General features: G+C 40.1%; 3 protein-coding genes and 3 long non-coding RNA genes across 8 annotated transcripts; 4 read left to right on the forward strand and 2 right to left on the reverse strand.

Moving 5' to 3' along the window:
• Positions 1-15106: 15106 nt before the first annotated feature.
• Positions 15107-55923, forward strand: Dnajc3 (DnaJ heat shock protein family (Hsp40) member C3). Its single transcript, XM_076545565.1, has 12 exons — positions 15107-15361; positions 30007-30117; positions 32928-33052; positions 35400-35474; positions 39107-39259; positions 41618-41799; positions 42200-42319; positions 44559-44664; positions 45039-45159; positions 52829-52961; positions 54257-54405; positions 55747-55923. The coding sequence occupies exons 1-12, from the start codon at positions 15280-15282 to the stop codon at positions 55902-55904; spliced, it is 1515 nt and encodes a 504-aa protein (XP_076401680.1). The 5' UTR covers positions 15107-15279; the 3' UTR covers positions 55905-55923.
• A 3932-nt stretch (positions 55924-59855) lies between these two features.
• On the reverse strand, positions 59856-186815 carry Uggt2 (UDP-glucose glycoprotein glucosyltransferase 2). 3 transcript variants are annotated; one of them, XR_013042611.1, is made up of 40 exons: positions 186604-186812; positions 184214-184296; positions 179458-179588; positions 178906-179018; positions 177773-177947; positions 174622-174718; positions 172883-172955; positions 166500-166600; positions 165169-165268; positions 161877-161937; positions 159369-159460; positions 155041-155191; positions 151091-151210; positions 149688-149773; positions 149135-149270; positions 146383-146514; positions 143560-143724; positions 142969-143092; positions 142788-142886; positions 136324-136415; positions 133223-133429; positions 132060-132191; positions 128263-128387; positions 127683-127778; positions 125326-125428; positions 122348-122427; positions 118599-118788; positions 110986-111144; positions 110096-110181; positions 104679-104763; positions 101593-101675; positions 98298-98393; positions 95963-96047; positions 88667-88849; positions 86248-86408; positions 84940-85054; positions 75896-76012; positions 72951-73074; positions 64633-64727; positions 59856-59925 (listed from the first exon to the last, which is right to left on the reverse strand). XR_013042611.1 is itself a non-coding variant. In XM_076545563.1 (39 exons), exons 1-39 carry the CDS (start codon positions 186762-186764, stop codon positions 64705-64707), a joined length of 4542 nt encoding a protein of 1513 aa, XP_076401678.1. In that variant the 5' UTR covers positions 186765-186815; the 3' UTR covers positions 64528-64704. The 3 variants fall into 3 exon arrangements, 2 of the variants coding, with proteins under 2 accessions (XP_076401678.1, XP_076401679.1); XM_076545563.1 differs by lacking the exon at positions 59856-59925 and having other exon boundaries at positions 64528-64727; positions 186604-186815; XM_076545564.1 differs by lacking the exons at positions 59856-59925; positions 179458-179588; positions 184214-184296; positions 186604-186812 and having other exon boundaries at positions 64528-64727; positions 177773-177867; positions 178906-178923.
• Positions 186816-189372: 2557 nt separating this feature from the next.
• LOC121832425 (uncharacterized) lies at positions 189373-194480 on the forward strand. Its single transcript, XR_013042612.1, has 3 exons — positions 189373-191543; positions 192161-192294; positions 192441-194480. It is a non-coding gene; the product is annotated as an uncharacterized LOC121832425 (long non-coding RNA).
• Positions 194481-223442: 28962 nt separating this feature from the next.
• Positions 223443-937895, forward strand: Hs6st3 (heparan sulfate 6-O-sulfotransferase 3). Its single transcript, XM_006978756.4, has 2 exons — positions 223443-224252; positions 931197-937895. The coding sequence occupies exons 1-2, from the start codon at positions 223549-223551 to the stop codon at positions 931903-931905; spliced, it is 1413 nt and encodes a 470-aa protein (XP_006978818.1). The 5' UTR covers positions 223443-223548; the 3' UTR covers positions 931906-937895.
• LOC143267467 (uncharacterized) lies at positions 457273-473208 on the reverse strand. The gene is made up of 2 exons (XR_013042613.1): positions 471015-473208; positions 457273-457487 (listed from the first exon to the last, which is right to left on the reverse strand). It is a non-coding gene; the product is annotated as an uncharacterized LOC143267467 (long non-coding RNA).
• An 84651-nt stretch (positions 937896-1022546) lies between the features above and the next one.
• LOC143267208 (uncharacterized) lies at positions 1022547-1023159 on the forward strand. Its single transcript, XR_013042127.1, has 2 exons — positions 1022547-1022632; positions 1022862-1023159. It is a non-coding gene; the product is annotated as an uncharacterized LOC143267208 (long non-coding RNA).
• The last annotated feature ends 40409 nt before the right edge of the window (positions 1023160-1063568 follow it).

Raw genomic sequence — 1063568 nt, forward strand, 5'->3', positions numbered from 1 at the left:
GCAGAAACCAGCCGAGCTTCCCGGAAGAGGTTGAGAACAGTCGCTTGGGAAGGACGGTCTCTAACCTCATGAGCTGCCTGCAGGCTGTGCAGTGTGCTCCAGGGTCCCAGTTTTGCAAGCTGTCACCCATGCTGGGGTGGGCCTTGGTGGTGCAGCTGTCTCAGCCATTTCTGCTCCTGGAAGTGACCTCAGTAAAACTCATTGGTTCACCAAGTTGGATTTTTGTGGTTATCTATACATTTGTCTGTTGTGGGATTCTGATCTGGGGCGAGTAGACATGTGTTGCATCTCCTCAGGGAAAGTTTTGTCACACAATGCCAGGACTTCTGTCAAAATTATTTTAAAATTAACTGTCCAAATAAACAAATTAAAGGAGAATTTCAAAGTGGATAGCTGTTATATAAAAGAAATATCCATTATATGTTATCTATAATAACTCTACTTTAGCTAGGCATGGTGGTGCATACTTTTAATCCCAGCACCCAGGATGTAGAGGCAGGAAGGAGGATCTCTGTGAGTTCAAGGTCAGCCTAGTCTACATCCATTTTACAGTATTGGTTTTGCTTATCTTTCTTAGGAATTGAGTGTTCTGAAATAACAGAGCAAGCATAGACTATTCAAGTATAATAGGTTTTTTTTCTCAGCATTAGCTGGTGAGTAAGAAGTATTTAAAATGACTGGAGTTTTGAACTCAGCACTTGAGTAAACTTTAGAGCAGAGGTTCCCAACCTTCCTTCGCTGTGACCCTTTAATATAGTTCCTCATGTTGTAGTGACCCCCAAACCATAAAGTTATTTTCATTGTTACTTCATAACTGCAATTTTACTGCTGTTGTGAATTGTAAATCTCGGTGTTTTCTGTGAAAGGGTCACTTGACACCCTCAAAGGGGTCGCGATTCACCTGTTGAGAAGCATTGTCATAGTGAGTTCCAGGATAGTCAGGGCTGCATAGTGCGACTCTTTCTCAAAAAAAGGAACGTCCACTTTAAGTATAAATATATGTAGATTAAATGGGTCAGTGTTATCAGTCATCCTAGGTTAAGGTATAGGGCTGCTTTGTTTTGAGACAGGGTCTCACGGATGCCAGGCTGACCTCAAACTCACTGGCGTGTGCCACCATCCAGTCTGTGTGGTGCCGGGTACTGATACCAAGACATTCCACCAGCTGAGCTATTTCCTTTGTCCAAGAGTTAGGGTTCTTGCGGGAAATCACGAAGATGCAGGTAATACCAAACCAGTTTTTACTGGAGTTTATGCTCTAACACAGTGCGTGGGGAAGGCTTCATAGGTAGGCTGGCAGAGAATACGGCAGACTGTGGCCACATGTGGATGTTGCTTGCCACTCAGGTGTCTGTTTTCTGGTTGCAGCTTCTGTTTGTGGCTGACAAGGACTCTGGGTTCTGGCTCTCTGCACTAGCTTTTCAAAGGATGGCGAGCGTCACTGTACCCCGGAAAGGTTAAACCGCCTTCAAATGTGGCCACTGTGCCCATATGGGTCTGCAGGAAAGTCTCCCACAAATCAGAAGGAAGTTAGTGGTTATCTAGTGAGTGTGACCTCCTAAAGCAGTGACATCAAGACAGACAACTCCATGGCCCATCTGGACCTCTCTACTCCCTCTCATGGGGGTGGGGCTTAAGTCACGGGGGACATTGTTTCAAATGTTCTGAATAATTTGCTTAAAAATCATTTAGAGAGAGAGAGCGCTCATATGTGTGATGTGTGAATGAGCGTGGGCACTTGTGCTTGTATATGTGATATGTGTATGAATATAGGCAATTGTGTGCCACAGCTGGTGTGTGGAAGTCAGAGGACAGTTTTTGGAATTTTTCTCCTTCTGCTATGGGCATGAGTCCCCAGGGTTGAACTTGCCAGGCTTTGCCCAGGAAGCATCTTTTCATATAGAACCATACTGCTAGCATCACGGGGGTCATTTAAAAATCATTTAAAATTTTTATTTATATGTCTGTGTTTGTATGCATGCCACATATGTTCAGGTGCCTGCAGAGGCTAGAAAGGGGGGCATTGGATCTGCTGGAGTTGGAGTTACCAGTGGTCGTGAGTCATACAATGTGGGTGCTGAGAACTGAACTCAGGTCCTCTGGAAGCAAATGTGGTTAACCAGTGAGCCATCTTTCTAGCTCCAGGATATTTCGTAAGAATATAAATTAGCAAGTTCCTACATCTTCTTTGAGTTACTAACTCTTCGATACCCTACCTAACCAAGTTGTTGCCATAGCAACACTGGGGCTTGTTTCTTGAGAGGGGGAATTATTGGTTCTCCCTTGCAAAATTGGCGAACTTTCTTTTGCTACAGAAGGCAGAGTGAGGATAAAATCTGTACTAGTGTGAGCACTTCAGACTCCTTCCCTGAGCTGCTATCATGCTTTCTCTGGTCTGCTGGTAGACTTTATAAATAGAGATGTGCCCTTACCTGGAATCTCGGATATAGAAGAGCTGAAGTTGAGGGAAAAAGAAAAAAGCAGTGCAGTCAGTGTCCAGGTGAGGTTGATGTCCAGATGATGCTGACGCCAGGGTCCTGGGGGCCACATTTTAAGAAGCACTGACCTAAGAGGTCTCGTCAAGCCTCTTAGGCATCGCCATTTCTTCTGCTCAGTTCTCCAAACTCTGTAGGAAAGATGGGAAGATTGTGAGCCGAAGTCACAAGTCAGTTTCTGCATTAACTATTCTATGTCCTTAGTCTTAGAGCTTAAGATGGAAATTGGTTTATCCATCAAAGTTACAGAAAGAAGCAGATGCTACTGAGGTGAATTTTTGACATTTGATCACTGGTATCATACAAAATTTCTAAGCATTTTTGGATCCATTTACATGTCAATAGGAATAACCGCTTCGTTCCCAGAGGCCCAGCTTTAGGTGTTGAACCCATCCTATCTTAATATTAATAGAAGTCTCATATTCTTTTGTCTCCATATGGGTTTATTGAGGGGTAGGAGGAAGCATTAACCAAAATGAAGTGATCAGGAAGGCATTGCATTAAACTTAAGATCTTACAACTCAAAAAAATAAGAACACAAACATCAAGCAAGGGAATCTAGCTAGCATCTCAGGCCTGTTAACCACATCTATGAACTTAGGATCAGGGCTAGGGGTCGGGATGTGAAGGACTGCCACTTCTCATTCTGTGTGTTCTTGTTGGCTACAGTGCCATGGACAGGTCCTTCCAGCACAAGACTTTTGTTACCAACCACCACCACCATGAGGTCCATCAGGAGCATTACACAAGGCAGATCTGTCCATTGTTTTTCACAGGAATCTGAACCTTAGGCAGAAGTTCAAAGGATGAAAGGTATATTTGTCAGGGCTGGAGAGATGGTTCAGCAGTTAAGAGCACTGACTATTCTTCCAGAGGACCTGGGTTCAATTACCAGCACCCACATGGCAGCTCACAACTGTCTGTGATTCCAGTTCCAGGGGACCTGACACCCTCACACAGACGTACATGCAGGCAGAACATCAATGTACATAAAATAAAAATGAAATATATATGTAGTCCTTAACTATTTCCTCACACCACTATTTCCCTAAGGATGTTTATTCTCAGGCGTCAATTTTATTAGCTAAGCTTGATGCCTGGGTTCTTTGAGTTTACATATTATTACTATTAATTTGTAATATGAATCTTTTGTGCTCCCAAGAACTTGACAAAAATCATTCCACTGGGAAAAGTAGGGTAACGGTTTGAGAAATCGGATTTTTCAATGGTTCTTGCTTCCTTTCTTCCATAATGGAACATACACTTTAAATTTTTTTTTGATTTGTGTCTATTTTCAATCTTGTATTTAAAACATTAAGGCACAGAATTACAGATTCCAGATAAAATTTGCATGCTAAAGTGATAATGAGAGAGCGCAACATGTAACAAGTATGTTGATATCCAAGTTATGTTCCAGCTGTTTGAAAATATAACAAGACAGATTTTCTACATATACACTTTCCACTTATATATCATATTGTGAGATCATTACTTGGCAAACAAGGCAATAAAATATATAATACATGATTCAGTAGTTTTATGACAATTATCATGCTGTGGAACAATCTTTGCACACTGCAGATATGTAGTACTCTCATTGGTTAATAAAGAGCTGACTGGCTTATTGCTGGCAAGTAAAGCCCTCCTTTATAAAGGAGTGAAGAAAAATAAATAAAAAAATAATAACCCACGTTAAGATGGGAAATATACAGAGAGTCTGGATCCTGTATGTTATTGTGTTGTCTTTAGATTTTCTGATTGCTAATGAAGAAAGAATGTCTTGACTTCAACATGGAAGTCAAAAGATATTTTGCTTTGGGGAAGAGGTTATGCTTTTATTTCTGCAGGCAATGAGAGGCTGTGGATTCATTTCAGGTTGATATGGATCAGGTTTGAAGACACAGTCTAAACTTGTGTCAATACAGATATGTATATTACCTTTAAAAGTTTATGTATTTTCAGAACAAGGGGACCAGAGACTCATAAAAACAGATGGCCCAGATGATCCAACATCTTAGAGCATCTCTGTTGCAGTTTCCTCATAGTTCCCCATCCAGAACAGCTGCTGACTGCTGGCTGAGATGGTCCAGCCTCACAGACTACTCCAGCCAGGACTTAACAATTATTCTGATTTTCTAAAGGTTCCCCCAAAGATGCCAGCACCCACAGACAACAGGAAATAGTCTGGAGAATGATGCCCACATTCCCAAGAGATGGGGTGTGGGTGGTTTTTAGCTATTCAATAGAATATGGATGTTTGTATGGTGGTATTTTATTTATACTGAAATGTGATGCTAATTGTATGTTAATAAATAAAGTTGCCCGAGGGTCAGAGCTATTAGAGCCATAGCAAGAGCGTGGCAGTGGTGGTGCACGCCTTTAATCCCAGCGCTTGGTAGACAGAGCTAGGTAGATCTCTGTGTGTTCAGGGATACAGCCAGCATTGGAGACATACGCCTTTAAGACCTGGAGGGCTGTACTTGCAGGTAGTGATGAGGCAGTCATGTGTTTGGGTTTGCAACAAATGAGAAGGCAGAACAGAAAGACTATATTAAAGACAAACACACAGGAAGTAGGTCTCTTTCGGAGAGGTAGGAGCACCGCAGGAGGAAGGGTAAGATTTTATCTCTGAGTTCTGACCTCTTGGCTTTCTCTTTTACATTGGTTCTGTGTTTCTTATTTAATAAGACGGTTGGTTACATCTACATGTTTGTCATTGTTTAGGGAGGTTGGTTACAAGTTGTTATTGATCATAGTAAAAAAAAAAAGCTAAACAAAAGAGTTAAATTCAAAATCTCTTTCTAAAGGAGAAAAGGGGGATATAGAAATGATGAGATAAAAGGGTAGAGTATTGAACATACTTTAATCCAAAAAGCAACTATTAATCTCAAAATATTTTACATTGGTATGGATTTTAGTTTGTTGATACCTATTTAAAGTTACTTTTGTTATACTGTGTGTATGTTTCTACTCTTGCTTGGGGTATTGTGCTCATGCAGCTAATTTAAAAATGTATAATTAAGAAACACAGGTTATTAGTTAGTCATCTATAACAATCAAACTTGTAGTCATCTTAGGCATGTTTTCAAGATTAAACAGAGATATTTAGATAGATAATCTTCAAACACTTCAAAGACCTACAGAATATGGCATTTAATATGTTTAATAACCCAAGGCTTTTCATGACACTGAGACATGTCTACTCCCAACAGCACCAATCTACTTCAAAAGAGAATGATGGGCATCAGAGAAACTTTTTATGGAGTTTGCTTTCTTCATGGCAAAAGCTAGCCATTTGGACAAAGAAACTGGCCTTGCCTCAACTGCTGACAGTATATTGTCCAAACTGGACCAGCAGGATGAAAAAAAAGTGACTGCCAAATGTTGCCAAGACAAGGTAAGACAGTCCTTCAAAATTCCCTGCTTCTCAAAAATGTCTGTCAGATATACTAGGCCTGTAAGTCAAAGCTGGCTTCCCCAATGCTATAGAAGAACTTTGGGTGACTGTCCAGGCAACTAGATGTCCCTGTTGTTAGGTGACTTTATACCTTTCTGGGGACTTTGATGGAGTTGAAGACTAAATAACTAGACATCAAGTTTTCCTTAATTATGATAAAAGGTAAATTAGGCATAAGACTTTAGACTCACAAATATAAATAATAGAGTATTTTCTCTAATTTTGCTGAATACAAATGGACTGCATATTGTAACTGTAATTCTTACATAAGTGTTTTTGTTGTATACAATTTTACTATGTTAAAGATAAAACCTTCCTTTTTAATTAGACAAAAAGGGGAAATTCTGTGGATCAATCTTTGTACACTGTAAATATGTATTACTCTCATTGGTTAATAAAGAACTAACTGGCCTATATTCAGGCAGGAAGAGATTGGGTGGGAAAGCCAGACAAGGAGGATGCTGGGAAGAAGGACAGAGTCTGAGGAATCATCAGCAGACACAGAGGAAGCAGGAGATGAATATGCTGTGCTGAAAAAGGGCCTGCCATGTGGTAGAGCATAGATAACAAATATGGGTTAATTGTAAGAACGAGTTAGTAACAAGCCCAAGCTATCAGCTGAGCATTTATAATTAATATTAAGTCTCTGTGTGGTTATTTGGGAGCATCTGCTGGGACACAGAAAATCTCTGCCTATCATATTCCTATTTTAATTTGAATTTCTTGAGGGGTAAGAGGTAGGGTTAACCAAATGAAGTGTCAATGAAAATGCTACATTGAACTTACTTTACAACTCAAATAAAAATTATAGTAAGAGGAGATAGAACACATGTGATATGAAAGAATGTGAGGAAGGAAATACTAGGAGCTAAAGGTTTAAATGGGGATGATCGGGATGCTGGGAATCGAGGAACAGGCATGAGTTTCCTAAAACTGAGGCTATGTGAAGAAGCCTTATGAAAACCCATGTGTTTTAAACTAACAAAAATATAGTAATATAAAGAGGAGTTAGAGCAGAGACACACACCGCATGGGTGGACAGCGCTGCTCTCAGAAGACAGGGATTATTAAATGAAAGTCTCAGTATAAAGCTTGGGCTACCTCCCTACAAGTTACTGGTCAAGAAAGTCCCGGAGTCCTTCAAAAACAGCACAGCGATTGCCATTGCTCTTGGCTGCCTTAGCTGGGTGTGAGACACTGTTGCTCAGGACCCCACACACTTTCCTTGCGGTGAGAGGTCAATCTTGAATTGACTAGGAAACAGTCTCCCCATGGCTGCCTTTCCTATCTCTGGAAGGTGCTGTTCAGGCTGCTGAGGGAGAAGACATCCATGGTTTACCCAGCTCTGGACCCTGCATGCTCCATTGCTGATCTATCAGGAAAGATGTGCCCACTGACACAACACTGGCAAGAATGTTTACTGGAGTGTCATAGTTAGCTTCCGCTGTCAACTTCATAACAAACTAGATTCAGCTGGGAAGAGGGGACCTCAGCCGTGGGATTCCTCAGCTCAAACTGGCCTTCGGCGTGTCTGTGAGCTATTTTCTTTTTCCTTTCTTCTCAAGAGCAGATCCCACTATGTAGCTCTGGCTCTCCTGGACTCCATTTGTAGACCAGGCTAGCCTCTAACTCACAGAGGTCTCCCTGACTCTGCTTCCAGGGTGCTGGGATTAAAGGCAGGCATGCGCCAGCGCTCCCGTGTGGGATGTTTTCTTAATTGACAATTGATGTGGTAGGGGCCTAACAGTGTGCGCTTTGAGTTTCTGCCTTTGCTTTCCTTGATGGTAGATTAAAACCTGCATGCCAGAATAAGCTCTTTCCTGCCCAAATTGCTTTGGGTCAGAATGCTTTATCACGGTAATAGAAATTATGGTAGAGTATGGAGTAACTACTGTCTTGATTGGACTTAAGTCCAGCTTCCCAGGGGGGAACTCCATGCCTGGTCCTGCAAACATAGTCAAAAATGTCGCCTAGGGAAGTCTAGGCCTCAGGAGAGAACCTGCTGGTATTGTTTTACTAACTAGTCATGCTATTACACTGACATGTTTATGTGTCTGTCCATAGATTGGTGCTGCTCCTGACCTTGGTCAGAGCAGCTTCTTACTGCAGTGGGCAGTGTTTGATGCAAAAACTCATAAAGCGCTGAGAATGTGGGCCTGTGAGCGCTCTGCCATGGACATCACACACACACACACACACACACACACACACACACACACACACACACACAGCAGGGAACGTCATGGAACAAGGGCCAGATAGCAGAATGTAAGGGCCCAGGTTGAGGAGGCGTGCTGTGAAAAGTTGTGCTTTGGATGTGGCACTGCTGTCCCTCACACACGAACTCACAGCAGCTGCGGCTCCATGCACAACTTGCCCAAACTGAGCCACTAAAAGTTCCATTATGGAGTGGGGAGAGTCCCCATCCTCCAGCTGAGGGGCTGTTGGCAGTTGATGACTCTTGGAGAAGTGACAGTTACTTTTCTTTGGGGTTGTGGCCCAGGGGATAACCTAACACCCATGTCCGTACGGGCATCATTAACTGGACTCCGTGGTTATGGAAAAAAGAAGACATGAGGTGTGAGGGCATGTGTTGTGGGAGCAGGAGCAGGGGATGTTGGAGGGAGTCAGTGGATATGGTCAAGATGCTTTGTATTCGGGTATGGAATTTTTTTTTCTTTCTTTTTTTCTTGAGACAGGACTCTCTGTGTAGCCCTGGTTATCCTGGAACTTTCTCTGTAGAGCAGACTGGCCTAAATGCACAGAGACCCACTTGCCTCTGCCTCTGCCTCTCCAGTGCTGGGATTAAAGGCATGTGCCACCACTACTTGGTGGAGAAATTTTCAAGAATTAAAAAAAAAAAATTGGTTTTGCCTTATCAAAAGGCAGAATTGGCCTTCAGTGACCTCTGGTGGTTACAGCATGTAATTTTTGCTTCTCTTCCCCCCAGTCCTCTTTTTTTTCCTTTTCTTTTCTCTCTCTCTTTCTTTTTGTTGTTTTGGTTTCTCAAGACAGGGTTTCTCTCTATAGCAGCCCTGGCTGTCTTGGAAGTCTGGACCAGGCTGGCCTCAGACTCACAGAGATCCACCTGCCTTTGCCTCCCGAGTGCTGGGATGAAGGTGTGCACCCCTCCCCCTTCTCCCACTCCCCTATTCCCCCACCCCGTCACGTGATAAATGTGGACGTGGACAGAACAAAGTGGCAACTATAGAGGTCAAGAGTCATTGCTCTGGCTAGGATTACATGGCTAACCATGGAAGGTGAGACCTAGAGTTAGGTTCTGGATTATATACATTACCCTCTCCGGTTCCTCTCCACTCCTGGCGGCCCTTTTCTTCTTCACATCCTTCCCTGCTGCTTTCGTGTCTCTCTGTGTGTAAACATCCATGGGTGTGTATTACTTGAGCGATGGTAACTTACCTGTGGCTACCCCACTGAGGAATAGGACGCTCCCTTCCCCAGCAATCATTAACTTCCCTCATCAGGAGCCCTCCAAGGATCAACTCTTTAAAAAAGTTATATTTGTCCTCTATCGCTGAGAATCCTTATTAGAGAGATCATAGCCACTGTAAAATATACAATCTACCGCAAAAAAGATTTTTTTCCCTCGACTCTCACCCTCTCTCAAGATAGCCTCATTGCTTATTCACTTTTAAAGCAGTGCTCTTTAAACAACGATTTTATTATGGAAAGATTCAGATTTACAACAGTCAACGTTTTGCCAGTGTTAAGGGTGACACTGCAGAGGCCTGTCTGCTGTCTATCTGTCCCTTGCCTTGTGTCCCCCACCCTTATTTGGTTTTTGTTCCCCTGACTCCTGTCTCGGTCTCCAGTCCTCAGTCCCCCTTTCCCTCCCTCATCATAGCCTCTCAACTCAATTCCTCCTCTTTGCAGACCCACCTTTTAACTTTCCAGGTTTGGGGGCCATGCTCTCCTTGTTTTCCTTCTCCATCTGGGTCAGTCTTGCAGTTTTCCCGCCTTCGGCTCTCCCAGTGTTGAGGTGCCCCCCCCATTTTTGTTTGGTTCCCTTTATACCCTGTGATCTCATTCACTCACATGGCTCCTGATTTTAGAATCCCTCTTCTCCATTTTCTTCTCTCAGCTCCAAATGCAGACCTCCAACCACCTGTTTTATGTCTCTACTTGGATGTTTAAGAAGCATTTCAAACATAACATGGCTAAAAAAGGGTAACTCTTACTTTTCATTTTGTCTTCCCTTACCCAAACCAGATGTTAGCATGTGATACCATCTGGTTACCTGGACCATTGTAGGCACTGTTCCTGATCCTTTCAATGGTCCTGATCCCCATCTAATCTGTGTTACCATCCTGTTCTGTGTAAGATCTACAATCAGCTGGCTTCCGTCTCCATCTCCGCCATTATCTCCATCTTTCATCTGCTCTGCTTAGCGTAATCTCCTGATCACATCTAACCTAAGATGTTTGTCAACGAAGAGTCCAATAAGTTCTCTGCTTAAAACCCACCTGTTTCCTGTTTTCAATAGAGTAAGATTAAAACCTACTTCTAAGAGCCTGAAGTGAGCAGTCACTGACAAGACAGCCCCTGACTTAAAACGGCCCAGCTGAACATGGTGTTTGTTCATGATGGTGAAAAATGGAAAGCACGCTCTGAGTTCTTTGTCTCAGCACCAGCTCTGGGCACGCTGTTCTTGTGTCACTGAGCAGGGGCAGCACAGTGAGCTGCAGTTCCCATTCGGCCTCATCTGCTCACCCTTCCTCCTCAGCACACTGGGTTGCTAAATTGTGGTGTTCAGTAAGTTTCATGTATCTTCCACTGCCAGGCCTTTGAACTAAGGGCCTATCAGGATGTGACCTCACCTTAGGTAGTGCAGCGTTCTACCTCCCATCATCATGTGGTTCAAGTTCGTTATATTGTAACCCGCTAACTTAAAAACACACCAAGACTGTCTCCATTCCAAAGCTTTCGTTCTTTCCATGTCCTCTGTCCAGCTCCTGAGGGATGATACTTCTAAAGCCATGCTACTTTGTGGTTTCAACGTGAAGTGTCACCACAGTGCTTTGGGCACTTCATCTCTTGCTAGTGGTGCCGCTGGGAGGTTGGGGAGCCTCTGGTACACGGGGCCTAGCTGGCTAATGCAGGCTATTAGGGCTGGGCCTCTGCGCCCGCCTCTGCCCCCATTCAACATGTTTCCCGAGTATTCCGTAGGCTCCCATTACTGCCGCTGCCACGATTTCCCTGCCATGATGCGCCGACATCCTCAACTGTGAGCCCAAACCAATCCTTCCTTCCTTGTCAGTCACAGCCACAGAGAATCTGTAGATATTCTTTGTAAAATCACCTTTTTCAAGGGATACTCTGTGCACTGTAGTTCTCACACTACAGGACTGTTAGATGTTAACTCAATAAATGTTTCCAGTCACTCAGCACAGAAGACCCTTGTTATTCTCAGTCTGTAATACAAATACATTGCTTTAATATTCTCTCTCATTAGGACTTTTTTCAGTTCTTCTTTTTCCTTAAGGCCAGAATCACAAGCAACATCCAGGGACAATACACAGGTTTTTTCTTCAAAATATGTCAACATTTCGTGGGGTCCCTTGGCCAAAAGTGCCTCATTTGTGTGGTATCTTTGAGGACAATGAAATCATCTCTCATGTTTTTACTTTACCTTGTGAGATATGTGTGTAACTGTGTGTAGCTCAAACAAACAAACCTTAACAGAGCCTTAAAGTGTCTTCACTATTTTGCTCCTGTTAGAACAGATCGGCATCTGCACAACATTACAGTTCACCGGAACTTTTTTTTTGTGATATATATTTTTATTTTACAATACCATTCAGTTCTACATATCAGCCATGGGTTCCCCTATTCTCCCCCCTCCCACGCCCTCCCCTTACCCCCAGCCCACCCTCCATTCCCATCTCCTCCAGGACAAGTCCTCCCCCGAGGACTGTGATCAACTTGGTAGACTCAGTCCAGGGAGGTCCAGTCCCTTCCTCCCAGACTAAGCCAAGTGTCCCTGCATAAGTTTCTGGTTTCAAACAGCCAACTCATGGAATGAGCACAGGACTTGGTCCCACTGCCTAGATGCCTCCCAAACTGATCAAGCCAATCAACTGTCTCACCTATTCAGAGGGCCTGATCCAGCTGGGAGCCCCTCAGCCTTTGGTTCATAGTTCATGTGTTTCCATTCATTTGGCTATTTTTTTTCAATAATTGAGTAAAACTGAAATTTATTATATGCCACAGTCGTCCTAGGGACCTCCATGCTATATATATAGCCTCTATGGTTCTATGGGTTGTGGTCTGATTGTTCATTTTATATCTAGAATCCACCAATGAGTGAGTACATACCATAACTGTCTTTCTGGGTTTGGGTTACCTCACTCAGGATGATTTTTTCTAGTTCCATCCATTTGCCTGCAAATTTCATGCTTTCATTGTTTTTCTCTGCTGAGTAGTACTCCATTGTGTATATGTACCACATTTTTTTCATCCATTCTTCCGTTGATGGGCATCTAGGTTGTTTCCAGGTTCTGGCTATTACAAATAGTGCTACTATGAACATAGCTGAGCATGTATCTTTATGGTATGTATCAGCATTCTTTGGGTATATGCCCAAGAGTGGGATGGCTGGGTCTTGAGGTAGTTCGATTCCTAATTTTCTGAGAAACCGCCATACTGATTCCCACAGTGGCTGTACAAGTTTACATTCCCACCAACAGTGGAGGAGTGTTCCCTTTGCTCCACATCCTCTCCAACATTGGTTGTCATTGGTGTTTTTGATCTTAGCCATTCTAACAGGTGTAAGGTGGTATCTCAGAGTCGTTTTGATTTGCATTTCTCTGATGATTAAGGATGTTGAGCATTTCTTTAAATGTCTTTCAGCCATTTGTAGTTCTTGTTTTGTGAATTCTCTGTTTAGCTCTTTAGCCCATTTTTTAATTGGACTGTTCAGTGCTTTGATGTCTAGTTTCTTGAGTTCTTTATATATTGTGGAGATCAATCCTCTGTCAGATGTGGGGTTGGTGAAGATCTTTTCCCAATCTGTTGGCTGTCTTTTTGTCTTATTGACTGTGTCTTTTGCCCTGCAAAAGCTTCTCAGTTTTGAGAGGTCCCATTTATTAATGGTTGTGCTCAGGGTCTGTACTGTCGGTGTTTTATTTAGGAAATTCACCGGAACTTTTACCTGCTTCATAAAACCTCAAACTATTGAGGTTTCAGGATCCTACTCAATTTACAGAATAGGATAACATATAATAGCTCTGTTTCCCTGAATCTAAACTTTGTGCTTTTCACTGCCCTGTTCCCCACAGCTCCTAAGGGACTCATTTCTTCCAACCACGAACTATTTCCTTTACATTCTATTTCTTTGAAATAGGAAGAGACCTTTTTTCCCATCCTTTACAGTGTATCTTCTGGAAATCACAAATTTGTTAGGTCCCAAACTCTGGGACAAAGGACTGAAGTGCCTATTTAACATACCAAAGAAGACCTAGGGCCAGGTTCTCCCAGCATCCTTCAGTCCCTACCGGTTACGGGATATGGCTTGAATACCCAGCCTTCTACCCTGAATCTGCAGCCTAGGGGTTGGGCTGCCCTTCCCTCAGAGGCTCTTCCCTATACAATCCAGCCATTCTCCTTACCTGCCCCCCATCCCCTCCCTTTTTTTTTAACCCTTTGCCCTCCTGGCTGCTGTACCTGGTCCCCTCTCTTCCCTCTCCTCATGTGGCTCAGTCTGGTCATGTCCACTCTGGACTCGCCCAGATATCTCTGCCTCTGGCTATGCTCTCTCTTTTATCTACAATAAATTTTCTCCTCTACCATACCTAGGAGCAGTTATGTCCTTATGTCCTTCCTTTTTATTTCTTTCAAAATTTACCATAATTCATGAGTTTTTCTAAAGCACGAAGTAATACTAAGGTATCAAAAGCATTGAATGATAAACCCACATTGTTTAATTATGTGTAAAACATTGCTGGTGTACAGAGCGCGTTCAAAACACAAGAAACAGCCAGACCAAAGCCTCACTGAGTAATTTGAACCCGATCTTGTTCACGTTCTTCTCTCTTTGAACGAAACGGGCACAGTAAGGAAACCCAAACAGCAGCTCCAGTGGGTGAAAAGGAGAAAAGTTGACTCCAAACTGCCAACTTGTCTCTTGGGAAAGCAGAAAGTCAACACTGAAGACTGAGCAAGAAATGGGCTATGGTTTTGTATCGAAGCATTTGAAGGACACACCAGTACCTAACTGGCTTAGGGCAGGTTAGAGCCTGGAAACCTGGAAGCCTTCCACAGCTAGCCAACCCACCCCGATAGAAGATGGGAGTGAGAGACTAGGAAAGGGCTAGGGGCTTTAAAGGGGTGCCGCCCGGACCCGCTGTGAGACTTGTCGGGCGGCTCCTGCTTGCACCTCTGACTCTCTGGAGTAACTCACAAGTGCCAGGTCCCCCAGGAAATTCCTCTTCCCAAGATGGGGCACCGAGACAGAAGCAGCACGCCCGACGGGGCTTGAAGGCGTTTCCTACTTGCTAAGAGGGACATAGGACTCTTCCATATCTCGGTCCCTACTCCCAGGCCCCCGCTCCCATGACCCAGGAGACACATGCCCACCCCACCCCACCCCGCCGCGTTCGCGCTCCTCGGCTGCGCCCAGGGGCAGCCTGGGCTGTCTGGAATAAACTTTTCCCCCGCCCACGGAGAGCGGCTATGCCGGTTCCCTTTAGCTGGCCCGTGTCAGCGAAGAAGTCGACGCCAGGCGGCCCCGACGTCCCGGGGACTTCCTGGCACCGTGCTTGCCTTTCCAGCGCGGCCGGCGGCCGCACCTCCTTTCCCCACCCCGCCCGGGCGGGCCCGGGATCGCTCTCGCCAGCCGGGCCGGCCCCAGGGCGTTCGCGCGGCCTGCGCATGCGGGCTGGGCGGCGGCAGCCCGGCCTCCGCAGCCGCTTCCTCCCCGGCCCTGGGCGACGGTTTGGAGCCCGCTGACAGCTCCACGACCTGCGGACGCAGCCTCGTCTTGTGCTTCCACGTTACCCTATCAGAGCCGGGGCGGGGCGCCAGCCTCCTCAGCCAATCGGCGCCAACCACGACCCAGGCGAGCCGGGCCGCGCCGCGGCCAGGGGGAAGGCGATTGGGCGGCGGCGGCGCTCGGGGCGTGGCGCCCCCGGGCCCCGCCCACCGCTGGTTTCCGCCGCCGGGCGCCAGCCGCCGCCGCCGCCGCCGCCGAGGCCCGGAGAGTGACTGGAGTCAGCGAGCGGACGGCGGGCGCTGGGCTGCGGGCTGTGCGCGCCGCGCGGGCTGCTGGGCCGCGCACCTTCCTGCTCTTCGGCCTCGGCGCCCTCGGACATGGTGGCCCCCGGCTCGGTGGGCAGCCGGCTGGGCGCGGTGTTCCCGTTCCTGCTGGTCCTGGTGGACCTGCAGTACGAAGGTGAGTCCCGCCCTGCCCCGGGGCGGGCTGGGGATAGGGGCGGGGGTCCTTGTGCCGGCCGGGAGCGGCGCTCCGGGGCGCGAGGCCGGGCGCCGGGGTTGGCCAAACGGGCGGAGGCCCGGCCCGAGCCGAGCAGAGGGGGCCGGGCGGGCCGCGAGGCCGGGACGGCGGCCTGGGGCGCAGCCGGGTGGCGCAGCCCGGCGCCCCGGCGGGGAGCAAGGATAACGGCGGCCCGCACGGGACAGGGTCCGGCTGGCAGGAGTCCGGGGCACGGACGGAGCGGGGGAGCCAGGGGCCGGCGAGGGCCGGTGCAGAGTGAGTCCCGTCCCATCCCCCCCAGCACCCCGCGTCGGGTGCGCAACTTAGGCTGGAGCCGGGAGAAGTCCGCGCCGGGGCTCGCGGCTCCCAGCTCCTAAGTTGCCGGGCTCCGAGTGTGGGGTTTACAGTTCCCAGCATGGCGTCATTCAACTTTGTGTTTTTCCTTCATGCTGGTGCTACGTTTTTTTAGTCCTCGGGGTGTGTGTGTGTGTGTGTGTGTGTGTGTGTGTGTGTGTGTGTGTGTGTTTTGGTGGTGGGGGGGTCTTCTTAAAAAGATAGGGAGCGCTTACATTTCACCCTGGTGTGTGTGTGTGTGTGTGTGTGTGTGTGTGTGTGTGTGTTGGTGGTGGTGGGGTCTTCTTAAAAAGATAGGGAGCGCTTACGTTTCACCCTGGCCTCCAGGCTGGAATGCTGGCTACTCCCAACAGAACAGCAAAACAAGAGGCCTGTCCCATCTGGGCTGTGAGCGGGCAGGACTTAGGCATCGAAGCCCCAAATGCCCATTGAATACTGCTCCCCAGCTTGGTTGCTGTAGTGCTGTAGTGACATCTGTCCTGGGCCCTGATCCTGTACTCAGTCCCAAAACGCGGGTCGTGGGGCAGGGGGGGATAGTAGTTAAGGAAAGTAAACAGTTGACTATTCCATGCGGGTGGGGTGGGGATCGAGGAACTGAAATTGGGGATAGCTCATGGTGAAACCCTCCCAAAGGTGCATGTGGATTTCTTTCTTTGTTTAAAAAGTCTTGCTATGTAGTTTTTACGTCTCCATTAAAGGTAGGATTGCTGTTTGTTTTGGCTTCTTGATGACCATATGTTCTTTGAACCTCAAGTTAGATTTTGTACTGTGACAGTACTGAGACCAATAATTTGACATTGAAACCAGCCGCAAAGTGGAGGGGATTGGAATTTGAAGGCCTGGACCACTTTAATATATAGGTCATTTTATTCTAAGTCTCTCGAATTTTCTAATTCGTTCTATCCTCTCACTAATCATGCTCAGTTATTAATGGCTTGGATATTTAAGAGAAGGGTGTCTGTTATGTTTAGTATCTATTTTTTTTTCAGTTACAGACATACTTTTGTTTGTTTTACCTGTTCCAGTAGTTTGTAGATCAGTCACCTCTTTCGAATTACTATTCTCTGTATGATTCCTAAGACTTTTAGCACTTCATTTATCTACTGTGGTATTTCTGTAAAAAAAAAAAAAAAAAAAAAAAAACCTTCGAATTTTTCTGTCTGGGAAGCACTGATGGCTCCTCTCTGGGGAAAGCCGGAGTGTTACTTTTTCAGGAGTATTACCTGTGTAAAACAGCGGGTGATGGGGAGGGAAAGAGCCTTTTTGTAAGCCATCTCTTATTCCGTGGAGATCTGTGATCGTCTGTTTTCCACACGTGGGAACTGGTGTTCTAAGAGCTTAATGAAAATTGATCTTGGGGCTGGAGCGACGGTTGGAGTACTTGCTGGTCCTGCTGAAGACAGCTGGGTTCCCAGCACCACATCAGGCTGCTCACATTGTAATTCCAGCTCCTGGAGTCCCCTTCTGGTTCCACAGGCACTGGACACACACACACACACACACACACACACACACACACACGAGTAAATAAAATCTTTAAAAATAAACTTGACCTTCTGTATGAACTGGACACAGGAAAATTATTGATAGCATTGCTTTCAAGCATTTCCAAGTTGTGGCAGCTGAGAAAAATAAGCATTTTAAGTTACCAATAGAAAGTGACAGGAAGGTGATTTCCTAGCAGTTTCAGTACAATGGTTCTTCCCAGGTGTGCTGGCTCATATTTGTGAGCTCAGCACTCAAGAGGCTGAGGCAGGAGGATTGTCATGAATTTAAGACCAGCCTGAGTTAATATATCATGAGTTCTAGGCCAGTCTGAGCTACAGTGTGATATTTTGTCTAAAAAAAAAAAAAAGGAAGAAAGAGAAAACATGCTGTCTCCCCCAAAACAGTGGTCCTCCAACTGTATATCAGAATCTCACGTGGAGGATTTTTAAGAGTTCTTGGACCATTTACAGAACTTGTGATTTTGTATGTCTTGGTGGAACCTGAAAATTGGCATTTTTAAAAGGATCGCAGATGACCACATTTGAGAGCCACCGGTGTACTAAATTATATGTAGGAATTAAATCGGGGTCTGCTATTTATTAGACCCTAGAGTTGGTGATAGAGTTATCAAGGCAAAGTAGCCAACGCTTGGCTTACAGTTTCTTGAATAAGTTCTATCTGGGTTCATTAACCTCAGCTTTGAGGTGGTGCCATACTGCACCTGAGACTTGGAGAGAGAAGACATAAAGAAAGTTTCATGTGAACAGGGAATGTGAAGCACAGTTTCATACTATAGATAATATTAATGATTAGCCTAACTGGTTTGTTTTTGGTTTTTTCCTGACTTAAAAATACCCCTTTAAACTAGGTTTTCTGTTGTAATCCATAGAAGGAGAGCACATATCATGAACTGAAAGACTGACTCTTAGCATTCTCTTCCTAAGAGCCTTTGAAAAGAAATCTAGAGCATTACAAATGGAATTTTTAGTAGAAAGAAAATTTTAGGGACTAGAGAGGTGGCTCATTGGTTAAGAGTGCTGGCTGCCCTTGCAGAGGGCGGGACTTCAGCTCCCAGCATCACAACCAGCTGTAACTCCAACTCCAGGGAGGTGAGGAGCTGGATCGGAAACTGTCTCTCTCTTACACAGAGATAGATACAAGAGAGAGAGAGAGAGAGAGAGGGAGAAAACGTTAGTATCTACTTTAGCATTCTCACAGTACAAATAAGATATTTCAGTTTGTTGCTAATGACTTATTTAGTGGCTTGAGTATGAATACAGACTGAAAAAACAAACATTTTATGTTGCCATAGCTTTATCTTTATTTTCTTGAATTGTATCAGGAACTCATTTTTTAATTGCACTGAATTAATCTGATTAATCCATATATTTTGGCCATCATGGGAAAAGACTCGAAAATCTATTCAAACAAAAGGTTGAGATACGTTTTACTTAAACTGATAAATTAAGAGTATATTTTACCTTTTGTAGAATCTCTGATACAAGTTAAATATGAAGAGAATTTTTTAAATGAATTATTTTAAACAGTTTATATAATCAGATGGTTTGAATTATTCAGCAAGCTAGATTATAGAGTTAGTAGTGTTTGAGTTCATCTCTCCATGGAGTTGGCTGAGATGAGAGCGGCCTAGGACTGCTCTCCATCATCTCGACAACACAGTGAATGCCTGGAGTTGCAGTTGCTTCCATTCTGTTGGACAAGGTGGTTCTGAGACGAGATCCCTGGAGCAAGTAGGCTTTATTTTCCCATGTGAAGTTAATTGTGGTTAGGTTTAGTTTCTCTTTTAATTAGTTGATTGGTTGATTGATTTTTGTCTCTGTGTGTGTTTTATTTTGATTTGTTCTTGTGTTTTGTTTTGTTTGACAGTCTCACTCTGGAGCCCAGGCTGGTCTGGATGGACTCTGGAATTTGATATGTAGATCATGATGGGCCCAAACTTGTGGTGATCCTCTCACCTCTGCCTTCTGAGTGTTGGGATCATGAGCATGCCCCATCATACCTGCCTTCTTTGAGTTATTAATCAGCAGCTTACCTCTGTTTACATAGAAATATCCCAGGGAAACCCAGTCACCTGCCCTTCAGAACTCATATGTTTATTTTCAACCATAAGTTTATTTTTCTGTTCATGTCTTTAGAAACTGGCTCTTTTAAAAATAGATAAATACGATGGGTTTGTTGCTTGGAGTTTTGGAATCGGCAAAGGTTATGCTATATGGCTCTGTGATGAGGTATATATGGTATAACATTGTCTACCTTAGAGTTCACAGAATAGGGCACTTAGACATGCATTTGGGAAGTATCAATATCTTATCTAGTTTAACTGCCCATTGCTGCAGCCACCGTATTACAGATACTCCTATGTCTCTCTGCTCTCGTGTTCTTTGGCTCTCCTTACCTGGCACATCTCCAGAACCATGGAGTTCAAACTTGGCATCTTGTTTGTTGTACGTAAGAGCTAAACACAGACGGAGAAGAACAACTGTTAGTTGACTGTTAGTCTCATTCTAGACACACAGTCTTGATCTCAACTGCACACACAGTGTTGCTAGTATTCTTACAGTTCTTCAGTATGTCTGTTCTTGAAAAATGTTATTTTAAATTCTTTCCCTTAAATAGCCAAGTCCAGTTTAAATTCCCCTTCTCTTACTCCCTGACCTTATTCTTAACAACAGAACTGGGGGAGAGGAGAGTTGGGCTGTGTGCTAGCACACATGTGGAGGCCAGAGGAAAACTTCTAGGAGGTGGTTCTCGTCTTCTTCCACATGGTGTGGGCTCCAGAATCGAGTCCAAGTCCACCAGGCTTGGTGGCGAAGCTTTGCCCCTGAGCCAGCCTGAAGGCCTCCACTTGCCCCATCCTCTTAGACAGTGTTGTGTTGAAGGTGAGAGCAGAATAGGACCGCTTTGTTTCCACAACACAGTTCCCTCGTTTATCCACATCTCTGTCCCTAGTGCTACCCAGTCTAAGTATTTTCAGCTTGATTGTAGTTTCGATTAGGAGAAGTCCTACATCACTTGATAACCTGTGTTGGTCTTTAAAAATAAAAGTTGTTCAGGCTGGTTATGAACTTGCTGTGTTTTCCAGGCAGGCTTCAAACAGTGTCCTGTCTTGGCTTCTCTTCGGTTGGGATTCTAGGCATGTGAAAAGGCCTTCTTGAATCCTCACACTGACGAAAGGCTGACTGCTGTGGCTCACGTGGCAAAGGTCTAAGGGCCAAAGGACCAGCTTCTTCCCAGCAGCCTTTGAGGAGGCGCTAGTACATGTCTGACAGCACAGACTAAGGACTGACTTCCCAAATGTGCAATCCCACCACAGTGGATTAAGTTTCCACCAGTGAATTTCAGGGATAGTCAGAGCAAGTGTTCCTCTCCTTGGTCATCACTTCCTTCTCTCCACTAGATGGCGGCTCCCCTCAGCACTCCAACAGACCTTCGTACCTTTACTGTTCTTTAATATTAATCATTTGTCCCTGAAGCTACTGGATTGTATTTTGGTTCTCTTGGTAACAGAATTTCATTTATTCATTTGAGAGACTTTATGTATTTTTATTGTATGTGTATGGATTTTTTTTGCCTACATATACGTACGTCTGTGTACCGTGTACATATCTTGTACCCACAGAGGTCAGAAGAAGAGTTACATCCCTTGGAACTGGAGGTGATTGTGAACCACCATGTAGGTGCTGGTCCTCTGCAAGAGCAAAAAGTGGTCAGGAGCAACTGCTCTTAACTCCTGAGCCGTTCCTCAACCTTGGCAACACAGTTTTAAAGAATGCTTGGTAGTTTTTGTTCTGTTATTTTTCTTATACATTATTTTAGCAACAATCATAAACATTTACATATCTGTCTCTTATCTGCTTCCACCACTTTGTTTCACCCCAGTCTTCCGTCATGAGGCTTATATCAGCTTTCTTAACTTCTAAATGGCTGACCGACCCATTTCTGATGAAGGGTTGTTGATGTAACCAACCATCTTATTAAATAAGAAACACAGAAACAATGTAAAAGAGAAAGCCGAGAGGTCAGAGCTCAGAGCTAAAATCTCACCCTTCCTCCTGCTGTCCCAGCTTCCCAAAAGAGAGCTATATCCTCTCTGTACATCTTTTTTATAGTATTATTGTTCTGCCTTCTCATTGGTTGTAAACCCAAACACGTGACTGCTTCGTCACTGTCTGAATGTACAGCCCCCTAGGTCTTAAAGGCATATGTCTCCAATGCTGGCTGTATCCCTGAACACACAGAGATCTATGGGATTAAAGGCGTGCGCCACCACCGCCACACTCTGTCTATGGCTCTAATAGCTCTGACCCCCGGGCAACTTTATTTATTAACATACAATCAAAATCACATTTCAGTACAATTAGAATACCACCACAAAGGGTCTTGGTTTTTTTTTTTTTTCTTTTTTTTCCCACAGTCTTGAGTGAATGACATGATTGGTTATTCCATTTCCTCCACTCTTCCTGTTTTCACTGTTGAACCATGATTGATAGTTATCTAGGAGAAACCTGTTGAGTGCTGATTTGGAAATTGTATGATATTTAGTAGCTTTGTCTCAGCCAGCAATCTACAAGTGAAGCAGTTACTTATTTTGTCCTGTTATTATCGGGGTGAAAACTTGATTGATCAGAGAAGAGGTAGAGAAGTGACCAGTGACCTCTCTCTTTCCTTCCTCAATTCAAAAAGGGCCTGCAGATCTTTCTAAGTCCCTTCCTACTACTTCCTGTGTCTCTCTATATGTCCTGTCTCCTCCAAAAATCCTCTATGGCTAATTCTGGTCAGCTAGTAGCTAGCTCCATCCTCTGATTCAAGGTAAACTTTATTGGCAGTCTCAGGAGTGTCAGAGTGTGATCAAAATATCCCCTAACATTAGTGTCTTTATGAATCATTTATGTTAAATTCTGAGCAGTTTGATTTGATAATTGTATGTGTTATAGACTCTGTTATTCTGAAGACTTGTAATATATTCACGTAGGAAGGCCAATAATTCCTTTAATAAATACTAAGTGTTCACCGTCTGTAATTTACTGAACTCTGTGATGTAAGGGGAAAAGTGACAGAGTCGGCTCTCAGACTTGATTTTCATTAGTGCTGGGATAAGGGTGGGAATCAAAGTTGTGAGAGACAGGTTGAACTGACAAGCAGTGTGTTGATGGTGGAACGACAAAGCGGATTTGTGAGTGCATTTGTGAGTGTGGGGATGCAGAGTATGGTAGGAGGTAGAAGGAAGGTAGGCAGCAAAGGTTTGCAGAGGAGCCAGCATTTGTGGGCAGGATCTGGTTTGTCTGTTGGCTTGTTCCTGTGGTGTTGAGGATAGAACCCAGCACCTTCGCCGTTAAGCTACATCTCTAGTCCAGGGACAGCATCTTGATGAGTGACTAAGAATTTTCTAGGTGGGCAGTTGGGGAAGGCTGTTCCATGGAACAGCAAATATAAAAGCATGAGGCATGAGGACATAACATATTTAGGGAAAGTATAACCAATTCATTTTGCTGTAAGAGTAGAAAGTAGGTAGTAGAGGAGAGGTGGATGGTTAAGAGCCTGGAGCAGTATCAGGGAACACAGGCCTGAAGTGTGCTGTCTGCCTTTAAACTTGAGAGGATCTAGAGTGACTACCCAGTAGTATGAAAATATTGCAGATAAAATATTGTTTTAGAAGAAAGGTTGTAGCATGGACTCAGGATTTGGAGGAAAGTTAAGATAGGAGTTGGGACCTTCGGGGAGTAAAAGGGATCATCACTCCCCAACTCTTAGACTATGGCATGTTCTGTTGTAGAACTGTGACTGAAGTACACCCAAGGAATAATAATTTTCTCTGCATTGTTAGAGGGTGGATCATGGGAATTTTCATAGAGATAGTGGTGTTATAACCAAATAGAAATATGATTGAATAAAATTATAAATACAGATCAAAATTTGATTCTGAAGGAACAGAGAAATGCAAAATGTCTTTCAAATGTGCTTAGACTTGTTCAGGTGGTATGGCCATAACTAAATGCTTCTTTCAATCCTAGAAAGCAAATGGAATTTAATTGGAAGAGTATCTCAATATTTGGGGGAGAGTGTGCTATCATGTGACATAGCAGTTCAAAGACATTACAAATGCATTTTTCGCTCCCACTGGACTTAAGAATCAACCTACAGTGTTGAAATAGTGCTAAATGAGAAGGATCATACATTGTGGAAAATAAAGATGCGCTTTGGAAATAGAGTGTGTGGCAGTCATTCTGAATCTTTGGGTAGAACTGACAATTTATATGAGCCTCAGTTTTTTTTTTTTTTTTTTTAAGTTATAAAGGTATCAAAGAAAATTTTAGACTTTTTAATGAACTAAACACACAGTACACCATCAGTGTTTAGTTCTTCACATGTTATTTTTCCCTCTTGATCATTGGTATGGATGGATCTGGAAATATTTTCCTTTTTTTGGAGACAGACTCTTGATGTATAGCCCAAGAGGGCTTTGAACTCTTGGCAGTCCCCCTGACTCAGCCATCCAAGTGCTGGGATTACAAGTGTGCACCATTATGCCTGCTGGCTTCATTTTCCTGGTGGTTTATCTCAGACTTTAACTCTTCTTCATTTGAGAAATTGAGAACATTGATTTGGTTGTGTCTCTGCGAAAATGTAAAAAGGAAATGTTTGAAATCTTCATGTTGTTTCAAAGACTCTTCTCCCTGATGACACCAGGATACTGATCAACATGTCCTTAACGTTGTCCTCACTGTTCATGTCAGTGTTCTAATTTGGAGATGGAAGGCAGGGTTGTAGCTCAGTCACAGTGCTTTGACCCTTATCTGACCACTGGTTCATTTCCTAGTATAATTCTACCACAGTTTTTGTACATGTCATTCTCTTGAATTAATGATGTGTAATCTTTTTTATTTTATATAGGAAGTATAAATGCTATGGGTACAATTTATATTAGAAATTACCTTTTAAAGCTACAAATTTACTCTCTGTGCCTATTTTCCTCTCTCTAACCCTATCCCTTTAAAGATTTAAAATAAACTATTAGAAATTTTAGACAATTTTAAGTTGGGCATGGTTTACTACACACCTATGTATCCATCCTGCAGCTTCAACAATTACTAACTCATTCATTGCTGATCTTATTTTGTCTGTAATTATAGAATATTTTGAAACACATCAGAAATATTATTGTGTCATCTATACATATTTAACTACATATAAGAGATAAAGACGAGGCTGCGGGGAGTTGAGTGGTGCAGTTGCCTAGTGTGTAAGGACTGAGTTTGATCCCTAGGACTACACAACAGAGACGACTTAACATTTTAAAAACTGTGTTAGCCACATGCTTTGTGTTACCTGATCATTATTCTGTACCTCAAAACTAGAGTTCAGCAATGTTTCATGACTTTTAAACAAATCAAAATACTTATTCTTACTGGTGTATTTTTAGGAATGGTTGTGCATGTTCCCTGGTACCCCTCTGGTGGTCAGAGAACACCTTGTAGGAGCCAGTTTTCTCTTTCCAGGGATCAAACTTAGGTAACCACAGTTTGTGGCAAGTGCCTTTTACTCAAATGAGCCACCTCATCAAAGATTTACAACTGTAATAATTTTAAACAAAACATATTTCTGAGTTTACTTTGCTAATTAAAAAAATATAAATAGTGTGTTAATATATTTTTGTTGGAAAAAATGATCAGCACAGCAAGATAGATTATCTTTTGAAAGCATATATGAAATCAGTCTACGTAATATATCCAACATCCTGAGTTCACATCACCACAGTTCTTTCTAATTCATATCTGGCTCCAATCTGCCTTCCACACTGCAGCCAAAGTAATGTTTTAAAATATAAATTAGACCTTCAGTTCTTGCTAAAGCCCATCCTAGAGGCTTCTTTTATTACTCACATGAACATCTAAAGTTCGTCATTCCGGGGCTTGCAGTTTGATCTGTCTTGTGCGTGTCCTCTGTCTGTCCTCACTTTTCTTACTGTCTGTAACCTCATCTGGTTTCCATGGAGCTGAGCGTGGTCAGAGCAGACTTGCTGCAGGTTCTGCGGCCTGGATGTGATTGTGGCATGTGTCACTGAGCACCACTCTCCAGCCCTTGTTACTCTGGTTCTACCAGACGTGACTGACGCAGAGGAGGCCTTGCTGACATCTGTACTCATCGCCCCTTTCTCCGGGTGCATCAGATGGCACTTAGGAAATTATCTTGTTTACTTCTTGTTCTCCATTGTGTCCTTGGTGCCACAGCTGGGGTGGAATAGATGTTGCAACCTTTGGAATCTGTAAGATTATTAGGTATATCATTTTAAACAATTTTAAAAATGTGAGCTACTAATTTTGTTTTATTTTCTTTCTTAGTGTTAGGCTGTTTAAGAATTGGCCCTTAGAGTTGGGGGGTGGTGGCACTCAAGAGGCAGAGGCAGGCAGAGGCAGGAGGATCTCTGTGAGTTTGAGGTCAGCCTGGTCTACAGAATGAGTTCCAGGACTGCCAAGGCTACACAGAGAAATTGTGTCTCAAACACACACACACACACACACACACACACACACACACACACACACACACACACACACAAATAATAATAATAATAATAATAATAATTGATTTCATGAGCTTCTTTGTGTTTCAGAAGTACTCATTTCCAGTCTGAGTAATGGCTTTGGAAGGGTGATTGCCTGGCTGTGGTCCTTTCTGTTTGTTTAATCAGAGTTTGGAACACTCAGAGTGCTTGGAGTCCATCCATGGCACAATTCAGAGAGTGCGTTTGAATGTTGTTTCTCAAAGTCCACTAAGCTAAGGTTCCTTGGGTTGCCAGGATATTGCCAGGATATGAAATTCCTTACTTGTATGTGTATACACACACACACACACACACACACACACACATATATGAAGCAACTATGTTAGGCAACTGCGCATATAAGGTACTAACCCAGTTACCATATGCCTTCTGTGTACCCCACACCCCAGATTTGTATTCAATACATAAAGTCTATCTTAGTTTTTTTTCTTTGTCATCTCATATCTAGTCAGGTTGTTAGTGACTATTTCAACACTTACTAGTGATACATTCCTATGAGAAATGTTGTTCTTATATAAGTAGCTATGTTGCTATAAAATCAGAAGGCTCACTGTACTTTTGGCCGTTTTGAAGGTCAAATAGGGAGAACAAAGATAAATGTTCTAATTCTGTTTACACAAACACGCTGTATCAGATTGCTTACATGCTCTAGATAACTAGAAGAGAAGAAAAAATGCCTTATAGTTTTTAAACACTGCAAACAGAGTTTCCTTAGCTAAGGAAGGGGAAGCTGCTTCAAGTAAGGTGGATAAGAGTCAATTTCAACTGCATCCAAACATCTGTTCCCACTACAGTTACTTATTTATCTGTGCCCCAGTGTTTACAGGAGAAACATGGTGAGACTTGATGGGACATTGGATTCAACTATAATTTTAATTTTGCAGTCCTCACAATGTTACAGCTGATTTTAGCTAGACCAGCTTTGTGACTACTGAGGCACAGGAGTGGGGTGATTATTTTGGAGTTGTTATGGAAACTCCCAGGTTGACTTCAGCTGAGAATTGGTTCTGAGCTTGACATTCTTCTCAAATACTTCAGTGCATTGAAAAGAATCCCATCCCTTATGCCAGTCCTTGTTTTCATCATTTCTTTTTCTTTCTTTCTTTCTTTCTTTTTTTTTTTTTTTTTTTTTGGTTTTTTGAGACAGGGTTTCTCTGTGTAGCTTTGCGCCTTTTTCCTGAAACTCACTTGGTAGTCCAGGCTGGCCTCGAACTCACAGAGGCCTGGCTCTGCCTCCCGAGTGCTGGGATTAAAGGCGTGCACCACCACCGCCCGGCTGTTTTCATCATTTCTGCATTATGGTCAAGTGTAGGGAAGGTACTTGGCCTTCTAAGCTGTATCTGAGTACGTTGTTACGTTAGCCCATAGTGGTAGCAGAACCAGTTCTAGTGCTTGAATTGATTACTAGCATTTCACTTCCCCCTGGCAAGTAGCTCTGCACTCACTCAGGGTCAAGGTATGAGCAAAAACCTCAAAGCACCTTTTTGTGGGTCTTTCTCCTTGAACATTTCCAGGGACAGTTTGGGCCCATTCAGGAAACAGCACATAGTAGTTTTAAAAGGAGGGATTGCTGAGGAGATGGCTCAGTTGGTATAGTGCTTGATGTACAAGTGTGAGGACAGGGTGTGAAGAAAAAGTCGAGCAGGATGGTGTATACTTGTGATCTCTACACTAGGAATGCAGAGACAGGTGAATCTCTGGGGTTTGCACACTAGCCAGCCTAGCCAGGTTACCAAGCTTCAGGTTCAACGAGAGATCCTGTCTTAAAAAACAAGGTGGAGAGTAATTGAAGAGAATACTTGATGTCGACCCTCACACATGGTACAGATGTATACATACATATACACACCACATCAAAAATTTTTAGAGGGTGAGTTTAATAGAATCTTTTCTATAGTACGTCAGTAACTACAGATGTAAAAAGAACAGTGAGACATAGTCTAGGATTGAGATTCAGCCTCAAGAGGCTGCCTTGGAAAAGAAGCTCTCTTCGCAGGACTAGGCTCAGACTTGATTGGTTGAGCTGTAGTTGTAGCTCAGGTTTGCTAATGGTGAGACACCGAGACCAGCCAGAGTGGTCTACAGTTGACGGCAGAACAGGAACCAGTCGCACCAGGGTGGATCAGCCAGTGTCGATCCGTTTTTCTACATGGACATATGGACGATACCATGAGTTGTGAGGTTAGAACGGGACTGCGCAGTGTCCTTGCTGGGCATTGGTTCCTGGGCCCAGGCTGCCGGATGCTGCGGGCTGGGCATACGGCTGGGGCAGAGCACCACACCCACTTGCTTTGCAGCCAGAGCCAGAAAACAAAACACACCAGCAAGCAGAGCCAGGAGGCATCCTTCTGCACTTCTCTCCAGCTCCCTTCCTCACGAACAACATTGTCCTCATTGTGAAGGAGAAATGCCTGAACACTTTAGTGCATTATTATGTCAGGGCGACTGCTGAAGGAGGAACTCAGTAGAGAGTTTATAGATAATTGGCCTACTTATTCAGATTATTCTACTTAAAGTGTCTCACTAGCTCTATTTTTCACAGGGTAAAATTCAAAACAGGACATAACAAGGCTCTCTAGCCTTTGGTTTCATCCTGCTTTATTCTGTGGCTCTGCTACAGTCATCCAGGTGGTCTCGTCATCCTGGCGCATATCGGGACACCGTGACTTAAAGCCTTTGCCCGAGCTGCTGCTCTTGCAGGCCCTTTTCCATGCCTGTGTGATGGGCTGCTTACTTCCTCTAAGTTTTGCTCAGATGTCAGCTGTTCAAGGAAGGATGCTTTGGACCATTGGTTTGCTTCTGTAAGAGGCCTCTCACTGCTGACCCTCTCACATCACTTGACTTACAGTAATTTTTACCTGATTATGATGTCTATCTTCTCCCACTATAATGTCTGGTACTGGGAGGATTCAAAGAGCAGGGCTCACTTATTCCAGATAACTAGAGCAGTGCCTGGTATGTTGTAGGTGCTCAGTAAATACTTGGATGTCATAGCAGACTGTCTGATAGTCATTCATTAAGGTGAAGTTCTAGCTTAGTGAAGCAGTTCTTTTTAAAAAAAAATGTGTGGTGTGTGCCTGTGTTCATAAGTGTGCATGAACACGTGTGCAGGTGCACATGCATGTGTGGTGGGTGTCTGTATATATGTGTACTCATGTGTGGGCATGTGTGTTCATGTGCATGTGGGAGCCAGGTTAGTATCAGGTGTCTTCCTTAACCGTGCTTCTTCAGTTTTCATTTACTGAGGCTGAGTCTCCCTGAATCTAGAGCCTTCAGTTTGGTTTGCTAGCTGGCCATTGTGGTGATATTGTGTTCCCCAAAATATTGTGTACTCTAATAAACTTATCTCCGGTCAGAGAACAGAACAGCCACAATATTAAACATAGAGGTTAGGGAGTGGCAGCACACGCCTTTAATCCTAGCATTCCAGAGGCAGAAATCCTGTGGATCTCTGTGAGTTCAAGGCCATACTAGAATCAGCCAAGCATGGTGACTCATGCCTTTAATCCCAGGAAGTGATGGCAGGAAGCAGAAAGTTATGTAGGGTGTGAGGATGAGGAACTATAGCCTGGTCAAGCTTTTAGACTTTTGAGCAGCACAGTTCAGCGGAGAGGCATCCAGTCTGAGGAAACAGGATCAGCTGAGGAATTGGCAAGGGGAGGTGGCTGTGGCTTGTTCTGCTTCTCTGATCTTCCAGCGTTCACCCCAAGGTTTGTTTTTATTAATAAGACCTTTTAAGATCCGTGCTTCAGGCCATCTTGCCCTGAGGTGCTGTTTTTGCACGGGACGGCCATGCCCTCCTGGCATGTCTGGGTGCTGGGGATCCATATCTGGTCTTCATGCTTACATAACAAGCATCTTATCAACTGAGCCGTCTTCCCAGCTTTAACAAAGGAGTACTAATTGATTGTTCTGGATAACTTCACCCATCTTGTAATCTACTTCTCTTTTATTTAGGCTGCTTTTATTCTTTGGGTTGGTTAAATTGAATATAGGTATATTTTGGGAGCTTTTTATACTCTATAAAATGAGACTGTATTTTACTGTCATTTTCAGTTTCTGTGACTTTTCTCATTTTAGTAGATGACTGAGACAGATAAATGGTATCTTTAACTTTTTATTTATTAGGGTTAAATTTTGCTTCATGTAAAGTTAACTCATTATTCTCTGTTACTTTTAGGTGCTGAATGTGGAGTAAATGCAGATGTGGAGAAACATCTTGAATTGGGGAAGAAGTTACTTGCAGCTGGACAGCTGGCTGATGCTTTATCCCAGTTTCATGCTGCAGTAGGTTGGTATCCTAACCCTGACCACTCGCTCTCTCCCATTTTGGATAACACTTCAAGCATTATTACATGTTAAATAAACCATTGAACATATTTTCAGGATTCTGGGTGAGTTAGATTAATAAACACACAGCACATGAACGCATATGTATCTGACAGGAGAAGTAGCTGAGGAGGCTGGAGGGAAAGCTCAGTGGTTAAGAGCATGTACTCCTCGTCCACAGGACCTAAGGTCAATTCCCAGCACCCAGTCTGTTGGCTTAAACCACCCGACGCTCCAGCTCCAGGAGATCTGATACATCTGGCCTCAAGCACCTGTACTCACATGCGTGTACCTCCACAGACACACATGCACATGCGCGCGCACACACACACACACTCTTTAGAAGCAGATCTATAAAAAACATAGGTCACTAAGGCTTAGTCATATGTGTATTAAGAATAACTCAAGATTTTGTCATTCTGAGAAACTCCATTCTGCAGTGAGCAGTAGTAACCCCAGAGACTCATAGAGAGTAAGGAACTGTTGAATGCTCAGCTGTAAGTGGAACTCCCTTATCCAGCCCCTCAGGAGCTCAGCTCCCTCAAAGCTCAGGAATGTAAGGAAGATGCTGGAAAGAGTGTGAGAGGCAGGCGTGGAGGATTATTGGCATAAGACCTGTGCAAGGTCAGGCCTGTCAGCATCCTGTCATGGAGTGGGAGGTGAAGGAACTGTTCTCTCCACCTACAGGCAGATTACAGGGGGGAGCATCACGAGGTGCCCCGTCTTTCTGAGTATTGAGGGCCATTTAATGGTTGCTAGGGGAGGAGAGACATTTTCTTCAGTGCTGTTTCCCCTGGCTAAGGAGTCTGTTCTTCTCCTGTAAATAATCCCTTAGTCTATTCTCCTGTAAATAATCCCTTAGTCTATTCTCCTGTAAATAATCCTTTAGTCTATTTATTCTCCTGTAAATAATCCCTTACCTAAACCAGGACCCTATAAACAACCTTGTGAGACTCATTGGTCACCAAAACAAACAAACAAACAAACAAACAAACAAACAAACAAACAAACAAGAAAGACATGAATCTAGAAGAGGGACCATGAGGAGATGAGAGCTCAGTGGGGACAGGAAGTAAGAGGAACGAGTGAATGTTGTTGAATATAGTAAAAATTCAACATATCCGTGTGGGCAAATGTCATAATGAAAGCCACCATTGTGTTTAGTCAACATCCAGTGAAAACCAGAAGATTCTGGTAGAGACGTTGTCTGTCCTAGCAAACCTCACACAGTATGCAATGCTTTTCTTTGGCCAGGTTGTCGATGTAGTCATGACTCTGATGATTTCTCAGAGTGGAGATTTTCTGGTTCACTGATTCTTCATTATTGGTCAGATTCCAGCTCCCCTGTAGTGTTTCTTTCAGGTGACTTGTATCTTTCTGTACCATCAGCTGTCATTGTGATGTCTAAAGAAAAGAGGTGACAGAATGCATAGCTTCTGAGGACCTAATGCATGTCCTCATTCTCTCTTTGAGACAGAATCTCAGTATGCAGTCTTTGCTAGCCTAGAACTCACTAAGTGGACCAAACTGGCCTTGAACTCACAGAGCTCCTCCTGTCTCTGCCTTCTGAATGCTGGGATTAAACATGGTCTACAACCATGCCCAGCTCTACAGCATCTTCCTGTAAGTTACTGCCTACATTTTAACCTAGGTCTTTTGACACTGACTTTTTTGAGGTCCTCTTTTATTTATTTCTCATCTTGATTTGCAGTGCAGTGTGGTTTAGTTGACACCTGACAAGTAAAGAGGCTGTTTATTTTTCAATAAAATATAGTGTGTGATGTTGTGACAAGCTTTAAATGGGCTTTGGGTGTATGAAGTCAGGTCCTCATATTTGTGTGGCAGTGGTTTACCCACTGAACCACCTACCCCGCCGTAATTGCTAAGATGAAATGAAGGGAAGTAAGGTACCATGCAAGTGACCCCAGCGCTCTAAGCAAGGTGGCTCTTTTCATTTCCATGTTGAACCCTTGTCATCTGATGCTCTGAGGGCATAGGTAGAAGCAGACTCTGTTTCAACTTCTGTACTTACCCAACATACCATACTTTTTTGACTTCCGTCTACCCATAGGTATAGCGACTTCTTCCTATTGAGTAGTCCTAAAGGTTCTCTTTGGGTTTGAGTTCGGTTCAGTTGAATTCTGACACTGTATGCTTAGATGTAGCAACCTAAAAACTCATAGGTTTGGAGCAAAACTAGTGCCCACTTTAGATGCCAGTCTGAAGTCCCAGATCTACCAGGTATAAATCAGGGGTCCCATGAACCTCTTCTTAAGTTCAGTTAGTTTGCTAGAACGGCCCTAAGAATTTCAGGAAGCATCTTTCCTGGGTTAGGATAGAGAACAACATTGCAGAGCATACAGATGAACATCCAGAGTGTGTGTGTGGGGGGGGGGGGGGGAGGTGCACAGGGCCAGGCGAGGACGGGGAGCTTTTGTGTTCTTTCTGGGTGTACCACCCTTCAGGAACTGCCCTGTGTCCCACTGACCTGAGCACAGGGTCACTCGACTGTGTACCAAGCTCTTAATGCCATTGACTGATTGATCAATTGATTGATTGATTGATTGTTTTCTCAGAGAGGCTGTGTAACCCTGGCTTGACTTGAATTCGCTATATAGACTAGGCTGTCCTAAAACTCAGCCTGCCTCTGCCTCCCAAGTGCTGGGATTAAAGTTGCACACTACCATGCCTATTTTGTAAACTATACTTTTCTCAGTTGACTTCATCAAAAATAAATTACAGAGAGCTAATCTTCATTACTTTAATTTTCAGATGGTGACCCTGATAACTATATTGCATACTACAGGAGAGCTACTGTCTTCTTAGCGATGGGAAAATCCAAAGCAGCACTGCCTGATTTAACTAAAGTGATTGAATTGAAGATGGATTTCACTGCAGTAAGTGTACCTAACTTGCTCAATGGAGAGCTTAAGGGAAATGGGAAGAGACAATCTTTCCTGTAGTGAGTATTAGCACCGTAGGCGTTACTAGAGGACATGGACACTGCCCCATGTGGAGTGGCAAACGAGAAATTCAGACTTCGCACACTTGCTCTTCCTAGTGGCTCATAACTCTAGTTCCAGCCAGTGGGGAGGTGGGAGAGTCCCTTGAGCTCAAGGTCCTGAGGTCTGCCATAGCCAGATTTTGTCTCAGTAACAACGGCAATAACAGCAGAGTTCTTGGAATTAGCAGTCTGTATGGAGGCTGGGCATGGCTGTGTATGCCATGTAATCCCAGTACATGGTAGGTAGAGGTCTGTGGGAGGCAGAGGCATGCGTATGTCTGAGTTCAAGGATAGCCTAGTCTACATAATGAGTTCCAGGATAGTCAGGGCTCTGTAGAGGGCCCGCCTCAGCAAAACCCAAAGAAGGTTTGTGTGGAAGAGTAACAGATGGGAGATTAGGTGGTGGTTTTTAGAAGCCCGACAGTATTAGCTCTGTGGTTTAGAAAGATGAATCTGTGAAGGATGGAGTGTAGGACACGATGTGAGAGGCCTGAGGCTGAAAGGACAGGATCTCTGCAGACTGACAGCCTTTCCACTTCAGTTTGGGCAGGAGGAGTGAAGAGGGTGGCCCATTTGGAGGGTGGGGGGTGTGGAGGGCACTCAGTGTTGATGTGCTGCTCCCTGGAGTCAGTCCAAGCTTCGGAGGTACAGAAGCTTACAGTCTCCTAGCCTCAAGACCGCCACTAGTCACTTTAGGGCGGCCACAGGTTGGACGGGGATTCCTTTGGGGGTGCATTAGTTTTATCAATGTGACATCATAGCTAACATAAACGACTTCAGAGATTCATTTTAACTCACGGTTTCAGAGCTTTCAGGATTCAGTGCCCGGTCCTGGGCTCCGTGATTGTGGGCCTGTGATGAATTAGGCTCCCCGAGCAGTGGGAGCCTGTGGCCAAGGAGTACTTGGTTCATGGCAAACAGGAAGCAGAGAAGACTGTAGATTAGCCAGGATAAGATATGGTCCCCAACCCGAGGATACACCCCTTGTACCCTGCTTCCTTTAGGTAGGCCCCACCTCCTCCCAGAATGGCAGCACCAACTGAGGATCACATATTCAACACATGAACCTGTGTGGAATATTTCACATTTAAGACTGTCATCAGCAGAATGCATATCTGGGCCATTCAGATTAACTAACTAGCTAACTAACTAATTAATTAATTAATTAATTTTGTAATCGTTATTTATAACTTGCTATATTCCCCTGAGGATTTGAGCCTATTGACTAGCTATGTAGTGTACATTTGATTTGAAATATTGCTGTATTATTATTTTAAGATGGAATTTCCAACTGTTACATTTTTGTTGACTTTATTACTTGACACAGCTGAGTACAACCTTTCACAAAGGGTGAGTAACTCATTTTCTTAGCTTTAGCTAGCTGAAATGGTCTTAATCATCCTTTTTGTGTGTATTGATGTATTTAATAGAGGATTAGGGAAATTTTATGTTCTGTAAAAGTAACACATAAATCAAGTGGAATGTCAGTGTGGTTTCTGTGTTTTAGAAGACATTAGTCATCAGAGAGAGAGGAATGCATTGAAGAGCTAGGACCATACGTATTAGAGGAAGGACATCAGATGTGAAGGAGGAAGAGACACTGTTGTTGTGGTTATAGTAAATATTTACACTAAAGAGTTAATGAAACAAACCGACTTCTGGAGCCTTGATATTCTCACTGCAACTGCTAGTGGGAAGAAGGATGGTGTCAGAAAGGATTTTCTAAAATTAATATACAGCCTGGAAAGTTACTCGAGGTAGAGCCCCTGTATCACTAGCCTTGTGGGTCTCTGTGTTTGATACCCAGCACATTTAAAACAAAGGTACATAATTATGTACCATACAGTTCACATTTTGAAGTATTCAGTGAGTCTCAGTATATTTTCAGCTTGTACAGTCATTAACCATTGTCTAGTTCCAGAACATTCTTACCACTTTCAAAAGGAACCTTATATCTTAAACAAACAAAAACCTCCCTCCCCCCCCCCCCCCCAAAAAAAAAACACCTAAAAACAAGCCTTGCTTATGACTTTGGGTTGAGCAAAATATGTTTTTAGAGAAAATATACTTTAATAAAAATTGTATACATTCTGAAGCTATAGGAATTGTCTCAGTGCTAAGTCAAACAAACAATGGAAAAATGAATTAGTAACTTGATTACCTTTTTAGTTGTATTCTTGGTATTTAAAGAAAATTTAGCAATCCCCAGTCCTCAGGATAGCCCCTCTTTTTCCTCCTAGGCGAGATTACAGAGAGGCCACTTACTGCTCAAACAAGGAAAACTGGATGAAGCAGAAGATGATTTTAAGAAAGTGGTAAGTACCTAGCTCCAAGAGGATATTACTGAGAGACACACAGTTTATTTCTCTTTGTAATAAGGTGTTTAATAGTAATTTTATAGCTAAAAAAGAAAAAAAATGTATATATAGGAATCATAGTTCTGGCATCCAAGAATCATATTAACAGTTAGAAGATAAAAGGTAGAAGATAAAATACACATAATTAATATATGTCTTTATTCATTTATAGGCTCACTTAGTTTAACTTAGCCTACATGAGAATCTTGAAATGTCAGCTGAAACATGCTTCACAGTCTCTAAGTTGAAGCTTCTTGAATACTTTGCACTTGTGACTCTGACTCAATAGCTTTTTACATAATCCTGGGTATATGTGTACATAAAATAGGCATACAAACAAATATCTACTGATAGTGAGTCATGGAATTTATTTTAAAACAGTTCTGTGGTGTCTATATCATTTTACCATTTATTCAAGAGGAAGGCAGATTTGTACACTTTGTGGTGGACGTGCTTGCTTCCTTTTACATAAAGAATGAACTCGTGGGCCTGAGAAGATGGTTCATATGGGTAAAGTGCTTGTTGTTTAAGTACAAGGACCTAGCACCCCTGTAAAAGCTGGGCATGACATCGTACATGATCTCAGAGCTGGGAGAGCGGAGAAAGGCTAATCTTAGGACCTGCTGGCCAGCCAGTCTACATAGCATGTAGTCAATGTTTCCATCCAGTTTTCCTGCAAATAACATGGTTTCATTCTTTATGACCGAGTAATACTCCATTGTGTAAATATACCATTTATTTTTAATCTGTTTATCTATTGATGAGTATCTGTGCTGACTCTATTGGCCTTTGTGAATAGTGTCATAGCAGACATGGGTATGTAGGTATCTCTGTATGTTGACTTCTTGTCCTTCAAATATATACTCAGGTAGTATAGCTGGATCATATGTAGGTCTATATTTTTAGCCTTTGGAAGACCTCTATACTATTTTCCACAGTGGCTGTACTAATTTTCATTCTTATCAACAGTATATAAGGAAAACCTGCATTTTGATTGTGGTAAAAATTAGATATTTGGTAAATAACTGTCAATTGCAATTTAATTTTAAAATCAAGTATAAATCTTTGGTGGATTATTTATTTACTTATTTTATTTACTCTCCATTAGTACTGACCAAGAGCATATGTATCAATTGAAAGGAACTCAAACTTATGAAAATGACAATGAACATCATAGTGGGGACATCCCAGGGTTACACTAATAACAAGTTGTTTCTGTGTCTGGGTTGTGAATAGAGCTGCAGTGAACATTATAGTGTAGGTAACTTTACAAAGGGATGATTTCACTTCCGTACTATCCAGGGAGATGACTGGTCATATAGTAGTTGTATTTCTAACTGTGTTCAAAACCTACATACTGTTTCCTAAAATTACATTTCTGCCAGTAGGGTTCCTTTTCTGTGTACCACAGACACCCCACTTTCTGCTTGCTGGGTTTTCTCTCTCTGACTGTAACAAAATACAAGGGGTAACTTAAAAGAAGAGTGGCTTGTTTTGTCTCATACTTCCAGAAGTTTCAGGCCATGGCATTTGTCCCCTGCCCTTGCCTCTGCTGTGATGTAGTCCATCGTGGTGGGAGAGGCCTGTGTAGGAAACAGGTGTCTTACAGTCCTGCCTTGCAGTGTGCGTCCAGTGACCTAAAATATGCCCTTACCTCTTAAGATTTCCAGGACTTGAGTATCAAGCTAAGGATTAATCAAAAGTCCCTTTAACATATGGGCCTTTGTGTGGAGGGCATGAGTGGTACGCACAGATAAGTATTGGAGAAATCAAATGTTAATCACTCAGGGTTGTCTCCTTAATGGAAGAAATGAATACCTGTTTTCTACCCAGAAATTTGGCAATGGATGTTGTTAAGTACCTGGTGACCTTTGCTATCTGTAGAACCAGACCTCACCCAAATCACCCAGAATGTTGTCCCAAGACCTTCATCTTTAGCTTTGCTTCTCAGTCAACAGAACAAACGCATCCTTAGGGGAGATGTCACATGTACTTTATACCTGCTTTTTAGTGTCTCAGTCAGAGACCACACCAGATCCTAGGCTCTTAAGCCCTAGGACCCATCTTTATGGTAGAAGTCACATGTACTTTGCAAAAAGCTTTATTCTGTATATGGAATTGGGATAATTGTTACCAAGAAACATTTCCTCAGAATTGTACCTTATTTAACTATGTCTAAAATAAACTGACCTGGTGTCAGACTCCAGAAGTTTGAACCAGCTCTGTGTTGGGCTGAACAGTTTTCCTTCCTCCTCTCTGCAGATTGTTTCACTGTAGGCCGTGACGCTTGCAGGCCCTCCCCCCCTCAACCTTTGGGGTAACATTCTAGATCCCAACCCCTCCCTGCAGTGTGTTCCTAGTCTGTGTAAGGTGGTAGGCACCTCTCCCTGGTGATAGTGGGGTGGGATGTGTTTCTGTGCCTGCTTGCGCTTTCTTCGTTTCCAGGTGCTCTGCCTGTGTGTTTGTAGGGTTCTTGTTTTGAGTTCTCTAAGTTACTGATTTAACGTGGGTAAACTTATCTGAGAATATGGCTTATACCTGCTCCCCAGTATGTCTCTTGTCTTTTTCTTTGTGTGCGCATAACCTAAAAATTCAGATTATGCAGATAAGCCTGTGGGACTCCAGTCAGTCGTAACTTCATTCTGGGTCAGATTTAGGTACTTTAATTGCTGTAACTAACTTTAATAGAGAATGTCCACATTTTAAAGTTGGCTGATGTGTAAATCAAGGGGAAAGGAATTTCTTCTGAAAGTAGGTATTACATCTTTTGTAACCTGTCCTCATTGTGTATTTAGTTGTTTCCAGTGCTGGGGAGTTGGAGAAAAGAATTTTATCACTGAGCTCCTGCTCCCCTCAGGTGAATTTGTATTTGTAGCAGAGCAGTCACAAAAGGGTGAGGAATGTGATTCGGTGGTAGAGCACATGCCCAGCATGAGGGAGGCCCTGGGTTTAATGCCCAGCACTGAAAGCAACTTGCACCTTAATAATGCCTGCCGATAGTTAACTCGGGATGCTTGCCATACCCAGACATGTGTTACTCTCTTCGTTGTCAAAGAAAAGGCACACAGCATGTAGAAAAGCAGATAATTCAGGATTTGGGGAGTCACTTGTGCATTTAGACTTTATTTTAAAGTCATCATAAAAGCGCTGATGAGATGGCTCAGTGGGTGGAGCCACATGGTGTCAAGCCTGACCAAGTTCAGTCCCGGGAACCCAGATGCTGGAACGAGAGCATGGACTTGGGTCTGCATTTGTACTGTGACGTGCAGGCCACCACAAACATAATACATAAATAGTGTTAAAATCAAGTAGTCATAGAAAATGGATGAGATAGTCATAACTTTGTCACTGAGAAATAGCAAACCTCGTATCCATGTTATTCCTTTGTTTGTTACCTGCTGCTGTATAATGAACAACCCAAAGTACGCAACCCTTTGTATTATCTCAGTTTATGGGGTTAGACATTTGGACATGGTGTGACTGATTCTTCTGGGCAGTAGCTGTGCTATGGTATTTAGAATGATCAGATTTTTGTGTATATTAGAGGTACTGGATTTAAGACATTAAAAGTTTATTTTGTTGTTTTGTAGCTCAAATCTAATCCAAGTGAAAATGAAGAGAAGGAAGCCCAGTCTCAGCTTGTAAAATCTGATGAGATGCAGCGTTTACGCTCACAAGCGCTTGATGCTTTCCAAAGTGCCCACTACACTGCTGCTATAACCTTCCTTGATAAGATTTTAGAGGTAAGTCTCTTAAACCTTGTAGCTGAGGCATCTGGCACTGCTTTTGGAATAAGACTTGTTTATATACTGCCTGGTCCTTGGGCTTTTAGCTCTTCAGGACTGGCCATGTACATTTGCAGATGAACTTTTTAGTAAAAAGGTAGGTATGCTGTCAAGTGAGAGTTCCATTTTGTGTTGTGTTTTTTTGACACAGAATCTGTCTGTGCAGCTCTGGCTGACCTGGAGCTCTCTATGCAGACCAGGCTGGCCTCAAATTCACAGAGATCTGCATTACTCTGCTTGCCAAGGGTTGAGATTAAAGGTGTGCACCACTACGCCTCACCGAGAATTACATATTTTTACCACTGCTTGCTTTACCCTTTCATTGATTTTTAATTTTGGAGAATACTATGCTAGATAATGGGTAAAAGATGAATTACTCAGCAGGGCGGTGGTGGCGCACACCTTTAATCCCAGCACGCTGGAGGCAGAGCCAGGTGGATCTCTGTGAGTTCGAGGCCAGCCTGGGCTACAGAGTGAGTTCCAGGAAAGGTGCAAAATTACAACAGAGAAACCATGTCTCCAAAAACAAAACAAAAAGATGGATTACTCAAAGAGAAAGGAAAGATGGTGTTTGGAAATGCTTAAAATGAGAAGCTTCTAGAAGAGACAGCAGAGAAAGAGTGCTAGGATACAGAGGATTCCAATAAGTGTTAAGTTTAAGGGTCTCCTTGCCTCAGGAGGATTTAATAGCAGATGATTTCAGAAGAAAGCCTAAGTAGAAATATATTTACCTATAATTTTATAATTTATAATATAATTATCAATATAATTACCATTTTCATAGCTCTTTGACTTAATATTGGCAATAAATATATGATATATAGAAAATAGGCATTAATTTGGTAATTAAAAAATTATTAATAGTGTGTGTGTGTGTGTGTGTGTGTGTGTATGATGATGATGTGTGTATGTGTGGTTGTGTGTACTATGATACACTTACAGAGGCCAGAGATTAATTCTGTGGAGTCAGCTCTCTTCCACATTTATGTGGGTTCTGTGAATTAAACTCAAGTCACTAGGTTTGTATGCAAACATCTTTACCCACTAAAACATCTTGCCAGCCCTTATTTGATAATTTTATAGAGGAAATCTTATAATATGGCACAGAGGAGTTCTTGCTTTACTAAATTATTTTATTGATACTTTGTTAAGGAAACAGAACTATAATTTTCACTTTCTTGCTGCTAGACTGTCCATTTGGGCCTATCTTACTATCAGTATTTAATTTATATTTAATATTGATTTCAATTTCCTCATATATATATATATATACATACATATATATGAAAAGTTGAGAAAAACATAACGTACAGGCTCTCTTGGTGAGCTTTTGTATCTGTTTGGAAGAATCTACTGTGTTTAGTGAGTGTAATGGACTTCTCATCAAACATGAATGATGAAGTCTTCCATGTTATTTATTTATTTTTTTTCTTTTGAAGTCTTCCATGTTATTTATTTTTTCTTTTTTAAAATGAGGATTTAATATCAAGGAAGCAAGGATGTAACAGTTTACAAAAAATAATTAAGTTAGTAATCAATGTAGTGTGGGTATTTTGCTAATTGAGAACCAATGTTTTAGGCGCAGTTGGTAGAGCTTTTGCCCAGCATTCATTCATACAGCCTTGGGTTTGACACCTGGTACAGTATTAACTGGGCATGGTGATAAACACCTGAAATCTCTACACTCAGGAAGTAGGGCTGCAGGAGGATCAAGAGTTCAAAGTCATCCTGAGCTAATGGTATTGGAGGCCAGCTTGGTATATACATGATATCCTGTCTTGAAAACAAACAAACAAACAAAAAAACAAAGTAAGAATTACAAAAAAGAACCTAGATTTTCATTCTTATAGAAATTATAACTGTTTGAGTAAAAAGAATCTGATTGTTGAATATTCTCTCCAAATGTTTGAGTGGGAATAGCCCTCTACTAGTAAATGCCATAGGTTTGATTTTTTTTTCTTTTTTTTTTTTTTTTTGATAAAGGGCTTCATTGTGTATCTTAAGCTGGGCTGGAACTCAATGTGCAAATATTTTTGTATATTCAGAGTTTTAAAGTTCTATAATTTCTATAATCTGGTGAAGAAAAAGCCCCCTTTTGTTGTGTATGTATCTCCTCCCTCAGAATTTTAAGGCACACTCAAGAAATTATCACATTCTATTTGTCACATCAGGATTTTAAACACTATTTATAAAAAACTGACTTTAATCACATTAATTGAGGGTGTTTGATGTTTGTAAATATGGATGAAATGTGTGGGATGCAAGAATCAATGTATATACTTTGTTTCTTAAAGTCTAGTTCTTTTGTTTCTCAAGGTTTGTGTTTGGGATGCAGAATTACGTGAACTTCGAGCTGAGTGTTTTATAAAGGAAGGAGAACCTAGGAAAGCCATCAGTGACTTAAAGGCTGCTTCAAAGTTGAGGAATGATAACACGGAGGCATTTTACAAAATCAGCACACTCTACTATCAACTAGGAGACCATGAGTTATCCCTCAGGTCAGTTCCTGTGACATTCATATCTAATCTTTCTACAATGTTCATATTATGTTAATAGGAATAAGATTTTTAAAAAATATCCATTCAAGTAAATTATCTTATTCCTAATGTATTATATAAATTCTGCAGCTTATTTTCAAGAACTAGTCTTACTAAAATAAATGAGAATGCTGTTTTACTTACCAAAACAAAGTAGAGTGTTTAATGTATAACTTCATGCCATTTGAATTGTTGTGTTTATGATGTAATGTCATACATAAATGTGTATAGCAAATGATGAAGTCAGCATGTTTTTATCGTTACAAAAATACATTAGTGGTGATTTCTCTACTTAATGCAGAGAAGTAGTCAATGATTATTTTGACTTGGAGTATTTCTCTTTTTAAATTTACATGAGCAGTGAAGTCCGTGAATGTCTGAAGCTTGACCAGGATCACAAAAGATGTTTTGCCCACTATAAACAAGTGAAGAAGCTTAATAAGCTGATTGAGTCAGCTGAAGAGCTGATCAGAGATGGCAGGTAAGAGCCCTTCCTTATGTAGCAGGTGAAGGTCTAGAGCGCACTGAGCCTTGGCATCACTACCAGGATTATATGTTGTTGAAGCAGGCAAAATTGCTGTATGCTCCCATGGCCCCAACTAAGAGTTATCCGTCTGGTGGGTTGACTTGTCCAACACTAGCTGTCTGTCATCTGCTGTAGACTCCCATGGCCCTCAGCACAAAATATAAGCAGTAGTGACTGCACAGTGTCCTTACTAGCCGCTGTATGCTATTTCAGGATTTTCTTATTTTGTGTATCAGGCACTGGACTAGATACTGAGAGTACAAAAGGTGACCACTGGTTTTAGCCTTCAAAGGTTTATAGCTCAATGTGGGAGGTCACTGTAAGTGCTAGTGTATCGAGTTGTTAGCAGAGATCTCGAGTGGAGAGAGTGGAGCATCACGGGAGAAGCAAAGAAGAGCCCTTCGTCCAGCAGCCTACAGCAGCGAAGGCCATGAATTCTCATCTGGAAACAGGAGTCGCTTGGCTTGGGCTGTGTGTGCATACTGGGGTGTGGGGTGACAGGCTGGGGAGGGAGAGAAGACTTGGCAGAGAGTACCGTGGAGTGTGAGGTCCACGCTGGGCTCCTACTCACCCCTCTGACACACACTGCTTTACCCAGTTTCCTGCAGTGACTTGCAGACTAACATCTTAGAGTGCCGTAATCAAGATGGGGATGAATTCCATCCCCACACAAGTACCTCTTGTGTTGCCCCGTCACAGCTACAGCTACTTCCCTGCCCCTCACCTTCCTTAGATCCTGACGACCATGAGTCTTTGTTTCTGTGGTTTTGTCCTTCCAAGAGTATTGAAGAGATGGAAACAAAACTATGCTTTTGAGATTAGCCTTATCCTCCTTTAGCAAAGTTCTCTGGATTTTATCTAGCTTGTTGTGTCAATATTTCGTATTTATTGGTTAATGTTTTCCATGGGATTAATAGCACTATGATTTATGTAGCTGTTCGGTCACTGAAGCTCACGCACTGAATAATGTTGCTTCCATGTGTGATCTTTAGAGCTGGGGCTACAGCTCAGTCATAGAGGAACTGACGTCTGCAAGGCCCTGGGTTTGATCTCAGTGCTGTCCCCGTGCCCCCAGTACACACACACACACACACACACACACACACACACACACACACACACACACAAGCCTTTTGTGAACTTTTTCTCGGGAGACATGAAAAGGTGTTTGCCAGGGACAGAACACTCCAGTCAGTATGGTAAACTAGTAAGTTTATTGGGTCTCCAGGCACAAGAATGACCCTAAAGCAGCTCCGTCTGTGGTTTTGCCTCAGTGTGGATGATGAGTTCCTCAAAGCTGCATAGAGTCTCTTCATTTACCTCTTAACTTTCAACCCCCTACAGGCCCTAGCCACATGCTTTAAATTGTTAGTTCTGGTGATATTTCATTTGTGCTGAAATGTGATTTTATTTATATGTTAATAAATAAAGTTGCCTAGGGGTCAGAGCTAATAGCAAGCCATAGCAGAAGTCTGGCAGTGGTAGCACACGCCCTTAATCCTGATCACATGACAGGCAGATCTCTGTGTGTTCAAGGATACTACCAGCATGGAGACACACGCCTTTAATCTCAATACCAACCATAGAAGACCTGGAGGTCAGTATAGATGGGCAGTGATGAGGAGGTCATGTGGTTGGGTTTACAACCAATGAGAAGGCAGAACAGAAAGTCAATAAAAAGCACAAACACACAGGAAGGAGGTCTCTTGGGGAGAGGTAGGACAGCAGCGGCAGTGAAGGGTAAGGTTTTTAATCTCAGCTCTTAGCTATTGCTCTGACCTCTTGGCTTTTAACTCTGTATTTGGCTCTGTGTCTCTTATTTAACAAGACGGTTACATCTACAGTTACTCTGTTCATTTGTGTGTACAGACAAGTGCATGTCCTGGAGGGTATGCATGGCTCTCTCCACCATGTGAGTCTTAGGGATTAAACTCAGGTCATCAGTCTTGCTGACAAACACCTTTACCTGCTGAGTCACCTGGCCACCTCCACCCACCCCAGCCCCCTGCCACATGCTTTAAAGACTGTCTCTGGATTGAACAGGTCATTTGGATTAAAGTTAGAGGAACTGAATTTGAAGGCAGATGTTGTGCTCATTCTGCTGTTTATTAAGCAATACATAGTGAAAGGAGAGGGTCGTTTCTACAGCTTTGGAAATAGTTTCACTGTTACTCTCGGATTGCTTATTTCATAGATACACAGATGCAACCAGCAAATATGAATCTGTCATGAAGACAGAGCCCAGTGTTGCTGAGTACACAATCCGCTCCAAAGAAAGGATCTGTCATTGCTTCTCTAAGGTAACAGTGGGCTTGTTCCTAGATATGTGAGTACTTCGCGGGGGGGGGGGGGGGGGGGGGGGGGGACGGGGGAACGGGGAACGGCGGGGGGGGGGGGGGACGGGGACGACACACAGCCAGCTTTAACTTACTTAGGATTCTTTTCCATTCCATTCACTGTGTGCTCACACTCACTGAGCCCGTTCACTGTGTTGTGTGCACACACTCACTGAGCCCGCTCACTGTGTGCTCACACTCACTGAGCCATCTCTCTGGCCCCTGATGTTTATTTATTTTTATTCTTTGGTACTTAGGACTGAACTCAGGAACTTGTGCATGACAGGCAAGCACTTGACCACCCCACCCATATTTTCTGTTCTTCCATTGACTTGCAGGATGAGAAGCCTGTTGAAGCCATTAGAATATGTTCTGAGGTTTTACAGATGGAACCCGACAATGTGAATGCTCTGAAAGATCGAGCAGAGGCCTATTTAATAGAAGAAATGTATGATGAAGGTAAATCTTAGAGGAATTTGGCGCTATCTAAAGGTTAAATTGTATGAAATCAACACATGTTCAGTTGCATTTTATTTTGAACACAATTATCTGCAAATGACTAAGAATTTGAAAAATTGGTAGTTATTCTTCCTTAGTGGACCATAACAGGTATAGCATCTGAGGAAAGAGTTCTGTGAAACTGAGTGGAATATAACCCAGTTCTAGTAGTCAGTTCAGTTAGGAGAGACAAAGTTAGAAAATTAGAGATTTCCAGTCATTGTTCATTTATTTTTCCAGACATGTCTATTACGTATATGACTCTCTTAGGCATATAAGTATACAGTATGTGTATACACCAAATGTAGGTGTAACTGTCTTATTAAATAAGAAACAGAGCCAATTCAGAGATGAAAGCCAAGAGTTCAGAGCAATAGCTAAGAGCTGAGATTAAAAACCTTACCCTTCACTGCCACTGCTGTCCTACCTCTCCACAAGAGACCTACTTCCTGTGTGTTTGTGCTTTTTATTGACTTTCCATTCTGCCTTCTCATTGGTTTTAAACCCAACCACATGACCTCCTCGTCACTGGCCGTCTATACAGACCTCCAGGTCTTCTATGGTTGGTATTGAGATTAAAGGCGTGTTTCTCCATGCTGGTTGTATCCTTGAACACACAGATCTGCCTAGCTCTGCCTCCCAAGAGTTGGGATTAAAGGCATGCACCACCACCAACGCCAGGCTCTGCTATGGCTTGTTATTAGCTCTGACCCCTAGGTAACTTTATTTATTAACATACAAATAAAATCACATTTCAGTAAAAATAAAATATCACCATATTTCCCCTTTTCTATTTTAATAAAAAGAAAAAAGAAAAAAGGTTATAACTAACATAAAAACTATATACAAAAGTACAATAACTATATACAATGTATACAAGTAATAAATACCTAAACAATGTCTAGTCCATTTGTATTTGACAAATTCAGAGAAAATAATTCCATTATCTATCCTATTTTGGTAAATCCAAAATATGCAAAAAGATGTTACGAGGACCTTCAAAAGGCAGTGCTGGAACACACACAGTAGTATATTTAATGAAAGGTGCAATTCATTACATGTATTTTTTAAACACATTTTTGATAGTACTTTATGAACATTTAAATAGGGATTTTTGCTGATTTTTTAATTTATTTGATGACTTCACGTGGGTTTTAATCAGAATCATCCGCCATTCTCCTCTCTGGAGTCTGTCTAGAATCTTCCTTTCCAACACATCCCCCACCCCCTCATTTCATATCATTTTAATTTTTATTTTTAATAGCACATTGACTTTAAGGTTGCTTGTATCAGCATGCGGATATGCCTGGGTGTGTGGCTACAGACCTGAAAACAAATGACTCTCCTCCAGATGCCACCAGTGGTCAATGGCTCCTCATCAAGGGGGAGGGGGAGGGGCTTGTGAGCCTTTCTCTAGTCCATGCTGGAGTGCTCACTGCCTTGATTTTGTGTTGGTCACTGTGCTGCTCTTGAGTTGGTGAGTGCAACAGCTATGTCCTGTTCAGGAGACATCATTTTCTGGTATTCCTCCCCAGCCTCTGGAGGAGGGGGGACAACAGATGTCCAGTTTTAAGGCTGAGCACTTAACCGTCACTTATTTTCAATTTCAATTAGTTATGAATCTTCATTAACCCTGACCTATAAAAAGCAGCATCCCTGACCAAGGTTAGGAGCATCATTCATCTATAGGTGTAAACAAATATTCAGAAGGCAGTTCAACATGTCCATTCAGCAAAACAATCCTTTGTGTGCTATTGTTTTTCATATTACATGTAATTTCTTTTCCAATTATGTTTTTATTTGAGTTGCTAGATCATAGGTTCCCATGTAGCTTCTTCATATGTTCCTTTTTGGGTCACCTTAAGTTTCTTTGCTAGAGCCTGTGACTTCCCTAGCAATGGGCTTTTGACCAGGTTTACAATCCCAGGCATGAATTCCCTCCTGTGAACCAGTCAGAGTGATTGTTTTCCTCCATAGTATTCACACCACTATTGTACCATTGAGTGCATGCGTGGCTCATCAGTACTGCAACGTGTGGAGTCCAGTTGGGTGAGACAACTGACAACTGTTTTCTCCTGGTGGCTAGTAAAGCACCTTCAGGCACTATGAAAGCCAACAGGGAGAAGTTTCCAGGTTGGTTCCAGTTTTGATTTCCAGTATTTGGGATCTTTAGGAGTGGGGTCCTAATCTTCAGGTTCTAGTGGGTAACCAAGGGATGGCAGTAGCTTATATTGTTTTGGGGGTCTCCCTGACCAACAACCTAGAAGAGGTTGCATTTGTATGCATGTGTAAAGGCTATTGGGGGCTGGGAAGCCTTTTTTTAAAGAAGTTTTTTTAAAATTCACTTTACATACCAACCACAGATCCCCTCTCATCCCTCCTCCTGCCCCTCCAGCCTCACCCACCCATTCCATCCTCTGAAAGGGTAAGGCCTCCTATGGGGAGTCAGCAAAGCCTGGTACATTCAGTTGGGGCAGGACCAAGCCCCCCCTCCCCACAACAAGGCTGAGCAAGGTGTCCCATCATAGGTAATGGGCTCCAAAAAGCCAGCTCATGCCTGATCCCACTGCCAGGGGCCTCTCAAACAGACCAGCTACACACTCTCTCCCATATGCAGAGGGCCGAGTCCAGTCCCAGGCAGGTTCCATAGTTCATGAGTTCCTACGAGCTTGGTTCAGTTGTCTCTGTAGGTTTCTCCATCATGATCTTGGACCCCCCGCCCCCTTGCTGATAGAATCCCTTTTCTTCTCTTCAACTGGACTCCCAGAGCTCAGCCTGGTACTTCGTTGTGGATCTCTGTGTCTGCTTCTATCAGTTACTGGATGAAGGCTCTATGATGACAGTTAGGGTATTCACCAATCTGATCACTCGGGTAGGCCAGCTCAGGCACCCTCTCCACTATTGCTAGTAGTCTAAATTGGGGTCATCCTGTGGATTCCTGGAATTTCCCTAGCAACAGGTTTTTCCTTAACTACATAATATCTCTGGTAAGCCTTAACAGTGGCAATGGTCTGTGCTTCACTATTTGCACAGACATCCTGCATATGGTTAAATGACTTTTCTGTATATTCCTGCTTTCTGCCTTTCTGAACTGCTCTATACCCAGGAAGTCACATGCTGCCAGCCCTGCTCACTCCTTTGCCTCTTCCCTGTGCTACCCAAAGGGGCAAATGGCAAATCTTGTACACTTTAGGTTCAGCATTTAAGGGAGCATGTCATGGATGTCATGAGAGACATGTACATATTGGTGAAATTATTAAGGCCACTCCACGTAGTTAAAAGGAGATTTATTTAATGGTGTAACTTACAAATTAAGGGATAGGTAGGTCACAGGGTCTAGGGAAGGTGTATCACAGTTCAGTGGTGTTCTCTGGAGCTCTGCTCGGTCCACCTCCACCATTCAGCATCCTGGAACAGAGAGAGCGCTCGCCCATCCAGATCTCGGGTCTCCAGGCACTTCCCTTGGCTCCGCCTTGTAGGCGTGACAGTTGCCGAAGTCTCAATGGGGGTTGGAACTTCCAGATCAAAGCTGGAATGGCTACCCACTACATCTCCCCCTTTTTGTCTAAATAAGAAGGTTCTAAACTAATACAAGACTATATACAAAGGAATGGCTATCAAATATTATCCAGGAATAATGAGGGATGATGACCTAGATAAGATGGAACTACAACCAATGCAAACAATATCAAACAAGAAACACATACTAAAATCCAGAGAAGTATAGAGCATAGGTAAATGGCATGTTACAAAGATCATTCCAAAAGGTGTCCTATCCTAAAGTAATATGTTCTATCTAAGATATTGTGTTTGTGTGTGTGTGTGTGTGTGTGTGTGTGTGTGTGTGTGTGTGTGTGTGTGCTGTAACTATAACTGCTAGTCTTCAATCCCATCAAAGACCTGAGAAGGAATGTAATGGTACCTGAGAACTGGTAGATGGATGCAAGCAACTTTTGGGAATCTTGCAAGAGTAGACCGAGACAGCTGGCAGCGTGGACAGTCACCTAATGTTTCTCAGCATTGTTGGTGCATTCAAATTGGCTACAGGCCTAGAGTATCTGACAGACCATTTCAGAAGCAGGAATTCTGAAAGACCATCTTACCCTATGTTGGCAGAGTACAGTGGTCGCTTTCCTTGTGTCCCGCTTGTCCAGAAAGGACAGCATTGCATTCGTACTGTCAGCCGTCGAGGCAAGGGCAGTTCTTTGCCCAGTAGGCCATTTTGTGCCAAATGGAAATGTCTTAGAAGCCCAACATTCTCTTGGGATCAAATTGGTGCAGCCAGGAGCAATTGTGTCTCACGTCAACAGAATTCTAAGTTATTTCAATGCCATATTCTCTAGGTCTATGAAGTGTTTGAAGATTACCTGTCCATCTGACCTATGTATCTGTAAATCTGGATAACCTAACTAACGTAACTATAGAGATGACAAGCATAGGTGACTATAAATCTATAAGTCTTATCTACTGAAATAACTTAAGGACTAAGGCTTCACGTAAACAAGGTAAACAGTCTATAAGCAAATGTATGGTAAAGACTGATGACTTCAAAATTGTGACAATGCACAAGATACTTATAACAGAGGTAGGAATATATAGTGAACAGAGAGAGAGCGCTTGCCCATCCAGATCTCGGGTCTCCAGGCGCTTTCCCTTGGTGTCCTACCTTGTAGGCGTGACAGTTGCCGAAGTCTCAGTGGGGGTTGGAACTTCCAGATCCAAGCTGGAATGGCTGCCCACTACATGTACATGAATATTTTGCTGGTCTTTCCCCCTTCTGTTCTTTACCTCTGCTCCCCGTCCCCACAGATAAATTGTTTTCTACTATCTATGTCTGCTTTAGATTTTCTGGGGTTTTTTACAACATGTAAAGGATGTTGCTTTAGGGTTAGCCCATATTCATGGAAGTGTGGTGCTGGCATTTTCTGTGATCCTTTGCTCTGGTGCTATTTGCTTTCTCTTATCTTGGATTTGTGTATGGTGTCAGTAACTTTTTAGCAGCCCTTGTAATTGTTTTGCTGAAAATTCATCGTGTGGGATCCCACTACCTATTTTCTTGTATGCTGTCTAGGAAGAGACCACGTATTCCTTTATGGGTCACCTATATGCTGGCCTGTTGGTAACCTTGTTCAAAGATTTCTAAGGTTCCATGTTTTGAGCACAGGCTCATAGAGGTATAGGGTGAAAGCTGGTAACACCCACCAGAACAGTGGTTCTCAACCTGTGGATTATGACCTCTTTGTAAGTCCAATGACCCTTTCACTGGGGTCACATCAGATACCTTGCATACCAAATATTTATATTATGATCCATAACAGTAGCAAAATTAGTTATGAAATAGCAACAAAAAATTTTATGGTTAGGGGTCACCACAACATAAGGAACTGTATTAAAGGGTCATACCTAGGAAGGTTGAGAACCACTGCTCTCGAAGGTCTTTATAACAATCAGGTATTCATGGTGGATTACCTCAGTGGTAGCTGGGAAGTGCTTCAACTCTGTCTGTGCTTTGGTACTTGTTAATAGGTTGGTGTTGAGGGTCACTTGCCAGCTGTGTGTCTTTCAATCCTTTTCTCCTGGTGATCCCAGGGCAGGCCTTAAGTTTGTAGGACCTGTTCTCTGGAGGAAATACCCTACGTTCCTGCCAGAGTCAGCAGCACTTGACTCTTGAAGATAGGACGAGCTTCAGAGTGTGATGGGCTGTCCTTTCCTTTTGTGTTTTCAGGTCTGTTGTAGCCATCACAAGTGCCTTTGTGCTCTGCTCTGGCTTTCTTGGTTCCGGCAGCCACACTGGGGCCTTCCACATGCATGTTTCATTCATAGAGGTTAATGGGCCCCTGTGAGGTGAATGCTGTAACCAGTTGCTCCACGTAAAGGCTGAGTGCTTTCCCAGCTTTTGTCTTCTTACTGACTATTCTGATAGTTGCCTTAAACTTTATTTTCTAGCTTGCCAAACAAAAAGTCCAAGGCTACACTAATGGCTTCTAAGCCTGTTGGGACCTTCCAGTGTAGGTGATTGTGCATCTCTCCACTTCGGCTTATTTTTTGTTAAGAATCTGCTTGTTGTTTCTTTTCTAGAAATTTGCCAACATTTCTATCTTTGCAGCTCTGTGATGGTCATTTTTTATTTTTGTCACTGTGCTGGGAAGAGGGCAAACAAACTGGACTAATAATGTCTGTCATTTTGATCAGTTTGTTAGCACTGTTCCTTAAGAATGTGAGAGGGTGGAGTAAGGATCAGTGGTAGAGCAGTTGTCTAGCATGCTCAGACCCTGGGTTTAATATCACCTACCATATCCATACACACAAGAAAAAAATGTCTGGGTGAAATTTTGTTTATGTTGAGGTTAGAAAATTAATTGCTCATAGTAAATCTAGAATCATAATATTTCTGTCTTTTTTTTTTTTCATGGCTATTCATTTATGACTGAGGTAGACTTGTATTATTTAATTCCCAGGGTGTGGAATCTAAGGAAATGGACCAAAAATTACTTAGCTACTATATGTTTTCAGAAGTATTTTACGTTCTAATTAGTTTCTACTTGCAATCATATGAATATAGGAAACAGTAATTCTATACTTTTTATAATAAGAAAAACATGCATACTATAACTTAGTAAATATGATATAAAAGACTTGGCAGTTGGGGCTGGTGAGATGGCTCAGTGGTTAAAGGTGCCTGTTGCCAAGCCTGACAGCTTAATTAACTCCAGACTTGGTAGAACATATTGGACTCTGTGTGTATTTTAGCTCAGGAGCTAAGATGTACTCCAGTGAGGAGAAAATGCCACGCACCAAATTCTGGAGGAAACTTTTTAGATTCTGAATCTTTTTTTCCTATAACCTGACACAAGTCAAACTTATTCTGTAACTGGGCCTCTAGAGACCCAGCACCCAGGGCGATTGTTGAAGTCTAGTCACTGTTCAGTCATACCCAGATTTCTGACTTCCAGGCCTTGTGAGCCTGTTACCAAGGAATGTTCCTGAAATCCAGCATTCCAAACCCAGCCATGAATAATCTTCATCAGCAGGACTTTCAAAGGATGGATCTCAGGCTTGCTACACTAATTCATTTTGCATATTAGATACCTAAATACTCTAAAATAAAACATGTGTTGTAGATTTCCTCCAGACTTTTCATACTAGGTCTTTATGTATTTTGGATTTGGTTAACGCTGCAGTCACATTGGCAGTACTGAGCTGATGGTTCCGCCAGCTCCCTCTGTACCCTTTGCTTCTTCCAAACTATCAAACATAGATGCTAATGCTGATTTTCTTTTCCAGTATTTTACTTCCTTTGCTATGCAGTGGTCATTTATGTCTTAGTGGTGTTAAGATTGTTTTGTATAATATTAAAATACCTTGAAGGAGGTGTGGGAGATAATGTGAGAGGATGGATAAGTAAACCAACCACGGTGAGTTCTGTTGAACAGGAGTGAGAGCTTCAGCCTTTATTATGAATTATGTTTGAACAAAATTATGGAAGTGGTACCATTTAGGCTCTTAGAAGCAACAGTGAGTGAAGGGGCTGTTACCCTTCATGAGGACTTGGGACCAAGTTGTTAGAATACATAAAGGCACTGAATCGTAATTCCCCCCTAACAGCATTTTCCTAAACATATTTTGACAGCCATTCAGGATTATGAAGCTGCTCAGGAACACAATGAAAATGATCAGCAGATTCGGGAAGGTTTAGAGAAAGCCCAGCGGTTACTGAAACAGTCACAGAAACGAGATTATTATAAAATCTTGGGAGTAAAAAGGTGAATTATTGAAGTTTGCCTGTGCTATTTAATCAACTGCTTTAAAGCTAATTGTATCTCCTTTTGTCTTAACCTGGTTCACTCCATTTACTCATGTTATTTCAGTCATATATTATTCTAACAGCCTTTAACATCATAAACTGTGTTCGGTATTTTGCAGGCCAATTTGTTTTATAAAGACCATTAACAGAGATGTTGATGATGAAGGCATAAATAGGTCCTAGGCCTAGACTTTTTGGGAAGGATTAAGAAAGTAGAGTTTCACTTTATTTCCACTGGGGTAGGAGGAAAGAAAAGAAAGCCTTTCCCTGAGCCTGAGGTTAAAGTTGTACAGGCTGGAAAGATGGCTCTGTGGTTAAGAGCACTAGATCTCAGCACCCACATGATGGCTCACAACCATCTCTAACTCCAGTTCTGACCTCCTTTGCTTTCTGTCATTACACACACACATGATGGTCATACATTCAAGCAAACACTCATACACAAAAATAAATCCTAAAAATGTCTAAAAAAAGACTCATTTTCTCTGACCATGTAGACTGTCAGCTTCTGTTCCAAAGATTAAAGCTTTGGTCTTACTAGTATTAAGTAAACTCAGCCTAAAGGGGTTTACAGAGATTTTTGTATGTGTATGTTTTATTTTTATTGATTGACAGACTCTCACTGTGTAGCCCTGGCTAGCCTGAAGACAATATATACACCTAGCTGGCCTTAAACTCACAGAGATCTGTCTGCCTCTGCCTCTAGAGTACTGCTGGGATTAAAGGTGAGCGCTACCATCCTGATGGGAGAATATCTTTTTAATGGCCAGAAAGAATTAAATCATGGTAGTGTGGAAATTCAGCAAGGGACAGTTGTGAAGACCTGTACTGTATTCTGAGGTACTTACTGAGCAAGCTTCTGGAGAGGCCTGGAATCAGCTCAGTGTTAGTGGGTTTGCCGTGCCTTCAGTAGGTTCAGTTCCCAGGGTTTGCTCCCCCACCCCCATGGCTCAAAAGGAAAGAAAAACAAAGTAGACTGCCATACAAAGAACAGATGTTAAATCTTGACTCTCTGGAGTCTCGAGGAACACAGCTGTATGTCATCAAGTGACACTCTCCTGTATCCTTACACACCCAGAGCTTACAGTATTTGTCTGGAGTGCTGTGATAAGCCTCTACCACTGAGTGTTCGAAGAGGACTACCAACACAGCTCTTCTGATTTCTTTCTTTCTTTCCTTTTTTTTTTTTTTTTTTAAATGAAACCAAGTTAGGGCCTTTATGACAGTTGCTAAGTAATTTTCTTTATCCTTCAGAAATGCCAAAAAACAAGAAATCATTAAAGCATACCGCAAGTTAGCACTTCAGTGGCATCCAGATAATTTCCAGAATGAAGAAGAAAAGAAAAAAGCAGAGAAGAAGTTTATTGACATAGCAGCTGCCAAAGAAGTCCTCTCCGACCCAGGTACCTCCTGCCCCGTGTCCTGCTGCTGCTGCTGCTCTGGGGAGAGGGAAGTCGGTGACTTAGTAGCTGCCGTTCCTTTCCCACCCCAGCAGGGGCAGAGTGGGTAGAGCAGGGCGGGTGAGGGAGGACTGTGGTGGGTTGTCAGTCCTGCACTGTCACCAGTTTCTTCCCACCTGAGTCTGGGGACCCGACCCGCAGGTAAATGGTCAGTGCTATACCAGTGTGTAGTGAAAGAATACTGACTGGGGAATCCTTTCTCCCCACTTGAACAAGTTCCTGTCATTTCTTAGCACAACACTGAGCATATCACACCTATCTCTTAGACCCCTGCTAGCCTCCTCGCTCAGTGATGGATGATTCTTGGTACCAAATTCCCAGATGTCTCAGCTGGGTGCGGAAACCAGTGTGTCGAGCTGGCTATGAAAAGACGAGAGGAGAGGAGATCTCTAGCTCTGCTTGTTGTGCCCATGGGCGTTAGCAGCTCTCTCGCCCTAAGTCACAGAAACAGATGTGCTGGTTGAGATGTGTGTGTGTGTGTGTGTGTGTGTGTGTGTGTGTGTGTGTGTGTGTGTGTGAGAGAGAGAGAGAGAGAGAGAGAGAGAGAGAGAGAGAGAGAGAGAGAGAGAGAGAGAGAGAGAGAGAGAGAATCTAGTCTGGAAAGTAAGAGGACAGGCTCAGAATGTGTACACACTGCTTTTTGTGCCTTTCTGTATGTGTAGGGATGAGTGTTCTAATTTGAGCAGGAAGGTTCAACAAAGAGGAAACCTTTTTGCCCCTTGAGCAAATCTTTTTTGTGCATCCATTTGTACTACATAATTGAAATAGTCCTTTGTCTTAAATCATTTGTAGTCTAGTAAGGAAGACAGGTGCACTTCGTTACTGAACACAGTAGGTACAGTTGACCTGTTCTGTTATTGAATGCAGAGTGCTTCACTCTCCCTCAAATGTGGTATAATGGGTGGGCCAGAGTCCGGGCTCTTGAGGGATTTGGTGGTGTTAGGGAGCCCCCTCATCCTTGCCTGTTTCTCATTGGGTTCTCCATGTATCTGCATTACATTCTGGGAGGAAAATGAGCCTTATGGAGTGTTGTGTGTCACCTGTTGGGCAAAGTAGCTCCTTCGATGCTTTATGGAGGAGACTCAATGAGGTTCTTGCCTGATGGACTTCATTTGAGGGAGGAGAGTAGTGACAAGCTGTTTTATAAAGAGCATGACTCTGGGAGTTCTCTTTGCAGTCATTTTCTTCAGGATGGTGATGGCAAAGTATGGATTCGGGTATCAAAGCCTCGTATCTATACCTTAGGTTAATATGTGGGTCTTAATTTGCTGGTTTCTTTTCTAGAAATGAGAAAGAAGTTTGATGATGGAGAAGATCCTCTTGATGCAGAGAGTCAGCAAGGAGGTGGTGGCAGCCCCTTCCACAGAAGTTGGAACTCATGGCAAGGGTTCAATCCCTTCAGCTCAGGCGGACCGTTTAGATTTAAATTCCACTTCAATTAAACCAGCTCTTTTACTGCTCCTCTTCTTTATTACTATTATTTTTTTAATATTAAAAACAAAGAAACTTTGTTTGGAATTCGAATGGAAACAAAACAAAACTTTTAGTTTGTCGGTGACCAAAGAGTTGTTTTAAGGAAAAAAGCTGTTCTTACTGTAGACTTGATGCCTGCCAAGGTGGGGGGCAAGGAATCATACTTCTGACAAAGCAGCCTGTACTCATTCATCTTGTGACTGCCTGGGGAAGTGCTTTGAGGCTTTTACCCTGTGGAGGTTTTAAATAGCATTAAATATAGATATTCAACCCAGAGCAGACAGACTCTCTACAGCCTTGCATAGAAACCGTGAGGAGGAGCTGTAATCTTCAGGAGAATGGATTGTGTCTCAGTATTCTTGAGAGAATATGAACAACTGAGCTGTATTTTCTTAGGGACAGTTACGCTTAGATTTTGGTCAGTCCAGTCACTTGCAAGTATTTACTCCTGTACCAGTGTCATCATGGCTGTCACTGCAGGAAGGGTGGAGACCATCCTTTAGGAACATACTCTCACGTAGTGGTGGTATGTCCAGGTGTTGAATGGGATGAAGTTGAGCATATATTTTTGTTGTTGTTTTGTATCTATAGGAGAATACCAATTTCACTTGAATTTAATTATAAAAACTTACAGATCCTCCTTTAAATGTTAAACAGAACAAGTTAAAATGTGTAAAAAAGAGGCTCAGTGGTATTTTAGACAATACTGTTGGAGGTCAGTTTGAAATACTTTTTAAACAAGTGAAGTTCCAAGTTTGCTAGAAATGAAGAGTTGCTTTGCCAGCATAAGCAGAGCATTAGGATTCCCACTTGAAGCAGCATCTCAGTGTCTCTTCTCTTTTCTTACATTTAGCCCAACTGTCTTGGTTGTATTGGTTGTTGGTTTTTGGTCAGTAGATCTGCCTCACTAGGACTGGATGTTCCCAGGTTTGTTTTTCTGCTTAGAAGAAAGTATAGGCTTGCAAATCTATTCAACTCTATGTACTTGCTAACATTTCACTTAAAAAAATGACATTTTCTGTTTCCTCCTGAGATCTCCCTCTTGATTTTTAAGCAGATACCTCTTTAAGAAATATACTATTCATGATTTGTATACTGGATAATTTTTTTCCCTAAAAATCTATTGCTAAATCAAGAACATTGAGTATTTATGAACTACTGATGTTACATTGAAAATCTAAAAGAATTACTTTGGTAAGAATTATTACCTTTATTCTAGAAAGTTTTTTTTCTTTCTTAAAACATTGTGAAATATTTTAAGTATAAAGGTTTAATATATTGATTTTATGAAGTTAAGCATTTTAGTTAATTGTGGGAGGCATGAATGTAGCATCCAAGCACAAATAATTTTCTTAACCTATAGTCATATCCTTGAGCATCTATAAAAAAGACTTTTTTAATGGAAGAACATAAATCACCTAGTTGGGTTGGGCAAACCATGTGCTTTTTGCCTGAACTTAGGAGCCTCTTTCTCACCAGTAAACTTCACAGTGCATTTCAGATGCCTTCCAGCTTTCACTTTGCTTCAGTGTCCCCAAATTCCAATCAGACTGGCACTAGAGACAAGGAGAAGTAGGCCAGCCTGGTTTACACAGTGAGTGCCTTACCAGGCCCCCACCAAAATCGTAAATAAAATCAATTCAAGCCAATGTGAAACAGTCAATGAAAAATGTTTTTCAAATCTTGTGTTTCACAATTGTTTGTCAATCTGACTCCATTTGTGGGTAACGTCACTGACACTTTTGAACTACATTGATGGCATCTGTGTACATTCCAAAGTGCAATTTTTCACCTACAGAACCAAGGAAGCATCAAGTTGCTTACTCTCCCATTTAGAGCGGATGGAAAGATGCCAGTAGCATGGAGTCAGAGGGATAGTGGCATGGTTGAAGATTGGGCTGCATGGACCTGTGAGTGACTCCTAATTTGCTTCCCAGAGAGTTTCAAGGTGTTTTTATTTGATTTTGTCTCCTACTTGTAACTACTCAAAGTAACAGGATTAGTCTTGCTCACTGCAAACTTTGGTGCCAAAGGCAGATGCCATGGAGGGAGATGAAAGATGAAGGTAGATCTCAGTGCTGATTAGTAAGATAGGGATGACCTGTAAATTCCTGCCTGGATGCTGTTGGCAGCCTCCTGGTGTCCAACCTATCCCAGATGAGGAACAGATTAGTGTTCCTTCTACCTGTCTGACACCGTATACCATGCAGTGGAAAACCACATTACTGAAGAAACATTCTCCACTTTCCCTTTTTCCTTTTTGCAGGGCTACTTCCACATTCCGGTTTGTTTTTAGGAACTACAGACCCTTCGTGGTAATTCTGGGGAAAATGGGATCAACGCTCACCTTAGCTGAACTCTATTCTGTTTCTAGCCTTTCCGTCCCTATAATGAGCTTCCTAAGGGCAGCATCACTGGGCTGCATCCAGTGCTCATCATTGCAGGAAGAAGGAAAACATCTGCTACCTGAGGGCAACTTCCTTCACTCAGAAACTCTTCTTTCACTCAGAAAACTCAGTTTACTCTTTCTGACCATGAATAGAAGAAAACCTGGAAAAAAAAAATCCAACTCAGTAGTTTAATTAATGTGCATTGGATATAACATCTTAATTTAAAAATACCCCTAGTAGTGTTTTAAATAGCAGTGTGGAGGGAGATTAGTCATTGGAGTTCTGATAATGAATGGAATTAAAAATGTTTTTCAAGTGTAAGCAGGCATGCTGGCTTATGACTAATCTCAGAATGTGGGGGCTGCAATAAGAAGTCACTGTGACTTTGAGGCCCTCCCCCCCTTTAAAAGTACCAAACTTATGCACACAACAAAAGTGTGAGAAAGAATTATTGATAACCAAGTAGAAAAAACATCAGTTGTCACTATTATTTATTCCTGGAAGATAACATTCATATGTAAAGGCTTTAACTTGGTCATGTCGCTTACCATGAAGAGAGAAGTAAGATGTATTGGTTAGAAATCACTTCTCAGGCCACTGTGGGTGCCAACCTGCCTCATAGATACAGGCACTTAAGAAGATGGCTTTTACAGTGTTTTTAGTAAGTTGACATCACTGAGGTAGGACGAAGTCAGGGCAATTTTCCTGAGTGTATTTGATGTTTCTGTAGTGATCAAGGGAGGAGAAGGCAAGTGACGATTTTTAAGAATGAATCTCTTTTTCCAGATCATAGCGTTCCTTTTCTGTTAGCAGCAGTTTACTCTAATTTCAAATGATGCTAGGAGGGGGAGATAATTTTTTTTAACAGATGATCTCATTTGCTGAATGATTTAAGAGTAAAATTAGCCACTGCGTGGCTTTGTGTACAGTAGCAACAGGCTTATTGCACTTGTCTGTGGATGAAATATTTACCTGTGCAGAAGAGTACAGGGCATAGGGGAAGTAAAAAATTAGAGATGTTTGATAAGTTAAATATTACTCCTAAGCTTATATTTGTTTTAAATGGGAAAGACCTAATAATCCATCTCAATTTAGTGTTTTAATAAAAAAAAGGAACTAAAATTATTTCAACTGGGCTCATACATGTCTATGAATATGGGCAATATTTTTATGCCCGTGTATTTTCACATTTAATAAAAATATTTATGGTCATATCCACTACTTTCTTGCTTCTGATTCATGTTTAACCTTTGAGTTAAAATTCTAAGAAAGTCCATCTTAAGTCTATTTCCAACTTTACTTCACACAAAATCAGTGACTGAGTTGACATAAAGGCTTTCCTACATTATGTGAGTTTACAGGGAAGGTCAGAGCACAGAATGTAGATAAGTTTACACATCTTTTAACTCACCAATCCTAGGAAATTGGGACTTAAAATAGTGGGCTACTATTCTATTTTTATATTAAAGTCTAAGAGGTACCTTCATCTGAACTCTGACTATTCATTTCTGTTGTCTTCTGGTTACAGGAGGGTTCCATAGCACAGCTCAGGTAAGTTTCTAGCAACAGCAAAGCCTGCTTTTGATTTCAGTTATATATTCTGTATTGAAGGAAAAATGTATTTATATAAAACTTGTGCAGAAAGATTAGAAACTTTCCAAATCCCTAGTAGTAATCTTGATACCATGGCAGTATAGAAGCAGTCAGCCTTATTCTGAAGAAGTCGGTGGTGAAAGAGGCCAGGGCTGCCTGGCGGCCGGAAGCAGAGGGACATTGTCATTTTTTTCCTCAGGGCAGAGCTCTGGCTTTCCTTTAGCAGACACAAGCTCCTGTTACTACTGTTTGGGGCTTCATAGTCTGGTGAAAGTATACAATTACCTTCCAGCCTACAGTTTATATCCCAGTGACTCCAGAACCCATACCTTTTCCTTTTCCCCCTATTTTTGAGCAAATCTTTCAATGGGAGATGGGTACACGACATCCAGAATCAACACGCACTTACTGCTTTTGTCCAGTTCCTGCCATGGCCCTAAAGAAACAAAAACCAAGGTCACAGGGAGTTTGGTGACTTTGCTCTACTGGAAAGCCCTCTCCCTACTGGAGTTTAGTTTCTCACTTCTCTTCAGTTTCTCAGTTTTCTGTAATCATTCTTTTAAGAAAAAATCCTGCTTCTTCTCCCTTGAGAGTCTGCATCATTCATCTCAAGCCACTATCCCAGATTGATCTTTGATGACTGAGACTTAATATAAATGCTCTGTCAGTAGCTTAGACTTATTACTATCTCTTACACCTTAAGTTAACCTATATTTCTTGTCTACACTCTACCACATGGTGGTACCTTTTTTCAGCATGGCATGTTCATTTCCTGCTCCCTCTGCGTCAGGCTGGTGACTCCCAGTGACTCTGCCTCCTCCTTCCCCCAGGCTCTCTTTTTTACTGTCTGAAAGTCCTGCTTAACTTCCTCCTGCCTAGCTATTGGCCATTAGCTCTTTATTAATCCAATGAGAATACATAGTCGCAGTGTAAAAAAAGATTGTTTCACAGCAATCTTACAAATTCAAACACTTAAAAAATTCAGTCTTTAAAAACAAAAAACCCCAAGTCTTTTAAAGTCAAAAGTCTCTGAAGTGTGGGACACTCCTATAAAGTAAAAAGTAAGTTAAATACTTTGTTTCAAGAGGGAAGAACCAGGGCTCAATCAGATCAAAGTAAACCAAATCCCAACAGTATAACTCACTCAATGTCCAATATTTGGGATTTACCCTCCCTCAATCTCAGGGTCACTTCTCTGGATCTGCAGCACACAGCTTGTCCTCTAGGCTCAGGCTGGTCCCACTGCACAGCTGCTGCTGCTGCTGCTGCTGGTTGTCCCATGGGACTGGCATCTCCAAAATCCTGCACTTTCACCAGGAGTGTCTCCTGGGCCCACTTCATGGGCCTCAACTTCTCAGCATGACCTCTTCAATCCAGAGACTTCAACTGCTATTGAGGCTGCACCTTTATGAGTGGCTTCGCCTGGCTCTCAGTGCCAAGCCTTAGCTGTTCTTCATGACCCCTTTATGCCTTCAAAGCCAGTACCAACTGGGAGTCTTACACATTATCAAGTTTGACTGCCAGCACTTGGTACAGCCTAGGCCACCTCTAGGATACAGCTTGTGTACTGACTCTCAGGAAACACTTCACCTCATTGATTCTGGTCTCTTCTTGACCACAGCTGGCTCTTCATCCCCAGCTGACCAGCATCCATTGTTCCAGTAAAACAAAGGTCCTACTTTAGTGGTCCTGGTCTCTTGTTCATCATAGCTAATTCTTCAGCTCCACCTGACCAAACACCACAGATTCTTCACACAAATTCCCCAGTAGAGACTTTGCTTCACCTGAAACATCATAAACCAGGCTTCTGACCCTTTGTACTGCTCTCAAGATTCTTATCATCCATGGTCCTATAGAATAGCCCACTGAGCTCTCAACACCTATTGGCTTTTCTAGATCAGAGTTCCAAAGCCCTTCCCTAATCCTCCCTAAGACAATATGATCAGGTCTATTACAGCATTAACTTACTCCTGGTACCAATTTCTGTCCTTGTTAGGGTTATCATTGCTGTGCTGAAACACCAGGGCCAAAGCAGCTCGGGGAGGAAAGGGTTTATTTGGCTTACACTTTCACATTACTGTTCATTGATGGAAGTCGGGATAGGAACTCAATCAGGGTAGGAATCTGGAGGCAGGAGCTGATGCAGAGCAATGGAAGGGTGCTGATTTGTTCCAGGATATTTGATCACACTGTGAACCCTGAGATTGCATTATTTAATGGAAAAAAATCTGTTTCTATTTGTAGCATGGTTCAGTCCTATCCCTTTTAAAAGATTAAGTAAAACCAACAATAGATCGAGAGGTGGGGCAAGCAATCAGTTGACAAAAAAAAAAAAAAAAAAAAATCCTAAAACCATAGTAGGAGGAAGTCAGGAAGACAGAACCACATAGGAAGTACTAGGGAGGGACTTAGAGTTTGGCATTCCTTTTGGTTTGGGAAAGCAAAAGACGTTCTCTGTGGGAAGGCAAAAAAAAAAAAAAAAAAAAAAAAGGAAGCAGCTGTGAGCTTTCCTTGACTCTGAGCTAGTAGGTTTTCACCCCAGCATCCCAAGCTTTATTGGTAAAATTGGATGATAGAGACTTAGTTAGGAACTACACTTGGCGGCAGAAGCGGTGGCCCTGGGATGCAGAAGTCCTGCTGGGCGTTGACCTGAGCAGTGAGGCAGTTATGCAGAGCCACGGTCATTAGCTGAGACAACAGTAGATTCAGGTGCAGCCACTATGCTGCGGTAAAACAACCCTGCTGGCTGGCTTGCTCCTCACTGCTAGTTCAGCCTAGCGATGGCCCCACCCACAATGGGCTGGGTCCTCCCTCATCAATTACTAATTAAGAAAATTACCTACAGGCTTGCCTGCAGCCCCCTCTTATGGTAGCATTTTCTTAATTGAGGTTCCCTCCTCTCAGATGACTTTAGATTTTTGTCAAGTTGACATAAAACTATGCAGCATAGGGCATTTTATTAAAGAATGTCCTTGCAAAGAAATACTTAATTCAAAAATTTGGATTTTCTAGTATATATACTCATCTAGAAATGAGACATGTAAATTTAGTCTTTCAAATGACAAGGTGATAGATGAGAACTATCAAATCTGATATTTTAAGGTAGAAATTAATTACAACTTAAATGTCTTCATAAAAACAGTGAGCAAAGAGGGAGAGGAAGGTATTCCCTTAATTGGCATGAGTGGCCTGCCAGGGGAAGGGTACTGTTGAGTACTGGATCTTAAATATACCCTAAAGGTCCACATTCTGGAATGTTTGGTTACTAGCCTTCGTAAGAGACCAAACCCAGTGGGGAAGTGAGGTCACTGCAGTACGCCTTTGTGGGTGCGGAGACCCCAAACCCCATTCTCTCTTCTCCTGCTTCCCAGCAGCCATGGGGTGCTCCTATGATGTACCGTGCTCTTGTGAGCCCACAGCAATGTGGGCAAGTGACCATGGACCTGAGTGAAAGCAAACCTTTCTTCCCTAAGTTGTTTATCTTGGGTATTTTGTCACAGCAACAGGAAGCTGGTGAACATGAGTATTTTCCACATCTTGTAGGATATACTGTCAGATACAGTGGATTATCTAACTTTGAAGAGCTAAAGGGAATTAAGGCACAGCTGGCTTCTGTCTCAGTATGGAACTTGTATATAAACCTGTCTCACACGAACATCCCATCTCTAGAGGTAGAGGGTTCTTCATTACACAGGAGGTTTTCAAGATGACCTGTGATTCCATCTGATAGACTCCTGAAGGGGTGCCTGGAACACTAGGTAACCACTAGCTCTACTAAATGTTTCTCATGAAGAATCAGGAGTGCTTTTTAAGCAGTCATGAATTGCCATGGTTACAGCAGACCTATCAGAGGTGTCCAACCTTTTCATACTGCAACATGAGGCTGCATCTACAGAGGTGCTCAGCCTCGCTGATAACTATGCCTGGGATGGATGCAGCCCACAGCGCACATGCAGCCAAGGGGCCACAGGCTGGACATCCTGATGACACTTTGGTGGATGAGATGAAATGACACTGAAGTACGTGTGTTCTAGTCCCAAGATGCGGTAGGAATGGAATATTTGAATAGTTAAAAAATATTTACTATTCCTACTTATCTACTTAAACACAGAAGGAAAATCTTTTACTTAGTTTCTATAGGACTATGTGATTTATATCCTTTATTTAGTTTCTATAAAAGTATCCAGTCTTTTTAAAAATGCATAACATGTATGGATATGCATATCATTTTATAAAATAGAAACATTCAGAACAATGTAAACACAGCACAAGATTAAAAACCTATGATTTAAGATAAATAAATGATTACAGTGCACTGTGACTTCCATTTTCAAATGACAGTTAAAGTATAAAATTGGCTTGTTTTTAAAAACTGAGAGAAAGCCATGAGTCCTTTTCCTTAAAAAGCATGAATTTCTGTAATTTGACATGCATTCTGTGAGTAAGGAACTACGGGTATACTTAAAGCTGGAATACTAAAAGATGTGGATGGTTTGATAAACACCAGCAAGGACCTTCAAGGACTTTCACAGACCTTCCAGGACATTTGACAACATCAAACTAACTGGAAAAAATAACAACAATATCTTAAGCAACCAGAAAAAGGGAATAATCTCTCAACCACATAAATTAAGTTTATTTTAGAACTTTACAAGTATTTTAAATAAAGTTTATAAAAAGTGAATATGTCAATAATTTGAATGAAATGGCCTACTAGTTTCAGCAGTTCCACAAATTCTCAGCAGGTGGCAGGTTTTCATCGTGGTTTATCTTCTGGAAACCAGTGCTAGAGTTCATCATGTACAGAAACTGCAGGGAAAGGAAAGTTTGTTTAGTTTTTGAAATCTCAAAATATACAATTAGCCTAAAATGTCATTAAGGAATGAGATATATAAAAAGTCCAAGTTTTGACAGAGACTTGCTTATTAATTTACTGTGTGTGTGTGTGTGTGTGTTGTCATTCAGTGTGGGCCTAGCTCTTTGTACATTTTGGTATCCATTCTAATGCAAAATAAATGAGTGTCTTTTTAACCACCTATAGAATGGGAATGTACACAAGTCTATGAGAATAAGAAACACATACATAAACACAAAATTGGCATTTTGTGAAATAAACATTAATATAATATATAAACAGATATGGCATAGGATTAAAACCTCATGTGGTTTAAGATAAATGATACCAGACATCAGTCTTTAAGAGTACAGACATGCAGCCTGGTCTGTCTGAAGACACTCACATATCTGCCCTGCACCATAAAAGACACACAGAGAGAACTTCCAAGTTAACAAAATCAGAAACGAAAAGGAGAACATAACAACAGACATGGAGGAAATCAGGCAATCATCAGGTCATACTTTAAAAACCTGCACTCCACCAAATTGGAAAATCTAAAAGAAATGGATAATTTTCTTGATAGATACCACTTACCAAAGTTAAATCAAGATTAGATAAATAGACCTATAAACCCCAAGGAAATAGAAGTAGGCATTAAAAGTCTCCCAACCAAAAAAAAGCCCAAGTCCAGATGATTTTAGCACAGAATTCTACCAGACTTTCAAAGAATAAATAATGCCAACACTTCTCAAATTATTCCACAAAATAGAAACAGAAGGAACATTGCCCAATTCATTTTATGAGGCCACAGTTTCTCTGATACCCAAACCACACAAAGATTCAACAAAGAGAATTACAGACCAATTTCCTTTATGAACATAGGTGTAAAAACAAAATACCTGCAAACTGAATCTAAGAACTCATCAAAAAGATCATTCACCATGATCAAGTAGGCTTTATCCCCTAGATGCATGGGTGGTTCAACATATAAAAAAACTGTCAATGTAATCCACCATATAAACAAAGAAAAAAAACCCACATAATCATCTTGTTAGATGCTGGAAAAGCCTTTAACAAATTTCAACACCCAATCATAAAAGTATTAGAGAAGAAGCTTCTGTATGGCAAATGACATGGTCAATAAGACAAAATGGCAGCCTACAGAATGGGAAAAGGTCTTCACCAACCCCACATCTGACAGAGGGCTGATCTCCAAAAATATATAAAGAACCCAAGAAACTAGACATCAAAATAACAAATGATCCAATTTAAAAATTCGGTACCTATCTAAACAGAATTCTCAGCAGAAGAACTAGGGGGAGAGACAGAGAGGAAGAGCAATGAAAGACATTATTTAGTTAGGGGGAGCCATTGTGGAGTTAGGGAGAAACTTGGTGCTAGGGAAATTCCCAGGAATCCACAAGGATGACCCCAGCTAAGACTCCTAACAATAGTGGACAGGTACCTGAACTGACCTTCCCCTGCAATCAGATTGGTGACTACCCTAACTGTCTATGATCATAGTCTTCATCCAGTAACTGATGGAAGCAGATGCAGAGATCCACAGCTAGGCACTGACCTGAGCACCTGGAGTCCAGTTGAAGAGAGGGAGGAGGGATTGTATGAGTGGGACAGGGGTCAAGATCATGATGGGGAAATGTACAGAGACAGCTGATGTCAGCAAGTGGGAGCTCATGGACTCTGAACCGACAGCTGTAGAGCCTGCATGGGACCAAACAGGTCCCCTGAATGAGGGTGTCAGTTATGTGGCTTGGTCTGTTTGAGGGGACCTTGGCAGTGGGACCAGGATTTATCCCTGGTGCATGAGCTGGCTTTTTGGAGCCCATTACCTATGGTGGGACACCTTCCTCAGCCTCAATACTGGGGGGAGGGGCTGGCTCCCGCTTCAACTGGATGTGCTAGACTTTGTTGACTTCCCGCAGGAGGCCTTACCCTCTCTGAGGAGTGGTTGGAGGGGTGGGGGTGGGAGAGTGGGAGGGGTGGGGGTGGGGGAGTAGGAGGAGGGGAGGCAGGGGGAACTGTGATTGGTATGTAAATGAATAAAAAATTTAAAAGAAAAAAAGTATTAGATTAGCCATACAAGGCACATAAACATAATAAAGGCAATTTACAGCAAATCTATAGCTAACATCAAATTAAATGGATAAAAACTCAAGTCAATTACACTAAAATCAGGAACAAAACAAGGCTGCCCACTCTCTCCATATCTATTCAATATACTTACTACTTGACGTTCTAGCCAGAGCAATAAGACAAGTGAAGGAGATCATGGGGATAAAATTGGAAAGGAAGAAACCAATGTATTGCTATTTGCAGATGATATGATAGTGCCTCCAAAAATAATACCAGGGAACTCAACTTATAAACAACTTCAGCAAAATGGCTGGATACAAGAGCAACTAAAAAAAAAAAAAAAAAAAATCGGGCTGGAGAGATGGCTCAGAGGTTAAGAGCACTGCTTGTTCTTCCAAAGGTCCTGAGTTCAATTCCCAGCAACCACATGGTGGCTCACAACCATCTGTAGTGAGATCTGGTGCCCTCTTCTGGCCTGCAGGGGTGTGTGCAGACAGAACACTGTATACATAATAAATAAATAAATCTTTTAAAAAAAAAAAAAATCTTGGGGTAATTCTAACCAAGCAGGTGAAAGCTTGCATAAGAACCTCAAGTCTATGAAGAAAGAAATTGAAGAAGATACCAGAAAATGGAAAGATCTCCCAGGCTCATGGATCAGTAGGATTAACATAGTAAAAAGGCCAACCTACCAAAAGCAATCTACAGATTCAAAATCATCCCAATCAAAATTCCAACACAATCTTCACAGACCTTGAAAGGACAATACTCAATATGAAAAAACAAAAATCCCAGGATAGCTAAAACAATCTTATACAATAGAAGAACTTTTGGAGGTATCACCATCCCTGATTTCAAGCTGTATTACAGAGCTACAGTAATAAAAACCACATGGTATTGGCATAAAAACAGACACATTGGTCAACAGAATCAAATAAAAATCTGGATATAAATCCACACACCTATAGACATCTGATTTTTGATAAAGAAGCCAGAAATACACAATAGAAAAAAGAAAGCATCTTCAACAAATGATACTGGTCTAGCTGGATGTCAGCATGTAAAAGAATGCAAATAGATCTATATCTATCACCCTGCACAAAACTCAAGTCCAAGTGAATCAAAGACCTCAACATTAACCCAGATACACTGAACCTGATAGAAGAGAAAGTGGGAAATAATCTTCATCACATTGGCACAGGAGACAACTTCCTGAATAGAACACCAACAGAGCAGGCCCTAAGAATGACAATTATGGGACCTCATCAAACTGAAAAGCTTCTGTAAGGCAAAGGACACCATCAACAGGACAAAATGGCAGTCTATGGAATGGAAAGTATTTTCACCAACTCCACATCCAATAGAGTACTAGCATCCAAAATATACAATGAACTCAAGAAACCAGATAACAAACCAAAATTAAAAACCGGGGTACAGATTTAAAAAGAGAATTTTCAACAGAGGAAACTTAAATGACCAAGAAACACTTAAAGAAATAAAGGTTCAATATCTTTAGCCATCAGAGAAATGAAAATCAAAACGACTCTTAAATTTTCTTTCACCTGTCAGAATGGCTAAGATCAATAACACAAGTGATAGCTCATGCTGGCAAGGAGGTGGAATAAGAACACTCCTCCATTGCTGGTGGGAATGCAAACTTGTATAGCCACTATGGAAATCAAGACGGCGGTTCCTTAGAAAACTGGGAATCCATCTACCTCAAAACCTGGCTAGGCCGGGCGGTGGTGGCGCACGCCTTTAATCCCAGCACTCGGGAGGCAGAGGGAGGCGGATCTCTGGGAGTTCGAGGCCAGCCGGGGCTACCAAGTGAGCTCCAGGAAAGGCATAAAGCTATGCAGAGAAACCCTGTCTTGAAAAACCAAAAAAAAAAAAAAAAAAAAAAAAACCCGCCCCCCCCCCAAAAAAAACCTGGCTAGACTCCTGGGTGTATACCCAAAGGATAGTCCATCATACTACAAGGACACTTGCTCAACTATATTCATAGCAGGTTTATTCATAATAGCCAGAAACTGGAAATAACCTAGAATATTCAAAAGAATGAATAAAGAAAATGTGGTACATTTTCACAACACAGTATTACTCAGCTATTAAAAAAAAAAATGACATCGCTCATAGCCCAGGCTGGCTGACGACAGCCTCAGTCCTGCCTGAATCCTCACAGCCCAGGTGGATGGAAGACACCCATAGGCCAACTGTAGATGCCATTATGATGAGCAAATACATGGTGGAGAAATGGGGGAGGAAGTGAAGCGGACCTTTTCATGTGCTGTGGAAAGAGGCGGAACTGAAGCGAAGGCAGTGAGTGGAAACAGGCTGATACAGGTGGCCTGTACTGCTACCCAGGACCATAGTGACATCCAGGCCCCAAGCTGCAGCTAAGGGTCATCCATGTATGGGTCCATGGCCCTACTGCAACCAGGGTCTGTGCTGATGTTCATTGCTCTGGCTACCACCAATGGCCATGGTGGATGCCTGAGGTCTGGACCTGGGTTGCCACCCATGGCCATATTGGTGTCCAAGGGCCATGTTGCCACTGAGGCCACGCTGATCTGAGTGGCCTGTGCTGCCACCTTGGGGCCATGGTGATATCTGCTGCCCAAGAGCTACAGCTGAGGGCCATGTCTTGGTCTGTGGTCCCACTGCAGCCAGGGTCTGTGTTAATCTCTGTAGCTGTTACCATCGAAGGGCATGTGGATGCCCGTGGTCTTGGCAGCCACACAGGGCTATGTTGGTGTCCGAGGGCCATGCTGCCACTGGGGCTATGGTGACATCTGGGCCTAGGTTTCTGCCAAGGACCATGTCAAGGTCCATAGTCCTCCTGTAGCCAGGGTCTGTCTGTGTTGAAGTCTGTGGCCTGTGTTGCCACCAAAAGGCCACATGGCTGCCACCTATGGCCATGTTGGTGTCTGGGGACTGTGCTGTTGCTGGGACATGCTGATCTGAGTAGCCTGAGCTGCCACCTAGGGCCAAGGTATCATCCAGGCCTGAGCTGCTGCATAGAGCCATATTGGGGTCTGTGGTCCTGCTGCAGTTAGGGTCTGTGTTGGTCTCCATGGTTCAAGTTACCACAGGGGGCCATGGGAACCAGGTGTGCTGGAATCTGAGGGCTGTGCTGAGCCAGCACTGCCCTTGGCTGGTCCTGGGAGAGCTGGCCACCGCAGCAGGAGAGCTGGCCTTGCTCCTTGCTGGCCACCGCAGCAGGAGAGCTGGCCTTGCTCCTTGCTGGCCACCGCAGCAGGAGAACTAGCCCTGAACTTTGGAGAGATGGCCCTATCACTCACCACAGGCATGGGAAAGCTCACCCAATTGCATGGGTGTAGAGCTGGCTCCCCCCTCACCTGGGACAAGCAGTCTCAGTTGCCCAGACTGACAAATCAGTTACCACCCAGACCTATATCCAGAGCTTTGAGTTGGCCCACCCCAACATCTAACGCCATCTAAGATTTCTGGAGTGTGTGAAGGGACTGGTCCTATGGAACCTAAGCACAGGGTCTCCATGACTCGGGCAACAGCAGGACATCTGAGAGGAGTTGTGGTGAGAGTCCATACTGATGGTGTGCCAGGGCCAGAGGCCTTGAACCAGAGTAACAACTCATAGCGATGAACATTTGCAAGTAAGGCTGAGTGGACAAAAGGGTGTACTGTGTGACACACTGCAGCTCCCAATGCCATGAAGACAAATGACGAGGTGATGGAGAGGCAGACAAGATGGAAGAGCGAAGTGGGTTCTTTTTTTGTTGTTTTTAATTAATATTTTAAAAATTTTCTTTTGGGGAGAAGCTATGGGAGTGAGGCACAGATATGGAGGGACTGGGAAATGAACAGGATTGGGGTGCAAGTGAAATTCCTAAAGAATCAATAAAAAATGTTAAAAAATGACATCATGAAATCTGCAGGCAAATGGGTGGAACTAAACAATCATCCTGAGTGAGGTAACCCAGATCCAGAAAGACAAACATGGTGTGTACTCACTTGTAAGTGGATATTAGCTGTTAAGTAAAGGACACCCGTGCTACAATCCACAGATCAGAGAGGCTAAGTGATAAGGAGGGTTCAAGGGGGTGTGCATCAATCTCCTTGGGAAGGGGAAATAGATTAGATTTTGTGGGTAACTAGGGGTGGGCAGGGAAAGGAACAGGAGGGATCAGGGGGGGAGGGAGGGATGGAAGGAGAGAGTACTGGAATACAGGGGACAATGTGGAAACCCAGTGCAGTGGGAACTTCCTGAAATCAGGATGACCCTAGTGAGGACCCCTAGTAGTGGAGGACATGGAGCCTGAACAGGCCATTTTCTGTCATCAGGTTAGGTTTCCAGTGGTGGGACTGGGACATCAACCAAACTACAAAACATTTGATGACCTGTCCTGTCTTCAAGATGTGCTGGGCAATGATAGCACAGAACTTATGGGAGTGGCCAACCAACGACTGGTCTAACTTGAGGCCCATGCAACAAGATAGAGCCCATGTCTGATACTGCCTAAATGGCCAGGAACCAGAAGCTGGACAGCCCACAGACCTAGGGTAGAACTAAACATGACTGGCAAAAATAAAACAAAAAGTCAATGAAATGATTCCTAATGATATTCTGCTATACTCATAAATTGTTGCCTAGCCCAATAATGACCAGAGAGGCTTCCTCTGGCAGCTGATGGGAATAGATGCAGAGACCTACTGCCAATCATTAGGCAGAGTTCAGAGAAGGCCATGGAAGGAGAAGAAGGATTGTAGGAGCCAGAGGAGTCAAGGACACTGGAAGAACACAGTCCACAGGATCAACTAAGCAGGGCTCCTGGGGGCTCACAGAGACTGAAGCAGCAATTACAGAGCTTGCATGGGTCAGAGCTAGGCCCTCTGCACAGATGTTATGTTTGTTTACGTTGGAGTTTTTGTGGGACTCCTAACAGTGGGAGTGGGGTCTGCCTCTATTTTGCCTAGAGGGACCCATTTCCTCCTACTGCGTTCCTTGTCCAGCCTTGATATGAGGGTTTGTGCCTAGTCTTTTTGTAACTTGTTAGGCCATGTTTGGTTGATATCCTTGGGAGGCCTGCTCAGTTTTGAAGGGAAATGGAGGAGGAGTGGATCTGGAGAAAGGGGAGGTAGGGGGCAAGAACTGAGAAGAGTGGTAAAGAGGGAAGGTTGTATTTGGGATGTATTGTATAAGAGAAGACTAAATAAAAATAATAAAAAAGTATTATAAACAACTATACAGCAAACATTGGGTATCTTGGATAAATTCCTAGGAAGACAAACATATTTGCTGAATGATTATGTTCAGTGAAGAAATGTCAAGATAATGGCAACTTTTAAAATATGAGAAATGAAAAAAATCAAATCAGAAACATTCAACTCATCACTAAAGATACTAGGACCAGGAACAAGGGAAGCCTGTTATGAACGGCAAGTCTCGAGGTAGGAGATGATGTTCTTTGGGAGCTTTTAGGGGCTTGCTTGGGATTTCTCATTTGGGAAATTCAGTACAATCTTAGAGATCAAAATTCCTCCATTTTTAACCTCTGTGTTTTAGTAAACACATGTTTCCTAAAATCATCTTATACTACTCATTTATATAAAGATTGGAATTAAAGCTATATTCTCTGTCTTAAATGTGCTTAAATGTTTAAGAGAAAGCTCCCAATAGATACAGTTAATACACATTTTAATAAAAAATTTGTGAACTTAGCTTAAATAAGATGAAATTCTCTAAATTTTTTTCAAAATGTAAAATTTTTATTAGATTTATTATTTCATTTTTATGTATATTTTTCCTGCATATATAGGTATGTACACCATGCTTGGTGTTTATGAAGTTCAGTGAAGGCATCAGATCCCCTGAACTGGAGTTACAGATGGTTGTGAACCACCATGTGGGTGCTGTGAATTGGACTGAGTTCTCTGCAAGAGCAGCCAGAACACTTACTTGCTGGGCCATCTCACTAGCCCCCAAAATGAAATTCTTAATCATATCATATATACTTTCCTAATGAAATAGTAACAGTTGTTTCATGACTTCACTAAGAGTCTTTAACTTATCCTGATCTTATTAACACAACACACAGCTCACATGTAGGGCGATCACTTACTTGCATTTTTCTTATTTTCAAGATGATCTAATAATTTTCGTATTTCTGTATCATATTCGACCCATTCTGGGACAATCCTTGCTGCAGCTTCTAGTTTGGGTTCTTTTGTTTTGGGATTATTGCACTGAAAGTTCAAACAAAATTTGTTAGTAAAACAGAACAAAATGACCACATTTCAGGAGAAATAAAAGAAATACTTGAGACCCTTAGTATGTTTCCAGGGCTGACGTAATATGATGCAAATTATGAAAAGCACAGCCCCACTGTTCACTGAGTGACTAGACATTAGCAAGACTGGAGGACACTGGAGCTGACCTGCCCACTCCTTTACAGTCAACAGCCTGTGAAACCCAGGACTTGAATACAAATTTAATTACTGGTCAGAAGTTTGAGAAGTGAGCACACCAGGAAGCTTTCTGGTGAAAGAACAAAGACTCGCCCTTCTCTGGCATGCATCACATCACTGCATCCTCTTCTGCTAACAGACCTGCACAGAACAAAAGGTCTAAAATTGTCTACAGAGTATAAAAATGTGCAGAACATGCTCAGTATGTGGACTGGGGCAGTAGCTTCTCTGGCAGTAATCTACTCTTGCCTCAGGAAGACTGGGCCGCTCTGCTTTACTCTGCAATCACCTACATCACCTATACTGCACTGTGAGTCTTGTCTGAATCCTTTCAGTAGGGACTGCAATGCCTGGGAGACAAGGTAACTCTGGACTCAGATGTCAGGGACACAATCATGTGCTTCAAGTATTACAACTTGAATACAGAGGAGAACAGGAACTAGAAACTGGCGAGACAGGCGGGAAGCCCAAAGCAGCAGTTCGGAGAATGCCCTTGCTGGAGGCCAGGGATGCCAGACAGAGTTCTGGCTCCGTGTTATCTCTCACCCTTGCCTGGGAGCCCTAAGTGAGGATGTGACAGAAACTGAGAGGAGGCAGGGGACACCTTGTGGTTGGGCCAGCCTGCATACCAGGACCCGGCCCCTCTCCATGACCCATTCAAGTTTTCCAAGGTCCCTCCTCTACAGAGGAGCTTTACTCTCTGTTCAGCTCCTGTGGTAGTCTGAATGAAAACGGCCCCGTAGGTTCATATATTCCAATGCTTGGTTCCTAGTCTGGAACCATTTGGGAAAGCTTAGGTATGGCCTTGTTGGAGGAGGTGTGTCACTGGGGGTGTGCATTCAAGTTTCAGAAGCCCACGTCATTTCCAGTTAGCTCCCTCTGCCTCGTGCCTGTGCACTGAAATGAGCTCTCAGCTACTGCTTCAATGCCATGCTTGGCTGACTGCATCCACACTCCCTTCCATGAAGATCACGGACTCTAACCTTCCAGAATCGTAAGCCATCAGTAAGTATTTTCCCCAGTAAATTACTGTGGTAGTTTGAATGTAACTGGCCCCCATAATCCTGAAAGAGTGGCAGTATTAGGAGGTGTGGCCTTGTTGGAAGATGTGTCACAGTGGGGGTGGGCTTCAAGATCTCTTTTACTCAAGCTTCACTCAATGTGGCACAGTCCACTTCCTGTTGCCTGCAAGAAGTAGGGCTCTCAGCTACTTCTCCAGCACCATTTCTGCCTGCACACTGCCTTGTCCCACTTGATGATAGTGAACTGAACCTCTGAACTGTAAGTGAGCTACCCCAATTAAATATTTTCCTTTATACGAGTTGCTATGGTTATGGTCTCCCTTCACAGCAATAGAAACCCTAAGACAGTTACCTTGGTCATGATATCTTATCACAGCAACTGAAAATAAATAAGACAGAAGTTGGTATGTGGGAGTAGGTTATTCCTCTGACAGGCCTAACCTATACACTTTTTGGAGGAAGTGTTAACACACTTTGGGACTTTGGACTAGAAAAGTGGTTGAACACCGTGAGTGTGACTTACTGGGCTATCTTGGGGGGATCTTGGAAGACAGTAGTGCTGATGGTACCTGGGCTGTGTGGGACCAGCTTAAGAGCTTTCAGAAAGAAACAGTATTAGCAACTGGGCTAGAGACCACTGTGATATTTTGACAAAAAATGTAGATTATTTCTGCCCTGTCTTAACCACTTAACCACCTCTCTCGCCCCATGTTGATTAATTTTTAAGTGTTTGAGGGAAAGCTCAAATTCATGCCACCCTCCTTTCTCTGTGTGCAGCTTCTGCCAGGAGAAAGGCCATGCATCTAAAACTGAAGACCTCGTACACATGGACATAGACACATCACCAACTTCTACCATGAAGGAGGACTTCAGAATTTAGGCTTGTTCCCACACTCCTGTTTACCTTCCTCTGTACTAGACTATTTAGTAGAGGGGTAGCAGAAACATTTTTCTTCTTCCTTCAGTTTTGATGGATTTGGTCTTCTGGCTTGGCAGCTGTGGTCTTTCAGAGTTTGAAATACATTGTTCTAAGCCTTCATGGTTTTTAAAGTATTTGCTGAGAAATTTTCTTTTATTCTGATGGGTCTGCCTTTATATTTTGCAGCTTTCCATGTACTTCATTCTGAATATTTAGGGTTTTTAACTATAATATACTATGGAGAAGTTCTCCTTTGGTCTTGTCTATTTGGTGTTCTAAATGCCTCCTGAACTGGACAGACATCTCTATCTCTAGTTTACTAATTGATTGAAAACGTTTTCTTTGTCATTAGCACATAGTTCTCGCCTTCTGTGCTCTTTGCATAGTGTCCCTAGGTCTCATATGTTCCATTTGCACTCTCTGTTGAACTTCACCATGGGTTATCTTTATTTCTTTCTTTCCTTACAAATCAGCAAAGCTGAGGGGAGTCTTGGGGACCTCTGCACACAGCTTTTTACTTAATTCCTAAGAGACCAAACAAAAGAACAAGTGCAGGAATAATATGTGTGTGCCATTTCATTTGTAAAACAACATATTTAAATTTGAACATTTTTCTATATGCTTATATACATGAATAAATGAAAATACAGACACTCACCAGATCAATTGTTTTGGCTCTTTGTTTAGATTCATCATCACACCAGGTTTCACACCACAGCCAGTCTTGAGGAAGAGACTTAATGGCAACTTGATAAATCATATTGTTGGGAAGATCCTATCGAAAAAAATTAATATGCAAGAGACTGAGTCAAGTTGTCATTTAGACTTGAAATATATCATAAAAATTCAACAAATTTGAAATATCTCCGTATGTTAAGCTTGGCTTGCTTAATTGCAGCAGAATAATCCTTTTGTACATTGTGAAGATTTGTTGCTGTGATTGGTTTAATAAGGAAGATAACTGGCCAATAGCTGAACAGGATAGAGTTAATCAGGAGAGCCAAACTGAGAATGATAGGAAGAAGAAGGGTGGAGCCATTTGGTCAGAGAAACTGCTCTTGCCTCAACTGCTGACAGTATACTGTCCAAACTGAACCAGCAGGATTAAAAAAAAAAAAAAGCAACTGCCAAACTTTGACAAAACAAGGTAGGTCAGTCCTTCAAAATTCTCTGCTTCTCAGAAATGTCTGTCAGATATACTCGGCCTGCAGGTTGCCCCAACATTATAGAAGAACTTTGGGTGACTGACCAGGCAGCCAAATGTCCCTGTCATTAGGTAACATTTCACCCTTCTGGGTCTTTGATGGAGTCAAAGACTAAATAATTAAACTTAGAGTTTTCCTTAGTTATGATAAGAAGTAAATTAGGTACCAAACTTCAAACTCACAAAGTTAAGATAGATAATAGAGTATTTTCTCTATTTTTTTTCAAAATACAAGTGGACTAGATGTTGTTTTCTCCCCCTCCTCTTTTTAATTAAGACAGTTTTTATTCATTGCACACACCAACCACAGAAGATCCCCTCCTTTATCCCTCTCCTCCTACCCCACTAGCCTTCCTCCCAGCCCACCTCCCATGCCCTCCTCCACAAGGCAAGGCCTCCCATGGGGAGTCAGCAAAGCCCAGCACATTCAGCTGAGGCAGGTCCAAGCTCTTTCCCCTGCATTAAGGTTGTGCAAGGTGTCCCACCATAGGCAATGGGCTCCAAAAAGCCAGCTCATGCACCAGGGATGGATCCTATTCTCACTGCCAGGGGCCTCTCAAACAGATCAAGCTACACAACTGTCTCACCCAATGCAGAGGACCCAGTCCAGTCCCATGTAGGCTCCACACTGTCAGTACAAAGTTCATGAGTTCCGACTAGTTTGGTTTGGTTGTATCTGTAAGTTTCCCCATCATGGTCTTGATGCCCCTTGCTCATAGACTCCCTCTTCTCTCTCTCTGACTGGACTTCCAGAGCTTGGCCTGGTGCTTGGCTGTGGATCTCTGCATCTGTTTCTATCAGTTACTGGATGAAGGCTCTATGATGACAGGGCATTCACCAATCTGATCACTGGGGTAAGCCAGCTCAGGTACCCCTCTACCACTGTTAGTAGTCTAAGCTGGGGTCATCCCTATGGGTTCCTGGGAACTTCTCTTGCACTAGGTTTCTCCCTATCCCCATGATGTCTCCCTTTATCAAGATATCTCCATCATTGCTCTCCCACTCTGCCCCTGTTCTAGCCCCATCATCCTACTCCTTCATTCTCCCATCCCCCCACCCCTACCCTCTTTTCCCGCCCCTTCACCCCTAGTTTACTCAGGAGATCTCATCTATTTCCCCTCCCCTGGGCTATCCATGCGTCCCTCCTAAGGTCCTCCTTGTTACCTAGCTTCTCTAGAGATGTGGGTTGTAGTATGGTTATCCTTTGCTTTACTTCTAGAATCTAGAATGTACTGATGAGTACATACCATGTTTGTCTTTCTGAGTCTGGGTTACCTCACTCAGGAAGATACTTTCTAGTTCCATCCATTTGCCTGTAAATTTCATGATGTCATTTTTTTTTTTTTTAAACTGCTGAGGAATGTGCCACATTTTCTTTATCCATTCTTTGGTTGAGGGGCATCTAGGTTGTTTCCAGGTCCTGGCTATTACTAACAATGCTGCTATGAACATAGTTGAGCAAGTTTCCTTGTGGTATGATTGAGCATACTTTGGGTATATGCCTAAGAGTGGTTTCATTGGGTCTTGAGGTAGGTTGATCCCCAATTTTCTGAGAAACCACCATACTAATTTCCAAAGTGGCTGTACAAGTTTGCACTTCCACTAGCAGTGGAGGATTGTCCCCCTTGCTCCACATCCTCTCCAATATAAGCTGTCATCAGTGTTTTTGATCTTAGCGATTCTGACAGGTGTAAGATGGCATCTCAGAATCATTTTGATTTGCATTTCTCTGGTGACTAAGGATGTTGAACAATTCCTTAAATGTCTTTCAGCCATTTGAGATTCTTCTGTTGAGAATTCTGTTTAGCTCTGTAGCCCACTTTTTAATTGGATTGTTTGGTATTTTGATGTCTAGTTGAGCTGTTTATGTATTTTGGAAATCAGCCCTCTGTCAGATGTGGGGTTGGTGAAGATCTTTTCCCATTCTGTAGGCTGTCATTTTGTCTTACTGACCATGTCGTTTGCCTTACAGAAGCTTCTCAGTTTCAAGAGGTTCCATTTATTGATTTTTGCTCTCAGTGTCTGTGCTACTGGTGTTATATTTAAGAAGTGGTCTCCTGTGCCAATGTATTCAAGGATACTTCCTAATTTTTCTATCAGGTTCAGTGTAACTGGATTTATGTTGAGGTCTTTGATCCACTTGGACTTAAGTTTTGTGCATGGTAACAGATACGGATCTATTTATTATCTTCTACATGTTGACATCCAGTTATGTCAGCACCATTTGTTGAAGATGCTTTCTTTTTTTCATTGTATGGTCTTGGGTTTTTTTTTTTTTTTTTTTTTTTTTGTCAAAAATCAGGTATTCACAGGTGTGCTGATTAATGTCAGGGTCTTCAATTTGATTCCATTGGTCCACATGTCAGTTTTTATGCCAGTACCAAGCTGTTTTTATTACTATAGCTCTATAGTAGAGCTTGAGGTCCGGGATGGTGATGTCTCCAGAGGTTGCTTTATTGTACAGGATTGTTTTGGCTATCCTGGGTTTTTTGTTTTTCCATAAGAAGTTGAATATTATTCTTTCGAGGTCTGTGAAGAATTCTGTTGGGATTTTGATGGGGAGTACATTGAATCTGTACACTGCTTTTAGTAAGACTGCCATTTTTATTATGTTGATTCTACCTATCCATGAGCATGGGAGATCTTTCCATTTTTTAATATCTTCAATTTCTTTCTTCAAAGACCAGCTTGCTTCTTAAGTCCATTTGACTGGAAAGTCTTTTCCCAGCCTTATACTCTGAGGTAGTATCTGTTTTGAGGTGTGTTTCTTGTATGCAGCAGAAGGATGGATCCTGTTTTCATACCCATTCTGTTAGCCTGTTGTTTGAATCTTAGATGGTTTTATAATAAAAAAAAAATCCCAGTACAGATATTAGGATAAAAGCTGAAAGATCAGAGAAGCCACAGCCACCATCTATTACCTCACCAACTCCACGAATCCTCTGACTGAAATCCTGAGTCTTCCCCTGAAAGGTTCTCAGCTGAACTGCCTTAGTTCCTGTTTCCTCATGCTTTTGTATCTTTCTCTGCCCTGCCATCACTTCCTGGGATTAAAGGCATGTGTTCTTCCCAGTACTGGGATTAAAGGTGAGCGCCACCACTGCTTGGCTCTGTTTCCAGTGTGGCCTTGAACTCACAGAGATCCAGACAGATCTCTGCCTCCCAAGTGATAAGATTAAGGGTGTGTGCAACCACTGTCTAGCCTCTATGTCTAATTTTAGTGGCTGGCTCTGTTCTCTGATCCTCATGCAAGTTTATTAGTGTATATAATATATCACCACATTATCCTGTATCTTTTTATAGGCGAATTGAGTCTCTTGATATTAAGGGATATCAATGACCAAGGATTGTTGATTCCTGTTATCTTTTGGTGGTAGTGTATGTGTATTTCCCTTCTTTGGGATTTGCTGCTGTGGAGTTATCTAACTTCCTTAGTTTGGAGTTTTCCTTCTAATGCTTTCTGTAGGGCTGGATTTGTAGATAGGTATTGTTTACATCTGGTTTTGTCTTGGAATATCTTATGCACTTGTCTATAGTGATCGAAAGTTTTGCTGGGTATAGTAGTCTGAGCTGGCATCCATGGTCTCTTAGTGTCTGCATTATGTCTGTCTAGGGCCTTCTGGCTCCATTGAGAAGTTGAGTGTTATTCTGATGTGTCTGCCTTCATAAGTGACTTGGCCTTTTTCCTTTGCTGCTCTTAATATTCTTTTTTTTTTTGGTTTTTTGAGACAGGGTTTCTCTGTGTAGCTTTGTGCCTTTCCTGGAACTCGCTTTGACCAGGCTGGCCTCGAACTCACAGACATCTGCCTGGCTCTGCCTCCTGAGTGCTGGGATTAAAGGCGTGCGTCACTACCGCCCAGCAATATTCTATCTTTATTCTGTATGTTTAGTTGTTTATTATGTGGCGAGGGGACTTTTTGGGGGTCTAGTCTATTTGGTGTTCTATAAGCTGCTTGTATCTTCATAGATATTTCCTTAAGTTAGGAAAATTTTCTATTTGTTGAATATATTTTCTGTGCTTTTGAGTTGGTATTCTTCTCTTTCTTCTATCCCTATTATTCTTAGGTTTGGGCTTTTCATGGTGTCCCAGATTTCTTGGACTTTTTATGTTATGACTTTTTTGATTTTAGTGTTATCTTTGACTGACAAATCTATTTCCTCTATTGTATCCTTCATGCCAGAGATCCTCTCTTCCATCTCTTGTATTCCATTGGTTATGCTTGCATCTGTAGTTCCCATTCGTTTACTCAGATTTTCTATTTCCAGCATTCCCTCTGCTTTTGTCTTCTTCTTTGTTTCTATTTCAATTTTCAGGTTTTGATCTGTTTCCTTCACCTGTTTAATTGCCTTTTCTTGGTTTTCTTGGCTTTAAGAGATTTATTGATTTCTTCCAATTTTTTGTTTGTCTTTTCTTCAATTTCTTTAAGGGAATTTTTCATTTCATCTTTAAAGGCCTCTATCATCTTCATAAAGTTATTTTTAAAGTCATTTTCTTCTGTTCTACAATGTGATGTTCAGGTTTTGCTGTTGTAGAACCACTAGGTTCTAGTGGTGCCATCTTGCTCTTTATGTTCTTCTTTGTATTTCTGCACTGATGTCTACCCATCTCTTCCTCCAGTAGATGCAAGAGGTGTCTATGTCTGAGGGAGTTGCTCTTGGTCCACTTGGTGCTGGCTGTGTCTGTGTCTCGGGGGGCTATTCTTGTTTCAATAGGAACTCTTGGTCCAATTAGAGCTGGTGGATTCTGTGTCTCAGGGAGATGGTGAGGTCAAAGGGGGCTGGGTGGGTTTGGGGCAAAAAGTAGGTCTTGTATATTGCAGGGTCTGGTCAGATGGGGGGTACTGGTAGGGATGACTGCCCACAGGACAGGATGGCTGCTGGCCTGTACCTGGGACAGTGATAGGTGCGGATAGGGGGCATGGGTTTTGCCCCTAGGGCCTGGGTTCTAGAGACAGGATTCTTGGGCTGGGAGAGGAGACACTCACCTCTTGGTACAATCAGAGCTGGCAGATTCTGTGTCTGGACTGGATATTGTAACTGTAATTCTTACACAATAACTGTTTTTGTTATATATAGTTTTACTATGTTAAAGTTATAATCTTTTTTAAGTAGACAAAAAGGGGGAAATGTTATGGAATAATCCTTTTGTACACCATGAAAATGTGTCTTTACCAAGGTACCTTCTGATTGGTTTAATTCAAGAGCTGACTGGCCAGTAGCTAGGCAGGAGGTATAGGCAGGACAGCAAGACATAGAGGATGCTGGGAAGAAGAGTGTAGTCGGGAGAGTTGAGAGCAGATGCAGAGAGAAGCAAGATTAATGTGCCACGTTAAAGGAAGGTACCACCTCATGGCAGAGGGTAATACGAAATATGGGTTAATTTAAAATGTAAGAGTCAGCTGGTGACAAGCCTAAGCTGTCAACTGAGCATTTATAATTAATAAAAAGACTCAGTCTGATTATTTGGGAGTGGCTGCTGGGACACAGAGAAACTCTGCCTAAAGTTAGTAAGTAGAAAAGCTATAGTATTTATATACAATGGAGTCATAAAGAAAAAATGAAATCTTGTCATTTGCAGCAAAAGTGAAGTGGAGAATATCATATTAAATGAAATAAGCCAGATAGAGAAAGACTAATTCTCAGGCTTTTTCTCATATGCATGAACTAAAGAACATACTAATCTGAAAGTTAATGAGTGGTTACTGGAGACTGGGAAGGGTGCCAAGGGATGGGAAAATGTGACGTGAAAAGGACAGTTGGATTGAATCAGTGCATGATGCATGACTTTTTGGTAATATCACAATGATCACATTAATATGTAAAATTAATATGTTAATAAAAAGTGCTAGTTTAAACAAAACAAAAATTATAATAATAGATTGTGACACCAATTTTGTTAGTATTCTCCCTTTCTCTGACTTTTCTCATGCCCGACTGACTACGTCATCTGGCAAAAACTAATGCTTGTTTACAGTCCACAGCCAGCAGGGGAGTGAATCTTCAGTGCACTGGCTTTTTTCTATTTATTAAGAAAACTTTTTTATTCATTTTACATACCAATTAGAGATCTCCCTCTTTCCTCCTCCCACCCCTTCAGCCTCCCCCTCCCAACCTACCCCCCATCCCCTCCCACAAAAAGGTAAGGCCTCCCATGGGGAGGTACATTTAGTAGAGGCAAGTCCAAGTCCCTCCCCCTGCCTCAAGGCTGAATGAGGTGTCCCATCACAGGTGGTAGGCTCCCAAAAGCCCGCTCATGCACCAGGGATGGATTCTGATCCTATGCCAGGGGCCCCCAAGCCGATCAGGCTACACAACTGTCTTGCTATGCAGAGGGCCAGTCCAGTCCCATGCAGGCTCCACAGCTGTGGATCTCAAGTTCCTTCGATCCTGTGCAGTGGCTCTTGAAGAAGTCCACACTGTAGGGTAGAAAAGGGGCTAGCTAAAGAAACCCATCCTGACCTAGAGCCCAGAACCAGTGAAAGAAACTGGACCCAAGACTAGAGAGAGAAACACCTTATCCCTAAACCCAGAACCAAAGAAACATGCCCTGACTCTGAAACCAGTGCCAAAGAAATACACTTTGTCCCTAGAATCAGAGCCAGTGAAAGAAATATGCCCTGGCTTTAGAATTAGAGCCAAAAAGCTGAGAAAGGTCAGTGAAAGAAATACAGTTTGGCCCTGAAATCGGGGCCATCTCTGCCCCTGACCAACAAAACTAACCAATCCCTGAGCAGGAAAAACTAAACAATCCCAGGACAGAAAATCTTCTCCCTGGAGGAACTCCGCCCCTAAGAAACCCTATATAACCCTCCTGCCTGCTCAGTTGTCGGCTGTTCTTTCCCACCCTGGTAGGGGCAGCCAGTCTCCAGGACTCCTCCTTCCCAAATAAATCTCTTCCTCCAAAGAGTCTTGGGTGTGAAGATCTTCATTCAATGGCTCAGAGAAGAAACCTGCTAAGACATCCCTTAGGGGACTGAGTAGAAAAAAACCTTGCAGAGAGATGTTGGGGGGGGGGCAGAGCAAGGTGGAGCTGAACAGAAGAACCTTGCGGGTCCCTTAGGGGACAGAGCAAGGTGGAGCAGAAAGAGTAACAACTTTTCTCCAGAGCTGGAGGAGATTGCTACATTTCTGCAGGGTGAAGCAAAAGAAGCAACATCTTGGGCTGGAGAAGCAGCGGAGCTCTGCTGGGAAGCCCCCTTCAGTGGGGGCTGGGCAAAGCTCAGTTGCAGCGGCTCCAGGAGAGGAGCAGGCCAGCAATATCCTGCAGGGAGACCATCCCCACCGCACCCCAACTCCAGGTGTGGCCTGACTCCCCCAGCAGTCAGGGTACCTTTCCCCCAGAGTTGCAACACTCGCTTACACGCACAGCCCAGGGAATGAGGTTATCTTACCAAATGAGGTGGTACCATGAGGTGCAGCAGAGCATCAGCTCTGTCTGCTTCAGATGACCAATTCACAAAAACTGCCTTTTTTTTTTTAACCTACTAGGTTTTACAGTAAGGTGTTATAACTAATATAAAATTGTTTCTAGGTTTTGTCTATTGAAAATAAAGCTATGAACATTAATGTACAAGATTATGGGTAACATATACATGCAAGTAGGTATGAATTCAACCTTATAAATAACCAAATTTCTTACATTCCTCAAACACAAAATGCCCACTTTCACCATTGGGAACACCAGTATAAGCAGGTATTTTTTGTTTTTTTGGTTTTTTTTGGCCTCCATATGAAACCCATTCAAATTCTGCCTTCTTAGAGAGAAATGTGTACCTACTTTACACTAAAATCCCCCAATCTTGATTGACCATTCTGAACCCTATCTATAATGTTTTCCTATTTTATCTCTTCTCCAAAAATTAATCACACACATATACACATATATTGTAACTAGAATAAAAGCATTGTGACCTCAAGAGTAGTTTTGCTTTGTTTTCTGTGGCTTCAGGTCTTAGGAGAGTATGTGGCACATATGAGGTATACAAAACATACCAGTCAAATGTTTATGAGTGATTTCAGTAAACAGAAACAGTAAGGATCATGAGCTGAACTGTCTTTCACATCTGCTTAAATTATCTGAAATATTTTGGGGGCAATAATGAATCATTTAATGGGATATGAGGAAAGAGGTACCTGTCAGGTGTCTACAGGGAGCAGGGGATAAAGAGGGTTTTTCTTGAAGATCAGCACACAAAAGACCTAACAGCAGGGGGAGGTGGGCCTGTGAAAGAACTGTATGTCAAACAGAAAAAGGAAGTAAAACAGGATGGCTAAATGAAATAGGTTGTAGAGAAGGAGGAGTAAGCTAGGGAATGGGAAAGAGAGAATACTGTCAGAATAAAAAATAGAGCTTGAAATATATATATATATAGGAATTTGCACAAAGGGCACAAGTTTGAAAAAGAAGCCGTAAAGAAACAATTTTATGTGCATGAAGGAAACTGAAACAGTTTATACAAAATGTGTATTTCTTCATTTGAATTTGTCATAGTACTTACCTGATCTAGGTTTGAAAGACTATTTGGATCTTGGCTAAGAGCTTGGTACTGGCCCCGAAGCCTATCACCTGCTGAGATTCTCCTGAACTTCTTGAGGTCCACCACATATAAGGCACTGAAAAAGGAACACTCCTTAGTGGTCTGTGGTGCTTGTGAGGCTTCCCTCAGTGACTGCAGAGCAATGGTACCTGTAGAGCTGGGCTGGTCCCCAGTGACTGGATAGCAATGGTACCTGTAGAGGCTGGGCTGGTCCCCAGTGACTGCATAGCAATGGTACCTGTAGAGCTGGGCTGGTCCCCAGTGACTGCATAGCAATGGTACCTGTAGAGCTGGGCTGGTCCCCAGTGACTGCATAGCAATGGTACCTGTAGAGGCTGGGCTGGTCCCCAGTGACTGTATAGCAATGGTACCTGTAGAGGCTGGGCTGGTCCCCAGTGACTGCAGAGCAATGGTACCTGTAGAGGCTGGGCTGGTTAGCTTTGCTCTAACTTGACACAAGCTAGAGTCACTTGGGAAGAGGGAACATTAGAGAAAATACCTCCACCAGATTAGCCTGTAGGCACACCTGTGGGGCCCCTTCTTGATTTATGATGTAGGAGGGCCCAGATCCCTGTGGTTTTGGGGTATATAAGCAAGAAACCGAGCAGCTATGTAGAGCAAGCTAGGAATCAGTGTTTATCCACTGGTCCCTGCTTCAGTTATGTCTCTAGGTTCCTGCCTTGCATTCCTGCACCAAATGAAACAAATCTTTTCCTCCTCAAGTAACTTTTGGTCATGGTGTTTACTGTAACAACAGAAAGCAAAGCAGGACAGACACCTTAGAACCTTACAAATATTTCTTTCTTAATTTGAGATCAATGGTCTGGTAATTCCGAAGAGTTTGAGGTTGCTATAACAGTGGCAGAACATATATATATATATATTTCAGGTCATCTCAAACCTTTCCAAGTTTTCATGAAACTCATAGCCCTACAGACTGTTAGGAGTCTGTGTCTGCACTTTGTTATTGACAAATAAAACTGACATCTTGCAGCAGACAGGTGCATGCTCCTGAACTGTAACATTTGGTTTTAACTCTTGGTTCAACCAAGTCCTAGGAAAGGAAGGTCCAAACAAGTCACCTAAATGCTGATTGCCTCAGTTTCCATAGCTATAAACCAGGGGATATTGAGACTGAGAGAAAACTCTATGAGCTCATGTATTCAAGTCCACACACAACAGGGACTTTCACAGATGGTGCATAATCGGTTATAATTGCAAATGAATACAATAGTCAGTCATGAAACAGAAGAACATGCGCTGTTTTACCTGATGTGGTATTTCCTTTTCATAAGATGTGATGCCCAATATCCAGTTTTCCAGAAACGATATCCATCCATTTCAGTGCGGCTATCACAGAATGGAGTATATCCATAAGGAGCTCCACCCAGATCAAAATCTCGAAGCTCTTTTAGGTCATGTCTCACAATCTAAGTAATGAAAACAGTGTCTCTGTATTAGATTATAAAATATTATAAGCTCTTTCAATGTAAATTTCAAATTACTACCTTATTGTATATATACAGAAAGGTGCATTTCCTCATATCATTGTCATGACATGAATTTACTAAATGTTCATTTTTTTCTTGTTCTCACAGATTAAAAGAAACATAAACTTTATATTCTTTATCTATATAATTGTGGTCTTATCAGTGAGACACCTAGAAATATCACTTATAAGCAAACTAGTTTATATAACACACATTTTGGGGAGGGATTAACTATCACAAAAGCACATAGCTTTTAGTTCCTCAATGTATGAATTAATACTGGAAAATGTTAATTAGAATCATAAAGAAAAATCATTTTTTTTAAAAAATGTATTTATTTTATGCATATGAGTGCTCTATCTGTATGTACGCCTGAACGCCAGAAGAGGGCACCAGATCTCATTACAGATGGTTGTGAGCCACCATGTGGTTGCTGGGAATTGAACTCAGGACCTCTGGAGGAGCAGCCAGTGCTCTTAACTACCGTGTCATTTCTCCAGACTCAAGAAAAAGTCTTAATTTGAAAAGTAGCTTAAGGGCCAGGCATGGTGGCACACACCTTTAATCCCAGCACTCAGGAGGCAGAGGCAGGCAGATCTTTATGAATTTGAGGCCAGCCTGGCCTACAGAGTGAGTTCCAGTACAGCCAGGGCTGTTATGCAGAGAAACCCTGTCTCAAAAAACCAAAAAAAAGTAGCTTAAATGACAATGTTAATATGCTTTCACTTTTCTTTTTCTTCCTTCCTTCCTTTTTCTTTTTTTAAAAGGTAGAAGTGTGACTAATGTTGTATCTGTGTAGTGCCTGTAGAGGCCAGCGTAGGGACTGGGTCCTCAGGAACTGGAGTTGTAGATTGTAGAGTCAACCTGTAAATACTAGAAATAAACTAGAGTCCTCTGCAAGAGCAGCAAAGTCCCTCCAACCACTGAGCCCTCCTCTCTCCAGCCCTGTGTTTTACTTTTCATTGTTTCCCTTAAGCTTGCTGAAAGAATACGAGTGTAAATGTTGAGGGGAGGGAAAGAATCTTATGCTTTAAAAACTCTTTGAAATGCATGTGTATGCATGTGTGTGCGCGCACACACGCACAGTTGGGCATATATGTCTTAGCCTGAGCATGGAGGTCATAGGACAACTATGGGCTTTGTTCCCTCCTTCCACTTTTCCATGGGTTCCAGAGATTGAACAGGTCATGCTAGGCTTGTGCATGGCAAGAGCCCTGACCTGCTGAGACATTTCTCTGGCCCGAGAAAGAATTGTATTAAGTTAATATATTTGGCAGTGCTTACTTATCACCACACTTGCTTTTCCTGCCTTAAAGTTTTTATTATAATAGCTGAAGTTAACCTGGAACAAAATAACAGCATAGGAGAGTAAGTCAGTCCTTCTCTCCTGCTCATATGCGCTGCAGGCTGGCTGTGAATTCATCACCTCCTGCCTCTGTCTTCCAAGTGCATACTTACAAACAAACATCACCACACTCAGTGAGAGTGAGCAAATTCTAGCATAAAACGTGAAAATATACCCTTTGTCCTCAATATGTACATTCTATCTTATGCATTTAGTTTATATACATTTAAACTCAGTATCAGTGCTACTAGAAATTCTGTACATTTTTCAAATACTTTTTCATGATTAATGATTATAAAGGTACTGAAACGAGGTAAAGGAAAAAGCCGTAACTTTTATATATAAAATTCTGAAGTTGAGGTGGCCTTTTAATTTTTTTCAGCTAAATCTCGAGCCTTTAAGAGCAGACATATGGAGACTTAACCCTTTCAGTGGAAAGCAAAGCTGCTGGGCGTGCAGCAACGAGAGAGGATTGTGTGCAACCACCAAGGTTCCAGCAAGAAGAGCGAGCCAGGTAAAAAGAAATGCAGCTCATCTCCACACAAATTCACACAACTATTTTACAATGACTAACAGGGGCATGCCTTACTTTTACCTGCCAAATTTGAAAAAACGGCTGTTTTAGATAGAAGTTGTCATGTTCTAAGCAAACAGTGTTTCTTGCCACACTTTCAAGTCTGCCCATGTTCTGACAGGTGGCTTTTAACTTAAGGTACTTCATGAATGTATTACAGTCATGTCTTTATGTTTATGAAACAATGGTGACAAAAAGTGAGCAACATGAATCCTTATGTCCACATTCAGTTGCAGTCAAAAACCACACTTTATTACTAAAAATAATTATTCTTATTACCTGGTCAGCGTCAACAAATATAATTTTGTCCACTGCTAGTGGAAAAAGGACGTCAAGGAAAAGAATTTTGTAACCCCAAATGATTCTTTGCTTTTCAGTCTGTTGATGAAGCCAACGGGGCCACTTATATTGGACAAGTTCATATTGGAATCCATATTCCTTAGCCATGTGAGGAATCACCTCCTAAATACATAACAAAATCAAACAATACATTTCAGAAGAAGTTTACCATAAAGTTATTATAAACTGATGGGAAAATGCCTAAACACACTTTAACAACTCATTCTTACGTTACTGTTCAAGCGTCTCTTACAGTCTTAGCCTGCAGCACAACCTGGAGGCGGCAGAACTCTCAGGAGACGGGACCTACAGAGAGGAAGTTAGGTGACGGGGTGGGGTGCCCTTGAAGGGGATGCTGGGACCCTGGCTTCTCTTCTAAACAACATGAGGTGAACTGGCTTCCTTTACCATGTGCTCACACTAGGATGTGTAATTGTCACTACTAGTGCCAAAGCAACAGGACCAAGTGAACACAGACAGAACACCTCCAAAACTTGGGCCCAAACAATGCTTTCCTCCCCTTAAGTTGATTATCTCATCAGAAATGGATTTACGCTATCTATTAATGAAGAATATAAAACTGCTGACAAATATGAAGGTATAATTACATGTAACTACATAATTACTGTTGTTAAAATACATGTGTGTTTTAATTTAAATGCTTATTGACTAAGCATCTATAAAGAAAAGCCCATAACCACACTTATGGATATGTCGACATACACTGGCTAGTGAGGGAGATACAAAAGTACGGTGAGCAGAAGCACAAAGTGCCTTAGGAATTGATAAATGATACTCATATTTGACACTGATGGTCATTCAACTATTAAAAAACAGATCTGAGTATTAGATAATCTGAGAGTTGATTTAGCACCTTCAGGCAGAATTATCAATAGAGCCATGGATCCCTTAACAACATGGTTATTTTCTAAGGAATGTATGATTAAATGGTTATGTCAATGTGCAGACATCATAGAATGACACAAAACTTAGGTAGCAACATCTACTGCTCATAGGCTAGAGGCTTATACAGCATGTTACCATGATGACTACTGTATGCAATTTAAACACAACAGTAAGCATTTGTACATCCAAGTGGAGACAAGGTACAAAATATGGCACGCACATACACAAACACACAAGACACAGCTGTGAAGGCCCTTCTGCACAACTGAAGTGGCTCTGGGAACCAGCGAGTAACAAGGGATTCTGAAGCTCTAGGATGTGACTGTGGAGTTTTGTAAATACTAGATTTAAGCTACATTCAGTTTCTAAAAATATTTTTACTATTTATTTTATTGGCTTCATGTAACTTTTTTCATTTTTAAACTTTAAAATTATTAAAACTTCTGATCTCTCCTGGTAACAGCTTAAACAAACACATTGTGCTGCTGTATACATGTTTCCTGAGGGGTAATGATAGTGAATTCAGGATTAGTCTAGGCTTCGCTGGCTGTCTCAAAAATATTTTCTTTCTTTGGATTTTTATTTTATAAGGATTTTTTAAAGAAGTTTATTTTTTTTCCCTTTTTAAGCTTTTTCTTAAAAATGAGAAGCCCAATATTAGCACAGCTCTATAAAAGTTCAAGAAATAGAAGTACATCTAAAAATAATGATAGGAGAGATGGCTCAGCAGTTAAGAGCACTTGTTGCTCTTGCAGAGAACCCAGGTTCAATTCTCATCACCCGTGTGGCAGCTCACAACCGTGCACAGCTTCAGATCTGGGGGATCTGATACCTTCTTCTGACTTTCACGGGCACTGCATGCATGTGGTAGACATACATACGTGCATAGAAACACTCAAGTACATAAAAACATATCTTTTAAATACAATAAAATGTGTTAAACTGATAAACTGGTAACTGTTGCTTATTGTCATTATATTGTGTTATCACTTTACCGTTTACAGTATGTGCTACACTTCAGTATGACACAAAGTAAGTATGTTTATACCAGGATCACCACAAACACTGGAGTGATATGTGATGCTATGACATTCCCAAGGTCACTAGGCTTTTTGGAATCTTTCAGCTCCCTGATAATTGATGGGTTATGGGGCTGTATACAGTCTTAGGTATGGTCTATTGTGACGGTAACATTGTCTGTTGTGACTGTGACTGAGTCTCTGTTGAATCTAGTAGTAGAAACACACTTGTTTCAGTTTCATCTAAGATAAAAAACTGAATGGAAAGTGTAAAAAGCAGGGAGAGGGGATCCAGAGAAGTTAAAATTTCCTTTCCTCATTCAACTCTTGTCTGTAACCAGGTGCTGAGCAAATGTTTAATCATTTATTTGTTTCTAAAAAATACTAGAAATTAAAGGATAATTTTTCCCCTCATTTTATGAGGATCCATTTTATCTTCATTAAAATGCTGAAATTATGGCTTTAACAGCTTCTTGGAGTCATTATTTTCATATAAAGCATGAAGAGAAATTAAAAAATTCAATTTTCAATAATATATATTAAAAATATCCACACAACACTGCTATATCCTATGAATGTTTTAGTGAACAGTGAGACCCCTCCATACCATCCGAATCATGCTCCCTTGAAGCTTACAGTGTAGAGAGGATGGGTAGAACAGTAAGTGAAATTGTTAACTCTACAAGTTAGAGCTATGGAGAAAGACAAAAGCTAAGGAAAATGAAGCGGCAGATGGTGAACTAGCTTCCTATTCAATATGGGAAGCGGTGTAACTAAGACAGGAGAGCTTCAGCATGCCAGTTCGGGAAGTGCGGTAGCTGTGGTGGTTTCAATGAGATGACCCTACAGCCTCAGGCAATTGAATGCTTGGTGCTGCTTGGGAGGTTTAGGAGAAGTGTTTTTGTTGGAGGAAGTATGTCACTGGAGGTGGGCTTTGGGAGTTTAAAGAAGGGTCATTTCAGATGTGTTCTCTCCGTTTATGCTGTGGTTCGAGATGTGAGACCTCAGCTTCCTGCTATGGTTGCTGTGTCTACTGCTTGCCACCACGCTTTCCCAAAACCACAGACTCTCAATCCTCTAGAACTGCAAGCTCAGACACATGCCATATGTAAGACGACTTGGTCTGGGGTTGTATCACAGCCACACTGGAGGAGCTGGAGCAGTGGCTCTCCAGGTTGGAGGGTGGGATCTGGCGACTGAAGACCCAGGTGCTTTGATGTGAAATGCACCAAAGCTACCTGCTTATGGCTGTGCACTTTTCTGTGTATTTGTTATTTGCACTAAAGTATCTTACAAAGAAGAAACTAAGAGAAAAAGCAAATCAGAAAGGAAAACACTACTTTTGCAGGGTATTACTTTTGGACATTATACTTTTGGCCATTAAGTGCTGCAGGTTTTTTTTTTTTTTTTTTTTTTTTTTATCCATACAGAGAACTATTTGTCTAGTTAGTAAATATAATCTGTTAAGACAATGTTTACATCATACCATCTTGGTTTATATACTTCCCACGCCCATGCAGTATTTGCCTAGTAGGATAATATGTTTAAGAAGTAATAACAAAATAGTTTAAGATTTTGTCTATCATTGCCTGTTTATTTCAGTTTGTGTTTTCTATTGCCAAAGGAGCACAAGAACGCTAATGGAGGGAGACAGGCCATTCCACAAGGGTGGTGGGACGGCCTGAGGCTGGAGTGCTTGGGTTTCAACCTCAGCTGTTCATAATCAGCTGTTCTATCCAATGCCTGTGCTAGAAAGTTTGGGTTATGTCTAACGAAAAGTGTAATGCCTGCCATGGCCCTTATGCGGTAACCTCCGCTCCTGGAAGGTTCTTCCTGATAAGAAGGCACTTGTTTCTCAGGAGACTCTGAGTCACACTAGCTAGTCTATGCTGATAGTGTGGTTTAGGTGAGCATTTTGAGCTACAGTAATGAGTCTAACTCTGGTGGAGGTAGAAATTTAGCTCCGATAGGCAGGCAGGGGCAGCTGGGGCTACACAGCTGACGCTAATAAAAATGCCGGGTACCAAACCAAAGGTGAATCTTCTTAAATGTGGTGCTCTAGTAAGAGCTCCCCTGCCGTTAGGAGGGGCAAGTGTTGTCTAGGAAAAGACAACTGGAAACTCCACATCTGTCTTCTCCTGCATCGACTCTCCTGCTCCTTGTCTTTTGCTGACTGAATTTGTATCTTTTTGTGGTAATAAGCTGTGAGCAAAATAGCTTTTAGGAGTTGTGTAGTTTTGTCTATGACTAAACTTATGTAAAGGTGTGGTCTTTAATATCTGTGTTACAGGTGTATCTTAGTTACTTTTTATTTTCAGCAACAGAATACCATATTGAGAGCCGCTGGTAGCAAAAGCCCATGGGAGTATCCAGTATACAGTTGTCTAGTGACAACTGGAGTTCAGAAGGTCAACCTATCAGAACTAAGGTTCTGTTAGAGGAAACCATCACGCAAGGCGTTATGGAATTACTGCCTTTGGAATGAACTGGCTGTCTCTTGTAAACTTCTTGTGCAATAACAGCTATGATTCTCCCCGTTTACCGTGCATCTCCATGTTATGTGTACATGTGATCTCACGACTGCATCTCAATCTTGGGCACAACTTTCCCTATACATTTGGGGTGATTGGACAACTGTTCCCAGCTGTGTTTATTTTTCATTAACATATATCTGGCCAGGGTCATTCTCCGGGCAAAAGTATTTTTAGCAAAGATACCTTTTTCAAGGACAAAACTGCACATAGATAAACATTAGCTCCTCTCACTCACAGATAGAGAAAAGAACCACTAACAATTAAATCCTCAACCCCTTACCTTCACCCCGGGTTATTTACACAAGACCCTAATTTAAGAGATTTACTGCTCACATTCCTGGGAAGAGGTTTTAGCCATTTGCTAGTTACTGAGTTAAGGCAGTTGCTTCCCACTGACCCAAGGAGATTGCCTCCAGGCCAGCAGAGGTGCCAAGCTTCTTTCTTGTGCAAATCAAGTTTTTATTCCTCCTCAGCCAGGTGCTATTCCTAGATTTTCTCCTCAGCAATTACTCTGAGCGAAAGTATTTTTACTAACCAAATGCTACATGCTCTGACATAGGTTGCTTAGCCACCAAGCATATGTCCCCCTCCCTATCAGAAAGCAGCTGCAGCCGGGATGAGCGGGAAAAGCGGCACCAAAGACAGTTTACTTTCTTGTGACTTTCTGACCCCTAACATTCTACCTAGCCATTTCAAGATTATATTTTGAGCACATACATTCCCTAATTGATCTTAGCTTTTAGTTGATCAGTTTTGCCAGAGAACTCCCCTTTAGTCACTCCCCTTTTGGGTTATAATTGGAAGCTGACAATTAATTGCTTTATGTGTGGATCCTTATCACCTCTTTCTGTGACCCTGAAAACTTCAAGCCTCGCATTGCTTTGCCAAAGAATTACTGTGTGGGTATATATACTGGTTCTCTGAGAGCACTGGGAGGATGGATGGAGAAGAACAGAGATGAGGACGGAGATGGAAAGAACTAGGTAGAGATGAGAGAACAGCAGAAGGGACTGAGAGCAGGAGGGACTGAGAGGAGCTGAGTAAGAGATCAGAAAAGAAACTGTGTGGATGGAATCGCCATAGAAGAATAAAGTGAATGGACTAGCGAACTCAGTGTGTTTAGATTCATTGAATGTCCCTCAGATTAGAATCCTCAGCTGGTTGGTAGACTCTTCCACAGACCCTGGGAGCAAACAATATAGGCTGGACCTATTATTGTTTAAGTTAATACCATCACCAAGGGGATTTGAAAACATTTGATTGGGTTTGTGCTTTCATAGGGTTAGAGCCCATGATAGCAGAAGGCAGGCACAGTAGTGGAGCAGCTGAAAGATCACATCCAACCACAAACAGGAAGGAAAAAAGCACACTGGGGACTATGGGAGGCTGCTGAAGCCTCAAAGCTTGGGCCCATGACACACCTTCTAATCCTTCCCAAACAGTTCCACCAGCTGGGGACCAAGTATTCAAACACATGAGGCTATGGGGGCCATTCTCATTTGAACCACCACAAAGTGTAGGAGACCAGCCCCCACACTTATTTACCCCAGGAACTCTTGAGGACTGAGGGATAAGAGACTTAGTTAGAGAGTTAAGTAGAGAGAAACAGAAAGAAAACACAGGATAGACTCGGGAGGGCCTGAATCCTTACCCACTGGCCCAGAGCTTTATTACAAAAGGCAATTTATAACAATGGCAAGGGTGGAGCAAAAGACCTCCCTTTTGCTAATTACTGTCACTTGGTACCCAGGCCCGTGGTCCAATCAACCTCTTATGCAGTCCTGCTGGGTACAGCCACTAGGAAACCTAGTGGGCTCCAACAACAAAGTATCTTTGTTTTCTTTCCAACAAGATTATGAAGAATTACCAAATAATACTGGAAAGCAATGCTTGGAAATACTAAGGAACAAAAGCATCGTTAGCCATTCTTTGTTTCTCTTTTTATTATTACTTTTGCTTCAGGAAAAGATGCCTCCACTGAGCTGCTGCTGTGTAAGTGCTCTGAAGTCTGTTTTCCTACTGAGAATACAGAGAACCTGGATACACTGTGCAGCAGGAAGGCGAGGCAGAGCAACAGTAACTGATGCTGGTCACCACATGCTGCTGAGGACAACTGTCCTGAGCAGCACAATTGTCCTGAGTGCACACACCCCCACAGCAATCAGCGCATCACGGAGACAGAAAGAGCTCACTACTTTGAGTCTCTGTGGCAAAGTGTTCCCACAGAGAAAGGCATAGATTGAAAGTGTTCTTGCTTTCTGCTTCTGAAACCAGAGCCCCCTGGAGAGGAAAGGGCTCATTTCATCTCACACGTCCCAGTCATTGCTCATCAGTGAGGGAAGCAGGGCACGAGTTCAGGACCGGAACCTGGAGGCAGGAACTTTGAACTCTAAGGTCATTTCCTATTTTCTTGATATGACTAAGGTTTCAATCTTTATGAATAATGTGACAGAATCAATCTCTTAATTGAAAAAATTTACATATTTTCATCAAATTTTAATTATAAAAAACTATTAATTATTCTGGTTTTGAGTTTACTTAAGGGCTCACCCTCCTGATATTCTTTTCTTTAAATTCCTCTTTAAATAAAAATTACAAAGAATTTTTATAAACTAGTTAAGAATAGTGAATATAATTTTAAATTCAAAGTTGTAATTTGGGTAAATATACATTTTAAAAGGCTGACTTTGAAAAGAGGAATGTTTTAAGAGCTTACAATGACAGCAAAGAATTTCGTATCAAACTTTAACCACACTGTAAAATAGCAATATGCTTACTTTAAATGTTGGCGAGAGGTAATTCTTCAGAAACCAGAACTTCACTGGTGTTTTGGTGTTCCGAAGAACAGAAAGCATCATAATCCTATGTAAAAGAACAGGAAACCAAGTACAAGATGACATCCTACTTTGTCAAAGGCTTTTCAATATCAAAAAGTATGAATTAAGTTTTCCATTATGAATTTATGTAGAATCAAACTGAAATATTTTCAAACATTAAGGCTGTTAAAATATGAAATGTGTAAGGATGTAAAAACAGTATTAAGTAGTGTTAAGTGGTCCTGTTGCTGAACTAGTATCTAATTCTGGCTCTGTTACTGTGCGATAAATATAAGGCCTTCAGAACCCACAAAGATGAATGACCTGTGTACCCCCAAAAATCCTCCACAGGATTGCCTTAGTCTAGGCCTCTCAGTAAAGGAGATGCAAGTACCCTGAAAGTATGCTTTAAAAGCACCAGTACCCCCTTGCTCATATAATCAATCCCTCCTCCCTCTCTTCAACTGGACTCCCGGAGCTTGGCCTGGTGCATGGCTGTGGATCTCTGTGTCTGCTTCCATCAGTTACTGGATGAAGGCTCTATGATGACAGGGTATTTGTGGAGCATTTACCCACCAACCCCACAGCTCCCCAGATTTTTCTTGAGTGCGAGCATAGGAAATATTAGATAGAAGGATTTAGATTGTGGAGATAAACAGATAGAAAATAAAGGATAGCCTCGAGAGGGCCTGGAACCTTTTCCAAGGGGCCCTAACTGTCTCTGCCCCAGGGTATTTATAGAGACGCCAAGGGGTGGAGCAAAAGACCTCCTCCCCCAGCACAGCCAAGTGCAGACCATCTCAGACCCCTGCACTCAGGCCCGTTGTCCTAATCATCCTCTATTTGGAGCTGCTGGGTAAAGCCATGAGGAACCTGAAAACAGGCTCCCACAGGTATTCACCAATCTGATTACCAGGTAGGCCAGTTCAAGCACCCTCTCCACTATTGCTAGTAGTCTAATCTAGAGTCGTCCTTGTGGCTTCCTGGGAATTTCCCTAGCACCAGGTTTCTTCATAACCCCATAACAGCTCCCTCTATCATGGTATCTCTTTCCTTGCTCTCCCACTCTGTCCCTCTTCCAGCTTGACCATCCCTTTCCCTCATGTTCTCATCCCCTATCCCCTCCCCTCTACCACCCTTCAGCACCCCAATTTACCCCAGGAGATCTCATCTATTTCCCCTTCCCAGGGTGATCCATGCATCCCTCTTAGGGTCCTTCTTGTTACCTAGCTTCTCTGGAGTTGGGGGTTGTAGTCTGGTTATCCTTTCCTTTACATTTAGTATCCACTTATGAGTTAGTACATACCGTGTTTGTCTTTCTGAACCTGGGTTACCTCACTCAAGATGATAGGGAAATCTACAGAGACAACTGAACCAAGCTCGTGGGAACTCATGAATTCTAGACTGACAGCTGTGGAGCCTACATGGGACTGAACTATGCCCTCTGCATGTGGGAGACAGTTGTGTAGCTTGGTCTGTTTGAGGGGCCCCTGGCAGTAGGATCAGAATCCATCCCTGGTGCATGAGCTGGCTTTTTGGTGCCCATGACCTATGGTGGGAAACCTGGCTCAGTCTTGATGCTGGGGGGAGGGGCTTGCTCCTGCCTCAATTGAATGTACCAGGAGGCCTTACCAACTTTTGGAGGAGTGGAAAAGGGGTGGGGTGGTGGTGGAAGCAGAGGGAGTGGGAGAGGGTTGGGAGGGGGAACTGTGGTTGGTATGTAAAGTTAAAAACAAAACAACAACAACAACAAAGCACCAGTCCCATCACTGAAATAGTTCTGAGGCATTCTTTGTGATCCTTCCACTTAAACTCTTAAAAATATCCCTTGAATTCTGAATACTATCTCCCTCCCTACTGATTTCCTTCTCTTTGAGTATGATATTCCTTCATGGGGGAAAGGAACATTTACTGAACACATTTTCCACCTTATTTATTATCTTGTTACATACAGTGTATTTTCTAATCTTAAAGAAAACCATTCTAAATCAAACCAAACTAATGAAATTTAAATGTAGTTTTAAAAAATTACACATAAAAGAGCAAGATGCACAGCTGTGTATGCCTTGTTAATTTTTAGGTAAAAAGAACGTACAATAACAATGTATTTGTCCCTTTCAGGCCTTTGGCAAGACATACAAATACTACTATTGGCTCTGGTCTGAAAGGAAGCTAAGTGTCAAGGGAGTAATAGAAAAAAGTTCTTTCCCTTTTTGTAGTTCACACCTTCATTTTGTTGAATTCTGAACTGTGTAAATGTATAACTTTCTGAAAATATTAGAAAACAGTCACTTACCGCAGAAAACGTTCATATAAATGGCCAGAAGCAACTGAAAAAATGTTTAGGATGTCATTTTCCTTCTTGTCACCTTCATGTAGACTTTGTGTGAAGCTTGTAACAAAAACACAGGACAGTGGATTCTTAGTCTGAATGTGTATGCACAAACAGCAGCGATCAAGCTTGTATCAGGACAATTATGAGCTATGTAATATTAAATGTGATGCATTGTTTGAGGTTAATAAGCTTTTCTCTAGACATGGAATGTGATTAAACTTCCTCCACATTAATGTGTCTTAGTTAGCAACAAAACACCATGACTAAAAAGCAAGTTGGGAGGAAAGGGTTTAGCTGATGCAGAAGCTGTGGAGGGAAGTTGCTTACTGGCTTTCTCCTCATGGCTTGCTCAGCCTCTTTTCTTATAGAGCCCAGGCCCACCAGCCCAGGATGGCACCACCCACCATGGGTTGGGCCCTCCCCTATTGAACACTAACTGAGAAAATGCCTTACAGCTGGGATGCTCCTTCCTCTCTGAGCACACACAACATCAGCCAGTATATTATGGGTTAGCTTTTGTTTTACCTTATTTTATTTTGTTAATATCCCTGAGAAGCCTGTTTGTTTTCTAATGAGAGACAGAAAGGGAGTGGATCCAGATTAGAGAGGAGGTGTGGAGAAACTGGAGAGAGTACAGGGAAGGGAAACTGTAATAAGAATGTGAGAAAAAAACAAAACAAAACAAAACTATTTCAATAAAAGGGAAAAAAAAACCGAAAAAGAAAACAATTTAAAAAACCCAGATAAACAAAATATATTGCAAAAAATTCACAAAGACCAAATTAATTTGGGATATTCTTTTTTTTTTTTTTTTTTTTTTTTTTTGGTTTTTTCGAGACAGGGTTTCTCTGTGTAGCTTTGCGCCTTTCCTGGAGCTCACTTGGTAGCCCAGGCTGGCCTCGAACTCACAAAGATCCGCCTGGCTCTGCCTCCCGAGTGCTGGGATTAAAGGCGTGCGCCACCACGCCCGGCTAATTTGGGATATTCTTAATGTACATAATTGGTGCTGATTAATTTTATTTAATTAAAAACCTAAATTATATATAAGCATACTACTTAAAGTGACTAAGATTTGAAAACTACTTGTAAATTTTATGAGAACATTTTGTGGGGCTAGAAAGCTGTCTCGGCAGTTAAGAGCACTGCCTGCTCTAACAGCAGAGCCAGTTCCAAGAATCCTTACGGCAAAGCACAGCTGCTTGTAACTACATTTCTGGGGCGTCCAATACTCTCTTCTGGCCTCTGCAGGCACACAGTGTACAGGTATATACCAAGGCAAAACACCCATACACACAAATAATAAAGTTAAATTTAAAAGTATTTTGGCAAGTACAAATTATTATGATGCCAGTAGTTTTCAATTTTTTTTTTTTTTTTTTTTTTGGTTTTTTAAGACAGGGTTTCTCCATGTAGTTTTGGTGCCTGTCCTGGATCTTGCTCTGTAGACCAGGCTGGCCTCGAACTCACAGAGATCCGCCTGACTCTGCCTCCCAAGTGCTGGGATTAAAGGCGTGCACCACCCAACTCAATTTTTTTTTTTTTAATTCTCTGAGAAGAAAAGAGTTGCTACATGGGATAGTACTTCAGTTTCCATTAACAAAGAGTAGGCTCTAGGAAAAGAGGCATAAACTGGGCCAAGTCCAAAAGGATTGCAGTGCTTTTGAGTGTAAAACAACAAAATCTATTTAGGCTGTTGAATCTATTTGGCTTCAAGTTTCTTTTCTTATTTCTGATCAAGATGACCACTTATTTACTCTCACAGACTCAAATAAAGTTCCCTTCTAGTTAGCATTAATTGGTAACTTGTCAGAGACTCCAGTCATCCGAGAATAGTCTCAATCAGAATTCCCCACATCAGGCCTTTGGGCATGTGTACAGGGGCTCTCTTGACTGTGGTTGACGTAAAGGCCCAGCCCACTGTGGGCAGTGTTATTCCCTGCACAGGTGGTCCTGAAAGCTAGCTAAGCATGAACCTGGGCAAACCAGCGAGCTGCATTCCTCCATGGTTTCAGCTTCACACTCCTGCTTGAGTTCCTGCCATGACTTTCTGCACAGGGGACTACGACCTGGCAGTGCTAGCCGAATTAACCCTTTCCTCCCTCAAGTCTGCTGGTTATGACTGAACAAAACTAGAATACATCCACACTTCTAAAATAGACTTTCAAAGTTCTCTACAAAATGGATCAATAGCAAACAACTTTATTTGCTATTTTATTTTGCAACTTTATCTGCCTTTCTTTCCTCTTCTGGGTATAAGTTGGTTATTTAGAGGAACCAGTCTTCCTCCATTTCCATTCTGAGGTCCATGTGGAATAGGCCTTCCCTAGGTATCACAGGAGAAAGCATATTACCCAACTGTGGACAGTTACAGGGCTCAGTTCAGTTTGGGAAACCTGTGATGGTATGACCTGGATCAGCTGTGGAACTTTTGTTGGCATTAAATGGAAAGAGGTCATTTCTATAAGCTGGAGAATAAACCTTGATTTTAAAAATCTCTCTGGAAACAGGAGGCAAAGGAAGAGTAGAATTAGGAGACGGAGACAGTTTGCAGACCATGCCACTCAAATGCCCACAGTTACGTCTAGTCGTGTGTTATTGGATTATGCATATACAAACAAAACCTTCTCTTCCCTTTCATCCTCTTCCCCCTTTTTGTGTGCTGGAGATGGAACCTTGGGCTTCACACATGTTAGGGAAACACTCTACTACTGAACAACCCTAATACTTTTTAAAATTAACAATATGATTCTGATATTCAGTGTGACAACCACGCTGGCCTGCCTTCTACTCTGAGGACCACACCTTGTGTTTCTTCATTTAAGCAGGCACCTTCACTCTATCACAACTTTGAACACTGTCTTTCCTTAGAAAGACTCTTGGTCATACTCTAAGTCTTCCCCAAGGTCTCGAGGTCCCCGGCTGTATATATACCCCACCCTTTGCTTTGAGCAGCATTTTATTTTCAGCATTTTGTAACTCCAGGTTTTTAGAATTATATTAATTCTTGGTGACTCCATGCATGTAACGTTGGTTCTGACTGTTTTGCCCACCTCTCTTCTCTTCCTCTCACCCTACCAGCCTCTTGAATGCCAGCTCCGGGCTTTTATGTTAACTTTTATGTTTCTTTCTATGGCTCTTGGGAGAGAGGGTCTGTGCCTTATTTACTCAGATCTTTGTCACCTGCATGGATTCCTCATTGATCAATACAGTTATGTCATTAAAATATTTTGTCACTAAAATAATTATTGATAATTACCTTTTAAATGAATCCCACATGCCTCTGTTTTCATGTTTATCAGCAAGGATATCTTCCTTAATTTTACTTAATTTTTTCTTTACCTGGATAATATGGCAAAGAGAAAATTAGAATTTAACTGATTAGTAATAAAGTATGCCATGTAAGACAATAAATCTTTAGAAATGTAAGACAGTAGTAATGGTTAACAAATTCATGTTATATATTAGTACAAATGTTAATAAAATTATTTACTACCTTGTACTACTATCAGTTCTGCAAAAACAAAACTTCAGAAAATATTCTGGTAGTTACTATGCTGACAAATAATGTACTTCCACTGGGGTTTGAGGTTTTACCAACTTAAGGCATTACTTTAGCATTATTTCTCATTCACATAATTTAGACCCCTTTCATTCTTCCTAAGGACAGCCCCCTTCCTCTTCCTGTGGAGGTTCTGGTGGTAATACTTGGTCTTTAGTTCTTCTGTTGAGTCTATTTAAACTCTCTGTTCCAACGACTGCATCAGTCTCCCCCACTGTTGATGAGAGGACCAATATAATACCTTTTCCTCCTCCTTTGCTCCAACTCACATTCTGGTATTTGCAGATACAAGTAATATTTCCCTAGTTAGGTAAAACACAATTATCTGACTTGAATTTTGCTAATTTTTTCCACAAGCATATAAAAGCTAGCCACTAAATTATTTTGTTGTTATTTTTTAAATGTTACTTATTTGTGTGTGTGTTTGCATGTATGCCACACGCTGGGAGGTGCCCAAAAGGCCAGTTCCAGGTGGTGGTTATAAGACCAACTAATGTGGTGCTGGAAACAGACCCAGCTTTTCCCCAGGAGCAGCCAGTGCTCTTCCCTGCTGAGCATCTCTCTCCAGCCTCAGCCACTCAGTTCTCAGGTTTGGTATTGTATTGCTCAGTTCCAAAGGCTCTTCTTAAACAATACAAACCTAGTGTCTGGTGCCACATACATACCCACATTTGCTATGGATTTCTTTCTTTCTTTCTTTTTTTTTTCAAGACAGCATTTCTTTTTTTTTTTTTTTTTTTTTTTTTTTTTTTTTTTTTTTGGTTTTTCGAGACAGGGTTTCTCTGTGTAGCTTTGCGCCTTTCCTGGAGCTCACTTGGTAGCCCAGGCTGGCCTCGAACTCACAGCGATCCACCTGGCTCTGCCTCCCGAGTGCTGGGATTAAAGGCATGCGCCACCACCGCCCGGCTTATTTTTTTTTTTTTTTTTAATTTTTTTTTTTTTTTTAAGACAGCATTTCTTTGTGTAGCCCTGGCTGTCCTATGGCCTCAAACTCAGAGATCCACTTGCCTCTGTCTCCTGAGGATTAAAGGTGTGTGCATCATCACCATCCAGCTACTACGTACTTTTTTAAAAAACAGGATTCTATTTTCAAGAGTGATTATTTATTTAAACACAATTATTTTAGACTCTTTATCAAGAATTCTCACATCTAGAATCTGATCTGACTGTGCCTGTTTTTTTGTTTCTTTGTTTCTGCTGGTTTTGTGTATTTATCTTCTATCATGTTCTGGCTTCTCCACTTGAAAAATGTGATCTGCAGTTTATTGTAATCTTATTCCAGAGATGCGTGGATATTTCTGCCAGATATCTGTTTATCATATCCATCAGGAAGTAGGTTAGTATCAATTCAGAGTCCCCTGGAATACTTGATGACACAAATTTGGGCTGATGAGAGATAACTTATTTCATTTCAACCTCATGCTGTGATGAAATTTTACTTTATGTAGGTTTTGCGTTTTAATTTGTATTCAATTACACACAAATTAAATCAAAACGACAGTCCAAGTGTTCCAGGATGTGAGGTGACTTTGGGAGATTGCTTGTCATTCCCACTCTCCTCCTCGTTTGCTCTCCATTCTGTTACTGTCAGCTCTTCAGCTCTCTTAGCAGTTTCCCTAGTTTCAAGCAGGAGTTCCTCAAACTACACCTGCCACAGTTTAAAAATTCTTTTTCTTCCTTCCTTCCTTCCTCCCTCCCTTCCTTCCTTCCTTCCTTCCTCCCCTCCACTCCTTTCCCCTCCCTCCTCTATTGAGGCACACGGATAATGTCATGGGAGTTTAAAATAAACCCTCAGGGAAGCTTCTCAGAAGAGGAGAATGGACAAGAGAAGGAGAGGGTTCAGCTCTATTACCCAGGGTGTGTGCCTCGGGCCTCTGCACTCTCAAGCACATGCCCCCATCTCAAAACAGACACAATTAAAAATAATCAATCTTCAAGAAATTTAAAGTTAAAATCGCTTTCTAATAAAAAACAAGACATAAAAATGCTGTGAGGTGGTGAGGGAGGGAGAAGAGGGAAAAGAGACAGAGAAAGGACTCAGGGGACAGAGACAGGAGAATCTCTTGAGTTTGGGGGCAACTGAGTCTATACAGCGAGTTCTGGAGCAGCCAGGGCTACACAGTGAGACCAGCAAGAACAACAAACAGCTCCTCTCTGTCTCTCTCTTCCCAGGACTATTCAGCCTGTGTCCTGACTCATCTCCAGAGCCTGGTGTGTCGCAGGCCAGCCCCGACCTGTTGAAGGGTTCTCGAGGGAGGAGTGAGGAATGAGGAAGTATTAGATAGAAATACAGATGGAGCCGAGAAAGACAGAAGCACAGGATAGTTTCAGGAGGGCCCTGGGTCCATACCCAGTCGCCCCAACTTTATTCATGATGGGCTTTTTACATCAGGAAGGGGAGGGGCAAAAGGCCTCTCCTTTCAAGGTCGAGGTATAAAGTACCAACAAGTGTAGACCCTTCAAAACACCTGGTAACCATGCCCTTGGCCAAATCATTTTATTACTTACCTTGAGTAAGGCCTTACTAGGGAGCCTCTGTGGGCCCCCACATTGGTGTACAGCATTATCAGGTTATAGATATAGTAAGTATTCTAATGTAACAAAATCTAAACAAAAATACCATTCCTTTTGTCTTCAAGCTCCACTTTCATAACTTTAAATTTTCCTTCTTTTCACTGAGTTACAAAGCAAAATTTTAAAGAACAAATTTTTAGTTGCTATTAAACAGAATGAAGAGGAAAATGTACTTATTTAGGCCTATGAAAACCTGCGGCCTCACATACCTCCACTTTTAGTATCTTGCTCTTGAAGGTGTTTAACACAACAATGACATCTCCAGCATCCGTCTCCGAGTCTGTTCCTTCATGCCTAAAAGAGAACACAAATGCCCAGAATTTACTCAACAGACCATAATTTTGATGATATAAATAATTCCTTTATAATCAAATTGTTTGTATTATATGGTCAATTTATATATACCAAAATATTATAATTAAATATTTAATTAAGCTTATTTTTATAAATTAAAATGATCTAGAGGCACTTATTAAATTTAACATTCTAATTACTCATAAAGTTTACATTCTTGCTTATGTCTGCTGTAGTATGACATGGCTCTCACAACGCTCAGATCTTTTAGCTGACATGCTGTACTGATAATTAAAATGAGAGATGATTTCTAGACTTGAAAGCTTTCAATTCCAGAGGAATTCTACTGTGAAAACTCTCCAATCTCCACCAGCATTCACAAATACCCGACACTGAAAGGCTTTATGTATGTATGTATGTATGTATGTATGTATGTATGTATGTATGTAAGTTTTTTGAGACAGGGCTTCCCTGTGTAGTTTTGGTTCCTGTCCTGGATCTCATTCTGTAGACTAGGCTGGCCTCGAATTCACAGAGATCCGCCTGGCTCTGTTTCCTGAGTGCTGGGATTAAAGGTGTATGCCACCACTGCCAGTGTCTGAAAGGCATTATTAACTCAGTAACTCCAAGTTATGTCTATTTGTATCACTTTGATTCTATTTTACACCACACATAATGTAGTTCACTCATTAAATTTCAAAACTGTTAAACAATCACGGCAATTGAACAAATATATGATGACTATGTATAATAACATTAAAGTTTGTCAAAGTGGAGGAAATTTGAGGTCACCTTTTATGACATTTTGGTATGTATCTTAATGTTTCTAACATGACCACATGGAGATCCTAGCACTAGATAACTAACACATGCCTTTGATTCCCTCTGACTTCAAGTTCCCCACTGGAGCGTATTGAACCAAAGTAGAAAGCAGGATCCTGCCCAACAGCTGTTCACTAGGGAATTGGAAGGGGCCCAATGTATACAACACAAATGTCACATGTTAAAGTCACCTTTAAACCCTTCTAGTCAAACCCTGCTCAAAGGCATTGGCAACTTTACTCTCTTAACACCCAGCTCATGGACACCAACCTGGGGTACTGGCTCAACTCTACAGCAGCTAGGTTCCAGAGGAAACTGCTGCCCCAGGCCGCAGAGATGAGGAACTCTCCTGTTCTGGGCACTACTTGAAGGACTTTCTAGGTGCCAGAAAACCAGTATCTATGGATGGTACAATTATTATCCTAGATGCAAACTGAGCCTTGCTGGTTTGAGTCTGCACCATGGTGGCTCCAGCAGACCTTATCAACAACACTAAGTGGTTAATACCCACCAGACAGAGGTAGAGTCAGTAACTCAAGGGAAGAGATAAGCTAAGTAGAGAAAACAAACTTCACTGACAAGGAATTAAGGCAAGAGGAAAAGACATCATTCAATTAATTTATATTCTCAGTAAGGTTTGAGAAACTATTGTATCTCAGTTAACTCTTTCACTACAAAATGAAAGAAATCAACATGTATCAGAAAAGAACTATTTTGTGGTTTTCCTAGAATTCTAAATATAAAATTTTAAATTTTTAGAGAGAGAGAGTGAAAAAAAAAACAATCTGGCTTCTCATTTCTCATTGAAAACATTGACTAAAAGCAGAAAATAAAGAAGCCTTGCATCAACTATTTTTTAATGTCCTAAACGGTTTATTCAGTATGACTTTTACAAACATTATGTGTATTAGTGGTAACAGTGGAGCTGAAGAATATTTGCCTTCTGCAGGTTGCATAGTGAGAGCCAAGTGGTGGAACTTGTGGCCCTCTCCAAGACCACGGTTCTTGTGGTCAGCAGATGTCAACCTATGAATCTCTCTGTGCTTGTGGACTGGTGTGGTGATCCTCTGGCTGTCAGGATTCCTTCTGATGACTTTATGGAATGGATCAATGAGGATAATCTCTAAGGGTCTGTCTTCACCAACCCAGTAAGAATTCAGGACTCTCAAAGCCCTAAAGTGGTGTCCAGCTTTCTCCTCAGCAACAGATTGAAGGTTTCGGACAAACCTGAGCTGGTTGACACCATGATGGGAAGGCTTGCTGTAAGTTGTACCCTTAGGAACTGGGTGTTAGCGGCCACCATGGCAGCCACAAATCCTGCATATGACATAACCTTGGTTGGTCTTGTATCCCAGCCTTCATGGTTTATCAGGCCTTGTGGGGCAGGGAGCCTGTGCAGTGCAGAGAGCCAGAGGTTCTGCCAGCAGAGGACCAACTGCTGCATCCTCCATAGCTCCTGAGGTATTTACATGCACCTCTCTTGGCTCACCTGAGAGCTGTTGTCAGAGGAAAGGAAGAAGCCTTTCTCTCAGGTGTTAACTATTCTTAAGAAAACTAACATTGCAACATTAAATGCAACTCCTGGCTGTAATTTATATAACAAGATACTAGAAACTTTCAGGTAATGGAGAAAGGGTAGCACACTACTGGTGTTTATGAAAACATGTGGAAATGTATTTATCACGAGAATCTAGCAGATACTGCAAGAATCAGAAAGCTAAAACTATCTTTTCCAAAGAATCAAGTCATTTCTTTGACAGTTTCATATATATGTACAATATATTGTTTACAGCCCCCATCTTCCTCCCACGTCTAACAATATCTCCTCTCCTGCATCTGTCCCTTTCCCAGATTCATGAAGTTTGGTTTTATTGCATGAGCCATTTAATTTAAGCAGGGCCATCTGTAGACTCCTGGACTAGGACTATCCACTGGCAGTGATCAACATGAAGGCAGTAACTCCCCACTTCCTTACAACCAGTAGAAAATAACTCAGCACTGTGAGGTAAGGTTCCATCCACGTCTAACTGAGACAGACTCATTCTTAAGTAGCTCCACGGTTGTTGAGAGGTCATGATTGCAACAGCTACATGTGGTGGTTTGATGCTGAGTGTTCCCACAGGCTTGTGTATTTGACTACCTGGTCCACAGGTGGTGTTGTTGTTTGGGAGTGGGAGGTGTTAAGAGAAAGTATGTCACTGGGATCAGTCTTTGAGAGTTTGAAGCCTTATGCCACTTCCAGTTGGCTCTCTCTGCCTTGTGTTTGAGGAGGAGGAGATGAGCTCTCAGCTTTCTGCTCCAGCAGCTAAGCCTACCACTGGCATCTTCCATGCCTTCCCACCATGATGGATGCTCTGGGATGTTCTGTATGTTCTTGCTCTGATTGGTCAATAAATAAAACACTGATTGGTCAGTGGCCAGGCAGGAAGTATAGGCGGGACTAACAGAGAAGAGAATGGAGAGAACAGGAAGGCGGAAAGAGACACTGCCAGCCTCCGCCATGACAAGCAGAATGTGAAGATGCCGGTAAGCCATGAGCCATGTGGCAAGGTATAGATTTATAGAAATGGATTAATTTAAGATATAAGAACAGTTAGCAAGAAGCCTGCCATGGCCATACAGTTTGTAAGCAATATAAGTCTCTGTGTTTACTTGGTTGGGTCTATGTGGCTGTGGGACTGGCAGGTGACAAAGATTTGTCCTGACCGTGGGCCAGGCTGGAAAACTGTAGCTACAAATCTATCCCTCTGGAACTCTAAGCCAAAATAAACTTATTCCATGAGTTGCTTTTGGTCATGGTGTTTTATCACAGCAACAGAGAACAACTAAAACACTATATTGCTAATGAGATGACATCTCATAGACCTCTTCCCTATCTTTTGGTTCTAATATTCTTTCTGCCTCCTCTTCTGCTATGTTACCTGAGCCTCGGAGGAGAAGGCATAAATGCCCCACTAAACATTTTTTTTGGGGGGGTGGTGGCTGTTCCCTAGACTCTCTTGCAGCTACAGTTCTGGCTGATAACTAGATTCTGCTGAACAGACAAATACATTTTCATGGCGTAAAACTTGAAGGGGCAGTGTACTAATGTTTTGCTAGTTCTGTTGAGAAGCATACCCAGTGAGACATGAGGTTTTACAGAAAAATCTAATGGTTCACTTGCTTATCATTCTGGGCTCAGAAAGCCAGCTGGTGTGCATCACAGTGGTAGCAGCTTCTTGCTTTCTTACTTTCGAATCATGCAAAGCATCAGCTCTTTTCCTGTTAGGTTTTCAGGTGTGTTCCATATGCCATTCCTGGGAGCCAGCTCTTCAACACCTTCTAAGTGTAGTCTGAATTTGGAAGGACTGGTCCACTGCTAGTTGTCACTTGAGTGGGCCTCACAGTGGGCAGACATAAATACTGAGTATACCAGATAGATCTAGATGTTGGGGTTGTGATACCCCACCTGAAAATAAGGCCTAGAGGCTTAGTTTTGGGGTACAGCCTAAAGTCTAGTGCTATGAGGGCCTTTCAGGTGCTAGGTTTGCTGTGGTGGGCTTGATTTTGGGGTTCAGGGCAAAGTTGTGCTTACTACTTAGTACACCATGTAGAGGATTTCTCAAGGCCATGCTGGCTGCTAGTGTTTATAGGAAATTGTCCTTCCTATCTTCTTCAATGGATTTATTTTTATTTATTTCCTGATACAGTCATGTGTTAGAATATCATTGTTGTGCATGAATAGTCATTAAAATCCTATGTGGTGGCTAAGTCCTGAAAAGTCATTTCCTGTCATCTTGCACACAACTAGATTTAATCTAATATTTTTTTTAGGATTTTAATTACCATTTTGATAATTTGATGTAACACTAAACAATTATTCACATATAAATCTCTAAAAGTGGTTTGGAAAAGTCAATGAAATGACTCCTAATGGTATTCTGCTATACTCATATCATAAATCATCACCTAGCCCAACAACTGATGGAAACATATGCAGAGACCCACAGCCAAATATTAGGTGGACCTCAGGGAAACCTGTGGAAGAGGGGGAGAATCGTGGGAGCCAAAGGGGCCAAGGATACCATGGAAAACACAGAGTTAACTAACTTGGGCTCATAGGGTCTCACAGAGACTGAACCACCAACCAGAGACCTTGCCTGGGACTGACCTAGGCCCTCTGCATGTGTTACAGTTGTGTAGCTTGGTCTTCTTGTGGGACTCCTAACAGTGGGAGCAGAGCTGCCTCTGTCTCTGTCTGTTACCTGCATTTGGGACCCTTCCCTCCCACTGGGCTGCCTCCTCCAGCCTTAATAGGAGAGGAAATGGCTAGTCTTACTGCAACGTGATATTCTATGGCTGGCTGGTACACACGGGAGGCCTGCCATTTTCTGAAGAGAAAAGAGGAGGAGTGGATGGGAGGGTGAGGTTATGGGGAAGGACTGGGAGGAGAGAAGGGAGGGAGGGGAAAATGTGATCAGGCTGGGATTAATTAATTAATTAATTTTAAAAAATGGTTTGGATAACTCACCCAACTATTTCATAAATATCTTCAGATTTTCCTTCACGTAATTTCAGTATCCATGCACCTGGGTTTGCTTTTAATTGAAAATATCCCTTTGAAGAAGAAAGGGGGAAACTATTTAATTATGTGAATAAGAATATCCAATTATTCATTAAAAGATTATATATAAACTAGCCAAGAAAGCATTTAGTGAGAATGAGTGAGAAAATTCTACAAATGGACTCCAAGGAAGGAGATTTTACAATAAGCTATAAATGCATATTCTAAAAGTATGATTTTTTCCTTGTTTGAGACAGGTTTTCACTATGCCTGACTCAATTCTTTCTATTTTTAAACATAATTAATTCAACTTTAGGGTACTGGAGAGATGGCTCAGTGGTAAAGGACACTTGCTGAAGATTGGAGTTGGATTCCTAGCACACACTGAGCACCACACAACCACCTAGAACTCCAGCTCCAGAAGGATGTGACACCATCTTCTGCTCTCTGTGCACCTCTGTGTACATGGCAGACACTCATATAGACACATACACATCAATAAAAATGAAATAAATCTTTTTTTTTTTTAAAGATTTATTTATTTATTATGTGTACAGTGATCTGCTTGCATGCATCCCTGCAGGCCAGAAGAGGGCGACAGATCTCATCACAGATGGTTGTGAGCCACCATGTGGGTGCTGGGAATTGAACTCAGGACCTCTGGAAGAGCTATTAGTGCTCTTAACCGCTGAGCCATCTCTCCAGCCCCCAAAAATGAAATAAATCTTAAGATTCAATTCTGTTTCCTATTACTTGTTTAACATTTAAGACTAGCGATTATTGTATCTTCACTATCAGGAAAACTTAAGTTTCACCAAAATGTTAAATAGCATTAATTAAATATTTAGACTACTTACAAGATTGGCCATCACTATTGTGTCAACTAAAGCAGAATTGTTTTTTGTGCCCAGCGTAAACTGCAGACCCTGAGGGGGCTGTTCTGTTGTCATGTCAAAGCAATGTCCTTCAAGTAGCAAATACTCTAGCTCATACTCTGCTGTAACCACTCTTTCCGTCTGCAGAGGAACACATTATTGGTTGGGTATTAAGGCTCATAAGAATAAAAATTTTGTAATGAATAAAAGTGATGATCCTAAAATAAAACAGTACACTTTGGTTTATGACTTCAAGTCTTTCTTTAACACATGATCAAACTGATAATTAACCAATATCTTCAAGACAAAAGATTGTGATTAATGTTTTCTTTCCCATACAAGTTATTCCCTAATTCCATGATTTATGCACCAGCAGCACCAGGTGGGAAGGAAGTGCATCTGGACAGGCGGTCGATAACTAGCAATATTCAAACATCTCTTCCACACTTAGATTGGTTAGTTATAAAAATCAAAACAAAACAATACAGTTTCTTCTATAGCATTCATTTCAAACCAGGCAAAAAAGTCACATTACCACCTACTGGCTTTCTTGAAATTAAAAAAATTAATGTTCATTATTTAATTACACGTAAATGCCATTTATTTAAAAAATTAAAATTAACCTTCCCATAGCAGAACAAAGCAGAAAGAAGAGAAAGCACATACAAATGAAACATTCTTATAAACATGAACACATTTGAATTTGCTATGGGTTTAGTCAAGAAAATATGTATAGCTCATATTCTTTATCATACACCGTATTCTCAGAATCAGTCTCTATGAAGTTCTTGAGGCAGACTCGCAATGAATAGTCTGTGTCACTCTGCGGCTTTAACTCATTATCTTCTGTTCGGACTCCCACGTAGCTGGACAATTAGGTACACCCCAGATGTCTGCCATTCATAGATGGTTTTTTAGAAGGCTTGGGCATTGCAACTGTGTAAATTTCTTTCTATTGGAAACATTGTATTTTAGGGGTAGACCCTTTTCTCTCCCTCACATGCACAGCATGATCAAAATATGAATGCAAATCAAATGGGATGCAATTTTTTTACAGCTTAGAATTTTTGCTAAGCAAAATATAGTAGCTGGTGTTCGTCTTTGAAATATTTCACATAGGAGAGTTTCAATGCTATTATAATATGCTTAGAAATATTTTCAGTAATATTTGAAACATTTCACATTGTATAGTTATTTTTTGCCGGTGTAACTATCTCACAAGTGACTTCTTTAGATCCTGAGATATAAATGCAGTGCTTGTTTGAAGGTAAACTCTTTGTGGATAGTATTTGCTCAATCCACTTTAAGATTCTGAATTATTTGTGAATTGTTGCTATTCTAGTGATGAACTTCATATTCTAGTGTATACAAAACCCTTACAGCAACTTGTTTAAATGGAAGAGTTTCAGAAGGAGGGACTCAGTTGAAAGAATGTTGTTTTTGTTCTTATAGGCACTACAATTATATGGTAACAGTTCTCAAGAAATAAATGTTTATACACAAGTACTCTAGTCACTTCTGAATGTCCTGCTATATAGCCCAGGTTGGCTGGGAGCTTAAATCAGTCCTCCTTCCACAGTCTTCAAAATGCTGAGATTACAAGTGTGCACCCTGTGGGAGCCCATTCTCGGGTTCCTCGTGGCTTTACCCAGCAGGTCCGAATAGAGGATGATCAGGACCACGGGTCTGAGTGCATGTGTCTGAGATGGTCTGCACTTGGCTGTGCTGAGGGAGGAGGTCTTTTGCTCCACCTTTGGCGTCTCTATAAAAACCCTGGGCCAGAGACAGTCGGGGCCCATTGGAAAAGGTTCCAGGCCCTCTCGAGGCTATCCTTTATTTTCTATCTGTTTATCTCCGCAAGATTCTCCGCAATAAATCCTTCTATCTAATATTTCCTGCTGCTCGCACTCAAGAAAACTCTGGGGAGCTGTGGGGTTGATGGGTAAACGCCCTACAGCACCCATGTTTGGCTCATTTTTGTATTTCTGCTCTTTAACTAAATCTCCTTTCCACTCCATTAAATGGCTCTACATATTACTTGAAAAATGCTGGGATAGTTACAGATACTTTAAACACTACAGTACACAATGGGAAACAGTCAGGAAGGCAGCCAACTGCTTTAGAGGCTGACTTTCTAAAGAGCCGTCTTATTCAACAAGTCGAGGAAGACACAAGAACCTTGTTTTCTAACTGTAGAGTTACAGGTGCTGCTCTTCTCCAGTTTCAAAAGTCTGTGAGAATTGCTGCTCACTTCCAGAGTGCTTAGTCGACCTGCACTCGGGGTCTAAGAATGACGACTGTCACCAGCAGGCAGGACTTTTATTTCTTACTATTAATTGTCCCACTGCAAATTTTGTGCATTTCTGGCTGGGATCTTTAAAGTTATCTTATTAATACACACTGTTTATTCTGCTTATGAGACTCCAATAGATCCTGGTAAGTGATCTCACTAATCATGAAGACAACAGGGATTTTACTTTTCCAAATTTCTTTTCTAAACTTTTCTCTTCATACATTTTATTATTTTGTATTTTCTTATTCTTTACTTATACTTGAAGGTTGATTTCAGATGATGAAAAAAGCACAGTTTTAGGTTTCTTCGTTTTGGTGAGAGGTATAGGCTGAGGGCACCAGGGAGTCAGTTAGAAGGAAACCCCTCAAATCTACATGATTGGATCAACAGAAATTTCAGTAGTAGGAACAGTCTGTAGGCAAAGGCACCCATGAGGACAATATGAACCAAACTCCCACAGGCCAACATGTGTGCCTTCTTACTGGAGGTGCTAGGTCATGCACCTTCGTGATGAAGATGACAAACACCGACGCTAGGAAACGTTGTGAAGGAAGGCAATGAGGACTATTTGCTCTGCAATTTCTGAGAATCAATTGTAGGCAATCTCTTTTAAAGTGCTGTGAATTCATTAGCTTCTTCCTGAAAACTCTTTCTCATTTCAAGATTTTGAAAAATTCAATGTATTTTTACACATTATCCTATCATTTGGAACCACAGATTAATCCAAAGATAGTCTCAGAAAGTTTGTATCATATTTAAATGTCAGATAACTTAAAGAGCAATAAGAGATGGGGAAAGAAAAGGCGTGAGGGGAGGGGGGAAGGGAGGGAGGGAGGGTTCAAGAGACAAAAGCTGCATAGCAGCTCTATCAGAAGAGGGAAGGGCAGAGACCGCCGAAGTGGGAAGATGGACTGGACTCAAACACAATGTCAGCACTGGAGCCTTCACTGAGCACAGCTGCAGTCCCACCAGCAGGACTCTCGGGGGCTGCAGACCACAGGTCTGAGTGGGTCTGTGAAACTCGTTCCTTGGCACTCAATCAGAATAGTGTTAAGAGGCCATTGAACAACAGGTCCCTTCACCAACCAACACTTTGTTTCCTGCAATGAATGTACCTTTACTGGTAACGATAAACACACCTTCACAGTGAAAGGATGGAAAAGACTTTTCAAGTAAACAATGTTCAGAACACACACACACACACACACACACACACACACACACACACACGGAAAAATGAACGTCAAGTGAAAATTATTTCATCGAGTTTAAAGAAGGTCACTTCATGCTGATGAAGCGAACAACGAATCACAAGAACCCTGTAACACTTAACATACATGAACTGAGCATTGGAATACACAATTTAAGGAAACAAATAGTAAGTCCCGACACAGACTGACCTGCACACAGGTCATACAGACAAAAGATGAACACGTATCAGCACTAAACAATAGGATAGTAAATAGAGTTTATAGACATCTACAGAAAATTCCACTCATAATCATTCTTTCAGAAGCCAATAAAATATTCTCTGAAACAGATCATATTTAGAACATGAAGCAAGTCTGAACAGTTTACTTATACAAGTAAACTGAAGTAATTTCCTGTGTTCAGTCTAATACTAATGTACCAAAATAAAAATCAATAGGACGAGGAACTACAAAAAAATGCACAAACCCATGGAGACTGAGCAGCACACTACTGAATGATGGGTAGTCATCAAAGAAATCAGGAGAGGAATTAAAAATTCTTAGAACTCAATCAAAATGAACCTAGAAGGTACAGTGAATTTAACAAGAGAAGAAAGCTTATAACAATACGTGCCTATATTTAAAAAAAGAAATCTCAAGTAAATTAATGAGGAATGTTAAGTTTAAAAAAACGAAAATAAGACAACTCCTAATCAGTAGATAGGAAGAAACAATGTAAGATCAAGTTAGAAATTAATGAATTTGAAATGAAAAATATAAAGAATAAATGAAACAGAGCTGGTTCTTGAAAAAGAAATGAACAAAATTGACAAACTGTTAGTGAAACTAACCCAAAAAGAGAGAAGACAAATTAGAAATGGAAACAAAAAGGAGACTTAGAACAGACACCAATGAAATCCAAAGTATTACTTGAGCATACTTGGAAGACTTAAATTCCAATAAACTGGAAAATCCAGAAGTGGATAAATTTATAGATACATATGATCTGCTAAAATTATATGAGTGTGAATAACTTACATAGCTGTATAATAAGCAGTGAGATTTAAAGTCTCCCAACTACAAAGTCCAAACCCAGATGGTTGTGAGTTTCACCAGTCTTTTGAAGAAGAACATTAATGTTCCTCAAACTATTCTACAAAACAGGAATGGGAAGGGTGGTCATCAGTCCTATTTTATGAAGCTGTATTACACTGGTACCCCAACTGGAGAAAGACACAACCAGGAGAATCACAGGTCAATCCCTGATGAACATAATGCAAGAATTCTTAACAAAATACTTGCAAGCTGAATTCAGCAACACATGGAAAAGATCACTCCCAATCACATTATTTGATCTCAATAGATGCAGAAAAGAGCTTTGGTAAAGCCCATCATTACTTCATAATAAAAGACCTGAAAAAACTTGAAATAGGAGAAATATAGCTCAACATAATAAATTCTATAGAAAACAAATCCATGTTCAACATTATACTAACTAGGGGAACGCAAACATAACCACTAAAATCAGGAACAAAATAAGAGTCTCCACTCCATTTCTAATTCAGTATTTCTTACTAAAGTCTTAGGTAGAGCAATAAGACAAGAGAAAGAAATAAAAGGTATATAGACAGGAAAGAAGTCCTTATTTGTGAACAACATGGTCCTATATGTAAAAGACTTTACAGACTGCTAGAAAGCCCTTAGACCTCACAAATACTTTCAGGAAAACAGTTCAATATAAAAATCTACACAGAACAGAGGATTTCCTATGTACCAGTAATTATCTCTTTAGGAAAGGATTCAGGGAAAGAGTCTCAATAAAAATGCCCTGCAATAAACATAACCAAGTAAACTCGTTTTAGAAATACATATTTAAAACCTAGCAGATACTTATTTATATTTCTGTTTATGTCCATGCGTAGGTGGATACCCATGGAGGAGGCATATGGTGGAAGGAGAGAACTGACCACAAGTTGTCCTCTGACCTCCATCCCTGCACTGTGGTACATGGGCTCACATACACCAATACACAAGTAAAACTAAAAGAATAAAACAAACAAGAACATCCACTGTACTAGTATACAAATTTGCCTTCATCTTTAGTAAATGGTAAAATTATGTATACATCAAAGAATTGTTTTAAAATAAACTTATTTAATAAACTACATAATTAATAAATGCTGGATTTGTATACCTATTTTATAGCACATGGCCCCATGTTCATGTTAAAATTCCTCAGGTGTAAGTGGGTCATAAGTAGAAAAGTTTAAGAAGCTATGGGAAAGAAGACCCAAGATTAAACCAACAGAGCTTCAGGCACCTGCTTGTGGACAAAGATAGCAAAATATCTGCAGACAAGACAGCAGCCCCTTCAACAAATGGTAATGAGAAAATAGTTCCCTCATGGAGAAACACAAGGTAGAGTTCTATTCCTCACAAGGATCCAAGTCCTTACTGTGAGAGTCGACACTCTACTGATCTAAAAGCATGGAGAGAGAGTATCAGCAAAGCAGTCAGTTCGGTTAAAGACTCCACAGCCCAGGAATTGGTCTCCAGCTCTGACAAATGGGACTGAATGGACTTTGAAATACTGCACAGCAAAGGAAGCAATCAGTGAAAAGACAGAAACCTTACTACTTATGTAGCTTATGGAGGACTAAGGTCTAGAATAAAGAACTTGGGGGAAACTAAGTATAAGAAACCAAACAATTGCACAAATGGGCTGATGAAATAAGCATGCAGTACTCAAGAGGTAAGTATACATAACCAATAAACATAAAAAATGTTCAACATCCTAGCCATTGGGAGATGCAAATAAAAACTATGACTGAGGTTCTACCATACCCCAGTCAAATGCTTTTCATCTAGAAAAATGAACAAACAAACAAACAAACAAACAAACAAACAAAACTAACAAATTCTGGTGAGAGAGCCAGAGCAGGTGTACTTAGGCACTGCTGTGGAATGTCAGTGGGGGAGCCACTCTGGAAATCAGTAGGCAGATTCCTCAAAACACTAAAAACAGAAAGCTCACATGCCCCAGCTCCTGACTATGTTCCCGAAAGACTGAAAACAACATCACAGACATAACTGCTTATCTGTACTTGCTAGGGCACTACTCAGAATGTAACTTGACATTGTGCCAAGTTAGAGACAACCTATGTATTCATCAATAGATGAGTGAACAAAAACTAATGACATACACACAAGGGAGTTTTATGCAGCTATGAACAAGAATGAAATGATGTCATTTGAAGACAAACAGATGGCACTGGGGATGATCATGTTAAGCAAAATAAATTAGACTCACAAAGACAAGCACGTTTTCTCTTATTTATAGTTTCTAGATTTTCTATAGGCATATAAATTATTATACATGCTATACATGCACACATATGACTTGACCCTAGAAGTAACACTGGAAGACTGGGGGGGGGGGACTAGAGGATAAGGGGAGGAAGTGGAGTTTCTGAGAGGTATTTGTGGCTATAGCACAGGACAGTCTTGAATGAAAATGTCCTTATGACACTTCATCATGTAGAATGAATCTATGTCAATAAAAAAATTAAAAAATTCTCTGCTCCCTTTCTTTCCTCTCATGGACAGTGACCAAGGCAAGAAAAAAAGGTCTTACTATATACTAGCCAGAAGCTACATTAGAAATGATAGGAAGCAGGTATGTTTAGCCACAGCCCACCAAATTCTGTTCTCTGTTTTCTAAATTTTGTTAAGGCTATTTCACTAGCTATGAGCTGGGTACCTCAAAATGTGTTCTGAATAAACCCTCTAGAAGTTAACCTTGCTAAGCAAAGTAGGTAGCCAATACTGTCAATCTCAACTATCACATTGCATCTCCATCTTTCCACATTGTTTATCTGTCTTTCTGAGATAGTGGTATATAGCAATGAAAATGGTGAGGACATTTATGAACCTGGAAATGAGGAGAAGTTGATTTTGGAAGCAAGGTAAACGTGAAAATCGGGTAAAAGACCACACTAAGACCCAGGGTTACATGAAAATTTTGGTATCCATATGTGATTGCTGACACAGCTTTACTAGACATGGATTTACCCTATTCCTTTCTCTTTCCATGACTTCCCATAATAACTTACATCTTTTAAGTTAATATTATCAAGGTCACAGTTGCTGTGTACTATTTCAACCAGCCATCCTTCTGGTGTAATCATGTTGAGAGTTAAAAGGTGTGATTCTGGGATGTCCAGGAATTTTGCCACTGGTCCATGAGAAGGACTATTGTTAGTTCCTGACATCAGCTCTGGTTCCAGAACAAAACGGTAAAAGCTGTTAATAAAACATAAAAATATTGTGACTAAAATTAAAATGATTATTCCTCAAATATCTTTAAACTGCAAATGACTTAATAAATATGACTATACAATTTTAAATCAAAAGTTAAATACACACCGTATGCCACAGGAGTCAAGAGACCATTTTATATGATTATGTATTGTATTATATGTTTTTACTCTTTAATGAAAATAGTCAGAATTTCCTAAAAATATATCTGAGTTAGAGTATATAATCTATCTGTACTTATTTCTATACTCCTTCACATTTGCTCACAGTCTACATTCTACTATTTTATTAGCTTCCGACACTACAAAGAGGAGAAATGAAAGCCAGGAAATAACTAAAATTCAAGTAGAAATTCTGATATCAATTTTAAAAGTTCAACTAAAGCCAAACAAATGGGATGGAGTTAAATGCACCTGCTTAATAGATCATTAGTCACAACTGAAGTTTTACTGTGTTTTAGCCTCATTCATCAGTATAATCATACAAAAAAAAATTAGTCATTTGTTAATAGTGCAAGGCAATATTCAAGAACATAAAAAAGGATTGTTTCAGTTCTCTAACACATTTTACAATTGTGTTAAGCTCGAACTCATATTGTGAGTTCTATAGTTTCATTATTCAACTGCTATTTTGATTTCTCTTAAGAAAGATGTACTTTAAAGTAAAAATAAAGGTAGTGTGAGCTCTGCTGCAGCTCTCAAGGCTCAGTGAATGAGGGAGAGGAGTGTGGAGATGGCAAACGAAGCTCATCCAGTTGTCTGGTGCTGTAGGAAGAAGGGCTGCAGCCCTCTCTAGTCGCGGGCTGAAAAGGACCCCATTAACTGCCATCCAGGCGTTTCTAAGCACACTTCATCTGCGACACTGACAAGAGCCAGAGAGAGAAAGCCAGCAAGGCATAAACAAACCAGCTTGTTTAATCTGAACTGCAGAAGTTATTCAATTAGTTAACCATATTTTGCTCCCGAGAACAAAGTCATTAGGTCCAAGCCTTATTCCAGCATAAATGCTAAGGAGGATTTTTTCCAGGAATGTTGCAAATAGAACTTTCTCTAGAATTTACTGAAATAATTTCAATGGCAAAGAAAGTTAAAGGCAGCTGCAGTGTAACTGAAGTGAAGGAGAGATACAAGAGCATGTCGTCATCGGATGGAGTTTAGAGGAAACGTAAGGAAGGGGGAAAAATCAATATTCTAGAACATGTGAACCCTTTGGGGGGTCAAAGACCATTTCACAGGATTGACCAAAGATCATCAGAAAACACAGATATTTACAGTAGCAAAACTATAGTTAGGAAGTAAGAACATAATTTTATAGTTGGGAGTCACTACTACATGAGGAACTATATAAATGGTTTGCAGCATTAAGAAGGTTGAGAGCCACTGTTCTAGAACATAGAAAGTCAAGGGAACAATTAAAAAAAAAGATTTATATTTTATGTGTATGATGTATTGGTATGCTTGTGCACCATATGCACGCAGTGCCTGTGGAGGCCATACGAGGATGCCAACTCCCTGGATCCTCAGGTATGGAGAACTGTAAGCTGCCATGTGGGTTCTGGGAACCAACTTCCGGTCCTCTGCAAGAGCAGCAAATGCTTTAAATGCTGAGCCATCTCTCCAGTCTTTAAACCGAATAACCTCAAAAGTTTCAAATATCCATTTCTATTTGGCGCATGTGCATGTGTGCACATGTGGAAATCACATGTGTGCACTTTGTGGAGTCACTCTTCTCCTTCTGTCATGTGGGTCCCAGAGACCAAAGCCAGGTCACCAGGCTTGGTGGCAAGCACCTTTACCTGCTGAGGTATCTCTCCAGTTTCCCTCTCCCCACCATTTAGTAGCTTGAGAGACTGAAGATGAAAGATAAAAAAAATAAAATAAAGGTTTAAGATAAGAAATAGAATACTTGATAAAGAAGAAAGCATGGGATCAAAATAGGGAGGAACCACTTGTGTGAAAAATCAGAGAAATAAGGCATTTTTCCCATACCACATGAGAAGGCTTATAAAGACAGGATGTAGTACGTGACTAAAGAAATTCTTGTTCAGTATTTTGTTCATCTCTGAGAAAAATGGGACAATATTTACTAAAAGGGAAGGACTAAGAATAAACCTGTAAACTATCTGATTGACATATGCTACAGAGTAAGATTATGATGAACTAGTGGATTAAAAGTCATACGAACTGTAGATGCTTTACAACAGCTAGTACTTTGCTTATTATTCCTACTACAGAAGCCGTGTTCCTTCTCTCTAATAGTCAACGTTATTATCTTTAATTTTATATATTCTTATTTTAATTGTGTGCCTATGCACACACACACACTCATGTGCACATGGGTTTAGTGCCCACAGAGGCCAGAAGAGAACATCAGAACATTAAGAGTCCCTGGAGCTAGATTAATAGGCAGTTGTAAGCTGCAAGTTGCTGGCATGGATGCTGGGAACTGAACTCAGATTCTCTGTGAGAGCAGCAAACTCTCTGAATCACTGAGATGTATCTCCAGCCCTCAATTTTTTTCTTTTTCTTTAAATGTATTCCAAGCTTTATAGAGATATTCTGAAGGGATTGTCCATTCTTGTGAATAAAAATTCTGTGCCCATGGGACAGACCTTTTTATTAATAGCTAACATATTTAATGATTTTGATCAGATTTAGAAAGGTGTGTGTTGAATTTGAAATACAAAAAAAAAAAAGAACCAAAAAAGTAAATCAGCTATAAAAACATGTCAGTCAAAGGGCCAATGGATGAATCCTAAATTCTCATTTTAACTTTCTACATTTTCCATTCCAAGCATTAAAAATTCCTTGTTTACAGTGACAATTGAAGGTAATAGTGTGTACTGTATCAAACATAACACACTTGGAAACAATAAAGAGATGAACTGAATTATCCCTTTCTTGTCAGATGTATGTGCATGCTTAGTGTTCTGGAACTAACTGAGAAAAGCATACTCATAAGCCTCAGCAAGCTACTTTAGCCCAATAGGTGCGACCTTCTTTCTGCCTCAGGATACCAGAGGATATTGACTATCCCTAGAAATAGAAGTGGTTACACTGACAGTCACTCTGTCCACAAAAAGAGAAAGGGCATGCTTCTGTTAGTTAGGTGTTAGTTTAGGTCACACTATGAATAAGAACTATTTTGCACAATGATACACACAAACATCTCTGTACCACCAACAGATACTCTAAACTACTTTCACCTTCAGACCCCCAAATAGTGAATGCAATGATGTAAGGAAGAGCATCTTGAAGTGTAGAGCTGAAAAAGTGCTGACAAGAGTTAACCCCAAAACTTTGGAAATGACTTATTCCTCCTCGATAACTTCTCAATAAATACTAAGTCAAATTCCTAAAACAAAAATTCATACAACTTCTGCAGTAAGGTGAGATGTCTTCACTGAGTCGGGTTGTTTTTAGCTTCACATCAATTAAGAGGGAGACACTGATTATCTAGTGAGGCACACAGGGCTAGTCAACCACAGATTCTTCCCTTCCTGCATCTGCAAGTCCCTCAGCACTGAGCCATGCAGTCCACTCACCTTCTCAAAGGGGCTTCCGAAAGCTTGCTCCTGCAGTTCATGAACAGCTTTATCCTTGCATTCACAATCTTGCCAAGGACCTATTAAAAATTCCCATATTTGATTTTCAAATAGAGCATCGATTATTCCCCACTACTGTCACATCTGACACAGGTGACACATGACACATCTCCACATACCCTGATATGTGATGTACAGAGAGAGACTCACCTGCCTCAGGCCATAGGAAGCTACAGAAGACATTGACATTCACACAACTGACTTCACTGCACCACTGACAGCGGCTAGTCTTTTGTTTAAAATAACTTTCTTTCAGGGTTTTTCAATTTCCTTAGCATTCAAGGAAAAGCAATTTATTTATTCCTTGAATAAAATTATAAAATTGCTAGAACCTTGGTTTGCCTCACAATACTACTTAGGATACCCTGATCTTTTTAGAATTCACTCTGTATCTTAAGAGATATAGAAAGTTCTAGGCTATACACAGATGATCTATCCTTCTTTTCTCTTGTCACTAAATCAACAAGAAGCAGAGAAAACTCATTTTGTTCTCCCCATCTCTACATAGACAACAGCTCACAGATGATTCAAAACTATTAATCAGTAAAGGATACAGATAAAGGTAGAAAACAGCGTACACATAACACGAAGACTAGAGACTCACTGAGGAGTGAGAACCAAGTGTGCACTGAAGAGCTCTGTGGCTTACTCTCCACTCTGTCACTCACTTTGCTACCAGGAGGGTCACCGGATGACCCCCTCACATGGTAGATCAACACTGCACAGTTGAGTTGGTTATCTGACTAGAGTGAGTGACAGAGGAGCTAGAGACTACAGCCAATGCATGCAACATTATTTTATAAATGTATTACTCCATAACAAAAGAACTGCTGAGAAATAAGGCATGTTATTATTACCAAGAAGTAAAGTGCAATTCCTCTCTCTCTTATCTAATTTTACATATATTATTTATAGGTTCTATTGTGATGTAGGTTTTAAAGATAAAATAATGTTTTTTTCTGAATAATGATTCTTTATGGGAACAGGGAAGTTGTACACTAAAATCAAGGATAATTTGAGTACTACAAGAAGTTCCCATGTGAAGGGTTTACAAATGCTAAGAGAGAATGTTGAAATGCTCATGGCAGTAGTTTTGTGCTGTTCACACAATCTGAACAGAAACATCAAAGTTTAAGATTATCATCTACATTAATAAGTACACTTATAAAAAGTATTAGTAATAAATTCCCTTAATACGGTCTACTGTCTGAGAAAGCTACAACATGGAATTCTGATGGAATATACAGCAATATCACCCCACTTGATCACTGGCAGTATCCATTAGGCTTACTATCTACACTTTGGCTGGTTTCCAAGGGAAACCAACTGTGAGAGGAACTTCCAAATCTGAGAATATCTCCTTATCTTTTGTTTAAACAATTTTCGAGATGATAACAATGTCATTTCCCCTTCCCTTCTCCCCCAAGCCCTCCAATGCGTGCCTCTCTACACCGTGCTCTCTTTCACATTCATAGCCTCATTTCCTCTAATTTTTGTTAGACACACAAAAATATACACAGACATAAATATGACCTGCTCAGTCCATATGTTACTTGTATGTATGTTTTTCGGGCTGGTCATTTTGTATTAGGTAACAAATTGGTGTGCTTTTCCCTGTTTCTCCTGTTCTCAGTATTCCTTAGTTACCTGTAGTTGAGAACATTTTCCAAACTTTCACCTTCTTTCTTCCTTTCTGCCTCCCTCCCTCCCTTGCTTCATTCACTTTCTCCCTCCCTTCTTCTCTCATCTCCCTCCATCCTATTTTAGACAGAACATGGCTGCACAGCCCAGCATGACCATACACGTATAGTCTTTGTGCTTCTGGTTTTTGATTGGGACTAAACATATGTTAAAACACTAGACTTCCCCTCCATTTTCATATTTATGAGAGGTGTTGGGCATAGTTTCCAGTCTCTATTATTACTTCCAGTCACTTGTGGAACTTTGGAGGTGTGGCATTGTTCTCCCCTTTATGTTAACAGTAATACAGAAATGTCCTATGGGAGAGATACAGAATTTATATCTTCCACATATGATATGACTAGGGTCCTTCCCTTGTGAAGTCATTTAGCTTAATCTCCTGAATTCTGACAAGTGATCTTAGATTACGAGATAGTCTTTAGCAGCTTTTATGCCTGACTGCTAGATGACACCGCAGCTTCATCTTGTTGATGGAACATCATCTGCTCTAGGAACAGACAGACGTACTGGATACAACCTCCATGTTCCTCCTTCCCGAGCTTTCTCTGTTCAGGCAGCACTATATGTTGCCCTTTGAGCTTCACCCAGATAAAGGTGAGCATCGGTGTCTCCAGAAGGAGAACATGGGAAGACACCTGCTTCATTTGCTCAGGCCGCCATGGCAAAATGCCACAGATCAAGTGGCGTAAACTACAGAAATTTATTTTCTCACATTTTCCAGGCCGAGAAGCCCAAGATTAAGGTCTATTTGGCTTTTGTGAGAAGTCTCTTCTTGGTTTCTTGGTTTGAAGGCAGCTGTCATGCTCTTGTGCTTACCTGACCTCTTTATATGCTCAAGGAGATGGAGAGATACTGAATTTGTATCTTCCACATATGATATGACTAGGGTCCCCTCCTTAGGAAGGTCCCATACCCACAGTCACACTAACAGGCAGGGCTTGAAATTCACTGAAGCACATTTCATGTGCCACAGTATGGACTTTGTAGGGAACAGCAACTTAGCTTACAGCAACACCCACCTAAAAACTGCTGTAACACTTGTGCACAGTTCTATTATTTCACACTGAACTACATATACTCATATGTGTGTGCATGTGTTTAAAATGTCAGATGACACAAAGATCTGAGAAGAGCACAAACATTTCGTTCACGTACAAACAGTCCCGCATGTTTAAGTCTCAAAGTGAAGAGGGTCCGTCTACTTTACGTTATCTTACAGCCAGTAACTGTGCCATCTGCTGAGCGGCTCTGGTCAGAGGATCCACAATAGCAACGACATCAAAGAACGTATCATTCTCCGGGGGATTTATCTTTATAACACTAGAACAACACAAAGGAAGATAAACATGGTAGGTTAAGTTTATGAAATACATTCATAATTGTCATCTTAGCTATGTATGTTCTTATGAGTTGCTTGCTTTCCCTGGTAGTTGAAAAATTCTGGTTATATAATAAATGCAAATTTTAAATTCATGTGCAACACATTGTAAAGTTATAAAGAATTTGAGAATATGAAATATTTTATAAATATGCAATTAAAAATACACATTAAAGAATGAGACTACTACAGTAAAAATTCTGATAGTTTTTGTGTTATGTGAATATATTTCCTAAGATCAGAGAATTAACTACTTTGTACTTTTATTCACTTGGTATTGTACAAAACCAAAACACAGTACAGGGAAATCAGGAACAAACACATTCAAAACCATGGTAATTTATTTGGACCTAGCCTCCTCTCTTTACCTCCTTCCTGCTAAGCCTTTCCCATCTGTTCCCATTGATCTAAATCATAAATTAAGAGATGAACTTAATTTAAAGAGAAATGGAAACAGTCAATGGGAGATAATCAATAATATGCATGTTATTAAAGTATAGTCTATGCTAACTTAATTACTGCTTTAATTATAGTCATATAAAGACATTCTTTTTTAGATGAAGGATGAACCGTTTACTTTGACAGTAGAAAAAGGCTTACCAAATCAAGTGCTATACCAGTGCAGTTACAGGAATAGTAGTCATCTTTGCTACAGAAAGACTCTTGGCAGTGAGAAAACTGATGCTCATCAATTAAATATTTACTTGAAACATGAGAATGGAGTGAAACTTCATTTTGCTTAAAGCCATAATTTAATTGTACTATAATAAGAGTGACAGAGTCAACGGATCTTGTAGAATTTTGCTAGAAATAAGGGTTATAAGTTAGATGATCTAATAATATGACTCTAAAATTGTTGCTGCTATTAGTTATCTGTTGTTTGAATCTTAGATGGTCTTTTAATAAAAAAATCCAGAGCCAGATAACAGGGTGAAAGCTGAAAGATCAGAGAAGCAGAACAGGCAGCCATTAGTTCTTACTTCTACAAAATCCTCGGTCTAAAGAGAGTGAGTTCCTGTTTCCTCACACCTTATATAATCTTTCTCTGCCCAGACATCACTTCCTGAGATCAAAGGTTTGTGTGCTTCCCAAGCAAAGGCATGAGATCTCAAATGCTGGGATTAAAGGTGTGTACCACCACTGCCTGACCTCTATGTCTAATCTAGTGACTGGCACTGTCTTCTGATCCTCAGGCAAGTTTATTAGGGTACACAATATATCATCAGTTATCTTGCAAAAATTCTACAATCACTGTCATATTGTAGCACCTGTAGAAACTGGTTGTCATAGGCTTCAGTAGGAGGTGATTTGTTATGGCTGGACTATACATCTGTTTTCTGCAGCTTTAACTTCCCCCAGATAACTGTTAGTTCTTTAAGGTTGTACTGTGTTTTAGTTCCAAAGACATCATTTAACTACATGCATCACGCCATAGATTAAGGACAGCCTTCTGAACTGAGTGTGGTACTGCACAGCTATCACCCCAGTACTAGGGAAAATGAGGAAGGAGGCTCCTGATCTCAAGGCTAGCTTGAACTACATAGCAAGTTTGAGGCCATCCCACAGAGTGAGATCCTGCATCAAATACACTTCTCCCATCACAAATTAAAAAGCTAATGTAAAATACTGTCTACTTGAAGGTAATTGCAAATAACCTTGAGTATAGGTATCTTACAGATCTTACATTAATAAGAATTCCTTAGGAAATAAGTCTTTCACATACTGAAAATACATCGTAGTATTTACAATGATCAAACATATTTAAGTTACTGATATTGAAAAATAAAAATCATGCTAGGTATAACTTAAAACTTTATATCCTAAATGTGTTTTTATTCTCTAAGCTATACAATTGGACCTGTGTTGTGTGTTTATAGGCTGTATGTGTGTGTGTCGTATGTGTGTATGTGTGTGCTGTGTTGTGTTTGTGTGGGGGGTGTGTGTGTGGTGTGTGTGTTAGTAATGTGGTACTAGGGATCAAACTTGGCTTTGTGCATGAAAGGCAAACACATCCACTACTACTGAGCTATGTCCTAGATCTTTTATTTTTCTTTATGTTGCTAATATATATTTTTACCGAACAGAAAACCTTTAGTTTTTACTATGCTATAACAACAAATGGAAATCATGCATGACAAGGGGAAACTGCATGAAATAATTCAGTAATAGGGAAATGCGATAGTGTTGGAGTATTACCTGTGGTTCTCTTTGAGTAATGTGACATTATATCGAGAGGCACGCACAGGCAATGGAGACACAAGCGCATCAATTTTCATCACAAGGTTGCTCATGCTGTACAAGGAGAGGAATGATGTTGTGAGACTTCTAGGAAGAGAAAACTTCATATTTCATATTCCAGGTGACAACTCTAGAGAGGCAGTCTATCTGTACGGCTGTAGCTCCTCTCTTACACAAGTAAACAGAGTGCAATCACATTTCACCGGGAGAAGCAAGGTACTCAACACAACAGACATGGACAGTGGGGATTTACAGTTAAAGCCAAAGTATAAATACAAATATGAGACCCATGCACACGGTCTTTCCTGTGAAAATGGCTCCTCTTGTGAAAGGAGTGGAGATAGCTGGGTGAATATAAGAGAGAGAGAAAATGCCTTAAAGAACAAACACTGTCCCTTAGAGTTAAGTGAAGGTGAGGAATTCATGGGATTGATTACTATCTTCTTCATGTCTTTATTATCTATCTTGTCCAAATATTGAAACGTTTTCTAACTTTAAAAGAAAATATATGTAAAACACTAAACTCCTAAATACTTACTGTTTTGAGTTGATTTCCATATTTTCAACAATGTCTTTGATTTTCTCTATTGAATTACTAAATGTGATCTTTTCAATCAAGTGAAAATCTTCTAGGTAGAATTCTTCAAGTAAAGGTCCTAAGAACTTAAAACAAAGATAGTTTTATTGTTGGACATTTCCTGGGAGACATTCAGGAAATTTTTCTTTTCTCACGCTTACTCCACCACCACCATCAGCTGTCCCACCACGAGCATTTTCTGAGGGAGCTATTTCATGCAGCCATTATTATGGGGTGTGTACAAGAGAACACGGGGCTGACCTGGTCTCATTTAGGAAAGCGTTCTATTTAACAACAAACAGAGATATGTCAAATAGAACGTTGTCATCTTTAGTAGAAAGATTAAAGAGACTGGCTGCAGACCCGGCTCTATATTCCCCTTCAGCTGCTCTGGAAGATCCCTGTTTAAAGGTCACGGCAGCACAACACTGGAGCCTTTCAGAGGTGACACTGGAGGTCAACACTGTTTCACTGTAATCGTAAAGCACGGTGTCTTAACACAGAAATGGGCACTGCAGGACCAAAAGCATTCATGTAAACTTTTTTTAAAACTTTGAGATTTGATATAAATTTAACTTTAAAAGCAGTTTCAACATTTTCGTTGTTCTTGTTGCTTTTTTTGTTTGTTTGTTTGTTTGCTTGTTTTATCACTGGGTAGATAGGATTGGAAAAGAGTGGAATTTTAGATATAGCACTTCTAGCAGCTTGGAAAGTATCATTACTAACTAGAACAGGGCCCTCCAATCCTATTTTTTTTAAGGGATTTGGAAGGGTGTCTACCTTTACTGAGTAAACTGGCTCCTTTCACCCACGTGAGCAAGCACAGCTTCAAGCAGGGGCATGAGTCTGATTCTTCAGTCTCCAGTCTACTTAAAGGTGAGTACATGTGCCAAATAATGTGATTTAAATGGTGTAAGATCAGGTAATATACAGGTGGGAAAAAGAACTTAAAGTTATAAAATTAAGCAATAATAGGGTAAAATAAACCTGGTATTTAATCTTGATGGCAACGTTTTTAGAAATGTGATTTTTTTTTAAAGTTAAGGTAGATTTATATAATACAAAAATTACCTCCTTCAACAATACATTAAATTTTTACAAAACGCTACTGGAATGTTCGCTAACACTGAGCAGAAATCTCTTTCTATGGACTTATTCCCATATTCTCATCTATCAGTGCATAAAAATCAAGTGTATACACGTGTCTCCTATTTCCAAGCAGTTCTCAAATATTTCAAGTGGAAACAGGAGGTAATGTTCACTGCAAAGTTACCTTGTCGGGGCTGTTTCATGTATTTACACATAAAGGCACATTCAGTACCTCCAACACCAGCTCACTGCTCCTGTTGTCTGAATAATGAAGCCAAGGCTCACCAAATGTACACAACTCAGGGAACAACTAAGTCTGAACCTTGATCAGCATGCCTCACAAGGGTGGGGATTATTTTGTCTACACCTGCTACACTGTAATTTCCCACACTTTTTGAATAAGTAGTGTGATCAACAGAAGCAGAAATACACTAACAATGTATATAAATATTTAATTCCTTAGTATTTCTGCAAGAAATTATAGAACATTAGTTGGATATGGGGGCACACCCTTTCAACCCAGCATTTGGGAGGCCAGGTACCTGTCAAACATGTTAGTTTATTTAATAGCAGACATTTGTGAGTTCAGAGTCAGCTTAGTCTACATAGTTCTAGGTCACCAAGAGGTACACAGTGAAACCCTGTCTCAAAAATAAAAATTCAAAAGTGGAAAATTATGTGATCATTATTGCATCCATATTATTAATCATTTATAATCAATTATAACTCTAAATACACTCCAACTTTACTACTGGGACAGGTTCTATGCTAAAATGTAGTAACTGTTTCAAAGATTAAACTGTCAGAATGCTAACCATCTTCTCTAGAGATTGCTATTATTATGCTATATGATCATTCTCTAAGACGGGAAAATAAGGATTACACTAATGTCAGCCACGGTACTTGTTTTCAAGCACATTTCTACTAACGATAATCACATCACCCTTCCCATTAGCCAGCACTAGTCAAGACTCTGACTGGATGTCTGTCGTCACGAGTCCTCTTGAATTCAGTGCCTGTCCTCAGCTGCCCGCTCAGCACATGCATCTGAGTCATGGCTGAAATCACTGTCATCCTTCCACTCTTCCTGAACAAGCTCATGGCCCATAACAGCCTTCTCTACCCAGTGGACAGATTCGTTCACAGGAGGTGTGGGATTCATATCTGAATATTTTTCCCAACTATAAGAGAAGGGAGGAAAAAGTCGACTTAGGGAAATAAGTTTACTAGAACCACAGTATTCGTTATTATTACTGTAGCACTATGTTAATGGTATGAGATAATACAAAGTATAGGGTAGTCGAAGATAGCCATTCACTCAAATCTATCTTTGAAAGCCCGTGTTTCTTTCCATGGCAATGAAAGGAAGTAACGCTACGCCTGGAATTCTGCATTGCTCACTATCAAAACTGACTGATACTTATTTTAATAAGCAATAATGTTTGCTATCAGTTTGTAAAACAGCACTTTTTAGATATGGTTATGATTCTTTTAAAAAAAAGGTTTTGTTTTTTTTGTTTTTTTATATGTATGTGTGTTGGGGGTACCTGCAGAGGCCAGAAGGGGGAACTGGGAGTTACCCAGTGTGGGTGCTAGGAACCAGGATATACCTTTGTAAGAACAGAAAGCTCTAATTGCTGGGCCATCTCTCCAGCTCATGACTGTGATTCTAACAGAGGGGAACAGAGTTCATAAAAATGTACGGAACTTTAAGGGTATATTAGAACTTTTAAGATAAACTGATGTCTTGCCATATGTTACTTTAAGCCAGGTATCTGTAAAACATATTAGTTTATTTAATAAACTTTTTGAATAGATTCCAATTTTTTTACTTAAGTAACCGGTCAGAAATAAAATCAGACTATTATTCTCAAAAACACTGATAAGTATGTATCATCTCCTTATTCTGTATTTGTTTATAAAGACTGATCAGAAAAAGATCTGCAGCATATCAGGAGAAAAGAAGCATGATATACACTTCCTCAATGACTCAGCTGGTCAGGGCACTTGCTGGAAAACCACAACCTGAGCTTAATACTGAAGACACACATGGAGGAAGGGGAGAAACAGACGACACTCACACACAAACAACTATCAAGATAATAATGTCAATTATAGATGGGCTTATAATCATGTGTTTAAAAGAAACAAATATCTCTTGTAGAAAAAAAAGAATTGGAAGATAAAATGAGCTATGAATGGTATGTTTTCATAGCACATGAGAATGAGTGTTTCCTTTATAGTTTGGGAAGACTGTCAATATGTGACAGTCTATATATGCATACTTCAGAGTTTACAAACTAATTGTCATGTGACGTAAAAATGGCAGGGAAAGGCACAGAGAAAAAGATGTAGTAACGCCCTTTGTACAGCCACCAAAACACAGATGTCTCAAAGATGTTCCGATGTATTGCTACACTAAACATGTCCGTAGAACAAGACAAAGCGGGACGTCTGGGGAGCACTCTGCTTTCCATAACTCATGGCAGAATGACGTCACCACAGCTGGGGAGCGACAGCGGGCTCTTGCCCATTTTATTTATCCTGAGCTCTGACCAGTACGTAACACGAGTGCCCTCCATGAACTGTGTATGTCACATGACTACGTTGGGTCTTTGTCCACAGCACCAGTGTCCACTAAACCCTAAGACATTTCTTCTCCTACTTACTCTCCCATTGCTGACAATTCCAGTTTTGCCAGGTTGCAGTTGAAGTACATCTTGACAGAATAACTGGTGGGTCCGGAATGTGTTCACTCCAACGGTGTTGTATTTTTTCTCGAAAGCATTCTTATCCATCCCCTAAAGTACAAGTTAAAAATGATGAAACTATTAAAAATGAATAAAAGGATGAAGTAACTATATAATTCATCTATATAAATCCCACATTATTAATATTAATAAAATCATGCAAATTATGATTTGAAAATATTATTTTCTTATGAAGCAACATTTAAAAAAATAATTTTCTTTTGCTAAATCATTCACAAAACCATTGAATCTTGTTATAAGTACATATAGTTATAAATTATTCATCATTTGACAATTTAAAGGAGATTTGTACATCATTATAATGTTTGAGAACATCAGTTTAACTAAAATTTGACATTAAAGAAATGAAATGTTTATTAAATTCTGAACTCAGTATCTCTTATTTGGTGCTCTTAGATAATAGTGTTTAAGATAGAAATACCCCATCTTACCCCAGTGTACAAACCATAGAGGGCCAATTTAATTAACTGTATTTAAACAATGAAATATTGAGCACAATTCTTGGCAAAAATTATAAAGATATTCATAAAAAGATCAATCTGAAAAGTTTTTACACAGCTTCATACTGAGGTACACTTCTCCCTATCAGTACCAATTCACCTTGGTATGCTCTATTTGAGTACAACTAGGAGGTCTTAGGGTCTGAGGGTTAGCAAGTTGCCATGCATTCCTATGATGATAGAAATTTTCCATTACACCATTCAATACGGTAACCAAGGCCACAGATAATTATTTAGCACTTGAAATATGGTTAGCATGATTGAAAAACAAAATTCAAAATTTAAGTATACAACAGCCATACCAAGCTAGTGGCTGCAGTCTTATGGACAGGATCCGTAGGCACTCTCAGCTCACAAACACCCATTTGCCCCATTTCTTCTCTGCCTGCATACTCCCACCATGTCCTAATGGACAGCCATGTATTATTCCAACTTCTTATACTTATTAATATTTTCCAGTAACAAGGCACTCTAAGTATATAAATTATGTTTGAAATATGCAACACACACATTCTCGCATGCATGCACGCACATGTGCACACACACAATCATTTCACTGACCATAATAAGGAATGTTTTAATTTTATCTCCAGAATAAATTGCTTCAGCAGTTTCTTCTTTTGCCAGTTTTCTGAGAAATCTTCTCAAAAGGCTGTTTTTATGTGTAAGAAAAGCTGCCAGAATTCCTCTAGAAATGACTGTGTTCTCTTCATTTATCTTTGATGTAGGATTATAAATGATCCCCAACCGACTATGAACACTTGTTTCCTGCAAAACACATTGATAGTTTTATTAAACGTATTGAAGACCAGCACTTGAGACACCCTGTTACAGCTGAACAGGCTTCTTTACCATCAAGTTTGTTGACCTTACCTTATACCTCTTCTTACTTTTGGACTTTCTATGATGATTATACCATATGAGTAATTATCACCCCAATAGCCAGAGAGACAATCATTTAGTAACTCCATCCACTTTTGTATAAAGATTCTTTGGTAATAAGATATTTGGTCACTTTGTGAGTACATAAAAGAACACATAAAATATACAAACTACAAATGTAGAATCCAGTGACTCCTACATAAACAGCTATGTAGGTTAAGAAATCGAGCACTGCCAGTAACCCAGACAGACCTCCTCCCAGTTTTTCTAAAGCCACCACTCCCGCCTTGTATAACAGTAAGTCTCTTCATTTCTAACACTAAACATTTCACCTACTTCAGACTTCATGTAAGTAGGTTAATATAGCATGTGACATTCTGCGCTTTTTTACCAGTCAATACAATGAGAGATTCATCAACACGTGTGGTTACTGTGTGGTTATTTTGGGAGTATACAGAATTTCATGAGATGAATATACTCTTTATCCAGCCTGTGGTTGGATAGTTGAGCTTCTTCCAGTTTGGAGCTCTATACCAGAATATACAGATCTTTATTTATTTTTAATTTTTTTAGAACTTTAATATTTGAAGCAGCCAAATGATTTACAACATATCTGTATGAGTTGCCACTCGCACTAGCAACATATTAGTGTTTATTATATTAAAGATCATGAACCCTTTGCATTGTCATGTAAATTTAAATCATCTGTGCAGTATGGAAGGATATGGCACCAGGGTTTTACTTTCTTCCCCCCTCATCAATGATATTAAGCATTCATCTCAATGTCAATGGCATTCCCCCTCCCCAAATTCTTTGCTTTAATTTTAGCCTTTTTAAAAAATTAGATTTTCTTTTCTTTTCTTTTTATTGGTTGTACACGTTTGATGTCTACAGTTGAAGTTCTTTTTGGCTGCAACTGAGACAACATAGTGCAGCTGTGTTTGTTCTTTCTGTGGCTTGGACTCTATGCTGTGAGTTGACAAAAAGTAATTGACATTTAATTTTAATTTACACTAGTTCAATTTATTAATATTTTAATTGATTGATACTAGGCTTTATTACCTATTTTAGAAATTGTTGTTCTGAAGTCACAAAGACAACCTTCACAGGAATTTCTTGTTTTGCTTTTATGTTTAAGTCTATTACCTATCATCTGGATTTGATTTGATATAATATGTCAAACATGGAGAGGTAAGGACTATTCTTACCGTCTCACAGGCTAACTTTATCCCAGTGCTAATAAGATACACAATGCCCTGTTTCTGGGATACTTATTTCCTTCTGATTTTCTCTTTCCTATTCTTGAGTTAAGAAAAAATTATTTTCAATTATGTAGGCATTATAAAAGGTCTTGACAATAAGGAACTAATTATTATTCATTTCTCTGTTTTATGAGTATTTTACTTATTCTTGGTCCTTTGAATTTTTGATTATGTTAGCAAATTAGTGTGACATTTTCAAAAAATATGGATGTTCCTATTGGAATTGTAATAAGGCTATATACCAATTATGGGAGAGATGGCATCTTTACAATATTGACCCTCTTTATTAATGACCATAATATATCCTTCCATTTACTTAGGACATCTGTTTCTTCTCTCAAAAGGTTTATATTAAACTTTGTTACATTGGTTTCTAGTATTTGATATTTTTGATACTTGTATAAATGGTATAATTATTAAAATTTAATTTCATATTTGTTATAATTCTTACAATTATAAAAAGACCTAATGGCAACCTATTAAAACATGAAAATTAATTCTAATAATTTATATGTCCAGAATATACAAAATATGACAATTTAAATATTTGAGTGTTTATAGTTTGAGCATTTTTGCATTTATGATCATAAATAAGGATCAGTTATAATCTTCTATAACATCCTTTAAGGTCATTAGGTTTAAGGCAATGATAGCTTTGTAAAATAAGTTTGGATTTATTGCATCCTTTAGTTTTCTGGGAAAAAAATGTGTTCTAGATCCATGCTTGTCCACGGTATGATGATACTGGACAAGAAGGTTTCTGTTTTGTCATACCTAAATCACACATTTAACTTTTTGTTAACTGAAATAAATTATCTTTTCCACACCAGCCAGGGAAGCAGAAGGGCGGACTGCAGATCTTTCCCCTCTGCTCTTGCAGCAGAGCACCTGCTGCACACCCCCCTTGTCCCTGCTCACCTCCAGGGGCTACAGGGGTCCTCACCTCCTAGCCCCCCTCCCACTGCTCAGTGCTTTATCTCTAGGGAAGAGTGGGCACTCACCACGTGCTCTATGGAAGAGTGTATATATGTGGTTATATTGTGTTCCCCAAAATATTGTGCACCCTAATAAACTTATCTGGGGTCAGAGAACAGAACAGCCACTAGACATAGAGGCCAGAAAATGGTGGCACTCACACCTTTAATCCTAGCATTCCAGAGGCAGAGATCCGCCTGGATCTCTGTGAGTTCAAAGCCACACTGGAAACAGCCAGGCATGGTGACACATGCCTTTAATCCCAGGAAGTGATGGCAGGAAGCAGAAAGGTATATAAGGCCTGAGGACCAGGAACTAGAGCTGGTTAAGCTTTTAGGCTTTTGAGCAGCAGTTCAGCTGAGATTCATTCGGATGAGGACTCAGAGGCTTCCAGTCTGAGGAAACAGGATCAGCTGAGGAATTGGGGGAGGTGAGGTAGCTGTGGCTTGTTCTGCTTCTCTGATCTTCCAGCGTTGACCCCAGTATCTGGCTCCGGGTTTGTTTTTGTTAATAGGACTCTTTAAGATTCATGCTACAACTCACCATGTGCTCTAATGCATTCAAAAGCAGTTTTCTCCCAGATGGCACATCAAAATCAGCAATAATCCACAGAGTGACTGCAGATATCACAGGATCTGAAATTTTCAAATTGTCAAGTGAAACTTATTTTTTCTAAAATCAAATGAAAAGGAAAAGAAATTTTTTACTTAGAAAACCCCACAAAGTAACATCTTAAAGTCATTCAAAAATAGTGTTTTGGCTGGGCGGTGGTGGTGCACTCCTTTAATCCCAGCACTCAGGATGCAGAAGCAGGTGGATCTCTGTGAGTTCGAGCCCAGCCTCGGCTACAGAGTGAGTTCCAGGAAAGGCTCCAAAGCTACACAGAGAAACCCTGTCCCACACCAGAGGGCTTCCTGGTCCTGGTGGCGGCTGCAGGCAGTCTCCCTCCCTCAGCCTTCCACTTTCCAGAATTCTCCTCTCTCCTTGTCCCGCCTATACTTCCTGTCTGGCTACTGGCCAAATCAGTGTTTTATTTATATAGAGCAATATCCACAGTACTCTTTCCCTTGTTCCCTTCCTCTTGTCCCTCATCTTCTGTCTCCTGTCTTTGTCCTTTATTCCTGCCCCTTGTCCTTCTGGGGCAAATACATCTCCTTTGTGCTGAGACCTTGGCCTTGGGGGCCCTGAGCTAATACTTTTCCTTTCAGAGATAATAACAGACAGCAAGGAAATCTAGAGAACTATAAGGACATATTTTAAAATCCTGTACTCCACCAAATTGAAAAATCTAACATAAATAGATAATTTTTAAACACATACCAGTTAGCAAAGTTAAATCAAGATCAGACAACCAATTAAAACAGACCTATAATACCCAGTGAAATAGAAGCAGTCATTAAAAGTCTACCAACTAGCCAGGTGGTGGTGGTGCACACCTTTAATCCTAGCATGTGGGAGGCAGAGGCAGGCAGATCTTTGTGAATTTGAGGCCAGGCTGGTCTACAAAAGTGATTCCAGGACAACCAAAGCTGTTACACAGAGAAATCCTGAATCCCAAAACCAAAACCAAACCAAACCAAACCAGACAAACAAACAAAAAAACCCAAAAAAAAGGCTCCCAACTAAAGAAAGCCTAGAATCAGATGGTTTTAACACAGAATTCTTTCAAAGAAGAGTTAATGCCAATAGTTCTCAAATTATTCAACAAAATGAAACAGAAGAAACACTGCCCAATTCACTTTATAAAGCTACAGTTACCATGATACCCAAATCACATTAAGTCCCAACAAGGAAAATTACAGACCAATTGCATCTATAAACACAGATAAAAAGCTTTTCAATAAAATACTTGCAAACCAAATCCAAGAACACATCTAAAGGCTTCATCCCAGAGATGCAGGGATGGTTCAACATACCCAAACTGATAAATATAATCCATAATATAAACAAATTGAAAGACAAAAACCACACAATCATTTCATTAGATGCAGAAAAGGGCTTTGACACACAACCCAACACCTCTTCATGATTAAAGTCCTGGAGAGATCTGGAATATAAGAGACATACCTCAATATAATAAAGGTAGTTTAGAGTAAGCCCATAGCCAACATCAACCTAAATGGAGAGAAACTGAAGACATTTCCACCTAAATCAGGAGTAAGTCAACGTTGTCCACTCTCTCCATACCTATTCAATATAGTAGTTGAAATCTTCGCTAGAGCAACAAGGAAACTGAAGGAGACCAAGGGGATACAAATAGTAAGGGGAGAAGTCAAAGTATATTTATTTGCAGATGATATGATAGTACACACAAGTGATCCTAAAAGTTCCACCAGGAAACTTCTACAACTGATAAACACTTTCAGAAATGTAGCTCGATACAAAGTTAATACACAAAACCAGTAGCCCTGCTATGTATAAATGACAAATGGACTGAGAAAGAAATCAGGGAACCAATACCATTCACAATAGACTCAAATAATATAAAATATCTTGGGGGTAACTAACCAAGCAAGTGAAAGACTTGTTGATGAAAACTTTAAGACATTGAAGAAAGAAATTGAAAAAGATATCAAAGATGGAAGGATCTCCTATGTTCATTGATTTGTAGGATTAATATAGTGAATATAGCCATTCTACCAGAAGCAATCTACAGATTCAATGCAACTCCTATCAAAATTCTAACACAATTCTTGACAGATTTTGAAAGGACAATTTTCAGATTCAAACAGAAAGAAATAAAAGAACCCAAGGTAGCTAAAGCAATCTTGAATAACCAAAGAACTGTGGGAGGTATCACCATCCCAAACCTCAAACTGTACAAATAGCTGTAATAGCAAAGAGTGGGGTATTGGCTCAAAAACAGAAAATGATTAATAGAGAAGAATTGAACACCCAGATCCAGGAGGCGGTGGCACACGCCTTTAATCCCAGCATTTGTGAGGCAGAGGCAGGTGGATCTCTGTGAATTCCAGGACACCCTGGTCTACAAAGTGAGTTCTAGGACAATCAGAGTTTTTACACAGAGAAATCCTGACATGAAAAACCAAAACCAACCAAACAAACAAACAAAAAGAATTGAACATCATATATAAATCCACATACCTATGGACAATAGAGTTTTGACAAAGAAGCCAGAAACACACACTTGTTAAAAGACAGCATCTTTAACAAACGGTGCTAGTGAAACTGATGGCTGTATGTAGAAGAATCCAAGTAGATCCATACTTATCAACCTGCACAAAATTCAACTTACTCCAAATGGATCAAAGACCTCTCAACATAAAACAAGATACACTGAACCCAACAGAAGAGAAAGTTGGGAATGACCTTGAATTCATTAACACTGGAGACAACTTTCTCAACAGAACACCATTAGCATAGGCAGTAAGATCAAAAATTAATAAATGGGACCTCGTGAAGCTGAAAAGCTTCTGTAAGGCAAAGGACACCACTGTATGGACAAAGTGGCAGCCTACAGAATGGCAATAGATTTTTACCACCTACACATCTAAGAGAAGGCTCATATTCCAAATATATAAAGAACTCAAAAAATTAGATTACCAAGAAAACAAATAACCCAGTTTAAAAATGCAGTACAGATAGATCTAAACTCTAAATGAAAATTCTCAAAAGAGAAAACTCAAATTGCAAGGAAACACGTGAAGAAATGTTCAACATCTTTAGTAACCCGGGAAATACAAATCGAAACTACTTTGAGATTTCATCTTTCACCTGCCAGCTTGGCCAAGCTCAATCAAACATGTCAACAGTCATGCTGGCAAGGATGTGGAATACGGAGACCACTCCTCCATTCCTAGTGCGAGTGCAAACTTGTAGCTACTGTGGAAGCCAGTGCAGTGGTTCCTAAGGAAGATGGGAAACCGTCTACCTCAACAGTCATCAATACAACTTTTGGACATAACCCAAAAGATGCTTCATGCTATCACATGGGCACTTGCCCAGATATTCCTGCTCTATTCATGTCTAGAAAGTGAAAACTACCTAGATGTCTCTCAATAGAAGAATGGATAAAGGAAATGTGGTATATTTACACAATGAAATATAACCCCAGCCATTAAAAACATAAAATCATGAAATCTGCAGGTAAATGGATGGAACTAGAAAAAAAATCACCTGGAGTGAGTCAGCTTGGAACCGGAAAGAGAAATATGGCATATATTTGTTTCTCTGTAGCTATTAGCTGTTAAATCAATGATAACCAAGATGCAATCTGTAGAACTACAGAGGTTAGGTAAGAGACTGGAAGGAGAATTGGATCATTCTAAGAAGGGTGAATAGAACAGACAGTTATGGATGGAAGGAGCAGGGACTAGTATGGGAGGATCAAACAGGGAAGGGGAGGGAAGAGGGAGATAAAGGAGGGAAGATGGGGAAAGACAGCTAAGTTTTTATTAAGAAATTTTTTATTCATTTTATGTATCAACCACAGATCCCCATCTCTTCCCTCCTCCTGCCCCTAGCCTTTCCCCTCCAGTCCATCTCCTATTCCCTCCTCTAACAAGGTAAGGCCTCTCATGGGGAGTCAGGAGAGCCTGGTCCATTCTGTTGTGGGAGGTCTAAGCCCCTTCCCCTGCATCAAGGCTGTGCAAGGTGTCCCACCATAAGTAGTGGGCTCGAAAAAGCCAACTCACGCACCAGGAATAGATCCTGATCCCACTGCCAGGGGCCCCTTAAGCAGATCAAGCTACACAACTGTCTCACTTACGCAGAGGGCCTAGTCCGGTCCCATGGAGGCTCAACAGCTGTTGGAGACAGCTAAAATTAAGAGCCATTTGAGGGGTACTATGGTACCTAATATAGTAGAAGCTTTCACACACACACACACGCACGCACGCACACACGCACACACGCACGTACACACACACATACACACGAAGTATATACATACATACACACACGTATATGAAGGTGACATAAATGAAATCACTGAATAATGGGAAAGAAAGAACCCCAGCTAGACATCTCTCATCACCAAATGAAGACTCCCGCTGTGGGACTGGATTATATCTAATGGAGTTGCTGGCCAAAGGGGTTCCATGGGAATCCCCAAACCATCCTGGGTATTGGTTGCTCTTCACAAACTCTATTGCTAAAGACAGCTCAGTGAACATGAAGAGGTCAAGCTGGTGCCTACCTAGAGTCTTTGCCTATACTGATGAGTACACAGGGTACTAGAAGGTATCCTGCACACGACCAAAGGAGAGATGTCCACACCAACTCAGTTACAAACCCAGTGATCTACAATGATGAGTTGTATACAAGATGCACTAGTAAAATCATGGCACAAAACTTGTGGGGATAACCACCCAATACATAATTGGATTTAAGTCCCACTCCATGAGCTGAGACCCTTCCTCAACACTGTTCAGGTGGCCAAGAATCTGAGAATAGATGGGTCAGTGATTTAGGGGAAAAAACCAAATATTAATGTTCTGCTCAAGAAATGTAGCAACAAAATGACTCCAAATGACATTCTTCTATACTCATAGATCAGTGTTTTGTTCAGTCATCATCGGAGAAACTTCCTCCTGCAATATGATGGGAAGAAATACAGAGACCCAGAGCCAGACATTAGGCAGAGTGAGAGACCTTGGAATACTCCATATTAATGGGATGTCTCCATCAAATCCCTCCCCTCTGGGCTCAGGGGACCCTACAGAAGAGGAGCTGGAAAGACTACAAAAGCCAGAAGGGATGAGGAACTCCAGGGAAATGAGGCCTTTTAAAGACAGCAGATCCGATGCACATATGAACTCACAGAGACTGAGTCAGCACTGGGCCTGCATAGGGGTCCTCGTAGTGTCTTAGAGCTGAGAGTGGAAGCAGACATACAAGCCTGAATCCCAAACTCATGAGCTATTTCTAACTGATAACCACTCACATAGAAAAGTTAGCTTCTTCTAATGGAGTCTCATGGAGTATATATACCACTTTCAAGGCCAGGCCCCATGTCCAGCAATAGATGGCCAACACAAAATGAATTCAATGGTAGTTTTGGAGGTATTTTTTTTTTTTTTTTTTTTTGCCTCATAATGCTTTGGGCATTTTTCTTCCTTTCTCCCCTTATCCTATAGGTCTTTTGCCTATATATTACAGTTTCAGATTTTGTGTTTTTAGGGGATTCCTGTGCATGCCAATATGTAATGTGTGTCTCTGAATCTCTATGTGTTTCTTGTGCTTTTTGTGCTGTTCAGGTTTGTCTGTTTTTATTTTATATTCTTTTCCTTTTTTTCATCTTTCGAAAACTGCCTGTTTGTTTTGTAATGAGGAAGATGAAGAAGGAATGAGGCTGTGGGTGGGTGGGGAAGACCTGGGAGGGTTGGAAGAGGGGATCATGCTCAGAATACATTGTATGAAAAAATCCATTTCAATTAAAATAAAAAGAGGAAACATCACAAAACAGAGAAACCTCAAAGCAGAGCAGACAATGCACACCTAAGCTGAGCACATTCTATTCACCTATTTGAACTTTCAGCTGAGGCTGGCTGCAGACCTCTCTCTCTAACCTTGAGCCTTACGTCTAAATGTGCTACTGTCTTGGGTCTCTCCTTTTCCAATTGTGATCCCCAACTTTATCAAGACATCCAGATTTTGTTGAATTATAAAGTAGAAACACTAAATTATAAAGTAGAAACACTATTATCTATTCTAATATAGAAATTGCATTTTTATTCATGGGTTCATTAAAATAGCTTTGAATAGGTTGTATTACTTTCTTTAAATGGTAAAGATAGGGTAACATACTTGTTTTAAAAAAAGCAAAAGGCCACAAATGAACCCCTGCTACATATATGACTAATGAGGGTAAGAGGGACATTTCCCCAATTCTAATAACCATTCAATTGTAACAAATTATAAACTGACAAATTGAAATCCAAGCCCCTAGTCAAAAAAAGAAATATAATAACATTTGTCATGCAAGTGCCTTTCTAAAGTTATGTTTTCATTACGTTAGGAATAAACTGCAGAACAATGCTCATTACCTTCTTGGGTTAAATACTGCATGCTTTCTGCTATCACAGCACTCTTATCTTGTGAGTCCAAGAAAGAGAAAGTAGAGAAATCTTCAATGTCAGCAGTTACTGAAACAACAAGGGTTTTATAACAAATTACTGAAACATTCACAACATGCATTTGTAGGACAGTATAAGAATGGTTATTTACCTGATGAAGATAATAAATTAAGGTACTGTGGTTCAGTGTGCAAAATCAAAGAATTTAAACGGGGTACAACATTATTCTTATCCATCAGGAAATCAATTGCATTGATTTCATCATTTAATGTGCCCTAAAATAGAAAAGTATCACTTTATTAATATGGACAATTTATATGTACAATGTTGTTATGTAATTCATGTAAATATACCTAATTTAAAATAAATTTTATGAGCATATAATTTAGGGTTAATATAATAAGCTTTCTTATAAAATTATAATATCTGATAAATTTAATTTTTAATTATTAAATGATCAGGATGAAAACTTTTATACAACTTATTAAAATTTTCAGTATGAGGGCTGGAGAGATGACTCAGTAGTTAAGAGAACTGGCTGCTCTTCCAGAGGACCTGGGTTCCATTCCCAGCACCCACATGGCAGCTCACAACTGTCTGTAACTCCAGTTCCAGAGGATCTAGCACCCTCATACAGATACATATTCAGAAAAAAACACCAATACATATAAAATAAATCTTTAAAAATGTTCAGTATAATTGTAAATATCATTTGTGTCATGTTTTGTGACTGGGTACCTACCATGAAAACATCTCTCTGCAGATACACAAACGCATCCATCATTTTTCCCAGAACAGCCCCTTTCAGCTCTTCAGTGCTCACCTCTTTGAGGTCAAAGGGTTCACCATTATAAAGAGCTTGAGGCAAAGGACCTAGGCCAGTCATCTTATAAAAGCTTGTTCCTGCCTATTTATTAAAAATACCAAGTGAAAAATAAAATATGGTTATTTGAAAAATAAATGAGAGAAACAGAAACAGTGCTATATTTTTATGTCATAGGAAAAACTGTCCATTTTGTTATTTATACCTGTGCATGCAAAAGGAAACTCTCTACCCACATAGAGCAAGAATAATAAAGTGTTTTCTGTCAAGGGTCAGCTTGTGAATAATTTGGGCTTTGTCAACATTTTATCTCTGCTACAATGAACTCTGTTGTAAGCAGGAGACTCACAGACAATTCATGAGAACATTTTTTTGGCTGTCCCAAAAGTTATTTACAAAATATAAAGCAGTGATGGTCTTGCTGATCCTTGTTGTTACATATGACATTTACTTAAAACCAAAACATTTATCTATAGTACAAACTATTTTATTATTCATTTATTTGATAAACACATCTTGATTCAGTCCATGAGAATTACATTACCGATACTGAAACTATAACTGAATGTTGTTCCTCAAGAAGTTTACCGAATACTTACAAATTAAAGCAAGGTTCCAAGGGGGTCCACAAAAGATCATTTAACAAGTTTGAGCATGAAGAGGAAAGGATAAGTAAAGGCTCCTGTCAGAAAATGACACTGAAAGCCTTAAAAGATGAATAAAAATGTTCCAGGAAGACAAAATGGAGAAAGACAGTCCAAGTGAAGGGACAGCAGAGCAAGAACTAGAAGGGAAGTGAGAACATGGCATTTAGGTAATGGCAATAACTATAATATGATATATATGGTACTGTCTGCTCTGTGATCAGAGAGTCACAGAGATCCTTGGTGAATAAGTCATTCATACAACATTCGACACCAAGTGTCAGGATTATTGTTGGAACCAACATTCTCACACGAAGTCTAAGAAACAAGCATAAAGTGTTCCTTTTCTGATACAGAATCACAAGTGTTTACTCTTGAATATTTTCAGACTCTATCAGTACTTTTTATTCAAGATCCAAATGCTGAATCATGATCAAATGTTTTTGGATTCCAAAGTATTTGGAAATTCAGAGTAGGGATATCCAACACCTAGCATTATTCTATCACTTTGCATGTGATGGGACAGATGCAGAGTAAGTTATTTTCAATGTCAAATGGCTATCATATTTTAGAACTTCAACTGTACCCAGATGTGTCTGACCAGGAGTCTGAGCTCTTCATAATACATTACTGTACTATGTCTGCGTTTACTGGGTATCTGCTATATTAAATGCTGATGAATGCATAAGAATATCATCCCTTAAATGAACTTACAGTGTGACTAAAGTTCCCACAGGTACCAATGACATGAGCAACATTATCTGAATGAAGGTTCGATGACAAATGTATGGCCATATTACTTATTTTAAAGAGAGCTCAACAGCAACACTGGAAACAATGAGCTGGAATCCACTGCAGTTGTATGGGAAACCACATGAAAACCACAACGGTGTGGCAGTGGGCAAGGACAGTTGTCAGGGATATTTAACAGGCAGACCTGCACAACTTGATGACTGCTTGGGAGGACGCAAAGGAAAACAAAAGCTCAGGATGTCTACCACACCTGCAGCAGAGGTGTCTACAACAGCAGTGAAACTATCTACTCTGCAGGGCATGAAGGAGGAAAACAGGCGGGGTGACAAGGATGCTTCTGACGTCATGTTTATGGGAAATCCTCTGGGCAGATAAATGCCTGCTTCACTGCCCCTTCCTCTTATTAGTGTCTGTGTTTGTGTGTATGTGTGTGCCCACATGTGAGTGCTTGTGTTATGGGTGCATGTATGAGCACAGGTGCATGGGTATGGAGATCAAAAGTTAATGCTGGGTATCTTCTCTCAATTGCTTTCTACCTGTTTTAAAACAAAATAGAGAGAAGGTCTCTCACTGAACCTGGTGCTTACCAGTCTGGCTGGACTGGTTAGCCAATGCGCCCCAGGGACCTGCCTGTCATGCTGCTCCCCAGGCATGTGCCGCCATTGTCAGCTTTTTATTCCTCAATGTGGGATCAGGGATCTGAACTCAGGTCCTCGCACTTGCAGACCAGACACTTTACCACCCCAGCCATCTCCCCGCCCTCATGCATGTGCATTCACTTTAAGAGGACATCCCCGCTGGAAGTACAGGCCTGCCTTTCCCCTCCAATCTACAACTTCTAACTAAGCAACTTATGTATTCCAAAATGTTAATGACCAAATATAAACAAGTGACCAAATATGTCTCTTTTGACCTATAGCCATATATTTTCAATGTATCATTTCATATACTGGGAGGTTCACAGGCATCTCAAATGCTGGATATGAAAAGCTGAAATTGGGGATGGTGCGATGGCTCAGCTAATTTAGAGTACAAGCTGCTCTTCCAGAAGTCCTGAGTTAATTCCCAGGAACCACATGACAGCTCACAGCCATCTATAACGGGATCTGATGCTCTCTTGCGGCATGCACTGTTTTAACAGATCTCCCAATCTTACTCTTCTGGTCTAACTGAAGTGTAGTATTCTTCACTGATGTCCTCCCATGTCTTCCTGCCTCCCAGGACTCGCTGGTGACCACCTCTGTACTCTGCAGCTATGAGCCCTGTAGCTCAGATCCACACGGCAGAAGATTCTGTGGTGTCACTCTGTGCCTGGCACCTCCCTTTATACAATGTCCAATCTTACCGTTCTTCTTCTGTCATATTTGGAATGGGGTCCCAAAATATCCAAAATGTCAGCATAAGGGGATTTATTTTGAAGAATGTTCTTCACGTTATCCACAGTGAGTACACGATGACCCTTCACTTCTTCGTACATCTGTGGAAACAGAGATATATTTCTTTTTGCAACAATTAGTTTTTTCTCTAAGAATATAATTGTATTTGCAAAATAAAAACATGTTTTTCATGTTTTGTAAACACAGATACCCCCAGGTTGGCCTCAAGTTCACCATATAGCCAAGGACAACCTGGAACTAATGTCATCTGCCTTTCCTAGTGCTGGGACACAGGCATGTAAAACATCTGAATTTTGCAGTGCTGGGGTTAAACTCAGGGCTTCATGTACAGCAGGCAAGTACTCTATCTACCAAGCTACAATCGCCTGTCCTGTGGCTTAATTCTAAAGGTACTAAATATGTACATTATATCCAGGTAAACAGATCACTTACATCATATATTATCTTTTAGTAAATATTTAAAATATTATATAACTTTCAAAATGATAACTTATATTGTATTTCAATCAAATTACACTAATTGTAATAACTTTATTAAAATGCATTTGCAAAATATTTTAAGTGATATTTCAGAACTGCTTCATTTTCACTTCTGATTGGTCTTCAGTAAATACCTAACAACTAGATAATCTCTCTTCAGTAAATACCTTATGAATAGATGGTCTCTCTTCAGTAAATACCTTATGACTAGATGGTCTCTCTTCAGTAAATACCTTATGACTAGATATTCTCTCTTCAGTAAATACCTTATGACTAGATGGTCTCTCTTCAGTAAATACCTCACTACTAGATGGTCTCTCTTCAGTAAATACCTTACTTTCCTCTTCTCAAATGTTCTAAGAACACCTGCATACCTCTCATTTCTTCTCATCTCTCCTTTTTAAAAGTGGTGTGTGGTATATACATGTATGTGCATGCATTTGTGTGGGTCAGCGTGTTGGTGTGTATAGATGTGGAGGCCAGAGACAAACTTAGAGTATCTTCCTTTGTTCTCCACACTGAACCTGGAGCTCACTCTTGGCTAGGCTGGCAGGTCAGCGAGACTCTGAGATCTTCTTGTCGCAGTACAAGCAATGGGGTTCAGTTGGGCACTGACAAGCATAGTTTCTTTGTGGGTGTCAGGTCCTCATCTGCATGCAGTGACCACTTCCCCCCTTAGCCATCTCCCCAGCTCTCACATCTTCCTTTAGTAAGGTATTATTGTTGAGTTTTGGAGAAAGAACTTAAAAGTTGGGTGGGTAGAGATGGGGAAAGGATCGGGAAGATCTTGAGGGAGGTGAAGAATATGATCAAAATATAGTTAAATTAAAAATCAGTTTAAATAATAAAAATATAGTATAATTTAAAAAGATGTTACTGATCCTGTTTTATGATTCAAATGCAGTTCTAAGCATGAAGCCCTTGGTTTTAAGTGTAATGTGGTTTTCTAAGAAATTATAGCATTATTCTGAATATATGCATTATTATAGACAATTCAAATGCAAGTGATGGGCACAAACTATGACAGACACATTAATTTCTAATGTGACATTATCATATAATAGGCTGAGTATTGGTAAGGTCATTACTTTCTCAGTGATGTTTTAATGACATGGATTTTTAAAATAAGGTTCTTAGGAATTTGTGGATTTTCTTTACAATATATTTCCATACTCAGAATAAATCTTGTTTCAGTTTTTAATATAATATGAATCATTTTAGAACAATATAGATGGATATTAATCAAATGTCTAAGTAAATTTGACCAAGTCTCTTATAAACCCTTATAGCAACCAGTAAGTTAGTAAAATTAAGATAGATGTATTACTGACACACATACATAGCATTATCTTTCAGAGAAAGCTGCCCCCCAATGGGATATTTAACCATCACATGCATTTTAATTATCTTCCATGATTATCAGCATGCTACTCCAAACTCTTAGACAAAAACTATTTTAGTACAAAGCAGCATAAAAGCAAGGCTAAATATGTGAGCCACTCTACAGACTGTACTAAGTGATTTAAAACCCTATTCACAAGATACTCTCATTTGTTATTTCCCCTTAGTTGGGGTCTTAGCAATTTCTAACTCTTCTTTATAGTATCTTTGCAGACTTGGTATTATCTTCCTTCAGCTTGCTGTCACTCAGTGATCTCGTCCTTTGAAACTGTTTAGGAAGCATTTATTACATATGTGATCATTTAGAGCATTGGTTTGCAGTCTGTGTCACATATCCTGCATATCAGGCATTCACATTATGATTTATAACAGTAGCAAAGTTCCAGTTATGGAGTAGCAACAAAATAATTGTATTGCTGGGACAACATGAGGAACTGTATTAAAGAGCTGCAGCATTAGGAAGGTTGAGAACCACTGCCTGAGAGTATCTTTAATCACTGCACTAATGACTTTATTCAAAGCATGGCTCAGAAGTCCTCAAAAAATCATTATCTGTTAATGTTTTCTCTAGTTCAGACATATACAATTTAAATTTCTTACAAGGTTAGATTAACCTAAGTAAATTGATATACTCTGATAGAGACGCAGTTGCCTGCTTATAAAATTGTGACAATGGCATATATTTCACTGTTGGGGAATCAAATTTATCTGTACTAACTTCCAGAAACATTTTCAAATATTTAAAATGATATAATAATAAATATAATGATACAAGAAAATTATTTATTCAGAAAAACTATATGTAGTACATAAACTCACATGCGTCATGGAGATAAATGCTTCTGATACATCATATTTTTCTTCAATATAATTGAAAGCTCGCCAAAGAGCAACTCCAGCGTCTGTTGTTCCATCAACTTCATTATCAACATTAAGAATGAACACAAAACCAATTCTAGGGAAAGAGAATGAATAAGAAATGCTACAACTATCTCTTGAATAACAATAAATTACTACTTTAAATATTATACTATGACATCTACATGGAGGAACTATATGAGATATAGAAAAGGGACTATTACTTGAAAAGTTTGATTATAATGCCTATTCACCCAAATCCTCACAGCTAGTACAGTCCCGCAGAATGTCAAACACTCTAGTGGCTCTAATCAATTTCCAGGGACCACATTATTCCCTCAGAAAGCCAACAGATATATAAGATGAATACTGTGCAGCTCTGATGAAGGCGTAGGATACTTCACACCCCAAGCTACGTTCCCAGTGTGAGACTGATTTCAGTGCCACATCCAACGTCTCTGTACACATTGTAAGCAACACTAGGTTTACTTTAATAATATCAATTTACAATCACCTAAGAGGAATTTCATTATAATAAAAAAATTCTGCCAATCTTATGAAGTCCAGGGTGTATTCTTGAGCAGGGTCAATAAACAGAACCTAGAAGAACAAACATAATCATTATTCTAGGACTTTAGAATTTTCATGAAATTTAAATGTAGTCTAATTTCTGCAATTTAAAGCATAAAATTCAAGATATATGATTTCAAAAATTTCTACCTCAAATAGACAAAAATTTCATAATTTATGAAGATTTATTATGATTACATATTAAATATAATTATACATGAAATCTTAGAAAGATTCAACATATTCTTTATGGATCCACAATTGTAGCTGGAGAGCTTTTCTCTAGCTCCCACCAAGCCCGGCAGTCCCGCAGCCCACTTATAAAATAAACACAGAGACTCTTATATTATTTAAACTGTTTGGCCTAGTGGCTTAGGCTTCTAGCTATCTAGTTCTTCTATTATCTTAAATTAACCCATTTCTATAAATCTATACCTTGCCACATGGCTCATGGCTTACCAGTATCTTACATGTTGGTACGCATGGCAGCGTCTGGCAGCATCTCCTGACTCAGCCTTCCTGTTCTCAGAATTCTCTTCTCTGCTTGTCCCACCTATACTTCCTGCCTGGCTACTGGCCAATCAGCATTTTATTTATACAGAGCGATATCCACTATATTTTGTAGTCTATATTTTCTACAAAGTGAAAGATCTCATATGTGTTCACTGGCTCTTCTGTGAAAATTTAAAGACAGCATAAAAATGACTGCTCCCTGAAGACTCTGACAGCAAATGAGACACAGGCTTCCTATGTGAGAAACAAACGCACAAACACTGCACAGTCTCACATGTTTCTCTACATACTTCAAAATGCCAAGAGGCTGTCTGAATACTTAGAATTACAGCAATGAGCCAATGAACATTTATGAAAAAATCTGCATTTATCTGTTTTTCCTGACTACTAAACTTTAAAATATAACACAAAAGTTATAAATTCCTTTGAGATGACACACAAATATCATTATAATAAAACTACATGAGAGATGAGTAATAATCAGCAAACTAAGTGGAAACCCTGGCTTCAGACGGCCACCCCTCAGACGGTCACCCTCCCCAGACGGCCACCCCCCCAGACGGCCACCCCCTCAGATGGTCATCCCCTCAGACGGCCACCCCCCCAGACGGCCACCCCCCCAGACAGCCACCCCTCAGACGGCCACCCCCTCAGACGGCCACCCCTCAGATGGCCACCCCCTCAGATGGCCACCCCCTCAGATGGCCACCCCCTCAGACGGCCACCTCCAGGCAAGCTCTTCCTTACACTTGCCTACTAGTCAACTGCAAGAAAATCAAAACAGAAGGTTATCTTTATAAAACATGGACATAACAAGGAAAATACCAAACTCACCAGATTATGAAAATTACGCCTTATAGATGGAACTGTTCCATGTAACACTGGTTTCAGAAATTCCCAGCAACTTGTAGGCCAAGAAATATACAAACCATCATTTTCTAAGTCATTAATCCACTAGAAAAGAATCCAGAAACCTGTTAAAGCTACATTAAGATAATAGTTATATAACTTTTAAATTTAGATTTTTTTACTGTATTAAATTGCCAGTGAAAACATACACAGATTTTTCTGTATTTCTGACAATAAAAAGCCAATTAAATAAAGAATATATCACACATAACAATTGTATGCTTTCAAACACAAAAAATATTTTATTTTTAGTTATGTGTATTGGTTGGCGTGTGGCTGTGGAGGAGGTATGTGCATGTGGGTGCAGATGCCTGCTGAGGCTGGAGGAGCAGTGTTGTGGTAATCTAATTGTACTGAAATGTGATTTTGATTGTATGTTAATAAATAAAGTTGCCCGGGGGGTCAGAGCTATTAGAGCCATAGCAAGAGTGTGGCGGTGGTGGCACACGCCTTTAATCCCATAGATCTCTGTGTGTTCAGGGATACAACCAGCATTGGAGACATATGCCTTTAAGACCTAGGGGGCTGTACATTCAGACAGTGACGAGGCAGTCACGTGTTTGGGTTTACAACCAATGAGAAGGCAGAACAAAATACTATAAATAGACGAACAGACAGGAAATAGGTCTCTTTCGGGAAGCTGGGACACCGCAGGCGGAAGGGTGAGATTTTAGCTCTGAGCTCTGACCTCTCGGCTTTCTCTTTTACATTGTTTCTGTGTTTCTTATTTAATAAGACGGTTGGATACATCAACAGAGCCGATCCTCCTGGGACTGGAGAAACGAGCTACAAGTGGTTGTAAGCCACCTGATGTGGATACTGGGAACTGAACTTGGGCCCCTTATAAAAGCACTCTTAACCACTGAGCCATCTCTCCATCTCCCCATTCCACAGTCTTGTAGTTACAACAACCAGCTGCTTCCCATCATGTGTTTTCATGGAGTATTTATATTAACCATCCCTCCTCAAGGCACTAGAAAAGCTAAAGAAACCACACAGAACACTGTGTATGGACATGGAGTTGGGGTACCACGCAATATTAAAAAATGGAATCATTATAATCCTCGAGAAGAGCAGACATGAAAGGAAAATTCTCCTTTTACTTCACTTTGTGCCAGAGGAGATTTGCAAACGTAGAGGAGGAGAACTCAAACACGAAGCCACACTGGTCAGAAAAGTTATAGTTAAGGTTCTCAGACTGCTATGGCTTTGTTTTCTTTTTGGAGGAAGCAGGAGTGGGTCTAGAAGAGAAAGAAACTGCAGGGAAGAAATGAACACATGGTCACAGAGACTCCTGAATTCATTTGCTGGCTCCTAGCCCACATGTGAACAGCTAATACACTGTTGCAGGATATTTGGTCACACTGTGTGAAGATCTATCTCTGTTTTACCTCACCTTCCTAAAGCATCTTCTGATTGGTTTAATAAAGAGATAAATGGCCAATAGCTAGGCAGGAGAGGAAAGATGGGACTTCTGGGCAGAGACAGAACTCTGAAAGAATCTGAGAGGCAGGGGATTAACCAGCCAGATGTAGAAGAAATCGGACATACTATACTGAAGAGAGGTAATGAGCCAGGTGGTACAAAGTAGATTAATATAAATGGGTTAATTTAAGTTATAAGAGCTAGTTGGGAACACGCCTAAGCTAAGGCCAAGATTTCATAATTAATAAGAAGTCTCCATGTCATTATTTGGGAGCTGGCAGTCAAAAGAAAATCTGACTATAATATACCTCCAAAAAACTCAAGAGAAAAAAGATACCATAGTGCCAAGAACTAGAGACAAGTGAGGGCCAGATACTAAAAGTAAGACAAAAGAATGCTCACAAAGGCCAGGACAAGGCTCCACAGACACAGGGAGCCCCTGACATCTGAGTTATCAGCCAAACTTTAACTTTGCTTTTTTAAATGAAATTCTAGCTCATATAAAAAAAAAAAACATATGAACAACCCCCCACCCTGCCCAAATGCAACCATTTAGGGAGGATATTGTGGTACATACCTGTAATCTCGGCATTAAAGAGGCCAGCTTGACTTACATAATGAATATCCCAATACCCAATATCCCAAACCCAGCCTGCCACGGGAAAAGATGACTCAGACACTGAGAAGTCCTGAGACTTTCCCTGGGATCCTGAAAACCATGAGCATTGTGATTTTCACACACCCGAGAAAGACAGGCAAAGGCTTTGTCACTTCTAATTCACTTGGAAACTGTAAGAAGTAAGTAGAGGCTAAAACCAAAATGGAAAAATTCTGGCTGTGTTTCCTCCAACTTGCCATGTGTTCACAGAGTTTGTGAAGACAGTGAGACTTCCTCCTTGTAAGAGATTATTCTTTCTTCACTTTTTAGCTGACAGACAATATAGATAAAGAGATAACTGTCTCACTTTTAATAGTAGTCAGAACAATAGAGAGAATAGCAAAGAAGTAAGGTTTGAAGAACACTATAAACAAACTAAGAGTCTTCTATCCAATGTTACCAGAATATACATTTTTTTCAAGTACACATGAGGCATTTTACAGGATAGATATATGGTATCACATGCAAAAACCAAGTCTCAATAAATTTAAATTGAAATGGTATAAACCATGCAATTTCACAATGAATTGAATTTAAAATTAGCAAGAAAATTTCAGAAACATCACAAATATGTAGAAACTAACCAACAACAAATGAGTCAAAAAAATCACAGGGATATTTAGAAGACTCTTGGAAACAGAATACAGGAAATGCAGGGAGCAGCAAAGCCTGAGGGTTATCTGTGGCTCTATGGACCTACACTACAAAGTGATGAAGTCAAGTCAGTTATCCAACTTCACCCTGAGAACCCAGGGAAAACAACGCAGCATAATTCAAAGCAAGAGGGAGGCACCAATGTGGACTCCTTTCTACAAAGGTCAAGAGATAAAGGACAGTACAGCAGAGACATAGAGAAGGGACTAAAAGTTGGTCAACAACAAACTTGATAAGGTTTCCTGGGACTGATAAGACAACAACAAACAAGAGAAGACTCAAGTCTGTAATTAAATCTCACCGCTAGATACCACAAGACAGGAGCCAGTGTCATACCACTACAGGGGAAATTATAATAACCTTAATAGATAAGAGAACATTAACAAGATTACTTCTTCATTATGAAAACATTGAACCAGCTAGGAATGTAAGGAGAGTCCATATCCTGATGCAGGGCATGTATAAAAACCAACAGCACAGCATACTTAGTGCTGTGAGACTGACTGCCCCAACTTCTGGGTCTTCTGACTCCTACCAAACAACTTATGCTGAGGCAGGTTTACTTAAAAACCATGAACTCTAGATTGTTCAGGAAACCTCTCAGCAAGGGTTGTTTTGGCTAAACTTGTCAAAGAGAGTAGGAGTTAACTGAAGAACAGCAAAAGCGTGGGATAGGAGATCATCGAAAAGACCTCTTCTGGGAACTGAAGGGTACTGACCGTCTGCTGGAGAGAGACCACAGAGTCTTTAAAGAATGAACTACCTGTGGCTTCAACAAAGAAGGTACAACCAGATTTCATAAGCACCAGGCTGCAGCCCCACAGATGTCAAGTTAGGAGGCCACTGCAAGGTGCAATTCTTACCATGTCTAGGTAACATTCTTTCATCGCCCAGATCTTAATTATTTGGTGCTTTATTACTGCTACTGGAAGGGATTCTTAATGAGAGTAATGATTCTAAGTGAAGCTACTTAGTACAGAGTAACGGGCCCATGTGTTTGCTTTCTCTTCCGAGCACTGACTCATACTTACACATACTCTAAAGACTACAAATACATGGTTTCATGCTAAAAATGTCAATGCTTAAACTGCTTGAAAATTTCAAAGGTTTTGGGACAAGGAACAACATAAGCACTTACCACTATTGAAGAATGCCGAATATCTAAAACATAGTCATAGTTCCAAACAGGAGAATTCAATTTTAAAAATTTGCTCATATCTTCTTCACTGAGCCCAAGATTTTTAAGGCCACTCATAAGTTTTCCTTCTGATTTCAGCATATCTAAAATACTTCATGTACAAAAAAGAAATAATTTTATTCTGTATAGATGTAACCAACCATTTTATTAAATAAGAAACACAGAAACAATGCAAAAGAGAAAGCTGAGAGGTCAGAGCTCAGAGCTGAAATCTCACCCTTCCGCCTGCGGTGTCCCAGCTTCCCGAATCAGGACTCTATTTCCTGTCTGTTAGTCTATTTAAAGAGACAGAACAAGCCACAGCTATCTCACCTCACCAGTTCCTCAGCTGGTCCTGTTTCCTCAGACTGGAAGCTTCTGTGTCCTCATCCCAATAGCTCTCAGCTGAACTGTGTTGCTCCAAAGCCTGAAAGCTTAACCAGCCAAATGCTTCTAGTTTCTGGCCCTCACGCCTTATATATCTTTTTGCTTTCTACCACCACTCCCTGGGATTAAAGGCTGGCTTTCTGGGATTAAAGGCGTGTGCCACCACCGCCACACTCTTGCTATGGCTCTAATAGCTCTGACCCCCGGGCAACTTTATTTATTAACATACAATCAAAATCACATTTCAGTATAATTAGATTACCACCACAATTCTGCTTTGTCAAAACTTTTAGGAAATCAAGTTTGACAATTTTTTTTACCTGTGTATGTACATGTTCATGTGTATAGATGCACATGTGTATACATGAGTATGGAAGACAGGTCAACATTAATAGTTAAATTTTATTCAATAATTTGAATATTTTAAATTCAATTTCAACACTTTATAACTCATTCAATGTTAAAATTAAGTTCCACAAATATTTGAGTTCCAAGCTCTAAGTGCTATCACACACTGAAGGTTCAGTGGTTGATAAACATGCTAATAAAACAAGTTGCATCTGTAAAGTCTAGTGAGTAACTAGTGCTAAGAAACTAATTACAGCATGTTATTACTTTAAGACCACAAAGTGCAGCGCTTTGATGGTTTGTGACTCCAGAGATTTAATGCTTATAGGTAGATCGTATTTGTAGAGCTGAACAAAATCAAATCAAATAACCATTAAGATATGTAAACCTCCTCAAAAGCTATAGACTAACAAAAACTCCAGTACCTAGCATGAGAGAAACCTTTCAGATGGTTGGTCAGGATACCTGAGTGACTGTCAAAACAATATAGCTTACTGAGGTAGCCTTGGTTGCCCCTCAGAGGCTGAGGGTGGATCCTACTGCTGAAGACACCACACCCACTTGGGACACACAACCCAGAAGACTCAAGCTGAGTCCGACCTGAGAGCCTCTTCGCTGTGGTCTTAGCCACCATGGTGCCACAGAATACTGTGCAAGCTGCCACTGGAGGGAAGAAATTACAGTCCTACCCATCTGCAACACCCATGAGTCACTCATCAAAGAACGAATGGAGAACATCACAGAAAACCACACTGGACACAATGCAGAGATCAATGGACTGTAGATCCCAAAGGACACATCTACATCACAACTCCTGCCTCTGTGGATCATGAGACATCTTGAAAGTGAGGCAGAACGACTTGAAGAGCCAGAATATAGGAAAGTCTACTGTGAAACAGTCTCTCCCAGAAATGTCTGTACAAACAAGACCAGAACAGTGGGATACCAATGGATATTTTAAGGTGTAAGGGGTAAAATTTTACAGGGTTCCACCTATGGGAAACTAATTACAGCTCAGAGAAGGTTAAATAGCTTCTCTCCAATATCAGTTATCCAGTGCAGGTTGATCAGTCCTGAAATCATATACACACAAACAACCAAAGCAAACTGAGCAGGTTGTATTTATATATTTGTGCACACATAAACATGTATAAATATTCAAAACAATAATGGTAAAAGAAAAGGAGTCTATGACTCGAGGAGGGGTTACGAGAGTCGTTGGAGGGGAGATACTTGGGAGACACTGGAGGGAGGGAAGAGAGAAGGGGAAATGATACAATTCTTTCTCACTTAAAATACATTTAAAAAAGAACAAGTTCTACAAAAATGAACAAAGAAAGACAAGCAAAAACTATTGGGCCATATTAGTTCCTCATTCTCCACTCCACTAGGCAATTATGAAGCTGACAGAAAAATCCTCCCTTCCTATGTCTCTGTAATAGGGCATTTTCCTTCTCTATATCCTCTCTGTCTCCCTTTTCCTGTTTGTCTTCACACTGATTTTATTGTGCATCCTGTGTTTTCTTACAACCTCTTTGTGTTGACCTTAAAAGTTTCTAATTCTCCACACATTTTCTGCATTGCCTTTAAGTGAATCATGGCAGCTACAACCTGTAATCACATCACTGAGAAACAGAACTATGATGTGCTTCCTGTGGTGGTATTGTGTTCCCCAAAATATTGTGCACCCTAATAAACTTACCTGGGGTCAGGGAACAGAACAGCCACTAGATACAGAGGCTAGAAAGTGGTAGCACACACACCTTTAGTTCTAGCATTTCAAAGGCAGAGATCCATCTGGATCTCTGTGAGTTCAAGGCCACACTGGAAACAGCCAGGCTGATGACTCACGCCTTTAATCCCAGGAAGTGATGGCAGAAAGGTATATAAGGCATGAGGACCAGGAAATGGAGCTGGTTAAGCTTTTAGCTTTTTAGCAGCAGTTCAGCTGAGATTCATTCTGGATGAGGACACAGAGGCTTCCAGTCTAAGGAAACAGGATCAGCTGAGGAATTGGCAAGGTGAGGTGGCTGTGGCTTGTTCTGCTTCTCTGATCTTCCAGTGTTCACCCCAATACCTGGCTCCAGGTTTGTTTTTATTAATAAGTAAGACCATTTAAGATTCGTGCTACAACTTCCTGTAGATCACTAATTATAGGGAAAGAGTCAGGGTGTGGGATTCCTTGAAGAACATACAACGTTTCTCAATCACACATGGAAATGTTCCTACTATGTAGCTTTCCCAGACACTGTCCTAGAAAACACTCTAAAATCTATGTATCACTGTTCCTGGGCATAAATACAATTTTTGTACCTCTTAAGTTTACTGATCAAGGTCTGAGACTTTCCATATTCTACATATAGCGTTTATCCTATATATCTTATGCTATTAGTTCTAAGAATTTATCTATTATAGGGAAAAGTCATATTTAAAATAAAACTTCAAGATGGATAGTCTAAATGGACTATCAAATACACACACACACACACACACACACACACACACACACACACACACACACACACAAGGGGTGGGTAGGTGGGTGGAGGAGAAAGGGAGCTGCATTTTTCTATGCTTCCAAACTGTTAATAAAATGCACCTGAAACACTTTTACAAATTTATAAATTTCAGCTCAATAGCAGCACATTCTTTGAATTAAAATTGAATGAGAGAATTAAAGTACTAAATGAACTTAATGAAGTTAGCGTATGTTTCAAGCATCAACTTATAACTGTAATTTTATGCTTCTCTGTAAGAATAACAAACATTCTGTTCTACTTCTCTTCCGTTTGACCAGAACTTGACTTCCAGGTGAGTGGGCACTGAAACCAAGAACTTCCTAATTCCACCTCAGATTACTTCTGGTTACTAATTCTGTTTGCCCTAAGAAACTTGATGGCACCCAACATTCTAACTGACAGGCACAAACAATGTGAGTTATCTATGTTAATTTCTTTCTCCTGGGGAAACACCTTATGCTGTTCTCAGTTCCTATCTGAAGGACAGAAGTCCCAGAGCTGCTCAGTTCAGTCCCAAAGAACATTCCTGTTAAACATTAACCTAATTTTAAAATGAAAGCAGTCTAGAATAATGAAATAATATGTTTTACCAGCCACCAGGTCTCCAAGATCTCTCCCAGTTCTGAGACTTGAGGACACTCTGCACTGGTACATTTGGAAGAGCATAATAAGAAACACCGCATATAAGAGAAGGGACAGAGAGGACGGAGAGCAGGCACCAAGACAGGGTCAGGACGAATGTGCTACAGCAGACTTAGGGGACGACAAGTGACATCAATTTACTATATATTTCAAAACAGAGACCAGCGGATTTGAATGTTCTGAATGTGAAGAAATTATGTTTGAGGTGACCAAGTGCTAATCATTATATAAAGGAACCAAAATATCACATTATAGCTATAAATGTGTAAAACTGTGCATCAAAATATTTGCTTAATCTTTAAATCATTGGTTTTGCATTTTGACAAATAGTAAATTCAAAAAAATATGTATCTTTATACAAGTCATAATTTAGATTAATAATTTAACACTTACCTAAAAGGATCATAAACATCCATGTCAACAAGAAGGCCATTTATAAATAGACGAGCATCACCTGGCTTAATTTCAAATCTGTCTCGCAGGTCCTTGAAAGAAAGCAAAATAACAGTTACCCAACAGTAGTGGCTACTGTTTTAGACCTGCTACAACACATCGGATCCACACAAGGTTGGTGCTTAAACTGGAACAACAGCCAGTTACGTGGCTGCAATATCTTCAGTTAGTTACTGCCTCAAGAAATTTCCTAAGAACACCTCGGATAGTGCTTCTGGAGGGAATTCTCCCTTTTCGTGTGTGTGTGTGTGTGTGTGTGTGTGTGTGTGTGTGTGTGTGTGTGTGTGTGTGTGTGTGTATGCACATTTGCGGGTTGCTGCAGGGATCAAAGGCAAGGCCTTGCACAGCCATTTGCAAGGCAAGTGTCCTAACCCTGAGCTGCCTCCTTAGCAACTCTCAATTCTGCATGGCCAGTGTTCCTTGTAGCCTGCATGCACATATCTACCTAAAAGAGCTTTCTTTAGGTTCTAAAAGAGGACTCCACATGTCGACCTGTTCTTTCATGTTGAATGATCTTTTTGAGAAGTCTGTAGCCATTTACAGTTCTGTCCTTCCATTACACCACAATCGATAAACTGCAACACCCCAGGCCTTGTTTGCTCAACCTGGGTCAGTGTTCCAGCTACACAGGGCACCTTTTCATACACAGATCTACTGTAGCCCCCACCCCACCCCACACTGCCACTGATCTCTGGGGACTTCAGATCATGCACCCTGATCACACTCACCTCCCAGGCCCTCCATGTTCACCCTCCCACCATTGTGATGCCCCCCCCAAAAAAAAACCAAAATGAAAAAAAGAACAGAAAAAAAAGTCCAATTTGTGTTATTTATGTCCTCTCTGAAGCAGAGTCAAACTCTTGCCCCTCAAATAAGGCTGAGTCCCTGCCAGTGGAGAGTCACACCTCAGCATCCCCGTAACAGTTCCTAAGAGCTCTCCTTGATGGCCTCCTGTCCAGGCTGTCACTTTGGGGGTGAGGTGGGGGTGAAGGGTTGTCAAGGAAGCCTTCCCTGTCTCTCCCTTTCAGCTGTGCCTTCCTTTCAGCCTCCTTCCTCTTCAGTCAGGGGAGCATGGACCAGAGCCCTCCATATGGTTTCTGGCGACAGCTCAGACCTCAAATACAGCTCCTGGCTGCAGTGGGACCACACACCCGGACAAGGCCCTCAGAGGCAGTCTGGACGCAGACATCAACACGGCTTCAGACAGCAGCCAGCCAGCCAGCCAGATCAGTAAGGCCCTGTGGTAGCACGGCTTAATCGTAGTTTTAAGTGTTTCTTTTGCTCATTTTCTCCTTTTCCATCTCAGGAACTCTTATGTAAGGCTTATCAGACTTTATCTGCTTTTTACTCATGTTTTCCTCTTGGATTCTGTGCAATTCATTTCTATTTTATTTTCTCCCCATTTCTTATTCCTTGCCATTGTGTTTTATGTGGCATTTTCTACAAGGTCAGTTCTCTCCAATGTCACTTGCAATTGTGGTTTTTTACTTGTGAAACAGTTTCTCTCTATATCTTACACCTTCCCAGAATTCTTCCTGTTGTGATTTCACATCACCTTCTTGGACATGGATATCAATTTCTGTGTAGTATGAATCTTAAAGGGTCTTATTAAATAAAACAAACCCAGGGCTAGGTATTGGGGTGAATGCTGGAAGATCAGAAAGACAGAACCAGCCACAGCTACCTCGCCTCACTAATTCCTCAGCTGATCCTGTTTACTCAGACTGGAAGCCTCTGAGTCCTTATCCAAATGGATCTCAGCTGAATTGCTGCTAAAAGATGGCCATAAGACAGGGTCCTGGTCCATAAGATACATGTCAAAGTCTGCTGAAGTACTCAGGGTAGCTTTAATGAGGATTAATGTGATTATGAACGCTCTTCTGGCATCTGTCTCTGAATACACAGCCTCAAGCTGTGGCTACCATCTTACTACCCAGAAAGCCAGCTGGTGTTTTACAAACACTTCCTGACACTGTGGAGCACCAGAGCCATACCATCAGTGATAGAGACCTTAAGACATCTTTTCATGTGAGGAAGTAAATTAACACTGTTTAGCACTCATAATATGAGCTGTTATTATATTACTTAAGAGAAACCATTATATGGCATGGAGCTAGGCTACGACCAGCATCAGAACTACTAACATACAACTGCAAGTACTAACACAATTAATATAATTTGATGTTTAAATGTTAACAGACCTTTTGGAATAATCTTATCAAATTATTGATCAACTATGTCTTACTTGTTATTGGATACTAAGGATGTTATAGTAGTTTAACACGAGTTTATTCCTTCTAAGCCTCAGAACCTGATCTTCTCTCTTTGAACTATTTCAACAATAAAAAAAAAGCAGTAACACTTGCTTTGCATTAAAATAAAAGATCTAACTTGTGAAAAAGTGAATACATATGGTAAATAAAAACGTTTTAAGAAATTCAAGCAAACCTTTTGATTTTCCTTTATTTCTTTTCTCATTAGTTCATTTACAGCAATCCTTGTCAGCGATCTGAGAAAATAAATACATTATATAATAAAATAAATAAAACTAAGCCGGGCGGTGGTGGCGCACGCCTTTAATCCCAGCACTCGGGAGGCAGAGCCAGGTGGATCTCTGTGAGTTCGAGGCCAGCCTGGACTACCAAGTGAGTCCCAGGAAAGGCGCAAAGCTACACAGAGAAACCCTGTCTCGAAAAACCAAAAAAAAAAAAAAAAAAAAAAAAAAAAAAAAAAACTAGTTCTTCCTTAAGTGTTTAGGAATAATCATTAATTCAATGTAACATAATACTTTAGAAAATATTTATTTTCCAAATGATTCAAGAGGCTATTTCCATAGCCTAGTTTGAGAATGGTACTGTGTTTTGTTTGACATTGCACTTTCTTCACAGGGAATGAAGACTCAGAACTTCACATACTTCCACTGTATGAATCAAGTATTACACAGCTTATTTACCACTACTTTTGTTTACAAACACTAATATGTAAGAATTTTGATTAATCTGGGATTAACCAACACAGGAAACACAGTCATCCATTGGTATAAATGGAGGATTGATTCCTGGATTCCCCATAAAAACAAAAAAAATCTATGTGTGGGTGATCACACTCCTCATTAAAAATAGTTCATAACTGCATGTAACCTACATATATAATTTTGTGTATTATAATATTACATATTATAAATAGTCTAATTTAGAATACCCAATATTCTCTTATGTAAATAGCTCATGCACTGTATTATTTTAAATAAGTATAAAGATGTTGTCTGATTAAGTTCAATGAAGAGACCATTATTCTTGAGTGTTTTCAAATGCAGTTCATCAAGTTTTCAGATACAGACTCAGAGACAGGGAGAGATGGTCACATTGACTTCCTCTTAGCCGCTCTAGATGACTTTATCATTTTCTTACAACTTAAAGATAGAATTAAAAACATTTTTCTATAGATGTTTTCAACCTGTAAAATCCCTACAAATGTTATTATCATATCTGTCAGTGTGTGCATAGAGGAAAGTTATCTAGAGTGAGTGAAGACTGTTAGAGGGTATGGTAGCTCATAACTACATTCTAGCAGTCAATAGTTAACTGTTTTATTAAAACAAATTATTTTTCTTTATATTTGAGCTAATTTCAGAAGTTACTATTAATTAAAAGTCATGTGGCTAAATATATATTTTCATATACACATATTTCATGCTTTGTATTTGAAGAGTGTTAACTTCTCAAATTCTTCTCCATTGAAAACGGGCTGAGTCTGAAGTGTAAATATTATTAAAGCACATTATGCTACTATGTCACAATGGAACTCCACATTTCTACAATTAGTAAACTAATGAAAGTGTCTGCAGCAGGCATAGTGTGAAGTCCTGTAATTCTAGCTACTTAAGAGGATGAGGCAATAGGTTGGAGATCAGCTTAGGCCACACAGCAAGAACCTACCCCACAAAACTTCAAAAAAAAAAAAAAAAAAAAAAAAAACAACCCACAAACTTTTCTATTTTCAGAGGGCCATAAAACATATTTTGGATCTCTTGTGTGCTGTGGGATGTTCTGTATGTCCTGTGGGAGCCCGTTCTTGGGTTTCTCATGGCTTTACCCAGCAGATCCGCATAGAGGATAATTAGGACCGCAAGCCTGAGTGCAGGTGTCTGAGATGGTCTGCACTTGGCTGTGCTGGGGGATGGTCTGTATGTCAAGTTGCTCTGATTGGTCAATGAATAAAACTTGATTGGCCGTGGCTGGAAGTATAGGTGGGACTAACAGAGAGGAGAAATAAAAGAACAGGAAGGAGTCACTGCCAGCCGCCACCATGACAAGCAGCTTGTGAAGATGCCTGTAAGCCACGAACCACATGGCAGGGTATAGATTTATGGAAATGGATTAATTTAAGCTATAAGAACAGTTAGCAAGAAGCCTGCCACGGCCATACAGTTTGAAGCAATATAAGTCTCTGTGTTTACTTGGTTGGGTCTGAGCAGCTGTGGGACTGGCGGGTGAGAGAGATTTGTCCTGACTGTGGGCAAGGCAGGAAAACTCTAGCTACACTTGTGTCCAAAAGATACTATTTATCTACCTTTCAAATGTAAAGCTATCTTCATTTAAGAATCTTTAATTTGGGGTTGGGGATTTAGCTCACTGGTAGAGCACAGAGCACTTGCCTAGCAATTGTAAGGCCCTGGGTTCAGTTCTCAGCTTCGGGGGGGGGGGCTTTAATTTGAACTATAAATAAATGGACAAAATAGTATTTGAGAAAAAAGATTTACTATTCAATCCTTAAAACGATGAGTCAAGAGAACAGGCTGCTCCTAGGACGTGTGGAAGTTCTGTGTCACATATTCTTGTGACTTGTTGGGTGCTTCTATCTTAATATAGATTTATATTCATTTAATATGAAGGGTTTACTTAATTTCATTTGTTCCTTATAACATTACACTTGGTCATTCCTAAGCAAAATACAGATGCATAAAAATCGTGTTATTTTGTAAGTCCCCACAAAATCTGAAATTGTATCCTGATCACTCTGAATATGTAAATGAACTATATATTGAAATGAAAAGTATGTTTAAGGAGACAGTATTTCCTGGAAACAGTTCAATGACATATCTTATTAGAAAAAAGTATTACATACCATTTTATATATATTTAAAAGGTTACTAATTTTGAAATCCAAAACACATGAAAATGATTTGGCAGTACAGATCATTTATTTAGAATAATACTTTTTATTATCTTCCATGAGAGAATGAAAAAAATATTTTCTATTTGTTGATCAAAAATATTTTATTACTCATGATTCTTACTAAAAGAATTAAAATATTTTTCTTTTTAATAATATTTAATAATTTGCCGGACGTGGTGGCGCACGCCTTTAATCCCAGCACTCGGGAGGCAGAGCCAGGCGGATCTCTGTGAGTTCGAGGCCAGCCTGGGCTACCAAGTGAGCTCCAGGAAAGGCGCAAAGCTACACAGAGAAACCCTGTCTCGAAAAAAAAAACCAAATAAATAAATAAATAAATAAATAATTCTACAAGGAGAATTATTAAATTAGCCTCTAATTTAATAATTCTCTTTGTAGTAAAATATACCTGCAGATATGACCCAATGTTTTACTCTAATAAAAACTAAGCACAAACAGTGAAAAGCCAGAATTGACATCTTCGTGTTATGAATCAGTTATTCTCACACAGTTCACTTAATGGAAAGACATCTGCTTCTAATCATACCAACAAAGTTCAACATACCTGGCTTTTATGGGGAAGTTCTGTGAAATATCTTTCATTAGTTTTATGGCATCATAAACAGGAGTGGACACTATTTGAGAGGCTGCTTGAAAACTAAGATCTAGAAGAAGAAAACCAAAATCACTAGTGCATCTACTGTAATGTTACTGCTTCAGACATTTCCATTCAATATAACTCTTTACTCAACATTTCTTCCCACATATTCACATGTTAATTGTATTGTATTTAGCATTTTTAAAAGTTTTAAATCAAAAACTTCCTCCTTAAGTTAAAGTAGGGTATGACCTAAGACTTTTATGAATGTTTTCCACAAATTAAAATATACTATCAAAAATGACATGTGCAAACATAAATAATATGGCTTCTGCTATAAAAACATAGGCTATTTTTTTCTATACTTAGCTGAGTGAGACACGTGGCAAAGGCTTGATGAACAGAGCACCAAGACAAGTTAGTGGTTACGAGGGAGGGTACCAGTCTTCAGCCCTGGTAAGCCGGCCGTGTTCCAGGAAGTAGTATCTATCACCCAAGCTCACGGAAACAACCTAACAAACGTAGTGGGATGGACACACACACAGTAGGAGGGAGACCTCTTGGGAAAGAAGGGCTTCAGTGGAAAGGTGGGCAGTGAAATACCACCACACTCTTCTGGCATGGAGATGTACATGGAGGTAAGTACTCAAAATACACAAAATACATAGATAAATAGATCTTCACTTGTTTTACCCATCACTCTCTCTAACCCCCCCCTTTCCACTGGAATACCTTCTCTCAAGCGGTCTTCATTCTGATCTCAGGTCTCTGTTGTGGGTCACTCACTGAGTTTAATCAGTGTTATTGAATGCGTAGGGGTGGGAGGTTAGCAACTGTATCCCTGGAGAAAATGATCCCTGGAGTAGATAGATTCTTTGAAACAAAGTCTGACATGGTAGCTCAGGCTGGTTGAGAACATGGTGGGACCTGTCTGGCCTTAAACTTGTATCAATCCTCTCGCCTCAGCCTCTGAAGTGCCAAAATTACAGGCATGAGCCATTATACCAGCCTTTTAAATCAGTATCACAGACTCTGAAGTGGGGCTTAGTATTCGAGAATGTAAATACATTCATACTTTCAGAATGATAGTATCAAATAGCCATGTTTCATATAATTTTTAAAGTATGACTTGATAATGCTTTCATTAAAACATATACTCACAAAGTAATAGAATTTATATTCTTCTCATAATTAATGATGGCTGTTTATAAAGTAATAAATCATGTCTTATTGGAGTTTATTTAGAAAAACAGGTCTGTTAAGAAAGTGTAATGTTGGAAGCAATCAAAATGTTGTACCTTGTAATTCCCAGACTTTCAAAGGCATCATTTGTTTACTGCTCTCAATCAAGTACTTTTGGAATGCTGTAAGATTATCTTTAAGATCTGAATGTATCTCTCTGCATCAGAACATTAAGTAATGTTAATTGTCACCATTTACCACAAATTATGATATAAGCAATATACTTTTGAAATTCTTTCCTGTAATTAGAAAGAAGTTAATCATTCAGAATTAGGGTAATAACAAATTGTGATAGAGGTATAGCCACGAACTTATTGAGGAAGATCAATATGTCTCCTTTAAAATTCATAAAACAAAAAATTTGAAGTGATGGGATCTCAGTTATAACACATGTGTAAGAGATGCCAGGAAGATGGTAGAATTACCAACTTTACCATTTTTTATTTCAATCTCTTAAAAATTATACGCATTGTTTCTATATTTGAAAACAAACAATTTTACAACTAAAGACAAACAATGCTTCCCATTTCAAACTTCACCAAAGGTGAGAATCCTAGATGAGACTTAGGCAGCCTTAGTGTCTACTCTAGTTCTTTCAAGTTTCACCTTGACCTACATAAGAAGCTCCAGGAAGTAACTTTTTCCATTGTAAACATCTATAAGCATTTTTTAAGGATCAAAGAATAATGTAGTCAAATGACATTTTACTGTACACATCATATAAATATTGTCTTAACCTGCATTGCTCATGAAATCAAGACATAGTACCCTTTGTTTAAGTAGAATTTGTTTTAGGCTCACAGTTATTTATTATAAACAAGCCAGTGTATAACAGTGAAACACCAGGAATCACTGAATATATAAAAACTCAGAGAAAAGGCACGTTTTGGTCTGACGATAGGAAAAACTTCTATTTCAAATGTTTATTTTAAGGAAAGACAAAGCCACCCAACTACAGAGTCCTCTTCAGACTCTAGAAACACGCAAGCATGCACCATGGGCTGCACTGCTGCCGACTCTGCCTGTCGCCCAAGCAGCAGGAGCTGGAGACGCAACTGCACCTTACCGGGTGCGGCTGGGCGTTACAGCCTGTGACTGCTTGGGGACATGCCCAGGAAAGTGAAATGGACTGATGTGACTGAAGGGCTCTTCTGAATTGGGCCTCGCCCTGACCGCACTGAAAAGCACTGTGCTACTGAGGCCTAACCCAAGGTTTGACCTCTCCTGTTCCCCGCGAGGGTTACAGTGAAGAGGGCGGTTTCACCTTCTTCCTTGTCTCTCATAGGATGGAAACAGATGGGGGGGGGGTCTTTACAACAAGGACCCCGTAATAATGAGGGCTATAATTTGTATTTGATGCTTAGGAGGGGTGGGGCAAAGAAAGAGGGCTTAAATTTGCATAAGTATTATTCATATGATCCAAATTGTCAGAGCACATGAAATTAGGAGGAGGAAGTGTTTGCTCAAAATCAGGTAAATCAACCTGGCTGTTGTCATCACTGCCTCCTGAATTCTAGGAGACTTTTTCTCCATTTTTTGGGTCTTTTTTATCTCCTTAGTTGATATTGTGCTTAGATATTAAATAGCCCAAAACTGAAACTTTTATGTCCGAGAAAAAGCTTAGTAATATGAACTCAACATATCTAATACTAAAATGGAGAAAAGATTTGGTAAAAAAATAACTTTATATTAATTGAGTAATATCTTCTTTGTGAGAAATACTATATCAAATGCATATCCATTATGCTATTTAAGAGAGAGAGAGAGAGAGAGAGAGAGAGAGAGAGAGAGAGAGAGAGAGAGAGAGAAAATTCAGTCTGTGTCAAACCAATATGATGGCAGTGAGGTGCCCAAGAGCAGCTGCCTTATAAACCTTGGATCTCAATCAATAGGTTGGCCGGCCAGTGAGCTCCAGGGACTCTCTTGTGACTGCCTCCCCAGGGTCTGGATTACAAGTGCATGACATCACACCAGAGAGTGTTACCTGGATTCTGGGAACTGAATTCAGGTCCTTATTCTTGCACATCAAGCATTTCACAGACTGAATTGTCTACTCAGCTCTTAGTCAGAATCATAATTTATACTTTTTTTGGTTTTGTTTTTACTAATTCAAGCAATGTATATATTGTATCATATAACACTTCAGGATTTTTGTTTTGAAATGAGTAACTGAGTTACTGTGGAAGAACTCTGAATATTTTCCCTTTATAAAACAATTTAGAATTCCAAAAAATATTTTAAGGCATGCAACTTATTCCCACATAAAGTTATATTAAAAATTAAAAGAACTATAGATTTTAACATATTACAATACAGTTGAGAAATGGAATAAAACCATATTGTTGTCTATTGAATAAATACTTTACTTATTTGTAAAATGCACCAGTACCTTGTGTGGCCAAAACACTAAAAATAGAATCAATCCATGTATGTAGCCTTAGTATACAAAAATATTACCCTTGTGCTACACCATTATCTTAGTCACCAGGATTAACAACTTCAGTGCCTTAAGTAAATTTGCAATTAAGACCTAAAGTGTTAATAGAAACATTTTTTTTTTTTTTTTTTTTTTTTTGGTTTCTCGAGACAGGGTTTCTCTGTGTAGCTTTGCGCCTTTCCTGGGACTCACTTGGTAGCCCAGGCTGGCCTCGAACTCACAGAGATCCGCCTGCCTCTGCCTCCCGAGTGCTGGGATTAAAGGCGTGCGCCACCACCGCCCGGCCTAACATTTTTTTTTTTAAATCTTGCCTTCATTCAGGTTTCACTAATTTTCCTTTCTAGTAATGTAGACTATGCATACATAATATTATGGCTAGCCTCATCTGAGTGAGAGGCCTGAGCACTCTGTTCTTCATCTTCAAACCGGATGGCAGGAAAGGGGGGTGTATTTTAATTATTGAAAGCCTACTTATATGAGTATATAAAATTATATAAATATATAAAATCATATGAATATATAAAATTAAGCAATCTAAGACTAAGAAATTTGTGGAAATTACTCTTATAGAGCATAAATTTCTTCAAGATTATTCAAGATTTTTATAAACCATTAAATCTGGGTCAAGTATGATAAATTATTTCAAAACATGAAGTTGTTGATCACATTATTAATTTTAAAAGTGTGGGGTAGAGTATACATGTGTGGTATATACACACATGTGTGATGTGTACATGCATGTGTGGAGGTCAGGGGGACAACAGATGTTTGCCCTCTCCTTTTCTGCCTTATTCCTTGACACAGGGTCTCTTAGTGAACTTGACCCTAGACAGGCAGCAGCACTCAGACCCAGAGTCCTCCTGTCCCTACCGGACAGCACTGGGGTGATAGATGCCTGTGTGGTCATGCGTGGCTCTCTACCTGGGTCTGGGGATTAACTCAGGTCCTCTGCTTTTACAGCAAGTCTTTCCACACACCAAGCAACGCCACGGCCCCCAAAGGCCTTGTTTTACTTACGTTTTCCCTCAATAGAAACTCAATTTGATCAATAGTTTCTTCTTGGCATAAGAATGCCAAGTTTACAAATAATAACTTGATCATTATTTTTATTATTTCATTTCTCTGTGCATCTCTGTGTGGGTGTGTGCACATGTGTATGCAGGTATGTGTGACTATGAAGAGGCCAGAGGAGGATGTCCGTAGTCTGCCTCTACACTCTCTGCCTAGTCTCTTGAGTCAGAGTCATCTCACTGAAAGGAATTTGCCGATTTTGGCTAGGCTGGTAGCCACCAAACCCCAGCAAGCCTCCTCTCCCTGGCCCCATCCCTCAGCACTGGAGTTATATACACACGCCTAGGCCTGGCTTTTTGTCTGTTTGCTTAGTTACTTAGTTTTTTGTTTTTACATCCTGAACACAGTTTCCCTTCCCTCCCCCTAGCCTGCCCCAGCCCCCTACCCTGTCCACTCCTCCTCCACTGTTCCTCTTCAGGAAAGGGCAGGCCTCCCGTGGATATCAGCCAGCCATGGCATACCAAGTTCCAGTGGGACCAGGCACCTCCTCTAATATTAAGGTTGAAAGGGTCCAAAAAGCAGACAACAGAGGCAGAGGCAGCTCTGTTCCCACTGTTAGGAGTCCCACAAGAAGGCCAAGCTACACAACTGTAACACGTGCAGAGGGCCTAGGCCAGTCCCATGCAGACCCCTGGCTGTTGGTTCGGTCTCTGTGAGCCCCTATGAGCCTGGGTTTAAGCCTGGCTTTTCATAGAGTAAAAATGGGATATGAATTCTGGAAGAGTAAGCACTCCTTACACACTGAGCCAATGCCCAAGCCTCTCTTGTCCTCATTTGTACTAAACATGTATATGATGCTAATTGTCACAAATGATTATAAAATTTTAGTATTACAATATTTATAATCTTCACATTTCAGATACTGTGTAAGTGTGTACACTGTACAGCTTACTAGTAACCTACGTGGGAACTAAGTCACGCAGTCATAAACAAGTCACCACATTCAAGTCTGAAAACCTAGTTCCTGAGGGCAGCACCACAGGGCGCACAGGAAGAGCGGGGTGCTGGTGAAAGAGGGTGGCCCCCAGGCTCACAGATTTGAATCCTTATCATCAGCGAGTGGCACTACTTGAGAAGGACTAGGAGGTGTGGCCTTGTTGGAGAAAGTGTGTCACTGGGGTGGGCTTTGAGGTTTAGGAGCCCATGTCAAGCCCAGTGTTGAACTCTGAACACCCCTCACCTATGGATCAGGATGTAGCTCTCAGCCACTTTTTCAGCATTCATGCCTGCCTGCTGCCATGCTTCCTGAGATGATGGTAATGGACTAAAACTCTGAAACTGTAAGCAAGTTCCAATTAAGTACTTTCTAAGAGTTCCCTTGGCCATGGTGTCTCTTCACAGCAACAGAGCAGTAACGAGGACGGTAGGACTGACTGAAAACACCACAGGATAATGCACACTTGATAACTGATCATTGGTTTGTTATATTCATTAATCCATAGTTTCAAGGTTTAGCTAGTTCTATAAAATTAGAGGCTTTGTTTATTGAACCATTTTTTTCCTGATTAAAAGAGGAGAAATATACATTTCACTGTGACCTAAATAAAAGTTGTCAAAAGTTCCAACTTTCTATTTTGCTAATTACTTTGGGGACGCAATGCCATATTAGAAATGGAATTCAAAATACTAATTTAGACACAATAGTAAAATGAATATATTTCAATTTTAAGGATTAATAAAGAAATAAAGTTTGATAGTAAATAATTCAAATACATGGAAAAATGTTTCAAAAACCTGGCAAAAATACAGCAAGAAAAAAAAAAAAACCAGAGGTCAGGAATAAGCAATTTACTGGAGAAGAAACTCATCGTCCAATAAATATATGAAAAAAAGCTAATCCTTGGAACAAACTGACAATAGATGACTATTCCTGAATTCAAACTACAAAATGTTTCAGGTTAGTGAAATAATTGTAAAGAATCATTTCATTCACTGACAAAAAATTTTAAAAATAGTATGTTGTTAGCACAGTTCTAGGAAACATATATTTACATGCTAGTGCAGATATGTTAGTAAATTTTAGGAGGAAAATTAACAAATATGTATCAAAATTCAAGAAGTACAAATATCTTGACTTTTTCTCTGAAAGTTGTACCAAGGAAAATTAGAATTATAAGGAAATAATTTAAAGTCCCATTCAGTGAGGCAGTTTTCTCGTAGTATGTTGGAAAAGCAAGTGCATAATACAGTTCCACTGTGCAAACAATACTCTGTAGGCATTGATTTCATTTATAAAATGTGTGTAGAAAGGTTGGAAAGATCCAAAACATTACTGCAGTGACAGTTGTCTCCTAGCTGCAGAATTAAGGATTAACATTTTTGTGTTTTTCATGTTTGCTTTCTCTAGCTTTCTGACATTAGCTGTCTGCAAATTCTTTAATAAATAAAGTCAATAGTGTGCATATAAAATGGTACGTTCACTTGTTAAGTTTTATGTCAACTTGACACAAACTAGAGTCATCTGGAAGGAGGGAACTTTGACTGAGGAAACGCCTCCATAAGATCTAGATGCAGGGTATCTAATTAATCCCATTAATTAGTGATTGATGGGGGAGGGCTCAGCCCATGGTGGGTGGTGCCATCCCTAGGTTAGTAGTCCTGGCTTCTATAAGAAAACGGGCTGAACAAGCCATGAGGAGCAAGTCATTAGTAAACAGCACCCTCCACAGCCTCTGCATCAGCTCCTGCCCCGGTTCCTGCTCCACTTGTCCTGTGCTGACTTCTCCCTTCACGAGGACTCACAAAGAGCAAGTCAAACCAGCCCTTTCCTCCTCACCCGTTTGGGTCACTGCATTCCACTCCAGCAGCAGGAACTCAAACTAGGGCAGTGTGCAGATATAAAAAGAGCATGTGCCAACAGGGCATGTCAAATCAACTACTTTCAAAGCTGAAGTGCATAATAAAATCAATTTCATTTCTATTCAGACTCACTTTAGTTTCCCAAAGAGAAATCCTTGAACTTCATCTGCTTCAGTCTCCTTTTCTACAGCAGTATCAGTCATAGCTACATTAAAGGAAAAATAAATATTTGTAGGCTGGGAAAAGAACATGGAACTCTCAATATTAAATGAATTCTATTTGTTTTACATTGCTTTTTTTCATGCACAAGGTTAATATATGTGCATGTGTATACTATAATTCTTAATGTGCACTATTTTTAAAATGGGCTTAGATGGTTAAATATTACATAAGCACAATAAATGCCATATAAATTACTTTATAGCAACAACTTTCTATTTTATAAGCCAAAATGATAAGACAAAGGACCCACAAGAAATCCTGGTTTTTGCTTTCAGGTCTGATGGTAGATCCATACTCTAATAAACATGAGTGTTGCACAATTCAAGCAATCTTAAGATAGTCAAGGGATTTTTAGAAAGACACACAATCATGGCTTCAAAGAACAACCTTGTTACGTTATACTCATTCCTTCTTCTACCAAATAGTGTGGAAGTCAAATATGGGAAGTGTGCAATGGCTCACTCTTCACCACAGTTTATTGTGACTCAGCAGGTATGGTCCCCCCTTGCTCTGCTGAAGCTCTGTGCTTCAGACTGTGAGCCCATCTGCAGGGTGCTCTGATTTAGTCATGGACTGGCTAACTATCTGCTGAATTTAATCACTAGATAAAAATCTGCTGTCTGTGATGATTTCTGACAGGACAGCTATCTGGAAAAAGACATTCATGATAAATATCACACTTGGCAGGAAAAGAGAAAGACAAACAGACAACTTTAATAGAGTGAGACAAACTTTTCTAAGTGATGGCACAGAAATAAATGGGCTAGAAAAGAGGAAAACAGAGCTCTGATGGACTGGGAACTGTTTATCTCCCAGCTGAGGAGAGCTGCCGGGAAAGGGAGAGTCAGTTTTATCTAAGAGTGCGCCACTGATAAGTGGGTGACACTCCAGTAGAAGGTCACACACCCAAGGATGCATGGGGCACAAACTGCACTTGCTCTTTTTAAGAAGGCACAAATTTGAATGGGTGGAGAAGGGTATGTGCGTCTGGGAAGAGTTGGAGGAGGAGATGAATATAATCAAAACACACTCCATGGAGTTTTCAAAAACCTACTGCAGTTTTTATTGTTATTGTTACTATTTTAAGGATGCTCTGAGTGCTCTGCTACAGATGAACTGTGTACCAAACCCACATCACCTCAAGGCACAGCAAGCACTGCCGCTGGGGGAAGGGGGGAGGAAAGAGCAGAGAGCTGCAGATGAGCAAGAAGGAGTGCTATGAATCCTGACCTCTGCTCAGGACAAGGCTGCCACACACACGACTCACCGAAGCCTGGCGACGCCTGCACAATCCGAATCTACTGAAACATTCCGTCACGTCTCAGCTCTAGCTGAGAGCTGTTGGTAGTGGAGAGCTTGCTAAGGGAGGCCACTTTTCTTTGAGGAGTAATGGCCATTGGTAAGCTGCCTATCAGACCCCAGTGGATGACATTACACCCATGTGCATGTGGGAAGCAGTAACTGGACGGACTCAGTGGGTTATAAAAACCACAAAGAGGAGGATGTGGAATTGAGAGGAAGATGTGCTGGAAATAGCGATAGGCAGAACTGGAAGGGGGAGGGAGTGGGTGTGACTAAATACATTGTTTACATGAATAAAATGTTCCAAGAACAGAAAAGCAGCTTTATTTAAACATTAAAAATCTTACTTTTAATTTGTGTGTCATCCAACGCTTTGTATTCGGTGTCTTTAATCGCTAGCTCCACTCCATAGCCAGACAAGAACATCTTCCTGGAGCTTGGCTTCTGGTCAAGTAATTTATTTTAGAAAAACAAGAGACAGTTAAGGAATCGTGCATTAAACTTAGTACCATGACACATTAGGGTGGTACAGTGAAATACTGATACTGGGGACACGTGTGTGCATGTGGCTAGGTGCTGAGGCTTGAGCCCAGGGCCGTGCAAGTGCAAGGCAAGTACTCTAACACCAGGCTACACCCTGCAGCCCCCACCTAACACAAAAAGCTCTAGCCACCATGAAATATTTTTATTGGGCGAACACTTATGCTCTCTACATAGTCTACCAAAAAACCAGAATTTTGTTGAAGACCTCTTCCTTACTAAAAACTTAGTCATGACTCTTCACTATTTTTTAATGGAAAAGATTTCTGCTCAAATCTACAATGAGTTAACAGAGGTTCCAATACAGTAAAACTGCAACAAAAGTGTATTTCTTTCATTCACCTCCACAAGACTTGCTAGTTCCAGGACAACTGGAGGGTAAGCGGAAGTAAATAATGAAAGTAGAGACTAGAGACAGACAGACTCGATGCTTTGTGCCTTGGAAACTCTGCTTAGATCTTTTTCTTCTTTGGGTAATTTTAATGACTAAAATATTCCAAATGCCACAAAGTAATTAGTTGCTATAGTTGACCACACCTGAGCTATCTGCAATGTTTACATTTTTAGAATTTTAGTAATTTTCCTCCTTCTAGGAAAGGACGAAATATAAAATCTATCTCTGGAGAGTCCTTGGGTAAACAAGGTAAGTTACATTTCATGTTGCAGGAGGCAACGCAGATGAATATATGTAATTTTTAGAAAGATGTCTAAGTTTTCTTCCTGCTTCATCCTGAAATTCCTATCTGCCATGCTGCAACTATTATCATTTGGCATTTTATTCCAGGGGTTAGAAAACTAGTTTTAGAATTCTGAATGCACTGAATTCTTAGGAGAAGCCATGTGTCTTTGCACAGGGACAGTCTGGTATTCCTACATGTGACAGAGGATATGTATGGACAGAATGGAGGGAAGGAAAAACAGTAGTGGATCACCCCTTTATTTTTCCTTCCCTACCATTTTTCTTAGCCTTCGAATTAAGTTTATCAGCAGAGTGTCTATCTCTTGGCCTGTTTTATTTCCAAATACAAACATATAGGAATGACCTTTGGATACACAGTACTTCAAACTGCTGCTCACACTAACATTTAATTGTAGTGTCTTAGGAACACTACAATTAAAGATAGCATGCAGAAACTGAGTTATTTGCAATTACACTAATATGAAAAAGCTGAAAATATTCTAAAGAGTTTTCAAGTTCATATAGCTACCCCAAAACAAAATTGTAGCTGGTGGCTTAGAAAAGTGAAGTCTTAAGGCCACACATCTTGTCAGAGTTCACAAAGGAGATGCAATTCCACATAACCAATTTCTAGTATTGGTAATAAAAAATTATTGGCTCCTGGATAATAAAAGAAAAATGCTCATTAAATTTGTATGTACTTTCTCCTTTTGAAATTTACTAAAATATAAACTAAATTGTAGTTTAATAAGCTTGGATTTGTAAACTGAAGTGCTCGTAGGCCAAGAGGGCTAAGACAAATCTTCATATTTTTATCTCTCCTTTCCACACACAAAAAGGCATTTGCTCAAAAGGAAGCACAAGAAAGTCTATTTTCATTAAAATCACATTTTGATTCAATTTATATCATAGCTACTGTGAGTGTTTAAGATGCCAATCATTAAGTAGAAGGCCATAATTTAATGGTACAAAGCATCTTCATGGTTAATATGATCCTACAGAAGTGTATCTTTGGTTATATTATCCAAAGAATATTTAAGACAGATCCTCAAAAGACAGGCACATATTCTAGGGGCCATATTAGCATGGTGAACATAAGTAAGACAAATATGTACTTTTATCTCCAATATCCATTTTATTTTAATGTGTCTCTCATCTCTGGTCTGCTCCACCCAGTAGAGAATTACACCCATAATGTGCTACTGCAATTGATGAATATATATCTATTCTGGCAAAGAAAGGGAAATGATTGAGAATTACTAGTTTAAAGAGAACCAGCTATACAGAATGCTATATAGTATGCACATGCTAGTCCCATCATTTGATCTTCTTTTATCTTCATGCCTTTATTGAAACACTTCATTATCATCTAACATAACATACTTATGGGTTATTTACTGCCTGCCACTAAAATGTAGGTTTCTGAAAAAGGGACTATTTCTATCTTACTATGCCTTGTAAATAATACTTGGCATAGAGGGACATGAAGAATTAATGACTTAAATATGTTAATATTTACAAAATATATACATTCAATAGACCTATGCTTTTGAGATATATATATTTTTTGCTATATGTTTTTAATCTTCATGTGAACTATTAAAATATCTATACACTAGTTTACCAAAAAATTTAAGATTATTTAACAAGATTTCCTCATTAATAGTAAATAGCTTTGATTTAATCAAACTCATACAATAAAATTTTTAAAATTTTTAAAATGAGAATAGTGAGGAGCACTGGAAAAAGACTTTAGTGCTCTATGATTAATGGGACAGACAAGCCTACAGATGGCCTCTGTAGCACAGCTGTTCCTTTTCTTGTTGTTAATGTAATTCTTAGAGAAACTGCAATATTCTCTCAGGATTTAGCTTCCTGAGACATGGAGGAAACCGTTGGAGCAGCCCAGGCTCTGTTCATCTCTCCCTAGAATATGATGTTCCAAAGTGTTTGCGGTCAACTAAAACAGTTCTTAGAAACATGTAACAGTAGATGTTTACAGCAGTAACAAAGGAAAAGGATCGAAATGCAGAAACCTAAGGGTCATTTAAAGAAACCAGCGTGCACAAGGAAACTAGACTCTAGGAAGATAAAGGAAAGAAGCTACAATATTAGACAGAATGCATACTGCTGATGTAGAAAGATCAGAGAAACCAAAGTGGCTTCCATACAAAAGATGAATAAAACTGAAAAACCTTTAGTTGGGTCAGAAAAGAATAACACAAATTACTAATGCTGGTAAAACAAACAAACAAACAATAACAACACAAAGCATGTACCTTAATATAGTGGCGGAGAACATACAGAATTTTACCACTTTTAGATTTCTTAGACAACACTCTGTGAAATTCAGCAAATTCTTTTGTACCAATTTCTGCATAGAGAATAACCACTGGTAAGTTCTCATTGCCTGTGGGAAACTTATGATCTCTTTCAAACAGGTAAGGCCTGGGTCTAAAATGAAAACAATACCGACTTTCAAAAGCAGTGAGAGTCAACTGTACATCAGACAAATACCATGATATTTTATACTTTCTGCTACCAAAGAATTCATAATGTACATAACTACAGAAACAGGAAATCAGAAATAGGAAAAGAAGAAATGTGTTTTGTCCAAAACTGACTATTAAAAATGCTTTAATTTCCAGTAAGGTGCATTGTCAATAAAATAATGAAAATTTAATAATATAATTTTAATCAATTAAAAATGTATATTTAATTAGAATAAGTTTTCACTATAGTTCATATTTCCTGGAAACAGTTTCCAAATATTTAAAAGATCATGAATGGCACACCTTCATCAAAAACCAAGAAGCATGAATGAAATCCTTGAGGAAGGTTCAGGAGGTAGAGGAGTCCTGCAGATCTGCACAAATTCTGACAACTCATTTCCCATACACTATCCTAGGTTATTTACAGTTTCTAGTAAATTCTACCATTACATGTAAAATTAGTTACTATCATTTACTTAACCTTTTCAGTTTCTAAGGTACAGACCAATTAAATATCTAGTATACAATAAAAAAGAAACCAAATAGAATAAGACTATGTGAAAGAAATGCTCAGATTCCATAGAAAGTAATCACTGCTTTAGGCCACTATTTTGGAAAAGTTTTCCTTGCACAGAAATTCAGACATACAGCATCTGATAAATGTGCAAGGTGTGAGCAAGGAAGTAAGGGATGGCAGACCCTTCCTCACACATTTCTAATTAAAAACAGTCCTAGTTTCCTCAAAATTAGTGGCAACATGGGGATTTTTTTCTTATCCTTAAAAATGGGCTAAAAGACATAAAAAGCTTCATGCAAACATTAATGGAAATAGGCACAGATATCTCTGAATATCTCAGAGTATTAAAATTTCAACTCCAATTCTCTTTTCCATAAAACACTTCTCTACTCTATGCCTTTACCTTGCAGCAGCCTTATTCAGCAGCTTTTTAATCTCACTAATTTTACAGGTGTACTTCCTATGGATAACCACAAATGCATTGCATCCATCTGGGGGTGGCTCAGCAGCAGCAACCTGCAATCCCAAACACAATGCTGTCACAGGGACTCATCATTAGAACATAATCTTAAATCTTAACTGTTACTTTGGTTAAAATAACTCACCTTTTACTATTAAGTTACGGTTCTAATTAATGTAAAATATTTTAAGAAATATTTAATAAAATCAACTTTATCCTAGTTGAAATATACATGCAAATTTTTGAAAAAAAATTCTACAAAATTTTTATTAAAAGTAATTTCGCTGGCAATGTGTCTTCATGCTTTCCTAACTCCAAATAGACAATATTTCTTCTTTTCAATAATAGTCAATGACAGCAATAGTAATAAAATCATTACCAGGTTATGGAATGAAATATATTTCTGGAATACTTTGAGTCAATGGCATTCACTTTAAATAGCTCAGCATATACTATAGTATACATCCTCATTAAGGACTGCTTGGATATTTTTACCTGTTGAAACATCTGAATAGTTGGAGAGTATGCCCTTATAGAGAAAGCAAACTTTAAGAGATTGATGTGTATATTGTCTAAAAACTGTCCAGTTTTCTTCAGGATTAGGTTGTAGTAAGAATAATCTGATTCTACAAAGAGAAAAAAATGTTAGCATTTTACATTCAATATGCTGGCATATCCCACCTACAGTGCTAATTGAATCAATGTCAAATCATCACATTTTAAATTTGAGTAAGTACAGTGATATTTTGTCTGTGTTCCCCAATAAAGTTTATCTGAGTATCAGAGTTTGAAAAAGCCAGCCACATATTAAACATAGGAGTCAGGCAATGGTAGCACATACATAGGAGTCAGGCAATGGTAGCACATGCCTTTAATCCTATCACTCAGGAGGCAGGGATCTGTCAGGATCTGTGAGTTCAAGGCCACACTGGGAACAGAGCCAGGCATGGTGGCACACACCTTGAATTTCAACACTAGTTAACCATGGAGGTCTGGAGGTCTATACAGACAGACAGGAAGTGACAGAGCTGGGTAGAAAGAGGAGGTGATGTGGCTGGGTGGAGAGAGGAAGTGAAATACAAAACAGAAAGGCATATAGGAGTGGGTATACAGGAAGCAGGTCTCTTTGGCACAGGATCTCCAAGTGGTAAGAACGTGGCTGGCTTCTTTCTGCTTTTCTGATCTCTCAGCTTTTCACCCCAATATCTGGTTCTGGCTTTTTTTTTTAACTTAGTAAGACCATTTAGCACTTCATCCTACAGGTAAGCTGCTAAAGAAGAAATTATTTTGTCTGTTTCAATGTTTTCTGAGCAATCAACAAAAGATAAGGTTAAAATAATCTTGCCCTTAAACTCTATTGGGAACCTATATGCACTTCAATGTATTCCAAGGTTGTGGGCTACTCTACTGGATGAGTGTTAGATCCCGTACGCGGTTCCCGGGGAGTGGAGAAGAGTAAAGCAAGCACGGTATGACTGAGAAGCACTCCAAGCTTGGTGCAGTGAGCCAAGTGCACTCAGCATGTCCACAGTGTTCCAGAAAACACAACCCAACCCTGCCTTTCATCTGAAGTGTCACTCAGTCTAGAGATGGAGCACACTGAGAAACTGCTCTCTTACTCTAAGCTGATCTCCAGATACGAAAGAGAAGATTGGCTCTTTGATTTGATTTTAAAACTCTTTGGGTTACAAAGGTCACTTAATTTTTGGGGTAGGGGAGGAGAGAATGGTAGTATAAAGCTGAAGACAGCCGAGGGGTGCTAATGGAGCTAAGCAGGGACAGCATCTTCTATCTGTGTGCTCTTTTCTCTACATCCGTGCTGCAGTAATAACCTCTGATCCATGGTCACGGAAGCAGCACTATTTAAACCTAGTGGCTCACACACAGAAAGGAAGGTACAGAAGGAGGAGAGGACTTTTCAGAGGTAAAAGTGGGGTAAGAAATGAGTGAGGACAGAGGGAGTGGAAGTAACTCGAGTCCATTACATACATGCATGCAATCACCAAAAAATAAAATTTTAAGCAATAGACTGTAAATGTCTATACTAACTATAACTAACAAAATTGTCTCTATTATGAAAGAGGGTTAGGCTATTTTATGCTATTAAAACGAATTCATGCTCACCAAATCAGTGGCGGGTCATTATTTTAACCTTTTCAATTTTCTCTTCATCTTCCCCTTATATTTTACTCTAGTTTTGTCTATTGGAACCTAATCTATGTAAACCACACGTGGATTTTTGGCCAGCGTAGTCAGCTATTGACTCACTTTCTTCATAGTTTTGCAATCTAAACCTTGCTCTGAGCATTCGGTTATGCCAGGCATCTCTAGATTGTATGTTAGACAAACAAGGACATCCATTTCCTTAGCTTCAACTCAAATTTGCTTTCATCTTTAATAAATGGCAAAATTATTTGTATGTCTAATTTGTTTTGAAATCAATTCCTCATGATTCATTTGGTTTATGGCCTTTTGGTTCTATAGCTATTTTATATGCCTGTATGTTTAGGGTCATGTAAAAATTTCCCCAGTGAAAAGGGTCACAAGGAGAACATGTTTAGGAAGCTCCGCTCTACACTGACCTGGTACCTCCTGTGTCCTCACACCATGGAGAACCCTGGTAAATGCACAGCAGTTTTGCTGCCTCCACCTATTATAAAGTACTCAGGACACACATCATATTCACTCACCCTTAGAGTACCATCATTTAAACAGTGTCCAGCATCGCTTAATAATGGTTACTAAATACTCATGTAGTTCAGAAAAGTAGTTTTTAAAAGAAGAAATTACTAGGTTTCAGAAAAATTTTACTTAAAATACCATCAAAGGTATATCTGACCTCTTATTTTTAGAATCTATTTAATTAAATCAAAAATTGCTAAATTCCAAAGTTGCTTGAGTCAAACAGACTGCAGCAAATGAACAGGTAAACTAATTATCTTCCATTTTCATTAAAGTAAAAAGAAAAGTCTTTACCTAGAGTAAAAAGTTTTCTGTGTCGAGATGGCTAAAGATTTTATGTTTATGGAATCTACATTCTTGTCATCTATTTTATTTCATGATTTAAAAAAAAAATCTTTCCTTGGGGTTGTAGAGATGGCTCAGAGGTTAAGAGCACTGGCTGCTCTTCCAGAGGTCCTGAGTTCAATTCCCAGCAACCACATGGTGGCTCACAATCATCTGTAATGAGATTTGTGCCCTCTTCTGGCACGCAGGTGTACATGCAGGCAAAACATTGTCTACATAATAAAAATAAATCTTAAAAAAAAAAATCTTTCCTTTAGAATAATTAACCCCATAGTGTCTGTTGCAAAACCTACCTTTAATATCTTCAATATTTTGATATTCTCTAATAAATACACACTTTTTGGCATTTATAAAATAAGAATTAATTTTATAGATAGTGAGATGAAAACACATTATCTGACTTTTTTAGGGTAATTACTCTTTAAGAGTTTAAAGGCAAAAGTACGCAGGCAATAAAAATGAAGCAAGGTCAATAAACATTTGTCCAAACTCACAGAATGTACAAGAGTAAGAGTGTAAAGTATAAATTTTAAATAATAATGATGTCATTACAGGCTAATTGACTCAGGTGAAGGGCTCTGAATGAGGGGGGCTCTTCATGTGAGTAAGCAGAGCAGACATGAGGAATCTCTGCACTTCTTGTTCCCTTCTGCTGTAGTCTTAAAATAAACTCTACTAAAACAAGAAAAAAAATCCTAGATGCAAAACTAATACCATGTCTAAGAAATTTAGGTTAAATAACTCAACAATTCTAATTTTTTCTTTAATATATAATCATTACTATTTGAGTTTTCCTACAGAAAACTTTGTATCTTAGAAACGAATGCTTAGAACAGTTTCTTAGGGTTTCTATTGCTGTGATAAAGCACAATGGCCCAAAGCAATTTGGGGAGGAAAAGGGTCTATTGCAGATTACAGGTCCTGGTCACACAGTCCTTCATGAGGGAAGTCAGGGCAGGAATTTGGGCAGGAACCTGGAGGCAGGAACCTGGAGGCAGGAACCTGGAGGCAGGAACCTGGAGGCAGGAACCTGGAGGCAGGAACCTGGAGGCAGGAACCTGGAGGCAGGAACCTGGAGGCAGGAACCTGGAGGCAGGAACCTGGAGGCAGGAACCTGGAGGCAGGAACCTGGAGGCAGGAACCTGAGCAGAGAGACCACGAACAGACCCTGGAAGAGAGCTGCTCCCTCAGGCTGTGTCTCTGTCTCTCTCTCTGTCTCTCTCTCTCTCTCTGTCTCTCTCTGTCTCTCTCTCTCTCTCTCTCTCTCTCTGTCTCTCTCTCTCTGTCTCTCTCTCTCTCTCTGTCTCTCTCTCTGTCTCTCTCTCTGTCTCTCTCTCTGTCTCTCTCTCTGTCTCTCTCTCTCTCTCTCTCTGTCTCTCTCTCTGTCTCTCTCTCTCTCTCTGTCTCTCTCTCTGTCTCTCTCTCTCTGTCTCTCTCTCTCTCTCTCTCTCTCTGTCTCTCTCTCTCTGTCTCTCTCTGTCTCTCTCTCTCTCTCTCTCTCTCTCTCTCTCTCTTCCTTCTCCTCCTCCCCCTCCTCCTTCCTTCTTTCCCTTCTTGAGACAGGGTCTCTCTTATCTAGCGGGCCTGAATTTTCTGTCAGCTAGTCTGGCCTCAACCACGCCCAGCCCCAGCCTGCTTTCGTTTATAGCCCTGGACCAGTTTCCCAAGGCTGGCACAACCCAGAATGGGCTGGGCTCTCCCATATAAGTCACTTACCAAGAAAATGTACCACAGGCTTGCCCACAGGTTAATCTGAGTTGGGACTTTTTTTCAGATAAGGTTCCCTCTGTACAAATGACTCTAGCTATGCCAAGCTGACATTAAAAACAGGCAGCACAGTTTCCATTAAATCATCTTTTCAAGTTTAGAGAGGGTTTTTTCTTTCTTTGTTTTGAGACAAGGTCTCATGTAGCCCCAGTTGACATCTGATTCAGTATGTAGCCAAGGGTGACCTTGAACTTCTCATCCTTCTGCATCATAAATGATAGGATAATGAAAGGATGCCATTATGCCTGTTTCCTTGGTAATATTGGCGATGATCCAAACCAGGGCTTCTTGCATGCTAGGCGAGAACTCTGCCAACAGAGCTACAGCCTAACCTTCAAATTTAATGTTTGAGATTACTAATGCAGCAATTGGCATTCATATTTAATTACCATTTAAAACATACCTAAGGCATGCATGTAAGTATAAATTTCATATGCTAAATTTGTACATCACTTACCTGTTTGCTTATAAACTGCTAATTCTCTTACTGTTTCCACAAACTGCCAAAACTTTTCATTACTTTCTTCTGCCATAAATTCACTGTTAAAAAATAAAAGAAAAATTAGTTTAGCTAGTATAAACTACACTGTAGAACAAAATAATATTTTATTACAAAACCTCCAAAGCTTTTCCTTATCATTATTGACAACTTAGAAATGTGTAATTTGTTTTTCTGTCTACATGAAATACCACTAAGGTAACAAAAATAAGAACATTAAAGGTAAACAGTAAATGAAGAAATCATCTACTGTTCACCAGCAAAACTGGTACTATAAATACTATACAAAAGTCATATATAGGACCCTATTGCTGAAGATACCAAATACTTTGATCACAAGACATGGAGAGATCAGACTGCAGGCTATTTGGGGAGAAGACTCGTCAAGTCTTAACCATAGGTGATCTCTGCACATAGACTGTGTCGTTAACACCTCTCTTCAAGTCCAGGGGACGCTGTAACACAGGGCAGAGGAGCACTGCTGTGAAACTGACTTCTGGACACAAGACCCCTGACCTCATGAGCTCACAGCAGCTGTGGCTGTCTGCGTAAAACCTGTTCAACATCAAGGGCAGGGCTCCTGGTATGCTGCCACGTGGCAACATATAGATGAAGAGAAATGGGTTAATTTGAGACAAAAGAGCTAGCTAGCAAGAAGCTGAAGCCATAGGCCATACAGTTTGTAATTAATATATGCCTCTGAGTGATTATTTTAAAGCGGCTGTGGGATCTGGATGGGAGAAATTCATTTCCACCTTGGGGCCAGGCAGGACCAGAGAATCTTCTGGCTACACTGATGCCCAATGTGGACCACAAGATTGTTCAAATTTTAAAAAAGTCTTATAATAAAAAACCCTGAGCCAGATACTGGGGTGAAAGTTCAAAGATCAGACAGGCAGAACAAGCCACAGCCACCACCTCTTACCACACCAGCTCATCAGCCTGAATAAGCTTCCTCAGCTTAAAAGCCTCTAGCCGAAAGGGACACTTCTGCTGAAAAGCCTTAGTTCCTGTCCTCACGCCTTATACAACTTTCTCTGCCCAGCCTTCACCTCCTGGGATTAAAGGCGTGTGTGCTTGCTAGTACTGGGATTAAAGGCGTGTCCCACCACTACCTGGCTCTGTTTCTTTCATAGACTGAGTCAATCTCATGTAGTGCAGGGTGGCTTTGAACTCACAGAGATCCAGATGGATCTCTGCCTCCCGAGTGCTAGGATTAAAGGTGTGTGCCACCACTGCCTGGCATCTGTATTTAATCTAGTGGCTTGTTCTGTCCTCTGATCTTCAGGCAAAGTTTATTAGGGTACACAATGTATCACCACAGGTAGGAGACACTGTGGATAAGAAGAAGCTATAATAATTTAGTCAATAAAAATTGTTGCATAGCATCAAATAACTAGAATGTAACATAAGGTGATGAGGTTTCGTTTTAGAATCGCTGCATGTTGTTTTGTAAATACATAAAATAGTTACAAAACGTTGTGCCCAATAGAAAAAAAAATGAGACAAAGTCTCCCTTTTGTAGCCTCAGGCTGGCCCCAAACTCATGAATTTATGATCCTCCTGCTCCTCAGGGATGGCAAAGGCTTGCTACCATGAGCCACAAGAGGCAGCATTTCCACTTCTGTTTGCCGGAATATGAATGGACAAAATCTACTATCTACGTGTGCTTTCTGCACGGGAACTACACAGAATGAGTAACAAATCCCCTTAGACGAGATGGGGGGGGGGGCGGGCAGTGGGAGTATCGCCGAAAAGCTGCCTCCCCACCATAAAAACTTGGGGACGAGACACGACAAAAAGGTAACTAGAAAACTGGGTGCTTCAAACACGATCTGCTGACCAGAACTGACATCGAGCGTTTGCATTTAACGCCACATTCCGCCTTCCAGATCCGCAAGACCCGCAGGGACACGAACTGGGACGGGGAAGTTTTAAAGATCCTAATCGCGCGCGCGGGGGTGGAGGGTGGGGCGAGCGAGTGGCAGAGATGCGTCAAGTGACTGTCCGGAGCAGCGAAGCAGTGATGCTCCGGGTGAAGGGGACACCGAGGGAGCCAGAAGCCACCGGATCAGAGACGCCCAGGGATGCCCGACCTGCGGGGACCCCGTGGGAGGCGCCGGGCGGGGGCTGTGCAGACGCGGGAGTCCCGGAGTCCGGCAGATCCAAGGGGGCGCTGGGGTAGGAGGGGACGGCGCATCCGAGCGGCGTGGGGCCTGGGCGGACCGCGGTGCGAGCGGACGCGGGGCTGTGCAGCTCGGGCCGGAGGGGCAGCCGCCAGGGTTCCTCCACCCGCCGCCACGCCCCGGCCTCGGCGCTCCGCTGGGCCCAGGCCCCGGGGCACCCACCTGGCCTCCAGCAGCAGCGGGGTCTCGGGCCACTTGGCAGCCAAGTGTGCCGTCACCGCCTTGGACGCGGCCGCCGACGGGGCGCCGAGGAGGGCGAGCCACAGCGCGACCGAGCGCAGGAGCAGCGGCCGCGGCGCCTTCGCGGCCCCGGCCCGCGCCATGGCCCGCCGAGGGGAGCGCGAGCCGCCACGCCACAGTGCGCGGCTCCCGGTGCGCCGCCGCCCACTTCCGGTGGGGGGAGCTGCAGGCCGTTACTCGGCCGGCCGGGGTCGTGCGCATGCGTGGCCGCAGAGGTCCAGGGGGGCTCGGGGCGGGGAGCCCGCGCGGGCCGACGCCGCGGCTCCGGAGCGTCCGCCGCGGGGCCTCCGGGGTCCTGGGATCGAAGGCCTGGGACCCCGGGTGCGCAGCCCGCGCTCCCATTACCAGTCTGAGACCAGCCGGAGCTGCCCCAAACCAGCTAGTCCAGGACCCCTGCGCTGAGGCTCCACCTTGCAAGGACGGAGGAGCCGAGGGCGAAGTTCCCCGTTAGAATCACCGGGCGGTGTGGGGAGCTGGGGCCAGGCCTCAAAAGCGACTTCTAAAGCCGCAGGCTCCGGTGCAGTGTTGGGGGAGCTGTGGTCACCGGCGGCTGTCAGGCTTGCGCTGCTCCCCGGCTGGACCTCGCCGCACGCTTAGGATCCAGTGCTCCCCTGTCAAGTTCCCATCCGCAGGAGCCACGCTCGCTGGCTTTTGGAGTTGGGTGCAGAAGTGGGTTCCTTGCTCTCAGCCGCTTGGAAGGCCCAGGTGATTCCTGTGCACTTACAAGATGGAGCGGTGCTGCCTCAAAAGATGACAGCTGATCGGAAGAACACCGGGAAACGATAGGGGTGACATGTAAGAGAGAGGAGGGAAAAACCGTTCAGGGGAGCACAGAGCCCGTGCCCTCCGTCCGTGTACACCTGTGTGGGTATACTCCCCCTGTTCCAGATGCCAACACCACACACACACACACACACACACACACACACACACACACACACACACGGGTGTGTGTGTCTGTGGCAGAGACAGACAGGCAGGCAGACAGAGAGCACTCCATTTCCCCTCGTGTGTCTAGTTTTCCTTAGAAGGCCGTGTTCTGAAAGATGCCCAGATAAGTCTCACTTCCAAAATGATGTCTTCACTTACGGATTTTTCTTCCTGTGACCTCTTCACTCTTCAGACTCCCCAGATCTCTCCAGCTGTTGCATTTTCATCGTTGGATTTTCACTTTAGGGTCTGAACACAGTGTTTGTTTGTTTCCCTACTGCAGATAGTATTTTTCTGCGAGAATTCACACCTCACTCATTGCTGGCACAATATTATGTTGAGGATCAGTCAGCACTGAAAAGGCCTCTGTAGGTCCTTCTGTAGGTCCTTGGTAGTCCTGGGTAGGTAGACAGAGAGTCAAGGCCAGTGAACTACATTTCCACCCATCGAACCTGAGAAAAGGTATATTATGAAACTTTTGCGTGTATTTGCTTTAAGTCTTCATTGTTGGCTGAAACTGTGGGATAGAAGGAAATGAAATGTTGACATGAAGAGTCTTAAATGCCAGCACATCTCATACAGTGTCAACCTTGACTCAAAAAACCGACCTGCTATGTAAGTCACATGCACTATATCACTAAAGGGCACTAATGAAACTCCTTAGCACACATTCCTGTTGAATTCAAAGTAGTGGACAGGCTACACCATTCTTTTGGAGAAAATGGAATTCACTTACTATTGACCATTTATATAATTACACATCTTATCTCTTAGGGTATTTTCCCAGCAGTTTAAGTGACTTTAGGACATTTCCTCACAGCGGTCATCTCCAGGCTTATTTCTGCAGATAAGAGGGTGATACTGGGTGACCTTCAAGTTTCCTTCTCTATGTAATTACCCTGTGCAGGTAGAAAAAAAAAAAAAACAACGAAGCATTTTAAGTCGGTAAAATAGCCAAGGATTCTAAAATCAGTAAATTATAAAGTTTGATCAATAAGTTTTAAGAATCAATAACCCCTTGGTACAGGTTGGCCATGAACTATACACACTTCAGAGACATAATTACACTTTAGCATTTTCTTTTTTTAGGAAAATGCAATTCAGTTAGTCACTTCAGGGTACTGTGAATGAAAAATTCATGATAGCAGTTTTCATTATATGTGGAAGAAGTGATTAATGAGTTCTTTATAATAAGAAACGTGTTTCATGGAATAAATCATCTTGAATTCCTCTTAAGGTGCAGAGTGGGCTACATGCATTTAGTGATTATAATGTGCTGTGTGAGAATAAAGTTAGATAATAAGAATCTTAATCTTCTGAGCCTAAATGAAGTCTCAAAGTTTAAATGAAGTTTTAAAATGCCCTGTTTTGTTTTTTAGATATCCTTTGTTGTAAAGTAGACCCTATTCTCATGTTTTAATTGGAATATTTTAAATATACAAAAGCATTCTTACATTTTATTCCAGTTGGGAAGGATTCATAAACTTAAAGAATTTGTCATATCTCCTCTCTAGGCAAGATTATGTCAAAATCATAAGCACATGAATAATGGTTTAGAGTTTTTAATTTAAGGATCAGCAAGTCCAATTTTATAACTTTTCACATTTTATTTAAAATAAGTTACAAATGTCTAACCCCAGATTTTATTTGTTTGTTTTTGAATCCCAGGTAATGAAGCCAGAGCTTTGTGCATACTAAGCGGGTGTTATACTATTGAGCTACCCACGCTCTAACTGGTCCTTTCTGATGGCATGTGTGCAGGCTCACACATGTGGTTCATTATAGTGGCTTTAAGACAGCAAGTAGTGGCTATGAACTATAGTCATTTTTAGATTAGTCATTTTGTTGATATGAGAACCTGAAACTTGGTATTAAACAACTACTTTCTATGCTTATACACATGGCTAGTGAGGTCAAAGTATTCATTATTGGTGGCAAAATACATGTAAGATAATTGATCTTTTTAACCATTTTTGATTTTTATAGTAGATAGTGTTAAGTACATTCACACTGTTTTGCAACTGATCTCAAGAATTTCTCATCTTGCAACTTTCAGAATTCTTCTCCCAACCTCTCATTCTACTTTTTGCTTCTATTAATTTGACACGTCTAGATAATCACAAGAATAAAATCATGCAATATTTTATGACTGGTTTATTTTAGCATAATTCCCTAAAGCTTTCTCCATGCTCTAACATGTTTCAGAATTCCCTTCATTTTTAGAGCTGGCCAATATTCTGCTATCATATCATGACATTTTGTTGATTCATCCTTCCATGGAAGCTTGAGTTTCTTCCACATTTCAGTACTTGTCAATACCCTGGTATGAATTTGAGTATAGAAATGTCTCTTCAGGGTTCTGCTTTCAATTGTATTGGATCTCCACTTGGAATTGGAATTGCTGGATCATAGGAAATTCTACTTTTAGATTTTTGAGGAATTGCCATACTGTTTTCTTTATTGTACCGTTTCACATTCTCACCAAAAGGGAGTGAGTGTACAAGGGTTCCAATTTTTCTGTATTCTCACCAAAAGTGAGGTGATATCTCATTGTGGCTTTAATTTTAATCTCCCAAATGATCAAGTTGTTTTGAAACATAACTTTTGAATTAACTTCAGAGTTAATTTCTGAATCGAAGACAATACTTTCCACAATGATGTAAGTACAAGACAGCGACCTTTGTCTCTCTTCACTTGTCATCTCTGAAGACACTACTTAGAAGACTGACTTTGGTTGACACTCATGGCCCTTCCTAAAGAGTGGAGTCAATGGAGGGTTGGTGATATAGCTCACTGTTGGAGAGCTCTCGTCCAGCCAACACGAGGCCCTGAACTAAATCCTAGTGATGAAAAGTAAAATTAACTTCACAGTTGGCCAGATAGGTTTTCCTGATAATATGTAGAGACTAGCTTTAGCTAGTAAGATATTCTTTCTCTCGTCCTCATCAAACTAGAAACAAGTTTTTATGGCAGTTCAGAGTGATACAGTTTTTTATTTATTTTATTTTATTTTACAATACCATTCAGTTCTACATATCAGCCACGAGTTCCCCTATTCTCCCCCCTCCCACTCCCTCCCCTTCCCCCCAGCCCACCCCCCATTCCCACCTCCTCCAGGGCAAATCCTCCCCCGAGGACTGTGATCAACCTGGCAGACTCAGTCCAGGCAGGTCCAGTCCCTTCCTCCCAGACTGAGCCAAGTGTCCCTGCATAAGCCCCAGGTTTCAAACAGCCAACTCATGCAATGAGCACAGGACCCGGTCCCACTGCCTAGTTGCCTCCCAAACTGATCAAGCCAATCAACTGTCTCACCTATTCAGAGGGCCTGATCCAGCTGGGGGCCCCTCAGCCTTTGGTTCATAGTTCATGTGTTTCCATTCATTTGGCTATTTTTTTCAATAATTGAGTAAAACCGAAATTTATTATAAGCCACAGTGATACAGGTTTTTTGTTGTCCATGTTTAAGGCATGGTTTTGACCTCATTATCATAGCTGGTGGTCATATCTCCAGGCATCATTAATATGTTCTTGGATGAAGAAGGATCAAAACCAAAGATAAAATCTGGATGACTAACTGAGCTGACTCTATTTAATACAATTTACCACAGAAGGCCTGCTAACAACATCTGTTTATTTACTAGTTCCATGCTCTGTGACAACTTCTCTCCTGATAAATCTCAGGAAACAGAATTTTATAGCTAGGACATTTTCTCTCTTCCTTGGCAAGTTTGGATTGTGTGAGGTATAGGCTCATGGCAAAACTCATGTATACCTTCTTTAAGTATCTCTTTTTGAAGAAATAGTCTGGAAAGAAGGCATGGATTGAGATGCTAGAAGACGCCGGGCGGTGGTGGCGCACGCCTTTAATCCCAGCACTCGGGAGGCAGAGCCAGGCAGATCTCTATGAGTTCGAGGCCAGCCTGGTCTACAGAGTGAGTTCCAGGAAAGGCGCAAAACTACACTGAGAAACCCTGTCTCAAAAAACCAACCCCCCCAAAAAAAATCCGAGAGAGAGAGAGAGAGAGAGAGAGAGAGAGAGAGAGAGAGAGAGAGAGAGAGAGAGATTGATTGATTCTAGAAGACAAAAGACAATTTGGAAGGCAATATCAATAAAGGCATTGTCTGCTACAAGTAAATACCTTCTAGCTTAAAATAAGTACTGTATTATGAGTTTAATTGGTTGGAGAAAGTCAATGCTAATTGCTTGAAGGTCAACTTGCAGTTAAGAGGGGCCTTTTATTTCAAGTAGTACTATAATCCCAAAGAAGAAAATATCAACATTTATTATTGAATTATTATCTTGGCTCTGTTGCATTTGCAGCTGGATGTGCTAAAAATCATGTCTAAAATTAAGTTATACCAAGTATTCTGAGACAAGAAATTCACACCAGTTATGTCACTTTTTAAGTCTCCTGACCCAGCAGTTGATGTGAATAAGATTAAATAACGTGTTCCATTTCAAAGGCTAAAATTCCATTCTTCTTGGCAAGTTAAAGGAATATCAGCCAAGTTCGTTCTTCTTGTTTGTCTTCTAATCTTCTCATTTCAGCTGTAGAACGAAGGGACAGGACATGACTAAATAGCGGAGCGTGGAGGCAATTTGAGCGCTGCATCCAAAGGGGAGCTTGTGCCTTGCATGCTGTCCATTGGTGATATTAGAAGCAGTGCAGGAATGGGGAGAAGGTGAGAAGCTTTACAATGTCCGCTGACTCCATTAACCTGTTCACTTATTTTCGTTGTCTCCATTTCCCTGGGAGACCCAGTGCCCAGTGTTTGTTGTTATTCTCACTTGCTTTTTTTCTTTCACTTGTTTTCTCTTTTTCTGTCAGTCTGGTGCCATCCATTTTTAATTCAGTGTGAAGGAGTTTTAGACACGAAGCTAGAGCTGCAGAGCACTATTTGAAAGACTGTGTGGTCTGCTCAAAGGCCAAGCCTTCCTCCCAGTTGCAGCTGTACTGAGAAGGCTGGGACTTGAGCACCTCCTAAGAGAGTGCAGGTTGTTGTTCTACGATCTGGTTTTCTACACGCTTCTCCCTATGGCCCAGGCTTGTCTTCACACTATACCTCTAACTGCAGCGGTCTGCTCCCTCCTCCAAGGCTGCCTCACCTCAGCCTAACATGGCCTCTTCATCTCATACCTCAGAGAATTTTCATCTCGAATCATATGGCGTCTAGAATATCTCATATGGCGTCTAGAATATCTCAGATGGAACCCTCTAAAGAGAGTAGACCGGCACGTCCCAGGAGCCTCTATCTCAGAGAGACCAGGCAGTGGGTGCACGCTGTAGTTTCACCATGTTGTTGTGAGAAAACTCTGACCGAAAGCAGCTTACCGAAGGAAAGGTTTACTTCCGCTCTCACTTCCGGGTGAGGAAACTCAGGGTATGATCTCAGACAGGAGCTTGGAGCAGAAACTGAAGGGACGCTGACAGTTTTAACCAACAGCATCTGTAAACGTGATAGGGTAGAAAGGGTGGCGCTGTCGCAAAAATAATTGTCTAGAGAATGAATGTCCTGAAATTTTGCTAACAAATTCAGGCATTGGGAACTTAAGAATTTTAGTGCATTTCAAGATCGTATTAACATACATGACAGTAATGAAGATAAAACTGCCAATGTGATCATTTTATGGAGACTTAAAAATCCATCTGTAAAAATAAAAACTGATGTAATTGTACAGATTTAGATGAACTTCTTACTGGTTTAAAATTCATAGTACTACACCACAATATTACATTCAATAAAATAATAATTATTAAATGCCTTGTGCATATGTAGGTTATGGCAGCAATGATATTTGAAAATATACAATTATAATTTATTGTCATGTTTTGTTATCTATCATAATTTCTAGTGGTTATATTGTATATTACAGACATTCATGAGTTTCATAGTTAACTAATAGGTAGGTGCTGTCTAAATTTGTCTCTAAGTTTCCTATCAAACCTTAATGTTCATGTAGCAGAGTTTTCTGGTCATAAATTCCCCAAACTGGTAGGAACATTGGTGTGGACTTGGTAATAAATCCTGCTGAGAATTATAAGCCATATCCTTACCTGAAATTTATGTTTGAAGTCACTGTAATTTGAAATGTCAGAATCATGTCTGCCATTGATTTCGGAGCTATCTCTTGCCTCCCCATTTCTCTGCTGTGCTGTCTGGATTTATATTGAAGCATTTGGCTTCTGCTTTATCTCCAATTCAGCCAGGCTCCGGGAGTTGAACAGTAAAACCAGCTGGCACGGGGTCCAGCCCGCTTCAGCACATTGATGCTGTGACACCACAATGTTTCTCCGTCTTACTGAACTGCCTCACACAGGCACTAAACACGAGTGGTGACAAAAGAGAGCGGGCAGTTATCATCCCAGAGTGGATGCACAGTCGCCCGTTTGAAGAGAAAATGTCCAGCAACGAGGTGGTACATTATCATAGTGACAAAAACCAAATCAGTAGATCCCAACTGTCAATAAGAAGTAAGAATGACTGCGGCTTTCTGCTGGTGGTTTATGATGAAGGGGTTAGACAGAACACTCTGGGCTCTAAACATAATTAAAACAGAACTCACTATTATGGAGATGCTTAGGAAAGACCCCAAACAGCTGCCCACTCCTGATATGAAGAATAGCTAGATAATCATTTAAGATTTAATTGACTTCTTATTGAAGAAGATATATAGAGAAAAACTCCTACCTTCTGTTTATATGTTCCAATGAGTTTTTCATACCCCTGATATCATGTGACCTTTTCCAAGATCAAAAAATGGCATGTCACTACTACCCTTGTCTATGAACACACCTCACTCTGCATATCTAACCACTAACCTGAGTTCTCACATAATAAATTTTCTTTTTCTTTTTTTTTTGAGCCACAATTCTGTGCTATTTTTAAAGTGGTTTAAAGTGGGGGGTATGTTATATTACCAAGCACACCTGATAGATCATTCTATGAAGAATAAACTGATATCCATAATTCAGGTAAGAAAAGGTGGAAATGGTTCAGGTGAGAGGGTAAGAAGTCAGCAAAGCAGAGTTAAGGCTGAAAATGAAGGAACAAATGTGCAGGTCTGTGAATAAAGCACCAGGGGTTCAAGTTGACATGACTGGGCATGTGGCCCCTCACCAAGAGTCCGGAACAGGATTTAGGGGGTGGGGTGAGTTCAGTGTTGGATGTATTGAGTTTCAGAGGTGATGCTGCAATGAGGTAGACGAAGTTCAAGGTATTAGGAAGTCAGAGTGGCAAATCTTTGTTGTTGGCATCTGGGGGAAGGATACAGAAGAGATTAAGGTAAGAATGATAGTATGCAGGCCCATGGCCAGAACATGGTGTGATGAGAGTTATAGTCACTGAGCTGGGGGACTGATTAATTTCAGATACACTGAGTTTGAGGTGTTCTTCAGGACTCCAAGATGGTATGGATAGCTGGATATGTGGCCCTGGAACAAAATCGTGGGTTGCTCTTTGAAGGTGAATGACATAGATATGAAGAACACCTTGGAAAGTCTGAAGTGCTCCACAGAATCCTAGCTGTTTCTTTGTTGACTAGGGTTAAATAGATCCTGAGAGTGATATCCAACCAGCCCTTGATTAATTGCTGGAAGGGAAACATCATTTGTGGTTTTGTGGAGGTTAAAGAAGACATCAGCGTTTTGTCACTGTGACAGTGGCATCATGCCAGACTTGGAAGCCACTTCAGCCAGTATTAGATCAGTAAGTATTCATCTGAACCTTAAATGTGGGCTGATTCCTTCCTTTGAGAAATTTATTCTTTAAAAGTGGTGACTTTTGACCATGGTACTAGAGAAATATCTTTCACCTCTGACAAAGAGGCCACTGACTGATCAAAGAAAATATTCTGTTCAACTTCAGCTTGGTAATTGATTAGAACTGAGGTGTAGACCCAAGGCAATGTAGGAGGGGAAGAGCTTGAAGGCGAATGATAGACTGGACAGAAGAAATTACTGATTGGTTTGACTGTCCATGACACAGATTCACCAGACACTGACCGGGCTGAATGTTGGGAACACCTGATACATCATTCGAGATCTAGATGGATTAATAGAGAGACAACCCTATACATAAATATGTAAGACATTAAATATGATAATGGAGACATAAGAAACGTCTAATAGGAGAAGATACTTTATATTTCCAGTGAGAAATGCTTTATAGATAAAAATGATATTAAGAGGAGTTAAGGGGTGAGTTGTGGGAAAAACAAATTTGAAATTCAGTCATGAGTTAGTGATAAAGTCGCTTTGTAAAACCTTGTGGGGAGATGTCATTTTTAAATGGAACTAAAGGATCACCTCCACATGGTGCTTATTAATTATAAGGGGATGACTGTATTTTTATGGTAGGATGATCTATTAGAATCTGCCTTGACTGAGGGATCAAATACAGCATCACACAGAACAAGACAATGTGATGTTGTTATGTGCAATTGGTTGTAAACAACTTCTGAAATGTCCTCACCCAAATGCTAACTTGAATCTCCTGTGACTCACCATCTAATTCACACGAATTATAGAAAAAGAACAAATTAAGAAACATTATGAGAAGCACATTTTCCTTTCTCATTTAAATACAGTGGTAGCATTTTACAACAAAACAGGCCTGAATTTGTGTAGATTAACAACTTAGGGAGAAAAAGAGTGGAGCTTCCCAAGATTAAAAGATTTCCAAGGGGCTAAAGCGATGGCCAGTGGATAAAAGAACACAGCGCTCCTGCAGAGGACCTGGGTCTCCTTCCTGGCATCCATGCCAGGCAGCTGACAACTGCCTGTAACTCCAGCTCTAGGGGACCGGAGCCTCTTCTGCCCGCACTTGACATTGGTACACACATGCACACACAAAAGTACTAAGTAAAACTATTCTTAAAAGATATCCAAGAATTAAAGCAACAAAATAAAGTGTGTGAACTTTGGATGGATTTTCATTGTTTTCTAAAAATGTTATAAAGGACATTTGGAGGTAAACTAGGTGAAAATTTGAATATGAACTGGATATTTGATTGTAGAATTGATTGCAGTAAGATGTTATAAACAACATTTTTAGGAGATTTTATAAAGTTACACTTTTAAATGATCCAATAAAAAGCATGCATTTATCAGCATGTTAAAATTGTTGAATTTCTGAAGTCTGCTCACTAGGTGGGGATCCACACTGGGTACTGCAAGCCTAGCTGACTGCTTGTGGCTGGAGAGAGAACAGACTGCAGATGACAACCTACTACAGTCATTTTCCTAAACCCTTGAAATTCCTAACTGTATTCTAGTTACTTATAACTACAGAGGTGTGGCCATCACCCATCACCAAAGAAAATTCTTTCTGTGGCAGATGAAGGCTACTTTAGAGATTGACAACTGGTGAAAATGCAGAAAATCTATGAGTGTGGGGTCCTCAGCCCCAATTGGCAAATCTTCACTGCAGTCCCTAGAGTGAAGCTCCCGGGCATCACAGAATAGGATGCAGAAAGAATGTTGAGAAGCAGAGGACCAGGATACCTGCTGCTAGTTAATGTCTTCAAGGATGCTGTGCCCTTGAAATGTCAACATGGTTGGCTAAACAAAACCTACACAAAGACAACACCCATTGACATGCCAGTGTGAGTGGAGGAAATTTCAAACTACCACTCCTAAAGAGCTACATACAATGTCTGATAGAGGGAGAATCAGTTCTCTGTGATCAGCTCCCTGATCATCCAATCCCAAGTGGCCAACCATAAACACACATAAAAGAAACACTAAATATACTCAGTAGGTTTATTAATATATATACATTTTGGAGTCATGAGGGACATGGGGGGAGTTGGAAAGGAAGGAGGGATGCGAACAATATATTTTCATGTATGAATTTCTCAAAAATTAAAAGTTGAAATTAAATGCCTCATAGGAATTTACTATTTTTCATGATTAAAATATTTCAAAATAAAAACTTAAAATTATAAGCTTGGTGGGAGCTTAGGTAATATATAATCTTTTTTTTTTTTTTTTTTTTTTTTTTTTTTTTTTTTTTTTGGTTTTTCGAGACAGGGTTTCTCTTGTGTAGCTTTGCGCCTTTCCTGGAACTCACTTGGTAGCCCAGGCTGGCCTCGAACTCACAGAGATCCGCCTGCCTCTGCCTCCCGAGTGCTGGGATTAAAGGCGTGCGCCACCACCGCCCGGCAGGTAATATATAATCTTAAAACAACCTGGGTATCATTTCTTTTTCAAAATGTTTACACATGAAGCATAGCCCCTCTTCATACTAGCTTATTTCCCAGATTATATTTGCACAATTTAATTGTCCTGCATAGGCACACTCAATTCTTCCCTGGAGGAAGTTCCCTTGTCTCTGCTCCTAAGTCCCCCAAGTAGGGATCTTCCTCTTCTCAGGACTGAATCCCCAGGTGCTAAAACACTATGTGGTCTGTAAATAGTGCTCAGAGATGTTGTGAATGAATTGGTTCATATGAAAGGAACAACAAGAACCCTTATCTTGGCAAGGATTTGCTTTCAATTTATATCAATCAAATAACATCACTCTCAGCATATCTGACCCAGTGGCGGCATCAACTTTCTATATAGGTGGGCCGGAGGGACAAGGATGTTTGGGAGAACTGGAAAACTATAGTCTCTCCTCTCCTCTCCTCTCCTCTCCTCTCCTCTCCTCTCCTCTCCTCTCCTCTCCTCTCCTCTCCTCTCCTCTCCTCTCCTCTCCTCCCCTCCCCTCCCCTCCCCTCCCCTCCCCTCCCCTCCCCTCCCCTCTCCTCTCCTCTCTTATTTTTTTTTTTTACTGTCTTTGTTAGAGATGAGTTCTTGCTGTGTCTCCTTGGCTGACCTGCAACTTGTTATATATTCCAGGCTGGACTCACAGAGATCCACCTGCCTCTGCCTGCTGATATTAAAGGTGTTTCGCCACATGAAGCTTAAGATATATTTTCACAAGAAATGTTTTACTTAGATTTTAGTTTATAGTAATATTGTCCACACCTAGGCAAAGTGTCCCAGTTCTGGATCACTTTAGAGTCAGGCACATAGGAAGACACCTCCACTGTGTGTAGAGAGGATTCACTCACTGAACTTGTATAGAACCTTTACCAGATTCTAAGCCCGTCCATTGTATTTCAGTGACAAACCAGCCAGCCAAAAAACTGTCTAACCTAAACCAAATAAAAAACAATCACAAAAGTTTGCTTTTAAGGACCACAGTCAAGTTAGAGGGAAAGATGAATAGTAACTAAAATATCATGGTCATTGTTTAACAAAGAATCCCACACAGCACCTTCCCTAAGAACCCACCAAAAGAGGTGTCAGAGCCAACAAAGAGCTGCTGGCACCAGAGGAAAGATGTCGCAATCAGTGTTCTCCTGAGAAACTGATATGGCATAAGAGAAGAGATTTATTGTGATGATTGACATATAGTTATGGAGGCTGAGAAGGACTGTGATCTGCTCATGTGTTAACCAGAGAACCAAGAGACGTGTTTTTGATTCAAATTTCAGGCAAAAGCTTGAAGATAACTGTGATATAAATCTCAAGTCTAAAGGGCTGAGATTCAGGAGAGAACCAGTATTTAAACGCAGTCAAATTTGGGTCCCCCAGTTTAAGAAAAAAAAAATCAAATTATCCCTTGCAGGTGGGATAATTAACATTTTCTCATAGTACGTGGCAGTGTGTTTTCCTTTCTTTTTAAGGACTGGTTTTAAAATTTTGTGAGTGCCTGTATGCATGTTATGTATACCACATGCATGACTGGTACCCATGCAAGCTGGAAGAGGGCATCTTACAAACTGTTATGAGCTGCCATACCGGTGCTGGGAACCGAACTGGGGTGCCCTTGCAGAGAGCTGTTAACCAAATGCTGTTAACACCTGAACCATTTCTCCAGCTCTGGATCCTGTGCTTTCTTCCCTTGGGCTGAGTTAAATGACAGTCTTCTCAAGGACACCAGAAATACTTCACCAGCCACCCGAGCACCCTTAACTCAGAAAAGTTGATACATAAAATTAACCATCACCCTGATCATGGAGAGAACTAATTCAAACAAATGTGGACCACACTGTCTCGATGCTTGCTATATGTAGCCAAGGCCAATGTCAATGTTGCTGTTTATTACTGTGAAAAAGTGATTATAAGACCATCTAAGAGCTAACTTTCCCTATTTCTATTTATTCCAAGCTCATGCTACTGTTCAAACTATCACCATCAAGTGTTCTTTCTCCATAAACACTCACTTGTAGCCTTTGTGTTCTTACTGTAGGAGAGTTCTTTCCTTAACTTTCTGTAGGTGGCTCTCTCATGCCACACATAACCGGAGCCTACACCAGACTCAAGCAAAAGCAGGCAGCAATATCCCTTTGTTTGCTACAATTCAATCCATCACTGCAATTCGAGGGTGCAGAATTTCCAGAGAGCTTAGGAAGGACATATTGACTAAGTTTTAATATTATACTCAGCTTTAACTAAATTAGAATTGAACCTTAAACTTCTATTAGAAGCAAATTTTAATGCATTTCAAATGCACTAAAACAAAAAACCCCAGTTCACTTGTAGCTAAAACTGAACATTACAAGGCAATCAGTATTTGATTTATGCTTTGAGAAATACAATGAATCACTCTCTGATTATAGCATCCCAAATTGCTAGGCTAAAGAGTCCTTCATGAGTTAAATACTTCCTCCTCAAAAATATTGGTTCTGTATAACAACATATCATTTTCATGATTTTAAATAGAGTATTTAAGATCCAGGCATTTTAAGTCACAGGCATTTAATCACTGAGTCCACGAGACCATTCACAATGAACACAACTGTGACAAATATCTGAAAATTACTTTCAGTAGTGCAAATGAACATCTTATATCCTTTGCATTAATATGAGTATGTAAAATTCTCAAGTGAAGTGATTTATATGTAGATATAATTATAAAACATCAAAGAAACAGCTTTGAAATCGACACAAAATATAAAAGGCACACACGAGTGGATATGTATATAAAAACTGTAGTCACAAGTTAGCACACATAATTAAAATGGATTTATTGCTTTGGGCTTTGATTTTTTTTCTTCCTTTTATTAAATCATTATGGGGAATCCCTTGTGTTCAATTATAATTAGACACATACACATTAAAATGTTTCTCATATATACATATATATACTCTACATATAGAGTCTTTAAAGCTGAACTAATAGAATAATATACATGCAAATTTAAATGTGTATAATTCAGGTAATTAAAAATCATGATTCCCTAAGCAACATTAACATACAGATAGTTATAAACCACTGAATTGTATATTTATCTCACAGTGTTTACCTCTGGCAAACTGGATTTATAGTATATATTTGAATTGTTTAACTTTCACAATTTACATGTTCAAGTTTTGGGGAAAATTTACAAGTTTTGTAATTTTATTGTATATTTCAAAGTTTCCTTGGTACGTTAAGCTGGCTGATCTTTCCATGCACAGGATCCCATGTTAATCAAAGAAACTAGATGATGGTATGCATGAGGCTGTATCTTGAATCCTCTTCCTTGTCTATGGCAGAAGCAAGGGAAGGGTGGTCGCCTACTCAGGTTTCTCTCATTTGTAAACTTTGAAGAGCTGTAGAAATGCTAGCATTGAGTACTCTGCACATTGAAAGAGTTTGTAACTCATTATAACAATCATAGTCTATTAGAGTTGTAAATGCAAGAATCAGAGAAAGCTGAGCAGTCAGTACCTGGAACAGAATTACTTTAAAAGATGAAAAGAAGTCTAAGATGTTACGAGGGGGACATCATATTAGTACTGTCATAGTTTCATTTCTACTGCTTTGATAAAATGCCCGACAATGAGCAACTTAGGGAAAACAGGTTTGCTGCAGCTCACATTTGCTGGTTACAGTCCATCACTGTGAAGAAGTCAAGGCAGGAACTTGAAGCAGATAGTCCCGTCACATCCACAGTCGAGAGAAAAGAGAAACAAATGCATGGTTACTGCTCAGCTCATTATTCTTTTCATTCATAGTTGAGGGCCCAGGCCAGGAATCAATGCTGTCCACATTCAGGGGCAGTCTTTCCACTTTAGTAGTTTAATTAAAACCCCTCACAGACATGCCTGCAGTCCAGCCTTGTCCAGACGATCCCTTACTGAGACTCTTTCCCTACAGGATTTTAGGTGTGTCTGCTGGAAGTACTCCGTAGGCTCTTCTCTACATGAGCCTTCGTCAGTGCTGTGGCAAGGCACCCTTCCACGTCACTATGGTGAGAAAAACTGTGCTCCCATGGAAAGACATTTTTAACTGTATTTGGAAGTTGAGCCTTTCCAGGTGTTACCAAGTATAGATGAGGTTGCCAGTTTGGACCTTTATCTAAAATATAACACAAATGGTGTCTTTATGAGCAGGAAAAGGAACATCATCTGAAGACAGAGACCACCAGGGAAGAGCAAGCGATCACAGAGGCATAGATGGAAATGTTACAGCAGGATCTCTAAGGAGGCCACCAAGGAAGAGCAAGCGATCACAGAGGCATAGATGGAAATGTTTCAACAGGATCTCTAAGGATAGAAGCAAGGAAGGATTTTTCACTACAGATTTCACAGGGAACATGGCCCTGCTGACATCTTCATTTCTGATGTCTGTCCATCAGAGCCATGGATAGTTTCTGTAGATGTAACAGAAAACAGACAAAAATGGGACTTTGTTAGAGCCTCCCTTGAAAAGTCTATGTATCTGCTGTACCATGTTCCCTGTTCTTTTTGAGGACCAATCATGTGACTTGTAGATTCCCACTTGGCTAAATTTCACATTCTCCTTATTTCCCTGGAACATGAAGTAAACCAACTCTGTGTTCCTTGCTGTCCAAGCATAAGAATAAACCGGAACCAGGAGTGGGGCCGTTACAATAAACATTGGTGAGAAATGATGGCCATGTGAAGCTGTTTGCTGTGATGGGGTCATGTCCGAAGCAGGGAAGTTCTTACTGTATTTACACACATCTGCTGCATTTGTACAACAGCCATAATCTGCTGCCTTAAGATAATTACACAATGTCCCAAAGCAAGGGTTTGAGAGCTTTTTTAACCTCCAAAGATGAAGTCTAAAAAAAAAATCTATAGGATTGAAAGTTCCATTGAATTCCTGATTAATCCATACCTCCATGTGAAAAGTTAGACCATAATCATCAGTTTCAAATTCTATTAATGAGCTACTAAAAACAGAAAAGGTCAAGTGACTTACTCAAGGCCAGACCAGTTTTACGCTATGTACATTCTACCACAATTAAAAGTAATTAAAAATTAATAAAAACATTCACTTTGTTATGAGTTATGTAAATTAATTATTTGAAATGCAAATAGGATAAACAGGATTATGTGTGAATATTTAAGGCTGAAGATCAAACAAGTTCTCTGCTAATGGCCTTGTAGTCTACCCTGAATGGTACATGTTGGGGCAAAGAAGGAGTTATTTCCAAACAAGTTTATGTTAATATGAATATTTTGCTGAAGTGGCCTACTAGCAAATGAGACAAAAGTTTAAGATAATCTAATTTTTATGACCCTTACAGAATAGTTCAAACATAGAGACTATGTCTTATTGTATTTAATAACCTTGGAAGTATTCATTGTATCTATGAAGAAAATAAAATTAAAAGACATCTAAGAGGACAATGCTGAAGTGTTTGATTTTTTAAAAAAGAAGATACTGCTCAAAGGAATGCACGGATTGTGCTTCACAGTATTTATCTCAAATTTTTCAGTCAGACTCAAAAGAATCTTTATCTAGCCTCTATGCCTTTGACATCGGCCCTGCTACATCAATCAAGGGTCCAATGGAAAAAGGTATTAGGGTTGGAGAGATGGCTCAGTGGCAAAGATCACTGGTTGCTCTTCCAGAGGACCATCTGCAATTCTAGGCCCAGGAAGTTCAACACCCTCTTTTGCTCTCCCTGGGTACCAGGCCCACATCTGGTGCACAGACACTCATGTAGACAAAACACTCATGCACATAAACTAAATCAAAAAGAAGAAATTTCAAGCATTTGTCACAGTTCTCTGATGATGCTGATTTGTAGATGTAACCAATCATCTTATTAAATAAGAAACACAGAACCAATGCAAAGAAGAAAGCCAAGAGGTCAGAGCTAAGAGCCTTACCCCACTGCTGCAGCTAGCCAAGAGACCTCTCCGAAACAGAGACCTACTTCCTGTGTGTTTGTCTTTATATAGTCTTTCTGTTCTGCCTTCTCATTGGTTGTAAACCCAAACACATGACTGCCTCGTCACTGCCTGTCTGTAGAGACTTCCAGGTCTTCTATGGTTGGTATTGAGATTAAAGGCGGGGCTGGAGAGATGGCTCAGAGGTTAAGAGCATTGATTACTCTTCCAAAGGTCCTGAGTTCAATTCCCAGCAACCACACAGTGGCTCACAACCATCTGTAATGATATCTGGTGCCCTCTTCTGTATACATAATAAATAAATAAATAAATAAATATTTAAAAAAAAAAAAAAAAAAAAAAAAGAGATTAAAGGCGTGTGTCTCCAATGCTGGCTGTATCCTTGAACACACAGAGATCTACCTAGCTCTGTCTACCAAGTACTGGGATTAAAGGCGTGTGCCACCATCACCACACTCTTGCTATGGCTCTAATAGCTCTGACCCCCAGGCAACTTTATTTATTAACATACAATTAAAATCACATTTCAGTACAAATAAAATGCCACCATACTGATTAAAGAGAATTGAATATTAAAACTAAACTTGCTTCCTGGATGAGGAGAAGGAACAGTAAAAGGTCTCATGATGTGCTCTCAGTAGAATAAAAATGATAACTACATTCACCACTCGCTTGGTTCCCACACCAAATAAACCACAAGGAAGCAAAAGAGCACAGATACACAGGATGCTCAAACGTCTTTAAACAGCTTCCAACGTTATGCAAGTTAGCCCCAGGCTTTTCACTTTTCACCAAGAAATTGTGAAGATTTGGAACACACCAACAGAGGTGAGGCAGAAGGCCAAGGGGCACAGGTGATTTCAGACGGTAAGTCTTCTAACCCCCACACTTTCATTTGACACGGTAGGACCCTCCTCCTCTTACAGAAACAAAGGTGTTTAATCCCTTCATCTAAGCTCACTGGTCATCTCATGGCAGAGCCTACTTCCCAGAACTAGTGCCTAGAGTGATTGTCTTGAGCCTTCCTGGAAATGTGAGGCAAACACTGGATATTAGTTATGTTCATTCTTTTGCACAAAGTCTTAAAAAGGAAATCAACACACCATTATCCCTTTGCATTTTTCTGTAATTTTATATCCCTATAGCTATCATAAGTATGTCCAAATAGCACATGACCCAGCTCCTCTCTTAGAGAAATTTTATGTATGGATTAAGTGATAAGTTGTTCCACAGTTTTCATCAAGATCCCATTAATTTTTTTTCAGATCTTGTGCCAATCAACTAAAACCACTTTTCTTAGGTCAGGGAATGTGAACACACACTGTCTCTCCCTCCTTCTCATTCCCTAAAATGAATCAGTTAATTGGTGATCCCTAAATTCCAAGGTATCTTTGGTATTCTTAGTAAGTTCATTTATGCCAGTGAATGGCTTTTTAGGAATGGTAGCTGCTGAGAAATGTATAAACAGTGTTGAGATGCACACAGTGTTGTAGTAACTTCACAGCCTTCACCCCCCCAAGTGTCCTCAATAAAATATTCTTCCTAACAAAACAAAACAAAACCAGAAGCAACATGAAGAAGCAACAGCGATAAGGCTTCTATGGAAGCTGTCTAAAATTTGTCATTATAGAAAACTCTTGAATTTAGAAATTACTTATTTCCAAATAGCTGTGTTGATTCTTTAGTAAGTGATTTTAGGGACAGATAAGAATTGGCTGTGATCTAATTCACACATATAATGCAAGCTTTGCTCTTTTAATTTTATTATTTCTGGATTCTCTTTTGCTTATTAGTAAAAAAACAACTCTGTCTCTTGGCTGTGGAGGAGATGATGCTAACAAAGTGTGCTGTGATTGTTTAGAAGTGATTTTCTCCAGAGATCCAGGAGGCTTAAGTAGTTGAGTTTCCTATTACTTTCTGCCCCCTGGGTTTTACATTAGTTCTGCACCGACTTTTCTTGTCTCGTGTATTTGTAAGGGTAAATGATTAGGGTGGAGAGGCTCCAGGGGCCGGATCCTGGCAGCAGCAGGTTGTGCTCAACCATCTTCTACTTGCATGCACCTGATGCCTTTGGTTATTAGCAGACTTTGTAGCAATCAGTGACTACAATATCTCTTTGCTCAATAGGTATGTGCAAAGGGGGGAAGGAGACATAATAACATGTATCTGCAGGTGCATCCTGTGGTCTCCATCCGAGAGACAGAATTTGTGGAGTTGTTGACAGCTGTTTTACTTGTTCTGTGTTTTAATTGCGCAGGTCGAGCCATGAATATTCAAAACATAGTCTGCCTGACTATTTTACCCAAGGGAAAAATCAACAAGAAGTGATACATGTGGCAGAAATTAATGGACAGCAGAGGCTATTGGAAATGGTGTGGTAGGATTATAGCATAACAAAGTGGAATGGGGGCTGGAGACATAGCTTAGCGATTAAGACTATTTGCTGCTCTTGCACAGAACCCGTGTTCAATCCCCAGCACTTACACTAGGGACTCACTACTTCAGTTCCAGGATATCTGGCGCCCTCTTCTGGTCTCCATGGGCATCTGTACTCACAAGATGCACATATAACACACAGGCACATAAAATAAGATACACCCAATCTTAAAAACAAACAAACAAACCTAGAAAGATAGTAGAGGTGACCAGTGGGGGCTTTAAAAGCTGAAACCAGATAACAGCAGAAAATAGCAACATAAGTGAGTGTGATTCATTACTTTGAGGACTCTGGTGACTTGAATTCCTTTACATCGTCTCAGTGTTCCAATTAGTATGGCAGGAACTGAAATACAGTTTAAAGACAGGTTTAGATAAAAATGTAAGTGTAATGCTTTGTAGTACATTTTTGCCCCTAACATCATTTCCAGGGAAGGACCTTCTTTTCTTCTCTTCGTTTTCCTTCTCTTCTTTTCTTCTTTCTGCTATACTTTCTCCTCCTTGTATTCCTCCCCATCCTCTTCCATATTTATTTATTTTGGATGATTATCATAGAGTTCCTTTGCAGCTCAGTAGGGAGAAAAACTGAAAAATTGAGAGCCAGGTGGATCTTGATATTCCAGAGAGGAAATATTTGGAAGGAAGCATGTGGTAGAAAGGTAAGAAGGTAGAGAGGTAATGGTCAGCAGTGCATAGGGGAGGGTAATGGACAGTAGGTCCAGGGTGCAGGGGTATTTAAAATGTCTGGAGCTAACTGATATTTGAGACTTCTGAAGAAATGGGACAACAATATCATAAGCATTTCCAAGAAATATTGGTAGAGAACGCAGGATGTTATTGTCTTGTCTGTAATTCCAACCAAAACTACTGAATGACAGGACAGTGTGTGTGTGTGTGTGTGTGTGTGTGTGTGTGTGTGTGTGTGTGCATGTGCATGCATATGCGTGTATGTGTGTATGTGTCTGTAATTTATTTATATCAACACATGTGCTGGGTCCTATCTGGAAGAAAAGCCGACCCACTAAAATACAAGATGAGCAATATGAGAATTATTTTATAATGTCATCCCTTTACTGTCCCCTAATTTATGTATTCTAGCCAATGAGATGATGCACTAGTTCCAGATCCTTTTAACTCCCCTTTTTACTCTGTACCTGTGTGCCCTCTGCTTCAACAGCTTCGCCCACTTCCATTCTACTTGACGGATACAACCCTCTTAATCTACCAAAGCCCAAATGCTTCCTTCATCTTCAAGACTTCTCAAACTTTCTGGGGTGAAGTTATTCTCTTTCTAGTTTCTACTTCTGCACCTGGTCATTCTTCCAAGTCCCTCGTCATCCACTCCCCTGCCTTACAGCCCATGAGTGGGTAGATGCTGTGAACTTTTCCTGAGAAGACATCAATAAGCCACCCACTTACCCAAATAGGGCACTGACAGAAATAAAGGAACCAAGTGAAGCTTGCAGTTACTTCCAGGAGCTTGGGCAGCTTGTGGGCAGCTACACCACTGAGGAAAATTCTCTCCCTCTCAGCAAATGTTAATTGCTCATATATTCTCGGGGATAGGCAGGCCTCATAGGCTCTATCCCATTCCTTAATGGAGTGTGAATGGGCCCAGTCTTGTACAGGTCTCATGTGGGTAATCACAGAGAATTTAAGAGGGATAATGATAGGCCTTGCCTGGAAGCCAGCTTTCTACACAGGAAGCGTGCGGGCTCGTCTTGTGCAGGACTCCTGGCCTACTCACTGTGCACCCCACCTGCAGCCTAGTCCAGGTCTGCCTTACATTCAGAGGATGCTCACACAGTATCCACGGAAAAATGCACGTTTCATTCATCCAATGCAGCATCTTTTTGTTGTTTGCTTGTTGTTGTTTTTTTTTCTTGTGTCCTCTCTTATAATCCATGGTTTTATTTAAAGGCTCCTTTGTAGGTAAAAGTTTCTTCCCACAGTACAACATTCGAAACTAAAGTTGGTAATAGCACATTTCAACAGCCAATACGGTAAAATCTGAACACCTCCAAGGGAATACAATTCTTTATTTCAGTAAATAACTTATTGCAGGTGCTCAGTCATTTGGGATGCATTCACAAAATAAAACTGTGTGGAAAATGAAAAACAGAAAAAGTGACTTAAAGTTCTAAAGTCTTTAAAAATATGCACAGGACAGGGTTAATGTTGCTATATTTTTCTCAAAGAATTGTCCAATGCTAATTATTTAAGAATTTTAGAAGTAGTTAGCAGCTCTCTATTTCAGAAAGAAGGGCGGCTTGTGTTTGTGCTTTTGTTTCTTAGCTTTCTTAGCGTCTCTGTGTCCTCTGGGAAGAAATCAATAAATAAGTTCAGATTTGAGACACTGTTTGAAAGATATAATAAGACTCCAAAGGAAACAAACGGACAATATCTACAAATGCCCACATGGTTAGTTTAAGAAAACACAAGCTTTGGTGAAGGGCAGAGTTCAGGGGAGCATTTAGAAGTACTTCAGCTGAGTCTACTCATACAAATCTGAGAAGAAGATTAAACAAAGTGATGTCTTGTTAAAAGACTCATGTACAGATTTAAAAACTACAGAGAAATCAGAGAAAACTAAAAACTGGGCTAGGGGCAGCTCGGTGGTGTAGCGCTTGTTTACGCTGTGTGGAGGCTGTGATCAGGCCCGCACTGCAGCAGAAAGGAGAGGGAGAAGGGAAGAAAGAAAACAGATCCGACTGTGTAGCGCAGGTCAAGATCTGAGTTCAGTCCCCAGCACTGAGAAGCAAGCAAGCGATCAAAAAGACAGAAAATGTAAACACAAACTTGAGTTCTGAAGGACTCTCTGAGCTGGAAGGGAAGTTCAGAAGGAACTGGCAGGGGGCTCCAAAGATACAGGTGATATTCTGTTTCTTAAGCTGGGTGCTAGATTTTAGAAACTGTACTTGTGCGTTATAAACATTTCTTTGCGTATATGAAATGATTAGTATTAAAAGTGAATATGTAGTGTGACTGTGTAGCCTCCTTGTGAAATGGGATTATAGAAATCAGAGTGGAAGAACATCCAGCATCATGCAAAACCAGGAGATAAACACAGTCCTGGAGTATCATTTTTAATACAAACAGCATAGCCAAAAAAAAAAAAATCTTAAAGCATGTGGAAATATTGTGCAAATATTTTGTGGAATAAGATAAAGCATTAGCATGAAGTTTTGAAGATAAAAGTGTTGGCAAGTAAGCTGCTTTTTGCAGGGACCTACATTCAGCTTGACCCCAGACCACATGACCCCAGACCACATGGGGGTGCTCACTCATTGTGCTTTATAAGGGCTATGTAGTTTAAGGAAAGAAGCTGGCATGATCCGGGGTCGGAGAAGAGGCCCAGATGGAGTCACTGTGGACAGCAGGTGCAGACCTTGTCTCAGAACACAGCACGAGGGTATTAATGACATAACACTGTGGTGTGACGTCACACAATCAGGCTTCCTATGTGCTGTTTGAGAAAGTAGGGGGCAGGCTGTTTTAGAGACTTTTGCTGAAATGTTTCTCATTCTTAGTGCTGGGGATAGGGTAGCCTGGGCACTGACGGATATGCAGGGCAGGCATCGGGGAAGGACGAAGGAATGAGGATGGATCTTTGAGAACCTCTGGGAAGAGCAAAGGGAGTGATTGCAGAGCTCATATTATTATGGAACTGTACAAGGGAGGCAGCTTTCTGCATGGGGCTGGGTGAAGGAGGGTGTGGGAAAACGAGAATGACCCATTTAAAAATCAGGTGGTATTTTGTTGTCTAAGAGGCCTCTGTTGAGTATCAGCCATAAACTAGGTACTAATGCAGACCCCAAAAGGAAAGCATGGACTCTGACTGTGGGTACCCACAATGAAGTGGATATATCACATGTAGCTACTAAATTCGATTTAAAAATCAGGGAGGGGGCGTGGAGAAATAGAGATACATATCCAGTCCTGAAAGACACAAATATTTCTTCACCTTGAGAACTTAACTTTCCAAGACATAGTGCTATTATCCATCATGAACAAAGTCATCACATTGACCCTTTAAGGAATCACCAATCAGATGGGCTACAAACATCTGCCTGCAGACCTTCTATACAAAAGAAGAGATAGCCAGACATGGGATGAAGAAGGAGAAGGCTGGGATTGTGTAGGCAGTGATCAACTCTGCCCTGACAGTGAAATCTCATGGAATGCTGAAAACACAGTTTCCTGTGCTGCGGATTCTCATTTAACAAGGCTGGAATGTGTGTGCAGGCCAGCAGTTGTTTTAACTCCGAAGGGCATTGTTTACCAAAAGGTGAGAATTTCAGGTTTAGAGCAAGCAACACCCAAAGGCTCTTTGTCCACAATCCCCACCAGTTTCTTCCTTGTATGTTTTCTGGAACAAACCTTGAAGTGTCAATCAAATCCAAGTCTACCTCAACCACATATCTTACTAACCACACTTATTTGTTTGATTCTGTTACGCCTTTATTCTTAGCATAATCCATGGGTACATTTTAAGTTTGCTTTTTAAATAAAAGCCAATAGCTATTACCCTCTAGCTCTTGGCCTCAATCTAAATTCACATACTTTATGTGAGTCTGACATTTGTGTACTCAAGGAACTTCTGCCTCTGCCCTTCTCAAAATGTATGAACATGAGCAAGGCAGAGCCCAAACAAGGTTTGTGCCTTTGGACCTTAGGGAGTAGAAATGGGAGGAGGGGTCGGGTGGAGAGAGGAGTAAGAAAACCAGAAATTATACAGTGATTTAAGATCGGATCACTAGTACTCTGATGTGATATCAAGTCATCCCTATGAGCAGACACGGAAAACCAGCTCTGGACAAGTCGCAAGTGCTCTCACTGGAGACGAGGGTACCTGACTATCGGATGCAAACTCCTCAAGTAAGGAATTTTGACTGACACGTGCCAAGAATGAGTTGTTCATTCATGGCATTGTGTACAAGAGGAACATAGATAACCACACCTCTGTAGAAGCCCACTAAGGTGGGAGCCACCAGGAACACACTAAAACAAAGAGCAATTTATTTCTCACTGTCTTAGGAAGGACTGCCCTGAGAAGAGGAAGCTAGAAATGTCATATGATAAGGTTTGAAGGTGACAAGTTATTTGGGGAAGAACTCAAATAAACAGGGGTTTGGATTGGCATCCTCTGAGCAATTGAGTGTCTTCATGAATATAGAATTGAATCTAAGGTTCAAGAAGAATGGGGAACGAGCCGGGCGGTGGCGGCGCACGCCTTTAATCCCAGAACTCGGGAGGCAGAGGCAGGCGGATCTCTATGAGTTCGAGGCCAGCCTGGGCTATTGGGCTACAGAGTGAGTTCCCAGAAAAGGCGCAAAGCTACACAGGGAAACCCTGTCTCTAAAAACCAAGCAACCAACCAAACAAACAAACAAACAAAAGAATGGGGAACGGATGTGTAAGTGGAATCATTCATGACAGAAGAATCGTTCACTTACTTTATAGTTTCATGGTGCCTTTGTTTTGATCTCTATTTATGTTTCTGTTATGTTTATGAAGTGGTCCTGTCTCTGTCTTGTTCATAATCGTGGCGAGTTCCTATATGATGATAATACAGTGTAAAGTTGTTTATATTCTATGGGAAAACACTGTGGCCTAGCTGGCCGCAAGGAAGCCAGCTACCAGCTTGCAGTTGTTAGGGGCTGTTTTTCTTTCCCCTGACAAGCTGGAGTCAAGGTAGGGACGACAAAAGGGTCATCGAAAGATTAGGGATGAGGGATGGGATGGAAGTTAGGAAACATGATCAGAAAGAAACTAATTTAAGCCAGCATAATATGTCTGCCTCACTCCTTCAGCTCAGAAAGGCCCATCAATCAGGGGACGCCAGCTCTCCTGGACAGCGTGTTTCTTCCATTTCTTCCTCTCTGCTCTTCCCCCTCTGCCCTTAATGTTCATCCCCTCCTTTCCTCCCTGTTTCTTTCCTCCCTCCCTCCCTTCTTTTCTTTCATAATCTCATTTGCTCATTCAAATGAACCATCAATTAACCACCTCATGTTTTATTGCACAGGAAGCACTAAGCCAGTGCGTAGTTTTCTACTGTAACAGAACAAATGGCCATCAGAGTCATGGATCTTTAAAAACCACTTACTGCTTCACAGCCCTGTAAATCTGAGGGTCTCTCAATGCTAAAATCAAGGTCTCCGTTTATCAGTTTCCCATGTGAAGATGCTGAGAAAGTTGCTTCCAAAATACTTCAGGTTTAGGCAGAATTCATTTTCTTGAAGTGGATAATTGGGCCCCTGTTCTCTTCCAGGTTTCCGGTGAGCAATGACTCCCAGTCTCTAAACGCTGCCCTCAGCTCCTTGCCTCATGGCTCCCACTGTAGACAGTTTCCAGCTTCTTCTTCAAGGTCAGCAGAAGTGTATCTCTCTGACTTTTTCCTCTGAAGCCAGCTGGGGGACATGTTCTGCTTTTAAAGGACTCATTTGCTTAGGTCAGATCATATTGTAACACACCATTTTGGTGATATATTGTGTACCCTAATAAAATTCAGAAAGACAAAGGAACAAGCCACTGCCACATCTTACCTCTCAGATTCCTCAGCCTGAAAAGGGCTCTAGTTCCTGACTCCTGACGCCTTATATACCTTCCTCCTCCCAGCCATCACTTCCTTCTTAGTGCTAGGATTAAAGGCGTGTGCTTACCAAGCAAAGGCATGAGATCTCAAGTGCTGGGATTAAAGGTTCATGATTTCCAAATATCGGGATTAAAGGTATGTGACACCACTGTCTGGCCTCTATGTTTAATCTAGTGTCTTGTTCTGTCCTCTGATATTCAGGTAAATTTTATTAGGGTACACAATATACCACTACAACCATCCTGTACTATATCACACCAACATACCTCGTGAGCACATTCCATAGGATGAGGTAAGAGAAGGGCCAGGGTCAATTGGACATCACCCTGGAATTATGCCCTTTTCAGTTGGATCAATACACATATAAATGATCAAGAAAACTTGATACTTAGAATCTACCTGGTCAAAAGAGAGAGCCAAATGGCCCCTGACTTCCACATGGGTACAGTGGCACACTCATACCCATACACAGACACACACAAGCAAACAAATGCAATGTTACTTCATAAAGAGGTCACAATTTCCTGTAAAAGTCAGTCACATGAAGATAGTTTAAACACATGCTATGGTAAGGGAGTCATACAGCTCTAGTAACCTGTAACATTGGAGGAGATAATAAACTTTGTGTGGAGACATAGATCTCTGTAAAGAAGAGACGTTTTAGTTGAGTATGGAAGAGAAGGCTGAGTTATCACATACGGAATACAGTTTTCCTGATAGAAGGCTTCTAAACATGGAAACTCTGTGTGTGTGTGTGTGTGTGTGTGTGTGTGTGTGTGTGTGTGTGTGTGTGTGTTTGTGTGTGTGTGCGTATGTGTGTGTATGTTTGTATATGTGTGTATGTGTATATGTTTGTATGTGTGTATGCATGTGTGTGTACACACACAAACATACACACCTACATTGACAGGTGGGGTCTCTGGACTGTTGTTATATGGAGAGGAAGAGATCTGATGATGGAGACTAGGCAGATAGGCTCAACTGCAGGCCCTAGGGCAAAAAGAGGTAGAAGAGGATCTGGGGAAGACTAGGGAAGAGCACTCGTTGGAATTCTAGCATTGGTTATCATTATTTTCTCCTCTGGGGGTGGTTTTCTTGATCTGGGTAGGTGACCATCCTGTGAACAGGTAAACATGTCTCCCTCTCTACCATGCTGTGTACTTAGCAAACAGAGTTCCTCACATCAGATCTCCAAAAACAGATGTTTCAATTGTCTTTTGTCAGAGGCGTGAGATGGTTTTCATCTGCTAGACCAGGACAGCACCTTAGACTTAGTCACTTAAATGATGAATCTTTGCCTTACAAAGTCACAAGCACATTTAACTAACCACAATTGAGAAGAACTAACTTTAAACACTTAAAGACAATTCACAGAACAGAATGTTCAGTAGACTTCTACAGTCCATGGAGGGAGGAACACAAAAGAGTAATTGCTCTGAAATGACTTTTTGTGCAGAAAAAGTACAATGAAGGGTGTCTGGAGTACAATTAAGAATTAATTGCATAAAAACCATGACTCTCACAGCATGACTTCAGAAACAAATACTTATATTAATTAATTGAAAAACAATGGGTACAAACTGCTGAGGCTGTATTTAGGATTTGGTTTGGATTTTAGTGGGCAGGTTTAGTTATACTAAACTGTTGATTAAAAAAATTTAGAATATAATAAAAACAAAAAATTAATAATATTTTGCATTAGGAACTATTAGAAGATAGCAAAACTAATTTTGTCATGTAACTAACACACTATGGCAAAGTGACTGGTCGTTTTGATAAATGGGTGCAGATGTTCATATATATGTAATAGAATTATTGCTTTTGTGTGGTATAATTCATCAGACATTTCCCTGGGAACATCGGATTAAATAGTAGGGAACGTCACACTAAAAAGCCTGTTATCAATAGTGAGAACACACTGAATGATTTACCAAGGGAGTCCAAACTCACTTCACCTTAGATCAAATGTGAGTGAGAACTGTTGGGATTTGGAAGCTAGGTACCCCTTGGCGGGGAGCTTGCGGAAGTTCACTTAAAAGGGTACTTATTTGTTTCTTTTATACTCTTTTTTCCTTTTTCTGTTTTTTTTTTTTTTTTATTTTTATGTTGTTGGGTCTCTCTTCCCTCTCCCTCTCCCTCTCCCTCTACCTCTCCCTCTCCCTCTCCCTCTCCCTCTCCCTCTCCCTCTCCCTCTCTCTCTCTCTTTCTCCCTCTCCCCCCCCCTGTGTGTGTGTGTGTGTATGTGTGCATCTGCATGTGTTAGCCAGAGCTTGTTATTGGATGCCTTCTTTTGTTGTGCTTTACTTTTATTTTTTTCCTTTGAGACTCTCACTGATTTCTCTCGATGGGCTGACCAGTGAGCTCTGTGGGTCTCCTGTTTCCCCACCTCTTCTCTCCTCCTAGAACAAGGACGGCATGTCCTTGTCAAAGCACAGCAGCTTTACCTGGGTACCAGGGATCAAACTTAGTTCCTCAGGCTTGCGTGACAAGTGCTTTATTCCCGAGTTGCTCCTTGGCATGTTCGGAGAATTGTTTACTCGGATGCCTACTAGGTGAGAAGCACTACGCTGAGTGCTGTAGCCGTGACAAGGTGAGAGTCCTCCTTAATGTCTGTCCTCAGGGAGTTTTCAGACCATCTGCTTCCTGTGCTGTTGGAAAAGCCTGTGCTAATGGAGCGAAGAACAAATGCCCCAAATATCCCTTAGAAGCCACTTTAGATATCTGATTTCTCGTGATCGAAAATATACATCCATGTATATGGATTATGTATGTGTACTAGAGAGAGGCAGAGACAGAGCAAAATTTGTGGCCAGTGCAGAAGCAAGGAGCACTGTGTCCTGATTTATCGAATGAAACATTAGGGAAGAGAAAACAGTCTTTACAAAATGTGCTTCTCCCTAGACTCTTCCTTCCCAAGCTTGTAATTAAACTAAGTTTATCTGTCTTGCTGCAGAAAAATTGAAGAGTACTTTCAAAGCTTTCTTTGTTAAAATGAAATGTAAACGTTTTGAAGCCCAAGCCCATTTGGAGAATGCAAACATTTTAATTTGCTAAGGGAACTAATAATTATCCACACTGATTTTTTTTTCACCTAATCCCATACGTGCTTTGCCATCCATATTAATGATATCAGTGTCTGTGAAACATTCCAAGTCAGGACATGTTGAGATGTCTTCGGTATCCCTCCACCTCCACTTACTTCTTCATACTTGGGCACTAAGTCTTACTGGCTCTAACTCTCAGATATTTTTCTCCCTTTTCTGTTCTGCTTCTATTATTCTTTGTATTTGATGTCTCGTTTCTCCTTTAGACCCTACCAATTGCTTACTTGGTGTGTCACAGACTCTGTCAACAAATGCCTATAGAGCAGCCTGTGTATTCGCTCCTGACATTAGAACTACCACACTTGTATCTTTAATACAGAATTCATACCTGGTCTCCAGGTATTTGCTGTTTCCATTTGCTGTCCCATTATGCTTTCATACTTTTCAAATTAACTGTTGCAGTTGGCACAGGGGGTGGTAGGAGTCACCATGGACTCTTCATCCTCATGGATCATTATTCTTAGTCCTCATCTGTGTCCCCACCGCCTCCCCCCAAGCTGGTTTCCTTTCTTCCCTGAGTTAGTGCCTTCTTCTGTTTTCTTATTACCCAAAGAGGCCATTTCAAAATATTGTTCATGTGCTAGAATCTTCAGTATACTAAAACTGGAGAAGATCATCATGGCTCCTGGATGAAGATGGTAAAATTTTGAAGCATTCCATTTTTTTTTTGTCCAGCAAATTTCAGGTTGTAGTGGAAAGCAAGCATCCATGCATTGTTGATGAAGGCCAGACTAGTGTGATTTGAGAGAAGTTTAAATGGTCTTTACCCACATTTAATCATGTACGCTCTTTAACTCAAAATCTATTGTGGCAATATATTCTAAGGAAAACATGGTAAATGTTATGGCTGAACTAAATACATTTTAGTTTCCTGTTTATAAGGAGTACAACAAATGTTTTTATGTGTTCTGAAGTAAAAAAAAAAAAATTGTTTGGTAAAGGTGAGGGCTGCCTCTGGTGGTAGGAAAAGTCACTGAGTTCGTTACTAGTGAGGTCCTGAGAAAAGGACAGCCAAGAGCAGAAAAAACTGGCAGACAACCTCCCTGTCCACTGAGGAAGGCTGACAGCTGAGGTTAGCAGGCTTACACCTGTGGTGGTTTGAAAGAAAGTGGCTCCCAAGGGAGTGGCACCCCGAGGAGGTCTGGCCTTGTTGGGGGAAGGGTGTCACTGTGGGGGTCGGCTTTGAGGTCTCCTATATGCTCAAGGTATGCCCCATGTTTCAGACTGCTTCCTGTTGCTGGCCAGTGAAGACTAGGACACCTGGCTCCTTCTCCAGCACGATGTCTACCTGCAGGCCACCATGTCGCACCATGATGATAATGGACTCAACCCCTGAAAAATGTAAGCCACCCCAATTAAATTTTTTTCCTGTATAAGAGTTTCTGTGGTCATAGTATCTCTTCACAGCAATAGAAACCCTAACTAAAACAGCACCTGACTCCAGGTGGGACTCAGAGAATGGCTACAAGAAACAGAAGCTCCCCATAAACCATGGTTCCCTCAGTCAGTGGAAAGATGTTACATGATCCCCTAGCTTAGATCTGGGCAAAAGCCAAAGGGAGTAATTGACTATTTACCCCAAACACAAAGAAATTATTGCTCAATTTTTCATTTCCCTCCACACCAGGAAATTTCTCTTCTGTTGTTGGGAAATGAGGGAATTCACACCTTCCCATTTCTAGTCTGTGGACTTGTAACTTGGTAAATTATTTTCTTCACTTTTGCCTCTGTAGTCCAAGTCCCAATCATGGGTTTCTTGGACAACTACATTGGCTTTTGACTGAGTCTGCTGCTTGCTCGTCAGTTTTTCCATGAGCTTGCGTACAGTTCCTCACTAGCTGCTTATGCCCAGTCTTGTATTTCTAATAATATGTTCCCAACCTCCCCGATGTCCTTCTCTACCTAACACCTCCCAAGTTCTTTCCAGCTGCAGAGCATCATACTTACTGTCTCTGTGGCAAGCTGTCTCTGGGTTAATCCCACTCCTTCTGGAATTAGCTGCAGGAAAGAATACTCTTTTCTCTGTCCTGTGCAACTGACTGCTGCTTACTCTCCATTTCATCACCTTCATTGTTTCTCCTCTAACATTTGTGACCATCTTGGTTGGCATCCTGTTGGTAACTGTTCCATCTTACAGTTGCTTGTGTCCCAAGTCTTGATATCATCCTGGACTCTTCTTTTTCTTTTTTACCTAAACTAAACTTCATCATGGAACGTGCACCATTCTATCTTAAAAATCCAGTCTGTCCGCTTCCCACTACCTCTTCTACTGTTTCCTTGCCTTAACCAGAGTCCTTGTCATATGTCTTATGGTTACTGGAATGGTCACCTAGCTGGTTTTCCTTTTTCTACATTTGACCACTTATAGTCTATCCTAACAGAATAAAATAGTCCAGTTGACTATCTATAGATGGTTCACATACTTCCATGAATCTCTCCTCTCAGAATTAAATTTTATAATATTTCACTATCCTTAATATGATCAGTCTCCCAGCCTCTTTCTAATTTCTTCTGTACTGTTTCTATTTTTCTGGCATTTAAATTCTTGAGGGCAAACCTTATTATTTTCATTGCTTCCCAATGTAAGCCAACTAGTGAAGTGTACCTGGTTCTTTATGCATTATATATGCATCTCATTACATATTTTGGATTAAATGAATTAATTATATCTATCTCTTCATCACTTTCCCTCTCTGTAGGATTCATGAAAGCAGGTCTTGATTCATCTTGTTTCATGGTGTAGCTCAAGTCTCCAGAGCAATATGGTAAATGCTCAACAAATTCTTGTTGAAGAAATAACTGCACATCCACTATGAAAACACTAGTGCGTTACTTACATTATACTGAGTTAATGAACATACATTATGCATACAGATAGCAGTTTCCATGCTTCCCTGACAGGCTGCTATCTATGGTGGGTAAGGAAGGTTATACAACAAAGCCAAAAAAATCAGCCATTCATATAAACAGGAATTCTGAAAAGCAATATGTAGGGACACAGTTGCCTCAAAATCACAGTGATGTAGGGAACTGGAATATGTTTATTATAGATCACAATTCTGTCTGTGATTTGGACTAACTCTACTAATGCTTCTAATAACTTCCTAAGGAAGAGGTTAGTGTTACTTGTAAACTGTGTAACCAAGGGACTAGGTGCAGGGCTTGTCTACAAAATCAAGAAGGAATTCATTTCAGTGGACAAGAACAAGATTTATCCTTTATTTTATTTTAAAAATTGTATGTGTATGAGTATATGTCTGTGTACTGTTGTGTCTTCAGTGCCCAAAGAGGACGGAAGAGAGTGTTAGCTTTCCTGGGACTGTTGTAAACATCATATGGTGCTGGAAATCAAGCCCAGTTCTTCTGGAAGAACAATCACTTCTCTTTACTGAACCATCTCTCCACCCCAGACTCACTCTCGAAAGAGTCAGAGGTGTGATCTATTTTGTTTTTCATCTGCTTCGAAGGGCACGCTCATCGCTGCGGTCTGTGTGCAAACAGAGGATCTGACACTGTTCTCTGGAATGGTTTGGATCTCTGATTTCTCCAGGGTGTCCTCACCACTCTCAAAGGCAGTTTCTTGTACCAATGGGAAAAGGAAGAAGCTGAGATGCAATTTTGTCTCCCAACTGAACTTGATTAAATGACGACTGTTCTAATCAAAAGTTTGAATCCTGGGGGGGGGGGGTGCATGCAATGCTGGTAACAGGTTTGAGAGTATTTGGGAAGAACAGAGGAAGAAAAAATAAAGCGAAGGTAGAGAAAGAATCAGGCAAGATGATAATTGTAGTAAAGCTTATTAAAGCATAAAACTAGGTGAACAAATCGCCTCACGGATAGCTAAGTGTTAAGCTTATTGCTAGACTGGCAGAGGAAGTGGAAGAAAGCTTTTTGAAAACATTACTTTTATTATTTTAATAATTTATGTAGGAATCATAGTAGCTGCAATCTGTTAGCCAGAAACAATTGCCAGCTGGTGTCATCCTGGAGTAACTATAGTAGGCCGAATGGAAATATGTTTTTCCTTTCACCTGGAGAGTGTTCCGTTTTAGAAAGTTTCTGTTCATTTTCTCCAGAATGTGATGTCTGCCCTCATAGATAAGGAGCCTGTTTATTGTGTGATTTAAGAGCTTTGATTGGGTTTACAACAAGTTCTACTGTGGTACTAGAGAGACCACACCTGGGACAGACAAGGTGTTTACCCAACCAAAGTTACCTATCATTAGAAATGAATTCCTGGGCACATGCCTGAATTATCTCTGCAATTGCCTTGAATCTATGCATTGTTTTTCTTGCAATTACCTCAAGGAAATGGTGGCACCCCATCAGCTGTTTTACTGAAAGCAACAACAACAACAACAACATAAAAGATTTTAGAGGATTATAGGATAATGGTTTTGAATATGTTATGAGGGCATACGTACTTATGGACACATAAGTTGTCAACAACATAGCCGTTGTATTTTTACAGTATTTTCTTCTGGAATTCTCATAAATGTCCCATTTTAATAACAATGCCATCGGTTTATGTTTGGCACTGTCTTTCCCCTTGTTTATCTGGAAACTATGACTAGATGCCATAACATTGCAGGATGTGAAATTGCTCTGTTTTGCCTAGCAAGCCATGGGGAGAGGGAAAATAACTTAATTGTTCTGTAGCAATTCTGTTGTCTCTTCCTGCCTCCTGCCTCAGAGGGTCCCAAGAGGGGGAGAGGAAATCATGAGCTGTGTTGTTGATGTTCCATGGATTTCTTCAGTGGTGATTTCAGGGTATTAGAAGCTTCTAAGTTTGGCTTTGCTTTCACCTGACCTTTCTTGGTTCAGTGTCCTCATCTCTGATGAGATATTACCCATCTTTCTTATCTCCTTAGAGTACTGTTCTGAGGAGCCAAGGAGAAGATGGCTAGAAAAGCGCCTTTCCACTATGCAAATTATCACCAACACTCCTATTATCCATTTGCCGATAAAGGCTCTACTGAACCATGAGATACAAAGCAGTGTTCTAGAAATACAATATTTCTCCAACAAAATAGTGTACAAAGGCATAATGACTTCTTACCTGCACATGAAGGCCAGAGGACAGCTTGGGATATTGTCTTCAAATGCCATCCACTTTTTATTTGAGGCAGAGTCTATCACTGGCCTGGAACTTACCAATAGGCTAAGCTGGCGAACCAGCAGGGTGATGCAGTGATCTGTTTGTCTCTTGTCTCTGCCTCCCTAACAACGGTGCTGAGATGACAAGCCCTGATCATCACACTCAGCTTTTTAAAAAGTTCCAGGAAAAGGCGCAAAGCTACACAGAGAAACCCTGTCTCGAAAAACCAAATTAATTAATTAAAATAAAAAATAAAAATAAAAAAATAAGAAAAAATTCTGAAAATTGAAACCCAGGACCTTGTGCATGCATTTTATCAATTATCTCCCCAGCCTTAAAAACAAAACAAAACAAAAACAAACAAACAAAGCCTTTGTCAACTTGATGCATTTATGAAATAATTCCTGGGCTTTATTGGGTTCCTCTTTCATAAACAACAACTCCTGTTTGGAGTGTAGTATGATCTCATTAACAGGATTTTAGTCTCGAGTGAGAGAAAACAGAGTCCAGAACGCTTTAGAGAAGCCGGTTCATTCTGCCCAACACCCTTCTCAGGGATGTAGACTTCTACAGTATCAAGAACGGTACGATATGGGTTGCAATTGTTAAAAGTTGAAAACGGGTAGAAGCGGAGGAGGGACGCTTTGTTGGGAAGCACCCCACCTGTCTAGAACAATAAAAATACCTGCTGATGAGCAAGCGTTAGCACTCCCAAAAGAGATCTGGATTTTAACCAATGGTTGCACATGGGACATGACAGAAGAGGCCCTGACAGTTCTGAGGATGAATTAAGTCCAGCACAGCTTCCCTACCGAGTAGAAAGGTGGGCTGATGGGAAAGTGTGGGATACCGCAGCTGGTGGATATGTCTGGTTGCTAACCAGGACATCTTTGGCCTGGACCAGGAATTCACACCAATTGCCCCAAATTTCAACACCCTGTCCCTTGTCTCTTGGAAAACCACACTAGCAGACCCAAACTGGAGTGGGCCAGGCACTCCAGTTTGATGTGAACTAGTTGGTATATCCATTCATTACCCAAAAATCACAAACTGTATTTAAGCAAAGATTGGATTCAGAGACAATTTCAAAATTTACACCCTCGAGAAATTAAGTTTCCAAAAACATCTGTGGACGGATAAGGACTTCGCCATGAAATACAGGTGAGGAGAGTTGGTGATATGTTTCACTTGGGAAAGGTTAGTCCTGAACATTGAAGAGCTCACTTTGTGTTAGTAGAACGAATTTTAGGAGGTGACCCTTAAACTCCATTTATACCCTGCATGGCTGCGTGCTGAACTGGCCTCGTGGTGAAAGACATGGAGGATGCACCGAACACAATGCCCTTCACATAGCAGGCGTTTAAGGGTTGCTGGTTGAATAAAGTTTTAGCGTTAATAGTTAATAGTTAAGGAAGGCTTGCAACAAACTTGAGCATCAGTTTGAATGCGTCGGGGAGACAGTAAGCGAAGTCTGGAGTCATTACCATGCTGAGGAGGGACAAGAAACCCCTGTCTGTGTGGGACTTCCTGTCATAGGGGTGTCATTCCCGCAAACAAGACCAAGCGGGTTCCTGGCCACGCTCCTTCTGAGAAAGCTGCCAATGTTGCCATTCAGAGGAATCAGCTCCTCGCCAGCAACGCCCTCCGTGGGGCCCGTTCTCGCTCCACGGGTAGCCTTTCTGTCCGATCTCCCCGGCTCCAGGCTGAAAGGATTCCCACCCCCAGCTGCCTACCGCGAGCCCCGCAGAGCCGCGGACTCCTCCCCTGGAAACTCCTCCGGGGCTGAGGAAGGCTTTGGCGCATGCTCTGTACCTAGGGCAGGTTTTTTTTTTTTGCTGCGGGTAGCAGGGCTCCTGTCACACCGGCTGGCGGGTTGTGGCGGTGCCAGCCCGCGTGAGCGAGTGTGTGCGCGTTGCCTGCGCCTGGGCGGGCGGACCCGGAGCAGTAGTGCGATTCGCCCGGGAGGCGGCTCCGCAGAGGCGTCTTGCTCGCCGACGCCGAGGGGCCGCTTTGCAAACTTGCGGCGGGCTCCGCGCACCCGAGGACCCGCGGGCGAAGGTGCGGGGCGCGGTGCACACGGAGGGCTGGGGCTGCGGGGCCGGGCCGCGCCTTTGCCCTTGGCCCGCGCCTTGGCGAGCTTCATGCAGCCCCTGTGCTCGCCGCCGCCGCCGCCGCAGCTGCCCCGGGCAGGTCCGGGACCCGAACCCCGCGCCCCAGCGCCAGAGCGTCTGCCGACCGGCGGCGGGATGCTCCGTGTAGCCTGAGAGCGCCGCGTCCCGGCGCTAGAGGAGCCGGCTCCAGCCAGGCGCCCCGGGGATCGCGAGGAGCCGTACACGCCGCCGCCGGCGCCCGTCTTCCCGGCTCCGTAGGCCCCGGCTCCGCAAGCCCCGGAGTGCGGCGGGGCAGCCAGCCAGCCAGCCGCGCTCCTCGGCGGCAGGGGCATGGAGGAGCGGCGGGCTCCGAGCCGCGCCCCGGAGTCCCTGAAACTTCCGAGCAGGCGCCCGATCGCGCCCCTGCCGCTGCCGCCACCGCCACCTCACCTGCCGGCCTGAGAGCGGGACCATGGATGAAAGGTTCAACAAGTGGCTGCTGACGCCGGTGCTCACTCTCCTCTTCGTGGTCATCATGTACCAGTACGTGTCCCCTTCCTGCACCAGCTCCTGCACCAACTTCGGGGAGCAGCCCCGCGTCGGGGAGGCCCGCCCGCCCGCCGCCCCGAGTCCCGCCCGACGGGCACAGGCGCCCCCAGAGGAGTGGGAGCGGCGACCCCAGCTGCCTCCACCACCCCGGGGACCACCCGAGGGGCCTCAAGGGGTCGCGGCTCCGGAGGATGAGGATGAGGATCCGGGGGACCCGGGGGAGGAAGAAGAGGAAGAGGAGGAGGAGCCGGATCCCGAGGCGCCCGAAAACGGCTCCCTGCCCCGGTTCGTGCCCCGCTTCAACTTCACCCTGAAGGACCTGACCCGCTTCGTGGACTTCAACATCAAAGGGCGCGACGTGATAGTGTTCCTGCACATCCAGAAGACTGGGGGCACCACGTTCGGCCGGCACCTGGTGAAGAACATTCGCCTGGAGCAGCCCTGTAGCTGCAAAGCCGGCCAGAAAAAGTGCACCTGCCACCGGCCGGGCAAGAAGGAGACCTGGCTCTTCTCTCGCTTCTCCACCGGCTGGAGCTGCGGGCTGCATGCCGACTGGACCGAGCTCACCAACTGCGTGCCGGCCATCATGGAGAAGAAGGATTGTCCCCGCAACCACAGCCACACCAGGTACCGTCCCTGTCCCATGAGGCTTTTGTCTGTTTCCTACCCCCCCCCCCAAGTCCCGACCCCGCCGGTCCCTTTGCTGTTTGCGCTCTGTACTGTTTGGCAGCGGGATCCAGCGAGTGGGACGGAGAGTCTGGGTGAGGGGTAAGGACCTCTGGATACCGCAGGGGTCTTGAGCTGGTCCCTCTCCCATGCTCCATTGCTTCTTTCTCCCCTCTGTCACCTTCAGATGTGTCCACAGCCATCCTGGTGTGCATTCTGCCCAGTGCCTAGCACTCGGTGATACGGTATTTGGAGCGGGCACTCCACAACAGCTATGGACTAGCCAGGGTATCCAGGGTCTGGGTTGGACCAGAGAGGTCGAATCTTGAACTTCAATTATATGGTGGAAACGCAAAGCGTAGGGGAGCTGGGAGTGCAGACACAAAGCGTGAGTTTTTCAGGAATGGGGAGGCTGAAGTATAATCCTCTCCTAAGTGGCTCTTGGTGACTGCTTGCCAGATCAGAAAACAATCCCTTTGATGCCGCTTTGAAGATACACGTGCAAATTTGCGTTCCCCTGTGGTAGCCCTAATTCTGGAGATGGTCTTTGTTGCTGGGCAATGCCAGGATTTGGACTCATGCTGTTCTCAGCAAGATTTCCACTCTTCCCCTTAAGCCACCCCCATAGCTTATTTCACCATTATCTGTTAAATGCCTACTGTGTGCCTGGGAGTGTGCCCAGTGGATGCAGAGATGGAATCCTTTACTGTCAAGAGGGGATGCTAGCCCGCTAAAACAGTAATGCAGCTGGAGACTGAGAAAGTTTGGAATCTTAGCTGCCAATGCAGCTGCTTCCAGCCTTGGAGGGATGCTCCGGCTTGAGAATATGGTCAGATGATCTTCTGCCCATTGCCATCGGGAGATTAATCTGACATGCTCAAGGGAATAAAATATTGAGAGATCAGAACACTAGTTTATTGAAGTTTTTATCTCAAAGGTTTCAAACAATTTGGTGTAAGGAAATAGGAATTGAAACACTCAGCTCAATATGTTGATATCAGATTTTGCTTTTGACATTATGGAAAAGCTTCATTTACTGGAAGCTACCCAGATTTTGAAATTTGCCACTACCGAAGCATCTAATTCTACTTCATTTCTCCGAGAATGAGTGGACTTTCATCATGGGATTTATTTTTATTTTTTATTTTTTTTACTCTAGCAGTTTATTAAGTACTTTCTCTCCCCGATGCCTCTTTCTGTTTCATAGAAATTGGCCAGAATAAGACATTGGTAGCCCTTCCGCCATAGTTTTTTGAAGGACTTTGCACCTGTAAATATTTTAATAGTACATTATTTTAGAACCTGCCATTGTATTTTAGCTTTAGTACTTTTAAATTGTTACATTCCCTCTTCCTGCCACACAGCACCATTGCTTCAATGTGATTGTCTCTGCTACACACCATCCCATGGTACGCCCTTTTAATTTAGCTAGTACACATCCTGGCTGAGACCAAAGAGTCTGTGAGCCCATTTCATTGCTTCCATTCTAGTAAAACCGAGTCTTTTCATTATTACGTCAACCCCGCTGAGGGTAAAAACCAAAACGATGTCTTAGTGGATAGATACATGAAGATTTACAGGAAATAGAGGAAGATGAGACAAATGACGACGTAGCTGGGTTTTGGCTAAGTAATGAGATGGTCCTGCTGTTAAAGGCCCCGTGTAGGCCACAGGTTGTGAGGTCTCCCTTCTATAGGAGATGCACATTATCTCTGCATTCCTGGCAGGGAAATTCCACCTTGACTGTTCAAACATGGTTTCTATCAAAAGCAAATGATGTTCTCAGTTTAACAATGGATCATAAACATTCATTTCTTTTTGAGCCATAAGTTATCAGATAATCAGTCATCTTGTATCAATTTGTTTTTCTTTATTTTTTTTATGGTGTTTTGTGTTGCATTGTGGGACTGTCTTATTTCTTTCCGCTCTTTCTCCTTTCCCCCAGTGAGTCTCAATCACTTTTCCTCATAGACACTGTAGGAAGGAATAGCTGTGATGTATGTGAAGTGCTCTGCATCAAAAGCTATAGGGAAGGAATTGAAGAGACGTTAATAGTAGCATCGTGCTAGCAGAGAAGATTGAATTAGTTGTCTGTCATTGTAATGTCTGTGTACAGCATTCTACAGTCAACAAGATTAGCCTGGATAATGGAGGGTACATTTCCACAATGCAAAATGGCAGATAATCTATTGCTACATAATGGGAACAAGGTTCTACTTCAAATAGGGCTGCCTCTAAGCAAAATTGAGAAGGAGCTCCTGTTGGCTTCATTTCCCTGGGCTCTCTGTTTCTGGACCCCTCTTGGCAGCTCCTCCCCATTTCTCCTAAGGATCAATGCCCTCGTGGATCACTTATTGGTAAATGCAAGACTCTGGAGCCGGGAGAACGTGGATCTTGCATGTTGTGTGTTACACTCTTTCAGAGCCTCAGTCTCAATTCTCTCCCCTTTGTAGTGCAAATAGTAATTAGGATGTCCCATGTAGGTGTGTTTTGAGAACTAAATGGAACTAATCGATGGAACATACTTAGCATAGTATGTCTACACAGTACACTATGCTGGTATATAATTCTTAATATTTAATACCTGTACGTATGGTGATTGGGTAGTGGGAGCGGAGGGAGGGACATCCAGGGTAGAGACAGAAGAGAGGAAGCCAACTCTGAGAGAACATGGGGGATTGAAGGAAGTATCATATGGATTTTATAGGCTCAGGAAGGGGCAAGACCACAGGATATCACAAAGGTGAGTTCTGACTACAGATAGTGATTGGGATGGGATTGGAAGCCAACAGGAAGATGGTTTGCCTGCATCACTTAAAACAGTCATTTTCCAAGGATTTCTTCCTTTGTGTGATGTTTTTCCTCTCATCACTTCCTCAGTAGGTGGTCCAGTCTCACGGTCTGGTGTGTATTCTTCTTTAAAAATCTTGTGTGTGTGTATGTGTGAGAGAGAGTGGGGTGGGGCTGGTTTTGGGGGCTGGGCATATTGGGCATACGCATGCTGTGGAGTACTTGTGGAGGTCAGAGGTCAGACTTCACCTTGCTTGAGGCTTGTCTCTTGATAGCAGATGCTCACACCAGGCTGAAGGGTCTGTGAGCTTTTGAAGATTCTCCTGTCTCTGGCTTCCATCTCATCACAGGAATGCTGGGATCACAGCCATGGTGTCTGGCTTTGTACAGGTTCCGGGGTTCTGAACTCAGGTCCTCATGCTTATGTGGCAAAAGCTTTACTCACTGAGCCATCTCCCCAGCCCGGGCTCCTTTTTACTTTATGTTTCCTTCCCTTTATCTATATAGCCTAAGCTTTAGGAGAATGCTCTTTACCAATACGGAGTATGGATGGAATCATAGCATTTAATAGCAAAATAAAAAAGATAAAAACCACTGAAGAGAAAACGAATCCCAATTTTGATGAGCATTCTAACACTAAAAAGGTGAGGTGAAGTTATTGAATTTTCCTGAGGGAATTTTGTTGCTCTGTTCAGTGCTCTGACTACTGTGACGTCTCTGTCTGTAGATCATGGAGAGGACTGTCTTAATTAACTCTTCTAATATGTCAGGTGCTCTGACAGTAATGGGAATGTGGTTTTGAGTAGTGCTGATCTTGTGTGAGCCTGCCTGTCAGGAAAGGTAGCTTTAACCTTGGGAAGTGGGTACCATCTTCTCTTGCACACTGCAAGAAGATGCTCTTCCATATCTATCCTCCAGTAGGATGTCGAGAGTATGTTTTCTGTTGTGACTCATGTTCCATTGATCCTATTAGGATGGCTGATTTCCTATGGATTTGGTACCTAGATAGAACTCTGTGCTGCAAGCGATATAAACCCACTTCAAGTGTGTGTGTGGGGATTGCTGACTTATGTAAGTATACGACAGAACGGGAAAATGTGGCGGTGGTTTTAGCAATGACTGGAATCATGGGATCCTTCTCCCCACATTCCTGTGCATGTTCTGGCGGAGGACCTCAACACATGAGGCAGGTAAATGACTTCTATGCCTAAATACTCCGCAGGGAGACAGGGAAGCAGGCCTTCACCGAGCTTCAATTTTCAATCTTGGAGAAATTAACTCAGGTTAATTTCAGCTTGGACCTTGTGACATTTTCAGCCAATCACTGTGGTCAGGATGATGAAGTTCTTTGACTCACTTTTTATCACCAAACCATTTCCATAACACACACGTGCACATGCATGCGTGGTGTGTGTGTGTGTGTGTGTGTGTGTGTGTGTGTGTGTGTGTGTGTGTACGTGATCAGAAAAAAAGATGCTAGTATAGATGCAGTGTCTGGGTGGACCACAGGATGTTCACTAGTGTCAAGTACAGTTGCTAATCAATGAGAGAAATGAACCTTCAGTCATCTTTGCATTCTACTGAAAGAATGCTTTTAAGCAAATGATAATTCGTCTTGATTGACATCTGATTGATAAGCATTCATTGATATCTGAAAGCCATATTCACAGTCATTGAAGGCATAGGTAATGTTTACTGTGAACATGGAAAAAGTAAGGAGAAACATCAATTTTGCCTTCAGTACTCAAAAGAAGGAGGCGTGGAAGGTAAAGGAGACTTGTTTCATATCAACCCCGAATGTAGAATCAGGATGAGACTTGGTGGGGTTTCAACTTGAGAAAGAGCTTCATAAACTTTGTAGCTGTCTTCAGTCAGCATGAACTCTTCTGTGAAGTGAGGTGGTCCCCAGCAGTGGGAACTTTGGCAGTGTCTGGTTAACCACTGATGAAATTCCTTCCTGGGAAAAGACAGCCTGGGTGGCCCTTTCCTTAAGAGTCCTTAGTTCAAAGCTCAGCTGAACTGAGGGGTTCTTCTTCCTTCCTACCACGTGACTGGAAAAGAAGAGCCAAGATCATAAATGAATCAGCTCTCTAGCATTCAGGAATATTTCTACCAGGAAACTTCAGTACAGCACAACCCCAGAGAAGAGATTGCCTGCACATGCAGAGCCCAAAGCAGTGGGACCTTTAATGACATTGTTTTCTTAACAGATAAGAAGACACAACACAACTCACCCTACAGCAATCAAACAAACAAACAAACAGAACTGCTTTGAAACCTCATCGGCTTTGCCTATAGACAGCATGCTGGAATATACGTCTTCTGCAGAGCTCCGACTCAGAGATTCTGGGCTACAGTAGCCTGCACTGCTGTAGAAAGCATGCTCTGTTTGCCATCTCTTGTAATTAAAAGTGCTGAGCTGCCAAGAAGGTTAATTTTTTTCCCACAAGGTTTGTGTGCCGTGTAAAAACTAAAGAGATAAGGTTTTGTTCTGTCGACACACTGTGCCACTTGCTTGTTCATGGCAAGGAGGCCCCTTAAAGGATCTCCTCTGTCTCAAATCACCAATATTTCTGTGAGTCAGGAAGAAGTTAAACACCTTTGGTTTTCTGAGTGGTGAGGATATAACTGCCAATAGTTAATCATAACAGATGATGTATTCCACTGCCTTCTCTCGCTGGTTACTGTGGGGGTTTTTGGTAGGCTCAACTTTTGAGAAACAGAAATGTTTGAGTGATAATTAGAAGCAAGGTAAATTTAGCCAATGATGTGGTTTTGCTTAGTCTCAGACTCTTCTATGATTCCTTAAAGCTAATTATTATCATCTCCCGTTGACTAAAGATAATCAGAATCTTAGGGCATCTGAAAATTATTTATGCTTGATAATGGATTAACAGTTTGATACTGTCAAACCCTAATGTGACTTTAAGAGTTACAAAATACATCATTGGGTAGGGCTATTATGAAATTAATTGAATAGGGAACTCTTATTTATGTATTTTGTAATAATCAGTTACCATGTGTTTAAAATTTCTAGATGTTGAATATCATGGATAAATTCTCTGTTGATTTTAATTGGCTAATGGTACTTTATATCAGTTATAGCTGAGCATTTAACGATATGTTGGAAAGTGTACTCAAATGATGTTAGCTTAGAGAGTGTTATTTGTTTTTAATCTTCCTGTGGCATATACTGTTGCTCTGTAAAACACACATGAAGTGCTCAGCACAGAGATTATCCCATGGAAGATGCTCAGTAAATGCCTGCTTTTAGATTGCCTTTAAAAATTATGGTGTAATTGACAAGATTGTGGTCCTTTAGAAAATGATCGGACACTTTGCTTCATGGCTGTTATTTTGGGTGTAAATTCAACTTGTTAGCAGTTGAGATCCACAACTAGCAAGATGCTCCATTTGATTGTCCAAGAGAAAAGGAAAAGTAAGAAAGATAAGGTTTATTGTGCTATGTGTGTAGATTCTCTTCTTATAATAAGAAGGATATCAGTTTATTTGGGAACACACAGATAGACTGAATTTTGGAAAGGTTATTTCATTATACATTTTTAATTTAGCAAAAATATCATGTTGAGCTGGAAGGATGGATGGAGGACAGAGGTTTACATCATCTTAGGTATATTTTGACTTGTGATCACTATTGGTCAAACCAGATAGCAGAGTTGGGTTGGTCTGGTTGGAGAATGTGTTGTTGGGGGACCAATGGAAGAGAGAATGAATTAGGAAAGCATTCTCAAGAGAAATTGTAGGAATCTAATGACAAACTTATTAGCAACTGAAAACAATGCTGCTCTCTGATTTGTGAACACAATTAAAGGTTTAGAGTTGAATTCCAAAGTCAAACCCTGGGGATTTTAATGTGGTTCAGCCTCTTGTTATGTGACCTTGGCCTATCAGTCACCTGCTCTACATGTCCATTGCTTTTTTGGAAAATGGGGAGTGGTAAGAGTGTTATAACTTACACTATAATCTAAGCATCAATAACCTATGCTGTGCCCTTAGAAAAGATTTAGGAAGTCGTATATATGGTTAGCCATTATATTTTCTTGGGACTTGTCATATACATACATCTTGTAATGTGTAAAGATAAAATGAAAGCTGTGTTATCCTCTGGGAATCTGGAATCTTTATCTGAATAGAGTAGAAGTCAATGATGAGTTGTAACACAAAAGAAATGGCTGTGAAGGAGAAAAAGTCAATGTTGATTCACAGAGTACGAGGGACACTGAGTGGGTACTTAGTTAAATGGAAAAGTGAAGTATTTTCCCCCAAGCATACTGTTTTTTTTCTAATGGGAAATTAATGAAACAGCAATAAAATGTTTAAACATACACAATTAAATTCATACATGAAAAAGTCCTGCAGTGAAATTGAATTAGTTGCCTGTGGGCACATAAATATTTTTAGTTCATTGCTATTATTAATATCTAACCATGCTTTTATTGGTAAGTACTGTCATTTGTTTTAAGAACCCTTCATCTAACACCGTGGATTTATGTTGGACTGTGCATTCTAATTTCTCTATAAACACAAGATGTCATGAATGTCAATCACCTTGACTTCCTTGGTATTTATTCATTAGATTTACAGAATATTCTTCCAAAGAATTCAAGATTCTGGGTATGTAATTACAAACCTGTTTGATGGACCACAATTAGAAACCTGTAGATTTCTATGGTTTATGTCTAAAGCTAAAGCAGACACAGAAAGATGAGCAAAGACAGGTTTAAAGAGTTAGAACTTAGTGCGCGATGGCAGTCTGAGAAGACACCTGTATTTCAGTAAAGAACAAGGCCATATGCGAAGGAGGAGCGAACAGGGTGATGGCATGGACTGTGCATTTCGACAGAGGAGGAGAAAGACCAAAGTGATCAAGATGAGTGAACTCAAAGAGAGCTAAACCAGAAGGAGGTGACATTGAATGGAGCAAACAAAACTTTGCCCTGTATACAGTGGCTCTGTCTTCTTTATGTACTTATAAGATGCTATCAGCTATCCAACAGGCTATCTGTTTTGGATATGACTATATTTAAATGTTGCTGCTATGTATTTACTAATAAATACCTTCTCTTTTTTTTTTTAAAAATAATTTTTTATTTTATGTACACTGGTGTGAAGGTGTCAGATCTCATGGAACTGGAGTTAGAGACAGTTGTGATCTGCCATGTGGGTGCTGGGAATTGAACCCAGGTCCTCTTGAAGAACAGCCAGTGTTCCTAACTCCTGAGCTATCTCTCCAGCCCCTAAATACCTTCTCTTTTGTAGCATGTTACAGTCTTACAGCATCCCTGGCTTAATTAGTATGGGTCCTGGCACCAATTGAGATTTTAAAGTCATATATGTCATAGAGGTCCAGACTGGGATAAAAGAATGGACATTGGACCTCCAGGTACCTTTTAATTAATAACAAAGGGAGATTGTTAGTCCATCTGGATAGCAGCTGGATATGAAGTAGCAATGGGGAAGACTGGTGTTATTATATTTATTGTATGCTGGTGGCTAACAGGAGATACTGTCTCAGTAGGAGAAACCCAAGAAGAGGTATATGGGATAAGAGCTGTTTATAGAAATCTCCTTCTGCTGCAACTATGGACCTGACTGAGGCATAGAGAAGGAAAAGGTTTGGAGGATATATCCTGACCATTTTCTCCTCTTACCTGTACATCTTTCCTCATTGTCTTCTACTGAGTGACTCTACCTGGAAGCTAAAAGGTATGGAAACTAGTTAGTTGATATATTTCATGGACTCCAGTGAGGCAGAGAAGGATGGAAGCAAACCCAGAGTTGTAGGTATGGAACTGCTGAATCTGGAGAGTGATTTACACAGTGTCTTCAAATAATTTGAGTTGCTTCACCATTTTATGGATGTCCCGGTTCTTGTCAACAAATGAGGTGAAGAACAGATAACTGTGTTGCATGCATCTCTTCTGCACAGAATGCAGTATCAACTTAAAGAATGATGAAAGAAGAGATGGATCCTTTACAAAAGGAAAGTAACTACAGGGACATTTGCCGAATTAAAAAAAGTCATGCTATTTTGGATATTTGTCACCAGAATGCACCTGAACCAGTTGGTTAATAGTGACAGATTTGGGCTGTTAGATCCGTGTTAGGATGCACAGTAGACAACACATATTTTATATTATATCTATGTGCAGCATTTTATATATTTGGAGTTATAGAGCAATATTAGTTAAAGCGTGACAAGCAGTGTGCCGAAGTGGCTGCAGTCTGCAAAATCGTATTTATGAGACTGAATGCTCGCTGTTGCTTAGACTGTTTCACAAGCATTAACAGTCTCCAGAATAACATTTATGAGCAATAGTTTTATGAAACATGGGGAGAGAGAGGGTGAGAAGGGGAAGGGGGAGAAGAATAAGAAGAGGAAGAGAAGGAGAAGAGAGAGAGATAGAAATAGTGTCGTTTGAAAGTATCTAAATATATTTACTTTTAATTTTGAAAGACTTTTAAAATATGGCTGTATGTATATGGAGAAGGCATGGTGTTCTTTAAAGTACGCATACCAGAATCTTTCTATGCAGAATAGTGTGAACATTTTTTATTTATGTGAGAGTAGCTGTGAGTAAAGGCGAAACACTTTGCAGCGGCCCATGAGATGACACAAAAGATGCCTGAAGGAAGAGGGTGGAGGAGGGTCATCATGTGATAGGAAAGTAAAAAGGGGAATACCAGGGTGGGAGGGGCTGTAGACAGGGGCTGGGCATATGATGGTGCGTGCGTGAGTGTGTGCGCGGTCAACTAAAGCTATCTAAGTAAGAAAATGCTATAAGGAAACCTGTTGTTACTTTGTATGCTAATTGAAAAATATCCTAACATTAAATGCTGGAAGATTTTTAAATAGAATTAATAGGCACAAGAACCAAAGAAGCCTATACTTATTACTTTACTTTTGAGAGTCAAATGCTGTAAGTAAACTGTTACTATTTATAGGTATCAAAACTAATATCCAATTAGATATCTATGCATATACTCTCCCTGGGATCCATGGGAGTGTGTTATTCTCTTATCCATAGGAAGGGACTTTGGGTCATCCATGGAGAGCAGATCCATTGCTTCTCTATATCCACCATCCCCTTGTGTTCTCTCTAGTTCACTGCTTTATGATACAGCTATAGTCTGAGCAACCTGGCATAATACTGTTGCTGGAGAGCTTCTCTCCAGGTTTCCTAAGCCCCACAGTCCCACAATCCACTTATAAAATAATCACTCAGACGCATATATCACTTATAAACTGTATGGCCATGGCAGGCTTCTTGTTAACTGTTCTTTTATCTTAAATTAACCCATTTCTATAAATCTATACCTTGCCACGTGGCTCATGGCTTACCAGAGTCTTCACATGCTGCTTGTCCTGGCGGCGGCTGCAGTGTCTCTCCTCCTTCTTCCTGTTTCCCCAATTCTCCTCTCTCTTTGTCCCGCCTATACTTCCTGCCTGGTCACTGGCCATCAGTGTTTTATTTATATAGAGTGGTATCCACAGCATAATACCATGCTCAGGCCTTTGTTATTGTATGAAGTTTCTTATCACGATAAAATTGCCTTGGGAAATGACTTGTGCTGCCTAGACAAACTATCAGTTCTAAGTATCTTGTTGAACTGGATTTAAGTCCAGCTACTTAAAAAAAAAAATCTGAGCAGGTTGGGGGAGGGAAAGGGGAAAGTACTGAAAGAGACTACTGGAAAGGGGGGCACATTTTGGGGTCAGGTAAAAACCTAGCACAAGGGACTGTCCCAGGAGTCTATAAGGATGACCCCAGCTAAGAATCCTAGTAATCGGAGATACATAGCCTGAACTGGCCATCTCTTGTGACCAGATTGGTGCCTAGTCTAATTGTCCTCAGAGGGTGTCATCCAGCCGCTGATGGAAACAGATGCAGACCCACAGCCAAACATTAGGCAGAGCCTGGGGAATCCTGCAGAAGACAAGGAGAAAGGACTGTAGGGGCCAAAGGGATCAAGGACATCACAAGAAAACTCACAGAACCAACAAACCTGGGCTCATGGGAGCTCACAGAGACTGAACCGACCACCAGGGAGCCTGCACGGGACTGACCTAGGTACTCTGCATATGTATCACAGTTGTGTAGCTTGGTCTTCTTGTGACACTCCTAACCGTGGGATCAGAGCTGTCTCTGACTCTTTTATGGCCTTTGGGACCTCATACTGGGTCGCCTTGTCCAGTCTTAATACATGGGGAGGTGCTTAGTCTTACAGCAACTTGATAGGCCATGTTTTGTTGATATCCAGGGGAGGCCTGCCCTTTCCTGAATAGAATCAGAGGGGGAGTGGATGGGGGGTGGGAACAAAGGGGGTTGGGGGGAGGAACTGGGAGGAGAGGAGGGAGGGAAACTGCAGCTGGGATGTAAAATAGATAATAAATGAATAATAAACAAATTAAAAAATCTGAACAAGGTGTCGAGAACTATTTCTTCCTCACATAGTTTCTAATTAAACTGTCCACACACAATAAAAGAGATGGATTCATGGTTATCCCATTTCTAAATTTTTCATATGTTTACTTGAGACAAAGTCTCCCTATATGGCCTCGGTGGCCTTGATCTCACCATGTAGCCCAGGCTGGCCTTCGGCTCCCTGTTCTCCTGCCTCTGGCTCCAGTGCTGAGGTGACGGGAATGTCCATGTCTGCCTCTATTTCTAATATTTTTTTGGGGGGAATTTCCTTTTGAGACAGGGTTTCTCTGTGTAGCTTTGGAGCCTGTCCTGGAAATCGGTCTGTAGACCAGGCTAGCCTCAAGCTCACTGCCTGCCTCTGCCTCCAGAGTGCTGGGATTAAAGGTGTGTGCCACCACCGCCCAGTTTATTTCTAACTTTTTTTTATTAAGATTTCTTTGGCTATTTCCAATGGTGTCTATAAAAAACATTTGTATAGGAAAACTTTTAACAACATGGAGAAATTTAGGTGCATTGGGAGTATTGAGTTCATTTATTAACCTAAAATATTTGTGACTATCAAGGTACATTGTTTGCCTTTTACATTTAGGCTGAAGCCTAAAACATCACTGCAGATAAATCTCTTTGCTCTGAAGGTTTTATTCTCCAAGTTCCTTATGTGTGCTATAAAGAATAATTAATATAATGAAAAAATCAATATTGTGTATAAATTATTTAAGCTTTACCATCACTGTAATTTTCTCTTCAACACCTATTGATCTGTAGCAATTCATTTGTTAATTTCTTTCTACTGAGATATTCACTGTGTTAGGTCTGTGGTAGTGCTGTCCCTGCACTTTCCAAGCAAGTCATGAATTACTAATGTCACATGGAGCTATTGAGCTTACCAGTGAGTGGCCTGAGATGGAAACAGGCTGAGCAGAATGCGTGAGGCGCCTCCCAGTAGGAAATGTGTATGGGCAGACGACTGTTAATATTAAAGGTGTATACTTGTGCAAGTTATTAATTAGTACTTAACAATTCTCTAGGTATGTTGTGCTCGGTGTCTGAATGTCTTTCTTTTTTGGAGGGTGGGGTGGGCATAGAATCCATGGCCTTTCACACGCTGGGCACAGTGCTCCACTACCGAGCTGTGCCACCAGCCCTTGCCCTCCTCATCTCCCTCTTCCCTTTCCCCTCCCTTTCCTGGTCCCCCTTCCTTCCTCCCATCTTTTGTTCATTCTTTTTCTCCCTTCAGTTTAGTAGTTTTACATATTAATGGAGTTTAGCATGGTATTTCAGTTGTGCATACAGTATGCACTGACCAACTTCTCCCAATTCCCAACTTCTGCTGTTCACTATTCTACACTGGGATTGGCCGCCCCTCTCCTGTGTGTGTGTGTGTGTGTGTGTGTGTGTGTGTGTGTGTGTGTGTGTGTGTGTGTGTGTGTGTGTTGAATGGGACTCCTCTCTGATTATCTAAAGTATTGTTCTGGACATAGTTATTGAGTCACATTTTGAGTTACCAGCGGGATCACTTCAGAGAGTTGGAACAGTCTGAGACCCTTTGGAACTCAAAGACAGTTATTTTGCAGAAACCAGACTCCTCAGTGGCACTTTTACACTATGCACTAGATCAGTGAGAAAGGACGGCATCTTGCAAAGAGCTCCAAATCTGAAGTGCGGCGGCCAGGGTTTCAGTTTGGGCTTCCCCGTGTTCTTTTTTTTTTTTTTTTTTTTTGGTTTTTCGAGACAGGGTTTCTCTGTGTAGCTTTGCGCCTTTCCTGGAACTCACTTGGTAGCCCAGGCTGGCCTCGAACTCACAGAGATCCGCCTGCCTCTGCCTCCCGAGTGCTGGGATTAAAGGCGTGCGCCACCACCGCCCGGCCCCCGTGTTCTCTTTTACTTCTGTGTATTAACCCCTTTTTGTCAGAGTCTCCCAAGGATAATGATTTTGTTTTGTGTCCTCGTGGGCCTAGAACAGTGCCTGGCACATTTAGCCGTCAAATAAATGGTGCCTGAATTAATGGAAGAAAAAAAATAAGCAATAGTAATTTTGTTTAGCAAATTATTAGGCCATTTGGATAAGACTGTGTGCTTCCTTCCCAGTTTCAGAGTTGTTGTGGGTTAAGAAAATGGATGTAGAAGCACTTTGTAAGGTATAACGTAGCATACAAATTAAATCCACCTGTATAGTGGGAAGTCTTTTAATATAAAGTAGAAAGGGAAGAGAAGTTGGATTTTGGAAATGCAATGAATATATTATTCAGCTTTTATAGAGTTTCAAAAACCAGGAATGACAAAGATAAAGTTGAGAGTGTGAAAATACACATTCAGCTCTCTAACTTGTTAACGGAATGGCCAGCTTCCTCTAAAGCAGGAATAACATGACATAAAAGACTGATCTAAATGCATGCTTTATTTTGACCTTTAGGAACCTCTCCCACCCCCGAGATTTGGTACAGATTAGGTTAAAAAATGTTTTTTTCTTTCTCCATTGTCTCACATTTTTGAGGAAATGATCCTAAAATTGGTCTTTTAAGATTTATTTGTAGCCGGGGCGGTGGTGGCACACGCCTTTAATCCCAGCACTCGGGAGGCAGAGGCAGGCGGATCTCTGTGAGTTCGAGGTCAGCCTGGTCTCCAAAGCGAATTCCAGGAAAGGCGCAAAGCTACACAGAGAAACCCTGTCTTGAAAAACAAAAACAAACAAACAAACAAAAAAAGATTTATTTCTGTGTGTGTGTGTGTGTGTGTGTGTGTGTGTGTGTGTGTGTGTGTGCATTCATGCACAAGTGTGGTGAATGTAGTGCCTTCAGGAGCCAGAATACATTGTCAAATCCCTGGAGTTATATTTACAGGTGGTTGTGAGCGGCTTAGCATGGGTGCTGGGAACTAAACTCATGTTATCTGTAAGAGTAACAAACACCCTTACCTGCTGAGCCATCTCTCCAGTCCCCATAAAATTGATACTTTTAATTTTGTGTTTGTGCCTTTATATGACAGGGATAAACTACAGCTATAGGTTAATATGTCTTGAAGGGGAACTCAGACCATACTTCTTCATTTGAGTTGATTGAGGAGGTGATGATCTGCTGCGCTGTTCTGCACAAAGCTAATGACAAACAAAGCAAGAAGTAATTTTAGAACAGAAAAAAATATTCTAGGATCTATTCCCCATTATAGTAAAGATCTATTAATAGAAGAGTCTTGGCTTGGCTAGGGGTTGCTTGTCTTAGGTGAGGTATAGAATTTTCTGCTCATGCCAAGATGAAAGATTTGCATGGATAAGACCTACAAGTATATAAAACTTCTGGTATGGGTTGAGTGTTGGAAGAAGACTGATGGAAAACTCATTCTCAGTGTGATATTTTATGCTTTGACATCTAGGATCTTGCTGTCCCCTGGAGGTGCTGGCCTTTTCAAACTTAGCTACTTTGTAGATAAAGTAAATGATTTACCTTTTTATTTTTTTAATATTTTTCAGAAGAAAACTACTCAATTCATAACTCATAACCTTAATGAATTTTTAAGATATATTTTTTTATTTTTTTGAGATTATAAAATAATTACACCATTTCCATTTTCCCTTTCCTCCCTTCAAACTTGACATGTATCCCCACCTCTTTCAAAGTCATGGCTTTTTTTTTTTTTGGTTTTTTCGAGACAGGGTTTCTCTGTGTAGCTTTGCGCCTTTCCTGGGACTCACTTGGTAGCCCTGGCTGGCCTCGAACTCACAGAGATCCGCCTGCCTCTGCCTCCCGAGTGCTGGGATTAAAGGCGTGCGCCACCACCGCCCGGCAAAGTCATGGCTTTTTTTCATTGTTGTTACACAGACATGCATGCACACACAAACACATACACATACTCCTAAGTATATAATGTTTATATTCATATATATATATATATGTATATATATATATGTATATATATATATATATATATACATATATATATATATATATAACTATAATACTACCTTCTCAGACTGTATGGTACTCATATGTATATGTTTTCAGGGACCAATAGTATTGAGTAAGTTGGTGTGCTCTTCCCACACACTGTTTTTCCCACTCCCACCATTCCTTAGTTGCCTGTAGTTCTTTGTGGATTGTTGAGGCTTCCTAGATTTCCTCTATTCACATTAGCATGGCTGTTGTTAATCTTGTTCAGCTCACCTTTTGACAGTCATGTTGGTGAGATTTTATGGGTCCTGAGATTAATAAGAGACACAATCTCACAGCAAACTGCCCGATCCTCAGGCTCTTAAAGTCTCTCCACTCCCTCTTCCACAATGACCCCTGAGTGTTAGGTGCAGGAGTTGTTTTGTAGATGTATCCGTTGGGACTGGGCCACAACTCTGCATTTTGATCAGATGTGGTTTTCTTTAATGGTCTCCATCTATTGCAAAGAGAATTTTTCTTGATGAATAATAAGAGCCACATTTATCTGTGGATATAAGAAAAATATTTAGAATGTAGTGAAGGATTATGTTGGTTTAGTAAAGGAGTGGTTGTGCATTTTCCTCCAAGATCCATGACATCACTAGACCTGAGCAGTTGACTAGGTTCCTGGTACCAGGCATGATTTTCCTCTTGTTGTGTGTGTTGTATGTCCAACTGGAGAGCTGTTGATTACCACCAAGGTATTTTTGCCATTACTGTATCCTAGCTTCCACAGTTGGGAAACACCCGACAGTCCTACCCAGCTGCCATGCCTGTGAACCACAACAATGACAAGCACGGCAGGGTAATTCCAAGTACTACCTTTAACGAACTCTTCAATGCCACTATTTGTTTACTTAATCACCTAAAAACAGATGCTGACAACTGGAGACAGCGTCTATGCTCCTGGGCAGGCTGAAAGAGCAAGGGAAAAGAGTCACCCTGCTTCACCATTTCTTTTCATGAAAACCTTAATAAAGGATCTTGCCCATGTTTTTAGCCCCCTTTCTGCCTGTCTTTCTGATGTACTCTGATGCTCCCTGTGTGACGATATGTGGCAATCTATGCCTTGTGTCCCCAAGGATCTGTGACTATAAATCTCTCTTCCTTCATAATGGTCATTATCAAACTGATTCAACAAATTCAGTTAATTTCACGAATGTAAGCTACAGAATGTGGGTTTCAAAAGAGAGTGGAAGTCAGTGATTGGACCCTAAGTACAAGGCCAGGTAGAGTAAGTAATAGTTTACAACTGTGGGCTGATTTTACCTTAAATTTGTTTTCTTTCTCTACCTGACCCCAGAGGAAATGTCTGGATTGACTGATTCATTCATTTGTGATTGTATAGAGCCCAGCATCAGGCACTGTGGAGATGACTTGGTCCTGGTTCTCAGGGAATAAAATCACAGTTATGTAAGTTACAGACAAAAATCATTTGAAAATGATTATGTATGAAAATATTTAAGTCAATTTCTGGCATTGTAATTAGAACTTTTTGTAAAAATTCCAAGGAAAGCATGCTGAAAAAAATGAGTGCAAATGTTTGCAGCAATGAACAAGAAAGAAAATAGAGGATTTGAATTAGCTAAAGAAGGAGGGGTAATATTGAGTTGAAAGTGGGGTGGTGTATGTTGAGGGCTTTGGGAATTATGCTGGACTGAAGTAATTAATTTTTTTTTTTGTTTTTTCGAGACAGGGTTTCTCTGTGTAGCTTTGCACCTTTCCTGGGACTCACTTGGTAGCCCAGGCTGGCCTTGAACTCACAGAGATCCGCCTGGCTCTGCGTCCCGAGTGCTGGGATTAAAGGTGTGTGCCACCACCGCCCGGCTGAAGTAATTAATTTTGATTCGATATGAATTTTTGAATTCAAAATTTTAAGCAGTAAAGTCATTGCTAAATCCTGTCTATAAATATGATATATAAATATAAAAACTTCCCTTCAAGAGGAGAATCTTAAACTCATCCCTTTACCCCAAATATTGACTTTCATGCAATGATTTCAATAAGAATGCCCCTGAAGGGACAAGATACTGTATCTGATGTTGTGCTATGAAGTGACCATGCCATTCATCTTTGTGTCTTCCTCTCGGCCTTTATCTCCTGGTCTCTGGCTCTGTCTGTCTCTTTCTCTCTGTGGTAGCATGCCACTGGTCCCATGGGGAAAGGACAAAAGCTGCCATGTGCTTCAGAAGACTGTGGATGTATTATTCCTCATTTAAAATCATAATTCTGAGCTGTTTAGTTTGCAGGACAGTGGGAAGGAAAAAGATGAAGAGAAGAGATGGGATAAAAATAAAAAATGGACACAAAAACACGTGTAGGAAGTTAAAGAAAATGAATAGCTCTCTGTAGAAAAGGGTAAAAAGTATTTTAGTATTTTAGCATTTCATTGGAGGCATAGGAATTCCAGAATATTGAAGAGGTCAAAGGGCAGCATTATATCAAACAAAACATTCATGAACTTGACCCATACCTTCTATTGTGCTAAATGAGAAATAACATTTTGTTCAACATTTGGACAAAATAATATTTGTCAATGACATTTACTTGTTTTCTATCTTTAAACCTTCTTTAAGTTTTAGGCATTGATTCCATAGATATGAAGCCTTTATTATCTGGATGTCTCCCACTTGAGGGGAAATTTTATCTCTAGTGTTGCTAAATGTGTAAGATTTTCCAGCAGGCAGATGATGTCACAGGTAATATTGAATGTGAGTTGGAATACACTATCGTGAGTCAGGATGTAAGTAGATAGGTTTCTGAGAAGTTGGGTTTTCCTAAGGAGATAAGTCACTTTCATAAAACAATGTTAGACTATTTCAGATTACCTTTGGCTTTAATGAGATGGCTCAGGATAAGGATGTGCTAAAAGGTAAGTTTACAGCTTCCAAAAAGTGGCAAATTGTTTGTGTAGAATGGACAGGTAGGCTTTCCCATGTTTGGTCTATAGCTTTATTTTCTACATTTGGAGAGATACTTATATTTGTCCAGGATCTGCTGTCCTTCTGCCCTGGAGAAGGATTGGAGGCAGATCCATAAGTGACACTGGTGTTAGTGACCTTGGATATCATTGAGGTCATGGGAGACCAAGGAAGGCTGAGGAATGAAGAATGAAAGTAGCCCAGGAGAGCCAGGACAGGAGGCTGCTGATGGTGGAGTGTGTAGTACAACTAGAGGTCAGTGGGTCCTGTGCTGATGCTGCATGGTGTGACACCCCCGAGCACACAGAGATGATAGGGCTCTGCTGGTGGCAGCTTCCCTTCTTCACATGGGAGAATGATGAGCAACTGACTGATACACCGCATGAGCAGTGTGGAGGTGCCTGGTGCTGCACTGGCCCTGGACGTCGAAAGCCTTGTCAGAGAGTGTGCCTTTCTCAAGGCAGTTACACTGTGATGTGGAGTGTGTGCCACGGAGCAGAGGCCCAGAGGGCAAACAGGAGGACAGAGCAGAGTCTGCCTAGTTGTATTAGTCACAGTTTTCATCGCTGTGACATACAAGAAACAACCCGAGAGCTGGTAAGATGGGACAGGCAGCAAAGAGCTTAGTGTGAGCATGGAGACCCGAGTGCAGGTCCCCACGGCTGCTGGGAAAAGTAGAGCACAGTAGTCCTGTAATCCCAGCACTCGGGAGGCAGAGCCAGGAGGGTTTCTGGGGCTTGCTAGCTGGTTAGATCTAGGTTCAGTGAGAGACCATGTCTCAAAAACAAGATGAAGAAGCTGGGGAGGAAGACACGTGGTGTCACCCCTTTGCCTCCACATGCATGTGTGTGCACATGCACACACGTGCGCAGGCACACACACACACACACACACACACACACACACACACACACACCGATACACACATGCACACATACACACTGATACCCACAGGTACACTCATGCACACACACTGATACACACATGCACACTCACATACACACTGATACATGCACATGCACACAGATACATTTATGCACACACACACTGATACACACAGGTACACTCATGCACACACACACTGATACACACATGCACACATACACACAAAGGAACAACTTAAAGGAAAAGAGGATTATTTGGGCTTACATGTGACGGTATGTAGTATGTCATGGCAGAGAAGGCATGGAAGAGGCAGCAGCTTGTGGCTGAGGGGATAGGAGCAGACAGGAGCAGAGCTGGGCTGTATACCTCGGTGTCACCCCCCATTTACCTCTCCCTTTAGTGAGTACCTCCTAAAACTTTGAGTCTCCAAAAACAGTCACCAAGCTGGGGCAAAGCATTCAAATACAGGACCCTCTGAGGGACTTTTCGCAAATAAAGCATACAGGTGTCAGATGACTCACGGGGTTTTCTTGATGTGTGTGTGCTCTTTTATTGATTGACAGTTTGGTATATGTATGTAACGCCCTCTGGTTCCTCTCACGACAGCCCCTCTTATCTCCCTCACCCCTCTGTCATGGCCTCTTCTCCCTGCAAGTCATTTTCCACATTCAGATTTTCTAGTAGACAGAAGGGCTGACAGGGAATCAAGCCCGAGTGTAGATGTGAACTGGTATCACTGTGAATCAGCAGACTGAATCACAGGTAGTAGTGGGTCATCTGAACTCACAATAGAGGCAGTGGTTAACATTCCCTGGAAGGTGTGGTAAAGACTTCAGAAGACATAATTAAAAGGCCACACAACTCACTTAACTGTGGCAAGGAACTATTCAAAATGGCCTCCTCACCATCATTGCTCATTTGTAGCCTGGGATGCCTTGAGGGGGTGTTGTTTGTAGCACGTGGGCCAGGGTAAAACTATACCATTGAGCGGTTTATTTTCAGAGTAAGGAAGTACCAAAGTCTATGAGGATGATGGTCACTTCCTTGTACGAAAGAGCAGTCAAGGTCACCCTGGGATGGCATTTTGAGTGGGATGAGAGGGGGCAGATTGATGGCATCCTAGAGGAAAAGGTTGATTATTCCACTTTTAGTATATATAATTAAGAACAGATGAACAATAGTATCCAATTATCATATAGCTTAATTACTTGTGAATGTGCACATTAAGGTGCACAACCTTCTCAGGCTAAACGGCATTACAGGGACAATTTGAAGTGGGCTGCAGAATTAAAATAGAACAATTAAAGATGTGAGTAAAATCAAAGCCAGTGAAAAGAACTGGAAATAGCATCTAGGTTTATTTCATTTCTATAGTTAAATATGAACTTAATCTTTTTTTGTATCTTGGTTTCTAAGGAATGTCATGTCCTAGAGAGCCTTTGTCATTGGGTTAAGTTTGAGGAAATACAATAGCCATATTATTTTCTAGCTCCTGGAAGGAATTTATAGCTTAAGAAGACATGGGATGACATCATGAACTATGTTTTCACAATAGTTTTGCTAAAGATACAGGAACATTCTTCAGATGGCTGTTATTCATGTCAACTCTATCAAATAGAGACTTGGTGTATCAACAATAAGGAGCTAGAGAGAATAATGAAAAAAATCATTCCCTGTGGTTACTAAGATATAAAGTACGTAGGAATAAGCTTCATTATGGATGACTATGACCTACATAAAGCAAGCGACAACATTTCATTGGAGATATAACTGAAGCAAGAATGGTATATAAATGCTTCCTGAATGGAAGAATGCATATTGTAAAGGTTTAACTTTTTTATCAAGTTAGTTTATAAATTTAAGAATGAAAATATTCCCTTTCATGACAAAAAACTGTATTAAGGCATACTGAAAAAAAAAATCACAGGATACAAGAAGTAATATTAAAGAAGGAAAACGATTAGGAAGAAATTGTCCCAGACATAAAGTATTTTAGAAGTAATAATTAAAACTACATTTCTAGCCATTACTAGAACTATACATAAATAGGATAGAATCCTAGAACCAGATGCAACTATAAGTTGAATGTGTGATGTAGCACTTACCACAGAATGATAGAGAGGTGAATGTCCATTCAATAACCAGTTTCCTAGCAACATGTAGAAACATAGCAAACGCATTTGGGTCCATATTACTATAAAATGAACCATGTCTCAGATGAGTCCAATAGTTAAGCACAAGCATAGAAGTAATATAAGATTTAGAGTAATATCAAACTAGGTTATTTATGTACCTTGGGAAAGATGATGCTCCTCATTGTGTGGGGAAAAGAAAGTGCATGTGGAGCATGGAATTACCTGTATTAAGGCTGTGAGGTGCATAGTGAGGACATTGTTCCTGGCAGTGGGAGTGAGGAGGGCAGAGTTTCCATAGGTTTGTGGTAGCTGAAACACCCCAGGCTCATTATGCTGTAAGATGCGATTAGTTCCTGATTCGTGTGGCTAGGGTAGAGGGTTTTATTGTAACGAGTAGGTCACAAGATCAGGAACAGATGCAGTGGGTTCCACTAGCTCCTGTCCCCTCTGGGAGCTTCTAATAAGATGGGACATTTGGGATGCTGCTGCTAGCACTGAGCTCATGTAGAGCTAGAGATCAGGATCTGAATATGGATAGGGATGGGAATCAAGAGAGGGAGAGAGGGAAGGAGGGAGAGGGAGGGAGGGAGAGAGGGAGATAGAGAAGAGAGAGACCAGTTTCCAGATACTCAAGTCTTATGCTTCTCTGTTCCTCAACATCTTTATATTCAGAGTTTAAATCACCATCAGGGATGAAACACAAGAAATTGATTCATTTAAACATAAGGAGGAGTTTGTTTCTTGAAGCAAACATGGTCTTTTCAAGGTCACACTTTCATCTCTCAGGCCCACGATGACTCAGAGCTCAGGTGTCCACTAGCAGTGTCAGAAATTTGATTTCAGGCCATCAGAACGATCACCCCAGTGTAAACAGATGAAGAAAGGACACACAGAGTATGGCAAGAAAGGATTAATGACTTTCTTAAAGGCATTCAGACTGGTAGAAAAACGATTACATTCTCAATAGATAATTGGGAAAAACTTATGTACAGAGAATTTTCTCATTAAGAACTCCAGTAAGTAAACAACTAAGAAATATTAACCTCATCAGTAAGCAATGGAAGTGAAATATAAATTAAAAAAACACAACTTAAACCTACTGAGTAAACATTAAAAATACAGATGTAGCAGGATTCTAATGAGATCTTGGGGAATAGATCACCTACAGATTTGCAACCTTTTGTTTTGGTATTTGGAAAATAGTCTGAATATATGCCAGGAATAAAAACAAAACCATTCATGGACCTTTGTCTCAAAAATCTTACTTCTAGAATTTATCCTAAGGAAATAATTTGAAAGAAGGAAAAAGTTACGCACTAAGATACTTATTTTGTCATTATACATAATGGAAAAGAGATGGAAAAACCAGGATGCAGCTAGGATTTGGACAGGAAAGGGGTGTCTAAACTATGGCACAGGAAACTGACAGAATATTAGGATGGCCATAAGGAACACCTGCAGATTAGAAAATATTATATATACTGGTAAAAAGATGTATAATTTTTTCTATTTGGTCATCAGCTATATGCCTTCATATTCTGCCAAGGAACATAATAAAATGAAAAAGTGAATTATGAAATTGTTGTTAAATCCAATATCATTGCCGTCTTTTTATTGTAATTGAAAGCAGCATGGGATAGAAGATGAGAGTAAGTCTCCCTTTTACCGGATGTACATGCTAGCTCTGTTACTTGCCCAGCTGTGAAACTGGGGAAAATGATAATTTTAGTGTCCCAGGTAACTCATCTGTGATATGGGCATAAAAATAGAGCCTAGAACATGGACAACAGGATTGCAAGAGTTAGTATTTGAAAAGTGCCTAGAATACTGAAATCATTCTGACAGTATTATCCGTTAGTGTAGCACTGCTCTAATAAAATGTCAGTGCAAAGACCCCAAAATAAACAAATCACACTTCTCATGACATACTATAACCTAAGGTCTGGTGAATGAACATGTTGGTCTGCACTGTAATGGACTCTGTTTTGCCCATTTTATAACACATTGGTACATAGTAGGCAATCGGAATGTGTTTTTGATTATTTTTCAGATATTTGCTGTTTGTGATTTGGATTAGTAAATTGTCCTAGTTTTAGTTATTCTTTCTTGACTTCGCACCTACCTTCGTCTTCATTTTCTCCCCTCCTGTCTGTATGTTTCCTAAGCTCTTTGGCTTTCATGCTGTGGCTCAGTTGTTCCACTGAGGTTGAGTCAATATCTCTTTCTTGGCTCAGTCAGGAAGCCCTCCTGATGTCTGTTGTATTTGAGGTAGGCTGGTTTCGTTCCTGACAGAAACCTAAGTAACTCATACTAAAAATGGAGTGTAATTTTAGGAATGCTACAGACCATGGCAAGGTCTTGGAAGATAGACAATAGACAGCAGGTATCAGGAAGGATCTTCAAAACTGGTCAAGTTTAAGAGTTGGGCACCAAGAATATCAACACACTACTTCTCCATCAATGACATGAGTATATGGTCTCCTAATTTATTGGTTTGTTTCTTATACAGCTGATTGTATATTTTTGTTTGAGAAATCTCATTGGCTGCTTCCATCCATGGAAGGATACATGGTTTGATAGCCTATAGTTAAGGGTCTACTCTGACCCTCTTCAGTTTGTGTGTGTGCCAGGAGGGAGAAGGATGGTCATGAGATAGTCACTCACAGCTGCATCCTAAGCAGCAGAGGTGGTTATCTGAGGCTGATAAGAATGGGAGAACAACCTCATATGTGTAACATAAGCACTCAAGCCTAAGGTGGACGGATCACTGAGTCCAGTCCAGCCTGGCCGACATACTGATATACAGTCTAACTTGGGCTATAGAAAGACCCTACCCAAACAGCAATGACATCAACGACAACAGCAACAAAAAGGCAAAGGAAAAGAGCATGACAAACGCCCCTCGACATGGTTGATGTGAAATGTCTCCATCTTACTCATCTATGCATTTTATGCAGATGGAGTCCTGTCTATCATGCAGAAAGTGCTCAATGTGCATGTACTGAACCAAGCTTTCAGATTCCTGGTAGTTCTCTCATTATAGAAAGTGCTAAATTGTAGTTAATTTCCTGATGAATGCCTGAACACCACTCTTCTAAACTTGATGAGAGAGGGAAGGCGGGTTCACGAGGCACAGTCTCTCGTGGCTGTGATTATATTGGCACCTGACTCGTGTTCACACGGTTCCACGAGTCCAGAATGGCTCAGGGAAACCCAAAGTGGGTAAAAATACATTTCAGGAGTGGAGTTTATATGAAGTAATGGAGAAAGCTTAGGAATACACAGATTATTTTTTACTTTGAGCTTTAACCTTTATTACATGTATGAACTTGACCAAGTCACTGAGTTCTCCAAGTCTCAATATGGTCATCTATAAAATGAGATAAATAATTTAACTGAGTATTAGGATTAAGAATTTAATGAGGTAACAAAATAAATTTGTGATGTGAGTGAGGAAGTAGAATTTAATTCCTTTCCTTTGCTGTCCTTTTGCATGCTTTGAGAGATATTTTGAATAGACTCCTAATAGTCCTGATTTCTGTGTATGAAAGACTATTTTGTTATGAATATTTCACGAGAGGAACCTTTGAGAAATGCTAATAAGATTAACATTGTATGAAGCCCCCTATGGTCTAAACATATAAAAATAACTGAAAAAAATATAAAAAAAGTCATAGTAAACATCACAGAGGGCGAATAGCCTTTGAAGAGAACAAATGGAAATTGAAATAAAACTAGGTCTAATTGTAAAATTATCTTAATGTCAAAGAGGAAGAGCACATTTGCTGGACCACGCATTGACAACCGTTAGAGGCGGAAAACAAATACAACAACCAGGAAGAGATAAGATTGAGTGATGATACCCACTGGAGAAGACAGACTAGAGAGTGCATCTATGAAAATATACAGTGATGACGGATGACTGCCGCAGCACAGGAAAGCAGCAGAAATACCGAGACGGAGGCAGGCAGGCTGTGAAGGGCAGTCCTGGAGCACAGAAGCCAAGATGTGCACCAGTTGTTGATACAGTAGGGATGCATTAAAGTATGTAATAGAGTGCATGAGTATAGAAAGTAGATTGAAATAAATCTGTTCGTAATAGAAATACCTGTAGGATTAACTGGAATATTGAAGTATCCCCCCCCCCCCAAAAAAAAAAAACCCCTAACTTACATCAATGTTCTCAACCCTGGTATCTCAAAATGTTACTGTATTTGGAGTTAGGGTATTAAAGACATGATTATGGCTACATGATATCCTGGAGTATTCCTAGTTCAATATATTCAGTGTTCATAAGAGGTTAGGAGCACAAGCATCCACAGAGGGAAAGCCATGTAAAGGAAAGGAGAAGATGGCTATCCAGCTATCAACCAAGGAAGACCTCCAAAACCTACTTATTCAACACCCGAGTTTTGGATTTGTAGCTTCCAGAACTGTAAGAAAAGAGATTATCTTTGTTTACACTGCCAAGTTTGTGGAACCTTGTTACGGCAGCCCATATCTAAAATATGAGTACAGATATCACAGGACAAAGTGAATGGACAGTCACCATAAAACCATAGGAAGGAGAGCAGACTTCCTTTTGGAAAAGATAAATTGAGAAAAAATGTATTGTCTTCTATGAATACTTCTAGTTAGTAGTTTGGAGGTATTTAAACCTAGGATTGAGAATGAATAAGTATAAAAGATGAGATGGACAACTTAAGCTACTAAATACCTACATGATCATGTAGCTCTAGAAATCAACTGCAAACAGTTGCAATAATGAGTTTAATAAAATTATAGCACAGAAACAAGTGTTTCATGTATATATAAAATATAATAATATTAATATCTTTATAAATAGTATAAGTAACATCAGTTGGTTGTAGTTAAATCAGTGTAGAATATGAAAGCTACTTACAGGGATTTTAAATAATAAGTGAATTTTAGAAAACTGTGAATATGATAGTAATAGTTTATTCCAGAATGTTCTTAGCATGCAAGCAATGGTAACATCTTTGTATTAAATTGAATTAAACATAATAATGAATACTAATATTTTTATAAATTATAACTTGAGATTTGGATGTTGGACATTATTACTGCTCACAGTAGCAAACTTGTGACAGGGTTGATTTTGGAGAAGATGCGATGCAGGAGCTGTTCTGCTGACGCATCCACTGAGGCTGGGCTCCCCACAGTCTGTTATCTCCGCACTGTGCCCAGTGTGGTTTTCTGTAACTGTCTCCATTTGCTGTAGAGAAAAGCTTCTCAGATGAGGGGTGATGGCTACACTTATCTGTGGGCATAAGGATAAGATTTAGAATGTAGTTAAGGAATTAAAAATGGAAAAACTCAAGGCAATACATTTTTGTTCCTTTCAGTCAGTTAGCTTGTAGTTCTGGGCAACTCTAGGAGCCGGATGCAGGAGCTAGGAAGAGTCTGATGTCACTCAAACCACATTTATTTTTAAGTGGACTTGAATACAGGATTACTCACATACTGGCAAGCTCTGTATGTTCCCAAGTCTAAGGTGTGTTTTGAATATTGTAAGCCATGGAAAGGTGCTTGGGCTGGACCAGTAACTGAGACAGTCTGTGTGCTCTGGCTCCTGTTACATATAAAAAACACACAAACATGTGCATGTGCAGTTCCATACACTGTAGCACTGAAACCACTTCCCTCTGGCTACTGACAGTGAGGTATTTTTCTTTAACAGTAGTTTCTGGAATTACTATTCAAAAAAATCTATGAACATTATTATTATTATTATTTTGAGGATAAAAAGATTTTCCTTTGTATTATCTTAATAAAACCCACCATCATTACCGTCATTTTTCACTTTCGGTGCCTGGAATTTGGTAGGTTAAGAAGCCCAACATAACATGAAATATGAGAGGCTGGTATCTCCAAGGGACATGAGAATGATGGCACTAGAAATGTCATGTGATGTTAGCAGACCAGTCTCACCTGGAATCTGGTTAAGGTTTGACCATGGGAGGTACTGAAGAGAGTGGAGATCACATGACCCACAGAAGAAAACCAGTTTTTAACACTGAAGCACCAAGAGTTTGATTTTCAAGCAGAACTGTTAGAGCTAGTCACAGAGAACCTGCTTGTCCACACACTCATCTGAGGAATCTTGTGAGTTTCTTATAAGGGTGTCCCTGATCATCTTAAAATATTAAATATCTTTGATTTTTAAGAACTTCATATCTATACAATGAAATATGATCATATCTACCCATCATTTCTCTCTCCAACTCTCTCCATATCTTTCTCAGTGTGCTCTTCTCTTATCTTGATGCCTGAAGAAAAGAGTAACCCTCTAATCCTAGTTAGTGCTGTGTGTGTACCTGGGGTGGGGGTGGAGGTGGGATTGGGGAGTGGGGGTGGGGGTGGGGGTGGGGGGAGACGTGGGCATGGGGGCATCCCCTGGAGCAGGAGAAACCTACCCATGCACACATCCTCAAAAGTGAATGATTCTCTTTTCCCCTAATGGAGACTAAACAACACACCATGAAATGATAATTATGTCACTGAAGAAATAAAAAAGGGAATTAAAAAATTCCTACCATTGTGTGAAAATGAAAACACGACATACTACAATCTATGGTATACAATGAAGTCAGTTCTACAAGGGAAGTTTACAGTCTTAACATTTTCATTGAAAAAAAATGCTTTCATTTCCCTTTTGGGATTTTAAAAGTACACAATCACAGTTTCTTCTTTTTAATAATACTTTGAATTTGGACATATTAACTTTATTTGAATTGAACCATCTCAAAGCAGGTAGTTTTTATAGTTTTTATTATTTTTTTTCACAGCTAATTACAGGCTTATTAAGCCACCAAAGGACTAGAGAGTGAGGCTAGGCTCATTTGAGGCGAGCATCATCCTTAGAGATGTGAAGCAAAGGTGGCGTATGCTTATTGCTATTATTTGCTTATAATGTATGCTGACACTTCATGGACACTCTCCTTCCCTCAGGGCAGTGAGGGTCTCTTTGAAGCAAATGAGGCAACAGATGGCCACATTTGCTAACAGCCCAGGCCAGTTCCTAGCAGTCACTAGAGCAAGCAAGCTCACCTCTGCCTCCACCCAAGGTCTCCTCCCAACAGCCGTGTTTATAAGTGTGGCATTGCAGAGTTGAAAACACTTCCTTTAGTTTTATTAGCTGTAGTCACTCCATTGTGAGAAGTAGCTGGCCTGGGGTGTCCACAGCTTTTCAGTTGCCCATTTCTTGAATACCTTTTCATTTAATACCTGGTGAACCCTCTCCAGGTAAGTATACCCTTTGCCTGTACTCAAGCCTGCCTCACTCCAAATCCATTGTATTCTCAAAGAACTAAAAATAGTCCATGTTACGCAATGATGTTACTCATTACTATTACTATGCTCCAATTTTAAAGATTTATTAGTTTTATTTTTATGTGTATGTGTCTTTTGCCTGCATATGTCTGTGTACCATGTGTGTGCTGTTGCCTGTAGACATCAGAAGGCATCAGATCCCCTAGAGCTGGAATTACAGATGACTGTGAGCCAACATGTGGGTGCTTGGAATTGAACCCTTACCGTCTGCAAGAGCAACATGTGCTCTTAACGACTGAGCTTTCTCTCTAGTCCCTGTTCTGATTTTACCTACATTGTTTTTAGGACGTGCAGAGACTTCCATTCCCAGGCAATGAAGACCAAAGCTTGTGCAACTCGTTGCCAGCCAAGACTTTGTTCCATTGTGTCACAGTCTATCATTCCCTTTCTTCTTCAATAGCTAAAACATTTAAAGCATGCCCTATGAGCTGGCTAGTCTAAAAGGTTCACATGGTAGTAATTCCTTTAGTCACCAAAACAACTTTCAGATGGTGATTATTGATATTCCTATATTATAGACGAGGAAATAGAGACCCAGAGTAGAAGTTTCCCCAAGGCCACAAAGGTAGAAAGTGATAGAGAAAGAATTGATCCTGGAGTTCTGACTTAAAATCGGACACACACACACACACACACACACACACACACACACACACACACACACACATTTGTTTCTGTCTCATCATGTCCATGTTGTGTCATCTTCAGTTATTACAAGACAAAGACATGCTCCTCTAAATCCATTATTGTAAAGTATATGGCATTTCTAACACAGTCTCAGGATTATACTTCTGCAAATCCCTAAATAAATCCATCCGTGCTTTACAGCTTAACCTAGCATATCTCACCACTCTCATTGTTGTATAGGAAATTATAACAGTGCAACTCCACTACCAGAGACCATTGTACTGAGAGGCCCACAGGCCAGATGGGAACTCGCTAGACATTCTGCTTAGGAATCTAATGAAAGCATTTAGTGACAAGAGGCAAAAGATGAGGTGTGGCAATGCACTAAGAATGTCTTGGAAGTGGGATGGTCAGAACCCTACAACCTACATGCTGGGTTAGCAGTAAATGTGTGTCTTGACTTCAGCTTTCTAAGCTGGTGGTGTGGTGACAAGCATGAGGACTGTTTACAGTGATCAGATAGAAGATGTATGGCGCCCACTTGCTCTATCAGGAAGCTACAAGGACAAGTCATGCCTTTCAGTAGCTTTAGCTTAGGGTTAGCTTGCCAAAATAGTGCAGGTTTTATTTGAATTTTTGGCACAATACATGTGTGGTCATAATTGTTAGATAGCTAATTTGAGGATAATGTTGTTTTCAGTTCAGACTAGCATAATTATACTGTAAGATTTGGTCATTCTGCCTCTTACAACTAAAGAGTAATACTCATGTTTGTTCTTTGACACATTGTCAATGCTGTACTGTTTAGGTGTTTTATGGTTGAGTAGATCACTATCTATATTACCATATAGTCTGCTTGTGTCCCAATGTGTGATAATACCTTACCTCTGTATAATAATACCCTGTGGATTTTGCCTTTTAAGCTATTAGCTTGCTTGTTATTTATGCCTTAAAAATTTCAAGTTCCACTCATTCTACAGTATTGATTTTGCTTATCTTTTTTTAGCAATTGAGTATTCTTAAATAACAGAATAAGTACACATTATTCAAGTACAATAGATTTTATTTCTTAGCATTAGCTGAGTAAGAAGCATTTAAAATAACTGGAGTTTTGAATTCAGCACTCAATTAAACTTTAGATCAGTGGTTCTCAACCTTCCTAATGTTGCAAACCTTTAATACAGTTTCTCATGTTATGGTGACCTGAACCATTAAATTATTTTTGTTGCTACTTCATAACTATAATTTTGCTACTGTTATGAATCATAATGTAAATTTCTGATTGCCTTAGACAACCACTGTGACAGGGTCATTCAATCCCCAGAGGGATTGAGTACCACAGGTTGAGAACCTCTGCTTTAGATGGACAGGCTTTTGGATGGAGAGAATGTTTTTGGAAGGTTTTGGAACAGAATTAGGCCAATGTTCAATCCCTTAGTATTGTTGAGTTTGTCTTGAATAGCCTCATGTCACCTCACAAGAGCTTCCTGCCACTCCTTAAGAAAGCTGTATGATTGTTACAGAAATTTCCCAGCTGATTTGTATGACTAGGGAAACTATACCAAGAAATCTGACAGGGAATTTGAGGATGGTATATAGACACTCTTTTTTTTTAAATCTTGAATAAGTTTGTTACAAACTAGGGTTTATTCCCAAAGAAGTTATGACTTATCACTGGTAAAAAGGAGAAACATGTTCTGACCATAATTGCCTTTATAACCTGATGATCCCTTCATTTTCATGAGTGAAGAATGGAGGTAAAGGATTTATATAAAATGGAAGAATCCTTTGAAGTTTCTTCAGCAGAAGCCGGTTTATTGAGAATTCCAAATGATACAGTATCATGAAGATGTTCTATGTGTGTTCTTGCAAACATAGAAAAAGACTATCTGGAGGAAAGTTAAAAAAGCAGAGCTTATAGGAACATTAGCTACTGCATGCGTGGGTTGAGTAAGTGATTGACATCAGAAGGTTAAGCCTGGTGAAGACCTTGGATTTAAGCTCTCAACATTTTCATATGAGGACTGAATCATCTCAGATATTAAAAAGGAAAGAAAGCAAAACGTTCAGGATCTTTCCTTAATAGTTTTTTAGAGCTTGGGTGTATTGCTCTCTGGATGGCAATTTCTAGCTCATAGTTCCACTGAACTGCCAGGGACAGTGATTTTAGGTGTGATGTTATTAACCATCTAAAGAGACTTATCCTTTAGGACAAGGGTACCGCTGGGGACTTGAATGGGAGAACTGATTCCAGGCATTAATGGTCCCCATGGACTAAGTCATCTAGCCAAGCTTCTTTGGCAGACAGGCACCATGAGGCTACTTTTCCATATCACTTCTCACTCCTTGTTTTATGGAATTGATGCATAATAAGATAGAGGGAACAGTGAAGTAGCATTGTTTGAGTTTTTCTTGCAGGAATGGAATGTATAAGGAACTTTAACCTAAGCCCTCTCTGAATACCTAAGTATTTAGAGTAGTGATAAGGGGCAATTCTCTGGTATGGTGTTCTGGTTAACCTTGGATTTCTGCTCTTGAACTAGAAAGTAGGTGTGCATTAAATGCTCAGGCATGCTGGGCAGTGGTGGTGCACATCTTTAATCCCAGCATGTGAGTGGCAGAGTCAGGCGGATCTCTGTGGTTCGAGGCCACTCTGGTCTACAGAGAGAGATTCAGGACAGGCACCAAAACTACACAGAGAAACCCTGTCTTGAAAAAATAAAACAAAGCCAGGCGGTGGTGGTGCACGCCTTTAATCCCAGCACTAGGGAGGCAGAGGCAGGTGGATCTCTGTGAGTTCGAGGCCAGCCTGGACTACCAAGTGAGTTTCAGGAAAGGCGCAAAGCTACACAGAGAAACCCTGTCTCAAAAAACCAAAAAAAAAAAAAGAAAAAACAAAACAAAAAAATGTCCAGACATAACCAGCTAAAGACATATTTTGTTTATATCTACATTAAGACACAGCCTAATTAAGCTGTGTTATTACCTAACCACATGTGGCTAACTATGCCATATTAAAGATTTATGCTTTTGATAGAAGGATAAAATAGATAACAGGAAGTGGGGTAGAGTGCTGATAAGCAATAAAATTTATTATAAGTTTAATCTGCAGTATGTTACTAATGCTATTCCACTCGTGAATAGGAGCTAATAAATGTAATGGTAAGTCAGACCCATGCAGGGCTTTCACTTGGTGACATTCTGCCATATATAGAAAAGTAAGAAAACAGACTTTTAGAATGAAAAGTTGAGAAATGGCTTTTGGTGTTGAAGTTGTGTAGGTGTTAGTAATTTTTTTAAAAAAGATTTTTGTTATTTTTATTTATGTACACATATGTGTACTTGCGTGCATTTATGTGCCTGTAGGTTTTTGTAGAGGCCAGAGCGCATTAGAGCCCCTAGAACTGGAGTTATAGGCAGTTGTGAGTTCTTTGACATGGATGCTGGCAACTGAACCTGGATCCTTTGCAAGAGCTGTAAGTGCCATTAATGTCTGAACTATCTCTCCTGTTCCCAAGGTCATAATAAGTTTAAGTAAATCATGGTCTATTTGGATAACAATTAGGAACAGAGTTTCTAAATATTTATTTTTAATTTATGTAGCAATTATTCCAAGAGGGTTCAAGTTGGCATGTGATTAAAACTATCAGGATGGCATTAAATAAAGGAGAAATAGCACGGTATAAATAATTAAGCAAGCTGTTGGTTTAAAGAGAAAAACCTGGATTAAAACAGGCATTTCATTTGGGGAAAAGACTTTCTTCTAGACTTTCTGAGGTTTAGATTTGGTGAAAATGAGGTGTGTTAAGTAGCTGTCTTTGTTTAATAATAAGAAATATTCTGGTATTGTAGGAGACAACTGCCATCTGGGACCAAATTCTGAACGGAATTTATTGCATTGATCTTGACTTACAGGGCGTTAAGCTTCATAAAATCTCATATCCAGCTCTGTTGTACTTATTTAGCTTTATTAACCTCATCTATCTTACTTATTTAAAAAGTTACTATCATGTTATATTTTCATAGCCTTGTAAGCCAACCAAGTCCCATATAGCATTAGGCAGAGTAAAAAAAAAAAAAAAAGAAGTTGAAGTTAGAGATGTTTGTACGAAAATGTTGTGCTCTGAATGTATTAGAAAATATTTAACTAGAATGACATAAAAATAAGTAATTCTAAAAGTGAAAGAGGAATTGCTCAACATCCTTAGCCATCAGGGAAATGCAAATCAAAACAACTCTGAGATACCATCTTACACCTCTCAGAATGGCTATGATCAAAAACACTGAAGAAGGCTTATACTGGAGAGGATGCAGAGCAAGGGGAACAAACTCTTCCTCCACTATTGGTGAGAGTGCAAACTTGTACAGCCACTTTGGAAATCAGTATGGCGGTTTCTCAGAAAATTGGTAATCAATCTACCTTGAGACCCAGCTATACCACGCTTGGGCATATACCCAAAGAATGCTCAATCATACCACAAGGACACATGCTCAACTATGTTCATAGCAGCATTATTAGTAATAGCCAGAACCTGGAAACAATCTATATGCTCCTCAACTGAAGAATGGATAAAGAAAATATGGTACATATACACAATGGAGTACTACTCAGCAGAGACAAACAATGACATCATGAAATTTGCAGCCAAATGGATGGAACTAGAAAATATCATTCTGAGTGGGGTAACCCAGACTCAGAAGGACAAACATGGTATGTACTCACTCATGATACCAGTGGATACCAGATGTAAAGCAAAGGATAACCAGGCTGCAACCCACAGCTCCAGGGAGGCTAACTAGCAGGGAGGACCCTAGGCAGGACACATGGATCACCCAGCAAAGGAGAAATAGATGAGATCTACATGAGCAAACTGGAGGGCAAGGGATGAGAGATGAGAACATAGGGGGACCGAAGATTTGAGCTGGAACAGGGACAGAGTGGGAGAGCAAGGAAAGAGATACCATGATAAATGAAGGCACCTTGGGAATAGGGAGAAACAGAGTGCTAGGAAAGTTCCCTGGAATCCACAAGGATGACCCCATCTTAGACTACCGGCAATAGTCGAGAGGATGCCTGAGCTAGCCTACCCTGGTGATCAGATGGGTAAATACCTTAACTGTCATCATAGAGCCTTCATCCAGTGATGGAAGCAGATGCAGAGATCTGCGGCCTGGTGCCAGGCCGAGCTCTAGGATTCCAATCGATGAGAGAGAGGAGGGATTCTATGAGCAAGGGACATCGAGACCATGATGGGAAAAAGTACAGAGACGACAAGCCAAACTAGTGGAAACGCTTGAACTGTGGACCAGTAGCTGAGGAGCCCCCATGGTACTAGACTAGGCCCTCTGGATAGGTGAAGCAGTTGTTTAGCTTGAACTGTTTGGGGCCCCCCTAGGCAGTGGGATCAGGATCCAGCCCTGGTGCATGAGCTGGCTTTTTGGAGCCTAGTGACTATGGTGGGACACTTTGCACAGCCTTAGTGTAGGGAGGAGGGGCTTGGACCTACCTCAACTGAATGTACCAGGTTCTGCTGACTCCCCAAGGGAGACCTTGCCTTGGAGGAGGTGGGAATGGGGGTAGGTTGGGGGGGGAAAGGCTGGGGGGCAGGAGGAGGGATGAGAGGGGAATCTGTGGTTGGTTTGTAAAGTGAATAGAAAATCTCTCAATAGTAAAAAATGAAAAAAAAAAGAAAAAGAAAGAGAGGAGAGAGAGAGAGAGAGAGAGAGAGAGAGAGACAGAGACAGAGACAGAGACAGACAGACAGACTAAGTTATCAACACTCTGGGATATTTAACTGCAGTTTTTAAATCTTTGTGCAGCAGGTGTAGATGATGTGTAGACTGTGGGGTGCATGCCATGGCATAAACACAGAAGCCAGAGGACAACGTCTGTGTCAGCCTTGTTTGAAATGGTGTCTCTTTATTCCACTGCTTGTTCCGGGCTAGCTGGTCCCTCTTATCCTCACCCTCACTCCTGGTAGATGCTTTTTTTTTTTTTTTTACATCAAGAAAACTACAAGATGATCCCCATTTCTCCTTAGAAAGTTAGCTGCCGTTTCATCCATCATTATCCCATTTTCTCATACTTTTGTGGACTGAATGTTTTTCTCTGAATTCATATATTGAAAGTGTATCTCACTGAGTGATGGTGGTAAAAGAAGGAGCTGCCAGGAGTAGTCCTACTAAGAGTAGTCTTACCAGGAGTAGGAAAGCAACCAGGAAGAGGTGAGGCTGTGAGAGGGGAGCCTTCATGGATGGGATTGGCACTTATGGAAGGGACCTTAAAGAGCTCTCTTGTCCTATTTCTCGAACGAAGAAGGCACAGTAAGTCCATGGTCATCTATGAAACAGGACATGGATCAGGACTGAGTTCTGGCAGTACCTTGATTTTAGACTTCTCAGCTCTCAGAACTGTGAGGTGTACATTTCTGCTGTGTATAAGCCCTCCAGTCTACAGTTCTTTGTTATCGTAGCCCCCCCAAATGACTAGAAGTAACACCAGACTCCACAATGCTCATGATGGAATCTACTCCCCTCTTTACTCATTTGCTCTATCAACTGCTGGTCTTCTGACTCCTCTGACCTTTCTGTGAAGGGATCTCAAGTGTCTCTATTCATGAAATATGCACAGTAACAGCTACCCTTCACTGAAAATAAGACTCCATTTTATGAACTTCTGCCTTATCGAACCCTCTACACTTGTCAGAATCTTTTCTGTGTTTTCCTTCGTGAGCTTTGGGAGTTCAGCCTTCACCAATCTTGTAATTACTTATGTAAGGCCACTAGTGACATCTGCTATACTAATTCCAGAATCAGAACTTGATATTCTTCCATGTGATTAATTTTGTCTATTATCATTGCTTTGCCATTGTCTTTCTTTCTTTTTTCTTTTTTTTTAAAGATTTATTTATTTATCATGTATACAGAAGAGGGCACCAGATCTCATTACAGATGGTTGTAAGCCACCATGTGGTTGCTGGGAATTGAACTCAGGACCTCTGGAAGAACAGTCGGTGCTCTTAACCTCTGAGCCATCTCTCCAGCCCGCCATTGTCTTTCTATGTCTCTGACTATTGTATTTTTTCTTCAAACACCCTTCACATGTTTCTGTTACCTAAACATACAGTGCTGAATTCCTCTCTCATTCTGGATATTCCTTGTGGTAGATATCACATATGTTCATGATTTCATCCGTACTTTTGGTACTTGTTGATTGGTTAGGAGGTGAATGGAGACTGACTAAACGTGGAGCGTTAGAGTTACTTGAACTATTTTCAGTTTTTAATTTTAAAAATCCAACTTTTAGGATGTTGAACATCTCCTTAAGTGTTTCTTGGTTTTGAGACTCTTCTGTTGAGAATTTCTTTGTTTAGATCTGTACCCCATATTTTAATTGAATTATTTAGTTTGTTGATATCTAGTTTCTTGAGTTCTTTATATATTTTGGAAATCAGCCCTCTGTCAGATGTGGGATTGGTGAAGATCTTTTCCCATTCTGTAGGCTGCTGTTTTGCCCTATTGACAGTGTCCTTTGCCTTACAGAAACTTTTCAATTTTATATTAATTGTCAATATTAATTGCCCGTGCTATTGGTGCTTTGGTCAGGAAGTTGTCTCCTGTGCCAATGTATTCAAGATTATTTTCCACTTTCTCTTCTACCAGGTTCAGTGTAACTGGATTTATGTTATGGTCTTTGATCCACTTGTACTTTAAGTTTATACAGGGTGATAGATATGGATCTATTTGCATTCTTCTACATACCAACATTTAGTTGGACCAGCACCATTTGTTGAAGATGCTTTCTTATTTCCACTGTATAATTTTGGCTTCTTTGTTGAAAATCAGATGCCCATAGGTGTGTTCATCTTACATATGTCAGAATGGTTAAGATAAAAAACACAAGTGACAGCTCATGCTAGAGAGGATGTGGAGCAAGTAGAACACTCCTTCATTGCTGGTTGGAGTGCAAACTTGTACAGTCACTTTAGAAGTCAGTGTGGCAGTTTCTCAGAAAAGTGGGAATCAGTCTACCATAAGACCCAACTATACCACTCTTTAGCATAAACCCAAAGGATGCTCAATCATGTCACAAGGACACTTGATCACTTATGTTCATAGCAGCTTCATTTGTAATAGCCAGAACCTGGAAACAACATAGATGTTCCTCAATAGAGGAATGGATAAAGAAAATGTGGCACATCTATACAATGGAGGATTGCTCAGCTGTTAAAAATAAGGGTACCAGGAAATTTGAAGGCAAATGGATGGAACTAGGAAAAATCCTGTGATGTAACCCAGACCCAGAAAGACAAACATGGTATGTACTCACTCATAAGTTGATATTAGCTATAAAATAAAGGATACCCATGCTAAAATCCACAGGCCCAGAGAGACTAGGTAGCAAGGAAGGTTCATGGGGGGGACACCTAGATCTCTCTGGGAAGGAACAATAGAAGAGATTTAGTGAGTGAACTGAGGCAGGTGGGGATGGGAACATGAGTGATCAAGTTGTGGGGCCAGAAAGAGACCACTGGAAAGGGGGCATTTTGGGGTCAGATAAAAACCTGGCATGAGGCTGGGTGGTGGTGGCACATGCCTTTAATCCCAGCACTTGGGAGGCAGAGCCAGGCAGATCTCTCTGAGTTCGAGGCCAGCTTGGACTACCAAGTGAGTTCCAGGAAAGGTGCAAAGCTACACAGAGAAACCCTGTCTCTAAAAACAAAACAAAACAAAACAAAACAAAACAAAACAAAACAAAACAAAACAAAACAAAAAAACCTGGCATGAGGGAATCTCCCAGGAATCCATAAGGATGACCCCAGCTAAGAATCTTAGCAATAACAGATGCATAGCTTGAACTGGTCATCTCCTGTGACCAGTTCACAGGAGATGCCTAGATTGATGACTAGTTCATTTGTCATCAGAGAGGCTCCATCTAGCAACTGAGGGAAACAGATGCAGACCCACAGCCAGACATTAGGTGGAGTTTGGGAAATCCTGCAGAAGAAGAGGAGAAAGGACTGTAGGAGCCAGAGGGGTCAAAAAACTCACAGACTCAACTAACCCGGGCTCAAAGGGCTCACAGAGCCTGAACCGACAACCAGGGAGCCAGCATGGGACTGACCTAGGCCCCCTGCATATTGTCGTGTAGATTGGTCCTCTTGTGGGACTCCTAACAGTGAGAACAGGGGCTGTCTCTGACTCTTCTATTGGCTTTTGGGACCCTCCTCATACTGGGTCACCTGCCAGCCTTAAACATGGCGAGGTGCTTAGTCTTACTGCAACTTGAAATGCCATGTTTTGTTGATACTCATGGGAGAGCTGCCCTTTTCTGAACAGAAATGGAGAGGAAGTATTTGGGGGGTCGGAAGCAGGGCAGGGATGGTGGGAGGGGAGGAGGGCGGGGAACCTCAGCCAGGATGTAAGCAAACAAACAAACAAATAATTTTTCAAAAAAAAAATTCAACTTTTATTTTTTGCTTGCATATATGTCTGGGTACTGCTTTTGTGCCTGGTGCCCTTGGAGGCCAGAAGAGAGCTTTGGATCCCCTGGAACTGGAGCTACAGTCAGTTGTGAGCTGCTGTGTGGGTGCTGGGTATCAAACTTGGGTCCTCTGGAAGAGCAGCCAGTGCTCTGAACTGCTGAGCCAACTCTTCAACTTCTGAACTGCTCTTCTTTTTAAATTAGAAATTAAAGAAGTAAGAAAAAGTGACTGTTAGAATTTTTCAGGAAGCATAAAAATCCTATTGCAACACAATGACTTTAAAATGTCTAGTGGCTTCTGATCCTAATCCAGAAATTCTGGGTCATGTGGTTGATATGGGGTCTGGAATTCTGTGCTGTCCAAACCTTACTAACTTCCAGGTCTTATTACTGAGCACTTCACGTATGTTAGTCACTGTGCTAAATGAAAAGAACCAATATTTCACCCTGGGAGTTTAAACTTCTTGCCTACATTTTCCAGGTGATGAGTAAGCTTTCAGGGTGCACGAAACCAGCAGGCAAAATCAGAGCTTTCTTTGAAAATCAGCTTTGAATGTGCTTATGACTAATAGATTCAACCAGGCGTTAAGTTCTATCTCTCGGGGCCCCAGCAGCGTGGGGCCCCAGAAGATTCCAGAGATCAGTAGATCGTGTCCCACAGCTGCTCTCTCACAGAGAACCACTGACTTTGAGCAATGGCCAGGGCTGGTTATTTCCAGTGTGTTAACTAAATGAAACGTCATTGCTCTTAGCCAAGACATCCGGTGAGACCCTCATCTGATTGGCCCCTCAGGCGGGTGGTAAATGGTTTTGCCTGGTGTGGGTATGAAGCTCAATTTCCTTCAGCTGCCCAGAGAACCTGGTTCCATTTGCAAGTTCTGGGGAGACTTGTGGTTCGTGTGGAAATTATACCTGGTATCTGCAGTACCCCTGCCCCTCCAATCCCCCCTTTCTTGTCTTCTGTGCCTTCTTAATTTTCCCTTTCATTCATTTTCTCTTTTCTGGTCAGGAGCTACATCCTTCTGCTTGTTTGAGGGAGAGAGATTCCTTACTGTCAGTTCATTTTTATTTATTTTTTAATATCTTGAATGTGAATACTGTATTTAATGTCATTTCTACACCCTCTCCTTCATCCAGTTCCTCCCATATGCTCCAATTAATTCCCTTTCAAATGCATGGCTTCTTATTTATTGTTTTACACACATAGGTACACACACACACACATACACACACACACACACACACATGGGATGGGAATATATATAAATACAACCTGCTGGGTGTGTTTGGTTCTCTCTCTCTCTCTCTCTCTCTCTCTCTCTCTCTCTCTCTTTCTCTCTCTCTCTCTCTGTTTAGCGCTGACCACTTGGGATAAGATAGCTTTATCAGGAGGCTTATCCCTTGAGAAGACTGATTCTCCATTTCTTAGTAGCCTTTAATTGCCTGTAGCTTTTCATCTAGAGTTGGGGCCTTGTGAGATTTCCTTCATCCATATTGGCATGTCACCTGGTGTCACTGTGAAAGTCTTGACTAGACAACTACAGGCTTGTGATTTTGTGGTGCAGCTCCTTGTTGTAGATGGGGACATGATCTTGTCGCAGACACCCCACTCCTCTGGCCATTACAATCTTGTCCCTCTTCTGCAATGTTTTCGGGGCCTTAGCTGTAAGAGTTGTGTTGTAGATATATACTTATGATGGTCTCTGTCTATTGCAAAAGGAAGCTGTTTTGATGAAGACTGAGAGCTGCACTTCTCTGTGGATAGAAAGATCAGTATTTAGAACACAGGAATTATTTTTTTTTAAGAAGCTGGCAGTACTAGGTTCTGTAGGGTCTGTGGTTGTACCAGTCAGGATAGTTAGCTAGGTTTAGAGCATCAGGAACAAATTCTCTCCTATTGAGAGGTCCTTGAATCCAGTTAGATGGCTTTTGATTACCCCTATGATATAAGTGCCACTATTGCTTTGCCTGGTGTACACAGTGAGTTCAAGGCCAGTCAGGCCTACATGGTGAGACCCTCTCTTAGAAACAAACCAACATCCCCCAAACCTATCATTTACAATATGAATATGTTTGGAATCTTTCCTTTCATTCCAAGAGAATCACAAACTTTTCTGTGTTCATTCTAAGAAGAATTCCAGCAATAAAATTTCTGTGTCTCAACAATTCTCGCTCATATAAACCCTCCTCCTTCTCGCTAATTAGACTCCCAGAGCTCTACCCGGAGCCTAGCCGTGGATCTTTGCATCCAGATTGGATAAAGCACTGGGACAAATAGCCAAATGAATGGAAACACATGAACTATGAACCAAAGGCTGAGGGGCCCCCAACTGGATCAGGCCCTCTGAATAGATGAGACAGTTGATTAGCTTGAACTGTTTGGGAGGCATCTAGGCAGTGGTACCAGGTCCTGGGCTCGCTGCATGAGATAGCTGTTTGAAACCTGGGATTTATGCAGGGACACTTGGCTCAGTCTGGGAAGAGAGGACTGGACCTGCCTGGACTGAGTCTACCAGGTCGATCTCAGTCCTTGGGGGGAGGCTTTGCCCTGGAGGAGGTAGGAATGGGGGTGAGCTGAGGGGAATGGGAGGGGGCAGGAAGGGGGAGGACAAGGGAATCCGTGGCTGTTATGTATAACTGAATGGTATTGTAAAATAAAATAAAAGGAAAAAAGTTTCTGTCTCATCTTCAAAGATGCTTCCTTCAGAGCCATTCTTAAGTCAACACAACTGTGTTAGTGATGAGCAGTCATTCTGGCTCCGGTCCACTGAGATGGTCAGTTTTGAATTTCTCAAGAGAGATGCTATGGCAGGGAAGGATGTGGTCAGATCACCCGGTGACTGGACACAGTTTGTGGAGAAGTTACAGAAGGTGAAACTTGCAATATACTTTTGTTTAATTTAGGATTGGAGTTTGGCCCTTTCAAGTCATTTCAGGTTCCAGTGTGTGGAACCAAGGGTGACTAGATCAGTCAGTCATTCTGGAGCTCTTAGTCTTATCTTTAGAAAATCCATCTGAAATATAAGTAGTAATAATGATCATGTGTACAGTAGTGCATGAGATGGGTGGCATTGTGTTCCTCTCCAATTCATGTGGGTGTAGTCCAGAACCCAGCATCAGCATCAGCAGATTTTATTTGAAGATATTTTTCTTTTCTTCTGGTTTTTTTTTTTTTTTTTTTAGTAGTTCTCAGAATCAAACCCAGGGCTATACATGTTAGGCAAGTACTCTCCCAGCTGTATCCCAGCCCTGAAAACAGGGGATTTGGTATGCAGTGCCCTTATCCAGTTTAATCTGACCTGAGGCCAACTCTTCTAGCCCACCTAATTTTGTTGACCTTTTAAAGTTTACTTTATTTTGATTGTCTTGTTCTTGAGTAAGCACAGGGACAGATGTGTCAAGAATGTCTCATAGCCTCATAAAGAGCCCTCTGGCATCTTTATATGAAGACCTTCAAGAAGACAAGGATATCTCCCTAAAAGTGGGAGGGGTAGTGTGTTCAGGACTTTGTTGGGGAAGCTTAGAAGCAGTACTCCTGGGAGAAGACATAAATGATTCATAGGAAATTTTCCATCAGTCCAATATCCCCAAACTGTACAAATATTGAATGTCCCCCAAGTATGCAATAGGCAGAGATCAAAATCAAAAGTGGCACATCAGCCATCATGCGGCTCAGCTTTGCTGGATCTTTGTCAAGCAGCTGGCTTTATGAATTTTGCTTTCCCAATCAGATATGGCTGTGACAATGCAGGGAACACACCATATGAACATGAAGATGCATATCCACCAGTGCGAGAGAGAGGTCTAGAAGGGATCCTGTCCTCACAGCACCCAGGAGGAGCCAGCTCTGCTCCCATTGGATTTCAGAACTCCTACCCCTTGGAACTGTGAGACACCTGGGTCTTGGACTCCCTCTCTGGAACTGTGAGACAATATGCACCTGTTGTTTAAGTCACAAGTTTATGGTGCTTTGTTCAGGAGGTCCTAGCAACTAATTAGCAAAGCAAGGCAATGTGTCTAATTCCTTACCAGCACACTAGTGAATAATTTGGGTTTGTAGTTTAAGAACAGAAAATGATAGCAAAGAATTTGGAAGATATCCTTGCTAAAAATCAGAATATATGACATTAGGGGAAAGTTGTGATAGCTTTTTGGTAAACACAGTAACATACTCTAGGGTTTCAACACTTCATTTGAAAGGAAATTGCTCTTTAAAAGAGTGTGAGGGGCTAGGGAGACAGCTCAGCTATCTGATAAGGTGCTTGCCTTGCAAGTCTGAGAATGAGAGCTCAAGTCCCAGAATGCTTGTGGAATAAACACTGGGTCTGGAGGCACCTGCTTGTAAAGCCAGCATTGTGAAGGTGGAGACAGAAAGATCCCTAGGGTTTGCTGGCCAGCCTGCTCCCAGGCAAGTGAGAGACCCTGTTTCAAAAAGTGAGTGGACACTACCCGAAGAGCCACACTCATGCTTATTTTCTGGTCTCCACCCACATGTACACATCTGCATACATACAGACATTCAGACACACAGTGGGGAGTGGCTGGGGATATAGCAGGGTGCTATGATGCTTGCCTAGCCCATGTAAGGGTGCATATGATCCTTAGCAAAACAAGATGCATCCTCTCTCTCTCTCTCTCTCTCTCTCTCTCTCTCTCTCTCTCTCTCTCTCTCTCTCTCTGTGTGTTAAGAGAGAACAGTCTGCTTTTGCCTCTCCACTTTGCCCTTCCCTTGGTAGCCCATAGCTTTAACCATGTAAGAGACAGTGGGAATATTATTGGCAAGTACTCTGAACTGTGCCTGAGGGGTTAATTAGAGTCTTTTGTAGGTCATGATTTGTGCCCATTACAATGAGTTATTTTTGTCCTATGGGCAAAATAGCATTTCTGGGAAAGCAATTATTTATGTATGCAATAATTTAGGATGGTAGATGAGATCCTAGATGGAGAAGCCTTGGGGGTGTCTACAAAACATGAAGTGAACACCACAGGGGAAGAATGACTTACTACAGATCCTTCTTAGCTTCTCTTCCCTTGATTCCTTTTACTTGAAGTAATGCCAGGAGCAACTATAGCCCCAAATCTGCATTCATTATTGACCCTATTGGTTAAGCCTTAGGCTTTTCAGTGAGCTTTGTGTATTGCATTAAAAACTGCTTATGAAAGGATTTACATCTAATGAGGTTCGGTGCAGCCCTTTCTGAGCTCTTTATTCTGTCCTATCTAGTTGGGAACTCTTCCTTCAATTATGACTGCATTCACTTTTCCAACCTCTTCCTCTAATGGCTCTTGTTCTTGTAGTTATTAGAAATGTTCATTTTATAAAGATCCTAAAATATACTCTAATGGCCCTGTAGCATAGCACAGCTATCTGCATTTATAACGCCATCCCTTCCCACCTCCAAGTGAAGGGTTTGAGGGCCAGTTGAAGTCAAGGCTTGGGTGAGCATCATAGGAAGTATGTTGTTTGTGACCTCTAAGCTTTCATCAGCTCACAGCTCAAGGCTTTCCATCACAACTTCCTTGAAGTGCTTTGCTGGGAACAGTGAGTGCTGGAAGGTCAAGTCTCCACACTTGCATTGCACTGAACTCAAAACACATCCCCATCGCCAATGCCCAGGTCCTTGGTTTGTATCAGTCATTAAGGGTCCCTTCTAGTCCTCCAAATTGTTTCTATGTGTGCTCCTTAGATGGCCTCACTCTGTTAGCCCACTTAATGCTTGAATTAAAAAAAAGACTGTTAAATATCCCTGCTTTAATTTAAAATATCTTGCCATTTATTTTTATTTATTTTTTTTCTTTTCGAGACAGGGTTTCTCTGCGTAGTTTTGCGCCTTTTCTGGAGCTCACTTGGTAGCCCAGGCTGGCCTCGAACTCACAGCGATCCGCCTGGCTCTGCCTCCCGAGTGCTGGTATTAAAGGCGTGCGCCACCACCGCCCGGCTGCCATTTATTTTTATAGACAATGAATTTTTGGCTTGACAAAATTTATATATATATATATACATATATATACATACATATATATTACACAATATATTTTGAAATATGTGTACATTGTGGAAAGCTATATCAAACTAATTAGCATATATATTATCTAATATGCTGCCCAACGTGTCTATCACTTAGAGAATTTCTAAAACCCATTCTCAGCAGTTTGTAAATGTATAATGCATTGGTATCAACCATGGTCACTCTGTTAAGTTTCTTGAATTTATTCCTCATGTCTTATTGAAAGTTTTTATTTTTTCCCTATCTCCTTTCCTTCTCATCAACTCCAGGGAACCCCCATTTCACTCTTTATTTCTAAGTTCACTTTTCTAAAAGGTATATAATATATATGTATGTATAAAATCACAATATCATATATATATGTTTTATGTATCTGCTGTGGGATGGTCTGTATGTCAAATTACTCTGATTGGTCAATAAATAAAACACTGATTGGCCAGTGGCTAGGCAGGAAGTATAGGCGGGACTAACAAAGAGGAGAAAAGAAAGAACAGGAAGGCAGAAGGAGTCACTTCTAACTGCCACCATGACAAGTAGCATGTGAAGATGCTGGTAAGCCACTAGCCACGTGGCAAGGTATAGATTTATGGAAATGGATTAATTTAAGCTATAAAAACAGTTAGCAAGAAGCCTGCCAGAGCCATAGAGTTTGTAAGCAATATAAGTCTCTGTGTTTACTTGGTTGGGTCTGAGTGGCTGTGGGACTGGTGGGTGACAGAGATTTGTCCTGAGTGTGGTCAAGGCAGGAAAACTCTAGTTATATATGTCAGTTATTTTTTTGTGTCTGGCTGATTTTACTTAACAGAATATCCTTCAATTTTATCCATGTTTTCACAAAAGTAAACTTTCCTTCCTTTTCGAGGCTGAATGGTATTAAACTGTGTGCATACATGCTTATATTGTTTACATATTCAATCTCATTGTTCTTTTTACTACTGAACGCGTAAGTTGATTTCATATGTTGGCTACTTGGACCAATGCTTCACTCTGTTCAGGGGTGTGGCTATTTCTTTGATATTGGTTTCATTTTATTTGGAAATATTCCCAGTGATGGAATTTTTAGATAATTCCTGATCCTATTTTTAGTATTTTGAGACATCTCCATCCCATTTTCTATGGGGCTGTTTTGGTCAGGCATTTTGTTGCTATAACACATGCCAAGAAAATGCCTGAAAGGAGAGAGTCACCTCAGTTTCCCTGGTATCAGTCCCTGGTCCCTGGGTTCTGCTGTTGTTGAGTAATGGCCATTCAGAACATCACTTCAGGGAGTGTGTGGAAGATAGAATCTCATCTCACAGTGTCCAGAAACAGAGGAAGGAATTAGAAAGGGTCTGGAACAAAGAGTCTTTCAATGGAATATCCCTGGCCCCCACATCCTCTACCTTAACAACCCCACTTTCCACATTTTCAGTACTTTCAGGTAGTTTGTTCAAGTTTTGAATCCATCAATTTATCCATTGATGAAGACAGAGTGTTCAAGAGCTAACCCTTCCTCAGCACCTCCTTTCAGAACATGGCTTGTATTAGAGACCCATACCACCATACATGAGCCTTTTGGAGGAATCAGGCAGTGATAATAGCCACGCTAATTTATGCTTGTCTTCACTTTGTTGCATTTGCATTAAGCTCAAAACAAGTCCTCGACAGCATCTAAGATAAATGTGTTTTACTTTACTGTAAGACCCTTGTGTTTGTTTAAACTGTTTCTGCATTCTCTGCTCTGGGTTGTCTTAGCTCTCTAGGTCACCCAACTTGTTATTGTTCACTTGGTATAACAGACGTGAGGTGATATTTCATTCCAGTTTTCATTTGATGGTTAGTGATTCTGAGAATTTTTCATCTGCATGTTGACTATTTCTAGGTTGTCATAGTTTGAGTATGAACTGTTTCCCACAGGTTCATGTTAGAGCACCTGGTCCACAGCTGAAGGCATTCTGGGAGGTTGCAGGAACCCAGTGGACAAGGGACCTAGCTTGCAGATATGATGCTATAGAGACAGGGCTTATAAGTTATAACTGGTCCTGGTTTTGGCCAACGTGACTCATCAGCTGAGATGTAAGCAAGCAGTGTCACTGCCATGGGCCATTCTTCATGCATGCCTTCCCACCATGGTGGGCTTAACCCGTTCAGACTAGGAAGCACACTACATCTTTCTTTTAGATAATTTCTTTCAGTAACTAATTTTCTTTTGAAAAGTGTCAATTAAGATACTTTGCTCACTTTTCACTGGGTTATCTATTTTTGCTTAATGTAAACACCGTGTTTTAAACAGCCTGTTCACATTATTGGGTATGTTAATTTATTTCACTATAGTAACCATTTTCTTCTATTTATATACATATGTATATGTCTCTCACATATACATGTTACTACATTATTTGAGTTCCTTATCTACTTTGGAAAATAGCTTCTTATTAGAAGTGTGTTTGCAGTTTCCCCCTCATTCTATACTTGTCTCCTCATTCTGTTGATTTATTCCTTTGCTGTATGGAGGCTCTTGGGTTCGATATAATCCCATTTGTCTAGTTTGGCTGTATTGCCTGTGATTTTGACATTACCCAGAGCAGTATAGTAGAGCTTTTTGCTTGTTTTCCTCTGATTAATTTTAAAACTCTTTAACTTATCTTTCTGATCATTCTTATATATGGCATGAGATAAAAGTCTACTTTAATTCTTCTTGACTTAATAATAAGTCCATCCTATGTTCTTCATCAAAGAGGCTGTCCTTTATATATTCTTGGCTTCACTGTTGAAAATTAAGTGATTTTAGATAAATCTATGTGTGGCCTCTCTATTTTGTTACATCAGTTTGTCTGACTTCAATCAAGAACCTTGCTGTTTTGATTGACATTTAGTTTGTTAATATTTTAGTTATTTATTATATTCATTTTAAAGATGAAATCTTGTTTACATTTGTCTCAGTACAGTCTAGCCTTTAAATGTCTCCTGATTTGTATAATGCTCTAGTGGTGGTGGGACCTGGGAGAATGGAGCTGATAAATGAGGCAGACTAAAGTCTCGTGCAATAGCCAATGTTAGTTCAGAGCACCAGACAATTTATACTCTGAGGGTTAAGAAGAATCATGTGAGTGAAGTGCCCAGTTACAAGAGCCAGTCTCACGAGGCTGGCAAACAGCACTCTGCAAAACACGTTTTTCCGTGAGACAAATAACAGTAGCTTATTCTAATGAGCGATCTTAAGTAAACTCAAATAACAGTAGCCAATTCTAATGAATAACCTGAAGTAAACTCCCCCCTATCCGCTCCACCTTGGAGGGGCACACAAACACATTCCAAGAATTCTGTTTTTGAAGAAACTGAGATCATAAGACTCTTGCTTCATTTTCTTGGTGTTTTCTCAGAAGCACTCAGAATTCTCCTCACAGGGCTCCATTCTTGGACCATGTTGCGACAATGGTTTCTGTATTTTTAAATTCCTTGGTGTTTTAATCATGGTTTCCCTTTCTCTTCTATTTTTCTCACCTCTCTTTTGATGTCAGAGTTTCACCATTTTAAATCTTTCTTTACTTTTCAATATTTGCTATATTTTTGCAATTTTTTTCTCATTATTATTTCAGACTCATTTTAATTTTCTTCCACCCAACTCTTTCATGGTATTTGTGTTTCTTGTTATACTCTATTTCTTAATTTATTTTAGCTTTAAGAAGTTCTAGACATGCAAGTATTTTGTTTGTTTGTTTGTTTGTTTTTCTGAGAATGAAAATGACATGGACATTTATTCTCAGCAACCCTAGAACAGATGTTTTTCTCTAACGGTTGTTCATTGAAGTTTCCAGAATCTCTCTTTTTCACTGCAGTTTTGATCTTTAAGAAAACAACCCCCAGTGTTGTTTCTGACAAGGTTTTCATTCAATCATGATGATGACTTCTCTGGAATGGGTACATTTGATATTAGAATTAGACACCTTTTCTCATTTTTCTGTATCCTATACAGTACCATTATTTGTGAAAGCCAGGCATTCCCACACCCATTCTATCTAAGACTAATGCTGGGACCAGCAAGTTGCTCAACATACATTCTAGAGAAGCATCCGAAGCCCTACATTGTTTAAAGAATTCCTATGAGATATGAGAACATTGTGGACTGAGGCTGTGTAGTAAGACTGTTGTCCTTTTATAATCCATTCCACATTGGCTTGCTTTGCAGGTAGAGTTTGACCCCCACCCCACCCCCACTCCATGCCCAGCAGGTCTGTGGGAGCCTCCATATCATGTGACCCCTCCTTCGTTCTCACTCTACATGGAATGCCTTTGCTCTGATCATCACAATAGGCATTCTTCACGTTTCTTCCTTTAAAAGAGCATCAAATTCAAGTATAGACAAAAGAAAGTTGAACCCACTGCTCTCTGTTTTCATTAGGCCACATAGGGAAACGTAAGTCTGGGACATATTCTTTAAAAATAGAATGATGAGGTGACTTAAAAATGATGCTATATGAGGAAGAGCTGAGGGAATAGGTTAGCCTAATTATAAAAGGAATTTAAAGGAAATTTGCTTCCTCTTGGCAGCTATTCCTGGGGCTGCCATGGAAGAGGAGTTTGCTAACTGGGGCAGAACTAGACTCAATGGGTAGAATTTACAGGGAGCCAGCTTTGACTCAGGGAGAAAAACAATCCAAATATGAAAACATAAAACACACAGCCTGCTGCTTAAAAGTGGACCAAGACAGCTTAACAGATCCATGGCAGGGGGAGGGAAGGTACTGGGATTTTCACCTTGTGTCCATTTTTGCCTCCAGCCTTAAATTGCATCTTCAAAAAAGTAATTTTTATTGTGTACTTGTTGGGCATGCAACATAATATTTTGATATATATATATATATATATGTATATATATGTATAAATATAGTAAGATGGATATTTTTGTGAAACAAATGAACATACCTGAGTGATCTGAATAGCCTGTTTAAAACTATGTTTGTATTAAGTGATTGTCACCATCTGCTTTTATCTGGTTTGCCAGTGAAGGCATCGCCTTTGCTGACACGCCATTGAGAACACTGGTCACTGTTCTCATATTCACTCTGCTTATATCGGTAGAGGTTAGGGTCATGCTGGGCAAAGGCATGAACCTTGGATTGAAATCATTTAGAACTAAGCCATTAAATTTCCAGAGACATATTTAATCCTAGTCTTTTAAAATGAAGTATAAATAATGCATAAGATGTGCAACCTTAAATATTTAGTAGGAGTTTTGGTAATTGTTACCTCCATGCAGTTAGTTCCTCGGTATTCCTTCATGCCCCTGTTTGACTTCTTCCTCAGCAGCCCACTCCCATAGATAAGCCATTCTGTGAACTCTGTAAAAATTGGTTAGAATCATTGGATTTTGGGCCACATATAATTGGAATCATATGACTTTCTTCACTCTACACAATATTTTGGAAGCTCATTATGTATTCATTACAGGTATCAGTAGCTCCTTAGCATTGAATTTTATACGAATACATAATTAATTCATTACACCCTCCGAAGATTTTATTTCTTGAAGCTTAGAGGAACAATGCTAAATTTTCACAGAGGACTTTGAATTGTGTAGGTAAAGTATTACAAAGTACTGTTATAGTTGTACGGCTACCCATTTTTTTTTAAGGGAAATGAGATAAATGATATGCAATGTAAAACGTTAATGAAAATCGAATTCATGAAAAGCCTTTGATGATTGTGAGAGCTTCATTGAACATAACTTATGGTTTATCTAATTTACCTCAAGTATAGTTTTGTCTTAACCATAAACAGATACAGTAGAATGCTCTGGAAATCCACAAAGGATTAATAAGTAGTTCATTAAAATGATTGTCAGGGTGACTTGAAGTAATTTACAAATCTTTTGTGATTTATACGTGAGTTAAAATGTCTCTTTATCAATGAATTGGTTTTAAATGTACAATAGCATATTCACCTTAATGTAAGAGTTGAATATTTGTTACCATTTTATAATAGTCAAATATTAGAACCACCTTCCTAGGCAAAAATAAGATAATTTTTAAAAGTCTTTTTTATCAGCTTTATTGAGACATGGTTGACTAAATAATTGGGAGTATTTACAGTTTATAAAATTTGACACATTTTCATGTGTTTTAAAAAAAATGCATCAACTATTTCCACTTTGTAAACTAAATTTAACATCTAGCCAGGTTTTCCTCTCCTGTCCTGTCTTCTCCCCAACCCCAATCATACCTTTTTTTAAAACTATAAACTAGTTTTCACTTTGTAGATGTTTATAGAACTTTAGTAAAGAGATACTACAGTAAGTTGTGGTACATGTCTATGATGCTAACTTTAAAATAATGCTTTTTTTGTTATCACATGAGGAGTACTTATAAAGTCAGATAAATGACATGACACTATACAGAATGACCTTAATTTCATACACATAAAATAACTTTAATATGTATAGAAAAAAATAAAGAGACATTGGAATGATTAGTTGTTAGTGAGGATATGGGATTACTGGTAATTTATACTGGGCTGTATTTTCTTGATCTAGTATAATAAGTGTAAATTATTTTCAATAAAATGTAAAGAAAAAAAGTAAAGAAATTTGTGATTTTGGTGATCCATGCACACATGAATTCTTTGTAATGTGCATTTCCACTTGGCCAAGGGATTTTTCACTTGAAAATTTTCACTGTGAATAGTTAATAATGTGTCCTCTGAGCCAAAGGAAAAATTGAGATAAAGAAGCATGTTGTTCTGGAAGTGTTGGAGTGTCTTGGATATTAATATAATTTCTCTTAGTAATCATGTTAATAACTATGGTATGTAAAATAATTCCTGCACTATCTGACTTATCCTTCTGGAACTGAACTGAAGGCCTTATGTGAGCTCTCCTGGTAATGAAGGTCACAAATCAAAAGAAAGAATACAGGCGGAAAGGATTAGGACAGAAAGAGCTGGAGCCATAACTCTACCTCCCTCTTATAATGAATCCTGTAATTTGACAAATGTAAGCGGTTAAAAAATGGTACTTAATGAATTAAGGATGAGCTGATTTTCCCTGGAGTTGGTTGGGAACAAAAAAGTCTTTTTTCCCCCTAAAATTCTGGCAAAAGTAGTACCCACATATAAATAACAATAATTTGTTACATGTAACAGTATTATAATCTTTCATAAATAATGTCCACAGTAAAGGGTGATTTCTTTCTTGAGTTCTGCACAAGATCTGTAGTGTCTACAATGCAAAAGCTTATGAAGTATACATGCTTATTTTATCTCACTTAACACAATAGTAGTTTCCTAGGAGACCTTCCGAAAGATGCAGAGAGGGGCAAAGAACATCCTCTGCTCTTAAGACATCAGTGCACTGTCTGGTTTTAAACCGTGTCTATTTTGAGTCTTAATAGCATAGTCTTTTCACCTATAGTTACATGAGGATAGGAAATGAGAATGACTCCACATGTCAACATAGTTGCAAGTTTCAGAACTAGTGTCTGTCATTTAATAAAAGCATATATTTTATTATATTTTATTAAAATGTGTGGACATCGTTACCCCTTCTCACTGATTTTCAGTCATACTGTGCTTTTGCAATGGGTCCACTATTCTAGATATCGTTCCCCCCCACACACACAAAGCAGGAATCATTTATTCTCTTGTGTTCATGTTTTAGAATTAGTGAAAATGAAGACTGATTGAGAAGAATCTGACAATAATTCCGAGACTCCTAAGGTGGGCTTCCCATCCTTAGCTGACATCTTCGTGGATGATAGTGGAGCCCATATAATATTCATCCACAAGGGCATAGGCTATGCTTTGCATGACTGGAAGGGTATAAATTGAATCCCCATTGCCTTGTGGCAGAAAAGTGTGTTACTTGTTGCTATGGCAATTCCGACGCACATGAACGCCTTGTTGTAGCACTATTTTGTTGTAAATCTATGTTAGAAATAATGCATGTAATGGAATTCCATCATGAGCCTAAATACTGTATCCTATCTTAATACTTAGAGACTATTGTTCTTTACAAACCACCCACTTATTAAAGTGGATGCAATAAAAAGGAAGAAATGTTAGCACAGTGGTGCAGTAATGTATTGATGCTTCTGAGAGCTTAATTATATTTAAATACACACGAAATCCCAAGGACTTGTATTTTCCCCTCCCCCAAACCTTTCTCTAATGTAAATTTCATTTCATATAAAACTCCTTAAGTGGAACTTGACATCTTTTAAAATTACCCACTATCATAACATAATGTGGGCTGAAATGTTTTTTACTCTTTGAAATGTCTCTGTGGATGAACACAGGTCTTACTGGTAGTAGTGACTGTGTACCTCACAGTTGTTGCACAGTGAAGCTAACATAAGTACAAAATAAGATGATGAGCTCTCGGAAATTTTATTGAGCGCCCCAAACTCCTTTTTTATATCTCAAAATAAAAACTTGGAGTAAAATTAGTGATGCATAAATGTCTCTTAATCACTTTGTATTTAAATAAATGATCTGACAATAATTCTTGAAACTACCATATATTCTAGAAAAATATATAACCATGTATTTTATTATTGGAGCTATCTTATTTCCTACCTAATAAGCTTTAAGTGATTTTAAGAATACTATATAATGAGTATATAAATTATGTAAAATACATGAGTCTATATTTATGTGTAAAATAGACAAGGCAAAAGATCCAAGAATAATCATTTGTGTCTGTGCCTATATGTGTGCACATTTGTGTATGAGTGTGTACATGTACATGCACATGTGCATGCATGTGGAGGCTGGAGGAGGGTGGTGTTAGGTGTCTCCCTCCATCACTTTCCACCTTGTTTCTGAGATAAGATCTCTCACTGAACCTGAAGCTCTGGGATGGCTTTGCTTGGCTGGATCAGGGAGCCCTGGGTAGCCTCCCTGTAGCCCTCCGAGATGGGTGGAGGGTTGTGACACTGTGCTGGCTTTCACATGGGTGCAGGGGTCTGAATGCAGACCAGAGCCACTGTCTCCCCACCTCTCACAATGGTCTCAACACATAGAAATCACTTATCAAAGTGATTGAAATCTAATTCTAAATTATTTAATTGAGCAGGTGTGTACCTGTGATGACCTGTATGATGAATAACTGGAGATCATTTTTACAGATGTGGACTTTGAAACGAGCCCAGGGCTTGCATACAGGAGAGGAAAACAGCAGCAGCCCTGAGCTACCTCCTCAGCCTTTGGTTGTTTGTGTTATTTGTTTGTTGTTGTGTTATCTGGCTGGAGACAGAGTCTCACTGTGTAGCTCAGGCTGGCCTCCACCTCTTGAACTTCTTGTTTTAGCCTTCCAAGTTCTGGAATGCGGGCATGTACCACTATACCCAGCTCATATTTTATTTAAGAAATAATTACTGTTTATGGGAAGAATGCTCTTTGTAATTAAAAACAATTTGCTTTCATTTTTCAGAAACACTAAAAGCAAAATTTAGTTCCATTTCCTCTCGATTGTTTGGGGCCTGGTAATTCGCTTTGCAGATTCTTCAGGCCCCTGCTCCAGCTGCAGGCACCTTCTGTCATAGCAGTGTTCACCTGAGCGTCCCAGTGCAGTGGGAGGGAGGGACGTGTGAGAAGGAACAGAACTTAGGTGAGTCAGTGTTTTCATGTTAGGGATGGGTTTTCTCCGAAGCGGTTAGTTAAAATAAGGTTTTCAGTGTACTCTTGATTTTAATTGATGGTATGTGTGTGTGCTTCATTAATTTAGGGAAGAGTAAACTCAATTAGAAATCAAGACAGAATGAGAATGAAGAACTGAAAACAGACACAGTGGGGCTCGACCCCCGGCCCTCTGTGGCAAGCGGCTTTAGTGTGTGAAGCCTCTACTTCACTGGCTCCAGGAGAATAAGGTGTCTATGGCAGAGTTCTGGAGAATTAATAATAACTTGTGTAAAGAAATGTGGTTTATTACATATTCACAAGTTTACCCAGATGGGTCTTACAGTTTATTAGAAAATATTTCATACCAAAGGTTGCTTTCTTGAAAACACAAAGATCACTAGATATACTGTGAAAAACATCTCTCAGGGTTGTCAGCGACCAAATGTATCCTGCATCTATACCATAAACCAGTTTGCATATAGTTCTGTGAAGCTGGGAACACACCACAGAGTCCTCACCAACTTTCTTTAGCGCACCCTGTCATAATTAGGAGGCGAACCCACAAGAGAGGGTTAAAATCAATACTGGTGTTCCCCGTTTCCTTCAGTTTGTTGTCACTATCAAATAGTCATGAAGAAATAGTTCAGCACTGGGCAGGTGGTTCAGTCAGGAAATTGCTTCCCACACACGTGTAAAACTCAAGTTCAGATCACTAGCACCTGCATAAAAAGCCAGACAGAGTACTGCATGCATGTGATCTTAGTGTGGAATAGGCTGGGACAGGTGGACTCCTGGTCAACCAGTGCAGCTGACTTCCTGAGTTTCAGGTTTAGTGAGAAACCTTGTCTGAACAGTTAAAGTGGAGAACGGTCAACGAAAGACAATTGACATGGACTTTGGGCCTCCACACATCTATGTGACACATGTACACACACAAGCACACATGAACCTGCACACATACATAGACATACTACAAACATACTATACACACACTCATACCTGTACGCACATGCAAGTACACATGAACCTGGACACACACATACATGTACATACATACACAAATGCACATACCTGTACACATAACACACACTTACTAATATACACACATACACACACACAAGTACACACGAACCACCCCCACCCCTGTACACACACACCTGCACACACACATATCCATGCACACCTGTAAACATACATACACATATGCATGCACATGCACACACAAATACACACAAGCACACACATGCACTTGTACACACACATCTGCACACACACTATTTATGGATTCTATAGACTAGCTGTGATTGTGATGTACTTACTTTGTAAATTTTAAAAATTGGAGTATTTAAATTAAATATCAGTCAGTACTGGAAAACCTTGATGTTAAAAGCAGCTGGAATGTAGCCATTCCAGCTTGGATCTGGAAGTTCCAACCTCCATTGAGACTCTGGTAACTGTCATGCCTACGAGGCGGGGCCAGGGGAGGCGCCTGGAGACCGGAGAGCTGGATGGGCCAGAGCTCGCTCTGTGCGCTCTCTCTGTGCCCCCCTCGTAGAAGTGCTGTGAATATCACTCTATATAAATAAAACACTGATGACCAGTGACCAGACAGGAAGTGTAGGCGAGACAAAGAGAGAGGAGAATTGGGGAACAGGAAGAAGGAGGAGAGACACTGCAGCCACCGCCAGGATAAGCAGCATGTAAAGATGCCAGTAAGCCACCAGCCATGTGGCAAGGTATAGATTTATAGAAATGGGTTAATTTAAGATATAAGAACAGTTAACAAGAAGCCTGCCACGGCCATACAGTTTATAAGTAATATAAGCGTCTGAGTGATTATTTTATACATGGATTGTGGGACTGCGGGGCTTGGTGGAACCAGGAGAAAAGCCCTCCAGCAACAGCTGGAGAGAAGCCTTTGGTGAATGCTCCTAACATGTTTTTGAGTTTCTTTTTTAAAAATCTTAATTTATTCTCTGGTAATTTCAGATATGAATACACTATATTAGATCACAGGCATCCATTGTTCCCCACCTCCAACTATTCCTGTAACCTTCTAACATAACCATCTCAGCTCGTCCTTTGTAAAAGAACCTGATAAGTCCATTTAGTGCTGCCCATGTGTACTTGGTGTAGGGCACATTCGCCAGAGCATGCTGGAGTTGCCTGCACAAGACCTGTTCAAGCCAAGCGGTACTCCAGCATGGGAAGGGGACGGTGCTCATGAGGCTGCATTCCTACTTGAAAAGCTATTGGCAGGTGGTATTAGGTTCCTCTAAGATGCAGTTATGGGTTACACCATGAGGATGAGGCCTTCTTCTTCCCGTTTCCTGATCCTTTTCCCAGAGTGACAACAGCGATTTCACAGATGAATTCATTCTCCTCTGTAGTCGTGCTGAGTATAAGTCAAGCAGGAAACACAGCTTTCAAGTATGCAGAGTTCATGTAAAGTTCTTCTAAATGTCCAGAGAACTCAAGGCTTAACTAGTTTGCAAGGCAAACAGTTGACTTGTAAGATGGAGTTGAGCCACAGATACGAGGGAGGGGAGTGTTGATGCAAAAGATGGTCATACCATGGCACACAGAGTGCATTGTTTTTTTCCCCATGTGAGCAGAGCTGCAGAAGATGGAGATAACATGATGAAAGCGAAATGCTGGAGGAAAGTTTGAAAAGTTAAACTTCTGCCTTTTCAACTTCTGTATTTCTATTTATTTCATTGAAGTAAAAGAGAAAATATTTTTTCAGTCTTGATCCTGATCAATGAATCACATAGTGAAGGATTGCTTTAGTTTGTGCCGAGAGCAACCATAACAAATCTGCTCCCATTAATAGATTGAGACTATGGTTTCTCATTTTATTCTCCATTTTTCAGGTTACACCAACCATTCAAAGTACAGACCCACTTATTAACTCGCTGGTACAAATATTGCCAGATTTCAACTCTCATGACAAAGAGTCATAGTCAGACTGAAAACTTAGTTACCATTATCCTAAGTGTATATTGGATAAAATCGCATTTAATGCAAGAGTTATACAAACAATAATGGCATAAAAGTGGGAGATTCTATGCAGAAAATGATCAGTAGAAATACCTGCCGGGTGGCCTGGGGAGAGAGACAAGGGCAGAGAGGATGAAGAAAGGGGAGACAGTGCTGCGTTCAGTTCCTTCTTACCTTTGACCTGTATAGCGAAGCTGTTTCTTTAATCACCACGAAAGTTAATTAAGAAAATGCATGCAAAGGTTGAAATTTACATGAAGAATACCAAATAAGTAAAAACAGAAATCTAGAGAAAATGAATTTCAGGCAAGTCAACCTTGCAGAGCTTAAAGAGACCATAAGAAAGTGACCTGTAAGTGGAAGGATCCATGACAATTAGATGATCTCTTCCAAAACAGTTTTTCTAAGAAGGGCAAGAGGGTAAGGAGGGCTAGGTGGGACCCCCGCTACACACTGCTCCATGCTTGAAATGGCCAAGAGTAAGGCTGCTATCTGAACCCTGACCGGAGTAAGGCGTGTCCACGGCGGCTTAGGGAGGATGCTGGGAAACACCGGCAGGAGGTGAAGTAGAGGGAGAAATGGCCGATGGTACACAGCAGACACAACAAAGACGGGCAGAGCAGCTCCTCTCTGTTAGATGGAAAAACCAAACGAGACAAACAACCACAAAGAACCTGCAACAGAACCAGAGTTTCCATCAAGGTAAAATAGTCTCTCATGTGGAACAGGGAATGAGAAACAATGTGGTGGTTGAAAGACAGAGAAACTAACGAGACTTGGCAGGGAATTGATCAAAGATCATTTAAATAAACAGGTCCCGATGACTTTCAAATTAGAATGCCAATTATTGATGATTCTGTTCTGAGGTGCTAAAAATAACGTATTTTTGTTACTGTAGGAAACTACACTTAGTGATTTTTAGATTGCTGTGAGCTGTTAGTGCCTGTTTCATTATGCCTTACACTAAAGGACACAGAATAACGTTTAGTTTTTACTGTGAGAGTAGTTCATGGTCATTATTTTAAAACTGCTTTCATTTTTATAGCTGTTTATTTCTTTCTTTACAACTACCATAGTGTGACTTCCCATTTTCCTTTACTGGAAGAAAAAAACCAAACCAAACCAACCAACCAACAACAAAATACTTACCTTATATTAACATGACTTGCATTCAAGATTAGAATTATAAATCTGTCTGAAGAGCCACTCTGTGTCCTAAAGCCACCAATGACTCTGAACAGAAAGGAGCACACCAAAAGATGAACTCATGTTCGCATTGTTGTGTTTCAAATCTGAACATTTTCTTTGGATCAACTTAAGAATATATGTGGTGATATTGTGTTCCCCAATGTATTGTACACCCTAATAAACTTATCTGGGGTCAGAGAACAGAACAGCCACTAGATATAGAAGCCAGAAAATGGTGGCACACACACCTTTAATTGTAGCATTCTGAAGTCAGAGATCTATCTGGATCTCTGTGAGTTCAAAGCCACACTGGAAACAGCCAGGCATGGTGACTCACGCCTTTAATCCCAGGAAGTGATGACAGGAAGCAGAAAGGTATTAAGGTGTAAGGACCAGGAGCTAAAGCCTGGTTAATATTTTAGGATTTTAGCAGCAGTTTAGCTGAGATTCATTTGGATGAGGACTCAGAGGCTTCCAGTCTGAGGAAACAGGATCAGCTGAGGAATTGGCGAGGTGAGGAAGCTGTGGCTTGTTCTGCTTCTCTGATCTTCCAGCATTCACCCCACTATCTGGCACCAGGTTTGATTTTATTAATAAGGCCTTTTAAGATTCATGCTACAAATATATAATATATAATAATAATATAAATATATATTAAAATTACTGACTCCTACCCTAATAGGACACTTTTAGGATGATGTCCATGACAGAATTGGAGATACATTTTACAACTACATGTATTTGTTGCCAAACTTAAATGAAAAACTAAAACATTTATTCATCATTAAGAAAGGCCTATATTTGTGAATTAATATATATTGTTTCTTAAGGTAGCATGACACAATTAGTGTACATCGTTTCTTAAGAATAACATGATTCATTTCCACGGGAACAACAGATTGCATGAAGACAGTTCGCTTCAAACAGTCTGCTAAATAACTTCTGTCTGGCTATGATAGTCTGAACAATGTAAATTTTATCTAGAAGTTTTACAAATTAATGTTAGCATGAAAAGTAATGGGTTCCATTATAGTGTCTTCATAGTTGTGTGGACTTATACTTTGGTCTCATTCATTACCTGTCTCCTACTGTCTTCCTCTCTCCCTCCAAGTGCTTTCTTTCTTGTTTCTTATCCATGTATTCCATTGCCCTCTCAATTCATTACCTCCCTCAATATCTTTTTCTTCACCCCATGATTTCTGTTTAATTTTGTGCCTACACCATATGTATCAATTTACACACATGTATAATTCTCAATATAGGATCCACTCATGAAGACAATGTACAGTATTTGTCTTTTGAGTCTGGCTCATTTCACATCCCATAGTGATGTAGAGTTTCTGTTGTGAAGCATGGACTACATTTCCTTCATTTAGTTGTCTCTTGATGGACATCCAAGCTGGTTCTATTTGAATAGTTGGGCAATAGCCACTGGTGGGTATTTCTGTGGTATGTTGACTTAGAGTTCTGTGTATACCCAAGAACTGAGTCCTGTGTTAGCTCTGTTTTCTGATGTGTGAAGAGTTTCCAAAGTTCCCATACAAGCTTAGTTTCCCTTTAGCACTAAGTAAGTGTTCTCTCTTCTCAACAGCATATGTTGCCATTTGTTTTCTGATCATTAACAATGCTCTGCAAGGAGATAGAATCTCCTGGCAGTTTTAATTTTAATTTTCCTGTTGGTTAAGGGTTGTAAACATACTTTGAATTATTTATTTGGCCTTTTGTATTCCTTCTTTTGAGAACTATCTGTTTATCTCATTATTGGATTATTTATTATTGAATGATCTGGATTTTTTGGTGTTTGTACATTTCTTTATGTAACCTAGATAAAAGTCCCTTGTTAGCGATGTAGTTGGTAAAGATTTCTTTCCTGTTCTATAGGCGGTCTCTTCTCCTATGATCATTTCCTAATCCTGCGTGTCAATTCTTATTTTTTCCTTTACTATTGATCTTTTATCTTCAGAAAACCCTTGCCTCTGCCTCTATCTGGAAGTTTTTCTCCTGTTTTACTGTAACAATTTCAAAGTTCCAGGTCTTATGTCTAGGTCTTTGATCCATTTTTAAATGACTTTTTTTTTCTGAAGCAGGAGAGATATGGATCTAGATGCATTTTTCTACATATGGTAATCACAATCCAGTTTCCCCAGCACTGTTTGTAAAAGAGTCTGTAATTTCTTGTATGTATGTTTTTGACAGCTTTGCCAAAAATCAGTCAGCTGAAACTGCACAGGTTTATTTTTAATTTTTTATTGTATTCCATGTGTCTATCTCTGTTTTTGTGCTAGCGCCATGCTGTTGTTGTTACTATGCCTTTGTAATATCATTTGGAAGCAGTTATTGTTATACCTTCGGCGTGTTTATTTCTGCTAAGGGTTGCTTTGGTGATTTGGGTGTTTTATGCTTTCATACAAATTTAGGATTGTTTTGTCTGGTTCAGTAAAGAGTATCATTGGGATTTTGATGGGGATTTCATTGAATCTGTAGATCACTTTCAGAAATATAGGCATTTAAACAATTTTAATTCTGCCCAGTTGTGAACATGGAGGTGCTTCCGTTCTCCTGTCTTCATTGGTTACTGTAAACACTTCAATTTCTGCCTCCTCATTGCACATCCTTCTTCCCTGTGTGTCTGGTTGTCACATGACATCCTACCTTGTAAGCTTCTTTTCTACTTATGAAATTACTTACACTGTTTGAAGCCCCGAGACAGCACAATACCCTTTTGGCACATCTAAAAAGTGACTCTATTTCTAAATATCACATTTGGGGTGTTGGCGGTAAAGACTCCAACATATCTTTGTTTGGGGAGATGACACAGTTCAACTCATAACTATCTTCATATTAAAATATATCTATTTGTCTTTTTCTAAACAGTCTGTTTTTGAGTACTTTGTTTTATAAACATGTTACGAAGTTATAGAAGCTTCTAGAACATTCTTTCTTTCCCCTTCTATACAGCAAGCTCCACATCATTGAGGTTTTATGGGATAAAATGTTTTTCAGCTCTCTCTTTTGCTATTATTTCCACCCTTAGCTTGGACTCTTGCTGTTTCTAGTTGAGATCCTAGAAAGTATTTCTAACTTCCACCTCCTCCCATCCTCCCTTCTGCTCATTCTGTTCCTCTTCCCTTCCCTCTACTCCTCCTGTTCCCCTTGCCCTGACACCAGTTTATTCTGTATGTTTTTCTAGGCAATTCATTCTTTTCTAAGATACATTTCTGGTCATGTTTCTCTCTTGCTCCAGAATATCCAGTGCCTTCTCAGAATAAAATCTCTGAAGCTGACCTCTTGGGAAGTAAAGATTATCCATGTTTTTATATTTCCCCTTTATCCTTAATTCTTACAACTCCATGCCATAATCTATCCAAATTCCTGTGAGTTGTCAAGACATAGAAGACTTCTATCTCAGCTTAAATAATACTCACTGCTTTCACTGAAATCCTCCGTTTCTCTCCTTGTGGTTTTTAAGTGGACTACCCTCTAAAGGTACACTTATAAAAGCGTGATTCCTGGATAGTGACATTGGACAGTTCTGTGGACCTTCAGGAGGTGGGATATGGTGGGAGATTCTTGGGCCATCCCACAGTAGTATTGTGGGAACCCAGTTTGTATGTCTGTCTCTGGCTGTCTATCTGCCTGTCTGTGTGTTTCTGCTCGGGTTAGCTATATGACTGCTGAATCAGACATGTGGTACTGATATGAGGTACAGCCATCCATAGCCCTCATCTGATGTCAAATCAAAGATCATGAACATTGGACTCTCCCCCACTAAGAGAAAAAATATTAAAAGCCAAATAAATATTTCATCTCTGAAAGTTACCTAGATCAGGCATTTTATTGCAGCAATGCCAAGCTGACTAATACATTTCAATAGCTTTTAAATGGCCAATGACTTTTCATTGTCACCGGAAATGCCATCTTCTCTCAGGGCTTTCCCAAGAGTGACTTCATTCAGACACTCTATTAGTTTGAATCTCAAGTACCGTAGGGGACCTGACTTAAGCAATTTATCTTATGCTGCCTTTTGTATGATGTTTTGCACATGAGTATTTTACCAGTCACAAATTGCAGAGTCCTATGAAGCAGAGATACAGATCTGGTCTGTCTTTGCATCTTCCACAAAGGCCTACCATACTCTGGCTTCTCAGTGAAGCAGCTGCGTTGCTTCTGGTTAAAACGTGTAAGAAGAGTTCACAAGCACAGATTTAGTTAAGAAAAACTAGGGTAGATATCCAAATGCAGAGAGTGCCACTGATTGAACTTATTAGATTTTGGGGACATTTTCCTGGGGGAGATGCTGTCAAGGTGTTGGAGGGGACAGTGTCTTTGTTTTTACTCAGAGTGACATCCCACCATAGGGCTGGCATTTTTACTCTTCATTTCCCCTGGCATATGGGAGATGGGTTGTATTTTCTCTGAAAATAGATGTGGCAATTGGATCAATTTCTAGGACATATAACTTATCTGGATCAACCTAATGTTCTGTATATAAAAATGTCCCAAAAGAAGCATCATTTTTAATTTGAGAATTTTATTTTTACATAAATGCCACTTCTGCTATTATAGCAACCAGTTTGAAAAAGCATGTCTTTACTTTAGTGAGTTATATTGACTAAACTTGAAACATATACTTGTTGAGCTCAGACTTTATTATTGGTATCAGTATTCATATATACCTCTATACTAGATACACTTGCTAAAATGTGTTTCTAAAATTCCCTTAATCATTGATAGTTAGTGTATAATCCTGCCATTGTGAACCCACATTTTCTCAATTGTAAAGTGGAGATGTTAACATCTGGCTCAAAGGTTGTTGTGAGAATAAAATGAGGTAATTTATGTAAAACAGCGTGTTAGCGGGCACTTAGTGAATTTCTACTGAATAGATATGATTTAATAATGATGGTAATATTAAGCAATACCAAGTAAGTTTCATGGAAAGCAAAGTCTTTACGGTCTCCAAATTGTCCCTCAAGTAATATCAAAACTCAAAAGTGAAGTGTTCTGCAATATTTTAATTTTCACTTATTAACAACCATGACTTCACTATTTAGCTTATTGTAATATCAGCAAAATGTCAGGGATTTTTATAGTATTTTTGCTTTTAGTATTTGTCAATGTTATGAATAAGATAAATGACCTAACACAAAACATTGAAGAGAACAAGGATCCAAATGGATGGACAGATAAAGAAAATGAACAGATGACTCACAAAAGAAAAAGAAAAGTGTGCAATGACCATAGGAGAAAAAAACGTCCTCTCTGTTAAGGAAAGTGAGGATAGTACAATGAAGTTATTCGTTATTTCTAGAATATTAGTGGTATTAGAGGATTTTATTTCTAGAGTATTCTATCATCACAGCTTTTTGATGATAGAAAGGATCTAGTGGAATTGGTTGCTCACTTAGAATATTGTTACCAGTAAATTTTATGTAGTTTTGTTCAAGTGCATTTAGTGAATGTATCTCAAGAACTATATTAATATTATGCTAATATTATACTAATATTCATACCTACCAACACTGAAATCTACCCTTGGAAATTAAACCTAAAAACGCAGGGATAGAAAGATATATGCAGCAAAATGTTCATCACAAGGTTATTTAAAATGACTGTTCACCACCATTGGGCTGGGGAAACCAGCCACTCCGCTGCACTTCACTACCAAACCACAGGTATTGCAAGATACATGAACTATGCACCGGCTTGACCAATGCTCATCAGAAGATAAAGTTTTGTGTACATCTTAATTAAAGTTTTATAAAATTATGCATGGAAAAAAGTAGAGGAAACCTTCCAATATTAGTAGTGATTATCTAAGAGAGATGGTATCCTGAATTTCCCCCATTCTATATTTTGCCAATTTTCTTTGCATTCTTTTATTTTATATACAAATTCTTTCTTTTTCAGTTTTGTTACATTGTATTTATTTTCCGTATATGTGAGTGAGTGAGTGCCACAATATTCCTGTGAAGGTCAGAGGGCAACCAGCATGAATCAGTTCTCTGGTTTCATTATGTGGAGCCTGGGGTTGAACTTCAGGCTTGATAGCAGGTTAGCAGGCACCTCTATCCACTAATCCTTTTTTATGTTTACGTTGATTTATTTATTTTATGTACATGCATGTATGTTTGTGATGTTTGTGTACCATGTACTTGCCTGGTTCCTTCAGAAATCAGGAGAGGGTTCAAGGTCCTCTAGAACTAGAGTTACAGATGGTTGTGTGCCACTGTGTGGTGCTGGGAATTGAACCCAGGTCCTCTCTAAGAGCAACAAGTGTGCTCTTACCACTGAGCCTTCTTTCCAGTCCTCCCTATACAAAAATTCTTAAATAAATGATTAAGGCAACTCTCTTTTCATCGAGATTGACTATTGGGTAAATATATTCTTATGTGGTGGACAAGTTTACTTTGGCCTCCAGGGCACAAGCTGAATGCTTAAACAGGTATTAATTAGCCCTGGATTCGCACTAGGGGTGGATGAAGGTGTCAAAGGTTAATGCAAAATTTGATTGGAATAATTTATACAATGAAAATTCATGTTCCTGCTAGTCTGGTGGGTTTTCCTTAAGAAAGGTTAAGGACTTTTTTTTAAGGGTAAGAATGGTGGTGCTTAATGATAAAAACCTGATGAGAAAATGAAAAAAAAAAAAAAGGATTTTGTTATACACCAAGTTGTTCTAGTGTACAGAGCCAACAGAATAAGTACACTTAGTTTATGTTGGTTTGCAGTTTATCACATTGTCTTCCTGTCTAAATATATGTAAGTTAGGATTGGCATTAATCTTTTATATATTCATGTTCTAAAATAAATGGGATGGGGTCAAACACACTATATTGTTTAGTAAATCATAGAATGAGGGGTGTATTTCTAATGATTTTTTTTTTTTTTGTTTTTTGAGACAGGGTTTCTCTGTGTAGCTTTGCGCTTTTCCTGGAACTCACTTGGTAGCCCAGGCTGGCCTTGAACTCACAGAGATCCGCCTGCCTCTGCCTCCCGAGTGCTGGGATTAAAGGCGTGCGCCACCACCGCCCGGCTTCTGATGATTTTTTTAAAGGTTCATTTTTATGTGTATGAGTGTTTTGCTTGCATTTATGCATGTGTGTGTACTATGTGCATGCACTGCTTCAGGAGGCCAAAAAGGGCATTAGATTGGAAGTGCAATTATGATAATTGTGAGCCATCATGTGAGTGCTAGGAACAGAACCTGCGTCCTCTGCAAGAGCAGCCAGTGCTTTTACCGGCTGAACCATTTCTTCAGCTGCAAAACAGGAACTTCTTAAAATGCTCACCAAAGTCTTCCTTTGAGCCAAACCCAAAGGTCATTTACCTGGTGATCTTTGGAAGGATCTCCCACCTTTAACCACAACCTCTCTTAGATTTCCAGGAAGTTACAATCTTGCTATTTCCCTTCTGTTCTCTCTGATTCTATATTGCCACTGAACAAGTTTATGTATGTTTTAGCTAATATTTATTAATTTTGCTATGCAGTGTACACCACTCTAAGTGATTTTCAGGTATTACCTTACTACATAGTAACAGATCCTCTTGGAGGGATATAGGGACACCATCTCCATGTCACATATAAGTATACTGAGGCCTAGAGAGGCTAAAAGATGCTTCCAGGTCACTGAGCAAATAGGCATGTCTGTCGTGGAAACCCTCTCTGGTTTCAGAGCATAGATGATTCATTACTGCATCCTGCTCTTTCTTATGATCCACGTAAGTGCAGAAAAGGAATGCTAAGAACTCCTTAAATCCAAACATAGCATGTCAAGGACAGTCATTTCTAGGGGTAGTCCCGAGTGAGAGACACCAGGCTCTCGATGTAGGTGGCTCAGAAAAGGGTAATTTTAGAGAACCCAGGGGACCAACTCGGTTGGGTATGACTTTGCACCACGGGCTTCAGGAGAGCAGATTGAGCTCCTGGTGATTATCTTGGGCAACATCCTCAGGACTGGAGGAGACATCAGTCATGCTGACAGCAAAGGAGGCAGCAGCATTGCAAACGGACTGAGTGGGGAACATGGATGCTTTGTCAGATCCCCCGAAGCTTTGGAGCTTCAGGTCCTGAACTACATTTCCTTATCTATAGGGTAATAACTGCTCCATTCAATAATTGATTAGAAACGAACTTGAGAAATCTCACTGCCTGTCCCTTACTCATTCAGTAATTAAATGAAAAATGTTGAGGGCTCATAGCACAATGCACAGCATGGATGCCAGCCAAGCACAAGGCTGACATTCTTTCATAGGAATAATGGGACCTGAGCAGTGCACACTCAAGCAAGTCCACTTTTCCTTAGAAAACTCTAGGAGGTCACTCCAACATATGGCACAGGCCCAACCACTTATTATCTGGATAACCCAGGGGCAATTGCTAAACCTCTCTGAATCTCCATTATTAATCTATTAAATAAGGATAATGACATTGACTTTGCAAGGCTTTGGTGGGGATTAATGTCAGATAATAAGGTCTTTAATCACTCCCCTACATTCTTATTATTTTAGTATTTGAAGCTATTTAGTAAATGGCACCTTTGGAAATGCCTCCGGCACTGGTTTCTCTAGGTGCAGTATTTATTACTGTGTTCTTTCCCTGCTTGGATTCTTGTCCCGGCTCCTCAGTGGGATGCAATTATAGAGATTTTAATTCCTCAAGGTTTAGAAACGACAAGAAGCTCATCAAAGAAATTATATCCTGGGAAAAAATAAAGAACAAAAAAGCTTTTTATAAAACAGAATATGAGCCGGCAGGAAGACATATTTCTATTGGTTTAAAATGAGGCAAAATCAAGTAGCAGTTGGCATCAGCACTGACATTTCAGAGAGCGATGAAGTATTTGCCCAGGCACCTGTGAGATAATTTGTCACTTTGGACTTTTAAAGCAGACGTCAAGAATCCACAGTAAGCAGTTGGGAAACAGACTGGTGTTCTTCAGAGAATTTGTTTGATTTGTTCAGTGCAGGGAACCTTTCTTGGATAAGAACCTTAAAGGGTCATATTTTGTGAAAACATTTAACTCAGGAAGGAAAAGAGTATCGTGTTAATCACCTCTTGAAATTTTTGGCATCTTACATAATGAATTGTTAGTGTTAGAAGAGACTAAAGATGTCTTAATATAAACTCTTACCACTAATTATGACATATAAACAATACCAGACAGATGTCTTGACTCTGTGATAAACCGATGTCTTTGGCCAGGTGCTTCCTAGGGCCAGAGGAAAGATGGACGGGGAAGTAACACGGTGCCTTTTCCACGGGACACCTAGGACAAGAGCAGACATGAAGGCCGGAAGGACTGTAACAACTGGTGGTTGGGGGTCTAGGCTGTGTTTTCAGGATTTATCATCTCATTCAAGAATGAAAAGAAAGCCACACTTTATCCTCTTATTCAAGAATGAAAAGAAAGCCACGCTGACTGAAAAGCACTGAAGAAACTTTATTTAAAGCAAACTGATAGTGCAGATCAGAAACACACTGTCAGGAATTGACACTGGAACGAGAGTGAAGACCCTCAAGGGTTCCAGTTTGGGGGCTGCCTTTCCGGGGTTCAGAAGAATGGAGCTTGATTGACAGATTAAATCATGTAATTACTTCTCTACTGTATGTGTCCCTTCCTGTAATGCATTTGATTTTATTCATAGACATGCCCAATTGTGCACAGGAATTTGGTGGCAAATAGGGGATTCTCCTTTAAAGTTTACTTAGTGGACACAGCTTTATCTTTCAGCATAGGCAACCCAAACCAGTTCAGGCCAGATTGGCCTTTCCATTTGGAGTATGATTGGATAGAATGTGTCTAAGGGGAGAAGAAACTTACTCCATTGTTCATAGTGGGTGTCTATACAGCAAAGCAGATGGGGGTCCTATGTCGCTAATGGGTTGCTAGGTGCACTTTTAGAAAGGAGTTTGTGTGCAAGTATGTACAGAGAACTGTCTCAGGCTGTCAATTGCATTGTTATTAGAAGAAGAGTGTATGCATAGCCCAAACCAAGTGGAGTCCCAGGCCACTAAACTATTCCCTGTGCTTGCTTGCATCATTGCTGGGGTAGACAAAGTGCTTTGGCAACACTGAAGTGGGAAATAGTCACAAAATGTGGCACTTGAGTAGAAACCTAAAGGCTAAATGTCCTGCTGAGTAAGAGAAATGATTTTGGAAAGGCATCCAAGCTGTGGGTCATCTAGAATGAGAATCTTGGCATCATTTGATGGTTGATTGTTTATTTAGGAGTGGTGAGGGATGGGAAACAAAACTATAGAGACATCCTTCGACATAGGAACACCATCAAGTAGAAATGTAGGTTTCGTTGATAACCAACAGAATACAGGAAGAAGAAAGGGACAACATTAACTCAAAGCTAGCAAGAAAGATCTAGTAAGCTATGTGTATCCATGAGGAGGTCTCTGATGGTATTCCTGCAAATGATTTCAGAAAGGGAGTCCAAAGCCAGGTTCCTTTGAGAAGATGTGTCAACAGTAGGTGGGAAAACACAGAAAGTATTATTGTTCATTCTTCCACACAAAAGAGAGGAGAACACAGGGAAATTGGGCTTCAGGGAGGGGTGTGTGTGTGTGTGTGTGTGTGTGTGTGTGTGTGTGTGTGTGTGTGTGTGTGTGTGTGTGTGTGTTCAACATAAGAGACAACTAAGCTTGTTTGTGCTCTGAGAGTCAATCCAGGTAGAAAAGAGAACTTGAGGGTACAGAGAGGGAAAAATTCATAAAGGCAGGTTCCAGAGAAGGTGGCAGAAACTTGAATAGAAGGCACAGATGGGCAGACTAGTTCTTGAAGAAGGAGGATATGTTTCCCTCCATGCCAGGAAATCCAAGAAATAAAGCCACAGGATCAGCAAAGAAGAGAAAGTGAAGCATGAACTATACCTGGCCTTCACGCTTTCTTATCAGCGAGCAGTGATGTCATCTACTTCAGTTCCTTCTCTCTTCTAGTTTAGTCTTTTTCTTAGAAGTGCTGTGGAGCCAGAGCATTGCAGGTCTGCACAATGAAGTTGCCATCTGCAGTGATCGTGTGTTATTCTAAGGGAAAGAATTTTTTTTCAGATCTTTCTAGGGCGATTGTCTTATTATCTATATCCAGACTATCTGGGATCAGAATTAGTGAACTACTTATAGGATTAACTAGTGTTGACATCTTACTGGGTTTGCTGTAATCTGTAACAATAGTTTTAGCAGTCTTAGCTATATGTATTGTACAAAATGGAAATAATACACTGGCAAGAAACCGAAAGTTTCATATATTAATATCTAAAGTTTAGTCTATTAGGTTGAATGCTTTGCCATTTTAGGTCTTGAAAAATAGTATTTCATTAGTTCAGTTGAATGATAATGTCAAACACATAATAGTACCTGGTTAAATATATCCTTTGATTGGACACTGATGAAAGACACTGTTTACAGAAGGGAAAAGTCAGGACTGAAACAAAATAAGGGTCCCAGAATAAACCCCAATTCTATTGTGTATTCACTATATAACCTTGGACATGTTATATTATTTCTGAGTCATGGTCTTCTCATTTAAAAATACAGCAATGATGTTATCTATCTCATCATAGTACTCTCTGAGGAATAAATGAGATAATTTTCATCGGTCTTAACAATTTTCCTAGCACATAATATAAGCATTAAGTAAATATGTAATAACAAGAATAACAATAGTAATAACTTAGGCTATGCATAGGTATGTGAGATATTTTTGTAGCTCCATATTGATTGTGCTACAAGGTGCATCTAATGAAAAATACTGAAGATGACAGAAATTAGTACACACCAAATCTGATGACATAGTTTTAGAAGTCCTCTGAGGTGCTTAACTTCATTTGGCTCCTCTGTCATCTTGGGTTTCTATTGCTGTTATGAAACACCATGACCAAAAGCAACTTGGGGGGCAAAGATTTTATTTATGGAGGCACATTCCCAATTGGGGCTCCCTCCTCTCATGTGACACTAGCTTGTGTCAAGTTGACATAAAACTAGCCAGCACACTTGTGCATGTAGAAATTGTGACACAATAATGTGGCAATCCATGTGTGGATGACTACTCTATTTATAATATTAGTAATGTTCTGAATCTGTTTTTAATTCAGTGAAGGGATGAACTAGGACTCTGAATTCTAAAGACCAGTTTTATGCATTATGCTTTTTTGATTGCTCTATGTGAGGGTTTTACACTGTCTCCTTTCTCTCTCCCTAACATCAGACACTTCATATTTTGTGGGAGTGTCTACAGAGGGGATTAATTTTAAGGAGACTTTATTTCTACTATAAAATTCCTTTCTCTGAATTCCTAGATCCTGAGTCATTCAGCTTCCATTTATTCTGGTTTACCAATTGGAAAATGAGAACAGGAGCCTTTTTTATAGCTCAGGGCTATTCTGAGAGCAAATGGGAGAAACTGTGGCATTTAAGCATTAGTTGCATCAACACACTTTGTATGTATTCTCTGCTCCTAGAAGATAGATACATAATCTAGTAGGGCAGATGGATAGATACATGGTTACACTGTATCTGGAGGGGAGCACAGTGGTGAGGCTTACAGATAACCAATAGAGCCCAAAGTTCTGCTTATCCACTGGGGACTGAGGTGGAAGGGGCACAACTTGAGACTGGTATAGCCTCAGATTTTCAAGAGAAAGTTTTGCCCCCTATATTCCAAGGATATAACAATTAAATTGTATCCATTTCCCAAAGTTTAATTATTCAATTCCTTGAATTTATTTACCAAATAGAGTTATTGATACTGAAGCAAGCAGAATTTAAAAATGGTATAGATTACCTATTATATGCTGGGCCTTATGACTGGTGGTCCTTAAAATGTGTAAACAACAAACAAACAAACAAACACAAAATCCTCTTATAATCTTTGTCCTTAATATGTAATGACCTAGTTGGGGATACTAATGGATTGGATAGAGTGAGTTACATGTCACCAAGAGGGATATGGGTGAATATCCTTATCTGAAATGTTTGGAAAAATAAGTGTTTCAGACTCTCATGTGGAATTTGAATACTTGCACATACAGAATAAGAAATCTTGCATATGGGACCCTGATCTAAACACATAATTCATTTATAATTAATATAAACATTATCCATATACACTAAAGTCAACTGTATACAATATTTTGATCCATCTGTATTTTGGCTGTGTCCTGTTACCTTAAGTCCAGTGTGGAATTTTCCATATGGACATCATGGTTATCTTCATAAAGGTTTAGATTTTGGAGTGGTTTGGATTTGGGGTTCTAAAATCATGAATGCTTACCCTACCACAAGGATACTTGCTCAACTATGTTCATAGCAGTATTATTCATAATAACCAGAGCCTGGAAACAACTTAGATGCCTCTCAACTGAAGAATGGATTAAAGAAAATGTGGTACATCTACACAATGGAGTATTACTGAGCTGTAAAAAAAATAACATTATGAAATTTGCAGGAAAATAAATGGAACTAGAAAAAATCACCCTGAGTGAAGTAACCCAGACCCAGAAAGACAAAACACGGTATGTACTCACCTATAAGTGGATATTAGGTATAAAGTTAAGGATAACCAGTCTATCATTCACAGCTCCAGAGCAGCTAGGCAATAAGGAGGGATCAAAGAGGGACACATGGATTTCCCTGGTAAGGAGAAATAGAAGCAATCTCCTGGGTAAACTGGGGGAAGGGTGAGGAGTAGGAGGAAGGGAATATGAGGGATCAGGTTGGGCAGGTTGGGAACAGGACAGAGGGTGAGAATAATGAAAGAGATGTCTTGATGGGAAGGCATTTCAGGGTTAGGAAGAAATCTGGTGCCAGGGAAACATTAAGGAATTCACAAGAATGAACCCAGCTAAGACTCCTAGCAATAATGGAAAGGGTGTCTGAACTGGTCATCTCTGGTAATCAGATTGGTGACTACCCTAGTTATCATCAGAGAGCCTTCATCCAGTAACTGATGGAAGCAGATGCATAGATCCAAGCACTAGGCTGAACTCTGGGAGTCCTGTTGAAGAGAAGGAGGAATGATTGTATGAGGCAGGGGTCAAGGTCATGATGGGGGCCCACAGAGACAACTGACCTGAGCTCCTGAGATCTTACAGACTCTGTACCGACAGCTAGGGAGCCAGCATGGGACAAACCTAGGCCCTTTGCATGTGTGTGATAGTTGTGTAGCTAGATCTGTTTGCGGGGCTCTCCTAGCAGTGGGCTCGGAACCTGTCCCTGGCACTTGAGCTGCCTTTTGGGAACCTATTCCCAATACTGGGTTGCTGCCCAGCCTTGATGCAGGGGGAGCAGCTTGGTCTTGCCTCAGCTTGATGTACCATGCTTTATTGACACTCACTGGAGGCCTGCCCCTTTCCGAGACAGAAGAGGAGCAGATGGGGTGGGGGTAGAGGGGAGGTGGGGGAGGGAACAGAATGAGAGAAGGGAGGGGGAAACTGCAGTCAGGATGTAAAATAAATGAAAAAATTAATTAGTAAAATGAAAGAGATACCATGATGGAGACATCATGGGGATAAGGAGAAACTAGGTGCTAGGGAAGTTCCCAGGAATCCACAAGGATGACCCCACCTTAGATTACTAGCAATAGTGGAGAGGGTGTCTGAACTGGCTTACCCCAGTAGTCAGATCCGTGGATACTCTGTCATCATAGAACCTTTCTCCAGTAACTGATGGAAGCAGATGCAGAAATCCACAGCCAAGTACCAGGCTGAGCTCCAGGAGTCCAGTCAAAGAGAGAAAAGAGGGATTCTATGAGCGAGGGACATCAAGATCATGATGGGGAAACCTAAAGAGACAACCAAACCAAACTAGTGGGAACTCATGAACTTTAGACTAACAGCTATGAAGCCTCCATAGGACTGAACTAAGACCTCTGCATAAGCAAGACAGTTGTGTAGCTTGATCTGTTTAAGGGGTCCCTGGCAGTAAGAACAGGATCCATCCCTGGTGCATGAGCTGGCTTTTTGGAGCCCACTATCTATGGTGAAACACCTTGCACAGCCTTGATGGGTGGGGGGGCGCTTGGACCTGCCTCTACTGAATGTACCAGGCTCTGCTGATTCCCCATGGGAGGCCTTACCTTGTTGGAGGAGAGAATGGGTGGTCTGTTAGGGGGGATTGCTAGGGGGAGGGAGGAGGGAAGAGAGGGGATCTGTGGTTGGTATGTAAAATGAATAAAAATTTTTTAATAAAAAATCATGGATGCTCAACCTATACCCTATGCAGCACTTTCAAAAGAGATTTTTAAAACATATGGAAGACTTCATAGACTATAGTAGGACCTTAGCTAAATCCTGACAAGTCAATTGGGCATAAAAGTGAATTGAATAGCTCCTCCAAAACCATGCAGTGTGTAATTGTACAGATTTTCTGAGCAACCGGAATGCCTAGAAGGTAAGGCTAATAAAAAGACACAGTAGGAAATACATTGGAAAAGGAGATCCCTTGTAATCTTGTGATGGGTAATATTGATTATCTATTTAGTAGGATCTAGAATTATCTAGGATACAAGCTTCTGACATGCCTGTGAGGGATTATTTGGTTGAGGTAAGTTGAGTCGAGAAGACCTACCTTAACTGTGGGCAGCACCTTTCTATGGCTTGGGGTCCTGGACTGAATGAAAAGGAGAAAGTGAGCGGATAGTAGCATCCATCTCGTTCTGCCTCCTGACTGCAGTCACAATGTGACCAGCTTTCTCAAGCTCTGTACCATGATGGATTGTGTCCTCAAACCTTGAGCCCAAACCAAACCTTTCTTTAAGTTACTTTTGTTAGAGATTTTTTTCTTGCAGTAACAATTGACTAAGACAAGTCTTTATTCAGATATTTAACACAGAGTTCTAGGTTCTTCAGGAAGTAGAGACTCTAAGAGTGTTATAGTGTTCTTTAGGTAAAAGAATATGTTTATACTCAGTGAGGAACTGAATATCATCGAAGAGGCAATGAGAAGTCTTTAATTTAAGATTCATAGGCTAGTTAAATCATAATTTTAAAAAAAGGAGTTTTAACTGAGTTATTATACATGGGTAAGCAATGCTGTTCCCAGATGACACATTATTAAGTAAAAAATCTCAGTGCCACTCACAGGTTACTTCTCCATGAGTTGTTGGTCATAGAGGTCAATGCAACTAATAACAGCACAGGCTATTGCTATTTCTCTCTTTTGCCTATCATAACTAGATGGTATGACCCTATTGCTGAAGATACTACCTACTTCAGTGACAAGGCATACAGAAATCAATCATGAAGTGACCAGAAAACTGTCTTCAGGCTGCATAGCTTTCATCGACCTAGAAAGTGCTATGCAAGCTGCTAGAGGGGTAAAGATATCAATGGTCTTATCCATCTCTAGACCCTGCATGCTGCAACAGTGGCCTGACAAGCAGTAAATGCCTACTGGTGCAATAGTAGCAAAACCATTTATAGGGTAATAGTGGCAAGACTGTTTATGGGGTAATCAACTGCTCTCTTAAATGTATAGACCTGCTCTACAGATGGAAATTCATGGCTTGTACTGGAAACATAGTCAAAACCAATGGCCAAGGATGCTGTGGCCCTACGGAAAACCCTTTAATGTTGTTTTGCTAAATAGCCAGGTCATCATATTCCCTTATAACTAGTTATGTTCATATATATATATATATATATATATATATATATATAATTTGTACTGTTCTCAAGCTGTCTCAGAGAAGCTTCTTATAGTAGATGGTAGTAGTTAATGCAGAGACTCATAAGTGCTCAAAGTGCTGAGAGTTAAGTGACTGTCAGTCACCAGCTGTAGTTGTACTCTATATCAACTCTTTCCTGTCAAGGCTCAGGGACCATCACAGAAGATGGAGGAGAGGAAAGGATGTAACAGCTATAGGATGTGGAAGAATACTGTGAAGGCTGGCTTCTGGATGTGACATGGCTGCTACATACATGACCATGGCTGCTACATACATGATCAAACAGTATCTGTGGATGTCTTTGTAAGACCTCTGTAAGATCAAGAGGATTAAAGATTTCAGCGTGGATTGGAGAGTGGCTCTCAAAGTCCCATCCCTAGCTAAGGACTTAATGGTAGTTGATGACTGCTGAAAGAGGAAGAACTGCTTTTATTTGGGGAGAGGATGGCCACTGGTAATTTGCAAAAAATTCAGTGGATGACCCCATGCATTAGCATATGGGCAGCAATTATTGGACTTAGTAGGTTGTAAAAAAAAGACATGGAATTTTGATGAAGGTGGGGGATATGTTAGGTGGGTGATTCAAGGACAAGCTGGTGGGTGGGAGTGGGAGATGACATGACCCAGATACACTGAATACATGTATGAAAAAAATTTAAAAAGACAGCATATTCTGAAATTTCCCTTCTACCACAAATTTCAGAGAAATATGCAAAAATATAAAACCAACAAATACATAGCTCTGCTGAAAGAAGAATTCAAATGGAATTAAGCAGAACACTTAATAGGATGAAGAACTATTTATGACACTAAGTAGAAGTAATTACAAAGACCCAAGGAAGACTAGTGTCTGAAAATGATACATCCTTGCCCCACATACACAGAATTTATTCAGAGGAAATAGGATGATAAAATTGTCTGAAAAAGACTCCAGGATGAAAATACAGGATACATTCAGGCTGATCCATGCCTTCACATTTATGAAAGAAATAAATGTCTATAAAATTAAGAGTGGGAAGTCGTGCAGACTCCATTTGGAGATCTTTGAAAGACAGATTTAAAATATTATAAGAGAAGAAAAATATAATGATAAGTGTGTCACAGCCAGGAAACAGTGTGATACTAAACCAGCAATTTGAAATACCAATCCAAGGTTTTCTTTTCCCTCAGAATGCAGTGTCAAGAGAAGGATGTGGACAAAATTTTAAAAAAATACTCCTAACATGGAAAATTTATTTATAAGCTTCTGTAATTTGTCTAAGGAGATGAAAGGGGAAAGGATAACATAAAGAGGAAAGAAGAATGCAGAATACAGGTTGAGTATTCTTATCTGAAATGCTTAGCTTCAAAAGTATTCCTGATTTTTTATTTATAGATATTTGCATACATTTAGGGTTATATCTTGGGAATGTTCTCAAAGTCTGAAAGAATTCCTTAGTTTTTCATATTTATCCTGTACGCGTAGTCTGAGATAGAATGCTTTAGTATGGAACACAGGTGTCAGCAACCTGATGTGTAGATTAGATACAGAGTCTTCCACTTGTGCCAGCCTCAAGCTCAACAACTTTTGGCTTCTGGAGGCTTTTGGTTCCAGATGCTCAGATTAGGAATTGTCAACCCATGTAAAAGAAAGAATTGGATATGTGAGAGCCTTTAAACACTTGGTAAGTGTGAATATACAGAGCATAAACATGAATGCATTGAGGAGAATCCCAAGAGAGGAAATAGGAGGGTGGCGGTGATGTTGTTGAGTACAGGAAGAAACAGAGAGCTATGGACGAAGCGTTGACTCGGTTTAGAGTTGCTGCTGAAATATTTGTGTGGACATTCTTATTCATGATCAGAAACTGTAAGTTTGGAAGTTCAGAAGAGAGGTGGCAGTGAGACAGCAGAGGCCGTATGGTATGGAACTCAAATATATGATGTAATGGAAACTCTATACGATGGGGTGTGATGAATTCTAATGGATAACAATTGTCTGCTTGTGGTTTAACTTTACTAAATTGAAGTTGACTGTGGTACCAAGAGGTCTGCCCCATTAAAATTTCATCACAATTTAAGATGAAAGGCAATGCATCTCATATCATCCAGCAATTCTTTTTCGTGTTTGTGTTTGGATTATGTTGTTTAGTTTATGTTTGATATAATTAACCTTTGTGTTTGGGTATTATGCTTTCCCCATAAACAGTCATTTAAAAAATATTTCTCCTTGATTTTTTCCCTGACCCGATTGTGATGCAATGGCATGTTGTTTAGTTTCCTTGAGTCTGTGCACTTTCTGTAGTTTCTATTGTTGAGATTCAGCTTTATTCATTTATTGTCAGAGAGAATGCAGGATGTGACTTTAGTTTTCCTATATATGTTGAGACTTGCTTTTTGTCCTAATATGTGATCACTTTTGGAGAACGTTCTATGGGCTGCAAAGAATGTGCATTCTTTAGTGATTGCATAGAATGCTTTCTTGAATTCTGTTATGTTCATTTGATTTAAAAATGACTAGACTGCCCTAAAGAATTTCATGAGAGAGTTATCATGACTGCTAAATTATATTTAAAAAATTGCTATCCTGAGTAATCCCATAATAAAAAGTATAAAACATTTTTTATTTTTTGACCTAACTCCAAACTTCTGCCAAATCTGGACCAATACTAGTCATCAGTTTTTAATAAAAAGGAGAATATACCAGTTTTGTGGAGATCTTTGGGGTGTGTAGTAACATAATACTTCCATCAGACAATGGACATCTAAGTACCATATATTTTAGTATTATTGTCATACATTCTAGTATACACACTTAAGGGAAAATTTAAAAAGTAGGATTGCTAACAGTGTTTCCCTCAGAAATGCCCTTGAGGTATATTGAACAGTAGTCTATGTGTTCCGAAAATATTGAAAAATAATAATATAGGATTAATTTATAATGATAGCCACAATGATGTTTAATGTAGCCATGGCTTAATAAAGATATCTTCCCCTGTGGAACTTGGGAATATAGGTTATCACAGTAAGATTGCAAAAAAACGATGCACTTAGATTATTCTGTTGTGGAAAACTCTTCCCAGCAGAAGTTCTGAATCTACCAGCTTAGAATGTTGACAGGTCCTTACTCAAAACCGTGGTCACAGGCAGAAATATTAGCCGGGAGTTTAAATATATAAGACAGAAGTCCTTAAGTGTGCATAAAACTGGAGAAACATTTTATGATCTTGTTGGCATTTCAAGGTACAAGATTGGAATTCTGGGGAGCTCGGCTCCCAGTGTTCAGAGATGAGCCTAGGCATGAACCCAGGTGTTCCACATGAATATGGTGGGTGCCATTTCAATGAGGCCTTGTCCCCTGGTTTTGAGGAGATCATTTCAAATGGGGTTTTCTGTTCGAGCTTGTTTGGCAATCCCAGAAAGCACCCATGAGAATTAGCTTGCCTATTTGCTGCTTTGCCACATACATGCCAAGTGTGGCTACATGCACATCCAAGCATGCTCAGGCACGGGTAAGCTTTAAGGTTGTATTAGCATTAACATCCACAATTCTTGACTTGCATGTCTGTTGTCTTCCAAGTACCTGCTTTAAATATCCATTTTCTCACTTCCCCTCAAATGACCTAGTTCTCGGCCATCTTAAGGGTTGATATGGCACCTTTAACAAAATTACACCCCTCCCACACACTGAAGTAAGGGGTACTGAGAAACATGAGCTCAGGAGGGATCCTTTGATGAGTGGCCAAGCAGCCTTAAACCCAAGAGTTTCCTGTCTTTCCGATTTTATCTATATTTCTGGCCTCACGAAGCAGATTTGTGATATGAATTCTTTTTAAAACGACAGTCATATTTATCAGGACTAACAAAACTTTAAGGCATGTTAGCTAGAATCATGAATGCATGTCTCGTGTTTCCTTTGAGATTCTGTGTTGTTCTTTAATGAGATAGTTCAAGTCCATTTTACCATTGCAAGTCATGAGTCACTGATTTCAGTTCAGAGTGATCCCTACCTTATTTTGTCTTATATTTAATACCTTGTACTTTTGATTAAGAAGAACCTACCTTTTAAACTTATAATGAAAATTTGAGATGATAATTTAAAAATATATAATGGAGTACAAGATTTCCCCAAAATTCTTTTAAGGGAAATGTAAGCAGAATGTTATGAATAACACTGAATAAAGATGTCCTTGAACATCTCCTGGGATTGACCAGAGGTCTCATTATTTTTCTATAAAGTTTATGTCTCTTAGGGTAATATACATACTGCAGTATAAACTCCACATTCACCCAATATTCCTCAGGTAGGTCTTGATCTGGGAAGTGTCTAATTTCTTTTGTTTGTGAAAATCAATGTTAGAGGTTAAGCTTCCAGGAAATAACTGGATCTTCCTAGAAATTTCCCCTTTGCAATGTTAGTCCTTCCTTTAGCACTAGTATAACAAAAAAAAAAAAATGAGATAACCAGTTGAAAAGGTCCAGAAGGTCTCATTGTTCACAGATGTGGCCGGTTCAGTCCACGGTCGGATGGTCCCATTGCTGTTTGTGCTTGTGGTGAGGTTGCGGTGCACATCACGGCAGGAAGAGTGTGGTGGGGATGCTCACTTCACCGCAGTCAGAGAGCAAAGAACGAGGAAGGGGCTAGGGTTTCCTTCAAGGGCACAGTCTCAAGGGCTTAACTTCTTTCCCTTAGATCTTACCTCTTAAAGGCTCCACGATTTCCCAACAGCACTGTGATGGTGATGCTGCTTTGAATACATGGGACTTTGTGGGACTTTTAAGAGTCAGACTATAGTACTGGGTCAAAGCCAGAAGGGCAAGCTTGCTATTTGTGCTGCAGTAGCAAATGATACTCACATTGTAATGGCTCACGACTACAGCAGTGCATTTCTTGCCCACTCTCTATAGGTACAAATGGGTCCGCCATAGCTGCACCTCTGTTGTCTTCAATTATGAACCCAGATGGGTGGATGAGATCCTATCAGAGAAGGCACCCTAGAGAGAAGGAACAGTGCCGGGGAGTTATAGGCAGAGTCCAAGATTTTTGCCTCTGAGTGGCAAGTCCTACTGTTCACTTTTCATTGAGCATGGCAAGGATATGGGCCCTACCTTGTGTCATTGGGGGTGATGATTACATTTTCCCTTAGTAAGGGGCAATGAATAATGTCAAAGAAAAAATAGCTTCAGAACTAAATAGGCAAGGTCACTGTAGTAGGAAGAGAGAGAAACCAAAGCATGTTCTGAACTCTGCTGACACAAGGGTACTGGAATCTTTAAAAGCTGGAGTGGCGATCCAGACCATCTGTGTTTGCTAATTGTCAGTACATAAAAAAACACTAAAGTTTATCACGTCTTTATGATAAGTGATAGTTTGAAAGTTTATATGTAGATGCTCACCAGTGTTAGGCTCTAGCCTGCCTCAAGAGTCAGAAAGACTGGCATCTTGTCTGTCTTGACTTTGTGTTTCAAAAACATGTCCCCAGGCCCTTGAGAAAGAAAGTCCCAGGTTGTAAAATAGCATGAGGCTGGCTGAGATTTATGTCTCAGAGGAGCAGGGACAGTGTGAGCATGCCATGTTCTAAAGCAGGTGCTTGCAAAAGACCCAGCAAATGGAGAAGACTGCCCGAAGTTAGCCAGGCTTTGAACAACCATAGTGTTATCTTGGTCAGTATATCTGCACAGTGATGTGGTCTATCACAGGGGAGCTTTGTGTGTGTGCCTGTGTGGTAATGTCAGTCATTTGCTTGATTGCATGCAAAGGAAATGAATGTTGGCTGCCTTCAGCAGAGAAATACTGCTTTGAAGACCCTTTGGGGCTCATAGAATTGGTGGGAGGCTGAAAAACTTGGCTGGAAAAACATACAGAAAGAAGGATCCTAAAAGATGCTTCTCCATCATTGCTAGAAACAGTGTGGTCAGGATTTTGTCACTGCTGGACAAAAGATGCAGCTATAGGCACTCTTCCTCCATCTTTTGGGGGAAAGTGCTGTCTACCTGTTTTTGGTTTGCTCCTGACCGAGTTCAAGCTGGAGCTAGGATTCTTGATAGGCAGTGTACTGGTCCCTTCATCACAGGGATAGGGCAGACTTCCTTGAATGTTTTCCCTTATCCCTTGGTACTGTGGAGGGATAGTTCTAATTTAGGCTTCTGTGATGGGAAGTGACAGAGTAAGTTCCACCAAGACTGAATATAACTAGAAATAATCCCCACTCACTCAACCAAAGGGACAAACACAAAACATGGGAGAATATAAAACTGCTCCTGTCCACTGTGTGATGCCAGGTGTGTGCAACGATTGTGGTGAAGGTTATAGCAATTGTGCATCCTTTTCACCACTATCTCTTCTTTGGTACACCTTGATGACTGACAAACAATCAGGCTTTATGACTTTTGTTTCCGGCTGGGACTCCTTGGTTCGCTGGTCCAGTGTAGCAGATGTTCTGAATTTCAGCCGTATTTGGCCTTTGTTAATCTCTTGGGTTCATCAGTTGGAAATATAAAAACTACTCAGGATGTAATAGATTTCCCAACTCATCTTAAAAGGAACAGCGGTGCTCAGTCTTTGAAGCTGCTGCAGGCCCAGACCCCTGCTACTCGCATCTCTGAGTTCCAGGCTTCCCATCAGGAATTTCTTTTGCATGTCTTGCAGGTGTTTTCAGCAAAAGTATCAGGCAATACTTGCAGAATACACTGCCCTGGCTCATGGTTAACCACCAGCAGCTATTATAAAAGGCAACTTCTTTAATTCTGCTTCTTCTCCGCTCTCCAGTTGTTGCTCCGGAGCAGTTGCAATCCCTGTGTTGGTTCAGGAGGAAGGAAGGACACACAGAGTCTATTTTTGAATTGGCTTCTGGGGGCTGCAAAGTGCCACATGCTCTGGCTGCAGCTTTCCTTATAGCCTGAGGATCTCCCATGTGACTCATCTGGCCTAAATCAAGCAGGGCCGGAAGAGGCTGAATCTTGTGCAGAACAGATTGGAGCATTCTCTGCCAGGCCGCTGGGTCATTGCTTGAGCTGTGGTGCTCTGCAAATATGCAGCATCTTGTGAAGAGCTTTATGAGACAGTCTTTACTGTGTCCTCACACTAATGCTGCATTAATCACACCGAAGCGTGCAAGTACCCGAGTGTTTTGTGAATAGGTAATTAATTAAAACGTTATACGCAAGTGTCATGCAATATGTGAGGATTTTTTATGGAAATCGTTAACATTTCCATGAAAATTTCTTTGGGTCTATTTATAAATACGTGCCCAAAGATGTGATATCTCTAGTTTATAAATAAACTCTGTGTGTGTGTGTGCATAAAGTTTTTGATGGTGATTTTACTGGTGTGGGCTTAGATTATGAAGCTGGAAGTTAATACTAAACATTTTTCCAAGTGTCATTAAAACTTAACACCATTTATTTTCAGTTTTTAAGAATAACTGTCTTACAAAATTGAACAAATCAGAAAGTTTATTGGCAGTAATATTGTGTTTCTTAAACTCTTGTTGCCTTGGTTACTCTTGGAATATTAAAATAATCTGGGCTGTTAGACTGAAGGCTAGCTTTTATTTATTTTGGGTCTGTGATGGCTCCAATGAAGACTTTGTAGGGCAGGAAGAGAGGAAATGTGAGTGCTGTCTAGAAGGAAAGATGGCTGTAGCAGGCAGCATTTTGGGTAATTACTGTGCCTTGTGCCTTCAAAGAAAACAGCATCATTGATACAGAGAATCATTACCATTAGGACACAGGTGTTCTTCCCCAAGTGTTTTCTGGCATGCAAAGTCCATTCTTCAACAGTTCTTTCTCTGTCATATACATGAATCTGTCTGTCTGTCTGCCTATCTGTTTTCTCTCTTTATCTATCTATCTATCTATCTATCTATCTATCTATCTATCTATCTATCTATCTATCATCTATCTGTCATATTGTATGTGGGGCTGTGCACATGTGAAGGCCACACCATTTTAGCAAGACAAAGTCTACTGGACAAAAGTTCAGCAATTTTGCAATACCTATCTGGGCAATGAGTTCCAGTGATCCTCCAGCTTCTCCCGTGCTGGGATTATAGTTACTTGCCATTATATATATGGTTTGTGGGCATTTGAGGGATCTGAACACAGGTTCTTGTGTTTGCTAGCAAGAAGCTTACCCACCAAACCTTCTCCTCAGCCCCAACACTTGTTTCAAATCACTGTTTCACCAGAAACATGTGCATGTTTCTCTAACATTGCTCTTCAGCTGTAACACTTTCTCAGAAGTAGCCATTGTTGGACGTCACATAGCCTTGGTGTTTGTTACCTGCTGTTATATGTAGCACCAAGCAGGAGGGTTGCAACCTTACCCTGGAATAAAAATTTCAAAGTGGAAATGAGCCTGAGGAATCAGCTGAGCTCAGCCTACGCTCTTCAGACCAGATTTCACCTGGGAATCTATGATGCCCATTTTAGTGTTTTTTTTTCATCCTAGTTTAGACTGAGAGAAATCTCACTTTTTTTGTGCAAACCATAGTCCTTGATTTAAATAAGGGAACAGTAGAAAAGTTGTTTAGTAGTTGTCTTGGTAGAATGACAAGACATAATAGAATTGTTCAATGATTTGGAATTACAGATGGCAAAGCATGTAATTCAGCTACAGCCTTAAGCCCTCAGCAGGGTGTTTTTTTTTTTTTTTTAATGCCCTACCTGTCTGCGGCTGATCTTCCTAGGATGGGCTCAGAACAGCTGAGGACATATGCATCCAGTCATGGCTCAGAGGTCAGGTCTATATAAACCCACCTGTTTGTTTATTTAGCGTATTCATTTATTTGAAATCATCGCCTGCAGTGTTGTTGAAGACTGGGAAGAAGTAGAATTAGAATTTTCTCACAATAAAACTAAAATCACTTGATTTGCATTTTAAAGTGTTTCCACTTGTTTTATTCCAAGATCATCCACTTGATACATCCTAATAAATTAGGTGTTTAATTGGTTAGCAGTTAATGAAGGCAACCTGCTTGCTCCATCCAACCTGCCAATCACTTATATTCAACTGCATCTCCAAATGAAGAAGGAATTGTCACCATCATAGATCAAGAGACTGAGAATCTGGGAAAATTCTGTGTCCACTTCAGGAGGCACAGTTACTGAGTAGTGATGCTAAGGTTTGAACCGGGGCTGCTGCTTCTTGATGGGGGAGGGAAGCAGCAGACATTTGAGGCAGAGAAGAGCATCTTGCTATATGTGCAGTTCAGCCTACTTACATTTTCTTTCTCTTGCCTAAAAATAAAGCCACTTCATGTGATCCTGCTAGCAAGTGCTTCCTGTAGGGGCAGCGAGGCAGCCAAGGAATTTTCTTAAGTTTGCAGATCTCCCGAAGTTTAAAAATGGTGGGAGAGTTAATTGTTTTAAAATGCTACCGCTGGGGAAAAGCTGATGAGGTAAGGAGAACCCGAGACTCAGATTGATAAAGGCCCCAGTGGAACTGTCAGGGGGACTCTGAGCTACATAGGAAGAGAATGAAGATTGGGAACTAGGGAGCCCATTTAACTGAATGCAAGGAAGAAGTGGAAATGTAATGACCGATCACACAACTGACAGCAAAGGACGCCTTGATGTAGCACAGGAAGGCAGTGGGGGACTGTATCAATCTCAGAAGTAGAAAGGATTCAATTAAGGGGTTTGTACTGTAGAAAGCACACACACAGGCCAATGGGTTTGTATTGAAATTATTTTTTAAAAATGAAAGATTTAATCTTAGACAAGGCTGGTAGGGAGGACTTGAAGTACACTCACATATTGATTAATGGACTACCTTTTTATGAAGAAACACCATAATTAGGTGGTTTTAGTGGAGACATCAAAATAACAGTTTCAGAACCAGCTATTACAAAAGATGCTCAGATGTCAACTTAATGAGTAGATGTTATTTTATTAATATGAAGCTTTAGAAAGAGGGGTAGCAGGCCACCACTGTCATGGAAATGTCACCTACATCACACTAATAAAGAATAGTTATGTCCTAAAGATTGTAACTCTTTGAAAAGTCAATACATATAGTCTCAAAGGAAAGAGACCGTTTAATTCATAAGTGACAGTGACTTCTTCCTCATGGGATATGTGACTTGATAGAGTACTGTACAACTTCACTAGCCTTGAAATCAAGTTGGGAGCCACTTTGTACATTTTCTATTCCATTTTCATATTCACATGATGATCCTTGTCTTTCTTACATATGGCCAAAACTCAACATTTCAAAGTAATAGCAATTTCATAACATATGTGACAAAAAAAATCTCATGTTGAAACTGTGAACCGCATGGTGCTAGTGACCCTGTACAGGCCAAAAGGTGGTTCTCCGCTCTATTCAGGAACTGAAAGACCCTGCAAGTTCTGAGAGCTCACTTTTGCAGCCTGGAGTACTTGCTTGAGAACCACCGAGGACTTTAGTGTCATGAATTGATCTGGTTAGCACAGGTCCACTTTGTTAGTTTCATTTTACTTGATTTCTCAGTAGTATTTAAAAATATACTACACTTTGATTTTATAACAATTTTAGTTACTGCTTTTAGCAAGACACATAATAATTCTTTTGTCTCTATTTTTATATTATTATTTATAGCCACTTTATAAACATTTTAAAACTTTCTTAAGACAATTGTTATGGAGTTCAGCTCTTAAGTGATTCATTCAGGCACATCTTATTTCTAATGTGAGAGATTTGACACAGTAAGGCATGAAGAAGAGAGGGAAGACTAACATGACAAACTCTGCCTTCCTCTCCCTTTGTTTAATATTAGGCAAACATCAGGCAGGGTCGACACGGGGAAACGACACTTATTGTTCAGTTGGTGTGTTTTGCCAGGATGGGAAGCAGTCATTGAAGAGACAGTTTTCTTTGAGCAGATGCTCTGTGCTCAGCATTATTTGCAAGGCTGCAGACAAAGTTTTTTTTGTTAGCAAGTAAATACGTGGAGCACGGTGCACAGGAAGCCATGTGGCATAGATGTATTGGTGGAAGTATTAAGGCAACTCCAAGTAGTTAAAAGGGAGGTTTATTTTGTGGAGTAACTTACAAGTAAAGGGATAGGTGTAGCCAGGAGCCAAGGTATAGAGATTCTTTATAGGGAAAAATCCACAAGCTGGGAATTACATGCTTGGGATTGGGTAGAATGGATATAGGGCAAGGTGATTTTTTGAAACTATTGGTCTAGACTTTCAGTGCGAAGCCACATTTGAAACCATTGAGTTAGACTTTTGTCAGGGAACCAAAACCCTCTGACAGGATGATCTGGATTGCTCAGCAGGATTATCTAGATATCTTCAAGGGCAATAAACTACAGACAGAATGTCTACAGGACCATGCTGCCCTGTATCTGTTCTAGTTATCATGGCACATTCCTGAGGTCCTTTCTGGAACTGAGTACAGCAGGTGGTATAAGATGCTGGCCCTACCCCTAGATGGGGTCTGTATTGCCTTCACACCAGGTGCTAGGGAAGTTCCCAGGAATCCACAAGGATGACCCCAGCTTAGACTACTAGCAATAGAGGAGAGGGTGCCTGAACTGGCATACCCCAGCAATCAGATTGGTAAATACCCTAACTGTCATCATAGAGCCTTTCTCCAGTAACTGATGGAAGCAGATGCAGAGATCCACAGCCAAGCACCAGGCTGAGCTCCAGGAGTCCAGTCAAAGAGAGAGAACAGGGATTCTAAGAGCAAGGGGCATCAAGGAATGGGGAGGGGCTTGAACCTGCCACAGCTCTGTTGCCAGGGTCTACTGATTCCCCATGGGAGGCCTTACCTTCTTGTAGGAGGGAATGGGGGTAGGTGGGTGTAGTGAGTAGCCATTCCAGTTTTGATCTGGAAGTTCCAACCCCCATTGAGACTTTGGCAACTGTCACGCCTACGAGGCGGGGCCGGGGGAGGTGCCTGGAGACCCGAGAGCTGGATGGGCCAGCGCTCTCTCTGTTCTGGGACCCTGATCGGTAGAGGTGGACTGAGCAGAGCTCCAGAGAACATCGCTGGACTGCGATACACCTTCCCCAGACCCCGCGACCTACCTATCCCTTAATTTGTAAGTTACACCATTAAATAAATATCCTTTTAACTACGTGGAGTGGCCTTAATAATTTCACCAATAGGTGGGTTGGTGGAGTAAGGCTGGAGGGGAGGGAGGAGGGAAGAGGGGGATCTGTGATTGGTATGTAAAATAAATTTTAAAAAATTCTTAATTAAAAAAGGAAAAAAGAATATGAGGATCACAGAAAGGTCAGGCATGTTCTAATTAAGAAGATAAAGTCAAGTTCTCTGGCAAACATTGCCTCATGGGTGGACAAAATGCCTCCTTACAGCAGGCAAGATGACAGTAGACATCATTGAAGAGGCAATGTCTCTTGTAAAATAGAGGGTTATAATATCTATCTAGTTCATGAAAGATAGATCATTTTCATTTTCATGGATGAAGAGTAAAGAAGAAAAAATGAATTGGGATCCACATTGCCAATTAAGCAATTTAATTTCCTTTTCTGTGAAAGAAAAGTAAAGTATTTCTTATATGTGAATCTCAAGTACAGAGAGGGTATCAAGAAATGGAGACCACATATAATGAATAGTAATGTGTTTGGATCATCATCATTATTACTATCATTAATGAAAGGAAAAGAGAGCTAGAGTAATGGGCAGAGGAGGCTGAACAAGGTCTCAAGGGAATGTACAAGCTATAGTTAAGTCATCCTTGTCACACTGTGTTTAGGATCCAAGTAAACTACCCCTTATTAGCACAACTCTGGGAAGGTTCTCAGCAGATCAAAATAGCTCAGTCCCAATATCTCCCCCCTCCCCCCTCCCGAGAGAGGTTGCAAATGAGCGTCTGCAGATATCCACTCACTTTTGTTTGCCATTCACTTTATCTTACTTTTAATTAAAATACTATTATGAAAATTTCCGAGAATGAATGTCTTGGTTGCTTTTCTATTTTTTGTGAAGAGGCACCATAACTTAGTAAACTTCTGGAAGAAAGAGTTTATTGGGGGTTTACACTTTTTAGAGAGTAAGTCCATGTCCTTGACCATCATTGCTGGGAGAATGGCAGCAGGCAGGCGGCCATCTTGAGCCAACAGCTTCACAGGGGGCTGGCTTGGGGGTCAACATCGGGAAAGGTGCTGGCTTTTGTTACCTCAAAGCCTTCCTACAGGGATTCACCTCCTCCACAAGGCTATGCCTCCTTGAGCCATTCTGGGACCTTTCTTATTCAAACCACCAAAATGCAGAATGGTATTACATGAAAAGCATCTTGCTTCAGGACTCAAGCCCAGGTATAATCACTTCCCTAATTTTAGTGTTTATATTTCTGTAATATTATATACATATGTAAATGCTTATATTCATCACCCTGATTTATCAGTCTTAGATAATCTCCACTGAATCTTAATCAAGAAAGATGAATTTATCACTTGTATCCTTCCTTCTATTCTTCAGAATCCTATATAGATTATTATTTTTGGATCTTCAGTTGGGGTTTCTATCTTTGCTATAAAGTGATTTTTGTTTCTGCCCACTTTTAGCTCATTTACTTATATATTACCAGAATTTAAATTATCTTCTAAACTAAATTTAAATAGTCAAAAGCTGAAAACTAATAAACATGTACAATATTATGATCAAGGAAGTATTATTCATTGTGGAATCAACTATAGCACTTGACTTTTGAGAAGGGTCTAGTTTTCAGAATTGAGCAGCTTTTCAAAGAGGAGTCAAGTATTCTGTAATTTCCCTCCCTGCCCCTCTCCCCACTTCCTCCTCCTCTGTTTTCTCCCTCCCCCATCCTCTTTTCTTCTCCTCTCTTCTGTCTTTCTCCTGACTCCTCCTAAAAATTCTGTGTTAGCTCACTTGGAATTTAAATCTTGGTTTTTAGATATTAGATATACTTTCTACATTTCCTAGAGTTTCTAATAGTTTGCTTAATGCTTGTTGGTGCAAAAAGATACATCCCTTCTTTACCATGTCTTCCTGTTAAAAATATAGCTTTATGCAATGGAATCTATTCTCATCTTGAGAACATTATTTTTGGGTCTGCACACCTGCTATCCTGGAATGGTTTTTTTTTTTTATGATTGCTGAGTTAGTTTCAGTTTCTTGGATCCTTATACTCTCTTTTGGGGGCAATATTTTGTGTATTTGTCTCAAAAGACACTGGCCTGTTTCTCTATATTTCCGAATCTTTATTTTGCCATTCTATTTAATATGTGATTGAAAATTAAGGTTTGGGTGGGTGGAAATATAAAGCCTTCAGCTAATTTTTTGGAGGACCCACAAACCCCTGCCCATACCATCTCATGTTGTTTTTGAGCCAGATGATGCTGTCTGATTCTTCTCATTTTGTAACAGGTTTTCCTTTCTCTTTTGAATATATTAAACTATCTTTATCTCATATTTGACATTTTTATAAGGCTATGTAACTTAGTTCTGTTTGACACTTATGAGTCTCTTGAGTCCACTGTAATTCCCTCTAGGTAAATTTGTATATTAAAACAGTTTCTTTCTTTGTTCATCTTGTGCTCATTTCTTTGAATTCTTACTTGATAGTTACAGAATCTGAAGTGTCCCCATCTCTATTAACTTTTGTAACATTTTAAACCTTCTTATCTATTTTTTGTACAATTTGTGAAATTATTCTAACTTAACCTTTCAGCCTTTCCAATTAATTAGGCTAAAAGTTTAAAATTTTAATCTTGTTTCTCACATTTCTCATCTTTTAAAATGTGTGAAGTATCCCCTTGATTCTGAGGATACTAACTGGGTATTTCCCCTTCCTTTGGAGTTAGTTTTTAATTTTCTCTCATCTTTCTATGTTTTAAACAATAATTTGATGACAATAAAACAACTAAAGTCGATCAAAGGGATACAAATTGCAAAGGAAGAAATCAAGGCATCACTACTGGCAGACAATGTGACAGTAAACATTCTACCAGGGAACTCCTACAGCTGATAAACACCTTCAGTAATGTGGTGGGATACAAGATTATCTCAAAAAAATCAGTATCCTATATACAAATGATCAACAGGCTGAGAAAGAAATCAGAAAAACAACACTCTTCACAGTAGCCACAAATACAAAACATCTTTGTGAAATTTTAACCAAGCAAGTGAAAGACCTGTATGACAAGAACTTCAAGTCTTTGAAGACAGAAATTGGAGAAGATATCAGAAGATGGAAAGATCTCCCATGCTCATGAATTAGTAGTATTAATATAGTAAAAATGGCCATCTTACCAAAGCAATTTATAAATTCAGTGTGATCCCCACTAAAATCCCAACAAAATTCTTTGAAAGAACAACACTCAACCTCATATGGGAAAACAAAAACCCAGGATAGCTAAAACAATCCTGTACAATAAAAGAACCACCAGAGGTATTACCATCCCAGATTTCAAGCTCTATTACAGGGCTGTAGTGATAAAAACTGTATGGTATTAGCATAAAAAGAGACACATGGATCAGTGGAATCAAACTGAAGATCCAGATGTAAATTCACACACCTAAGGACACCTGATTTTTTTTGTCAAAGATTATACAATGGAAATTATGCAATGGAAAAAAGAAAGCATCTTCAACATCCAGTGCTGGTATAACTGGATGTTGACATGTAGAACAATACAATAGATAGATTCATATCTATTACCTTTCACAAAACTCAAGTCCAAGTGGATCAAAGACTGCAACACAAATCCAGATATACTGACCCTGATAGAAGAGAATGTAGGAAATAGCCTTGAATGCATTGACACAGAAGACAACTTTCTGAACAGAGCACCATTAGTGCATGCACTAAGACTGACAATAAGTGGGACCTCATGAAACTGAAAATCTTCTCTAAGGTAAAGGACACTGTCAAAAGGACAAAACAGCAGACTACAGAATGGGAAAAGATCTTCACCAACCCCACATCTGAGAGAGGGCTGATTTCCAAAATATATAAAGAACTCAAGAAACTAGATATAAAAAAAACAAAAACAAAAAACCCACAGCCAATAGTTCAGTTAAAAATGGGGTACAGATCTACACAGAAATTTCTCAACAGAAGAATCTCAAATGGCTAAGAAAAACTTAAAGAATTGTTCAACATCTTTAACCATCAGGGAAATGCAAATCAAAATGACTCGAGATGCCATCTTACACCTGTCAGAATCGCTAAGATCAAAAACATTGATGACAGCTTATGTTGGAGAGGATGTGGAGTAAGAGGAACACTCCTACACTGTTGGTGGGAGTGTAAACTTGTACAGCCACTTGGAAATCAGTATGGTGGTTTCTCAGAAAGTTGTGAATCAATATACCTCAAGACCCAGCTAGACCACTCTTGGACATATACCCAAAGGATACTCAATCATACCTCAAGGACACTTGCTCAACTGTGTTCATAGCAGCCTTATTTGTAATAGCTAGAACCTGGAAACAGAGTAATGGATAAAGAAAATGTGGTACATCTATACAATGTAGTATTACTCACTTGTTAAAAACAATGACATCATGAACTTTGCAGGCAAATGGATGGAACTAGGAAAAAAATCACCCTGAGTTAGGTAACCCAGACCCAGAAAGACACACATGGTATGTACTCACTCATAAGTGGATATTAGCTTTAAAGTAAAGGATAACCATGCTCTAATCTACAGACCCAGAGAGGCTAGGTACATGTAGGGCAAAAGAGGGGATGTTCAGATCTCCTAGCAAAGGGGAAATAGAAGAGTTTTTTTTGGGTAGACTGCGGTGGGGTGGGTAGGGATGAGAACATGAGGGATCAGGTAGGAGAGTAATGGAGGGGCAGAGTGCTGAAAGGAATGACTGGAAAGGGGTACATTTCGGGGTGAAGTAGAAACCTGGTGCAAAGGAAACTCCCAGGAACTACAAGGATGACCCCAGCTAAGACTCCCAGCCATAGGAGATAGGTAGACTGAACAGGCCATCTCCTGTGATCAGATTGGTGACTACCCTAGTGGTCATCAGAGAGCCTTCAGCCAGTAACTGGTGGGAATGTGCAGAGATCTGTAGCTGAACATTAGGCAGAGCTCAGGGAATCCTGCTAAAGAGAGGGAGAAAGGATTGTAGAGCGAGAGGGGTCAAAGACATCACAAGAAAACCCACAGTATCAAGTCACCTGGGCTCATAGGGGCTCACAGAGACTGAACCAACAACCAGGGAGTCTGCATGTCTTGGTTGTACTTCACCAGGAGGGTGGGAGTGCTGTGAGAAGAGACCTCTGTAAATTTGCCTGGTTATCATTCTATAGGACAATATATGAAAACTCTGTATTTGGAGTGTGTTTTTCTGTTTCTAAGCATCATTACTCCCAGACATCTATGAAATGGCTTTGACCTTGGTCTTTTGGAGCCCTTCATAGGTACAGAGCAGACAGTAAGGACATTTGGAATCATCCCATGGTAGTGAGACACATCTATTCCATTGAGAATATTCCTGATAAAGTTACAATGAAGGCTAAGTCTTTTATTTAAATTACTATAAGTTATTGATGAGATTTTATATATAAAACGATACTTTGCAAAGCTGAATTATATTGATATTTGTCCAAATACTAAGAGATGGAGATGTTTTCACTAAGGTCTTTCACTGGAAGCAGTTAGAAGATTAATAAAAATAAACTGGACAGAGACTCTAATAATTTTACATAGGTAATCAATAAATAGCTTCAAGTAGAGGATTTTCTTTTATTTAAAGCTTTTTTCCTTTTCTTTTTTTTTGTGTGTGTGCATGTGTGCGCGCGTGTGTGTGTGTGTGTGTGTGTGTGTGTGTGTGTGTGTGTGTGTGTGTGTTGGGAGGGCACTTCTGGAGACCAGAAGAGGGCATCAGATTCCCTGATCTGAGATAACAGGCAGTTGTTGGATGTGGCTGCCCCAAACAGACTTGTGTAGACTGGGAAGTAAGAAACTAGACGAAACAGAAAGGGTAAAATTATGAGATTAAAGACAGGTGGGTAGAAAAGAGTTGAGTGAATGTGTGCTGGGCAAAGGGCAGTCACGAGGGAAGCTGAGAGTATACTTTTAATAGAACTCATCCTATTAGTCTTGGTGGTGTAGTGAGACACTTCCGTAGGTCGTTGTGATCTCTGTGCTCTGTGAAAACATCAAACTCACTGATCGGTAATCGAATTCTCCATCCTCCCTGTTGTCCAAATTAGTGCCTTGGTTGTCATGTTTCTACTTCTCCTTGAAGGTCCCAGTGATACCATTTCGCCTTAAACCCATTTTCTGTTTGCACAGTACACACGTGGAAGCTCTACATATTGTTGTTGTTGTTATTGTTATTTGTTACAGGGTCTCTCATTGAACCTGGAGCTTACCATTTTGAATAAATCAGCTAGTCAGTAAGGCCCCAGGAACCACCTGTCTTTATGCTCCTCCAGTGCTGGGTTATAGGTGTGTAGATGTGGGTGCTCAGGATCCAAATTCAGCTTCCCATGTTTATGCAGCGAGCATTTTACCCACTGAGCAATCTCCTCAGTCTATCTGTTCCTGCTTTCCCCATATTACTCAGCTTTTTCTTTGAGGACAGTGAAAACTGTGGAAGTCCCTTCACCGATCTTAGAATTATTACAAGAATTCTTTTTTTTTTTTTTTTTTTTTTTGGTTTTTTGAGACAGGGTTTCTCTGTGTAGTTTTGGTGCCTATCCTGGATCTCGCTCTGTAGACCCAGGCTGGCCTTGAACTCACAAAGATCATCCTGGTTCTGCCTCTGGAGTGCTGGGATTAAAGGCACGTGCCACCACCGCCTGGCAAGAATTCTTCTTCTTCTTTTTTTTTTTTAAAGTATTCTGTCTTGATCACCAAAGTTTTGCTGTTTTTGCATTTGAAAAATTAATAGATTTGTTTATTAAACTTTATGGATTCCTGGTAGAAAGATAGCATGAGAAACAAGAAGGGGTGAATGAATAGTGAATATTTATTAAATTTTTTAAAACTGTTCTTAACAATATCAATAGGATCCTGAAAACAAGATAGTTCTATAGTAAGCATTTGACATGAAAATAATATGAATGATTAAGCATATATATATATATATACACATATATATTATACACACACACACACACACACACACACACACACACACACACACATATATATGGCATAAAGCCAAGTCTTGCATATGGAGTATCTTAATTGTCACAGCAATTGTGTGAGGCAAGTACCTTCAACATTTATTTTTCATCAGCTTAAAGCTGAAGCTTTATTATTTTTATCTGTAGAACTGTGAATCCAAGATTTGAGCCAAGGACAATTATATAAAGTAATATACTCCTCTCCTACCCCCACGGGTATTTTACAAACAGGTATAGGGATGAACAACTACATTGGTCAGGTGCTATGGAGCGTTATTTTACCAAATGGTTTTATAAAATACCATCCGCCTTAAAGTAATACCATTAATGTTCTGTTTTTGTGCGCATTTGTTATTTATTCAGTGCTGGCTGGCTGAATTTGGGCTGTTAACTGTTGCTCTGCATGTAGTAGAGAAATGCTTCGTTATCTTATTCCATAAATTACTCAACATAATTGAATGTGACAATTTTACTTTCTATAATATTTGGTCCTGGAGTAGAAAGATGATTCCTACTCAAAATTCATGGTGTATTCTGGAACTTTTAAAAACTCACAGCTGTGGGAAACTTTGGAGGTATTTCCACACAAAAGGAGCAGTTGGACTTTGAATGTATGCTCATTTAAATGTTTCCTCCTGCAGGTTGTTTCCACAGACCCGCTTTAGCTATTGAGTCATGCTCCTAAAATGTCAAGCACAATTATCGGCGTTAGCAATGACTGCAAAAACTTTCTGTATATTTTCCCTAGGAAAGACAGGGTTTTTCTGCCTCATTTGAGCTCAATAGCCAACAGCTCTTGGGGTTCTCTAGCTGTCCTCTGCCTCTTCCCAGCCAGACGCTGGTGGAGTTGCCAGCTCTAAAGGTTAATCCAAGGAAGGGAAGTTCACACCCATTTTAGAACTCCTTGGTCACTCGGTACTTTTCTAAAACAGTTCAGCCTTGAATCTCCTTGAAGGATCCTCCATCTTAGATTGGCTGGAGGCTGTCTAGAGCCTAAATCCCATTAAAACTGTTTGTCTAGACTAAAAAGAACCCAGATTTATACCCATGTCTCTGTCCTGGTTTGTTTCAGCTTATTTATTTTTGAACTGCAGGCTATTATAGGATTTTCACTTGATGATTTGATGATTTTATCCAGTGGTTATCTTTACTGAGCAATAATTTGTAGGCTTGGTGATTTCTAGTTGTTAAAGTACATCCACCTCTTCTATTTTGCCTTATGTGCTCTGTGAGCCAAAAAAAAAATGTTATTAGATGAAAAATTACTGCCTGAAGAAGTATGGGACTGTCTGATAACTCAAGTGGCTGCAGAGCTATCAGAGCACCAGCCGAGAGCATCTGACTGAGTACCCACATCTTGATACAAGCCCGTGTTGTTCATCTAAGCCATCTCAAATGAGCACTTTCTGTGGATTTATCCCTTACTTTTTAATTTGAGTTTCTGAGACTGTGTATTGTCAATCCTTGACTTTTGCTGGAATGATGTTTGAACCCTGTGATTCATTTTGACTTATGGGGCACACTGATTCCAGCAGTTACTAGAAGTATTCTGGGCCATAAAGGCAATGTCTTAATGATTTAAGACAAGAATCCTTTATTCCTAAAATAACTCTCTCACTAATGTGATCAGCAGGCTCAATTTCAGTTTGACAGAGTTTCAAAATAGAACTTCATGAGGGAAAACTGTAATTAGACATTCATGGGTAATATTCTATGTTTTGAAGCAGAATGTTAATGAAGAGGAGTATTGATTTTATTTTAGTTTCATTACCACTACATTTGATGTTATACCTGCTTCAGGTGGCAAAGCAGATTGTAAATCCTCCCTTGTTATTTTCCCTTTTTTTCTTCCTCTGTTGTGAGTAAAGACATAGAACTGGGCTAGGGAGATGATCCTTTTGGTAAAGCGCTCGCCACAGAAGCATGAGGACCTGAGTTCAGTCCCTAGGATCCATGTAAAAATCTAGGCATATCAGCATGCACCTTTCATCTTACTGCTAGTCAAGTAGAGGCGGAGGCTCATTGGAGCTCACTGGCTAGCCAGTCTAGCCAGATCTGTGAGTTCTGGATTCAGTGAGACATCCTGTCTTAAAAAAGACAGTGGAGCATGAAAGAGAAAGACACCCATTATTGACATCTGGCTCCCGTATGTATGTACACATGTGCATACATACGTACTACACAACAGGTGTAACGTGAGATGCAGATGTTCCTGTGATCTGCAGCAGACATGGTATCAGATGTAGCATACGAGTGTTGAGTACCCAAATACAGTCCTTAACAAAATTCTCCGAGTGCTTAGTTGTCAAACGATGTCATCATCTCACCTTCTTGATTCCAAAGCTTTCTCTCTCTGGTAAACTAAAGATGTCTGTGTAGTTAAGAATCAAGTCACACATATCAGAAACATCATCAGTCCAGTCATTCACTCCCAAGTTATTATATTCCTTTTGAAAGGCTTCTGCAAATTCTTCCTTAAGTCAAACGTTGGGTCTGAAGGATTGCTGTTTTGTGGGAGACGGCTGTTGTCAGTAGACCCCTCCTGGCTGAATTAAAGAAGTGAAGGAAATGGCTTGAGTACTGATTCTTGATGGCCATAGAAAGAGCGTGGAACACAGCCCTGTTCTTTTTCTGTTACCAAATGTTGTGGATAATAACAATCATTTTGATAACCTTCATTTTCTTGGAAAATGATTGAATAGAAAACATAAGCTTGGAAATTACAGACTGCTGTGTTTGAGCCTGGGGGAACCTTGTGTACAAGTTGATGCTTCCCCCACCTTGCTGTTGACTGATCTAGCTTCACTTTTGGTGAGAGACTCTGACCTGAGATGTGTTGATTTTTATGAGGCTCCCACCCCCGTGTCAGTGACCCTGAGAGACTTGGATGCCTGAGTTATTCTGTGGGTGGATTTCACTTAGCTCCTGTGTCTCAGAAGAAATTGCTGTGAGTGCTTAGGCATGCTTTCCAGCTCCCTTCCCAGTCCTAATATTATCTCCCTGTGTTATCTCCCATCCCTTCAAGTGAAAATGCATTGCAGGGCACATCTGTTTTCTGAGCCCAGACAGACTTTGCTTTGGTTTCCATTACTCTTTCCATGGACACATCATAAAAATCTTTCCTCCTGAAGGTGATACTGACCCATGCTACAGCACAGATAAATTTCAGGTATATTATGCTGAGCAAAATAAGCCAGGCATATAGAAGACAAAGTTATGTGATTTCACTTGCTGATATACTTTGAGTGGTCAGTTTAATGGAGACAGGGGACTGACAATATACTCCAGTGGTAGGGCTCTTGCATTGGATGCATGAAACCCAAGGTTCAATCACCATTGCCATTCCCTAAAATAAAAGGAAATCGCTCATTTAAATTTTGGGCTGAAGTTCTGGCTCAGTGCATAAAAGGACTGAACAGCTTTAGAACCTGAGTTTGGGTCCCCAGGGCCCAGATAAAGCAGCAGTCTCAAATGGGAGGCTGACACAGGAGGTTCTCCAGCTACGCTGGCCAAGCAGTGGCAAAGATACAAGGTAGAAAAACGTATACTGAAACCTGTAGATTATACTCTAGCCTCTACATTTCTGCCCAGGCATGTGTGTGTCTGTACCCATAAACACAGACACTCACATGTACACTGACATATCACACACCACACACACACACACACACACACACACACACACACACACACACACACACACACCACACTTCAAGGAGATTGATGGTTGCCAGGAGCTGGATGGGAGGAAGGAAATGGGGAGCTGTTCTTTAATGGACTCTAAGTTCTGGAAATGGGCAGTGGTGATGCTTATAGATGCTCACCACTGACTCCAGCCTGGGAAGGCAGAGACAAGTCAAGGGGGCCAGAGAGACTAGTTATGTAGATGAGCTTTGGGTTTGGATGAGAGACCCAGCATCACTGAATAAAGTGGTTGAGTGACTGAGGATGGTTCTGCCACCAATTTCTATAGCCTCGTGTGCACACATGTGTGAACATGTACCACACCCAATGTGTGTCCTCCAAATGCAAACACACATGTACACTATGCACACATGGAAATGAGTAAAAGGTAAAATTATGTTACGTGTGTTTTACTGCATTTAGAAATGCTTTCACAAAGTCTCCCATGATGCTTACATTTTTCTTTTGCTAACTAGATAGTGTCATCGTTTCTAGATATTAACTATGAAACCCTCACTTGGCCCCTCCAATGCACAATTTGTGCTTTCATTCATCTCACCTACCTTAGCCTGCGAGTTTCAGTGATTTTCCCCCAGTGTATTTCTGCTGTGCTCCCAATCTTGGCCATTGTGTCCCAGGATCAGGATGTCATTCTCTTTACCTTGAACTCTGTGAATCACTGAGAAGCATGTTACTACTCTCCAGCCAACCCTCCTGAGCTCTTCTCTTCATTTTCTGATGCTGTAACTGTTCTTGTTTCCTACTGGACTGCCCTTCTCATCTTTGGGGTCTCCTTGAAAAGATTATGTCTTGAAGAGGGCCTGTTTAACCATCTGTTTACATTTTTAGCTTTTTGAAATTTTAAGTAGCATGAAGTATCTATACATATTTATGGGGTGCATTATGATGGCTTTATATATATATAAATATAGTGTACTCATCAAGTCAGTGTACTTAGCATCAACACCACCTCAAAATTGATCATTTCTACAAGTTCAGACTCTTTGCTATGAAATACATTAAAACTGTTGTCAACTGTAGTTATCTTACTGTGATGATCCTTAACCACAGTACCCACAGACCAATGAGTGAATACAAATGTGGTATATGTACATGATGAAATATTGTTCAACCATAACAATGAAATCCTTCTGTTTGTGGCAATGTGGATGGAGCGGACTGGAGGCTTTCATGTTAAGTGAAATAAGCCAGGCACCAAAAGAAAAGACAAATACCTTATTTTCCCTCCATTGTGTAAGCTAAAAAGGCTGAGCTCTGATGAGAGATTAAATAACACAGAAATCTAGTTTAATATCTCCTTAGTCCTCCACTTTCATTTATCCTGATCTTTCCCCTCTATTTATATTCTATAATTTTTTCATGACATATTACCCATTTTATTGGGTTACACTCATTACACATGGTTCTGGGTTTTATAAGGACTTTATCATATAATATGTAATGCACTTTGAACACTCCACATACACCCTAAACTTTCCCACCCCTCATTCCTGTTCATCTCCTTTGTTCTTCTAGACAGCTTTGCTTCAGTGTTCATGTCACATATGAACGTAACCATTGTATGTTCTGTGCTCATTTACACAACCATTTTTGTCCATTTCTGTTTTTTTAATCAATTATTGACTCTTCTACAGGGGAACACCAGCTCCATAAGATATAGATGCAGATCCAGCATTGTGGCACACAGTGGAGAACATGGTAGACAGCCAGTAAATGAATGAACTAAACCATATATTTGTTCCTCTTCCCCCATTTTCACAGTTCACAAAAATTTCTTTCAATCTACCACAAGTTCATAGTGATATTGTGAAACCACTTGTCTGAAGATACCATGAATTGTGGCTTGAATGGATGGTATTTCACTATGGGATACTAATAACTGATAATAAAGATAAGGCACTGTGCTTTAAAAGAAATGGCTAGGCTGGGCAGTGCACGCCTTTAATCCCAGCACTCTGGAGGCAGAGCCAGGTGGATGTCTGTGAGTTCGAGGCCAGCCTGGTCTACAAAGCGAGATCCGGGACAGGCACCAAAACTACATAGAGAAACCCTGTCTTGAAAAACAAACAAACAAACAAAAAAAGAAAGAAATAGGTAGTTTCAGCCAGTCTCCACCACTGAAGGCTTTGTCTGTTGCCTGAAAGTCTTTACTGTGAAGTAGGGATAACTGTACCTGTCCCACTCACCTCTGTGATGGCTGTAAAGGCCCTGCTTTCTCCTTATGATGGCTAGAGTTCTTTAGCATGTGCAACATGCTTTCCTACTCATGCCTCTCATCAACTGGAGTGATTGTCTAAGTTTTACAGAGGAGGACGCTTATCTCCAGCTTCCCACAGTGAAGGGCTATGGTTCGGCTCAGAAGGACCAGTTGCCGAGTGTTGGCTGTTTGGGCTTTGGTCCTTTTCACAGATCGTGGCAGAAAATATTTCCAACATTCCAAAATGTTAGAAAATCAGACTCCTGCATCATTATGAATTTTAACCATGGTAAGTTTCAATGAATCAATATGCTACATTTTTTTATATTAATGGATCAAGCATCTGGGTGGGATAAAAAACACAAACACGTACACTGCACATCATTTTTTTGGCTAGTAGCTGCTCAACATAAGATGTATGTCTTGCCATAATTAGGAGATGGAGGAAATGAAGGCGCTTGAAACCATCTAGCTTTCTGAATTTAAACCCATCTTTTTTCTGCTTACCTCCGGCGAACATGCTTTTTTGGTCATGGGAGAGTATTTATCATGTATTTATTCTCATGTACAGAGTCCATCTGCTCTCTTCAAATTGAGTGGATATGCCAAAAAAGTACAGGGTAGTTTTAAGTAAAGTTATATGTTGTCTTTATGTGCTTGTGTATAAACAGTTATGAATATATATACATGTAAATGTATATTTAACAAATACACATTTATTTGTGCATATAATGCATGTGTATAGATGTATGTATGTAGTGTATAAATGTGCCCATAAATATGTGCCATTTATGTGTGGTATATGCATTTATACACACACACACACACACACACACACACACACACACACACACACCAAGCCCTTTTCCTTGAGTCATCGTTGTCTTTCATGAACAAGTGAAAACAAACTATAGAAATGGAAGGAGGAAGGGAAGAGTCTCAGATAATACAAGTTTCTTCAGCCACAGTTCATGCTCTCGGGAAGGTAGAGCTCTTGGGATTTCATCAGAACTCTCTTCTCCTCTACTGTGAGAATTCTGGAGGAAGATGCATTTGCGATTGAACATGTCCTGAGCCTGCCTCTGCTGAACTCTGTCCTCCTGAGCCACACAGCACACAGATACATGCTTACACTTGGGCTGTGCATTATTAGGCACTGTTTGTTCTGTAGCTGGAGCTCAGAAGTTTAATAGGATTCAAAGTCTAGATGTCTTTCCACGAAGGAGACCTTAGTTGTGTGGGCATAAAACACCAAGGACTTAAAAACGAATCTAAAAATATCTCTTTCTGCAAAGACATTTGCAAATGTATGTAAATTACATGCATCAGGTGACTCTGGGCAAGTGTGTAAAACACTTCTCCCCCTTGCTCCTGAGTGTTCCTCCAAGTATCTTTGTCTAATTAGACTCTCTGGTCATTAAGTCCCTTTCCTCTCTTCTAGGTCTGTGTGTGAATGCTCACAACTCTCAGGGTGTCCTCTTCACCCTTAGTCATAATGGGCCAAAGGTATCATTTTTTATGTTGTTGTCTTTTGTGTTCAAGTTGATGGCTCCATGATGCTGTTAGGCATATTGGGTCAGGGTGGTGATGGAAGACGTCACAGTATGATCAATAGTTTCTGTGGCATAATTTTCTGCAAGAACTGTTTCTGGTACCGGCCTCCCTAACTATGGATCAAACCTGATTTACTGAGGTTGCCGCTCCGAGTCCCTCATCTATCCAGTCCCAACGGTGCCCTGGAGGCATCCTAGCCTCAAGCTTCAGGTTGGAAGCTGTCACTGATCAGCAGTTTGCAGGAAAGCTTTCCTTTTGAGGTCTTTTGCCAGTAGAAAACTTCTCCACTGCCTTCTGCACCTGCCTGAATTCTGTTCATCTTGCAGCAACTTTCATGCCACGCATTTCATCGTGTATCTGCCCAGGAGTCAATGTCCTGTTGAGAATACTACTTCCCAGGACATCAGGTGACTAACACCGCACATAATTGTCATCTAAAATTCCTAAGTACCAGGCATCTTTCTTAAATTTTCTAATTTATACTTTGCTAGAAAAAGCAAAGTTTTCAAACAATCTGCCCAGGACTTCCCAGGCACTATGTGAATCCAGGTCACACTGACTCCAAAGTCCAAGTTTTCCATGGTATGATTACAGTGCCCTGTGGCTTTGTATTGGATCAAATAGAGGTTCTGGCATATGTTTATCAGGCTTATGAATCTTGATGAAGCATGAATCAGTGGTTTTGTGCCTAGTTCCAAGAGTGTAAAGGTATCACTGTGGCAGACTCCACCCCTTTTGTCTGTGGTTTTGAGACCAGCAGTCACCCTCTGGTTGATAGGTTGGTACTTCAGACCTCTGCACTAGCCTCCATTCTGCAAAGGGCCTTTCTTAAGTGGCTGGTCAGTTCTTAGTCCACTGGCAATCAGAGAACTTATAACCCAAATACGTGAATTCAGTGCTGTTTTCTTTCTCTTCATTTATAATGAATACCTGTAAATGAGTCTGTATTTTCCAAACATTCTTGTTTTTTCCTTCTGTCAGCTTCCAGATCTTAACTATTGACGTTCTAAACACTGCATCTGTAAAGTGGTGCTGGTTATACACATTAATGCTTATGGTATATTGTTAAGAATGTAAGTTTGTGACTATTTCCTCTTCTGTGAACCACTGGCTTATAGTGGCAGTGGAGGGAGGAAGCTTGCATTTTGAGTGTCCATCCATAAAGACCATCGTTTGTCTGCCATATAATATTCTATCCTACTTAATGAGCCTTGGAGAACGTGGCATAGTATAAAACCCAGAGGTATTGGACAATAATATAGTAAGTATGAGTTTACAGTAGTCAAGGTAACATTGAATATTGGTCTTTACTGTAATTTATATTTAACATTTTTTTTTGTTTCAAAATCAGAGTAGAGTTTCTAGGAAACTAAGTAAAGAATTGGTCAAGTTTCTTAATCTTTTAAAGTCTTTTGATTTATCAGTAAATTAGAGATAATGTATATGTTTCCCCATTTAGATATTGTAAATGTTCTGGATTGTATTTTATATACATATACATTATCTTGCTTGGTACCTATCTTGTTATCTATCTTTTTATTTCTCTTCTATTATAAGCCTTGAGTCATAGCAAAGTAATTTTAAACCATTTTTTCCCATTTTTATCCATTATAGAAATCAATATATGCTTGTCATTGCTATGAGATGACAACATTTAGGATATCTATTGTGCATAATTGGAAGAGTTGCTTAACAACATGAGTATTCATGGAGAGGTTACTTGTATGCTAATTAAAACCTTTCTCTCAATATACTGTCTCATATCTCATTTAATTCTTTATACCTACTTTAAGATTGAATTTTCATGGCAAACATCCATACCTCTAGCCAGCAACAATAAGCTTTTAAATTCAGATATTTATACTGTCTTGAGGCAATAAACTTAATTAAACAAGAATGGAGAATATACTTCACTTTTCTTCATCTTCTGTTTTCTATAAATAAAAGTTTCACGGCTTTATTAATTCTATAGAACTGTAAAAATAAATGAAAATTGATTATTTTTATCATCATTACTATAATTTTAATGCTCCTTTATATTTAAATGAGAGTATTTACAACAGAAGGAGCAAGTGGAGGTCAAACATAAAATGGCTCTGTTTAGGCCATGGGAGCCCTAGCAGAGTGGAGAACAGTGGATTCAAATGGATTGCTATTTAATAATGAAAATACATTTGTGAATCTCTCACTCGTTACTTTTCTATTGGGCACATTCCACCAGGGAAGTAAAGGATGCAGGACTATCTATCTCTTCACAGGGGTACCGAAACAATCTCTGTCTATGAGAGGTTTGTTTTGAGGTCTGAACATATTTGCTCCTGTCTCAGAGGTATTCAGTGTCTTCTGCGAGTCTGAGAACCAATCAACCATTAGTGCAGTAATAACCCTAACATCCCAGCAACTTATCCCAGTAAGTATTCGCAATCTCCTTGTGTTGCTTATGTCTCTGACTGTGACTTTTGTTCTGGCTGCTGGATGTCTGTGAGTCTCATCCTTATGTGGACATTTTAGAATCCAGACCAGAAGATGCAGTTCTTATTGGGGACATCTCATAGTACTGGGTGTGAACCACAAACACTGTATCAATTTTGCAGTCAGATTTAAAGCCAAGGCATCATGTCTGTTCATAGGCTGATTACTGGAAAGAAATCACATAGCCAATCTCACAGCTGGAATGGGGTAAGAACAGTAAGAAATAGTGGCTCTTTGTGAACAGTGGTATACATTGATTCAGGATCCTGCCACACAGAAGGGAAGAAATAAGATGATAAAATTTCACAATATAAGATGAACTCCCTTAGTTTGCATTTATTGAACCAGGTAGTACACTCCAAGTGCTTAAAAGATCCATGGGCCTAAGCTGATATCCAAATGAAATGTACATACTGTTTTACATGATTGGATATGTTTACAAAAAACTGTACTATATTCATCTACTCCTTTGCTAATTTATGCAACAAAGTCCTGCTAAGTATCTTCTGTGTTCCACATTGTTCTAGGTTCTAGATGTTGACAACTATGGTGATATTCTAATTGTACTGAAATGTGATTTTATTTGTATGTTAATAAAGTTGCCTGGGGGTCAGAGCTAATAGCAAGCCATAGCAGAAACTGGGTGGTGGTGCACGCCTTTAATTCCAGCTCTTGGGAGGCAGAACTAGGCAGATCTCTGTGTGTTCAAGGATACAGCCAGCATGGAGACACACGCCTTTAATCTCAATACCAACCATAGAAGACCTGGAGGTCTGTATAGATGGACAGTGACAAGGAGGTCACATGGTTGGGTTTACAACCAATGAGAAGATAGAACAGAAAGTCTATACAAAGACAAACACACAGGAAGTAGGTCTCTTGCTGAAGAGGACAACAGCAGCAGTGAAGGGTAGGGTTTTTAGCTTTGACCTCTTGGGCTTTCATCTCTGCATTGGCTCTGTGTTTCTTATTTAACAAGACCGTTCATCTACAGATAACCTTTCATGTACCCTGACAGGGCATTTCCTTTTAGTCCATGGCTTCAGCTGCCATCAGTGTGGTACTGATGAAATCCGTTCCTAGTCACAGACTCTGTCCTGAGATAAATATTACCTAACTTCTGTGTGGATACCTGCAACTTTTTGTGTGATACTGAATATAAGGATTGAATTTCCCGTGCCTCCAAAACCTATGCAACATCAAATAAACTTATCCTTTTAACAGAAGATCATTGCAGAAAATAACAGTGATTGTGGGGTACCCAGCCCAACTGACACATCTACAACACAACTCTTGCATCTAAGGATCAAGGAAAATCGAGGGAGAGTGGATGGAAAAATTGTAAGCTGCAACAGGAAGCCTCCACCCACGAGACCTCAACATATAGCTGCCTAAATAAGACCTGAACAAGAGGGACAGCAGTGGGTGTGCAGACATAGGAGCGGGGAAGCTCCCGGGTTCAGCCTGTAGTCAGAGAACGATGGGCAACGGAGGAATGCGGACACACACGGAGAAATGGTCCTTCCCAGGGTGAGCCCCCAATTTGTTATCCAATGCCAAGTGGTCAGCCCTGCGATCATATACACACAACACACACACACACACACACACACACACACACACACACACACACACACACACACACAGTGAGAGGGCAAGAGGGGCCCTGGTTGGGGTTGGAAAGAGGAGAGGAAAGGGGGGAATGAGGGAACGTTTTAATGAAGACATTTATTTTACATGAAGGTAAAACAATTCCCACTCTTTCTGTGAGTTATTTACTTATTGACATGCCCCAATATTTATTGATTTATTTATGATACAATAAATATTGATGTAGCATTTATATGCTAGATGTAGCTCAAGGTGTTAGTGATGCTGCAATGAATAAAACAAGCTGCTTCACCAAACTTGTACTACAGGAGTGAGTGACAGCAGGAAGATGGTATTAAGTAGAAAAGAAGCACATACAGATAGAAGTCCACAAAATAAAAATAATACAACCAATAGGGTGTCCAGGTGTCTCTTGAGGAGGCAGTATTTGGGGAGGGATCTGAATGACAAGAAGGAACTGGTGATGTGAAGATCTGGGAACTCCACTTCTACAACAGGAAGCAGCTACTGAAATATATGACATATGAAGTGGGAGATAGGGTTAAGGTGTTTGGGAATATTGAGGAGGCCCGTCTGGTGAGTCATACGAAGCTAGCTTCGGCAAGAGGAAATGTGGCCTCAGGGGGTGACAATACATGAATGTGACTCCAGCTCTATGGCAGAAGTCAGGACATCATCCTTGGTGCCTCTTCTTAATTCTTCTATACTGTCAGCCTCTGTGACTTTCTCCTGTTCTTCCAAATGATTCTCCTGTCCCCATGTGCTGCTTCCCTAGTCTATCCACTTTGCCCTTCTCAGAAACTTCTCCCCACCTCCATGCACTTCCTGGATGCGTCCTCCCCAGGCTACCTGCCTTGTTGTAGTCTTTGTACAACATCCCCAAACCCCTCCTACATGTCTGCACACCATCTCCATTCAGGACCACCTTCTGGCTGGTCTTTGGTCTCTGGATTTCTCTATCAGCCTGGCTTCCACCTCCTCGATAAAACAGTCTTTGTAAAAGGCCTCCCTCCTCTACCTGTTTCCATCATCCCTCCTCTCCACTGTGTACAGGACTCTGTACTGTGCTCCACTGTGCTTCCTATCTGTGGTTCTGTTGCAGATCTCTCCGGATCCCTCTCACTTCAGACTAGCTTGCCCAGGCTTGGTGCATTGTGTCCTCCTCACACCTTCACCTGGGTAGCTTCATTAATTCTCCAATTCCTAGCAAAAGTACTGTTTTTCTTCCCTAACAACTCAGTGTGGGTTAATCTATCTTACAAGGACTTACTGACTCTTGCATTGTTCCTTCTCAGTTTAGCATCCATTACACATTTCACCCATCTGTCATCCCTGTCGAGTGTGAGCTCGAACCTATTCACCCTCTACTTTAAGGTTCCAAGCAATAACAGATATTTTAAAATTCATGTTAATTGAATGAGTGTTGTGGTTGTGTGTGTGGAGGGAAACTGACCAAAGATATAAGAAAAGATTGTCTATAGGTCAACAAATGTTTTGTAGATAAAAAGTGCTAAGTAAAGCAGATGCCTATGTTACTGCAACACCATTCACAACAGCTAGAAACAGAAACAGCTAAGCTGCCCGTAAACATGAACTGATAAGGAAAACGTGGGACTTTCCTCAGTCAGGAAGAAAAGGCAATAATGACACTGGCGGGAAAACGGATGCAGCTGAAGATCATTGTGTTGAGTGAAACAATTCAAACTCAGAAAGACAAATGCTACATGTTTTCTCTCAATGTTGACTCTGTGTGTGTGTGTGTGTGTGTGTGTGTGTGTGTGTGCGCGCGTGCGTGCGCACGCGTACGTGCGTGCGTGCGTGTGTGTTAGAAATGGCACTGTGAAAGGGCGGAAGTCATCTTAAGGTTTTGGAGATGGAGAAAACAGTAAGAGCAGAGTGATGGAACAGATGTGATGTGAAAGGAGTGCACTGTTGCGAGAGGAAGCAATCGAACGTGAGAGGGTTGTGATGGTGGGCGTTGGAGGGTAGTGGGGACGGGAATTAATAAGCACATATATATATGTGTGTGTGTGTGTGTGTGTGTGTGTGTGTGTGTGTGTGTGTGTGTGTGAAAATACCATCACTTTTCATGCTAATTTAATAAAAAATTGCAAAATCCTTTGGTTGAAAAAGTATGTACTAACTTACGTGTTCGAGTGGCAAAAGCTGTGAAGAAAGACTTTCCCCTATGAGTCCAGTAAGTATCATAGAGATGAAGGTGCTGTGCACCAGATAGCAGAGTTGATTAAAGTATGGGGGCTTAATATAAGCTAGTCTTGAGTCAGAAGTAGGGATAGGCATTTACAAAGAAAAGGGGTACACTTCCCTAAGATAGGGAACAAAGGCTGTTCATATACAAGCAATGAGTAGGAGCCTCAGAACATCTGAGTCTGGCTTGATACCCCTTGTGTGGCTTGGGCCAAGTACCTTCCACTGCAAGTACATCAGAGCTGGAGACTTGGGTTCAATTCTATTTCTGGAAGTTCTGAGAAAACAACCTATAAAAGTCAGCACTATTATTACTACTGAAATGCAGACTTTGATAAATTTTTTTTTATCAAGGATTATGAAGTCAATCAGACACATTAATTAAAATATATTAATAGTGACTTAGAATAGAGATATATTCAATCAGAATGAAAATAAGATTTAGAGGTGTAAAAATGGCTAAATTCCAAGCCCTTTGCTCTCTCAACTTTGGCCCTGCCTACAGTACTCCCTTAGGCTCTCCTAATGGCAGGCATTGGCTCTACATTTTTGTTTAAATCCAAATGTGCAAATGAAGGTTTCTGTGGCCCAGACACTTCTTCAGATGTTTTAGATTGGATCTGATGAAGCTAGTGAGTTTCCTGTCCCACAACAAATGAATGAATATATATATATATAATATTTAATATAGACAATATATAGTATGTGTAATATTTACTTTATGTGTATGGGTATTTTGCATGCATGTATACCTACTGTAGCACTTGTGTGCCTGGTGCCTGTGGAAGCCAGAAGAGAGGGTGTTGATTCTCTGGAACTAGATTTACAAACATTTGTAAGCTGCCTTGTGGGCACTGGGAATTGAACCCAGGTCCTCTGGAAGAGCAGTCGGTGCTCTTAACTGCTGAGCCATCTCTCCAGCCACCCTGCCTGTGTTTTTATTGCTGGAGTAAAATCAACTGTTAAAAACTTAAGGAATCAGAAGGAACACTGCTTGACAGCTCAGTTCCTTTCAGCCAGCACTTTCTGCTCCCATAGGACCCTTGATTCTGTTACTTGGAAATGTCATGAAGACAGTGCAGATGACCAAAACACAGGGAATGGATGGTAAAAGCAGGGAACAAGAAGGGAAGGGAGCATTTTTGGAAGGTTTCTAACAGAGCTGTGATGCAAATGATGGGAACTAGGGAGACAAAAAGCTGGGCTCCTAGAATGACATTCAGTTTCAGAGGGTCAGGGACTATGTGGTGGATGTGGCTTAAACACTCAGGATTGGGGGGCAGGAAGTGGGATAACAAGGGAATCTGTGGCTGTTATGTAGAACTGAATAGTATTGTAAAATAAAAGAAAAAAAAAACACTCAGGATCATGCTGATCATGGGCACACTCTCAAAAACTGGAAAAGACTTAAACATTCAGGATCATGCTGATCATGGGCACACTCCTAAAAACTGGAAAAGACATTCCAAATTAAAACAAAAACAAAAGCCAACACCCTCCTCCCTCCGAATCCCTTCATCTGGGAGCTGGCATTTGCTGTGGTAAAATGTGAGTGAACACGAGGTATGTGTGAATAGGGCATTGGGAAAGGGGCGGGGAAGCTTCTTATGGGATTTCATTATGACCCTTTCTAGTCATCTTATTATTTTGGAAATTGAATACATTCTTTCAGGCCACTGGAGCTAATTAATACATTTGGTAATCTGCTACTTCATTAAGTGAATTCCTTTAGGAGCTCACGAAGCTTTAAAATGTGCATTCTAGGAACAACTCTCCGGCTTTTCAGGAATAATAACAATAGGCATGAGTTGTTGGACATTTACAACTGGCCAGGCACTGTGCTCACGGTGTCATGCAATTCTCTAATCTACACACATATTCTTAGTAGGAGCTTTCCTAGGCTATCCCCACACCTTGGTTTCTATCCTTTGATGCAATTTCATGGACTGAAACAGTTTTTCTCACATCTTCATCTCATTTTGTATATAATACATAAAACCAAGACACAAAAATGAGTTGCTTTGGAACCTATTTGCTTGTAGCCAGATCAATATGTCATATACAAAATAGAACAGAGTTAAAGAGATTTGTTTAGTGTCTCTAAATTTTAACATAGTCTCTTTGGATAATTTTTGTCCATTTTAAATCCAAGGAAGTATGCAAATATCTGTTTTGAGGTTTATCTTTGCGTTGAGGTTAAATTTATTTTACTTCAGTTTTGTTGAGGTATAATTGACAAACTTACATGTAGGGTCTGGTCACATGACACAGTGGGAAAGGTGCTTGCTGCTAAGCCTAATGCACGAGTTTGCTTCATGGAACCCAATTGCTGGATTCAAGACTGACTCCCACAAGCTGTCCTCTGGATTCTATATGCATACAGTACAAGTGCACACAGACAAAATAAATAATTTTTTAGAAGTTAAAGTTATATGTAATTAATACATAAAATGCAATGCCTTGACGAACATACGCACCCTGAGGTGATTGCCAGCAGGTGCTAATTCACACATCCATCTCCTAGTCTAGTTACCATTTGTGTGCATGAAAGGTGAACCCTGTCAGCCAGTTTCAAGTGTACATTACAAAAGTATTGTTAACTTTGGTTATCACACTGATCATTTGCAATCCAGAAATTGTTTGCTTTAGAACTGAAAGTTTGTTTTCCACATGAATGTGGGAGGCGTCCAACACCTCCTCCAGAGGTAAAGAGCTGTGGCCGTTGATGGCTACTGTGGAGGGAGTCGGTTTTATTCAGGGCTCTGGCTCCTGGTACGTTGTACATTTGCCGTGGATGGCTCTGCACTCACACACATGTGGAGGCACTAAGTGGACTCGGGGTAAAAAACAGGAGCAATGACGTTGGGAAGGAGAAGTAGTGGGGGTAGGGGAGGAGTTAGAGGGGAGAGAGTGGGGTGGATTTGATCAAAGCGTACTGGATCCATGTACGGAACTGTTAAATAGTAAGAGGAAAGAAAGAATGAGAAAAAAGAAAAAGGAAGGAAGAAAGAAAAAAGTTAGAAAGAAAGGAAGACCTCTCTATTTTCTCCCAGTTCCCAGATCCTGGCCACTGTATTTTACTCTGTTCCTATGAACTTAATTTTAGATTTATCATCTTATTTTTTAATTCCCTTTAGCATTTCTTACAACAGTTATTTATCATTCCTATTAGGTAAATTGATCCCATTTCCAGACTTTAATTAACGTTTTGCTATTGACTAGACTTAGAGGTCATGTGCTGCCCATGGAATTAATGTGAATATTATGTTGAATGGTTATTTTGAAATGCAATTTTATTGATTTCAGATACTAAATCCTTCCTTCTTTCAAGAGAGCAATATGTTGGAGGAAAAATGCTTTTAATATTAGTAGCTTAAAAATTTGTCTGCTAGTTTCAAGGATTTTCTTTTTTGAAATGTCAAAACTAAAAAGGGAAACAAAAATAACATTAACAGACCCACGTAAGAAATTATATTATTTGAGGATGTCAAGCTAGAAGATGGAACATTTATTTTTTCAGATTTCCCTGCTTCCTGCAAATAGCAGTGAGTAACAGAAAAAAAATCTTTAATGCCATCTTTGAGCTTTCTGCTTGCTGAAATGAACTACTGTGCAGCTCGAAGGTTAAAAAAAAAAGCTCTTTGCAGAAATATTTTATCTTTTCCAGAACATTGTCTTGTCTCCGTGCATAAGTACACGCCCAGTGGCATGCTTCTTCCATCTTCACAGCCCTACATGTCTTCAAGCATATGCATAAAGCATGTCAGGATGGAACTACGATCTTGTCTTGAATGACGGCAAGCAGCATCATACATTGGGCTCCATAGCTTGCTGTGGCCCTGGGTGATCGTCTGCACTTTGTCTTTTAGACAGTAAGATTTCATATGAGTTCTACACGATGGTGGTCAACACCATCCTGTCCGGGCTATGTGTTTGCTGTCAAAGTGGTCTCTGAGAAGCATCACTCAGCTATTTCTGTACATTGTCACCGATATTCCCCCCCCCCCACATGAGTCATCACAAATGGCTTAAAGTGCTTTGCTCTTTCTCAGTTTCACCATTTGCCAAGCTGGGATATTAGTATATTGCTCATGTAAAGTTGCTGTAAGTATAAATAAAGAAAGCACTCAGAATATCTCAAACAGTGCCTGTCATGTAGCAAAAGATAGTACTGGGTAATTGTTAATTTACGGCATATTTTCTTCTGTTCTTATGTGTAGTCTTGAGATTATAAATCCTAGGAACTAGATGACTTTTTTTTTCTTCTTGATCCATTTTTACTTGTGCCCTTTTTATGAATGATGTGGCATAATTTTGTGCTGTTTTAGTCTGTTCCTGGGAGTATAAGTATGAGTAAAAATGGAAGAGTGATTTAGTTTGAAGTGTCATGCTGGGTTTGCACATTGATGGCTTCCTCTGCAGTAACTGTAAAAGATGTAGGCACCTTGTGCTGGTGACCACAGCATTCCTAGGAAGCTGCCTCCCATACTGCTGTTCAAATCTGTCTTCTCTGGTCTTGACCATGACCATCACTTCATTATCTTTTAGTTGGTTTGCTCCTTGACCAGGCTTGATTGGCTGGTGCACAGTCCACCAAGGTTTTGACTAGCATTTCAGTAAACACCTATCCCCAGAATGTCTTCTCTGCTCTCTGCTGTCTGAAACATAAATTAGACAGGAAAGGAGAGGGTACCATGTTGACTAAAATCCACATACTGTCCCTGCACTGTAGCCTTTTACTATTTTCTTGGACACCTTTCCAGGGCCATAGAACTGATCATGATTTGCTGGTTGGCAACTTTGGTAAACATCTGTGTATCTCAAAGCAGAGGCTTAGTAAGATGTGAATGATCCCTGAAGTGTGCCCAGGGTATTTCCTCAGCAGCACTGGGTGTCACTGAGAGATCCTTCACAAGAGGGCCATGATTGGATGGAAGCCTAGGAAGCCCTCTCTAGCCAGGGGAATAAGCAAAAGATGTCAGATTCTAATTTCATATGATTTCTGGAAAAGCCTGCTATCTGGCTAAATAGGAATACAGTTAAAATTAAACTTCCGCAGAGTTGCCAACAGTCATAGTAGGAGACATCTCTGCTCTTTGTAGGAGTGGAGACTTGCTTCTGATACCCCAATGGATGACATCCATGTGTTTCAAGTTCCCAAATAAAACGTTGTCAACAACTACAGACCCTACTGAGTTCCATGCTCTCTCTTAAAATATACTTTCTTTAAGATAAAGCATTCAAGCTGAAGTTTCCAACGGTAGTCCAGCACCAGTGTTTCCATGTCTCTTGGGCTTGTGGCTGGATCCCCAAAATGGGCTCAGCTATTGAAAGTGAAGAATTGAGTATAATGACTGCCATAGTTCTCACAGTATTTTCTTTACCCCACATGATAGGAATGTTCTTGCTTTTTGGACCTTGTCTCCTGTCAGTCTCTTGCCTCACTTTCTTGACTTGAATAACAGAGGCATCTTTGTTCTTTCAGCAGTCTGCCATGCACTTGCTTTAGAACGTTTCCTAGTACTCTCCTCTACCCATCAGGTTCCTCTGAACCTTCATGAGACTAATTCCTTAAAACCTGTGTTCAAATACCACTTTGTAAGTCTAGCCTTCTGCTTAAGATTTGAGTAGAGAATGCCCCCTAACCAGGCTCATGTGTTGCATCGTTGGATCTGAGCTGGCAATACTAACAGAGCAGGTGGAAAGAAACTTCGGAAGGTGGGACTTCCAGAAAAGAAGTGGCTCACTGGGGCATGTAAGTTACTAGTCCCAAGTCCCTTCCTCTCTCTGTGCTCCCTGTCTGATATAAGTGAGGAATCTTCTCTGTGACATGTTCTCACCACTGTGATGGAATGGGAAAATATTTCTGACATGGACAGTGAATGATTTTCAAGGGTTTCAAGTCTTCAGATAGAAAAGTTTCTGAAGCACAGACTACACTCTCACCTAAAATGCACTTTCCTTAAGATAAAGCATGAATTGAAGTTTCCAAGCTCTGCTCTGTCCTCTAGTGTCCAGGGTGTGGGGTCTATTGGACAAGGACCAAAACATCTGAAACTGTGAACCAAAACAAATACTCCCTGCTTCAGGTTGTTCTCTCGGCTATCTTGGTACAAGTGCACACAAGTAAGTAACACAGAGAATTGGTTCTCCAGTGGGGTCATAGCTATGACTAAACTTGAATAATCATTAAGTCTTTGGAATTGATTTTTGAGAAGAAACCAAATAGAAGGGTTTGTAGAAACAAGTTACAGAAAGGCTAAAATGCTATAAACAGGATTTAATAAGTGAGTTTTAATGGGATTCAGAAGGCTAGAATTGTGCTTATGGACTCTATTTCAGAATTGGGGTAGGGGCTGGAGAGATGACCCAGCAGTTAAGAGCACTGTCTGCTCTTCCAGAGGTCCTGAGTTCAATTCCCAGCAACCACATGGTGGCTCACAATCATTTACAGGGATCTGATGCCCTGTTCTGGCATAAAGTCATACATACAGATAGAGCACTTATGTATATAAAATAAATAAATAAATCTTAGAAAAATAATTGAGGTGGTGGCCATTTATGTTACATTTTGGTAAAGAACTTGTGTATGTTTTTCCATATCCTGAATTTGCAGGAAGCCAGATTTGAAAGTGGTGGGCAATTAATCTGTCAGAGGAAATTTAAAAATGATATAAAATTCAGTCTGTGGCATGCATTTTGTTAGCTAACCAGGTTTACAATCAAAATCAGTGGCAAAGTACAGAGAAGAAAGGCATGAGGAACTTGCAACTGAGTAAGAAAGAACAGTGTGAAACTGGGGCCAATGATGGTTTCTCAAGTTATTTGTGTCATTGTGAAGAATCTAAGTGCTTTTTATTAGGACAACAGGGATGTTGCTTTAGGGTATATCAAGAATGGGCCAGTTCGCCTACCACAGGCACAAAAATATAAGAGAGAAACCATATTTGACACACTTGCCATTAAGAAGACAGTACCTTCAGAATTCCCAAAGGATTTGTTCTACCAACTTTCCTAGGTAACTCAAAGCCACAATGTGGTCCAAGCAGCTCTGGCCACAACTCCAGGTGGCAGTGGACTTCGGCGTCATCCATGTGATATTTGTTGTACATGTAGAGTGCAATAGTTATGGACTATTGAGGTTTCCACCCAGATTTTAGAGGAGACTGTGAGGCCAGAAAATGTGTGAGTTGGAGTTTCTGTAGATGGCCTTGACTGAGCAGTACATGAAGCTTTAAGGGTAAAACATAAGCTGCAAGAGAGTCCTGAAGTGGTTGGAGATGCTAGTTTGGACAATGGAATGACTGTCAAGGAAATCCATTAAAAATGAGTGGAGACAGACAAAGCACCAAGCTCGAAGGGTGAGGCTGTCCAAGCCCTTTAGAGCTAACCTCACAACACTGTGGTCCCTGGATGGTGGGCGTGGATTTAATATTTACTCTGCTCACCTTTGGGTTTGCTCTGGGTTCTTTCCCTCTGTCTACACCTCACTATTCCATCTTGGAAGAGAAATACTCACTCTGTTCCATTATATGTTGGGTATATAAATTGATATTAATATTTTAGGGGCTCATAGCTAAGAATTGCTATGAATATTAGAGATTCTGTACCCAGGATTTTGAACTCCATTGGAACTGTTAATATTGTAGGAACTCATTTTGCATTATGAGCTTGCCACAAACCCCTGAGGCAAGGCAGAATGTTATGGTTTGAGCAGGAAATGTCTCCCACAGCCTCATATGTAAAATATTTGGTCCCTATTTGGTGGCATTATTTGGGGAGGTGGGGCTTAGCTAGAGATAGTACATCTGAGGATTATGATTTAGGGGGTTATCCCCCAGCCCCAGTTGTTCGTTCTCTGCTTCTTGGCTGATCTGATGTGTGTGGTCTGTAATTTGACGCTCCTCTGCCACACACTCACACCACTGTCAGGTTTAGCCCAAGTAATAGGCTGAGAAACTATGGCCTGAAATGCTGAGACAAAATAAATCTTCCTCTTTCAGGTTGTTCTCTCAGGTATTTTGGTCACAGCTATGCAAATAAACTAGGTCACCATCTTATCTGAATCTTCAACATTATGTCATTCTCCTTTTCCATCCCCATTTTACTTTACTATTTCATTGTACCACATTACTTATCATTTAATAAATACTGTCCTGGCTTATTTAATATGTCCCTTTCTAATGTATATTGTTCCTTAAACTACATGATAGCAATAATTATTGCTTTGCTATTAATCTATCTCAAGAACTTAGAGCAATGCCTGTCTATCTATTGAATGGATGATTACAGAAAGTATCTTAGATCTACCTGAGACATCTCTAACTTTCATTTTGAATTCTTCAGAAGTTAGCTTTTGCTCAGCATGTGTTCTGACCTTGCCTTGGACTGTAACTCTCCCTGATGTGTAGCATGGATCCTACCATCACATTTATTTTTGTGTGTTCTAGTTCTACTAATGGGCCTGTTAGAACAAAGTCCAAGCTGAGAAACTTATGGCTGTGAGTTCATGGCAGGTGGCCATGGTAGTCTGCCTGGGTATCTCTGAGATTAGAGACACAGTTGATAAATGACAGCCTGCCAAACATCTATTACACACCCCAGCTGTGCACGGGCCTGGGTGTGCATCCCTCATTCAGCTGTGTGCAGATGCACCTGTTTCACTCTGAGCTCTGGCATGTCTCAGAATTCCTGATGATGGGGACTAAATAGATGGAACAATTTGGGACCTGATGTAAGGGGTGAATGTCCTCGCCTAAAAGAAAGCTTGGCCTGCAAAATGGTATCATCAGAATTTCATATGAGAGCTGATCTGCCTTGCAATTAGCTTCCATTTCAAATTTCTAAATTCCTTGCATGGAGGAAGCCATCCTAGATTAGCCCGTTTGGAATAATGATCCCTTCTCCCCTGGGCTCCAGTGACTAATACTAGTCTTTACTTGAGAAATCCTGAAGAAATTTAACAAAATAGGAAAATTTAAAAATTTATGTGGAAAGTAAAAGTCCATCATTTTTCATGGAGAGTTATGTTTTGGTGCTATTGCATGACTGATGCAGGATTAAAATTTAATTCCTATTGTGCTGGATGCCTTCCAGTGCTCAAGACACACGGCCCCATGAACCTGTAATACACTGGTGTTAGTGTTCTGAAATCGTGAGTTCTAGATCTTAACCAGGAGATTCTAAGCGACAAACCCAGCACTTGCTGGGGCTTTATAATATTTTGCAAGTACTGTGTGGGGACCATATGCATGTTTTTCATAAAATTGATGAGCATAAGTATTGATATTTATTAGGTAATAATAACAGTTTCATTACACATCTTAAAATAAAATGGCATATATATATATGTTGAACTTGTTCTATGTTATAAATATACAAGATAGTTGTTTGTATGTTTATGTATTCATGGTTCATGACAGAGACTCTTTAAAACAAGTACCAAATGCTTGCATCAAAGATGTTGTTATTTTAAAATCAAGACCTTGTATATTCTGGGATAAAATGAAACATTATGTTTAAAATTAGAATTGCGATTGTTTGAGCATTTAAATCATGAAGAGCTTGAATATACAAACCATCTCAGGGTGTATGTTTTAGTACAAGTATTCAAAGATTAACACCTGAATGTTGCTCACTACTGTGATACACTGCAGTGGCTATAAATGATCATTTCATCCTTAAATCCTTTCTTAAATGTCTTTTAAAGAATGAATTGATCTGACACCAATGAAACTTTTTATAATGAATCATAGCCGAGAACATCATTTAGTGCCTTGATGTCCCATGAAATGACTCTAAGGTTGAAGGGGAAATGTATTTTCTTTATTCAGGTACCCCTCACATCCCTTTGAAATTCCCCATCAAAGCCTTGATGCCTTTTAGCTCCTGTCCCCTTAGCAATCTGCTTCCTTTTTGAGTCACTGTGCTGATACCATCAAGTTCCTCAGTCCTTCTTTCCTGCTCTGATTATCTACAGCCATCAACAGCGCTGCTCTGTCTCCATGAGTGCATGTCATATCCTCCATCCCACCAAGTTACAGCATTCAGCTCGCTGCCCAATAATTTTCACCTCAGCGTCTCTCATATAACTCTGAGAGATTGGATTGCGACAGCTGCTCCCATCCATCTGCAGCTGCACCTATCCAGGATTCCTCTCAGGTGGCAAATGATGTTGCTCTCTGTCAAGGCTGCCTCCCATCCCTCTAGCACCCAGCTAATTTCCACCTCCAGGTTTGGCTGTTTAGTGCTGGGGACCAAGCCCAGGGCCTCTGTGCGCGCAGTCGACCCCTGAGCTACTTCTCTAGACCAGACTTCACAATCTTAGGAAGTCCAATTCCGTTTTGATTTTCTGACTGACACAGTTTAGTAATTTTGGAGATTGATTAGATTGCTAGAACCAACTGGAACCTCTTTCTGTAAATTCCCTGTATTAGGCTTTGGGTTAGGAGCTAATCGGGCCACGCCCACCTGCAGCTGACTTTCTTCCTCCGCCCTCACAGCTACAGTAAACATAAGGGCAAGTCCACTACAGAGAGCCTGTCTGGGAGTTCCTAACCCTCCAACAGGTTCACAGGTATTAGCGGGAAGTACATGCTAGATTTCAGGCCATGCCCCACAGGCCTTTCTACCTTCCTTCTCATAGCTCATCCTGGGGTTCCTACTGCTAAAGGGAGACACATAGTCTTCCCCCCAAATGGACTGCGGATGAATGCGTTTGTGTATATCCATACTCGGAACAGTTACTTGACTAATAAAAGAGAATTGCATTAAGTCTTGAAGATGAGTGTCATTAAAATGTCACCAAATTTAATTTTGCTTAAACTATGCACATATTAAATATTGGAAAACTAAGTGACACAGTCAACCACGGCTATAGTTTTCTTGTTGCTTTCTTTTTGACTATTTCAGATATATGCTATTCTCATAATAATAAGATTTTGTTATTACACTTCCCCCACCTGTCCAATGATTCCTTCTCAGTTCACCTGAACACTCAGGTTTGCAAAATATATTGGTTTTCAACTTAGACTTTTTTGCTTAATGCAGCATAGATATTTTTACATGGAGAGCAAACTTCCAATGGCTAAAGGTAATATGTATATCATATATATGTACATATACCACACAGTATTGAGTCATGTTGCTATTGGTGGACTTTTAGCTGTACTGAGTATGTTATCTCTAAGTATGTGTATTTGTAAGTGATTATATTTATAGGGTACATTTTTTAGAGTAGGATGTCCACACATGTACATTTAATATTTTAATAACCTGTCCAGTGTCCTAGGGTTCAACAGACTTCAGAGATATCTTCAGGCAAAAGATTTCTTCCTTCTGATGACAGAGGCTTACTATTGCATGGTGATATATTGTGTACCCTAATACACTTTGCCTGAAAATCAGAGGACAGAACAAGCCACTAGATTAAACATAGATGCCAGGCAGTGGTGGCACACACCTTTAATCCTATTACTTGGGAGGCAGAGATCCGTCTGGATCTCTGTGAGTTCAAAGCCACCCTGGACTACATGAGATTGACTCAGTCTAGGAGAGAAACAGAGCCAGACAGTGCTTTAATCCCAGTATTTGGGAAGCACACACCTTTAATGGCTGGGCAGAGAAAGGTATATAAAGGAGGAGACAGAAACTAGAAGCCTTTTCTGCCGAGGAAGCTCATTTGGCTAGAGGCCTATCTGCTGAGGCTTTTTCAGGCTGAGGAGTCTTAGAAGTTAGACATGGCAGTTGCGTGTTCTGTTTTCTCTCTGATCTTTCAGCATTTACCCCAATATCTGGTCCTGGATTTTTTATTAAGAGACCATTTAATATCCATATTACACTATTAGGCTTTGATGATTCAGAAGCACATTTCAATTTGTTATGTTGTTATATAGAACACTGAGGAAGAGTGATCTATAATTCTCTTTTCTTTACAAATTCATTTGATATTTTACTCAAAACACAATAGTGTTAAATCATAGAGGTCCTTTATGTTTAGAACTTATATAAATAGTGCTCTTTGATTACTTTGGCTGAAAGGCTATTGGGTGAAGCGGGAATTTTTAGTTTTCTCTGTTTACTCCCATTACTTTCTTAGTAGTTGATGCCCGAAATAATATGGTAGACTTCTTGCATATATAGACATCTTGGAAGTGTATAACATTTGGAGCACTGCTAGAAACCCCTTTTGGGGGAAATTTAAAATACTCTTTTCATTATTTTATTATTGGGCTTTTGGCCTGTGTGTGTGTGTGTGTGTGTGTGTGTGTGTGTGTGTGTGTGTATTTGGATGTGTATGTAGTCTTGAGGTTGATGTTAGGCATCTTCATTGAGTCAAAGTCTCTCAGTTGATTGAGAGTACTGTTTTTCAATCATACTTTTGCTGAGTTTATTACTACCCCCGTGATTTTTAACATTATGCAATAGGTAATTTATGATTTATCAATATGGCTTGAGACACCATGCTACCATAGCATTTTCAAGTGTAATTAGGTATGTTTGGTGTATGGTTTTGACAGTAGCAATAGAGATGGAGTACAGAAATCAATGCAATAATGTAATTGGAAATATGGATTCAATATAACATTCCTTGATCTTACAGCTGTTAGAAATGAGAAAATGAGAATTGATAACAACAATCAGGTTCACATTCATGGGATTCTTACTAGAATGAGGTCCCTCCAACCTAGTGATCTACTTCCCATGGAGATGGGGATGGAGCTATGGAATAACTATTCTCTTGGGTAACCAATTTGTGATATATGCTTGATATTTTTTGGCTAATTTATGGTTTCCCACAAGAAAACAATTACTGAATTATTGTTATCCCTAGACCATTTTCTAAGCTCATCATCTGTTGTGGACAAGAAACCATGAGCATAGATGCATTTAGTTATAATAAAAATGACTGATGTTTATTTTTGGAGCATTGGTAGTCAAATAAGAAACTTTTGGCTATGAAAGTGTTTGCAGAACTGTGGGTTCTGATGCCTCCATGATTTCTCCTCCAACTTTTATGGCCTTGAGCACTTCAGTCTTTATCTGTCCTGGCTGGGTTCTGTCTTCAGGCACAGCGTCCCCGCTCTCTCTGTACTGTTTAGGTATCTATACCAGTTGTTTCTTCTGAGAGGCCCTTTGTGAGCATTCCATAGGTTCAGTAATGGTGGCTTTCCCTTTAAGACTCCATCACATTGTCCTCTTTAATTTCCTTCACTAAATTTATCACTGTGGAACATGACATTCTCACATGTTTGTTCTTTGCTGCCAGCCCCCCATTTATTGTTGATTGTCTGTCTTCTGTGTCCTGTTCATTATGCTCAATGCGTTTCTGTTGAGTGGATGAACACACATGGTCTTCTGGGTCTTCTCAGTCAGGGTATTTCTTCTTCCCTATGCCACTCTCTTGCTATCCAGGTTAAAGGAAGCCTCTCAAATCCCTTGTTCACACACACACACACACACACACACACACACACACACACACACACGCATTAAACAAATAAAGGATTTTATTGTAGAGTGAAATGTGGGTAACCATGTCCTAGGAACACAGATTCAGTATACCTCAATTTCTGAGTCCCAATATGATAATGATTTCATGAAGTTTTTATAGTAAGGATGATGAAAGTCATTAATCAAGACACTTTCAAAATACGTTGCTAACAACAGCAAGTAGGTGTGTTATAGCAAAATAGGAAGATCGGTTATGGGTCTCAGGCTACCTGGTGATATTTTATATCGGGGGAAGCTTGCAGCCTGCTACAAATGCCTCTTAAAAGTCTTTGGATAGGCACAAGAATGTTAAGTCAGACAGTGGAGAGAAAAATCATACACATACAAGTGATTTTATAAGGAAAATATATGAATAGATTGTATTTATATACTTAGAAATGTGTGTGTGTGTGTGTGTGTGTGTGTGTGTGTGTATGTATGTGTGTGTGTGTAACAACAATGAAAGAAATAGGGGCAATGACTTAGAGAGCATGATGGGAGTGCATGGCAGGGGAAGAAAGGAAAGGGGGAAGCTATATGATTATATTTTAATTTTTAAATGGATTTCAAAATTTTTGAAAAGAAAGAAAATGTTGTAGACCCAAGCTAAATTAAGTTGGTTTGCTGACTAGCTTTCTATCAACTTGACACAAGCAGTCATTTGAGAAGAGAGGAAACCTTAACAGAAAAAATGCTGCCACAAGACTGGCCTGTGGACAAGCCTGTGGGCATTTTCTTGATTGACAGTTGTTGTGGTGGGGCCCAGATGATTGTGTGTGGTGCCACCTCTGTGCTCGCTGGTGGTTCTTGGTGCTAGGAAATCAAACTAAGCAAACTGTGAGGAGCAAGCCAGTAAGCAGCACTCTCCCATGGCCTCTGAATAAGTTCCTGTATCCAGGCTTATGCCTTGAGCTCCTCCCTGACTTCCTTGGAATACGGACTACAAGCTGTAAGGTGAAATAAACCCTTTTATTCCCAAGTTGTTTTAGTCATGGTGTTTTATCGCAGCAATAGAAACCCTAACTGAGACACTTGAGATATATTAAAAACAAAACAAACAAACAAAAAACCAAAAAACTTCCAAAAGGACAAAACATTTTACATAAGAAATTAAGGAAATGAGACATACAAGGCTCATTGTTTGGTTTACAAAAAACCCTCCATGTTCTGAAATTTTCAACACTGGACACACTTTCCCTAATTTTTGAGAAATAGAGAGAGAAGATTTTTTTGTATTATTTTTCCCAGAAAGCACACTTCCCTGACTTGTGGGGCATCACAATCCATTTTGCTAGTTTGAGCTTGTCTTGAGGTGTGGTCTTGGCAGATTGCCTGGATAATTCAGCAGGCTCCCCCGACTCCTCACTGCTCTCACACTCATGGCCTTCATCGTCTTGGATAATAAATGTAATTTTTTTCCATATTCTTCCCACACATTACCGACTTAATTGAGTGTGTCTGTAACTGTCACTGTTATTCTTACCATCAGCTCTGGTTTAAACAGTAGGGGTTATCATTTGGCTGGTGAGAAACTTCTGGTCCGGTGATGTCCAGGCACCTCTGTAGCTGGAGTTTTCCTGCCTTGCCCACAGTCAGGACAAATCTTTGTCACCTGCCAGTCCCACAGCCGCTCAGACCCAACCAAGTAAACACAGAGACTTATATTGCTTACAAACTGTATGGCCGTGGCAGGCTTCTTGCTAACTGTTCTTATATCTTAAATTAATCCATTTCCATAAATCTATACCTTGCCACGTGGCTGGTGGCTTACCGGTGTCTTCACATGCTGCTGGTCATGGCGGCGGCTGGCAGTGTCTCTCCGCCTCAGCCTTCTGCTTCCCCCAATTCTCCTCTCTCCTTGTCCCACCTACTTCCTGCCTGGCCACTGGCCAATCAGTGTTTTATTTATTGACCAATCAGAGCAATTTGACATACAGACCATCCCATAGCACACCTCAGCACTGTCAGTCCTCAGCCAGTCTTGCTCGCCCACATTTCACTTACCCTGGGTGCAGCAGTCTCTCTGGGCTCGTGTCACCAGGATCTGCTCCACTGACAGCATCCTAAGTCCACACTTAGGCTGCTCCTTCATGTTTACATAAATAGCCTTGTTGCCTTGTTGAATCTCAGTTCAGCACTTTTCTGGACAGAATTAGCTATTCCAATTTTCAGTGAACAGAAATATGGATCCTCTAAGCATCTTTTAGATTGTAAAAATGTCCAACCCCCTGACCCATATACAACTTTCTTATTTCAAGACCCTTTATTTTCTTCTCCAATGGGGGGAAAGGAAAGATAATAAAATGGACGCTGCTTAGTTTTGGATGTACGACACCACAGGTACTTTTCTTTTATATTGCATTTCTGGGAAACTTAAAATTTTACATTCAGGTTGCACAGAACTCACCTAAATGTCTGCTCATTGCAATGATATAGTGCTCCTTCTCCCTCACTTACCCTCTCTTTGTCAAGAAAACATGAAACCTTTTATAGATATTAACTCTCAACAACCACAAAGGATGAGATAAATGGTACTCGCAAAGCTGCAGGAAGAACGGGCCATTTTCTTGGCACCGTAAAGTATGCCAGCAGTTGGCAAGTTCTGTTAATTTCACAATCTCTCACTGCAGAACATTTCCTGGCTAGGATGCTTCATGCCATTCAGATGCACCATTCTAATCCAATTCGTTAAAAGAGTGTGGTTGGATACAACCAGTTGAATTGACTGTTTCTGTCAGTTACATTAATGGGAAACTAAGGTAAAGACACCTAAAAACTTTTTGTAGGATTGTTAACATAGTATAAAAGGGTTTGAAAAAAATACTGTACTGGCATGCGTTTTAGTGGCTAGTGCTATAGCAGTGAACATGAGAAAATGGAGTGTCATGCATACCAGACACTCATTGTACAGTTTATTGTGGCTTTAGTTTTGAGACAGGATCATTTTCTGTAGCCCAGGCTGACCTCACACTTGCTATGTAGCCAAGGCTGGCCCTGAATTTTCTGTGATCCACTTGTGTCAGCCTCCTCAATGCTGTGATTAGAACATGAGCCAGGGTCCTGGTTTGATTTCTGTTGCTGTGATAAAACACTCCGAGAAGCAACTTAGGGCAGGAAAGCATTTGTTTGCTGCATGTTGCTAGTTCACATTATTGTTAAGGGAAGCCAGGGAGGGAAATTAAAGCTGGAACCGGAAGGCAGGAACTGTGGAGGAATTCTGCCTCCTGCTGCACTCGCTGTTCATACTCAGCTGGCTTTCCTGTAGACCCCAGGCCCACCTGCCTAGGGATGGTGCTGTCCACAGTGGACTGAGTCTTCCCACATCAGTCATCAGTCATGAGCATCCCTCACAACCATGGCCCCAGGCCATCGTTCTGACCAGTCCTGAGGTTCCCTCTGAGGGCTCTAGGTGGTGTCATGTTGTCGGCTGGAGCTGACTAGGACAGCTGTCATGCTGTTTTATTGTTTGGAAAATTTCTACCAAAAAAAGAATCTGTTTCTGCTGTGGATTATTTTGGTGGTGTAAAAGTTGAAGTCATATTTCACTTACTTTATCCAAGAGATAAGTCCTAGTAGGGTCTGTCAACAGTGTTTTCATATGGAATCATAGAAAGTTAAGAAAATTTTTTGAGTTCTGTCTATGGATATAGTATATATGTGCTCAAGTTTCACAAATGTAGTCATCTTACTTTTTTTAAAAATGTAAAATAAAATCCATTCAAGTTTGAAAGTGGGTTGTATATGTTAAATTACTTTGTAGAATTTGGAGTATTTAGTGCCTGGATTGACTGGGAACTTTTGGGGTGTGAAGAGGGAAGGGTTCAGAAGCAGGGCCACTAGAAAGTGAGCGCACCAAATCATAGATGCAGCATAAGCCTGTGATTTCAGAGATAAAAAATTCTATTACTGTTTATAACAAACTCCCATGTCCAAATAACAGTGTCTCATTTTCATTCCTCTCTCTAGTGTCTACATTAACTATTGAAATTGCATTTTCTCTCTCTAGAATCCAAAGAGAAGAAAATCTTACCACCTAAATTTATTAACTTGCACTGCTAAAGCAGATGGCATGATAGGGAAATATTGATTTTTTTGTCCTGACAGAACAGCTGATAACTTATTTTTGGTTTGACTTCATGTGTAAACTGTGAGTTAGGTCAAGGGATTTTTTATGCTATTTTGTACTGGCTTATCTGGAACTTTACAAATCCAAATATCAAGTTTAACAAAAAATAAAATAAAGAAAGAAAAAAAAAAGGAAAAACTCCACAATGAATTTAACCCCTTGAGGCTTCACAAGACAGTCACAGATATTATTTAAAATTTTATTTCCCTTGTGTATGTAACCGACATCAGCTTCCCATCATAAAGCTTAAAGGAAGTAATGATTGTGCTACTGCTGTATCACGTCACACATGACTGTTTTGTGGGAGCCCCCTCCCTTTATTTTCCTGTGATTTTTCCCCCCAGAGGATATATTGTGGTGGTATTGTGTTCCCCAAAATATTGTGTTCTCTAATAAATTTATCTGGGGTCAGAGAACAGACAGCCAATAGATACAAAGGCTAGAAAATGGTGGCACTCACACCTTTAATCCTAGCATTCCAGAGACAGAAATCCCTCTGGATCTCTGTGAGTTCAAGGCCACATTGGAAATAGCCAAGCATGGTGACACACACCTTTAATCCCAGAAAGCCAGCCTTTAATCCCAGGGAGTGGTGGTAGAAAGCAGAAAGATATATAAGGCGTGAGGACCAGAAACTAGAAGATTTTGGCTGGTTAGGCATTTGGCTGGTTAAGCTTTCAGGCTTTGGAGCAACACAGTTCAGCTGAGATTCATTCTGGATGAGGACTCAGAGGCTTCCAGTCTGAGGAGACAAGACCAGCTGAGGAACTGGCAAGGTGAGATAGCTGTGGCTTGTTCTGTCTCTCTGATCTACCAGCATTGACCCCAATAACTGGCCTCGGGTTTGATTTTATTAATAAGCACTTTTAAGATTCCTGCTACAATATATTCTTAACTGTTCTGTCTAGTCTTAAAGATTCTGTATTGTGCTTCTGCAAAGACTTTCTATTTTCCCGTGTGTGCTATGGCAGCAGAGGTGACGACCAGGTCAGTTAGTTCAGGTCTCCTCTGTAACCTCTGCCTGACTTCTGACTGTAAATGAGGCTAGCTCTGAACTCACTGTGTAACCCAGGCTTACTTTTACTCTTGCTTTTCCTACATCAGCCTCCCAAGTACTGCAGGATTACAGTTGTGTGGTAATCCCCCCCACACCCCCCCACCCCCGCCCCCGCGCACACGCTCTTATGTGCATGGATGACAGAGCTGTGTGGTGATTTAAAGAGGATTGCCCCCAAAGGGAGTGGCACTGATGGGAGGTGTGGCCTTGTTGGAGGAAGTGGGGTTTGAGGTCATATATGCTCAAGCCACACCCAGTGATTCAGTTCATTTCCTGTTGCCTGCAAGATGTAGAACTTTCAGCTTCTCCAGCATCATGTCTACCTGTACACTGCCATACTCCCAGCACCCATGCTCTTGCCATGACGACAATGGACTAAACCTATGAACTGTAAGCCACCCCAATTAAATGTTTTCCTTTATAAGAGTTGCCATAATCATGGTGTCTCTGCACAGCAATAAAAAGCGTAACTAAGACAAGAGGTCAATGTCAAATGTCTTACTTTGTTACTCTCCATTTTATTTTTGAGACAGGGTCTCTCACTGAATTTGGAGCTCATGAGTTGGTGGGCTCTGTCCCCATCCCTTAAAATTGAAGTTATAGATGCTCACTGTCACACTTGTCTTTTATAGGAGTTGTGTGTTAATTTTGTTGTCTCTCCTCAGATTGCAAATTAAAGCTTTGGTCTTTATGTTTGGATGGCAAGAAAATTACCATGTATTCTGTCACACCCAAAGGCTGTATGTTTGCATGCACATTGTTGCAGTTTTAATGAGAATGTCTCCCATAGGGTCAGGTTTTTGAATATGGTCCCCAGTTGGTGGTATTATTCAGGTAGGTTTAGGAGGTGTTGCTTTATGGGGAGGAGGTATGTCACTGGAGTGGGCTTTGAGGTTTAAAGCACTCATGGCATTTCCAGTTCACCCTCTGTGTTTGGCACTTGTGGTTCAAGATGTGAGCTCTTAGCTCTCAGCTTCCAGCTCCAGCCACTGTGTCTTCTACGGGAGCCACACAGCTGCCTCTGTTGAGGATCCCAACCCTCTCGAGCCATAAGGCCAAATAAGGCCTCCCTCAGTTGCCTTATTTATGGTGTTGCATCATAGCCATAGACGAGTCACACACACACACACACACACACACACACACACACACACACACACGCACCATCAGTTCATTTTTGCATTTTAAAAAACTTTATAGAAAGGAATCATCACACCCACTGGACACCTCTGCCTGCTTCTCAGCTTATTGTTTTGGAGATCAATCACTTTAGAACGTGCTCCATTGTTGTATTCTGATTTTGTATTGTGTTAAATTAGTAGACTAATCTCTTTTCTTGGTGACAGGGATATGTAATTTTCAAATATGAACAGGTATTGTTCACATTCTCATGTGAGAGTTTTCTCTAAGACATTAAGCTTGGAGTATTACTGCTTGACCTTGGATCTCTCTATCTTAATTTTACTAGATAGTAACAGATTGTTTTTTCAGTTATACCATTGATCATATACGAGGATACACCTGCTCTGTGTTCTTATCAAAATTGGTATTTATGGAGTTTTAATTTTACTGTCAGTCTCTTGTATATAAAGTATCTAATTGTATTTTTTAATTCTTAGATCCTTGATAACTTGTAAGATTAAACAAATTTTCATGATTGTTAGTTATTTAAGCTTTTACTTCAATAAACTATTATTTTTACAGGCTTTGCCTGTTTTGATGATGATCTTTTTCATTCTTATTTCTAAGAATTCTTCACCAGAACTATTCATTTTATCCATCTTTCTCACTCACTTTCTTTATAAAGATACAATTTGCCATCTGAGGTCGTTAAGACAACCCCTGAAAAAAAAAAAGACAACCCCTGAGAATTTTACTTTCTACTCTTTTATTTCTAGTATATAAGAATTAGGATGCTGGTGATTCAGCTATGCCAAAAAGAAGCTCAAAACTCCTTCCTTTGAATAGATGGATGCACTTGACTTGATAAGGAAAGAAAAAAATGTGTGTTTAGGTTGCTAGGATCTGTGATAAGTAGGAGTCTTCTGGCTGAGAAATTGTCAAGCAAAGAAATCAGTGTTAATTTTTTAGTCTCGCCTCAAATTGCAAGTTACAGCTCTGGTATGTGATCAGTGTTTAGATGAGATAGAAAATACGTGAAATATGTGGGCTGGGGAAATGACCAGACAATATATTCCAGTTAACAGTGGTGTGTCATGTCTGCCATCATTAAGTTTGTATGAAGAATTCAGCAAGTGGTTGGCCAAAAGAGGTGGCTACAAGCCATTTTTATTTCATAAAAGAGGGAGTTACAAAGATTCAGGAACAGATTTGGGCTAGAAAATAAGAGTTACTGGAGAGGCTGTGAGACAGGAAGGCAGAAAAGGATGTGCGGCCATGCCTAGTGAAGAAGTAAGGAGCAAACTGATGAGTGTTAACGAGGAAGGGCTGGAAGAACTCACTGAGTTACCCACAGAGGAAGAGAGTGGAGACACCAAGCCTTGTGAAGACTACTGAAATTTGCTACTGTGTTTCAAACTGCACAGATATGAAAGGACAAAGTTAGGAATGTAATCCCCAGAGGGATTGGCATGTTAAAACCAATCTGTGTGTTCACTGAAGCCTCCGTGGCAACATTTAGGTGAGTCGAAAAGGAAAAGAAAAGCACCCCAATTACAGTGTTCTTTCTAAAATGTTTCCGCCCAAAAACCTTGAACTGTTGAGGATATCCAAGAATCTACATTGTCAGCCTTTGAAATTCAACCATCCACATCATCATGGCTTGATGATGTAAAGTCTACAACAATTAGTTGTCCTCCTAAACCATCTTCTGAAGGTCAGTAGTAGCCTAACATCTCAGGATAGAGGCATTGTATCATCCCACATCATCTCACAAGAATAATGAGAACAGCACAGTAAGGTGTCTGAGGGAGAGAAAGAGAGGTGGGGGGATGGAGAGAGCAAGCAAATATACTCATAGAGTCGTTATTAAAGTATATTATATTTATTTTATTATTTTATCTGTTAATTTCTTACTGTGCCCAATTTACATAGTTAACTTGGCTGTAGGTGTAGATATGTATGTATAGGAAAAACAATGTATATGGGGATGGGTACTATTTTCTAAAATGGAGCTAAAAACAGTTCCTAATTATCTCTCACAAATGAGCGGCAGCTGCCGGTTTGAGTTACTGGCGGGTTCCTGGCGTGTGCGCTTAACCTGCAGTAAGGCGGAAATGAGGCCTCTGCAAGTGGCACATTAAGCTGCATGGTGGATTTAGCCTTTGCTAGTTACAAAACAAAAAAGGTTTCTGGGCTACACGCTGCTTGGATAAAAGCATAGACTCATGATAGCTCCCAGAGCTGGCGGTAAACGTACCACCGCCATGTTGGGAAGCTGAGGTGGGCGGAGCCAGCAGCCATAGCGCTGTTTCAGTCTTACAAATGCTGCAGTTTAAAGCAATAGATTCACAATAAGACAGATTCAGATGGAACAAGACTTCAAATGCTTTACAATGTGTGTAAAAATGTACATAGGCTTGGAAGAGAGAGGAAAAGGAACATAGACAGTTATATAAAGAAATAGAAAGTTTTAAAATAGTAAAGTCTTTAAAGAGAAAGTAAAAGTAATATAAAAAATAAGCCATGTAAAGATGGATATCACACAGAGAGTCTGGATTATATTGTCTTTGGGATTTTTAACTGCAGAAAGACATTTGATTGTAAAGACTGCTCAGTTGAATCAATGTGTATATTTTAAAGGTATTTCAATTTTGAAATTTATGTCTAAGGATGTTTTGCTTTGGAAAGGAGACTCTGCTTTTGTTTCTACAGAAAGCCAGAGGCTATGGATTTGTTCCAGATTAAGATACATCAGGTTTGACCAGCCAAGACCACCTGAAAGGTCTCTGATGACACCATGGCCCAGATGATTCAACATCCAGAATTGTTTCAAGGCAACTGGCTCAGACGATACAGCCTCACGGACTACTCCATGATCCTTAAATATTTTTTGTGTCCCCATAAGATACAGCGCCCCCCTCCAGCAGGAAGTAGTAAGAGAAGCTACGCCCAAATTCCCAAATATACCAAGCTGGCTTTGGAGATGTGTAAAAGTTAAAACCTTCCTTTTTAAAAAAAAGAAAAGGGGAAGTGCTGTGGGATGTTAATGTATGTCCTGTGGGAGCCCTTCTTGGGTTCCTTGTGGCGTTGCCCAGCAGGTTTGCATTGAGGATGATTAGGACCATGGGCCTGAGTGCAGGTGTCTGAGATGGTCTGCACTTGGCTGTACTGGGGGATGGTCTGTATGTCAAGTTGCTCTGATTGGTCAATAAATAAAACCTGATTGGTCGTGGCTAGGCAGGAAGTATAGGCGGGACTAACAGAGGAGAAATAAAAGAACAGGAAGGCAGAAGGAGACACTGCCAGCCACTGCCAGGACAAGCAGCATGTGAAGATGCTGGTAAGCCACGAGCCGCGTGGCAAGGTATAGATTTGTAGAAATGCGTTACTTTAAGATATAGGAACAGTTAACAGGAGGCCTGCCATGGCCATACAGTTTGTAAGCAATATAAGTCTCTGTGTTTGCTTGGTTGGGTCTGAGCGGCTGTGGGACTGGCGGGTGACAGAGATTTGTCCTGACTGTGGGCAAGGCAGGAAAACTCTAGCTACATGCAGTACTTGGCTTTATGGGACCTTTTGCACTGTTTCCTTGTATCTTCATAATGACAAAATCTCAAAATGTGGGCCTGTTTTGCCCAATTTGCAGCAATGCATGTCAATAGTGTTCTCTGAGGCAGTAGGGCCTCTGGTCTATGTCATGTCTCGACTGATGGCTTTTAGCCCAACTGGTGATTAGTAATTCCTGCTTATTAATGGGTAATGAGATACAACTTAGATAGCTTGGAGATAAAAAAAAATCGTTGTTCATTACATTAAATTGAATTCTAGTGCTGATGGCTGTGGGTAAGTTTACCCACACAATCACACAAAGAAATGTTGCCTTTCCCAAGTGCTAGTAGTCAAAATTATTTCTTGGTAATATAAAATTGTATATCTTCCTTTGTATAGTACTGTGAAAAATAAATGTTCAAAAAGATTCAAAGGGAAACCATAAGATAGGCGTTTAAATTTTGTGTATGCCTTTTAAAATCTGAGTGTTATGTTGCTCTGTAATACAGACTACTTTGTTGTTAAAGAAATCTTAGGATTTCTTTTTTTTATTTTTAAAAATTTATTTATCAAATACTCATCAAGGAAGGTTTAGGAAATAGTGCAAAGAAGAATTAGCATATAGTTTCATGATGAAGGCAAACAAACTATGGTGAGATTCACATTTTGTTAATTTTGTGTGTAATTGTGTGGGTGCATAAGTGACATGGTGTGTGTGTGGAGGTCAGAGGACAACTTGTGGAATCAGCTCTCTTTCTACAAGTTGGGATCCGACCATGGGTCTCAGTTCCTAGGCTTGGCAGCAGGTACCTCCACCCACTGAGCCGTCTCACTGGACCTGAAACTTGGATCCTTTCCTTCTGGCCTCCTGTCCTTCCACAAATTTCCAGCTCTCTGTGAAGCTGAGTGTTCCATCTTTTTGGGGGTTAACAGTATCTCCACTCAGTGTTGTTTTGAGGATCAACTGAGATGACCACGTACCATTAGTAGCTATTGATACTGTCAGTCTGTTCACGTACAGTGGCTAAGATCAGGTGTCCACATTGCCCACTGCAGAATGTCCACACTGCCCCAGTCCCTTTTCCAACACTTGTGAATCACATAACCTCAGACAGGTCCTTTAATTTCTCTGTACTCAATTTTCTTTCTCATAAAATGAAGAAAATCAGAGTGCTTAATCGCACAGCTGTTCTGAGGACTGTACAACAATTCATATGCAAGTGACAAAGTATAGCCCTCTGAAAAGTATATGTTCACTGTCATTGTATTACATCCTGGCCATAAGCATTCATATTCTGTCACATTGTCTTTGTTTGCATTGTATATGCATTTAAAAATTAATTTGTACGTTACTATAAAAAGTAATGAGCTTCCTTAGGGTATTTTCATACACCTTTCACTTTGTCTCTTTCCCCAGCTGGACTCCTACATTACTGGCGATTCTCCTCCTCACATGCTTTCATGTTCCGTGAATTCCATCATTATTCCATTCCCCTTGTCCATAGTTTCTTCTCTTAAGATCTCTTTCTTCCTCATGGCCCATGATCCTTTTTCTGCTTTCATTGTCATCATCCCTAGCTATCATCATCATCATCATCATCATCATCATCATCATCATCATCAACACACACACACACACACACACACACACATACACACACACACACACACATACACACACACACACACACACACACACACACACACACACACACCACAGATATTTTTGGCTTGATTGTTATGTAATCTAGGCCTATCACCAGTCTACCAACAATCCTTTCAATGCTTGCTTAATACCCACTGGATGAGCATGCTAGACTCCAGTATTGGAGAAGCTACTAAAGGTTTCTTCCTACCTTGTAATAAGTAATATTTAGAGAAATATATTGTGCCTATATCTCTGCTCAAAATTCAGATTCTTTTTAAGAGTGGAGTTTTGTTTTATTTTCTAATATACCATATCCATGAGAAGTTCTACCTAGAAGACACTCAACAATAAGCTTAACCCATAGATGTGTTGTTGTGTTTACTATAGATTTTTCATTTCTGAGGAATGTGTCACTGAAGGAGAGAGGGGATGAGAGAAATGCTGGGACTAAGATACAGTCGGCTAGAGAGAAACTCAGTAAGGACTGAGGCTGCTTCCATTTCAGGCTTGGACTGTTGGTGGACAGCTGCTGCATTTTGATTCTGGATGGGCCATGGAAGATCAGCAATCTTTCATACCTTTCTTAGTCTGCTAAGACAGGTTGCAGTATTCAAGGAGAACTTTACAAAAAGTGAAGGAAAAACACAGGGGAGAGAGAAAGTAGGCACAAGAGCGTCTGCTTTCCTGTTGGTATCTGCCTTGTTTTCTCCTCTCCATGCGTGCCATGGGATGTAGGGAGGATGCCAGAAGGTAGCACTCTTCTAAGGGTCCACACTGGTCTAAGAAGCAAGGGTTCTAAATTCCCAAGTACAGGGCTAGAGGACAATAGAACTTCTTGAGTTGTGTAATTCTACTTTCCCATATACATTTTCATTTAACTCTCCCCCAAACTGCAAAGTAGAGGCTTGTTTTTGTCATGAATGAGACAAATAGACTTTCAGAGCCTTAAATTATGGTGATCAAGATCAAATGAGCATGTGATGCTGTAACTTAGATCACATTGACTCTACCTGTTATAGTTAGGCAGGTCACCCAGATTCATTTCCTCAGAGATGATTGGGACCCCAACACTATAAGATTTGCTTGTATCATCTTACTCAACCTGTTCAATAACCTAGTGAAGTAGATCCTATTATCTGTCCAGTCATCCTTTTTTTATATCATAAATACATAAGCTAAAAGTGTGTAGATATTAAATTTTAGCAAGATTGTCAGTTAATAAAGAGTGAGGCAGGATTTGAAATCAGGTAGTTGAATCCTAGGTTCTATAGTATTCATAATTATATTACAGAGAAACAGTATGTCTCTATGTTTGTATTACCTATATTTGTATATGTATATATAAACAAACTAATTATATATGTATTTATATATTTGGGTGTAATTGTTTACTTGCATATTTTATTTACCATTGTATTTATAGCACATAAAATAATGCCCAGCAAACAGTAGGTGTCCAAAATCATTTTCTGGAAGAAAGGATGTATATACTCTATATCCCTGTAAGATATAGATGACAGGAAATGATCTATCAAACTACAATTACTCGAAGTGTATTATTTTATGAAATGGCTCCTTCTGACGATGCAGGCTGGATGATCCGTGAATAAGTCAGAGGCTTGGGCTGACAGCAGCAATGCTCTACCGATCCTGACTCCACGGAGTTAGAGGGGCAGGTTACTGACTATAGGAGAGGACCCATGACTGTCAGGACACAAATTCTGGAAGGAGCTTTATATTCCCTCCCCTAAGTCTCCCACCGAGACTCCAAAGCATCATCCTCAACTGTATGCAGGCGTCAGGGAGCACCATGTGAAGGGAGCATCATGTGAAGGGAGCACCATGTGAAGGGAGCACCATGTGAAGGATCGTGTTGGTCAACCTGTATGCAGGGGTCGGGGAGCACCATGTGAAGGGAGCACCATGTGAAGGATCGTGTTGGTCAGCCTGTATGCAGGGGTCGGGGAGCACCATGTGAAGGATCGTGTTGGTCAGCCTGTATGCAGGCGTCGGGGAGCACCGTATGGTCAGCTCCTGTTGGTCAGCTTCCAGGACAGAAAGCATGATGGAGAAAATAGGAAGATGTGATCTGTCACCGAAGGACTGGAGCTTGTCAGCTCTTTTCTAATGTGCCCGCTGCTGTGAAATCATAGTTCTTTCAGAGACATGCTTGCTCCTGAACATACGACCCCAGGTCACCCACACCATGTTTGCAAGAGCCAAGAGGGAAGTTAAAAGTCCAAGCAACTGGCTGGTAACGGAAACTAGGAGGGAGGCATGGAGTTAGTCTGACAATTCTATAAGGCATCTGTAAGTGGGCTGAAAGGAATCCTGGGTGTTTTGTCCTGAACTGTCCGATATTGCTTGCTTTGACCGATTACTTATCAGATGGCTTTCCTGAAGCAAAATCCAAGCTGAATTTTTAGCATCTCCTTTTTCTCAAGGACTTGACACTCGTCACTTAGTCCTACACACTTGGCCTCTCAGTGGGCAGGATTGCTCGGGACGCTGGAGCCACAACCCATGGTTAAGTCTGGGGAGCCCCTAAACTGTCTGCTCCCTGGGTTGCATCTTTTCACAGGAAGATATGCTGCTTAAGACTAGCTTTGGCTTCTGGAAGGTTCTTCTTATATTTTGTCTAAATCAGGACGTTGCATGCAAGTATGTTTACATGGAAGCTATGTACTAGCTTCAATACCTGTCTGCCTCACAGATCATCTCATTCTCTTTCAACTTTTTTTTGGAAAATGTTAAATAGTTCTTCTTAAATGAACAAATGAAGGGGCTGGAGAGACGGCTCAGTGGTTACAAGGTGCTTGTGGAGGACCTGGTGTGGTTTTCTGTACTCACGCGATAGCACAAGCTGTCTGTAACTGCAGTCTAAGAAGACCTGGCACCTCCTCTAGCCTCCACAGGCGCCATGCACGCGTACGGCAGCACACACGCCGGCCAAACACTTGTATAGGTAAGAGAAAAATAAATAAATGGTGAAAAATAAACAAATTATTTATTGTTCTGGTGCATCGTATTATATTTTAAATATGTGCACCGTGATGAGTAACGGATCAAGCAGAGGAACATGAAGATTTCCTCACCTGCCTCTCATTTCTCTGTGGGAAGAACCTTTAAAATCTGCTTTTTTTTTTTTTTTTTTTTTTTTTTTTTTTTGTTTTGAATTCCTTCTGCTTCAAGCCCCCACCTTTGCTAAGGCTCCTGTTCAACTCTTGGAGTTTTCTTTCTTTTCCGTTTTCCCATTTTCCTTCCAATATACAACTTTATCACCCTATTTTGGCAGCTCAAAGGTGGGCACCTTCTAAATAATCCAGACACACTGCAGTAAGAGAGACTGCATTTTTGGAAAGCATTTTTTTTTTGGTAATCGTTCGCTGTGACTCTATTTTGAACCTCATTCTTTCAGCAGCGTGTGGTGACGAAGGGTGGAAGATGGCGGCAGGTAGACTCAAGCTCACATGACCACAGAGAGGGTCATTAGACCACATTAGCATCGCCCACTCATCACCCACTCACTCATCCTTCCCAGTTTTCATTCCTTCCAAGAACATTTATTGAGTGAATCCCAATTGCTAGGTGCTGATAAATTAGAGATAAACAGGACTGCCTATATCTCTGCCCTCTTGGGTCACAGTCCTGTGGAAGATGTGTAAACAGTGTCTGCTTTGGATGATGGCTGTGGATAAGATGATGTGTGTTTAGTGTTCAGTGTTCGGGACTGAAGCGGCCAAGCGATGTCTAATATGTTGGGGGTGACCCTGGATCTGATGAACTTCAAGTATCAGCAGAAACAGCAAAGCAAGCACTCAGAGAAACAAATAAAATCTTCAAAATCTGACACCTGGCAGTAGCTTAGGTCTTATTTGGTATCCTTTCCTTGAAGATAATAAACATGATAGCAGATTTATTTTTAAAAAAAGTTTGACAGAGATCTTCTGAAAGAAAAAAGTTTTCTAAATTCTTTAAAATAGATACATATTTTAATATATATTATATTTAATAAATCAATATATAATTTATTCTGTCATGTATTATATATCCACATATAACATATACATTTTAAATATATTAATTAATTTATATATTAAATTTATACATACTAAATATATAAAATATAAACAATTTATATATTTATAATATATTTACATACAATAGATGTAATATATTTGGATATGTATATGTGTGTATTCTTTGAAAGCTTTGTATGTGATTGGATCACATTTATCACTCTGGCTCTTCATAGATGTATTCCCCATTCTCTCCTGCCTTAGTGGCTCTCTATTCCCGGGAAGAGACACCATGTCCAAGGCAACTCTTATAAAAGAAAGGATTTCATCTGTGGCTCACTGAATTCCAGAGGGTAGTCCATGACCATCATGGCAAGCATCAGATGAGCCTGATGCTAGAGTGGTAGCTGAGAGCTTTACATCCCGATCCACAGGCAGCAGGGGGTGGGGCAGGGAGGTGGCATGGACTTCTGAAAGCTCAAAGCCACCCCAGTGACACATCTGCTCTAACAGGCCACACCTTCTATTCTTTCCCAAACAGTTTCACTCCCTGGTAACTAAGCATTCAAATTATGAGCCTACAGGGTCATTCTCCTTCAAACCACCATAGCTGCTGACTGTCACGACCAATCTGTGATGCTCAACTATTCTCTGATGGTCTTCCACTGGATCATGGTAGGCTTACCAGAAACTACAGTAATAGAGCAAATCATCTCTTTGTCTCCCCCTTCAGTTCAGCATGCTGGTAGATCTTTGAACAATTTCCAAGCCTTTTTAAAGTTTTGAAATTTCTAATTTGTTTCCTTTCCTTTTTAAGTATCAAGAGAAGACACTCTCATAAGTATTTAAGATGGAGTCACTGTCTCTCAGACATCTAAAGTCACCTTTGCTTTTCTGCCATATAGATCGGGCATGTCTTTGATGGCAGAGGGCTCAGCTCACTGTGGATGGTGCTGGCCCTGGTCAGGTGGTCCTGGGTTGTCTATTCAAGCAAGCCATGACAAAGCAGTTCCCAGGGTTCCTCCGTGGTCTCTGTTTCAGGTCCCACTCCGTGTTCCTGCTTTGAGTGTCTGCCCTGGCTTCTCTTCATGATGGATTGTAACCTATAAAGATGTGTACTCTTTCCTCCTCCAAGTTTCTCTTGGTCAGTGTTTCATCAGCAACAGAAAACAAACCAGGATGCCCCTTTTCTGTATCAGCACATTTAGCTAGCCATGTTTGTGGTGTTCTGTTTTGTAGAGATCTTGATTTTGTAGTTTAACTTTATAAAAAAAATCTTTAAGGAAACTTTATTTCAACTCCCTTTGCTGTTAAGTAGCTTTTATCCACTAATAAATCTGTGACATTTTATCTGGCTTAATGCTTCAATAAATCCACGTATTAGATGGCTGAGCCATATGATGTAAAATTTTAAGGCTGCCCTGCTGGCTTCGTGAGTTTAATTCTGTAACTGTTGAAATTAATGTAGTCTGACAATGTCATGAATTTCCTATTTCTGGTTTGAAGCATTATGTTTGGGGTAAATATATGGTTACTGAAACCATTTCAGTAATACCATTAAGAAATTAAGCATCACAATACACTTCCTAAAATATAATAATACTGGGTCAAAAATGAACATCAGTTTTGTCAACTCCTTTGAAAGTTGTTCATGACTGTGAGTGGCATTTGTCAGCAGCTTCCCCCATCTACAATTGAGGAGGCCTTCTATCCTTAGGTGACTAAATCAGGCTTGGTAACAACATAGTTAATGTAGTTAAAAATCAATCAGTCTTTATTTTGAGGCATGATACTATTGATAATGGATATCTGATTGTGTTGACTATCATCTGTGCCTTTCTGAGGGACCTTGCTGCCTGCCTCCATCTTCTTTGCCTCCTTCGGTATTAATCGGTTGTCATAGTGATGCAAAATAGACTGGGTGGCTTCACCAGCCCAAATGTGTTCTCTCAGAGTCCTGGTTTCTGTCTGGTGTAAAATCTAAAACCAAGATCTAGCAGAGCTTGATTCATAGAGAGCTCACTTCCTGGTCGTAGATATTAGAAACTGACACTCTCCAGTTGAGTGCTCATATGAGGTTTTCTTGGTAGATAAATGTGGATGAAAGTCAGACAGTCCTCTGATGTCTCCTTCCATGAGGCCACAATATCATCATGGAGACCCACTCTTCCCATCTCCGGTCTCATCATCCTCATTGTCTCCTGTACTAACTAGTCTTTTGTCAATTGACAAAAGCTTGTAGCAGGAATCTTAAAAGTTCTTATTAATAAAATCAAACCCGAGGCAAGTTATTGGGGTCCATGCTGGTAGATCAGAGAGACAGAAAGCCACAGCTATCTCACCTTGCCAGTTCCTCAGCTGGTCTTGTCTCCTCAGACTGGAAGCCTCTGAGTCCTCATCCGGAATGGGTCTCAGCTGAATTACTGCTCAAAAGCCTGAATGCTTAACCAGCCAAAATCTTCTAGTTTCTGGTCCTCACGCCTTATATATCTTTCTGCTTTCTACCACCACTCCCTGGGATTAAAGGCTGGCTTTCTGGGATTAAAGGCGTGTGTCACCATGCTTGGCTATTTCCAATGTGGCCTTGAACTCACAGAGATCCAGAGGGATTTCTATCTCTGGAATGCTAGGATTAAAGGTGTGAGTGCCACCATTTTCTAGCCTTTGTATCTAGTGGCTGTCTGTTCTCTGACCCCAGATAAATTTATTAGAGTACACAATATTTTGGGGAACACAATACCACCACATTTCCTCTCTTTTTGTCTAAAATTATAAAAGCTTATAACTAATACAAGAAAAACTATCTTCAATAAGTATATGCAATATACAGTCAAGATTACATTAACAATGTCTAGTCCATTAACATTTGACAGATCCAGACAAAAAACTCCATTATATATATTAACAATGTCCAGTCCAGTAACATCTGATAAACTCAGACCAAAAAATTTTCATTACTTATCTTATTTAAAACAAGTAGTTCCTTTTTAAAAGTAGATTCCATAATCTCCCTTTTTATCTTATCATATCCATATTCTTTCTCTTTTCTTTTCATAATAGATTCATTAGTCTACCTTTTGTCATTTTTATATCTTCCCCTTTTTCTTCAGTGCAGATTCAGTGATCTACCTATTTATCTTATTATTTCTTTATCTTTTTTCTCAGAGTAGATTCATCATCTATCTCATATCTATATTCTCTTTTTCCTTTTGCTTTCTAGGGGTGAAGATATCTTTAGGGAATCTTGAAAAGAAAATTTTGGGGCTAATCATCAAGTCCTGTATCGTTTGTCCAGTCTCTGCATAATAGGAAAGTTCAGGGCTTGTTTCAAGTCCTTGTTTGAGTAGTCTGTCAGGCTGGATCATCTCAACTAGTCCTCTTGAAATTGTTCTGACCAGTTTGTAGTCCAAAGTCGATTTTTCCATGGTGTTAATCAGCTTAATGGCTTTATCATAGTCCATGTGGAATCATCGTTGTAGGATCCTGTCATCTTTTTGAAGATTTCAAAGTCACTGTTAGGCATGGTCATGGTTTCCTGCAGACTTTTTTTTTTTTTTTTTGCTTCCTCTGTGGTTTGGAGCAATCATAGTCTGATAAATGTCTCTCTCTCGGAACCATGAACATTCTTCCCTAGTACAGGAAATCTTCACAGCAATTTCTCCCCACCATTTTTCTTGCCAAACTTTTCCAAACTGACCTTTGCCGATGCTTTCTTGTAACACGATGGTCCTGGCAATTCTTCTCTGAACCAGCAGCGGTAAACCCTTCATCCCAGGTAGCAGCATCACCGCAGTCACCAACATGATGAGAAGGAGCTGGCAACATGGAGCAGTAGCCACTGCTTCCATGGTCCCACCGCTGTTTGTGGCTCAGTCCAGGCCAAAGCTTCTCCCAAGCCTCCTAGGCCGGCTCAAACTCGGGATCCTACTGCCTCTGTCTCCTTCAGCAAATCCTACCGGTGTGTGCCACCACAACCACCTGAGTGTAGCTTGGGCCTGAGCTGGGGCTCACAAGGCCACAGGCAAACAGCTTTTTCATGAATTTGTAACACGATCGTTGGGCGCCAGATGTTGCAGGAATCTTAAAAGTTCTTGCCAGTTCCTCAGCTGGTCCTGTCTCCTCAGACTGGAAGCCTCTGAGTCCTCATCCGGAATGGGTCTCAGCTGAATTACTGCTCAAAAGCCTGAATGCTTAACCAGCCAAAATCTTCTAGTTTCTGGTCCTCACGCCTTATATATCTTTCTGCTTTCTACCACCACTCCCTGGGATTAAAGGCTGGCTTTCTGGGATTAAAGGCGTGTGTCACCATGCTTGGCTATTTCCAATGTGGCCTTGAACTCACAGAGATCCAGAGGGATTTCTATCTCTGGAATGCTAGGATTAAAGGTGTGAGTGCCACCATTTTCTAGCCTTTGTATCTAGTGGCTGTCTGTTCTCTGACACCAGATAAATTTATTAGAGTACACAATATTTTGGGGAACACAATACCACCACATAAGCTAGAGTTATCTGAAAGGATGGAACTTCAATTGAGAAAAATGCCTCCATAAGATCCAGTTGTAAGACATTTTCTCAATTAGTGATTCATGGGGGAGGGCCCAGCACACTGTGAGTGGTGTCATTCCTGGGCTGGTGGTCCTGGTTCTCTAAGAAATCAGGCTCAGGAAGCCATGGGGACAAGTCAGTCAGTAAACAGCACCCCTCTATGCCCTCTGCATCAGCTCCTGCCTCCAAGTTTCTGTCTTGTTTGGGTTCCTGTCCTAACTTGCTTTGATGATGGTAAGTGAATCCAGATATTGGACATCGAATTATTTACACTTTTGGAATTTGGTTTTGCTTTGATTTTATTATGACTGTGCCTTGGTTCTTCCCTCTTGAAGTAATAAAGTATTTAATTTATTTTTTATTTTATTGGAGCCCACAGTTGAGAGACTTTGAATTTTAAAAGATTTTGGATTTTGAAAGAGATTGGCTATTTTAAAGGATCTGAAATTTTAATGTGCTTGAATTTGTAAAGACTGTGGGACTTTTAAAGTTACTTATGTTTTTAATGTGAGATCTTGGGGACAAATAAGAAAGGAAGAGTTGTGGCTTGATAGTGATGTGTTTGTGTGTCAAGTTCACAGGGGATCAGTATGCTGGCTAGTCATATGTCAGGCTGACACAAGCTGGAGTTATCTGAAAGGGGAGAATATCAATTGAGAAAATGCCTCCATAAAATCCAGCTGTAGGGCATTTTCTTAATTAATGATTGATTGGCGGAGGGCCCAGCTCTTTGTGGGTGGTACCATCCGTGGGCTTATGATCCTGGGTTCTCTAAGAAATCATGCTGCACAATCCATGGGATGGAAGCCAGTAAGCAGCACTCTTCCATGGCCTCTACATCAGTTTCTACCTCCAGGTTACTACCCTATTTGAGTTCCTGTCCTGGCTTCCTTCAATAATGAAGAGTGATTTTGAAGTGTAAGCTAAATAAACCCTCTCCTCCCCATCCTGCTTTTTGGTCATGGTGTTTTGTCACAGCATAGAAACCCTAACTAAAACACCTCTTGAATGTCACATCTCTAAATGCTGCCACATCAGTGAGTGAGAGTATGAACATGAATTTGGATGTGACACAAGTGATAATATTTGGAAGTTTGATCCCTCCAGACTATACCAAGTCATTCCAAGCTCTGACTTCTGGTTGAGTTTGGAAGGTGGGAAACATGAGCAGGTAGTATAGGGAGGGAGACAAGAATGCCAAGGCTGGCTGGACACCTTGACCCAAGACTGTCAGGCTATCTCCTGTGGCTTTTGGGCCACGCAACTGCTATTCTTTCTTTCCCTGTGGGCGCTGTGTTAGTGATCACCTGGTGGTGGCAGGCCTTAGGACAAAGAACCATTCACAAGATTTCTCTCTTTTTCTGTTTTGGCTCTGTAAGAAATCCCTTTACTCAACTCCCATGTCATTATTCACTTTCTATTTCCTTCTGCATTCCTTCCTGATATATTCAATTTAAAATGTTAAAATTCGAACATCTTAAATTTTACAACACAGTTAATTGAAATGAGTTGGAAGATAAAACTAATAAAGGAGGAATCTAACATTCCCATATCTCAAATAGTTCCAATCCCTCCCTTTACCACAGAACCAAAGCACATCAAGGACATATATTTTATAGAAGGGATAGGTGCTGGAAGCTAGTTTAACACACTCCTACTTTCTGATTGATTAAAAGAACTCAAGAAACTAGACATCAAAATACTGAACAATCCAATTAAAAAATGGGCTAAAGAGCTAAACAGAGAATTCTCAAAAGAAGAATCTCAAATGGCTGAAAGACATTTAAGGAAATGCTCAACATCCTTAGTCATCAGGGAAATGCAAATCAAAACGACTCTGAGATACCACCTTACACCTGTCAGAATGGCTATGATCAAAAACACTAATGACAGTCGATGTTGGAGAGGATGTGGAACAAAGGGAACACTCCTCCACTGTTGGTGGGAGTGCAAACTTGTACAACCACTGTGGAAATCAGTATGGCAGTTTCTCAGAAAATTGGGAATTGATCTACCTCAAGACTCAGCCATACCACTCTTGGGCATATATACCCAAGGAATGCTAAATCATTCCACAAAGATACATGCTCAACTATGTTCATAGCAGCATTATTCTTAATAGCCAGAACCTGGAAACAATCTAGATGCCCCTCAACTGAAAAATGGATAAAGAAAATGTGATACATATACACAATGGAGTACTACTCAGCAGAGAAAAAAATGACATCATGAGGTTTGCAGGCAAATGGATGGAACTAGAAAATATCATCCTGAGTGAGGTAACCCAGACTCAGAAGGACAAACATGGTATGTACTCACTCATAAGTGGATACTATATATAAAGCAAAGGACAATCAGACTGCAACCCACAGAACCAGGGAGGCTGCATAGCAGGGGGACCCTAGGATGACTGTGGCTTAGAATAAGTTTTGGTTTTACTCAATTACTGGGCAAGCTTCAGTGAAACATTTCACTATTAGGATAAGAATTTGTACTCTATCAAGCTGATAATAGGGGGAAAAAGAACAGCTAAAGTCAGGAAGAATCTTTTGGGGGAAATAATTATAAATAATCCTCTCCCTACCTGGTAATTATCTGAATTAGTGATCTATCTGACATTTTTCACTGATTTGATTTCCCTAGATTATTTGTGAGGGCAAAATGCAGTGTCCACCCTGAAACACTGGTGTGTGATCTCCTCATCCACACAGATTGTCTTATACTTTGTTTTCCTTGCTTAAGGCTTGTTCTATTCGTAGAGCTCCAGCTATGGATTCTGATTGTGTTAAAGAGTTTGTTGTCCCAGACGATGGGAACAATTTTCTAATAACTTATAATCAATACTTGTTGTGTGAATGTTGTTTGAATTTTGATGCTATGTGACAGAGGAGAAGGTGGGACTTGGTAGGCTTGGGTGCATGCCCTAAAGTCTATTTCTCAGACAGCACACAGTGAGGTAAGGTCTGATGCAAGCAGTGAGGAATGCCAGGGGTAATCTGGTGGCCTGAAGAGGCTTGTAGGCTAAGAGGTGGTTCTAAAGAACTGCACTAGAGAGGAGAGACTGTTGATCTCATGCTCCCTGAATCACAGTTGAAGGGTAAATTAGGAAGCTGTAAGATGTAAGTACTATGGAAATTGTACATACTTGGGGCACTGAGCTAAGAGTAGTGTATCTTGGATACAGAGCTAAGATATTCCTGTTACGTTAGGTTGTTACTTAAAAGAGATGACCAAAAACGTTGCTGTATCTTACCTTTCAAAAGGGAAAAATCCCAATCCACTTCAGTTTTAACATTAATTGTCCTTTTTGATGGTAAATGATTGTTTGAAATTTATGATAGATTTTGAATGGATGAACTATAAATAATAGAATGTAGACTTAAACATTGTTCATATTCTGAACTATTAATCATGCAGTGATAGAATGATTAGTTAAAAACAGGATTATTTTCCCCCACAGGAGACCATAAAACATTAATCAAATTTCTTATTTAAAACTTCAGAAAGCAATCTGAAGTGAATACAATTTCCTTCCTAGCCACTTTATGATGATGTAACAGAGAATAAATTGATTTCCTTTCTTAAGAAGGCACAAGCCACATAAGATAAAGAGGAAATAAAGGTCTTGAGTGGACTTTAATAATCCCCCAGCCTCAGAACATGCCTCAGATACCTGTGTTCAAAGGTTATGAGCAGCATATTTTGTGGTACAAAATAAACTTCATTTTCCTGCGTCTGGAGATTAATACTACAGGAAATTAAAGAATGTAGTGAAGCTCAGAGAAGAGGGGAGGAATAACTGGTCCAAGAGGTTGCCAGGATACTAAACCTAACAGCAGCAACTAGCTTTCTTTAATGAAAATTGCCCACCTTGGGCTAGAAAGATGGCTCAGTGGTTCAGAGCGCTGGTTGCTCTTGCAGAGGTCCTGAGTTCAATTCCCAGCAACCACATGGTGACTCACAGCTGTCTATAATCATATTCCCACTGGCTCCAGTGCCCTCTTCTCATGTGGAGACATACATGCAGACACAACATCCATAAATCTTGAAAAATAAAAAAGGAAAAATTACTCCCCCCAAAATAAGACCAGATAAATGTGCTGGCTTTTTAAACTTCCTTCCTGGAGGATTGTCTCTGACTACCCTACTCTTTAAATAGTAGCACATTATTCAGATCTAACAACTAGTAATTGGCCCAAAGTCTGAATCAGTATGGAATAATCAAAATGAACTTATTTATAGAGAATTATCATGTTAGTGAATTTTAGATGAATAATTAGCACTCAAAACTTAAGACCTCTGTGACATTAATTTCTGGAATTTTAATGCCTGTCCTTTGAGATTTTTTTCATTTACCTGGAAGCATGCTTGAACTCAACTGTCATAGTTTAATGATAGGATTTTTATTTATTTATTTATTTATTTATTTATTTATTTATTTATTTATTTATTTATTTATTTATTTATTTTGTGGAGAGGCAATGACTCTTCCTGTAGCTAGTGCATGGATATATTTCTGTGAGATATTTTGCAGATGATCTTGTTGAAGAATGTTAAATTAGCAGTTTCTATAGCATTTTTTGTGCCTTTAAATTGTAAAATTGAATGTTATGTATTTTGGTTTAGGGATGGAATGTGATCATGTCATATGCTTTAGTATTTGTTCATGATTTACAAGATATGTTTGTTTGTTAAGTAGCATCTTACTTTTGTAGGCCATACTTTTCTAAACTTTCTGTTTCATTACACATACACACACTCACACACACACACATACACACTCACTCACATGGCTACAGTTTTCAATATTATTGTCTTGGTTCTTTATTCCATATACTCCATATAACAGTGAGGCAGAGATGGATGGGAGCGTGAGTCAACTCCACTCAGTCATAGGAAGTGTGACAGTGTGACAGTGGTCATTTAGTGAATGCCGTATGGTGAGATGGTCTCACACAGCCATGTCTGTTGTCCTGGCTGTTATGGCACACATACCCAGGATAGCACAGCCTGTCCCATCATGTCACCCTGTGCAGTTTTGTCCACATAGCAGCTGAAACCTCTTACCAGTGCCCTGCAGTGTATTTCAGCCTTGATGTTGGTAGGGTTGGTGTGCAGAACATCGTTTTTCTTTCTGTTTTTAGTACTGAGGATTGTACTCTGAGTCATACATATACTAGGCAAATGTTAACATTGCCATGTCCTCAGTCCTATATTTATCTTGAGACAGTGTCTGGCTGACCTTGAGCTCACTTATGTATCCCAGCCTGGCCTCAAACTTGTGGTCCTCCTGCCTCAGTTGCCTAAATAGGTGGAATTGTATGCATGCACCACCAGCCCCTACCAGAACATCTTTTTGGTGCCCAAGTTAAGTCCTAAGCCCGAGAATCATCTCTCTTTAGACCTTCATGGCTGAACCAGAATGATGGCTTTCATGATAGACGACCTGCACTTCATCGTAACACAAATTAAACCCTAGATACTCTGTCTGGAATGGATGTATGGAGATTTTTATTTTTTCCTTTCTTAATATGTTTATGTCTAACTTGAGGGGGCATGTGAAGAAGGAAAGACAACTGCTTAGATGCTGTATTAACCTTTACATCACAATTTGATGATAATTGTGTAACTGATCTGATAGATGCCCTTGAATATCTATTTGGGGTTACTCAGCTCCTCCCTCTCTTTCTACCCATGGGCAATTTATCTCAGATTTAGCTGGTTTTTTTTTTTTTAATATAGTTTTGAGTGAGGTATTCTAGTTTCTTAGATCTCCTCTGATCCTCACCCCTCCCCTCTCTCTTTTCACACAGTATAATTTAACAGAACACGCAGGAACGTGTCTCAGTGCCCCAGCAGCATGCTGTCTATCCAAGTGGCTCACATAAGTCCTTTACATGTTACCTGTGGGTTTTCAAGATGTTCCAGTCTCTATGTCAGGGTATTAGCCTCCACAGTGCCTCCAGTTATCCTGTGGTTCTTAAGGTTAATGATTGCAAATGAAATAAATCCCAAAGCCCATCACTGTTAATATTGCTGGTTTGGACACGAGAAAGGAAAACCGTGGAGTCAACACCAAATTTTATTTCTAGGACTTAAAGATGAATTGTTCAACACATCTTTAAAATTATTACAATAAAGTTGCTTGGGAATGACCATAGTCTTTTGTTACAGGCAGACTAGACATGATGAGTTTTAGGATATATATGTTAACATATGTATATTATATATAATAACATATATATGTATGTATACATTATCAGAGCAGGTAATGTTGGCCTGAGGCTGCAGGGCCCTCTAATTGTCTCACAATGCCCTAGAAAAGTGATCTTTTGCACAGGATTCTTCTGATTACTCTAAAAAAACGAATTCTTGGGCCGTCATCTCTTACTTTCTGACTTAGATGTCTTTTAGGCCATTTTTAAATAATGTGGTCTGACTTTTATGTTTGTTTAAGTGGAACATGTTTGCATTGTTACTGGGAGTTCATTTAATTTTTCCAAAGGGTAATTGAATTATTCTGAAGTTGAATGCATGTTTTATGCACAGCAGTGTATTAGCTTGTAAGGTGGCAATTGAGGGAATCACTAAGAATAAAACATTTCCTCCAAGCATCCTAAGTATTTTGGGAACTTAAAATGTGAATTTTGATCACAGATATTCTTTGTAGACAGCTGACTTAATTGGTTGCACCTGACAGGTATGCCTATATTCAGAACCATTTAGAAGTAAATGTGCAAATTAAATGATTGGAGGGAAATATGTGTGAATGTTAATGCTGTTATTACATGGCACCCACTCTAGGAGGTCCAGACAAGTAACCAATGCTGTTATTACATGGCACCCACTCCAGGAGATGTAAACAAGTGACCATGGGTGTATCCTTCTGGAAACTAACAAATAATTTCCAAACTCAGGTAAATTAGAGCCACTATTAAGTAATTTGGGCCACTTTTATGTCATTAATACAAGTTAAGAAAACAGTAGATTTTAATATTCCAAAGGTTGTGCTTTTTCCCAAGGTGGCAGGTTTTTACTAGAGCAAGATACTTTACCTGCTAATGTTTTTCTCAATGCAAAGATAAGATAACTTTAGATAATCATGCTGACCATGCACGTCTCATCATCAGTGGAGGAGGTAGCAAAGGGCAAAGCCATGTGACTTAAAATTTTTAAAATTCTCATCCACCCTTCTCTGTCTCACAGCTCTCATCCATCATCTCTACTTGCACTAGGTATCACTGCCATAGCACTTTAAAGGTTTTGCTTTCCTTTTTAGTAAGTGAACAGTTTGTAAAACAATTGTTGTTTTTCTATTTATCTTGTTATGATAGATCTATTTGACTACCTGACAATTCTGCTTACCCAGATGTTTTAGTTTCCAAGCCCATAATTTTTCTTTGCGTACAGCTAAAATTGATGATAATTAAATGTCATAAAGTTTGAGAACACATCAAAACAGGAACTTCAATTGGGTGGAAAATGAAGAAGCATAAGAGTATAAGAAGCCAGTAAGCTTGCAGACATTTGTGAAGAGAATTCTGGAGTCCATACTGGAAATTTAGCCCTTCAACGACTAACTGATCTTTCAGTGCTTTGTGTTGGGCCTTTGGTTTCCTGTGCTTCTCAGTGACAGCAAAAATAATCAGGCTGAAGAGCAGAGACAACCAGAAGTGTCAGCTCAGTGTGAGATGATTGATGACAGAGAGGATCCGACCCTCTTAAAAATGGATTTGGTGCAGTAATTTAAATAGTTTAGAACATTTGAAAACAACTGATGAATGGATCTATGTATATTTCAAAGAGGAAATACCTTGAAAAATTGCAGGACTCAGATGGAGAAATAAAAATTCATTACAATATCATTAGTTTAAAGGATAGTTGTTTATAATTTTGTTAATTAAACTATGTGAATTCTCTTCTAACATATGGTTTAAATGGAAGATCACACTGCACAATTCCAGTTTCTGTGAAATATTTTTCTGTGTAAAGAAATATAATGGCATGGTTATATCCTTGAGGTGTCTTCCATCGAGGATAGACATCTTGATATGATTCCCATTGATGGAACATAAAAGCAATAAAATTTTTTTAAAACAAGATCTTAAAGTTTATTTACAGGCAAAATTATAGGAGCCAGCTAATCTTGACATCATTCACATTGATTGATTAATATCTACACAGTTGATTGCCTTTTTTGATATTCCATGTTGATTTTTATCTGGATAGTATGCTCCATTAAATACCTTTATTGCATTTAAAAGTATACAGGGCTGAAGCTGCAGTTTGTTTGGTAGAATGCTTGCCTCCTACACTGGGTGACAGCCCAAGAATAGCATAAAACTTGGTATGATGGCACATACCTCTAATTCCAACACTCTGGAAGTGGATAGAGGCAGGGGTACCAGGAATACAAAGTCATTCTTTGCTACATAGAAGTTTCAAGGCCACCTGGGGCTACATGAGACTGACAAAATAAAACAAAACCAACCAACCAACCAACCTTACAACAAAAACCTACAAAACGGTGAAGCCATTAAATTCATGGTTGTAGAGGTTTCCATTTTATCTTGACTCAAGATAGAACTATTTATGGCCAATCTCTAGAAATGAATTTGCCCCAGAACATCTATTTTACACAATCATGCAAAAACAGAGATTTTCGTAAAGCACAGCTTTAAATCTAGCCCTAATCCTAACTATCTTACATCATCAGACTGTATTTCCAACTTTGAGGTCAATGTTTTCCAGTTTTTTTCTCTAAAATTAGGGACTTAGACGTTTGTGGACCCAGCAGTACAGTAATAATCATTTTGATCTAGCCTCTAAAACAGGTGTCGTTTTGATAAATGGTCCTAATTAAGTTGAGGTCTCAGGTAGGAAGCCGATTCAGTTAATGGACTGACACCAGGCTGGCCATGGCCAGACAAGGACAGATGTCACAGTAGGGCAGATGCAGCACTTTGTTACCTCAGTCAAGTCTCCAAGCTGCATCTCCCATAGTTTGATCAAAGGACCTCAGTGCTGAGACTCCATGGCTTGAATGTGAATTTATTTGAGGGTTACAGGATGGATTGCAGTTATGGAAATTTCAGCTTTCAGGCCATTAAGAAGACCTGATCTCCATTTTACAGTGAGAGACAAGTACATAAAAATGATTAATTAGCCAAGAAGCTTATTGTTTCCAATCCATGATTCATATCCCTTCTGCACAACATGGGTTTAAACTGCTGGAGACAAAGCTCTTTAATGTCTTCTTACATTAATTTCAATAGTGATTGTTTTGGTAAGGAGCAAGCAGCATGCTCTCCCTGCTTTTCCCATAATTGAAAATACTTTTTTTTTTTATCATTCAATGACACAGGGACACAATCTTCTCTTTTTAATCACCATTTCATGGCACTAGATTATTCCATGGATAGCTCTAGTATTGGCTATGATAAGACTATGACCCCCCCTTCCCCTCACTTAAAAACAAAGAAGGGGAGGTATGCAGAAAAAGAACTGGAGTCAATTGCATCAACTTTCTTAATGTTGCGTGGTTGGCAACCTTCTTCTGTAAAGGATCAAGCAGGGCATTTTTCAGGTTTAGCAGGCCATATGCTCTCTCTCACATCTATTTATTTCTGTGGTTGTGATGTGAAAGCAGCCATAGAAAAAAAAATCATACACACCGGGCTATGGATGTGCTCCATTACAACTTTGTAGTGTGTGAGACTTGCAATTCCAAATACTTTCACAGTCCAAGAATATTCTTATTCTTCTTATTAAATTTTTCATGTAAAAACATACTTAGCACGACCATACAAAGACAGTAGCCTGGCATTAACCCATGGCTATAGTCTGTAATTTCTCAGTTCTAATACACAGGAAGCTCTGCTAAGTCATAAAGGATTGTCCTTGTTTTTCAAGGAAAAAATTATTAAATGCTAGACCCCAAATCATACCAAATCTCTGAGAAGCTCCAGAAAGAAGTAGAAGAAAATCAAGGAACATGGGTGTGTGTGTGTGTGGGTGTACTTCAACTGTGGTAGGAAGAAACCTGAGAAAGCAGTGGTCTCTAGGTCCACACAGTGTGGGCAAAAACTGCAGAGGATGCCTTGTGAATTTAGGAAATTTCAGGTTACAACCGGGAAACAAAAGGCTGAGCCATTTCAAGATGTAGCTTTGTTCTTTTATATAGCCCCAAATATTCTCAAGGCAAAATTAAGTGTTGGCTCAATTTGTGTGCCTCAACATATGCTGTGGCATCCAGACGAGGTACTTACTTGTTTTCCTCTGATTTTGGGAGTTCTGTGATTTTGATGTTGGACAGGAAAATTGAAATTCTCTGAAAAAAGCCTACCTAGGTTCAGTGTTTTAATGTATTAGAAGTGTATGGGCTTGAAGATGCAGCTCAGGTGGTAGAGGCCCATCATGCATGATAATGACAGCAGAGAGTACAGCCCGCCCAAAGAGTCTGCAAGGCTGGCTGATGGGTTAGAACCCTGTGATCGTGGAGAATTGGAATGTTGCATCCAGTGTGGTTGGTACTTGAGCTGGCTAGGATGGTGAGGTGATGAAGAAAGGACAGACCTACAGAAGTACATACGGAAAAGCTGGGTTCAGGTGGTGGAGGGGAACCAACTACTCAGCAACCTGGAACATCAGCAGTTTTCTTAGGTACAGGGGAAAGGTCACTGGTCAGAGTGGGAGGCGCCTGGAGGTGAGCAGTCTCTGGTCACAGTGGGAGGCGCCTGGAGGTGAGCAGTCACTGTTCACAGTGGGAGGCACCTGGAGGTGAGCAGTCACTGTTCACAGTGGGAGGCACCTGGAGGTGAGCAGTCTCTGGTCACAGTGGGAGGCACCTGGAGGTGAGCAGTCTCAGGCTGTGAAACTAGGAGGGTGAGGCTGAAGCTGCTAGTTTTTCACACACTGGTCAACTGTTCATAAATCTCTCTACTTGGATCAGGAGAAGGCTTTCCATTTTGAGCCTGACCTGAGGAAGGCTTTGCCGATTCCCCACAGGTCTGAGGCCTTGGCCCTTGGCATGGCTGGCTCATGTCAAACAATCCATGTTCACACAGGACTTCACTTGCTCACGACTTTGCTCTTTCCCTACAGTTTGAGGTTCAGAGACATTATCTTGGGTTGTCTTTAGGTTCCTTAGTAGTCATTCACTGCCTACCCTTGCATCTAACCAAGCATCTTTCTGACTATGAATTGAAACCCATGTGCACAGACTACTAACACAAATCTTAAATGTCATTAAATAGAACCTGAAACCTATAGCAGGGATTTCTCCAATTTTTTGTAACTAGAACAATGGCATTCCCACCAATGTATCTGAAAATGTCTTGATTTATGGATTATTTTGTTCTACAACCATAAAACCACAATGAAGTCATCTACTTGTGGGAATATGGTATTTGGACAACTTGAATCTGTATCCTTGGCTATTGTGACTCATATTTGATGCTGAGATAAATTATCTCATATTCCATTTGAGAGCAGAGCTGTGTTTGAAGTTGACAATGAGTCTAGGAGAATAACAAGTCTTGCTGGAGAGGACAAAGAGAGAGAACAGGCCCTTGATAAGGCAGAATCTATATAGGGCAGTGTAGAACTCAGTACAGATGGGTATGAAAACACTGGATGTGAGTGAAGAAGTCTGTGTGTTCTGAGATACCAGCAGAGGGGTTTGGAAAGAAAGAGGAAGTGAGCAGGGTGCTTCCCAAGGGCCTGCAGAAAAGGATGATTGTGGAGGATTGATCGTGGGGGAACAGAGAGAATCAAGAGGAAGGGGAGAACAGATGAAAACCAGAGAAGCAATTGGTTCCTAGAGATGACCATCTCTGGGCAGGGCTTGAAGAAGAGGACCCCCAAGATGGCTTAGTGGGTATAGACACTTACCTCTAAGCCTGATGACTTGAGTTGTAGATGTATCCAACCGTCTTATTAAATAAGAAACACAGAAACAATGTAAAAGAGAAAGCCGAGAGGTCAGAGCTCAGAGCTAAAATCTCACCCTTCCGCCTGCGGTGTCCCAGCTTCCCGAAAGAGAGCTACTTCCTGTCTGTAAGTCGATTTTCCAGTCATTCTGCCTTCTCATTGGTTGTAAACCCAAACACGTGACTGCCTCGTCACTGTCTGAATGTACAGCCCCCTAGGTCTTAAAGGCATATGTCTCCAATGCTGGCTGTATCCCTGAACACACAGAGATCTATGGGATTAAAGGCGTGTGCCACCACTGCCACACTCTTGCTATGGCTCTAATAGCTCTGACCCCTGGGCAACTTTATTTATTAACATACAATCAAAATCACATTTCGCCGGGCGGTGGTGGCGCACGCCTTTAATCCCAGCACTTGGGAGGCAGAGCCAGGCGGATCTCTGTGAGTTCGAGGCCAGCCTGGGCTACCAAGTGAGCTCCAGGAAAGGCGCAAAGCTACGCAGAGAAACCCTGTCTCGAAAAACCAAAAAAAAAAAAAAAAAAAAAAAAAAATCACATTTCAGTACAATTAGATTACCACCACATTGAGTATCATCCCTGGAACTTCCATTATATAAGGAAAGGATAGACACACAAAAGTTATTCTTTGACTGCCACATGCCTGCTATGGAATGTGTTTGCACATAGACACATAAAACACATATGTGCGTACATACATAAATGTTACTTTTTAAAGAAGAAGTCAGCAAGGAGTAGTGTATGGATAATATTATGGGGTCTTGGTGGTTTTAACCAAGGCTTGTAGAAAAATTGTTTGGAAGGAAAATGGCAAATTTGTTCTCAGGGTGATGTGTTGAGGTTTGTAAGACCAGTGTCTTTTCTACTGTGGAGTCAGTCAGCCAAAAAGGAGATTTGTGTATTTTGTGTACACCAAACAAGAAACCATTAAAGCTTTAATTCCATGGTTTTGTGAGCATGCTAACCACTCATTTTGAATGTCGATGTAGGCGAATCTGTTGCTTGATTGATACATCTGTTTTTCTTTTATAAAGCATTGGATTTTGTTCAGTGAATCTGCCTCCTCTAATTGTGCTATGGAAATTTTTATTTTTCCTACAAAATGGAAAATAAAATAACAACAAAAAATTAAGAGAGAATAAGGTCTAAATTCTTCTCTCAGTGAGACTACAGTGAGGGCAACAAGAGAAGTATTCTATCCAGGTAAGTGTCATGTTTTTCTTGAAGCTATGTAACATACCATATGCAAAAGGGCTGTCATGTCTATCAGGATGGGTAGGAAATTACAATGTTGTAATATTGGTTCTTTGTTCTTTTTATTCTTTTAGCTTTGTGTAGCAGCTATTACTGTCTTATTGAAAGCAAAAACCAGCGGGAAATGTAATTTTGAACCTGACAAATATAGGCCATTCATTTTATTATAAAGGGTTTGAAATACCTAAGAAATAACCCTAGTTTGAAGAACTTCAGCAAAATAAATCTGAAATGGAAAGAGGTACAGTGATGAGGACTGGAAAAAGATACCTAACAAATCAAAATAAAGCCGATTTTGAGGAAGAACAAAAACACAAAAGGAAATTGAGAAAATAATAAAAGAGACAATGAATCATAATAGAAAAAGATAAAATGATAGCAATTTGTGTTTACCTGGAAACATTCATCCAGAAATTAAATTTGATAGGGATGAGGGTTTTGGCATGGTTGGGCAGTAAGCTAATAATTATTTGGTTCCAGGAGGTTGGGTAAAGGAGTTCGAACAAGTCTACAGATGAATATAAAACTGTAGAAAGAACTGATATGAGCAAGATTGTGGCGTCCAGGAGGCAGGGACAGAAAGAAGCCAAAGATCATTCTAGGGGAGTGTGTGGGATGGAAGTCTGACCTACTGTGTGTTGGCTGGGAAAGGCAGTGGTACATGGACACACAAGGTTTTAAAAGAGATGCTGACTCGTCAGCAAGACTTTTGTTTCTTCATCTATTAAAATAAACAAGGGAAACAAATAATAGCCACAAACTTAACAAGGACCAAGGGAACTGCTGGATGCTACACAGCTGTTTATTGTTATCATTTTTAAATTTTAATACAGTAGACCATTTCATATTGCATACAGTACTGTCTGTGCACTTGCTGTTGATAGTTTTGGAAATAAAACGTCTAGTGTTCTATGGGAGTTGATCCATTATAATACTTCCACAGACACAGAGTTTTCACCTCTGCTTCCATACTTTTTAATTTTGAACAATTCAAATAAAGTTGAGCAAAGTACAGAAATTAAGACAAGGCACCCATACTCTACAATTGGGAAATAAATGATATTTTCATGTATTTACTTTTTGTATGAAACATGCTGAAGTCTCTATAATTTATTTAGAGTTGTGAGTCAGTTATTTTGTTTCCTTGCCAGCACCCAAGCAGACGAATATCCTTAAAGGGACAAATGCACAAAGCGGCTGCCAAGGCCTCTCACACCTTCAATTGCAGGCCAGTGCTGCACTGCTGTCCTGTCTTCTGCAGTGGGACCTCTTCACTGTTTCTTAAAATGCCTGTCTGTGCCCCCTACCCCCCATCTCCACCAGCGGATGACCTTGCCTCTTAGGACACTGAGAAGGTAGATAGCATCAGAATGATCTCTGCTGTTTTCTCAGGACCAAATCTGAAAGTTCACCCTGGTCATTCTTTTTTATTGCAGGGCAGGGACATCCCCCTCCTCTCCTCCCCTCTCCTTATTGACTTCTCTTAAGTTCTTTTACTCACCCTGGGTTTGTCCTCCTGATTCTCTGCCTTCTGCTGAACTTCTGTCTCTATAACACCTCCCTTCATCTTACTACCAAATCAGTGCATAAAAAAAAAACAAAACAACTAAACCCTTAAATCCTTGACCCTGTATTCCTTTCCAACAGGGATTCTGAATAGTGCTGTCAATATTTAGATATTTGTAGGGCATGTCCAGCTTACCAAGGGCCATGTCCCCGGAGAAAAATGACTCTTCCTCCCCTCACAGCCATCATCTGCCAATGGTGCTTTCACTAGAGGTAGAGACTTAGGAGTCTCTCCCCCGTCCCTGCTGGGATGTCAACTGGCTTGTTTTTGTGCAGGGTTTGCAGGCAACCATAGCTGATGTGAGTTCAGAATATAACAGCCGTGTCAAATCCAGCAGTCACTGTTTTCTCTGCAACCTCTGGGCCTTGGAATCTTTCTGTACCCTCTTCCATGATATTTTCTAAGCCTGTGTGTGTGTGTGAAGTTTGACCAGTTATGAATCATTGCATTAACTGTCATCCACTGCAAAATGAAGACTGAGAGCTGTACTAACACATGGATATAAAGATAAGTATTTAGAAGGCACTTTGATACCACTTAGCAAAATAACAGCAGTAGGTTTCCCCCCAGGGCTTATGACCTCACCAGTCACATGTTCTTGCCCAGACTTACAGTATCAGTCATGAGTTTCCTTCTGTCAAGCAGGCCTTAAATCCAAGCCTAAGGCAGTTGGCTATTCCTATAACAATCATGTCTGTCATGCCAGGCTGGTTGCTATTGCACTTTTCAGGGTTGCTATTGCACTTTGCGGGGTTCATAGCTGGGTAAGACTGTTGATGGCTTTTCTTTCCCAGCATCCTGCATAATGCTTTCTGGCTCCATGAAACCTAGACAGCAGGGGGAAAGCTTCAGGGTCAGTATCAGCTTTATCTCTCTATACCCAGTGATCCAAGTATATACCATATTCAGCAATAGGATGCTACTCTTGGGTTCTGTTGGGCAACCAAGAGCAGTTTATGGGGCTTTCTGGGATCCCCTTGACAAGTAGCTTGAAAGAAGGTATTCATAGCTGGCACAGGTATTTTTGAGTGATAACCTATGGTTTCTGGGAGGAGCACTATCCCCTTGTGTAAGATGAAAGCATGCTAACACTTTAAAACATATTTCTTCAGCAAGCATCCTTGTTGGTAGTTATCACTCCCAATAGGTTGCTTTTTAAAATAACAATCATGACTTCAATAAATGGGCATGACTGGGAGATGTATGAAGTCAAGGCAGTTGTTACCTACAGTCACTGCTTTGTCACGTGTCTGGCACAGTGATTGTGAGGAGCACATAGTATGCTTTCCATAGATATTTGCACAGTGAATGAATAGACTTGTCAGGTGTTAGCTTTCTTTGGTGCTGATGGGAGGAATAAAGACTACCCAGCAGGTAAGATGATCCTATGTGAGCCTGGTGGTGGAGAGCCATGAGAAGTGGAAAGGGTTGGTGGCACAAAATGTGGTGATGACAAATGCTACAGAAAGGTTCAGAGCTTGAGAAACGACAAAGTGATTGTATCTTGTATGGATGAAGAGGTGGGGCTGGAGGAGGGATTAAGAAGAAATACAACAAGTTCTACACTTTCTACCATGTGCAGATGTACAATATCTTCAGGAAATCTGGCTAAAAAATAGAATTCATTAAATGACTTGGAATACAAAACATAAACTACAAAGGCACTGAAGTTGAGAAAGTTTGAATCTGCTTATATGTCCATGAGCACAGGGTTTGCAAGGGTTACTATGGAGGTTACACGATGCTTATTGATTATGAGAAATAACTTTAGTGATTCCTTATGTTTTATATTGTTGATATGATGTCACTTCACCTGCCTATACTGATGAACTCCATCTAAAAGCAGTTGGCTTATCACGTTATAGTACTTGATATGAAAAATACTCTCTATAAAATAAATGGTAATGGGTTGTTTAATAAGGAAAACACTGTTAGAGCATGCAATTTAACTGTTCTTAGTAAATACAATGCTTTTTGCAATGCACTCATTTGTCTTATTAAAGCCAATTATACGTTTGTTTTGCCTAATTTTTACTGTACAAAAGGAATTTGAAATACTTAATAGTCAATTACTGTGAGCATGCAGATAAAAATAATGAATGTTATCAAACAAAGAGTTTATATATGAGGCAAGGCAGACATGATTATAGTGTATATAAATTTGTCAGAAATTAATAACTTCTTATTTTAAGCCTCTTTGGAGCATTTAGGGGGAAGAAAACATTTAAATCAATTAAATTCCTACTTGCTTCTTAGACAGATGACATGATTCTATCTAAATGGAATCCTGGTTAAGGCTATATCCCCATCTTCTCAAGAGATTTTTTTTCTTGTGAGAACCTTATTATAAAGAAAAGCAATCTCTTGATGCTCAGATCTTCATATTTAATCTTTTTGGAACAGTTGACACTCTTATGAGTCATTAGAGAGGAGCCCTGAATTTGCCTTCAAGGGATAATGGGGAATGATATATTCAAACAATTGGCATCTGATAGTGGTGACTTTGCTGATAATACAATTTTTCTCATGAAGTAAAAGATGTTTTAATCCACCTATCATTTTTGTTGTGCTTATAATATTTTAGGCATGGAAAAGCATGATAGGTCTGGTTCTCACTGCATGTAGTTGGAAGTCTCCAAGTTGCATGAAGAAATAAGTAGGTTGTGATAGAGGAATCAAGAGCATGGCAGGATGTGAAATGGGTAGAGGAAGGCTAGGGAGATGGTACACAAAGGCATAAATTTTGGTTTCACTTTAGGAATAAGCCTTAGTAATCTATAGCACAGAAGAGTGTAACAAATAATAGTAGTGCATTGTATAATTAAAAAATATACGGTGTCCAACTAACAAACGGATTGAAGAAGGCTTTCTGGAAGAAACGATGGTTAAATTAAGCCTTTTATTTACGTAGGAGATAATAAAAGGAGATAGAAGAATGAGCATTTTTGCAGGTCTTGGGGCCTTAGAAAAATGTAAACAAGTCCTGACTGGCTAGACTTTAGTGTTATAAGAAATGGAAGAGATGAGCCAGGGGATGGGTAGAGAACAGGCTTATGTTTATTGTAAACCACATGGAGAAGCTTACACTTGGTGCTGATGCCAAGAAACAACTGAAGACTCAAGGAGGTACACATGAGATCAAAGTTTATTAGCCTCTTCTCAAGGCAGGATGGAGGGTACATGAGGAGGAAATGATGCTGGATGCAGGGAGGCGTGTGAGGGTGTTGCTAAGGTATCCTACCAAGAACCCATAGTGCCTTTTTCTTAGGCAATAGCAGGGATAGACACAAGAGGCCAGTGTCAAGGAAATGTTGAGTTATAATGACCAATGTGGAGGCTGGTAGGTGGTCTGAGTAGACTGGCTGACTTATGGCCTCATGGATGACAAAAGAGGGCAGACCTGCAGCTTACTTCTACTTCCTGCTGTTCCTCCCTGTGTCCCACAGAGAAGTAATAGTATTTATATGAAGAAAAATGAACAGCTCAAATGAAAAGACCATAAATCTTTTTGCAACTCAGGTACATGGTAGGTTCCCTCCACCCCTCATAAAATGAAAGGAATGCCTAATAGAACTGTCAGATGATAGATCATTAAAAATAATTTTTGTTGCTAGATCACTATTTGAATTTTGGCTCAGAAGGAATTTAAAGAATTGAGTGGCATCACTGTAATAAAACTTCCATTTCTATCTTCTATTTATGTAAAATATGTTATAAACACCGATGTAAAAAATGAAAAGTAGAAAGAAATAAGCTTGATATAAAACAGTTTCATTCTTGAATTGTTTTATTATCCATGAGTCTAGGGCATAATTGAGAAAATCAAAACCATTTTAATTAATAGTTCCGTCTAAATTCTCTTTTCAATAGTTTATATATTTGACAAAATATAAACACGGTATATTGTATTTATCAATTATATTTGAAGTCAATTTAATAGAAACCTAATACAGAAGAAAAATGTTATTGCTTTAAAACCTTATAGTCTCAGGAGATTAAAAAAATTAAATTTACCAACGTGCTTTCCAAAGATGTTTGATAAAGTGATCAATAAAACACATTCAAGCACAAAATATATTGAGTTTAAGTTTTTTGGGAGAAGTAGAACAGAGTCATGAGCTCAAAGAGAAAAGGAACAATGTAAAGTTTATTGATGTTAAAGGGGGAGATCATTCATGAGATTTTTTTTTTAATTGGATGACAAAAGGAAAGGAATCACTGGTAATTTTCACATGCTCTAAATATTGGACATGTTTAAAAAGACAAGGTAACAGTTATATTTTAAATGTCATATAATTCCATAAAATAGAGGAAATCATATTTTTGCTAGGGATGTTTCATGTGAAGTTACAGAACATGTTTTCATGTCAACTTTAAAATATGAGAGTTTTTTTTTTTTTTAAACTCAACATTCTTTTTTGTTGGGTATATGAGCATGAGTTTGAGGACTACTGGTCTAAGGAAGGACAGTAGGGTGAGGCAGGGAATGATGTTGATTAGATCCAAGGTCATTCATGTAGACAACCATCTCTCTCAACCCCAGAATAAGAAAAGGGACCAGGAAAGCTTGCTTCCTGTTAACTCATAGACTGTATTTATGGGATTGGAGATTAGGCAGTATGAGAGAGCAGATACCCAAAGAGAGTGGGAGTTATGTGTTTCATGACACAAGAACACCAGGTGATAGCTGAAAACCCAAGTTTAGTGAGAGACCCCGTCTTTAAAAATAATAAAGAATGAAACAGTGAAGAAAGACATCTGATATTAACCTCTGTCTTCCATACTCACACATGCATATGTGTTCATTCACACACACACACACACACACACACACACACACACACACACACACACACACACAGTTGAAACCTTCCTACCTTCTTGGTGAGGATAAAACGTAATATAGTAGCTCTGGGCAACAGTATCACAATTCTTCAAAAAGTTCACAATGGGCTACAATTTAGCTTTTGGTATTCACATAAAATAATTAAAATTGGGATATTGAAGTAATATCTTTATACCCATGTTCATTGCAGTGATTTTTTTCCTAATAGACATAGGTTTTTTGTTTGTTTCAATACTATCATTGTACTTATTGATATTCTTTCTTTTTAAATTAAAAATTGCATTATTATTTTCTTTGAGAATTTCATACATTATATTTTTTTTTATCATGTTCTTTCCTGTTCCCAAACTCCTCTCAGGTCATCACCGTCCCTTATTACCCATCCAACTTCATGATCTCACTCTCTCTTTAAACAAAACAAAAGAAAAGAAAAAATGCCACTGAAAACATGAAGTCCTATTTGTGTTAGCCAATGACTTGAGCATGGAGGGGCCTGCTCTGGAGTGTGGTTGATATACCCGGTTTTTTTAAAGTAAGATACACAGTGGTTAGTAGCTGATCTATGGGCAGTACAAATCTCTAGTGCAACTGTTAGTGCTGGACTTTTATTTATGAAATGTCCCTTGAGTGTTTTTCTTGGTTTCCATGGTATTCTGTAAATTCCTTAAAGACAAGGATTGCACCCGAGACATCTTTAGTAGTCCCAAAGTGTTCAGCATAATACCCAACTTAAGTAGGCTAGCTTGATACTCTACCTTCACTCAATAATTTTAACTAATAAAACTTTTTGTTAAGCCACCTTAATAATACCACTCCATTGACTGGGCCTATGGGATAGAGTTGCTCTTTTTGCAACAACAAAGCTGTCAGAGTTTAAATAATTGACAAGCTTGCTAATAGCTCCTGCTCGTATAATTAGACAATCATTTAAATTTGTGAGCATCTCGGGGGTGGAACTGTGGTGGCTTTAGCTACATCCAGTCTGAATAGCTTTCAAGTGTGACACTTTTGCATGCAAATTAATAGTTCTTCAGAAGGTATTAGGTGCTTTTTAAGAAATCTCGGAGTAAATTTTCTCCAGGGTGCTTCTCGGGTTGGTTAAAATGATCATGTTTATATTTGACTTATTTAAGGATATAGATCAAAACTAAATTGTCTTAGATTTACCAATTAGCCCATCAGAATTTTTTTTAAGGGGGCTGCAAGTGGTTTTGTTTAGCTTCTAGAAAAGGTCTTATCTCCTTCTGTTAATGCTGAGTGATGTGGGCTTCAGGATAAACAAACCGAAAAAGGGTCCCTTGAGGATCTTAATTTGTTCAAATTAAGATGAATGTAGGAAGATAATAAAGCTGTTTTACAAAGCTGGTCTGACTTCAGCACAAGTAGTTTAACCATTCCTTTGGGGAAATTACATCACCCTTATGTGCAGGTTTAGTGAAGAAACAGTATTTATTGAGCATTATAAGGGTTCTGTCCTTTCTTGTTTTAGCCTCAACTTTTGTGGACTTAGTGATATGAATCCAACATGCAGGTTCTTCCTTTTTAAATTTAAAAACTTATTTTATTTTATGCACATAGACATTTTTTCTTGGCACCCACAGAGGCCAGAAGAGGGCATCAAATCCCCTGGAATTGGAGTTACAGGTAGTTGTGAGCCACTGAGTGGGTTCTGGGCACCCTACCCAGGTTCCTTGGAAGAGCAGCCAGTGCCCTTAGAGGTTTTGCCATCTCTCCAGCCCCAGTTTTGTGTGGTTAGGCAACCTCACATCTCTGCTAAGCAGGGAGGTGGGAGACAAAGCTATCTGTCCTTTCGTTTGGATGATAACACTGAAGTAAACAATATCAAGCCCAGTTTTATAATAGGAAACCTTGTAATTGCAGACTAGAGATATATTTCTTAAAAAGAGGACACAGTCTTTCTCTTTCACCATGTCCACTGAGCTCAGGAAGGTTTGGAAGAGGCTGATTCCCTGAAGCTTCAATAGGAGATATCATTGTGAGAAATCAGAAATCCCAAATGCGTTCACAGTACAAACCATGTTGAGTTCTCATACACTCCATCTATTTGGGCATTAATCAGTGAAAATAAAATATCAGGGAGACTGCTTTCGTCATCCAGTTCTAGGTGTTTGCAGATGGCAAGAGCTATGCAAGGTAGCTTTAAACTCTTACTGGAAAGAAAATTGAAATCTGATGCCTCTAGTGTTAATAATCGAGGGGTATTCCTCCAGGGATAGATATCTATGGGTGGCCTACAGCAGAAGTCTTCTGAATGTGAGGCATTCCATATTCAGATAATGAAGTCTTGTCAGTTTTCTTCATGGGAGGTTTAAATACATTGGGTTTTCTCCCTGAGGTAGGCGTAACCATGTTTGAAAATAAAATTGTTGTTGCAGCAAATGTCTATTAACTTTCAATGTTATTCACATTTCTGTGCCTAGAAGTCACAGCATGCACTGAACATTAATCTTAATCATTTTCCATGGCATTGAAATTTTGCCTCATAACTCACTTGGAAGAATAAGATGGACAACTGCAGTGCTAATTTTGTGTGTTACTATTAAATCCTCTTAGGTGATGGGAATCAGGTTGCAAGTCATAGAATTGACATATGACATCCATGGACAATGGAACTTATTCTTGGACCCTATTTAAAGCTTGTCATGTAGTCATCATACTGAGATTAGGTGCTGGGGATGTGCACCAGACTCAGAGACTAGAGTGAGAAGAGCAGAGTGGACACAGGATTGAGAGCGACATGGTGGGGCCTTTAATTGATGCACCTTAATTATTTCCATTTCATTTCTTCTGACAGTTCAAGGCCATCAATTCAGTTTCCTTAACTTGCTCATGGTTTCAAAAAAGACACAAGAGTCTACTTCATTCTTCTTTCTGGCTTGTGTTGGGTGGTCCCTAAAACCATCTTTGTTTTATGTATAAGCCACAGCATTAAGATTCTCCATCTGTCTTGAGCTTTTGGCTTCTATATGGGGTCTACAGGGGTCTTAGCCACTAATGTAAACTCAAATAGTCACTTGTGACAATCAGGCAAGGAGACATTGTATAGACCTCAAAGTAAGTCTATTGTTCATGCTGGTTTGGGCACAACATGAAAATTAAGGATTTCTTGATGGATTCTTCTATGAATGGAAGCCCTCACATGCCTACCTATTTATTGGATTGCAAAAATGTGGAAGGGGCATAGAGAAGTCACGTTAATATTGTACATTATAATTCTCCATAAGCACAAAAAATTGAATAGAACTGAAAATTTTAAAATGGATAGACTAGGCCTAATCAATAAAAGAAAGCCATACAAAATATCATATATTTCATATCCAATTTAATAACATACATATTTTATACATTGATATGACTTCCTATTTGACTTGTGACAGCTAGTTTTTCTGTCTTAGTGAGGATTGCATTTGTAAATGTTGTCTAACCCAATAATTTCTTTTGACCATTAAAACACAGAAAGTTCAACATGAAGCCCCCAGCAAATGTAACAAGGCAACTCTATGACACCAGATCATCTGACTCAGGATTGTTTGCTTATTTCTTCTCTCCCTGCCAGAGAATCAGATTCTTTTGAAATGGAAGGAAATGCGTTAGTTATCAGGAGGAACTTTGGAGGCTTGGATTGAGATACATTATCAAGGACTTTCACAGAATGCATTTGAAGAGATGGTAAGGCAGCCTCGTTTTCACTCTGGCCCACAGGCAGTCCTGTGAAATCAGACATGATTGAAGTGATTTTCCCCACCTAGTTTCCAGATTACATCATTTTAAGGCAGATACTTCAAAAACGATGTACTAATACAGGCTTGATTGAAATATTTACTAGAGACTCTGACCCTGTATCTTCTCTAAATTCCAGAAAATCTCTGTTGGTTTCCTTTGTGGTGCATGCAGAAGGAACATGAATCTACCCTTTCAAGCAAACATCTTTGAAGAGATGGAAAACCTAAGATGGAAACTGTCTTCAGGTCCTCAGGGAAAGGACCACCCAGAACTTCAGATTTCCCTTCATGATGGAGACAGTTCCACTGGGAGGGGATTTCTAATTTTATGGCCCAGATAGTGCAAAAAGCTGTGAGGACTTCAAAACCTTATTTCTGTGACTTCTGGAAAATGGCAATAGATTTTGCTTAGTGACTAAAAACAAACCAGGAGGGGAACAAGGGATGAGGTCTGCACAGCTTTGTGAGGATGTGTCCAAACTTGGACGGTTATTAGAGAAATTGTTTTGTATTTCATGACTTAATGGCTGAATGAGTGACATTTTGAGGGGCCAATCAGACATTTCCATTTTTTCTGATCATGTAAAGTCCTTCCACAAGGATGTTTTCCTGCTGTACTGTATCTTAAACCCTTCCTGATCTTTGTCCTTCCTCTCAGTGGTAGCATATCTTTTTAGCAGGGCCCTTGATGAAAGAGACACCTGTCATGGTGCAGCCTCTTGCTAGGTCCTGACTTTTCTCTGCTTTCATCTTGTCAACTTTCCTCGTGTGTGTGTGTGTGTGTGTGTGTGTGTGTGTGTGTGTGTGTGTGTGTTTGTATTGTATAATACATGTATGTATGTGTATTGTGTATATGTGTGTGCATGTTTGAATCTCTCTAAAGTGATCAAATAAATATGACACCATTACAGAGCTTCTGTGTAGATCTAGAAACACAATATATTTACCATATGCTCCAGTTTCATATTTTAAAATCTCAGTTAGTTTGAAGGACCATCTTAATTTTGTATTGTGCTACTGTTATTTTCATGGAATTAGTTGTATTTCAAATAAATCTTTCTATCGGGTACTCACATGTCAACTCTGTAATGGTAATCTCTTAGTCACAGAATCCAACATTTGGATTTAATTCAGACTATAATGAGAATATAATATAATTAACATTACCACTGAATTCCCTACAATTTCTTTTCTTTTAAACATATACTGGTGTGTCCAGTATAAAAATTATTATTATTCAAGTACTTACCCTACAGACTTGCAGACATTTCAATTAGAGTTTTACCGTTCTCACTGTGCTTATATATTGTAAGTGTCCTAATGGGAAGAGAGACACTTGTGCCCCTCCTTTTGGCTGGTTGGTTATTGAACCAATGGTCCTTAAGATATTGGAATTTTTCCATAAGTCTCATGTTGGAGAAAAGAAAAGGTTGAAGCCTGGTACCAACCAGAGAAGGAAGAGATGTCATATAGTTCTGACAACTTGTCAGCCTGTCTTGCGGGGGATACTTGAGCAGACACAATGTTGATAGGGTGACCAAGAATGCCTAGTTACTTCCTCCTAAACCTCATGGCAAGACCCTTTGGGATTAGGGTTTTCCTGGACCCCTTAATGTGACCACATTGATTTAACCCCCTTTGTTTTTTCACCACTGTTTGTCTCTTTAATTGGCTTACTGAGGATGGATAGCCTATTACAGCTTGTTAGTCCACCGGGGTCCAGGTACTAACCCTCCCAACTTCAGCAGCATCCCAACACAGCCTTCTGTGGTTGAGTTCCGAGAGGAATGCGGTGTGAGGGGCTGCAGGCAAGGGATGCAGTGTGAGGGGCTGCAGTCTCCCCTTATCTGTTCAGGTTTCTTAAAAGTGTCTCTTTGCACTCTAGGACTTCCCCATCTTCTTTGCTGAAGGTTTGGTTCATTTCTTGGTTTTCTTCTGCCAAGAGTCTAGGAGCACATATAACCAGACTCTCAGTGTAGATGGGAATCCTCAATGAATCTCTAACACATTATATTGTTCTTTATTTATATTGTAGTATAGTATGTATTTCTTGTACATCCAAATGGCAGATGACATTCTTGTTTGTACTGGGCAGTGAGGACAGACTCTGTGCACCGAATATAAGCTTGCCTCCCAGAGTTCATTAAATGTTTAATAATTAGATCATTGACATTTAAAATGAGTTAATTTATACCTCAGAACCTGGTTAGGTTGGGATGACTATATACATACTTTGTTGATATTTGAAGAAATAGTAGAGGTGTTTGGAGCACTAAGGAATATATTAATTAATTATTAAATTAACATTTAACAATGAAAATAATGAATGACAGGCCCCTAGCACCTGAAATTTTGTGTGCAACATATTTCTTAAATTGGATTCACATGAGGGGGTTCCTGTGTTTTTGTTATGAATACACACACACACACACACACACACACACACACACACACACACACACACACACTGCCTCCAATTTATAAGGTAACCTATGCTGGTAAAGTTATATTGACATCTTACTCATGTTTGGCATCTTACTCATAAATTGTAATAGACATAGCCACCTTCTCTACTAGCCAATACATAGGTCTCTAGCCTTTTGTAAATTTCTTGAGGGATGACCTTTGTCCTCTGGCCTCTTCTTTTTACTGTCTGCATAAGGCTACTATTATTCTCATTCCTCCCCTAAACTTCTGGGGAGATGGAACAGGTCTCTAAATTTTGAATCCTGTTCTCTTCCACATACCCAACCACCCATTTTTAACTAGTTACTTTTCTACAGTTGTGGTGGCCCAATGCTACTTCTGATATACTATAACCAGAAGGGCAGCCTGTCCTAACTACAGACCCCAGATTCTTAGCAAGCAGAGGAGATGGAAGCAGTGATTAGCAAAATGTATTTACGGCCACAAACTGAAGCTCAGAGAGAAAAGATTAATGGAAGATAAGGTAAAAAGAAAGCCGGGTCACTCAGAATGCATAATGAACAGAGATTTGAAGTTGATAGAAAAGAAAGGAAAAGAAGTAGGAGGAGAGGAAGAGGAGAATAAAGAGAGAAAAGTGGTTAGAAAAGTTACCTAGAATTTCTTATGCAGTTGGGAGAAGAGGGTAAAGGACTTTTTAAGGACAGAGTGATGTGATAGGCATTCAGGCTATGTTCAGGCTTATGTTCTTCGCAATATAAATATAGGCTTCCTCTTCCCAGTGAGTGTCATGGACAACTGCCTTATGGGGGCTAGGGCTTATTTTTATTGTGGAGTTTGTAGATAATTATTACATTATTCACAATAGCTAAATGGTAGAAATAATGAAACTATCCACTTATGCATAAGTACAATGTGTTCAAACAAAAGATGTACACACAATGTTCTTTAACCTGAAAAAAAGTGGCATTCTGAGGCATGGTACATGACGAACCTTGAGGACATTATGGATAGGGAAATAAACTACACACTGAATAACCACTCATACATGATTCCACTCAGATGAAGTATCTAAAATAGTCAAGTAGATAGAGGCAGAAGGTAGATCAACATTTATAAGAGAGGGGAGCTGGAAAATGAGGGTGACTATTTAATAAGTTCAGAGTTTGAATTTGAGATGAAGAAGGAAATCATGGTGATTATCTAACAATAAGTATGTTTCATGCACCTGACCCATACTCAAGATGGTAAATGTTACCTTATGACATAGATAAGTAGGATATATGCTATGTAGGTGAGGAGGATCCAGGACCAGAAGTACTTTATCAGAGCATTATAGTATTAGTTTGACATTAACATTATCTAGCTGTGCTACTGATTTTTTTTACCTTCATGTATTTCATATTGCTGGTATATCAGCAATCCAATATCTAGTGCATGAATTGTTTTTGTAGGTATTATGTGTGTGTGTTTATGTATTTTGTACATAGGTAATAATTTAACTTATACCATGCCAAAAATAATTCTGTGTCTGCCTGTTTTTTGTCCCTGTGATAAAATACTGATAATAAACAAGGAAATAAGGGGTATTCTGGCTTATGCTTTCAGGATTACAGTGCTCTTTTTGGAGTACAGTGTTTCCAGTAACACACACACACACACACACACACACACACACACACACACACACACACACACATATCCATTTCCCTGAAATCATGGTCTCTTCCATAGTGGGGCCACACTAGTTAATCCTTGTACATCTGGTATTTAGAGTAGGCTTTTGTATAAAAAAGACACTTCATGCTGAAAAGAAAATGAATGCTTTTTATTTATTGTTTTATTTTCAAGATAAATACACATTTCAAACATTGTGTGAGTGTAGAAAGTGATAGAACCAATCTTGCCTTTGAATCCCAGTAGTTTGAATGCATCTCTTTGTTTTCTGGATGTCTGCAAGTATGAAGGTAATTATTCTATCAAAGAGCTTATTAGTTGATTACATCCTTTCTTTTAATGAGTACATAGTGGACAGTCCTCCGTAAGAGTGCCTAGCAACCTATCTTATTATTCCCCAAAGGTCCAGCCTTTTAACAAGATAATTTTTTAGCCAATCTTCACAGTTCATCCTGTAAGAACTCCTTTGCACTCAGAAAAAAGAATGATGTCATGTTAGGTTCCGAAGGCAGGAAGATGGAACATTTATGGAAGGACAAGCTCCTTCCGTAGAGGAAATTAAGAGCTGCAGTGCTCAGAGGAACAGAGCATTGAAGACTTGCCTAAAAGGAGATGACAAACACGTTGGGAGAAGAAACTTCAGGTCAGGTTGTTCCACACAAGAAAAAGATGTACATTATGGAACCTAAGAGACAGCAGTTTAGGAATGTGACTCCTGATCGTGTCCCTTTCTCCAGAGCAGCAAATAGTTAGGGGGATTCTTCAGAAATGATGTGGATCAGCTGTTGAAGAAAGGACTGTGAAGAATGAGTCAAAGCAAATGCTGAGAGCTGGGTTAGAAAAGACATGCCGCTTTTCTGCTGTGGGACGTCTTTCTGTACGCTGTGAATTCATGTGGCTCCCACTGGATAATAAATAAAGCTGTTTTGGCCTATGGCAAGAAAGCTTACAGCCAGGTAGGAAGTCCAAGTAGAGATAAAGAGAGAAGGGTGAAGCTGGGAGAGATGCTGGATGCTGCTGAAGGAGCAACAAGATGTCAGCAGACCCGTAAGCCACGGCCACATGGCAACATATAGATTTATAGAAATAGGTTAATTTAAGATGAAAGAGCTAGCTAGAAAGAAGCTGAAGCCATAGGCCATACAGTTTGTAATTAATATTAAGCTCTGAGTGATTATTTTATAAGTGGCTGCGGGACCGCAGGTAGGAGAGATTCGCCCAGACTGCTGGACAAGGCAGGACTAGAGAAACGTCCATCTACACTTTTCTTACTTTTTGTTAATATTCTTAACTTTTTAGACCTTCATATTTATCCAACAGCCCATCAGTATCTGACTCCCAGATGGGCTAAGGACTGGGCTGAGCAGACTCAAAGTCTCCAGACACAAAGACTTGATCTTTCAGTTAGGGCCAAAGGGCCTCCCTCTGACACCCACAACAGGCATGCCACACAAACCAATGGTTTAAATGTCATTTTATAACCTTCCATCTTCCTATCAACTAGATTGCCATCACATGTAAATATACCAACTTACAGATTCATAGCAAGGTGCCGAGACCAAATAATATCACAGACTTAGAAGAATTGAAAAATCCCAAGCATGGCATAGGAGTGCTTTCTTTGTAAACAATACAGTGTTTATATTTGTCAAATACACTGAAAGCTATAATAGATAATAAATTCACACAATGTGAGTTTGTTTTGAAAATAATTTCCTGTGTTAGCTTTTTTTGTATTTTTTTATGGTAAATTTTCAGGTGATTCGAAAGAAAATTACCATCTAATTTTAATGGAACTTAGGAGTTTCCAAATGAAAATGTCCCAGAGTAAATGGAAAACAGCCTTTTCTTTAACGTTTTATTTGTTTGTTTGTTTTTGCGACTGTTTTTTAATGACAACATTTCTCCCTTCTCTTTCCTCCCTCCAAACCCTCCCCTTTACTCCTTCCCATCCTCCTTCAAATTCATGCTCTCCTTTCCCATCAATTGCTAGTGCACACCTGCATGTATGTGTGTGTTCTTATATGCTCCCACACGTAAGCTGCTGAGTCCCTATCCTGCTGCTCGTGTGTATGTTTTCAAGGCTGGCAGTGGACCACCAGTTGTTGGTGCACTCATCTCTGGGGAGCGACGCTTCTGCTCCCAGCTTTCTTCGGCCACCTACGGTCCTTTGTGTAGGGTTGAAGCCTTGTGGGCCTCCCATGCAGCTTGGCTTGTTTGTTGGTGTTTGTTGGTATTCTCCTGATCAGCTCATGTTTGGGTGATCATGTTGGTGAGCCTTGGGGTATAGCTTCTGATGTTACTAGGGGACACAATGTCACAATGAGAATTACCCAGATGAGTCACAGGGCACGGAAATTAAAGGGCAATCATAAAGGAGTTTAAAGAAGATATGAAGAAAAAGCACAGTGAAGTCAATGAGAAAGTGTTTGAAGGAAATATAATTTATCAAAAGTTACATTTAATTGAATATGTGTGGCTGGATGGATAGATGCATGTATGTGTGCCCTGGGGTGATGTGTGTACATAGGCCATGACGTGTATGGAGACCAAACAACATAGAAGGGTTACTCCCAACCTTCTCCCATGTAGATCCTGGGGATTAACAAGGTCTTCAGGCTTGGCATCAAGTGTTTGCACCCACCGCGCCATCTCCCCAGCCATAAGAAAACAGAAAATAAAGGTGTCCTTATCTGTAACCACAGAGATCTCCAACTTCGTACACACACTGGAATCATGGAAAACTTTTCTATTTGTGTTCTTTCCCTATTACTTCACATAGCGATCCACTGTCCTTTCTCATCTCATGTATTTCATTATTTCCTTTGTAAATGAACACAGTTAACCAGCTCCTCTCCCAGGAGCTTGTGACATCTGGCTTTTTGCCATGCTCAAGGATAGCATGAATCTCTAAGCTGTTTTAGAACCATTGTTGACACATTCATTTTAGTGTCTTTCATGGCGCTTCATATAGCAGAAAAGAAGCAACTGAAGTCAACACCCAAATGCTGCTTGCTTTACAGACAGCAGCAGCGCCATCGGGCCGTTTCTCAGCATGCTGTTTCGTCAGGTGATCTGTACATGGTGCATCTGGACTAGAACTCAAATGGAATTCCACTGCATAATGAATGGAAGCATGGGCTGTAATTTGGAAGCTGGACAGTCTCATGGTGTATATATTAAAACATTTTGTCATCTCCAAAGTGCCGTAGACATCAGAGCTAGAATTCTCCTGTTTGATTTATTAATTTACTCAATCAATTCAACTGTGACCCCTGAATCTCAGATTTTTTTTCTTCCCAAAACAGGGCATTGATTTCTTCCTCACAGGCTGCTCCAAGGACTCAGCAGGTTGCTCAGTAATTGGGATATCGGATGTCCCTTGAAGGCCCACATTCCAAAGGCTTGTTCCCCTGTGTGGGGCATTATTGGGAGGTTTTAGTCTGTAAGAGGCAGAGACTAGTTGGTGGAAATTAGGTCATTAGAAGTATGCCTATGAAGGGACATCGAGTCACACGGCCCATTTTGTTCATTCTTAGTTTCCCAGTCACCCTTAGGAGCACAGCTTCCATAGCCACCCTTAACACATTGTTGTCCCTCACCATGAGCCCAAAGGCAGTAACATAAACAACCATGGGCTGAAACCTCAGAAGCCATGACCTAAGGTACACCTTCCTTCCATTTGTGCTAATTCATTTCAGGTATCCATTGCAGTAGTGAGAAGCTGGCTAACATAGATGTGTATACGATTGGTGAAGTGCCGATTGGGGGTGGGCGTGGTGGCAGTGCCGTTCCATCCTCATCTCATTGGCTAATGGCTCGTACCTGGAGATCAGGGCACCATTACTGCCACTGCAAGTGTCTGCCCAGGTTCTCCAGTGTTCATAAGGATCTTTGCTTGTTAGCTCCTCCCAACTCAATAGCATGTTTGAGGTGATTTGGAAAATGAATGGGATTTTAGATGAAAAGTCATAAATCAGATAAGGTGAACTGAGAGATTTTTAGATAAACAGTGCATGCTCCTCTGCAGAGATGATTTCCTTCTGGATACAGTAGGAGCTGTATCAGCCACTGTACAATACATTTTACCTTCAAAACCGGTAACGAGGCTCTTAAAAGCAAGTGTATGCCTGGATATCTACATCTGAACCACAGGTGAAATCCGGAATCATCCAGGCAAGTGAAAAAAAGTAGGTTTTCTGATTGATGTTTGACATGTTTCATTTGGTATCTGCTTCAGTTGAAGGTGGAGAATTTTACAAATGAACTGTCATGATAAGTACATTCTAATTCCGGCAGAGTGTGCTCCAGAGGATGGTTGCTACCCAAAGAATTGGAGTCCTACTGAATCAGGAGTGTGGGTACTTGACTATACATAAGTAAACATTATAACAGGATCTTCAGAATAATAAGTTTATCATGGGATATGAGGAGAATTCCCCTTTCCTAGCCCTACTACTGTTATATCCAGTCATTTGCCCTCTATCTACTATGTACCCACAGGGGGCATTTAGTTCCTAAAGTACAGAGCTCTGTGACTCAGAGTATACAAAGACCATTTGCAGATTTTCAGTAACATACAGTCTTTTTCAAGTGTGTTAAGTGGATTAGCATTTTTATGTGAGAGGTATGACTGGGGGTTAGAACAAAAACTTACCAGGGTGATTGGGTTTGGAATCTTGCTCTGTGTACTTGTCAGCAATTTTGTGACCACTGATCTCATAGGAATATTGACTATTGGGTGACTACAGCTAACAACAATGCATTGTATATTTCAAATTGCTAGGAGATAGAATTTTGAAAATTTTCACAACAAAGAAAGTGATCAGTATTTAACGTAATGGATATAATAATCATCTTTTTTAACTTTTGCACAATGTATACATATATAAAAACTGCATTTAACACCATAAATATGTTTAATTATTAGGTGTGAATAAAACAAAAAATATGGGAATAAGAGTATTTCCTAGTTCATAGTTTTGTTGGGGGTACTGAATGGCTGCTTGTTAAATGCTTGTAACAGCACATGGTATTGTGGTAGGAACTATATAAATATTTGTAAGTTAAAATGCAAATGAAGTTCCTGTGTGTGATCAGGTACTAGAAGTGTGAAATGCTCACACACATAAATCTGGGAATAAAGGATGGCTAAAGAAAAGTCAGGGCTATAGATGGCAACAGTTTTAATAGAAGAACAGCAGGAAACCCATTCCACAGGAGGCTGTGAGATGGAAATCTCTGTTATGAGGCCAGGACTTTTTGAGGACGATGTACTCTAGAGACAAGTGTAAGATTCCCTTTGTTTTATTATTTGGAGCCATTGAATTTTGCAGGGTTTCTTTTGCAAACATTTTCATTGTTGTTAATTTTGTCAGAATAATCATCAATATTTTAATCATTGCCATAAAATATAAATTGCATTAGACTTTTTTATAATTCGCTTTTATTTGTTAAACACAGTGGGTTCAGTTTCTAGACCTATGAGTTTTGAAATGATAGTTTTTTTTTCTTGTTGAAGTGTGATGAGACCGTAGGGGATTTAGTGTGTCTATTGTTGAGTTCTCTGAATGAAGCAGGAAAATAGAAACATTTGTGGAACTGACAGTACAACATCCAGTAATGACTGCTTCTAAACCCTGGATAGAATGGCCTCAGAATCACTGTCACAGAGTGATCTGAGCAAGGTCATTGTGTTATCTGGTTTCCAGGTCTCCTGATGGATATCTAGGAAAGAAATGAAAAACACCAAGAAGCTTAAACATTAGAAAAACACAGATTATGGAAGAAAGGGCTGCAGGGTTGGAATTAGGAGGGATTATATCCAAATTTTGACTATACATTTACTTCATGACCCTCGGTAATTAGTGAGGTGATGTCAGTCTATCTCATCTCACACAGTCAGAGTAAGAATAAAGAGATTGCTCAGTAGGCCCATGGCACAGTTGCTTTCTATTTCTCAGACACTCACTGGCTTATTTGCTTCATTTTTTCCTTTCTTTTATATGTAGATGCTGTTGTGTATATTGCAGGTACATGTGCATGTTGAGGAGGTTATATGTATATGAGTGTTCATGTGCATGTGGAGGTCAGAGATCAACTTTGGAGGCCATTTCTCAGGATACATGTATATTATTTTTGAGAGAGATTTTTTTTCCTGGGGCTTGAGGCTGGTTGATCAGCAAGCCACAGGGATCAACCTGTGCCTGCTTTCCCAGCACTGGAATTACAAACACATACCACCATGCCTGGCTTTTTACATGGGTGTTGGAGATAGGACTCCTGTTATCATGCTTAAAAGACAAGCATTTTAGTGACTGAGCGGTCTCCCTGGCTCCTAGAATTATTTCTTGATAAAAAAAAAAATCATGACTTTTTGTTAGTATTCTCTAACATTCGATGTAGTGTCTTACCTTAGTAAATATTAAATAGATGCTTATTCAATATTGAATAAATAATGGTTTAACTAAACCCATTCATTTATCATCAGTAATTACCTGTAATCTGTCAATTGCTATGCCAAGAATTCAATAAAAAGAAATGCAAAGAGCCAACTCTTTTGCTATAGGTGTTTATAAACTAGGAAGAAGAGATATATATTATAATTAATGAATTATAAGAACATATTCCAAGGTAGAGAAAGTGTAGATGTAACCAATCGTATTATTAAAATAAAAAACACAGAGCCAAGGTAAAAGAGAAAAGCCGAGAGGTCAGAGCTCAGAGATAAAATCTTACCTCCTGCAGTGCTCCTAGCTTCCCCGAGAGAGGGAGGTACTTCCTGTGTCCCTGTTTAAATAATCTTTCTGTTCTGCACTCATGTGCAAGAATCTAGGGAGTGAGAGGACCTGCGATCATTTGTATTTACCTAGACAACTCTGTGTTTGTGTCCACACATGCACAAGGCATGGTGTCCAGAGTAAACAATTTGGTAGGGGCAGGCCATGAAAATCTCTATAGTACCCTACAGAGATTGGTCACTTGAACCTTAATCCTAAAGGTGATAGAAATATCAGAGGATTCTATGTCAGGTCCTGTAGATGTAGATGTAACCAATCGTCTTATTAAAATAAGAAACACAGAGCCAATGTAAAAGAGAAAGCCGAGAGGTCAGAGCTCAGAGATAAAATCTTACCTCCTGCAGTGCTCCTAGCTTCCCCGAGAGAGAGCTACTTCCTGTTTGTCTGTGTTTAAATAGTCTTTCTGTTCTGCCTTCTCATTGGTTGTAAACCCAACCACATGACTGCCTCATCACTGCCTGTAAGTACCGCCCTCCAGGTCTTAAAGGCGTATGTCTCCAATACTGGCTGTATCCCTGAACACACAGAAATCTACCTAGCTCTTCTAACCACCACGCTCTTACTATGGCTCTAATAGCTCTGACCCCAGGGCAACTTTATTTATTAACATAAAATTAAAATCACATTTCAGTACAAATAAAATATCACCATATTTCCCCTTTTCTATTTTAATAAAAAGAAAAAAGGCAAAAGGTTATAACTAACAAAAGAAAAACTATATACAAAAGTACAATAACTATATACAATATATACAAGTAACAAATACCTAAACGATGTCTAGTCCATTTGTATTTGACAAATCAGAGAAAATAATTCCCTTATCTATCCTATTTTAGTAAGTTCAAAATGTATCTAATTCACTTTCTATCCTAATTAATCTTCAGCTATAACTAACTAATCTTCAACTCCCTCAGAGACCCAAGAAGGAAATAATATTAGCTAACAAAAATAAAAACAAGAAGTGCACAAAAGCAACTTCCAAAAATTTTTTGAGTTGACAGAAACAGCCAGATGCCTGGACAGTCATCTGAGGTTTCTCCACCGTGTTGGGGCATCATCTTCAGCCTATAGGCTTATCGTATCTGACAGACTCATTTGTGAAGTAGGTTGTACACAAGGTCAACAGTTCAACCTCACATTGGGTAAGAGCAGTCCATGTACCAGAAACACCTGAATTCCACTAGTGTCATGTCATGATTCAGGATTTTAAATTCTGGAAATTGTTGATGGTTTTTGAATTCAGCTGTCCATTCTTCTTGGCTGTGTATATATGGCTTCATCTCAGCATCCCCTTCTTCTCCACATCCCTCTATTAAATGCCAGTCTACTATTGAGAGGCGTGAGCTTTCAGTTGCTGTTCCATTGCACAACAGAAGCCATCGGCCCACTGCCTGTTCAGCTGCCTTCAAAGAAAAGGGCACTGTACCTTTTCCAGATTGTGAAGGCCACTTCAGGGATGGTGCCATATTGTCCTGGCCTCAGAAGATGCCTTCTGATAAAGCCATAACCACACTTGTTTTGGCAGGAATCGGTAGTCCTTTGTTTCGTGTTCTGTCTGTCCATTTTGTCCTGTTGATTTGAGGATACTTTGTTGTCCAGTGGCTAACTTTTGCCAGAATGAAAGTTGACTCCATATGCAGTTTCTTCAATGCCCATATTTTCTCTAAAGTAGATTGGTACTGCCAGGAGCCGACATGTCTCAAAAAAGAAAAATTTCTAAGTTATTAAAACATTTTAAATACCATATTCGGTAGATCTCTGAAGGGTTTGAAGATGACCTAAAATATATCTGCTCAATTTTTAAAACATATCTAATATGACTACAATTTCTATTGTAATGTCTAACTACTTTTATTTCTTTATATCCTAATAGTTGGTAATAATGTAAAAGTATTTAAAACTAGCAATTGTCTTTTTCTTTTCTTTCTTTCTTTCTTTTTTTTTTTAAAAAAAAACCAAGAACCTTAAATCTAATCTCCTTTGCTTAGCCTTTTTCCTAAGCCTTGACAACAACGTATAACCAACCCCCCTAAACACTGAAAATTATCCCAGACCCAAAACCCATTAAAAAGACCAAAAAAAAAAAAAAAAAAAAAACAAAAAACCACCCGCCCCACCATTGGATTAGGAAAGATCCCCCTGGATGCCACAAGTGCCATTATGACAGTCCACGTGAGAACAGAGGAGGACATGGAAGTGCCCTGGGGCAGATGCCTGGGATTCATGAATGGCAAAATTTAGAGAAAGGTAAGATGCAAAGTCTAAAGAAATACAGCCTTGAGCTGTACCTGTAGAGATTTTTTCTATATTTGAAGAGCCATGGAAATAGTTTTTGTGTTTTTTATAGTTCTCTAGCTTAACTATACGAACAGTGTCTGACCATAGAAGCTACAACTATATAGCATAGCATGCCATCTTTTTAACTCTGCATTGGTTCTTACTTAAGGTTCTTATCCTAATAAACATTAGCTGTGATCATTGGAATTTCAATCTGTTTTACCTTTTTCTATTCTACTTGCAGCTACTTAATTGGGGTGAGGGAACCACTGATTAGCGTATCTACCAGAGAAGAGCCATACAAAAGAGAGGAGGTCTGGCCGGGTGGTGGTGGCGCACACCATTAATCCCAGCACTTGAGAGGCAGAGCCAGGCGGATCTCTGTGAGTTCGAGGTCAGCCTGGGCTACCAAGTGAGTTCTAGAAAAAGGCGCAAAGCTACACAGAGAAACCCTGACTCGAAAAACCAAAAAAAAAAAAAAAAAAAAAAGAGGAGGTTAAAAATCTCCTTTCTTATTTTTGTTAAATTTGTATTGTAATATGAAGCTAAGTCAATTGCTACATTAAATACTGATTTTGATATGTACCAATATTTTCCACGAAATTGTTTTCCTGGGTCAAATTGATATCAATATTTCCTTTCTAGTTCTGTGGATATTCAAAGCAAGTGAGAACTATGAGCCGCTTGTATATCGAATCTTCCATTGTCGCTGTCACCAAACATGGAGTAAAACATTCACTAATTGCTGTCTATGAATTTCCTTTGTCATTCTTGTTTGAATCATTTGGTCAGTATTTTGTGTCCTAGCTTAGATAAACTAAGTGCTTTTAGTTGGGGAAATTCTCTTGTAGTTTAGTCTGCTTGTTTTTTTTTATTTTAAGTCCTTTAAGAATGAGTAAATTTCTTAAGTTTGCAGTGGAAACATTAAAAATATTATGCTTGTAATTTTTATTAATTCTTTGTTAATTTTTCATATATTTTGATCGAATTCACCCTTATATCTTCCCTTCCTTAATTCCTCCCAGATGCATACTCCCCATCTTCCCACTCCCTCCCAACTTCCTGTACATTATTTATTTATTTTCTACCAAGTCAGCTTCATGTTGTTTTCGTACTTCAGGCTGTGGAGGCATCCACTGTATTATGGCTAACCTACTATGGTGCATACCCTTAAAGAAAACTGCTTCTCCCTCCCTAAGAAGCCATTGACTGTCAGTAGCTCCTGAGTCAGGTGAGGGCTTCTGAGTTTGCCCCTGCCCATGCTGATGTGTTGACTGGCTGGATATTTTGCAGGCAACCACAGCCACTGTGAGTGCATGAGTTCTATGGTCCTGTTTGTCTCTAATCTTCCCGAGACTCTGGTTCTCTCATCTTCCCACTCCTCTTTTCCTGAGCAGTGTGTGTGTGTGTGTGTGTGTGTGTGTGTGTGTGTGTGTGTGTGTGTGATATAAATGCTTCATTTGTGACTAGGCACTCCATAGATACTTATTTTCAGCATTTTAGCCAGCTATGAATTTCTGAATTAACTGCTGTCCACTCTGATTAGATCTGAGAACTACAGTAGTCTATGGTTATAGAGATGGGTTTAGAGGGCAGTTTGATACCATATCTGTTTAGCAAAACAATAGTAGTACATTTACCCATGTGGTCTGTGATCTCCACACTATGGGTTCTGACCAGGTTTATAGTGCCAGGCATGTGTTTCCTCCTGTGGAGCAGGTCTTACATCCAATCAGCAAGCAGCCAGTTACCCTTAATAAGAGAAGCCATTGGTTGTCAAATCAAAAGCCCAATGCCAAATGTGGAATCCCTTCCCTTAAATGGTTGGTCAGAGGTGCTCCAGAGACCCCAGAATAACGCAGGCTATTGACATCACATTTTACATTCTTACCACCATTGCACCCATGAGCATGTATTGCCATGCTGGTCACTTTTATAGTCAACAAGGTTTACAGCTGGGTCAGACTGTTGACTCCCTCCTACCTAGCACTTTCTGGTCATGTGAAAGCTAGCTAGTGGGGAGAACATTTTCTGGACAATACTAATTAGATTTCTCTTTGTCCTATGACCAAAGTGTATGCTGTTCTCAGCAGTGGGGTCTTTCCACCAGGTTATGGTGGGCAATTGCAAATGAGATTTTAAACAGAAATTTCATATATTGGAGCCTGTTATGTTTTATGGAGTAAGACTGTTCAGTTAAAAATAACATTTTATATGTCTTGAATTGTATCCTAAACATTTTATGATTAGTTTTATGAATATTCATCACTAAACACCAATAATATTTCATAATATATAAAAGAAATTGATTCTTTCCTTAATGATTGGCAAACTAATATAAACAATTTAATATTATAGTATAATTCTAAAGATATATATTTGTAAGTAATTCCAGGCTTTAAATTATTAGGAATGGAATAAGATATAGTAGTGTCCAAACTGAAAAATAGCATATGGATTGGTAAATGAACAAAGAAAATGGGCTGGGTGGCGGTGGTGTATGCCTTTAAGCCCAGCACTCAGGAGGCAGAGCCAGGTGGATTTCAGTGAGTTCAAGGGCAGCCTGGTCTACAGAGTGAGTTCCAGGACATGCACCAAAACTACATAGAGAAACCTTGTCCCAAAAATCCAAAAGAAAAAAAAAAGAAGATCACACTCTGCTGTTATTTAGTGTTTGTAAATATCCTTGATAATAGATTTGCTTTCTGCATTGAATGCATATGAAAATGAGTTTGGTGGTTTAAAGTTGTGCACCAGGATATGGCATGGCACATTTCCAAAACACATAGAAACTCATTTTCCTCTGCTCTGGTTGTGAAATAGTTTCATAGGACTCACACAACATGTTAAGTTTACTTTTTTTATCTTAAAAGTCAGGAGTTTGAACTAGGTGAACAGTGGGGTCTTTTCAGTTCTCTACTTCACAGCTTGGTAAGTGATGTGATAATAGAAATACATAGAGACTCTGGCTCTGTAGGAAAAATGGTTCCTGTGCTTTCAGTTTTGAACATTGACATATGAAGATAACACACATGATGATCCTAGAGTAATCCGTTTAAGCCCTTTCATTGGAAAGCTGTGGCAAGTACACTGGTCACCTCCATCAAGTGTCTGAGTGAAGAAGCTGGGAGAAGGATCAGCTGCCTCTATGAAAGAACCATGGAATCTTATAATCCTTGTAGGATGTAAGCGCATGTTACCATGACAATGGGAAGGTTTATCTCTTGGACTGTTTATCTAGGAAATATGAAGGTTATCAAAATGGTGAATCACAGCTGCCATTGATGGGTGCTTCAAATGTAAAATATCAAGGATGCTACTATGTGGTGTCTTCTTCCCCAGGAAGTAAAGAAGAGCCAATGGCTATGGTTCTATGAAAGAAGATGAGAGGAAATAGGATAGCTATTAAAAGGTGAAAAATGTAAAAGAAAATATTAACAGAAGGCAAACCTTTTATATTTTTAAAAGGCACTTAGATATAGGGACCTTTTGTAATAGTTTGGACTTTTCGGCTGAATCACTAGACAGAATTATTTAAAAGAGTGGGTTTGAAACCCATGAAGAGTCCGTTCTTCTGCCCTGGGGCTTACGTGTCTGAGAAAAGTACATTCCTTGTGGGAGAAAAATGAAGAAAATTTTGATCAAATGTATATTGTATTTGTTCTGTGGCACAGTCCATTCTTTATTTCTTAAGCAGGTTCGTGGAATGAAAAATCAGGCAGCAGAGGATGTAAAATCTCTCTGAATATCTTCACGATTAGTGCTATGAGTCATACTGCCTTCTACTCATTCTGAGTTTAACACAGCTGATTCTTGATTTGTTAGTTTTCTATTACTGTGACAAAGTACCTGTGTGTTGGCTGCTTTTATGTCAACTTGACACAAGGTATAGTCAACAGAGAGGTGTGAGCCTCAGTGAGAAAATGCATCCGTAAGATCAGACTGTAGGCAAGCCTGTTGAGCGTTGTCTTCATTAGTAATTGATGTGGGGAGAGCCTGGCCCATTGTGAGCGGTGCCATCCCTGGGCTGGTGGTCCTGGGTTTTATAAGAAAACAGACTGAGTAAGCGAGTAATAAGCACTCCTCCTTGGTTTCTATGTCAGCTCCTGCCTCCAGGTTTCTGTCCTGCTTGAGTATCTGTTCTGACTTCCTTCAATGATGAAAGTAATATGGAAGTGTAATCCAAATAAACCCTTTTCTCCCCAAGTTGCTTTGGTCATAGTTTTTCATCACAGCAATAGTAAGTAACTCTAACTAGGACAACCTGCAACAACCAGTTTAGAAAGGGTTTATTTTGACTCACAGATTCAGAGAATTCAGAGGTTACTGTCCATGGTCATTTTGTCATGTTGTTTTGGGCCTGTGGCAGCATGGTACATCATGCTGGAAAGCATGTGGTGTTGGAGGCCTCTTCACCTCAAGGTGAATGAGCTTTGGAGACAGAGAGCAGATGGCATTGAGGGTCTCAGTATTGTCTACATGGACATATCCTTAATGATCCAGTTGCCTTCCTTCTACAAGGTACCACATCTTGAATGTTCCACCATCTTTTGTTACATGGAGAGACCCGCCCTATAACACATGGGCCTCTGGAGGAAAGCTCAGTCTTTATTCAACCCATCATTTTGTACATGTGTCTACCAGAGAACCAGAAGGTGTCCTCTTTCTTCAATTCTGAAGAATAGATACCTCTTAGAACAGTTCGAACTAATGAGAATTGAAATGTGCAGTTAATTTTAACTGGGCACATAATAATTATTTGGGCATCTGAGGATAGAAACTTTTTATCTTGTACATCTTCCTGAACTTTTTAAATACTGTAGTATGAGTGTCTAACAGTGATTCTTAGCCACTTCTATATTTGGATGCCTTTGTTTTGTCTGTAGAAGGTTGTTGATGAATTTTTAGAATGTTTTGAATACATGAAGTAAAACACACAGAATTTCAAAAGAAACCATCATGCAAAGATGCTGTTTTCCAAAATGTATGAAACAAAAGCCTAATATGTGATAGATATCTTCAGTGCTGTGTGATTTTGAAGTGATGATAAATATAATTAGAATTGAGAGATAGCTGTTATAAACTAGTACATTATTCAAATGAATGTGAATATCTTGGTGACACAAGATTGGCTAACTATGAGAGCATGTGATTTACATTCATATTTCAGAGAAATGGTAAATTTCTAACAGAGAGAGAGAAAATAAAGTTGTAATATTTTTTTCTCATTCAAATTAATGAGTTCCCTGAGTCCTATCGCTCATCCCTTTGAGAGTCCAAGGACCCCAAGTTGAGAATGAATCATGTAGATTTTCTCATCCTGTGCTCCATAGTTAACTCCAGTTTCACAGAGGAAGGGAAAATGTCTATAAATACCCACATTAATATAATGAATGGAAAACTAGATGAATCCTGAAATATTTATTGCAATTAAAATACTAGCCTTTGGTAGAAAGTATTGATGTCTGAAAATGCCTTTCTAGACCCAACCCTCTTTACAAAAACATTAGTATAGTTTGGATGGAAAATTACATTAAAAATGTGAATTAACATTTAGCAAATGATGATATTTTTTACTGTCTGTGGTATACAGTGTTTAGTATTTTGTAAGTTATAAGAGATTGAGTATAGTTTAAAGTATGTGTCAATAGCCAGTATTTGGGTTTTTAATATGTGTTGCTTTACAAAAGACAGGTCTATAAAATAATAGAGCAGCACAGACCTGGGCCCAAACTCAATTTTTTAATAACAATTTATAATGCTTCCTGATAAACAAATTTGTAGGAGAAACAGATATTTTTAAAAAATAAGAATCTCCAAGTTATTGAAGGGCCAGAGAATTCATTGTAGTGGCAGCATGTATCTGGTCAGGATGGGTCCTGCTCTACAGTGCGGTGTGAACACCTACTAGTCTGTCTCATTGGATCTGAAGCCCGGCATAATGGCAGAATGTTTCCATTCACCCCACCTTGGCTCCATGAAAACGTTGGAGGGCCTCATGTTTTCATCTTGGTAGTCATTTGGGTGTACTACAGTGACTGTTCTGGGACACAAACTCAAGTCTAAAATTATTAAATTTGCTTTATTCTTAGACAGTGTCCTTTTTCATCACAACAATGTTAAAAATGCATCTTCCACATTTTTCAGGTGTCCCTCTGAATCCTTGGACTGGCTCTGCCAGTGTGCAAGAGGTATGGAAGTGATGTCAGAAGTGAAACCTTCCCACTCCCCACAGGGTAGAGGTCAGCAGAGGAAATGCACCTTCTGCATTCACAGAGCTGTTTTAAACTGGCTTTGCCAGAGGATGCTCCAGGGGACAGAAGTGGAGTGCCAGCTCTTCCTGTGCGGTGGAAAGGAGGCTTCAGATTGTAGGAAAGTGTTTTGGCTGGCCCTGCGTGCCCACACTGGGGAGGTGATTCACACAGCCCAGCGGCCATGGGAAATTACTTCTATTTCTGTTGCCAGATACTGAACAACTTGGTCTCTTTAAAGCTGCCCTGCCTATGACGTGAAGCCTGTCCCTCATAAAGGGCTGCAAATAGAACATAAACTAGTCCATTCTCGGCTCAAACCTCTGTGGCTCTTAATCCAAGTCATTTCCCATATTATCTCTCAGATTTACCTTGTAGTTCAGGAGAATAATCTCTGGGTAAATGAGAGATTTTCTAGTTCTCCAGAGCAGCCCACTGTCACCCTGGGTTGTTTCTCAAAGGCAAAGGTCTAAGACTTTGCATGGATTTTAAAAAATTACTTTCAAGTATTGCAAGTTGACATTTCAAAATGCTGAAATTTGAAAACAACAATAAAAAAGTTCTAATTAAACAATAATAAGTGGAAATTGACATTTCCTACCATTCACTGAGAAGTTCGCCAGCTAATAACCTCCTCATATCAAATCCTCACTTTACAGCCATTATATAAATATGGAATGACATTGTGGTAATGTGTAGAAAATTGAGGTCTTAGCATCCAACCTGCTCACACCCTCTATCAGTCTCTTTGCAAAGTGCTATTTACTCTTCTTGGACATTCTCAATAGAAATTGACTTTCTTTAAGCAATTTCAGTTTAATTAATATGTTGTTGACTCTGATTCACTTAGCATCCCTTGAAATATACCAGCTATTTTTGCACTGCAAAAAGTGAAAGTTCCTATTTAGAAATTTTAAGAACAGCAGACACAGTCTGGTACAAACAAAACCAAGCTTTTTTTAAAAATTTTTTTTAATTTTTTTAACGTTCAAGGATTAAGGTGAACTTTCACATCTGCTGGGCCTGAGGGATGACTCTGGACCGAAACATGACTTTCCTCCCATTTCACCCAGGTAGACACAGTTCATGCTTGTGGGTAAATCTAGCCTTATATGGATGGTAAATGAATGGATCATTCCACTTGATACCATCCATCAAATTAGGAGTTTTTTTGTTTGTTTGTTTTTTTGTTTTTAATCAGTGTAGTAGAAGGAGTATGCAAAGAAGGATCAAAAACCACATCTAGGTTGGAATCCCTTACAGCAGAGGAGTATCAGACATTCTGTTGAGCTTTTTTGTTATTTTCTCCTTATCTATAAAGTAGGGTAATAAGCCCTGCTAAAAGGAGTAGGTCCTGTGAGATAAAAGATACTCTCTACTCAAGGACTCTTGGCATGGGGGCTTAGCCAGTGAGGATGTGGGTGTTACCTGTTGGCCTGACTCTGTAGCTAATGACTGGGACTCAGAATACTTCATCTGTTGATTCTTCTGATGCTCTGCAGGAAATGTTGTCTTTCCACATCTCAGAATCTTGTGTGTTCTCTAATTTGGTGAACACAAGTCTCTCTGGTTGTTCCTGCCTCACATCCTAAGAGTGTGGTCCAGACCTCTGAGAAACCATTTTCCAGGAGAATGTGAGTGGAGGTAGCAAGCTTCTCTGGTTACCCAGGAAAGATTACAGCCAGGAGGACAGTAAATGTGACTTCCTCTCTGCGGTTGCCTTTTACTGATCTGTACAATAGTTTAGTGCCAATGAGAAACTGAAAATTAAAGTTCCTTTTAAAAATATTCTATAACTACATCATTTCCCCTTCCCTTTCCTTTTTCAACCTTTGTAACCCACATTCATCTTTTTCACATGCCTGGCCTCTTTCTCTTTAATTGTTGATAAATAACCAAATATATGCATACAGCCTACTTGGTCTATTTTCAGGGCTGACTACTTGGTATTGGATAACCAATTGGTGTGCTCATCTCTGGGAAAGGTCATTTCTCCCACTCTCAGCCTCTCAGCATCCTTTGTTACCTGTGGTACTCTGTCTTGGGTTAAGACCTCCTAACCTTGGAGCTGCCCTTGTTCAGTTCATGTTTAGAGAGCCATGTTGGTGAGACTTCATGAGTGTAGCTTCTTAGACATTTCTGGGTGAAACTATCTCACAGCAAACTTCCTGTTCCTCTGGCTCTTACAGTCTTTCTGCCCCCCCCCCTGCTTCTGCAATGACCCCTGAGCCTTAGGCATAGTGGTTATACACTACTGATATATAAATTGGGACAGGGGTCCACAAGTCAGCATTTTTATTGCTGGTGGTTTTCTGTAACAGTTGCAAATAAATATTCTTTTTTAAATAATGTGTTCAATATTCATTGATATTCCATTCCCACTTTGTTCATCTTTTTCATCTAACGTGTGACAGTTTTCCATGGCACTCTAGCTGACCAGACATCAGACCCAGAGACCCAAATGTTATGTTTGTATTCATTCCCAATTTGACTATGTACATCCCCTCTGACAGTTATTTTTTAAAAACATTTGTAAATTAAATTTATTTTATTTAATATTTTATTAGAATATATTATACACAATAATGCATTTCAGTTTGACATTTCATGCATGTATTTTGATCATATTCACCCCAATGATGCTCTTGTTACTCTTATATCCCCATAAATCCCCTTACTCTTCCTATCTAGCTCCTACAAGTTTCTGAGACCCTGATGCCTTCAGTGACTGTCAACATTAGCCAAGATGAATGTACACTAACATACTTGAAGTTAGATTTTCATTGGAAATTTATTCTTTCAACAAACATGTATTGAGTGCCCATTCAATAAATGCTTTATATGCCAGACACACTTCTGTTACTGATAAATCAAACTGAGCAAAATAAATATAGTACCCACCTCAAGAGGGGTTATCAGACTGGCAGTGCAGAAATATATATCCTGACGATTTCTGAGATATTGGCAGCTCCCATCTCATGTATACAACAGGAAGGGATATTTTAGATGTCTTTGCCTAATCCTATAAAACAGATTCTAAATCTTTAGGTGTGAATTTATTTTTTATACTGATGAGTATTTTAGTCATTCATACTTCTGGAGTAGAGTGAGATGTTTGCATAGAGGATGTGATATATTGATCCAGTTAGGATAATTAGCACTTCCCTCTCCTTTTTCTTACTTTGTATATGGAGCCTTTGTGCGCTTCTCTTCTTGTTACTCATAAGATGTATAACAGGTTTGTTCTGAGCCATCCAGAATAAAACTAGAACAGCAAAGCTTTCTACCTTTAGTTGTGTTTTGATACCTGTTATCTGTTTCCCTCCCCCTGCATCCACCCCGCTTCATCATATCCTCAAGGAATCACAGTTCCATTCAGATGGGCTTTTTAAGAAGCTTTTAAGAAGCTTCCACATAGAAGAGCAGATGTAATGCATTTACTTTCTGTGTAGTTGATCTAGTTTCAACTTAAGCTACTTTCTTTGCTTTTTTTCCATGGGAAAGGAGAAAAATCTGTTCTTCTGTTTGAATATCATTTATGTGATTAAATCTGTGTTAGGATTTGCCAAGGCACTGTGCCATGAAATACCATGTAGTTGCCTTTAATTCTATAGTGAACTATTAGCTTGCTTCTATTAACTCTTCATGCTTATACAAACTGGTGTTGTTCATTTAAAAGTGTAGTGCTGACTGTAGCATATGATACTATAGAGTTTACAGAGTGTTTGTAACTAGGATGAGAAATTGTATTAGGCTGGGGAAAAAGCGGGTTGTTTGTATGTAGTGGGGAAGGAAAGATACATCACCTTTGCTGGATATTGGCTACCTTTGGCTTGACACATGAGGATCTTCATCATAGGAAAGGTTGTTCATGGAACAGATTCTGAGTATTCAGGCCATAAAATGCCCAAGGAACTGGGCTTATTAGGAGACACTGACAGTGGAACTAGAACAAGAATCAGGCCTTAGAAAATATAACCGGGTACCTCTGTGTTCCAGTGCTTAACCTGAGGTCATGGTTTGATTTTCAGTGGCAACTTTCCTCAGTCCTGCTAGAAGGCAGGGATCATGTGCAGAAAGCTGGAGGCCAACAGGCCCACCACAGTGATTCCTCAAGTGGCCAGGTGGTTGATTGCAAGCAGAGGGGCCAGCTTAAAGCATGGATGCATTCCAATGGATCTATGTGATTAATTTTCAACTATTAAGACAGTTATTAGACTGCCATGACATCCGATTAACTTGTGTGCTGGGGATGCTGTGAATATGTTGCTATGATTGACTGATAAATAAAATGCTGATAGGCCAGTAGCCAGGCAGGAAGTATAGGCGGGACAAAGAGAGATGAGAATTCTGGGAACAGGAGACAGAGTCAGGAGTCGCCAGCCAGAGACAGAGGAAGCAAGATGTGAAAGTACCAGTAAGCCACAAGCCACGTGGCAACTTATAGATTGATAGAAATGGGTTAATTTAAGATATAAGAACTAGAGAGCAAGAAGCCTGAGCCATTAGGCCAAACAGTTTAAATGACATAAGAATCTGTGTGTGTGTGTAGGTCTGAGTGGCTGCAGGCCCAGGCAGGACTGGAGAGAACTCCAGCTGCACTTGTGCATCTTCTTACTTTCTGAACAAATTGCAATTTTATCATTGTATATGTGGAAGTGACTCACATATCGTCACATCTTGGGGGGAGCTGGCAGGATTGGAAGCCTAGCCAGCTCTATGTACAATGTTCTTCTAACTCAATAATTCCCTCCATTATGATGTCAACTCCATTGTAATGCTAAAGAAAATAAACACAATTTCTCTGTTATAGATTGCTTAAATCATACATAATTGTGAAAAACAGGGAGCACATCTCATGTAAAGGAGCCCAGTGTTTCCATACTCCCTGAGTCTGTGTTCACAAGTGGATGCTTCTCAGTTTTAAGCACAAGAATTCACATTTTATGTGAAGAATAGGTTTATGAAGATCTCGCATTCTTCAGAACTCATATAATTCAACATTAATTTTCTATTGTAATAAATTATAATGTATTTTCTAATATTTCATAAATCTAGCACAATGGTAGTATAGTTTTATTTTTAAACATATTTGTATATACATAAAATAATATAAAAATAACATATGAATATAATAAGCCCTAAAACCACAAACCTTTTCATAACTTTTTAGCTCATCTAATTTTACCCTGACTCTTGATTTGAGGGCATGTTGAACAGCATGAGCACTCAGTGAATTTTGGGCTATTGTTATGGGATAGAGAAATAATAAGTTACAATAGCATTACATATTAAATGAATAGCATGATAGTTACAAAATCATTCAAGCTCTAAAGTCAAGTATGGTTCATGGGATACTTTTATTTATACTATTTCTGTTTATCAGCCAGTGTTGCCTTGCAACAAGGGCAGAGATTCTACTGGGGGACATCTACATAATTGCCAACTTTGAAGGATGGGATCTCTCTCTGTGTCTTCTCTCTGTCTGTCTGTCTGTCTGTCTGTCTCTCTCTCTCTCTCTCTCTCTCTCTCTCTCTGTGGTTGTATTGCTTGAGGTTTTATGTCATTATATGTAACAGATACTGTACATGGGATAATCGAATCGTACCATTTCAATTTGGCATTTTTCAGTTTTATATAACACGAGGATATGGCACATCTATATCTAGTGACTAAACAATATGGTGACAACTGACTAAATGTTAGAAAGGATTTCTGTAATAATTTTTGTTCACTGTGATTCTGGGGATCAAACCCAAGTCCTCATACACTTTAGACAAATGCTCTACCACAGATCTGTGTCCTAACCCCTGAAATTTTAGAAAGAACTTATCTTTACTCTTTTTAAAATATAACACTTCTACCGTTCTTTGAGGTCATACAATATATTTTGATCCTATTCGTTGCCATCCCTCCCCACCCCAACTACTCCAGGTCAACCCACTCTTCCTTACCACTCCGCTTTAAAGAAGAGACTGTTTCAGAGCAGACTCCGGTACTCTGGCTCTTACATTTTCCACCCCTTCTTTTGAAGCATTTGTTGAACTTTAGGTAAGGGGTTGTGTTGTAAATACAGTTATTGAGGGCAGGAACTGTCTCAGAAACTCAGAACTGTCTTAGTTTCTGTACATCAGTTTGGACTTTCTGTAATTGTTTTCATTTGCAGCAAAACTTCTTTGATGTGGGGTGAGACCTATACTTACCTGTGGGTATAAGGATAAGTATATAAAATGCAGTTGGGAAGTAAACCAGTTTAAGAAATTACCAGTAGTAGGTTCTCCTCTAGGTTCCACAGCTTTTCCAACCATGAGTAGTTGGCTTACACTGTAAACTTACAGTGGCTGGTATGAATTCCCTCCTATTGAGTGGGCTATAAGTCCAATTAAACAACCTCTGGTTACCATTAGGATGTAAATGCCACTAATGCCCCTTTTGGAATACCTTGCAGTGCTGGTCATTTCTGTAGTTCATTGGCATTACAGCTAGATAGGACTACAGATTGCTTTTCTCCCTTGGCAGCTTGCATGGCTCTTTCCAATCCCATGAATGCTTGTCCTCAGGTAGAAGGCTTCTAGTTCAGATCCAGTTTGATTTCTCCAAGTCCTATGTTCAAAGTGTGTGTGTGTGTGTGTGTGTGTGTGTGTGTGTGTGTGTGTGTGTGTGTGTGCATTTGTGGTTTCAACATTAGGGTCTTACTTTCTTTATCTGGAAGGTAATGAATGGCAATAATAAGAGCTTATATCATTATAAATTACACGGAATAATGTTGGCAACTCATTATAAAACCTGTGGATTCAAGGTTCTGTTTGCATTTAGAGATCTGTGGAAGGACAGAGATGGTATCATTTTAATGATAGGCACAGGTGTTTTCTTGCTTAATCACTTAACATCATCACCTAGGATATTGCCTGGAAGAGATGAAGTGTTCACTACACATTGGTTGAATGACTGCAGGCAAGGTGCTGAGAATCTGAAACAGCCATGATGAAGAGTGATAGCCTCAACAGGAAAGGGTTTATAGAATAGCATACTAATCATCCTGACCTCATACCTGTAGCATTCAGATAAGTCCGACTCAAGAAATCATATTCTAAACGCTAATGTGCAACTTATTTCTTAGAATTTAAAGCATATTTCTGCCTAATAACAATGATATAAATGGTAGTGTGGTCTCTAGACTAGTTCATAAAAAGCCATTTAACTCATAGTGTTGCTGAAATATGGCAATATTAATGTAATAGCTTACCACCTTCTGAAATATTCTGTGAGAAAATGTGTTTCAAGTTGCAGCTCTGCTGCTGGGTCCACATTTCTTGCATTTCTGTCTCTACATTCCTTCTACTTAATTCTTTTGTAGAGTTTAAGTTTCAGGAGCAGCAACATCTTGATATAGTTTAAGTTTTAGTCAGAACAAGGAAGGTTAATTTCTGGGTGGTCCAGTAGTAGACTGGAAATTCTGGTAAAGGGAGGACATTTTAGTAGCTACACTGTAAAAGTAAATTCATTATAAAATATGTAAGGTACATTGCCAGTGGTTTATATATGATTTTATGTATTGTGCTTATTTAATCAGGACCAGAGTTTTAACTGAAAAAGATTATAAGCTATATAGTTAAAATTAAATTAGACGGATAAGCTATATTAAATTTGCATGGAGATTTTCTTTAGTAGGTCTTACCAGGTGAGTGAACCGTACCTTGGGGATATTAGCTCTGGAAGTTTTAGAAGGAATCACTCAGTAAATTACTGCTACAGTGAACCAAAAGATACCCTAAAGAATACTATGAAGTGCTGTAAGTTTCTGGGAATGGCCATCATGTCCTGTTCACAGTGTTATCCTTCAAGAGTTGGCACCCTATTTAACAAACAGACATCTGATGAATGTCAAGTGAAATCATGAAACTTATGTATCAAAGAACTAAATTTAGGAAGAAGAAACACAAGTTAAAAACCTAATACAATCAAATCTAAGAATCCAGACAATATTGTTTTTAGATAAGATGAGTATGATTGATGGGTTTGTGAGCTGGAAAGCTACAATTCAGAGGAGGCAGAGATTTAAGTCACTAGTGCTTGACACCAAGCAAATCAAGTTTTCACCATTTAGGTAAGATGGCTTTCCCCAGATGCCCTGCTAAAACACAGGCCTGTGATGTGTTGTAGCCAATGAGTTATTGATAGAAATGATGTTTCTACTCTGGAACACCTGACACCAGAATCTATTTTCACATGACTACACTGAATAACAATGATCCAATGGTGTTGCTTGTTGCAGGATATTTCTTAACACTGTGTGAAGATGTGTCATTGTGATTGGTTTAATAAAGAGCCGAATGGCCAATAGCTAGGCAGGAAGAGGTTAGGCAGGACTTCTGGCGACAGAGAAGTCACTGGGAGGAAGAAAGACAGAGTTGCCAGCTAGACATGGAGGAAGCAGCATGAGCAGTATGGAAAGATGAGATAATGATCCACCTGCCAAAACACGATTAAAAAATATAGATTAATTTAACTTATAAGAGTTAGTTAAGAACAAGCCTAAGCTAAGGCAAATCATTCATAGTAAATAATAAGTCTCCTTGTTGTTTTCTTTTCTTTTTCTTTCTTTTTTTGGTGAGCTGGTGGCCCAAAGAAAACTTAATCTACAATTGCTCCCTTAGTTTGGATCCCATATCATGGTTAAGTAGATAGAGTAATCATATGCATTTTAGTTAAAATCAAAGCACTTTTAAGGCATAAGGGGGGGGGCAAGACAATAGGCTTAAACCAGTGCTATCCTGAATATACAGGGATGTGGTGCTATTCTAATTGTACTGAAATGTGATTTTGATTGTATGTTAATAAATAAAGTTGCCCGGGGGTCAGAGCTATTAGAGCCATAGACAGAGTGTGGCGGTGGTGGTGCATGCCTTTAATTCTGTGTGTTCAGGGATACAGCCAGCATTGGAGACATATGCCTTTAAGACATAGAAGGCTGTACATACAGACAGTGACGAGGCAGTCACGTGTTTGGGTTTGCAACCAATGAGAAGGCAGAATGACTATAAAATGACTTACACACAGGAAATAGCTCTCCTTTCGGGAAGCTGAGACACGGCAGGAGGAACGGTGAGAATTTAGCTCTGAGCTCTGACCTCTTGGCTTTCTCTTTTACATTGGTTCTGTGTTTCTTATTTAATAAGACGGTTGGTTACATCTACACAGGGATATGTGGTCACTTAGACTTTAACCTTTATCTTTTCAAGTAACTGTGGGTTGGGGTTGTTATTGCTACAACTTGATTTCCTACTTAGATGCAAGTGAATGAAAAGCTTTACAGGAATAAATTGGGGCCTAGAGAGATGGCTCAATGGCTAAGAGCACTTGATGACCTTCCAGAGAAAATTAGTTTGATTCTTAGAACCCCCTTCTGGTAGCTCAGAAATGCTGATAACTCTAGTTCTGATGCCTTCTTCTGAAGTCCACATGGAGTTCAGATACACAGATACCTATGTAAAAATAAAAAAAATCTTCAAAATATAGATAAAGAGAATGGAGCACTAAGATAAAAGGCAATGCACAGATCTCACTCCACATGTATCCATAGGATGTGGTAGAAACCGTGAGTAAAGTACTTTGCTGGATATTTCTGCTCAAATGTGGGAGACATGTCATTGATCTTTTCCCCTCTATATTACTTCTGTGATTCATTCTGGATAAAATTTTTGGAATTATAAATACGTTCCTGAAAAATTAGACATGGAGTCAAGACACTTACTGAAGTAACTGACCCAGCTGGGCATTGAACCAGAAATGCTGTTCTTGGTAGGACTATAGTCTAATCAACCTCATTGAACTGTGGAGATGTAGATGATAAAATGACATTAAAAGTGGCCTTTTAAGGCTGACTGTAAGCCACAATTAGCATAGTCCTTACAAACAAACTAAATAACAAAAATTAAAAGTTCTTTGACATTCATTTAAGCCTGTCTTTAAAGGTCTTCCAAGGCCTGTGTTTCTATTGTAGACTCTAGCCTGGGTTGGTCTCTGTCTTTCCCCTTCTCCTGTATTGCATGAGAATCGTGTTTCATAAGATGAATTTTGGGGAGAAGTACAGTAGAAACTTACTCTGAAGAAGGTTATGAACCCACTGTGCTGACAGTATACCCTATGATTAAGGACTATGTCAAGATGAAAATAATTGCTTTAATTAGCCATCAAACAGGCTTCAGGGTCAACATGACAATAGGTTTCTTTATGTTTTTGATTTAGGAGAAGCAGTTAATGATTTTGTTTTTATTATCTTTACCCCCTGCTTCAGAATTATTTACTTAGCACTTGGACAGCAACAGATATTTGTTATTATAAAATCAATTTCATGCTTGACTAGCCCATCTCTTCCACCTCTGTCATTACTCTTTGAGCTTCGGGTGTTATCGTCATCTCATTTGTGTTCATACAGCTAGTCCACAATGGGCCCCACCAATAGTCATTTGGGGAATTTGAGTCATACAGCACCCAGCAGTGCATTTTCACTCTCAGTTTTAGAGATTTTCCATTTATTCGTTTCCTCATTTCTATTGAAATTTCTTACCAAAAGAGTGATGCTTGTAAAACATCGTTATTGTGTCCTGCCTCACTTACCTATGTTATTAAGGAGCTATGCATGCAGAGTCAAACATTAACTTATAGTTTAAGATGTGTCTACAAGCTGTCCTTTTGGTTAAAAGCATCCTTTGAGAGATTTGTTTATTCAGACCCCATCCCTTTGTTTTCTTCAGCTTTCACATAAGGTTCAAAGTGACAATCATGGCTCTCGTGAAATGCCACTAACTGTGAAGTTAAGTAATCTAAATGCTAGTAGCATTTTTTTTTCTTGTCTTGTCTTTGTTGCTGTTGTGTGGTTCTGAATTAATTTCTCAAACACATAAAATTATGTTGCAAATCCTCTCTGTGCCTGTTAAGGACAGCTTTGATTCATGGTTGTGAATGTGGGATGGGTCTACATGGTACCTATTTCTGCCCACCTTCTTTTCTGTGCCCATTATGATTTCAAAGCCTCTGATTGCCCCATGACATGAGCGTGAGAGATTTACCTGTCTGTGTAATTTTTACTAAGGGTCTGAAATAAATTTTCTGCTCCAATCGTCTAGGCATCCTGGCATTAAGAACCTCCTCCCTTATTCTCCTTCCCAGACCCAGCTCCATTTCTGTGAGGCTAGACCCAGGACTCTTCTTTGTCTGAAACTTTTCACCCAATAGGCCGTTTATTTGAAGTTAGAATGTTATTCTTTGCTTCCATCACCCAGTCTTTCCTGATGATTGGCTTTGACCTTTAACACCCATTGCACACTTTTGGAGCAGATACTGAAATCCAGCTTCTAGTTTTTCTTGGCACCTTACTGTCTGTGTGGCACTCAGCAAACTGGAAACATTCCAAACCTCACTTATTTATTGAGAAAAGTGTACTAATATAAATATTCAACTTATCTAGTATGTAGTTGCTGAGAGAATCCAATGTAACAAAATGTGAAATTACATCGTGTTGCTAGAAAGAACATCATTATTTCAACTCATTAAACAGCAGACATATGGATTTCTTTTGCAAAATAATCTCTATAATTTCTTATTTTTTTTCAATTTTTAAACTGTGTGTCTGAGTGCTGGTTTGTGTTTGTGTGAGTACAGTGTCTGTGGAGACATGGTCACTGGATCCTCTGGAACTGGAGTGATGGGTGGTTGTGAACCTCTGAATGGGTGCTGGGAAATAAACTTGGTTCTTCTGCAAGAGCATTGTGTGCTGTTAGTAGATGAGCCGTCTCTCTCCCTAGCCCCTCCATAGTCTTCATTAGCTGATACAGCCTAAAAAATCCCAGGCTGGTAATTGCAGTTCCACAGTTGGCAGTAGTCATATGCCAGGCTCGTGTGTTCTCAAGTGTGTCAGAAGGACCTGGCTAGTTTGAAGAGTGATCTGTCTGGTGTGGTCTCCAGGAACCTGCATTTTAAAACAAATACCATACATCGGATCTTTATGGATTCTATACAACAAGAAATCACGAACTGGGTGACTTAGCTAACAGAAACACTGTCTCCTGGTTGTGGAGAGCTAGATGGAAACAGGTGAAAGGGTGATTTTGCAGACCGAACCAGTTCTCTGTCTCCAAATTCCACTTATCCTGAATGTAATAACTGGAAAGAATGAAATGTTCTTTTTGCAGATTCCATCTTGCTTCAGCTTGGGACATATTAAAAAATGATATTGTCTCCTTTCTGAAATGCCTCCTCCTATGTCTTTTCACTCACACAAATGCTCTCTCTATCCATGTTCAGCCTGCTTAAGGAAGCGTTCCTTGGATAGCATGGTCTATATGGCTATAATTTTCTCCTAAGATTTGGTCGATTTTATCTTCTATTTTGTAGTAGATTATATGATATGCTATAAATTGGTCACAAGGAGAGAGATGTGTTTTATGCCTCTAGGTGTATTTCTCACCATATCTTTTACAATGTGGAGTCCCTACCAGGTGCTCAGTAAACAGCCATCTTGTTTATTATCTAATTAGATTTAAACATAAATAATAAAGCTTTTATATTACTAACAATTTTGAAAAATGCAAGTTTTCACAGAGGTGACAGCCTTTTCCAAATGTCTTTGGAAAATGTTGATGGTTTAGTATATTGTACTAATCAATTGGAATATATGCATTCATTAAAGCTTTAACTGTGAAGATTATGTATCAGCATGAAAATGTCATGAATTGTATTTTTAAGTGGAGAAACTAGAGCATAAATTTATGTGTATACTATAACTATAGCTATGGGAAGTATGAATAAAGACTGAGAGACTAAAGACCAAAATATGAAAGTAGTTATATTTGTACCATACATTAATGGTTGAATTATTTTCTCTTAATACTAACTCTAATACTGCTTCCATAATAATTGGAACATATGGCAATAGGCAGTTTGGATTGATGCCAGCTATGGAAAATAATAGTGTCTAGAGCTGGAAAGTGATGGTTATATAGAGACTTAAAAACCTCAAGGGCACTAATTCTGCAGTTTAATGCATGCACTAACTCTGATGGCCATGTGTGTTTATTTTTTTAGCTTAAACAACAATGAATACTACCATTTAATATGGGAAATATTTTAAAGACATGGTTGTCATGTTTTTGGAGAGCCTTCCTGACCCCATATGTCAATGTCCCCAATGGTGGTAGAACTACCAGGAAGGTAACTAAAATCAAAGACACATGACAATCCAAATGCTAAAGAGCCTTTTACCCCAAATCCTTACAAAAGCTTTTTAGGGGACTTTCTTGTCTTCTGTCTGTATGGCAAAAGAAGACTTCTTGCAACTGAATCGTGTCTGTTGCTGGTGTAAAGTATCCCAAGGGCTTTTACCAGGGAAGAACCAGCAGCCCACCAGAGTGAGAGCTCATTGTGATTTTCTCATCTCTTTTCCTTGTAGTGTCACTGGAAAGGCTCCTTTTTTTAAAAAAAAAGGGTTCAGCAAAAATGATTGGCACTTGGTAAGTGGTTGGTATTGAATAGGAAAAGCCAAGAGCTAATTTGAAGTCTTTATATAATGTTCTTTGTTTAAAAAAAATGAAGAGGAAAAAACCCAAAATTAGAACAGTAAGAACTAGTGCCGTCTCGCACCATACTGTTTTAATTGGCTGCTGCTCATGAGAAGAATCAATAATTTCTTTTGAAGTTTCACATCGACTGCTTAATTTTGATCAAGTCTTGTAATTAATCAGCTGTGAATAAAATGAATCAGCTGTGATTTTAACCATAGTTTTTTAAAATAGCTACAATAATGTAAGTAGTAGGTGATCTAACCCCATTCAAAGCCTTATAAATGATTTGAACATTATTTTGGGGGAGTTACACTTTATCAATTTACTCATGAGTATCAGCAATCACATTTCCCCTACTTTTCAGAATACATTTATTGAAATGTTAATGTAATCTGGTGGTTTTCAGGTATTATACTTGTTTGTGTTAGCCATCAAATAGAAAGAATGCCCGGCATGATGCCAAGACTTTGTCAGGCCTCAAAGAAGCAGAACAATTAGTATAAAGTGGAATTGAATATGGATGTACTTCTCAAAGACCTGATGATATGAATGGAGAAAGGGATGGCCCATAACTTTATCAAAAATCCATTGGCTTCCAACATGGCATATCATTTGTGTATAGATAAAGTAATTTTAGGAAACGGAGAAAATGAGAGTGATCTCTGGACTCCTGAGGGAACATGGCATTTAAGTGATTGTGGCATGGTAGAGACTGCTTATTTCTTCAATATATATTCTTTTCTTAGGTAAGAAGAGAATTTGGTTGTCTAACTGATGGTTAGAATGTTCAGACTCTGCACTGGAATATGGAATCCTGTACTGCCCAACAGAATGGAAGTGGAAGTGTGTGTGTGTGTGTGTGTGTGTGTGTGTGTGTGTGTGTGTGTGTGTGTGTGTGTGACTTCTTGGTCATGTAACTAAGGCAATAAGTATTTTTATTACCTCCTTATTTTTATCTGTCTTTCTTGGTGGGTCAGAGATAATATAATTCAGACCAGAGGCAGCCATCTTGGACGCTACACTGGAGTGGAGTGAACATATTCTATACTGGAGTGGTGTGAACATAGCCTCTTCTATCTCCAGATAGAAGGGGACTGAACACCTGTCATCACCAGAGTTGTCATGCCAGCTGAGACTCTCATTGGGAATATAAGTAAATTTTTTCTCATGCTATTATTCTTTGTACCTTCCTCTTAGAACAGCCCAGTCTGTATTCTAATGAATATAGATACACAGGATTTAGGTGAGCAGAATAGAAGAGAGAGACTTGCTGTGTGAGGGCACAGCATGCATAGGTCAGACTAACATAGTGAACCAGAGTTGTCAGTTCCTGTATGTGGCAAGTGAATGAAGGGGTCAGCATTATTTATTTGACTTGATGATTATATTGAGTTTGTTGGTTCTGATTTTTGTTGAGTATATGATACCTTATAGGGCCACTGTAGATATTGCAGTGAACAGGAGGTATATACACTGCTGTGTTATGGAACTTAGAGCTGAAGGCTGGAAGAATGTGAATATTAAATACCTAGTTATGCAGATTGTAAGTGGTGCAAAAGATAGCTTTCTGTGTGTTACATGCACACTCATCAGGAACATCTAAACTCACATAACAATCTAGAAACTGGTTCATAAAATAGGTTTTGAGATTGGGAACTCAAAGCCAAGTTCAATTTCCTTAGACCTGTTTGAGTTATAGCCACTTTTGCTAATAAACTCTGCTCCCATTCACTGTCTACTGTCTTCCCTGCCTTATTTCTCTTTTTCCTTGACTTCTTTATTTTATTCCCCTCCTTTAATCATTTGAATATCCCATAGGAGAGTAGTCATTGGCATTTAGTCACCCTATACCTTCTTTTCTGTGTTGCGTTGGGAGTAATTTGGTAAAGTTTGGAAATTCTCCACTGCTGTTGTATTCTGAGATATTCTCAGAGTTGCTGCATAGAGTCTTATTTTGGGCTCATTTAACTTTTACTTCTTAAGGTTACTAGTATTCTGATTTTCTAAGAGATCTAGTGTATTTTGTTAAATAATCAAATTGTATTAGAAAATGTCTAGGGATTTCTATTCTCTCTACAATGTTGTAAATTTCTGCTCTTATGAAATCAACTGTGTAAGGTTATAGCTTTGGAGCTTGTCAATTCCTTGCCTTTGTGTCTTCAATCATCTGGTTGGCAACATCTTAGCCCAGCAGCTTCTTACTGTCTGTCAACACCAAGCTGGTCTGTGTACAGTGCTAGCTACTAGGTAGTTCTGCAGAAGTAATGTGTCACCGAAATTTTCTCTTTTGACAAGTCTCTTATCTGGTGGTTAATGGCTGTGATGAAATATTGTTTCTTCTAGAAATGAACCACTGTTTCATAGCCACATGGTCTAGTCTTTGATGGTGTATCTGACAAAAAAAGATTGCCAATGAAAGTTATCTTTTTCATCCATTAAAAATTTATCTTTTCTCCTTTTTGTACACTTACTACTATCAGTGAAGTAACATGTAACTGTGCTCTACCAGGCACTCCATTGTCAACCAAATGACTGCCTGCAACATAAGGGATTCAGTGCAGAAAAAGAAGAGATGAAAAATTCACAATGTAATCTATTCAGTAAGAAATGAAATAGAAAGTAGATTTTCACTAAATTGTTTGAACAATCAGAGTCAAAATTCCCTGAAGAGAGTATATGTTTTGTAATCAATTAATACAAGGTGAATTATGTTTTTGTCTGTCTTGTACCATTTGATGTCAAACCTGAATGGATTATTGTCAGTGAGAAAGATCACTGTCCAGTGGATAGACGTAACCTAGTCTTTATTATGGAGTTTGAGATCCATGTAAATATCTGCTCCACTTTATGAGCCCTTCCTTCCTCCCTTCCTTTCTTCCTTCCTCCATTCCTTCCTTCCTTCCCTCCCTCCTTCTGTCCCTTCCTCTCTTTCTTTCCTTTTTTAAAATCAACTACTAATATTTAGGTATAATAAGAAAACTATGTAACAGAGAAGCAAACCACACACATCAAGGCCACACATCTCTGACAAACAAATGGTAATTTGAATCTAAGGATAAGTTTCAAGTGTAAGTATCATTTTTTTTTTTTTTTTTTTTTTTTTTTTTGTCTTTCGAGACAGGGTTTCTCTGTGTAGCTTTGCGCCTTTCCTGGAACTCACTTGGTAGCCCAGGCTGGCCTCGAACTCACAGAGATCCGCCTGCCTCTGCCTCCCAAGTGCTGGGATTAAAGGCGTGCGCCACCACCGCCCGGCACGTAAGTATCATTATTGAGAATCTTAGGATTTGGCTTGACATGCAACTTCTAAGATCAGCCCATTTTAGCAAGCTTTGGTGCATCATTAGAAATTTATATCTTGAAGGTTGTTTAAGGGTTGCCTTGAGCTCTCTAAACAAAATCAGCTGATTTCTCATAAATTTGAATACTTCACATTTGTTCAACCAGATGTGCCTTCCTTGTAAGCAGAATTTTAGAATTTAGAGGTCAGTGTGAATTTCTAATATCTGTAGTTGTTTAGTATAATGTTGGAAATAAAGAGTATAAACCTAGGTATCTGAGGGTACTAGTTTTTGTTGGGAGACCCATATACTCTACAGATACTCCTAGTTCCAAAAATCTCTGATGAGTGGGCTGGCTTGATAACTCTTGATACTCTGTCTACTCATGATGCCTGAACATCACACGGCCCACATCTACATTCTTTCTCGTGCTTCAGTGAGACAGTGGTTCTATAGGACAGAGATTTTTTTAACTTGAGTTAAATATTTGACCTGTATGCTCATATGTTTATGCTTAATGTTTATTAGCTTTGAATTTCCAAATGATTAAAGATTTATTTATTACCCACATGGGTTAGCCATTATCCATATTGCTTAGTAACTTTACAAGTATCTAAGTAAATTATTTTCAGATACATGGACCATGCAAAAGATAAGCCAAGCTACTTTGTGACTCCAGAATATTAATTTTCGTCTCATGAGGTAGTTTCAATGCTTTTAAAGATGTTTGTCAGGACCCTCCCTTACACCCAGAGCTAATTCAGATACTAACTGCTTTTTTTTAGTTAATAATTTTATTTTTTAGGATCACTGGGCAATATAACAGATTTATTTATTTTGTAATCTCAAAATGAATACACATACACATATAATTTTTCTACATTGTGCTTTTTTAAGACAATGTTATATTTTTAAAGAAATTTCTATGACTTTTTCCCTTACAGAGTGGTGATTTTTACACTTTAATAGGTGCACATATTATCCTAGGTACACCAGTTGGTCTGTCCCTCTCCAGGCCTAAGGCTCTTCTTCTTGTCAGCCTCCTAGGCTTGGCAATGTTGCTGGATTGAGCTAATACTTTAAAGAACAAGATTTGTAGGGGAACATCATTCCCAATTGATAAATGGTATCTTTCTACAAAATAACTTGTTTGTTTATCTGGTCTTGGTATACCTTCATGGAGACATTCATTTTCACTGAACTTTACTTCCTCTCTAAAACCTCACTGGAAAGACAAATACCGGGGAAAGAATTCTGGGGCTGGTTCCCTTGGACCTAAGTGTGATGATGAGAAGTGTAGCTGGAGAGTTTTTCTCCAGCTCCCACCAAGTCATGGCAGTCCTGCAGCCCACTTATAAAATAAACACACAAACTCTTATATTATTTAAACTGTTTTGCCTAATGGCTCAGGCTTCTAGCTAGCTAGTTCTTACATCTTAAATTAATCAATGTCTATAAATCTATACCTTGCCACATGGCTTGTGGCTTACCAGTATCTTACATGTTGGTACTCATGGCAGCATCTGGCAGCGTCTCCTGACTCAGCCTTCCTGTTCCCAGAATTCTCTTCTCTGCTTGTCCCGCCTATACTTCCTGCCTGGCTACTGGCCAATCAGCATTTTATTTATTCAGAGAGCTATCCACCACAGGGAAGTGCTTTTGTATAAAAGGTACAGTATCCTGCCGGGCAGCTGTGTTCATGCCTTTAATCCCAGCAGAGGCAGAGCCAGGTGGATCTCTGTGAGTTTGAGGCCAGCCTGGTCTACAGAGAGAGATCCAGGGCAGGGGACAGGCACCAAAACTACACAGATAAACCCTGTCTTGAAAAAACAACAAAACAAAACAGGTACAGTATCCTAACCTACTGTTGGTTTATGTTTAGTGTTTTTCTTCCACAACCCCTGTAGAGAGGACGCTGGCCAGCACTTTGAGAAGACTATGTTGTCAGACAATGATAGTGCATGCTGGCATATGTGTCATAAACATGTGATAATCATGCGGTTATCATAAGGGCTCGGGAACTGATTTTTTCACTTTAGTTTTGTACTTCATCACTGTGAATCGTTGACTCTTGTGAGGTTTTAATAGAGGAAGATGATCAGCTCCTGAAGAAAGAACAGGAAAGGGTGTGAAAGAGCTTTGAGGATTCTGTCAGTGGAATTCAAAGCTTAGATGTACTGCTCTAATGTGTGGTGATTTATCATCTCTGGGCTCTAGGCACACACATTTTAAGGAACAGTTGGCACTTTTGATGGCCTTTAAGATATATTTTTTAGCAATAATTTTACTTGCAGGGAGACTAAGAGACACTTGTTACATAGTGCCAAATTCTACTGATGCTAAACTTTGAAACTACAATTGTGTTTCATTTTAAAAGAGTGATTTAGTCACAGAGAAATGGAAAATTTGGTCACAAATGATACATGATTTAATAAAATGATATAGGATAGGTAATTGGGCTCTTAGTTTATAGTAGCTGTCTGCCTTGAGAGAGGAATTAGTGTCTTGGCTTGTAAATCATGAAGTTCTTCAGATAGTATTTACCATTGTTTTAAATAATGATGAATTTAATAGGTGCACTGTGGGTTTGAGAATCTATCTAGCTTGCTAGATATAGAAGGTGTGTGTGTGTGTGTGTGTGTGTGTGTGTGTGTGTGTGTGTGTGTGATGTAACATGGGTGTGTTTGTGTGTGCATTCATGTAATTCATGTATGTAGGTGCACACTCAAGTGTGAGCATCTGAGGATGCTAGAAGATGATGGTGGGTATCTTGAGAATTGCTACAGATTAAAAGAAAAGATGTCTTTCTATTTCAAGAGAGACTTATCATTAACTGGATTATAGCAAGGAGATGAGTTCCTAAGCTCATGTGATTCCTCTGTCTTTTCATGCCTTTTTAAAAACCCTACTCCTCCCTATCCCTTCTCCAATCCTTCTCATCCCCCCTCTTCTGTTTTCATCTTTCCAGCAGAGGCCAAATTGACCACTCCCAAAGTTGGTGAGTGGCAATCTCCAAGGACAGCAGGAGCGAATATCCATGTAACCTAACTAATTAGTTTTCTCCTATTTTCTTTTAACCTGTCATGCTTCATCTCTTTTAACTACTTAACCCTAAAATCCTTCTCATTTAGAATGTCCTCCCATGCCCTCTCTTAATTATCATTTTTCTTCCCTATATACCTAAGATATTCAAAAGTGCCGGGTGTATATAAGGAGGTAGATCTTGTTTATGTAGATGTGTAAAATTAAACCATGTAAAAATTTAACACCATAGAAAAATATTCACACCACATTAATTCAAAGAACAACTCTGAGTAGCTATAGACTGTGCCAACCCATAAAACACACAGGAGAACCACCTGGGTGGATGGCACTGTAATATGAAGAAGAACAACAAAAATAAGCAGCTCACATTACCCAGAAAAGGTCCTTTACTCTCTTTATGAGACAGAAGTTTGTGGATAGTTGGCTTTGCCACCTGGAAACTGAGTATAAAGGACAACACACATTTTTTAAACCAATGTCTAATCTTTTACCCAGTGCCCCTGTTTCCAGGATAGCATGAGCATCTATGCTAGGTCTGAGGAGAAGTGCCGTGAGTGTGTGCATACTATGTAGTTATCTGCCCTTGGCACTACTTGAAGAGAGGAAAGGAAAGGAGAGAGAGAGAGAGAGAGAGAGAGAGAGAGAGAGAGAGAGAGAGAGAGAGAGAGGAGAGAGAGAGAGAGAGAGAGAGGAGAGAGAGAGAAGAAGGAGGAGGAGGAGGAGGAAGAGGAGGAGGAGGAGGAGGGAGGGAGGGAGGGAAGGAGGGAGGGGGGAGCCCCGGCTTCCAGCTAGGTTGGGCTGTACTGTATAGCAAGGAAGGACGTTTGGAAGAGAAATTAAGTTATACAGCCTGGACAGCAGATGGGAAGGCTCTCAGGAAGATAGACTTCTCTGTTGCTAGAACATGATACACTCAGTTCAGCCTTCCTCTCCTAATCTTCAACATTTCTCATGAAATTAAGTCAGATATGTGTCTACACAACATCCACAAAGTCCCTGACCAATTCATAATTAAAAAATAGAAATTAATCTTTTCTTCTTAAGGTGTAGTCCTAAATATTTAATATCTGCAAAATAAATCTGATTTATAGCAGGTGTTTTAACCATCAAATTGAATACCCATACATAAATACACACACATATGGATTCCTGATTTTTGATAAGCCAGAATTACACACTGGAAAAAAGAAAACATCTTCAACAAATGTTGCTGATCATAATGGATATCTGCATTTAGAAGAATGCAAATAGATCCATATTTATTATCCTGCATAAAACTCAAGTTCAAGTAAACCAAAGACTGCTACATAAAACCAGACCCACTGAACATGGCAGAAAAGAAAGTAAGGGTAGAACACACTGGCACAGAAGACAACTTCCTGGACAGAACATCAAGAGCACAGGCACTAAGATTGACAGTTAATAAATGGGAACTCATGAAACTGAAAAGTTTCTGTAGCAAAGGGTACTGTCAATTAATTGGACAAAGAGGCAGCCTATGGAATGGAAAAAAGATTTTTTACCAATTCCATACCTGATGGAGGACTAATACTGAATGAAGAACTCAAGAAACTAGATCTCAAAAAAACCCCAAATAATCCAATTAAAATGGGGTACAGATCTAAACAGATTTCTCAATAGAGGAAACTCAAATGACTGAGAAATCCTTAAAGAAATGTTCAACATCCTTGGCCATCAAGGAAATGGAAATAAAAACTACTTTGAGATTCCATCTTATACCTGTCAGAATGGCTAAGATCAATAAGACAAGTGATGGCTCCTGCTGGCGAGGGTGGGGGCAAGAGGAGCACTCCTCCTCCACTGCTGGTGGGAGTGCAGACTTGTGCAGCCACTTTGGAACTCAGTATGGCTCTTCCTCAGAGGACTGGGAATTGATACAGCCTAAGACACAGCCATACTACTCTTGAGGACTCTCCATCCCACCACGAGGACACTTACTCCACTATGTTCATTGTGTCTTTATTCATAATAGCCAGGAATTGAAAGCAATTGTCCCTCAACCACAGAATGGATGAAGCAAGTGTGGCACATTTACACACTTGAGTAATTACTCAGGTGTTAAAAAATGATGCCAGGCGGTTTTGGCACACGTCTTTAACCCCAGCGCTCGGAAGGCAGAGGCAGGCAGATCTCTGTGAGTTGAGGCCAGCCTGGGCTATAGCATGAGTTCCAGGAAAGGTACAAAGCTACACAGAGAAACCCTGTCTCAAAAAACAAACAAACAAACAAACAAACAAACAAAAAACAAAAATCAAAACAAAACCAAAAAACAAAACAAAACAAAAAAAATGACATCATGAAATTTGCAGACAAATGGCTGCAACTAGAAAAAAAAAATTATCCTGAGTGAGGTAACTCAGACACAGAAAGACAAATATTGTATGTACTAACTTATAAGTGGATATTATCTGTTAAGTAAATGATAATAAAGCTATAATCCACAGACCCAGAGAGGAAGACCTAAAGAGGAAGGCTGGGGTGTGTGTGCATGGCTCTCCCTAAAGGGAAATGGAATGTACTTTGCTGGTGGACTGGGTGTGGGTGAAGATGGGAGCAGAAGGGACCAGGTGGGGGAGGAAGAAATGGAGGGAGAGAGTGTGGGGAGAGACAGCTGGAACTGGGGGACATTGGGGGGGGCGGTGTGGAAACAGTGCAGTGGAAACTTTTTGGAATCTATGAGGGTGACCCTAGTGAGGACTCCAAGGAATGGAAGATGTGGCGTCTAAACTGGCTATATTTTGTATTCAGGCAAGGCTTCTAGTGGTGGGACTGGGGTACATTTGGCTTAGTTGTTGACTGAGGGGATCCCATGGAGATCCCTAAACAACCCAGGCTGATGCTAGGACAGAAGAGAGCTCTCTGAAAACCGACAATGGGGCCCCATTGCAGAGGATAACATCCACATAGTTCATTGAACTCAGAGAAGTAGAGCTGGTGCATGCATGGGGCATTCACCCTCTTGTTCTAGTCTGTTTGGCACAGGAGAGTACTCTGCAGGATATGGAAAGAGAAACCTGAACACCAACCCAGCCCTAAAACCCTTAACCTACAATCTGTCCTGCCTGCAAGATGTGCTGGGACAGTGGTGGCACAGAACTTGTGGGAGTGGCCAACCAACAATGTTGGGTTTAACTTGAGGCCCATGCTATGAGAAAGAAACCATGCCCTACACTACCTAGATAGACAGGAACTGGAGACTGAATAGCCCAGAGACCTAGAGCACAACCAACATGACTAGAAAAAAATAATAAAATGATTTCTAGTGATATTCTGCTATACCCACAGATCAGTGCCTTGTCCAGTCATTATCAGAAACCATCCTCTGGCATCAGATGAGAGTGGGCACAGAGACCCACATTCAGACGTTATATGGAGAGATAGCCTAAATTTGAGGTCTCTATAAGGTTCCTCACCTCAGAGCTCTGCAAACCCCATGGAAGAGGGGGAGGAAAGACTGTAGGAGTTACAGGGCATGGAGGACAGTAGACAAACACAGCCCACCCAATCTACTAAGCAGGGCTCACATTGGCTCACAAAGACTTACACAGCAAGCTTGGGGCCTGCATGGGTCTGTATATATTATGGCTATTAGCCTGGTGTTTTTGTGGGACTCCTAACAGTGGGAAACAGCATGTCTCTGACTTTTTTGCCTGCTCTTGGGACTCTTTTTCTTCTATTGTGTTGCCTTGTCCAGCCTTGATATGAGGGCTTTTGCCTTGTCATATTGTATCTTTTTTTTTTCTTTGTCATGTTTGGTGGTTGTCTTTTGGAGCCCAGCTCTTTTCTGAAGGCAAATGGAGGGGGAGTGGATCTTCGGGAGAAGGGAGGTGATGGGGCTGGAAGGAGTGGAGGGAGGGGAAACTGTGGTCAGAATCTTTTGTATGAGAAAAGAATCTATTTTCAATTTAAAAAAAAAGACAAGAAATTATACAAAATTTTTCTTAATATTTGGCTAATTTAAGATCCTTAAGGAGCTTTATCTCTTTAGAGGCATTTTAAGATCTGTAAAGAGCATTATCCACATATAGCTCAATATAAATCATTACTTAATATCAAGCTATATGTGGAATGTATTTTAGTGAAACTCTTAAAATGGAAGAAAACCTAACACCACATTTCAAGTAACATGGATGATTTATTTTATTTTTATTTTAGGAAATTTAGCTCCTTGCTGAAAATCGTTGTGATATTTTCAAAATCTTTATGTCATACAGAAATAACTTTCTTATATTTTCGGTTGTGCACCTAGCCTTTAACAACTGAGCCATCTCACCTACAGAGACAACCAAACCAAACTAGTGGGAACTCATGAAATTTAGATCAACCGCTGTGGCGCCTCCATGGGACTGGACTAGGCCCTCTGCGTAGCGAGACAGTCGTGTAGCTTGGTCTGCTTAAGGGGGGCCCTGGCAGTGGGATCAGGATCCATCCCTGGTGCATGAGCTGGTTTTTGGAGCCCACTACCTATGGTGGGACACCTCCCACAGCCTTGAGGCAGGGGGAGGGGCTTGGACCTTCCTCAACTGAATGTACCAGGCTCTGCTAACTCCCCATGGTAGGCCATACCTTCTTGTAGGATGGAATGGGGGGTGAGTTGGGGGAGGGGATGCTGGATGGGCAGGAGGAGGGAAGAGGGGAATCTGTGATTGGTATGTAAAATGAATAAAATATTTCTTAATTATAATAAAAAAGAAAAGCTGGCAAGATATAAGCCAATCTAAAGGTGGGCATTAATAAGAAAAAGAAAAAGATAGCTATGCCCATTTTATAGATGTGAAGCTAGAGCTTCAAAGTTAAGTAACTAAGAAGTTTAAGGCCTGTGTGCTATATTCCAGGGGTCCCCTGGACCAGTACCATTACCTCATGTGGAGTCTCTTAAAAATGTACCTTCTTCTCTGTCCCTCCCTCCACTTGGCCATTTCAGTCTCTCCTGTTCCCATCCTCCATCCCTTCCCTTCCACCCCTCCCCCTCCCAGTTTACCCAGGAGAGCTTAACTGTTTTCCCTTCCTAGGGCCCTCCATGTGTTAGGGTCCTACTTTTTACCTAGCTTCTCTGGGGTTGTGGATTGTAGCCTGGTTATCCTTTCTTTTACATCTAATATCCATTTAAGAGTGAATACATATCATGTTTATCTTTCTGGGTCTGGGTTACCTCACTCAGATTCTTTATAGTTCCATCCATTTGCCTATAAATTTCATGATGTCATTTTTTTTTTTTAACATTTAGTAATACTCCATTGTATAAATGTACCACATTTTCCTTATCTGTTTTTTTGGTTGAAGTGCATCTAGGCTATTCGAATAATGCTGCCATGAACATGGTTGAGCAAGTGACCTTGTGTTATGACTGAACATCTTTTGGGTATATGCTCATTAGTGGCATTGCTGGTAGTGGGTATGTGCCCAATAGTGGTGTTGAGGTAAGTTGATTCCCAATTTTCTGATAAACTGCTGAGAGTAATGTAGGAGATATCTTGGTAGAGGAAACCATTAGGAGCATAGGGAGAAACTGGTGCTAGGGAAATCCCCAGGAACCCACAAGGAGGACACCAGCTAAGACTCCCAGCAATAATGGAGAGGGTGCCTGAACTTACTACCTTCCCCTATGATCAGATTAATAACTACCCTAATTGTCATAGAATCTACATCCAGTAACTGATGGAAGCAGATGCAGTGATCCACAACAAAGCACTGGGCTGAACTCCTAGACTTCAGTTGAAGAGAGGGAGGGGATCACAGGAGCAAGTGAGGTCAAGTTCATGATGCAGAAAACCAGAGACAGCTGACCCAAGCTGGTGGGAGCTCATGGACTCTGGCCTGTCAGCTGGGGGACATGCATGGGACTGAACTAAGCCCTCTGAATGTGGGTGACAGTTATGTGGCTAGATCTGTTTGGGGAGCCCCTGGCAGTGGGACCAGGACTCATCCTGGGTGCATAAAATGGCTTTATGGAACTCATTCCCTAGGGTGGAATACCTTGCTCAGCCTTGACATAGAGGCTTGGTCCTGCCTCAACTTAAATGCTAGACTTTGTTGACTCTAGCCCTAGAGAGGGCCTTACCCTCTCTGAGGAGTGGATGGGGAGAGGTGAAGGGGGATATAAGGGGAGGGGAGGAACTGAGATTGGTATGTAAAAGTAAAAAAAAAAACATTTTTAGAAATAAATTTAAAAAAAGAGAAAAGCTCACATTCTTTTGTACTGGATTCCTGCATCAGAAGCTTGGGGCCAGGGCCAAGCAAACCTTTTTAAAGCTCCACGGGGGATCTGTGCTTGAGATATACACCGGAACACAAAAATATACATGCAAATGACAAAGTATAATTTTATGAAGAAACATGTTAAATGAAAAAAAAATTAAAATATTAAAAGATACAAGACACAGCTAGTATATCAATACAATTTCATTTGGAACCTTATTTTTGAAATTAAAAAAACTCTCAAGATTAGGAAATATGAATAGATGAGAAAAAATCATAATATGAAAAAGGATAATGAAGAGTCCATTTCCTTAGTAGTATTAATGGGTTTAATAGATGGGATGGCCAAGGAAATATGATGAGGGGTGTAGACGAATTTCTCAACAGTCTTATTAAGTAAGAAACACAGAGCCAAATACAGGGGTGCAAGCTGTAGAGATCAGAGCAATAGCCACCAACTAACCTTAGCTCACCACGTTGCCGTAGCTTCCCAAGAGAGCCTCTTCCTGTCTAACCTGCGCCTTTATCACCTTCCTGTTCTGCCTTCTCATTGTCTCTAAGCCCAGCTACCTCACTTCTTCGTCACTCCCTGTTTATACAGAATTCCAGGTCTCTATGGTTGGTACTGGGATTAAAGGCATGTGTTACCACGCTTGGCTGTGTCCTTGAACACACAGAGACTCTGCCTGCCATGTGTTCAGATTAAGGGCGTGCGCTACCACTGCCTGACTTCTGTTATGTCTGACTATGACCTCTGATCTCCAGGCAAACTTTATTTATTAACATACAAATAAAATATCACATTTCAGCAAAGAGGTGCAAGAGAATTGTATTTAATACAATAGAAGAGTGATGTAGCAAGGGCATTGTGACAGGTGAACGGTCTGTAGTAGACTTAATCTTCCAGGTATCTGTCATGGTAAGAGTGGGATAGTCATGAACTGGTTTTCGTCTAGGAGTTCTTTTAATCTCTCTCAGCTCTGGTCAAAGATGCTATCACTTCTTTCTTTTGTTAGAAGAAACCTTTGAATCGGCTTTCCTCTTTCTGCCGTCTTCCCATCCTCAGATCTATTCACAGAAGCCTGAGTAATACCACTGAAGTAGAAGCCAGAACATTTCTTGCTTATGCTCAGAAGCACTTATGGTATCCCATCTTCTTTAGAACAAAAGCTAGTCATAGCAATGACCTGTAAAGTCCACACAACAGAACTTTATCCTGGACTTCATAGATCACCTCCTAGCTCCGTTCACGCTAACCTCCTGGTGAACGGTTCTGAAGGTGGTCTACTCCAGGGCAGGTTCTGTTGCTGCATAACCCCAACCCCCTTGACCTAGCTCATTGTCCTGCTTCTCTTAGCACTTGCTCAGCAGCTTAATTTTCTCTGAGCCCCATTCTAACTACTCTTCAGAAACTTCCAAACCTGTATCCAAGACAGTTTGTATCCTTTGGCTCTACCTATGCATTCTAAGTTTTTAAGTATTTGCTACCATAAAAGGCTATACTTTACTTACCTTATTTTTTTCATCTTCTGTAGACTATGGATCTTCTTTGGTTCATTCTCAGAACAATCTGAGAGAGATCTGTGTATTTGTTTTTGAGATATCTGTTTATTAAATGATAATTACCCAGTGATGCTGGAATGAAGTCTGGATGTTTCCAGCCGGGGTCTCACAGTGTTTGTGATTAGGTAAGGACTTAGAAGGAGATACCTCTGTGTTCTCAATATCCTTGGGATGGTCTGTGATTTGAGATAGGACTATTATTTTCTATAGTGTAGAGTATGAACTAAGGAGAATCTTTGTGTTAAGGAGAATTTGAAGGAATCTTAGGACAATGAAGTATCTCTGTGTCTCCTTTGAGTTTAGTTTTATAATAAACTTTGAGACAGTCTCATTCTGTAGCTCTGATTGACCAGGGACTCATCCTGTAACTTAGGCTGGCTTCAAACTCATAACAACCCTCCTGCCTGTCTCTTGCATGCTGGGAATGTAGATATGCATCAACACACTCACCTCAATAATAAAATTTCAATTTTAATACAAATATTGGTGGTTTGAAAAAGAGATTAAGGTAAATGTATTTATTTAACAAACACATTCTCAGAAACTATAATGTTTTGATCCAATGAGGAAGAATTTGATCCACTGAGGAAACAAGGCTTTGTGCAGTTTTGTTATCAGCATAAAGCTGGAGGAAGAAGTGCTGTTAGGCAGTCAGAAACAGGAACAAGATTGACTTGAACGGTACATGTAGGCAGGATTTCATCCCAATGAATCCAATGGAAAGTAATGATTTGATTCACTATCCGGGAAGATGTGAGTGATTGATTTTTTTATTTCAAAGAAAACAACATTCTTTTTCATACAGCCAATATTTATTGAGTAAATGATCACATAACTTTGTCCCATTTGTCAAACTGGTGTTCCATGAAAAGCTGTATCACAAGATGTTAAGAGCAATGCTGCATTTTTTTTTTCCTGGGAAACTACTTTGAGACAACCTTGACTTCTGAAATTGTGAATATCTAAGAACTTGTTGTTTCTAAAATTCAATGGTCATGGGCCACTTGTGTTATAAAATGCCCAATAACTGATTTGAGAATGGTATTCTCTGAAAGTGAATTTAGGACACACTCTAGTGTGATGTTAATATGAAGTCTTCAAAAGCCATAGAAACGTGTGTGTATGTGTGTGTGTGTGTGTGTGTGTGTGTGTGTGTGTGTGTGTGAAGGTTCATACTATATTTAAAATTTTTTGTTTCATTCTTTAGTTGTTTGTGTATTTGTTTATGTGAGTGCAGTGTCCCTGGAGGTTAGAGACAATGAATCCTTCTACAGCAGAAGTTTTAGGCATGCATGAGCTACCTAACGAGAGTGCTGGGAACTGAACTCAGGTCCCCTGGAAGAGAAGTATATACTCTTAACCACTAGGGCATCTCTTCAGCCCCTTAAAGTTTTATTTATTTTATTCTATATGCATGACTATTTTGCCTGAATAAGTATGTTCATTGCATGTGTACTGAAGCCTGTACTTATGGTGGTTTTGAGCTGGGAACCAAATCTGAGTTCTCTGCAGGAGTAACAAGTGCTGTTAACTGCTGAGCCACGTCTGCAACCTTGGTTTACCTGACTTTAAAATGACAGTTAATTTTGCCTTCTAGGTATTCATCTAGCAACCTGAGAACAATGGCTTACTTTGCCAGTAAGATGACATGTGGCAGGCCATGGGGAAGAAAAGACAGACAGACGCATTTACAGAAAAGCTGTGATTGGGTGGGGTGTATCCTCTGGTCCAGACACACCAACTGCTCAGTGTCTGCACCTTCATTATTTACCACCAGGTGGCTGAGGAGGTGACAGCTGAGTGAGTCTCTGCAGGCCTCTGTCTCTGAAGGGGAGCAGTTTCAGGCTGCAGAGAAGAAAACTGTGCTTGGTAGTTTCTTCATACGCTGGTTCCAGCTAAAGGCCAGTTGTTCAGAATATCTGTTTTTGGACCAAAGAGGGCTTTACCATCCCTCTGAGTCTGATGGGGCAGGCTTTGACATTCTTGTGGGTCTGAAGCATTGACTTCTTAACATGACTATGCTCATCCATGTCAACAATTCACATTCACTCAGGACTTTGGTTACTCTCACAAATGCGGTATGCCAGCTTATCAGAAATGCGTTGTTGTGTGACAAGTAGTTACTGAACTCTATTGAACTAGAGGCACTTCATGGTGGCTGAGAGAGATGGGAATTCACAGGATCACAGGAGAGTCTCTTGGTCTCCATTAGAAAATTCTGTAAACTGAGGACAGGGACTGTGGAGGATGTTAGTTATCCACACACCACACCATGCTTACCTGGAATTTTCAAGAGTCTTAGAGTTGCACGGTGTTGGCAATATCTTTAAAGAATAGTTCAGTGTACAGAGCCACTGTGGCTTAGAGAACCAATAATGAAGCTGTTAATGTCAATTGGAATGGCATGATGATTCTTGGGTTTTCAAGCTGAGATGGATTTGGTGAAGCTGAAATTGGCGTTCATTCTGCCCCCCTTTTTCTCTATGCCATATTCCCTACAGAGAGAATGCTATACAAAGAATTACTTGTAAATGTTATTCAAACCCAAGTGGTTATTTAGGAAATTACTATCATGATCCTTATTTGTTACCTATACAGCATTTGGGTTAATTTCAGAACAGTTTCAATATAGGTATTTTGATCCCCCCTTTTTTGGTATTTCAGACAATTTCTATGTGTTTATATTCCTAATGTACAGTGCAAGGTAACAGTTCAGAATGGCTGAGGTTATTGCAGTGTTATTTTTGTTGACAAGCAATACTTTAAGTCAAAAGAAGAAAAAGTAATTTTCTTGTCCTGGAGGAGTTAATGTAAATAGATAAATATAGACTAGTGAAGGGGTTGGTGGAAACAGCATTCAAGTTACGGTTTTGTGAAAGAAGACCACAGTTATAAGCTTATATGTAATTATATAAGATAGAATAAACTATATTGTTTTGTTACCTCTGACCATTTATAGGGAACTTACCTTTCAGATTACTTAAACATTCTCTGATGTTACATATTATATGTTTGGAAGATGGAAATAAGACTCTTGGTAATGGAAATGACCTTTTTTTCCTGAATGAGAAGCATGATTTTATATAAGTACAATACAGGTTAAAGGTGTGTGATGGAAACCCTGCCTGATCCTTCACGACATTGGTGACATTCTGTATGATTTAAAATTTCCTCTTAGTGGTGTGAATAGAATATGATTTATTTTAAAGAAGCCATAGCAAGAAACAAAAACCACTGGGATATTATAGTTTTTTTTTTTTTTTTGAGTAAGTAGCATGTGATCAGAACTAAGGTTGTGGTAAATCGCGAAAAGGATGACAAGGCAGGCTTTGCTTTCCAGCTGTTCAGCCAGATGCCAGCAGCAAGGCACTTTGCACCTTTTAAAGGGAGTACGTATAATAAGATGAAAATACTTCCACTTAAACCTTGTTATTTTGATGATACAATCTCGAACCTTTTCCTTTTCAAAAATTTAACAGGAGAAGGAAGTATTTAGTTATTACAGAGTAAGCCATGTTCAGATCTTTATTTTTGTAAGGAGAAATACTAAACATCAGGGCATCAAGGTGGTTTTCCCCCCTGTCTTTCCCCCCCCTAAAATGTCATTGTGATTTAGAGGTAGCTGCCAAGGAGAAGCCTGTTAACATAAGCACAGTCCGTGCAGCTGCAAATCTTCCTGTTTTAAGGCTCAGAGTTCTCCCCACGGAGCGATCTGGCCCCTGTACAGATGTTCAGCTTTCTTGAAAAAAAAAATAGTGCTGATCCTGATGCAGATGTTGCCACATTGCCCAGCACTTTGATTAACCTTTTATAAAGAATTTGCCTACAGAAATCTGGATTAGTATGTTCCCATGTGTCTTATTAAAAGCCTGACGGGCTTTATTGAACCTGGTGTTTATACTTTTTGTTCTATGATAGGTTCTGGTGTTTAGTGAGCGTCAAATGGAAATCATTAGCATACACTAACAAGGATGTCTGGTGCGAGCTGCCGACTTGCGCTGGGTGTGGGAGCCGTCCTGCCTTGTCTGCTTGTTCCACTGGTTACCATGAAAACATAACTGCACTTCCACAGGCAGGTGGGACTTTAGTCTTCCATGAACAAGTTGTTAATGGTAGGCCTTTGTTGATCTCCCATGAGAGATGTTAACAGAGTGTTCTGTTGTTACCAAATCTTTCAGATAGAGCCTGCAAGTGAGTGTTTATACTCAGGTCCATTTCCCCCACCCTAGAAGCCACTAGCCACAGGTAGCATCTAAAAATTCAAGTAAACATGAAGCAGAAACCAAAACCCAGTTTAAAATCAAGCTTGCCACATTTCAGGTGTAATAGCTCCCTATCGTCCATGGTGACTAGGTTGGATGATGCAAACAGCACAACTGAGTAATCTCAGAAAACTTTACTGGGCATTATTTTGGGAGCTGTCGATACTTGATTGTACTCCCTTGCTGAGTTGCGGGTGGCACTGCCACACTCTGCTCGTGCAACACTGGAGGGCAAACCCTGAGCTTCTTTCATAAGCACACAGCCAACCGTGCTACAACCCCAACCCACACTCTACATTCTTACAAGGGATTTTCCATCAGGTTTGATTCTTCAAAACTGATAGTTTGTAAAATCAAAGGCACCTGCTTTTCTCTACAGAAAGTATCAGCTCCCAATCTTTCTAGCTTAACATTGAATCCCTGAATGAGAGTTAGACTCAGAGGTATAAGAATGCATTCTTTGAAGATAGATTTATTATCATTATTACTTTTAGTGGTAATAGTAATTGTCATTGTTGCTGTTATTTATACCTTGACAACTCAGGATGAGAGTTGGGCAGTTGAGAGGTGTCTGTATATTGTGAACTGCATAAATGGAAAAAAGAACTGCCACAAAATTCCTGGTGGTTAGAAATCCCAGCACTCGGGAGGCAGAGCCAGGTGGATCTCTGTGAGTTCGAGGCCAGCCTGGACTACCAAGTGAGTCCCAGGAAAGGCGCAAAGCTACACAGAGAAACCCTGTCTCGAAAAACAAAAAAAAAAAAAAAAAAAAAAAAAAAAAAAAAAAAAAAAAAACTGTTAAGGAACCCTTAAGTGGATGCAATCATGATTATGTTGCCTGAAATTCATCTTTCATCTGCTTTGAGTGAATAGCTTTATATAATTTCCACTTTTACCAACTTTCATCTCATTTAAATTATGAATTGTCAAAGTTACATTATTTCATTTATATCTTCCATTAGAGACTTTCCCCCCAATTTCCTAGAGCATCCCTTCCCTGTGGTGCTCTGACTTGTTAATGCAATTAACCAGATATCTTCATGCTGCTCATCATAGTAACACACAAAATGGTTTTGTGGTCTCCAGTGTCTCTCTCCTTTCCTGTCGATGGAGTTACTGCCCTAACATTTGTTCATGTTTATATTAATTGTGTTGTATTGGATCCCTGTGGCTTACTCTATTAATGTTAGTTTCGTTAGCATATGATTACTGGCTTCTTACAGCCTGATTCCACTTGCTTTTGAAAGTATATTTCTGACTGACACTGCAAAGTCTGCTTTCTTATCTAGTGCATTTATATCAAATTTGTCAGTTTTTGGGACTGCTTCCTTCCTGACTGACTTCCTCTCTCTGTCCCTATGCACTTGTTCTTTGCAGTAACCATTAAAATTTTTATTAGTTCTTTGAGAATTCTTTACAATGTATTTTGTTCATATTCATCACCTCCTTCTGCTTTTCCCAGCATCCCTCTTTCCTACCCACCAAACTTTGTGTCCTCTTTTTTTTTTTTATTTTTTTATTTTGAATACCCATCAAGTCCAACATATTCTGGGGTGTGTGGCCTCCCACTGGAATGTAGCAGCCTGACCAGGAGCTATAGTCTTAAAATTGACTCTCCTTTTCCTAGCAGCTCTCAACTACCTATCAATTACCTCCATAGCTAGGGGCGGGAAATCGTGTCCATCTCTCCTTTCATGTTGGAATTTGGTCTGGCTTGATGTTGCAAATTGTGTGCATGCTTTCCCAACTGCTGTGAGTTCATGTGACCATTGTCCTGTTTTGTATGGAAGACACTGTTTTTGGAACCATAACCACCTCTGGCAGTTAAAGTCTTTCCACCCCCCCACCCCCCCACCCCCCCCACCCCCGCTTTCTGCAATGACCCCCAAGCCTAAGAAACAGGGAATTTGATGTTGCTTTCCAATTTAGGGGCTGAGAGTTCTGTAGTATCTTGCTGTTGCACATTGGCTAGTTCCACAGACTAATATATAAATCCTAGTCCCAAGAATAAATGATCACTTTTGGAGTTATTGGGAAGTCCCGCAGTATCCCAGACATTACAGACTATTGCCATAGCTTTTGGTTACCCTCAAGAACTTGGCTGCTGTGGGATGTTCTGTATTCTGTGAATGTGTTGCTCTGATTAGACAGAAAAGGGAAAGTGCTGTGGGATGTTTTGTATGCTGTGAATGTGTTGCTCTGATTGGTTGATAAATAAAAAGATGATTTGGCCAGTAGCCAGGCAGGAAGTATAGGCGGGATAAAGAGACAAAGAGAATTCTGGGAAAAGAAAGGCTGAGTGAGGAGATGCCAGCCCACTGTCCAGGGAGCAGCATGTAATGGCACACAGGTAAAGCCATGGAACACGTGGCAACATATAGATTAACAGAAATGGGCTGGGTTTAAGTGTAAGAGCTGGACAATGAAAAGCCTGAGCTAATGGACAAGCAGTTTTAATTAATATAAGCCTCTGTGTGTTTTCTTGGATCTGAGCAGCTGCGGATTGGGTGGGACACAGGTAAATTTCAACTACACTTGACAGCAAGATCCTGTTGGTGAAGACACCAAATACTTGAGACATAGAACATGGAGAAATCAAACTGGTATTGACTTGGAAGCTTCATCTCTTCTGGCTAGCTTCCATAAGGATAGAAGGTGTTATGCACACTACTAGAAGAGAAAAGTGATCCTCAGTCTTACCAGATATGAGGTCTTCAAGATACAAAAATGACTAGCTTGGCAAGACATGCTAACTGGTGCACCAATGTCATAGGAATTTTCAACAAACACTTTCTGACTGGATTTAAGTACCATTCCACAAAATGTAATCTACACCTGACACCATTGTTTGGCTATGAATTTGTATGTGGCAGTTTGAATGTAATTGGTCTCCATAATCTCACAGGGAGTGGTACTATTAGGAGGCGTGGCTTTGCTGGAGTGGGTGTGGCCTTGTTGGAGGTGGTGTGTCACGGTGAGGGTGGGCTTTGAGGTTTCTTACGCTCAGAATACTGCCCTGTGAGTTAGTGGACTTCATACTGTAAGACGTAGGACTCTCAGTTACCCCACCATGTCTGCCTGCACGTCACCATTCTCCTGGTCATGACAATAATGGACTAGACCTCTGAAACTCTAAGGGAGCCACCCCAATTAAATGTTTTCTTTATAAGAGTTGTCATGGTCATGGTGTCACTTCACAGCAATAAAAACCCAGACAGAAGTTGGTACCAAGGACTGGGGTATTGCTGTGATAGGGCTGACCATGTATTTGTTTGGAGAATTTGGACTTTGCTGCTTTAGGTTATGAAATAAGTGGAATACTTTAAGTGCTGCTTAATGGGCCATACTAGTAGGAGCATGGAAGACAATGGTGCTAAGAGTTATTTGAACTGTTGGGAGTTCACTCAAGAGGTTTCAGAAGAGAAGAATTTTGGTATGGTGCATTGTCTAGAAATTGTGATATTTTGGTGAAGAAAGTAGCTGCTTTTGTCCTTTTCTCAAGAGTCTGCTTGAGGATAAAGTAAAGAGTTTTGGATTAATTCTCTTGGCAGGAGAAATCTCAAAACAGTCTAGTATAGACTCTGCCATGTGGTTGTTAGTGGTAACTCTAATGAAGATTTGAAAAGAAAAGGAGCAAGCTGAGCAAGGTAAATTATAAAATGTAAGTTTTGAGGGAAAAAAGAGTACCAGGAAGTGGAATAGAGCTAAATTCTCTGTTCAAGAAAAAAATGGATTAAGAAACGAGATAAAGGGAGTGGTGACCTTAGGGCAAGATCCCACCCAACTAAGTTTTGAATTTGAGAAAAAAATAAAGAAAAGCTTAGAGCCTTGGGTGGTGGGGCACACCTTTGATCCCAGCACTCACAAGGCAGAGCCTGGCAGATCTCTTAGTCTGAGGCCAGCCTGATCTACAGAGCAAGTTTCAGGACAGCCAAGCTGTGAAAGATAGAAAACTGGTGAAGATGTAGTTGAATGAGGGTACCATGTTTCAGGCCCAGCAAGCAGCAGAACTTGGCATCTTTGGTCATGTGATTTCATTCTAGGTTTAGAGTTAAGGATAGAAGAATGTTTGGAATAAGGCTTCTGAGGCCAGGCATGTGTCAGGAGTGTCCCTGAATGGAGGACTAGAGAGGCCATTGCATGAATCTGTGAAGTCTAAGCCTGAATTGCCTTGGAGAATCCAAGATGTTATATATGCCAGGGTCATGGGATACCTGCCCAGGAGAGCTGCTAACAGGGAGTGGAACCAGCCCAAGAGAAAGAAGTGTGTTGCAGTCAACAAAGCTGAAAGGAACTGGAGATCTGAAGAGCCTTTTGATATCAGACATGGAGATGCAGAGTTTGAAGTTTGCCCAGCTAGTTTTTGGTTTTGCTTTGGTCCAGTATTTCCTCACTATGCTCCTGTCCCTGTGTTTCGCAATGGTAATGTATATCCCATGCTATTATATGTTGGAAGTATGTGATCTGCTTTTTGATTTTGATTTTTACAGGTGATTACAGTTATGAGATTGCATGAATCTCAGAAGAGACTTTGAACTATGGATTTTTAAACATTGTTGAGACTGTGATAGACTATGGGAACTTTTGAAGTTGAACTAAATGAATTTTGCATTAAGATATTGTTGCAAGTTTCTGGGGGCCAGGGAGTGGAATGTGGTATTTGAATGTAATTGGCTCCCCCATAATAGGAAGTGGCACTATTAGGAGGCATGGCTTTGTTGGTGTGGATATGGCCTTGATGGAGGAAGTGTGTTCCTGTGGAGCGGGGGGTGTGTGGGGGACTTTGAGCTTTGTATGCTCAGGATACTGCCCAGTGAGTTAGTCAACTTCCTGTTGCCTGCAAGATGTAGGACTCTCAGCTAATGCACCAGGTTGGCCTGCACACCAATATGCTCCCTGCCATGATGACAATGGACTGAACCTCTGAAACTGTAAGTGAGCCATCCTAATTAAACGTTTTCTTTGTAAGAGTTGCCGTGGTCAAGCTAGGCAGTGGTAGCACACATCTTTAATCCCAGCAGCCTGGTCTACAGAGTGAGTTCTAGGACAGCCAGGGATACACAGAAAAACCCTGTCTCAGGGAGAAAAAAATAACTTACTGTGGTCATGGTGTTGCTTCACAGTAATAAAACCATAAACTAAGATACTGTGACGAGACAAATCATAGTCTCTAGGTGAGAACTCACTACTATTATTAATATTAATAATGCTATCATTATCCTCAAGATTAATTAATGCATCTTCTAGCCCTCATCAGAAAAGCTTCTATTTTTAGAAAATGGTGAGTAACACAGAAACACACAACTAGCCAGGGAGCAATGGCCATTTTATTTAAAGTGGCTTGCTCAACTTCCTTTTTCCCTACTTATACATTTCTCTGTATTTTACTTGCTTTCTTCCTTTGCCTTTTTTCTCAGGGAAAGAAATGCTTCTTGTTTTTTCTCTAATGAACCAAAGCTGAGTCCCGAATCTTATTCAGAAACTTCGAGAAACCCGCTGGAGTGCTGGTTCAAGTAGCATGGCTCTCTGATGTTCCAAGCACACTACCTTTTGGCCAAAGACGCTTTCCTAGTTTAGTTCTCATTGTCTTCCTCTCTTGAGAGGCCCAGGCAAGTGGAGTACTCGCTCTGCTTTGTGTTGCTTATGCCCTGCCTTGTCTGATGTTCATCCTTATGAATGGAGTGGTCTTTCTTTCCCTTGGAATCAGTTTTGAGCATATAGGTGAAAGCTGCATCCTGGGTGGAGGAACTTCTGATTCCCCTGGGGTGTGACATTCGTCCTGATCTGCACTCGCACAAGCCTTTATCATGGCTTCTGGTCTGCACTCTCACAAGCCTTTATCATGGCTTCTGGCATTCATAGTCTCTCGTACAGGCAGAGGCACTCCTGGCACCAGTTCTTATTCCTTCAGCTTCTATTCCCTACAATGCCTGGTAGACACTCATGCATATAGTACACATACCAAGACTTTATTTTGAATGAATAAATGAATGGACTAACTTACTTTAAAGCCTAAATTTCATTATCAGCTATTTACAAAACTCACCCTATGTAAATGAAAACTGCTTATAGAAATGGTTATTTTGACTTTTCCATGAATGAACTCTGGATTAGAAGAAGGAAATGGTGAATTTCTTATTTTGGTTGGTTGGATATGATATATGTAGACAATTATGGGTATGTTCAAGTTTGCTGGATTTAAACATAGAGGGGCATCTTGCTTAATTGTGGCCATTTCATGTCTTTTTGGCTCCTATAGTTAAGGGCTAAGGTGTGAGGATTTTTAATGGAACTGAAATGGAAACTTTGGAGTGAGGTGTGACTGCACTCCAACAAACTCAGCATTGCTTGTGAGCATCCAAAGCATGCGGTGTTTGATAGGACCAAGACTATCAGGAAAATAGAAAAGCGGAGCAGCAAATGCAAAGAAGGTGAGAGAGTACACGGGTGCTGGGCGTGGTAGCATGCACTTGCAACCCTAGTGCATGGTAGCATGCACTTGCAACCCTAGTGCACGGGAGGTGGAGGCAAGAGGACCAGTTAGTGTCATACTGGGCTACGTAGGGACTAAGTCAAGGCCAGCCTGAGCTACATGCATGAGACCCCATCTCTGAAAACAAACCCCCAAACACCAAACAACAGCAATAATGCTAACAACAAACCCTGTTCTTAGAGGTTATTAGAAGGCTTTCTGTTGAGACAAGTATTGCAAGGCACATTTACCCCCCTAGGTTCATTGACCAAGAGTATTGCTTCTCAGACTGAACGCAAGAGTCTGTGTTGGTTCATGTCACAGCACACTCTGAGTCTGGAGGCTCTACCTTCTTCCTGTGCACGCTGATGAATCCTGAGACTTCTCTAATCATCTGCTGCCTAAATCAAGATGAAGTAGCACCCAAGATGCTCTACAGCGTTGGCAAAATTGTTTTCTTACTGAACTCCATTTCAACTTTATAGATATTGGTTGACCTGTCACACAGAATGAGGTTATTGTGTTTGACCTTTGTGTCCTCTACCTATTTTAAGGGCAGGAAATAACAGCTCAGCAGAAGACAAGTTCCTGTTCTCTGTTTCGCAGCTTTTGTTTTTACCAAAGAGTAGGAAGCAAGTGAAAGATATTCCATATTACAGGAAGAAAAGACAAAATCGCCTAGAGACAAGGGGAAAGCAATATGTCTTTTAAACCCACAAGATTAATTCTATTTAAAAAATAAATTTTGAAATAATCTTATCAAGTAAGAGTGAAATTTATGCATTCTCAGTTCATTCAACTCCCCTATATCAGTTCTTATTTCTGAATCTCTTACCCCAGGAAAACCAGAAGTCCTCATGTCATGTTTTACTGGGATAATTCTCTTAGTAAGTATAACCCCTACCAAGTTCTAAGCTCATCCCAGGTGCTGAGAATTTAAGGACAGCACAGTAGCTGTCAGTGTGTAGTTTAAAGTCTATTGGCTGAGGTAAGCTGAGTTTATAAAATTCCTTGAAAGTAGAGTAACACTTACTCAAGGATTGGTTTTATTTATTTATTTTTACCTTACACAGTATCTTGCACATGGCAGAAGCAGAATAAATATGTGTAACATGTTATGTGGGAAAATAGGGAGATGAAAGTTGAGGAAGTAATTCTTGATTTAGTTAATGAAAGATTTCTCATTCATGGTGTCACTGGATTGAGAAAAAAACACAAAACAAACACCCTCACAATTCATAGAGAAAAATGGCCGCCGGACAGAACAGACTGTTAAGGAAAATGGAGCCAAATGAGATACACAGGAAACTGTGCATGTTGGGTGGAATGTAAGTAGATAGTTCTGTAAGAAAGAAGAAGATGTAACTGTCCTGCAGCCTGCAGGCCAATGTACCCCAGGACAGGTCTGAAAGTGGCTCAGCCTGTTTGTAGGTGAGAATGTCATATTACAATGTCAAAAGTTTAGATACTCTTGCAAACAGGATGTTACCTGCAAATCTGTTTAAAATAAAGCTTACAATGACATTTGGAGGGCAAGTAGTACTGGGATAGTTCAAATACCAAAGCATTCCAAATTAGAATATGAAGACATCTTACTATACAGGTATCTAGACTATTTAAATCACTGGAAGAGAGTTTCATTCACATATACAAAAGTTTAATGAAGATGAATATTTGTTGACTCTATCTAGGGTCTTTTTTCTACCAAGTGGAGATAAATGTCTAGTAAGATTTGTTAAATTAAATAAAATCAATTGGTTGTGGAATATATTGCTGGTTTTAATAAAATCCTATAGCCTTTTAAAAGTTATTGAAGGGGTTTAAAGGACACTGGTAAATGCTTATGGAAAGTTGTCAAAAATAAATAGTTCTCAAACTTACATATATAAATTGTTTGACAAGAATGCACATATGCAATGTAAAGATAAGGTTATGCATATGAGACATATACAATGGCAATAGAATAAACACTCAGCTGTCATTAGCAGCTCCCCCAGTAGTGTGGAGTTGGAGATAACTTTTACCTTCTTTATTTTTTATTTCAAAAAATTTTCATGCAATTAAATTTTATATGATTTTCAAGGAACAATAATTGTACAATGGCCAGCAACAGGGAAATGAATGAGATCTACATGAGCAAATTGGGGGTGAGGGGGTTAATAGAGGGCAAGGGTTGGGGGAAAGAGAGCTTAGGGGAGCGGGAGGTTCAAGCTGGATCAGGAACAGAGTGAGAGAACAAGGAAAGAGATACCACGATAAATGAAGACCCCAAGGGAATAGGAAGAAGTGGAGTTCTAGGGAGGTTCCCAGGAATCCATAAAGATGACTCCACCATAGACTACTGGCAATGGTCAAGAGGGTGCCTGAGTTGGCCTACTCTGGTGATTGGATGGCTGAATACCCTAACTGTCATCATAGAACCCTCATCCAGTGACTGATGGAAGCAGATGCAGAGATCCACGGCTGGGTCCCATGTGAAGCTCCAGGAGTCCAATCGACAAGAGAGAGATATCTATGAGCAAGAGATATCGAGACTGTGATAGGAAAAAGTACAGAGACAACTAGCCAAACTAGTGGAAACACATGAACTGTGGACCAATAGCTGAGGAACGCCCATGGTAGTAGACTAGGCCCTCTGGATAAGTGAGACAGTTGTTTAGCTTGAACTGTTTAGCGGACCACCAGGCAGTGAGACCAGGACCTGTCCCTAGTGCATGAGCCAGCTTTTTGGAACCTAGTGCCTATGGTGAGACACTTTGCACAGCCTTGGTGCAGGGAGGAGGGGCTTGGACCTGCCTCAACTGAATGTACCAGGCTCTGCTGACTCCCTAAGGGAGACCTTGCTTTGGAGGAGGTGGGAATGGGGGGTGGGTTGGGGGAGAAGGCTGGGGGTTGGGAGGAGGGAGGACAGGGGAATCTGTGGTTGATATGTAAAATGAATAGAAAATCTCTTAATAAAAAAAGAAAAAGAAACAATTTTGATCAGAATAAAAGCTGCCAATCTATACAATTTACAGTTATATATCCTGTTTGAAGGGTCTTTGTTCCTCTGATTTTGTTTTAGAATAGGAATTGGCTTACTCTGTCTTGTTATGTGATTTTATAAATGAAGTTTTAGTGAAAGGCAGATTTCCTTCTTCATTTGCATACTTCTTATAGCTATTTTCATGCTACCATGGTGGAGTTGACTAATTGTGATGTAGTCTGTTGGGCCTGCAAAGTCTAAAACATATATTATATTAATTCTATTACTTTATAATCATATGAAAATATTTTTTCTGATTCCATTTCAAGATGTTGAGTTGGCAATTTCCATCATTTAAAATACTATAGTAGTTAATTGAAAATATAGTTTAATATTAATATTTCACATATATTTTAATGCTTTATCTTCCTAGCCAGAGATACTTTTCTTTGACAAAGGTTGTGGACAGTTTAGTAAGGGAACCTGAAAAGGTCAAATGTCTAAGAAGTGTGAGTTTAATGGGACCTTAGAAACCAGGGTCGGCTGTCATTCCTCTCTGTGCTGATCTTGTCGGGTGGGTGGAAAACTGTACTTTCTTATCTAGGTTTTGGGAAGGGAGGGCACTGATCATCTCATTGTTTGTTTCCAACTGGAGGCACAGAGTTTCTTTCATTCAGTAACACATACGTACTCCCCAAGATGTTGCATGAATCCTAATTGGTCAGGAACTCAGGTCTTTTCAGGATCTTGCAGGCTGAGGAGTTGGGGAGGTAAGAGGTGGCTTGCTCTGCTTCTCTGATCTTTCAGCTCTCACCCTGATGTCCGGCTCTGGGTTTTTATCAGACCCTTACAATTCGTGCAGCACTGAGGCATTCTGCGAGCCTCTACAGAGCATAAGAAACAAAATGGAAAGGGATGCATACTGTGGGCGAGGGAGGAATTGAGGCAACACTACCTTGTACAGCACAGAAAGGATATATTTTATATGAGGAAATATAAGTATTTGGAAACAGATAAAGTTGAACCACATACATAAATTTATGGAAGAATCAAGTAAGGATTGTAGTTACCCTGGCCAGGAGTTTTTCACTCTGCTCATAATTATTTAATTTATTCACCTAAACTTTTGAGTTATTAGCACTAGGAAGATTTAGTTAACAACAGAATCTTCAGCGCTCAAACATGTTCAGCTTTGATTCAAGCTTTCAGCCTATGCCAATTCCTTTTTGATTGACTCTGCTGTGACCACAGTTGTCACTGAGAAATGACATTTCTTGGTGGATGGTTTTTGAGACTGAAGTTACATCTCATCCAGAATAAGTAGCAGAGGGCATCACAGTCTCCCCTGCTTCTAAATATTTCCTTCTTAATTCTTTAGTGAGACATTAATGTGATTCAAAATGCCTTTCTTTGCATCTGAGACGTGATTAGACCAAAGGAGCACTGAAGTATTTGTTACAATAAGTGCCAAGGTCTCATCAAGTGGCCATCTAATGGAGATCTGCCTTGGCTAATAGCAGTGAGTAATGGTGGAGATTGTGTAGACATGATCATTTCTGAGCTGGGATGTCTTTGGGGGGCACCCTGAAGCCACTGATTGTCTGGGTACAAGTGGGAGAGTGACTATATATAGTGTGGGAGGCTGCAGAGCTCACCTACCTCACACCACCCTGGATAATTTACTCCACATTTTCATACTCAGTATCTTTGCCATTTACATCACGTCACCTTTATTTATTTATCAGATGTACCTAATAATTCCTCTGAAATTAACTCTCATGTTGAGATGTGGGACTTTGAACCTAGATTTTGTTGTAGATGGAAAATCAAATGGCTTTTTTATTTGGAAAAGAAGAATTCATGGGAACACTGGTGATAATTTGAACATGGCTGTCAAATGTTATTCACAATTGTTTGATATTTATAAATATTTCTGAAAAAAGTCATATTTATTCCTTAAGCAAACATTTAGTTTCATGGCATTTCATAAATATTTTAACCTTTATAGGCTTGACAGGCAACACACTTTGATAGTAATTTTTTTTTTGGCTCACATGTAAACAATACCTAAAATGTGCCATTTGTGGATTTTTCTAGCGTGGGTTTTTTCGTCAGCTTTTAGAAAATACTTTGTTTGCACAAGTTACACAATTTATGCTGCAGAATTTATACAGAGTCTCCATATAAACATACACATTGCATACAAATTTCAAACACATACGAAAATTAAAATACTGTGCTTTCTGTCTTATCACATTCATATAAATAACATGAAGGTATTTTTTCAATACCAAGACTCATAAAATCATTAAAGGTTTTTTTTTTACCTGAAGAAATTTCTATTACAGTTAATTTTATTTTTAATTATGTATCTGGTGGATGCGGGTGCCTTTGACAGCCATGGGCATCAAAACCTCAGGAGCTGTAGTTACAAGCTGTTGAGAGCTGTCTGATGTGGGTGCCAGGGAGCAGACTTGGGTCTTTTGCAAGGGCAGTATATGCTCTTAGCTGCCTATCACTTTCCTAGGCCCAGCCTCAGAAGTTTCTATACATCAAAGTAATCATTTGTTATTTGTGATGTAGTTCATATGTGCCTCACAGAACATACATAAAGTCCATAATATACCCTGGACACACATGACAGTTTCAAGATTGGTTTGTTACTAACCTTAATGTAAATTGTTACCTATTTCAAGGTCTGCTATTTTCCTGGGTTTAAATCTGTCCGTCCAAATTATTCTTGATTCAAATGAGCATGTGAAAGCGAGTTCTGTCCGGCCGTGCTGAGTAAGTGTCCCCCTTAAAGAGCTGGCAGAATCTTGCTGATGCTGGTGAAGATGTTCATCGTGTGAGTGAGTTTCTCTGCTTGCCCTGCAGTCCGCCCTTCTTGCTTTTGTGTGTGTGTGTTGATAGCTTCTTTCTGTGTCCCAGCTTTGCTGTCAGGGAGTGCTGACCTCAAAGAAATTAGCTCTTTACTTTTAAGAAAAAAAATATTTATTTCCCTGGAAAACTGGATTCTACACGATAAGAAATCTTGACTTTAACAAACAATTTTTGTCACCATCATTTATACCCAGCAACTCTTGAAAGAGCCTTATCTGGAGCTGTTCTTGGATTGGGTGCAAAACAGACAGGTGACCTTGATTCAGATCAATGTAAAGGAGAGGCAGACAGCTCTGCCACTGCTTTAGAAACCTGGACACCAGACTGATGACTTAATGGCATTATGTTCTCCCAGAGGAATAACTGCACTGGAAAGAGGGCCTTTCTTTTAGTCTGTGAATTCAAATAATCTAGGAAGGTTCTAAGAAAGTGCTGGGTGGGGGGTGGGGGTGGGAGGGTGGGGTGAGGGGCAGTTAAGGTATGTGTCAGTGAAAGTGTTCATTAGTAGGGTTTGTATTTTTTTCTGTGCTCATAATCTTTGACAGTTATGTACCTATAGGCAGAATGTGTCCTCAGCACTGAAGAAGTAGTATCAATGCATCTTTATGGAAGAAGCAGACGTCACGATTAACTAATTCCTGCCATGTGATAAAAACATTGTCTTGGTAGAAACCAGTAACACTTAAGCTCAGAACATTTGGATCATGTTAGACAGCTCTACTGTTAATGCGGCTGCTTCTCCTCCTCCTCCCCTCCCCCCTCCTGCTCCCCTTCCCCCTCCTCCTCCCCTTCCTCCTCCTCCTCCCCTTCCTCCTCCTCTCCTTCCTCCTCCTCTCCTTCCTCCTCCTGCTCCCCTTCCTCCTCCTCCTCCCCTTCCTCCTCCTGCTCCCCTTCCTCCTCCTCCTCCCCTTCCTCCTCCTGCTCCCCTTCCTCCTCCTCCTCCCCTTCCTCCTCCTGCTCCTCTTCCTCCTCCTCCTCTGCATTCTCTTCCTCTGCATTCTCCTCCTTCTTCTTCCCCCTTCTTTTTTTTTTAAAATGTATGTATGATGTGCTTAAGAAGCTGCCAAGTTATCCTTATTAAAATGTTGCTTTAGATATATTTGAGATCATCTCTGAGCTTGTGCTGTCCATTAATTTTAATCTTTTGATTTATTGGGATATAGAAAATATTTTAATTTGTTGTGAATATTTGGAGTTATTCAAATTTTCAAATCCTAGGATATCTCATTTCTTGGGCATATAATATAATATAATAATATAATATAACATAACATAATATAATATAGTATAATATAATATATGAGATCATGATACAGAGCTATAATTCATAAAATAAAATTTATCACCAGGTATGAGCTCTTACTCATGTACATATTTTCTTAATATACTTTATACATGCTGCTCCAAGGATGTTGCAATTTGGTTTTTTAAATTACAGCTCTCCACGATGAGAGGGAAGCTTGATTTGATTAATTATGCTTACAAGCTGTTCGAGAGGGGGAGAAAAGAAAATGGTTTTGACTTCAGTTTTTACATAATTGCTGCTTTTTGGATGTACATTCCTTCCATCAGTTGTGGAAAATGAAAAACTAATTTATTCTAAAGACAGAGATAAGATGGAGAGTCTGAGGGCGTCAATACTGAAAAGCAATAACATTCAACCACCACTTTGATATGATGATCTGTGGAATGAGAGAAAACATTCATTAAAATATTAGTGCTAGTCTTCAGAGGTAGTTTCAATCCTCAAAAAATGTTCATTCTTATATTCCTTAAGATGTCTTTGATTTTACTTAACTGACATTTCATGGCACAGTGTCATGAATACGATCAATTCCTTACATACAGCTTCATGGAAAACATTTGTAAAGATCTTCAGATTTGTTATTCATTATACCACTAGCGAGTCACAGAGGTTTAATTTCGGTTATTTATTCTGATAAGTGTAATTAGACAGAAAGTATGTAGTCTGGTACATGGAAAAGGTTAGTGATGAGGAAGAGCATGGCAAATATAGTTGACCCAATACCTTAAGTATAATATGATGGCTATTTAAATGATGTATTTTTTAATCAACTAGCTAGTACCAGATAAATACTAACTAAAAAAGTCAGGTAGCAGACTTGTATGAAAGATGGTGTACAACTAACACTATTTGTGTAACGCTAGCAGGTTAAAGGTGAAGGCTGTTTCCAAGGCCATAGTATATTCTTGCTCCTTCCTCTCTCCTTCCTCCCTTCCTCCCTTCCTCCCTTCCTCCCTTCCTTCCTTCCTTCCTTCCTTCCTTCCTTCCTTCCTTCCTCCCTCCCTCCCTCCCTCCCTCCCTCTTTCCCTCCCTCCCTTCCTTTCTTCCTTCTTCATCCTTCATTCCTTACTTCTTTTTTTAAGATAGGTACTTATGTAGCTCAGACTGGCTTTGAGCCCACTATGGAACTGAGAATGGACTTGAACTGCTGATATTTCTACCTCTACGCCCTGAGTTCTGGGTTAAAAGCATGTGCCACTATACCCAGCTTCACCATGAGGTGCTGGGCACTCAGCCCTGGCCGCCTGCATGCTGAGTAAGAACATGGCCAACTGAGTGATATCCCCAAAAGTTCTTACCCACTTATAACCACATACTTCTGAATGTGGGGTCTGGGATGATCCCCTCCAAACAGATAATTTGGCATTGATGAGCTTGTTCTTTCGAAGTTTACAGTTTGTTAATTCACCCTCTATGCTGGGAAGCAGAGAGTTTGCTCCTGACAGTTTGCAGCTGAGTGTTATACATGATGTAATCTGTTACAGTGGGAACAGGCATATACATGTTTACTGAAGAGACTATTGTTGATAGAAAATCAATGAACTTCCTGGGAAGATAAGGAAAATTAACCTTTGTCTAGCGGGAAAGAAAGATAAATTGTATTTGGCGTGTTTCTTCTATATTTGTACAAAATATTTGCATAGTCTTCTGCCAGAGAAAAACAATTTAAAATAATTTCTAAGCGTATTTTCCGATCAAATACACACTTGGCATAGTTAGCAAATATTTACTTTCCTCAAATTTTATTCCAGCATTGTTCTAGGTTGTGCCCTGAGCTCCCAAGGCCCCTTTGTTTACTCCCAACTCAGCAATATCACTTTCAGGTTTTATTTCTGCTGTACTCACTTAGCCCTTCATTTTGAGGGTGGGAGAGGCATCTATTTCATCAACTGCTTGTTCCAGGCTAAGTAGTACGTGCATTCAGTCTCTTGTTCCCTTATAGGGCAACCTGTGGTATTTATTTCATAAAAGCATGGGTTTGTGGGGACAGGGGCTGCAGAAGGGGCTCAGTTGGTATAGCACTTGCTTCATGAGAACTCAAATTCTATCCCTAGAACTCTTATAAAAACTCAGGCATGGTGGCCCATGTTGAATCCCAGTGATGGAAGATAGATACAGACACACCTCAGAGCTCCATGGCCAGATATCCTAACCTACTAGATGACGTTTCAGACCAATTAGAGACCCTGTGTCAAACAAAAATTTGGAACACACAAGAAATGATACCCCAGGTTATCCCCGACCTCCATGTGCACATCTTCATGCACACACTCACATTGCATACATGTGTACCCACCACAGACGTGAACTTCTCTCTGCCCCACCATGTGCTTTTGCTTTGTTGGAGGGTCATCAGCAACTATTACTTGTTGGTTTATTTCACATCAGTCTCTACCCAGTATGTACTCAGGAGGATTTTCTGACCACTCTTCAATAACTGATTTTCATAGTTAATATTAAGATGCAAAATACTTCCAACAGTTGTGCACCATATTTAGGAAAGGGATTCAAGTATGTGTATTATCATGCAAGCTATCAATGGGACACCTGCCCATAGTTAACGAATCACCTGTGGAGGCTGTATGGCCCCATGGAGAACCTTGCTGTGGTTGGTATCTTATTCGCTGTTGTTCTTGTTGGTATGGGAAACAAACACAGGGAGGAAGTATTAATTTTATCTCATAGTTTAAGGTGATTGGTGATTGGTCTGTTTGGCTGGCAGAGAAGTTGGGACCAGGATGGTCTGGAGGGTGAGAGCTTTCACACAACCCCCCTCACATGTACATGTACAGGGCTTGGCAAAGACCTTCTCTCAACAACCCATGTCCTCAAATGAGACTTCCCAGGGGTCCTAATACATCTCAAAATCATGCCACCAGCTATGGGCCAGACACATGGAGTATTTAACATTCAAGCCACACAAACATCTTGTTTGTTTCTTTCCCCCTCGCCATTCCGTGTGTCACAGCCTCTGTAACTGGAAAGGCCATGCACACATATCTCTTAAGTCACAAAAATGCATAGGATGGAAACTAGAATTTGAAGGGACATTTTCCAAAAGGTTTAAGTGGAGACAGAGTAGGTGGTGGACCTAGTCAAAGTTAAGAGGATGCTTGCTTGTTGTAAAATGAGTTGTCTTCATGCAACAGGGTGGTGAGGTAGTGTAAAACAGGTTTCACTTCAGGCTGGGACATTTGCACACCCTGCCTTTCAAAAGTAAACTGGATTTTCTTTGAGAGGCCACACCTTTTCTTCCACACATGTGTAATATATCCAAGGTGCATATTTGGGATCATTTATGTCCAAACAGGTGATTTTGCAATGTTCAGTTCACAGTGATTGTCTCAGAGATCAAAACATGAGGCAGATGGATTTCTTGGGGCTAGTAAGTCTGGTGATGACGTGAATTTGTAGTCCCTCACAATTGTGCAGTCACCCACCAGGTTGAACTTGAAAATGGACCTAGGGTGGAGAGAATATTGTCGATTAACATACTAAGTAAATGTGAGCTAATTTTTTTATAGTCTTATTCTGAAACCCATGGTAATCTCAAACTTGTGATACTTCTACCATATCCTCCTGAATGTGGTATCACTATATTTGACTATTAAATCACTGAATTCTTTTAACTTGTCACTTACAACCAAAAGACTCTTAACTGATGTAACTGCTGCCATCTGCAGAAAATCACACTGACTTCATATTAACTGGAGAGAAAAGCAGAGATCTTTGGTGCTCTGAGGTAACACTGCAACCTCTTCTAACACTATCTTTGTTATATTCTAAATTCTTGGCTGGGAATATTCAGTTCAGTGGTAGTTTAATTGTCTAGCACCAGTGAGTGAGGCTATGGTTTTAAGTCCCTGTTTCACAAAGATTATACCTTCTTAAGTTGTCTGCTTAACCTAATAATATCCAGACTTTTAAAAATTAAATATAAACCTTTACATTCATGTATTTATTACTAAATAGCAACTCAGTTGCATCCTCACGTTGTACTATGTAATGTTTTCTGATTTTCATCATGATTCACTATGTTACTTTTACATATTTAAAAATAACTGACTGTAATTTTTACTCAGTTTTCTTGTTACTAATTTATAACATGAGAATTTTGGAGTAAGTGAATATGTGATCCATCTTTTGGTATGTGCATGACTTGTTTTATGGTCTGGTGTATGTTAATATTTGTAAATGTTCCATAGAGAGGTATGTGTGTGTATGTGTATAAATAAAATGTTAAAAATTTCATTTAAATAGTCTAAATCTATTCTAGTTTAATGTTTGTTTATGTTGTTCTGGGTCAAGAGTTACTAAAAGATCTCTGGTTTAAAAAAGAAAAAAGACCTTCCTGATATTATAATGAGCTTTTCTTGTTAATTCTTTCAAATGTTGCTTTGTTTGGAATTTATGTTATTAACTGGATACAAAGTTACATATGTGTGTGTGTGTGTGTGTGTGTGTGTGTGTGTGTGTGTGTGTATTCTTGAGGATTGATTCTTTTAGTGTTTGTACCTATCATTTTTGGCTCAAAGTATGTACTGCCTTAGAATACTTTTTTATTGAAAATATATTTTTTCTTACATAATATATCCTGATTACAGTTTCCCTTCCCTCTACTCCTCCCAGCTCCTTCCCACCTCCCCTCCATCCAGATCCACCCACTTTCTGTGTCTCATTAGAAAACAAACAGGCAGCTGGGCAGTGGTGGCGCATGCCTTTAATCCCAGCACTCGGGAGGCAGAGCCAGGTGGATCTCTGTGAGTTCAAGGCCAGCCTGGGCTACCAAGTGAGCTCCAGGAAGGATGCAAAGCTACACAGAGAAACCCTGTCTTGAAAACCAAAAAAAAAAAAAAAAAAAGAAAACAAACAGGCTTGTGAAGGATAATAATAAAACAAAAGCTATCACACTGGAATTGGATAAAACAAAGAAATAGAAGGAAAATAGCCTAAGAGGAGGTACAAGAAACAGAGACACACTTGTTTCCACACTCAAGAATCCCATAAAAATACTAAACTGGAAGCTGTACTATACAAAGAAAAGAAAAAGATATATGAATAAAATAAAAATAGAAAATAATAAGATAAAATTTAAAAAAGCTTAAAAATAAGAAAAATAAAAGCCCTGACAGGACATTATGAGACAAAAGACCTCCAAAGATATTGGTCAATTCTTTTTCTGTTGGACATGTACCGTGGGACATAACAGTTTGTTTGCCCAGTGAGATTCCCTTGGAGAAAATTATGTTCATTTGTAAGTGGCTATCAATTGAAGATTGCTTCTGGGTTAGGGAAGGTGGACATGTGTTCATGCCTCCTTTTAGCTGTAGGACCCTGTAGATGTAACCAATCGTCTTATTAAAATAAGAAACACAGAGCCAATGTAAAAGAGAAAGCCGAGCAGCTGAACAGGCAGTGGGCCGATGGCTTCTGGTGTGCAATGGAACAGCAACTGAAAGCTCACGCCTCTCAATAGTAGACTGGCATTTAATAGAGGGATGTGGAGAAGAAGGGGATGCTAAGATGAAGCCATACATACACAGCCAAGAAGAATGGACAGCTAAATTCAAAAACCATCAACAATTTCCAGAATTTAAAATCCTGAATCATGACATGACACTAGTGGAATTCAGGTGTTTCTGGTACATGGACTGCTCTCACCCAATGTGAGGTTGAACTGCTGACCTTGTGTACAACCTACTTCACAAATGAGTCTGTCAGATACGATAAGCCTATAGGCGGAAGATGATGCCCCAACACTGCTGAGAAACCTCAGGTGACTGTCCAGGCAGCTGGCTGTTTCTGTCAACTCACAAAATTTTTGGAAGTTGCTTTTGTGCACTTCCTGTTTTTATTTTTGTTAGCTAATATTATTTCCTTCTTGGGTCTCTGAGGGAGTTGAAGATTAGTTAGTTATAGTTGAAGATTAATTAGGATAGAAAGTGAATTAGATACATTTTGGACTTACTAAAATAGGATAGATAAGGGAATTATTTTCTCTGATTTGTCAAATACAAATGGACTAGACATCGTTTATTTGTTACTTGTATATATTGTATATAGTTATTGTACTTTTGTATATAGTTTTTCTTTTGTTAGTTATAACCTTTTGTCTTTTTTCTTGTAAGGGAATTGAAAAGAAACAGTCTTTTAAATCAATAACTATGAGAGGCCATCCTTTTGGTAACAGAGTAGGCAAAGGAATTCCAGATTGTAGAGAGCCCATCGGCTGAATTACTTTGTTAATTGCTCTAAGGTCTGTTACCATTCTCCATTTACCAGATTTCTTTTTAATAACAAATACAGGAGAATTCCAAGGGCTGGTTGACTGTTCAATATGCTGAGCATTTAACTGTTCTTCTACCAGCTCTTCTAAAGCCTGGAGTTTCTCTGTTGTTAAAGGCCATTGCTGAACCCATACAGGCTTGTCTGTTAACCATTTTAAAGGTAGAGCTGTTGGTATTTTTGGAAGATTATCAGTTGTTGTGCCCTGTTCCTGTATAATATGGATGGCCGGTGAACACTCAAAATAATGCCTTCTAATATTTCTCTCAGCAACATGTGCTAGTTTATGATTTGTTTCTGAGATTGGAGGGATTTTAATCTGAGTATTCCATTGTTGCAACAAGTCTCGACCCCACAGGTTCATAGCTATGTTAGCGACATATGGTTTTAATTTTCCTCTCTGTCCTTCTGGACCTATACATTCCAGCCATCTTGCACTCTGTTTCACCTGAGATAATGTCCCAATTCCTAACAATTGAACGTTTACCTCCTGAAGAGGCCAAGTTGGATGCCAAAATTCTGGTGCAATTATGGTAACGTCCGCACCTGTGTCTACCAGACCAGACAACAAAACATCATTTATTTTTATCGTTAATTTTGGTCTCTGTTCATTAATAGAAGTTTGCCAAAAAATTTTCTTTATGTTTTCTCCTGAATTTTCTATTCTCTCTGTTTCATCATCCTGACCAGCATGATTTATTCCAATAGTCATTTGGTTATTTAATTGCTCAGAGCAGGGATTCCCTCTACAGCTGCAGGAAAGGTTTGAACTGGTTTTGCTATGGGGTCCTGCATGAGGCCCCTCCGGGAGTTTCCCGAAAACTGAGGCAAAGGATTACCCTGTCTGTCCTTTGTTGATCTACATTCATTGGTCCAGTGTTTTCCCTTACCGCACCTTCTGCATACTCCAGAAGGAAGGGGCATTCTGTTGCCATTGTTCCTTGAAGAAATATTGCTTCTAGGAATGACCTGTTTACAGTCCCTTTTAAAATGTCCTTGCTTTCCACACCCAAAACATCTAACACTCCTCAAACCTTTTGAAATTACTTCTCCTACCCATGTATCATCATGCTCATCAACCTCAACATTAATTGTTTCTCTAATCCAATCTTCCAAAGGTGCAGATCTTGCCTTTAACAGCCTGATTATTCTTTTACATGCTGCATTCGCATTCTCAAATGCCAAAGCTTCAATTATTGCCTTACTAGCTTCTGATCCTGAGACCATTCTGTTTACTGCTGAAGCCAGTCTTTCTAAAAAATCTGTGAAAGATTCTTTTGGGCCTTGCATAACCTTTGTGAATGACTCAGGTTTTTTTCCTGGTTCCTCAACTCTGTCCCATGCATTCAAGGCTGCCATTGGACATAAAATTAGGGTTTGAACATCATATAAACATTGTGTTTGTATTGAAGCATATTGGCCTTCTCCAATAAGCTGATCCTGACAAACTTGTATTCCTTTATCCCTCCATTGTTTTTCTACGTTTCTAGCTTCCTCCTTAAACCACGTTAGAAATTGAAGTCTCTGGCTGGGTTCTAGAACAGCTTGTGCAAGGTCCCGCCAGTCCTGTGGTATAATCCTATTATATGTTGACCAAGAGTTTAACATTTGCTTTACATATGGGGAATGCATGCCATAAGATACTATTGCCTCCTTAAACCTTTTAAAATCCATCAGTTCAATTGGAGCCCAAATATTTTGTGTAGCCATTTGATCAGGCATCTGCTGTACGGTTACAGGATAAATTAAGGGTGACTGTGTGAAAACAGGCTTTCTTTCTGTAACCTTATGATCCAAACTTGAACCAACTTCACTGTTAATTTCTCCTGTCTGAATTTTTACAGGTTTAACAGGTTTTTCTAAAGCTGTTATCCTGGCACTTAAATCGACTATCTTTTTAAATAGTAAAATGAGAATAAGCATGGTGATAAACTGCATAATTCCCATAATACTAATCTTTTCATATAGTTGTTCCATTGTCAGACTGCCTAAAATTTCAAACAAAACCCATTCTTCCAATGTACACAGGAAACCCATTTTTTTTTAAATGTGGAAAAAAAATTTTCTTTTAAATAGTTTCCTTTATGACTTACCAAATCTGTGTAGAACAGTAGAAATCCGAGAGAATTTCAAAAGAGCCACCTAGTGTCCTAGGTGTGAATCCAGAGAGAGAGAGAGAGAGAGAGAGAGAGAGAGAAACAGAGACAGAGAGAAAGCAAAAGCGAAAGTGAAAGTGAAAGCGTAGCTGGCTAAAGCTTAAATCCAGCCACTTGTTCCCTCTTGAGCCGAGTCAAGGCTTGGCTTTACAGGCAGGGGCCCTGTTTAGCAGGGCAGGCCTGAGCTGTTTGTAGCACTGGCTTTAAGCAAGCAGCTCACAGTCCGGCCTGAGCCCAAGCAGACCTGGGCTGGGGCTAGGGAGCCGGTTGCTCCGGCTAGGGAGCCGGCCCCAAGCAGTTTTTAATGGATTCTTGTCATGTTGGGCGCCAGATGTAGATGTAACCAATCGTCTTATTAAAATAAGAAACACAGAGCCAATGTAAAAGAGAAAGCCGAGAGGTCAGAGCTCAGAGATAAAATCTTACCTCCTGCAGTGCTCCTAGCTTCCCCGAGAGAGCTACTTCCTGTTTGTCTGTGTTTAAATAGTCTTTCTATTCTGCCTTCTCATTGGTTCTAAACCCAACCACATGACTGCCTCATCACTGCCTGTAAGTACCGCCCTCCAGGTCTTAAAGGCGTATGTCTCCAATACTGGCTGTATCCCTGAACACACAGAAATCTACCTAGCTCTTCTAACCACCACGCTCTTGCTATGGCTCTAATAGCTCTGACCCCAGGGCAACTTTATTTATTAACATAAAATTAAAATCACATTTCAGTACAAATAAAATATCACCATAGGACCCCGTCTGGTGCAGACCCATGCAAGTGCATGCAGTACATGCCGCCTCAGTCTCCAGGAGTTCATCTGTATGGCAATCATGTTTATTTAGAGGGCCTTCTTTTCTTCTGTACAGGTTCCATCTCATGAAGTGAGTCTTAAGTCAAATCAGATATTGGCTGGTTTCTCCCACAAGCCTTGTGTCACCCTTGCCCTAGCCTATCTGGCCATCAGGACACCATTGTAGATCAGAGTCTGTAGCTGTCTTCATGTTTACATTTCTGTTTTGGTAGCATACCAAAGACTAGTACTAAAACATATAGGTGAAGACTCTATGTAGGAACCAGCTTGAATTTCCACATTCAGTGAGTTGTGAAGGTGTTGTCTTCAGCAATGGGGACTTGCCCTTCGTTTGTGGAGAGCACCCTATACCCTTGGCAACTGCCTGGGTTGTTTGGGGATTCCTATAGGACCCCTTTGGCCAACAGCCCAATTAAATGTAAACCAATCCCAGTACTGGAAGCTTTATTTGGCAACAAGAGATGGTCATTTGGGACAGTTTCCCTCATTATTTGGTGATTTCATTTAGGTTGCTTTCATATATGTATATATTTTAGGAAGTTTCTACTGTATTAGGTTTCCATATACCCTTCAAATGTCAACTAATTTTAGCTATCTCTCCCCGTATGCCCCCCTCCTCTCCTCATTTCTGGAGACCTGTTAGCTTCTTTGCTGACACTGCTCACTTCCATACGATTCATGGTGTTGCTGTTCTCCCGTTCTCTAATGATCCCAGGTAGGAACCAGAAAGAGGGTCATATTTATTTTCTCTCTGATCCCATGCTGGCTATCGTTTCTTTGTGACTCTCACTGTGAGGTCTAACCTGAACAACCATATCATGTATACAGCACTTGTTCAGTCTCTCCAGGGAGTTGGGGGTTCATCTTGAGAACAAAAGTTGTCAGCCTCACCCCTCTCGCCCAGCCTTCTGTTTCTTCAGGATTAGCTGTTTGTGGGCTAGCTATTATTATAAAGCATACTTGCTTTTCCTATTCTGTTCACATCAACCAAATTATGAAGTTCACTATGTCACTTAATTTTCAAAATTTATGGTAGTTACTCTCTATAATACTCCTCACTAAAATACTACTGGGGGATTTTTGGCTGAACAATACAAAGGAATACTTTTTTTTTCTGGATACCTTTACCACCAATATTGCCCCAGACTTATATCTACTTCTTGGCTTCTCTTTCCTACCAGCTCACACCTTAAATTTCTGATTATTTCTAATGCTAAGCACTATTTTTTTGTTTTACTTCTGCAATGACACACCGTGAAGAGCCCACCAGTAATCCAAGCATCTATCAGGACATTTTCCTGACTTGAATCTGTACTGAAGATATGTTCTAGAAGAGATATAAAGTAGGAAGCATTGGCACTTGCTTCTACAATAATTACATCTATGTTCCATCAGCTCAGAGCTAGCCTCGTAATTTCTTAGCATCTTCTTTTAGCAATGTGGTCAATAAGATGCAACTGTTGCTAGCTACTTCATGTGGCATGACTGAGCAGGAGAAAAGAGCTAAAAAGCTGTATTTTTCTTCCTTTCCCCCATGTTTTTACTGATTTTCTGACTCTTTTGTTGGCAGGAAAAACCAGAATAGCTGCCCTGAGCTTCCTTTAAGGAAGAGTGAGTCTGGGGAGCATGGAAAAGGAAAGAAAGTGAATGAGCTACTTGCTGCATATCTTAAATTTTCACATTATTTTATTTTATTTGTGATTGTGTGTGTGTGTGTGTGTGTGTGTGTGTGTGTGTGTATGTGTACACTTTTTCACACACATGGGCATGTATGTGCAAGTTAGAGGACAACTACTTGGCTCTCTCCCTTTCACTGTGTGGAGGACCGAGCTCAGGTCATCAGACTTCATAGCAAGTGCCTTTAGATACTGAACCACCTTGCCTGCCCAGCTTCATGTTTTTTTTTAAGGCTTTGAAAGTAGGTCTCATTGCTGGTCTTAACAGACTGCACTTATTTATCTCATATTTATCCTTAATACAAAGCAACAAGTCAGACTATATATCATGGAGGGATATTATTTTTGAAAACTAGAACAACACCTAAAATCATGACAGTACTCACTCTCATCAATGTGACCATATTCTAAATTGAAATAAATATCATGTATATAAAGTATAGAAACAGGCAAGCTAAATTATACTTTATTTAAAGTTATATATCAAAAGCAAATAAATTTAGAATAAACAAGCAATGTTATGTTTATTGGTCTAGGATTTATATGCCATAATTTCATTTTATCACTTCTCCTTAAACTGCATATATTTTTATGTGTTTCAAATATACATTTTATATTACAAAATGTATTAAGTACATAAATTTAACAATAAAGTCCAAATTTACAAAATCAACAAAGCAAGATATATCAGAAACTCTAAAGTTTCTAAGGTCTGCCATTAGGTTTGTCCATGAAAAGGTTCTTATTCGAATGCATTTGACCTTGGAGAAAATTAAAGTACAATTGCTACTAAACACAAAGTCTTTCTTCTTGCTGAATATATATCAACTGTAGAGGAGAAAGTCAGTGACTCATAACATTCTACACCCAGTGTCTGCACAAAGGATTTAGATTAATTATTCTTGGGAGGTTCAGACATATTTCTGTGAGATCTTGACAACTGATATTGGTGGGTTATGACCAAAGCCATTACATATGAACTCAAGAAAGAGACCATTGTTTCTTCAGTTATTGTGGAAATAGAAAAGTTTAAACAAAATAAATTACTACTAGTAATTGCAGAATAAATAAAAATAAACATAGCATGTTTTTGTCCGGTAGATACAGATCTTTCACTTAGAATATTATTATATGTTTTTAAATGCTTTATTGATATTCAGAATAATAACTCTATTGGAAGTTTTCATTCATATTTTTAGGTTAATATGGCATCTCCTTTAGAGATTAAAAATAAATAATATCCATTGCAATCTCCCTATGTAACTCTTCAAAGCAATGAAATTGAAGCTCTGTATAATTTACCCATCATATGTATTAATTGCTTTTCTTTTTACTTAGTTTTTCCTGTCACCTGATGCAACACATGAAAACATCATTTAAATATATATATATATATGTATGTATATGTGTATAACAATAAAAACATAAACCAATGCTATCAACTTGATAATGGGGGTATATACAGGGTTGAGAGAGGCTACCTTAGAGAGGGAGGGGCAAGTGGTAAAAGCATTTCAATTTAAAATGTATCAAAAATAATAGTTTGTGCTAATCATGTGATTACATGTATTTTTCAGGCCTCTGTCTAAGGACATTTGTATTCCTTATTTTTAAAAGCAAGTGTGCTTGCTACTCCTTTGAATAGGAAAACAGATACTCAAGAGAGATGTGACTTTTTCAAATATGTGTGTGAAGTCAGTGGGTTATCTTTATAATAAGACCATGTTTCCTTTCTGCCTTTTGTAAGAAAAACAGAAGTTGACAACACTATGGAGAAAGCCAGGCATATTCCAGCATTTGGATGCTTTCCAGAACCTTGTAGTGCTCACTTCTGGCTGTATTTTAAAAATATCCTCATTGTGTTAATATTTACAATTTATATTAAACACATATTTGTAATAAGTATGACTTTGTTTCCTTAAGTCAGATCTTACAGACTATTATAAGTATAATGTATAAGATGATATGTATATACGTATCTGCATTATTATGTGTATTATTTTATAGATACATACATATACATAAATATATGCACACTATTTACTATCATATATATGTCTATATATATATTCACACACACATATACACATACACACACACAGTGGGTTTTTGTGCTTGCTTGTGTGTGAATGTTTTGTTTTAAGTGAGAACTGAAAAAGAATGGTCAAATGAAGTAATAATTTCCTAAGTTCCAACTTATCCCAGGGTTCTGAGTCCATTACCTTCTTGGGTTTTGTCCAGAATCAACTTATTTATTGTGAATTTGAAGGAGCTGGGGAGAATAAATGTACTCTCAGCAGAGTGAGAATAGCCAGAGAAGTCTTGGTCCACCCCAAACTCAAGGATGTCCTCCACTGAAGAACCCACTCTTCTAAAGTTGCTATTTGGCCTCTCCCCACTAAAAGATGAGAAAATTGCAAGTCACATCTAGTTTGTTAGTTTTATTTCTATTATGTTAATTTTAGCTGAAAGCTAAATTAGAGCTTAATTTCAGGCACAGCCAGCAGGAGCAGATGCTGCTCTTCCGCCTCCTGGACATTTCCTTCCCTTGTTTTAACAAACATGCCTCCCCCTTTCTGTTCTCTCTGTCTCCTGTATTCTATACGAAACAGGATAGAAAAAAAGTGGACAGGCCCTCTTAAATCACAAATAATTACTGTTTAGATTTCGATTACATGTTATGTACAGATTGTAGCAATCACACTTTAAAAATCTACTTTTGTCATATAGACTTATGAATAAAAATGTTGCTTTAGCCTTGATATCTGTTCTTAGCTTTAATAGCCTAATGAAGATACAATTTGTCTACGTCAAGTGCACAGTGCAGTGGTTTCTAATATAGCCATGTAGTTTGCAGCCATCACCACCGTCAAATCTGTGATGTCTTCCTTAACCTTGAAACTGTGCCCTAGTCAGTCCCTGTTTTTCTAACTTCCTCTATTTCCTAGCAACTACTGATCTAGTTCCTCTCTCTCTGTGGACTTGCTTGCTTTGAAAAGCAATGCAAGTGTAGTAAAAAAATAAGTAGTGCTTTGTAACTGGCTTCTCTTTAGCACTGTTGCAGGATCCATCTAATTGAGACATGTACTGACACTTTATTTTTTTAAAAGATTTATTTATTTATCATGTATACAGAGGAGGGTGCCAGATCTCATTACAGATGGTTGTGAGCCACCATTTGGTTGCTGGGAATTGAACTCAGGACCTCTGGAAGAGCAGTCAGTGCTCTTAACCTCTGAGCCATCTCTCCAGCCCAACACTTTATTTTATAATCAATATTCCTCTGGGTGGACTACCACATTTTACTTAATCATTCATCCATTGGTCGACATTTGGGTTATTTCCATGTTTGGACTATTTTGAAACCCTGTTATAAGTATTTATGAAGGCGGGTTTGTGTGGGCACGTGTTTTGTTTATTTCGAGTGTATATCGGGATGGAATCAGCAGGTCATGTATAATTCTAACCTTTTGAGAAACACTAGACTTGTCCTCAAAGTAGCTGCCCTGCCCTCTGATCCTCCCAGCAGGTTGTGACAGTTCCAGCCATTCTCTGATGTCATCTTTTAACTGGACATTTTGTTGATGAGTTACAGTAGATAAAATATGAACATTTAACCTCAATATAACAATGTTGATACCAGAATTAATATTTGACAAAATTGTCCTGACTTTTTGCATAGGGGTTGTAGGATTTAGTTTTAAAGCCTTCAAGAAGAGTTTTTTTTTTTTTTTCCAGGATGAATACTGGAAAATAAGATTTATGCTTCTAGAAGCTTCTCCTTGATGTCAGATGTGGATCTGTGGTTTGGACTTCTGAAGATGGAGTCAGTTATGCATGCTTCAGTGGCACTTTTGTTATTGTGCCAAATGGTGCCTTATCTTGGTGTTTGGGAAAGAGAAGATGGCATTGGGAAGGGACCATCAGACACTCCTATTCTGCCAGTGCTTTGGAGAATGAATATAGAGTTACCGGGAGATGTCCTAAAAGACTAGTCTCGTGCCCTCGGGAATCCTGGCTCCTCACGTTCTTCTTCTGAGGATGCCCTTCTTAGGTCTTCCATTGGATTCTGAAATTGCTGTTGTCCTTCCTCTTTCTCTGTACACTAGTGTGTTTTCCCTTACGTCAGCTGAACTGCTGAACCATGGCAGTGTTTTTGCTATATTGTCTCCCACGTTGAACTTTTGATTGATACCTGAGAGCATCCAAAATTTTAAGTTTGACTCACTTTTCAAAATTGTACTTAGCAATGTTGTTATGGAAATAGACTGTGCCAAGGCATAACTGTGTACAGAAAACTGACAAATAAACACAGAGAGGTTGAAAATGCCCCCCCCTTTTTTTAATCTTTGAGACTAGGCAGAGATTCACCACAGTGCTGTTTTTCAGTTTATTTTATTTTATTTTATTGACATTCAAATGTGTTTTTTTTTATTGTTGCTCAAGAAAGCATTTCAGCTGACTTCCACACTGTTGGCAGCTGCTGGCCTCAGCATGGCCCCACAGCTGGTGTGCAGGGTTTTGAGCTGGCTCCAGCATCCCCAGAGTCAGGCCACAGTGAGGACACTGGACCCCTGTCCCCATGTGATCAGGAGCTCATGCCCATCTGTTATCTTCCTTGATGATTACGCTCCCTCACAGCCATTCCTGCTTCGGTGTCACGACCCATCATGTCACTGTTGTGTAGGAAGTGGTCCAGGTCAGGCCCACGAATGTCGCACTCCTTTGACTGTTACGATATGGACTCCTGACCCCTCCTCAGAACACAGGTATGCAGCAAGGTTACATTTTGGGCCAGCTGCACATTTACACTCTTTCATCTCATCCTGACTATCATAAATTATGAACGTGCCTTGACTATGTCTAGCAAATTCAACAATTTTTTTAAAAGAGAGCATTGTAAAATTGTTCTCACTTGCTTTCTTATTCAATGAAAAAAAGAGCATTAAGGAAGCAAGTCCTTCCACACCCCTTCTTTCAGTTTCATATTATTAAACAAAATGCCCTGTAGCCTCACCCCTCCATGATGAAGTTTGTAATCCACTGATTCTGCCCCAGCCCTTGATACTGAGACCCCCACATCACCGAGTCCTCCGAGCACCACTCTGCTATGATTTTGTGGCTTCAATTTCCTAAGCATTATTATTTGTTTGCCTACTTATCTCTTTTACCACCATTCAACTCTCACATTCTTTCTTTTAGTTTTTTCAGCATTCTAGTCTACCTCTTATTTTTAAATATTATATCTGTATTAATACTTTGAGAATTCTATACAGTGTATTTTGATTATATTCACCCCCTATTCCTCCAAGATCCATCTCATATCTTCCCAATTTCATATTCTCTTTTAAAAAATAAGCCATGGAGTCAAATTTAGACAGCCTATGTAGTTATGGGTGTGGGGTTGTCCACAGGAGCATGGTTGACTGACCAGGTGGGGCGGGGGCACATCCTTAAATAAACTGAGTTGCCTTCCCCCAGAAGCCATCATCTGTCAGTAGCTCCTCAGTTAGAGGTGGCGGCCTGTGGCCCCTCCCTGTCCCATACTGGAATGTTGTTTAAGCTTGTGCAGGTCTTGTATAAGCGACCATAGCTGCTGTGAGTTAGTGAGGGCAGTGTCTAGAAGACAGAGTCTTGCTCTGCTCCTCGGTGACCTCTGCCTCTTACCATCTTTCTGTGTCCTCCCCTTCAGTGGTCCCTGTACCTTGGTGAGTGGGTGACACAGATACCCTGTTACAGCTGAACACTCCATAGACACTTATTCTGAGCACTTTGATCAACTGTGTGGTTCTGAATTAACTGCCGTTCACTGTGCTGTCCATTTAGCAGAATAATATCAGTAGGTTCACCCTTGGGGTCTGTGAGTTCCCCAACTCTTGGTTCTTGGCCAGATTTATAATAACAGGTATACATTTTCTCTTGTGGAACAGCTTTAAATCCAACCTGAAAACTCTTCTATCCCTGTCACCAACATTCCTAGTTCTGCACCTGTGGGCATACCTGGCCATGGTAGGCAATACTAAAGTTTACAGGTTCACAGCTGGGTAAAACTACTGATGACTTTCTTACCTCTCAAAAACCTGCATCAGCCTTCCATACTATGACAGGCATTCTTCAGGGAGGAAATTTCCTGGTCAGTGTGGACATGGTTTCTCTATGTTCTGTATCAAAAGACTGTGGTATCTTCAGTAATGCAGTCACATGATCAGCTTCTGCTGGGAAACTGAGAGCAACCCTCCTAGATCTTGTTAATAATTTCTTCCACATCTTCATTGCAAGAATCTCACCTAGTGTTCACTATTTCCTATATTTCCAACTTATGTTCTCTCTATCATGATTCCACAAAATCCTCACTTTCTCTATGTGATACAGTCTACCAGCTGCCCCTGTTTCCTTGTGTGTCTCCTCCCTCAGGCTTTTGTAATTTAATCATCATGAATTCCATTTTAATCTCAACAATGGTAACAACAACCCAACAATGTTACCTAATGACAATATTCCCTAATTGTTTCTACTTTACTGAAACTGGAAGTAATGAAATAAATGGGCCCCTGCCCTCGTCAGCTCATTCATCAACTCAGGTATCACTGCCTTTGTTAGCAGCAACTAATACCAGATACTATTTGCCGGCATCAAACCAATACTTCAACCTAATTAGGAGTGCGTATTGCTTTATCTACCTATGAACACTAGTATAAAAATTCCCTTCTTTCTGGGCTTCATAATCAAAATTTCCTCAATGTTTGGTTATCTTTATCAATATTTGAGATTGCCATTACTATTTCCTGCTAAAAAGGAAGCCCTGGGTTGACTCAACATTATTCAAAAGGTTATTTTCTTTCTTTTTCAATTTTACAGCAAAGTTCCTAAATCAATTTACTGCCTCCATCCTTGCCCTTGTTTCTCATAAACTTACTATAACCAGCCTAACTTTCTATCACTCAACTAAACTGCTTTGTCAAGGTCACTGATGACTAGACCATAACACTGGATCAGTGATCAATCAGTAGTTCTCACCTTGTTTGCTGTGATGGTAACATTCAGCTCAGTACCACTTCAATCATTTCAAAGCATCATCTTTACTTTGCGTTCAGGACATCATGTTCTCCTTGGGTTTTCGTACCTCACTGTTGATTCTTCTGTCCCTTGATGGATCCCCTTCACCTCTATAGCTTACTAGTGCTGGCATGTCACATGACTCAGTCCTTAGATCATTCCTCTTGTTGATGGCCTCGCTATACTCATGTATACTCCCAATAATATAATTTTATACTTCCAAACCAAAAACTCAGGCCTGCCTAGCTTTCCATCGCTCCTCATATCTAATTGCATATTCATTAACTTTTCACAGGCAGATAATTGATGGATTACTTCACCTTTCCACTTTCAAAACAATCCCCTGAACATGCCTCCAGATTTATGCCTTCTGCATTCATTTCCCAGTGGCTTAGGCTTCAAATCTTGAGTTGTTTTAAACTTTTTTTCTTCTCTGTTGTTTGAAATGGACTATTTAAGCAAATTCCGTGATTCTATGAAACATCCTCAAGAGATGACTACTTCATCACCATCAACACTGCCTCAGTCTAAGCCATTTGCCTCTTACCTCAGATGCCTGCCCCCACTGCTGAGCTTACTCTCCACTATTTGCTCACCAGCTACACAGAGCTCTTCGGCTTATGGTCTTCTGGTAGCTCCCCCCTCCTCCAGCACTGACCTCTTTGGTGTGATGGCAACACACACTCACCTTGGGAGCTTTGTTTCCCTTCCCCTTCTGACTAGAATGTCAGCTTCCTCCCGTCTACACAGCATCATCTCCACTGAAGAACTTAAAAAAAAAAACCTCAATCTGTTGCCTTCTGGCACTTTCTATTTTTCTTCCCGTCTTAATTTTGTGTCACACTTATAACCATCTCTCATGCTATGTATTTTACACTCCATTTTGGTTTTCTGTCTCCTCCACCAGCCGAATATATGGTTCATAAGGGTAGAGAGTTTTGTCTGCTTCCTCAGTACCAGGGAGAGTGCTGGTAAGCTGAGTCCTCAGCTGGTCGTCACCTCATGTGGATCTCGAGTGAACTTTCTTCTTTCTTATTATAACCTCCATCTTCCCACAAAGGACATGAGGTAAGGCTTTCAAATGAAATTCATGGGGAAACTGGACACTATTCAAAGCTTCTCTTTACGCGTGGAGACTTGCATGAGGAGAGGGTAGTAAAGAGCTGAAGCTCACAGTCATAGCCTTTGAGCACTCAAAGGCCAGAAGAGTGACTGACACTCATGTGAACATCTCAAAAAGCTTTACTGTTGTGTGTAATGTAAGATGGCATCATGCATATCTACAGAACAGGAGTGTAAGCTACCCCTTTCATCAGTCTGGCAGATGGAGAAATTCTAATGAAATAGATTTAGGATTTCACAATACACAGAACCTCTTTTGGTTGAATTGTGGCCCTCTCAAAGGATATGTAAGAATTCTAATCTCTGGCCCAGGTGAATGCGGAAGTTCTTAGTTTGCAGTCTTTACAGATAGGATTTTGTTATTGAGGTGAACCCAAATTTAGAACAATTATTTTGTTTATTATTCTTAAAAGGTAGGGAGCTTGGATATAGAGAAAGGCACCAAGATGTATGGAGAATGTTACATCCAAGGGTCCCAGAAGCTGGGAGAGAGTTCTGAAGTAGGTTCTCCCTCACAGTCATTGAGCTTAGATGTCTAACTTCCAGAAATGTGAGATGTGTATTCCTGTCATTTAAACCAACTGCTTTGCGGTTTCTTCATTTTACTTTGAATTTCTTCATTTAAAAAAAAATTATTGGCATATACAGCTGGGGTTTGCTAATTTACTTAAATCCTAGAGATTTAGGTTTTAATTATCTAAGGAAAATTTCCCTTTATTACTCACTCACTAGTTCAATATTGCTGTGTAGCATGCCATTCTCAGACATTTAATGAAAAGAAATAAAGGTTTCCATTTTTTCAGAGGCATAATTTAGAATGCTTGCTTTACAAATAAAACGACAGCTATGTTTAACTATTATATATGACTGCTATACTTTAAGAAATAGTTTTGGTAAATACTGCCTTAAAATGCAGTATGTAGAAATTATGTCCTTTCTGAATTTTCTGACCTAAGGAAATGTTTTTACATAATCTTGAGCACTTAAAATTAGCTCTGGGGATTATAAATGGAATTTAGAAGAAAAGTTTATTCTTTGAGGCCTTAAATTTGGTCATTTAAATGGGCTGAGACAGATTTTAAGATATTATAAAATTCATTTAAATTGACAGACTTTAATGTTAGTAACAACTTTTGTATGTTAAAATATCTCCCTTCCTGTATTCATCATCTACCTTAAGATATGGTAATGTATACACAGAATTTTATTTTAAAAATACTTTATTTGGTTTAAAATTATTGTAAGGAAGGAAAAAGAAATCTAAGAAGAGATCACTGGCTTCAAATTCTGCAGTGATAAGTTTGGGGGAATCTTGTAACTAAATCATTACAGTCTGAAGACATGGGGAAACCATACTCAAACAATAATATTAAATACAATCAATTAATTTTTATCAAAATCCCGTTTTAATCACGGCTGACATATATCCTTTACTTTTTTCATATTTTAGTTTTTCCATTCCTCAAAATCTGTTCCAAAGTTTAAAATGTTGCTATACAAAGATACATGACAATTTTGCATAATCCTTAAAAGTAGTGAAGACGTCAGTGTGTGCTCTCTTATGAGATGGTAGATGTGAAGAGATGCCATGACCCTGACAACTGTTATAAAGAAAAGCATTTATTTGGGGCTTGCTTGCAGTTTCAGAGTTTAGTCATTTTCATCATGACAGAAATCATGTCAGTATGCAGACAGACATGGTGGCTGAGAACATCTGGATCTGCAGGCAGCAGCAGGCAGAGGCTTGGGCTTTTGAAAACCAAAGCCAGTGACACAGTTCCTCCAACAAGGCACACCTACTCCAATCAGGCCACACCTCCTAATCCCTCTCAAGTAACTCTCCTCCCTAATGATCAAGCCTTCAGATACAGCAGCCCCGTGGGGGCATTCCTATTCCCACCACCATAGTGGGATATGATTTGAGCCCTAGATCCTGCTCTAGTTTGTAGACTGACTGGTAACTTTGGGAAAAGCTTTTCTCCAGCTTGTTTTTGTTTTCACCAGCTGTGAAGCTCTAACAGGCTGCTAATTTGCTTCTTGAGGGCCTTTTTTTTGGATTTGGTAGAGTTTGGGTCTGTAGGTATTTCTTCCAAGAATTCACTGTGTGGCACAGTTTATAAGATCTTTGGTCTTCACTGACATTGACTTTAATTTTGTTGATCTTGAGTGGCTCTCTTTGGCTTAGTGCACAGCATGTGCATGGACTTGTGTAGTCATGATTTCTGTTATACCAGTGTATCAGTCAGGGTTCTCTAGAGAACATTCCAGAATCCAGAACTGCAGGGAATACGTTTCTGTTATTTATAAGACACCCAGACTAGAATTTTATTATAGAAGATAAATTGGACTAAGACACCTAGGCAAACATTTATTTGAATTTGTTTATGTAAGAAAATGTAAATTTAGGCATGTTGCTGGCACTTATTTGAGCCATAGGCTAATATTTCTCACCATGACTATACTTTAGAGCAGCTGATCTCAGAGCTAGAGCAAAGGCAACATTTTAGAAAGGAATCCATGTTTATAATTCAAGGCGTAAGGTGCGGAGCAGTTTCCACTAAATGCATGTGTTCTTTCTTGGCAGATCATTAACCTGAAGTGATTACTCTTTGGAGCTGCCTGCTGTTAGGATTTAGAGTCAGGTACAAGACAAAGCAAATGTGACCAGGTGCAGGGAGACTCTAGGCCCTTAAGTCCTCTTCTCTATCTGGAGCTCTGTATTGAGGGCGACGGTGGAAGGCTTTGGTGACACCTAGCCCTTCTCTAGTTGTTAACAAGCTTTGGAGACAGCAACCGTTCTGATATTCGCAGAGGAGGTAGGCTGGGGTGAAGCCGTGGTTAGACTTGGGGAAGAAGGATGCAGTGGATCCTCACAAGTAAGTTCTGCCAAGTATGGATTTTGATAGGTGCTAAGAATTGAAATTTCTCTTGTTGGTAGGACATGGTACCTTGATACATCAATGTCACTTACTTTCAAATGGAAGATGATTGCTAAGTACAGTTCCAGACACAGGTCAAGTGAGTATTGGGATCTAGGGAATAGTTTATGTAGGGCAAAGAGGGTGAAATTAATAAGAATATGTGAGTCCTGTATGGACTGACAAGTTTAAATGACTCCACAGGTTCTGAGATACAGAAACTTTTTCACTGAGGAGAAAATGGTAGGGACATAGTGACCAAGAGTGTGACAGACCCATAAAAAAAGTCATTGGCTATGGCTTTGATTAGCTCTACAAACAGGAGGCCTGCCTGGCATCTAGCCAGGGTCTTTTTTAAAATGAAAAACTTTATGCTTTAAAGTTTATTATAAAAATGTGGGGGAAAATCATCACATACTGAAATTAACTGGACCCAAAGACGATGCAGTTTAACTTCTATACAGTTAGAAAAGCTATTCAAGATGGAGCTGTGGAGCTTCACACTGGATTTTATACTTTCACTATCAAATATAATTTATACACTTATCTACCAGCCCAAATGAAAAGTCTATAACAGAGTTAGAACTAGGAAAACAATTAGCTTTATATCTTCTTTTATAACTCATGCTCTTGACCTACATTTAGTCCCTCCTCATTACTTAATAGCCTTTCTTATTCTCATTTCTAGATGTTATACTGTATCTACATGTACATTTGTTTACACATATACATACATTATTGCCTATATTCTTCATATGATGGAAAACATGTTCTTTTTCTTAGAGTTTGTGACTTCATTTAATATCTACACAATCTACATATTACAGGGTCTTAAAGCTAGGTTAAAATAGTCATAAATATACAACCCCAAACGTCTGTGCTATAGTAGATAGAACTTTGGTATCATAAGTCTCCAAGTACCTGGTTGACACTTTTTGACTCTGCTGTCTATGTGTGGGTGATAGGAGGACAGATCATCAGGAGCACCAGGTCCTTAGGAAGTACTCTAACTGATGATGTGGTTGTTGTGGACAACATGGATGATATGGCCAATGTGGCTGATGTGGCCAATGTGGCTGATGTGGCCAATGTTGCTGATGTGGCCAAAGTGGCCTATGAGGCTGTTGGGCATTTGTATTTCCTGTGGAGGATTAGGAGCTTACTGACATGAAGAAGGTGTTGTTTCTGATGGGGCAGCTGGGATAGGAGATTATGGTTACTATCCATTCCGTGAGCAGAAGAGTCTAGGGCCATGCCAAGAGAGAAAGCCAATGTCACATCTAGTGTAATGTGTCACAGGAGCTCTGGAATCTCCTAGGCCTGTTATTGACAAAGGAGGGGGCAGGTGTTTCAAGTAGTGATTTGCCTCTCAATTCAGGGCTTGTGCTTGACCTCCACAGTCACATAGGTGGTACTGTCTCCCCAGTGACATCCTTTCTCTCTCTCTAAATAATACTGAGGGATTATACATGCAAGGCAAACATTCTACTTCTGAGTTCTGTTATCACACACACAGACACAGTCACACACACACACACACACACACACACACACACACACACACACACACACACACACACTACAAGGTTCTGCTAATTTCTCAGACTGGCCTGGAACTTGAAGTCCTTCACTTCATCCTCTAAAGCAGCCAGTATTACAGGCTTCAGTGCAACCAGCTTCAGTGACATCCCTGACTCTTGTTTGTCAGCATCACAATGCCACACCTAATGAGAAGGGAGACAGCCTTACTTTCACATGCCTGGCTCTCAGGTCCCACTGTAAACATGAGTCTACTTTCTTCCCACACCAATCTCTTTTAGCTATAATTGAGATGAATGTTTCCATGGCAATTCTAACTTCTGGAGTCAGGAATCACGAGGAGGCAGTTTTGGCTGGTACTTGAGGCCAGTTGTCTGAGTTGCTTGCCTACAGAACACAGCTTTATAAATTCAAGGGAGATTGATGCTCCATCTTAGAGCTGATTTCCCCAGAAGTCAAGGTCTTCTTTGATTGGATACTAATAGCTTGCACAAGTCACTCTCTCAATTTTAAATATTGAGAAATAGAACACACTGGAAAAACAAAGCCTTCATCATGTGTCAGTGGTTGCATGAACTCCCATTTAATCAGAATCAGTGTGTCCTATGCATGTGAGCCACCCTTTAGATTACTGATGCCTGGCATGAAATAAACCGAAGTGTTTGTCTTTTCAAAATACTCTGAGTTCTATTTGGTTTATCACCATTTTCTTAGCTATTTATGGTGAAAATGTCACAAAATATTACACCCTTAAGCCTCTGGCAATAAGCTGAAGATTTTGACTAGTTGGAAATGTTACGTGTTTCCACATTACTCACATTTTCATATTTATTTTTATTAAACATTCTAATTTTGCTTATTTTCCCACTATTCTTAAATATGGGCTTTTAAAAAGACAATGGTCTGTCATTCAATAGAAAAGTAATTTTAGGTCTGTCTGTAGCCTTCCAAATTTCCACTCATCAGAGACCAGGTTTGAAGTTTTTGGATTTTTTAAAAAATATTTACCTCCTTGTTTCTAATAATTTTTCAAAGTTAGTATTATCTATTGATTGACAAGTTGTTATGGGCTTAGTTGTGCCCCTCCACCAAATTTATATGTTGAAGACTTAATCCCTGGTGCCGCAGACTGTACTTGGAGCTAGGATCTCTTCAGATGGAATTAAGGTAACATTAGGACAGTAGTGTGAGGTCTCATCCAGTCTGACTGTGTCCCTCCAAAGAGAGGAGAATGGGACATCAGCACTCACAGGGAGGAAATAATGGAAAGATTGATGCTAGAAGTCTGTCCATCACTGGACTTTAACGACTTGAGATCCATTGACAGCTTGCATTTCTCAAATACTGTTTGGTGTTGTTTACTTACTTGCCCACCATGTTTCCTTGTTCTAAACCAAGATCCGTGAGGAAGGAGGATGGTGCCTTTTACACCATGAAGTCTAGGCATCTAATATGCATGATTTGATTGTATGTGTTGAGTTGAATTGAATATCAAAATCACCCATATGTTTCCTTGAAGCTCTGCCCCTGTAACCAACAGAACATTCTGCTGCACATTTGTTTGAGCTTAAATGATCCAGTTATCATGTTTGCTTGCTAATGTCATCCTATCACTTATGTTTGGGGGCTGGATGTTTTGAAGAATAGCTTCTTAACGAGACAGAATCTAGACAAAGCAATAATCTGTCTTTACTCAGCCTGGACCTAATATGTTAATTCTGATTTAATTTAATTTTCTTCTGCTCATGGCACTGAAATTTTCAAATGGTTCATTTGGTGCTTAATTATTAGCTAAAAATGCCACCCTATCCAAAGAGAAGCCATGCTGTGTCAAGTGCAAATCATTACCATGGGCAGGTTTTTTCTCTTCTCACCACTGATGGGTTTGTGTTATTCAGGGAGGCAGTAGCTCTAATTTGAAGAGAGCTGATGTATTTTAGAAAGTATTTCTAAGTATTTCAGGATGAAATGCTCTATCTCATAACTTTATGTCTGTTTCTGTAACTTAGCATAGTATTAACTCTCCTTCTCTTAAAATGGCCTTGGCATAAAATTAACCGGGCCAAGCTCGAAAACACTTCACTTTTGTCTAAGGATAACTGTGTATTGATAGAAGGAGTTTCTGACCCATCGGCTTCAGTGACAGTCTAGTCAGTTCAGGTCAAGTCTGTTCCTCTTTTGCTGAAGTGATGGCCATGTTGTTATTCCCTACCCCTTTTGTGTGGTTTCCTACAGCCCCTATAGCAGTGATGGTAGTTAGTGTTTTATACCCCATGCCTTCTGAGTTGTTTCCTATTGCTGTATAACAGAAAACCTTGGAGTTAAAAAGCTTTTCCCAAACAAATGCACTGTTTGTAAGTTGGATGCTGCAATCCCATTGTTAATGGAGTTGCATACTTTTCTTGAGGTTCCAGGGACAATCCATGGTCTGGTCTTTCCCTGCATCTTGAAGCTAGCTGTTTTTTGGTCTTCAAGTTCAGTCTCCTATTGTGCCACTCTGACCTCCTCATACTCTTTGTAGGATAATCTCCTCATTTAGGTGACCCAACAAGCAGCCTGTGTTTCATTTTATTATATAATATAACACATCACAGGTTCAGAAATAGGGTATCTGTGTGTTTGTGAGGGATAGGGTGTATTAGTCTCACCAAACCCTCTCATTAACTTTTCATTCTAATTCTTATGCTTTTATTTTTATTTTTACACTCCTTATTTCTTCCCTGCAACTCCTTAGTTACAGTATATAAATATAATATTTACTATTATAGTATATTATATCGTTTACTATGTGTTTATTATATTTTAGCTTGTATCTATCTATTCAGGATGTGTTATATAGGTACATGTATGGGGGTGATGCCAAAATGATTTTTCAATGTACTAATGCTCTAATTTTCAAAAGAACTCTATGAGGTTGTCCTAAGATAGGCTGTATTTTCATTTGGCACAGAGAAAATTGCAATTTGTCAAATTGATTCTCAACAATCAATACAATTCTTTCTTATTCATTAGTTTGACTTGGAATTGAAATAAATGTTAGGAAAGATGTGCTTACATATTTATCCTCTATGAGGTAGGTATCTTATCTGCATTGATGAAAATTGAATCTCAAACTCTGGAGGACTTTCCCAAGGTCAAACAGTTAGTAGTTGACAAGTAGCTGGGAGACCAGAGCCTATGAGTTTTGTGCTGTGCCACACCATCTTGCTTGATGAATATTTATAGATCCGGGCCTTGCTGCTGCTCTTCCTTTTTGTTATTGATTGGTTACTTTTTAAACATAGCAAGTGGTCTTATTGCATTTTGGTTTCTTCATTGAATTTTTTTCTCTTCTGTAGTGGTGAGGGGCACCTGTGACCCTGAGCTGTCCTCTATTACAAAGAAGTCCTTCGTCTCTCTTTTAGTTCCTTCTTCTGAGATGTCTTTCACGCTGGATGTTTCTGTGTAATGAAGGTCATTGCTTGTGAAGAGTGCTGGTCTTCTGGAACACCATCAATGTGATGAGCTACTGATTAGGGTATTATGTGAATGCCTGTTTTGCTTATAGCTGAATGGGGGAATCTTATTACATGATAGTTTGGCTTTCTCTCATTCTACTGGCTTGTCCACATATAAATAATAATGCCAGACCAGTGAATTTTTTCTGTTGTCTGAGACTTAGACTTGAAAAAAAGTAACAGAACATGGTCATAGTTTTCAGTAAAGTTATTTTCAGGATTCATATTGAAGAAGCATTTGGCTTGGTAGTGATCTCACCCACAGCACTGACTAAGTCATCGTTTGTTACACACGTTGGAGTGAGGGGTGCTGAGAACATTTTGCTCTTTGTTTTGTTTTCTGGATTTATCTGCATTTGAATTAGGCAGCCTGCAGGAGGAATCTTCCTTAAAGTGTGCTCACTGTGCCTTGTTTTCATAAGGCTGTCATCAATCCTTGAGAAATGCAATTACTTAGAAAACAAAAATATAGCCTCTAGCAATTTACCTGAAATATTCCCGTTCATATTGTAGTTTCAGGGCATTGCTGGTATCAGGCTAGACAGCTTTTGCTAAAGCATGTTTGTCTTAGGGACTAGATTAATATTTAAGTGTATGTGCCTATGCCAAGGGTCCAATATTATTTATTGAAATAGTACACAGATGTTAGTAATGGATTAAAAAACCATTAGGAATGCAGTAATTTTATTTGCCTAGTAAGATTTACGTTTGCTACCTCTACTGAGATGGTTCATCTTGACTGTCAACTTTATCAGATTGAGCAAAACCTAGGAGATTAATACAGCACACCTTTGAGTGTGTCTGTGAGGGATCTTCAGAGAGAACTAACTGTGGAAGGAAGACCCACCCTGGCATGTTACTGTATAATGGTCTGGAGGCTCCAATGGAATTAAAAGAAAAAGGGAGAAAACCTGAGACACACATGTTCTCACTCTCTGCTTTCTGGTCACTGTGAAGTGAACTGCTTTATTTGACCATGAGACCTTCACCAAGACAGACAGAACCCTCTACAATGATGCAAATGAAATCTTTCTTTTCTTGTGTTGTTGAGGCATTTTTGTCACAGCCACAGCAGAGTGAAGAGCACACTGTGTTTGCCATGCGTTGCTCTTCTGTGTCCTACAGGACAGTGTCTTACTGTGCACCACTCACCGCATTCTGCACAGAGAAAGTCATTTTGATTGACTGATAAATTAGCTGTGAAGAAATTTCCTACTGGAGCAAGGTGCAAATAGACTAAATACTATTTAAATAATGTTAAGGAAGGCAGTTACTGCAATGCTGTATTTGTACATCTCTGCTCAAGAAGTGGAAATACATTAAAACTTGAGTGCATTTAACACTGACCAAGTAAAATGGACCATCCATCATCCTGTATAGCAGACTCTCAGATGCCTCCAGTGACTCTAGCCTCCTGGGATTAGTGGTCTTATGTAACCCCTCATCTGGAATAACTTTTCTCTGAAAAGTTCCTTGAAAGCTTCCCTGAAAAGGAAGCCACTTCTGTGGTTATATTACGAGCCACAGATAGCCATAGACTTCTGACCTGTTGGGAGACACGACTGCCTTCTGTGGTTATGTTACAAGTGGTAGATAGTGACTTCTGTGCTGCTGGGGGTCATGGCTGCCTTCTGTGATCTGATAAAGTAAGTTGTAATGATGGAAAGTTTTACACAGTAAACAACTGAGGGCTATCTCAAGCAAACAACCGGGAAGAAACTGAGCTGTACAGATAATGTGTTAGCTTCATATGGATCCCTGCTACAAAAGCTACAGATGAAACAAAGCTTTGGCTGTCACTGTCACTGTGGGTGTGAGACAGCCCTTCTCAGGAGGAACCGAATAGAGTGTGCTTTGACTTTTGAGCCACAGAGTCTATGAGATGATAAAGCTGGTGCACTGAGCCATCAAGTTTGGTGGAAATTACTTTCACAAGAATAAGATAGCCTATGAAACCTTTGTGGGCATTATATGCTGAGATTTCAATTCTGCCATGGAACATATGATGGAGATACCAACAAAAGCATAGTAGGATCAACCATTCAGCCCACATCCAGTCTGTTATCTGTTAGAACCCACTCATGATGAAATGATCTTTGTTTCTTTAGTAATTAATTTTATAGTATGGTGAATGCAAGTCTGTGGACATTTTATAATGCAAAGTGACCTTATAACTGGAATACACAATAAATTCCTTCTTTTGGATTATACTACAGTTAATTTTTAATAGAAAAATACAGTTTGGAAAGATGATACTAACAGGGTCACCTTAGCTTTGCCTATGTAGTTTTATGCTCTGTACATAGGAGAATTTCTACTTCTCTGACCTTTTTTTTCACCAAATCTCCACCATTTTTGGTACATTCCCTTCCCCCAGTCATTTCTTAAATCTCAACTAATGACTGTGTTGATGCTGTACTCTGCATCTTCCTTTCATTCTACCACTTCCTTCACGATTAGGCTATCTGCCCCATTTTGTATTTCCCAGTCTAGAACACGAATACTGCAGAGTTTTTGGTTGCTGGGTGTCAGTTACTAATTCTCTTAGAATGGGTTTTTGGGCAATTAGATTAAGGAATAAAATCTTGTTCATTCTGAATATCTAGCACCCATGTATTCTTTGGCATAATGTAAGCATTCAATAAACATTTTAAAATAAATGGATATAGATATCAGTAATAGGTAGACAGTGATTTCTTAGCAATAGAGACAACAGGAATGCAGGAAGATGTGCTTTCCCCAGATACTGTTCCTATCCTGGACACCCACTAATACTTGATTTCCTGCAATATTATACTTGCTCTTTCCCAGAAATCTGAAGGATGCTGCATATATATGCTGCCAAAGAGAAGGCCATCTAGGGAGGTGTAACATTCAAAAAATCCATTAGAGTCAAGTTGAGGACTCATTATTGAAGTTCCAATTACTGTGCCTCAGGAGGTGTTGGTTATTCATATAACACCGAGATCCATGGTAGTGATATCATATTGAGAGAGTCCCAGAGTCTGAGGGAAGTTGTTTCAGTATTTGAAATAGTACTAATCAATGACTGACTATGTAAGATGAAACAACTCTGGATGGGACATAAATGGCAAATATGCTTTCATAGCATTTTTACCTTGAAGGTGTACCTTTCAAGGTTACTAAAACTAGCCTGAGTACTTGTGGATTCAATGAAGTGTCCTAAATCTTGTGTGGGGGTAGCTCCCTCACAGAACAACAGTAACTATCTTCACAAAGACCCCAGGTGTCTACTTTGTATTCCAGAGAGTAAGCATCTAAGGATGCCCCAGTAGCCAATCTCCAGAGTACACTTAAAAGGGGTGGCACTTAGGGATGATGCCCCTTTTCATTTAGGCCATTAGGCTACACATATTCTTAGTGGCTAGGTATTTTCTTCAAAGAAAAATAAAAACAAAGAAAAATCCTGATCACAACTAACTGTCTTTGGCATCTGATTTTATGGATCATGTCACCAATGAAAGTGAAGAATGTTTGAATATGGACAACCCATGAAGAAAGAATCAACAAGTATATGGCTTAAAAATATAAAGATTTCAGGCCAACTTATATTCCTGAAGTCTTTTCTCAATTGAAAAGTGATATCCTAAATATCTCACTTTCTCCAAATGGAAACTCAAACTTAAATAAAAGAGTTGATTTCATATGTGTCTTAGTCAGTGTTCTCTTGCTGTGAAGAGACACTATGACCATGGCAACTCTTATAAAACAAAGCACTTGATTGGGGCTGGCTTATAGTTTCAGGAATTTAGTACACTGTCATCATGGCAGGAAGCATGGCAGGACACCAGCAGACAGGTGCTAGAGAAGTAGCTGATAGATCTACATCTGTATTGCAGGCAGCAGGGAGAGTGACACTGGGCCTGGCTTGAGCTTCTGAAACCTCAGAGCCCACCCCCAGTGACACACTTCCTCCAAGAAGGCCACACCTCCTATTCCTTCTCAAGTAGGGCCACTTCTTGATGACTAAGCATTTGAATATCTGAGCCTATTGGGGGGCCATTGCTATTCATATCATCACAATCTGCAACCCAGTGTCTGATTCTGATTCCATTCTGAGTTTTCTGTTGTGTCAAAGTAAAATGTAATTCCAAGCTCACACATACTGGTAGCAGAGATTGGTAAAAAGCAAAGAAATCTGTTCTCACTCAGGTTTCTAACTTCTGTAGTCAAGAGTCAGCTGTCTTTGTGCTGTGCTTTTTACTTCTTAAGAAAGTTATTATTATTATTGTTGTTATTATTATTATTATTATTATTATTGTGGTGATTTTTAGTTGATTGGTTTCATTTGATATAGAGTCACAGTTTTCTTGCTGGAGGGACATCCCAGCGATAGAACTTATGTTTAGAAGACTTTGGAATCCATATCTAGCACACATATTATAAAAGTTTCCAGAATTATATTGTTAGCTTAGTTTTTTTCCTTTACATTTTCAAATAATGCTGCCCATCAGTGTTGTATAACATTTAAAAAATTAAATAGTTTGAGCTAAACCCCCCCCACCCTGCTTCAGTTTTTGCAGCCTCTTTACCTTCTTAACTCTATTTCAGTTTTCCAACTCCAAAGTTCCCCTTCTCTATTTTCACGTTTTACTCATGATCTGCTATTTCTCTTCCTAAGGCACTGACCATCCCAATGGACCTTTTTATAGTTTTCTTACTTCTACATGTACCCCAAGTTAAACACACAGCTCTAAACCTTTGATGCTAGGGTACATATATGAGGGACTATATGAAATTTTTCTTTCTCAATATAATTTATTACAGTTTTGTCTATTTGCCTAAAAAAATCCCAGAATTTTGTTCTTTTAAATAAGTGAATAAAACTCCACTGTGTATGTATACCACCACCACATTTTCATTATTCATTTGCCATTTGGTAGATTTCTAGGCCACTTCCATTTCCTAGGTATTGTGAATAGAGCAACAGTGAATGTACTTGTCCAAGTATATCTATCTATCTTATGATATAGAGACCTTGGGTATATGCCCAGGATTGGTTGATACAGGTTGTTGCCATCCTCCTTCTTTGCCTTTTAGAGCTAGTTGACAACATTGTTGCTGTAAATAGCTCACACTTTAGTTGTCAAGTATAGAGAAATCAAGCCAAATCTGAGTCAGTGGCTTCCTTCCTGCCTTCCAGCTTTCATAGTCCCAGACAGTGCGGTATAGGCTGCTAGGGGAGAAAAGGCCAACAGTCTAACATAGCTGTGAACATTATACTTATTAACTGACCTGACAGGCAAGATATTGGTATATATATATATATATATATATATATATATATATATATATATATATATTATAAAGTTGTGGGTGTACAAGTGAGTTCCAGGAAAGGCACAAAGCTACACACAGAAACCCTGTCTCGAAAAACCAAAATAAATAAATAAATAAATAAATAAATAAATAAATAAATAAATAAATAAATAAAAGTTATGGGTGTAACCTACTACTCCAAGATCAGATTTGAGGCTCACAATACAAGACAGAATTCATACTTAGTACTATAAATTTAGTTTTTTGTGTGTTTGTTTGTGTAGCACAAATCTTTAGAAGGTCTTATTAATAAAAACAAACCGGAAGCCAGGTATTGGGGTGAACACTGAAAGATCAGAGAAACAGAACTAGCTACAGCTAACCTTACCTCGCCAATTCCTCAGCTGATCCTGATTCCTCAAACTACAAGCCTCTGTGTCCTCATCCGAATGGATCTCAGCTGAACTGCTGCTCAAAAGCCTAAAAGCTTAACCAGGCTCTAGTTCCTGGTCCTCATGCCTTATATACCTTTCTGCTTCCTGCCATCACTTCCTAGGATTAAAGGCATGAGTTACTATGCCTGGCTGTTTCCAGTGTGGCTTTGAACTCACAGAGATTTGGATGGATTTCTGTTTCTAGAATGCTAGGATTGTAGGTGTGTGTGCCACCATTTTCTGGCCTCTATGTCTATCTAGTGGCTGTTCTATTCTCTGACCCCAGATAAGTTTATTAAGATGCACAATATATTGGGGGGACACAATATCACCACATTTCCCCCTTTTTGTCTAAAATTTAAAAAAGCTTATAACTAATACAAGAAAAACTATATCCAGTAAGTATATACAATATATACAGTCAAGAATTACACTAACAATGTCTAGTCCACTAACATTTGACAGATTCAGATAAAAAAAACTCCATTATAGACATTAACAATGTCCAGTTCATCAATATTTGACAAATTCAGACAAAAAAAATTTATTACTTATCCTATTTTAACAAGTAGTTCCTTTTATCTCCCTTTATATCTTATCATGTTTGTTTGTTTTTAAACATGGTTAAGGAGGTCTTAGGCCCCAGGGAGAGTTTAATATTGTTTAGTGGGATGACTTGGCACTAAGCTCCCTTCTAAATATTTATGTTTATATCATAGTCAAATACTACTATTGGTCTAAATCAGAGAAGCTTCTCCTTGCCATGAAATGCTGCTCAAGGTTCTGAGAACAACTGATAGATGAGTAGTCAGTCTTAAATAGGACATTTATACCATGTTTTCTGATGCTGAAGGATCATCATGGAAGAGTGGTCAGAAAGCCTGTAAGATATGGTGAAATGTTGGGAAATGCTATCTTCTGGCCATGGCACAGCCAATGGAGTCGTAACCTTATGCCAGCCATTGCTACCTATAGGGAGCCTACACAAGGCTGTGCCTATCAGCAGTGAATCATGAATTGGTGAGGGCTCTCTGATGAATTATTGGCTACTGATGGTTTCTCTGGGTGGGAGAGGATTGTCTTCGGTTGTGTACCTACTGAGGAATCTACCAGGCTCTGATGGATAGTTCTAGACTCATGGTCATACAAATGATCCTGATTAAACTCAGTGGGTCTTAAAAAATTAACAGGCATTAATATGCCTGTGTGTTACTATGTCACTAAGTGGGGCTGAGGTCAGATACAATGAGGAGGTAGAGTCATCAGAATATACTTTATACATATATGAACTTATCACAGACTAAGTTCAATAGAAGTTACAAAAATTTAAACAGAATATCACATACTATCCTGAAGAAGGACACATCTAAAGGTATGATGCTTAAAACCCAAAAGGACTGCGAGTTCTTAGCTTCTGAAAGCAAGTTTGTGGTTTGGCACAATGCAAGTCTCAACTTGCCAGTCGTCTTTCTCAAAATCAAGTTATTTTTCAACATGTGCTGTTGGACTTGATTGCAACACACAACAATAATTTAAACCCAGTGTCTTAAATTTGGTCAGCAAAAGTAAAGAGGAAGAATTTTTTTATACAAAGAAAACAAGGCTGAAGTGTTCTTGTCAAGATATTGACATGTTTGTTAAGCAAAAGATTAAGGAAAATCTGATGGTGTAAAAGTATTCATAGTATTACTGAAGTAATTGTCAAATGGATTTTACAGAGGAAACAGGAAATTGAAAGCATATTTATTTCAAAGAGAATTCCATAACCCTAGTCAGAGGGTATGTGAACTGAAGTGGAAACTCTAGTTCTGTGCTAAGACACTGCAGCAAAGTTTATAAAGCAGGTTTATTTGTTAACCAATGGGAGCAACACACATTCACAGTGTATGGAAATACATCCCACATCAAGTTTACACTATGCTGCTTTAGGGCAAAGCAGGATATTTGAACGGTGTTGCAGAGTCCAAGTACATATTGTAACATCAACACATCACACAATCACACAATCATTCAGTTTCCTTGCCTGGATTAGATAACCTTTTCCCGTTCTTGCTATTGTTCATATAGATGCTGTAGCTATATTAAGTCAAGCCATTTAAATTAGCATTCAAATAAATCCAGTTTCCATAGTCTGTTGTTTTCATCATGCTCACAACAGATGTTGAGACTTGAAAAGGTTTGAGCTGAACATGCCTGTGGTTCCAAGTTAAGCACAGAAAAGCCAGCTTATGTGTTATCGTCATGGTTGGTAGTCTCATAAATCCTGCACTGTTTGGTGTGAGATGGTTCGGCTAGTGTTGATCAAGCCTGCTTATAAACCTGGCATTGTGATAAGTCACTCTGGAACATCTTGGCACAATATGTGTCTGCAAAGTACAGACAAGGGCCTTCCCAAGAAGCATTATCATCTATGTGCAAGATTTATTTCCAGAATTAGAACCTGTAAAAAGTGGCGCCTCCAACTCTAAGCTTACATGTTCATTTTGCGTTCTGTATAAAGTGTTTAGTTGTTCTGTTAGCAACAGATAAGAGAAAAAAAAAACCACTAAACAACTCTGGATGATAATGAACCTTTACGCTACCTGGTTGCTATTTGGCTTTCTCTCCTTCACACTGATACAATAACAAAATTGAAAATCCTCAGAGGGTGGCCCAGCACCTGCTTGCACATTCTCTTAGTGCAAACCCGAAGGGAGGTTTGTCAGCTTCTAGCATTATTAAAAATCAATTTATCAGTTGCAGCATAGCTTGCTCATTTCCCCAACCCTCAAAAAAGTACCCTACCGCTTCCCCTATCCCCAGGTTCATATTGAAAAGTTGTCTCCCGATGTGTTTTAGAAATTATAGTACTCTTGAAAGTTATTAAAAGAAATAATTATTTGGTAAGATTTTCTTTTTCTAAGCAAGATATTCTCTCTTTCAGTTTTAATCTTTTTAAATTAAGAAGCATGTTTTTATTTATTTCTGTGATTCCAAATTCAGCTGTCCATGGGTGAGGGAGTTAAAAGTATTTTGGTCAAAGGATAAGTAGGATGAAGGATAATAAGTGAAAGATAATGAGCAATGTAAACAACTTCCATCCATTGCATTTTTAGTTGTATCATTAAGAACTTGGAAGCAAGTTTTTATTTGGTACAATTTAATGTTTTAATTATTTATATTTTGATTAAGATGAGCTGTTCTAAAGTGAAAATAGTATTTCATCCAAATTGAGGGACTCGGCAGTTTAAAATTATGTAACTGTTGCCAATAAAGGAAGAAACCAAACCAATGATGCCTGATCTATGCAAAGTCTGCTACCAACTGTGCTTTCAGGGTTGATATTAATGACCTTGGCCATAAAATTGCAGGAGAGAAAACGCAGCTGTTACAGAGGCGCTGTGGGCCACCACTGTTTTCAAATGATGTGAATGCATACTTGCACATGTGAGGGTTTGCGACCGGTCTTGCTGCATCTTGTTGTGCTATATTCAGTTGATATCCCTAGGAAGCCTACTCTTCTCTGAAGGGAAATGGCGGACAGTGGCTCTGCGGAAGGGAAGGTGAGGAGGACTGGGAGGAGTGGAGGAAGTGGCAGCTGCAGTCCAGGTGTATTGCTTGAGAGAAGGATAAATAAAAAGAAAAAAGAAAAAAAGAAAAGTTATTGGTCACACAGCTATTAAAAATGACAAATTTTGTTAAGTTGATTAGATACAAAATTAATAAAATTTATTGCATTGAAATTGATAACATAAACATAATTTTAATGAATATAATGGGAAGTAGTAAAATAGCCACAAAACAAGAGACATAGACTAGACCTAGAAAAACAAACCTCATAATATCTTTAAAACATTTCTTGAATTGATGGGAAGACAAAATTTTGTAGCAGAAATCTTAGATGGTCTTACTAATAAAATCAAACCTGAGCCAGGTATTGGGGTGAACTGGAAGATCAGAGAAACAAAACAAGCCACAGCTACCTCACCTCGCCGGATCCTCAGCTGATCCTGTTTCCTCAGACTGGAGGCCTCTGAGTCCTCATCCAGAATGGTTCTCAGCTGAACTGCTGCTCAAAAGCCTGAAAGCTTAACCAGCCAAAATTCTTCTAGTTTCTGGTTCTCACACCTTATATACCTTTTTACTTTCTGCCACCACTCCCTGGGATTAAAGGCTCGCTTTTTGGGATTAAAGGTGTGTGTCACCATGCCTGGCCATTTCCAATGTGGCCTTGAACTCACAGAGATCCAGAGCGATTTCTACCTCTGGAGTGCTAGAATTAAAGGTGTGAGTGCCACCATTTTTTAGCCTTTGTATCTAGTGGCTGTTTTGTCTCTGACCTCAGATAAGTTTATTGGGGTGCACAGTATTTTGGGGAACACAATACCACCACAACATTTTGTCCTGAATGGTGCAAGAACATTAAATTGTGAGGTAATTTTTCCATAAATCAATCTATAAATTCAATGTCTTTCCCAGAAACAAAGCTTTGAATAGGAAGGTATATAGTTATATGCATATTGTCTTATAATGAATCTACTCTGACTCAGTGTCATAAAGTGATGGATATTTGTGATTTCACATAGTTTCAGTCTGCCATAGATTTGGTTGTTGGGAGTTAGATAGTTCTGAATAAGTCTTATGTAAAGTTTCATTCAAATGTGGGTGGTCTTGAAGATGCTCTTGCTTCCCATGTGGTTTTCCCTTGGGTGCTGGGGTAGAGATAGTGCATGACAGGCTGTCTGATGCTCTTTAAAAGTAGTTTCAATAATCTACCCTTTCATAACATTCATAACCCTATCACATCTATATCCTACATTTCTATATCATAGTTGGGGGCCAAATGTAGCTGAAAGTTTTCCTGTGTCCCACCTGGTCCACAGCTGCTCAAACCAAAATAAACACACAGAGGCCTTACATTAATTATGAACTGTATGGCCTAATGGCTCAGCCTTCTTTCTGGCTAACTCTTACATCTTAAATTAACCCATTTTTATAAACCTATATTTTGCCACGTAGCTTGTGGCTTATCGGTACTTTGCATCTTGCTTCTCCTGGTGGCAGCTAGCAGCGTCTCCTCTGCTCTGTCTTTCTCCTTCCTCATCTCTAGTTAGAATGTCCCACCTAACCTTATTCTACCTCACCATTGGCCAAACAGCTTTATTTATCAAATAATCAGAGCCACACATATTCACAGCACACAGAACGACATCACCCATTCGCCATCAATGCCTTCTCTGTGGTGTTTAAAAAGGCTGCTTAGGTATTTACAGCATTGTGTCTGACTTTCTCCAGGATGGATAATTGAGAGAAGGGTAGAAGAAAAGCAGACATGTGTTATGGGAATTCTGTTTATGTTGTGGTTCGTTATGCAATTGAATAGAGCATTTGGTCCAAGAGGCAGAGTTCACATTCAGCTGGCCAGCATGGACCCAATGGCAGATGCAAGTTGAGAGAAATAGTGGCCCCAGAGAGAAAAGGAGAGAGCTGGAAGGCAAATGGTGGCAGGGGTATCGAAGCCCTGGTAACTTTCTCAGGTTCTTATATTTATTTTATGAGTAATAAGTGGCTAAAAAAAAATTCCTTCACACATGTCTGTTAACCTGGCTTTGAGTCCCACATGCCACCACTTTTGAAATCAATTATTTACAATAATCAGCCTTCTTTAATATGAGAGGAGACTAGGCCAGGGCATAGATTCTAGGAGTTACAGGTTATTGTGGTCATCCTAGAGGATGCTTAATATGAAGGAAGGTGTGACCATCATCAAATCATTCCTGATATTCAGAAAAGGAAGTTAAATTAAAAAAAAAAGTCTGAAAATGTTTACAAAAGAGAAACTCAACCTTTATGAAATATTTACCATTCACCAGGCATGATTATAAACATTTTGTATGAACTATACCAGGTATAACTCCAGACATCTCTGTAGGAAAGTTATTATCCTACTTATAATAAGTCACAGAGACACAGAAATATTTAAATTATTTGTCCAAAGTTCTACAGTGTGAGGCTGAATCAGGATTCCAACCCAGACTTTGTAGCTATAGAGCCCTAATCCTTACCTTTATGGGAAGAAGATGGCCTATGAGATCAAATGCATGCATAGATTACATTAATAAAAGACCAATTGATGGAACAATATATGAAAAATTAGTGTTACTATGAATGACTCTTTAGATTAGTGGGAGGAATTAAATATATAGTATTCTGATCACCAGACTAACAATTTGGTAGAAAAGTAAAGAAGGAGTTAATTGTTCTTTATACAAAATGCCAAGAAATAAATGGCTCCAAAGTAAAAATATTACTGCAAAAATATTAGAATAAAATGTCATCCAACAGTGCTTCATAACAAATGGAGAAAGACTAACCAAATGCCATGGAGAGAGAATGATCGATGTGACTACACATGGAGACTACATCACAAGCAATCAAAAGATGAGCAACCAACTAGAGAAAAGATAAATCTAGTTAACAGATAGATCTCTTATTTTCATATTTAATAAACAGTTCTTACAAAATCATAAACAAAGGACCAGTAATTCAATAAAAATACAAAATAGTAGCTACTGACAAAAATGTAGACCATTTATAAGCAGTGAAAGGCTCTTAGTCTCTTATTTACAAAAACTAACTTTCCTCTGTCACCGAAAAATAGCAAGGATGAATAATTTTTACATCACAGTGTTAGCGAGGCTCAGAAGAAATGAATCACACACTACTGACAAATCTCAAAATTGAACACGTTCTGATTTTTTGAGCCAGTAATTCCGCTAGCAAATGGTCACTCTCAGTGCATTCACCGTGTCCCCAGTGAAGTATACTCAGCTAATGTTGCCTATTGTTTCAAACAGTAAAGAGCACCTAATGAAAGTGTAAGACAATAGAATGAGTTACTTAAATTTTGATAAGATGATACAATGAATTTTTATGAAATTCATTAAGGGGAGTTACCTGACAGACGTGGTGATAGGAATGTTTATGCAAATATGGCTTGGGAACCAGGCACATGCAGAATACTGGTGTAAATTTGCCTTTGAAAAGCTACATCAGCAAAGGATTCACTGACTCTGTTTCTGTGAATTTGAACTTTCTGAAGTGAAGTTCAGAAGCTATGTATGAGGAGATTTTGAGATATAGGCATGGATACTTTCAGGTTGTAAAAAGCGTTAATTATATCTGCTTTGTATTGTGTTCCCTTTCATCATGTGTCTATATTACTGAATAACACAAATTAATAACTAAGTTTTTTTCCTCTATGATAGGGCTTGCTTTTATAATGTAACATGTCAAATCCATATTTCTTCAAACTCATATCTGCTCTTTCTAAAAATGAAATGACATTATTGTAGCTTGAGTTTCCCTGCCTTGTCTACAGTCAGGACAAATCTTTGTCACCCGGCAGTCCCACAGCCGCTCAGACCCAACCAAGTAAACACAGAGACTTATTTTGCTTACAAACTGCATGGCCGTGGCAGGCTTCCTGCTAACTGTCCTTATCTTGCTAACTGTGCTTTTATCTTAAATTGATCCATTTCCATACATCTATACCTTGCCATGTGGCTGGTGGCTTACTGGCGTCTTCACATGCTGCTGGTCATGGCGGCGGCTGCAGCGTCTCCTTCTGCCTTTCTGTCCTTTTATTTCTCCTCTCTGTTAGTCCCGCCTATCTTTCCTGCCTAGCCATGGCCGATCAGGTTTTATTTATTAACCAATCAGAGCAACTTGACATATAGACCATCCCCCAGCACAGCCAATTGCAGACCATCTCAAACACCTGCACTCAGGCCCATGGTCCTAATCATCCTCTATACGGACCTGCTGGGTAACGCCACAAAGAACCCAAGAAGGGCTCCCATAGGACATACAGAACATCCCACAGCACATTATTGCTTATTAGTTGGAACTAAATAGTGATATATGTATTATCCATTCAATAAAGAAAAGAAAGTTAGAGATAACTTGAAAACAAAAGTTGTTTTTTTGAGGCTTGTGAGCCTCAAGTTATTTTTGCTAATACTACTTTTATTATAGCATTAATAGTTTATACAAATAGCATCTTGAAATAAACCCATTAAAATTGAATTAAAGAGCTATTTTCTATTAAATATAGCAACATCATATGATTTGATGTCTCCAAGTGCACATCCCAGATTGTTTGTATTCAAGCTTCCATCAGGTGAACAATAATTTTTCCAACTACTTAAACTGTGTAGAAATTTCAAAATCTTTTTAAAATGAAAGCCCACTGAATTATTAAAGCACCTCAACAGAAAGCTAATCAACCTGAGACCATGTCTACCACTGGGAGATGGCTTTAAAGAAATATAATTTGCCAAATCTGGATAATTTCAACATCAAAAATGAATACTTAAAATACTCGATTAAGAGATAGTAAATAAAAACCTGAGAGCACAAATCTGGAAGGATATTTAGATCACTTTAACTGGCAATCTTTTTTTTTGTGTGTGCAGAGAACTTATAATAAATAAAACAGGAAAAGCATGGCATTGGAGTTCTTCATGGTTCTTCATGAGACAAAGATCAGTAGACTCTTTGGAGAAAGATGGGTAGAAACTAGGCATTCACATGGTCTCAAGCTCTGCTTACAGGTTGTCTATTGCAAAGTGAAAATTGTACCTGTGCAGTGGTGATCTCCTCATATAGGTGACTCCCTGGGAAAGAAACAGTCTTGCATTATGTGTCCTTGGATGTGATGCAGTGTCACGCAGGTCATATTCTTGCCAAATATAGTAAACCCAATCTAATCAGCAGAAGTAATCAGACAAGCCTGCAAAATTAGACATTTGACAGACAGGCCTGGATTCTTTAGGAAGAATTAGTGCTATAAAACACAAAAATAGATGAAGAATGTTTAAATTAAAAAAAACCAAACAAACTAGGAGATTTGGGGTTGAGAGTGTAGTTGCACAATACAGCAAACTCAAAACCCTGGGTTCTGACCTTGACACTGCCCTCCCCCCAATAAAACAATTGGGGGGACACAAACATATAATGTATATGGAATTTTGACAGTAGATTAATAATTTAAAAATGGGGTGAAAACTACTAAAGAACTTAACTAGGGGAAAAGAATACATTTTTTGCTATGGATTTTCTACATTTCTTAATTTGCTGAGTATGAGGAAAATTATTAAGCATGGCTTAATGACTCGCCTCATACCTCTGGAAGCAGTATTTAGCCCCGGGTGCTAATTTTATCATCATCATCTTTGGAGGCTATGTCCAGGTAAATGTGATTGCGAATGAAGACCCTCAGCAGGCAAGCTGAGTGGCAGTGTCTGATTTTTACTAGTAAACACTGAGGTATCTTTGCTAGTGTCAGTGGATCCACGTTTGAGCAGCTTCATTCAAAGTGAAGACGTCCCTCAGCAGGCCAGTGCAGAGACTAGAATAGAATGTTCTGCCAGTCAGTGGTAGTTACTGAGGTGGGACCAGAGGCTAGAGAAACAAGAGCTAGGCCTGTTACCAAAGACTGGTTGACAATCTGAGAAGAGTGGCAGCTACAAGTCTTTCTGGGGAAGTTTAAAGCAGCTTGAGGTCAAAAGGGATGTTACTGTGGGGATGTTACAGCCAGCATCTGGATGCACCAAAGGACAGACTGTCTTTGGATTTTTTTTTTTACTGGAGCTAATGAGTAAAACAGAAAAAGGATAGACATCCTATTCAGTCTTTTCTGCAATACAGGACAAGCAAAGTTAATACTATAAGATTTAAGAAACGGTTGCGCCTTCAAGCTTGTGGAAAGGGAGCAGACAAGCAAGAGAGAGATCTGTGGTATTTGCTATAGGAAGAATGATCAGGGTGTAGGTGCTGAAGGAACTTTAGTGACCCACTCTCAGAAGATCTGCTACTCCTTCAACAAACTACGCTCCTGTTACCATAAAGGTAAAGTTCAGATAGAAATGACCAATCTTGAGCCTTGACCAATGGGGGAACAGAATTTGCCATGTGTATCCCTAATCCTCTATTGCATGCTCACATCTCCATTATGGATATTTTAAATTTTGTAGCGCTCAGAGGTTGATCTGATTTATGTATGGTATACCTGCAATATTTCAAATATTTGGAAGGAGGCAAAGGGGCATTTATGTATTAAATGCTTGTGAGAATTTAAAAGACCAAAGTTGGAAACACTATACAAGAATATTAGGTAAAGAAAGGTGATAATATTAATAATAAAAATTTAATGGCTAGTGAGTTTCATCTTAGTTTAGAGAGGGATTGGTATTCATTATTTGATCTGGAGTATCTAGGACTCGGAGTACCCATCTCATACTGCAGTTGAGGGCATACACGCTAACAGCCATTAACGTGACTTATTAGTAGAAGACCACAGTCCTGCCCTACTTACTTTGTTCTGCCATTCCTGCTTTAACCAATCTTTGAGTCTTGGTAACTGACTTGATTCTTTCTCTCTCTCTCTCTCCCGCTCCTTTTTCCTTCCCCTCTCTCTCTTTAAATAATGTGTGATGATAAATAATGTGAAGTGTTTTAAAAGACTATTTTAAGTTACTGTTGGAGAAATAAAAGATGGTTTCATCCTGTCATATCTGAGTTTGGATTCTAATTCATACCATTTTAAAGTAACATTTAACTGGACTTTTCCCATCAGAAATGGCAATTATTTGAAAACACCAAAAGGGCGAGTTACCCATACTCTAGAAGTGCTAGAGTATGTGCTGCTGATTTCTCTGAGATTTTGGAGGAGATCAGATTAGATAACTTTTAAGATCTGACAGCCCAAATCCCAGAAGTGAAAAACTACACAAGCAGGAAGCCCAACACTCTACCAGAAAAGGACAAAGCCTTGTTCTGCCACCACTGGAGTTAGTGCTCAGTCTGGCTCCTTCAGCTCATTTGAGTCACACTTCAGACACCTTGCTGTGGTCACTGAAGACATTGCTTCTCCTGTCTTCTCTTGTTTGAAGACACTGTACATAGCTTCTTCTGATTTTTGAGGTCAGTGGTTCTCAGTGTGGTTTCCAGACATAATAGCTTCTGCATCACCTGGGAAACATGTTACAAATGCAAATGAATCAGGAACTCTGGTCACAGGGCCCAGCGATTGGATTGTAGCAAGCCCTCTGGGTAACCCTGGTGCAGCCTATGTTGACAGCCACTGTGTTTGGGAATGGGTGAACCAACGCTCTGTGCTAAATTCAGTGGCACGATGATGTAAGAGGGAGAAAACCTGGAAACAAAGCATGTGGATGAGCCATCTTTTGAGGGTCACTAAAATTTTCCTGTACAATCTATGTTACTGTGGTAATGCAACAATAATGCTTTGCTTCTCATGGTTTTATAAATAGTTATGACTCTCTGTAGTGAATATAACTTGGTAATAATTTGCTTTCTTCTAGAGCCCAGTGATGTCACTGCTTTCTTCTAGGGCCTAGTTCTTAAAGGTTCTGCAGTTCCACGCCTTCACGATGAGAACAAGCTGCAAGCACATAAGTCCTGGGGGGAAAAGTCACCTCCAAACCATAGTATACAGAGAGACAGCTCCCTCTGACACAACAATAATGATAATCTGAATGTTAAATGTATACTCCTTGTTTTTCTCTGGCCATCCTGCCTTCTATAAACTTTACATTCATACATCCACAGTAGAATATTCTCATGCATACCGATTTGCCATGAAGCTCAAAGAAAACAGAAACATCGAAAGTCAAAGAATTTTTAAGAAAGACATTTTGATTAGATTTTATTATATTTATTCTGTGTGCCTGCATTTGTAACTGAGTGTGTGTGTGTGATGCATGTGTGATACACATGCTACAGAGTTAGCATGTGGAAGTTGGGACTTCTTGCAGGAATTGATCTCTCCTTCTCCCATGGGGCCCCCAGGAACTGAACACAGGTCATCAGGCTCGGCAGCAAGCATCTTTCCTTGCTGAGTCATTTTGCATACCCAGGGTTTATTTTGTAAATCATGATACTTCATCAGGTTGTGGATGGAAGGAAAATGAACATGAGGAGGGAAACAAAAAGGAAAATAGTATTTTTTATTTGTATTTGTTCCATTCATCAACTCTTAAGTCTCAATAACATTGCATCATCAAATTTTATATATTTTTAGAAAAGAAAAATGGGACTATGTGGTCCTCTCTTTTCTCACTGGAGATTATTTTTTTAAAGCTACAACATAAATAGAAAATGTAAAGAAGATTTTTTTTATAAATAGTGTTTTTTTATTTTTATTTTGATGAATGTTGGATAACTTAAATGAGCAGATATTTTATTTTATTCAACATATTTTGGAAAGAAAAATGACTTTTATATGCTAGAAAACACTCACTAGAATGACTGATATTTAAAAAAAGAGTGGAATTTGATTTAGGAAAGTCTATGGAGAAATTTGAACTCTCTGCATTGCAAGCAGTAACGGAAATTGGTTAAGTTTTAATTGTCAGTTTAACACAACTTAGAATTACCTGGAGTAGGACTTTTAAGAATGTTAGAGATTATCTTATTTCTCTTAACTGATGCAGGAAAATCAGCCCAAGTATTCCCTGGGCTTTGGCTCCTGGACTGGAAGAAATGGAGAAAGTTAGTTGAACATTGGCCTGCGTGCATGCATTGTCTCTGTCTTGACTATGGACATGAGCACCTGCTTCAGGTTCTTCTTGCTGTCTTGACTTCCCTGTGGTGATGGAGTAGAACTGTGAATCAGATAAACTCATTCTGCTCTTAGTTGCTTTGGTCAAGGTATTTTGTCACAGCAATAGGAAAGAAAACTAAAACAAAATACAATGGGACATTATTCAACCTTAAAATGAATGAAACTCTGGTATGTGCTACCACAAAGAAGAATCCTGGAAACAATCTGCTAACTGTAATAAGGCAGATACAGGAAAATTCAGTGTGGTGGTGTGAATGAGCATGGCCCCCATAGGTTCATGTTTGAATACTTGGTCCCCAGTTAGTTGAGCGGTTTGAGAAAGCCCACACCAAGCCCAGTGTCTCACTCTCTATGCTCCCTGCAGATCACAAGGTGTAAAGCTCTCAGCTACTGCTCCAGTGCCATGCCTATCTGCCTCCTACCATGATGGGAATGTCAGCAAGCTCTCAATTAGATGCTTCCTTCTATAAGAGTGGCCTTGGTCATGGTGTCTTTTCACAGCTATAGGACAGTAACTAAGACACACAGATTGTACAGTTCTGCTAGTTGCACATTTACAGAGCAAAGAGATTAACAGTATTTACAAGGTTCTTAGAAGAAAAGAATTGTGTGTTTAGTTATATTTAATGGTACAGAGTTTGGGATAATGAAAAACTTCTGGATATGGATGGTGGTGACTGCACAATGTTTGAGTATACTTACTGCCATTGAATATGCTCTTTTTTTTTTTTTTTTTTTTTTTTTTTTTTTTTTTTTTTTTTTTGGTTTTTCAAGACAGGGTTTCTCTGTGTAGCTTTGCACCTTTCCTGGAACTCACTTGGTAGCCCAGGCTGGCCTCGAACTCACAAAAATCCGCCTGGCTCTGCCTCCCGAGTACTGGGATTAAAGGCGTGAGCCACCAACGCCTGGCTGAATATGCTCTTAAAATATGAGAAATATTATATGGACTGAGCAGGTTGTATTTATATTATTTAGGAATATATGTAACTACAATGAAAGAAAAGGAGGCTCAGAATTAGAAAAAGAGAGGGCATGTGGGTACATAAGAGTGTTTGGAGGGAGGAAAATTTACGGGGAAACGATGTAATCATATTATAACCTCAAAAATAAAAAAATATTAATGAAGTCATGAAACTGGAAAATGTGTTATGTATATTTTACTACAATAAACATTAGGAAGAAATAATGTTGGAAGAAAGTTAAGATTCTGTGCTAACGGCTGTTTCTACCAGCAGCTGTTTGCACTGTCTCAGATCTTGCACAAGAGCCTGTCAGACCAAGACAGGGGTAGGTGTCATGTGACTTTTCCTGGGCAGATAAAATGCTATTCATCCAAAACTGGGTACTGATGACAAACCAAAGGAACGATTCCACTCAGATCCAGCTTCGTGAACTAATGGATTTACTGGGATTCCCTGCAGACCGTGGGTGGGAATTTACTTACAGGAATGTGAACGACTCCATGTAAAGAAGCTGCATTCTCAAAAAGCCCACCTTACAACTGGTAACAACTCACAGTGGCTGCATTTCTAGAGCTCAGGTCTGAACCTGCAGGTACCTCAACTGTCAGAGTCCCTCACCCCAGCAATTGTTACTGATCATATGTCCTTGGGGAGAGGATTTGTGAATCTTGTAAGTTTCGTGAGCTTCTTGAGCCTTGTGAATTGTGTTGACTTTCTGAATCTTAGGGAACCTCCCTCCAGGATGGAAGGTTTCAGTTCAGAAGCTATTGCTGCACAGATGCAGGTTGTCTCAATTGAGTTTAACATTTATTCATGTTCTTTCTTGCAAATAATGTTTTATAACTTATAATCACCAAGGGCTAATAAAATATTATTTTATTTGATAATTTTACCTATTTATTTACTGTGTTTGAGTGGTCTGCATGGAGGCCAGAGGTCACCTAGAGTATCATTCCTTAGGAGCCATACACCTTATTCTCTTGATACAGTCTCTAACCAGGACTTGGGTCTGCTAATTTGGCAAGGCAGTCAGGCTGGTCATCCCCAGAGGTCTGCTTGCCTCTGCAGCCCCAGTGCTAGGATTAAAAGTATGTACTTCCATGCCTGAATTTTTATGTGGGTGCCTGGGATCAAACTCAGATCCTCATGCTTGGGCAGCAAACATCAGACCTGCTGAGCCATCTCTCTAGCCCTAACTTCTTTAAAAGTTAATTCTTCAGCCTCTGACATAGACTCTTACTATTCTCACAAAATTATGCAGTGGGTTTCAGGTACTCTATTTGCTGGAGAGTAGGCTAGGCTTTGGATCAGAATGCCCATGGTCCAAGGACAGGATCTGGGTAATGTGGTGATATTTTACTTGTGCTAAAATGCGGTGATATTTTATTTGTATGTTAATAAATAAAGTTTGCCTGGAGATTAAAAAAAATGCCTGGCGGAGGTGTTGCACCACTTTAATCCCACTCGGGAGGCAGAGCCAGGTGGATCTCTGTGAGTTCGATGCTAGCCTGGTCTACAGAGCAAGATACAGGACAGGCACCAAAACTATACAGAGAAACCCTGTCTTGAAATAAAAAAATTAAAAAAAAAAAAAAAGCTTGTAGAACACACAGGGAGGGCCCAGGAGAAAAGCTTGCTGCTCCTTTTCATCTTCAGGCAAACTTTAATTATTAACATACAAATAAAATATCACAGGGTAATAACAGTGTTATAGATGAAGCTTGTTGTGTTCAGAGAACACCCTTTGGATAATTTCCCCAAATATGCATCCTTGTGCATTGAGACATCGGAAATGGGAATCTTGGTATGATTTTATCTAAAACTGTGTTTTTTGTGTGTGGCTATATATGCTATTAAAGTGTTTTTATCTAATTTCCCATGCCATGCTGCCCCATTGGCGCTGAACAGGTGGTGGGTAGAGTGCTCATACCAAGCCTGGCAAGTCATTTAGAAGTATTTAATAGACTTCCTCTGTTTCTTTTTCTGTGCTGAGCATTGGCTGTTCATAGGTAAATATGGATCTGTAAAAGAAGCTGATAATCATCCTTGTCCACTTATATTTTCAGATTCTTCTTTGTCAAAACAGTTTGTCAACTGTAATATATATCATGCGTTATACAAATGTCACTGTTTCTGAGAGTATGATCTGTAACTAAACAGGAAAAAAATGAAGTCATAAGAAATAGTAACATTTCCAAATTTAGTACTTTTATCAGACTAATAACTACAGTTTTCTTCTAGAAAATATGGACATTATTCATATAGGGTAGGAAAGAATTTTCTCAGAAGAAATTAGAAATTTTGTGTTATGAATTTCACTGCTTACAAACCTATACACCTGGATGAGCCCAAAGCTCTGAAACTAAATTTACTGATAGTTAGGAATCATAGGAAGACTAGCACATGTGACTATTATGGAATTAATCAGGTAAATAACAACAACAACAACAAAACCCTTTGGAAACGCCAAGACATTCTGAAGGGATGCTTCTGATGATTCTATCTACTAATAAATTAGTCTCCTCCCTCCCCCAGACAAATGCCTCCTGGAGTAGAGGGTGTGGAATTTTTCAGATTAAAAACATTATTTTTAATTAAAATATGATTATATCATTTCCCCCTTGTCTTCCTTCCCACCCTTTTTGTGTCCCCCTTGTTATCTCTAAAATTCATGGCCCCTTCTTGTTTGATTATCATTGTTAAAACACACACACACACACACACACACACACACACACACACACACATACACACAGACACAGACACACACACACATACACACACACATACATACACACACACACATACACACACACACAGAATAAATATATAAACACAATCTGCTAAATCCATTTAGTATTGCTTTATGTGTATGTTTTTAAGGATGACCACCATTTATTAGATAACCAGTTAAGGGACTCATCCTTGAGGAAGACTCATTCTCTTTTTTTCAACAGCTATTAATTGTCTTCAACTCTACGTACAGTTTGGAGTCCCTTGACACTGACATGTCAGCGGATATTTGTTAGGTCTTGTTTAGGGAGCCATTTTGTTGAGATTTCATGGATACAGCTTTGCTGTCAAACCTAGAAGACCAACCTAGAGGTCGTTATGGTCCTCTGGCTCTTACAGCCCATCTACCTCCTCTTATATGACCTTCCCTGAACCTTAGACATACTGGCTGTGTTGCAGATTTCCCATTTGGGGCTGGACATTTCATGGTCAATCATTCTCTACATTCTGACAAGTTGTAGTTTTCTGTCAAGATCTCTTCTACAAAAAGAAGCATCTGTGATGAGGGGTGAGAGCTGCACTTAGTGGGGGTAGAAGGATGATTACTTAGCATGCAGTTAAAATGATGCTAGTTTGGGAGAGTGGCAGCAGTAGTTTCCCTTTAAGATCCGTGACCTCGCTAGCCACATGTGGCTGACTAGGTTAACAGTACCAGATGTGATTTCTTTCCTGTTGAGCAACCTTAAGTCCAATTAGAGAGTTTTTGGTTACCGCCAAAATATAAGTGCCACTGTTGGATTTCTAAGTGTATTCTGCTGTTCTGGCCATTATTGTGATTCATAGGCATGGCAGCTGGGCAGGACTCCTGATTTCTTCCCTTGCTTGTCAGATTACATAGCATCGCTTGGTACTCTGAAAGTTAATCTTCAGGGAGAAGGCTTTTGGGTCAGATCCAGCTCAATTTCTGCAATCCCTCTGTCTGAAATGTGTTGCGTCCTCAGCAGTAGGGACTTACCTTCCATCTCTGGGAGGTAAGCAATGTTGACAACAATAGCCTTTATTGTTCTGGGAATCACTTAGGCTCCCACGATCAACGACTGGAAAGGAGGTTTCCCATGCCTAGCACTGACATTTTTGTTGTATAGTCCATGGCTCTTCTGGCACTGTCAGCTCAAGTAGCAGAGATAGCTTCATTTTATGTATATTTAAATTTTCATATTATATATTTATATGTATAATTATGCATACACAATCATATATATATAATTATGTGTAATTTTAGGTAAATATAAAATGGTTTGATTCCTTATGGCTTTTTGAAACATCCTTGTGTTCTTTAATACTGAAGATGCTGATTTAAAAAATGTTTGAGTATCTTTGATCAATTTAAGTTACATATAAATGATTTCTTTGCATATTCTTATAATTTATTATGTTTATTCTTGGACCTTGTGAGGCTAAAGGTTCTACTGCCTGTTCCCAGAAACTCTTTCAGTGAGTGTAGGCTAGTGTTTCTAAAACTTGGATTCACCTAAGACTCCCATAAGGAGTTTGTAAAAATCCTCCTGCATAGCCTATACCCTAGACTCTGTAAATATTTCAGAATTTGGGAGTAAAAGCCAAACATTAACTCTCCGGAGGATTCTGGTATAAGTAGTCCAAACACTATCGTTTAAAAACATGACTGTCCTTAGCCTCTGGGTATTCACCCCTGAAGGACTCTAAGCCAACTCACACAGAGGTACTTTCACATCAGTGTTGATAGCAGCAGTAGTCACAGTAACTATGTTATAGAACTAACCTGGGTGTGCAACAACAAAGGACAGAGAAAGTGGTAGATAGCTATACACACGGAACTACCCTCAGCCATAAAGAGGAAAGTTATGTCATATGCAGGAAAATGGATACAGCTGCAGATAATTGTATTAAGTGAATGAATCCTTTCTCAGAAAGGCAGGTTCCACAAATATCATAGATCTACTCTCATTTGTGTATCCCAGATTTTATATAGATACATGAAATCATCTACAGGTCTAGAGGTTAAAGAGATTGATGGAGGGGTAGGAAATGGGGGAGAAGTCAGAAGTCAGAATCTGATCAACACACAACACATTCTTGAATGAAAATTTCCTTGTTTAACACTGGACCATGTGTAATAAACATATACATAATGACAATTAAAAATAGATTAAAATGACTGTCAGAAATAAATCATGAAACTGAGCTGTGAATAATCATGATCTATATCCTCTGGTATAAAGGAAGATGCTTGTTATAACAGGAGTTAAAACAATATGGAATAAAACCATATTTATTTTTTTTAAATTGAAATAGATCAAAAACCTTAACTCTGAATGGCTAAACTTTATATGCTCCAAAAATGAAATTTCTCACCAACAATGCCAGGACAAAAATAATACTTATTGAAAAAAAGGAATGATTGAAAGGAGGATTTGTTTTCTGAAATCTTTTGATTTCAGGATTCAAATTTATTCTCTTACAACTTTTGAAAATATAATACCTGTGCTTTTTGTTCCCTACACTTGGTATGTTTAATTAAATATTGATCTGCATCTGGCTCAAACCAAAGCTGTTGTCTATGATGCCAGGACAGTCTTACAATGCATAGTTTCTAGAATAAATTCTGTTTCTTAATTCTCAGCTTTTATTGATTCTTTTTCTTATCCAAGGATGGCTCTGTTTCTTGGATGCTAACCTTAGGTAGAACAGAGTGATGAGCACCAAGATAACCCTGTAGCTCTGCAAAATGTAAAGAAGAAAAAGTGCATTACCCATTATTATTGCTGCTGTGAACAGCATGGTGCTTACATCACAGGGGCATGCAAGTCTTAGTGGAGGGAGCTCACGAAAGATACCCAGCCTGGTTGACTGGTCTTGCTTGAGACCATGAGTGTTTGTTTTATAACCCGATCTCATGGTCTCAAGCAAGACCAGTCCCCTCTCCACTCATGATTTCTACTCTACATCCACAGGGCAGCATTCAGTCTTTCAGAGTTCATTTGATAATTAAAAGATTTTTTCTTGTGCATGAATGAAGGGAGAATTCACAGAACTCAGTGATTTGTGCCCAAGCCTCTTCTGCTCTACCTCATTCTCCTGTCCTTGCGACCCCTGCGTTCCCACTCTGTTCCACCCTACGGAGTCCAGCACCGCTGGCAGTTTGCTTTTCCCTGTCACTCAAGTGTCTCTCTTCTCTTTCATACTAACAGTAACCAGTCTACTAAATCATAGGAATACTAAATCTAGACTGTTTTCTTCCACTCTTTCAGGCTGAAACTTATTACCCATTTCAATCATGGGCTCTCCAGCCATAGGGCCTCCACTCTCTTTGGACTGAAGATGAGGCGTTTCTAAATAACAAACATTTCAAGAAAGGCTGTTTTATTTCAAAGAATGTTGCATATAAGTGCCCATTACATTAAGCTTCATTATACTTGAACCAGACGTATTTTCTGTCCAGCTGCTAGACTCATTCAATGAAAAAAGGCATTCTCACATCATAAGCATTAATCCATACTTGAGCCAGGGAGCCTTATGCTGGGAGCTTTTAAAACACTGCAATTTCCTTCTTCATTTTAAATTGCATGGCATAATTCTGCATTTATAACATAATTCTTTTTAACAGAAACATAATAGAACTGGGTAAAAATTTGATTTTTGTCAGTCATATTTATGTACTTTTCCTCCTTACTCAACTAATACTTATTTAGCATTTGCATGTGTTGGGAATTATTCTCTGTTTTCTTCTTTTTTATTTCTCAGTTTAGATATAACACTCTGGAGTCATAGAGGAAATGGAAGAAGATTAAAGTCACATAGGTTAGATGTGATATTGGAAAGATGGGACAGATGCCACAGCAGGAGTATGGAGACTTGTCACGCACCAGTACTTCATATGATTAACAGTCTGTGTCTTGACAAACTTCCCAATCCCTATTTATTGATGTGAACACAGAGAAGACATCTTGCACGGCTAGGATACATTTATCTTAATATTACTGGGGTCTAGAAGAGACACCAAACTCTATCATAGTATACTCTGTGTTTGGACTTGGGATGACTGAGTCTAGGAAAAAAAATTATATCTCCCTGGTTTATTTTGTAGTGATGATGGGATGCAGAATTCATAGTGTGTATACACTCCAATTCTTTTTTATTATTAATCTTTGATAATTTCATACATGTATATAATGTGTACTGGTCAAGTTTATCCCCCGTCTCCCCGTACCTCACCAGCCCCACTCTTATGAATGCCTCAACCCACTAGTAAGTCTTTATTTTGTTTTGTGACCCCACTGACTACTGGTGTGCAGTGGGCATGAGTATGGATCTACACTCTGGAGCCCGAGCAGCTTATGAGTGGATACACAAGTGGACAACAACTCTCCATCTCCCAGCATCCACCAACTGGTAATAGTTCCCCTCTGCTGTGGTGATATTTTATTTGTGCTGAAATATGGTGATATTTTATTTGTGCTTTAATAAATAAAGCTTCCCTGGAGATCAGAGGAAAAAGGCCAGCCATTATAAGTAAACAAAGAAGTCAGGTAGCAGTAGTACACACCCTTAATCCTATCACTTGACAGGCAGGAACTCTTTGTGTTCAAGGCCACACTAGAAACAGAGCCAGGTGTGGTGGCACACACTTAAATTCCAAAACCAGTTAACCATGGAGGTCTAGAGGTCTGTACAGACAGACAGGAAGTGACAGAGCTGGGTAGGAAGAGGAAGTGATGTAACTGGACAGAGAGAGCAAATCAGATGGCAGAACAGCAAGGTATATAGGTGTGGGTAAACAGGAAGTTGTGGCATTTTGGAAGCTGCAAAGTTGATGAGGTAAGGTTGGCTGGTGGCTTTCCCTATTTCCCTGGTCTCTCTAAGGCTTTCACCCCAATATTTAGCCCCGTGTTTTTTATTTAATAATAAGACCATTTAGAAATTCATCTACACCCTATTCAAAATACGATCTGAATCCAGTGCTTTCATTAGGCTTATTTCTTCTGGAGGAGCTGAAACCAAATACTCTATTCCTGGGGCAAACCAATTTGCAGCCAATTACAGAGGGGCCGGCATTGCTTTGGGCAGAACATGGAAGCAAGGATCAGAGGATTTCCCTCTGCAACCAACTGCAGAAAGCACTTGGTTATTGAATCAAAGGATCACGGCCTCCTTTCCCCGTTTTCTGCCCTGTGAAGCGGAAAGCAGATGCCCGAGAACACCCGATTGCCTGAGGTGTTGTTAACAGCTGTCTGATGACACCGTGTGAATATAATTTGGGAACCCATGTTATTGCCATCATTTGAGCTGCTGCTGGAGTCTGTGTGGGTAAAGTCCAGGGAAAGAGAATTCTGCCTGTTATTTTTAATCTGTGTTCCTCGGAGTGAGCCTGCGTGTTTGGCGGCATCTCGGTGGCTTCTGTCATCTGGGAGCGGACACCGAAATGATTGAGGAACTTAGGGTTGGAGGTTAGGATTCCTCTGCAGGCGCATCCTGGGGCTTTTCAGCACATCAGCAAGTGAAGCAGAAGAAGTGGAACATGGTGGGCATCCTCATTCAAGACAGGGAAGGAAAACCAGAGATGCTTTCTGTTAATATTAGTTTGGAGAAAACTTGGGCAGTGAAGAGGCCAAGGTAATGCTGGCGATTTTGTGAGATCTGTTGTTCTTGTTCTGGGTTACCAAGTCCACATCATGTCATTCTGGTTTTTAATGAAATTTGATAAACATTTCCTTACAGTAAGCTGTTGGCGAGTTAGTGGTGGGCTGAAACCTTGATGTTTTGCTAATACAACAAAGCACTTCTCTCTGGTCCCGATTTCTCAATGTAGAATAGGGAGCTTGGTGTGTATCAGTGGTTTGTGATCCTGGTGCAGGTGAGCACCTTCTGGTGATGGTAGAGACAGAAACCAAAGGAAATATATAAGAGGATGACTAGTTCTCAGGTTCAAAAGTTCTGATTTATTTGGTCTCTGGTTACATCTAGAAATTGTTCTTTTTAAAAATTCCTACCACCCCATGTGAGTCTAATATATAATGGGTTGAAAAACCACAGGTCTGTTGCTAACATAACAGAAAGCACTTGAGAATTACTTATCTGCAGTTCCTCTTTCTCCCCTTCAAACAATTAAATTATCAATATTCTCATCAACTCTCAAATTTTCTTCCTATATATAATATCATAATATTTCCTATTTGTGTAAACTTTATGTAATGTGTATTTAAGTTCTGAAGTATGGTAGTTATATGAAAGGTCAACACATTGCCCAGCTTAAGAACTAGACTACAGACAACGCTATTGAACTTAGGAATGTGTTTCTCTATGACCTCATACCTCTAGAGTCCTTTCGAACCCCTCCACAATACCTAGTGTAAGGATGTGGGCTTTACCATTCCAGTCCTCTTTACAAATTTTATTGTTCCTTTGTGCAATGTCATGTTTGGTTTCATTGGACATCGTATATTATAAAAACAATACATTTATCTTCATGCTTTTGCACACCTGAAGTTCTCATACACTGCATAGGATGTTGTTGTTCATTTTCATGGCCAATGACATTCCCTTTGTGTGAATGTATCACAATTTGATACGGTTCTTATCTTGATAATGGGTATTTGGTCACAATTTACTACATGCTACTCAATATTATGAATATATGATATTTTCAGCCTTCAAAATTTCTGCTGACCTAACATCTATAAATTATCTTCTAAAAATAACTTGCCAATTTTATTTATATGTAAATCATAAACACATAAACAAATATTCAAGATGTGCAGTGTAGTATTTTGATGCACGTATACATTGTGAATTGATTATCACATTCATCATATGTCCACCACCTCATGTAGTTTCCTATTTTGTGTGTGTGTGATTAGAATATTTAAGATCTACTTCCTGAAATGTCAGGTTTTTGAGACATTATCTTTGACTATTTTCACCTTTCTGTTTATTAGTTCCTTGTAATGTATTCATCTTAGAAGTACAAGTTTATTTTCTCTCACCTTCCAGCTCTTGTGCATCACTATTCCTTTCTTAGTATCTATTAGTTTGATCATTTTTATGGTCTACATGTAGGTCAGATTGTTCTATGTTTGCCGTTCCTTTTCCGGCTTACTTAGAATAATGTCCTCTAAATCTGTCTATATTTTCATAAACAGTGTGATTTTCTTTTTATATGCTGGAATGTGTGTGTGTGTGTGTGTGTGAGAGAGAGAGAGAGAGAGAGAGAGAGAGAGAGAGAGAGGGAGGGAGGGAGGGAGGGAGGGAGGGAGGGAGGGAGGGGGAGGGGGAGGGGGAGAGGGAGAGGGAGAGGGAGAGGGAGAGAGAGAGAGAGGGAAGAGGGAGAACACAAAAATAGTGATTTGTAGGGACCAATGAAGGACATGAAGTGTTAGTCAAAGAATTCACTAATCTGTCAGGGGTATTTAGAATTTTTCATATTTTGTCTATTTTGAGGCTGCCATGAACACAGCAGTGAATATGTCTCTTTGAGATGGTGATTTTTTCTTTCATATGTACGTCCAGAAGTGTGATTGGTAGGTATTTTTGTAGTGCCAATCTTAGTTCTTTTGAGAATTCCCCAGTGTTTCACACAGTGGTTGAACCAATTTATATTTCTATGAATATTGTATAAAGATTCCTCTTTTCCCATGTCCACATCATCTGAGGCACTTATCTTGTGACATTTTGATGAGAAGTCGTCCTATCAGGTGTGGAATGATATTTCCTGTGTTCTTGATTTAAATTTACCTGGTGATTAGTGATGGTGAGCTCACTAATTTCCATACGACCATTGAGCCTTTTTGTCTTGGAAGAATATCTTACCTGGTCCTTTGCCCATTTTATAACAGGATTCTTGCTGTTATTATTGCAGAAACTTCTTGCATTTTGGGGGGGGCGGTTTAAGGAAACAGTTTAATGAGGACCTGTTGGTTTATTTTTGTGTTGTTCTTAGTGTTTTTGTGTTATACCTAAAAATATCACTGAGCAGACACCATCACGGAGCTTTGCCTCTGTCTTTTCTTCTATGAGTTTTGTGGATTCATATCTTACATGAATATCTTTAATTTTGAGTTGACTTTCATGTAAATTATAAGGATTCTGTTTTGTTTCATACATATATAAGGAAGGAAGAAATTACCTTTTTATTTTTCATTTTATATTTGTAGATATCATTTTCCCAGCACTATTTATGAAAAATTTCATGGATTCTTCAGCTGAGGCTTATATCTGTCTTCATTTCATTCCCTGTGGTTTTGAGCTCCTGAATTTTCCTACAGTTCTTCCCTGAAACCCTCTTCTTTACATCTATCCTTTCTGTTAATGTGTTGAAAAGAAATTTATTCCCTTATACTTATGAAGATCCATGTCTGAAATGAAGGTTGATGTCAGGGACATTCTTCTCCAGAAGGTGTTGTTTGAATCTTAGATGGTCTTTTAATAAAAAAAACTCAGAGCCAGATATCAGGGTGAAAGCTGAAAGATCAGAAGCAGAACAGCCAGCTACTAGTTCTTATCTCTGCAAAATCCTCAGTTTCAAGAGAGTGAGTTCCTGTTTTCTCATGCCTTATATATCTTTCTCTGCCCTGCCATATTACTTCCTGGGATTAAAGGCATGTGTGCTTCCCAAGCAAAGGCATGAGATCTCAAGTGCTGGGATTAAAGGTGTGTGCCACCACTGCCTGACCTCTATGTCTGATCTAGTGGCTGGCTCTCTCCTCTGATCCTCAGACAAGTTTATTAGGGTACACGATATATCATCCCAGAAGTCTTAGACTTTCTTTGGTTCTCTAGCTTCACTGTGCTACAGGCAAGTAAGTGGCCAATGGCTGCTGGGTCTCTGCCATCTGTGTTTCCTCCTTTGTGTGGTCTGTTCTTTTAATATATCTCATTTGTGTGTGTCTTATAGCTACATCATCATTGGATGTAGAGCTCACATGGCTAATCCAAGGTGATATTATTTTGGGATATTTAATTAAATCTCTTAAAATCTTTGTTTTTATAATGTTCACACCTGAAGGTTATTATGGGCAAGATTCATATATGCTATTTTGAGCCATCATTAAACCCACTAAAAACATCATATTTTGGAGACTGAAGGGCTATGATCTTCAAATATTCCAACATTAAGTGGGCATGCATAAAGTACATACTTTGAACAGGAGTGGAAATGCCTTAAAATAACACATAGCTTATTTATAGAGTACTTGCCTTGTACACTCAAGGCTCAGGCCTTGATTCCTGAGATTGAAAAAAAAAAAGCATTTAGGATGACTACTATTTTTATTAAAATAAAACAAAGAAGGAAATAAATTGTAGTTGCTGCTTGTATGTGCCATACATCTCACATTGACATGACCCTTCTTGGAGTTTGTTTTCCATTGCTTGTACTTCATTCCTTGCCAATTTGAAAATGGGGCTGTTTAGATTTTTGCTCATGTTGTTAGCCAATATGTGATTTAAGGAGATGTTAGAAGACTGTTTTATTTGAAACTGTGAATGTTAAGCAAATTCTTCCTCCAGCATTCTATGCTTATTTCCATCATGTCTGTTTTCATCAATTTGATTGAAATAAGTGCCTGGGTTTTTCTCCTTGTTATCCTGGGGGCATACAAATCATGGCTACCCCCAAACACTGATACTAACATTAGAAGCACTGCTCTCTGAGGATTACTGACTTCAAGGTTCCAGTTATCTGATGCTGTCATGGGGTCAGGTTTAAGTCTTCTCTTCTTCTTTTTAAGGCTTTGGCTAAGCTAATCACCCCCGTATTCATGAAGAACATGTGGTGTGGTTACCAGACAAGAAGGGGGAGCATTACAGAGACATTTTGTTTGATTTCCTGCCCACAAGGAGACAAATGCCTTGTGTAGGCCAGTCCAATCTTTGCCAGCAAAGAGAAGAGCCGTAAATAGTTCAGTACTCTGTCAAGCATCCTTATCTGATTGTCATTTTTATCTCTGTACAATTTTTATTTGTTTATAATTGATTGGTTAAGATAGAATTGAAACTGGCATCAAATACATTAGAAATAGAATTTAATATAATTATTTACTATTAAAATTTTTAATTTCTATTTAATCTTATGTAGTTTGTCTTATGTTGTTGGCAAACTTCAAGTCTTTTCACATTTTCCCTGTTAGAGTCACTGCTTAAGGCTATTTCAGGTAGAGGGTTTCCCATGGCTGAGTTTTCATCAGCTTCCCCTTCTACAGTATCTGCATTGAAGGTCTGAGCAGGAGCAATGCTGGGGGACCTTCAGCACATCCTATGAGAAGGTGCATTGTCCTCGTCTTAATTTCATTTGAGAAGAGGAGTTTTCTCCTGTGATTACATGTTTGTCATAGAACAAGGAATATGAAAAAGCACTAGAGTCTAAGTGGAAAAAAACTGTAAGGATGCAGCCATCTTAGAAGGGTCATAAGACTTCAGAGAAAAAAGAGCTCTGATGCTCTCCTCCCTGTCTCCTCTGGAGTCCTGATGCTCTCCTCCCTGTCTCCTCTGGAGTCCTGATGCCCTCCTGGATGTCTCCTCTGGAGTCCTGATGCTCTCCTGGATGTCTCCTCTGGAGTCCTGATGCTCTCCTGGATAACTGCTCTGGAGTCCTGATGCCCTCCTCCATGTCTCCTCTGTCCTTTCTCTATGCTTCATGGACAACCTGGAAAATATCAGATGAAATAGAAAAGTGACAAATTCCTATCCTACCCTAAAACTGTGTAATCTTTTCCTTGCAGCCGACCCTCTAGCCCAGATAGGCTGTCATAAATGTCTTATATCAGCTAAGTTCCACAGAACTTCATATGTCTTTATTACTTCTAAGTCTTTCATGTCACACATGGCTTCCATCTGTACCCTGCCAAGCTCCTTCCCATGATACCAGCCCATGTTCCTCCTCACTCACCATGGAGCCACACCTTATCGTTCCTGACCTTTCTCAGAGAAAACTCACACTTCAGGATGTGCACATTTGAGCCTCCCCTGGCCAGGTGTACCTTTCTTCTGACATTTCTTATTTTCTCTATTATCCTTCAAACTTTAAGAAAAATGATACCCTCTCTGTAGGCACCTCCTGACTCAGCTGTAAACATCTGTACTTCCCAATGCCCCTCCTCTCACTTACTCGGCTGCTTCTAGTACCCTGTTTATTTTTTATTTTTTATCATAGCTTGTTATGATGATCTTCCTTGTTTTATTTTCATTGTCTGTCTCCATTTTGCACCCACCATATGGATAGGAATCTTCTTTATACTATTTCAACTATATCTTGATGTCTGAGAGAGAGCATAGGTAAATGTGCAAAAAATATGACAATGAATCATTTTTTTTCTTTCTGAGCATATCATGCTGTTTGTCGATAAAACACACATTTACTGCTTCACTGTAATTTTTCTAGGAATGTCTGTCATCAAGCATGTGACAGGGTCACAGCATGTATATAACATAGTACTTATTTTGGCTCTCAATTATTTGTCTTTATTGCTTATTAATATATCTTAATGATGTTAAACCCAATTAACAAGTACCACTGAATCACTAGAAATTTGTAATATGCTAACTATACTTGACCTTGAATGAATCTTGAATGCTAGTATTTTGCTTAATATAGAAAATGGAGTCCAAGGACTTAAGTTAGATGTTATTGGTAAAGATTTTATTTATGACCACCACTGTGTGTGACCCTAGATTCCAATTAGTGGTGCCAGAGGACCTCAGAAGATAACAACTTTTTTGTGTGTCTATAGTTTCAAGATTTTTTTGATAATATTTTAAGCTAACATTTGTGCCTAGATGTATATATTTATTTTGATTTCAATGTTTTGAGATCAAAGCATTTAGTTTATTTTTTTAATAAACTGTTTTCTGAGTTGTGGAAGTCAGGCAGTGTGGTAGCTATGACCCCAGAGGCATATAGAACCCTGAATGAGCAACATAATCTAGGCTTCCACGAAGTGACTGGTGGGATTCCAGCCATAAGAGCAGACTGAACTAAACAAAAGGATAATACCATTCTAGAAACTAAGATAAGTGAGGCTTAGACAAGGTGTATTTTGTCTTTTTTTTTAAATTCAAGTGTAATTACATCATTTTCCTCCTTCCTTTTTCTTCCTCACCCATTGCCGTGTACAACCGCTCTTTACTCTCAAATTCATGACCACGTTTTAATTATTTCACACACACACATACACACATTATTATCTTATATGTCTCTAATATATAAATTCAACCCTCTTAGTATCTATGATGCTTCTTGTATATACATGATTTCAGCACTGACCACTTCACTTGGATAAACAATTCATGTGCCCCATCTGGGGAAGACCATTTGTGCTCCCCCTCCTGCTCTCGGTGTTTCCCAGTTGTCTGTGTTCTTTGTTTAGGGTTGGGGTCCTGTGAGATTTTACCCCTTCCATGTTGTGTTGACTGTAAGTATCATCCTTGATTGAAAAAAAATATGAATACATTACAAGTGCTCTTATGCTTTTCATGGATTACTGAAAACAAGAGCTAGTTCCCAGAAGTCTCGTCTTCTACTAAATTGAAGTAGTTTGGGTTATTGCTTCATTCTGCCAATGTTTCTGTTCTCTCGAAGTTAGGCCTTAGCATTTCCACCCCATGATTGGACCCCATCAGAGGTCCAATCTTAATGGCAAGTTGCATACCATGAGCCTCTGTAACTTGGCTCTAGTCATGACTAACACATCCAAGTTCAGCTGAACTCTCAGACTTCCTATTTTCAATACCCTCCATTTCAACAGACATCTCAAATGCAGTGATGTAGGACTCCTTCCTGGTAACAGCTTCCATGTGCTAAGTTTGGAGGAGTAAGAAAACAATCACATTCACTTCCAAACCCAAGCTTGAAGCCTAGTTAGGTAAAACAAAATTCTGTTGTATACCACAGAGATGAAACTTTGGAAACTTGTTTTGAATAAAAGTGACTCTTACAGGGAGCTCTTTCAAAATAAAAATATTTTTTTGTAGAGGTTACAAGTCCAAAGAAAGAGTGCATGCCAACATTTACTAAAATTCTTTTCATAGCTTTGCCTCAGTAACTAGATCTCAAATAATACTTTTGGTCTGGCTAGCTTGTTTACATGGTAATATTATAACATTGGTTGTAGGAATATGTCAAAATGACAGTTGGCATTGGTTGTTTTCAGCACTTTTCTTGTTTAATAGCACTGTGAGAAAGTAGGTAAAAATACTTCTTGCCTTGGAAGCCAGAGGATTCTGGTTGGACTAGGTCTCATCCACTGATGGTCTGTGTCACCATAGAGATGATACTCTCCTCCTCCATGAATATTTATAGAATTAGAGGGCACACACTGGTCCTCAAAATTTATTCACCAAGCCCTTTTTTCTCTGTACTGTTATCAGTAAGTATAATGTTATCATCAGTCTCCAGGTTATTATCTTCTACAGTGAAATAAAAATACTAATGATAATTATAGTAATAAGAATGATTTTTGAGTTCTTATTAATTTTAAGGTCCTGTAATTTACATGAATTATCTTATTTAATTAAGTACATAAGAAATGTATATTGCAATGTCCACTTTATAAGAGTCAAGTAACAATCCTAAGTCATTCATCTAGTAGTTAAGAGATCTAAGATTCATGCCTATGTCTACTAGGGCTCTTATTTGGCACATGTGGTACATGCAGAAATGTAAAAATCAAAGCTGTAGAATGATTTGGCTCTATAATCACATTAGGCTTTAATCTGCATATAAGAAATTGAAACCAGGGCTAGAGAGATGGCTCCATAGTTAACAACACATTCTGCTCTTTCAGAGGATCCAAGTCTGTTTCCCAGCAAGCATGTTAGGCAGATCGTAAGTGCTGGTAGCTACAGCTCCCATGCATCCAATGCTGCTGGCCTTCTGGTCACCAACCCACCCACATAAGTGTGCATAATTTAAAAATAAATTTAAAAAAGAAGGTGAAATCTAAGCAAACCAAAGAGTAAAGAATAGAGTAAATTTTATTGAATTAAAAGAAGATTCATAGGACAAAAAAATATCCTAGAATATTGCTCTAGAGTGACACAGGTTGACTTGTGTGAATAAATATTGATTTGACAGGAAGTCAGACAAAGTAATTATGTGGGCAAGTATAACTATTGTATTTTAAACAAGCAGCATCAAAAGGCACCAGGGGAGAACTCTTTGATGACTTGGGCTTCTCCATTCCACTGACACATCCTTACTTCTGAAGCAACTTGTAGAATGAGATGTTTACCCTGAGACCACAACCCTTCTAAATGGCTCCATTTTCTTTAGCTTGCCTTGTTGACCATTTATGTTCCTTCCAGTTTTATTTAGGAAGAATTGACAATCTAAAATGATGTATTATTAACTGTAGTTGTAGTGTGCTCTAGAACGCCAGCTTCATCTTCTAATTGTACGTATCCCTCAGTTAGTATTTCTACTTTCTGTGCCTGCTGCCTCAGCCTCTGAAAGCCACTTTGTTTCTGTTAGTTATAGCTTTTCAGATTCAACATGGAATTGAGACGGTGCAATATTTGTCTTTCTGTATGTCTTATTTCCCACAGCATAATGTCATCCAGGTTTATTCATGTTATCTGGAACAGTATTTCCTGTGCTTGGCCTCTTGATTCTCTTTGTTCTTTTCCTTTCCTGCTCCCCTCTCTTGTCCCTGTCTCTCCTCTTCCTCTCTTACCCACACCCCCACCCCATCCACACTCCCCTGGCACCATGGCCTTGTTTATTCACTGATCATCTTTAAGATGCATCTGGCTATTTTCTTAATCATATCTACAGAAAACAAACAAATAAACAAAAACCTTTCTCTCAACCATAAAAACAAGAAATTATATTTCTTTTTATGGTTAAATAACACCATGCATAAATGTATCAGTCAGCATTTCAGTGTTAAAATTAAATACTTGAGATAGGCTACTTAAGAAGCAAGGGAAGTGTGTTAAGCTTATAGTTTTGCAGGTTCAAGAGTGTGGCTGCTGATGTGACTTGATTCTGTTGAGAACTGTCAATGCCATAGTGGATGACAATGGTGGGAGCATGTGTCAGAGCAAGTGGTTCATGTCAGGAACCCAGACTAGGCAGAAAGAGCATAAGCCTGGGCCTAGCTTACTTCCTGAATAACAACCTTGTCCATAGGACTATCAAATGGGTTGAAGAAATACCTCATTTCTCTAGTTACCTGAAAAACCACTGATAGGCTTTGCCTCTCTTGCTCCCCACAGCAGTACCACCCTGGGGGATGCAAGCCATTAATTGTAATGAACAATGTGAGGAACACTCAAGCCACACCCAAACCATAGTTCTCTCTCTCTCTCTCTCTCTCTCTCTCTCTCTCTCTCTCTCTCTCTCTCTCTCTCTCTCTCCCTGTGTATGTGTCTGTGTGTGCATATGTCTGCAAATGAATAATAGTAAAATGCAAAAATGCATTCATTCAATGGCAGACTCTGTGTTGATCTATAACTTGACTACTGGGAATAATGCATCCACAGACACTTTGACTTTCTCTCCTTTGATCTGTTTGTCAGTTTCATTTTGGATTATGTATAGGATCTGAGTATTCATGGTCAGTGAGATAGACACTGTCTTTGTTTTCTCAAAACTTGCTGTTTATTAGACATTACTTGCTATAGAAGTTTTGTATTCTATAAGAAATGACTTAATCAGAAAGAGTTGTTGGTGTGGTGCTGTGGGATGTTTTGTATGGCAAATGTGTTGCTCTGATTGGTCAATAAATAAAATACTGTTTGGCTTGTGGCTAGGCAGGAAGTATAGGCAGAACTAACAGAGAGGAAAAAAGAAAGATCAGGAAGGCAGGAGTCACTGCCAGCCACAGCCAGGACAAGCAGCATGTAAAGATGCCGGTAAGCCACGAGCCATGTGGCAAGGTATAGATTTATGGAAATGGATTAATTTAAGCTATAAGAACAGTCAGCAAGAAGCCTGCCATGGCCATACAGTTTGTAAGCAATATAAGTCTCTGTGTTTATTTGGTTGGCTCTGAGCGGCTGTAGGACTGGCGGGTGACAAAGATTTGTCCTGAGTATGGGCCAGGCAGGAAAAGTCTAGCTACAGTGTGGTCAAATTCTGTTAAGATCCAGAGAGATAATGAGAGATGCCGTGAGCTTTTGAAGGAGGGCTAGCTAGCTGTAGAAATAGTCCCAGGTGATTTCATCATCTATTTAAATTTGTCCAACCTGTGTCCATGGGCAGTATGTGTCCCAGGCTAGCTATTGGTAAAGCCCAACTTGTTTGTACATGACAGCCATATTGTGATGCCAAAACACTGGACACCTCCGGCAGTTACTAAGTAATCCATCCACAGCCTGTATTTACTGTAGGTTCTGTATGTATATTTGCTCTTTCATTCTCGCTGTTCTCTGGAGCCAAGGCTTCTCTCCTCTCTTTGGTAATTACAAGACTCGTCAAACTGGCCTTTAAAACATTCTTCTTTCTAGTGATCTGTCTCTTACTGCTGTCATTTATTCTCCTGGTATGTAGAGTTATTGCTGTACTTTCAAGCTATAGTGTAGTCGGTACCCTTATTGTTTTAATCCCAAGTCAAGGCCAGAGGCCAATTGCACATTTTGTGATTTAAAGATACCTTTTGATGTTTGTTTCTTCTCTACTCACATATGCCAGTCCAGGCCATCATTTCACTGCCATCTACCACCTAATCCTGTCCCATCTGACTCAGGGTTTTTCTCCCCACAACGATCTCACTATGATTCGCCAAAGTCAAATTATCTTCCTCTCTCTTTGTGGGAGTGTGCTGTGTTTATATTCAGGTTATTTTCTGCTCCATTTGTGTTTCATGTGCAGACATGACACATCAGCCCTAAACACATCAGTTGCATCTCCTGGGGATAAGCATTCTCCTGTACAACCGTAGCTCCACTCTCATACATGAGAACGCAGCACTGACTGAGGCTGACTCTTGTATGAGGCTCTGATAACCATCTCCAGTTTTCCTCATAAAAAGTGTTCGTATCTATAGCTTATTTCTTCAGCCCAGGAAATTATACAGGTTCTTAAGTCTTTTGAGTAACCTGTGATGTAGAATAGTCTCATGTGGTATTTGTTTGCCTGACACTGGTCTTTGATGAACATATTTTTGTCCCCCTTGATTTGATGGTTTCACCACTTACATTTGTATTTTTACAAACCCTATATTCTTTTCAGTTAAATTGAACATATCAATCTATGCTCATGTGGTATGACAGGTGATCTTGTGTATGCAAAGAAGTCGAAGATTCTCCTTCTGGGCCAATTCTATGAGTTACATCCCCAAAAGAAACTTCTCTGATTAAGCCAGCTTGAAGCAATATGAATTTTTACAGAAATATAGTTTGTAACCGATAAGCTTAATTTAATTACTCATCCTGAACCTTACAAGATGCTGTGAGGTCTTTTGTTCAGGGCAGATGTTTGACTTTTATTTACTCCTTTATTTTTCTTGTCCACTACAGCACCTCCCATTGTGTTGGATTAAATATAAATGCTTGAGAAGTAGTTCTGAGTTGATTGTGTTTTTGTAATACCTTTATTTTAAAGTCTTTGCCTCTTTTTCAAATGAAGATAATTCTTGACAGCCTCCTGTGAAGAAAAGGAGCCCTGGCATAGCTAATACATTAATATATAGCTTTGGGATGCACCCATGACTTTTGAAAATCATCCTTTCATAACACTCTTATTATGTTTGTCTAAGACTATGATCAGTTTGTGCTCCCTGCATACGAACTTGACACTGTGGAAAGATAATCAGCAGTGTGTTGAATGGTTCTGATTTTTAAATTAACCATGGATGATCTTCAAAGCAAATAATCCACACCTGCAAAATTAATAATTTAATCCTTTTCTCTACACAAAAGATTAGATGGTTGAACCATCAGGCTATTCTGTGTGGCAATCATTCCTCCCACAGATCTGTTTATCAAGTCTGTATATATTGATTCAATACTTTTTTCTTTTGGAAATCAAAACGGTTGTTCAAAACAGTGGAGAATTATAATACAGTTTAACTCCATGTGGACCAAACAAAATCTGGTGGAGAAGCTGATGTTTTACAAGGACTTTTACAGTTTGCATTGTATTCTCTTCTTCTGCATTGGGGAAAAACATGCTGATAAACACAGACCAATGGGATCACGCCAGTTATTCCATTACCGTGCTTATCTGTTTATTTTGAACCCACCAGTGCCAGAGAACTTTGTATAACAGAGCTGTCTCTACAGCCTGTCTTCTGTATTTTGTGTTTCAGGGTCATTTATAGGCAATTGCTCAGTCTCTCTCTCTCTCTCTCTCTCTCTCTCTCTCTCTCTCTCTCTCTCTCTCTCTCTGTCTCTCTCTCTCTCTCTCGTGTGTGTGTGTGTGTGTGTGTGTGTGTGTGTGTGTGTGTCTGTCTGTCTGTCTGTCTGTCTGTCTGTCTGTCTGTCTATCTGTCTGCTCTCTCATTGGGATCAAACAGACCCTTGCACACACTACACAAATGAGTTCCACCTGGCCTGTGCCAGGTCTCCTGACTGCTGGCCATCTGTATTTTCTGTGGCCGTGGCCTCCCAATCAGAGCTACTGTGTCTCCTCGGTGGGTTTGTCACCAGTTCTTCTGTAAACAACCGTTTGGTTGACTGTGATAGGTTTTCAACTGTAAACTTCCCCTCTGGTCTGCCCTGGCTGCCGTATATTTGTCGTTGTTTGGGTTTTCAGAAAGTAAAACTCGAGGTATTTAAGCATATAATTTGGCCAGATCTGGATTAGTGTGTGTTACATTTGCATTAAGAACTTAATCATAGAACAAGTATGGAATAATTCTATATGGATACCAAGACAGAATCAAAATAACCATATGAATTATGTGAGTAATAAGCTGGCTACATTTCCAAGAGTGGTGGAGTCCATAGACTATAATTAAAAGAATTTAATGTTCACAAGGATGATATGCTGTATAGTTTATGACAGATTGCCATTACATTTATGCCTAATAAATGTATTTTTCATGAATATGCTAAGGCAATATTAATTCCCAGAAAAGATGGTAGTTATAAAGAATAATTAATTAAAACAATTTCATAGACTTTTGCAAACAAAGCAGATTGTGTCAAACAATCCTCCAAATTAGTGTGGGCCCATGGGCCTAAAGCTGCTGAAGGCTTCTGTTGGATTTAGATCCTGATAATAAGAGGAAAATACCATCTATTCTATACCCTTTGAAAGTTCTGAAGACTTACTGCAATTGGTCTTTTTCTTTCTTTTTTTGAATGTGTATACACACACACACACACACACACACACACATATATATGGTGTGAATATGTGTGTGTGTGTGTGTGTGTGTGTGTGTGTGTGCGCGCGCGCTGTATGTGTGCATCTACGTGGAGGCTCAGAAGTAATAGCAAATACCTTCCTTAATTGCTTTCACCATACTTATTGTAACAAGGTCTCTTACTGGACCAGGAGCTTACTAGCTAGGTAGTCCAGCCAACCAGCTTGTCCCTAGAATTTTGTCTCTGCATCTTAAGTCTGGGTTTATGAACCACCATCACATCTGCCTACTTTTGGTCAGGGTTCTGCACTCCTGTCCTCAGAATTTCAGGCAAAATGACTTTTGATCTGAGCCATATTCCCTATTCCTAATTCACAAAAACAAAACAAAACAAAACAAAAACCTAATGTAGTGGAGCTAATTTTGTGGAAATTTTATGGATCACTTGAATATTCAATAAACTCATTGTTTAAAAAAGAAGGCAGACATAAAAGAGAAAGACATAGTGGGTATTTTGGAGGTGAGGATGTAGGTCAAAGGTTACAAAGTAGCATGTATGCAGCATGGACAAGCATACCTGAAGTACAGCTGGAGAACAATGCAGCACCCCCCCACCCCCCCACACACACACCCATTCAGAGTCTTTACTTTTAGTTAATCAATAACAGAAGAGTCCAGAAACAAATACCTGGCATTCTGAGTAGCATGATGAAATGAGCCATTCTAAGCCACTGTGCCTGGGACTCAAGCCACACTGTGTGCAGTCTGCAGCCACCCAGCGACAGTCAGTTGTCAGATCTCCTGTTGCATGTCACAGAGCACCAGTGCTTTACTTGACAATCAGCCACTCTGCAGTACGAGAACAGTGATGCCAGAAGTCAGAATGCGTGAGAGAGAAACCGTAGTGTACTTCCTATGAGTGTTCATTACCAAACGAGGAAGGATAATGTTCATGAGACGAAACTGGCTACGCTAAGACTGACCCTGTAAGACAGGGGAAAGGAAAACAGTAAGTTTGCTGCTGAAAAAGCCACAGACTGCAAAAGTTATTGTCACAGTGGTGATAAATTCTTAGTGTGGTTAAGACAGAAAAGACAATGAATTATGGGCTTCCATACATGAACCATACATGGCTTCAGGCATCCACTGGGGTCTGGGCACATGTTCTCTGTGAAGAGATGGGACTGTGACAGCTGAGAAAACTGTGTTGGATTAGGGATTGCTTTTTCTGTACTGGCGAATAAGCAGATTTAAGCAGATCTTGTAAAAAAAAAAACAAACAGTGGCTGAAAGATAATTTGATTGGGGGTTGATTTGGTCATTGGTTCCAAGACCTTTCTACATGGTATTGATGACCTTTAGAAAGAGGCCCCCGAGAGTTGCCTTGTTTCCTGTAGCAAGAGGATGCTGTGAGAAGAATCATTTTAGGAAGTGGGTCCTCAGAAGACACAAGGTGTGATAGAGCCTTGATCTTCAGCTTTCTGGCCTCCTTCAGAAGTCTGAGAAAGAGGCTTCTACTCTTTTCACAAACTGCAGAATGTGGTATTTTGTTATAGCAGCTTGGACAGAACAGTGGCCATGCCATGTGATGTCCTGGGAGATTCCACTCCAGCACACTCTTCCTTTGCCTGCCACACTTTGCCAATAAACCCTGTTACATCTCATGGGTTGGTGACCATCAACACGTCTTCCCTCTCTTACCCTTTCCTACATGGCTGTTCTGCAGACTAAGTCCCTCTGGGTCAACACTGACCTGTTAACTAGCCACTGGTTTCTGTCCATATCTCCCAGTCTGGTACAGGCCAGCTTTCTTTTCAAATTTAGTTGTGTGTGCATGCATGCATGTATGCAAACATGTATGTTTATGTGCATGTGCATATGAGTGCACATACCTGTGGGACCCAGGGGCCTTGCATTACCCTGGAACTGGAGTTACAGGCTGTCAGGAGCTGTTCCTACAATGCTGAGGAATGAACGTGTATACTCTGTGAGGTCAGTATATACTGAACCAACTCTGGCTACACTTCTGAAGTCTCAGACACATGGTAGCTCAGTATCTGCCACGCAGAGGCTGAAACTCTAGGTCTACTGCATCCTTACACTGTATCTCTGAATCTTCCTCCCTCAGCTTCTTCACCCCCTTTCCTGTCAGGCTGACCTCTGACATCTCCCACTTGATACTTGACACCACTACTCGTGGGGTTTGGGGTACTTCCTCTTCTGGTCACTCTCCTCCTTGCCATTCACAGGGAGTCCACCAAATACTTTTGTCTTCCAAGATGCTTCTGCATACATATGCACATTTCATTTTTACTTGTTACATATTTATCCTGAGGGTATGTAGCTTGGGAGACTTTATTTTCTTTTTCTCTGTGTCTTTCTTTAGTTTTTTTTTCCTCCCATTGGCTGTGTATTTTAATAACTTTTAGGCTTATGCTTGCTGGCTCCATAGATAAGAATTTGTCTGCATGTTCAAATGTACTTGAATTCTGATCTCTAAGCCATACTCCTGGCCTCCATAATATTTAGTAGACTGGCAAAAGTCTAGATTCCTGTACATACATATTCCTGGTGGGGTCAAACAAGGCAGCATTCTGTATTCCTGCTTCAGCACTCAGAATGTACATAATGCCCTCTGTATATTCTATCTAGGGTCATGGTTTCCATGTGTTTCTACTTTCTTTGAGGGTATTTCTTTCTGTTTAATATGACCCCACACATCATCCCAAAGTGCTTGCTAGTGTTAATAATGCCAGTAGACTTCATAGAGAAAATATGTGTCTAAGACGCACTCATTCAGGCTTGAGTTAATAGTGTGGCTGGTCATGAATTCAATGTGAATGAATCAGGAAGAGATATGACATTAAATAGAAGCACACATAAAATAGAGTACGCATTGATTAGTTGGTAGAAACGTGAACAGGGGTCCATATGATCTTAATTCTGCATTTCCCCTAGAAGCGACGGTTCAATATTTGCTAATTCGGGCTTTACAGTGGTTTTCTAGAACCCATCTACAATAAGCAGTGAAAATTGCCTTGAAGAATGGGATACAAGGACAAAGAAATTAGTGATACATTCCCGCAGCTCTGCCATCAAAGTTGAAAGCCTTTTGAGGACGTGGAATCTCATTCCAAGGAAGTTCAGTGTAGAAGCTTATTGAAACTCTTGTTTGGACTTGACGGTGGTAGTTTTTATATGTTATCAGATGAGAGCCGCTGTGTTAGCATAGTGTGGGGAAGGAGGGGACTCGGGCATTGCAGACATAACTATAGCATCAGGTTTTCATTTCAGTTCTCAGGTAAGTCTGTCCTGGAGGTTTTCTGCTCAATTGTAAAGTGATGTGAATCTTATCTGCCCTGTCCATGTCACTTCATCCCTGAGAAGAAAGAATGGAGTGAGAAGTAACAGATGTGAAGCACATTTTCTGTATGAAGAATGAATACATAAGCCTGTGTTGTTGCGGATTTAGTGTTACCAGTGTAAATCAGAACCACTTGCTGCTGTAGACTCCAACTCTGTCCATCCCCTCTCTTCCTCTTGTTCCTGGCATTCTATCTAAAAGAAACACTACCTTCATAGAAACATTTAATGAGCATTTTGTGTGCTGTGTTTAGCAGTTGCTTTGGTCATAACTGTATGCTGATTGTTGTCTAAATTTCTAGTTCATCTTTTCTGTCATTAACCTTTGACATAGTCAAGCTATGTAAGAGAATACAAATTCCATATGTGAATAGATTCACTCATTAAATACTGATGAGCATCTGCTTTGCAATACTTGGTGTGATTAGTGATGAGAATGAGATGATCACCAAACAGAGGAGCTAGCTCCTTTCCCCTGAGAGATCACAGGCAGCTGAGGTAGACCCCTAGTAATTCTTCACAATACTTAAATGAATAGGAAGTGACAAAAACTACCACAATTCTATGAACACATGTAACAAAGACAACAGACCTAGACAGTTTGAAAGAAATTATTCCATCCTGAGAGTGTGACACACGATCTGAGATCCAGTTAGTTGGAGATCAGCTGGTATATGAACTCAGAGTGATGCTGGAAGAAATCTTTTAGTACATCAACTCAGTGTATAGTCTATATGAAGGCCCTCAGCAAAATGGAGAACAGCATCTTTGAAGAACTGAAAAAACATGTCCCTAGATCAATGAGGACCAGGGAAGGAATAGAAGATCCTGGAGGAAGAGGCAGTCCCTCCTGATTGCTGAGGATTTGGGCTACTGTCCTAGGAGCATTTCAGAAACCATTCAGGGATTTTAAATGTAGAGTTAACATAGCAGGTTTGCACTGCAAGAGGATCACTTGTCATCAGTGTGAAAGGCTCCTGCTAGGCTGGAAGAGTAACCCAGAGGCAACCAAAGAAGAGAGACGAGGCTGTTATAACCACCCGGGGAATGCCTGTCTGTTTGGGGAGATGCCAAAGTTTATATCATGACAACTTAAAAATGACTGGTTCAAGTTAGTTAAATATCTTCCCTTCCATTTAGGAGACCGAATCCTTTCTTGAAAGCCATTGCCTGCATATGGAAGCTATGAATTTTGAAGTAATGCTCACCTTTAGGACAAACACATATTTTTGGCAATACTCAGAGTGCAAAATGTTTGCTGACTTGCTGATAAAGGTCTGTTGATTTCACTTTTTAAAGAAATAAGCACATAAGAATTTAAAGTTTGTGGCATTGCATTCTGACTGTTTTAGCTATGAGTGTAAGAAGGGAACATTTCTCTGTTGGAACCAGATATCAGTCTGTAAGAGCCCGTGACAAGGTGTGGAAATTGGCTTGTTGAGAGACAGAAAGAACCCCAGCATCCTTTGTAAAATAGCCATAAACTTCTGAGTGGTAAATGAAATTGTAGGGGTGAGATGAAGAAACAGCTCCTAGACTTAAATAGACTAGTATTTCTTCTCATGGATGAGGTCATTGTTTTGGCGTCTCTGATGCTGGTGACTTTAGCTTTGTGTTGAAATTGTACAACAATGGAAATATGTGTGTGTTTTCATGGACAGCCATGAACAAATATCTATCCACTCAGGTAGGGAATCAATGATAGGCCAAAGAAATTATTCCACCCATGTCTAGCTTAATAAACCAGTGAGATTATTGGGGTTACTTAATGGTATCAAGCATGGGTGATTCAAAGGCAGCTTCATCACTACAAACCTCACCTCCATGTATGTGAAATCTGCATCACTACTGCTTTTGTGACCTGCAGGTCCCTTTATTTGGTATCCAGAAGAGTCTTCTCTGTTACTGCTTATATCACCTTGAAGAGGGCCCTTGTGAGTCTTGTAAGTTTCAGGAACTCCTCAGTATTTGTGAGGTTGTATTTACTTTCTGAACCTTGTAAATTTCATTTACTTCCTGAGTACTAACTAACAAACCTTTTCCCGGAAGGGATGTCTCAACTGAGAAGAAATGGCTGCACAACTAAAAATAACTATGGAAGGTATGATGTTAGTCATGTGGTCTATGAAATTTTTGATAGAACATTAATTTTAAGTGACTAAACAAATATATCATTATGCTTTTCACCCTTTTTTTCTTGAAAAAATTCATACATTTTGTATCATGTTTTCCCCTCCTCCAGTTCCTCCCAGATCTTTCCATGTCCCTACCCACCCAACTTTATGTTCTTTTTCTTTCTTTAAAAAATAAACAAATATAAAAACAAATAACACATACAAAACCCAAACCAAAATATTTGCATCTTAATGTACTCCCAGGTTCAATGTGTTAAAGGATTAGATGATAGTCTGTAGCAACCGAGGGATGGTGGTTAGTGGAAGAAAGGGCATTGCAGGCATGCTCTTCACAGGAGCTTCCCAGCTGTCGAAAGGTGGGCAGCTTTCTACACTCTTTCACAACAATGTTCTTGCCCAAGGCAATAGGACCAAGTGACCGGAACTTGGTGCCTCTGAAATCATGAGTCCGAAGGCAAGATTCTTCCTTATAGGTTGACTTTTTCATGTCTATTGTCATGGTGAGAATCTGACTCACAGATGAAAAATGAAATACATTCCCACCACATGCTATATTCTCAGTTTGTTTTGGGAGATCATAACCACCATGGCTGCTGCTGCACTTTCTTCTTCTTCTTCTTCTTCTTCTTCTTCTTCTTCTTCTTCTTCTTCTTCTTCTTCTTCTTCTTCTTCTTCTTCTTCTTCTCCTCCTCCTCCTCCTCCTCCTCCTCCTCCTCCTCCTCCTCCTCCTTCTTCCTTCTTGACAGGGTTTCTCTATGTAGTTTTGGTACCTGTCCTGAATCTCACTCTGTAGACCAGGCTGGCCTTGAACTCACAGAGTTGGCTGGGATTAAAGGCGAGCTCCACCACCACCTGACTGAATCTTAGCTTCTTTATTTCTTAGTTGCCTCCCTCATGGATGTTAGTGTTTCCACGAGAGAGCTTCCATCACCAACAGAAACAGCCAGTTTTCTAATGTGTTCTAGAATGGAATGAGCTTGACTTATAACCAATAGTTCAGTGGTATCTAAAATGTCTGGAGGAAGGGGTATGGAACTATGCCAGACTCTGTCTAAGACTTAAGCTTCACTTCTTCCTCTCATCCTGTTTTGATCTTTACTTTGGACATGATAGGTTCTCTTCCAGCTTCTGTCCCCCTAGTTCTAAGTCAGCATAGCTTCATTTCTGTAAACCCACATCTCATGTTTGATGAATTAACTTCAGAGGTGACATGGTGCATGTCTCGTAAAAACAGGATTTGTATAAAATTGTCTGCATTTTATTATGTAAAACATGAAGCAAGGCATGACCATAGCTTTTTTTGCCAATAATCTTTGCAATAAAGAGCTTAGAGTATGATCCTATTATTGGAATTTGTGCTCCCTGCCTTTTAGTCCATTGTGTAGGGTTATGATACAGAAGATGATCAGAATGCTGAAAATTCAAACTCACTTTTATACAAAGTGAGGCTTGAATCTTCTAAAGAGAAAAATGTTCTTGAAGATGAGATAATTGTAATAGCAAATACTCAAAATCACTCAGCTTTATGTACTGTGCAAAAACTAATGGAGATATTTTATTATTTTATTTTATTCACTGTAGGAAAAAATTAAGTGCTGAAGGTGACTAAAACATTAAAATGATTTCCATCTCTCCCTATTCATACCAAGACTTTTTCTATTAAGTGTTCATTTGCTCATCTATTTCCTTATGCTCTTTTGTAAAGAAAGGCTTTGGCTCATGGGGTTATATTATCTGAGAGATGGTTGTCTGCTCTGGAGGGTTTGGAGACATGTTATTCCTTTTGCCAGCAATTGATTTGAGAGATAGAGTACATTTTTATAATGGCAATAATATTGTAAATCCTAGAGAAGGACAAAGGAGGTATATGTTGGTATTACAGCATCCCAGGGAAGTTCCTAGTCAATGCAATTATCTCTGATTTTTAAAATACAGATCAATTAAGTTGAACATGAATTTTAAATGGTCTTATTAATAAAAACAAACCTGGAGCCAGGTTTTGGGGTGAATGCTGAAAGATCAGAGAAACAGAACAAGACACATACAGCCTCACTTTGCCAAGTTCTCAGCTGATCTTGTTTCCTCAGACTGTAAGCCTCTTGAGTCCTCATCTGAATGGATCTCAGCTGTACTGCTGCTCAAAAGCCTAAAAGCTTAAAGGGACCATAGTTCCTGGTCCTCAGGTCTTATATAACTTTCTGCCTCCTGCCATCATTTCCTGGGATTAAAGGTGTGTGTCACCATGCCTGACTGTTTCCAGTGTGTCTTTGAACTCACAGAGATCTGGATGGACCTCTGCCTCCAGAATTAGGATTAAAGGTGTGAGTGCCACCATTTTCTGGCCTCTATGTCTGTCTAGTGGCTGTTCTGTTCTCTGACCCCAGATAAGTTTTTTAGGATGTACAATATATTGGGGGACACAATATCACCACATTAGGTCAAACTAATCTTTAGTGGTGGGCTAAACTCAATACTAAGTGGGCACTGCTGTGCTGGGAAGGCTGTTATAGTGTGGGTATGCTCTTGTTTTCTTCCCATGATCTTCACATCTCATGTTTTCTCCCTTTCCTCAGTGAGTCAAATATCTCCTAATAATGAACTAAAGGAAAGCATCCAGAAGCCCGGTTTTCAGTGTTGACTTATAGCATGCCCTCACCCATGGCTCACTTTCTGTGGTATCACTTACACATGGTCAAAGGATCTCAAGTATATGGAAAATTCCTGAATCAGTTCCTGCATTTTAAGTGGTATACTGCTCTCAATAGAATGATTAAGTCTTCCTCCACCCCTTCAGACTCTCTGACCAGTGTTTGCATACTGTGTGTCCTGCCTGCTACTTTGACAAAATGTTAGTCATCACCATCATCATTCTTACAGTGTCATGTGCTTGTCCTCATCTGCCCAGTGTTACAGCCCAGTCTGTGGATCATTCACATCACTTTTTTCTCACTAGATAGCATCAAATGTCCTTACATCACAAGTACCATATAATAAAAATAATACAATGAGATGATCTCATGAGAAACCATCTTCACATAAGATTTATTTATGACAATACACTGTTATAATTGTTTTATCTCATCATTTATTATTGCTTACAACTTTGGTTCCTAAGTTATAAACTCACGATTACTGTAGGGTTATGTCCACAGGAAACTAATCCTATAGAGTACATATAGGGCTTGGTGCTATTAATAATATTATTAGGCATCCATGGTGTTCTTCAAACATACCTTGGTAAAAACCAGGGGAGACTCCCATTTCCAATAATATCAACTTTTTGTTGACAAGACGTTACGGTTCTTTCACATTTTTAGGTAGTTCATGATACGCACAGCAGCAGGAGAGAGGGAGGGGGTCAGGATGCAGTGGGAAGGACACAAGGAAGCAGGACAGGAATGGGAGGTTCTGGCAAGCACGAGCTTTGAGGAACGTTGCCTGTGTCTCTCTTTTCTACCTGTAAAATGGGAAAATGGTGCCCAGCTTTATGGTGCACCAGGGATCTTCCTGCAGAACACTTCGAGGCTATTTGACGCAGCTAATTGTTTCTTTCCAATTCTTCCCTTTAAAAAACCTTATACTTCATCTAGAAGATTTTAACAATTGATCCTTTTCACCCCTCCTCCTCCATTTACAACTCCCAAGGCCCTAGCATTTAGAAGCACAGGTTAAACCACGTTAAACTGAAGTCAAGCATTCTTCTGAAGGCTTTGATGTGATCTTTGCACATGGTCCATGTGGTATTCTAGAAGCCTTTATCCCCAGATCCAGATCAAGGGCATCCTGTTGACAGCCCCAAATCTGTTATGGGAGCAGAGAGGCGACCTCCTCCTCCATCAGCTGTTAAACACCATACAAGGTAGCGCTGCTGTAGATGCCTGTCTCTATTCCATAGTTGGCCATTAGGTGAGGGTTACAAGTGTCCTATTAGTGACAAACTTATTTTAATTCAACACTTACAAATCATGACAATGCACATCTGATACTAGGGTGTAACAGGCAAAGCCAGGCAAGGAAAAGTATAAGGTCACCCAAGTCTCACAAATTGCTGATTTTTGTGGCTCAGTTTATAACCTAATTTTAAGACACACATTGTTAAGTATGGCTCACTTTCCATAATATTCTAGAAAGTTTTTACCACATTAAATATTCCTAAAAATCCATGTTTCTTTCATTCTGCTCCTTTATGTTTATAATCTGTCTTTTCCATCTCTATTTACTGCATTTTAACAATACTTAAGTCAAGCATCCTTAGAAAGTTTATAAATAACACAGTTTTTTTTTTCTTTTTTGACCAAGTATTATGAATTGTTAAGAAGTATCTCTCACATTTTAGTTTATTAGCAGCCAGGCACTTTACTGATTCTTCTGTAGAGAGATGCATGGGGTATTTCACCTTTCTCTGACCTCCAGGGCCTTTTATCAGAGATAAGTAGCAAGCTGATTACTAAAGAATCCTGAAATTCCATGCTAAAACAAACAAAAACAAATAGAATGTAAGGAGACATCATATTTAGTACTTGCTGGTGGCTTCATATATGGGACTCACACAGAACTCACCAGAGAACAGCAGCACTTGCTCTTACTGGGTGTTAGAACAGTGTGCCTTTTAGACTATGGGAAACTAAGGCTTGAAGCTGTAAAGATTTTCTGACTCATCTCCTCAGCACTACATAGGAAGTTGATGTAGGCAATGTGGTTTATGATTCTGACCGGGCTCCATTTGGTCAAATGATGTACAAACCACTGAACTCTCCTTCACCTTGCTTGCTATAAAATGAGCACCATGATCTCACCTCACAAGGCCCCTGTGACTATTGCAAGTCGTGAGAGACACACAGTGTCTCCTGCACAGGAAGCATATGCTTGCTATTCATGTCTTTGTCATGGCTCCTAGTTTTCCAATAGCATCCTTTCCTATCACTTTGGTTCTCAGCTGCCTATTATTTTTAAATTGATTAAAGGATGTTAGGTTGCTTTTAGCAATTACTTTGCACTTCACAGTATGAAAACATCTGGGGAATGATTACTGATACTGAGAGAGTCTTGGTTTTGTGCTGTCTATAACCACGGGGCAAAGGGTAGAATGTGTACCTTGTTTCTTGATGATATAATGAAGTGAAGATGGTGGGCTACTCCTCCTGTGGGTATGTTATATTATACCATGCTTGGTCTCAGAGAATGAGCGGATATCTCCTGCCAGTCCTAAGGATGTCCTTGAAACAGATCTAGAACACAGAGTAAACTCACATGGCACAAAACAAAGACAGGATTTCCAGGTTCTGAGTGACCATTGGTCATTCAAGCTTGGAAGAGTCTCCCCATCCCACCCCCACCCTGCAACTGGCTCCAGAAACGGGTTCAGTTTAGCTGGCCCCTGACTAAGTCTTAAATCACGTGGTGCTAACCTGGATTCCTGACCCAAAGACACTCTCTGATGGTGAATGTGGCTTGCTTTAAGCCACACAATTCATGATCTTTTGTTCCTCAGCAGTTGTTAACTAACACACACACACATCAGTCTGAGTTTCTGAAAATTTATCTAATTTAATCAATAATTCCCCAATTATTAAGCATCTTCAATTTACAATTAGAGCAAAATAAAATCTGCTTTTAATTTTATAAGAGGGTATTCATATTTTTTAATGATGTGAGATTACAGAATTAAGACAGATTAGTTTATAATCAAAGAGACATTAGAGTTAATCTAACCATTCTATTTTATAGATGAGAAAATTTAATCACATATAACTCATCTGTAATAAGGTTTATATTAGTCAACATCTTTACAGTACATTGCATTGCCTCTGAGCATTATGAAATTTTTACTGAGGAATTTATATGAAAGGCAGCCTTAATTTACATAAATATTCTTTATATATATTTATACACATGATAAAATGTCCAAGGTAGAAAATATTTTAATAACTAGCCTGGACCAGATCATTACCCATTCTAGAAGTTTAGGGAGTGTAGGCAAATGTGAGTCAACTCATGAGATGCTTGCAAGTCTCCCATGGGTGCTGACTGGTCCCATCAATAGTGCATGCCCTCTTCCCTGAGTTTCAGTAGACTGGGTCTGAATTAGGACACTATAGTGGTTTGAATGAGAATGGCCCCTGTAGGCTCATATGTTTGAGTGCTTGGCTCTCAGTGGAGCTATTTGAGAGGGATTAGGTATGGCCTTTTTGGGGTAGGTATGGTCTTGTTGGAGGTGTGTCACTGAGGGTGGGCTTTGAGGGTTCAAAAGCCATTGCCAGGCCCAGTCTCTCTCTTTCTCTGACTGATGCCTGTGGATCAGGATGTAGATCTTTCAGCTATTGCTCCAGAACCATGCCTGCCCAGTCATGATGATCATGGATTAATCCTGTAGAACTGTAAACACGCCCCAGCTAAATGCTTCTATTTATGTAAAAGACTTGTATTGGCCATGGTGTCTCTTCTCAGCAATAGAACAGTAACTAAGACAGACAATGACCCACATTTAATATGTCTCCTTGTGTGCCTCCTGTAGAAGGAATTTCTTTCATTCACAATGTCAATGGAAGAAGGCAAACTTAGCTTCTTGCTTTTGAAAGTCTGTACTTAGTGATCTGGCCATATTCGTAGGCTTGGTCTGTGGACCTTTTGTTCCAGGGCTTAAAACTTCCTCAAGGGAATCATGCTTTTCACGTATGATGTTTGTTCATTCAGTTAACTAAATATTTGACCCTTACTTTTCTTTCAGAGAGGGGTGGTTAATTTTCTCTTCTTTACAATGGTTAACCCATCTGCTCATGCTGTATTCAATAGTGCTCAACACACACACACACACACACACACACACACACACACACACACACCAGAGACTGTCAATTCTTTGTTTAGTGAGGAGCATCATATATGAAGTTTTTTTCTCAAATAATATTCAGTAACATGCCTTAGTTATTAATTTGATGTTTGCTAATTTATTAATTAATTGATTTGTGTGGATTAGGAAGCAGGTAGCATTAGAGAAGGGATAGCAGAAATTATCACAGTTGAGAGGAACCTGGGAGATCGTAGTGGCTCTAAGTAGAAACCTAGTACCAGTTGAATATATCATAAAAGGGGTACTGGCAGATAGATAAGGACAGAGAACTGTAACTGGAGAGTTTTCTCTCCTGGTCCCGCCAAACCCTGGCAGTCTGACAGCCCACTTATAAAATAAACATACAGACACTTATATTATTTAAACTGCTTGGCCATTAGCTCAGGCCTATCATTATCTAGCTCTTACTCTTATATTCAGCCCATTTCTATTAATCTATACTTTGCCATGTGGCTCGTGGCTTCTTGGTACCTTACATCTTCCTTGTCCTGGCAGCGGCTGCAGTCTCCCCCTCTGCCTTCCTGTTCTCTCAATTCTCCTCTTTGTTAGTCTCGCCTATACTTCCTGTCTGGCTACTGGCCAATCAGTGTTTTATTTATACAGAGTGATATCCACAACAGAGGGCAGAGTAGGGAGGTCAGAACCATTGGGACTGGATGGTGGGAATTAAACCCAATAGTGGTGCAGACTTTGTGTTTGGGGTTTAGGAGCCCTCTGACAAATGACAGAGCAAGAAAATCCATAGTAGGCTGTTCACAATCTTCCCCTTCCCTGAACTTCAGTCCCCACAACACCAAGAAGCTTCACTCCATTGAGATTTTTCAGGTACTTTCTGTTCCTTAAGTGTGACATCTCCCCAGCTCTAAGGCCCTATCTTAAAACAAAACAACAATGCAAAATAAAATATGTTGATTATGGAAGCTGACTTACATTGATACAAGGGAGACATCATATCAAAGTAACTAAATAGAAGTGGAGATTGATGGATACTAAGAATCAGCTAAGACTCCTAGCAATAGCGAAGAAGGTGCCTGAACTGACCTTCTCCTGGAATCAGGTTGGTGACTACCCTAACTGTCATCCTAGAATCTTCATTTATCCAGTAGCTGATGGAAGCAGCTGCAGAGATCCACAGCCAAGCACTGGGCCGAGCTCTGGGCGTCTAGGAGAAGAGAGGGAGGAGGGAGGGAAGGTGTGAGCAAGGGGGGAGGGTCCAAGATCATGGTGAGGAAGACCAAAGAGCCAGCTGACCCGAGCTCATGGGAGCTCACCGACCCTGTACTGATAGCTCAGGAGCCTGTGTGGGACTGACCTCAGCCCTCTGCATATGGGTGACAGTTGTGTAGCTTGGTCTGTTTGTGGGCCCCCTAGCAGTGGGACCAGGATCTGTCCCTGGTCTATGAGCTGGATTTTTTGAACTTATTCCCTGTGGTGGAGTGTCTGCCTAGGCTGGCTCAGCCTTGATGCAGGGGGAGGAGCTTGGTCCCTCCTCCACTTGATATGCCATGCTTTGTTGACTCCCATGGGAGGCCTCACCTGTTCTGAAGAATGGATGGTGCAGGGGGAGGCGTAGAAAGGAGGTGGGGGCGGGGAAGGATCAGGAGGAGAAGAGGGAGGGGAAACTGTGGTTGGTATGTAAAATAAATAAAAATAAAATAAAAAGGAAGTTAAAAAAGAAGGAAGTGCCCCTCTTTTATTTGAGCGTCTTTCACCAGAAGGCCTCCCTTGGCCATACCTTACTGCATTTGACCCTCCTCCTCAGTGGAAAAGGCCTGTCTTTGCTGCTATTGAACATGACTCTATTTTTAGCCACAACCTTAGGGGTCACTTGAAATTGTGTCTGACCTTCTAAGCCATCCAAGTTGGATGTCAATACAGACTGAACACCCATTTTTGTTTTCTCATTATATAAGTCCCTATTCAAATGTCAGCTGCATCGGGGCCTGAAATGCCCAGCCTTTAGAGCAGGGTAACTCTCCTGCATCATATCCATCAGTCAGTCCTGCCTTGTGGTTTAAACGTATCTAAAGGAGCTCAGTGAATCTCTTACTAAAACAATATTTTCTTAGATTCACATATCATTATGTATTTAGTTATCACACTTGGGCATACAGATTCCTGCATCAGAAATTCTTTATAATGGCCTTTAATTTTACTGTTTACGTTAATGCACATCAACTCAGCAGTGTGTAATCAAAGTGTCCATTGACCCAAACCCTAAATGACCCAGAATTCTTTAAATTTGATGTCAACCATGTTTATTCTTATTGTCTAGATAAAATAGGGATGAAGGAATCAGCTATGAAATCTGAACACAGTTAGCTTACTATTTAGTTTCTCATGTGTAAAATGAAGCTTAAACAATAAACAAGCAAAGTAAAAAGAACATATCAGAGGATTGTGTGAGATAATAGTAATCTTAGAACAGCCTGTTCTATAATAAATACTACATATACTTCTGTGATGGCTAATATTGGTTGTAAACTTAACTATATCTGGGATTAGCTGGGATCTAAACTGGGTACACTCATAAGGAATTTTCTTAGATTATTTGAAGCTAGAAAACCCACTCTAAATCTGGACCACGACTTCCAGTGGCAGCCCACATGAAAGGACATGGAAGAGGGAAGCTTTTACTTCTTGCAAGATCAACCTTCCTCTTAATATCAAGGTCATCTATCTTGTTGCAGAGGTATTCTTTCACCTGTATTAGAATTTACTTCAGGATTTCAGTGTAGACTGAAGACCAACAGCTTTCCAAGAATCTTCTAGGACTCTATCACCAGAGTGGGACTGCAGAGACATCCATCCGCATGGACTGAAGAACTACTAGATTCTTGGCATTTCTATCATGAGACAATCATTGTAGTCCATCTACTTGAACCACATCATGTGAGCCAGTATAGTAAACACTATATATAGAATTAATCTATAGATAGATATAAATAGATAGATCCATTCTTTGTACATCTATCTATGTATCTATCTGTGTATCTATCTGTGTATCTATCTATCTATCTATCTATCTATCTATCTATCTATCTATCTATCTATCTATCTATCTGTCTGTCTATCTATCTGAGAAATACATATTCTTTTGTTTAGAGAAACCTGACTAATACAGTTTCCATTCTTATCTACCCATCTTGTGGGTTAGAGGTTGAACATTAATGACATGGCTGATGAAATTTAGGTCTGTATATTATTGTGGCATATTGTAACCTTAAATGTGCAATTTTGTGACTTCCACAATTATTATCTTTACCAGTGCAATCCATGTCTCAATAAGTCACAGGGTATGCATCACCACAGACATGCCCTTTGCCTATTCCAAAACCTCAGCTGAAAGAAATCATGCAGTATGCATTCTTTTGAGTCCTGTTTTTTTATATTACATATATTTTGAAATAATTTTATTGTTATCATATATGATATATGTATATTGGCACAATTGCCATAGCACATGTGTGGAGGTCAGGGAACAATTTTTGGGAATCATTTCTCTTTTTCCACATTTATGTGGGTTCTAGGGATTGAACTCTGGTCATCAGGTTCCTGGCCCAGCACTTTTGGCCACTCAGCCATCTCACTGGCCCCCTCTTTAGTACATTTTGACATTTGTTTACATCATTGTATGCATCAGTAATTTTTTTCTTCCTCAGGCCTGAATGATATTTCACATGTAGAGATATAAGTTGTGTTCCCATTCTCCAATTGAACATGTGGGTTGTTTCTAGTTTGGAGGGCTCTTATGAATAAAACCACACAGACATATCTTATGAGTTAAGCATATAGTCCATATTCATATATAAACATGTATGTATACAGCTGCAGAAATATGCCTTCCTTTCACCTGGGTAATACTGAGGAGGAAAGGCTCATAGAAGTGGCACAGAGTAGCTTTTAGCTGTGATTTGTGCATAAAAATTTCCTTACAGCCAGCTTTCATTTTCATTTTATTCTTTAAACACGTTTATTTATTTATTTATTTATTTATTTATTTATTTATTTATTTATTTATTTATTTATTCTCTCTCTCTCTCTCTCTCTCTCTCTCTCTCTCTCTCTCTCTCTCTCTCTCTCTCTGTGTGTGTGTGTGTGTGTGTTACACAATGTACCTGTGGAGGTGAGAGGACAGCCTAACAGGAGTGTGTTCTCTCCTCACCCTCCCTTCAGTCCGGGTCTGGAGTTGCAGGCTGGGTAGCAATCATCTTTACCCTTTGACTCATCTGCCCAGTCCTGAGTTCCCTCTCAGGTACCGGGGGGCCTTTCTTTTCACCTGCTCACTGGCTATTCATCTACCTTTTTAATGAAGTACCTGTTCATGTTTTTTTTTTTTTTCTGATTTGTAACTGGCCCATTTTTCAAAATTATTGACTGTTGTTTGTAACTTGAATGCTTACATAATAGTCAGACTGTATGTGCAGAACATTTTTTTATATTGATTTCATTTGTCACTGGAAAGAAATCACTGCCCAAATGGTTCACTTATCCTCAGATAGGTTCTGTGAAGTACTGATACCTTTCTTCTAGAGTTTCACACCAAAATGAGGGCCAAAGCAGGTGTTGCCACCATCTGAGCATGATAATCATTTGCAGATGCTCCATATGGTCTCTCTAGAAGCTCCCATTCGACATTATGTAGTTCTCTACATTTTTATACTTTTGTAACTTAATCATTTCCTTCCTACCCTTGTTTTAATTTGTCTCTTCAAGGAGAAAAATGTATTCATGTGAGAATAATTAACTTTGATGAACTGAGTATTTGAAGCAACTCTTTCTTTTTTTATCCTGCTTTTCTCATTTTGGGGATATACCTCTTAATTTAGGGGAGCAGGGTAGGCTTCACTTCCTAGGTACAAGAAGGTAGCTATGAAACTTGAATGCTTCTGTTAGCTTGTATCAGGGTCATTACAGTAGCAGCAGCTAAGAAATGCTAATACAGACTTCGAAGATGTGTTTGTTAATGGTCCTCAGACAAAGACTGTGACAGAGTTGCCCCTAATTCCATAAACAGAAGGCATATTAATCCCTTTAGTTGACAGGTGCTTAAATGGGCAGATTGGATGAGTAATTGGGTTGTTTTCCTAATCCTTAGCTTTGAATATAAATGAGAAATGCCTCGATATTTTTATTTGTCTTCAGTAACATTTTCTAATTGATTTATTTAAAATGAACTGTTTCTGCAAAGCAGTAAGCCCTTCCCCATCTGTTTGTATGAGAAGGATTGCAGTTTAAAACATTGTTAAAAGCCAATACCTTTTAACATTCAACCCCTTCTCTAGCCCCCATGTAAAGGGCAAGGGAGGTTATCTTTGGAACCACATCTTATTTGGGGGAAGGAGGGTGGGCTGGCACCTGCCCCCTGTGACCAGGATAGATTTCTTTGGGACACGTGTCATCTTATAGGTCCATAGGACACAGATTCACTTCATACTGTGTGACCCAAAAATGTTAAAATGGTTTCCAAAAGCGTCTAATGTACTCTCAGGAGGGCTGTATGTCCTGGAAAGACCTGGCTAAATATGCTTCTTCCCGTGATGACAGTGAGCGATTACTTAACATCTTAGAGTGGGCTGTTATATTTCTGAACCTTTTGTTTCAGACGCTCACCTGTCACTGTGATGAAAGATTGGGGGGAATTTTTAAAGTGAAAGAGGTGGCCTGAGAGGAATGAGAGATATTTTGTTCAGCAATATAGGAAGATGAGTTTGGAGGAAAACACTGGAAAGTTTTCAAATATCAAAGTGGGCCAACCAGACCAGAAGCTGGTAGCTAAAGACAGCACTCTATAATCTGGAGTGACCTCACAGTAACCCATGGTGTATTTAGTCATCACTGTGACTAAAAACCCAGCAGAAGTGAATTAAAGGAGAAGTGCTGGTCATAGCTTCACAAGATTCAGTCCATCTTGGAAGGGCATGGCAGAATGGCTTTCTGCACGCAGGAGAGTGTGGAGACAGTTCTGACGGAAGCAGAAAAGTAGATCAGACCCGAACAGAAAATAACCTTCAGAGATCCATGGCCCCTAGTGCTGCCCCTGGTGGCTACACCCTCCATCCCAAAGGTTCCTTTGCCTCCAAAACTGCTCCACCAGGTGGGAACGAAATGTTCAAAACAAACCTATTTGGTGTATTCCAGATTTAAACCATAACATGCATAACATTAGCAGCAGAGTGAAGTGCTGGGAGAGAGAGGGCAGGCACCAACTTTCAGAACCAGTTGCTCCAGACAGACCTTAGCACAGAAAATCAATCAGCTGAGAAAACACATTTGCATACATATTTCACCACCACCCTAAAATTGAAGGCTAGCTCTCTATTTTATGTCCATGTCTACTACAATCTATAGAGTCTGAATACTTGATTCCTACGAATAGCAGGATGAGTTTTTTTTTTTATCGATTAACATTTCTAACATTAACAAATATTATGAAGTAGTGGTCCATGAAGATATTGGTAATTGTGGAATAGGATATTATAATTATTATTCAATGGTTGCTGGAGTACCTACAAGAAAAGACCCATGTCATTTACCTTTTGTATTTTCTGTATTTACTAAATACCACATCTTGCTTCCAAAGATGCACAAAGGAGTCAGTTGAAGAAATAGGCTCAAACCAAGAAGCGCCTCCAGATGTGGATACTTGTTAACAAGGATCTTTTTAGATACAATGTGACAAACCCTTTTACTTGAATATCAAGTGCATACTCCAGTGTCTGCCCACCTGGCTAACAAATTCCCTTTGGCACAGCAAAGTCCAATGTTAGGAATGACTGTGTCCTCTGGTGTCAGTAGCAACGCTCTGGGGCGACTGTCAGTGCCAGAGGATGGCCTTCATGTTCATGAAATTCCTTTCCTGAGGTCTTGTTTCTTTTTAGTCTTTAACTTCAGGGTGGACACTTGCAGAGGTGAGTTTAGAGCTGACTTATCTCTTTCCCCTTGTCATGTAAGAATGGGAGATTCTGAGAAAGGAAATGTTTGCCTTTGTTTACAAAGACTACAGAATCATTTTTTTCCCATTCACCTTTCAGCTCCATGGTTAATGTAGTTTCATGGAAACAAGCAATCCTTTTATGCTAGGTACCACATCTGTTTAAGGAGCTGGATTACAAATGGCATTAAACTGTTGTGTTTATTTTGGATTAGTTCAGTTTAATTACAGTCTCAGTATTTTCTAATCAGTTTTATTTTTTTTATTCAGACATTAATCTGGCATCACATGCTGATCATTATGACAGCCCCTTAACATGAACATAATATAAAACTTTCACTTCATACTTAGACGAGTGTGAGGCTTGTACCACAACTATGTGCTCAGGGTCACTGATTTCTTATCAAATATGATGACTATTACTACTTTTTTTGCATTTCACTAAATTTCATAAAACTACACTAGTTTATTGTCATGTATTTGAAAACATCAGTCCTCTTCATTAGTTATAAATGCAAACACTAAGATTCATTCATCTTCCAAGGGAACTTTGAGATTAGCAGAAGGTTTTCTTTATCATGTACATTTCACAACCACAGAGTTGTTTAATGTAGACACATTTAACAGGAAGGTAGGCATTTGCTCTATATTTATTCTCAATTTTCCTGTGAATGGTTTGACTTTTAAAAATGCAGTTAGTGTTCTTTTCAGGTAACAGGAATTGTAAAATGGAAAAGAGCAGCAGGGAGAGGTGACTTAGAGCATAGCATGCCCCATGCCTGGGGGTAGGGGACGCAGGCTTTGAGTTAGAGACAGATACAATCAGAGCTTTACTTCCCTTTGTCAAGTTACTCAACCAGGGCTTTGGTTTGCCGCTCTACACACTGCTCTCTTGGCTGACTGGGGAAGGCAGACAGAAGCACATAGGAAGATCCCTCTCTCTGTTCTCTTACCGGAATGTAAGGTCAACACTTAAGGTGCACATGCTACCATACATTTGAAATTAAAATTAATAATTTAGTTTATCAATTGGAGTAATAAAACTAAGATGAGGATTATTAAATGATGTAGATCATAAGTCTCTTAATTGTTAAATAAGCATGAAACCTCACTATTTAGCCAAGTTTAGTTGCAATTCAAAACTTCCATATTTTATAATTTGGGGATTGTTTTAACACTATTTTTGATACCAATAACAAGTATGCTCCTTTTCTTTCCCCAATGTTCATACTTTGAGATAGATAGCTTATTAATATAAGTGTAATATTTCTCTTTCTAGAGACTGTGGCTCACTATCTGCAGATCAGAATGGTCTAATTATACATCAAGAATTAATAGAAAGAATTTATTGAATTGGATCACATTGCTTGATCACATACTTAAAATACCAGTTGCAATACAGCAAGTCCATTCAGCTAATACAGCATATTGTGAGGATAAGAGCTGATCTGTGGTTGCCAGGAGTTTAAGGGGAAAGACATTCCAGAGCAGCAGGTAATGGAAGGCATGTGAGTGACAGACAGACATATGGAGGCAAAGATACTCATATAGAACTTTATGCAAATACTCTAAACCCAAAAAGTTGTGTCTCTTGGATACCTAGAAAGAATTAATGGAGCACTACCAGGGAGAGTCTGAGGGAACCAGAATGGCCTCATGTAGGCAATTCAGGGGAAACTTTGCAAGAGAGAAAGCCACTTAAGCTGCAGAGTCAAGAATATCTCCATCATCAATTGATATGATCATCCCTATCTGACATGTTCGGGGAAAGCTTTGAGTGGAGAACCCTGGGGAACACACACAATGCTGAGTCCAAGAACTGTGTGTGTGGTCCTATCAGAGACTGATGACTACTTAAAAATATTCCTCTTACATGGTGCTCAATGGGATTAGAAGAGTTGAGTTTAACAGTCTTGTTCTTTACTGTTGCATCTTCTATAGCATCTAATCCATTGTAGGTGTTCAAATACCTATTAAATCATGTCTCCTGTAGTAGGAGCTAGGTGGGGACCGCCAATAATTAGGTTCCTGTGGTAAGTAAGTAGGTTACTGGATGATATTTCAGGGCATAGAGTAAATTTCCAAACATTTGTCATTGTAGTCCTAACACAAGATGAAGTACAAGTCAATAAAAGGAATGAATAGTAACTTCTATTTAGCACTCCCAACTTCTCCTATGCCGTGATAAGCATCTCTCAGCAAATCTTTAAACAATCTGCACACAGCTCTTGCCCTGCTTTGTGGGTAATGGAATTAGATGTCAAGAGTGAATTGACTTATTCAAGGACGTGAAGTTGGTTAAACCTGAAACTGAGTAGAAAATAACCCAAAATGATGCTCAGAGTGACATGGGCTATGGCAACAGGATCTTTGCCAGAGAAAAAGCAGAAGTTTATTGGATGAGCAGGGATACAGCCCATAGGAGTGGAAAACCCTCCTGTTTTTACCACAGAGAACATGCCAATATAGATGCCAAGTAGGTTACAGAGTTAAAAATTTAAAAAGCATCCCAGAAGCACTGTAATATTAACCACTTATCCATATCTGTAGGGAGAAAGACATTTTATCTGTAAACTTAGTGGAAAGAACAAAATGCAATAATGATGGCTTTGAATGCATCAATATTTACTTTATCTATAAATCAAGATAATCAAAGAATACCATGCACAAACTTGAAAAGCAAATGGCAACTTGTGAAAATCATAAAACACAATCCTGAGATTAAGAAACTCAGTGTAGCATAATATAATCAGGTGTTATAAATCAGCAATGAAAGTATAAATTTTGCAATTAAAACTAAGCAGAGGAATCAAGCCCCTTTCCCAAGAAGTAAAAATAGATGATGAGCATGTGAAATCACACACAACGTTCTTGGTTCTCACGGAAACAAAATAAAGCTGTGGTGAAATGGCTGTGCCACCCGCCAGACTAGTGAGGATTAAATAGAAAACCAAAACCAAACTGTACCGGGATAAACTGTGAAAAACAAAACAAAACAAGTACTATAATGTTCTCTTTGAGTGTTTGTTATGACATTTCCTCTAATGGTAACAATTGGGGGAAAATTCTGTATTGTTAATTGTGATTGTTGTTAGCCAAATCATTCCAGTTGCATCCAATAGAATATTAGGGGTCCATATTTAGACATAATATTTAGAGTACCTAGTAACACTGTATTGAGCAAATGACATATATGTAGAGAGCAATATTGCTTTGTTGAAATATAGACAAATAAGAATATTTAATTTCATAATCATAAATCTCTAATATTAAATATGAATTTTTTCAAATTTCTTACAATTTGGAAGTTACAATAATTACAGTAGAAAGTTACTAAAGATTTAAAATATAATGACAAAATGCTATGTTAAAATTTGAATTTTTATTTGAATTCTGAATATGTAACTAGAAATGAGGATTTTTAAGTTTTAAATTAATTTTCTTTACTTCACTATCATAACACATACCAACCATCCTTAGTGGAATTTGAGAAAAACAAAACAATTGAAGACTATCTAATGTTCAGTTTATTCCAGAACAATCTAATTAAATATATTTTAGAATAAATTATATGTTGATAGTTTAACTCATTTTTAAAATTAGGGAATGATAGATCCCATGTAGGAAGGAATAGTCTGCAGTTCTAGCACCCCCAACATCTAGTGACAATGATTGTTCAGTAATGTAGCTAATGTAGATCCCCACTACTGCACTGTCCAGTGCAGACAGAGAGGAAAGAATCTAAGCTAGACAGAGTGAGAAAGATCTTTTATAGGCCAGAGTGGAGAATATCTCACAGGAAAGAAGCTTGCATAGTCTGAAAGAGATGAGATAAGATGGCAAATTCTGAGAGTGTAGGGATACTGGAACCAAAGGATGTTGTGAGCAGATGCTGGGAAATGAGGCAAAGAAGTGAATGAGGCTGAGTTCCTGGCCTGAAATGAGAATTCATCTCGGAAGTCCACGAGGAAGACTGGCACACATGGCGGATGTCAGAAACGCTATCCAGTATCAAACCAGAAAACGACTTAGAAGTAAGCCAATGAGAATCATGGGAAATGATTAGATATTGCAAAAACCCAAGTGGGATTTATCAATGTGAACAAAGTAAGTGGCCATGGAGATGGAGAGAGCCTGAACCTGAAATATGAGAGGGTGGTAGAAACAGTTCAGTAAGGTGTGGGAGGTGGAGGAGAGCAGAATAAAAAGGAACACTTGTATCACAATTTCTAGTTTCAGGGTCAGATCACTAGAGGAATGATAGGACTCTTTCAAAAAGTATTTTTAATAAAATACAATTATACCCTGTCTTCTTTTACCCCTCCAGCTCCAGCCCCTCTTATGCTTATCCATTCCCTCTCAAATGTATGGCCTTTTTTTTCTTTAATTACTATTGTTACACACTTCTCTCTCTCTCTCTCTCTCTCTCTCTCTCTCTCTCTCTCTCTCTCTCTCTCTCTCTCTCTCTCTCCTCTCTCTCTCTCTCTCTCTCTCTCTCTCTCTCTCTCTCTCTCTGTGTGTGTGTGTGTGTGTGTGTGTGTGAAGAAATATATAAACACAACCTGCTGAACTGGCTGAGTCTGTTCAGTGTTGTTCATATAAATACGGTTTTGGGGCTTACCACTTTGTGTTGGATAACAAATTAGGGGGCTCATCCCTGGGAAAGACTACTTCTCCATCCATCACTAGCTGTTAATTGGCTGTAGCTCTTCACCCCTCTGCCCATAGGGTTGGGGTCCTGTGAGATTTTCCCCATCCTTGTTGACATTCCAGCTGCTGCTGGGTTTGTTCATGTCTGGTTGAAGCAGCCATATTATTGAGATCCCATGGGTTTCGCGTCCCTGTCATATCTCAGAGCAGACTTCCTGTTCTCAGGCTCTTAAAATCTTTCTGCCCCTCTTCCACTGTTGCATGAATCCTAACTGGTCTTAATAAAAACCTGGAGCAGATATCAGGGTGAAAGCTGAAAGATCAGAGAAGCAGAGCAGGCCACAGCCACCACCTCTTACCTTACCAACTCCTCAGCCTGAAAGAGTGTGAGTTTTCCTTGGTTATGAAAAATGGTAAATTAGATATGAAACTTTATATTCACAAATATAGGATAGATGATAGAATATTTTATTTAATTTTGCTAAATACAAATAGACTAGACATTATAACCGAAATTCTTGCTTGACAACTCTTTTGGTATATTCAATTTTACTATGTTAAAGTTAAAATCTTCCTTTTTGATAAATCAGAAAAGGGGAAGTGCTTTGGGATGGTCTTTCTGTATACTATGAATATGTGTTGCTGCCACTGGTTAATAAGGAAGCTGCTCTGACCTGTGGCAAGACAAGCTATAGCCAGGCAGGAAATCCAAGCAGAGAGACGGAGAAGGATGGCAGAGTCAGGGCAGATGCCAGCCTGCAGCCCAAGGAGCAACATGTCAGAAGATTGGTAATGCCATGGCCATATGGCAAAACATACATTAATAGAAATGGGTTAATTTAAAAGGAAAGAGCTAGGTAGCAAAAAGCTTGGGCCATAGACCAAACAGTTTTTATTAATAGTAAGCCTCTGAGTGATTATTTTATAAAAACGGCTGCTGCCCGGGTGGGACCGGGCGGGACAGAGAAACTCCACTCTACATTCCACCATATTCCTGAGCCTTGAGTGTCAAGCTGTTTTTTGATGTATCCCCTGGGGCTGGGTTCTCCACTGTCAGCAGCTTTCATTTTACCAATTGTGGCTTTCTGTAATGACCTCTGTCCATTGTAAAAAGAAGTTTCTTTGATGAGGGGTGAGTGCTACACTGATCCTTGTATAAGGATAAATATTTAGAATGTAGTTAGGTTACAGCAGTTTAGGTAAGAGGCAGTAGTAGGTTCTTCTCTTGGGTCCATTACCTTATCAGCTACGGATAGTTGGCTGGGTTGAGAGTACAAGGGATGCATTCCCTTCTGTTGAGTGGGTCATATGTCCAATTAGGCAGCTGTGTATTTGAAATATTGAATATACAGCCCTGGGAGCCCTGGGTACTGAATGTTTAATGTAATTCTGAAAAAAACAAAATTGCAGGTGTAAGAGACAGAAAAAAAAACAATACATTGAATTATGCAGATCAATGAAGAATTTTAAAATTGTTCATTGACATTTATAAAATATTACACTTGGTAGTTTATGCAGGATATTGCTGCAGTGATTTTTACTAGAATATTGTTTTTAATATGAATAACACAGATATTCACTCCATGTCTGTTTTGTTAAATGCTTGAATTTATGTATAAAGGTAACATTTATGACTAGAGTGTATTTGGCAAATGTGTAAGATGTGAATACATGCCATGGTTGTTATCATTTATGTTTTGGGTCTAAATTTATTTCTTAATATTTACAGACATCATAAGTCTAGAACCTTCCCATGCAATGATGAGGAGGGAAAATTTCCGATGAACACTGGCAGTGGTTTCTACTGCTGTTTAGTATTTGACTTAGTGAGTGACATCCATTGTGGAATTCCTTTCTTCCTCTAGCTAGTTTTTGATAAGTTGAAAAATAGACCATTAGAGCTTGGGTTTCACTTATAAATGCATATCATATTTGTAATTATGTTAAACACAAGCAGAAAAATGTTACATAGATTAAACTGGACAGTAGCCAGATTCCTTTAGATGCTGGCAAAGTAAAAAACAAGAACACACTTCTCAGTGTCTTCACACCCACATGGTGACTTCTGTCTACTTTATCATAATTCTTAAGTTTTCAACTAATGGTCTGTTTTAGTCATAATTTAAAAAATAAGTTATTATGAATGTGAAGATTTAGAAGATGGATTTTAAAAAATAAAATATTTGCTGTGCCAGTCACCCAGAGAGAAAATTATTTTCATGTGGTTTATTAAATGTTAAATAAAACAATTAAATCATTTTTATTCATACCATTCCTTAGCTATTTAGAATATTGAAATTTTAGATTTTGAAGACATTTTATATCACTTAGTCTGATCTTTTAATTTAAATATGCAAAATGTGATATCCAAAGAGGTATATTTGCCCAAAGACAAACCTTAGCTAGCTTTTGAGTTTACCTTCAGCTCAAATTTCTTCATTCATGTTCTAGTATTCTTCTGGCACTCTCCCTAAATATGCTTCATATAATTGTGCACAGGGGATCCATTCATATTTGAAATTTAACCTTCCTCTTCTAATGGTATTTCTTGCTGAATAAATACAGGTTCTCATTTTGTGAAGAATTTGACTTTGAGATATTCAAATAAGGCATATTTTGTTTAATGCCTTTTCTAGAACCTTGTGAAATTTGAGGAAAATTAAACTCTCTTTACAGAAAGAGAAAAAATGTTTTGAGGATGCAAATTTTTTCCCTAAGCCCTTGTAGCTATATCAGTCAATTACTCAAGAAGGTAGCTTTCAAAGTAGAATATTTTACACATAACTAAGAAAATACAGACTTAGACATTGCTGCTTTACAATTATGGTTCTTTAGGGAAGGGAGTGACCTGTGCAACCGTCTTGAATCACCTCACAGGATGACATTAATCAGAAAGTTACAGTTCCTCAGGGAAGTCGTCTTGGTACATGATGTTGGGTACAGATGGGGTGGGAAATTATGATGTCAGGGAGGGAGGTACCACTTTGTGAGAACAGTCTTAGGGATCTGTGAGGAGCCCCAGAGCCCCAAGCCTGTTGATGAAAGGGACACAAGATAATACAACTCTTAAGCCTCTCAGAGCCCAGTGATGCACTTCCATTATCCTCTTGCTAAGCCACAGCAATTTTCATTGCCTTTTGAAGGAAAGAAAAAGAATAAAGTGCTCTGCTTTTATTTGGAGTAAAGGGCACACAGTTTCAGAAGGCTCTCTTTGCTGGCCCTGCCTAATGAAGCAGCTGAGGTATCATGTGAATGGAATAGCCAGAGCGGAGGGAGATAAGAGCAGCTTGTGTAGCGGCCTTGATGTGTGTGTTGGCATGGGCAACCTATGGTTGGCTTTAGCAAGTAATGGTTGATTTTCTCTGTGAATCTTACAAGAGGAGACTCCTCCTGGAAAAGATGTGTTTCATTTATGCGACTTCCTTCTGTTATTGGCAGCCCTGCAAATGATCTGGAACAGGTGGGCATACCAATAAACAAAGAATGTGCTTTATAGCCTGCCACCCTCCACTTATCTTATTTTGATGAAGACACATACAGGGAGGATCATATTTGTACTTGATCTTGTGTTGGGAATCTGTAAAGCACTAGCAAAATAAAGGGGACAATTTCTCTTTGCTAAGTTAGTTGACTATTAAAATTGAGAATAATTTTCTTGCAATTTCACAGCACAGTTTTTCATGGATGGCACTCATCATTTAGGGCGGGAAATGGAGAAACAGTCTATCAAAAACAGATAAAGATAAGCCACAGTGCAGCCTGCTGTTTCTGCTATTTTGGATGATCAAGCTTGTGCTCAAGTGAAATCATGACAGATTCATTTATATGAAATGGCCATTGCTGATCTCCTTGCCAGAAAGTAGATTGCTTTTTTTATTTAGGAGATTTGCAGATCAGTCCTTAGCTTTCTTTAGTTAGTGGCAACATGGCACCTGCCCAGACTGCCTCTTCTCATCCAGTTGGTGTTGCCAATATCTTGGGATGCATGTGTTAAAGCATAGTCACATTCAATTGAAAAAAAAAATCTGTTAAGTGTTTTAATCACATGCAGAGCTGGATTGGCTGATATCCCAGGTAGACTAATATAAAGAGCTGGAATAGTAGAAATTTTGTTGTCCATTGAAACAATGCTAGAAACAAGCAGCATCAATATTATTGGTGATTTTTTTTTCATTTAATAGCATCTGCTGCTATTGACCATCTCTGAAGTACTTAAAGAATTTTTTGTTGCTGGTTCTACATGCCAAATTTATTGAACAACTCAACTCAATAAAAGGATTGATTGGAAAACATAAAGGTATTAGATAGTTTCAGAGAAGAATCCTTCTCTAGAGCTATAAACTACCGGAGTAGAGTTTTTGATCTCTCTCTCTCTCTCTCTCTCTCTCTCTCTCTCTCTCTCTCTCTCTCTCTCTCTCTCTCTCTCTCTCTCTCTCTCTTCCATTGGCCCTCTGAGGGCTTGCCTGCTTGATTATTATTGGGGAGGAATGGGCTTCTCTTTTTTCCTTCTGCCAGCTCACATTCAGCAATTCTTAGCCATGAGGCAGGCATTGGAAGAATTATTATCAGAGACATGAACATGCTGTGTGAATTGGTTGTGCAGTTTGCTTCTGCTCCCTCTTCACACAGGTAAGAGCTATTAGTGTCAGATAGGATATTCATACCCTCACTCAATTACTGAGTGGCTACTAGGTGCAAGGTACTTATGTCAGGTCCCAGAAGCTCAGGGCAAAGTTGGCAAAGGTATCCGCCTTCTTGAGCTTACCTTCTAATGCAACACTGTTTTTCCTTGCCAGCTGGGAAAATGATGAATAAGTGGAAATAAAAACACTTGGTTGTACTACTGATAGAACTAACTATAGTAATCATAGACTTTCATATAATTCTTTAAATAGGTTTGCTATTTAATCTTGTTCTCATTTACTAGCTACTGACTTCCATGGAGTAGAGCCACATCTGGTTTACAGGCATCTGTATAGAGCCTGACATACGAAAATGTATAAAATGCAATATTATATGATATATAATTATTTTATAAGTATATTATGTACAAAAATATGTAATTATACAATATAACATTTAATTATATAATATACAATATAATTATTATATAATATAATATTGTATATAATATATATAAAATAGTCTATAATGACCTAAATACATTACATATTATGCTTACATTTATATATACAATTGATTTCACACAGAAGGTCTATTCTTATTATTCATCACTGTTATACCCTATGAAGTAGCCTGGAACTCTGAATTAGTGATTCTAAGAAACATACTGGGTTAGTTCTTTCTATCATAACATATCCATCAGCTGATGAATACAAGCCTTTGCTTTCTGTGTGAGTCTTTGTAGAGCATCTTACTTAAGGTGTTATGATTAAGCAACATTGCAATTTTGTTAGCACACAGGCTTGAATGAAGTCATGTAATGCACAGAGCTTCTCCTTAAGGCTCATCTCAGCCTTCCTGAGCTAGATAAGACCAGACAACACTTAAGTATGACTCTTCAGACCATTTCTAATGGTGAAATCACTAACAGAAAGCACAGGACTGCAAAAAAGCATTGCACTGAATAGACTGAAGAGGACGCTTGCTTACAGAATCAGCTGAAACAAGCTGTGAATAGTGATGTTGGATCTCTGTTGGGAAGATATGCATCAGACAACTTACATTTATTTTTATTTTCTGCCACATTGAGAATATGGCATGAATGACCACAGAAGTGCTCTGAGTGTTTATTTGGTATTGCAAGTAATTTTATTGGGTAGGTTATTTTATGCATAGGAGATCTGCAAATCATGATTGACTCTACACTCCCTCCTTAGGAGTGGTGTGTGTGTGTGTGTGTGTGTGTGTGTGTGTGTGTGTGTGTGTGTGTGTGTAATTGTAGTTGTAATTGTGTGTCTTCTGTCTTTTCCGGTGAGTTCTGAGCTTCATCATTGAGGAACTCTAATACATAGCTTGGAAATGGAGTTTGAGTCTGTGAGCAGAGAGGCAGGATAAGCTCCTCTCTGCTCAAGTGCTGGCTCCACAATGCAAATCTCTCCTCTGCCTATGCCAGGCAAGTGTCATAAGAGATGCATGGTGCTGGATGATTTAGTCATCCAGCTATGACTCAAATGCTGCAAATATTGAGCAGGAGAAGGAGTGGCTGGGGGAGGGGAGGCAAGCAGAGATGCAGGCACACAAGAAAATAAGCTGCATAAGCTCCACCAGGCAGCCACAGGGCCACGGTGCTAGGTTCTGCCTTCTCAGCTGCAACGCTGGCCTTCACTGAGTAGCTCCACACTTCAGGAACCTGGTGGCTCCCACCTTCCCAAGATCAGACCTTGCCCTGCTGACTGGTTGTCCTTATGAGGCAGGAGAGACCTGACCCACATCTGTACCCCTAGAAGCCTGAAGCTTGGCACAGGGGCACTGAGTGCCCCGATAACTGCCTTCATGATTGATTTGCTGTCTTGAGTCTTTTTACAGTTTCTAAGTCCAGCATTTTTGCTAGTGTCAATTGAATAGGCAGATGCCTGAAATCCCTTTATTGAGTAGAAAAAGCCTTTTATTCTGTAATTATAGAGGAAAAGAAAAGATCATAAAAATATTCAGTTGTAACAATTTAGTATGAATGCTTTTCAGTTAAAATATAATTAGTCAACAAATGTAAATCACTAATTATGAGTTCCTTTTCTATTTTGATATGAAGCCACACTTCAAGTGCCTATCGCAAGAAGAGACCTTAGTGCTAAAGCTGCATAAAAATGTAGGGGAAAATAGAAGATCAATTTCAAAAGGGGAACAAAACAAAAGCAAAGCTGCCTATTTTGCATTTGATTGGATTTGGACAGAGAAAGCAGAATTGTGAGGTATACTTGTTGCAAAATCAAATCTATTTGGTATCATATTTTGATGAGAAAGAAACAGAGAGAAGGGTGGGTAGAATAGGCTTATGGCATTTGCACAGAAGATCATGCTGCCATTTGGTATGGAATGTCCCCTATTGGCCTGTATGTTAAAGACTTAGTCCCAATTTGGAGTTGGTGTAAAGTAGTGTAACTTCTTAAGAGGTAGGGCATAGGGAGAGGCCTTATATCCCTGGGGGGTGACTTCAAAGGGCATTGTGGGATTCTGTTCTTGTCTTTGTGCTCTTTATCTTCAGTTGTGAATGGCTTGTTCTACCATGTGCTTTTGCCTCAATGACCCAAAGCATGGAGCCAGTGGATCATGAATTACAACCTCCAAAACAGAGTCCAAATCATCTTACTCTTATGACATCATAGCTCAGAGTAACAAGTATCCTGTGGACCTCTGCTTCTCCTGGGGCTTCAGCTTACATTTTCTAGTGAACTACAGGAGCCACAACACTGTGGCTTTCTGGCTGTCCCAACAGTCTGAGCTCCAGCCAATCTCGTTCTGTAGACCATGCTGGGCATTTCTTGATGGTTACTGGGATTTTTAATGAGGGTGTTGTGGTCCATCTTTGAAGACAACAAAAGAGAATCATGTTTTTTTGTTTCGATTTGTTTTGGTTTGGGAAAGTCTTTGTATTATGTCTACCTCTCTAGGGCTCATCATCCTCTATTACTTTTTTTTTGGGGGGGTGATATTTGTAATATGTTGAATGTATTATAACATGTTTATATACACTCTAGTAGATGAGCAATTTCTATTTGGAAAATGTATTTTACTTACTTACTTTTTTTTTTTTTTTTACTTTGCCAGCTTCTTGAAAACTTGGACAATTTCTACTTTGAGAACAAGTATTCATTTTACAGATTTAAAAATAATTGATCACCAATGGCCAACTGTGTAGTAGAATCAATTCATGGCCCTGTTTGCTGTTCTTGTCTCCTGTGTTGTGTCCAGTGATATGATGGACAGGTATTAAATCACCCATTAACCTGTTCCTGGCTTTATTTCTTCACTGTGCAGAACATCTGCTTGTGTAAATGCTCTTGATCATAAAGAATAAAAAGGACAGTGGCATTTTACCTTCTGCCAAGGTTGACTAGAAACCAACTTTACTCAAGTATCTCTACCACCTGCTGGTTCACTGAAGATGAGGCTCCTGGGCACCCACGGCCTTTTATTGACCTGTACCTGTGGTACTCAGCGGTGTGCGGGTACTCAGCAGAGCGACTTCCCTTCTCCCCTTGGCCCTTGCTGTCACTCCTTCATGAAGACGTTCAGGTTTGCCCATGACCTGCTCTTGATTCTAAAATTCAATTTCCTTTTTCTTTTTGAAACAAGGACTCATGACTTTCCTGCTTTTGATTCTTAGGTGTAGCACCACCTGGATCTTAAATTCTGTCTTGGTGACCAAGAGTAAAAGCACTTCTAATGCACTCTCCAAGTTTCCTTTCTGTCAGTGTGATAAAAAACACTCAAGCGAAAAACAACCTAGGGAGGAAAGGCTTTTTTTATCTTACACTTCCAGGTCACAGTGCATCGAGGGAAGTCACAATAGGGAACTCAATGTAGGGACCTGAAGGCAAGAATCATGGAAGAACGCTGCTGTCTCTACCACTGACTGATGCTTGGCTATCCTTTTTGTACAACCTAGGACTGCCTGCCTAGGGATGGTACTGTCCACAGTAGGCATGGGCTCCTGCATTAGTTAATAATCAAAACAATCCCATACCCATAGACAATTTGATTTGGGCAGCTCCTCAACTGAGGCTTCCTCAGATAATTATTGTTGTATCAAATTGACAATTACAGTTATCCAGGACACTTACCAGGCAGTATTTGATGGCTTCTACCTCTGTGTCCCCATGGCATTTTCCAGCAGCTCTAGCACACAGCAGCTCTAGCACACAGCTGATGTGTTTATTTATTTGCAGACTCATCTTCCATGCTAGACTATATGCTCTCTGAGATTAAGAACAGTGTCTTCTCATCTTTATGTGTCCAGTTTATACATTTAAGTATTGGACACATAAATGTGTGTTTATTGAACAAAAACATGTTTTCACACTTTGGCTAATTTTCTTCACAATTCAGCTTTCCATATCTTTAAATAATTTGTTTGATCATTCATTCATGAAATAATTATCACCTCCTTCTGAATATGTTGCACATTTCATGCTTTCCTGAATAACACTGATTCCTTTTTAACATTATTTATCTTAGAACTATGTTTTGTAATTAAAACAAAATTATGGTGCACTGCTAATATGCACTTCTTGCTATTCTGTGCACTCTTGGTCTCAGTGAGTAAAAGCTGTGGCAGGCTGTGCCATGCATGTCTGGCTATACTGTGCTACTATCTTGTGTTGCAAGTCTCTCAGCCAGTGAGCCCACCCCAGCTATTCTGAGTTATTGGGTTACACAGTATATGTAGTTTGATCTGCTGGGGCCTCTGTCTTTTTTTGACTATATTTTGGGGAATATTTTTACCAAGCAGAAGTATCCTTTTGAATGTTGCAATGCAGGGTTTATAGTGGTTTGAAAGTTCTCCAAGGGATGTTCTAGAATATATACAATAATATATCAGGATATTAGGGATTAGTATAAATCCCTTGACTCTATGAAGGGTGCATATATATCATGGCAGACTGCAGTTCAACAGTTACAAATGGTATCTTGGAAGGAACTATGGCAGAAAGTATATCATAATTTTGTGAGATTTCTGAGGAGGATGAAGGAGTGATTGCCATTGCGTGATATATATCTGTGGGAACAAGGATTTAATGACTTCATGCCATGTGAATTTTGATGGAGCTAATTCCTTAGAACACTTATTTCTGAGACTTTACCCCAGCCCCCACTTCCTACCCATATGCATATGCTTGAAATTAAACGCAAGTAATAAAACAAACAGTGTAAGGGGCTCCAAGTAAGAAACCAGAAAGACATAATAATATAAAATAAGTTTTCCCACTCGTCTGTTCCTTTAAAAATCTACCTCTCCTTTTCAAATGCTTCATTAACTTTATAAACTTCTAGCCCTACCATATATAATTTATTCAATACTAATACAATAGAAGTAGTGTTCTTTCATGTGGTCTGTATGTCGAGGGTAAGCCCGCTAGGCTGGCATCCAGAAAGCCCCGGTAACCCTCCAGTCTTTGGCTCCACTATGCTGAAATTACAGATCCATGTACAGCCAGGCCCAGTTTGCAAGAGTTTGGTTCCATCAAGGTAGGAAAGACTCAGTAGTGGGAATGGCTGCCAGCTGCAGTAGCTGGAGTGTGAGATGCTAGTGATGTTGTGTTGGCATCCAGGAAGCTGAGAGCTAGAGGAAGTACAGCTGGTCCATATCCAACAAACCCCACTCACACTTTGCTGTGTCAGCCAGTGGGTCCATCTCAAAAGGTCTCAAGGCTTCCTAAGTCAGCATCATCAACTGGGAAACATGTGATTAAACACAAAACCCTGTTGGAGAACATTTTCCATTGAGAGCACAATAGTCGGTGAACCCTGTTAGGAAATGAGAAGATAGGAAACAATAATAATAGTACATATTTGTTCTTAAACAAAACACATGGAGTCCTTTGGCTGGAGGCTGTGCTGGGGTCGAGGGAAGAGGCTGTCAGTGATGGGAGGACAGGCAAAGTCTCTGTGAAGGTGATGCCAGAGCATCTGGACAGAGCCACCATGTAGACTTCCATGGGAAGGTAATCCAGGGAGAGGGAAAAGCTGCTGCAATGAGCTCTTTATAAGAGCCATATGGCAAGTGTGAGGGCGATCAATAGGGTCAACATGCCAGGGCAGAATACAGGTTGTAGCTCATTGGTCATTGCAAGAATCTGTCTTTTATTCTACCTGTGGTGTCCACTTTAGGAGAGTGACTAACCCAACTCACGTTTTACCAGGATCAGTCTAGATTTGGGGCTGAGAGTAGACTAGAGTTGACAGAGAACAATGGGAATGAGGAGACGACGATGAAGGTACTGCAGCTCTCCAGATGCTTGTGTTCCTCAGACGTTCTATTTCCCAAATATGCTATTAGAGCTTGGCTGCACTAATCCAAATTATCCATGTGTGTTAAATAATGTAAGTCTGTTATGGCAATTTTACACTTCATGAAGAATAGATGCAAAATTACTCTGGGGACTTTTCAGATTTTCACTATGAGTATATGTTTCTGTGATGTGTCAGCCTGCTGAAACTAGCTCAGTAATATGAAATCCCTTTACAATGACCACATTTATTAGCAAAATGTTTCCATTCCCCAAAGGAGACATTACCAAACAAATCAATCCCAGAACAATGGAATCATTCAATTAAAATTAATATGTGCCAATTTATAGTTACTCTCACTGTGGTAGAACTTGACTCCAACCAAATCTTGTTCTGTGATTATATCTGTAAACGATTTCACTTAATCAGTTTCCAAACACAACTCATGATCACATGAATTAAAAAGATTATAAATGCTAATGTCATTTGCTAGGACTTTACTTAGAAACACTGTAAGCAATGGAGGGAATATCTTCATATTCTCAAAAAACATCTTTTTATACAATGAACTTGCAGCAAATCCTGAAGTGATACCATAATCCATTCCAGTGGCTGTAACACAGTTCCCTAAGACAGGAGGCTTTTAAACAGCAGATGTTTATAGCCCACAGTCTGACAGTTCTTAAGGCTGAGGAGCCCAAGATCAGGGTCCAGAAAGATCCCTGTCTGGTGAGGCCCCCTCCTCAGTTTACAAATTGGCGTCTTCTAACCACACCCTTATGTGGTAGCAACCATGGGGATGTTTTCTCAGAACGCTCTATAAAAGCTCTGAGTCTGTTGATGAGGGATCATCTCTCATAACAAGTACTATCAAATTTGATACTAGGATTTGACATGTGAATTAGGGGAAGGCATATACATATCTCCAGTCCTTGGCAAATGATCCCAAAAGAAACTGATATCATGACTTATTCTACTTTAATTTCTGTTTACGTGACAAATAGTGAAAGAGCAGAGAAAAGGGTTTATTTCAGCTTTAAATTCTAGTTTACTATCCATCATTGAGAGAAGTCAAGGTAGGAAATCAAGGTAAGAACTTGAAGGCAGGCCTGCTTGCTATTCTACATGGCCTTCCCTCCCACCAAGAAACTCACCTACCAAAGAACAGCAGGAACCATGGAGGATGCTGCATGCTGCTCACAGACCAGGCTTAGACTCAGCAAGTTTCCTTATATCATTTCCGACCACCAGCCTATGGACAGTATTGCCCACAGTAGGCTGAGGCTTTCTACATGAAGTAACAATGATGCCCTTTCCCCATAGCTGTGCCCACAGATATGCCAACCTCATGTAGGAAATTCTGTAATTGAGGTTCTCCTGTCAGATGACTCTCAGCTGCGTCAAGTTGACAGTTAAAACTAATGAGTACATGGTTATACACGAGTCCTGGCTCTTTTAAAAAATGTCATCACCTTCAAGGTAATTTCTAACGACTACTATGCACATCAAAATAATGTGAATCAGGTTATATAATTTTGGGGTATTATTGTCAATTAGCATTATAGAGCTTATGGGATAAATAGAGGTGCCGTAGTTGGAGATATGAGAGTAAGTGTGAGTAATAGGTCTGCAGCTGATCCTTGGGTTAGAGCTCAGCCCCTGACCTTCAATAGACATATGCCAGTGAGCAAATGACATGCTGAAATCTCTGTCTCCTTTAGTAAATGGCCATGTGCGTGTGGCTAGCCTCTGTGATGACTGTGAGGTTTGAGGAACTAATGGATTTAAAGGCAAGCAATAGAGAAATACAGGCTTTTACTCTATCCTGCAGCCTAAGGCCTTGAAGAGCTTTGCTGTTCTTTAGAATGAGACGTTCTGAAGAAATCTCTCTTTTGGCATATATGAGCACAATCTTATAAGACCATATTGTCTTGGTGTGACCAAGGTGGTCACACAAAGGTTTCATTATTAAACGTTTTAGAAAACTGATTGTTATTTCATATATTCTTGTGACTTGCCTGTCTCCTCTAGAAATCCTTTTTATATCTAAAAACACAAATATTTGATAATTAGCAACTTTAAGTCATGAATGTATGAAATAGTTAATTATGAGTCTTCTGGCTTGTGTGTGTGTGTGTGTGTGTGTGTGTGTGTGTGTGTGTGTGTGAATATGGTGAGATTTTTCACACCTATCTCCTCCGCATAGCCCTGCCTACACACTTCAAGAAGGACAGCAAATAGCACTCTCTGTCAACACAAGACTACCAGCTGAATTGAAGGTGTGATGTGATCCTCAGACAAATCACCAGGTGACATCTCAGGGCAGGAGGATCTGTAGTCCAGCTGGAGGTTTTTAGGGGAACTTTAGGGGTCACTGTGTAGCTCAGGCTGGTTCACTGCACTGGTGTTATGTCACCTTAGCTAGTCATACTCTGCTATTCCCACTCCCATGGATGATGGTATGAATGCTTCAGAGGCCGGACAGAAATAAATCTGTGCCCTGGAAAGCCCCAAGAGAGACAGATAAAGAGGATCTTTATATTGCCAGTCAAAATGGGAAACCATCATTTTGAAAGTCAAATATTGGCAATCACATGAAACAACCTAAATTGTCTTTTTTCAAAAGCCAACATAAAAAACAGTGGTATATTCCCCCAAAGCCCAGATAGCAAAGGAAGAGGGGTTTCCACAGACAGGGGGCATCCGAGCCTTTCCAGCTGTGTGATTATGTGAAGCTAACAGGCTTCAGAACCTCGTTGTGGGGTTACTATGGTTGCATTGCCTCTATTTGTGTGTTTTGAATCCAGCTCATAAACCCTATAATTAGGAAGAAGTATCAAAGTGCCTACTTACACACTTTTTATTTGTTTTCTGAGATTGTAATTGTCTATAAGCGCTTGCACGGCTGACAATTCAGCAGACGGAATGGCTTCCAAACATCCTCATTGTAGCTTTCTGTTTCATTCCTCACCTTGAAGCTATTCTGTTTTTCCAAGCTTTAATTCCACTCAAAAGTAGGGAAATGTTTATTTTCAATTAGAGTCTTCCATAGCTTGATAGTTTCCCTTTGCCATTTTAAAGGGACCAGAGGAAATGAAAACCAGAGACGGTAAGTCATTCGACTCTTATAGTCAAAAGATTGCTGCTCCTCTGTGTTGAGAGGGCTGTCAGGGTTCTCTCCCTAAGTCAACCATCTCTAAGCCATCGGCGCACCATGTGGTTGTTGATGGATGGTAGCTGGTCACCACCCCGGTGAGCTGAGGGTAGCAAAACCAAATCCCAGTTTTGCAAGCTTCATGTAAAGACTGCTCTTCGCCTGTTATTTATATAAATAACATGTTAGGTGCATTAAATCTAATGGATTTTCTCTCTGCTCACTCCAGACAAGATAGACATGGCTACCTGTCTTGCAAAGGTCTCAGGGCTCTATGACTGTGTGACCTTAGCATTAAGCTGGGGAGTGGGGGGGTGATCTCTCCACATCTAAATACCTGGCAGCACTTTTAAAGGCCTGATGTCCAGTCAGACCTGCCATTAACTAAGGATGGAATCCAGGCCTAGAAGTTCTCAGGGCCCCTTGAGAGGTTCCAGTACTCAGCCAAGAATGAGATCCATGGAGACGGATGGGCAAAATGAGGCTCAGCCAAATGTAGTAGGGGCATGTCGCTTAGTTTCAGCCAGCAGATAAAGTGCAGTATATGTTAGAATTATGCAGACTCGAGTCTGGGATTCGGGGTTGTTACTTGTGTGACCTTGGATAAGCAACCTAAATATTGTTGTGCTTCTTTATCAGTTGTCACATGTTACAAATGGCAGTGCTGTAGTGAGGATGAAATTGTCAAATGCCCAGTGCCAGGCTATCACCCAGTAGATCAAGGGTGTTGCTGCCTCTTTTAATCTGGAGTGTATTGTAGCAGATCATCCCAGTCATGAAATGTGTTGTTTTTCTCTCCAATTGGTGGTTTATTAGCTCATTTATTTTATTGTTTAATTTTAAATATTTGACAGCATACGTTATTATATAACATTTATGATGTGTGATGCATCATTTATATTATGATACATAACTATTTTACTTTTTCTTTTGAAATAAATTTGGAATTGCTGCAAAATCACAAACACAGAGCTGAGAGTTTCTGTACACCTTTGCTCAGTTTTCTCTAGTGTTAGCATGTTGTGTAACTAAATCCCATCATCAAAACTAAGAAATTAACACTGGTATCATGTTATTCAGTACAGATTTTAGATCAGTTTCACCAGTTTTCCACTAAGGGATTATTTTTGTTCTGTTTGAGGGTCCAATGTAGGCATGCATTACATTTTCATATTTCTTTGTTCTCCAATCCACAAAAGGTCCTGTTTTTTCCTGGCTTCCTCAGCCTCCCTTTATAGATTAACTTCTATCCAGTCTCTCAATTCAGGATTGTATAATGTTCACTTAAGGATAGGTTGAGTTTAGGCATTTAAGACAAAAATACCACATAATTATTGAATCATTTTAATACCGTGGGGCATGTGGTATTGGCATTTCATAAACTCATCAGAAAAATGAGTTAAACTAGAGGCAGACATATTAGTTTGCTAAGATTGTCATTGGAAGTTTACAAGTTTGAAGGTTTAGAGATAAGAAAGTTATGTTTTCTCATTTCTGTGGGCTTGAAGTCTGAGATCAAAGTGTCAACAGCACTGGTTGCTGTAAAGGCCTCTCTCACTTGCCTTATAAATGGCATTTTCATGTGGTGTCTGAAGGCATGCCTGAATTTTCCCCTAACTTCTTTCTTAAGGATTCTAGCCACAGTAGGGTCAACCTCAAAGGTATTCTTTAATCTCTGTCATTCTCTAAAGGCTCTGTCCCCAAATAAAGTCACATTCAGAGTTACTAAGGATTGGGAATTCATCACAGGGATTTGTGGGAGTGGATAATGGATCCCATAATAGGTACCTATCAAGCAGGGACACATAGTGAAAAGGAAGGGACAAAGGGTTTTGCCAGGACAGGAAGGGATCTGTAAGGATTCTTAGAAGTATAGCAGTTTGGCACATCAGGAAGAAGAAATGGTTGTAGCAAGTGCAATGATGTCCCATCAAGGCAAACCACTCACTAGGAGTAGCTGCCTGAATATCACGTGGGTTACAGACAGTGACAGGGCAGGGGTCGGGAGTGGTTCTTGTGCACATAAAAGATTATAAGCAAGTCATGTGCCCCAGTTCCAGATGGAGAAGTCAACATGCTATGGTGATGCTGCACAATATTTAAAGGTACAGAAATCTTTCTAGGGGAACTTTGAAAAAAGGGCTTCTGTAGTCTGAAGATGAAATTGCTGATTTCTTTAACTTGGAGCACTGTATGTGAGAGAGTTCTTAAACCAAGGACGGTGACCAGCTGTTCTCAAACATTACAGGAACAGATTTCAAGTAAATAGTCTTAGATGTAAACGAATGAGATTCAGACTAAGACAGAATAAATATGCTTTGATACAAACAGTGGCTAAATAGAAGACTACAAATGGAAGATATACAATTTTGTAAAACAAATAATGATAAGATGGCTCAGCATGTGGTAGCATTTGCAAGCAATCCTGAATACCTGAGTTCAGCCCTCAGAACCCACATTGTAGAAGGAGATAAATAATCCTGCAAGGCTTCCTCTGTCTTCCAAATGCCAAGGCATGTGTGTCCCAATTCCATATACACAAATAAATAAATATGATAAAATAATACCTGTCCTGTTACTTAAAATGATGAACTTGAATCAAAAAGCTTGACTCCTAGAATAATACTTGCACCTTCATTTATTTTTTAAGGCATTATATAAGCTGCTTTATGTTATTTTAGCTGCTCCACTATATAGGCTTAGCAGATTTATATAGAATTTATTAAGCTCAATAATTGTTAATGTGATTGACTGTGATTTCTCACTCATATAATTTTATTCTGAGTATGTCTAAAAAATGCAGTTTAATATGCTCACTCCCAACTGGTGTACACTTGGCATTACTTGAAGACCAGGAAAATAATATTTCCAGTTTCTTTAGCTGTAAGTCTGCATTTTCTGTCACAAAGTGATTTTTAGGCTAAAATTCCTAACCCTCTAAAAACTTCAGGTAAAGCAGAGATGCTGTGGGTTCAAGAGAAAATTACAGGGAAAAGGTAAACTCTTTTATTTTATTTTATGCTGTCAGAATAATGCAAGGGTTTGTGTTGGAGAAAAAAAAGCATGATTTATTTGACAAATCATAGTTTATAAAATTCTTCTGTGGTTAACCATTGTGTGTTACTGGATTTCACAGAAATATTTTTCGGTTATAGATTTAAACCCCTTAACAAATAATAAACCCTGACAGAAAGACATGGTAAAATAGAGGGGCTCATTCACAGAATCTGAAGTGATGTTGATGATTGTGCTTTCACTATTTGATTTAAGGTGCCTGCTGTGTGCTCCCTGTGTAGGGCTACACTGCAGCTAGAGTCTCAGAATGGCTGCAGATGCCATCACGTTCAAGCTCTCAGTTGGGGTGCTACCCTTTTCAGTTTGAGGCCCTCTCACAGAATTTTGATTGCCTACCTTTGAAATTAGACTAAACATAATGTCTGGCTTTTGAGGAGTTATTTATCTTAAGTGCAATGCACATATCAACAAGGTCTCACCAGCTTGGAAATACAAATAACATCACAATGAACAATTAAGTTGGAAGCCTTTTTCCTTCCTCTGGCAAGTGATGTAGCTGAGCTTTCTCCTTAGTGGGATCACCTCTGTGACAATATCTTTCCAGGATGGTTCTCCAGGAAACTCAGATGGTAGCCTGAATTCTGTGGCCCTTTGTTCTGACGCACAGAACAAAGCTTTACTTGTCAGTAGTCTCTTTTGTCACAGTTACAGGCTCTTCCCAAGGGGTCTGCTTGAGTTAGAAGTGGTTCCTTCTGCTGCACTGCTTTTCTCAATTCCTCTCTCTAAAGCTTGGCTATTTGCTTTACTACCATGAAGACCAACCACAAGCTAGTTTCCTCCAAAAGTTATGGATGCATTCAGCCATTCTCACTCAAGCTGCTTCTCTGCCCAGCCATGTAATGTTTCCCTGCTGATCACAGGGTCTCTTTCACTGACTCTTTGCCTGTCTCTGTGATGCAAGGGCATGTTTTTCCCCTAGCACTTAGCCTCACGCCTTTGGTAGATTCTGTGAAGTCCAGTGTTGGGGAATATTATTTTAAGGTGTGTTACTTTTGTTTATGTTCTTTCTCTGTGAAGCTGTGTGACTGTGCTTGTCTAAAACACCTGATGTTCTAATAAAGAGCTAAATGGCCAATGGAGAGGCAGGAGAAAGGATAGGCAGGGCTGGCAGGCAAAGAAAATTAATACACGGAGAAATCTGGAAGGAAGAAGGAGTAGTCAGAGAAGGAGAAGGACATCAGGGGCCAGCCACCCAGCAAGCCATGGAGTAAGAAATGACAAAAGGTGTATAGAATTAGATAAAGGTAAAATTCCAAAGGCAAAAGCTAGATGAGATAATTTAAAGTTAAGTAAAGCTGGCTAACAACAAGGCAAACTAAGGGTGGACATTTATAATTAAGTATAAACCTCTGTGTGTGATTTATTTGGGAGCTGGATGGTGGACCCCCAAAAAGAGTTAAAAAAAAGCAACAGCAATAAAAACAAACAAACAAACAACAACAGTCCAGGGCTAAGTAAAGAACCTCAAGAGAGAGAATATAGTTGCCCTATTCACCATTTAGTTCCAACTTCAAGTTTGATTGGCTAGCTCACCAGAGAGATGATTGACAGTGGGAATGTCCAATCCCTTTAGACTGGACTTTTGACAGAACTGGTTTTAACCTTTCCCACCAAAATTCATTTGTCTGTAAACCTATTCCTCACATCTCCTTCTTATTTATAAAACCAAAGGATGAGTCCTTTCATTTGGACGTTTCTCAGCACTGGTGGAAATTTTTTCTATATGATTCTAGATGCTAGAAGTTTGTTGACAGTTTAATTTGAGGATGACCATGCCTTGTCAATTCCCTTTTCAAAGATTTCCAACCAGCCCAATAAACTCAGGATATGCTTATGAAATCAAGCAGTTTAAATAAAACCAACACTTGCCTATATGAAAAAGCAACAATGGGCAATCATTAATTTTCTAACTATATACAGGAAGAAACCCCCTAGATTATACATTGCAGAACAGCTTGATTTCCTCAAAGCCATAATTTCTCAGACTTGCCCCTGAACAAGATAGTCTTTGTTTGCAAACTCAATGGTCTTTCTTGAAGATGTGGTCACTTTTAAAAGGACATTGCATGGCTTTTTGGAGCCCACTACCTATGATGGGACACCTTGTACAGCCCTGAGGCAGGGGGAGGGGCTTGGACCTGCCTCTACTAAATGTACCTACCCATGGGAGGCCATACCTTCTTGTAGAAGGGAATGGGGGATGAGTTGGGAGGGGGAGGAGGCTGGAGGGACAGGAGAAGGGAGGAGGCGAATCTTTGATTGGGATGTAAAATGATAAAAACAATGTCTTAATAAAAAATAACAAACTCAAAAAAAGGACATTGCACAAATTCAACTTGTTTCTCCACAGTACATACTTTGAAATGAATGGGACAAGGCATTCCTCCCTCTTAGATTGCAGGCTCTGGGTGGGACAACATATGCATGATGTCCTAGATTAAAACTCCAGAGACACAGGGACACAAAAGTCTAAGGCTTAAACCCTTCAGCCACAAGGCAATCCCTTTTTGACTCTTCCAGCACGTGATATAAGGCTAGGGACACTTGTTCTTTTGCCTCTCCTATTTACTTTTGGAATTAAATATTTGCCAAAAATATATGTTTGTCCTACACTTGGGCCAGATAGGGGGCTCTTGTATGTATGATTTAATAAAGTAACAAAGCCCTTCAAAGCTGTGGGTAGCAAAGCTTGTAGAACTATGCAAATTAACTTAGGGGCATAGATTACATCCCCTGCATATTTTAAATTGTTCACATAATATTGAGAAACTTTATAGTATTCTATTTAATGATGCATGTTTACATATCTTTACCAGTAATGAGATTTCTTATTTTTCTTTTTCTTTTGTTCTTTTCCTTTAAATAATATCTTCTGTGCTATATTGTTAATAAGGGAAAATCTATTGTATTCAAATTTGGTTCATTGGTTAAACAGGGCTCCATAGTATTTAAATTATTTACTGTTTTGTAGCATTCATGTTCTACTCTGAATTTAGAAGTTTATTTGTGTAGCAGTAATACTGTGACCAGACTAACCCTGAGAAACTAATGGGGCTGGAAAATAAAAGTTCCATAGACGTCAACCAGGGTGAAAACATGAGTTTCCTCAGACTAAATGCTCTTCAGCTAAAGGTCAGCAAACCCATCTTCATTCTCACAAAACGTGGGCAGAAATGAGAAGGAAGAGAGAGGACAGAAATGAGAGCACTGAAATTACTTATAATTATATCTCTACGAAGTAATAATAACTTTATTACCAAGTTGCATATGTGGCTTGACATTCTAAATGGGTTGTATGAAATTAATACCAATAAAACTATAAAGACAATTACTGGCAAATGTATAAAATAAAAGGTCTTTAAGTTCTTTTTAAAATACTGAAAATCGTAAGTGAAGAGTACGTGGTAATTTTCCACCTCGTTTTTAGCTTTAAATCCTAGGCTGGCCTATTTAGCTAATAAATAGTAAGAAAAATGAAATTAGGAGCCAGGCAAATCTTCACACAAAATTAGCATTCTCTCTCTCTCTCTCTCTCTCTCTCTCTCTCTCTCTCTCTCTCTCTCTCTCTCTCTCCCCTCCCTCCTTCACTCCCTCCCTCCTCCTCCTCCTCTCTTCTCCTTCCCTCCTCTCTCTCTCCCTCTCTTATCTCTCTGTCTTTATCTTTTTTTTCTGCTCTGTGTTCTCTCTGTTTATTTGAGGCAAAATAATATGTTGTGGTCAACTTTCTGTGACTATAACAAATGTTTCAGATAATTTAAATCAATTTAAAAAAGAAATAAGGTTGATTTTGGCTTGTGGTTTTAAAGGTTCCAGTAAATGACCACTTGGTACTTTTTTTCTTGGACATGGGATATCACATCACGTTGGCAGTAGAACATGGGGGAGCAAAACTCCATGTCAGGGTCAGGAATAAAAAGAGAGCCAGAGGGAGCCAGGTTTCCAGTCTACTTCAAGGATATATCCACAATAACCTAAAGGTTTCCACTGGCTGCACATGCTTACAGTCCCACCACCATTCAGTAGTACCACCCTGTGGATCAAGCTTTAAGCTCATGGGCCTTGGGGGAACATTTGGATTTCAGACTGTAGCAAACAGAATGAAAATAGACTCTTCATTCTAATAAGAAGTGGTGACAAAGTTTTACCTTTGTCCTAGTTTCTCAAGGGGCAAGGAGACTTGCTTTTATGGGTGAGAACATCACCCAAATGTAGCTATATTTTCCAAAGATAGGCAAACATATGTAAGGCTGAGTTTTAATCAAGAGGTTAATCAGATGTACATTAAAAAGAAGTCCTGGAATTCTGGTCTGTGGCAGTCTTTCCTGAGTACCTGATAATCTCATATGCTGACATTCTAATTTTCAGTACACCAGACTGTGACAGCATTTGGAAATAGAGGTAAACAAAGTAAAAGGGGTTATTAGGGCTCATCCAAATTCAATAAGAGCTTTGTCCCCATAGGAAAGGGAAATGTGGACAGAGTAGTGTATGGAGGAAAGGCTATGGACAGAGGGAGCCTCTGCAAGCCTATTGTAGTATACCATTTTAAGATGAGTTACATTTGTTCATGCTGTGGAACATGTGTTTAATGATGCAAAGATGTGTTGCATTCTCTTATGTTGCATTTAACTCTGTGAAGCTGCATTACTAGCCTGTCTAGCACACCTGATTGGTCTAATAAAGAGCTGAACAGCCAATAGCAAAGGCAGGAGAAAGGATAAGCAGGGCTGGCAGGCAGAAAGAATAAATAGAAGGAGAAAAAGAGAGAAAAAAGGATCATGAGCAAAAAAAGGAAGAAGCAAGAGGAGGAGAGGAGGACTTCAGGGCCCAGCCACCCAGCCACCCAGCCAGCCATGGAGTAAGAGTGAAAGTAAGATATACAGAAGAAAGAAAAGGAAAAAGCCCAGAGGTTGAAGATAGACAGGATAATTTAAGTTAAGAAAAGCTGTCAAGAAACAAGCCAAGCTAAGGCTGGGCATTTATAATTAAGAATAAATCTTCATGTATATTTATTTGGGAGCTGGGTGACAGGCTCTCAAAGAGCAAAGAGTAAAAACAACCAACTACACAAGGCCTTGAAGAAAATGCCATTCTAATTTTTTAAAAATGTTGTGTGTGTATGTATAAGTGGTCACACACACACACACACACACACACACACACACACACACACACACACATGCTATGGCACATGGAAGCAGTTTAGAGGATAACTTTGGAAGTCAGTCCTTGCCTTCAACCTTGCCAAGGCAGGTTGAGAAGAAACCACCATTCTGACTTCACATTCTGATTTAGATTTCTAGCCCCAGAGTTGTGAGGAAAAACATTTTCCCCCTCATTTTTATCTTATAGCCTGTGAAAATTTGCTATAGGAATCCTAGCAGAATAACACACCACATCAATTTTATTTTCTTATTTTACTATACATCAGCCTCATTTATTGTAGTATTGGCTCACATGCCTCCCTCCTTCACCAATGGTTGTATCAGACTTGGGCTTAGCTGTCTGATAGAGTGGCTCTCATTCAAACTCAAGCCATCTTTTTTCATTGTTATTGCACATTCTTGAAGTGTAACTTTCCTCATGTTTCTGTCCCCTTTCCTATGGAGATAGAAGTCTCTCCTGTAGCTAGAGTTTTCCTGCCTTGCCCACAGTCAGGACAAATCTTTGTTACCTACCAGTCCCACAGCCGCTCAGACCCAACCAAGTAAACACAGAGACTTCTATTGCTTACAAACTGCATGGCTGTGGCAGGCTTCTTGCTAACTGTTCTTATAGCTTACATTAATTCATTTCCACAAATCTATACCTTGCAACGTGGCTCATGGCTTACCGGCGTCTTCACATGCTTCTTGTTATGGCAGTGGCTGGCAGTGACTCCTTCTGCCTTCCTGTTCTTTCTTTTCTCCTCTCTGTTAGTCCCGCCTATACTTCCTGCCTAGCCAATGGCCAATCAGTGTTTTATTTATTGACCAATCAGAGTAATTTGACATACAGACCATCCCATAGCACTCTCCATGTGTCCTTGGGTGAACTAACCCATGGAACCCATCTCTAGCTCCAGATATATTCTTCTGTGTAAAGCATTTATTTTCCTTGTTAGTCTAGGTTACCCACCCCACCAGCCTCAGCTCTAAGGTCCACCTTTCAAAAATACTTCAGACTCCTAAGGGTGCTCTGGGCTCCTCATTCTTTGTGTGCTTTCCCCCTGGATCAATGTTGATTTACTTGAATAAGTAACTTGGTAAGCTGTCCATGTTCCCACAAGTTCTGTGCTCACTGAGGGCAGGAGTAAAAGACACAGTACCCTGCAGCTGTTACTTGTGGGTTACAACCTTCCGCAGAAAACTCTCTCTGATCCAAGGAAGGTTACTTTTTTTTTCTGCTTACTAATAACTCTAGTTTTATCTTAAAACAAAAACCAGACAAACAAAATACAACTCTTTGTTTTACTTCCCCCAAGTCATAGTCCCTTGTTAGATTTTAAAATAGGAATTCTCAGTCTTCGATTTCCCATTTACTTCTCAACCCACTAAATCTGCATTTAATTATCTCAGAGTGATTAACATTGTTCTTTTGAAAGCCATGGGTATACTCTGAAGTGTGATGTCAAACAGACTCCTCTTAGGCCTTATCTATTTATCTGATTGTTCACAACTGTGAACTCTTGACTATTCTTCCTTGCAGCAGATCCCTGCAGTGGCCTCATCCTTGGTCTTTCCTAATTATTTTTTTTCTTCTTCTCTTTCATTCTCTTTGGATGTGACTTTTTCGAGAACTAAAAATCAGCGTCCAAACCCCAACCCCTTGTTTTGACTATAACTTTCTGCCTTTTCCTTGGTAGCCTAGGTTAACCCACCCCACCAGCCTCAGGTCTAAGCTCCACCTTTCTTCGCTTTGACCAAGTTTAATTACTGAGATATGTCATCAGCCGCATAGAGAAAGCGTCGAAAGGTCAGTGTTCATTTCCTAATGGAAATTTGCAACTGCCCTGTTTTGCGAAACTCTGGAGCTTAACTTTTCATATTGAAATTACTTATATGCATAAATTCATATTTTAAAAATAAGTTTATTGATATATCTTTTGCTTGCATGTTTGTCTTAGTGTTGTCGTGTTTTGGGTGTTATGTTTATAACCCAATGTATCTGTACATATGGACACACTATGAGTGACATCATTTCTTTTCACCCTTGCCTGTTGAAGTGTTGAAGGCCTCACACCCATTCGTTCAGAATGTAACTTATTGGGATGTAAGTTCTGTGAAGAAATGAAGTTAAGTTAAAACAAGGTCATCAATGTGAGTCCTAAGTATATGAGACTTGTGTCCACATAAGAACAAAAAAGTAGACACACACACACACACACACACACACAAAAAAAAAAAAAAAAAAAAAAAAACCCAAAAACCATAAGGTATACACATTCACACAGAGAGAAAAGGACATACCAGGCAAGACGTAGCAAGATGATGGCTAACTAAAATCAGGGGAGATTTCTCACCAGAACTCTATAGTCCAGAACCTCAGTCTTAGACATTGACTCTGGAGTGCTTTGAAGAAATAAACCCCTGCTTGTTAAGTCTCTAAGCCTGTGTTATTCTTTTATTATTATTATTATTATTATTATTATTATTATTATTAATAGTAGCATTTTGAGGAAGTCAGACCTAATATAACATATGACTACTTTCATCATTTAAATGCATTTATTGCTGAAGTTGTAGTAGAAGATTGGGAGGAGAAACAAAAGGTTTCTTTCTGTTCTTCTAGCACATCTTGCTCTTCACAAATGCGCTGTCAACAGACTTCTGGGAATTGTTCCAGGGAGACAGAGTGGTTACCCAACATGTCATCAGGCATCCCCAAACAAATCAAATCACTCTGTGGTCCACATCCTTCTGAATTCTTTAACCAACTCTTGTTAGTTTTGATCTGCAAGTGCTTTGCTGACTCCCACAAGATGCCTTCTCTTCCTGCACACCCAGATCAACCCCGTTCTCCCTCTTGTTAATCCCTCTCCTCGTGGTTCTCCCTGACCATCCATAGTGGTTCCAGTGTCCCACAGTGCTCTCCTTCTCCACCCTGCACACTGCACCCCCCAGTGTTCTCCTCCTCCACATCCTGGTACCCACCAGGATGCGTGCTGACCACTGAGTCTCAGCAGCAGCAGCCTCTGCTCACTGTCCTGCCTCCTCACTGTTCTCTCCCACTTGTCTTGCATGGATGATTTAACATTTTCTGAAGACAAGTAAAGTGTAGTGCTGTTACCACATTCTCATTTCTAGTCCCTTTCCTTCTGTCTCTGCTGTGTCTTCATGCCAGAAGGGCTACTGCACCATTGAACACAGAGGATGTTTAAAATTTTTTAAATGAAATTCAGATGATTTGACAACTGTGATTCTTCATGACTGTTTGATGTGAAAAAATATGACCATAAACAAGGTTTATAAAAACTATCCATACCCCCTTTGATAAAGGAAGGGACATTTGAAAACAAACATAGATTAATTGTTATGGATTAAACCTAAGACTTTTCTCATTCAGTATCTTTCTTGCTGCAGTCAGTTCATAACATGGTAGGAAAAAAGGAACCTGTTATTGATGGTTCAATATATCTGATGAAAAGGTGCTTAAATTATTTTAGGGGAACTTTTGTTTGCCCAGAAGGCCTATTGGGGATGCTCTTCATGTTAAAAAGTGTGAGGATTGTTCTCTTTTCTAATTTTTCTTTCTTGCTTGTGTAAATGCACAGTAAATCCCTTTGACAGTCAGAAGCACAGATGAATGTTATTAGAAACCTCCGACCTGTCTTAGTGAGAAGTAGCACTCGACAGTGAGCTCACTGGGGGACACTCAGTTATGATGTCATGTCCTTTTACTCTTTACAAATGTCAACAGCATTCATCTTTGAAAAATTTCGGTGCTCTAAAGCATATATTTCTTGCCACTTGCTTGTTCATGCAATATATGCCCCACTGTATCTGGGGACTGATGTGTATTTCCACTTCAAGCTCTTTCTGGTTTCTTAACATACTCTATTTATTGTGTAGTAATGATTTTTGTTTCCTTTTGTCTCCATCTTTGGTATATGGAGTAGAAGCCTTTTGATTATTTATTGCACTGAGGAATTTCATCACACATGACTAATGACAACGAGACTCTGACTCACCCTTTCACCGTGTTGCGCACTCTTGTGTGAAGTTCTTATCCTATGGATGAAGTAGTCTGGGAAGGTGAAATGACTTATCAGAGCTCACACAGAATCTATGTTGGATATATTGACTCCTAATTTTTTAAGAAGTCCTTTCACCCTCTCTTATTTGTGCCAGTGTGGCTCTTCATAGAATAACTACTTAGACATTCAAATATTAGTCACAGTTACTTTTCAGAGGAATTGGCTTGCAGTGACCACTTCTTTAGTAAAAACATCCTGACCCTGTGTCACGACTTCATGATTGTTGTACTCCAATAGTGCTTACATCAAGTGTCTTGAGAAATCACATGTTATATTGAAGTAGTTCTATTTCTGCTGCCTTATCCAGTTTAAATGTTTGGGTTTTTTTTTTTTTTTTTTTTTTTTTTGAGGAGGGGGCGGTTCGAGACAGGGTTTCTCCATGTAGTTTTGGTGCCTACTAAATGTTTTAAGTGATATGATCAAGAATTCATGGCTGAGGAGCTCACAGCCCCCAGGGATGAGCCTAATGTTTTGCTGTAGGGACATAGTAAACTAATCCATCACGAAATTCTTATCTCAACATCTGTAGATTATTGCAGCTCTCAGACCTCATCAGACATCATTTAACACAGAAGCTCACAAGTGGCCAAAGTCCAAACAGTTGCACTGTGCTCAGCCCCAGATGGGCCACGTGTGCCATCCCATTCCCCAAGGCTCAGGGACCATTGTGGAAGATGGGTGGGGTTATTGTAAGATGCTGGGGTTGAGAGAACTGGAGTAAAACTGTCTTCTGGACAGGACAAGACCACGGCGCTCATGAACTCATGGCAGCTGTGGCTGCCTGCACAAACCCGGCCCAACATCAAACCAGTCAGCACTCTAGCATGGAGGAAGAAGGGACTCATGAGCCTCCCCTCTTGTCTGAGGAGCTGGTGACATTAGATGGCATCCCAGGGAAGAAGAATCAGTTTTATTTAAGGGTGTGTACCCTTGTTGTTGACCTTACCCCAGTGGATGGCTCCACACCAATGAGAATATGGACAGCGCAAATTAGACTCAATGAGTTAATAAAAAAAATTAGATGACATGAAATTTGTGGGGCATGGTGGGCTGGAGAGTGGGTGTGAGAGGAGTTACAGTGACTAGTAAGAATCAAATGTGATCAAAATACATTGCATCCATGTAGACCGCTCTCAAAATTGGTACAAATAAGTCTTGAAAAGAAGATAGAAGCATTATCTTGATTAGCTCAGTGCATATTGTAAACATGTGTTGAACAGGATTATGTTAATCATAAATTTTAAAAACGTCTAAGATGTAGAAATATACCCATATCCTGCTTTGATCGTTGCACATGGAACCCATGTTCTTAGCTAGCGTATTGTGCTCCATAAACTTGTTCAGTTAAATTTACAATTATTCATTGAAAATTATTTTGTCATACATGACCTCTAAGAGCTTTCAATATCAGGCAAAATTATTTTGGAATAAGAACCAGCATGGTTCAGTGCTGTTGCCATTACCTTCCAGCCTTGGCTTTCTTTACCCATTATATGTGGCAGCACACATAGAAAGCTGTGAGAGAGGGGGACAGGCCTCAGTAGTCAAGAGCACTGGCTGTTCTCCTGGGTTTGATTCCTGGCACCCACATGGCAGCTCAAAACCACCTATTTTGACCCAGTTTGATCCAGTTCCTGGGGTTCAGTGCCCTCTTCTGGCCTTTTCAGGTGCTGCACGTATATGGTGCACAGACATACATGCAGACAAAACACCCATACACTAAAATAAAAATAAAGGTTAAAAAATAAAAAAGAAAGTTGTTAAATAGTTCCATCCACATGATAAGAATTAGTGCATTTGTAGGCATAAAAATGTAAGATATTAATTTTAAGCTGGATGTGGTAATGCCTTTAATTATAGCAAGATGATTCTATTATTTGTCACATGTGGGTAAAAGCTCAACATAATTACAAAGGGACATATGTTTAGTAGTTTGAAACAATTCAAAAATATCCATTGTAAGTCACAGTGAGGAAATTGTGTGCATAAGAGTAAGGGCCCGGATTCCATAACCAGATTGTGTGTGTTTACTTCTTGCCTTTCTATAACGGGAAGTCGGTTGTCTGGCCTGGTCCTCAGTTTCCTGCAAACTGTGAATAATAACCCTACCCTGTCAGCTTTTGTGGTGACTGCTAAGTTATGCTATGTTGCATGTGTAGAATGGATGTACTGGCTCAGAAAAGGCCTGGTGTGACTTCTAACCATAAATGAGGCATGCATGTATGTAGATGCCTCAGAACTGTGTGGTGCCCGGGAGTTAGAGTTGCCATTTTAGCAAGAATGGATTAAAAGGATTCTAGTTGTTTGACAAATTCATGCCAGTAGTCTGGGTAATGTTGAGTAGCCAGTTTGCTTTAGAATCAGATGGATAGAAAATAACCAGACAACAATGAAGACCACTGTAAGCCATGCCAGATAGAAAGAACCTAGTGCTGGTTTACTGATAGACTGGCAGGACTCTGCTGTCCACCATTTCATGTTCTAAGTTTTCCATTACTGTAACCAACAGCAGTTTGAAAATACTAAATGGAAACGCTCCATTGTAACATGAAATGCTAAATGGTCTTATTAATAGAGACCCCAGAGCCAAATATTGTGGTGAAAGCTGAAAGATCAGAGAGGCAGAGAGCAAGCCACTAGTTCTTATCCCTACGAAATCCTCAGTCTCTAGAGCGAGATTTCATGTTTACTCATGCTTTATATACCTTTCTGTGTCCTCCCATCTTCCTTCCTTCCTAGTGCTGGGATTAAAGGTGTATGCCACCACACCTGGCTCTGTGTCCAGTGTGGCCTTGAACTCACAGAGATCCAAATGGATCTCTGCCTCCTAAGTGATAGGATTAAAGGTTTGTGCCACCATTGCCAGACCTCTATGTCTAGTTTAGTACCTGGCTTTGTCCTCTGATCCCCAGATAAGTTTATTAGGACACACAATATACCACCACACTTCATACATAAATAATTAATAACTTTCTGATCGCATGCTGTTCTAGATGGTGTGATGAAACACCACACCATTCCTCATTCAACCCTGGACATGAATCATCCCTTTGTCCAGGGTATCCATGCTGGATCCCATTAGTCAGCAGTCATTCTGGCTACTAGATAGTTTTCAGGTACATAAAGTTTGTGTTCCAGTGACCCCCATTTCACTTAATAAGGACGTCAAAGGACAATAATAAAGCTGTGAAGAAAGTACCAAAACATAAAAACTAGAGGTCAGAAGTCAGATTAACTGTGGTACTGTGAGGTACTGTTGTAGGTCACAAGGGAAGAAAACTATCACAGTATACATAGGATTTTTTCTGACTGCAGCATTGCCATTTTCCCTTATGTGGATACACAGAGAGGAGTCCTAGCCCCAAATGATAGAACGAGCATGTGCTTTACACACTCATGCCACTGAGTTTCCAAAGGTGACGACAAAAGTATGAAAGTGGTGTCATGTCAGATAATGTTGGTGGATCCCTAAGCAACCTGACTAATACTAGGTGGGGTTTGCTAGCTAATTGGAACAGCAGGTTGATAGTGTCTGACTTAAAGGTTTCTAGAGACCATTACCTACAAGATACTCTGAGATGAAATAGTTGTGGTAAGACACGCATACAAAGAAGGGATGTAAAGTAGAATAAATAGTCCCCATCCTTTCTCTGTTGAGTGTTGCATGTTGAATTAAGAATATAGGCAGAGGACTGAAATGGTTACAGTGTTTGCATGCCTTCAAATCCATATATTGAAACTATAATCCTGTGGTAATGGTGTTTGAGGGTGGATACTTTGTCATGCAGTGTGGTCATGAGGATGGCTCCCTCAAGAACTGGATGAGAGCCACAACAAGAAGCACCCAAAAAACCAGCTTTCTGATTCCAAGAAAACAACCACCTCTCAGGGCCTTCTCCAAGAGCTCTGTCATGCTAGCTCTGACCTCAGACATCCAGCCATCAGCATAAGAAAATTCATAAATAAAAAGTAAATGTTTGTTGTTAAACCACCCAACCAAGAGTATTCCTTCACAGCAACCAAAACTCAAACACTTAAAACATTAAATACATTTTGGAGGACCTAGAGGGGAGGATGTGGAAACTCAATGGGAGAGTTTGCGTCACAGGCCAAGACTTTCCACTCAGCAGCAGTGTGGAGCCCTTGGCATGATGCAGACTCTTCTCTTATCATAAACTGGTAGGCTCTCAGGGTCTCCCTTTACTTTATGTAGACAACAAAGTAATGTGAAGTAGCTAAGGAAAATCTTAGAAAGATGTATAAAATTATTAAAACATTAGCTGTAGAGGAAGCAAGTGATTCACAGTTCAGGAGCTAATAATGTTATAACTGATATCTTTAGAGAAATATAATATGTCCATAAACAGGAACACGTTTTTAAAGGTGATAATTAGATAATGAAGAAGAGATTCCCGTTTTGTAAAACACTTTGCTATGTAAAGTATGACAGTATATTTGGAAGTAAAATGTTAAAATGCCTATCTGCGAGAGTTTAGCACACTCACAAAAGACTAGAAACATCAGTGGAGGCCAAGAGACCGGGAGTTCTGTCCATAGTGGTCCATGTTCAACTTGTAATTCTAGGAGTAATAAATTAGAAAGTGATGAAAACAAATACACAATAAGAGGTTATTTCCTAGTGATGAAATATCACAAATTTCATTGAAAATATAGAGGACTGATCAAAGTACCAACATCACATTATTATTTCTGGGCAGCAAAATTAAATGGAAGTTCAAACATATTGCTCTTTTTTTCTTTTTTATAATTTTTTTTATTTAAAAAATTTCTCTCCTTTTATATACCAACCCCTGTTCCCCCTCCCTCCCCTTCTCCTGCTTCCCCCATCTGTCCCCATCCCATCCTCATCCCCTCCTCATAGAGGGTAAGGCCTCCCTTGGGTAGCCAACACGGGTAGCATACCATATTGAGGCTGGACCTAGCCCCTCCCCCCTGCATCAAGGCTGAGTAAGGCATTGCACCACAGGGGATGGGCTCTGAAAAGCCAGTTTGTGTACCCGGGATAAGTCCTGGTCCCAAAGGAAGGAAAAATAAAACCTTGTAGGATACAAACTAAATATGGGCTAGTTTTGAGTAACCATGGGATAGTAAACAGGTACTGTAAAATTAGCGCCCACCTCAGATTATGCGCTCCCACTGTGTGCTATCTGGTAGTCACATGCACAGCCTCACTTAACTCTCACTGTGGATTACTTCCTCCACGAATATCAGCATCTTGCACATTTCTATAGCAACTGCAAGAAGAGGGTGAGGGGATGTTGAGGGAAGCACAGATTGTGGAAAGGAGCCTCATTTTTAGAGCAGAAATCTTATTTTAAATCAATGGCTTTGGAGAAAATTAAAGTTAATCATGTGCTCTAGTAGGTGCCTAGTGGTGGGATAGCCCAAGGTACCTTTTGTAATATTTGACACAGGCTTTCCTGCATATTGGGAGTTACTAGGAGAAACGGCCTTCATCATATAGCAGGGAAAATTTCTAGGTGGCCCCTGATGAGGCAACAAACCAAAAGGTGAATTATATTATGATGAAGATTTATTGCATGTTTAATTAAAACTCACTTAAACAGTGAGGGTTTTCTTGTTTCTGTTTGTGGAATACGACTTTGGAATCATAACAGCCTAATAATTGGGTAATTGATCTTAATTTCAGAATGGTAAAATCTTAAAATTGTTATTTTTGTAATAGAACACAAATGGAATTGTATGTAAATGGCAGTTTCTGCCATCATTTCTGAGTTCAGCATGAAGCCTAAATGATAGCGTTTCTTATGTTGGAATATGTTCAGTGCTGTTCACCTTTTTATGAGCAATAAAAAGGGTTGGATGTGATAAAGTGCACAATTACATGCTATATAAAACAGATATTGTTACTGCACTATTTATATACATGACATCCCTCAGGATGGTGATGTGAGACCAAAGGTTTGATCTGACTATCGCTAATAAACAGATTGAATAAATGGGGTCTGCTGAAACAGCACTTTGGAAGTTTATTTCTTTTTCTCCTTTCATTTCAAATTGCACTTGAATCTTGTAAACATATTCTCTGCAGATCATATGATTTAGCACACACCATACTGTAAGTAAAACCATAATCTAAATGTAAGGAGCAGTTGTTAAAAATGGGGGTATCAAGTATAGTACATGACCTCAGCATATTTAAGGGTCGACTGTAGAGAGTCAGAAATGAATTACCTCACATTAGGGAAGCTCAGTGCGACAATCGGTTGTGGAAATTGGAAAGAAATAGGTAAAAATAATAGGTCAAACCTATTACACTGGCTTTTCTTTGGTGTAATTTTGTGCTGAAAGGCACTGAAGCAGATATCACCCAGTGTTTACTGAAGAAGAAATCACTGAAGCTGTAATGTGTTCATCTTTTACAAAATGACACAATCAGCTGAACAAATAAAAAAGTGTCAGGAACGTCTGACATCAGAATGGGCAACAAAGTTATGTGACAACTAAATTAGGTTTTTTGCACATATGTTTATCACATGCTTGGATAAAATAATGAAGTCTAAAAGATTATGGATTTTTTGGTAAGCCCCCAAAGCTCCCCTATAAGACAACTGCAATAAAAATTTACTAAAGTTTTAAGTTCCATGAGAGTACACTATTTTTATAATTTTTTCATATTAGCCTGGTAAAACAATAATGATTTTAGATTAAAATGTTAGGTTTTAAACATTTTTTAATTTATTGAGCTTATGTAGGTAGTATATCAATATTAATGTTTGTAACAGCCATAAAAATGAATTCTTAACTGAAAGGAATATTTTGCATCTATTATATATTTTATACAGATGAACTAAGTCCAGACTTCAACAACAGTATTTTACTATGCATATGGACCCATCCAACAAACACCTTCAGATACACGTGCTTTTCCACAATCCATATTTAATAAAGATAGCCAGCTGACTTTACAGTAGTCTGGGGTCCTCGAACACAACTGTATTCTCCAGAGTTGGGAGGGATCAGGAGTTTAAAAAGATAAGTTATTTTAGATGCGCTCCATCCCCTGCCTTTCTTAGTGACAACACTACATATATGATTTGTCTAGAATTTAGAAGTCCTTTCATTTTCAATATTCTAATTTTTCTAGGGCTTTCTCCAAGCCATCTTTTCTTCTACATCTCTAGCTGGACTATTTCTTAGCTGTAATCCTCAATAACTGGCCTATTCCAATAGTCACTCATCAGGGGGTCTTGGAATAACCTGCCATTCCATTCTCCATATTCAAGCAAAACACCAGCTTCTACGTTAAGCCCTTCTGACAGGTTTGCTGGCTGAGTGTTTTTCAGAGGCAAAGCTCACTGCAGGTAAGCTCTGTTGGTTGAAAGTGGAATGCTCTTGATGAACTCAAGGGCAGTCATTACCTTTCATGCATTCCTCCCATTATAACTATCTGAAGCTGAGCTATTCCCATACCCTATCCTTCTCCCTTCCTCCTCTGACGTCAATCTCCCCACCCAGACAACTGGCCTTTGTGTAGCTCTGTCTCCAAAAAACTGCTATTTTTTCATTTCCATCTTTTTATAGTCTATGAGGGTGGTACACTTCTCCTGGGACATGCTAGAGACTTTTATCACTATGGAGACTCTTAATTGTCCATGGCACAGTAAATGTAGCTGTTGAAGCCAGAGCTATGACTTCTTGCCCTTAGTTATGACTTAAGTTTTGAAGATATATGCTGTATTTTATCTTGTTAGCATGAAGGTGACGAATATAAAATTCAGCAACTGAAACAAACATCTGACTGTATCAAATCATGTGCTTTCTGACATAGACGTAAGTAATTTTATTTTCCTTATACAGGTCATTGCCATCACCATCCTCTTTGATAATGCTAAAATCTCTCTAATGCTAGCACAAGCACATTCTCCATATGTTTATAATTCTTCCTCTGTTTGTTTATATATATATATATATATATATCATATAATTCATATAAATTCATTATGTGTATGTGGTAGGCATCCATGTATGTATGTATGTTCACCTATGAGTTCATGCTTATACCTCTGTGTGTCTATGTTTGGGTATAGGCCTAAATTCCATGTCCAGCTTTAACATAAATTACCCTTCACTAAATTTTATGAAAGCAAAGTCATTTGCTGAACTTGGAGCTCATCAATTCTGGTTAGTGTTGCTGGCTGGCTGCTTACCTAAGCACAGCCTTTGTCTGCCTCCCAGGCACTGGGATTGTGGGTGCCCACCATTCCTTCTTGGCTCTTATGTGGGTTTCAGAAGCACTTTATTCCCAACTGCTGTGGGTTTTAAAATTACCTATAGCCAACGTCCAGTACATTTAGCATGGCATTCAATCCATATGTGTCTTCTGGTCTGACTCTCAGCCCCCCACTTCCGTCACCACCAGGCTCACAGCTGACTTCTGAGTATTTCCATATAGACTGGAGGAAAGAACACTGAATAGATACAGCTGAGGCCTTTAATGTCTCCAGCTTCAGAAAGTCATGTTCTTTTTCTTTTGTGTTTTTTTTCCCTTCACCCAGCACTGGAGCAATTTTACTTCTCCTTATTCTCTCGCCTGTCTTATAATCAACATCATGGGGCCTCTCCGGGGCTCTTTTCTTTCCTCCAATGTGTTTCCACCTGGGCATTCTTCCTCCTTACTCTCACAGATCTTCAGTAGCATTTAAATTATTCTGAAATTAAATTTCTCCTTACAAGACTGGAAAAGTATTTATTTCATCTTTACATGCCCTGCCTCTCACTTTAAAAGTCACAGAATGAGTGTGTAGTTTTAGATGGGGTATCATGTTTGTTTGCATTGCTCTCACTATTAGGTTGAGGTAATACAGTCTAAAAGGTTTTCAAGTGAATATCTTAAGTACAAACTATTGTCTTATAAAGATACTTTTCTCTCTCTACCTCAGGAAGACACTGTTAAAGTTCTTTGTGATCCACCATGCCAATCTGAGAAAAATAGAAGCCAGACTTCTTTGATGAATCTGCATGTTCTTGTAGAATGTCCCAGGTGTGGACACTTTTACCATTTTGTCTTTTGTATTCTTTACTTTGTCCACTCGTGACAATGGCTTCATTGTCACAGTGTAACACTATAAACATTTCTTTACAGGCTGGACCCAAGTGAAAGTTCAAATGGATTTATGTTCCAGAGACAATACCCTTGTGTGTGAGTGTGTGTGTGTGTGTGTGTGTGTGTGTGTGTGTGTGTGTGTGTGTGTGTGTGTGCCTGTGCATCTGTGTGAATGTGTGTCTGTGGGTGTGTGTTCAGTCAGTTCTATACATTCCATATGTTTTATCCATATTGTTCAAATCTTCAAAAACATGAGATTGTGGTGTGCTTTTTGGATTTAGGTTTTGTATGGAAGAAAGTAAAGAATAAAATAGGATACTTTGCTAATCATAATACATGTATTTTTAAAAATTATTTCCTGAGATTGTAATGTGGTAATTACAATCATTCTCCTTTCCCCTTTCTTCCCCCAAATCCTTCCATATATCCCTCGTTGCTCTCTTTTAAACTTACAGCCTCTTTCCCATCAGTTGTTGATGGTGGTGGTGGTGGTGGTATGTGCATGCATTCCTAATACCTAAATACAACCTATATAGTGCTGTTTATATAGACATGTTTTCAGAGCACTTTTCATAGACACTTAGCAGTGTTGGATGGCTTCTACTATAAAAAAATGAATTATTCAACTTGAAATTTAAGATTTTCCTATGGTATTATACATTGTATTTTATTGCTTGTTAAAACTCTAATTTGACTTATAGAAAGTACAGATTAAGTATAAACCCTGGATTTAGGAAACACATCCAAGAGGAGTCCCAGCTTAGACAGTCATTTTTATTCCTGTCTGCTCCCCATAGTCATGCATTCTGCTCCCCAAGATGCGGCTGTTTGCTGTCTGGGGACGTTTCTGGTTTCCATCAAGCAAAGGCTGTGCTCAGCAGCAGACTGGGGGATTGCAAACTCATCAAGAGACAGGTGGGACCTGGGTGGAGGGGTAGACAGCTGCCCTTGTTATCACTGTCACTTCGTTCTGTCCCCAGTGGCTTTTGGAATAGGAACTTCTACAATTTGATTCAATACTTATTTAAAAACTTGTCTGTTCATCTCAATAGAACACTGATGTTTGTGAAAAATCTCACCACAGTTGACTTTTTATAGTCTTATTGTAAGGCCTGCTTATTTTTAGATAAAAATATCTTTACACATTTTATGTTGGATAGAGACCCCTGCTTGCCTACCTCTATGCTCTTTTTTATGACTGGGATTTGAATAACTATGGATGATTTTTTACCAACTGCATCCAGGACCCTGGCCATTTTCTTTCATCCTTTAGAACAAATATTTACCAGTCTCAGAATAAGGAGGAGTGACAATATTAAGCATACAAATTGTCCAAGAAGATCCTGACAGACTTGTCCATAGAAACATACCACAATTAATAAGAAATTATGCTGCCACAGTGTTTTTATTGTTGAAGAAAAGAAGTAATTGTCCTTGCTCTGGATGAAATAAATGTGGCTACAAGTACAGTTATAGCCAGTCATAGGATGTGTGGCCTGTCTGCTAAAGAGGTGTAATCACAATACTGGCAAAACAGTCTAAGTAGGTATCAGATGTTCTGTACTCAATACACACACCTGCCCATGGCCTGTGAAGTCATAATGTAGCTCTTCAAACCTCCATGGGAAGGCCTCATTGGTAACCTGTGTCCATCTTGCTTACCTAAAGACCAAACACTTCTGTAGAAATAGGTTCAAACTTTCAGGGCATCAGCTGCCCCTCAGCTATTTTCTTTCTGACTCTTTCTCATGATTATTATTTTTCCTAACACAGCATTAAAACTTACGTGCTATTGGAAAGATGGATTGATTAAAACAGTCATGAGGATGGAGTGGGGACCTGGTGGAAGGAGGGAGGCTGCTTGGGCTGGGAGTCTCCTGACAGGAAAAGGACAAGGAAAGTATGGCCAGAGCTTATTAATATATGAAGCTATCAAAATTAATTAGTTAAAAATGAATGAATAAAAATAATAAAGGTTGATAGGAGGTAGTCACAGTTCAAATTTTTCTACTATTTAAAAAAATAACTTAATAATGTTGAAACTGATAATTTAATTTTGTCCTCAAATGGGAAAATACATTTTCCTTTTGCACTTTGGTGTCAGCAAGGATGGTGTTTTTGTGTCTTTATAGTTGAGTTTTCTTCTGGTCTAAAGGTTAATATGCCATCATATTCTATCAGCCCTGGGTGTTTGTACTCAGCCTGAAAATGTACAACAATGGAGTTTTCTAAGCAGAGCTATTAATTGAATTCAGATGCTGTACTTCAAAATTTTAGCTAAATATTGAAGTCTGAATTCAGTGCTCAAGCCTCATTAGTAGTGATTAGCTAACACAAATGCATTTCTGATTTATGCATGTCTAAAAATGATTCTAGAAAGCCGTCTTATGCAGGGTTGATTGTTTTTGTGTACACTTTCGTCCTTCTAGGGCATCTTGTTCAAACACTGTAATCAAGTAGGCACCTTGGGATGAGGCACGAGCAGACACTTGTTCTCTAAAGATTAACATCATAGGCACAGTTCTGGAAATTGAGAAGACCGATGTTGTTGTGATAATGAGAGCTTAGGACTCAATTTCACAGAAAAGCAAATTCATACCAGGAAGGTTTTCCTTTTTACTAAGATTCTGTAAATTTCTAGCGAATTTCTGACATTCTGAAATGTTTTGACAGGTCCTTCATTTGTGCAAAGCTTCATGTGCAGCAGCCTCATTGACTTGTTTTTGTTTAGTCTGGTTTAATGTGATCATTTTTTTTTCTTTTACCTCTGTTGAATTGGTGAAAAAATAATTTAACAATTTTTTTTCAAGCCTCTTGCTGGCACAAGAGACTTTGAATTCAGCCAAGATGATTTTTGTTTTTTTTTTTCCTTATGGCCTAATTTTCACATTGCAATGAGCATAAAATTTACATCTAGTTTTATTTTTCAGTCTCTTTACTGGAATTTTTGCAGAATTAAATGTTGCAGAATGTTAATTAACCAAGGAGAACGTAACAATCAGTACAGTCTATACAGTAAACCTATTAAATTCATAGAGGTTCAGAACCTGAGGATAAAACGCCGTGGTTTGGAACAATATCATTGAATGTGTGCTGCAAACAAATGGTACAGCTGAGCAATAGTAACCCAAGTGTGGAAGGAGGTATTTTCTCCTACTGCAAAGGAATTACATCTCCCCAAAACTGACAAAAATCCAGCCACATGAAAGTAATTGAGCTTAATGTTAGTGTTTTGTGGACAGCTTGTAAATTAACATGGCCAATAGCAAATCTGACTTCCAAAGTCATTGATGTTTTCTTTTTTAAAATGTGAATGTTTGGGAGGCTGTCTTGCTTTCCTGAATGTCTTTGCTTTATTTATTTTATCACCAACTGTTCTAATTTCATCAGAAGCCAAAAACAAGCCCTGTGCCATGCAGATATTTTCCTCCTGACAGTGAAAAGGCTTTTAGATTATCTATGGACTTGTGGCTGTCTACAGAGTCTTGGGGAATTTCTCTACTGCCTTCCGCTTGCCCTCTCTTCAGAACCAGAGCTGCTCACACTGGGATAAGTGGCTCCTCCTTTTCTTCCCCAAGAGCTCAGAGAAGGCCCAGCCACTTCATGCCCCTACCCAGCAGGCATTGCAAAGACGAAGGCGAGGTTTTACTTTCCTTGCGGTCCCAGCGATTCGCCTGGCATCACATAGACGCGGGTAGAAGTTGAGAGACCCTGGAGTGAGAAGACCCCTTCTTCCAGGCACAGGGGCAGGTTGTGGGGGCTTCATAGGGATGAGGAATGGCTGGCCTGTGTGGATATGTGAACAGGAGTCTGCGGCAGGGCTGCAGACCCTGTATTTTATGTTTGCAACATAAAGAAGTATTTATTTGTGTCTATTTCTCATGAACAGAGAGACTTACGGGAACCAGAGAAATCAGGTTCGCAGTTGTCTTGAGTATGAGTCACTGTGGAGTGTAGGCTGTTCTTACTGGAAGCTCTGGCCTTAGGTGCAGCAGGAGCAGGAATATTTTAGCATTTGACTTTCAGTTAGCTGTTATCTCAATATTTTAAAAGTTTCCAAGGATGGAGACACTGCATTTTTTGTCTAAGGCTGTTTGTAGTTAACCTGTTTTCTGTTGTTTTAATTAAACTTATAAATTGGTATGGGAAAGCATATCTTAAAGATAATTACACTTTCCTTCTTAGCCATTCTTTCTTCCGGGTTCTCCTTCTTACTGTATTGGAAGGAGTGATTGAAAGCAATTGTATAAGATCATTTGGAAAAGCCTACAGAAAAGGGGGAAGACCTCACCTTCCCACCATACTCCAGAGTCCCCAGCTAGCTTGTCCAAGGTTTTCCCTGGCTCTGTAGCATTAGCTCTCAGACCAACAGACTTAAGAAGATCTAATGTGTTTTATTAGGTCCTTCCTTGGCATCTGTTTATAAGGGTCTGGAGACTAGAGTATGTAGTATGCATCAAACTTGCCTCACTCTGAGTCACCAATGAATTATTGTGGGGTCTGAAATCAGAGTTGTAATATGAGACAACAGCCATTGATCTAGGAGTAACTTAATGAAAAATGTAATAAAGTGAAAATTTGATTTTGCTGTGTAAAGGTAGCATTAATTGTAGTCATTTATGTGAATGACTTTACATTTAGCTGTAATTACCACACCACATACTGATTAGTCGCAGTGCTGAATATGTGTTATATCAATGTTTTTATACTGCATTGATTGTAACAATAAATCCTCATCATGTGTGATACTCTGTCTCCATGTGGCTGGACATCTGCTGACATAGCAGAGTTTTCTGTTTGCAACTTAAATCATTACTTATTTCTGTTTATTTTTAATGGATAGAGAGACTTGTTTGCATAAGAAAAATCAGGTTTGCAGTTAGATTGAGTAGGAGTCACTATGGAGTGTGGAATGTTCTTACTAGGAGCACCGGCCTCAGAAACAGTGGTAGCAGGGATAGTTTAACACTTGGGTTTTAATAACCAATTATCTGGTTTGCATTTGCTTTTATTTCTGGCATTTCGTTATCAGGGAACATTCTTTTTTGTTTTGTTTTGTTTTTTGTTTGTTTGTTTGTTTTGTGTTTTGAGACAGGGCTTCTCTGTGTAGCTTTGGAGCCTGTCCTGGATCTCACTCTGTAGACCAGGCTGGCCTTGAACTCACAGAGATCCACCTGGCTCTGCCTCCTGAGTGCTGGGATAAAGGCGTGCGCCACCACCGCCCAGCCTCAGGGAATATTCTTGAACTTCCCAGTACTTTATCAACCTTTATGCCAGCCAAGCAGAGGGCTGAGTGACGTAAAGTGATCTTGAAGGAGACAGCTGTGTGGGGAGAATGATGCAAGCTCTTCCTGCTTCCTGGGTTGGAGCGGTCCTTTCTCTTCTCTACGTTTGTCTGCCAGGATGAGGACTGATTTTGCTTATGTATACTAGCTGGTGTCGTTTTCCTTTACAATATAATGATTTGGCACAAAGTCACAACATAAACCAAAGAAAGCAAAGAATCTTCAGGAAAGTGGGTTTTCACTAATTGTTAGTTCCATAAAATAGTATTTCCAGCCCTGTAAGGTATGAAGCAGCTACTAAATGATTGCAGAGTGTCCACTGTATGGGCCATGTGTTTGATTCTCCGTCCATTAACTGATGTGTGAAATAAGCTGAAAAGAAAATCAGTGCTTCTAATGATTTAATTTAAACATTGGCTACTTTTAATACTGCTAGTTTAGGGTTTTTTTTTTTGTGTGTGTGTGTGTAGGTGTTTGAGTGCATGAATTTGTGTTTGTGAGTGTGGACATGCAGGTGTCACATGATACGTTGGGAGGCTGGAGGACAATCTTGGGTACTAAACTTCACCTTCTACATGACATGTATCAGGCTATCAGGCTTGGGATCTCCTGCCTCCACCTCCCATCTCTCTGCCGGAACACTGGGGTCACCGTAGCTCATAGCTAATGCTACAAGTCCGACTTTCATGTGAGGGCTGGGGATTTGAACTCAGTTCCTCATACTTGCGTGCAAGTGCTTTTACTCACTGAACCATCTCCCCGACCTCAGTTTAGTTTTGAAAGGAAGGTTTGGTGGTTAGATAGCTGAGAATGTTGCTTCCATTGCCTTTATGTTAGAAGCAGAAAGCCTGCGCTTTGTGAGGTGAATGTGACCAACCCAGTAGAATTACTGCAGGAAAATAACTAAATGTGTTTTAAAAACTGATGGTTAAACTGAGGCTCTTGATTTAAGCTCCTGATATGTGAGTTGATCCTGGTATTGGGTGAAGCTATGCTCTTCTGTCCAGAAGAGTGAACATTGCCCTGTGTCTTTATCATGCGTGTTTAGTTGTTCTTGTAGGTGTCAGTAAAGTCTCAGTGCTTTGGGTCAGTTTTTGAAAGAACAAATTAATTTTCTGACTTTTTGTTTGGATGAAGTAAAATAAATACCAGGTATAAAATGATTGAGCACTCAGTATTTGGACTGAATTGTTATAACTGTGCTACAGTTTACCTTGTTTCAACACATTTTAGGTATCTACATATTACTTATCCTTTCCATTCAGAAGTCTCTCATAGGAATATGACCAGACTGATATTATCTGTAAACTATTCGATGGAAACAGGTTAAATTGCAAAAGTGTTTAATGTCCCGAGCTTCCAATCCCAGTGTGGTCATCTAATAAGAAACAGAAACAAAACCATCAAGCCTCAAACACTATCTGCTATTTCTCCCAACATACAGCTTCTGCTGCTCAGGGGGCAGAGAGAGGAAGCTGTTATTTGCTTGATGACAATGTGGCACTTGCATAAATGTGATGTATAAACCAAACGCCTAAATAGTATTTCATGAATGGGAATCATTCGAGTCCCTGTTGGTTGTAGTGTAGGTACTAGACATTTTAATGGAATTGCTTCTTAATTACCAAGCTCTCCTTGATGGCCATGGAAAGGAATTGGATTGGACAGTATCGATTCCCAACAGTTCTGTTCCTCTTTAGGGATATTCCGAGCTGGCAGAACCCATACAGATGGGCAGACAAGACTGCTTAGTTTGCCCTCTGCAGAATGTGATCAATAGGAGCCTATTTCTGTATCAAGGAGAAGTGGTTCTGTTAATTCAGGCCTGGAAATCTCATCATTAGATACTCTCCAGTAAGGAGACTTAAAATATTTTACTTGAGATACAAATTGCATGTAGGCACTTTTTTTTTTTTTCAGGAAAATTTGTTTTGCTTTACCTTCTTCTTCTTTTTTTTTTTTAAGACGTCAGATGTTCCGTAGACTTATTTATTTCCCTCAATAAGAAAGCTAAGAGATTTTATTTTTTTCTACTGGCTTCAGCAGTTGGTGGTTAAAACTCATACTTTGCCAAATTCTCTAGGTAAATTTTTTTTTTGGTGATACTGCACATAATTTTTGCAACATGAGAAAAGTAAGGTTTAAAAGAAAACAATATTGCATGCTAACATGCCTCAGCTTCTCACACCCCTACTTAGTATTCTATGTGCTGAACATGGTCTTGCTTTGTTTTATTCCTAAAACATTTACTGAGTCAAAACTGTGCTCAAGGGTAACTGGTTGGTAACATAAACTCACAAAAGTGCTAGATACTGGGAATCTAGTTGTGTTTTTCTGATCTAACCATGTATTCATATAACTGTGTTTAGAGTAAAGAAAAATGATTCAAGATGTGAGGGTTGGCAGCATTACATTCATGTATGATGCTTCTGTCTTGTATTGAAGCACTCAGCATGCAAGCCTGGAGTGATGACTCAGTCGTTAAAGGTTCTTGGTGCTTTTTCAGAAGACCTTGTTTGGTTCCCAGCACCCACATGAGCTGGCTCACAACCGTCTGTAACTCCAGCTCCATGAGATCTGACACCCCCTTCTAGACTCAGCAGGAACCTACAGGCATAGTCATATGAGCATGCATGCATACACACATGTGTGCAAAAAAAAAAAACCCACAAAATATGTTTTAAAGAGACTATTTTCTGCTCAGTTTTTCGCGTGGGTTCATTCCTCTGGATGCTGAGCTAAAGTTTACACACAGGGAGCATGGAGAAGGAACAAAGCCTGGTGAGTGGCAGCGGTTTGCAGGCAAGGTGCTCTGGCTGGTCTGACATTTTTGAATATTTGGAATGGGTTCTCAGAGCCTGTCCTCTCTCATTGGTTACATTGTCATGTTCTTGAGACAAGAGAGAAAAAGAGAAAGAATGGGTTTTGAATTGCAGTTTGAGACTTAAAATTCCCAGATCGTATTTCCATTTCCTGATATATGAGTTCCAAGAGAGCTGGGGGCACATCAGGGAAATAGAGACTGCCATAGACACTGATAAAAGTGAAGGGGTCTGTAAGAAAGAGATGATGAGAAAAGAGAAAGCATTTGCAGTTCCTAATGGGGAGACATTGGACCTGGCAGCCAGTGATCCTCAGGATTGTAACTCACGTTTTGTGATTTTACTCATTTTAATACAAGTAAGGACGAACACATGAGAATGATTCCATGGTTTTTTTTTTTTTTCAAAGAAAGGGAGAACCATTTCTTTTACTTTGAACTCAAACTTTATAAATGTGCTGGAAGGTGGGCTATCGAGACCATTCTGGAGTTGCTCACAGTGAAGATCATCTGCACTGGAAAACCTCAAGCCCCCTGTGAAAGTCATGCTGTTTTCAGGGTGGTCTCCAAAGCAACGCTCAGGAATCCTGGCAAGGTCTGAAAACAGAAGTTCAGTATGAAGTAGAGCAGTGAGTATACTTGCTATGAGGACAAAGTCTGCAGTTACTGAAGAGGGACTCTCTCTGCTGCCTCTGCTCTTGCCATGTCACACGGTGCTCCTCCCTGAATAGCCACTGGGGAAAGGGTCCCCTCTTCCTTTCTTCATCATCTAAAAGTTCCTGGTAGGATTGCATCCTGGATGCCTTTTCTAGCTCTAGGCACATAAATGGCTACAGCTCCTTCCTGAGATGGATGCCCTCCAAGCTGTGCAGGAGTAGATGAGTATTCACATTTACTTTGGTAATGTTAAAATGATAAATGAATAAGGCTGTAATTAAAGTATGCTTTAATTAACTGGCTGCAGTGCATGCATATATTTGTAAGCCACCTTTTAAAATTCAGTGTTTGAAAGTTGTAGGAATGATTTGAAGTTTGACCTGAGAAACGTCTGGAAGGTTGTTTGCTTGTTCTCCTTGCAAGTGTAATGATGATTAATGAGCAAATTGGTTTACTTTAAATAATTTTGAGTGGCTAAATTCACTCTATTGCAGTTATTAAAGGCATGTGTTACTTTGGAATCAGAATCTTTTATTTGTATCTTAGAATGAAGCCAAGATATTACACATGACATAAGAGCTAAAAAGTAATTTCTGTGAAACCATGTGTTTCTCAGAACTGAACTATTCTGTGGGTTTTTAACCCAGGTCAGTGACAGAGTAGAAAGCAAACCTGACAGTGGATGGAAGTGTCTGACTTCACACTAACACATTCACCATGAATTAAACAAGTTCGTACAGGAAATAAGTTACCACTTTGGATCTCTCTCTCTTTTATCACACACACACACACACACACACACACACACACACACACACACACACACACACACACACACACGTACACACAAGGCGAGGATGAGGTGCTCATATAACCCAGGCTAGCTTTGAACTTACTATGTAATCAAAGTTGGCCTTGAACTCCTGATATTCCTGCCTCTACCACCCGAATGCTGGGATTACTACCATGCCCTACTGGAGTTCCTTGTTGAGCTAGTGTTGTTGTTATGTAGAGAAAAACAAGTTCTTTAATTCTTCATCCTTCAATCTTTTCCTTCTTAGGGTTTAGGATTTCCTCTAGGGTTTGATCATGCTTTGTGTGTTTAGTTGGGTTTTATTCTCTGAACACTCAGGTTTAGGAAACAATTTGGTGTTTTCAAACTTTAAAAAGAGCCTTTGAGGGAGCTGAGGATTCATTAGCTCTATGGTAGAACATGTACTTGACATGCAAGAGGCCCTGGTTTCCCTTCCCAGCACCATGTGCTTGTGTGCAAGTCACATGTTGAGCACTGTCAGTTCAGTCACTGGCCTGGTCTACATACTCCAAGGCTTGATTATGTGTGTTGTTTCCATAGAGATGCTTGTGCATTGGTACTAAGGCTTGACATCTCTATTCTTAGTGAGGAAACTGAGGAAGCCATTATTTCAAGCAGTGGTGAATCAAACAGCTCATCTGCCTCTGGTTACTATTTGCAGGTAGCTTTTGGTTAAGGTCATATATGTAGTTGGGTGATCCAGCACAGGCCTGTTTCACTCTTTTCTAACCCAGTGGTGAAGTTGAGAACACTGTCAAGGAGCATGCTTGTTCTGAGAGTGTGTGTGAGTTCCATATCTATTGCCAAGTATAAGCTGCTTGGGGTCAGAAATGAAAGGAGTGTAATAGGTGCAGTGGAGCAACGACTGAGGGCTTTTAATTATCTGAGATTTACATAAGCAACTCTGCAAAATGGGAGAATCACCCAATTAAAGGACAGTAAATTTACTTTGCTGCAGCATTGAATAATTTACATCTTGCTTCCCCTGAATTGCATTAATTACTGATTTGGTAGCAGATGAAAAAGCATCTGGGTAGAATTTAACCTACATATATTCAAATTAACGATAAAGATAGACTTATCTATGTACTTATCCACTCATTTATGCCGTGTACTTCCATGCTAGACATTGGGGATGAGAATACACATAAACAGATATGAAGACCCTCATATCCTCCAGAGCTGATAGTTCCTCAGGGGTGATGAACTTACAAGTGGAATTACATGTAAGGACAACAAACTTTATTTACTTATAGCTGCTCACTCACTTAATAAATATTACCTGAGCCTCTATTTTATGCCAGAAAAAAATTGATAGGCTTGTACAGATGTGCCCTTACACAGAACAGACTGGTCGGATATTATTAGGAGAACACAGCCACTTGGATGCCCATTTCTGGCAATAAAAAAGACTATCTGTTTTAATAACACACAGGCTGCCAAAAACATACTTTAAAAAATTTTCCCTAAATGTGTGGCTGCACTAAAGCAAAATGAATGAATCTAAAGAAGTAGAAAGTAGACAAGGAGCTGGCTTTCTCCCAGGCAGTTCCCGTCAAATGTAGGAAACCTCGGACCATCACATCAGGGCCAAATGGCTCTGTGAAGTAGCTGGGGAACTATAATACCAGTTTTACACAAGTTCTATGAAAGAAGAGTAACTGATCCCAAAACATGATACAAAGCAAAAATAACCTTAATATTGAAATCTGCCAAGGCAAGATTAAAAGATGTGTGATGTGTGAGTATGTGTGTCTGTGTGTATAGAATATACATTTTACATATATAACATATACAGGCTAATTCTATTTTATATATAATATATATGTCATGTATGAATAGGCTAATTTCTGTATGAGTGTAGGTATAAACAGCTAAAAAATTCACAGCATGAAAAAATAATGTGAAATGATCAAGTTGTACTATTTAAGGAAAACAAAGCCAATTTAATATTAGGAAGCAGATTAACACAGTATATTGCAAAGCACACCAAGGACTTTTAAAAAAGACTCTTAATAGGTTAATTAAAAAGAATTTGATTAATGTCGGCAGTTACTTAGAAATTCCAAAGAGTGATTCTGAGTAAACTAGATGAATAACCTGTAAAAGGAATATATATTAGGAAACATTGTAAACCCACACCCAGTGATAAAATGCACAAAAGCCTCAAAGACCAAGAACATGCTGGAGGTGTGCACTGCCAGCCCCCATTCAGCGTTGTACTGGAGAGTTAGTCAGTTGTAGTAAGACAAATGGAAAAAAATATAACAGGGGTAGAAACAAACCTTTTGTTGTTTAAAAGTTATTGTTAAAAAAAACTCCCAGATACCTGTCAATAGATCATCGGAGTCGAGAAGATAGGTTAGAAATTTTCTGTATGTAAAAACAGTGTGTAAAGTGATTTGCCTTCCTATGGCCAACACTAAGAATTTCATAAAACCTCATATGCAAGATGGTGAGAATCCAAGCAACAAGAGTTCTGTTTTACTCTAGTCTCAGTTAGACAATGTGTGAGGTCAGATAGATAGAAAAACATGCATAGATTGGATTTATTAGGCAAATAATTCTAAAGACAATCTAAATAAATGGTGACCTCTATCATATTCCTATTTAGGAAGGGATCAACTTTCATAAGTTGATTTATACATTTAATACTAAGAAAGATCCCCAAAGGGTTTTATGAACGTGTGATGTAGATATATACTGTTTAAGTTTTTTTTTAAAGAAATATCAAGAAACTCATGAATGACAAGGTAGGCCATTTTTTTTTCAAATACTCAGACTTTTTCAAGTTTATATTCTAGCTTAGGCAATGGTTAGAAATGAAGAACCATGAGAAAAATGCCCTTATATGCACCACCAAAACAACTACTCTAAAGAAATCGTGTTACCCGTTGACAGCAATAGAGAATCCCCACTCAGTTGTGAAATTTCTTGGGAAATTTAAGCATTCACAACCCTAAGATTCAAATTATGACTTTTCAATAAATACTTTAAAAAAACTTTTGTACGTAGTTGTATGGAAATGTCCATGGAAGCATAGTTTGTCTGAGCTGAGTGTAGACATGAGGCAGACACTCTAAGGGTGGAGTATAAGGGTGAGAGGACCAATTTTCTAGAAATTGCTCTGCATTTAAGGGTGTTCTTGGTAGAATTTCATCAGATGTTGGTAGGTAGTCTAATGGAGCAAAGCAGAAGTAGTATGATTTGCAGGTTCTGATGTGGGCAGTGACGTGAGTAGTGATGCTATTGACCAGGGCAGTTTCTCTAGCCATTCCAATAAAATTGTAAATGACAAAGAACAGATGAATGTCCAGAAAAGTTCTCACAGCCCTCAAGTCACTAGAAAACAGCTCATAGTTTTTGATAGTATCTATAATAAATATAACATATTGGTAAGGCACTTGATCACACAGAGATATGGGGGAGAAAGGGAGGAAGGAAAGGAATGAAAAAAAAAAAAAAACGTTTCACATCAGTGAACACATTCAGCAGGTTGGCAAAAATGAGGAAGTGCCACTTTGGCCGGGACCTCACATCAGTGCCTTGCTCAGCTGTCATCAGAAAAGCTTCCTCCTGCAGTAGATGGGAACAAATTCAGAGACCCACAGCCAGACGATACGCAGAGAGTGAGAGACCTTGGAACACTTAGCCTTAAACTGATGAATTCATCAACCTTGCATCCACCTCAGGGCTTGGGGGACCCTTCAGAAGAGGAAGTAGAAGAGCACAGAGCCAGAGCAGATAGAGGACGCAGAGAAAATGCCCTCTGTATCAACGTGGCTGACGCATGTGTGAACTCACAGAGACGGCAGCAGCATGTGCTGGGCCTGCACGGGTCTGCACCAGATGGGGTCCTATATGTGAAAGGAGGAGTGGACACGTACCCCACCCCTAACACAGCAGCTATCTCTAAATGATAACCACCTGCCCATGAAAATGTAGTTTCCTCTAAGGGAATCTCACTGTGGGGGAGGGGTGTCTATTCTTAAGTTTATGCTGCAGGCCCAGCAGCAGATGGCCAACAAAAAACAAACTCAGGGGCAAATAAACAAACAAAAGTTAGAAAGTGAATAATATCAAGTATTACATTTAGAAGAGTGTACTCTTATCTCCTTGTATTAGTGGGAAGTATTGATAATATGGAAAACAGGTAAAGATTGCTTCTAACTTGAACTTTGTGAATACAGCAGTTCCATTAGCAGGTAAATCTCTGGAGTGCAATGCAGAGACCTAATAAAACATTATCAGAAGATCATGAGGATATTTAAAATGTTCTCCAACAGCAGAATCAAGAAATATAGGGAGCTTAGTAATATGATGGGATAGTCATAACAATGCAAATCATTCTAGTCAGGCTGGACATTAACTTCTATGGGTCATACACAGAAAGGAAGAATGAACAACAATCCCTCCAAATGCAACTTCACATAAAGTTCAGAACAAAACTTGAACTATTTTATTTAGGGATGCAACCCACAGGCATCAAAGCAGACACTAGGTAGGGAAGCTGATGTGGACACAGTATGAAAGATGGTCTGATACGAGACCCTTGAACATGGTGCCTATAAGCATATTTACTTTGTTACACTTCTTTATTGTTCATATGCCCTAAACATATTGTGATGTATACATTCTGTTCAATTTTAGCACTGACTAAAGAATGAGTCAATAAACCAAAATATTAGTGATAATCTCTTGGGGTCATAGAATTACAGACAATTTGAACTTTTCTCTTTGAAATGTTCAGTTTTGTAAAGGTTTTTAACGTAGAATGAGAGTCTGAAAGAAATTCACATATTCTTTGTTTTTGCTTGTTTTGAGAACATTTAAGGTCTCCTGTCTCTGCAAACTTTAGACAGGTAGTACAGTCGGTTATATATCTCCCCTAAGTGAACCATCTGAGCAATATCTCATTTCACCTCTGCCCTGACCATGGAGCCACCATTGTCTCTGGCTTCTCCGAGTCTGACTCACTACATCCTACACACAAGGGGTTACACTGTGTTTGTTTTCCCATATCTGGTTCTTTTCACTAAGTTTAATAGCATTCAGTTTTGTCCATGATACAAATGTCAGGATATCTTTCATTTTTAAGACAAAAAGGCAAAAACAATGAAAAGAAGGAATAGAGGGAATAAATGGCAGGAGAGGAAGGAAGAGAGCAGGATAGGAAGGAGGAAATGAGGAAGAGAGGGAGTAAATGGGGGAGGAAGAAGGAGAGGAGGAGGGGAAGGAGGAAATGAGAAAGAGAGGGAGTAGGAGGAAGGATGGAGGGAAAGAGGAAAGAGAAAAGAGAGAAGGGGTGAGAAGGGAAGAAGAAAGGAGGGGAGACAGGAAGGGAACTAAGGTCGTGGCTATGTTATTAATTTGATCTTGACAATCATTTCATATTGCACACATACAAGTCAAATTGTATGCTGTAAATGTATGGGATTCCATCTTTTCAGAGATATCTTAATATCACTGAAAAGTGACATCCATTTTATTACTGCTATTGAGCTGGATCCTTCTGGTATTGAGCTTCTGTTATTGATCCTTCTGGATCCTACTCTATTGAGCTGGGCAGGTGTCACATAGAGAACTCCCAGGTCACAATAGAGGAAGAGGGCAGGTGTCACATAGAGAACTCCCAGGTCACAATACAAGTGGGCAGGTGTCACATAGAGAACTCCCAGGTCACAATAGAGGAAGTGGGCAGGTGTCACATAGAGAACTCCCAGGTCACAATAGAGGAAGAGGGCAGGTGTCACATAGAGAACTCCCAGGTCACAATACAAGTGGGCAGGTGTCACATAGAGAACTCCCAGGTCACAATAGAGGAAGTGGGCAGGTGTCACATAGAGAACTCCCAGGTCACAATACAAGTGGGCAGGTGTCACATAGAGAACTCCCAGGTCACAATAGAGGAAGAGGGCAGGTGTCACATAGAGAACTCCAAGGTCACAGTAGAAGAGAGTGGGCAGCCTTTGAGTAGAATTCTATTTTACGATTTTCTTAGCAGAAAACAAAAAGGAATTGTGATAAAAATAGAAAAGCATGTGTCATTACTTAAGCCCCAGCACCACTGGGACCTGGATGCCTTTGTTCTAGTCATTTCCTTTTGGTAAATCTGTTCTCCGTGTGCTCTTCCTAACATTCACTTATGGCTTTGCACTCAGTCCTTCCCACAGCTGCTGCACATACTTGAGTTCAGCCTAGCACACATACAGGGCCTGTCCTTGTTGCTCACAAGTTGAGAGCATTTTTGTGTATGTTGAGAGAGAGAGAGACAGAGACAGAGAGACAGACACAAGACAGAGACATACACATACACACAAAGTGCACACGTGTATATATGTGGACATGTATGTGGTGTATGTGTGTGATGAATGCGTGTGTGTGTGTGTGTGTGTGTGTGTGTGTACGCGCACGCGCATGTGCACTCATGTGCACACAGAGGTCAAGCAAGGATATTTGTCGCTCTCAACCTTGCTCTGCTGAGGTCTCTCTCTAGGCTGTGAGGCAGCAAATCCCGGGGATCCACTTCTGCCCCTCCCCCTCCCTGAGTGCAGGCATTGCTGGTGCCTATGGGGTGACACCTGGATCTTTGCTTGGACTCCGGGGTTTGGACACCAGGTTGTCATGACTGCACAGCAAGAGCTCTTCCCTGGTAGGCCATGCCCCTGCTTCAACAAGCTGTGGTTATACTTCCCCTCTCATGCATCACCACTGAAGGCCAGGGCAGCGGACAAGATGGCAGGACAGCTCTAGGAACGACACATCAGTAGCTGGTACCTCCCTGCCGACATCGGTCCTGAGTCCTGTCACTTTAATTAGTCTCACAGGAAAAGGCAAGCAAGATCATGCTGAAAAATGGGCTATTTTTGGAGTTCTCATTATTCTTTTATAATTGTGCCTCTGGTAATTTTTTATCTTTACCTTGGTAGGGTTTCTAATAAAAACTAGAAGCTACCCATGTTTAATTTATTCGGCTTACTCCAAGCGCAGAGCAGTGTTCACACTCTATGAATGCACAGGCCCTGACCCTTTACCTGGAGGAGCCCGTAATCTAAGTGACAACTGATGCCAATGGTAATAATTCATCATCATAGTAAATTGTGGTAACAACAGCCATACCATTAACTTTGCAATCCATTTATAACCCTTTTCCACGTATTAACCCACCTAAGCCTTGCAACTGAATTAGATGGCTGTTTCTTGGTACCATTTGCAAATCAGGATATTGAGGCAAAGAAATTATATTCTGGATCCTAAGCCACATGATTCCCATATGGTACAGTCAGAATGAACACAGTCAGGCAGCATGAATCTTGACCTAGTGTTTTTTCCTATGGAACATTGGTGTTCTGCTTCATTGGGAAATAAAGCGGTGGTGAAATTGTACAAGGGCTGAGGATGAACTGAGGACAGACAGCCTCATCACTGTCAAAACTGCAGTGGGATCCAGGAATCTAAAGATTACTTCATCAAACTGCCAATCCTGGACTAATGGAGTCAATGCTGTTCAGCCCTGAGTTCCTTTATATTGATACCCAAGGGCAGTGTTTGCTTAATGACCAGAACTTCTATTTTAGTTAAGTATACCTTATTGTTGACTTTTCTAAGCAGCTATTTACATTTTAAAATACCAGACACTGCTGAATGCAATCTAATATGAAAACATTATACCTTAAATTCAAGGAAAAGGACAACTCTGGCTTAGACGCAAGGGTTTAAAAGATTTGTGGCATGCGTAGTAGACATGTAGAATGGGCATCGTTTTTTCTCACAAATTTTCAATTCTAGAAAGGGAGAAATGTCTTTCTTTGGAAATAATTTTGAAGAAAAAAACATTGAACTTACAGAATATTTATTTAACTATGCTATCAGTTAATTGATTGTGTGTGTGTGCAGTCCATTTGAGTTTATTCAACATTTAACAGGACACACACACACACACACACACACACACACAAGCACACACACACACCCTGCACACCATGATATTATTCAGATCACTTCCTTTTTCTGCAAGGGGAAAAGAAAACAGAGAGTAGAAGGCAGACAGTGCAAAGCTGTGTTTGAATGATGGCCTCCCCTGCAAGTTCAGTTCTTGCTAACAGTCACCAGCTGGGGCAGGGCGTTGTCATCATAAATAAGAAAAATCTACCATACATGTACAATGGTGCCCTGTTTGCAGAGGCCGTGGAAGACATAATTTAGAATTCGGGACATTTTTAAGAAGCAAAATCTTTATTTTGGATCTTTTGGCATCAAACATAAAATACAACAGCTCACAGGAAGATACGACTTCAGTGAGCTAAAAAGGGCCTCGTTTTAGATGACTTTTTCATATTGATGGCCTTCAAGAAAGCTAGAGAATAATTCCAGCACCACTGTTTTCTTGTTGTTTATTCATGTCTCCTACTAAAGAGAAGAAATTCTTGCTAATGGAAGAATGAAGGCAAAATAGTTACAGCATAATGTGCTTTATTTATTTATTTATTTTTGACAAGGGCCTATGGTTTTTTTTTTTTTGTGTGTGTGTTTTTGTTTTGTTTTCCTCCTGGCTCATGAAATTGTTTACATGAAGCGGCAGGAGGGAGATGAAGAACAGTTTTTCTTCAGCAGCTGGAGGTTGTCTGAATGGAGTCTGCGATTCCCATGCATGTTTTGTAATGCAGATTTCTTTGAAAATGGTCTTGCCTGTGCACCTTAAATACATTTTAGAATTATTTTACCATGAAATTAGTTTTCTCCGTCATTGGCTTAGTTGAATCCCCCCCCTTTTTTGATCAATGCTGGAACATTAAAGATAAAGCCCTGGCTGCACATGCTATTTTTGGAAGTTCGTATCTAAAAATCCTTCCCACAGCCGGCCAGTGTGCTTGGAGAAGCAGGTCGTCACCACTACAGCAGTATGGCTACTTAGCATCCTCAGCTTTTCATGTTGAGAGTGGATTTTCTACTTTCCAGCCTACCAATGGCCCACATTTAAATAATGATGAATCATTACAAAGAATGAGAAGGGTGTAATGGTAGCAAAAGTAGCCCAGAACTTGGTTGCAATGTAACAATCCATATTTAAATTCTCTGAGTCAAATAATTCATGGTTCCAAAATCAGACTAAGAAAGTAGTTGGTGATGATATCTGTAGAGGCTATTATTTGAGGGTGATGAAACTAGAGGTGGTGGTTTTGATGGTGATGGTGGTGATGGAACTAGACATAGTGACTTGGGTCATTGTGATGGAACTAGAGATGGTTACTATGGTTATGGTACTAGAGATGTTAAAGGTAGTTGTGGTAATGTCACGGAGATGAAGGGAATTGTTGTAGTGATGGTGATGATAATGCAATAGCAATAATATCAGTGGTAGAGAGACATAACAACTGCACAAAGAATCCCAAGAAGGATCTAGGAGATATGGCTTTTGAAACACTTTGCTTCCAATGCTCTAGCCATTTCACAACAGAGAGTAAATTCTCTTTCTATTGCTAACATACTCTGTTCTTTAAAATTAGCCAAGGAAACCCCTATCTTGATCAAATAATGCTATAGACATAAAGAAGACACTTTAACGCTAATAACATTAAAATTTCAGTTGTTTGGTACACATTCCACACACCATGGAAATGAAAGTTGTAAAAGGAGACCAACCCTGTAATTTAATAGTAGTAGGTCTTCCCACGTTCACTTCCCACCCCACTGCTATACCTGCGAGAATAGGCTCTGTGCCATTGTTGGCAGACACATATTTTTTATTCCACATTTTGAAATATGAATCTATTACAAAGGATCATGTTGGTGAGGCATTGGGGAAGAATAACTTAGGAATAGTAATTAGTTTGCAGACATCCCTTTTGAGGATGGCAATGCATTTTCCCTCAAAATCATTTCCTCCCGATCAGTTGGTTTATAATAAGAACAGTTTAGTTTGACTAAATTTGCACATTCTGAATGGACTGTCTTTATCTTCTTGACACATTATTTCCCAATTTCATTGTACTTCTCCTTCTGCTCATTCATTCCCACAAAAGATATCCTCTTCAAGATATGTCAGCCCATGACATCTATTCCTCATGTCTAGAATATGAAGCCTTTCTCACTTAGGCAAACAAAAACAAACTAAAATCCTCAATTGCATCCCACTCACCCTCCGCTTTCAGCCTTAGCTCCTCTGTCAATGTTTTTTGACAATGCTGAATGAATTGCCCATTTCTAGTTCCTCACTTATTTCTTTAACCAATTGTAATCTTGTTCTTTTCCTAACCATTCCACTAAAATTTCCCTCAATATTAGCAATGCTTTGATTTATCAAGTCCAAGATCATTCATCAGACTTCTGAATGGCCATCTACATGAAATTTGCCCCTATTGATTATACTGTCTGGAAGGAATGATTCATCTGGCCATCCCTTTTATTCCAAGATGAATTTTTACACACCTCCAGTATTGTAACTACATAGTGTCTATATTTGTTGTGCCTTGGGAATTGGTTTCAAATGTTTGTTAATTTGTTTATCTGTCCATTTCCTTTGCCTCACTGTTGCCTAGCACATGAATGGTGCATGAATTTTCCTAATTTCTTTTGTTTCAAATAATGAAAACATTCTCAAGTGTAAGCAAAAGGAGAATTTATTGTTATGATTCAAAAATCACATCTATGGTGCAAAAGGCAGTCAGGCCTGCCAGGCCTTGGAGGACTGAGAATTGGAACAGACAGCTGCGGGAGCCAGGACAATTTATTTAGGATGCACTCTGCCTTCAGGGGTCAAATAACTCCTAGTTTCTGTTTCTTTCCATATTTCACCCATGTTTCCCCTATACAGAATAGTTTTCCTTCCTTGGTAATTATTTTTAAAGTTGCCATGGGCCACTCAGAGATGGAGGGGTCATGAGAGAGGGAGACACTCCTGGCTTCCATTCCACTTAAAAGTGCAGGCCTGATTGGAAAACCTCCCCCCTCTTCTATTTTCTTAAGCAATCTAAACACTCAAAGACATTTATTAGAAAATGACTTTATCCAGAACCTGCTTCTATACCTCCCTTATTAACACAATGTTATATATTACCCCTACCCAAAGAGCTAACTTCATCTGATTTTTTTTCCTGATGGAGTCTGAGTTGATCATCTTCTTACTGTTTTGGTTCTAGAATCAGCAGTGGAATTTGGAGATACTCGAACTCATGATACTCAGCCCTTGATATAATAAACAAAGCCCCAGATCTCGAAGACTTATAACAGCATGTATTTATTCTTCTAGGCTATGATCCTATAGGAACTGATGCCTGAGCTTGGTTGGGTTTGGTGCAGTCAGGCATGGGTTTGCTCCTAGTAGAGTCAGTGCTGAAGGTACAGAGATTGCTCAGGACTTGCTTCTCTAAGGAATCTGTCGAACATAGAGTCTTGAAGATGTAGGCTCAGATGGGGCAAATGTTACATCTACTTGTGTTGTATCGTTTAAGGACAAGCCCAGGACAAACCTAGCATTGGTGGGATGGAGCTGCACACATCACCTCCACTCTGTTGTAGACTCACATGAGAATGAGCAACAGTCATATCTACTACAGTCCTAAACCAATTATGCGATTTCCATGTCTTTTTAGCTTCCAAAGTCAAGTTCAAATCCTTAATCTAGTAAGCCTAGGAATGCAGCTGCCTCTGGTGGACCTCTCCAGCCTCATTTCTTCCCAGTTTTCCCTCATAAGTGTACAGTTTATCCTTGGCTAAACTAAGTCTCTGTTTAAGATAGCATGTTGCTTCATATCTTCCTTCTTTGATCCTCTTCTCATTATTTTATCTGACTTTTATCAATCTTATTTTGCTTTTACAAATGAAGCCCAGCAGAGACTTCCTCCTAGAATCCGTCATGTTTTCCCCATCCTCACATGAAGGCTCCTCTCTGCTTCAGGGAACCCTGTGCTTCTACTAACATTGCATGTGTTAATAAGCAGGTTCTAGTAGGCACACACTCGAGTTGTGAATAGGAGATGAATATGAGGGGAAGAAGATGTAAGGGAGGAAGAGAAGAAAGAAAGATGGTAGCAAAGGATGGCGGTCGGTGATCTGTGAGATAGCACACCCTCTGCCTTATCCAATAAGCTTCAGTTTGGAATATCTTATATTTAACACTGAACTAACACACCCCCAATTGCTCAGTTTGCAGCTCTTTTTCACTTACATAGATAATTCAGATATTTAGCATGACGAGCACATTTTCAGACTACCCGTTCCTTTCCAAATTCAGCTGTGTCCTGTCCTACTTCCTTGTGAAACATCATGAATACTACCTTTCAAGTAGTGTGTGGTTGAACATAGGTGCATTGAATTACACAAAGGACACTCTGTTCCTGTCATTTATGGCTCCATTATAGGCTCAGCTTTAGGTACCCACAGTAGAATGATCACAAGGAAATGTGGCATCAGATGTTATTAGTTCATTTTCTTCTTTAGAAAATAGAGGGTGATGTATATATCACCAGAGCTGAGTTCTTTCATATTCCAGACATATATGAAAAGGAGTTTATCTTTATCTGAGTCCTTGTGACAACATACTCTGGAGCCTAGGTGATGGCATGACACATCACAGTAAATAATTCTTTAAAATGTAGACACTGGCTTCTTTTAAAATGCATGTGCTAAAAATAGGTACAGAGTTTGACACACACCTGATTGCCTCTGAGATGGAATCTGAAGTGTCTGGCATTGCAACCTTTTCTGGGAAAGGTTTCTCCTCATCTAACCTCTGTCCCCAGTGGTAGGCAGCAGTTTGCTCTACAGAGGCAGTGAACAATTACTCAAAATGTGTGCCCTGCTCCTGGCAGCAACTTCCACTTTCTGGCTTTTGCAGATGATGGATGGCATTTTTTGTGAAATGTGATTCCTCTGGAATAGGGAGTTTGAATCCAGAAAAGGATAGAGCTTGGTTCCCACAGGATGGCTGGTAGGAGTCAAGAGGTCATGGAGTAAAAGCTACAGGATTTCATTCAAAAAAAAATATGTATGATGTGACTCAGGAAGTCATTGGCTGAAATTCACTTTAAGGGAGAAACTGAAGCTTTCATCTTTTATTTTTCAGTGTGAATTTCTTTCCATTATGTGGTTGAATAGGAAGAACATGGCCATGTGCTATGAGCTTATATCTTCTCATGGCCTCTGTGCAAACCATAAAAGGATGTAAAATGTTGCAGAAGTGACTGTCAATATACAATGAACAGTGAAAATCAATGGGAGGAAAATGGTCCATTTTTGCTTCATTGATTTTTTTTGGGGGGTGGCTGGTCAATGAATCATCTTCATTTTATATACACCCTCTTTTCTGTTTCTCTGTTGGACACATCTTAATGTCAGTGCTTTGCATTAAGCACTACACTGAGGCCGACAGTTCCTTTAGTCAGTTGTGTGGAGTTGTTAGTGGTTAGTTGTTAATGGTGACAGTGGGTCAAGTTTAGAGAGGAGCTGTCTGAGACTAGAACAAGGCCTGGGAGAAAAGACTTCGTTTCTAGACCCCCAGAGGGTCCTGGGAAGGATGGGCGAGTAAGATGGTATGAGCATGAGTAAATTAGCTTAGGGATTGTGTTCAAATGGTATTGGAAACATTAAAAAAGTATGATAACATATTCCGCAGATGAAGCAGAGGTACAAAATCATCCCGAGAGCACTGGCAAATCTACATGAGTCAAAGGGTGTGTTCTTTGTAGTCTATAAAGTTCCTATGTTAATGTTTTTATGAGAATGAACCAGAAAACCCAACATTTAGCACATAGTAATACAAGTTTAATAATAATCAGTGAATAATTCGGAGCTATTTGCTATCTTCAATCATCAGACTAAGTGGAAGACTAACTTAGCTGCAATGAAGGGAAATTAGAAACCCAGGAAAGATCGCCACTCCATAGTGGTTGCCCCAGGGAGGCTTGTTCAAATGGGAATTATGCTACAGAAAATTATTATCTTTCAGATTTATTTCAGTTGTTGCTTTTGAATGATGTCCTGGATGCTTTTCACATTTCTAACATTCAGATGAGAAACTAAGGCACAAGCCTTTTAAAAAAATGTATATGATCAAATAAAAGGTGAGTACAATGCTCAGAGGAGAACTAAGAAGGCTGCTATGTCCACTGATTGATTGTTAAGCTTATTGCTTTATGGAAAAGTAGTTGAGAGTTCCAGGAATTTCTCCAAGAGGAAAAGGTGAAGTTCAAGTTTAAAGAACAACTCTGCCCTAGCATAATTGGTGCTATTTGTTTTTGTTATTTCTAAATTGGCTCTCCAATTCATTTTTCATTTTTCTTTTTTTTTTCTCTTTTGCATTTGAAAATTCCTGTTCCAATATCCAATTTAGAACCTTGAATGCTTTTGGATTCTAAATTGATTCCATTCTTTGAGCTATTTATACTCTTCAGGCTTCTGCTGTTTTGGTTTGAGATCAGGCAGATGAGCAATGACTTACAAGCATGCTCATGGTCTAAGCAATGTCTTGGAACAGGGAATCCTGTGCTGACAGAACTCTGGGCATGCTAATCAGCCATGGCAGGTGGCTGACAACAGCTATTAAAAAGGCTCCACAAATGTATGTGTTCCTTAAGGCCTTGTGCATTAATACAAGCAAAATACCTTAGTTGCTTGGTAATAAAGATGCATGTGTCTTTAAGCCACTTCTACACATTTTCTTTTATTTCCCTGGAAACCTTTGCTCTCTCCTCAACCATCAGCAGTCTGTTAAGGTTGCTGTCTGGAGAAACTGTTTGGACAAAATATAATCCTAAGAAAATGCCCATTTCCCAGCAACTGGCACATTACAAAGGAAAAGCCTTCTTAAATGTTTTTTTTTTTCTTTGTTAGTGGTATTTACTACTTAATTAGAGACTGAACTCATCGTTTATTCATCATAGGGGAAAAAACCCAACTGAAATCATTTCAACATTGTCCTCTGGAAAGCAGGGTGGCTCAGCACCATAAACCAAGCAGATAGCTGTGGTCATATACCAGACTGCAAGATGAAATGAAACTTATCATACCTCACTTATCCTCCCCTAAAAATCCTCACATGAAGAAGTGTGGGGAAAGGCAAGAAGAGCTGTGAAAACAAACAAAATAAACAAAACCCCTTTCTCAGACTCTAGTTGTTTGGAGCATGTGCCCTCCTGGGGACTTTCACAGATATCTTCCCAAATGGTAGATTTTTGCTTGAAGAGAACAGCCACCTGAGAATAACAGTGAGCTCCACTTTTGCTGAAAGGGGCAAACATTCATCACCATAGCTCATGAAAGCTCTTAAATGTGAGGAGTAAATCAGAAATTGACATGATAGGGAGAGTCACTCTTTATTATTTTTGCCGGGGCCTTGAGACCTCTAGGACCATGGATAATTATACTGATTTCTCTTGACAGTTGTTTGTGGTCCCTGGAGATAGTCATGGATGGGCTACTGAAGGATACTAGGAGCCTTGCCTGGAATAATTCCTTGAGACAGTTTAGTACCTGTGGGGAGATTACAGCCTGTGAATGTTGCCAAGTGTTGCTCACTTGGATGGGATATGTTTGTGATATACTGGTTTGAATTATAGGAGAGATATGTTTGTGCTGTTAATGATACAAAACTGATCCCTGAGGAAAAGCTGATATCAAACATTGATGCAGTGGAGCTAAGGATGACAAGCCTTGATTTGATAGTGTCCTTGGCTTCCTCTAAATAATTCAGAGCATTTCACACAGAGTGGGGATCAGAGCAAATTAGGTGGAATTTCATGCAAGTCAGAGATGTTTAAATGTTGGGTGTGAGTTTCTGGAAAAGCGTGGTCGTTCTCCATTATCCTGTGTGTTTCTCTTTTTAAAAGTTCGTGTGTTTTATCCTAACACCGCTCACATAGCACTTCTTTCCCTTTTCCTCGTGAGGACACATGGGCAGCAGCTCAGACGGCCCCACCCCTTTCCTCTCACACTGGCTAGCACCCAAAGCAAGATAAGCATTTGCACTTCCTGGCCAGCATACCCTCTGCTCTGCTACTGCCCCACTTTGTTCATTCAGAAGACAAGGTGCCACTGAGGCTGGGAGAATGGGACAGTGAAAGCAGTGGGGGATGTGAGAAGATGGTGCATTGTGATCAGCGGACATCTGTAAGAGTGAGAACTGCGTAAGGAGGTGGGAAGGATTTGGAAGGAGTTGGGAGAGGGGCAACGTGATCAAAATATAGTGTATGAAAAAATTAAGTAAAAAAGAGAGAAAAGAATGACAACTGCAGTTAGCAGATGACGAACGTTAAGATTCGGGTCTTCTTCATGTGATCTGTGGTCGGCTGACAACTGTGAGACTTGGTGGGTAAAGAGGAAAGTCCATGTGTGTCTCTGTAGGATAAGGTTCTCTCAGTTCAGGAACTGGTAACCATGCATGCCCTTATGTCTTTGCCTGAATTGAGGAGTGGCTAATTTCCATGATTAAAAAGCTCAGACATGCTAAAAACAAAGTACTATATTATTCATTTGTTGCATACTTCATTAAAGACAGAAAAAACAAAAAGCAAAAAAGACAAAAAGTTTCTGTTTGAGTACCAAGAAGGCCAAAAAATAAAAAAGGGAGATTAACTTTTCCTATAAATAATTTTATCTTAATTAAGTATGGCCAGTAGTTTGTAACTAACTGATGTTTGCTTAGAGAGGAGAAAAGGTACCTAGCTCAGTGCCCGAGGCACAGAACAGTGGGTACTCAGTCGATGTATGTTGAATGCATAACCTAGAATTAAGACTTTGTATTTTAAAAGGGACAGATCACTTGGTTTGACTTGTGTTTATTAACTGCCTGAATATGTAACAAGGGAAATGTGAAAGAAAAGGGATTTCTGGATGTTAAGAGCAAGGAGAAGAAAGGTATGCTGGAATAGCTGGAAAGTGTATGTGTTTAGAGATACACAAAGAGGAGGAGGGCGGAGGAAGCTGACAGGTGCTGAATAGTAGTCCATTAACCCCCACAGAGTTCCCAGACTCATCTCCATCCTAATTGTTTACTCAGTTTCTGTCTGAATGAAATACGACCTCGCTTCCAAGTAAGTGCACTTCCATCACTACTATTGGGCTAGTTCTCATGTGACTGACAATAATAAGCATGGTGTTATACTACATGGATACCATGCACTGTGTGTCTCTCGCTCTGAGCCTGTTTCACATTCATAACTCGGTTTCCCCACAACCCTGTAAAGGAGAGGTTTGGACGTGGGATTTGATTAGCTTACTTTCCTGTGGTCACACAATTTCCAGCTATAGAGGGGAAAACTCATGCAGATTGATTAGACTTGTGGGTCCTTTCTCTTTCCCCTTGTATTATACCTTTGGAATAACAAGAAAAGAAAGCCAGAGATAAAGCATGTGAGACTCACCATTTATCCATCCACCCACCCACTCATCCATCTATCTTTTCCCCATCCATACCCCAATCCCTCCCTCCTTCCCTCCCTCCCTGTATCCCTTCATCCACCCATCCATCCATCCATCTATCCATCCATCCATCCCCATCTATCAACTCACCCACCCACTAACCCTTTCACTTATTCGACACCTATTCTACTGTATGTGAGGCCAGAATATGGAGTAAGGGATAGAAAATAGTCCTGTGTCAAGGATGTTTATTTGGGGTGATTATATATTCCAATTTAGTATCCATTAAGGGGAGTGTTTAGAGGTTTACCAGGAGGATACAATTCAGTATGAGTAAGTCCAGAAAGAAGCTGTGTGCCAAGAAGGTTTTGAATGAGTCATCCTGGCAGTATTTGTCATGATTTGACAACAATATTGCAGAGGAGATAATGAATCTATACCTCAGAGTTCCAGATAAACCACATACATACAATAATTGAGAATATAGAGTGAGTACATCAAGAGACAAGAATAGAAAGGTAAACAAAGGCTCCACTGTGTAGACCTTGAAGTCTATGGGAGGATTTTGCATTTAATGCTTAGTGTAATGGATAACCATTGAGTAAATTTAGGTAAATGAAAAGCTTGGTTTTAAGGTTTAAAATTCTAATTTTTACTGTATAGGAAATGAACAGAATGGATTAAGATCAGAGGCAGGCAGCCCATTTCTATGGGTGCAGGTAAGGATTTGTAACATGATCTAAGACAGTGACCGTGGTTGTCATTGGATAGACTTAAACAGGTGAGATACAAGGTAGAGAACTGGGTGACTGATGATACAAACAGTGGACTGTGTTAGTTTAAGCTAAGTTATTTTGTTATGAAAAGTAGGACTCAAGTATCTGTAGTTTAAGAAGAACAAGTTTTCTTTCATATAGAGTTCACTGCTGGTCTAGGCAAATCTTTTGGCCAATCATTCCACATGTTCAATAATGCAGTCACTTCAGCCTTGTGTTGTGAACCTTCTTCTCAACCGGGAGTGGCCCTCTGTGATCAGCACACACTGAGAGGGTGGCCATGGAACTCTGTGCGACCATCTTCCTGCTTACTCTACAAATAAGAGTACTCCACTCTATCCTTCTTTCATATCACTGGCTAGAACTAGTCATGTGGGTCTGCCCAGTTACAGAAATGATGAACTCTACCTTCAGTGTGTTAAAATATGGGAAACATTCCACATGCTGGAAAATACTAATGTTGCCTACCACAGGACTAGCAAGCTTTCATTTACAATGTGGTGTGTGTGTGTGTGTGTGTGTGTGTGTGTGTGTGTGTGTGTGTGTGTGTGTGTGTATGTGTGTGTGTGTGTGTGTGTACATGTTAATAGTGGACTCAATGACCAAGTTTCAGACTGATGACTCATGAGATGAGAAATATATCTGTGTCTAGTGGCTTTTATTAATTGAACTGTTTGTCCTGAAGACAATACTAAGTCTTTCTGGAGGCCATATGCCACTGCATCTTTCTAGTTTCTCTCCACTTGGCACTCATTGGCCCTGATGTCTTTCTATCTTCTGTCATTGAATAGCGGTCTCCCTTCAGTAAGCATCTTTTTGTGGAAGTTCAGTGTGGTTTGGGGGAGTGGCCAGCTAGAAATTCTTAGTCAATGTGTGAACTGCCCCAGGTGGATAGTTTACTTGAAGGTTGCCTCAATGTGGTGAAGACATGTTTAGATTTACTTGAAAATGGAAATGTGTTTAAAGAGAAATGAAGGGGCAGATGAGATAGTTTGGTGTATACAGGTGCTTGCCACCAAGCCTAGGGACCCGAGTTCAATCCCTGGAGCCTACTTGTTGGAAGGAGAGAACCTGCTCCTGAAAGCTGTCCCCTGACCTCCGCATTTGTGCTTGGCATTTGTTCACCTGCTCACAATAAATAAACACTTAAAAATGTTTAAAAGACAACTGGAGTGGTTGGGATATCCTTTGTTCAGATTCACTCAAAACAAAAATACTAATTTATATCAAAAAGATATTCTCCATCTAAATATTCAGTTTTTTAGTTTTATAACAAAGACTTTAGGATGTTGATAAGGAATGGAAATGTCTTGACTTCCTTTTACAATATATTCAAGACCTGGGGGGACCAGCAAATACATCAGGGTATTCTGTCTTAGATATCAATTAAATAACAACAACAACAACAACAACAAAAAACCTATCTGAAATCAAAGAGAGCTTGGAAATCAAAGAGCCCTAGAATCCTTATCATGGATATCAAGAGACATTTATGACAGTGAGAAATTTTAAAACTATATTTACTGATTTAAACAAAGCAATCATTATAAGGGTTGTATCTGCCTTTTCCTCTCATGTAAGAAGAGAAGGAAGGTTTTTTTTTCTTTCTAGGAAGAGAGCAACTTCCATTTTCCTCTTGTGTCAATGCACAGTAGGCTGACAGTAAACAAGTGGAATGAGTGAAGAGAAACAGAAGAGCTCTCCTTTTCCACAACACCTCTGCTGCCCTTCAAGAGTTGTAGCCACAGTAGTTACAGGGACTCGTGCCCCGCCAGGCTCCACACGTGGAGCGACTTTGTTTGCTTCCCCCGTGGAAGCTGCCATCAGGAGGCACACGCAAGTCCTACTGCTACTCTACTGACCAGTTCTGGGACTTCAGACAGCTTGCACAACCTAAAGTGGTCACTAAGAAAAAGAAGCATCAAGTATGATCGCAGTCTGCCTGTGTCACAGGCGAGATGTGAGGCAGGGTAAAAGCCTGTGTGTGAAGTGCTGTGGAAACCAGCAGGCACCATGTGAGGAACTCTGAAGGGAAACTAATTATTTTCCACAATCCTCGTCTTCTGTGGCAGGCTCAGCTCTCCCCTCCCTCACTGTTGCTCTTTCCCCATCCTTTGTTCTCTCTGGGTCCTGCTCGCCTCTCCGCCTCTCCGCTCTTCACAACATGCTCTCTTCCCTGCTCCTAGCTCACCACCTTCTGCGCTTCATCAACTCCAAAAGTGAGAGGCCGTAAGGGGGCGGGATAACAAGTCCCTGAAAGTCTAGCTCTCTCTTCTCTTCTCACTTGTGTCCTCAAGCATGTCAGTCACAGCTTCATGTGCCATAGACACTTTATAAATATTCTTATTAATACTAACAGGAGCGTTGCCTATTTCTACAGCAGCAGTGATATTTACTAGTTACCTGTGACATTGCTATTCAGGGTCCTTTCCCTGGGGCAGGCAGAGGCTCATTATTTTGGTCTGTCAATCTACTTTCTTTGTCGTGTCTCCCAGAGGAGACTGTTTGAGAAAGTGGTTATGATACTGAGATCATTAGCTTTCAAATCTGCCTCCTTGAAGCCAAACAGAATCTATCGCCTGCTCATGTGATAGTAATTCACAATCTCTTTTGAGTCACATTTTTTAAAAACTTTTCTAGAAAGCTCAGCTTGGATATAGTATTTTCTGTTCTATAGGATTAACTATTTGTTGGGCCTCCTTAGAGTGTTGTTAGAAGCCCATAATAATCAAATAACTCCATTGAGGCCATTCCTGATGGAGACAGCTTAATCTGTCTAGATCCTGACCAGCTTTCAGAATGGCTTTCCGTCAGTTCCATACAGCAGCTCCTTTCCCCACTTCATGTTCAGTCAGACATTAAGTATAATTAAGTAGGTAAAAGAAAAATCTGCAGGAAAGTGTAAAATGAGAGGGAATAATGTGCATAGATATGTTCCAGCTCCTATAGATGTCATACACCAAGGAGACTCAAGGAAAAGTTAAATGGAAACTAATTTATTCTTGTGATAGTATCGATAACTTTCTATGACTTCGTTATGTCTCAACAAATGGCTATTTCAACTTGTTACATATTTAAATAAGCTCTTAATTCACAAACTTATTGAATAATAAGCAATACTTATTTAGTCATTACAGTGTTGCAGATACTAGGTGATGAGATTAATACTGATATGCTAAAGAGATGGGGCCATCTGTTGCCCAAGTGGATCAGGAGTTGGTTGAGGCTAGGGATGACCTTGAATTCCTGATCCACCTACTCTCACCTCTGGTAGTATTGGGGATTATAGACCTGTATGACACCACTCAGCTGTAGGAGTACTGGGTAGTCAAATTCAGGGTCTTTGGTATGCTAGGCCAGTGCTCTACCCCTGGAGCTATATTCCCAGTCTGAAGGGTGTTACGGTCCAGTGTTGGGGTTCAGCCATGACCTATTGAAGGGCCCCTTGAAGCAGGGAGTGAGGAATTGTGAAATGATAGATAGAAATATAGATGAAGAAAAAAGACAGAGACACAGGATAGCTTTGAGAGGGCCCTGGGTCAATACTCAGCCACCTTGAATTAATTTCTAATGGGCCTTTATATACTAGTAAGGTGAGAGGCAAAAGACCACCCCCTTTCAAGATCAAAGCACAATGTACAACCAAGTGTAGACCCTTCAAAGTACTTGGTAACCACACCACATGGCAAAGCATCTTGTGAAGTCTAAGGCACATGGTAACCATGCCTTTGCATCCTATTATGCAGCCTTGGAGAGCAACATAAACCCTGACTCTCTGACTTTGAGTCAGACCACAAGTTGGAATCTTTGTGGGCCCTCATAGAAGGGTGAATAGGAGTTACCTGGATGAAAGGTAGAGTTTATGTTCCACTGAAAGAGAAAAACATGTGCATGAGCTCACCAGTAGCAGAGAAATGACCCCTTAGTAATCTGAAAAAGAGAGGATACGTGGGAACTCAGAATAAGAATGCAATGGGGTGGGATGAGACTAGTTAGGCAACAGAACAGATTATTAAGGTTATGTACATCTTAATAACTAAAGAATTTTAATAAATAGTGTGATACTATTACAGTTTCAATTTGGAAAAATATTTAGCTTGATTGTAAAGAAGGGATTTATAGTGATTTCACAATTAGGATATTGATAAATTTGAGTTTTTGCTTTTATAAATTTTGTAGCTCACAGTTACATTATCACATATCACATTAGATTTTTGTGGGTAATCTGACTCATTTAATAGATAAGCTCTTATCACAAAAGATAATTTTTGTCTCATATATATTGGTATATTAAAATAGTCTTAATATTTAGAGCAGTGTTCACTCATGGTAAAAGTGAGCAGGAAGTACATCAATAGCCTTGAACTCTACCTCACATTTGCATAAAACTCTTCCCCCAACAGTGTGGTATAATTATTCTAGTTTGTTAACCTACATTAACACATTGCTAGCAACCCAATATCTATAAAGCACTTTGGATTTATTCCTGGTAGTGCACATCCTGCAGATTTTCATGACATGGTTTGCTGATGTGATAGGAAATACGGAGTTGTGAGTATATACTCATTACCTTTGAAGATTATCCTGATTTTTATTTTTAGAAAACATTTTGTGATTAAATGTCATCTCTACAATGCTATCTGTTCAAAGCAAACAATCTTGAATTCTAACAGGGACTGATGTTCCCTGGTGCCCTAGCATCAAAAGAACCTGTGGGAAATGCAAAATGCATAACTCACTGAGACACTTACATATGCTATGAGCATCACTCTTGTGTAGAGTATTAGACATTAAATTTCAAGGGCCATGTTTGGAGTTTCTATGCCATGACTTGTAATATGTTTCCTAATCAACACCTGAGCAAAGGGGAGCAGAAGGGAGTGAGATCCTGGTCCTTCCCATGCTATGTACGCTTGCTTCATGATCCCTCTTGAACCTGAGTTTGGACATGCTTGCAGGAGTCCTCCAGCTGCCTGTGTGCACACTGGAAATGCAGCCATGCTCAGTGTTTTCCATTTTGTTGAGTTATGTTCAAAATGTGAGGCTGGGTTTGTCCATCCATCACTGTGAACAGAAACAGCTGTGTTCTGCCCTGAAGTGTCAAGTGTGAATGGTCAGCCACATTACAGACAAATTAACTCACGTTTATTTGGCAGGAAAAAAAAGATTTACCTGAACAAATCCATAAAAACTGTAAGCTTTCTGGACAGGGGGTGGATGGTTTTCATTTTAAATGGCTAATTTTTATTGTACTCAGAATGATCTTTTGTTTCTTTTTTCCCTTCTTTTGGCTTCCTCTCTTTGGATGTATATGGATCTGGTGAACTTGACGTCTGTCCCATATCTCAGGTCAGTAATGGTGATTTTGCTTTTAGTATTTTGTCCTGTGATGGAGTGACATCTGGCTATAAACATTAATTATATGTACCTGAGAATTCATAACTCAACTTGAAAACTGATACCTCTTAGGATATCTCTAAAATGAAAGCTTTAAATTATTGATGACATACACTAGACAGTTATTTAAATCATATGATGTTGATATTTGTATACCAAGGCATTTCAGTAAGAGAAATGAGTTCCCAAAACTTAGTCTGTAAATTGATTCATCGTTCCCCATTGACTAATGTCTAACTTCTGATTGAATGGCAATTCTGCCTCATGTTTTCAAATGATGAATTCTAGCTTCTTCTCTGTCAAGTGGTTGATTATTTATAAAGATTAGAAAAATGAACGTGGTGGGTACAGCAGGGCCATGAAAACTTTTGTCAGTCAAATAATCATTTTGGTGATGGAAGATCAGGAGTGCTTATATGGTACTTTTTCTTCTTGAGGTAGAACACATGTGTAAAATGATTTTCGTGATTACTTTAAATGCTTCTGTTTCACTCCTCTGTTAATTTGATCTTACGTTTCTTGCATCTAAGCATGTTTTATAGGGGACACACTAAAATTTGGGGAAAAATAGATTCTTTTTCAAGAATGGATGCACAATAGTACTGCAGTCACGTGTAAGTTAATGATGGAGATACATACTGAGAAATGTAATCTTAAAGAATTTCACCATAGCACAAACATCATGGATTGTAGCACTCAAACAATGTAAGATAGTAACCATGTCACAGTAATATATTGTAAGCTGTAACTTTCCAATATGTTGTTGCTTGGGATTGTGTATATATAGTTGTTTGCATGCCTTTTTGGCTGAGGATGAAGAATACCAATATACATCATATTTAGAAATATTTGTTTATTTACCTTGGCTTTCTGAGACCCCAGAATGACTCAACCTCCATATGACTTTGAACTCCTGATCTTCCTGCATTGACCTTCTAAGATTTAGTGTTATAGGCATACTGTACCAAGCCAACATAGAACAGAATTCTCAGCAATATTTGTGAGGAGAAAGAAATAATATTACAATGGATGTGTTCTAACTAAAGTATTCTTAGAGATTCTCCAAGAGATATCTTTATATTATTGACACAAGAGGCAATGCAGTTCTAGCCTCTATTAGCTTTTGTCCCCAAAGAGCAGCCTTTGAAGTTATGATTTGATTTTATATCTTCAGCTTTTGCCCAGGCTTTTTATAGCAAAATGAATGCTTTAAGAATGAACTACGGTTAGTAAATTTGCTCTCCATGTTAATTGGTAGCTCTTAATTCATCAAGACACACAATAAACTCATAATATGTTGTTCTAGGAATATTTTTCTAAATATACAAACATACATTTTTTTTCTCAAATTAGTAGAAAATAAAACAAAACACTTTCTATTTTTGGCTACCAAAAGAATGAAATCTTGTGCATAAATATAGCAATTCTCACCATAATTTCTGCAGAAAGTCTTTTTTTCCTAATATTTTTCTCTTTTCTAAAAAGGAAACAAACTAAAAAACCCAACATTTTCAATAGCATGACTTGTGTGTACTAAGATTTTGTGTCTCTTTTTCTAGGCAAATTTGTAAAGTGGTAACTAGTATTTTTTTCTCAGTCCCTCTCCTCAACCTCCCTTCTGCCCCCCCCCAACATCCACCCCTTCTCTGTTTCTCTCCAGAAGAGTGTGAGCCTCCTACAGATATCAACCAACATGGCATATGAAGTTGCAGTAAGACTAAGCACCTCCCCTCACATTAAGGCTGGATAAGGCAACCCAGTATGAGGAAAAGGGTCTCAAAAGCTGGTAACAGTGTCAAGAGATAGTCCCTGCTCCCACTCTTAGGAGTTCCCTTAGATCAAGCTACACAACTGTAACATGTTTAGAGGACCAGGGTCAGTCCCATGAAAGCCCCTTGGTTGTCAGCTCAGTCTCTGTGAGCCCCTATGAGCCAGGTTAGTTGATTCTGTAGGATTCACTGTGATGTCCGTGACCTCTCTGGCTCCTCCAACCCTTCTTCTCCCTCTTTGTAGGTTTCTCCCAGTTCTGCCTAAGGGTTCGCTCTAACTCTCTGCATCTAATCCTTCAGTTGCTGGATGAAGCCTCTCTGATGGCAGTTGGGCTAGATACCAGAATATCATTTGCAATGTTTTTTTGTTTGTTTGTTTTTGCCAGTCATGTTTGGTTCTATCCTAGGTCTCTGGGTATCTAGCCTCTGGACCCTGGCCCTTCAGGCAGTGGCAGAGGCTCCAGCAGGACCAGTCATTGCTTGGCCACCCACAATTTCTGCACCACCTTTACCCCAACACCTCTTGTAGCTAGGACAAATCGTAGGTCAAAGGTTTTCTGGCTGGGTGTGTGTCCCAGTCTCTCCACTGGAAGTCTTGCCTGGTTACAGGAGATGGCCAGTTCAGACTCTGTATCCCCCATTGATAGGAGTCTTAGCTAGGTAACTAATATTAATATGAACGACAGTGACAACTAATAGTCTTTTTGCAGGCACTGGTGTCAGAACTCTTTGTGTGTAGAACATTTACACGTTTCTCTTCTTCTCCTTCTTCTTCCTCCTTTCCCTATCCCCTCTCCCCCTGAATCCTCTCCTTCCTTTCCCTCCTTCCAGTCTTCTGGAGTTTGTGTTCTTGAGGCATGTCCCTGCCCTGTAACCCTAGCTGGCTTAGAGCTCGCTACGCACTAAGACTGACTTCAAACACACTAACTCTCCTGCCTCAGCCTTTGGAGTGCTGGAATGTTAGGCATGTATTACCATATCCGGCTCCTTTCCTTCTTATGGTCTTGGAAGAGACTGTTGGATTTCCGAGGGAGTCAAGGTGTTTATCAGAGCTCTTCTGACCTGTCTTTGTTCTCCTTTGCACTTTTCATTCACACCCCTGTGTGCAGAGGCAAAGCTCACTTTGCTGTTCACACAGGACAGAGCAGCACCATGAAGCCCTTCTCTCGTACCCAACTCTTGGGCTTCCTTGTCATATTAGAGAAGCCTGGAGTTTCACACATGGGACGGTGTTCTGTTTTCTCTAGAGTCACTTCTTTCAATGACATAAACAATAATTACAAGCAAAGACACCAGTGATTGGAGTTAGAATCTTTAAGCGATTTTGGATTCAGCAGCAGCTAAACATAATTCAGTGGGAAAGCATCAATAAGGTAGGTCAGACCCAGGACCTTAATTCTAAAATTGCTTTATGTTTAGGACATCTAGAAAAAAAGCATATCTGACATATATATATATATAATTTGTTTGTTGCAATGATAAAATAATGACATCTTTCCCCTATTCCCTTTCCTCCCTCCAAACCCCATGTAGCCCCTTGCTATCTTTCAAATTCATGGCCTCTTTTTCTTTAATTGTTGTTGTTGTTGGTGGTGGTGGTAGTGATGTGTGTGTGTGTGTGTTTGTGTGTGTGTGTGTGTGTGTGTGTGTGTGTGTGTGTGTGTGTGTGTGTTTGTGTAATGTTCCTAAATGCATACAACCTGCTCCTCCCTGGGGAAGATTCTTTCTGGGACTGTTCACATTCATCAGTTGCCTGTAGTTTATTTATTTGTCTGTCTATCTATCTATCTATCTATCTATCTATCTATCTATCTATCTATCTATCTATCTATCTATCTATCTTTCTATCATCTATCTTTAAGATTGAGGCTTCCTGAGTTTTCTTCCTTCCACAGTAGAATGTCTATTTGTGTAATCCTTGTTCAGATCATGTTTAGACAGCCATTTTGGTAATACCTCATGGTATAGCTTCTGACATTTCTAGGAGACAATCTCAGCAAACTGGCTCTTACAATCTCTCCTTTTCTTCACACTGATCCCCAGGCCTAAAGTACAGGAGTTGTGTGGTAAATCTATCAGTTGAGACTGAGTTTCTACAACTCTGCATTATGATGGTTTGTGGCTTTTTTGTAAATGTCTCCATCTTTTGCAAAGAGAAGTTTACTTGATGAGGGGTGAAGACTACACTCATCTGTGGGTATAGGGATAGATATTTATAGGTCTTTCTCCAAGATGCCTGACTTTACTAGCCCCGAGTAGTTAGCTAGGTTCCAGCTCCAGGCATGATTTCTCTCCAAGAGATTTTAGGTCCAATTAGAGAATTGATAGTTACCACTAAGGTATACATACCACTGCTGCACCTCTAGGGTTATTGTGCTATGCTGGTTTTTGTGGTTCAAGGGTATTCTTATGGTAGAATACCCAAGAAGAAAGTAAAGCATGAGAACACTCACATAAACCTCAGAAACTGAACTATGCCTGAATGGTCATAAGGAGCAAGGTATTCAACCATAAACAGATTATTTTCAATATCCTTTTAAGGGTCATAAATAAAAATAAATGTGCAAGGCTGAATGTTAGCAGCATTAGGATTATTAAAATGAAAACAGTGTTATAATGCTGAAAGATTTATGAGATGACTGTTTTGCATTGACCAGAATGAAAATGCATTTAAAATATTAATATGGATGTTACAGTGTTGAAAATGGTTAGGATATTTAAATGACATGGGTACAGACTCCATCTTCTCAAATAGCAAACAATTGCATTTAATGGTCATGATGTCACTTGAGAGGAATATTTTATTAGAAGGCCTGAATCATCTGCTCCAAAGATAGAGTGTCCCAGAATAACCACAAAGTGGCAATGCATTAAATACAGGTCTTTTCACAGCATTTGTAGGTAGTAGGCAGACTTGTTGATAACCCACCTCCTGTGTCTGTTATTGCATGAACACAGTAGGCAATGAAGCTTCAAGTCTTTGTGTATATTGTGTTATTGGATGTTCCTGCAGTCAGTATTGAACTACATTTGGGTAGCCTGAGTTGAGCCCATGGTGAACCCCACAAGGACCCTTAGTTCTACCTTGTATTCAGGATGTTCATTTGCTTCCAAGCCATTTTGAATGCTTGCAATGATGACTTCCCCTTTGTTGGGGATCACAGGGTATTAAGTTTGTTTTTAACATAAATTGCCTTCTTGGGCAAGTTCCAAAGAAGACCCATATTCATCTCGACATCAAACTTTAATTCAGTTCCGTGGAGACTACATTTAGTTGAAGACATTATCCCATTATATTTTTGCTAACACATTTTGCAAAGGAAAAAAAAAAGTGGCAAAGGTGGCTGTTGTTGAATTTTTTCTTTCTGAATTCATATGCATACCATCTGGTCTTTCTTCCCATTGTCAGTGTTTCAGTGTTCCATGGCAAGTCACAGGGACTCGGGGACACATCTCATATGGCCATCTATAAAAGAGCAAGGAAAGTAGAGAGAGGCATTGTCTCCAAAGTGCCCAAAGAGTTGTGATATAGCATTATAATGATATCCTTAAAGGGAGTAAGGCATCTAGAACCATGCAGGTGCATGGGACTTTCAGAAGAACATGATGAGGAAGGCTGCTCATTTGTCTGGACCAAAATATGACAGTGTCAGTAAATAGGCTATCTCCTTGCAGTCATGTCTTGAGGTTCCATATGGATCCCCTGGGTCAAGTTCTGGTGATAAACTATATCCTTTTATCTAATTTCCCACTAGACAACATGTCTATACATAATGTCTTTTGGACTCAGTTATGCACTAAACCCTTCACTGAAGCCATGGTCAGGCATATAGGTTATGGATTGAGGATGGGGTATTCTTTCTGAAGGCTCAACTATTGAATTTAAAGCTGGCACAGTGATTTTGGGAAGTTCTGGAAATTTTAGGAGATGGGACCTAGTGAAGGAAGCAGGTTCCTGGAGTGTCTTTGGGCTGTATCTTGTCACAGGCCTTTCCCTATATTCCTGCTCTGTGTTTCTCATCAGACATCTTCTACCACATGCTCTCATCACTATGAGATCTTGTCTCAGCATGGACTCAGAATCAACAAAGCCAAGAACCTCTGAAACTGTGAGATAATTTAACTAATTCTTTTTTTTTTAGTTTTTTTTTTTTCCCTTGGGTGTGTGGTCACACTGACAGAAAGATAATAAATACCCATGTTCATTTTTCTTTAATTGCTAGATCTCTGAATTTCAGCCACTTTTGTCATACACATGTGTCTTAGTAACTTTTCTATTGCTGTGAAGAGACACATGACCAGGGAGGGATACTTACAGAAGCAAGTGTGTATTTGGGGCTTACATTGTCACTGGATTGAAGTCTATGACCATGATGGCAGGAGCATAGCAGCAGGCAGCCGGGAATGGTGGAGTAGCAGTAGCTGAGAGCTTACATCTTGATCCACAAGCAGGAAGCATGGGGCAGGGGTGTGCGGTGGTATTGTGTTCCCCAAAATATTGTGCACCCTAATAAACTTATCTGTAGTCAGAGACAGAGCAGCCACAATATTAAACATAGAGGATAGGCAGTGGTAGCACACACCTTTAATCCTAGCATTCCAGAGGCAGAAATCCATGTGTTCAAGGATACAGCCAGGCATGCTGACTCATGCCTTTAATCCCAGAAAGCAAACCTTTAATCCCAGGGAGTGATGGCAGAAAGCAGAAAGGTATATAAGGTGTGAAGACCAGGAACTAGAAGCACTTGGCTGGTTAAGCATTTGGCTGGTTAAGCTTTCAGGCTTCTAGCAGCAGTTCAGCTGAGAGCCATTGGGATGAGGACACAGAGGCTTCCAGTCTGAGGAAACAGGATCAGCTGAGAAGTTGGCTAGGTGAGGTTAGTTGAGGCTTGTTCTGTCTCTCTGATCTTCCAGTGTTTGCCCCAATGTGGTAGTATTCTAATTGTACTGAAATGTGATTTTGATTGTATGTTAATAAATAAAGTTGCCCGGGGTCAGAGCTATTAGAGACATAGAAAGAGCATGGCGGTGGTGGCACACGCCTTTAATCCCAAAGATCTCTGTGTGTTCAGGAATACAGCCAGCATTGGAGACATACTCCTTTAAGACCTAGAGGGCTGTACATACAGACAGTGACGAGGCAGTCACGTGTTTGGGTTTACAACCGATGAGAAGGCAGAATGACTTTGAAACGACTGACACACAAGGAAATAGCTCTCTTTCGGGAAGCTGGGACACAGCAGGAGGAAGGGTGAGATTTTAGCTCTGAGCTCTGACCTCTTGGCTTTCTCTTTTACATTGTTTCTGTGTTTCTTATTTAATAAGACGGTTGGATACATCAACACCCCAATACTTGGCTCCAGGTTAGTTTTATTAATAAAAACTCTTTAAGATTCATGCTACATGGGTGGGAGACTGGGAAGGGAGAGACACGGAGAATAGTGTGAGCCTTTGAAACCTCAAAGCCTGCTCCTAGTGGCACACCTCTTCCAACAAAACACACCTCCTAATCCTTCCCAACAATCAGCCTAGGAACCAAGCATTTAAGCATATGAGTTGATGGGGGGCATCCTCATTCAAACCAGCACAATGAGCCTCTTGGACAACCTCATCACTTGTTCCTTATTGTTTACACAGTGAGCTAATTCACTGTCAATGTGAACCATGAATAATATCTGTTAATAATTCTTTCCAGGTAAACAACTCAAGAAAACATACATCTAACATTTCATGGGGATATGCTTCCTCAGAACTTCTTCCCAATAAGTCAGGATTTATCTAAGTTATAGGTTTGTTTTGTCTTTTTCCTTTGCCTCTGCCTCTTTATAAAGTATTTGGTGCATAGCTAATTCTGCCTGGCATATAAAAGTTAATTGAGTTCAACTAAATTGAATCTCCCTTATTTATTTTCTTTCCCAGGGCTGAAAATCTCGCCACCATCTAATGATGCCACATGGAAAATTCTGTGTTCCTTTTCTGCTTCCCATGTTGGTAGTATGTGATCCACAGGTGCTTCATGTCCTGTTACTAGCCAATATGCATACTCAATAAACATTTGTTCATATTTGATTATCTACTATTGTGAATGATGGCTACTGCCTTTTTTATGTGTATGGGTGTTTTGTCAGCACATATGTCTATATACTATGTATATGAAGTACCTATGGAGGTCAGAAGAGAACACAGGATCCTCTAGCACTGGAAATGGTTGTGAGGCACCATATAAATGGTGGGATTCTAACCTGGGTCCCCTGGAAGAGCATCCAGTGCTCTTAACCACTGAGACATTTCTCTTGCCCAATGTAGCTACTGTCTAACTGACCCTTTATGTTCCTCTTCCTAGTAGGTTAGCAGGCAACAATGTTACCAGTGATCCACCCAGCTCTGAGTTTTTAAGCCTATATAAATCAGGAAAACTAATAGTTGTTGCTAAAATGAAGTGGGTAGATCTGCTTGAACCCAAATTTTGTTACTGAGGATCCCATTTAATTTGTCCCACTTTAGGAGTTGTTACTTCAACATATAAAGGATGCCTTAATGATCTGGGAGCTCCTATATTTATCTTTTTCAAGGGTGTTCTATTACTTTTCTTGTTGCTGCTTTCAGCACACAGAAAGACTTTCAGATCTTCTAGCCAACATTGGAGAGTCTGACATCGTACTTGATTTCAACAAGGTTCTCTGAAGGAACATGTTCCTTTTTTTTTAAATCAGTGGGGCTGAAGCTATTGTGCAGCCCATCCTGCTGTGCTGTAGGCACATATATCTTCCTCCCTGCCTGACCTGACCCTGTGTGAGGGTGCGTGTCCTCAAACTCCTCCTTAGCAGGTTTAGTGCCCTGCCTTTCTGGGAAATCCACGTCTTACTTCCTTTAGAGGGCTGGTTATATACAGCATCTATCTTCACAAACATAATTTGTCTCAAAGTGTGGCTAACATTTTTAACATAGACATTTTATTTTTTGAAGAATGGCACTTACTGAGATGCTAGTACATTTATAAGGGTTTTTGAGTTTGAACTTCTCTGTGACTTTTAAACACAAATAAAAATTGATTTGAGTCTTCCTCTATACTGACAGGAAGTGTAGCAGTTCCCTTATGGAAATCCTTCCTCTCTGAAAATGTCAGGGAACTGTAGGAGTTTCCATGCTCCAAATGGGAGCTGAGAGGTCAGCTCAGTCCCCCAGAGAAGAATAACAGCTGCCTGCTCTCTAGCTTGCTAATGCCATTGCTTGCTTGTGGATGCCAAGTTGGGTGGCTGTTGACAAAATCATGCCCTCCACTCTGACAGATGCTGCTAAGTTATGTCTCCATGTTGGCCAAGGGCACACTGCCAGTGATGACTTTTGAGTGAGGACAACTTGGATTTTTCAGAGCCTTGCTCTGAAAAAGTCACCCTTCCCCTGATTTCTCAGGTCATGGTTCTTGTTTGGCTCAGGGAGGCTCTTTTTAAAACTGGATCCACTGTTTCTCTTCTGTTTCTGAAGACATACCCACAGCCTGGTCAAATTGTCCATCCATCCATCCTTCCCTTCTTTCTTCCCTCCTTCCTTCCTTCCTTCCTTCCTTCCTTCCTTCCTTCCTTCCTCCCTCCCTCCCTCCCTCCCTCCCTCCCTCCCTCCCTCCCTCCCTCCCTCCCTCCCTCCCTCCCTCTTTCTTTCTTTCTTTCTTTCTTTCTTTCTTTCTTTCTTTCTTTCTTTCTTTCTTTCTTTCTTTCTTTCTTTCTTTCTTTCTTTCTTTCTTTCTTTCTTTCTCTTTGCTATTTTTGTTCTTAAATAAGAAAATCTGACTGCAGCTATTTTCCAGAAAAGAATGACCATTTAGAGGATGGTTATTTAAGTTACTACATAAATATTTGGTGTTCTCAGATTTTTTTTCAAGGATTTCAATGGAATATTTCGTACTTATGGATGCATATGTATGTGCATGTTCATGTGTGTGTGCATACCTGTGTGTGTATATATATAACTTTATATGCTACCCATTGGGCACTTTGAGTTTTGAGACAAGGTCTCTTTGACCTGGAGCTTATTGATTGATTAGGGCAAGCCGTTTGGCCAGTACTGGAATTACAGACATGTGTCGTCATGCCTGTTCCAACACAGGTCCTCATGCCTGCATGGCAAGTACTTTACATACTAAGCTGTCTCTACAGCCCTTCAAGCAAATTCTTTAACATACATATTGATACAACTTTAGAAAAACTGCAAGTTAAATCTTAAACAGCACTTTCACACACACACATACACACACACACACACACACACACAATCATCTAGGTTTAGAATGTTTAATGGGGCTTAAAGTGACTCATTATTGTAGCTAAATATTGTAACTATTCCTCAAGGTCACTGTCATTTCCTTTGTGACAATATATACCACGATGCGGGCACCTTTTCTTCAGTCATGTTGGGATGTTGGGATTCATTGGTTCAAATAAGTTTGTGTTATCCTCTTAAATTTTAGTTATGATAAAGAAGACAAGATATCCAAATGTGTATAATATTCATATGTAATAAAATATTAAATATGTGAGGAGACTGCATTGCTGAAAAAGCTCTAAACAAGGATGCTTGCTCTTTTTTTTTTTTTTGGTTATGTCTTTTTAACTTCAAATGGTACATGATGGAGATCAGAGTAGTAGAATGATAACAGAGACAAGCAAGGAAAACTCAGAGAAATGTTATGATTTATTAAAGAAAAATATATAGGCAGCTCAAATATTAAAACATACATAAGAGCTGGTGATATAATTATGTTGGAATGCTTGCTTAGCATGCCTTCAGCCTTAGGCTTGATCCCTTGGTTCCATTCTCAGCACACTATGGTGGCACATGTCTGTGATCCCTTCATTAGGAAGACTGGGAGTTCATGGTCTCCTTAGTTACACAATGAATTCCAGGATGTCCTGAGAGACATATTAACCTCTCTCAAAACCAATCAATCAACAAACCAAGAAACAGAAAAGTATATTTAAGACCAATGTTTTGTTTCTAGTGAGTGATTAAGTGAACTACCTAATATTTCTAATATTTCATGTATATTACTAAAAGCTCATTATAACTAGAGATATCTAGAGCCACAGATAAGTATTAAACCATGCTCTTAAATGTAGTTTTCTTTCCATGGCTTAGTCTAGCATGCTCCCAAAGGCTCCATTATTGAGGCCTGATCCTTAGCTTGGTAACGATTTAAGGTGGTACAACCTTTAGGTAATGGAGCTTCTGGGCAAGTTTAAGTCTTTAGGAATATGATCTTAAAAGAGATTTGAGATACTGATCGCTTACTTCATCTTCCATTTTTAAAAACAATTTATTTCTGGACTTTGCAATGTGAATAGTTCCCTCCATTGTATTATTGTATTCTTCTAGTCTGGTGTGCTACCTTGCCATAGGCCCTGCACTACATGGTCCATTGATCATTGGATGCAACCTTCAAAACTTTGACCTAAAATGAAATTTTTTTCCTTACTAATTTGATTTATCCTAGGCATTTGTTAAGTAGGCTGTCATAGTCTAGAAATGTTCATGTTATGATATTCCAGTGAAAATTTTGAAACATTAGGTCTTGAAGCCATGAAAAGCACAGTAATACACACACACACACACACACACACACACACACACACACACACACACACAAATAAAAAGTTTGTGTCCTTGAGATAACTCTACTCCATACTCCTTGTGCACAGTGTTGGCCCCGTGACTCAGGCCTTCTTCTTTCACAGTCCTGCCTGTTGCCCCCGCTGCTACCTCTCCCATTCCTAATCTTCTCTTACTCTTTCTGACATCTCTTTCACTTTTCTTGACTGATATTAGATTCTTCCCTTTGCCAAAAGAACCCTGAAGGAGGTTTATGACTTTAAAAAAAAAGGCTATTTACAACACCTACTTCTTGTTAAATGAATCCAAGGATTTATTGGTGTAGAATTTGTTAATGGGAAGAGAATGTCTTTTTCTTTGAAAATAGAAAGCCTGTCTCTTTCAATAGTAGTACAAGAGGTGCTGTGTCATGGATTTTTTATTTCTAATGTGGCTGCCACTTGTAAGAATTATTACAAACCTTTTGTTTTATTTATTTATTGTTTGGACTGGTTAGCAGTTTCCTTATTACCAATATGACATGGTAGACTTCATTAAGAGAGAATGCCTTTGCTCTGCTGTTACTGCCTTGGAATTTTAACAATGCCTTAAATACGGAGAGCTGGTGTTTTTCAGTGTTAGGTGGGAAAGCTGGTGAGGGAAATACCCACAAACTGAGCACAGAGATGTTCTCGTTTGTTTGATGGCTTCTTTTAGTGATTTCTTCAGTCCCATTCAAGCTAGGATTATTAAGAGCTTAATGAAAAGAGCATATTGCCTCTTTATTTAAAGAGCCATTTAATGAATACTCTAATATCATTCCTGCCTGGGGCAGGGGAGTGCAATTGATGTGATTTCATAGGGCCACAAATTGTTAGTTGTGTAAATGTTTGGCCAAGATCTAAATGTCTCTGTGTCTGTGTCTTTTAATATATCCTTTGCATATTGTGAAATACTAAGTTTCTATATATAGATATAAGTATGTATATGTGTATGTGTAAACACACACACACATATCAAGAGCTACCATGAACTTAACTGAGTTCACTGTTTGTAATGCAGAGCTGCTCTCAGTGTTCAATATGAGCCCCTGAAGCAAGGTGAGAATAGAGTGAGTTCTGCATCTTGCTGGTTCTTAACTCTCCCTGCTTAACTGTGGCTTGCAAGGCACTGGAGAGAAGCAGAAGGACATACATGCGTGGGAGGCATCTTCAGGCTTTCCTGGAACTGTGCTCACTTTAGAGGAAAAAGTATTCAAAGTGAGGTCAGTGAGCCAAACAGCTATCTCCATGGTACAGAGCACCCCAGAGACCCACCTGAAATCCTTGAATCAGGTTTACACTGGCCACACTTTTGTTCTTGCTATTTAGTCTCTGATTTGGGCTGTCTTCTTTTTCTTGGAAAATGAAGAGACAAAGTCTGATATTCCTAGGAACCACTCTATGGAAGACATGTTTGCAAAGATGGCTGCCATCAATTCCTTGCCTCATTTCCTGTCATGCTTCTCACACACAGAGGCCGTGTCATGCTTCTTCACACACAGAGGCCATGTCATGCTTCTTCTTAACACACAGAGGTCCTGTCATGCTTCTTCACACACAGAGGCCATGTCTCTTTCCTTGCCTTGAACCGAATTTCCTGCTGAGTGACTTGGACCAGTGTAGGAAATGACAATCTGGGTCCCCTTCCCTCTTGATAGGAACGTTGTCTCCTTGAGACTTCCATGCCCAATTTCACATGGAAGAGGCTGTGTAGGAAGAGGTGTGACTGTACTATGCCCTACTTAATTTTCCTGGCCACTCCAAGTAGGATGTCAGACTTACAAGAAGCCATTTCAGCTATCCCAAGTCCATGGTACTGCACGGCAGAGGAACCACGTAGCTCATTTTATCTAAGCTCACAGTTCAGACCGTGATCAATGATGGATTTGAAAGCAACAGTCAATTACTTGGGAGTGATTTTTACCCCGTAGCAACAGAAAAATGAAACAGCTTGATATGTCTGATGGTTTTAATAAAATTAGACTCTGAGAGGTACTGGTCATTGGGGCAGAAAAAACTGGGACAAGACATAAATATCATTTGGAACTAGCAGGAATTCAGTACTGCTGAAAAGGAAGTCACATGTAGCCTGACACTGTTTAGACAGCCGGAGTATCCACACTCCCAGCAGTAGCAGGGCAACAGAAAACCAACTCAACAGCATTGTTAGAGATTCATGTTTCATAAGTTGCATCAGGGCTTTCTTATCTTATCGTTTATATTTGCACCCACATATTGTTTTTCTGTCTTTTTACTCTACAGGTCCTTTGCACACATCTTGTGGCTTCCAGTTTAGTGTTTTTTTTATGGGATTCTTGAGTATGAGAATGAGTGGGCTTCTGTGTCTATGTCTGTTTCCTGTTCCTTTTCTTGGGCTTTTTTCTTCTCTTTGTTTTGTCCTAATCCAGTGTATTAGTTTTTGTTTTACCTCATTTTTATTGTCCCTTAGATTCTTGTTTGTTCTCTAATGAGAGACAGAAAGGGGACAGATCCAGATGGGAAGGGATGTGGGGAGGAACTGGGAGGAGTAGAGGGGTGGGAAACCATAATCAGGCTATATTATATAAGGACAAAGAGCTATTTTCAATAAAATGAAAAAAAAAGAAAGAAAAACCATGAGAGCCAGAGTAATGTGGACTTTATCCACTCTAGTGGCAATACCCAAGTTGGTCAGACCTGGTAGTGGGCAGGAGATAGCGAGGGATAGCCATAAGCAGGCCAAGGCAATGGGTAAGGCAGCCAGAACTACCTGTAGTACCAGGCACAGAGATCCACATAGACAGGGAACCAGGGTGCCTTAGGGCTTTTATTGCCATGATGAGACACAATGACCATGGCAACTCTTATAAAGGAGGGGGGACTCTCTTACAGTTCAGAGTTCAGTCCATTATCATCATGGCAGGGAGCATGGTGGTGCACAGGCAGACACGGTGCTGGAGCGGAGAATGCCACATCTTGCAGGCAACAGAAAATCAACTGACTCACTCAGTTGGCTTCTTGAGCATGAGATATCCTGAGCATAGAAAACCTCAAAACAGTGACAGACTTCCTTCAACAAGGCCACACCCACTCCAACAAAGCCACACAGCCTAATAGTGTCACTGCCTATGTGATTATGGAATCCAGTTACATTCAAACTACCTCATGGGGTGACATTCTTGAGGATCTGAGAAGGGAGACCATGCATTTAGACCTGTGTTCTGAACACAGTTATGGAATGACTTCATACAGCATGGTACCTAGGACATAGGAGGGTGCTAATGTTGCTACCAGCCTTAGTGAGTTCTCAGTCACTACAAAGAAAGGTAGACCTGGAGACTTAAGACCACTGTTGAGAGATGTGGGATGCAGATAGTGAGGATAACCTTGAATTTCTTTTTTTTTTTTTAATTTATTTACTTATTACTTATGCAGTGTTCTGCCTGCATGTATGCCTTCATGCTATAATAGGGAACCAGATCTCATTACAGATAGTTGTGAGCCACCATGTGGTTGCTGGGAATTGAACTCAGGACCTCTGGAGGAGTAGCCAGTGCTCTTAAGCACTGAGCCATCTCTCCAGCCCCAACCTTGAATTTCTTATGCTTCTGGCTTTACCTCCCTAGTGCTAGGATTACAGATATATACTACCACATCCATTACCCATTTTGAATGGCATGTTGCAGGTGGAACATAGGGCTTCCTGTATGGTTGCAAGCAGTCAACCAACTGAGCTGAGCTTCCAACCCAATCAATAAAATTCTTTAAAAATTGTATTTGTATGTGTTTATTGTGTGTGGGGGCATGTGCTCATCTGTGTGTGAAAGCACATTCATGAATGTGCCACAGTGCACATGTGGAAGTCAGAAGACAATTTGATGTTTTTTTCTCTCTTCTTCCAGCATATGGGTTTCCAGAACCAAACTCAGGTCTTAGTCTTGGTGGCAAGTACCTTTAGTCACTGAGCCATCTCAGTGATAAATTTGTTGATTTTTTTTTTAAGTTATAGCTTTATTTGGATATAATCCAGGTGTCACAAAACTCATGCTTTCAGTGGTTTTAAGTATAGTTACAGCTGTATTACATCACTACTGAATCAGAAGATTTTTATTACCCCAAGAAGGAACCCCTCACTGAATGCATGGCACATTTCTCAGGGGTAACCATCAGTTTCCATTCTCCTTCTCCCTTGTCCCTGGACAACACTGATGGACTTTAACGCCTCTGTGGATTTTCCTCTTCTGGGGGTCTCATCCAGGTTGTAGTGTAGGTTAACATTTTGTCCCTTTTTTAGCACTGAATACTGTTCTATCATTCAACTATGTTGTCATTTACCCATCTGTCAGTCGATGGGAAACTATGCCACTTCCACTTCTTGACTAGAATGAACAACTGTTCTGAACATTCATCCATGAATGATCCATGGCTTCCAGTGGGGTTATGTCTGCTATAGCTCTTGTGAAGTTGAAAGTGTGTTGAGAACATCCAGCATATCAACCATCCTAATGCTTGTGGGGTGAGGTATGCTGTGGAGTGTCAAGCATTTCCCTTGAGATTAACCAGCTGCCTGGTAGCTCTGGCTTACTGCTGTTCCTCAAAATCATACTGTATATGCCTGACCTTAGAAAAGATCAAAATTCAAAACCTAAAGTATGGTTCCTATTATGTATACTTTTTAATACCATTTTAAGATTGAGGAATTGGTAAGTCTGACCACAGTAATTCATCGGTCTCCTCTGAAAGTTTTGTAATAAATATGTGTTTAGAATTCTTGTGTATGTATTTGAGTGTATTGTGAGCACATTGTCTGCAGTGGAGAGACTAGACTGAGAGGTGTCGGAGTGAGTTTGTTGGTTATTGACAGAATCTAGATGAAGAAGGGTGGTGACTGCAGTAGAAACAATCACTGCTCTTGAGCCTCTTCCTTCTACTTAGGAGTATATCACAATACGTTAACATATTCCCCTGCTACTCTAGGATTGCTGTACAAAGGACTGAATTTAATTACTGACCACTCTGTCACATATTTTTGTGATAAACAGTTTCTATTCATAGATGTAAACATACTTGTGTTGGATCAACATAAAGTCAATCAAAACAAAACTCCCATAATAGTAGTACCCTAAAATACAACTGTAGCTATCTAGTAAAGAGTTACTTGTGACCTATTATTCAATAATTTACCCAGTTGTAGACATCAGTAAATGAAATGCATTACAATTCATGATATGTCTTGACAGTTTCTTTATTTGGTACAGTGAAATTTTAGAACTTTTGACTATAAAATGCCAAGAGGGAGAAAAGGAGAAAGACAGACAGAGCAAGCATGAGGGACGGAGAGGGAGAGGGAAAGGGAGGAGGAGAGGGAGAGGGAGAAGGAAAACTTACATCTGTCAAATTGCTGATGCCTTTGGCTGATGAGATCATTAGTAAATTGTGCCTATGCTGCTGTTTGGAAGCTAATGGTCTGTTTGCTTAACAGAAGGGTGTCTGTTCTTTGAACACCCATATTATGTAAAATTGGTTTCTGAAGAAGTGAAAGTGGAGCAGAATGTAGCTCATGTCTCTTGTCACATACACTTTTCCACATTAACCGTCACTTGTTCCTCTGAGTAGATGCTTTGCTTGTGGGATCAGATTCTGGAGCTGAATCCCCAGGGTTCAAAGTCTGGCTGTTTCTGCTTATTAGGTGCTGTCCTTGGGCATGTTATGCAACTATGCTATGCTGTCTTTTTCTATAAATGTGGACACACTCATAACCTATCTCAAAGAATATTTGTGAAGATTAATGATTCAGAGCATTTAGGGCAGAGCCTAGCCCTTAGCAAGTGCCCCATGAGCGAGCTAATATTTGAACCAAGTTCTGCAAGAGAGCTTATGTTCTTGCCATCTGACTCGTTTATTGACCACAAAAGACGGCAAACATGTTATATATGTGTTATCTCTTTCCTTGTTCGTCTAGTACAAGCTTAGTAGGATAAGAAACCCTAATTAGTGTGATGCCTGCATTTGAATGCTTTGATTGCTTTGGACTTTAGTCAGTGTGTGAACTTGACCTTTTACACAGATGTATTATGGAACTTCTCTTACCTAACATACAATTTTACTGGTGAATAAAGCAAAAACAAATTATTTTTTTTGTTCATGTTGCTCCTTATACCCTTGTTATACTACTACCATTTTCTCTACTTGGATGGATGACCAAAAATATGGACTGTGAATTATTATTGCTCATTAGGGCCTTGCATGAGAGATATATCTAACTGCCTCCTCTTAAGTCAAGTTGGTATCAAAGTTCTAATAACTGGCAGGAATTCTAACCTCAGTGAGTTCATGGCTAGATTCAGTTAGCTTACTGTTCTTCACCAAATTGAACTGTAGTATGAATCTTAACAGGTCTTATTAATAAAATCAAACCTGAAGCCAGGTATTGGGGTGAATGCTGGAAGATCAGAGAAGCAGAACAAGCCACAGCTCATCTCACCAATTCCTCAGCTGATCCTGTTTCCTCAGATGGAAGCTTCTGTGTCCTCATCCAAATGGATCTCAACTGAAGTGCTGCTCAAAAGCCTAAAAGCTTAACAAAGGCTCTAGTTCCTGGTTTTATAAAGCCTTATATGCCTTTCTGCTCCTGCCATCACTTCCTGGGATTAAACATGTATGTCATCATGTGTGACATACAGTGTGGCCTTGAACTCACAGAGATCCAGGCGGATCTCTGCCTCTGGAATGCTAGGATTAAAGGCATGGGCTACCACTGCCTAACCTCTATGTTTAATATTGTGGCTGTTCTGCTCTCTGGCCCCAGATAAGTTTATTAGGGTACACAATATTTTGGGGAACACAATATCACCACATTGAAAACTTATTTTAGGTAACACATTAATGAATTTTTGATGTCTACTAGCTTCATGGTTCTGATTACCTGGCCTCCACATGGTAAATACTAGTTGATAGACTAATTTGACATCCCCAGCTCATTGGTTAGTGAGGTGTCCACAGTCCCACCTATTCCTGTACACACAAACCTATTACATACTCTTTCTGCTTGCTTGGAAATTTGGGGTGCCCTAAATGGGAACAGGTCAGCCACTTTGTGACAAAGCAGAAGCTGTGGTTCAGAACATAACCCTCTCCTGGCATTTTCTCTCAAGTCTGACAATGGTGACATTAGTCATTGCACACCTTACCCAAGGTAAGGATTATATAAATCTGTTGTAAATTAATTTTTGGAAGGCCCAAGGAGGACTAAATCTAGGGTCTTACACATAATAGGTATGTACTCAACATGAGGTGACATCCAACCCCCATTTTACTTTTGAGATAGGGTCTCACTAAACAGTCCAGGGTGGCTTTGGTTTTACTTTGTAGCCCAGGCTTGTCTTGAACGTCTATCTCCCTACATCAATCTCCAAATCTCTGCTACCAGGTCCCTCTGTTTTCTAAATCTTAAACAATAGTAACAATGCTAGAATTGCCAGATGAAACTGTTAAAACTAAGATTTGAAATTAAGATAATAAATGAGTGAAGTCCAATTTTTGTTGAGAAATTACCCCCATGGTAAAATTCTATGGTGTGTACTCAGGTACAAATTTAGAGCGGATCTTTCCTATCCTAGTGTAAGCACCGACTCTTTCAGCATGATGAAAATGTTTCCAAAATTGTCAAAATGATATCCCCAAAGCAGCTGAAAATATCTTTCCTGTGGAACAAATTTATTCCTTTGTAATTGTTATTTTACATTCCATGCAGTCACATGGGACAACTCCCCAAAGATTGGCAGCCTGTAGTTTGAATCTATCTAAAATATGCAGGACAGTATTACACTCATTTTCAATTGCACTATTGGGAACAGGAGATGAGTCATGGAAGAGGTGACCCTTCCCTGCCCGCCACCCCCATGCCAGAGTGTACATAGCCAGAGCTCTTCATTAGAGCCAAACCTCACCAGTTCTCAGGTGTAACTAACTCAGGCTGAGAGAGAATGGCCCACGGGATCAAGTGTTGCCTACTTCATGCTATGGGACTCACATCTCCGTATGTTTCTGTGTCACCTAAAGAAATATTGATGTATGCAAAACACCCAGGAAGCACTTATATCTAAATAAGATGGGGAAATATATAGGAAGATAGTATATTTGCCTCCATTTATTTTAAAACTGTATTGGGAAAATAATTTTTCACGGTTAAACATAGATTTATTTAATGGAGGAATTTTTGAGGTTCTTTTAAAAGTCCTTTATAAGCACAGAGAGAAAAGATAGGCATCTCTGTTTTACTCTTAATGAAAGTACCCATCACATCAAGAAACACTACTAAGGAAAGCGGGGAGTGATTTTATGCATACCTGTTTTTTAGCAAAGGACATTTCTTCAAGGATTTTGCTGTCCTGGTGCTTTTAATTGGATTTTTTAAGTGTAAAAGCTGCTGGTTCAGGCTCTCTCTGATATTAATAGTTCTGAGTTCCTTTTGCCTCGGTGTCTGTGTACTGTTGTACCGGAATCGATATTTCTGTTTCTTACCCTGTTCTGCCGTTGTGTGACCTTGAGCAAGTTGCATATTCTTATTCTGGTCTCAGTTTACCCACCTCTAATACGGAGCTAAATAATGCAGGATTTTTTTTTCTGTGAGATTTGAATAATAGATGTCTGAAAAGGCTTTTAGATTTAGGCTTTGAAACCGCTGTAGAGTTGGCGGTGATAATAATAGTAATAGCTTGGATTAACAGAACTTCTCCCAAAGCTTTAACAACTTTTACATTTTTCTTCCTTCTGTCCTTAAAATACCCTTAAGATGTAAGAATGAGAAAGTATCAGCTCCCTCATTTTGGGGATATAAAAAATGAAATAAAGAGATGTTGGAGTGAGTTCTAATTTCCAAAAGCAGTATTTCTGACTCCAGGAATGTTTGCTGGCTCAAAATGTCAGGAATGAAAATTGCATGCTGTATATGAGGGAGTAACTTCCCACTGAGCCTGCTGAGGCAGGCAGGCATGCTGTGTAGGGGGCTACTTCCTGGGGGAGACTGCCTCCACATGCTGTGTGTGTGTGTGTGGGGAACTTCCTGGGGGAGACTGCCTCCACATGCTGTGTGTGTGTGTGTGTGTGTGTGTGTGTGTGTGTGTGTGTGTGTGTGTGTGTGTGTGAACTTCCCAGGGAGACACCCTCCACACACTGTGTATGGGGGTGGAGGAAGACTTCCAAAGAGGACACCTACACTTGATATATGTAAAGTTGTGTATGGGGGGGTACTACCCAGGGACACCAGCTCCACATGCTGTATAATGGGGGGAGACACTTCCCAGGGAGGCCACCTCCCATATACTATGTGTGTGTGTGGGGGGCGTTCCTAGGGAGGCGGCTTTCACATGCTGTGTGTGTGTGTGTGGGGGACTTCCTAGGAAGGCTGTCTCCACATGCTGGGTATGGGGGGGACGACTTCCCAGGGAGCAGACTTCCACATGCTGTGTATTGGGGGAACCTTCCCGGGTAGGCCCCTCCACATGCTGTGTGTGTATGGGGATGAGGACCTTCCCAGGGAGCCAGCCTCCACAAGCTGTATCTCCCACTCATTCATCTTCTAAATGGAACAACAGCCCATCCTTTGCAATGATCACTTATTTCTCTACAGAATACCATCTTCCCATTTAGATGGTGGTTATGGACTTGTAGCACAATGCACTTAGTAACTGGAAAGACATGCTATTTCTGCTATTTCCACCTCTGTGACACGGTTACTCCCTGCTTGTCCTGGGAAAACAGTTCTGCAGTGTGTCCCAGGGCTGCTCCTCTGCCATACCTGTTATTCATACACTGATGTCCTGGCTTCCAGATCATTTCCACCTGTGGTATATGCAGCAGGTAACTGAAAACCAACTGCTCCTCTCCAAGAAGGCACAATTTCAGCTGCCGAAATGGAAATTGACAGGAAGACTTAGCTCCAGCTGTACTGGATCGCCCAGGGATAAATTACTTTGTGTGATTGTTGGAGCCTTGCAAAGACCTAATAGAATGAACATGTTGTTTTCCACACCCGTGGGTATGGATAGTCCTCACAAATACTGTGTGCTCAGATTCAAACATGTGTGAGACTGTCAGTCTGTTGACAATGAGAAAAATTAATTTGAACGGCTGATAAGGAAGGAAAACATACACAATGAATTAAATTTAATAGACTGAAAAAAAATTAGGTTTCTCCTTACTATTTCCATGTGGGAATATGTCAGACTTCATTTAACTCAAATAACTGCAGCTATGAAGGACTGCCTGGATGTGGCCTGTTTGAGAATGCCCGAACAACACTTTTTGTGCACCATGGACAATGTTTTGGTGCGCCTTACCTTTTAATGTAAAAGGTAATGATGTGTGTCCTCCGTCAAACAGGGGTGGCTGGTTGTCAGTGACAGATATGACATCGTTTCTTTTCTCTGCCCCTTGCGGTTTGATGTTCCCAGTGATGGACCTTGGAGTTTTGCCAGAAGCTGGTGAGTCCATGCCCCTCTGAACTCATAAGACAGAAGCTCTGATCCCTGAAGAGAAAGTTACATTTCTCAAGGAATAATAATGTTTCTGCTTTCCATTTTCCACACTTAACATTCAGTCCTAGGAAATGTTGGCGTCAACAGTGTGGCTCTTCTTCTGTCTCTGTCTACTTATTTTGTTAATAATAATAACTTCATTGATTTTAATGGAGCTGCAAGCATCTTACAAATTTGATCAATTTGAAAAAGACTAAGAAAGTGAACATAAACATTCAGGTTTACCCATCATTATCATTTGGTGAGCATTGTTCCATGTGTTGCTCTCAGCAGAGACGTAGAAAGAAAAAGATAACAATAAAGTTGAAATAAGTTTGAAATGTAAGGTATCACATGTGGTTTTAAAATCATTGATTCACTTGGCTTTCATATCAAGTTAACAAAATAGGACCGCTAGTTCTCGAGGAACTGGAATTTGGGTAAGTCTTTGCCAAGAAATAAGGGACCCGGACACACCCAAAGTCAGGAATGAGACAATGATGAACACTGAAGGTTGAGGTGGTAAAGTGTCCTGTGCCACCAAGCTCACTGTTTAGACTTCATCTGTCAACTTCTTGCTATGAAGGGCGAGGAAATCCGCACATTTCATCCTTTGACGCTCACGACCCACTCCTATCACAGAAACAATTATGCACACTGTTAAGGCTTATACCATTTATGCTCTTCTGGGCAATATTAATTTCCATGCTCCTATTATTGTATCAGATATTTAATCAGGAGGGGGCTCAGCTCAAGTCTTTTTAATGAAGGTTTTCCATTTTCAGATTTCTGCTTTGACTTGTTTGGCTCTGGTAAGCCATAGTCCCCCTCTCACTTCCTACATTATTTTGAACCTCGAGTCTACAAAATGCATTATTCCTGCTCCTGAATATAAACAGGGATGAGATGGTGATATCTAAATTAAAAAAAATAGTTTTGTTCTATTAAGGAATTTTTTTATTCATTTTACACACCAACCACAGATTCCCCCCTCTTCCCTCCTCCCACCCCTTCAGTCTTCCCCCTTTAAACCCACCTTCCATTCCCACATCCAACAAGGCATGGCCTCCCATCTGAGCTTTCCAGCAGCTGAATTGTTTCCTCCCTTGCATTTCCTGGACACAGCCCCAGCCTGATTTCTCTTATTGATTTCTTAGTTCTGTTGGCTATGTTTTCATTTGCAAACATTTTACACATTAGTCCCTTGTTGGTGTTAAATCTCAGACATCTCCTAATCTATCATGTTTGTTTGTTTAACTCTGCACATGGTTTCCTTACTTGAATGGAGATCATTATTTTATTTAATCAAATCAATCAAATATGCATTGTCAGTGCCTTGCAGTTTATGTTAAAGAAGTACCTAGTCCCAAGGTTATGGAAGTCTGTTTGCATATCACTTTTTATTAATTTTATTATGGTTCTCATACTTTTATTTGAAACCCATAGCTATTTCCATTGTTATTTAGGAGTAGAGTCATGTTAATGTGTCATGAGCCAATTTTGCCAAAATTATTGGGCACTTCCTCATACTTGTTTTAACATATCAACTATAATATAGAAAAAGACACAATTATGTATTTGTCCCATCTTCTCATCTCAATAACATATTGTATTAATTACTACAATTTCGGTATATGGTCTCTTTGTCAAGGTAAATATTCTGTGTGTTTTTTATTCTTTTTTTCAATATTGAAATTACTATTCGTACAATTTAATCAAACCTTCAAATCAGGTTCTAGAATAAGCCCACCAATATCCCTTACAAAACCAGCTGGAACTCTCATTATGGTTTCAGCAAATTTTAAATAGTTCACAGAAGGATTGATTACCTCTTACCATCCAATGTTCCTATATAAGTGTATACACCATGCATTTATTATATTTGAGGCCCTTTGTGGCTGTAATTTTTCACCACAAAGGACTTAGGTATTCTCCTCTAACTCCTTACACTTCATGATTTTCCTAATAGTGAATGCTCCTCTAACTCATAGGTTTACAGTAGTTCATTTTAGAAAAATATTATTCTTCTGAGTTGATTTGTCTCTCTCAACTTTATAGAACCTTATTATAAATCTCACCAGCCTGTTGTTTGCTGATCGCAGTGCTTTTACTTGTGGCAATTATATCATCTGTAAATCAGGAGCATCGTTTTTTTCCTCTCTTTATTCTTTAACTTCTTTCCATGTGTGCACGTATGAATGTGAAGGCAGTCCTTATTGTATGGACAGATCTTTTGGTAGAGAGGCAGTGATAGTGTTGCTTAAGATTTTAAGGAAACTTTCATGGAAGTTACCTACCTTTAGTTTTTATAAACTTGAAAATATTGAATATCTGTCTGCTCCTGTAATTGCATGATCCCAAAATGATGGTAAAAAAGCATTTTCTTTCCCTTGAAAGGCACTCCTGTATCACATAGCTGTGTGTGTTGCTTCAGATAAATCAGAAAGTGAATTCTTTCATTCCCCTCTAAGCGCCTTTGTTACCCCTCCTTTATTGGATATCCTTAGTGTCTCTCCTTCTTCTTGAAGTTCAATGGCTTTCCACAATGTATTTTGGCCTTGATCTTTTTGAAATTTTTTTCCCCTGGGGAAAGATCTAAAGAGTCAAGTCTTTATTTTAGGCATTTCCCCCCGTATCATATCTTTGAACACTTTTTTCACTGTTCATTCTGAATACCAATAATACTCATTGGGGGCTCCCTCTCACTTCCCATCTCTGTTTCAGTACTGTAGACACTTAATGATCTTTGCTAATTCCTTTTTGTTTTATGTAATTTTCAGCATAACTTTGACTCTTATATGTATATTAATACAAATACTGAGGATCTTTATGCGTCTTTCCCTTTTAGTTCTTGTCTGAGCAGCTACTTGACTTTTTGTCTTCATGTCACCTTACACATCCTTTGAACTCCTGTTTCTCTTTTCTTTGAGCCATTAGGCTGTAAGCTCTTGGTGGGAACAGAGAACTATCAGTCCTCTGCCTTTGTTGCTGGGGTACTGCCTGTCATAATATATGGCACCAGCTGCTTTTATTTCTTTCATTTCCTTTTCTTTCAATATGTTCTCCTTAACTGTTCTATTGTATCCTTTCAGATGATTACTCATGTGAAGAGAAGTTGACTGTCTACTGAAGGGGAACACATTTATGATGGAAGCAGGGTGATGGGAGCCTGAACATCTTAGACCCTCTCCACTCTGCCTCCTCTGGGACTGTTCCTCTCGCATTGAGAACTGTAGGAATATCTCTGTCTGCTAGAGCTATCTCCATGTCATAACAACTTGTTAGTGTTACATGGATCTTTCTTGAGCATCTTCTTCATTCTCTCTGCACATGGGATGGTCTCTCTGAGGATGAGCCAGATGGCAAACAATAGATCCAGATGTCTGGCATGTTTTTCCTGATGCCCATGGTCTCTCGTGTGACTTACATAATTTTTCATGAGTATGGCTTTACTTTAGAGCTTGTTTCTCAAATCTAAGTATTCCTGTTTGTGTCCATTCTAGTACCATATAGGGAGACTGGAGGGTGCTTATACCCTGCTTATCATCTGAGGAGGTTCATATCCTTTATTTTGGTTTGAGTTTGACATCATATAGCAAATACATTTATAAAGTTTAATTGCCTCTTAGCTGTAACTACAGTTGTGTTAAGAAAATAAGAACATTCCCTACCCTCCATTGTTCCCCTTAACCTCCAGTTTACTCAGGAGATCTCATCTATTTCACCTTCCCAGGGTGATCCATGCATCCCTCTTAGGGTCCTCCTTGTTACCAAGCTTCTCTGGAGCTGTGAGTTGTAGTCTGATTATCCTTTGCTTTACATCTAGTAGCCACTTATGAGTGAGCACATACCATGTTTGTCTTTCTCAGTCTTGGTTACCTAACACAGGATGATATTTTTTAGTTCTATCAATTTGCCTGCAAATTTCATGATGTCATTGATTTTTACTGCTGAATAGTACTCCATTTTCTTTATTCATTCTTTGGTTGAAGGGCATCTAGGTTGTTTCCAGGTTCTGGCTATTATGAATAATGCTGTTATGAATATAGCTAAGCAAGTGTCCTTGTGGTATAATCGAGCATTCCTTGGATATATTCCCAAGAGTGGTATCATTGGGTCTTGAGGTAGATTGATTCCCCATTTTCTGAGAAATCACCATACTGGTTTCCATAGTAGTTGTACAAGTTTGCACTCCCACCAACAGTGGAGGAGTGTTCCTCTTGCTCCACATTCTCTCCAACATAAGCTGTCATCCGTGGTTTTGATCTTAGCCATTCTCACAAGTATAAGATGATATCTCAGAGTTGTTTTGATTTGCATTTCCCTGATGACCCAGGATGTTGAGCAATTCCATAAGTGTCTTTGGGCCATTTGAGAGTCTTTTGATGAGAATTCTCTGTTTAGCTCTGTAGCCCATTTTTTTAAATTGGATCATTTGGTATTTCAATGTCTAGTTTTGTGAGTTCTTTATATATTTTGAGGGATGGGAGCACGGGGGAATGGGATAGTTGAGCTGGAACAGTGGTGGAGTGGGAGAGCAATAAGGGAGATATCTTGACTGAGGGAGACATCCTGGGGATAGGGAGAAACCTGGTGCAAGGGAAGTTCCCAGGAATCCACAGGGATGACCCCAGCTTACACTACTAGCAGTGGTGGAGGGGTGCCTGAGCTGACCTACCCCGGTGATCAGATTGGTGGATGCCCTAACTGTCATCATAGAGCCTTCATCCAGTAACTGATGTAAATGGATGCAGAGAGTCATGGCCAAGCACCAGACTGTGCTCCAGAAGTCTAGTCGAAAACAGGGAAGAGGGATTCTATGAGCAAGGGGCATCAAGACCATGATGGGGAAATTTACAGATACAAGCAAACCAAGCTAGTGGGAACTTATGAACTTTGGACCGACAGCTGTGAAGCCTGCATAGGACTGGACTGGACCCTCTGCATGAGACAATTGTGCAGCTTGATCTGTTTGAGGGGCCCCTGGCAGTGAGAATAGGATCCATCCCTGGGTGCATGAACTGACTTTTTGGAGCCCATTGCCTATGGTGGGACACCTCACACAGCCTTGATGCAGGGGGAGGTTCTTGGACCTGCATTAGCTGAATGTGCTGGGCTTTGCTGGCTCCCTATGGGAGGCCATATTTTTGGAGGAGGGGATGGGGGGGTATAGACCTGGGGATAGGGATGGGGGAAGAGGGAAGGGGGATGAAGGAAGGATCTGTGGTTGGTATGTGGAATGAATAAAAAAAATTCTTAATAAAAAGAGAAGAAAATAACATGCTTATGTATGGTTCTCAAAGTTTACACATTACCATTTTTGCTGCAAGCTTGTCTATCCAGGTTAATATAGTGTTCCTTACATGCCTTATCTTTAGTCCATGCTCATGTGCCCTTCTGCCAGTGGAAAAGTAACTGGACAATAATAGCACAGTGGTGGAGTGTTGGTGTTAGATTTGCAATTTTAGCTTAGCAGTGAAAAGGTTGGCTATTTTAAACTACATTTAAATTTTTTTGTTTAAGTTTGGAACTTGAAGATTCCCCCAAAATTCACGAATTGAAAGTTTTGCTCCTGATGTGCTTTGTTTGGGAGGTTCTGGAAGCTTAAGAGATGGAGCCCTCCCACCCCCCAGAGGCTTTTAGGTCATTGCAGTCTTGCCTTCAGTGGGATTGTGAAACTTAAAAATTCCCCTACTCATCTTTTCTTCAGGGTTATGCAGTAAATTCTTTTCCTATGTGGTGTGGTTCTGCAGTGTTATGCTGCCTTGCCACAGAACCAAAGCAATGAGGCCAACCAGTCACAGACTGGAGCCTTCAATACAGTGAGCTAAAATAAACTATCTCCATAAGTTGATTACTGAGGTTGTTTTTTATTAGGGTGCTATCTGTTTTATTGCAAGGAACTGGATGATTAACACTTGACACAAAACCCATAGAAATTTTAAAATCCAGTCATTGGGAAACTAATGTAATAAAATCATGATATAGTATGCTTCAGTATGTATTGTAAAACTAACCAAAACACACTGATAGTTTAGATCCATTTTATATCCAATGTATATTAATTAGCATAGAATATAGTCTGAGTGACTTCTAGATAGCAAGAATACACTGGGAAGTGAAAGAAACATAAGGAGTAATTAGAGCAAGAGAAAAAAAGAATAAGGAAGAGGGGAAGGAGAAGGAGAAGGTATGAGAACATTAGCCCTTTGTCTTGCATTGTGACAATCTTGGTGCCTGTCTGAACTAGGTTCACAGAATAGAGCAGGATCGAGTTTATTGGAGTTGGGTTTTTATTAAAGGTAGAGCCAGCAGGCTTTTGTGATATGTTTGGTAAGAGATATATGAGTTTGAAAGAAGTCTAATTTCAAGAGTTTTCTTAGTTTCATTCCTGGTGTGAATTGTGAGGCCATGTACTTACTATAGGCGGTTGCTGTGGTTGAACTATATCTTCCTCAATATGGTAAGCTACAATCTCCAATGTAACCATTCTTGATATAGGGCCTTTAGGACATAATTATGGTTACCTTAGGCTGAAAAGATTTATCTTTTCTTCTGATTAGATTGATGGCCTTATAAGAACAGATCTTTCTGTCTTTCTCATTTTCTTCCTCACACTCTCTCTTCCTCTCACCCACCTCTCTGTGTCCACTCATAATGGTGGTCATGTGTGCACCAGGAGGAGGTAGCTACTGACAACCTAAAGAAGAGAGAATGCTCTGGAACAAAACTCATCTCTCTAGTATTTTGACCTTGGATTTCCAACTTCCAGACTGTGGAATCTAAGATTACTTTTGTTGAGGCAACAAGGCTACAGTACTTGTCATAAAAAAAAGCTCCAGTAGACTAGCATAGCAATTAAAAAATAACGTGTCTTTTATTTACCTCCTTAGTTATTTTGAGGATGTGTTATTGATCAAATAGTTTGACATTGGACAAGTTAAATTTTGCAAATGGTGTTTCCTAATAGCAAAAGCTCAGAGGAAAATACCAGCACCGGTGAAAGCAAACTAGTAGTAATTTATTAAAAACAACAACAAAACCAAAACAAACCTAGAAGAGCAGTTGAAATTCAGTACTTACTCAAGGCAAAAATGATTATACACTAAAAGCAGTTGCCGTTCTGAAATGGGCATGGATTCTATCTATCTTGACACACATCTTTGCCTGGAATTAGGGTCTGGATATTGGCATTTCCTCACCACATTAGGTTTTCTACATCCATGTGAACTTAAGGAAGAATATAACACTAGTCTGTGAATACCAAATATTTTATGATGAGTGAATGGCTTATGTGTAACTAATGAAAATGAAAGGTCTGTGGATTTTTCTATCATTCCATTGCAATGGTTGAAGAGACAAATTATACTTAAGGAATAGGAATGAATCTTAGAAAGAGGTTTCTTTTAGTCTAAGTTAAGGGGATTGGAGGCTAATTCAAGGCAGTTGTTTAGCAAGCATGGATCTTGGCAACAGAATGGAGAGGATAAGATGGTCTTTCCTATACGTGCTGAGTATATTTAGGTTTTGTGCTTTTATGTGTGCTGGAGTGGATTATCTCTGATCTTCTTCCTCAAAAGCCTTTGTTTTCTGCCCTACATGCTACTTTCTCTACAATAATGCTCAGATTCCCTAAAAGGAATTGATGTTCTTTATGCCATAAACTACTATTACAATAGTCTGTGGAGTTCTATTTTAGTAGTTATTTTATTGTGTCCATGCTATATTATACTATTATTTGTGTAGGGAGTCATGGAGAAGATAATAATAGCATCAACATTAATATGTACTAGGTTGGCTGACTTATAACTTAACCTATATTTTCTCATTTCTGTATTCCCAGCATCTATTGAACATTTAATAGGCACTCAATAATAGCCCATTAGATGATTATATATTGTATCATGTCCGGGGTGTGAACAAATAGGAAAGCATTCCAATTCCTAATATATTCCATTTAAATAGGAATGTTCCTGAATTTGCAATTTTGAATAAAGATTTGCTTTATGTTATCAGTTCCCTATGAAAAAGTTATATTCAAAAAAGAGCCCCAGTGTGTTCGAGGTAGTAAATTTCATTAGAAACTCAGTGAACATATCTAAGGGAATTGTTTTTCTCCAGCTCTGGTAGACTGACAATCTAAAGAGTTAAAAACATCATTAGGTATTACCCTCAGCTATTGTTCCAACTATGCGATGTGACACATAGTGTGAAGCCAGTGCAGTCAGGGGAAAGCTGTCTTCTTCATGAGGGTTGGGGCTCTGGGGTAGCATCTGGGTTAATGTGTTCTTGATTCAGGTCTGCTCCATGTAGTTCTTCTTCTAAGGCTGGTAGGGCAGGAAGGTTCTTTTTATAGCAGTGATTGAAAATCTTAGAACTGACATCTATTGGCCAAGGGAAGTCATGTGACCATCCGCACAGCCGTGGGACAGAGGACTAAAACCTCCCATGGAGTAAAGTTATTTTCTAGTGTAAATTTCAGAAAAGAGGACAATGATCTGACTTCCCACAATGAGCTTTCCATTTTCCTTGGCATAGAAAGTTAGTTGTAAGAGCCGTCTACTATCATATCTATTGTACATCTGGTGTAGAGCTACTGTTTATCTCATCATTTTGGATTTCCTTGAGAAGCTTCATTTCTCTTAGAGGAGACACAATTTCTTAGATAGATTTTTATTTAAATAAGACAGATCTTTCACAAAATAAAAGTAGTAAGATCAAGAATATTCTGAATGTCTTTCAGATCAAGGCCAGTCAAATATTAAGTATGTCTTGCTTAAAGTAGTGAGCATGGCTACAAATTAATACTTATTCCTTATTTGTGGGAAACAGCAAAATAGTGCCAGTAAATTGCCCTGAGACGATGTTCATAGAATTACTTTTAATTTTTATAGGTTATGTGGTATATTATATATAATATAAGAATTACGGTATCACATATGCAGATCTACCCTTCTTCCTACTTCCACGTGGTAAAAATGAATTTGGCAAGCATTCTTTTTATTAATTTCTTGCTTTAATTAGCAGTTTAACTTAACTGAATAGTTAAATAAATATGTAAATTTTAAGTGTTAGAATGTCCACATTAAAACAAAAATACACTAATTACTCTTCCAAGGTGGGTACATTTTTTTTTAAGAATCTCGCCATCATGTCTAAAAGCATTTGAACACCTTCTTTATCAAGCCTACTTTATAATGCCCTGTTTTTAAAACTTTAGATTGTCTTATAATTTTTCTGTTTAGGGAAGCAACATTCATGCTAAAAATTTTTTCTCATTTCAAAAAAGGACAAGTTTCTGTTTTGGAACATTGTCCCCACTCCCACCCCCAAAAGCCCTTAGAAAACATTTATTTTTGGCTGAGATGACTTTAGAATAGAAAGGAGTTTATGATCCAAATATGTGCTTTCTATTTTACCCATTTTATTGGTAAGTTGTCTAAAATGATAAAGTACTTGTTTAAAAGCTATTTACTTAGCCCAAGGTAGTGGATTTCATTCTCTCTATGTGTTCTTAAGGGAAGGACATGGCCAGGCAGAAAATCCTTGGTGTCTACAAGGTGAATGTTGGATGTAAATCACATTGTTAGTGAATGGTGATCTGAGCTCTCTTTGGTGTTAATATGTTCCTAATCACTTGTTAAAAATGGGCATATCAAGAAAATAATCAAACCAATTAAAAATTAGGGTATAGATTTAGATAGAGAATTCTCAAAAGAAGAAACACAAACGGATGAGAAGCACTTAAAGAAATGTTTAACATCCTTATTCATCAGGGAAATGCAAATCAAAACAATTTTGAGATTTCATCCTGCAGAAATCAAAATGGCCAATTTCAATAAAAACAAGGATGCAGAGTAAGGGGTACTCTTACTCTGCCATTGCTGGTGGCAGCGCAAATGTTTAGAGCTACTATGGCAATCAGTTGGCAGTTCCCCAGGAAGATGGAAATTAATTTAGCTCACGATAAATCTAAACCACTCTTGGACATATACCCAAATACCCATATACTTCATCTGATTACAGAGACACTTGCTTAACCATGTTCACTGATGCTCTATTCATAATAGCAAGAAATTAGAAACAACTTACATGTTCATCTGTGTGAGATTAGAGAAAGAAAATATGGTACATTTGCACAATGGATTATTAATCAGTCATTAAAAATGAAATCATAAAATTTGTAGGTAACTATATGTAGCTAGGGAAAATATCATGAGTGAAGTAACCCAGACTCAGAAAGACAAATGTATATGCATTTGCTTATGTGTGAATGTTAGCAATTAAGTCTTTGTTAAGAAAGCTACAATCCATGTAACTGTAGAGTTTAGGTATAGAGTAAGAGAATAACTCATAGAGGTTAGGTACAGAGTAAGAAAATAAGGGAGAAGGGTAGATCTCCTTGGAAGGGGGAATAGAATAGATATCTATGGATAGACAGTGATGGGGACAGGAATGGTAGGAACAAACTGGGAGGGGGAAGGAAGAGGGAGTAAATGGGGAATACAAGGAGGGACAGTTAAAGCTAAGAGCCATTTGAGGAGTATGGAAGCCTAACACAGTAGATACTTCCTAAAATTATACAAGGATATAATGGAATCACCAAATACACATAACCCCAACTGAACATCTCTTGTCACCAAAAGAGGCTTCCAGTTCCTGGGATGTGTTACATCTAATTAAATTATTAACCATAGGGACCCTGTGGGAACCCCAAATAAGCAAGGCTCTTGCTTGCTCTCCACAAATTGACAGTTGTAGCCAGAAGTTTCTGTCCTGCAAGCCACTCTCAAGTAACCACATAGAGGCTTAATATTAATTATAAATGTTGATCAATAGCTCAGGCTTGTTACTAACTAACTCTCACATTTAAATTAGCCCATATTTTTTTTATCTGTGCCTTGCCACATGGCTTGGTACCTTTTCTCAGAATGCCAAGCCCATCTTGCTTCTCTCTGCATCTGCTTGTGATTCCTGACTCTGCCCTCTTCCCAGCATTCTCAGTTTGGCTCTTACATCTAACCTTATGCTGTCCAGCTATTGGCCAGTTAGCTTCTTTATTAAACCAATCACAGAGACATATATTTACACAGTGTAAAGCAATATTCCACAGACAGTCAAGACCCTGTTGTTGAAGACAACACCTACACAACTCACTGAACATGGAGAAGTCAAGTTGGTGCCTGCACAGAATCTCCACCCTTACTGCCTAGTGTTAATGTTACTGGAAGATACTCTGCAGACTACCAAACGGGAAAGGTAGCCACCAAACTAGCTACAGACTCTTTGATCCACAATGATGACCTATCTGCAAGATGTTCTAGTACAATAGTGGCATAAAAATAGTGGTAATAACCAACCACTATCTGACTTGATTTAAGGCCCACTCCATGAGATGCAACCCATCCCTGGCACTTCTCAGGTGGCCAAGAATCTGAGATTAGATATGACAGGTTAATAGAGGAAAACCAAGTACTACTGCTCTGTAAAACAACATAGCCATAAAATGACTTCTAATGACATTCTGCTATACTCATAGATCAATGCCTTGATCAGCCATCATCAAGATACTCTTCCTGTAGAAAATGGGAACAAATAGAGACCCATAGCCAAATAATGAGCACAGAGTGAGAGAACTTGGAATACTCATCCCTAAATGGCATGTCTCCATCAAATCCCTCCTCTGAGGGCTCAGGAAGCACTACAGAAGAGGAAGGTGGGAAGATTGTAAGAGCCAGAAGGAATGGAAGACACCAAATAAACACAGCAGTGTTGGTGCATATATAAATTCAAAGACCTTGGAAGCATACACAGGACCTCCATGTGTTTCAGACAGATGGGGTCCCAGTGATGAGAGTAGAAATGGACACAAATTTCCATTTATAGCACAAATGCTATATCCAATTGATAACCATTCCCAAGTGAAAAATTAGTGCTCTTAAACAGTCACATGTGATATAAACTACTCTTAAGGACAAGTCCCATGTCCAGCAGTAGATGGCCAAAGCAAAACGAACTCAGTGGCATCTTTGGAGGTTCTTTGTCTCATAAGGTTTTGACGGCAATTTTTAACCTTCCAGGTCCTTTACATATGTATTATGGATTCTGGTTTTGTATTTTTATGGGATTCCTATGTGTATGAACGTGTGTGTCTCTGTGTCTATATGTGTTTGTCTGATGTTTCTTTGGGTCTTTTTCTTCTGTTTGGTTGTTTGATTCTATCCCAGCTTTTTTTTTTTTTTTTTTTGTATTTGTTTTATGTTATTTCAATATTATTCTTTAGATGCCTGTTTGTTTTCTAAGGAGAAACAGAAACCAAAAGGGTGTTGATTTTGATGGGAAGAGAGATGGAGAGGACCTCAGAGGTGTTGGGGAGGGTAAACCATAATCAGGACATATATTGTATGAAAAAAATCTATTTTTAATAAAAGAAAAATAGAAAAAAAACTGGTATAGTATTTCATGGCGTCTCTTGGGAAGTGTCAATGCACGATGTGTTCTCATAGATTAAGATTGGCTGTAGGGGTTTGGTCTTATCTTTGAACAGCTGTATATGCGCTGAGCCTTCACGTGGTCACCCACACTGAGGGGCAGAGGAAGACGTGGGCACTTGGGGGTCTTACAGAGGGAAATGTCAAGTTTCTAAGGGCAGGGCTGGATGTGCCCTGCTGCTGTAGCTCTACAAAGTGGGTGGAAATAGTTCAAACTGGGTTGGCGATATAATGTTTGTTTGCCCTTAAGTAGCTTAGGAGATGGGGAGGTATACTGGCTACAAGCGTGGAGTCTGGCGTCGGGCCAAATGAGCCGATGGCCCACCTGTGTGAGGCACTGGTTGTGCGACTTTAAATGAATTGCTTAATTTCATTGTCTCAATTTCCTCAGTTACAAAGCACGAAAAAAATAACACTGTGAGATTGTTCTCAAAATGAAACCCCTGGCCCTATTGCCCGAACAAGGCTGACTCTCTTAGATCTCAATCTGGAAATTTTCGATGATACTTTTTGAGTCTTTAGTGGTGTGGGAAGTAAAAATTTAATTTTTTTCCAGTTTTCCCTCAGTCTCTCTAAAATGATAATTCTATTGCATTTAGTAATTATATTGATTACTTTTTACTATTCCGTTTGAATCTACATTCTGTATTTTTTGAAATTTGGGCCATCTCTCATTATCCCTAACAAAAGGGAAGGACATAGAAACTGTCGGACTTTTCTGCATATTCTCCTCTACTGTCCCAATTCTGTAGCTTTGGCATTGTTTTCATACCATCAAGATATAATATTAGCTTGCCTTCTGAAACCAAACTAAATATTTTGTTGGCCTATAAGACAACTCCAACTAAAAATGTTTTCAGTATCTATATTATTATTCAGATGCAATTTTTTGGAGGACCACATAGGAGCTGGTCCTATAGACATTAGGAAGTTAGTATCTGTCATTTTACAGTACTTAGAAACTTTCCAAGGCTTCAATATTAAGTCTATATTTTTCTTATGGATGTCATTAAATGTTTAAAAAGGATATCCCGTTTTTTTTTTATATATAGCTTTTTAAAGCAGCGTTTCTCTGTGTAACACTGTCCTGCAACTCACTGTGTAGACCAGGCTGGCCTTGAACTCACAAAGACCCACCTGCTTCTGCTTCCCAAGTGCTGAGATTAAAAGCATATGCCACTGCCACCAGCTAGCATGTCACATTTTAACTTAATTACTTATAACTTCTTTGATTAATTTTAAAGTATTTATTAAATATTTTAGGGACATTTATAATTACCATATTTATTACTGTGTCATATTACCAGTGTTAAGAGTACCCCAAATAGTAGGGTGTGTGTGTGTGTGTGTGTGTGTGTGTGTGTGTGTGTGTGTGTGTGTTCCTAAGTCTACTGAATATCCTTGGACATTTTCTCCATACCCTATCTGGGTTCTATCCTATGATGAATGGGTATGTGACACTGTGTCAGTAAAGGAGCAGTTTTCACAAATACCCTAAAAATATTTCTTATTCCAGAAATCCTTGATCTTATAGTTATTTACTTTGGGGGGGGGCATTATTTGCTTTCATCCTTATTCAAGAACCAGACACTGTTGTAGGTGCTCATGTAACATTTGCCTACAACATAGACCAAACATCATCTTTGTATAACTTTCATTGCTACCAGGAAGACAATTAAAAGCAACAGGTGAATTTCATAGACACGTTAGATGGCATTCACTCTTATAAAAAAGAAAATAACTAGCTAGCCAAATAAGTAAATAAACAAGCCAGAGTAAGGACACTACAAAAGATAGTTGAGGCAAAGCTGTGATTTGAGAACAAATGATTAACAGAGTAATTTAGAATAATTTTAGGCTTTTGGAAAAAGTTCAGAGTGGGCAGCCTTCCCACATACCACTTCTTCCTCTGTTCTCTCCACTGTCCTTTTGCATTCTTATGGGTCCTTATGCATTCACTGGCTGCAGTTGATGAACTGGATGGATACATCATCCTTATCGAAGACTCATAGTTTACATTAGGACTCAATCTCTGTGTTCTACCTTCTATGGATTTGGAAGTATATCATGTATCTTCACTATTACAGTATGGAACAGAAGCATTCTGCTGCCTACAAAGTCCCAGGTCCACCTGCTCCACACTCCCTCCCTTGCCCAGAACTCCTAGTGACCGCTGAGCTTTTTTATTGTCTCTATAGTTTCTTCTTTCCTAGAATGCCACACAGCTGGAGTTATATAGTATGGAGGCTTCTCACATTAGCTTGACTCATAAAAGTGCGTTTAGGACTCCTCCATGTCTTTCTGTGGCTTGATACCTTGTATCATTTTACTGAGTGCTACAGTTTTTAATAAGGCCAGCAGTGGCTATTCCAGCCAGGGAGCTCATCTCTCATAACTTCTGAAAGGGTGCCTGGGAGGGACATTTCCTGAGTCCTGGATTCCCTGAACATGTTAATGTTTTATCTTCACACATAACTGATAATTTAGGCTTGCATAGCATCCTAAAACAACGGTATGTCCCCTCGGTGCTTTGGATGCATAATCCCATTACCTTTCAGCATTTAGTGTCAATAGTGAAAAGTCTAACACTCATTACTTTGTAGGTAATTTTCTGTAATTTTGCTCTGGACACTCAAGATTTTCTGTTAATGTTGATTGCTCTGAAATCCCACAAGGCTATGCCCAGATACTGGATCTTTGATTTTTAACCTATCCTTAATTATGTTCTCCATTATTTTTTGTTGTGGTGATTTTTTTATTTTCTTTTTCTTTCAGGATTATTTATTAAATATTGGCTGTCTTCAGTTGGATATATTCTCTAATTTTATTTTACATTTTATGTTTCCTTTCTCTATATGCCAAATATTAAACAATGTTAAGACATTCCTATTTGAGTTTTTATTTTGAAATAATATAGTTTTAATTACACATTCTAATCATCTTTTAATGTTATTTTATGTTATTTATATTATTTTTCTTCTTATAGAATCCCATTCTTATTTGGTAATGGCAATATCTTTTGAACTTTTGCTAGGATATTATTCATTTTTTTAAGTTCTCATTTTTTTGCTTGAGTTATATTTTCTTCAGCATTAATTAAACTTAGTGTGTTTGGGTGTGAAAGAACTTGCCAATATTACTATCAATGCCACTTCCTACCCACATCAGTTTTCCACAGACAAATGGTTTAATTTCTTTTAAAAGGGAAAAGCAACAGTCTTGTTTAGTTTGCTTCACCTAGAGGTAAATTCTGAGCTGTTACTGTTATCTGCTAGGATAGAGATTTGAGGTAAAGGATTGGTATGTGTCTGTGCGTAATCACCCATCCCATTTCTTTGTTTCACAACTCTGTCCTCTTGATCAGTAGAGGACTCTGGAATTTGTGGATACCTTGGGTCTTCTCCAGAAACGTTGGCTTTCACCCATGTGGAGGCAAAGCCTTGGACAAGTTCCTAATGTTAAAATGCCAAACACACATGCATGTTTTAGATCTGTTTGCTCTGCTCGCTATCATTTGTTTCGTATGTAATCTGTGACTTTGAAAGGATGTCGGTAGATGGATTATTGGCCTAGTTGGAATGCTTTTGCTTTATTATCAAGTTGCCTGCATAGTGCACTGTTAGTGGTTGACTGTGGCGAGGGGCAGAAAGGGAAGCATGTCTATTAATTCACTTGTTCTGTAGCTTCTGGTGGCATACACTTTGAGCCAGGCATTGTATTTGGTCTGGTGACACAGCAGAGGCAGGTGTCCTGATCACAGGATTCTGTACCTTAATTTGCAGGATACACAAGTAAGTCTACAATGACCACACTGTGGATACATAAGGTGCCAGCATCTTGGGGACAGTGTGTAAAAGTAAGGATAAGGACACATCATAAGACAAAGTGAGTGAATAGGTAAGGCTTCAGTAGGTGGTTGAATTGAATCTGGAGGATTTTAGCATTAGCTGGAATAAAGGACTGTACGGAATACTGTGAGGAGATCGAGTAGCTCGGGTAAAATTATGAGAACTTTTAACTCAGGGAATGGAAATTTGCTTGATGTGTGAAAGTGTGTGAAAGGGCGTAAGGGAAGAGGAAGGTTCGGTGGGCAAAGAGCCAGTGAGAACACAAGAGCTCAACCACGGAATCTTGTGCGATGCTGCTGACATGCTCAGGATTTAACACAAGATGAGGTACACCAGTGAAGGATTGAAAATAGGTAAGTGGAAAGATCAGAATTGCATTTTAGAAAGGTCACTGTGGATGTCACGTGGAGACTTAGAATGATGGCCTCCCACCAGCATGGTGCTGTGGAATAGTTATTTTATTTCTGCTGAGATCCAGCAGTGATAGATAAGGGCTGCAAACCAGCTTATATCTGTGTGTTCTAATCCTCCCCAAATTAGGAGGTATCAAAGACAATTTTCAAGAAATCAGTCATCCACTTTTTCTGCTTCTACCAATTCTAGAGGCTAAGTGTGGGTTGCCAGTGATGTGGAGCTGTGACAAAAATGTTTGCTTGATCATGGCTACCGTTTCTGTGCTGCACAGCAGTAAGCTGGACTTTCCTCGTATTTGGTTGCTTCTGGTAATGATGATTATTGTTATAGCCATTGTTCATGTCTCATCAGTTCATTGCAAATGCTGTAGTCACTTTTCTCATGGTTCCCTAGGTGGTGCTCTCAGGGGCAGTGGCTACTACAGTCATCTGCATACCTGGGATGTAATTAATCCGGATAGAGACTCTCTGTAAATGTCAAATGTGCACGGGATTCAAAAAGGTCAATAATATACAGAAGAAAATAAAATATCTGGGGAAATGTTGTGTTGACCACATGTAAAAATCATTATATATATAAAATATATTTGTAGCTGGAGTTTTCTCCAGTCCCACCTGGGCCTGCAGCCCCTCAGACTCAAATAAACACACAGAGGCTTATATTAATTAAAACTGTATGGCCTAATGGCTCAGGCTTCTTGCTAGCTAGATCCTACATTTTAAATTAACCCATTTTTATTAGTCTATACCTTGCCATGTGGCACATGGCTTACTGGATCTTTACATTTTGCTTCTCATGGGGCAGCTGGCAGTGTCTCCTGACTCAGCCTTTCACTTCCCAGAATTCTCCTTGTCTGTTTATTGCGCCTATACTTCCTGCCTGGCTACTGGCCAACTAGCGTTTTATTTATCAACCAATCAGAGCAACACATTCACAGCATACAAAACATGCCATAGCATATCTTTATATACTTTATAAATAAGATATATAAAGATATACTTGTTTATATATACTTAAATAAACATATATACTTAAATAAATATACTTATATATATTTAATATATATACTTAAACATATATATATATATACATACTTAACTAAAAAGATATTGAAATTATTTTTTTAAATACATTTTTTTAATATTTTCTTTTTTAAAGATTTATTTATTTATTATGTATACAGTGTTCTACCTGCATGTACCCCTGCAGGACAGAAGAGGGCACCAGATCTCATTACAGATGGTTATGAGCCACCATGTGGTTGCTGGGAATTGAACTCAGGACCTCAGGAGGAGCAGTCAGTGCTCTTAACCTCTGAGCCATCTCTCCAGCCCTGAAATTATTTTTATTTTTTAAATTTTTCTAATGTGGATACTAGCAAATCTGAAGAGACATCTGGCTCACATTATATTTTTATTAAATAGTACTGACTTAGAATATTCTCTTATGAATTAATATAAAAACAGTATCTTAATAAATTTAAAGCTCTAATTAATTTAGTCAGGTAATAAACATTCATTCAATATATTTGTACTCTAATAGCAAATAAAATCTTATCTCTATGGAGCTTATATGTTAGAGTGAGAAGAAGACAGGGAGTAAATAATAAATATGTAATATCACTTTAGTTTTGGTTATTGTAGGGCAGACACTAATGCAGGACAAAGGGTAGAGAATTCTCCAAGGGACTTCTGGGAAATACAGGGCCTCATACAGGATTGTAATGGAGTCAGAAGGCTCATCAAGGCCTAGATAACATGGGACGTGTGAGGAAGAGAAAGATGGTACACATCGCCAGCCAGCAGAATGGTGAGATAGGAAAGCTAGAGTGGAGGGCAAGGACATAGTAGGAATTGCCTTGGTGAAATGGACAGGGTTGCCATCAAAGAGTAATTCACAGATGCCCAGGGGAGACCAAGAGATTTCAATTGTCTGTGAGGTCAAAGTCTTACTGTGCTCATATTTGCACAGATGACAAAAGGCAGTGAAGAGTGCTGGCGTCCATCAACCTCTGCTGCTCATTTTGTTCTCCATTGTGATGCAGGACCAGTGTGCAGTGCCAGGTTCACTTAAGAGTGACTTTGATAAGGTAGTGAGATTGCTAATTGCATTAAATATTGAGCTGTGGTTATGTACCTTTTTAACATTTCTTGTAATGGAGTGGGAAGTCCATGTTGAATACTTCCCACTCTCCAGATAGAAATTTAAACCCAAGAAAGAGCACTGGAGCAACAGACTTTGAGTAGAATACACAGAACATAGCTTTTCCTTGAAATAATGCCTTACAAATGATGATCACTCCGACTCAGATATTTGGAAGACGTTCTTCTCAGAGTCCAACCTGTCTTTTCAAAATGAGTCTTATCACTTCAGGGAAAACACATGACATTATTTGTTGCGAATAATAAATAATTAATAAATTAAATTCAAGAGAAAATTTGAATTTTTAGAAAAACTGGTCTTCTAAAGCTTGAGAGACACTCAATATTTTGAATTTACTCATCAGATTGGTGGTGATATTGACAAACATTTTTTATGATATGTCATAAGCTGTGTAAACATCGGAAGTTCTTTATAACTCAATGGACCATTGTTCCCAATGGCTCATTGATAGTGTCAGAAATCATCACTGCATAATTACAGAGTCATCAAATTTAGAAGTAGAGAAATTTAGGGCTGGAGATACATCTCTAAGAATATCAAGCCTGGCAAGCTGACTCAACCCCTGGGAGCCCCACAGTAGAAGGAAGGCTGCCCTCCGACCTCTACATGTGCGGACATCTACACATACAGCAAAGATGGAGAGGACTGTGTTTCACCACAACTAACCTTGGAAACAATCCGGTTCTTGTGAGTATTTGGCAGAATCAAAGAAAAATTTCAACAACTATCTGAAAACACTATCAGTTTCCCCTTTCCAACATAAATTTTCTTGTTATCCTTCAACCAAAATAACATTTTAAATCTATTGCAGATATGCATGTGATAATTTAGCTGTCCTCTGGTAAGGCAGCTGTTAAGGAGATTTTCAAAATATAAATCAGGCCATGTTAAAGTGATTTTTGTTGGAGAAATTAACGTGGCTTCTTATCAAATAAGTATCAGTTTAACATTAAATTGACTTTTGTAATTGAGTTAGTAAATAAGATATTTTAACAGTTGTCAAATTTATTTTCAAATATAGGAGATATCAGTAGTACATCCTACAGGACCTGAAGACTGATCAAGTCGAATCATTTGAAGATTATAATTGATAAAGTATGATGGCCTATTTCTGTTAGTTTTACAAATAAAGTTTGTGACTAAGAACCTGGAGCCCTGCCCAGCTCTGTCCTTCCCTGTAGTGCTGTTTTCTCTGAAGATCCCTAGAGTTCATAGACAGCCGTTGAAACCTGATGGCTATGATAGCAGGAGTTCAACTCACAAATTCACTTTTCCAGATATGTAATAGTTCTGGGGTTATAGGAAGAATGGTCCCTTATTTTACAGACACCCCAAGACAGAAGCCTCAGAACTTCATCTTAAGTCTTCCTTTACACAGACATTCTTTAGTTGCTCAGTCTCTAGATCTGATCCTTGTGTTTCATTGTCTTTCAAATATATTGCTACCATCCTGTTTCCAACCACAACTTGATCGTTAATAGTCATACATCTGGAACAAATCCTGATCAGCTGCCCTGGCTATGGTCTTTTTTTGATGCTAATTCCCCTTAGGCAGTTCTCTGCTCCCTATCTCCCTCTTAAAACACATTTGATACAACTAATTTCCACCTAAGAGTCATCACCTTCAATCAGATGCACTAAGTCATCCGAGTCTTGTCAAACTGCATATCTTATAGATGTGATGAATCTGCATTTCAGACAAGCTGTATATGATTATATGCCAATGGTCCACTGATGATACTTCAGGCACCAAGTATTTAGGCATCCTTATTGGTTACACATGTCTCATCTTCAGAATAAGACTGCCTTGTATCTGGGCTCTAGTGATATCTCTGTATTTCCTCCTTCTGCTCATCATTCTCAGTACCCTCATAGTTATGTTAGTTATTCTAGTAAACATTGAATTTATTGCCAAAAAGTAAATGTTGGCAAATCCTTCTTACCCCTCTGCTGTCTCCACAGTTAGATTCTGAAAGATTCAAATTTTCCTGGCTGGATGATAATTTGATATTTACAAATATGAGGTTTTCCTTGGGTGAAACCGTATTTTATACATATCTATTTACTGCTTTTCAGCAGGCTGAAAAAGTTTGTGTTCTTTCTTAAACTGTAACATCATTATGACCTCGAACTTTGGAAGAGTGTTAGGAGACTGACTCCTTTGTATTGGGTGCAGTTAACATGTATTTCAACCCATGATAATAGTGTTCAGCTTTGAACTGTTTCTTATATTTATTGCTCTTGCAGTGTAGGTCAGCAGGGCCGAGGGCTGATGGTGATCCATTAGTGCTGTTACAGTCAGGATCATCCTTTTGCTTAAGACAAGGTCATGGGGCCAACCCACTGGCCACCTTATAGCAAGCAGTATGAAAATGCCAACTTCCTGGAGGGCACAAGTGTTTTGGCAACAAAACACATTGGAGTAAGTAAAGTAGCACAGTGGCCCAAGGTCATGGGAACTAAAAATAAAACTTGTTTTGAGAACTCAGAAGGACTCTCAGCACTCAGGGGATGGCAAGAAGGGTCTCACTCCTCTTCCACATGCTTTAGGAAAACAGCATAGGGTTGTACTTAAAAGACACAATTGACTGAATCTGGATCGTCTTGTGGTATAAAATCACCAGGCATCAATGAAACTAGATCTCTTCACATGTGCAATAGAGATTGTTAGTGTTGTTAGGTAAAGCTAGATAAAAAACACTAGTTGAACTTGAGGCTAATGTGTAATCCAAAGCTATATAGATTAGAGCAGAGTGGCCTAGAACTGTTAGCCCATGAATGTATACTCAGCAGGGTTCTGGACCATCCTAGATTAGATCTAAAGAATACCAGATCTCACCAGAAAGTCCCCTCTTCTTCTGTGGAAAGGTGGGAAGGACTGTAGCATGAAGATTGATAGCTGGCTCTCCCATACTTTTTGAGAGTGTTATTGTAATGTTGGGTGTCGGCCGGGTGGTGGTGGCACACACCTTTAATCCCAGCACTTGAGAGGCAGAGCCAGGTGGATCTCTGTGAGTTTAAGGCCAGCCTGGTCTACAGAGTGAGATCCAGGACAGGCACCAAAACTACACAGAGAAGCCCTGCCTCGAAAAAACAAAACAAAACAAAAAGTAGGGTGTCTACAGAGAGATAATAGTTCTACTCACATAGACATTGTTTCATTTAATACTTAGAACTACATTTAGACACAGTACCTTTTTCTCAATGAAATATTAAAGGTTTTAGAACTTTTTCTGCTAGTGTTGTTACACAAGTGCATTACAAAGCTCAGCTACTTAACAAATAAGAAGTATTTAAGATTTGTGGGTTCTGTTGGCAAATATTTTTGGTGGCCACTGACAGGTAAGCAAGAAGGTCCAAAAGGGTAGTGTTGTTAGAAGCCCACATTGTTCTTGAAGGACTCAGAATGTTTGGAATTCAGTTAGTGATCTTCAGGAGATACACTGTGCCAAGATCACAAGGATGTCCTTTCCTAATGACATGAGAAAGCAAAATTTGTTACCTATTGAAGAAAGATAACGTGAAGGAAAAAAGCATCTTCGTCATCTTCTGACCACTCTCCCCTGCTGTAGATGGCTCTGTGGCCTCTGCCCACAGTGGAAGCCTTTCCAGGAGGTCGGTCATCCACTTCTAGGCAGGAGGTTAAAAGCCTTAACATAAGTTGCATACTTAATGTGATTTTCTGCTTCACTGTCCTTTAAAGATAAACTGGGGAGCTAAAGTGTCAATGTTTGTGGCTTCATTCTCCATTGTAATTGGATGGTGTTGTTTGCATTGGAAATGGGGGCTAAGTGAAGTGAAACTAAAATATTCTTAAATGGTGCTTTGGTTCTTCAGGAGAATGGAGACATCCAGACTGATGAGTTATTTGGCCCTTCCTAGGAAAAACCCCAGACATTGTCAAACCCTTTACGTTTATTTACTTAAACATAAACTCCCCATTCCTCAGAGTTTCAAAAAATGATTCTGTGTGTTATTGACAAATAATAATTTAATGGACTGCCTGATTAGACGGGCACAATGAATTAGCTGCTTGCCTGACAGCCATGCAGGCATTATGTTCTGTATCTGTTTACTCAGCACTTGGTGAAATGCAGAAGTCTATTGAAAATCAGATTTCCATGCTGCTTTGTCAAAGCAAATTTAATCACAGCCAGAACATGTGGCATCCATCATTTCCACTTCAGAAGACATCAACGGGGGCAGATCAGCACCAAGGAGCCGGGCTCCCATGGCTGTCCTCCGCTCACATGAAAATTAAATTTAACTATAGATCCCTGATAAATGAGGCTGCTGAAGTCATCAAACATGATGACTAAGTGCTCAGTATTAAAGTCATCCCCAGAGGCCCCCAAGCTGGAAAGAAGCAGTCTCATTTGATCTGGCCTTGAGGTCTTTGCAGGCATTCACACCTCTGCAGTGGACAGATAAATATGGGCTTTAGCATACTGCCCCAGGGGGACAGAGATTTTTCTCTAGGAATCTTTATTTTGTCTTGGATTTTCCAGAAATCCGTAAGTGCTCACATAGTCAATCTTTTTCTTGCATACATTCTCCCTTTCTTATCATATTTTCTTCCATTAGGCATTGCTTAGCCAACCCATCAAATGACTGTTGAGGTCTAATTGTTTTAAAACTATTTTTTTTCTCTTGCCTTACACATAATTCCTCCCCTGGCTCCAATTTATGGGAAATAAAAATATAGGTGCAATCTTATGGAATGCCAAGACTAGAAGCTGTTTGAGGGCAGGGGCCATGTTTTATTGATTTGTTTCTTTCTTATCTTTAGAATCTGGGCAATATCATGTGACTTATAGTCAGGACTCAGTTTGTGCATATTGAGTAAATCAAGTAAAGAAAGTGAAGGGCTATGAAGCTCAGTCAAGCAAGCATCCAGTCTCAGGCATTAGAGCCACATACATTTAATATAATCAAGTACATAACCTGAATGCATTGGTACCTATCTCAGGAGTAATTAAGTATACCTAACCTTCTTTGAACTCAGTTTTTATTGACCTATGAGCTACAAATCATTGTGGGCAGAAATTCCTGACCGGCATAGACAATGAAAGTATGTTTAGGGGTGGGATGGACACAAGGACTGGGTATAGAATATTAGGAGAAAATAGCCTAACTGAAGGTTTGGGAAGTATCAGAAATTTAATTTACATTAGCCAAAGTATAACTAACTGTTGGAGAGTCTTGAAAGCTAGGTGTGGCTTTATTTACAAACACGAGGAGCCAGAGCCACATATAAGTGGGCAAAGTCGGTTGAGGGCTGAGTACTGGGACAGGAGGAGAGAATGTGATTCATGGGTTAGTGGAAGAGTGGACATGGACAAGTCTTTGGTTTTCGCTCTCTGTGGAAAGAAGCTCATCACCATTCAAGAGCTAATGTTCCCAATGCTGGAGTGGAGAAGGGCAGGGTGCCTTCCTTCTTTCCAAACTGATTGACTTGGTGCAATAATTTTAAGTGTTACTAATTGAGAATAACTACACAGCCTGAGAGCACTCGGCTGGTGCAGGTATATTTATAGCTCCTTTTGAACCTCATCAAATGCCAATTTAAAAACTTATAGTCAATAATCAAGCACATTTTAGCTCCCCTTGAAAAATTATGATGTACACTTGAGCATACCCCCTCATACTTAAATTTTCCACATGAAACATTCAAAAAGAGTTTGGACTCAGTAAATATCTACCTTCTTAGCAGATTTACATAGAAATTTCCTGGAGTCATTAAGAAAATTGTTAAATTATTTTTCTGGTATCTCTCAGAAACACTTAGAAGCTTTGGCAGAAATCGTTGTCTTTGGTCTAATCACATATTTCCAAAGGCAGTTTACAAACATGTTATTTCACTATTTACTAATTATATTTATTTGATGCACCAATCACTTAATGGCCTCTGGCTGCATTTACAAATAGTATTGAAAAAGCTCCTGCTGTTACACTTATAATTTATTATAGACAACATGAAAACAAGATGCTCTCTCTGCATGCATAACACACATCAGCATGATTTGAAGAAATCCCTGCCCAGGTCTGAATGATCAAGCACAGAGAACATTCTTGGCATGGGCATTTTGCTGTGGGATGTTCTGTAGGTCCTGTGGGAGCCCATTCTCAGGATCTTTGTGGCGTTACCCAGCAGGTCCGTATAGAGGATGATTAGGACCATGGGCCTGAGTGCAGGTGTTTGAGATGGTCTGCACTTGGCTGTGCTGGGGGATGGTCTGTATGTCAAGTTGCTCTGATTGGTTAATAAATAAAACCTGATCGGCCGTGGCTAGGCAGGACAAAAGGACAGAAAGGCAGAAGGAGAGGCTGCAGCCGCTGCCATGACCAGAGATACTGCAGCCGCCGCCATGACCAGCAGCATGTGAAGACGCCAGTAAGCCACCAGCCACATGGCAAGGTATAGATGTATGGAAATGGATCAATTTAAGATAAAAGCACAGTTAGCAAGATAAGGACAGTTAGCAGGAAGCCTGCCACGGCCATGCGGTTTGCAAGCAATATAAGTGTCTGTGTTTACTTGGTTGGGTCTGAGCGGCTGTGGGACTGGCGGGTGACAGAGGTTTGTCCTGACTGTGGGCGAGGCGGAAAAATCAAGCTACATTTGGCGCCCGAACTTGGGGCTAAAGAAAAAAGGGCTAAAGAAAAAAAGGGCTAAAGAAAAAAAGGGCTAAAGAAAAAAAAAAAGAGGGACTAAAGAAAAAGGACAAATGAACAGGGATAAAGGCCGGTGTTATGAAAAAAAAAAAATACTAAAGACAAAGTCCCTTAACCAAGAGGCGCTCCAATAAAGTGTGATCTGAGAAGAATCCTCGCGTGGTGGTAAAGAGGATTCAGAACTCAACACACGGAGCGGTGACGTCGGTAAGTTCTCCAGGAACGGTGACGTCGGTAAACGCCCCACAGTTCCTAATTCTCTCTCTCAAATGAGCGGCAGCCGCCGGTTTGAGTTACTGGCGGGTTCCTGGTGTGTGTGCTTAACCTGCAGTAAGGCGGAAATGAGGCCTCTGCAAATGGAACATTAAGCTGCGTGGTGGATTTAGCCTTTGCTAGTAAAAAATAAATAAATAAATAAATAAATAAATAAAAGAGGTTTCTGGGCTACACGCTGCTTGGATAAAAGTGTAGACCCACTATTTCTGAGACTTGATAAGCCATGTAAAAATGGATATCACACAGAGAGTTTGGATTATATTGTCTTTGGGATTTTTAACTGCAGAAAAACATTTGATCGTAAAAGATGTTGAGTTAAACCAATATGTATATATTAAAGATATCTTGACTTTAAAATTTGGATATAAGGATGTGTGATTTTGGAAAGGAGATTCTGCTTTTGTCTCTACAGAAATCCAGAGCCTATGGATTTTTTCCAGATTGAGATATATCAGGTTTGACCAGCCAAGACCACCTGAAAGGTCTCCGATGACACCATGGCCCAGATGATCCAGCATCCAGAGTCGTTTCGGGGCAACTGGCTCAGACGATACGGTCTCACGGACTACTCCATGATCCTAAAATTTTCTTTGCATCCCCATAAGATACAGCGCCCCCCTCCAGCAGGAAGTAGTTAAGAGAAGCTACGCCCAAATTCCCAAATATACCAAGCTGACTTTGGAGATGTGTAAAAGTTAAAACCTTCCTTTTAAAAAAAAAAAGAAAGGGGAAGTGCTGTGGGATGTTCTGTAGGTCCTGTGGGAGCCCATTCTCAGGATCTTTGTGGCGTTACCCAGCAGGTCCGTATAGAGGATGATTAGGACCATGGGCCTGAGTGCAGGTGTTTGAGATGGTCTGCACTTGGCTGTGCTGGGGGATGGTCTGTATGTCAAGTTGCTCTGATTGGTTAATAAATAAAACCTGATCGGCCGTGGCTAGGCAGGACAAAAGGACAGAAAGGCAGAAGGAGAGGCTGCAGCCGCTGCCATGACCAGAGATACTGCAGCCGCCGCCATGACCAGCAGCATGTGAAGACGCCAGTAAGCCACCAGCCACATGGCAAGGTATAGATGTATGGAAATGGATCAATTTAAGATAAAAGCACAGTTAGCAAGATAAGGACAGTTAGCAGGAAGCCTGCCACGGCCATGCGGTTTGCAAGCAATATAAGTGTCTGTGTTTACTTGGTTGGGTCTGAGCGGCTGTGGGACTGGCGGGTGACAGAGGTTTGTCCTGACTGTGGGCGAGGCGGAAAAATCAAGCTACAGCATTTCATTTCTCTCTAGATAGTTGGAGACTGTTGGTCCCCTTCACCATGTTTTGGGAGATTCCCCCCTCCAAAATGCCCAAATACCTACTTTTCTTGACTATTCAAAGACAAAAGCCAGGTACTATATGAAATGAGTTGGTATTGGCTGCTTTCCATGTCTTTTGAGAATGATCTGAAACAGCCAGGTAAAGGGTGGTCCTGAAGTATCAAGCCAAGGATGAATAATTCCTTATCCTTAGAAGATGATATCGTGTGTGTGTGTGTGTGTGTGTGTGTGTGTGTGTGTGTGTGAGAGAGAGAGAGAGAGAGAGAGAGAGAGAGAGAGAGAGAGAGAGAGAGAATGAGAGAATGAGAGAATGAGAATGAACCCAGACTGTGTCATACAGAATCCATCAAAGCTTCATGCTTACAGAGTAATTGTGGGGTGGGGGAGGGAATCTCACCTATCTGTACCTGCTAATCACATTTATTTTAGCCTTTTTGTGTTTAATCAATCATCCTTTAAACATCCGTCAGGCACTTTGCTCTGTGTGTTAAGATGTGAGCATCCATTTTGCAGTCATAGGCTGGTATTTAGATGAAAGGACTTCTTTCTCACCTTCAAGACTTCAAGAACACTGTGTACCACAGTTTAGAGTTGAAAAGTGATCTCTTCCCCACTGATGAACACTTCTATTAGACACCTTTTTGTTTTTCTCGGTCAGCATCTCCTTTTTAAAACATTTACTTGTATTACTTATATACATTGACTTCTTTCCCTGTAGCTTATAAGACTGTAAGCTTATAAGACTTTGTCTGATGACAAAGAATATGTTCCATACATCCTTTTTATCACTGAATTACTTAATGGTCAGGTATTACTAACATCATTAAATATTAACTATAACATGACAGGGGAAAAGTTTTCTTAGTCAAGATCAGTTAATTTAATTAATGTGTTTTAAAATGCAAGGACACCAATAAATAAATCAACGTTGTGACTGATAAATTGGTAGGGGTGGGCTGGATGCCAGAAGTCTAATTTATAATTGAGAGTGTGAGGAAGTGTGCCTCTGTGTGCAAAAGCATATGTTAGGAGACCAATTCATTGTGGTGGATGAGGTGATGTTTATAAAGGAGTATAGGAAAGAGGAAGAGGAAGCCAGTAGATACAGACTCTCATCCCTTCAGCCTTATAATTCTGCTGAAAGGTTGGCATACCTTAAAGGTTATGTGTCACCTGTAATAGATGCAGTTGAAACAAATGCAAATGAAATTGTGATGCTTATGCCACAAATTTCAAAATAGGATGAACCAAGCACTAGTGGTTGCTGGAAGTGCCTTGTCCTACCTGTTATCAAAACAACACTTTGAAGGAATTTTACTACACGCTGCCAATAAATAATGTGATTCTTGTAGAAAGAGTTGCTGTTTTATTATTCTAACAGAGTATGTGAATAATTTATGAAGCAATTCTAATCATACTTGTTGGAAAAAAAGACGATGGCCATGACTTTCTCTTGCCTTGTATATTAATTATAGAGATATGCTGCATTATAAATTTATTAGCAACTTGAGAGACAAAATAGCTTTGTTTTAAAATATTAGGAAATATCCTGGTGAAATATTTGAGTACATGAAATTGATTTTAGCAATATTAAGATCACATAGAAAATTCAGGACTTAAAATTAAGAAAATCTGGTTGTTTGAAACATTTGACATTTGCAATTTTTCTCATTGGAATTTGTAACAGTCCCACATTTTCTTTTGTGATTGTAGCTTATAGAAGGTGTGGGTCAGTGACAATCCTGTATCTCCATCTCACTGCTGTTTCTATTTAGGCATGCTATCCTTTCTTCTGTGTTTTCCCTTTTTTTTTCTTGCTCCATTTTTCTAAAGGCTGTGATACCCAGGCATGGAAGGAGGTTACTCTTCTAAATTGTTTCTTTTCACAGAGAATTATGTCTTCTCCATCTGCAAAGAAGTGTAGATGTCAGAGTAGGTGCTTTATAGTTTGGGTAGAGTGGTTGGGAAATAGGAAAATAGAGAAATGAGGAAACCTATGAAATTTGAGTAAGTTTCTGCTGTTCATGGTTTTGCTGCTTTTCTCTGTAAAGTTTAATCTCAGCTCAGATCTATGCCTCTCTTAACTACCAATTCCCAACCCAATGCTGTTGAGATGTGCACACATGTTAAGAATGTGCTCATATTAGGCTCTTTGAAACTGGTTTATCTTTGCATTTCAACCATCTTAACGTGTTTATACAATGAAAAGGGAACTCTGAGATGACTGGCTTCTCATCAGTTGATGCTCAGTGTGACCCGTTCTAGCTCACACAGCCACATGGATGCACTTTTGTGTCTCCACACACTCCTGTCACTGCTGCTCTCATCTCGTAGTCCACATTGCCCACCCTGCCACGCCTTCTCTCTCGTGGCCTGAATGTCATATGTACAGCGTGTTTTCCTGTAGCTCAGGGTCTGGACATTCTCCTTTTAAGAATACACTTTGTTTCTTCATTCTTGGGGTCTTTCTATTGCATAACAAGCACGGAGTATTGGTGATGGGTCATTGAAAGAGCCATTGAAGGGACAGCAAAGCTCTACATCGTCTCTATGGAGAATTCTTTTTATAGTACCAGGACTTTGAAAATTCACTCTTGGATTGTCAGGAGAAGTTTTACATTTCCAGCATGGTGAGTTTTGCTGCATTGGTCTGGATCTAAGCCTTAATGCATAACCGACTCTTGCAAGTTCAATCTGATGGCCTTTCTTGCCAAGGATTTTCTAGTATATATTTTGTATTTATTTCTTATAAACACTTTTGTGAAATGAATTCTCCTTTCCCTGAATATCCACTCTAAGATATATACAGAACTTAGGTATAAAAGTTACTCAAAGTGTCAAGTATTTATCATGTCCCTGTGGGTCCACACATTTTTCTTCTTTCAAAGTTTGTCCATGTGTGTATGTATGTTGGACTGTATTTGTTAAATTCTAAGCATGTGAAGAGCAGGTGATATTTAGAAATGTTTTCCATAGTGGACACAAGCTACCATCCCTAACCCAGAGCTAGCTCCAAATGATCACCACTCCCCAATTAGTTTCTCCAAGGCAGCTCACTAGGCATACAGACCACACTAAAGGGCAGGCTCCATGTCCAACAGTGAATGGTCAACACAAAATAAACTCAATGATATTTTTAGACATACTTTTGGCTCATAATGCTTTGCCTTGGCACTTTCATTTTTTAACTTGAATGTCTTTTGCTTATATATTTCCAGTTTTAATTTTTATGGGATTTTTGAGTGCATGAATGCATGTGTCTCTGGTCCATTTTTACTGTTTGTGTTTTCATATCCTGGTTTGTTTGTTTTTCTTTTATCTTATCAATTTTTTCAACATACCTATTGGTTTTCTAATGAGAGAGCAAGAAAGTGTGGGGATTTGTGTGGCGGGGGAAGTGAGGAGGATCTTAGATAAGTTTGGGGAGAGGAAAACCCTAATCAGAGTATATTATATGAAATATATGGATATATTTTCTATTTCAAAAGAAAGAAGAAAGAAATGTCTTTCTACCCTGAATCTCACCTACTTGAGTATTCACAATGCCTTTCCAGCCATGGAAGACTTAACTGACCAGTGTTGTTTACATATATCCTTGAATTACCAGTTGGAGATAATCTTCTAAATTGACATTTTAAACTGTACCATTACTACTAACACACCCTTAACTCTCAATGCCAGTTCCTTCATTTCATTCTGTGTAAAACACAAAATTAGTTGTGTTTTATAATAAATCTCATGAAGAGATTGCTTTTTTTTTCTTTGCTTGGGACCACTAAATTAGCCGAAGGTATTCCTATTTATTTTTGTTCTGAGGAACTTATGGTATCAGAGTTGACATGGAGTCCTTGAAAGGGAGCTGGCAGCTGGAAGCAGCAGAATGGATGATGTGCTGGCTGAGTAGAGGGTTAGAGCGACCCCAGGAACAGATTTATCTCCATCTATACAGAGGTACATGTCACATATATTCCTTAAATCTTGGGTATACCCAATTGAATTCTTGGCAATGGGGAAGATATTAGAGACTATTTAGTACAAGGCTGACATTTTAGGCACAAGAAGACTCAGATTCTCCAATAAGATATAACATATTGTAAGCACTTAGCCAATAGGTAGAATTATTGGCAATAGAACCCAGGTCTGAAAATGTACAGTGTTTTGAGTGTTTAACAGTACCTTCTCTTCCTGAAGAGAATAGGGCTTAACATATAAGGAGGACTGAGACTTGAGTAGCAAAATTAAAATGGATGATAATAAATGAACAATGCGTGATGCCTGGCAGCTATGAACAGGAGCTATAAAGTTGTGAGCTGTAATGAGAATGTTAGCTATGTGTGTAGTGCTCATAGCAGTCTTCCAAGAGACCAACACCAACAGTGATTGTCCTCTGTGCTAAACCATTCAGGACAATTGTCTTCATAGGCTCTCATTATATCAGTTGATTTAGAAGCACTTCTGCAATTTACCCATGACTTCACTTATGTCAATTAAAGTACAACACATCAGGAGTAAAGATTGACACAGTGTTTACGTATTCTGAATGTGTTTTCTTCTCGCTTCCTTTCTCAGTATTGCATGGAATTGTTTTTACCACCTCAGTATTATGTATGCCTTCATAGACCTGAAACCTTTTGACTCAGAAGATCCCTGGGGGCATCAATCCTCTAGAACAAATACTTAACAAATCATGTTTGAACAGCTACATAAAAAAGCCATGGTGCTTGACTCATTAAGAATAAGACATGACAAAGTTATTTCCTCACATTTGTGGGTTGAATTACTAGACTTGAAAATTAAGAGAAAAATCATAACTCATGGATATAGTGTATCTTTATTTCATTAAAATATCCAGCAGCTTTCCAGGGACATGGGGATACTTGTATAGGGAGATATTGGACAGCATGGTGGTAGATTCTTTTGACTAAATGTCTGTATGCAAAGTTTAAGATCATGTCACCCCAAAGGGTTATCTTCAGCCTCATTTATACTTTTAATAATGATTATGTAAATACACAATTTAGAAAAAATAACACCCCTTCCCTTTTCAGAGTAAAAGGCATCTTCTGGCATATTGAAAGAGCAGCTTGGCCTCTAGATTGGAGCATTTGGTACCCCTGTCCATTCCTGACACTCTCCAGCCACAATGCTCTGCACTTGTTATATTTTCTTACTCATGAACTTTAGCAGAGAGGTTAATATGGAAATGACCCCATTCAGTTCTTCCTTCCTGACTCTATAGTGCTTATGATACCTCTTTTCAAGTTGGTTGATGGATGTGCTAGAAGGGAAAGAATTACTAAATTTCTAGATTTCAAAACATTTCCATAAGGAAAATATTCTAGATTATTTTTTCTGATACATGTACTTCATGTCCTTCTAGCCAGTGATGGTATCAAGGAGCCTCTCTGTACAGTGTTAGAGAGGAAAGGTCAAAGACAAAATCTTAATGGTGAGTCTTCCTGGTCTTATGCTGGAAAAAATTAAAACTATAAAATATGCAGGAAGAAAAAAAATACTGTGCCTTTTCATTTAGCTCTTCTCCATTAAGTTGGCTCCCTTGATGGAATGCAGTATGGACAGGACCATTCATGGCAGGACCATTCATGGAGGGGCCTCTATCTCTTAACATCCCCTTTACAGATGATTGGAACACTATTCTCTAACAATTCATTCACCAATACTTCATTTACCCAGTTAGGTTAGACCAACATCTGTGGAGCCTCCATGGGGGACTGGACTAGACCCTCTGCATAAGCAAGATAGTTAGTTGTGTAGCTTGATCTGCTTAAGGGGCCCCTGGCAGTAGGATCAGGATCCATCCCTGGTGCATGAGTTGGCTTTTGGAGCCCACTACCTATGGTGGGACATGCGCATCCTTAAGGCAAGGGGAGGATCTTGGACATGCCTCAAATGGATCAGGCTCTTCTAACTCTCTATGGGAGGCCTTACCTTTTTGTAGGAGGGAATGGGGGATAGGCCGGGGAAGGGGGGTGAGTTCCAGGAAAGGCACCAAAGCTACACAGAGAAACCCTGTCTCAAAAAAACAAAAACCAAACAAACAAAGAAAAGAATAAACTCCTGAAAGACATTAGTTAACCTTTTCTGCCAGGTCTGGTTAGGATGAGGGCTTTGGTGCTGTGTGTCTTCTCATATTAATTTCATCCATTGGGCCATCCCTGAATTCAGATATTCACACAACCCCAGGAAAAATTCTCACAGAGAAACTGAGCAGTTAAAAGATTGTGAGAATCAGAAGCATCAGCCTCATAGGTGATAAAGATCATCCTGTTGGTGAGGAATACATGTTCTGATCTCACAGATCATATGGGTTTGCAAGCATTTATTCTTTCTAGGGAAACCACTGGGGAGATGAAAGACACGGAACCATCAGCAGTTCTACCTACTCTATGAAGGCCAAACCTTAGCTGCACAAATAGCATACAGGAGCTCTGCAAGCCACTTTATTTTTTCTCTTCATGCTGGGGTCAGTCCAGTTTCTCAGTCAGGACATTTCTCTTTTCATCTTTTTTATGAGGTCAGTCTTCTTTAAGATCTAGCCTCTCTGAGTTCTAAGAAAGTATGAATAACTACACAGTAGTCATGTAAAAACACATTTACCAGTTTTATGCATGATACAAAACATAAAGAATAAAAAATGATTTTTAAAACATGTCTTCATATGAGTTATTAAGAAAAACTATTGACTAGGCCAGGCCTATGACAGAATCAATTTTTTTTTCTCAAAAAGATGGAATGATGTGTTCCAACTGTGGATTGGAAACACGGCTGGGATAAATGTAAAGTACTGAGCCATGAACCATGCCTGCAGTTCAGGATTAGGGAGGCCAGGCATGACTTGATAATGATTGATGTGAAGAAAGTCCTTGAAGACCTCTGTAGACCGTGAACCCATAACTTGTCATAGAAATAAAAGGCCAAGTGCTCAGAGCAAGGGAGGATCTGCCACCACTGTGTCTATTCTGTTGAGCTCAACTCTGGAATTTTGTATTTAACATGATTAACTTACTGCCAGGCAAAATTATGAATCAGAGGAGAGCCAAAGCAGATTGGCCACTGTGCGTGAACCTGTGAAAACTGAATACCATGATGCAAGACTTCTGGGATTGAGGAATTTAACCCAGGAAGAGAAGACCTAGCACTTTATATACACCAGGAAAGTGTGATCATGGAAGGATTGGGAAAATGTGCTGCACCAAGGAACCGACGGCAGACAGACGAGAAGTCTTAACTAGAACGCTCCTAGAATAAAACAGATTATCCACTAAAGGTCACTGAAAATGATCAAGTAAAGGCCTAAGCAGACATTTAAGATGTAAATCGCTATTAAGTATTATTATTTTATTTTGGGTCTTACTATGGTCATAACCATAATCCTTCATTATTCTTCCTTTGTGGCCTGTAATATGGAAAATCTGAATGTTTTTATTTAGCAAACAGTTCCTCACCTTCCTCTCCTCCTGCCTGTGCATAACCACATTATCAGCTTATCAATGTTACTGCCTTGCATAACCATATTGTTATTATTATTATTACTGAAGGTATGTGAGGGCACGCTATGGTTTCCTATTGTCCTGGAAGGCTTAGAGGCTATTGATTGGCACTTCAGTAAGCCTGGATTAAAACTGTTTTTTAAATTAGTTCTTTGAGGAGTTCATACAGTGTGTCTTGATCATATTCATCTCTACCACCACTCTTCCCCCGTGCTGTGTCCAGAAGACACTGTTTTCTTGTAGTCATCCCTCACCTCTGGCTTACACTCTTTCCAGCTCTCTTCCACAAGGATCTGTGAGCCTAAGGAAAAGGTTTTGTTATTTAGATGTTCCATTTCAGGCTGAACTTTCTATGGTCTCTTATTCTCTCATCTTGACAAGTTGTGGGTCTCAGTGTTAATTACCACGTACTTCAAAGAGAGGCTTCTTTGATAAGGACTGAGAGATGTGTTGTTCTACGAATATAATGATAACACATTGAAAGTTGTTTTAATGCTATTAGTATTTAGCAGTATAATAGTAGAACGTTTCCCCTTAGGGCAATACTATTTTAAAATATATCTTGTTAGATAGTCACAAGTCTATTTCTTTGAAAGAAATCTCCTATTAGAAGAATCTGTGAAACATAAAAACAATGAAACTCCTTACCAGTTGATATCCTAGGGAGAATCAAATGCCTCTTTGTTAACTAAAATGTGGAAACATGCACTCTTAGCATGAAATATGTAACATAAATAGGTGAAAACACGTCTGCCTGACCTAATCTGAATGCAGCTGTATACAAAGTCCAAAGCGCAAAGCCCGTGCAACCGTTGTGCTGGGTTCCACGTAGGATTCAATGTTGTCTTTTGAGCCAAGTTTTGCTCAAATTTCAGTTACTTATTTGGATTGTGAGTTTAGCTCATTGTGCTCATGTTCTCCCATGTAACAATACAACAGTTATTTCAATTTACCTCATCAAACCATTGTGAGCAGACTTTTCAGCTCAACGTAATCAGGAGAAATTAAGTGGCATCCTTCCAAAATGATGTGGGCATGTTTACTGTTCTAACTCTATAGTCAAAATGCCTCTTTTGAAATGCTTTGGAAATATTTCATGCCTTATCTCAGATTACACTGAAATGCACATCAATGATTCCAGGCAGAGAAGAACGGAGTGACGCAGTGCTGATGACTGTCAGACTCGTTACCTTAAGCCCAGTAAGCACGGAGGCACCGTATCTTCACAAGGAGAGAGGGTCCTACCTACTTTCAGTTGAAACTAATTCTCACTAGTTTCAAAACACATTTGTTACTAGTATTTTTACTACTGTTATAAAGATATATGACTGAGCCCACTGTTATGAAGATATATGAATGAATGATGTTCTCTTCCACATCCTTAATGCAATTTGTAAAAGAGGTTCTAAGTGGGAAAATCAAATACCTCCTTAAGAAACCATGATATAGTTTGCACACATTAGGTACAAGTAGAAATCTGTGATATAGGAAACAAAAAGGGTATATATATATATATATAAAATCTGGATTATCTTTGAATTTCCAAGGCCTTGGTTTGCCACATAGTAGGGGCTTAAGCAATATTTATTAAATTGTTACCAATCATAACTTTTAGGAGGAATTAGAAGCAGAAGAGCCTCACCATGTAGTCATTCAGTTTAATAATAGTAGCGATCATATTCCACACAATAGCTTTGTCTAATCATTTTATAGTATTTTTGTATTAGGTCTCAATCTAGCCCTGTATCAACTTTAGTTGGGACTTGTAAAAATTCTCAGTGCCCTAGATGGAGTGGAGAAGAACCTGTTGAAATAAAATGCAGGTATCAGAACTTTCAGGAGCCTTCAGGCAATGCTAGAGTGAAAACTAATGATAGTCACAGGAAGGTATGTGTGTGTGAACTCATGTGTACATACATGTGTGTAAAAGAGCACCTAAGTGCTCTTTTGTGAGTTTTGCCCACTTTCATTTCTCTTCTCTGGTAAAGGGAGAGATCGAGGGTGTGGGCAGGGAAAACTTGCACCAGACTACAGAAAATGAATAAATATGCATGGAGAAGGATGTGGTACCATAAATCACTTCACTATTAATTATGCTGTGGCCTGTTTTTATGTTCACTCTTCTTTATAAATGAGATGAAATAGCTTTACAATGTGCCCAACATCGTTTTAAAATGCCACATAAATTCACTCCTGTTTTTATGGGGTTGAAAAATTTTAACACAAAATAATTTGCCTAGCTTGAAGAATTTGCATAAAACCATCATAGGGGTGTGTTAAAAATTACTCTTCTTCCTTTTAATGTAAGAGTGCAAGTCAGGATGCAGGATAGATTTCATTCTTATGGTGCCCCAGGTGAATCCCACATTTGCATATTAAAGATTCAATTTAAAATAAACTCTCAAGTCACAATAGGCATTTACCCTAGAATGTGTGTTTCAGCACCAAGCCTGGGACCAGGTAAGGAAAATTCCCGGAGGGATAGCAGTGTTCGCCTTTACTCCAGCTCCTGGGCTCTGCTGTCCTCTTTTTCCAAAGGCTAGGAAGAGAACAGTACCTGGAGAGCCGAGCTTTGATACCAGGCAGGAAGTGGTAAGTTACAGGAGCAGAAAGACAGAAGAGTCAGAGTTTTAAGACTCAGTGTCTCAAAGCACCACATCCTTGGAAAAACCTGGGCTTCCTCACGGGAGTGAGCAGGGAAAGCTGCTGTTGATGAGTTCTGTGAGGTGGAGAGTTCCTCTCAGTAGAATGTAATTTTCTAAAGAAGTGAAGCCCAGGACCCCCTGGGTGGTACAGGACAGGTTAAGGGACTTGGGCTCCTCCTGCCAGCTGAATATTCCAGCATGTCAGCTTGGTGCTCAAATCAGCCCAGAGCAAATACGTCAGCAATTCTAGCATCTCTTTCCTCCTTTTCAGGCTCAAGTAGACCCTCAGTCTGGCATTTCTTTATTGCTTAAAAGCTATAGGAAACAGCTTTATTTACTTTAACAGGTATTTTTCATTAGAGTGGACATTAGAGGCAAAATATTAACTTGATATTTATGACTTTTTAAATCTTGCCTTTTGAGCAGACAAGACAAAATCATTTTTCTTAAGTCTGACCTTGAATGGCATGCTTGTTGTCAAAAGCAGTAAATGGCCAAGGGGTGGGAAGGAGGAAGGAAGCGGGGAAAGGAGAGAGAACTCGCTGAAGAACGTTTTAATTAATTCTGCTCCTTATGCAGTCTTCGTGCTTTTGTGTTGCCGCGATAGTTTCTGCCTCATCTTTCTTTGTACTGGAGTTGCCTGGAGTGCGGCCAGAGCATGAGTAATGTGTTTACCTGAAACTGTGGGGAAAGTTCTCATCTGGGGCCTCGGTGCTGCCTGGCCTGCAGTTTGTTCTTGGCTTAGATGTCTTACAGTAGCAAGGAGTGTCTTAAGGCCCACAAATCCTTCTCTTTATCCCCGAGATTTGCTTGAAAGATGAAGCTGTCACCGAGGCACCCAAGGAAGTCCTGCTGGTTCTTCTTCCCTGTGAGCTTGGATTTAGGGGAAAAGTGCAAACGTCACGTCACATGGTGGGATGTTTACAGGAAGGTGAGCTCAGTCTCCTCAAACTGTGTCTAATTACTTTGCTTTTCAAATATTGCCTCCCTGCACCCCTTCACCTACACCCTGGAGGGCTAATGTTTAATTGAAAGTATTTTCCAATGCTTTTGAGTTCAAAATAGGGTTCATACAGTGGAGCTCATCCTTTCTCAGCATGATGTCTGGACCCAAAGCCTCTGGATTCTTTCTCCTCCAATACTTTATAAGCTGTATAAATACAGCTCAGGCCACTGACTGCATGATCTTAGAGGCATCCAGAGCTGCTGGTGCTCGTAGGGGTCACGTGTGTCCCTACCTTCATCTTCCCTTTCTTGTCTGACTTGCTCACACAGGACTCTTGTCATGTAAACTGGCATCTCTTGTCCACCAGCAGAGTCAACATTGTCAACTTCACATATTTTCTCATAGGATTCCCCCATTTTGCCCACAATTACATTCTTTATTATGGTTCTCTAAAGAAACAGGACTGAATGAAATTGTGTGTGTGTGTGTGTGTGTGTGTGTGTGTGTGTGTGTGTGTGTGTGATGTATGTTTGTACATATGGTAAGTATGTGTATCTAATACCTATCTATAGATTATCTACCATATATCTAGTATATTTGTGTATCAAGTAAGCAGTTGCCTCCATCCATTAGTACACAAGCCAGTATCTAGTTGGTGATTGAGAACAGCAGTCTGCTCTAGATCCAGGAAGGGCCAGCTGTGTAGTTCGAAGCCAGCCATCAGATCAGGTGGATGCATTCTTATCTAGGGAAGGCTCAGCTGGTCAGCTGGAACTGCAAGTGTTTTGATGAGGCCTACAAAAAAGGACAATCTGCCTTAATTGCTCTACTGATTTTTAAAATGTTTAAATTAATTTTTAAGTGATCATTCCAAGTACTGTGTTTTGTTATAGCATTTTCACACATTTGTCAGTATACTTTATTTGAATCAGGCTATTGATTTAAAATTTTATCTTAGTGGCTGGAGAGATGTCTCAGTGGTTAAGAACACTGGTGGCTCTTCCAGAGGTTCTGAGTTCAATTCCCAGCAACCACATAGTGGCTCACAACCATCTATACTAGGATCTGATGCCCTCTTCTGGCATGAAGGTATACATGGAGAGCAGTCATCCATAAAATATAATTAATTAAAATTTATTAAAAATAAAATTTTATTTTATAAGAAATTTCCACACAAATACTCAATTTTTTGATCAGCTGTCTTGACTTTTCATGACCGATACATATTGACACATGAAATTAACCTTCACAATTTTCCTATAAACCTCTGAAACCAGCCATGACTATCCCTTAGAGACAATATCTCTTTATCAGCACTGGCCCTTCAGTGAATCCACTGTCCACACCACATGTTTCTCCCAGTCTTGTCCCACAAAGGGACCTGCTCCTCCTCTCTCAGTTCTCCCGTCTTTGTGGTAATATTGTCCGAAGGCACTCAGCAGAAATCATTCCCAAGGGCTTATATAGAATAAGTAACTGTATATTATCCAAAGTATCATCTGTGTGTTAGCTGGATGCACATATTAAGTTGTTTTATTCAATGCACAGTTGCTACAGTTGCTCAGATGAGGAGAATGGTATCACGAGAGGAGGTTCGGAGGTTATGAAACAGGCCCTATCAGTACAGAGGACTAGCACATCCAGCCTTATCATGTTCCAGAACAGCTGTGACTCTGGTATGATTTCAGGCTTGTAAAGAAATTGGTAAACTTCTCTTGGCTGTAATAAAAGTAATAGTATTCAAGAACTCTTAATTAACTTTAACTTATAAAGTCAAAGGTCCTCTGCCCTTTGACAGTGATAAAAATGAACTTCAGTTCAATGACAAATTCTCACTTTGGTTAATTCAGAAGCATTGTTTTTATTCTTTGCTGACAGTTTATGAGAAAAACCTCCATTGCATCTACAGGACTCTTACATATCCTTGCCAGCTACAGCAAGATATTTATGGGTTTGACACACCACACTGTCTTCCTCTTGCATGTCTTGACACCTCCCCCCTTGTCTGACTGAGACACCCTGTCATGCCTGCCAACTCAGACACCTCTTTATCCATGCTTCAGCCCAGTGCTGTCTACTCTGACTTCCCCAGATGACATGAGCATTCTTTCTAGGCTGTGAAGCATGTGTGTGCTTATCCTGTCTCACTCACCACCATTGTGTGCTGCTCTTTGTTTCCAGCATTGCCTTTATTCAACTGCCTTTAAAAACCTCAGACATTAATATGTACCTGTTACTATTATGATTCTGGTAGCAGACATTCCACAGTGAGCTGCACAGGTTGGCTCCAGACTCATGGAGCTTCTAGCTGAATGTAGAGCTCAGCCATTTAGTCTTTGTATGTAACAGTGCACATAGGCCTCTGAAATCAACAAATACAAATTGGCTCCCCCACTAGATTCCTTAATGATAGGGACAGGACTTTAGTTTATTTCTTGCATTCCCCAAACTTAGCATAATTATGTGTTGAGTGAATGAAGGAATGATTAATGTAAGTAATTTCATTGTTGACTTTCAATTTTATATGAGCAAGTAACTTTTCAGAAAAACCTCATTTAAATGTTTATGTTAATTTCTTTTCATAAATGCTGTTTTGAAGCTGATAATTTTAGGGGTAATGAAAATTCAAAAGTCAGGTCATCTCCCAGGGAGGGAGAGTAGAAATCATATGGCACATTTCCTAGCATAAAATATTTAGACAATTCTAATCATAGTTTTGGTAATTATAAAATTATGAATATCAGCTGTCAAATACATTTATACTTCAAAGGCAGAATTTAACCTTTAACTCTGTCCAAATCTGTCATGTAAACAACCTAAATTAACTATCCTTTGAGATCAAGAACTAATATCTTTCAAGGATTTACTTAGAGTATGCTAATTCATTGAGGCTTCCTGGAAACCAAATTCAAATTCAAGACAATTAAATGTTAATAAATTTCTGGTGATAAGAAAGACGAATATCACAAAGATTAATATTCTTAGTAACGCTTCAGAGGCAGCCCCCCCCCCCCCGTGTGAGGAAATGTTCACTGTGAGACCGACACCTTAAACGCAGTGCTGGGATGGCCTTAGGTATCTAGTGAACAAGCAGAGTCGTTGATTTTTCCTCCCAGTACTGAAGCAGGTGCCAGTGTCAGGTGACCCTTGACCAGGGCAGAGGAGGAATGAAATGTTCCTCCACAAAACAAGGCTTTACTGGTAACACTCTTGGAAGACGTGATCCACATGAGATGGTAGATGGGAAAAGTCAAGACTTTGCCCCAGGGAGCTGAGGCAATAAGAAACACAGGCATACCAAGCTCAGTGTTCCTGTGGGACGCCTAACAGTGGGAGTAGGGTATCTCTGACTCTTTTGGCTGCTTTCAGGACCCCTTTCCTCCTACAGGGTTGCCGCATTCAGCCTTAATATGAGGGCATGTACATAGTTTTATTCTAACTTGGCATGCTATGCTTGGTTGGTATCCCTGGGAGACATGCCCTTTTCTGAAGGGAAAACAGGAGGAGTGGATCTGGGGGAGAGGGGATGTTGGTCGGGGCGGGGGGTGGGGGAAGACTGGGAGGAGAGGAAAGGAGGGGAAACTGCAGTCAGGATACAATATATGAGAGAAAAATGAATCTTAAAAAAGATTAGATTATCAGTACTCATAAAAAAGGGGGCATCACAATGTATAAATACTGAAGATAGCATTGTATTTTATACTGTAAAATTTGACATTTTTTTAGAGTTTCATTTTGATTGACATATAATAACTGTACATTTTATGGGGTACAGGAGTCTAGTCAAGCGTTGAGGATTTAAATATAAATGTACAGAATGACGAGAGAGTTCAAGTGGGTAGGAGTGAAGTGTTTCCCACCAAGCCTGATGACTTGAGTTCAATCTCCGGAACCCATTTGATGGCAGGACAGAACTAACTCCCTGGGTTGTCACAATGGCGTCTGCAGCCCAGACACAAACAAACAAACAAACAAACAAACAAACAAGAAAGTAGAGCAGAAATGGAAATGTCCTCTCGGAGGCCGGAGTTTGCGCAGAGCCTCGGGCTGCATCCCGTGGCTGCTCGGCTCACATCGCCTCCCCCCTGAGTGGTTTCTCACTGGAGGAAATAAAGCTAATGTAGGAAATATTTAACTCGAGCTCTCGGCCAGCACTGTATTGACCTTGTATGCTCAGCTCTGTAATTTTAAGACTTCATAAATATAAAAAAATACTTACTTTTTTATCTTCAGTTTGGCTTTAATTTCTCTTCTCTGTGAGAACTGTAAACCTGCCAACTTTCAAGTTAGTTGATCTATTTATTCTGAGCTATAGGAATACAGAATAAGTCAGCTGTTATTTTTTTTTTAAGTTAGAGCAATCTTAATGGATATCCTAGGGGAAAAGTTTATTGCCTACATTAAAAGTGAAATTTGGTTTATTTCAATGGTTTTGAAGCAATCCAGGGCGTATTTATTGCTTAAATGCATACTACACATCTATTAGAACTACAGAGGGTTGTGATGGCATTTTCAGTGTCTTTCCTCTTAAAAGTATGCTGCTCTGAAGTGCTTTGCTGATTTTCTGACTGTGGCCTCCTAGGATCACCAAGGACAGGTCTTTTTTTGCTTTGGATCCTGATTTATATGCTCAACATAGGAATGTCCACAGGCAACAGCTAAATCCAACTTCTTAGAAGGCACTTTAGTGTTCCTGGATTCCCCACAGCTCTCTCCATCCTACCAAGCATTGTATCTATGGTCAGAGGTAGGGTAACTGAAACATAAAGGGCCAGAGGGGAAGAAACCAGGCTTAACTCAGGCCTTCTTCCCCGAGGAACATGGGTATTTTAGATAAACACTAGCTGCTCGCTGTTGGAGCAAGTCAAGTGGCCTGCCAAAACTCCGTGTCTATGGCAGCAAAGACACAAGGGAAAACTTCAGTGCACTGAAGAGCAGGGCACCAGAAGAGGCTGTAACTTGGCAGTGGCTTTATTGAAGGCAGGCATTTGCTTAGGAAAGGTTATGCCAGCAGGTCCGGGTACCCGACTGAGGTCCCAGTGTAGAGGTGTAGAGGAGAAGGCATGGGGACAGGACTGAGAAACCCAAATCCCAGCAGCGGTTGAATGTGAGACAAGGAGATCAGTAAGTTGGAGCCTTGGACTAAAACAAAGGAATCCGCCCACTGGTGTTGGAGTGTTTGATGGAAGAAAAGTCCAGCTGTGATGGGTGAAACAAGGATCCAGGCAGAAAGAACTTGGAAGTTTTATAAGGGTTAGATGAGTCGGATTGTGGGGTTGGAAAAGGATCCATGGGCTACCTCTGAGCATGGGATCTTGAGAGTCACCAGAGAGAATGAGGTTCTAATTCAATGAAGTTTCAAGTTTCATTGAAGGAAGCATTAAGAGGATGATCTTATAGTCTACCCAGTGAGTGGGTTGTTCCCTGTGTCCTCTGAGCTTGATGCATAGCACTTCTTTCTGAAGACTCTTTCCTCTGGAGACTCAAACACCCCTTGTTCAATCCTCGGCATGTAGTTACCCAGCACCTATACTATACAAGGCATTCTGCTGATGTTTGGAGGGCTCAGTGTTCAACAGGGTATCATTCTGATCACCAGAGTGCTGACTCTATGATAGTGAACTATGACAGGGCTACAGACTAGCACATCAAAGTGCATTACTCTGAATATCTTTTTTTTTTTAATTTGAAATTCTTTTTTTAATTTTATAATTAATTTATTTTTACATATCAGCCACAGATTCCCCTGTCTTCTTCCACTCCCCACCCTCTCCCCCTATCCACCCCTCATTCCCACCTCCTCCAAGGCAAGGACTCCCCTGGGGATTCAGCTCAGCCTGGTAGATTCAGCTGAGGCAGGTCCAGTCCCCTCCTCCCTTCACCTACTCTGAATATTTTAAGGAGTGGCCTAGAGTGCACAGTGATTGCCCAGCCAAGTAATCTTATTTTTTAAAGTTATTTATTTTATTTTTGATAGTATAATACAATTACATCAATTCCCCCATTCCCCTTTCTACCTTCAAACTGTCCTACACCCTCTCCTAGATTTCTTTCAAATCCATGGCTTCTTTTTTCATTAACTGTTGTTATATGCACATATGTATATACATATATATTCCCAAATATAAACTTCCCAGTCTGTATAATGTCACCCATATGTTTCCAGGACTGATAGTTTGGTATTGCATAACCAGTTGGTGTACACTCGCTGTACACACTCAGCATCCCTTAGTTAAGTCATCCCATACACCTTAAGTATTCTGACTTTTTTTTTCCCCTCAATGACAACACACAACATATAGATTGACTACCTCGGGACCAGCAGCCAAGTTATTTCCTATTACAGGAATAGGGGCCTAGTGTTGACTCCCTCAGGAATGGTCTCCTTTAAGTTCAGTTTAAATATTTCTAAAGAAAGCTGTAAAATAATATAGAAATGTTTAATGAGAGTAAAGCTGTAGCCTCCCTGCAGGGCTTGCTGGGCCGAGGATGGGAAATCTACAGCATCACTTTTGTGTTGCCCAGGCTCGTTACTGCTTGCTCTTGATGTTGGCAAACATGGTTATATTATGTATGAATTACTTGTGTACAGATGTAAACAGCACTTCTATATTTAGACTCTCACATTACATTAGAGATGTGAGCCTAGAGCCCTATGAAAAATTTGTTTCATATCAGAAAATTTATGAACTGTAATTTGTAGACGTGTCAAAAAACACAGCAAAATGAATTAATAAAGTCACTTCAAGCAGATGTTTTTTTTAAAAAATAAGAGTCAAGTCCTGAATGGAATACAGCATACCCAACTGGAGTGAGATGTGGAAGACAATACTTCCTGTTCTAGAATCTTCACAGATGTCACTGGCAATAACACTCTGAGGATTTTTTAAAAGCAAGAAATTGCTTCAGACTATTTTCTCCAAATCTTAGCCTTTTCAGTTATCATTGTAGATCATAGCACCTCAACTGATGTGTATATGAATTAGATATGGACATGTTCAGAGACTATGAAGGTGAAGGGGCGCCAGAAGTCAGCCCCTTGAACCTGGACTGTTCTGACGACAACGGAAACAAATTTTTGACCAAGCCGCTAACGGCCATGTGTCCTTTGTAAGGCTACACTTAGCTCTGGAGAGAGAGGTCCAGCTGGGCTCTCCCTGGTATGAGAAAGAGCGGGTCTGGCAATCACAGACTATTGGAATAAGCTCTCGTTTCCATGGGTCTACATTTACACTGTCAAAAACACTGGACTCAGAATGAAGAGGCTTCAAGAGTCTGTTTCTTTGTTTCTTTGTCAGTTCTTATTTTGATTGCATCATTATAAAAAATGTATTTACTTACAGAAAATATATTATTTTGGTCCATATAGAAATTGAAGAATAGTCAAATTGGCATGACTAGTATGTCTATCACCTTAAACATTTATCATTTCTTTGTGATGAGAAGATCCAAAACCCTCTCTTCTCTATTAAGAAAGCTGCAATTAATCTCTACTAACTGTGTCCTGCCCCTCTTCCCTTCACTGATGTGCATATCAGAACAGCAGACTTCATCCCCCTAACTCAGACACTGTGACTGAGATGTGGCTTCAGATGCTACCTTGGGCATTACTTACAAGTATAGATAGGTCATTAAATTTATGGACCTGTTTCCTTAACTTTAAACTCCCCTTGAGAAAAAGCAGTATTTTATTTTGATCTCATTGAACAAAGGATCTAAATTTGTTTTCCATCACCCATGCTGTGTGACTCAAAACTATCTGCAACTTCAGCCCCAGGGATCTAATGCCTTTTTCTGGCCTCCCAAGGCCTGTACACACACACACACACACACACACACACACACACACACACACACACACACAATTAATTTGGTTTTTTTATTTAAAAAAAAGTTTGACTGCATTTTGGGGCTAATTGAGAATATTATTTGTTCTGAAAGAATGACTTTATTTTAATCCTTGTGAAAGAGTTTTTTTATTAGACTATGCCAGAAAGGTGAGGCATGTTTAAAGTATTTTATTTATATCTATTTTATGTGTATGTTTTGCCTGCTTGTGTTTAAGTGCACCATGTGAATGCAGTGCCCGAGGAGAAGGTGTTGGATCCTCTGGAACTGGAGTTACAGTCAGTTGTGAGCAGCCATGTGGGTGCTGTGAACGAAACTGGGGTCCTCTGAAGAGCAGTGTTGTGGTTGATTGTTTTGTCCATTTGATACCAGTTAGAGTCATCTGAGAAGAAGGAAACACAACTGGAAAATGCTTCCATAAGATTGGCCTGTAGTCAAGCCTGTGGGCACTTCTTTAACTAATGACTGGTGTGGGTGGGCCTAGCCCATTGGGTTAGTGCCACCCTTGTGCAGGTGTGTAAGAAATCTAAATGAGCAAGCCATGAGGAGCCAGCCAATAAACAGTATTCCTCCTTGGCCTCTACACCATCTCCTGCCTCCAGGTTCCTGCTCTGACTTTCCTGGATGATGGACTACAGCTGTAGGATGAAACGGACCCTTTCCTTCCCACGTTGCTTGTAGTCATGATGTTTTGCCACAGCAATGGAAACCCTGAGTAAGACAGCAGCTAGTGCTCTTAACCGCTGAGACGTTTTGCCAGCCGCTGAGTGAAGTACTTTTTATCTTGACTCTGACACCAACTCTTCTCTGTGTGTGTTCCTGACCATCTACTTTTACAAGAAAGGAGTGAACAATAGTAACTGTGGCCCAGGTACAGGCTAGTCATCGCTCATAAAAGTGACAGAAAAGCAGTTTTCCATTGCTAAGAGTGACATTAATGATATATAATAATGGCTGGGAATATTTTTGCTGTACTCGATTTCCTTGGCAGCAGTGGCCACAGCAAAGTACCATTGTTGGGTATGTGGAAAAGATATGGCCCTGTATCTAATGTCACATCCAATTTTTAGAACTACTTAATCCTGGTGATTTATAGGTCATCTTCAGCATTGAGATGGATTTGCCAACAGTGATGTTCTAGAAACAGACCAGCTGTTTTTAAGAACTATCTGCTGCTGAAGTATAGATTCAACAAACACTTACAGAAACTAGATATTCGGACCAGCATAATCATTTACCCTTACAAGTACCCTGTCAGGTAAATCCTGCTGTACCAATTTTCACAGATGAAAATGTACTAAAGGAAGGAAAAGGTCATATAGCCAAGATACAGACAAGTCTGAACTGTTTCTGACCAGAGCCAACATGGAAGGGCTCACCTGTTAGGGGCAGTCATGTATAAATAGATGCAAAATTCAGAAAGAACATAAATTTTGGAAAGTGGGGAGGTAAAGAGGATGGGGGGGAGTTGGGGAAGAGATACATGATCAAAATTGTATCAAAATTTAATAAAAAAGTTTCCTAGATAGTGTGGTGATACTTTATGTGTAATGAAATTTGATATTGTATTTGTATGTTAATAAAGTTTGCCTGGAGATCAGAGGTCATAGCCATAAACAGAAGTCAGGCAGTGGTAGCACATGCCGTTAATCTGATCACATGGCAGGCAGAGTCTCTGTGTGGTCAAGGACACAGCCAAGCATGGTGACACGAGCCTTTAATCCCAGTACCAACCATAGAAACCTGGAGGTCTGTATAGACAGGCAGTGACGAGGAAGTGATATGGCTGGGCTTAGAGGAAATGAGAAGGCAGAACAGGAAGGCAATAAAAGCACAGGTTAGACAGGTCGAAGCTCTCTCTGTGGAAGCTACTGCTGGTGGTAAGCTAAGGCTAGTCATGGCTATTGCTCTGATCTCTTCAGCTATTACTTCTGTATTTGGCTCTGTGTTTCTTATTTAATATGGCTGTTTAGAAATTCACCTACAAGATAGTAATTGATTGACAAAATAGTGGTGTGTTTTATGAGCAGGAAAGCAAAGAACAAACTCAGATAAAACTGTATGGCAGAACTGTGCTAAAGAAAGCTGTCTCCACTGAGCTTTCAATACAAAAACAATCCTAATGTTCTTATGCCCTGGATTGCTTCACCCACATCCATTCAAGCAAAGCCCTTTCTCCATGGTCTTTGCAAGTTCAAGGATAATGATGTCTATGCTGTGACCTCTTTAGACACCCAGGGACTTAGTGACCTACTGTATCGGGCCAGAGTGTCCAAATCATAGGATGCTTGGGTGGTTTTCCCCCGAGTGAGGTTTTCAGCTCTGGGCCTGAGTGTTTTCGTCACCTCCTTTTGACAATTATCTTGGACTGCATGATGACTGGCGTGGAATCGAGAGCATGTGCTCGGTGGGAAGACTGCTGGAGCTTGAATCTCCGTTTCTTACCTTTAGCTGTGTGACCTTGGGGATGATACTTAACTTCTCTGTCGCTCAAATTTTTTTATTAAGAAAATGTTTTCTTCATTTTTCATACCAATCAGATCTCCCTCTTCCCTCCTCCCATCCTTCCAGCCTTCCTGCTCCAATCTACCTCCCCCCCATTCCTTCCTACAAGAAGGCAAGACCTCCCATAGGGAGTCAGCAGATCCTGGTACATTCAGTTCAGACAGGTCCAGGCTCCTCCCCCTGCCTCAAGGCTGTGCAAGGTGTCTCACCATAGGTAGTGGGCTCCAGAAAGCCAGCTCATGAACCAGGGATGGATCTTGATTCTACAGCCAGGGGGCCCCTTAAGCAGGTCAAGCTACACAACTGTCTCACTTATGAATTTATGACATAGGTAACTGACAGTAGTGTGAATAGCTCCTCACAGTTAGTAGGATGCACATATAAGTATCTAACTGCTCTGTTTGCTCTGGAATGTTTTTATAATCCAGGTGTTTATGTGTATGTGGGAATTACTTTGCTTTAAATTCTTTTTCCATTTTCTTAGGCTTTGGCTTTGTATCCTTATTTCTTTCTCTCTGTTTTCTGCCCAATGCCATTTTTGTTTCCTGTTGTTATAAACAAGCATGGCATCCAAACCTGCGTTCCTCTTATCTTACATCTTAAAGGCATATATTCACAGTGTGACTTACCACCTACTTCTAATAATATTCCAATTGAGATGCCTGCCAGATAGTTGCTTTGAGCGCTTACTCAGGGCCAACTTTTAGAATGGTCCCTTTTACCTGTATTTCATTGATTTCCATCAAAAGCAAGAATATACTATTATTTCAATATTAAGAAGTGAAAGTTAATGTTCATAGAGACTTACTGAGTTGCCTTAAGTCTCACAGCAGGTGAACAGCAGACATCAATAGTAGCTCCCTGCTGAACTGTAGGATGCGTTTTTACAATCACTTACAGGTTCATTTACAAAGCATGTAATAATATCCAGAGAATCCAGGCAGCATGGCATGCACCAGGCTAAGGGAGTCTTTAAGCTTAACAAAGATAGTCAAGTGTGGAAGGTCAAGGTCTGTGTAAGATTTAGTTTGCAGCAGGAGGGGGAGGACAAGGGAATCCGTGGCTTATATGTAAAATTAAATTAAATTATAAAATAAAAGAAAAAGAAAAGAAAAAAAAAGATTTGGTTTGCAATCATCTCAGAGCCATAAGGTTCTGTGTCTTCTCTGGATAGTTACTGGATCATTTCAGTTTTCCTTTTCTTTATCTGAAAAAAAAAATGGGAATTATTGTCCACATGAAGTTTAAAAGCTCAGACTTGAAAGGCATTTGCAAATCTTTAGTCATCATAGAAATGTTAGTCCCTTAGTTCTTTCAACCTAATTATTCATTTGGGGAACTGTTAAAACTTTGATTGTAATCTCAAACATGATTGAGGAACATTAATGAACTTTGAGGCAACATCTATTTTAAACACTTGATATTTGTTTAAAAGTCAAAGTGTATGGTGGATTTGTGCTTTTTAAATCATGTTTTGACTTCAGAAGGCAGATCTTCTAACATCAACCTGAATTATGAGATCACTTTAAGTGATATTATTTAATAATATATGAATTGAACTTTGTTAGCCATAAAGTTGTGTTATTACTGTTCCTCTACTTCCTACTCTGCAAGCGTGTGTGTGTGTGTGTGTGTGTGTGTGTGTGTGTGTGTGTGTGTTTTCTGCTGACCTCCTTATGATCATCATTGTCAAGATAATGGATTTGGAGTCATCTAGGAGACACACCTCTGGCTATGTCTGTGAGGATGCTTCCTGAGAAGACTCACTGAGAGGGGAGACCTGCCTTCTGAGTAGACATCTAGTGAGTGGCCAAATAGAAAGATGTCTGAGAGAAAGCGATCCCTCCTGCCTGCCTTTTCCCCTTCTTGATGTGTGATCACATGTGCCACTGCTGCCACCACTGTCCACTGTCACCAATCTCCAGCTTTTTTGGCTTTCCAATGTGGTCTCAATGCCACTGGCTCTCCAAGGGCCTTCTAGACCACTGGTGTCTAAGAGGTGTTTTCAAGGCATTTATCTTTATGGACTGAGCTGCCCCTGGGTTTTTTGCTTTTCCCATATGAAGGGGTTCACTTTTGGATTATCTTGCCCCAGTTGTTCAAGCCAAGCTAATAAATCCTCTTTAATTCACACACATTCTATTGGTTGTTTTACTCTTGAGAACTCCGGGTAACACACTTCCTGATTTTTGAAGATTCTAATTCTAATGAAATCAGCCTGCCAGACAACACTGAGGAATATTCTTTTGGTTCATTTCATGGGCCAGGAAAAGAGTGTGTAGCTATTTTTTCAATCAGGCAGACCTCGGGCTCTTTCAATGGGACTAACCAGGTGCTGATCACCTTAATGACAACACTATTTTAAAAAGCGTTTCAAGTATATTATGCTGCAGATTATTCTATTTTTTTCCTAATAGAGCTGTCCTTGAAGGACCATTATACCATTCCTTTCAGATGTTTAATAAAGCACGAGATTATAATGATCATGCTTGAGAATAGGTTTTGTGCAGCTGGGAATTGCAATATAGCAATCTTCGATTAAATCATCAACACACTAAAATGTATTTTTAGTGGAATGGTGATGGAGGTCTTTATTAAATTGGTCTAATCAGTATTCCCTAAGATCACTCATACAATTTCATTTTTAATTATTGCCACCCTAATCAAAACACATGTATCCATGATTCTTTTGTGCATATCCCTAAATTGAGGGATGTGAGTTTCTTCCCAGGCCCTCCACAGGCTTATAGTCAGAAACAGCCTTTAAGCTTGCATAACCAACCAGCCTTGAAGTTTGGGTAAATGGAATATAGGTACAGTATGCCTGTGGAAGGTGCTGGTGGAGGATGTGACTGTGCACTGCTAAATATGCCTGTCAGTGTTCAGAAGCATGCTTTGTACTTACTAGTGGCCATCTTTTAAGAATGTGACTTGATAACCTAGAGAAAAGTGTTACCTTTTAGTAATTCAATAAGATTGTTTGTATCTTGTAAGCCTTTAGCAGCAAGCCCTTGGCAAATGCTCAGTAGATGGTAGCTTTTTGAAAATAATAGGCTGTAATGCAGAGAATGTTTAACCAGTAAGCTTATACTTACATCCTAAGGTCTTTATTTGTGTCTATGTGTAATATATGCATATATATATATATATATATATATATATATATATATATATATATATATATTCCTGTGTATGGGTCTAAGCATGTACCAGCAGTTGACATTGGAGTGCTTTCTTTAATTGCTTTCCTATCTCATTTTTTGAGACAGGGTTTTTTCACTGAACCAGGCTATGGAAAGAGTCCCAGGGAACCTGTCTCTGCCTCACAGTGTGATTGCAGGCAGTTGTAGCTATGATTGGGTCTTTACATGGATATTGTAGATCCAAACTCAGGACTTTCTGTTTATGCAAAATTACTTTACCCACTGGGATATATCTCCATCTACATAATTTCTATACTGCCCTTTTCACCCTGTTCTTAATTGTTTCGATTTTTAAAACTGAGTATGTGGTTTCAGAAGGAAAGTTGGATCTCTTTAATTTGTAGTATAATAGCATAAGAAAAACTACTCCAGTATCTGAGTTCCAGTAATCCTTTGTGTTTCATCGTGTGCATACAATGTGCCTCTGGGAGTCTAGACCAGGCTCTAAGTATTTCACCATTCTTACATAGAGGAACTGGGGACTTTATTGGAGGGAGCATGCTGTGATGAGGAAGAGTCTGGGTTATTAGAACTCCAGGAGCAATGAGAACTATTTCTTTTGTTTCACAAAAAGGTCAGGGGTGCAGAGAAAAGAGGCAGCAAGTGTGGTTAACAGGATTCAGGTAGAAACCCTTGGGTTTGGGAGGAGGTGTGGCTAAGAAGACAATGAAAGCAGGAACCTTCCCTGGAAGGAAGATCTCACTGAACAAGAGATCCAGCTCCAATAAATATTTTAAAAGCCTCAGGATGGAAAGCTAATCTATGTACCCAATGAAGTGTTTTATTTTTATTTCAATTTACTTTTTAAATAAGTCAACCTTAAATCATCTTATATAGATGCTTTAATGAAAAAGATACTATAACATTGGCTTGGCTGTAATTTAGACAGATTGGATTCTATAACATTGTCTTGCTGGGCATGATGACACATGCCTACAATCCTAGCACCACTTGGGAGGTAGAGGCTTAGAGATTAGAAATTCAAGGTCAGACTCAGATACCTAGCAAGTTTAAGGTTAACTGGGCTGCATCAGATCTGCCCCAACTCTTGCCCCTATTCCAAATAGTTATCCTATCAACTAACATCCTACTTTTGACTCAATGGTGACTTTCACCATGCTTGTGTATACACTTATGAATGAGTACATACCATGTTTGTCTTTCTGAGTCTAATTTCATCATTAACCTAGGAGGGAATAGGGGGTGGGTTGGGAGGGGGAGGTTGGAGGGGTGGGAGGAGGGAAGGGGGGGATCTATGATTGGTATGTAAAATGAATAAAAATTTCTTAATAAGAAAAAAACATGCTTGTGTATATTATAAAGGAGATTCTAAATACTTTAAGAAGAAATTGATCCCCAGAGGTCACAGTGATAAGACAGATATTTGTTTTGTTTTGAAAGTTATGTGATTGGTCCCTCCTTTTTTTTCATTTTTCTTTATTAAGGAATTTTCTACTCACTCCACATGCTATCCACAGACCACCCTCCTCCCTCCTCCCACCCCCCAGCCTTCTTTACAGAGAACATTTGTTAGTATTTTATCTTTAAAAATCTTGAGATGGCTTCCCTAGATTTAGGCATTTTGTTTCTGCTTGCAGAAGTTTTTGAGCACTGGAGACCATGTCAGTCTCTATTTGTGAGGAAGCATCCTACATGCCAAGAATGGGAAGGTGGGGCTGGATAAATGTCAAACCTGTGTAGAGAAGCTTTCATGAGTGAACAGAGTGAGTGGGGAGGTGAAAGGGGCCTGTTATGGTCCTAAGAATCAATTTGACCCCTGTATAGTTACTCCAGGCTTGTCAATGTGCTCTAAAAAGCCCAACATAATAATGACACTCTGCTAAGTGTGTAGGATTTACTGTGTGATGTGAGAGCAGGGATTTGCACAAACTTAATTACGTAGTTATTATGCCTAACTCATTGGATAGCCCACATGACATGAATTATATCACTTAGTCCCATAAATTTCTGGCAGAATATGCATTACTACATTTTTGCCTCTCTTCTAAGGTCCAGTGACTTACTAATGGTGATGTTTGGGGGAGACATGCATGATGCCAAAGTATCTCACTTTCTTTGCTGATATAGTTTTATCTGGGGTTTCTGGGCTTTGTAAAGGGAAACAGCTAATGAGCCCATCTCCCTACCCACATCACTTACCCCCACCTCCCCACCCCAGTACTGTGGGATCTCATTCTAAATGCAGTGAATATATGTTGCTCTGATTCATTGATAAATAAAATGCTGATTGGCCAGTAGCCAGGCAGGAAGTATAGGCAGGGCAAAGCAGAGAGGAGAATTCTGGGAAGAGGAGGTCTAAATCAGGATTCACCAGCCAGATACAGAAGAAGCCCGATGACAAGGTAGAACTGAGAAAAGGTACCAAGCCACATGTCTAAACATAGATAAGAATTATGGGTTAATTTAAATATAAGAGCTAATCAGTAATAAGCCTGAGCTAATAGTCAAGCAGTTATAAATAATATTAAGCCTCTGTGTGATTATTTTATAAGTGGACTGTGGGGACCACTGCAGGGCCAGGCGGGACCAGAGAAACATACAACCACACTCCAGTCCTCTGGTTTTCGTGCCAGTCCACGGTCTTGGGCTTGTTGACATGCCTGGCCTGTGTGAGAATTCTGTCTTGGCTCTTCTCCTGACTCCTGACTCTATGTGTTGCTTTGCAAATAAGAGAAAAAATACAATTGGCTATAACCCCTTCAGATGTAAATAGTAATAACATATCTGTCTTGTGACCTTACTCATTTTTCATAGTCCTAGAATAGGGAAAGTAAACTGCTTGATTGTCCCTTGTGATTGGAAAAAAAAAAAAGATCAGATCCAGCAAGTGGTGTGAACTACACTTTTAAAGTTTCTGTAGAGCATGAGTAATTGGGCAATTTAGCACCATGCTTCTGGCTGATGCACTTTGAAGAACTTTTCTTCTACCTAGTCAAGAGCTCTTTGCTTGGGAAAAACTCAGACTGTGTGCACTTCATGTGTTTTTAAGTGATGAGAGCACATACCTCCCATCCTTTTGTCTTATAAAATTACTTGAGTCTATTTTTCCCCTTTTAGTAAACTGCTACAATCCCTCTTGGAAAGCACTTTTAAAACACCAATGATGAGCTTCTATTTCCTTCACAGATCATTGGCTGCTTTACCTTAGCACCTTGCATAATGAATGCCTCATTGTCATACTGCTTAAGCATCCTTTAGTCACAATACCAGAAGACGCTCACTATTTACCTAGGAGTCTCCTTGTAAAACCATGACAAATACACGTGAAAACACAACAAAGAAGGAAATGCAAGGTCATGAGAGCTTGCATGTGGATGACTTGATCTGGATAAATCTAAAATAAAGGGATTCTTAATTCAGTTTGCAGAAATGGGAGCTGAGTTTGCTATACTAAATCTTTTCCCACTATAATTTTTAAAGAAGCAACTTATTCTTCATGTTGTAAATAAGGCTACAGCTGACCTTGGGGTGGTGCTTATACTAGAAGTCTGGAACAAACACAAAGCCAAAATTATTTAAAGAACTTACATTAACTAAATTTCCCACTAAATCTATGAGGAAATACCTATTTTTCCACATATATTTTAAAAAAATCATTCTCTCATCTACCTGTAACTTTGAGGAGGAAGAAGCTAGAAAAATCTGTGGTGGGCAGTATATTTAAGAGACAATGTTAGAGGCCATGGTGACATTATGGCTGCATGCACAGTACATAAATAAGTATATAAAACAGAGGAAGAGGGACTTCAGCTCAGGATTTCATGGCATCGTAGATTGGCCACACACATTTATCGTTCATCCCTGTGTACAGCTCTTCTAAAATGAAAGTAAAAGAATTAGAAGGACATTGACTTAAAAGAGCAACAGGGCAGGAGGCAGTGGATGTTGAGGTGTTTTCATGTGCTTTGTAAGAATTGGACCAGAGGTGTGGTGCTTATATAGCACAGCAGTGGATTTATGTCCACACATAATAACAAGTGGAACATTAATGAGTTGTGACCTAATTTGCCTCACGGACTTCCTTGAAATTTCAGCCCCTTGAATCTCCAGGCTACCAAGTAGGGTAAAGGGTAAAGCTGATATTGTAGGTTCCTTTGCTCTCCTGTTGTGTCCATGTAAATAGCCTTCTCCTGCTTTCATGAGAAGGATGTCCAGTTCGTTTTTGCTGCTTCACAGAGGAGGTTTCCTCAACTATCTTACAATGCTGGTCTCTCAGTTTTTAAGAAAGCTTGGGGGACTTGTTGACTGATTAGGTCAGCACGGACATGTCATGAACTTTTGTGGTGTCCATGGCTGTTAGAACTGTGAACTCTTCACGCTGGAGCCATTGAATTTGTTTATCTAAAGTACCAACGGAGAGAGAACACACAGATCTTTGGACTCAGACTTCTCTTGTAAGGTGCTTCCTCTCCCACTCTGCTCTCTGCAATAGCTTGGAATCTCTAGGATTCCTTTTTACTTTTAGGTACCTAATCATCCTTCTCTCAAGAAAGAGAGTGTTTTTATAGATATCATTTCTGTGTGACCCTCAAAGTCTGCCCACCTAAAACTTCACAAGGTCCTTTATGAAACCGCATTATTAACCTGTAGCAATTCTCTAAGACTGAGGCATTGTTGTTTTATGTTTCACTTTATAGGAGTATACAGTGTCAACACTTCCGGTGTTGTTTATAAATATCTAATAATTATAGGTACTTTAGGGAGTTGGGGATTTTGTAAGCAATAAACGTGCTTTTGGTTTGCATATCCTTTCTGATAAATGCACAACCTATGACAGTCATTCATTTCACCCTGATTTAATTGTGAAACATTTTAGCCTTAATTGTAGCTGTAAGTATTTATGCCACACAGATTCTTTGCTCATACCCCTTTGCCCACTTAATACATAATGTCATTTGTACTCCTTGCATTTCGAAATATCAAGTCTCAGAAAGGCTTTCCATGATATAAATCACTGCTTCTATCAGCGACGCTGGTGGTGTTATTACCCCAGATGAATGTGATGTTGAAATGTAAGTGTGTAGCACATTTAAAAAGATGCACAAAGCTGCACATGCTCAGGTTTGCAGTCTCGATTACTGGCCAGGGAGTGGAGACTTGGAGATAGTATGCTTGGGAATGGTTCCATCACACACAAACCTAACCACCCATCAGATCCTGGATGTCTACAAGCACTGGTTCTGTCAATAATCCGTACAGAACACCTGCTGCATTGTGTCCACCAGTGTGTGAGATGATGGAACTGATGCTGGCCCCAGGGAAAGGATAACAAATACCAAAAAGAACAATGCAGTGGCCACGTACAGTAGGCATGCACAACGTCCAGGTTGAAGTAGGTCATCATGCCCTTGGTATGCCTCAGTAGAGATCATATAGTAATGATTTGGCCAAAGTATCACTGAACATAAATAAGGGGACACTTGTTTGGTGATTCACTGAAGAGGTCATATGTAAGTTTGATTTTTAAAGATGAGTAAAATTTCATATATGCAAGAGAAAAGGGCAAGAAACTAAATTTATATTGGCAGAAAAATGAATGAAAGCGAAGCAGTGGTGAGGTGAGGTCTGGGGTGGAGGATGCACATAGAACTTAGGATGAAAAAATCTAGCTGACAGAAGGCTGGTGGTGCAAAATAAGGAGTGATCACACCCACCTTTTACAACATTACACCATCAGTGCCGGAGGCTTCCTGATCCCCTCTGTACATGGGGGACTGCTCTGTTGGTCAGTTACTAATTGGTTTATTCATACTAATCTGTGATTCATGAGCCACCATGCATGCGCACAAACAACAATTAAGAGAAAAATTATTCTTCCACCATGCGAGTGCAGAAGAGTCTGTATGGCACTGCCTGGGAAGTTCTTACAAAGGCATTCGCTGAGCAAGTGAGAGCAAGAACAGTTCCAGGGTTAAGGAGTAAGTCATGGCTGTCTGTTTCAGATTCAGGGTGCACTAAGATCAAAGTGCATTGAAAACAAAGAAATATAGACCCTGGCACTGAAAATTATCTTAGCACTAACCCAGCCTTAGCCACAGTACTGTGGTCTGTCACAGAAAGAACGTGAAGGAGTACAAGGGCACTCTTCAGGGTCAGAAGTGTAGCTGAAAGTTTTCCTGTGTCCCACCTGGTCCCCCTGCCGTTCGGACCCAAAAAACACACACACAGGCTAATATTATTTTTAAACTATGGCCATGGCAGGCTTCTTGCTAGCTAGTTCTTATATCTTAAATTAATCCATTTCTATAAATCTGTACTTTTCCATGTGGCTTGTGGCTTACCAGTACTTTTACATTTGCTTCTCTTGGCGGCAGCTAGCAGCATCTCCTTTCCTCTCCTTTCTCTTCGTGTCTATCTGTTTGGATTTCCTGCCTGCCTCTAAGCTGCCTTGCCATAGGCCAAATGGCTTTATTTATCAACCAAACAGAGCAACATATTTTCACAGCGTACAGAATGACATTCCCCCATCACAGAAGGCCGGGGTTCTAATCCACATTGCACTATTATATGGCTGTTAAGTCTCTAGGCAAGTACCCTGGCCTTTTTTTCTTCGTCGGTGCATAGAGGTCTATTGGACACAAGTTAAGGAACACTTGTCAGGGATGGAGGAGGGATGGTTCAGTGGTAACAGCAGATGTGGTGGTATTGTGTTCCCCAAAATATTGTGCACTCTAAAAAACTTATCTGGGGTCAGAGAACAGAACAGTCACAATATTAAACATAGAGGTTAGGCAGTAGTAGCACACGCCTTTAGTCCTAGCATTCCAGAGGCAGAAATCCATCCAGATCTCTGTGAGTTCAAGGCCACACTAGAAACAGCCAGGCATGGTGACTCACGCCTTTAATCCCAGGAAGTGATGGCAGGAAGCAGAAAGGTATTTAAGGCATGAGGACAAGGAACTAGAGCCTGGTTAAGCTTTTAGGCTTTTGAGCAGCACAGTTCAGCGGAGAGGCATCCAATCTGAGGAGACAGGATCAGCTGAGGAATTGGCAAGATGAGGTAGCTGTGGATTGTTCTGCTTCTCTGATCCTCCAGCATTCAGCCCAATACCTGGCTCTGGGTTTGTTTTTATTAATAAGAACTTTTAAGATTCATGCTACAAGCAGAAGCTGCTCTTCCAAAGGACCTAACTTTGATTCCCAGCACACACATAGAAACTCCCAGCTGCATGGGATCTGATGCTGTCCTCTGGCCTCCTCAGGCAGCTGGCAAGTATGTGGTACATAATCATACACATAGGCAAATATCTATACGTATAAAATAAAATTTAAAAAAAGTATTAAGAAAATGTTTATGGGTTTTCTATGTGGAAATGAAAATAAATTGTTACTGTTATCATTACTTACAGTAGTAAAATATCACCACTGTGAATTTTCTGATACTTCAACTAATACTAGACTACATTTCACCCATTTATTCTCCATAGAGAAAGGGGTGTCACATGAAGTTTGAACTAAGTAGGATTCAATAGCACATTTTTAATGTGCTAAAATATTTTCAAATGCTTTCCCAAGTCATTTGCATATAAATAATTTGTCAGCTAATTATGGATGTTATTCAGTTATTAAAATAGTCCCTAAAGGAAATATGCTCGACAATTTTTAGTAGTTACATTTTGTTATTTTACTTCAAAAATAATTGATAGATAATGTACAAAAATGTTTCAATTTAGAATTTTTAATCAATTGTCTTCATTTTGTGTACTATTTTTCTCAAATATTCTGGATCAGTGAGTCTTCAGTGGATTAGTTTTTCCAATTCTTTTATTTATTTATTTGCTTCTTTTCATATGTATGTCTGTGTGGTGTATGTGTATCTGACTAAGCGTGTTTTCCTATGTGTGGGCACACATATGTGAGGACTTCCATTCAAATATGTGTGTGCACTTGCATGTGTAATTCTGAAGTCGCTGTCAGCAACCTCCCTCAATTGCTCTCCATTTTATTCTTTTTTTGAGGCAGTGTCTCTCAACCAAACCCAGAGCTTGTGGATATGGCTGTTTTTGTCAGCCCACTCATTCACAGGAGTTCTCTTCTTCTTCCCTTCAAGGCTGGAGTTGCAGGCCAACCACCACTCTCCAGGATCTACTCAGGCTCTGATCCAAATGCTTGATTGTCAATCTCCTTAACCACTGAGAACTCCCCCAGCCTCAGTTTATCCATTTCTTGAAATAAGCCTATTTCTGCAAGTTTTTGTTAGTGTTTTAAAGACAGATACAGAAGAGCAGCACACTAAAGGCAATGATTTTTACCTCCCAAGAGGCATAGTGCTTTACTCACAGGATATATAGTGCATTATAATGTCCCCATTCCAATTGCAAGAATCAAGAGCGATGGTGATAATATACTCTCTCTCTCTCTCTCTCTCTCTCTCTCTCTCTCTCTCTCTCTCTCTCTCTCTCTCTCTCTGTGTGTGTGTGTGTGTGTGTGTGTGTGTGTGATTTCATAGTGTTTATCTTTGCATTTATATTTAATTTGATTATCTCATTCATGGAAGAAATTGTGTTCAGAGTCACAATGAGGCCTCATCCTGAGTATGTGACTTGAGGACATGGTGCAGATGAAAGAGCCCTGCCTACCTTAAGTAGGTATTCTGAGTCCAAATCCCACTTCAGTCAGTGTATCAGTTCTCACCTCACTTTGACTAGAGTTGTTAAAGCTGCATGAGAATCCCAGAGTCACTTTCCTGATCCTACCATCCACTCAGTCTTCCCAGTCTAGTCTTAATGGTTTTTCATATTCCCTTCACAACATTTCTTGTTAAATATGAAAAGTCTCTTAAAGTTGTGGAATATTTTATTTATCCTTCTGCTGTGGCTTAGATAAGTTTTGTGTGTATCCCCCAGTGATGAATATGTTTGAAGCTGGATCCTCACTGAGTTAGTAGAATGGTGGAGACAATAAGATGTGAGGTCAAGGGGAAGCTGATTAGGCTGCTGAGGCTCCTCCTCCTGAAAGGACTGATGTAGTCCTTGTGTCACTGTGGGTCTCGGGACTGGGTGGTCACTATGCACTGTCCAGGACCCTCCAGTGTTCCCAATACAGTGATGTGGTCTCTTCTCGCTTATTTCCTGTCTCTTTCTTTGCAGTGAGTGACTCTCTCCAAACAGAGGAGGGCCAGCACCTTGCTCTTTGTTCTCTAGATCTACGAGGCAAATAATCTTTTACTTTGTGTACTTTTTTATTATGGTTAAGAATTGTATTGTCAAAATTATTACATCTCTTGTGAAAGTTCGAATGTTACAGCAAGGTGTAAACACTCCACTTGAGGAAGAAGTGATGTTCCTTCCCCTCCAAAAGTTAACAACATAAAACATACTAATACCATTGACTTAAATAATGAAATAAGTGAACATTAAATAATAACAAAAAAGGCACCAATGAAAGAAGTCATCAAGGTGAATATCAGTTCATCTACATCAGTAACTATCAGTGTTTCTGTTTATCACTAATCAAAAAGGCCCCACGTGTAGCCAGCCTTCTATGTGCAGTTGGAAAGTTGGGTGACCTTGAGTGAATCCTGGTTGAAGATTCCCTTAGGAACCCTTTTAAGTGCTCATGTGACACAACAGGGCTGTAGGAATGATGTAACATTAGTAAGTTACATGATGGAAAACAGCAACTTCTTTAGATAATCTAGGGCTGCTGTCTTATATTTGAATTGATATTTTTCTCTGTTCAGTGAATATTTTTGTTGACATGTATTCATGTATTCTCTATGATCTAACATAAGAAACTCCTGTCTCCCCCGACCCCAACTAAAGTTCCTCTGAAATGCAATTTAGATCCTGGAACATGTCTTATATGACTTATTAATTAAGAGTCTTCATATACATATATGTATGTGTATGCATGCATGTGCATGTGTGTATCTATAAACATTCATGAAGAATGCAAGCCGTACTTGGCATGCATTTTCTAAAAGATTTACCCACCATGTTATCACTTCCATCTTCCACGGCCCACTCCAAATGAAGTGGCTAAGTCATGCATGTTTGCTACTTCATTCAATAGTTTAATTTTTTTCTGAAATGATTGTACCTTCTGGGTGAGTTCTCAGGAGTAAGCCCATTTAAAATATTTTATGCCTCTTGATTCAGACAACACATCATAGGAACTGATTTAGGAAAACATAATCCCCAGTGCAAATGGCTTCTCATTAGTTTTTTTATTTTTTAATTTGAACCTTTAATACTTACAGGTGATTGGTTTATAGAAGAACTCCTGTTTCCTCTCTCTTCAAATCTTATTCTTTATTAAATACTGTGAAGTAAGCAATTCTTACATAATAGTTTAAATAGTTTGTATACTTAACTCTTTTTTTTTTTTATAACTTGGACACCTCAGTTGTTCTTTCATGTTTTAATATATATCTCCTACACAGTGCTTTGTCTCTTCATTTCAAGCTTATTTTACATTTGAGTAATTTCTTTCTGTAATGCTAGAAACCTGGAGATACATGTTTTAACAATCTCACAAGAAGTAAGAACAAAATGAATGAAATTTCAGTTTTTATTGGTCATAGAATCAAATTTATCTATGGAATAAAATAAGATGGTATCATTTAATAGAAGGACTTTATCAAATATCTTTAATGGACTCTTTAAAAGGGGCTTGCTTGGTCTCTGTTTCTTCCAGGCAATTTTTTTTGATTAGTTGATTTCAGGAAAAATTACCAATTTTAGATCATAAAAGTAGCAAATGTGAAAAGTACAGTATTCAGGCATACTTCACTTAACTCCACAACAACTTTTTGTGTGGGTTTGGTATGCCTAGAGATGTTAGAAGAGGTACCAAGGAGGCTGCTGTCCTCAGAGAGCTGAGGAGGCAGGCATCACACCTAACACCATCTACAGAAGCTCTCTGTGTTAGTGTTTTAGAGAGCGACTCAAAAGAAAGAAAACACCTGGACTGAGGGAGAGACAATGCAGCTGGTAAGAAAACCTGAGCTGAAGATAGCAGAGGCTGAAATGAGATGGTTGGACTGCAGGCATGATTGTTGGGACTGAAGTGGAAAAAGGGAATAAGCCTGTGGAGCTACTGAAAGCCATTGATTATGGTCACAACTTCAATGCCACCCAAGTCACCACACTTCCATGTTCTGTCCCAAGAGAAAAGTTTCTCTCTACCTCTAGCTGTGACAGTCAGGAGGAAGGTCACATTAATTCATGTGCCATCTTTAGGTTTCAAATGTCATCTATTATTCAGATTGTAAAGAAATTACTCTAGCTGCTTCTGTTTGAAGGACCCCTGGCAGTGTGATCAGGATCTATCCCTGGTGCATGAGCTGGCTTTCTGGATCCCATTACCTATGGTCAGACACCTTGCTCACCCTTGAGGCAGGGGGAGGGGCTTTGTCCTGTCTCAAATGAATGTACCAGGCATTGTTGTCCCCCCAAAGGAGGACTTACCCTTTCGTGGGGAGGGGATTTGGGAGGAAGATGGGAGTGCAGGGAGTGGGAGGAGGGATGGAGGGGATCTGTGGTTGTTATGTAAAATGAATAAAATGTTTTTAAAGAAAAAATAAAAAAGTTTAAATAAATAAATAAAAGAAATTACTCCGAATGTTAAATGTTGACTCAGTCTTTTAAAAAGATGACTGCTGGTCTGGTCTCAACACCTTTTAATTCTATACAATGAGAAGCAAAATTGGGAGATTCAAGTCTGAGAGTAATGTGATGTTTATAGGGAATGAGAGAGTGGGTCTTGGTGACCATGCAAGAAATTAGCTAGAATCAGATGTAGATCAAAATCAAAACTATGAGAATGGAAGGGGTGCCTTTTTCAAGAGAAATTTTGAAAGAAGTTTTACAGGGTTTACAAATGTTAGTTTTACATATGAAAATAAAATTGGAGAAGGAAACTGCCTGAGGATTGTGCACTTAGGTTCCAGGTTGATGGAGTTAAAAAATAGAAAGATGCATGCATTGTGTCATAGCATGCACTATATATAAAATACAAAATAAGTGTAATATAAGAAAATATAACACACATGTATTTAAATGTGTGTGTGTGTGTGTCACCAGAAGGATGTTTGAAATCTAATCTGAGACATTTAAATAATAAAAAGAAAGCATAAATATCAAAAGAAATGAACTGCCTTAGTAAATCACTTATCTAAAAATAATGAAAATATGTATATTTATACATAACCTTCTTACACACATAGAAACCACTTATGCAGATCCTTTCATTTTTGAACTTAGGAAACATAACAGGTTGGCCCATTTTCTAAATATGCACCACTTTGTGTTTTGCATATGTACATATTCATCCATTCATGAACGCTGCCAAATTTTGTAGATAAAAATATAGGAAGCCATTTAAATTTGGACTTTTGAAAAACAATGTATAATTTTTTTTATAAGTGTATCTCAAATGTTGCTCAGGACATTTTTGTGTCAAGCAATATCATTGCTTAATCTGAAATCCATGCCTGATTAGGTTGATGTGTTTTATTTGGCTGTTCTGAAGGGATGGTTATGTTCAGGGTATTCCATTTCTCTGGAACCACTGCTACCATCCTCTATCCATCTAGTGTCTGTTTTTGCCTTTCTGTAAGTCACTCTGTGTCAACAGGGTGTGTGATGAGTATAGAATATGCCACTTCCTTGCTTCGAACACATTAGTGGATAATCATTGTCCTTAGAATAAAATGTGACTTTTTGTTATGACCTGTAATGAACTAGTTTGTATCTTTTGACTAACCTCTTCATTCATAGTCTTTTGTTCTTCACGCTGGCTGAGTTCAGACTCTTTATATACTATTCTCAACTTTCTTCATCCAACTAGTTCACACCTGAATACTTTCAGATTTGTTTACGTGAGCCTGTGTGACTCCGGTGGGACATCTTTGCAGAGGCTGCCCTTGATCACCCTCGAGTGTCTTCTTGGCACCACTGATGCCTTGGGTTGGATAATGCTTCATGTGAAAGGGATGTCCTATACATTGCAAGATGCTCAGCAGCATCCCTGACCTCAGCTCTGCCAGTTTGAAATGTTTCTAGACATTACAAAGTTCAGTGGTAAGGGGGCAAACATCCTTGGTAATCACTGAAGGCACCAGGCACCCTTCACATTATTTCTATCACATCACTCTGTTGGTTTGACTCACAGTCCCTATGAATATCTGTAGTTATTCTATTTGCATTTTCAACCTGCTTATCAGCTCCTTCACTCTCAGTAGAAGAGACATGTTATAGGCATGAAAGTTGGTTGTTTTATTCACTACTGCAATATCCTTGTTTTCTGGAATTATGCCTGGCATATATAGATGTTCAATAGATAATTACTGACTACATGAAAAATTTTAAGAGCTTTTATTGAAATTACCTAGCTGGCACTGATAGCCAAGGTGTAATAACAACAAACAAGTGACCTCTTGTTTCCATAGTCACATAGAGAAGACCAGTCATGAACTCTAGGAGACATGTAATAAGATTTATAACATCAAAAGACTACCATCATTCTGTAGAAGGGCCAGGGAAACAAAAAGGCTGATTGTAGAGGTCAGTCTCATACGGCGCATTCTGCCTCACTGGGACCAATATTGCCTAGGCTATTCAGACCTACCTACAGAGCTGAGAATAATCTCTGGGCACAAACCACACAAAGAATTGAGGAAGTTTCACGAAAGAAAACAGGGTGCTGTTAGCATTGGAAGTGGGTATAATGTTTAGGAGAATCAGCATGTGTGTATATATCTTCTATGATGGGGTAACTAAATCAGTGGGAAGCTACCAAGGACTTTATTTGAATGGAGGTTGAAGAATGATCTAGAAGAAATGTGACTGACATGTATTTATTGTATTTATGCATTGTTAACAATGTTGTAACATCATTCCTGTTATTAATCAGAGCCTAATCTCAGGATTATATATGAACCAAATATGAAGGACTTTATATGGTGTCTGTCTATTTTCTAGGATTGTAAATAATTAAATCACGACTTGCCCACTATGAAATTCATGAATTCCAACCATACAGCTCTGCGCATTTTTGTAAGAAGCAGCTCAAGAACGAATCATGCAGAGAAGAGCAGCCCCTTGGTTCTGTTTGCTGTCCTTGTCTTTCTCCAAAGCGAGCTCTATGCTGATTTCCATCTTTACTGAGTGCATTACCTGACTCTGAGTTCTATACAGGAACTGCTGTATATATATATATATATAGCATCTGACAGAGCCCTGTTCTCCTCCTGCCAGGTTCATGTTCACAGTGGTCTCAGGTTGCGGTCATGGTATACCATTCCTTACATAACACATTGTAAATCCACCACAATGTACGCATTGACTCTATCTAGGTTGCTTCTTGCTTTTACATTTGGTAAGCACCATGAATAGATGCGTCCCTGTTCTTTGTAGGTATGGGTATAGATTTAGAAGTAAAAAAGCTGTGACATGTATATTGAGCTATAATGTACACTTCAAAAATAGCCTGCTACCGTTTGATTCTATTTTCACAGATGAGCATTCTGATTGCTCTACACCAGTATAGAGATTCTTAAAATGTGTTAAGTTGTGGAGTAAAGATCTCATAAAAAGAAAAGTATTGCCTTAAGAGAAATGCCAGCTAGTCTAATAATTTTATGTATGCTTGGTATACTTGAGACATTATAACAAAGCTGATGACTTCCTTTTGTGCAATTTTACCCCTGTGCCTACTTAAGCCTACATCAGGCCAGATAATAATGGCAAAGATCTACTGAGTCTAGAAAATTTAAGCTATCACTGGAATACTGGGACTGTGGGAGCAACTTGTGCATGGTACTCCTTTAAATAAATCATAAAAATCATTGCTGCTTTACACAAGAAGTTTACAAGGTCGCATGAATGCTTGCTTACCGTGCATATGGTAAGAACTGTGCATTTCAAGTTAAATATAGGAGCAGTTCTGGCTGTAAAGAAGTAGTTTAAGAAATCAAGAAAACTATAAATGGCCATCTGCTCTATTCTCCATTTTTTATTTGCTGAATTAACCCAGTGCAATATTTTAATGAATACTGGGTTGGCATTCCATCTGCTCATTAATTTTTTTGCACTATACAATAATCCATCATTTTTACTGAGTGGAAACAATTTGCTACTTTGTAAAAATATTTTTTAAAAATAGAGGCAGTGGGTGTGATTCAACTTTCCATTAATTTTAAGTGTATTTTGGTGATGGAGATGCTGAGAGTGTCTCCTGAGTCAAGGTACCAAGAAATGATTTCAGTGGAGGATGATGACACATATTGGGTGATGTCTATCTCTAGTTTGTAAGCAATGTGTTCTGGCTTCTTTAGAAAGACAAGAATGTTTATACGGCTAAAGGTTGCACAGATGCATATGGCTTCAATGATAACACACTGTCTAAAAGAATGCAAGGAGGAGTTCTTTATAAATAATGTAAAATGCATGTCACTAACAAACTGAGCTTATGGTATTTCAACTCTGAACTCAATGCTTTGACTCTACAGCCCATCGGAATATAAAGAGAGAGATCCAGAGAGTGAGAACAAGAATGCATGTACACACATGTGGGAATGTACTTACACTCCTGCACACATTTAAATTAAAATTTCACTGAAGTATGTTTTCACCTCATGTTTTATTGACCCTGTCTTTATTTCTCATATGCAGGGATGGAACATTATATGTTTTCAGGCTATTTAAGGTTCATGTGTTAGGAGCAGATGCTGGTTTAATGTGTTTTTAAGGCCTGCTGTGCCACTTCCATAAGTAGATTTCCTGAAACAGGGTTTGACCAGAGGGTTCAAACTGACATTTGGAAATCTGCTGGCCACAGTGAGAGCTGCCCAAAGGGAAGGGTCTTCGAAATAGTCCAATATTGACAGTTTTAAAGATTTCTATATCATTTACTAAATATTTTCTCTCTGGGAATTTTTCCAGCTCAGTCAGTCTTAAATATTTTATCAACAGATTTTTTAAAGCCTCTACTCTACTTCTCTCAATTCTTTGACCGCAGGGTGTTCTTACCTATCATTTGAGATTTATCATTCTTCATAAAGATAAGAGCTATTTTGTGAAGAAAGAATGGTAGATAATTAGTAACAAAACTTATGTGGATTAGAAGAGGCTAAAGTAAATTAATATTATTTTGAAAGAATTATTACATTCAAAAATTATGACCTATTTTACTAATAATGATGTGTAAAGTAAATGAATAACCACAGAGATTCAAAGGTTAATCTCATCACCTTTCATTAATAGCTTTGCCTATTGGTGTGGATGAATTGAAGCCAGAGAAGTTTTTTCCTTATGGTTTGTCTATGAAGTGTTATACACTGATATTTTCTTAAGCCTTTTGGTGCCTATGTATTGCTCATGTGTTCTATATCCAATTTTCCCCATATTATTAAACAGAATATCTAGTGAAATAAAAATTACTCCATTCCAATGTGTACAGTAAATGAAGAGAAGAATCCATGACAACTTAAAGACCAAGTAAAGCCAGAACCCCCAAACAAACACACAAACCATAACTCCCCCAAACACACAAATACACAAACCAGAATCCCCCACACAAATACATAAACAAACCAGAATCCATCAACATACACACAACCCCCCCCAAACACAAAAAACACATCAACAAGAACCTCTCAAACAAACAAAACCAACTCAGATCAATTAAATGAGTCACACATTTAAGTGCCCCAGTTCTGATGACTATAAATATAAAATGATGGGCACCAAATGGCCAGGAAACCTCCTCCCTACTGGTTTTATCTTGGAGAATTTTTCTTTCTTTCTTTTTTTTAATCATATTGTGAAGTTTTGGTTTTGCAACAGTCCAAGACTGTTCTCAGGACCTGGCATTCAGAGAGATGTCACTATAACATCTTGCCAGGACCCATGAGAGCTTGACAGGTTGTTATGTACTGAGGCATGCCTGTGAGATATATCTTATGAAGAGGACTGTGTCAATCAAAGCATCACCAAGACTAATACAGTATCCCAACAAGTACTGGTTGGTCTCTCCATACATCCTTTATATACCTTGATGACCACAGAAAGAGTTTCTTCATACAAAAGTAATATAACATGGAAAATCATTGTGTTAATTGAAAATCTGCCTATGGAATTATAGATTGAAATATATAAAGCTTTAAAGTTTCTGAAAAAAAAATGGAATGATGAAAAATGTTCAAAATTAAGATGGCCTGTGATTAAATGTTCAATAAAGCATAGGTATGAGGCGGGAGACATTTCCCTGCCTTATGAAGTAGTAAAGTACAACTCATAAGTGTGGTTCTGGTATTCTCATGACAAAAATTCTTCCAGGTACCCAAGTACATGGAAGAAACTGAGAAAATAGATACTAACACATAACTATGGAGTTAGCGGAGAGTCCCCCATGGGATAGCCTGGCTGTGAATTTTAGCCTTTGTACTCAAAATTCTCTGCAGTTTTGGGGGAAATTGTTTAATCTCCTCAGATTTCCATTTATACATCTGGGTACAAAATTAACTACCTTTTTATGTTATTGTGAAAATTAAACTTTTTGTGTCTAAAACCCTCAGTTCTATGCCCGGCAGAGTTTGTGCTAAAAAAAAATAAAGAATCCAGTAACTGTTACATATAGTAATTCTGTGCCAAGTTAGAAATGTGGAATGAGAGGAGAGGCTTACATATAAATATAAAACATGCTAGGGAGTTTTTTAGGACATTGCTGATTCCATTGCTCTCAATGTGATTTATCTTAATTAACACCCAGAAGTGTTTGGGAATGGGTGTTATTCTTCTTTGCAGTCAATCTATTGATAGCCAATGTTTAAATTATTATTGACATCTCCTTTGTTCTTGTGTGTTAACTGTATAGTCTGATGTTCAGAAAACACAAATTATCCCTATGGGTTGAAATCCATTAGAGAATAAATTATATTTGTCAAATCATAAAATGTTTGATTTTGAAACATGTTCCAATGAAAGGACTGTGTTGATTATCGTGTTAATGAGAACACCTTCTTGGCTATTGAATGCTATAGGCAATCAATGTTTCACTTCCTCATGTCTCAAAGCACGTAATTTGTAGTTCTCTGGAATGGAGGAGACAGATAGTACCAAATCTTTGTTTTATAGCTCATTCCCCAGAGGAGCTTATAGCTGTGCTGGAAAAGAAATGAAAAAAATAAAAACTTAAGACATATTGTCTGAACCGTACACTGGAATATCATAGAAATTTTTTTAACCTTATCAAGGGAGGCTCAAGGGCATTACCTATGATCAGCCACAGGAATATACCAGTCTTACAAACAAGAAAAAATGGAGACATGACAGTTCCACTTTTCATTATTACTTTGCTTATCTGCGTTTTCCTCTTCTTTCCTTTTTGACCTTTTCTTTTCTTTTCTCTTCCTCTCCAACTTACCTATCAACATTTTGTAAATGATGAGAATATATAAACATATATATATATGTATATTCTGTGAAATAAAAGTAAGATTAACATTTTAAAGAGAACATCAGAGAGTTCATATGTTGTCTCCATATTGAGCAGTATTAAAGGAAATACTTATTGTATGTCAACAAAGCTGCAAGTGCCTACTTGGTGTCAGTAGTAAGCTAGGACCCAGTGAATCCCTCATGTTAACAGATCTACTTGTAAAAGTCTTCTTAGTTATTTAGTGAAACAGGACAGGGAACAACGTGAAGATCAGTTAAGGCCAAGAAAATGTGATGATAATAGTATAAGACACAAGGTCTTCAGCCAGAGAGTATGAAAAACATGTATCTTAGAGAGTAAGGGCTCTCAGTGAATCAGGGAAGAACCAAGTAAGCATTTCTTAGGCATACAAAGGGAAGAAATGCATTCCAAGGATGCTGTGGCAAAGACATCAGATTGTGAGGGTTCAGGATCGTGATGATATAGCTTGACTGAAGTAGAAGCATCATGGACACAAGGGTAGAGAAGGAATTGGGACATTAATAGGTGGGGCTTTGAAGAGTGAATGCAGGGCACTGGGCTTCATATACAGGCAGGGGACACTGATGATTTCTAAGGAGGCATATCATTATACTATGTCAGTAGTTGTGAAATGGACTCCAGAACTAGCAATGTGGAGACTGGTAGGCATGTAAGGAACTGACTTATCAACCAAGAGATGTGAGGGACTCTATTTCAAACACCCTTAAAGGAAGACAGAAGGCTTGGCAGGAGGTAACCTGTGGCTCCGAGAGCAGTGCTTCATCCACTCAACCACCCCCTTTCACCTTCTAGGTGCCTCTTTTAAGGTCCTTATTTATACCTTGCACAACTATCTGCCCATATCTGTGGTGTATTCTAAGACTGAGCAATTGGTTTTCCTAAATTCTGTGTCCCCACTTATCCCCAATTTCATGTGTCATAAAGTTTTCCTCAGTTATGGTAAATTTAGCTTTGGCTCCAAGCTTTGTAAGCTGGCTCTGGACTCATCCATGCACCTGCTTCCTAGGCTCCTCATGAGAGCTCCAAACTGAAAATGCTCCCAGCTAAAGACAAAGTAACACTTTGCATGTGTTTTCCTCCCACTCACACAGCTTAATTGATAGTGACTCTAGTTTAGAGAGGTTTGGACCCGAACTTTTGAGTCACCCTGGACTCCTTTCTCATGGCAGCTAGAGTGAACTTTTTCAAACAGACATCTAAAGATGTAACTTAGTGGTACCTCACTTGCTTAGCTTGTGCAAAGTCCTGAGTTTGGTTCTCTACTACCACAAAACAAACATAAAACTGAGTCTGTTGGGGCTTGAAGCATAACACAGTTCTCTTCTCAAAGTCCCCTATTTGTCCCTAAGGATGGCACTTGTAATACAATGCAAAATTCTTCTTTCTACTTAAAAAGCCTGGTGTGATCAATTCCTCCATCTCAGCCCAGCCTGCCATCATGGCATTCTCATCCTCACTGGCTTGTTTCAGGTGCTCTACTCAGTCTCTTTAGTGCAATATTTAACTTTACTTGTCAGTTTGACACACGCATCCTAGAATCATCTGCAAGGGGAGCCTGAATGAGGTTGGGTACACCTGGGAGGGACTGTTACAATTAAATGTCTTGCTGTGGAAAGTTATAGCCCATGATGGGTGGCACCATGCCCTAGGTAGATGATCCTGATCTGTATGAGAGTAGAAAATGGAGCTGAGCCCAAGCAAACACTTGAGAGGCACACATCCATTCTCTCATTACTCTTGCCTGGCTGTAGCTGCTTTGACTTCCTTAAAATAATGGGCTGTAACTTGGAATTGTGAGCTGAAATAAATCCCCTTTCTCTCCTAAGTTGATTTCTTTTGTGATGCTTTATCACAGCAATAAAAATGAAACTGGGGCACTTGGTTCTTTCAATATTCCAATTCCCTGTCATCATGAGTCTACAAGCCTGCACCCATGTCAGTTCCCTTTCTGTGCCCTTTTAAAGCCGTAAGACATCTTCTCAGGCCTCTGTTCCAAAGTTGCCCTGTCGTATAGGCTTTCTTGTCAAAGTAGCAGCTACCTCTACTTTCCATTACAAAACTGCTCTACCCCCTGACCCCGGTATGTATGTGTGTACATGTGTGGATGTGCTCTTGAGTGTGTGTGTGTGTGTGTGTGTGTGTGTGTGTGTGTGTGTGTGTGTACACCTGAGGTCAATGTCAATTGTCTTCTGTTTTTGCTGTCTACCTTACATTTTTGAGACATGGACTCAATGAACCTGAAACAAACTCTTCCAACTAGACAGATTAGTCAGCAAGCCTCCTGGACCTACTTGTCTCCACCCACCTAGCTCTAAGGTTGCAGATGTACACTCCCCCATGCTTGACTTTTATATTGGGTGGTAGAGATTTGAATCCAGGTCTTCATTCATGTGTAGCAAGTGCCTTTATACATCATACTACCTCCCCAGTCCCCAAGCTTCCCTCACATCTCAACATGTATCGGCATGCTATTTATTACACAGATATTATTTCATGACTGACTCTTTTGGTATAACTAAGATAATTTGAAATTTTATTTATCACACATATTATATAGGCTGCACAATTTTTGAAGACCTTTACAATTTTACTGCTTACAATATTCATAACTACCCTCATGGTACAGATAGTATTCTTACAGATCAGGACATTTCAGCACAAGGAGGTGAAATAAAATGTTTAGGTCTTACAGCTCAATTGTGCTAGAGCAGGACCAGAAGTCTAAATAATATGACTTTTCACTGTCGTGAGTATTGCCATACTTCTGCTCACTTCTCTTCACCTAGAATGTGGCCTGCCTCTGCATTTAGGTAGTCAAAAAATTTCGTTATAGTGATGTGAGGTGATAAGACAATTACCTCTTTCTTGTGCTCATCAACCAAAGCAATCATAGACAAATAAAACTATACTTTTCTTTATTCAACCACCATATACTATTCTCTTTAAGAATGATATTGAAGTTCCTTTAAGAAAGTTTTCTGGATTTTTAAAAATCTGCCTGCATGATTTCATTTTTCATTAAAGCATTACATTGTAAATGCAACAGTAAATAATAAACATCAAATCCTTGACTGCCTCCTTATCATGTGCTAAGTGAAGCAAATTAATCCAAAGAAAGCTGTCTCTGAAATTTCTTTCTTTTAATTGCATTGTAGAAGACAGTCAATAGGAATGTTAGCAAAGTCAAACTGAGCAGCATGTATTTGTCATGTTGGATGCTAGGCCTTGAATAGACGTGTAAGGAATTTGTATATCTGAGATGTTCAAGGTCTTGGGGCTAGAAGAGGAAAAAGCAAATGCAAGCTCTATAGCTAGAGGGTAACAAGAACGCAAAGGCCATTGGATAATTGAATACAAGGAGAGGCTTAGTAGATGAGGAGTGTTAGCACTGAAAGAGCTTAGGGATCTGGGAGTTGTGGTGCTCACCTTCCGTCTTAGTATTTTGTAGGCAGAGGCAAGAGGATGGCAGTGAGTTTGCGGCCAGGCAGAACTACATGCAGAGTTAGTTCAGACCTGGCAGAGCTATGTAGCAAGGCCCTGTCTCAAAAGCAAATTTAAAAAAAAAGAGGATAAAGAGTATTTGTAAAATCATCTTAGTGTTCAGGGGTGATGTGGAAGCAGGCAGTATCGATGAGGATGGTGGCCGTAAGTTGTGAGTCTTCCTTGACACAGGAATAAGTGTGAATAATGGAAAAATTCTATGTTGTGAGTCTTTGTACGAGTTGGTGACTTATGGAGGGAAAGTATATTAATTTCTGAAAATCCAATTTCTTATTTGCTCCATAAATTGCTATAGGACTATTGAAAACTCAGAAGTACATATGTGTGAAAATTACTGACAAGAATTAAACTAATGTGTTTCCATTTTATGGGCACTTTAAAATACATTTCCTTTAATTGTGTCAACATAGAATCCAGGCTTTATTTAACCCTGTTTTCTTACAGTTGACATTTTGATATAGTTTTTTTTTTAAGATTTCTTTTTATTACTTTAAATTTAATATATCTGTGTATCTTAATATATCAGCACAGATTCCTTAGGAGTTCAGAAAAGGGTGTCAGATCCTCAGGAGCTGGAGTTGTGGGAGGTTATGAACTGCTCTCTGTGGGTGCTAGGAATTAAACCCATATCTTTGGAAGAGTAGTATATACTCTTAGCAACTAAGCCATTGTTCCAGTCCCTGGTATCAGAAATTAACAAAAATTCTGTAAATATTGGTTGAATTTTAGTTGACTTCAGGCTTACTTCGCAGTAACATTTTCAATAAGATCATACTTAATGTTTGTATGTCATGTATCTTTAAAATCTGTTCAATCATTTATCATGGTCTCTTATTTCTTGTTCTCCCTCTCTGTTCTTGATCCAGCTGGAATCTCCCGCTCCCCTAAGTTCTCTTTCCCTTGAACCTTGCCCTTCATTACCCCCACTCACGTCCAGGTAGTTCATGTAGCTCTCATCCATTTCTCTGTCATTGGGCAATCCCTGTGTCTTTCTTAGGGTCCTGTTTTCTAGGTAGCTTCAGTTGATTAGCTTGAACTGTTTGGAAGGCACCCAGGCAGTGGGACCCGGACCTGTCCTTAGTGCATGAGCTGGCTGTTTGGAACCTGGGGCTTATGCAGAGACACTTCGCTCAGCCTGGGAGGAGGGGACTGGACCTGCCTGGACTGAATCTACCAGGTTGAGCTGAATACCCAGGGGCGTCTTTGCCCTGGAGGAGATGGGAATGGGGGGTTGCCTGGGGGGAAGGCAGGGCAGGGGGCAGGAGGGGGAGAACAGGAGAATCCATGGCTGATATGTAAAATTAAATTAAATAATAAAATAAAAAAAATCTGTTCAATCATTTTTCTGTGGGTAAAAGGTGGCATAGATCTTTTAGTATTCCACATATATCTCTTACAAGTCATATACATTTTTTGTTAAGTTAAATATCATACAACATATTTAAGCTGAATGATTCTGAAAATTCCTTACATTAGGATGACACTTTATGGTTTATAAAGCTGTTTTGTTTTCAGCTTACTTGGTCTGATTTCTTTCAGCAGATCTCAGATGTAGTTCAGAAAGTTAGATCAAAGAGAGCTAGTTCAGGATATCATATATAGGCCCCTGAACACCCAAAGAATCAGGTACAATGGGTTCAGACAGCTACCAAGAGCATGCTATTACAGAAACTAGGCAAAGCACCATGCAGGATCATTAATCAAATGGCATGATGAGAGCAGCATTGATGGACAGTGGTTCCCTGGACAGTAGCTTCAATCTGTTGTGGGATGTTCATCACAAGAATGCAGACACCCAATATGTAACTCTAGACTTAGCTGGGCCTACATAAGTCATATCTAAAAATGAGTTGGTAGAGAAGAGAAAAACTCAACTCTAAGGTCCCTTCTACCTCGAAGTTCAGAAACTAAAGTAAATGAAGCAGAATAAACACAACTATTAGGAGATTCTTGGGAGCATGGCTCCATTTGAGTGAATCATGATGGTTTTAAGAACTTCTGACACAAAGTACATTGGACTTATTACTCCCAGAAGTCTACAAATGGGCAAGTCTCTTTATATGGAATTTAGTAATAATTATTTTTATTTCTATATCTGGCACTTCCCCATACATGAAACCCAAATTTTCTTTGGTAAGACCATTGCTCCATTTAAATGATTTCCTTCTATTAGGCATTTAAAAAACCCTTTCATATAGTAGATACATTTTATGATAATATATTAAAAAGCAAGAAGGATTCTTTTCAGGCACTCTAGAGTGATGAAAACAAAGCTGATACTAGTTAACAGAAATTTTATTGTTTATTTGTTCTTAGTTAGATCATATTTCCAAACCATCTGACTATGGAATGTGGAGTGAGAAATAAACTTATAGAATTCAATTTTAGAAAACTATAGTATCAAATGCTGAAAATATACAGCATGCATTTTCACATTTCCACATTTCTTCTGGAATCTATAACATAATAGGTCATAGGACCTGTTTCCCTTGGTCATTGATGGGAGTTGTTGTGTTTTGAGACAAAAACTAGTTAATGAGTGGAGGCCAGAGTCAAGACGGAGTCCTGCTACTGACTTGCTGAGGGATTTCATTCTCATCATCTGAGATCAAGGACTGCATTTTATTGCTAGTTCCTCAGAAGTTTCTGAATCCAAAGTTTTGTGTTCTTATTTAGAAAAGCTCTTAATTTTCTCTCCTTATCAGCTCTATAACCAATTGCTGATTTCCACACAATTCCCTTACAAATGTCAGTGCACATCAACTCAACTGAGAGTTCTTGATCTGAGAAGCAGAAAGCATTCTATCCCCAAGTCTGCGATCTCTTAGAAAACTCACTTTATAATAGCAAGATTACATGAAAGAACTGTGGACCTCTGATTGGCATTTCTATAGATGAAATAGTTCTATCAGAAGAACTTAATGAACCCCAAGATCACATTAGTACTTTATATTTCTGAGGTGAGTCATTGGATGAATATTTGAGTTATATTTATTTTTTTCAAGTTAAGTCCACAAATGGAAGTTAGTGAAGTTTTAATTACTGAACTGATAACTTATTAATTTGTGTTTGATTGTCACATAAGAGGTGTCAAAAATTGTTATTGAATAGACAGAGCATCATGGACTTTCAAACAAAGAACATATACAGGGATACTGATGATGTGATAATTCATGATACCATGGTGGTAAAAGCCACCTCCTCTTCTGTAAATGCATTTCCAAGGCATGAGAGCTCAGTGTGAACTGAAGTCTTCTGGACCTTAAGACACTTAGCCCTGGCATCTTAAGTTAATTTATGGATGTGACTTTTGTAGCTTGTCATGGAGATAATTTGTCTACAATCATTTCTTAGACATCACTGAATAGCCATCCTGTAATAAAGGTCCATCATTATTATATTGAATCTGACTTAAATAGAGAGTGTAAGTTGTACTCTATTGTAGAATGCATTTAAATACCTTGATTAAGCCCTCCTAATTCAATTTCCAATGACATTTCATGCTCTTAGTGGTTAACATTTCTTGCCCTACACAGTAAATTCCTTCTCTTGGCTTCTTACCATATTCATTGATTCTATTTTTCTATTAGTTAATGAAGATGTGGATATTTGTATGAGTTGATGTTAACTACAGTTACTCAACAATTTTAGATCCTGCAACTAGTGAAGCTAATGTAAATATATTGAGTTTGTCATGGTTGCCTTGCAATTTAAGAGTCACAGTACATCTGAGATAATTATTCATTAATTATTATTCTTCCTTGTCATCTTTGGGATTGTAGCTGCTGTTAATCCAGCCCAAGGCTTTCAAAGCGGGGTGGGGGGGTGAGGGGTGGGGGGGTGGGAGTGGGGGGGGCGTGGTGCACTGAGTTAGCTGAGATGATAAACTAAAACCGAGTTATATTTATGGCTCTCTTGGAGGAAAACTGGGGTGAACACAATATAGAGTGAATTCCACTTCTCTAGGTCAGAGATTGTGAATGGAAGGTCCCAGGTGATTTTCATCAGTTGAAAAATTTTCAGGCATGTGCCCTCATCTTCGGAATGCTTGAGGTAGAGTTCAGAGTCTGGTCTCACAATACCTCTGAAAGATACTGATGCACATTCATGTTTCTGCAGCTCTGTTTAGACCTTATTAAAACAACTAAGGATAGCATTGTTTCCTGGAAGGTCCAGGTCCCAAAGCTCAAATCCAAACTCACTTAAACCGACACTCCATAGTACACAGAGGTCTCTTCAGAGATGCACAAGCTTATCAGCACCCCAATGAACAAATTCCCAACTTGATCTTATTAGGAAACTCAATTCCCTTGTCTTGTGAGGAACTTCCCTTCACTCATGGCTAGAACATTAGAAATTATATAAGGAAGGCAAGAACCAGAGCTGTTTCTACCCATCACTAATGAGGCTTAAGCCAATTTAAGCCAAAAGTAGGGCTCTCACTTTCACCCGAGGCCCTTAATTTGGCACTTTATTATCTGAATAATAGTGAATGTGGGTGTCATTTTATATTTTAAACTTGTGTCTTCTTTTTAAAGTATGACTCTCAAGTTGTATTAGCTTTAGGCTGCTCTGAGTCTGGCTGTGGTGCTAGCATGGAACAATTCCTGACATATCAGAAAAGCTAATAAATATTAGCTCCTTGAGTTTAGCATCTATTTGCCATTCCTGCCACCTTGTATCATTTACCTCTGAATCTTGAATTGAATTCTGGATCGACTCAGTGGCACACATGTGTGATGGACACATGGTGCACATTTATGGATGACTGTGTTTACAAAACAAGACTTAAGTACCAGGGGTGCAGTCTCTCACTAAGAACTCTGCTTGCTTGTCAGTGCAGGTGAGGCTTCCAGCCTCTCTATTTGCATTTATCCAATACCTGCCAAGCAAAGCATATGGGGAGTTGGGTTTTTTAAAGATAAAACTCTTTTTAAACCAAAGTGAAGTTGCTTAAGATTCAAATGACAGTTCTTTGCTGAAAGTCAAATTGTATTCTTTGCCCTCTCTTTGACAATGATTATAGTAATTGAACAGAACATAGTCTTCTCCATTGAAGTGTATGAATGTAGACACTTAAGGTTATATTCCCAAAGTACCATGTGTAGACTTAGCCATGAGCCTCCTGTTAATAACAGTGATGTCATGCAAGGAAGTACTTTTGTTCACTGGGTTGAAAATGTACCTCATGACACTAATGCAAGTATCCCTGAACATCATCAATTATCCCATTTTTCTATTACTTCTTTTCAATTAATTTCATTCCATAATGGAGAGTTAGCTGGCTTATGTCTCTTCTGGTTTAATGATAGTAACATTATCATTTTCAGTGTTTATCAAGTGCTGACTGGATCTTTTTGGTTGAAGAGTTGGTTAGGAAAATGACTGTCAAGCTCACTCACCACCATAGTGACCGAATTTTAATACCTTCTGGGGATACAGGCATTTATATAATCTAACTTCATGTGCTGAGGTGCAGTGTATGTGGTGTATTTATGATTGAACAGAAAGTTTCAAACAGCAGCCTGTGAAATTGGATTTTAGATGTAATGTACCATAAATAAGTGCTATAAAGATTGCCTTTAATGCTATAAATCAGATTTTATTGGTTTCAGCTATCTCATTCTGGTTATTGTATTACCCACAAAATCAGAGGAAATCAAAGAGCTAGAATATTTTTTATTTTAATATCCTATATTCTACATGGATGGCACATACACCCTCACAGTTTCCTCTTTAGGTAGTTTGGACAAGGTTGGCAGGTGGCAGACCCTAGCAAAATATCATTGGCCGTATCTGTGTAAACAACCAAACTTTGGGATGCCAAGCATTTTTAAAAGTCCTTTCTGTGAAATATACAAGGCAGTTGGATTGACAGGTTCCTTCCCTCCCTGAGAAGCTAGTTGTCATGTTCTCCATGCCTAACTGACACCTGTGGAGATTGGCAGGTGAATCGTACTTTGCACCTTCTCCAAAGTTCACAGACATGGATCATGGAGCTTTCCATTGAAGGTGAGGAGAGGGGCCATGCATGGCTCATCTGTGTGACAGAAAGCAACCCTAACTGTTGCTATAAAAAGGTCGCCTCCTAAGCAGTCTCCCAGTATTTGATTTAGAACAATTGCCCTCACTCTGTCTCCTATTTTGATGGTTTTCTATTAAAAATGGCTTAGTCAAGAAAATCAAATATAGTTGTTGTTATTTTTCTGGTAACAGAATGGACCTACAGAGACCAGGGAACTACATGAACTAGTTAGTGATTGGTCAGGGTGGCAGATACCTGTAATCCCAGTAATCATAACACAGAAGCAGGGCCATCACTGTAATCCCAAAGTTGACTGAGGAAATCTAATCTCAATAAAATAAAGAAAATCAAAATGAAGGCATAGAAGAGCCAGTTAAAATCAACAGTTTTCAAGCTACTTACAGAGCAGTTTGTTCCTGGATAGCAGGTCACTCTCTTCAGCATTTTCCTACATTCTTCTGTGCCTTGAAAGTAGCCTTTGGAAGCCAATTTCCTTCTCATTGGTCGAGCATGAAGCTATTTAACCCTAGATCAGTCCATGATGGAAGTCTCTTGAGCAGAGTCTGTCAGGAGCTACAGCCTCATTATGCTTCATTTATGATTTAGCTAATTTATTCCACAAGGTGTGCTGTCATTAGTTAGGAGCCCATCTGAAAGCCTAAGTCAACTTAGTAATCAGAGACAATAATAAACTGTTGTGCTTTGTGATAATTCTGGAGAGATCTAATTTCCACAAATGCTTAAGTGATCAACTTGCTAGACCAAAAACCATCTGTGACAAGAACATTGCTGATATAATGCCTGTCTGAGCCCAGCAATTATTTTTCCCCAACATAGGAAATCTTCCTGATGCCACCTTTCCTGGCTGTGAACTGAACTGGAAGAACCGAAGGGATTACACTGATCAGGGCTTGACATTTATGGCTGCCAGTTGGTGGCTAGAAATACAGCCAAGGAGCTCATCCCTAGACCTGGGAGGCAGCTGGGTCCTAGGCCGTGCATTGGCGCTTGTTTTAAGCTGTGCTCAATTTCCTGGGAGTCCCTTCAGCTTCCTGGATAGAACAAAGAACTACCCTTGCCTGTAAATGTGTGTGCAGCTAAAGCAGGAGAGTAATGTCTCTTATCTTTGCAGATTCCTGACACTCTACCCATGTCCCAATTGGAGCTTGAGGGATACACCTTCTCTCTATCCACACTGCCTATCTCCATGGTACCATCACCAATGTGAATATCCCTTTTTGGCATCAGACCAACCATACTCCTCCAGTTAAATTTTCAAATTTTGTTTGTATTCCTCTCTGGATGTCTCCAGGCAAATGTTAAGAACATCAGTTGCTCTTGTGGCTTGCCTGGTTAACCTGAACTGATCATCTCCCCTACTCCTGTCTATCTGAGATCACCAGATATCAATTTTTTTTTCCCAGCAAAGCTGAGTTTACTACACCACTGCGAGAAGGCAGACTGTGAAAACTAGGAGAGCCATGTGCATCTTTCTACATACGAGGAAAGACAGGGGTTCTTATAGGACTTTGAGGGATAATAGAGTTTAGGCAAAATGTAAATAAGGAAGAGATTGGATAGGCCCAAAACAAAGCAAAGCCGTGTGCAAAGCTGTGTAGAAATACACCTGGTTTTGCTTTCCTTATAAAATTTCTAATGTTCTAGCCATGAGTGGAGGAAAGTTCCTCTCAAGACAAGGAAACTGAGTTTCCTGATATGATCCAGTTGGGATCTGTTCATTGGGGTACTGATAAGCTTGTGCATCTCTGAAGAGACCTCTCTGTACTATATGGAGTTTCATTTTAAATGAGTTGAGATTTTTGAGCCAATATATTTGTGTGCACATCTAGAAGACTCTTTAGGTCTGCATCCAGAAGTAAGATTGCTGGGCTGTGAGCCATGTTCATGTCCAATGTCACAAAGTGTAACAAAGCATTTACCCAATGACTACATAAACTTGCATTCCCAATGGTGTTGTGTGAGAGTTTTCATACCTTCACAGTTTTTCCAACACTCAATTAAAAGAGATGTTTTCCCAGGGCTTTTTTGGAGTCAAGTTATCATGCAGCCCACATCTCAGATTTGCTATACAGTCAAGGATGATCTTAGACTCTGTTTCTCCTACATCCACTTCCTGAGTGCTAGCATGACACATGCATGCTAACATGCCTGGATTATGTGCTGCTGAGGACTGAACCCAGGTTTCAGTACAACCTAAGCAAGCATTCTCTGTACCAACAGAGCTCCATCTCCAGCCATTTAGTGGGCCACTGGTATTTTTATGTTTATTATGTGCTTATTATTTGGTTCATGCTTAAAAAAATGTAAATTTAGGCCGGGCGGTGGTGGCGCACGCCTTTAATCCCAGCACTTGGGAGGCAGAGCCAGGCGGATCTCTGTGAGTTCGAGGCCAGCCTGGGCTACCAAGTGAGTTCCAGGAAAGGCGCAAAGCTACACAGAGAAACCCTGTCTCGAAAAACCAAAAAAAAAAAAAAAAAAAAAAAAAATGTAAATTTATTAATAAGATTGAGCATGTTAAAATGAAAATTTCATAATAAAATTGAACAATTTCTTTCATTTATAAACTTTTTCTCCAGTTTTTTGAGACAGGGATTCTCTGTCTAGTCCTGACTGTCCTGGAACTAGCTCTCTAGACCAGGCTGGCACTGAATTCAAGGATCCTCTTGCCTTGTTCTCCCAAGTGCTGGAATTAAAGGCCTGTGCTACTATGCTTGGCACATTTATAAACTTTTAATTATACAATATTTTAAAAATTTACTTGTGACATTTGCCAATTTTTCCTGATACTACTTTTGTTCTCCTGGTAAAGAATATGTGTGTATATGTGTTCCATAGGTGTGTGTGTGTGTGTGTGTGTGTGTGTGTGTGTGTGTGTGTGTGTGTGTTGTATATGTACATAAACACAAGCCTCATATGGGCAGTTCAGAACAAGATGTCTTGTATCTTCCTCTCTCTCTCTACCTTATCCCCTTGAGACAGGGTCTCACTGGTGCAGCAACTTATTATCTGGCCTAAGACTGACCAGCAAACTCCCAGGATCCACCCCTATCTGTTTAAGAAGCTTTTAAATTTCATTCAGTCTCACTTTTCAACTCTTACTGCTATTGATTCCTATTTGAAAATCTTTACCTGTATTTATATCTTGAAATATTTTTTCCTATATTTTCCTCTGACAGTTTCAAAGTTTTGAGTATTATAAGGTCTTTGTTCCAGTTTGAATTGATTTTTGTGCAAAGTGTAAGAGATGGCTCTAATGTCATTCTTTTGTAAGTAGATAGCCTTTTATTTTCTACACCATTTGAGGAAGAGGCAGTCATTTTTTTTCCAATGTTCGTTTTTGATGCCCCTGTTAAAATTTAGGTTAATATAGATCTATAGGTTTATTTGTTGTTGTTTGTTCTCTGCCATTGATGTACATGACTTGTGTGGTTTGCTGTTTTCATTACAGTGTAATTTAAAGATGATACCTTCAGTGTTGCTCAACTTTTCTGTGACTACCTGTGGTTTATTCTTTCATAATAATTTTGGAATTTTTCCTATTTTTTGAAAAATATCATTGGAGTTTTGATGGAGATTGTATTGAATTTTGGTAATACAGCCATTTCCCCAATATTTTCTGATTTTTACGTATAAAGAATATTGCTTACATGGTAGCAATCTTGTAATTTTTTGAATTGTGTGGGATTCAGCTAACAAATGTTAAGGGAAATTTATACCACTTATATACATATTTATTTAAAGGGCATGTTTTATGGCCACTCATGACAGCAATTTTCATAAATAATTCATACCTTCCTAAAATTAAGGTGTAGTCTTGAGCTATTTGGTACATTTTAATCAAGGTTATGCTATCTAAATCTTTACCACCTTATTGACTTTTTGTTTGCCCAGTCTTTCAATTTATGAGAGAGTATATAAAAACCTCCTAATATCTTGGTGAATTTGTCATTTTCTCATTATGTGGCAGTAAAATGTCAATGTACAGTTACATCATTGCATTTCATATAATCTTTAATCTTTAAGTTACTGGTTAAGTAAAACTTGTATCATTATACAGAGCCCTTATTTGTCTATGCTCATTGAGTTTATTTCCCAGTAGCATATATTCTACTCCTTATGATATTTGGAGTTAATATTTATAGACATGGCTACTTTCATTCCTTTAAAATATGAACAGGAGCAAATATATATTTATATTCATGTGTGTATATGTGTATACATGAGTGAAACATTTATAATTGTGTGTATTCATTCAATTTTGTAATACTGGATAGAATACTTCATTAGAATATTAATTTCCCCTTTCTCTTGTACAATTTGTATCTCATCCTGGTTTGTTTTTATTTTTTCTCATTTTTTTCTTCCTTTTCAGTTACATCTTTATAATTATACTTGAAGTTCATTAACTATTTTTTCTCATAGTTAACGATAGATTATTTTGACATTCCTGCTTAGCACAGCTTAAAGCTACTCATTATTTTGTTCTTATCTCAAATGATATACAAGATATTATAATGTTTTCCTTATATTGTGGTGATTCTCCCTCCCAGCTTACAAACTATTATTTCCCAAACCTGTTAAGTGTGTTTCCTCAGGCCCTCACAGGGTTGACTGTTTTGCACATTTATGTATGTTTGTGCATACCACATATTGGCTAGGTTCTTTACTCAGAGCCCAACCTTCCATTTCAGAGCTTCCATATGGTCTAATTTTCTTTCTTCCTGAAGTATGTCCTTTAGAATTTCATTTAGGGAGAGCCTGTATATAGTGAACACTCACAGCCTTGCTTTTTTCAAAATGTCCTTAGCTTGCCTTTGTTCTGGAAACATAGTTTTTCTTGCAATAATAGTTTCTAGGGTGTTGCCTTTCTTTCCCACAGTACTGGACACTGTCTTCTGAGATCTGTGGCTCTATCAGGTTATCACTCATCAATATGGTTGTCTGTTTGTAAGCTATATTTACTTTTCCCTCTGTTTCTAGTAAATATCTCGTCTTTTTCTTTGGAAATATATCTTTTAATCTCAGTATGGCTAAATATTGATTTTTAAAAATTCATTTAGTTTTGATGTCATTAAGCATTTTGGATAAGAAGTCAGTGTGTTTAATACATTGTTAGATATATTGATTATTATTAGTCTTTCACTGTCTTTTCCCAGTTCCATCATTCTGAACTCTGACATGCCATGTTCATAGATTCAGTTTTTCTCTGTATAGTTTTTTTATCCTGTCAACTCCCATCTTGTTTCAGTATTTTATCTCTAAGTTGATTATATCAGGTCTGCATTTAAGTTCATTGATCCTCTTTTCAGTTATGTTGAGTTTACTGTTCTTTCATCCTACTATAATTTTAAATTAAAAAAATGTGACATGTCTGAATTATTCTTTTTAGAATCTGATTGGCTTTGAAAAGTCAGACTGTGTCACAGGTCCAGGCCTTTTGCACTCTAGAACATTACGGGGTTTCCTGTTTGTGGTGTCTGTGCTGTATGTCTATGTGTTGTACTTAAGTTGCAGTTTCTTTGTTTTTCTTAGCATTGTCTTGAGAACTGTTTGTCTTACAACTTGATGTTATGTCCCTCTAGAGAGGATTTCCAGGACCGTGGGATATGTAATTAATTATTTTCTATGCTTAAGATTTCCTAGTTCCCAGTACAAGTATGAATGTGGGTCACAAATGTCTTAATCCTCATAATGATTAATTACATTTTCTAGTTCTCCTTCACACTTAGTGGCAAGTTCCCTGGCTCTTCTTCCAGGGTCAAAGATTGTTCATACTTAAGTCTTCTACTGTGGAGTCTGAGCTTTATGTTGGGCTCTCTGAAGTTTCTCCCTGTGAGCAGACTGGGCCACCCTCATCTCTCACCTCATATACCCTCAAAAGTGATTCAAGTTGAGTCAATGCCACAGAACTTGATCAATACCTTTGGGACACTTGTGGCTTTGATACTGGCTTTCCTCCTCTGGGGTTTGACTCTCATGTCTCTGAGGCTTTACTTCAGTTTGAATTCCATACTCTCCTACCATTTTCAAATATATGTGCTTTCAGATTTAATTATATTCTCTACTTTTGCACATTATTAAAAAGATAATTATTGAGAAAATTGAGAAATTCAAAACCAGAAGTCTCCTCTGAGGTTTTTTGTTTTTATAATGTCAGTCAAAATAGAGATGGGTGGGGAAATCATTCTGAATTTTTGTGTTTTAGATGTACAATTCAATTCAGCATTATAATTACAGACAATTTTTTTAACTTCTAAAATTAAACTAAAGGCAGAAATGTTCACATGTGAAAAGACCAGTACATATTAGATGGACTGTGAGAAACTGGCCTAGAGTTCCAGATGGTAGGTATGTTATTCGAATGGGGTAGGTAAATGTTGATATTTCAGGCAAGCTCCTTTAGTTTCAATGACAGGATTGGAAATAGACAAAAAGTTAAAAATAAGACACTCAGAGTGGTTTTATTCTAGAGTGGCTAGTGGACTTTTCCTCCCCAGTGTACCTGGTAATTGTCTATCAACACTTCCCTGTGTCTAACATCAGTACCCTGTGGTCTACTCAGATCAAAGAGTGGAGGATTAATAAAGGCTTTATTGTGAAAGATCATCCATAAATGCTATAGTTTTTCTCTAAAGAACAACAGAAGACACTGTGTCCAATAGTCTTAAATTTTAATGAGGAAAAAAGGAAGTTTTAAGGGTGAACAATGCAATTCTTGTGAAAGAAGAAACACTTACTTCATTTCTCTGGTTTTCTCTTCTAACAGCTATGACAAATCTGTCATATTTAGAGATTATTCAGTCTCAGTCTGTAGCATCTCATATGTACCTGCTGTACCAAAGGCATGCTACAAACTTCCCCCAATAAAAATTACCACCAGTAAAATTAGGCTAGATTATATTTCTTAAATATCACTTGAAAATTTCCCAGATATGGTAACGAAGGTTCCACAACCACAGTTAATTTCAGTTCACTTTGTTGAATATGTTACATATTCCTTCGGCATTTCTATGGATGAAATGGTACCTGAACCAATGCTGTGGCTCATGAAATCTTCACTTAAAAAATAAGGATGCAGAATATCACAGAAGGTGGAAAGGGACCTGGCACTGAGCCACTTAATGCTCATGTATCTAAAGACCCATGCAAAGCAGGGCTCAGTTCAGCTGAGTCAAGAGTAAATGTGTAAATGTGATGATCTGTTGATGACAGCTACTGTGGTTTGAACACTTGTGTTCCCTCCAAGACTCTTGGTGAAACTTAATCTTCAGAAACAGAATTCAAAGATGGCAATGGAGATGATCTGGCCATCAAACTTGAATCATTTGGCTGCAATCAGCACATGATAAATGATATTGAGAGAGTGAATCCAGCTCTTCGGTGTCTCCTCTGCCCCTTTCATCTTTCACAAAGTATGAGTCTCACCACACACTAAATACTGTAGGACTTCTCAACCTGAAGACTATGAGAAGGAAGTGTTTGTTCTTTATGAATTACCTGGTCGAAGTTATTTCTTTACAATTTTAGGAACTGACTAATTTGTGACCTAAAACCGGGCTTTCATAATCTGAAAGAAAATTGATTTATAGAAAGTGGTTTGCTGAGCCCCAGAGTAATAATATAATTTAACTTCCGAATATCAAAGCATAGTTTGCTGTTTACAATTCAGACTTATGATTCTTCACAAGGCAGTTACAAGCACACACCTTAGAACAAAAGGAATCTAGGTCCCCATCTAAGGCTGAAATCTATGATTTGGTGAAGGAAGATGGTCATTATTTTTGCCATGCAGTGACTGTCTGGTGAGCTCTGAGAATACTGTATAGTATCAACTGGATTCTGGTGCTGGGCAGCTTCCATAAGGAAATCAAGTCACTCTTTTAAGTGGCAATACTGCTTCTTTTTATCCTTAGTGTTGATGGTGGCACTTCAGTCATGCAGACTGTACACTGCGCTAAGGATTGAGGAAAGTGCTGCCTCTGTCCATATGGTGCATCATCTGAATACATCAGGCAGGACATCAGTAGAAAAGATGAAGACTGCGATGCCCATGTTTACAGTGAAACCAGCAAGGCATTTGTCTGTGTCTCTCCCCTCCCCAGGCTGCAAGCCACTCTTACAAGGAGGACCTCTCCTAATTCCCTTTCCACCCTTTCATCCTGCTTCCCTGTCACTCCTCTGACCCTGGGAGCAGCGAGCCCACAGTGCTCCTCTTCCCTGCAGTGAGTCAAAATCTGGAGAAACAGATTCCTGCCCCACCCCCTGAGTCAGCCAGCATGGATGTGCTCATCAACAGGGACTCGTGTTCCTCAGACTTCCACACAGGAAGGAGGGACTATAAAGAGGGGGCATGCATACCAGCACAACAGGGGAAGGCAGAAATGAAGAACCACTGCAGAAAACAAAACAAATCTCAGCTTGGGTCAGGAACAAACAGCACACAGTTCTCTTTGCTAAAAAATAAAATCCATCGTCACAAAAGGTTGGTTTAGGGACTGAGATTCTTTGTGTGTGTGTGTGTGTGTGTGTGTGTGTGTGTGTGTGTGTGTGTGTGTGTGTGTTTTGAATGAATATAGCATACTCCAAAGGAACTAGAGAATGTTGATTCTAGAAATACGTTAAAGTAGATGAACAATTAGAATAACTTGTCACTTCAATGAATATGAGGACCTGGAGACATGGCAATACTATGGAATTAGCTGTAAGCACTGTGTATAAAGGAGTTGCTTCTAAGACCTTGAATTGTTTTAGCAGTAACTTCGTGATGTCCACTAGTGTTTTGTATGCCACAAGTACACATGTAATGGAGACGGATGGTACAGAGAAGGTGTTTAAGCCTAATCCTCATTATCATGGTTTTTAGAGATTGTATCAGTAATGATTTGAGTGTACAATGTTCCCAGCAGGTTCATGTGTCTGAACACTTGGTCTCCAGCTGATGACACTGTTTTGGAAGGCTATGGAGGCTTTAGGGGACAGAATTTTGATAGAGGAATTGGGACACTAGGTGCAGGCCTTGAGGATTTATTGCTCAGTATTGTCCCTGCCCCATCTCTCTACTTCCTTTTCCACTGAGTTGTGAAGAAGCAGCTGCTGCAAAGCTGTGCTCACCATGCCTTGCCGTCACTGCGAACTGCGACCCTCAAACTGCAGGGCAGACAAAGCTTCCCTCTCTCTTACCTGCTTCTTGACAGTTATCTGACCACGGTGATAAGAAAGGTAAGTCACCGGGGCTTTTGAGAGGTAATTACCTAAAGGAGCTATGGCACTCATGGAAGTGATTTCCATCCTTAGAAATTGAGACTCCAGAGGATCTGAGCCACTTCCACTGGTCCGTGATTTTGGTTTTCAAGCCCCTAGAAATGTGTTGCTTGTTGACTTCACACAAGTGAGAGTGGCCTGAGAAGGAAAGAGAACCCCAATCCGGAAAATGACCCCATAAGGTTAACCTGTTTTGAAACATACTTTGGTTAATGATTGACACGGATGGGTTCAGCCCTCTGAGTGTCATGTCGCCTCAGGCAGCTGGTCCTGGGGTATAAAAGGAGGCAAATTTAGCAAGCTATGGGAGTAAACCAGTAAAAATTATTCCTCTACAGTCTTGGCTTTGATTCTTGCCTCTAGGTTCCTGCCTTGAGTTTCTACTTTAGCATCCCCTAATAATAAAACTGAAATTTTTAAGCCAAATAAGTCCTTTCCTACCCAAGTTGCCTTAGGTCATAATCTCTGTCACAAAAACAGAAACAAAACTGAGACCAAACTGTAAGTGGGTTTTTCTTCTTTCCAAACCTCCATTCTATGCTGTTTTCTTACAGTCGTCCTAATGAATTCAATAGGTCATATTTGTGATGAGCTACAAGGGGAAGATATCCTTGCATGCTGCATTTGAACCTCACATTTGGCCCATCTTTCCCTGATGATACCCAAAGCAAAGAATTATGAAGAAAAGTAAGAAAAAAGGAGAGAATCACTTGTTTTATGTCACCAATACTAAATAAGGATTTATAAACTAGAGAACTGGGCTCCTTTGAAGTTTAAATGCTGTCTAACAAATGATCCTTCTCTTATCATATCAAAAGGTAATATTTCTGGAAATGTTAGGTCAAAGCCTGGGCTCTGTTAGCTCTATTAGGTTAGGCTTGGCCACCTATCCTAAACAGGCCAATTAAAGATATAATTGATTTTTATCAAGCAAAGAAAGATGTATTTAGTGTAACCATATCTGAAAAGATAAGGAGACACACCCAAGTCTACTTTCATTGTACAGAAAGGAAGTTTAGCTTTAAATTGAAGGTAAGAAGCAAAACTAAGCAGTCTTGGGTAATGTGTGGTCCTGCTCGTTGTTAACTTAGCCATGAGCTTCATTATCTCAGCTGCTGGTTCCCAGCCTGTCCTTTACCATATGAAATGTCTTCCAAGAGACAAGCCACATTCCACCTGTAATATGCCCCAGGCCCCCCAGGCTTTTCCTTCCCTAGTAGAGGACTCTTGGGGAAAATTAGATTCCCTAGGGTTCTAGTGCCTAGATGGTCTAACCGTGAGAGTGAGGACTAATGTCTCTCCTTAGATGGCTTTGAACCTGCCAATGCAGTTACAGCTAGAGCTACAGAACACTTCAGTCTCACTCATCTACTCTCTCCTGGAGTACTTTTTAATCTCCTTAGGCCTTTGTTTCATAAAAGCCTTTAAAACTTTCTTCTTACCGGAATCTTTAGACATTGCATTGGTTTTACTCTACAGCGGTGAGATATGAGCTCTGTTTTCTATGAAAATATTTCCTACTAAGACCTCAGCTCCTTCCACCCTGTAGCTCACAAACAGCTCTTAGGTGTTTTCTACATCTTTAAAGGCTTGTCATGCTCCAAAATGGTGTTTCTTCCCTTGTCTGTAGTAACTTCTTGTGGGAAATTTCATTGACTTTCAAAGATTATTTCCATTTCTATAAAATCATGGGTCATATAATTTAACCTTAGTTCTGATTCCTACTTAATTTCAGGCTCATATAGCTCAGAGCCCAGAGACTATTGGGAGCTCATTTCCCCTCCTCTGACCATGCAGGTCCTTCTGCTGCAGCCTCACCAGTGTTTCTCAGAATACCCTTCTCTGGGCCCGAGCAACAATGCCCTGATAGGGGCCTGTCTGGCTTCTCCCTCAAGGATTCTGTTACTGGTTTGCACATAGAAAACCGGTGTTTTTATGATATTCCCAATTCAAGCTAATTAAAAAGGAATAATGAATGTTATTCTCTTGGGGTTATAATTTTCCAGCATTTACTTTATGAAAACAGATAATTATGTTTTTACTTGCCTAGACAATGTGCACCTTTCCGGTTTAAGGATCTACTATTCTCAGACTAGTCCTTGAAATATGCAGGGCAACTCACTTGGGAACCCCTTCTGTCCATGGTACTTCATGCTCTCCTGCCTTCATTTGGTTCACTACCCTGCCTCAAACCAATCCATACTCAACTAACTTTTAAATTATTACCTGTTTCCTTTGCTAGAACTCAGTTCTGACCTGCTTTTCTCCATTAGCCTTTCCAGACATACCACCAGGCTTGCATACCTATCTGATATGTTCTCTTTAGCACTCTGAACATAGTTCATGGGACTCCAATAGCATCTTACACAGATGCACCCATGGCTAGCATCTAGGTTCCTCACGAAGGAACCTATGCAACCCCATCTTCTCCATGGTAGGACTCTGAGTCCAGAGTGCAGATATGGCAACAAATGGACCTTTCTTGCCCTGAACTGCTAGACCTACTGCTTCACAGCAGAAATACTATATGATATTATATTTGTTGTGCTCTAGGGTTGACTAGAGGAGACCTATAAACCAGGTAAATCTCACCCCCAAATGAATATAACATCAGCCTGCTCACAGGATGTGGAAACTACCAGTTCAGCCTGACAGAGAAAAGTAGAGGAAAGGACCAGAAAATTAGCTTTGTCCACAGCCCTGTGTTCTGCTCAGCTTTGTCTGCATTTCTGCTTCTTTAATTAAGGAAAAACAATCCCTTAAAACCTTGACTGCATGGGCACAGACTACTTCCCCGATGATTTGATGAAATCTAAAGCTTTCCCTGGGCACCGTTTCTTTCATCTGGCTTCCGAAAATGTTTAAGCCAAGAAGAAAGTACACTTGTCCTTGCCAGGGACTTGCAAAATGTGCTCCTGACTGGCAAAACACAAAATGCTTCAAAGAGTGAGGAAATCATACAGCACGGGCTGCCTTTTGATAATAGCAAATGGGCTCTGGTTTGTGTCGAGATGGGAGGGAAGGTGCTTACTGCATAGTAAGTACACGGTTGATAAGGGAACCGCTGGCACCGTTGCCAAGCCTCACTCTCAAACATGCCCACCACACCACTCACTTTGGATGAAGTTGCCTGTACACAGTGAGGGAAGAAATTTGGCTGCAAGGGTGCAATTTGGCACAGTTCAGCTGTCACTACTGAAAAGGCAAGCAGTATGCCATTGGGTTTGGGGCTTGGGCACATCAAATGGGTCCCTCATCCTATCTCTCTTGCCTCCGCTGGCCCATAGCACAACATGGATCATTTTATTTACTTTTGGTGCTTCACAGTGCCAGAGCCACAGCGGGCAGCTCTGGAGGGAAGCAGCATATTTTTCCAAGAGTCTCTAATGCTGGGAACTCAGAATGGAGTTGACATAAATCTAATGAAAGAAAGCCGCTCTCTCACCCTCCCTCGAATCACAGAAAGCAGTGGCATTTGGAAAATTGTGTTCTAAACGAGCTTGTGAGGGCAGGAGTTCAGGAGAAGCCGGCTAGGAGTTGATATGTATTTGAAGATGTCTGCTCTAGTCTTTTACCTTCTGCTGTTTGAAGATAAAGATATTCTGCTTTAGGGAATTAAATTTAAATATCATGTGTGAGCACCTGAGGGATTTAAAAAAGGGGGAGTGGATTTTATAACTCTATTGGTTATGGACAAATAAACTAAAAGTTAAAGAAAATGAATGAAAATACCTTTCTTGGTTATTTCTTATAAATTAAAAGAAGAACAATCTCCAGGATATTATGTTATTTGTAGACTAAAAAAATTGGCTAATATTTGGTGAATTCAAAGGTTATTACTATAATTCTGCAGCCTCACATAACCCTGTACTGATTTCAACTTTTTCAGTTGGATGGAGGCCCAGATGAGACTATTCACATGCCAGATAGGAAAAATATTTACCTCATCACATTGGTAGGACAAGCAGTGTTGGTGGCAAACATGGATAACTGGCCAGTACATGGAGCATCTGTGAAGCACTGGATGTCTTGTGCCACACTGTGTGAATGCTGAATTCTTTCTTTCTGCCAGAATAACACAGTTGATGAAAAGACAGCATGTGAGTGCTGAACCAAGATTAAAATTGAGACATGGAGAAATTATTTCATCTGCCTTATCTTTAGTTTCCTCTTTTGGAAAAGGGGGATATTAATTTCAAAAACATACTCTACAGAGTCATTGGGATAGTGTTGTGCCTGGTCACAGCAAGGGATGTGTGTTACTGACTAATATCAGGATTAAGACAGGGATGAGCAAGGCAGGTGATGGATAGTGATTAAGATCAAAGCCTCAGAAGTCACATGGTCATGAGTTTATCACAAATATATTGGATAGTCTCCAGGTACCAGACATTGGCAACATGCTGCATATTCAATGGTGTATAAAAACAGAAGGCCCCTGATTTTATGGTTTCGATAACTTCTGAGAGAAAGCAGAATAAACATGTAAACAAACAATAATACATCCTCCCTTTTCCCCAAATGGCAGGGTCTTGTGGCAGAATCCCTGGGTTTATTTAAAGCCTGATTTGAAATCCTATTTTGTTCTGTCACTACATGGTGTTTCCATGGTGTCTGAGAAGAATAACTTGTGATGTGTTGACACCGAGACCTTCCACCGGTTGAGAGGCTGGTCACTAAGGGCTGTTGAAGGAAAGCGGGCTGAGGCACTGTTGTCTCCTGGGTGACAGCCGTATCATATACACAGAGAATCTAGTTACATGCAATCGGAGAAGAGATTCTTGTAGCTTGTGTGTCTAACTATCTATTTTGGTTTTTTCAGTGCTGATAGCATCCCTAACACTTAGAACTTTCCATATCTAACCTAGGAAAGTTATGGGGAAATAGGTGAGTTATTCACCCAACTTATGGTACCCACTTCTCTTAGTTACCCAGATGTGCACATCTATCTTATCTATCTATCTATCTATCTATCTATCTATCTATCATCTATCTATCTATCTGTCTGATATATGTCAATCAGATATATATCAGATATACACAACACCCTACTAAAATTTTCATAAAGATAAGATCCTACGAATTTGGACTACACTAGGGACTCATACAGTTTTTTTAGATGGAAATACCTCTGTGAAGGGGCAACATTAAATTGAGGTTTCAACATAAGGAAATGAAGCTTATCTGTTTTTTGTTTAGCCCTAGGCAAGATATGCAACTCTGTCTACTGAAGTTTCTTCTTACACTTTTGAGAATTAAATAAAATATGTTGTAGAAATAAGTTTGAAGAGTTCCTGGCAATTTATTTTTAACTTATCCTGTTTGTGGAATACACCTTTAAAATTATTAAGGCATGAACCTGGAAGTCACTGGTTGAGATGGCTTTTGTTTTCTATCATGTTTCCTAGCTCCTAGAGAAGGATTCCTTTGTTCTCAAGGACACTCCAGTATTTCCATATCAATATTATAATTATTACTAGTTATTATTCTGATGCATAGAATCAAAATTATGAAAATTATATATCACAGAATGTCAGTTTAGAGAAAATTTTATTGTATATTCTAATGGGAGCCTAAAAGGAGAAAAGAACCATGCTATTTGAGCTAGGCAAGGGGGTCAACCACATGGTGGGTAACAGCTACAGGTGGGCAGCAGCCGCATGAAAGGAGCAGAGCTTCTGAGGAAGAGTGGAAAAGCCTAAAGTCCCAGCCAAAACACACTTAGCCTCTGGCCTGCATATAAAAGAAAGACAGAAGGAAAAACATGAAACATAGTCATGCAAAAAAGCAGAGAAAAATAAATTATTGAGGCTTAAAATGACCCAACCTATGTCCTGTACTGAAGAACCTTCCTCTGTTTGATTTATCTTTTTACATCCTGATACTTCAAAGTTACTGTTTTTTGAATGGTGTCCTGGAACTGCATGTATTCATATTGTTTTTTAAAAAATAAGTTCTTCCAATCTCTATGTGTCACTTAAATATGTATATTTAACATATTACTAGTGATGTAAGGTTCACATATGTCATTTTGTTATTTGTTTCCTATATACTTTGGATTATTGGTGCCTTCCCTATTACAGGCTTTAAAAAGTAATAAATAGCTGTTTCCTTATGAAATGTCATTGTTTTATTATATTTTGATTTATTTTCTTAGTAGTCTCTGGGAGGTCTACACTGATTTTAATGTAGGACAATCTAGCTAGGAATGATAACAATACAATCTCTGAACTATGAATGTTTGCTGCCATACACCTTGGCTTTGGTTCTGCTTCCTCTGTGTTGTTCCTGTCATAGAGATGTGTCTGTACTTATTATGTCTACCAATATAGATTATGTATGGCCTTGTGTTTTAGAGAAGAGAAAAAATACACATCGTACTATCTTGTGTATCTACCAATGCCATTGCCTTATCAATGTTCCTAGTTTTGTTTATACTAGTCCCGATTACTGAAAGACTCAGTAAATGGTGTTTGTTTGTTTATCAGTCAAAGACAACTTAATGAGAATTAGGTCATGGTTATAATATTATAAATGATAATGAAACAAAAAATAAACAAAATAATTTTCTTCTCCCTCCTTTTTTCCCCCAGCATTTCCCATGTAAGATGCCAGTGGGGCTTTAATTAACAGTATTTTGAAGTATCAGTAAGAAAAATAGAATTGTACTTTTAAGGTATATTAATCCCTAAAATCCATAAAATAGTATAAACAGACAGTAGATCTTTCCTTTCTTAGTGGTTGAGTGTAAAGTCCACTATTGCTTGTAGGCACTGAGATCTACTGGGGGATTGCCCCAGGGTGCAAAGGACAGAAAATACAGGCAGTCTAGGAAACTGGCTGATGTTCTTGGTGAATGGAAATGTGTTGAAGGCTAGCTTTGTAACATACTCCAGCAAATTCAGGGTGCAATGGCATAGTGAATAGCCAAAACCCATGGCTCTGCCTTAGAATCAGAGATGGCACAGGAACATGTAACTCTACAAAACCATCATCAGACTCTGCCATCTGCTTATTGGTATGACAAATAGACAAACCATGTTTCAAAAAAGAAACTTCTCTTCAACTAGACTCCTAGAGACTGGACTAGGCCCTCTGCATAAGTGAGACAGTTGTGTAGCTTGGTCTGCTTAAGGGGCCCCCTTAAGTAGGATAAGGATTTATTCCTGCTGCATGAGCTGGCTTTTTGGAGCCCACTACCTACGGTGAGACACCTTGAACAGCCTTGATGCAGAGGGAGGGTCTTGGACCTGTCTCAACCAGGCTTTGCTGACTCCCCATGAGGCCTTACCTTTTCTGAGGAGGTAATGGGGGGTGTTGGAGGGGGAAGGCTAAGGGGAGAGAAGGAGGAAGGAAGAGAGGGGGATTTGTGATTGGTGTGTAAAATGAATAAAAATATTTCTTAATAAAGAAAAAAAAAGAAACTTCTGAAAAGGATTTTCCTCCATGGATCTCTTTGCAGAAATAATGTTCCATATATGGAAATCATTTGATGGATGGTCTTAAAGAAAATTGTATTTGTAATCTAAATCAATTCTCTATCCAAAATACTAACTTCATATTCTAATAAATGTTCTGTAGTCATCTGAAAGAGAAAATGTGAAAATTTGAAGACATAAAGTTGTTTAAAATGTACTATATAGAGTTCCGGGCATCAAAACATGGATTAACCCCATGGTTCATTGCTTTTCTAATAAATGTTATTGTGGAGCTTTGGGGACTAGTATTGCAAAGATGAAAAACTCAGCATTGTCTCGGGTACTTAATAAAGCCACTGGCATCCCTGGTAACTCTCTTGTTTTGTTTTTTACTTATTTGAGTTTGTGTTCAGAGAAGCAAGAGCAAGATCCTACTGTTAACATGGCATCTACTTTTAGCCAAATGGGCCCAAAGGATCGTGTTACATTACAGAGTGTCGTAAATGTGGCTCAGAGACTGCGAGCCACTGCCTCCCAGAATGTGAACTGGGAGATGGGCTTTAGTCTCACACTTGTGGTTTCTCCTGTCCTGTGTGTTCCCCAAGTTACTGTGGAACTTCTTATATTGTGCTCAAATATTCTTATATTGATATTTAAGTGTGAGGACTGGAACATACAGAGAAATATTTGCATGTGAAACTTCATCATACATGCTGTGGTTTTAGAATTTACCCAGACTTATGTAATAGAGAAGGCCACAGGATATGAACTCCACTGGCACTGATGTGGCCTATATTAAATCACCCCATTTCCATTCACAAATAAAATCGGGAATAGAGCTTGATCTTGAATACAAATTTATAATTAGATCCAGGCAAGGTAATTTCGAACTCATCTATTATCATAGAGTGGGAAGAAATGTCATACAAATTGCTCAGTGGTAGGCTCCCTGGATGGAAAACAGTTCATAAACAACTGATAGTTATATAATAGTCTACTTGGAACTAAGAATTTTTTCATCTCTGATTATTCATCAGATACCATTGCAAAAACAATGTACTACTAATATACAAGATGTCTTCCAATAGGCATAGAAAATCCTGTAATAGAAAAAACTGAGGACATTCAAAGATACATAGCAAGAAATGAAAGAATCTGTCATAAAAGCCCAAGTTTAGGGGTTAAAAACTAATGGAGGCACATTATGCATTGTGATTAGAAAGAGCTGAACTGGCGTTTATTGTGACAAGAATCTCCAGTTTATTGGATGCATGTCATTGGAATTTGCCCTTTCTTTTTATGTGTCCTTCCATGATGAATGCCAGTGCTGAGAAATGAAGAGCTCTTAGCCTCTTCATACTTTACTGGATCCCGGTGAACTTGCCAATTGAAGCTTCTACAATTTTTGCTTCAAGGTCATCAGAAGGGGCAGAGTCATCCAAACAAGGTCATTGACTATGTGAAAGTTAATAGTTGTTCCTTGAAAATAAAAGTCAGAAGAACATTAGAGCACAGAGGATATAATTACTACAAGAGGGAGAACGGATGAGGGAATATTTTCTTTCTTAAAATGTAATTCATTTAAAACAAATGTGATAAATAGTGCTTGGACAACTAAGGTCACCTGGTGTGCTCTTGGTAATTCAATTAGGGGGAATCTGAAAGCGGTAAGTGGGTGGTAGGTGGGAGCTGTAAAAGCACTGAACTGTTAATAATCTGAGACTTCTTCATCCCTTTATGTGGATGAAAGTGGATCAATTATGTGAATGCATAAGTCTCCGTATTGTCCTCATTTCATATATGGGCCCTAAGGGAGATTGCACAAGGTTCCCCAATGCTGGGATGGAGCTATGCCTCCTGGAAGAGGCTCACTGGCTTCAGCCTGAATTTCACTTAGGGAAAAATGTAACAGTTTTTTTTTAAGTCATAATTTTGACGTCCAGCCTGTCTGATGTTCACAGTGAACATTCAATTGCAGCCAGAGAGATCACTTAGCCCTAAGCTGAGGGCTAGCAAGACCAGCCAGCTGTCCTAAAAGCATAGATCCAAGGAGCGGGTGGGTAGGGTTTGTGGAGGGTTTTTTTTTCCCAGAATTTTTAGATTTAGATTTTTTTTTACACCATCCAGCATACATGTGGGTGGAATCCAAATTTAATTTTACCCCAAGCAAATCTGCTAACAGTGTTTACATGTTTTCAAGCAAAATTAAAAAAAAATCACAGAATTCTTAGTTTGATAAAAAAAATATATTTGTGAAGATAATGAGACTGTCATATAAAATTTAAAAAATATTTTCCATGTAGGTGTGGCACCTCAAAGTTAAGTGGAATTTATTAAACATTATGTGATTCTGAATGTTATATCCTATGTTCGTTTATTATAATATGGATTGTTTGTAGAGAATTAAGAATTAATACTAGAAAATAGACTCTTCAGATGTGGTGTTGAGTATCCAGCATTCTGCAGGCTAATGTGAAAAGGCTTGTATGAGTTCAAATTCAGGTTGAACTATATTATGCCACCTTGGGCTTTGGATTGAGGCCTATCCCAAAACAAACAACAACAACAGCAAACCTCAAATCAAACTAAAAAACAAACAAACAAACAGACAAAGAAACAGACAAACAAACAGAAACACACTTCTTTCTACTCTTCATCGATGAAGTTGTATAGAAAAAACAGATCATCTAAAGCACCCATGATGAATGAATGTTTCAACAGTATTGACCAGTGTAACTGTCTTTCAGATTTCTGCCAGGTGACAGCTGAATCAAAAAGTAAGCAAAACCAAGCATGTCTGAGAAGCCACCGTGACCACTGGTAAAATCAAACAGCACGTGTATCCATTTCTTTTCTCAGTGTGCTAACAAAATACCTGACAAGAGCAATTGAAGGCTTGGCTTTGGCTCACACTTAAAGGGTCCAGCTCATCAAGACAGAGAAGACATGGAAGCAAGAGCTTGACTGTGCCAGCCACCAGGAAGGATAGAGATGAGTGCTGGTGCTCAGTCCACTTCTCCATTTTGATCAGTGCAGGATCTCAGCCCATGGCATGGTGCTGCTCACAGTCACAGTGAGCTTTCCAGCCTCAGTCAACGGAATCTAGAAAACCCATTCCAGGCACAACTATGGGTTTCTCTTCTAGGTTATTCTTGATTCTGTCAAGTTGACAACCAAAACTAATCATCACAACACATGTTGGTTGTCTAGATAAGATGATATTGTATTTTAAGGAAGGCTGAAAGGGGGTAAATTATTTTTAATCAAGTTCAAGTTCAGACTGAAATTGCCATGGGTTTATAAACAACTCATTGAGTCCATTCTGTAAAAGAATGTAAAGAAAAGCTCTTCCTGCTCCTGACTTATTCTCATATCACAGGAAAAGACAGAAAGAAGGAAAGAAATACTTGACCGCAGTAACAAAAGGCACCTAGAAATGCTGGAAGACTATTCTGCCATTTAAAATCTTATTTTCAGTTCTTTTTGTTTTTAAGTTTTATTCTCCTATATATTCAATTTTTTTTCAGTTGTATGGATGGAACCCAAGGGCTCATCCACACTAAGTAAGTGCTCTACCTTTGAACTACATCTTCAGCCTTACTTTCCCTTTTTAACTTGAGGATGCTCTCAGCCCTTTAATAGGGCATTCATCTACATTCTGCCTTTACTTTACTCTTTATCATTGTATATTCCCATAAATGTCATCCTTTCCCATGGATTCAATTGTGTCATCCTCGAAAGGAATCCCCAAAGTAGATTTCAAAAATTTTGCATTGAGGGCTGTGTTTCCAGCTACTACAAAATGAATATAGCTTTCATATTCCAGTTCAAAGTTGGCCATGATGGAGCATTTACACCAAGGAAATTGGCAAACACAAGGTTTACTCCCTTCATTACATAGTTGATGGTTAAACATTTAACAGCACAGGATTGTCATCTGAATTTTGTAAATACACTTCTACTACAACATGCATGAAGTAGAAGTCTTTTGTCTATCCAGCCATCTCTTTCCACATATAGATGCCCCTACCCCCTGGGAATGTCACCATGGATGTCCTCATTCCATTGATGGGGATTGCCTCTGGGTGAAGCCCTTAGTTCTCCTCTTTTACCTACTTTATCGTCAATTAACCCTTTTAAAATACCATCACCTTTCATGACTTACCCTATGGTTCATATGCTGAGTACTTCCCACATTGCATTTCTACCTCTGACCTTTCTGTAGACAAGTGATACTCAATTTTCAGTTTAACATATCTATGTAGATAGCTGAAAGGCTAACCTCAAATGTGTCCCCTTTTAGTCAGAGGAAAAGCAAACATGCTTACAATGGCCTAAAATATTCTGTAAGGTTCACCAGTGATTTACTGGGATCTTCTTGCCCATCATACCACTTCTTGCTCACTCTTCTGTTGTCTCTGGCCTTGTTCTCTTTGAATTTGCCAAAAATCTTCCTGCTAGTTACTTCTTTCCAGAATGTTCTCCCAAAACCCATACTCACATAGCTAATTCCCTCTACCTTTCCCAAGTCTTCAGGGATGTCTCCCATTTCCAATGAGTATGGCTCAGACAGCCATAGATGAATTTCTAAATGGTCTTATTAAATAAAAAACATGGAGCCATAAATTTGGGTTAAAGCCTTAGAGAGATCAAGGGTATACAGAAAGCCACCAGCTAACCTTACCTCACCAACTGTGCAGCTTACAAGGAGAGCGAGCAACATCATAAGATAGTTTTCTGATGGTAATAAAAGTTAAAACAGAAAGTGAATTAGGTGCATTTTGAATGCATACTGTCAGCAGTCAATGCAAGGGTACTTTGTTGCCCAGTGGCTAACTTTTGCCTCAATGAAAGTTAACTCCATATGCACTTTCTTCAGACAGCACTATTCCATAGATCAATCTGCCCATATGGTTCTTCAGTTGAGACCTCCTGTGTACTGCTCTGCTTTTCCCACAGCACAGAGCATCTACTTTATACACTCATCATCTTTCTTGTTTATTATGTGTACTTCTTGTCTAGCAGTTAAGCTGCTTGGGACCAGGGATGTTGACTGCCTGTTATTTGATTTATATCAGCATGCAGAGAGCAGTGACTGTCCTGTGATGAGCATGCCACAAATCTTTGCCAATGATTGACCTATCCTGAAAGACAATTCATCATTGGTCTCACTTCTTTTGAACATCCAAACTATAACCTAAACTAAGTCCTTCCCCATTTAAGTCCTTACTTGACTGCTCATCTTTAAGAGTCCCCAGGAATGAGGCAAGTTATGCCTCATGAATGAGTGAGTTACTACCGGAATCCAAAGGTTGAGGCTTCAATTAGGATTGTGTTTCCTTGAAACAGCTAGGAGAATAAACAATATGTAAATTAATTCTGAATATCAAATGGGGACAGTAGAACTTACTTTAACTCCAAAATCACATGGAAGATTAATTCAAAGCAAGCAGCCTCATGAGAGAACAGAAGATTGAAATAGCAGAGTGATCAGAGTAGCACACTGTGAAGCCATGAATGGGCCTTCAAGTCTTGTGTGTCCACTATCATTGCAAATTCTTGCTATGTGTAGGTAAGTGGGTCTGACAAACTTAACACAGGCAGATGGCACTGTTTTTCTCATATTTTGCCCATGCTTTCTGTACACTTAAATCCCGTGATTCCCAAAATCCTGTTAACCTTACTCCCGAGCACCAATGGCAATTTCAATGCAATCTGTATTTTGAAAAATCCTTTAATTTCTATGCCCTTATGATAGATACTTATCCAGCCAATGCTTAATGAGTGTGCCAAGAAGTGAACAAATGTTCACTTATTTTAATTTGTCCCTTAAATTAACTCTATAAGTTCTGTTTCTTCTCCATTTTGTTTATGTTTGGATTAAAAAATACATTTCTGATCATAGAAGTTAAAGTTCTCCATGCATAATCCACTCAAATGCTTTCTATACCACACTATCATCAACGATGACCTCAGGATTTGCCCACCCTGAAATGTAGCCCTAGCGTGGCATCTGTACCACAGCTGGACATCTCCAGCTTGAGGCTCTTCCTGCTTTGTGTACCCCAGGTCATTAGTCATTCCTGATTGTGCTGTAGAATGCTATCATATGCCATAGCTTATATTTCTATATTGGCCTGTAGAACTTTACTCCTTTTTCAGCTGTTACGGTGAGCTAAGAGGTCTCTACCTCAGAGCACAGCTCCCTATCTCCTTTCCACCATCAGCCATACGACAGTCCTTGCTCCTTCCTCTAGGACTCCCTAGCCCTCACCACCTCCCCATTTCCTTTCCACCATCAGCCGTATTATGGTCCTCCCTCTTTCCTCTAGTCCCCTTCAGCCCTGATCAGGCTGACTTTTAAGTATATAATATTTTATCATGTGTATGTCTAGTGTGTGTTTGTGTGTGTGCATGCATGTGTAGTGTGTGTGTGTGTGTGTGTGTGTGTGTGTGTGTGTGCAAGTGAGTTTCTTGTTCTCCTTGGCTTTCCATTTCCACAGTACATTCTTTCTTATTAGAAGTCTTCTGTCAGTGTTTTTGGAATGATATGTATATATACATTTGGGTTCATGTATTGCTGTAACGATACAGAGCAGGCATTTAGAAGCATGATAGCTGCTATATATGTTTGTTGAAGACTATATCAAATATTAACTTTCTATGTAGATACCGGAATATGTATATTATTGTATTAAACTTCTGCTGTTAATATAGTACATTCTTATAACACATCCTCTCTCATTCTCTACACACATGTACACATATATGTATTACAGAGACATATAATGGGGTCCATCCTGACAAACCCGTTTATTGAGAATGAAGCCCATTGAAAATGCATTTAATAGACCTAACCTACTCCTATTTACATTTTTCAGTACAACGCAATGCAGAGTGTTGGCTCCTTCTCTTGAACTTCTGACCAGCATCACAAGAGAGTTTTAACTACCTTCTGTTAGCCTGAGAAAGATCAAATGTCAAAATTGGAAGTGCCATTTCTACTGAGTGGCATAGTAAGGTTAAAACACTCTGAGTCAAGAGTCTGAGGATGAATAGTAGAGCTATGACCTGTATGGGCCTGACTTAAATCTCTAGTGCAAAAACAATGTAAGTTGAATTACAGTAAATCAAAGACTATCTGAATTTGGATATGCATATCTATGTATATATAAAATATATTTCTCTTACCTAAATATTGGTGGTTGGAAAGTGTCATTAGCTTAGCAGAGAGACCAGGCAAGTCTAGGTTAAACAACCCTGTATTATATTCCAGATAAAAGGTTCCATAGTCATCAACAGGTCCACAGATGGTGCTGAGTAGGAACTGGCCCAAAGTCTGAGGCAGCAAAAGCGACAGGCAAAGTATGAAAACAAAGAGCTGAGCCATCTCATCTCAGTCTAAGCACGATCAGACATCACAGAATCAACTTAATCGTCAGTATCTGCAGCAAAGGTGGCCTTCAAGTACCCTGGGTGGCTCATAAAATTTCCTCTGGTTCAGCAAAAGTGTAGTAGGGTAATGCTCTAATTTGTGGGAAAAGCGAGCTATCCTATGTCTCTCTTTATATGAAATAAGACACTACATTTTGTTTAAAATATTATGTTTTTATGAATATATGCACACATTGTGTTAAACCTCTACTATTATATATAAAATGCAATCATATCAGAATACCTTTAGATACATGCGCGCGCGTGCACACACATGTAATTATATAAACACCTCTCTGTCTGTAGAACTGGTTTATGAACATATACATGCCTCTTGTGAATGTGTGTGCATGTGTGTACATGTATGTGTAGGGGTGTGTGTGTAGGCATACAATTTCTTCCCTCTCCTTTTCTCTCATTTATTCCCCATCTTTATATTCTTCCTCCATCCCCCTCTCTCTCCCTCCCTCTCTCCTTCCTTCTATTTCCTTCCTTCGTGTCTTCCTCTCCCTTCCACTCTCTTTGATCTGTCTTTCTGTCCTTTGCTTCCTTGTCTTTCTTATTTTTGAGGTACAATTCTCTTTGATGTACTTGGTGTGCACAATGGAAGGTGCTGATGGTTATAAAAACCACCGTCCCCTTGTACTGCATGAGTGATGTACACGTTTCCGACTTGAAAACACCTCACCTATTTGTTCCCAATTGTGCAGAGCATCAGAACAAATTGTCTTGTATGTTTCTCTGAAAGGAAGATTGAATTCAGTCACGTAGGTGTTTAGGAATTTGTGATGTGAATTGCCTCCAGTCTTTGTGAGGGACAGCTCTCTGAAAACATTGCTGTAGTTAACAACAGAACTGGTCATTGCTATAGAGGCCCACATTTTCAGAGGTATTACTTGACTATCCTCAATTCATATTTGGCTGATCTTTGGATATAGGACCATGACGGCAAGTGGTATGTACTAAGGACTACCTCACTGTGTTACAAAACTGAAACCATCTCATAATAGACATCGGCAAACTGATGGTCAATGTTGGGTGGTCGACTGCTCTGTAAGAAAATGAAAATTTTTAGAAATAGTTTCAAATCACTATAGACTGAGGCCATATTTTTTTCTAAACCCTTTGCTGTGGTGAGCAAAAAGACACAAGGACTCCACTTTATTGCTTATCCAAGTTGAAAACTAGGAGAGACTTCCCAACCACTGGAAGACTTCGACTATAAAAATTTTTGGTTTGTATTTTGATTGTTCTCTTTGTTTCTGCAAAGCAGTTCAAGGTGATTGTTAGACAATCTGTAATACTTTCTAAGTTGTATGGCTTGGTTTTATTTTGTTTTATCTTGTTTGGTTTTATGAGGCAGATTCTCATGCAGCCCCAGCAGATCTTGAACTTAAGGTGTTCCTGAGACTGACCTTACATTCTTATCCTCATGCTTCTACCTCCTAAGGGCTGGAAATTATAGATGTGCATTGTTAAACCTGGTAAATTACATTGGCCAGGGATCCATGATGAGGACTTCTTAGTGGAACAGGGGAAGAAGCAGCAACAGCAACCAAAAGCTCCTGGTTGGGTCCTCCAATACGTTGTGTCTACTGAGAACCAGACTTTAGCAAGTTCTAACCCTTGAATTTCAGAACAAACTGACTAAATTAATGAAATTATACACAGAATGGTGACATAGTTGTGCTGAGATCTAATTTGGAGTGACTGTATGCATGCTGTCCAGCCTGGGATGTAAAATGACCCAAGGTTACTCTTCTTTGATCTCTCTCTCTCTCTCTCTCTCTCTCTCTCTCTCTCTCTCTCTCTCTCTCTCTCTCTCTCTCTCTCTCTCTCTCTCTCTCTCCTTGCAGTGTATGTATGTATGTGTGCATGTGGTGTGTATGTGTGTGTGTGTGTGTGTGTGTGTGTGTGTGTGTGTGTGTGTGTGTGTGTGTGAGAGAGAGAGAGAGAGAGAGGGAGGGAGAGAGAGAGAGACTGTGTCTCTTTCTCATGGGTGTATGTATGCTTAGAGCACAGTGTGAATATACATATAGCCTTAATATATATTGACAAACCAAATTTGTTGCCAAAAGAAGCTTCTCTGATGAGGACTGAGAGTTATACTTATCTATGGGTATAATGTCAAGTCTTTAGGAATCAATTTAATAATTTATCCTTTTAGCAGAATAATAAAATTTAATAATACATTGATTATCATTTTTCTTAAACTTAAGTAATTATCATTTATAATCTTTTTTGGTGGACATTGTTTTTGTGTACTAATGAAGGAAAAGCATTCTATCTTAAGGTATTAAAATATTCTATGAATTTCATTAGATGTTTTACCTTTGTGCTTTTATATTTATGGTTCATCTCATAATAATTTCAAAACAGTATATGAAATAAGGGATTGCAACTTTTTCTTCTGTTCATATCTAATGCTCCAGCAACATTTAAAGGAAATGAATACTTTTCCTATGGATATTCATTAGTATCTTTTCCAACATCTCTTGACTGTTTATGTGTCCATCCATTTCTATATTATCTAAATTATCTAATTCTGTTTATACTTAGTCTTTTGAGACTTCTTTATACTTATTATATTATGATATATTTTCACAAAAATATTCAACATAGTACCACTCTTAATAGCTAGATAACATTTAATTTACAGATGAGCTAACATTCATTTAATCCCTTATGGCTTGTGAACTCAATTATAATTTTTCTCTATTAAGTATACTGAATCATTATGTACCTTTATTTTACACAGAAACTGCAAAATAAAAAGACAAATATAATTAAATTTTTAATGAAGAGAATCTCTTTTTTTAAAGTGTGAAATATATCATTTCATCAGAACTCAATTCCCATCAAGTTTCTACCTTTATTTCTGGTACGAAATAATTGTCAGTTGGGGTTTGAGTATAATAAAACCTAAATCTCAGAAATCTGTAAGACTAAAACAATAGTGGACACACAAGTGTTTTGAAAATTGTAAATTGCTATAGAAAACAAATATTTTCTCAGCAAATAATGAAAATTTAACAAACATAAAATGGGTCACAGTTAATATTTGATCATTCACAGCAGGGAAAAGACAATCTGTTCAATAAATTATGTTGGGAAAACAAGATATCCACATGCCAAGAGTAAAACTGAACCCTTAGCTCTTTATTTTACCATGCGCAGAAGTCCACACAATATGGATAAAAAACTTAATTGTAGAAACCAAAATTGTAAAATTCCTAGAAGAAAATATAAATTTATGTGGAATATGTATCAATAATTTTAATAAAAGTAGAAACCTTATATTAATATCAAATAGTGTAAGTCTTAAGAAAATATAGTTTCCTCAAGCATAAGGGAATGAGATGGTCTAGATGGGGGAAGGATGGAGTAGAAGAGCAATGAAAGAAATATCTTGATAGAGGGAGACCTTATGGGGTAAAGGAGAAACCTATTGCTCAGGGAATTCCCAGGAATCCACAAGGATGATCCCAAATTAGACTACTAGCAATAGTGGTGAGGGTGCCTGAACTGGCCTACCTGTTAATCAGATTGGGTAATACCATAACTGTCATCATAGAGCCTTCATCCAATAACTGATGGAAGCAGATGCAGAGATCCACAACCAAGCACCAGGCCAAGCTCTGGTAGTCCAGTTGAAGAGACTAAGAGGGATTCTATGAACAAAGGGCATCAAATTCACAATGGGAAAATCTTCAGAGGCAACTGAACCAAACTTAAAGGAACTCATGAACTTTAGGCCAACAGCTGTGGAACCTGCATGGGACTGGCCTAGACCTTCTGCATATGGGAGACAGTTGTATAGATGAGTCTGTTTTAAGGGGTCCTGGCAGTGTGGTCAAGATTGCATGAGCTGGCTTTCTGGATCCTATTATCTATGGTCAGATACCTTATTAACTCCTGATAAAGTGGGGAGGGGCTTAGTCCTGCCTCAACTGAATGAATCAGGCTTAGCTTTCCTCCCAAGGGAAAACTTACCCTGTTGGAAGAGGGCATGAGGGGTGGGTTGGGTGGGGAGAAGGTGGGGGTGGGGGTAGCAGAAAGAGGGATGAGAGGAGGATCTGTAGTTGGTATGTAAAATGAATAAAAAATAAATAAAATGATAAGACTGTTTCATGATGCAGAAATCAGTCAAGAAAAAAAAGAAAATACAGTTTCTGAGAAATAGAGACATTTAATATTAGAAAATCAATATATTAGAAAAATGCATAATGATAAATGTGTATAAACTCAATGACAGGGGCTCCTAAATACTTGAAACAAAAGTTAAAAGAATGAAGAAATAGATAGCTCAGAAAGGGAGAGCCAACACCCTGTTTTCATGGGTAACTTTGACACAATTGATGTCATGATGCAATTCAACCAATGGACTTCCAGAATGGGAGATTCTTTAGGACAGACAACATACCACTGCATAAAATGAATGTCACAATGAAATCTCAAATGTTATACAACAAAAATATGCAAAATAGTCTCAACTCATATTTAACTTAAAATTATTGAAAATGTGTCTTCTGATTTCAACAAATTAGTGACCCACAACAGGAGGAAAAAACTTGGAAAATGCAAAATATTAAATGCTAATAATCTTTTTTTATTTTTTATGATTCATTTTATTTATTTTTATTTTTATTATCAAGAAATTTTCCATTCATTTTACATACCAACCACAGTTCCCCCCCTCCCTCTTTCTGCTCCACAGCCTCTCCCCCAACCTACCCCCTCTTCCTACCTCCTCCAAGTCAAGGTCACCCATGGGGAGTCAGCAGAGTCTTGTACATTGCTAGTAATCTTCTAACAGAACATTATAAAAGAAGAAAGTACGAGAAAATCAAAAAAATCACTTAATATTTAAATAACACTAAGACAAAATACCGAGATTAGAGAGTGTAGCCAATCAGTATTTTAGAGACAGGTGTAACCATGAATGTTTAGCATGAAAGCAGGAAGCTTCCAACCCTAATGACTGAACTTTCAACTAAGAAGAAAAGGCTGAGAAGATAAAAATAGCACCTCAGATATGAGGTGTAGCTTTGTATAAGAAGAGACACACAGTACAATGAAAGAAAACTGAATAATTCCAGATGAAGTTTTTTAATTTATAGTCATTAATATATGACAAAAATGCCAAGACAAGTGAGTGGCAGAGTGTTCTTTTCAGTCAATGAAATGCTGTCAGACAACTCAAGTTTTATTCATTGAAGGAGAAAAGAACTAAGAATCATACCTCCTAAATGACTTTTTAAAATCTTAAAATTTAACTATCTTAAATATAAGTGACAAATTTGTAAAACATCTAGGGGGAATAATAGGTAGAGGAAATATTTGTAAACGTGGACTAGGCAGAATTCTTAGAAAGATTATTAAAGACATTCACAATGAAAGAAATCAATAAAAATCAACCATAAAAACCATTTGCACCTCAAACTGAATTATCAAGGAAAAGTAACAGCAAGTTACAAACTGGGAGAAAATATTTTCAAACTATCTAAATAAATTATTTGTACTGAGGATATAAAAAGAAATCTTACATCTCAACAAGAAGACAAAAATTTTAATTAAAAAAAATGACCAAGCCATGTGGGTAGTACTAGACATTTCATCAAAGAAAACATACAACTGATTAAGAAATGCATAATAAGGTACAGAACACTAATCACTAGTAAAATGCTAATTAAAACATGGCTAGATGCTATTCCGTGTTACATAAGTGGCTAAGATCAAGGGGACAGAAGACAGGAGATGTGCATGGTGGTGAGAAACTGGGTCTATCATATATTTCCAGTAAGAGCATATGACAACACACCTACGCTGAAAATAATTGTAATTTTCAAAATGGATAAGAAAGCCCTTGATGCACATCTCTACATTTCCATTTCTAGAGGCCTGTTCCAGAGGGTGAGACTATCTCTCCTCTCAAAGAACTGTCCATTGATTCACAGCCATTTATGTAATTTTCCCAGGGTCCTGCCCTGAGAAGATTTCTCCCAGAGTCCTGGGGAAGATGCTACAGTGGGTGTGGGGTTATCTGAGGGAAGAGAATCTATGTACACTATGCTTTTTTTTTGTCTGTTTACTATTTTGCTAAGAAAAATTCTATCTGTACAGCTTCAGTACCATCCTCACACTCAGCTCCTCTCTGTTCCTACTTTTCCTGTCCCCTCAGAGCCCTAACTAAGCTCTTCTGCTGTCAATCTTATCTTCATCTTCTGTTCCTTCATCTCCCATATTCCCTTCCTCTCTTACTCTCCTGATCTGATTCAAATCCACCCACACCTGCAAAAACTTTTTCTTCCTGAGCTAGGTGGTAGTGGCGCACACCTTTAATCCCAGCACTCAGGAGGCAGAGGCAGGCGGATCTCTGTGAGTTCAAGGCCAGCCTGGGCTACCAAGTGAGTTCCAGGAAAGGCGCAAAGCTACACAGAGAAACCCTGTCTCGAAAAACCAAAAAAATAAAAAAATAAAAAATAAATAAAAAATTAAAATAATAAAAAGCTACACAGAGAAACCCTCTCTCGAAAAACCAAAAAAATAAAAAAATTAAAAAAATTTAAAAATTTTAAAAAATTAAAAAAATAAAAATAAAAAAAACTTTTCCTTCCTGATTTTCCTTGGCATGCACTATTCTTGCCCTCTTGCTTTCTCCTTGTACTAAGCTATTCCCCCCACCCAGAGTCAGAAATTCTTCCCCAGCTTTCACTGCACCTGGTAGTGCAAAAAACTCTTTTGTTCTGAGTTAATTGTTCTGGAATGCCATTAGGCCTGTCTGGGGAAGGAAGGTCTGAGCTTCATTTGCCTAAGAAACAAAGCTATGCATCTACAATCTGCCTGTCTCCTAAGCTTAGGAGACAGGCATTGTCTCTGTAGGAGAGTTATCTAGTTCAGATCAGCAATAGGTCTTAGAAGCTTATACTGTTTGCCATTGTGGCCTAGTGGTGTATGAGCACACAAGAAATTGATAGCAGAAGACAGCTGATATATTAAAAACTGAATAACACCAAATATTCCCTGATATATGGGTTTCCTCTAGAAGGATTCCTTAGTCATTCTAGGTATAGCTTTATTATATACACCTGAATCCCCATTACACATTCCTGTGGCTTGCAGCAAACCATGCCATCAATATGACAGTCTTAACTTGGAAATAGTCCAAATTTCTATCTATTTCAAATCTATATTCATATTTAAGTGGTATTTATCACTAAAAAGCATGCAAAACACTAATGCATACCACAGAGAGAATGGACCATGAAAATGTTACCCTAAATGAAAGAAGAACCATCATACAGCATGAATCTGTCTGTGTGAGCTCTCCAGAAGGAAAATGTGTAAAGCCCATTTAGGGAGTTGGAATGGGACTGAGTATAAACAAGCTTGAGGGAATATTTAGAGTGATAAAAATGTTTTAAAACTGATGGTGTGATAGCTGACCATATTAAATATTTATCAAATACAATTCAAATGTATGCATGTAATAGGTTTATCTTATGTTTATAACAAAACTTCATAAAAAGAACTCTCAGGCTTGATGTGATGATTCATGATTATAATCTAGGACTCGGTAGCCAGGGGTAGGAGAAGTTCTATGAGTTCAAGGCCAGTCTGAGCCAGAAAGTAAATTCTAGGCCATCCTGAATTACAACTTAAGATAGTGTTTCAAAAAGCAAAGCAACACAAAAATACAAACACCAACAAAAATGGTGTTTCCACCTTCTCATTTGTCACAGGTGGAATATAAACATAATTGGATGGTAGATGAAGATATGAGATCATCCCTACAAATAGCTTTCCATAATACTTGAAAGAGTCAGTAACTGTCATAGTCATGGTCATTATCATCACCTTTTTCTATCTTCAATCTGAGTCTAAATGTGGATTTTCATCTCTGACTCCACAATTCTGAGCTCTGTAACAGAAAGTACCACTCAAGACTGAGTCACCTGATAATCCTGAAAATTTAGTCATGATTTTGGCTGCATACTTGGTGTTTTCTGGGAGATATGTGCCTCTCTCAATACCTCTGTTCTAAGAACCCATCTCTCCCCTCACTCATCCTGACAAGTAAACACCCCTCCCAGTTTATTGATAATAAATATGTAGGGCAGGTAGTTGACGGTATCCAGCTATGTTCTATCTGGTGCCAGTGTGAGGAGTGTCCCTTTTCCCTTATTCCTTAGGTCAAGGTACTCAGCATCCTTGGAACCTTAGTATCTGCTCAAAATCTCTACTATATGTTATTGTACATTCATTTCTTTGGTTTTTCATCATTTTCTCATTAATAAATGAAGCCAAATAAAATCTAGACATACCAATTTTTTTCTTAGTTTCTGTATCTATTCATGCATTTATTGTTACTAGCACATTAGTTTATAGTGGATAATTGGGTGTCCTTCCTTCCACTCTGCTTCTTTTTGTGCTCTTCCCTTTGAACTGAAGACTCTACCATCAACCCCTGAAATGTCACATATTCACTCTGAGGTTTTCTTTCCTTCCTCTATTTTCACTGGATTAAGATTATTATATAATTGAGCTACTTACATACAACAATATGTTCTACTCTAATTCCTTGTTCCAAACATAAGTGACTTGGATTATAAGTATATGGCCATTTCCATCAAAAATACTTGTAAATATACATTTTTGTACTTTATGTTTAACTTCATTGTTATACTTTAGCTTCTTTGTCAAATAACTGAAATTTTATGCATTTATGAATGTAAAGAGATAAAAATAATTCAAATAGGTCTTGATTTTGTTTCAATATATGCAATTTCATATAGGATACTGTTTTTTGTTTGGTTACTATATCTTACAGAATATGTTTATGAGACAAAACAATCAAAATTGACAATATAGACATACTTAAATACCATAAAACTTTACATTAATAATATTTAACTATATGTTGTCACTTATGATAATCTATACCAAAACAAATCCCCATTTTCAATAGATAAGGCAATATTTAGGTAGGTTGACAAAATGTTCTTTGTCATGTAAGAATCTTCAATTCAAGGTAAACACCCAAGTTCCCAGTTGTATATGTTTTATTTATGGTATTAATAAAACAGTGTGACTATGGATATCATAGAAAGCAATTCATATCTTACCAATGCCCAAATCTGTAAATGGTATTGAATATGAAGTAAAACTGAATTTATAAGTCAATATTTCGACAGAGAAGTAGATCCAGAAAGTAACAGGCGGCATCAGGTAAACTTCTGTCCTCTCACTATCTCAGTTGGAACCAAAGCTTCTGGGAGGGTCAGCACCAATTAAACTCTTACACTAAATGCTGAATACAGAAGCAGCTGCTTCCTTACAGAAAATATGCCTTCTGGAAACTTCCATAGCGTATGTCAAGTTTTAGGATAAAGAAGCACATTTGTTATCTAGTTCGGAGATAATTGCTTGCCATTAGGTTGGTAGGAACGTAAATTCTACTCATTTCTGTCAGCTAGCTTGTCAGCCTACCAAGCTCTACTCCATCTGTCCCTCCAGTGACAAGCACAATATCATTTTGCCTTCCACCAAAGTGATAATGACTGGTGAATGTAAATTTCACTGAAATCACACGTGTGGAAATGTTTAACTATTTTTATTTCTTTCAGGAATAGGGAAGTCATATGTGTTGATCTTTATTTAATATCATTAGATTTTAAAATGCAAATTCATTTGCTACAATGATGTCAACATATCATTGACTTCTTTTTTCTTTTCTTTTTCAAGAATTACACATACACTTGGCTGTCTGATTTAGACATAGTAGTGTCACAGAGGGGTACTTATTATGCTTTTCTCTAGCACGGTAAGAGATGGTGAAAGAAGCTACATGCACGTACCCTGGTGCCAGCAGGTACCTAAGCTTGTCTCTGAGCCCAGAGACCACATTTTAGCACCTCAGCTGTGGCTCCAAGAAGAAGCTTTAATAAAAATGTCTACTATTTCCAAAGTACCTACTGTTTTGTTTTTCTTACTGTAACATCTATCAAGTCACTGTCATTTACCAACCTCTGTATTAAAAATAATTATATATATTAGCACATTTTAATCTTTCAAGTTCCTTTAATAAAGATATTATTGTATTACACATTTTGTAGAAATCCAGAGCACTTAAAGATCACTCTATCTTTCTCTGTCTCTCTGTCTCTCTCTGTCTCTGTCTCTGTCACACACACACACACACACACACACACACACACACACACACACACTGGTGATGAGTTGCAAAGCCTAGACTTGCATGTTAGCAGGCTGTTCTGGAAGAGCCTGGTTTTGTTGTTTGTTTGTTTGTTTGTTTGTTTGTTTGTTTGTTTGTTTTTGTCACAGCATGCTTTTATCTTCTATTATATGATCTTAGTGGACTTGGGGTGAAAACACCCTCTGGTAGTATGAAAGACAGATGCTCCAGCTCTAGAAGTTCAGACAGTATTCACAAGTGCACACAATTAGTACCAATAATGGATGCAGCACACTGACTATTTGATGCTAAAGCTAATACTTGGTGACACGCTGACACTTGTCTCCTTGCTCACTCAGTGCCCTCCTGTGGCATGAGGGTGACATAAGGGAAGAAAGAAGCCGGAGCTGTTGCCACTGTTGGTGGCCGGCACCCGCTCACAGCTGTAGGAGAAGAGGTAGAACACATCGAGGGGTAGGCAGGGAGTAGAGCCTTGTTTGGCATTAAGCATGCTTATCACTATGATATTCAACCTTCTCCCCAAAACTTTTCCTGTAAGGGCAGTGTGGTTTTGCTGTACAGACTTGAAATTCAGGCGTGGGAGTCTGACATTTACCCTTGAAGAGAAGAATCAGTGCTGATAAGAAGTGAGCTAGAGACTATGGATACCATGTCTCAAGTATTTAAGGATAAAGTGATAAACATGCAGATGGGCCCATTAATGAACATTAATTGCTTTAAATTAGACTTTATTGTGCAGTGGGTAAATTGGAAAGTACACATTTGCATTGGTAATAGAAAATTAATTTAAATGCTTCAGGAAGCAAAATATCACCTGATGTGCTAAAACCTGTTATTTGTGGTGCTTTCAAAGGGAAACTTGAAGGGCACTGTGTATGAAAATAAAATATCTATGTCAGAGACCCACAAGGTGTGTGACCAGCTTCTTTGGTAAACCCCATGCAGCCACTGATTGGCATTGGCTAAGGCCCATATGGTACCAGGTTTAATGCTGCATGTTCACTATGTAACCAAAGTCTGGTGGTGATGGAATTGGGCATTATAAATCTCAGTTATATGGACCCTGGGGAGGTAATTAGATCCTTGCTGTCTTTCCCTGGAGTGCATGCTTTGACATCTTCCAGAACAGACTATTGCCTACTTGGGCTTACAAGTACTTGGAGAAAACATGTCACAGCTTCCTCCTCAGTGGCCCATCCGTGCAGGACCCATCTGCACTAGAACCCTTCCTTCTGGCTCTCTTCATCTCTGTCGTGATGGCTGAAACCATCATCTTCGTCTTTTGTTTTGGAAGACTTGGTAAGCAAAGAACAAGGCACAATTGGGTGGTTTTCTTCAATTCTTAATTTCTTCCTATTACTGGATAAAAGTAACCTTTTCTTCTTCTTCTTCTTCTCTTTAGTGGCTTTTTCTTTTAATTTTATATTCCTATAATCTTTGACTTTGAATCCTGCTAGGAAAGAAATAGTGTTTAAAAATAGTAAAAACTCTAATAAAGGAGATAGATAATAAAGACCGTCTGTCCTGAGGCAAAAAGTGGTAAGACCGTGTCGTCGTGGCAGCTCTTTTGACTTAGTTCAGCCGCTGTTCCCGAAAGCAAGAAAGAATAGGAAAGAGTTGGGTTTGTGAGGAAGAGGACGAAACTGGAGTTTAAATAGGCTGAGGCCCACTCAGTTGATTTCCAGAGACAAAGAGAGGCTGCATATTTAAATCCAAGGGCTGTCCGCTTATGCTTCTTTTTAAAGCTGTGAAATGGGATGACATTACCTATGGAATAAATGTAAAGTTAATATAGAAAGAGCCTGGGGCTACTTGGGCACTTAGCAGTCTGAAAGAGAGGAAAATCAGTAGAAAAAAAAAATCAGGGCAAGGGAGGTTAGAGAGGAAAGATAAAGGAGGAGAATGTGGTATCCAGGAAACCGGGTAAAGAAAGAAGATGTAAGAAGATGGGAGGGCCCGGCCAGGGCTAATGCTGCTGAGAGGTTAAGGTCAAGGAAGAAGGGGCCCTGGTTGGCCCTGGCCTTGGCAAGGGCTGTTTTAGCATCGCAATGGGGACAAATGTTTGTTTGAGGTAGCTTCCTGAGAGAACAGCAGATGAAAGCAGAGAGTGAACGCAGCCCCCCTTTTCCGGGAGTTTGATAGAATGAGGAACAGAGGACAGGGTGAGAACAAAGGGGCACGTGACATCAAGAGCAAAAAACATTTAAAAGGCACGAGAATTTCCAGCAGGAACGTGTACCGGTGGGAACGGTTCCGGAGAAAAGATAAACCATGGTGCCAGGGAAGGAGCATGGCAGGGATGGGATCCGGCACACGAGGAAAATTTGCTCTGGAGTCATCTGGGCTGGGAGTGAGGCTGCTTGGTTACAGGTGGGGGTGTGCTTAAATATTCACCCTAATGAAATGACAAGATGTTCTTCTTCTGTGTTTTTGTTTTGAGGAGTTAAAAACAAAACAACATTTTTAGGTTCTTAAGCAGCCCATTAGCCTCTGGAAAACATTCTGTGCTGCAGATGGACAGCGACCAGATAACAGAATTACATGATGTGCTGTTCTTGCAGCCCAGGCAGTGTTTGCTGTAAGGTGGGCACAGCTACGCTCCCTGGGCACACTGGCACTCTGATCTGACTGTTCCTTGCCATACCTCCTGAAATCTCTGATCAGTGCCAAGTGAACCAGGGGAGGCTGTGACCTCAGCGAGTGTCACCAAACACTAAAGATCACACAAGCATGTCCAGAAGGATGCCTGTCTAAACCTGACCTCAAGAGGATCTTCACTGGATCACATTCTTTCCTGATTCTTTATGGGTAGAGGAGGGAGCATAAACCGTTGTCAGGAAATTCCATGTGTTAAAGCCTTGAGTACTAGCCCCAGAGCTGGTACTCATGGTCAACCCCAAACCAGGTCTTTTCCGTTATACTTTTCAAGGACTTTTCATTTCCTGCCCCGGGATTCATCTTCTCCTCAGGTGATTGACAGCAGCAATGCCCTTCAATAGATGCCTAACTCCTCAGTAGAATGCATTCTGGATCTCTGTCTCAGATAGGACAATTACACCTCAGTAACCGCAAAACAGTTTTCCCAGAGCTGCCATGACAAAGGGCCACAGGCTGGGCGAGTTCAACAGAAACTTATTTTCATAGATTCTAAGACCGCAAGATTAAGACCAGGGGTTCTGCAGCAGTGAATCCAGGTGAGAGAGAATGAATCTTTCAGACTTTGTTCATTGGTTTACTCCTTGTTTTCCTGTGTGCAAACCTGTGTTCCTGACTTCACACCTTTATAAACACACCAGTCATATTGGATCTTGTTTTAATTTAGCCACCACTTTAGAGAGTCTCTTCACATGAGTTCACCTTCTGTTGGACTGTAATTTAGGACATAAGCAAATCGATTGTGGAGGGGTACAGTGCAGCCCATTCCAAAAGAAAGAACTTCCTCAATCTTACTTTTTTAAAAGGCAAAGTTATACCTCAAAAATAATAATTTTAGAAATCTAAGTGTATTGTATGAATTACAACACCACCAGCCACGTTGGTGATGTTTGTTCCATGACAGCATCCTCTTTCAAATGCCTTTCTGGCATTTATTTTCCTATTTCTAAATACCAGGCACATGCTGATATTTATTCTTCATGATAAATATTATGCACTAGCTCCACAGTATGGAATATGAGGAGTTTGCCCCTTGTCCCTTTTCTTATCACTTCTTCTCTGCCCCAGCACAAACACATTACCAAATGACTTGGCAATATTTATTTTATTAATCACAGTTAATCCACAGATATCCTATTCCCTTTCTTGCATCATATTTGTTTAATGCAGAGTTTAACATTGTTTATTCCCTTGATTAGTTTCTCACCTGTTATTGCTGGATCCTTAACCATTCTCCTAGCATTACAGAATGGTCAGACACCATGTCACCTCTGTGTCCCACCTGTTTCCTTGGCAACACTTCTTCAGGTTAATATTCCCAGCACCAGCAGGAATCAACACTTTTTTACAGCTGCATTCCAAAGCCTTTATTCTCTTCTATCCAATAAGAACCAATCACGGCTGTCCTGTGTTGGTTCTTCCACTTCTAGATTCTGGATATCTCTTGGATTCCTCCTTCATGTTGATGGGGACATACATGCCATTACCTCTGAGGAAAAAAAAATTATAGAAGATAAGTATATTAGAGACTTTATGTTTTTGTATTTAACTGATCACTTACTTGACTTACAATTCTAGATTGTAAATCATATTCTCATGCAGTATAAGACATTTCTTCTTTCTCTTTCTTTCTTTCTTTCTTTCTTTCTTTCTTTCTTTCTTTCTTTCTTTCTTTCTTTCTTTCTTTCCTTCCTTCCTTCCTTCCTTCCTTCCTTCCTTCCTTCCTTCTTTCTTTCTTTCTTTCTTTCTTTCTTTCTTTCTTTCTTTCTTTCTTTCATTTTACATCTTGACCAAAGTTTCCTCTCGCTTCTCTCCTCCCATTCTCTCCCCCCACCTCCTCCCTGTACCCTCTTCTACTTCTCCTCTGTTTCTGTTCAGAAAGGGGCAGGTCCTCCATGGGTATCAACAAAGCATAGTGTGTCAAGTTGCTGTAGGACTAAGCACCTCCCCTTGTATTAAGTCTGGGCAAGGCAACCCAGTATGAGGAATGGGATCTGAAGAGTCAGCCAAAGCACTAGGGATGGCCTCTGTTCCCATTGTTAGAAGGACCAGAGGTAGACCAAGCTACACAGCTGTCACATATATAGAGAGGGCCTAGGTCGATTTTAAGGCCCTTCTTAATTTTCAGATTTACTAGAACATCTAAGAATAATCCTCATTTAATTTTGTCCCATGGCCCTTCAGAGGTACACTATTTTCCTCTACTTGCTATAACAAGTTATACTTAAAAGGGTATCATTAAACAACAGAAATGTATGGTCTCACAGTTCTGGACATCAGAGGTCTAACACTAGTCTTGCAGCAGCTGAGACTAAACATCAATGGTCATGAGCCCTCCAGAAGCTCTACAGAAGACTCTTCTTGGTTTCTTCCAGTTTCTAGGAGCTGCCAACATTCCTGTGCTTGTGACCATTCCACACCCATCTTTAAGGCAAGCACCTTCAAGTCTCTGCTGCATCTTGACATCATTTTCTCCCTCCCTTTGTCTCTTCTAAGGACACTGATGATGGCGCCTAAAGCCCATCTGGTAATCTAGAATAATCTCGTTTTAAAAATTTTTAATCACACATGTAAAGGTTATTTTTATAGATGTGGTATCTCTTATAAAGTTATAAACACAGGAGCATCCATTGGTGGTGGGGGGGCACTGTCCAACTATATATAGGAAATAAACTATGATCTCACTGTTCATAACCAGTAGAATTTTCCCTCACTGAAATTTCACAATAATGTGCTGAATGGGCAGTTTATGGACAAGCTAATCTAGAAACCCATGTACTTTGTTTCAGGGATATTTTCTTTATGATTTTGGAACAAGTTTTTGTCCTCTGTATTTCTTTTGTTCTCTTTTAAAATAATTCCTACTAGTTATTTTCTTCTTACCCTCCCAGATCTGTTTCCTTGAATCCTCTGATTTAATTATGTTTTCTCTTGAGTTCTACTTTTCTTGACTTTTTTTGGTCATAGTTCCTGGGACAGCTCTTTAACTTCTCCTATATTTTCTAACACTCCTCCTGATAGTTTCAATTTGTGATATTAAAATTTTAATGCCTAATCTAGTGTTCCTCGTTTTTATAGCAGGCAATTCTTATTTCATGGCCATAATATATTTTTTCTTCTCTGAGGACTTTTTAATATTAGTTTTAAAAAACTTTCTGAAATATTTCTTTTTTATCCTTTTTAATTTATTTTTACCTTCCTTTTCCACATGGAAAGACTTCAGCTGATGTCTGGAAAGTTGATCTTACTTAACAGCAAATAATCAAATCTCAGAAGTTGATTGTAAAGTGAGCTAGCACCTTAGCTGAATGACCCTCAAACTTCAAATTCTCCAAGTTTCTGTTTTTTTTCCCCAAATTTTGTCCTGGAGGAATGAACCAGCCTGGAGCATTCTGGGAGCTAAGTGCAAAATAGCATTTGGTTGCCCTCTGAGAGCAGATTCTCACTTAGCCCCTGGCTTAGAAAATGTCCTCCCTCTAACCTCACAGAGGGCTCCTTACTCCTTGCTTCACTTTATTCCAGGTGTGCCCAGTCTGTGGCCCATGTGCCACATGCAGACAGGGACATTGTGAATGTGGGTCAATGTGAAATGGCAAACTTACTTATAGCATTATGAGGTTCTTTTGCAATGTGTTTTGTATCTTGATTGTGCAGCTCATGAATCTGAACTTTAAAGGTGAAAGTGTTATATTATGACAGTCTCATGTCGCAATGTCAAAATGGCTGTGTGACACATACCTTCTGGGGAAGCCTAAGAGACAGGAGTACCTCTAACCCCTGACCTCAAAGTGTTTGGGGGTTCCAGCAGGAGTGCTCATTGGGAATATCTTGGCTAGACACATCTCCAATCCCCTTCCATATCTCTCAGGCATGCTATTTAAGTCTTTTGTGTGCTAGTGTGTCCTCTTCCATCCCAAAAGAAAGATCTTGTGAGATCATATCTCCCTTTGTTATGTTTCAGGGAAAACCAGAGCTCACCATGTCTAACTTTACCGTGAAGCCACAGTGAATGTAGCATTGAAGCACTGCGTTCTAGCTAATTCTGTGTCATGCCCAGTCACTCCTCCGTTTCAAGGTGAAGTTCAGCATGCTGCTTGTCTTTGCTGCAGGAGCTCTGCCTTCACCTCTGGGAGTGAATTCTCATACAAATGAAAGCGAGAATCTAAATACACACATACACACACACACACACACACACACACACACACACACACACACCCAACACCCTCTACTGTAGTAATTTTGAAATACTGATTTTTAGATACAAATTTAATCCTCTACATTTAGATCTCCTTGCCAAAAGTGTAAGAATTACAATTTTGAATTTTGAAAGAACACCCTTGGGCCACGGGGATGGCTGGACAGGGAAAGACACGTGTGACACAGGCCTGATGGCCTGAGCTTGACCCCTGTAACTCCCACAGAGCCAGATCCCACGGCTTGCATCTGTAATCCCAGCTCTCTGTGGTGACATAAAAGGCAGAGACAGAACAGTCACCAGAAGCTCTTGGGCAGGACAGCCTGACATCCCTGACACTCCACCGGCACACTTTCCCCAAAGGAGTACAAGCAGAAAAGCGACTCATGAATGCTGTCCCCTGAACTTCACACACAGGTCATGGCATGCATGCACAGTACACATATGTAGATATATATTCAGTAATAAAATGAAACAAAAGGGAATATTATGTATGTGCTTTATTTTCAGTATTGAAAGATAAGAGAGGGGAAGAGGAGGGAGGTGAATGTGGTCAAAGTATGATTGATATCTTTGAAATTTTCTTACAAAAACCATTACTATCTCCAATGAATATATGCCAATTTTTAAAGGGCAACACAAGTTTACTTTATATTTAATCCTAAAGAAAGGACATTGGCTTATTTCACTGCATACCATGCCTCCTGAAAGACAGAATGAATGTGAATATTCTCATATTTCCAGAATGCAAATGTCTCCATGAAAGTGTTCTCATATTAGTTCATGATCTCTTCCAAAGGAAAAGGCAGTTTCTAATTTGGAAGCTTCTGCTGATGTTATTTAGAGGAATACATTTTTCCAGCTTCTAATTGGCGAAGGGCCTGGTCTACTCTGGATATGTGGTTGGGCCCAAGTGTCTCAAGAACACAAGGGGTAAGGCAGGAGAAAGCATTTGAGAGTTAAGTAAGGACTAGAGTCTGATGTGCAAGTCAGCGGGAGCAGGTTGAAGGACACCTTTCCCACTGTCCCTCGTAGCCCACATGATTTCCCTTTGTGCTGACACTTCTTTCCTTGTGTACCTGCAGTCTTCTTAAATCAGCTGTCAGTCCCCTGTATCAACCAGTGCCAATCCTGGTGTGAGCCCTTCTGGTTGAGGGTCTGTGGTCATTGGCCACCCCTATTCCTGTTCACCCTGTGATTCACTTTCACTCGCATAACTTGTTCATTTCTAGCCCGGTGGGAGCCACCATGGGCACTCCGTATCTGCTTCTTGGCATGGGGATCACATAAACATCTCCAGTGCACTATAACACACCCTAGACCCAGTAGCATACAAAATACAAATTTATTCTCCAGTTTCAGGGTCTGTAAATCCAGTGAAAGCAGGTTAACTTCTTCTGAGGCTTCTCTTCTTGAGTTGTAGATGGCCATCTTCTTGGGATATCTTCATAGGGTCTTTCCTTCCATATCAAAATTTTCATTTATAATGATCATAGTCATATTGGGGGAACACTTACCCTATGCCCTTATATTTTTCCATTTTTAAAGAACAAACATGAAATAAATATATGTATTCTGAAGAACCGAAGGTGCTGACTTCAGGATACAGATTTGGAAGAGACCTCATGCTCCAGGGATAGCCAGTCTTTGGCATGCCCATCTCCACCACAGCCCCATTGTGTAGTTACTGACTTGGATGAAATTGAATCATCAAGTCATGAGCGGCTCCTGTCAGTAGTGCACAGCACCAAGCTCAACATGATTCCTTGATAAACTAACTCATGATTCCTTTCCCTACTCTAAACAACACACATAACTATTTTTCACATTTGGAGTGCCATTCCCAGGTGTGGTAGTCTACCTCAAAAGTTTTAAGGTCTAACTCATAATTTTCCAAATTATTTATGAATGTGTTCTTCAAAAAAGACCAAGAAAAGCTGACAAGTCTTGTGAAGTCATGATAAATGACACCTTCTGCTCTGTTTCATCTGCAAGATCCATTACTCTGTCAAAGGAGTAATTTAGATGGCTGTGATTTGTTCCTCGAAAAGTTATTTTGGTTCTTCCAGCACCTTCTCCCTGGGTGTGGCAATCAGCATGCTTAGCTTTAGCTTGGGACTCTCTACTAGAAACAGAGGAGCTAGAAACTAAAGGAGTGTCAAGGTCACAGCTTGTAAAGGTAGCTTCATGTTTGTCTGTTTTCAAATACCACATCATGATGCATGCATGAGGGAGCAGAGCAAAGGTCAGCCCTGCTCATGGTTGAGACCCTCTTAAGGTTAAATGGAGAACATTACTTGCCATATCAGTTGGACCTTAGATTATATTATATGAAGATAAAGCATAAGAACAAATATAGTATCCTTTGGGCATCGTATTTTCTTGTATTAAAGCAGGTGATTTTCAGGGTTTGCATTTTTTTGTAGGATACATTTTTCTCTACCAGGATGAAGCAAAATGTAAGAAAATAACTATCATGAAAAGAGAAGCCAAAGTACTCAGATTTCTGTCCATCATGTATTTTTACAATAGATGTAGTAGCTGGCTGGGTCAAAAGCCAATCAACATACAGGGCATAAGTGTAATGGTGTTTCTACAATGATTGTTCATAATTTCTTGACATTTTAAACCTTACTTAGGTGCATGTATGTATGTATATATACACACATAGGCTGTATATGCATGCATGTATATATTCATATATTATAAGTGCGTAGGTATATATATATATATATATATATATATATAATTTATTCAAGAAAATTGAAGTGAAGCAGATAGTTCTATATAATTTTGAGTCCCTGAGCTTTATTTTTGTACCAAAATGATTTATTTTCAAGTTATGAGCAACTCTGTGCCCATATGACTTTGCCTGAAATTCTCTTATATGTCTTACGACATTGCATTGTAAATGTTTGACTACATCCCCTTTCTCTACTCTAGCACTTATGTCATACCAGATTCATAGAAATCTTTCAGATTCAAGTGAGTATTTACTTTGTCAAACCTTTACTTATTTATTTTTTCATCCAGAGGTTTTTTTTTTAACTTAGAAAAAATACTTCTTAGGACTTGGTCTTAAAATGGCTGATAACAATCCTGTTTTAAGATATTATTATACCATTATAGCTAATATTCAAAATCAAATTGAAACCAAGCTCCATTCAGCAGCAATGTAGAATTAACACCAACAGGGCTTCTTGGATTCAGATTCTGACTCATCTCATTATTGGTTCAGCTACTTTATACAACACTGTCAGTTATTCATTTTACTTTGATCAGTTCAGCCACTTTCCCAAGGCTTACAGTAGGAGGACCATCTTTAGTGGGAAGTAAAGGAGCAGAATTTCAGAAGGATGCTTTTTTTCTATTTGTAAAATGATGTATTAAAATCTCAACTCCAAGTTCACCGTAAGTGCTGAGATGATAGGAAAATTACATCCCTCTCCTCAGCGGGTCATAAAAGAGAAGAGACATCATCCAAAGCAAGCAAGAAAATCATCCCCATGGACAGTGCACTTGGTCACCACATCGTTGCCTGTCTGACTTGCCTCCTCAGCAAATGTCCTGTGAATGTTATTCCACTTCTACATAGTAGTATGATTTCCAGGTACCAAGCTATTCTCTTAGTGGGTTACTGGGTAGGATCAGCATTTACCTTTGGGATTATATTGTCTTGATAGCATTTAAAGGATGGAGGCTAGCTTCATAGCACCCTAACAGAGATGCCAAAAGTTGGTTGATGACTAAACAGGTAATTAGCAGTGAGAACATAAGCCATCCCATAAATGTCTCTGAACAGGCTTCTTTAAGCTCACTGAAGCATTCCTGCTTGCCTCACCCCAAGGAAGTCTGACCTCAACCCCAAGGGTTATATAGAGTCAGAGTGTGAACCAGTGACAGGATGAGACACCCACGCATAGAGATGTGGATACCTTAGGTTATTTTCCTGCTCCTCCCCATATCTTAGTGCTTAAAGCCAAGCCTTCCTCAGCAATCACCACATGGCAAAGCTCTAGACAATGGATCCTTGGTGTGTTCCTGGCCAGTAGGCTCTTGCTGTGTTCCTTCTGTATTGCCATGGGTAACACGTCTGCTAACTGCCCCCTCAGATACCTTTATTCACTGAGGTCACCTGCTGGTTACCGTGGCAGCATCGCTGCAAGCAGCTCATGTTCTTTGCTAGTGCATTTCTTGAGGTAAATATAAAATCACACATTCATTCACCAAACATTTTAAGGATATGACATGTATCAGACCTCAGGATTGTGATCAAAAGGCCCAACAGACATGGCTCTGGCCGTGAGGCTTTGTTGAAGGGAGTTTGGAGGTCATAAAAAAAAGGGATACCTTGGACTCCAAAGGCTGCCCTACTGTAAGTCTGAATGAGAAAAGCATGCAAAGAAGAAAAAGAGGTGAGGTTCTGGAGAAATAAGGAAAATGACTAAATGTCCTATCATAACCTGCCCCTCCAGGATGGTTTCCTGCCTAAAAAGGACCATAGCTTGTTAATGGGAGAAGACTGCCATGGTGAAAGGTCTTGAACCTATCCTAATACCTCACCCTAGAGAAGCAGATGACCCAAGCAGGTAACACACTGCTCCTCAACTATTTCTCTGCTTTTTTGTGGCATCCAGGAACCTGGTCATCTCATCACATGATCACCAAACCCTCCCCAACCAGGCTAATAGATGTTGTGCAGTTCAACCAGAATGTATAAAGGAGATTCAAGAGTCCTCCACTCATTTCTGGGCACTATGAGTCATCCTTCCTTCCCCGGAGGGTGGAGTATGTGTTTAGACAAGTGGTATTGCATGCTGGACAGAACCTACACCTGGTAAACTCCTGTCTGAGGACAAGGAAGACACTTCCAGGGCACATACATGGTCACGTGTGTTCCAATAGAGATATAGATAGCATGCTATCAAAGCTGGGCACAATCCCAGCACCACCTCATTGTCAAGAGGCTTTCCCACAGCTCTGGGTCATATCGGTGTGGGCCTTCCCGGGCCCACTTATCAAGTTGAGATGAGGGCTGATCATCCAATGAGGCATATCCTTTTACTCACTTCATAGATGTTTAAATTTAGTGAGTTCTCTATAAATACTACAAAGAATTCTTTGCTTGAGTCATAGGCATGCTAAAAAAAAATAACAAGAAAGGGTTGTGAACAACTGGGTGGAGTTGGAGAGGTCAGGAGCGTGGTTGCTTCAGTCCACTAAGCGTAGTTTCGACCTCTGCCCTCACTGTGGGACAGCCGTGTGACACTGGACGGGTTGCTTGAGGTTAATAGTCATCACTTAAAATAATTATTAAAAAGTCTGCCATAGAAGGGAAACTATTTATCAAGTTCCCCTCCCCATGGAAAAATATTTAAAGGTGCCATCGTGGAATGTGGCCCCTTTGCCGATTTATAATAACAGATGGTACTCATAGGAATCCATAGTTTTGACTTTAATAAAAACAATAAGATCTGATCCATAGAAATTGCATTCATATTGGCTGGATGTCAAAACTAAAATGGGCACAAAAATGTCTTTCTGATGATCAAAGTAGGAAGGATCTGTCAAAGGATGAGCTGTGGCTTCTACTTGCCTCCGGCCGCCTTTGCCAGGTCTGGGAAATGGCTAGGATTCTTTGCCACCCATCCTGGTTAGGGTTTCTGTTGCTGCAGACACCATAACCACAGCAACTCTTATAAAGGAAAGCCTTGAGACTGGCTTACAGTTTCCGAGGATTAGCCCATTATCATGGCGGTGGGAAGTATGGCGGTACACAGCCAGATATGATGCTGAAGAAGGAACTGCGAGTTCTAGGATCCGCAGGCAGCAGGCACTGCTCTGACGCAGTGGGCCTGGCTTGAGCATCTGGGAACTGAAAGCCTGCCCTCAGTGACGCACTTCCTCCATGACCAACCTACTCCAACAAAGCCACACCTCCTAATAGTGCCGCTCCCTCCAGGCCTTTGGGGGCCATTTTCTTTCACACCACCACACCTCACCTCACCTCACCTCACCCCCCCCCTTGCATAGGCATTTGGCAGCATCTTCCCCTCACCCCTGTTTCCACAGTCCCACCGTGGCTGTCATCACCGTTACTGGACTTGGCTTCTGCAGAGGCAGACTAGGTCCTCTCACTGCTGCACCCCTCACTGACATACCACCCGAGCCTGAAGGGCATGCCTGACCCTAATTAACCTCCAGTGCCACCCCCGTGCATCCCACCAGATGCCGTGTATTTCAATGGGATGCCTTTCACGTATGTATTCTTAGTGGCAGATGATTTCTACAAAGGAAATCCAATTTATTTAAAGCCTGATACGGAAAGTGAACAAAACTAGGCTGCTCTAGTTCAGCTCGTGGGTGGAAGTCAGAATGTCAACACGTTTTTCCATGTTCTTTCCCGTCCCGTTTTACTGTCATACAGTCATTTTTATGTTGCCCAACAGTTAAAGCATAAAGTTTGGATTTGCTGAACTTAGGGCTGTTTGCTTTTGTTAGTAGTCTTGTTCTCCCGTGCATCTTCTAGGAACTCCTGTTTGTTTTCCAGAATCTGTGAAAAAAGCACTCCCATCCTTCAGTAGATAAGACAAGCATTCTCTCCAGAGCAAGCCTGCAGACGACCTGGTCTATGTAATGTGATTGCTTGGGTAGAATCTTAGCTATTCCATAGACTGAGCAGTTGGAGGCCAGGAAAATGTAGCATTCATTTTTGTGACTGAACCACGGTGAATATTTCATCAATATTTGGGGAGTTAGTAATATACAATTCATGCTTACAATTTTTTTTCTTATTTGAAAGCAATCAGTATGCAGTTTCATCTAGGTTTTAAAGACCCTCGCCCATATTCAGACATAACTATTTGTAATGACTTAAATGCTCTCTTTATAGCCACAGATGTATATAGATAGATAGATAGATATAGATATAGATATAGATATGATTCAGTGAAATGATGTTTGTACATAAATATTTAGGAAGGATAATGACCTCTAAAGCATAAATCTTCATATCATTTATTCTCTCTTTATATGCACAAGACTTGGTAAAATTTTGCCTCCTAGAGTCAAATGCTTTTGTTCCCTCTTGCCTGCTGAGTCTGTCCTTTGCTTCTGTGCAGCTATGCTTAAAGATTTGAAGGGCCACAATGATTCTTTGAAATATGCTGAATTATCAGAACTCCAGCTATGAACTGGGTGAATTGGGAGCATGGCTGTGACTCCAGAGAAGGAAGTGCTGTGGATCATGCCAAGGCTCTGGCAGCTTTTGCACCTGGAATGTAGACCCAATACAAAAGAGACTTCATAATAGCAAATGTTGTTCATTAAGCCCAAGTGCTTAAGGTGAATTCCTGGTGGAAACCTCATTAAAGGCCAATAAAGAAAGAAGCACTCTCATTGATATTTTAAAATAAATGATGGGCTTATTTCTTTTGTCTTGATCATGATGCAGCTTTGCATTAGTTGATGGATTTTTCCTCATGTCTTTTGTTAGTACCCAAATGAAAATAAGTCCAAGAAAAGCACCTTATTAGTGTTATTTTAAAAAGAAAATCATTGACACATTGTCAGGAGCAACTTTATATCCTCCTGTTCAATTTTATAAACCCCAAATTAAATTACCTGCAGGGATTCTGTATAAGTCTTTTCTCTTTTCTATCTAAGACTCTGCATGCATTGTATAGAAACAGTTTGTTGTAGCAGTGTTCCCATGAGGCAACTTTACATTATGTGTGGTGTTCTCTGGACTTCCTGGACTGGAAAGTTTCTGTGTATCCTTCTTAACACTGCTATAGGTTAGAGAGCGGAGTTGTGAAGGATACCATTTATGATATTTAAATGTCACTCATTATCGAGCCAGAGTCCAGCTATGTATAACTTCTCCCATTATATCTGTCTTATCTGTGACTCACTTGGAAATGTCAATTAAAGAAGGAATCTAATCTCATTAGTAAAACACAGTGACAGTGCCATGATACTCACATTTATCTGTCAAACTGTGTTTCCTGACACATTTTGATATTTTAATTAAACCTGATATGCCATGGCAGAATTTCTATTGATGGACACTATCCTTGAATGTAGTCTCTTCAATTTTGTATATTCATCACAACATTGTGAGAGCATAAATATTACCAGATATTAAGGTCCTGACATTACCCTGATACACGCATGGTTAGTTTATTGTTGTCATTCTGTTCCAAGCAAGTGTCAGCCAAAGCACTATGGAAATCGGGTTTAACCATCCATACCAACCTATTTTGGTGTTTTTGGATACATCACCAAGACAATCATTACTTCTAAGAAAACACTCTCATAGTATAATTTCTATGGCTGTTAATAAACCACTACTGACTTGTCAAGGGAGAGATTTGTCTTTGAACTGTAGTGGAAAGTAACTCTGGCAACAACATCAACCAAACAAATAAAACCCACATCACTTAGCACAATAGAACACAATGATGACTGGTTTACAGAGCTTTGTGTAATAAAATCGCAAACCATAGAGTAAGAATCCAAAGCAACTGAAATGTGGGAGACTGCATTTGAAGGGTATGTTTGGTTTTAGTGGAAACAGACATTTCTGTGCCAAATTATTCTGCATACCTTTCTTATTGAAATGATCTTTGTACACTGGAAAATGGGCAAGATAAAGCTGAGAGCTAAGTCCATTTCTACCAGGCTTTAGTATTGATTTATCTAGAGGTAGTTAAGCAGGTGAAATTTTTGGGAAATTAGGTTTTGGTGGAACGGATTAAAAGTCCAATTTCACACACACACACACACACACACACAGAGAGAGAGAGAGAGAGAGGGGGGGGGGGAAGCATAGTCCCAATAATTAAACTAGTTAACGCTGAGTACAGAGGTTCTGTATTTCCTACTTTGGAATTTCCATGTGGGAAGATGGATGAAATATTGATAATACTTTTTCTTTTCTTTCTTTCTTTCTTTCTTTCTTTCTTTCTTTCTTTCTTTCTTTCTTTCTTTTTTTTTTTTTTTTTTTTTTTTTTTTTTGAGATAGAGTTTCTCTGTGTAACCACTCTGGCTGTCCTGGAACTCACTTTGTAGACCAGGCTGGCCTTGAACTCACAGAGATTTGCCTGCTTCTGCCTCCAAGTGCTGAGATTAAAGGCATGTGCCACTTATGCCTAGCTAATAATGATGTTTTTAATCTTTATTTTGTATTGTAAACTTTTCCTAATATGCGTTTCTTTTTTGATTTTTCTACATAAGAGTTTCAGAAACAGCATGCTTTAACCTGCATTTCTGTCTACCTGAAGACCCCATCTTTATGGATGGTCAGTGTTTTAGCTGCTGTGCGTAACTAACTTATCAGTTACTTATAAGTTACTAGTAAGTTGTTACTTATTAGTAACAACTAATATTGATATTAGTATCTGACTTCCTCCAATACTTTTGAAGTAAATTATTTACCTGTAGTTAGAAATAGTAAAAGAATCAGAGCCAAGAGATTACTGGAGACTTCTATAGTCTTTTCTGATGCTCAGGACTGAGAACCAGACTCCAAACATGTACCTATTGATGGGGGATGGTTAGAGTGTCAATGTATCCTAGAAATAAACTCTTTTCTGAGAGCATCCTGTTGCTTGAGCTAGGACCAGACTGTGAAAGACTCTTGGAGAGCTGAAGTATCACATTGTATTGTCATCTTCACACTTTAACATCCGTTCACACTCTTGATACTTCAACTGACAGCTCTGACCTGTTGTCATTGTTAGTGCAGTTCCATGACATGAAATGGACAGCTAATTACAATGCACTTCACGGTGGCATGTGACAGCAAGGTTCCCAGCAGATGACCCATCTAAGAAAGGAGCTACTAGTCATGTTGAAGGACTATTTTCCAGGATAGCGACAGTTAAAATAATATCGTGTGTGTGTGTGTGTGCGTGTGCGCGCATGCAAACAATGCACATAATACATATGTGTGAATACATGTGTTGTACACCACACAAACATACTTATACGACATTGATTATTTTGTTCTCTAGCTCACAGCAAAGGCATGTGTGTGGAAGAAAACAATCAATACTTAAAATGAGAATTCAGCACATGGCATTCAGAAGTGGCCTATTTGGCAGGGGCTAGTTTCTTAATCTGACAGTTTTCTATTGCTTAATAGATAAGTATCATTTAACTATTATTCTGTCTTCTGTGATGCCAAAATAAACCAATGAAAAGTGATAATACAGGTTGAACCAATCATTTTGGCATTAAGTAGACCAGATATTGATTATTTTACTTAAGTTAAAAGGATTTAAGTCAAAAGGATTTATATGTACATAGTTTATTTCTCTTCTTACATCATTTTTTGACATATAAAAGATAGAAATAGAACTGCCTTTGGCTTTTAAGTGTTTGGCACAAAAAGATGGATGACCCATATCTGCACAGCATGCAGTGGTGATGATCAGACCTGTATCATCAGCATGTATTTACAGTACTGATCAATCATTTGTGTAATTGGCTCCATGTCACTAGGGTGTAGTATTCATACCTCACAGAGAATGAAGATGGAATTAGTTTACTAGTTTGATTGACGTATATGAAACATCTACAAATTTAAGGCATCTCACAGTGCAGAGCCTCCTTCCTGTAGGGTGTAAAGTACAAATATTATGTCCACCTGTCTTATAGATTATCCACCCTATGATTGAACCAAGAAACCATATGTGGAAGTGGAACCATATATCAACAGACCAAATATTCTCTCTTAAGTGAGCTGCATAATGGGAAAGAGAAACATCTATTATGTTTAAATTCACAATTTCCTCAACTTCCAGGGCAGTGTGCAACTCCATCCACACTCACAACATGTTGTTTAAATTCCGTGCCAACTTTTAAGGACTAGAGAATAGCTCAGAGAATGAAATGTTTAAAATGCATTTTAGGTGCCCAGTTAATGACACTGACAAAAAAAATCACAGAGATGTAGCTTTGGGTGGTATTTAAAACTGAAAATCACTTCGGTTTTGGAGTGTACAACTTTACTCACCTAAGTCATTACTTTCACTCTGGAAAAGTAACCCATCATTAAGTTTTCACCCAAGGAGGAAGGTCTCTGCCTGCAGTTACACACAACTCATTACTGAACTTTCTCATTACCATACACGTCTTCTCCAATTTGGGGTCTAGTTTTCCTTACAAACAGCCTGAAATGCAACCACTTTTGTTTATTAATTCAAGCAAATGATGACCTTTCAAAATAACTGTCATAGGTGATGTAAAGGCCAGATTGTCGTTTATTTCACAGTGATGTTTAAATTCCCTTAATGATTATACTTTATTAGCTGAAAATAGCACAGAAATGGAGCTTTGAAGATTGAGAGGCCAAAGCCACCCAAACTGTGTGTTGTGTTATTGTGGTTCTTGTTGACAGAAAGTGACTGAACCAATTCATAGGCTCCAGTGTTCTGTCTTGACTTGGCCAGCACATCTGAGAAACTTTGACTGTAGTTTCCACTGTCCAGTCTTAATTTATTAGATTTCATAGTATTTCCACCCCTGAGACATATGCACAAGATATCTGCTTTCATTAAGCATGATCTGTGATACTATCGAATAAAGCGTGAAGAGGTTACCGATGAGGCAGTACTTGCGGTTAAAAAAAAAGTCAAATATTTGTACTGCAGGTCTCTAATAATCAACCATATGTAACATTGTAACTTACAAATCTTGTTTTGATCACTGTAGGGAAAACTGTAGAAGCTAACAATGTTAACATCTGTAATGAGAGAAAAGATGTACACCCATATGTTACACATGGGTTATTTTATTTTAAGTGTGTGTATGTGTGTATGTGTGTATGTGTGTATGTGTGTATGTGTGTATGAGCATGAGCATGTAGGTGCCAGCAGAAAACAGAAGAGGGCATCAGGTCCTACAGAGCTGGGGTTGCAGGTGGTTGTGGGCCAACCAGTGTTGCTCCGGTCCTCTGCAAGTGCTCTTAATTGCTGAGCCATTTTACTAGATATTTTATGAGATATTTTATTAGGCATCTGTTGTCTACCTTTCATGGTCTCCCCAACTGTGTAGTCCAATATATGCAATAACCAGATATATAAAATATGGTTTGGGGTACTTAGCATTCACTGGATGTAGAAGCTCTGTTTAATTTATGCATGCTTGCTGTTTCCTTTCCTCAGGCCCTCTCTTCTCCTTTTCATTAGGGAAGCATTGCAAATACCAAATATACACAGAAAATACCAGAAGAAACTTTATTTTCTTATAAATTTGATTGCAAAAAATGTTCATTTTGTAGATATTTCCAGAATTATGAATATAAAAATAATTCTGTGGAAAAAAATAATCTGTTCAGTCAAACAAATGTACACCCTCCACCCCCAGTGAATAAATTATTTTATCCACAACATACTTGTGTGGGTTAAGGCAGGCTATTAAAAGTTTCCCTGGGGTGGAAGTTCTGAGTTTGGAATGGATTTTTATGATGTAACACATGATAGAGATATGTGTGTGTGTGTGTGTGTGTGTGTGTGTGTGTGTGTGTGTGTACATGTGTGTGGTATGTGTGAAATTGACTGAAAGTCAATACTTTGAATTTGGGCAACTTATGTTTGTACACTATTTAGATTTAACACAAAGGGTGACAATCTCATTGACTTTGGCATTTTAGGTTTGTAGGAAATGAAGGGCAGAAGTGAGTACACATTCATGAGGTTAACATTAGCCCATCTTTGAAAACACTGATGAAAGTGCCATCTTTAAAATGAATTGGGGTCTGGAGAGATGGCTCAGCAGTTAAGAACATTGTTGCTCTTTTTCTTTTTTCCTTAAGAAAGTTTTTTATTCATTCCTCATACCAGCCACAGATTCCCCCCTCATCCATCCTCCCACTCTCCCTCTCAGCCTCCTTACCCCAGCCTACTCCCCATCCCCTCCTTTGAAAAGGTAAGGCCTCCCCTGGGGAGTCATCAAAGCCCAGCACATTCAGCTGATGCAGGTCCAAGCCCCTCTTCCTGCATCAGGCTGTGCAAGGTGTCCCACCAAAGGCAATGGGCTCCAAAAAGCCAGTTCAAGATAGATCCTATTCCTGCTGTCAGGGGCCCCTCAATCAGATCAAGCTATACAACTATCTTAAAAGGACCTGGGTTTGATCCCTAATGCCAATGTAGTGGCTCATAACATTCATAACTCCACTTCAAGGAGATCCAATGCCATCTTCGGGCACCAGGCACTCACATTGTACATATACATACACTCAGGAAAAGTATCTATCAACAGAAAATAAGTAATGTTTTAACAAATAAATTGGTAGTGTGCTTGTCAGTCTACGTACAGTACACACCATAAGTAAGATGCATTTCGTGTCATCACGCATGAGCATAGGAGTGGTAGATGAAGGTACAGGGGATAGAGTGAAAATGACAGGCATGGAGGCGTTGCCAGGATTGTCCATCTATGTCTACTGACAGCAAGTGGAGAAAAAGCCAATGAGCCCCAATGACTGGTTCTGCAAAAGTTTTCACTACAAAGCAGGCTGAGGGTTGGGTACATGAGCATGCGTGCCTATGTTTGAGTAGAGGTGAGAGGATATACCAAGCATTCTTTCTATCGTTCTGCACCTCATTCTCTTGAAACTGGGTCTCCTGATGCTCAGTGGGTGAGAGCACCTTGTAGGTGGAGTTTTCCTGACCTCCATGTCCCACCAGTTCACAAACAACCAATACAGAGGCTGAATGTTATTTGTAAATGTTTGGCTGGTAGCTCAAGCTTGTTACACTTATATTAGCCCATATTTCTTATCTATGTTTCACCATGTGGCTCATGACTTCTTACATCATTTTCTACATGCTCTGCTTCCTCCAAGGCTGGCTGGCATCCCTCTGACTCTGCCCTTCCTCCTCACAGAATCCTCTGTGTCTGGCTGCCCCACCTATACTTCCTGCCTGGCTACTGGCCTGTCAACTTTTTATTAACCAATGAGAGTAATACATATTTACAGTGTACAGAAGGATTATTCCACAGCAGTACCTACTGTGTAAGCATTAAGATCTAAATTCAAACCCCCATAAATCCATCTAAAGAGCTAGCCCCATACCTATAACTATAGCACCGATGCAAAGCAGGGGACCATGTAGAGTAGAGACAGGAGAATCACATGGGTTTGATGGCCACCAGTCTAGCTACAGGAGCAGGAGACCTTATCTCAAAAGAATAAAGTATAGAATAATAGACAGAACACCTGACTGTAGCTGAATGTTTTTCTGTGTCCTGCCCAGTCCGCAGCCGCTCAGACCCAAGTAAACACACAGAGGATTATATTAATTAAAACTACTCGGCCATTAGCTCAAGCTTATTATTGACTAGCTCTTACACTTAGACTCAGCCCATTTCTATTAATCTATATGTCACAATGTATTCTGTGGCTTTACCTATGTGCCATTACATGCTGCTCCCTAGACAGTGGGCTGGTGTCTCCTGACTCAGCCTTCCTCTTCCCAGAATTTTCCTTGTCTGCCTATTCCACCTATACTTCCTGCCTGGTTACTGGCCAATCAGTGTTTTATTAATCCAGTGTACAAAAGCATTATCCCACAGCATTTCCCCTTTTCTATTTAATTAAAAAAGAAAGGTTTTAACTTTAACATAGCAAGATTACATATAACAAACAGTTATCAAGCAAGAAATACAGTTACAATATCTTATCTATTTGTATTTGGCAAAATTAAAGAAAATATTCTATCTATCCTATATTTGTGAGTCTAAAGTTTTATATCTAATTTATCTTTTATCATATTCAAGGAAAATTATGACTATCTAGCCTTCAACTACATCAAAGACCTCAGAACGGTACAATATTAGCTAAGTAGTACAGTAAACAGTAAGAGCATTATAAGCAACTTCCAAAAATCTAGAATGACAGAGACAGCTGGCTTCCTGGACAGTTACCCAAAGTTCCTCTGCAACATTGGGGTATCCATCTTCAGCCAACAGGCCTAGAGTCTCCCATTCATTTCTCTCTGTATTCTGTAGAATGTTTGACAGTTTCTTCTGTGAAGCAGGAACCTGAAGGACCATTTTGCTTTGCAAAGTTCAATGGTCACCTTCCTATGGGTCCTGCATGTCCAGTCTATACAACATTTTGTCAAGCAGCCCAGGCAAGAACAGTTTCTTGCCCAAATGGCTATTTTTTTTTTCAAAGAAGAAAATAAACTCCATATGTAGTGTCTTTGATGCCCATCTTTCTCTTTGAAGTAAATCAGTGCTGCCAGGAGCAGATGTGTCTCACTGTTCAGGAAAGCCTAGGTTTTTAAAACATTTTAAATACCATATTCTGTAGGTCTTTGACGTGTTTGAAGATTACCTACCTAATTGAATTTTATCTATGGTTACCTAGAAAACTTAACATGACTATAAGTTTGACTCTCATAGAAGATTAATCTGTATTTTTTAAGTATCCATTACAATTTCAAATAAATTGCACAAACAAAATACTTTAAGCAAGAGTAGAAATATACATACAGTATAACAAAATTAACTTTAAATTTGTATCAATAAACTAAAATCTATACCAATGTAAAACATTTTAAACAAGTTGCTTTTTATAAGTAGGTTCAACAATCCACCCTTTGATCCTATCATATCTATATTCTATATTTCTATATCATATCCTCCTTTGTTCTTTTAGAAAGAGATTGACTATGACCAATAACAATTTGTAACCAACACCTAAACAAAGACAAACATCCATAATCCATTTTTTGGGAATGTGGTCATAGAAGTAGCAGGTCATAGGCTACTTCCTGCTGATAAAGGGCACTGGTAATCTTATGGGGACACAATGAAAATTTTAAGATTATGGTCAAGTCCTGACTGGAGTACTCTGTGAGGCTCTATTCTCTGAGCCAGTTGTCTTGAAGTTGATTTTGAATGTTAGGGGGTCTTGGCTAATCAAACCTGATGTATCTTAATCTAGAACAAATACATAGCCTCTTGCTTCCTGTGGAAACAAAAACAGAACCTCCTTTCCAAAGCAACATATCCTTATATCCAAATTTTAAAGTCAAGATATCTTTAAAATATATATTGGCTTAATTTAGCAGCCTTTACAATCAAATGTCTTTCTGCAGTTAAAAATAACAAAGACAACAATGAAGGGTATAGAGCAACGCTCGTGGCTGGCTGTGGCAAGATACCGTGGCAGCCATGGTTTGGCTGGCAGTGGAAGAGAGCGGAGGAATCACAAGCCATGGTTACCTTTTAGAGCTTTATTAGGAAAAGGAGAGAAGGAGAGAGAGAGAGAGAGAGAGAGAGAGAGAGAGAGAGAGAGAGAGAGAGAGAACCAAAGAGATGCAAAGAGAGACAGAGACAGGGACAGAGAGACTGTGTGGAGGGAGAGTACAGAGAGAGAGTATGCAGGGAGAGTATGATACAGAGAGAGCGTGGGAGTGCATGTCTGGCCTTTTAGGCTGGGATTCAGTCTCAAGCTGGTGATGTAATAAGGTGCCGAACTACGCATGTACAGAATCCTTACAAACACAATCCAAATTCTCTGTGTAATATCCATCTTTCAATCTGGAGGAGGTGGGAATGGGGGGTGGGCTGGGGGGAAGGAGAGTGGGGCAGGAGGGGAGAGAACAAGGGAATCTGTGGCTGTTATACAGAACTGAATAGTATTGTAAAATAAAAAAATGAAATTAAATTTAAAAAATATCCATCTTTATATGACTTATTTTTTATACTACCTTTACTGTCTATTTAAAGACTTTATTTTTTAAAACTATTTCTTATATAATTGTCCATATTCATTTTCTTCTCTTGTTCAAGCCTATGTACATTTTTATACACACTGTAAACCATTTGAAGTCTTATTCCATCTGAATCTGCCTTATTGTGAATCTATTGCTTTAAACTGCAGCATTACTAGGACTGAAATGACAGCTTTGGCTGCTGGCTCCACTCACCTCAGCTTCCCAACATGGCAGAACTATGTTTACCACCAGCTCTGGGAACCAGGCTCACCGTGGACTATGGGAAACAGTGGGTCTGTGCTTCCAGCCAGCAACACGTAGCCCAGAAACCTCTTTTTTTTTTCTGTACTAGCAAAAGCTAAATCTGTCACGACACAGTGCACTGTGCAGCTTGGAGACGCCACTGTGTACTGCAGTGGAAATTCACCATGCTGTACTCAAGCCCGTACATCAATGCGAACACTCAGTAGCTCACAGCTGGCCTGAGAGACACAAGTAGGAAGCTGTTTGTAGCTCTGTTTTAGAATCTTTTTTTTTTTAAAGCTTTCTCGGGTTTTGGGTCCCACACTTTGGTGCTGCCTAACAAATCCTCTTGCCTCTCGAGGCCACATGCTCATGCACTCAGGAACCCACAAACCACATACATACATACTCACCTCCCCAACCACCACACACACAAACACACACACACACACACACACACACACACACACACGCACGCACGCACGCACGCACGCACGCACACGCACACGCGCACACACACGCACACGCACATGGTTAAAACAACAAACCATGTAGTCAAATTCTGGTTTAGTACTCATTTGAATGACCTTGATAATAATTCTATAAATGAAATGAACTATCACTTGCTCCAAATTTGTCCATGAAATGAACATCTTCTTGACCTTCCTTTGGTGGACCTGAGGTCCACCAAAGGAACTTTATGAAGGCTGGGTGGGTTTTCTTTTTAATGGGCTGCATTTGAAGAATTTGTGTGACTTCACACAGCTGGTCATAGGAAGAGTTGTTAAGTCTTATAATACTTTGCACACAAAGAGTGGCAGGTTGGGGCTACTTCCTGCTTTCTGTTTTAAATTGCTGCCTGAACCTCTTCAAGCCTTATGGAGGATACTGCACTTAAGGAATAATAGAGAGAAGATGTTCACTTGATGTAGAGGTTTATTCTAACCTCACGAGCTGCCAATTCCACCACCTCTGAATTTAAAAGTCTTGCCAATGAGTTTTCCTTCCCCTTATGAATCTGTCACTACTGTATGAACTCCATGTCTTCCAAGGTTTCCTCTTCAGCTTAATGAACTGTGTTTATAATTTTCGTAAAATAAGCTGTCTGTCACTTTACAATGGGCCACACATTGTATCCCTGGCATATTAGCCTTCTCCAGTCATCACAGTGGTTGGCTTAGGAGGCACCAAGCATCTTTATCTTTTTCCTAGACTCCTCCATTAGAAGCATTCATCTTTCACAGAGCTGACCTTTAGTATTTACTTATGCTTCCAAGTCTGCTGATGTTCTGTCATTGGCCCCTTCTCTTCCCTTGTTGGGAGAAGCATCCTCTATGAAGTATCTGTTATCTGGAGCCTGTGCTAGGTGCCTGTGACATGGCTAGAAGGCTGTTGATGAGACTGGATAGCACAGTGGATGCTGTCACCCTTAAGAGTCACATAGTGTTCTGATACTTACCCAGTTTGCTATCCCAGGTGGTTTCATCTTCAGTAAAATTAACTTAATAAAAACACAACCTTTGTGGGAATATTCTGAGAATTGCATGCACTGGTAAGTATACAACAGCAAGTGGTGCATGGCCAGCACCCAGAAAATTCTTAGCACTTCTGCATCTCTCTAAGTGAGCTGGGACTGGGGTATCACTAGCCTCTGTATAGATAGAACATAGAAGATCTAGAATTTAAATCCAAATTTTTGAGACAATGAAGTCCAGATTCTTCTCTATTCCCTATAACTTCTCATCTAGATTATAGCTAAAATATTGAGCTATAACAATCTAAATTTTATGATAAACTACCTTGATGTAACTTGTGTAAATGTTTTATATCCCTCACTATGTAACCAGTGAAATAAGGACAGGAACAAATCCATGGCCAATACATCAGAGGGGTCTCAAAAATGTGTTAATTGATTTCTTAATATCTGGATCATCAATTGTGTTTGGAAAGTTTTTTTTCCCTGTGTAATTGTGTGGCTGATTGACATATGTAAATGAGAATACCTACTTTACAAGCATGAAGGGGATTCAGGACAATCCTTGGTTCATTTTCAGAGACAGATATGTAGGATAAACAAGAGGGAAGACTGGTCTCTTCTCTATTCTTCCTTTCTTCAGCATCACATGTTTGTCAGTGGATATGTGTTAAGAAACAGAATACTAATTTCAGATAATGCTAGTCATGGGCCTTCTTTGTTGTAATGCTATTCTGTGTCCAGCTTGATTTTTGTATTAATGTTGACAACTTAGCTGTATGATAGTCTGGCTACCTGACTGAAGATTCTCAGGAAAAGGATAGAAGTAGGAAAAATTGACCTATTTGCAAAAGGCCCTGGGTGTCCTTTAAGTGCTCATGTTCTGAATTGCAGGGGAGAAAAGTGTTGATGGATGCTGTGGATGGAAATTATGTCTCAAGGACTGAACTTCTAAGTCCCAGATCTGAGAAGTTTGACTCAGTCTTTGAGCCTTTATGAGAGAGATTAATGCCTTTCCATCCTTCCCATATTAGGTTTAAAGCATGAGCCCCTCTTTGCATTAAATGAAATAGAAACTTAAAGGAAAGCTATCATTTTAAAAACACTGGAAACGAGTAACTGATGGATTCTGAACCTTAGGCAAAAGTGCAAGAATACCAAAACGTTTGGTTTCATTACTCAGGTTATAATTTATATGCAGACATAGTCTGCTGTGTGTGATTTACTATTCAGAATGCAATCAAATCATCTTTGTTTGATAGATTGGTATTTTGAGTTTTCATAACAAAAGCTTTTCAGCACACTATTGCCTGACTCCCTTCCGACTTGGTATTTGAAACCAGATAATGGGATATCTTATAAATATAACACAGGCTTCTCTAGGGTGAGCCCCAGGACCTGCATGGATCATCTGAAATGAAAGCCATCTCCCTAGCAAGGAGGGAGTGCAGAGGAAGTGATGTCGGCTCTGGCATCTTATAATATTTACCTGCAATTGCTTGGGCAAAGATTACCCTTCCGGCATAGCCAAGGACTTCTGAGATTGTTGCAATGCATTTTTTGATCACTTTCCCAAAGTGCTTCTGTATAACTCTCACTACTCTTCATGGGAACTACCCAGGGATGGAGAAATAAGAGAAGCTATTCCAAGCATGTGTGGCAGGATTCCTATGAAATGAACACATACTGGAGATATAAGGAAATAATCTAGACTCTGGCTTTTATTGTTCTTGTTGTTACTGCTCAGCTATGACAATCTTTATGCTTTTTACTCCTTATGCCGATATAAAACACAATAAGGGAATAAAAGAAGTTGGGCTGGTGAGATGACTCATCAAGTAAAGGCACCTGCCACCAAGCCGACGAGTTTTATCCCCAGGACCAACATGGTAGAAGGAAAGACTCAGCTCTACCAAGTTGTCCTCTGACCTCCACGCCAGCACCTCCCCCACGTACACCCATACAAAAATGAATAAATGTAAAAAGGAAGGAAGTCTAGTGCCTAACACAATCCTCGGCCTCCAGCAGGCTCTTGGTAGTTTCCATGTTCTTCTGTGACCTTTCGATCATCTATCACACTGGTCCACTATGATAGTGGCTACATGACAGCAAGCACTACCTCAGAAAGTAATCAATCAAAACACGTGACAGTAGCCTTTAATTGTATGCTTCCTTTTGCATCTCAGCAAAACGTTTATTTCGGACTAATGTGTCCTGACATACAGAGGGGGTGTCTTAAGCCAAATATTTAAATTGCAGCTGACCGTGATTGATAAGTTGTCAAAAGGCCATGTTCAAATGATTGTGCTGGTGATGAGCTCCTGGAGGTCTGGGATTTGAAATGGAGAGGTAAGCACAGGATGGAAGGCGGTGGCCAGCACTACCTCCCTTCTGATGAAGTTTTATAGTCCCTCTAAAACATTGACTAGTTCAATGCAATAAGTCTCTGTATGTTTAATACAACTGATAATCATGAAGAGAGGAACAGAAGGTTAGGAGGAACAGCCAGAATTTAAATAAACCTCGTGGTTTAGGTTTCTGACTTTATAAGACAGCATAGTTGACTTAGCTTTATCTGGTTGGCCAGATCGGACAGCCTGGTCTATATTTCTTTCTCTGTTTCCTTTTACTTTTTCTGTTTTGGGGCTTTTGTTGGGTTGGTTTTGTTTTCATGCTCAAATTTTAGAACAAGCTAAACTCTCACTCACTAGAGAAAAGTTATAGATTTAGAGTATATGAGAAAGACATGAGTGCTCACAGGAGACCTGGCTCTTGCCTCATTCTGAACCCAGGTACTGCTGCATTTCACGGAACTCTTTTGAGTCGGTCGCCATCAGGGGAGTGTGACAGTAGTGGAAGTTCAGTGAGACATCTTCCAGGGCACACAAGTAAGAGGAACAGCATTCAGAGAGTATACTTGAACCCCACCTCTTTTCCAAGCTAAATCATGTTTGTGATGACCAAGGCACAGATAAATGTTTAGAACATTGACAATTGATCAGTCAGTATCAGCTAAGACTGGTATTTTTCATATTGAGCAAAAAAAATATTGTTAGTAAAGAAATGGCTTCTTAATTTCTGAATAATTATGTAGCCTTGGGGATCTTTTGGATTTCACAGTATAACCAAGGACACTTATCAATATTAGGAAGCCTACATATTCTAAATCTGTTGGGAACTCTAATCACAGATTGCTTTCAGAGGGCTTGTACAAATCCTGAAGATGAAAATAATTACACTATATTAAGATTCTATACTGAATGACTCAGCAACATCTATTTCTATATGAATATTAATAACACTCCATGGAATAACAGATGTTCATTTATTTTTTATTTTTTCTGGCATAGTTATTCTTAGTTAAATTAGTAAACAAAAATGTATATTTTCTCATTCACTTATTTACTAATTTTGGCCTCCTATTAGTTCTTTTGTGTTTTATTTATTTTGTGACTTGTATTCAGAATTATGCAAATGTAACTGCTACTCAAAAGTGACTGTATGGGGAAAATGCACTGTTATTTCCTTTTGGTGTTTTCTAGCGTGCTATCTGAGAGATGCTGTATAATCTATCTCTTAGCAAGTTTGTGCTGTGACCTTTGCCTGAGAAAGCCAACGTGGCCAAATGATGATTCCCATTTGTGGTGATTTGAATGTCATTGGCCCCCATAATCTCATAGGGAGTGGCACTATTAGGAGGTGTGGCTTTATTGGAGTGGGTATGGCCTTGTTGGAGGAAGCGTGCCACTGTGGGAATGGGCGTTGTGGTTTCCTATGCTGAGGATACTGCCCAGGTTCTTAGTTGACTTCCTGATACCTGCAAAATGTAGGACTCTCAGCTACTTCTCCAGCACCACATCTGCTTGCATGCTGCCATGCACCCCACCATGATGATAATGGACTAAACCCCTGAGTTATAAGCAAGTCACCCCAAATAAATGGTTTTCCTTTATAAGAGTTGCTGTGGTCATGATGTCTCTTCACAGCAATAAAATCCCTAACAGAGACACCATTTGAGAACCTAGGTTTCATTCTCAAGTCCAGTGACACCCAAGGATTGAGGTTCACCAAGACTCCTGAATCACATTTCCATTTTAGATCCTCATATGAAACTTGCTTTTTCTACTGCCTCACATTATGAAGTAAAAGATACAACTTTCTTCCCTATTGCACAGGTGATAGTTAAGAAAGCCGATTGTCCTGATTCACCCTCTTCCAAAAAAAATAAAAAATGAGGATGGATCCCTAGCTTTTTGAATGTTGAATGACCTTCTCTAATGTCCAATGTATGTAATTTTGCTTAGATGTGTGTGTGTGTGTGTGTGTGTGTGTGTGTGTGTAGCAAATATATACAATATATATGTGATTATGGGGAGGTTCTAATCGAAATTACTTCTGTTATTCATCCTGGTGGCAAAAGGATGATTGTCCATAGGCAGAACCTAATGGGAATTAGGCAGACAGCTATGAGGACCTCCCAGCTGAGGTCAAAGGCAAGTGAGTGTTTTCCCATCCCCAGTTACCATCATTTTTCATTTGAGCACCAGCTCCAGCTCCATGTCAAGGGCTGTCTCATAATTGCCATTACGCCATTACCTAGGCTCAAATTTCCCTTCAGCTGCCCATACACTTCTGTTCTCAGCAACTGTTTCTATGAACCAAGATTCCAAAAGCAACTGAATTTAAGTAGGCAGAGCCTTCTCTTGTTTATAGACTATCATATCTATTATGTATTATCTGATTTTTACATTTTATGGGGGAAAATTCTATAAACTTGATGTATGAAAAAAAAAAACTTGGTTTGGGGAGGTATACATATACATGTCAATTTTAACAGAAACATCATAGGTAGAAGCTCAGTATTGGGAGTTGCCTTGAGAGAGTTTTGCTACAGTGTTCCAGATGTTTAATATTTGAGAGTCAAGCAGTTCATGTCTAGTGATAAGAAGATACATTAAGTCCACTTCATCTCAGGATATTTTTGTCTATTTTAAATCTTTTCTATGGGGTCTCATTGGGTAACTAACAATCCAGGAACTCACTCTGTAGCCAGCTCCTCTTGGATTGTAAAGCAGTTGTCCTGCCTATGTCTACTATGCTGAGATTGCAGGCATGTGCTGCCATGTCTGTTATGCTCCTTAATGTTATTATTTAATGTAGTTTTTTATTTATGTAAGCCAGAAAAACAAACAAACCTGCAAAACTCTTATTATACTCTATCCCCTTAAGACAAGATGTAAAGTCGCTTTCATAAGCCAAGTAAGTCTTCTCTAGGTATAATACCTATAGTTCTTTTGAACTTGGGTGCTTTCTGATTCTGTTCTTTGTGATAGACAGTGCTCCTTAAGGGTGTTCCAGCTGTCATTACCCCTTAAAAAGTTTTATAGTCAGGTGGAAAACAAAGTTCCTGGAAGAAATGTTTCATAATGTGATACATGTATACTTATAAAGTATATGTAAGTTTGTTTGGATATGGAAAGTTCATTTGATATTTAATACAATGTCAGTGACAGTAATAAAAGTTAAAAGAAAATAATTATCCAAAAATAATTGCTAATAATATCTAATGGAGGCCTCTGTCTGTAAGTGCATGTTCAAATCCCCTTTCATACTAACTCATCAAAATTTAATAATATGAATTCACTGCCATGGGAGGCATAAAAGTTGGGGAGATTCTCTCTGTGCATGAAAAGGTTCAATAATTGCCAGGTTAACTTGCAAATGTACACCCAGAAAAATCATAGAGGATATATATTGAGAGATTTATTTAAATAAATTGTTTGCAGGAGTGTGAGGTTGGTGTGGAGAGTCCACCTCACATAGGGCAGCCAATCAGGAGGGATGGATACGTCCTCTAAGCACAGACTGAAGCAGAAGTCTACAGGTAGAAATAGTCTTTCTCAGAAAATCTTAGGTTGGCCTTAAAGCCTTTCAATTGAGTCAAGCCCATTCAGAGGGTCTAGTATGGTCACTCATATTAAAGTCTGAATTAAGAGTTTGAACCTCGTCTATAAAACCTTCACAGATGCTACCATATTGATGTGACTGAATAAATGAATACTGTAGCCAACTAGACATACATAGCTATCACACTGGAGAACAGAGATGGATGGATGATGGCTCCAGTGAAATCTGAGTAGACATGATGAATCGCATGTGCAACAGCAGAGGAGGGCACTGGCCAGCCTGACAGAAGCTCAGGGACAGTTTCCAGACAAAAGTGGAAGTGAGACAGAAAGCGCATCTACTGATGTCCTCACATCCTCCTTGCTTGTGTGCTTGCAAAACAGCATGTAATGAACAAAAGCACAGACATGTTCTTCTCTAAGGAAGGAGACCTCGAATCTGGGAAGAGTTAGGACAACCGACACAGGCGTTGGCAGCTGGAAGGAAAGCCTGTTTGATCGCCTCGTTGCTTCATTTAGCATTTAGAACAAAGCTGAAGCCTGACAGGAAACTCAAGTCCTGTTCATGTTAAGCCAAAGCACAGTGAGTGTAGCTCACACATGCAGACACTGTCCCAGGACCCTGCATTCCTTCTTAAATATAACTCTGTAGATAGAGCCTCCAGGTAGTTGAGGAAGAATATCTTTTTAATATTTTTAAAACATGGAGAAACTGCCTTGCAAAAAGAACCCAGAGAATTCAAAGAACAGAAAACCACTTATAATAATTCTGTTATTAAACTCCAAGGATTTCAGAAGGTAATACATTCATAAAACAAGAACAAGGTTCTATGCAGGCAGGGAGGAGGACTGTGGGGAATTTTATGTTAACAATTAAAAAATAATAAACTATTTGTGTATGAAAATACACACATAGCAAATATGTTCTAGTTTGAAACTTTGAAAATTGCAAAGTTTGGAAAAACAGAAAAAAACATATTCCTCAAATATTAAAAATCAAGTAGTTGAGAAATATGAGTTAAAGTATTAGACACATTACAATAAATGTATGTAATCACACATATAACAATTCAAAAGTTCATTCAAGCAGAAGAGAGAATGTAGATGAAAAATAAAACTAGAAAACAGAGAGTTACAAAAGAATATTTTAGAGCCAAAGCATACAAGATCTTTTTTAATTAAAAATTCCTACTGAGTCTTGAATAAAATAAGAAAACACCCACAGCTGGGTATACCACTGTGAGATTTCAGGACACCAAAAATAAACAGAAAGGACTAAAAATTTCCAGACAGAAATTTTTAAAAATTCACTCCTCTTCTCCGACAGAGGGTGTGTGTGTATGTGTGTGTGTGTGTGTGTGTGTGTGTGTGTGTGTGTGTGTGTGTGTGTGTTGTAACAAAGGCCTTAATTGGTGATATAGCATGCTTGAAAACAATAGCATAAAGGATTTAAAGCAAACATACAAAGGAAAATAGCTTGGAACAGAAAATACCAGCTAATGGTTATCTTTGGGTGGAGGGGTGAGCAATTAGTTCATTTGTCCTTACAGGCTTTTGTGATATTCTTTACTGTTTCCCACGTATTTATGGAATGTGTTTTTATAGTTTTCAAACTGTACGACACAACACCAAACACAAAACACCACATACAGCCTCAACAGTGCCGAGCAGCACAGGCTTGTTACTGAACTCTTCACAGCACCCCACTTCCACTGAACAGCAGAGCCAATGTGCGGACCCACAGAGGTTCTCTAGTAAGGCCTTACTCAAGGTCAGAAAGTCTGAGCTTGCTTTGCCCAGCAAGGCTGCATGATAGGATGATTTGCCCAAAGGCATGGTTACCAGGTAATTTGAAGGATCTATACTTGTTGGTACTTGATACCTTGACCTTGAAAGGGGGAGGTCTTTTGCCCCTCCCCTTGCCGATGTATAAAAAGCCCATCATGAATAAACTTGGGACAACTTGGTATTGACTCAGGGCTCTCCCAAAGCCATCCTGTGTCTCTGTCTTTTTCTTTGTCTGTGTCTATATTTCTTCCTATTATTCCTCAATTCCTCACTCCTCCATTCAAGAACCATTGGACAAGTCAGGCCTGGACCCCAACAAGTCAAGTCATGTTAGCTTTCTTGAAGGAAACAATAGTTTAGTTGGGTGAACTTACTGAGAGCCAGACTCTAAACTACTTTTTATCTCTGTCTCTCTAAGACATCTTTGTTTTGCTTGGAACATGAACATCGATTTCTTTGTCTATTTGTTGTTCTAGCACCAGCTCTGCTGCATCTCTTTTAGAAGCTTTAAACTTGAACTGCCCATCATGTGCCCAGCTGAAATTTTTGTGGATGGAGATTTTTATCTTATAAATGAAAATCTAACCTAATAGATCAGTTAATCTTCAAGTTAACAGCTACAAGTTGAATCTTGTGCTTGACATCTGGGGATGTCTGAGACTGTATAGGAAAGGAGGAGGCATATTCACCATTAGAAGAAACGGGCCTTAATTCCCTGTGGTTCCAAGGGGACCACTCACACTGGAAAAGGTCATTTACAAAATTGTTTCCTTCTGGCTTAAAATAGATGTTATCCTTCTCCTGGACCCAATGATTCATTCCTGTTTAGTTGAATTTAATTCTTAGGCAGAATAATGACTTAATGAGTGAAAACTCTTTTCTCACATGAGACAAGGGCATCGGGACCTCTGAGTCACATGTGGTTCAAACGGAAAAAACAACATCCCTGCTCCAGGAGATGCCTTTGCCTCGTAGAATAATATGGTCACAATCAATTTACATGGTTTACTCACAAAACGGTTTTGAACATCATAATTAGCAGAATAATTTTTAGCTGATTTCCTGAAAAGAAATGTGTTGGATAATAATCAGCTATTTTAAATAGTTGGGTTGATCTATCAATCAAAATTACCATCTAACAAAAGAAGCACTATACTTACCAAAGTCACAACATTTCTCTCCTGACAGCTGGCTTGGTATGTTATTAAAACCAGCTTTTTCATTTTGTTTGCATTTCATTGGAGACATTGTGCACAATTTAAGACAGGTGAAATGTTAATTACTGGCCTGATGATGTAGAGAATGACTAATAGAATAATGTGGTAGCTCATTGAGATTCTACAGTATGTATAGACAAATCCTAATTATGGTATTTAAGAATAAAAATAGAAGGGGCTAGATTTTAAATAACTATTGAAAGTGGTTAAATACACAATTTAACTTGCCTTAGTATTTTTTTTTCCTGAGAACAAAAATAAAATTCATTATTGAGTTCACACCTATGGGAAGGAAAGTTAGTCAAATTTTAATATTCAGAGTGCTCTATTATATACTACATACTTTGTAGAATGAAAAGGAGTCTTCAGTGGCCAAATTGCTTATAATGTATCAAGTAGCTAACAGAAATTCAAGAAGTAACTATTGAGAAGGAATGCTGGGCTGAGGCAATGACTGCATCAGTGTGGTGTCTGTTGTGCTAACATGCCTGATGCAGCCATGCATGTCTGCAACACTAGCATTTGAGGTAGGGTTGAGGAGACAGTGCAGAGACAGGAAGTCTCTGGAGCTCTTGGCCAGTCAGTTCCCCCAACCAACAAGCTCCAGGATCAGTGAGAAATCCTGCCTCAAAATATAAGGGAGAAAGCAATAATGGAAGACACCTGAGGCCAACCTTTGATCACTACGCATACACAACTGTAAACTCACACAGTACACACACAACACTTACAAAGAGTGTTGAAGAAAATAACACATTACAAAACAGCAGAAAAAAGAATGGGAGATGAATGAAAGGCTAATTAGATTCACAGGCAGATGAATTAGAGTAGTGAAGAGGGAGATGCTGAGATGAGCTGTTTGATATAAAAATTTAGGTGACGTCAACTAAAAGCAACATTAGTATGTGACCCTATTTTAGTTGTGAGGGAAAGTAGATGATATGGAAGATCACTAAGGAGGGTGCAGCCTACTTCCCTCACACCAATTTTTTTTTCAGTGTGCCCAGAAAGACAAGGCACAATGAACCAGGTTTCTCTACAAGGGCCCCCTCCTTTATTCATACTCTGTGCAGCTTTCCAGAGAAACCACTCTGGTGGTTTTGTGTGCTGCATGGTCCTTTGGGATCCATAATCCCATGTTTGTACATTTTAAAGGAAAACTTGCCAAGAGTATGCAAATAAGCCAAATAAATAATGTTAACCCACGTCACCTATTCCTGCGTTGGTTTTAAAGCCCAAAACGTTGAATTTATCATAGTGCTGAGAGGGTCTCCCACTCCTCTCTTGCAGATACCAGTTTGGGCAACAACACAACTGTATGAAATTGTCAGTCCATTTCTCTACTGTAAACCTACACAGTAAAATTAGTTGCTCATGAATACAAGCCAACGAAACTACAGAGATTACAGTGTGTGTGTGTGTGTGTGTGTGTGTGTGTGTGTGTGTGTGTGTGTGTACATGTGTGTGTATTTTTGCATATATACAGTTACACTTCTACACTCAAGCATGTGTGGACAAACAGACGTCAGAGGACAATCTCAGATACTGTTTCTTAGGAACAATGTCAGCTTTGTTTCTTAAGACAGAGTTTTTCGCTGGCCTGGAGCTTGCTACATCAGGTAGGCCAGCTGGATAGCAAATCCCAGCGAAACATCTGTCTCTGCTTCTCCAGGGCTGGGATAACATACCTGTGTCACCATGCTTGGCTGTTGTACATGGGTTCTGGTACCCAAACATCAAACACAGGCCCTCCTGCTTGTGAGGCAAGCCTTTTAGTGACTAAGCTAGAGCCCAGCAAAGCAGTTATAATCTTTTAATTTCAGAAGGCAGGCAGGAGAAATAAAACTAAGATCATTTGATTTAAACCTCTTTAAGGGGCTTTTAAATGTCCCACATAAAATACCATGAATATCCAATCTCATGAGGAATGTTCATTGGACATGAGGAAAAGGAGATGAAAGATGGAAGGAGATAGGTGACCTGGGCAATTCAATTAAATCCTGCAAGACTCGAGTTGCACAGCAGTAGTGATATACATGAAAGTGTTTTTAAGCTGTAAAAGTTAATAATGTATAAGGTGTTACTATTGTTACTTTCTTCCCATTCAGTGACTCCATGACTTCTTTCTTTGTTTTATGAAATGATAGAATTCCGGGATCTTTAATATCCAATCTTCCAGCCTAAAATACACATACTATTGATCATAGTTTCTCCCTAAATTGTATCTATTAACTTAAAAATCAAACCCTAATACTGGACTCTGTTATCTTCCAAACTGCAAGCTGAGTATACCTTTGGAATAACTTTCACTAGAGATGAACTTTGCTGAATGCTCTATTGCCATTGGCCTTGCCCGGCACTCATGGTTTCACTTGGCTGCCTTAAGAGCTGTATTTAACCAATGACGTGGAGAACTGTGAGTGTTACAGTGTTAACCCCAGAGATAGCTCTTCTCATCTGCATTTGTTAAGGTTGTGAGATGAGGAACCAACCTGTAATTTTCTAGTGCATCCTAATTAAAAATGAAGAATGGAAATAATGCTGTGCTCTCATCAGAGGCACTTAGCCTGATTGAGCACTTGCTTTCTCTTCAACATAAAATTGTCACAAATATTTTCTTATATCTAAAGTGGGGGTCACAAAAGAAAATGCAGTAAATTCCTAGGCATCAATGTTACCATTACTTAACTGAAAAATGTTCTGTCATGTTCTATTTGTTGGAATTACTTATTTTGCTATGGAACCACTTTCAAGGGAATCTTCTACTACAAAGAGTGTGGCTTCAGAATGCTGGCACCAGTCCTTTCCACAAAGAGCTCCAAAATTAATAATTAACCCTAAATAACTTAGGCAGTTCTATATCCTGTCCCAGGCAGAGAGAGTTCAACATGTCACATCTGCTGACAGTGTTCATGTCTCTGGTTAACTTTAAGCAAATCTTATGGAGTTCGACATTTGATACCCCAGAGTTACTATCCCCTGGTGCAGAATAAGTCCTAACCTGGAAGTCATTTTTTTCTCCACACGCATACACATCCCATCTGGTTACCTTAAAGGACTATTTCCCAATTTAGTCAGTTCCAAACCCCTTGCCAAATGCAAATACCAGCAGCTAGGTGAGGTTAATGTGCTGTGTGGGATGATATAATAATTTTAGGTTAATAATGTAACCTGATGAGGAGCAATGGTCAGGAGCTAAGATGGTTGAGCTGATACAGAAGCAATATCCCAAGTCTGTACTGGATCCGAGAATTTCCTCTTGAGTTGAGAGCTCTGAGAATTGGGATCAAGGTCTCTCCAACAAGGAGCCAGGTCTAGCATATGTAAGAGTTGATTCCATGGAGTTTAGCAGACAAGAAGCTTGGTATCAGGGAGCAAGACAAAACCCATGAAAACTGGAATACTGAGCTCCAAGGAGATGAGTCAGAAGGTAGGCAGAAGGAGGAGTCATCCCTACTTCCTAAATGAGCTGCTACCTGGGTTTTATATGTGTTTTGATGTCTCCTTCGGGGATAGAAATGAAGCTGTGAAGGGTTCAAGTTGTTGAGGTTTTCCTAGTGTATCATCTGGTTTCCTTTAAGGAATCATTTAAGCAAGATCATTTCATTAAGAGAAAATACAGAAGTTAACTGTATTTTTCCTTGTAGTTTTAGGTGCATTGCTATCCCATATGTCCTCTTCCCTCACATACTCACACCTTCTCTTATCTTTGGCACCCCACATCAGAGTGGGACCCCTTCTACAACTGATGAATCTGTGTTGAAATACCATCAGCCCCCAAAGTTCACAGTTGACACTAGGGCATCCTCTGAATGTGGTACATTTGGACAAATCTATAAAGATGTGTTTCCACCCACTGTACTATTACCCTGCATGATTTCACTGCTTCAATAATTCTCTTTATTATGCTTAGTCAGCTGTGTTCTCCCCTCCTCAATCTCTTAAGATTTTGAAAGTTGCATATGAACAAAACTATGGATAGCTTTTAGAAGTGCAAAATAGTATGGATCAAGTCAATCATCTAGTAGTATAATTTTGAATCAGATCCTTGCAGGTGCCATTCACAGGAGATTGTCTTCAAGCAGTTTTCTGTTTTTCATCTTGAAGATGTTGGAACTCTTCAATTATAGATGAATGGTTCAATAAAATGCTGGGAAATCCTGGGCTATCTCAGTCTCTCATTGCTCTTGTTCCTCCCATGAACCCGGGTATTTATGGGATTTCATTGGGTCTGTATGTGAAAATTGAAGGTGTTAGAACTTTTCAAATATAGATGAATGGCTTAAAAAGATACTGGGAAATCCTGGGCTATCTCAGTCTCTCATTGCTCTTGTTCTTCTCATGAGCTCAGGTATTTCACTGGGTCTGTATGTGAAACTTTCGGGTGAGTGGCTTGGGAATAATGAGTGGCTTTGCATAATTTATGTCTTGAAAGGCCATTGTCCACATTCCTTCCCAGCAGGGAGACAAAATAGCTCTCTGTTCAATCAACTCCATCAAATCAGAGATACCCTTCCCCTGTAATCTGCACAGGCTCTCCCTACCCACCCACACTCCATCTGTAGTCACCTTCACACCAGCACAGCATAGTCTAGTCTCTTTGGGCCTCCATGGGATCATCAAATTCTTGGTAAGGCAATCATGACAGGGACAAACGTTCCTCACTGATCTATACCTACATGTTGGAATTTGCTTTGATACGAGTTTTTGTCAAACCCATGCCTGTCTGGCAGAAATTTCTTGGGAGGGTACCCCATTGGTAACCTGTCCTCAATGAACTTGCTACTACATCATTTCAAATCAGTCAAAAAAAAAAAAAAACTCTTATAAGTTAGAAAACCAGAAGGAAATGAGCATATTTCTCTTGAATATGCAAAATAGTCTACTAAAAATGACTAGCCAATTCCCATACACAAGATTCAAGGTTCTGTGAAGTTGATAAGCAGGCAAAGGTGTTAATAGCCTGAGTCTCCAGACCCCCAGAGAGAAAGAAATATGGGGAGCTAAAACCTCACTGGAAGTATAATGGTAAGGAAGAACAACTGTGTGCTCACCAGGGCACACAGTGACACAAGAAGGGTGTGCTGCCTGACGGAGTTGACCCTGATGCTCCCAAACCGCTCTCCTCTCGTCTCCTCTCCTCTCGTCTCCTCTCCTCTCGTCTCCTCTCCTCTCGTCTCCTCTCCTCTCGTCTCGTCTCCTCTCCTCTCCTCTCCTCTCCTCTCCTCTCCTCTCCTCTCCTCTCCTCTCCTCTCCTCTCCTCTCCTCTCCTCTGCAGTTTTGACAATGGCAGAGTCAAGTGAGTCTCTTCTCAGCACAGTGGGTCCGTTGGACTTCTGTTTGCTGAGAAACTTCCTACAAGTAGGACGACAGCTAATTCTTCAGTACAAGAAAGGTCCAACTGGTCACTGCTCTCAGTGGCCATCATTTCCTGACGTCCCCTGTGTCTTTTTGGCCAATGAACAAGTGTTTCTACAAGATATTTAAAGATGGCTAGTTTGGAGAAACTGCCTCCTGCTCAGCATGCTCACGTGATTGAGTCTCCTTCAGGTTGCACCAACAGGTGTATCAATGTCATCCAGGCCTTGGTCCTCCTTTTAAAGCCAGTACTCAAACTTACCGTTGTTTTTTTTTCTTTCTTTGTTTGTTTGTTTGTTTGTTTTTGTCAAAGCTAGGTATTGAACTTATGGCCTTAAGCATGTTGTGTAATGTCTGTACCCCTGAGCTATATCCTCGACACCTTTTAATATTTTCCTTTAATTTTGAGATGTAGTCTTGTAGTTTTATTTAGTTGCCTGAACTGGCCTTGGACTCATTCTATAGCCCAGCTTGACCTTGAATTTGAAATCCTCTAACCTCAGGATCACCAAATAGTTCAAGTCCAGCTCAGCTTTGCATTATAATGTCCTGAATAACTTTTTAAAACACACACACACACACACACACACACACACACACACACACACACAGAGAGAGAGAGAGAGAGAGAGAGAGAGAGAGAGAGAGAGAGAGAGAGAGAGAGAGAAATGTGTCTGTATTCCCAAACTTTACTCCAGACCTGCATCTTTGAAGGTGAAACACCTGCATCCACATTGTGAAACTTTACTGTAACACCACACATATTTGCATTGTCAAGCTTTCCTATGACATTGTGATACACCCAACTAGAGCTGAGAGCAAGGACACACACTGAAATGGCACAGAGTTGAAAATGGGACACACTGCACATTTTCTTCTTAGCACCGTCTGTAGGCTCAGCTCATAAAATGATGCTCTGGCTACTGTAGGGTTCACGCACATTCAATAAGAGTACAGGAGAAATCCAAGGCTCACATGTTTCACTCTCCTCTTCCTCTGCCCATTGAAAGCCAGGTTAAGCACACAGTGCAATGGAAAGCAGAAGAATTCAATGTCAGTCCGCTGAATGAACAGTTAATAGCAAACCATCCCAAGCCCTCTATCGACCACTAATAATCTAAATGAAGAACTGGAGTTGGTGAGGTTTGCTGATGGCATAATCAGCATCAGTCAATAAGAGGCACCGAGGAATGAGGGCATTCCACACAGGCTGGAAAGTTAGGAAATCTAATGAAATAACTCCTGGGGATATTGGATTTGTGAACCTTTCAGCCATTCTGCAGAAAAGCACTAAGTGTTGGTGTCACAAGTTCAAGAAAACAGCGGGTAGAAATCATTCTGAGACTCCTGTTTATATGCTCACACTACACATCACGCCTGTGGAAAATAAATATTGCACTCAGAAGCCTTTTTTCTTCCTTTCCTCCATAATTATCTGAACACAACTAATGACTGGAGTTGTTTTTCTGTAAAATGTGAGGCCATATGAAAATCTTGCCCTTGTATGGATTGCATGTAATATGGAAATTTCAGTGTTAATAACCTGACTTTCAAAATCATGCATATGCCAACTTAAGAAGGCTCCAGCCTCTGTCTGGTCTCTGTCAGACCAATTGTCTCAAAGACGAAGGTCAGAAAAATATCGACACAGGAAATCAATAATATTCAATTTGCCTCACACATCCTTCACTTATTTTCAAACCACTAGTGTCCTCACTTCTATGTCTCCTCTCCCAGAGGAAGTCTTTCATCTCTGTACCTGTAGGCCAGGCTTTTACAGCCCCCTCGCACATCCTGAAGCCTGATTCACCAGAAGCAAGTGTGGGTTCACAGTGGAAGACTGCCTCAGAGATGTGTGACCAAACCCAACCACGGGATATCAGTCGAGCCACGAGGAACATTTTCTAGCAGGCAGTTGTGGAGAAGATGCAGATGGCAAGCCCACTGGAGGAGAGGGGTAGAGGTGACATTACAAAGTAGATACATCACTTCCTCTGATGACATCTTCAGGTTCCGGAGACTAAAGTGGTAAAATTGGACTAAAGTCTGTGATGGTTAACATTAATTGCCAGCTTGGCAGGGTCTATAATCACCTTAGACAATGAGCCCCTGGGCATGGCTGTGAGGAATTTTTTAGGTGAGATTGATCTCTGATTCTGTAGGCTAGTTGAGGTGGGAAGACACACCTTCAATTGGATGGCACCATCCCATGGGCTGTAGTCCTGGACTCAAAAAAGACAACGCTAGTTGAACAAGAGTAGTCACCACCCTCTGCTGCTTCCTGACTGTGGAAGCAATATTCTCTTGCCTCACGATGGTGTCACTGTGCTCCCCCCCCCTCCCCCCCCCCCCCGCTGGACTTCCTCTTCCTCTGTAAGCTAGTGTCACTGTGCCTCCCCGTTACTGGACTTCCTCTGTAAGTCAAAACTTCCCTTCCTAAGCTGCTTTTGTCACAAATTTTGTTCCAGTAACATGTAAAGTAACTAATACAGAGACCTTGGCTTATCTTGATTAAACATGAGTCGCAATGGAGAAGCAGGGCAGATTAACTCATTGTCTCCACTGGTCAATAAATGTTACACCACAGCTACTACGTTTTAGGCACATTCCCTACCAGCCACTTCACATCATAAAGAAAAGTGGATTGCAGAAAATTATGCTCCCACAAATGCAAGCCAACTGAGACTCTAGTTGAGGTATATTTTTGGTCACAGTTTTATGATTAGGAAGTTAAAATATGCAGATAAATTCTTCACTAAGATTAGTTTGGGTGTCATAGAAGATTCTGGAAGGGAGTTCACTTCCTCTTCCCTGTGAAATCATGTCTAATTAGCTGTTCCCCTTTGATGAAGAAACAGGACTTAGCCAGTTGGACTGAGTGATCATGTTGTCATTGGAACAGTACATTTCTCTGATATTTACCACTCCTTCCATGACTTGATTGATCCTAAGTCTATTTTACTTCTGGACGTGTATTATATAGAACTAAGTGCCTGATCAAAAATGAGGTGGAGAAGCTCTGTCCTTGTTCAGTGTTCACATCTCATTAGCTCTTCAGCTGCACTGGGCAGTAACCTTGAGCACTAGGAGCTGTCTTCTCTCTATTGATCACACTTCTGCCTATGACCCTAACTTACACAGTCCAAGGTTTGCCAGAGCCTGGACAGCCATAGAATTCAGAAGTCATATAATTATACAGTAAAAAAATAAAATTTCTAAGCATTCAAGTTATGCATAACTCCTAACTCCTTACATGTACAGATAATTTGAAATATGGTAATAAAATAATATGAAGAAATACTATTTTAGCATCTACCTGAATCATTTGGTGCAAAAAAACATGTAAATGTATTGGATAGTTCTCTTTGTGAAAGTGAATGGGAGCAGTTTTGGCAAGATGGCTCCCATTTTTGCTTCTGTCCATTCCTTTTGGCTTCTGTTCCTCATGTCCTTCTGTGAACTTCTTGGTTTCCACTGGGGATGCATACATATTTCTGAAGATGTCTCCTTATTAAGCCAACATGCAAAGCATCAATTAAGCACCTGCATATCCACAGAACTTTTTCAGGGCCTATCTTCCCACAGACTTTCTATTTATGTCTTTATGTCTCATCACAGAATTTCCATGTGTTTCCCAATATATTTTGTGTCATAATCTCTGTGTGGCTTTTTTTCTTTTGACTCTATTTTCATTTATGATCATGTTGTGAAATTATAATCCATATTGTGATCAACCTCAACTTTTTTTTCTCATCTCAGGAATGTTCTATGTAAAAAATATAACAATGACAGTAATTGCAACAGATTGAGTGGATTGGTTCTTATTCTGTCTGTGAGTGAGGATTTATTACTATGGAATGTATAAATTCTGTAAAGTTCCAGTTTCTGTGATACAGATAGCTAATTCTAATGGTGTTTTTATATAGTAATGAGATAACCAAGTAGTTTCATTTCATTTCTTAACTGTTTCATGAGCTATTTCCCCTTCACTCCACTTCATAGCCAACAGATTGCGGAATACTACCTACATTTGTGGGAAATGATTATATACAACTGAGGTAAATGCAGAAAGATTTATACAGAAATGTAAGAAATGAACACTGATATAAGAGGCACAGAATCAACTTTCTTGGCATCAGTATTTCCATAGATATTTTCTGTGTAAAAGTCTTGTCAGGATTTGGAATGTGGGAGTAAAGGGAGCAACAAATGTCTTCGAGGTCACTTAATGATTTGGAAGTATTGAGTTCATCAGGATGATGAACTCCTAGGCTGTTAATTCCATTGGTAAACTCAGTGAGACAGAAGGCTCATCTGGAACAAAACCATAGAGTCTCTGTTTCTACAGGCTCTGAATTGAAGGTCACACTGTACATCCAAACAGCAAGACAATGAAGCAGTCATCAGGATTGTCCCTTCGGGCTTTCTAGAGTATCAAAAAGCCATTTTATTTTTTCAGAGTAAAAAGTTGGCTCAAGACTTGAATCAATCAAGGTGACTCTGTTCCATATTGATGGGCAGCTGTTGGATGGCTTCCAGAAAGCTTACACAGGTTCCTGGCACTCTAGCCAGTAAGGGTTTTCCAAGAATCTGATGCAAATTCTGGAACCATGGCTTCTTCCGCACGTGGGGAGAGGCAGTGAAAGGCCTTGGGATGTGCAGTGGATCCTTTCATTCAGACAGTGCAAGGGGCTGTGAGTGTCTAAAGGGACCCAGAAGAGACAGAAAGCAGAACCTGTGCAAACCGCATCAAATGGAGCTTTTATAAACAGTGATGCTTCAAAGCTTGATGTCAGAAGACATTGTTTTCAAAATGCCTCCTACTAAGCAACATAAAAACGAGAATCCATTTGAGGATATAAAGGATGCACCAGCTTTTCTTGATTGGTACCACGATGTTACTTCTGTGAAGAGTTTTCTCTTTCTGTGCTAGATTTTTTTGGCCCTTCTTTGGCGTGATGCTAATGAGAGGTTTTCTGAATTCCACATCTGTCCCAGCTACCAAGAAACATTTAGAATCACAGCATGTAGGACTGCTTGTTATAGGAGTTTTAAATATGAACCCTAAATATTCTACATCTTTCAAAAACATTGATTGTCATTGATCAAACAGAACTAAACTGCCTTTGAGTCTCTTTGGATCCCATGCATAAATACATATTGAGGGGCTGTTTTAAATGTCCATTAGATCTTAATATTTCTCTTTGGAGCCATTACCATTTATCATATGACTGTAAATATAGATTCAGGGTTGTTTAAAATGCACATTATTTACCTGGCAAGGCACAATGGCTCCAGAAGATGCATTAAAGCCATTCTTAACTCCTCTCCAAGAATAGAACTTGAACACCTCCCTTATATGAACTTTACTTTTTACAAGGGAGATTATACAACTGAGTAATTTCCCCAATGTTTTAAATCAAGTGTGCTGTCCATGGCGTTGTTGCTAATAGCCCCAAGACTCTTTCTTTCTTTTTTTGTTTGTGTTTTTATTATTAAGAAATTGTCTTTTCATTTTACATACCAACCACAGATCCCCCTCTCCTCCTTCCTCCCAGCCCCCAGTCTCCACCCCCAGCCCACTCCCCATTCCCACCTCCTCCAAGGCAAGGCCTCCCATGGGGAGTCAGCAGAGCCTGATACATTTAGTTGAGGCAGGTCCAAGTCCCTCCTGCTGCACTAAGACTGCGCAAGGTGTCCCATCATAGGCACTGAGCTCCAAAAAGTCCACTCATGCACCATGGACGGATCCCGATCCCAATGCCAGGGCCCCCCCCCGCAACAGTTCAAGCTAATCAACTGTCTCACCTATGCAGAGGGCCTAGTCCAGTCCCATGGGGGGCCTACAGCTATTGGTTCACAGTTCATGAGTTCTCACTAGTTTGGCTGGCCATCTCTGTTTGTTTCCCCATCCTGATCATAATGTCCCTTGCTCATAGAATCCCTCCTCTCTCTCGACTGGACTCCTGGAGCTTAGCCTGGTCTGGCTTTGGATCTCTGCATCTCCTTCCATTAGGTATTGGATGAAGGCTCTATGATGACAGCTAAGGTATTCAACAATCTGATTACCGGAGTAGGCCAGTCCAGGCACCCTCTCATTATTGCTAGTAGTCCGGGGTGGGGTCAGCCTTGTGGATTCCTGGGAACTTCCCTAGCACCCTGTTTCTCCCTATTCCCATGAAGTCTCCCTCTATCATGGTATCTCTTTCATTGCTCTCCCACTTTGTCCCTGTTACAGCTTGAACATCCCGTTACCTTATATTCTCATCCCCCATCCCTTACCATCTCTTCCCCCCACCCCCACCACCCCCAGTTTGCTCACATAGATCTCATCTATTTCTCCTTCACAGGGTGATCTATGCATCCCTTTTAGGGTCCTCCTTGTTAGCTAGCTTTTCTGAAGCTGTGGGTTGTAGTCTGATTATCCTTTGCTTTACATCTCGTATCTACTTATGAATGAGTACATACCATGTTTGTCCTTCTGAGTCTGGGTTACCGCACTCAGGATGATACTTTCTAGTTCCATCCATTTGCCTGCAAATTTCATAATATTATTGTTTTTTCCATTCTGTATATGTGGCACATTTTCTTTATCCATTCTTTGGTTGAAGGGCATCTAGGTTGTTTCCAGGTTCTGGCTACTACAAATAATGTTGCTATGAACATAGTTGAGTATGTGTCCTTGTGGTATGATTGAGCATTCCTTGGCTATGTGCCCAAGAGTGGTATAACTGGGTCTTGAGGTAGTAAAAATGGCAATTTTACCAAAAGCAATCTACAGATTCAATGCAATCCCCATCAGAATCCCAACACAATTCTTCACAGACCTGGAAAGAACAATACTCGACTTCATATGGAAAAACAAAAAAACCCAGGATAGCTAAAATAATACTGTACAATAAAGCAACCTCTGGAGGCATCACGATCCCTGACCTCAAGCTCTATTATAGAGCTATAATAATAAAAACAGCTTGGTACTGGCATAAAAACTGACATGTGGACCAATGGAATTGAATTGAAAACCCTGACATTAATCCACACATGAATGAACACCTAATTTTTGACAAAGAAGCCAAAATGTACAATGGAAAAAGAAAAACATCTTCAACAAATGGTACTGGCATAACTGGATGTCAACATGTAGAAGATTGCAAATAGATCCATATCTGTCGCCATGCACAAAACTCAAGTCCAAGTGTATCAAAGACCTCAACATAAATCTAGTTACACTGAACTTGATAGAAGAGAGTGTATGAAATAGTCTTGAATGCATTGGCACAGGAGACCACTTCCTAAATATAACACCAGTAGCACAGATACTGAGAGCAACAATTAGTAACTGGGACCTCCTCAAATTGAGAAGCTTTTGTAGGGTAAATGACATGGTCAATAAGACAAAAACAACAGCCTACAGAATGGGAAAAGATCTTCACCAACCCCACATCTGACAGAGGGCTGATCTCCAAAATATATAAAGAATTCAAGAAACTAGACATCAAAATTCTGAACAACCCAATTAAAAAATGGGCTACAGAGCTAAACAGAGAATTCTCAATAGAAGAAGCTCAAATGGCTGAAAGATATTTAAGGAATTGCTCAACTTCCTTAGTCATTAGAGAAATGCAAATCAAAATGACTCTGAGATACCATCTTACACCTGTCAGAATGGCTATGGTCAAAAACACTTAAAACTGCTTTTGTTGGAGAGGATGCAAAGCAATGGGAACAGGAACATTCCTCCACTGTTGGTGGGAATGCAAACTTGTACAGCCACTTTTGAAATCAGTATGGCAGCTTCTCAGAAAATTGGAAATCAATCTACCCCAAGACTCATTCTAAAAGCAAGTTCTTGGAGTGCTGCTTTGGTAGAGGCAGTGAGTCATGACTTTGCTGAGAGAACTCAAAGGAATAAAACCCCCACAGAAAAATGAAAATTTCTCAGCCTAGAGTGAAAAATATTGTTTCCCACTTTTACTAATATTTATTTTTAAAATTAATATACATACATAGTTAAAATAAGTATTTAAAAAGATCTGCTTATAAAAAATAAACATTAACCTATAAAGGACCTACAACTTTCACACATTTGAAAACATGGTCATGTTTTGGCAACGGGTAAAGCAGTGGATAAAGGTGGACTCTTTGGTGCGTGATGCTGAATACTTGGTTATCCTTAGGTAAAATTTGACCCCTAGGAAAATTAAGTTTTTAGGGAAAAAATCTTAAAGAATATTGTATGGCTTCATGGTAGATCTCTCTCTCTCTCTCTCTCTCTCTCTCTCTCTCTCTCTCTCTCTCTCTCTCTCTCTCTCTCTCTCTCTCTCTTTCTGTACTGAGGATTAAATTAGAACCTGTGCATGCCAGGCAATCAATTGTAAACATTAATGGACTGATATATTTGAGTAAAGCCACAGCATATGCCAAGTGGAATGACAACCTAGAAAGTAACACTTGCATTGCCCACTAAAGCACAAGATCAGTATTGTGTGGACAACTTCTCTATGTCAACAAGAATGGTGAACTCCACTATTGAAGAGGGGGCAAAGGATAGGAGCAGGAGGAACACAGGAAAGGAAAACCAAGTGTTTGAGTGAAAGCAGAGTCAAGAAAGGCTGAGCCAGGCTGCCTCATCAAGTACACAAAATTAAAGCTCAAGAATGTTGAGCCAGAAAAATGGTGTAGCAACAGGAGCACTCCTACATTGCTGAATGGAATTTTAATTGGCTTTAGAGATTCACTGGGCAGATACAGCACAGTAGAAAGTGTGCATTCCAGACATGCTGGAAGCTCATCTCTAATAGCACGTCAGAGGACAAGCTTGTCTCTGTGGGCCACAACCCCATATGGGCTGTGTGACAGTGTGGGTCACAACCCCATATGGGCTGTGTGACAGTGTGGGTCACAACCCCATATGGGCTGTGTGACAGTGTGGGGCACAACCCCATATGGGCTGTGTGACAGTGTGGGGCACAACCCCATATGGGCTGTGTAATAGTGTGAGAATCATGAAACGTTGGGGGACAGAAAAAGGGTTTTGAATATGTGTAGCAACCAGAACTTAATTCTTTTTTTTTTTTTTTTTTTTTTTTTTTGGTTTTTCGAGACAGGGTTTCTCTGTGTAGCTTTGCGCCTTTCCTGGAACTCACTTGGTAGCCCAGGCTGGCCTCGAACTCACAAAGATCCGCCTGGCTCTGCCTCCCGAGTGCTGGGATTAAAGGCGTGCGCCACCACCGCCCGGCCAGAACTTAATTCTTAATCTAACACGGAATGCATCTAAAGTGTTTCCCGCAGTGCTTACCCATGTTGATTTTGCCTGGATTTGAACAGACAACAGCGCTTTGTACTACAGTTGCTGGAACACCCCACACCAGTTTAAACTGCCCAAATCACATCAGCACAGATTTCAGACATTGTGAATTATGAACTGCAGTGTTTTTACATGAGACTTTTCTTCTCTTAAAGAAATAGAGTTGTTCAATTACAGAAAACAAAGACTTTCAATACTTTCCTAGTGTCATCTCTCACCTTGTACCAGGTTAGTGTGTCTTACAAAAACACCTACTCATTAGTGTGAAAATCTGCTTTCATCTGAATAAATGGTAAAATTACCTCTACAGAAAACAGCTGTTTTAAAATAAAAATATTGATGATTTATTATCAGTAAGTGATTTGTCAGGTAAAATCACCTATATAGAAAAGGGCTATTTTAAAGTTATTGATGATGTATTATTAGTAAGTGATTTGTCACCTATTTTATATAGTTAGTAATTTTTTGGCAACTCTGATAGATTACCCAGTCACATACATGTGAGCAGCACTAAATGGACTCAGTAGATGTGTATGTAAAACAGTAATAATTATGGAAGAATTCAAAGGTTTGAGAGGTTATAGTAGAAAGAGCTGAGGAAGAAGAAGGTGGGATAGAAAAGATGTAAATACAGCACTCACATATAAAGCTCTCAAACTTTACAAAAGAATATTTCCTACAAATATGTATTTCCAGTAAGATTCAGAATGTCAAAATGTCTCTTTTGAGACATAACGATCATTCATTTTATGTAGTACACAGATTAATTAACACATCTGTCATCTTAAATTTTGATCTTTTTTTCTTGAGAGTAAATTCAGAATTCTCTATTTGCTAATTTTAAATCTATAGTAACTACCACAAACTGTACTCGTTCTACTGATTCATAGGCAGCAGAATTTCCTGCCTACTGCAGTATTATATCTGGGAATTACCACTCACATCCTCCTTTTATGACTTGGGAATTTTTAGACTTCATATATGAGCAAGATAACATGGCATTTGCCTCTTGTGCTTAACTTGTTTCACTTAATATAGTGTGTTGCAGATTCACCATGTTGTTGCAAATGACACACTTTCATCCCTTAATAGCTGAATGGGATTTCCTTACGTATTTGTAGCCCATTTTCTTTATTTACGATGACTAATATTTAGGATTATTCCCCTATCCATACCATATGAATAATTATGCCATAAGCATGAATGTCTTCTTTATTTTATTTATTTATTTATTTATAAATTTGATTTAATATTACATATCAGCCATGAATTCCCCTGTTCTCCCTTCTCGCCCCCCCCCACCCCAGCCCATCCCCATTCCCATCTCCTCCAGGACAAGGACTCCCTTGGGGATTCAGCTCAACCTGGTAGATTCAGTCCAGGCAGGTCCAGTCCCCTCCTTCCTGGCTGCACAAAGTGTCCCTGCATAGGCCCCAGGTTCCAAACAGCCAACTCACGCACTAAGGATATGTCCCAGTCCCACTGCCTGGATGCCTCCCAAACAGTTCAAGCTAATCAACTGTCTCACTTATCCAGAGGGCCTGATCCAGTTGGTGGCTCCTCAGCTGTTGGTTCATAGTTCATGGAAAAATCACAGAGATGAATGTCTTCTTTTAAAGGTGGTTGGGGGAAGGGGAAAAAATTATGAGCTGGTATAAAACACTTGCACATGTATACCAACACAGACATAGATGTATCCAGATATGGCTGCTTAGAATAGTGAGTGTTGGAAACAGCACAACTATCCATTAATAGAAGGATTAATAAATACATTGATCCCGAAATGTGTACTAAGTAGCCAAACAAAAGTCTATATATATATGTGTGTGTGTGTGTGTGTGTGTGTGAATATATATATATATATATATATATATATACATATATGTGTGTGTGTATATATATATATATATAGAGAGAGAGAGAGAGAGAGAGAGATTGTTAAATGATAAAGAAATAGATGATCATATTGACTATGCAAACACAGAAGTCATGGAATTATAATTTATATACCCGTGAAAGGAAAACATTCAAGGAAACAAACACCAGCATGAAAATAGTTATTATTCCAAGGGGTGATGAGCCCGGGATGGATTAGTGATGTACATTGTCTTCTTCAATTGTGTTTTACCTTTTCTAAGCTAAAAAGAATATTTGGGGATGGTATATAGCTTAGTTTATAGGATGCTTACCAACTAGACACCAAGTCCTGGGTTCCCTCGCCAGTGCCATGAGCCTGTGCGCGCCTGCAATCCCAGCCCTGGAGCAGTAGAAGCAGATCAGGAATTTGAGGTTTTCTTTGTTTAAAACCATGGACCCCAGAGGCAGCTCAGCCAGTTGAGTTACTGCTATGCAATTATGACGGTCCGAGTTCGATTGCCAGGATGTGTGTGTAAAGCCAGGTGTGGTGTGTCATGCTTGTAACCCCAGGACCGGGGAGGCAAAGACAGGCAGATTCTATGGGCAAAGTAAGAAACCCTGACTTCAAAACCAATGTGAACACACCAGATGGTGACGTCCAAGGGCTTCTCCACGTGCACATGCACACAGATTTAGTGGATGCTGCACACACACACATTCACCCACATATGAGCACACACACATACTCACAAACATAAGAAGTACAAAAATCTGAGAAAAAATGTTTTTAATTAAGAAAATTGCATAAAATTTGGCAAAATTCTTAATTTGAAACATCAGAGTGTATTTCAATATCTTATAGAGTTATCTTGATTTTAAAATTTCTTCAAATATTTCTAACTTAAAGAAACAATAGATTTATTTTTCATTCCTTCTACCTCCTCGAGGTGGCCACCCTTACCACCATTAGCTACTTCTTCCACAAGCATCTCCCTGCTCTGCCTCGAGTGGAGGTGAATATCCCACTAATTGAATGATTATCTGTTTCTCGTGATAAGAGTTGAGAGTTGTGCTCACGTTGACCACTTTTGCCTTCCCTCAGCAATTTTTAATCAGATAATTATATAGAATATGTTTTAGCTTCTTCCTTGATTTATGTCAAGTTTTTAGAACCATTTGTACTGAAATCTTAATTTCCTTCTCTATCAATTATACATAGGATTCATACCTTGCTCCTTTTCTTTTTAATTCAGAGCATCTCACTGCTTCCTTGGCTTCTGTTCCCTCTCACCTCAGAGCCTTCTGTGTTTTTATATTATTCAAACTGATAGCATGTGCATCAGGTTCCATAATAAAAATGAAATCTGTGCTTTGTCTCTGAGGTGACTATAAAAGAGCAAAGATCGGTAAGGAAAGTCTATAGAATTGTGATTATTTGGTGTAGTGTCAACCAATCCATGGAGGAAATTCTGTTTTTTATTCTGAATTTCTCATACTATGTTTTTTCTACAAATTTTAATTCATTATTTCTTGTATTACATACATTATTATCTTCTCACATTTTTTTTCAAATTTTCTATTATAGAAAACACTCTACAGATAGTTTGCAATCATGGGCTAATAACTTTTAAGAAGGGATTTATATGAATAGATAAATAAAGTTTTCCCATAGCAATCTAAGGCACAAGAAAAAGAAACGTCTGGAAAGCTAAGTGACATTTATGAGGCAACTTACATCCTATCTCCAACAATAAGCAAGATGCTGTGTTTGATCCAGACTCGCCATCAGATGATCATTCAGTCTCATGTCACCAACTTCATAATTGTATCTGATGAAAAATGCTGATGGTACTCTATCCAGCTATTTATCTTATCTTTTCTTTCTTTCTTTCTTTCTTTCTTTCTTTCTTTCTTTCTTTCTTTCTTTCTTTCTTTCTTTCTTTCTTTCTTTCTTTCTTTCTTTCTTTCGATCATCTATCTACCATCTATCTATCTAACATCTATCTATCATCCATCTGTCATCTCTTCCCTCCCTCCACCCATCTGTTCTCTAAATTAACGACTATCTGATTATTTTATTTCTCTTCAGACTTTTAACTAGGAATAGAGTGAAACCAGAATGAAAAGGGAAGGAAAGCATGAGCAGCGATAACAAATGCTCCTGTTTTTCTCTGCTAGTGGAGGTGTATGGGCTTAATGTAAGAGCAAGCATTAACCGAAAAGACTGGGAACCGAATCCAGCCTGGACAGAGGGGTACATGTGGTACCACCATCTCCTTTAGAGAGGCTGACAACCTGGTCCTTCAGTGAATAAAAAAAATCATGAAATGTGGGGCTCAGATGGAAAGATATGCAGAACATAGTAGCACAAGAACACCTAATCCTAGGATGTCTGGAATGTCGGGGACCATCCAGAAATAATTTGTGAGTCGATTTGTAAAGCCATAAATCCAAAAGAGATGATGTCAAAAAGAGGACACAGCATGGTTTTATTGAACAGGGCTCTGATAGATCACATGATTCTGTTGCCCACTTGCATGAAGGACATTTTGTGCACAGGTAGGCAAATGGGTAGCATAATGGCTCTTCTTTCATTGATGGTTTACTCTTTCTGAGGGAGCAAGTTCTGGAGAGAATAAATATTGGTCTGAAGTGGGTATGAAGTACCATATTTCTCATGTGTTTTCTAACTGGATTTCTTCTTGATGTACTTTGAACCTACACCTTCACAGAGATAATGGAACTTAATCTCCACATGGCTGTGCACATGTGTACCCTTAATTCTACATTCCCTCGGGGCAAAGAAAGACTAGATGAGGAGATGATGCTACATGGTGTGTTGTATGGTACCCAGTAAGTACTGTGCAAGGAGCCTTTCCTGGATGATTTCATTTTTCTCTCACAGTTCTGTAAGGTGGGACCCATGGCTGCTTTCATCTCCCAAGGAAATTGGCTTTCAGAAATAGTAACAAACTCTCCTGGTGTCAAGCTGAAAGTGGCAAAATCAAGCTGATAACTGTCCCTAAAATCTCTTGTGGGAGGATAATGTAGGATCCCACAAAGGTACTTCCATACATTTGTGGGCAAAGTTCATTCATTTTTCGCATACCATTTAAGTATATAAAAGTTAAGAAATATGCAATTTTAGATCTTAATATGTCGGGAATCACCATGCTGGCCTCTCCCTGCCTTTCAAACTGAAAAACAGTAATAACAAACCTACTACTCACTAGAGCTCCCATCTCAGGCTCCTGACTTAGTTCTTGGGGTTTCTGTTGTCCTGTCTTCCAGCCACACCTCATAATGCACAGCCATGGATATTGTCTGAACACCCTAAACTATCATCCTAGCTAAACACTCAGAAACATTATCACAATGATTACTTCCTAATTTGTCAACTTATTTAGTGTTTATCACCCTCACCGTATTTAATGCAATGAATGTAGCTAGCTGTTTCTTGAAACCTTATCTCCTGGGGTGACCTATTAGTTCTATAAATAAATGCCAGGTCAAGTCATTTGCATGCAGCCCTCAGATCAATGCTCTCCTTACATGGCAGCTTTTTAATTGAAGAGCATCCCGAGATTACAAGACATGCCAACATGCTGGTAAAGAACTGCTACAAACTGTGATTCCTTTCCAGCAACAGTCAAGATATTCTTTCCTATATGATAGGACCAGTGGGGGAAAAGGTCAAAAAATAAATTGGATGCTGACTTCTGTAACTACCAATTTCAATTTAGACAGTTCATCACAATAGCTGGAGTGTTCAGTGATTGAATATAAAATAAAGATTATAAGTGTGAACTCCTGAACAATATCCAGCCTTGTAAAATACATGTTTAGTCTGGTTGATGTGCTGAACTGCCTATAAGAGTTAATCTGGAAATTATCTAAATAATAACTAGTTTAACTTCCAAATAATAAGAATGAGGGTAGAAGAGACATGAATGAAAATGTATTAAATTGGAGAGTGAGTGAACGGATCAACGTAATCACCGTCTATATTAGGTCAACTACTGTTCTCCATTTTTCATCACTTTTTACTCCTTCCTTTCCTCCCTCCTATGGCATCTTCCCTTCAATAAGGAAGCTTTGTGAAACATTAAATGCTTTAGTTAGCTGTGCCTTTATGAGGGAAATTGCTACTATAGAAATATTCTAGGCAAATTTCTTTTCAAAATATTCTCTTGGACTTCAGAGAGCAAACTTCTACTTCAAGAAACCAATAAAAGTGGCACCAGCATCTATTCATGGTTTAAAGACAACTAGAAAAACAAGACAGGTTTCTTTATTTTTTTCTGTTCATTATGTTTGTGTTTTGACTTTAAAATTATTAGGATTTTCATAAATATGTGAACCCTGTAGAAATAATCTCATGAACATTCTATTTCCAGGTCTATAAAGCAATTACAATCTTGAAAGTGGTATTTTATTGTAATAAAAAGGAGAGCATTGGTGATATGTGGTTTGTGGTTTATTAAAGCCAGCTTGCTTAGACTTTAAAATGAGTAACAGCCAGCATAATTACTGTTTTACATTACGAGAGCCACACTCAGCTTTTTTGGTGAATCAGTCTTCCTGCAGGTTTATGGTGCTCTCACTCACAGGACTAAAGAAAATGTAGCTAAATAATTTAGCACCTTGACTTTTTCTATGACTGTGAATCCGCCTTCTGCTGAGTTGCTCTGGAGACGCTCTGAGCTAAGCTCAGAAGGAGAATATCCTTGCACCTGAATGCTGTAGGATCCCCACTCTCTCAGGCAACCCTGGGCTCCCTCTCCATCTTGCCTTTGCATTCCATCTGCTTGGTGCTTGTGATTTCCCAAGCTGCTGTGTCTCCTCTAGCTAAAGGGGGTGCTGTCACCTGGATGTGGTACCACTCACTTGTCATCCCAGCACTCAGGAGGCTGAAGCTGGAAGATGGCAAATTCCAGGCAAGCCTCCTGGGATGCATAAAATCCAGTCTTGGGAGAAAAAGAAAGAAGGAAGAGAGGAAGGGAAGAAGGAAGGGGAAGGAAGGAAGGAAGGAAGGAAGGAAGGAAGGAAGGAAGGAAGGAAGGAAGGAAGGAGGGAGGGAGGGAGGGAGGGAGGGAGGGAGGGAGGGAGGGAGGGAGGGAGGGAAGGAGGGAAGGAGGGAAGGACGGAAGGAGGGAAGGAAGGAAGGAAGGAGGGAGGGAAGGAAGGGGGTTTAGTATCTCCCACTTTTTCTCTCTCTTCATCCATCCCCTTCCTTCTCCTTCCTCCCTTTCCACTCCTTCCTTCCCTCTCGCCCTCCCTCCCTGACAAGGTGCTAACAAATTTGGGACGTGTCTTTGAAGGTTCCAGATATCAAACTGGACATCTTTGCTCATCTGTGTCTGTGCATTTCTCCTTCCTGCTTTCCCTTCCAGTCATAGGCCACTCGAGCATTGAAGACCACAATAAAACGAAGTCTTGTGGCTCTGGGTTTTTGGCATGCACAGGTTCTAATATTCAGTCATGGATCATCAAGCCCTTCAGCCTTCTGTAGAATTTGTCTTACCAATGAGAACACATCATAAGTTGCCCAGGGCCAAGGAAGGGATTTTCCATACATAAAGCTTGGTCCCTGAGGGAGAGTTTCTCTTTGCCAAATTGAAAGGAGCTCATCAGAATGATTGCATAAATCAAAATATTAACCTAACAAAAATTCCTAAAAATGTATAGCCAGGGTATTTAACAGGCATTCTTTTTACAGGACAAAAACACAGCGTGTGCATTGGCTTGTGAGATAAAGGTAAGTGATTCAGTTTGGCCACGGTCTAATAGTTCTCTGTTCTATACTCCAATTTGTCAGGATGTCTCCAAACCTCGCCAGGGATAGGACCTTATTTATTATCAACAACAGAAATACTTTTCTATAGACTACATAACCTCCCTGGAAATGTTAGGGATGGATATATTTCTTAGACAAAGTCTCAAAATTTTAAAGACAACACTAAGCATCCTGAGTCCTTTCCATAGCAGCCTGGTGTTGGATGACATCTCAGTGGTGGAGTTCATTAATGCCATTGCAATGGAATGGAATTTATGAATAGTAAGATAAAATGTCTTGAATAATAAATATAGTCTCAGCTCAGTTTAACTCATCTTTGCCAATAAATGAGTTAGGAAGAAGTTTTGGTTTTCAGTTTAGGGACACTGCATACTAGCTGAGGAGCTGGTGACATAGAAAATATATCTTATAAAATTTATATAAAATAAATGTCAACGGTCCAGGTGTTCAGTAGCAGAAGCTAAAACTGTCCCACAGACATTGTTTCTCAGTTTCTCATTGAAAACACAACCTCACACAATTGTCAGTTCACTCTGCGCTTCTTCATGAAGTATTCTGCTCCGATCTCCTGCCTCCTTATGACATGCATACCTATCTATGCTTTCTTTAAGAACATTTCTCCTTTGGGGCCTTGGTTCTTGTTATTTCTTATTTGGGACAGTGAAGAGGACACAGGTTTTGGGTCCAGGAAGATCTACACTTTAATCCTGCTGTGACTTTCAATAATTTACCTGAATTCTTGGGAACTCATTTTATCACATGCTGAAAATGGAAGTAGACTGTCTATCTTGCAGGATGTGTATGAAGATTAGAATATAATGTAAGCACAAAGGTTCTTAGCCAAAAGGAGCTTGTTGTGATGAATGCTAATTGTTTTCTCAGCATCCTTGGTGCCCTACTTTCTCTGTCCTAGCCATGCTGTGGTGTTCCAGCATGGCATATGCCAGTTCCCACGATGTCCTTGAAGTTAGGGTATGGCGGCTAGTATTGTCAACTTAACAGAATCTAGGATTACCTGGAATGGGGGTTTCTGGATATCTCTGTGTGAGATTTCCATCACTGGGTTAACTGAGGTGGGAAGACTCACCATGAATAGTGAATATATGTGGTGTACTATTTCAAGATCTGGGCCCTGGATTGAAAGAAAAGAGGGATTAAGTACAAGCACCCCGCTACTGGAGTCTTGACTGTGGATGCAGTGTGACTGTCTCCAGCCTTGGCCACCAGCACTGTGAGTTAAGACAAACCTTTTGCAGGGTATCTTCATCACAGCAGAAAAAGCAACTGAGACCTAGAATGATCAGTATCCATATCAGGGCCGGTAACACGAGGGTAGACGCTTTACTCCAAGAAGACAGTGGACATGGAACCTCTGCATTTCCTGCTTCTTCATCTCCCCTGGGCCCCTTGCAGCTCGCCTGCAGACACTCAGGTGCACACATGAGGAGTGTGTGGAGGGCTTCATCCCTGACCCTGGTGGAATGACAGGTGGAAGGAATGTGTGCAGCCCACTTGCCCACTCTGTGGAGCCCCTGGCCCTGCACAGCCTGAGTCTGGTTTTGTTTTGCTTTTGAGTTGAAGAAGCAGCAGAAATCCATCTTGCTAAGCCATTATTATTGGACTTTTTTTTTTTTTTTTGGTGCTTTCAGACCTAATTCTAAGCAATAGAACTTTCAGTTAATGTTGGTTCTCTTACTTTCCACCCCACAGACCACCTTTTATTGGCACCTATAAATTCTTCGAAGCGCCTCTGAGCCTTCTCATTTGGGTTTTCAGATTAGAGACCCGTGAGCCCACAGCCCAGATGGGGTTAGCCTGCTCCCCTTGTACCTTCCCAGCAGGGCAGGGGCCCTCTTTCTCTGCACCCTCAACCTCATCTTGGTTTAGCCAGCAAGTGCTTCTGCTTCTAGGAGGCATTTTGCGTGACATTTCTGCGTTATCCTACCTTCATCCCCCAAACCACTTCAAGATCATTTTAATGGTCTCATCTCAAATTCCTTTAATTCCTATTTTATGATTACAGAACTTTTTTGATGAAATAAAAAAAAACATTGCAAAATGCTTACTAGGCTTTCTTCCAGCTCCTTTCGTTTCTTCCCCTCCCCCACCTCAGACTTCTGTCTCACCCCTCCCCTCTCTTCTTTCACCTCCTTAATTTTAGAGAATGTTTTTCTCAAGCGCTTTATTTCCCTCTAGAGATCATTGGCTTTCCCCAGCCGGATCCTCCATTTCAAATCTGAAGCTCATGCCCCCGTCACGACACTCCAGAAAGAGTTTCTGTACAAGTCAGTGTGTGTTTTGTATTAACATTCATGAACACTTAGAACACATAAATAGTAGCGTATAATATATGGGCACCTAAAAACATACAAAACGTTTCCAAGTTTCAAGGAGCAGATACGCATTGGTCTAAATAACACTGACATACATTGATGCCGGGGTGGGGGTGGGGGTGGGTGGGTTAGGAAATTAAGCAGGGCACCTTTGGTTAGACTGCAAGCTTTCTCAGAGTGTAATTGCCATACCTCCACACACATTTAAAGTGTGCCGTTTGGTAAGTATTGACAAATGTGTGACCAAGAAAGCCATAACCACATGGACACGGAGGACACATCTGCTGTCCCCAAATTCTTCCGTGACCATTCATAATTTCTTTCATTGGCTTCCCTCTGCCACCGCATGCAGGCAACTGATTTCCTCTGTCCGACTATAGGTTAGTTTCAGTGTGGAAGACTATTATATGAATACAACCATAAAATAGATACTGTTGGGACTTTCCTTCCATCTGTATCATTATTTGGTGGCTTGTCCATATTTTGAGGGGATTAATAGTATATTTATTGCCTCATAGTATTTTACTCTATAGACGAACTATGCTTGTAGTGAGCAGTCTAATTATTTCCAGTTTGTGTATCTTACAATAAGACTACTAGAAGCATTGGTGTACAGATCATACATGCATCTACAACTTTATTTTTCCTGAGTGGGTATTCTGGAATATGCTAGATTATACATTAAAGAGTTTGTCCCAGTACATGAGAACCATTTCTGCAAGGTGCCATTCTCAATACTTAGTATTGAATTCTGCAGTCTCTCTCAGATTGGCAGTGGTGTCTGCCTGTTTTGATTTGCTTGCCCAGTGTACAAGTAAAATTTAAAGTCAGTTCCTTTTCCTTTTCTTCTCTCATACAATACTTCACAAGCACAGCCTCCCTTCCCGCCCCTCCTTCCCCTCTTCCCAATATCCCCCGCCTGTCCTCTCACCCAGATCCACTGCTCCTCTGTTTCCCTTTAGGATGGAACAGGCCTCCCAGTGACCCCAACCTGCATAGCAAGATACAGTAAGACTAGGCATACACCCTCTTATCAAGGCTGAACTGGATAAGGCAACCCAGGGAGAGGAAATGGGTCCCATAAACAGGCAAACCAATCAGAGACACCCTCACTCCCACTGTTAGGAGTCCAGAAAAACTCCTAAAGGCTGAAGAACCACAGCATGTGTGCAGGGAACCAAGCGCAGACCCCCGCGGACTCCCAGATTGTCACTTCAGTCTCTGCGAGCCCTCTGAGCCCTGCTTAGTTGGTTCTGTGGGCTGTGGTCTCCTGGTGTCCTCGAACCTTCTGGCTCCTCCAGCGCTTCCCCCACCTTCCCCATGGTTCCCTAAGCTTGAGTGTTTGGCTGTGAGTGTCTGTATCTGCTCCCATCACCGAGGGAGGAAGCCCCTTCCCTGACTGTTGCACTACACCTTGATCCTGTGACGACGCGGAACATCACTAGGGATCATTTCACTTACTTTTTTTGTCAGTCTTATTTGAAGTCTCGGCCATTAGACTTCCAGTTCCTGGCCATCCAGGCAGTGTGGGTCATGACCAACATTGCCTAGTGTCTTTTCAAATGTATATTTTCTATTAACTTAGTAAAGTTCTCTTAGTAACATTTCTCTTTAAAGCTTTTGTCTGTATTTTACTGAGCTATTTAGTATTACTGAGTTTTGAACATTTTTTTTTTTTGTCTTCTGGTTTCATGTCCTTTTTTAAGTTATTGTTTTGGTTAATTAAATATAAACATTTATTTACTGGATTTTGTTATTTTTTATATGGAAATAACTAAAAATTTTTTGTTTTAGTTTCCAAACTCTTTGTTTGGAAGACAGTTATCCACTAAATTCTCTTTCTTTTATGTGTGTGTACTTAAGATTGTGGAGAGAGAAAGAGGTGGCTCTATTGAGAGAGAGAGAGGGAGAGGGAGAGGGAGAGAGAGAGAGAGAGAGAGAGAGAGAGAGAGAGAGAGAGAGAGAGAGAGAGAGAGAGAGAGAGTCCTTTAAATGTGTTTCTCTACTTTTACGCCAAAACTCTGTTATGCGCAGATCACAGGGACCCCCAAAAGACTACCATGGGAACCGAATCTGTATGCAAAAGCAAAGAGCCTTTATTTCAAGGTCAAGCTAGGATCTTGTCCTTTGCATCTGTCCGATGCAGCAGTGAGAGCAGAGGGCACAGACAGGGTAGGGTTTTTATCAAAGTAGAGGTTGGCAGGAGGGGATTTCCAGGCCTCAGAACCCCGGCACTTCCCCTTAGATGTTGGCCCAGCCCTGGGTGGTGTCAGCCTATGGCTTTTCCCTGGATCCCGGGCTGCCTGCCAGTAAACTGAAACTCAGGCCTTTAGCTGGTTTACTTTTTAGCTGGTTGTTATTACGCCTGTCATGGCAGCAGTGTGGCCAAGCTGTCCTGGGCCCCACAAGCTGTCCTTTACTGGTTGAACTATTAAAATTTTGTATCGAATTCAGGTAATGGTGATTTTTCATCATCTGTTGTTTTCACTTAAATTTATATTTTATGATATTATCAGTAAGGACTTTGGAGTTGGAGTCTGCGGTGAAAATCTGGGCGAGGTTTAGGAACAACTAGCTGACTTTCCTCCTTAGCCAACGTCTCAGAAAAAGAGATCTTTTCCCACCATTCCAATCCAAAAGGAACTGCCAAACTCTGTGCCCCTCCCTTTTACTTCCTGTGTGTTTGTCTATCCATCTTCTTGACTCCCTCTTTACCCTCTATGGTTACTTCCTGTCAACTAGTGGCTGGCTCTTCCTCCTGACCTCAGGTTTTTATTTAGATAACACAATCTCAGGGTTCACAGTGTAACCTATACCCCACAACAAATATCTGATATTCTGGGTTGAATTTTTTTACTCTTCTAAGTCCATTAAATTTCTACATAAAATTTATAAGCATATTAGAATTCCTTCAGAAGTCTCGAAGAGTTTGACTGGCATTTTGTAAAATCTATAGGTTACTTGGAGAACATTTAAATTGTAGTGAGGCTCTTCCTTTCCACCAACATGTCATAGATTCCATTTAATTTCTCTCAGATATCTTGCAGTATTTAGCATATAGACCTTACATTAATTTGCTAAGATTTATGTCCAAGTATTGCATAGATTCAATATTATAGATGGGTAAAGTTTTCAATTTCAAACCCATGTGTTTGTTGCTCATATGTGGGTTGTAATACATTTTTGAATATATATATATGCTTTTTATCATATAGCTCCACCAAACTCAATTATTCTCATACTTCTTGTTGGAGAACTTGTTGAATTATCTGCATAATGATGTCATCTGTGAATAAAAATAGCTTTACTTTTTCTTCCCTGTGTGTTGCACACTGTTGTCTGACAGAATATGCCTCATGCCTTCCTTCAACTTTCCTTGAAGTGCGATCCTGTTGTCAGTGGGTCATTTTGCCTTGAGTATGGCTTAGTTTTAACGATGTTTTATTGACTGTAGCAAGGGGCTTTAAAATGTATTTAAGTATTCATGATTACTGTTCATCTTCTCATTTACATCGTATGCCCTGAGCAACCCTCCAGTTTTTTCATCTCTCTCCTTTGTCATATGTCACATGGTATCCTGTTCTAAGCTCATTATGAATAACACAGAAGAGTCATGGGAATATTTATCACAGCACTGGCACATAGGAAATCGGCAATGTGCGTTCACTCTGATGAAGAACGGTCACGTGGGTTAACAGTGAGACTCAGAACACCAATGTGCTGGACAAACTCACCATTGCTTTTCACCCGATGGCTACACTGGCTTTCAGTGTTCTTTCTCTGCTCTCTACAACAAAGCTAAAATGTTCATTGTAAAGCTAAATACTTTATTTTATTATTATTTCTTAGATGCCTGTTTATTTTTTTTTAATGAGAGACGGAAAGTGTTTAGATCCAGACTGGAGGGGAAATGGAAGGTACTGAGATAAACTGAGGGAGCAAAAACATAATCAGAATATATTGTAGGAAACGAATCCATTTTTAATAAAAGAAAAAAATATATGAACATTCCATTTTCAATTTGTGCCCCTTTTGACAACCATCCCTTCCTTCAAAAAAAGAAAAACAGGAAAAAAGCAGCTCTCAGGAAAGGGCCCCTAACCAGCTTAGCTTGAGAAGTCCAAGGCAGTCTTGACCTTGTCTCACCACGACCTCCTGGCTGGGTCACTTCTCAACTTGATCCCAGCCAGTCTTTGTAGATTTTTCCTTCTTTCTTGTTCCCAAAGAACCACCACTTCCTCCCATCTTTCTCCTAGAGTCCCTCACAATCCACATCACTCCTCTGACTGGTTCCTATACATCGCTCAAATTCGGCTCAGCCATTATTCCCCCAGGATTCTCTCTAGTTGCTCATGTTTGTATTAGGCATCCCTTGATACATTTCCTGCAACTCTGCTACATTCTCTTTTTCATTCTAGCTATGCTGGCTGTAATTCTCTACTTCCTAGTCTGTCCACTGGCTCCAAGCATTTGGACAGCAGGGACATTGCCCACCCACCACACTGCTTGGCAAAATGTTTCTGCTCAATATTGATCTATTAAATAATAGCATAAAATAATGTAGGAAGCATTGCATATGAATATCAAAGACACAAGATATTTAAGTGAGGTACACTTTTATTGTTATATATTGTAGAAAGTATTGCACATGAATTTCAAAACCACAAGATATTTAGGTGAGGTACACTTTTATTGTAAATAGAAAGTTCAGAGAAGAGAGAAGTTACTTCTACTTGATACTCAATAAATATTTACTGAATGAACAGAGAAGTCTAATATTTACCTGATTAGGGTCAGATGCATGTTTAGAATTTGAGTCTTCTACATCAAGGGGTGTTTTATGGCTTCATTCTGACTTCTCAAAATATAAATACAGGGTATTTGTATTAAACATAATTCAGGGGATGCTTTAAATATTTACAAAGGAAATACTATTTATTAAAACGTGGCATTCTCTCCTGAACACTGTGTTCTGTCAACTGGTTACTTGAGTCACTTTCTAGATGTTATGCTCATCAAAGTGTTAACTTAATAGTAGACTTTTCAGGGATAGAAGGATTTTTACATCACCTTCCTCTTTGTCACTGTTCTTAACAAACATTTGAAGTGTTATTGGAGAACCCAGCAAATGTACAGCACCTCAATAATCACGATTTTGATTGGCTCTCCATATCTCAGTGCATGCAAGTAAAATAATCTTGTTCTGGAGGAGGATACAGTTTTCTTCCTGGGACTGTTAAAGGAAGTTCTTTCTTCCATTTGACTTCTAACTGAATGAATGACAGTGGTATTCTGTTTCCTCTGCTTGGTATAGGTGAGGAAGAGAAGGAGAGAGCCCTAAGTGTGCTAGTTAGCAAACTGTGTGTTTTCTCCCTTTGATGAGTAATACAGACCTCACCTTACAAGACGAGTCACCTCCTATGAGAAACAGAACATGATTTAGGAGCAAATCCCAAGGCAGTCTTTAGTTATCTCTTCTTAGGGCAACATTGCATAATAGATGGGTACTTCTGAGTGAAAGCCAAGGGAAGGGTTCTGACTGGGGTGGTTAGGGGCATGCCCGTGGCTTCAGTGGCACCAGCCTAAAGAAGTCTTGTCTCCAGGACATTAAATCTAAGCGCTAGAGATTCTAGGAGCACAGGACCACCATTGGTAAGTATTGTCCTCATATATTCTCAGTCTTGACCTGGAGACAAAGTTTTGTCTTCAAAGGATCAGAGAGAAATGTGGACCATCTTCCACCCCAATTAGAGTAGAATGGTGGGCCACAGAACAGAATCTGGAGGGTATATAATCACTGCATTCAGTGTTCCCTTTCTATCTTGACTGCTTTCACTTCAGTTTTGAGATGTATAAAAATGGTTTATAGTTAACACACTCAAAGCACTGTGAAATATTTGTCCATTTGAGTAAGAACAAAGCTTTCAAATTCTTCATTTTCTACATATGTAACACGTTTTGATTAGATTTTATTGTTTTACAAGTTTATCTCTGGTATATAACCAACTTGGGCAGCGTTAGTTTTATTTTTGAGTTTTTATTCTTAATGTGGAATACAATGATTTTTAAGAATGGAATTTTATGAAATTATATCTTTTATGTATCCTGACCTTTGCTTCCTGCTATTACTGCTTTTGCTCATAATATTATCATCTTTGTTTTCACTGATGAGCTTGACAATTCCCTGTTTAGAATTGTGTGGAAATTTCACTAATGTAGCTTTTCTTCTGGATCATTAATAAAGAAGTGGTTCGAACTAAGTCTGACATTCATTCCCCGGGCTCCTTTCTAGTTGTCTTTCATTTCAACTCAGTGCCCTTTATTTCAGTGTTTTCTTAGGATTTATCAAGCCCAGCTCAATTCACCAAATGTGTCTCATATCCACCCATTTAAAATTAACTTTATGATTGGGTTTTTAGAACCAGAAAAGTGTCTTGTGCATAATAAACATTAGATAAAAATCACTAGAATTAAATTAGTTCACCAGGGCAAACTTAGCTTTATCCTGTTATGGTTGGTCCTCCTTACTCAAATAAATAAATATACAAATAAATATGAGTCTGGGGGATAGACTTTTAAATTCTTTATTATTACTGTGTGCATATGTGTGGGAGACATGTGCTGTAGGGAGATATGAGTATGTAAAGGTGCACATTTGTGAATCAGAGAACTTATGGAGTTGGTTCTCTTTTTCCTCCTTCATGATGTTTGGGACATCAAACTTGTGTGTCAGCTTAATTGTCAAGCACTTTGCTCACTGAGACATCTCACCAGCCCTAGAGGACAGATATTTACAAGCAGGCTAGCCACGTTCTCTAGTTCTGTTAAATACAGATGTTGCCTAAACTACAATTGTGATACATCTCACTAGTTGAGGATGTAAGTCAAAAGTGTAGTTAATGTACCAAATCCCATATATTTTAGCAATACAGCACTTTTCAGTGTGCCCCATATGGACTGTCACTATGAAGAGATTGCCTAGCATCTGAAGGTCACTGCTTCTGTCCAGGTCCATGAGAGACAGTATCACACACATATTGCTACCTTGGGAAATACTAAAGTTCCAAATGTGAAGTACAGGTTACACAAAATGAACAGTGCTTTGCCACCTCAAGAAGTTGAAAAAAAATCATAAATCATACTACTACAGATTGGAGACAGTATGCACTTAAAGGTTCTGCGTTTCATCTTGTATTTTAAACTTCATCTCAACCTGGGTGATGCTATATAATAAAATCAGTCAACACATTTACATATGTATATATTCTACACTAACCTTAATATTAATCATATTGAAGGATATCTTGGTAACTCCATCAAATTCGTAGGAAGGTTTCTTCACTAATGGAATTATCATGACTGTATGTAACAATATGAAAGTACACAGATGTCATAGATGATACGAACCTGGGTGTCCTCTTGTCATGGCACAATTACTGCCCTGTTTTCTTGGTCATAAAAATGGTTCTCTCTGTGTCTTTGCTCTAGAAATAGAGGAAAGACATTTGACTGGCTTTGCTTCTCAACTGAACCCAATAAACTATAACTAATACCACTCTCAGCATACCAATATTATAACTCAGGTCAGTCAAGTGCCACCACAATGCTATCCTGAGCCATTAATGTGGTTTGAAATATCCCTGCGTCAGCTCAGCAATCCTGCAACTAATTCCCACATTAGCAAGGTTCTCTCTTGTAGTATGTGTATCAGGTCCTGCTACTGCGTTGTCTGTACCGTGAAGTGACATCTAATTACATTTGAAATAAAATCCAAACCAACTACTTATGCGTGACCTGTCCACTTCCTTGTGATGATAATTCCACAAGAACATGGACCAGGCCGGGCGGTGGTGGCGCACGCCTTTAATCCCAGCACTCGGGAGGCAGAGGCAGGCGGATCTCTGTGAGTTCGAGGCCAGCCTGGGCTACCAAGTGAGTTCCAGGAAAGGCGCAAAGCTACACAGAGAAACCCTGTCTCGAAAAACCAAAAAAAAAAAAAAAAAAAAAAAAAAAGAACATGGACCAGATCTGTCATCTCCACATATACCTAGCAGTCTTTGGCCCTTCGACCAACACATGACAACAGTTGGAAGATATTTGTGGGCATGCTGTAGATTTTTGGGAGATGCTGTACAACCATTACTGCAAGGAGAAATGAAAGATCATTACCTCCCAGCTCCTCTATGGACTCCCTTCCTCGGCCAGTGTTTCAAGACTTCTGTCAATGAGAAATGGTAAAATTATGATTGCTTCTGCATGGTCCCACCTTCATTATCCAGACTTTGACATTTAATAATCATTGAGTATTCAAGAATGCAGTTCTTATAGATTAAAGTAACTATTTGTTAAAGTGGAAGGAGCTGGAATTAAAATGGAGAATCCTTTGATGAACATTATATCCAAATCATTAGAATTTCATATAGATGTAATTGCTCCCTCAGAAATAGATTAAATATACACAGCATTTTAAATGACATTTTTACATTGTTAAAGCACAGTTGATTATAAATTATGAGTATTTTAAACCAGGCGTGCTTCCTCTCCATCAATCAGCATTATCGTGGCCATCTTTTTAATAAGATTACTTGCTAATGCAAAACTAAAATGAGCAATGCCTGAAGCAGCATTAGTACCAAGTGATCAAGGGACAGCACACCCACCACTTGATTCTCTCGCCAGGGCATGGTGTCTGGAGAAATTTGTTTCCTTTCATTCACACACCCGGGTGCAGCTTCTGCTAATGGGTGCCTTTTTCAGATGAGGAGTCATAAGTGCCTCGAAGGCTTAAGGTGCTAATCATTAGCAGTTTAGAAGCATCCTGCAGAACAAACTCTGAAACTCCCCCCAAAAGCCAAAAGGATGAGATGCTGCAGGGCTATTTTGGATGCTGGGGTTTGACATTTATATTCATTCAAATTAGGAACATAGTATATTAAGCTGACAAAGGAAGTTAAGTCATCAGGCTTTCAACCATGCTGTATGGCGGGCCGTTCATCTGAGTGTTTGCCATAAGGTTCCAATGTGCTATGTGTGTGCATGATGATATACGGTGAAAATTTCCCCAAGGAAAGAACACAGATTGCCCACAGTCCCTAAGGGTGAAATTATTTTTATTTAAAAAATCTGAGAAGAGCTGATGTGTTTGGGATGAGAATAGGAGAAGGGAAGTGCACCTATTCAGGAGGCACATTGGAAAGTTCTCAGGCTGAGATGTGTCAAGGACTCTAACCACAGCTGCTGCCCATCTTACAGTGGTTATAATATTCACAGTATAGAAGGCTTCACACATACGAGTGACATGAAATAAAAAAACCCATTCCAAAATAAAAAGGATATTATGGTAGTGGGCTATAAAACAGCACTACATTCTGAGGGACAAACAATGGAAAGAGCCCAGATCTTCGCTCTTGCTGAGTAAGTGTGGTCCTTCTACCTTCAAATGCCTGGCTTCTCTGCATCCAATAAAGGGAAATTATGTTTCTGCCTCCTGTATGGTCATAATTGATGAAAAAGTAAAATTAGCAGAAGAGGAACCAAGACAGATTATTTCTACCACATAAATAGGTTTGAAGTGTTTGGGCTCATCTAAGAGAAAGGCTCTCAGACCACAAAAAGGCCACCTGCAATACTGCAGAAAAGGGAGTCTTATGAAGCCAGGTGATCAGCAAAGAAAAGTCACAAAATAGCCAAATGCATCCCAGCAGAGCAAGCACAAATGAAGAAAAACAGCAGTGGTGACATCAGATGACAGTGAAGCCACATACAGACAGGGGATGGCGGTCAGTAACAAAACAGGGCAAAAAGTCTGACCAGGGGATGTCTAATCACCAAATCACTCAGCACCAAGGTTCATTACAAAAACTGTCAGACACGTAAGATGGAATTAGCAAATTGAATATATTATTATAGCCACCAATGAAACACATTACATAAAAATAAATAATAGTGTGTGGAGAAGCTGAGTAACAAGGAAGACTTAATTTACACATGCACAGCAGACCCTCTACCTCCCACACCAAGGACTTCTATTCTTAAGGTCCTCAAAACATTTACAGAATGTGACATATCAGCTATAAACAAAGATTCAGTCCATTCACCAAAGCTGAAATGGCACCAGAACAGGTTTTGTTCAAGTCTGGTGAGAAGATACATTTCAAAGTTTATAAAAACAACAGAAAATACAACTGTGAGAAAATATCAAAACCATTTCTTAACTCATCAGACGACAGGCCAGGAACAAAAATATAGACTTCCAAATGACATTCAAGCACTAAATGATTTATAGGCACAAGAAAAATAGTTTAAACTTCCGAGGGGAAAAGCAAAATCATGTTTAAAAGAATAATAGATTTTTATTAACTGGCAAATTGAAAAATTATAGAACTAATCAGAAGTAAGTCCACAGCTGATTGGCAGAAGGAAAACAGTACATTGTTAACTAATTTAATCAAGAAAAATACAAGCAAAATAATCTATTAATTGACAATGCATACAGATACAGTAGAAATTGAATACTGCTGTTTCTCTGCTTTGTACGAACATAGCACACTACATATCTAAAGAGGATGGAGTTTGTAAAGAAACATAGACCACAGAAAATTATATAGAGTGATTTCTATAAAAGAAATTGTTCCAAAGAACAATTCTAATGAAATGTTAGATAACTCCTGTATTAGTCAGACTATCTCAGAGTATGAGGAAATGAAGAAAAGGTCTGGTATATAATAAATCTATTGTCCCTCAGTGGTGATCTGTTTCCATGTCTTTCTAGGCATTAGCTTACATTTTTAGCTAGTGAACCTCTCCCAGCTGCAGGCTTAGCTATCAAATCTAGTCTTGCTGACATCCGGCCTCACCATACCCCTGTCTCTTCCTTCACTTGGAAGAGTATGTCCCCCAAGGAAGTCTCCGCAGTTAAAAAAACTTTAATCTAGTCACAGAGTTCTTTTTGCCAAGAAAGTTAATGGAGTCCCAGGAAGTGTGAATTAGGATGTAAACTCTTTAGGGAGCATCACTCTGCTTCCCCTTCCATTTTACCAGACACTGCATTGGTCAGTTTCATGTGGAGGGAAGGATAGGGACCCTCCCCTATTCTTAGACATTAGTGGAGGTTAGTCATAGATTTTATGCATAGTTACTGTGGTTATTCATAAGATTGCATTTACACTCCCCGAAACTTGTCTCGCACATCCATCCATCTGTGGTCAGATGGTTGGATGTACCTGAGTGTGTACTGCCGTGGTTTGCAGCACAGGTGGATTAATTGCAAATAAGTCGGCATTAAAAGAGAAATTGCTGTGGAGCCAAGAACAGTGAGGGATTGCAGCTGTTCGTGACTGATCCTATATGTACCAGAATGGAAAAATCATCTCCGAGATATGGATCGTGAGAGGCACTTCAGAAAATAACAATTAAGCATTTTAACATCTCTGAAACCAGGATGTGTCTTTCAAATAATAATAGCCTGTCATGCTCTAAATGACAGACATGTTTTTCTTTTCTAGTGGTAAGATTAAAACACTCTGTCCTGTGGTCACTGAAAACATAAATTTGATGAAATGCTCTAGTTAAGTGGGGGAAGTTGAGTTTAAATATGTAACCATGTATCCTATATACCATATATATATTTTATATATAATATATATAAAATTTCCCTTTTAGATAGATCCTTATGGTCAGCATTCCAACCAACTTCTTTTTTATCTCACTCATTAAGAAATCTCTTGCATACTCCCTTCTTTAGTTTCTGTGCCTCTTCTTGGTTTTCTTTTCAGCAAAACTCAATGGTGTTCATCTATGCTTATTTTCTCTTCTCTTCTTTCCCCCTCAATCAATTCTAATTCGTTTTTGTTCCACTAAAGCTCTTCTCATCAATATTACTATTGACCTAGATCTTGAGAAATCCTTTAGAAGTGTTAGTCACAATTGCCTTGCCTCCTGCTGGAAGTGTTTTGCTCCAGGATACCACCTACTGGGTCTCTTTTTCTGTGTTGATGCTCCTTTTCAGTCCCTTTGCTCTGGGTCTCTTCCTCTGTGTTGATGCTCCTTCTCAGTCCCTTTGCTCTGGGTCTCTTCTTCCGTGTTGATGCTCCTCTCAGTCTCTGTGCCCTAGGTCTCTTCCTCTGTGTTGATGCTCCTCTCAGTCTCTGTGCTCTGGGTCTCTTCTTCCGTGTTGATGCTCCTTCTCAGTCCCTGTGCTCTGGGTCTCTTCCTCTGTGATGATGCTCCTTCTCAGTCCCTTTGCTCTGGGTCTCTTCCTCTGTGTTGATGCTCCTCTCAGTCCCTTTGCCCTGGGTCTCTTCCTCTGTGTTGATGCTCCTTTTCAGTCCCTTTGCTCTGGGTCTCTTCCTCCATGTTGATACTCCTCTCAGTCCCTTTGCTCTTCCTTCTTGTGCTCTTTCACCACCCAGTGTTGAAGGCTCCTCATTCCCTTCTGCTTCTCCTATGGGAAAGGACCCATGGGTTCTATTATGGTGGTACCTGGGAATTCTCTTCTAACCTCGTAGCGTTCACTCACCATTGAAATTGCCACCTTCAGCTCAAATCTACGCGCTAGTTTCACAGTGATAGTATAACCAACTGCCTAGTCTCATGTCCAAATTGACATTAGTAAACGTCTCAAGCTCAGGGTGTCTAACATGGGGTGGAGGGCTTATCCTTCCCCCTTTCCCCATCTTTGCACTCATGGTGCTGCCGCTCCACCCTTTCCATTGCTCTGACTTCAGATCTTCACTTCTCACTTCTGTTTGAAGCCCACATGAAAGCCCCAGTCTCTTCTTGCTGACTCTGCCTTCAACGTCTTTTCTTGCCACCTGTGGCGTCCCAGCCCAAGCCACTAGTCATCCTATGGCCAATTCTCTCCTATGTTCGTCTCCTTTGCTTTTATTCAGGCTATTATTAAAACACAGCACCCAGCATATCCTACCAGGCTGAGTCATTTATGGAAGTTCTTAGCCATGAAGCTCAGGGTAGACACTGAGACTGATTGCATTTTGTGGAATGGGATTTATTAGAAGAGCTAACACCATAGCCACAGGGGAAGAAAGCAGATGGTAAGAGCTTAGTTATGGTCCCATTGCCATGAAAAGACACCATGACGACGGCAAGTCTTACAGAAGAAAGGGTTAAATTGGGGCCTTGCTTATAGTTTTAGAGGGTTATTAGTCCATGATCATCACGCAAGAAGCAGACAGGCATGATGTTGGTGCAGTAGATTTACATCCCGACCCATATGCAGCAGGCAGAGGGGCGGGTAGGGGTAGTGGTAAGGGGGGGGGAGGGGAGGCTGGGCCTAGCATGGGCTTTTGAAACCTCAAAGCCCAACCCCAGTGAGTGAAACACCTTCTCCACTAAGACCACACTTTCTAATCCTTCCCAAAGAGTTCCACCAACTGGGGGCCAAGCATTCCAACTATGAGATTCTGGGGACCATTCTTATTCAAATGACCACAGTTCCTGAAGAGTAGTCAAGCCCAGGTGCACAGAGAGACAGACCTTATAACAGGGGTTCTGAGAGATCAGGCTAACAAGGTAGAGTGGAAGGACTTCCTTAAAGGTCTCAGAGAAAGAAGGAGGTTTCCTGAAGTCATGTTGTCTCTGAGACCCCAGCTATCATTGATAGAAAGCCAAGCATCTGTTGGCATCATGCCATCATCTCTACAGTCAAGAGTGGAGAGAACAGAATGGACCCATACTGCCTACTTGCTCACTCTACTAGCTTTCTTGACATACCATTCAGGACCCAGCCTACAGGATGGGGCAGCCCACAGTGGGCTGGGTCAATTCACAAACATGACATTCCCTCACAAACATGACTATAGGCCAAACCCAGTATAGACCAGCCCTTACTGATGTTTCCCAAGTTATTCTATGTTGTGTTCAGTTGATAAAGCTAACCCTCATATATGTTATGTCAAATGTTTTATGTTGAATTAGTTACTGTTGACAACCTTATTTTCTACTTTTGTTCCCAAGCTCATTCTTCTTAGATGCTTTTCACTGGAAGGCACATAACTCACTTTCCTAAAAGCCTTGATAACAATCTTTTATTTTTCATATTTTTTCCACTCTTAGATGTGCCACCCATTTCTATATTTTCCCAAGGCTTTTTTACTCTCATTCCATTTGACTTTCCTCCATAATAACAACCACTTTTCAATAAACTACATAATTAACATATTTATCTTATTTATTGCCTGTCTCTACATATTAAGATGTATACTCCTTGAAATCATGGAATATTGACTCTTTTGTTCATTCATATATGTATTACATTTAGTGCCTGACACATAAAATATTTTTTAATTTTTTAATGATTTGCTTATTTTTTATTTTATGTACATTGGTGTTCTGCCTGCATGTATATCTGTGTGAGGGTGTCAGATCCCCTGGAACTGGAATTACAGACAGTTGTGAGCCTCCCTGTGGGTGCTGGGAATTGAACTCAGGACCTCTAGAAGAATAGCCAGTGCTCTTAACCACTGAGTCCTCTCTGCAACTCCTAAACTATTTTTTTGGAAGAGTTATTAATTGCTCATGTGCTCATGACATTGTTCTGTAAGGAAACATAATAAATGATAACAAGGGCTCCTCTTTGGAGGAACTAGGTTTTAGGGAGACAATGAAGAAAGGAAGTTTACTATTTATTTATCTAATAAGGTTCTTATTGTTGAGTTTTATAAGTTATGTTAAATATTGAGGCAACTAGTTGTGATTATTAACAAATAACTACATAATTTTTGATAGGGTGTGTATTGTCAACTGCAAAATGTGATGGAGTATCAGTTTTTAAGCCAAGAATATCATGTACATTTGGAGTCACACTTACCTGTTTTGCTCTGGATGTATCTGTATCTCCTCTAGCTATAAGGTAATTCAACATAAATGGTTCATTGTTTCTTACCCCATTGACCTGCCCATATTTAAGGACAATACATAGTATTCATGAAGGAAGGCTTCCTGAGATTAAAGTCAAACCCACACTGAGTAACAGTGAGCAGATTTCATCTTCTCCAAGTTAATATAGAGGCTGGCCTGAACTCAGCTGAGATGGTAACTGCTCACAAAATGGACCAACTCAGCTTCTGGCAGCAAGGCTGGAGCTGAATCGATACTTGATTAACCAGGTGCCAGGTGCCAGGTGCCAGCTAGCACACAGCTCTGAGAGGCTGGGAGAGACAGTTGTGATGTTGCTAAGCAAAGGCCCTTTGTTAGCATTAAGCATCTTCCCTTCCACTGAAATATAAATCCACAAGGGGAAACAATCCATTCTTATTTTTAAAGGAACTTTCTGTCTGGAAAACAATTCACTGCCACCAGGGATGTGTCTTTTCTTAGAAAAGTGTGTAATTGGCTGCCATTTGACATTATGTGGCATTATTAACGCCTTGAAGTTTCCTTAATGTGCTTTCCTTTCTGCTTGCCCCTTAACAACATTTCCACAGTCCGTAAGACTCCTTTGCTCTTTTACCTAGGCTAGTCTATTCTGCACTTCTTAACCAGAGATGATTTCAAAGGTTCTGGGTTTTGGTACAACTTCACGGGATTGAATGATTCAGACTTATTATCCAGAAAAAGTGGAACTAGATGTGATTGCTAATCTTCACACTGTTGACTTGACCAGGTTTAGAGTGACGTAGAAAGCAAACCTCTTGAAGTGTCTTTGAGGGTGTTTTCAGAAAGGTTGAACTGAGGAGGAAATCTCTACCCTTTATGGATGGCGCTATCTGATGGGTTAGGTTCCTGGAGGAAGGTGAGCTGAGAACTGGCATCCATCTCTTCCTGCTTCCTCACTGCGAGCAGAATGAGACCAGCTGCTTCTTAGACTTGCTGCTACCATTTCCCAGCATGATGACCTATAGTTCCAAACCAGAGGTCAACTTGGCTTTTGGCAGATGTTGTTACACTAGCCAGAATGTAACTGATGCATCATGGTTATTATTATTTCTGGTTAAATTGAAATCCTGGCTTAGCATATTATCAAGACGTTGTCAGCCAAAAGATGAGGTATAGGTGTGAAGCTTCTTTGTGGACTTCTCTCTGTTCTCAGCCTGATATCACCACTTTCCTCCCCATGACAACATTAACGAAAAACCACTGGGAGGGAGTGCTTGTTTAGGATTCGGATCTCAGGTCTCTCTGCTGACCCACAGCCTCTGCCCTGTGACTGTGGTGCTCACAAAGGTTTGAGACATGCTGAGTGAGAAGATGGAAAATGAATAGAAAAGGATATGTTTGTTCCTCTATGATGTATGATGTCATCAGTGAAGACAAACTCCTTACCAATAAAGTAACTTGATTTTATTAACCAGCAATATATATCAACAGGACATCAGGCACTCAACGCAGATCTGTTCATTGAATGTGTGGGTGGATAGGTGAATGAGTTCAGCATAGACTAGAGTCCAATGGCCATGTGTGTTTCTCCTTCTCTCCTGTCTCTTGCTGCTCTGTTTTCTGTGTGCTGCTTTACTGCCTCAAGGTTAACAAAAGGATCCTTTTCTCTACAAACCAGCCTGGGCTTTGTCATCTTTGGAGTTACAACACCACCCTTCTGAAATAGGATAGGTGGGGCTAGAGTTGTAGCTTCATTGATAGAGTTTGCCAAACATGCATGAGGCCCTAAAACTCCAGAAGCCTGAAAATGAAAAAAGAGGAGGAGGAGGAGGAAGAAGAGGAGGAGGAAGAGGAAGAGGACGCACAAAGACAGTGGTTCTGATGATGGCAAAATGTACAAAATGCTTCATTCGTTTTGAGTTAATCTTGGTTAATATAAAGAACTCCTCAAGATTATAATCTCAGAATAGTGTGTCACATTCCAATCACTGGCAGGGAACGAAGGAGTAGAATTTACAAATTTGAATTTAAATGGAGAGAAAACATAGATAAAAGCAGGATCAATAGGAACAATAGTAAAAGATGATTAAAGTCATTTCAAGTATCTCAGTGCTGTTAATTGGAACAATGAAGCCAAATGCTCCAGCTTGAATGCAGAAATATATTGAGAAAAAGAAAACCAAGCTTCAGCTAGATTGTGTTTACAAATTGCACATCTAAAATATTAAGACATTGGAAGATTAAAGCATAAAGGAAACACATACCAGGCAAAGGGCAGCCATGAATGCACTCGTGGTTGAGGTCAGGTCAGAGACAGTTATTTACCTGTAGCTGTAGGAGTTCTAACTCAGAAACACTTCAAAGCAAAAGGAGGCTGTAATCAAATATCAAGGCTCCAGGATCATTTTAGCTGAATCTTCAGCTTTATTTTAAATTCTGAGAAGGATGCTGATTTCTAAGTTTACTACCATTAAATAATTGTTCTTTTTCTCAAAGATATTTTATTTTTTTACTATTGTGTAATAAGTGAGTATGCATTTAATCTGAATTAAATTTTCAGTAGAAATTTGGAACCTAACAGTTTTCCACTGCATCTCATGGACCAGAAAGAGTTACGTGATGCTGAACCCAAGTCCAGTAAAATCTTATTCCAGGAAACTCAGGGATGTGGCAGCATCCTTAAACTGAGGCTCTCCATGGCTGGATGGGTCAAAGGCCCTGGAAGAAACCCACTACTGTTAATCTGCTAAGGGGATATATACCACCTAAGTTCTTAGCCCTGTACCTGTAGATCAGAGTACCACTCAGCCCTCACAGAGAAGCTTCTTTTTGCAATAAATACCAATTAACACAGAGACCCACAACTAGTCATCATGCAGACACTAAGAATGGGCATCTATATCACACGCCCTCCTTATTATTTTGAAGAATCATTGAGACAAAAGAGGAGTAATGCCCGACCACACTGAAACAGGGCAGTTACATACATGGACTCACAGTAGTTGTGACTGTGTGCACAAGATCAGCCCAGCCCAAAGCCCAGCCTGTGTGGCACAGGGGTCACAAAGTCCCACCCCTACCCTTAGGTGCTCTCGGCAACTGACGGCTCCTGAGAGAGGGAGAATCAGTTTTCTTGAGGGATGCGGTTCCTGAAAAGCTGCCCATGTTCCCATAGTTCTGAAAAGCCGTCCATGTTCCTGCATCTATGTGTGTGTATGCAACACTACACGGACTTAGAGGGATTTAATCACAAACAAACGTGAAATGGGAAGGAAGTCTTCGTGGGGGTGAGGTTAGTGGAGGAAGTGGAAAGAAGGAAATGGGGAGGGACAAAAACACAAGCATGTGTGAATTTTTCCAACAATAAATAAAACAGATAAACCCAGGTTCAGAGTTGCAATGCTGAAGCGGAGAGAATTCTAAATTGGAAATAGGAGGTGTCCCTGTACCTTTCTATTTCTACACAAATGTTTGCAGAGAAACAAGACTAACTTTTTAGAAGAACTGTGCACTTCCCCGTCAGTGAGAGCTATGGGGGAAGTTATAGGAATAAGGGCTCCTGTATCCCTTCCAAAGCTCAGCTCACCACTAGCTTTGAACATGTGAACCCGGTAGTTAATACCAGAAGAGATGTCAGTCTCCTCATGGTCAAGCTAGTAATTGCTTCCATCATCTCAAACCATCCTTTGCTGAATTACTATCAGGAGTTGATCCACAAGAGCCAGGTAAAATGGAAAAGTGACTTTGAAAAACTCGTTGAGAAGTCCAAAACCATGCTGCATAAACATGAGGGATATTGAACACCACTCAGAAAACCCTGTTACTGGCTCACTCTGGTCCGGCTGGCAGTCCCTGTACTCAGCACCTCCCTGAAAAAGAAAACACTTAAGATGACCCAGCTTCAATGGAGGACAGGGCCATTAAGCAGCCCCTATTGTTCTCTTGTAGGAACACCAGGCAAGGTGAGTGAAACCCCACAATGACAGCAGAAATCCTGCTTAGTGAATATCCGGTCTATTCGTTTTTGAAGTGCGGAAATGGGGGCATGTTTCTTTTTAATTTCTCTAGTGCTCTCAGTCCATGTACTGTCTGAAATAAAACCAAACCACAGTGTGTGGTCTTGTCTTTGTTGGACTGACAATGAGTGGGCTGTGAATCAGGACGTTGCCCAATAACTCAAGGTTGTAATATACATTGTGGTGAGGCCTAATTTTTGAAGATTTATCAATCTGGTGCTTGAAAAGGCATATCATAGGAAATGTTTTGTGCTTACAACTTCTTCTCCAGCTATGATTTGTTGGAGCATGGTGCTATAAATCATGCTTTTTTGATTCCTACTTCTCTTTGGGAAACAGGTGAGGCACACTGTGAAGCCAGGTTCATTCACCTCAGTTTCTTCTCTCTGACAGTTTCATTGAAAACCTTGTTAGAATCTGCCCCAATCCTGTACCTTTTTTGCTATTAATTCTTATGTGAAGAACATTTCTGTATATTGTATATAATGTAGGACATACAAAAAGTAAAATGAAATTAAACACCTAAATTGTTTATAAAATTCGTATTTTTTAATGTATAAGCAAGCCATTGTGGTGCTTAAGAATATGGTGCTTGTGAAATTTGATCCTATTTTGAAATTTTTCCTTTTTCGATTAATGTAATTTTCATTGAATTTGGAATATATGAATTCAAATTACAAGTCAGGTTACAATCCATGTTATTTTCAATAAATTTTATCAGTATCTATTAATTATACAAAATAATGATACCAATGTTCATTTTTAAAGCCACAATTCTAGAGAGCCAGAGAGAAAATAGTCGTATTTTTATGACACGGCAGGTAAACAACAATCATATTTAGGAACTAGAAGATTTTAAAGCGAACAACAGGGTGAATCAATAACTCCCACATGGAGGAAAAAGATGATTTTCTAGTCAAGATATCAAACAAAGCTAACATGATATCAATGGCTGTGTGAACAGGTTTCCCATTTGCACTTCCGTGAGGGGGAGGTTAAGGATTGGCAGTTGCTCATATAAATCACGTCTGGTAAGAACCATATGAATAAGTGTTTGACATTTTCAGTTGGAAGGAGCAGCTTGTCTTCAGTTCTGAGCAACCTTCCTCCTGTGATAATTGTCTTTGTTTTTCCCCTCTTTTGATGAACCAGAATTTTAATATCAGTTTAGCATGTGCAGATGTGTTGTTGCCCAGGGGGCAGAGCTGTCCAAGGTAGCAGTGTGGCCGAGATGGAAGGGTCAGATGTAACCACACTGGGCCGTCAGCACTGAATCTGCCGCCATTGTATTTGCCGGCATATTTTGCTTAGGGCTTTCTACTCACTTATGCTAAGTCTTGTGATTCTCCAATCTGGAGGAGCCAAGAGAACATGGTGACATATAAATCAGGTTGTTGTCTACTGTCTGTCAGTTCTACCAGCAGATCTGCTTTCTGATTGATTCAGTACCTTGCACAGAAATCACTAATGGAACAATAAATAACCCAACATTGTTTTTGAAGACCTATTACATATCTACATATTTGTGATTTGGATCTATGACAATATATTCTGCCTCCTAAGTATAAAAGAACCCTCCCCACATCTAAATTCAGCTATCTCTACCAGTTTCATGATCACTGTGAGCCACATGATATCTTATTTAAAAAAGAAAATTTAAGTATTTTCTTTTAGATTAAACATTATAGTTTCAATAATCAAACAATTATTGAACAAATATAGTAAAAATAAATATAAGTAAAAAGAATCAAACATTATTCTCTCTAGGCTGAACTTTCCAACCTGTCAAGCAGGAAGCAGGCATAAACAGAAAGACCAAAAGCAAACAAATGAAGTCCGGAAGAATGGCAGTCACAAAATGGGGTGAGGAATTTAGGACCTAGGGATCAAGTCATTGTAAAAGTGCTGGCTCTTCTTCCGGTTGACATATATGACTCCATGTTCATTTGATGAACCAGCTTTCACAGAGCGAGGTATCATAGATGAGCATGGTGAAAGTTACCTTGAGAGAGTCAGTGCGCAGGCTTGGGCATGGAAAAGAGGGAGACATCAAGACCAGACCAATAGAGAGCAAAGACTCCAGTACGGTCAGTGAGGACTAACTTCGCAGTAACACGTATTCAGTATCTCAGATGCTTTTGAATGCATAAAGTGTCCACCTTGACTCTCTGGAGGAGCCTCGATAACCACCCAGAAACTTCCTGCTTTGTCTCCAGGATGGCTCCGGAGTCCTTCTGGCAGCTGGCTATGATGTGGAAACAGCTTCCTCTGAACCACCTTCCCGATGATGTCCACTGTAGTGTGTTCATCTTCAGATTCTTTCACTGCTGCAGACAGATGAAACATGGTATATTATTTTATAGCCTGCAGTAACACCTTCTTTATACTAGTTCAAAGAAAAGAAGTATTATGAGGGAAGTAATCCTCAAGAAATTAGAAGTTTCATGGTTATCTATGTCGAAGACTCACTGAAATACAAAACCTGGCACTTGAAAATTACTCGGCTCCACATTCTCTGAGAGCAGAGAAGGTCTGTTCTTTCCAAGACCCAGAGAAAGTAAGAAGACTACCCAGGCACTTCAGTGTAATTATACATCTGATCTCCATTTTTTTCACATTTAAATTAACTTATTAAATGATACACAGAAATTGCACATAATTATAGGATACCACATAATATCCCCAAACAGTGCTAGAATTGGGATGAACATACTATCTATTCAAACGTTTTTCACTTTTTCTGGGGAAAATATTCACATTCGTTTCTTGCAGACTATTTTCAAAATATGCAGTATCTATAGTCACAGCTCGTGATAACATCTTTTCTCTTACTTACTCAATGCCCACGGACACCTTTCCTGTTTCCTTCCACTCCCCTCACACTCAGGTGAATATCATCATCCTACTCTCAGCATTTATAATGTGTCTCTTATATCCCAGACATGTAAATCCTAAGTCTTTTTATATGATTTTGGTTTTGCATTATGGAATTGTAAGCTTAAGGAAAAGCTAACTAGGAGCTGGGGAGACAGCTAAGAAGTTAAGGCATGTGCTGTTCTTGCTGAGGACCAGAGTTTAGTTCCCAGCACCAACTTTGGGCAGGTCACAACCACTTGTAACTCAGCTCCAGGGTATCTGATGGCCTCTTCTGGTCTCTGTAGGCATCTGCAGTAATCTACGCATACACATAAAGAAGTTTTACTGCAAACTTGATGTGAGGGTTTAATAAGAACAAAGAGAATAATGGATGAAAGATATGCACAATGAATACTGACGGTATCAAACCTATAGAACAAACCAAACTTTCTGTTTCCAATGCTCTAGGTCAAACAAAGCTATAGGTATTTCCCCTGGGACATTGAGCTTCCAGTGTTTTACATCTAAAAGCAGTATCATTTGAGTTTCAATGTTAATCTCATATGAAATCATAAAGTATCATTATAAATTAAAGGTGTAACATTTAAATATTTGCTCTATGTTAACTGTGATTTTGAAAATTCTATTTGTTGGTCATGATGTTGTTAGACATTCTAGTCTTATGAATGGAGCCCCACCAATTGATTTACAAAGGCATGAGGAATGTACTCACACAGGAGTCAATATTCCTGCTGGATCTAACCTCACTGATCAAAAGTGAGCAGATGGCGAGCATCATGGAAGGCTGGAGGGTTCTCCTGCCACCGATTCCTGCCATGCTTACTGATAGATGTTTTTGATTTGATGTCAGTTGTTTGTCAAGGAATTATAATAATATTTTTCAAAAAGCTTTGGTTTGACTTCCATTTTACTGCGAGACTATTTTTTCCCAACCCCCCTACCATCTGTCTTGATTCTGTTCTGGAAAGTCTCCCTGGTATCCCATCCAGAAGGGCTAAGTGAACCAATATGGCAGTAGCAGATTGCTGATGCCTTCCAGCTTTTAAGTGGGATGTTACGATTAACAGTGGCCCGGCTCTTTACCTCTCTATTATCCCAGCGCCACCTCAGAACATTTCAGACGCTCATCAGATTCAATTAATCCTATATGCTTCCTGAAAAATTCAAGCATACTGTTAGAATTAATAGGAAGGGAAAGAAATAATTATGTTTAGCTTTTGGTGGGACTGTAGTAATACAGGTTTTCCTTTTTGTCTTATTCTGCGTCTTGAATGAGCAATATGTAAGACTATATTGTATTTTAAAATAGTTCTAATAAAAATGATTGTAAGATCTATTCTTTTATATGCCGTATAATTAACTAGAGTATATACAGAAAATCTGACCTGTTTTCAACATTATTATCACAAATAAGAATCTTTGAAGAAAACTTTTTACTGAAATGTATGTAATTTTATAATATATGGCACAGCTATTCTGTACAGTACATTGCCATTGATTTTTTTAACAGCTATGCCACCAATAGAGTATATGTCTATAATTAACATAAATTGGCTTATTAAAAAGCAAATTTCCTAATGCAGCAGTTGTGGGTAATGAGAGGCTCTTCTTGTGGTTTTAAGAATAGGTAACTGAGGCTAAGGTGAACCGAAGTCAGAACGGTCAAATATGAAGGAAGGGACCATCAAGTGGGAGAAAGGGGGCTGGAGGCGTTCAGCTGTTGATAAGATACAGTGTGACGATAAGTCATGTGATACTGTCACAGCGAATGCTTCACAACCACAAAACACACACACGCACACACACACACACACACACACACACACACACACACACAAATAGTGATGCTAAAGATGTTACATAGATCAGTCAGACATGGAATCTCTTAGGAGTAAGATAGGTGTTATGGAGAAAGGAAATGTTTGATTAGAAGAAGCCTCAGAGGTTTTAATGAACTGACAAAATGAAAATTACTGGATCCGATAGTTGAGAAGGCTAGAGGTGGATCCCACTTCACCCATGATTGGGGCAGTTTTCTTGATCCACCTGCAATGTTAGCTTATCCTTTTCTTCCCTTGTGTGTACCCCTCTCCTCTGTTGCAAACAAGTGCTCTCCACATGGCACAAGAGATGGCCATGAGTGTCTTCAGATTGTCAACTCCTCATTTAGCAGAGTGTGAGCAGAACTTGTACCTCACAAAACCCACATGTAATTCCTAGGACTTGGTAGCTCTGCTTTGGTCTGGTCTGCACCTGTTACCATAATGGAGATATGAGGATCATGCACCTGCTTTACCTAGTCAGGCTTGCATACTGGGAAAGTTGTATTAAAAAGGGTTACTGGATATCTTTAAGACAGTGGAAGTGAGGAGCACAAGCCAAAATCTAAAGTTCTCGATTGATATGGCCCTAGCTTATGACATAACCATGGATAATCTTACATAAAACCAATCAGTACAAACTGTGTTGTTATGTTTTGTTACCAGGGATAAAACAGTGTGCAAAAGTCTCAAGTTCAGTCTTTGAATGCATCCTGCTGTGTGTCTCCCTTTCACAAAGAGTTCCTGGTCTTGTCCATTACACAGTGAATTTTCAAGCTTCATTAAGTGGCCATGCCTTGCTTACTGCTCTTACTTGCCAGTAAAATACAATAAAAAAATTGTGAATGACATAGAAATTGTGTTTATTTTTCTCCTTTTAAAAGAGCAAATGGTATTGCCGGGCGGTGGTGGCGCACGCCTTTAATCCCAGCACTCGGGAGGCAGAGCCAGGCGGATCTCTGTGAGTTCGAGGCCAGCCTGGGCTACCAAGTGAGTTCCAGGAAAGGCGCAAAGCTACACAGAGAAACCCTGTCTCGAAAAACCAAAAAAAAAAAAAAAAAAAAAAGAGCAAATGGTAAATTCTAGATGGCCCAGAGTGCTGCTAGTGCTTGCCGTCTTAACTGGTCATTTGTGTATGCACTTAGTCACCTCCTACACTTTCTGGTCTTTCCTAACCTTATGCCACCCCTGATCTTGGAAATGAATTACACGTGCACTAAATACCTGGATCTCATCAGATCTTTAGTCACCTTTCACTTACACTAGAAAATTGACGGTTCTATAGCTAATTAAAAAGTTATTGAAATTGACTAAAGATGAACAACAATCTGGAATTTGGACTTTTCCCAATACTTTTAGAAATATGTTGTCTGCTGAACATAAGTACATTATTTCCCATTTAATACAAAAATAAAAGAATAATCTACTTGCACTAAAGTATTAATCCCTCCTTTTTTACCAGGTTGGTGGAGACTTTGCCTATTTAATTTCTCAGCTGTATTTTTTTTTTGTTTGGATCTGTTTCATTCATTTCTTTTCTCTTTCAGAAATTGTCTTCCATATTCTCTTTAGCTCCATTTTCCACAACAATTATTTAATCTATACTATCCCTAGGTAGCATACCCTGTAGGTAGTAAATTAATAGGTTGTATAGCTGTGGCTTTAGTCCACCCATGGGCATGGAATCAACCATGGTTGTAAGTCTTGGCTCTGAGTAATTAAATAGAAGAAGGAACCATTTTGTGTTGCATTTTCCAGAAGAACAAAGAACCTCAAGGAGGTTTTTTTTGTTTGGGTAGGGTTTTTTGTTGTTGTTGTTGTTGTTTTGTTTGTTTGTTTTTTGTTTGGTTTCTTTGCCAAAAATAATTGCACAGGAAGATGAGTGAAGCAATGCAAAGTTTCAAATGTCCTCATTTGCATATGTAAATTACTTGATATCGTGGAAAAGACCTGAAGCAGTTATTACTCAATGTCAGGCTGGCAACTGGTAGAAGAGTCACAGGGTTCAGGGAAACTGATTTAGATATGCTGCCCATGGCTATAAATTCAGAGGAAACCCAAGGACTACAAGGTATGCATTTCTTACCACCACATTCTCCACAGGGAATGCATGTCCCACCCACCACAGCCTCCAGTGATGTAGTCCTCATGACTGTGATGTTTTTAGCATCCCTGGGATCCTTATCCTCAGGGACAGGCTTGCTTGAGCCACATCCCAGCTTCCCCAAGCCTGAATGTGTGAAGTGAAGAAGTCACATGTTACATGCCAGTACTCAGTCTTGTCATTCCACCGACACAAACATTATTATTAATGAACTGATTGTTTAAAGTGTTTCAGAAAAAAAAAAAGTCTGTTCTCATAGAAGAAATGTCCCAGGGCCCTTTGACACAGGTGTGAGTGTGGTCACTGGCCCTCCGTTGAAGGAGGAGAGCCACACTGCAGACGTGAGGAAAGGACAGAAGTGTTGCCACAAGTAAGAGACCGTTTGGAAGAACACTCCATGAAAGGGCCTCAGACTCCCCCTGAAATGGCCAGCTGAGGAGGTGGGAATGTGAGTGAACATTACAAAGTGCAAAGAAAACCTAGGTACGATCGATCTCTAACTTTAACATGATGAACATTTAACATCTTAATATTTTCTGCTTAAACTGAAATTTAAAGTACCATGAAAACATCCTCAAATAATATGGGAAAAATAAAAAACTCAAATTCCTTACCTTCTTCAACAGATCAAAATCCCAGCCAAGTCAATGTTGTTCTTCCATCTATCTCTGGTTTGTTTACCTGTGCTTTTGCATTACGAGGATACAGACTCTCTTTTTCCCATCACATGCTCTGAATATTTTCCCGGATTTTAAAGTAAAATTACTGTAACTATTGGATTGTGGCCTTCCACCAGCAAGTGTCTACGTGGAACATGTGGCTTTATTTGGAAATTGAGTTTATGATGATGTAATTAAATTTAAAATATCTGAATGGTCCATAAATTCAATTTTGTCATTACAAGCAAAGGAAATTAGAAAAATAGAGTAAAGAGGGGAAAGGCAGAGGCAGTGTTTGGAGGAGGGGCAGCCATAAGGCCTGGAGTAGGGACAGCCACCAGAAAACAGAGGCAAGGGACAGAGTGTCTCTCAGAGAGAGCAGAGACCCAGCACCACAGGAAAAAACAATAAATTTTTCCTTTTTAAGCCACTATGTTTATAGTATTTCATTATGAGAGCCCCAGGAATTTAATATCCTTGTATGTTCATGGAACCTGACATAAGTAAATATATTTTTAAGTAGACTCTCAGTGCCGAGACAATTTTTAAAGGTATATAACTAATCATAACCAATGAAATTATTTTCCTGAATATTATGTTTAACAGCAAAAACTGTACTTCCACTGTGTGCACGTCTGTGTTCTTATATAGATATGTACATCTATGCATAATATGTGTACACTTGTAACAGATATGGTTCTCTTGTTCTTAGCTTTAAATTGATTGTTTCTAACATATTACTGTTTAAAAAAATTGAGGGACAGTAAGGTGTTTCAGTGGGTGAATAAAAGGGTTTGCTGTCACACCTAACAGTCTGAGCTCAACACCCAAGATTACACAGTGGAAGGAGATAAGAAGCTCCTGAAAATTGTCCTCTGACCTACACACACACACACACACACACACACCAAACTAACTAATTAATTAATTAAAAGGAAAACAAACAGACATTTAGAGTATCCATTTATTGCACTCTGAAAATGTCCCTTTTCTAGGTTATCAACAATATTTGTCATGAGAAAAATCAATGTGATGTTCTGGAAGAACCTTCAATTATCTAACCATTGTATTTCTGAAAGGCAATTATCTACCCTCCTAAGAGTAAAAGTCTTCCAAGTTTTTGGTTTCATTAAAGTGGTACATTTCCATGGGAAATTATTATTTTTTAATTGTAGGGATCTAAAAATAGAAATAAAAGCCTCCCTTCTCAACCTTTAGATGTGAGCTCTTACAGAATGCTTTCTCTTCTTATGCTCACAACTGTGAAGTTAATTGTGTACTCCTGTCTCTAGTTCCTGATTTACTGACTTTACATAGAATTATTGACTTGCAAAGAAAGCTGAAGAACTTAATAGCTCCCATTTCTCCATTTTATTTGACTACAGTTATATGGCTGCCTTTGTATTGTTGAGGTTTATACTAAAGAAAACTAAGTAAATATTTTATGCTTTGACAGAGGGGTGATTTTATAAGTTTAAAGGTTATGTTTAAATCTGCATTGCACTGTAACATTACATAAGGAAATGTAAAACCAAGAAGAATGTTTGAAGTTAATTGTGAGAATAATCTAATCATATACCTTAAATCATGCAATCATACATCACAGATCATCACATTGCTAGAGGGAACATCTTCCATGTATTTCAAACTAATGAGCTCTCTTTTTAAATTTAAATTTCTTATCACTTAATTGTATTTACAATATTTTAATTTTTGTAATCATCAAGAAAGCTTTCTGTCATCTCTTTCTCCTCTTCCTCCTCCTCCTCTCCTGCCTCCTCCTTCCCCCTCAGCCACTTTCCCCTTTTCCTACTCCTCCCTTTTCTCCTCCTCTTCCTCCACCTCCTCCTCATACGCCCTCTCCCCATCTCCTTCTTTCTTGGGAACCGAAAACCTCCACAACAAAATTCCTGAATTCTGATTCTGAAAATGTGCTTTCTCTTTCTCACCATCTTTCATCTGTATGTAGCGTGAGTAGGAAGACGCTTGTTGAAAATGACTTCTCCTTCTAAGGTGTTAGTATCCTTCTTCACCATCAAGCCCTCCTCCCGGAATACCTGATGTGGGGCTTCCATTCTTCATCTGTAAACTACATAATTTAATTTCTATCTGGAATTTCTAGGGTTTCACTGAACCTGTGAAATTCTGAGGCATTTTTTAATGTAGGAGCAGATTAATATCCAAGTGTTACATAAGCATTTGTATTGTTGATTACTTTGATGGTTCTATTTTCTTCTCCATCCATTCGAATTGTTTTTCTTTGTCATTTCCATTAGCTCTGGTGGCTCCTTGGCTAAGGCAGCCTTTCCTCCTTTAAGTCAGGGAAGTTCTTTCTTCTCTGGTTGTTTGTATCCCACTGCCATTTCCTACATGAATTTTGTTCCTTATTAGTTTTAACTAGGGATAACTGCAATCATCTCTGCATCTGCCTTCCAGAAAGGCATCAGACAACAACTCTCCTTGGAAGAAGCAGATGAAGTGAAGGCCCCTTGGTGCCTTTGCCATTCCTGCCTTTGAGTTTCCTAGAGACAGACATTCATGGAAATATGATGAAGCTCTGTTCCTGTGTTCATCTTCTAGCTCCCATGTTGCCACAAATGATATATACTTATTTTTTCAAGAATTGCCATTTATATAAATGTTACATTGTATATTGAAAACACACAATTTTAAAATGCTTGGTTTTGCTTTCATTCAATCCCATGTTTTTGAGATCTTGGTATGCTGACGCACCTACAGCTGTAAACATGTGCGGGCGCGCGCGCGCGCACACGCGCGCACACACACACACACACACACACACACACTAGTGCACACACAAGCATACACACACCTTTTGTTTTTGTCATTTTCTTTGTAACCATCAGAGAAAAGAAATGTAAACAGTTTGCTCAGCCTTCTTCTGGAACTCTGAACCCAGTAACATCTTTAGAACTAAAAACCAGGGTGGTGAGATAACTCAGCAAGTCAAGGTGCTTCCTGCTAAACCTGGTAGCCTAGGGACCTGACAATTTGATTTATTTCCCCCAGGAATTCCACATAGTGGAAGGAGAAAAACAACTTCTGCAAGTTGTCTTCTGACATCCAAATGAGTACAACAGCACATGCATCTACCCATCTGCATACATACATACACACCCACCCACATATATACATAGATGCACATATACATGCATACACATAAAATAAATGAGTGTGAAATTTTAAACTAAAAATCAATAAACCAGGAAACAAATGCACAATTATTTTGGCATATTTATGAATGTGATTAAAGTTATGCTGCTGACAATTGAGATCTACAGGTATTTGAACAGACACTGCCAGCTGAAGGTGTTCTGGACATGGTCAGTGTCAATATGGGACCCTGAACCTTCCCTTTGCCTTTCCTTGGGACGAGAGGAAGCATGTTGAACTGTGCTGTTCTCTTACAGGCTGGTTCTGTGTGGACTCCAGCTGGAGATTTATCCTCTGTTCTTCTCTGTCCTTGCACCCTGTGGATAAAATTAACAAAAGATTATTCATGGGCTCAATGGCTTTATTCAAGACTGTTTCTTTTTGGCAGAACAAGGTATATTTATTTGAAGTCCAACCTGTTCTTTAACCACTCAAGTCACTGAGTCTAAGTAATTAGTAGTTACTAAATTTACCCTGAGAGGACTGAACTCCTCAGGAGGCTTTTGCAGCTGAGAGTCCTTTCCCACACTTCCTGGCTCCCTCCACTGTCTTTCTTCTTTCTCCTCATCTCTCGATCTCCTTCTTTTCTCTTAGCCTGTCTTCTCTCTGTTTCTCTTCCTTGTATTTCAAGAAATGGAAAGTAACTGGAACCAACTTTGTGTCATCTTTATGAAAGGGGCAACATGGCTCTTCCTGAGAAAAAGGAGTCCCATGTATGAGCTAGTGCATGCTACCCTCTTGGAATTTTTACAGATGAGGTCCAAGCAGGAAAAGAAATTCTGAGAAAAAATGACAAACTGAGAAGATTTCAAACCTGATAATTCTGCAAAAATAATTTCAGTTTCACTTTCACATTGACACAAGGCAATATAAAACAGTGTGTTAGAGCTGACTCAACTAACATGATCCAACCTGAATCTACCACTGAGAACTCTATGGCTTGGAAAAGATTCTTGACCTTCTTTTGTTTCAGTTCCTTCACAGATGCATTGGAGCTCCTAAAAGTACCTACAGTGCACTGTTGTTGGTTAAACGAGTTAACATTTGTAATACATTCAGAATAGTACTAGACATCTCATAGTGATTTGTAAATTTGAAGTAAGAGTCAAGGCATATAATAACAGTATGGATTTCAAACACAGTTGTTCTTAAGTAACTTTGAGGTTAAAAATATTTAGATTAAAAATGGGTAGAATAATTAGTCCTAAATGTCAAGTGGAGATGGCTCTGTGTGCATGCCTATGGAGAGTTATTGTGGTTGTTCTAGTTTGTGTGGGAAGACCCGCCCACTTTGGGTGGCACCACTCCCTGGCTGGGATCCTTGACTATAAAGAGAACAGACCTGAGCAGCAGTGTGTATTTGGTACCTGCTTCCTGAGTGAGGGGATGTGACCAGCTCTTTCAAGTTCCTCTTTGCTCAAATTCCCCACGATGGACTTTATCCCCAAACTGAAGTCCTAAATCAACGTTTGAGTGGCTTTTGTCAGAGAATTTTACCACAGTAACAGGAAAAGAAACTACAACAAATGGTATAAAAAACAAATCAGGAGAAATGAAAATCATAGAATGTGTGACAATTATACTCACAGAATCGTGCGCCTTGTCCTTCAACTAAGAGCACTTCACAGTATTCTTAATTCAACATTTCCTCATTCACTGCTCTGGAGGCTAAGGGCTTCCTCACACCTTGCTTTCCATAAAACATTTCAAAGCTTATTCTATGGAGTAAAGGAATAACACTAATTTTAGCTCCAATTGTTATACTTCCAAAGGAGCTTTTAAAAAAAATGTTGAGTTCGACTGTTTCCAAAGAAAAATTCTATAACAGAAACTAGACTGGTTGGAAAGCGATTGGTCTTAATAACTGGAGAGTTCAGCGAGGCCTGGTGGAAAAGGAACAGAGGAAAGAGCGATGGCATATCTCACACTTTCATCCGAGGCTCCCCGGAGCACCCGAGACCAACGCTCATTACCATTTCCTTAAATAGACGAAGCGGCCGAGATAGTGAGCGAAGTGTGCTTCCCAAGGTCACACTCTAACTTGCTAACATAGCGATAAAAATCCAATATACCTGGTGAGTGCCCGCCGCCCCCTCATCCTCTTGGCATCAACTGGGTGTGAGATGCACAATGCAGATGGATGGGAAGGTCTTGGAAGTATTTCTAGCCCCACCATCTTGCTTGGTGCCCCCTCTTATGAATCTCTGATGGCACCTAGACAAGCCCATCACTGGCTCATTTTTTTGAAGGATCCTTGCTAGTTGAGAGGTCAAAAGACACGCCTATTTGCTGTCTGCTCTTTAATTCTACTCTGGCACTTCCTCACAGGTCTTTTTTCATTGGCTACTTTCCCTTGAATGCCTGACCTGTTTGTGGTTGCTTGCAGAAGTCTCAGAGAATTTCAGTACCACAAAGTGACTTTTTCTTCTAAATTGTCCTGTGTTTATGCCATTGGCCACGTCCTTAAGAAGAAAAACAGATAAAGACAGAGATTCTGTGCAGTCCAACAAGGTGGTCCTCAGCAATAGGAGTCTGGTGAAATTGAAACCAAAAGTCACAAAAATTAAGAGTTCAGTCCCTCAATAGCACTGGCCATATTTGAAACACTCATAACTCATAGGATGTCACCTGGCCTTGTCTTACTCCTCTTTAGAGCATGGAAACTGGATTCGTTTGTAGCCAGATCTTTTCCTGTGTCCCAGTCTGCCAGCAGTCTGGACAAATCTCTCCCACTCACATGCCCCGAGTAAACACACACAGGCTTATATTAGTTACAACTGCTCGGCCATTAGCTCAGGCTAACCACTGACTAGCTCTTACACTTAAACTCGGCCCATTTCTGTTAATCTATATATCACCACATTTTCCGTAGCTTTACCTGTGTGCCATTACATGCTGCTCCCTGGATAGAGGCTTGGTGTCTCCTCTCTCAGCCTTCCTCTTCCCAGAATTCTCCTTGTCTGTTTATCCTGCCTATACTTCCTGTCTGGCTACTGGCCAATCAGCATTTTATTAAACCAGTGTACAAAAGCATTATTCCACAGTATTTGTTGAATGTGAAATTCTTCTAGCACTCACATTCTATCATTTCCCAAGGACTTCCCTGTGGTTTAGACTATGACCTCAAGCTCACTGCTTGAGAGTTTCTCCTAGCAGAATGTTCACCTCACATGCTGGAACCCAGCTCATGACAAAGAATATGGTAATATATTCAACACGAGCATTGTGTATTCAATATAGACTCGGAGTCTTAAAGAGCAATTTTTCCCTTTTATGAGCATTGGCAGGTGTTTTACCATGAAACAGGCTTCAGAAAAATGATGAAGACGTGTCCTATTTTAAGATGAGAGCGTAAGATTATCTGATGTGTAGCAACGGTGTTGTAATAAATGTGTTGTCATTAGTGGAATCAAAGAAGCACTTGACTTTTTACCTCATCATAGGAGGTAAACTCTTCCAGATTTTCACACACAACCTTTGAGCATTCACTGACAGGCAAAGCCATTGTTAGTCAATCAGAACCACAGTTTGGTCTCTGTTCCATTCTTGTTTTTGTTTTTTTTTTAATTATTTTTTTTAATTTTAATTTTGTTGTTGTTGTTTTCCCATTCCTAAAGGTGAAGAAAAAAAATGAGAAAAATAGAGATTTTGAGTTAGGATTTTTTTCAGCTTTGGAAGAGTAACAATAAATTATCCAGTGAGAAGCACTTAGAAGCCTTAGTTCACAAAGGAAAACAAATGATTAAGAAGAAAATGTATAATGCAGAATTTTTGCCAGTGCTCCTTGGAAAGCGAATGTGACAATATGGTGTTAGTGATCTCACAAAGAGAAAGTGCAGACCCCGAGTACGGCAGATTTCCAAAGCACTCATTGTACGTGCTAATTGTCTTTTACGTATTATTTCAACCCCTTAACTAGGATGAGTCTCAGCAGCTGTCTGTTCTCCTCTGCTTTCTTCAGGCAGAAATCCCCTCAGGGGAAGTTGCCTGACAAAATCATTAAGTAGCAGTTTTAGGAGCCTAGGTGGGATCACGTTTGGAGATGACTGATGACATGATTGTAGCTAATTGTTTGTGGGACTTGGGAAGTCTCTGACATCTTTAAGGGGAATCCTTTTTCTTGCAGTCAGTACTGTACCATTCTCCAAGGATCATCTTCCTTTGGGGTGTCAGAGAGAAATATTTCTGAGGTGACCTGTAACAGCTTCTCTCTTTCTTCTTTTTTGATGGAAACCATCCCCCTTTGTCACCCAAATTTAATTTCTAGTGAGCAGGCTATTTCTAGCTAGGATGTTTGCCCTTCAGCAAGTTTATTTGAGATCTCTTCTGGTTGCATGCAAGAAATTATGTCCTAACCTTGTCCCATTAGAACCCTGCTGGCCTGGAAGAGCACTACACTTAGCCAGCAGGCTCAGCTCACCCCAAGGGTAGCTTGCTTTTGAACAGAGCTAATTTGTGAGTACATGCTCTTAATCACGTTCAGTATTAGCTATCTTTGTGCAGAGTATAATTATTACTCTCTATTTTTGGCAACTATAATCATAAGCTTTGAGGTGGATACCTTAAAAAGTTATACTTCATAAATAACCATCAACTATTAGACAACATCTATTGTTGCTGGAATCTCCAGCAACACATCAAGATCCTATCCAGCTGCCTTCTTGCTACATAGCTACAAGAGGATAATGCTAGTTTTATAACAGGTAGTCAGAAATGACTTTCAATAAATCAATGGACTTCTAATAAATATTTCCTATGAGTTTCACATTGTGACTGCCTTAGGCACTGTAGTGTTGCACACTCACAACAACTCTCACACATAGGCACAAGCACCCAACCTTCAGATTTCAGAAAATGGAGACTGTTCCTGTCTCAAGCCATATGTCAGAAGCTGCACCTACTTCATATTATGAATGATTTGGGGAAAAATGTGATAGCTGCAATCATGAAACTATAGCTTTGTTGTAAAAAATGTGAATTGCCAGAATATAAAAGTAAAGTGTTAACCTATTGTAACCTACTCTACATCTTGTTCCTAGTTTCCAAGTTGTTTTGATGCCTTTTCAAGATATAACCATGAAATAATCTGGATATTTTGTAGACATTGGGAAGAACAGATTTTGGTGAAATCTGTTCTCATGGATGATCTGACCATTGGTAGATGAAGTATGTGGCATTGTTTAGGATGAAGAAAGTAGAACAGAGTATAAGGAATGCACATTGTGGTATGTGGTGATATATTGTGTACCCTAATAAAGCTTTCCTGAGGATCAGAGGACAGAGCCAGCCACTAGATTAGACACAGAGGTCAGGTAGTGGTGACACACACCTTTTACCCTAGCACTCAGGAGGCAGAGGTCCGTCTGGATCTCTTTGAGTTCAAGGCCACCCTGAACTACATGAGATTGACTCAGTCTAGGAGAGAAACAGAGCCAGGCAGTGGTGACACATCTTTAGTCCCAATACTTGGGAATCACATGCCTTTAATCCCAGCGCTTGAGATCTCATGCCTTTGCTTGGGAAGCACGCTTGCCTTTAATCCCAGGAAGTAACGTGGCAGGGCAAAGAAAGGTATATAAGGTGTGAGGAGACAGGAACAAAAGGCTTTTTTTTTTTTTGGCTGAGGATATTTGGGTGAGGACTCAGAGGCTTTCAGGATTGGCTGAGGAGTTGGCAAGGTGAGGTTGGCTGTGGCTTGTTCTGCTTCTCTGATCTCTCAGCTTTTATCCCAATATCTGGCTCAGGGTTTTCTATCAATAAGACCATTTAAGATTCGAACAACAGTGCCGCATGGCCAGTCAGGTTCACCTTACAGTCCAAAGCTCAGCAAACCCACTGGTAAGTAAGCAGGTAACAAATTGTGTAGGAGGTGAAGGTGAAAGGGGAGAGCTCCAGGCAGGCAGTCTATCAATCAGGCCTGACGTAGGCCCCCGTGCCAGTCAAAGAAGCTAATTTTGAAATCAGGTCACCTCCTTGTTCTTCCACCCCTACTGGAAGTCATAATCTGTTTGATTTCCCCTTTTAGCCATGTATGGGCTGGGCACTGGACAGTAGGTGCCCTTGAGACCCTACCCCCTTTCCCTTCCTTCTCTCTTCTCATTCAAACAGACACAGCAGAATCTGAGATCCATGCTCTCCTCCCCAGGCCTGAAATGAAGAATGCTTTCATTATTTTTCCAATCTCTGGTCCTAGCCTCACTCTCTTTGTTTAGCTCGCCCGGTGCTTGGATGGTAGGGCACACTTGCTTGGCATGCTGATGTCATCCGTGACAGCCTTTGAAGCCACAGATTAAGGGGAAGGGAAATGAATACTGTGTATGCAGAGGGGAGAATGCTTACTGTCATTCCCTCAGCTAGTTGACCATGCAGAAAAGTAATTGCCGGCAGTGATTTGGGGCCGGCATTTTGCAAGCAGTACATTTAAGTACATGCATAAGCCTTTCTTAGCAAATGATTACAAACTCTATGTCACTTTCCTATTCTTATCTAGCTTTTTATTCATTTTGCCTCAGACACAGTTGTTAGGTTATAGAATTCTAACACAAATATTCAAATTCCATTTCTTGTATTCTCACTGTAGTGTGATTAAACTTAGGATAGAATGGTTTCTTTCTGACCACATAAGTCACAATGCATGACAGGGAAAGCATCTTCACGCCACTTCACTTCCTTAGATACCATGAGCACACCCTTTATAAAAAGCAGCTCACAACCTCTCTGTGCCAACTGTGTCAGGGATTGATGAGCCTGTGTTTAGACTCCGAAACACCAGCGCTGGTGCCATTTTAGGACATGGCACCTGGCTCACTTACACTCACTTGTGGACATCCATAGCACAGTCCCGACCTGCCTTCCCTAGTTGTACAAATCTCTAGACCTTTACCTCAGGACAGTGTAATTTGGGGAGCTCTACACCAGAAATGTAGTAGGTTAGCAAGGTAGAAACTCTGAGGTGATGCTGCTGCACACATACAGACACACACACACACACACACACACACACACACACACACACACACGCGCGCGCGCGCACACACACACACGCACACGCACACACAGATGCATGCACACTCACACCACTTTTATTTAAGGTGCGGGGCTTGGGAGGATCATTTCAGCATAGGATGGCAACACTTATTTTCTTTACAAGACATCTTAGCTGCCTTCACGGAAATAGCAGAGAGAGTTAGAGGGCCATTAGACAGACCATTGAGCACATCCCTTGCTTAAAAACCCCAAACAAAAGAGAAGCCTTTAATGCAGACATCCATTCTGTTCATACCAGGACCAGGGGATTGCTGACACATTGTTTTAGAAGGGCCATTTAAGACCTCTAATCAATTGGCCATTATTAATATTTATTACTGTTCTGATGAAATCCCCAGCATATATTTACTTTCTAAGGGTTGGTGATAAAAGCAGATAAACACATAGACAATTAGTCTTTGGGGGGCTTACCTGTGTTTAATTTATGTCTTATTTCTAACTCTCTTTCTGTGTGTGTGTGTGTGTGTGTGTGTGTGTGTGTGTGTGTGTGTGTGAGTGAATGTGCACATGTGTATTCTAGTTTTCCCTGAAAAGAAGTAAATTACTACTCCACCCTAGCCCCTTCTTATTTGGAGCTACACAGTAACTTCATTAAGTTAATTATGCCAGCAATTAAAAAGGATCTAGTTATTTGAGAACAGTTATTGAGAATGAATTGTTCTCTAATGCTTCTACACATGGGTTGCTTTGATGGGAGAGGGAGAAGTCTGTAGGTCAGTGCAGTATTTCTTGTTGCGTTTGGCTGTCAGAGGCTTTCACTCCTGCCCTTGAAAGGCTCAGAAGTACTGGACAGACCACATTATACCAGTCCTTATCTTTCTTATGGGTATTAGGGACAGATATTCTCATTAACTTTCAGCTTGTGAGTTATGGGCCAGCCATTTACTGTATAGAATAATAAATTGTGCAGAACATGTGTGTACAGCTGTTGACTCTGCATGTTGGCTTTCCTGCCCAGTGCCACTTACTTGTTGTAGAAGCCAGGCTGGAATTCCTGTGGATGAATTTATTCATTGAAAATGGATCCTGATTGTGGGTTTTGCCATTTACCAATCCTCAAACAATTTCTCTTGAGTGTAATTTTAATATTTCCATGTTCTCATTTTTAAAATGACCATAAACTTAGACAAATATAAATGAGACCTAACCCTTTCATGTTTTACTTACATGTCTGCCTTCTGGAACCAAGTGATTTTTAATTGGATTTTATATTTTCCTGACATGAATGGCAGTTCTATAAGACACAGTTTTGCCTGCAGCAATATGTAGAAAACTGTAATGTGAAGTGTTTGGTTTTCTTAGAAGAAATGTAATAGAAGGAGATATTGGAGGGGGAGCTAGTTTTTTCTGTGGCACACTCAACAATCAGTGAGTAGATGCTGATTAATTATTGAATAATGACTATGAGAAGTTAGTATGAATTTGAAGCAGGGTCACTTTTATCGAGCATGGATTGGAATCTGAGATCTGTGGTCATCCTCTATGGACTCTTCTGAATGTTTCCCATTGATGGTGAAACAGAGACTTAGAAGCTGATTTTGCTACAATGCATTGGACTCCTTTCTTGGGCCCATGAGGTAACTGAAGTGGAATGAAAACCTGGCATCTCTGCCTTCATTTACTGTGTGTCTCCTTTGCTTTGGCTGCAGGCACAGAGATACGTTGTTGCCTTTAACCTCTCCTCTTGAGTCACCTTAAATTACAAGAAAAACAAAACATCACCAGATAACGCTGCCACACAGAGATGAGGATAATTCCTCACGAAGGCAATGCTGCACCCTAGAACAGGGGTCATTATCTCACCGGAACCAGACTAGTTCCCTCAGCAATACAAGGACTAATGGAGTGACAATTTTTGATGCATGTATACATGGAATTCCATTAAACTGTAAAGGAAAATGAAATTATGTAATTTTCAGGACAATGTAACGAACTGGGAAACAGGACAGTGAGTGAGTTAACCTGGGCTCAGAAAAACAAATGTTATCTGTTCCTATTGTTTGCAGATCCCAGCTTCAAATGCTTAGATTTCTGGGCTTAAGTTGGAGTGAGGACCTATACAGGCAATAAAGTGAAAAATGGAGCCCCTGAGATGTAAAGCAGAGGGAGGGAGTTTTGGAAGTAGAATAATTTAAATGGAGCAGGGTCAAGGAATGGGACAGAGCAGGAGTAGTGGGAAAATTAACAAAACAAAGGACATAGGAAAAGCTACAAGAAGATACAGACAATGGAACAAAAATTGGAGTCCCAGAGATGGGTTACCTTTCAAGGTGTCAGAAAGTGTCCTGAGACCTCCAAAACCATATAGGCTATTACCATTGCTCTAGGTTGCGTGCCAGAAGTAGATATGAGATAGTAATACCCCATTCTTGAAGATATTTTGGCTGCAGAGAGAAATCAAGCTGGAAGCTTCCTTTCTGGTGGCTTGCTTTCATGGTACCAGAAGGCAGCATCTAACCTCCTCGGGTAGAAAAGGCATCAACATTCTTAGTCCGTTGTGTACTGTTATACAGCTTAAATGCCCAGCAAGACATGTCAACACATGTAATAGTGGCATGGCTGTAATGGGTAACAACTTTTGGATTCTCTGTGAGGTCCATTTCTTCATAGGAAGGAATTCATGCCTGGGACTATAAACTCAGTCAAAAGCCCATGAATAGAGAAGCCATGGGCACTGGAGGGTAAAACTAGAAAATCAACCACTGTTTTGCTAAGTGGACATGTTATTCCCATCAAACTACTTTCTAAATATTTTGGTTTATACCCAAAAGTTAATGTTACTTTTAGAGTTGGTCAGAGAATCTTATTTTTACAGTAAATACTAGTAACTATAGATATTTATAACTGCTCAGAATGCTGCAAATAAGTAACGTTGAACATTAAGCATTAAATTGTACATCTCTATAACCCACTTAAAGACTAAGAGAACACCACAGAGAAAAGACCAGAGAGAATATTAGGGACAGATGATGGGAGAAGTGTTTTGGGATGTAGTCTTCTGATAGCATTCATTCATTACATTCAGGAACACAAAGCATCTGTGGTTACTTGCACAAAACTTGCTCAAGATTGAACTTCTCAAAATTCTAGTACTTTAACGACATTGAGCTTGCAAACCCACAGAGACCGTGACTATGTGCATAAGACCTTCTCAAGATTAAGCCAGACAAAATTCCAGCATGGGTAAGAGGGGCTTATGAAGTTTCACCCATAACTGAGAACTATTGGCAACTGGTGGCTGCTGGGAGGAAAGTCGATTTTCTTCAGGGATTCAGCCTCACAAGAGGCTACCCATGATCTAGCAGATGTTATTGTGCCTGTGAACATAAAGGCAGCATTAAGTTGATTCAGTAGGTTAAAAATAAATAAAGGGGACATGAAATTGAGGAAGACTCATGGTGGGGGCACAGGGGAGAAATTATAGGAGAGCGAAGTGGTGGATGAATTTGATCAAAACATTTTATCTGCACATATGAGATTTTCAAACAATAAAATAATAATGATAATAAGGAAACAAAAGAGTCTATCATAGAGAGGCATTAATGAGGTCCTGTTATTCCCTGAGGAGCTTCGGCAACTAGTGATGCTGGTGCAGGCACTACCCTAGTGAATAGTTTCTCATGCATATTGACACAAGCAACCCAAGTCAAACTTCAAAGTTCCAATCCCCCCTCTCTCTTTCTCTCTCTGTCTCTCTCTGTCTGTCTCTCTCTCTGTCTCTGTCTCTCTCTGACTCTCTCTCTCTCTCTCTCTCTCTCTCTCTCTCTCGCCTCTCTCTCTCTCTCTCTCTCTCACACACACACACACACACACACATACACACACATACACATACACACACACACACACACACACACACACACACACACACACACACGCATACACGGGGTGGGGGGAGGAGAAGAAGACTACTTGAGAATAAGAAGATACTCAGTGGGGGGAGGAGGGAGATAAAGGGTGAATATGATCAAAACGTAAGCATGTATAAAGTTGTCCAGAATGTGAAATACTAAAATAAAATTAAAAAAAAAAAAACAATTTATGGGACCAGCCTGCAGGACCGGAGTTGAGAAGATAATCATCATTGGTCAAGGATGGGCAGTACTACATGTTGACCATGTTGACATAAAACCACAGCTCTCATTTTAAAGGGGGGTGAGAGATAGTTTATTCTGGAGCCCTTTTGAGTGACCTTAGTCCGAGAACACTGATTTAAGTTATCCCCAATTCTAGATTCCGATGCAAAAGCAGTCTTAGTTTTGGGGTTTGTAGGAGCAAGTGGTCTGCTAAATTAGTAGGTTCAAAAAGATTTGTATCTATCAGTCACAATATGTTACTTCAGACACAGAGGTGAGCAAGGAATAGTTGTTCTGGGGGCTAGACTAGCACAAGACTGTAACATTCCAATCCCTCCACAGGACTGGGATTCTAATCAGTCTGTCGCTATAAACACTGCCTCTTTTCAGTAGTTTATTCTCAACAACTGCTGTGGTATGCACCTCTCTTTCTCTCTTTAACCCTCCTGCCTGGACCACAAAGACAGACCTGGGTCCCTGGACCATTTTAATCCTTTTTGCTCGATGTAGCCATGTTGAATAAATCCCCCCTCTGCTCTCTGCATTACTCATCTTCTTCGCTGTGTATTAGGGTAGGTGGCCCACGCCGAAGCTGCTGAGATTGCTTTTATGGCAAATACCCAGGTAATGAGGGTAACTAGAGGCTGACATGTGACTAATCATGATTTTCTGACAGAAGTGTCATCCCAGCAGCATCTAAATCCACTAGCCCAAATAAGATGGTGCAGGGAAACCAGGAGGGACCCTTTGAAAGAACTCAGGAAACCTGGATGTAAGCATTCTTAATGTAGTCTTTCTACTATTCATAGCAGGATCACATAAGCAGACCAAAAATGGCTGAGGGGGTAGGGGAGGAGAAACCTAATGATCCTAGCTCCAAATTGGGAGAGCATATGTACGTTTTAGGAATGTTGTAATAAACAATGTGCGTTGTTGCCTCTTTCAAGGTGCCAAGCCTTCAAGATTTTGGCAGCTCTGTTCTGTTACGCAGCAGGCGTCCTATCTCCTCACAGGCAGTCAGAGCAGAGCCTGACAGGGCTGCTTCCTATACTCATAATCACAACTTTATGGGAAAAAATCCAGAATAGATTAAGCATCAACCAAAAGCAAGACTAAATAGGATGAGCCAACCACACACATACACACACACACACACACACACACACACACACACACACACAAACACACACACACGAGGCACACACACCACCACCACCACCACCACAACCACCACCACCTGTAGTGGGTAGCCATTCCAGCTTTGATCTGGAAGTTCCAATCCCCATTGAGGCTTCGGTAACTGTCACACCTACAAGGCGGGGCCGTGAGAGGACCCTGGAGACCTGAGATCTGGATGCGCTGGCTCTCTTGGTTCCTGGACCCTGGACGCTGGAGGTAGACCTATCAGAGTTCTCCAGAGAACACCAGTGGACTGCGCTACACTTTTCCCAGACCCTGTAACCTATCCCTTCACTTGTATGTTACCCCACAAAATAAGCCTCCCTTTTAACTACGTGGAGTCACCTTAATATTTTAACCAATACCTGATACATAGTATGATGTATCTATCAGCTCCAGGTGGAGCTTTATCCCTCTCTCTGCCCCTCAGGAAGGATTCTGCAGCCTCACCCAGATAAAAGCTTAAACTCCAGCATCCCTAGGGACTCAGGAAAATTAGCTTGGTGTTTGGAATGCACCGGTATGAATCTTTGGGGTCCCAGGCTTCAGTGTGTCTTCATAGGCAGAAGGCAGCAAAATACAAGGCATGGAAAGTAAATGATATTACCCATATTTCCAAAAAAGTCTACAGGATCCATTTGGAACCTTAAAAATAACTTTGGTCAAGCCTGGTGGTGGTAACACCTGCCTTTAATTCCAGCACTCTGAAGACAGAGACAGGCAGATCTCTGTGAGTTCTAGGTCAGCCTGTTCTGCAGAGTGAGTTCCAGGACAGCCAGCATTGTTACACAGAGAAACCCTGTCTAAAAAGACAATAACAACAACAAAAACCCAACATGTAATTTGTAGATGTAACCAACCGTCTTATTAAATAAGAAACACAGAAACAATGTAAAAGAGAAAGCCGAGAGGTCAGAGCTCAGAGCTAAAATCTCACCCTTCCTCCTGCTGTCCCTGCGAAAAGAGACCTACTTCCTGTCGGTTCGTTTTTTTATAGTATGTTGTTCTGCCTTCTCATTGGTTGTAAACCCAAACACATGACTGCCTCGTCACTGTCTGAATGTACAGCCCCCTAGGTCTTAAAGGCATATGTCTCCAATGCTGACTGTATCCCTGAACACACAGAGATCTTATGGGATTAAAGGCGTGTGCCACCACCGCCACACTCTTGCTATGGCTCTAATAACTCTGACCCTGAACACACAGATATCTATGGGATTAAAGGCGTGTGCCACCACCGCCACACTCTTGCTATGGCTCTAATAGCTCTGACTCCCAGACAACTTTATTTATTAACATACAATCAAAATAATAATTCAGTACAATTAGATTACCACCACATTTCCCCTTTTCTATTTTAATAAAAAGAAAAAAAAGCAAAAGGTTATAACTAACAAAAGAAAAACTATATACAAAAGTACAATAACTATATACAATATATACAAGTAATAAATACCTAAACAGGTATTTGACAAATCAGAGAAAATAATTCCATTATCTATCCTATTTTGGTAAATCCAAGATGTATCTAATGCACTTTCTATCCTAATTAATTTTCAACTATAACTAACTAATCTTCAACCATAACTAACTAATCTTCAACTCCCTCAGAGACCCAAGAAGGGAATAATATTAGCTAACAAAAATAAAAACAGGAAGTGCATGCAAGCAACTTCCAAAAAATTTTTGTGAGTTGACAGAAACAGCCAGCTGCCTGGGCAGTCACCTGAGGTTTCTCCGCAGTGTTGGGGCATCATCTTCAGCCTATAGGCTTAGTGTATCTGACAGACTCATTTGTGAAGTAGGATGTACACAAGGTCAACAGTTCAACCTCACATTGGGTGAGAGCAGTCCACGTACCAGAAACACCTGAATTCCACTAGTGTCCTGTCATGATTCAGGATTTTAAATTCTGGAAATTGTTGACAGTTTTTTAATTCAGCTGTCCATTCTTCTTGGCTGTGTATATATGGCTTCATCTCAGCATCCCCTTCTTCTCCACATCCCTCTATTAAATGCCAGTCTACTTTTGAGAGGCATGAGCTTTCAGCTGCTGTTCCATTGTACAACAGAATCCATCGGCCCTCTGCCTGTTAAGCTGCCTTCGAAGAAAAGGGCACCGTACCTTTTCCGGATGCGAAGGCCACTTCAGGGATGGGGCCATATTGTCCTGGCCTCAGAAGATGCCTTTTGATAAAGCCATAACCACACTTGTTTTGACAAGAATCAGTAGTCCCTTGTTTCGTGATCTGTCTGTCCATTTTGTCCTGTTGATTCGAGGATACTTTGTTGTCCAGTGGCTAACTTTTGCCAGAATGAAAGTTGACTCCATATGCAGTTTCTTCAATGCCCATATTTTCTCTAAAGTAGATTGGTGCTGCCAGGAGCTGACATGTCTCAAAAAAGAAAAATTTTCTAAGTTATTAAAACATTTTAAATGCCATATTCTGTAGATCTCTGAAGGGTTTGAAGATGACCTGTCTAAAACATCTCTGCTCAATTTTTAAAACATATCTAATATGACTACAAGTTCTATTGTAATGTCTAACTACTAACTTTCATTTCTTTATATCCTAATAGTTGATAATAATAACATTCAAGGATCAGAAATTTGCATTACATTGTTAAATGGATGGAATAAATACAATTAGAAATATACATATAGCATTTTCTAACAATATCAGTTTCAAATTTGTGTACAATATAAAACAATTCAATCCAATGTAAAGTATTTAAAACTAGTAATTGTCTTTTTCTTTTATTTTTTTCTCTTTTTTTTTAAACAAGAACCTTAAATCTAATCTCCTTTGCTTATCCTTTTTCCTAACCCTTGACAATAACTTGTAACCAACCCCCCTAAATACTGAAAATTATCCCAGACCCAAAACCCATTAAAAAGACCAAAAAACCACCCACCCCACACCACCTCTTTGGGAATGTGGGCGTCGTATTCTTAAAATTGCTTCCTGCTGGGTATGGGCGAAGTTTTCTTTATCCTGAAAGAAAAATTTTAGGTTAATTGTCAAATTCTAGGAGAGGTAACTATATCCTTCATTATCCAGTCTGTGTATAATGCCAAAGTTCAGGGTTTATCTCAAGTCCTTATTCAAGTAGTCTTTGAGACTGGATCATCTCAGCTAGTCATCTCAAATTTGCTCTGAGCACCTTGTAGTTCAAAGCTGATCTATGGATGATGTTTGTCAGCTTAATGATATTATTATTGTCCACGTGGAATTGTTGTTGTTGTGGGGCCCCATCTTCTTTCTGGAGACTTCAGTTGATGTTAGGCCTGGCCGTGATTTCCTGCAGAAAACTGATAAGAGACTCGAACACAAAAACATATATATGCAGCTAGCCTTTTTTCTAGAATTAGTTAGTACTCTATGTGACCATACATATCTTAACAAAGTTTAAAATGTATATATATATTAATCTTGTAAATTTTGATATAAAATTTATACTTTGAGAAAAGTTTAAAGAATCAGAATAGAATCAAAGAGTTGAGATTAGTAATAGAATAGTCCCTTAATTAATTTTGCTTTTGTCCTGTACCATAGCAGAAGATGGCTCTTATTCTGGCATGATACAGGGAGTTTGCATTTTCCTTTTAACAACAGTAATTGGTTCCTAGAATTTAGTGTTAGAGCGAAAGAGAAGTTTGGGTGAAGGAAGGATTTGCAAATACCTGGGGATTGCTGGCCAGCCAACCTACTCTACCATGCAACTTCCAGGCCAGTGAGAGGTCCAGTCTCAAAAAAGAAAGTGTAGATAGGGTGGCGTGGGATGGTCTTTCTGTACACTGTGACTATGGGTTGCTACCATTAGTTAATAAAGAAGCTGCTATGGGCTATGGCAAGACAGGTTAGAGCCAGGCAGGAAATCTAAGTAAAGAGAAGAGGAGGGGAAAGTGGGGTCAGAGACGCTGCCAGCCGCCGCCATAAAAAGCGAGACGTACTGTACCGGTAAGCCACGAGCCACGTAGCAACTTATAGATTAATAAAAATGGGTTAATTTAAGATATAAGAAAAGCTAGCTAGAAGCCTGCCATGGCCATACAGTTTATAAGCAATATAAGTCTCTGTGTGTTTACTTGGTTGGGTCTGAGTGGCTGTGGGACTGGCAGGTGAGAGAGATTTGTCCTGACCGTGGGCCAGGCAGGACCAGAAAAACTCTAGCTACAACCACCACCACCACCTGTTGCTAGAGTTTTCCGCCTTGCCCACAGTCAGGACAAATCTTTGTCACCCGCCAGTCCCACAGCCGCTCAGACCCAACCAAGTAAACACAGAGACTTATTTTGCTTACAAACTGCATGGCCGTGGCAGGCTTCCTGCTAACTGTCCTTATCTTGCTAACTGTGCTTTTATCTTAAATTGATCCATTTCCATACATCTATACCTTGCCATGTGGCTGGTGGCTTACTGGCGTCTTCACATGCTGCTGGTCATGGCGGCGGCTGCAGTGTCTCTGGTCATGGCGGCGGCTGCAGCGTCTCCTTCTGCCTTTCTGTCCTTTTATTTCTCCTCTCTGTTAGTCCCGCCTATCTTTCCTGCCTAGCCACGGCCGATCAGGTTTTATTTATTAACCAATCAGAGCAACTTGACATACAGACCATCCCCCAGCACAGCCAAGTGTAGACCATCTCAAACACCTGCACTCAGGCCCATGGTCCTAATCATCCTCTATACGGACCTGCTGGGTAACGCCACAAAGAACCCAAGAAGGGCTCCCACAGGACAAACAGAACATCCCACAGCAACCACCACCACCCACATACACATTCTTTTATTCCTGAAGATCTATAAAATCTATCTGTGAAGCAATATAAACGTATATGATTTAATCATATTTTGTTTAAGCTTTTTATAACTGTCTGGTTTGAGTTTTTGTTTTATATTTGGTCAAGTTTTTTCTCCTTTTGCCAATGTTTCAGTTTTTCCAAGGGAAAGCCGAGGAGGACATCTTGGTTCACACATAAGATAGATTTTCATGTACTGGACATAAACCTCTGGGCAACCAACCTGGTACCATAGGCCCCTTAAGTTCTAATGAGTGAGACATCTAAGAGGAGTGTGGAACCAGCTGGGCTTCAGAACTGGTCCACGTCGTCATCTGCCTCACCCTCTTGCTCACACAATCTGGACATTTGCTTTCCAGAGGCAAAGAGATTTGCCTGCTTTAGTTGGGTTTGTGGTATGCCTCACTTCGCTGCTTCCAAGACCATGGACAGCTATGAGCCCCAGAAGGATAAAAGCCATCGTCATCCGATATGTAGATATTACAATACAAACATAGTTATAATTAATATAAAAGGAACAAATCAAAGGTCATTTTGTTGGAAATATTTATTTAATAAATTTTAAATTGTGGTATATTCATTATAAATAGTACATGGTTTCATAAGGTCATTTTCATACAAACATTTAATATGCTTTGAGCTTATGTCTTCCATAATACGTATCTTCTCTTTTCTCCTGCCTTGCTCCTCCCTTTAGCACTCTATCTTCATGTCATACATCTATATAACATATATATATATATATATATATATATATATATATATATATATCTCATGTCATACATATGTGAGTATTGATAGACATGATTGCATATAACTATAAAGATTTCTAAATGAGAGAAAACATGTAATCTTTATATATCTTTAAGAGATTTGTTTAAATTGTGGCAGGGGAGAGGGGGTGTTTGTACATGGCCTATGGAAGCCAGAGGAGACTATGAGATGTCCTGATGGTTGTGAGCCATCTCATTTGAGTGGGTTCTGGGAACCAATGCAAGTCCTCTGTAGGAGTAATATGTGCTTATGGTTACTGAGCCATCTCTCCAGCCCTAGTATTTGTCCTTTGGAAACTAACTGAATTCATTTAATATAACTTTTTCTATTTGCATTCACTTTCATGAAAATGAGAAGTTATTCTTTTTAAAGATTTATTTTTTATTGTTTTTGTTATGTGTCTGTGTCTGTGTCTATGTGTGGGTATGTGCACATGTGTGCAGGTCCCAATAGAGGCCAGAGGTGCCTAACCTAGATATTGGGAATCAAATTCAGACCCTCTGTAAGAGTAGCATGTATTCTTAATTACTTACCTATTTCTATGGCTTCTGACTGTATTTTTTATGCCTGATAAAGCTCAGGCCTGTATATGAACCACATGATTTATCCAGTGCTCTGCTGAGGGGCACCTGTGTTAATTCCACTGCTTAGCTATCACGAGTAGTGCAACAATAAACAAGGATGTGCCAATATTTCTGTGATATGTTGGCCTTAAGTTCATTGAGCAAGTACTCAAGAACAGTGTGGCTGAGTCAAAGGATAGATCTGGTTTTACTTTCCTGAGGAACACCTATACTGATTTCCACAATGACTGAACGAATTTTCACTTCCAGTAGTGGTAAACAATGCTTCCTTGTTGCTCACATCACCAGCACCATGTGTTCGTTTTCTTAATGACTGCCATTCTGACAAGGCTGAGCAAAAATCTCTGTTTTCCTTTAATGTATTCTGTGACAATTTCACATACGTGAACAGTGAAATATGACCCAATTATCCCTGTGCTGGTGAAGTTTACCATTTTTCATATTTTTTGACCATGTGTATTTCATCTTTGAGAATTGTCTGTTCATTTCAACATCCCATTTATTGATTGTGTTATTTGATTTCTTCTGTTTATTATTTTGAGTTCTTTGTATATTCTATATATTAATCATTGCCAGATGTATAAGATTTTCTCCCAGTTTACAGGCCACTTCCTCATCTGATTGTATCTGTTGCTGTTCAAAAGCTTTTTAATTGTATAAAATTGCATTTGTTAGTCAACAACTTATTTCTTGGGCAACTAAAGTCCTATTCTGAATCCCTTCCCTATATCTTAGAGTATTTTCTTACTATTTCCTCTGACAGTTTCAGAATAGCTCTAACACTTCTCAAACTATTCAATAAAATAAAAATGAAGGGATTTTTACCAACCTGTTATGATGAAGTTAGTATCACCCTGATACTAAACCAGAATATTCTCTCTCTCTCTCTCTCAATAGTGAATATATATGTAAGAATTCTCAATATAATGTTTGAAAGCTGAATTCAAGAACACATCAACAATAGCATTAGCCATAGATGGAAGTCTCAGATCCATTAGACATCATACAGAATAAAAATGAGGATCTGGTGTTGTAGTTTTACATATGGTTATGCACTTTTCCCAACTCCATTTGTTGCCTTTTCTCTAATGCAGTGTTTTCTCAACCTGTGGACCACAACTCCTTTGGGGATGAATGACCCATTCATAGGGGTCGCCTAAGACCATCAGAAAACACAGATATTTATATTATGATTCATAACAGTAGCAAAATTACAGTTATGATGTAGCAATGGAAATAATTTTATGGTTGGGAGTCACCACAATATGAGGCACTGTATTAAGGGATGGCAACATTAGGAAGGTTGAGAACCACTCTTCTAATGTATCTTTTTTGAAATCTTTGTTGAAAACAAAGAGAAGATATAGATGTGTGGGTTTATATCTATTCGATTCCATTAATCTGCTTCTGTGTTAATACCATCCTGGTTTTGTCACTGTGGTTCTGCAGTGTAACTTAAATTCAGGTATGATGACATCTGTAGCATTAATCATTTTGTCAAGTGTGTTTAGACAGTGAAAGACTTTTGTGAGCTTCTATATGAATTTTAAGATTGTATTCTCTACTTCTTTAAAAAATGACATTGGGGTTCTGGTGGAGATTTCATTGAATCTACATGTTTTAGTATTGCACCTATCTTCATAATATTGACTCTTTCAAGTCATAGATATGGGAGGTGTTTTCCTTTTTCAGATGCTATCTTCAGTGTTTGTAAATATTTACTATAAAAGTCTTTCACTTTCTTGTTTATGTTTACTCCAGGGCATTTTGTAGGCATTTTAGAGTAGAATTGTTTTTACTGATTTCTTTCTCAATACCTCTTTTGGGGAGTATACAGGAAGGATATTGGTTTTCATGTGTTACTTTTGTATTCTACCACTTTGCAGGAAGTGTTTAGCAGACCTCTGAGTTTCTAGTTGAGACTTTCAAATCTCTCTTATTTATAAAGTATTGTCATCTGCACATAAAGATATTTTGACTTCTTCTTTCCTATTTGTTTCCCTTTACATTCTCTAGCTAATGTTTTGAGACCTATATTAAATAAGACCAGAGGAGATGAACACCCCTGCTGTGTCACTGATTTTACAGAAAATGCTCTCTGATATTCTCCCACATAATATAATGTTGACTAAGGATTTCTTGTATTCAGCATTTGTTATGTTGAGATACAATTCTTCATAGTTTCTTCAGGACTTTTATCATAACAGGATGTTAGACTTTGCCAACAGCCTATCTGTCCTTGGTTCTGTTTATTGATGTGTTACATTTATTAGTTTACATATATTGAATCAGATTTACATCTTTAGAATAAAGCCAACTTGATGTATTCTTGAATTCAGCTTTCAAACATTATATTGAGAATTCTTACATATATATTCACTGTTGGTCTCAGAGAGAGGAGAGAGAGAAAGAGAGACAGAGACAGAGAGAGAGAGAGAGAGAGAGAGAGAGAGAGAGAGAATTCTGGTTTTAGTATCAGGATGATACTAACTTCATCATAACAGATTGGTAAAATCCCTTCATTTTTATTTTATGGAATAGTTTGAGAAATGTTAGAGCTAGCTTTTCTTTGAAGATCTGGTGAAATGGAGTGGTAAATGCATCTTGTCCTGGACTTTTGTAGTTAGTATATATTTTTGTTATTCTTTTAATCTTATTGTTTGTTATAGATTTATATAAGTAATTTATGTTATCTTGGTTTAATTTGGTTAGGCCATAGGTGTCTAGAAATTCACTGTTTACTACAGATTTTTTCTGATTTGTTGGAATATATATTTCTAAGGTATATCCTGATGATTTTCTAAGTCTCATTGATATCCATTGTAATGTCTCCTTTTCCATTTCAAATTTTATTAATTTGAGTCTTCTTTCTCCATATTTTTGTTGGTTTAGTCAAATGTTTGCACTCTTTAAAATCTTTTCAAACAACCAACTCTGCTTCATAGACTTTATATTATGTTTCATTTCTATTTCATTAATTTCCTCCTTGGTCTTAATTATTTCTTTCCATATACTAATTTGTGGTTGATATTTTTAGTTTTTCCAAGGCCCTAAGATACTTCATTAGGTTATTTTATGTAACCCAAATTCTAAAAGGTCTTTTAATAAAAAAAAATCAGAGTCTGGTATTGGGGTGAAAGCTGAAAGATCAAAGAAGCAGAGCAAGTCACAGCCACCACCTCTTACCTCACCAACTCCTCAGCCTGAAAGAGCTCCAGCTGAAAGGGCTTCCTTAGTCGAAAAACTTTAGTTCCTGTCTCCTCATGCCTTATATACCTTTCTCCACCCACCATATCACTTCCTTCTCAGTACTGGGATTAAAGGCATGTGACTTCCCAAACAAAGGCATGAGATCTCAAGTATTGGGATTAAAGGTGTGTGCCATAACTGCATGGCTCTGTTTCTCTCCTAGACTGAGTCAATCTTGTGTAGTCCAGGGTGGCTTTGAACTCACAGAAATCCTGATGGATCTCTGCCCCTTGAGTGTTTGGATTAAAGGTGTGTGCCACCACTGCCTGGATTCTATGTTTAATCTAGAGGCTTGTTCTGTTCTCTGATCTTCAGGCAAAGTTTATTAGAGTACACAATATATCACCATATTTGAGATCAATCTAATTTTATTGTATTCACTGATAACTATAAACTGTTAAGAATGACTATTTTTAAAACATTCTCCAAGAAAACCAGTAGGAGGAAATGAAGGGATAGTTACTAAGCATCTTCTGTGATGATGGTCTTGCAGAAGCAGAGATAGTCCTGCATCATATGAACTAATAGATGTTCAAATAAATCTTCAAAATACACAGGCATTTCACCATTTATGAATAAATATTAAATAACAGTGGGTATGAAAAACATTGCTGGGTGTTATTATAACATTGACTAAAACATGGTTCCTCTCCTTCAGTTAGATTATGGTATCAAATACCATCTTGAAAAGTTTGGGATTCATTCTAAAGTAATGAAAGATATGTGAAATTCATTTTGTGAGAATTTCTTCTATAGGAATGTAAATAACATCACTTCATAGAAATTTTTTAATGGGATGGGGTGTTGTTGAAGCCCTTTGAAGACATCAACAACTATGTTAGAATGCCACATTAGAAAGAGACCTCTCATTATAAAGATAAATGAAGGTTATCTATTGGGGAAAATTATAAAGGCCACTCCATGTAGTTAAAAGGAAGATTTATTTAGTGGATGACTTACAAATGAAGGAATGGATAGGTTGCGGGGGTCTGGGGAAGGTGTATCGCAATCCAGCGGTGTTCTCTGGAGCTCTGCACAGTCAATCTCTAATGTCCAGGGTCCAGGTGCAGAGAGCGCGCCCAGAGAGAGCGCTCGCCCATCCAGCTCCCGGGTTTCCAGCACCTCCCCTCGCCCCACCTCGTAGGCGTGACAGTTGCCAGAGTCTCAATGGGGGTTGGAACTTCCAGATCCAAGCTGGAATGGCTACCCACTACATCTCCCCCTTTTTGTCTAAATAAGAAGGTTCTAAACTAATACAAGACTATATACAAAGGAACGGTTATCAAATAGTGTCCAGAAATAATGAGGGATAATGACCTAGATAAGATGTAACTACAACCAATGCAAACAATATCAAGCAAGAAACACATTCTAAAATCCAGAGAAGTATAGAGCATAGGTAAACGGCATGTTATAAAGATCATTCAAAGGTGTCCTATCCTAAAGAACCTGAATCTGATACTTAATATGTTCTATCTAAGATATTATATATATTAAGTTGTAACTATAACTGCTAGTCTTCAATCCCATCAAAGACCTGAGAAGGAATATAATGGTCCCTGAGAAATGGAAGATGGATGCAAGCAACTTTCGGGAGTCTTGCAAGAGTAGACCGAGACAGCTGGCAGCCTGGACAGTCACCTAATGTTTCTCAGCATTGTTGGTGCATTCAAATTGGCTACAGGCCTAGAGTATCTGACAGACCATTTTCAGAAGCAGGAATTCTGAAAAACCATCTTACCCTGTCTTGGCAGAGTACAGTGGTCACTTTCCTTGTGTCCCGCTTGTCCAGGAAGGACAGCATTGCATTTGTACTGTCAGCCATCAAGGCAAGGGCAGTTCTTTGCCCAGTAGGCCATTTTGTGCCAAAAAGACAAACTTCCAAATGGAAATGTCTTAGAAGCCCAACATTCTCTCGGGATCAATTGGTGCAGCCAGGAGCAATTGTGCCTCACATCAACAGAATTCTAAGTTATTTAAATGCCATATTCTCTAGGTCTATGAAGTGTTTGAAGATTACCTGTCCATCTGACCTATGTATCTGTAAATCTGGATAACCTAACTAACGTAACTATAGAGATGACAGGCATAGGCGACTATAAATCTATAAATCTTATCTACCGAAATAACCTAAGGACTAAGGCTTCACGTAAATAAGGTAAACAGTCTATTAGAAAATGTATGGTGAAGAACGATGACTTCAAAATTGTGACAATACACAAGATATTTATAACAGAGGTAGGAATATATAGTGCGATATGCAATATGACAATAATCTTAAATATATATCAATATACCAAATATCCTAACAGAAGTAGAACATATATAAAGTATGACAGATATAAATTTACATTTGTATCAATATAAAAATGTTTCAAAGAAGAGTAGAAATATATGTACATTATAACAAATATAGTTCTGTATTTGTATCAATATTCAAATTATCTTAAAAAGGAGTATAAAAATAGTTTACATTTGTATCAACATATAAGAATCTATAACAGTACAAATTACAGTGCAAATTGTCTAAGGTTGCTATTTTACTGTTTGTTTACTAGTATATACAATGATTTACCATCATATCTTATACCTATCCGTTCCATTTCTTCTCCTCCCCCCTTATTTTTTTTTTTTTTACAATACTGAGTTAATATTTTCTTCCATCCCCAACCCTACAACCGTCATCCATAACACTGAGAATTATGAAACCTAAGGGAGAAGGGGCGTCGTTTTCTTAGAATTGCTTCCTGCCGTTTAGGGGGTGATGTTATCTCTGTTGGGTACTGTGAGAAAGCTCAGATAGTTAAATCTCAGTTAGACTAACTGTAGGTTCTGCAGCAAGTTTTAGAGTAATGGGCAAGATTGTCTGAAATTCTGGCAAGAAGTGTAGTATGATGATGATTACCATGGCATCATTCTGGATTGGGTAGAGTTGTTGTTGTTGGGGCCCCATCTTCCTTCTGGAGACTTCTGAGATTGCTATTGGAAAAACTTATTTGTTATCAAAAATGGGAGGTTTGGATTTAAAGATGACATAGCATGTAAGAAAGGTTCTGAGAAATCAAGAGTAAACATGGAGAGCGGTGTTCTCTGGAGCTCTGCACAGTCAATCTCCAACGTCCAGGGTCCAGGCGCAGAGAGCGCGCCCAGAGAGAGCGCTCGCCCATCCAGCTCCCGGGTCCCCAGGCACCTCCCCTCGCCCGCCTCATAGGCGTGACAGTTGCCAGAGTCTCAATGGGGGTTGGAACTTCCAGATCCAAGCTGGAATGGCTACCCACTACAGTTATCTGGCAGTCACTTGGGGATGGGGAAGACAATGAGTTGGGTACCATTTGACTATGAGGAACTAACATAGTGCCTGCACCAGGGTAAATATAATAGTGGAAATTCACTACAGGAAGAAAGGACAGAGATGGAATAGTAACTTGAGGAGGGTGACATGAACTATGCAAGTGCAAGTGTGAGGCCAGATCAGTGAACATCAGTGATTCACTCCTGAGTGCTTGACTTGCAGGTATATTCTCTTATTTTCAAAATGCTGTCTTGCTTATATGCTGTCTTAATCCTTGCTTTCCTACTTACCAAGACTATTATTCAAACAGAGAGCTGAAAAGAAGCCATGATAGATTGTAAATGCAGACCTTTGGCCAATCCCAAACAGAAAATGCTACTAGCATATTTTACTGAGTGACAGGTTATTTTTTGATGCTTTGGCCTAATCTTATCAGGATGAATAGAAAAGGATGTTTGGATGAGGAAATAAGGCAGACAGCATTGTGTGATTAGTTAGTCTCAGTGACAGGTGAGGCAGGGCAGGGACTATGGACTTTAGACCTGGAAAGATGGGGAGTCACCAGAACAGATACTGCACTAAGTATCTGCCCCAGTTGACACCATGAGTGAGCCAGCCCAACTGCTATGGGAAGAGATAAATAGCAGGCACAGCATTGGACAAAGAAGTTCTTGACACGTTCATTCCAGATAAGAAGTCCATTTCCCAAGGCCAAGGTGAAATCATCCTCTTGAAACCTTCTTCCTTCTTCCTCTAGTCTGGAGCAGCAGCTCTTAACCTGGGAGTGGATCACTTTGAGCCCTGAGTGAGCGCTGCAGAGTGACGCAGCAGAGAACCGCACAGGCTCACATCTGTTCCGATATTTTCCATTATCGCTGAAGTTCGCTGACTCTTCTCTGACAACACTGGTCTAGGATGAGAAAAGTTTGATTCTGCTGCAGCTAAGACAGCTGCGCTTGGAGAAAGGCCGAGGCTGTGCGTCCGTCTTCCATGTGTGCAGCAGGCAGAAGGCGGCGTGAATGTGAACAGGCCCCCCAGCTGCATGAGTCTGTAACTGCACTGGTTCTGGCAGAATGGCATTCTTACTGGAAAGTAAGGGGAGGAAGAGATCATTGTATACAAAATTGGCACTCCATGACAATAGCCTCCAAGTGTCACAGCCTAGTAAGTGACAGCCTCCACCTTATATAGGCCTCCTTGTTTGTAAACATTATTACGCCCAACTTATTCATGGGCAAGCTGAGTGAGGGGAAAGATGACTTTGATTATCTTACATGGAGCAGCTATGATTGTATAGCTGTGAGAAAGTTCATAGTTCCGTCATTCCCATCCTCTAAATATGGAGACATGGGTTTTTTTTCCCTTTACAAATGTTAATCTTAACATTAACTTTCCTATTCCGGGTTACATGCCAAGTGGAACAGGACTGCCACGGCCCTGCAAAGTGTGTGTGTGAAATAGAAAGGCACTTCTCCCAGGTGGATGTCACCCTATGCCAGGAAACGTGGCTGGCAAGTAGAGCATGGACTGGATTTCAGCCCCTTGCCCTTTGTCCAGCTATCTTAATGAAGTGAAAAACCTGCCCAACCTCACACAGCAGTCCTGAGAAAAATTCTCCAAAAGCTGCTGGGTTTGCAGAGGCACGGGCTGGGCTTTGTTCTTGGGGAGACTATAGCGTACCCATGCCAGCTTCACACCTCTTTTGATATTCACTGGCTGTGCCTTCTTAAACAAATTGCTCTGGAAGTCTTCTCTTTTGAAGAGAATGCACTATAAAAAAGGAAAGATAAGACTCTCGACAGAAAACCGGGGCAGATTGTAACTTGGAGGCAGTTCAGCAAATGAAAATATATCAATAATGAGACGAAACCCAATTCAAAACAACTTATGTTGTCTTTGGGCCTCAAAAATAATCTCCTTCCCATTATTAGGGAAAACGCTAGTCCTTTTTTCATTTCTAGTAAATTCAAATCTTGTTTTCAAGAGATGATCATGTCTAGCTAAAATTGCTTCCACTTAGCTATTATAGTGGAATGACAAATCTGTTATTGTTGGTGTTTATTGACATTATTATTAGTCATTGTCAAACCTTGAAGGAAAAATCATGGACCGAAACCCTGAAAAAAGTCATCTTATTTTCATAAATACATTTCCAAATAATTATGTCCAATATCCACTTCGCCTTAGAATAGACTTCTCATGTGAAACAGAAATGGCTCTAAGATGACTTTTAAAATCTGCCAGGAAAACAGATAGAATGACAAGGCATATTTTTGCAATATATTAGCATCCATATTGATTGCGAACTTTAGAGTCTGTCTAGGCCCCACTTTCTTTCTTTCTTTCCCAAGCACTGATGAATTTCTTCAAAGAACATAATCAATTTACCAATGGAGCCCTGAGGCTGCCCCCAATTTCCTCCAGCAATATATGTTAATGATCAAGCAATGATGGCTTCTGAATTATTTAAGAAACAGGAAGAAATGAAAATTATCCCAGGGTTACGGGTGCCAGTTTTCTCTATGTCTTCCACAATGGTGGCCATATGACATCACACCAACTTCATTACTTCTCAAATTCAGAGTCTCCCACTGGACAGAGATATGAAGCCGCAAGCCTCTGGGTGCCTACCAGCCAGCTGTGAGAGTGAGAACACACTGAGGATAGTTGGACTTCGGAAGGCTTTTGAAATAAGGGTTTGGACTTCAAATGGACAGCACATAGAGAAATAGAGCATATTGTTGTCTTGGGTGTGCCCTTAAGTTCCATATCCATGACTCTCCCTTCACAGGTCTTTGCTACTGGACAAACTGATCTGTAATGAGACATAACTGCTTTGTCATCACTTCCTGATACAAGGAGAAGTTTTATTTCAGACAGATATTTAACTCTGCCGTTGAGCAGAGAAAGATAATATGTCAGGCAGAACTTCCCTGTTGGCCCATAGCATGTGGAGGGAAGCTTGTCTATGTTTGCTTAACGTGCTTCCTCTCCCATGAGAGAGGAGAAGCCCCCTAAACACCTCAAGTGGGCAATTTCCCGTCTCTTCATGAAGGAAGAAGGAAATGAGCAGTGACTAACAACTTCAGGACAGACAGACTTGGAGAAGCCAGAGGTTGTCATGTGGAAGAACAGGCAGAGGGAACAGACTGAACGTGATGTGTAAATAGTTTAGCAAGTTCTTTTGAGCCATGCAATCAAATGAGGACAACGAGAGCTTATTAATTACTGAAGGAAAGAGTAATAGAAGCTTAGCAACAAAGGGGACTCAGAAGTCTAAGATGAAGTGTAGGTGAGGACCACTCCTTGCTTCCTCTGCATGCTGGGAGCTATGCTGAGACCATTTTCCCCATAGGAATCAGTTGTGTCCAGTCTCCTCCTGGCCTGATTGGCTTTGCCCTTGTGTAAGTTGATAAATCTTTCTCTACTTCTCATTCCATGAGATCACCTGATATCCTAGAAGGGTAACTGACTTTGTATTTTTGGTCCAATATTTTAATGTCACACAGGCTTGTAGTAACCTCTGTACATTTTCCACCCTGTCTTAACTTCTATTATTGTCTTTCAGTTTCAAATTTGAAATAGTTCATATTTTTTTATTGAGAAATTGTGAGTCTTGGAAATGATTACCTGTGATGTCTCCTTCTACCATGGATATTAGAGAAATAAAGATTTTTGCTCTGTCTTGTAAAGAAGCAAGGAGAGTCTGCCAGTGGACAGTTATTAATACTCTAGTCTACAGACAGATTAGAGTGAATGCATCTTTGTGGGGCAATTTGAAACAAAGTGAAGCAATGTGTTTTACTGGGAGATGGGCAAATGGTTCTTAGAAATGAGAACCCCAGAATAGAAAGACTAGAGAGGCTTTAAAAGGGCCTGATGAGTGAGAAATTTGCATCACAGGACCCCATAAAAGCAGCTATTGATTAGCTTGAGAAAAGTGTGCCTTAAAACCATCATACTCAGTGTGCCATTGATCTTCAGAATGTCTCACCAGGCTACGGCTCAGCGCTTATCAAGGAATTTAACAATACCCTGAAGAAAGAAACACTCTGTTGAAAGAGCAGAGGACAGCAAGACCCTGGAGGCCTCTTCTGATTTTCATATTTTCAAGATCTTCCAGCAGCTGTGGTGCTTTGATCTGCCACTACTGGGTGATTGGAGACCGAGGCTAAAATTCACTTCTAGCCGAGAAAAAAAAAGGCACTTTGATATGAATAAATAAGTAGCATGTTTATCTGTATCGATATCTGCTGTGCCTTCTTGTGGGATCTGGGGAGACAATTAATGGTGGTAATGAAAACTCTTTAGAGATGACATGGTCCACCTGACTAACCTGTCTGGCTCAAAGCTGGTGCTTTAAGCCGTGATTAACAGGTGAGCAGCAAAGAGAAGAGAAGAAAGGAATGTCCATCTGTCTATCCTTCAGGAAATGGACCGCAGGAATGCATAAATTCTGTTGCTTATGTTTGTCAGTAGTGGGAGAGACAGATCAAATACCATATGCACATGTTTTATCATAGACATGCAACATGGTGGGACTCCTTTGGGCTCCGGTTCGGGCCAGAGTGTGGTCATGACATTATTCTTTTATTTCGGACAGATAAAATGGCTTGGCATTGCTTAGAAAGTACTAGAGAAATGGATTTCTATTTGAAGCAACTAATTACTCAGCTAAAATATTATTCAAAATGCATTTTTGCGAGTGTTACATATTATCCTCAAGAAACCATAAATGAGCTGCCACAAAGGAACAGTATCAGCTGACCCAAACTAGCTAGGCCTGACTTTCTAATTTGAACCAACTTCTAGAACACTGATATTCAGAAAAGTGAGAGAAACTATGTTGCATACATTGAAATAATAGACTTTATTCCTCATATGAAGATAGGAGAGTATAAGTGCTTTAGCTCTAGAACTCAGTATTCAGCAAAGCTGTTTTCCTGTTGTTGCTGTTTATTTGCTGTTCTGAGATTATAATTACAACATTTCACCCTGCCATTCCCTGCATCCAAGTTCTCCCCCATAACCTCAACACTGAAAACTTGTTTGATGATTGATATTGTGATGTTTTTTAGAAATATTTCAAGCAATTTATTGGTGATAGAAGCAGTGTGCAAAGACATGTACATTCACGTGCATTAGTGAGAAAGTGTGTGTCCTTGATGAACACCAGTGTGGTTGAGATCTCAGGATGAATAATTTCCATGGCCCTAAATAACCTGTCATTGATCAAGTGAAGAATTAAGTCTAAAGAGTTAAGAGCAAACTTCTGTATTCTACCACGCACGTTCACAAGAAGCTGGTTCCACCTAATTCTTCTGGTTGTGAACTCCAAAAATAACCGTTCGTGAAGGTACAACCAATCCATCATGAGCTGCCTTCTTTCTGGTCCAATGTTGGAAGTAGGGACTGGCAGCTGATATTGGGGTTCTGGGTGCTAGCTTGCCAGTTCAAATCAGACAGATGATGTTAAAGCTGAGCTGTAAGAAAAGAAACCGAATTGGATATTCAGACAAATAAAAACGTAGCAGACATATAGTGAAAGGTACACAAGGGGAGAATGGAAGAACATATGTAGTCAAACACCTTCTACATTGCCTGAATTTTAGATACCAATGAATATGCATATATATATTTGCATAAGTATGTAAAATATATGTATGTGTGTATATATGCATCTGTATACGCATGCATATGTGTACATAAATTCTCACTCTAGGACAAATCAGAGTATTCATTGTGTACCTGCTGCTGACCCCTACGGTCTCTAGTGGATAATTCCAAAATCAGATCACACAGATGGCCCTAGTTGAATTCTGGGAGATACATGATAAAACAAAAACTAATGCTTATGGGAAAAAGATTTTTCAGGAAGAAGAGGACATAGCAAGGGTGAGAAGGATAAATGAGGATGGGTGAACACCAGAACACATTATACGTGTATGCAATTGGCAAAGAGCAAAATATGTTAATAAATGGTACTGTTTTGTAAAGATTGTCCCCAACATGGCATACACAGAATCAATCTTAATATAGTTGATCAGACTGGAGGGAGGCTCAGTGTATAAATCATTTGATCTGCAAGGTGAGTACTGGAGTTCAGATTCCACAGGACCTGCCTGAAAGTTTGGCAGGTGTGGCAGCCACCAGTAAGACACAGGGGATCAGCGGCAAGCTGGCTGACTAGCCCAGGAATCTGTGAGCTCTAGGTTCATCAGGAGTCTCTGCTTTAACAAAGCATAAAGTGATTTTAAAAGATACTGGGAGTCAACTGCAGGCTTACACACACACACACACACACACACACACACACACACACACACACACGCATGCACGCACACCACACATGCCATGCCTTTACTGGGATCAAACTACAAATTTAGGATAATTTTGACATGGTGATAGTAGAGTTTATTTTTTATTTTTCATGTTTGCACACGGTCACACTGACATCTTTGGTTATAATTCACTGTTTGCACAGGTGGATATTCTTATAACAACTTTTGCAATCAGAAAAAGAAAGCGTTTTAAAATTCAAAAAATCTCACTTACGCTGATCCTAAATCAAAACTTTACCTCATCTTTAGCCCTGGAACACACTGAGATGGGTGTTTTGGAATGTCGTAAAATTAGAAGAATGCAATGTATGTCATTATCAACTTCTCCACTTAGCTTAATTCTTCTGAAATCCAGCTAATTTGCTGCACACATTGATTGTTTCATGTTACAAATGAGTAGTATTGGTGTAGGGACATGGTTTTATTTCTTTTGCTATTCATGGAAACTTGCATATTTCTAATTTTTTAACCATTGCTGATTGGGTAGCTATAAGCCTGTATGGATGAATTTCTACATAAACCAAAGTTCTCCTTTCTCTGAAATAAATACGTAGAAATGGGATGGCTAGATAAGGCCAAGAAATAGCAAATGCAGTTTTGCATTTAGCATTAAAAAACTGCCAACATTTTCTTCAAAAAAAGATGTACCAGTTTTCATCCTGCCAGAGCCAAGTGTGAAAATTACAGTAGCTCCCAACTTGCTAGCACCTGGCATGGTCTTTCTCATGTGTATGTATGCATATATATGTGTTACATACATAATGGGTGCTTATTTATAATAGCCTTTATAACAGATGTTTAATAGCATATCATGATTAAAATTTACATTTATTTAATGGTTACTAATTTGAGGAATATTTATGTGCTTCCTTTCATCTGTGTATCTTTATTGTCCACTCAAATATCTTACCTATTATAATTGAGTTGTTTGTTTTAAGACTATTGTGAGAGCTTATTATTATGTCATAATCAAGGTTTTTGAGTGACATGAAACTTGCACATGTTTTCTTTCAGTCTGTAGCTTATCTATTCATTCTCTTGACAGCATAACTCACAGAACAAATGTTCAGTTTCGGTGTTTTGATGTTCAATTGCTCAATGCTTTTCTTATGGGTCATGCTGTGGGTCTCACATCTAAGACCATGACTAAGCTGAGCCTGGTAAATCTTATACCTACTTTCTTCCATAAATTTTCTAATTTTTATTTTAAGTTTCAGTCAGTGATCCAGTCTTAGCCATTGTATGAGAAAGTGGTGTGTTACTCAGTCTTCTGTTGCTGCAACAAAATGCCTGAGAAAGTCAAGTTAAAAGAGGGAAGACTGATTTGGGCTCATGATTGACAAGGTTTCATTTCACAGTGCAGTTACTTTTAAGCCTGTAGTGTGACGACACTTTATGGCATTTTGGAGCATGTGACAGACAAGGCTATCCCCCCACCACACACACACACACACACACACACGACCCCTAAGAAACACAGAGAACGAGAAAGGAGGAGACTTGGTTTCGATATTCCCTTCAAGGATGCGTCTCCAATGACCTGACCTCCTTCTAGAACCCATCTCCTAAACATGACCATTTCCTGATAGTGATGAAGTCTGGTGACCGAGCCTTCAGTGTGTGTGATATTAGAGTGCATTTAAGATCACCCAAACCTTCACAGCCAGCTTGAGATTCATGTTCATGTCTTTTCTTTGTTCATTACTTTATTATTTGACAGTTCCATACATTATAATGTGTTTTGATCCTTCTTATGCCTACTCTCTGCCCCTCATTTTCCTCTCCCACTTCCACTGAATTATTTTTGCTTCCCCAAAAGTTCAAAAGTTTCCTTCCTTCTTTTATGTGCTTGGGGGGCTTTGTTTTGCTTTTTTTTCTTTTGTGACCCACTGTGATTAATTGGGATTGTTTGCATGAGCATGGGCCAGGAGCTATTTATTTACAGGAAAAGGACATCTCATCATTGGCTATACCACTAAGCTCTTGCGGGGATGAGTGAAGCCTTTTAAGGCCCTCTCTCATGCATGATGTAATGTTAATGGTCCCCTAGTTCTTCTTCATCTTCTACTTTTTTGGTTTTTAAAGAATTGTGATTGTGTGATTATTTGGACACACTACGCCTCCTCATTAAATTGCCTTTTACTTTTCTCAAAAATCAGTTGAACTAGGTGGTCTACCTCCACAGTCTATTTTCATCAACTTTATATGCCTTTGCCAAAACATAGTTGTCACGGTTACTATACCTTTATAATAATATACCTTGAATGCACACACTGAGAGTCTCCCAACATTAATCATGGCCCAGATTGGTTTGGAACACTTGCCTTTCTATGTAAATTTAAACAATAGTTTGCCCGTAACTGTGAGACATCCTATTAGGATTTTGTTTTATTTTGATTAAATGCATAAGCCAAACTAGAAAGAAGAGTTAATATCATTACTTTGGGCCATCTAATCAGTGAACATGAGACATCAAGTCAGTAATGAATTCTTTGATTTCTTTTTTCAGCCTTCATGGTATTCAACACACACAGTTTTACAACTAATTATGGAGCGTTCTGTAAATGTCAGTGAGATCCATTGGTTGATGGTATTGTCAATCCAGATCCTTTCTTCCTTTCCAGTTATGCATTACAGGGATAAATGGTGGAAACATGCTCAATTTGGATTGCTCATTTCCCCTTCGATGCTGTATTTTTGTTTGTTTGTTTGTTTTCTGTTGTAGGATTACATACACTCAGGATTAGTATGAATTCCTAGTTCATTTACCTCTCATGATATGCAATTCCCTGTTTTTAACCCTTGGTAATTTTCTGCTCTGGAAGCCTTTGTCTGAAGTTATTATCATAATTCAAGCTACCTTGTAATTAGTGTTTGCATGGATGTCTTCTTGCATCCTTTTACATCCAAATTACTGATGTCATTAAGTTTAAACTAGATTCTTACAAACAACATATAATTGCATTTTCCATTATCACAATCTCCTCTAATTGACATGTAGACCATTAGCATGTACTTCAGTTGACATGCCTGGATTTAGTACCATCATTTTTACTTCCTTTTGGTTTTCAGCCGCCTATTCCACCATATCTGATTCTTGTAGATTGATTGAATAATTTTGTTTATACATTTCAATTTATCCATTGAATATTAAAATATTTCTCCTATTGGTTTTTAATTTTTGTCTACAAATTAAAATAAAAGGCTGATCTTTAGATAGTATGGCTAGAATTAATATTGTATTATTTCTCCACAAAGAAGTTACTTTTTCCTTTCTCCTGTATTATATATTATATATATACATATATATATACACATACATATATATACATATATATATATATATATATATATATAGAGAGAGAGAGAGAGAGAGAGAGAGATACCACCTCTCTATGTACTGAAACCCTAGTTATACAATGCTGACCACACTGTTATAACTTTCGCTTTCAACTATCTTTGAAATTTAAAACATGATATTAAAAAAGCAGTATATTGTATTATCCAGATATCATTCATCTCTCTTGTTCTTCCTGTATTACTGGCATTCCAAATTTCATACTGATATTTTTCTTCTCTCAGAAGAACAATATTCCTTTAGAACAGTCTGCCAAGGATGTATGTTCTTAGTTTTCCTTCTTCTGAGACAATCTATCTGTATTTCAATTTATTCCTAAGTATATATTTATTTTGCTAGATTTAGATTTTTCAGTTAACTATGCTTTCCTTTTAGAATTTAAACAATGCCACTACATTGTGTCCTGGCTTCCATAGTTTCTGGTAAGAGAACTACAGGCATTTGAATAATTCTTTTTCTAAATATAATTGAACATTTCTTCTCTGGTTGTTTCTAAGATTTTGTTTTCCTTCATTTTTAGTAGTCGGATTAAAGTGTGTCTGAGTGTAGAACTCTTTGAATTTGTCATGCTGGGAACTTATGAGTTTCCTAAATCTTAAGATTATTTCTTGTTAAATTCATAATAAATTGAGTCATTTTTGTTACTATTACTATTATTGTTTTATTATTATTTACATCTCAACCACAATTGCCATTTCCACTCTTTCCTCTCATCCCAGCTCCTTCCCCCACCATCCCTCAGCCCCACCCCCATCCATTCTTCCTCTGTATCTATTTAGAAAAGGGCAGGCCTCCCATAGATGTCAACCAAACATGGCGTATCGAATTGCAGTAAGACTAAGCACCTCCACTGTATTAAGTCTCGACAAGGCAACTCAGTATGAGGAATAGGGTCCCAAAAGCTGACTAAAGAGTCCAAGACAGTCCTGCAAGAAAACCAAGCTACACAACTGTAGTATAGATGCAGAGAACATAGGTCAGTACCACGCAGGCTTCCTGGTTTTCAGCTCAGTCTCTGTGAGCTCCTATGAGCCCAGGTTAGTTGATTCTTTGGGTTTTCTTCTGATGCCCTTGACTCCTCCTCCCCATCTTCTGCAGGATTCCCTAAGCTCTGCCTAATGTTTGACTGTGGGTCTCTGCATCTGTTTGAATCTGTTTCTATCAATTGCTGAATGAAGCCTCTCTGATTACAATTGAGCTAGGAACCAATCTATGAGTATAGCTAAACATCATGAGGCATCATTATATTGACTTTTTCTTTTTTTTGCTAGTCCTGTTTGATTCTATTCTGGGTCTCTGGGCTATCCAGCCACTGGGTCCTGGTGCTCCAGGCAGTGTCATGGGTGGGCTCCATCTCGTAGCATGAGTCTCAGGCTGGAGTAGTCATTGGTTGGACACTTCTACAACTTCTTTGCCATCTGTACCCCAGCACATCTTGTAGGCAGAACAAATTGTAGGTTGAAGGTTATGTGACTGGGTTGGTGTCCCAATCCCTCCACTGGAAGTCTTGCCTGGTTACAGGAGATGCCCAGTTCAGGCTACATATCCCCTGTTGCTAGGAGTCTTAGCTTGGATCATCCTTGTAGATTCTTGGGAGGTATATTAGTCTGTGTTTGAGTGAAATGTTCCATAGATATCTTTTAGGTCCATTTGGTTCATAATGACTGTTAACTCCATTATTTCTCTGCTTAGTTTATGTCTGATAGTGGGGTGTTGAAGTCTCCCACTATCAGTGTGGAGGGTCAATGTGTGATTTAAGCTTTTGTAATGTTTCTTTTACAAATGCAGTTGCCATTGCATTTGGGGCATAGATGTTGAGAATTAAAAGGTCATCTTGGTGATTTTTTTTCTTTAATAAGTGTGAAGTGTCCTTCCCCATCTCTTTTGATTAACTTTGGTTTGAAGTCTATTTTGTTAGATATTAGGATAGCTACACCAGCTTGCTTATTAGGGCCATTTGCTTGGAAAATATTTTTCCAAACTTTCACTCTGTGGTGATGTCTGTCTTTGATGTGGAGGCATGTTTCTTATGTGCAGCAGAAGGGTCTTGTCTTCACATCCTTTCTGTTAGCCTGTGTCTTTTTATTAGGGAACTGAGTCCATTGATATTCAGAGATACCAATGACCAATGATTGTTAATTCCTGTTATTTTATTATAGGTTTTTTGTGTGTGCGTGTGCGTGTGCATGTGCGTGTGCATGTGCATGTGTGTAAGTGTGTGTGTGCTTTCCTTCTTTGGGTTATGCTGGTGTGAGATTATTTATTGCCTGTGTTTTCATGGGTGTAGTTAACTTCCTTGGATTGGAGTTTTCCTTCTAATACCTTGTAGATATGAAATTGTGGATAAATATTGTTTAAATTTGACTTTATCATGGAATATCTTGTTTTCTCCATCCATGGTAATTGAAAACTTTGCTGCATTTAGCAGTCTGGACTGGCATCTATGGTCTTCAGCATCTGAGTCTTCAGCTCATCAGCCTAAGCCCTTCTTGCCTTTAGAGTCTCCATAAAGAAGTTGGATATAATTCTGATAGGTCTGCCTTTATGTGTTATTTGGCCTTTTTCTCTTACAACTTTAAATATTCTTTCTTTGTTCTATATGTTTAGTGTTTTGGTTTTTATGTGGTGAGGGAACTCTCTTTTCTGGTCCAATCTATTTGGGGTCCTGTAAGCTTCTTGTACATTTATAGATATCTCCTTCTTTAGGTTAGGAAATTTTTCTTCCATGATTTTGTTAAAAATAATTTCTGGGCCTTTGAGCAGGGAATCTTCTTCTCCTATACTTATTATTCATAGGTTTGGTATTTTCATAGTATCCCAGGTTTCCTAGACGTCTTCTGTCAGGAAGTTTTTAGATTTAACATTTTATTTGACCAATGTTTGTGTCTTCAATGCCTGAGATTCTCTTCCATCTCTTGTATTCTGTTGGCGATGCTTGCATCTGTAGTTCCTGTCCACTTAATCTAGATTTTTCCATTTCCAGAATTCCCTCAGTTTGTGTTTTCTTTATTGCTCTTATTTCCATTTTCAAGTCTTGAACAGTTTTCTTCATTTCCTTCTACTGCTTGTTTTTTTCTTGGCTTTCTTGGCATTCCTCTTTAAGGATCTCTATCATCGTCATGACGTTGGTTTTCAGGGTCATTTTCTTGCGTTTCAGCTGTATTAGAACAGTTGGGGCTTGCTGTTGTGGTGTGGCTGGGCTCTAGTGGTAACATAATGCCCTGGCTGTTGTTGATTGTGTTTTTACACTGATGTTTAAGCAACTGGATTTAGAATGACTATAGGTGCCAATATCTGGGTTTGTCTTTGTCAGGTGGGTGTTTTCTTCCTTGTTTTCTGTTTCCTCTCTGGTCTTCTGGCTCGAGTGGACTGTGATTGAGCAGAGGGTCTCTGCCTGAGTATGGAGCTGGACTTCTGATGTCCTAGATGGCCTCTGGTTCAGATGAGGTTGCTGCCCAAGTTGGAGGCTGGAGTTTTGATGATGTGCATGGCCTCTGATCTGGCCAGGGGTCCTCTGGGGTTCAGGATCTTAGTCTGGCTTCTGGTGTGGTAGGAGGCTTCTGCCTGGTTTCTAGGGAGCTGACCTGGTCTCCTGGGTTCCGGATGCTGGTCTGGCCTCTGGTAGAGTGGGAGGCTTCTGCCAGAGGTATAGGCTGGGATGTGGTCACAAGGAAAGGAGGGGCACTTAAGGTTATACTGGACTGGAACAGGTGGGGCAGGGGTGGTGTGGTGTGGTGGCTTACCTGGTTTTCAGGATGTTGGCCTGGCTTTGGATGGGGTTGGAGGCTTCTTGGGTTCAGGGAACTGGCCTGGCCTCTGGTGGAATAGGAGAGTCATTGTTTCTTCTCATGATTTTTCATCTATTATCTTTTTCCTTGAGGGATTTTGAGACATCTTGTGGTTCTTTACATATTGTAGGGTTTATCATTGGGTTCTAAAGATTTTAAATATTGCCTTATAAGACTCTGTGGAGACTCTTGAATTTTTTAAAAATTATTTAACATGCGAATTACCTTATTGTGCATAGGCTAAATGTTGTTATACACCACTTGCATGTTATGATTGTAGTATCAGATCATTTTCAACATCTGCAATAGATTTGCATCTGTCACATCTGTAGGTCTCCTCATGACCAGTCTTGGATGTGGCAGTTGCCTACCTGATACTTCTCTCAAATCTTCTGATATTTTAATATCCCCTGGATTCAGATATGTTCATACATTGTTTGGTGGTGATTCCAGAGTTCATACATACTGTACTAGACTGCTTTATCTGGATCTTTCCTCTGTAGCCCACCTCCTTCATACTTTCCTGCTCACAAGAGTTCCCTTGGATACCTAATCCGTGAGAAACTTAGGACTGAGTTCACTGTCACACAGTCCCCAAACGCCTCTGGTTTGGTCCAAGAAACAAAACAAGCACAGTAAGCACACCCCACTTATGTTCTTAGGATGGTGATTCTTCAGTTAGAAGACAGATTCCTCTCTCAGGTGTCTGTCTCCCATCAAAACCTTGGCATTTGCTGAATACCCAGGCAGATGAGACCAACAATGTCAGCAACAATTATGTCTTCTCTCTACTCTGTTCCATGAGGACCACCTCTCCCACTGCTCTGTGAGAGGATTCTGCCTGTCCAGGTGACTGAGGCTGCTGTGAGTACCAGTGAGAAAAACAGGAGGCAAAAATACACTAGGAACTGATGGTCTGCTGGGTTCTGTTTTTCATTTCCAGCTCTACTGTCATTAACTTTTCTGAATTGTTGTGTAGTTTTTCTGTGTATTCTGTCTTATGTTTGTGGTTACATTTAATAAGAGATTGGGAGGAGTCTATTAAACCCATCTTAATTAGGAGCAAGCCCTCAAAGTTGTGCTATGTTTTACAACTAGGTACAACTTTAACTAGATCAGAGTTTAAATTAGTGAACCCAGTGTGTGCAAATGGTTGTGGGTGCTAATCCTAAAGAAAAGAAGAAAAGCAACCGGCTGTGTAGGGAATTCTAAGTCGAAACTCTGCATATTTGGGTTATTTCATATTTTTTCAAGTGTCATTCTGAACTGAGGAAACATTAATGTCCCCAGAGGTAAGCTCTACTGCTGGCCATCTTTTACCATTCATTTTTTGGACAGCTTTGTTGTCTGTATGGTAACTTCATAATAGAACTTTAAAGCCACGTGCACATGCACATATGGACACCCTTCTCCTATACCACATCTTCTTAAAAATTTTCCACACACCATTTCTTTTTGCCTGAGAATTTTTTTCAACCTCAGGTATATAGTTGTATAAAATAGATGTGCAAATGAACAGTTTAGTAATGATAAATCATAAAGAAATTTATTTTCAAACACTTCTTTTGTAGACATAAATTTTTAGCACTTAATAAATATGAAAGCCAATTTGCATACAAATAGATGTCTGTGCTTATTTACTTTCACATAAAGAATCATCTTGGCTAAAAATTGGATCCTATGGATGACAAGCCTTTCCAGTTTTTCAGAGTTGATCAATATTTTGATTTTGAAATTGTCAATTCTGAGAATGCTGCCTCAAATAAATAATTAGTACAAACCTGCAGAGATGTGTTTAGGGCTATGTTTCAGAAACTTGAAATTTATGTTCAAATCCTAAGTCAAAATTCACTTAATTTATTTAATTAAAACTCAAGAAACTTAAATAGCAATTAAAAATCCTTCCACACAATACAATCCATGGTATGCTAACTGACAATCACAGCCCAGAGAACAGCAACAGAAATGTATTCAAAGTATTTGTATTCTCTGTTAACATTACACCAAGTACAGTCCTCACTTCACCCTTCATCAAGAAAATTTCTCTTTGCAAAAAACAGAAACTACTACAGAAAACGACAATCAGTCAAAATGCAAAGCTGTGGAGCTCAGTCCCAATATACACATATCTAAAGCACAATTCTGCTTCTAAGACTCAGGGAACATCACCAAAGAAGAGAAAGACTGTAAGAATCAGAGGACCAGGGACTCTTCTTTGAAACTGTGTATCCTAATAACATCAAGAGCTAGCGCTAGACAGTCTCACTAACATGGCTGCCCAAAGGATGACATGCCAGATTGGATGGGGAAAACCCCTGAGGCCTCAACCCTACACCAAGAACTATAGGCGGCTGAGGAAACCAGGGAGGCGGGTGCTCTTCCTCAGGAAAGTGCAGATCAATTGTTGACCCAGTGCCATGATCAGCCCTGAAGACATCCATACAAGAAACATGACATGAACCGAAGGGGCTATATTTGGGAATACATGTGTATGTACGTAAACACATACATATACACCTGCAATTACAATTAGTGGGAAAAGAGACCATGAATTTGAAGGAGATGGAGAGAGATACCATGGATGGGTTTGGAAGGAGAAAGGGCAAGGAAGTAATGTAATCGTAATCAACAGAGAGAGAGAGAGAGAGAGAGAGAGAGAGAGAGAGAGAGAGAGAGAGAGAGACAGAGACAGACAGGGAGAGACAGAGAGACAGAGGGAGAGAGCATGCTACCACTGATATCCTTACTGCTCACTGTCAATCATGAACCACTTTGTCCAGAGGTGTTCCTTCCTCTCTGCTCCTGACTCTTATTTGACGCAGTCCAAGGAGGCTTCTTCTTCCTTCGACTCTTTCTAGCATCAGTCTTCAAGTTTGGCGATGTGAAGGAGTAAAATAGATTCTGCTTAGGTTGAGAGATGCCTCCCTCATGCAGCAGCAAGAACTTCCTCAAATTACTTGAATCTCTCAGAACTCCTTTGTCGTTAGGATGCTTCTTTCTGCTGTGCTTGTTTCTGCCCTTCTGCCCTTTGGTCTTGGGTGCATGCCAATTCTCTCCCCTTCATCTATAACAACTATGTAATGACTGTGTTGTGCAGGGTGAGATAGGAAAATACATGCTGTATAATTACTACATACCTAACTTTTGGCCACGACAGATTCCTTGATTGATTGTCCCTGGTCTCCATGAGCCTAGATGAAACCTTCCATACACAGATGGTTGATTTCAAGCCGTCAGACATGAAACAAGAGTGAACTATGCCTAACTATAGAAAGCAAAGATGTATATAATCTGGGAAAATAACAGCCTTTCTAAATCTCATGTGAGAAGCATTAGTGATTACAACCTGGTAGAACAAAAGACACACACAACTTTAGCCCGAAAATACAGCCCTGTCCAGATCTTCTCTTTGGTCCCATTGCACTTCTCATTGACATTCTGTCCTTAATAACTGCTCTAATTTAATGGGGACTTATAGGTCTATGTTAAGAGACCTATCAGTTTTCAGTGATGTAGGGACTTTACAAGGACTACTGTAAGCATAATTATTTCTTGTACCTTTATTATTTTAATATATAGATAATTTAGACAAATGTGTTGCAGACATAGTGATCTATATTCCATTATATGAATATAATCATCTTTTGTGGGGAAGGAACTTAGATACTGGTTCCTGGGGACTTTGCTGTCATTGTGAAAAGGGGTTGCCCACAGTTTCACAAGACTTAAACTAGTGTTCACACACATGGGCTACAAAAAAGAAGCATATTTGATCCTGCATTTGAAACCTGAATAGAGGCTTGGCTAGTTCCTTGGGAGTTCACAGCCCTGGCCCATTTTGATATTGCAAAAGAAACTAAAATTGAAATTGGCAGCATGCGGCACTCCAGACTGTACTTCGGGACACTTCCTGGTTCGTCACCGTCTTCAACTTTGCTGCAGTCGTCCTTGGCAGTTCCTGATCCCAGTAGTCCCTCACCCACCTGAATCCAAGAAGAACCTGTGAAATGGTCTGTTGCTTGCCAGCTGACGGAACCCGAGAAGCTGGGGTGTTGACTTGGGTCCATATGTATGCAGATTTCTGGCTGAGAGGAAATTTTACACCCTGTGCTTTGGCCTGGAGAGAGAAGCCAAAGTGGTCCAGGTCCACTTTCCCAGTCTAGAGAAGGAGAGCTATTTACCTTGGGCATAAATTATTTCAGGTGCAGCAAGGGCACCTTTCTCTATCCAAGCTGGCACACTGCTTTGTTATCTGGAAAATTTTGCTCAGTGGCAGCATGCAGTTGGGCTGAGAAATTCTTGATTCTGCACCACCATGCCTCTTGTAACGTGAAACTTGTGGTGACATATGCTTATTAATCTTAGTTAAAAGACACCTGCCCAGATGGTTTATACCTGGGAACATTCCCTGCCATCAATCCTTCTCTAATCAGCCAGTGCTCTTCCCTCTCGGCAACATACCAATTTGTTGAGCAGACCCAAAGCTGCTTCTCCTTGATCATGTATGATTCATGCCATGGGTGGGAATGAAACACGTGCTTAGCCCCGAGCAATCAATGCGCTTGTGTCCTGCTAACACACTGTGACCCTTGACCTTCAGTTGAAAGAATGAATTACCCGTTGTTCTTCTCATTAGGGTCTGCAAATCGGGTCCTAGGTGCCCTCTACCTTCTCTGTCCCTGGCTGTACAGAGAACAGCTGCACACAGCAGGATTCTAATCACACCTCCCAGAGCCGGGGCTGACTGGGGATGGAAGTGGGTGCCGGGGAGGGGAGGGCTGTGATTGGAGAGCCTCTCCTACCACTCCAGTGTGTGTTAGCATTGCTTCCTGGAAACACCAGCGTATTTGGTGCTTGCCACAGGGGCTAGGCGTCTATAAACAGAAACATTATTCTAGGGTGAAATTAGCCAAGGTATTAAAATGATAAATGCAAAGCGGAGCAGGCTCGGCAGTTGGAAGACAGAGAATACGCAGCAATGATCTGTGAAATACGAAGCCGTCCAGACCATTAGAGAGGGCGAGCTGTGAGGCCGCCAGTGGTGACATGATATTTCCGGCATCTCGTTATATCAAAAGGGGATTTACTGTGTTTTTACCTCATGCTTCCTTCTGCTTGTGGGTCTGAGGATCATAGTGTGTGCCTTGATAATTTAAACAACCATCACTAGCCAGTGTACATTTGATGTCTAATTAAGTCTCTCGTAGCGCAGGATCATAAGCATGCTTCATCATCCGGGATCTTTAAAGCCTGCTACCCAACAAAAAGGCAAAGATGTATAAATCTGCAATCAATTCTCAAAAGGCTAGAACGCTAGGAATTCACTTCCACTGTGATGCCCTGGGACATTTAAATGATCCCTCAGGAGGGAATAAGGGCATTGATAAGGGCCTAAGGGTCATCTAGCCAATAAGATAGTGTTTAAAAATAATCATGCATTTCAATTTTGTTTAGTTCTCTTTGCACAAATATTTTCTTATTGACTAAACACTGTGACATGTTGAGGAAAATTAGAATTACTGAGGAAGATTTTAGGCATGGATTTCCTTCTGTTTCTGATTTTTCATTTATGACAGCTTTCAAGCTCCCGTGGAAAAAACAGTGAAGGGTCACCAGCTTTTTGCTTCTGGCGAGTAAGACACATTGTGTCACCTTTCCCATGTCAGCTCCACTATTCCAATCCCTGATCAGAGATTAAAGAGAAAAGATGTAGATTTTCACTTTTTATATAAAAAGCTCAATTCCTGAATTTGTAATTAGGCATTCATGTCCTATGTGTGTGTAAAAAAAAAAAAATCTTATAAGTATGCGCAGATTAGAATTCTAGAAAACTATGTCATAAAAGCTAGTAGGATCTGATTCAAGTTTATAGTCTCTAAAAAAAACAGACATTTTTTAATAATGATTCTTTCCAAAGTTTAGATTTCCTGAATATTTATGGCAAATTTTCTCAAAGGATGCCTTTTAAAACATCTCTACATTACTTCAGTGCTATAAAAACAAAAATGAAGCTTCTATCTGACAAATTACTTTGCCTGCAAATAAGATACGTGACCAAACATAGGGGCTCTTTTCTTCCTGATTTTGGAGACTGATAATCGGATCTCGATTCTGGCAATCAGGTGTTGACTTTTGATTGGAATCTGAAATGTCAAGAAAGGATGCTGGCTGCTCCATAGCACATTTTGGTCACTATGCCACCCCCTGAAACGAAAACCTGAGCCAGTAGGAAGGGTTCAGCCCTCCATGCCTGATTTGCTGCTTAAGGTCATGGGACGAAACGGGAAGCAGAGGTGGCTTTTCAACCAGCTGTGTGCTTTGGTTCCGGCTGACTGGCAGTACAAAGAAAATGTGTCAGTCATGAATATTAAGTGTCTCTCTAGCATTTTCTTCCAGATGGAAGCAACATGCACATTGTAGTGAAGCTTCTTCCAGTGGATGAGTTTTCTTATTTATATTTTGGCAAATCATATTGCCTTTCATCTGTGATTTCCACCATCATACCCTTCTGAGGAGTTTCTTTGAAAAACATGTTCACCTTAGTTTCTTTCAAAATTCTTCATGCCTCACCCCACCCCACACTATGTATAGCAAAGTCTTGCCACCGCAAACTCCTTCATTATCTCTCAAGCCCTTTATACTTTTAGTAACTGTCAATACATGTCACAGGCCCATGTTCTTAACCCACTAATAACAAAAGTACCTGACTACATCATCAGAGCATTATAACAATTCTAATGATCAAATTTTAACATCTATTTTGATGTATTTTTTCTGGGTACTATGAATATGCTTGCTGTCCATAAAAGTTCTTAATCCCTCTACTAGCTCTGTGAGCTAAACATTAATTTTTTAAATATGTTTTTGCTTTTTTTTTTTTGTGTGTGTGTGTGTGTACTACATATGTGTATAGGTCCTTGCGGAGGCCATAAGGGGCCATCCGATCCCCTAGCACTCTAGTCACAAGGCATTGTGATCGACCAGACGTGAGTGAGTGCTAGATCCAAGCTCAGATCTTCAGGGACAAACCACTAAGCCATCTATCCGTCCCCAAACCTGTGTACTCCCATCATATGCATGAGGAGATTGAAGGCTTGAGAGGACAAGGAGCTTCCCCGAGGTGGCCCAGCAAAGACTGGCCGACGCTGGATTTGAAAGCTGCTCTTCCTGAGTCCTCAGTTCATTCTCGTAGTTCCTAAGCTACCAAAACTGCATTACTGTGGTGACCTTGTTACTCTTTCATTAAAACGCCTTTGAATTTTTCAAACAAAAATACAATAAAAGTGTAACTATAAAGAATTTGTGTAAAAGTTATACTTGTATTCATCAAGTTCCTGGCTTTTTTTTTTTTTTAATTATTCCCAGCCTGGTCCCCCAGAGTCTAAGGAGAAGCTCATCTAATGGAAAAGGCTTCAAGTTGGGAGGCCAGTTTTCACTGAAGAACTTTATCTTTCTACCCTCATCCCATGGCAACAAACACCCCTTGTGCAATTCCCAGCAAATGGCAGGAAGCCGATTTCTGGAGGGGCTGCTTCTTGATGGTAATGAAGCAGAGTTATCTACCACATGGGTCATCAATGCATGTCCAGCTGTGGTCTGTTCCCTGGCACATCTGTAGACTTGGGATCTTTGGAAGAAAAAGAGCAACATAATGTAGTAGGAATCTTAAAAGTTCTTATTAACAAAATCAAACCCGAGGCCAGGTATTGGGGTCAATGCTGGTAGATCAGAGAGACAGAACAAGCCACAGTTATCTCACCTCGCTGGATCCTCAGCTGGTCTTGTCTCCTCAGACTGGAGGCCTCTGAGTCCTCATCCGGAATAGGTCTCTGCTGAATTACTGCTCAAAAGCCTGAATGCTTAACCAGGCCAAATGCTTAACCAGCCAAAATCTTAACCAGCCAAAAGCTTCTAGTTTCTGGTCCTCACGCCTTATATACCTTTTTGCTTTCTACCACCACTCCCTGGGATTAAAGTCTGGCTTTCTGGGATTAAAGGCGTGTGTCACCATGCTTGGCTATTTCCAAATGTGGCCTTGAACTCACAGAGATCCAGGGGGATTTCTATCTCTGGAATGCTAGGATTAAAGGTGTGAGTGCCACCATTTTCTAGCCTTTGTGTCTAGTGGCTGTCTGTTCTCTGACCCCAGATAAATTTATTAGAGTACACAATATTTTGGGGAACACAATACCACCACAATTCCTCTCTTTTTGTCTAAAATTAAAAAAGCTTATAACTAATACAAGAAAAACTATCTTCAATAAGTATATGCAATATACAGTCAAGATTACATTAACAATGTCTAGTCCATTAACATTTGACAGATCCAGACAAAAAACTCCATTATATATATTAACAATGTCCAGTCCAGTAACATCTGATAAACTCAGACCAAAGAATTTTCATTACTTATCTTATTTAAAACAAGTAGTTCCTTTTTAAAAGTAGATTCCATAATCTCCCCTTTTATCTTATCAACATAAAGTAAAATTGCCATTAAGGTTATCCTTGCTGTGGCCATTAATACCGACAAATCTGCTCCCTCTCATTTCCCACCTTTCAGAAGCAGATCCCATATATTTTAAACAGCAGTCAACACATACAGTTCATCCAGCATTTACTCAGCCTTTAGTTTGTCTAAGTCAATCACTGAAAATGAAATCTTGACTTTTGATTGGCTACTGGCCCTTATTTGAAAGAGAAGAAACTTTATATATGAAGGTTTCAGGCCTCATCACATTTTAGGGAGTGTGCAGGAATTCCTTAGGGAGTGTGACATTGATAAGCAGATCTTAGCAAAACTTCAGATGCAAAAGACATTTTTTTAAGTAAACAACACTGGCATTTTCTTTGAATGATATGACAATAAACCAATAATTCACAGAATCACTAGGCACCCAGACTTCTAAACAGTAGTTCAGACTACTGCCATAAAGAACCAATGTGGTGAAGTTTTGAAGGCTGACTTCTTAACAAGAGAACAAATTTGCCCATGTCAGTGCGGATTGCCTGAGTTGATGTGCAATGTCAGTGCTGATTGGCTGAGATGCTGTGCCATGTCAGTGCTGATTGGCTGAGATGATGTGTGCAATGTCAGTGCTGGTTGACTGAGATGTGATTTAGTTGACTGATGGGGAAGTAATATCAGACTTAATGGGTCTAAGACTTTGGACTTGAATTCGTCAAGTTTTGGGTTTCTTAATAATGAGAAAGAAGTCATAACAGGAGTGACATACAGAAGGAGACACCTGTCTCAGTAATTATCCAAGAGGTTGGCTGCCTCCTGATTGTCTTCCATTGTTATTATGTCTACCTGAATCATTGTAGGGCAGCCATGTGGACAGGCATTCCTTTGGGGGGCCCTATTAGTCAGACAATAACACAATGCATATTATTTGTTAACTCTACAAATAGAGGTGTGCCTTTCATTGGTTGAGGACTGACTACAACTGACTAAACATCAAACTAGGCAAATCAATAGGCTGAGGGCATCTGCAACCTTTCACAGACCTCATGATTTTAAAAATCCATTTATGAGTTGGAGATGATTGGCCCTCCAAGGGAAGACACTCAGAGAAAGATCCAGTTGGATGAGCTTTTTAATTATATTTATTGACCCTTCATCTGGAAGTCACCCAGTTCCCAGGAGAAGATGCCCAAGGGAGATGTTTGGCTCCACTTTTAATGGAAGGAGAGTGCTGCAGGGGAAAACAGGGAGACCAGATGTTTGCAAGACCATAGAGTATATGGCCGAGCTGACACAGGGACCATCTCATGACAACACTGTCCTAGTAAGTGTGATCTTGCTCAGAGTCCCCAGCTAAGCACTGTGTTACTACACTGGCAAGCTGTAATCCCCTGGAATGATCTTGCCTGAGATGAGAACAAAGGCTGCAAGAATAAACAATTTGGTTAATTGAGTTTGAAAGATAGAATTGCAATAAGGGACCAGTAAAAAGTGCAATAAGAAGGACATTTAAAAATTCTAATAAACCTCAAAGAGATAGTGGGTTTAGAGCCCTACAAACAACAACAGCAAAGAGCTGTGATGTCATAGCACACTAGCTGGGGGCCTGCTTCAGAACATGGTTGTGGGAAACAACTTCAAGTGCCTTTCAGAAAGTTGTGTTTCCACAGATTCAATATTTCACCATTCTCTTTAGTTAAAGGGTAACTTAGAATTCCTGTGCACTTTGTAAGCATTTACTGTGTGTTGTCTCTTGTGTGTCCATTTGTTCCTCTGAGAAGGACACACAAGAGATTAGATTAGTGTCCACAGGAACAGCTTCACATTAATTGAGTCAGATTTTTAAACCATCTCCAACACAATAACTTCCTAATGTGCTGAGAATTAAACCTCAAAAATGTGAATTTTTGAAGGACACAGTTGAGTTCCTGACACTGTGTATTTGCACATGTTGTGTATGTATGAGCACAGGGAGGAAAAATATTACAGTTCAGAACTATTGTTCATAGAAGATACTAAATGAATGATAATCTTCTTTCCTTCCTGGGGCATTATTGTTGCTGCTGTTGTTGGTATACAATTTGATTTTCATATCATAAATCTAACATTCAAATATTATTTAATAATTTGTATGCAAGTGGAAAAAGGATAGTGAAGACAAGATCAAATGTGTACCCTGTATTCTATGATGTATATCAGATATGAGCAGAGTGGGAACCTCAAGTCTTCTAAGCCTGTACTGTTTTCTTTCTATTGGGTTACCACCATTTCAAAAGTGATCATAGAATTGATTTTCTCATTAAGTCAGTGATTGTTGTGTCCCAAAGTGTTTTACTACATTGAGTCTAGAGAAGCTGCCCATTCAGGGCTCCCTGGACAATCAGAGTGTCCTCTAATTACAGACAAATTCTATTCTATTCTGTGCTTTTATCTAAGAACCAATAATTTGAAATCTATAAGGAAAATGTACAAGATAATTTGCTTCATTTCTGGGAAATTCATTTTTGTTGATTTTTGTTGTTGTTGTATTGTCTAGGATAGCAACCCACAGATAGAAATCCACCTATTTTCTTGACAGTAAGTCTGTCAATATACCTGTGTCTGTCTGCACCCTCCCTTCACCCCATATTAGGATAATGAGTAACATTTTCTGAACATTATCAAAGGTCAAATATCACATTATTATCTCCATTCTCAAAGACCATTTTCCTGCCACCACCTGGCTTCTCTCTGACATGTCAGTTTCTCCCTTTCTTGTATCATTTGCATTAGTGCACAGGCACATTTTTTCACCTCCTGAAGAGAAGGAAAATAACCTCGGGCTTAGAGGTCCTCATCATTGCCCTATTTCTTTTTATCATGATATAAAGATAATCAAAATATTAAATGGGTATATAGCTATTATCCCCAGTTTCTCAACCTTGTATACACCTTAACACAATCCAATCATGTTTTCATCTCCTTTCTTCACCAAAGTCCTTATGGCCATTCTCTGTTCTTACATTAAGTTTCAGTAGCAGTGTTACACATGGCTTTCAACTCCAGATCCATGATCTCTCTCTTCCCTTGGCTTCTGGGTCAGCACATTCAATTTGTTCTTCTCTACCTTCATCCCAGGCCACCTCCATCTGTCCTTGTTCGATCTTTCTCTGATAATCTCAATGATTCCATATATGGAAGAGACCTCAGACTCCAGGTTCCTTAAGAGGTCTGAGAAAAATACTGATACTTTTGCACTTAATTATAGATCAGGTATGAAGAATTAGGCTTTAAATTATATGCATAGATGCTGTCCAATATACCATATGCCTTTCAAGGTTTATTTATCCTGCTGCTTGAATGGTGTTTATTTTCTCACTTGATTTGTTTTCCTATTTGAAAACAGCTGTCAGAATTGCCTTTGTATGGTATATGTGTTTGCATTTTATGTATTACTACTGAGCTCTCTCTTGCCAAGTATTACAGTTTTGTAAATGTTCTTGTGATCTAGTCAGTAAATAAGAGTGAAATGAGACCACTACCTGGGCACCTAGGAGACTGATGATATTCATAAGAGAAAGTTATGCATCTAGGAGACTGATACTATTAATAGGAAAAAGTTATTGGAAGATGTCCAACTCATTGGCTGGGTGATTATTGTGTCTTTATACAGAGTGTGGCTGACTTGCCCAAGTTTTCATTGTCAACAGACAGGATCAAATCTCATGCCTCAATGCTATTTCTGATTAGTAAATATATAGATTTACATTTATTTCTGGAACAAACAGGGGTTAGGGATCTATACATGGTTATCTCTTTTGGATTATAAGAATGTCTTACCCACCAACAGAGCACTCAAGTCAGCTGTAGTCAATAATAATGAGATTTATCATCATATATGAGCAGAACTTCACATATTTATCATAGCCAGATTAGGGGCTTAGGAATTATATTAATGACTTGGGCTCTCTCTAGAAATTCTCCTGGTTTGTTTTGTTATAGATGTAACCAACCGTTTTATTAAATAAGAAACACAGAAATAATGCAAAAGAGAAAGCCGAGAGGTCAGAGCTCAGAGCCAAAATCTCACCCTTCCGCCTGCGGTGTCCCAGCTTCCCGAATGAGGGCTCCTTTTCCTGTCTGTTAGTCTATTTAAAGAGACAGAACAAGCCACAGCTATCTCACCTCACCAGTTCCTCAGCTGGTCCTGTTTCCTCAGACTGGAAGCTTCTGTGTCCTCATCCCAATAGCTCTCAGCTGAACTGTGTTGCTCCAAAGCCTGAAAGCTTAACCAGCCAAATGCTTCTAGTTTCTGGTCCTCACGCCTTATATATCTTTTTGCTTTCTACCACCACTCCCTGGGATTAAAGGCTGGCTTTCTGGGATTAAAGGCATGTGCCACCACCGCCACACTTTTGCTATGGCTCTAATAGCTCTGACCCCCGGACAACTTTATTTATTAACATACAATCAAAATCACATTTCAGTATAATTAGATTACCACCACATTTCCCCTTTTCTATTTTAATAAAAAAAAAAGCAAAAGGTTATGACTAACAAAAGAAAAACTATATACAAAAGTACAATAACTATATACAATATATACAAATAATAAATACCTAAACAGGTATTTGACAAATCAGAGAAAATAATTCCATTATCTATCCTATTTTGGTAATTCCAAGATGTATCTAATGCACTTTCTATCCTAATTAATTTTTCAACTATAAGTAACTAATCTTCAACCATAACTAACTAATCTTCAACTCCCTCAGAGACCCAAGAAGGAAATAATATTAGCTAACAAAAATAAAAAACAGGAAGTGCATGCAAGCAACTTCCAAAAAATTTGTAAGTTGACAGAAACAGCCAGCTGCCTGGGCAGTCACCTGAGGTTTCTCCGCAGTGTTGGGGCATCATCTTCAGCCTATAGGCTTAGTGTATCTGACAGACTCATTTGTGAAGTAGGATGTACACAAGGTCAACAGTTCAATCTCACATTGGGTAAGAGCAGTCCATGTACCAGAAACACCTGAATTCCACTAGTGTCCTGTCATGATTCAGGATTTTAATTTCTGGAAATTGTTGACAGTTTTTTAATTCAGCTGTCCATTCTTCTTGGCTGTGTATATATGGCTTCATCTCAGCATCCTCTTCTTCTCCACATCCCTCTATTAAATGCCAGTCTACTTTTGAGAGGCATGAGCTTTCAGCTGCTGTTCCATTGTACAACAGAATCCATCGGCCCTCTGCCTGTTAAGCTGCCTTCGAAGAAAAGGGCACCGTACCTTTTCCGGATGCGAAGGCCACTTCAGGGATGGGGCCATATTGTCCTGGCCTCAGAAGATGCCTTTTGATAAAGCCATAACCACACTTGTTTTGGTAAGAATCAGTAGTCCATTGTTTCGTGTTCTGTCTGTCCATTTTGGCCTGTTGATTCGAGGATACTTTGTTGTCCAGTGGCTAACTTTTGCCACAAGGAAAGTTGACTCCGTATGCAGTTTCTTCAATGCCCATATTTTCTCTGAAATAGATTAGTACTGCCAGGAGCTGACATGTCTCAAAAAGAAAAATTTTCTAAGTTATTAAAACATTTTAAATTCCATATTCTGTAGATCTCTGAAGGGTTTGAAGATGACCTGTCTAAAACATCTCTGCTCAATATTTAAAACATATCTAATATGACTACAAGTTCTATTGAAATGTCTAACTACTAACTTTCATTTCTTTATATCCTAGTAGTTGGTAATAATAACATTCAAGGATCAGAAATTTGTATTACATTGTTAAATGAATGGTATAAATACAATTAGAAATATACATATAGCATTTTCTAACAATATCAGTTTCAAATTTGTATACAATATAAAACAATTCAATCCAATGTAAAGTATTAGTGATTGTCTTTTTCTTTTCTTTCTTTCTTTCTCTCTCTTTTTTTTTAACAAGAACCTTAAATCTAATCTCCTTTGCTTAGCCTTTTTCTTAACCCTTGACAATAACTTGTAACCAGCCCCCCTAAATACTGAAAATTATCCCAGACCCAAAACCCATTAAAAAGACCAAAAAACCACCCACCCCACACCACCTCTTTGGGAATGCGGGCGATGTAGTCTTAAAATTGCTTCCTGCTGGGTATGGGCGAAGTTTTCTTTATCATGAAAGAATGCTCTGAGCACCTTGTAGTTCAAAGCTGATCTGTGGATGATGTTTGTCAGCTTAATGATATCATTATTGTCCACGTGGAATTGTTGTTGTTGTGGGGCCCCATCTTCTTTCTGGAGACTTCAGTTGATGTTAGGCCTGGCCATGATTTCCTGTAGAAAACTGATGAGAGACTCGAACACAAAAACATATATATGCAGCTAGCCTTTTTTCTAGAATTAGTTAGTACTCTATATGACCATTCATATCTTAACAAAGTTTAAAATGTATATATATCTATATATCTTTATATGTTAATCTTGTAAATTTTGATATAAAATTCATACTTTAAGAAAAGTTTAAAGAATCAGAATAGAATCAAAGAGTTGAGATTAGTAATAGAATAGTCCCTTAATTAATTTTGCTTTTGTCCTGTACCATAGCAGAAGATGGCTCTTATTCTGGCATGATACAGGGAGTTTGCATTTTCCTTTTAACAACATGCTTGATTTTAAAGAAGGAGAGAGCCATTCTCCAACTCCAAAGTCAGCTTTAAATTTTAATTGAACTGGGACTATTAGAAAACCAATAGTGTTAAATCTTTAGAGAAAAGCAGAAACAAACATTTAAGAAGACATAAAAATTTTTTAGATAATATATACCCATACACCGTTTCATTCTGTTTCTTGGGATAGATGATTTGTCCCTTTTCTTCAGTTGTCTCATTTGTCCAGTGTTCTTCAGATTCCTTAACCTTCATTCTCCTAAAAGACAAAAACAAAAAACCTTTCCCCAAGACTAATTTTGGGGATGTTTCCTTTTGACAAGTTATTATTTGATTAAATGAAAAGGCATGTGTTATTGATACCAGTTAGTTTAAATTGGATGTTCATGCTGGTTGATGAACTATCACCTCCTCAATTAAGAGGTCTCTCTTGTTCAAATCGAACCTTTATCAATTTTGATGGTACCCACAGCTTATCTTCTCCTGTAGAAACAAAAGCAAAACCTCGTCCCCAATGTAATACATACCCTGGTTTCCATTCTGAGGTCAGCACATCCTTAAAGTATATAGGCTGATTTAATTCTGTAGTTTTTTCTATTATCCAATGTCTCTCTGCAGCTGTTGTTCCTTTCTCATTGGCATTCAGAAAATTCAAAGTTAGAAGAGCATTATGCAGTCTATTTCTGGGGGGTTTTGTTACCCATTTCTGTTTATTTAGCATATCCTTTAGAGTTCTGTTTGATCTTTCTATAACTGCTTGACCTGTAGGATTATGTGGTATGCCTGTAATATGTTTTATATTGTAATAAGCAAAAAACTGTTTCATTTTAACAGAGACATATGATGGAGCATTGTCAGTTTTGATTTGTGCAGGTATACCCATGATGGCCATAACTTCTAGCAAATGAGTGATTACAGAATCAGCTTTTTCAGAACTCAAAGCAGTTGCCCATTGAAATCCTGAATAAGTATCGATAGTGTGGTGTACATATTTCAATTTTCCAAATTCTGCAAAGTGAAACACATCCATCTGCCAGATTTCATTTCTCTGAGTACCCTTTGGGTTACATCCTGCTGGTAATGGCGTCTGATTGTAGAAGGAACAAGTAGGACATTTCTTTACTATTTCTTTGGCTTGTTGCCAGGTTATGGAAAAATCCTTTTTTAAACCTTTACTATTAACGTGATGTTTTTTATGAAATTCTGAGGCCTCCAGCACATTTCCTATCAATAATTTATCAATCTCATCATTGCCTTGTGCTAGAGGGCCTGGCAGACCAGTATGGGATCGAATGTGAGTTATATATAAAGGATGATTCCTTTTCCTGATTGTATCTTGTAATTGAATAAATAATGAAGTTAATTCTGAAGTATCAGGGATAAATTCTGCAGTCTCAATATGTAACACCACTCTTTCAGCATACTGAGAGTCAGTTACTATGTTGAGAGGTTCTGAAAAATCCATTAATACCAACAGAATAGCATACAATTCTGATTTTTGAACTGAATTATACGGACTTTGAACCACTTTACTTAAATTTTCTGATTTGTATCCTGCCTTTCCTTCTTTGTTGGCATCTGTATAAAATGTACGAACTCCAGATATGGGTTTTTGCCGTACAATTCGAGGCAAAATCCAATCAGCTCTCTTTATAAGATCAATTCTATTGCTTTTGGGATATTTGCTGTTAATTTCTCCCAAAAAATTACTGCAAGCTCTTTGCCAAGGTTCACTTTCTGTCCATAATTTTTCAATGTCCTCCTTAGTTAATGGTACGACAATTTCTGCTGGGTCTATGCCTGCTAATTGACGAAGTCTCAATTTTCCTTTGTAAATCAAGTCAGAGATTTTTTCCACATAAGTTTTTAATTTTTTATTTGGTTTATTTGGTAAAAATATCCATTCCAATATAATATCTTCCCTCTGCATTAATATTCCAGTAGGAGAACGCCTAGAAGGTAAAATAACCAAAATGCAATCCAGCTTTGGATCAATACGATCCACGTGTCCTTCATGCACTTTCTTTTCTACCAAGGCTAATTCTTTCTCAGCTTCAGGTGATAATTTTCTTGGACTATTTAAGTCCTTGTCACCTTCTAAAGTTTTAAACAAATTAGTCAGTTCATCATTTTTTACCCCAACAATAGTTCGTAGACGAGAAATATCTCCAAATAATCTTTGAAAGTCATTAAGAGTCTGTAGTCTATCTCTCCGAATTTGCACCTTTTGGGGTCTAATTTTTTGTAGCTCTATTTTATATCCTAAATAATTAATAGAATCTCCTCTTTGTATCTTTTCAGGAGCAATTTGTAATCCCCAGCAAGGCAAAATTTTCTTTACTTCTTCAAATATTATTTCTAAAGTATCTGTATTTGAGTTAGCTAGTAAAATATCGTCCATATAATGATAAATTATAGATTTAGGAAATTTTTTACATATCACTTCCAATGGCTGTTGTACAAAGTATTGGCACAGAGTTGGGCTATTCAACATTCCCTGTGGGAGGACCCTCCATTGAAATCTTTTAACCGGTTGAGAATTATTATAAGTAGGCACTGTAAAAGCAAATCTTTCTCTGTCTTTTTCTTGTAAGGGTATTGAAAAGAAACAGTCTTTTAAATCAATAACTATGAGAGGCCATCCTTTTGGTAACAGAGTAGGCAATGGCATCCCTGATTGTAGAGAGCCCATTGGCTGAATTACTTTGTTAATCGCTCTAAGGTCTGTTACCATTCTCCATTTGCCAGATTTCTTTTTAACAACAAAGACAGGAGAATTCCAGGGGCTACTTGATTTTTCAATATGCTGAGCATTTAACTGTTCTTCTACTCGCTCTTCTAAAGCCTGGAGTTTCTCTGTTGTTAAAGGCCATTGTTGGACCCATACAGGCTTGTCTGTTAACCATTTTAAAGGTAGAGCTGTTGGTGTCTTTGGAAGATCATCAGTTACTGTGCCCTGTTCTTGTATAATATGGATGGCTGGTGACCACTCATTAGAATAATATCTTCTAATATTTCTCTCAGTAACATGTGTTAGGTTATGATTTGTTTCTGAGATTGGAGGGATGTTAATCTGAGTATCCCATTGTTGCAACAGGTCTTGACCCCACAGGTTCATAGTTATGTTAGCCACATATGGTTTTAATTTTCCTCTCTGTCCTTCTGGACCTATACATTCGAGCCATCTTGCACTCTGTTTCACCTGAGATAATGTCCCAATTCCTAACAGTTGAACGTTTACCTCCTGAAGAGGCCAAGTTGGATGCCAAAATTCTGGTGCAATTATGGTAACGTCCGCACCTGTGTCTACCAGACCAGACAACAAAACACCATTTATTTTTATCATTAATTTTGGTCTTTGTTCATTAATAGAAGTTTGCCAAAAAATTTTCTTTATGTTTTCTCCTGAATTTTCTATTCTCTCTGTTTCATCAACCTGACAAGCATGATTTATCCCAATAGGCATTTGGTTATTTAATCGCTCTCCAGAGTAGGCATTTCCTCTATAGCTGCAGGAAAGGTTTGAACTGGATTTGCACTGGGGGCCTGCGCGAGGCCCCTCTGGGAGTTTCCCGAAGACTGAGGCAAAGGATTACCCTGTCTGTCCTTTGTTGATCTACATTCGTTGGTCCAGTGTTTTCCCTTACCACACCTTCTGCATACTCCAGAAGGAAGGGGCATTCTGTTGCCCTTGTTCCTTGAATAAACATTGCTTCTAGGAATGACCTGTTTACAGTCCCTTTTAAAATGTCCTTGCTTTCCACACCCAAAACATCTAACACTCCTCAAACCTTTTGAAATTACTTCTCCTACCCACGTATCATCATGCTCATCAACCTCAACATTAATTGTTTCTCTAATCCAATCTTCCATAGGTGCAGATCTTGCCCTTAATGGCCTGATTATTCTTTTGCATGCTGCATTTGCATTCTCAAAGGCCAAAGATTCAATTATTGCCTTACCAGCTTCTGAATCCGAGACCATTCTCTTTACTGCTGAAGCCAGTCTTTGTAAAAAAATCTGTAAAAGACTCTTTTGGGCCTTGCCTCACCTTTGTAAATGACTCAGATTTTTTTCCTGGTTCCTCAACTCTGTCCCATGCATTCAAGGCTGCCGTTCGACATAAAATTAGGGTTTGGACATCATATAAACATTGTGTTTGTGCTGAAGTATATTGACCTTCTCCCATAAGCTGATCCTGGCAAACTTGTATTCCTTTATCCCTCCATTGTTTTTCTATATTTTTAGCCTCCTCCTTAAACCAAGTCAGAAATTGAAGTCTCTGGCTGGGTTCCAGAACACCTTGTGCAAGGTCCTGCCAGTCCTGTGGTATTATCCTATTATATGTTGACCAAGTGTTTAACATTTGCTTTACATATGGGGAATGCATGCCATAAGATACTATTGCCTCCTTAAACCTTTTTAAATCCAACATTTCAATTGGAGCCCAATTATTTTGTGTAGCCATCATTTGATCAGGCACCTGCTGTACCGTTACAGGATAAATTAAGGGTGACTGTGTGAAAACAGGCTTTCTTTCTACAACCTTATGATCCCAATTTGAAACAACTTCACTGTTAATTGGATAAATTTAAAAAAAAAGAAAAGGGGAAGTGCTGTGGGATGTTCTGTATGTCCTGTGGGAGCCCTTCTTGGGTTCTTTGTGGCATTATCCAGCAGGTCCGCATAGAGGATGATTAGGACCATGGACCTGAGTGCAGGTGTCTGAGATGGTCTGCACTTGGCTGTGCTGGGGGATGGTCTGTATGTCAAGTTGTTCTGATTGATCAATAAATAAAACCTGATCGGCTATGGCTAGGCAGGAAGGATAGGCGGGACTAACAGAGAGGAGAAATAAAAGGACAGGAAGGCAGAAGGACTGGCTCCAGCCACTGCCATGACCAGCAGCATGTGAAGATGCCGGTGGGCCACCAGCCACGTGGCAAGGTATAGATTTATGGAAATGGACTAATTTAAGCTATAAGCACAGTTAGCAAGAAGCCTGCCACGGCCATACAGTTTGTAAGCAATATAAGTCTCTGTGTTTACTTGGTTGGGTCTGAGCGGCTGTGGGACTGGCGGGTGACAAAGATTTGTCCCTGTGGGCAAGGCAGGAAAACTCTAGCTACATTTTGTTGTTGCTGTTGTTCTGTTTTGTTTGTTTGTTTGTTTGTTTTTCCTTATAGGGTTTCTCTGTATGGTCCTGGCTGTCCTGGAACTCACTCTGTACACAAAGCTGACTCTGCCTCCCAAGTGCTGAGATTAAAGGCATAGGACATCACTGTTTAGCTAAAAGTACTCTTTCAGCTTTATCTAAAGTTTATTTTTCCTTTTAATTATAAGTTAGATGAACTAATTTAAAAAACATTTCAAAGTATATTATTTGAGAAAGGATTTCTCACAAGTAATTTATCAGGGAGGAAAAGTTGAGGAGAAGCTACCCCCAAATAGATGTCATATTGTATCTTATGGACAAATCTGGCTAAATCCTGACCCATCGATGTGCAGTCCTTTGCAACCATGAACAATTGTTAATACCTTAGAGATATCAAGAGTTCTAATTTCATGAGAAGAGTGAAAACAAGAGAATTTAGAACTTGAGCTGTATTAAAGAAGAAAGTGTGACTACAGCAGAGACAGGTGAGAGATTCTGCACCACCCTCACAGAATCCAAAACAACAATGGCTGTCAAGGAGTGTCTTGGTTGTAGAGAATGGGAACTATACCGTTGGGTTCATGTGTTCCACTGGGAAACTTTCTTCTTTTCTCACCAAATCTCACTTTGTGATCAAAACTTTTTATCAGTTCTTCATATATACTTTTTCTATTCCCAGAAGTCTTATTAACTACTATGTTGGCAAGTACCTTAAATTAAATATGCTTCCTGTGGAACTAGGAATGCTTAATTATCCATCATTCAGTCTGTGACTGTTCTGTGTAGGATTTCCAAATCTTCAAAATGTGCTGGTATGCTCAGGGATTGAACACAGTCCAAAACCATCCAGAGGCTTGTGAAATTTTAAATTTTTCTCCTTAGAAACAGGTTGTCGGAGCTGTGTAGTCTCTGATGGTAACCAACCAGTTGAACATCTTCCAATGACTTTCCCTTCTTAATGGCAACTGTGACTCAGATGCTCTGTGCTGGGCTGGTCTTGCTCTCATTTATAGAATATTCACACTTTCAAATATGCTCACCTTGCTCTTTTCTATGGCTATAAAACAATCTTTTTTCAATCACATTGCAATGCCTCACTGTAAAATGCCTCACTGTGCTTCCTATTTGGCTATGCAGCAGGCCAGATTTCGCCCCAGCTCATGTATCATGTGACATAATATCACTCGCACCTGGTAATAAGGAAATAGACCACACTTCTGCTCTCCTGACTTCCCATTGTTCTTTATGACAGGCACATCAAAAGGACTTTTAAATAACGACTCCCATTCTTTTTCCAGCTTCTCTGGTTGCTGGGGTTACCCATGGGATATCATTAGTGCCATCGTCTCCTCTGCCCTTCAGTTCAAGCTAGACAAGAATCTGTTGGTGTTGGTTTTGCACGTGACACATGAAAACCTTCCTGAAAATCCTCAGTGCTTTCTCCCCATGGTTGTTACTTCCTGGAATTTATTAAAGTGCAAAAACAATAACACTTCTCATCTTTGCCAAGTTGACAATTAACTAATTAGCCCATTAACTCATTGAACCATATTTGTACCTGAAAGTCCTGGGCTTTGGGAAGAACATTAATCCTTGAAGGCCACCAGAGCAACATTTGCAGTTAATGGGCTCATATCCCTAACTTAGTACCGGGGAGGGACTGGAGTATTGTTAGGAAAAAGAAGCCATTAATCCTTGCTGTACCCAAGGGGACAGGTGAGAATGGTTATACACAAACTGATAAGAAAATGTGTTTGGGTTGTTTTTTCTTTTTATTATGAACACACACACACACACACACACACACACACACACACACACACACACAAAGACCGAGTTAAAATGAAGATTAGGAGTGAGTTCTTCTGGAACAAAACAGACATATGTTTGAAATTGAAATCTTGCCAGAATTTGGATTTTATTAATAGTTTTATGTCCAGTTTTGAGAGGAGGTAGGCAGGAAGTTTTGTGCTAGGGCATACACAAAGTTAACATCTAGAATCTTGACAGGGGAAATCCTGATTCTGTTTCTAGCCCATAATATTCTTAAACAAGCACTTAGTAAATAAGAAGAAATATATTCTACTTGCTCTATGTCAGGGTAGAAAGGAATTATCCTACAAAGACATTTCTGACATTGTGCTGTGGGGATCAGTGAGGGAGGTGGGTCCTCCCTCAATCCCTTGCCGTCCCTCTGAGTGAAAACTAGCATTCATGGGGTTATAGACCTACAGCGTGGAGTGATGGAGAGGTGCTGTTTCTGCTACCCTCCAGGGCTCTCCACTCTGCTGTGCTGGGGTGCATGGGGTGGAGTAGCACATCCTTGTATGGCCAGAAGTTGAGGTAGTAGTGAGTGGTGGAGAAACACGCAACTGAATTTATTGGCACATAGAAAAATGAATCTCTGTAGAGAAAAGTGAGGTGTTTGGTAGCCCCAAATGTCCTCTGTGTGCCTTCAGAAGCCATGTGCTATGAGGAGAGAGGAAGGAGGTCTGCATCTGAGTATTTAAGAGCAGAGACAGGGGCTTACAAAATCTACTCTAAACCTGTGTTTATTACACACAGAGACCCACTAACTCCCATGGCCTCTGTGTCTGGCTGTTCCCCTTTCTTCACCCCATAGGTTCATCATAGCCACTACTGGGAATGAAGAGAACCCGACTTTCTCTTCCCTTAATAATGGTCTTAGGCTCCTTATTCACATCAGCACACCATGTGAATTTGAGGCTGCTCAGGGTCCAGGACACTCCAGGTGTCCTTCCTTTTTCCACATCTGTGTAATCTGTGCTCTCAGCATCCTTCCTTCAGGGAGCTTCTGTGTTGAATTAGGAGGAACATCTCCATCATGACAGGAAGAGCAACACAAACGATGGTAGAAGCCACATCAACCTCTTTGAGGGTTTGGTGTAGAAACTCCATGAAAGAGAAGCTTCTGTGGTATTGTATGCAAAAACAGAAGAGTCACAATCAAAGAGTCAGGAGACAGGGGACTCCAACTTGGTCCCTTTGGGTACTGATCACATCATCTCTTCATGGCCCAGCTTCCCTTCTGCAAACACTACACAAATGTCTTCAGGCATTGACCCCTCACCTTGTTTCACAAAGGCTGCAAGGCTCCAAAGCATGAATAGTAAGAACTCAGAAACAGGTAAATGAGGAAACTGGTTTAAGGAACAACTAAGGGTAGGAAAAAATTCAACAAAGCTAAGGTTATTTATAAAGTAGGTTTACCTGGTATCTGTGACCAGGAACATGTCTTAGAGTTTTATAACCCTAAATGCCAAAAAAGTAAGACGGTAATGGTAATGGTAATGGTGGTGGTGGTGGTGGCTATAATGACGGCACAAATGGACCATACCTAGCCATAGCTCACAGTGTGCCAAACTCTGTGAGTCAGCTTTTCACTGATATTCTGTATTGCTTTCGCTCCCTTATTGGAAGAGACTGTGGTTGTGATATCCTATCTTTCAAGTCAAGGCATTGAAGACTTAATTATTCGAAAAAAAAATAAGTGTGTTTTTTCTACATAAGCAAAGTACAGAACTTGCTATTTTGCCTGTGTGACCAGCAAAAAGTGTGGCCAGTAAGAAGTTAAGGAAATGTAGCAACCAATTTCCATAAAAGTATCTTTACAGTGTATAGTGGTAAGTTTCTCCAATCCTGCCCAGCCCCACAGTCCTGCCCAGCCCTGCAGTCCTGCAGCCACTTATAAAATAACCACTCAGAGGCTTAATATTATTTACAAACTGTATGGCCTATGGCAGGCTTCTTGATAGCTCGCTCTTTCATCTTAAATTAACCCATTTCTATTCATCTTTGTTTTGCCACGTGGCCATGACATTACCAACCTGCTGGCATCTTGCTCCTTGGGCCATGGCTAGGCATCTCTCCCTACTCTTTCTTCTCTCTGTATCTCTGCTTGGATTTCCTGCCTGCCTCTAAGCTGCCTTGCCATAGGCCAAAACATTATATCCTTAGCCAATGGGAGTAACACATATTCACAGCATATAGAAAGGCATCCCACAGCAGCAGTGAATCTAAGACAATGTTCTCAAATTATAAAGTTATTGCTTGGCATTTGTATCTAAATGATGTTCAATTAAAAATATTCTGAAGAAAATATGCCCTTGTATTCTAGGTATGTAGGGACTCTAACACTTTGCATATGGTTTATGATATCCAAACTTCTGGATAGTTCTAGCCTTAAATAAAGTTGCAAAAATTCCATTTCAGGTCCTCTATTAACTTTCTGGTTATGAGTATGTGAAATTTCTATCAGTCATTAACAATAAGGTTACAGCTGTAGGTATGACTGATTCCACCTTATAAATGTGCGAGACAAACAGAACATACAAGGCAGGAGGTCACTGTCAGATCACCTAGAGAATGACCAACACATTCCTTACAAAACAATTTGAATAATTTCTAAGCCCCAGGATAATGGATAGTCTAGCCAAAGTTCAGTTAATTTTCATATTCATAACTCATTGAAATGTTATGGAACATTTGTCAGTCCTTAGAGATACATGGGAAACCAAATAGACTGAACCCCTCCCATCCCAGAGCATATAATCCAGAATTACACACCAATGTTTAAATAAATGATTGAAATAAAACACAGTAACAGCTTGGGGGCATAGATTTATGAACACTGAGGGTAACTGGGAGCAGATGAGAGAAGGCTGTTCCCAGCAAATGGCATTTAAGACCAAATTGGAAAGAGCATTACAGTCCAGTCAGGTTATGGCCACAATAATCTTCTTGGAAAAACATCAAAGCAAATGTTATAAAATAATAACGTAGGTCAATAGAAGACATTGGTAGTAGCAAGTGCTCCCTACAGCTTCTAGACTTTTAGTAATCAGTTTTTAAAGTGTGGTTTTAGGTAACTGAATGAGCTGACCAACATATAAGATTAATAATTATGAGTCAGTTTGTTGTTGATGGTTCAATTGCAGGTTCCTGTGAGACTCATATGTTCTCAGGCTTGGACAGATTCTCACAGATCCACACATTCTCTCTCATATGAGATCTGCTAAATCTGAGTCTTTATCCCAGATGACTGTCCATGAGATCACCACTCATGGGCTTCCACATTGGAGTAAACCCATAAAAAACAGGAGCAAGGGGCTCGGATCAGAAATACATGGCACCAAATCTATCTCAATTAGCTATGAGGCCTCTGTCTTTATTTCTAAGCATCTAGAAAGTGGAAGTGACATCTTAATCATTTGTGAAGAACACGAGAGATGACTCCTGCAATATCATGTGCATAGTTTCCAGGAAAGCACTGGAAATGTCCATAGATGCTGTGGTTACCATCCATTCCAAATTCTGTCTTCCACACAGCACTTGGATTCCCTGCAGAATCATTGTAGTTTACATGGTGACCTCTGAGAATCCCTGTGCTGAAGTACTAGCCTCTATGACCCCAAGACACAGTCTTATTTGGAAACAAGGTTATTGTAGGTGACTGAATGCTTGACATGGGCATGCACACAATGTCCACTGGAGGCACAATGTCAGGAGTGTGACATTTTTAGCTAAGAACAGTGGGAACTATTCCAACTGGGACACATCCTTCCCTGCCATCTTGATCTTGAGCCTAACCTTCGAACTGCAAGTGGTTTCTGTGTGTGCCATTCAGCTTGTGGTGCCTTGTGATAGCAAGCTGGGAAGTGGATGTCCCTTGTCCCCAGTCCCAAGGCAGAACTCTCCCTACGATATCTCCACCTTCACCTCATTTTGTTTTATGAATATCATTCTTTCTCTCTTTCTCCAGTCCCCCCAGTTCCGCTCCACTCTGCCCTCTCCATGTCTCTCACACCTAACATAAATGTCCCTCTCTTGGGTAACCATGTAGAGTTAGGTTCTTTAGATTGCCACAATGATCATAGTTGTTTTGTGTTGCTTTGATGTAGGATCTCCCCGTGTTGCTCGTGCTTTCTTAGAAATCCCTACATAGCCCTGGCTTTGAACTCAAGAGTTCCTCTTGCCTAGTCTTCCCAGGTGGTTCCCAATTGTAAGCATAAAGTATATCATACCCAGCTCTCTCAATAATTTTTACAGAAGTTTAGTGTTATATTAGAATATTGGAATATATATTATATAATATATAATATAATATACAATATAATAATTATATAATATAATATTTATATTATAACAATTATAATATATAATTAAATATTATAATTATAAACAATTATAATATATAGGAATATAATATATTATATATTATATAATTACTTGTATATATATTATATATAATTATATATATACATTATATATGTGTATATATATATATATATATATAATGAATAAGAGGTATTTAATTCTGGAGCCATTTCAGTGACCGTTTCCCAGGAACACAGATTTAAGTTACCTCAGATTCCATAGTCCAATACGGAAGCAGTTTCATGAAGTTTTTAGAGGTTTATAGAATAAATAAATTCATAAATCAAATCAAGTTTAAAATGCATTGGTGGATACATCTGAAAATAGGGCACAATGAGATAAAAGAAACCTTTCTGTAGGTCCCAGGTGCTATCTGATGAGTTTCCATTCTTAGCTTTTGGTTTGGTGGGAGCTAGTGGTCTGCTAAGGTAAGAGATTCTAAAGAGGTTTTTTTTTTTTTTTTTTTTTTTTTTTTGCTTTATATTTTTATTTTATTTTTTTTATTATTATTATTATTATTTTATAACACCATTCAGTTCAACATAATAGCCACAGAATCCCCTGTTCTCCCCCTCTCGCCCACCCCTCCCCCCAGCCCACCCCCCATTCCCACCTCCTCCAGATCAAGGTCTCCCCCGAGGACCTGGGTTGACCTGGTAGACTCAGTCCAGGCAGGTCCATTCCCCCCTCCCAGACCGAGCCAAGTGTCCCTGCATAAGTCCCAGGATTCAAACAGCCAACTCATGCAACGAGCCCAGGACCTGGCACCAATGCACAGCTGCCTCCCAAACAGATCAAGCCAAATGACTGTCTCATCCGTTCAGGTGGCCTGATCCAGTTGGGGGCCCCTCAGCCTTTGATTCATAGATCCTGTGCTTCCATTCATTTGGTTATTTGTCCCGGTGCTTTATCCAACCTTGGCTTCAACAATTCTCGCTCATATAAATCCTCTTACTCACTCATAGGAAGATGCTAGATGTGGAACAAGGATGACTAGACTGCTACTCACATCACCAGTGAGGCTACCTGGAAAACGGGACCCCAAAAAAAGACACGGAGAAATGGACAAGATCTACATGAATAGCCTGGTCATGAGTGGGAACAATGAAGGGCGACAGTCGAGGGAAAGAGTGGGAGATCCTAGCTGGATCAAGAAAAGAGAGGGAGAACAAGGAATAGGAGACCATGGTAAATGAAGACCACATGAGAAGGTGAGAAGGGGAGGAAGCAGAGAGCTAGGGAGGCCCACGAAGATCCACAAAGATACCCCCTCAAAAGACTGCTAGCAATGGTCGCGAGACGGCAGGAACTGACCTACTCTGGTGATGGGATGGATGGCCAGACACCCAAATAGTGGTGCCATAAACCCCATCCAAGGACTGAGGAATCTGAAGGCAGACATCCACGGCTGGTCCCCTGGTGGAGCACTGGGAGCCTAATTAGTGAGTCTAAAGAGGTTTTTACCTAATAAGTCATAAGATGCTAGTTCTGACACAGAGGTAGGCAAGGAATTGCTGTTATGAAGAGCTAGAACTACTCCAAAATAAGGTCACTAGGAGAGACCGGTGCTAGGGGAATTCCCAGGAATCCACAAGAACAACCTCAGATTAGACTACTGGCAACAGTGGAGAGGGCGCCTTAACTGGCCTTCCCCTGTAATCAGATCGCTGAATACCCTGTCATCATAAAGCCTTCACCCAGTTACTGATGGAAGCAGATGCAGAGATCCACAGCCATGCACCAGGCCCAGCTCCGGAAGTCCAGTCAAAGAGAGGGAAAAGGGATTCTATCAGCAAGGGGGCTCAGATCATGATGGGGAAACCTACAGAGACAACTGAACCAAGCTGGTGAAAACTCACAAACTTTAGACCAACAGCTGTGGATTATATTTTTTTAAGTACGTATTTCCCTAACTGATAACCAATGTCTTCATCTGTTAAAGGGAGTTAATTTAACATTAGGGCCATTCTGAACATAGAATACATTAGTCAAAAGATATATATGTATTGGGTCCTCATTATTTGTGGGGTACTATCTGTCCAGTATATTTGAGATCCGTGTGAAATTCTAACAAGTGCTTCATAAGCTGCAGGTCCTTTATAAGACAGACTGTAAGAACATGTTTGAAAGGATTTCCAGAAGAATTCAACCAGCTACATAAGGACTCCAACTTCACAGAGCAGTGAGCATTTGTATCACTGGGACAAAATGGAAATGTAGTTATTATGGATGTCATATTTTAACTATAATTTAGAAAGGTAATCAATGCCTAGATATGCTATTAAATATCTATTATGGGCTCTTAACTGTGGTTGAATGACTTTCAAAAAGATACAAGTCCTGGTCTCAGGGGACACAAGACCTATATGCATGCAATAATAACTTAGAATATGTGTCAGTCTGACAGTGCCAAATAAATGGAAGAGAAAGTAAGAACAAAAGGAAAAAGAGACCGCTGCCATCCAGCTGGGCTCTGTTGGAAAAGCAACAAAAGAATGACTTGAGCTCAGTATTTAATATTGAAAGGACGTGGAAAAAAAGAATGTTTGATAGTCATGAGTGCTTTTAACCAATTTTTCCCCATTTGAGCCACAGGATGGCCTGCCTTGGATTCACTAAGTTTTGTGGTACTGTGTGACTACTTCTGATGAACGAGTGGGCAGTGAAAGTGGCATGTGCTGCTTCCAGGTCGTCACACATCACTGCTAACGTATCTCTAGAGCCCTCCTTACCCTCCAGATTTAGCGGCCAGCACTGGATGAGAGGGCCCTGGCTGAGACGCCTGTGGAGTATGAAGATGAGGTCAGCCTCTGCTAACTGACCATGGCCATATCACTTCCATAAATGAAGCCTTAGCTGTTTTAGGTCACTGAGAGTCAGAGATAGGCTAGGGAATGCACATGAGCCAGATTATCCCAACTGACACAGTGCTTACGAGAGAAAAGGGAAAATGTGGACCCAGGAGTTTGGAAGCTGTCAATAGGTCACTTCATTGAAAAACTTAATTTTGAAAAGTACATTAAAAAAAGTGTTACATTCCAGAGAATCTAACACTAAATTATGAAGTGGAATCTTCTTTGGGGAGCCTACTGTTGTCTTGGAGATAAGGCAGTTTTGAAAGTCAGTGGGTGAGGGAAATGGTATAAAGGATTCCAAGGGGAAAGGAAGGAAGCCAGGCAGGGGTGACAGGGTGGAGATGAAATGGGGAGTGAGAAGTTCCCCAGAAATATGATAGGACAGAACACACTAGAGGGAGGCTAATTTGTAATTGAAAACCTATGAACCCACCCCTAACCATGTGAGCTCTTGCCTTGACATCTTATACTGGGAAACGGCTCTTAACCTGGGCTTGAATGTGCAACATGTGTGAGTTATAGCTCACGTCAGTCCTGTAATAACGTATTTCTTTTTTTAAACTGAAGTCTAGTAATAAAACTTTTATTGTAATCCAATGCTAACATGACTCTTCCTAACTAAGAATTATGCTTGGTGGATTTAAGCAGCCCTAGAAAAGATTCAGGCCAAGTATTCACGGAGATAAGATTGGCAAGAAAAGCATCCTTATGGATGAATGTTTTAGAAGGGTTTCCTAAAAATACATTGTTTTATCTGTAGATGTAATTCTGAACAGCTTTATTAAATAAGAAACACAGAGCCAAATGCAGAGTTAAAAGCCCAGAGGTCAGAGAGCAGTAGTCAAGAGCTGAGACCACCTTCTTACCACCTGCTACCGCTGCCATCCTTCCCCTGAGAAAGAGACCTACTTCCTGTGTGTCTATCTTTTAATTGGCTTTCTGTTCTGCCTTCTCATTGGTTGTAAATCCAACCACATGACCTCCTCGTCACTGCCTGTCTATACAGACCTCCAGGTCTCTATGGTTGGTATTGAGATCAAAGGTGTGTGTCTCCAAGCTGGCTATGTCCTTGAACACACAGAGATCTGCCTGTCATGTGATCAGGATTAAAGGCATGTGCTACCACTGCCAGACTTCTGCTAAATGACATGTTATTAACTCTGACACTCAGGTACTTTTATTTATTAACATACAAATAAAATCACATTTCAGCACAAATAAAATATCGCCATATTTATCCCATCATTATATATATTTTTTAAACTTGAAGCTTAGTAGTTTTCAACTTTAACAGTGATCTGGAAAAACTCATTAGAAAATGGAGAGGAGAGACTGCTCAGTAGGTAAATGTGCTTGCAGACAAAATTGAGGATCTGAGTTTGATCCCTGGACCCCCCATGGCAGAAGGAGAGAGAAAACTCCCACAAATTGCCCCCTGAGTCTCTGCAAGTATCCCATGGCAGGCATCTGTACACACACACACACACACACACACACACACACACACACACACACAAATATATAAATACATACATAAATAAATAATATATAATTTCTATGTAGAAACCTCATATCCACCACAAAGGGACCCTGAAGCACATCTGGGAAAGTAGAAGCTCAGAATGGTTAGCATCTAGATGCTGCCAGGGTGGTGTGTGGATGGTCCACGGGCCAAACTCCAAAGGACACTGTACAGTCTCTGAACTCCCAGAGGCCAGGACTGTTTGATCTAGGGTCTTGAACATAGCTGTAATCTCTCTACACACTAGACAATGCTATGGAAGGCCTAAGGACACTCTTTTGCATGCGTGTGATGTGTGTTTGCATCCTGGCCTCAGCATGTCGTGGGCTATGACAAGACTGTAAGCCATTGGGCCCCTTGAAAGATGAAGACAATGACCCCTTCCTTCCCTAGGCTTATGTGGTCTTCACAAGGTTCTAAGTGCCCAGAGCCAGGAATTTAGAGTGAGATTTGGGTGCCATTATGACAGTTCCACAGCTAGGATATAAGAATGCTGCTGGTGGGATTCCCGATTGAGGAAGAAGAATGGGCCCAGTAGGAATCCAAGTTCCATTTGATTAGGGTCTGAAATGGCTGAAATCAGACAAGAGATGATTGGGAAACATGGTTTAGACCTGGAGTCCACAGTGAGACACCCCCAGCTCCACAGTATGGGAGGAAAGGGTGTAAAGAGGAGCCCTATAATGGTGGCTTAATTTGAAAGTCACTATCCATTCCTTCCTCTAAAGGGTGCTTCTATTTTGTCCCAGGCTCTGATCCATATTAGGAATCCTCTCTCTCTTTCTCTCTCTCTCCTCTCTCAATGTAAGGGACGGAAACAGGATACAGAAGTGAAAGGGGGAAGCACGCCTGTTTCATACCCTAACAAGTACACCAGTGCTCCACAAAAGCCCGGCGTCTGGCTTTACCGGGCTGTTAGGACAGCTGTTAGGACAGCGTGGATGAGGGCAGGCTCTGTGCTGAGCCCTCAGTGTTGGTGCTGTATCTCTGAGTTCTCACTGGAAACCATCGGAAGTTGGTACTATTTTTATCACCAGTTAGACTCAAGAAAAGCAAAGCTCCAAGAAGATTAAATCATTTGCTCCAGTAAGTGGTGTCAAAGCTTGGCTTCTGGCTAATGAGCAAATCTTAAAAAACCATGTTTGAAATGGATTTCTAGTTAAGTTGATTGTGGAAGGGAAGCTTGCGTTGCCTGGAGTGCTGTGTTAGCTGTGAGTTAGTGCCGGGTGTGCGTTGAGGGGTGAGGACACATGGAACATAGACGTTGCCAAAGGCTCTGGAGTTTTCCCCTCTCACTTGTGTTAGTCAAAAATAAGAAATGAAGATTCAGATTTCCCCCTCATCTTAATCATGTGCCTCCATGCTGCAAACAATACCCCGGCATGAACAATAGGGTTATTTAAGACCAAATTCTCTAAAGACCTCCCAACTGCAGGAGGTCTATTGAGCAGAGGTGATAAGGAAACAGTATTGGGGAGGGAGGAACAGGGGGCCCTTGATGGTGTGTGAATCGTTTCCTTGTTAGTGAAGAAAAAGAAGCATTTTTTTTTTACTGTATCAAAGCCAGCTGCACAAGTGAAAAGCCATTCTTGTTCCTCATGTTAGGCCTGCAAAAGAAACGTTCAGCGCCTTGGCTAGGGAGCAATAAGGCACCATCAGAAGCCTGTGCCTGCACTGTCTTGGCAGAGAGGACCAAGAAGAAATGGTCCTATTTCTAAAGGTCTTTTCTGCTTCTGATATGATGTGAGCCCTGTTCCTAAATCATTGTTGAATCAGAATAGCGATTCTTTTCCACTCACTTGGTGGAGTGTTAAAAAAAAAGAAAAGAAGAAATCTTTGGGAAATGTTTAGTAAATGCCTTAAGCTCTATGTAAATAGGAAAAATGTAGTTATTTGTGAAAAGAATATCAAAGAAGAACTTAATATGATTCAACTTTTGCTATGTCGGGACGAAAATGGACTCATTGCAAAGTACAAAAACATGATGGAATTGTTTCATCGAATGGAACACTCAGTGGCTGCAACATAGTAGATGTTTATGAATCTCCTACATGGACTAAGGAATTAAAAACATGTGAATAGGAGCCCCCATTAAAAACAAATGAGAAAGTAATGCATACAAAATAACCATTTGTACTTACCATTGCAATTTAGTCATTATCACCACCCAAAGAGATCCTTACTTAGTATGTGAAGAACATTAAAGTTTGAAATGAAAGAGGCAAACCTGAAAGAGCCAGTCTGATTGCTGAGCCCGCGTCTGCGATGATGTAGCCCGCACTATTTCCACTAGACTGAAAACCATGTTCAGTCACCTGGGCTGGATCACAGCACACATTAATGGGGCAGGGTGGTTACCATTACTTGGGAAGTAGATGCAGAAGGATTATAATTTCAAGGCCCACCTGGATATAAAGCAAGCTCAAAGCCAGCCTGAGATGCATGAGATCCAGTTTCAAAAAAAAAAAAAAAAAAAAAAAAAAAAAAAAAACACTCCCTTAGATTAAAAAAAAAGAGAGAGAGAAGAGAAGAATGTGCCCAGAACAGACAAAGTCATGGGATACACAGGAAGGAACCATAGCAGAAACTACTTGTATTCAAGGCTGCGAGTTTCCTAGGCGGGACTGGGTGAGAAAGCTAAAGCAGTGCATCAGGGATGCATGAGATGCAGCACACACCCTTCCCAAAGCTGCTATGAACCCAGGATTTCCCTTCATTTCAAGTCACTACAAATATTTTCCTGCAAGGAAGTCTAAAGATGGCTCTGCAAGAGCCTGTCAACAGTGTTCCTCCTCACTAGTGCTCAGGACAATGGTAATCTGCACAGGAGGCTAGATTGCCTGCCGACAATTATCGGCTTGCCCATTCTTTTATTTTATTCTCCAAGCATGGAGATATCTGTGGCCCCAGCTATGGGGAAATACTACACATTATAAAGTTTTCTAACAATTATAGTGTCCTTTCTTTTTTTTGGATATAAATGGTTAACTTTGTATTAAAATGGCAGCAAAAACATATAACGCACACGCATGTCCTTGTGCATGCTCTCATGTACACACACACACACACACACATGCACTTCTTAGGTTTCAATCTTGGACAGTAAGGACATATCTTTGATAAATGTCTTAGGATTTTTCTAAAAAGTTCTATACACTGGATGATTCTTGTACAACAGAACCTTAGGGAACCTGGCTTAGAGTTGTGAGTTTTCTGTCATTAAAGGTGCTGGAAGCTCAGGTGGTCACAGCCTACATCTTTCTGATGCTCTTCTCTGAACCTACTCCCCAGGAGATCAGTTCTGCCTCTTTGCTACTTTTTTTCTAGTCTGGCAGGGGAACTATATTTAAAGCCCTTGCTTCTGAGGCAGTTAGGTATCAAGATCAATTTTGCAATTTACTCCCAGAAAGATAGTAGCTTAAATGCAGGTTGGCCAACCCCACAGCTATCTTAGCATTTGACAAAAAAAAAAAAGAAGAAACCCAAAAATAGGAAGGAAATTTGAGAAGCCAGAAAAGGAGTTTGATATGGACTCTAAGTCCAACCCCAGGACAACCAGTCCTACAAAATACAATTCAGAGTAACTTGAGGGTATTAGAAGGCATCAACATGCCACTCTCTGTAAAGACCCGGTTGGTCTACCCACCCGGCCACTAACGTCTTTGCAATAGAATATGGGCAAATGGACCAAATAAGTATTTTTCATTTGATGAGTAAAAGCTTTATTTCTTTCTCCAGCAATGAGCAATTCTGAGACAGTCAGTGCCGCCCACCCAGTGTGCTCAGCTCACTGTGTGCCCTGTGTATTTAGATCTGACCTTCACTCTGAGAGGCTTTCAGGCTTTACCCAGGGCCTTCAAGGTAACTTAAAGTTCTAAGCTCATTCATTGAGATGGTTTTTTACAGAAAAGGCAAAAAGCAAATATACAGCAAGCATAACTGTATATTAACAGCAAGCGAGTTACTTAACAAGCAGAATGACTGGACTCCCTTCAGGGAGTGAACTGATTTCTTTTTTTTTTTTTTTTTTTTTTGGTTTTTCGAGACAGGGTTTCTCTGTGTAGCTTTGCGCCTTTCCTGGGACTCACTTGGTAGTCCAGGCTGGCCTCGAACTCACAGAGATCCACCTGGCTCTGCCTCCCGAGTGCTGGGATTAAAGGCGTGCACCACCACCGCCCGGCTGAACTGATTTCTTAAGGAGTGTGCAGGAATTCCTTAGGAAGTGTGCACTGATTCTTTAGGAAGTGTGCAGGGATTCCTTAGGGAGTGTGCAGGGATTCCTTAGAGAGTGTGCAGGGATTCCTTCATGCCATGTAAAAGTCAAATGGTTGTATTTTCTTATGCCAACTTAGGACTTCAATAATGTTGTCTTTTGGTTGATACCTAGCTGTAACTTTCCCCTTTAGCCTTTCATTTTTCTTAGAGTTGTTCATTGTCTTTGTTTTTAATCATTTGAAGAGACAGGGTTTTTTGCCCCTTTCATTATTGTCTAAAATATTCAATGTAGCTGGAGATTTCCTGCATGGCCCGAAGTCACGACAAATCTCTCTCACCTCAGACCCAACCAAGTAAACACAGAGACTTATATTGCTTACAAACTGTATGGCCATGGCAGGCTTCTTGCTAACTGTTCTTATATGTTAAATCAACCCATTTCTATTAATCTATAAGTTGCCACGTGGCTCGTGGCTTACCGGTACTTTACATCTCGCTTGTCATGGCAGCGGCTGGCAGTGTCTCTCTGCCTCAACCTTCTACTTCCCAGAATTCTCCTCTCTCCTTGTCCCACCTATACTTCCTGCCTGGCTACTGGCCAATCAGTGTTTTATTTATTAACCAATCAGAGCAACACATTTAACGTACAGAACATCCCACAACAATTCAATCTGTGGATTTTCATATTTGTTTTTCCACTCAGACATATTTTTCTTAAAGATGTCCGGGTCATCCTCATTCTAAGCATTTCTGTGCATCCTAGTTTAATTCAGGGGTCTTTGATTCCACCATTAAATGGATTCCTCTATTTTTGTCAAATCTCAAATAATTTTTTTCCTATAGGGAGTGTAGAGGTGGTAAACATTCTTTGTGTGTGTGTGTGTGTGTGTGTGTGTATATATATATGTATATGGGTGTGTGTGTATACATATATTATATATACATATGTACATACATATATATTATATATTTATATACATATATATATACATATATAAATTTTACCTGTGTGCTTTAGTCAATAACCTGGCCATTCATAGAATTCAATGTCTAAAATCATTTCCCCTTGAAAGTTTAGAGATATGGATACATTATTTCTAGCCTCTAGGAGTCTTACAAGAAAATTATGGACAATCTGAATTTTATTTCTTGTTACTAGTATCTTTTCTGGAAGATTTTCTATCTTCATTTTTTTTTCCCTTTGGGGTTCTAAAATTTTATTTACATTTTTAAGTTCTTTAGGCATTTTCAACTTGAACACATTGTTTCAGGCTTAGGAAATATTGTATAATTGCATTCATTATTTTTCCTTTTTGTTTCATATTTCTCTTTTTGGGGAATTTTATTCAAAATTAGTTTTGATCTATAGACTCAATGTCTCTTAAATTAAATTATTTATTTTCTGTGTCTTCTTCCCTTTGTATCTAGTAGGTTGTCTGAACCTTCACATTTATCTTATCTATTGATTGTTCTCTAGGCCTATTGTGCACTTGTAGATATGAATGCAAACCAATTTCTAACCACTCTTCTGTCTCCCATGCTCCCTTTCTCTTTAACAGCTGCAGTAACGTCTCTAAACTCTCTCTAATATATTAAATCACCTATTTCTTCCAGATAACTTGTCTGTTTGTTAATTGAACTAAGATATTTAATAACTCATGATGAATATGTTTGTATTCACAGATAAAAGTAGGCTCATTAATGTTGATAGTCAGGGTAGATTACTTCTATCATGGATTTCTCCAATAAATATCTTGGTATTATATTCTCAAGACTGCTATAACAAAAATATTACAAACTGACTGGCTTAAGAAGCAGATAGGCTGGGCGGTGGGCACGCCTTTAATCCCAGCACTCGGGAGGCAGAGCCAGGTGGATCTCTGTGAGTTCGAGGCCAGCCTGGACTACCAAGTGAGTCCCAGGAAAGGCGCAAAGCTACACAGAGAAACCCTGTCTCGAAAAACCAAAAAAAAAAAAAAAAAAGAAGCAGATATTTATTCTCTCATAGTTCACAACTCTAGAAGTCCAAAATTAAGATAATTGTAAGGTTGGTTCCTATGAGGGCTATGAGGGGGGATCTTTTCCGAGCTTCTGTAGAAGCTGGGCACGTCAGGAATTTCTTGACATGTAGATCTCTGAATTAACTCCTTCGTATACTTGTTTGTCATCTTCTCTATGCCTTCCTGTCTTTATCCAAAATTTCATTTTCTAAGGATTCCCATATTATTACATTAAGGTCCACTCTAATTCACTCATTTCACTTGACTACCTGCAGAACTTATATTTCCAGCTAACATTTCATTTACAGATACTAGCTGGACATTAGCATTGTCTACAGAGTGAAGAATTTACCCAACCTAACCCACAATACCTCTCACTGGTAGATCAATGATGGGTTAGTTTAATTTATTTTAAGATCAAAATATATTTCAAAGAAATAACTTGAACTTCACTAGAGGTGCCTCTTTCAGAAGCAAAATCTGTGGTTCTACCTTCTGGGTGTGAGCCTTTCCCTTACTGGGTTCTACCTGCTGGACAGGAACTTTTTCCCTTACTGGGCTACCCCATTCTTTCTCATGCATACCCATAAGCCACAGGCTAGTCTAAATCCCCAAATCATCACTGAAGTCCTCTAACAAGAGAGGCGATGGGGGGCAATTAGAATTGATACTTGAATGAAAAATATATCCTGGGTAGATATGGGAAAGTACAGAAGTGGCATACACCGTGATTAAGAGTCAGAGTGGACACTCAAGTCCCGCAGCTTCAGAGTCATGACTGGCATGTTCCTGAAAATGTGGGAGGCAGCTTTTCTCATCTGAAGAGACTGGTGCGAATTAAAGAGCAGAGTGAGGTATTCAGCTGGTGACTGAACTTGGAGAACCATTGACTTTCACAAGTGTTAGCTAAAAAATCTAAAATGTGGTTTCATTAAGATTAAGTTCATTTAGCACTGGAGATGTTTACCAAACAATAAATGGTTTTATGCGAGAGAGCTCTGCTGCATGGAACACACCTTGAGGACTTGGGAACGCTGGCCTGCCTGACCAGAGATTGCTCTAAGTGGTGATTCCTACTCTCAAGGAACAAAGGAAAATGAGAGAGGATATATGGAGATCCTATCTATCACTAATCAAGAGAAACCCAAGCTGCCCCAGCAGGTAGTCTCCAGCTCCCTGAACTGGCTGATGATGTGTTCCAGGAGAGCAAGATACCTGGAAAGAAATGCACTGGATCCCAAAGCTGCAGTCGCTCCCCTGTCCCCACAGGAATAGAACTGTTACCCAAGTTGACCTTTTTTGGGGGACAATGTTACCATTTCACTGGAGAAGACAGAGTCACCAAAAAGCCATTTAAGGTTAATGCATAGAGAGATTTTCTGAGTTTGCGCTAAAAAGAATTTAAATTGCTCTTTAAAAAGGCATTTTGGGACATTTCTCAATATTTCCTGTGTAGGGATGATAGGTGCTATTCTTTCATCCTGTCTGTCCTTATTTACCACAACTCCACCCAAGTGCAGTGCTGGAGTCTTCCCAGTCTTGTGGTCTGAGCAGAGGACTGACACTGTCTAGTGTTAGAAGCCTCTCTTCCAGTGCAGACTGCAAACACCATCCACACCATCAGGCTCTCAGCAGGCGCCAAACCATCTACAACTAATGGCTTGCAAATTCCCACCACTCCTGAGAGGGTCATTGCATTTTAACTGCTGTGTCGCCCTCCATGCCTGTTTGGGGGTGCATGGTGTGGCAGAGGAAGTGGATAGCCTTTAAAATCCACTGGAGGTCATTGTGTTCCATTACGTACACAGCGCTTCAAATGCAGTTTTAACCTTTGATGAAATTTGCAGTGTTGGGATTTTTTATGCTAGAGCAGACACAGGAAATCACAGGTGCAACTAATTTCGGTTTTGACTTACAATCCCTGTGGGCTCCTTGAATATCTATATGAAATTCTCCCCTTAACTTGAGTGTAAAGTGTCAGAAGTCTATAGCTTGTCTCTGTAATGTACATTAATAGGTAATATTGATTTGAGGGAATTAATTACTAGAAAAACAGCTCTCAAGACTCATCTTGTGTTTAAGAAGATTCTAGAGCCCTCTTGTGGCTGTCATCTACCTGAATACGAAACGAACACAAAGCTTTTAACTGTTTTCCTAATGGTGATGGTTACATTTGACTACTAGCTTTGATTTTTTTTTTAAATCCAGTTGAGCATCACAATGATACACATCATCTCCATATGATGATAGCAGGTGTTAGATGCCAATTTAAAAAGGATTGGTGGCACTGGAAATATGACTAAATCAGTAAGTGTCTGCAGAACAAGCACCTGAGTTCAAATCCCCAGCTGGATGTAGTGGTACATGTCTGTGATATCAGTGCTGAGGGGAGGGGTGTCAGGGAGAGACAGGCAGATCCTTGGAGCTACTTTGCTGGCTTCTCTAGACAAACTGGTAAGCCAAGGTTCAGTGAGAGACACTGTGGGAACAAGTGAGTAATATATCCAGTGTTGACCTCTGCCCACGCACACACACACACAGGGATTGATGATATTTTTTTCCTGATCATCACAAAGAGAAATCATCAAAAAGCAGGAACATCTTTAGGATACTGCAAGTCAGGGGCTTGCAGGATGTTATTGTGTTTAAGAGGATGCCCCTCCCTATTTTAATCCATTTATTGATCACACAAATGCACAAGTCACCTCTTGCAGCCTCAAACTACATTTATCTTGAAAAATCTTAAAGATTATTTTCTCTGATTTGCACATCGAAGAGAAGAGGGGCAGATGAGTGTTCTCATCTGAGTTTGTTAAAATCCTAAAGAAACAAATGTTGAAAGCTTTTGCTTCTCTGATGTATCAGTCATGCCTGAAGAAAAATATTTGCAATTTAAGGTCACTGTGCTCCACACTTGAGTTAATGAAAGGAACACCCAAGGCAGAGGAAACAGTACGAACTGAATTTTTGCAGGGAGATTTAAAATGACTATGCATATATTGTTTTAGATTTCTGTCGTTGCTTTATTAATTAGACAAAATTACAGCAGTGCTCCAGAGCCCACTGCGGCTGAAAGGCTCCCATTGAGTGGCCATGTGGCACGCTGGGCTTCTGGAAGGAACTCATGCTAATTATCGTGAGTAAGTGGATTTTGGAGAGAACCTGATTAGAGCTCCACATTACTTCCAGCATAATTTGGTTTCTCCTAGATTAGTTTGTGGAATGACACTGGCATTTAGTCACAAATGAATTACTCCCCCTGCCTGTGGGTTCTAGCAGGGACAGATGTCAGATGGTGACTGAAGACTAACAGGAAAGGGGAAAACAAGAGAGAAACCCCCTGATGTTCTGGGCCTAAAGAAAACATATGAAAGCTAAAGGTTGTGCCTATTCCATCTGCCTACTATGCACAGGTGCAATTAGCATAAACAGCAGTCCTCCCACCTGGAAGAACATGATGGAGGAGACTATGGTACACAGGTGATGCTGGCCAAGATGAGATGCTGAGCACACGTTGCTTCCTTCTTTGGAAACTGAAGCACTTTTCATGCTCTGTTCTTTCTCTGTCTTCTTTTAGATGGAACTCTTTCAATATACAAGCACATCTAAGAAGCTCCATTGCATAAAACAGGGTTTTATCAGAAGGATTCAGGACCCATTTTGAATAAGCTTCCAATGACCAAATGTTGCATGTTCTTAACATTGATGAGGATGCTGGCTACAGTGTATTTAAAAATGTTTCAATCCTTGAGTTTATAATGTTATAAAAAATTTTAAAGTCAACAGTAACAACAAAAAGCCCTGTTTGGAAGAAATAGGAAAACAACCCACTATTTGGGAAACCAAGATACAAAATGAATCAAACATCCATCTTTACTGTTTACCTACACCTCCAGATATCAAGGAGTTGGTAAGGGAGAGTTCCTCCTTATAGAATTATTACAATGAATCAAAAAGGAAATAACAGAATTGCCATGTCTCATTTGTTACTGTCAATGACTTCATCAACGTTGATGGCTGTTTGCATCTAGAGAAGAGAGATCACCAGGCATTGCACACATCTCCAGCTCAAAATCCATAGCACTGTCTTTTTAAGAATGCAACTCTAACTGCTGGGTGGTGCTGGCACAGGCCTTTAATCCCAGCACTCAGGAGACAAAGGCAGGCAGAATTCTGTGAGTTTAAGGCTAACCTGGTCTACATAGTGAGTTCCAGGATAGCAGGGCTACACAGAGAAACTCTGTCTCAGAAAGAAAAAAAAAAGTAAAACTATTTCAGAATGATTCTACCACAATCTTTTAAAATACCAGGAGGAACATCCATATTTTGGTAGTTGTAGCTCATTTCCATAAGTTGTTGTTTTCTCTTAGTTTTAAATATATTTATCCAAAGAATGTATCAGAACACGGTGTTAATATCTAGTTTTCCTTGAATCTTTTGGAGCAAACAGAAGGAAGCGGAGTAGTCACAAATGACCTCAAGCGTCCTTGGCTCAGACTGTGTCTGTAGTGTCTGCCCCATGTCTATTACTCCCCTGTGACCTAGTGGAGAAGCTCTCATGAACAGCAAGATCAGCAAATAGGTTTAAACAAACAGTAAGTCGGTGTAGGGAATGAAGGAGGAAGGGGAAGTTCTATCACCACTACTCCTTGGTTTTTAATCTTAGGAAAGAAAATCCTTTCATTTCTCCAGTCAGCTTAATCTTGTGTACATCTGGAGTAAGAATGTGTCCTTGGCTGTCTTTGACATCCTCTCATACAGAGGATAAAACGAAATAATGCATGAGCAAAGTGTTTTGAAAACGAAAAATATTATACAAATAAAAAGGCACTCTAGACTTAAGAGTCATTAACATAACTTGTTCAATATTTACAGTTTCCCTGTTTGAACAGCTTACGTGGCTCTGATAGGCTTGGAGAAAGGGCGGACCTTAAATGTAGAATGTGCAAATGCTAATCTCCTACGTGTTACTACCAGGCCTTTGTGATTCTTTGTTTAGTTGAACACCCCCCTCAGTCCTTTGTGGGAATCATTTATAATTTAGTTAGTTCAGTAAATAAGATGGAGTAACATGGGCTCTAAGGGATCACACCACTTTAACTAGGTCACACCGGAAGCAAGTGGGTCTGATGGGAACCCAGATCTTTCTGTGTTGAAACCTGTTTTCTTCTCACTGCATCTCAAATGAATTTTCCAACATTCATAAAGGACATGCTCACACTTTGTCCAAATGAGGTGAATCTGACATGTTTTCTTTGAATTTTTTTCTTCCCAAATAAAGGATCTGCAATAGCCAACTTAAGGATCCAGCCAGCACCATAAAATGCTGTTCTGAATCTTTGCAACATTTTGAGGTGGGATGAGGGAGGGAGGGAGGGGAAGGGAGAGGAGGAGAGGGGAAGGTAGAGGAGGGAGAATAGTTACATTAAGTCACAAAGAAAACCGTGACTCTGCAGGAACTTTGCTGCTACCCAAATTCCCTTGCACAGCCGTTTCCAAGTGTCCATTACTGTTATATTACTGAAGCTTTGGGTCTTAGATTCCTTGGGAAGATTAAAAACTGACACAATTACAGTCATTCTCTGTAGTCTCCAGGGTCCTGTCTGCCAGTGTAAGTCTGTGAGACCATGGTATGGGGAGCACTGAACTGGGAAATCATTCCAATAAAGTCTGCAAGGCTGGAGGGGTCTAGAGGACTCCCTGGAGCCATGTGAGCCTGTAAGACAGAAGCCCTTTACCTGTCTGCTCTTTGTCCCCTCTGTCCTTGCTCTGTGCTGCCCAACTGCTGTCTGCTGCTGTCTTCTGCTGTCTAGCCACAAATCCTGCCCCTGAGATCTTTCCAGAGCTTTGAGTTCAACAGAGCCTGGACCACTGAGCTATTGAGTCACAAACCACATCTCCATGGCAGCCTTTGACAAGATGATGGAAGAGCCTGTCAAAACCTACCGCACTGTGTAGAATCACTAACGCCATCTGAAAATCTGTGAAACACAGGGGTTGTTGTGATGACTAAATTGGTCCATAGTTGGACACAGTGCCCACTCAATAAATGCTAAGAACTATTGCTGCTAGTACTGGTTTTCATTTCACAAGAACTTTGCACATTTCTAATCAGCTTCCCCACTAGTCACTGTCTGGGAATGTCCTCCAGGGTGCTTGCTTTGAAGGGAGAGAAGGGGAAGGGATCTGGTGGAGGTGGCTCAGTAATTTTGCTTAGCATGCTACAGTGATCACACAGTCCTGGTAGCAGAATGTAGAAAAATCCTAAAATAGAAGTCTTTATGTAAGAACATGGCAAAAATCTAGACAGAGATGATTTCTTTCTTTCTTTCTTTCTTTCTTTTTTTAATCCTGTGATGTTTTAGGAAAATCTGCATCAAAGCTGTCAAATGCTGATCTAAATATTGGAACACGTGCCTGGCTCTTAAATACCCTGATTCACGTCTTTTCCTTTCCAAATTGGCCAGCGCTAACGAATCACAAAATAGACACCTCATCGTTCCCACCGTGTGTAATTCTCACATTCCCTAAAAGCAGCGCCTGAGAAATTAGCTAAGAAGAGCACTTGGCGGAACACTTTAGGCCTGATAACACAATCGGAGTGTACTATCTGCTGTTCAGCTTTGCCCGGCTGGGATTAGAGCTGCTAGAGAGACTGAATGGAGCCTTATCTCACTCCAGGGCGGCTCCAAGGCTCCAGGTGGATACCAGCATGCATAAACCACAGCTTTGCTGAACGCCTTGAGAAGTCCTCATGCCCAAATCCCAGGGACGCAGTGCAAAGCAGGGCGCCTCTGGACCGCGTAATCACAGAAGTCTGTGAATAATGCATGAGGGCAGGACCCTCCTCCGCACATCTGAAAGTGTACTGGGAGGATCTGTGCTTGGCAAGATAGCAAAAACAAGCCCCTGGAACATGCATTCCCTGAAATTTATGCTTGCGGCAGCCACTTGGGGTATGGTGAAAGCAAATGTGACAAGCACCAGAAAATCATGGCATTTTAGTGAGTCTGAGGCTCGTAGGTTCACTGTCAATATAAGGAGCTGACGTGACAGGATTTAAAATTCACCGTACTGATAAATGCATCCTCTTACTCAAGGGAAGTAGGGGTTGGTGAATGAAATGACCTCTATGGTCCTGGAGCCTCTTATTTCCTACTTTTGTTTGGTTAGTTTAGCATCCTTGGCTTCCCATAATTAAAGTTAGCAGGCTGCATCTCCAGTGACTGATTCTCTGGGGACCAGCATGGAACACAAAGGGTGGGAGACTCAAGTCCTTGTGATCCAGATGCCAGCATCAATGTTGCAGCAACCCTGGCGAGTGGGACCAGAGCCCACACGTGTTGAGTCTCTAATTTGATATCCCAGCTGCTCATTATGTGAAGAATAAATCTTTTTGGAGGAAAAATATTGTCATACCAACATGTCATGAAGCCCCACCTGACTGTCCTGGAATGTCCCTGGAAGGCTTATGTTTCCAATAGGCTATATGTCCAGTAGGGAGTGGGCAGAGCCTAGTCTCAACTCCCATTTAACTTTGGGTGGCCATGTACATTGGAACTCAAGAATGTCAGCCTCATGGAACTATCCCTCTCATCCTAACCTGCCATCAAAAACACTGGTGGTAACTTCATTCAAGTATTTTGACAATGTAACAGGAGCAATACCCTTGACTGGGAAATTCTATTCCTGTAATTCGTTGTGTGCACAGTTATTTATGGCTTGTGCTTTTTATCACACTCTTGTTAATAATACTTGTACTGCTTAGTTATGCAAAGTGGAGAGATTGGTCCCATGTATTATAGACTATGCATAACTCAAATATTACGGTTTTATAGAAGAATGTTGTATATCATAAAAGAATAGTAAATAGACAATTTATCCTATATAAATGAAGTTGAAAAAGGTTAAATGATCTCAGAACTTTTAAAAGTGGTGTTGAGGTGGTTTATGGGAATTAAGTAATTACAGATCATTTTAAATTTCACTTTTCCTCTCTCACATGTTCCATGTCATTTGTATATAATGACTATCTATAGCACTTCTTACTGGGAAAAACAATTTTTTAAAGACATGGTTGACCCATAGGGAAAGTGTGAATGCTGGGTTTCGTCCTCTGGAGGGAAGCTCTTTGGGCCCCCCTTGCATGCCTCACTTAGTAGGTCAACAGAGTGGAGACCCTTCAGTATAATAAAAATACCTTCACCAGGGGTCTGGCTGCTTTGTAAGTCACACTGAGGGAGGAGGTGACAGCAGTGTGGTGGCTGTCATTGGGCCCAATGCATGGCTGCTGTACAAGGCAAGATAACAAAACACTGTGTCTCTATTCTCTCTTGAAGTGCTGGGCATCATTGGAACCAACCACTATGGCACATGTCATTGTCAGCCTCCTAAAGTTCTTTATTATGATACTTTGCAATCATGCTTTCTAATTCCCATGTGTTTAGAACATCATTCTCATATTCCTTAATTTGTTTTCAAGGCTTGCATAAAGGGCCCATTCATCACTGTGTCAAAGGGCAGACTATGAAGCACTCACTGCCGAACATCCTCCTGGAAGATACAGTACTGTGGGGATCATACTCTACAGAGATCATGAAGAATAGGCATCCCACCATACACGTGACACTAAAGAGAGGAACATTAATTCTGAGTATATGGAAAATGATTCTAGCATATAGCAGAGTGGAAAGGGCTAAGATCCACTTCTTGGAAGGCATTTATCAGCTCATGCTGAGAATGGACACATCACCACGCCCATCCCACAGTTGAGGACCAACAATCTCCTTCTCAATCTCCTGAGTCCGTCCTTTACCACAGCTGAGGGTGTTCAGGTGACACCAAGCTTGGAAGGAACTTGATTACACAAAGAAAACTCATGTCCAAATCTGTGGAACAAGAGAAATTGGGAGAAATTTCTTATTTCCTATATATTTTACACAATCAAGGAATCAATGGAATAGTATATATTTATAAATGTTATATGTTTATTCATTCCATAAGCACTGACCAATCCATTTAGTCATGTATTTCAGGTTCAAGGAAAGGAAGGCAAGGCCAGGTTTTCTCAGGTTATAATGACTCCTGTGCAGACTAGAACACATCCATTGGTTTCTACAATTAATGGTAGTGGGTAGAAGGGCTTAAACTTGGCTGGGGAGACAAAGAGCAAAATCCTTTTGGTAGCAAAGATGTCTCAGTAGAGGAGTTCCCACTTATGTGGTTTTATGGAAGTATAATACCATGGATACTAATCTTGTTGTTAGATTTTATATGAGTTAAGCTAGTGATGGGAGGAACATATTCATTAAATTTTGAGAGCGTAGCATTTTGTAAATTCGTTGCCTTGTGCTCTTATTGAATTGTCAAGTCATGGCCTTATAAAAGTGAATGTTTTTTAATCACCCCCAGCAAAGTGATTGAAGTATCTTACACTCCTTATTCTACCACTGTGTCCTGTTAGTGCTGCTTCTATCACAGTAGTGAAAGAGAAATGTTAAACAGAAGGAAAGAGAAAAGAGATATAGCTAGAGAAAGTGAGCAGTATAGATGTGGGCAACAAAATCAGAATTCCTGAGTCTGTCCTGAATCCCTCCTCACCACACCCTCAGGAGTTTTTCTCTGCTAGTCTGTGGCCACAGACTGTTTCTCTCTGTCTCGATCCACTGTAATCCATTTTTGATACTATTGCTAAATGAATCTTATGAAGCCAATGCTTTCACAATTTTAATAGTTAGCAGTGTTATTCAGAGCCTGAAACATTTTGGTTTCAGTACTCTGGACAAGCTTCTACTCTCTACTGTCCCTTCTTATCCCATTTATCAATCTACACCATGATCCCCAGGGCCTGGCCAAGCTACTTTAGTGATCTCCAAGGTTCAGAGAATATTCTGAAGTATTTTTGTCTACTCCTTAATTCTATAACTTGCCAATTAATATCATTTTCCACCCCAGCACAGCTAAGTCACCAATACTTGAGGGCATTTTTTAAAAAAAAATTCTCCACATTTTTTAGAAATGTTCCTTGTACACAGCAAACTGTTGATATGCATGTATTAATTGAATCACTGACTATTTGAAGAAGGAACAAATTATACAATAAACTGGTATGTAAAATACAGTGTCTTGAAGCAGTTGAGAAGAAAATCATTAATTTGAATACTAATTAAAATAAATTAAGTTGTTACTAATTAACTGTTGTATGAGAAATAGTCAACAATTTGCCTTTTGTCTGTATTAACTGTCTTCTGCATCATCAACTAACAAAATCAAATCTACATCATTTTGCTCACTTTACACATCTGTGCCTTTAACAATAATGAAAATATTTTTTATGTGAGAAAAAAAGAAAGGCATAGTTATTAAAGGCAACAGTGACCTTAGTTACTCAAATACATGCATTTCATGCAGTTGTCCATGTATTTTGTCCAACAATCAATTATTGAACATCTCCTGTGAGCTGGACACTGCCTTCAGCTGCTGTGAGACATAAGGTACAACGCATATTATTCAGAAAGGCACTTGAAGTCTTAGAGATGACCAAGACTTATTTATGCATGAGAGATGATGATGTAATGCCAAGAAATTATATAGGCAGTGAAGTCAAGGGAAGAGGTACGAGCCCCGACTTGAGCAAAGGGAAGAGCAAACGTTTTCAATGTGAAAGGAGGAAGTGACTCCCTTGTGTCATATTTAGAATTATTTAATAGGAGAACCATTGAAAAGTATGTGTTCTGTTGCCCTGGAACCTCAACAAACCATGCCGAACCATATGCTTATGATCAAGTAAAATAATTACTGAACTGACAACAGCATCCATTTCCTGATTTTTCTGTGCACACATGAATTTGTCATTACTGTCCTGGGGCCAAAGCATGGCAATTCTAAAGATTTCACTTTACTTTTGGCTTTCTTAAGTGAATTCACCCAAGTTTCAGTCAAGTGGAGATCTGTGAGAGGAGGCTGTTGCCAAGACAAATAAAGTTGTGTGTCTTAGGGACTGTTCTGGTTCAAGGAGATTGGCAGATTTGTCTCTTAATTCCAGCATTTCTCTCACTTTATCAAAATCACTGGGTGCCTAAAGTCTCTATGGAAACAACATCTGTAATCCCAGCGATTCCCCAGTGCCTAGCCACAGTGCTTATGTGAGGGAGAGAAGGTTCAAATAATGTTTGGTGGGTTATTTGTGAAAGTCTGGTTAGGAGGAAAATGAATTAGTAATTTATTGCCAGAGAGAGAGAGAGAGAGAGAGAGAGAGAGAGAGAGAGAGAGAGAGAGAGAGAGAGAGGATGTTGTTGATGATGATAGATAGATAGATAGATAGATAGATAGATAGATAGATAGATAGATAGATAGATAGAAAGATAGATAGATAGAAAGATAGACAGAGCTTAACTTTTTCTCCATCATCTTCCAGTAACCTTGTGATGAGAACTGGGCTGTGGCCACATGGGTATTGGAGGGAGGAAAACATTCCTGATCAAAACTCCAGCAGGAGCAGACAATTACTGCAGAGCTTTGCTCTATCAGCAGGCAAAATAGGATGTTTCTGTGGCCCAGACATAGGCATCGCTTCACTAAAGCTCCACTAAGCTTTGTATTGGAGGGGGAGCATATCAAAGAAGAGAAAAATTAGTAATAATTAAAAAATAACTTAATTTTAATTTCATGTTTATCTTCATTAGTTGGATGTCCTTCAATTCTGTATGTTACTTTCACAATTTTCCTGATTTGGTATTTTGGCTGTATTATAGGACAGAAAAAGGTAAAGTAAACATGTGATGTCTGACTGTACCACTTCTCAAATTCTGCCAGCTACTGGCATCCAAAGCCACAAGATGGACAACTTGGTACTTATCATTGCCAATGTTCTTCTAGCTCCTTTCCCTGTACTTCTAAAAATCATTTTATTATAACATAATTACATAATTTCCCCTCTCCTTTCTCCCTTTAAACTCTCCTATGTACCTACCTTGGTCTCTTCCAAATTCATGGTTCCTTTTATTTCATCATTGGTGTGTGTGTAGTCTGTGTAAATGTGTGTGTGTGTGTGTGTGTGTGTGTGTGTGTGTGTGTGTGTGTGCACCTAACTATATAATACAATATGGTCAGTCCTGTTGTGGGATATTATTTTAAAGTGTGTAATTTTTGCTTATGTTGCATTTGTTTAACTCTGTGAAGCTGTGTTACTTTGCCTGTCTAAAACACCTGATGGTCCAATAAAGAACTAAATGGCCAATAGCAAGGCAGGAGAAAGGATAGGCAGGGCTGGCAGGCAGAGAGGATAAATAGAAGGAGAAATCTGAGAGAAAGAAGAAGGAGGAGCAAGAGAAAGAGGAGGGCATCAGGGACCAGCCACCCGGCTACACAACCAGCAATGGAGTGAGAAATAATGAAAGGTAAAAAGAAATCAAGAAAGATAAAGGGCCAAAGGCAAAAGCTAGATGGGATGATTTAAAGTTTAAAAAGCTGGCTAGCAACAAGCCAAGGTAAGGCCAGACATTTATAATTAAGAATAAACCTCCATGTGTGACTTATTTGGAAACTGGGTAGCAGGGCCCCTCCCAAAGAGCAAAAACAAACAATAACACAGTACCATGTAATGTTACATATATTTATGTTTTCAGGGCTGATTTAGTATTGGATAATCAATTGACATGTTCCTCCTTAGGGAGGTCTGTTGCTTTCAGCATTCCTTTTATCTAGGGCTTTGGATGAGAGCTTGTGAACACTCCCCATTCCAAGTTAATCTGTCTATCAGTGTCTTCCTCCTTCAGGCCATGTTTAGACATCCTGTTGGTGAGACTTCATGAATGTAACTTTTCTAACATTTCTAGAGTAGACATGTTCTCACAACAAACTTTCTATTCCTCTGGTTCTTGCAATCTTTCTGCCCCTTCTTCCCCCGTGGTCCCTGACCCGTAGGTGCAGTAACTGCATTGTAGATTTAGGTCTTGGTGTCAGATTTAAGTTTATTTACAAGTTGACTCCTTTGGCTAGTAAACCTCAGAGATACCTGAGACTTATATAAACATCACTAGGCAAAATTAAATGCAATGTGAAGTTAAATAGTTGAGTTTGAATCCAAGATCATTTTAAATTTACTTTAAGATCATGTAGTCACTTGATATCTGGTGAAACAAAGTTACCAGACATTCTATGCCTGGTATTCCCAAGTAAGATTAAAGCACTTGATTCTGCAGATTAACTTGGGTCTTGATATGACTAACCTTGGGATTCTTACCTCCATACACCCTCAACTCTGTCGTTTTTAAAATCTGGATGTATGAAATTTGAGACATATAATAGAACCTAGATCTTACTGTCACCGGATTTTGCTGTTGTTGAAATACTTCTGTATGTCTTCTACTTGATATAATTAACAGGAAAGCTAATAATATTCCACTTGTGGTCTAATTTGGCTCAGTTGAACACCTTTCTAATTTAAATTCTACTGCCCTGGTGTGTTTGACAAACATAATCCCCAGAGTTACACTTTTATCATTACTGTATTCATAATATTTATTATGAAATTGTTTGTGGAAAAAAGATCGGTCTCTGCTGTGGAAGTGAAATGTGAAGCAGTCCCCCATTAAGTACAAAGCAGGGTCATCTAACACTCAGCAGTACTCATCTATGTCCACTGTGGGCTACATGGGATCAGCAATGGCTCCTCCTGAGCCTGGAAGCCATGTTATATACCTTCTGATTCCTTGCTGACCTTTTAGGACACATTCTTCCAATGTTGTATTATCTTTCCATTATGTGAAAAGACGACAGTGTTATGGAAAATGGTGATGAGCAATGCAAGGGTTTGGGCTGCAGTACCCATGACAATTTTAAGAAATTCTCCCTCTGGAATTAAACGGACAAGTTAAGACTCAGAATTCATGCTACATTCTCTGAAGTTTCTTTAGCACATTCTAAAACCATTTGGTTTAGCTACTGGTGAGGTTCTGCACTGAAAATAGCAGAATATAGAAAAAGATATAGTTTAAAAGATAATTCTTCATCAAATATTTCTAAAAATCAGAATAAAACAACTCATCTTCAAACTATTTTTCATTGTTGTAACTGAGTATGTAAAGATTTTCCGTCTCATTCACCTTGGCCAAGTAGAACAGGCACAGGGTTACATGGTTCTTCCAGGAGAAGTGTTTCTTGTCATGATGTGATGACAGAGGAAGAGTTCTCTCGAAGTGAGGCAGACCTGGTTAAATCCAAGTTCTGTAACTTGATAACAAGTATAATCTATCTCTTGTCTTCTCAAATTCTTAGTTTGTTAAATACTAAACAAAAACAAGAAGAATTAGTGTACACTGACCTCTGCACACCTTGAGTGTTAGTCTATGAAAAAAAAAAGGCATCCAGGCACTTAAGTAAGTTTATTTTAATAAAAATAAATTGTCATTACAAATGCAAGACAAAACTAAGAAAATTTTGTCCCCAATCTTGAAAAATAGATTGCATAAGTGGTCTAGGAGAGCAAGTAAGATTTTCTGTTAGTTGAACATCAGCCTCCCATACTTTGTCCTTTCCTTACATACTTACCAAGCATGTCTGGGCTCTCTTTCTTGGGAATTGCTAGTTTCCTATTTTCCATTGGTTTGGCTTGCTATTTGATATCTTTCCATGATCTTCTTTGGCACTGAGCTCTTACACACATAAAATGTAACTTAGTTTTTGTCTTCTCTCTTCACCATTTCACAAGCAATGGTAGAATTCCCCCGAACAAAGGCATTTTTCTTTTGAGTTTGTAACAGAGCATCTTACCATATCTTAGAGTTTGCCCTGATGCGATGGCCTCCATCTGCAGCAAGAGGTGGAGAAGAATACTGTGATAACACAGGAGAGGCAGAGTGATTTCCCAACCTCTCCTATTTTTTCCAGTTTTCAAAGGTATAGCCTTTATTTGAAATAAGTTATACTTTGCCATTTATCTCTAAATAAACAATATTTTACTTTGCCAATCTCTGAAATCTCCTTGATTTCAGAGATTGGCAAAATATACATGATGCAGTGGCCACTAAGTCATTACTCAACAGATTATTTACTACCTACGTATCTACCACCTATTTCCATCTATCTATCATCCATTTATATATCATCTATCTGTAATTTATTTATCACCTATTTATCTACCATATATCTGTCACATCTAGTTTTCTGTCATGCAACTAGATATCATCTACCAATCACCTATTTATAACATCTATGCATCCATTATGCATCTGTCATCTGTCTTGTATCTATCACATCTGTCTATGTATCTATCTATTTATTTATCTATCATGTAATCTGTCATCTATCACCATCTATATATCACCTATCATATGTGTGCATGTATCAGGTCAAAATGTCTGCTTACTTTATTGTCAAGCTTCTTCAAAGAGCACATTCTAAGATAGATTAAGTTCATGTGACTGTCTTCTTTGTCTGGGTGCCAAGCTTGGGGCCACACTGCATAATAGTCCTTCCCCTCAGGGCATGGCAGATCACTTTCTGACCACATGGCAGCATACAAGGCATTGTACAGGGGTTCCTGGGTTCTTCCAAGAGAATTATGAGAGCTACACCTGTGTCCCCAGGAAAACTCTGGGTTAATATGATTGGCCTTGTATTTCTAGTGCAAGCCTCTAGAAATGAGGCAAGGCCTGGGCTGGGACTGACTTGGGATCAAACTGTGGAAAGGCAATGGGAAATGTAGGGTTTCAGAAACAGAAAAGAGCTCTGAGGACTCATGTGTTCTGTTCTTCTGCGGTGTCTTTTCTGACAATTGGACATCCAGCCTCTTCTTGAGCACTTCAAGTGACAGGGTTTGATGGGCAGTTCACCTTTTCCCTCCTTAATTTATAGCCTGAGTAGCGATGCCATGAGAAAAGATGAAGAAGAATTGGGTTTGGGTCTTGCCGTTTTGGGTCCTGTGACCTTTTTGTGTTTCCTTCTCTAGCAGTGCCATGTACAATACAAAAGTTTAATGTAAAGCTCAAATAAAACAGTTAATGGGTAAACCTTTTCTACTTCAGATGGGTGATGTATTTTTTAAACCTTCTATGCTTACACTAACTGTGACATATTAAAGCCATCAGTACTTTATTAGTGACTAACTGCTGAGTGAATGAATGAGTGAATGAATGATTCATTGCTCCCATCCACCCCATCTACATTCAATGGGGTAGAAAAGTCTCCATAAACTTAGCATTGACACTTGATCCCCAAAGTCAGGATAAGAATACGGGCACACACACTTTGTCAGTGCAAATTCAGGATAATGGTCTCCTTTGAGCATTTAGCAGTAGTGCCGGTCTACTTGGCATTGCTACAGACACCAGAGATTCAGAATGACAGTGTATTGCCAACCACTGACCTTCTTTTTTAATCTCTTCCAGGAATTTCTACTACATCACTATGTTGCGGGACCCAGTGTCACGTTACCTGAGTGAATGGAAACATGTTCAGAGAGGGGCCACATGGAAAACCTCTCTCCACATGTGTGATGGAAGGAGCCCCACCCCGGATGAGCTGCCCACTTGCTACCCAGGGGATGACTGGTCTGGGGTCAGCTTGCGGGAGTTCATGGATTGTAGCTACAACTTGGCCAACAACCGGCAGGTGCGCATGCTGGCTGACCTCAGCCTGGTGGGCTGCTACAACTTGACTTTCATGAATGAGAGTGAGCGCAATACCATCCTGTTGCAGAGTGCTAAGAATAACCTGAAGAACATGGCCTTCTTCGGGCTCACGGAATTCCAGAGGAAGACACAGTTTCTCTTTGAGAGGACATTCAACCTGAAGTTCATCTCCCCTTTCACACAGTTCAACATCACCCGGGCTTCCAATGTGGACATCAACGAGGGAGCCCGTCAGCACATCGAGGAGTTGAACTTCCTGGACATGCAGCTTTATGAATATGCAAAAGATCTCTTCCAGCAGCGGTACCACCACACCAAACAGCTAGAGCACCAGAGGGACCGCCAAAAGAGGCGTGAGGAGCGGAGGCTGCAGCGAGAACACAGAGCACATCGATGGCCCAAAGAGGATGGGGCCACAGAGGGGACTGTCACGGAGGACTACAACAGCCAGGTGGTTAGATGGTGACCCTCTGCCTGCTCCTTTTTCATGACGGGGAGATGAGCAGGCACCTTGTCCTTCTGTTGGATTACACTGAAGAAGGAAGCTGGGTCAGGCTGAGGATCTCTGGCTGTGTGTGACTTAATTCAAATGTCTGCTTCCTCTTCGTCTTCAATCCAACTGGAAATTTTCCATCTTGTTTTCTTTTCTCCTTTTCTAGACATTTTCTGATCACTGATATAAGTGGGATGGAAATGTATTGAACAGACCACTTTAGGGGGGTCATATGAGAGGCCTCAGAAAGGAGACAGTATCTTTGCCACTCACAGTGGGTCGATTAGGGAACCTGAGGTCCACAGAAGTACCCGGGAAAACCAAAACCATGGCTTGTATGCTCTGCTGAATTCATCACAGTGCACCCAATAGACCACTGGTCTGTTTAGAGAAAGAGAGAAAGACCCTTCTGCCCTTAGATGACCCTTCTCACTCTGTGTTGAATTTGAGAACTGTTCAAATGAGGTTTAAATCATGAATAACGTGGTTTGTCTCTGCAGATGGTTTTAAACAAGATTACCATAATACCGACCATAACTAGACTCTTAGCCTACAAACTGACATCAGAGCCCTAAGCCACAGGTCCACTCGGTCTTTTAGGGGATAGGGAGTGAACACAAGGTAGGGTTGGTTGTGACCCTGAGAAATGAATACTAATGGGACATTTTGGGGAACACACTTATTTAGTAATGACTAAGGAGATTGCACTTTATCAGTGTTAATCCTCCAAGTAAAGAATAAATTTTTATAACTTAGGAGAATGAAAGCAAAGAAAGCAGAAGAAAACCTCCATTTCTAAGCTAGCTTTAGAACCTTAGTTGTTACGTTAAAAGAATGTCAGACTCTTGCCTTTGTGGGGCAGACACCTTTTCAGCCGGGTTTGAAATTCTGCTAACACAGAAGAAAAGATGTTTTCAAAAATCTTGAGTTAAAGAACAGGAGCTGAACCAATAAGGACACACAATACATCCCAGGTCAATATATGAGTGGGGCCAGGAGCTGCAGCATGGCATCCGTGAGACAGTTATATCAGTTCAGAAGGACGCTGCATCTGACATTTACAGGGTGCTTAAACCTCTGTCTTCCCACACAATCATTGCCTGTTCCATGGCTACAAACAGAGAACCAAGCTACAGTATACAAAACTGGGCCAAAAATATGCTGCATTGCTCTAGGTTTCTTGCTTTTACCCTTCCCAAGCCACAACAGACACTTCTGGAAAGGGATAGGAAGGAGGGATAGAAAGCCTTTGCCTCACACTCAGTGAAGGAGCAGAGTGGTAGAAAGTGTTACATGTTTGCAAGATCAGTCCTTTCAAGCAGCTAAAGGCCAAAGGCTGGAGACCCGGAAATCAGCCTGGAACACCTATCTCACTGATGCCCCATGTGTCTGATGTTTAAGCCAGCTTTCCACAAAGCCTCTGCTCAGCCTTTGGAATGTTCTCTCTGGGCTTGAAAGGCCATCATCTCCCAGTGTTTATGGAGGGACAGATGCAAGGGAGCCTAGCATCTTTTGTAGATTCCAATGGAGAAGTAGCTTTGATGTTTCTCTTATTGTGCTTGGCGTCTAGTATACTGAATGAAATGGTATCATTGGGTGGCCTTCTTGTGTCATGCATGTTCTAAGAGACGCCCCGTGCTATACCTTCAATATATCTAGCATAACAAGGTGGATATTGCTAGTCCTCATTATATAGCTGAGAAGATGAAGCCCACACATGGGATGAGGCTTCCTTGAAGATTGTAAGGTAGACCTAGCTGGCCACAAAGCACAAGATCTATATTCACGTAGCGCTTCCCATGTAGGGTAAATATGCCTGCCGATCATAGAAGAAGCCAGATGTTCTTACGCTGAAGTATTTGCTCCTGGTCCACACAGGTGGCATAAAGTGACGAGACTACACTTGCAGTAATCCTGAGTCCTTCTCCCCTGGGGTGAGTTCCCCCCTCATCCTTTTCTCACTAGTGAGCTGAGAGATGGAAGACTTCTTTAGCAACCATGATTTTTGAGTTACACACAAAAGTAAATTTAAAGTGGACAATTAACTATGGCTTTTACATTGGTAAAGATGAAGCCTCTCAAAATATCCATGTATATCTTTATGATGATTTGCTCCAGAGGAGGTAGAGGAAAAGGGGAAGGGCAGAGGGATGAGAAGAACACATTCAGTCATTGAGATCTAATGTTCTGCCAAAAATGGAAACCTGTAAACTGTGCCTCTGCCATCAACTGTGATACACACATACATACATGCAACACACACATGCACACACACACACACACACACACACACACACACACACACACACACGTGCCTCAGTGTTTTTTTCAAATAGAAAATCAAAACAGACTAGAAAGCATCAGATTGATTCTTTTAAACTCACTTTACATTTTTGGCCTCTGCTATCACCACATTATTCCTCTGGAATCTTAGAGTTTATATCAAAAGGCTTCCTGCCACCTCAAGGCTGAGTGTAGGATGTATGGTCCTCCCTCCACTTGGAAGCAGACAACAGAATGATGTGAGAAGGAGAAACCATCTCTTTGTTGGCCCCAGGCCAGTGCTAAGTGAATTGGAAAGACTACCATGGGCTCCCTCACTCATAGAGTTCCATTCGGAAGCATCACAGTTGTTATATCCCCGGGGTCCTGCTTGATAGAAATGGAGAGGTGGGATATAGTGCATTTTCTGAAAATTGACTGCACAGCTCCGTGCTGGGTGATGCTGCAGGAAGAGATGCCAGTGGCAGGCACAGGAAGCTAAGGATGCATGGGAACTCATCAGCCTTAAGGTCTCAAACCACATTGACTCCAACTACATAGACAGGAAAAACAATCCCTAGATAACTCCACTTCTTGTGCACTCCTCCAATCCCCAGACAGGTGTTTTCTCCCTTCTCTTGCCAGTTGCAGCAGAAGACAGTGGACTGGTGTGTGTGTGTGTGTGTGTGTGTGTGTGTGTGTGTGTGTGTGTGTGTGTGTGTGTTGTGTGTCACACACATTTTGCTCATATTTTGATATGGACTAAGACAGACACTTTTTTTGTCTCCTTCCAGCTTCCTCAAAGCCTGCTCTTGATACTAGGGAAAACAATTAAAACTTCACCAATCAATGTTGACAACACTTAGGAAAAATTATGAGTTACTGAAAAATATAAAGATGTGTTTCTTTATCAAAAACCTAATCAACAATTTGAACTAAAGATCTTCATTTGATCAGACCATTAACATAATAGTCTTAAAAGTCTGGATGGAGAGGGGGCTAATCCTCTCTTATTGCTTCTTCATTTTAAGACATAGCATCTACCTCCTGACCCAAGGTGTCTGCTCTAACCACAGCCACCTAATTTTCACTCGAGACAGTGGAGTGGAAGCACAAGCAATTGCAGGTACTGCTCGCAGTCATGTGCCATTGGCTGGAATCTAGACATTAGTCACATCCAGTTGCAGAGAAGACAAGAAAATGTCTTTTTACTCAGTGCTGGGTGTCTTGATAAGTGGGGAGAGCTCCATTGTTAAAGAAATGGTGGGAAATTAATACTGATAGAAAAGTACCCGTCCCCCAAACAAAAGGAAATGGAAAAATGCCAAGTCCTATTCAGTATCATTTATTTTCTCATCAGTTTTACAAACGATGAGATTAAAATTTTCTCTGTCAGCATTTAATGCTTTTCACAACATGTAGTATCTCACTTGGCCTACCTTACATTCTTATGCACTGACTGGCATTTCCCATTCTTTTACATTTGGTCATTTGGAATGATTCAGAGATGTTGGAAGACACCACACACACACACACACACACACACACACACACACACACACACCCATGCACACACACACACACACACACACCACAGTTCTCATTCATTTGCAAGGAAGTTGCTCAGAGCCCATGGTCTGTCAGCCCCGGAGCTTTTCCTACCACTATATTCTGTTTGGCATCAGTATTGGGACTGGGAATTGCAAGAATGGGAAATCTAAATCTTTATTGATTTCTGTCTTCCTTCAACTTGTTGTGGAGCTGCAATGACCTAGAAAATGCCATGGACAGGTCCAGTAGACTCTCAATTCTTCCCCCAGTGAAGGGGCCTCTTACTTGAACGAAATGCTCAGGTAGTGAGTGGTACAAGGGAGTCAGAGAAAAGCACAGGAATTCAGGGGAGACACTCAAATACCTCTAGCTGGATGTCGACCCTATTCCACCCTCAAACTATCCAACTCGGAGACTGAGAGGATAAGCTTACAACTCCAATGGGACACACAACATTCAAGAAATTCAGAATCAGTAGCTGCCTGTTAGGAAAGCTTAAGGGGTGATCAATAGGACCTCTGCTCATAAAAGGCCTCCCTCTCTCTGCTTTTTCCCCAGGTCACTGGTATTTTATCAGCAGCATATCGTTACAGATATTTCATATTTTATTTGCTATTCTTTTGCCCATTGCTGAAGGATGAAATGCTTTAAGCTGTAATAAATAAACAACTTCACCCAATCTATCTGATTCCTTCCCAGATGTGTCATGTGACTGAGAAGAGGGTCAAAATGGGGTCACACAAGACACAGAGGACTACAGACAGTAGGGCAGCTCTAGAAAAAAGTAGAGCCCAGAAGGACAGACCACCCAGAGACAGACCATTAAAATATGTGCCAGTCAGTCATGGAATACTATTGGTGAAGACATAGCTTTTGTCCTTATGATAAAAGGTAGCCTGGAAACATGTGACTTCATTCTTCTAGCCACTTAGAAAAGCACAGGATAGGGCACACCCACAAGCAGAATGAGAGCCTCAGGTAGACGTGGGGTCTGAAGGCTGACTAGGGAGGAAGAGTTGGACTAAACAGAGCTGTTTTTGACACAGGCAAGAACACGCAGTTGTGATCACAGCTGTGGTTTTAGGTTTTCCTTTTCCATCACTGTCATTGTGTGTCTGCTGGTCACCAGAACTTTATCTGAAAGCCTCCAGGCTGGGTGGTGGGCTGGCTTAGGTGACCAATGCTGCCCGGTTCATGACTTCTGGGGATCATGCAGCTGTTCTTTCTCTCAAAACTTCTGACTTCCCTTCTTAACCTGTTCTATCTCTAATGGATACTAGCCAGTGTCAGCTCTGTTCTCACCATATTCACCAGGACACATCTGAGTGAATTCTCTGAAACTCAATGAGCCCTCCTAGACAATTAGGGGAATTATGAGTTTTGTCACCTCTGGGATACAATAGCCGTGGACCCATCCTCGCCGTCTGTTGTCAGAATTGACCTCTCTGCAGCTGAGAATCCTGATGCCTGGCCTGTTGTGAACTCTAGAATGCTTGCAAGCCTCTGCACTTCTCGGCAAGGACTGGGGGTAGCCTGATGGAACACTGGAATGCTGAATTTGCAGACACTGACATGAAGGTGTTTCTGAAGTCTGTCTTCTTCAATATCCACAGGACAGACTGCAACTGTCTACCTTCAGCAAACTGAGGGTGACTCTATGAGATCTATGTTCTGCCTCACTGTGGGAAAGGCCAGAGATCAGGACTAAAAGTCCTCAGCTCTTGCTGGGAAAACCATGTTCTGACAAGCAGTTTTGTGTGACTTAGCCATGATCCCACACCTTCCATCTTCTTGTCATGCTTTGTTTGAATCATATAACCAAGAGTTTTCTTCCAGAAGTACTTTCTGGGTTTTGCTTGCATTTTGTTCTTCTTCTTTTTTTAATGTATCAAATGTTAGAAAAATCTAAATCTTTATCTGGTGCCCCATTCTAGATGTAAGATAGTTATTCAATAGATGCAAATTATTTCTTCTAGGAGGTGTTTCTTCTTTTGTTTCTGTGCAGTATGTATGAACTTGGTTATTAGGAGACTATATTGTGACATTACCAACCTTTATTGCTATTTAAAAAATGGTAGTTTGTAGAACCGAAATTCCCATTGATGTGAAGCACAAAATTTAATGAGTAAGTTAACATATTAAACTGTTGTGATGTCAAGAATAATTATTTGTCTGGTGTTTTTGTCAGACTTTGATACAAAATGGAAAAAAATATTTGAATACTTCAAGGGATTTATGGAAATCAAATCCACAGGATCAGTTTAGTCAAACTCAAGAAATTCATGCTATGAACACAAATGTGGTTATTGAATTTGAAATCATAAAAGCCACAAAAGACAAGGAATGTGAGGACTGGAACCATTTAGATTCTGTGGGGTCAGGGAACTTTTCACAGGCTCTCAAACACATCAACTTCTAAAACTGTGCTTCTCTGCATCTCTCACTCTCCACCTGCCTTTAGTACCTTAAAATTGAATTGGCCACAAAAATGTGGGATGCCTCCTGGTGAGGGGGGATAGGAGGTGAAGATTAGAGAAACAACTGGGGAGAGGGAATCAAGGATGGTGAAAAAGGACCTGAGGAGCCCATCAAAGAGAAAGGGAAGGGAAGGAAAGGAGGAAGCCAGAGCAGAGGAAAAATAAAACATAGAGGCTAAGGAGGGTCTCTTCACTCATTCAATCTGTGATGTGGCTGAGACTCAAAATAACTAGTTCCTATAATGTGACAAGGACTGAAATTTCAGGGCAGCAAAATTTCCCTCATTTACAAGCCCCTCGAGTAACACAACTGACATTGTCTTTTTCTGTCATGGAAGTAAAACTGTAGATTCTTGCCTTGCTTATAGGTGAGAAATGTCCTTTGACCAAATCCCCTCTAGTGGGAATCATGCAGAAGGGAAACTTGGCTTTCTAACAGCTGAAAGAGCCACAAGATCTGTTCCAGAAAACAGTGGAAATTAAACACACATAATCTCATGCCCTCTGGACACAGAATCATATACTGACTAGCACACATACACAGACACAGAGATGTACACAAAGACGCATGCATACTCATAGGTCTCTCTCCCCACCCCACCCCATCCCTCTCTCTTTCACACACACACACACACACACACACACACACACACACACACACACACACACACACTGGGCTTTTTGCAAACTTTCAAGGAAAACCTAATCTAAGAGAAAAACCTATACTCTAAGGTTTATGTCCTTTACTTATCTTAGAAATACATTAGTTTCCCACCATATACCCCTTATCCTAGCAGTTGTGACTGGAGATTCCAAGTAGATGATAATTACATATACCTTATTCTTACTATAGACCTCAGTGACCAACTTTCACCTTGAATTTTCCATTGTTGTTGACTATATTTTTTGAGATAGGATCTTGTTATATATCCTAGGCTAGTATTGAACTCTAGGCAATCTTCCTGCCTTGACCTCTTGAGTACTAGGATTTACAGGAGTACATGACAACACCCAGCTCATTTTTTTCACTTAAATGAAGCATTATAAATCTTTTCTTTGACATTTAAAAATTGTCAGGACCACTACTTGATCTTTGTGTCCATTATTAGGCAAAATAAGAGTTATTTGAGCTCAGCACCAAGATACAAATATAGTGGGTCTGATAACTGAGATGCCTAATATGATGTCAACCTGACTGAGAAAGAATGCCAAGAGCCAAGAGGCACATCTCTGGACGTATCTGTGAGATGCTGCTGCAGAGGATTAACTAAGACAAGTTCCGTCCGAAATGTGAGCATCAGCATCTCATGGGCTTAGATCCCAGGCTGTACAAAAAGTGGGAAAGGAGAGAGGCAGCTGAGTACCTGCTGAACATGCGTTCTCGTCTCTTTGGTCCACCCAGATGTGCTCAAGCCTTTTTGCACAGGTACGAGCCACACCAGAGCCCATGCCTTTCCTGCTAGGATGAACCATGCCTTCAAGTCATCAGCCGAAATAAATCCTTCCTCCTTTAAGTTCCTATTTTTCTCAGAGCACTGAGAACTGTAACTACCACAGCTAAGTGACTAACGGGAAGTTAGTGTTCATGGCATGGATACACTTACACAATGGTTCATATCCCAGGTTAGATGAAACAGGATCAAGACCTCACCACACTGCTGGAAAGGGCATACAATTCAATTCTAATGAAGTGTTTATTTCTGGAATTTTCTATTCAATATTTTTAATTAAGTATGTGCTTTGACAATGCATGTATGTAATGCGTTCTGGATATTCTCATACCCCACACCCTGTAGCTGGAAGTTTTCCTGTGTCCTGCGTGGCCTGCGGTCAGGACAAATCTTTCCCACTCACACAGAGGATTATGTAAAGTAAAACTGCTTGGCCATTAGCTCAGTCTTACCACTGACTAGCTCTTACACTTAAACTCAGCCCATTTTTGTGAATCTATATGTCATCACGTTTTCCATGGCTTTACCTGTGTGCCATTACATGCTGCTCCTTGGACGGAACGCTGGCATCTCTTGACTTAGCCTTCCTCTTCCCAGAATTCTCCTTGTCTGCTTATCCTGCCTATACTTCCTGCCTGGCTACTGGCCAATCAGCTTTTTGTTAAACCAGTGTACAAAAGCATTATCCCACAGCAACACCCCATTATCTTCTCTCCTCCATATCAAGCCTCTCTCCCCTCCTGATAAGTCCCCTTTCCACATTTGTGACTTTTTATTTATATGACCCACTGAATTTAGTAAGAGCCATGTGTATAATCAGGGGCTTAGTACTCCCGGTTGGTACTTCCCTGTGGACCTGCGAGTGAACCTACCACCAAAGACAATGGCTGCCCCTCTTCCAAAGTCACCCAGTAGCCAGAAGTTCAGCCTCACAATGCCCTTACTGGTGAATACCTGATTGCTGAGGCCCAGTATAGGCCACCACAGTTCCTGTGAGAACATGACTTCAACAGCTGTGTCATGACCCCCAAAATAGCATTTCCTAGCCCTTTCCCCTATCTTCTAGATCTTAGCTACTTTTCCATCCCTTTTATAGAGTTAGCAAAGGTGAAATAAATACATTGTTTAGGGCTGAACACTCAATCACTTCCCAGAAACTTGAGAAGCCATGTGTTTCTACAGTCACTGCTGTTGATTACAAAGAGGCGCTTCTCTGATCAAGACAGAAAATGGCATTCATCTATGGGTATAAACACAATTATTGAGAAGGCAGTTTGATGCTGTTTCAATTTAGCTGAACAATAGCAGTAAGTTTCCTCTGGGGCCCACTTCTCAGGAGTAATTTTTTGACTAGATTTACAGTAGTGGGATTGTAGCCAGGCATGTTGGCACATGCCTTTAATCCCAGGGCTAGAGAGTCAGAAGCAGGGGGATCTCAATGAGTTCATGGTCAACCTAGTATACAAAGCAACTTTCGGCATAAGCAGAGCTATACAAAGAAACCCTGTTTGAAAAACAAACAAATGCCGGGCGGTGGTGGCGCACGCCTTTAATCCCAGCACTCGGGAGGCAGAGGCAGGTGGATCTCTGTGAATTCGAGGCCAGCCTGGTCTCCAAAGCGAGTTCCAGGAAAGGCGCAAAGCTACACAGAGAAACCCTGTCTCGAAAAACCAAAAAAAAAAAAAAAAAAAAAAAAAAAAAAAAGAAAAACAAACAAACAACAACAAAAGTAGTATGAATGGATTACCTTTTGTGGAATGGGCCACAAATGCAATCAGAGAGAGGCAGGCCACCCTGTGACAGTTGTGCCATTATTATACCACTGGGAAATTCTTGCCTGCTAAATTGGCATGGCAGTTTGTAGGGTTCATAGCCGGGTAAGGACAATGATACCTTTTCTCTTCCAGTAGCCTGCATAAAACTTTGTGCACTATGGAAGATGGGCAGCACAGAAGTTCCCAGCTCAATTCCAGCATGGTTTCTTTCTGTATTACAACAAAGATGCATTGTGTACTGGAGTTTAGGTTTAAACAGGGATGGAGGGATATAAGAAACAAAAGTGAGTGAATAGGAAAGGTTGGCCAAAATGAAGAGTACACAAAAAAACTCAATGGAAATCTAATACATTGTAAGTCTATCTAAAAAAAAAAAAAAAAAAAAAAAAAAAAAGCAATTGAGAAAAAACAGAAAACAAAACCAAAAGTGGACAGAAAATATCCAGCATGACTGGATACTCCTGTCTCTAGAAGCCAGGATCATTAAACAAAATATCAATACCAGAGAACAATGCCCCCTTATGGAGTTTTGTTCAGAGACACTCCAGCAGCCTCCAAGGGGCGGGGATGCTCTTTCTATTCCTCATGGTTACCCACTAGTACTAGACTGTTTACCACTCTAAAGGCATGGAGACCTGGGAGAAAGGAGCCTAAAAATGAGGTGGACTAAAGTCTCACACAATAACTACATTTATTTAGAGCACCAGACAATTTATACCCTAAGGGGTAAGAAAGGTCACCTGTGTAAAGTTCTTATGAGTTCAAGCTGCATATAATCATGCAAAAGCATGTTTTTCAACAGAGGCATATAAGCAAATAACAATAGCCAGCTGTAATGAATAATCTGAAGGAAACTCACTCCTCCCTGCTTCCCCAGGAGGGTCACAAAAGCACATTCCTAGAATACTTCCATGTTTTTTAAGAAACTGAGGTCACAAAACTCTTGTTTTCTCAGAATTTTCTCACAAGCACTCAGAATTCCCTTCACACAACTCCATTCTTGGACTGTGTTCTGACACTAGACTATATGATTATATTACAAAGACACTATTTAATATTTGTGAGTAGCATTAACCATGGGTAACCAAAAATCATGGAATATAAAATAGTGATGATGGGGCTTATTATAGTGCCAAAAATAAAATTGAAAAATATGTTGAATTTATTGAAAATCTTTCAGTATAATTATATAGAATATAAATTTGTGAATTGAAAAAACAAAATAATCCAATATAATTTATTTTATAAATAATGTTAATTTTATGGATATGTTAGATAATTTGGAAAATACAAGGTATATAGAACCCATAGATTATAGAGTCTAAGATTGTTTTTATCTACTTCCTTAAAGATTTTTAAGCAGTAGCAATTAAAGCAAAATTTTAAATAATATGTGTCTTAGAAAATTGGCATCATATAATTCATGCAGTGGAAATGCAAATGTTAAAATCTTAACCATGCTATGGAACATAATTTTAATAGATGCAAGTACTTTTGTAGATGTAACCAAACATCTTATTAAATAAGAAACACAGAACCAATGCAAGGAAGAAAGCCAAGATGTCAGAGCTAAGAGCTAAAAACCTTACCCTTCCTCTTGCGTGGTCCTACCTCACCGAAAGAGCTACTTCCTGTGTTTTTGTCTTTATAAAGACTTTCTGGTCTGTCTTCTCATTAGTTGTAAACCACCCAACCACATGACCGCCTTGTCACTGCCTGTCTGTACAGACCTCCAGGTTTTCTATGGTTGGTATTGAGATTAAAGGCGTGTGTCTCCATGCTGGCTGTATCCTTGAACACACAGAGATCTAGCTAGCTCTGCCTACCAAGTGCTGGGATTAAAGGCGTGCACCATCACCACCCAGCTTTCCTATGGCTTGCTAATAGCTCTGACCTCCGGCAATTTTATTTATTAACATAGAAATAACATTTTAGTACAAATAAAATATCACCATATACTTTTACCATTCTTATCTTTTAGTAATTTTAATTCTAATTTTCCATGAATATAAGTGTCAATAAAGTGAACATGTCTATACTTAGAGAGCATCTCTATACTTTGTTGTTGTTACTAAGTTACTAAGTCCATACTGGCCTAGAACTCACTGTACAGCACAAGATGGCCTTAAACTTCCTGTAATCCTCCTGCCTCAGTCTTGAAAGCATTGCAATTACAGGCATCCATCACTATGTTGAGCATATCCATATTATCGCCTTCTGTAGAGAAGACAGTGGGCTGCTTTGACAGCATGTTAAAAAAAAAAAACGTGTAAAGAAAGCATTCAATATTGTCAAAATAAAAAGATTTATGAGAGAAAAAAAAAAGATTTACCCTTAAATCGAAGAAAATAGTATGGGTCACTCTAGAGCCTTCCAGCTGTCCCAAGACTGATGGAATCATCCATCATTCCCAAGATTGCTATTTGCTGGTGGTTCTGGGTGAATCTCTATCCAAGCTCTGTCCTCAGACAGAAACACTTCCCCACACTATCATCACCCTTGGAAGAGTGAGACCACACTGAAAATGCTTCCATAATCGCAAAATCCAGGTCTTTTTATCAGAAACACTTCCAGAAGATTGCTTTAGCTTTAAAAATGTTTGAAGGAACCAACTGATAACTCTGGTAAAAGCATCCTGGTTCCCCCTGCCTCCTCACTGTGCCTTCTGCCTCCTGGGTTCCCCAGCAGGTATTTTCCACATGCTCTCCTTCATCCCGACTCTGCTCTGTAGTACACTAGCTTGGCCTCCATAGCCTCTACCTGGCTTTTCTCTTTGTTCTAGAGCTTATACGTGGACCTTGCTGTCTTTTGGACTCAGCTGTGTTTTGAGAAGTTATTTTCACATATTTTATCCTACACTTCTACTTTTTATGGCTCAAAGAGGTTAACTCAGTGGGTCAAGTTACCAGAAAAGTGTCTGCTCTTACATTTTAAGCTCTCCTATTGTTGTCTGGATTTTTGTCCATTTCTAGATTCTAGATTTTTCCTAGTTAACTCTCAATTGTTTCTCAAAGTTGCTTCACCTTTTTCATAAAACTTCCTCTTCATATTCATTCCTTTTAATGACATTTCCTTTTACTATTCATATATGTACTAACTTTTTATTCTCTCATTTCAAATCTAAATTTTTCACTTTAAAAACATTTTATTATAAATGTATAGTGCTTGTACAAAGTGGTGAGTTTTGCAATGCTACTGATCTTGAGTATACTTTGTACCCTAATACACCACTCGACCTTTTCCTTTCCACCCTTCGCTCCCACTAGTCCTCTGAAAGCACTCAGGTCATACATATGAGTGTGTGTGTGTGTGTGTGTGTGTGTGTGTGTGTGTGTGTGTGTGTGTGTATGAGAGAGAGAGAGAGACAGAGAGAGAGAGAGAGAGAGAGAGAGAGAGAGAGAGAGAGAGAGAGAGAGAGAGAGAGAGAATAATCTAGGTTCCTCATATTGGAGAAAATTATGTTATTTGTCATTCTGGATCTGAGATACTTTGTATAATATCAGGCTTAACAATTCCATCCATGTCTCTACAAATGACATTATTTCTTTCTGTTTTACATATGTATAAAACTTTATTTTCTTTAGCTATTCATCTATTGATAGACACCTAGACTAAATCCATGATGTTAATAGTTCTGCAATCTACTTGGATAAAGCAGGTATCTCTGCAGCATGCTGACCTAGACTCCTCAGGTATATTCTCGAGTCTGGAATAGTGAGAATCATCTGCTGGCTCTAATTTCATTTTCCTGACCAATATCCATACTGAAGTCTATAGTAGAAACACTGGATTAATCTTACATTTATAAATGGATTTCTCAGCTTAATGATCCTCAATTTCATAGTTTTTATATTTCATTTGAAATATCCATTTCAAATATTTCTTAATGACTAACTTTGTGCATTTGTTTGCATTTTATTTTCATATTCATTTTCTATCAAAGTGTATCCCGGTGTGTGCTGTTGTTAGCCATCCTTTTCCTTTATTTTGAAACTTACTTGGTCTGATTTTTTAATACACTAGGATCAAATATCACTACTTGTATAACTTCTCATTTATGGACTATATTGAGGTTCTTTTGGAGCATTGAATGTGATACATTCTTTTAACGTCTTCAATCATGCCTGAAAAGTGTATCTATTGTCATATCACCTTATTAAGTTTTACACAGAGTCACCTAAAATACACATATATAAAGTTACACAACCCATAACAGTATACTATACATCTCTATATCAAATCATTTTAATTCTATTAAGAATGAATCACAGCACACATTTATGCATGTATACAAGTGTACTAAATCAGAGACAAAGATTTCTCAACTATAATGGAGGATCTACTAATTCATGACTATTTTTAGCTTATGTACTTTAATCAACTATTGGTGTTTATCACGTCCACAGAATTTATTAATTAAATGACTCCTCAATATAAAATTACCTTTTGTATCGTTTAACACCATTTTGTCACGAATTTTTCTCTTACTTTTTTATTGCTATTGCTTTCATTTTGCAGTGATGGGAGTCAAGGAGGGGCCTTGAATACACTGAGCCAATTTTCTGTCACTGAACTATGCTGTGGGATGGTCTGTATGTCAAATTGCTCTGATTGGCCAATAAATAAAACACTAATTGGTCAGTGGCCAGGCAGGAAGTAGGTGGGACAAGGAGAGAGGAGAATTCTGGGAAGCGGAAGGCTGAGGCAAAGAGACACTGCCAGCCGCCGCCATGAGCAGCAGCATGTGAAGACGCCGGTAAGCCACCAGCCACATGGCAAGGTATAGATTTATGGAAATGGATTAATTTAAGCTATAAGAACAGTTAGCAAGAAGCCTGCCACGGACATACAGTTTGTATGCAATATAAGTCTCTGTGTTTACTTGGTTGGGTCTGAGTGGCTGTGGGACTGGCGGGTGACAAAGATTTGTCCTGACTGTGGGCAAGGCAGGAAAACTCTAGCTACAGAACTATATTCAATTTTAGGTTTATTTTAAACATTTCTCTTTTTTTGTTTGTTTGTTTTTGTTTTTCGAGACAGGGTTTCTCTGTGTAGCTTTGTGCCTTTCCTGGAACTCGCTTGTAAACAATGAACATATAGTTTAATTTTTTCACATGATATGAATCTTTGTCTTTTAGTTTGAAACTTACTACAATTATCAATGTATTTATAGATGATTATGATTTCTAAATGACTGACTTTCTGTGTTTTTCTTTGTGAGTATGCTTCTTTTCTGTTTTATTTTCTATTGAGACAGGCAATGTTTTCTTTGGAATCAATGTTACCAATGCAACGTATCAGCTTGATTTTCATGTGATTTGAAGATGTGTGGATATATATGCTTTTCTTTTCCTACTTCTAATTGTGTATCTGTAACAGCACCTATAAGTTCCAAATAATCCATGACTTTAGAGTCATACCATTACTATAGTTGCAATATATAATAATTATTATATTATGCTCCTTAACACCAGATCTGTATCAAACAGAGGTAGGATGGTAAGTAATCAGCAACTGAAGTCTGCTATCCTAAGCTGGAAACACTGCATTACTCAAAGCCAAAGTTCTCATGGTTCTGAGAAATGCATGCATGTATCTGATCATTTAAATTATTCAAACAGTTGTTGCATGTGAAACAAGAAGACGTGAAGATGAAGAGGAAATTAAGGCCTCACAAATTAGTGTTTGAAAGCCGTGGAGACAGCTTGCTTTCAGGATGTCAGCAGTTCCTGTGAATAATGTTTGCTCAGTGGCGGAAAAATAATAAAGAAATGAAAATTTTATCAGAACTACAGAAATGCAACTGTTTCCAAGGTTAATTTATGTCCAGCCAAACTCATCATAGTATACACAAAGAAAATGAAGAAGAAATCTCTGATAATAGATACCATGATTTTTTTTCTTAATTGATAAATATAATTTTAAACTGAGTAATTTTATTTCTGAGTAACATCACTGGTAATTTTAACATCAAGGTGACAATGAACATAGAATTAGAACAGAAAATTATTTCCTGGGCAGGAAAGAAAGTCCCTTCAGAAACCCACAGTGTTTCCTTTATCTAGGGCACTGCCAGGTGCTAATGCCCTCCCATGCTTGTCTCTCCCTACAGGTGTTAAATGACAAGAAGTCATTAAATCCTTGCAAATCAGGGCATCACTCCCAGGAAGCCTGCCAGTTAGGTTTTAAGCAGAAGCATATGTATAACTGTTCTTCTGAGAAGCTGCTAGTAATGGTTGCTTTCATATGTACAGCTGTGTGTCACATCCTATGACCCCTTGCTACCCTTGCAGCTCCCCACCTGAAGACAGAAGCAGAACACAAGTGTCATCTCAGTCTTTGCTGATGTCTTCATTTACTTCACTGCCTAAGAGACACAGCTATTCTTAAGTGAGATCTGAGCAATTTAGAAAAGACGTGTTGTGATGCATTTACTGTCGTGCCATAATGCCGCATACCTTGGCGTCATTACTAATTTTCTTAACGCCCATTGGATGGAGAGGAGAGCAGTGAGATGCTGTCCTCGGGATGGGACATGACTGCTGCATGTGTGAACTCCCACCTGCTGTGGTTCCTCCACAAAACCTGTACAAAATCAAGCCAGTCAAAAATCTCAACATGGAGGCTGGAGGAGATCATGGGGCCAGGCTCCTCACTGAGGAGCTGTTGGCAGTTGAAGGCTGCTGGAAAAAGGAGACTCACTCTTCTTTGGCAGTGAGGTCACTGGTAGGTTTCCCATACCCCAGTGGATGACCCACACTCATATGCACTAATTGAACTCATGAATCAGCAGAGCATGGGTAGAAATTCCACAATATTTTTACCCTCTTCTAAATTACAATTTAAATCTTTTCATTACCTCCCTCTTTTGTTTATTTTTTGAGAGTTGTCCCTTCCTTTTTCCAAAACATTCATTGGGCATTGTCAGTATTAAATTCAAAGCTAAAAGAATAAAGTCAGTCTGAACAAAACTACTTTAAATATTTTCAGTAATCCCTTCATCATTTAGAAGCTGGACCCTGGCAAAGACTACTGCCACTTCCCCTAGAACAACCTCATTCAAGCTCTCAGCTGCATGAGCCTGGAGATAATTTAGTCTTCATCTATGTGTGCTCCCTACTAGGCCCTTTCGGCTTCTTCCCTTCTCCTTGTACCGTGACCAAAGGCTGTCTTCTCCAAGTTACTTCACAGCAGCTCATCATCCTGACATCCAGCACATGCCTAAGTCTGGATGCTAGAAGACCTAAGATCAAAGGCCTCCTTGCCATCTTTGATGCTATAGCATAGGTTGAAGATCCTAAAAATGAAGGATAACTTCTGCTTGTTCATTCCTTGCTGTGGGATGTTCTGTATGTTGTGAATGTGTTACTATGATTGGCTGATAAATAAAACACTGATTGGCCAGTAGCCAGGCAGGGATAAACAGACAAGGAGAATTCTGGGAAGAGGAGGGCTGAGTTAGGAGATACCAGCCCACTGTCCAGGGAGCAGCATGTAATGGCACACAGGTAAAGCCATGGAAAACATGGTGACATATAGATTAACAGAAATGGACTGATTTTAATTTCAGGAGCTAGTCAGTAGTTTGCCTGAGCTAATGGCCAAGTAGTTTTAATTAATGTAAGCCTCTGTGTGTTTACTTGCGTCTGAATGGCTGTGGACTGGGTGAGACACAGGAAAACGTTTAGCTACAAATGGCACCCAATGGTTCGAGTTTCCACCTAAAAACCTGAGAATACTTAATAAACAAGTCTAAATGGAACCAAAACCAGGTTCCTGCTTCATGTCTCATGTGGGCAGCAAGATGCTGCAACATGCAAGCTTGAGCTACTCTATGGCGGGTTTGCTGCATGCTGGCTGGAGCTACAGCATGGCACATTCCCACTGAGTACACAGAGGTTTCTGCAAGCCACACAACATGGTGTGTGGTGGATATAGCTTTTGCTACTAAAAGAAAAAAAAGAGGTTTCTGGGCTACACGCTGCTTTGATGGAGGCATAGATCCACTGCTTCTGAGAGTTGGTGGTACACATGGCTCCCAGAGCCAGAGCTGGCAGTAAACATACCACTGCCTTGTTGGGAAGCTGAAACGGGTGGAGTCAGCAGCCAAGGCTTCTGCTTCAGTACCAGCCACTGCAGTTACACAATAAGGCAGATTCAGATGGAACAAGACTTTAAATGGTTTGTAATGTGTGTAAAAATGTATATAGGCTTGGAAGAAAGAGGAAAAGGAACATAGACAGTTATATAAAGAAATAGAAAGTTTTAAAAAATAAAGTCTTTAAAGAAAAAGTAAAAGTAATATAAAAAATAAGCCACATAAAGATGGAAATCACACAGAGAATCTGGATTATGCTGTCTTTAGGATTTTTAACTGAGAGACATTTGATTGTAAAAGCTACCGAGTTAAATCAATATGTATATTTTAAATGTATCTCAATTTCAAAATTTATGTCAAGGGATACGTTGCTTTGGAAAAGAGATTCTGATTTTGTTCCACAGAAGATGAGACCTGTGGATTGCTTACAGGCACATATAATTTTAGCAAGGAAGACCCCCTGAAAGGCCCAGATGATTCAACATACAAACAGTTTCAAAGCAACTGGCTCAAAAAATACAACATCACAGATTATTCCAGTCAGGACTTAACCATAATTCTTAATTTTCTCAGCATCCCCATAAGAAGACAGCATTCTTTATCAGCAAGAAGTAGCCTAGAAAACTACACCCACATTCCCCAAAAATATATTATGGATGATTTTCTTTGTTTAAATTGTTGGCTACAAATTGTTATTGGTCAAAGTCAATCTCTTTCTAAAAGCAGAAAGGGGGATATGGTATAAGAATGTAGACTATAGCTATGATAGGATAAAAGAGTAGACTAATGAATCTACTTTTAAAGAGCAACAACTTGTTTAAAATGTCTTACATTGCTATGGATTTTAGTTTATAGGTACAAATTTAGAGTTGATTTTGTTGTGATATATATATATATATATATACATATATATGTATATATATACATATATATATTTCTGCTCTCATTTAAAGAATTATGTTTATGTAACTCATTTAAATTGTAAAAGGATAATTAAGAAATACAGATTAATAATTACTCTTCTATGATAGTCAAAATTATACTCATGTTAAGTTTTCTAGATATACAGATATAATTTAGTTAGGTAGGTAATCTTCAAACACTTCAAAGACCTACAGAATATGGCATTTAAAATGTTTTAAAAACTTAGACTTTCTAGACACAATTTCTTCTGGCAGCACCAATTTACTTCAAAGAGAAAGATGGGCATCGAAGACACTCTATATAGAGTTTATCTTCTTCTTGGCAAAAATAGCCATTTGGGCAAGAAACTGTTTTTGCCTGGACTTCTTGACAAAATGTTGTATTGACTGGACATGCAGGACCCATAGGAAGGTGACCATTGAACTTTGCAAGGCAAAATGGTCCTTCAGGTTCCTGCTTCACAGAAGAAACTGCCAGACATTCTACAGGACACAGAGAGAAGTGACTGAGAGACTCTAGGCCTATAGGCTGAAGAAAGATACCCCAACATTGCAGAAGAACTTTAGGTAACTGTCCAAGCAGCCAGCTGTTTCTGTCATTCTAGATATTTGAAGTTGCTTACAATGCATTTCCTGTTTACTTGGATAATATTGTATCCTTCTGAGGTCTTTGAGGTAGTTGAAGACTAGATAGTTATAATTTTCCTTGATTATGATAAAAGATAAATTAGATATAAAACTTTAGACTCACAAATATAGGATAGATAGAATATTTTCTTTAATTTTGCCAAATACAAATACACTAGATATTATAACTGGAATTCTTGCTTGATTACTGTTTTGTTATATGTAATTTTACTATGTTAAAGTTAAACCCTTCCTTTTTGATTAGACAGAAATGGGGAGGTGCTGTGGGATATTCTGTATGTTGTGCATGTGTTGCTCTGATTGGTTGATAAATAAAATGCAGGAAATATAGGTGGGATAAGCAAGCAAGGAGATTTCTGGGAAGAGGAAGGCTGTAAGGAGATGCCAGCCTGCCATTCAGGGAGCAGCATGTAATGGCACACAGGTAAAGCCATGGAACATGTGGCAACATATAGATTAACAGAAATGGACTGAGTTAATTGTAAACGCTAGTCAGTAGTTATCCTGAGCTAATGGCCAAGCAGTTTTAATTAATATAAACCTCTGTGTGTTTACTTGGGTCTGAGTGGCTGTGGACTGGGTGAGATGCAGGAAAATTTAGCTGCAATCAATCATTAATATCACTGAACCTGATGCATACTGGAGGGTCTATTCATCTATTATCCATCCATCTATCTATCTATCTATCTATCTATCTATCTATCTATCTATCTACATATGTATATCTATATTCATCTATATCTGTATCTAATGAGATGATAGATGATAGAAAGAAAGAAAGATAGATAATTAGATACAGATAAATTATAGATATTTGATGAATGAATCAGGTTGATAAAAATATCAGTGGAAAAATGAGCCTAATACTATTTTGACTAAGTTAAAAAAAAATCCATAGAATCTATAATGACTTACTTCCTGATAGATATCAAATAGACAGTGCTGGCTAAATGCCTACTTATGAGCAATGAACTCAAATGTCTTCCTCATACCCCTCCAATTCAATTTGTCCGATGTAGTGGGTAGCCATTCCAGTTTGGATCTGGAAGTTCCAACCCCCATTGAGACTCTGGCAACTGTCACGCCTACAAGGCGGGGCGAGGGGAGGTGCCTGGAGACCCGAGAGCTGGATGGGCCAGCGCTCTCTCTGTGCCGGGACGCTGAACGGTGAAGGTGGACTGTGCAGAGCTCTGGAGAACACTGCTGGACTGCAATACACCTTCCCTAGACCCTGCAACCTACCTTTCACTTAATTTGTGAGTTACGCCATTAAATAAATATCCTTTTAACTACGTGGAGTGGCCAAAATAATTTCTCCAATACCCACTACAGTCCAAGCTGGAACTCACTGTGTATTCTTTCACTACCTAAAAAGATTCTACCCTTCCATCTGTAATCTCTGAGCGCCCACCTCCATCATAAGTTGTAAGCTCATGGGACTACCCAAAGCAGTCTCCTGCAACAACTCCAACCCATGCTGGTATCACTGTTTCCAGAGTTCCCCTCCTGCTCTCTGTACTCTAAGCAACACCTTCCTTGTAGATGTCCATCCTGCCTCACCTTGATCCCCAATGGAGCCTTTTATATTCATTTTATTAATTGTGAGTTTATCAGAAAGTGTTATAAACTCTTTTCCTAATTAGAAATTATCACAAATAATGATAAAAAGAGAAAAATCACCTAATGACTGTCTAGTAGGTCAATACTAGAATTAGAATTTAATATAATTTCAAGTTAGGTACTTCAAATATGAATCCCAAGTTCTACCACACAACCTTTGTTCACCCAACTTCCAATATCTTTTCTCTTACACCAACTTCATATTTATAAGTACTTTGTCATGTAATTTTGAAGTCTAGCCTTGATAATGGTAAGTTCTGCTCTTAAAATGACATAATCACTATAGCTCTGAATACAGGACCAGGCTCCACTTTGCTTCTTAATATATCTAGCCTATATTCAATTCTTATGAAATTATTGGAGAAATATCCCAAACAGCATAGGGAAAAATCAATAGAGTAATTAGTTGGATTGATGAGGATGGAGTTGACTAAGATGATATGAAGCTAAAAGACACCAGTGGCCTTGGTGTCCTACAGAGTGAGTCCTTTCTAAAACAAAACAATAATAAATAGCCACATTGATTGAGGACAGAGTTATTTTCTTCATCTGGTGTAGAAAGGAGAATGGGAAGAAGAATGGAGAATTACAGGCATCTAGTGTACTGCACACTGTGCAATGACCACAGCTGAGAAGAGCCTCATTGGATATTCAGGTACCATCCTAACAGTTACGGTTGTTTGAGTAAGAATGGTCCCTCCAGGCTCATATACTGAATGCTCAGTCATCAGAGTGTGACATTATTTAAGAACATTAGAAGGATCAAGAGGTATAGCTTTGTTGGAGGAAGTGTGTCACTTGGGGTGGGCTTTTAGGCTTTTAGGTTTCAAACGCCCATGCTAATCCCAGAGTGTTTCAGCTGCTACTCCAGCATGTGCCTACAAGCCGCCATGCTCCCTTCCATGATGATAATGGACTGAACCTCTGAAACTGTAAACAAGCATCCAACCAAATGTTTTCTCTTATAATAGTTGCCTTGGTCATGGTATTTCTTCACAGCAATACAACACTGACTAAGACAGAAATGAAGTCTTAGAAGATAGTGACTGCAAATACAATTCCAGATCTTCCAAATGTGTGTTTGTCTTATAACATCAAAATGTTGCATCAGGTCCACTAGGGAAACTGTGTCCTGCTCTCAACTAAATTTTGAAGGGAACCTAACTACTTATTGCCAACCTCAAAATAAGTCAGTCTACCCAAGTGACTGAGGTTAGTGATGTGGGTTTATTTCATGTAATTATAACATTTCCACATCTAATTCTTGAGAACAGGAAACACTAACCTAATGTTTGGTTACCCGGAATATCTGTATTTCTCCTACTGCTATCTTTGCTTTTTGATTTTCTCCTGAATTAAATAGGAGCTTATCATGAAGCAAAACATTTCAGTTTGAGTTTGCCTTTTTTAGTTTGTTTTCCTACTTCAGGACTCACTATCTTGTTAACATGTGGTTCCTCGACTGTCTATGGATTTCTTTGATGAAAGCCTCAAGGTAAATTGGTTTGCTTTACCTCCTGAGATGGTAATTTAGATAGACAAGGAGAATCAGACTCCTGAGCACTCTCATTGGCCTTTCATGATCAAATCTTCTGTAAACAATCAGAAATGGGTAAGTGTGGTGGGTTAACTCCTTGCTAGCAAAAAAGAAACCTTATCTTAGGCATGGCACTGCCAAGCTCTCACCCAGTCCCAGCATTGTCTCCCAGAAGAACTATTTACAAGACCACCCACCTTTTTTTAGTACCGAGAACCACAATTACAATAGAAGTTATGGGAGTTGTCCGATCTTATCCTGTTTCTGCCCTTTAATATGGAGAGTTACCTCAAGTCTGTGAACACATCAGGCCCAAAGTTATATAAATAACTAATTCCACTTCTAAACACACATCCCTTGGATAGTTGTCTTTGAGACCAGAGAGATCTTGGGAAGAGGTATCTGATGATCCTAGAAGATGTTGAGGGTCCTAGAGGCCACTAAAAACATAAATAGATATGCCACAGGTATCAGGTATACTCTTTGTGGCCCTCAGAATCTTCTCATATGGAAGATCTAGAACTGGAGGAAGACCATAGAGCCCAGGTGACCTGTGAAATTGTTCTGCCAAGTGACATTCATGTCCAGTCCATGTGAACCTCATCTATGAAGAATGAGCTGAAATCAGTCTATCCTTCCCAGACCTAGAGATGAGCACTAGAGAAAGAGGCTGCTGAAGAAGGTAGGAAAGGTAGGAAAGGTAGCTGGTATCTATTTGTGATAATCTCCTTTGATAACCATGGAATGTGTCTCATAGTCTTTCAAACAGCTGGCCTCTTCTAGATATATGCAAATTTATGTATTTCTAAGAATTCCATTGAAATGTAAATGCCTAGGAACTCTGTCTACTTCGCTACATTTCCACTCTCTGAGAATGTAAACTCTAAAGGATTGTCAAGATGAATGCAACTGAATAAAATCCTTGGCTCGGGTCATGTTGCAAAATGCTCTCAACTAACATGTAACAGATCTTGCCTCTTGTGTGAGAGTAAGCTACGTACAGAAGTGGCATATTAGTTACTTAACACTGCTGTGACATAACACAAGAAAAGACAACTTCAGGAAAGGGGATCAGAGTTTGAGCAGACATCGGAGCAGAGAAGGCCTGGCAGCAAGAGCTGAGACGTATAATCACACTGCATTTGTACTCAAGAAGCAGAAACAGTTGAAAACAGGTGCTTAGCTCATTTTCTCCTTTTCATTCAGCCTAGGCCTCCAGCCCAAGGAATACTGTCACCCACATTTAAGATGGGTCTTTTTTTTAACCTCGATTAACCGAGTCTAAAAACTTGGTCACAAATACACATATATGTTTGTCCCCTAAGTGATTATAGACCCTGACCAATTGATAATCGTTAAACATTACAGGCAGGCAGTGTGACAAGGAGTGTATGCACCAAAGGAGAACTAAATGCTGCTACGGATTTGCTGCACACCTATCCTAGTCATAAATTCATAGAGTGACACTTCACCTACACAATCATCTACCTATCAGATGCATTGCATTCTCAAAGAAGCTGGTATGTTTTTGTCCCTTCCAAATTTCACAACGAAGTCATGTCTCAACACAAGTCATTAGCTGCTCTTAGTGATGTGGAAGTATCTGCTTACCCTGTCCACACTCCTCAGTCTCTGGCCTGGTTTCACTGTAAATTCTTCTACTACATAGCATGTTTGAGCCTGCTTCAAATCTTCTAGGTAGCAAGTGGAAGAAGACCCCCAAGTAGATAAGTAGATGACTGATGTTCATATCTATGGGCTACATAAGCTAAAAGGAAAGGTATAATGTTAAATATTCTTTTTATTTTTATAAACAATACAATAACATACACAGTAAACTATAGATATAAAGAAATGTAAACAGAAGTCAGGTGGGACACCCTGACAGAGCTCTGGTCCAGGAACTTGGTGACTGGCACCTCTGTTTGTTGTAATGTGTCAATACCAAATAGTCTCACTACTCTCCTTAGGAGAAAATAAAATTGTCTACCACCCTAAAGTCATTTAATTCTCTCTTGTTTTTTAGCAAATAAGTACACCTACTCACAAAAGTCCAACAATGCAGACCTTACAATTGGAGGTTTGCATGTGTCCTGGCCAGTAGTGGTTTACTCTGCTGCCTAGTTTTACATTAACTTGACGCAAGAAAGAGTCTTCAGAGAGGAGGGGCCCCCAATTATGAAAATATCTCAATAAGATAGGGCTGTAGGGAAGCCTATAGAGCATTAATTAGTGGTGAGTGTGGGAGGGCCCAGCCCATTGTATGTGGTGCAGTCCCTGGACTGGTGGTCCTGGGTTCTATAGGAAAGCAGGCTGAGCAATCTTTGAGGAGCAAGCCAGTAAGCAGCTCCCCTCCATGGCCTGTGCATTAGCTCCTGCTTCCAAGGTCTTGTCCTGTTTGAGTTCCTGACCTGACTTCCTTTAGTGATGAACAATGATACAGAAGTGTAAGCCAAATAAACTCTTTCCTCCTCAATTTGTTTTGGTCATGGTGTTTCATCACAGCAATAGTAATCCTGGCTAAAACATTTATGACAAGTGGGAAAAGTTCAAATGAGGCAAAACTCACATTTTCTCTTCTTGTTAAGTTTTTGATTTTCCAGCATCTAACCATGTGCTGTGGATGGTTAACATCTCTTGTTAAATAGTCTCTTGCAAAGCAAACACTACTGTAGATATCCCTCCTGTCTCTCTGCTTCTAAAACAGGACAGAAATCCTTCTTTTGTGTCTATGATCACTTTTCAAGCTAGTTAGAGCTCGACCACACACCGGCGTTTCTCCAGCACCAAATGACCGAAGCAAAGAACAGGAGATTGACGTTAGACTGACGTTGTCACCAGGGTGTCAGTGTCCCTTCCCGGAGTTAACAGTGTACTGTCCTGCTTTATTATCACGTATCAATGAAACGTGAATTAAGTCCTTGTGTTACTTATAGGCTGATGCATCAGAAGCTGGGAGACAGATAACCACTCAAGAACACTTGCTGCTCTTACAGGGAACCTGGGTTTGGTTCCCAGCACCCATACTGCGTGGCTCTCTACTGCCTGTAGCTCCAGTTCCTGGAGATCAGAAGTCTTCCTCTGACTCCACAAATACCTACACTCATGGTACACATATAACTACACTCAGGTGGACGCTTATACATAAATAAATAAATTAAATAAACAAATAAATATTAAAAAAAAAAGAACAAGCACACCTTGTTCCTTTGTCTCAGCAGCTAACGGTGCCCCAGGGAATGTCTGTTGCACCAGCTAACTCTCCAGGTTTGAGTGATTGTACGGAAGTGATCCAGTGAGGGGAGCCTCAGCTGAGCTGTGGCAAATAGAAAAAAACATGCCTTTGGGTTTTTTTTTGTTTGATTTGTTTGTTTGTTTGTTTTAAGGCACTGAAATGTTTGTGACTTACCATGTACAATACAAAGATACAAACATTAGTGATCGACAGAAGAATGGAAAATAATTCAGTTTTATGTTCTAGTTTCATTTCTGCTACTGTAGTAAAGCACAGTAACAAAACCAACGTAAGGAGGAAAGGGTATCTCCAGGTCACAGCCCATTTGACAGGAACTCAGAGCACAAGCTGGTCACCTCCACAGTCAAGACAGACGTGAACAGAGCCAGGCTGCCTGCTTCCATCTAGCTTTCTCCCCTCTTACACAGCTCAGGAACCTCTAAGTAGAGAATGGTGCCACCCTTGATCACCTAGTCTTTTTGTATCAATTAAAATCAAAACAGTGTCTCAAAGACATTCCCATAGCCAAGATGATTCTCTCACTTCCAACTGTCTCCCCAAGTGATTCCAGGTTGTGTCAAGTTGACAGTTAAGCTAACTAGAAGACCTAGGTTGTAGTATTGTCTGCTTTCTGAGTGAGCCATTAGCCAAATTATTCAAGCGCTGGAGTCCCTGCTTATGTCCAGCCTGCTTCATGAAGCCATTAGAAAGAACGAAAACAAAGCACCAGGTGCAGCTATCTTAAAAGAACAGGTCTTAGCCACAGTGACTCTCCTTTAGTGTGGGCAGTTGAGGCAAGAATGATACTCATCTCAAATGCATTAACTGATGACTGATAGGAAGATAATATGAAAGATGCAAATGAGTGGTCCCTGTTCCCCAAGAGGCTGTACCTTAAGAGCTATAATACGAAATTTTTAAGGAAGTCTAGGATACAGGCAGCCATTTTCAATGTGTCAGTAGGTAGGGACAAACTGTGGACTCCTATGTACCATGCGGACAGACTGGATAAGAGATAACAGAGCAATAGGATCTGTCAGGCAGGTGTGTCGGGAGACAAGGTAGTAAAACTGTGTGTGTTTAACAATGTGTAATCAACATGCGTTACAATATATGTTTAACAACATATATGTAAGTGGATAGTGTATATGATTACATAATATATATTGATATATAATGATCATTTTACACACACACACACACACACACACACACACACACACACACACAAAATATATTCTCTATCAGCCCTTGATGAAGTTTATTGTCATCTTCCTTTTGTCTTCAATGAGAAAACAAAGGTTCTGAAATATCCAGTAGCATCACCTCTATAATCAGAACCTTAACTGGCCTGTGTGACTTGGAAGCCCACATTCTTCTGGCCGGCCCTACTTTGGCCTCATTGAAGACAGCTTTAAGAGACATTTCCCATCACGTATGAACTTGGAAGTGCCAGTGGCATATTCCATTAAAGACCATGCCCTCTCTGCTTCCCTCCCAAATTAGGTGGTTAAATTTCCTCTTCACTCAGGCCTTTGGCAGCTCCCAGTGCCTGTGGGGCCTCATTGAGCTGGAGTCTCCTGGGGGCTCCACTCTGCTGTTTGCTGATGAGGAAGGGGAGAGGTGAGCAGAGATGGTGACTGTTCTCATTAACAAGGGACCCCCGCTTGTCGTCGCTCTTATAGGCATCGTCACTATTTTAATTAACCATCTTTGCCATTGGGCCTGCAAATAATTGTCTCAGCACTGTTCATAACACAACTATGTCTGCTTTTAAAGGTACAGGCTCTCCCCTTCCTCAGCCCTTGCCAATTAAGGCCAGAGTTGTTTAAGCTCTCTGTGCACAAGGCTTGAGAGTCAGGTGGGCTATGACCCTCATTAACACAGGAGAAGATTACAAGCCCTGCTGCTATTATCCTAGCCCCAGGACCCCTTCTGAAAGCCAGCACTTACTAAGAGGAACTGCTGGTCCAATGTAGACTTCTACCCTGTAGAGAAAAGTTAAAACCACTTTTTTTTTTTTTTAACCTTTCTGTTTGGAGGGCAATTTTTTTTTTATTTAAGCAGCAGGTAAAGCAAAGGAAGAAAGGCCTCTCAACATCTGACTGTGAAAAATTATTTATATGAAAAAGGTCTACTCTACTCATGCAGATCATAAGGAACAGACTCTCCCGAGACTGACTCGAGAATAAAATCGCCTCAATGGTCTGAGTTCATGGAAATGCTGACTCTGTGGACAGAGAGCCAAACAAAACACATGGAAATCCATAGAGGCCATCTTAGAGAAAATGCTTCACAAAACTGCTTCCAGGTTCAGGTAATGGGATCCAAGAGCACAGAGCTATGATGTGACCCTTAGCAGTTGGAAGCACGACAATGGTTGGTCATGGGCCCCCATTTCTGAAGCACAGTGTGACCCAGCCATTTCCCATGGTGTTCCCAAAGGTCTTGAAAAAGCAGAACTTTCTCCCAATTCTTCCCTTCTGCCAATGGGTACCAAATGAGGTGGCCCTTGCAAAGGCTCATGGATTAAAGGTTTATTTCCCAATGCAGCTCTGTTCAGAGGTGAGGCCTTGAGGGAATGAAAGATCATGGGATCTCTGACTTTTCAAAGGGCTGATCCATTGCCAGACACATAACTTGATTGGATAATTAGCAGGTAGAAAGCAGGTCACTGGAAGTCTGCCTAGAGATGTATAACATGTCTCCCAGCACCTTCCTGTATCTCTCTCTGATTCCTGGCTACCATGGGGTGAGCAGCGTTGCTCACCATGCCTTTGCCTTCCACCATGATGTTCTGCTTCAACGCAGCCCACAAACAACAAAGCCCGTCAACCAAGGATGGAATAAATCCATGAGCCAAAAATGAAACCTTTCTCCTGTGATGCTCTGTTTGTCATAGCAATTAAAAACTAACTCACACCTTCTTTGGCCAAGTGTCAAGTCCTTCGTAGAGTCCTCCTTGCTGTAGTTCAGTGTGCCACTGTTTCAAACCTATCCTCTTTCTAAGAGACAAACTGTCCAATGGACAATGACAAGACCGTGGATAAACACAGGACTCTGACCACAGCCTTCCCCATTTGCTAAGCCTATCAGGCAAAGAGGCTAGCTTGCTCTCTGTCATTCAAACCACCATCTCTCTCAGCAGTCTAGGAAGCCACATAAGTACTCCCATAACAACGAGCCACAAGTGTTTAGGACTTTAGTGACAACTGAGAATTCCGCTAATTCTTATTCCGCTCCCATTTAGGATCAACAAAAGGAAGCCAAATATACACTTTAACCAATCACATGGTAACCCTGCTCTGGGTAACTGAAATGGCTTCCTTAAATCAACAGCCTCCAAATTGGGACAAACATGCACACATGCACACATGCACACGCACACATGCACACACATGCTTTAACAATCCCATCCTTCTCTTCCTCTTCTACTGTCCCTGAGTCCCCAGCAGGTGCTGGTGAAGGTGGCTGACCCCTCTCACACAATAATGACTTCTGAATCAGCAGCCATTGCTTTTCCCAGGGGAGAAAATTCATGTGTTTAATAACTTCCTAGTTCATTATGGAAGAGCCTCTGTTTCTCCAAAACCATTTCAGGTTAATCAGTATACTAGTTATTGACTGTTATAAAAATTAGCCCAAATTACTGAAACTTTATCTTAGCTTATATGTGTTAGTGAATGTGGACATGGATTCTCCAGGTGCTACTGTCCTCATTATCTTTCAAAGCTGCAAGCAAGGTGCCTCCAGGGACTAGAATCTTCTGCAGACACAGTAAGGCTGGCTTTGCTTCCAGATCAGTGGGTGACAGTGTCTTGCAGAGGATTGGACCCAAAACCTCAGTTCCTCCAGAGCTGTTGGCATGAGGCCACCCCTGTTTTTTGGCCCCTTACTGCCTCTCTCTCTTCTCTCTCTCTCTCTCTCTCTCTCTCTCTCTCTCTCTCTCTCTCTCTCTCTCTCTCTCTCTCTCTCTCTCTCTCAGATCACAGTGCTCTGGCTTCACCAAAGTGAGCACCACCACAGTGATAACTGACAGTCAGATGGAAGTCACAGTCTTCCAACCTCAGCTCAGAAGCAACACCCATCACCTTGTCTGTATCTACCCAGTAGAAGCAGCTTCTCAGTGCCAGCTAACAATCAAGAGGGCAGGCTTGCCGGGGACAGGGAAACCAGGGGGACGGGTCACTAGCAGGCATTTTGGAAGACTTCCTGCTATGGTAAGCCAGAGTATATCTAATCACTGTTTCTGTGACTCTCTGCACACAAACTTTCTCTGATCTTGAGCCAATCGTTGCCTCTCTTTTCTTTTCAAAAATTATCTACAAAATTTTCTCTTCTCTCTTTCCAGTAAATAGCAAAAAGCCCCATTCTTTAAAAAAAAAAGTTAAAATTTATTAATAATAGTTGACATCACATGGTTAATTCAACTAGTTCTCTACTGTACACAGTGACAACACATTCACTAGACTGAGTGTCCAGGGATCTGCGATGAGCCAAAGGTTCATTGAATGTCACACAAGGCAGCATTAGCAGAATGCTGCTGTCCGGGAGCAGTCAGCCTCGTGTAGGAACACAGCATCCTGCCTCATGCTCTGGACTAAAAGCCAGTCACACACACAGACACACACACACACACACACACATCTCCACCTAAAAAGTGTCCCCTCTCATAGATGGTGCCTGATTTTAAAGTCTGAAATTTAAGATTCAGAAATGTAGTCAAAATCCATCTGCACTCCGTGGCTACCCTCTCGTGGTTGAACACATCTATCGGGCTTTGACTTTCAGGTATGGGGATCGAGGGTGCTACACCACACAGGCAGTGCTAGCCTGGGTCAAATCAAGATCCAGCCTTCCCTCTGGGCCTCCCAGGAGGACCCTGACAGTTTTTATTTCTTCCTACCCCACCTTGTTCAGCTCTATCCAGGCTCTGCTCTGCACAACTGAAAAATGCACAAAACTTGGGTGTGGTGATGGTGAGTTTCTCCTGGTGGATCCTATTTATTAGTGTTACCAGGCTGTCCCCTCGTTTTTATGTCAGATCCAGGTTTAATGTTGATGGTCAATTTAATATTTTTAGGGCAGAAGTGAACTTTTGGATTCAGAGTGAACCATATGCTCGGAGAGCAGAGGTCAGGAAAAAACCCCATTCTTGTTCAAATTATTTCAGGCCATTTTCACTTCCCCTCACCAAATCCTGTAAGAGAGACAGAGTGGAGAGCACTGTTATAGACTCTAGGGAGATGATTTTTGCCTGAGGCTACTGTGACAGAGCCAGGGCTGAAGCTCAGGTTCCCATCTGCCCTTTGGTGTCTTCAGATCACCAGACACACTGCAACGCTGCTTGGATTCTGCCTCAGGCCGTTGGTAGGATCATCTGGGTCAATAGATGTGAAAGCTCCCTGCAAAACTGAGAGTGATTGATTGATGACTTCCCAAATTAAGGAATCCTCACCTTCCCAGCTGGGTGGTTTTGATGTTTTTAATTGCACCGAGATGGAAATTGCTGTATATGACATACCGTGTTCAGTGCTTGAACACAGGTGCCATTGATGGGTATTCTGAATTGTCCCTGCTGACAAGAATAGATACAAGGAGATTTTATCTCGAGCAACAATCAAGCTACTCTGTATAATAATAGGGAATTCCTTCTACAGACTGGAGAGATGTCCTGATCCTTTCAAATAACCTTTCCCGGGGCAAAGATTGATGCCCACAATGAAATCTATTAATAATCTCGCTGTGCTTTATCTTATAAGGCTAAGGGCAAATTTCCATTAGATGCTTCTTCCAATTTATTTGGGAAACAAGGGATGAGTCTCTATATGCAAAGTTAGGTGACAATCTTCCTAAACTAAGGAACTTCAAAGAAGAAATTTGTGTATATTATTCATCTGTCTCCAGTGAAAACCCAGAGACATTGAAAAGAAGAGCATTGACTTCAGTGTACCTCAATCATGAAATTGTTTGTAACACTAATAATATCCCTAATCCTCTAAGCATAACTAGGGTGCAAACACCATATGACTCTTATTGGGAGTTAGAGGCATTTTGCAGGATTTTCCAAAGGATCCTCATACTATGCATTAAAAATACAAAGGCAATTTATGAATATATTTATCACACTTACTGAGGCAAAGGCAAAACATCCAGTTAATGCAGTCTGCTTCTATGATGTGGCCATAGCAAGGAGAGTGGTGAACATCTCACATTGCAAACAACCCTTCCCCGCCCATCATCCATATTTACACTCACTCCTTCTGGTCTGTTTTATTTCCAAACATTTTCCTTATTCCCTTCAAGTTCATATTAGGATATCCAAGGACAGTACAGTGTAGAAATCACCCTTAGTAAGATCTAGAAGTCTCATTATAAAAAGCAACAATTGAAAATCACTGTTACCACAATTTCCTAACTACATTCCCAAGAAACAGAGTGAAACTAGTTTTTTTTAATGACTACTTGTCCAGGGACCAGAGCTATCTCTAGATAGAGAACCCAGAACTGAACTCATCTCCCCTTCCATGAATCTGACTCCCCCGTCACGTTGTGATCACACCAAATGCATTTCACTAGTCTCCAATTTCCATAATTTGTTCTTCCTATCTCTGTCTGCCCTCCTCTTCTCCTTCTTGACTTGTTATAAGAACCTTCCATTTGCTCCCACACACTCTGAAATCCCAGAGATTTCACAGCACTATAGATCAGGTAATACCATTGTAATAGCTTTCAGAATGAGACTGACGATTCTTGATTTGTCTTTTTCTTGTATCGACATAGAATTCACCTAACAAGACCCCAAATACACCAACAACTCTGCCGTCCTGTACCATACTCTGCTTCTCATACCACAGCGTCATATCTAGAGCCCTCAGCACCTCCCTCGGATTTCAAATCATCTGTTTTTAGTCCCTTCATCGGGATGTTCTCCTCAGGGCAGACAGGGTGAAAGTTTTGTTTGGTTGGTTGGTTTTTATTTTGTTTTGTTTTAAACAAAAGTCAGAACAGATTACTGATTAATTTAAAACCCTTCAGAGGACTTCTTTCTCGGAAAAAAAAAATCCACGAAGTGGTTCAAGAAGCCCATCCCCATCTGTCTACTCTGCCTACTGTCATCTCCCTTCTCCAGTCCTGTCAGGAAAATGACCAAATGGAATCTTAATAAAAAAACATGCCCAGCCCAACCATGGCTGTATCTTCTCTCTGGTCCTTTCTCTGATTTTTCCTGATATATGTGGAAGACCATATATATCCCATTGTATTATTGATTTTCTTGCACCTCTAGTTTTTAAAACATTTTTAATTTAAATAATTACATCAGTTTTTCCTTGCTTTTCTTCTCTTCACCATTTCCCACACATCCCCATACACACAATTTCTTTCTAATTCGTGGACTCTATTTCATTAATTGTTGTTTTACTCTCTCTCTCTCTCTCTCTCTCTCTCTCTCTCTCTCTCTCTCTCTCTCTCTCCAAAGTATATAAATACAACCTGATGAGTCTGTATATTGTCATCTGTATGTCTATGACTCCAGTGCTGACCACTTGGATCACCAACTGTGCATCTCTTCCCTGTGGAAGACAGTTTCTCCCATTCTCAGAATTCCTTAATCTCCTATACTTCATTGTCTAGGATTGTCAAATCCACCCCCCACTTCATTTTAGCACGTCTGTTGATGTCACCATTGTTCACGTCTTATTTAGGCAGCTATGTTGATATTTCATAGGTGTGGTTTTTCTAACATTTCTTGGAGGCAAACATCTTGAAGCAAACTTCCTGCACCTCTGGTTCTCGCAATCGTTCTGCTTCTGCTTCTGCTGTGAGTCCTGAGCCCTAGGTGCAGGAGCGGTGCTATAGGCACCCCAGTTGGGTCTGGGCACTCACGGTCACTTGTTCTGTTCATCTTGATCGTCCGTGGCTTTCTGTAACGGTCTCCATCTGTTGCACAGAAATGTTTCCTTAATGGGGGCTGAGACCTCTAATTATTTGTGGGTATAAAAATAAATATTTAGAATATAGTTAGAAATTACACTGCTTTAGTAAAGTAGTGGTTGCAGGTTTTCCTCCAAGATCCATGATGTCACTCGGCCTGGGTAGTTGGTTATGTTTCCAGTATCAGGCTTGACTTTCTTCATGTTAAGCAGGCCTTAAGTCCAATTAGGAAGCTGTTGGTTGCAGACAAATTTATGAACAGTCTTATTGAATAAGAAACACAGAGCCAAATATGGGTGTAAATGCCATAGAGATCACAGAAATAGTGATAGCCACCAACTAACCTTAGCTCACCATGCCACTGTAGCTTCCCAAGAGAACCAGCTTCTTCCTGTCTAATCTGCAGCTTTATCCACCTCACTTCTGCATCTGTACACTGCCTGTCTGTACAGACCTCCAGGTCTCTATGGTGTGTCCTTGAACACACAGAGACTCTGCCTACCATGTGATTGGATTAAGGGCATGTGCTACCACCACCTGACTTTTGTTTATGGCTGGCTATCTATGTCCTCTGATCTCCAGGCAAACTTTATTTATTAACATACAAATAAAATATCACATTTCAGCATAAATAAATATCACCACAGTTGCTGGTTACTGTGTCCAAGTCCGTGTCCGTGTCCGTGTCCGTGTCCGTGTCCATGTCCGTGTCCGTGTCCGTGTCCGTGTGTGTGTGTGTGTGTGTGTGTGTGTGTGTGTGTGTGAAGATTGCACCCTTAGGGATGCCATTCCATGTTGATAGTTGTTGTGGTTCATAGACTTCATAGCTAGGTAAGACTATTGGTTGCTTCCCTCCCTTGGAAGCTTGCATGATGTGGAAAAGTGCTGTTAGACATTATTTTCTAAGGGGCAGAAGAGATAGCTCAATGGTTAGGAGCATTTATTGTCCTTGTAGAGAGGATCTGGGTTTGAGTCCCAGCACCCACATGGAAGCTTACAAGAATCTGTAAATCTAGTTTTAGGTAATCCAGCATCTTCTTCTGGTCTCCTTGGGCACCAGGTACACACATGGTACACATACCTACATCCAAGAAAAACACTCACACAGTGTGTTGTACTGTATGAATTTTTTGTAACTGATGAATTTCAGAAACTAACACATTCCCAATGAGTACTTAATACCCTGAATAAATGCATAAATTATAAATGGACAAGTAACCCTCTTAGTAGATTACACCTCACTCATCCTTGCCTCAGGAATGCTTTCATGCTGTTTTGCTGCCTTTCCCCCAAAGCACCGTAGTTGAAGCACAAATGTACACACACCACTGTTTATATACTCCCTTCTTGTGATGTTTTGTCCAGTAGAAAGCCCCATCTATCTCCTTTCTGTCCACCATTCCTTTCAGAGAGATTTATTTTTCCCTTCCCTCCCTCCCCACAATGCTTTGTGAAGACCTCTATTACCATATTTTCTGAGGTTATTCTATTCATCATTCAACTGCCTGTCTGCACTAACTTCTTAGTCCTTGTGACTTGCTGTAGGATCTGAAGTAGAGTAGATGTGCAATTAAAAAAAGTTTCATTTTTCATTGCACAGATTACAGGTAAGAAATGAAGTTGGAAGACTGTTTTATACATTCTGAGTACATCTGAGAAGCAAGCATGGTTCCAGGCAAATATAGAATGCATTCCAGAAGTACTTGAATGGTGTTAATTCTAGAATTTCCTGTGGTATTGTATTCCCCCAAATATTGTGCATGCTAAAAAACTTATCTGTGGTCAGAGACACAGCAGCCACAATATTAAACATAAAGGATAGGCAGTGGTAGCACACGCCTTTAATCCTAGCATTCCAGAGGCAGAAATCCATGTGTTCAAGGATACAAAGAGGCATGGTGACTCATCATGCCTTTAATCCCAGAAAGCAAGCCTTTAATCCGAGGGATTGTTGGTAGAAAGCAGAATGGTATATAAGGCGTGAGGACCAGAAACTAGAAGCATTTGGCTGGTTAAGCATTTGGCTGGTTAAGCATTCAGGCTTTTGAGCAGCAATTCAGCTGAGACCCATTCTGGATGAGGACTCAGAGGCCTCCAGTCTGAGGAGACAAGACCAGCTGAGGATCCAGCGAGGTGAGGTAGTTGTGGCTTGTTCTGGCTCTCTGATTTTCCAGTATTCACCCCAATAACTGGCCTCGGGTTTGATTTTATTAACAAGAACGTTTAAGATCCATGCTACAATTTCCCAAATTTAGTTACAAAATGTTGTCTTAAAATGTGTTTTTAAAAATATTGTTTTATACAAAGCTTTCCTAATCTACTGAGTCAAAATCCAGCCAGGAAAGAATCCAGAAAACTTGGTTTATACTAAACAATACCACAGGGAAATCTTATGACTGTGGAAATTTAGGGAAACTGGGTGAACCCACTACAAACAATACTTGAAGCAGACCCTTGAAACTCACACAAACTCACTTGTATTCCCTCTCCTAACTTACTTTAGATATTTTCATGGCTACATGGGAGTGTAAATTTTTCAGCCCCAATTACTTCTTTTGAAATTTTAGATCAGAACTCTGAGCTGATGGTGTCTCAAGCCCCAAGGAGCAAAGAACCATGGGGCTTCCTTAATGTTTTTTCTTACATTTGCAAGTTCACTTTCAGAGATGTGTCTTCTGTTGGCCTCAGTTCACCCATCTGTAAAATGAGTAAGATGCCACCTCCTCACGAGGGATCAGGAAGTTGAATTATAATATGAAATTCTTCACATCTGTCAAGGACGTTCAGGATCTAATTAAGGACAAGCTATGAGTTAGCATTTCTGGGTTAGCCTACCCTTAATGTCATATCTGCATTTAATTTCCCAGATTAAAGAGCCTCTTAGTTTTCACAGTAAGCAGTCCACACACTCTACAGCGTTCTAGGTGTGAGTCTACAGATGAGCTGTGTGTTGTGAGTCATACAGCATGAGAGGTGGAGCTGTATAGAAGGTCATGAGCAAATACCAGGCGGTTAACACTGGGCTTTGCACTGTGGGCTTTTGGTTTTGCTTTTATTTGATTGCTACTGTGCCCCGGGTTCTTCCTTCTTAGAATAAGAAATTCTTTAACTTGCTTTTTATTTTACAGGAAACCACAGTTGAGAAACTTTGTCTGTTCTAGAAAAGCTTTGAACTTTGAAAGAGACTGAACTTTTAAAGCATTAAAATTTAAAGACTGTGAGACTTAAAGTTATGTTTCTGTTGTGACATTAATATGAGGTCTTAGCAATGAACGAGAAAGTTTATTGTTTAATAGTGTTGTATAGGTGTGCCAAGTCCACAGGGGACAGTTGTCCTGGACTTGACAGAAATGAGGGTTACCTGTGAAGATGGGATCACAATTGAGAAAATGCCTCCATAAGACTGGATAATGTCATACCTGGGAAGGTGGTCCTGAGATGCATAAGAAAGCAGGCCAAGAAAGCCATAAGGAGAAAGCCAGTGAGCAGCATCCCTCCATTGCCTCTGCTTTGGTCCCTCCCTCCAGATTACTTCCTAGAGTACCTGCCCTGACTTCCTTCGGTGATAGAGCATGGCCTGAGAATTATGAGATGAAGTCAACCTTGCCCTACTCGGGTTGCTTTAGGCCATAGTGTTTGTCACAGAGTAGGAAGCCAGCTAAGACTCTCACCTTTTAGACTACTCCACTCACCACGTCTTAAGTGTGTCTGAATAAAACTCTATTTTCAGGGGTCAAGGTCATGTTTGTTCCCCCATGGTCCAGAGCTCAGGTAAACCATCAGAGGAATTTGCCAGTCTAATGGCCCCATGGGTGAGGAATGTTCCATAGTCTTGGAATCGCAAGGTGTTGTCTTCTTCAATAATATTTGAAAATGAGTTTGTGGGGACACCGTTGTACTCCACAGGAAAAGGTGTCTTTGAGGTTTCCCTCCAAACACTCCTAAGAAACAGCATGGTACCACAGACTGTAAGAATAAGATCCTTTTATCAGTCAGGAGAGAAGAGGGACTAGGAACTCAGACATCGGAGGAGTGGGAAGGCAAAGACAAAACTAGCTCAGGTAACAATTGATTTCACTGTCTTAAGTCAGAAATCTGGGAAACAAGAAAGGAAGGAAGAGTTTAGGTTCAGTCTCGTAAAAAATAGAAACTCCCTTCTTTCCTTCTAAGACTTCCAACTTACTGGATGGATGAGACCTATTCACATATGGAGGGTGACCTGCTTTCCTCAAAAGCTACTTATTTAATTATTCATCAAACATTTTTTAAAAAACATCTTAAAATATGTAGTGCTATATTATTAAAAGATGCATGCTGTACATAACCTTGACACAGAAAATTTCCCAATTCAATGTTCAATTCCATTATGAAGCTATTGCCATTCAGCCGGAGAAAGACCAGTCACTTCTCTTGCTCAGATTTACACCCTTGGGTTTTCTACTGAAAAGAAGACACAGACAGTTATGATGTCATATTCCTATATAAGACCCGAATAGCTATGATGTCATATTACTGCATAAGACATGGATAGCTACGATGTCATATTCCTATAATCTTGGCACTTTTAAGGTAGAGATAAGAGGATGAGGAGTCAAGGGTTATCCTTGGCTATACAGTGAGTTCAAGGACAAGGTAAGTTTGAGGCCAATCTGAACTACAGGAAACTCTAAATAAATAGTAAGACAGGAAAGGAAGCAAGCAGACACACAGACACCAGAGGCAGAGGTGAGCCATAGTATATTAATCTACATGCAAAACTACTCATTTGTTTTCAAAGAAACTCTGAGTCTTTTTAAAACATAAGAATCTTTGTAAAGCCTCAAATGTGGTCAAGTCAATGTCTGTTTCCACTCCTGTGGTGGTTTGAAAGAAAATTGCCCCCAAAGGGAGTGGCACTAATGGGAGGTGTGGCCTTGTTGGAAGAAGTGTGTCATCGTGGGGGTGGGCTCTGAGATCTCCAAGCGCAAGCTACACTCACTCTGACATTTCGATACCTGTTGTCTGTGGATCAAGAAGCAGGAGTCTCAGCTCCTTCTCCAGCAGCACGTCTGCCTGCATGCCACTATGTCCCTTCAGGATGAAAATGGACTAAACCTCTAAAAATGTATATTACCCCAATTAAATGTTTTTCCTTTATATGAGTTGCCATGGTCATGGTGCCTCTTCACAGCCATAGAAACCCTAACTAAGACAGAAGATGGTACCAGAAATGAGGTATTGCTGTGAAAGGCCTGACCATGCTTTTTTCTGGAGGAATTTGGACTTTGGGAGTTTGGGTTATGATATAGAAAGATAAGATATAGATATGATGAGATGAAAGGGTAGATTATTGAATCTACTTTTAAACTTTTAAAGAGCAACTTGTTTAAAATGATTTACATTGCTATAGATTTTAGTTTATTACAAATTTAAAGTTAATTTTGTTATACTGTATGTATATTTCTGCTCTTGTTTAAAGTATTATGTTTGTGCAACTCATTTAAAATTGTAATAGATAATTAAGAAATACAGATTAATAATTAGTCCTCCATGATAACCACATTTACAGTCATGTTAGTTAAGTTTTCCAGATATACATAGATATAATTCAATTAGGTACATAATCTTCAAACACTTCAAAGACCTACAAAATATGGCATTTAAAATGTTTTAAAAACTTAGGCTTTCTGGACAATGAGACACGTCTGCTCCTAGAAGCACTGATTTACTTCAGAGAGGAGGATGGGAATCAAAGACACTTTATATGGAGTTTATCTTCTTCTTAGCAAAAATAGCTATTTGGGCAAGAAACTGTTCTTGCCTGGACTGCTTGATCGACTGGACATGCAGGACCCATAGGAAGGTGACCACTGAACTTTGCTTGGCAAGATGGTCCTTCAGGTTCCTGCTTTACCGAAGAAACTGCCAAACATTCTACAGGACACAGGGGAAAAAATGACTGAGAGACTCTAGACCTATGGGCTGAAGATGAATACCCCAATGTTACAGAGGAACTTTGGATGGCTGTTCAGGTAGCCAGCTGTCTCTGTCATTCTAGATTTTTGGAAGTTGCTTACAATGCTCTTCCTGTTTACTTAGATAATGTTGATCCTTCTGAGGTCTTTGATATAGTTGAAGACAGTTACAATTATGGTTTTCATAGGAGATAAGGTAGATATGAAACCTTGGACTCACAAATATAGGATAGATAGGATATCTTCAAATAGACTAAATATTTTAACTGTAATTCTCGCTTAGTAATTGTTTTGTTATAAGCAATTTCACCATATTAAAGTTAAAATTTTCCTTTTTAACTAAACAGAAAAGGGGAAATGCTGTGGGATAATGCTTTTGTACACTGGTTTAAAAAAATGCTGATTGGCCAGTAGCCAGGCAGGAAATATAGGCGGGATAAGCAGACAAGGAGAATTCTGGGAAGAGGAAGGCTGTAAGGAGATGCCAGCCTGCCATCCAGGGAGCAGCATGTAATGGCACACAGGTAAAGCCACGGAACATGTAGCAACATATACATTAACAGAAATGGGCTGAGTTTAAGTGTAAGAGCTAGTCAGTAGTTAGCCTGAGCTAATGGCCAAACAGTTTTAATTAATATAAGCCTCTGTGTGTTTACTTGGGTCTGAGTGGCTGTGGACCAAATGGGACACAGAAAAACTTCAGCTACAGAGTTAGGAAAGCAATGAGATGCTAAATGTGCTGCTTAATGGGCCATACTAGTAGGGGCATGGAAGACAGTGGTACTAAGAGTTATTTGAACTGTGGGGGCCTGGCTCCAGAGGTTTCAGAGGAGAATTTTAGTTGCATAGAGATCATTCTTGTGATATTTTGGTAAAGAATGTGGCTACTTTTTGACCTTGTCAAAAAAGTTTGTCTGAGGCTAAAGAGAAGACTTTTGGATTAATTCACTTGGCAGAGGAAATGTCAAAACAGCCTACTATAGACTCTGTTGTGTGATTACCAGTGTTCATATTTATAAAGATTTATAATAAAAAGGAGAAAGCTGAGCAGGGAAATTACAAAATGTAAATTTTGAGGAGGAGAAAAGGGCACCAATAAGTGGAATACAGTCAAGTCCTGTGTTCGCGAAGATACACAGATTAAGAAATGGAATATAGGGAGTGGTGACCTCAGGGTGAGATCCCACCCAACTGAATTCCCAGCTTGTTAAAGGGAATTACAGAAGAGCTTGGAGCCAGGTATGGTGTAAGCCTTTAATTCCAGCACTTGGAAAACTGAGGCTGGAAGATCTCTGAGTTTGAGGCTAGCCTGGTCTACAGAGCAAGTTCCAGGACAGCCAAGCTTAGGCAGTGAAAGAAACCATGGGAAACAGAAAGCTGGTGAAGATGTAATTGAACAAGCAGGCCATGTTCCAGCCCTAGCAAGTAGCAGAATTTGTCAGCTTTGGCCACATGGTTCTGGAGTTCAGGATAGAAGGGGACTATGGAATTTGCCTCCATGACTAAGGAAAACAGCTGGAGCCAGGCGTGTGTCAGGGATGTCCCTGAATGGAGGCTTAGAGAGGCCATTGTGTGAAGCTATGAAGTTGAAGTTTGAATTGCCTTGGAGACCCCAAGATGTTGGAGATGCCAGAGTCATGGGATACCTGCCAAGGAGAGATACTAACAGGGAGTAGAACCCGCCCAAGAGAAAGAAGTGGTGGTGGCATACACCTTTAATCCCAGCACTCAGGAGGTAGAGGCTGGTGGATCTCTGTGAGTTCGAGGCCAGCCTGTGCTACAGAGTGAGTTCCAGGAAAAGCGCCAAAGCTACACAGAGAATCCCTGTCTCGAAAAACCAAAACAAACAAAAAAAATTAAAAAAAAAAGATGCTGTTTGCAGTCAACAAAGATGAAAGGAGTGGGAAATCTGAAGCGCGTTTTAACATCAGACACAGAGATGCAGAGTTTGTAGTTTATGCAGCTGGTTTCAATCTTACTTTGGTCCAGTATTTCCTCACCATGCTCCCTTCCCTACATTTTGGAATAGTAAAGTATATCCTATGTCATTATATGTTGGACATATGTGATCTGCTTTTTTATTTTAATTTTACAGGTGATTACTGCTAAGAGGCTGTATGAATTTCAGAAGAGACGTTGAACTTTAGACTTTTAAATAAGTTTGAGACTGCTGTAGAACATGGGGACTTTTGAAACTGGACTGAATGCATTTTTGCATTATGATACTGCTGTAAGCTTTTGGGGACCAAGGGGTGCAAAGTGCTGGTTTGAAAGAAGATGATCGCTAAAGGAAGTAGCACTGATGTGAGGTGCGGCTTTGTTGGAGTAGATGTGGCCTTGTTGGAGGAAGTGTGTCACTGTGGGGGTGGGCCTTGAGGTCGCCTATGCTTAAGTTGTACCCAGTGTGACAGTTCACTTCCTGTTGCCTATGGGATCAAGATGTAGGAATCTCAACTCCTTCTCCAGCACATCTGCCTGCATGCCACCATGTCACACCAATCAAATGTTTTTCTTTATAAGAATTGCCGTGGTCATGGTGTCTCTTCATAGCAACAGACACCCTAACTAAGAAAACCCCTATGCTCAATACTTTGTATTTAGAACAAATTGCCTGAAAGAACTAGAAAAATTGTGACTACCTCCTCCAGGGAAGAAATAAGCATAATTTCTAAAGTGTGGCAATGGATAAAAACAGGAATCCAGATGAAATGTGCAGACTTTGGTACCCAGTGAAATACTGCCTTACAAAGAAAGCTTCTTGCCCAAGTCCTTGTTAAGTATACAATATAGCCTGGGGTAGAACACTCCTCTTATCTTCTTGGGCCAGTTGGTGCACAGTGTTCTCCAGGCAATCGATCAGACAGAATGGTTTCCATCTTACAGCCTCCAACCAGCAACCCAAGAACCTCCCCACCTACTGCCATCCAATTATGCTTGCTTCCCACAGCCAGTTTCCAAGGCAAGTAGGGACTGGAAACAGTTGTGGGTGTCAGAGGCTGTAAATGTTTAGTCCCATTTTGCAGATGGAAATATGAAGCATTGCTTTACAGAGACAGGGTCAAAAATGGCAGTGAGCAGTGCCATTTCCACAGCTGGTGAGTAAATGAGGGTGTGCTGCAAAACGAGCTCAGTCAGGGCATACTGAGAGCCAAGCCTCTCCACACCAGTGGCCAGTAACTGCTGGTTCAGGACAGCGGGCGACGCTGGCTTTTGAGACGTCTATGATCATGATCGTGATGACTATGCCACTTATTGACCTTTTGTTCTGTGTTAAACCAAATATTAAGTCATCTGTCAAACTAAACATTTTAAGAATTTTCTTTTGCAAAAGAAGAAATTGAGACTATAATCATGCACTAAGCCAGAGCAGGGATTCATCTAGTCTAACTGACCCTGAGCCCTATGATGCTAACACCAAAATTAACAATCTATTACCAACCCAATATCATTGCTTTTACATCTGTGAAGTTCCCATATTACATACATACATCTGTTAGAAAAATTAAGATTAATTTAATTTTGTATTTACCATATTAAAATTGGCTTGATCAAATCTTAGAACTCAAGCATGAAGAAATATTTATCATCTGTGCATAAGTATGTATGTATGTATGTATGTATATATGTATGTTTGTGTTTGAGAATGTGGAAACATACATGACATAGCACATGTGTGTAGGTCAAAAGACAAACTTAGATGTTGGTATTTGCCTTCCACATTGTTTGAAGCAAGATTTCTTGCTAACTCTTGGATTTGTGAGGCCAGCTGGCCTCTGTGCTTCTGGGGATTCCCTTGTCACCTCTCACCTGGCAGAGCTGTGATTATAGATGTGAGCTACCATGTCTGGCTTTATGTGATTTCTGGACATCTAAACTCAGGTGCACATGTCTTTATGACAAACTCTCTACCCATGGAGCCATCTCCCAGCCCACCCTGAGAAAATTTTAACCCAGAGTTTGACATTACCATGCAAGGGAGACACATTATTACATTGTGGCTTCATTATATACAGAACACATTTAGCTTAAGAGGAGAGTAGGAAAGCTGCTATAGAAGTCCAGAGGAAGTATATTCTTGGCTGGAAGTAGATGAAGTCATGGTTGAGAAACACATGTATGCAAATAATAAATAAATTTGAATTTACAATGTCCAGAAAGTTCACTCTGGCTGTTCAAGATAGAGTGACATCTAGGATGTCAAGAAGATAGCCTCCATCTCTTCCTTCAAAATGCTTCTCTCTATTATTTTTATTAACATTTTTCATTTACTGTAAGGCTTCTTCCTTTAAGAAACTCCATTCAACTTTTTTGGAGAGGTCTGGTAGGAAAACAGATTTCTTATTTTCCAAAGAAATTGTCTGAGAATTGTGTTTGCTAGAATCTGAGCATCCTGTTAAGTGATAGCAACTGGGATAGCTTGGTGGGCTGGGAAATTAATTTCCTTTATGTCTCATGGCCTCACATGCCGGTTCTCACTGTGGCTTGTTGCTCATATATCACTCTCTCCAATTACAAACCCTGCTTGAGAAAAACTGGCTGGAGGACACAAAAAGTAGATCAATCATAACATCTACACCCCCTGAGAAGGAGCCCATTTCATTTTTCTGTTCCTCAAATACAATATTAAATTAACTTTCCTAATTTATCAAATGCAAGCCATTTATTCATTCACGCATCTAGTAAATATTTATTGAGTGACTACTATATATTAGCCACTTCTGAAGTGTCCAGAGAGAGGCAAGTGTCAAGCCAAAGGACAGGCAGCACCCACTTCCCTCCAAGTGGCACACAGGTGATCACATGCACACACTCAGAGTTTAAAATGAAAAGTTTATAACCCATGCTAACACTTGAAGGGTTAGGTTGTTATATAATACAGTTTTAAAAACTTCATTGGCCTTAGTAATTGTAATAACAAATCATTGGTGAAGTATGGCATGCTTAGAATTCTCAATAAAAGAAGAAGAGGAAGAAGAAGAAGAAGAAGAAGAAGAAGAAGAAGAAGAAGAAGAAGAAGAAGAAGAAGAAGAAGAAGAAGAAGAAGAAGAAGAAGAAGAAGAAGAAGAAGAAAATGACATTACGGCACGAGAGGGATGTTTCAGTGGTTAAGAGTACTAGCTGCTCTTACAGAGAACCTAGGTTTGGTTCCCAGAACCAACGTGGAAGCTCACAATCTTCTGTAACTCCAGTTCTAGGGAATTCAATGCCCTTCTGATGTCCATGGGTACCAGACATGTAAGTGGTGCACAGATATTCATGAATGCAAAAGACTGTACACATAAAATAATTATAAAATAAATAGACATTGCATTATGTATAGATAAAATAGTTGCCTTCTATAAAATTCCTATTTGTCCCCTCTAACTAACACTTTTTTCCACATATTACCACCATGCAAAGTTCTATAAAGGTCTGAAGTGTGTGTGTGTGTGTGTGTGTGTGTGTGTGTGTGTGTGTGTGTGTGTGTGTGTGTGTGTGTTTGAGATTCTGTGTGTGTGTGTGTGTGTGTGTGTGTGTGTGTGTGTTTATTCATTTTTGTTCCTGCAGAGTTAAAGGATAATGTCATGAGTTATCACAATATATTCCTTGATTCTGTGTTGGAATTGGGGTTGTTTGAATTACAACTTTCAGCTTTTAATATAAATAAATTTTAAACATATATTTTGTTATTATCTATGTGAACATTTGTGTGTGTGTGCGCATGGGTATGTGCATATGTGTATCTGTGTGTGTCTGTGTCTGTGCCGGTGTCTTTACCTGTGTATATATGTAGATGTCTCCACAGAGGCATGAAAAGACATTGGATCACCTGGAGCTGGAGATATAGGTAGCTTTGTGAGCTATATGACATAAGTTCTGGGATCCAAATTCTGGTTTAGGAAGAGCATCAAGCTGTCTTAACAGCTGAGCTGTCTCTCCGGGCCGCTATGGACATTCTTACACATACATTTTGAAGCCCATGACTTTTGAAATGAACATCTAAAAGTGAGATCATAGGTGCCTGCACGCAGTTTGGCATGCTGCTCCGTGGCATTCCGCCATGGGTGTGCTCTTTGACACACACACCTGTAGCTAGAGTTTTCCTGCCTGGCCCCAGTCAGGACAAATCTCTGTCACTCACCAGTCCCACAGCCACTCAGACCCAACCAAGTAAACACAGAGACTTATATTGCTTACAAACTGTATGGCCATGGCAGGCTTCTTACTAACTGTTCTTATAGCTTAAATTAATCCATTTCCATAAATCTATACCTTGCCACGTGGCTCGTGGCTTACAGGTGTCTTCACATGCTGCTTGTCATGGCGGTGGCTGCCTTCCTGTTCTTTTATTTCTCTTCTCTGTTAATCCCGCCTATACTTCCTGCCTAGCCACGGCCAATCAGGTTTTATTTATTGACCAATCAGAGCAACACATTTGCCATACAGACCATCCCCCAGCACCGCCAAGTGCAGACCATCTCAGACACCTGCACTCAGGCCCATGGTCCTAATCATCCTCTATGCGGACCTGCTGGGTAAAGCCACTAGGAACCCAAGAACGGGCTCCCACAGGACATACAGAATATCCTACAGCAACATCTTCTCCACGTTTTCACTCCTATTGCTCATTGATTCTCATTGCTATTGTGTAACTTTTCACCTTTAGTTATCATTGTATTTTGGTTGGGCAAATGGGTCATTTATGTTTCTCAGGTGACTACTGATGGAGAGAGCTCTTTGGACTAAACATTTGTTTATTAACTAGGCTAATACACCAATACACCCTTCAAATCTTTTGTCCAGTTCTTGTGTAGTCTCATATTTTCTTATTGGGATGCAGTAATTATTTTCAGGGCTTGCCTGAACAGCAATCTTTTGTTGTATTACAAGTATGTTTCCCTACTTGGTAGCTTGCTTTCCCCTCCTCATATTCCTTTGTATGTCTAAAATTTGTTCATTCTCAAGCAATCTAGCTTTTCAGTGTTTTCTATGATCAGTTCTTTAGAGAGCCTCCTTTTTGAGGTTTTACCATAATCCCACAAGCAATTTTATTTCATTTTCCTCTATAAGATTTATTATGTAAACTACAATTATAATTTAACTGATATTAATTTTATGTTGACATTATTTATGGCTGAAAATTCATTCTTTGTATGGATATTTTAGGAGGACGATGTTTGATAGCAATTAAATCAATAACTAAAGAATATGGCTAGATGTTATAATCATTTAATAAGAATATAGCCAAAATTTTATATATATCTTAAATTCACATACTGACTTGTATTGGGGAAAATTATAAAGGCCACTCCACGTAGTTAAAAGGAAGATTTATTTAGTGGGTAACTTACAAATGAAGGAATAGATAGGTTGCGGGGGTCTGGGGAAGGTATATCGCAATCCAGCAGTGTTCTCTGGAGCTCTGCTCAGTCAACCTCCACCATCCAGGGTCCAGGAAGAGAGAGAGCGCTTGCCCATCCAGGTCTGGGGTCTCCAGACGCCTCCCTTCCCCCCGCCTCTTAGGCGTGACAGTTGCCAGAGTCTCAATGGGGGTTGGAACTTCCAGAACCAAGCTGGAATAGCTACCCACTGCAGACTTGAGCATCTTTTGAATGAAATTGGTGTTTGTGTGTGTGTGTGTGTATGTGTGTGTGTGTGTGTGTGTGTATGTGTGTGTGTGTGTGTGTGTGTGTGTGTGTGTGTGTGTATCCCTTGTATACTATTACAATTCTCATCTTAGAGTGGAAGAAATGAAGACTCAGAGATGACAAGCAGTTTTCCACAGCCAAAGGCTGGAAAAGCCAGCGTTAGGCATCATGTGTTCCGTCTGTAGAACCTGCCCCTCCTGCCACGAGACCACACTGCCTCCCAGTAAGTCTCCTATAATGCAGCTTTCCTTATGCAGCTTGGGTTACGAAATCTGTGTTTGGACAGCCTATTTACACAGGACAGAGTTCATGTCTTAAGAAGCATTGGGGTTGGGGGAGCTGTAGCTGAGACATATAAGCTGTTTCTTTCCCTCTCTTATTTTCCCCCAATTTGAGTGCCTCTACCTACATTTTAGGCAGGCAGAACTTCTCTGGGAGCAATTTCTCTTTAATTTCCAGGAGTGTGTCGTTATCGAAGCTTCCAGCACACTGGGCGTGCTAAAAATGAAGCACAGAGGTCTGCTTCCCATTATGTGCATCTCCCTCAGCAGTTGCTACAATTTTACTGAGACTGCAAGCACAGTCTCCTTCCTGGCTTCCCTGTGTCTGTGGCTTGAAGCCAGCCCTTTAAAATCAATTTCGCTTGCCCTTGACTCCAGTGGTTGGATTTCTATTTGATTTCTATTTCTTATTCTTTTATTTGAATCCTGGGTTTCATCCAAAAATGGAGCAAGAAGGGAGTCCAGACTTTTGAATACTGATACCACCAGCCGACTGTAAGATGATAGCCCATTGTTCTGACTGGAACCTGCACAAACCAGGCCCTAAATCCCCAGTGACAGGGGGTTGCGTGTGGTACCTGCCACTTATCAGTTGTAACACATACTCCAACATTAAGCAAAGAGAAGTGGCCAAGGTATAAAATGTGATTGAGGGCTTTTGAAGAAAATGAAGAAGAAGAAACCAAGATGCAAATGTGGGGGTTGGGGAAAGGCAACTAATGGTCCTCCTCAAGCAATTAACTCAGCCCTCCTCATGTGAGCTCAATGCAAAGGGTTGGAGCAACCATATCCTGAAGCTCAGCTCTAATTACACTCTAATCCAGCAACCCATGTGACTCAATGGTTTATAAATAGAACTTCAGAGGCAGAAAACAAAAGCACAAACTATAAGTCATGACTGAACGAGTTCAGTTTAATGAAAAGTTATTTGAGATGGTGTTGGGGGAATTGCCACAGCTTGGGCACCTGGAGAGACCAAGGTGGGATTAGCTTTGAAGTGCAGACCTCAAAATGCAGTTGTGCCACTTGAAAGTCTCTGGGCTATGTGCTGGAGGTAGAAGATGCTAATGCAAAGCTCCAAGAAACAGCCAGGAGCCCGGGGCGAGGGGGGGGGGACGGGATGACAAACAAAACCCAGAGTAAGTTCTCTACAAGCAGCATCATACAGAAAAAAGAAAATTGTTTATTGTCAAAGGCTTGAAAGCATTCAAGTATGTGCCTTTTCTGTGTCTCAGGAGTTCTGCCTTAAATTCCTTGGGGACAAAAGTCATTTGCAGATACCATGGATTCAGCTCAGATTTAGCATTAGCATGACCTTCAGAAGGTCATTAGCCATTCTTTCTCTGACCTAAGTGCCTCAAAGGCAAGGGCATGCTTGGCAAAGCTAACCTATACTAGTCAAGACTCAGATTTTTGTTTTGTGAAGAAAGAAATTATGAAAAAATGGAAAAGATACTGCTAAATGGTATCTAACTTCGCCTTTGACCTAAATATTCAACATTTAATAATGTTTCATGATGAGCAGTTTGGGAATGTGCCAAATATATTTACATACCCAAGTAGGTAGTTTACCAACAGGGGTGAGAAAGTGGGAGAAGAAAATGATAGATCATGTCAAGGAGGAACTTTTGAACATTGACATGGTTTAAAATTATTACATGGTGACACTAAGTGACATACTTTATATTGATTTTATCACTGCATCAGACTGCATATTGACCATGCAGCCACTCAATGACAACTCACCTGACCCAGTGATTGTCATCTGAATGATTAGTTCTAGATTCCCATAATATTTTTGCAACATCACACTCTGTTAACTTTTATTCCATAACAGCTTTCCTAGTAACAGCCAACTAGATGAAGTAAAGAGGTAAAGAAGCCTTTTAAGTAAATGGTTTCTTGTAATTTGGAAAGGTTAGTCCCAACACAAGGCATCAGTGAAGACAATTGTAGCTTGCACTCGCACTCAAGTGCATTCATGCACGCACGCACGCACACACGCACGCACACACGCACGCACGCACGTGCGCACACACACATATACACACACACCATGCCTCTTCCCACTAGAAAAGATAAATGACAAAATCATTGGAAGGTCCTGAGACCCAGAAAGTGCTGTAAGCAGTGGCAGTGGCAAAGGAAACAGGGATATTTCAAACCTTCAATCTGAGGTGGAGTGAGCTGGCCCTTCCTGAGCTCCATGGACCACTGCTGGTAGCAGCTTGTAATGTGTAGGTGATCATCTAGCTCAGCCTCAGCCCCCATCACCTGTGCCTGTAAGAAGTCTACGACCAAGAGCCTCTCTCAACTCACTTTCCAGACATTTTCTAGTCTATTTACAGAACTCCTTCAACAAGTAAATCTAAAGAACTGGACTTCTGGGTTGGGATGGGAATGGAATCCCTGCTGCATTGATTGGCTTGACACTTTTGCTTCTCCCTCTTCCTGTTTTACTATTTTCTCTCTCAGAGTGATGCTGCTAAGAACTGATGACTTCAATGGTCTTAGTTGACCTGTCTGAGGTAAGAGAATCACAATCATGTGTCAAGGGTCAAGTGGCCCTCCTCAGTTATCCAACAATCAGCAACTGACTCCTTGTCCAACATTTTTCATCAGTCACCACCACCTCACACTCAGGGAGCTACCCTCAAATAAAGTAGCTTCCAGAATGTTCTACTGACAGAATTAACTTGAATTGATTGGTTTCTGAAGATAAGTTTATAATCCAAGGATAAAGATGTGTTGGTTGCTGGGGGATGTCTTTCTGTACGCTGTGAATATATGTTGTTCCCCATTGGCTAATAAACAAGCTGCTTTAGCCTATAGCAAGGCAGCTTAGAAGCAGGCAGGAAATCAAAGGAGAGAGACAGGAAAGAGAAAGGCGGAGTCTAGGGAGACACCAGCACCACCAAGAGAAGCAAGATGTGAAAGTACCAGTAAAGCCACAGTCATGTGGCAAAACATAGATTAATAGAAATGGGTTGAGTTATAAGAGCTAGCTAGCAAGAAGCCTGCCGTAGGCCATATAATTGGTAATTAATATAAGCCTCTGAATGATTATTTTATAAGTGGCCATGGGACTGTGGGGCCTGGTGAGACCAGAGAAAACTTACAGCTACAGGTGGCAGTAAGAATGATGTCCCCACAGGCACGGCAGTCAGTCAGCTGGTGACATGATTGACACCCATAGGAGGTGTCTTCTGTGAACACACACACATGCACACACACACACACACACACACACACACACACACACACACACACACACACCATGCTGTGGCTGTGACCTGGCAAGGGTGTTTTCATCCAAGCATATAGCACAGATGCTCCTTGTATACCAGGCATTGTACTGGGCGCTGAGCCTTGACAGTGGCCTGGGGAAATGAAGATGATGCCATGAACACGCTGAGTCCACACTGGAATGGAGAATTCTGCCAAGGACGCTGGGGAGACGACTCCGAGGGACTAATGGCTGAGCTGAGCCCTGCAGAGCAAGTCTGATTAATGCATTGGAGAACTGGCCCACCATGACAGTGATGAAATCACTTTATTACTTGATCATCTGGTCACTGTCTCTTCTCACTTGGCCATGCCTCAAGCTGAAAACACACAATGCAGCTAAGTTCTGCCAGGGAGTAATGTTGACAGTCAGGATGGAACCCCAGGTCTTTTCTGGGACTGTGAGTGTGTAGAGAAAGCCTTCTGGCATTTGACTTCTCTGTAGGATGGAGTGTGTGGGGAAGTGTCTCACATGTGGTTGCCTGGGTTTCTTTGGACTGACCCCTTGGCAAGCATGCTTCCTTCCCTTGAAAGGTCTGAATATTTCCCAAAACAACAGGTTGTTTCATAGAACTTAAGACCATTCTGGAATTTGTAAACAATGTGGATTTTAAATTTTTAAGTGAAATCCATGTAAGATAAAGCAAGCTGTTTAAAGGAAACAACTCCATCACATAACGTCATCTTTATCTAGTTTTAAAGGGTTTTCATCACCCAAAGACATCCCACAGCTATTGAATACTTTTCAAACTCCTCTCTCCCAAGCTCTAGGCAACTACAAACTATTTTCTGCTTTTACATACAGATTAATCTACTTTGAATAGTATATTTAAGTGGAACCATATCATATGAGGCCTTTGTTCTTGGATCTCTTTGCTTAGGATAATGATTTTGAGGTTTACATATGTTGTTACATGCATCAATACTTCCTTTTAATGGATTTTTATGCATAATAGTGTGTGTTTGTGTGTGTGTGCTTTCTCACACATGCTTGTGTGGAGTTTAGAGAACAGTTTTGGGGAGTCTATTCTCTCCTTTCAGTATGGATTCCTGGGTTATAGCTCAGGTCATTATTGTTAGTGGCAATCACTTTTCCCTGTTAATCCATCTCACTACCCTCACATTCTGTCTTTTGAGGCAGAATCTCTCACCAAAGCTAAAGCTTCCTGATGGGCTAGACGAACTGGTCAGCCAGCTCCTGCGATCCACCTTTCTGTGCTCTGCTTTCCCCAGCACTGGGATCATGAATGCTCATGACCAGACATGTGTGCTTTTATGCTGATGGTCTGAACACAGGGTCTCACGCCTGCAGTTCGGCACGACACTTTCCCCAGTGAGCTGTCAGACTATCTCCCTAGCCCCTCTGCTCATTATTTTAATTTTAATAGGGTTTATTATCTTCTGTTTGGTGAATTTCATATCCTAAATACCAGATCATATATCTTTATAAAGTCTAACACACGGTTTCTGCGTCCTTTCTCCACTCTGTAGGCTACCTTTCTTCTTTTGTGTTCATATCTGTATTATAAACAAGTTTTTCACTTTGATAGATTACCATTTCTCTTTTTCCTCCTGATTTTTAGGATTTCAGTGTCATACCTAAGAATGCTTTGCCAGACCCAAAGTCAGGAAGACTTACTACTTTTTTTCCTAAATGCCAAGGGGTTATCTTTTCTATGTAGTCCATCTTAAATTAATTTTTGCACCCAGTTTGAAGTTGAAATTTGAATGTGACTATTCTTTTTAGGGGTAGCATGTGTTTTAAAAGACCTTTCTTTCCCTATTGTGGCCCCAGCATCTTGATTGACAATCCAGCCACCACAGATGTAAGTTTCATTTCTATCTTCCCACTTCCTGCACATATCTATTTTTATAAAAAACTTTCCTGACAAAGATCTTAGCCACAATAACTCCTGTTCTATTCAGTCCTCTTGGTAACTGGGCTTTTGAGAGATCTTCAGAACATAGAAAACTCACCTCTTATTTTTCTTCCCTTGCACTGAAACATTTCTTGACTCTGGAGGGTGAGAAAAAACTCCATTTTTGAATCCCTTTCAAAGATTATGTTTGACCATGGAACTAAGAGAGCCTACATGCAGAGCCCAGGAGATACAACAGCCCCGTGAACGCTTCCATTTGTTCTCTCTAGGCTCCTTCAAAGCCCAATTACTAGAATTTGGGTCCTTCCACCTTGGAGCTCCTCTTCTGACAAGGTTTTGTTGTATAAATGGCTCATACAGTGCAATCCTTTGGGGAAGGTGGGGAGTCTCGTGTCCTATATTGGCTTCAGACTACCTATGTAGCCAAGGATGACTTTGAACTTCCAAGAACCAGGATTAAATGTATACAGCACTGAAACTGGATTACGAGGTTCTAGGAATTGAGCCCAGGGCTACATGCATGCCAGACAGGAAGTCTAGCAGAGGAGTTACACCCCCAGTCACAGAGTTTTCCTTTCACAACTCTGCATGGGCTATCCTGTGCCCTGCTCCACATTTGTAGTCTATTGGCCCAAACTCTATGACTGATTATTTACCTGTTAAAATATTTACATTGACTCTTTGAGGCCACACAGCTGCTCCTGGCAGAATTACTGTGGAGCCCCTAAGGACCAGTCCCTGAACTTTTCCAATTGAAAAGGTCAGGCAGTTATGGGAACTGACAAGTTTTAATTTTGTAACCTCTGTGGAAAGCTGGATGGGGGCAGACTCGAACAAATAAATTAGTGTGAGCTTGACAGGAGACCCAGGGAAAACTACCACGGGAGGAAAGGAGAGGCAATTTAACTCCAGTCAACAAAGAGGGGTGCTGGGTGTGCCGTAGACACAGTCAAGCTGTGTCATCATGTGGATGGAGGGAAGTGTAAGTTATTAATCCCTTAAATCTCCTCCAGACCTTGTCCAGCTGAGGTCCACTTACTCTGTTCTGATCCAAAGGAGATTATTGGTGATTTATGGTGCCTCAGAGACACAGATGCCCCAGTAATGTTTCTCAACAGACTGTTCAAGAAACTTCTAAACTTGTAGATGCCTTGATCACACAGGCTCACTTGTAAGTTTTCTTCTTAACAGAGGCAGTCCACACTGCTATGAAAGTGAGAGCATGTCAGGGCCATGCTTTCAGATAGGACAGCACTGGGCATTTCATCCTGGAATCTTCTGCTTTGCTTAGTCGGGAAACATCATTAAGACTAAGTCCTCTGCCTGGTCAGACAGCTTCTGCTCTGTGATACTTATATATATATATATTTTTTTTTACGTTAGATCTTGTAGGAAAATTTATAGAAAAAAAGTCACAAGAGTCACAAGGAAGTCACAAAGCACTCAAATTACCATTTGTAATATATCCAGTCATAGGATATATAAAGTTGGAAAATGCCTTATAATGTCTCTTTACTCCCATTATTATCATTATCATAATAATAATAATAATAATAATAATAATAATAATAATAATGTGTGTGTGTGTGTGTGTGTGTGTGTGTGTGTGAGAGAGAGAGAGAGAGAGAGAGAGAGAGAGAGAGAGAGAGAGAGAGATGTGGCTGCCCAAAGAGGGCATATGTGTAGAGGCACTGATGTAGAAGAGGACATCGAATCTCCTGGACCTGAAATCACAGGTGGTTGTGAGCTGCCTGATGCAGGTGCTTGGAAATGGGTACTAGGAACCTGTGGTCATATGGATGAGAATGCCCTCACATGGGCTCCTATATGTGAATACTTCATCCCAAGTTGGTGGAACTATTTGGGAAGGATTAGGAGGTGTGGCCCTGTTTGAGGAGGTGTGTCATTGGGTGTTGGGCTTTGAGGTTTCAAAATCCCATGTTACCCCCAGTTAGCTCTCTCTGCCTAGTCACCCCCAGTTACCTCTCTCTGCCTAGTAGTTGTCTCAGCTGCTGCCCAGGGCCATGACAACCTGCCTTCTGCCACTCTCCTTCCCATAATGGTCAAGGATTCTAACCCTCTGGAACGATAAGCCCCAAGTACATACTTTCTTTCATAAGTTGCTTGCTCGTGATGTCTTATCACAACAAAAGAAAAGTAGCTGAGACAATCCCAACTCAGTTTCTTTAATAAAGCAGTAGGTGCTTTTGTACATTGAATCAACCCTCTTACAGCTTCCACACTAATATTAACTTCTCTTGAATCAACCTGGGTCCCCCAAAATCTACTTACACCTACTAACACATCCATCTCAAACATGTGCCTCCCATGAGTTTCAACACTCCAGCTTCTTCAGCTTTGCTCTCTTCGATGACTCTTCATCAGTTTCTCAAAGGTCTGTTTCACCAAATGTGCCCACCTTTGCCCCTCAACTCCATATTTCTCCAGTGTCTCCTGTGGACACCTCTAGTGAGGTTCCTTAGAAAATGACCCTTCTCCTGCATCTACAGAATGCAGTTTTCTGTAATGGCCTGGTTCTCTGTACCAGACCTCAGTTAACAGCCAGCAGCTGCACCACCAGCTTTTCACGCTCATTGTAACTATGCATTGCTCAGACTGTATCTACACACCTGTCTAGGACACTGTCGTTGCTCCATTTAAGGCTAATAGCCCTAAAATCCATAGCTCAGAGGCCCAACAAGGGTGGAACTTTGTCCACTTTGCTCAATATGTGCTTGTTCTTCCTCCAGCCCAGCACCTGAATCTGAATAGAATGTGTTTCAGCCAGCAATTACAGCCCCACCGTCACTGGCCGCCTTCTCAGGTGGTGACACAGCTGGACTTGTACACCCTGCTGGTCTTCCTCCTGCTGCCACCACCAACTTTAGTTTTTAACTAAATCTCTATCCTTCTATTTATCAACAAGACTTGGGAGTCAGAGGCTGGGGTGAAAACCTGCTAGCTCAGAGAGTTTGAGGAACAACTAGCTCACATTTTCTCCTTGCTGGCATCTCAAAAAGAGTGTTCTTCTGTTCTGCAAAACCAAAAAAGACCACCACACTCAAAGGTCCTCCCTACTACTTCCTGTAGGTCCCTCTATCTATTATCTAGACTCCTTCTGACTTTCTATGATGACTCTGTCAACTATTTGCTGGCTCTGCTTCCTGACACAAGGTTGATTTTATTTAATTAATGTAAATGCTAACTCAGGGTTCACAGTGTGATTGAATATCATGCAACATTTCCCTTTTATTGTCTAAATAAAAATGAAAGGTTTTAACTCTACTACAGTAAAACTACATACAATAACAACAATTATCAGGTAAGAATCACATTCACAATATCTATTTTAAATCTCTTAACTGAGATTTAATACTAAATATAAAAAAATATCCTTTTTATTTAAGAAGAAAACTCAAAAGCTGATGTCCAAGATGGCATAGGCCACATGACAATCTACAGTCTAACATTCTAACATGGAATTAAGACACATGGTTTAAGAAAACCCATTTTTTCATCTCATGCCAGTAAGGCAAGTGTGCCTTTGGTAAACTATCATTCAAAAATATTATTTATTTATTTATTTATTTATTTATTTATTTATTTATTTATTATACATGAACAAACGAAAGGCATTTGTTAGTCTTATAAGTTAGTTTGGATTAAATGACCAAACTGTTCAATGAAGTATAGCCTCTCCTAATCAAGAGATCTCTCCTGTTCAAATCTAATCTTTATCAGTCTGTGGAAACAAAAGCAAATCTCTTCCCTAGTATAACCCATATCCTGGTTTCCATTCTGAGGTCAAAATGTCTTTGAAATATGCAGGCTGATTTAATCTTTATTTTTGGTTTGTTTCTGAGATTGGAGGACTGTTAATCTATGTTTTCCATTGCTGCAACACATCACATGCCCATAAATTCATTGTTGTGATACCCACATATGACTTTAATTTTCCTCTCTATCCTTCTAGCCTTATACACTTGACCTATCTTGCACTTTGCTTTTCCTGAGACAAAGTTCCAATCCCTAGAAGTAGAACATTTACTTCCTGAAAGGTCAATCTGGATGCCAAGATTTTGCTGAAATTATTGTTATATCTGTCTACATATTGTCTACTAAACCTTCAATTTCAATGTCATCTATTTGTATTTTTAGCTTTTGTCTCTGATCATTTGTAGAAGTTTACCAAAATAGCTGTTTCTGGTGTCTCCTGAACTTTTTGTTTTATCTAATGAAGATTCTCTATCTTTAATCACATCCAGAGCAGTATTGTTTTTAACAACAGGCATTAAGTATTTTAGTTGTTCTGTGGATAAATTTCTCCAATGCTGACAGGGAATAATTTAACCAAATTTGACATTGAGGCCTGTGGGAAGCCCCCTGAGGCATTTCCCATTGGTAAAGAGTTACCTTGCCTGTCCCTTGTTGATCTGCATTCATTAGTCCAATGACAGCCTTTGTCATATCTGCATATTTCAGAAGACTGAGTCCTTCTGTTTGGATTATCTCTAGAAAAAAAAAAACATTGTTTCTAGGAACATCTTGTTCACAATCCCCTTTCAAATGACTTTGTTTAGCACAATTAAAACATCTGATATTTTGATTTTTCTTAAAATTTCTAGAAATTCTCCTATCAGAGTATCATTATAAGTGTGAGATCCAATATCAACTGTATTTCTAATCCATTCATCTATTGGTGCTGATCTTGCCCTTAAAGGCCTAATCATCCTTTTGCATTCTGAATTAACATTTTCAAAAGCCAAAGATTCAATTAATATTCATCTGCCTTCTGGATTGAATACTATATTATTTATAACTGAAGTGAATCTTTTTGTTGTTGTTGATGTTTTTGAGACAGGGTCTCTCTGTGTAGTTTTGGGGCCTGTCCTGGATCTTGCTCTGTAGACCAGGCTGGCCTCAAACTCAAAGAGATCCACCTAGCTCTGCCTCTTGAGTGCTGGGATTAAAGGAATGCACCACTACCACCTGGCCTGAAGTCAATCTTTGCAAAAATAATCAGTGAAGGCTTCTTTGGGGGCCTTTTATAATTTTAATAAAGACTCAGATCTCTTTCCTGATTCCTGATTCTTTGACCTTGTCCCAAGCATTTAAGGCTGCTGAATGTCTAGGGCCAAGGGATAATCATCAAGTTCAAACTGTCTTTGCAACTCAGCATATTTGCCTCACCTAAAAGTTGATCTTGGGAAATATTAATGCCTTAAACCCCTATTTCATTGTTCTGTGGCCCTAGCTTCCTCTGTCTACCATCTTTACCATTGTAACTGAGGACCAGCTTCCAATAGTGCTGTAGCTAAATCTTTCCAATCTTGGAAGATAATTCTGTTTTGAGTTGCCCACAAATTTCACATCTGTTTCACATAGGGTGAATGCATACCATATGAAATGACTGCTTCCTTAAATCTCCTCAATCTAATATTTCTATAGAATTCCATCTAACTTCTGCATAACTTTGGGGGTGCCTATCATCTGCTGGTCATTCTCTTATAGTAACTAGATAAACAAATGTTGGTTTTCTCATAACCTTGGGCTGCCTCTCTTCAGTTTCATCATGCAGTGGTACAGTATGATCTTATCTAAATTACTCTGTGTGTGTGTCTAAATACCTTTCCTTATTTTCATTAGTAGATCTTTCTAATGCCTGTATCTTATCAGTGCTAAGTCTTTTTAGAGCTTCTTTCTTAAGTCCTTCTAAGGCTTATATCTTATCAGTCAAATTTTTCTTATTTTCATTAATAAGTCTAAGGCTTATATATTATCAGTCAAAATTTCATATTTTGTACTGTTATCAAACCACTTTTAAGGAAAAATATTAATTACCAAACTGATAATCACAATAGACATTATGTCAACCCCAGATAAGTCATTTATCCCCTCGTTTATTTTTTCCATTTTCAAGCCACCCATAATAGCAGTGCACAGAGTCCTAACTCCCTGCATTGTGATACTTCCCATTCTTTATATGGGAAAGATGTTTTTTTAACATTATTTAATACTCTCCTTAAGGACTTCCCAGGCGTTTCACCAAATCTGCTGACTTCTCAGTTTGTCTGCAGCATTAGTGCCATCTGCAAGCTTGGGACCCTTCCACCAAGTGTGAGCCAGCTTTCTGGAATCCCTGCAGACAGCAGTGGTGGTGACAGTGGTGGCTGTGTGGTGTGCCCCTTGTTGTAGTATCAAAATGTTGTTTTCCCTCTGGCACAGTGGCTGCACCTGAATCTACTGCAGTTTTAGCCAGTAAATATGGCTCCATAGTTACTCTCCCACTTCTCAGGTAGTGGCACAGTGGGACTTTTATGTGCCACTGGATCTGCCTCCTGCCACTGCCACCAAATGTAGATTTTAACTAAATCTCTATCATTCTACTTTGTCAATAAGACTTGGGAGTCAAAGGCTGGGGTGAAAACCTGCTAGCTCAGAGAGATTGAGAAGTAGACCTTCCCTCTGCACTGATGTCTCAGAAAGAGCATCCTTCTGCTCTGCCGAGTCAAAAAGACCACCACACTCAAAGTCCCTACTACTTACTGTGCATCTATCTATCTTCTAGGCTCCCTCTGACTCTCTGTGATTACTTTCTGTCAACTAGTTTCTGGTTCTGCCTCCTGACCCAAGGTTGATTTTATTTAATTAATGCAAATGTAAACTTGGGTTTCACAGTGTGATCGAATATCCCTATCCTGCAACAAATACTCTTACCACATAGCACAGCCTCCAGTTCATTGTAGACAACTTGAAACATTTTAATGAACACTTTTTAATGGACAAATAATCAAACTTGATTCCTAGATTCTCTCCCCTACTCTATGCTATTTGGTTATCCAAAGTAACCAAAACGAATTTAGGACTTTAACATCATTTGTCAATAACCTGTTAATGGCCATCTTCCATGTAGAACAAAATAAAGACAACTACATCTGATAGTAACACCCATGGTGATTACCTGAGAGGTTGCAATTACCTCTGGGCACCCCTTTCCTGTAGCTATCCACCAGCAGCATACTGGATGGATGGATCAAACCATCTCTGCACCTTTCTGTGTCATGACTCCTTCCGTGTCTTCACTGGTCTTCCTTCTGAGCTCCCTACATTAAAGGTCTTCTAGCTTTAGTTTCTGGGACAAGGCTGTCTTTTACACAAGATCCATTTTATTTAAAGATCAAGAATTAAGAATGAAGTTGCTGTAATACTTACTGATCAAATGTTAGAGATTTGTAATTTCTAACCTCTATCTTTTTAAATTTTTTTAGATTATAATTACAAAATTCTTTCCATTTCATCATTCTAATGCCTCTCATATACCCTTCTTCCTTTTTTTCAAATCATGCTTTCTTTATCATTAAATGTTGTTGGACTCAAATTATGTATATGCACATATGTTTCTAAATATAACCTTCTTGGTTTCTATAATGTTACTCGTGCGTATGCTTTCAGGGCTGATCATTTGGTACTGGATAACCAAACGGTGTGCTCTTTCTTAGGAAAGATAATTTCTCCCACTATCATCATTCCTTAGCTGTCTGTAGTTCTTTTTCTAAGGAAGAGAGCCCTTGAGCATTTCCCATTCCATGTTAGCAAGTCTGTTGATGCTGTCCTTGTTCAGCTCACATTTGGGCAGTCATGTGGATTAGACATGGATGCCACTTCTGATATCCTCAGAGACACATCTCACAACAAACTCCCTGATCTTCTGGCTGTTACAGCATTTCTGTGTTTCCATGCCCCCTTCTGAAATGTCCCCTGACCCTTAGATACTAGAGTGATTTTTAGATGTAGCCATAAGACTAGGCTCTACAACTCTGCATTTTGATTAGTTGTTGCTTTCTGTATTGGTCTCCATCTGTAGAAAGGAGAAGTTTCCTTGATAATGGGTGAAGCCTACACCTATCTGTAGGTAAAAGGACAAATACTAAACATCTGTCTTTAAAAATTAACCTTCTTTCTTCTTCTATCATGAAAATCCAAAGTCCCCACATAGCCAGCACCACAGACTCATCTTCAGAAACACAGTGACAGGGAGTGCAGTGCTTTGACCTCACTCTATTAAAAATGCAGAGATAAGCGAAGAAAGGAAAATGGGAACAACAGAGTCCAAGACTCCAGAGATGGAAAGGGCTAAAGAACACAGGGTTTGGGAGTGTCCTACAGAGACTTTCTGAAGGGTAACAGGCATAACTATTGGTGGAGGAACCACAGTGATGGGATCCATGGAGGGACACAGGCCTCAGTATGGAATATGTGGTTCACTCCACATACCCAGCATGTTCCCTGTCTCTGTAGAGTAGCAATTTGTCACTAAGGACAAAGAGCAAAGAACTTTACCTGCTACGGTGTAGCTATGGTGTGTGTGTGTGTGTGTGTGTGTGTCCGTCCGTCTGTCCGTCCATGTACTGTACAAATGATGGAGAGCACATCAGCTCCCCAATCCCCACACACCACACATGACAGTACTCAATGTAAACAATGAGAAGGAAACAGAGCAAAGGGATTTTTCCAAGCACCTAAAGTGAGAAGCCAATTTCACTTACTGCTTTGGAAACCACTGCTTCCAGCACCCCAGATATAAATCCTGATGACTCAGTTGCATACATATGAGTTTCCTTCTCCTACTTCAAATGTTACCTCCCCAGACACAGGCAACTGTTCTGTCCTCTGGCTGCGATTGCCTGCCCTAGGTCTCAGTGCTGCTCAGCTACATCACGAGTTCTTGGCGAGTAAAGCTTTTGACTCTGCCTCAACAACCTTAGAGCCTCACTTGGGGGTCCTTGTGCCTTGTGGCCACTCAGTAAATATTATTTATTTGGCTTTGACAGATGCTGTAACTGTGGCCCAAAGCAGCTAAATGGTTTTTCTGGAGCAACTATTGGTAGCTGAGCCAGGATTGAATGTCAACATTTTCTCTTGAAGGGAGAGTTCGTTTCCACAACCTGAAAGTTTTTAACTGTTTGCATGTATTTTCTTAGGAAGGTAGAATTCTATGAACAAGTGTGATGCTTGTTTTCTCCTCAACTATGGTATACTCTATGAGTTTTCAAACAAGTAATTGTGTCATGCCGTGAGTGCAAGGACAGTCTTGTAAAACTAGATGGAACAGTATAGTACAAAGCAAAGGGGGAAGAGAAGAGAGGGAGGAAATTGTTGAGAAGTTTCAGTGGGATAAGACAGAGCGTGAGAGGAGCTGATGGGGTAGAATATGATCAGAGCGTATTTTTTTATAGATGAAGCTGTGAAAGGACAGGTAAGTAAATAAACAAACCCGTAAATACAAACCAGACAGTGATTGTATTTGGTGACTGTGGGCAAGTCCTACTCCTCTGAACTTGTTCCTCTCTCCAACAAGAAGACACTTGCACGTGCTGCAACTCAGCCCAGGGTCACCTGGAGCAGGAAGGAAAGAAGCCCACCAGTAGCTATTCCTCAAGTAGATTTGCTATGTGGCTTTTTATGTTCATGAAAATTTGCCAAAACAAGAAATTCTAATTATAAAATTACATCAAATATCATGAGTTCTAAGGGCAAGAAAACCTGTTATTTATTAACATGCTAACTTACCTCTGTAATACTTGAAGCCATATAGTATAAGTTTTTACTGGGGTGAAAACATAATGAAATTGCTGTTTTATCAACCATTAGGTGTACAGCTCAGTGGCATTCAGGAGTCCACATGATTTGATGATAACCATTTCCTATCTCATCGCAGAGCCCAAGGAAGCTGCTCTCTTGTCCACATGTGAATGGTGCATGGGTTCTGCAGCACCATGCCCTGAACATGCTGCCTTCTCTCTTAATTTTCTGCTGGAAAGTCCCTATTTCAAACCCTGCTGCCTCCTGTCCTTCGGGGACTCCAAGTTAGGACTCATTCTAAACATAAGTAGACATGCAAACCCTTCTGGGAAGCTCAAAATGCTATTGGATACATTTTGGTGAAATTATTATGGCCACTCCATGTAGTTAAAAGGATATTTATTTAGTGGCGTAACTCACACATTAAGGGATAGGTAGGTCACTGGGTCTGGGGAAGGTGTATCGAAGTCCAGCGGTGTTCTCTGGAGTTCTGCTCGGTCCACCTCCACCTCCACCGTTCAGGGTCCCGGCACAGAGAGAGCGCTCGCCCATCCATATCTCGGGTCTCCAGCCGCCTCCCCTGGCCCCGTCTCATAGGCGTGACAGTTGCCAGAGTTTCAATGGGGGTTGGAACTTCCAGATCCAAGCTGGAATGGCTACCCACTACAGATATATGTGGTTCTACCCCATGTCTCTTCATCATGACTTCCACTGGCCTTGTTCTTCTAGACTGTGACACCTTCAGGACAGGAGCTGCTTTATTTCCCACAGATTCTCCTACACCAATGATTGACACTCAGTGGGCCTTAGAGAAATATCTGATGAATTAGAGAAAGGACTAGCCAATCGCCTACCAATTCTTATCTAAGGGCTATGTAGAATTTCCCTTTACCCAGATTATTTTTCTCAAATTCTTACACTCTGTTATGCAGTTATCCCTTGAACAAATATTTTAAGTGTCTTCTCTATGAGCAAGGCACTGACCTCAAAACTGCCAGGAAGAGTAAGATACACACACACATTGAGAGCATTGATACGTTGGGGATATATTGTACTTGAGAATTGGATGATAATGGGGAAGAACTAGAAAATAAATAAATATGTTTACAATATGTTTTACAAAACCATTGGTAGTAAGGAAATTTCCTTTAATATCTGAAATATGACACAAGACCCACAGCTGTACAATAGGCAGACAGTGAGAGACCTTGAAACACTCAATCCTAAATGGAACATTATGGTTTCCCCTCCCAGGTCCTCACCCACCCTAATCTACACCTTTTCTTGCTCTCATTAGAAAATAGATATATAAATAATAATGATAATTATAATGATGATGATGATGGAGAAGAAGAGGAGGAAGATGAAGAGGAGGAGGAAATAAAAACAAACAAACCTGAATAGTAAAAAACAAACAGAAAACAAACAGCAAAAGAAAAACACAAGAAACACGTATAGATGCAGAGATACATACATTGGAACACACAGAAATCCCCTTAAAATGCAAAATTGGAAATGATAATATATAAGCAAAAAACATGTAGGGTAGGAAAAACATTATCAAAAGTTTTTTTTAATGTCCAAAGTGTTATGAGACCAAAAAAAAAATTCAAAACAAAACAAAAATTCTCCAAAAATACCACAGAGTGAGTTAGTTTTATGTTGGTCATTTCCTTGGGCCTGGGGCTGTCCTTAAGAGTGTTTTGTATACCCAGTGACAGTTAATTGGGGAAAACTAAGGTTTTGTTTGCAAATGATCATCAACTGGAGATAACTTTTGGGTTAGGGATGGGGCTTTCGTGTCAGCCTCTCTCAGGACTGGGGCCCCATCTGGAACAGGACTGTGCCGGCCCTGTGCATGCAGGAACTCTCTGCACAGGACTGTGCAGGCCCTGTGCATGCAGGAACTCTCTGGCACAGGATTGTGCCGGCCCTGCGCATGCAGGAACTCTCTGGCACAGGACTGAGCCGGCCCTATGCATGCAGGAACTCTCTGGCACAGGACTGAGCCGGCCCTGCGCATGCAGGAACTCTCTGACACAGGACTGTGCCGGCCCTGTGCATGCAGGAACTCTCTGGCACAGGACTGTGCAGGCCCTGTGCATGCAGGAACTCTCTGACACAGGATTGTGCCGGCCCTGCGCATGCAGGAACTCTCTGGCACAGGACAGTGCCGGCCCTGTGCATGCAGGAACTCTCTGACACAGGATTGTGCAGGCCCTGTGCATGCAGGAACTCTCTGACACAGGACTGAGCCGGCCCTGTGCATGCAGGAACTCTCTGACACAGGACTGTGCAGGCCCTTTGCATGCAGGAACTCTCTGAGTGCACAGGTGCAGAAGCCCTCTTGTGTTTAGCAGGCTTTGTTACCTTGGTGTCCTTTCTTCTCTCTGGCTCTTACAGTCTTTCTGCTTCTACTTCTGCATGGTTCCTGAGGGGAGGGATTTGCTTAGTTCCCTGGGAGGGCAAAACAAGATTTATTTTCAATAACAAATTTTTTAATTTTATTTTATTTTACAATATAATTTAATTCTACATATCAGCCACGGATTCCCTTGTTCTCCCCCCTCCTGCCCCCCCCTCTTCCCCCCAGCTCACCCCTCATTCCCACCTCCTCCAGGGCAAAGACTCCCCCGAGGATTGGAGGATTGAGATCAACCTGGTAGACTCAGTCCAGGCAGGTCCAGTCCCCTCCTCCCAGGCCGAGCCAAGCACCCTGCATAAGCCTCAGGTTTCAAACAGCCAACTCATGCAATGAGCACAGGACCCGGTCCCACTGCCTGGATGCCTCCCAAACAGATCAAGCCAATCAACTGTCTCACTTATTCAGAGGGTCTGATCCAGTTGGGGGCCCCTCAGCCACTGGTTCATAGTTCGTGTGTTTCCATTTGTTTGACCCCCAGCAGACCCTACAATCTCAATAACAAATTTTAAAAGGATGCAGGGTGGTTCACTAGTGGAATGCTTGGTGCACAGGGGAGGTGATCAGAGTTGGAGATATGCATCATCCCTCAAGGGATGATCCCTGGAGGATACAGGAGAGACAGACAGGGGAAGTGAGAAGGATGGAAGTGAGAAAGGGAGGCAAAGTGCTGGAGTCAGTGTTAACAAATTCTAATGTAGAGTCCAGAACTTGGTAGACAGAAAACAGGGATGGGCCTGTGGGAGAGTGATCTTCCTCAAGGAAGCAGCCAAAGGTGCCTGTCTGACCAATGTTATCCCACCACACCTCCTGCCGTATTCCCAGCTACAGAACAAAAGGAATGTGGCATCCATTAATTTTAAATACAGAAGTAAATTATGGGGACTGAGGAGACCACTCTGTGAATCGAAAGCTGGCCGTCCAAGCATGAGGACCTGAGTTTGGGTTCCCATCATAAAAGCAGGATGCTGTTGCCTGCATCTGTAACTTCATGTAACCCCAGCAAACACTGAGGGGTCACTGGCCAGCCAGCTCCATGTTCACTGAGAGATCTTGTCTCAAAAATAGTAGATGGACACTTTGATACTATGTCCAGTTGGGAAAACAATAGTTGTAGGCTCCCTCTTGGGTCCTGTGATCTCCCCAACTGTGGGTTCTTGGTCATATTTCCAGTGTCAGGTGTCTGTTTCCTCCCAAGGAGCAGATCTTCAATCTACACAGGAGGCTATCCTAAAACATTTGTGCAGTATTTCACCCCTGGGTGTGTCTTACCACACCAGACACTGTGCAGTTCCCTGAGTTCACGGTTGAACTGGGTTGTTGATGATATTTTCCCCTAGAGTACCTCCCAGTACTCTGAATGCCAGCCAGCAGGGAAGAAGCTTCATGATCAGTACCAATTTGCTCTCCCCATATCCTGTAGCCAAGAGGTAGGTGTGGTGTCTTCAGCAACATGGTCTTACCATCAAACTCTTGTAAGAAATTAAGAGCAATGAAAATAAGATGGGCCGCTTTTGGGGTCCCCAGGACATCTCTAACCAACACCCCAAGGGGAATCGGAAGACTATGAGAAGAAACTCTCTTTTGGGGTAACCCCAATAAAACTCTTACATACATGGCAGTTTATAAAGTAGTAAGTTTCTCTATGGCTTTTCAAATACCCTTAATGTTAGATACCTCCCCCAGCCCATCCTGTGCCCCACCCTCCCATCCTTCTCCTCACTTAAACCTCCAATTATTTCCCCTTTACCCCTGAAATCACCTGTGTTCTACTGTAACCCTCCCCTTAAGCTTGTTTTTCCCTCTCCCCACCAATGCCCCTTTTCTAGTTTCTTGGAATCTACAGGTACTTCAACACAGACATCTAAAACTGTAACGTTAAGATCGACATACATGTGAGAACATACATCTCTCTACCCATGGGTTAATGCAGCTGTCAGATCTCACCACAGAAGTTTCTATGTGCAGTGGATGGTAATTAACTCAGAAACTCACAACTGGTCAAAGCACAGGGTTTAAGTGACTGTGGAATGCTCAAAAAAGTGGGAAATCTTACATCACTCCTCCCCCAAGCCTCAAGAGGGGTTGGAAAAATTCTAAGAAATAGCGTTTGGGAATGATAGAGGCTAAACAATGCCTTCTAGACTTGGCAGAACTACACTCATGAAATTCACAGCAGCTGTGGTTGCCTGCCCAAGACCTGCACAAGATCAAGTCAGTCAGTATTCTAGCATGGACTAGGAAGTGTTCCATGAGCCACCTCCCCTAACTGAGGCACTATGGACAGCTGATGGTTTCTGAGGGAGAGTCAGTTTCCTTTAAGAGTATATCTACTGGTCGTTGATCATACTCAGTAGGTGGCCCCACAACCATGAGCAAATGGATATCACATCAGAATAATGGGTTATGAGATTAAAAAGAAGCAAACATGAAGACAAATTGGGTGGGGAGGGGAGGTAGGAGCAGATCTAAGAAGAGTTAAGTGGAGGAGTTGGGGTAAATATGATCGAAATACATTGTATGGAATTCTCAAAATATTAATGAAAATATATTTAAATTCTAGGTGGAGATGAACTAATAAAGATAATATGTATTCACCTCTGACCTCTACATAGATACATGTAAAAAAGTATATATGCATCCAACACACACACACACACAATAATAATAAAACAAAATAAATTCAATACAAAGCTGCATATCAGAATAACTACTCTTTGAAAACCCTTTGGAACAGACTGTGAGCTTTTTCCTTTTTCTTTTCTCTTTTCCTTTTTATTTTTACTAGCTGATAAATAATTAGGTTTCTTTAAGGAATTTTTAAGACAAAATTTGTTTTTGATGTTTCTCCCCCTTCTCTGCCTCTTCCCCTCCTTCAGCCCTTCCAACCTGTAGAGCATCCTTTCCACTTCCACGCTGCGTGTGACTCTGGTCTCTGCAGCACCTCTTCTTCTCTCATCGTCTCCTATGCCCACTCTCATCCCCTTGTTTACACACGTGCAAACATTAACACTTAGGATCCACACCATACAGCATGGAATATTCGCCTTCCTGAGACTGGGTCACCTCACTTAGTATAATGCTTTCTAGTTGTATAATTTTCCTACAAATTCAATCATTTTATTTTTCTTAAAAGCTCAGAAAAATTCCTACATGTGTATGTGTGTGTGAGTTTGCATGTGTATGTGTGCATGTGTGCATGTGTGTGCACATGCTTGAGTGTGTGCATGCATGTGTATGTGACTGTGTGTATGCATGCATTGTGTGTGTGTGTGTGTGTGTGTGTGTGTGTGTGTGTGTGTGTGCCATATTTTCATTATCTATTCTTCTATTAACAGACATCCTGGCAGGTTCCATTTTCTTGCTGCTGTGAACAGCTATGATGAGCTATTTTAAAGCAGGTGGTGTTTTCTATCTTTCCTCTCCAGACTCTAGCCCAAGGCCTGTGATGGAACAGAAGAGGAACAATGGAAGCATAGAATGAGAAGAGAGCTTAAGACTTTGCTTGGAAATACCTTGTCTCTGCATCTCTCTTTTCACTCGAGGGCTTTTTTTTCATTTATTAAAACATTTTTCTCAGGATAAAGTAACATTTTCTTTACATGCAGAATGCTTGGAAATAGGGGAAATACATAATCTGTGTTTGTTTGGCTCAGGTAATTTGAAAGCCTATTAAAAACAACATACTTAATTGATATCTTTTCTCTTTCATTCTAATACATGTCTTCAAATCTCTAAATAGCCATTGCTCCCTATCCCATTAGTTTATAGACTGTTTTAGAAATCTGTATTAGTTAGGAGCTTTCAGAGAGACAGAACTGCAGAGCACAGACTCACATAAGTCCACAGTCTGTCATTGACAAGACAGAGGTTACAGATATCTTAGTCAACCTGAAGATGGAGGGTAAATGATGTAAATCTAAGCTCAAGGCAGAGGAAGACCATTATTCCAGTTCTAGAAGATGGGCAAAGAGAGAAGGGGATGTGTTCCTCTATCCTCTGCCTTTTTCCTTCTGGTTTTTAACAGAAGAGCTTTGTGAGACTTTTCCTCGGAAGTTATGAATAAACATCTAATGACAAACCAAAGACCATTTTCACTCAGCCTAGCTTGACAATAAAGTAGCTTACTGGGGCTTCTTATACAACTGTGGGTGACTCGGCAGTGACTGTAGCCTTCCCCACTCAAGCGGCCTCTCTGAAGCTCACTGCACAGTTTAAGACAGCTCCACCAGAGACTCCGCTCTCCCACGAGGAATCCCTTACCACTAACACAACCCTGGGGAGACTTGTAAATCTCTACCTTTCCCGACACCTGAAAATGTTGTTAGCTTCCAAGTTTTAGGATCCTCTCCACACCCTAGGAGGAAATACTTCAATTAGGAAGAGACAACTACTCAGTAGCCAATGTCCACCAACAATGAGGAGGGCAAACTGCCAAGTCGAGCCAGTGCTAATCTCACCCAGAAACACCTTCAGGACGTACCAGGAAATGATGATCATTCAGGCACTCTGTGCTCAGTCATATTTTCACAAAACTAACCCTCAAAGAATCCAAATGTCAGGAACATTGTTTGACCTGCTATCTGCATCATTTGACCCATTCTCCTTTCACAGTTCTGTCTACACCCAATTAAGTCAGCTGCCTCCAAACTCAGTGATGTGACCCTGGGCTCCTCTTTACATAACTTCTCCAAACCCCGCCCACTTCCTGGGAAAATGAGCTCTAGAGGTTTCTGGCAGTCAAAGAACTCTTAATGCTACCAAGGCTGAGAGGTTTCATGCAGACACAGGACATAGTACTGGCCCCAGCACTATTTGTGAGGCAAGAGGATGCTTGAGGACTTCTTGTCTCATTGCTGTACTTCCTAGATGTTATAAGCTGAGCTTCATGATCTTAGGGAGGATCTTCAGAGTACACGCACTGTCCCTTCAATGCCTGAACCGTGGGCTTCTTGCTTAGTTCCCATGGTCTGAATGCTTTTACTAGTCACCCAAATGCACATGCTAAGATGTAATTACCAGTGTGATGGAACTAGAAGGTAGAAAGTGATTAAATCGTGGCACCCAAGTCTTTGTGATTGGAATGAATGCCCTTTATATGAGGTCCCAGGGAGCTGTCTAGCACCCTCTACCATGTGAGTATGCAGTGAGAAAGTACAATCTACAAGGCAGAAAACAGGCTCCTCTCCTTCCAGACAATGAATCTGCCACTAACTTGACCTTGAATGACCCAGACTGTAGAACTCTGGCACAGACACTGCTATTGCTCCTAAGTGACTCCATTTGTGGCATTTTGCTACACCAATGTGAACAGTCTGTCTCCACATAGTGTCCACCATTCTACTGCCACACTGCTGTGTGCCTAAACACACCTACATTTTTAAGTGAGCATTTGACAGATCATTAGAGTTTTTTATTGTTAACATTTTAATTTTTTTATTCTTCTTGATGTCTGTTGCATATTTATTACCAAGTTGTACTGTGTTGATATATGGTTTTAATTTTCTAATCTTAGGTACAGCACATTGAATATATATGCCTTCAGTTATGGACTGTTTCATCAATGACTGTCAGCATAAAAGGGTCTTGTTTTCAGGATAGGGTTGGCTTATTGGTAGAAAATAATAAATAATAATAAAAATAATTTTAATACATACATTGGATTAAATTGTTTTATATATGTATTCTTTAATATACATGCCTTTTAAGAATCTGTTTTTTTTTTTTACCTTTTTGATGAACCCCTTTTTAGATATACTGATGCATATATCGTCTATTTTACGTAAATTCATAGGAATTTCCAGTCTCCCCATCTTTCCCTCTGGTGCTGAGTATGCCAGGTGCTCTGCTTCCTCTCAGTCGACATCACTGTCACCATCACACTAAACATCTCCTGTGTGCTGCCAGGGGTCCTGTGTGGGAATGCTTTCATGGGACATAGTCCAGAGTGGGGTTTAGCCATAGAGCATCAGTTTCTCCTAGTCTCACACACTGCCCCACAGCACCATCCAACTCTGTCTTCCCATTTGCTTTTATATTTTGAATCATACACTCTTATAACATTTGTTACCACAATGCCTACAAACCAGTATGTTGCTTTATCATTCTTCATATTTTTATGATTGCTATGGAATTTTAACACATTTTTATAGAACCAAACTTATCTGAGGCTTCCCCTCTTTGAAATTTATATTCTTAGTTTTATCAGATTTGTTCGATTAAATTTAGATGACTTTTGCACTATACAATACATCTTAACTGTTTCCTCATAAGCCTCAATACCATTATTTATAATGGATATATAATGTTCCATAATATGCCATATGTTGTTTAACCATCATTTTTTTTTTGTTTTATTTCATTAAACCTTCGAGTGCTTTGCAATTTTTTGTAGCTCTGATAAATGTTCCTGTGTATGAATTCTTCTCTACATGGGTGATTATTTCCTTTGGATCATGTAATGGGAAAATTGATTCATGTCATGATTGATTTAAAGGAAATGAAACATTCTGAAGTCACTTAGTACATACTGTCAAATGGCTTCTCGAGAAGGGTACACCATTTAGAGTTCCATTAGTGATTGTACAGTAAGAGTATTTATCTTTCTAAACACTCACAGATATTTTCCAAATTGTCACCAATCTCAGACATAAAAAGCTCTAGCTTAGACAAAAGCATCACTCTATAGTGATATCTAGACTGATTTGACATAAATTAGAGATTTGCATTTGATGTAAATGTAAAGATGAGCAAAGATGATCTGTTCTCTTTGTTTACCTTCCCTGGGCTGCTTGGGCTACACTGTGGATTTGCAGGAAATCTTTATCTACCCAGTGCTCAAGTCACTGCTATCCATGACTGGTGTGCCATAATGCTACAATATTTGCAAAGATGGTCAATGTTTGGAGATTGCCTTCCGTGAGTACCTAAGAGCTGGAGATTGCTCTACCAGATTTCAAAAAAGAGTAATATGCACAAAGAGGCTCCAGTAGCAAAGTGACTTTGGGCTGGCTGAAAACCTGCAAGTCACCTAGGAGGTTGCCTGTGGCCTCTCAGCAGGAAGGTCCAAAGACTCCCTCTGTCATGCTTCTCACTCCATCTCTTCACTGCACACCTCGCCCAATCATCCTATTCTCCTTAGTTTCTAAATTAGAGCTATTGTGCTCCAAGCTTGTTTGTGCTTCTCAGCAGTTGATAACCCAGCTCGTGGTCTATGCTGTGTCAGACTGCTGGGAATTAGTGCACTATCCTCCAGAGAGCTGTTAGCACATGGGACCAATGCTCCTGTTTACATTTGGCCTGGACACGTGTGAGGCTAATCATGGATCCATGTGCCCATCTTGCTGCAAGGGACACTGAAATTCCACTTGTCTCTCTCTCTTCCCCTTTCTCCTGGGGAAGAACAATGTATGAAGTCATTTAGCTTATAGTTGTTTACTAAATGACTACAAAACATAGCTCTCATACTGAATGAAACTTCTCACTTGATCTTTTTTCATTCATTCCTCAGCTATATAAACCTCTGCCCAGTTCCAAGCATTCTTTGTTGACTGTGAAGTACAGGTGTTCTATAGATGTCCCTCAATTTATAACAGAATTATATCTCTATAAACTTATCACAAGTTGAAACTATTGTGAGTCATAATGCATTTAATGGCCTTGGCATATTGAACATTGTAGCTTATCGTAGCCCACCTTAAACATGTTCAAAACGCTTATACTACCCAACAATTGGGGAGATACTCTAATATAAAACCCATTTTACAAAGAAATGTTGGAAAATCTTCTGCAGTTTATTGTTCATCAGTGTAAGACATGTCAGCAGTACAGTACACAGTGGAGTATGCATTGTTCTCCCCTCTTAATGGCACAGCTGGTAGGAGCTGTAGCTTGTTGCCATTACCCAACACCATGGAAGTCTCACACAGCTTATTGCTAGGCCAGAAAAAAAAATCAAAATCCAAGTACAGCTTCTACTGAGTGCAGGTCACTTCTGCACCATCACAAAGCTGATCATTGGGAGGTGGAGACTGTTTTCACACAAACCTTTGGGAAACTGAAAAGGTAAATGCTTCCCATTGGGAAATCATGGCTAATCCTCACTACCTGTGTGCACACCCTTACATGTACCAGAAAGAAGATATCCTTATGGTCTCAACATCTGGACCAGTGTACTCATTACTGTCCTCATCATTGTGACAAAATCCCTAACAAAAGTGATATAAAGGCAGAAGGATGCTTTCATCTGGCTCACAGTTTGAGGGAAGACAGTCCTTAATGATGACAGACAACTCCATGGCCAGGGAAACTTATGTGCATCCAGGACTGTCTTGCTAGAACAGGAAACAAAGGTGAAATAGAAAATAGGTGACTTATGAAACCTTAATACCCACCTTCTAGGGACCTACTTCCTGCTGGTAGGTCCTACCTCCTAAAAGTTCTATACACAACCTTTCAAAACAGACACACCAGCAAGGGCCAAATGTTCCAACACATGAACTTCTGAAGGAATCTTTTGCATTAAAACACTGTAACTAGTTACTTGCATGTTTCATTTTTATGATCCTCCTTTAAAAATATTTATTTATTCATTGAAAATTCCACATATTTATACAATATATTTTGATTACAACCAACTAGCATTACCTCCCTCTAACACTGTCCAGAACAAATTGTCCCCCAGTTCATTTCCTTTCTCCTAACTTCATGTGCTCCTTCTGTTGGTGTTGTTATTAACTTCATGACCCCAACTGGTGCTTCCTGTACACTCATTGCTGTGGAGCTGTCCGTGAGGGCCTGGGCAACCTATGAGTAGCCATGTACCAAAGGAGAAGGACTCTCCTTCAACAGACATTAGCTAACTGCCAATAGCTCCTCTGTCCCCTTTGCCATGAGACTTCAAATTCTTTATCCTAATTCTGCATATCTTCCTAGGGAGAATGTGTTCACAAAACATATTTTAAGATTCAGGAGTGGTATTCCTTGCTTACAAGAAAATGTGTACACTTTTAAAATAGTTTAGGAATTAGACTGCCTCTGAAGTCAAGATACAAAATTCTCCACTGCCTTAGAAAGCTTCCTTGTGCTGATCTGGTCAATACCTCTGGGTCTCTGCTGCTCTGCCTTTTATAACGTGGATTAGTTTTCATTGTTTTAGCGCCTTCTCATGAGATGCATGTGATAAGAGCTCTTTTGTATCAGGTTCTTTCATTTACTACAATGCTTTTGTAAATTTAACCGCGATTTTGTGTGTATCAGCCTCAGTTGTCATTGTTTAATGATGCTTATGTGAACATGAAACAATTTGTCTGTTTAGAAAAATTCTGGTAGGCCTTCTAGTTTTTACAGATAGATGTTTTCATTGGTGCCTACCATAAGGAATATATAGATAAGATTTTTTGTTTCATTTTGACAGTCTTGGGGATTGAACCTCAAGCCCTGTACACGCTAGTTAAGGGCCCTATCACTGTAGTCTAAGCTACTTTGGAATTAAGAACTTCTTTGGGGGGCTGTTGAGATAGCTCAGTGGATAAAGTTGTTGCCGCTAACTTTGACAACCTGAATTCAATCCCCAGGACCCACAACATGGAAAGGAAAAACAAGAAAACTGACTTCTACAAGTTGTCCCCTATCCTTTACATGAGCCCTGTGGCATCTGCACACACACACACACACACACACACACACACACACACACACACACACACACACACACCCCTCACACACACACAATAAATAAATAAATAAATAATAATAAATAAATAAAATGTGATTAAAATTTAAATGATTTAAGACTGCCATATGTAGCACAGAAGAATGTGTTTTAAAAGAAGGAACTTATGATGAAAAAGCATGTGCAGAGCAGGAAGAGTGAGCTGCAGGGTGAGACAAGACAGCTGCAGTACTGTAAAAGACAGTGGGAACAACATACAAGTGATTTCTTCAACTCATTCCACATCTTCTGAGTAAACAGCTATGGGTGAAATTCCTTTGCTTTAGGTTAAGAATTGTGCAGCTTTGTTTAAAAATAGAACAAACAAATCTTCCTTGTCTTCCAAGTGTGCCTGTGTGTATTCTTCTGAAAGGCTGTCTGAAGACTTGGGTCCTTCTCAGCCAAGCCAGCACTCCTTGGAGTCACCTGCAGTTGCAACCATTTGGGTGACTGTAAAGAAGTCTTTATTTGGGTTTTAACTTGTGTTTCCTTTGACTGAAGTGTGAGAATCTCTTCAGTTGCTTATTGACCATTTCCATGGTGTCTTCTGACGCCTGCTCCAGGCTATGCATAGCTTTAAAAATGGGGTAGTGGTCCCTCCCATTGAGCTGTGGGTGCTCCCTACATATTAAGAGGAAAAGTCCTCTGTCAAATATATAGAGAGCAAATTTTTCTACCTTTTTTTTTTTTGGTCTGGGTCTTTTGATGAACAGAAGTTTTATTGTGATGAATTCTAGTCGTCGGTTTTGCTTTTCTTCACAATGAAGTGTTTTCTGTACCTGTCTCAGAAATCTTTACCTAATTGTAGATTGGAAACAGACACTCATTTTCATTATTCTTCAGTATTTGTCTCTTGGCACTTTCTAAATTTAATCTTATTGTAGATATTTCAATCGTTCTTGTGAGTCCTGAAGACAGTGGCTGTGGGTCTTTTCTTTGTTGTATATGTAATAAAACTCTTCAAGTAAATCTATTGAAAAGATTTTTCTTTGCCCATTGAATTACTTGGCAACTTTGTTGGAAAACAATTGACTGTATGTGGATCTGATTCTTCATTCTCCATTCTGTTCCACTGGATCTAATTCTATCCTTATGCCAATATGATGCTGCTTTGACTAATGGAACTTTACAGTAAGACTTGAAGGGATGTCAATCCCTACTTTGTTTGGGTTTCTGTCAAAGTGTTTGACTGTTGTATTGTTTTGAACACATACATACACACACACACACACACACACACACACACACGTGTGTGTGTGTGTGTGTGTGTGTGTGTGTGTGTGTGTGTATGTATGAATCCTTGTTAGCTACTGCAGAAATGTTTATGAGTACTTTGTGATACTATTGATTCATGTTGGAAAGACTTGAGAACATAATATACAGGTATATAGCAAATACATATAGACATGTGTGGTGATATTTTATTTGTGCTTTAATAAAGGTTGCCTGGAGATCAGGGGGAAAAGGTCAGATGTTTTAAGTAAACAAGAAGTCAGGCAGCACACACCCTTAATTCAATCACTTATCAGGCGAGTCTCTGTGTGTTTACTTGGGGGACTCAAGTGGAAGAGATTTGTCCCAACCACTGGCAGGCCAGGACACAGGAAAACTTCCAACTACAGACATGCTCTACATCTTCAGCTACTCTTTTTATTCATAATTTTCAGCATAAAATTATAAAATATAAGGATTTTACACTAAAGTGCAAAGGTTTTAAGTGTTTTGTTAAGTTAGCCCCAAGAATCTTCTGATTTTTTTAAAAATAAATTTTGAGTATCATTTTCCATTTATTTACTCTTGGAGGGTACTGAGACAGGGTCCCTCTATATGGTTCTGACTGTGTAGACCAAGCTGGCTTTGAACACAAAGTGATTGTTCTGCCTCAGCCTCCTGAGTGCAGCAAGTAAAGGCATGCTCTACCATACCTGGCTTGCTTATTCTTGCTATACAGGGTCCCTCTATATGGTTCTGACTGTGTAGACCAAGCTGGCTTTGAACACAAAGTGATTGTTCTGCCTCAGCCTCCTGAGTGCAGCAAGTAAAGGCATGCTCTACCATACCTGGCTTGCTTATTCTTGCTATACAGGAATATGCTAACTGAAAATTACACCTCAAACATATTTAGGATATCTCAAATACACAGGCATAAGTGGCTTTTGTATTCTACAAACTTTCTGAATTCATTACTGTCTTTAGCAGCTGTTTTATATATTAACATTGTCTGTGCATACAATTATGGATCTAATGAAGATAATTTTGAATATTCATTTTCAATATTCATTTTGTGTCTCTGTGTGGATATGTTGCAATGATTGGGAGTCCTGATACAGAACTGAATGGAAGCACTAAGAGCAGAGGCCCTCACTTGTACCCAAGAAGCTATCATATCCTGAAATTTTTCTTTCTAGATTGCTGAGAGTGTTTTCGAAGTCATAACAGGTATGAATTTTGCAGTTGCTGTCTTGTGCCTGTGGAGGCTCCCCCAGAAGGATTAATGACAACTATTGGAAGCTTGAAGCTGTGAGATAAATCTCATGAACCCCTGCCTCTCATGAGGGCAGTGCTTGATCACACTCAAGGAACCATCTGCAAGTTTCGAGGGCCTTTGTTCTGGGTCACACTCTCCCTATGAGATCTAACCTCATTGCACCATCAAACTGTCTATGCAGCTCGAAAATATCCATACACTGTAGCCTGTAGATGCTCTCATGGTACTGTACTGGGAAAATCTGGAGACACACTTTAAATCAGCCATTCTATCAGGGAAAACTGTCCCAACTTGTGCCATTTCCATATTTGATGGAAAGTATTTCACATTTTGTCAATTTTTAAGTAGAAAACTCAGTCTGGTCTCTCTTCCTCTATGATGGCTAAGGTAGAATCCTCGATTTCTAATTTCCAGTTACCTCATGTTCATTGAATAACAACTGTGTGCCAGATGCTGGATGTGTTCACATCAGTGAACAACAAAAGACCATTTCACAGAGCCTAAAACTTGGAAAACTGGGCAGCAAAGAAGAAAATACAATACATAAGGGATGTCAGATGAAATTAAGTGAAAGAAAGGAATGGGGGGAAGGAGAGTGGATAGGGAGGATGCCCCAGGAAGGAAGTAATCACCTCACAGGTACATGGAAACATTGAGGGAAATGCTCCAAACTGGGAAAACGAGAAGTGTAGCGTCTCTCAGGCATGAGGATGAAGCCAGTACTGAAAATTCAGCCCTGCCACCAGCATCGGGAGGACAGATTAAGTACAACGCCTAGATGGTGGTGACTAGGGATGGAGGGGCTTGATAGTGTAAGATCTTGAATTGCACTATAAGCACTTTGATTATTATTCTAAACTGTGCAGAGGTGTGAGACAGTCTAGTGATGACCCAGCAGGACCTTTAGCCTGTTGTGGAGAACAGAAATGAAGACACACAGGCAGTTGCCCATAGACCCTTAAGATTGCTAAGGCAGAAAACGGTGGTTAGAGCCACAGTGGAGCAGAAGAGGTAGCATAAGATGGCTGGTGTCAGATCCATTCTTATGGTGGGGCTGGCAAATTTTCTTATTGCGAAGCTTTAGACTTAAGCAGTCTTCCTTCTCCCTCAGTTAGGGTTCCATCTATCCTTCAATGGAGGCCTCTTTCAGAGATAGAGACAGAAGAAACTTCTTAAAAATTATTTGTCAATCTATTCATTGCTGTTTTGTTATATATTGGTTCTGTGAGGATTTCATACAATGTGTTTTGAGCCTATTCAACCCTCTCCCACACAGCCCTTCCTGGTACATTCCTCTTTTCTATCTGCCCTGCTGCTCTGTGATTGGTTTGTTTGTTTGTTTGTTTGGTTGGTTGGTTGGTTGGTTGGTTGGTCAGTTGGTTAGTTGGTTGGTTGGTTGGTTGGTTGGTTGGTTGGTTTTTACCCTCCCAGTCCAATTTGTGCTGCCCAAATACTTTTGGATGTGTAGCTTTTCACTGAAGCATGGCCATCTTATGGGGGGCTAAATTAAGAGAAAACCGACTCCCCCTCTTTCTGTAACTATCAATAGCCAATAGCTTCTCAGCTATGGGTGGGAGTTTGCGCCCAGTCTCCCTCTCCATGCTGGGAGTTGGCCTGACTTGAGCTGGCACAGATCTCATACATGTTGTCACAAACATTATCACAAGTTGATAGGTGCATAAGATGCTGTTTTCTTGTAGTCACCCACTAGCTCTGGGTCTTTCATTCTTTCTGCCCCCTCTTCAGCCATGATGCATGAGGCTCTGGAGGAGGAGGTATAGCATAATACAGAGCCATTCTCCACATCACGTGAACTTTTCTCAGTGTAACACCATTCTCCTGTTAGAAGAGACTGCCAGACTGTCTCATAATGTTCCTTTGAAGGCTGAAAATGCCACCGTCTCTCCTTCTCTGGACCTTGGTCAGTTGTGAGTCTCTGTAGTAACCACTATATGCTGCAAATAGAAGGTTCTCTGATGAGCTTTGAGAAATGCACTAAACTATGCATATAATGACAAGCCATTAGGAGTTAATTTAATACGATGTCCTTTTAGAAAAATAATAGGAGGTTCTTGGCTCGGTCCTGGTGCCAAGTATGGTTTTTATCTTGTGAAACAGAGTTCAAATCTAATCAGCTTTAAATGTGCTTCTCAGGGACTCATAAATTTACTGTTAGCTTAATTTACACACAGAGCCCAATGCAGTGTCTTGTAGTAATTTTGATTACCTAGAAGAGTGCAAAGATTACTTTTAAAATCACTGTGCAGATGAAGAGGCCTTTATGTTTTCTCCCAGAAATGACCTGGAAGATTTGCTACAAGCTCCTGCATGGCATTTTCAGACTGTCAACAAAACATATTTCTGAAAATTATCCATCTACTTAAGTATTTGGTGTTTCTTTTTCCCTTCAGTCATTTTAAAATCTCATCTGCTTTTAAGAATATTTGAAGTTTCAAAATAATTAGTGCACTGTCTCTGGTTTACAATCTTAGTCAATAATGCTTGTCTGAACAGCACCTCTGAAGGCTCCTTTCATCCCTTTTACTTATTCATTCCATAAACAGAAATGTGTTGAAGTGTGTTCCCGGCCTTGTTTCTGTGTGGTCAGAGATAGGTTAATCCTTACATAGACTGCATCCCACCACACCCAGGAATAAGTTAATAACATGAAATGCACGGCATATCATCTGCATGAGAGCAAGGAGAGCCAGTGCGTATGCTGGTAAGGAAAAATTTAGGAGGAATTTTCGTTTCTGCTTTTGAGGTGTGAGTTTCCAGCTGTAGGCAGGTATTGGTGAATTAAGGGAAGCATGGATCTTTGTAATGGCAACAGCATACACAAAAGTCTTCAGGGTAAGAGAATCCGGATGCTGCATTAGGAACGTGTGGGTACTTAGGAAGGTTGGTCATCACCATAAGATTAGCAAGCAGAGCACCTGCAGAGGAGGCACTGGGCTGACTGAACTCCACACCCTGCAGCTTGCATTTAATTACTGTAGAGCAATTGTTGGCGCCGGCAGTCCCTTCTAACAGGAGAATGGTGTTACACTGAGAAAGGTCATGTGATGTGGAGAATGGCTCAGATTACAGTGAGACCTCACACAAGGAGACTTGTCAGTACCACCACCATAGTCTGGGACAATGATGTTAATAGCCTGAAATAAGCTACTGCCAGAAGTAGAATTGGAGAATTAAAAAGAAAAAATAACAAGGGAGAATTTAGAGAATAGGACTGATTGGATGTGACTTATGGAAGAGGAAAAGGTAACGAAGAAATCAACTCTGGCTGAGACTCAGGATAAAATACTAGTACCATTGATTGAGATATCCTGCACTGATAGAGAAATAGATGTGGGGGACATGTGACAAATTCGGGTGGATCAAATTGAGTTTAAGCTGTCTGAGGATACATATCTGACAATGTCCACCGGTAATAATTCATGTCAGTCTAGAGCTCAGGAGAGCCATGCTCACTTGAAATATATTTGAGGGTCAGAGCAGACAGATAGCTGTAGGAGTTCTGATAGCAGAAAAGCTCACGGAGGAGCAAGTGTGGAGCGTTCAGAAGGGGCTGCTGAGAAACCCTGACGTGTGAAAGGACTCACGGAGAAAGGGGCAGAGAAGACTGATGAGCAGACTGTGAGGGAGAAAGGAAACCTTATGTCATGGGCTTGTGGGAAGGCGGAACCTGGAACACCTAAGAACTTCAAAAAGCAGGCCAGTTCTACATGGTAATCCAATCAGAGTTGCTGCATCTAGCAAAACACAGGAGGTCCACAGTCCTCAACAACAGGAGCACCAGAGAGGTGATGGGGCCGAAGCCAGACGGCAGTGCACGGGGCTGGGGGGAAGCGAGTGGGAAGGGCTGAGCCTTCACAGAGGACGAGAGAGGGCAAACATGGCTCAAACAAAATGGGGCTCCAGCTTACGGGAAGCTCTTCTGGAGGTTGAGATGTGAAGGATGTGAGCTTACGGAAAATCTGCTCAGAGTCCGCATAGAGGGCGCAGCTGGCAGTGTCTGCATGAACCGTGTTCTAAGATACCAGGAATTTAACAGGCTCCACACAGCTGTGGAAGGAATGGCCGTAAAGATGCGGGAAATATACCAAAAAGATAAAGCATGGAGTAAAGGTAGAGGCCTGTTATGAACTGAATGTGCTCTCCAAAATTCCCATGTTGACATCCTAACTCCAGATCTCAGAATGATACCCTGATCTCAGGATGAGACCATTTTTTGAAGCATGGCCATTATAGTTGCTACTAATTAAAGGGATGTCATGCTCTCTCTCTCTCTCTCTCTCTCTCTCTCTCTCTCTCTCTCTCTCTCTCTCTCTCTCTCTCTCCTCTCTTGATTTCTATCTTATGACTTTGGTGTACATTATCCTTTTCCTGAGTGTCATTCTCTTTCTTAACACCCATGCTTAAATATATGTTTGAGATGCCTCTTAAGAAAAACAAATGAACAAAAATATGAAGTCACACCAGAGAAGGGTAAGCTCATAACTCAATAGCCTTGGTAATCCACATAAAGTGGGGTAATTAAAAAGAAACACAGAGAGAACCCAAAGCAATGAAGACAGACCAAGATGGGTACCACAAAAGTCAGGGAACACCAAAGATTGTCAGCAAACACGAACACCATATGACAACACTTCTATGTGTAAACATGATAGTCCAGTGTAGGACAGTCCTACCCACACATTCCAAAAACCCTAATGAGGGCTTGAAGGTGCAGATAGAATTAAGTATCTGGGACAGTGAATCTGGAGCCTAAAAGGCTTCCATATGATTCAAAGGTGGGTACGATATACAGCATGGATACACTGTACAAAAGGATGGTGTCATCCTTTCTGAACAAAGAGAAAAATCCACATCCCATGCAAAATGAAAGACAACTGGAGCCTTAATCATACTACTCAAAACACTCTGCAACTGATTTACTGAAAGCAAAAGTATAATTAAAGGGAGGTTAATATACTTCCTAATGATACTTCATTGCAGTAGCCCTAGACAGCTAATGCAGCCCAAACAAAGTAAGTGAGCAGGTTGGAAGACAAGGAAGGTATCAAGAGAGTCTTGACCTGAAGGTGCTGGTTTACCATGAATTTGGGCTTGATGTCATCTGTGTGGAGGGTGTGAGGGTGTCTTTATGTAAATACTTAGAGACTGGTGGATATGTGGAATAACCAACCTGAATAGCAGAAGGGAATAGATAAGCCCAGGATGGTGCTGGGGCCCCTGTTGAAATGGAGTTGCTTTAGTTTACAGTGCTTGTATATATTGGAATTTTGCTTTTGTTTTTGAAGAATCCTTACCATGGCACACCCAGTGTTGCTATTTTGGGAACATATTTTCTACCATGGAAACCAAAACCAGGTATGTTTTTCTGCACTGCCTGCCTTTTGCAAGACTGTAACCGAAGGCTTTTCTCTGTCCCATCTTGTCCCATAGCCATTTCCAAATAATCACTCAGAGGCTTATATTAATTACAAATGTTTAGCTGATGGTTCAGGCTTATTACTAACTGGCTGTTACACTTAATGAACCCATAATACTTACCTATGTTTAGCCACATGGCTTGGTGCCTTTTCTTAGTACAACATTCTCATCTTGCTTCCTCTGCATCTGGCTGGTGACCCCTGACTCTGCCCTTCTTCATCTCCAGTTTGATTGTACGACCTAACCTTATTCTGCCAGGCTTTTGGCCAGAACAGCTTTATTTATCAACCAACGAGAGCAACATGTGTTCAAAACGTACAGAAAGATCATGCCACAGCATTTCCCCCTTTCTGCCTAATCAAAAAGCAAAGTTTTAACTTTAACATGGTAAAATTATATACAACAAAACAATTATCAAGCAAGAATTACAGTTACAACATCTAGTTTATTTGTATTTGGCAAAATTTTAAAGAAAATACTTTATCATCTATTCTATCTTTGTGAGTCTAAAATTTCATATCTAATCTATCTTTTATCATAACTAAGGAAATCTATAATTATAACAATGTAGTCTTCAACTCCATCAAAGACCTGAAGAGGATATAATATTGGCTAAGTAAACAGGAAGTGCATTGCAAGTGACTTCCAAAACTCCAGAATTGAAAGAGACATCTGGCTGCCTATACAGCCACCCAATGTTTTTCTGTAACTTTGGGGCATCTGTCCTCAGCCTACAGGGGTAGAGTGTCTGACAGAATTTTTAATGAAGCAGGAAATTTGAAGGAATGTCCCACCTCTATTGGCAAAGTTCATCAGTTGCTTTCCTCTGTGTACTGCAGACTGTCTGGCAGTTTCTTCTGTGAAGCAGGAACCTGAAGGACCACTCTGCCTTGTTTTGGCAAAGGTTAATGGTCACATTCCTCTGGGTCCTACATGTACAGTTTACATAACATACTGTCAAGCAGTCCAGGCAAGAGCACTTTCTTACCCAAATGGCTAGCCTTGTGATATTGAAAACAAACTCCATAAGGAGTTTCTTTAATGCTCATTATCCTCTTTGAAGTAATTGGTGCTGCCAGGAGCAGACATGTCTCATTGTTGAGAAGGTCTTAAAACATTTTAAATGCCATATTCTGTAGGTCTTTGAAATGTTTGAAGATGACCTACCTAATTGAAATACATTATTGTATACCTAGAAACCCTAACCAATATGGCAATAAGTTTGACTATTATAGATAACTATTAATCTGAATTTTCAAATTATGTATTGCATTTTTAAATGAGCTGCATAAACATAATACCTTAAGAGTATAAATATACAAACAGTATAAGAAAATTGACTTTAAATTTGTATCAATAAACTAAAATCTATACCAATGTAAAATATTTTGAGATTAACAGACCCTGGCCCTTAGTAAAGGTACAAAGCACTGACACTATTTTATTCACAGGAAAAAATCATTAAAATTATTCAGCAGGCTCAATGCCAATGTTCCTCTTGCCTTTTTCCATCACTGGGAGCTAATCCTCGGGGTTTAGCTTATAAAATCCTTGACTGAATAAATCTTTGTCTTTCATCATCATCTTTCTCACAGATTTGGTGGCTCTGAGCTGTACTTTGGCACTGAAATGCCTCCTCAAGGCATCCTCTTCACCCTCAAATTCAAGGATGTCTTAAGAGGCTTGTTTTCCCTTAGCATGAAAATGAACCATGTCTCAGTGGAGTCTGTAACTAACCAGTTCTCCAAAGGTACAGTAATATGACTGGTGCAGAAAAATGTGCTACCACAAACCTTGCACAAGTACATCTTTTCTCCATGAAGCATGAGACTTTTAGAATAAAATATTGCAATTCATGCAAACTGTATGAAAACTTGTGAACACAGAGAGTAACTAGCGCTTGTGAAATCTGTATTATTCTCACTGCCAAGTAAGTCCTACCCCCAAGCAGAGAGCAAAGTGTACAACAGGCATATATTTCTCAGAGATGTAACATGGAGATTGCATCTTCTGAGCAATGTTCATTAGGGAATTTCAAAACAAAACTATGGAGCCTTGGAAACCCTCAAGAGGGGAACATACAGGAAGAGTAACATCAGGAGCATTGCAGAGATGATTTGTGCTTACCTGAGATGCTCATCTGGGATGCTTTTGACAAACATGAGTCCCTGTCCCTCTCTGAATAGGTGAACAACGCAGACTCTGACAGCCGATTCTGGCTACTCAAGGGCTCATTGGAGAGGAAGCCAACTAATTAGAAGGAACTTGGTGAAAAATGTGGGCTCTAGCTCCAAACCCAGTAGAAAGAGCTATAAGCCTGGAGTAGGATGTTTGCTTGAGGGGCAGGTGAAATTCCTAGTTCACATTCATTAGTACTTACTTTGCATGCTTGTACACAGAGCTTAAGACTCTAAGCATCCGCCTTACTGATCCCACATTCTCAACCTCTGGTTTGATACTAATGATGAAACTTCAAAGTACACAAGCAATCATAGGCTAATGGAGCTGCCCTGGGGTTTTGAGATAATGTAGGTCTGCCCCCAAGACCATCACTACCATATTCACCATCATTATTACAAAGAAAAGAAAATCAAAACTGGAGTCAAAAACATAGAGCTTGACTACATGGCTTCTTCCTGGAAAGACTAACTAAACCTAAATATTTTTATTTTAATAGTCATTTCACTACACAATGCCAAATACCCTAAAGCCTACAAACCAGAAATCAGAAGGGTGGAGCCAGAAGGCATCCTCAGTACACTCCAGTATTGTGTGGTATTTCCGATCTGTGTGTCTTTTGTATAATATAAGTGTGTTTTCTAATCTAGTTGGTTTTCATTAACATATATTTAAGAAGATATATTTCATCGTATCCATACCTCATGATTTATTTCAATTTCTCTCTGCAGAGCTGAATTTCACGTAATCCTTACCAAAAAAATAAATAAATAAATACAAAAGACTGCTACAATTTAACACCACAATCTACATTTCTGAATTGAAAAAAAAAATGGAGGTCATGAGTAAAGAACAGGTCCAGGTTTGTAAGGCTTATAGTTATTGGTCCTGGATTGGACTCCAACACTCCCTGGAGTCTAGGCTCATATTTCCCAACTACTCAATGGAAGATGACAAAACTCTCAACACACATCAGGATCTCTGCAGGTGTGTGGGACAGTGGAGACCTTACTAATGAAGATGTTTAACTTCAAAGGTTCAGAAACCTAAAAAGAAATCAAATAAGCAATGAATAAAAAAGTAATTTTTAACTTATATCCCCCAATGAAACACCACTTATCTGCTTTGAGTCTCCATTTCCTCATTTATAATAACTTTTTGTAGGGTTATATAGAAGGCATGAGAAAATTATTTTAATGTATGTGCTATTATAAGAGTCTCAGCATGCAGGGGCAAGATGCTAGCGTTTGTGGGTGGTGAGTGAAAGTTCCAGGCAAAATTGCTCTGACAAAACAGAAATTTGTTTCACTGAACTTAGAAGAACCAGTTCCCCACTGATTCATACAATGCCCTCTAAGACCCTATAATTTTGAGGGAAGGGACCAAAGCCTGCAAGGCAGCTCCACACAGTATAATAGTTCTTGACGAGATCTATTCTGACTGGAAATTTGTTCTCATGCTGAATGAACGAGAATTCATTGCTTACTTTCTCTGATTTGGAGCCCCTGAGGGGTAGAAAAGCATAATTATCCCAATAAATAACATGGCATTATAAGTCAATAATGGGATGGCACCTTCCTGGCAGCTAGACTGTAATTGCATGAATTCAGACCTTGAGTTTGCCAAGGTGCTTGTTACCGCAGGGTTACCAAGGCTTATTACATTCTTTTGGTCCTGAACATGGTTGTCTCTGCAGCTGAGTTCATTAGGTAAACAGCTGGCGTAATTGATAGTGTGAATACCACTTCATTTCCTACTGCTCCAAGAGAATTTGCTTTGAGGTGGGAGAAAATGACCTGTTCCACCACTGTGAGTTCTGGCCCATTTTTCTGAAGGAACACACTTCAGCTCATGCCTGCAAATTGTCTCCCTTTCTTTAAGAGATAAGACAACAGAGGGAGCCTATCAGCCTATGCTTTCTCCTGGCAGGGTGGAAGTCCCAAGGTCAGCTTTTGCTTGGCTGGGAAGAATTTTACAGACCTCCTTAAAAGGTTATAACAACGCCAGCAAGACTAGTGTGTACACGCAGACGTAGAAAGAAGGTCTTTTTAAAATGGGAACGTATTTTGTGATTAACATACTAAAGCAATTCCAATTTAAAAACCTCAAAAGGTCTTACTTGGGTTGACAGAATTATCCTACAGCATTTCCAAAAGTTACAATAAAATAATCATCAGATTTGGAGTGATCAAAATAGTAAGACATGGCTTGCACTCTGCCAAAAATAAAATATGCTACCAAGCAACAGTTATTATGCAGTATGTTTCTGAGACCAGCATAGGCACACATATTAACAGAAATGAACAAGCCAAATGAAAGAGAGCAAGTCCATATGGGAAACGCATTGCAAATGACATCATTTTGAATCAGAAGTTACTATCACCTTGTCCCTTGGGTATGGCATTGGGAAGGACAGCAGCATGATTACTGTAAGGCATGCCAGCTGCTAAGCAGAGCCAATCGCAAGCCTCTCAGCCATGTGGGATGCCTGGAACAGAATTTGGAATCTCTACTCTTCCTTCTATTTTTGCTTTTAGTGGAGTAAAGGAGACATTTTTGAGGAAACCAGTGAAAGCAAAATTACATAAATGGAAAGTCTGGTCACAAAAAGCATGAAGAATTTCAACTTAGAAATAATGAAAAAGTATTTATTAAACTAATTAAAAATTTTCATGCATTATAGAATATTATTAATACTATCCTTACTATGAAAAGCCATTGATAAAACTAAGACAGATAATAAACTTAAAAAAGAAAAATGACCTGCAGATTTAGTTCACAAAACCATGATCTAAAGGCATAAGCATTCATATTGATGAGCGTTTTTAACTTCACAAAACAACAGACAAGAAAACAATAGCAACGCTTTTATTCATCAAATCAGCAATCACAAGATATGTGTTTAATGATCATAGCTAAGAGGTGAAGTGCCATCTAACAGGAGCACGAAGTCACGCACTGTAGATGGCATATGCTGGAAATTTGGAAAACTTTCATGCTTTAATGCTCACTCTTGCTTAGGCTGTCTCACCTTCACCTCTTGGCATTTAACCTGTCCAGACTATCATAGATTATCACAGAGATCTGTGTGTAAGTAATCTCAGAACAGCGGCAATAATTTAGACACAGTTAAAGATCTATAGACATATGATGGGCTAAGCAATTCAGTGCAATACAATGGGAAACTATGCAACCATTGAAAAGGGCATTATAGAAGTGTATTTAATGATATGGAAAAATGCTCTTTAGAAAATTACTTTTTAAAAGTTTACACATCTGCATAATTATAATGATTTTCTCTTGGTAGCGAGATTGCTGTGATTTCTTTCCTCTTTTGCATGCTTTCCTGCACTAACATCTTAATAATGAACCTCTAATGCAGTCAAAATTTAGACACCATGATGTCCTATTATATTTTGACCCTAAAACTTGGTGCAGAGAAAGTCAGTGTCTAATAGTCAACAGGGCAGGAGTGTCTTTTTTTCATGGTGGTAGTATGCACCTGCAGGATCAAAGACTATAGGATCCTTCATTACAATGGCAACCACAGGGGTGGAAATAGGCCATGACCTCATTCTTCTGGACAACTGGAGCATCCCTTTACCAGGCAAGGTATCGATAGGGACACAATCCAGCCCTTCAGGTTCCATTGAGTTCATCCAAAAGTGTTTTCTTGGGTGACTGGAAAGAAGGTATTTTCATTTTTGTTCCACTGCACTTGAGTTATGAACAACCTGTAGCTACAACTAAAATGAATCCTTCCCAAAATTGGGAACATGTTTGGGGAAGGGGGTGCATCAAAGAAATAGGTTAAAAGAAAAAAAAAAAACAGTCAATCTCCATGATGTGACTTACATCTTGCCTGACTCTGCCCTTCAACAATACCAAGTCCAGTAACAAAAGCAAGGGAAAATACACAATACTTTAAGCCAGTGCTCTTAGGGTGGGCTTAGGTGGAGTCTCTCACTTGTAAATGAGGAAGACAACAGAGATCCCACAAAGCTTGCAAGAGATCACTGGAAAAAGATCAGGAAAACTTTTAAGGATCCAGATAAGGTTTCCATGGTGGGATCTGTTCACCTTCCCCTTCTACCTCGAAGCTGAAACAGCCAACCAATCCGAGGAAGCTTTGCTGCTCCTCCCAGGCTGCAATAGCTCCACTCACGAAGTCCTAACAGAATCCGAAAGTCACTCTCACCTGAAAGCATCAGAGATGCCCCAAGTGCCCTGCAACATTGTTTGGAAAGTACATCCTTCATTCAGGTAAACACTAAAACTATGGGGCTAGTGGACCTGGTAAAAATCAGCAATTTAAAACATTCCTCACTCAGCATAAATGTATCCCAGATCTGTGTTTCCAAACTTCAGAATCTGGGAAGCACCACCACCATGCAGAAGATGGGGTCGGGGCTTATTATAGGGATTGAATATCTCATCTCATGTAACTTGAGACGAGCTGGAAAAGGCACTGAGAGCCCTTTGAACTTTTAGTCTGCCTTGTCCATTAGAGTGGCCCTGTCAGATGTTTCAGGGAAATCTCAGAAGCCACTGGGACTGAGAAAGAAATCTATGGCATGCCCTCATCTCTCTGTTGTGAGGAGGGCAGGGATTGAGACTGGGAATCCCTGTGATAGAAGGTCTAACAGTCTGGAAAGAAGAGGCAGGCATGGCATAGGACAGATGAGGAGATAGATGGGCCTCAAGGGTATGAGTCTACGTCTCTGCAGCCATGATGACTGCAAGGGTATGGGACAATGCTTCACTGCCGCTTTGCACAAATCTTCCTTTGAGCCAATTTCCTACTTAGGATTCTCTGGGGCAGAGACTCTAGGAAATGACTTCCGGCTTGACGATATGTATATAAAAGCCACAAATGTGGTTGTAGTCTACCTGGTGATCTATTCAAACACAGGTCTGACTCTCCAGGCAGCTCTGATTCTGATCACACATGCCTTTCCAAGAATGGAGCAATAGCTGCAACCCCAGACTGTTCTTGGAGTAGCAAGATTTGGTCTCTTTGTTACACACACTAAGAAGCACACATTAGTGAGCATCACAGTGGGGACGGGCGGGGGCACTCATGGGCCTGAGCTTTCATGTTATTTGCTTTTTACAATAATAAACAGAACCTAAAAAGTACTCATGAGAGAAAAGAAAACTGGCTCATTTGTAATGAATAAAGGGCACATTTTTAAGATGTCTTAATCTTTGGTTTAGTAGTGCATTAAAGGAGACTATGGCAACCACTTGTCTCCACTCGAGATGGGTATTTGGACGAACTTTGATCCAAATAACTCCTTAGCATGTGGCATTACATCAGGCCTTTGTGGGGAGCAAACTTCCATCTTTTCTTCCTCAACCAGGAGCAGCAAGGCCAGCGCAGAAGCCATTGCTGGCAGCGAGAAGGGATTTTTGTGTGTATATTGCATCAATGCGCCTTCTTTGTGTGAAGCTGTCCTAGATTTTGATTTGTGGGGCCCATGACCAAGTGACAAATTAGGGCCCAGAGATCGTATTATATAAGAGATGAGTTATTGAAGTAATAAGCACATGTAAATAGCATTTACATATTTAATGATCATTTTATTCTATGGCAATTTTACATTAAATATTCAGAACTAATGGTCTCTTTACTCATATAAAAGCCTTCTCTCAAGTGCATTATTATTACTCTGGGAAAAGAAACTCTATTATGCCATTATGTGGTTCATGATGGCATTTACATCCTCATTTCCATGTCAGTGACCTCTAAGTCCCCATCTCTGCAGCCTTATGGGGGTCACCTTTCACTGTGATGGCGAAGTGAAGCGGCTGGAGTGCCTCTGTCCCGTGAGGAGGAAATTCCACGCCTAATTCTGCACCCCTCCACTGCCCTGGGAACCGAGGCTCTTCAAGGGCTCTGATTCAGCCTCATCTCATCGGCTCCCCTGGTTGAGCCCGCTGCCGTCTCAGTTCCCCTCGCAGGTTGTGTCTGCTCGCACCCTCTGTCCGCCCACACGTGTGACACAGGCTCTTTGGGGGCTTGTTTTATTTTGCCTTCAAAATGTCATTCCCAAGAGCCGCTTGTGCCCCAAGAGGTTTAGCCGGTTATTTTTATGAGGCAGCGTTGACATTTGACAGAGATATCTTAATATAGGCTTAAGCTCAAAAGTTAGGAGGAAGCACTTGGAGAAAGCAAGGCACACCCCAGAGCGTGGCCGTGAGCGTCACAGAGAGAACTCAAGAAAGCAAGACTTAGCTAAGTGTAGTTACGGGCTCCTTGGGGGCGTCTCCTGATTAGCCTGGAAGCGGAGTGAGCCAGGGTGAGGACAGCCATGGCAGCATCATGAAGTGCAGCAGGTAACTTTTTTACGGCGGCCTGGATGTCTTATCCTGCAGGGACGTCAGCAAATGGCTTACAGTGCTGTCTGGGCATGTCACTGGACAAGGAGCTCTTCGTGGAAGATTTTACTCCGCGGTGCCCAAAGGTTCCCACACAGGCGTCAGCCTCCCTGTAAGTTCCCCACTCACTAACAGGTTTCTCTATCAATAAATGTTTCTGAAACTTTTGTGTCTCCCACGTCACAAGGCAGAGCAACACCGCTCCCCTGATCTGCTATGACTGGGTGCTCACTAAATTGGACCAAGTTATCCTACAAGGTACCGTACTACAAAACATGCCTCATGCCAGCAGGAAAGGACTCACTACCAGCTGATAGAGCACTCGCGTTTGCTGGATGATGCTTTCTGGGTCTGTTTCCCTGTCAACACCTCTCAATTTTTACCCAAAGTAACATGTGAATGAAGAAAGATCAGAATATGTCATTTGTTTGGGTATTATAAATAATTACTCAAGCATATCCCTAAGATAAAGTGATTTGCATATAGCAATGCATACATGTCACCCATTCTTTGTATTTTTGAAACTGGAGTCATACATTTAAGCATAACTGTGAGGGGACTGCGTATCCTCCCCATGAAAGGTCACTGTTATTTTCTTTTCTTAGGAAACCTCCATTATACTGCATTAAAGTTACTTCAGGTTTTCTGTGAGGGAAGAATGGGTATTCAGCCTCCCTTCAGTGCCAGGGCTTGGAGCCAAGAGCTCTCCTCACATTGGGCCTGGCAAGCCCCCCGTACCGTTCCCCGTGCTGCCCCCCCCCCCCCGCCCCCGTGCCCAAAGCTGCCCTGCCAGAATCCTCATTCAGAGGACGACAATGCTCCTGCTTGGGTGCTCTGCCCAGCCCGCCTTCCTCATTCAGAGCCCAGCCTCTTCTTCCCATGCTTAGAGCACTAACCAGGCACCTCTGGGACAGGGCTAAGTCCCCAAGCTCTGGATAGCCTGGTTCCTACTCTCCAGTGTCTTTTTTCTGTGCCAAACAGATTGCCCTGGACTTCTATGTACAAGACCGTGATCACCTAGTGAGTCACTGTTTTGGCGCTGGCCACGGCCTCACTGCTTTGCAAAGTCAACACCCTGACTGAAGATTGGCAGGACCTCTCAGTGTCAAGGATACAGTCTCTGGCCAATGAATGTCACCCCCAGTGACTCCCATGTCCTATGTCTGCTTTGGACTCTGAGTGCTGACTCTGCTGTTCCAGATCCTTTGTGAGAGCAGCCAATTCTGCCTTCCAAGCTCCCTCATCCTAATTTAACTTCCCTGGCAAGAACATATAAGGAATTTCTGTAATCTCTTATACCAACCCACTTTGTTTTATTCCAGACAGCTTCATAATACACTACTCTCAGAAATCCTTTGTTCTGCCTCTGTTTGCCCACCTTTAATGCCCTCCTTTCCAATTATGTCTCCAGGCTGTATTTCCTCTCCTGGTTTTGAATCTACAGTCAAAATCCGAGCCTACAAACTCTGACTGTCTCACGCCATTATGAATATTTATGGCAAATGTCCCATAGTGTTGAGACTTCTCAAGTTCTGAGACATTGATGGTCAATAGTGAAGCTCCTTGCTTTTCTGTCTCAGACACTGGATGCTGCTGTCACACACACACACACACACACACACACACACACACACACACTGGGTATGTTTCTCACTGTTTCAAAATTTTCTTCTTCAGTTTCTGACACTCTTGAAAGCAGTCTCAAGGTTGGGGTTGCATTGGTCTGGACCAAGCCATCTGATGCACTGGGGAATCCTATCCCAATCTGTTTTGAACTTTCCATTTTCACAAAGTAATCGTTTTTCTACTATAACAAATTCCATCAGCATAGATGTTGGTTTAGAAGATTACGCTGGAGGCATTTTCTGGTTAGCATCCTTCCTTGGAATTAATGAGGTTGTATGTGTTCTCAGACAATTCTCTTGGAAAGTCAGAGTCCAATTTCAGGGAAGAGTCCTAGTGTCCATCTTATGGTACAATGAGGGTGAAACTGGTGAGGCGCTTGTTATCGGAGCAGCACTGGACAGAGCATGGAACACTGCAGTGACTAAGACAGATAGAATATTGATAAGTTCTATGTAATGCAACATATTAAACAATAAAATAAATGCAAGAATCCATAAGGCACATAATATCAAAGTTTTCAATAAAGTCAAGATCAGTATTACTGATTTTATTTTGCCTCAGTCTTCAGTATAGCTAGACATACCACCATGACTAATGCTGTCTTTGTTTAAAGTGTTGATATTTATTAATGATGTCTTTTTTGCTTTACTGTTTATTTCTAAAATATTATATTAGATAATGTTGATCTTGATTTCTGAGTTTTGGATATAAAGTGTATAGTGTTTGCCCTAGTCTGGACTCTATTCTACCTTCATTTTGGATCGTTATCCAAGGGTCACCAACAGCTCCAATTCCGGCAGATTGAGCTGCGGGGGTATTATGAGAGAGTTCTGAATCCTATGGTTTAAGAACCATAGGAAGGCATTGTATGGAAGCAGAGCATCCAGAGAGACCTTCCACCCTTCATGCTCCCACACACACTGATTGACGGTTTTTGTGGTCTTTCTTCCTTCATTTCAAGTATGTTTTGGAAACTTTTTTTTATAACCAAAATAGCAAATTGGGAAACTTAGCTGTCCAAAATGTATTCTTTCATTAAGAGGAATTGGACAATCACCTTTGCAGTAAACATCTTTTGATTCTCAAAATGTTGTATTAATTTAGCAATTCTTTGTGGACATCTACTTGTCAAAACTGGATCTGGCCTTGAAGAGGCTCTAGGGTCCAGATTGTTGCAAAATTTCCTCACAGACAGAGTGAAATTGGCTCCCCATGGCTAGTGACAGAGTCTGTGTTGTGTTCAGGTGGATTCTGAAGCACAGTGAGGGCTGATTGGAAGACATCCCTGACTGTCGAGGAATACGATGTGTCATAACAGAGAGAAGGTGGGGAGAGGATCCGTCTGGGGTCAGAAATGTTGTCAGAGAATGTGCGGTGCTCAGTGAGACCTCAAAAGGTGAAAAGAAATTGCTAAGCCTCCAGATTGCACTCTGGGCCCTGGAGAAGTATTTATTTATAACTGGCAGAGCACAGGGACTGTGTAAGTCAGGATCAGAAATGATCTTCCTCTCCTCCATAGGACATGGTCACATCGAATGGCCTTGTGGGGGGGAAGATGAAGATGTGATTCTGCGGCCTGAGATTCCCTGCATAGGGTGCTGTGTATTTCTCTCATGGGAGATTTATGTCCCATACTGACACAATGATGGCTTTCGGAACCCCACACCGATGATCTGAGGATGAAATGGACTTAAGAATCGTTTGGTAGGAATCCTAAGCATCTCTTCCTGCCTTTTGCTGTTTTCCCCATGCTTCCTGTTGTGATGTCATCATGCACCCACTGGCTGCACCATGGAGCACAGGGGACCCACTGTCGGAGGTCAGGACTTCCCAGCTGCTTGTCTGCACATCAGCGGCCCTGGAACTGGATACGTAGTACTCAATAGGGAATAAAACAACAACAACAGCAGCAGCAGAAAGATCTAGTGAGCATCTAGTAACAACTGCGGACCAGTTGGTGGTTTGTTTATCTCCTGTTGTTACTTTTGAGATTTTTTTCATCTTTTTTCATACTGCCTCATAGAGTCATATTTAAAATCTTACAAGCATAAGGTAGGTGATACTTTGTGCTTTATTTTCTGACTATGACTTAACTTTAAATCTCTTTTCTTACTATTCCACTGTTGAAACAAATTTATTGACTATTTTAATGATCCATTGAGGAAGTACAAAGTTTATATACTATTTCCATTTTTATGACAGTCAAGTTCATTTCGATGGTCCTGCAATTATAAATAATTTTGTTGAAAAGGATAAGTGAAGACATACTTTCTTTTCTAAAAGTATGTCCTTGGAAGACATTCCCAAAAGTGTAATAACCAAGCTATGAGATCTCAAGATTATTATACTGGTGAAAATATTTGGTCTTGATGGAATTAATAAGTTTGTCTCTCTGGAGTGGAGTTAGGGAACAGATGAGAATCTCAGGAGTTGTCAAATCATCTCCTTCATGATTTAGTTGCTGAAATCAGATTTCCCAGTGGACAGACTCAAAATACAGGAAGAGTTCCTACCCCGGAGAGAATAAGCCTTCCCAACACTCTTCTTTTAACTGCTGAGTCTACAGAGACCGAAAGTGCATATTTGAATTTTTGTGACTCTTAGCCAGCCAGCTAACATCTCTCCTTGCTTTTCTCCTGGTCTCCTCAATTGTGGAAGCCACTGGCTTCTGGCACTTGAATACCACTGCCCGCTGCCCAGCTCCGGCACTGAAGATGAATGCCAGGTTAAGAATGTCTTGTAACCGATAGCTCCTGCTGCTAGTCTCTCTCTATCTCTCTCCCTTTCTCTCTCTTTCTGCCTGCCTTCCTCCCTCCTTCTCTCTCTCTCTCTCTCCCTCTCCCTCTCCCTCTCCCTCTCCCTCTCCCTCTCCCTCTCCCTCTCCCTCTCCCTCTCCCTCTCCCTCTCCCTCTCCCTCTCCCTCTCCCTCTCCCTCTCTCTCTCTCTCTCTCTCTCTCTCTCTCTCTCTCTCTCTCTCTCTCTCTGCTGTTGTTCCCAGACAGAAACTGTATTTCCTTATGGAAACTGATCACACCAGGACAGAGGGGGTCCTTGTTTAGCAGGGCTCTCTGCTCTCAAGTCTTAGAGGTCAGCATTCAGGTGTCGCCGTAGCTTTGACAAAGGTTCTGTGTCTGTGGCGAGAGGAGTGGCCCCTAAGAAAATTTGAGAAGCACACATGTGCTTTCTTGTCCTTCTTTCCTGCTTTCCTTTTCCGAATTCCCACACTCTGAGATATTCACACTCATCACACCATGTCCCCTTCTCTAAAAAAAAACTCTCCTCCACCCCCCAACCCCACCCCAGTTCTGAGAATGAACTCTCATCCCTTTCCCTTCCTCTTCCTCATCAGAGGAAAAAACAGCATCTGAGAGTGTGTGTGTGTGTGTGTGTGTGTGTGTGTGTGTGTGTGTGTGTGTGTTCATTTACAAGAAAAAAGACACTCATTTACATTCATTCCCACTGAAGCTGGAGTCTGGACTTCCCACTTGTCCTCATACTTTGGATATGGATTGGGAGTGCCATTCAAACGGGCAACATGGAAGGTGATGGAACCTTTAAGACACGAATGTTTCTGGGAAATCTTTGGGCCACAGGAGTAACTAACTGCCTTTAGAGAGGGGAAGATAACCCTCCTGGGACCATGGAGCTCTCACCCCAGCAAACTGTGACCTTGTCTCCTTTTGGGGTCATGTGACTCTTTCCCCCATTTTTATACCATCACATTGAAGTTCTCATCATAACAAGGTTAGAAGTGGTGCCTTGACTTTTCAATTTGCAAAAGAGAACTAAATAAACCTCTTCCAGAAGTTTCTACTTTCAGATATTTTGTTCTAGTAACACCTAACAGAGTAGCACACAACCTGCAAAGGGCATGAAGGGCATTCATTGTGCTGAATGGAGGAAGTTCAGCACAGGAAGACCAACACTGTATGGCTGCACCCACGTGTGGTATCTAAAGAAATCAGACTTGGGATGGTTAGAAGGGGAATGGTGGCTGGCAGGGATGGTGGTGGAGGATAGGAGATGAAGGAATGTCAATCAATGTACAGTGAGTCAGTTTGGTGGGATGGATATATTTTAGAGAAGTATTACACAGTATAACTACTAATAAAGTATTATAAGTTACAAATTTTATAAGAATAGATTTTAAGTGTTCTTACTACAAAAAAAGCATCTGGGATGATGAATATTTAATTTGATTTAATCATTCCTCAATGTATACAAATATCAAACACTAAAACATCATCTTCTATCCCATAAATATATGTTGTATTATTAATTGAAATAAGTAAACTAAGTTTACATGCCTGTATTGTCTTCCCCAAAATATTGTGTACCTTAATAAACTTATCTGGGGTCAGAGAACAGAACAGCCACTAGATACAGAGGCTAGAAAATGGTGCCACTCACACCTTTAACCCTAGCTTTCTGGAGGCATGGATCTCTGTGAGTTCAAGGCCACACTGGAAATAGCCAGGCATGGTGACTCACACCTTTAATCCCAAGAAGTGAGCCTTTAATCCCGGGAAGTGAGGGCAGAAAGCAGAAAGGTATTTAAGGTGTGAAGACCAGAAACTAGAAGCTTTTAGCTGGTTAAGCATTCAGGCTTTCAAGAAGCAGTTCAGATGATAGCCATTTGGATGAGGACACAGAGGTTTCCAGTATGAGGAAATAGGATCAGCTGAGGAACTGGCAAAGTGAGGAAGCTGTAGCTTGTTCTGCTTCTCTGATCTTCCAGCATTCACCCCAATAACTGGCCTTGGGTTTGGTTTTATTAATAAGACTCTTTAAGATTCATGCTACACATGCCTATCAAGATATGGAAAAAAAGAAACTGTCTCATCTCCAATAATATTGAACCATAGATGAGGTGGTGCCACTGGGACAGAAATGGCTTCCTTGTGCCTTGTCAAAGAATGGAAAATGTCTATTAGCTCCTGTGAACTGAGGATCCTGGAGATCAGAACTATTAACCTTGATATGTAGTGGGTAGCCATTCCAGCTTTGATCTGGAAGTTCCAACCCCCATTGAGGCTTCAGTAACTGTCACGCCTACAAGGCAGGGCCAAGAGAGGACCCTGAAGACCCGAGATCCAGATGTGCCGGCTTTCTTGGTTCCTGGACCCTGGATGCTGGAGGTAGACTGGTCAGAGTTCTCCAGAGAACACTGCCGGACTAAGCTACACCTTTCCCAGACCCTGTAACCTATCCCTTAACTTGTTAGTTACCCCCACAAAATAAACCTCCCTTTTAACTACATGGAGTGGCCTTAATAATTTCACCAATATCTGGTGCCCAACATGGGGCCCAAACCCACAACCCTGAGATTAAGGGTCTCATGTACCTTGCATGAGGTGTACAGTCCAAGGACTATACTGGGTATTTAGGATCTCTGTGTAGCCCCAAGCCTTTCTCATGGTGAGATTTTAAGATCAAAAACCATGTCCTGGGTTGACATACTTCAGTTAGCAAGAACAGTTAGCCATAATTGGAATTATAGTAGCCAAAAAGCAATGTTAATATATTTAGAGACTTTCACAGAACTATGGGCTTTGATGGATTAGGTCTTTGTTTGGGTTTTGGTAGGTGGTGCTGTCTACATGCTGAGTTTTACAGCCTGAATGATACTTCCATCATGAAGTCAGCTGTGCTACGGTCTCAGAGTCTACTATGGTCTGGATCCCTGTTACATTCATCCACTTGCTTTTAGAGCTGAGAATAATGCAGTCAAAGAGGAAAACTTAATCACAGGAGACTTGGTAGGACGAAGTCAAATTTCTCTGACTCCCTCAATGTTTTCCTTACTTTCCATACCAAGACCACTCCAAAGTCCCAAGGCTGCTGTTTCCTATGTCTTATGGTTGTTCTCTGGCCATATGTCCCCACAAAATGGCCCCATAGGTTCTTATTTGTAGAATGGTATCTACAGGATATATAATACAGTTAGCCTTGTGTTGTAAAGAATAATTGCTACTGAAAAATGACTGAGGTGAGTAAAGAGTAACTGTTGAACAAATCATACTGTTCAATTATAAAGAGTTTTCTGTAGGCATTCACTCTCTTGAAAGTCATTTAGTAAAGAAACCTCAAGCCAGCAGGCAAAAGCATGTGCAGTGTTCTGACATTCAGTGAACTCCTGCTTTATAGTTTTTAAGCAGTCTCGCCTCCCTTGTACGAAGGTTCTGCTGAACTCACCATAGTATTCTAGAGACAGTCTTCAGGCTAGAAATCCTCCCAGCTGATGCCAATTAGAAATCTTACCTGGGTAATGGAGGGCAAGGGTCAGGGGAAAGAGAGCTTAGGGGAGTGGTAGGTCCCAGCTGGGTCAGGAACAGAGTGGGAGAACAAGGAAAGAGAGACCATGATAAATGAAGATCCCATGGGACTAGGAAGAAGCAGAGTGCTAGAGAGGTCCCCAGAAATCCACAAAGACACCTCCACTATAGACTACTGGCAATGGTAGAGAGAGTGCCTGAGCTGACCTGCTCTGGTGATTGGATGGCCAAACACCCTAACTGTCATCATAGAACCCTCATCCAATGACTGATGGAAACAGATGCAGAGATCCACGGCCAAGCCATGGTGGAGCTCCAGGAGTCCAACTGGTGAGAGAGAGGAGGGATTATACGAACAAAAGATATCGAGACCATGATTGGAAAAAGTACAGAGACAACTAGCCAAACTAGTGGAAACACAAGAACTGTGAACCAACAGCTGAGGAGCCCCCATGGAACTGGATCAGGCCCTCTGGATAAGTGGGACAGTTGATTAGCTTGAACTGTTTAGGAGGCCCCCAGGCAGTGGGGCTGGGACCTGTCCTTGGAAACAAGGGCCTATGTTGAGACACTTTGCTCAACCTTGGTGTATGGAGGAGGGGACTGGACCTACCTCAACTAAATCTACCAGGCTGGGCTGACTCCCCAGGGGAGACCTTGCCTTAGACGAGGTGGGAATGGGGCAGACTGGGAGAGGGGAAGGCTGGGGCTTGGGAGGAGGGAGGACAGGGGAATCTGTGGCTGATATGTAAAATTAAATTAATTATAAAATAAAAATATTTTAAAAAGAAGAAATCTTACATGCCCTGATGATGAATGCAGGCCACAGGCATCTCTGAGTTTTTGTACTTTCCTCTTGTATGATGTTAGGGTTGAAGACAGTACCTCTAGAGAGTTTTCAGTTCATGTGTGGATCTGAGGAATCCTGAATCTTTCCAATGTGATTGCATTTCTGACAGCCCATATCCTAGGAAACAAGTTCTTAATTTTTATCAAAACAAACTCATTTCTGACATTCAGTAGGCTAATTAATAGAGTGTGAGTTGATGGAGACTGGGTTACTGGAAGACATCCAGTAGTCTATTTAATGGAGTAGAGACTGATGGAGACTGGGTTACTGGAAGTGGACTTCCTTGTTGACTCTGAAATACTCCATGCTCAAGGGTGATGTCACCAACTTCCTGAGACTGAGTGCTCTTGAATAAATCACTCACCTATAGAGTAAAAGCTGTGCTCTGCCAGACAGTTCCAGGTTTTCACTGTTTAAGATGAAGTATTTGAACTGTTTTTCAGACTTTAGGACATGGCAGAAGCCCCGGGCCTCCAGTCGTGTCTCTCAGCTCCATCCTTTTTCTGATCTTGGTGGTTGAGCACTGACTACTCATTAGCCTTGGTCTAAAGTTTCTTTCCCCAGATCAGAGCATATGCTCCCTTAGAGCATAATTCCAGAAAAGTCATCTCCAGTCTCCTACAGAGTCCATCTGGCTAATTTATTCCTAGGCATAGGCATAGGAGACATAGGAGGTGAGGTGTTAGATTAGTGGTCTTTCATTAAGCTGCTAATTAAGCTCTTTTCATCAGGATCCATGCTGGGAACATTTGCTCAGATTGTAGTAGAATCATATGAAGCCAACAGAACCACAGCAGAATACAGTGGTTATATGTGACATGTGATCGAAAAGGGATCATTTGTGTCATTAGGATCCAAGTAGATTCTGACCCTCTTTTCCATGCTTAGCAAGTGGTGGTCTAGCATGCTCAAACCTCACCTACCAGGAGGAAGCAAACGAAACCTGCTGCCCTTATCCGTGAGTTTGGAATCTTTGGATTCTATCAAATGCCGAGAGAAGATAACTTTAAAAACCGTGCGGCCTGTCCCCCTGTTATCCTCTAAGCAGTGTCATTTTAGCAACTATTTGCACAACATTGGCATTGTATTATGTATTATAAATAATCAAGAGATGATTTATCGGCTACAGGGTGACATGTGTAGGTTATATGCAAATTCTATTCATTGTATAAAAGAGACCCAAGAAATCTGAGGGTCGCCCAGGAACCCATCGCCTTTGGATCCTGAGCGACACCAACAGCTTCATCACAGATTTACTGGCATCAAGTCATGTGATTGGAGATTCATTCCATCACCTTCAACTTCTGTGATGCCTTGAAATGCAAATATTTCCAAGGATGGCATTTGACATCACACAATATACCAATGGAGGAGACAGAGTCTGCAAAGGATACGAGTTTGTGTAGAGACTCGGCCCTGCTCCTCTGAACTCCAGCTTCGTGTTTACCCACTTCTCCTGCTTGCTTGTATGATTTGCCCTGATAAGGGAACAGAACTAAATCCTCTTCCTCTGACACATCCAAATACCCTTGTGATAAGGGATCAAAAGGAGTGCGAGTGGATTTGCACTCCACAGGTAGAATATTTGCTTTGTCTCATTTGTCATTTTGCACAAACATTGGCTATTATTTTTATGGCCGAGAGAAGGGCAGAAGCCAAGGCTCTTGTGGTGAGTAAATAATGTCTTCTACAGTGACGGAGGAAGACATTAAAGAAGGGGCTCACTGCATGCAGAGCCCATCCTCCTGATTTACAGTTTCAACACTTTCTGCCTACAGCCCCTCCCTGTAATTGCATGCTGACCCTTCTTAAAATGGAAAAATTGTGGTAGTTTTATAGGCCTTATTTGGGATCTATTGTGTGTGAAAGTACTCATTTGAAAGAATGAAGCCTGCGGGGCTGGAGAAGTGATGCGACATTAAGAGCACATGCTGCTTTTGTTAAAGAACCTGAGTTTGCTTCCCAGCGCCCCTAACAGGTGGCTCATAACTGCCTGTACATCCAGCTCTGAAGATCCAACACCTTTGGCCTCTTTAGGCACCTGCACTCGAATGCGCGCGGTGCGCGCACACACACACACACACACACACACACACACACACACACACACACACTTTAAACTAATAAAAATAATTCACAGAAAGAAAGAAGCCTGGGAAACAGCACTTTCCACTGTGCTCAGCACTGTGTTTCCCTGTGTGTGGTCCCTGAAACTACCTTAAGAGCCACGTGCAGAGCCCAGGAACCAGGAAGGACACGCTCAGATGTCTTGCTCCAGACCCAAGCTCTACACACAGGAAACAGAGAGAGAGGCAGTGAGGACAGCCTAGAATCCCTCAAAGCCTGCTTCCAGTACCACAAGGGATCGCATGTTCAAATAGGAGCCTATGAGGGACATTTCTCATTCAAGCCATCACTGTCCCTACTGCCCAGACACCCTTCATGGGGTGACTATTCCCTCTGACTTCAGGTAGAATCCAAAGCAGATTTTAAAGTGTGACACACATCTTTCTAGACATACCCACCACATCTCTTCATCCCTTCTTTGCTTTGCCATATATCTTTATGTATATAGTAATCATTATTTAGAGTCGACTTTCTCTGAAGAAAGCCAGATTCTTGACTTCACTACCACATTCTCAAGCAATGCATGTTGATTGGCACATATTCCAAGTCATGAGAATCTGAGTCAGAGTTCAAACTGAGGCCCAAATACTACTTATAGCTTTTCATAGTTAAACACCATTTAGATAGACTTGCAGTCTGTTGAATAAAACATGCCTTATTATCCTATCCAGTCATTTTTTCCCTTATATGAACAAAATAAATACAAAGCTATGATAGAGTTGCATGATTATAAATAAGAATAAAATCATTTAATATCATTACATTCAATTCTACAAGCTCAAATATTGTTGATGAACCCATGTTACCACTCTAGGTGGCAAGCATGAACCTAGGAGAATGGAGCCTAAGACCGAGGTAAACTAAAGTCAGGTAGCAGCCAACTTTATTCAGAGCATCAGACAATTTATATTCTGAGAGTCAAGAAAGGTCACATGAGCAAAGCTCACACTAGTTAGGTTTACACCATCACAAGGAAAATCCGTGCTTGAAAACACCATGTGAATAATAGTAAGATAATACTCAATAAACCCATCCTAATTTACTACACCCAAGAGGGGGCCAATGCGCATTCCAAGAGCAATTTTGTGCTTGGAGGGCTGAGCTCACAGGTCTCTTGTTCTGCTTTCTTGAAGTTTTCTCACAAGCACTAAGAATTCTTCTCACACAGCTTCTGACAGACTGGTAATATGTATTAGTAATAAACTAGAGAGAAAATGAATTCATGATTTACTTCAAAAACCTGTTTTTCTTTATATAGTTCAACAAAATTTACAAGTTATATTATTGTAATTAGTATTTCTTTATCAACAGTATTCTATTTTGACAATAAGTCTCTGTATAAATAAAATTTGTATGTAATTGTGTTAAAATTTTAATATATATTTACATGGAAAGCATAAGTTAAATATAAAAATTACTTCTATTTCCTTATCTTCACAATTCTTTTCTTTGAATTATTTTAGATGTTCTTAGTAAAGTGAAGAGATAAAATTGTAATTGATATAAAATCTTTAAAAACTCACAAAAATCCAAACTTACAAAGTATTTTTAATAATGGCATGGTTATGAATATATCTTAAAGATAAAACTTTAAGTGTCAGCTAAACTAAGAAAGTTGTAGTTGTTCATACAAGAAATTAGTATTACTCTTTGTGCATTAAATTTAAGCCTTCATGTATGCAAATTTAAAAGTAATGTGAATTATGATTATCACAAAACATCTCTGGGTCAACCATGTGCAATTGTAGAAAACGTTGTGAATTCACAAGTGTCTCAGAACGGGGAATTGGAATCCACAATGATGTTGTAGAATGTTATTTTAAGTTGTGTTACTTTTGTTTATGTTGCATTTGTTTAACTCTGTGAAGCTGTGTTACGGTGCCTGTCTAAAACATCTGATGGTCTAATATAGAACTGAATGGATCAATAGTGAGGCAGCAGAAAGGACAGGTGGGGCTGGCAAGCAGAGAATCTATATAGAAGGAGAAATCTGGGAGAAGGGAGGAGAAAAGAAGGAAGTAGCCAGAGAAGGAGGAGGACATCAGGGACCAGCCACCCAGTTACACAGCAAGCCACGAGTAAGAGTAAGATTTACAGAAGTAAGAGAGTGGGAAAAGGTAGACAGGATAATTTAAGTTGAGGAAAGCTGGCAAGAAACAAGCCAAGCTAAGACCGGGTGTTCATAATTAAGAATACGCCTCTGTGTGTGATTTATTTGGTAGCTGGGTGGCGGGTCCCCAGAAAAGAGCAAAAACAACAACACAGAGACACTGGAATCTGAACACGTGGCCCAGAGAGGGAACACACGCTTTGAGTTATTGAGGACCTGAGCACACAGTGTTCTCTTGGAGAAGACTGATGTGTTTGGTCCCTCGCTCCTCCTCCTCTGCCCTCAGGGCTTCTCACCTTAACATCTTCCCTATAGAATGTGAGTCTCTCACACTGGTAACAATGATGCCCTCACAGCTCCCAACACCCAAAAAGCAAGAAATGAAACACCGAGCTGTTTGAGTGTCAAGAGTGGACACTTAGTGTTTCAGTTTGCACAGGGCTGTCCTGATCATTGGGCTTCCGGTGATAGGAATTGTTCTGATTTAGATCATATGTTTGTGGTAAGTAAAACACAAAGTGTTACTGTCCAGGTCTAAGGGAGATAATTAACAGATGAGGCCAGTTTTCCCAGCTGCAGGCAGACTTTTACTTGTATGGACAGGATCACCTTCTTAGCATCTTTTACAGAAATTAAGACACACAATCAGTCATTCAACGGATGGATCTGGAATTGAGGTGACGCTTCCCTATGACATTCACTTTTTTAACTATATATGCCATCAACAAAACTAGCAGAGAAAAATGCAAGCATGGTCAAGTTTTACAAAGGGAAGTTTTCTAAGTATGTACATACAGATTTATCAACTATACCTGTATGTCAATAAGAAAGTTGTTTGCATAAATCAAAAATTGCAACTCAGTGAGATAGCAAATATAATCACAGACAACTAGAAAATCCAGGGGGAGGCTTTGCCGCAGGGAAGTGAAGGGTCCAAAGCCTCAAAATTAACTGATGCTGTTGCAGAGATAGTAGTCACCAGCCTTGCGTGCGACTCCTAGGAAAGGGGATGTATTAGTAAAGGAGAACAGGCCAGGTCCCTTGCGAGAAACTCTACAGGCATGCTTATCTCCTCTAAGAACATAATCCCAAAGTTGTCAGACTGTGTTGGGGGTCTTAAGAAACATGTTATATATTACTATATTTTACTGGGGTTTTTTTTCTGTGCCTTAAACTGAATGCTCTGGATCATTCCTGAAATTACTGTGATCCATGAGACCAGGAAAAGGGCTTTGGTGTCAGGTGTAACAGAGCTATTGATTTACAGTATTACCTTAGGCTCTGTCTAGAGATAAATCAGGTTCTCAAAATTGTTTTCAAATGAGTCAAGTCATTTGGCTTTGAGTTTTAGTTTCTTTGTGCGTGAAGTAAGGATAATGGCCACATGGATGTGGGAAGAGACCCAGTAAAGTACCAGGGGAGTTGTCTAGATCAGCAATGATGAGGCTTGGGTGTAAGAAGAAGCAATAGAGAAAGGAGAGGCAGACTGACTGGGGTGTGCTCTCTAGGAAGTGTTCTCAGGACCCAGCGGGAGACATGTGAGTTTATAAGCATCTACCCTGAATCCATCACACCTGAGGTACATGGGAAAGGGATAGTCAGAACAGGCCATCTTGTTGACCTTCACCTCTGAAGTCAAATACGCAATAGGAAAGATCGGGAGGCATGTTGCTTAAGAAAGGCATCTGATTATCCATTTTGAGTGTTGAAAACAGCTTGGTATTCACAAGGACACAGCAGCTAAATGCGGCATCTAAATTACTCGTGAAAAGTACAAGTTGGGAAGGAAGAAAGGATTAAAAGACGTCTGTGGACATTTTAGAATTTAATGGTCAGAGAGAAAAGATTCATGAAAGAGACTAAGCATGAACAGCCATGACAGAAAATGACTGTGAAGTTAAAGGAAAATCAGGAAAATGTGGTCATCATGGATGCTGAGGAGGAAATGAAGAAAGAAGGAATGCTCCCACTCCATCTGCTGAGAAATCAGGTAAGGTAAAACCAGATATTTGGCAAGATGGAGATCCTTAGAAACTTTGACATGCAGTTTAGTAGCGTGCTGGGGTGTGGACACCTGAAGCTCTGGACCCTCTCCCATGGTGTTGGCCCGGGGAGGGTAGTGGTGCTTCTGTAGTCATCGAAAGGGCATGAACCACCAGCAATTTTTGTAGCCCTACTTTAATTCACACCAGCTGAGCTGGCACCCAGGAAATCTGCACAGAAAGAGAGATGCTTCCATGAGTGTGGTCCTTGGGGAAAGAGATAAATTGGTTGATGTGTAGTAGAGAGAAACAAGTGGGATCTATCTATCCCCTGTACTTAAAGGTGAAGAATTTAGGCATGTTCTACAGGATGGTCCATTTGGAGGGAGGAGGAAATGGGATTCCCCTATGACTGCTTCCTTTGTTTCTTTCAGAACTTTAAGGCAAGGTTCTATCATGAGAAAAATAACAAAGTGGGGAAGGAGAGGTACAAGTGGTAGCGTGTCATTTTAGAGACGCAGGCAGGAAGCAGACTGAGAATTGGTAATCAGATCCACAGGTGGTGCTGCATGCCCACTTGAGATGTGTGGACACGCAGTGAAGCAAGAAAAGCACACAAGCCAAACCATGTGCTTTGCTGACCTGGTGTCTGACTATCCAGCTGCTGGGACAGAGTAAGCAAATATGTCATTGTCCTGTGTTGATGTGATCAGCCTTGTTCAAAAGGACAAGGGACCTCAAAGTCTATAAAGAAAGTAAGAATATGGGAGGCGATGACTAGGGCTAAGTAAACACAGAGTAAAGGAGTGAGGAGCAGGAAAGAGTGACAGATTCAAAGTGGCAGCATGTATCATGACTGAGTAATCTTTCCCTATTTAAGTTGGTCTTTTCTACTTTTTTCTCTAGTTGCTAAAATTGGGTAATCTACATTTTGCCAGGAGCTCAGAGTTCTCAGCAGCCCCCTCACAGCATGTATTTGTGAAAGATGGGGACCTCATCTGGGAGGTGGTAACCAAGGAGACCAGATGATTCCTGCAAAAAGCATAAATGACATTTCAGACATGCAATCTTGGCTTCACCCTAAGATGCTCTATGTGAGGTTTAATATTCTGGGTACCTCAGGTCTCAGCACAGAATGGAACGGGAGTGGGGAACCAGGAAAGTAAAAGTTAGATAACACACACCAGGAGGGCTCCCCACACCACCTCACTTCTTCCCACTGTTCGCATCCCCACCGTATTCTCTGCTGCTCCTACCATATTCTCTCAGTTCCTTTCTTGTCCCTAAGTCCCAGGAACAGTGGTTTAATGACTGTCCATTCTGGAAGTATCTTTGGGTGTGAAACAGGGGAGACTCCAGATTCCTGCTGGTTTCAAATTTTCTCAGTGGTCTTTTGTAATTACCATTTCCTCACTGTCATGTAGTTATTTTGTTGTCCTTTGCCCCAAAGACATTTTAATGTCTTCTGCAAACAAGATACCTGCAAATGAAGGCGGCAAGCACAGTGGCATCTGCGTGCCTATTTAGAAGTATCACAAATGAAAGGGTCATGTCTGATGCCATTGCCTGAGGTCCCTTTTTTCTGCTTTGCCTCACCACTGAACAGGTGAGCTCAAGTGACAGCTACCTCCAAGTCTCTGAGCACCATGACTGTGTAAGGACAGCTCTGATTGGAGGGCACCATGACTGTGTAACTGTAACAACAGCTCTGATTGATTGGAGGGCACCATGACTGTGTAACAACAGCTCTGATTGGAGGGCCAAAAGCTGCCACATAAATGCAATTACTGTTCTGGGGTAAAGTGTAGGGGAATTGTTGGGGTTTTTGTTGTTGTTGTTGTTGTTTGTTTGTTTTTTGTTTTTTGAGGCCAGGAAAGAGAAAGCTAAAAGGGTGCTCTAATTTATCATCGTTGAGTGTGTGAAAGTATATTTTTTCCCTCTAAGGAGAATGATAGTTTTTAGCAAGTACCATGAAATACAAAGTAGTAAAGGCACAATGGGAGGTCTTTCAGTGGGCAAGGGAAAACCTTGGCCGAGTGTGTTTCCTTCTGGAAACTCTCAACTGTGCTTGTGAGATTTGTCAGGTTGGTGGGTCTGGAAAAATTAGCATGTTCTCAGTAAACTCTTGTTTTCTTGAAAGGATGACACAGAACCACTGCCTCCCTCCAGGCTCCCCCTCAGTATCCCTTCCCAGCACCATTCACTCACTGGTCAGCGTCAAATCACAGTGTGCTTGTGTCGTCCACTTGGGATGTGCACCTACCCCTGTCTGTCCCGCAGGACCTACCTGTCCTCTGCTGGAAGGACAGGGCTGGAACCTGTTTATTGAGCACCTGTTATACGCTGTGTCCACAGATGAGAACACTGAGACTCAGAGACAGAAGGTACCCTGCTCAAGCCACACACACACACACACACACACACACACACACACACACACACACCCCAGCCTGGCTCACACACCAGTGGCATCTGCTGTCTGACACATTTCTGAAGCCTTTGTATTCACAGCCTCTCAGTTCTTGGAGACTGTTTGCCCAGCCTGTTTGTTCCAGCTTGATGGCAGCTTTCTTTAGGTGATGATGAAAGAACCCTGTGGCTTTACAGGGAGATAATCCAACCCCTGTGTGGATAACCATTCTTCTAGATGGAATGGCTTATCTCTTTGAAAAGGGAGTAGATTATTGTTCTAAAATCCCAAATCTTCCTTTGGTTCTTGCATTATAGGAAGGCACTTGCATATTTGCTGTTAGGAGGGGTCTCAAAGGGAAGGAGCTGAGAGGAGCAAAGGGGGGTAGATGCACTGGCCAGAGGAGGCCAGACTAGGGAGTGCGCTCTTCTTTGTCTGCTTGGGGACTCATCTGTCATTATCGAGGTTTCAGCCCTTACTCTCTCATTTGAGCTTTTAATGCTATTGCAGTGATCAGCCACCCTGCTGTTCATCATGGGAAACTAAAAATCCTGTGTCCAAGGAAACTCCTCAGTCCTGGACATACTGAGGCAGCTAATTACCCTATTAAAACCTCAGCTGGAAGAAGAGATAAGAAGACAAGGGGGCATATCAACAGGAAATAAAGCACAAGCTTTTTTCAAAAATGACTTACATTCTGGGAAAGTGGTGTTGAGGTCACTTTCCTATCTGTCTGGTAACAGAATAGGGACTTTTGAAGATCAGGGGAAGCATCCTAAAAAATCCATTAGATGAGTATTGCTTAAATAAGATTTCTACCTTTGGCCACTGGAACATTATAGAGCCTTAGAGAAGGGCTGATGTGTAAATGAGCATGTTGAATGATGTTGACAATTAGTCAAAAGAAAGTGATAGGTAAATGGTGCTGGTTGGTGGTGCTGGTTACTGGCAGAAATGTCAAGAGCCACGGCCATGACTACCAGAGTTACAGAGAGTTTTATTGGAAATAGGAAGGGCATAGGAAGGAGGAGAGCCAGGCCTGGGGTAAGGGGCGCGGGAGCAGAGCAGAGAGGGAACAGAGAGAGAGAGTGGGGGTCCAAGTCCAGATTTTTAAGGTGGGTACATAGTCGCCAGCACCCCCTGATGATGTAAGACGCAAGACCCTGAGCTGTGCATGTGCAGGATCCTAACAGGAAGGGAAGAAGGAAGGAAGTGATACAGTCTAGGGGTCTTAATGGGGTTTGTTTTCTCTGCCAGTTAAAGAATTAAAAGACAAGAAAAATCAAGAGTACAACAGGGGCAACAGAGAAACCCCCAAAACCACAGAGAGCAGCAGCAGAACCAAGAGTGGAAGAGGGTGTTTATTAATTAGAGTTGAGGAAACACACACATGCAGCAGACACCCAGAAAAAGGAGGAAAGACCCTCTGTAAAGCACAGGGAGGACATGGGGAGCAGGAAAACACACTGTCTTCTCAAGAATCAAGAGTTCAAAGCCTCCAAAGAGTTTTCCTCCCAAAGTTAGGGTTGGTCAGGATGAAAACGTGTCCTGAGCAGGCTTGAACTTGTCGAGCTGGTCCATCAGCAGTGGACCTGCTGGTGGAAGATACAAGCCTGCGAAGCCCTTGTTTAAGTCTGCCTGCCTTTTGTTTCACTTCAAAAGGGTGACTAAGCTAGCCATCCTGGAAATTCTCCACCTTTACTATCTAACCATGTCACCTCTCCCTGTGGGTCTACCCCCCAGTGAGTCTGTCCAACTCCTAGTCTCTCAGAAGAAGGGAGTGAGGGAGGGAGGGAAGAAGATAAGGAGGAGGGAGAAAGAAAAAGAGAGAAGCATGTCATGTGTAATGATAACTATGACTGACCAGATATCAAGGAAAAGCTAATCCAGGGAGGAATGATGTAATGTGGCTCACTGTTTTGAGAGGACACAGTCTATCATGGCAGTTGTTAGTCCCAAAGATGGGAGGAGAAAGACCACCGACCCAAATCATCATGGCCAAATTAAATAAAGCAAGCAATTAATTAAAGCAATCTTTTTTTTTTAATTTGAGTACATGAGCAGCCTCACCCCAAGGCATAGTTCAAGAAATCAGCCTTGGATGTGAAGAAGACAAGGCTTTTATAGCTCAGGGATAGGGGTTCCCAAATGGGGGATCCGGCAGGCAAAATAGGTGGGGTTGCAGAAGCAGAACATAAGCCTATACATTAGTCCTGGGGACCTCTTGAAACAGACGTGGTTGCAAGGTGGGCAGAACAAGGTACTCACAGGTGCTCATATAACCTTTTGAAACAAAGACAGGGTTGCAACATGGTTATAAACACCTCTTTGAAACAAATACGTGGTTGCTGTTTCCTGGAACAGGCAGTACAGAAACATTTGTAGATAAGCTTACAGGAGTGGCCTGGCCCGATCCCTGAGAAACAGAGGTTTAATCACAAACAGAAACGAACCTAGTTTGTCTTTACTCTAAGACGGCTTTCGAGCCTAAGATGGAGGCTGGCTGGTTCTTCACAGGGAAGCCATGACAGTACAGCTGCTAACTTTTGTGGCTATAGAATCATGAGGCTCCTCGCACACGGGTCAGCAGGTGAGGAGACAGACACACAGTGCTGGGGTTCAGATGGCTTCCTCCCGTTTCTCTTTTTATTCTGTCCTGGAGCCCATGGGATGGTGCTGTCTTCACAGGCACATTAAAAAATAGGCCTAGACATTTGTTAATCTAACCAAGTTAAAAATCAGAATTAAACATCGCAACACTCACAAATCTTTGCATCTACAGTGTTTAGGGAGGGTTACTGGAGTAATTATCTGTTGCTGTGCAGAGATGAACCCTGAAATGCAGTGCTTAGGACACTTTGTGTATTAACTCAGCCTTCATGGCTCAGGAGTCTGGTGTAAGGCTACAAGCAAGGTGGAGGCCACAGCGTACTCTCCTGGGGGATCCGTACTGTAGAGGGCTGCTTTCAAACACATGCAGATAGTAACAAAGTCCAGCTCTCTGTAGTTTGAAGACTGAAGACTGTGTTTCTTCACTGGGTTCTACTGTCACTGCTAAGAAGCCACCTGCACCTGGACATCTTTGCCACGGGGTTTCCCACCATAGCTCTTTCTTTCTTCAGTGCCAACAAGAGAGCAATAAATCCAAACAAGAATTTGCTGTGGCCTTACACAACCAAGTTCAGGGAATTGCAGTGACCCATCATCCCTGCCTACCCTAGTGGTGGACCAGACAAGAACCACAGGAGCTCCCCACAGGCCTACCTGCCACAGCAACTAAGAAACCTGTCTCTGGAGTGCAGTCAGAGTGAAAAGGGTTTTTTCTGTTCACACCTATTTCATCAAGTACATTTACTCCTGCTTGATAAAACAAAGAGCACATGCATCAGAAACAAGACAAGATCAAACAAATTTCCCCAGATCAATGAAGAAAATGGAATGCAAGGGACACAGCACACTGTCCTTTTCACTGGCCTGCCGAGCCCTCTCTTCCAGAACTGTATGTGCCCGCTGACAGTTTCAGAGTCAGTGTCTACCAACACATATTTCATTTTGCCTATATGAGAAATTCGAAGTGTTTCGTGCCAATTTTAAGTCTTCGTAAAGAAAGTTTCATGTTACTTAAGCTCCTCTCTGTAATATATCTGATTGATTAGAGGGAAGTGCATTGTAACAAGTTGTCCATTCTGTATCAGAGCATAAAACAAAACAACTCCATTTATAATGTAGATGAGGACCTGTAGCAGGCTAATAGATGGACATAAGAACACAGTAAGAGGCTGAGAAACAGATTGCTACAAGATCTCATAAGAGCCCCAGGTGGCCAATGGGCCAGCAACATCAGCATACCTCAAGAGTCAGAATCTCCATGGGAAAAGATAATAAGAGGCCTTGGATTAGAACACTCCATATTACAGTGCCACATGCACCCAGAAAAATACATTTTCACAGGGAATATCTACACAAGAATGATTATTACATTATTGTTTATGATAGAAAAGAGAAAAAACTTGGAAAACATAAAACTAATTGATCATCTGTAGGAACCTAAAAAATCAGCTAGTGTGTTTACCAAAGGAAAACTCTCACAAAGTTAAAATTAACTGGGTACAGCCACATATATCATTGATATAGAGATAAATGGATAGATGAATTAATTCTCCCAAAAGATACTGTTGAACTCAAAGAGAAAAAAGGAATATGCAATATAATAATACCATTAGTCATTTATATAAAGGTCAAAATCTTCCTATACCGATGCACACATGAGGAATGGAATAATATGGGATGGCAAACACCAAGTTCCAGATAGTTTCCCCTACATAGATAGTATGGTAAAGAGAAGACACACAGGAAACTTTCAGTGTCTGTTTTTCATGCCAAGTGGAAGGCACACAGATTTTTGTCGTGTTTTCTCAAATTTTATACACTCAAAGTATTTCATAATGGAGCTAAAAAGATGGCTTAAACAATTAAGAGTGTTCACTGCTCTTACAGAGGACCTGAGTTCAGTTACCAACACCCATGTTGGGAAGCTCACAGCTGCATATAACTCCAGCTCCAGGGAATCTGATGCCCTCTTCTGTACTGTGTGTCAACCTTCATCCACATATGCACAGACACATATATACATACATACATACATACATGCAGACAGACAGACAGACCGACAGACAGGATGTTTTAAAATAATTATTAAAGATATTAATAAGATAGAAAAAAAATCTGCTTTTCTGGATGGTGCCAAATTGTCATTCAAAAAGCATATGCTAATTTGTAATCTGAAAAAAATACATATGCTAATTTGTAAGTCCACACGCTGACAGGAGATTCCATTCCTCTGGTCCTCACCAGCCTCTGCTGGTCAGACTTCTAACTTGGAGTCCATCTGTTGGGCAGAGTGAATGGCATCCCATTGCTCCATTCACGTTCCTTTCTGACTTTCAAGTGAGATCGAGCCTGTCTTGCTGTCAGCTTCTGTCTTTTGTGAGTTGAATGTTCACATCCCTTGTACATTTTCCCCTTTATTTGCTTTTCCCTATTGATTTGTTGGAAACTCTAATTAAGAGCACTGAGAATGCAAGTTGACATCCTTCCTCTCTTAAAGCCGAAAGAAGCTACCGCTCCTAAAGCAGAGACCAAAGGCTAATGGAAGATCTCCCGTGGCACTCTGGGCATAAGCTGGGTCACTACCTACATTAGCATCCAAACCATACATGCAATGTTTTTATCCATTATTGTTAAATGCATTATTATTAAATGTATAGTTATAAAAAATAAGCAAGGTCAACACTAAACATTAAAGAAACAAAATCGCTCTTTTTCTGGAGTTTCTGTCTTACAGTATCCTCAAGTTGATTCTACTATTCTTACTTTTAGCAATATAATAATTTTTTAAAAAATACATGGGTTTAGCAGCTCTCTATATGTTTCACTGTGGTAATCTTAGTTTACTTTGTAGAAACTCACTATTTTATTTATGTTTTAATGTCATTTGAGGAGAAAGAAAGAAATAAAGATAAAAAATCAGTGAAATGAGATTTTCATCTAAAATTTTATTAAGGGGCTGGAGAGATGGCTCAGTGATTAAGAGCAATTGCTGTTCTTGCAGAAGACCTGAGTTCAGTCCCAGTATGCACAGCAGGCAACTCACAAACACCTGTTACTCCAATGCCAGAGGATACAATGCCCTCTTCTGGCCTCTGCAGGTACCCACACTCATGTGCACATATACATACTGAGACACACAGAGACACATAATTAAAAATGGAATACATCTTTAAAAATAAATAAAATTTGTGTTATTCTTAGGGAGTGTGTGTATGTGTGCATGTGTGTGCACATGTTTGTGGTAGTGGTAGACTTTGAGGAAACAATAACCTCTGGAAATGACTTGTTGGTAGAAATTCCCTTTGCAATGGATATAGTCAGTCTCCGGCCATCATTGTTTATGTTTAATTTCCTTTTGTTTTATAAGATACCTCTTCTTATTTCAACTGAGAGCAATCGGTTTCTTTAGTATGTTGGGAAATCCTTGTGCTAGAACAATTAGAAAAACTCATTTTTGTGATGGATGTTCCTGAGAACATTTTTGGTAGCAGCCCTGAGAGAGTTATAGTTCTATTATAATGGAAAAGGCAGTGTTGCCCTGGTGAACAAGACCAGCTGCTTTCAGAGGTAACGGGCTCCTCTCAGCCCACAGCATCAATGGGGCGTCTAAACACTGCAAAACAGAGCCTCCATAGACATGAGTTACACCATTCAACTCTGACGTCTAATTGTCCTTCCAGGAACTGGCTCTATATCACTTTAAGACTTCAGATATGTCTGGTCTCCAGAGACTTCCAGACATTTGGTGAGTCATTCTTGGTCTTTCTGCATGTCTCCAGGCTCTCAGTAGATCCCCTAGGTTGTGTTTGGGCCCTCTTCCCTGCATTGAGTTCGTCATTAGTAGTGACAGTCCTTCAGTTGTCTACGAACAGTGAACACTACTAAACAACTCACTAGCAAGACAAGCAGGCATAGCACAAGAACACTTTCCTAGACTTGCCAGACGGAGACAGATGTGAGAAAATGTCATCTGCCCAAGATAACCTCCACTGTGACTTTGAGTGCCACGAGACTACTGTAGACAGGCCAGGTCAAAAAAAGGATTTATCTGGGGTTGAGAGAAAGGGGGTTCTTAGGAGCAAGCAGAAATTCACCTACTTCCCTTTGTCAAATTCTTCATCCAGATTTGTTTAAAACACGGTGATTGAGATTAAAGCCTCCGGGCACCTGCCCTTGCATGTTGTCATTCCACTGGCTGTGTGTGGGCTGAGAGCAGATGGAGCCAACCATTGCCATGAAGCAAACACAAACAAATGGGATTTTCAGAGCAGGGAACCTGGAAGGCTCTGGGACATTAAATAACTTGCTCAGAGTTCTCAGTACTAGGAGGGACAGAGCTGGGACTAAGTCCACAGCTGTGCATTTAGAGCTATTATGAGTACCTAGAACTGACTCTCACTCCACCTCAAAGAGAATTATATGGCAGTGACCTGTTGTCATATTTTTCCAGGTCACCCTTCTTAGCATAATCTTTGATTTTCGTTTGTGTGTGTGCATGCCCATGTGTGTTCAGGTGCACATGTTTAAATAAAGAAGTCAACCAAAGGGGTTGTTCCCCAGGCACCATCTAGTTTTTCTACCAGGGAGTTAAGGAGTAGCAGAGTCTCTCACTGTCCTAGAATTTGTCTAGGCCAGGTGGTTGGCTAGTGAGCCCAAGGGATGTACATCTCTGCCTCTCCAGTGCTGACATTACAAGTATAAACTACCACACCCAGGTAGTTTTACGTGGGTTTTGGGAGGCTGAAGCTCACACTCAGAACCTCCTATTTGCGAGGCAAGTACCTTACCTACAGAGCTGTCTTAATCTTAAATGGACGTTCTCTCTCTCCCTGACTCTTTCTCGCTCTCCTCTCCTCTTCTCTGAACCTTCAGGGTATCTTACCTCTGGTTTGCCATCTCCTCAGCTTTGATCGACCTGGGAGCATGTCCAGCCTTCCTTGCTTCTCCCTCACTCCTCCAGCACTGACTGTAACACACAGTCAGGCCACAGATGTGACATGGGTCCTTTTCTTGAAGGATTTAAGCAAGCAGCCATACTTCTAGCAATACTTAACATAAAACAAGTGCTTCAAGAGGTGTGCTTGTGAACGTGTGTATTATACAAGGACATTGTAAAGATATTGACAGCTTATATTGGTGTCTCTTTAGCTGCTTCCAGCCATAGGCAGGTGGGGCAGATCTTCCTTCAAGGCTCCAGCTGCCTACCCTGCTGCTCATTTCTCCACAAGCTTGGTCTTCACGTTGCCATCTCATTCCTCTGAGCTCAGCCTTTCCTAGAGCACCTTCTTTCTTGAGCAGCTGAGATGGAAAATTCTTTTTATTTCGTAGTAGAATGACTTGGCTCCTTTTGTCTCTATCTTTCCATTTCAGAATACCCCTTGAGGCCTTACCTGCTACCACCAAAGGGCCATTAACATGTTTTTCTAAGGAAATAAAAATCTTTTACTTAATGACTTCACAATGTAAATCAAGAACAGAAGGAAGGTTTTAAAATACAATACTTTCATGGTTTTACATATATTAGACCAAAAGCCTCAGAATAATTATAATAACATTTTCTGTAACAATTTGATTACAGAAAATAGTTTAAGGAACTTTTGCCACTTATTCCCACCACCGCCACCAGGGCAGATTTGGTGGACAATCATCTGTTGTTATTTTTAAGCCACTTGGAGTAAAGTACCATTTTGTCATCAAATGGATACACAGCTAAGGTCACTCATTAAACTTTATCTTCCATTCTAAGTAATTATTTTTTAATTGACTAAAATGCCTTTAAATGAATCACACACACAGTTGCCGAGTAGGAATGGCAGTGCCTGATGCACTGACAGCGGCCGCACCACCTTCCCGTTCTCCCTCCTGGTTCCCACCCTCACACTCACTTCTGGCACCGGAAGGTGACCTGGCCTGAGCACTTACAGCAACGTTTCTAAAATATAGTTTTAATTTGTTTGAGAATTTCATGTGGGCATGCAATGTATTTCAACCATATTTACTCTTTCCAACTCCACCCAGACCCCCGCCACGTCCCCTTCCCAGTTCTCTGGTCTTTTATTAGTTTGGTGGTGTTGGGTCATCCACAGGAGTGTGAGAGGTCTACCAGGCACTACACCCTGAAGAAAACCGACTCTCGCTTCCATGGCAGCCGTCAATCACTTCTCAGCAAGGGTGGGCCCCCTGAGCCCTCCTAGCTATGCTAGACTGCTGGTCGGTGTGATCACATGCACGTCTTGTGCAGACAACTACCGCTGCTGAGTGAGTTCATGGGTACAACCATGCTGGCACACTCAGAAGACACTCGTTTGCCCCGGTCTCCCCCAAAATGTGTAGATCCTTTCGCCCCATGCTATTCCTGCTGCCAGTCCTTTACTCATGGCTCCAAGCACTTAGCCAAGAGTGTCAGGGCTCTCTCCCCTCTGTCCGGTTCTTCACCCTTCCTCTGTCCTCCCATGTCAGTGTGGCTCATTGCCGTGAGAATGCCATGTCCTCCCATGTCACTGTGGCTCTTTGCCGTGAGAATGCTAAGCACACAGCACTTTGGAGCAGCTGCCCATCTGCCTCCCTTTATCTGAACATTCTATCTGAACTCTCCCACACCCTCTGGTTTCTGGAGATTCTGACTAAATGCTCTCACCTTGCTACGAGCTTGCACCTTCCAGGCAGACTAACCAGATCAGCCCTCTTTCACACACCTATCACTGTGCTAAAGTAGTATCAGCACAGTGCCTCATAAATGCCTGTTAACATGCCCTCCTCCTCCACTGAGCTAGAATGTGAGTCTTGCTAAAAAAGTAACTGTTTGGGTTTGTTCATTATTTTATCCACATACACAAAAACAAAACCCTTGTGTGATTCCTTACCAGTGAATAGACAAGTATGCTTTTGTGCAACTGGTGTACTGTCCTACCTGGCACACAGTCTCTTCTCAATAAATAAGGCCTGGAGATTATTAGAAAAGAGATGACTATAAGAGCTAGTGGGGTGAGGGTTTGCTATGGATACTGTCTTCTGGTTATGACATGCATTGCAATCATGAGCACACAGCAGCCGTGGCTTCCTGCCCAATACTTATGCATACACACACACACACACACACACACACACACACACACACACACACGTAGACACTCAAGCACAAACACATGCACACACATGCATACACACATACATACATGCATATATACATGTGTATGCACACATGCAGATACTCAAGCACAAACACATGTACACACACATATATACACACACATACTCGTGTGCACACACAATTAAACACGTGCAACATGAAGCAGGAGGGGTCACTGGTTAGGAAGAACAACACACTCAGAAGGAGTGGGAAGAGGATAAACAGGTGGTGGAAGAGGAATATGACCACAGTATTTTGTTGACATGTATGAGATGCTCACAAAAGCATGTAACATGAACTCTGACTATAAAATTAACTTCTTGATTCTTCCCCTTTTTAAATAAAAAAATTAGTGTTTTAGAGTGTTCCCTACACATTTCTCTGAAAATGATTGCATTGCCATTTCCCAAAAAGAAATAGAAGCTTGCCACACAACCCCCTTCCCCATCTTCCTTCCCTAGATGTCCACCTGATCCATAAAAGCAGGTGGATTTTATTGGAAGCCTGACTCCTCCTGCTCAGGGTTAGTACAGGAGTGAGTGATTGGTGGAGGCATGGACTCCACTGTACCCCAGCTTCTCTTCAGCACACCAAAGGTCCCACACTGCATCTCCTCCAAAGCTGGAGGGAATTCAGAAGCTCAGTCTACGATCACTGTGGTGTGGTCTGGTGTGGCAGGGTCCTGTGCTGATCCCTTTGGTGGAGAGGGCCAAGTAGGCACAGAGTCAACAACACAGACTCTGGGAGGATGTTGAAACAACAGTCTCAGTTTATTTAGGAAGAGGAAAACCTTATATACCCTCCACCCCACCTTGGGGGAGGTCTGATGAACATGCATCTGCTGATGTGACATGACTGCCTCTTATTGGTCCAGGTCATCTCAGATCACATCTCAGCTGCTGTTGTTAAGGCCCTTAGGCAGACCCTAGTTGGCTCTCAGGAAGTATCTTATTTCTGGTTTGGGCCAACTGGCCCTCAAGTCTGTTAGGGCTAAGTTATCCATGGCCTGGGATCACTGAGGTGTGGTCTGGGATCACTGAGGTGTGGTCTGAGATCACTGAGGTGTGGTCTGGGATCACTGGTGTGTGGTCTGGGATCACTGTCATGTGGTCTGGGATCACTGTATTGTGATCTGGCCCATGTTGTTCCTTTGTTAACAGCTTCCTTGTGCCTGATCTGCCTTGTGACTCTCAGAACCACCCCTGTCTCTTGAATGCCCCGGGTTCTGCCTGGACACTCTCCACTCAGAGAGAGCCTTTAGAATAATCAACAGAGTAAACCATTCGACTATCCACCCTCCCTTTCCCCACATCATTCACTAAATTATCAAACAAACAAACCACCTTTGTCCATGATTAATGTTCTTCAAAACTCCAAGACACTCATTGTGCCTGCATCCTCCCATGGTCCGGCAGCTGCCCTGCACTACAAGAGCTAGGCCCCCTCCTGTGACCATTTCTAAAGCTTCTCTTCAGTCCCCGCTTGGACCCTTGTTGGGCCCTCTATAAAATAAACCACAGATCTGGAAGACTGTAAGCACAAAGTGTTTTTTAGATTTCTGCTTTCTAGTTTGTGTTTAAAGAGCAGGAAAAACCAAATTAAGTGTTGGAGGAAGAGAATCTGGACACAAATCTACCTCCCTTCATGCATTCCTTCTGAGTCAGCTTAGATTGCATCCTGAAATATTTATATGAGCAAATACCTTCACTTATTATGAAGAAAGTCTGAGATAACACAGTCAAACAAACCCATCTCAAAAGGAAGATAAAAGCTCCCGACGGGTAGCGAGGTTGCCAACTGCTGCTCAACATTAGATCTGCTAACAGCAGTAAGTAAATATTAGTGAATGCAGTTTTTCCTTTGACTTCAAGATCTGGGCAAATACATGATCGTGAAGATAATGCTCTGAAGAGCAGGTTTACAGTCCTGGGGTGGGGGAAACTAAATGTGACTCTTTTTCACGGTACCCAAAGCAGGGCAGAGATCTGAGATGTGGTGATAATGTGTTGTACTTTAATAAAGCTTGCCTGAAGATCAGAGAAACAAAGGACGTTAAAGGCTAGGCTCACAACCAAAACTATAACAGTTTGGTTCCCAGCAACTGAGATCTCACACCTTCAACCCCAGTATTTGGGAAATACAGATGTCATTAATTCAGCACTGGGAAGGTTGAGATAGGAAGGGAAATGGCTGGGTGGAGAAAGGCATATAAGGCGTGAGGAGACAGGAACTAGAGGCCCTTTTCGGCTAAGGACTCAGAAGCATTCAGTCAGAAGATACGTGGAGTTGGCGAAGTGAGAAGTGGCTGTGGCTTATTCCCTTGTCTCCTTGATCTTTAGGCAAGCTTTATTTCTTAGATTACAAATATCATCACACTGAGACACTCCAGGAATCCGTGTTTCAATTCCTGTGCTTAGCAGTTTTAACTCACTTTCATTTAGTTATTACTTTTTTGAGATTTTACCTATTGTATTTCTTGTGTGAGTATTTGCCTGAATGTGTCTGCACACTGAGGAATGCAGTGGCTGCAGACTGGAAGGGGGCATCAGGTACCCCCAGACTAGAGTTGCTGATGGTTGTGAGCTGCCATGTGGGTGCTGGGAATTGAACCTCAGTCCTCTGGACAAACAGCCTGTGCTCTTAACCACTGAGCCAACTCTCCAGGCCTTGATTTTCCTCATGAAACAGGACCTCTCCATAAGGTTCCCAGACTAGTCTTTCACTCATCACACAAGCAGTGGCCTTGCACTCTCCTGCTGCAGTTCCTGAGGAGCTGGATTCAATGGCCATGTTATAGCACCTATGAAATGACATGAGGCATGAGCGTTACTGTCAGCTCTGTATTCTAAAAACAACACATGATTGTCAGATAGAGCTCAAGATCACTAACCAATGTAACCAATATCTTCACAGTCCACTAGTGACCAGTCACTGTGCCATCCCATTCACATCCCACACTGACTGCAAAGCTGACAACGGCTGTTGCTTCCTTCCATCCCCATGACAAGCCTATGAGACACTTTAAAGATGTAAGTAACCAAGGGGGGAACTGGCTCACAACGCTGTCCAACAAAGAGATGAAAATCAATAGTGGCGAGTGTGAAATTCAAATGAAATATAATTGAAGTAGAAGAGGCAGTGCCTGGCCAGAGAAATGTTGATGCTATTGTACTTTGAGTAACTCAAAGTACAGGGGAGATGAACTTATCAGCTTATCAAGAAAGGAAAGGGCTGTGAAGCAAAGCATGAAGGTGTTTTGGAGCATGCCCATTAAACATTTTTCACTCACAAACCCTTTAGTCAGAAAGATATTCATGCAACTCCAGATATATATATATAGATATATATATAGATATATATATATATATATATATATACTGCATAAAAATCAACAATTAATGATAACTCAAAGAAAACTTTATTTTTTAAGAATTACATTTATTTTTATACGTGTGTGTGTGTGTGTGTGTGTGTGTGTGTGTGTGTGTGTGTGTGTGAGGATCTACCACACGTGTGGGGATGCCCATGAGAAATTGTAGGCAGTTGTGAACCGCCTTACATAAGTTCTGGGAACTGAACTCAAGTCCTTTAGATGAGCAGGAAACACTCTTAACTGCAGAGCTATCTCTTGAGTCTGAGAAAATTTTATTTTGAAAAATTTCAGAAATTACTAGAAATTCTGTCAAAATTGATTTAGCATTTTTTTTTTGAGAAATCAAGTAACAATTTTTAACATCAAACACTTTAATATAACACCATCTAAAAGTGAATCTACTCATGTTGAGGAATGATGGTTGGAAAATACGAAATATTTACTTTCTGCAATTATACCATTGTGATTCTGTTAGAGCAGACAAGTTAGAAGGTAGACTAAAAACAAGGAGTCATAACATGAAATAGTCTTGAATCTGAGCCAAGGTGTTTCAGTCAGTGTCCACTGTACTGCAAGGCATGAATGCATGCGCACTGCAGAGTGTGTGTTCAGTACCAATTACACCGTGAAGCATTGCTATGCAGCATGGGCAGGTGGTGCCAGCAGCAGCTCAGAATTATTCCACACAGCTTTGAAATAATTCTCTTTATTAAGAAACCTCTTCCTTTTAGGAAATTCCTACAACTCTTACATTTAGTCATGCAGATTTAAGAAGGTGGGTCCTAGCAGAAGTGAGGCTGGCAGATGAATTTCATGCTGAACGGATTCTTACACATATTACGTGATGTTGAAGGCACAAAGAATAAAGCACTAAAATTGACCCAGACAAAGGGAGGAGATGGGAACTAGGGCCACACAAACAAAGGGCCTAAGTGTATGCTTAGACACTGTACTCATGGATATACATCATGGGCAAATGTGGCTAAAACTATACATCTGGGAGATTTGTGAATCAGCACAGGATGGCTCATAAGCCATTCTGGTAGAATGCCAATTTGATGTCATTCTGTATAAATATGACCTTGGGGTCAAGGGCCTTTAGTCTTTACCTTCACCTTTACCAGCTTGTGTGTATGCGTATATGTAGGCCTGTAAGATTGATATTCTGCTGTGTTTCTGAAGCTTTCTATGTGTAGCCTGAGCTACACACACACACACACACACACACACACACACACACACGCACGCACGCACGCACGCACGCACGCACGCACGCACGCACACACACACACACACACACCAGACAAGCAGGCACACAGGCACACATGCATGCACTCAGAAGAGTATAGCAAAACAGCCCCAGAGTACAAACATTATTCCCTTGACAACAGCTAGGAGGTAAAAAATTTCCAGCAGTGGATACCCTTGTCATCTCACAGTGTCAACGTGGGAAAACTAAGCTTCAAGTTCATCCATGGGAAATCTAGCTCTGGAGAGCAAGCTCAGTCTGGAACTACAGCTGGCTGCCTCAGTTTCCCCAGGTTGTTTCTGCTGGATTCTTAAGCCTCAGGTTGGATGTTATCTTGGTAATGTTATGTATTCTTTTACTTGAAGCCTCACCTGGGGGCACTCTGCTCTGCTGGGAACTCTAGATGACTGGCTTAAGGGAATTTCTCAGTCAGTTTTCTGAGGAACGTTTTGAGTACACTATTTGGTTGTTTTTATATGAATGTACTTACTATTCCCTGTTTATTCTTTTATTTTTACTTGCTATATACTTAATAAGTTCATTCATTTAAAATTAAAAAATAATATGACTGTCACAGATCATTCTTCAAGACTGGACAGAATATGACCTAAGGAACTGACCTGTCTTCAGTCTGGAGCATTGGCCTTGGCCTCATCTATAAAATGAAGATGGTGATAACTGCTTTCCTGAACACGTATCTGTGAGCAAGCATATGTATTTATGAGTTTGCAGAGTGATGTGCAAGCACCCGATGGATACTAGGACCCTAAGAAACTGGCACCATCCTTTTACATCTATGTAAGAACAGGAAAGAATTAAAGAAGAACTTGGAAATGTGGAAAGCCAGTGTGATCAGAGAACCCTTTGCCTGCCCAATCAAGGGATGGATGCTGGAGTTTAGTTTATGAGGGGCCTAGGAGACGTCAGGTCTTTGACAGGCACAATCTCATTCAATCAGTGCTGTGGTGTGGCAGGACATGGCAGGAAGCACTTCTGAAGGCTGTTGATTGCAGAGGACTGTACTGTTTTCCTTCAGGACACTGTCAGCCCTGGGCACTGAAGCTAAGACCAATAGCTTCTTCTATCACAGGGCATCTTGGAATTTTGAACAAAAAATTTAGATATTTTGAAAAGGATTTTCAAACTCAACAGTTTCTTTTTAATATCTTATTATTTCTTTGATTCTGAATTCAGAGGAAACACACTTTAGCTTTTCTGCCTCCCCTTTCATTTGAGTACAGTACAAAGAGAATCAAATTTTAATAACTACTATTATTACGTGTTTACATATAATGAGGCTATTTCCATGTTCGCACAGATGGTCTGGAATAACTAAGCGTTATTACAACACATTCTCGTAAACGTGGAACTTCTCAACTAGATTCTCTGATCTCTATCAATAAAATATTGTTATTTTGATATTCATTTTCGTAATAAACTTTATGCTATGCTGAAAGTTTGCTGGAACTGTGAATTGCTCATGTTCCTTACAGAAAGAAGTGAGAAGGTTTTTATGGTGAGAGTGTTCACTCCTAGAGTCTGAATAAGTGAATCTGGGTAGATCACTGGTTAGCTGGATCCTGAAAGGGGGTGGAACTTTGGACCCACAGAGACTCCATATAGACTCCCACCTCTCCTCCATACATTCTTATGCTGTCCACTTTGAGCTGATCATTCGTTTCCCCCATTTACTGTGTCCTTATTTGTCTGAATACATTAAAACAACGCAAGAGATTAGGGAGAAGAAAACATGGCAGGTCAAGTAAGGCGAGACCGAAGCAGACAGAGAGGTGGCCGGCTTATGGGGAGGGGAAAAGAAAAGAGGGGCATGTACTGGGATGTGCTCCCACCTAGATCTTCCAGCATGATATAAAATGCCCACTGTTCTCTGCTCCTATATCCTTGAACTAATTATCAACTGTAGGAACCATGAACTTCCAGCACCTTCTACCCAGCTGTTGTGGACCCTTTAGAAGTGGGGGATCTTGCATGAGGAAATAGGTTGGGGGGCGGTGTGTGTCGGTTTCTAAGCTGGTACAAGCTTCCTCCTATTCTCTCTGCTTCCTGACTAGAGACAGAGCAGAGAGCATCTGCTGCTTCACACTCCTGCTGCTGGCTATTCCTCCCTCACATAATGGGCTATAGCCCCCCCCAAACTGTAACACAAAAAAAGCCCTTCCTTCCTTCCTTAGGTAAGTCTGTATCAGGTATTATATCAACAAGAAAGGTATATACCCCTACAGAATGCCATTTATTTTATTTTCACCAGCTCCTGGCTCTATTTGCCTAATATATCGTTCTTTCCAATCTTGCCTCCTTTACTTCCCACAGAAAAAAAATAAACAAACAACAACAACAAAATTAAGATGTTTCCTTCCCTGACTGCCGTGGATGGAATGTGACCCCTGCATGTCCAGATTTAATGTTTAAGTCTGCTCCCTAACACAATGGTATTTGGGGGTTAGGCACTAGAAAGATAGACAAGTTATAAAATTGGACCCTTGTGGGACTTTCATGATTGAGATCAGTTTTCTTGTGAGGAGACACATCTCTCTCAGAGGTGAGGACACAGAAGATGGACATCTGCAGCCCAGGAAGTGGCCCTCACCAGACATCAGATCTTCTTTGCCTTGACCGTGGATGTCTCAGCCCTAGGACTGTAAGAAATAATTGGTCATTGCTGAAGCCACCCCGTCTGTCACAGTTTCGTGATATCGGCTCAGACTGACGTAGACAATGACCTCTCCTTGCAGAGTTAAGCACTTGCTCCAGTTGCTGGTTTTTTTTTTTTAATTAAATATATTTTACTTGTAATATGGTTAAAAATGTATAATGTTGTCATTGACACCAGAGTTTCCGTTAGGGAAAGAACTGTTTTTAACTAGAAAACTATACTGAAAAGCTGAAGCTTACGGAAATGAAGGCCTCTGGCGGTAAGAGTTCAGCAGGGACAACACAGGGACAAGTTAATGCTCATGTCCCCCAAAGGACAATACAGGGCTATGGGGAAAGGAACCCGAGAGACACAGAGGAAAAGCTGGTTGGGAAATGTGCTGAAGACACACCGAGAATGTGGTGGAAGTTTCCAGAAGGAGGGAGCTTCTAGGATTGGCTAAGAGAGTTTTATATGAAATGAAAAATCTAATAATCAACCTATGTTAAGACACAGTCCTGTGTGTCACTGTCCCAGCTTATCCTCCTGGAAGTCCACCCTGTGTTGGCATCTCAGGAGCAGAACTTTTGAGACACAAAGAGAAATATCTTCTACTGTAAGTCAACTAACACCAGGTCTGGGAGAAGGGGCATAGATAGAAGAAAATATAGTGAAGAAACAAAACTGGAGGAAATTGGGTCATCAGAATTGACAAAGAATGGTCCCCTACCCCAGATCCTTCCTTCTACCCTCTACAGTGAATTACTTACAGGTAATTTCCCCACCCCAATCCTGTGAAATTAGGGCTACCTCCATGTCCCCTCAGGACTCTCCCTGTATTGATATTCCATGAATCTAAACCTTACCCAGAGGTGGGCAGAAACAATGAGTTATGTCTTATTGTAGAAAAATCTTTGGTGATATGGATTAATTTGATTGATTATTTACACACAGGAGAATACACAAATAATGATACCCATTTAGCACCTAAGTTAGGAAAAAAAGCCAATTCAGAGAGGCATTCTCAGGGCAACAAACAATGGCTTGTTCTTATTCCTCTGGCAATTTTGTAGCATATGTTCAAAAAATTATAATGTGTTTTGAGATTACTACTCAGCTAAATACAAGTGTGTGGGGACATTTATGTTATTACATTATTTTTAAAATACAGCAAAACAAACCAACCAGTAAAATACCCCTAGTGCCTGTGGCTACAAGCATGCTGCCACAAGCTAAGAGAGCAACTTGGAATTCTCCACAAACCTGGCTTTAAAGACAGTTAACACAGGCTGTCAAGGAACTATTGATGTTGAGAAATTGCTCCAATCAATTGATTAGCATGCATTATTTGGAAGGAAAATATTGAGTTGTTTCTGTTTATTTGCCAGAGGCAATTATCTGATTGTGTTTAAGTAACTTCACTCACGAAGAGTAAAAACAGGAGTCAGAGGCTGACTGGACCCACCCATCTAGGTGACGGGGAGGATGTCTATTTGGCAATAGACTTTTCCGAAGGAAGAAGGCAAGGGCTCTCCTTTCCACAGTGACTTTGATGTGGTTTGGTTGGTTTTCCATCACATATTAAATGGATGTTCTTAGAACCAGTAGAGTTTAGTACAGAATTCCAGCATGAGTTCAAATGCTGCTTCTATCACTTACAAGATACAAGACCACTTAGATGGATGGGCAGATAGTCATACATAATACACATGCATATGCTTGTGCATGTGCACATACCCAAGCATGCACACACGCACATGCACATACAGAGTTATATACTTCTGACTCTGGTTCGTTGTGGGTATTAAGTGAATTAATACAAATGAAGTACATAAGAGTGGCCTTGGTACACAAGGTCTCTATGAATGTCAATCATTGGTTTATCTGGAAGATATTTGATTAGAGAATACAACCTGGTCCTCGATCATGACAAAGCATTGTTGTTGCAGTCATTAAGGCCAACTATCTAAATAAGACATCTGAAATGTTTTAGTCTCATAAAAGTAGCATTAAGGTTTTAAAAACATTATTGTGAATAAAGCACCTCAGATATTAAAATTGAAAAATGTTAAGTTTCATGTATTAATTTATTTAGAATGACCATTAGGAATCTATCACACGCTGACATTAATAATGCATTTTTATGTGAAATAGTTATAATTACAAAAGAAGGACATAATGGGAATAGCGCCTGTTGTGTGCAGTTTTTGTAAAACCTCTTTCATGCCTGGGAGTGTCGACGTCAGTAGGCTCCAGTTTGATCTGGTTTGAAATGTTATTTTGGTTGAATTTTATAAGCAACATCCATCTAGACACACGTGTAGCTGGGAAAGAGAGGAGTATTTTGGAAGGATTTTCAAATAACTTGGTGTGTTCCTCTTTGATATTATACCAAAACTCAGTGAATAACAGATCTTTAAAGATGTGTTGTAAAGTGAACTCTTATTATATCAATAAACTTAGTTTCTTTGACATTAAAACCCAGTAGTCTACCTTTGACCAAATTGGATTTTCATCTTTGATTATCTTTCTTTTCTTTCTTTTTTTTTTTTTAAGATTTATTTATTATGTACACAGTGTTCTGCCTGCATGATGCCTGCATGCCAGAAGAGGGCACCAAACCTCATTACAGATGGTTGTAAGCCACCTTGTGGTTGCTGGGAATTGAACTCAGGACCTCTGGAAGAGCAGCCAGTGTTCTTAACCACTGAGCCATCTCTCCAGCCCCTCATCTCTGATTTTCTAATGTCATACACCAGTCATTTGGAAATTCACTGATTTATGCAGTTTCCTAAAGTTGATATAATTTGTTATTCTCTACAAAAAGCTAGAATGCATTAATATTACTACAAATCTCAAAAACACCCTTTATGAATCAAGACATTGTTAAATGTAACTCGTCTACATTCCGATTTTCATATGAAAGCTTGAACTTTATCTTTGGAAGCAAGTATTGTCAGTTGGGTTTCTGGAAATGACAGGTGCATTTTGATGGTTTTAGGAAATGTCTAACAAATGCTGAAATCTGAATAACCACAATTTGTCTGTCAGTCATCCTTTCTAGGGGAAAGAATGTTCAGTGGGAAGCAGATAGTTCAGCTTGCAACTCAAGCATTTGCACACATGTTTTTACACAGACAGCTTTGGGTTTCAGAGTGCTGAGGTGATTTCTACACACTCCCCCAGTTTGTTCCACATAGCATTTTTAAAAGGGTGCAGTTCAGAACTGATGTTTTTTTAAAAAGAAAAAGAAAAATTTCTGCTTTGTTAGGGACATTCTTGATGAGGCTGGAATTTCCCCTTTTCCAAGTCCACGTGGATAAAAACGCCATGGTCATGCATAGCTTATTGCCACAACTCACATCCACTCCATTTACATCTGGAGAACAAATGACAGATACCGAAAAAGGCATGTGACATCATGAAAACGGATTTGACCTCTAAACCCCCAGAAAGGATTTTAAAGATATCTGGACCTGCAGATCACAGCCTAAGAGCCAAGGCTTAAGGGATCGTCATAAACAAATCATTAAACTGTTTCAGGCTGCTGCTCAGATAAACTAGGTAAGCTCTGGGCCACACGCGTACAGTTTGATTCGATGTGAGACTGTTTCCAAGTGTTTAACATAGGGAGTGGAGCACCATAATGAGCAAATTATGTGCATGCAAACATCGTCGTCAGGGCCCACCCACAATCTTTTCTGGTTGAGGAGTTTCTTTGGGTTTGATCTGTGATGGAAGGCACAGAATTTTTAATTAAGCTCTAATTTTAAAGTGATTAATAGGAGGAAAACTTACCTTCACAGAAATACTCAGTACTGTATGGCACCAGACCAGCTGAAGTCTGAGTGAAAAGAAGCTCGATATGATCGCTTACTTCGAGAAAACATCTAAGAGGTCGTGAGGCAGAAGTGAGGGGCAGAGCAGACAGTCAGGACAGGAAGTGCTGAGTGTACCAGCTCGGCAGCTGAACCTTACTTCCTGACTTGGCTCCATGCAAAATCTTCAAGGTGCCTAGAATCTGCAAAGGGATGGAGGTTTTCTTTTAATACAGGGAGGGTTGTCATAGATATCTGTTTCCTTAAAGTAAATTACTTGGGGTACTGCTATACATTTTCTGATGAACAATCTGGTGAGTACAATATACAGACAACAAGAGTGGGCATCTCTTTGGTGTTGGCTTTGTATGGAGCATTCTTCTTAACTTCTTCAGGGACACAAGTTAGCTAGTTGGGCCCACCTGAAAGACAAGGGCTTACAGATGACTTCATCTGTTTCCCGTAATACACGCCAGTGGGCGGGAACAATAAAATGTTAACAAAGCATTGTTGTTGCTTTACAGAAGCAGTTCCACCTGTAATTAAAATCGTAGGCCCTGAAAAAAACCATCGGAGTTCAACTCTGCTCTTCCATGTGAGATCTTGGACAGGTCCCTTTGTGGTTTTGTGTTTTACTTCTGCCTGTCAATGGGATCATAACAACAGTGTCCGGTTCCATAGAGAAGTCTGCTGTTTTAAAAAATAACTCAGTACATATATGCGATATGCTCATACCAAGCACCACTTTTACGTCTGCCGTTGTGATAGCTCGCTGTGACCACACTCGTGGCCATTGCCATCATTATCTAGGTTCATAGCTCCTAGTGAATTCTGATTCGGAATGTCTCCACTGCAGTGGGTTCTAAGCCATGCACAAGTAAAGAATTAAACACATAAGCTGTTCCTTTTACTGGAATGTAATCCTTGTAACGTCTTTCTACTTAAAATTGTAGGTAAGAGTCCCTAAACTTCATGGTCCTAAAGCCTTACCTCTTGCTAGAGATGAAACCTCCTCCAAAATCTCCCTGACGCATCCATCCATGTTCCTGGGGACAAAAGATAACAGCTATTTCCACACTGCAATTTCCTACCATATGCACTATTAAAATGGGCTGCCTCCTCTAGTTCATTTTTCAGCCTTGTTTTCCTTCTAATTTGTCACAAGCTCCATTTAACCAAATAACTCACAAGATAATTTTCTATTCTTTCTTGACAATTTCTCTCTTGACTTCCATTCTTTCTACAGATTCGAAGTTAATGGCTGTGAGTTAGAATAAACAAAAAACTTCCCCAGCTTCTCCTTTGCAGCCCACATGCTCTGCTCTATCTTTTTCTCCGGCAGGTGCAGCCTCGGGGTAGGTTGTTTTCTCTTTATGCACCGATGCTTAGTAGAGTTCGCTAGCAGTTCACAGTAGCTCACGGTGCTTTCGGTCATACGGAGGTATTTTATACTTCAGCAGACACAGAGGGAATGTTTCTGGCAAAGAAATTTTGTAGCACTTCTAGCAATCCATTCCCATCATGCAATTGAGCTCTACCCACGATGCAGGCTCCTGTTCATTTCGCTGGTTCCGGGAAGACACACAAGAATTTAAGGTAAATACCACCTCAATAGCAACCCTTTGAATCCGTGCAAACAGGAGCCAGAAACCGACCAGATTAGCAAACCACAGGGACTCCTTACCTCACATCCCAACAGCTCAGGCCCCAGGTGGCCTCATGAACCCGGGATTCGGTGTTCTGGCAAACCAAATCTCATAGCAGGACATCCCACCATCTCCTTCCACTCCCTTGGACCTTTCTCCAAGCAAAGCAAATTAGAAAGGTGGTGGGGGGTGATCGTAAAGTGCCCTGGCAGGTTACTATACATATTGTAATTTTTCATTACATTCATTAATTTGCAGACTTATTTCGGGATGTATGTGTGCCCACTCGTTCTACGGCTGTCAAAAGACAGCTTGCTAGAGTCCGCCCTCCCCTTCCACCAAGTGGGCCCCTGGTATAGAACTCAAGTTTTCAGGCTGGCAGCAAATGCCTTCACCAATTAAGCCGTCTTGCCGGCCCTCGATGGCTTGTTGTGAAAGACATTAATAGGTAAAGATTTAAACAGCAATGTAAAAGACCTGATGGCTGTGGGCCAACCTAAGTTGTATATTAAGTAAGTTTACTAACTTTGCCTGTTTAATTCCTATTCCAGGTGGAGAGCTACATTTCAGAGAGAGGGCGAAAGGACACATCCTCTTCTTGCCCTCCCGAGCAGTTTCTAAGACAGCACTTCAAGCTTCCCTATCTCCGGAAGTGATGACTGTCAGGGACACTTGGATTTCTAGTAAGGTTTTCTGCGCCCTCTAGTGGTCATTTGTTTCTGGATTTTTGAATCAAAGTAACGTACAACTGGGGAACAACTTTTGCCTAAGGGGGAAAAGGGAAGCATTGCGTCCTCTCGCTGCAGTACTGAGAGGTTTCTGGAGAGCCTTTAAGGACAAAGGAGAGTCTCTTTCCCAAAAGGCACGTGTAGAGCTAGGTTTTGTTTCTCCGCTCTCTTCCCTGTGGTCCCCAGCAGGAGGCTGCTTGAAACGCTCTTCCTTTCCGCAGCGGCTCTATTTTATCCTCCATTGCAAGAAGGGATTATTTCCATTAGAAAGTTAGCAGAAAAGGGTCTGGGTTTCCCCCCTTAGATCT

This window comes from Peromyscus maniculatus, chromosome 9, assembly GCF_049852395.1.
Source record: "Peromyscus maniculatus bairdii isolate BWxNUB_F1_BW_parent chromosome 9, HU_Pman_BW_mat_3.1, whole genome shotgun sequence".
Classification (NCBI taxonomy): domain Eukaryota; kingdom Metazoa; phylum Chordata; class Mammalia; order Rodentia; family Cricetidae; genus Peromyscus; species Peromyscus maniculatus.

What these genes read in the sequence shown, in the direction of transcription:
- Uggt2 (XM_076545563.1), bottom strand. Translation starts at nt 186,764, where the DNA reads ATGGCGCGGGCCGGGGCCGCGAAGGCGCCGCGGCCGCTGCTCCTGCGC. An exon ending in AATATGACAGAAGAAGAACG is followed by an intron (nt 143,725 to 146,382) that starts GTAAGATTGGAC and finishes TTTAATAAATAG; the next exon opens with GCAGGAACAAGCTTTTATAA. An exon ending in TGCAGAGAGATGTTTTCATG is followed by an intron (nt 143,093 to 143,559) that starts GTAGGTACCCAG and finishes TTTCTATTTTAG; the next exon opens with GGCACATTAAATGATGAAAT.
- Hs6st3 (XM_006978756.4), top strand. Translation starts at nt 223,549, where the DNA reads ATGGATGAAAGGTTCAACAAGTGGCTGCTGACGCCGGTGCTCACTCTC. An exon ending in CGCAACCACAGCCACACCAG is followed by an intron (nt 224,253 to 931,196) that starts GTACCGTCCCTG and finishes AATCTCTTCCAG; the next exon opens with GAATTTCTACTACATCACTA.
- Dnajc3 (XM_076545565.1), top strand. Translation starts at nt 15,280, where the DNA reads ATGGTGGCCCCCGGCTCGGTGGGCAGCCGGCTGGGCGCGGTGTTCCCG. An exon ending in CCAGTTTCATGCTGCAGTAG is followed by an intron (nt 30,118 to 32,927) that starts GTTGGTATCCTA and finishes TTTAATTTTCAG; the next exon opens with ATGGTGACCCTGATAACTAT. An exon ending in AGAAGTCCTCTCCGACCCAG is followed by an intron (nt 54,406 to 55,746) that starts GTACCTCCTGCC and finishes TTTCTTTTCTAG; the next exon opens with AAATGAGAAAGAAGTTTGAT.